At 45.7% G+C, this 1,153,433-nt stretch overlaps 2 protein-coding genes and 1 pseudogene across 2 annotated transcripts; 1 reads left to right on the top strand and 2 right to left on the bottom strand.

The window, feature by feature from the left end:
• The first annotated feature begins 253,641 nt into the window (after positions 1-253,641).
• Positions 253,642-272,202, top strand: LOC144822778 (uncharacterized; annotated as a pseudogene).
• Positions 272,203-291,573: 19,371 nt separating this feature from the next.
• On the bottom strand, positions 291,574-964,347 carry STX1A (syntaxin 1A). The gene is made up of 10 exons (XM_078679566.1): positions 964,220-964,347; positions 724,730-724,807; positions 724,514-724,613; positions 613,159-613,233; positions 530,826-530,899; positions 448,767-448,875; positions 419,426-419,499; positions 359,690-359,827; positions 330,909-331,019; positions 291,574-301,589 (listed from the first exon to the last, which is right to left on the bottom strand). Exons 1-10 carry the CDS (start codon positions 964,247-964,249, stop codon positions 301,512-301,514), a joined length of 867 nt encoding a protein of 288 aa, XP_078535692.1. The 5' UTR covers positions 964,250-964,347; the 3' UTR covers positions 291,574-301,511.
• A 126,273-nt stretch (positions 964,348-1,090,620) lies between these two features.
• LOC144822255 (fibrinogen-like protein 1-like protein) lies at positions 1,090,621-1,136,563 on the bottom strand. Its single transcript, XM_078679565.1, has 3 exons — positions 1,136,485-1,136,563; positions 1,105,281-1,105,457; positions 1,090,621-1,091,493 (listed from the first exon to the last, which is right to left on the bottom strand). Exons 1-3 carry the CDS (start codon positions 1,136,552-1,136,554, stop codon positions 1,090,643-1,090,645), a joined length of 1,098 nt encoding a protein of 365 aa, XP_078535691.1. The 5' UTR covers positions 1,136,555-1,136,563; the 3' UTR covers positions 1,090,621-1,090,642.
• Positions 1,136,564-1,153,433: the final 16,870 nt, after the last annotated feature.

The following is a 1,153,433-nucleotide window of genomic DNA, read 5'->3' as shown; positions in this document are numbered from 1 at the left end:
GGAAACCAGCCCCAGCCGTTCCCACGGTCCAGGAAGGAGCAGAACCTGAGGGGGATGCCCTGGAACCTACAGGGGAACAGGTAGCCGAACTGGGAGAATTGCCTGAGCTGACCCATTGGCAGCAAGAAGGTGGTCCCTCCAGGGAGGAATTCTGCCAGGCGCAGAAAGAATGCCCTTCCCTCGAGGGTCTGCGGCAACAGGCTGTAGACCAGGCAGCAGGTGGAGCAGCCAGAGATCACTTTATCTACTGGGAAGATGACTTGTTGTATAGTGAGCCCAAGTTTGCTGAGCCCGGTGCAGCCCGTGTGCTGGTGGTACCCGAGCGCTTCAGAAACTTCCTAATGGGTCTGGCTCATGACGTGCCTCTTGCAGGACATCTGGGGCAAGACAAGACCCTAAACCGGCTTGTCACCCACTTTCACTGGCCCCAGATGAGAAAGCACGTTGGTTCCTTTTGCAGATCTTGCCAAACCTGTCAAGCCAGTGGCAAGACTGGAATGAAGCTGAAGGCCCCCCTTCAGCCCTTCCCAGTGGTGAGCACCCCTTTCGAGCGGGTGGGCATAGACATCGTAGGGCCCCTGGATCCCAAGACAGCCTTAGGCAACAGGTTCATCCTGGTCTTGGTGGACCATGCCACTCGGTACCCGGAAGCAGTCCCTCTCCGGACAATCACAGCACCCGTGGTGGGCCGTGCATTGATGGGGATCTTTTCCCGTGTGGGGTTCCCCAGAGAGGTGGTCTCCGACCGGGGTACCAACTTCATCTCTAGGTATATGAAGTCTCTGTGGGAGGAGTGTGGGGTAACTTATAAGTTCACCACTCCTTACCACCCGCAAGGAAATGGGTTGGTTGAAAGGTTCAACCGGACCCTGAAAGGTATGATTATGGGCCTAGCGGAGCCCATGAGACGTAAGTGGGACGTCTTGTTACCATGCCTGTTGTTTGCCTACAGGGAGGTGCCTCAGAAGTCCTTAGGGTTCAGTCCCTTCGAACTCCTGTATGGCCACCCTGTTAGAGGACCTCTCTCACTGGTGAAGGAGGGTTGGGAAAAGTCCCGTGGGAAAACCCCCCAGGATGTGTTCAGCTATGTGCTGGCCATCCGCAACCAGACACAACGCTTCAGGAAGCTCGCTCAGGCGAACCTGGAAGCAAGCCAGGAAGAAATGAAGAGATGGTATGACCAGAATACCACTCTGGTCGAATTTCAACCTGGGCAGGAAGTGTGGGTGATGGCACCAGTGGAGCCTTGTGCGCTCCAAGACAAGTGGACTGGGCCATATGAGGTGGTGGAAAGGAAGAGCGAGGTAACCTACCTGGTTGACATGAAGACTCCCAGGCAGCCCCTGAGAGTCTTGCACGTGAACCGCCTCAAACCCCACTTTAAGAGGTCTGAAGTAACCATGCTCCTGGCTACAGATGCAGGAATGGAAGAGGATAGTGATCCTCTCCCTGACCTCCTGGCAGTTAAGGAGCAAGATGGGTCAGTGGATGGTGTGGTCCTCTCGCCCACCCTGACCCCAGAACAGCAGAGTGACTGTCGCCAAGTGTTGGGTCAGTTCTCCTCCCTGTTCTCCCTGACCCCAGGAGTCACCAACTGGTGCGTCCATGATGTGGACACTGGAGATAGTCTGCCTGTGAAACAGAAATTTTACAGGGTAGCTGACAAGGTCAGGGCCAGCATCAAGGAAGAGGTTTCCAAGATGTTGGCGCTAGGGGTGATTGAGCCCTCCAGCAGCCCCTGGGCTAGCCCAGTGGTCTTGGTCCCCAAGAAAGCTGCTACCCCCGGTGGCCCCACAGAACTCCGGTTTTGCGTGGACTACCGTGGGCTCAATGCGGTCACGAAGACTGACGCACACCCCATCCCCAGAGCTGATGAGCTCGTGGATCGGTTAGGAGCTGCCCGCTACCTCAGTACATTTGATTTGACTTCGGGGTACTGGCAGATTGCCTTAACTGATGGGGCCAAAGAGAGGTCTGCATTTTCAACGCCAGAGGGGCACTTCCAGTTCCGTGTCATGCCCTTTGGGTTGAAGAATGCCCCTGCCACATTCCAGAGGCTGGTTAACCAGGTACTGACCGGGCTGGAGGAATTCAGCGCCGCATACCTGGATGACATTGCTGTGTTCAGCTCCACGTGGGAGGAACATCTGCAACACCTCTGCGAAGTGTTGAAGGCTCTGCAAAGGGCAGGCCTCACTATCAAGGCCAGCAAGTGCCAGATAGGGCAGGGATCTGTGGTGTATTTGGGACACCAGGTGGGGAGCGGCCAGGTGGCGCCCCTACAGGCCAAGATTGATACCATTCTGGCTTGGGAGCCCCCCAAGACCCAGACAGAGGTGAGAGCCTTTTTAGGACTCACCGGGTATTACAGGCGTTTTGTCAAGGGCTACGGCACCATTGTCGCCCCTTTGACAGAACTCACTTCCAAGAAGTTGCCCAAAAGAGTTGACTGGACTGACGCCTGCCAAACTGCTTTTGAAACCCTGAAAACTGCTATGTGCACAGCGCCGGTGCTCAAGGCACCTGACTTTTCTCGTGAGTTCATAGTTCAGACAGACGCTTCAGAGCATGGTGTGGGAGCAGTACTCTCACAGATCACTGAGGAGGGAGGAGACCAGCCGGTAGCCTTCATTAGCAGGAGACTACTCCCCAGGGAACAGAGGTGGAGTGCGATTGAGAGAGAAGCATTTGCTGTGGTCTGGGCTCTGAAAAAGTTGAGGCCCTACCTGTTTGGGACTCACTTCCGTGTTCAGACCGACCACAGGCCCCTCAGATGGTTAATGCATATGAGGGGTGAGAACCCAAAGCTGTTGAGGTGGTCCATCTCCCTACAGGGAATGGACTTTACGGTGGAACACCGCCCTGGTACGGAACACGCCAACGCTGATGGTCTGTCCAGGTTTTTCCGCCTTAGTGAAGAGAACTCCCAAGAGGGTGGGTAGTTCTCCCCATTTTCAGCTGGAGGGGACACGTGTTAGACCTGGCATCTTTGGCGTGGTTTCCCCTATCTTTTTGCCTCTACCTCCTGTATTTTTGATGCTGTGCTGGATTTCGTTTTTGCTGGTTTAGATGCTTTGGACACTCTGCCACTGCTGACCAGTGCCAGAGTGTAAGTGCTCCCTGTGTAAATTGTTATTCTGATTGAATATACATGTTTGGCATATTTGTATCACCATGAAGTCCCTAGTAAAGTGCACTGGGTGTGCCAGGGCTGGTGATGACAAATGCTACTAGTGGGCCTGCAGCACTGATTGTGCCACCTACATGAGTAGCTCTAAAATGGTGTCTCAGGCCTGCCACTGCAGTGCCTATGGGCAGTTTAGAACTGCCATGTCCTCCTGGCCAGTGTCCCCACTGACCAGGCCTAACCCTTCCCTTTTTGTGCACATCAGTCACCCCTATGGAAGGCCCAAGGTACCCCCCTGGGCAGGGGGCAGTGTATGTAAAAGGTAGAGCATGTACTGGTGCAGGTAACATGTTCTGGTAGTGAATTACAGCCATTTTCGTTTTTCACTATTGTAAGGCTATCTTGCTCCATAGATTAACATGGGGGATGCTGGCTACAGTGGTTAACAGCATTTCTTCCCATAGGAACAAGATAGGACATAAGTATCTAGTATCCCTGAACTCAGAATTTAATAACACATCTTTTAGGAAAGGTTGTTTTTAAATCCTGTGTTTGAGAACAGCACTTTTAGAAAGTTGCTGTTCTCTTGTCTGAACCTTCTGTGTGCCTGGGCCTGTTTGTGTATTGACTGTCTGGTTTGTGAGTGACAGGGGCTGGGGAACTCCCCGGCAGGATGGATGAGTCAGCACTAGGCTGAATGACTTGAGTGGTGGGAGGAGTTAGCACCTGGGCTGAATAGGGCTGTGCCTGCCTTCCACAATGCTGGCTCCACCCCCCTGCTGGGCGGCTGAGGACCCTGCCCCTCACTCTGAAAGGAAAGATGCAGCCACCAAAACAAAGTGCTCAGGATCCACCCAGAACTGGTTCAGACCGGGCACAGGGCCCACATGCACCAAGAGAACAAAGACTTTAGGGGTATAAGTACAGGACCCCTGACAACAGAAAATTAGATCATCCTGGAAATCAAGAAGGAACCTCTGCCAAGGAGAAAGCTGACTCTGAAGAAGGAAGATTGTCTTGCTGTTGCTCTGCTGGACTGACCTGCTGTTGCTTTGCTGCCAAGGAGAGGGGAAGGACTTTGCTGTGAGCTGTGTCCCCTGTCTTGAAAGGAATCTCCAAGGGCCTGAGAAGAGCTGGCTCCCTGTTTTGAAGTCCCAGGAACAAAAGGACTTCACCCCCAGCTTCCCTGAACTCTGCTGAGTGAGTTCTGTCCCTCCTAGAGTGCTTGATCCAGTTGTGGGGCCTCTGGAGGTTGGACCTGTGCTGGGAAGCTTGAGACTAAAGCTTGAGAGACTTTTGAAATTGAAAAGTGTCGCATCGCTCGCTTGCGGAGCGCATCCCCGACAGTGCGAGAAGTTTCCCGCCGCTACGGAGGTCGAGATCGTCGCAGCGCCTGACGCCGCTGCCAGAGACGTCGCATCCTCCGTTTGCGGGACGCACCAGACCGGTGCGGGAGAATCGAACATCGCTGCGAGTATCGTCGCAGAGCCTGTCGTCGCTGGGTGAGAACGCCGCACCACTTGCTTGCGGACCGCATCACGTCGCTGCGAGTGTCGTCGCAGAATCATCGCATCGAGGAGCTGCGAGAGAAAGGATCACCGCTGGACCGCGCATCGTCGCCCCGGAGATCGTCGCAGCACCTACGAGATCGTCGCATCGTGCCTTTGCGAGAACAGACTTCCTACGGAACCTACGCACCGGAATCCATACAAGTGGCCTTCCTCCCCATACAGACCGGATTCGTCGCAACACGCCCGCTGCTGCAGCGGGGCTGTCGCATCGCCTCCCCAGGGTCTCAGGAGCAACGCATCGCTTGTTTTCCACCGCACCAGCTTCTGCTTTTGGAACTTTGTTGCAGCTAAAGGTACTGTGAGTAAACGTGACGCAACTGTGAACTTTTCACGCAACTGTGGTTTATTTTTACCGCAACTTGAAGAACTTTAACGCAACCTTAAGAACTCTTTGAAACCATATTCTTGAACCGTGTATGTTGGATTTTTATCGTTTTGGTCTTGTGTAGTTTTAGAATAAATACCTTTATTTTTCTAAACTGTTGTGGAATCAGTTTGTGGTGTTTTCACTGTGTTACTGTGAGTGTTGGCACAAATACTTTACGCATTGCCTCTGATTAGCCTAGACTGCTCGGGCCAAGCTACCTAGAGGTCGAGCAGGGGTTATCTCAGAGAGTTATCTCCTTGTCCTGACTAGAAGCAAGGGTCCCTATTTGGACAGTGGTACCTACCTCTGCCAACTAGAGACCCCCAGATCTAACAGTATCGAATATACTTATGTCATATTTCTCAAACTGTGGTATTGAAAGGTTGAATTATTATCAAGAAACACAGAAATATGTGAGGGATCATTCTGTTATCACAGTGTTTTTTAAAACTCTATAGCGACCAACAACCCTTATTGTATTCCGTAGAATACGGTGCGTATTTAGTTGTTTTTACGTGTTAATGCTCACAATGAAAGATTACTTATTGTATATGTAAGTATTGTCAATTTAGTTTATTTCGACAATAGTATTGCTTTTAGGTCTAACACATCGCGTTAGCAGGTTCAAGTTTAATGCTATTAAACATTGTGCTAGAGTCATAAAGATGAACTAGGTACAATATCGCATCCAGTCCTCTTACCCGAATTAAAATAGTCGGCCTCCCTGCTCCTCCGATCACAGCGTCCCGGGGTTCTATATGTTTCAATGGAAAACAGTGTGGGCTGCCAAAATTGAGTTTAAATAGAAAGAACCTTTCTATTGGTCGATGCGAGCAGTAAAACTATTGACTGCTAGGCGATCACGTGATCGCACTTTCTGAAAACAGCTTCGTATTGACCAAAAAGTGGCAGTGATAGGGATAGAAATAAAAATAAAAGTGCATAACATTTTACGACGAATAATTTCTGCATTAGTGACTTATTTCTTTGTAACTCGTTTGATGACGAGGTACACTCGCTGTGAGCTGCTCGTGACTCGTTGGTCACATGATCGCACCTCCTCGAGATAGCCTTGTGTTTGTCGTGTACTGGATACACGAATATTAAATAAAGATTAAAAATCGTTTGACTATTTAGAATCCTTAGCTTTCCGTCTACAACATTCCTTTATAAATGATTAACGGAATTGGGCTGCAAACTTGGTTGCACCAGTTATACTCTATTAATGAAGTCTTCCCTGTAAAGCTGGGGCAAAGTGACAGTTTGTAACAGTTTTTTACAATTAAAATATAAAACAGATCACTACACCGACTGTTCTATAAACTGATAATAAACCTGTCCACAAATTATGTCACAACTAATAAAGTTTTTTCTGTCAACTGTGGGTAAAACATCAGCGTCTTACAGCAACTAAAACTCTTGTAAACTGGAGATAGAAACAGTAGGTAGAAATATTAACACACCCATTAAGGATTCTAAATAGTCAAACGATTTTTAATCTTTATTTAATATTCGTGTATCCAGTACACGACAAACACAAGGCTATCTCGAGGAGGTGCGATCATGTGACCAACGAGTCACGAGCAGCTCACAGCGAGTGTACCTCGTCATCAAACGAGTTACAAAGAAATAAGTCACTAATGCAGAAATTGTTCGTCGTAGTAGTATAATATGTTATGCACTTTTATTTTTATTTTTATTTCTATCCCGATCACTGCCACTTTTTGGTCAATATGAAGCTGTTTTCAGAAAGTGCGATCACGTGATCGCCTAGCAGCCAATAGTTTTACTGCTCGCATCGACCAATAGAAAGGTTCTTTCTATTTAAACTCAATTTTGGCAGCGCACACTGTTTTCCATTGAAACATATAGAACCCCGGGACACTGTGATCGGAGGAGCAGGGAGGCCAACTATTTTAATTCGGGTAAGAGGACTGGATGCGATATTGTACCTAGTTCATCTTTATGACTCTAGCACAATGTTTAATAGCATTAAACTTGAACCTGCTAACGCGATGTATTAGACCTAAAAGCAATACTATTGTCGAAATAAACTAAATTGACAATACTTACATATACAATAAGTAATCTTTCATTGTGAGCATTAACATGTAAAAACAACTAAATACGCATTGTATTCTACTGAATACAATAAGGGTTGTTGGTCGCCATAGAGTTTTAAAAAAACACTGTGATAACAGAATGATCCCTCACATATTTCTGTGTTTCTTGATAATAATTCAACCTTTCAATACCACAGTTTGAGAAATATGACATAAGTATATTCGATACTATGATGAGTATACAGGCATCTAGAAGTATGCAAAAACTGAATAAAGAACGACATGAAATATGGTATTTTTCACTCTTCAACTGATGCCTTTCCATGCTCTCCCTGTGTGGGCACTAGGGCTGCGAGCTACCTGAGACCAATAATTGTGATTGCTGTGTTTTAAACTGTGCTTGCACTTCGTTTTTATTACATTTGAATTTCGTGCTGAAAAATCTTCTGGGGGCTTTTTATGATACTACATTAATTGGGAATTAGTCAGAGGCACTCTAACACCCCTCTCCACGCTATATCAGCTTTTCTTTCGCCTTACCGCTTTCACTGTTTGCAGGCGGCGGCGGGCGCCATCTTGGGTGTGGGCTGGGGCTGCGCTCTAGTCGCGCTGGCCTCCCGCCCTCCCACACTATTTAGCTTGCCGTTTTTGAGTCGGTCGCTGCCTTTCCATGCTCTCCCTGTGTGGGCACTAGGGCTGCGAGCTACCTGAGACCAATAATTGTGATTGCTGTGTTTTAAACTGTGCTTGCACTTCGTTTTTATTACATTTGAATTTCGTGCTGAAAAATCTTCTGGGGGCTTTTTATGATACTACATTAATTGGGAATTAGTCAGAGGCACTCTAACACCCCTCTCCACGCTATATCAGCTTTTCTTTCGCCTTACCGCTTTCACTGTTTGCAGGCGGCGGCGGGCGCCATCTTGGGTGTGGGCTGGGGCTGCGCTCTAGTCGCGCTGGCCTCCCGCCCTCCCACACTATTTAGCTTGCCGTTTTTGAGTCGGTCGCTGCCTTTCCATGCTCTCCCTGTGTGGGCACTAGGGCTGCGAGCTACCTGAGACCAATAATTGTGATTGCTGTGTTTTAAACTGTGCTTGCACTTCGTTTTTATTACATTTGAATTTCGTGCTGAAAAATCTTCTGGGGGCTTTTTATGATACTACATTAATTGGGAATTAGTCAGAGGCACTCTAACACCCCTCTCCACGCTATATCAGCTTTTCTTTCGCCTTACCGCTTTCACTGTTTGCAGGCGGCGGCGGGCGCCATCTTGGGTGTGGGCTGGGGCTGCGCTCTAGTCGCGCTGGACTCCCACCCTCCTCACGGCCTATAAATGAGCACTTTTAACAGACGGCGCAGCGGGCTGGCGCAGCGGGCGCGCCGGACGCGCGCCGAAGCCGCGCCTAAGCCAAGCCCGTCTGCGCCCGTCCGCGACCGGACACGGCCCAGGGCCATGACCCCTGGCCTCCCACTATCTTATTCCTCAACTCAACTTAGACTGCTGAACCCTGGCCTTGCGAGTCAACACTGTATTCCCTTATCTCCCCCCACAGCTGTGGGTATCGACCCCGCCCCATGTGTTGGGTGCCACTATCAATTGCCGTCTCCTCGCCTATCTGACTCATCAGCGTCAGATCCCCCTTTTAATATATGCCCTCAGGACACAACCACCACTCCTTTCCTGGGCTGCCGAGCTGCGCTCATTAACACCCGCTCCCTTTTATGCCACAGTCTGGATGTCAGTGAGTTTATTATTGCTCACGATCTCGACTTTCTCTTTGCCACCGAAACTTGGGGAGATGCGGGCTCGGGACCAGATTTCTGTCAGGCTACTCCTGATGGCTATAGTATAGTGAGACATGACAGACAAACAGGAAGGGGGGGAGGACTCGCTATTATTTACAAAAATCTGTATCGTACCACGCTTGAGCCTATTCCATCCACTAAATGTGAAGCGGCAACATTTGCCATCAACATCAACTGCAAACAAACCTTTAAAGGTATCCTGCTATACCGACCTCCCGGATCTCGGAGCTGCTTTCTGGACTCCCTCTCGGAGCTAAATGACTATATCATTGGCTCGACCAATTATACAATACTCGGAGATTTCAACTTCCCGCTGGAAGAGCAGGGAAACCATGATACCATGCAACTTACCGCTGATTTCCTAAGCTTAGGACTTCAACAACTGGTAAAGGGAATCACCCATCAGGCGGGACACACATTGGATGGTGTATTTACCAATAACTCCCTTATTTCTATTTTAGATATTCTACCTCTCACGTGGACTGACCACAGAGCCATTATTTTTGGCATCCACACTCGGCCAGTTACTCTTCCCCCTTCCAGACCACCTAGCAGGGTAGGAATTCGTGCCTGGGGGAACGCTGACATCCCCAAGATGGCAGACATTTTGACATTATCCTCCATCACCAGAGGATCTAACTCTGTCCCTTCAGCTTCCGATTTTCACGATTGGATCAGGAATGCTGCTGATCAGGTAGCCCCGGAACAATCCATTCGACCCAACAGAGCATCTCCGTCGGCGCCATGGTTTACAGAAGAGCTTAGACTTCACCGACAACATTGTAGGAACTTAGAAAGACATTGGAGGAAATATTATTGCCCCATAGCTAAGCAATCCTACAAAGATGCTTTAACCATATATAAAATGGCTATCACTGCTCGGAAAATGGTCTTTTTTTCAACGCAAATAGAGAATGCTAAGAACTCGGCCAAAGAATTGTTCTCAGTGGTCACCTCTCTATCTACCCCTCCCTCTGGCCCTGGAGCTGAACCTTCTCAGCTTTTCTGCAATGCCCTGTCCACTTTTTTTATCACTAAAGTGGCAGATATTTATGCATCTTTTGGTGGGGATGCAGGGATTGGACCTACTGTTAGCAGCAAGGAAATATCTCACATGGACCATGACTCCCTTTTGTCCTTTGGCTCTACCACACAAGATCAAATCTGCAAACTTATCTCCATCACTAAGTCTGGATCCCCTCTGGACCCCTGTCCCCCTTCAGTGATGGCTAATTTAAGCAAGATAATATCTTACCCGCTTATGGAAATCTGCAATACCGCCTTTCAAACTGGCGACTATCCAGCTCCGTGGAAGAAGGCTGTTATTAAGCCTCTTTTAAAGAAGCCCTCCCTGGACCCTACTGCGTCGGCCAGTTATAGACCCATTGCCTGTCTTCCCTTTCCTGCCAAAATTTGCGAAGCTCTGATGAATAAACAACTCTCAGAGTTCGTCGATACCCACCACCTTTTGGACGAAACGCAGTTTGGCTTCAGGAAAGGGCATGGGACAGAGACCGCTTTAATAAAAGCTTCCGACGAGATCAGAGCCATTATGGACCAGGGCGGTGCGGCCATTCTGATTTTACTGGATCTATCCGCAGCATTTGACACGGTCGACCACGCTATCTTGGTCGACCGTGTCACAGCTCTGGGGATAAACGGTTCGGCCAGAGACCTTATTTCATCTTTCCTGGCCGACCGCACCCAGACAGTTAAGTTGGGTAATTTCTATTCTCCTGTCTCTGCAATACCTTGTGGAGTACCACAGGGCTCCTCGCTAAGTCCCACGTTATTTAACATCTACGTAGCGGACTTAGCGAGGGTAATAAAGGCCCATGGGGTCAGATTAACATCATACGCAGATGACACCCAACTGGTGCTTGCGATCCATAAGAATGGCTCAGCGGTGGCAGCTAATTTCCAGGAGGCTATGCTTGATGTTAGTTCGTGGATGTCTTCTAATTGCCTGAGGCTTAACTCGGACAAAACCGAGGTTATGACCTTCGGTAATCTTTCCCCAGAATGGTCCTCCACATGGTGGCCTAACCAGCTGGGCTCTCCACCAGTACCAGTGGAAAAGGCGAGGAATCTTGGAGTCATCTTTGACAGCAAGCTGACATTTAACCTTCATGTCAACAAGGTTGTCTCCTCTGCTTTCTTTATTTTAAAGAAAATTAAGAAACTGCTGCCTTACCTCCCTATCTCAGCCGGGAAGACCCTAGTTACCACTCTGGTATTTTCCAAAACGGATTATGGAAATGCCCTCTTTCTAAATTCTCAGAAACGTGGGCTGTCTAAGCTACAATCAGTACAGAACGCGGCTGCCAGAATTCTTCTACACATTCCTCGCCGCCAGCCCACCACTCTCGCCATTCGCCAGCTTCATTGGCTTAGAGTGGAGAGCCGAATTAAATTTAAGGCTCTCTGCATTACCTATAAAGCAGTACATGGCGTCGGACCTAAGTTTCTGACTGAGGCTTTTCAGCTCTACATTCCTAAAAGGTCACTGAGATCCGCCAACACTTGCCTCCTACCAGTACCGCGCACAAGGACGGTAAATTGGGGAGACAGACGCTTTCTGGTCGCCGCACCAAAACTCTGGAACCTTCTACCACTGGGTATTAAAAACGCCCCCAACTTGTTGAGTTTCCGGAGGCTCTTAAAGACATGGCTGTTTAACCAGTGAATTTCTGTTGTACGGTTCTGTTAGCTCTCACCTGCGCCGAGACACCTTCGGGTATTTGTTTGCGCAATAAAAATCTCATAAATAAATAAATAAATAAATGCTCTAGATGGTAAACAACCTTTACAACGCAACTTTTACATTGCAGAGCCTTTACAACGCAACCATTACAACGCAAACTATTACAACGCATTGCTCTGGGGGGTGCCATAGGATAGAGAATAGGTTAATTTACTATCCAATAACCTTCCCTAGTGTCCACGGGGACTGGTGTTGGAATAGTAAATTAAACTATTCACTATCCAGCACCCCAAAGCACTATGCGTTGTAATGGACTGCGTTGTAATGCTTGCGTTGTAAAGGCATGCCATGTAAAAGCATGCGTTGTAATGTCATACATCCGCTCTAGATATCGTGAGGATCATCCCATAATTAGAACTAGCTGACTAAGCATATCCAGCACGCGGCTACAGCGATTAACCAAATCCTTACACTTGGTGAGTTCTCTATAGAAGAGGGAGATCCCAACATGAATACAACAATTATTTATAAAAAGAGTTATCAGAGCATTTCTTTAATTTCTAGTACGAGGACATCAACACAAAACTAACCGGTGGCCCCTCCGACATAGTGCAGAATTAAAAGATTTTCAAACAAGGTACTATTTTATTAATTTATGATCCATTGTTTGTAAAGTAGAGGAAGGGTGCCCTCACAGTTTATACATCATTTAATCAAAAAATCTTTTTTGATTTTGTAGACATTATCAATTACAAATATACCCAGTCTGATCAAGCGGGGTATTTGTTGTCTCGAATGTGTACCCAAATCAGGACACCATTTTAGTATAAGACCTCAGAAGAAAAAGCTGAGCAAGATATTTATATACATTATTTGAGGTAAGAGATACTGACCCTATGTATTGCATTATCTCCCATGACATCTACAATGAGCATTCCTATTCTTTGGTGCTTAATATTTCAAGAGTATTAAACCCCACGCGATCTTTGGCACAACTACCACAATAAAGCAGTTGGCAGAATTATTATAATTCTGCATACACCAATTGTATGTACACAATAGGTCCCGCTAAGGTTATAGGCATATCGAAAATCATTTTACCTTATGTTGTTTAACTGGGATGAATGTCACATTATATTAAGTATATGTATCAGCAATGTATAGGAGAACCTTTAGCATTTAAAGCTCCATTTGGTAAAATTTGTTTACCTCTTTCGTAATGCAATTTGTGACAGTCAGATAAATCAATGTATGTTCATAGGTATTGTATGCATTATTATATTATTATTTAGTAATTTTATGTTTTTTTGTAGAAACTGTCCTGAAGGTTTTGAACCGAAACGCCGCGTCGACATTTGGTCTCAAGAACAATTTTTAACTCATTGTGTAACTCATTTTCTGTAATCATGTTGTATGTATTGTATAATAATTGTATGTAAAAAAAATGTTTTTAAACCTATGAAGTGTAATAAATTCATGTTTCATTTTACATTATAGTTTTGCCAAAAATGTTATTGATGTAGTATTTTCACAGACTGTCACAAGTCCAAATAGCACAATCTCCTACTGAGTGTTAAAAGTTGCATACTGTTACTCATTTGAGGTTTCTTAAACACATGAAATGTTTTTCATTCGGATGACACTTTAGGTGTACGTGGTGGCTGTGCCAATATACAATTGTAGTGGGTACCTAATCCCTTTAGACCATATCCAAGGCAGGATTAGACCGTAAGGACACTATTATTCTTCTTACCTTTCTCCCCTGGTCCCAGACCTTTAAAATTAGGGGGCCTCCTATATTTTCTTTGTTACTTTCCTAGTTTGTTAGCTGAGGAGGCGTTTGCCTTTCGTGCACATATCTAGTGCTTTTCACTATACATATTGGTGACATCATATATATCATATTGACTATATAAAAATGGAAGGTATCAAAACACTGAGCTATTCTGAGGATCAGTTCAACAGGATTATTAATGGAACATCATCTAAGAATATATCTACTGTGCGCCTAGATAAAACTGATGAAGAACAGTGGCGTGCATTGTGGAATTTAAAAAAGAAGGTAGTGCGAGCAGAACTGCACGCAGACTTTTTGGTGCAATATTGTAAGCAAGGTATAATACCTAAGGGTCTGCAAGTCGTGAACGAACCAGGTGTCTTTATAGAGAATAGGAAGTTCATCGAGAATTGGACCCTAATCGCTAATCGCTGCAGCCGTGATTGGATGCTTCTAATAATCGAGACAGCATTCGAGAACCTGGTATAGAACGCAAGGATATCGATGACATAGAAGCCAGACTAAATGAAAACACGGCACTATTAGATGCCAAACAAAAATTAGAAGAAATCCAAAAAGATGTAACAGGCTATAGCGATTACTTAACTAACAAGAAGACCAATAAATCGCGTAAAGATATCCAAAATTACAAATTAGAGTATGTTTACCCATACCTTCAGCAAGACTTTTATGACAGACCCAGGGACACATACCAACCATGTAAACAGTGGCAAAACCAACCCCGTAACCACCCAAAAAAAAGGGTGAGGTTTTTTGACACGTCGTATACTAGCTCAGAATCAGAAGCAGATTGTCAATATGATGGAAGAAACACTAAGGAGACACCTGCAGGTCCAAACAAAGAAGGGCTTTCTTTTTTGGACTCACGCCAACAGAATCTTGGCCAACAGCGAGGGAGAGGAAGGGGACGGGGCAATTACAACCCAACTCCCCAATTCCTTCGACGTCCTCACACCAGGAGTCAGAAAAATTGGGATTAGCCAATTCAAAGAAAGCACCTATCATTAATCTTTCTAGCTATGCTCTTTCAGATAGTGAAATTTCCCTTTTAGAGAAAGGTTTAGGCTTTGCTGTCTCTGCAACCATTGACAGATACTCTCTTGAAAGAGACCTCCAGAGTTTCTTTAGAAAGATTTGTCTGGCAATCTTTTTTGAAGGAAAAGAAAGGCAGATTAGGGCTAATAAATCCGGACTGAAAAATAAATCCTCTTGGACTCCTAACATTAACATGGTTCCGAAGGATATTGAGGCATTTGAGCGCAGTGTGGATAAAAGCGTAGATGACCTGCTAAAACAGAAACAATGGACTAAGCATAATCTTACCAGAGAAGAGGCAGCAGCACTCCTAGCATTACAAAATAATGTTGACTTAACAATAAAATCAGCCAATAAGGGTGGTGGTATCGTAGTCATGGATACCCGAGCTTACAATAACAGAATGTATTCCTTGTTACACAATAAGGAACACTACAAATCATCCAATCTCAATGAGTGGGCCCTCCTTAAACCCTTCTACAAGCTAAAGAAGACGAGGTAATCTGTGACAATGAATTCACCTTCCTTAATAACATCAATCCCACTATTCCAGCTTTGTATGGACTTCCAAAGGTCCATAAAAATATGGCCAATCCACCTATGCGACCCATTGTTTCCAGCATTGGCTCGCTTACCGAGCCCCTGAGTAAGTATGTAGATGTATTTTTACAGCCTCTGGTAGTGACCCAAAAGGCATACATTAAGGACACTACAGCTATCATACAAAAACTGGAAGGCCTTGAATTCAATCCTGAAACTCAATTATTGGTCACATTGGATATCGAGGCGCTTTATACTAATATCACACAGGACGCCACCATTGAAATGATTAAATCCATGTTGAGTGTTGAAGAGAGAGACCTTAATGCCCATGACATTTTTATTGTAGATTGTGTATCCCTGGTGCTTAAGAACAATATTTTCCTATTTAATAGGGATTTATATAGACAGACTAAAGGCACCAGCATGGGAGCCACCGGCGCTCCTAGTTTGGATTGCCTTTATGTTTCAAGGTTTGAAGAAAATCATATCTTTAATAACCTGGCACCTTTCTTTGAAAATATCACTGAATGGTCCCGTTACATCGACGATGTTTTTTTCGTATGGACGGGCTCATCAGAGATGCTGAATGATTTTATCAGTTGGCTCAATCTAGGGGACAATAATCTTAAGTTTACGTCCCACACTGACAGACAGCAATGTGAATTCCTTGATCTAATCATAAAACATGTTAATGGATGCATTAATGTAGAGCTTTTCACCAAACCTACTGACAAGAATACCATGCTCCATTTTACCAGTAATCATCCCCCCTGTCAAATTAATAATATCCCTTTTGGTCAGTTTTTGCGATTGAAACGCAACTGTACCACGATTCAAGATTTTGATAAACATGTGATGATTCTGAAGAATAAATTCATAGATAGAGGATATCCCAAACGCATGGTCAGACACGCATAGAAACGGGCAAAATACTATGACAGAGATAGTCTGCTTAGCAATAAACAGAAAACTGATCCAAATTCCCAACCGCTTGTTTTTGTCACAAATTACAATTCAGTGAGTAATAAAACATTATCAATAGAAATTGGCATCTTATCAATGATAAGCAACAAAAGAATCTACCCAAACCCATGTTTTCCTTTCGCAGAAATCGAACTATCCGTAACAGCATAGTGCAAACATACAGAGATACCAACATTTCCACCCAACAGAGTATAGATAAAGCGCCCTTACCAACTGGGATTTTTGCTTGCTCAGGGTGTGTCAATTGCAAGGACATAATCAAGGGCAATATTATTAAAAACAAAAATGACTCTGTAGTCATTCAAAATTTCATGAATTGTCACTCAAAAAATGTTATTTACATGATACGCTGCCCATGTGACCTAATTTACGTTGGTGAGACATCACGTGAGGTACGCATTCGCATGAATGAGCACAAATCAGCGATAAGGAACTACAAAAAAGGTGCACCATTAACTGACCATTGGAAAACTATGGGTCATAATATCAATGAGTTCCAATGGTGTTGCCTGGAAGTTGTCACTCTGAATGCCAGTGGGGGAGACCTAAATCAAAAGCGCAAAAAACGTGAACAGTACTTCATGTCTAGGTTCAATATCGTTAGATTAGGACTCAATAGTCGAGAAGATTAGGAACGCATAGTCAGTTGATCATAGACTGTTCCTACTAATCTGTATATAGTCGAGTGAATCATGCTAATAGTAGTTCTGTTCATTTACCACTATCATTTGTTAAATTATTGGATGTGTAAATAGCGTTCCGTCTACAACATTCCTTTATAAATGATTAACGGAATTAGGCTGCAAACTTGGTTGCACCAGTTCTACTCTATTAATGAAGTCTTCCCTGTAAAGCTGGGGCAAAGTGACAGTTTGTAACAGTTTTTTACAATTAAAATATAAAAAAGATTACTACACCGACTGTTCTATAAACTGATAATAAACCTGTCCACAAATTATGTCACAACTAATAAAGTTTTTTCTGTCAACTGTGGGTAAAACATCAGCGTCTTACAGCAACTAAAACTCTTGTAAACTGGAGATAGAAACAGTAGGTAGAAATATTAACACACCCATTAAGGATTCTAAATAGTCAAACGATTTTTAATCTTTATTTAATATTTGTGTATCCAGTACACGACAAACACAAGGCTATCTCGAGGAGGTGCGATCATGTGGCCAACGAGTCACGAGCAGCTCACAGCGAGTGTACCTCGTCATCAAACGAGTTACTAAGAAATAAGTCACTAATGCAGAAATTGTTCGTCGTAGTAGTATAATATGTTATGCACTTTTATTTTTATTTTTATTTCTATCCCGATCACTGCCACTTTTTGGTCAATATGAAGCTGTTTTCAGAAAGTGCGATCACGTGATCGCCTAGCAGCCAATAGTTTTACTGCTTGCATCGAGCAATAGAAAGGTTCTTTCTATTTAAACTCAATTTTGGCAGCCCACACTGTTTTCCATTGAAACATATAGAACCCCGGGACGCTGTGATCGGAGGAGCAGGGAGGCCGACTATTTTAATTCGGGTAAGAGGACTGGATGTGATATTGTACCTAGTTCATCTTTATGACTCTAGCACAATGTTTAATAGCATTAAACTTGAACCTGCTAACGCGATGTATTAGACCTAAAAGCAATACTATTGTCGAAATAAACTAAATTGACAATACTTACATATACAATAAGTAATCTTTCATTGTGAGCATTAACACGTAAAAACAACTAAATACGCACCGTATTTTACTGAATACAATAAGGGTTGTTGGTCGCCATAGAGTTTTAAAAACGCTGTGATAACAGAATGATCCCTCACATATTTCTGTGTTTCTTGATAATAATTCAACCTTTCAATACCACAGTTTGAGAAATATGACATAAGTATATTCGATACTATGATGAGTATACGGGCATCTAGAAGTATGCAAAAACTGAATAAAGAACGACATGAAATATGGTATTTTTCACTCTTCAACAGATGCTCTAGATATCGTGAGGATCATCCCATAATTAGAACTAGCTGACGAAGCATATCCAGCACGCAGCTACAGCGATTAACCAAATCCTTACACTTGGTGAGTTCTCTATAGAAGAGGGAGATCCCAACATGAATACAACAATTATCTATAAAAAGAGTTATCAGAGCATTTCTTTATTTTCTAGTATGAGGACATCAACACAAAACTAACCGGTGGCCCCACCGACATAGTGCAGAATTAAAAGATTTGCAAACAAGGTACTATTTTATTCATTTATGATCCATCGTTTGTAAAGTAGAGGAAGGGTGCCCTCACAGTTTATACATCATTTAATCAAAAAATCTTTTTTGATTTTTTAGACATTATCAATTACAAATATACCCAGTCTGATCAAGCGGGGTATTTGTTGTCTCGAATGTGTACCCAAATCAGGACACCATTTTAGTATAAGACCTCAGAAGAAAAAGCTGAGCGAGATATATATATATATATATATATACATTATTTGAGGTAAGAGATACTGACCCTATGTATTGCATTATCTCCCATGACATCTACAATGAGCATTCCTATTCTTTGGTGCTTAATATTTCAAGAGTATTAAACCCCACGCGATCTTTGGCACAACTACCACAATAAAGCAGTTGGCAGAATTATTATAATTCTGCATACACCCATTGTATGTACACAATAGGTCCCGCTAAGGTTATAGGCATATCGAAAATCATTTTACCTTATGTTGTTTAACTGGGATGAATGTCACATTATATTAAGTATATGTATCAGCAATGTATAGGAGAACCTTTAGCATTTAAAGCTCCATTTGGTAATTTTTTCTTACCTCTTTCGTAATGCAATTTGTGACAGTCCGATAAATCAATGTATGTTCATAGGTATTGTATGCATTATTATATTATTATTTAGTCATTTTATGTTTTTTTGTAGAAACTGTCCTGAAGAAGGTTTTTAACTGAAACACCGCGTCGACATTTGTTCTCAAGAACAATTTTTAACTCATTGTGTAACTCATTTTCTGTAATCATGTTGTATGTATTGTACAATAATTGTATGTAAAAAAAATTTTTTAAAACCTATGAAGTGCAATAAATTCACATTTAATTTTACATTATAGTTTTGCCAAAAATGTTCTTGATGTAGTATTTTCACAGACTGTCACAAGTCCAAATAGCACAATCTCCTAGTGAGTGTTAAAAGTTGCATACTGTTACTCATTTGAGGTTTCTTAAACACATGAAATGTTTTTCATTCGGATGACACTTTAGGTGTACGTGGTGGCTGTGCCAATATACAATTGCAGTGGGTACCTAATCCCTTTAGACCATATTCAAGGCAGTATTAGACCTTAGGGACATTCTTATTCTTCTTACCATCCTGGAGCAAAGACAGATGGGCGGACGCCGGTGCATGATGGGACGCACCAAAAACAAACAAGCGGATGCAGCCACCGATGGCGAAGTGCAGCTCACATTTGGCAGTGACTCCTCCAATGCTTTGGACAATGACGTGATACCTTCCACTGGAACGGATCCCCACGATGCTAAGCTGGACTTTATCTTGAAGGAAATAGGTGACTCACGAACGGCGCTAGAGGCGTGCATGGGAATGATGTCCACCAATCTCGGCCTACTGCAGGCGGACCACAAAAAGCTTGCCAACAAGGTCAAATCGAATAAACTGGCACTGGACGATCTCATACCCCAGCAGACCATGCACTCCACTCAACTTGAACAATTCCAACGTCAACTGAAGGGCTTGCAGGACAGAGTGGACGATGCGAAGGGAGATCCCACCGCTATAATGTCTGCATACTTGCTATACCGGAGCGCAGCGAGGGGTCCAACCCCACACAGTTTGTAGAAGACTGGCTGAGGGACCATGTGGCAAAAGAGGGCCTAACATCCTTGTACAGTGTGGAGAGAGTGCACTGAGTGCCTCCCAGACCTCCTCAGCCGGGTGCACCACCCCGCCCGCAGATAGCACACATACTACATTACAAGGACCACAACACAATCCTAAGGGCTGCCAGGGAGAATGCTCCCATATGTTTTGAGAACAGGACAATTTCTCTTTACCCGGATTTTACCCCGGCAGTCCAGAAAGCTAGAGCTACTTTTTTAGGAGTCAAGAAGAACCTACGTGCACGCAACTTGAAATATGCACTGCTTTTCCCAGCTCAACGGAAAGTTGTCTACGGATAAAAATCATATTTTTTTTAAAACCCAGAGGAAGCAGCGGACTGCTTGAAATAACTTCTACAGCGGAGACTTCTCAGACCTCACTTCCGTCGGGGCAGCTACGCCGTGCCTCCCTGATACGAACTACTAGACTACCTGGACCGGGATATGGCAGTAATGTAGACACTATGGGCACTGGCCCAACATCGGAACCGATCACGAACAGCCAGAAATATGCACTCATGACGGCAGCAGTGGCGGCTGCTCACGATGGCCAGACTGCGGCAATCTCGGAGCACTCAACGGATGGGGACACGGTGCGCTCTGACTCTGAAACTGGTACCAAAGGGGGTGGTGATGGACGGAGCATCTGAACCAATCAAACACTCACACGCAGTCAACAGATATGGGTTTAATCCATCACCGTTCTTCAGCCCACTCTGCCACCCCAGTTCAGACATGGCCATATGCAAATCAGTCGGACCCTGTGCCTCATGGGAACAGTCCAGCCTGAACTGCCAAGCATGCCTTCCCTGGACCGGAAACTAGCTTCCGAGGACCAGTTTCTGGCATTTCAGCTGTCTTCAGCCCGGCTTGCTTGAATCCAGTGGCAAAGTGAGCAAGGGACTCACGTCTGAGCATACCCTGCCAACTTATGGCGCACAAAGTGGTACAAAAGGGGGTGGTGATGGACGGAGCATCTGAACCAATCAAACACTCACACCCAGTCAACAGATCTGGGTTTAATCCATCACCGTTCTTTAGCCGACTCTGCCACCCCAGTTCAGACATGGCCATATGCAAATCAGTCTGACCCTGTGCCTCATGGGAACAGTCCAGCCCGAACTGCCAAGCCATGCCTTCCCTGGACCGGAAACTAGCTTCCGAGGACCAGTTTCTGGCATTTCAGCTGTCTTCAGCCCAGCTTGCTTGAATCCAGTGGCAAAGTGAGCAAGGGACTCACGTCTGAGCATACCCTGCCAACTTATGGCGAACAAAGTGGTACAAAAGGGGGTGGTGATGGAAATGCCAGAAACCGGTCCTCAGAAGCTTGTTTCCGATTGGTTCAGATGCTCCGTCCATCACCACCCCCTTTTGTACCACTTTGTTCGCCATAAGTTGGCTGGGTATGCTCAGCCGTGAGTCCCTTGCTCACTTTGCCACTGGGTTCAAGCAAGCCGGGCTGAAGATGGCTGAAATGCCAGAAACCGGTCCTAGGAAGCTTGTTTTCGGGACAGGGAAGGCATGACTTGGCAGTTCGGGCTGGACTGTTCCCATGAGGCACAGGGTCCGACTGATTTGCATATGGCCATGTCTGAACTGGGGTGGCAGAGTGGGCTAAAGAACGGTGATGGATTAAACCCAGATCTGTTGACTGGGTGTGAGTGTTTGATTGGTTCTGATGCTCCGTCCATCACCACCCCCTTTTGTACCGCTTTTGGCCGCCATAAGTGTGGCAGGGTATGCTCAGACGTGAGTCCCTTGTTCACTTTGCCACTGGATTCAAGCAAGCCGGGCTGAAGACGGCTGGAATGCCAGAAACCGGTCCTCGGAAGCTTGTTTCCGGTCCAGGGAAGGCATGACTTGGCAGTTCGGGCTGGACTGTTCCCATGAGGCACAGGGTCCGACTGATTTGCATATAGCCATGTCTGAACTGGGGTGGCGGAGTGGGCTAAAGAACGGTGATGGATTAAACCCAGATCTGTTGACTGGGTGTGAGTGTTTGATTGTTTCAGAAGCTCCGTCCATCACCACCCCTTTTTCTACTGACTCTGAAACTAGCATAACGCTGTTCCCCTCTATTACAGCTCAGGTTGCCAGAGACTTCTAATGTTGTGTTCCGAGATATCCGGGAGCGGTAAAGTATACAGCGATTATGCAATTTATATACACTAGTTGGTGACCGCTTTAGTAGGTCTAGTGTAACTAAGCTGTATAGGGAAGTGTGCTAATGTAACCAGGACATTTTCAAATGGGCTATGTGTTGGTTCTACTAACTGTCGCAGTTCAGGCCTTTTCCCCCCAGGGAGATTGCGATAAGGCATTTATTGTTTAGAATCCATGTTGGACTTCTGTTTCAAGTTTGCCTCTCTGATGTTTTTTTGGGGAACCTAGTGTTGGGGAATCTATATGTTAACACATGCTCGGCTCATAGGCAGTTTATGTTTACAGGGATTCGGTTTCCACATGTCACGTGGCAACTACGTTTTCTGCACCACGATGGCATTACATAATAAATACACCTACTGCACCTGGAACGTGAGAGGCATGGGTTAGATCCATAAAAGACACTGTGTCCTGGCACAACTTAATAGAAGGAAGGTTGCTATAGCTTACCTGCAAGAAACTCACCTTAATGCTGATGAGGCAACCAAGTTACAGATAAAGTGGATGGGGCAACTGTTTGCTACAACATACTCCGCTTTCTCCAGGGGGGCGGCGGTGTGGGTGCAAAATAATGTCCCTTTCAGGCTCCTAGAGCAGAAAATAGACATCAACGGCAGATATGTGTTACTCCATGGCTTGTTGGACTGGGCTCATGTGGTTATGGGTTGCATATATGCACCGAACATCGACCAGGACAAGTATCTAGCTACACTGGTTGCTGCCATGCCAGACTGGGCCGAATATCCTTGGGTGATAGGGGGCGACTTTAATGATGTATTAGACGTTGATTTAGACAGGTCTCACCCCCTATTACACGCTACAGAAAGCAAAAAACAAGCTGATGCACTTAAAGGGTGGACGCATGGCGGGCAAAACATCCAGGGTACAGGGAATATTCCTTTTATTCACCACCACACAGATAGATCGGTTCCTATCTTCCAGCACCCTGATGGGGTCCATTACTTCTGTGCTCCATATGATAAAAACCCTATCGGACCATAACCCAGTGGAATTAACTCTACAGTGGGGGAAGGTTCCAACTCCAATACCGACTTGGAAACTGCAGCCCACGATGCTGGAAGATCCGGTCTTCCGCCATGCCCTGTTGGAGGCGATTGTCCATTATTTCTCGGAGAATGCGGGGTCTGCTAGTACTCGCCAGATGGAATGGGATGCCTTTAAAATGGTCATCAGGGGAGTGGCAATTAGCACTAAGACAGGAGTTCGACTCGCTCTAATAGAACGGCTTACGGAGCTAGAGGGTAGCTTGGCTGCGCTGGAAGGGGAGGCCTCGGGGACAAATGAACAATTGACACAGCTGCGGGAGGCTAACATTCAATACGCAGAACTACTTGAGGAGCTATATGTTGTCGATTACCGACTATAAACACAGAAACAACACACACAGGCTAACAGGTCAGGGCTGTTACTAGCACGGTTGGTTCGAATCGCCCCTTTACCCGTGCCCATATTGGAAATTCGGAACAGTATGGATGTTGTGGTGAACATGCAATTAGACATCAATACCATGTTTAGGTACTGCTACGAGCACCTTTACGGTCCACTAGCTGGACTTACTGACACTGATTTCGAACACTTCTTCGACGGTTTACGCTTACCACAACTCACGCAACAACAACATGACGAATTAACGCAGGGCGGAAATACGGCAGGCAATTAAGGCTTTGCCGCATAAATAAAAGCCTGGGAAATGATGGCCTACCAGTTGAATTTTACACAGTACATGCCGACTTGCTGATTCCTCGTTTACAATGAATATATCACGAGTCGTTAGAAGAAGGTCGGCTCCCCGCTACTACACTGCAAGCGTTAGTGGTTTCTTTATTAAAGCCTGGGAGGGATGGTTTGCTCATTTCGAGCTACAGACCTTTATCACTCCTTCATACGGACTATAAAATCCTGAGTAAGTTGTTGGCCACTCGCCTTGGTTAGTTTATCACCACACTAATACACACTGATCAATGTGGGTTTGTACCTGGTAGGAACACGGCACTCAACATTAGACGCCTACACCAAGTCATGTTGGGCACACTTGATACGGGAACTAAGGAAGGTTGCATATCACTTAACCTGAGGCAGGCATTCTACTCATTGCGTTGGGACTATACGTGTATGCCCTCGCACAATTTGGTATACCTGATGAATATATAGCATTGGTGCGCTTACTATACACGAACCCCACCGCGCGGGCGCATACAAGTCAGCATATTTCAAGGCAATATAGGGTGGCTCGGGGAACCAGGCAGGGCTGCCCCTTGTCGCCGTTGTTGTTTATCCTAGCACTAGAACCGCTCCTGCACAGACTCCGTGCTTTTGCAAACTGTAAGGTTATAACGCGAGGTCGTGCATCTCGCACTGTCTCAGCATACGCAGATGATCTCATTCTTTATGTCAAAGACATGGACACCTACCAACACCCAATGCCCTCCATCTTTGAGTCATTCCAAGAACTTTCTGGCCAGGCTATTAATGCTGCCAAGTCGTATGCATATTTCTTTATTAGCTGTGCGAGGAGCGGTCACTTTATGTTCGGCCCCTGGACGTTCCAAATAGCACCTGATACTTTTAAGTATCTCGGACTACAGATTTACCGCAATGCCACGGACCTCATAGATGGCAACTTGACTCGCGCGATCGCTGCTCTCAAATCCAATTCTGGGTTACGCTGCCCCTATTGGTGGCGGGCAGAGTAGCCATCACAAAAATGGTAAGGCTGCCGCGGCTACTTTATTATTTCACCAATCTACCTATACTTGTCCCCTCGAGGATCTTTAAAGTAATGAACTCTCTGGTAATAGACCTAATATGGGGCACTGGGCACAGACGTATCAGCCTAGCGAAATTACAATTAACCACGGATCAAGGGGGGATGGGAGTGCCGGATTTGCGTGCGTATTGCTCCGCTAGCCAATTGCAGTGGCTAGCATATTGGCTTGCAGGACGTAATTTGCAAGAATTGGATATGACACTACGGGACAGGGACAAGGGGGTCATCCACAGGCTCTTACTGCCTCAGGCCCCCCTACAGACATCGACACCCCACTTATTAAAGTTAGCCATTACTTACTATTCTGCTCATGGGTGTCCCTACATGATCGGGACTGACCACTAACCGTGCTTTACAACCATGGACTGGAGCAGTCGTCACCACGATAGGAGAGTTCTTTTCGGAGGGTGTATTAATGACATATGAAACATTTGTGCGCATACATGGTGCCCCCGATACTCTGTTCTTACTACCTGCACATATATCCAGATATATACGCACTACATGGTCACCGGAGGACAATGAACCGACCACGAATACACTCCTTACCATGCAATACCTAATGGAAAATGAGGCACGCCTGACAAAATGGCTAACTCACGGAATTCGGACTGAGACGGCGATCTCATTACGACGGTTACGCGACAAGTGGGAAGAGGACGTAGGCCGTGAATTTACAGTCAAGGAATGGGACACTATATTGGGATACCCCAAAAAGGTGTCTCATAATCCTAAATTTAAATTTATTCAATTGATGTTGCTACACAGAGCTTATTTAACCCCACGTTTCCGTGGGCAAATGATGTCTGCCGGCACTGTCATGCACCCAATGCGGGGTTGATACGCATGGTATGGAATTGCCCTCGCCTGGGATACTACTGGGTGACAGTATGCAAAATACTGGCGGATATAGCCCCAGTGCACCATAACGACACCTTGGAATACTGCATACCGGGACTAGGGCCCAGTGAAAAGAATGGTAATCCCACCTCTCGATTTGCCAATCTTGCACTCCTTCTGGCTAAAACAGCTATAACCACACAATGGAAAGCCACTAGGGCTCCGTCCCTACAGGACTGGCATGCGGAAGTGATGAGATGGGGTAAAGCAGAGGGGGCTGAACTAACATGAAAAGAATATATAGAGGCCTAAGGAAAACACTGATTTTGTTGGGCTGGAATGCAATGCTGGAGGAATATGCTGTGATAGATATATTAGCCTACTAAGGCGTAATGTTACTATCGATTGGGAGCTTGGACCACTGTTACGGGACACATGGGCTCCTTACAATATCCGTGGGTTATATTATGTAATTTAGCAGGATTGTACAGTACACCTAAGACAGACTGTGAAATCGAGATACGCACGAATTCAGATATAGAACTGCGAAAATGCTACTATAGATACTTATTACCGAGTGTGCGGGGAGGGAAGGTTGAGCAAGTTTTTGTTTGATATAAATGTAATGAGTCCTGATAGATTTGACTGATCATGATATGTTTTGCTGAACTCCTGAGGTGGGCGAAAACGCTGAGAATTATCTGTACTGGCTTGTAGCTAGAGACTCATTTGCTGATTTCAGACCTCTATGCAATGCTATACAAGGACTCTCACAGATCTTCGGCACTATTAATGTGTATTCTTCTAAACTGGTTGTAAACATATGCAACTATGCCATGTACCAATGTGATCATGTATTGCTCTACAATGTCTGGCTGATTGTTGTGTAAAATCAATTTTAAAAAAAAAACCAAAAAAACATATATACATGGGAGGTTAGCGATAGGAGTCAGGTGAGTGCAGAGAAGCAGAACTTTGTGTGCCAGTAAGCCTTCACTCTAGTGACAGAAAACAAATCACTATAGATTCACAAAATATGGTATGCAGCCACCACCTCTCTGTGTGTTAAACTCATGACAGAGGTAGTGGTCTGTCGATGAGGGCACTCCTGGTGTCCCCCTCCAAGTCACACGACAGGCCCAGGACGTTACGTTTGTCGAACGAACAGCCTAGGCCTCTATCCACACGCTAGATTAGCATGACGTCTGAACTAAAATAAAAAACCACATACATACTGTCTGCAACTCACGGCAGAGGACCAGGACTACTCCATGCAAGGGACATTCTGGTCCCAATAATGTGTGTGTTTTGGGGGCGATAGGGTTTAGGGGGCAGTGCTTTATTGATAGGGCAGAGAGCTGGGCAGGCCTGGTCTTAGGCAAGTCAAACTAAAGAGTCAGAGTTTTCACATGGAGGCAGGCAATTTACATGCTCCTTAAAAAAAAAAAAATTAATTTGGCATTGCCCCGCTAGCTATAACAATTTGCCTGTTAACATTCTGCCTGTCCTGTAGGATAGTGTGTTTTTGTCTTTCTCCTTTGGAGCTTAGGTTTTGCTTTGCTCCCTCAAGATAAATTCATGCATACCATTTAGGCCCATATTTATTGCTGCTTTACTCTGGAGGAGGAGCAGATATTATTTTGTGCTGGGAATTGCCCTTTCGTGCTTTAGCTACAATACTGGGACACAACACACCATACGACACTTCATTAATTGTCTAACTAGCCATGTGGTATATGTATTGATTTGTGTGTTCAACAAAATTTATGTTGGTAGCACAACACGTCAGCTTAAGACACGTATCCAAGAGCACCGCAGGGCATGCCTCAGTGGAGATACTGCGTATGCCCTAGTATCACTTGAATGCAATGCGGGTGTTGACAGATCCAGGTTTCGCTTCCATGTCATAGATGTCGCAATACCAAATGAAAGAGGGGGAGGGGGGCAGGGAGCTGTCCCTTAGACAACTAGAAGCTAGGTGGATCTGTGATCTACTGTCTGCAAATGAGGGTCTGAATGTGGACAATGAAATGCATTATTTTCTTTAAAATACATGTCTCCTCTCAGAGACTGCCAGGTACGTGGTGCTGTTACTCTATTACTGTATGTGGCTGCTTCCGTTGTAATTCGCCATAGGACTGGAATCAACCATTACTGTATTTTCACTCATTGAAACAGACCAGTCTGGTGTTCGAGTGATCTTGTATCGAATGGGCACTGTAACCACATAGCCCCTACCCTGACTAGATTGCCTTGACCAAGTACACATTCTATTATTAATGGGCATTGTAACCGTATAGCTCATACCATGACTAAGTATACCTCTTGTGTCCATAACACATGGTAATTAATACTGCTCACTTCTTTTTTATAATCTAGGATGAGACTATCATCTGTAGTCATCCCTCTAATGTTCTGGTTTGTTTCCTCCTCGATATTTACATGATCTTGAACACTGCTCACTGCTTTTTCCAGAATATCTTATGATGAGACTATTGAGATTTGTATACCTATGTAACTATGTAACTATGTAGCAATTTCTTGTGTCGGAATGTTTATCGTTCCAGAGCCAATTGATACATGTATAGAATGTTGCATAAGCAATTTAGCCACTGCAAAACCGGGTAGGGATTGATGTAAGGTAGTTGATGCTTGACCGTACACGGGAGAAGACTGTACCTAAATTGTGAGTACACTGCCCAAGAATAATGGCTTCTGTTCTTATGTGTGCGCTGTTCGACGCCAAAGCACTTTTACTAAAAAAAGCAGGGAAGCCTCTACGTTCAATGCAGTAGGTTTTTGTTTTTAAATTGGATTCAACTTGTGTACTGGACAGGGTTATTTTTACTAGCGGGAACACATCAGTTGACATGAGATTGCTTTGAAAACACAGAGAATCCGTAACGGAGGTGGGTGTCTGATCTTCACTTTGAGTTTTTCATTTAGTGAGAACATAACGCTTGATGATCTTCAACATCTACATGGCCGCCATAGTCAGACAGCACGGGCTCAGCATCGTATCCTACGTCGATGACACCCAGCTGATCCTCTCCCTCACCAAGAACCCAGAAGACACCAGACTCTGCTTCCAGGAATGAATGAGAAACGTAGCAGCCTGGATAAAGGATAGCTGCCAAAAGCTCAACTCTGAGAATACCGAGGTCCTCATCCTTGGACCCTGCACCTCAGCATGTGACAACACCTGGTGGCCTCCCACCCTCGGGAGCCCATCCGCCCGACAGACCACGCCCGGAACTTCGGCATAATCCTTGACTCCTCCACCACCATGAACCGCCAGATCAATGCCATCACGTCCACCAGTTTCAACTGCCTCCGCATTCTCTGTAAGACCTTCAAATGGATCCCCCCCGACTGCAGAAAGACCGTTACCCACACACTAATAACCAGCAGGATAGACTACAGCAACGCCCTCTACGCAGGAATCAACAAAACTCTTCTACGCAAACTCCAAATCATCCAGAAACGTCGCTGCCAGGCTCGTCCTAGGGACTCCGCGCCACAAGCATATGACCCAACACCTACGAAGCCTCCACTGGCTCCCCGTCGAGAAGAGGGTCACCTTCAAACTCCTCACCCACGCCTACAAATCCCTCAACAACATCGGCCCCAAATACCTCAACAACCGAGTATGCTTCCACGTACCCAAGTGGAACCTCTGCTCCGCCAACCTCGCCCTAGCAGAGGTCCCACACATCCACAGAAACACAACAGGCGGGAGAGCTTTCTCTACACTGCAGCCAAGACCTGGAACGAGCTACCAGTCATCATCAGAAACTCCCAAACCCTTCACACATTCAGGAAGGACCTCAAGACCTGGCTCTTCGACTGACCTGAACCTGCCCCTACCCCCCCCAGCGCCTTGAGACCCTCACGGGTGAGTAGTGCGCTTTATAAACCTCTGATTGATTGATTGATTGACATGAGGTGGGTTTTACATATATGGAGAATCAGTAACGCTGGTGGGCGTCTGATCTTCACTGTGAGATGAATAATTTATTTGACAGTCATTGTTGCTACTGACAGTGCAACGTGGATCCTTACATTATTTTTTTCATAATTAATAAATTAGGTTTCTATCACGTTTTATTTCCACCACCGCTGAGGTGGTAGTTGTCATAAGGTGAGTCTAGGACTGTTCCCTCTATACAACTTTGTGACCAGGCTGTTGTGTGTTAAAAACTATTTCTTGAAACTAATCTGGTGGTTGTTAGAGGATCTTTTTCACTCTATTTCTCAGGGAATGGTTCAGGAACTTGCAAACGCCTGAGACGACAAGGGAGACACCGATTATCAATTTCTTAAACATCTTTACTAAGGTATGATTATGGCAAATGAGTCTATCCTTAGTGCTCTTGATCACTAGTCCTGGTGGTTCTTTACTGTGTACTACTTGTGGGCATTGCCTTTTAAAACCCTCTTGCCATCAGAAGCAACCTTAATACGGTTAATATAGTTTACCCAGACACTGCATGTGAAGAACATCTTTTGCCAACACTAAGCCTAAGCGACGGATCAATTACATATTTTGAAGATTGTGGGATGATTGCGCACGTTGAGGTTTGATAGAGTTGGTTACTAATTGTTGGTACCTATGATGATATATGGTCGATGATTCACGCTGAGTTTGAACGATATCTCTTCATGTTTAGGCTACCAGAGTACAAGAAGTGATACATTGTTATATGGCTGTTAGGGTCATTCTCCACATGGCTAAGTTAGCATGATCTCTGCTGCCATTGGGCTTCTTTTGTGCACATTACTACATGGTTTTATTTTGCAAGACTCTCTTTGTGCCTTTCATATGATAACTGTCTGCTTTCTGCGTTCTCTACTTTTATTCCTGAAGTCTAGTCTGAACATGATGTGCAAGGTCAACAAACATGCCCTTTGTTATTATGTTCTGCTCAGCCCCTAGCTCCTAGACAAAACATGCTGAAACACAACTGTACTGCTGGAGACTCATGCGTTGATATTACGGGGAAGCATGTTGTTCATGAACCCTTGGAGAGAGATCTTTCCCTGGAGAAGAGCTATGCTGTACCTATGATGTAAACTACCATCAAGGCTTTATGGTATGGGGTCTGCTGATGTAGCCCAGAGATCTTCCTTTATTTAATAAACTTCAACTTACCAAGGGGAGGGAGGTTAGGTATTATAGTTCTTTTTCCACTGTGTGTATATAATGTAGGCTGTGGCAGTAAATTCCGCTCCGCTCGTGGAGTCTGTGGAATTTTGGCAATTCCATGTTCCGCGGAGAACGAGGAATTAGCAAAAATTCTATGATCTGCGGCGTAGCGGAATTTTTTCCTTGTTCGTGCTTTCAAAATATGTGTTCGCCCTCGCGGTAGCCACTTACCGGAATCCCTGCATTCGCCGATGAGTTTTCCTATCCATTCGCGTGCGGCTCTAGATTTTGGTAGCTGGCTGCGCGATCCCGCGAGAGTGTGCAATCGAGAACACGTCATTCGGACGCGCCATTGGACATCCGCAGTCGCGAACCAGATCCCACATCGCGAGTGGGCGGGACAAGTGAAACAAGATGGCCGCGCCAATTGGCGACCGCATGGGCAAGTTTGCGAGATATTTCCCCCCGAGCATGCAAACAGCATCCCCGTGCAGGAAAAACGCATCACGAACGGGCGGAACAAGCAATTCTGCATGCTCGCAGAATTCTGTGTAGCTCGCAGAGATTTTGTACCGTTTCGCGGAACTTTGCGTAACGCGACTACACAAATTACGCCCACCTATAATATAATGACAACCCCTTTTGTATTCTATGGTATTGTAACAATTCTAACTGTATTAGGTTTATGCATTTTTGCTGCTAGTATTGGCTTGTATACTGCATCATAGAGCACAATAGTTCAAATAAAAATTGTGAACTATACAGTGACTCTGACAATCCTTATTGTAGACAAGTATGAGTGAGTGAATGAAAGGGTATGTCTTGCTCCCGCAATTCCTGAGAGAGTCGGGAGTGTTATGTTCTGGGTTGTCTAATCATTTGTAGCTTTGTGATTGTAGGGCAACAAATGAGTCACTATAGCTAGTCGGTTTAAGGATTTTGGGTACTAAGGTGGTAGGAAGGTACAACCCCTAAACACAGAGGTCCTGTTTTCCTGCGCATAGTTCTGTGTATGTGCAGAATCCCCGCACCATGCGCCGCCAGTGTTTGGTCTGGTTCTCATCTACAAGTCTCCTGAGTAGTGCTTGTGCTTGTCCACAATCCCTTCACTTCTGTTTCTGTAGACAGCTGTGACAGTGTAGCCTCCTGTATTGTGGTATGTTATAGGTTTTTCAAGATTGAATTAAATTTAAAAGGTATTTCTTTTTTAACCATTTGTTGCGCTGTCACGCATAGTTTGTTCTTCTTTCTTGTCCATTATGGCAGTTGCCATTATGGCTCCTAAGTGCCCACTGCTCAAGGCTTATTTGGCTCAACATGGAGTGCCTGATGCGGGTGTTGCTCTGATCTTTGTTGTAGAAGGGGATACAGCATTACGCTTCGAGGTATTTTATTCTTGGGTCACCTTTCCGGAGGTCGATGGAACAGGTAATTTGTATCACAGGTATACTGCCACCGCGACTCCACTGGAGTATAGACCTATAGAACTCTAGAGGTTCTGGTAACTGCTTGGCAACACCAAATATGGTTTAATGGCACCCTTCCTCACCCAATGACCCCGGTCCTTTTAGGCCCCTTATCTATATGTGGGGCCACATGGCCAGTTTTGGCTGGGTACACCCTACACCCAACTTATCTCACTGCTACTGTTCTAGAGTTATGCATATTACATACTTCCTTGATACGTATACATAGAGCTGTTATTCAGTTCATGTTTCGCAACTTCCAGGTGGGACCACCTGGCGCTGCTCTGCAACCATCTGCATCCGGTGCTCTGACCATCAGTCCATTGATGGTTAATTCCGTCATGGGCAAGCGTCCACAGAATAAGGATGAATTTCCTTATTGGCTTGCCGAGAAATTCCCTAATATGACACCTGTGGAGAAACACAGGATTCTGACAATAAGTCTACCAAAAAACCTGGTTCCCGAATTAGCTGATTGTAACACTTGAGGTACAGTGTTGGCAGCTGTATATTTGATGTGCTTCAGCACCCCTCAATGACCATTCTCCCATCCGTGATAAAACGTGTTCGAGTTGAGAATGAGACTAGTGGGAGTGTTCGAGAATGTTTGCGATATGATCCTTGCAAATGTTAAGAGTGATGCTGTAAGTTTACCAGTGGCGCAACGCTTGGAGGCTGTGGTAGACGCAGACAAGCAATGCCAATTGCCAAAGATTATTGTTAAAGCTTATATAACCATAGGGCGCAATAGTCTGGGAATCAAACCTTTTACTCAACTACAAATTCAAACTCAAAATCGAACTCCAGGTCAGCAAAAGGCCCAGACTGATAAATATGGACCTGTTCTTTCCTAAATGGAACTGGAGAAATAAAAAACAGTAGCCAACAACAACAAAAGCAGGGTTCACATGCTGGTTCACCGACACCTGAGGCTTCTGAGCGTACTTATAACTTGCGCGAAAATTAAGACTCCTGATAGATTTCAGGTCCCTGATCTGCGCTCTCCTCGTGCTTCACAGGACACATCGGACTCTCAAGTTGGTGGAAGGAGATCTAACTCTACAGTCTGACGTTAAAGTCAAACAAGAGGATCTGCCTCATTTTAGACCATTGTATCAGAAGAAGAAAGTTGCTGCTTTAACAGTGAAATATGCCTCAGACGGTGAGAATACGTCTTCTAGACTGAACATGGGCGGTGACTCTGCTCAACAGCGCGGCAGAGGTTACCATAGTGAGGGAGGCACTGTGTCCCTGTCTGTAGGCGAGAGCAACTGATACATTTATTACAGTTGAAACATCAGACACGCGATTGACCCCCAGATAGACTCTATGAAATAGTCTTCCAAATTGAAGGTGATATATAGCGTACAATCTCAGCAGTTTTCGGGGAAAATGTCAACTCTTCATATGACATTTTATTGGCGGAGGCGGATTGGCCCACACCATTGGTGCTAGCTGCTCCTAGAGGGGAAGGCGTGATACTGCCGAGTTTTTTGCGTTATGTCCCTGAGGAACATGCAAAGGCTTTTGCAGCTGAGTGGGCTGTGGCCCTTGCCCTGGCGGTGTACCGTAATCAGGTGGGCTGGGATAGAGATTCCCCAGCACATGAGATCCCGTTCCGTTCTGTGCCTCAGCCACAGCCGCAATATCCAATCAAACGAGAAGCTAAGGCTCCTGCTTATGATATTATGACTCAGTTGGAGTATCAAGGAGTGATTGAACCCTGCGTATCACCAATGACTAATCCTCTTTTTCCGGTATCAAAACCTGATGGATCATATTGCATTGTCTTTGATTATCAGCATTTGAATAATCATTGTTGTACATTTGCGGTACAAACACTCACAGCTATGTGTTAGTGAACAGTCTAATTCGTAAAAAATACAAAACTACACTGGATATATCCAATGGTTTTTACAGTCACAACTTAGCTCCTGAGAGTAGTGACTGGACAGCATTCACTGCTGTCGTAAATCAGAAAAAAGTTACACGCTTACCTATGGTGTATAAGAATAGCCATGGGGCTTTTTCCTCACGTGTTATATCTTTGTTAGACAGCATAGCCTCTGATGCGTTCTCATAAGTTGAAGATATTTATCTGATGGACGATGAACAAATGCCACATCTTGTTCGAGTCGACCGCATTATCCTGTTGTTTGCCGACTATGGATACAAATTCAATTTAGCAAAATCTCACATCGCACATTTTACGGTGCTCTTTGTGGGCTGTGAGCTCAATAATGAAAGACTGGGTTAGCTCGCCACTTTCTGGAGAAGTGTGCACAATTGAAACCTCCTTCTAAACTGAAGAAGCTACAGTCTTTGCTGGGATTTTTAAATTTCGGGAGAACATACATTCCCGATTATGCCCAGCATATCAAACCGGTATATGCGTTGATACAACCAACTGTTTCTTCTGCCAGCTGGCTTCTGGAACATACCTCTATCTTACAATCTATCTTACCTCTATCTTACAATCTTTGCAAGCAAGTCTTTACAAGACTTGCTTGCAACAAACTACTTCCTGACGCTTGACAACACCACTAACCTGGTAATACGTATCGTACCGGGCGCGATGGGTTTCACTTACTTGACATTCAATGAGGGTGACACAGTACCCATTGCACACAAATCACATTTATACACAGCAGCTGAAATGCGATTTTCGAATGTTGAAAAAGTTTTGACAGCGGTCCAAATGGAGATTCTGAAAGAACGCTCGCTGGCGCAGGGAAAACACATTCTATGGTCACGCCTCTACCTGCTTTAGATTGCCATTAAACATAATAGGGTAACCCAGTAACCATCCTCATTATAGTTAAAGCCACCAATTAAATGACTCCTTTCTAAGTTAAGCCGGTCTGGCGTCACAAGGAAACATATTTTCAATCTTCTGCTACACCTCAGACCCTGACCATTCCCATTTTACATTTATAGGCTGTCCAACCTTTCGCAGTCCTGAGGAAGACCCGCCTTTAGATGCAGACAAATCAGCGCATCACATTTAGGGTCGAAACGTTGACGTTCTGTTTGTGTATCGGTCCACACAAAGTTTCAACGAACAAAAGAAATAATTGATCCGTTTTTAAACAAGTGTAATGAATTGTGGACACACGTGATAAACATTGTATATATATATATATATATATATATATATGTATGTTCATGATGTGTTTTCTGTCTAATCTTCCATTGAGCACCCAGTTATCAGTCACGATTCACTACTTAACTGTATACGTTGTTTATTTATTGTATGTTCTGGACAGCTGCAACTGATTCAAACTGCGCAGAAGGTTACAATACAATAATTTGCCTATATCTTCTTGTGTGGTCAGGTGTTTGTTTGTTTTTCACGATTTCTCCTTAGAATCATGTCTCTTAACTGTATATACAGTATATCGCCAATGTAACTTTGTTTTCCCGACAGAACCATTTTTCTTCTTCAGTCTACCTGCTTTAGAAGCTGTGACAAAGGCAAGTGTCCCAAACTCTAAAGCATTACGCCCCCGTTGGATTCAATGGGCTACGTCTTTGGCATCCTCTGATGTCACGTTTATCTTTGATCCTGCTCTTCAGACACTTAAGTTTTTAGTGTATGAACATGTTTATCCTCCTCCTCTGTCGTTACTTCCTTTGGATGAATACAAATGTATCATCTATAACGATGGCTTGGCCCAACTAGGCGTAGGTTCCAAACACGCTTATTCAGCGGCTTGTGCTATTGTTGCTGGTACAATTGTTAATGGAGAATTTAAGTCTTCCATAGTGCATACTCAGGCACTTGGGGACTGTGCCGCACAATTGGCAGAGCTGCATGCTCTTGTTCTTGCTCTCGAGTTTGCTGATCCTAATGTGAATACTCTTATTGTATGTGATTCTTACTACTTTGTCCAGTCTTTTAATGACAACTTATTCTTTTGGTCACAAAATGACTAGAGATACTCTAAAAGCAGCGCAATAAAGCATAAAATGCTTTGGGTTCGAGTGGCGGATCTTAAAAAATGTCTCCCACTGACACAGGTTGTCCATACTCTTGGCCATCAGCTTGTGGGAGCACATGCTGTTGGTAATTCTTTGGCTGATAAAGCGCCCAATTCTGCAGTAGTCACATGTTCCGTAGCAGCAGTTACAAGGTCCATGACTAATATTGATAATGACATTTTGGCAGCTATTGTTTCAACATAGGATGAAACGGTTCATCCACAGGATTTCCCTTCGAAGTATTCTTATCATTTTCTCCTGAACAAGTTCCTTATGATACAATTCCTACGGTTGGGGATCGGCTGATTCCAAACAAATACCGCAAACCTGCTTTGAACATTGCTGCACACTAGGGCATGGCTTCTGCTCATGCCGCAGCGTCGGCGACAGTCTCTAATTTACCGCAATGTTACTGGTGGCATGGTTTATATAAACAGACCCGTAATTATGTACTTTACAAATGAAACCCTCTACGGTCACGCGCCCACCGCAAACACAGCTGTGCATATTAAATCAGCCTTTTGACTGTGTCTATCTTGATCACTGCGGTCCGTTTTCCTCTGATAATGCATATAAACATATTTTGGTTGCAGTTGATTCATGCACTAGATTCCTTTGGGTTTGGCCACAACGCATTGCTGATGCTCAAACTGTCACAAGAGATTTGCCTGTCTTTATCGGAACATTTGCATGCAGCACCATCCATTCTGACTAAGGTCCAGCGTTTGCCTCTAAGGCGTACAAAGACACAATGCCGGCGATGGGGGTGCAGGTGCAGTTTTCATCTCCATACAGGCCTGAGGGCAATTCCATAGTGGAGCGAATGAACCGTGACTCAAAGTAATCTTTGACAGCTAGGATCTTGGGTATTGACAGGAACTGGCTGGTCCACTTTTATGGGGTTCAACATGCATTAAATAATCTCCCTAGAAGATCTCTGGGTGGGCAGACCCCGTACGAAATGCTCTTTGGCATTAAAATGTTTGTGCCAGACCTTGATGGTCTAGACGTTGTGGCGGCTGCTACAACTTTCGGCGTAAATAATCATTCTACTATGTTACAGGAACTAAAAAAGACCCATGACAGCTACGCAACTGAACATTTACCCTCTTCCAAGGATGCCGCACTGCTGATTTAGGTTGTTGGCTGGCTTCCGAAAATTGGAGATCTGGTGCGAGAAAAGCTGGAGAACAAAAAAGAAGTTGGTCCCACTTATCATGCACACTTTCCATTACTTGCATTGAAGTATACTCGTACAGTCATTCTACCGCCTTTACCTGGTCAAAAAGACAACAGATACATCTCAGAGGACAATGTCAAGTTACACCGTCTGGCCAATTCTGAATAGTGTCACTCCTGCTGTTTCGTGCACCACTATTTTTTTTAATCGGATCCCTGAAACAATATCGATGGACAGAATATTGACCTACACAAATATCGACGCTGGAATATCGAAGACAAAAATATCGACACCCTATCTACAACATTGTAAGTACAAAAATATCGATAAAAAAATATCGATGTTAAAAATATCGTAAGTAAAAATATTGGTTTGTTTTCTGTAAAAAAAAAGTAAAATAAAGTAAATAATAAAATAAACATTTTAAACATATTTAATAATGTTTAAAATTAGTAAATACATATCTAATAATAAAACTTTAATTAAAAAAATACATACAATATATAATATATACTTACTAAATAATAATTTTTAATAATTATTTTAATTACGTATAAATTATTAAAAAATACTATAAATTACAAACACATCTACACACATAAAATAAAACATTGTTATTGTTATTGTTATAGTGGGTTTATATAGCGCCGGGTCACCTACAGGTCTCAGGGCGCTTTGACCACCAAACATAACATCCGGGATATGAAAAAGGGTGGAGTGCCTAAGCTAAGCTGAGTGCTGTTCTGAACAAGTTAGTTTTCAAGGCTTTCCTGAAACGGAGTAGATTCCCCTCCTTTCGGAGTGTCTCAGGCAGGGCGTTCCAAAGGTTCGGTAGTAAAACCGAAAAGGATCTCCCTCCCATTGTGGCCAGCTTAAAACAAGGACATACAAGGAGTTTGGCATCAGAGGACCTGAGATTTCTTTCGGGTCTGTATAGCTCAATCCGCTCCTTTATGTAGGTCGGGGCCTTCCCATAGATGGCTTTATGGGCTATACAGAGGCTTTTAAAAACGGACCTCTGTCCAATTGGCAGCCAGTGTAGACTTTTTAATAGTGGAGAGGCATGCGTTCTCCGCGGTAGGTTAAAAATAAGTCTAGCGGCGTCGTTTAGGACTACCTGAAGTCTGTTTGTTAGCATTTTTGGCAGGCCTAAGTAGAGCGCATTGCCATAGTCGAGTCTTGACACTATGGTGGCCGAGACCACTGTGCGTAGCATCGACTGAGAGAGGAGAGGGACTAGTTTGCGCAACTGTCTTAAAAGACCCGTACAAGTGCCGACCACGGTGGAAACCTGGTTGGTCATTGAGAGGGCACTGTCCAATTTAATGCCCAGACTTTTAACCGTGGCTGCTGGCTGTGGGGTTGGGCCCAGCTCCTGGGGCCAATACATGTCACTCCAGAAAGAGCACTTGGATGGTACTATCAGCACCTCTGTCTTTTCCGGGTTAATTTTAAGTTGGTTTATGGACATCCAGTGGACCGTATATCTAAGTATGTCCTGCGCGTGTGACTGGGCTTGTGCTGTGTCATCTATGCCCAGCAACAGCTGTGTGTCGTCAGCATAGTTAAACACCCGACAGCCCATCCCCGCTAGTGTGTTAATCAGGGGCTGTAGATATATGTTAAACAGGAGTGGGGACAGTGCTGAGCCCTGGGGGACGCCACAAGTCAGCCTTCCCACTCCTGATACACTATCTCCCATCTGGATTCTCTGGGTTCTCCCAGATAGAAATGATTCGAGCCACCGAAGGGCTAAACCCTGAATCCCAAACCCTGCCAGCCTATTCAACAGAATGGAGTGGCTGACAGTATCGAACGCCGCTGATAGGTCTAACAAAATCATCAAAATCATAAATAAAAAGAAATATTTATATTTAATAAATTAATAAAATTAAATATATTTCAATATTTTTAAGGTTAATTAAATACAACATTATCTAAAAAAAAATACAAAAAATATTAAACACATAAATGAATAAAACTACTATTTAAAGTCCCAAAAAACCGACATGAAAATATTGGATAGCGTAGAACATAAAATTACTATTCCCACTCCAAAAAATTCAACAGTAGGGAAAGCGTTAAATAGCATAGGGGTAAAAATTACTATTCCCACTCCAGAGAGTGCAACAATAGGAAACATGTTGGATAGCGTAAGGGTAAAAATTACTATTCCAACTCTAGAGAGTGCAACAGTAGGGAAAGCGTTGGATAGCGTAAGGGTAAAAAATACTATTCCCACTGCAGAGAGTGCAACAGTAGGGAAAGCGTTGGATAGGGTAGGGGTAAAAATTACTATTTCCACTCCAGAGAGGGCAACAGTATAGAAAACGTTGGATAGCGGGTGGGTAAAAATTACTATTCCCACTCCAGTGAGTGCAACAGTAGAGAAAGCATTGGATAGCGTAGGGGTAAAAATGAATATTCCCACTCCAGTGAGTGCAACAGTAGGGAAAGCGTTGGATAGCGGGTGAGTAAAAATTACTATTCCAACTCCAGAAAGTGCAACAATAGGAAACATGTTGGATAGCGTAAGGGTAAAAATTACTATTCCAACTCTAGAGAGTGCAACAGTAGGGAAAGCGTTGGATAGCGTAAGGGTAAAAATTACAATTTCCATTCCAGAGAGTGCAACAGTGGAGAAAGCGTTGGATAGCAGGTGGGTAAAAATTAATATTCCAACTCCAGGGAGTGCAAAAGTAGGGAAAGCGTTGGATAGCGTAGGGGTAAAAATTACTATTCCCACTCCAGTGAGTGCAACAGTAGGGAAAGCGTTGGATAGCGAGGGATACAAATTACTATTCTTACTCCAGTGAGTGCAACAGTAGGGAAAGCAATGGATAGCGGGTGGGTAAAAATTACTATTCCAACCCAGAGAATGAAACAGTAGGGAAAGCGTTGGATAGCGTAGGGGTAAAATTACTATTCCCACTCCAGTGAGAGCAACAGTAGGGAAAGCATTGGATAGCGGGTGGGTACAAATTACTATTCCAACTCCAGAGAGTGAATAAGTAGGGAAAGCGTTGGATAGCGTAGGGTTAAAAATTACTATTCCCACTCCAGTGAGAGCAACAGTAGGGAAAGCATTGGATAGCGGGTGGGTACAAATTACTATTCCAACTCCAGAGAGTGAATAAGTAGGGAAAGCGTTGGATAGCGTAGGGTTAAAAATTACTATTCCCACTCCAGTGAGTGCAATAGTAGGGAAAGCGTTGGATAGCGGGTGGGTAAAAATTACTATTCCCACACCAGTGAGTGCAACAGTAGGGAAAGTGTTGGATAGCATAGAAATTAAATATAACATTCTTATAAATAATTTTTGTATTTAAAATAAATAATAATTTAAATTTTAAGCAACTCAACATCATTTACAAATACCCATAAATAATTATAAAAAACATAATTACAATTGAATAATTAATTAACAATACATTAACAATAAATACCAATAAATATTAATTAATAGATATTAGTTACCAAAAAAGAAATATTAAAAAAAAGTTTAAAATGAATTGATTAACAATTTTAAAACATTAAACAAAAAATTATTTTATACCAAAATATACCTTTTATGAAAACATTAATTAACAATTAATAAAAAATAATTTCCAAATAAAAAATAATTACAAATTAAAAAATGAATTACCAATAAAATAATGAATTACCAATTACAAACATTAATTACCAATTACAAACATTAATTACCAATTAACAAAATTAATTACCAATTACAAACATTAATTACCAATTAAAAAAGTTAATTAACAATTAAAAAATGTAATTGCCAATTAATAATTAATTCAAAATAATTTAATTATGAATACCAAAAATTAAAAATAAATCATTATTTAAATACAATTAAAATAATTCCCACCCAATTCCCCTGTAAACCCACTACCCGCTACAGAACTTACATGCAACAATTATTAAAATGAATTAATAACTCCTAAAAATTAATAATTAATTTACTATTATTAAATTACTTCCCACCCTATTCCCCTATAAACCCTCAACCCGCTCTGGTACTAAAACATAAAATGTATTTAAAAATAACATTATTAATATATAAAAATAGTACACATATAATTTAAAACAAGTAAAATACTTAACAAAAAACAATTAACACATACATATTAAATACATAATAAAATACATAACAAAAATACAAATCGATATTAGTAACATCGACATTAGTAACATCGATATATTTGATATCAATATTACTGACTTCGATATTACTTACATCGATATTAAAACAATCGATATTACTTACCTTAGGGTCGATATTCTGTCCAACGATATTCTTGACCTCGATATTCTGTACCTTCGATATTAAAAACTCGATAATGCTGTAGGTCGATATAAAAAACTCGATATTTAGACTGTGCACCCTTTGAATCCAGTAACTCCATCCACTTCCACTAATAACCGAGAATTCAATGACGAAATGCACACTATAGTTGACTGTTCACCTGTTCTGCCTTCTTCTTCTTCAAAAGTAAAAGTAAATTCTGCTTCCCCTACAGAGGAGTCCGATGTGGGGCTGCCGACTGCTAGGCAACAAGATGATTCAGATATGGAAACGGGTGGTTATTTTGGACGACATAACAGCTTTTCTTATGGCTCTTCCTCCTCATATTCCACCTTGGCAATTGGACCGACAAAATTGATTACTTTCGTTTCTTGGTTCTGAAAGAATTACATAGTACCTACTTGGACCTACATCTGGTTGGTACTTATCCTGATCTTCCTCTTCATGTCAATTGGGTTTGTTACAGTGTTTTTCAATGGCCATTACTTGCCAGAACGCCCTGCTGTGAATTTGGTCGACGGAATTCTGGCCCCTCATGCATCGTCCCATATCATGAAACATGATCAAACTCTTGTAAACATTTCAGTTTTCCCGGTTGCAGATGGCATCGTTTGGGATAAAGTTGCTTTTGAAATTCATGGCCCAACGGAAGTCTTTACCAATTACCATACCATACGTGTTTTCGCGTCTCCTTAGAAGATGTGGTGACACAGGGCATACATTCCGATGATAGGGATGTGTAAGCTGTACATTCATGGTTTTCTGATTTAAAATATTGCTCTGCCTTTGATGCTGAAGATTTGTATTTTAATTCTGCCAACTATGCTGATTTATTCTGTTATCAACATTATGGGCATCATTATTTACACAAAACAAATATGTTAAGATCTATTTTTAATTATACTCAATGGGAACATTGTCCAACTCCTATTCAGGGGAGTTCCAAAACCCTTCGTCATAAGTTCACTTATTTTACCGATTATGAAACGTCCAATCCAGATCCGATTTTTTTAAATTGCACTCCTCATCGCAGCCCAAATTTATTCTCAACCATTCTAAAGTGATCTATTCCTATTCTTTTAGAACTGAATTGACAAAGCAGGGCTATGATCACTTGAAAGATACCATTGATTTAAAATCTATTTGTGGCACTAAAACGTGACAGGTTCAGGATACTGAAGCTCTGCATCATGCCTGCCTGATTCCGACTCAATTATTTTTTTTTGAATGATACAGTACACCAAACCACTTGTATTGGCTTGGCGACTGCTAAAAATTTGAGTATTCCAACAATCCCTTCCTTAGCAGAATATGACGATTGGCAAACTCAAACTAATTATGCCATTGATGTATCACAAGCTTTGTTTCGGAATGACACTTTTAATGTTCCAGAGATTGACCAATCCAGTTGGTTAGTCTGGCAAACAAGTTCAAATGTATGTCAACTTCATTTTTATAATGTAACATAAGGTTTTAAACAGACTCGACCATGTCCTCGTTTTCCAGCTTTACATACAGTCACCACATATTCAGTGGGTAAGTTATACCAACAATGGTTAGAACATTCCACTTTGTCATCCGTAAAACAACACTTGTCACTCTTGTCGAGCGGCATTGATTTGGCTGATTTTATTTTAGGTCCTAGAGCTCCTCGCATTAAGAGATTTCTCTATGCAGTTTACAATAAAATGTGCAAACTTTCGCAGATGGAAGCATCCTTTCGTCTGCGTCAAATTGATCAGGCAAATTTGGAAAAAGTTCTTGCTGTGGTCGACAATGGCATCAGTACGCTGTCTACACGCATTTATACTTTGCATAACATAGTTTCTTCTGTTATTGATATTGATCAGACTGATGTATCTGTGTTGTATCATGGTCAAGAAGAATTACGATCTGTTATGCAGTTTGCCTGGACGTTACAAACTCTCAAAATGGGAAAAGTCACGTGGGATTACTTGAATGCTTCTGCTTTGTTTTTACTCTTTAATGTGACGGATAAACAGAGATTTATGTAACCGTGGGTGGAGAGCTCCGCTCCGCCCGCGGAATGTGTGGAGTTGTGCCTACTCGGCGTTCAGTGGAGAATGCGGAGTAGGCACAACTTGGCACACTCCGTGGCAGAGCCGAGTTGCCCGGCCCCCGCCTCCACCCCCCCAGGAAGAATGACATGATATATTTATTATAGGTAAAAAAAATAAACACTTACCTTGACTGCGGCGTCCTCGGGCTGCCATCCTCCTCTTCCTTGGTTTTACGATGATCTGCCTTGCGAGAGATGCGCACGCGCATGCGCAGATCATCGGGCAACTGAGGAAGAGGAGGACGGCAGCCCAAGGACGCCACAGTCAAGAGAAGTGTTTACTTTTTTTTTGACCGTTAATGTATATTTAATGTCATTCTTCCTAGGGGGGTGGAGGCAGGCGGCAGAGCGGAATTCCCACAGAGTTGGTCCCCAACTCTGTGGATTCCGCACAGTGCCACTCCGCCCAGACTTAGATTTATTTCCATGAAAGATGCTACTTATATGCGTTGCAGGTGGCTAGGACATCTAGCGAGATTCAATCGCTACTGAACACAAACCTCCCACTTCATTTTGGGGAGCCAATACATCTAATATTTAATGCGTCTGATACCAAAGGCCTTGCTCAATTTTTTTAAGAATGTGGGATCCGGCCTGGTGACTTTGTTTCAGATGATATTTGGAGTAATACTGGATTTAATTCATTCCATCTTTTCTAGCGTTTTTGGAGGCTTACATTTATTACTGGCACTGGCTGGTGGATTTCTGATCCTTATCCTCCTGCTATGCAATGGCTGCTCATCGTGTAGTACTACACAGACCAGGCCAATTGCAACTGAAGCGTGATCGATTGTAACAAATTTGGGGATGCTTCCCATTGGCAACGCTTAGCGTGAGTTATGGACTGACGTTTCGCTTTGCCTATTTCACTTGCGTGCAGCCTGTGTTCTACTGTCAATGGTGTCCCTTCAATTGGGCTTTCGATTTTTGCATCTCCAATACGTCATGTTCAGACCCAGATTTTGACCAGTTAATGGGTCCCTTAGTGGCCCATGATCAGGCCTGTTCTGGGACTGTCCAGATGGCGCGTGCAGCTGTGGCCCATGATCAGGCCTGTTCTGAGACTGTCCAGATGGTGCGTGCAGCTGCACTTGGCGTTTTGGCTGAATGGGATATCTGTGCAGCTGCCCAGAATCTCCTACAATGGAGTTTCATCGAAAATCACGCAAGTTGTCCAGCTATGCTTTTGGAAGCATCAGATTACGTGGAGCATGTCTATTCCGTTGATGTACTTATTTGGATGGCATCCCTTTTTTCTACTAACAATAGGGATGACCTTTTGGAGTGAATTGTTCACATACTTTTATGGATATTCCACCTCCATCCAATCTTGTGTTCTTCAAGACGACTACATTTTAAACATTAATTGTTTTACACATTTTTTTTTAATCAGGTTTTTTAAAGCACTTTTGAACTCTGCTTGGCTTTGAACTCTGTTTTGGTGTTTTGTCTATATATTACAACCTTACCAAGGGGAGGGTTTTATATGGCTGTTAGGGTAATTCTCGACATTGCTAAGTTAGCATGAGCTCTGCTGCCATGATGCTTCTTTTACGCATGGTATTACATGGTTTTATATTGCTAGACTCCGTTTGTGCCTTTCACATGAAAACTGCCTGCTTTCTGCGTTCTCTACTTATTCCTGGAGTTTAGTCTGAACACGATATGCAAGGTCGATAAACATGACCCTTGCTATTCGGTTCTGGTCAGTCCCTAGCTCCTAGACAAAACATGCTAAACATAGCTGCACTGCTGGAGACTCGTCCTTTGATATTATGGGGATACATGTTGTTCACTAACACTTGGAGAGAGATCTTGCCTTGGAGAAGAGTTATGCTGTACCTATGATGTAAACCTACCATCTAGGCTTTAAGGTATGGGGTCTGCTGACAAAGCTCAGATCTTCCTTTATATAATAAACTTCAAGTTGCCAAGGGGAGGGTGGTTAGGTCTTAAAGTCCTTTTTCCACTGACTGTAATGACAACCCCTTTTGTATTCTATGGTATTATAACAGTACGAACTGTATTAGGTTTATGCATTTTGCTGCTAGTATTGGCTCGTATACTGAATCATAGAGCACGATAGTTAAAATAAACATTTTGAACTATACAGTGACTCTGTTCACAAACGCGTTAAAAATACAAAAAACAAACTTGTAGAAAATGGGAAAAAATGGAGGATGAATTATGAGTCCGGACCACAAGAGACTTATAAATCCTCTCTGGCTACCTACAAGAAATTGATATTAGCAGAAAAAAGTAAATACTTCACCCGAAAAATAGAGGAGGATAAAAACTCGAGCAGAGAACTTTTCACCATAGTAAAAAAATTAACAAAAAATGACAACTCAGAGTTTTGCAATGTCTTGGGCCAGTTCATTGCAGACAAAGTAGGTAGTGTTTATGAGTCCTTCAAAAGTACAGCTAATCGTACATGCAAACAACCAAACAGTGAAAGGAATGACCTCCACATAACACCGACAATCGGACACTCCTTCCAATTTCACCCTCCTTCCACCGACCAGATTCTTCAGGTTGTTAGGCGTACAAAGTCAGGAGGCACTTCCGATCCATGCCCACCTAAGGTAATGTACCTTTTCCCCGAACTATTGAGTGAGCAAATAGCACTGCTTTTCAAAGAAATAACGAACTCTAACCACTTCCCTGAGACTTGGAAAACAGCATCAGTACTGCCACTTTTAAAGAAACCCACTCTATACCCACAAGAACAGGGCAATTATAGACCCCTAGCAAGAATACCCTTTCCGGCCAAAGTTTTGGAGAAACTATTGAACAGGCAGCTGTCCCAATTTCTCAAAGAGCCCAATACGCTAGACCACTCACAATTCGGCTTTCGAGAAGGGCATGGAACTGAAACAGCCCTGTTGATGGCCACAGAGGAACTTAGGTATATACTGGATGCCAGGGGAAAGGCCTCCTTGATTCTATTAGATCTCTCGGCGGCCTTTGACACGTTAAACCACGATATCCTACTCTGTCGCCTCAGAGATGCAGGAGTGCATAAGTCAGCTCAAACTCTAATAGCCTCCTACTTATCAAATAGGACGTTCACGGTGGAGCAGGGAGAGGTAAAATCCAAACCTTTCAGTTCCCCGTGCGGTGTTCCCCAGGGGTCGTCACTAAGTCCCACTCTATTCAACTTATATGTGGCACCCCTGGCGGCAATAATAAGGGTTTAGGGCTTTATCCCAGTCTCTTACGCCGACGACACACAAATCGTGGTGTCTATCACTAATAACATTAAAGAGACGGCTGAGAAATTCAAGAAATGCATGGAACACATTTTCCAGTGGATGCAGGGCAACTGCTTGAAACTAAATGGAGATAAAAGTGAAGTAATGCTGATGGGGACAGACATGCAAGGCGGGTCTCAGGAATGGTGGCCAGACAGCTTGGGCCAACGTCCCTCCCCAGTTTTCCAATTTACATCTCCAGCACATTAAATCAAGTAAAGTAAAATCATACATCATATTCGCCCTATACATATAAATCCTCATCCCATTCCCAACCATCGGCCGGCTGTAGAGCAATAGTGAGGATAACGGGGGCCATTTGGCCATCTCAGATGTAAGTGCGTTGTCTGTAAAACCTGACTGAACTAAGAAGGAACTACCCTTCCCCACTTCCCCAACCCCCATCCCTTTCCCCAACCTCCCCCCCACCCCCCCCTTCCCCCTGCTGCTGGGTCCCAGAGAAAGAAAATAAAAAAAAAAATAAAAAAATTAATAATAGGGTCTATGTCAACTGCTCTCTATAGCGAGTTATCAAGTGGCCCGTCGCCCTGGGTCTGGGCCTCCCCCTGCCCTGAATTGACCACTGACGAACTGCTTTGCGTCAACAGGGCATCCTGTCCCACCAACTCCTGAAACATTACCCCCCCAAGCCTGTAGGACCTCAGGAAGCTTCCCATCCCTCCTTGTGTGCCTCATATGCTACTCTTCCGCCAGTGCCCATTCTCTCAGATCTGCCTTCCACTTCAGCAGCGTCGGGCCCTGTGGGGACAACCAATGAATTGCAATGCGACGTCGGGCTGTAACCAGTGCTAGCATTAGGAACCGTCTGCTCACCTTTCGTTTAGGGTCTCGGGGGATTAAGCCCAGGAGGCAGGGGCGCGGGTCCAAATCTATTACCCATCCCGACACCCTCGCCAAAACCTCCAGAACCGACACCGAGTATGATTGGACGGTGCTGCACGCCCACACCATGTGCACAAAGTCCGCCAGGGGACTGCGGCATCGCGGGCAATGGGAATCCTTGGTATTGTCAATAGTCTGGAGACGTCTACGGGAGAGGTAGGTCATGTGTATAATATTATATTGAATTTGTTTAAAACGGTTGCTTGCCGCTACCTTCCTCACACTTTCATGTATCTTTTCCCATTCACGGGGGGTGATCTCCTGTGGACACGCCTGCTGCCATTTATCCTCTACCACCAAGGGCTGCAGCCGTTTATCTTCTCGCAGAGCCCTGTAAAGGTGCGTCACGAACTTCCGTCCCACCGCCATTGCCAACATTGTGACTAAAGTGTGGGTGTGTGCTGGGGCCTCCGGAAACGTGGGCCACATCTGCCACGCTGTCGCCACTAGTTTGGCGTATTGAAGGAATTGCCCCGGTCCGAGTTCGAAGGCGAGGACCGCCTCCTGATAAGAGATGAATTTGTCGTTGGGATACATATCAGCCAGCATAAGCCAACCTCCCTCTATCCACTTATCCGTGGACATGACCCGTGCAATGCGGGCAAAGGGCGGCATCAGCCAGAGATCCAAGTCAGGGGCGAACGGCGTGCTACCGATGTGTCGTCGCACCACTCTGTCCCAGATCGCAGCCCCAGTCGTATCAGTGGGGGGATGTGATCTCGTCGCCCCCCCACCTGCCAGAGCAACGCTCCCAGTTGCCCATTCCCATAGGTCCCTGCCAGCAGGTACCGCTCCCAGGAGGGGTCCGTATCCAGCCAAGCAATGGCATGTTGCAATTGTGATGCGAAGTAATACAACTCCAGATCAGGGACTTCTAATCCTCCTGCGCTCCACCTACGCTTCAGGACTTCCAAACTCACCCTGCATCGTCTCCTGTTCCATAATAGAAGGACCAGGAGGGAGTCTTGCTCCCGAAAAACTCGGTGCGGCAACTCATAGAAGGATCCCTGCATAGTGTACAGACAGCGTGGGAGTACCACCATCTTGATGAGAGCGATTTTCCCCATCAAGGAGAGCTTAAGGGTGTTCCAGAAGGCAATACTGCCCCTCAGACCCCGGATTATCCGCCCCATGTTATCTTGGAAGAAAGCAGCCGAACTACGACTAATCCAGATCCCTAGATAGCGGAGTGAGTCGTCCATCCATGGTAGTCCCATCTCCGGACGCGGGACCCCCTCCCCCTCAGACCGCTCTCCAATCACGTAGAGCTGGGATTTCGCCCTGTTGACTGCAAGGCCTGAAGCAGCTGCAAACTGCGACAACTCAGCCATCAAGATCGGCAATGAGTTTGTCGGCTGGCTCAAATATATCAGTCCGCGTACAAGGACACCACATGCTCCACTTCTCCTATCTCAATGCCCCGGCCTTTAAGCGCCATACGGAGATGACACGCCAATGGCTCCATTGCCAAGGCAAAGAGCAGGGGATAGAGAGGGCACCCCTGACGTGTTCCTCTCGATATCGGCATGTCATCCGAGACATAGCGACCCGTACGGACTCTGACCACAGGCCTGGTGTTTAGTAGTTGAACCCACTTTATAAACCCCTGCCCCAGTCCCAGTTTTAAGAGCACCTTCCAGAGGTAGGCCCAGCGAATCGAGTTGAACGCTTGTTTGATATCCAAAAAGACAAGCGTGCTTTGCTTGGCCCGTCCCTCCAAGGTTTGCATGACGTGTGCCAGGCGGCGGATGTTCTGCAGGGTGTTCCGGCCCGGAATAAACCCCGATTGATCATCGTGGACCAAACGTCTAAAATAGGGAAGGAGTTTAGAGGCCAGCACCTGACTGATAATCTTTAAGTCGACATTCAGCATGGATATAGGTCTATAGGATCCAGGACGGAGAGGATCCTTACCGGGCTTGGGGATCATGACTATCGTTGCCGCCCGCATGGAGTCTGGGAGTAAGCCCCGGTTATAGGCCTCCATTGCAGTTTCAAGGAGCTTCGGGACCAAAACCCCCTGGAACTCTTTACAGAGTTCGGCCACTAATCCGTCCATCCCCGGGGATTTTGCCGTTTGCAGATGGGCTATCGCGGACCGCAGTTCCTCCTCTCGGAGTGGCCCTCCCAGCTCCTCCTGGCTCTCCTCTTCAATACCGGGCAGTTGTACCCACTCGAGGTACACCTCTGTGGTCGCGGCATCCGCGAAAGGCTGCGATTCCGAGTATATTTTGTATAGATGGGATCGGAACACCTCGTTAATCGCCTGCTGAGTATACACCATCTGGCCCAGTGCATTCTGCAGTGCCAGAATCGGATGGGGTTGGGTTTCTGCCCGGATCAAATGCGCCAACAGCCTCCCCACCTTGTCGCCCTCCGCGTACCATCTCCGCCTGCTGGCTGTCCTATTAAATTTGCCAAGCGAGGCCCAGGTGTTCCCCAGCTGTTGTCATGTGGCCGTCCATTCAGGCCGTTGCTCTTTGTCTGTGGGGAAGTCCCTTTCCATGTCCGCCAAACGGTCCTCGTGTTGTCGGAGTTCCTGTTCCAGTACCCATCTTACCCCTAACCTCCGTGGCCAGACAAGTCCCCCGAATGACCACTTTCATTGCGTCCCACTCAGTCGCCCGTGTGCTGGCTGACCCCCAGTTCACTGCTAGGTATGTCTCGAGCCCTTGTAAGATAGCTTCCTTGTAAGTGGGGTCCCCGAAAGCCTCCATGTTGAGTCTCCAGAGCTGGATCTTGGGCCGAGGTCCACCCACCAAATATGTAAGCAAGAGCGGGGAGTGGTCGGACAGGTAGCGTGCCAAATAATGGATCTTCTCTATCCGGTCTAACATCATGCCCTAAAGAAGAAAATAATCCAAACTACTGTGAGTGTTGGCAGCAGGCGTGTAACACGAGTACACCCGATGAGCAGGGTTACGGTGCCTCCATACATCAACCAGGTCATAACTTTAGAGCATCTGGGTCATTGTGGCTCTCATTTTGGGTTTGGCGACTAACTTTGGGGGGGCTTCTATCCAAGTCCCCGTCAAACGCACAGTTAAAATCCCCTGCTACGAGGAGCTCAGTGTCTGGGTCTATATCCAACTGTCCCATCACTTGGCCCAGGAACTCCCCATCATCGGTATTGGGGGCATAAATGTTCACCAAGCACACACTACGCCCATCCAGAGTGCCCACCACTATCACAAATCTACCCTCTGGATCCAGTTTCGTATGTAAGGCCTTAAAGGGGACCCCCGGTGCCACCCAAATCAGAGCTCCCCTGGCGAATCCGGAGTAAGATGTGGCAAAGAACTGTCCCCGCCATCTACACTGGACATACTTAAGGCAGTCCCCCCAGAGGTGTGTTTCCTGGAGTAATGCAAAACTGACCCCATAACGCCGGAGATAGGTGGCCACCCTGATCCGCATAATCATATTATTGAGCCCCCTGACATTCCACGTTAGTAATTTGTATTTACGTGTACCGCCCATCAGAAGTTAGCAGTTTTCTAATATGTAACGCCCCCTTGATGCTCATTGGAACCCTCTCCACAGTGCGACATGACCCTCCAAAAAGTAAACAACTTGGACATTTCAAGACAAGGTAATATAGTGACCCAGCAGTATTTCTCTCCCAGAAGCAAAACAAGGAACTTCAACCCCACCCACCCACAGGCGGTAGTACCGCATCTCCCAATCCGAACCGGGTCAGGTGAATAAACAAGCAGTATTGTGAATTGGAGGTCAGGTAATTTCTATGTTATAACGATTTAGCACATCCTACCAGGCCCCCGTAACGGACGTGACCGATATGGTTTAAAAAATAAACTCATAGAAAGTAGGCATTTTCTTGTTTAATCATTCTGTGTGCCTCTGCTGTTTTGCATATTGACTGTCTGGTTTTGGAGTGACAGGGGCTGGGGATGTGCGTTGACTGTAGACAGCCACAAGGGAGGTTGATGTGTGTCCTGCTTTTCCTGGGTGACTCATAACTGAGTTGAATAGACCTTGGCTGGATTTAGAGTAGTGGGAGGGGTTTCACTAGCACCTAAATAGGCAGTGTCTCCTCTGCACAATGCTGTCTCCACCTCCTGTAGTGATGCTGCATCAGAGAGGACAGAACTGGTTTGGACTGGGCTCAAAGACTCATGCCACAAAGAGAACAAAGTGGAAATGGGGTATCAGTTTTGGATCTTAAACCCCAGAGAATTAGATCACTTCTCGACTCAAGATGAAGCTTTGCCAATGAGAAGAGCTGAAGAGCTGTGAGGAGTACCTTTGCTGTGTGCTTTGCTGGGTTGGCCTGCAGTTGCTGCTTCTGCCAAGGAAAGGACGAAGACTAGACCTTTGCTGTGAACCTGCTTGAAGAAGAATCTCCAAAGGCTTGTGTGTCCTGGCCTCCTGTTTTGATGTCACAGATACTTCACCTGCAACCCACTGACCAGCATGATAGGTTTCATTTTCCGATGCCCCGCCCAATTACATAGACACATTTATGAGTTTGCATAATGTGTCTAACTAATGATGTATTCATTTATGCATTTACGTTTATACTCCCTATTTCATTCTTCATTTATGCGTGTGATGTTATTCAGTTTTCTTAGCTTAGCCTGTGTGCCACCATTTTGGGTTGCTTCTCTCTGCGTGCGAGTCGCACTCGCTCACTTCCCCTCCCGTAGGAATAGAAATAACCCCTGAACGCAGCAGTTCTCGCTTCTTAGCTAACTGTGATTGAAACTAATAACAGAAACTCTAATCAGTAATGTTCTCATGTGCTGGAGGTGCTGAGGTCCGGCTGCGTGGCCTTGGGCAGAGATAACCAAATGTTGCTATTGCAGGTGCAGATGCCTATTGTATGAGGCCATTGTTCGCCCTCTCCGGGGTCCAGTACTTTTCCAGTATGGGCGTGTTTTACGTTGCTGTACCATGTTATAATGTATTGCTGTGATGAGATGAGTCAGTCCTCTCGGCGCACTCCTAGGGGTGAGGTCGGACAGGGCCCTCTCATATGGGAGTTTGTGGCCTAATAAAATACTTTGCTTATTCTTCTCCACTGTCCGGCTGACTTATTACTTGGTAATTATAGGTGAGTGCGGTAAGTCACTCGGGTGGATTTGAGCCACGCTTATCAGATGGCGCCCGAACAGGGACCCCGCGATAAGGATCTTTCTCACCCGTAAGTGGGTAGCAGAAGGCCGGGGACCCTCTGGTCGGCCCGGTGGGTCCGGGTACCCACTTTGATGCCGAGCTTGGTTCTCGCAACGCTGCCCAACCCTGCTGATCGGGAGAGGTCCCGGTCCATGATCTTACGCCGGGGTCCGGAAGGTGGAACTTTGGAGCTGACCGTGTTGGTCCCAGCAGCCAGTGGTGGAGAACGGTAGAGGTCGGTACCGCGTATAGAAGGTGAGTGGTCCGACTGTTGATTGAGGGAGCTGAGATGCTCCAAGAGACCGGTGTGTCTCCGAGACCAGTGTGTCTCTAGTGGTTGGAGGAGCCTGTGTGCTCCTGGGGCTAGTGTGCTCCGGGGAACTCAGAGTGCGAGTGGTGCTCTCACAGACTTGGCGGAGGTTGGGGGGACGTTTGTTTGTGGTCATCCGACCAGATGGTACTGCGGTCGAGGCGTGGCTCATTGCGGGTGGGTTGAGGGACTCACCCGAACCCCTAGCGTGTGTGGTTCGTTGAGAGTGGGTCCCGGGTCTCCCGTGGTAAAGTGCGCAGCGATCTGTAGTGCCGCCCGGGTGGCGGATGTGTTCCCCAACCTCGGAACAGCGAGTGTACTGTTCGGTCTGCGGTAGGGTCCAGGTTCCCCAGGACTTGGTCGACGGGCCTTGTCCCATTTTGGTAACACGTGTTTGGTAGGGATTTGATGCATAGGAAGCGCGAATATATGTGTGTGTGTTTAGTAGTGATTGTGCTGTCTGGGTGTTGGTGAGGGGGTGAATGTGAATTTCATGCTGGTGTGTGATTGAGTGGGTGAAGATGCTGTGTTTCACCTCCGCCTGACCCAAGACCACCTCGCCTTCAGGAAGCAGCTCAAGACCTGGCTGTTCGAGCAGTAGCGGACCCCCCCCCCCCCAAGCGCCTTGAGACCCTCCGGGTGAGTAGTGCGCTATATAAATGCTTTGATTGATTGATTGATTGTTTCAGTAAGCTACGGTGCCTCGGGTGCTGCTGAGAGCCAACCTGCCCCAGTGGAGGGCTCACCTAATTTCGAGATGTATGTTAAACATGGATTAACTCCGATTTTGTTCAACACTTTGTGGCACAAGTATACAAAGGGTAACGTAGATGTGCAATGGCCGTTGACTGGTTCCTTCGATGTGGCAAAACTAGATTATTTACAGGACAGATTATTTGCTAAGCGTAGTCGCCAGAGTATGTTTGATTCCTTGAGGATGTGGCAGAAAGAAGTGAGGGAACGACAGATGAGAGAGGAGAAGGTGGCTCAGAAAAGATCAGCGCAGACGATGGCACAAAAGGCGAGAGAACATACTAAGAAAGAGAATAAGAAACAGATTGAGCGTGCAGACAGACTTCATAGGTTACAGACGGATAAAAGCTATGTAGTAAGAGAGGAAGAACGAGATGTAATAGAGGACATTTTAGATGCCCGGCCCCCTCTCCCGTATGCTCCGCAATCATTGTACCCCGTGTTGACAGGTTCTGCTTCCCCAGCGGTGGTTTCAGTTCCACAAACGTCCAACACTCCCACTTCCTCTGTTTCGGCCCCTACTTTGTTGAGAGATATGGACCAAGCATTGTCTTCTGTCACCTCTTCTTTGAATGCGCCCTTGGTTTCTCTCTTTGCGGCAAGCTCACCTGCCCCCTCTGTGCGCTCCACTGCAATTCCCACTGTTTCTGCTAGCGCCACCCCCAAGGTGAGTTGATGACCCGGACTCGAGGTGCTGGAGGCGGGCTATTTTCCCAAGTACGTAAATTGCTTACACGCTCTACTGTCGGGTTAAATGAAAAAACGATAGTGGCTAATCAGGCTTGTCAGTGGGCTAGGAGTCCTATTTATACACTGGAAGACATCTGGTCCACAATGAAGGATTATGAGCCTCTGATGCAGCAGCATGCTTTATGGCATATGTCAACAACGCTGATAGCGTTGTGGGAACAGAGTTATGGTGGAACAGCGCCCCAGGTTCTTTATGACATTAAGGACAGAGCCTATAGGGCTAATACTAGTGTGAGGGATGTAGTACAGAGTGTGCAGATTTTGCTGGAATATAGAAATGAATTGCCGTCAGCAGGAGGGCCCTCTTTTTCTGGAGTGCATCCAATGCGCGAAGTTCACCCTATTTTCCATCCTGAAGTGCCTGAAGTGGTAGACCCACTAACTAATAATGTGACCAGAGCTCGTGTAGAGGCTCGTTTCCAGGAACAGTGGGTATACACGCCTTGGAAACAGAGCGAGGTGTTGGCGCTGAAGGCGCAGTTGCCTGACTCTAGAAAAAACCCGACTGCTTATTACAAGGAATTGACGGAAGCAGCTTACTCGACGGTTATGACTTTAGCTGACATAGAATTGTTCTTTGGACTATTGGTTCCGGTGGATGTGTGGAGGCAGGTGAAAGGTACGGATCATGCGGAGGAATTGGGAGGTACTTGGGAGGAATTTAAGGACTGGGATAAGGAACGAAAGCCAGGGGAAAAACCGAAACCTGAGATCTTAGCATTACCGGGGCGAATAATAAAATGTATGCACTCTCTTATTCCTCCAAAGAAGGTGGATTGGGATAAGTTGACTGCATGTAGACAAAAGAAAGACGAAGCGGTCTCGGATTTCTTCACCCGTTAGGAGGAAGCATTTATGGATTTCAGTAGGCAGGATCTCTCTCAGGATGGGGGCTTGCGACTTTTCGTTAATAGGTTTGTAACAAATTTGTTGCCAGAAATATCGGCAAGACTACAGGCATCGGAGAGTACGTGGACGACCATCCCCTCTGGTATTCTGAGCATGGCTCAGTATTATGAACATAGGGAGAACGAGAACAAAGACTGACAGGAGAAGAAAGCAAAAGACTTGAAGACAAGGGTGCTGCTGCAGAAGGTGTCAAAGGGTAGGGGACGTGGAGCCCCACGTATGGTAGCGGGTCGAGGTGGAAGTAGTTATGGAAGGGGAGAGAAGAGAGAGCGTCTGGGGCCGAATCAGTGTGCGAACTGCAAAAAGGAGGGGCACTGGTGGAGAGATTGTCCGGAGCTTCGATCCAATACTGGACCAGGCAGAGGTAGAGGTCGTGGTGAATTTCGTAGGGATGACAGACAGTTTGATGAAGGAAGGCGACCAGGGAGAAATTGCTTTGACGAGGAGAGGGACCGACAACATTTTCAAACTGAGGGTGACCATGGCAGAGACAGACAGTACTACAACGACGCATATACATTGGATGACGTGACTGGCTTCTCCCATAATAGGACAGCATAGGACAGAGCATGGGACCAGTTTCTGTGGATGTTGATTAACGAGGACCCTATGTGACTGCGGATTTGTTGGGGTCTCCCCAGAAATTGTTGGTGGATACGGGTGCTATGAAAAGCTCGGTGGCACGTTCTCAGGTCCCAAGGGCGGCTCTGTCTGGCAGGAATAATGTTTCCGTAGGGTTCTCAGGTACTCCGGTAATTAGCCCCATTTCTAAGCCTCTTACACTTACGATTGGTCCTTTCACTGTTGACTCTCCTTTCCTTTTGACCTCGCATTGTGGCGAGAATTTGCTGGGTTTGGATTTGTTGAAGAGATTGAATGCCACCCTTTAATGTTCTCCGGACGGTGTGTACGTCACTTTGGGTCCTACGGTCGCGCATGCGCAACAGTGTTTCTCAAAAGACAAGCCTCTTCCGGCTGAGTTTGCGGGGATTCCAGAGACTTTGTGGGCCAGGTGGGAGCCCGATTTCCCCAAATACCACAGTATAAAATATCTAGGGAAGGTGAAACGGCTTTTCTACGAATAATACAGGATTTGATACGGTCAGGTGTAGTGGAGGAGACAGCCTCTAACATTTGTAATAGCCCCATTTTCCCGATTCTTAAAAGACCCTCTGCTGATGCAGGTGATGGTGCACTTGATGTTTATCGTTTCGTGATTGATTTACGCCACATTAATAAGGTGGTTGAACCCCAATATCCGGTGGTCTCTGACATTACGACGATTTTGACAATGATGCCTCCCACTGCGAAATATTTCTCTGTTTTGGATTTGAAAAATGCTTTCTTTAGTATCCCGGTACATCCTGATAACCGTCATCTCTTTGAATTCTCATTGGCTGGCCGCAGCTTCAGATTTTGTAGAATTCCCCAGGGCTACACAGAGAGCCCCAGCATTTATAGTCAGGCTTTGAAGGCTCAATTGGATGATTTGGAACTCCCCAAGGGCAATGTTTTATTGCAATATGTCGATGATATTCTCATAGCATCTGACACCGAAGATGGGTGTCGAGATGCCACAGTTAAATTGTTGCACCATTTGTTATGTTATGTTAATAACACTTCTATAGCGCACAGCTGCCCCAGCCAAGGGGCGTCCCGGCGCTTCAGGAAGGGTACCCACACACAACACAGCAATACAAAAGCGGAAACGCTCAGATCTGGAACCTAAGAACTATGGGGGAACAAGTACGTTTTGATAGCCCTCCTGAATTTCAGCAGCTCATCTATTTCGCGAATGTGGGGCGGAAGAGAATTCCACAATTTAGCAGCCAAGACCCGGAAGGAGCGACCTCCCGCTCTACATAGTCTAAACCGTGGGACCACGACCAGGTTTTGGTCAAGGGATCTCAAGGGGCGCGAGGGCTCATAAGGCCTCAAAAGATTGTCAAGAATCTGGGGGGAGGCCATCTTGAGGATCTTAAAAGAGAGGCACAGGGACTTAAAGTGAATCCTCTGTGCCATAGGCAGCCAGTGTAAAGAGCGGATGGTGCTCTCTGCAGAGCAGAACCTCGGTAACCCCACCAGGGCTCTGGCTGCAGCATTCTGGATACGTTGCATCCGGGAGATTTCAGCCTGGTTGGCCCCCAACAGTAGTGAGCTGGCATAATCAAGCAGAGATAAAATGGATGCTTGTATAATCAACTGCCTAGTCGAGGCGTCAAAGAACCTCAAAATAGGTCTCAACCCTCGTAGGATACCAAAACAGGTGGCCGCTACTTTTTTGTGTGGCCACAAAAACTGAGGGCAGGATCTAACCAAACCCCCAAGTATTTGACCTCTGAGGCTGGAATGGGGGTTACACCCAGCTCAGAGGGCCACCACATGTCCCCCCAAAGATCTGCTCGCTTCCCCACTATCATGACCTCCATTTTTTTAGCATTGAGCTGGAGACAGTTGGAATTCATCCAGCTAGCTACTGCCAAGAGTCCGTCCCGAAATCTGGGGGCATCAAGGTCGGAGGTCGGAGTCCCCACTCAAGGCGACTGCGAGCTGCGACCGCGAGCTGCGTGTCGTCAGCATTTGGCTCGAAAGGGACACAAAGTGTCCCTTCCTAAATTTCAATACTGTCGACAGGAGGTTACCTACTTAGGTCATCTCCTATCGAAGGAGGGGAGGAGGTTGACACCGGAGCGCATCAAGGCGATAACTAACATGGCTGTACCTAACACGCAGCGAGAGGTGCGTGCGTTTTTGGGCATAACCTCGTATTGTCGCCAGTGGATACCCAATTATGCCTTACTAACCAAACCCTTTCTGTATCTGACTACTAAGGAGGTGCGCGAACCCCTACCCTGGACTCCAGCATGTCAGGAAGCTTTTGAGTTACTAAAAACTGCTTTGTGTTCTGCACCTGTTTTGGGAACTCCTGATTACCAGAAGCCTTTTGTGCTTTATGTACATGAGGCGGAAGGGTGCGAGTTGTCTGTCCTAACTCAATGTTTTGGAGGGAAACAGAGACCTTGTGCTTATTTTTTTGCTATGCTTGACAGTGTGGCGAGAGCATTGTCGAGCTGTCTAAGGGCTACAGCGGCTGCTGCGGTTTCAATTAGACAATCGGCGGGGCTCGTGCTGGGTTCTGACCTCACAGTGATGGTACCGCATGCTGTGGACATTTTATTGAACAGGACGCAGACGCAGCATTTAACAAGTGCTCGTCTTACTGGTTATGAGATGACATTATTTGCACCCCATGTTACAATTAAAAGACGTGCCACTTTGAACCCGGCTACGTTGCTACCCATCCCTTCAAATGAAAAGGACGATGAAGTCCATGATTGTTTGTTTCGGACTGAGGAGGAGACGAAGGGAAGGATAGATTTAACAGACACCCCCCTAGATGATCCCGACGGGGAGCTGTATGTTGATGGTTCCTGTTTTAAACTTGCGGATGGTACCTCAACTGCAGCATACGCAGTCACAACATTGAAAACAGTGGTGGAGACTTCTAGGGTCCCGTACCACTCAGACCAAGCTGCAGAAATAATAGCGTTGATGCGAGCGTGTGAATTGAGTGAAGGACTGGATGTGAATATTTACACTGACAGCCAATACGCCTTTGGCGTGGCTCATAGTTATGGGCGACTGTGGGCAGAAAGAGGGTTTTTGACATCACACGGACAAAGGATTCAGAATGGTCCGTTAATATTACGACTATTGACAGCATTGACGCTTCCCAAACGACTGGCTGTGATCAAATGTAGTGCACACAAAGCGGTGGTGGATGATGTAGGACGGGGCAATGCATTTGCAGATCAGACAGCTAAGGAGACAGCTAGGACAAAAATCCCACGAATGTTTGTGGCAGGACCAGCTAGGTGGGTACCGGACGTTGACATGTTTATGAATACTGTGCAAAGTGTGCGAAACATACAAGAAAAAGCGACTGAGGATAAGTTGAGGACATGGAAGGGTGGTGGGGGGCGATTGGACTCGGATGAGTGTTGGACGGATGTGTCAGACAAAAGACGATGGTTTCTCCCGGACGCATATGTTCTCCCAGTGGTGACAATGGCTCATGGACCAGCTCATATTAGTGCGAAAGGAATATGTAAATTACTAGACCCAGTGTGGAGTAATAAGAACATTTCCAAGGTGGCAACCCATTTAGTGCAGCAGTGCATGGTTTGTTTAAGCCATAATCCTGGGAAGGGGACACCTGTTCCGGTTGGCAATTTTGCTCCTCCTTCTTTTCCCTTTGAAGTGATCCAAATGGATTACATTGAAATGGAGAGAGTAAATAACCTTAAGTACGTCCTGGTGGTGGTATGCTCCTTTAGTAGGTGGGTGGAGGCTTTCCCAACTAAGGATTGTACGGCTATTTCAACAGCTAAAATGTTGATAAAGGAGTATTTCTCCCGCTTCGGAATGCCCCGGGTGATCTGGAGCGATAAGGGTACATCTTTTAATGCTGAATTAATGAAACAGATATGTAAGGGACTACAAATATCACAAAAATGTCATGCAGCACGACACCCCCAGGCTGCGGGTTTGGTAGAGAGGTTCAATGGGACCTTGAAGTTAAAGATGGCCAAGATACAAGAGAGTACAGGGTTACGTTGGCCAGATGCACTTCCCCTGGCTTTGCTTTCCACTAGAGTGACAGTCAATTCCAAGACAGGTGTCTCACTCCACGAGGTCATTTTCGGCCGCCCGGCCAACGTGTGGGGTGTCCCTAGGCCTAAATGTTTCTCGGAAATAGAATACCCTTTGTTGATAGATTACTTGTATGCTTTGACTAAAGATCTTCGTTCTGTTCATCAGCAGGTAGCAGACACTCTGAAGCCATTAGGGAGGGGAAAGGACACACTATACAACCCGGGGACTTGGTTGTCGTCAAGAAGTACCAGCGGAAGTCCTGCTTGGATCCAAGGTGGTCGGAGCCGAGGCAAGTCCTTCTCACAACACGTACCGCACTCCGGATACAGGGCCGCAAGGCGTGGACACATGCGTCGCATGTGAAGCGCGTCCCACTGCCACTGCCATATGACGAATGGGTGAGAAACGGCGTCGCTGATCACGAATGTGAAGCAGTTCCTCGGTACATACCCTTCTCGGATGCTTTGTTGAGGGGTGCGGAGCCGGATCAAAGAGAGGAGAGGCTGGCTCTGATTGCAAGTGGTGAGGCCTCTCCTGATCACACTGAGCAAACATCAGTGGATAAGTCCCCTGCCATTGAGCCCCGCATTCTGTTCACAGATCCAGAGGTACGAGGGAGCACTCGTTATAATCTGCGGCCCAGGAAAGGAAGGAAGGAGAATTGAGTACTGGAAGAAGGGCTGAGTTAGGGACTTAGAAGAGAACTGTGCTGAAGAATAGTTAAGTGTTAGGGATGGACTGCTAGTAAGAGCCCTGGTGCACTGTCGAGACATTGTCAGGTGGGACACTAGGATTGCGCCTGGACCCGGATTAAATGCTCCTGAGTTGCAAAAGCTGTGCGACGGTGCGGGATTAGGGAACGAACAATAGAAGCCTGCCTGTGAGGCTTTAACGGACACAGGGAGAAGATCCCTTTTGAGGGTGAAGAACCCCCCTGGCCGTTTTCGGAGTGACTGTGACTGTTTGATTACCTTTTTAGTTTAGTTTTGGACTCTTAGTTAGGGAACATGTACCCCTTCGGCCGTCCTATCCCAGAGGAGGAGCAGCCTTTTGTAGCACCTCGAAGACCAGAACCCGACTCTCCATGGCTTGCTCTGTCAAGGAAAGGGAAGATTGTGGCCATTGTGATACTCATAATTGTATTTCTAATAGTTCTTGGAATACTGTTCTTCCTAGATGAAGCCTATCCTGTTCACACGTTTATCCCTACCCCTTTTGCCCTTCCTGAACACCATATTGTTACTGTTGATTATGGCGAACAATGCTTGCGAAAAGGTTACCCTGATAATGTTTTTATCAAGACTTTACATCATGCTCATGCTGTGTATAATGTGACAGATTGTTGGGTTTGTGGGTTGCTACCTTCTGCTGCCTATAGAAAGGATAGGTTGTTGGCACTCCCTTTAACTCCTGTGAATAGTTGTGTGGGATGGTACACTCTAATTGGTATGGTGAAATTCTTTCAACAACCTGATCTTCTAGATCCTCGATTACCTAGTAAGGGATCTACTTTGACAATGCGAGTACATCCTATGCCCACCTCTTCTCTTGGACAATTGTTTACTGACGGACGTTTCGATCAGACATTTCTGGAAACATGCTCGAAGAAAGTGGGACGATTTGTGACTCCTAACGACACTGATAAAGTTAGGGAGAGTTTCCTACAGTTGAACTCTTCTCTGGCTTATAGACACCCTCCTGTGACAAACGATAGTAGTCATTCTTTGGTGCCCCTGGCAGTTGTTGGGCCCTCACCATTCTTCTGTATCCGGGGGAGGGGCCCTATAAAGGTTGGGGACAGTTCTTGCAATGTGACTGCCTCGATTCGTTTGCCCCTTAGTCCTTCATTGGTGTCATACCTCTCCCGAGGGCGCAGGAACGACGACGACAGGAAAACACACAGCGCGACTGCAGCGAACTACATTTCCGGGTTCGCGACACCGGAAAGGACTACAACTCCCGTGAGGCAATGCGCGGCTCATGCGCACTTCACACGGGTAGTACTTAAGGAATGGCGGCGCCCGCGGAAGCTGTTGATTATTGCTGGCACTAAGCTGAAGCTACGTAGCAAGGTAAGAGACGGCGTTCTCCTGCGCTTGCTTTCTGAAACTAGAGAGGGGAAGCTCAACCCCCCTACTCAGATAACAACAAGATTAGAGTTCGGCGTCTAACACACGCGCAGCGAACGACTAGGAACATCCGAGCCTCCCTGCGCTGTGAGAGGACACCGACAGCGGCACGCAGGCGACAGGCTAATTTAGAGCGTTGGAGAGAGCTCCGAACTATATCCGCTCCTGATACTGACTTTGACCACGGGAGAGCGAGTGTCTTCAACTGCTCTCTCGGTGTAACGAACCTGGGAACCCTTGTGTTCAGCGTGCCGTCAGAACTATACGGCAGGACACTGGAGGGAGCTAGGGACTACACTGAGCTCCCTGCCTAGCGTACTCGTTTGAAAGAGGTTACCTGGCATATGGGCTGACTCCCATTGGACACATAGCCCCTGGTGAAGCCAACCAGAATACCTGTACCCCTCGTTGGAGAGTGCCAGGACTGGCATTCATGCGGGGGACGGTTTAAGACCCGACAGTCGATTGGCATTTTCGGCCATTGCTGAGTACTTTGCCCTCCGTTGGGGAGTGTCCGGACGGGCACTCATGCGGAGGACGGGTCAAGGAAGTAGAGAACTATAGGGTGGTGTTAACCCTTTGTTGTGCTACTAGGGAGTATTATCCCTTTAATGAAACCTATGTTTTACTAGTAAATTCCTTCAACCCTTTTTCCTTGAACTGAGTCTGCTTTCCTACAGTAACGGAGCACCATAGATAGACTATATGTTACACCCAATCCTGAGGGCAATCAGGGATTACAAAATAATCAACCTTTTAACAATCTAATCAGCCTCCCGGTTGGGTGAATGAACATGTCGGATATGGACGATGTATTGGCGGCCCTACAGGCAGTCCAGAACGAGCTAGCGGCCTCACGGTTGGAGACCGCGGACATACGGGCCAGAATGGAGCATATTCAAAGGGCTCCGTTCAACGCTGGTACGCCTGTGGTAACTCAGCCAGCTGCGGTGGTGGTGGTGGAGTTGCCAGTGTCTATACCGCTTGCTACCCCCGAAAGATACAGCAGTGATCCAAGCACGGTGCAAGTATTCCTTACCCAAGTAGCGCTACATTTCTCCTGCAAGCCAAGGTCGTTCCCCACGAACCAGGCGAGAGTCGCCTTTTTGATTTCTTATCTTGCCGGGAACGCAGCACAGTGGGCAGTGCCGCTAGTGAGCAGAGATGATCCCCTCATTCACGACTGGGATACATTCCAGGAGGAATTCATTAAGGTGTTCGATAGGAGAGCCGATTCGTATACAGCAGACAGAGAGCTGCTTGAGTTACGCCAAGGCAATAGCGGGCTGGTACAATATATGAACTCCTTTCGTAGACTGGTGTCGGAAACTAAGTGGCCAGATGAGAAGCGGGCTGCGCTCTTCCATCAAGGCTTGAGTGAAGAGCTGAAGGACGTGGGAGCCCAAATCGACCCCCAACCTGCCACATGTGAAGCACTCATCAGTTTGGTCCTTCGACTCGACCACAGATTAGGTGAACGCCGAGGGGATCATAAGAAAAAGGAGAAAACCCTGCCGATACACGGGTCTTCTGGAACCACCGAAAACCCCCTCCCAGGACGAACCGAGCCCATGGAGGTAGGGGCCATAAGGGCCAGCCTAACGGCCACAGAAAAGGAATCACGCCGCAAGCAAGGCCTGTGCTTGTATTGTGGCAAGAAAGGCCACTTTGTGAGGGAGTGCCCGGTGAAACCGAAAACTAGTCGCTTCAAGGGCCCTAGAACAACAGCAGCGCCTATCGACAACCCTGCGGAAAACTGAAGACCTCCAGGAAGAAAGAAGGGGATTCCGGGAGTCGTTGTTTAATCCCTTCCGTACATCTGAAAACGCTGCCTAAACCTAGACACATGTTCATAACCATTCACCTACAAGTCAAAGGGGAGTGGTTGCCGGTAGAAGCCATGGTGGACTCGGGTGCCACGGGTCTCTTCATGGATGCAGAAAAGGCGAGAGAACTCGCTCTACAGCTTCTACCGAAGACAGTGTCGGAGGACGTATTTGCAGTAGATGGTAGGCGTCTGGCCTCTGGACCCATCAGTCTGCATACAGGGAGCATCCGAACACGCTACGGGAAAGAACATACGGAAGTCATTGACTTCAATATCATACCTGCCCCCCAATATGGAGTAATATTGGGGTTGCCGTGGCTCCGGAAACACAACCCTTCGATAGACTGGCTATCCCATAGTATAAGCATGACGTCTGGTTACTGTGTCCGCAATTGCGGGGTGTCTGTTTCCGCTCAGGTAGAAAAGCACGCGATACCGCATGTTGTTGCTACAGCAGCAGAAAAACGAGTGGAATTACCCGACGCCTATCTGGCATTCGCCGACGTGTTCAATAGCACACAAGCCCAAGAACTCCCACCGCATCGAATGTACGATTGCCAAATAGACTTGGTCCCGGGGGCAACCGTACCGAGCGGGAGACTGTACGCTCTATCTGAACCAGAGAACGTTCACCTGAGGGAATACATCGATACCATGTTACGACTGGTGTTCATACGCCCTTCAAAATCACCGGCCGCCTCTCCCCTGTTCTTCATCCCCAAAGCCAATGGGGAACTTCGCGCTTGTGTGGACTTTTGGGCCCTCAACGCCATCACGGTAAAGAACCGTTATCCCTTGCCGCTTATCAATGTTCTGTTGGAGCAAGTGAAAACGGCCAAAATATACACCAAGCTGGATTTGAAAGGGGCCTATCACCTAGTGCGTATGAGAACAGGGGATGAATGGAAAACGGCATTCAAGACACAATTTGGGCTGTATGAATACCTAGTAATGCCGTATGGCTTGTGCAACGCCCCTGCGGCCTTTCAGTTTTTTCTGAATGATGTCCTTCGGGACATGCTGGACGTGTCAGTTGTGGTATATATAGACGATATTTTGGTATATTCCGATAATGAAACAGAACACGTTCAGCATGTTTCTAATGTTCTACAAGTCCTGCGAGAACACCTGCTTTTCTGTAAACTCAGCAAGTGCGACTTCCACGTCACGACAGTGGAGTTCTTGGGAGTGATGTTGAGCCCGGAGGGTCAGACGATGGCAGATCGAAAGGTGAAAGCGATAAACGACTGGCCAACGCCTAGGAACGTCAAAGAAGTACAGAGCTTCATTGGCTTTGCCAACTTTTATAGGCGTTTCATCGATGGCTTTTCGGGACTGGTGGCCCCGATCACCCACTTGCTGAGGAAAGCGCATGTCTTTCTATGGTCCCCCGAGGCTGAGACGGCCTTTTCTGCGTTAAAGAAGGCCTTCAGGACAGCACCGGTGTTGGCACACCCGAATACGGATCTACCTTTCATAGTGGAGGCGGATGCATCAGACGTGGCTCTGGGAGCCATTTTGTCTCAGCGGCAACAGATCTCTGGTGAATTACACCCTGTGGCATTCATGTCTAGGAAATTGAACGAGGCTGAACGCAACTACCACATAGCAGAGAAGGAGCTACTGGCGATCAAGGATGCCTTCTCGGAATGGAGACATCTGCTGATGGGGGCCAAACATGTGGTCACTGTTTTTACGGATCACCGGAACCTCCAGTTCATGACTGCGGCCAGGCAACTCTCCCCCAGGCAGATGAGGTGGATGCTCTTCTTTTCTGGGTTCGATTTCGCCATCACGTATCGACCCGGAGCGGAGAATCATAAAGCGGACGCTCTCTCTCGACAGTCCTCGGTGTCTTCGCTCCTTCCTGCACCGGTGGCCTCCTTCATCCAACCCGAGCAGGTAATCGGGGCAATCCAACCCGTTACCTTCCTGAAAAGGGTGCTGATAGGAGCTCGAACTCTAGAGTGGCAAACATGGCTACGTCATCACCCTGAGTGGCAAATGCGGGACGGTATCCCTATGAAAGGGAATAGCATGCTGCTACCTAACTTACAACTGCGGAAACAAGCGTTCAAATGGTGCCATGAATCGCCAAGCGCCGGTCATCTGGGATCCGAGAAAACGGGATAATACATCCTGAGGAACTTCTGGTGGCCAGGTCTTCGCAGGGACGTGGAGGCATGGGTTGCTTTATGTGAGGTATGCGCTTCCATGAAAGCTGATCACAGAAAACCCCAAGGCCTGCTACAGCCTCTTCCGACGCCTAATAGGCCATGGGAATGCATTTCTCTGGACTTTGTGGTAGGGCTCCCGGTGGATCAGGGGATGACAACGGTTCTGGTGGTGGTCGACTACCTCACCAAGATGGGTCACTTCATAGCATGCAAGAAAGTACCAACGGCCGGGAAACTGGCCTACTTGCGGCTGAAAGAGGTGGTAAGGATTCACGGATTGCCCAAAGTCATTGTGTCGGACAGGGGGTCCCAGTTCACGGCACGGTTCTGGAAAACCTGGTGCTCCTCCCTACACGTCAAGTCTGCTCTGTCCACCAGCTACCATCCGCAGACGGATGGCCAAACCGAGAGGCTCAACCAAACACTCAAGCAATACCTCAGGTGTTACATCGATCAGGGGAATGAAGAATGGGTGGAACACCTGTGGCTTGCCGAAATTGCGTACAACAACGCCACGCATAGCTCCACGAAGGTGTCACCGTTTTACGGCAACTATGGTCATCATCCCAGGTTTCTCCCTTTGGCTCATCCAACAAGGGACAGGAGTTTGCCTGAGTCCAACAGGAGAGCGGCCCTTATGAAGGAACTAGTGGGGCGTACTCAAGAGTGTCTGGCCAAGGCCAAGGACAGGTACAAAACCCAAGCGGATAAACACAGGAGGCCGGGTCCATTGTACAAAGCGGGAGACTATGTATGGGTGTCTTCTCGCAACATGCACTTCAGGAAACATAGCATGTTTCACCCTAAATACATTGGTCCGTTTCGCATCGAGAAGTGCATCAGTCCTGTGAACATGAAACTGTCCTTGCCCACATCCATGCGGATACATCCAGTCTTTCACATATCCCTTTTGAAGCCCTCGGTGTCCTCTAGGCCCCCTGCTCCCGTGGTGGTTCATATGGAGGACAACCGGGATTACGAAATAGAGGGTATCCGTGATTCAAAGTGGAAAAGAGGCAAGCTGTGGTATCTTGTGGCATGGAAGGGGTACGGTCCGGAGGAGCAGACGTGGGAACCGGTAGCGGGCATCTCTGCGACCCGGTTGCTTGCGGCATTCCACAAGAAGCATCCTGAGAAACCTGGCCCGTCGGTGGGAGACGTGTGAGGAGGGATGTGCTGTCATACCTCTCCCGAGGGCGCAGGAACGACGACGACAGGAAAACACACAGCGCGACTGCAGCGAACTACATTTCCGGGTTCGCGACACCGGAAAGGACTACAACTCCCGTGAGGCAATGCGCGGCTCATGCGCACTTCACACGGGTAGTACTTAAGGAATGGCGGCGCCCGCGGAAGCTGTTGATTATTGCTGGCACTAAGCTGAAGCTACGTAGCAAGGTAAGAGACGGCGTTCTCCTGCGCTTGCTTTCTGAAACTAGAGAGGGGAAGCTCAACCCCCCTACTCAGATAACAACAAGATTAGAGTTCGGCGTCTAACACACGCGCAGCGAACGACTAGGAACATCAGAGCCTCCCTGCGCTGTGAGAGGACACCGACAGCGGCACGCAGACGACAGGCTAATTTAGAGCGTTGGAGAGCGCTCCGAACTATATCCGCTCCTGATACTGACTTTGACCACGGGAGAGCGAGTGTCTTCAACTGCTCTCTTGGTGTAACGAACCTGGGAACCCTTGTGTTCAGCGTGCCGTCAGAACTATACGGCAGGACACTGGAGGGAGCTAGGGACTACACTGAGCTCCCTGCCTAGCGTACTCGTTTGAAAGAGGTTACCTGGCATATGGGCTGACTCCCATTGGACACATAGCCCCTGGTGAAGCCAACCAGAATACCTGTACCCCTCGTTGGAGAGTGCCAGGACTGGCATTCATGCGGGGGACGGTTTAAGACCCGACAGTCGATTGGCATTTTCGGCCATTGCTGAGTACTTTGCCCTCCGTTGGGGAGTGTCCGGACGGGCACTCATGCGGAGGACGGGTCAAGGAAGTAGAGAACTATAGGGTGGTGTTAACCCTTTGTTGTGCTACTAGGGAGTATTATCCCTTTAATGAAACCTATGTTTTACTAGTAAATTCCTTCAACCCTTTTTCCTTGAACTGAGTCTGCTTTCCTACAGTAACGGAGCACCATAGATAGACTATATGTTACACCCAATCCTGAGGGCAATCAGGGATTACAATTGGTTACTCCCCTGAATATTTACTTTGTTTGTGGAGAAAATGGATACCTGTGGTTGCCTGAGGGTTGGGGTGGAGTCTGCTATCTGTTTCCTCCTGTCTATGTAGCACCCTCAGACTATCATAAGACTCATCGTCGGTTCGCTATAATGCCGGGACAGCGTAAAAGGAGGGCACTCCAAGTTGAGGATGTAGATCAGACTGATACTTCTTTACAGCAATGGACAGATTTCTCTAAGGGTCTACTGCCCTTCTGGGGTCCCATATTTAATAGTAGGTCTATTCGGAGACTGTCAAGGGTGATGCAAAAGGTAGTGAATACTGAGGCTGACATAGCAGCTAATATGTCCGTTGAGATGCAGGCTATGAGATTATTTACGATCCAGAATAGGATGGTGCTTGACGTCATCCTTGCGGATAGGGGTGGAGCCTGTCGCGTCATCGGGACGTCTTGCTGTGTGTACATTCCTGACTCGGCCCCCACTGTTAACTTAGCTGTACAGAAACTTCATAGATTAGCTACTGAACTCCATCAGGACACTGGTACTTGGTCACTACAGAAATGGCTGTGGGGTGTTTTCTCCTCTTGGGGCTGAAAGATTTTGATGGTCATTGTAGGAGTAGTGGGGATATTGTTGACCTGTTGCTTATGTGTTTATTGCCTTCCCCCTTGTTGCTCCATGTGTGCCAGTAATTTGCAAAATACTAAAAGACCGACCCGCCAATATCCTGTTTCTAATGACATGAATGATGTTCACTGGTTGATGCTTATTGATGCTGATGTTTTTGATTGATATGTTTTACCCGCCCCTAGCATGATGTGTAAAGACTTTATCTTTTAGCTAATAAAGGCTACGCCCCTGTTAGCCACATAATGCTAAAAGGAGGGGCTGATAGGTTTCATTTTCCGATGCCCCGCCCACTTACATATACATTTATGAGTTTGCATAATGTGTCTAACTAATGATGTATTTATTTATGCATTTATGTTTATACTCCCTATTTCATTCTTCATTTATGCGTGTGATGTTAGTAAGTTTTCTTAGCTTAGCCTGTGTGCCACCATTTTGGGTTGCTTCTCTGCGTGCGAGTCGCACTCGCTCACTTCCCCTCCCGTAGGAATAGAAAAAACCCCTGAACGCAGCAGTTCTCGTTTCTTAGCTAACTGTGATCGAAACTAATAACAGAAACTCTAATCAGTAATGTTCTCATGCGCTGGAGGTGCTGAGGCCCGGCTCCGTGGCCTTGGGCAGAGATAACCAAATGTTGCTATTGCAGGTGCAGATCCCTATTGTATGAGGCCATTGTTCGCCCTCTCCGGGGTCCAGTACTTTTCCAGTATGGGCGTGTTTTACGTTGCTGTACCATGTTATAATGTATTGCTGTGATGAGATGAGTCAGTCCTCTCGGCGCACTCCTAGGGGTGAGGTCGGACAGGGCCCTCTCATATGGGAGTTTGTGGCCTAATAAAATACTTTGCTTATTCTTCTCCACTGTCCGGCTGACTTATTACTTGGTAATTATAGGTGAGTGCGGTAAGTCACTCGGGTGGATTTGAGCCACGCTTATCAAGCACCTGGACTCCTGTGTGGACTCCTGCACTCAAAAGGGCTCCAATTCCAGTTCTAGGGCTCTGAGAATTGTGTGGTTGGTATTGCAACACAAGAATACCATCTCCAACACTGTAAGCAACGCTGCCGTGATGCTGCAACCTGCACTGAGGCTGGGGGCACTGCTTGTAAAGTGCACGAAGCAGCACCGATGCCTTCAACGCCTGCAGTTATCTGCCTTTCTGACGCCAGCGCCTGCACCAACGCCGTCACCGCAAGCACCTGCATCCCGTTATCGCGGAGCTGATAATCAACAAGGGTGACTTCACAAACTTTTCGCATTGCCTCACCGGGACCAATGCCTCACCGCCGATGCCCCCTAACTTCCCCTGTCCTGGATTCAACGCCTTGCCTCTTGACAAACGTGATGCCTCGCCTAGGGGCAACCATGGAACAGATGCCCTAGGTTTGTTTACATGACACTATGGTTTTGACTCCTGCTACCACGCTCGCCCAGTGGGGCGGGCTACATCTCCAATTTGATTATGTTTATGGAAACTCTCTTCCGTCCATCTTGAATCTAAGGGTGGACTCTTAGCTCGCGAGATCCCCAGCTTCCTTCTGCTTATTAACAGATAGCCATTCTACGTAAAACTCCCCCTTAAATTAAACCACAGGCATACCTTGTTAACTGTTGGATTATTTTCCAATGCGAGTTCAATCACTCCAAGATGGCCGCTGTTCTTACAGAGTCTCACTCCTACGCACACAATGCCTCAGTGTCCAACACCACTTGATCCACGTTCACCGAGACTTAAGCTGTCCCGCGGGAGATGGCACAGATCACGCTGTGCTGTTCAAAGGCAACATCACGAGCCAGTGTTTGTACTGGCTCCTCGGATACAGCACGTGGGTAGGTGACCTGCGCTCATTCTACTAAGAACAGGTGAGTGACTATGCTAGGTCTGTCTGTAGTGGGAGTAGCCAGGACGGTACTCCGAGTACGAGGCTCTGTGCCTGTGAACACTGCTCACGTGACAGCGGGCGGGTGGCTTTACTTTTTGCTGGGTTTCCACTGCCCACCTGATTGCCACTTGCAGATGCCGGGGGGGGGGCTTGCAACTGTCATCGACAATGGGCGTGGTAGGAAATGACTTGGCATATATTCTGTATCCCGGACGGGTAGCGTCCCAGATGGACTACGTGCCAGATTATTCCTCAGCTCGCATGCTGGGTCAATTTTAGGTTGTTTTACCCATCTGCTGTAACGGGTCAAGCTTTGCGGTTACCTCTTTGACTATTGAGCCTCTCGTAGGCTACCCCTTGGGCGGGGTATTCAAGTACCCAGACAATTTATCATTGGGAACTACAGCAATACACGGTTTCTCTCTTGCCATTTACTTAGTGGGCTACTTTTCCCACTTTCCTGTCACCTTTCCACTACAGGACAACCACCTTGAGGTGTCCTATGCCAGGGAGACGACAGGAGCTAGCGCTTCAAGCCAATAAGGTGAGACAGGACATGCTTTTTTGCCGCTCGTACTTTATTTGTGTTTTTAACCAGCCATTTGGCTCCCTGTTTCCTTTTAACCGTATAGCGTCTAATTACTGTCTCTTATCTTTGACAGATGAACCCAACCGTGTGAGTGAGTACGTTTTGACATAACTGACCACCCTGGACTGTTTGTGCTTATGTCATCCCCCTCCTTTAGGTTTTAATCGACCGTGCCGGGACTACATACTCGCACCTAGATTTAGTAGTGTGTAGGTACGCTTCCACCCACACCACTTAGTGTAGATAGTCTTTTGGTCCTGATGAAATGCACTGTATCGCTTAGAACACTTTTGCGTGAAACATGTTGACCATAGATATAGAGTAGAGACTGGCTCCACTGGACCCTTAAGCCAGAGAGCCTCTACTCTGTTTGTTTTTAATAAGGTGGGTTACCACTTTATGTTCCTCTGTGGACTACCCAACCTTTTTCAAAACACTTACGCACATCTACACCCGCCTTCCCCTAGGGCCCTCACACCCACGGCACCATACGGCAGGAACAAAAGATCTCCGCTAAAGAGCCCCTTTATGGGTGCCCGTCGGGTATTGCACAGCCGACCCGACGAGGAGCGAGCCCATATGATGAAGCATGACACCTAGCTTGCTGGGTGTGTGAGGACTCTAGTTGCAACTAGGAGTATTCCCCTCCTCCATGCCTTTCACTCACTTTGGTTCACCTGTCACCCCCCTTTTTTAGCTTGGGGAACTGCGTACCCTTTTTTGGTTTACAGTCTTTAGGGTACGTATGCTGGACCCCGTTAAACAGCCCTCCTTGTCCCTATTTTTGTTAGAATCATTTGGCATGGGTAGCCCCCTTGGGACACATTCTGAGGTTACCAAGAAGTATACTTCATACAGACTGGCCCTTCGTTTTCACACGCCAAACTGGTACTCCATTGAGTGGGGTTGGCTTCCTCTGTCCTTGATATGGAGGACATTCCTGGACTTAGCTTTGATGAGGAAGCTATAGCTGACATCTTGAGGACAGCACCTTCCCTATTGGGTGGAGGAGGTGCTGGAGCTTCAGGGTATTTGTCTGATGACACGACCTCTATTACACAGATGAAGAAAGAATGGCTTAAGGTCACCGTCCATGGTGCCCTTATGACCGAGTATTTGCGAGCTAACATCGCGCCGCGTGGCCTGATAGTTAACTTACTCCCTAGCACGCGCTATTCAAGAAGGATTGGTGCCAGGTGTCCTGGAAGTGTACCAAAGATTTGCTGTTCCTGATAATAAACACTGCCAAAAGGCTGGATGATGCCCTCCTGGTGAAAATACAGGCAGCAGAAGCTACACTCAAGTCCTCTATGCCTAAAACTGCCTTCTCCAACAAACTGATGGAGATCAACAATGAAATCACTGAGAACAGGGAATTCTTTTTGAAACAGAAAATAACAAAGCTACAGAAGGATGTGGCCAAATTCGACAAGCAAAAGGTTTATCCCTACCTTAAGGATGATTACAACACATCCAAGAACAGTTACTCCTCAGACGACAACTCGGACGCTGGGAGTAGAAGGGCTCTTCTACTAGCGACTCCAGTACTGGAAGTTGGGGTAATCAGAGCCAAAAGAGACCATTTTACCAACCATACCCTAACTATGAAAATGGTCCTGGGTTTCATGGCCCTGTTCCACCACCCTGTCAATATCCAATGTATCCTCAGTGTGCGCCTCAGTACTTCCCAATGAATAACCCCCCTTTTTTAGGCAGAGGTTGGGGCAAAGGAAGAGGGCGTAGAAGAGGAGCACAGAAAGGGCTGACAAGACCAGACACCTCAGTCAGTCGAGACGAGGAGCATGAGCAGGGGAAGGAGGGTCCATAGAGATGAGTCAGCCAGCCTCTTCCAGTAGCACGTTAGACTCCATAGAGATGAGTCAGCCAGCCCCTTCCAGTACCTAAGAATCTAGCAGATTGCTTTAAGTCACCGTTCATCCGCTCCACAACTAAATTGCCATCAGGCCAATCTGGAGATGAAAATTACACATTCACCCCAGTGACTTCATTGCATCCTAGTAAGCTTTACAGGCAAATGCAGGACCTTGGTCAGAATGGAAGGTGCCACAGGCAAATGTACAGACAAAGACATTCAAATCTTTTATGACAGTTCGAGCATCAGCAGTACTTTGCTGCCAAACACAATGAGTCTAGTGCACAAATCCACTGCAACCAAGATATGTTTAAAAACAGTGTCAGATGTCAAAGGATTGCAGTGATCAATATAAATACAACCAAAGGGTTGGGTTGGGTTGAAATGTAAAGTTGAGTATGTGGTAGACGTGCAACAGTATAAGGTTTAATTTGTTGACAAATGTCACAAGAATGAACATATTTACGTGCCTGCTGATATAAACCACGCCACCAGAAATGTTGCTGTAAAAGAGAAACAGTCGCTGTGACTCCGGCATGCACAGAAGCTACGCCTTCATGAGCGGCAATAATCAAAAGAAATTCTCCGATCCTCATTGGGGATAAGCCGATCTCCAATGGACGGAATAGTTGCAAATGGGACTTGATCGGAAGACAAGTGATATGAATAACGTGAAGGGAAATCTTGGGGAAACTCTGGGGCATATTAGCAAGAACCTTGTTAAAATTATCGCCATTTTAGTGGTAGGAAACTGCCGTTAAAACGGCGATAGTGGGCTTGCTAATATGCGTTATAGAATTCCAATAGAAGCCCAGGTTAGATGTCCTGCACATCAACCTGGGCTTCTATTGGAATTCTATAACGCTTATTAGCAAGCCCATTATCGCCATTTTAGCAGCAGTTTCCTTCCGGTAAAACGGCGATAATTTTAACGAGGTTCTTACTCATATGCCCCCATGTTCCCTCCTTCATCGCAGCTATAGCCGCCAAAATATCATCATCAATTTTAGCCATAGACCTTGTGACAGCAGCTAATGAACAAGTGGCTACTGCTGATTTGGCTGCCTCCTCAGCCAGCGAATTACCAACAGCGTGTGCTCCCACGCGCTGATGGCCAAAGTATGGATAACATGTGTGAGCTGCAAACGTTACTTAAGAGCGGCCACTCTAACCCAAAGCGGTTTATGCTTAATTGCGCTACCTTTAGAATCACAAAAATCATTTTGCGTCCAAAAGAACAAGTTGTCATTGAAGGATTGTACACAGTAAAACGAATCGCACACAATAAGCTTAAGAACACCTGGATCAGCAAATTCAAGAGCCAAAACCAAAGCATGTAGCTCTGCCAATTGAGCTGTGCAATCACCAAAAGACTGTGTGTGCACCAAGGAGGATTTAAAATCCCCATCAACAATCATACCTGCCACAATTGCACAGGTTGCTGAATAAGCATGTTTAGAACAAGTGGCCAGTTACGCAGATCCATCAGTGTAAATAATACATTTGTACTAATCAAGCGGGAGTAAGGATAAAGGAGGATGATGAACACGTTCATATTGTAAAAACTCCTGTGTCAGTAGAGAAGGATCAAAAATAAAGTTGACATCAGCCAATTTCAGAGAACAAGCCCAGGGTATTCAATATGGATGCAAGGCTCTGGAATTCGGGACACTAGCCTTTGTGACTGCTTCTAAAGCAGGTAAAGGCGAAACCAGAAAAATGCGTTTACCCTGAGCCAAAGAGCGTTCTTTCATAAACGCCATCTGGACAGCTGTCAAAAACACTTCCGTAGAAGAGGAACGCATCTCAGCTGAAGTGTACAAATGCGATCTGTAAGCTATGGGGACCGTTTCCCTCTCATTGAACGTCAAGTACGTGAAACCTAACATGCCGGGTACAATCCTTATCACCAAATTAGTAGAATTGTCTCATGTTAACATGAAGTTGGCCGCAAGCAGATCAGACTGCAGAGACCGAAGAATCGCGGTGTGTTCTGGAAACCAAGAGGAAGCTGAGAAAGTAGGTGGTATCAATGAATAAAGAGGTTTGATATGCTGGGCATAATCAGGAATATATGTCCTCTAAAAATTCAAAAATTCCATCAAAGATTGTAATTTTTTAAGGGTCGATGGAGGTTGCAAGTGTGCACATTTCTACTGAAAGTGGGGAGCCAAGCCCCTACCTTCATTATTGAGTTCGTAACCAAGAAAAAGTACTGCCATGAAGGCGATGTGAGACTTCGCAAAGTTGAATTTGTAACCAAATATTGCAAAATGTGTGATACACGGTCCATACGCAAGAGATGCGGGTGTAATTCATCATCCGTCAAGTATATGTCATCAGCGTACGAGAAGGCATCTGGGTCGATCTCATGCAATAGGGACACTTTGCGTGCCGTAAACTCACCAGGGCTATTCTTATATACCATAGGCAATCTCACATATCGGTGCTGATTGCCCATCATGCTGAATACAATCAAATTGTGTCTCTCAGGAGCCATAGAGTGACTGAAAAATCTATTGGCAATATCCAAGGTGGTATGGTATTTTTTGCAAACAACATTAATCACTAACGCAGAACTATGTGTGTTCAAAACCGCAAAGGTACGAACGTGACTGTTTAAATGTCTGTAATCTAAAACTATGCGATATGAACCATCCGGTTTCAATATCGGAAAAAGAGGATTATTCATTGAGGAAACACAGGGTTCAATCACACCCTGGATTTACAATTCAGTCAAGATTTCAATTACAGACGCTTTCGCGTCTTGTTTGAGTGGATACTGTGGTTGGGGCCGAGCCGTAGACCCCAAAGGAATCATATGAACCGGGGAACCCTCATCCCAACCTGCCTGATTGCGAAATAATGCCAGGGCCAAGTCTAAAACCCATTTAGAGGCATTAGCCATTTTATCATTATAAAAATCATATCAGACAGAATCATATCAGAGATGATAGGGAACATGCCCACTAATCTAATCTCCAATTCCAGGGCAGAACCAGCCCTGTGTTAATCTTGTACCTTCTTTAGAACGCTCATGGAGGGGGTGCCAAAGCACAGTGTGTACACCGCATCAAATACCGTCCTCCAGGTGGTGCAATCCGCTAAAGCGGGAACAGTACTACTAGGTAAACTCATTGTAAGAATCCAGTGTTTTTCTACAGGAGTAGTATGTGGAAAAACAGCCTCAAGTTGCTCACATTTCTCTGCATTCTCTGCAAGCCAGTATGGCAGATCATCTCTATTTTGAGGACGCTTGCCCATCACTGAATTAATCATGGCTTCAGGAGGCATCACAGCACTGAGTCAGCCCTTAGGGTCATTCTGAATAACATCCGTACGGAGGTGGACCAAGGTCATACCACCGTCCTGGTCCTCTTAGACCTTACAGCCTCCTTTGACACCCTATCCCCTTCGGTTTTAACATCTCGCCTGAGGGAGATAGGGGTGGAAGGGGCGGCTCTGAGTCTGCTGGCCTCCTTCTTGGATCAGAGGGAACAGAGGGTTAAGGTGGGAGAGTTCCTATCTCCATCCCTACCTGTGCAATGTGGGGTCCCACAGGGGTCGGCATTAAGTCCGACCCTGTTTAACATCTACGTGACCCCGCTTGCCAGGTTGGTTAGATCTTTTGGGATGGAGGTAGTCTCGTATGCTGATGACACACAGATCTTGGTGTCTCTCTCCCACCTGGATAACTCTTCACCGTTCAACTTTAGGAACTGCATGGAAGCAGTGTCCAAGTGGATGATTTACAATTCACTAAAGTTGAACGGTGAGAAGACTGAGATCTTGGTGTTTGGCCCTAACAACAACATCTGGTCGCCTGAATGGTGGCCGCCCTCGTTGGGGAACTGTCCTACTCCTACGGAGTCGGCACGGAACCTGGGAGTACTGATTGATCCCGCCCTCTCCATGACGCTGCAGGTCAACAGAACTGTTGCTACCTGCTGGGGTATTATTAAAATACTCCGTAAAATAAAACATTACCTGTCTCCTCAGGCGCGGAAGCAAGTGGTGGTAGCACTTGTCGCTTCACGACTTGATTACTGTAACGCCCTATACACCGGCATGAATAAGAACTTGATACAGCGTCTGCAGACTGTCCAAAATGCGGCAGCGAAATTTGTTCTGGACGCCCCCAGACTAGCTTCAGCAACGGCAGCTAGGAAGGCCTTACACTGGCTTCCTATTGAATCGAGGATTATTTTTAAAACGCTCTGCCTGACCTATAGTGCACTCTCTGGTAGGGGGTCAGGGGGTGTTAAGAAACTGCTGCTACCCTATATATCGGGCAGAGACTTACGTTCCTCTTCTGAGAACCTGCTGGTTGTACCTCGCTTCCGTAGGAATAAATGGGGCGGCAGGGCCTTCTCTTCAGTTGCCCCTAAGCTATGGAATACTCTTCCTTGTGAAATTAAATCTCAGTCTTCTGTTTTGCTTTTTCGGAAAGCATTGAAAACATGGTGGTTTGCAAGGGCGTACCCGTAGTTACTGTCTCTCTTTTTGGTTTTATGGTTTGCTGTTAGGCGCCTTGATGCCTTCGGGCTTAGTTGCGCGTTATAAGATTCTTTTCATTTCATTTCATTTCATGATGGGACTAATGAGAAGACCACCACCATGCCCTGGAGGCTGAGGAGCTGCTCCAGCCGGAGCCACTTGAATATTATGTGACATAAATTGTATTACACTTCTGAGTATATGAATTAAAGATGTATGTAACTAACATAGATCTGCGAGTGCAACACCAAGATTATTTGGATGCGGTGTAAAACCTGCCAACACGGGCCATGCGGCCCCATCGACCGATAAAAGGCCTAAATGGACCACAGAAACAGGGTGAGGAAGGGCACCATTAAACCAAAGGGTGTGCTCCCAGGCTGTCAACGGAACTTCAAGTAATGCATAAGGTCGATAATTCCGCAGAACTGCTGCTGCTGTATATTCATGAAGGAAATTGTCATTCCCTTCCACTGCGGGAAATGTAACTCATGAGTAAAAAAACCTTGAAGTGGTAACCGCGTCCGCTTCGACATCAAAAATGAAATCAGCCCCCGCAGCAGGGACTCCACGTTGATTCAAATATGCTGTTTCCGCCGCGTGGTTAGGTGCCGCAATAGCGACCGGTTGTGCCATATCAGAAATGGGACAAATAACCAGAGAGAACAGTAGCTCAAAACCGGGTAAAAGAGAGAAACAAAGGGGCATATTATCAAGGGGGTTTATCTCCGCTTTTTTGGCTTTAAAAGCCAAGAAAGCGGAGATAAAATTATCTCCCTATTACCTAGCTGTCGCTAACACCAGTTAGCGACAGCTAGTAGGAGATAGCGACCATCTTGGGCCCCACTTTGCATGTCAGTGATATTTATCACTAATGACATGCAAAGTGGGCGTGCCAAGATGTTAGCGACTGAAAACAGTCGCTAACATCGCTATCTCCTATTACCAACTTATGGAGATATTCGCGCTAAGCGCGAATATCTCCAAAAGCTAACACCTGCCCTGAGCAGTTCTTAGCCATGTTATCCAATGGGAGGTGGATAACATGGCTAAGAGCATTAGCTCGATAATGCATGAATATCGCTGACTTTTCAGCGATATTCATGCATTGCGGCCGATTTTTATCGCATTTGCGATAAACCTTGGTAATACCAAGGTTTATTTGCGATAAAAATCGCCGCAGCTCAGCGGTAAATTTTTGTCTCTAACCAAGCAATAGCGATAATTATCGCTATTGCTTGGTAATATGCCCCCCAATCTTTTAAAAGTCAAGCTTGAAGAAACTATAAAAATACCACTTAAGGAGGCTAAGCCCTCACATCACAGACGTCTCCGTAAACAGTAAACATTGAGAGGGTATTGTGGACAAGGGCAAGCGTTTCTCAGGGTGTTGCGATTGGTGGCGCCATGTTGCAGGTATTCTGCACAAACACAGAACTATGTGCAAGATTAAGGGACCTTGGTGTATTGGGACTGGGTCTTCCTACCACCTTAGTTCCCATGAGCCCAAGTCCATAAATAACGAGGGGAAATGTCATCATGGAAAGACAATAGAGCCTAACCCCCCTCCTCTTGCTATGGAGCAGTATTATTATATATCAGAAGATCTCTGGGCTTTGTCAGCAGACCCCATATCTTAGCCTATAGCTGGTAGATCTACATCATAGGTGCTCTCGCACTCTTCTCTCTGGAAAGGTCCCTCTACCAAGTGTGTCTTACTTAATTCATGTACCCCACTAAAAACCAAAGTAGGTTGTCCAAACAACAGCTGCATCAGTATGTTTTGTCTAAGGGCTAAGGTCTGGCCATAACAAAATAACTAGGGGCATTGTTGTTCGACCATGCACATAATGTTCAGTCAAAATCCCAGGAACATGCAGACAGCGAACACAGCGATGAGCTCTCATGTGAAAGCAGTCATGGGAATATTACAAAAATAAAGACATGTAGTAACGTGCGCAAAAGCAGCAGGCAAGCTGCAACGTGCGCATGCTAAGTTAGTGGAAAAACAACAATGTCCCTATGGCCAAGTGACAGTATGGTGAGTTCATCCCACAATCCGCCCACACCAAATTCTTAGGTGACAATACTGCATGCCCTGCTACTTGCATTAAAAAAGACTGATTCATCAGTACCCACACTCGTGTCTGACTCAGCTTTCTGTGTGCAAGGTTACAATGTTGATTTGCAACACTGGTGGTTGAATGGATTCAAGGATTCAAAGGGAAAGCCTATAAAAATAAACAGCGTTGGGGAAGGCAGCTGTTGCGTTCGCAACTTCTAGTACCAATTTGGGTGCGCAGAGATGTTTCCTAGTTTCATGGTCTTGAAGGTTGGGGTTTGTCGGAGGTAGGAAGGTAGCCCTTTCTGGTAGCCACTGTGCTGCTGACAATGTAACACCAAGGCAGACAGTGCCTCCCAGAAGGAGTCCCCAAGAGGAAAAACCCAGAAGGGAAAACACTTCTGACTGCAGGCGGAGACTGCAGGAATGGCAAGAAAATGACAGGAAAAAACCAGGGGTGGAGCCAGGAAGAAAAATTAACCAGCGAGGATGAATCAGACCAGGAAACAAAAAGAGTCCAATCAAGAACAAAGGAATCAATGGAAATGCAATAAGCAACAGGATGTGTCGACAAAAACGAAGACACACCCACAGGAGCAAAAAGTGTTTCAACTCAAGAATAAAAGATTCAGTCCCTTATGCACCTAGAGACAGGAAGTGATGTTACAGGAAGTAAACAGTCACCATCTTGGATGAGGAAATAGTAGTGAAAAAGATAAGAAAAGTCGCCATCCTAGAATAGCGTAAGAAAACCATTCCCAAGGGCTTCTGGGAAGAAGGCTGCAGGATTAGGGGAAGAAGACTAGGTGGAAATGACTTCCTGACCTATGATGGCTGCTAGAGTATGTTATTCTATTTCCCCAGTTGTGAGCCAAGTGTAATATTGCCCTGGTAGCATGTTGTAAAGGGAGCCACAGTTCCAAAACTGGAACTGCGACTTTCCTGAGATGACAAAGTAACAGCAACGGGCTGTCACATGAATCCGAGGCGTGCCCAATATGCGGGGAGACAAGCCGCGGGCTGAACTGCAGCGAGCTGCTGATTATGTGTAGGCGTCACAGGACACACCCGCTACACCAAGACAGCAACAGCGGGCTGATGCATAGAACTGCAGCGTGCCTCAGAGGAGGAGGGAGGAGCCATGGGCTGAACCGCAGCCTGCAGTGGTGACGGCAGAGGCGTTGCATTCCGGCCTGCGGTATAACAGTTATTTTCTTACAAGACAAGCTTCCATGGGTCCATGTGAGGTATACTTTGGCTCATCAGTGCAGTGGTATTCATGATAAAGGAAAGTGTGATGTTGACCAAGCGGCAAAAGCTGAAACTCAGATTATCCAAGTAGCAGTCCTTATACTGACACAGATATTTTAACAGCCATAAATGCAGTACTGCACACTGGGAAACCTCATGCAGATTTCCTTCCTAAATACTCCTGCACCCTTAATTCAGATAACATTCTGGTTGTTTTGATACCAGGAGTCGGAGACAGAATAATACCTAATAATATGTCCAGATTAGAATCAATCAAAGAAGCATAGGAGGGGTTGGCCCCTGCTCATTCAGGAATAAATGCAACATTAGCAATTCTACAGCAATATCTAGTGGTGACCTAGTATATATAAACAGACAATGTTACATTTGTAAGCAGATTAAATCCTCGCCAGCTCCCCTCATTAACTCAAATATCCCCTTCCGGATCATTTATTTGGACCAAATTGATCTCTTAAAATGAGCTAAGCAATATAAGTACATATTGATAGCTGTTGATTCATGTTCTTGATTCCCATGGGTTTGGCACAGAGAAAGTCAAATGCTTCAGCAATCAAAAAAGATTTGCAGTGCGTAAGTGTCAATGGGGGCGGTTCATTCATTCCATTCAAATAGCGGTTCTACGTTTCCCTTTGAGGCTTGCAGGGATTTAATGTCTGCTCTGGTAGTACTTCTCCAATTCAGCAACCCATACAAAGCTGAATCAAACGGCATTGTAGAGAGGGCCAATGGCACAATTGAACAAGCTTTGACTGCTAGGGTGCTAAGTTCAGGTCTTAGTTGGTACCATAATCTGTATGAAGTTCAGGGCGCATTGAATAACTTGCCCAGACGAGTAATAGGAGGACGCGCTCCATATGAGGCTCTCTTTGGAGTTCCCATCTTTGTGCATGACTTAGATAATTCTGGGAAGGTGGCAGATAAAGATAAATTTGCCTTAGTGAAGCATTTGAATATTTTATCGAGTATCAAAGAAGGCAGAGACAAGTTGTCTAACACAAACCACTCTGATGCCACCACATATGAACAGAAGGTTATTACTGTCGCATGACAGGTGGCTTCCCAAAGTTAGGGAATTGGTCCGGGAGAAAATCCGCAACAAGCAAACTTTTGAACCATCCTACAGACCACCCGTCACTGTTCTTGGGGTAAAAGGCAACAGAACTGTTATCCTGCCTTCTCTGCCTGGATTAAGAAGAAGCAGACAGGTGTCTATTGACCACATTAGACTACACTATGGGCCTCCTTTAAGAGGTTTTGGTGCAGGGCAGCACCACAGGGAATCCTGCTCTGCTGCCCTGCATCAAAACAAAAGGGTAGGAATGCCCCGTATCTATACATATAGTGCATACCTGTCCTTTTCCCCTGTGCCAGCGCACAATGGGGGGCCATGTGCCAACGCCAGTACCCTTGAACCATGATGCAAGGGTGCCTGCGTTGCGGGGATGATTGATTTTGTTCAGGAAGTCATAAATTAAATCAATTCAGGTGATTTCTCTTTTGAGGAAATGAAAACTATTCTCCTGTTGTGCCTCCCTAACGCCACCCATGGGGTGACCTTAGATTCGGATGCATTCCCAGGTTACCATGTCTCATAGATCTGTGAATTTTCCAGAATCAATGGGTATTGGAACACCCCCTTTCGCTCAGTGTTCTGCGTGAAAGGGGTACATATTTACAAGACCATGAAAAGCCACGTAAAGTGGCTCTATGTGGCCTTGTAAATATGCAGCGGAACATTGTTATGTTATGTTATGTTATGTTATACAGGGGTTTTATATAGCGTGCGGCTACTCGAAGGAGTGTCCCGACGCTTTGAATTGCACACTAATCACATAACACAACAGGGAAAGTAAATAAAAGAGAAACCAGAGAAAAAGAAAACCTAATAGGGGCCAGGACTAAGAGGTAAAAAGCCAGGTTTTGAGCCCTTTCCTAAAGGCCAACAAATTAGGAACAAATTGTGTCACCGGAATGTAGAAGTGACGCTCTGGCAGTGCAAAACTGCTGCATGGGGCCTCATAGATGGGGCCCGTCCTCTACAGCAGACACCAAAAAGGATTCAGACTAGTGCCTTCCAGCTGTTACCTACTCTGAATATCCTACCCCTTGAACAAAGCAGTAACATTCCTATCTTGGCCTTCCCAGCCTGGTATGTTTGAGCTTAATACTCTAAATAGAACATTGGTACTACAAACATAGCTGATGCCGCTGATATGACTGTAGCTACTGTCTAATGTAATTCCATGGTCTACTATAAAATTCCACCTAATGCTACACCGTTTGAACTGGTACCCTTTCAAGAGTCCTGAGATATCTTTTTTTTTTATTTTATTGGATTTGTGTAGTAGGATAGACAAAATGAAGAAAAAAAAACTTCATGGTAAACTTACAAGTGCATGTCTTCAAATAATTCATTCAGTAGCTTTTAAACAATTTACAAATCATCAGAAACATTAAGCAGCGCTAAATTAATTAAATCCTATTAGTTCTCCAATTTGTTACCGGGGCCCATATCCGTTTGCCCATGGCTCGTTTCCTAATACCTTTAGATTCATATAAACATGCTTCAATATTATGGATCCCCAACAATCTAGTAAGCCACATCTGAAAAGACGGGGGATTTACATCTTTCCAACCGGCAGAAATCAATATACGAAAAACTGCAACTAAAATAAACATCAAAGCAGCTTCATCTTCCCCTAATTTTAAATTTGCATCTACACCAAAAATCATCAATGTCGGGGATAATAGGATGTTATGGCCTGTCAGGCCTTCCCAGAATCTCCCTATCACATTTTTTTATGCTCTCAAGACATATACAGGAGAAAAACATATGCAATAAATCCGCTTGGTCCTCATTACATCGGGGCATTTATCGTTTTCAGTCAATCCCCAAGCATATAGTTTTGATGGCGTATGATATAAATTAAAAACTGTTTTATAATGCTGTGCTCGTAGGTTAGATGCTCTTAATACCCGTTTATTCATTACCAGAGCAAGGTCTAGTTCTGCCTCTGGGTCGTTTAATTTAGAGGACCAGTTAGTTTCCATCTTTTCAATATCGTCAGGAACGACTTCCAATAAACAGCTATAAACAGTTTGGATCTTATTTCTATCCCTTTCTAGAGTCTTGATCAATGGAAATTCCTGAGAGGTAAAAGCTCTTGGTCTTAAAAATTGTATAGTACGGGCTAATTGGCCATATAGAAGCCAATGACTCCTAGGAATGCCATATCTATTCTGAAGTACCTCAAATCCCAAAATCTTGCCTTCTTCCGTAATACCCCCCAGGGTAGAAATTCCCATTCTGTCCCACATCATAAAATTCCTATCACCTTTCAGCTGAAAGAAGATGTTAGAATTACGTAACAGTAGGTGGGGGTTAATTCTTGAAACATGAAAAATTTTCAGAACTGTATTCCAAGTCTGCCACAAGCTTAACAGAGTTTTTAATCGAGTTTTTTAATAGAGTTTCCGTTCTAATTCCCTCCGAAACAGCCCTGGCGCTCTATCACCCATAAGCATTCTAAAGATTGGGGTTGGATTTTCTTCTGATAAGGATCCAGTTCTTACCTCGGCTTTTGACTGCACTAAAATATGCATTTGAAGCAAAAGGCATGACCAATGATATAGCCGTTAATTCGGTAAAGCCATACCCCCCCTATCTTGCGGAAGGGACATATGATTAGTGAATCGCCTTATCCTACCATATTGCCATACAAATCTTATAAATGTAGACTCCAGATTTTTCAAGATTTTTTCTTCAATTAGTAGTGGATTGCTCTGAATAAATACAGCACTCGAGGAAACATTAACATTTTGAGAGCATTAACCCTCCCTATCAGAGAAAGGTGAAGCACATCAATTCTCCTTAATTCCTTATCAATAGCATTTATTAAGGGGATATAGTTCTCCTCAACTATTTTATCCACTGAGGCATGAATCTTAACTCCCAGATAAGTTGCGGATTCTACAAATCTATAATCAGGCCTGGTTATGTTTTTAGAACAGATAATCTGGGTCTTTGTATCATTTAGCTGATATCCTGAATTTGAACCAAAATCTTTTGCCACCTGGATCAGAATAGGTAGAGCCTGCTGCGGATTGGTGGTAATCACAGCTAGGTCATCGGCATACGCCAGGATTTTATTAGAATACCCGTTATGCACAACTGGTTCAATTCCTGGATTAGCTAAGATCTCCTGAATAAGCGGGTCTATGTACAAAGCGAAAAGAATCAGGGAGCAGGGGCAGCCCTGACGCGTCCCTCTCCTGATGTTTATTATCCCTGATTTCTCACCATTGACCATCACTCTAGCACTTGGTTCTACATACATTGCCCGAAGGGCTTCAATGATTTTAGGGCCAAAGCCTCTGCCAGCCAATATATCCCAAAGAAAGCTCCAAGTAACACGGTCACAGGCTTTTTCTGCATCAAGCAGGATCATTGCCATCTCTCTCCCCGCTGCAGCCCGAGCATCAAATAGACTAATGGCTCTAATTACATTGTCCGTCGTTCCACGACCCGGAACAAAACCGTGCTGCCACGGGGACACAAGACTACCAATGATCCCACTCAACCGATTAGCTAAAATTTTTGAATATAATTTGATATCTGAATTTATTAGTGTAATAGGCCGATAAGAACCCGGATTGGTCACTGGTTTCCCTTTTTTATGGAAAATTATAATAGTCGTTTCTCTCCAAGACAGTGGAACCACGCCAGAGTAGAAAATCCCATTAAACAGATCCAGTAATAGAGGAGAGATCTCGTCCTCTATTTTTTTAAAGACTTCCAAAGGTATACCATCTGGTCCGGAAGCCTTCCCTGAGATTAGCCCCCGAAGTGCTGCAAGAATCTCGTTCATTGTGATATCCTTATCTAAGTTCTCCTTACATATTCTGTCTAATTTGGGGCCTCTGTCACAAATTTTTTCCCCTTCATTGTTTCCAGGCTTTTCAAATTCGTACAACCTTTGATAAAAGTGTTCAAATACTCTACGAATAACCTTCTCTTCCGTATACTCTATGCCTGCTTCTTCAATATGAGTAATAGTAGTCTTTGCCTTTGCTTGCCTTAGTCCTACCTGCCTGTTCCCCAGTCTCATATCTCTTAGCTCTTGAAGATTGAAACTCCCTAATTGCCTTCTGTGTTATTTCTTTCTGTAAGTCAGCTTTCACAACCATTAAAGCTATTAAGCTCTCTGCGCTATCTCTCCCCATCGTAATATCCTTCACATGTTGTTCCTCTGCACTCCCTAGTTTCAGCATTAAGTTATCAACTTGTTCTCGATCTTTTTTCCTAAGTCTTGCAGAGCAACTTATTGTTTCCCCCCTTAGAGCAGCCTTAAATGTATCCCACACTATATTCCGGGAAGCGCTATATCTATTATTATCAAAGAACTCTGTTACCCATTTTTTAAGATGATCAGTAAATCTTTTATCCATTAATAATTTTTTTTCAAAAGACCATGGATTTCTTTTTCTTTCCAAGCTGCTCACTTCGTATGTTATTATTAATGGATTGTGGTCCGAGATTACCTTCGGGAGTTTCGTGGTATTCAGTTTTGGCAACTCTGAAGAGGAAATAAGGACATAATCTAGTTTTGTATGTTTCTGGGCTGGATTGGAAAAGTATGTATACCCCGGATATTGTGGTTGTTTAGCTAGCCATATGTCCTGTAATCCATGAGAATTTATAAAAGCATCAACTGAGCGATAAACCTTAGGTTTCCCTCCAATATATGGTTTTAGGGTGCCCCAATCTGCCGAGATATTAAAATCGCCGGTAACTATTAACAGGGTGGGCCATCCTACTAATTCTGCCTCTAAAAAGTCAAATATCTCAGGATCATCCTGATTTGATCCATAAATTACACAAAGTGTTACACCCAGTTCCAGTTCTGCAATTACCCACCTACCATTACCATCGGCCAATACTTTTTTTTGCCTTCCCCAGAGATGTTCGAACCAAAATTGCTACTCCCCTAATTGTAGAAGTCTGAGTTGAACAAGCAGCTAACTCAAAGCCATTGAGATAAAGCAAATTATGCTTAGCCCACGGAAGGTGAGTCTCTTGTATACACAAGATGTCAATATTCTCATGTTTAACTAAGTAGGTCAACCTCTGTCTCTTTTTCCAATCATTCATACCCCCCACATGTATAGTACAAATCCTAACATTTGTCATTTATTTGAATTAAAGTTCCAACAGCTAGGTCCATCATCATTTTAAATAACCACAGCCAACATTTTTGCTTTTCTTTATATAATTGATCAACAATAACAGGTACTGAATCCCTTACTTTACCGAATGACAGCAAAAATACATTTTGTCTTATCCTGCACCACTCTCCGAGTCCTGAGATATCAATGATGATGAAAATGACTGGATATTTTTCAGAAGATGTTTCAACTCACAGTCACTCATCGCCAGAGACTGCTCCATGCTTGTCAGTGGTTTCGTGACAAGTTTATGATTCCTCCATGATCCTTTACCTGGATCACGTTAGGAACTATTCTTCTCATCATTTGGTTGTTAGCGATGTTCGTTGTTATCCTGCTACTCAATGGACATTTTATTCCTGCAAGTACAATTACATCACCTGTGGTTCATGAACTACAGCCTCAATCTTTATTCCACAGAACTCGAAGAAGTTTCTGTGCTGCAAACATTGCAGCCTATCCTCTACCGAGCGCATAAACTGGGAAAAGGTTCTCTATCAGATTATGGGACCGACTGAGACATTGCAATTGCCTTATGCGATCAAAGTTTCAATGAATGATGTTATAACACATGAGTCTCTATCAAATGATTGGGTCATTGAGACTGTTAAAATAATGATGTCTGATTTTCAGGCATATGCTACTTTGCATAATATAGACCATTATTTGAATTTAGCAAACTACAAATAAATGTATTGCTGTCATCACTGTGCACATTACATACATAGGACTAAGGGCCAGATGTAGGTCGCCATTTACCGGTCGGTAATGGCCGATTTCGGCCGTTACCGACCGGTAATTGGTTTTTGAGATGTAGGGGGCCCGAATTTTACCGAATCTGTAAATTTACCGATTCGGTAAATTTACAGATTCGGTAAAATACCGACTCGGTATATTTACCGAATCGGTAATACCAGATGTAGGTGGCACTTAAAATAGTGCCACAGGCCCTTAAGAATTCGTTATTTACCATGAAATACTATCTCATGGTAAATAACGAATTCCTGTGTACATGTACATCTGAGTGCCCTAAGGGCATGTATGTGTGTCACATTGCACACAAGCCAGAATCAGGGGTACAATAGGGTGTCAAAGTGACACCCTGTCCCCCTTGTATATTCGGTAATTTTACCGAATCGGTATTTACCGATTCGGTAATTGCCATTGATTCCTATGGGCCTCAAGGCCCATAGGAATCAATGGCAATTACCGAATCGGTAAATACCGATTCGGTAAATACCGAATCGGTAATTACCGAATCGGTAAATACCGATTCGGTAATTACCGAATCTTACCGATTCGGTAATTGATTCGGTAAATATACCTACATCCCGATTGCCAGTTCTTAAATACCGAATCGGTATGATTCGGTATTTAAGAATCGGTAATCAGGGATTACCTACATCTGGCCCTAGGTATCCTAGAGAAATACACAATTAAAAATAATAGTAACAATGTGAGGCTTTGTCTTTTTAGAGCCATTCTAATTTCTTAAAGACATTCCCTTACTTTGAGTGTTGACAGGTCACAGCTATCAGCCTTTTATTTCACACAGAAGTGACAACAGATTCTAAAAAATCTAATCACTACCAACAAGCTGATTTACACTAATAAGTTTAGTCAAAACCTGGCTATTCAAGGCTATGAGTATTAGAAAGCAAATGTTGATGAGAAGAGCATTTGGGAACCAGATTCTGGCAGATTCAAGATAAAGAAGCCTTATTTAGAGCCTGTCTAATACCAAAAGAAATTATCTTTCTAAACAAAACTATCAAGCAGATTACTTGTCCGGTATGTGGCACAATTAGGATTTAAAGAGACCTTCAATTCCAAACCTCAATCTGACTGTGTTTAACAATTGGTAAGTTGCAATGAATATGTATGAAGCAGATATAAATTATATGATATTGAATGGAACCTATAATTCAACACAGTTCTCAGTTAAAGGTTGGGCCTTATGGCCCTATCATTCTAAAACATGTATGCAGTGTTTTCTTTCCAGCACTCCTGGCCCCACTCTTAGTCGTCCTGAACCACGCTATAATCAGCCGCGGCCGGTAGTGGGAGTACCGGCCGGGCGGTGACGTGGGGAAGGGCAGGGTGGGGAGTAGTAATGTATGTATTACGGACTTTAAAAGGTAAGTAAACATAAAATAAATAAAACGAATTTCGTTGCACACACTTCATCGCATTTGGTGATGCAGTGTGTGCAACGAAATTCGTTTTATTTATTTTTATGTTTACTTACCTTTTAAAGTCCGTAATCCATACATTACTACCCCCTACCCTGCCCCTCCCCCTCCCCACGTCACCGCCCGGCTGGTACTCCCACTACCGGCCGCGGCTGGTTATAATATACAAACGCCTGTAGTGGTTACTACATTCAGTGTAGGTAAGTTAAGACAAAGATGGCTAAATCACTCTAGTCTCTTAGCTGTGAAAGAACACTTCTTCATTAATGAAAATATGGATTTTTCTGAATTTCTTCTGGGGCCACATCCTCAAAGAAATAAAAGATTCCTTGCCGAAGGAATATATGCAATATACAATGAATTAAACAAATATTCTGAAAAAGAAGTGGCAGAAAGAATGCACACACTTCTGAAAAGAGTGTACTTGCTAAATCCATTTTGTCTTCCGTTTTAAACCTCATGAAAGGAGATCTGAAATTGTTACAACACGGACAGGCTCCGTTAAGAGCAATCAAACAACGAAATTGGGCATTATAAATACTTAGATCAGATTTTGTGCCTTGGCAAGTCCTTAATGAATCAGCTTTATTTGAACCATTTAATTTGGAAATCAATCAGAAACAATGGCTAAGAAAGAATCCACAAACACTCTATCAAATATAGAACAAGTTGAAGATGCACCATTTACATTCAGTGACACATCACCTATTATCTGGTTAATACATGCTTTTATTTCCTTACCCATATCAACTTTTCATTTTCATGACTGTCAAAAATATAAATCTACTGGTTGGTATGAAACCATGCAACATTCTCAACTGTTCCATTCATGGAAATTCCCTTTCACCCACATCTGTTTAAATGACAATGAGAATGTCACTGTGTATATCAGTACGACAAATTGCATAAATCCTCTTGGACACTCCTTTCTGTGTGACAACGTATTTTTGCACCAAATGTGAAGTGCTTTGATGCCAAGGTTAAGTTGTATCTTATCTGTTTACCCCGTTTGCATTTATACCTATACATCAAGAACTTTTAAATGACAATGCTTATTTGTTTTTAACAAATTTTCCTTGCTGCAGGTTGGTACCCGGCCAGCCGTACATGATAGCCTTGTCAGAAACAATACCCTGTTGTAAAAAGTATGTATTCTCCGGCTAGAAATGCTATTAGAAACATCCCTTGGCCTAGTAGAAGTATGAAATCTATGCTTTTTGGCGACTTGAACAAACTATTGTCTGTTCTCTTACAAGAAGAAGTCCCTTGGACTTCGGCAGCTGAAGATTGTAATTTGCAGACAGCCAGGACCGCTTCAGAGATTCAGCAGCTGGTACATACACAATACCCAACACATTTTGCAGATATTGTGCAAACAATATTTTATTCACCTTTAACAACTGGTGTTGTACATCTTTTAAAGAATGTTGGATCTGGTCTAGTGATTGGATTTATAGCAACAATATTTGGACTGATTCCTACATTTGTCATTTTCTATTCTCCAGCCTTTTTGGAGGATTTCTAATCATAGTACTGTCAATTGGATGTGGTATCATCATCTTTCTCTTATTCCACCAAGGAAATCAAAAACGTGGAGTATCCATATCTAACTGAACGAAGTTGCAGAGAGACTCTAGCATGCTACATGGGACGTGCTTCGCTATCTAAAGTCAATGAGCACTAGATGCTCACCTTTCGCAAAGTGAATGCTACACAAGTAAAATCTGTGTTCTGGTGCATAAACTGTCCGACTGACATCATCTTGGACTAACATCTGGAGCAGCCCCAGCGGCTTCTCCATAGCTGCCAAGTTTTCAGTTTGCTTATGCATGACATTCCCATGTGTGTTTATGTGTGACATTTCAAGCCTTAAGTGTGACACTTTGAGTGACACGTTCTTGTGCGTGAAATAAGACAGTTGCATCCATGTCAAGAGATCAGTTTTAGAAACGACGCAGTTTTCTCATATGTGACAGTCCTTAATACGTGAATTGACCTAGGGTCACTTTACATGAGAATCAGATACATGTTTATTTAGCACGTGCAAGTTAGATGATCTGCTCAAATTCACATAATGTTGAGCTGAGGCCGGGATTCGAGTCCTCTTCTATGTCTCTAAAGTAGACAGTCTGGTCCCGCCTCCTTCCTCTTGCTGTACAGTTCTCCACTTAGACCCCTCTTTTACTGTAGTTTAGACTGAAACAGTTTTTTGGCATATATTTAGAAGCTTCATTGAACGGTTGGACATCTACACCTGTTCAATAACTATGGTGTGAGCAGGTGATGCTTTCGTACATTAATTAGGAGTGTGTGTGGTTTTGTGCTTCGGTCTTCAAATCTCTGTAGTTTGCTTGGTTTGGATAGGAGTTCCTGTGAGTGTGGGATATTCACAAATCGTCATATATATAGAGAGAGAATCCTATACCTCCTGTTGTACACCAGTGCCATCTTGTGGCCTTTGATAAACAGTACTGGGACTTAACTTTTATGCGTTCCAACAAAGTGGGAAACTGGAACTACATGGTTTATCACACTTCAGTACACGGTACAATGCACAGCTTAATGTGATCACTGGGCAAGCTCTGCCAAGTGTAACTCTTTCGCGTGAAAATCTCAGGCATTGTGGAAATCCTGGAAAATTACAGAAAATGTGTCATTCTAACGTGAGATGCATGCCACTTTTTAGGGTCGCTTATCCTGGCATGGAACTAATCTTACAACCTCTATATGAGCTCCACAACTGCTGGACAATGTCCTTGTCCCTTCTACAGGATTGCACCTATGACAGAACAGTATCACCAGTGGCACTTTTTTGATGCACCTCTTGACGGATGGCTTTACTCACTTTTACTCTTCGAGCCCCTTGGAGAGGATCCACAACAAACATTTAGTGCCTCAGACACGCAACTAATTTCTGGTCCACCTAGCACAGCAACTGTCAACTATGAACTTCCTCTGTATGGATTTCACAAAGACCACACGTATGCTGCCGTGCACCCGATGATATCAACATGCCCTCTGACGAGGAGTGAATTTAACAAGTAAATCGACCAACAAATCATGACCTGTATCCATCATATGTACCACAAAGTAAATATGTACTAAGTACTGAAAAGACAATCTTTTTTCCCTCTTTTTTTGGACTTTTTACATTTTTGCTTTTTATACACTTATTTTTTTTATCTGGCCTATCTATATTATCACTGGTATACTTTTTGCCAACGTGCATAAATTGCTCTAAATAGATTATGAAATATGATTTTTTATTATTAGCTGTAACACAGGAATTACAAATATTCTTGCTTTGCTACGTCAACTAAATATTGAGACATATGTTTTATTTATCTTTTATATCTACGATGCACTAATGCCTTTTTATATTATTTTATATTATACTACAAGTATATGACATATACATGTTTTAGACATATATCCTATCCTTGATAAGTGTAGACGATAACTTGAGAGCATGCATTTCCTTACACATTAGTCAAATTCCTATTGGTTAGACACCCCCTATAATGTCACATTAAGACATACCAACCAGGATGACGTAAAGTCCCTAAGGTCTGACTCCATCTTATATAGGCCCGACTCTATCTTAGTTCGTGGAGATCACAATCTTTTTTAACTTAAACAATGGAAGCAGCAATATTCCCTTAAAATACTAACTGAGGGGCAGGCAAGGATGTTCTTTTCGGAGATCAAGGCACAGGCCTTCGTGGAGGAGCAGAAGGAGAAAAAGAGACAGAGAGGAGCCCGGTCGGGTACCTAAATCTCATGATTGACTGTAGTTGTATGCTGTATTGTGAAAAGTATGACTTGGTTACAAAGTGGGCATAAGTTGGGCTTAAGCCGAGCAATACTTGGTGTTTTGGTTTTGGGGCTCGTCTCTTATTAGGGTTTAAGTGTAAGTTTATGTATAAGATAGAAGTGTACAGTATAGATTGTAATAAGGATTTATTAGTAGGGAGGGAGAGGGACGCGACACTCCTGGGGGCTAAGAAGCAGCCACACATAGGTCAGGCCTGACCTATTTGCCTGTATATAAAGGGGTGGGGGGGGGGGAGGGGACAGGGGGGATCACAGGACGAGGGGGTTAATACAGGAAGAGTCAGGAACAAGAGTACAGATATGTTAATCCCAATAAAAGATACTTTGTTTGGTAGAGGTAGAAATGATTGGTCGTCATGGATAAAAACTCGCTTAAATGAGCTGCAACATTAAGATAATCTCACTCAACATGTGTGGACTGAATGATAAGGTTAAAAGGCAGAAGGTTGCACAATTGCTCAAGGAAACACGGGCGGACTATATATGTTTGCAGGAGACTCACATAGAGGGTAATAAACCCTTCCTATTGGAACAATTAGGATTCCGTTTGTTAGCCCACCCTAGTCTGGGGGCAAAGAATAGGGGCGTGGCCATCTTAACTAAACGGACCGACACTCAGACAAGGAAAAGACTAGCGGATCAATGGGGCAGGTGGGCCTTGATAGAATGCAAGTTTGGGGAGGAATGGTTTACAATAGGCTCAATATATGGATCGACTGAAGATGATCCAGAAATATTTAACTTCCTTGATATAGAACTGACAACATGGGCCCCAAAAGTAATATTAGCCGGAGATTTTAATATAAATGGAGCAGAGGGGTTAGGATGGTATGCAAATGGACAGTACGTAGGCAAGGGTCTGCAGGGCAATTCGCAGTATGGCTGCCAATAACTCACTAGTTGATGTATGTGGGACACTAAAACCTATAGAACCGGGGTTTACATATTATTCGGCGCCGCATAAGATATGTGTCAGATTAGACTACTATTTTACCTCTGGCTCACTCATCCCCAATTTGTTTATAGACAGACTCCCACGCATTGTCTCGGACCATAACCCACTGATTTTGATAATTAAAGCAGAGGGGCTCAGGAGGCAGGAAAATGCTTGGACGTTTGAAAGGAAACTCCTGTCCGATCAAAACTATATCAGTCATATGCATATATGGATAAAATGGTTCTGGGACATTAACAGGGGCAGTACAAGGGTTGGAAATGCCTGGGATGCCTTTAAGGCGGGGGTCCGTGGCGAGACTCTTAGTTTTAGTTTGGCCAAACAAAAAAAAGGAGAGGGTTCTCTCAGAAAAACTTAATAGAGCAGTAATTGAGGCAGAACAAAAGCTCACGCAAGCCACCTTAGGAGGGCATGATATTGAGCAGCAACTTCTGGCGGTTATGCTGGCTAAATCAGCGGCTGAAGAAAGATTAGCTATAAAAGCATCAAGGAGTTTTTCCACGAAAAGTGAGAACTGTTACGAATACAGTGAAAGGGTGGGTCATACCCTGGCAGTAAGGACTAGACAAAGAGTAGCCAAGGGAGAAATAAAAGAAATTAAGGATGGCGGAGGTAACCTGGTGTCAGGAGGGAAAGAAATTATGGAGGTTTTTAGGCAGTTTTACTATAAACTCTATAAGGAAGAGCAGGATAGGTCATCGGAGGGAATAGAAAGATATCTCCGGGATGTCCCAAGCAAGGTAATATCTGAGGAGGACAGGGATATGCTGGAGGCACCCCTAGAGGAAGAGTAAATCTTTGAGGCAATGAAGAACCTGCCGTCTGGTAAGGCTGCCGGACCTGATATGATTCCAGGGGAGTTTTTACAAAATCTTCTTTAAAACACTGAAAGAGGATTTAATAAGGACAGTATTTGAGGCTCAGAAAGAAAATTCTATACCACTCAGCTGGGCGGGTGCAGACATAATAATAATTCTTAAAAAAGGGAAACCACCAGCAGAGCCAGGATCATGCCGCCCAATAACCCTAATAAATTCCGATGTTAAAATTTTCTCAAAAGCATTAGCGACTAGATTATCTAGGGTAATAGAAGGTTTGGTGAGTAAAAATCAGCATGCGTTCATTCCACATAGGGGCACCACACATCATATTAGAAAAGTAATCACATTATTTGATGCGCAGGGGGTTGCACAGGTGGGTGGGGGGGGAGCGATGGCAGCACTTTTGCTTGATGCCGAGTAGGCCTTCGATCGCGTGTCCTGGGAGTTCTTGTGGGCGATACTGAGGAAAGCTGGTTGTGGAGAAAACTTTGTAAAATCAGTACAGACGCTATACAGGGATCCCACGGCATGCATAAGGGTGAACGCTGGAAGATCTAGTCCCATTGAAATGTCACGCGGTACAAGGCAGGGCTGCCCATGTTCGCCCTTATTGTTCGCTTTGTACATAGACCCTCTGATATACAAACTGGAGCAAAACAATCAAATACAACCAATGTTAACAAAGGTGGGCCCCTGCAAAGTCCTTGCGTATGCCGAGGACTTGGCAGTTATTACACCTTCACCAACCGAGGCATTAGTGGCAATAGAGATTGAGACAGACCTATTTGGCCAGGTAGCAGGTTATGCCCTTAACAAAGCCAAAACTCCAAATTATATCAAACCCACAGACAGATTGTACAGAATCTGGGGCAGTGTCACAAGGGATATATCTGGGGGTAACCATCACAGCCGATTTAGACAGGCTCGTAGAAATAAACATTAATCCAATAATAAACAAAGCCAAGAGCGATCTTGATAGGGTGAATAATCTCCACATGTCCATAGTAGGTCGGGTAAACTTTGTAAAAATTAGTCTTATATTTATTTAGGTAAATTCCTTTATTTTTCAACAATTCCTGGTTTACTATCATAGAGCAATTGTTTAATCGTTTTATATGGTCCCAAGGGAAAACCAGAAGAGCGCTAAGATATATGTCCCTGCCATGGGACCGGGGGGATGGGCTATGCGGATCTGAAACTATACTTCTGGGCAGCGGCGTTACAACAGATGACTGGCCTCCTTGGAGGGGCAGAGATGGAGGCAGAGGTACACTCTGGGTCCACAGAAATCTATGGGTTGGTTTTAGGCGGGGATACGGAGAATGTTTTTTAAAGTATACAAAGCGAAGCTACTTCAAAAAAACTAGATTTAAAAACAATTGACGCGGCTTATAGGATGTGTCTGGAAGGCCTTTACGAAGCGCTTTGGTTTGGGTAGATTTAATGCTCATACGAGATTGGCTAAAAACCCCACAATTCCACAGGAAATTTTTGCGGATGTGACTTTTGGGGAGTGGGAAAGACTGGGGGTAAGGAACGTGGGAGATCTTGTAGGGCCGGAGGGTATGCGTCAATTCTTAGACCTCCAAGGGATATTTGGAATGAATTCAAAGAACTTCTTCAAATATTTACAGGCCAGAAGCATTTTAGCGGGTAAGTCAGGAGGAGCCTGTGGTTTTGAGATTAACACAATAATGCGGCTCATTGAGGAGGGACAAGACTGTACAATTAAAAGGCTTTACGCTGAACTCATTCGGAATAGAGAAGATGATTTAGAAAAGATAGAAGTCAAATGGATGAATCGATTAGGGCTAGCTCAAGGGTTGTTTGGAAAAATCATTGCAGCTAGGTCAAGAAATCCTTCGTTCCTCAGCTCTGCAGGCTCAGCATTTTAAAACTTTATATGCATTATATTATACACCTGATAAAATTGCACAATGGGGGGGGGACACAGGGGATCACGTGCGCGCTGTGATAGCACTGAAGGTGATATAACCCACATGTTTGCTACGTACCCCGGGTTGCAGCCTTTGTTTAGGGCTATTGAGTCATTTTTGGATAAAACACTAAATATGAAACTGAAGGTTACACCTGAGCTTATTCTGCTGGGGGTTTCAAATGGAGATCCTCAACGCAAAGAAGAATACTTTCTGTTTGTAGCAATGGCGGTTCTTCGCCTATGCATCGCTACTGCGTGGAAGTAAAGAAATCCTCCTAATATGCAGCAATGGGTGCCAGGCTGCTACACAGCTATAATTTAGAGAAATCACATTATGCGAGAAAGGGGAAACGGGGCAGAGCACTGGGGCTGCAAATATGGCACCCTATTACCGAATGGAGGGAGGGGACGGGCACATAGGATTTTGGAGAGCTTTACTAATAGCATAGTGTGTTATTTAATTCAGACAATCCTGCCTTTCTTCTTTCTTCTTTTACTTGCATTTTCTTTCCCATTGCTCCCACCAGTCTTATCTGTTTTTTTTCTCTTCTTTTCTCCTTTTATTTGTGCTTTATAATCTCTTCTCCTTTTGTCAAATTGTTTTATCCTAAGCTGTTAGTTTTGATTTAATGTAGTAATGGAGTGTAATGGATTATAGGGCCTGTTCCTGATTTGAAAATGAGTCAAAATGTCCTGGGGGGGGGGGGGGGGGGAAACTGTTGTAAAATTTTCAATAAAAATATTTTTTTTAAAAGGAAGCAGCCATATTCCCTAAATTATGTAGAATCATTGTCATGTCTGCCATTTTAACACAGATGTCACCCGACCCTACCTTTTTAGGAACAGTGATATCCTCACGTTCTCCGTTTCATGACATCGATACAACATTTACGGTAACATTCATCTGTACCAAATGTCTCCTCCACACTGTGTCAAGGTTAATAAGAGCACATGCAGACATATAGTCAGAATAATGTACTCTGAGTAGATGTCCTTTGGCTTCTGTGTTCACAGGTAAACATCGGGGATGCATACTTTGAATCTATGTCATACATTCCCAAACTTATGTTAGAAATTACATTTCTGATAAGATGTAATATATAAGAAGCTGCCACTTGATCACTTGTCAGGAGTGGTCTTTTATCCAGATTATCGCTCGAGATTCTGCTAGAGACAGTCTCATCCCCTGCAAGCACACTTCACACACTTTCTATAATCCTCTTAATTCTCGGATCACTCAGGGAGAGGAAACCCGAAGTTATCTTGGAGATGCTCATGTAAGGCCATCTGCTCTGTGAGTCAATTATGGATGTAAAGGCATTTATACACTTGCAGTGACCATAAAATAAGACAGAAAGTGATGAGGTAGTTCATCTGAATCAGGCCAGCAAATTATCTAAAACATAATGAGAGGCTGCTTGCACAAGCGGAATTTACTTAGGAAAATAATTTTTCTTTACGACAAATTAGAGGCACAGTAATGGGTTCCAGATTTGCTCAGTCATGAGCAGATTTGTTTATGGGACAATTTGACAAAGATAGGATGGGCAGACCTGACATACTAAACTTTGAACAAAATGTTGTGCTATGGTATCGCTTTATAGTATACTAGCAGCCCGTCCCGACGTTGTCCGGGTATGAATTGCTGCCGGCCAGCACTATATTGTTTTGTAGGATTTCGTTTTGATAGAATTTCTTATCTGTGAAAGGCCTGTGAAACGCTCCGATTCACAGTGCACTGCTGATGCACTTAAGAGTGCGCGTTCAGTAGTGTGTGAACTCGAGTTTCCCTACTTTATTTTTCCTTGCAATATTTATAGCGCGAACTCGACAACATGGCATGAGCACAATTTACATTACAGAAGAACACATTCATTTGTGGTAGGCACGGGGAGACAAAGCGATTTGCCTGGAATCACAGGATGTTGAGCTGATGCCGAGATTTGAACGTAGCTCCCCAGCTCTAAAGTTCACAACTCTAGAACTTGTGGCGGGAGGTGTGTCTAAAAGTGTATGTCGGTGATGGCCATCAATGAGAGAGACCTGTGCATTTTTCAAATGGGTGGTGAAAAAAGGAGTATGTTGCTGGAGATGTGGGCCGCCGTGCCACCAATGTACTTACCGGGGGAGGGTAAACACCCAATATTCCGCAACTTTCTTTCCGCATACCATCACTCCGCATACTTTCATTACGAAAGTACCATGACTCCGCAATGCCGTTATAATGCATGGCATTACATTTGATATGCTTTTACCACGCATACATTTACAATGAAATTCGTTGTAAATGCATGAATGGTAAAAGCATGTTTTTTTAAATGTTTGGATAAGGTAAGTATGGGTATAGGGGTATATGTTTTGGGGTACTGAGGTATATGTTTTGGGGTGTTTGGGTATTTTAAGGGTTCAGATATAGTTTTGGGGTATGGGGTACAGGGGTAGTTTTAGGGTTTAGGGATAGGTATGGGTTTTGGGGTACAGGGGTATTTTTAGGGTTCAGGTGTAGGTTTGGGTTTTGGGGTACAGGGGTATTTTAAGGGTTCAGGGCTAGGTTTGGGTTTTGGGGTACAGAGGTATTTTTAGGGTTGAGGGCTAGGTTTGGGTTTTGGGGTACAGGGGTATTTTAGGGTTCAGGGGTAGGGTTGGGTTTGGGGGTACAGGGTTATTTTTAGGGTGCAGGGCTAGGTTTGGGTTTTAGGGTACAGGGGTATTTTTAGGGTTCAGGGTTAGGTTTGGGTTTTGGGGTACAGTGGTATTTTTAGGGTTCAGGGCTAGGTTTGGGTTTTGGGGTACAGGGGTATTTTTAGGGTTGTGAGGTAGGTTTGGGGTTTGAGGTACAGGGGTATTTATAGGATTCAGGGCTAGATTTGGGTTTTGGGGTACAGGGGTATTTTTAGGGTTTAGGGATAGGTTTGGGTTTTGAGGTACAGGGTATATTTATAGGGTTAAGATGGGTTAGTGTTTAAGGGTGTTGGGGTATTTTAAGGAGTAAGGGTGGGTAATGATTGTGGGGTGCAGGGGTATTTAAAGGGAGCAGGGTGGGATTAGCACACGATATGAGACATGGCATGAAGGGCGGAACGTACCACACGCCCCCAGCATTTGTCACGCCCCCAGCACACGCCCACAGCACAACGCAGACACGCCCACAAGGGACTACTTTGCTGGCACTGTCCCTTTACCTTTTGAATGTATATGGTGGGCGTCTGCATAGCCTATGTCCTTCTGCTGCAACTGCCCTTTCCAATGCTGTATTGGGTGTTGTGATTGGTGCTATGGTTCCTGAGATTACCCGCCTCAAAGGTTTAGGCTCTCTCTTTATTATATTAGTATAGATATTTTTTGATTTGTATGGCGTCTATAGAGGATCTCAAATTCTTCAATGAAATTGTGAGCAACAATAAAGATAATGTTGAATTAAGTTTGGAATTTAGCATGGCGTAAGTAACATTTTTGGTTTGTAATCTGTTCATTAACAATGAGAAGTTGAGAAGTCTGTATATGAAAGAAGCTGAACCATAGAGCCTTTTGCGTGCTGCTTCCTCACATCCAAGTCTCAGGTTAGCAATATAGCCGAGGGAGAACTATTGAGGACCAAGATACTTTGCAGCAGAAATAGGGATTACAAGAGGAAGGCAAAATAAATATGTAGAAGGTTTAAGGAAATAGGATACAATAGGATTATAATGGAACTTGTGCTACATACTGTTGGGTTGTTCTTTGAAGATTTTCAGAGACTGTTGATTGTCATGCTGAAGTTGGAAAATCCTATACCAGTTGAGGCTGTAATAAAAGAGCAGGTACAATTTCTGTATGATTTCATGGTTGATAAACTTTCAAAATAAACAGCTGCATGTGGAGCTGAAATTTCAGGACAGTGTCATTATTGGATACCTTTAGGAAACTGGATTCAGCCCAGTGCACGTCTGCTACTTCCTTCTTTGGTGTCATTACTTTTTTGGTCCTCAATTTGATACTTTGAATTTTAAAATATTTCATTAGAAGACGGAACAACTGTTGCCTTAAGTTCTATCAGGGTCCTAGTAGTGGTCATTCCTTTTCCAACCCATGCTTTTTTTGGCCATGAACACCAGCAGCAACCCTATCAACTAAGTGGTCAATTCAAGGGAAGGCCTGAAGCCAGGGAGGCTTTCTTGTATGATAAATCCAACTTCACTACTCCTGCTTCCTCACTTACCCCCGAAAGGCATGAAAGGCCTGATCTTGCTGTCAGGTGGGCGGGGGACAAAATATACCTTAGAGTCTAAAGTTCATGACAACCAAGTGGTGGAGTTCAGTTACTTTCAGGAGTGCAATAATTGTCCTCCTCCAAAATTAATGTCAGCCAACTCCCCTGCCTTGTTCTCTGAGAAAGGCACTCAAACAGTGGTAGAAAGGAATGCAGTTAGAGTATTTCTTTAAAAAGAAGAATGTCAGGGCATGTACTCTCTTCTTTTTCTGGTACGCAAGCCTAATGAGGATTTTTGTGCTGTTCCGGATTTAAAGACCCTGAACAAGTACACCTATTTAAAATGACATTTCAGTCCATCCTGCCATTGATCTATCCTAGAGAATTGGTGTCCCTGGACATAAAAGTTGCTTACCTTCATGTACCAGTACATTCCGGTCTTCAAAAATTTCTGAGATTCCTTGTGGGAAAGTACTGCTCCTTTGGTGGTACTTTTGCATTCCCAGTGGGGGATCAGAGTTTTTCCCTAGATCACTGGCTGAATGTTTCTACTACTTTTTTCCAAAGCTCAAGAATACAGTAGTTTGATGTGCCAAATTCTTCACAATCATAGTTTCCTGGTCAATATCATAAAGTGTTCGACATAAGTTATTAATAAACTCCAAACAGATTGACTAACCAGTGACCTACTAGTCCAGCAATGCAAGTTGCTATGCCACCTATGCTCAACCATGCTTTCCAGAGTGAGTGTAACAAACACTCGGTCCAGGATAGGGTTGAAGGGAAAGGTTGGCAGCATCCACTTTAAGTGTTTAAAAGCTTTTCAGTCTCTTTGGTGGAATTTATCTTCTCTTGTCCCCTTAGTCTTTTGGCTTTTATGCAGTTCTTTCAATCATAGACCAGTAATACCCTCTCTGATTCTTCCTTGGGATTTAGGTTTAGTTCTGAAGGCATTACAGGAAGACCCTTTTGAACCTCTATCCTTGTTTCCTATTGATTCATTGTCTGACAAAGTCCTTTTTGTGTGGCCATTACCACAGGTTACAGAATGGGTACATTAGGATCCCTTCTTTGTTATGAATCATATTTATGCTTTTTTCCCCCTGAAAACGTGATTCTTCACCCGTGGCTGTCTTTTCATTCAAAGGTTTCATCTGGTTTTCATATTTAATTAAAATTGGAACTGTCTGTTGTCCTAATCCTACTTCCACTGAGGACTCTTTGCCACATTGTGTATGTGTCCACAGGATACTGTTGGTTAACCTAAAACACACCACCTTTTTGTAATTTGTAAGCTTTTCTGTGTAGTTTGGTGTTCCATGAAAGAAGGGGCAAGTAATCTGTGAGAACTTTGAGCAGATTTCAAGAGCATACCCTTTGCCTGTCTTTTTGGTACCATTTTAGGGCAACCACTTTTTGTTGGAAGATGGAGAGGGAGTACGGATTGCAGACATCTTTGCAGAACTGAAACATGTTTCCTTACATGACATTGGCTCCTTAAATGACATTTGTTGAACTACCCATGTTACATTTGTAAACCAATATACATTTACAGTTGGGTGGGCCTGTTCTACAGCTTTTCGTTTAGGTATCTTATGAGCTTTTTACAGTTTGAATTATGTTTCAATAATGTTTCCTGGTGTTGAAATGGATATGTGTAAGAAAGTGAGTTAGTATTGAGGAAGGAGGTGAGTCCTCCATAAGCAATAAGGCTGCAATCTTCTTCAACCTGGAACCAAGTACCCCTTTGTAGCACTTGACTCTCTCTTGAGAATAATCTCCTGGAATGTCGCTAGCCTGCCATTTGCTCCAGAAACTAGATAGTCTCACATCTATTTCACTGTGAATTATTATCTATCTCCGAGAAACCTGGAACAAACAACCTATATATTTAAATAGTTTTCAAGAATGCATCAAACCTGCTTTTTACAAGTTGTGCTCATGAAAGGCAGTCAGGAGGTTTACCAATATATGCATCAACCACCATCAAGGTCAGTAGAACACATCTGAATAATGCTTGCAACTCCTTCCAAGTAGTAATCCTCCATAATGTAAGTATCAATATTATAAAAATCAAAACTCTTCTAATAAACATTTATATAAACATTCGGAAGAAAGACCAAAAATCAACAGTTGAAGAGCTCATCGATGAGTTAGTAAAATGTATCTTTTCTCTATCAGGGTACAGACTCATGCTCACAGAAGACGTTAACTTAATCTTTATAGGCAACAACCAACTTGCACTCAAATTACCTCACCTTTTGCAAGGATGCAATCCAAATTGACAATAAAAGACCCACTAGGAAAGCTAATTGATAACTTCTTCAGTAGTATTCAGTTGCTTTCCCCCACAAGATGCAGAAACTTTAACACAGCAGGAAACATAAGCCATCGCCCTGACATGGAAGATGGACCACACTAGATTAACTTATACCTCACTTTGCCTTTTTCTCACATGTTCTGCTGTTTCAATCATCAAAACACTCGACAGCGATCCCCATCCAGTAATAACCTATTTGACCGCCTCCAGAGCTCACTCTGGCCATCTGCCATTAATCAGAAAAAAACAAGCCTATCGATATTAAAAAGAATAATATTCAATACACCACACATTGAAAGTTTAAGATAGTGGCAAAATAGCCAGGAGTGCCATAAATTAAAGAACCTGCTTCTAAATACAACAGGACTCAATGTATTAATGTTATGGCCAGAAGTAATACCATTTGTGCAGAATAAAATGGTGTCTGGCAACAATAAACCAGGTACCATCAATTCCACCAAAGTCAATCACAAAAGATGGTTCACCCTGGAACCGAAAGGAATATAATCAAAAATTGATAAACAAACCAAGCGTCAACTTAATAAAAAGCCCACAAACCTGCCTTCCGTACAGCAAATAGAAATGTCCAAAATGAATACAGGATGAACATTTGGGAAGTGAAAAGAAAATAATCAGAGGCAATCATTATTTAAAATATCCAAATCAAATGATCAAAGCAAGTTCTGGAGCTTCATTAACAGATTGGATAACTGCCACCATTTAGAATTTAAAATGGAGTCAGTTCTGAAGCAGAGGCCTTATATATACTACAATTGTATTCTGACTAGAACTTAAGGGATTCTGCCCCTCTTATTATACAGCAGCCAAGTGCCAATTCAATGTGAGAATGGATTAATATACAAAGGGGCAGATTTACAAGCCCCTTGCAACACTTTTACGCCGCTGTTGCGTCACTTTTATGATGCAGTGGCGTCGTAAACAATATACCATGTTGCGACACATTTACAACATGACGCATCTAGGGAAATGCATCACGTTGTAAAGCCCTGCAATACATTATATCTGCGTCAGGTATAATGTATGCAGGTTCGGCGTTCTGACATAAAGAAGCCTTGTAAAAGTGACATAGTGAAATCTACAAGATTGGTCTACAAAGAGCATTAAACAAGTTACATGAGTTCAGGCGGTATAACAAGCTAACACTCAACGAACACAAATTGAAGATAATGATTGTTGGGAGATATGCAAAAAAGGGTAACTAGACATAATATCGACTCCACAATATCAAATGGACAAAATATCGAGTTAAAAATATCGAAAATAATAAAATATCGACAACAAAAATATCGTTGGGAAAAATATCGATTAAAATAATGATAAAAAAATATCGAGTACAAAAATATCGACTCAAAAAAATCGACAAGACAAAATATCGATAAATAGTCAAAGTAAATATGTAGAAAAAAGGTTAAAAAAAATAAAATTTATTAATAGTAATATAAATTGTAGTTAATGTTTAGGAGCGGGATGTTGGGTTAATAGGGGATAAGGGTGGGGAGTAATTTAAAATAAATAATTAATTAATATATGTTTGTAAATATTTTTAATTATTAATTAATTGGTAAATAATTAATATTAATTAGTTAATTAATTATTATAATTTTGTACATATTTTTTATTAGTAATTAATTGGTAATTAATTAATATTAATTAGTTAATTACATTAATTAGAGTAATTTTTTTATATAATATTTTGTTATTGTTAATTAATTAATTGGGAAAAAATAATATTAATTATTACATTAAATTAATTACAGCTAATGTGCTAATATATTAACTTCTTTGTTATTGTTATAAATTGTAGTTAATGTTTAGGAGCGGGATGTTGGGTTAATAGGGGATAAGGGTGGGGAGTAATTTAAAATTAATAATTAATTAATATATAATTAATAATTAATTAATATATGTTTGTAAATATTTTTAATTATTAATTAATTAGTAAATAATTAATATTAATTAGTTAATTAATTAATATAATTTTGTACATATTTTTTATTAGTAAGTAATTGGTAATTAATTATTATTAATTAGTTAATTACATTAAATAGAGTAATTTCTATATATATAATATTTTGTTATTGTTAAATAATTAATTGGGAAAAAATAATATTAATTATTACATTAAATTAATTACAGCTAATGTGCTAATATATTAACTTCTTTGTTATTGTTATAAATTGTAGTTAATGTTTAGGAGCGGGATGTTGGGTTAATAGGGGATAAGGGTGGGGAGTAATTTAAAATAAATAATTAATTAATATATGTTTGTAAATATTTTTAATTATTAATTAATTGGTAAATAATTAATATTAAATAGTTAAATAATTAATATAATTTTGTACACATTTTTTATTAGTAATTAATTGGTAATTAATTAATATTAATTAGTTAATTACATTAATTAGAGTAATTATTTTATATATAATATTTTGTTATTGTTAATTAATTAATTGGGAAAAAATATTATTAATTATTACATTAAATTAATTACAGCTAATGTGCTAATATAGTAACTTCTTTGTTATTGTTAATTAATAATTAATTGGTAATTAAATATTATTAATTAATTTTGGGTAAAGGAGTATTTTTAGGGTTCAGGGTCAGTTTTCAGTTTTTGTGTAAAGGGGTATTTTTAGGGTTCAGGGTCAGTTTTCAGTTTTTGGGTAAAGGGGTATTTTTAGGGTTCAGGGTCAGTTTTCAGTTTCTAGGGTAAAGGGGTATTTTTAGGGTTCAGGGTCAGTTTTCAGTTTTTGGGTAAAGGGGTATTTTTAGGGTTCAGGGTCAGTTTTCAGTTTTTGGGTAAAGGGGTATTTTTAGGGTTCAGGGTCAGTTTTCGGTTTTTGGGTAAAGGGGTATTTTTAGGGTTCACGGTCAGTTTTGGGTTTTTGGGTAAAGGGGTATTTTTAGGGTTCAGGGTCAGTTTTGGGTTTTTGGGTAAGGGGGTATTTTTAGGGTTCAGGGTCAGTTTTGGGGTTCAGGGGTATTTTTCGGGTTCAGGGTCAGTTTTGGGTTTTGGGGGTACAGGGGTATTTTTCGGGTTCAGGGTCAGTTTTGGGTTTTTGGGGTACAGGGGTATTTTTAGGGTTCAGGGTCAGTTTTGGGTTTTTGGGGTACAGGGGTACAGGGTAAAAATAAAATAAAATTAAATTTACATTAAATTAATTAAATTAAATTTAAAATAAATAAATTAAATTAAATTAACTTAAATTAACTTAAATTAAATTAAATTATATTAATTCCAATTAACTCGATATTTTATTTGAAACGATATTTTTGTACTCTATATTTTAGTAGTCGATATTTTTGTAGTGTTAGGGGTAATTTCATGAAAAACGATATATTTGTAGTCGATATTTATTAAGGCGATATTTATGTACTCGATATTCTAAAGAGTCGATATTTTTGACTCGATATTTTTGTAGTTGGTGTATACAAAGTCGATATTTTTGTCGTCGATAATTTTTCAACGATATTTTAGCAAGTCGATAATGTGACCGTCGATAATATTACAGTGATCCGCAAAAAAGCATGAAAAAATGGCACATAAAACTGATTATGCTCATCAATAATCTGACATGCTGCAATGAGGCAGTGAGACATTGCCTGAAAATGAAAAGTATATCGAAACCATGTTGTTATGCAAAATATTTACAAACTGATTTTTGTAAGCAACTCTATTTATTTAAGTTTTCAATACAGAGGTGGGCAGAAAACATAGAAATCATATTTCACACCTGACCACGTTCGGGGTGCAATGTATACATTAAAATCAACAACCCCCTTTAGGCTCACAAGAATTGAAGTCATCCCAGCCTCGACTATTCCCCCCTTCCCTACAAATAGGGGAATGAAAAGAAAAAAGGAGGCAACATAAACCCACCTTCCACCCCCATAAAAAATAGTTCCAGGTGAGTAGCATGGTCAGTAAGGTTGGGGGTGGGGTGTGAGCTTCAGATTTCGATACATCACGCGTGCATATAATATTAAATTACATTATACAACAAGCGGGCCCATGAGAGGAGCTTAAAGTAGGGTGACCAGATGTCCCAGACGTCCCCGGACGGTCACGGTATCTCAACTCATTCCTTAATTTTAAACACATGTCCTGGTTTTTACAACAAAGGTCAGTTCACCCTGAAAGGCGAATTGAAAGGTATGCTCTCCTTAAGTAAATTGTTTCCTACATCCAGGCAGCCAGGAGGGAGACAGAGTGGGGATGAAGGGCAGGGGTGTTCAGGGAAGAGGTAGTGCACTAGCTAATCTTATTTATGTGTAGCTTTTAAATGTGTGGCATATATCTATCTATCTATCTATCTATCTATCTACCTATCTATCTATCTATCCCAGCCGAGTTTTGGCGGAAAAGACCCAAGACACTTTCAATAGCGGGCTGCAGCGTGGTTCGCCAACCCCAATCAATCCAACACAAACAGTCGTCTCCTTAATGCATAGACAACACGCTTTGTCTCATAAACTGCTTCAAAGTGAGATTTATTTCATGGCAACGATCACCCAACGCGTTTCGAAGCGTCCGCTTCTTGACCACGAGTAAAGGTGTACGTTTAAACAATAAAGCTATATACAAAAAGACATGTCACATTTATTACAACAAAAAGTGAAAACAGACTTCATGTTTTGTAGATTTGTCAGCATTAAATACGTAAATGTGACTTATATCTGCTTATTTTCTTATTTGTTTGAAACAACATATCGTTCATCAGCGGCATTCCCCCTTGGACTGCAATTACCATTGTGCATCTGTATAACATAGCCAGTCCCGGTATTTTCATAAGAATACATGACAGGTCATCACCTTTATCACATAAACAACGGTCAAGCCCCAGTGGGCACAATCAATGAAATTAACACATCATCCGTAAGTGGCATATTTATTTATTTATTAACAGTTTTATATAGCGCGTACGTGACCCATGGGTATCAGAGCGCTTAACATCATGTGGTATAGATTACAAATGCAGTGTACAAAGAGCAGTAAGACGTGCTGACTTAGTAATGGCGATTTAGACATAGTAATTATAGGCTAATATCTTGAGAAGCAACATGTAAGGTATTGAGTTAAGACCTGAGTTAATAAAGTTCTGAGGTAGAGTTTCTTAGAGGTTCAATCATATCCTATGGTCATAAAATCCATAACAAGTCTTCGGTTTCGTTTTTCTTGCTTATGGGAGGAACTTGCTCATAAGAAAGTTCTTTATTTCTTTCTTGAATGTTGTTGTGTTTCTAATTTTTCTGATGTTTGCAGGAAGGGAGTTCCAAATCCTGGGAGCTACGCCTGAGAATGTCCTTTCATATGTTTTTTTCTTCTTAAAGATAGGAGGTTTCAGGAGCAGATAATTGGCACTCCTGACAAGTCTGTTTCTTCCTGTGATTTCTATTTTGTGGGCGAGATATTTAGGTGTGTTGTGATGAATCGCTTTATGGGTTATGCAAGCCATTTTCGTCTGTACTCTGGCTTCATATGGTAACCAATTTAAGGCCTTCAAGTGAGGTTTGATGTAGTCAAATTTCCTCGACCCTGTAATAAGCCTTGCCGCTGCATTGAGGCAGGCTTTTAGGGGTGCAGTTGAAATTTTTGGTAGGCCAGCCAGTGTAGTACAGCCGTATTCGATCCTGGAGATAACCAGCGAATGCACCTCTAGTTTCAGGTCTGTCTCCGTTAAAAAAGATTTCATCTTTCTCAGATAGTTCAAGTGGAAACAAGCGTTTTTTGCCATGGAATTAATGTGCGTTTTCATATCAAGGTTCTCATCCAGTGTGATTCCGAGAGATTTCGCCGAGTCCCCTAGGGTTGGGATGCAATTTAATGCTGTAATCATTTTGGACCATTCTTTCACTAAGGATTGATTTTTATGTGGTGAGATGAGTAAGAATTCTGTTTTGTTAGCGTTAAGCTTGAGATGATTGTTCGTTAACCATTTCAGCGATAGTTTGAGGGCATCGTTCATGGTGGTTATGTCTTCCAGGCTAGCAATCTTGATGTACAGTTGCGAGTCATCTGCATACATGTGGTAGGATATTTTTGATTTCCGTAGAATTTCTGTAAGAGGTTCGATGTATAAATTAAACAGAGAAGGAGATAAGGTGGATCCTTGCGGCACTCCGAGTGTGTTTGGGCATGAAGGCGATAGTGCTTGGTTTACTAGGAATCTCCGAGTTCTGTTCTTTAAAAATGATTCGAACCATTTCAGTACCGTGCCAGACATTCCCATCCTAACATGGAGTCTGTTCGGTAATTTTTCGTGGTTGACTGTGTCAAATGCTGCTGACAAGTCTAGGAGGATGAGTAGACAAGATTGATTTCTATCTAGAGCTTGAAGTGCATCATCAACAATGTGAAGGATTGCTGTTTCCGTGCTGTGGTTAGCTCTGAATCCCGATTGGTAGTCATCTAGTAAGGAGTAGGTGTCGATATGTTTATTCAGCTGATTCTATACACATTTCTCTATGAGTTTGGCGAGAAAAGGGATGTTGGTCACTGGGCGATAGTTGTTTGGATCTGTTGGGTCCACTGTGGGTTTTTTGATGATCGGGACTACTTGTCCCGTCTTCAGGCTTTCAGGCAGGCACCCCTGTGTGAGTGAGGCGTTTATGATGTCTGTCCATATTGGAATCATATTATGGCTGATTTCTTTCAGGCATTTCGATTGTAGTGGGTCGTTATTATGGTTGTTGGGTTTCGTGGTTGTAAGTATGTTAGCAATATCATTCTGGTCTAATAATTTGAAGGTATTCCAGTGTTCATTGTTTTTAGTCGTCATGTTCTCAAAATTCAGATCAGAAGGTGATGTATTAGTGTTGTCTTTGATATTATCTGCGGCGGTCTTAAGCTCTTCTTCCAACTTATTGGCTTTGTTAATGAAGAAGGTCGAAAATTCATCGCAACTTAGTTGTGTTTTAGTGACCTCATGGACAGATTTTGCCAGTTTGTTAGATTGTTGTTTTATGATTTCGAATAATTTACGTGGTCTATTTTTGGCGTCATCCAATTCAGTTCTGATAAATTACTTTTTAGTGTTAATAATCTTCTTGTTATATTCATTTCTGATTTTTCTGAGTGATTTCAGTGTAGGGGAGGAAGGGTGTTGTCTCCATATTCTTTCTGCTCGTCTCAAATTTCGTCTTTCTTCATTCAATATTCCATTGAACCATGGATTTTTATCCTTTTCCGTTACTCTTTTTACTTTGAGTGGTATGGTGTCATTGACTATTTTTGTTACTGTGGAATTGTAATGGTTCGTCAGATCGTTCACATTTATCAAATTGTCGGGTGGGTACAAGTCTCTCTTGCAGCTTTCAGCTAGCAAATCCATATTAGGGTCTCTGGTATCTCGGATCCATTTTTTCATTTTGGTAGTTTGGGTCGTTTTTATTTTCTATGGTGATGGTATTCGGAAGGTTATGGCATGGTGATCTGACCAGTCGCACTTTTCAATGGAGAGTATTGAGATGTCCTTGTTCTTCGAGATAATCCAGTCCAGTGTAGCTCCTTTTGAGTGCGTTGGTTGATGACAAGCTTGGTATAGTTTTAGGTCATTTAAAAATTCTTTAAAGGCGTTGACCTGTTTGTCGTTGTTGTCGTTCCAATGAAGATTGAAATCACCTAAAAATATATTATTGATGTCAGCGTTGCCGTTGGCAGTGATGATCTCCACCATTTGGTCAATGAAATTCATATTGTTTCCTGGTGCGTGGTATAGGGCATGTAGGTCGCAGATATGTTTGTTAGCTGATCTTACGTTGAGCCCTAGGTATTCGAATAATTCTAGGGGGTCGGATTGAAATTGGCCAACTTCAAAAGTCGATTTATGGATACAGGCAATACCTCACCCTGTCCTTATCTGCCTGTCTAGTCTTAATATGTTGTATTGCGGTGGTATCAGAAGGTCCATGACTGGTGAAGAGGATTCAGATAACCAGGTTTCCGTCAGGATTGTTATGTCTATTTCTTGATTGATGATGATGTCGGCTATGTCCGAAGCATGTTTCGACAGTTGAGCAGCAGACATTTTAGAGATTTCTCCGTTCTGTTTGTGGTCATGTTTAACGGATCTGTGGATATTTGGATTTGTTGTAAGTTGTTGAAGTTTATTTTATTTTCCTTCCTTGTAGATGTTCTGTTTATGTCTATCGCTACTCTTTTGATTTCCTGTGCAATCATGGGGTTTGATGATTCATATTCCGGGAGAAGTGATGTTATGTCTTCTTCTGTTAGATGATTTTGGTTCCTATCTGGTCTGTTTTGTCTGTCTGACAGTGGTAGAGATCTCTTATTGTTTATCGCTATGGAAGTATTTACTAGCTCTCCGATGAGTTCTACTTAATTCTGAGTCTTCTTTGTGATATCACATAGTTTTACAATCTCTTTCGTGGAGTTTTGTATATCCTGTGCTAAGTTGCTGATTTGTGTTTGGATCTCGCGGATTTTTCTCATGACCTTGGGTGCCGTAGTGTGAATAATCCTCTGTAGGTTCCCATTTTCTTTATTTCTGTTCCTGATTTTTCGTTTAGAGTCATGTATCATTGATTTCTTGCTCATTTCCTTTGGCCGTTTGTTCTCTCTCTCATTGATTTCTGGGTTAGCCGTTCTGTCATGTTTTGTTGTACCATTGCTATATTTGTTGTTATGTGTATTTTGTCTTCTCTCTGAATTATTCTCGATTAATGAATTCCCAATTTCGTCTATGGTTCCAGGTTGAGGGCCTTGGTCCCGTGGGTTATTCGATGGATTATTTTTTTGTACAGGTTCCTGTTGTTCTCTGGTTGGAGTAATATTTATAGTGTCAGATTCGGCTATGCTTATGTCGTCTGTTGGCGTGTCCTGGGGTTGTATTGGCCAGGTGCCTTCTATTTGCATAGCTTGATCCAGTTCTAGTCGGACTTTGGTTGGGCTAGTACTTCTAGGGTTGTTGTCAGATGAGACTGGGTTGTCCGATGACAGCTTCTGGCATTGTGGTGGCCTAGTGTCTTTTATTTGTGTGGCTTGTTTCAGTTCCTGGTGGTCTCTAACTGTTGAGTTACTTGTAGTGGAATTGTCGGGTGGCCTAGTGTCTTTTATTTGTGTGGCTTGTTTCAGTTCCTGGTGGTCTCTAGCTGTTGAGCTACATGTAGTGGAATTGTCGGGTGGGCCGGGGTTGTCTTCTGAGCTACTCTGGTGGGGGAGTGGGCTCGATTTCTCCACATTTCTTTTTATGGTAGAGAAGATGTTGTCGAATTTTTCCAGATTGTCGTTAGCGGCTTGGATCAACACTATTCCATTCTTAAAGATAGTTATGCAAATGTCCGCTCTAAGTTTAGAAGATGCTCTGGTCAAGAATTTCGTTCCATGTGGGATGTTGGTCGTGGCTTTAATATGCAGCAGGTTTGTGAAGGTGTTGCGCCATTTCGCCCTTCTTCTGGTGAACAAAATCAAATCTTTCATGCTGATCCCTTTATCCATACAAAAGGAAGTGTCAGAGATCAATGTGTCCGGGTTTCTCCTCATGATGTTATGCTTAAGTTTTTTGGCTGCATTTTTGGACAGATTTGTAGGGTATTGTATGTTGTAAGCGTTCATGCCTATTCTTTCCAGGTAGTTGTCTTCCATCTTGTGCTATGTGTAGACGTTGTAGACCGTGGATTGTTTCTTCAAGTGGTGTTGTGATTCTCTTAACATTAATTACTGGCTAATAATTATCACAAATTATATCAAGTATTAAGATACTAGTGTAATATAATTATATCAATTGTTGTGATAAATAGGATTATCTTAGTAATTGTGGTAATTGTTGTAATCCTTGGTATATTCTTGTTATAGTTTCTTCTTCTCTGTAGTTTCTTCAGTATTCCACTAGCATGTGTTCTCACTATAGAGTTAAACAACTAGCTACATTTCAAGATGTCTGCCATTTTGGTTATTCTTCTGTGAGCTGCAACCTTTCTATCTTTCTACTTTTTGACTTTGTCCTCTTTTTCTTTTCATCAACTGTTTGGGGTCAGGCGTTGGCTCCTTCCTTCCTACCCAGTAAATACGTTAGTCCTCTTTCACTTGCTCCTGCCTCTCGCCATTTTGAAGTGCTCTCTCTGTATGCAATAGGGGCTATATTTCCTTTCTTAAGGTGGATAGTCACTTCAAATTGTCCTAAGCGGCCGACATTTTAAAGTCAGGCGCGCCGCTTCGAGATTTACCTTCCAGTTCTCTATCAGCTCTTTCATACAGTGCACTTATTTCAGACCCGGCTTGTGTTGCTTTCACGATCGCCGGGTCCCTTTAAATAATACTTGCCAAGTGGTGTACTTTTGCTCCGCTTCAGTTCCCGCCCCTTGTCCCGGTTTGGTGCCGCTTCTGAGCGTTTCTAGCGCTCTCTTTAATCAACGACCCCCTTCCTCCCGATCAGCGCGCCTCTCCGCTTCCGCAGAGATCCTAATCCCGGTCCTAGGGGCAGCGCGGAGGGTACCTTGTTGTCAGCGCGGCAGATGTCTATGTCGGTAGATGCACTCCTGGGGCATGCGGCAATCCGCTCCTCCGTGTCCCGAGTCTTTGTCGATGCAAGTCAATCGACGGTGTCAGGGTGGATCGTCTCGTGGCCTTCTCGCATCCTCTGGCGCCCTCGGCAGCCTTTGAAGGTGGCAGTCTCGTAGTCCAGAGAGGGGCAGCTGCTTTACACCATGGTCACTTCCTTCAAGGTAGGTCGTAGCACTTTTCTTCTTCTAGCTCTTGATCCGCTGATATCTCGGTGACCGGGGGGGGGGGGGGTTTAATCAGGGATTTAAACTGAATATAGTTATCCCGAACCCTAGGAGCTCTCGTAGTGAGCTCCTATGCTGCGGCCATTTTTAGCAGCATGCGGGGATAATATACTGCACGTGTTTATACCCCTTTGTGTAATCTACAGCGGCACAGCGTATCAGCGCTTAAGCTGCAATTACCATAGATCAAGCCCCAGTGGGCGCATCTTTCCAGTTATAAACATAAGAGAGTAACAGTGGGCAACAGGTTTCCAAAATACCTGCCGAGCTGGTGCACCACTTGTTTATGTGATAACAGTGATGACCTGTCATGAACGATATGTTGTTTCAAACAAATAAGAAAATAAGCAGATATAAGTCGCATTTACGTATTTAATTATGACAAGGACTATAAAACATGAAGTCTGTTTTCACTTTTTGTTGTAATGAATGCCACATGTCTTTTTGTATATAACTTTGTTGTTTAAACGTACACCTTTACTCTTGATCAAGAAGCGGACGCTTCGAAAAAGCGTTGGGTGATCAACCTCCCCCAAAATTGCGGCCAAGGCCACTGAATACACAAAAGAAATCCTCAGCACACTTCTGTAGTGTATCTAAACATTTATCTGCACATTGTATGCATAAATATTAACACAGTATTTTGAGTTGTTTCTTTTTGTTATTCCTATAGTTTCTCTTCAGCCGACACGTGTTTCGTCGCATACACTGGGAAATCGTCCCGCGACTTCCCGCGACTTTCTCAAGGCTCTACAATCTTTGGTATATTCTTTTCTTATGTGGTGATAATTCCAACCCACCAAGGGAAAAATAGCTGTCTTCTGCTTTAAAATCGGTTCTCCCTTCAGGAAAGGTCTCTGTCTGACCAATCTACAAGCTCGTACGGACAGCTCTGTCATCAACGTAGTCCAAAAACCATGACTCTCCAGTATTTTTTGTTTGAGTTTGTCACCAAACTGGTTTCATATATACAAGACACCAAATATTTTTTGAAAAGTATTGAAGGGGAATAGCGGTCAGATTTTGTGATGATCACACTTGACATCTCTAGTCTCTATATGAGCATTGGTCATAAGAATGGTCTTGAGGCCGTTATATACTTCTTGAAATTCATTGAGCATAATACAATGTTGATGGAATTTGTTGAGTATTGCTTGAACATGTTTCAGGACCAGCTGTTTAAACAAATAAAGGATACAGCCCTGGGCTCCTACTTTGCCCCCAGCTATGCAAATGTATTTGTTGGCTGGTGGGAGAAGCGGGTGGCCTGGTCAGATACCAATGATGAGTGGACCAGCAGAGTGATTAGCTGGAACAGGTATATCAATGATTTATTCATCATATACAAAGGCACTGAACATTCAGCCAAGGAGTACGTTGAAGTGCTCAATGTGAATGATTTAAATCTTAGATTGACAGGAGAAATTAGCAAAACATATGTGAACTTTTTAGACTTGAAGGTATTTACCTCTGAAGGCAGGCTGTGCATTACCCTGCACAGAAAGCCAACAGCAGCATGTGAGCATTTGCCATCTTGATAAATTAGAAAACAGCATTCCGTATGGAGAACTGTTACGCATTAAAATAAATTGCACCAGGGAGTGCGATTTCCAAATGGCAGCTGCAGAAAGCATGAGGAGATTTATGGTCAGTGGGTACACAACAGAGCAAAGAAAAAGGTTGGTGAATGACACTTCTATTGCCAAATTAAGAAGAGATAGAACTAATACCACAGGTCTGAAGGATTTCAGAATGGTTACAAACTATTCACGCAATGCAAGTGAGATCAGAAATGTGCTACAAAGGAATTGGCGCATTCTGAAGACAGACCCGATCATAAGTGATCTTCCTAGATCACCCCTACTATCATTTAGGAAGGCCCATTCATTGAAGGATCAGCTGTTGCTATGCTGTTGCTATCATGATGACTCTCAAAATGCCTTGCCACCGGATACAGGATAAGCTGTCCAAAAGACAGTAGACAATCCTGTTTTGGGCAAATTAAAGGTTTCTTCCCCTGTGGCAGATGCAAGGCCTGTAAAAATAGCCATAAAGTTGTGTTGTATGTCGTACTAGGTCTTGAGATCCCAAAGAAAATTGGCAAGTTCATGCATTGCAACACTAGTCACACAGTGTACTGTCTAGTATGTCCGTGTGGACTAAGGTACATTGTGAGCACTATACATCCGACGAAGGTGCGGATCCTTGAACATCTTAGGGCCATCGCCACCAAGCATGCAACGTATCCGGTGGCGAGGTATTTTGAGAGTCACTATGATAGCAACAGGAACCTGTTGAAATTGTTTTGCATGGATCACGTACTCAAGGATACACGAGGAGGAGATAGAGAACTAATGCTCCACAGATTGGAATCAAGGTACATGGCAAAACATCTATAACTTGAGAAGATCAAGTCCAAAAGCATGCACACCACAATGATAAAATCAGGGAATTGATCATTTTTTGGAATGGGGAGGCATCACATTTCATTGCGTACATATTGCCTATGAATTTTTTTATATGGAATTTATTTAATTTTTTAATCAAAGGGGTAAGAACTTGTTATGCCCTGTCAAAACCTGTTGTTGCCTAAAATGCACAGGAGCAGAACGACCTCAGTGCCCAATGCCCCACTACTGCCTCCCAGCCAACCACGTTTGCAAAGCACGTGAAGGACTGTGAAACCCACGGGGGAAAGGGGATGGGACAGAGTAGAGACTTAACATGAGTGTTCTGTACCCACAGGACACACTCCTTCCTTGCACTCCTTTCACTTTTCATATAAATGTGCTCCAAACGTGTAGATAATGATTCATAGAATTTATTCAAACATCATTCTGTAGCGAGTTTTCAATTCATCCGAATTATATCACATTCATGATTATTTGCATGATCATATCTCATCCCAATGCATTTCAAGCATAACGCTCTTCTTCAGGGGATATTGTTAGTCTTCTTGGTTTCTCGTTTCTGTTCACACGCCTATGTATCTTCCTGCTCCTCTCTCCTCGCTACTCTGGCGTGCGTCGCCCCTGAAGAAGAGCGTTATGCTTGAAATGCATTGGGATGAGAAATGATCATGCAAATAATCATGAATGTGATATAATTCGGATGAATTGAAAACTCGCTACAGAATGATGTTTGAATAAATTCTATGAATCATTATCTACACGTTTGGAGCACATTTATATGAAAAGTGAAAGGAGTGCAAGGAAGGAGTGTGTCCTGTGGGTACAGAACACTCATGTTAAGCTTTGTATACATACCCTAATTGCTCAGTAGGGTACCGACCTATGCACCAACGACAATAATAGAACTTTGGATCACACGAATAAAGTTTGTTGAACACCAGAGTGCAATACCTAACCTTGTTAACCACAGAGTAGAGACTGCCACCTGGTTCCTCTTCTGCATCTTCTTCGCATGCTATCTTCTGTTTTCTTCCAAGGTTGAGTAATTACATTGGAACTGCAATAAACTCCTTATTAGTATCAGTTACTCCTATTCAAATAACATTGTTATTTCTTATATCTTTATTAACTGGGTGCTGGCACACCTACCCGTATTTTGCCTGATCTGTAACTGAAAGTACATGTATTGTTTTATTAGCACTACTTGATTTATTTTTATCTTTAATTATCTTTTCTCTTTCTTTCAGACTCTCACCTTAAACTGGTACAGCTGGCCTTTTAAATGTAAAGAAGTTCAAAATTCTAATCAGGTAAGTACTATCTTCTTTTTCTTTTCGAAGGTTTCTCGTGTAAATTGTAAATAAAGAACTAGTTTCAAGTTTATTTTATTTAGCACATTTACTTAAAACCATTGCTACAAAATGTCTATTCCATATCAACAATTATTACAATATTAAAACCAGTTAAAAGTCAATACAAACTTATTGATGTGTCTAGGCATTTTCTTCTCCACTTGTTTTAAAGGTTTTACAAAGTGTCCTCAGGTGCAAAACAAGCCAGCACAGCCTGTCTCCGTGTGCAGATACCTCTCTGATTAAAAAGTGGTTTTAAAAGCTGTTTTCTTTCCTTTGTTAGTTCTTTGCATGTACAGATAAGGTGCAGCATATCTTCTTGCGATATACCGCAAAGGCGACAAGTAAAATCAGATTGGTTTTTCAGCTCGTGTGGAAAGTGCTTTATGCATGGCAATATGCCTTGTCTGTATTTTAAAAATGGAATTTTTGTATATTTGGCAAACCCCAGAGCTAGTTACTTTTGTGCAGCCAAGGAGGAATAAGAGTTCAAGACCATCCAGCCGTGCGACCTTCTTGTTAGGGCTGCCTTGTCTTCAATACAAGATTGATTCTTTACTATTTTCTTTATTACTTTTTTAAAGATGCAGTGACTTGTAGGAGTTTCCCAAAGTTTGGTGAGACCTAGTGTGGACAGACTAGTTGCCAAGTATTTTGCCCCTGTTCTTTCTGTTTTAATTCAGACCACAAATGCCAATTTAGGGTACCTGTTTGGATTTCCTTATTTTGTCCCAGAAGATGACTATCGCACCTTTTCTTGCAATGGTCTGTTTTTGAACACCAAACTCGAGCCTGATTTGTGCTGGGGAGACTCGTGTTGGTAATCCAAAGATTATTCTGTGTACTTTTGCTACCATTGCATACAATAGATTAGAGTCCCTTCCCCTCTGTGCCTCGCTCCCATAGGTTATTGTAGATAGAAGTTGTGATCGTATAACTTCAACCAATGGGGCGAGGGGCCTGTCAGTTTGGAGTTAAGGTTTCTCATTGAGACAGCTGGGGCTATACCCTTTCTTTTAATTATTATTATTTTGTAAAAATTTTTTTTTAATTATATCCCTTTGGGTTGCAAAGTGACCACCATTATCGAAAATCACCCCTAGGTATTTATACTCTGTAACTGTAATAAAGAACGAATAAACTTCTCCACCTATTGGTTGCGCGAGCTTATTCCTAAAAGCCTGCACTTCTACTAACTAAGGAACTTAAAAATATTAGAGGAAGCTGTTCCTTAACTGGCTCTTCTAATGAGCCCTGAGTACACAAGAAAAAACCCACGGACTTAGGAAATAATAGCCAAAAGTATTGAAACTTCTAGTTCTGACTCTGCTCAAAACTAGACTTACCCTGTCAGGTAATTCTGAGAATCTTGGTCTCTAAAATTGAGCATGCACCACCTCATGAACCTCTTACTGTGTACGAAGAAATGCGTTCCTCTAAACTAAGTATTAACTTATTGGGCGCTTCTGCTGACTCTTCCTTTTCTTTCAGGAAACACTATGAAACACTACTCTACCACGCAGAAGTCGAAGATACTGGCGAGAGAGTGCACGTGCAAGTCAAAAGCCGTGAATTTCCTCTGAAAACCCACTCCTCCCACCAAATACAGATACAATACTAGGCTTACTGACAATGCTTGTATCCGACGCTACTCCGCTGGACTAGGGCCAGGAAATCGGGCGGAGGACACGTCGAAAGAAAACGCAGCGGAAGGTCCCTGACTTTCACGCCGCCTTGGTCCGAAGCTTCTTCCTCCTCGAATTCTCCTGGTGAAGTGCGCACTTCTGCAGGCGCTTCACCTGAACATTCCTGATTGCCTTCTATACCTAGAACACTAGCCTGCAGTCTCAATGGTCACTCCCCGGTGGCCATCTTGGATTTCTTCTGCCTTCTAATCCCACCTAAGTAGTAACCCTTAATCCTTCTAGCTGGACCTATCAACTGAATTAAGCCAATAGAAAGACCTTTAGTACTAGGGGGCTGAGTGGTTCCGACATGCCCATACAGGGTAGAATAATGAAATTAACAAGGCTGTGTAGCATGAGTGGCACTACAATTATTAGCTGCTATTTGCCCATATAGGGCGGAATACTTGGCTACTTTTCTGTATATGACAGTGAGATTATATGAGTTTAATAAGTAGCAATGCACGTTTTAAGATGGCCGAAACCAAAACAATGAGGACATTGGTCAGTTTTTGATGTTAATGAATGTTGCTGCACCAATGAATTCCGTATTTTATGAAGCCGTCTTGGGCCGCCTGCTGTCATTGAGAAAGGCGGTTGCCGAAACACGTCTGTGTGTACGTACACCCAAATAAAATCAGGATGAAATGAAATGAAATAAAATTTATAACGCGCAACTAAGCCCGTAGGCATCAAGGCGCCTTGATGAACTGCACCCGCGAGTGCTGGTAGTATTTATACCTTGTAGCTGGAATATATAAATATATATATATATGTATATATATATATTTTACACTAATCTCCCAAACCTCCACAGCAGCGACGGCAGTGGTGAATAGAAGAGACGGACCCCCACGGTTATAGGCAAGATGTTTTATTCAACCTTTCACGGGCGACGCGTTTCGAGCATCCAAGTGCTCTTGGTCACACACCGAACACCTGTGTCAGCTGTTTTTTATATATGCATGCTATTGTGCTCCTCCTATCATGAGTTTACACACCTACTAGTGAAACACATGACTAGGCAGAAGACACTGCCTAGACACTGAAGAAATACTATACGTGCATTCTTCAACATTTTTTGTAACCAACTTGTACATCATTAAAATGTAAATTGTATACATTACATTACTGCATGAATGCAAGAAGTAATGATTGAATCTCTCTTGGCGGAGATTAAGTTTTTGGGTCTTCAGATCATCAGAGAACCATCGGTTAGCATCTTTGGGGCGTTTGGACGAGATGCGCTTTAAAGGGGTGATGGTGTCGCAGCCAGCCCGCAGCCAGCTGCTAATAGCTTCCGCTTGTCCACAAGAAGGCAGCCCGGAAAGGTCGGGGCTGGATAAGAAGAGTGTAGCAGATAAGGCCTCGATGTCAACGCTGTTCCATGACCGTGCCCAGACGTTTTTCGCGGGAGTGAACTTAGGGAATGAGAGCAGGGATAGAGAGAAAGTGATAAGAGAATGATCTGACCAAAGACAAGGGGAAATAGAAAGTGAGGTGACCGGGCAGTCTCGGTGCCAAATTTGGTCAAGGATATGTCCCAGCCTGTGCGTAGGGGCATGGACGACTGAAGTGAAATTGAGCAACTGAAGGGAGTCTGAGAACTCTTTGGAAGTTGCGCATTCCGCAGGGTCAGAGGGCCAAAAGTTAAAGTCTCCCAGGACTATGATGGAAGAGTGGTTGACTACCAGGTTCGCCATTAGGTCTTGGAAGTTAGGGAGAAACGTTTGAGGGGAGGCCAGGGGTCGGTAAATAAGGACGCACGTGAGTGGGGGAGTCAGAGAAAGTGAGCGAACAACTAAACAGTCAGATGGTCCCAGGGAAGGGAAGACTAGAGGTTGAAACGTGAGTTCTTTACGGGCAATCAGGGCAACCCCTCCACCAGGTCTACCGGAAGAGCGGTCGGCTCAGATGGCGTAGTAAGATGGGGGGAGTATTGCCAACAGGGAGGGGAGAGAGCTGTCTGAGAACCAAGTCTCGGTGAGGAATAGTAGGTCAGGTTTGTGAGATTCGAGTAGGGTGAAGAGGTCGAGCTGATGTTTGACTGCCGATCTAGTATTGAGATACATAGCAGTTACAACTGTGGGGGGGGGCAGTTAGGGGCAGAGATGAAGGGTGGCTAGTCGAAGGCAAGAACACCGGATTGGTGTGGAGTGGGTTATGAGAAGTCAATAGGCCAAGACTAGTGATTCGGGCTGTGGTGGCCGCAGCTAATGGCCACTTGCCTTGAAGATCGATCAGCTGCGAGCGGGAATATTGCGTGGGGGAGGCAAAGTGACTGGCCTCTGGCCTCAGTCGGCCGCGGACGGGCGCAGACGGGCTTGCCTTAGGCGCGCCTTCTTCGGCGCGCAAACGGCGCACCCGCTGCGCTCGTCCGCTGCGCTTCCGGGGGAAGCACATTTTTGAGGGAGGATGAGTCGGTGGGCGTGGCCTCCAAAGGGGGCGTGGCCAGAGGATCGAGCGTGGCGCTGAAACAGCGTCCCACACCTGCAAGTAGCGAGTAAATTAGCCCGTAAACAGAGCCAAGTGACTGGGGGTGAGTAATGTTAAAAAATCAAAGACAACAAACAATTTCAACAATTTTTTAAAAAAAAATGTGCAGTCTCCCGGCTTTCCGCCTCAGGAGCAGCGTGTAGACAAGTGAAGGCGCTCGTATTCAGCGTCTCACTTATACTGATGGGCGGTGGGCGTGGCCTCCAGGGGGCGTGGCCAGAGGATCGAGCGTGGCGCTGAAACAGCATCCCACGCCTGCAAGTAGCGAGTAAATTAGCCCGTAACAGAGCCAAGTGACTGGGGGTGAGTGATGTTAAAAAATCAAGGACAACAAACAATTTCAAATTTTTTTTTTACAAATTTGCAGTCTCCCGGCTTTCCGCCTCAGGAGCAGCGTGTAGACAAGTGAAGGCGCTCGTATTCAGCGTCTCACTTATACTGATGGGCGGTGGGCGTGGCCTCCAGGGGGCGTGGTCAGAGGATCGAGCGTGGCGCTGAAACAGCGTCCCACGCCTGCAAGTAGCGAGTAAATTAGCCCGTAAACAGAGGCAAGTGACTGGGGGTGAGTAATGTTAAAAAATCAAAGACAACAAACAATTTCAACAATTTAAAAAAAAAAAATGTGCAGTCTCCCGGCTTTCCGCCTCAGGAGCAGCGTGTAGACAAGTGAAGGCGCTCGTATTCAGCGTCTCACTTATACTGATGGGCGGTGGGCGTGGCCTCCAGGGGGCGTGGCCAGAGGATCGAGCGTGGCGCTGAAACAGCGTCCCACGCCTGCAAGTAGCGAGTAAATTAGCCCGTAAACAGAGCCAAGTGACTGGGGGTGAGTGATGTTAAAAAATCAAGGACAACAAACAATTTCAACAATTTTTTACAAAAAAATGTGCAGTCTCCCGGCTTTCCGCCTCAGGAGCAGCGTGTAGACAAGTGAAGGCGCTCGTATTCAGCGTCTCACTTATACTGATGGGCGGTGGGCGTGGCCTCCAGGGGGAGTGGCCAGAGGATCGAGCGTGGCGCTGAAACAGCGTCCCACGCCTGCAAGTAGCGAGTAAATTAGCCCGTAAACAGAGCCAAGTGACTGGGGGTGAGTAATGTTAAAAAATCAAAGACAACAAACAATTTCAACAACCAAGTGCTCTTGGTCACACACCGAACACCTGTGTCAGCTCTTTTTTATATATGCGTGCTATTGTGCTCCTCCTATCATGAGTTTACACACCTACTAGTGAAACACATGACTAGGCAGAAGACACTGAAGAAATACTATACGTGCATTCTTCAACATTTTTTGTAACCAACTTGTACATCATTAAAATGTAAATTGTATACATTACATTACTGCATGAATGCAAGAAGTAATGATTGAATCTCTCTGATTAAACAATATTAGTACATCTATGATATAACATTTAACAATATATACATGTATAATGAATAAAGTGCAATCTTATCTTTACTCCTTAAATGCAGAATACTACACTTGTAGACCATTATATTATCAAATAGACCTTCATTGAATAATCTGAAGTGTCTACAGTCGGTCTATAAATACTGTGTCCTTTGAATCATTCTTGAAATGTATAAATATTATTTTGTCTCACCCTGATCCCAAATAGCCACAAAAAGTCTATAGCTAAGCCATGTGCAATTTCATAATTTTGCGTGCTTAAGTGATACCCACTACTGTGTACCATAAATGCTGTACAACTACTAAATAAAGGAAAAATAGAAAAGAGTATCTACAATACTGTACAATCTATACTTATTTATGCTAAGATATAAACACGAGAAAAATTAATATATATACACATATATACACTACTAGTCATATTTACTAGAATCTACAAAACGAAAAAATCTCATAGATTATATACAATGGTTTTACAACAGCTAGATGGGCATCAAATTTAAAAATACTTGATTCTGTAACTCATCTGACAGCCCTCACCACCGAAGACACACTGAAGACAATGAAGTCAATCCACTCAGGGGCCCCCATGGACCCCTGCCCCACCACATCTTCAACAGAGCCGCCAACACCATCGCACCCATGCTCCGCCAAACCATCAACCGCTCCCTGGCGACCGCCTCATTCCCCGACGACTGGAAACACGCCGAGGTCAACCCCCTCCTAAAGAAACCCTCAGCGGACCCCACCGACCTCAAAAACTACAGACCCATCTCCCTGCTCCCGTTCCCAGCGAAAGTCATCGAGAAAGCCATCAACAGCCAACTCGCCACATTCATTGAAGAACACAACATCCTCGACTCCTCCCAATCCGGCTTCAGAAAAAAACACAGTACGGAAACCGCCCTCCTCGCCGCAACAGACGACATCCGCACCTTACTGGACAAAGGAGAAACAGTAGCCCTCATCCTCCTCAACCTATCAGCGGCGTTCGACACAGTCTCCCACCGCACCCTAATACGCAGACTCAACGATGCAGGAATCCAGGACAAGGCCCTCGACTGGATCTGCTCCTTCCTCTCCAGCAGGACGCAGCGGGTCAGACTCCCCCCTTTCCTCTCGGACCCCACACCTATCACCTGCGGAGTCCCCCAGGGCTCCTCCCTCAGCCCGACGCTCTTCAACGTCTACATGGCTCCACTTGCCCCCATCGTCAGAACCTACGGACTCAACATCGTGTCATATGCAGACGACACCCAGCTCATCCTATCCCTATCCAACGAGCCCAACACCGCCAGACGCAACTTTCGAGAAGGCATGGAAGCCGTCGCCAAATGGATGAAAAACAGCTGCCTACAACTAAACACCAACAAAACAGAAGTACTCATCATGGGCCCAAACCCCGACGCCTGGAGTGACACCTGGTGGCCCACCGCCCTCGGAAACCCGCCAACCCCCACAGACCACGCACGCAACCTGGGAATCATCCTGGACTCCGAGCTCAAAATGGACCGCCAGATCAACTCTGTCTCATCTTCCTGCTTCCACACCCTCCGCCTCCTTCGTAAGACCTTCAAATGGATCCCCCTCGAACACCGAAAGACAGTCACTCACGCCCTGGTCACCAGCAGACTCGACTACGGCAACGCACTCTACGCCGGAATAAACAAAAACCTCATCCGCAAGCTACAGAACATCCAGAACGCCGCCGCAAGACTGGTCCTCAACCTGCCAAAACACTGCCACATCTCCCAGCACCTGCGCACACTCCACTGGCTCCCCGTCGAGGCGAGAATCACCTTTAAGATGCTCACCCACGCACACAAGGCCCTCCACGGCACCGGATCAGCATACCTGAACAGCCGACTCAAATTCCACGCACCCCAAAGGACCCTACGATCAGCCCAGCTTTCCTACGCTGTGGTCCCCCGCACCAGAAAGACCAGATCGGGAGGCCGCTCCTTCTCCTTCCTCGCGGCCAAAGCATGGAACGCCCTTCCGCTCCACCTCAGACAGACAACATCGCTCCCCATCTTCGCAAGAAACCTCAAAACCTGGCTCTTCGACAGACCCCCTCCTTGATGGAATGGAACCTGCACCCCACCCAACCCCCCCACCCCTAGCGCCTTGAGACCCTTACGGGTGAGTAGTCGCGCTTTAACAAACTCCTGATTGATTGATTGATCTGATCAAGCACACTGGTCAAGACTTCGCAACTATATATATCTATACTAATATAATAACGAGAGAGCCTAAACCTTTGAGGCGGGTAATCTCAGGAACCACAGCACCAATCACAACACCCAATACAGCGTTGAAAAGGGCAGTTACAGCAGAAGGACATAGGCTATGCAGACGCCCACCATATACATTTAAAAGGTAAAGGAACCGTGCCAGCAAAGTAGTCCCTTGTGGGCGTGTCTGCGTTGTGCTGGGGGCGTGACAAACGCTGGGGGCGTGTGGTACGTTCCGCCCTTCATGCCATGTCTCATATCGTGTGCTAATCCCACCTTGCTCCCTTTAAATACCCCTGCACCCCATAACAGTAACCCACCCTTACTCCTTAAAATACCCCAACACCATTAAACACTAACCATCTTAACCCTATAAATATACCCTGTACCCCAAAACCCAAACCTATCCCTAAACCCTAAAAATACCCCTGTACCCCAAACCCAAACCTAGCCCTGAACGCTAAAAATACCACTGTACCCCAAAACCACCCCTGAACGCTAAAATACCCCTGTACCCCAAAACCCAAACCTAGCCCTGAACCCTTAGAATACCCCTGTACCCCAAAACCCAAACCTACCCCTGAACCCTAAAAATACCCCTGTACCCCAAAACCCAAACCTAGCCCTGAACCCTAAAAAAAACCCTGTACCCCAAAACCCAAACCTACCCCTGAACCCTAAAATACCCCTGTACCCCAAAACCCAAACCTAGCCCTCAAACCTAAAAATACCCCTGTACCCCAAAACCCAAACCTAGCCCTGAACCCTTAAAATACCCCTGTACCCCAAAACCCAAACCTACCCCTGAACCCTAAAAATACCCCTATACCCCAAAACCCAAACCTAGCCCTGAACCCTAAAAATACCCCTGTACCCCAAAAACCATACCTATCCCTAAACCCTAAAACTACCCCTGTACCCCATAACCCAAAACTATATCTGAACCCTTAAAATACCCAAACACCCCAAAACATATACCTCAGTACCCCAAAACATATACCCCTATACCCATACTTACCTTATCCAAACATTAAAAAAAACATGCTTTTACCATTCATGCATTTACAACGAATTTCGTTGTAAATGTATGCGTGGTAAAAGCATATAAAATGTAATGCCATGCGTTATAATGGCATTGCGGAGTCATGGTACTTTCGTAATGAAAGTATGCGGAGTGATGGTATGCGGAAAGAAAGTTGCGGAATAATGGGTGTTTACCCTCCCCCGGTAAGTACATTGGTGGCACGGCGGCCCACATCTCCAGCAACATACTCATTTTTTCACCACCCATTTGAAAAATGCACAGGCCTCTCTCATTGATGGCCATCACCGACATACACTTTTAGACACACCTCCCGCCACAAGTTCTAGAATTGCGAACTTTAGAGCTGGGGAGCTACATTCGAATCTCGGCATCAGCTCAACATCCTGTGATTCCAGGCAAATCGCTTTGTCTCCCCGTGCCTACCACAAATGAATGTGTTCTTCTGTAATGTAAATTGTGCTCATGCCATGTTGTCGAGTTCGCGCTATATAATATTGCAAGGAAAAATAAAGTAGGGAAACTCGAGTTCACACACTACTGAACGCGCACTCTTAAGTGCATCAGCAGTGCACTGTGAATCGGAGCGTTTCACAGGCCTGTCACAGATAAGAAATGCTATCAAAACTAAATCCTACAAAACAATATACTACTGGCCGGCAGCAATTCATACCCGGACAACGTCGGGACGGGCTGCTAGTATAGTATATATATACATATATATATATATACATATATAACTAGTTTGTACACCGTAATAAAACATACGATGGGTTTACAAGCTGTAAGTTATTTCTTGAAAGGCAGGTCGCTTGAGTTTACTGAACACAATGAAATGTTACTAGAGTTGATTAATTTCTGCCTAACTAATAATATCTTCCTTTTTGAGGAACAGCACTACCGCCAAATACGTGGAACTGCTATGGGCACCTGCTTCGCCCCCAGCTACACAAATTTATTTGTGGGCTGGTGGGAGAAGCTGGTGGCCTGGGGGAACAAATACCAAAAGTGGGTCAGATGTGTCATTTCATGGCATAGATATATTGATGACCTTTTTATTCTTTGGAAGCGTCCACAAAAAGATACCGAAGAATATGTAAGTGAATTGAACAAGAATGATTTGAATCTACATTTCAGTGGGCAGATAAGCAAAAAAGAAGTGTCCTTCCTAGATTTAAAAGTCTTTATAGAACAAGGGATGATATGTACATCCCTATTCAGGAAGGAGACCGCTGGCAATTCTACCTTAGAAGCTTCAAGCCACCCAAAAAATCTAAAAGACAGCATGCCGTATGGTGAGCTCTTTCGATTGAAAAGAAATAGCACTAACATAGATGACTTTTACACTGCGGCACATGAAGTGATAGACAGACTGAAAAAGAGGGGCTACTGTGAAAAGCTTTTATCCAAAACTTTATCTAAGGTAGAGAAGTTGCCCAGACACTACCTACTCGGAGACAAATCACAATCTCCCAAAAGTGAAAAGGATACATAACCACTTACTCTAGTGAAGCAGGAATTTTGAGAAAATTTTTAGGTAGGAATTGGCATATCCTTAAAACAGACCAGGTAATCGGAAGATCATTACCTGACTATCCACAGATAACATTTAGGCGCTTAGAGCTCAACTGGTCAAGAGCTATTACAAACCCATCCCATTTGTTACAAGAATTAGCAAGGTCACGGGATTCTTTCCTTGTGAAAAATGCAAGGCATGTAAACACAGTTCAAAGGTTCTTTCGTATAACATACCGGGGTTGAGAAATGCTAAAACTATTAACACATTTTTAACATGTAATACACCCTACTGCGTATACTGCCTCTACTGTCCTTGCATGGAAAAGTACGTGGGAAGCACAATACATCCCACAAAAAAGAGAATTTTAGAACATGCACGAGCGATAGAAAATAAAGATTATTCATATCCTGTATCCAGACATTTCGCTCAAACATCACAAGTGACCGAAATCTGGTAAAATTCTTTTGCTTGGATCATAGCCCTATTAACGATCGTGGGAGAAATCGGGAACTGAAACTTAGAAGGCTCGAATCTCGATATATAGTTGATATGCACACAGTAATTCCTGATGGATTGAATACCGAGGAAGAATTATCAATTCACTTGGGCTAATTGGATAAAATGGGAGTCCACAGGTCTTAAGATTTACTGATGTCTGAACAATAGAGTTGAGAGCATGAATCTAAAATATCTGCAAGATATGTAAATATTTTCTTATGCATAGAAATACATTTCTTAGGAGTCTAATTGATTATTAAGCGACTTAAATCATGTTTGGAATAATTATTGATTAACTTGGTTTGGAAACTGTCACAAAGCCCATTCAAGGCTCAATTTTGTTCGATTTAGTCATGAATAAGCAAGTAGATAAATGACCTCTATTTTTTGAGGGCTAAAAAAGAGTGTGAACACATGTATAATGAATTAGGATTAGATATGCTTGAATTGGATGAAATTTGAATCACAAGCCTGAAATGTCTTAATATTATTTAAAATGTTGCATAATTTTTATTTCGATGAAGTGCATACCAAACCGCAAGTGTAGAAAACACAATCTATGTTAATATACTTCAAAATGCCGCTTACTTTGTAAATACTCACTCGGACGACAGTCCTCTGTTTATGTTATTGATTTGAACGTGTAGGGAATACTGCTGGCTACTGTTTAAAATGGCGATGTTTTACATGCAACTCTATCACAGCAGAAGAAGGCATGCAGCGCCGAAACGCGTCCTGTGTTTTGCGATGTGAATAATAAATCTTTGGTGAAAGGATACTCTCCTGAGTGCGGTCCGTTCTTTACCCGTTGCTGGGAATCGAATTTGGAGCAAGATATATATATACAACCAATCCTTCGTCGATAGACAGAAAGTATGAAGCCGAGCTCAATTCCTTAGTAGCATGTGATTTTTAATAACACATGTGGAAAACAAATGCCCAACGCGTTTCGGTGCAGCCGCACCTTGATCACGGGTCGCAGAGGAATGCGGACTGGTATGAGTAGTAAGAGAGAGAAACACAAAGGGCCTCATTTATGAGAAGTGACGCATTGCTGCATGAAAGCAGCGATGCGTCATTTCTCAGTGCGCACTCCTTGCATCATGATTGATGCGTCATATTTATTGTATGATGCATCATGTCGCAAGGAGTTACAGATACGTCAGTATTTCTGACGTATCTGTATGGCACAAAAGTGACGCATTGCTGGAGTGTGTCACAAAAGTGACGCAACTCCAGCAATGTGTCCTTTAACAAGGGGCAAGCCCCATGTGAAAGGCCCTGCGTCAGTCTTGCGCCTGCTGTGAGGCAGGCGTAAGATATTGACGCATTTGTGTCCTAGAAGTGGTGCAGTGAAATTTTATAGATTTCACTGCATCACTTCTACGACCCTTTCTTGAGCCGGAACGCCCCCCCTGCATACATTATAACTAGCGCAGGTATAATGTGGCGCTGGGGTTTACAAAGTGACGCATCTACCTAGATGCGTCACTTTGTAAATATGGTGCACAAGGCACATTTTTTACGCTGCTGGTGCGTCACAAAAAGTGACGCACCGGCGGCGTAAAAGTGACGCTCGGCCTCATAAATGAGGCCCAATATTTTGTAAAAATAATCAACATTTTGTAGGACTCTCAAAAGAGAGTTGAGCGAGTGTGTGAGTTTTTGTCTGTGTGTTTGCAAAAATCCCAGGTGAAATCCGACAGACAAAATACCATACCTGACTGTAAGAACGCTTGTACCCAACTATTCCTCAAAATATACATTTATTAGGCGCATGTAACAGCCCAAACACCCCCCACCGAAGCTACTCATCTGTATAGTTAAACCACATAAACTCCATGCTGGAGTGCAACACACTTCCAAAACACCATAATGATTTCAGTCAAAGAGGCCCATGGATCACCAGTGTGATGGGAGGACAGCAGTAGGCAGGACAGTGCACAGCAGGCTGTACCCCGGCATATATTTAGCCTCGAAAAGTGCCACGGGGGCGTGGGACTGAAGAGGTGCTCTGTGGCCAGACGGGGCTATCTACCAAGATATGGTGCTGCTATTTGCTTCCCAAGCACTGGTGTGCTCTCTGGCTGCCTTGTGCCATGCACACACCTTTGCACCAAAGTACAAAGGTGTCTGCATGAGTCTATCAAGCTTAGGCTTAATTTCAAACTTTTTGTAAGTGTGCCATACAGTACAGCACATATGCAAAGGTTAAAAAAGTTTTGAGTAATGAAAACATTTCCTTTACGCATAACTCAAGGAGACATAGGTTTTTGTTGCAAAGTCCTGCCTACACCTGTTAGTTAGTACATAGGTCTTTGTGTCAAAAACATGGGTGGTTGCCTCAGAATGCCCATTTACTACCCAAGGGGCGACCACTTGATACAAAGTAGCATCTAACACTAACACGTCCATGAGGCTGCCATACCTCTAGTGCAGCAACCCCACACCCTAATGGAGCAAGGAAGATCAGGCAGTTCAAGGCAGTAGAAATGGCTGATCTTAACCACCAACTAAGAGAAGAGGTATCAAATTTGAGACCATGTCCACCCAGTACAGATATCATACTGCACAACGAACATCCATACAGTGAATTAGAGATTCAGTAGAATGATTAAGAAAAAATAGTCACCAATCTGGAGAAAGCAACAGAAAGAAGATTACACCTTGGGAACAAACCCTAGGCCATGCAAGCAGATCTGGGAAAATTCTGAGGTATAGAGTACAGCAAACCAGAAATATGAGTTGTCCTAACCTTCGGGCTGTGGTAATGTCCACAGGAAACAGAACATTAAAGGAGAGAAACTTTAAACAGCAGCATTTCAAAGGTACAAAAAGAGGAAGCTATACAACATTTAGGACCAAAGGGAGATCCCACACAGGAATTAGATATTTAGCATGAAGACATGCTCAAGAGAAACCTTTTTAGAGAGGAGAGGAAGAGCTAGAGTCAACATCACCAGAAACTCCCTGTGGCCCTCAAAAGGCTTGAATGGCTTTCTGACCTGAATAAATGTGTTCTGTGCTCTTATGTGACCCATAAGAGATGCAAAATCGGTGCATCACACATCTTCACTCTCTCTTGTACTTCCTTCTCTTCCATTGAACCATTGTATCCTTACTCGGGCCAAGGATATTCTAAGTCCTAACGACACCAAGCTCATCCTCTCCCTCACCAAGGACCCGCACACCGCCGAAACCTACCTCCACGAGGGAATGAAGGCCGTCGCCGACTGGATGAGGAACAGCCATCTGAAGCTGAACTCGGACAAGATGGAGGAACTCATCCTCGGACCCACCCCCTCAGCCTGGGACGACTCCTGGCGGCCGTCCCACACTGGGAACAGCACTGACACCCACTGACCATACATGCAACCTAGGATTCATCCTCGATTCCTCCCTCTCCATGTCTAAACAGATCAACGCCATCTCCTCCTCCTGCTACAAAACCCTCCGCATGCTTTGCAGGATCTACAAGTGGATCCTGACTGAAACGAGAAGAACAGAGACACAGGCCCTCGTCAGCAGCAGACTGGACTACGGCAACGCACTCTACCCAGGAATCCCAGCCAAACACCTACGACGATTACAACGCATCCAAAACGCCTCCTCCCGACTGATCGTCAACGTCCCCCACCACAGCCACATCACCCCCCACCTGAGAGACCTACACTGGCTCCCCGTCGATAAGAGGATCACCTTCAAGCTCCTCACCCACGCACACAAAGCACTCCACAATGCCGGACCAGCCTACCTGAACAGCAGACTCAGCTTCTACACTCCCACCCGCGACCTCCGCTCCGCCAGCCTCGCCCTCGTTGCTGTCCCCCTGCATCCAACGAACAACCTCCGGCGGCAGATTCTTCTCCTACCTCGCGGCCAAGACCTGGAACACCCCCCTACCCACCTACGGTAGACCCAAAACCTACTCACCTTCAGAAGGCTCCTCGAGCAGTAGCGGAACCCCCTCCCCTCAGCGCCTTGAGACCCTCACGGGTGAGTAGCGCACTTTACAAGTACTCTGATTGATTGGTCGATAATGATCATTTATCCCTAGAGGAACAAAACGCTGTCGAGTTTTGAACTCAAGAACCTTGTTACTATTGTTATCTTGTTAAGGTAATTTCTCACTGTGTGTGACGCACCAATTTTCCATCCCTTTGTGTGTCACGTATGAGCACCGAGCACGTTTTTGCACCTCATACACTGTTTAGTATTGATTGTTGTTCTCTAATTATTCAGTAAATAAGCATTGACTGGAATTCTGCTTCATTTATGTTTACAGAATTTAGATTAGGGGCCGCTAATTTGTAATCCCAGGTCTCTAGTGATTTCAGGGTTCACCCTAGTTCTTGATTACAGGATAAGCTACAACAGCAACTGTTAGATATCGAGTCAGACCCAATCTTTGGAGCCTCAACCGCTCAGCTCTCAGGAAGCTTCCTGATGCCCTCTTCACGGAGCGCTTGAAACCCAAGAACACAAGGAATGCAAGAACTATCTATTCCTGGTCCATTGCAAACTCAAGAAGAAGAGGAATCCATCTAATTCTCCTCCACATCAGGGCTATCTGGATGACTCTGACAGTTACCTCCATATTCTCGCCAGGACATGGGGAATGAGGGGGAAGTGAGTGAAGACATCGAGTTGATCTGAGGCTCAAATGCAAAAGGCATCCAATCCCATACTCTCTGCTCCTGAAATCGATGGCAGTACACAGGATGCAGGAAATGGTTCTCGAAAAAGAGGTACAGAGGAGTGTGAAAAAAGATAGCAGAAACTCTAAAAGGACACTTGCGAAAGACAAAAGTCTGAACAAAAGAGGAAGATACGGCTCGGAGGGACTTCAGGAATATTGTCTACTTCCAAGATATGTACTTCAGTGTTGGGAATTAAACTATTGCTTGCTCAGTAACAAATATCAACTACCACCTTTGCCAAAGCCTTTCATCAAGTTCCTTCTTATAGATATAAATTCATGGTTACACTGTAACCATAGTACACATAATCACAGCATGATTTTGGAGAGAGGGAGCAACAGTTTGTTGGACCAGAAAATCAGCTAACAGCTCCTTTCCGTTTGAGGACTGGAGCAGGTCTGGTGGGATGCTCAGGGTGGAGAGATTCCCCTGTGTTGCTCCCCAGTCCAATCCAGGCCTGCAGCATCTGTGGTAATTGTAGTTCCCCTCAAAAAAGCTCTCTGCCGATTCAAGCAATGACTGAAAAGAGAGCATGCAGGTGCCGAGACAGAGGATTCCAGTAATTAACAATGTGTCTGGATACCATTACCAGATGTAGCCGAGTCCATTGAGTCACAAAGATTGTTGAGGCCTGAAAGGAACAATCAAGATATTAGAAAACATCACAGCAGAAAATTCCTGAAGGAAGTAATAAGAGGAAAAAAGACAAGGCTCATAAAAACTCACCTTGAAGCTGCAACCAAAGGTGAGCAGAACCACAGATCCCCTGCAGAAGAGAGTTCAGGTGACTGCCTAATTTGGTGGTTCAATACACTGGAAGAAGAACGGCTCCAAAGTCCGTTCTGATCCATACCTAAATAAACGGAAGGTCCTGTCAAGGCAATATAAGGAATTTACTTTAGTTGATAAAAATATGCCAGCATACAAAACTTTGTCTACTATGCACATTGAGTCTAGTAAGGGGTGATTGAATAGGGGCCTGGCGCTCACTTGACGATCCCACACAATGTCTAACTAAATGCTATTGTGGTTGCTGTGCTCTAAGAGGTAGGGTGAGTCACCCAACTCCCCAATTAAGTGATCTAAGATCATTATATATACCACATTCCAGCCTCAAGCACACGCTGCAGAAATGTTGAGTACACAAACATATATTCAAAATCACAATCTACATTTTAATAATTTCTTTCATTATTCAGCATGCTGGCGGCATGCTGGCCTCTTCTTTCTTTTTAGTCTTTAAGCCAACACGTGTTTTGTCGTTTATGGGGCGTACCGCATAACTTCCTCAGGGCTAAAAAATAGAAAACAATGCTGATGGTAATTTTACATATTCATACGCAATCCACTTTACACCTCTAGTCTGGTGACACTAGTTTCAGTATCCAAATATATTGATGTCTCAATTAGTGACAAATATGTGGATACCCATGCACAAAGAATTTTAGAAGATCTTACGTAGCACAGCATATTTTGCAACACAGTATTCATCATCTAATGCCTAAATCTAAGGGCTCCATTGTCACCTCAAAAACTGCGTATTGCCATCAATGATGCCCTCCAAACGAGATCATCTAGAAACCCTTCTCCTGTGGTACCACACCATAGTGAATATCCACATCTCGCTCTACCACCAGTTTCCAAAACCATATGAAAGAAGTACCTGCATGATCAAAACAGTGCAAATTCAAGGATTGCTCCTGTAACGGGAACCATAACTAATATAAGCAACTACACAACACAAAAGTGAAGCAGATTTCACAGAAATCTGCTTACCTCAATGCTGGTTGTACTTCGGTCCCAGATAAAGTCAATAGTAAAATCCTCCCGGTCGTTACCAAAAAATTATGTAAAGTTGCCATAAGAAACTTGCAGTGAACCCCCATGGTCCTGGGTTAATGCCCAAACATAAAATTACTCACTCACCCATATGTACGATCATGTGTGCTTTATTCCATGTGCTATAGAACCATCCACATATAAATCTCAAGAGGTGTCTTCTCCATCCAGAGGAATAGTTAACTAGTGACGATGGTCAATAGACCCTTCTTGCACTACCGGTGGCAGAAATCCATCTGCATATGTAAACTACAAATTTACTGATACTTAGTTCTGTTTGCAAAATTCTTTTAATTTGAAATAAATCATTTCATTTTTTCATGATTATCTGAACATCCGCTGGGTCCATTTTCTGTAAACAATCAATCTTTCTTGATATTTTTTTAAAAAACAATACCAATACTTGCTAAACAAAAATAGGTGAATTTAAACGAGTGCAAAATCAAATCCCAATGCATTTCGGGAATATTTCCCTTCATCAGTGGAGCTGAAAAACATAAAACAATAACCTGTTTTCAGAAAACATTCATTCAGCACATACAATTTACATTGCATCTTTCTTAATGTTTTAAGAACTTTTCTCGAATCATGGTCTATACATGTGTTTAAAACAGAAACATAACCAGAGATGTACAAGATATACATGTGTTAAAAAATGATAAGACAAAAAAGCTAAGATGCAAGAAAACAGTGCTACTAATGATGATGCTTTGTTAAAACAACCAGAAGAAACCAATGTACCAGGTCAAGAAAATATATTGAATATAAGCAGATTGTAATTGATCCAAGTGAGCAAATGTTTCACAGCAAAATAACCTTAATAAAACCATGGACAAGAGCTGACAATGGAAAAAACGAGAAGAACTGCACAGTGGTTTAATTGGTTCCTTACCGTAAATATACTGAAAATATCTCGGTGTGAAGTTTTACTAATAGGATTGATGCGCGGTTTCTAAAAAATGAAAGAATGAAAAAAATGTTTGAGTACTGTGTGGGTAAAACTATCTTGGGATGAACCCTAACCGGTAACAAAAAATTCGATGTTAATGCCATACCTTGGTTTCAAAATATATGCAGTGTGGTAAATGTCCAACCGATGCTGGTGGCGATCGACCTGTATCACCGACGTTGTATTCTTATATGTTATCTGTGCGGGAATTAATATTTGAAGTAAATTACTTGCTAATTATAGCATGACGTTAGATCAAAAGACGGTTAAAACAAAGAGAGAGAACATTTTCTGACCTGCCATAGATCGAATCCTTAAACAAACAGGTATGCGTAGATATCTTGCCGGGAGGTCGGTACCGGACCCGTGTCAACAACATGAACAGTATGAGAGAATGAGTAGAAACCTAGAGATGAGATATAAATTATCGCCCGAGATAATCCAGACCCAATGCAATGAGACAAACATCACTGGTAGCATAAAAGGCCACTTTTATTCGTTAGATCAGGCAATTTATAAATATCCGTAAACCTTCAAACAGTTGTAATTTTACATTTATCTTCAGAACCGTTGAATTTGCATATTGTACCAAAACCATAACATTTATTTCTGCACTTGTTTGTTTATAACTGTATTGTTCCAAAACCAATATAACTTCCTTTTTCTTGAATTCACCACCATGTTTCAAAATCTTTCACTTTTCCATCTTTTCTTTCCTTTTCCCCCATCCTGTACCTCCCACCACCCTCTCTCATGAAGGACGGTCAAGTCCGCTCTAGATCTTGACCTCCCCTTATTCCGCCACTCCCAGATAATAGGATGCACATCAATTGCCTGACCTACAGTGGCATATTGCATGTCTAACATCTCTGTCTTTGCATACAAGCTTGTTAACAACATAAACCATTTTATTGAACATCTTGTCATCAAAGGGTGGGTGGGTGGGCCTCGCCTAAAAACTCCTACCTCCTATGCCTGTAAACTCCCATGGCGCCTCTCCCCTGACTAAACTCCTGCGCAGCAATCTACGCGCGCGCCCTGTCCTAACGCGTCATTGCTCCGGGTCCGTCCACCCGGGCGAAAATCCGCGGTGGGAGACTGCTTCGCTCTGCTCCCCCCGAGGATCGCAATGTAACTACCTTGGACTAAATTGTGTTGAATGGTTCACCCTTAAACTCGGGGATTTCAACCTACCGACAAATGTGTAGCTGAAACAGTAAAATTCACGTTCACAAAAAAGCGTGAGTCGTCTTAACTGTAATACTGTTGATTAATACCTGCATCATGAAGCAACGTGAACCAAGACGCTCTGCTGAATTGACACTGAGTCAAAATATTTTCGTGCGACTTCGGGTTAACACGAAGTGCTAAAAAAATAATGAAACGAAAGTCAAACGCTAACATTTAAATCTTGAAACCTGATAGCTTACGGGGTTCACAGAGTACAAATACCTCTCTACGAAGAATCAGGGATGGATCCTAGCGTCCGGTTACGAGGATTTGGATTCAAGGCGTCTGTAGATCAACCCGTGTTGAAACGCTAGTGAGAAGTAAAAAACAAACTACGGAAGTGATCAATTTGTGGCGGGGATCGCGAGAAAGGAAAAAAAAACAAAGAGCGGACTGTGGGTAACTGCGGACGGATGAGGTTAACAATAAAGGATGGGTTTAAATTTAAAAATATGAAAAATAAAGCTGAGATTAGGTAGTATACGACCTTGGTATCCATTTTATTGAAAGTAATGCTAACTTTCAGAATGACTTGGTGTAAAAACCTAAACAACGGACTATATCGTAATGCTGTGGACGTGTTGCCATATTGAAAGTACTATGGTATTTTCTCAGACAATACGATTGAAAACCAAGTGTAGATAGAGATAAATACCTCCAACTAACAATTTCTGGACGTCTTTTCAGAACATAATAACGTTCCCTGTCTTTCATAATTGAGAAACGGGAATGTTCCGTTGTGTAGTGATGTTTAAGCGAAAGAAGCCACAATGCCGGGCCGGATACTGATATTGATGTGCAGATCTAGAAAAGGAAAAAAATGAAACGCCTAAAGGAATATTAACTGTAAAATGTAAACACGTGTAAAGAAAGAATACAGACAAAATAAAAACAGATAGTGGCGATGGTGATATCATGATATATGTGAGCAACCATAAACATGGACATAAAATGAGAACAATTACTGACACTAGTACATAGTTTGCATATACATAATGCTTCATGTGGCATTATGTGTGCTTTTTCCACTGGGAGCTGCTTAATTACTACCATTCACTTACACTTAATTCATGTGCCCAAATACTTTGCATCAAAAAATACATGGTGAAGATTCGCTCCTGATAACAACGTGTGTTAATGAGTCATTATTATGAGAAGAGATGAAAGCGAAAGACATAATTAAGTGTTAAAGAAAACAGGCCATATCAATTTTGTCATTCAAACCCTTTGCTGTTTGAGTCTGTAAAAAGTTTATCCACCATATCTCTCTCCAAGACAGCCATTTTACATTATTGCGATCTGGCAACATTTGAATTTGTTCAAGAACCTGAAATCTGAGTTGAGGAATAGTGTGTTTTAATTCTTTCCAGTGTGAAACTAAACTAGATGTTAAGGTGTTATTCCTTATGCGACTTTTATGTTCTGTGATCCTTACTTTAACTTTCAATCAATCAATCAATCAATCAACACATTTATATAGCGCACTACTCACCCGGAGGGTCTCAAGGCGCTGGGGGGGGGGTCCGCTACTGCTCGAACAGCCAGGTCTTGAGCTGCTTCCTGAAGGCGAGGTGGTCCTGGGTCAGGCGGAGGTGGGTCGGGAGGGAGTTCCAAGTCTTGGCGGCCAGGTAGGAGAAGGACCTTCCTCCTGTGGTGGCTCTTCGGATTCGGGGGACGATGGCGAGGGCGTGGCTGGCCGATCGAAGCTGGCGTTTGGGAGCGTAGAAGTTGAGGCGGCTGTTGAGGTATCCTGGGCCTTGGATGTGCAGGGCTTTGTGTGCGTGGGTGAGGAGCCAGAAGGTGATTCTCTTGTTGACCGGGAGCCAGTGAAGGTCTCTCAGGTGTCCGGAGATGTGGCTGCGGCGGGGGATGTCCAGGATGAGTCGTGCTGAGGTGTTCTGGATCCGCTGGAGTCTCTTCTGGAGTTTTGCGGTGGTTCCGGCGTATAGGGAGTTGCCGTAGTCCAGACGGCTGGTGACGAGGGCCTGGGTGACCGTCTTCCTGGTCTCGGAGGGGATCCATCGGAAGATCTTGCGTAGCATGCGTAGGATGTTGAAGCACGACGAGGAGACGGCGTTGACTTGTCTGGTAATGGAGAGGGAGGAGTCCAGGATGAAGCCCAGGTTGCGTGCGTGCGTGGTCTGTTGGTTTGGGTGCGCTGCCCAGGGCGGGGGGCCACCAGGAGTCGTCCCAGGCGGAGGGTGAGGATCCTAGGATGAGGACTTCCGTCTTGTCCGAGTTCAGTTTCAGGCGGCTGTTCGACATCCATTTGGCTACTTCTGTCATCCCTTCGTGCAGGTTGGCTCTGGCGGTGGTGGGGTCGTTGGTGAGGGAGAGGATCAGCTGGGTGTCGTCGGCGTAGGAGATGATGTTGAGGTTGTGCTGGCGTGCGATGGCTGCGAGGGGGCTCATGTAGACGTTGAAGAGTGTTGGGCTGAGCGAGGAGCCTTGAGGGACGCCGCAGGTGACTTCGGTGGCCTCTGATCTGAACGGGGGGAGGCGGACTCTCTGTGTCCTTCCGGCGAGGAAGGAGATGATCCACTCCAGTGCCTTCTCCTGGATTCCGACGTTGCTGAGGCGCTGTACTAGGGTACGGTGACAGACAGTGTCGAAGGCCGCGGAGAGGTCCAGGAGGATGAGGGCCGCTGTTTCTCCGTTGTCGAGCAGGGCTCGGATGTCATCGGTAGCTGCGATCAGGGCGGTCTCGGTGCTGTGGTTGGCCAGGAAGCCAGACTGCGAGAGGTCGAGGGAGCCGTTCGTCTCGAGGAAGGCGACCAGTTGCTTGTTGACGGTCTTCTCGATGACTTTTGCCAGGAACGGGAGCAGCGAGATGGGGCGGTAGTTCTTGAGGTCGGTGGGGTCGGCTGATGGTTTTTTGAGAAGAGCGCTGAGTTCGGCGTGCTTCCAGCTCTCCGGGAAGGTGGCGAAGTCGAAGGAGGTGTTGATGATGTCCCGCAGGTGGGGTGCGATGACAGCGTCGGCCTTGTTGAAGACGTGGTGAGGGCAGGGGTCTGTCGGAGATCCGGAGTGGGTGGAGTTCATCGTGCGGATGGTATCTTCGGTGCTGATCGGGGTCCAGGCGCGGAGGGTGGTGGTGGGGGGCGGTGGTTCGGTCGTGGCGTACGTCGGTTGAGTGCTGAAGCTGTTGTGGATGTCCGCGATCTTGTTGTGGTAGTAGGAGGCGAGGGAGTTGCAGAGGTCTTGCGAAGGGGTGATGTCGTTGTTACCGGCGTTGGGGTTGGAGAGCTCTTTCACGATGTTGAAGAGTTCCTTGCTGTTGTGTGCGTTGTTGTCCAGTCGTTCCTTGAATGCAGTTTTCTTGGTGGCGCGGATCAGATGGTGGTGTCTTCGGGTGGCGAGCTTGAGGGTAGTCATGTTGTCCGGTGTTGGGTCTCTGCGCCAGTATTTCTCGAGTGCTCTGCAGTTCTTCTTGGAGCTCTTGAGTTCGTCGTTGAACCATGGGGCTTTCTTGCTTCCGGGTCTGCTCGGCGGGGTCTTCAGGGGTGTGAGGTCATCTGCGCAGTCGCTGATCCATTTCGTGAGGTTGGTGGCCGCTTGGCTGGGGTTCGTTGTGCTGGTGGGAGGGTTCTTGCTCAGGGATGTAGCGAGCTGGTCTGCAGTGATCTTGTTCCAGCTTCTGCGGGGAACCTGTTGCTGGTGATGGTGGAGCGTGGTCCTTCTGAAGCTGAAGTGGACGCAGCTGTGGTCCGTCCAGTGGAGTCCGGTGGCGTGGCTGAAGGTGATGTCCTTGCTGGATGAGAAGACGGAGTCGAGTGTGTGTCCGGCGTAGTGGGTCGGGGAGGTCACCAGTTGCTTGAGTCCGAGGTTGGCGAGGTTGTCCAGCAGGGTGGTGGTGTTGCGGTCGTTGTTGTTCTCCAGGTGAAAGTTGAGGTCCCCGAGGAGGATGTAGTCCGCGGAGGGGAGGGCATGCGGGCTGATGAAGTCGGCAATGTCCTCGCTGAATTGTGTGCGTGGTCCCGGGGGTCTGTAGATGAGGGTGCCTCTGAGGGTGGTCTTGGGGTTGATGTGGATCTGGAAGTGCAGGTGTTCGGTGGGTGCGATGGTGTCGTCGGCGTTGGTCGTGATGCGGATGGTGTTCCTGTGGATGATGGCGATGCCTCCTCCTGTCTGGTTGACGCGGTCCCTCCGGATGATCTTGTAGCCGTCCGGAATGGCGATGGCGATGTCGGGCGCTGAGGAGGCGTTCATCCAGGTTTCCCTGAGGAAGGCGACGTCTGGGGCTGTGGTGTCGAGCAGGTTCCAGAGCTCGACGGCGTGTCTGTGGACGGAGCGGGTGTTGAGCAGGATGCACTTCAGGTGGGTGCTGCTGGAGTTCGGCTTGGTGGGTGCTGGTGTAGCGTGGGTCCGGTTGCAGGTGAACTTGCAGGAGTGGCAGATGAAGGGTCCGTGGGTGCGTCTCGGGGTGGCTCGGTAGCAACCCGGTGTTCGGCCGGCGTTGAGTGCGTAGAGTTCGGCGGCGGCGTAGGTCCGTCAGGAGGGCTGGAGTCTGCGGGGGCCAGGGGTCCTGGCACTGGGCGCGGTCCAGGCGCGGACGGGCGCAGACGGGCTTACCTTTGGCGCACCTTCGGCGCTCAATCGGTGCTCCCGCTGCGCGGTCGCTCTGGGGGCGTCATAAATCTGGAGCCGGGAGGGCGGGTCAGCTGGGAGGCGGGAGCGGGTCGTCCAATGGCCTGGTGGTGGGAGGGGCCGCAGGGAGGCAGCGGCGGGAAATCTGCACAGCCGGGCGGCTCAGCGGCGGCTGGGTCGCTCGGTACAGCGGTGGCAGCAGGCAGAAAGGTGGCGGCAGTAGGAGGGGTGACCCGGCCTAGTTAAAGGCACAGTGGTCACTCCTGGTCTCTCGCTGCAGTCCCCTTAAATCTGGAGCCGGGAGGGCGGGTCAGCTGGGAGGCGGGAGCGGGTCGTCCAATGGCCTGGTGGTGGGCGGGGCCGCAGGGAGGCAGTGGCGGGAAATCTGCACAGCCGGGCGGCTCAGCGGCGGCTGGGTCGCTCGGTACAGCGGTGGCAGCAGGCAGAAAGGTGGCGGCAGTAGGAGGGGTGACCCGGCCTAGTTAAAGGCACAGTGGTCACTCCTGGTCTCTCGCTGCAGTCCCCTTAAATCTGGAGCCAGGAGGGCGGGTCAGCTGGGAGGCGGGAGCGGGTCGTCCAATGGCCTGGTGGTGGGCGGGGCCGCAGGGAGGCAGCGGCGGGAAATCTGCACAGCCGGGCGGCTCAGCGGCGGCTGGGTCGCTCGGTACAGCGGTGGCAGCAGGCAGAAAGGTGGCGGCAGTAGGAGGGGTGACCCGGCCTAGTTAAAGGCACAGTGGTCACTCCTGGTCTCTCGCTGCAGTCCCCTTAAATCTGGAGCCGGGAGGGCGGGTCAGCTGGGAGGCGGGAGCGGGTCGGCCAATGGCCTGGTGGTGGGCGGGGCCGCAGGGAGGCATCGGCGGGAAATCTGCACAGCCGGGCGGCTCAGCGGCGGCTGGGTCGCTCGGTACAGCGGTGGCAGCAGGCAGAAAGGTGGCGGCAGTAGGAGGGGTGACCCGGCCTAGTTAAAGGCACAGTGGTCACTCCTGGTCTCTCGCGGCAGTCCCCTTAAATCTGGAGCCGGGAGGGCGGGTCAGCTGGGTTCTTTCCGTTCAGTTTTTCCCACGTAGAGTTTGCCGCACGGGCATTTAATGCTGTAGATAACTTGTGCTGAATTGCAATCAGTCCGTTGTCTCAATTTAATTTTCTTGCCACTTTGAGGATGTACTAGAAACGTTCCCTCTATCACATTGTTGCAGTGGGTGCAATTGTGGCGTTTTTTCATGCCTGGTCTGAGTTCAGGCGATCCTGATTCTTTTTTTGTTCGAGTAACCAGTTCATGAAGGTTAGTGTTTCTCGTGTGAGCGAAAAGTGGTTTGTTGGCAAATATTCCATGAAAATCATCCTCTTGCTGCAATAGTTCCCATCTTGTATTAATAATTTTTTTGATTTTGTTGGATTGCAACGAAAACTTGCTTACAAACACTGATCTGTCTGTCTTTGTCTTGGTTTTGGTTTGTATTAGTTCTTCTCTTTGTAATACTGCCACTTTGTTTTCTGCTGTTTGTATCACTTCTTTAGGATATCCTCTTGCTTCAAATCTTTGTCTTTGTAGCATGATTTCTACATTGAGTGCTTGCTCATTAGACGATATCCGTTTAATCCGTACTAATTGAGAATACGGTAAATTATGCAAAAGTTTCCCCGGGTGAAAGCTGTTGTAGGCTAAAGTGTTATTGCTGTCCGTTGGTTTGTGATAGACTTTGGTTTCTAACTTGTTGTTTTGAAGTTGCACTAATACATCCAAGTATGGTACCTCTCGATTGTTAATGGTATATGTAAACTGGATTTGTGGATTTCTTGTATTCAATTCTTGTAGTTTTTCAATCAGTAATGACTGTGAACCTTTCCATAGTAGAAATATGTCATCAATGTACCGTCTATAAAAAACGGTGTGTCTCCTCCAAGTGGTTTCAGTGTATATAAAGTAATTTTTAAATTTAGCCATGAATGTGTTGGCAAATGAGGGGGCTCCTGAAAACCCCATAGAAGTACCACTGATTTGTAGAAAATAATCATTCTTCCATTTGAAATAAGAGTGACGTAAACAGAATTGAAGAAGTTCCAGGATAAAAACTTTATTCGCTTCAATTTGTGATGTTTGTAGAAGTGCCCACTCACAAGCATCTATTCCTTCTGCTAGGGGGATTGAAGTATACAATGAGGTGACATCGATAGTGCATAATGTAATGTTGTTGTCATTCAGATTTACTGATTGTAGAGCTTGCAAAAAATGAGCTGTGTCTCTCACATATGATGTCCACCCTTGCACAAAAATTTGGAGAAATTCATCGATGTATTTTCCCAAAGGCTCAAATAAAGATCCACAGCCACTCACTATTGGTCTCATTGGGGGGTCAGTTGCATGCTTGTGAATTTTAGAAAGCATATATAGTTCCGGACATCGTGGATATTTGGTAGTCATAAATTTCCATTTCCAAGGCTGTTTTTAACAATTCTTCCAGTGCTTTAGATATCTCTTGGGTGGGATTATGTGGAAGTTTCAGATAGGTGGTGTCATCTCGAATGTGTGCTTCTACCTTTGTTTCATAAAAGAGAGTATCCATAATCACAAGCGCCCCTCCCTTGTCAGCCTTTTTTATTGTAATTGTAGGATCATTTGCCAATTTTTTGAGTGTTTGCAGTTCATGTTTGTTGAGATTGGATCTGTAGTGTTGATGCCAGTTAATTTTTTGTAAGTCTTGTTTAACCGGAATTTCGAAAGTGTCTAGAATTTTGTGCGATATTGGTGCTAAATATGTGCTTGGCTCTTTGAATTCCTTGTATTCAGGTTTCTCTTTCTGTTGGGTATATTCCGGCATTGAAGGCACCACATTCTCAAAAAAATTCCTCAGTCTTAGTACCCTCATGAATTTGAATAGAGCTACTTCCGTTTCTAGCTTGTTGCTTTGGTAAGTCGGGACAAAACCGGTACCTTTTTCCAAAATACTTAGTTGCTGTTTGTTTGTTCATGTTGTTGACACGGGTCCGGTACCGACCTCCCGGCAAGATATCTACGCATACCTGTTTGTTTAAGGATTCGATCTATGGCATGTCAGAAAATGTTCTCTCTCTTTGTTTTAACCGTCTTTTGATCTAACGTCATGCTATAATTAGCAAGTAATTTACTTCAATTATTAATTCCCGCACAGATAACATATAAGAATACAACGTCGGTGATACAGGTCGATCGCCACCAGCATCGGTTGGACATTTACCACACTGCATATATTTTGAAACCAAGGTATGGCATTAACATCGAATTTTTTGTTACCGGTTAGGGTTCATCCCAAGATAGTTTTACCCACACAGTACTCAAACATTTTTTTCATTTTTTCATTTTTTAGAAACCGCGCATCAATCCTATTAGTAAAACTTCACACCAAGATATTTTCAGTATATTTACGGTAAGGAACCAATTAAACCACTGTGCAGTTCTTCTCGTTTTTTCCATTGTCAGCTCTTGTCCATGGTTTTATTAAAGTTATTTTGCAGTGAAACATTTGCTCACTTGGATCAATTACAGTCTGCTTGTATTCAATATATTTTCTTGACCTGGTACATTGGTTTCTTCTGGTTGTTTCAACAAAGCATCATCATGAGTAGCACTGTTTTCTTGCATCTTAGCTTTTTTGTCTTATCATTTTTTAACACATGTATATCTTGTACATCTCTGGTTATGTTTCTGTTTTAAACACATGTATAGACCATGATTCGAGAAAAGTTCTTAAAACATTAAGAAAGATGCAATGTAAATTGTATGTGCTGAATGAATGTTTTCTGAAAATAGGTTATTGTTTTATGTTTTTCAGCTCTCCTGATGAAGGGAAATATTCCCGAAATGCATTGGGATTTGATTTTGCACTCGTTTAAATTCACCTATTTTTGTTTAGCAAGTATTGGTATTGTTTTTTAAAAAAACATCAAGAAAGATTGATTGTTTACAGAAAATGGACACAGCGGATGTTCAGATAATCATGAAAAAATGAAATGATTTATTTCAAATTAAAAGAATTTTGCAAACAGAACTAAGTATCAGTAAATTTGTAGTTTACATATGCAGATGGATTTCTGCCACCGATAGTGCAAGAAGGGTCTATTGACCATCGTCACTAGTTAATTATTCATCTTAATTCTTGTGGAGGGTGGCTCCTCCTCCCCTCTTAGCACACCCAATCAAAACTGAGTTAAGTAAAATTAAAATTTGAAGACAAATCATCAACAAAGGAGTGCACCACTCAACCCCGATTCCAATATTATTCTCCATCCAGAGGCCACCTCTTTAATACCTGGTGATGTAAAATGGGTACTGAATGTATAATGCATCAGGATACTTAATTTAAGTGGAGAAAGTCTCATCTAATCTTGTCCCATAACACACACCCACACCAAGTCACCGGTTAAGCACTGTCTGTTAGTTTCCACAGAACAAGCGATTAAGCTGGATTCTGCCTGAGTGCCATTGACCACACCATTATTTCTACATCAAAAGGCGAGCGTCAGCAGTGGAAATGGTCTATACATCAAATCATGTGATTCAGATGCTAGCTTATTTCTGCCAACCGGTCGCCATTTTTGAAAGTCTACAACTACGTCAAATACCTTGTACATTAACTGATAGCTACTGTTTCCAAGTTTGTGCATGCAATATCATGCTTCACCTCCAAAAACTTAAAGTCTCAACCATATTTAAAATATCCTTTAGACCAAGTCACTGAATTGTATCCTAGAACTCCCCCGACCGGGGATTCTACCATTTCGTAAATGGAGCATGTACCTCTTCGCATATTTGCATTTCTTTCTGTAGGCTTTCACGTCTGATCAAATATCAAACACGAATTTCACACGTAGTTGATTAAAGTGTCAATCTGAGTGGCTATAACTATGTTAAATATCACCATACATTGCAAACATTATTTCTCTGTTATATACATTGTGTTCCTGATAATCATGACCTTGAAATTAATGACACTACAATATTCTAGACATATATTGACTATTTCCTAGATCACAACACTTTGTAAACATAATTTCTCTTGCTTGTGCATCACAATCCTAACAATCAGTGTCTTAAATTAATCACGCTCGGACCTTCTAAACATATATTAGCTTCTTTACCTTTTATACAACCACAATGTCAAATGAAATGAAGATCGACCTCCATACAGTATGATTATCACCCTGATTAGTTGCTAATACCCAAACATTATAGTTAATTTTTCTTACATATAAATGTGAATTGTCTGTTATCATGTACATAAATTGTTGCTACATACATTCCAAAATAACAGGTTACAGCCCGATGGCAGTACTCCATAATATTCAGAAAAATTTATATCATCATTACATCAATCACTATTGTCACCCATCACAGAGATATGCGAATCATTCTTATTCCTGTCTATCCGCGTTTCATAATGGGCATCATCATCAGTTACCATCCTATGTGCCCCACTTTAATACTGTATCAGTATCAGTATCTAAATCTCTCTCACCCAGAAAGAATTGTGATTCAAACGCATGATCCACATCGCCTCTCTCCTTAAAGTGAGCTCCCTGTTTCCTCCCCGGGAGTCTCTAAACACTTATTGAATGCCATAAAAACTAAAAGTTGTATGTTATCTTTGTGCACCACATTCAACTGCACACACTGCTATGGGGTATCTCTCGTCTTTTTGTTTCAGGGCTCTCATGTGTTAGCTGACCCTTTCTTTGAGTGATCTGATTGTACTGCCAACATAAATGCGACTGTATTTACATTCAATGACATAGACTATGAATTGTTTGTTGCAGTTGATATTAGGGCGGATCACAAAATTCTTACTTGTGTTCACCCCAAAATTATTTTTCTTATCACACGTCCACTTGCACATACTTCAATGTCAACATTTGTGAAAACCCAATGTGTATTCCTTCATCCAATGATCCTGTGAACCCAATGTGTGATAGCTGAGGCTCAATAGAGCCTTTAAGGATCTACCCCTGGAAAATGTGATGTCTAGTCTCACTGAGGTAAACTCCTCCAATGTTTTGTCCATACGTAAGATATGCCAATGTTTCCTCATGCTGTGTAATAATACATTTGAAATCCCAGTGGTCAGTAATCAGGCAAATCCTGTCTGTTGTGTCTTTCTAATGTGTCACATCTCTCAGTGTATACTGTCTGTTTATCTTAGAAATCTTGTCTCTGGCTCTTGCTATAGTTGTTGTGTCGTAACCTCTTTTTTGTGAACATATTGTCCATTTCAAGTATTCATTTCTGAAACTCCAGGTTGTGACTACAGTTACGTCTCTCACGCATCATCTCCCCATGAGGTATAGCTCTGAGTTGATGCCTTGGATGACCACTGGATGCATGCAATATAGAGTTGCATGTGGTTGGTTTATGGTACAGCCTACTGTGTATTGATTTGTTTTGAAGATAAAATTTAACATGTAAAAACTCAGTCCTCTCACTACTGTGATGGTGTGTGAATCTGATTCTTGTTTCATTCATATTGAGACGGTCACAAAATTGATGATTCACTCTGCTACTTGGGATCTTCTAAAATTGTTTTGTGCATGGGTTTCCACATATTTGTCACTAACTGGGACATCAATAGATTTGGATAATGACACTAATGTAACCATACTGGAGGTGTAAAGAGGGTGGCGTATGAATATGCAAAATTATATTCCAGATTTTATTCTATTTTTTATTCCTGAGGAAGTAATGGGGCATACCCCATAAACGACTAAGTACATGTTGGCTTAAAGGCTAAAAAGAAACAAGAGGCCAGCAGGCCGAACAATTAAAGAAATTATTGGAATACAGATTGTGATTTTGAATATATGTCTGTGCACTTTAAACATTTAATGCAACGTGTGCTCAAGTCTGGAATGTACTATGGACATTGACTTCTCAGGTCAGAGAGTGGATTTTGCATCGCTCATCAAGTTGTCCAAGTATAGATGGACTGCACTAGCTTCATTGTGCAGCAATCAAACAAAGGGAGCTAAAATCTTCGTAAAAATCCATGGGGCTGATCTGAAGCTGAAGCGCAGCTCCTATAATTAAAAATGCTGATTGCCTACAGCAAACCAGAGAACTTGGAAATGACTAGGAGACTGGGATTGATAGTCACATGTAAATAGGCATGTTCCAGTTCAAGTGACATCATGAATTTCCCAGGAAAGATCAGCAGGATGATGCGCTTCAGTGAATCAACCTTGAAATGTATTGTAGTGATGTCCAGGTTGATGGTTTGGAATGTTATGATCTCCCAAAAGCCTCTGGACTCCTTCACTCGGAAGATGTGAAAGTAGACTGGTCGGGAATGGTTTACTAAGGGCTTGCATTGTCCTTGCGTGATGCAGGTCGTCGCAAGGGAAGTCCTTAAATGAAATTTACAAAGCCACACAAGGGTATATTTGCCCTGCATTGTGTGACCATGCATCTACCGGGGGAATTTGACATTATCCAAGTATTACTAAATGGAGTAAACCTGAAATTGTGCCGAAATGGTGCACTTACCACAGAGAATTAATAACAGGTTACTGTGCCTTCAATGGATTTTGTTCAAAACACTTAGTTGGTTATTTCCAATCAATTACTTTTTGGTCAAGTCCCTAATGGTGACTGACTATTGAGCAATCTCAACATCAATATATTTCTTTAAAAATGAATAATTTGTGGTAAACAATTTCACAACACAGGAATGTATTCTTCAAGCTGTAAACAAATTTAATGTGAACAAATCAGGAAGGGGTACATAAGGTAATAACAAAACACCATGATAGAGGATATTAAATGTTGTACAGCAGAATGAACCTTCTAATAATGTGTAAACATCTATTCCAAATGATATATCATAGGAAATTAATCTGAAAACAGCAGAAAACAATTGCTCAGCGCAAAAGATGCGGTAAAATACTAAATGTGTACCAAAAAAGGGGGGTCACAACTTAAAAACAATTCTAGGTCACAGACACCGGAACATCCTAACAATTAGGCACACGATTTTGTTATAATCAGGCTCAATGCTGAAGGGAATCTTACTGGCGCCACTTACAAAGTCCAGAATCTCCAAATTGCCTCTTGAGATTTTTTCTGTGGTGGTAGGTAATAATCCTGCCTCATGCTGTATCCATGTAGCATGGCACAAGGGTGCCTGCATAGGTACTAAGCTGCACAGAGTGGGATATTCTCAAGAACGTGCAATAATCATTGCCAAAATAGGTTAATGCAAATGTTCATATCGCCGTCTATTGTGGGAAAATAACTCTGTGTTAACGTTGTATTCACAACACGGCGGTAACATGCGATAGTATCCCGATAACGCGTCAAATGTCCGTGATAAAATCATCGGGACTGCGATAAAAATCTAAACCCGAACGTGAAAGAAGTTGCGATGGGCCTAACTGTGATAACAATTCCAGCGATAAGCAGGACCATGCCTGCAAGTCCCACAAGTCAGGCGGGAAAAATCACTATAAAAGCGGCAACAAAAAACACAAACAAAGCAAACAAAGCACAATCAAATGTGGAGAACAATGGAGGTAGCCGGAGCAAGTACAGAGGACAAGCAGAACCCCACAAGCCCCACAGAGGACTAGCCGGGGACCATCATTGGGGAGACGGTGGTAGGAGTTGGGGGACCTGACACTGCACAACATGACCTGAGCCAACAGCAACAGGGTGAATAACGACCAGGGACTGGGGGAACGGGGGGGGAATGGCACGCATGCACAATTGAGTATAGCACATCTGCGGACAAACCATGCCCAAGAATCACAACTCCGACCAAGAGCACAATGTACCTAAGTCTGCAACATCTCAGCACTGTATAAGCACAGAAGTAAAAGGCACACCGCCTGAAATGGATAAGGGCCAGCCAAATCAGAGCTGAAGGGGCAACGCACCTACAATGCAGCACACACACACATAAGAATCAGAGCACCTCAACATTGACAACAATATGGTACAAACTGCAACACTTTCACAACAGAATAGAAGACACAACTGCTGCCGCTTGTGTGCAGAAAATGGCCATTCGCATTTGGCATAGCAGGAAACTGTAAGATGACAATGTGCAAGTACAACCTCACACCTGTGATGGTGTAGAAATGTCAACTGTCCTGCATCAAATAGGCATCTCCTCATAAACAGTCATAATGTACATTGTCATGCAGTCGATTAGCAAACTAGTACAATGCGTTAACATACATGTGAACACAATGTCGATCTGCATCTCCCCTTCACATTTCAGAGGGAGAATCAACACCTCCTGCAGAGCAGACCCAACAACACAGCACTGATGATGAAGAGGATCTCCCCAACATTGACACCAACGCCATCCAACAGCTCATGGACAGCTCCAGCACCCCACCTCCAGGAGCAGAGCAGCCCAGCTGCATCAAGGAGACCCCACCCCCTGCACAGACCACACAGCAGGAAGCACCCACCACCACGGCTGTCTCCCAGGACCCCCACAACCAACACATGGCATTCCAACGCTGTGTGTTAGGGTGCCAGGTGAAGATGGCGATCAGCTGCAGGTGGGGTTCGACCTCATGGCAGCCAAACTAGATGACATACGTGGGTGTCTAAGTCCCATCAGGGACCACTTACGGACACCCACTGTCCACTCCATTCTCTCCAACAATCCACGGCTGACATCGCTGGAGTCATGGCTCTGAGCCAAGAACAACTGTGTTTTCAGAGTGGCTCCAGCGATGTCAGCCGGGATGAATGTAGGGCCAGTGACTCAACAAAAAGGTACTCCATGGGTAATGCTATCAATGTGCATGTATGGCTGTGACCCAGATAGGCAGTGAGATACACATTGTCTTTCAAATCAACACGCATCACAGTTGAATACAAGTGAAGGTTCGTAGACTTTATTATCATATGCATGTCGTACGGGCAAGATAAGTGCCACAACATGCAGACCAATACAGCAGTATGTCAGAATGAGGAATATTGCCAACCGCCGTCTTCCACTCCGGGGGAGTGCCTCACCTTTCACAGGTGTGTGTTAACCTGCATTGTTGTCTGCTCATATGTTCGGAGTCCAGGCGAATGCAGCCATGTCCAATGTTATCGTGGGATATGTGACCAGATCTCCAAGATGCAACAAGGTGTTGGGACATGTGCAATGGGTTCCTATCAGATGTGGCTGCAGGTACGCAGTTACTTGTCCATGAAAGTGATTGTAGCTTCGTAGGCCATAATTTCCAACACAAGGTCGTTGTCGACTTCATCAAACAGGACGGCGAGTCAATCTATTAGCAGGTCCGGACAGATGTGCTGTGTCCATCCCATTACACCAATTAGCAATACAGCCCAATAGGGGAGCAGTTCAATGTGGTCACTGCACACAAGGATTTGTGCAATCTCCCAGGTCCAGCTGCCAGCATGTATGCCAAGTATCAAGGCATCCCATAAACGGGTATCACAGTGACACTCCTGGTCGTGTGCCAACAGGGGGAACACACACATGTCAAAATCCAGTTCAGCTACCGTCCTATTGGATAGGCAGACATCCATGGACCACTCGAATATGCACGATCGACAATGCAACACAGGCTGAACGCAGGTGACGTTGGGAAGGCGAAAACTTAGCAGGTAACTGATCCGCAGCACTGCCAATGGTAGTGCCCCCAATAAATGCAGCATACGTGCACGGTACAGTTCCACGTGACAGGGGTTGTGCATGTGTCCGGGATGTTCTGCCATTGCGTCAGTAGCTCTGGTTGAAGCGCACTGTTCTGACCTGCACCAGTTCTGTGGATGAAATGCCACAGCTCAAATCAATGAGTTTTTTTTTTTAAACAAGCTTTATTTGTCACGGTTCACATACACTGCATAGCTCCGCAACCCGGAGGCTGCTGCACCCATCAAAAGTACAATAGCAAATGACGTTGACTTTTATATACTTAAAGAACCATAGTAGAACAAGGTCCTCCCTCCTCCCCCTGATTGCGCCCACGCCCCAATAGAAAATCTAGCACTTCTCTGGAACCACACATAAAGCCCGTCGACCATCCAGCAAAACCCGGCTTCCACACACCCATTAACCCGTCAAATGAACATTTCCTTCCAGCGGCGGATCCAAATCTAGTCCCCGGTAGTCCGCCCATCTCTTCCAAATCTTATAATGTTCATGGGGACACCCCCTGGCAGTGAAGACCGGCTGTTCAAGTCCCATGCAAAAGTGTATCCCATTTCTCTATGCGGCCAGCGACGGTGCCTGGGGAGCCTTCCAAGCCCTGGCAATGTCCCTCTTCGCCAACGTAAGTCCCAGCAATAGGAGGTGTCGCTTATATCTATTGCCCCCAACACCCTCCATGACATGTAACAGGGCCAAGCGCGGCGTGCGTGGAAGCTTCCATCCCAGCACTTCTGACAAGCAGGAGAACACCCCTCTCCAAAATCTGTGTAACGAGAGACAACTCCAGACTGTATGCAAAAAGGCACCCTCCTCTGAGCCGCATCGAAGATACTCAGGGGATACAATAATTCCTGCCCTTCACAAGCACACTCTGGTAAAATACACTCAGTGTAAATATTTAAATTGAATCAGGCGCAGACGCGTGGCTATAGCCGCCCCCCCCCCCCTGTGGACTTGCTAATGCCTCCGCCCAGTCCTCCGCCTCCAGTTCCCCTACATCTTCCTCCCATGCCGTCTTAAGCCGCTGCAAGGTTGGGGAACAATGAATGATCAATGTCTGGTATATGAGAGAGATCTTGCAGTCTGGTAATTCCACTATAAAGACCTTAGCTTCTATTGGGCTGAAATCCGGGAGAGATCCCAGGCCCTCCAGACTAGGCGCCTGTGCGTGTCGGAACTGCAAATATCTAAAAAACTGAGATCGTGGCATCGCATATTTGTCCCGTAGGTCTTGGAATGATTTAAGCGTCAGGTCAGTCATCACGTCTCCCAGGACCGAGATGCCTATGGAATCCCATCCCTGAAAGCCCTGCAAGGCTGCCAGCTGAGGCAAGCGCCAGTTACCCCAGAGAGAAGTCTCCTGTGTCAGGACATTCCACCACCCCATCCTACTCTGGGCCTGCCTCCAAACATGAAACACTACCGACGTGGCCGGGGGCAGAATCTTGCGAAGTGGCGAGGAATACAAAAGTGTGTGTAGGGATTTGTTGCCCATTAGCTGCCGCTCAACCGCATAGGCTGGGTCCCTCCTATCCCCATACCACCATTCATTGAGGACCAACAAGTGTGCGGCCTGGTAGTAGGAGAGGACATCTGACCACCGGTGTATGTGGATAGGAAACAGGTGCGCAGGGCCACCCTAACCGTGCCCCCACCCCACAAGAACCCTCCCAACGCCGAGTTAACCTGCCGGAACCATAAAGGTGAAATCTGGAAAGGATGATTTTGTAATTGGTAAAGGAGACGAGGGAGCGCCACCATCTTAAAAATAGCTGACCTACCGTAAATTGTTAAGGGCATACGGGACCACACCTTAAGATCCTCCCTAGTACGATCCCACACTGACAGAGGTCTACCTGGTTTGTGGAACACCACCACTTCCGCATGTCTCCAGTCCGGGGGAAGCAAGCCGCACTCCTGTGCCTCCTCCACCACCGGCCGAAAGTGCGGGGCCAGCTGCACAAAGAATAGTTTAAAAAGCTCGCTTGGGAACCCATTCGGACCCGGAGCCTTCCCAGGATTCAATTCCCCCAGGGCCGCACCCAGTTCATCATCCGATAGAGGCCTATCCAATTGCTCTCGTACTACATCCGAGACGGTCTTAGGCGGGAGATCATCAATGAACTTCTCAATAACCTCCACCTCGAGACATTCTGTGGATGAATACAGGTCCTCAAAGTACACCGCAAAATTCTCGGCAATAGCAGAGGGCTCCAGAATTGGCTCCCCCGCAGGGTCCAGGACCCACGGCAGGGATTGGGCGTGAAAGGTACCCTGGCACAGGTGGTGGAGCATCTTGCTTGACTTATCTCCCCATTGATAGACCCTACTGCGCGTTGCCAGCCAAGCCTGACGAGCCTCATCCATTAGTATTGCTGCGTATTGCTGCTGAGCCAAAACCAATTGTCTCCTAGCCGGGCCTCCATCCGCCTCCTGACCCCTACGCTCCAGCGCCTCAATATCTACCTCCCGACGCACCAGGTCCTTCTGTCGCTCCCTCCACGCAGCCCACACCAGGAGATATCCACCCCACGCAAAGTGGGTTTCAATGCCTCCCAAAGCATCGCCGGAGACTCAACTGATCATACATTAGCTACCAGATAGTTATTTATCTCCTTGGCCAAGTGTTCCCTGTATTCCTCCTTCTGCAGTTGCCACCCCGACATACGCCATCTAAAAGGCTGCCGCCCCGGGCCAATCCGAATCTTGAGTGCAACGGGCGAGTGATCTGACAAGGCTCTGGGCATGATACTCGCTGACATCACTCTGTGCACCATCCCCCTGGGGACAATTATATAATCTAGCCTCGAAAAGGAGTTGTGTGTTGTGGAAATGTAAGTGTATTCTCTGCGAGGACCATGTAAGTGTCTCCATGCATCTGTCCAGTCTAGCCCCTTAGCTAGGGAGTGCAGTTTGGTAGGGGATCCTCCCACCCCAGTCACATCCCCACTCCTCCATCTATCCCGCCCCGTTCCATCACGTCATTCCAATCCCCCCTACAACAGAGAATGTATCCAGCATGTCCCCCCATAGTGTTATTAGTCGTTCCACTAAGGACCACTGTAATGGCGGTGGGGCGTATACACTTCCCAGAGTCACAACCTCTCCCCCAACTCTGCCCTGTATGAAGACATATTGTCCCTGGGTGTCTGACAAAAGTCTCTTGTGTTCATATGGGACCCTGCGATGGATCAATATCGCTACGCCCCGCGAGCTCCGGTGAACCCTGAGTGAAACACCCGAAGATATCCATCCCGTTGGAGGCATAAGGCTTTAGTTCCTAGTAGGTGTGTTTCCTGAAGGAGGAGCACGTCGGCCCCAGCCCTCTTGGCGTACTGAAGAATGGCCAGTGCCCCCCGAACATTCCAGCTAACCACACACAGGGAACCAGGGGTTATCCGCCTTTCAGCCTCCGTACCAGACATGACAAACGACTAACACTCTCTTGACCTATGCATGTGTTCCCCAGAGTAGAACATGAGTTCCAAGCAACCAGCGTGAATGCGCAATCAAACAAGTAGAACAAGCCCCCCTCCAACATCCCCCCCACCCCATACCTCACAAACATGGAAGTATCTGTCGCGGTCAGATAGGAGCAAAGTCCCCAACTGGGTGGCCAGTACCAACCCTTCCAATCGATCCCCAATTGGCCACCAATAACCCCTAGGCATCACCCCGTCCCGCCCACCACTACGTGACCGGGTACCCAGCCCAATGCGTGTGCCTAATCGGACATCAAGAAACATTCACCAGAGTTCCGGTCACCGTAGAACCTGTTAATCGGTCCACCGAAGCCTGTCTCTCCGATGACAAGCCTTTCTGCCGAAGGGCGGAGTTGGACAAAGAGCGACTCCTGGACCTCGATCTCCTGCTGCCTTGCTGTTTGCCTCGAGGGCCCCTTCGAGCCACCTCACTAGACGAAGAGTCCGAATCCCGACCAGGTGGGGTATGGACCCGCACCCTCACAGTTTCATCGGTCAATGTGAAAACTTCCTCGGGAGAGTCAAAGAACAAAGTGTGTGACCTGTACACCACTCTCAGGCGGGCAGGATATAATACCGCATACTGAATCTTTAGTTATCGGAGGCGAGCTTTGGCCGCTAGGAAGGACTGCCGCTGCTGCTGCACCAGGCACGTGTAGTCTGGGAATATTAGGATCTTTGCATTGCCGCAAGTAAGGGATTCCTTAGCTCTGGCCTGCTTCAGAATAGTATCGCTGTCCATAAAATTCAAGAATTTGGCGATGATCGGCCATGGACATGCCCCTTGAGGGGGCTTCTGCATAAGAGCCCTATGTGCATGCTCCACTACAAAGCAGTGGGAGAGGGCATCTGGAGGGAGCCAGCCTTCCAACCACCACGTCAGGAAACGCTCCACGCTGTCTCCCTCACATCCCTCTGGAAATCCCACAAAGCGGAGATTGTTGCGCCGAGCCCTCCCCTCGGTATCCTCAGCCTGCAGCGCCAGACCTTTCTGAATCTTTTCCATGGATGCTACTTTCTTCTTTAAGGTCGTGACGTCATCCTCCACCTCCGATATGCGGGCTTCAGTCCCTGGGATGCGCTCAACAGCATTGCATAAATCCTGCCTCAGCAGCATGACGTCGGAACCCACGGCCCCGGTCTTAGCGTCCAGCATATCTCTAGACTGAGTGATGGCCGGCATGAGCGCCGCGTTGTCTGGTACCTTGCCCTGCGATCCTCCAGCCCCTGTCACAGCACCCGCGCCAGTAAATTTGTCTATGGTGCCCTGCTTGGTATGGCCTCCACCGCCCTGGTCTCGTGTCATTGTCCGAACGTAGGTGCTGCCATCAAACACTCAGGGGCGACCGCTTAGAGAGTTGAGCGCAGAGACAGCCCGATATCGGGGACACCTAAGCCCAGGTCTATAGCGTCTTTACTAACCACGGGCGAATTTTGTGGATTTGTGGTCTGCAAATTCGCCCGAAATCGTAAAAAAATCCACGCATGAAAATCCGTGAACTCGCAGATTTGCATAATGTGACCATGACCACGTGTGTCTGCAACTTTGCCACTGTGCCGACAGGCGCCGAGGTCCCTCGAGTGAGCTGTCCATCATAGTGAGGAAAGGGCGGGAAGACGTTGCATACCCTAGTGTGTGTGGGGCGGGGCCAAACGGGTGGGGCTTCCATGCGAGTTCACATGCCTCTTGTAAGGGTCAGAGACCGATCAGAGCAGCAGATGAGAAGGAAGCAGCCTCCTGGTCACAGGAAGTACACGGGGATTGCGCTAGAGAAACTCGTGGATGCAAAGACCTCCATCAAGGATTACATCTAATTGTAGGCGGTATATATGGGGAGGAAGCACACCTGCCTAACCTCGACCGTGCTCACTAGTTGTTTGGACTGATTATAATGCGTTACTGAATTTGAGCTTCAACTCGGGCACCTGCTTTATTTATATCTGTAAGTGCTTCCTGTTGAGGTTTAATTTTTGTGACAGAAGCATCGTGCCAGAATGAATCCTGCCTGCATATTTATCCACAAAGACGCCACAGTGTTGTGCCATACCTCTACTCAACTGGAGGACTTTCTGCTGGCTAATCAGTAAGTGCTACCTCGTTGGGTAAATGTATAGAGCTTTTGCTACACTACAGCTGCGTAAAGGCCCAGAAGAGTTGTCTCCAGTGACCACGTGTGTCTGTAACTTTGTCACCGCGCCGACAGGCGCCGAGGTCCTTCGAGTGAGCTGTCCATGATAGTGAGGAAAGGGCGGGAAGAAGTTGCATACCCTAGTGTGTGTGGGGCGGGGCTTCTATGCGAGTTCACATGCCTCTTGTTTATAAAGGCTCAGAGAGCGATCAGAGCACCAGATGAGGAGAAAGCAGCCTCCTGTTCACATCAAGAACACGGGTATTGCGCTAGAGAAACTCGTGGATGCAAAGACCTCCATCAAGGATTACATCTAATTGTAGACGGGAGATATGGGGAGGATGCACACCTGCCTAGCCTAGACCATGCTCACTAGTTGTTTGGGCTGATTATAATGCGTGACTGAATTTGAGCTTCAACTCGGGCACCTGCTTTATTTATATCTGTAAGTGCTTCCTGTTGAGGTTTAATTTTTGTGACAGGAGCATCGTACAGAATGAATCCTGCCTGCATATTTATCCACAAAGATGCCACCGTGTTGATACCTCTACTGCAAAAAAAAAAAATCCGCCCGCGAGCGGATTTGCGGATTTTTCGGCAATTTCGCAAGATTCGCGGATCGTGAAATTGCTGAAAATCTGCAAAATCCGCGAGCGGAACGGATTTTGCGTCCACCCTTAGTCTTTACCAGGCCTCTCAGCAGGCGGCGACCGCCACGAGGGTAGACAAAATGGCTGCCAATTCACCCCCACCTTCACTCCCGAGGGTCTCGCTTTGCCGCTCCGTGGCCCGGCCTGACCACCGCTGTGTGCCACTGACCCTGGCCCAACCCTGGCGCAGCTAATGCCTCTAGAACCAGGGATGTCCCGGCGTACCTGTGCCTGGGGGGGGTCCCAACTGAGCCGCCCTCCGCTACTTTGGGGGTTCCGCCGTGCTGCACGTTGATGTAAAGCTAGTGCCCGGCCCACACCTCCAGCACCAGGCAGCTTCCCCTTTACCGGCAGCCCAGAGTGGATGACTGAACTCTCGCAGGCCCCAACGGCCCTGCCCCCTCCACTCAACTGCTGCAACCGCCACGGCACGACTCGGCCGCAGAGCCCCGGAAAGCCAACGGGGCAGTCAAGGATAGTATGAGGGGGGGAGCGCCCCACTGGTATCCCCAGTCCGCCGCCACACTTCCTGGCCTGTCCGACCTCTCACCACTGCCCCGGGACTGCCCAAAATGGCCGCTAATGCTCCAGGGCCTCCTCACTACAGGTCGCAGTCCCTGCCACAAGACTGCCGCCCTTTTGTGCCTTCTCCAGCCGTCCCTGTTCTCCGCGGCAGCTCAGTCCCCCGGGGAGGGGGGGGGGGGGGAGACCACAGGACTCCGACGCAAGGTTTCTGGCTCCGACCACGGGTGGTACCACCACCACCGCACCGCCCTCTGAGCCTTCGCGCCCGGCCCGGCTGGTAAATCGAGGCCCCGGCTCTTCCCAGGCCGTCACCAACTAGGCCGCATCAATCTGTGGGCCGCCGCCACTCCTTCAGATCTCCGGCTCGCGTCAGGGAACTCCGCTGGTATTGCATGGGTCTCCGACACAGGGGCACACCACCAGTGACGTCCGAAGGCAGGATATTTATTCAGGATATTGGATGGCTGGTCGGAACGCGATCAAGCCGCAACCGCCATCTTCGCTGGTCAAGCCACGCCCACTATCAATGAGTTTTTTAGTGTGCAACGGTTGTACGCCTGGGATGGTGTGGGATTAAGTGTGAAGGCCATTCCATGCAAGATAACTTTGAGCAAGGACTTCTGTGTGTCGGGTGTGTATACGTTGGTCTTTTGTCGGGCTGTGCGTAGTGTAGGAGTCGTCATAAGCTGCTATAGTATCGGTCAGGGGGTGCCGGGCACATGCAATTCCGAGGTCGGAGGTGCAGATGTGCTCCCCCCTGATAGTTCAGACAAAGAAGCTTTCATTCCTAATGTTAGTTTGTCATATGCTTGCATTCAGGTATTGTGATGTGGGTTGTTGGGGGTGGGGTGGGATGTGTGCGACTTTGGGATTCATGTTTTTCATGTCTTGCATGTGGCAAATGTGCAGCATCACTGTGTGTTGCGTTGCCTCACAGCTGCTCCTCCCTCTCCCCGAGCTTATTTACTTGTGTGCGCTGCATGGTTATATCACTTGCACTCCTACGGCACACCATTGTCATGCCTGTCTGCGCATGTCCACAAGCCTGACAACGACAGTGTGATGTTGGCCGTTGAAGGTGGGCGGTCACGTGAGTGTGGGCCTATAGTAAGGATAGGGTGGACACAGATGTAGAGTTCATGCCTGGCTGAACTTGCGCTGCGAGTAGGGCTAGGCATTTGGCTCATGCTGCACCCATACAGATACACACAACACTTGGCATGTATGAGCCAAGACCCCAAGCGGTCTTGTGCTCCTTCATTTCTCTGTTCATTTCTCGGTGCATGCTACATTGCAACATTGTTGATTGTGTGCTGGGAGGAACTGACACTACAACAGAGACACAGGCATTAGTTACTTCCTTGTCCAGGCGAGAACTGAACCACACCCAGAGCCCCGGGCAAATTCTTCCCACCCCTACGCTGGACTGGCGTACGCCGGCTCAGCCCACTGTGCTTACGCTTACAGGGGGGGGGGACGACAAAGCTACATGTCCAATGTCTTATCCACTGTCTGAGGTGACATGGTTGCGTCTGCTGTCAACAGCACAATGTAATGTGGTAGGGCCCGGGGCCATCATGCATACATAATGACCACATGGACACACTTAGATAGATAGTGGAACTGGCTACGGGAACGTGTGCCCCTTTTTATCACCAGGGTTACATGTCCAGTGACGCATGTGCTGGATGGGTGTGGGGTGAGTTTAAGCCAGCCCTCAGGGAGTGGTTGGTGCTGGAAACAACTAGAACAGTGATCATTGGATCACACACACAGATTCAATCATAAAGGCTCCATGACTTCTGGTGCACTGAGGTAGAGGCCCCAGATCTGAATTCACACACAAAAGACTCAATTATACATGGTCCATGACTTGTGGTGCACTGAGGTAGGGGCACCAGATCTGAAATCACACAACAAGATTCAATTGTAAAGGGTCCATGACTTGTGGTGCACTGAGGTAGGGGCACCAGATCTGAAATCACACACAAAAGATTCAATAATAAAGGGTTCATGACTTGTGCTGCACTGAGGTAGGGGCACCAGAGATGAGCGTGCTCATCTGAAGAAATTGTTAATGATTGTGTCCCTATGGGATATTCCTACTGCAGCTGCAGTGGGGTGTAGTATACCTGCCTCATCTTCATCATCATCGTCCCAGGTCTTCCCCACTGCCTGAGGATCCGCTGCCCACAGCACAAAACTCAATGTCATGTTATGTTATGTTAAGAGTGGTCTTATAAAGCGCTCAGCTACTCGGGCAGAGTGTCCCGGCGCTATAAGGACCTGCTGGGGCTGAGCAAAAGGAAGCACGAGAGACTACTGTCCAAACAACCAGGTCTTGAGCTCCTTCCTAAAGGAGAACAGGTTATCTAGCTTCCTGAGGGATAGTGGCAGTTTGTTCCACAATTGAGGCGCCAAGAGTCTATATGAGCATCCCCCAATGCGGGCTTGTTTAGTTACAGGGACAATGGCCAGCGCTTGTGCAGCAGAGCGCAAGGATCGAGCAGGAAAATAGAAACGCACTCTTCTCCTTGATAAAAGGCCCCAATGCCATGAAGAGATTTAAATGCTGTGATAAGTGTCTTAAAATAAATGCGTTTGCGCACCGGTGCGCACCGGAAGCCAATGGACCGAGTTTAAAAGAGCAGAGGTACTGGACCTTCGGCTAAGGCCAAAAATGGCCCTTTCTGCCGAATTTTGCATGGATTGCAGTCGGGTGAGTAAATATTCCGGGAGGCCTACATAGAGTATGCTGGCATAATCCAGCCGGGAGCCAATCAAAGCCTGAACAATGATCCTCCTATGGGCATGTGAAAGAAGGGGAATACATTTCCTAAGAGTTTTCAGAAGGCCATAGAAGTGGCCTACTACACTCAGAATATGGGGTTTGAAGGTGAGACCATTGTCAATTTTGACACCAAGATTTTTCACCACAGAAGTAGCCGACGATGGAGGATACATATCAGAAGGCCACCAGGATTTCCAATTGGCGTCGGGGAGGCAGCCGAAAAAGAGGACCTCTGATTTATCAGAGTTACATCTAAGCTGATTCAATTGGAACCAAGAAAACTGGGCAATTGTTCAATCCAGAGTTCCGAAGGAGAAAATTTAGATATTTGAGTAGTTGGGGAGGAGAATTCCTTAACTATTGTAAAAATTTCCTTACTGATATTAGCAGCCGATTCAATTATTTTGGCGAAATAGGCTTTTTTCTCGATGGTAATGTCTTTATGGTAGGTTTTTATGAGTTCCCTATATAAAGCTTTCGATGAAGCTTCATAACTTTTACGCCAGGCTCTCTCGGCTTTCTTACAGAGCCTTCTACTATCGTGCAATGCAGGAGTAAACCATGGCGCAGAGGCACGAGAGTTTCTTTTAGAGCGAGTAGAGAGTGGTGCAAGCTCCTCCAAACGTTGCGTAAGCCAGGACTGAAAGAGAGCTAAGTCGTCGGCCAAATCACCTGTTAGCTGACAAGGGTGTATGGCGAGCGAATGGGATAGCATGTCGGAAGAGACAAGATGGTAGGAGCGAATGGCAGGTGACTGCGGGCCAGATCCAGCAGTGGCCGCTTTGGTCACACGCAAAATGTCAAAATTCAATAAATAATGATCCGACCACACGAGAGGGGGAGAGGTGATGATGGAATTTGTCGAAAAGATTTGATCCAAGGTGTGGCCTTTATTGTGTGTAGCAGTCGAAATGAAAGGTGTAAGACCAAATGGACTTTTAACGTCCAGAAGTTTTATGGTATCTGCTGCATCTGCCACATCCATATGGATGTTAAAGTCACCCAGAAGCAGACAGTGCTTATATTTCATAATAAAAGGGGAAATAGCATTATGAAGTTCGTCATGGAAAGAACCAGCCTGACCAGGCGGTCTATATACCAGAAGTCCGGCGCACGAGTGATGAGGTGAGACCGACAGACAGAAGCCGAGAGACTCAGCCCCGTGTATATCTTCCGTAGGGACAACTGAGCAAGAGTAGCGGTCATCTACCACAATTACGACTCCTCCTCCCTTGCCCACAACCCGGTCTTTCCTTAATATATAATAATTTTGAGGGATAGCGATGGATATGTCGGGGCTCGAGGAGTCTCCAAGCCAGGTCTCTATCAGAAATAGGCATGCAGGTTTCGACTCTGTTAATAGATCGAAAAGATCGAGGGCATGTTTACCCAAAGACCTCGTATTGAGTAACATGCAGGAGTAGTTGTTGTAAAGTCCAAAGTAAAGTCCACATTTGTAAAGCGCACAATCACCCGTAAGGGTCTCTAGGCGCTGGGGGCCGTCGGGAAGATTAAGCGAGCTATTGCCCAGAGTCACATGGTGCTGGGCTAACCTGCCGCCGGGGCCGGGGATCGAACCGTGGTCCCCAGATTCCAGCGTCAGTCGCCCTGGCCACGGCGCCACACCTCTGTGATGTCTCCCACTGACCGTCTCAGGGTCGGGGGGATCTGAAAGAAAAAGGATCTCCTCGCAAGACGGAAAATTGCGAGGCGTCCCACCACAGCTATTGCAATGAGTATCGGCATTAAGGTTGTTAGGAAACACAGGACATCGGCAGCTAATATTTTCCCCCAGAGTTTTTAAATAACTTGAGTCATACCTATACACATCACAAGGAGTAATGACAGAAGGTCCATCGGTGAGGCCAGCGCCTGGCGCCTCTGGGACGCTGACGGGTGCCGACGGGCTTTCCTTTGGCGCACCTTCGGCGCGCATTAGGCGCGCCCGCTGCACTTGTCCGCTGCACGTCCTCGGAGGCATTTGGCTAAAATAGGGGGGGAGGAAGTGGGTCAGAGGGCGCTAAAGACTAGCGTGCTGACCCCAGTTCCACCCATGATGGAGGCCGCACTGCAAGCAGCGCCCCCAACAGAGTGCACAAATCAGGTAGGGCTAAATATCGAAAACAGTAGCTTCAGTGTCACAGCAATAAAAATTATAAGCACAGACCGCCTATCAAATCACAGAGCGTTTCTGGCTAAACTAACGCGCGCGTTCCCGGATGAGCCTCAGGAACAAGTCAAAGGGCGGCGCTTGAAAGGGGTGTTTTATGGTCAGAGGGCGCTAAAGACTAGCGCGCTGACCCCAGTTCCACCCAAGATGGCGGCCGTGCTGCCACCAGCGCCCCCAACAGAGTGCACAAATCAGGTAGGGCTAAATATTAAAAACAGTAGCTTCAGTGTCACAGCAGTAAACATTATAAGCACAGATTGCCTATCAAATCACAGAGCATTGCTGGCTAAACTAACGCGCGCATTCCCGGCTGAGTCTCAGGAACAAGTCAATCATGAACGGTCCATGAGTTGTGGTGCACAGAGTTAGTGGCACCTAAAGAACTCAGCGTGTGCGCAGCCAGTGATTATGGCGTGTCCTTGCAGGTCATGATTGGATTTGATATGTGTGGCGCTGCTGACCGCAGTGTAGGCCAGAGGCAGTGGTCAGCAAGGGCCCATAGCCTCATGGAATTGACTAGAGCTGCACAGAGTCAGTGGCACCTGATGAGCTCAGCGTGTGCGCAGCCTGCGGTGATTGCGTGTCCTTGCAGGTCATGATTGGATTTGATATGTGTGGCCCTGCTGACCGCAGTGTAGGACGGAGGCAGCAGTCAAGGGCATAAATGTTGCGCCCCATTTACAATGCGACGCATCTAGGGAGATGCATTACGTTGTAAAGCTCTGTGTCATATTATACCTGTGTCAGGTATAATGTATGTAGGGTGGGCGTTCCCACGTAAAAAGCCATGTAGAACTGACGCAGGGAAATCTACAAGATTTCACTGCATCACTCTACGCCTTCACTGTATCAAACTTCCATGCCTGCTCAGACCAGGCATAGGGAATGACGCAGGGCTTTTTGAATGGGACTCATCCATCTATTGTGGTGCATTGCTGGAGTCGCGTCACTTTCATGAGCAACTTCAGCAATGCGTCAGTTTTGCACCAACAGATGCGTCAGAATTTCTGACTCATCTGTTAATCCTTGCACCATGGAGCACTGTATTGTAAATACAGTGCATCCATAGTGGTGCAAGGATATTCGGCGCTAACACAAGGAAACTGACGCATCTATGCGGATGCATCAGTTCCTTGTAAATGAGCCCCAGTGTGCTCAGTATCTGATACATCAGTATTTCTCCTATGATGTTTTAAAAGCAGCAGTGGTTAAAATGTTTATGGATGGAGACAATTGAAGTATTTCATTATATTCTTATTCTAATCACATACACAGCTAAATGGTCGCACTGACTGCTCATCCTGCTCTTTTGACCTGCATTTAAGTGCACAAGGGCACTGAGCTGGGTTTCCTCAGGTGTTTGTTGCTTCTGATAAAACTGACAGGCTCCTTTTACATCTTGTAAGGACTTTTTCCTGAAATTATGTAACTTGTTTACTTTGATATACAGAGAATAAGAAATGGAAGGAGTCCCCTGATTGCAGCATGTTTCTTAACAAAGCGTATAGTTGACAACCTGACAGCTGTTATTTTAAGTGGCATTAATTCCCTCAGTGTATCTGCAAATATATGATTTGATTCTTTGAGGTCTCTGTTATTTTTGCCAAGTTTGCTTTGATTGCTGTGCCTTCAGTTGCTTCTGGGATCAGAATTATGAGTTGTGTGATAATTATCACACCCTTGCAGTTTTCCCCTGATAAAATCCAGCAGTTTAAACCAGCCGAAATTTATCGGAAAAAGATCCTGCAAAAAAAGAAAAACATGTGGAATTCGGTGTGTTAAAAACTGATTCCATATATGACGCCTCGTTTTCCCATTGAAAACTTGGAATTGGAGGTATTTATCACGCGTGGTAATTACCTGAATATGGGTTAATTGTATTTGCCACATGTGGTTAATATTTTAATTTATTTTTCTTATAAAGCGCTAACAATCATCCAGAATAGGATATCACGGCGCTGTAATAGCTATAGTACGAGGAGGGTTGACATGGGTTGTGTTAGATTAGTCTGGTTTAGGAAAGAGGAAGGTTTTCAGATGTTTCCTAAATGCCAGGTGGCATTCGGTGAGTCGGAGGGCCACAGGCAGTTCGTTCCATTTGGATGCAGCTATGTGGGAAAAGGCTCGCTCTCCCATCCTGGCTCTCTTCACCCGAGAGGTTCTTGCTTGTGCCAAGAATTGAGAGCGCAGATTTCTGGTTGGAGCATAAAACTGAATCCTATTTCTAAGAATAAGTGGGCCTGTATTGTGCAATGCTCTGTGTGTTATACACATCATTTTGCAGCCAATGAAGATCACGTAGACAGCTCTTGGCTGAGTCAAACTTTCTTTTCATGCAAACGGCCTTGGCCGCTGCGTTCTGCACCATTTGAAGTTTAGTGAAGAGATATTCTGCCATGCCTACGAACAGGGAGTTTCCGTAGTCCAGCCTGCTCATCAGTAGCGACTGAACCAGGACCTTTGTGCACTCTATGGGAATCCAGGGGAAGACTCTTCTAAGCATTTTTAATACAGCAAAGCCTTTGCCGCATATGGTAGCTACGTGGGATTTCATAGATAGAGAGGTGTCAATTGTTATTCCTAGATTTCTTGCTGTTAGTGTCGGAGTTGGTGGAGTACCCAGGGATTCTGGCCACCAACTGTTGTTCCACAGTTGAGTGTGTCCGCCGAACAGCAGTATCTCTGATTTGTCTGCGTTTAGTTTAAGACAATGGTTGTGCATCCAGTCAGACAGTTCAGAGAGACAGTTTAGTAGCCTATCCTTGGGGTCGTTCCTCTCATCCAGGATTACAGTTAGTTGGGTGTCGCCTGCGTAAGAACAGATTTTGACACCCCACTTTCTACCTATTACTGCCAGGGAAGACACAAATACGTTGAACAACGTTGGGCTTAGTGAGGCCCCCTGTGGGACCCCGTATTTGATGTTCCGGCGCGGGGATGAAAAATTGCCCATGTGCACTGATTGCGTTCTATCCGATAGGAAGGATTGCAACCACCCCAGTGCTCTGTCCCTGATGCCTTTAGATGACAAAGGTCTTAAAAGCAGGTTGTGTGGGACGGTATCAAACGCCGCCGAGAGATCCAATAATATCAAGGCAACTGTTTTCCCCTGATCTACATGCATTCTGATCTTGTCCAGCACGGCCATTCTCTATTCTGGCAAACTTGTAATGGGGACCTTTGGCTTTACTACAATTTTTTCCTATACTGTGTAGGCAGAGGTAGGAAAGTGAAAGGCTTTTTTGTCTTCTAGTAAGACATTTGGGGACAGATTTTCAAACAATACACGCAACGTAGCGCAGCACCCAAAGAGGCTGCACTTTCCTGACAGGGAGGGAGCAGGAAAGCGCCATATTTTCAGAGATATGGCTCTCTCCTCCCCTCTCCCTAGCCTTGGCGCTGATATCAGCCGAGTCTAGAATAGTTTTCGTAAAGGAAGGATACTTTTCCTGTACAAAACACCATGCCTATACAAGTTTAAAATCTTTTCTTACTTTGTATGTGTGCTGCCTAGTGCAGCATGCATGCAAAGTCAGAAAATAAAATAAAAATAAAATCCTTTTTCCTGTTAGCTCCTCCTTTGAAGTGCTGTTAACTTTTGGCACCAATACCTGTCTGCAGTTTTTTGTAGATAGGGTTTTGCATCAAAAGGCATGGGTGGGTGCATGTGAACACTCATGTACTACCCATATAAAGCCCCCCTTGGCGCTAAGTAATGCAAACTAGAGCTTTGAGCAGCATTGAGTTATTTTTAGGGTACTTTCCTGCGCAAAATATTTTTTTGCACTGGAAAGTAAATTCCCCCCAAACAAATTTGTGATGGTTAGCGTGACTTTTGTGACACTAACCTAGCACTAAATGTTTGAAAATCTACCCCATCATGTACCTTAAAAGACTAATTCATCATTTACTGCCAAATCAAACTATTCAATTCCGACAAGGACTCCAGTCCTGTGAAGCATGAGAAGCATATAGTACATTCAAGGGCTACCTCCTCTGGAATTCCAACTCCAATTTCTTCAGGCAGTTTCTGCTCCCGTCAACAAATGCCAGACACAAATATACTCTTCCTCCTTCATTACTTGCTCTTCCTTGATCACAGGAAGTCCTTCTGAAAGAAACAGGATTTTTGAAGCCTTTTATGGAAGAGATGAACTAGAAATTCCAAAACATCAGTGACTATAAATGGAAAAAAGGTTTCTGAAAGTTAAACAATGCATAAGGGATGCGGAGGATGTGATGTTGAAAGTCTTTAAAATGGAATTTGAAATCAAGCTACTTAAGTTATAAATAGAGGACTTGGAAAATATAAATAGGTAGACTAATTTTGGAGTGCATGGTACATCGGAAGGTCAAAAAAGTGAAAGGGCAATATCTTTCATGAAAAAAATATTTTCACATTTGTTGCATCACAAAGATCCTGCCTTAAGTGTTCATAGAGCCTGTATACTAGATAGTAAATGTTTTGCCTCCTTTGGCTATGTAAAATTGAGAGGATTAATTGATTTGTCTTTTTAAACATTCAGATCTCATGACAGCCACTTCTACCATTAGGGAACCTCATCTGGTCTGGACATAGAATATTTATTACACGAAATGTAGCAAAATTCAGAGCCAATAGGAAGGAACAGTTCTTGGGTATAGGCGAATCTCGAAACATAGAAATGCCCACTATGGCCTCATGCATGGATGTTAATTTAGGGTTATTCATAATAATAAAACAGTCACATATTCTGATCCAATTAAACTTAAATAATGTATAAAGAAAAGCTAAGGTGAAGTTATGTATGGATACTTGAAGTTCTTTTCTTTGTTTTTCTATGTTATATACCTCTGTTCATCATTGATAACAGCATTGCATATAATTCCTCAAATTTATCCTTGAATCAGTGTTTCAGAGCTCTTCCGTTGCATGTTTTGTTCTCTATTTTGTTAAGATTTGTTCACATTGTGGACTCCCACATGTTCTTGTCAAACGTAATTCTTGTGAATGGTGGTATGGACTTGTTTTCAAGAGGTTATCTGTGTTGCTCTCCCACTACCCAGATATTGCTGTTATGTTATTTGTCTTTCTTTTTTCTTCCCAGTCATTTCTCACCTTGCAGAATTGTATGAATATTCATTTTCTACTTTGTAACCCTTTTTAGTCTTGTAAAATACTTTTTGTGTTTATAGATCAAAGGTGCTTTCATTATGCCTATTCCTTACAAATTACATATCTAACCAATATTTCTTTCTGTTTCTATTGTTAATTTCATAGGGCGATTCTTGAACATCAAGGGCTTAGGTTCTGACATAAAGAAATAGAGGGGCTTATCTACAAGCCCATTGCACCACTGGTGCATCATTTTTTTTGACGCACTGGTTGCGCAGTGTGTCTGCCCATATTTCCAAGGCCACGTAAAGCCACCCTGCCTTGTAAATATGGCCCCCTTTTGTGAGAAGTTGGCCTGGTATATGAAGTTCACTATTCTAGTGAGCACCTTGCACCAGTCCAAACAACCCTTATGGTGATGGTTGTAAAGTCAACCTTATAGACCAGCTATCCTAGTGGTAGCATGGACAAAGCAGTCTTAGGCTAAACTCGAGGGCATCTGAAGCCAGCTCTTTTACCATATGCAATCCCTTTTAATACCAAGTGAAAGGACACCACACAGGTTATATATATAAAATATATGTATTTATTACTAAATAAATCCTCTGAACTCTTTATGAGGTCAGAAGCACAAGCACATAAGAAGATACTCAATTATAATACAATAAGTTGCACAAAATACAGTAATGCCCTAGGGGCACTTCGAAACATATACTAAAATAGTGGTATAAGAACCACGTCACGAACAAAGGATAGGCCTAGGGCCTGGAGAATCGCTGGGGCTACGCTGTACTACCAAAGGATAGGGAGCAGGAGGCCCACGGGATGCGCGTGCAGTGTCTTTACACACACGCAAGTTACCATAGAGTTAGAATGGGAACGAAAGAATTGGAAACTAGTTCTTTTAGGTCACTTCCGGATGGACAAGGAGAAAGCTACTTGAAAGTTAGACACTAGGATAGTAAATACCCACAGGAGCACTGAGTACTCGCGTTACCTCACCCACAGGAAGCGGGTGCATAGGTGTCAAAGTGTGTCGGGTTTCGTCGCTGAATCCTATGGAGCCTTGAAGAAAGATGCTGCAGGCGACCAGGAGGGAAGTGTCTGGGTGGATCCAAGGGCGGATCGAGGATGAAGAGTACCTGAAAGCAGAGGGGACAGAGTCTGGGTCACTAGCCAGTGACCAGGAAGGAACCAGGAAGGAACTAGGCGATGTTGCGAAGCAATCAGATGATGTCGTGAAGCTTGTCTCTGCAGCCACGTGGACCAAGAGGTGTCGACGATGACCAGGAGCTGGATACAGACTGTCCCACAAAGGCTCTCACTGTGTCGGCTTCCGGATTGGAGTCAACAAGCTTTGGCAAAGGCAACCCACGCAGGAATCGAAGATGGCTTACGGATCAGACCAGCAAGGTCTGATGGACTTCTCCTTTTCAGGGAAGCAAGGGCCAGTCTGGAGCAACTAGACCAGCAGTGTAAATCAAAAGGTTCATCGTCATAGAGGCCACTAGCCAACGGGCAAGTGACCAGACAGACACGTCGAGCAGGAAAATGCAGAAGGGCACCACGCAGAACTTGTGGAGTGTGGAGGGCTGATCTTCAGTGCAGTTGGTGCTCGGGGCTGGGGCTTCTCAATCCCCAATGCACAACTTCGAGGGTGCCTCAGAAGTTGCACGGAAAGCAATTCGCTGGCTTTCCAAGATGGCTGGTCCCACGTCTCTCGTCACCTCCACGGGTCTCAGCTCTGCTGTGACTGTGGATCGGGCTGTTGGAAGCCTGGAAGTCCGGGTCTTGTCAGGCTCTGTGCTTGGGCTCCGGCAGGAGCGTCGACAAAGCAAACCGTTGATTGCTTGATGGTGCCTACTTGCACAGGGTGGTCACTCCTTGACCACAAGGGAGATTCTTCAGCCTTCTAGTTGCAGTAGAATGTCGAAGGTCCAGAGTTTCTTTATAAGTTTCAGTCATGATAAATCTAAAGTCTTGGGACTCAGCTCCTACCTATATACCAAATTTAGGGGCTGGATTACCTGCTAGGTACCTCCTATGGGTGGGACCAGGGAAGGGGGTGGTTACACCCCTTTCCCTTTGTCCAGTTTCGCACCAGAGCTGGGGCTGGAGTGTCCCAGCTCCGGTTTGAACTGGACTATGCATGGGACACCTTGTGTGCCCCAGGCAGTGTCTCATTTCATTCAGCCCTCCATGCCCCAATACACTATAGCCTGTCTGGGGTGGTGCTAGCACCTCCAAAGACAGGAAACCTATTGTCCAAGCCTCCCTCGCTGGAAGGGCTCCCAGCAGCAGGAGGTCAGACTTGTGTCAGTGGCAGCAGCATCCATTTTGTGATGCTGAGGCTCTGGTTAACTTTAACCGGGATTAGTAGGAACAACATGTCTTCTCCCTCTAGAAGGGTGGTATGCTACCCCCGTCGCCAGAACTGGCAAGGGGGTAGTATTCCATAGCGTATGACACCTTACACGACATGTTTTGATAAAGCCAAACCAAAGTTAGCATTCAACTGCGAGGATTATAATGCACTTAAGAGTATATGGTATGGCAATATCATAGAACAGCTATAAGGACATGGTTCCGAAAGCTGCAGACAGGCTCAGCTCATGCTAGAGCCTCATCTCACATAAAACCAAGCACTCTGCCCTCAGGATTGTTAAGGACTGCCATAGGAGTGACTTATAGGTGCATATGTGTCTATATATAATGGTAGGTATAGGAATACTATACCTAAGCAAGGGGTGATTACACGACCTTCCCCAGCTGAGTGATCAGCCAGTTGTGTCAGTTTGGATGGCCAGCCAGGGGTGGCAAAAGATATGCTGCATCCCCTGGTAGGCCTTGGGTGCACCTATGCCCTGGGTACCTATGGTACACTGTACAGGGACTCATAAGAGTGACCCAAATCCCAATTGGTGATGTACCTAAAGTACATGGTGTGAAATTTAGAGCGAGAACAGCAGGGCTGTGGGTCTGATTAGCAGGCCCACAGCCAGATTAAGTCGAAAACCAATGAAGCAAAAAGCAAAAAAATGGGGTGACCATAGTAAAGCAGACCCTACTCCCCTACACCTTTCACGCATTACTCTGCGTGAAAGGGGTGTTCCATGGGTATTGCTGTGCCATACAACATCCAAGGAACCTGACGCACTCCCAAATTTACAAGGTTCTGTAAACCTGGGAATGTATCAGATTCCTCACCAGGAGAGGCATAAGGGAGGCACAACGAGAAGAAACCCTTTATTTCTCCTTGTTTTTCCTTTTTCTATGTGTGCTGCATTCTATAGCACATAGAAAGAGGAAAACACTTCTTGTGATTGTCTTTGTGCAGGAAGGTGTCCTTTACTGCACAAAAACAAGGGGGCTTAAGATGCAGCATAACGGGAGAGGAATGCAGATTTGTATGAGTACGAAGGGGCTTATTTACAAGTCCCTGTGCTGCCAGTGCATCTCTTTTAATATGGGAAAAAAGTGACGTACTGGTGGCGCAAGGGGCTTGTAAATAAGTCCTTAAGTAAGAGAAACAATAAAAATAAATCAACATTTGTAGGACTTTCATAACAGAGGTGAGTGAGTGTATGTGATTTTGTCTGCGTGCATGCACATATCCCAGGTGAAATCCAGCAGACGCCTCAAGATACCTGACAGAAAGCACTCATACCCAACTATGCATATACATTCCATCGGGGGGTGTAACACCCCAAACCCCCTCCCCTCAAAGGTATGCTCCTTGTTTTTCCTTTTTCTATGTCTGCTGCATTCTATAGCACATAGAAAGAAGAAAACACTTCTTGTGAATGTTTTTGTGCAGGAAGGTGTCCTCTGCTGCACAAAAACAATCACCCTTACAACGCAGACACCCTTGCACCGTGTCACAAGGGTGCCTGCATTGGCAAAAGGCAGGCCATTGAGTACGAGCGCAGACGAAAAGGACAGGAATGTGCTGGATCTTGTAGACACGGTGCATTTCTGTCTTCTCTTTGAGGCAAGGCAGGAAGGCTTGCTGCACTGCCGTGCGTCAAAATATTGTAAATGAGGCCTGAGTACTTCATGACATCTAGATAGGTTGTAGGAAAATATAGTGTTGCTTCAAGAAACACACTTCTCTTTAGGTAAAGCCATGACATTACAAAGGCAATTGGCAGGTCATGTCCTTGCTTCACAAGTCTTACATAAGAAAAACATAGTGGCAGTTCTTTTTCATACACCCCTATCTATTGAAGTTATAAAAAAAAAGTCAGAAGGTAGATAGATTTTAGCAGAGACTAATATTGATGGGCTACCTATTATTATTCTCAATGTATACAGTCCAATTAATTTAGACATTTAATTTTGGGAAAAAATCAATAGCCTTTTGCATGGTTGTTCTGGTGAAAATCTAATATTAGCAGAAGACTGTAGTTAAATAACAGATCCATTTTTAAACAGGAAATCAATTTGTTTCTAGAATAATTTCACAAAGAGTTCTTTCAGGTTCCTGGTGATTATGTAACTTTGATACCCAGGAATTTGCTTTCTCTTCACTGGTTCACTGCTCCAAAACCATGGTAGACTATTTATTTGTTAGTGCAGGATTATTTGATAATCCACATCGTTTTGACGTGTACAATTTGATTTCTGATCATTCTCCATTTGCTTCTGATTTTGATGTTCAATAACTGATACACTGGAATAGAAGGAGGTTTAATTCAGCATTACATACAGTTGATAGATATTCAGAATAATATTCCAAGAATGCCAAAGGTTTTGTTTGATAAATCGCCCTTCTAGGCTATGCCTCCTATAACTTTATTTCCCATTATTTTTTTGAAACAAAACCTGATCATTTCCAAATCGAAATGTAATCAATTCTTCTAGACGGAGCTGCTAGCATCATATTTAAATCCCGTCAGGTTTTAAGTGGAATAAATAAATCCACAAACTGCTCGTTAATTATTTGAAGATAAAAAGAAGCTCATAAGGGATAAAAATTGTAGAGCTCTTCAAAGCAGTTCATAGATTTTCCAAAATTGTATTAAAAGTTACATCTTTCAGAAACCTTTGCATCTCAATATGCGCATATTGATTTTTTTCGAAATATTCTAAAAAAAAAGCTAAAGGCCTGATTTAGAGAGCTTGTGTGATAGGGTACTCTGTCACAAATCTAACAGATGCCCTGTCTGTCTAATTACAAATGTATTTTATCTTAATGAACTTATAATTGGCAGCATTGGATAGCTGTCACATTTGTGGCGGAGTACTCATCAACCATACTCTAAACCAGACCCTAATTTGAATTTCGATTTTTACACCCTCGAAAAATATGTCAATATAGAAGAAATTATTAAGACTATTTCTGCTCTCAAGAAATGGAAGTCTCCAGGCCCGGATTTCCCCAAGGGTTTTATTCTCACTGTACTTCCTCATTGACTCCAAGACTTTACCAGTTATATAATGATTTCTTTACCAAAGGCTCTTGTTAGAAATGGGGTTTCTGGTTGGCTAAGGTATACACCCGGGCCAGGCAGAAAATACCACTCTAGTCAAGCTAAGCTAGAAACGCAGCTCAGATAACATCTGCTCATCTTCTGGTAGATTGGCACGGTTGTACGGCTTTACAACGCGTGCTTTTACACCGCGTGCCGTTACAACGCGGTTTTTTCAACGCAAGTCGTTACTACGACTTGCGTTGGAGGGGTGCGGACTTAGGAATTTTTTAATTTACTATTCTAACACCAGCCTACGTACAGTAGGGAAGGTGTTAGATAGTAAATTTAAAAATTCCTTGTCCTGCAGCGCCCTCCAGCGCAAGTCGTGGTAACGGCTTGTGTTGAAAAAACCGCGTTGTAACGGCACGCGGTGTAACAGCCGCGTCGTAAAGGCTGTTCCCCGATTGGCACAGAGCAGTCAGGCTTATCTAAAGAGGCACTCTGTAAAGTATTTGTGCAATGCACACACAAAGTAACTCAATGAATACACCACAAAAAGACTCAACACAGGTTTATACAAATAGACTATTGTGTTATAAACAAAACAAGATCAAGCTGACAAAAATACAATGCAAAATGTTCAAGTTATCACATTAAATACCCACGGTAATCACAGCGCTAAACAAAATGCGTTTTGCAGTCATTAAGGTAAACTCTGTGCTAGTAGCACGGACGATCGTGTGGTTACTAAGAAGTATTACTTCCTCACCGTGGCGTTGCTAAGCTGTATGCCTAATGGCACCTGAGGTTCGCGGTTATATGGGCCCCTTGAAACCTAGAAAATTCAACAAAAGGCGAAGCGCCTGCTTACGTGCGGGTCGGTGACTGGAACCTCGAGGGTCCGACTCCTCAGTGCAGCAGAATACCTTTCAACCAAGTTGTCGGCGGGCCTCGTGAGCGGGGCCCACATTGTCCGCTGATCACGGTCACAACAGAGTGTGGGTCAACAGCTTACAAAGCTCACACCCTTGGACACACCCATGGTCACCCAGGGCCTTGCTGTAGCGCCATGCTGGAAGGTGCTGCAGCCACTGGAAGTGCAGCGGTAACTTAGATCTCCACAAGCACAGCTGAAACAACTTGAGCCTTGTAGACCACGCTGGTTGTAGAAAAGCAAAGCACTGAGTCTTCAACAAAGGGGACACGCTGGTTTTTGTGCTAAGTTCGAGGCGGCGATCAGCTTACAAGCTGATCTGTGTCAAAATGCACTCGCCAAACTCACCAGTTATGGAGTACCGTAGAAGTGGGTGAGGTCTTTGATGATCCTGAGACCTCCTGAACAGGGGGCTTGTCAGCAAGTACTTGGAGAACACTTGTAGCTCAGCACAGTACAAAGGTAGCAGGCCAGCACAGCAAGGCTCGTCGCAAAGTGGCAGTCCCTCATGCAGATCAGCAAGCAGAAGGCCAACACAGCAGAGCAGTTAGCAAAGTGGCATTCCTTCCCAGCAGAACAGCAGTCCTTCTGGCAGTGTGGAGATATAGAGGCAGCAGTGTCTGCTTACAGGTCCAATGAAGTGTCTACTTAGAGGGGGTTAGAGACCCAGTACTTATACCCAAAAGTGCCTTTGATCTGGGGGTGACTTCAGAAGAATTATCTGAAGTGCAAAGGTTCCCCTTTAAGACCAGTCCTGTCTGCCAGCTAGCTATGGAGTAGGGTGGGTAAATCGGCCCTTTGTGTGGAGACAGGAAACTACCTATTCAAGTGAAGTGCTACCTCCTCTCTCTTGCCCAGGAAGGCCCTTCATTATGCAGATGCAGTTGAGTACCCTGTGTTGTGGCTGGCTAGAGGGCCACAACACAAATGGCTCTTTCACCCAGCCCAGCCACCTCAGACGCGTATCGGAGACAGGCTGTCAGGCACACAGAGCAGTAAGTGCAGAGAAATGTTCACTTTCCAAAAGTGGCATTTCTAAAATAGTAAAGTTAAATCCAACCTCACCAGTAAGTAGGATGTGTCACTACCATTCCAAACATATGAAACATGATAATGCTATCCCTCTCTGATCAGGAATTACAGCGTAAAAGTGTATCAAGGAATTGCCAATGCTAACCTATGAGAGGAGTAGGTCTCACAGTAGTGAAAAACAAATAGGCTGTTTGTCACTACCAGGACATGTAAAACATATGGGTACATGTCCTACCTTGTACATACATAGCACTCTGCCCTTAGGGCTACATAGGGCATACCTTAGAGGTGACTTACATGCAATAAAAGGGCATTTTAAGGCTGGGCAAGTAGTTTTAAGTGCCGAGTCAAAGTGGCAGTAAACAGCACACATAGGAACTGCAGTGGCACGCCTGAGACAGGTTTGAAAGGCTACTTCTGTGGGTGGCACAACCAGTGCTGCATGCCCACTAGCAGCATTTTGAGTACAGGCCCTGGCTATATGATATACCACTTTACAAGGGGCTTACAAGTAAATCAAATAGGCCAAACAGGTGGAAACCAATAATATCATGTTAAGAGGAGACCAGTGCTCTTTAGCACTGGTCAGCAGTGGAAAAGTACCCAAGGTCCTAAAGCCAACAAAAAGAAGGCCAGAAAAATAGGAGACCGGCAAAATGCTTGGGGTTACTCTTCAGGGAGGGCCATATTCCAACAACTCTGTAAAGGATATATTTTAGGAAGCAATGATTTGTTTAATTTCTAAGGATGCTATAATCCCATCCTTTTGCAAGAATGATAGAGATATTATGTTGTTAAATTGTAAGATACTTTGAAAAATCCTGGAAATGAGTCTGGGAAACGTTCTGCCTTAGTTAATTATTAAATGATAATTTTCATCAGATAATAAAAGGCCATTTTAAATGCCATTAGAAATGCTTCCTCTGATCTGAATTCAATAGTGGCTGTCGCTTTTGATTCAGAAGATCCTTTGATACTAATGTTTAAAACTCTTGAATGGTTTGGTTTAAGTCCCAAATGTCTACAATATTTCAACAGTCTTTAAAATTCCCTGAAATCTTCTGTGTTTTTTATTGGGACAGCCATTTTTCACTCTCAATAGAGAAACTTATGTTTGAGGAGAATACATTTGAATGAAATTGTTCTGAAATTAAATGTCTAAGTGTTTATGCTTCTACTAATACACTATTCAGTTTAATCTGGGAAATATTAAGCCTAAATTGGACAAGTTATCTACTAAGGGGCATATAGGAAAGACTGGAGCAGTGCACTACCCTGGTCTTTTGTTTCAGCAATAACAAGTAGTCAATTTTCTTTAGTGAACATGTTTTTCTTTATTCAGGTATTCCAACAAAATTGTGCAACGAGTCTCAGCCAACGCATTTCGTTCAGCAGAGTGAACTTCCTCAGAGCATGTGTAATAAAGAAAACTGACTCCAATGTGTTCCGTGTGGGTGGGGTCTCCTATTCTGGAAAGGACCGAATGTCGCTGTAGTAGCAGGCACGTGTCATATGGCGGCTCCGACGACTGAGAGTGCCTCCTTGATAAGGGCCCAATCAGGCGTTTTGGAGCAGTTAAGTATCCGTGCTCCTTCCTCGCACCGCCTCACATCCAGAGGCGGTGAGAGGAAGGAGCACTGATACTTTATCACTGAGCTCATACCATTGTGACACTTATCAGTTTTAGGAAGTCCTGCCACCTTTAATCTCTCAAGAACACACCTCAGTGTATTTTCCAGCATGCTCACGTCTTCCCCATACATTAAACAATCATCTTGAAAGTACATAACAAAGAATTTCAGAATTAAAGAAAATGGAGAATTACAACCGATTGCCACTAGATGGCAGTAAAATACAGTTATTGTGACTGGAAATGGAACTGTGTTTCTTTCTTATCAAGTCCTCTTCTCTTTCTCTTGCAAAGGCAATGCTGGTAAAGCCAATGGTATGAAGGTAGCTGAAAACCACACAGATCGCAGGAACTATCCGGGGAGACAATTGAGAGAGCAAAGCTGATCTAGACACATTTAACGCATTAACTGCTGGTTCTTTTCCACCCTAGTGGCCCACATAAGATATCCACATCAGATTTGTGTCATTTTCTGCCAACATCCCAGGAATTCTTCAGGTACCCAAGGTTTATAGTTTGCCCTAGATGGTAACTGAGAAAATAGCCAAAATATAGCAGTTTTTTTTGTGTGCTAATCTATGGGGGGAAACGGTGCTGGGGAAGGTGTATGGTTTTGTTTCTGAAAATGGAGATTTCTAGGCTGCGGAAACTACTGAGAAAGACACATAATCAACGATCCAAAATTAACCTACACCATAAACTGAAGGAGCAACTAAAACTGCAGGTCTGGACGATCAAACATGAACAAGTGGATAAAGAATGGCTACATGTATATTCCCTTCTAGGCAAACGAAGCCACACCAAGCTGTGGAGATACATTAAAAGTAAAACACCCTATGATAGCCCATGCTCCAACTTAATCGACAAGGCACAGTGGATCCAGCATATTAAACAAGCATTGGCATAGCCAATAGGTCTCGCCTTTGGGACCTTATAAATGTTTTGCCATGCAACAGTTAATATTGTTGCACCAAGAATATGGTGCTGCATAACTAAATACTTATAAGGTCCCAAAAGCGAGACCTAATGGCTATGCCAATGCTTGTTGTCATTTCCATTGGATTCACAATTCTTTAACAGTCCACCTATTTCTAAAATGTACCCTCATCATGGCCAGAGCAGAACACATTTAAATCATTATTTCTCAAAACTACTAAAAGGATTTATAACAAGAAAAGGCACTCATTTAAATAAAGTTCGTCTTACAAGTCAAGCCTGATAAAATTCCATTAAGACCTTTTTCTATATTGAGGAGCAAAGAATGCAATAGGAGTTAAAATGGGATCCCCGTCCCTTTTTTTGGCCTCTGCTTAGTGGATCTGCACAAAAGTTGCCATGAAAAATCCAAAGCGGATAAAGTTGTTTTTAATTTTAAGTTTTCCTGCAGATTCGTCAATCGGGACGAATGTTATTAGAAAAATAAAAAATGCATTTTAAATGGAAACACTGACCTAACTGAACGCAGAAAGGTGGAACTTTTGCCATTGCCATCTTAGCTAAGAATCAAAAATACATACAATGAATCCGGTCTTTTTTTTGTATTTTTCTTGACTTTTGCCTTTCTTTTAAAACTGGAATTGTAAACATTAATGTTATTTTCCCATGTTGTCGAGCGTGCTTATAATTTTCTCGGCATGACAGTCTTAAGCAAAGGCAGTGTGCATTTATTATGTGACATAATCATAGTTGCCATGTGTGCATATAGAATACAATCAGGAATATTGGTACTCCAGTAACATCAACTTATCACGTCAAACTATACCATTTCACTGTCTACAAACATAGGGGTCGATTAGGATGGCGGACGGAAACGTGTACCGTCCGCCGCGGAAGGTGGCAAGATACTCCGGACCTGTCGGCGGAAAATCCGCAACAGCAATTAGGATAAAACATGCAAAAAACGCCGACCTCGGTGTACGGAGCACACCAATCCCCGTCCGCGGCGGTCGGAGTACACCTGAGTCCGCGGCAGGCGGACGGAACAGAAAGAACACCGACCGCCGCGTACGCACATGACCGCGAATACATCCACTACCCCCGCGATACCTGCGCAATGTCCGTGTCCGCAATTAGGATAACTCCGCAAGTACCCCGGTAGTCACCGCCATCCACGTCCGCAGCGGTACCAATGCACCGAGAATCCGTGCTCCACAGCGGAACGACAACACAAACAACATCCCTACTGTCAAACCAATGCCATACATTGCCACGGAAGTTATCACCAAACACACGAAAAAAAACGGCCACCCACCGAAAACATCCAAACCAATCACAACACACAATGATCCACCGCCAAGCACCACACAATCCACACCTGGCAACACTCCCACCTAGCACCTGACTGCCAATAACCATTCAGACACGGCCAAGACACACACCATAAAATAACTCCCACCCACTCCACAACTCCTCTGCATCACTGCATAGCTGCTAGCAGGATACACTACTGAACTGACAGCAAAGACATATATCATTCACACAACCCACACCCAAACACACCCACCACACAAAGACCCACCACACCATTCCTACACACCACACACCTGCACCTCCCCATCCACGCAAACCCACACCCCGAGCACCACACACCATGGCACCAAAAAAAAAACCAAAATTCACTGACACCGAGTTAAAGGTTATGGTAGATGAGATAATCCGTGTCGAACCCCACTTATTCGGGGCCCTAGTGCAGCAGACCAGCATAGCCAGGAGAAACAGCATGTGGGACCGGATAGTCACCAGGGTGAATGCCTCCGGGAGCGTCCCGAGGACGAAGCAGGATATACAGAGGCGGTGGCATGATCTCAAGACCCGAGTGAAATCCATTCGAGCCAAGAACTATCTCCGAGCAAATCACACAGGCGGTGGAACCCCCCCGGAGCCCTTACCCTACACCGAGTGGGAGGACAAGGTGATGACCATCATCCACCCTGAGAGCCTTGATGGACTTGCTGAGGGAGAAGAGGCTGGTAAGTACAAACCAAGCACCACAAGCACAACTACATGGTGTGCCTCACACAACTGTGAAGACACATCTCCCAGACCCCAACCCATGCATGCAGTCCACATACTCACCAACGTCGAAATCACTCCAACAGGCCCCCATGTCCATAGGACTGGCGGTGGTGGTGGGTGGTGGTGGTGGTGGGTGTGATGGGATGGAACTACAACTCCCAACAGGCCCCCTTGTCCATAGGGATGGCGGTGGTGGTGGTGGGTGGTGGTGGGTGTGAGGGGATGGAACTACAACTCCCAACAGGCCCCCTTGTCCATAGGGATGGCGGTGGTGGTGGTGGTGGTGGGTGGTGGTGGGTGTGATGGGATGGAACTACAACTCCCAACAGGCCCCCTTGTCCATAGGGATGGCGGTGGTGGTGGTGGGTGGTGGTGGGTGTGAGGGGATGGAACTACAACTCCCAACAGGCCCCCTTGTCCATAGGGATGGCGGTGGTGGTGGTGGTGGTGGGTGGTGGTGGGTGTGAGGGGATGGAACTACAACTCCCAACAGGCCCCCTTGTCCATAGGGATGGCGGTGGTGGTGGTGGTGGTGGTGGGTGGTGGTGGGTGTGATGGGATGGAACTACAACTCCCAACAGGCCCCCTTGTCCATAGGGATGGCGGTGGTGGTGGTGGGTGTGAGGGGATGGAACTACAACTCCCAACAGGCCCCCTTGTCCATAGGGATGGCGGTGGTGGTGGTGGTGGTGGTGGTGGGTGGTGGTGGGTGTGAGGGGATGGAACTACAACTCCCAACAGGCCCCCTTGTCCATAGGGATGGCGGTGGTGGTGGTGGTGGTGGGTGGTGGTGGGTGTGATGGGATGGAACTACAACTCCCAACAGGCCCCCTTGTCCATAGGGATGGCGGTGGTGGTGGTGGGTGGTGGTGGGTGTGAGGGGATGGAACTACAACTCCCAACAGGCCCCCTTGTCCATAGGGATGGCGGTGGTGGTGGTGGGTGGGGTGAGTACCAGTGCAGACAGAATCGGCAACAAAATGAAAACAACCTGTCAAGTCCACATTACTCATCCTCACATTTTGGTTTTGCAGGTCATCCTAATCTGACAGCTGGAAGCAACACCCGCCCTCCAGACTCGCCACTCACAGAAGTCTCAGGGGACGATTGGGCAGCCACCTCCGGGGCAGAGGATGATCCCGGCACAAGCAGGCAGCCAGGGCCATCTGGCTCCCAGGTCACACCTGCACCAACGACTACGGCCTCTGCCATTGTCACAACACCGGCCACTGTGACCTGCACAGCCACCACCAGCACCACCTCCACCACCACCACTACTACCACCACTCCTGCCCCTGCCACCCTGCCCAACCCACCGGCCAACGCCGTGCCAGCGCCATCCCAGCCACGCAGGGAGAGTGTGAGGCAAGGCAGAGATGCAAGGCCAGATCCGGCAGGCAGGAGCATACGCCAAACACGACATGAGGATACCAACACACCCAATCCTGTGCAACAGTCATTGGAAGCACTGGGCAGGGTGGAGGTAAGCTATCAACGTGGTCAGGCACAGGCAGACCGGGCCCACCAGGACTTTGTTGACAACACTGCTATGTTGGGGGCCATAAAGAGGCGGCTTGGCCAACTAGTGGACATTTTTACCAGGACAACCAACATGCGGATGCCATGTACATCCGCTAACACCACCCTCCCCACAACCCCACAAACAACGCCACCGCCACCGCCACCTGCGGTGGATGTGGTACCTGATGCCCCAGCGCAACCAGCTGACTCCGTACCGTCACAAAGACGGAGGGGCTGTCCGAGGCTGGAAGTGGGCGAGAGCAGTGTGGAAGCAGCTGGCACACGCTCCAAGAGGAACCGAAAATGACTATACCAGTACCTGAGCATGCCATTCACCCTGCCAACTATCCGGTCCCACCTGCCACAGGCCTGCTGTACTAGGCAGACACCACCCTATGTGGTGTCAGCACGGACATTTCATCTGCCATAACCTTCTACTCTCACTCCACCACCCCTTCACTCATTTGTAAATATGCACCTACACCCATGCACAATTTGTAAATAAAAGCCACTTACTCACTCAATCATGTGTTGCCTCCATGTTTATTCACATGAATGCATCAGAAACAGATGTTACTAGGTACAGGTATCCAACTGGTACAGAATCATGGCGCTGCGGGAGTGACCTAGGGAAAATAGAAACCGCAAAGACACGTCAGGAAACATGATCACACTCATCAGAACACACTGCAGTGCAACATTGAACAACCCACACGCATCACAATAGTAATGGATGAGACGACACACATCATGGAGACGTGCATTGGCCACAATTTAGCACACACACACACATGCATGCATCACATAGCAGAACACAGAGATGAAGCACACCACTATGCCACAACACCAGCACACATTCACAGGGCATACCCAAGCAGCACAAGAGGAGCACACTCACAATCAAGGGAAGTAGCGATCAATGATCTGGCGCCTCTGGTCCACACCTTCCTCCTCACCACTATCCTCATCAGTTGACATGGGTGGGTCGGGAGGGCGAGGAACTTGCAGTTCATCAGGGTCCAAGAGCAGTTCAATGTTATAGCGCACAGCCAGGTTGTGGAGCATGCAGCACGCTATCACGATCTTGCATACTTTGCCTGGTGAGTAAGGCAGGGCCCCTCCAGTCTTATCCAGGCACCGAAACCTAGACTTGAGCAGGCCAAATGTCCGTTCTACCACTCGACGTGTCCTACCATGGGCATCATTGTATCTCATTTCTCCAGCTGTAGTGGGATTGCGTATGGGACTGAGCAGCCAAGGCCTGTTTGGGTAAGCCGAGTCGCCTGTGTTGGTGGAAGAGAGAGAGAGAGAAACATCACAACCTGCATTGTGGGGCACACCATGCCACACAGATATCACTCCTGTCACCACAGCATACTCACCAACAAGCCACGCTTGTGCCGGACGCAGATTAGCCATCAGTTGGGGGACCATGCTGCTCCGCATGATGTGGGCGTCATGTGAAGAGCCAGGGAATCTTGCACACACATGTGAGATGATGTTGTCGGCCTGGCACACCACCTGCACGTTCAGGGAATGGAAGTGTTTTCGATTCCTATACACCTGCTCACGTGCCCGTGGTGCAATGATAGCGATATGCGTGCCATCAATGGAACCCACAACGTGTGGTATACGACCCAGGGCATAGAAGTCAGCTTTGACCGCTGCCAACTCCGCCGCCTGAGGGAAATGTATATAGTCATGCTTGTACAGCATCATGGCTGTCAGTACATCCCGGAGTACCGTGCTGAACATGGCCTGTGACATTCCCCCGGCATCTCCAACTGTGTACTGGAATGTGCCTGTTGCAAAGAAATGGAGTGCCGCCATCACCTTTTGCGTGGGTGTCATGGAACCTGGATAGGTTCTTCGCGGCTGCAGGTGAGGAGACAATAGGGTCACAAGTTCCAACAATCGACGGCGATCCAGCCTGAATTTCCGGATCACCTCCTCGTCCACCATATCCTCCAGCACAGTGTATGGGCGAAGGACATTTGGAGCCCTCCTGTGTGGGAGTAGATGGAATGGAAGTCAATTCACATACAACGCATGTGTGTGCAACTCAATCACATGTCAACGCCCTCTACCAACATGTAGTATCCAGTGTATGCTTGTCATATGTGTGACTCCTCTGATTGTCAGGACAACATGGATTGACGTAGCAACAATGTGCATCCACTAGCAACATGATGTTTAGCAACATGTGCAATGCACAGTGTCTCACCTCAACATCACTGCCAACCAGACATGTGACATGACCCACATGTGTAGGCCCAACATCACATGCACACATGCAAGTACATGCACACATACTAAATTAAACACCCCCCACCCCCCCATTTCATGATGCACCAATGGCAACACCAGTAATGGTGGGCATACGGACATCACATGCATGGGGACACAATAGGCAACACACATGTACAGTACACAACAGAACCCCCACCATAGTCATCATCTGACACATACCACTCACTGACAACTGATTCACAGGTGCCCATACATACGGGATCTACTGTGTACATGTGAGGTACGACAAACTTGTGTAGGGTACTACCCGATGTGGACATGCACACGTGATGGACACTTGTGGCTCACCGATGGCCATGGTATGGACACACATGGGATGGAGCATGACATGTGTAGCCACGCAAATACGCACACAACCGTGAGCAGGCAGCTGCAGACAATGGTACAAGGTGCATCATCGGCTAAGATGCAAACATTGACCACGCCATGGCGGTGCACTGCATCCGCTGTTTACGTCTGGGCATACGCGGCCCGCCTTCGACATTCACATTGTCTGCACGTGCACAGACCGTCACGCTCACACACCGGCAAGTGCATGTGCAAGGTTCCGGGACGGATGGTCGATTTGCAACAATGTTGTATCACTGGCGCCAACATGGCGGGGCACGTGATCGGCGGGGGACGTGCAGGCCAACACATCCATTAGCTGATGTCAATGCACATGCCAGGTCATGCCCCCCCTTACAGTGCCATTGCATCATCCAGCCTTCACCGGCCGGCCTGCCGGCCGGCCCTGCCCTGCCCAGGACCGCCGTGCCGGCCATGGAAACCACCGCCATTGCACGGCCATTCCACTACCGCCGTGCCAGGCCCTGCCCAGGACCGCCGTGCCGGCCATGGAAACCACGGCCGTTGCACGGACCGCCAGGGAACGCCGGTAGTGGAAGGGCCGTGCAATGGCGGTGGTTGCCATGGCCGGCACGGCGGTCCTGGGCAGGGCCTGGCACGGCGGTAGTGGAATGGCCGTGCAACGGCCGTGGTTGCCATGGCCGGCACGGCGGTCCTGGGCAGGGCAGGGCCGGCCGGCCGGCCGGTGAAGGCTGGATGATGCAATGGCACTGTAAGGGGGGGCATGACCTGCCATGTGCATTGACATCAGCTAATGGATGTGTTGGCCTGCACCTCCCCCGCCGATCACGTGCCCCGCCATGTTGGCGCCAGTGATACAACATTGTTGCAAATCGACCATCCGTCCCGGAACCTTGCACATGCACTTGCCGGTGTGTGAGCGTGACGGTCTGTGCACGTGCAGGAATGGGAGGTGCGAACAAGGGCGGCGTGTGCCCAATAGAATGTACCGTATGCTGGACAGCGCAACACCAGGGCCAGTCATTGGCCCATTTCCAAACACGCTTCTAGGGCTGCCCAATGGCTGTCGCCGTATGCCACTGACATGGCCACAGGGCCCTATAAATGTGTCATGTGCAATACCACACATTCCACGATCACCACCGACTGCTGCCTGTGACCATCACCTCCAACTGCTGCTGCGGAGCTGACCACCGACTGCTGCCTGTGACCATCACCTCCAACTGCTGCTGCGGAGCTGACCACCGACTGCTGCCTGTGACCATCACCTCCAACTGCTGCTGCGGAGCTGACCACCGACTGCTGCCTGTGACCATCACCTCCAACTGCTGCTGCGGAGCTGACCACCGACTGCTGCCTGTGACCATCACCTCCAACTGCTGCTGCGGAGCTGACCACCGACTGCCGCTCTAGTGCCCTACTCCGTGACCTTGCCATGTCGAGAGGCAAAGAGATCCGGTCTCGTCCCTTCACCGCCGCGGAGCTGGATGTCCTCGTGGACGGTGTGCTCCGCAACTACGGACGCCTGTACGGCGCACCTGGACAGGTGGTAAGTGCAGTGGGGGACAAGTTGGTGTGCATGATGTGTACCATGACACCTGGGCTCTGGGATCTTGGCGGTGTGATGTGGGACCAACGCATGAATCGCAATGTGCATGGCTGCTTGAGAGTAACGTGTTGCCCCAATCTGTGTGACTGGCCAACTGTCCACTAACTTGCACCCTTTTGTCTCCCATCATGGTAGGTCAAGCTGCACCTTCGCAAGAACGTGTGGAGGAGCATTGCACGTGATGTACGAGCAGTGGGGGTGTCCAATAGACGACATACACACTGCCACAAACGCTGGGACGACATTTCCAGGCTGAGCAGGAACGTAGCGGAAGTGACACTAGGGATGATTCCAAGAACGGCACGACTGGCCCGACGCTCAATGACCCCTCTCATGCACCGTATCATAGCTGTGACGCATCCTGCCCTGTCCGAGCGGTTGCGTGTGGATGACCAGCAACGTGGCGGTAAGCATACTGTCAGTGAATGTTGCTTGTGAGTGCAATGCATGTTATGTTGGCCAGACACATTAGTGACTTCCGTGATTCGTGCGTCTCGTTGCAATGCCATGTTGGTGACATTGGCGCAGTTAAAAGTCACTTTCCGGTGCGGCATATTGAGACGGCACTCGCTAAGCAGTTGAGTGTTGGTGCACATGCTGTAGTGCTCCGTCACCCCATGGCAAGACTGGTGTGCAGATGTAGTTGCTCATGCCCTGTCCGCATGCTGTACATGTCGCACGGACAACGCCACTTATTTCGTGTGAGGATGACTGGTAGGGGTGGCCCGTGTGTAGGTTGGGGGATCGAAGTACATCGTCAGCAATGGCAATAGGGTTTCCGTACCAGTACTGTACGTGAGTGTGGCCGTGACTTACACCTCTTTCCTGTGAATTTCAGCTTTGGCAGTGGACACTCAGCCACAGACCGAGGAGATATTTGAAGCCAATGCATCCGGATCAGACGTCGGGCACACGCAGACTGACACAGAAGGGGGCAGCGCCGGAGAGGGGGACAGGACCGTCCCGGAGGACTCGCATGTGGAGACAACATCGTCAACATCTTACGACAGTGTTGGTGAGTCAGCACTGTTGTCACAGACTGGGAGTGGGCAATTCACACCTTTGGTCGGGACACAGCACACAGGGCCCACCCTGCCGCCAACTGCACCATGTACTGTTCGTGCACGCAGGAGTAGGGGGAGCAGAGTAGCGTTCGGTGCCGGAACCGCTGCCCCGGCCTCCGTGAGCCAAAATGCTCTTTGTGCTGAGGCTGTTGATCTGCTGCGACAGCTGTGTGTGGGGCAGACCAATATGATTAATGCTTTGCAAGACCACGATAGGAAGTTGGGGCAGGTGGTAGCTTTCATGGAAGGTATGCATGGCGATCTGGCTGCTCTACACAGGACAGTGCAGTCATTGGGGAACAGTGTGTCGTCTGCCATTGTACAGTCGCAGGGACTGGGTGCAACTTCTGTTCCACCATCTACAACACTGGATGTCTCAGGGGGGAGTCAATTGTCTGACACAGGTCATTGCACTAGAAGCAGCGTCAGCCAGCACGTCAAGTCTCGGAGGGCTCAGACACCATCCCCTAGGTCAGCTAAATCTGTTCACAGAGACACCGTCAGAGACAGTGGAGTACAGACACGTGATCCAATAGAGGGTTTGGGTTCAATGGCAAGACATGCTGCACAGGCATCCCACACACAAGGTACTCCCAAGGCAAACCTTACTCCCAGTTCCATTGACACTACCTTGGACATGGACAGTGAGAAGAGGAAGGCACCTCATGAGAGCAGGGACACTCCCAGGGGCAGGGAGACTAGGAAGGAAGGAGACACTCCCAAGGGCAGGGAGACTAGGAAGGAAGGAGCCACTCCCAAGGGCAGGGAGACTGGGAAGGAAGGAGCCACTCCCAAGGGCAGGGAGACTGGGAAGGAAGGAGACACTCCCAAGGGCAGGGAGACTAGGAAGGAAGGAGCCACTCCCAGGGGCAGGGAGACTAGGAAGGAAGGAGCCACTCCCAGGGGCAGGGAGACTAGGAAGGAAGGAGCCACTCCCAAGGGCAGGGAGACTGGGAAGGAAGGAGACACTCCCAAGGGCAGGGAGACTGGGAAGGAAGGAGACACTCCCAAGGGCATGGACAAGGACAGTCACAAGACATACGCACCTAAGAAGAGCACGGACACTCCCAGAGGCAGGGACACACACAGGTGTGTCCTGGGGATGTGTACACCAAAGACAAGTCTGCTGCCTGGGACAGGGCACCATCCAGGGAAGAGGGAGGATCCACAGACATCATTCCTCCTACGGAAATTGGACATCCAAGGGCAAAGGCATCTCCCATGGACAGTGGTGCTGTCAAGGACAGGCATACATCACCCCTTGATGCACTGCGGTTGCTGTTTTCTGGGAAACGGAATACAGATGTCTCCGCAGTGGAGTCACCCCTTACCTCCACTCCCATCAGGGCCCGTCAGGAGCGGATGGAGGTTGACCCTGTAGTAGCATCCCCCATGCCACATGTTGCTGAGGCCAGAAGGCAGCCACACAGCAAACGACAAGCTGGCTCAAGCACGTCCCCAGAGAGCATTCCCCCGCCAGCAGATGCACCTCCCATGGTGGGTGATATTTCTGGCCAGTCAGGCCCACTTGCCAGTCCTGTCCTGTCCAGGGTGCAGTCACATGTCACCAAGAAACGGAAACACACACCATTGACACATGCCCAACCCGATGTCGGCCAATTGCAACTATCCCCCGCTCCCAGAGCCACCCTGCCTCCTGGCCCATACAGCCCTGTGGCTCATCATTTCAGTGGTCCCAGTGGCGCCGCTGCAGTTGACTCGCATGTGTCAGGTAGTGGCACTGTGTCTGTTGTTTGCTGTCATGCATCATGTAGTGCCACTGTATCAGTTGTGCCTCATCCTGTTTCAGGTGCTGGCAGTCTGTCTGGGTCTGTGGCCCATGTGTCGGTCACTCGGGCTGTGGCTGTGTCTCACACTCCTGTTTCAGGTGCTGCCAGTCTGTCTGGGTCTGTGGCCCATGTGTCGGTCACTCGGGCTGTGGCTGTGTCTCACACTCCTGTTTCAGGTGCTGCCAGTCTGTCTGGGTCTGTGGCCCATGTGTCGGTCACTCGGGCTGTGGCTGTGTCTCACACTCCTGTTTCAGGTGCTGCCAGTCTGTCTGGGTCTGTGGCCCATGTGTCGGTCACTCGGGCTGTGGCTGTGTCTCACACTCCTGTTTCAGGTGCTGCCAGTCTGTCTGGGTCTGTGGCCCATGTGTCGGTCACTCGGGCTGTGGCTGTGTCTCACACTCCTGTTTCAGGTGCTGCCAGTCTGTCTGGGTCTGTGGCCCATGTGTCGGTCACTCGGGCTGTGGCTGTGTCTCACACTCCTGTTTCAGGTGCTGGCAGTCTGTCTGGGTCTGTGGCCCATGTGTCGGTCACTCGGGCTGTGGCTGTGTCTCACACTCCTGTTTCAGGTGCTGCCAGTCTGTCTGGGTCTGTGGCCCATGTGTCGGTCACATGGGCTGTGGCTGTGTCTCACACTCCTGTTTCAGGTGCTGCCAGTCTGTCTGGGTCTGTGGCCCATGTGTCGGTCACTCGGGCTGTGGCTGTGTCTCACACTCCTGTTTCAGGTGCTGCCAGTCTGTCTGGGTCTGTGGCCCATGTGTCGGTCACTCGGGCTGTGGCTGTGTCTCACACTCCTGTTTCAGGTGCTGCCAGTCTGTCCGATGCGGGAACTTCACGCAATCCACCTGATGGTGTGATGTAAGGTGCTGTTGTCTTCACTCACATGTAATTGGACATGGTGTGTGATTTGTCCATTGTACACAGTCTTCCACTGCTGTGGACCTTGTTACGGGTTGTTGGTGATTCGTACTTGTGGTGCCTCAGATACTGCTGTATGTCCTGTGATGTACTGCCTCTGATGTACCTGCTCTGGTGTCCACACTGCCCTGTTGCTCTTCTCTTGATGCTGTATGCCCTGTGATGTACTGCCTCTGATGTACCTGCTCTGGTGTCCACACTGCCCTGTTGCTGTTCTCTTGCTGCTGTATGCCCTGTGATGTACTGCCTCTGATGTACCTGCTCTGGTGTCCACACTGCCCTGTTGTTGTTCACATGCTGCTGTATGCCCTCTCATGTGCTGCCTCTGATGGACCTGTTCTGTGCAATGGACTGTTGATGCACTTAGCCCCTCTCACGTGCTGCCTATGATGTACCTGCTCTGTACTCCACAATGCCCTGTTGATGCTCTGATACTGCATACTGCCCCTCTCACGTGCTGCCTCTGATGGGCCTGTTCTGTGCAATGGACTGTTGATGCACTTTGCCCCTCTCACGTGCTGCCTCTGATGGGCCTGTTCTGTGCAATGGACTGTTGATGCACTTTGCCCCTCTCACGTGCTGCCTCTGATGGGCCTGTTCTGTGCAATGGACTGTTGATGCACTTTGCCCCTCTCACGTGCTGCCTCTGATGGGCCTGTTCTGTGCAATGGACTGTTGATGCACTTTGCCCCTCTCACGTGCTGCCTCTGATGGGCCTGTTCTGTGCAATGGACTGTTGATGCACTTTGCCCCTCTCACGTGCTGCCTCTGATGGGCCTGTTCTGTGCAATGGACTGTTGATGCACTTTGCCCCTCTCACGTGCTGCCTCTGATGGGCCTGTTCTGTGCAATGGACTGTTGATGCACTTTGCCCCTCTCACGTGCTGCCTCTGATGGGCCTGTTCTGTGCAATGGACTGTTGATGCACTTTGCCCCTCTCACGTGCTGCCTCTGATGGACATGTTCTATGCAATGGACTGTTGATGCACTTTGCCCCTCTCACGTGCTGCCTCTGATGGACATGTTCTGTGCAATGGACTGTTGATGCACTTAGCCCCTCTCACGTGCTGCCTCTGATGGACATGTTCTGTGCAATGGACTGTTGATGCACTTAGCCCCTCTCACGTGCTGCCTCTGATGGACATGTTCTGTGCAATGGACTGTTGATGCACTTAGCCCCTCTCACGTGCTGCCTCTGATGTACCTGCTCTGTACTCCACAATGCCCTGTTGATGCTCTGATACTGCATTCTGCCCTCTCGTTTACTGCCTATGATGTACCTGCTCTGTACTCCACAATGCCCTGTTGATGCTCTGATACTGCATTCTGCCCTCTCGTTTACTGCCTATGATGTACCTGCTCTGTACTCCACAATGCCCTGTTGATGCTCTGATACTGCATTCTGCCCTCTCGTTTACTGCCTATGATGTACCTGCTCTGTACTCCACAATGCCCTGTTGATGCTCTGATACTGCATTCTGCCCTCTCGTTTACTGCCTATGATGTACCTGCTCTGTACTCCACAATGCCCTGTTGATGCTCTGATACTGCATTCTGCCCTCTCGTTTACTGCCTATGATGTACCTGCTCTGTACTCCACAATGCCCTGCTGATGCTCTGATACTGCATTCTGCCCTCTCGTTTACTGCCTATGATGTACCTGCTCTGTACTCCACAATGCCCTGTTGATGCTCTGATACTGCATTCTGCCCTCTCGTTTACTGCCTATGATGTACCTGCTCTGTACTCCACAATGCCCTGTTGATGCTCTGATACTGCATTCTGCCCTCTCGTTTACTGCCAATGATGTAGCTGCTCTGGTGCCCACTTTGCCCATGCTCACGCATACACTGTGATTATACCCCTATTTTGTACAATAAAGGTAGTCTATCAAGTCTCGTGGTCTGTCGTTGTCATTCCTGCTTGCGTACTACAAATGTGTATTCGTATTTGCTTCTCATCAGTGGTTTCGGTAACATGACACTCCCCCTCCCTACGTCACGTCCCTTACTGGTATTCCCCTGCAGACAGCCAATGGTTTGTGCCTTACCTGCGTCGTCGTCCATGGTGGGCCATGACTAGGACGTGGTGGATCGCGAAGAGCATCGGGAAAGCGTGTAGCGCTGGGTCCATGGTGGTGGTCAGCTTGCGGTGGGTATCTCTGCTATGTCACCTATCTTCGCTGTGGGGATTCCGCCGTGTTCAGACAGGTTGTTTTTCCGCTGCGGTTTTATGTGTATTTTCCGCCATCTTGATTTGGGGGACGGTCTTCGACGTCAGTACGTACGGCAGGGCCTCCGGATGTGTTCCGTCCGCCACGTGATCGTGTGTAGTTCGGCGGCGGTGCGTGCTTTTCCGTCGCGGACGCAAATTTGACACGTTTTCCTATCCGGATATGGCGGACGGAGTATCCGCGGCAGGCGGACACGGAAAAGGCTTTTTCCGCCTACTCCAGGGCCGCGGTGGCTCTTCCGTCCGCCATCCTAATGAGCCCCTTAATGTGGTCTTATATCAGCTCTGCAGTTCTAACTGGTTACATTCCAACTGAAGATGCACCTCTGATAAGATGAAACATTTGTTTCCTAAGGTTTTTTGAGTGTTACCTACTGGAAACATGGCTCTCCCTCTTAAGGGTGTGGATGTTCCAGGATGAAAAAAAGAGTAGTGTTTTGAAAGAAACATACAGAGGTTTGTAATAAGAATTAGGGTTTTCCCATTTATAATTCTATAAAACCCTTATGTCACTCCTGCCTCACTTACCTTTAATGTACTATTCCAATAGCCTTCTTCATTTTCAGCAACTCGTTCTCGTTACTGAATCGGTAAATTTACCGAATCGGTAAAGTTTCCTATTCGGAAACCTTACCGAATCGGAAAATATACCGAATCGGTAAATTTACCGAATCGGTAAAGTTTCCGAATCGGAAAATTTACCGAATCGGAATAATTACCGAATCGGTAAATACCGATTCGGTAAAATCCGATTGTCCGATTCTGAATCTTACCGAATCTGTATTTTTTACCGATTTTTTATCTACATGCCATTTACCGATTCTAAAATACAGATTCGGTAAAATTCGGTATTTTAGAATCGGTAAAATCGGATTACCTACATCTGACCCCTAGAGTATTTTGGGAAGGATAGTTATTTTGAGCGCTGCAATCCTTCCAAACCATAATGTCTGGAGACGACCCCACTGGGATAATTCTAATTTTACATGCTCAAATAAAGATCGGTAGTTAATGTCGATAGTTTTCTGGAGGGTGGGTGCAAGTTGGATGCCCAGATATGGGATCGAGGTCTTAGTCCACTGAATGGGGAACTGAGCTGTGAGTCGGGATTCTGTCTCATGAGATTGAGAGAGGCTCAGGGCCCGGAACTTTGCAACGTTGGCTTGGAAGCCCGGGGCCAAACTCTTCGAGTCCGGCAAGAAAAGCAGGTAGAGCAGAGGCTGGTCTGTCTAAAGTCACCAGCACGTCACCAGCGTAGAGGCAGATTTTGTGTTGATCTCCTCCAAACATAATGCCGATGATTGCGGGGTTATTGCGGACCTTCTGGGCAAGGGGCTCCATATAAAAAGCACACAGAAGAGAGGAGGGAGCACCCCTACTGTATACCTCTGTCAATGGAAAAGGGAGCGGATGTGTGGCCGTCCACTCTTACCGGGACTATGCATGGGACACCTTGTGTGCCCCAGGCAGTGTCTCATTTCATTCAGCCCTCCCTGCCCCATTACACTATAGCCTGTCTGGGGTGGTGCTAGCACCTCCCAAGATAGGAAACCTATTATCCAAGCCTCCCTCGCTGTAAGGGCTCCCAGCAGCAGGAGGTCAGACTTGTGTCTGTGGCAGCAGCATCCATTTTGTGATGCTGAGGCTCTGGTTAACTTTAACCCGGATTAGTAGGAACAACATGTCTTCTCCCTCTGGAAGGTTGGAATGCTACCCCCGTTGGCAGAACTGGCGAGGGGGTAGTATTCCAAAGTTTATGACACCTTACACGACATGTTTTGATAAAGCCAAACCAAAGTTAGCATTCAACCGCGAGGATTATAATGTACTTAAGAGTATATGGTATGGCAATATCTTAGAACAGCTATAAGGACATGGTTCCGAAAGCTGCAGACAGGCTCAGCTCATGCTAGAGCACCATCTCACATAAAACCAAGCACTCTGCCTCCAGGATTGTTAAGGCCTGCCAGAGGAGTGACTTATAGGTGCATATGTGTCTATATATAATGGTAGGTATAGGAATACTATACCTAAGCAAGGGGTGATTACACGACCTTGCCCCAGCTGAGTGATCAGCCAGTTGTGTCAGTTTGGATGGCCAGCCAGGGGTGGCAAAAGATATGCTGCAGCCCCTGGTAGGCCTTGGGGAACCTATGCCCTGGGTACCTATGGTACACTGTACAGGGACTCATAAGAGTGACCCAAATCCCAATTGGTGATGTACCTAAAGTACATGGTGTTAAATTTAGAGCAAGAACAGCAGGGCTGTGGGTCTGATTAGCAGGCCCACTGCCACATTAAGTCGAAAAGCAGTGAAGCAAAAAGCAATAAAATGGGGTGACCATAGGAAAGCAGACCCTACTCCCCTACACCTTTCGCGCATTACTCTGCGTGAAAGGGGTGTTCCATTGGGTATTGCTGTGCCATGCAACATCCAAGGAACCTGACGCACTCCCAAATTTAAAAGGTTCTGTAAACCTGGGAATGCATCAGATTCCTCACCAGGAGAGGCATAAGGGAGGCACAACGAGAAGAAAACCTTTATTTCTCCTTGTTTTTCCTTATTCTATGTGTGCTGCATTCTATAGCACATAGAAAGAGGAAAACACTTCTTGTGATTGTCTTTGTGCAGGAAGGTGTCCTTTACTGCACAAAAACAAGGGGGCTTAAGATGCAGCGTAACAGGAGAGGAATGCAGAATTGTATGAGTACGAAGGGGCTTATTTACAAGCCCCAGCGCTGCCAGTGCATCTCTTTTAATATGGGAAAAAAGTGACGTACTGGTGGCGCAAGGGGCTTGTAAATAAGCCCTTAAGTAAGAGAAACAATAAAAAAAATCAACATTTGTAGGACTTTCATAACAGAGGTGAGTGAGTGTATGTGATTTTGTCTGCATGCATGCACAAATCCCAGGTGAAATCCAACAGACGCCTCAAGATACCTGACGGAAAGCACTCATACCCAACTATGCATATACATTCCATCGGGGGGTGTAACACCCCAAACCCCCTCCCCTCAAAGGTATGCTCCTTGTTTTTCCTTTTTCTATGTCTGCTGCATTCTATAGCACATAGAAAGAGGAAAACACTTCTTGTGGATGTTTTTGTACGGCCGCTCCACCACGCTCCTCCTGTGCTTCAGCTGCGACGATCCCTGGTATCGCTGTAACGCACTAAAAACTAAACTGCTGCTGCATTTGTATTTTGGCGCCTCTGCTGATTACCTGGCTCTCTCTGCGCTTTTGGAATCATTATTGCCGCATTTGTAAAGCGCCTTTGGTCAGATTGTGATATATTTGCATAGCGCTTTTGGTGAGACTGTGCTGTAGTAACATAGCGCTTTAGGACAGATTGTGCTATATTTGCATAGCGCTTTTGGTGAGACTGTGCTGTAGTAACATAGCGCTTTAGGACAGATTGTGCTATATTTGCATAGCGCTTTTGGTGAGACTGTGCTGTATTAACATAGCGCTTTAGGACAGATTGTGCTTACTCGCTGTATTTCTGCTATTGTTACCCCTGTCTGCCTACCACTCGGACCCTCCATTTTGTTGTTGTTGACCTCCCCAGGCCCGCCCCTCAGCCACACTACCGCCTCCCTGCTGCCCCTCCCACGCTCCGCCCCCTCCACTGTCCATTAATGTCAGATGTCCCAACGCGCAGCGTCCACGCGCTACGTACACGCCGAAGGTGCGCCAAAGGTAAGCCCGTCTACGCCCGTCCGCGCCAGGACCGCGCCCAGTGCCAGACCCCCTGCCCCTCACGCTCCCCAGCCCCCCCGCATTACCTATGATGCCGCCTCCCTCCTAGCCCTTGACCCCGGCCGCGCCCCCTCCTGCGTCCAAGCCGCTCCTGGACACACCCATGGACCTTTCTCATGCTACTACTGCAGATTCAGCGGAACCGAAAACATCTCCGCTACGACCACAACACAGATTCCTGACCCCAACCACCTACAATGCATCCTTCTCAACACCCGCTCGGTCCACAGGCACGCCATTGACCTTTGGAACCTACTAGACACCATCTCTCCTGACGTCGCCTTCCTAACGGAAACATGGATGAACGCTTCCTCCGCCCCTGACATCGCCATCGCTATCCCTGATGACTATAAGATCACACGCAAGGACCGCACTGACCACACAGGAGGAGGAATCGCTATCGTCCATAAGAAATCAATCCGCATCTCAACCAGCTCTGACGCCAACCTCGCCAACTCTGAACACCTCCACTTCCAGATCCACATCGACCCCAAGACCACACTCAGAGGCACCCTCCTCTACAGACCACCAGGACCCCGCGCAAAATTCAGTGAAGACATCACGGACTTCATCACCCCACACGCGCTCCCCTCCAAAGACTACATCCTCCTGGGAGACCTCAACTTCCACCTTGAGAAGATCAACGACCGCAACACCGCCACCCTCTTAGACAACCTCGCCAACCTCGGACTTAAACAACTAGTCACTTCCCCCACCCACATCGCAGGTCACACACTCGACCCCATCTTCACCTCCAGCAACCATGTCTCCTTCAGACACACTACGGATCTCCTCTGGACTGACCACAGCTGCGTTCACTTCACCTACAACAAGCCGAAACCCATCATCCTCCTCCAACCTACTCTACAAAGAAACTGGAACAAAATCACCACGGAGCAGATCTCCACATCACTCCTTCAAACCTCCCCAGCCCTCTCTTCTAACACCAACGAAGCCGCCTCCAACCTCACCCTTTGGTTATCCAACACCGCCGACACCTTAGCACCACTGAAAAAACGTCAACACAAACTTGGCATCAAGAAGGCCTCATGGTTCAACGATGACCTCAAGAAGTCCAAGAAACTGTGCCGATCCCATGAAAAGGCCTGGAAAAAAGACCCATCCACCAGCACCAAGGACGCCTTCAAAAGCGCCATCCGTACTCACCACCAACTGATCCGAAAAGCCAAGAAAACAGCATTCAAGGATCGACTTGACAACAACGCCCACAATAGCAAGGAACTTTTCAACATCGTCAAGGAATTTTCCAACCCCTCGGCCAACTCCAACGACATCACCCCCTCTCAAACCCTCTGCGATTCCCTAGCCTCTTTTTTCCACAACAAGATTGCTGACATCCACAACAGCTTTGACAACCAACCCGGAAGCCAACCCACCCTACCATCAGCTGACCATCTTCCCCCCGTTAACACCCTTAACGCCTGGAACCCAATCTCCACTGAGGACACCATCCGCCTGATGAATTCCATCCACTCTGGATCCCCCACAGACCCATGCCCTCACCACATCTTCAACAAAGCAGACTCCGTCATAGCTCCGCACCTCCGAGACGTCATCAACTGCTCCTTCAACTCCGCTACCTTCCCAGAAGACTGGAAACACGCTGAACTCACCGCCCTTCTGAAAAAACCAACAGCAGACCCCACCGAACTCAAAAACTACCGCCCCATCTCGCTTCTTCCATTCCCGGCCAAAGTCATCGAGAAAGCTGTCAACAACCAGCTCGCCGCCTTCCTCGAAGCCAACAAATCACTCGACCCCTCACAATCTGGCTTCCGAACCAAACACAGCACTGAGACCGCCCTCATCGCAGCAACAGACGACATTCGAACTCTACTGGACAATGGAGACACAGTCGCCCTCATCCTCCTCGACCTCTCTGCAGCCTTCGACACAGTCTGCCACAGCACCCTGTTACAACGCCTCAGAAACATCGGAATCCAAGGAAAGGCACTGGAATGGATCACCTCGTTCCTCACCGGAAGAACCCAGAGAGTACGCCTCCCACCATTCAAGTCCGAGGCCTCTGAAATCATCTGCGGCGTACCACAAGGATCCTCACTCAGTCCCACCCTCTTCAACGTATACATGAGCCCCCTCGCGGCTATCGCCCGCCAACACAACCTCAACATCATCTCTTACGCGGATGACACTCAACTGATACTATCTCTCACCAAGGACCCCAGCACCGCCAAAAATAACCTACACGAAGGAATGAAAGAAGTCGCCGAATGGATGAAACAAAGCCGTCTGAAACTGAACTCAGACAAAACAGAAGTCCTCATCTTAGGTACATCCCCCTCTGCATGGGACGACTCCTGGTGGCCGGAAGCCCTCGGAAATGCACCCATCCCGACAGACCATGCACGGAACCTTGGCGTCATCCTGGATTCGTCACTCTCAATGAACAGACAAGTCAGCGCCGTATCCTCTTCCTGCTTTAACATTCTTCGCATGCTCAGAAAAACATTTCGCTGGATCCCCACCGAAACAAGGAAAACAGTCACCCACGCTCTAGTCACGAGCCGACTGGACTATGGAAACACCCTCTACGCAGGTACTACCGCAAAACTCCAGAAGAAACTCCAACGAATCCAAAACGCCTCAGCCAGGCTCATACTAGACATCCCACGCAACGAACACATCTCTGGTCACCTTAAAGACCTCCACTGGCTACCCGTCAATAAAAGGATTACTTTCCGACTGCTTACCCACGCACACAAATCACTCTACGACATCGGACCAGATTGCCTCAACTCTCGACTGTCCTTCTACACCCCCTCCCGCCAACTTCGCTCTTCCAACCAAGCCTTCGCCACTGTACCTCGCATCAACAAGACCACCATGGGAGGCAGATCCTTCTCATACCTGGCTGCCAAAACATGGAACTCACTCCCCGCTTACCTTCGCCTCACCCAGAATCACCCAGCGTTCAGAAAGCAGCTTAAAACGTGGATATTTGACAAATAATCCTCCTCCCCTTCCTAAGCGCCTTGAAACCCTCTGGGTATGTAGTGCGCTATATAAATTTTATGACTTGACTTGACTTGACTCTGCTGCACAAAAACAATCACCCTTACAACGCAGACACCCTTGCACCGTGTCACAAGGGTGCCTGCATTGGCAAAAGGCAGGCCATTGAGTACGAGCGCAGACGAAAAGGACAGGAATGTGCTGGATCTTGTAGACACGGTGCATTTCTGTCTTCTCTTTGAGGCAAGGCAGGAAGGCTTGCTGCACTGCCGTGCGTCAAAATATTGTAAATGAGGCCTGAGTACTTCATGACATCTAGATAGGTTGTAGGAAAATATAGTGTTGCTTCAAGAAACACACTTCTCTTTAGGTAAAGCCATGACATTACAAAGGCAATTGGCAGGTCATGTCCTTGCTTCACAAGTCTTACATAAGAAAAACATAGTGGCAGTTCTTTTTCATACACCCCTATCTATTGAAGTTATAAAAAAAAAGTCAGAAGGTAGATAGATTTTAGCAGAGACTAATATTGATGGGCTACCTATTATTATTCTCAATGTATACAGTCGAATTAATTTAGACATTTAATTTTGGGGAAAAAACAATAGCATTTTGCATGGTTGTTCTGGTGAAAATCTAATATTAGTAGAAGACTGTAGTTAAATAACAGATCCGTTTTTAAACAGGAAATTAATTTGTTTCTAGAATAATTTCACAAAGAGTTCTTTCAGGTTAGTGGAGATTATGTAACTTTGATACCCAGGAATTTGCTTTCTCTTCACTGGTTCACTGCTCCAAAACCATGGTAGACTATTTATTTGTTAGTGCAGGATTATTTGATAATCCACATCGTTTTGACGTGTACAATTTGATTTCTGATCATTCTCCATTTGCTTCTGATTTTGATGTTCAATAACTGATACACAGGAATAGAAGGAAGTTTAATTCAGCATTACATACAGTTGATAGATATTCAGAATAATAATCCAAGATTGCCAAAGGTTTTGTTTGATAAATCGCCCTTCTGATGCATCAATTCAAATTTCATGGCATGCTTTCAAAGAAACTCCTAGGATTTTATTATGGACTATGGCTTTCCAAAATGAATTTAATGAGAAAAATATCAGATTGATGTTGTAAGAGATTAAAACTCTAGGCTATGCCTCCTATATCTCTATTTCCCATTATTTTGAAAACAAAATGTGATCATTTCCAAATCGTAATGTAATCAATTCTTATAGACGGAGCTGCTAGCATCATATTTAAAGCCCAACTCAGGTTTTAAGTGGAATAAATAAATCCACAAACTGCTGGTTAATTATTTGACGATAAAAGAAAAATCTCACATTCAGCTCATAAGGGATGAAAATTGTAGAGCTCTTCATAGCAGTTCAGAGACTTTCCAAAATGTTATTAAAAGTTATATCTTTCAGAAACCTTTCCATCTCAATAGGTGCATATTGATTTTTTTCGAAATATATATAAAAAAGCTAAATGCCTGATTTAGAGTTTGTGTGATAGGGTACTCTGTCACAAATCTGACAGATGTCCTGTCTGTCTAATTACAAATGTATTTTATCTTAATGAATTTATAATTGGCAGCATTGGATAGCTGTCACATTTGTGGAGGAGTTCTCATCGACCATACTCTAAACCAGCCCCTAATTTGAATTTAGATTTTTACACCCTCGAAAAATATGTCAATATAGAAGAAACTATTAAGACTATTTCTGCTCTCAAAAAATGGAAGTCTCCAGGCCCGGATTTCCCCAAGGGTTTTATTCGCAATGTACTTCCTCGTTGACTCCAAGACTTTACCAGTTATATAATGATTGCTTTACCAAAGGCTCTTGTTAGAAATGGGGTTTCTGGTTGGCTAAGGTATACACCCAGGCCAGGCAGAACATACCACTCTAGTCAGGGTAGGCTAGATACGCAGCTCAGATAACATCAGCTCATCTTCTGGTAGATTGGCACAGAGCAGTCAGGCTTATCTAAAGAGGCACTCTGTAAAGTATTTGTGCAACGCACACACAAAGTAACTCAAGGAATACACCACAAAAAGACTCAACACAGGTTTATACGGGGGGAGGAGCCAGGCTGGCGACCAAGATGGCCGCTTAGGCTCCCGGCTCCGCTGACCTCCTTCTCCTGCCACTACATCCTGTCTTTTATCCTGCATCCCTGCCATGTCCCAGCGCGGCTGAGAGGAAATGCTGCCGATCGGTGTGCCCCCGAGTGTCCTACTTGCGGGGTGGACGGAGTTATGGCGTCACGAAGATTGCGGCCGACCCCTGCTTTGAGACCGGGATCTATGGTGCTGGAGTGGCCGGCCCCGAATTGAACAACAGCGGCAGTGGGGTGCGAAGTTGGGACCCTCCCGGATTGGACGGGAGAACACGCATTCTATCAGCGGCAGTAGCGGAAACAGACTACACTGCTCTGCTTGTGACTGAAGTGCCCCCCCCCCCTTTTTGGCTGCCCCGCAGGAGGGATTCCCCGCACGCCGACCGCAAATATCCTGCATGAGAGGAGGACGCCCGACTGTGGCCGGCTGTGTCCCGACTTTGGCGGGATTATTCCCCGGCTGACCGATAGCAACTACGGGACGTTTTTCTGCCTGTCTGAGTGTGGTCCACATTACGAGCTGCAATGCAGGTGATGGAGTTTGAAGGGGGCCCGGATGCGATCATGGCTCGACCCGCCGATGACGATACCATGGTCCGGTTTACTACTCCGGATAGCTTTGCCTCTTATGGTGGAGCTCCGGCAGACGCGATGGGGGCCACTAATGGGGGAGAGAAAACGGAAATAACGCTGAGCGATGTCATGGCGGCTATTATGGAACTACACTCCTTTTTGTGTTGGAGGCTGGAAGCCCTGGAGTGCGGCTCTGATGTGGTAGTGTCGGGGATGGGTCCATGCAGCGCGGACCTCACTGCTGTGGATGGGTCCTTGGCAGCTGTGAGACATTATGCGGACTGGCAGACGGCTGCCGAATACCCCCCGGGGTTCACGGTGCGGAAGTGTGTAATAAGCGGCTTGTTTGTCCAAGATAGCCAGACACTCGGCATTCACGAGCGGCGCCCGGTATTCATGGTGGAACCAGAGGGTCGGTTGGAGGCGTCGTTTGTGGGACTGCTATTCAGTGTTGTTCCCCCTCCGACCGCTGTCGAGGAGCTGCGGTGGCGCCAGGACATGTCTTTCTTCTTTCTCCCAGACCCTGTGCTATCGACCATGAGACTGCAACGGGGTTTCCTGATGGCTCTTGGATATGTTGGTGATGTGGGGCTTCACAGTGCTTTGTTGTATGCTGCCAGACTCCAGCATTACTACCTCGGTCCAGTTCGGTACTTGCTTACAGCTGCAGTAACTGATACGGGTCGCATCCATGCATTTGATCGGGCGGGTCTGGGTTGATATTTGCATGATTGTTTTGTCTGGTGCCTGTGCGGGATTTTCACTTGTGTTACTGGGGCACGGAAGGCAAGCTGGCTACTAATGATCCCACTGATTGTACGACTTTGTTGTTAAAACTCTGCAATTTGTGTGGCCGCAGTGCACTATTTTATATCCTGTCTTCGATCAGATTCTGCTGACTCGCACTGCTACGCTCGCCCCGTTTATCTCACGCTTACTGTGGCTTGGGCGACATGGGTTTTCATAACGAATCGCACAGGTCGGGGCTGACCTCATCCAGTATCCTGTCCTCGGCCCAATACCATCGCTTTGACCTGTCTGGGGCGCTTCGCTCCCTTCGAGATTGATATGGCCTGGGTGACATGGGGTTTTCGTGAAGAACTGAATTGATTAGGTTGCTTTTGGCTATTGGAGTTGGCTATGCTATGTGATCTATATCGGGATTGTAATGTGTATCTTGCTGGGAGTTGGGCGGTTTTGGTTGATGTCCTCCCCATGTAGGCTCTCAATACTTGCTTTTAACCATGGACAAAATGTTTTGGGGAGGTCGCTAATGGCGGGGTTACGGGGGCCGGGAATGTGTCTGTTGTTCGCCTCCTCCGCTTTCTTTCTTCCCTTCTTTGGGGTAGCTCCGGGGTGACAGGCACGCTGTTAGTGGGGTAGGCCGTAGCCATTACAGGGGTGCAGGGTGGTGGGTGCTGGGGGGGGTTTGTTATTTTAGTTTGTTTTGTTCTATGGTCCCTTTCCTTCTTTCTTCTTTCGATGGGCTTTCTTTCTTCCTCAGTAGGGTTGGCTGTATTTCGTTATCTCACTTCTTTCTCTATCTGGCTCCTATGTTGCCTCTATCTCACTGTCTCTGGAGGGTGGGTTTTCGGGGTGGTGCTCCTGCTAAATCGCTTGCTATTAAATTGCCTTTTACTCCTAGTCTGCCTCGGCGGGCGTAGTGTGTCTAAAGTTGTATTGTTTATCACCTGGTCCTGATTGCACTGCGGGGCACGTCCCCCCATCTCTACTCAATTTTATTGCATGGTGTGACGCCATTGATAGTGCAGCCACTACTGCTTCTTCATAACTTAAAATGAAACCTTGGATGTCCTTTCGCTTAGTGGCACATACAATCACATGCTGTATTTGTATCGTCGATATTATTTGGTCACATATATTTACATGTCTCCTGATCTATTTCCTGACTTTGCGGCCGGCCTCTGTGGTTGTAGGCCTGCGCCTGTAGTATTTTGCATAATTCAATGAAGGTTTTATAAAATAAAAAAAAACACAGGTTTATACAAATAGATTATTGTGTTATAAACAAAACAAGACCAAACTGACAAAAATACAATGTAAAATTTTCAAGTTATCACATTAAATACCCACGGTAATAACAGCGCTCAAAAAAATGCGTTTTGCAGTCATTAAGGTAAACTCTGTGCTAGTAGCACGTCCGATCGTGTGGTTACTCAGAAGTATTACTTCCTCACTGTGGCGTTGCTAAGCTGTATGCATAATGGCACCCGAGGTTCGCTGTTATATGAGCCCCTTGAAACCTAGAAAATTCAACAAAAGGCGAAGCGCCTGCTTACGTGCGGGTCGGTGACTGGAACCTCGAGGGTCCGACTCCTCAGTGCAGTAGAATACCTTTCAACCAAGTTGTCGGCGGGCCTCGTGAGCGGGGCCCACATTGTCCGCTGATCACGGTCACAACATAGTGTGGGTCAACAGCTTACAAAGCTCACACCCTTGGACACACCCATGGTCACCCAGGGCCTTCCCGTAGCACCACGCTGGAAGGTGCTGCAGCCGCTGGAAGTGCAGCGGTAACTTACATCTGCACAAGCACAGCTGAAACAACTTGAGCCTTGTAGACAACGCTGGTTGTAGAAAAGCAAAGCACTGAGTCCTCGACAAAGGGGACACGCTGGTTTTTGTGCTAAGTTCGAGGCGTCGATCAGCTCACAAGGTGATCTGTGTCAAAATCCACTCGCTGAACTCACCAGTTATGGAGTACCGTGGAAGTGGGTGAGGTCTTTGATGATCCTGAGACCTCCTGAACAGGGGGCTTGCCAGCAAGTACTTGGAGAACACTTGTAGTTCAGCACAATACAAAGGTAGCAGGCCAGCACAGCAAGGCTAGTCGCAAAGTGGCAGTCCCTCCTGCAGATCAGCAAGCAGCAGGCCAACACAGCAGAGCAATTAGCAAAGTGGCATTCTTTCCCGGCAGCACAGCAGTCCTTCTGGCAGTGTGGAGATATAGAGGCAGCAGTGTCTGCTTACAGGTCCAATGAAGTGTCTACTTAGAGGGGGTTAGAGACCCAGTACTTATACCCAAAAGTGCCTTTGATCTGGGGGTGACTTCAGAAGAATTATCTGAAGTGCAAAGGTTCCCCTTTAAGACCAGTCCTGTCTGCCAGCTAGCTATGGGGTAGGGTGGGTAAATCGGCCCTTTGTGTGGAGACAGGAAATTACCTATTCAAGTGAAGTGCTACCTCCTCTCTCTTGCCCAGGAAGGCCCGTCATTATGCAGATGCAGTTGAGTACCCTGTGTTGTGGCTGGCTAGAGGGCCACAACACAAATGGCTCTTTCACCCAGCCCAGCCACCTCAGACGCGTATCGGAGACAGGCTGTCAGGCACACAGAGCAGTAAGTGCAGAGAAATGTTCACTTTCCAAAAGTGGCATTTCTAAAATAGTAAAGTTAAATCCAACCTCACCAGTAAGTAGGATGTGTCACTACCATTCTAAACATATGAAACATGACAATGCTATCCCTCTCTGATCAGGAATTACAGCGTAAAAGTGTATCAAGGAATTGCCAATGCTAACCTATGAGAGGAGTAGGTCTCACAGTAGTGAAAAAACAAATAGGCTGTTTGTCACTACCAGGAGATGTAAAACATATGGGTACATGTCCTACCTTTGACATACATAGCACTCTGCCCTTAGGGCTACATAGGGCATACCTTAGAGGTGACTTACATGCAATAAAAGGGCATTATTTGCTTGGCAAGTAGTTTTAAGTGCCGAGTCAAAGTGGCAGTAAACAGCACACATAGGCACTGCAGTGGCACGCCTGAGACAGGTTTGAAAGGCTACTTCTGTGGGTGGCACAACCAGTGCTGCATGCCCACTAGCAGCATTTTAAGTACAGGCCCTGGCTATTTATTTATTTATTTATTTATTTCTTTCGATTTATATAGCGCTATATAACCCCGGGGTCTCTAAGCGCTTGGGCTATATGATATACCACTTTACAAGGGGCTTACAAGTAAATCAAATAGGCCAAACAGGTGGAAACCAATAATATCATGTTAAGAGGAGAGAGCACATGCTCTTTCAGCACTGGTCAGCAGTGGAAAAGTACCCAAGGTCCTAAAGCCAACAAAAAGAAGGCCAGAAAAATAGGAGACAGGCAAAATGTTTGGGGTTACTCTTCAGGGAGGGCCATATTCCAACAACTCTGTAAAGGATACATTTTAGGAAGCAATGATTTGTTTAATTTCTAAGGATGCTATAATCCCATCCTTTTGCAAGAATGATAGAGATATTATGTCGTTAAATTGTAAGATACTTTGAAAAATCCTGGAAATGAGTCTGGGAAATGTTCTGCCTTAGTTAATTAGTAAGGAACTTATTAAAGGATAATTTTCATCAGATAATAAAAGGGCATTTTTAAATGCCATTAGAAAAGCTTCCTCTGATCTGAATTCAATAGTGGCTGTCGCTTTTGATTCAGAAAATCCTTCGATACTAATGTTTAAAACTCTTGCTTGAATGGTTTGGTTTAGGTCCCAAATGTCTACAATATTTCAACAGTCTTTAAAATTCCCTGAAATCTTCTGTGTTTTTTATTGGGACAGCCATTTTTCACTCTCAATAGAGAAACTTATATTTGAAAAGAATACATTTGAATGAAATTGTTCTGAAATTAAATGTCGAAGTGTTTATGCTTCTAATAATACACTATTCAGTTTAATCTGGGAAATATTAAGCCTAAATTGGACAAGTTATCTACTAAGGGGCATATAGGAAAGACTGGAGCAGTGCACTACCCTAGTCTTTTGTTTCAGTAATAACAAGTAGTCAATTTTCTTTAGTGAACATTTTTTTCTTTATTCAGGTATTCCAACAAAATTGTGCAACAAGTCTCAACCAACACATTTCGTTCAGCAGAGTGAACTTCCTCAGAGCATGTGTAATAAAGAAAACTGACTCCAATGTGTTCCGTGTGGGTGGGGTCTCCTATTCTGGAAAGGACCGAATGTCGCTGTAGTAGCAGGCACGTGTCATATGGCAGCTCCGACGACTGAGAGTGCCTCCTTGATAAGGGCCCAATCAGGCGTTTTGGAGCAGTTAAGTATCCGTGCTCCTTCCTCGCACCGCCTCACATCCAGAGGCGGTGCGAGGAAGGAGCACTGATATCTTATCACTGAGCTCTCATGCCATTGTGACACATCAGTTTTAGGAAGTCCTGCCACCTTTAATCTCTCAAGAACACACCTCAGTGTATTTTCCAGCATGCTCACGTCTTCCCCATACATTAAACAATCATCTTGAAAGTACATAACATCATTAATGTCTTTTAGAACTTGCTTCAACATATGCTGAAATATGGAATCAGCTGATGCTAGCTTTAAATGCATCTGTCTGAACACACAGGCACCCAAAGGAGTATTAAACAAGGCAAGTGGGCTTGCATCTAGATGGAGCTCTACCTGTGGTAGGCTGAAGAGAAGTAAATGGCACTAAAACCTGTGGCCTTCTTCACACAGCTGAGTAAATCATATATTTTGGGAAGGGGATGCTTATCTACCCATATCATAGTACTGAGAGGATGCTTATCTAACCATTTCATAGTACTGCGACCCTTTAAATTGACACACAATCTAATCCCTTTGTCCTCCTCTCTTTTTTACTCGCACAGATTTTTGGGGAAAGCCACTCTGAAGATTCAGTTGGCTAAATGGCCCCCCAATCTGCAAATCTGATCACTACATCTTCAAGAGGTTTCATTGTGAGAAAGGAAAAGGGACAGAGCTTATGTACACAGGGAGCAACATTGCTCTTCAATTTAGTTATGTATGTATTGGAATCTAATTGTAGCCTTAATTCCTTTTGGTGTCTCCACCAAAGTAAATGTATGCTCTATTCCGTGATATACACCTTTCCAACTGTGGATCTGACATTGAAAATGATATGCACAAGATCCCAGTGAGGGCAATGGGGTCTCTACTGTCCCCCCTTGTTTCAGTAGTAATGTCCTCTTTGCTGGTGAACACCTCATGAACCTTACTGTCAATAAACTAAAAGGGCCTCATTTATGAGGTTTTGACTTAGGGCAGTGGCACAAGAAATCTTGCTGCACTGCCATATGTCAAAACAAAAGGGCAGGAATGTGCCGTATCTATGAGATATGCTGCATTCCTGTCTTTTACCCCAGCGCTGGTGCACAATGGGCTGCCATGCACCAATGCAGGCATTCTTTCAACATGGTGCAAGGGTGCCTGCGTTGCGTGGCAGATTGATTTTGTGCAGAAAGGGACACCCCCAGAATGCAGCACACATAGAAAAAGGAAAAAATGAGGAGGAATAAAAACATTTCTTCTCATTGCGTCTTCCAAGGTAAACAACCTTTACAACGAAACTTTTACAACGCACTACCATTACAACGCGGTCATTACAACGCAAACTATTACAACGCATTGCGCTGGGGGGCGCTCTAGGATAGGGAATAGGTTAATTTACTATCCAATAACCTTCCCTAGTGTCCACGGGGACTGGAGTTGGAATAGTAAATTAAACTATTCACTATCCAACACCCAAAAGCACTATGCGTTGTAATGGATTGCGATGTAAAAACCGCGTTGTAAAGGCAGGCGTTGTAATAGCCTGCGTTGTAACGTCATACATCTGTCTTCCAAGGTTTACGATTTCTGGTAATGCTGCAGATTCTGTGGGTGTTGCATGGGAACACCCACAGCAACACTCATGGAACCCCCCCTTTCACTCAGTGTTCTGCATAAAAGGGGCACCTATTTACAAGGCCATGAAAAGCCACTTAAAATAGCTTTTTACGTGGTCTTGTCAATATGCCAAGGCACTATGCGCTACCGAAACTTCAAAAAAGTGACGGCCCAGCGGTGCAAAAGTGCTCATAAATGAGGCCCATAAGGTGAGCAAGTGTCAGAAAACACTTCTACAGTATGATTATCAAGGACACTCTCACATTTAGGTGACATCACATTTTCTGTATTGCCAATAACCTTAAAAACAGACTTGTTAATCCCTCCATCCAAATGTTCTATAACATTTTATTGCTTTGAGGTTTGATCGTTATACACACGAGAAAAGTGGCATGAAGGAGTTTTGGCATAACAGGAATTACAGTGTTCTCCAAATGTCAATGTCCCCATACCTGATGCATTTCATTTTAGGATGCTTCTAGCTATATCAATAGCATATTTAAGTTTAGGGTTTTTGGCCAACAACTTCTTTTGAATTTTTGGATCTCTAGTACATTTTACAATTTGGTCGTGGAAAAGTGAGTCACAGAGATCTCCACATTAGCAAGAGTTAGCTAGATCTCTGAGAACAGGAACATAATTTGTTATGTTTTCATTTTTTCCTTGAGTGTGCCCAAAAATGTGTTACGTTCTAGGACTACGTTCATTTTCTCATCAAATTGGTCCTCTAGTTTCTTTAAAGCAATCTGGAAAACATCACCTTGCCCACCCCCTTCTTCTTGGGCATTCGGGTGGCGTAAATTATCAAACTTTCTCTGGCCTTGGATACCCAAATTGTGAAGCAAAGCGTTGTTTGTGCAAAGAAAATAACTTTTTGCCCCATGACAATTAAATAATCATTTTATATGTTGCTTCCATGGTAGCATTGGGTTTCTGCAATCATTGAGGAAGGGAGGAGGCTGCAGCATGCCTTCAGCTGACATGGCGAAAGGATACAAGTGAGGATAATGTTGGACTCCAGATCAGTTTTGAAGGGAAAGTGAAAAATGTACAAAATTCAGAATGAAATGCTGTTAAAAAGACAGTTACAGTTACAAACATATCACAGCAGAAAATGGAGAATTACAACCGATTGCCGCTAGATGGCAGTAAAATACAGTTATTGTGACTGGAAAAGGAACTGTGTTTCTTTCTTATGAAGTCCTCTTCTCTTTCTGTTGCAAAGGCAATGCTGGTAAAGGCAATGGTATGAAGGTAGCTGAAAACCACACAGATCGCAGGAACTATCCGGGGAGACAATTGAGAGAGCAAAGCTGATCTAGACACATTTAACGTATTAACTGCTGGTTCTTTTCCACCCTAGTGGCCCACATAAGATATCCACATCAGATTTGTGTCATTTTCTGCCAACATCCCAGGAATTCTACAGGTACCCAAGGTTTATAGTTTGCCCTAGATGCCAACTGAGAAAATAGCCAACATGTAGCAGTTTTTTTTTGGGTGCAAATCTATGGGGGAAACGGTGCTGTGGAAGGTGTATGGTTTTATTTCTGAAAATGGAGATTTCTAGGCTGCGAAAACTACTGAGAAAGACACATAAACAACGATCCAAAATTAACCTACACCATAAACTGAAGGAGCAACTAAAACTGCAGGTCTGGACGATCAAACATGAACAAGTGGATAAAGAATGGCTACATGTATATTCCCTTCTAGGCAAACGTAGTCACACCGAGCTGTGGAGATACATTAAAAGTAAAACACCCTATGATAGCCCACGCTCCAACGTAATCGACAAGGCACAGTGTATACAGTATATTAAACAAGCATTGGCATAGCCAATAGGTCTCGCCTTTGGGACCTTATAAATGTTTTGCCATGCAACAGTTAATGTTGTTGCACCAAGGATATGGTGCTGCATAACTAAATACTTATAAGGTCCCAAAAGAGAGACCTAATGGCTATGCCAATGCTTGTTGTCATTTTCATTGGATTCACAATTCTTTAACAGTCCACCTATTTCTAAAATGTGCCCTCATCATGGCCAGAGCAGAACACATTTAAATCATTATTTCTCAAAACTACTAAAAGGATTTATAACAAGAAAAGGCACTCATTTAAATAAAGTTCGTCTTACAAGTCAAGCCTGATAAAATTCCATTGAGACCTTTTTCTATATTGAGGAGCAAAGAATCCAATGGGAGTTAAAATGTGAAATGTCACTTTTGGGATCCCGTCCCTCTTTTTGGCCTCTGCTTAGTGGATCAGCACAAAAGTTGCCATGAAAAATCCAAAGCGGATAAAGTTGTTTTTACATTCAATCGGGACGAATGTTATTAGCAACATAAAAAATGCATTTTAAATGGAAACACTGACCTAACTGAACGCATAAAGGTGGAACTTTTGCCATTGCCATCTTAGCCAAGAATCAAAAATACATACAATGCCTTTCTGTAAAACTGGAACTGTAAACATTACTCTGTTATTTTCCCATGTTGTCGTGCGTGCTTATAATTTTCTCGGCATGACAGTCTTATGCAAAGGCAGTGTGCATTTATTATGTTACATAATCATAGTTGCCATGTGTGCATATAGAATACAATCAGGAATATTGGTACTCCAGTAACATCAACTTATCAACGTCAAACCATACCATTTCACTGTCTACAAAATTAATGTGGTCTTGTATCAGCTCTGCAGTTCTAACTGGTTACATTCCAACTGAAGATGCTCCTCTGATAAGACGAAACATTTGTTTCCTAAGGTTTTTTGAGTGTTACCTACTGGAAACATAGCTCTCCCTCTTAAGGGTGTGGATGTTCCAGGACGAAAAAAAAGAGTAGTGTTTTGAAAGAAACATACAGATGTTTGTAATAAGAATTAGGGTTTTCCCATTTATAATTCTATAAAACCCTTATGTGACTCCTGCCTCACTTACCTTTAATGTACTATTCCAATAGCCTTCTTCATTTTCAGCAACTCGCTCTTCAGCTCAGCCTCTCCAGCTGGTTACAGAAGCCCACTATCCCTAGTACAGAACTGTCCATTACCCAGACCCTCCAGGATTTCGCGATTTCGCGATTTGCCGCAAAATCGGCACTTTTGTAAAAATGCCGCGATTTTTACAAAAGTGCTCGCGAAATCGGCACTTTTGTAGAAATCGCGGCATTTTTACAAAAGCCACTATATCCTGGGGGGTCTGGTGCCATTATAAAAGGCAGGGATTGTAGTGTAGTTCCTATTATCCCAATAGGCTCTGCGCATTGGAATAATACCTTCAATAGTATAGGCCTAGACCAGACGTTAACTAGGTCTACTACTGTCGATATTAGACTTAAAGTTTTGGGTTTGCCAGCTAGCTCAGAGTTCACTAGAAACTTTCTCGAGTAGGCAAGGAGGAGTTGAACCTCCCTGGATAGACAAGAAGGGATTTAGTTTCTGACAACCATAGAACATGACAACTTTGCTCTCCCCTAATCAAGAGTGTATCTCGAGAGTCGTGTGAACAAAAGGCAATTTATTTTACTCAGTCAGTACGTGCATTCTTAGTCTCATCAGATTGTAGAGAAAAGGAAGAGACGGGCGTGTTCAATAAAAGATGTTATTTATTGATCAGTCTCTTTTCTCATACAAGAGAAATGGATCAATATTATTGTAATACTTATGGTTAAGTAAAGTGCATACATTAAAAGCAGAAGTATAAAATAATACTGTAAAAACATTGATATGGTTTCTAGGCCATATGAAGGTTTAAAATGAATAAGATATATTACATACACATATACATTTGACTAATCGTACTCAACTGGTGTTTCTAACTACGCCTACCCCGTGTACCTGACCTAGGTCTAATGCGTGGGCGGGAATAGAAAGTTACAGTTTAAGTTAAGTTTGTTTTGCCAAGTGACTGACTAAAGAATTCTCTGCGAGGGGTTATTCAGTTCTGTACCTGGAATCTAGGATGGATGAGGGATGGTATCTCTCGTCTCTGGTCTCGATATTCCAGGCTGCCTGCGAGGGCTACCCGGAAGCGCCGGAGCTGGATTTCTCGGCAGGAGAAAAACGGCTTCTCGTTCTCAGCGCGTCAGGAAGGCGGGGCTGCGCCAGCGGGGTCTGCTCTGCTCTGGGCTTCGGCAAGTCTGGCTGCTCCGTCCTCGTCACCACCGCGTGTGTTTGCATAGGGCAATATCGGTAATATTTATACCTTTAAGGTGCCGAGATTGACGTAAGGATGGACATAGATACGTCAATAAGGATGTCATACGACCAGGTCGTTAGCACATTCTTTTGCTGAAGTTCTCGGTGAAATCAAAACAATGGCCGCAGGGTTTTTCCCAAGGTGTCATAGGTTTGATTTGTTTTGAGAACTCCGTATGCCTTATCAGGGGCTGGAGGAATATTGCTTGTCTAATTAGATGGCAAGCGTTATGACCTAATCAGATAACACGCTCCTGTGCCGTAGTGTGGCTTTATCAGATAACGGTTCCTGCATCATGGGGGTTTTCTGCCTCATGGGATGGCTGCTAGTTAACTTGTTAGTTTGTTAACCAGAATAGGGTCAGGAATAGGGGGATCGATACAGAACCTATAGGAATACATCACACCCACTCCACGCTAACTATGGACATATTTACTAATCTATGCATAGTAAAACATACTGTAGAGTATCGTGTATACCTTACCACCCCAAAATACATAAATGCATTTTGAAATTATCAAATATACGGGAAAGAAAGCATTTACATGTATTGTATGCACTCAAGCTGTGAAATAATGCTAAAGTAATCACGCATTTGTATACATTATCGCTAAATGGTATATGAGAATTTACACATGAAATGGCTCTTAATACAGAAAAAAGTTCGAGACCATTCCATCACAGAATAAAATAATTATGAACATACCAGCGGGCAGCTAATGTCTATAAGCTATCTAAAAGTAGAAATCTTAGTTCTCTACGAATAGTTCTTACTTTAAGCAGAAGATAGTGTCCCGAAAAATATGCAAAAATATTTTGGGGCTGCTGAAAAAAATTGCTGTCCGTGAACTGGAGGGAAAATTGTTCATGGTATTTTGCTATTCTAGTTGAAGGCCAAATTCAGGGAACGCCGTGTACGAGCTTGCTCAAAAGTCTCTATTTCTGCTCTGGTGAGAACATCATATCATTTAGACCCTCGAAAAAGTTGTCAACAGCTTCCTGGGAGAGTTCCACTAACTCGGAAATAGGTGTAACCATGCATTCGTGCGCATGATTGTCTCCATTGACATTCCGATTTGGATTGCTGACAGAAGGTCGTACCTGATCGATGCTGCTTTCATTTTGAACCTCACTACCCCTTAATCGTAGTGGTGAAGCTTCCACGAATGCCGTCATCAGGATTGGTATCCGTTGAGGGCAGCACAAAGCATGAGCCTTTGTTGGACTCAACAATGTTTCTGCATCCATTGGCGCATCCGATTGTAGCGTCAGACAGGTGTCTAACACGCATTCTTCTCCGCATAGCAGGCACCTTAATACAGGTAAAACACATCGTTGCCACATTGGTCGAAATGATAGAAACCAAGTCATGTTCAGGTCTCTAAGCCGGGATAGTCCCAGGATTTTTTTAATCCGGTCCCGGTATCCAATGGCTAGGATTGTTTCTTCCCTTGTCGCAGGTGTTTTGTCTGTGACATGGTTTGCCATAACGAAATATAAGGACTAAGAATAGGATTCCTGCAATTAGTCCTAAAATGAGGGGAAGTCCGCCAAAAATCGAATGGACGAAATCTGGAAAAATACCCAGTATGGCTGTGAATGGTGTTAATGCCATCGAAAATACTGTCTTAAATACTTTTGAGACTCCACTGGTATCAGAAATATTTAAGATTTCATTCAGGATTTCTGCGAAATGTATGGGGGAATTAGTCGATAACAATGAATGTATCTCTGCAGTCGTCCTTGCGACTAGGAGATCATACGTTTCTTTTGATGACGTGAGCCTTGTCGGCGTCTGAAGAAGCACTGTTTTCATTCTGCTTAAAGTATCTATTCGAATAGAAGTAATTTTCAAGTTGGGCCATGCCCTTGCCTCCCTGTCTGGAAAGGAGCTGGGGAACAATAAGCGTCCACAGCACTTGACCTTCGCAGTCGTAGTTACGAGATAAGGAGTCCCGGGCATAAGACTACAGCATCTGCGGTCTACAATTAGAATGTAACTCCCATTATAGAGTCTTTGAAAGAATGGTTCTATCTCTGTAGCAGGTGTGCCTAGCTGGTGACATGAAAGGTTATTTGAGTTCCCTTCACAGGCTCCATGCAAACTAATTCCGTTACACAGAAGTGTACCGCTTAGTGACATCGCACAATTATTGCCACTAAGAAACACTTTCTATCCTTTATTACTTACACATGCATGTGAATAGGGCAGGTTCCATGTTGTTTTAATGTACCCTTTTCCCAATTTTTCGTACATGCCAGCCTGTATATATTTTTGACAGTATTGAAACCTGAAGGTTGAGATTGGAATATTAATTATCCCATGTATGATCCATTCACTGACAGGTCGTTCTGACATTGTCACTGGTAATCTTTCGAGTTTCTCAATGCTCAGGATTGTATAATCAGCACCCTTCTGGGCCATACTGATTTGTTTATCAGTAAGGTTAAAGATATTGAAAAGTGACGTTGTGTTGATTAAACGCCAAGGCACATAGCCTGAACGCAGATTTTGTAACGTCCAGCCAAGCTGTACAATAGAACGCAATTGGGACTGACCGTGTTGTAACAACAGTAAGTCTTGCGATAATATGTCGATTGCTGAAGACACAATGCTGTCCAGAGAAAAAATTCTGGAGGACAGAGTCATTAACCCATTGTCCACTACAGAAAGTGATTTTTCCAAATTAATACGGTCAATTTCCCGTATTCTTTCTGCTGTCTCAATTTGAGTAACCTTCCAGGCCTCGTTGTATGCTGCATATACAGAGGCTGCTATGAAACGTTTCTGACGCTGTTTGCGCGGTCCCATAATGAAATCACGCAAGTCAGCACCATCAGTAAGTAAAGTTAGGTGTTGCTTAATTTCTGCCAGTGTGGAAGTCTGTAGCCATTGAAGGCATAATTTGCCCACACTGTAGGTGGTTATTATTCCTGGGTGTTGTCTTTGGGAATATCTAGGGTCTGGCCTGGTCATTTTGAACCCCTGTGTTTTGTTCAGGAATCTGTCTTGACAGTTATTAGTATCTGTGGGCCAGATCAACCACTGTTTCCAATCAGGATGTGTTCTGTTTTGGTTTAATACATAATTTACGTCTATCTCTTCATCTGTGGAGCTATTGCTGTTCAATGTTGGTTTTGGAATAGACGGATTGTTTAAATCTTTGATTTTGGCTAAGCCAAGACAGGTAGTTTGTTGAACAGTGTCATTTAAAAATATAATTTGTTCTGGGATCATGCAGGCTCTAAACAAAGATTCTATACCCTGTACTTGCCATTCTTTTGTGCCCCAAACACTTTTCAATTCAACATTTTTGTCCCAATAATCAAAACCAAAAGTATTCATTTGTTCAAAGAATGAGTCTGAATATATCAATTTTGTGTTGGTTATCATGGTCTTTGTCCCTGTCTTATTTGACAATTTAAAATAAAATGTTTCAGCATTACTTATGTTAAAACCTGAAAAGTATGAATATTTGTCGTAAACGGTTCTTGAGCTTCCTTTTGGAGGGGTTGCACAATGTTCCCATTGATTATAATTTAAAACATTTCTAGGTTGTGCAGATCTATGTAGAAAATGGTTACCATAGTGGTTATAACAGTATATACTATCATAATTTGTCGAACCCTGCAAATAATCATGTTTGGTAAATTTAGCAGACATCACTAAGTCAGACATCATATTGTTTATACTTTCAAAGTCCCAATCATCAGCAAATGTGCTTGGTTTTACGAAGTCACTCAATGAGATTTTAATTTGGTGTGGATATTTCAGGATTTCAACCGGACCATAGATTTCGTAGTCAGTGTTGTCCCATGCTACCCCACCCGGTATAGGATTGGCTGTGAAGTTGACTGAAGAAAGTTCTCTTTTCTCGACGTGTGAAGATGTGTGTGGTTTGAGGATCAAGTTGATTTTCTGACTTGCTGTGTCCATTTTAGCATATTTTCCCTCTACGAAGCGTCCCAATGTTAGTATCATGATGAGCCAAAGTATGAGGATAAATGCACCAAAACCCACCCAAAATTCAATCCATGGAGAAATTAGATATGTTTCTTTCAGTTGTTTCAAAAGTAGTTTAACTTTATCTTTAAAGGTTTTTGTTGATGGCTGTGTCTTTGATTCAGTGAAGCCTTCAGAGGAATCATCGAAGTTTATGAAGTAGCCGGATGCAGTTCTTTCTATTGTTCCAATTGTTTCAGGATTACTGTTTCTTGCATAGTCGTTTGTTACTTCATTAGAGGTTGGTGTGTCTCTGCTAAATGTTTTTAATTGGGTGTTCCGAGGTCTAAGTTCCATTGCATTGTTGCATAGTCCTTGTTGTTCTTCTGTAGGAGTTTCGAATGTGATTAGCCTCTTTGTTAGGACCTCTGTACTGGTAGCAAACCTTGGTGTTCTGCTACTCATGGGGAGTCCACTTGGCCTACTGTTTGTTATCGGCCACATGATTGTGGTTTTACCAGGTCGATGGATACAACTCGGTTCTCCTTTTTACCAGCAAGCGGCGGTAGTACAACTGATCTTGTCCCGTTGATAGACAAGACAGGAACTGCTTTTCTGTAAGAAGGCCCAAATACCTTATTTACCGCGATCTTTCTCTGACTAGATCCCCGACTTTTGGAATCCAGACAGGTCTTGCTGGGACAGGTGGTGGTTCTTCAGTGGTTGTTGGCTGTTGTTTCAACTTTATGTTGCTCAGGTCTTTTCTTGTTTCGTTTAAGTCCTGTAAAATAGCCAAACGATCTTTGATATCAAAGCTTTTTTCCTTTACCACTGAAGTCTGACTGTCAAGGTCAGAGATTAACATCCTAGTTCCAAATAATAATTCGTACGGACTGAATCCCTTCAGAGAATTTCTTGGCAGGTTATTTAGACTACGTTGGACACTTATTAGATGTTTGACCCACCCAGCTCCCGAACCTAATATCCTTTCCGTTATAGATTGCTTTATGCCTTGGTTTTTTCTTTACACCATCCCGTATCCCTCAGGGTGAAATGGACAAGAGTACCGCAATGTCACGCCCATGCTGACCATGGCCTCCTTATAAGCTCTAGAGCTAAAAGCAGGACCGTGGTCCGAATGCAGCATGCCAATTGCGTATGTGCCGATAAAGACTCGCAAATCTTTTATAACAGTTCTGGCGTCAGCCATTCGCTGGGGCCACATCCATATGAATCTCGTGCATGAGTCCACTGCAACCAAGATATATTTATAGTTACCATACCTTTGTAAGGGACCACAGTGGTCTAGGTAAACACAGGCTAATGGTTTATCCGAGATTAGAAGGGGCGTCTGTGCTGGACGTCTCACCGTTGATACTTTCATTTTTTGACATATTTCACATTCTAAAACATAGTTCCTTGTTTGTCTTCTCATTTGTGGCCACCAGTATCTCTGTTTTAATAATGATACTGTGGCTGAGACGCCAGCATGTATAGAAGCAAGCCCTTCGTGTGCCGCTATTATTAGTCCTAACCTATGTTCCATGTTTGGAATTGCCCTATCCCTCACTCCAGGGATTCGAGCAAAAGGAACATTGTTTGCATCAGTTATGTATGAGTATTTTACTGGAAAGCCTTTCGGGAGTGTTTCTATCGAATCCTTTTCTGTAGCGCTGACAGCCTGTAATATTTCGCTGTCTATTTTTGTTTTTGACCGAGTGATGGCAGCTACGGAAGCCGTTTGCACAGCAGCCTTCGCGGCCTCATCAGCCAATGAATTCCCTGCAACGTGAACGCCATCACGTTGATGACTCAGTGTATGTATCACGTGAGTCTTTGGTAGTTCTTTCTGTAAAAGAACTACTTGTTCCCAGAGCATTTATGCTTGATTGTGCCACCTTTCGCATCCTTATTTATTTATTTGCGTGTTTGTAAAGCGCTATGAATAAACTCCCGGAGGAGTATCTCCGCGCTGATGACACCTGGAATAAAAACTTAGAGAGAGCCACACGGAGTATGATTTATATCAGGAAGACTAATATGAACCAGCGGATAGGTGTTAAAATGAGCTAAACAGAAAAGTTTTCAGACATTTTCTGAATTTAAGGTGATTCCTACATTGTTTTAAAGAAAGCGGGAGGGAGTTCCAGAAGCTGGGACCTACCACAGACAGAGCCCTACCTCCTTGCCTAGATTTGGTAATTTTAGGAATGTTTAGCAGGAGCTGTTCACCAGACCTAAGGGTACGGGTAGGAGCGTATGGAACAAATTTAGTAGCCAAATACTCTGGTCCCAATTCATTAAGGCCTTTATGGATAATACAGCAGGTCTTAAACTTTACTCGTTGCCGTATTGGCAACCAGTGTAGTTTGTGCAATAAAGGTCTGGAGGGGGACCTAGGTGGTGCATTAAGCACCAACCTCGCTGCTGTATTTTGTACCACCTGTAGGCGGTTGAGGACCTCTTCATTAGCTCCTGCCAGGAGACCGTTGCAGTAATCAAGACGGCTGATAACCAGAGCCTGAACTAAGGTTTTCCTATAAGAGTCAGGGAGGAAAGGAAAAATCCTCCGGAGGAGACCTATTACGTGGAAACATGTTCCTACAGTAATGGTGACGTGATGTTTCATGGTCAACTCTGGTTCCAATCTGACTCCCAGATTCTTGATTATTGTTTTGGGCTCAGGAACTGGGCCCAGATCGAGAGGCCACCAGTCAGGAGACCATTGGACCTTTACATCACCGAAAAGCATCACCTCCGTTTTTCCAACGTTGCATTGAAGGAAATTGGAGGACATCCACCTTGCAACTGCCTTCATCCCATCGGAGAAGGATTGTATTATCTCCGGTGTAAGATGTTTAAAAGGGAAGAGCAGCTGCGTATCATCAGCATATGACACTGGGTGGAATCCAAAAGCTCTGGTTACATCTGCCAAGGGGGCCACATAGGTGTTAAACAGGGTCGGGCTCAGACATGAGCCCTGCAGGACCCCCTTGGTGATGTTAACCTCCTCCGACCTAAAATCACCCATGGTGACAGATTGGTTGCGGTTGGAGAGAAAGCTTCTGATCCATTCCAGTGCGGTACCACCGATTCCACTCTCAGACAGGCGTTCGATAAGGATGTTATGAGAAATGGTATCGAACGCTGCCGATAAATCTAGCAGTACCAGGACCACAGAGTAACCTTTGTCCTGGTACAGCCGAAGATCGTCTGTTATCGACAGCAAGGCCGTTTCAGTGCTGTATTTTGGCCTAAAGCCTGACTGTGATGGATCGAGGCTGCCAGATTGTTCCAGATAGGTGGATAGATGTTTATTAGAATGCTTTTCGATGATTTTCCCCAAGAATGGTAAAAGGGAAATAGGTCTAAGATTAGACAAATTGGTCCAGGGAATTGATGAATTCTTCCTGATAGGTCTGACAAGAGCTTTTTTCCAACATTGTGGGACTACTCCAGATGTTAGTGAGAGGTTTACTAGCCTCTGAACGTCAGGGCCCAGAGTGCTCCCTAGTGGACCCATGAGTCTGGCTGGAAGCAGATCTGCCGGGCTTCCGCTTTTAATATCCATAAGTAGTCTTTGGACCTCACTCAGTGAGATTTCCGGAAAGTCATTAAAAGAATGAGACTTTGTAGCTTTAGTAAATGACATGTGCACCAAAGCAGAATGATCTTGGCTACTTTTATCAGTATTTGTTGTCTCTATTCTCCTGTAGATGGCATCAATTTTATCAGTGAAGAAGCTCGATATACTGTCACAAAGATGTTGTGAGGCCATGTCTGCGCTTTCGCAAGCAACTGGCTTCAGAAATGTATTGACAATCTGGTACAAGGTCTTTGAGTCATTACCAGCTGCCTCTAACTGAGCGGTGATATAGTGCTTGCGAGCAGATCGTATGGCTTTGTGATAGGTGTTAAGAGCCCTCCTATAATTAACTTTATCTCCTTCCAAGTGAGAAGTTCTCCATGTCTTTTCGGACTTCCTAACTATACGTTTAAGACTACGCAAATCCTCCGAATACCAGACTTCATGTTTCTTGGTAAGGCTTGTTTTAAAGGTCTTTATCGGGGCAAGTTGTTGTACTACATCACCGATTGCTAAATCCCACTTAGAAAGAGCGCTATTTATGTCGTCTGTACATACAACAGGGGGGGAAAGATATTTTTGTTCAAAGGTGATGTTAGTGATTTTATGCCACTGCCTTCGTTTGGATGGAATATGGACATGTGGAGTGGATCGAGGAACATTTATTGGCATGAAAAACTCAAGCATGAAATGATCTGTCCAGGGATATTGTTTGGGTACATTACATTCAATACCAGGAAAGTTGGTTATTATCATGTCCAAGGTGTGTCCTGCTTGATGTGTGGGTCCACTATTATGTTGTTTTAGTCCCAGAAGAGAGATATCGGTCATGAAAGATTGTACCTCATTGTTATTTTCTTCCTCACAATGAATGTTAAAATCCCCAAGTAATAAAAAGTCTTTATCTGGGCTTATATGTGGTGCTATTGCTTCCACTAACAATTTGGGCATATTTTTTAAAGGGCCAGGCGGGCGGTAAACCAGGGCTCCTTTCCTACTACATTTAGTGGATGAATCAATCCTAAATGTCATCATCTCAAAGTCAGGAGTGCAACATTGGTCTAAAACTGAGACAGAAATGTCGTCTTTAAATACGATTGCTATCCCTCCACCAGTTTTTTAGGTCTGTCCAGTCTAACAATCTTATAACCCACCGGTATGCCAAGGGTAATAGCGGGGGTGGTGTGAGGTTTAAGCCATGTTTCAGTTAAGAAACACATATCTGGCTTGTAGGTAGAGATAAGATCCCAGACCTCAGTAGAGTGCTTAACTAAAGATCTAACATTACATAGAAGGTTGCTACCTCCAAGAGTCTGAGTAGTCGTGATATTATCAGAGCATTGTTGATAGGAAACGCTATGCGTCAAAAATTGTGTATGGCAAGACCTACACGAAAAAGGCCCTTCAGGGCAACAATGAGATGATGGGGAACAATTTAATGAAAGCAAATTAGGGCGTAAATGATGTAAAGTATGAGAAAAATATACCAGCCTGGTACCCGGAATATCACCAGGCGGGAATGCCATAGCCCCTAGCCACGTCCTGTCGCGGGCGGGCGCAGACGGGCTTCTCTCTGGCACGTCTCCGGCGCTTCGCTGCGCGCGACCGCTGCGCGCTTGCTGTGACGAGGGGGCTAAATACCTCCCAATGTGCAGCAAACTAGAGCGCTAACCGCTCTGTGATAGCGGAAGTGACCTGGCTCTGCCTGACCCGCCCTCCGCTCAACGGCACTGGTTGCCGAGTCGGACCGGGGCGGACAGGACAGGAGATCGAGCTCAGGTTAGGTAAAGTAAATATGTACCAGTATTACCTTGTAGCGTATAGCGCTGCTAGCAATCAGCAATGACTATACACTTTTAAAACACGGCGCTATTAAAATTCAAGATTCAATTTTACAATTTTCTATTCACATTTAAAATAATCATATGCAGCGTAAGTCTATTGCTCTTAGACCTGGGCGTCAGCGGGTCGGGGAGACACTGCCACCGTCCTCCCTACCGCAAATGCCGCCTGCTCCTCGCTGCCTAAATACCTCCCAATGTGCAGCAAACTAGAGCGCTAACCGCTCTGTGATAGCGGAAGTGACCTGGCTCTGCCTGACCCGCCCTCCGCTCAACGGCACTGGTTGCCGAGTCGGACCGGGGCGGGCAGGACAGGAGATCGAGCTCAGGTTAGGTAAAGTAAATATGTACCAGTATTACCTTGTAGCGTATAGCGCTGCTAGCAATCAGCAATGACTATACACTTTTAAAACACGGCGCTATTAAAATTCAAGATTAAATTTTACAATTTTCTATTCACATTTAAAATAATCATATGCAGCGTAAGTCTATTGCTCTTAGACCTGGGCGTCAGCGGGTCGGGGAGACACTGCCACCGTCCTCCCTACCCTAACCTTGAAACCATTCTGAAGCCAGATCTGCAAGTACTCATTGTAAGATTGAACGCAATAATACGAATCGCACACTATGAGTGTGAGGAATTCTCGATCGGTATTTTCAAGTGCCATCTTGAACGCCAGTAATTCAGCTCGCTGAGCTGTACAATCTCCTAGAGATTGTGTTTTAGTGATAGCTGGCTTAAATTTCCCTTCGTGCCAGCGACCTTTAACGATCGCGCACGCAGCACTGTAGGCTTGTTTACCCCCTACTGTGGGTTGTGCTGATCCGTCTGTGTATATTATACAGCCGTAATGGTCTAGAGGCAGAATTTCGGTCGGCGGAGGACATTCAAATTCATATTGGAGAAATTCTTGTGTTTTTAAGTTAGGATCAAATTCGTATGCCACGTCTGTTGCAGCAAGAGAATTAGCCCATTGTATCCATCTCGGATGGAGCGCTTTAGCATTTGGAATGCTTGCCTTTGTTACCGCCTCTAGGGCTGGTATCGGTGTCACGATTATTATTCGTTTACCTTGTGCCAGGGCTCGTTCTTTTGCTATAGCTGTCTGTGTTGCAGTTAGAATTTTTTCCGTTGGGCTGAATTTCATTTCAGCCTTAGTGTACAAGTGTGATTTGAATGCAATTGGTACCTTTTCTCCCTCATTAGAGGTCAGGTATGTGAATCCGCATCTTCCTGGGATGACTCGAATCACAAGATTGCGTGTGTTATCACGTGTTTCTAATTTTGTTTTAATTAACATGTCTGTTTGTAAGGATCTCAGAATTTCTGTGTGTGTTTGAGTCCAATTGGTTCTTTTAAAATCTGGTTTTATTAGATCATAAAGGGGTTTGACCCTTTCTGCGTAATTAGCAATGTATGTTCTTCCGAAATTTAGGAAGCCTAGAATTGACTGTAGGTTTTTAGTGTTCTAGGTGCTTGGAGTACGGCACATTTCTCTAGGAAATTGTCAGCCAGGCTTTTGCCTTCACTTGATAATTCATATCCTAAGAACAGGACTGTCAGATGGGCAATTCTGGATTTTTTAAAGTTGAATTTGTAACCCTCTGCTGCGAACCCAAGTATTATGGTGTTCACTCTCTTCAAGTGAGTCTCCAAGTCATCATCTGTTAAGTATATGTCGTCGACATATGATAATGCTTCGTCGTCATATGTTTGTAGTAATTCTGTTACTCTCGCTGAGAATACTCCCGGGCTGTTCTTGTACCCCTGGGCTAACCGACAGAATTGTTTTTGAGTGCCATTTATTGAGAATGCAGACAAATATCTGCTCTCTGGTGCTATGTTTTGACAAAAGAATCCATTAGAGATGTCTAATGTTGTTTTGTATTTTTTGCGCACTATGTTATTCATTAGTGCAGCACTATGCGAGTTCTGCACTGCAAAAGTTTTGCAACATGAGTTAAGGTGTCGGTAATCCAAAACTAGACGATATGAATTGTCTGGTTTGGAGACCGGAAACAAAGGGTTGTTCATTTGTGAGGTGCAAGTTTCAATCACCCCCTGGTATTCTAGCTGATCTAGGATTTCTTTTACCTGTTTTTTAGCTTCTTGCTTAATTGGGTACTGCCTCTGTGCAGTAGGTTGTGATTTTAACTGGATTTTGTGAGGAGGAGAGTCCTCATCCCATCCTACGTGATTTTTATATAAAGCAGGAGCTAGGGCTACTGCCCACTTTCTAGCAAGTGTGTATTTTTTATGAATTGGGATGTGATTTGAGAAGGCAGGCATAATTATTTCTTCGCCATGAGGGCACTCCCTGACAAACTCTGGTGGCCAGTCTTTTTCAGCTAGAAGGATGTCATAACCCTTGGAGAGATTATCCCAAAATAGTGCCCTTATTTTTCTAGTCTTATCCCCTTCTATACGTAAAGTTATTTCATATATTTTGTGAGGTTTGCTAACTCTGGTGTCTGCAGTTTCCACTTGAAGATATTCATTCGTGTCCACTGTCTCCAGATGATTCATAAGGACTTTGCGAGCTATGCTCACTTCTGCTGCGCTGTCTAGCATTGTCTGAGCCCATTCTCCGTTTTTCAGTTGTGTCCTCAGTATTCTCGGCATTGTTAACTACCTTGATACTGGCTACCTTCTTTTTTGGAAATTGTAATTTCTTTTTTAGCTGAGCAGGTTCCTTGTCTTTGGACTTGGTGTGCTCTTCTCTTTGTTCTGATCGTCCTCTTCTTTCCGATTTCTGCGAGGAAGTCTGAAAAGATTGAGAGGGACGTGTATCAATGTCTTGATATCTATCAGGCTTCTTTATATTATCCCTATTTCTAAGGTTATATCTTTTCCCAGAGGGGTCACTTTGGGGTGACCTGTGTCTTTGGTTCGGAGATTTTTCTCTTCGCCTAGGAGACCTTCCTCTGGACTGGAATTTATTTTCTTTAGGATTGGATTGTTTGTTTCCATCCCAGCTCTTTTTTTGTGATGTTGAATTATTATTAAAAAATATTTTTTCAGGACTTTCAATCAGTTGTGGTTTTACTGGTATTCCACCTAAACTATCTCTACCTAGTTCTTCATAGGATTTTTCTATGATTCTGGCAATTTCAGCTGGTTGGTCTGCTATGTCTGTCTCCTTTAACCTCTGGCGGATCACCACGTTTGCTGCTTCTCCCTTTATGTTGGCTAATAATATAGCCGAGACCTGCTTGAAGTCTTTTAGTAATTTCATACCAAGAGTTAAAGCTGGCTCTGGACCATATTCGTCTTGAATTTGTTTTAGCACATCTGGTATTACCGAAATGGATGGAACACCGTGCGTTTTTGTGTAGATGGAAGCAAAGACTGTACCCCAAGTGTCACAGTCCTCAATGTGTGGTGCGATTCCCATTGGAAGACAGATAGTCAGAATCCTGTGTTTTTCTAACTGGGTGGTGTCTGGAAACACCGCCTCTATTTGGGTGATTTTTTGTGCTAACCAGAATGGTATTTGTTCCCGTTTAGCTGGTACTTTACCTAGGCAGGATTGTATGTTCTGTGGTGTAATTTTATTTGTGTTTCCCTGGTGAGGGGTCAGCTGTGGAATTTTAATTGCTGGTTGAATTGTTGAAGTCCGCATCATATATTGGACTAATTGTCTATGTAATTTTATTAATTGTTTCAACTGTGTTAACAGCTCTGCTGCAGACATCCCATTGATGTCTGGATGTGGTGTGTATCCGGCTAGGACCGGCCACGTTGCTCCTGGTCTACCTAAAGGACCCAGCCTGGTGATGTGATTATTGTGTTTTAGGGCGCCATTAAATAAGAGCAAATGCTCTTGAAATTTAAGTGGTACTTCCACCTCCTCGAAAGGAGTGTACTCTCCAGGAGGTTCCTCTACTTTGTAATAGTGGAAGTACTTTGTTACAGCATTTGCTGCTGGAAAATGTATCCATGAATAGTATACCTCTGTCTGCCGATATTCGTGTGCCTCAATTATGAATATGACTGTACCACCTCTAGGTGTCAGTCCATTTTCTATAAGTTTTAAAGTTATAGATTTCCTCTTAATGACCGGGATGAGTATTATATCCTGGTCTGCGTCTAGCAGTGCAGCATCAGCTGCTGCGAGTTCAGTTGCTAATCTAACTGCCTCTCTTTCTCCTTCACTGTCTGACATTGTACTGTCCAGAAGGTTATTTTGTTTGTTTGCAGATCAGGTTTCTTGTGGAAACAAAGATTAGATGCACAATATTTTGGAACGGTTTATCCTTCAACGTTGACTAGACCAAGTACCATACATAGGAGTTTCCTCCTGCGAGGTTTGGCGGATATTACCTTTCGCCCACTCCAGACGTCTTTGGAGTATTATCGGGGTCTGAGTGAGAAAGCACGACTGAGTTACTCTAAATGTCATACGTTAGTTTTATCGCCCTTCCAAACGCGTTGGGCGCCATGTAGTGTAGTTCCTATTATCCCAATAGGCTCTGCGCATTGGAATAATACCTTCAATAGTATAGGCCTAGACCAGATGTTAACTCGGTCTACTACTGTCGATATTAGACTTAAAGTTTTGGGTTTGCCAGCTAGCTCAGAGTTCACTAGAAACTTTCTCGAGTAGGCAAGGAGGAGTTGAACCTCCCTGGATAGACAAGAAGGGATTTAGTTTCTGACAACCATAGAACATGACAACTTTGCTCTCCCCTAATCAAGAGTGTATCTCGAGAGTCGTGTGAACAAAAGGCAATTTATTTTACTCAGTCAGTACGTGCATTCTTAGTCTCATCAGATTGTAGAGAAAAGGAAGAGACGGGCGTGTTCAATAAAAGATGTTATTTATTGATCAGTCTCTTTTCTCATACAAGAGAAATGGATCGATATTATTGCAATACTTATGGTTAAGTAAAGTGCATACATTAAAAGCAAAAGTATAAAATAATACTGTAAAAACATTGATATGGTTTCTAGGCCATATGAAGGTTTAAAATGAATAAGATATATTACATACACATATACATTTGACTAATCGTACTCAACTGGTGTTTCTAACTACGCCTACCCCATGTACCTGACCTAGGTCTAATGCGTGGGCGGGAATAGAAAGTTACAGTTTAAGTTAAGTTTGCTTTGCCAAGTGACTGACTAAAGAATTCTCTGCGAGGGGTTATTCAGTTCTGTACCTGGAATCTAGGATGGATGAGGGATGGTATCTCTCGTCTCTGGTCTCGATATTCCAGGCTGCCTGCGAGGGCTACCCGGAAGCGCCGGAGCTGGATTTCTTGGCAGGAGAAAAACAGCTTCTCGTTCTCAGCGCGTCAGGAAGGCGGGGCTGCGCCAGCGGGGTCTGCTCTGCTCTGGGCTTCGGCAAGTCTGGCTGCTCCGTCCTCGTCACCACCGCGTGTGTTTGCATAGGGCAATATCGGTAATATTTATACCTTTAAGGTGCCGAGATTGACGTAAGGATGGACATAGATACGTCAATAAGGATGTCATACGACCAGGTCGTTAGCACATTCTTTTGCTGAAGTTCTCGGTGAAATCAAAACAATGGCCGCAGGGTTTTTCCCAAGGTGTCATAGGTTTGATTTGTTTTGAGAACTCCGTATGCCTTATCAGGGGCTGGAGGAATATCGCTTGTCTAATTAGATGGCAAGCGTTATGACCTAATCAGATAACACGCTCCTGTGCCGTAGTGTGGCTTTATCAGATAACGGTTCCTGCATCATGGGGGTTTTCTGCCTCATGGGATGGCTGCTAGTTAACTTGTCAGTTTGTTAACCAGAATAGGGTCAGGAATAGGGGGATCGATACAGAACCTATAGGAATACATCACAGGATAATCTGGAAGGCCCCCCTCGTCCCCGACCCCCGGTTTTGCACTCACCTCCTCAGGCATAGCAGCAGGTCACAGGCCTCGGAAAACCACTGTCGTCATATTGGAATAGATTGTATAGAGGCATTGGGCGCTCACCAACTCATGTGTTGGTAGACTGGGAGCTGCCATGTTAAAATCACGTAGTGCACCAGACGTAGTGGCTGCAGGACTAGCTGGAAAAAACTCCTGTACAGTGAGGAGGTGTTGTTGCAACAACAGGGGAAGGATGGGACGGGGAACAAGATGCAATAAAATATGGACAGGAAAGAAATATTCCTTCCTAGTTGTAGATTTGCTGTGAAACTGCAGCAGCCCATAATTGTGAAGCACACGCTCGAGGGAAACAAAGTGTCTACATTGTAAAGAAACCAAATATACATAGCTTCATGTTGTTAAATAACTAAAAAAACTAAGATATCTGTGTTTGTTGTAGGAAAAATGGCCACATAAAATGCCGCAAAATTGCTGCTAAATTTCCATATTTGTGCCGCTAAATTTCCATTTTTGTGCTGCTAAATTTGCTAATCCATGCCGCTATATCCTGGGGGGTCTGACCTGATACATCACAACCCATGACTATATGGCTCAACCCCGAGTAACACTGCATGAGGATGGAAAGGTTGCTGAATTTCCATGCAGCAAGACAGAAGCCTCCTCTTGATTAACGTTTCCTCTCATGAAAAGGCAGGAAATATGTCATCTGACTAATAGAATATTTACTTCATAGTTCTATCTTAAATAAATAGCTGCAAGTAGAATCCGTTTACCTTAATCTTGCATTGTTTTCTCTGTTCTATCCCATGACGGGCCGAAATCCTACAGAACAAAGTAGACAGACTAACTTATTTCTAATGCTGCACAGATACACCTAACAAAGTTACTAGTCGACTGCAGGCAATGAAGAACTCTCAGACTTGACATGTTAAAACAAGATACATTTCTTTCATACTACTTCAACAATAATAGTTTAAACCACCTCTTCCCCGCCACCATCATGTACACAACAGGCCACCAAAGGCATAAGGCCTACTAAGCACTGCTACTTCAGCAGCACATGAAGAGCAATGCATACTTCGCCCTTAACCAACAAACACATTAGATACATCCAGGGGCTCTGGAATATGTTACAGGTGACCAAATGATGTGTCAGGGATGACAATATGATGCAGCAAGAAAAGGCAGATTTATTTTAAAAGAGCATCCAATAAAACCACACTTATTGTACACAGAGAACCTTGAATTGGGTCTCCCCACTCTTCAAAAGTACAGCGGGACCATGTAAATAGAAATGCTAGAAACAAATGCTCGTAACATAAATGTTGTAGTCGTGAAATATTATGGTGCACGTTCCCTGCGGATAGCTCTTTCCGCTTACTGCACCACAGAGGGCTGGAATACTTACCCGTTCAATATAATTCCTTTATTTATATGATTCATGATACAAAAGGAAGACGATCACCTCCAACTTTCGCCAAACATATCGTAAAAAGAATGGCAGATTTCCTCTGAAACGTTATCGGATTGAAACTACTGCATTACCTCTCTGCTGAGCGACTTAAAAAGCGGAAGTGCCGCATCAGCTAGCAGAGGCAAAGCATAAACAAGAGCCGAGGGCGGCTGGGAAAGACTGTCAGGTTTAAGCTGAGGAGAGCCGGGATGGTTAGAAAACTAAAGATGGGGTGGGAGGTTGGAGGCTCTGAGTAACTGTGCTCTCGAGGATGTGACTGTGCTGGAGTTGACTTTTCTGGATAAAACTATTATGTGTTGACATTGGCAGTGCTAGGAGACATGGGCTGTTAAAGGTCCTCGTGTTAATGAATGTGTCCTTGTGTAACGTAACTGTTGCTCATGTGAAAAGCTCCATTACCTTCGGGTCGAGTTCGCGCTATATAAATCTGACCAAAAAAAGGGGGTCTGGAAGAAGCTTTGGCGAGGCGGAGGAGGATATGCTGACCATGAATGTGGTTGGGTTGTCCTGGACGTCACAGAAGCGGTGTTTGGGTATTCGGGAGCTATGCTGAATTAGAGAGGCTTAGGGGAACCTTTGCTTGCGAAAGTGAGATTTTTACTATGCACAATTTGCAGGGGTGGAACTGGACTAGATCACTGTACCTGACTCCTGGGAAGACTCCGACTCGTTTCTCCGCAAATACAGAATGCACACCACAGTTTACCAGGACTAACACCGTACTGATGGAGGAGTGAAGCCACAACTGAATGACTGCAGTGGATACCATGGAAGCATTGGCCGCGCGGCCGTATAAGTAACGCCGCGTGGCAATAAAATAAAAACAAGCATTGGCAGCGCGGCCGGACAAGTCGCCGTGGAAAAGCATGCCTTTTACACCATCCTAATATGGCTGGCAGTGTCTGATAGACACCGCCAGCCATGTTAAAGCTTTTCCGCCGCGGAAAAGCTGCGGACGGAATGCCAGAACAACCAGCCATCCTAATATGGCGGTGGGTCTTTCGAGGCTCCGCAGCGGTTTTCCCGCATCCTCCTGGCCGGCGGTGGCTTCCGCCGGCCCGGAGGATGCGGGAAAACCGCAATCATAATAAGCCCCTAAGTTTGTTCATGATTAGGTCTTCCATTTTAACTGATTGATTCATCATATTTTTGGTCTTTCTCTGGCTCTTCTTGGTTGGCCGACCCCCTCTCTCTTGTTGATCCATAATTTTAGAATTAAATACTTGAAGAGAGATCAGCATCACCAAAGTTTCTGACCCTACTTCAGGGACTGATGATGTAGCAAAACTTAAACCGCCACTGAGCAATGATTGTGAGTGATCGGTATCTTGTTTCCCTCCTTCCACAACAGGATCAGGTGGACGCTGATCAGCTGACAAAGTCACCATGGGAGGCATACCCAGCTCTTTTTCAGCGTCGCAATTTCTTTATTAATGGCACCCAAAGCTGAGGTCAAATATGAAATAATTGAGTCTGCTTTCCTTGGTACTTTGGCTTTCTTATCCCCTTGGCCCTGGTTACCCAATTGTTTTCTCTTACCCATTTTGTAGTTTTCGGGGGGGGGAGCCCGGCCTGGCCTCGTCTGGCCCCGGACGGCCGCAGATGGCCCACTCTTTGCCCGGGCTTAGCCCGGCGCCGCCGGCGCGTGTCCGCGATGCGGAGGAAGCTGCAGATCTTTAAGCGCCTCCGGGCGCGCTACGGGGCGGAAGTGGGCGGTGCAGCCGCAAAGCAGCCTGGGAGCTGTAGTCTCCCCCCTCTGCGGCCGTGATGTGGTGATAGCGGCGGCAGGGGAGACCAACAACGTCGGGGCCCCAGGAGCGGCTGTTATGGCAGGTGTAGCAGTGTGGCAGTCTCCTTCAAAATGGTGAGTCCGTTTTGCCCCCTTGCAGCGTCAGAGTCCCCCCCCCGAAGCCATACCTTCTGATGAGCCTAGCCAACGGGGTGACATAGATATTAAACAGTGTGGGGATAGAGCTGATCCCTGCGGAACCCCGCATGGAAGATGAAAGCTCTTAGATTTCAGGCCGTCCCAAACCCAAATTTGTTCCCTATCCTCCAGAAAGGAGGAGAGCAGGGCAAGGGCGGTATCCACAACACCTAGATCCTTCAGCCGCTGCACTAACACCGTGTGATTCACGGTGTCAAATGCTGCCGATAGGTCTAGGAGAATAAGGACCGCCCTGCCCCCCTCCTTGGTGAGTGCTCCTATCTTCCCGAATCTGGAGGTTGACCTGTCAAGGACATTGTCCAGTACCAGATTAAAGTGTCCACCCATGAGTACAGTCTGATCGTGGGCGGAGAGGACCTCTGTGAATGCTGCTTGTATGAAAGATTCCTGGCCCTCGTTTGGAGCATAGATAGATGCCACTGCTAGGGACCAGTGCCCGTGGGTCAGGTGTAGTGCAAGGAGGTGGCCCTTCACCGCAGCTGCCTTTATTCCAATGATCCTGCAGAAGGTGTGTGAGAACAGAAGTGCAACTCCTGCTGTTTTAGTGCGTGCAGTAGAAAAGAATTGGTGTGGGAGTGAGGGGAATCTGACCCTGTGATAGGACTGCGGGAGGAGATGCGTCTCTTGGAGCAAGCACACATTTGAGCTATTAAGGCCCTTAATATTTAGGGTAGTGACTTTAAGTGGATGAGTCATTCCAGGGGCTTGGTGAAGGTGGAGCGCTCTCGGCCATGGTAATCAAGTCATGTCCCAGGCTGCCTTAGTAGCCCGGTGTCTCATTGGCTGAGCATATGTGAAGAACAGTGTGCACAATGAGTGTGCGTAGATCCCCCCAAAAACAGGGCCTCTCACAACTGTCTTAACCCAACAGAGGCAGAAAAACATTAAAACAAATAATGAAAACTTACAGTCTGTAGTTCAAGAATCCAGTTTGGGGTCATGTTGTGGCCAATCCTCCCGGCCCCCCTGCCCCGCCACCCCCCCGGCCATCATTTCTGAATGACAATGTACTTGCCCATCCACATTATAAGATATCCGAGTTTGCCAGTGCCCCAGTGTTGGAAAGTGGGTTATTGGTAGGAGCAAATGTAGGTCGGCCACTGGCAATAAGGCCACTAACACATGGTAGCACTCAGCATAGGTCTTAGAAAATTATTCCTATGCTCAACCCTTGGTATCTTGGCTGCGAGCAGGCAGGCTTAACTTCAAAGACAGGTATGTAAAGCATTTAAAAACACCAATTCAGTAAATATTTAAGACACAGCACATAATAAAAATCCAATACCAATTCATACAAATAGGACATATTTTAATCTTTAGAATGACACCCAATCGACAACAATCCAATGTAGGGAACCGGAGACATGAATTTTCAAAGATTTAGCAAAATATAGCACTTAGAAGATTATAGCACCATATTGGGATGCCTGCTCGCGATTGACTGGGACAAAGTCAAAGTTTCAGGCCAACCGCAATGGAGTTCGCGGCAGGTCCCAGTCTCAGTTTCTACCTTCACACTTAGAGCTTTTCTCCCTGAGGTCCCACGAAGCTCCCAGCCGGTCCAGATCCGGTGAGGGTTTGCCGGATTGCCTTTCGACGAGCTCACGGTCAACTTTCCTGGAACTGACTTAGAAACTTTTTCCTTAGCGCTTCAGTGGGGCAAACCAGGAATCCAGACCGACATGTGATGGAAGGCAGGCGGCTTGGTGTTCGCGGTTGCTCCTGAACACCTTTTCTACAAGCCGACGTAGACATTTTTCTGGAGCTTTTTCACGCGGCTCTCTCCATGCTCTTCATGTAGCCGGATCTGGTGAGGGTTTGCCGGCTTCAGATTTCTTCTAGTCCCGGTCAAACTCTGGAAGTTGACCCGATGAAGCTTTAGCATGACAAATCTGGATGGCTTGGCCGGCTCTCTGTTGAAGGCAGGCGGCCTGGTTGGCCAGGTTGAGTCGCTCCCTCTATGGAGCTTTTTTCCAAAGTTGCTCCAAAGTTCTCCAAACTTCTTGAACTTCTTCCTGAAGTTCCTCAAGGGGTCCCAAAGTGTCTCAAACTCACTCCAGTGGTCTGGAAGCTCCAAGATGGTCCTTGAAAGTTGAGGACTTCAGTTCTCATTATCCACTGGTACAAAACCCTCACAAATCCACTGGTGGTTCTCCAAGGTGTGGATTTAGGTGGTGATGTTCCAAATGAGCTCTTTTAACCTGTATCTTTCAGGGAGTCCACTCTTTAGTCCTTTTTCAGCAAAATAATCCACAAGGCTGTAGTTTCAGATGGTGCAGTTTTCAGAGGTCAGGCCTTAGAAATCTTTGCACAGCAATCTTCTCAGCTTGGTAATTTCTTGCTTCAGTACATTTCAAGCAGCAGATCTGGAGGGCTTTGCCCCTCTCAGATACTTATTCCAAGCTCTCTGGGTCAGTCAGGAGGTCACTCCTGACCAATGGGAGCAGGGTAACTCTTCAAAGATATGACCACATCCTGTAGAGTGAGGCATTATTTTGTACCAGAGTGCACCAAATCTTCCTAATCCATAATGGCTGATTTTCCAGCAAGGAGGTAAGAGCTGGCTAAACACACTCCTAGGATGGCTAATTAACTTAGACTCTCCCCCCTGCATTTGCTCATACCTTCCTTAATTCTACCATCTGCTTAAGGTGGAAAGTTCAGAGTTGTAAATTACACTGTTCTCTGCTCTCCTCTTTGAAGGACATAGTTTACGACTCCTCCCCCTTGCCTGGCATTGCTATGGAATAGCACACTGCCCTGTCAGCAGAGCTGGTTGACACCAAGGCCTCTTTATTACCTCTTCAAGGCAGCCTGGCCAATTCACTTAACTCTGACCAATCAGGGCAGACCACTGGAAGGCTGAATCTGGACTTACAAACAAGAAAGTCTTATAACTTCTTGCATGTATACTTAAGGAGAAATTCAACAATACCATTTTGTTGAATTTATTAATACCATTCGGGGAAGTCTTTGAATGGCACTTCTAGCCCTTTCCTATCAAGAGTTATTAATCAATAACTCCTACCATGTTAACCTATGTAGCAGGGGATTTGCAATGGTAAAAATGACTTGGGCCATTTTTCCAGCACCAGGACTTACAAAAACATATTTTATAATTACTTTGCTTATATCTACAGGAACCCCACCCCATGTGCAACTAGGGAGACTTTAGGGGTTCTGAATCTGTAGAAATATTGCAGATCCTCCCTACACAGTGGTCCTAGCATCAAAGTCAAATTTGAGCAGCACTTTACCACAATGTGGGGAGTGAAATGTGAAATTTCACTTAACCCAGGGCATATTAAACTATTTTCATAAGGGTGTACCTTATATATATCTGTTCCCCCACCTCTCCCCCTACCCCTGGGACACCTAGGGGAGACCCTGGGGGTTCCTAAAATGGCAAAACATTATAGGTTATCCATGTTTAGGTGCCCCAAACCCCAAAGTCGAGTTTGGGCACAATTTACTTTTTAAATGCAATCCTGGCACCAATGGCTGCTTTTAAACTGACCTCAGGCTTCAGCAGTGCACACATGCAAGTGCAAAAAGAGCTGTTGGCCTCTAAACTGCCTTGCCCTAAGGTACTAGGGACTTCTAGGTAGTTTTAATCCCCCTGCCTTATGATATATTAGGGGTGTATAGGGTAGGTCATGGCCGAGAAGACCGGGCTCTACAATGAGGTTCACTGTAGAGGAATAGGGGTTTGACACTAGGCCTGGGCACTACATTGATAGGACTTAACACTACACACCACCTAGATCATAAATATGGTTGCCTGAAGGGGTTGAAGGACACGGAATCACAGAAAAGCAGATGATAGATGATCCAAGTGGCAGAGATTAAGGTCCCCCGCAGGAAACACCAAATGTGACATTGATTTGCTAACGCCGCCCGACCTCCGGGTTGTGGGCTAAATGGCTGTGGTGTGCATAAGTTATATTAAAAGCATAGCATTTCTCTGTTTTACCGGCGGAATACCCAGAACAGTTGGATGTATATTGTTTGATTCTGCAATAAAAATAAAATAAAAAATATATATATATTAGGTCATGTCAATCATAGGGGTACCCCACCAGACCATTGTGTACCCTAGTGTATGTAGGTGTTTTAACTGTATTCTAATGTATCTCTTTCAGCATAGCACTGGTCCTGGTTAGGTAGAGCCCAGGGTCAGTCAGAGTCAGTTACCACCAGTGCCAGTGCCAGTCAGCCAAAAGTTAGGGGGTGCCCAGGGTACAGGATGACTTTGTAACACCCAGGGTTGGCATTGATGGCAGCCTGTTGGCCCTTTGCAATGGTGTCGGTGTCGGAGTCCATCTTGTGATCCGGTTCCTCAGTCGGCGAGTGTGCCAGCGAGCGCACCCAGTGGCCAAGTGCAGAGGAGAAGTTCGGAAGCCTGAGTTCGCTGGTGTCAGATCGATACCTAGTATCTAGCATGCTTCTTTGAAGGAGCAGAGTTGATGAAGTCTTCCCTACAGCCGGAAGATCAGACGGAAGGGGTGACCCCAAGCATAGGGAACCCCCATGTTCAGGAGATGGGAAGTCACTGGTTTGAAGGCCCGTCTCTTCTGTAAGGTGGATGCCGCCAGGTTCTGGTAAAGGGTGAGAGGTTGGTCATGGAATGTGATAGGTTGCTTCTCTCGAAGGAGGACCTCCCCAGGACGTCCTCCTTCAACAGGAAGTCGTGCAAGCAGTCCAGGATGTCTGCTGGTGGGCCTGAGCCCATGCGCTGAGGGCTGACTATGCACCCGGTCGATTTATATCTCGAGAATTAAAGGAGCGACCAACACGAAGCGAAAGACTTCCGAGACATAGCCCCTGAGATCAGTACCTTCTGTTTTAGGTGGTACACCTCTGATCCGGATTTGTTTTGCCAAGACCTGTTCTCCAGGTCTTCTGCATGTGCCTGTAGGTCCAACTGCTGGTCCCAGGGACTTAAGATTTCTTATTGTAGTGCTTCCACATCTTCTGCATACCCATTGCCTTGGTCCTCCAGGGCTGAGACTCGGTCAACCAGCAAGCCACATCTCCCCTGATTTCACGGATTTCTGAGGAAAGATCTTGCTTGACCTCTTGCAAGTCGTCTCTGAGAGTAGTGAGGAGGGATTCCAAGAACACCTGGGTGACCGGCTCCCCTGGGCTATCTTCATCCTGTGGGGGTTGTATGGATTGCACTGCAGGAACGCTCGCCGGTCTGCTGTGGTCTGGAGAGCATTTCGTGTAAAACACGCTCCTTTTTGGTTCTAGCAGATGCCATTTTGTGCAGCTATGTGAGTCACTTCTGAAGTAGTTCCTTAAGGCTTGGCTGCCTTCCTGCTTTGTGGAGGGAGGTGGCCGCGCTCTCAGAGTTGCTAATGCGCCAGGGAGGACACCAGTAAACCAGGAGCACAATGCTGAGGAGCACAATGCTGAGGGGGAGACCAAAATGCTCCCTTGTGATTTCGTGATCCTCAAGCAGGACCCCTGTAGAGCCGGACCGAGTCACCAGCAAAGCAAGGCTAGACCACTGACTCCGGGCAGCACCCTCCCTTCCCAAAGTTCTTGTCAGGTGCCTCTCGGGCCTTCCATCCTCAGCTACTCTGTCTGCTTCCTTCCGCTATGGTTGCGCAGGGGGGGGTGGGCGGCATGAGAGTCCCCACAATGCAGCACCAGCTCACCGTGTCTCCCTGGGTCCTTTGCCTGTCCCCAGGCCCATGCACTCTTGTGCGCTCCGGTTACACAGTCTCTGCGCTTGGGCCTACCGGGTTTTCCAGTTGTGTTGTGGTTTGCGTGTGTGGCCGTGCCTTCCCACTGGAGCTCCTCTGTGAACCACTGGGCCTGTTGGAAGCCCCAGACCTCAGGGGTGCTGGTAATGTGAGGAGCGCTCTTACGTAGCTTCTTATCTTCTTCTGCAGGGCTGCAGCTCCCGGCCCACCGCACGCTCTCCCTCTGTGGGCCCCCGCCCGCGTCACCTCTTTTCATGCCTTCATACGTGGATCTGGAGATAGCTCCTAACATTTTCTTGTCAATTTTCAAGTGTTTCTATCAAAATAATTTTCCAGTGTGCAAGGCAACACATACCCTCTTAAAACTACAGCGTTTAAGCCTTGTAGAAACTGTCCAAAGCAGATGTCTGTGACAGAACCCCACGAGATATGTCTCATATGTTTGGGTATAGACCACCATTTCAAGTCATTACAGGAGTGTGGCCTTATGCACCCGAAGGCGATTCAGGATTGAGAGGTCAAGCTGTGTGGCGCCGACCACTGCAAGAAGTTGCGTAAGCACAGTTTCTGCTTAAAGTTGAGAGCAGGAACCTTACCTGCTCTTGTTGGCGCTCCTGCAATAGGTCAGGCTATTGAAGGGAGGCTTGCCACAATCAATTGTGGACCATCTCAGATAACAGCAAACCTCCTGATATCATTCAGGTTCACTATCAACATGCCCATGGTACACCTGACTACTTCACAGAGAGTCCCTTTAATTAGCATAAATCTGGATTGTTTGTATTGAATTCATCTAAATATTGTCTTTTATGATTTTTTTTTAAATGTACATAATACTGAATGAAATGTGTATTCCTCTAATGCACCAAAAATAATGAATTGTTGTTTCAAATTAAGTTGAATCAATACAATCATGAAAGTATAGTGCAATGACTCACGGCGTTGTATTTTGAATCTGCAGAATTAATTAGCAGGACAGAAATAGGTGGCCAGGTAATCTTTTATGAAAAATAGAAGACCACCCTTGTCACTTTCATTTAAGCATCTAACCATTCATCTTTTCACCCTTCCATCCACCCACTGATAGCCACTATTTGACCTTTACATTCTATCACCCATTCATTCTTTCATCTATTATTCAATCTTTCACTATTCCATCCATCCACTCTGTCATCCATCCACCCGCTCTGCCATCCATCCACCCACTCTGCTTTCCAACCATCCCTCCATCCATCCATTCTTTTAATCTGCCATCCTTTCACCTTTCCGTCCACCCTTCCATCTCTTCACTCTGCCAACAGTTCACCTCTCCATTCACCTATCCATTCATTCATGCACTCATCTATCCCTTTACTCTGCCGTCCTTTCATCTATCCATCCGTTTATCCATTCACTCACTCATCCATCATCCCTTTCAACTGCCTTACTTTCACTTGTCTATCTTATCAGGTGGTATATGCAGGCTCTGCAGTGGATCTGAAGTCTCAGTGGGTGCTGCCCCAAGGAAACCAATTGGATTCCATCCTGGTTTCAGAGGAGACTTCACAAGATCTGCGGTGGTGCCTACGTGACAGCAAATGGACCAGCCGCGGAACCCTCCCAAACCCACAGAGACCCAACGGGTTTGCAAGGTCATCTAGGAGAGTTATTGACCAGAGGACTCTCGATTCCAGTGTGAACAGTCTTCACATCAACTTGTTGAAGCTGTGGGTCATTCACTAGGCCCTGAAAGCCTTCCTTCCATTCATCAAAGGGAGGCCGGTTCAGGTCTCTATGGTCAATGCCTGTGCCAGGAGATCCTGTGTCTGGTTTAGGTCCCCATAGTTAACTGTTAGAGGAGTGCCTGCGCCTCTGGAATTGTCTGAATTGTCAGGACATTACCCAGTAATACACTAAGTCCATGATGCCTAGTGGATCACGAATGGCAATTAAAGCCAGAGGTGGTGCAGTGAGTCTTCCAGTAATGTTGAGACACTGGCTCGACCTCTTCGCCACCACAGAGAACATGCAGTTTTTTTTAGCTGGATCTCCTAGGAAGATGCATTCTGTCTAGACTGGGGCACAGGATTCCTATTTGCCTTCACACTGCTTCTTCTTACCAGAGTTCCGAAAAAGATAAAGAATGACAGGGCACAACTCATACTAGTGTTCCGATTGGGCCAGGACAGTGTGGTAGCTGAAACTTCTGGTCATGAGCATCTGTCCTCTAATCAGGCTCCCACCTTGGGTTAATCTTCTGTCACAGCTGCAGGGCAAGATCTTGCACCCAGGTCTCCATGAATGGAGATTAAGCAGCAGTTCTTGAATGTCTTTGACTTTTGTTTTTTTTGAGTTTCAAAAACCTTTATTGGTAAGTTTAAAACACATACAGGAAACTGCATATTATGGAAAGGAAGAGCATGAGAGTGTACCAAGAAGCACACCATCTGAACAGTGGTACAATGCAATATTATCCTGTTACAGCCTAACAAAGTGCTCCTCTGGGCACGCTTTAGTCCATTGGGTGCAACCTGACCTCTGTCCTTCAATGCTCGGCATGGTCCAATATAGTCGCATGGAACAGAAGGGATGTGTCTAAGCATCCAGTAAAAAGGATGGATAAGGGGAAAGGGAAGGGGGTAATGGGTGGGACCTCTCTGGCCGTGTTGAAATGGCAAAAGAAAAAGCTGTTGGGGCGCAGGTGGTTAGGAGGGACCCCTCACCCAGAGAGGCTTCTAGGTCTATAAAAACTCTGTCAGGGAATGCCCGACCCAACGTGTGCACCTGCAAGTTGTGCAACTGCAGACAGACCCCCGCCTCCTCTGCAAAGGGCAGTTCTGGGTGGCCTGTAAGCAGCACTGAGGGCCCATAGGATGTCTAGACCCGCTCGTCGGCAGAGCGTCTGCCATGCCCATACCATGCTGCCGACCGTGTCTATCCTGGCCCATGGGCGGTTCTGCGAGTGTAACATCACCATAGGGAGCAGAGTCGATTCCGCCAGGTGGTACTCGGGGGGCTGTATGCGCCAGGAACGGCATTGGAAAACCCAGTGGAATGCAAATTGTGCCGGGGCCCAAGAATAAAATAATTCCATGTCTGGCGCCCCCAAACCTCCTTGCTCGGACGGGAGTATGAGAGTTTCCAAGGAGACCCGCGGCTGTCCTCCCGCCCATACCAAGGAGATCAAATTGGATCAAAGACGCTTCTTGAATGTGACCGTGAGGAGGAGAGGGAGATTAACGGAGGTATAAAGGAGGTATAAAGGAATTTGGGCAATACTATCATCTTGGCAATAGCGTGTCGCCCTGTGAGCGAGAGAGGTAGTGCCGTCCAGCGTGGAAGCTGGTCTTCAAACCAGTCCATGAGTCTACCATAGTCATAGCTCCACAGTTCCACCTGGTCTCTACTAATACAGATTCCCACATATTTTACAGAGGAGTCAGCCCATTTGAGAGGAAATTCTGACTGGAACATAGCAGTTACTGCAGTGAGTGGAAAGATGATAGATTTCCCCCAGTTTATGGTAACACCCGAGATGCCACCTAATCGAATGATCTCCCGTATAAGGGGATCAAGATTGTCTGCGCGATGCTGGACGTAGAGGGTCACATCATCCACATACAAGGGATTCGAGGACCACCCAGGGAGTGCAAATGAGGAATCTCCCCGCGTGAAGCTGTTGCAACCGGGCCACCAGCTGCTCCATCACGATCACAAAGAGAAGGGGTGACAGCGGGCACCTCTGTCTGGTGCCCGTGGCGCTCCGAACCAGGGGGGAGACAACTCCATTGATTCGCAGTCGAGCCAAAGGGGAGGTATATAGCAACACAATTTTCCTGAGGAAAGCAGGGCTCAGGCCAATTCGGGCAAGCAACGAGACGAGACAATGCAACTCCAGTGTGTTGAACGGCTTGGTGGCGCCAAGGAACACTGCTGCCACAGGAAGGGCAAGATCAATCCCTTGCATCACGGTAAAGAGGGTGCGTAGTTTGTGGGCAGTACTCCTACCCGGGACAAAGCCGCATTGATCCGGCTGAAGAATCGTGGGAAGTAAGGGTAGCAGACGCGAGGCGAGAAGCTTTGCGAGAATTTTATTATTAACGTTAATCATGGAGAGCGGCCGGTAGGAATCACACAATAATGGATCTTTATCCGGCTTAAGTATGGTCACGAGGAGTGCCTCCGGAGGGAGGGAGTACGCCTGTCTCTAATGAATCTTCGTACATGTTAAGCAGATGGGGCGCGAGCAGCGGCACAAACTCCTTATAAAAGGCTGGGGTGAACCCGTCCAGCCCCGGGGCTTTGTCCCCTGGCATAGCACCAGTGACTCCAATTGCCTCCTCTACGGAGAAAGGTACGTACAAGTACCTGCGATGAGCATCACTTAGCCAGACCAGTTCGATCGAGTCAAAGAAAGAAAGCAGGTCAGCAGTGACTTCCAGTTGGTGTGAGGCATACAGCGAGGTGTAAAACACCATCATTTTGGCCTGGACCCCATTTTGTCCCACCACTAACTCGACTCGCCCGAGCGCATCTCACTGATGTAGGCTCTATCACCTTCACCTTACCGAAGGCCTCGTGCCTCCTTCCCCAAATAGTGTCTCCCCCGTAGTGCAGCCTCGTCAAATTCTTCCAGCTTAGATTTAACCTGAGCGAGAAGGGAAAGTCAATTAGTAGCAAAGTATTCCTGTTCCAGCAGTCGTATCTTGCCTTCAAGGCGCCTCAAGTCCCCCCCGAAGAGATTGAAGGATGCCTGCCAGTTTAGAGTTGCATTTACCTCTAATCACTGTCTTAAACGCTTCCCATTGCGTGACTGGGGAGTCAACAGAGCCTTCATTGAGCTCAAAGTATTCTGTGATTGTAGGCTCGATGTCTTCCCGGAAGACCTGATCACGGAGAGCTCCGAATGCCTTTGATCTTAATCCCAAAGTAGTGGTTTCCATCTTTGCTGCCAGGCACCCTTCTACAAAGTCTGCTAACACTGGAGCAATTTTGTGGCTTAGTGTGGCACCCAAAACTCAGACCCGTTGTGCATCAAACTGTTGGATGTCTTGTTCTATCTTTCGCTCAGCAAGGACTTGCAGTGGGCACAGTTAAAGGTTATCTGTTGGCTCTTCTTGCTTTCTTGCATTTACCGGACCACCTATCCTTGTTCAATCCATCTGTTGTGAAGGAATTACTCAAAGGTTTAATCCATACGTTTACTACTAAACCCTTCTTTATGCCACAGTGGGACCTTAATTTGGTCCTTAATTTTCTTATATGTACTCCTTTTGAGCCATTGCACAGCTGCTCTTTATGTCTTCTGAACTTGAAGACAGTTTCTCTCATCCCAATAACTTCAGCTTGTTGAATGAGTGAGCTGCAGGGTTTGTCAGCTCTACATCACTTTCTTGCACCACTTCACCCCTTAAAAGAGGATCAGCGCCTGTCCTGGATATTTGTCTGGCACATTGTGGGCATCAGTGCACACGTGATAATCGTGTCTGACGGGAACAACATTTTGTCTGTTCAGTCCTGCAGGACTTTATGGTCTGAGCCATTCCACAAACCCACCATAGGTGTCGATTATGCTTCGGCAACTCTCTTTCCAGTGGATACTCTAAGGCAGATTCCTCACAGCACACCCAACTACCCATTCTGTGGATTGGAATGTTTTGCAGTTAAAAGGTCCCAAATGAGAGATCTGCAGACTGGCACAGTTAGTTGGTTTCTGAGCTCTACATCTGAGTATGCAAACAGTGTCAAGAAAGAAACGTCAGCATACTAGGGTGGCGCTTATATGCAACTCCAGACATCAATTCAGTGGTGTAGGGGATCAATGCGGAGCCAATGTCACCACCTACCAGTGCACAGGAGCTATGCGGAAAAATCTTCCAGATCTAGTCTGGTGCCCGGCAATATTCTAATATAATATCCCGATATCACAGGTGGGAGGAGGAATGGTTTATTACCTGTAATCTTAGTTCTCTCTCAGAGGCATCTCCATTGAAATCATAAACACTGAATAGACCCACCAACGTACGTAAGAAAACATTTCCCAATGGTATGATTCCAGATGCGAGTTTTTAGAAGTAATTACGTTTGAAGTATCTCTGGGGTGGGGAAGGTAACAAAGTTGGCCAGGGGTTAGAGAAAAAGTTGAATAAACATTCAACCTAGGAGAATGTTTATTCAACTTTTCATCTAACCCTGGCCAACTTTGTTACCTTCCCACCCAACAGATACTTCAAACGTTATTACTTCTAAAAACTCACACCCGGAATCAGACCGCTGTGAAATGTTTTCTTAGGTACAAGCCAGTTATAGTTGTTATTCTTTCCTAAAAGGTTACTTCCTCTCTCTCTTTGATAATTACCGTTCTTATCTCTTTTAGTCCACCTTTTTAACTCCTCAGGGGGGAGCTGCATACAACTAACCTATTTCTCCAGTAGTGTTATGTTTTGTAATGTACCCCAATATAGACCTGGGTAGTCAGTCACCAAACCTTTCATCTCCATTTTCCCTGCCATTGTACTACATAGGTTTTTGGTATTGACCTTTTACCAAGTTAAGGTGCTGTAACATGTTGTGTAGTTTTCCCAGAAAACTAGCCTCATTTATTATGCATGAGGATTCTCAGAATCACTGCAGGATTACCATCTTCTGCATAAGAACTATGGGGCACATGCATCATTGAGACATTTTGCACTTCTTAATTTGCGAAAAATACCGAATTGCAAATTAAGAATTGCAAAATGCTATGCATCATTTTTTTCGGTATTTATTTGTGATTCGGTAAAAATCGCAATTTTTACCGAATCCCAAATAAATACCGAAATCTTAAGTGCATTTTCGCAATTACCATTGATTCCTATGGGCCAAAAGGCCCATAGGAGTCAATGGGAAGGCATTTACAAATTCGCAATTTGTTGATGCATTCCAAGGGTGCAGGGGGGGGTCCAAAGGACCCCCCCCTGCACCCCTGAAATGCATTTGAAAGTGCATGTTTCACACACACATGTCCTAAGGACATGTGTGTCTGTAACATGACAGTTTAAAAAATGCATTTTTTTGCTTTTTGACAGATTTTCGCAAATTACCACGAGGGTCAACCTCGTGGTAATTTGCACTTCCAATTTCAAAATTCGCCTTTTTTTTTAAATTGATGCATTGCATTTAAGGAATCGCACAAATGCGATTCCTTAAATGCATTTGCATTTTTAAGAAATGCAAAAAAATACGAATATTGAAAATGAGTTTGATGCATCCCAAAAACGTATTTAGGAAGTGCAAACGGCCGAATTTACCGATTCGCACCGTTTGCACTTCCTAAATAGGTTGATGCATGTGCCCCTCTGTATAAAGGTCATCCCTTCCGTCATCCTCGGCCAACATGACACAGCTAGGTAGAACTCCTGATGGTACCTTTTCGGTATAAATACACCATATCTTTGCTGGGGCAGGCAGAGGAGAAAGACTTCCATGCTGACACACTGATGCAAGACGCTGAGGTTCCTGCATGCAGACACTCCAGCACGCAGTGGTCTGACATCCCTCTTGGGGTGTCCATCTCGAGACCAAGACGGGGTCCTTCATTCTCTTACACCAGGTAATGGGGTTGGCTTCAACCTAGGAGGATTCTTGGATCTACACCTACTAGGTACTGCTAGGTACACTTAGGTACATCTAGTTAGTGTTGCATTGTAGGAGTACGCATCATTATTGTCATGTATTTATATACCTGCCTATATTCAGTGTTAAAGCACTATGCTAGAAATCTACCATCCAATTACTCTGTTGGTGCTTATAATCATTTATATCTGTTTCTGTCTTATAGTTGTTTCAGCACATATATTTTACACTAGAATGACACTATCTTATGGTTGTTTCAGCACAAATATTTTACTTTGTTCGCCCTAAGTTGGCAGGGTATGCTCAGACGTGAGTCCCTTGCTCACTTTGCCACTGGAGTCAAAAAAGCCCGGCTGAAGACGGCTGTAATGCCAGAAACCGGTCCTGGGAAGCTTGATTCCGGTCCAGGGAAGACATGGCTTGGCAGTTCGGGCTGGACTGTTCCCATGAGGCACAGGGTCAGACTGATTTGCATATGGCCATGTCTGAACTGGGGTGGCGGAGTGAGCTAAAGAACGGTGATGGATTAAACCCAGATCAGTTGACTGGGGGTGAGTGTTTGTATTGTCAACGCTCCGTCCATCACCACCTTTGGTTTTTCTTTGGCTCACTTTGCCACTGGAGTCAAGCGAATCATAGCGCCGGGAAACCCTTTGTTGGGTAGCTGTTGCGCTATATAAGCTAAATAAATAAATAAATAAATAAAAAATAATAAATAAAAATAAATGTGTTCGCCCTAAGGTGGCAGGGTATGCTCAGACGTGAGTCCCTTCCTCACTTTGCCACTGGAGTCAAGCAAGCCCGGCTGAAGACGGCTGTAATGCCAGAAACCGGTCCTGGGAAGCTTGATTCGGGTCCAGGGAAGACATGGCTTGGCAGTTCGGGCTGGACTGTTCCCATGAGGCACAGGGTCAGACTGATTTGCATATGGCCATGTCTGAACTGGGGTGGCGGAGTGAGCTAAAGAACGGTGATGGATTAAACCCAGATCAGTTGACTGGGGGTGAGTGTTTGTATTGTCAACGCTCCGTCCATCACCACCTTTGGTTTTTCTTTGGCTCACTTTGCCACTGGAGTCAAGCGAATCATAGCGCCGGGAAACCCTTTGTTGGGTAGCTGTTGCGCTATATAAGCTAAATAAATAAATAAATAAAAAATAATAAATAAAAATAAATGTGTTCGCCCTAAGGTGGCAGGGTATGCTCAGACGTGAGTCCCTTCCTCACTTTGCCACTGGAGTCAAGCAAGCCCGGCTGAAGACGGCTGTAATGCCAGAAACCGGTCCTGGGAAGCTTGATTCGGGTCCAGGGAAGACATGGCTTGGCAGTTCGGACTGGACTGTTCCCATGAGGCACAGGGTCAGACTGATTTGCATATGGCCATGTCTGAACTGGGGTGGCGGAGTGAGCTAAAGAACGGTGATGGATTACACCCAGATCAGTTGACTGGGGGTGAGTGTTTGTATTGTCAATGCTCCATCCATCACCACCTTTGTTTTTTCTTTGTTCGCCCTAAGTTGGCAGGGTATGCTCAGACGTGAGTCCCTTGCTCACTTTGCCACTGGAGTCAAGCAAGCCCGGCTGAAGACGGCTGTAATGCCAGAAACCGGTCCTGGGAAGCTTGATTCCGGTCCAGGGAAGACATGGCTTGGCAGTTCGGGCTGGACTTTTCCCATGAGGCACAGGGTCAGACTGATTTGCATATGGCCATGTCTGAACTGGGGTGGCGGAGTGAGCTAAAGAACGGTGATGGATTAAACCCAGATCAGTTGACTGGGGGTGAGTATCATCACCTACCTATGACTTATGGAATTTCCTGTAGCATTTTAGCTAGTTTATTTTACAAAAGAGGACCATTACAGTATTACTATTCTAATTCAGACGTGATATTTTCTGAACTTCCTATACGTGGAAACTTGAATCCTGTACATACTAAAAGTGACGTTACACGTTATATGGGAGAATACTTTCTGACAATAGGTACTATAGACTTGAATGAAGCACACAGAGATAACTTGACCTGTTCATTACATGAACAAGAAAAAATATTTTTAAACATGGCAGAGAAACGAAGGGAGAGTTTCCAAAGAAAAGCTAATGACAAAAGACAGAAAACTCCTAAATGGGCTGAAAACATGGAAGGCACCTCAAATGGTGGGAGTGGTCCTGCTTTGTTGCTGGATTTCGAAAGGAAAGGGAAACTTTGTCTTCATCGCGAGAAGACTAGTTATTATAATAACATTTTCATTGGTTCCAGTCAATGTGAACACAATTACAAGGTAATTGGAGGTTGGGGTTTCAAAAATGGGTCAGAACCTGTGTTTCCCGGAATTTATTATATATGTGGAGACAAGGCTTATTTCAAATTGCCGGATCACTGGTATGGAAGCTGCTACTTTGGCATTGTTTTCCCGAAAATATACCATGTGAAGGAAATTGCTGGAAGCAATGAAAACACTAATGGCTTAGTGCGTAGTAGAAGAGAAAGCGTAGGTGAAATAATGGGTAGTATTTTTTGTGCACTGATACCTGGAGTGGGAGTGGTTCTGAACACACACAGAATTTGCAAATTATCCACTATAGTGGATGTGTTGTCTACTGACACAGCTCATGGATTCCTGCTGGTCAATACCAAAATGGTTGCGATCAGATCAATGGTTTTGCAGAACAGACTTGCGCTGGACACCTTATTAGCAAAGGAGGGCGGAGTCTGCTGGATGCTGAAGGCGCAACATTGTTGCACTTACATACCGGACAAAAGTGTACAGATCAAAAAATATGTGAAAAACATTACTAATTTGAAAAAGGAACTCAAACCACTGGAGGTTGACAGTGCCTGGAAGAGACTTGTCGATGGTCTCTCCAATGTAGGTCATTGGTTTGCAAATTTAGGTAGAAGTTTATTGTTTAAGGTATTGATGCCAATTGGAGTGATAGGTCTCATCATTTTCCTCATATTCGTCTGTTGCAAATGTCGCAAACACACAAAGAAGTACACGGTGGATAGAAGGGGTGTGAAACGGAGTGTGGATGAGCTTGAATTGGAAGAAATGAATAATCAGATTTACAAAAAGGTGAAAAATTCTCACCCTAGCAAAGATGTGAAAGAGAAATTGAATCGCTTGTTGGAAGAGATTGAGATGCATAAAGTGTGAAAAGTTGGCATCTGGTTCCATTTTTATTTGTGATGATAGTAAATATCATCAAAGAGGGGATTGATGAAGCAAGATTTCGCACATTACGCGACTTGCTGAAATCAAGAACCTCGATTCATGTATAACTCTGTAATCCAATCGTACGTCTTACTAATTTCCTTTATTTTTACTGTATACATGTATCTTAGGGATGCTTGCCTATGTGTTTTACTAATACGATTAATTTGTGTCTTTAAAATGGCCGCCGTTTAGGATATTGCTTCTGCGCATGCGTTAGTCACACTCACGTGACATGACGTAGTTATAATTTTGGAGGGAAAGGGTGCGCATGCGTAATAGCCATAAGATGGCTGCTTGTGTAATAATATGGTGAAGCTTGTGCAGATGCTCTCGTGTTATTATGTATTGCACTAATAAATAACTGCATAGTATATTTTTATAGTGATAATTCATAAGTATACAATCATGTTATGTAGTTTATTCATTTATTTCTATGTTTTAATTTGTTTTCGCTTACTTTTCATGTATCCTCGGTACGGAGGGGTGATGGGGTGCTTGGGAGTCGATGTTGGAGTGCAGTACTGCGCAGAATCAGAAGTAGCGAGGTGGCATTGACACAGCGCCAAGAGAAAGTCGCTGCCAAGATGTGCCTGGGAAGATGCACCTTCACCCAGCCAGAGAAACTGAAATGTGTTACATTATTAACAATGTATTCTTCCTATTGTATTCAGTGCGACTTCTCATGGGAACCCCAATCTTACTAGGCGGTTCCTTAACATGATAATTTAGGCTTACAGTAGTCTGTTCTGATTGGTGTGTTAACCTAGCCTACTTTGGGTCCAATCGAAATTGTGGATTCTGACACTTTGCAACATTGGGGGGTGGTACACTGACCCGAAAACAGTATATCTAGCCTAGGCTTAGCTATAGAATTGTCCGACTTGTCTGAATAGCTGACCTGTCACTGACCCAACGCACTCAATAGGTGACTGAATTTACAGAGCGCTGCGGAGCACTCTTTCCGAAATTGACCATAGACTTTTAAGGTTTTACTAAACCTTAAGTGCTGGCGGAGCACTTTGCTGAGGAGTTCGCTATACCAATCGGGGTTCTGACTGATAGCTGCAGAGAGGGTGGAGCGCAGGCGTTGCTTCCGAACTGCGGGTGCTGGTCGTGCCTTGGTGGTCCTGTCCTGATCCTAATCTGGGTTTCCTGTCCTGTCCTGGGGTGTCCATTCTGCACCTGCTGTCCCATTGATGACTGCTATTCCTTGGGGTATTTCCTGTCTTTGACTGATCCGTGGCCAGGGTTGGTTTTTCACACCATTCTAGGTAAATATATAGATAGGGCTGAGAATTCTATACTGCACCTTTCTATTTTTCTGTCTTTGCTTCAATAAAGACATACCTTTGCACATGTTATATTTTCCATGCTTTCCGCAGTCTACCATATGAAAACCTATTGCATTTTATTCTCATAGTATGTTTCTATGTTACCTTACCTTTTTAGTATGAATTAGATGTGTTTTATATTTCTCTCCTGAAAACTACAGTTAATGATATAACGTTAGAATTATAGCGGTTTCTACCTTTTTACCCTTTCTATAGGTGTATGAGTTTCTAAATTCTCTCTCATGAAGTACGTCCTAATAGCATAACTTTAGTACATGCAAATAAGCTTGCTCATTTATAGATGTCCAATCCTGAGTTTCAGTTTAAGTCTACTTAACGTGTTCCCTGTCACTCTAGTTACAAAATTAATGATTGCCCTTACATTTTTCTTGTATGGTTACGTGCTTTTTGTTATCTTGATTATTGTTTTGCCTTTTAACTGTAAGCCTAATACTCGCAGATACTGATTACTAGATAAAACCTTTAAAACTTCAGTTGTCCGTGGTCATTTTATGAAAATCAAAGTTTATGAAGTTGGGTTTGTATTTTGCCTGCCTTTCTTTTACAGCTAGCTCCCTGATCTATCGTGGTCATTAGGTACCCGTGACGGTGGATGGTAAGTCGGGTACACTAGAATACAATAGGAAGGAATCAGGGTTGCTGATGGTAGATTTGTGAGGCCGCCTGATTAATGTATATGGTGAATTGAAATTTATGGGCCCGAAAACTATATGGTGAAATTATTGGTCAGGTGACCCCCGATCTCTATCAGATATATAACATAACATGCATCATTTCTTGTGTAGGGAATTCAATAGTGCATCACTCTATTGTACAGTAGGAATTGACCACTCGGAATATCCCATTCATCTAGAAGTGTTTGAAACGCTGTAAGAGTACCATCCTATATAGTGTTGATCTCTGCAGCACCCCTTTGGCATATGTCTTGAGGTGCCAAGATATCCCAGTGAGTTTGGGAGCCCCCTTAAATGTACCGCTGGTGCATTAGGCAGTGTCAGCCTAGTATAATATTTTGCTCCGTCGTAGGCTTTCCAGCACTGTCCTAACCAAAAGTGGATGATTTCTCTTAATTTTATTATGTGGCATCACCAGCACCTGCAGTGCTACCTCTCGTAGAAATGGCTTTGGGATTCCTGTCACATCTAGGTGGTGGTCTGCCAGCCAGAGCTAGATCCACTGCAATTGGGCACATATGGGATTCTTTGAAATCTGGGGTGCCCATTCTGCCTTTATCCGTCTAGAGCTTCAACTAAGCCAGGGCCACTCTTTGCCTTTCCCCTTCTCATATCAAGGTTCACATTGGTGTATCCCGTTCCATAAATATATGTGCCAGGAGTTGAAATGGTATACTTGTGAAGTAGTAGAACAAATGTGGTAGCATAACCATCTTGGCCACTGCTATTTGCACCACCACAGAAAGTGGGACCCAAATGTCACTTATGATCTTAGGGTTCTTATTGCTTTATGTACATTGCCCTCTATCAGATCTACTTTGTTGAAGTATACATGTATACTGAAATATGGAAAACTGTGGGGTTCTCATAACATAGTGTTCAGCCTCTTAGGGCAACCTGAGACATCAGTTGTGACTGTTTATGTGGAAACACCCAGGACTTGTAGTTTATCAACAGCCCTGAGACTTCAGCAGATTCTCGAAACATATTAGCTATTGTCATATGGTCCATTCTCACGACTGTTATATATAGCACCATATTGTCTACACAGAAGGGCACAGTGTGTGTAGTGTCTTCAAGCGGTATCCACCAGGGTGGACCATTCAGTCTCAGTTTGCATACCAGGGGTTCCACAGACAGCACAAATAACACCAAGGACAGCCTTAGCTTGGTCCCCTCATAATTTCATGTGCATTTGATGTATCACACCACAGCTGTGCTTTGGCCGTTAAGCAAGCTTAAAGGAGTTTAATCCATGGAATAATTTGTTTACCAATGCCAAAACAGTATGACACTTTATGCAGATATTGCCACTTAACAATATCCAATGCCTGTTCAAATTATATTGCAAAGCACACCAATGTAGGACAGTTTATGTAGGTTTTCTCTTGGATAGTATGGAAATATTTCTGTTTGGATAAACTCATTTTGATTGGTGCAAATTAGTTCATGCATTAATGGGAGGAACCTGTCTGCTAGTATTTTGCTTCCGATTTTATAGCCCGTGTTCAATATGGACAGTAGTCTATAGAAGGGCATTTCTGTTGGTTTTCAGCTGGGTCTAAGTGTAGATGTAACCACTGCTTCTCTGGTCGTGCGTGGATGGGAGGCAACCCTTTTTCTTTGCTGGCTTATATAATTTGAGCAACTTGATTACTAACATTAATGCAAAGGAAGCATAAAGCTCAATGGGTAGCCCATCTGTCACCAGTGTCTTCCCACATGCCAAAGAGTGAATAGCTGGTCTATTCTTTTGTTCAGTAATAGGGGCTTCCAGCACCTCAGCGCCTTATGCTTTCCAAAAACTGTTCTTGGGCGTTATCTTCAGGGAGTGTGACATAAGTGTACACATCTGCATAATAATTGCTGAAAGCTGCATTAATTGTGTCTTGTGTACGTGCTATTTGTCCCTGCTGTGTGCGTATGTTTAATATTGGGTTGTCTGAAGGTGAGTACTTCTGCAATGGTCAGTCCTGCGAAAGGAGGAGGGTGATGCATGGGGCTAGCTAGCCCGCCGTGCCCAAATCCTCGCTACAGAAATGCCAACCAAAGACAAACATACATCCCAGCCTTGAGGAGAGGGGAATCTCCTTCACAGAGATCTATGTCACCTTGTGGTGAAAGCCTGAGATCCCTGAAAGCCACTAAGCCAATCCACCTGCTTAACACCAAGACCATCACCATTGGGACATGGAGCGTGAAGGCCCATGTACAAGACAGACAAGGCAGCCCAAGTGGTAGCTGAAATTAAAGGATACAACCATGCCTTGCTTGGAATCAGTGAGACCGGATGGGCACAGTCCAGAGGGAAAAGACTGTCTCCAGGAGGAATGCTTCTGTATTCTGTACACAAGGAAGAGAAAGTCCCACATACTCAGGGAGTAGCACTGATGCTAACACCAACAATCAACAGAGCTCTGACTGAATGGGAAGCCCACAGTCCCAGAATCATCGTAGCGACCTTCAGCACAAAGAAAAAGAGGATCAACATGAATGTTATCCAGTGCTATGCACCTACAAATGACAGCAAAGTAGAGGCAAAAGAATAGTTTTGCAACAGGCTCCAGTCCATCTTGGAGAAGCACCCTGAGACAATCATCACTGTACTGATGGGGGACCTCAATACCAAGATTAGAAGTGACAACATCGGATATGAAGAACCAATGGGCAACCATGGCCCTTGGCGACATGAACGAGAATGGTGAAAGGCTCACATATCTCAGCTCCCTGAACAGTCTGGTGATAGGCGATAGTGTATTCCCAGACACAGTACACAAGGCAACGTGGGTGTCACCAGACCATTCAACAGAGTATCAGATTGATCATGTCTGCAAGAAGTTCTGGAGGTCCCTACAGGAAATGAGAGTGATGAGGGGAGCAGATTTGACGTTAGACCATTACCTTGTTGTGTCAGGCTAAAGCTGAAGAAAGCATGGATAGAATCATCAAACCAACACCAGCTATATAACTCGACTCTCCTGAAAGATGTATAGAAATACAGTGAATACTTAGTAACCCTCTGCAACAAGTTTCAAGTCCTGCAAGAACTAGACGACGACAGAGATCCAGTAGAAAGTCAGTGGCAAGAGATTAAAGAAATAGTGATATCACCCAGACAGGATGTACCGGGCCTCAAGAAACACCTGCATAAAGAATGGATCTCCTCCGAGACTCTCCACAAAATCCAAGAGAGGAAGGCAAAGAAAGCAGCAGTCAATATAAACTGAGCAAGAGCAGAAAAAGCAAAACCTCAGGGTAAGTACACCAAGACCCCAAGCCCAGGAAGAAGCAAACCATAGACACTTAAAAGAACTCTATGATATACCCAGACTTAACAGCAGCCACAGAAAGCCAGAATGACCAGTAAAAGACAAAGCTGGGAAGAAAATAATTGGGAACGACAGCCAACAACGAAGATGGGTGGAGCAATTTAAAGAGCGGCTGAATAAACGCGTGCCACAGTCTCCAACAGACATACAGCCAGCCAACAAGGACTTGCAAATCGACTGCAGCAGACCAACCAAAGAAGAAATGCGACAACCCATCATACATCTGGGAAATGGGAAGGCAGCAGGACCTGATAGTATTCCTATGGAAGCACTGAAGGTAGACATTAAAACATCAGTAGACATTATCCACCGCATGTTTGGAAGCATATAGGAAGAGAAAAGGTGCCATCAGATTTGAAGGAGGGATTGCTCATCAAGATCCCCAAGAAAGAAGGAGGAGCTATGCTAGCAACCAAGATGGCCGCATAGGCTCCCGGCTCCGCCAACCTCCGTCCCCAGCCGGATAATCCTGCTACAAATCCTGAATTTACACCCTGCCTCTGGGTGTGCGAACTTTTGTGTTGTACTTTGGAGCGATCCCGGGATTTTTACCAGCTTGGTGGACGGAGTTACGTCGAGTTTTAATTTGGGGCCTACACCAGCTTGTGAGCCAGGGACTCCAGTACTGGCCCAGCCGGGTTCCAGTTGAATAACATAGGCTGTGGGTGATCGACAGGGTCCGGTCCTTGAATGTGGAGAAATTTTTTGCCCGATTTTGACGGCGGTTGTTGCCCTGACCTACAATTGATGGAGGATTGACGAGGCACGACTGTGGCTGTGGGCGGAGGCCCCTGACCCGGAGACCCGTTTCCCCGCCGCTGGTGTTTGCCGGTTCGGAGTCTTCGTTTGCGGTACCAGAGCTTGTCCTATGGCCGTGATAATTCCTCGGTCTCCCTCCGTTCCAGTCCGTCCCGATATTGCCGCTCCCCCGGGGAAACCGGTGCCTCTGGGGGACGCGAACATGGTCGATTCGGAACAATATTCGGTGGGACGGATTGGGTCTGAACCGTCGATTCGGCCTGTACTGGCAGCACTCTGGGCACTAAATTCCCAGGTGGAATCCATCATTCAGAAAAAGATATCGGTCCCAATGGGACATGGGCAGGAAGGACCGGACCCTGATTCGTTCCAGTATCCTGTTAGGTCTATACAGCCCACAGAGGTCCCTGTAACGGCAGTGTGCCCTGTGCCACGAGAGGTGTCGGAGCTTCATGGTACTATGATAGCCGACGACCGTGCACTCGATGCTCACCATGGATCGCCAAGCCCACCATCATTGCCTACTATGTTTGGATCGACTGGTGCTTCCCTTCCGGACACACTTGATGGGAATTATCTCCGGAATGAAACAGTGTTTTTCCCCTCTCCAACACCTTCACAACGATTGCAGGGACAACGTCATCGTGAGCTCTTGTCGATGAGGATCATCGTTGATGCCGACAGAGTTCCCAGTGACTTTATAACTTTGCCTTGTCTCGGAAGGAACTTTATTGAACTGTTTCTGCACATTAACTATCCTGCGGAGGTGATAGCCTGTCCGGAAGGGGCTTGCAAGACTGATCGGAAGGGTCAAGGTTGAAACTGATTGTTGCGGCTTGGCGACATGGGGGTTTTTTGAAGAGGGATTCGTCAACGTATTTCCGGGAGGTCGGGTGCTGTTTGTTTCCCCGGTTTCGTTTTAATATTGCTTCTTGATTTAGTCATGTGTATCATTCTGGGGATCCGTGGTTCTGGCGTGGGGGAGGAGGGCCCGCGGGCCCGCACTGAAATGTCCTCCTCCACATTTACTTTTTGTAGTATTAGTTAGATGGGGCGACAGGCACACTGCTAGTTGGGGATAGGCACAAACCATATGCAGGGGTGCAGGGGGGGGGGTAGGGTGTTCGTCTAGTTAGTGTTTGTAGTTTTTGTGTTTAAAATCCTTTATAATCCTGATATGGGTGGTCTCATTGTGGCACGCTTTAGTGTTTTGGGGTGGATGGGTTCTGGTGAGGGTATTATTGCAGAACTCAGTCAGTGGTGACGTAATTCATGGTTGTATTCGGGATGTGGCTGTAGCCTCGTATCATTTCACTGTGATACCCTCCCCCCTCCTATTTTGGTTTGCTGCTCAATGTTTATCCTGTTTCCGGGGAGGTGGGGTTTGGGGTGGGCATGGTCTGGTTATCCTGAATGTAATGCGGCCACATCCCTGGGGTAGCTGCTGCGTATGCTTTATTGATGGTTCTTCGTTCACTAGGCCCTGTATGTATACTGTTTATCCTTTCATCTTGCGATGTAAATCACCTGGTATTTGTTTCTTTTTCTTTGAAAAATAATAAAAATATTTATAAAAAAAAAAGATCCCCAAGAAAGGTGACTTGAGCAACTGTGCAAAGTACAGAGGTATAACTCTTCTATCAACTGCAGGTAAAGTGTTCAACAGAGTCATCTTGAACAGAATAAAGGAACAAGTCGATGCTGACTTGGGAGACCGGCAAGCAGCCTTCCACAAACATAGATCCTGCACAGTCCGGAATGCAACACTGTGCATCATCATTGAGCAGTCAATGGAATGGAACTCCCCTATCTATGTCAAATTCAATGACTATGAGAAGGCATTAAACAGTGTAGACAGAGAGACCCTTTGGAAACTCCTCCACTACTATGGTGAGCCAGCTAAACGTATAAGAATCATCAGGAATTCTTACAAGGGAGGGACCTGCAAGATAGTAAATGAAGGACAACTCATGGAAGCCTTCCAAGTCAGGACTGGAGTACGCCAGGATTGTTTGCTCTCCCTTTTTCTTTTCCTACTAACCATAGACTGGGTCAGGAAAAAATCCACAGAAGGGAGAAGAAATGGGGTCCAGTGGACACCTTAAACACAGCACAACGACCTGTATTTTACTGACAACCTGGCCCGACCCTTGCTTACCCAGCAGCAGATGCAAGAGAAGACTGACAATGTGGCAGCCACATCAGCACAACTTGGCCTTGACATCTACAGAGGAAAAAAACAAGATCCTGAAAGCTAATATGGCCAGACAGTTGCAGTCAGGCCTCAACCTACTTGGGTAGTGTCATAGACAAGCAGGTCAGCACAGATGCCAATGTCTAGACAAGAATTGGAAGAAGCAAGGGCTGCCTTCATTTAGTTAAAGAACAGCTGGATCTCCAAGAAGCAGGTCCTCAGACCCAGGTCACTTTGTCGCTGTCGAGCTCCTAAACAGCTACAACCCTGAGCCACCCACTGCCTTTCCACCTTCTCTGTGTTCTTTACACTCATCCACTGTTTGCCTCCAGATTCTCTTCTCATCTTTTCTTATCTCTTATCAATTTCCTTTTGCCTTTCTTTCTGTTCTATATACTCTTTGGGTCAGATGTATTAAATACTTGGGTGGCCAAGATGGCGGGCTAGGAAGACGCTTTCCTGCCGAGCTCTCGAGACCCCGGAGCCCTAGTACCGCCTATTCCTGCTGATCTCCCCCGGATCCTGTGGGGGACGGTGCTCGGTGCACGAACGCCGGTGCAGTCTGGGGATCCCCGGTGCCCTGTGGACCGCGATGGAGCCGGGCTGAGGGAGCCCCCATGAGAAGGCCTACCGCCGGGTCGGAGAGCGTCTGCGGGCCGCCCCGCGCAGAACGACAGCGGAGCGGCGGGGAACCCCGGAGCCCCGGAGAAGTGCGGCGACAGGCGGAGGTGGGGCTCGCCCTAGCGGACAAGACAGCACATCGCGGCGGCCCTGCGTGGAGCGGGCCGGAGTCCCGAGCGGCGGACTCGGGGAGTCTGGACTACGCGACCCCGGGGATCCGGAGGGCCGGGAGGCCTACCCCGGGGCGCCGGCTTCTGGGGCCCTCTGCCGCACACTGCGGGGCCGAGGGGATCGACGGAGCCTCCAGGGAGCGCTTGTGAGCACACGGAGTGACCAGAGCACTGCACAGAGGCCCTTGCCCCGACGCACTTCTGGACCGGGCCCCAGCGGGCCTTCTGGGGAGCACCGTCGCTCATTTCGGAGCCCTGCCTGCCGGCGGCCCCTGCTTCCCGCGCCGCAAGGCCTACCGGCCCTGGACTATACGGCTGGACTCCTTGGGGGCCCGGCCTGGGTGGCGCTCTGGTGGCCTGCGCAGACCGTTGGAGGGAGTGAGAGCGGGACGCAGACCGGAGAGACGATGGATTCGCGCCACCTCCGTGGCGACACGGTGAGGGATTCCCCAGACCCCTTTAGGAGGCCCACGTTCCGGGAGGAGCTCTCCCCGGCGCCTCCCAAGACCCGAGAGTCCGGCGCAGCGGCCGGAGAGCGCCCACGGTCGCGCGGTCCCTGCCCGCCCTCGGGCGGCCTCCGGAGAGCCTGCGGCCCATATCTAGCTGGGAACTCCCTCTCCTGCGCCACGTGGGCCGCTGACACTGAACTGTGCGGCTGACCCAGAAGTGCCTGGTTCTCGGCCTTGACGTTGAACTGGACGGTGCAGAGGCAACAGTGGAACGCGTTGGCCTTGGAGGGGGCAGGCTTGCACAGTTTCCACAGCCCCTCTTTCTGGGACCTGAACTTCGACATCTGCTCGGGACACGCTGAGGTCACCACGGGTGGTGTTCCATTGCGCAGTGGAGGTGGAGAAGTAGCCCGGCTACCGTTGGTCCTGGATGCTTTCCGCGCCCTAGAGAGCAGTTGTGAGAGACTGTGGAGTCAGTAGCCTCCGGAGTGCAGCCGCACTCATCACGACCCACGAGGTTTGGCCCCTTCTTGTGACACTCTACGACACAGACACCCCCCACTCCCACGATGTCTGGCAACCGTGGGGGTAAGAAAGGCGAGCGCACCTTGCCCGATATGCTGAGCAGAGCGACCCCAAGGCAGGACAGGACCCAGCCAGCCCCGAGCCCCCCATCCAGCTCTCGCGGGGCAGAAGGTGGGGAACCCCCAGTGACCCGCTCATTTTTGGAATCGCTATTCAGCACCCTCAGAGAGGACTTCCAGGTGCTGAAACAAGAAGTGGCTGGGGAAGTGCGGGAGGTGCGGAGGGAGGTCGACTCCCTCGGTGAACGTGTAGCTGCTGTGGAAGAAACTAACCACACCCGAGATGAGGAAGTAACGCACCTGCAGCAGGAGGTTCTGCGACTCAGGGATCAGCAGATTGACCTCCAGGCCCACGCGGAGGATCTTGAGAATAGATCCAGGCGCAACAACATTAGAGTCCGAGGCGTTCCATCCGGAGAAGAAGGGGAGGACATGACGGCTTATCTGGGAGATCTATTTCGCGACATCTTAGGTGAACCGAGCGACTTCCCGGTGAGGATTGATAGAGCACACAGAGTGGGCCCACCTCGACGGGCTTCGGCGCCAGCCCCGGACATTTTGACGTTCCTACCGGACTTCCCCTTGAAGGAACGGATCATTCGAGAGGCACGGCGTCGCCAACCACTGCAGTTCCGGAGCCATCCAGTGGCGCTGTTTCAAGACTTATCCACGATCACCCTTCAAAAGCGCAAATCCTTCAAGATCGCCACGGACTTCTTGAGAGAACACGGCACACAGTATTCCTGGGGCCATCCTTTTCGGCTGATCTTTCGCTGGAACGGCGCCTTGCATCAACTCCGGTCCCTCCAGGATACCTGCGAGGTGCTGGGGATCACAGTGGTGGACACCGACACTCCCACGGTCTCCCGCCGGCGCCCTGCCGGGGATGGCTGGCAGACTGTTCGACGGCGCCGACCCACACGTTTGTCATCGCGACCGGACTCGCCCACAGTCAGAGCTGAAATGGACAGCGCGATACTGGAGGTATCCAGAGACACGTCGTCTGGTGATGTGGCCCTGACGGCCTGAGCAAGCTCCGGGGGGAGATCTTTATGGCCTCATCTTCACAGCAGGTGCGGGGGCTCTGGGGGGGAGGGGGCGGCGGGGGGGGGTGCAGGAGGTGGCTGGACGTCCACATAACTGACTCACCACAGACTTGTCCGATAAGGGCCGGACTGGGACTATGATCTTTGCTCATGGGAAGTTGGGGAAGGGTGGGGCCGGGGGGTTGAGGGGGGCACGGGGAGTGGGGAGGGTGAACCCGGGGACTCGAAGTTCGGGGTGGAGTTGCCGGGAGTTGGGTTGGTTGCGGGATGTTGGGGGGGGGACTGGGGGATTTGTGCTGGCTTATGTTGCTTTATTGCTATTTTTGCGCTGACCTCACACTGCATGCACTGCGCTACGATTCTGGTGCTCTTGAGTTCCGGCATTTGCCTGGCCTTGCGCCCTTGGTGCGCACAGCGATCACTCCCGCCTTAGCCTCTTTTGAACGCTTTTTGTGGGACAACTACTCATGGCCCTTAAGGTAGTCACTCTCAATGTGAAAGGGCTAAACAACCCAGTCAAACGTAGAGCGATATTATTCCTACTTGCAAACACCCGGGCGGACATCTGCCTTTTACAAGAAACTCACCTCCTGTCACGTGACTGCCTTAGGATGAGGTCACCGAAATTCCCAGTACAGCTCTTTTCCTCGGGGCCTACCAAGACTGCGGGGGTAGCCATCTTAATATCTAGGTCATTTAAGGGGGAGGTCCTACACAAAGTTGCGGAGCAGAAAGGGAGGCTCCTTGCTTACAGGCTCAAACTCGGGGGGGTTCCTGTTTACTGTAGGTTCCATCTACAGCCCGAATGACCATCAAAACCTGTTCTTACAAACAGCCCTCGAGAACATAGCGACTACACCGGACAGACACGTGATCGTTGGGGGGGACCTGAACATGGTCTTTGACTCCCTCATGGACAGGTCGGCACAGCGACGCCCACACACAGGGGAGTTCTCAGACCTCTGTCGCTCTCACCTAGGCGATCTTGACCTGCATGATCTCTGGGGACGCCTACATTCGACTGCCCGGGCCTATTCTTATTACTCAAACGCACACCGGACGTACGCGAGATTGGATCATATCCTGGTTACGGGGCCGATGGCCGCACTTGCGACGGATTCTGACATTGGGGTACTCACATTATCGGATCATGCCCCGGTGACAGGCTCCTTTCAACTGCCGCCGGTGTCACCCACTCGGGGAGTCTGGCGCCTCAGGGACACCCTGCTGCATAAGCAAGTGGTGGTGAAACAAATACGGGACGCGATCGCCGACTTTCGGTCCCATAACGAAAACGGGGATACCTCACGCGCAACGCAATGGGGCGCCTTGAAGGCGGTGCTTCGTGGGGAATTCATCGCCACCTCGTCAGCGGAAAATAGAGACCGACAACAAAAACGAGATGAACTTACCGCCAGGGTGCGGGAGCTGGAACAGATGCATCAAAGAACAGGGGCCCCTAGAATTTGGAAGCAACTTAAGGCAGCCTGGAAAATGCTCTCCGCGCTGGACATGGAGGAATATGCAGCGCTGCGCCTGAAACATACATACTACACTGGTGGAGATAGGTGCGGCCGCCTCCTGGCGAACAAGCTCCGGGTGAAACATCAACGTCAGCGGGTTGCGGAGCTGTCGACCTCCACCGGAGAGACCGTTGCGGAGGACCCTCGGATTGCGGAAGAATTCCGCCGGTTCTACGCTGACTTATACGCAGGCGAACCCCCCTCAGCATTGGTTGAGACTGATTACCTTGAGTCGGTCGAGCTACCTGCTCTCACCCCGGATCAGGCGGAACACCTGGAACGGGATATCCGGCCGGAGGAGGTGATTGCGGCCATTACCCGTCTTAAACCTGGGAAGGCCCCGGGGCCCGATGGGTACACCCCTCTCTTTTACAAGACATTTTGTCAAGAACTGGTCCCGGTGTTGACGCGTCTTTATAACACCTTCGCGGAACCAGGAGCTATCCCTCCAGACTTGCTCCGGGCGACTGTGTCGGTTATTCCCAAACCGGGGAAGGACCGGTCTGAGTGCGGCTCTTATCGGCCAATCTCCTTGTTGAACGTGGACCTTAAGCTCTATACGGGGATCCTGGCGACTCGGCTTGCGCAATATCTACCGGGACTTGTGGACCCGGATCAAGCTGGGTTTGTCCCCGGCCGGCAAACGGTGGACAACACTAAGAGTGATACACGTCCTAGAGAAGGCCTCTCGCGTCCCGGGGGATCGCATGTTGTTATCGGTTGACGCTGAGAAGGCGTTCGATCGAGTGCGCTGGTCTTACCTTGAGAGAGTTCTTTGCAGGTTTGGGGTAGGGGAGAAATTCAGCTCCCTTGTCTTTAACTGTTACAGACGCCCGTCGGCGGTGGTGAGGGTGAATGGGTGCAGTTCAGCGCACTTTGCGATAGAACGGGGACCAGGCAGGGGTGCCCACTGTCCCCACTTCTTTTCGCCCTCTATATGGAGCCGTTTGCCCAGAGGATCCGCCGGAATCCGCAAGTGACTGGAGTCCGGATGGGGGGCAACACTCACACCATTAGCCTTTACGCGGACGACGTGATCCTCATGCTTGATGACCCGGGGACCGCTCTCCCGGCCTGCGTAGCTGAACTGGAGGCCTTTGCCGCGGTGGCGGGCTTCAAAATGAACATGAAGAAGTCATCTGCCCTAGACCTCTCGCTGACCGCTGCAACGAGACTTGAGTTGCAGAACCGCTTCCCCATGACTTGGTCTAAAGATCTGCTCCCGTACTTGGGCGTCTTATTGGCACCCTCCTTAGCCGACATGGCGACGGCAAATTACGCGACACTGGGCAAAAAGATGAAGGCGGAATTGTCCCGCTGGAACAAGGGCACTCTATCCATGCTGGGGCGCATCGCGGCGGTGAAAATGACTCTTTTACCGCAGATTCTGTATCTGTTTCGGGCCCTGCCTCTCCTGCCCCCGAAGGGTTGGATTAGACAAGCGCAGGCTGACATCGCCCGCTTTGTCTGGCAAGGACGTAAGCCGAGGCTTAAAAGGACCTTCTCTATGCTAGCCCCGGAATCCGGGGGACTCATTATACCGGATCTCCACAAGTATTTTCAGGCGGCGCAACTGAGGTATTTTGTGGAGTGGAGCAAATGGGAATCTGACAGGCACTGGCTGTTTCAGGACCAAGCCGTGGCGGGTAGAACCTTGCAGGAGATACCCTTCATGCGCAGATCACATCGCCCTCCCAATCTTTACGCGTCCTTGATCACGCAAGTTCCTCTCAGAGTGTGGGACGCCGTGAATGCCACTCGGGAATTTACCACCTTCCCGTCGCCGCTTACACCCTTGTTTGGGAATCCTGACTTTCAACCCGGGATGGAACCTGGCGCGTTCTCGCTTTGGCGTGTGGCCAAATGCTGCGCTCTGGTTCACATGTACGGTCCTGAGGGAATCGTGTCGTTCCAAGACCTCCGACGTGAATACGACCTGCCTGAGACTGAGCGTTTACGATATCTACAGGTTCGCCACTGGGCGCTGCAACGGACGGTACGTGACCTCGCCGATCGGAACCTTACGCCCTACGAGATGTGGCTGGCGACACGTTCATCGGATGCCAAGCTAGTCTCAGACCTTTACAAACTGTTGCAGCCCCCCCCCCTTTCACATCTATAATCCCGGTCGGAGCCGCTGGGAGCGGGAACTAGGGAGGGAACTAAGTCACAAGGAATGTGACGACATCTCCTACCGCGCACGTCACTCGGCATATCACACCGGGCTCACCGAGACCTTCACTAAAATAACCACATACTGGTACTACACACCTCAACGACTCCATGAGATGAACCACGTCATCCCGAACACCTGTTGGCGCGAGTGCGGACAGATTGGTACACTGACACATATACTGTGGGACTGCCCATTGCTAGGTCCATATTGGGAAGAGGTCTTAAATGAGATTGACCAGTGCTTTGATATTGAACTGCCTCGTTTTCCCGCCTATGTCCTATTGGGGTTGCCTAACGGGTTGATGTATCCTCTCAGATCCAGAAGGGGTAGGCAAATAGCGATCGCTCAGGGTTCTGCGGTACAGATTATACTCATTTATTGGCGCACCACCACTATTCCCAACATTACAGGCTGGTTACACAGGTTGTGGCACGTTCTGGGTATGGAGAAACTGTCCCTAACGGTGGCGGGTGAGGTAGACAAGCTGGAGGAATTGTGGCAGCCTTTTCTCACCCTACTGCAGTCGGAGTTTAAGGAAATTACCTGCCCTCGATACCTCAGGCTCATGAGACTTACGTCCTTGACTTCTCCGCAGGTTTAATTGCGGTGTGCGTATCTGCGATGTGAGGCGAGATGCGGTCGCGGGAGTGTGGAAGGAGCAAGACAGTGGCTCAGCACATACGGGGGGGAGGGGGGGTGACGCGGTGGGAGGGGGGGTGGGGGGGGGAAGGGGGGGAGGGGAGGCTGGGGTGGTTCCGGGGGAGGGTAGGGCGGGGGGCAGTTGGGGGGGTTTTGGTTCGGGTGTCAGTCGTCATAGCCTTTTAACTTAGCACGTGGCTCCACAATGTGTATTGACTGTACAGTTTAGCATTCTGATGGCACCCTGGGAGCGGAGACTCTGATTTGCGACTCTTAGACGACAAGTTTCACACTGTTTGTACTCTGTCTTTGTTGATAATCTTGCAATAAAATACTTTAAACATAAATACCTATTTTGCATTTCCTAAATAGAGACTCCAAAGAAAATAGAGATTCCCTAATAGATTCCTACAGAGTAAGAATTGCTTTTAGGAAATCGTTATTTAGGTAATACCAAATCATTATTTCCTATGGACCTTTTGGCCCATAAATACAAATGGTTTTCTATTTCCTAAATTGCGATTTCCTAATAGGTAATGTAAATGTTGAAATGCTAAAGCAAGGGTGACATTTGGCCTAAGGCCCCCCTTGCTGCACCCCGAAACAAGTGGTGCACATGTAAAGTGTACACATGTTCTAGGGCCATGTGTCTGCTCTATTGCACTTAAATAAAACATGTTAGCTTCTTTTAAAATTGCACATGGTTACCATTGAATGTGAGTCTAAGGTAATAGCATTTCCTAAATGTCCAATTCGCATTTAGGAAATGCTTTGTAAATGTGCATTGGAAATCACAAATAGAAAATCCCTTTTAGCGATTTCTTATTAGGATGTCACAAACTGTGATTTCTACTAGGTAGAAAAATGCGATTTCTACGAGGTAGAAATTGCATTTTGCGATTCTCGAACGGCCTTTGTACATGGCAAATGTCTATTTAGCTTTTCTGAATGGACCAAACTAGCGATTAGTCCCGTTAAGAAATGCTGAATAGCTTTGTACATCTGGCGCTTAATTTTCCGATTGTCTCTTTAGCCACTTTTTTCCATTTCCCTTTCTTTGTGTTCTACGCTCTGTTTTACCTCTTTTTCCCTTTTTATCTTTTGCCAATTGGCTTTGCCTCTCTTACTGTTTTGCCCCATTTCCGCTGCAGTTTTCTGTCCTTTTCCCCACCCTCGCACTCCACTGCTGTCACTCCCGTCTTGCTTCCCCACCTCCCGTTAGCCCTACCCACCGCCTCCCAGCACCCCTCGCACTTACTTACTTAAAGACGGCCGCAGCGTGGCTGCACCCCTGGTGCACTGAAGGCGAGCCAAAAGGGAGCCCATCTGTGCTGGGAACGCACCCAGCAGCAGGAACCCTGGTTCCCGCCCCTATGCAGCAACACTGCCACCGAACTCCGTGCCCTGGATCCCGGACTCCCCAGCATACTCAGTAACCATGCCTCACTAAATTCTACGTTAGGAACTTTTACCTACTCTTTCTCTCACAACGACTCGCACACAAGCACAGCACCCACCGCCCACCACCTGCACAATCCAAGTACAACCACAGCTCGCCTGCATCCTCCACAACACACCCTCTCCCCGATGTTGTCTTCCTCACCAAAACCTGGTTCACCCCTTCGTTATCCCTCGACGTTGCCGCAGCATCACCCAAAGGATACAAAGTCACAAGCTGAGAGAGCAGCAACAGACCTGGAGGAGGGATCACCATCATTCACAAGGAAACCTACCAGGGCACCACCACCACTGACAATGCCAACCCATGCTTAGAACGTCTCAACTCCAAACAGACAGCAAATCCACCATCAGGGGAAACCTCACCTACATACCATGTCCCAGCTTCTGCAACATTATCACCGACATCATCCCCTTCTTGCCATATAATATAATAACTACATCTTCCTTCACAACCTAAACTTCCACCTTGATGATCTCAACAGCCACAACACCACCAATCTCCTCTACAGCCTGAACAACATTGGCCTCACCCAACTCGTTAACGAGCCGACTAACACCGCAGGACACACACTGGATCCCTTCTTCACTTTGAACAATCTAGTCCAATACAACCACGTCACTGAACTCACCTTGAACGACTACTCCATTATCCACTTCAACATCTCCAGCAGCATACCGCCAACATCTCACCATCCAATGCTCCCCACTGCAGCTGGAGCAAAGTGACAAAGGCACAATGGACCAACGCCCTCAACATATTCAACCCAGACGCCGTCAAGAACTTTAACACCTGGATAACCAACAGTGCTAACAGCATCCCCCCATCAAGACCAACAGGCATATGAAATCCACCAATCAAGCAAGATGGTACACTGAAGAACTGAGAACAGAAAAAGAAAGTTGGCATCCAAGCAAGAACACATCCGACAGGTTCATCTTCAAATCCTCACTCAACCACTACCACAGGATGCTGTTTGGGGAGAGGAGTTGGCCTAACGGCTAGGGCGGTCGACCTAAAATCTGGGGAAGCGGGGGTTTGAGTCTCGACAAGTATGCGCAACATCCTGTGATTCTGGGCAAATCACTTAATCTCCCCGTGCCTAACAAAAATGTGTCCTCATGTAACAACTTGTGCTTGTGTTAAGCGCTCCAATACCCGATACCCTCGGGTCAAGTTTTCGCTAAATAAAACTCCATAAAAAAAATAATAAGAATGCCGTTGCTCATAGGATAAACTCCAACTCAAAACACATCAAAGAACTCTTCATGATAGTAATGGAGTTCTCCAACCCCTCTGCACAGAAAACAGCATAACCCCTTCTCAAGAACTCTGCGATTACCTCACCAACTCTTTCCACAACAAGATCATCACCATTTACAGAAACTTCGAACCATAGCCCCTGCAGACAGACTCCCTCTACTTTCATCCCCTCACTGCAACCACAAACGACCACCAGCTGACCACATGGAACCAACTAATCCCCCAGGACATCACCACCATCATGAAAACAGGAGCTTCCACGGTTCTTGTCCACATCACTTCTTCAATCTAAGAAGCCACCGGATCAGCCTCAAACTCAATTCAACACTCTGTTCATCACCTCACTAACCATGGCCACATTCCCCAAAGACTGGAAAGATGCCGAGGTCAAACCACTACTCAAGAATCCATCAACCAACCCCAGTGAACTAAAACATTACTGCCCCATCTCCCTGCCCCCCTTCCTGGCCAAGGTCCTGGAGAAAGCCATCAACAAACAACTTACAAACCATCTGGAACAGAACCACCTCCCCAACACCTCTAAGTCTGAATTCTGCAGGAATCACAGCACAGAGACCGCTCTGATAGCCGCAACAAATTACATCCATGGCAACATTGATCCTCCTCGACATGCGGCAGACCACCGTATCCCAAGAATACTCATCACAAGACTGCACTACATCGGAATACAAGGAAAAACACTCAAATGGATTGCCTACTTCTTCACCGGAAGAACTCAGAAGAGCCGCTCACCACAGTTCACCTCTGAACCCAAAGACATCATATGCAGCGTCCCCCAAGGATCATCCCTCAGCCCAACTCTCTTAAACATCTACATGACACCCCACTCCCCCCGGCCAACATCGTTCGATCCCACGGATTAACATAATTTCTTATGCTGACGACACCCACCTCATCCTCTCTCTCCGAAGATCCCACAACCACCAGAACCAACTTCAAGTGCATGATCAGCCTCACAACATGGATGAAGGACAACTGCCTGAAGCTGAACTCTGCAAAAGGGAAGTACTCATCTTTGTCAATTACATCACTACCTGGTACAACTTCTGGTGGCCCCCGGATCTAGGGCCACCACTCACACCCACTGAACATGCTGGAAATATCTGCATCATCCTGAACATCAAACTGACCGTGAATACCCAGAATGCCATGGTCTCTTCTGCCTGCTTCCTCACTTTGCACATGCTACAAAGAATTTTCAAGTGGCTTCTCCAAGACATGACACAACATCACACAAGCCCTTTTCACCAGCCGACTGGACTATGGCAACACTCTCTAATCAGGGATCTCCACCCACCTGATACAGATACTTCAGACCATACAGAATGCTGCAGCCAGGCTCTTCCTCGACTTCGCTTGTCAAACTCCCATTACCCCCTATCTCAGAAAATTCTACAGGCTCCCCATAAAAAGAAGATGCCAATTTCAACTGTTGACCCACGCATACTTCACATCAACCAATGCCTCACCTTCCACCATCCTTCCAGACAGCTACACTCCATGTTCCTCTCCCACACCCACACCCCCATATTCACCCAAGCAGAAGTGGAGGATACTCCTTCCCCTACCTCACAGCCAAGACATGGAACGACATCCCCCTGCAGCTACGGACCAGACAGTTTGACTGAGCCTCTAATGCCTGGATACCCCACTGGGTGATTAGCCGCGCTATATAAATCGATAATAATAATAATAAAGAGCGCCTTGTTACTTCAGCCAAAGTGTCCCCATGCTAGAACTTTATGCTCAGGCAACACCTATAAGGCAAGCTCCAGTCCAAATAATAAGGTTTTAAGTCTCATTCGAAAGATCAATTCAGAGCTTTCTTGTCTGAGTACCAGGGGCAAGGCATTCCACTGCCAGCCAGCTAAAGGAGCAGTCTCAAATACAAGCTCTTTTTACAGTAGGGATAATGGCCAGAAAGGCCCCTGTGGACCTAAGCCTCTCTTGTAACCTGTATTGTATTTATCTGGTTACTTTCTCCCTAGCTGCTCATTCACTGTGCATGTGATGCATTGAATGTTGGTGTGAGAGTCTTGAATGGAATGTTTGGGTGCCTGGATGCTTGAGTGTGTCAGTTGGAGTATGGGTTCAGCAGCAGGCAGACTTCTCCTGGTGGGGCTGTATCTCTATAACTCAAATACCTGTAACTGAACTTAATAAATCTACATAAAACCTCATCCTGGCTGCGGACTACCATCACTACAGCCTCCTACTGGGTAGGGACAGTTTTACAAGAGGATGCATATATTGAGGCCTTTTTCCATTCAAATTTCTGTGGCAGTAGCACATGGCTTTAACAGACACTCTTGCCCAATGGAAACAATGTAATTTGGCAAGAGCAGGATCCGTAGATGAATGTCTCAGAAGCATAAGCAACAGATGCGAAGACACATGCTGCACCCTCTGCAGTCTCTGTAGTTTATATAGTACGTCCCCCATATACAGCACATTGCAGTAGTCTAGCCTTGATGTTATCAAAGCCAGAACTACTGACTTTCTGGCAGCTTCTGATAGAAATGGCAGTATCTTTTTCAGAATTTTCAAGATTCCAAAACATTTCCCCGCTAGACTGGTGATCTGATTGTCAAATGAGAGACTTGTGTCAAACCAAATGCCAAAGTTCTTAACTTTTGCCTTGGGATCAGGTAGTGTTCCAAATGCATCCGACCATCAGGCAGAAGACCAGATAGAGAGATGGCTTCTTCCCTAGATTAAGTACCTCAGTTTTTCCGGCATTTAGTTGAAGGCAACTATGGTTCATCCACTCAGCCAGCTGACAGACATGACCTGAACAGAGCTGCAGTGCCTCTTTTGTCCTGGGACAGGTTAATAATAAGCTGCATATCATTGGCATACGACACAATATTACCTTAGCGCTCGATATCAGCGAGGGTGCACATATAGAGGTTGAATAGAGTGGAGCTCAAAGCAGAGCCCTGTGGTGGCCCCTGTCGCAACGGAAAGGCCTCAGAACAGAAAGGTTTTTGAGACACCTGAAATGTGGGATTCTGCTGGAAAGAGGCCAACTACAGCAAGGCTATGATACCGCAGTTTCACAGCCGTTCAAGCAGAAGGCTGTCAGACAGGGTATCAACAGCCACACTGAGATCCAGCATTATTAGTGGCAAGCATTTCCCTCATCCACAACCTGCAGGAGGGATTCCGAAGCGAACAGCAATGCAGACTCTGTACTAAACTGGTCTGAACCCCGACTGGGTCACATGGAACAGTTCCCTGGCCTCGATGAAGCTCCATAGCTGTTTATTAATATATTTCTCAGCCATTTTAGAGAAAAAAGGGCAGACCCGGTGCATCTCTGACCACCTCCGGAAAGGTGCCACAAATAGCGGGGAGTTTGTCAGAGAAGAATTGTGCGATTGAATTACAGCTGACTATTGAGGAAGTCATGGATGCTGACACTCAATCCAAAGAGTATAATAATTTTACAAAAGAGAGTAGTTCACGGGAGGCGTTTGAGCCTGCTCAATTGTTTTCGTGTAGAAATGCCTGCGTGTAACCCTAATCTGTTTGTGGTATTCCTTCAGGGCTCCAAGGTAATTGTCTTGATCCCTAGTGTTAAAGGTACAGCACCAAACCTATTTAAAGCATTTGCGGGCCTTTTTTCCTAGAAATAGCTCCTCATTGAACCATTTTGCGAGGGTTTTGTGCACCTGACAATATGGTTAATTACAGGTGCAATTAGATCAAATGCGCCTGTTATCCATCCCTCCAATTGCCCCTTAGCAGTGTCTAAACATTCACTTAAGAAAGGACAATTCTTAGCCAAAACCTCTGTAAAAGCCGCAGGAGTAACCTTGGCCCAATCCCGGATCTTAACCTGCTTGCCTACAGTAGATTTTTGCATTAGCGATGTTAAAAACGCTTGTGGGGGTATGTCCTAATAACCAGACCAGATAAGGGGGATAGGTTGGTCTACTTCCAGCTTGGACAAGTAAGAGAAAATAGGATCCAGTGTATGTGCAATGATTGATTAAAGGACCTAACACTGCAAACCAAGATCAGGCTTTTTTTTAAAAACACCATTATAAAATCGGTTTTATTGTATGGAACAGACACTTGGAAGAGAACAATGACCACCACTGACAAAGTCCATACCATCTTCAATTCCTCCAAATCAGCAGCAACGGCCTATGGCCGCAGACTTCCCAAAACCCCTGTCCATGAAGAAATCATTAAAAAACAATGAGGCTGGGTAGGTCACATCCTCCGCAAGCCTGCATGTAACACCACAAGCCAAGCCCTGACCTGGAACCATCAAGTGAAAAGGAAAAGAGAAGGGCCAAGAAACACCTGGCATTGAGTCCTTGAGGCTTATTGCAAGGCGATGAGCTACACCTGGAGTCAGACTGAAAGAAAAGCAGAGAACAGAGATGGCTGGAGAGTCCTAGTTGAGGACATATACCCCAGAAGGGGTGGAAGGCATAAGAAGAGAAGGCAAGTGCTTTTTGAGCCATGCCATCAATCTGCCCACTCGGTCTGCCACCATGTGTGCTGTTTCTCTGATCTATGCATTGGAGACAGAATAACAAAGCTGCATGTTTTTTTCTTTCTTTCTTGAGTCCTCCAGATAATGTAGGGTCTGAGATTGCTGCTTTTTCCAGCTCTCTGAGGGATTACTCAATCTATGTAAGGTTATTTATTTATTAGAAAAGTCTTATGAAGCGCGAACAAGACCCAGATGGGTATTAGAGGGCTGTACAAACTAACATTGACATGAGGAAACAGCATGAGTACAATACAATAAGGAGACATAAGTGATACCTGTAACATAAAAAGTAAGCGGGGGTGCAAGGGGAAAGATGAAGTAGCAGTTGATTAATTGGTAGCAGCCTTACTAGAAGGGGCAGTGAAGTTTTAGTAGAGCATTAAGCCAAAAGAACAACAAAATACATTTCGAAATACAATGTAAAACAACTGTCAAGTAAGAGAAGGAAGTCACTAGCAAATGTCAGAGTGGCTATTGCTGATGATGTTCAGCCAAGAGGAGCCATTTGACCTGTTTTTTAAAAGAAGCAGCCGAGGGGTTGGTTCTGATCTCCGTTGGAAGGGCATTCCAGATTCTTGGAGCCAGCCCATAGATGGTGGGGCTGGAAGTTCTTTTTTTGTTAAATTTAGGTTTCAGGAGTGGAGTATTGGAGTAGAGTATTGGAGCCAAAACGTCGAATGTAGGAAAATGATTGTTCACGCACTAGTGACATCGCAATTACACTATGCTAATAGTTTATACTTGGGCTTGCCAGCCTATATGTACAGAAAGCTGCAGACATACAGAATGCAGCCGCAAGGCTTATTAAAAACACTCCTTTAAGACACCACATCTCACCACATTTACGTACCCTCCACTGGCTTCCAGTGAAAAAACGCACAGAATTTAAGGCACTCATTCTCACTTACAGTGCAATAAATGGCAATGGACCGCATTATCTAAGAAAACGCATTCAAAAACTAACACATACAAGAAACCTAAGTTAAAACTACCAAGAACTCCTTGTCATTCCCCGCTTCTCCAAGGCCAGACTAGGCGGACGGTCTTTTTTAGTAAAAGCAGCCTCCCTGTGGAATTCTCTACCTCTATAAACCAAAATGGCCCCATCTGAACTCAGTTTCCGTAAGTTAGTGAAGAGACGTGGCTCTTCAGTCTACCGTAGTTTCTGACAGGTTCCACAGTATTGACCTATAGCTGTGCAATCTACAAGATGCATAATGATAATAATAAAAACCGGAGAGTTCAAGTTTTTTTTGCCAGGTAAATGGGGGTATTGAAGTGTATAGCTTTATGCGTCTGCGTCAGACAAGCTACCATGAAGCGGATCCTTGCTGCAATGGAAAGCCAGTTAAGTTGAATTAAGTCAGGTGTAATATGATCATACTTTCTGGAGCCCGTGATGAGTCTGGCAGAGGCGTTCAGAGTAGCTCTTAGAGGGGCTAACCTAGTTTTAGGAAGCCCAGGTAGGGTCACCAAACCATATTCCAATCGTGAGATAACTAGGGATTGGACTGCTGACTGGATGTCCTCAGGAGGCAGGAAAGGCTTAATTTTCCTAAGAGTGTTGAGCTGATGATTGGCAGTCTGAATGGTGGCACTGATGTGCCCTTGCAGGTTTAGGAATTTGTCCTGGGTGATGCCTAAAGAACAAGCAGAGTCCACCATTGAAGCACCCGTTAAGAGTTAGTCTCTAGTGCCCCTTTTGCCCTTATCATGGGCTTGTATTCACATTCCCAATATAACAACTTTGAAAGCTACCTATTCAGTGGTCTTGGAAGTAATTTTGGATTGCCTGCTCCAGCTTGTCCTTAACCACCCAGTCTTCCAGGAATGCCGGTTGCAGCTTCCATGTAGGTATTGGAGTGGGTACCCTACCCCACTGCATGCCCACCTCCAACCGATTATGGTCAAATAGAATTTTATCTTATTTTTTAGTGCTACAGTGGGTTACACATTCACCTCAATAGTCAGACCATTACATTTTTAGCCATTGCAGTAAAAAGTTCATGCAAAATGTAGGAGCTGTTCATTAAACCCATTAAGATAGGATGTATATGAACATTCATATTTCTCCATTTATTTGTACTTTGAAACTTTAATGAAAGCATAGAGAGTGCTAACCAAAATGAGCACTTCAATTAATTATGTATTAGCACTTTGGCGTATTAATGAAAGAATAGAATTTTGTAACTGAAACAAGCACTTTAATGAATCATGTATTATATTGTAAGTTATTATGTTTACATTTGTATATATAGTATTGCTAACGTTTTAATTAACTTTCCAAGAAAAACCCATTTGACAAATAGAACTTTACTTAAATATGTTGTATGACAGACTTCCTTTTGGAGCACCCCAGAGCAGACCACCCAAACAATTTAATTCAAAAAGGCTTTATTCGATTGATAAATAGCAATCTTAAAAGCACACAATTATAAAATACAAAGACAATTTCATATAATAAAATCTCATAATAAGCGCAATATAAAATCATATTGAATAAACATTATTACATAATTGAGAAGGAAAAAGGCAGTCGTTACTGTGCAAAAACAGGATTTATTAAACATACATTTCCTCCAATAAAGAACTTTTTTCAGGAAGGCTGTAATTCTTAGAACACCATTTTCATTGCCTAGAAGTTGTAATGACAAAAGAGCTGGGAGACATTGACATAATCCCGACTGTTTTAGGATAGGTACCAACAACAGCCGCCTAACAGTAGAATAACATTTACAAAATAAAATAACATGAATCGTAGTTTGGGGGGAAATATTATCACAGGGACAAGGCTGGAGGTCTCGTGACCAATCATTAATACCAGGAAAATTGACTAGTCTATGAAAGATCCCCAGCCTAAACCGAGTTAATAAAAATCTATAGTAAGCACCGGGAACAAAGATTAAGTAGGGCTGAATATTAAAAGTGGTTAAAATAATTTGATTATGCAGGACTGTAGGCTTTACAATCTCAGAGGTCATTCTCAGGGTATCCACCAGTATAAGACCCTCTTTCCTCAGATCCTTTCTAGTCACTGCCATGATGGTAAGAGGATTTAAAAAATACTCTGGTTTTCCAAGGTCCTTAAAAAATTTGTAAACATAGCTCAACCAGGGAATCCTCATTACTCCTTCAAATTTCAGTATATCTAGGAGGATGTCTCTATTCAATTTTGTTTCCTCTTTCGTCCATAGCCTGTGCCACAATAGCACAGGCTAAAGTCTAATTAAATCAGATATAAACAATGTAGCCCTGAGATAGTACTGTACTGTGTACATGATTGCATCACTGTTCGGGTTGAGGGTAATGCTGTCATCATTGGATAATGTGTACATGTCAAAAGTGATGGTGATATTGATGTTTTGAGAATGCCAATACTGTGTTCTTTGAATGTAATTTGTTGAAATGCCAATAAATAAAATAATAATAATAAAAAAAAAGAAATCGGATATAAACGGAAGACCTAATTCTACATGGCAAATACATCCTGAAGTGCCGCTAGGAATGGCTAAGATGTATTTAAAAAAATCATTTTCGACCGTCTGGATAGGGGTAGGGTCAGCAACCCCCCACACCCCACTCCCATAAAGGGCTGCGGAAACACACTTTGCCTTATATATTTTAATTAATTACTCGGGAGGTCTTTTACCCAATTATTTGGCAAAGATAGTGAGGGCAGATGTAGTGCGTAAAAACGCCAGTTTCTTTGCTGCTACAGCTTGTACCCAGGAATCATTCTGTGCATAGAGTATACGCAAGTAGGAGAATTTTTTGGTAGCCTCAAGCTTCTGTCCTGCAATAAAAAGTTCTCTATTTATCTTAAAACCTCTGCCACAGCGCATAATAAAAGTTTTAGAGGAGTTTACCCTCAGTCCAAGATCTTTCATAAAGAGGGTAAGACTGTCCACAACGCGCTGTAGGCCCACCTGAGTGTGTGACATCAGCACGGCATTGTCCGCATACAAGAGAGCTGGGATTGGACGGCCAATCCTATATAACATGGATTTCGTGTGGGACAGAGAAGAAAGAATACTCCTGCAGGTCATTGTTTTTGCTGAACTAGGTGTCTATCAGGTCCCAGTTCACTAACTTTACCCATGCCTTTGAGTTACAGACCGCTGGTGCTCCCAGTAGTGGTAGGTGTGAGGGATCTATGTCCATGTTTAAAGTGCAATTAAATCCACCGCTCATCACCCACTAAATATCGACTCAGGTTCCCAATTTTTGTGTTAACACCTCTAGGAAGAAAGCCTGGCCCACATTAGGGTAGTACACTCTACCAAGTACTATAGGTTTCCCATCAAGTTTCTCTCTCTCTGCATAGCGCCCTTAAGGGTTTAGTCTTGTCTTGTCTCCTACGTTCAGACCACTATACAATGATCCCCGTAACTTCAGAACTCAACTGGGATTCAAATAACATTAAAGTATGCATTCCTCTGTGCTTTGGTAAGGGAGAAGGCATTATAATGTTCATTCAGTGCGGTAGCACTGTGATTCAGCTTTATCCCCGCCTGTCAAGTAGTGTTGGGTCAGAATGTCCCACCTAGGGTACGCCCTTGTATCTGCGCTGGCATATCGGAGCTCTTCAATGGTGCTCTATGTTTCACGGAACCTTAATGTCAAATATCTGTTCAAATCCTTCTAATTACATTTCTATTTCAGTTTTCCTTTTGAATATTGTATACAGTGTTCAGCATCATGCTATACAGTACTAATGCATCACCCAACCGCACCTTCCGTTAGATCAGTGTGTTATCCTACAGGTTTGCAAAGGTCTACTTGTCACCTCTAGGAGCTTCTTAACTTGCAAGCCAACTTATATATCTGTATCACATGTACAATATATCTATGTGAGTTTTAGCTGCAATCCTTCATGTCTGTGTGCTCTAGCAAGTATGTTGGTCAGTTCACAAATATATATATATATATATATATAATCAGTTGCAAAAGTAACTGGAGTGCTCCTATTGGATACACACACTTTTAGTACTAGCAATTTCAAATATTATCATCCGCCGTCTGAGACGTTACTTGCAGAAGGGGGGTCAATCTGAAGCCATGCATCCTCAGTCTCCATGAAGAAGTGTGAGCTTCAATCTGTCATTTTCTTCTTCAGCAGGGCCAGAAGTAATAGGGCGAATTTCAGATTCAGTTCATGCAAGCATTGTTTCACCAACTGAAAGGATGATCAGCGGTGCTGCACATGCACTGTGGTGTTTTCCACTAATCTCCGATCACTACACTTGGCCTTGTGCAGAATACCATCTCTGTCGTGTAGCTCAATACTTTTGCAATGATTAGCAGGGGCAGAGCTCCCAGCAGTGAATTTCTGGCAGGCACTCGGTGTGCTCGCTTTACCGTGAAGCAACCTGATGGTCCCTGGGTGGTGATCTCCTTCATCAGTCATTATTAAATGTATTGCGTGTTGTTAGTGCCTTCTATGTTTTTGGGAAGCCTGTGATATGCAAATTATTCAGCCGTGTGTAGTCCTTTGCATCTTCTATTTGTTCCTCAGTACACATTCGATCTTTAATTCCTGATAGCGGTTCAGTAAAGTCTGTGGCTTGACGGAGCAGCTCTGCCTATGTGGCCTCATTTTGTAAACACGGTTGCCAAGCTTCCGCTGGTCATCTTTGAGAAAATCTAGTTTTCAAGCAACTGCTTCAGTTTTGGCTCTGGGGCCACCCAACTACCTCCAATTTGCTGAACATTTCTCCCCCATTTAACTACTTGGTCAGGGGTGATAAATATCTGGTTTCTTCCTGCGCAGCCAGCTGACCTTCCTAAATAATTTGCCTCGTGCCCCTGCTTTTACCCATGAGTCTGGTTGACACCAGACTCATGAGACCTTGGACGTTATGGGGAATCCCAGCGCTTAATAGCATTGTAATAGAGGAAGAACACACCAGTTCCCTTGAAAGATTTACCCAACCCTGAGGAAGTCCATGTTGGACAAAACGCGTTGGTTGGGCTGATGTACGCAATGTCACTTATGACTACAAATAAAGAGAAATTGGAAAAAGACACTCCAAGAATCACTGTTCAATATTTTTGGATCTTGTAGATTTATGATACTGATTGTATTTTACAAATGAATTGTGTACACTTGTATGCTCCTTTTCATTGTTTGGTTGTGGAAACAAGCATCCTGTAACTTAATACTAATTAGCACACTATTGTAACTTTCAGCAATAACTGGAGATGCCCTTCCAGGGTCACCAATGTCAGTGCTGTCACAGCCTGCCAAACACTCTAGTGGGGAAGGAAACCCTCAGTCACTTTGTGTTGACACGAGCAGCCGAAGGCTAGCCAAAGTTATTTCCTACTTTCCACTCTAATCACAGATGGCAGTCAGTGTAAAGTCTGGAGTGAGTGGGGGAGTGTCGCTCAAACCCCTTTGATCCTTTACTAGAGCGTCACTTCCAACTTGTACTATGTAGCCCTTCGACTAGTCCAACCAGCACTGCCTCTCCTATGCGCAAGCATCCTTTCCAATCCAATGGAGTCATACTTTGGTAAAGGAATTACGCTCCCAGGTGCATGAAGATGGCTTACTTCCTGTCTCTCAAGCCATGCATGAACTCTCTGGCCTGCTCTCCAAAGAGCTTCATTCATTTTCATTAGGCCCAGTTCATGCAATAAGGAATAGATTCTTACCTGTAACCTCAGTTCTCTTGTAGGGGAATTTCCATGATAAGTCATAAGAACTGAATAGTTCCGCCCACGTGCAGGGACCCTGGAGCACTTTACCTAATATATTTCAAGTGTAGATGTTTGCCTTTTTTCGGGAAGGCCTGCAGAGTCACATTAGAAAGAAAATATCATGCAGACTATTGGAGAAGGATACAATGGCAAAATTCTTCTTTTTTTAGATAAAAAAGGTTGCCAGTATAACTGTCCACGAATATAAATCCATAAAGCTCTGTAAAATTATTCAAATGTCTTTCACAAACCCCTTTTTGAAGGAGCGTAGGACAGTGTAGCCCCCATAAGCTGCCATTTTAAGAGCTGAAAATAGACACAGGCCTTTAGGGCCTCAGGGACCTCCAGTATCCCATCATGCTTGGCTAGAGACGGTTTCCTCAGTTCGTTTTGAGGCGATGAATGATCATATTTATAAGACCTCTGTCTACTTCACCAGGGAGGTGGGAGAGTTGCTTATGACTTTTCATGGAAATTCTTCTACGAGAGAACTAAAGTTACAAGTAAGAATTGATTCCTTCTCTTGTAGGGGATTTCCATGTATCGTCATAAGCACTGAATAGAATAGCAAGCCCATCCCTAGTTAAAGTGGTGAAAAAGACAGGGTAAGCCCTAGAAGCCCATTACGCCAATAGATTCTTTAGTGAGGCCTGCCCCACTTGGGCTTCTGCCCTTGCATCAAAATCAAGGCAGTAATGTTTGGTGAATGTGTGAATAAACCTCCATGTAGCTGCCTTGCAAATCTCTGCAGCAGGGATATTCCGCATTAAGGCAGCAGTGGCTGCTTTAACCCTAATGGAATGTGATTTAGGTCTGGCAACAAGTGTCTTATTATTTTTCTGATAACATAACAGGAGGCAAGAAACAATCCATCTTGAAATGAACTCTTTGGAAGTGGCTAGACCAGTGCAGACTGGACCATAATTAACAAATAGTTGTTATGATCTGCGAATGTCTCATGTTTTATCAAAATAACACTTTAAAACCCTCCGTACATCTAGAGAATGAAGTGTTCTCTCGGCTGGTGTAGATGGGTTCTGAAAGAATGTAGGTATGAAATGGTTTGATTAACATGGAAATCCGAAATAACCTTGGGGAGAAATTCCGGGTGATTTCTCATAACCACCTTGGAAGAATGGAAGACTATGTATGGTTTGTGAGAACATAATGCTTGGATTTCTCTAGCCCTGCCTGCTGATGTTACTTCTACAAGGAAAGCTGTTTTCCAAGAAAGGTGTTGGCACGATGCCTTGTATTTGAGCTCGAATGGATACTACATAAGGCATGAAAGGACTACATTCAGCTCCCATGGAGGGGAAGGGCGCCTAATGGGAGCAAACAGCTTTTTCAAACCCTCTAGGAAGTCCTTACTGATGGTGATTTTAAAAAAAAGGGTTTGTGATGGACATTTCCTGTATGCCGTAAGACTTGCCAAGTGAACCTTTATGGAAGAGGCCAGATTTTGCAAGATGTAATAAGTAAAGAGGAATATATACCTACTTCGCAAGTTGTAGGATCCACACTTTTGGAGGAACACCAGATTCAAAATTCTTTCAAATTAAAAGGCATATACTAACCAGGTGGAAGCTCGCTTGTCCTCTTTCAGGATCTCCATGCAGTCGTGTGGCAGGTTTAAATGTCCATACAGACTTTGCTGAGGACATCCGCCTGTGCACTGTGATTCATAGGTTTTGGGCGATCAACCATTTCCATAATGACTGTGCTTATTTATTATTATTTATTTATTTAGTAGTTTGTAGAGCGCGCAGCTACCTCCAACGGAGGTGTCCCGGCGCTGGAGTCCGTGTCCTAGAAGGTTCAAGGGGGTGCTTGTGAGAAAGGGTGGATTAAATTAGGGAAAAGAGCCAGGTCTTGAGTTTTTTCCGAAATAGAGGCTCTGAGGTCAGGAATCTCAATTCCATGGGAAGGTGGTTCCACAGTCTGGAGGTGGCTACTGTGAAGGCCCTTCCTCCCGTTCGTGCAAGGCGAAAACGGGGACAGATCATTAGGCGGAGATGGTTTGATCTGAGGTTTCTTGATGCAAGTGAGAACTTCATTCCTCGTCTCAGGTAAATTGGGCCACGATCATTAAGAGCTCTGAAAGCTAGAATTAAAGACTTAAATTGGATGCGAAGTCTTACTGGGAGCCAATGAAGTTTGATCAAGTGGGGTGAAATGGAGTGACGGTAAGGGATGTTGCAAATCAACCTGGCCGCTGAATTCTGAACTGTTTGTAGTTGATTTACAAGATATGTCGGAGCTCCGACATAAAGACTATTAGCGTAGTCCAAATGAGCAGTGATGAGGGCGTGGACTACTGTCTTGCGTGAGTCTAGTGGAAGAAAAGGGAGAATTTTTTTATCATTCGGAGCTTTGCAAAGCAGGATGTGGTGACTTTATTAATTTGGGTCTTACAGGAGAGAGCAGTATCAAATTGGAAGCTCAGGTTACGAGCAGCTTGGACTGGTACCGGAGGAGGGTTTAGCTCAGTCGGCCACCAAAGTCTGGGAGAAATGGGAGATTTCTGGGAGATTTCTGGTTAAATAAAAAGGACTTCAGTCTTATCTGTGTTAAGTTTTAAATTGTTGGATGACATCCATGCGGCGATATGCACCATACAGTGTCTGAAGTTGTTAAATGACTTTTCGGAGTGGTCTTTAAAGGAGAATACCAACTGAGTGTCGTCAGCGTAAAAGTTTACTCTGACGCCCCAGGATTCTACCACTTTTGCCAGTGGTTTTAGATATACATTGAATAAAAGTGGACTGAGGGCCGATCCTTGTGGAACTCCCCAGATCAATGGTTTCTTGGTGGAAATGTAGGGTCCCAGCATCACCTGTTGAAATCTGTCCGTGAGGAAAGATTTGACCCAAGCGAGGGGAGTTCCGCCGACTCCTACCTCTTGTAAGCGAGTGAGTAGTACGTCGTGGGAAATGGTGTTGAATGCAGCGGATAGGTCGAGGAGAACCAACATGGCCTCCTCTCCCCTATCCGTGCACTCTATGATTGACTCAGATACCTCAAGTAGGGCTGACTCAGTGCTAAAGGTTGGTCTAAATCCTGACTGAGAGTCATGGAGCAGCAAGTTTGACTCAAGGTAGTTGGACAGCTGCTCTTGTACCGCCTTCTCAAGCACTTTGGCTGGCTTGGGTAGAAGTGAGATTGGTCGGTAATTGGTCAGGCATTTTTTTTTTAATGGGAATTAGCATTGCATGTTTCCACGCAGAAGGAACAATATCTAAAGATAAGGAGGAGTTCCAGATTTCAAGTAGGGGATTAATAACTAACGGGGCAATTTCATTCATAACCAGGGCCGGGGCTGGGTCCAGTGGTGAGCTTGATTTACATTTCAAAAATAAGTTCAATGCATACTCCATGGTGAGAGGTTTAAAAATAGTGAATGTAGTCTTGCAGGGGGTGATAGGGACTTCAGTAGTGTCTGTACTGTTTTGAAGAATAGTAGCCGTGATGTTTGCAATTTTGTTTGCAAAGAAATCAGATAGATCTTCGCTAAATGCTAGGGAGGGGGAGACAGATGTGGCTAGAACAGTGGGGTTGGTGAATTCTTTTACAATGTTAAAAAGGGCTTTAGTGGAATTTTTTGCATTGGTAATAGTTTTTGCAAAGTAAGCCATCATAGAGTTGCGTTTGAGTTTGTGAAACTCCTTGAGGGCCTGTCTATATATTAGCTTGGCAGGGGGGTCATAGGTCCGTCGCCAAAGTCGCTCCAACTTTTTGCAACGGCTTCTATGTTCCCTTAGTTCCATGGTAAACCAGGGGGCTGATGGTTTTTGTCTGCGGGAGGTAAGGGTCTGTAACGGGGCAACCTTCTCAATGGCAGTCATGAGATCATTGTTGAATGTGAGGACCGCTACATTGAGATCGTCAGGGGGAGAGTTTAGGCTGTTATTATATGATTGCTCTAGGGCAGTGCGGGAAATTTTGTGCCATTTTCTGCCTTGTGTTCTGATGGCTGATTCTTTTTTGACAATTTGAGTTATAGATACCTCAAATGGGATCAAATAATGATCAGACCATGTCAGGGGTTTAGCAGGGAGAATTTTTTACTTCGGCCAGTTGGAGGAAATAAGGTCAAGGGTGTGACCTGCCACATGAGTAGGACCCCTTACCCATTGAGTCAAATTTATATTTTGCATGGCGTTTAGGAGGGAAGTGGCGCGGTTGCAGCTACTTATATCAACATGGTGGTTGAAGTCTCCCAATACCGTAAAATGAGGATGTTTAAGAGACAGGTCTGCGGTTACTGCCAGTAGTTCAGAGATGGCAGACTGGGGGGTGTTAGGGGGGTTGTAGACCAGGATTCCTGAAAAGATGGCTGTGGTGGAGTCCGAGACTGAAAAATAAAGTGCCTCAATGGGCTTTATGTTGGTAATTTTCCTAGACATGATTGTCAAATGAGTCTTTAATATTATCGCAATTCCTCCACCCGTTTTGGAACCCTCACGGTTTATTCCTGTGAGGTAGTAGTTGGTGGGTAGTGCAAGGGAGATGTCTGGATTGGAGGAGTCTTTGATCCATGTCTCCGTAAGGAACAACAAGTCCCAAGACATGGTAGATAATAGCAGCCAAATGTCACTGGCGTGGCATGGTAGAGATCTGCAATTCAGCAATCCCATTGAGTATGTTTTCAAGGGAGGGGGCAGGCTATTTGTAAAATTATGGGAGCAGTTTGGGTAAGGGGAGAAGGCAAAAGGACAGTTGTGACATTTAAACCTAGAGGGGCTGGACATAGAGAGGTTACATGGTGTAGGGGAAGTGCAAGGTATCTTACCTAGGTCAATTAACTGTGATCTAGTCCAGGACAGTCTGTGAGCGGGATGAGAACTGACAGCATGGCTGGCCCTTGGCCCGGAGCTTGCGCGGACGGGCGCAGACGGGCTTTCCTTAGGTCTGCCTTCGGCGCGCAAACGGCCCGCCCGCTGCGCTCGCCCGCTGCGCGTTCAGAAGAGGCACATATTTTACAGGGGTGGGAGGACAACTAGAGAGGGCGTGGCCTCAGAAAAGGGGCGTGGCCATGGGTCGCGCCGGTAATGGCGGGAATGAGGTTTGTTTTTCGTTCCCGCGGCAGCGCTAAGATCCGCTGCGCGGGCTATGGCAGGAGCGTGAATGTGGGTAAGAGAAAGTTGCATTAAAATATTACACAAATGATAACACTCAAATAGTTAAAATATGCAGCAAACAAGCTCCCGGCTTCCGCCTCAGGAGATACGATATCCTAAATGGCGCTCGAATTCAGCGTCATTAAGTAGTCGATGGTGGTGGGCGTGGCCTCAGAAAAGGGGCGTGGCCATGTGTCGTGCCGGTAATGGCGGGAATGAGGTTTGTTTTTCGTTACAGCGGCAGCGCTAAGATCCGCTGCGCGGGCTATGGCAGGAGCGTGAATGTGGGTAAGAGAAAGTTGTATTAAAATATCACACAAATGATAACACTCAAATAGTTCAAATATGCAGCAAACAAGCTCCCGGCTTCCGCCTCAGGAGATACGATATCCAAAACTTGCTTCCAGTGACAATGATCTGGACCTCGTCCCCGCCTCCTCCCCCTGCTTGTTGAGGTAGTACATTGTGGAGGGTTTATCTGTTTGAACAAGCAGGGTCTGTGGCTTGAATGATAGGTGATAGGCCTTGAGAGCTAGATGGACCACTCACAGTTCGAGAAGATTGATGTGATACAACATATCTTTTGGTGACCACATGCCTTGGATTTATAGATGACCCATGTGGGCTCCCCAGCCTTGAAGTTATGCACCCGTCACTATGGTCTGAGAAGGAACCTGTTGATGAAAATACATTCCTTGAAGCAGATTCACAGGGGTACACCACTATTTGAGGGGATGTGTCGCATAGTGGGACAGTTGGATCCTGACATCCTAATTGCCATTTGCTGGTCCCACTGGTCCTCTAAGCAATCATGGAGAGGTTGCATGTGGAGATGGGCATTCAGAGTGAGAAAGATGCAAGGGCCCATCAAACCGAGGAGAGATTAGACCATCCTCACCTAGGGATAAGCTGCTGTCTTAAGAAAAACACATTTTTCGAAGGATCAATAAGCATCTTTCCTCTGAAGGACACACTTTTGCTTGGACGGTGTTGATCGACTCTCCCAGGTAATGCATGGTGTGAACATGGATTGGCTGTGATTGACATGAAGCCCCAAGTGTAGAAGGAGTTTGCATGCCCAGTTGAAATGAAGATGTGCTTCCTGAAAAGTTGATGCCTTTATGAGCCAATCGTCTAAATATGGATAGACGAAGACCTAGTGTATTCTGAGGTGGACAGCTACCATTGCCATGCATTTCGAGAATGTTCTGGATGCTGACTTTAGGCCAAACGGTAGTACATGGTATTGGTAGTGGTCCTGCCCCACCACAACCCTCAAGAATTATCAATGTTTCTGTGCAATTGGGATGTGAAAATAAGTAAATAAAGTTATACTGTCAGCAGCGTAGGCCAATGGTGGCTGCACAGGTATAGTAATTGTCAAGTTATATCTTACTCTATTATGCTCAGACTTTTCGTGACCCCACTGCTTAGAAGTCACAATAATACTAAGAATTTTCAAAACCAAACAATTAAAAGGAGCATACAATTGTACAAAATTCATTTGTAAAATACAATCAGTATCACAAATCCATAAGATCCAAAAATATTGAACACGGAGTCTTGGAGTGTCTTTTCCCAATTTCTCTTTATTTGTAGTCATAAATGACAAGCGTACATCAGCCCAGCGAACGCGTTTCGTCCAATTTTGGACTTTTTCATGAGGTAAAATTGCTTCCTTTTCTGATCTGCAGTGTTCAAAGTTCAAATACGAATGCCGTTCACGGATAGACAGAACGGCATTTGGATTTGAACGTAGAACTCAGCAGATTTAATAAGAAGGCAATTATCCTTTTATCACATGAGAACTTGGTCGCTATGGGGAATCCCAGCACTTAAAAGCATTGGAATAGAGGAAGAACACACCAGTTCCCTTGAAAGATTTACCCAACCCTGAGGAAGTCCATGTTGGACAAAACGCATTGGTTGGGCTGATGTACTCATGTCACTTATGACTACAAATAAAGAGAAATTGGGAAAAGACACTCCAAGACTCACTGTTCAATATTTTTGGATCTTATGGATTTGTTATACTGAATGTATGTTACAAATGAATTTAGGAGTATGTGCTTTGATATGAATACTGGGCAGCTTTGGATCACGTTTCTTGCACAGAATATGAAGCGAGATTATTATTATTATTATTATTATTAATTTATTTATAATGTGCGCATCTACCCTTGACAGGGTTTCCCGGCGCAGATTAAGTGTCTGTTCTCGCCTATTCCATAACGTATCCAGAACTCTGACAATCTTTGACTCACGAACTTTGCAAAAAAAAATCTAAGTATCTCAATATTACCATCTGTGTCATTTGACAGCACACTGACTCGATTGGAACCATTTTGAACAGCCCACTCAACATGTGGCACAACATGAAAGTTAGCTTACTCCAATTTTCTGTTAAGTTCTTGAAGAATATGGCCCCTATCTTTTGAATATATATCTGCAGGCACCAACTCCTCATTGATAATCATTCAACTTGTAATAATTGGAAATTCAGTGTTCACTGAAGCATCAGCAATGTATTGTCAAGTTAACATCTCCAAGTTCATCTTGTTCGAAGTTGATGACCAGAATTTATCAAGTTGCACAGGTATAGGAGTCAATCGTTGATGCAGGCAAAGTCAATTGTTCCACTTGTAGATATTCGTTTGATTCTCATATTCATTGATATATAGTAAAAGATAACTGTCTCTAGAACAGTCTAAACAAACTCTCCAAAGTTCGGCATGGATGACATCTTGACCATTCGCAATTTAACACAGTCCACGACAACATCAGTTTCCAATGAGGACAATTTTTCGAATGGAAAAGGTTCAGATAAATTGTATGAGTTTGTGCTTAAACTGGTTTGGTTGCAGCATCTCCATCAAATAATGTGTTTGTTGGAAGAAGAACATTCGAAAGAATGTCATTGATAAATCCCCCCTTTATTGCTACATCCATCTTTCTATGTGCTTGTGAAAGTTGACTTTTTGTAACCTGATTTGCAGTGGCTAGTTGGCGAAACTCTTACAATGCCAATTAAAGCAAGTAAGTTTAGCTTTAGTGATTATGTCAAACAGATTTTTCTCTTTCAATGCAAATCTCTCCTGCTTCAGTTGTACGTATAGTTTTGATCCATGTACCAAGACATCTTCTAGACGTGTCTTTATATCGTTATCCACATATTGTTTGGTCACACAGTTGCGTAGTTGCACAGACTCAGTCATTTCAAAGGGATTTGCTTTCTGTTTCACAATGGTCCATTAATTTAAAATGTGTCATCTCTCTGAAGACATTGCGAACAGAAAAGACTTCATGGCAAACTAGCTGCGATTGAGCAACATATTCACTTTTACGTGTCTGACCAACAATTCCCTTGGAGATTTTCTGTGACCCCTGGATCGTCTTTTCCAGTTTCACATCTGCAGCCTACCTCTCTGTGTTTCACCACAAAATATCTTCAAATTCATTTTCTGTAAAGGTATGATTTTTCCACCTCTAGCTTCTTCACTCTTTTGAAATACCAGGACCCCATCTCAGGTAGTTTATCCAATCGAATTTGTGAAAGAAAATAATCAATGACTCCACAGTCTTCATGTGTAGCTCCCAATCACCATTCTGATCAGCATGGATAAAAATCATCATTGGATAAAGATCAAATTCTACTGGATTGCTCATAAAAATGTCAGCTACAATATGGAAAACACCTTCATCTCAGAAAATTAGCAGGATAGGGTGGTCTTCAAGCTGAGCAAGCACATTTGAGTTGTGTGACTGTTGCGTAGGTTGTGACTGGAGATGGTATTACTGGTAAAAACCCAACCATCTTCAGTGGTATGGTATTCTGGGAGATCAGAGCATGAATTCCAGCCCAGGGAGGAACTGGCTTTTCTTCATCCTTCAGTCTGCATCTAACAAGCAATTCGATAAATACAGTTAAATCAGCTTTGTGGACCGCAGCATCAGGTAGAAGAAAATCCATGTCATCAGCTACTTTAAAACTTTCTAGTAGACTGAGACTTGTTGATGGCTTGTAGTGATTTTGCACACGTTGGCAAGGCAGTAGGGTTATAAGTCTGCTGCTTTGTTTGTTTATGCCTTCAGTTGACACAGCTTGTTTTCCAGCAGCACCTCCATTGGTACAGTCTTGACAAAGCACCATGGCAGTATCATGTGTGCTGGATGTTCCAGACAAAGAAGAGCTGTCTTCAGAATCAAAATTATCAAGAGCAGCAATTGTAAATCCTTTCCAGGTAAAGTGACTTGGAAGTGGTCTGCTGTCGGATTCAAAAGATTTTACAGCATGAGCTGCTAACAAGTTCCTGCTCTGTACTATGTCATTATAACTTGCTGATACACCAAATGTATTAATTGAAAAGATTAGCTCTCTACTTTAGCACTGGTCATAGATTGCGTGGGCAATCATCATGTGTAGCAGAGTTTCGTTTTGCTGTGATTTAATGTATAAAAACTGATTTGGAAAAGACAGTATATTTGCATAGCATAAGCCTGTGGGTTCATGGGATTGTCTTCCACTTTTTAGCTTATATCTTCAAAGCCACCATCAATATTGTCGGCTTCTGTTCAGAACTCATGAACTTTAGTTTGTGACAGTTTTGCTTTGCTGATATTAAACAATGATGCAAAAAATGTTAAGACAACATCAGGCAATCTTGTTGACGCCCATGATTTGCGGATCTGTGGGGCATCACAAAATTTGTCATTAAGTCCAAAATCTAAATCTTGCATGACGTTTCTCAACATGGTTCCTGCTGATTTTACTGCATCCTGTGATCCTATTTTGGCAGCAAGAACTTCATGGGTCAAATCAGATGAGAACACTATAAATGGCTCATTCTTTTTGTTAGACTGACAAAAACAAATTCTGTCATTGTACATTTTCACCAGAAAATTCTTAATTTCATTATTATGGATCAATACAGTTTCATCAATGTTGACCATTACTTCTCTGATCTCACTGAATGTGAGACATTAGCCAGCACTCAAGAGTGGCTTTAAAACGTTCTTTACTTTGTCAAAGAGTGCAAAGTTAACTGAATGCTGGTGGTTACATTGCTGGTGGGAGCTCAAGGTACATTCATATTTTCGAATGTATGCATGCATGCAGTTCGGGTGGGTAAACAAATCTGCTGCAAATATTCACTTTGCTGTTTAGATCAGCTACTCGTGAAAACTTCATCTTGAAAGAAACTAGCTTCATATAAAAACATGTATGCCCTGTACTTTTTTATTTCGTCAATCCCTTTGGCCCTTGTTCTGGATTCTTTCGCCAATCCCTTTGGGCCTTGTTCTGGCTAAACCATCAATAATACATTAAAGATCCTCTGCTTTCTGAGCAGTTGTTGGCGATGGATGAGGGGTGGCCATCGATCTTCCAACTGGATGGGCATTGGCTTTCTCTGAAGTCTCCGATTCTTGTTGTGATTCACTGGTTTCTGCTTTTTCTGACAATTTCTTTCCAAGCTTTTTTCCATTTCATACGACTTGTAGCACTTGTTTCTACAATGATAAAATATTTGATTCTCTTTACTCATTAGTTTCAATCTTTTGTGAATTTCCACTTGCTGTATTTCGGCACCATGCCAAACTCTCTTCTGTTCAGCCACAGTTGATGTTAGCTTTTCTTTCGGACTAGTTTGGCATATGACACATTTTTCTTTTATGAAGGAGTCCTCAGATTTTGTAGTTAACAAAACTGTCAGAAGGTAAAGGTCTTCGGCTACCACCTGCTAAGCTCATGTTTACGAATTTGAATCAACAGAAAACCTGAAACAAACACAATATTTAAATAAATTACTAATATGACGGCTAAAACATATCACTATAGAGCCACCATTTTGGAAAATGGTTGAAGGGTTGCTCTGAGGAGTTATTTCCTGTCTCCATAAAACTACTTGACCCCCAAAACCTATGTTTTGAGACCAAAATGAAGTATTTAGTTCTCATGGTTCCTGAAATATTACATCATCACTGCAAAAAATGCGCCATTTTAAAAAATGTCACCCAGAAAAATTTGGTCCGGATTAGCAATGTCCACCAGAGCTAAATTACGTCTCTAATGATACAAAAACACAAATAAAAAATGACAATCTCTGGATAATAATTTTTTTTACGGAGGTATATTAAGGGGCCAAGTTTGATCTTATGATGTAATTTCAGCCTTGAAAAGGTGACAAGAGTCACAAAACACATGTCGGCTGATTCACATCAATGGTCTTATGATGGGAGAGCTTCAGCCTTTCATCAAAAACCCTTTTAGGGTGGTGTCAATAGTCCATACTTATGGTTAATGTTGACTGATTTAGGTCTTTTGACTTACAATTTATGAGCCTCAGGCTTTCATGAGCAACCTCTTGTATGGTTCTGTCATTAACTTATATTTACCATTTGTTTTTTAAAGAAATGTTTAGTACCATACAGAGAACATTTTTTAAATATATATTTGCAAGAAATATTAAGAATGAATTGTCTAAATGAAAAACATTTGTTGACTGAAACATCTCTGATAATTGAATGATGAATTAAGTAGAATGTAATTTGGGTGCATATAAATTGAGTAAAGATAAATTCACTTTTACAGAAGTCATAGAAACTATATTGAATTTTTGATGGGAGATGGGTGCGTTCTATAGAACCTTATCTAATTAGAATTGTTTTGTTGATAGTAGGCAACTATCACTTTGCGGTGCACCCATAGACAGGACAGAGTATCCCATAACTGCCCTACTTTTTTGATTAAATTACTTACTACATTTACTTTATTCAGCGAGTGCACTAGCAATTTTCTATGCTCCAAGGTGCAAGCAATCTCCTCTGCTTTATGTCCATAAGCCGAGGGGGACTATACTCCAGGCAGGTGTGTGGGCATGTCAGGACGCCGCAGTCCCCATGTGGTGTCCGTGCCAGCGACTCATTCTAGGGAAAACTACGGCTACATTTCTTTCAAGTTTTGTTGCGTTCCTACACACTCCAGCAACATGTTACTCATATTTGACCATTTCTTTAGCGCCCAGGGAAGATAACGCAGGCTGGCAGCATGAGCAGCTTCAAGCGGCATACTCTTAAACCTTTGTTGTTGTTGTATTATTAGTAGTTTTATTGTTTATTGCCAATACTTTTGTATCTATCTTCAGTTATTAAGATAGATATTTAGATAGACCTGTGATGTAATGATCATTAGTGCAATTGCTAATACATCTTACCTGAGATGTACAGACTCCCAAAGCCGTGCTCCTGTGGTAGCACCTCTTGATGCTCTGGAACAAATGTGATGGTGATTCCATCCCTGAAACATCACTCTGTTGTGCTGCAATGCCTTTATATTGCACATATAAAAAAACACAATCAAGGTACCAACAGATTGAAATGTTTATTCTACATAAAAATTTCACAAAATGGATAGCCGTTTACTTGAAAAGCTGAAAGGGAAGGGATATTTGGCAGGGAGGGGTTCTTAGAAAGAAGGCAACACCAGACGTTATATACCCCCTTTAACACGCAGCAAGCCCGGGTCACGTAAAAAACAAGGACACTTAGAACACAGTACGTCAAAGATACAAATTCAAAGTCTTTCACTCGTAAAAAAGATCCATTACAAAAAGGAGCCCAAGCAACACTTAAAAGCTGCCATTATCTCTCATGGGGCCCTGGGGAGAATACTGCATTCATATATGAGGCCCAGCAGGAGTTGGAGGAATCCACACAACACTCCGGACATCAAGGGGCAATCAACAGGACAGTCATCTGCAAACAAAGGGGAAATATTTTCTCCGAGCACAAACAATCCCTTCCTGGTACTTGGCATCATGCAAATAAGCCCCAATGTTTATTGCACTATGGGTCTGGGGGAGATCTCTCTTTCAGGCTGTGGGGTGGCAGGTTGATAGCTGCCAACCTGGGAATAATGAGAGATGTGTATTTAGGCGTGTAAGGTATAAATGTGTGTACCTGCTAGATAGAAGCTTTGACCTGTATTTTTGAAGTAGCACCACCATAATTTAAATTGTTCAGTCCAAAGTTCAGTTAGAAACGTGCCAAGTATTGGCTGCATAAAAAGCACTGACTCTTCCACTTCAAATAAACGTAACTAATTAAAATACAGTATCAACAGAGCAGACATTTGTTTGGCATGAAGATACAAGCTTGCAAAATAATAGTTCCGGTAAGACCAAATGATATGTGTCATATCAAGACTGATGGGTTGTAGCGGCTTCTGAGCATTGGTGAAACACAGACTGCCTCTTCCATGTTATCCAAAGCAGTAGTTCTATATGACAAGACAGCACTTCCCAATAGGGGGCACTTATCTCAGAAAGACAGCTGAAAATGTGATTGAGGCATGAGGCAATTACAAAAACACCTTAAAATCTAGATCATGAAATAACAAAACTATGCAACTAAAACTAGTTTGTGAATACAGAATGCTTGCTATTATACATCCCTCTTTAAAACTGTTTGACTTCTTTTTGGGCAAGCAGGATCATCTGATATGCAGGTTACTATTGTTTCTGGCACATGACGTTTGTAGGTCAGTAGATTTTTCTAGTTGCCCTCATTTTAGAAATTACTGTAATCAAAAACTGTAATTCTTTCAACTTTTCCCAAATTTCTGCAGCCCTCAGTGGGCTATCGAGAAACAACTATCCTGAACTGCTTTCTGTATGTTGGGGATTCCCTGCTATCATGCCTAGGTGTGTGACAAATTAAAATGAATCTAAACTGGCATTTTTGACAAATGGTCCCTATTTTTCCTTACCTTACATTAAAATGGAAGGTTTGGTTCGAGCCACTGCTGGTTTTCTGCTGATTACAAACCTTACAGTCACCTAGACTTGACTGTTGAACTTTGAAAGCCTTGGATTTAGTCAGTGATATGTTAGTCATGGTTCAATTTAACTATGGGGAGGGGGATGACTATCTACAAAAAACACATTAAGAAAGGTTACTGATCTTAAAAATAATTTTCTATATAATAAAATCATTTCCAATTGCAATGCCAGACCTTGAAAATGCATATATATTATAACCTTCAAATATATTTGTTTTAAAAAAAAATATATAATATTTTGTTTCTGTCTCTACTTTATAATATCATTTATTAAGATAAAATCAATATTTAAAAATTGCATTACCCAGAGAAAACATTTACTTCTAAAACATCGACTCTCAGGCCTAGGCCACAATGAAGGATATCCACTTAACCTCTGCTCTGTTTCCTCTATCAAGTCTTACGGCCAGCCTCCAATGAACGGAGGCAGAAGCAAGTAAGAATCTGGAGACGATATAATAGTTGGAGAGCTGTTGTTACACGTAAGCAACTTTTCCTTCTCTAGCAAGAGATGTTCCTCAAATGTATACCTTAAAATGCATTTTATACCAGCACCAAGAACAATACAGATCAGAAGGGAACTGAAGATTATTAACAAAACCTAGTCCTTCTATTTAAATTTGCTGAATAACCATGCCTAGAGCATTAAAAAAAATGTGAACAGCATGATTTTAATGAACATGAGGAAAACATTTTGGCATTGCTGCCTGACAAATAGTCAAAAAGTAGACTACATGAGAAACAGCCCTATAATATAAACATCATGTACAAACTCTAGGACTGCTGAAAGGGCAACAGTTGCCTTTGATTAAGCTCAATAACACACTTGTGTAGCCACAAAACACAACAACCTACAATGCAGCCAAAACTGCAACACTATCTAACAGCAATAAATGTTCTGCTAAAGAAACATGTAATCAACATTCTACTCAATACAAAAAAACGGGGAACACCATGAACAAATAAATAACTTTTGTTGGAGAAACTCCGCCAGTCATAAAAATAGGAAATGCAGTGAAAAGTTTTCTTCAAGACTTGGGAGATTACAAAAAGACCTTAGTAGCAAACCAAACTAAGAGAAAACATTCAGGATCCTTGCCATGATTTACAGCCAAACAATGTTGATTTGATTAGAAAAGCTAATAAGAAGAAATAATTACAGTGGGTCAGATACCTAAACCTCAAGAAGATATGGTCAAGGAGTAAACCTGTCCTCTTTTCAACTGTAGACCACTTCATTGGGCGGATTAAAAAGGGTAAACAATTTCCATTAGTCTACAATATAGTCCTTTAACAATTCTAATTTATTACAGAGAGAGATATGTACAACATTAGCAGGAATTCTGTGGCTTCTAAGTCTAACTCATCAATGTCCGAATACCAAATAAATATGTTGAACCAATCCCCATAAACAACTTAAATGTGAGCACCCTTATGATTTTGCCCATCAACAGTCCACTCTTGGGTAGCACTAAAACGACTAGATGATGCTAGTGCCAGGCATCCACAGCTCAGTCCCAGATTCTCAGTTCAGAAAGCTCCAATCTAATTAAGAGAAACAGAATATTCTGTACATACTGTCCCCTTACAAGAAAGCTAATTTCTCCATGAAGCCAAACACACAAATTAAAGTGAACATTCCCTATGGCTGCAGGTTGATAAGTTATGGACACCTATTGATAAAGCTTCAGGTCTAAAAGTGTCATGGGTAGCTTCTGTAATAGCTTAGATAGGCAGCCATCACCATAGTCATTTTGCATAGTGAGAAAAAACAGAATCATCTTGGAGCAATAAAGAAAACAAACAAGTGACTAGAAAATTTTGGATCTTCGAAGCCACTTTTGTAAGGGTAGCATTGGAAAATCTAAGTTCAGGAGATAAAACAGGGTACACGTTCAATACATAACATATAGTTTGTTGACCGATTGGGAGTCCTAGCTAAGGCAAGTTTGTATTTTCACCTGAAACGCCTGTTTGACATCTACTGACATTGTTAATGGTCGACAAGCGTACTTATGAAAATTTCCAGACCATGGTTACAGGTCAGCAGTGTAATTATGGAATCTGGTATGAAAGCAAACTCCTCCCAACAACATTAAAACAGTATTAACAAAACACTCATCCAACCTCGGAGATTGTGGTAAGCTACTGAGCTATGATCCCAGGGAAAAAGCCTTATGATGCTTAATTTGTAACACAATGTAAGATGTAAGGAAATATATAAGTTAGCAAAGGGAAAGTTAATGCTTGCCGGACAGTCAGTTCAAGCACCCTACACCAAGACACTGCAGTGTAAAAGTGGAATTAATGATCAAGGCAGAAAACATGTTGGGTTTATATCTGAGAACTTCAACAACCCAAACCAAAAAGAAATTGGTTCGTAATATGGCTCACTGGAAAGGTTTGGGAATAAACCCATTGTTTTCAAAATTGTTGCTATAAGTAATTTGTTGAAACATTAATACATAGTCAGGCTAAGTAAGGAAATTTAAACCATGAGCCCAGGAAATGTGTTAACCTATAGAAAGGATATTCAATGAAGCCAGAGAAAACTAAGACTAAAATAATATCTGTCTATTAAAAGGCACTGTAAAGATTGGCACTACTTAAAGTGAGGTACAATCAATGTTCTATAATAACAGATAGTTTAAAAAAATTACCATGATCTTTAAATTAACCTAGTCTCCTGAATATAGACCAGGCACATCAGCCAGTGCTCTAAAATTATCTTTAAAATATAACATTACCAATTCAGATATTAAACTGATATCACTGAATTCCGCTCCGAACTGCAGTTGATCATTTCATAGAATGACTGGAGCATCCAGCTGGTCAACTTTTCTCAATATAGCAGCCTAGCCAATTCCATTATCTGGGTTACAACGCTTCAAAACAAAACAGGGCCAGAAAGTAAACCTATGTGAATAACACATACTTGAAGTGACCACCTCAGTACAGACAGGTATTAAAGGGGTTGAAATTATTGTTCTGTAAAAAAAGGAGAACTAGGATGTGATATAGTTTTAAGTTGGTATTAATGACTTGAAATTGTATCATGCAACCAGATGTGCACATATACATATACATAAGTAAATGCATAAAACGCATATATTTCTATATGTATACATATCAAAACATATACAAATATAAAAAAGTAAAACGACACACCTTTAGCATGAGCCATAAGATCTGCTTCAACTCCTCCCAAGAAAGGCTGTAGTTTTTTTGAAGGAGACACATGTTCAAAACTCCCCAGTGTTGAAGCATATAAAATTGCTTTCAGCACCAAAGCATGCACTTTTGGTTTGAAAAGTTGATGCTAAGAACCTTCCGAGCACCGAAAGGTGAGAAACAAGGTAGCTCTGATGTCTTTATGAATACTGAAGGCGCCATCAGTTCTACATATATGTTCAACAAGAACGAGTATAGATGGAAGCCTCACCAGTAGTGGAGACTGTTCCTGAGGTGGTGAAGGTGAGATATGTCAGTTCTTAATTTGCAAACAGAATAAGTGCCAGGGTCCTCTCAGGAGGTCACTACATCTTGCAAAACACATTGACCCTGCAAGTGCCGCCAATGATAGTAACACAACTACTAACTATCACACTCCTGTGTGTGTGACAATTCAGACTATTCCAGGCCCCCAAAGCTATAAGTATGGCTTGGGCGGGAGGTAATAGTAATTTTTAATGTATATTAATAATGTACTGTTGTGGTCATCTCTAAATTATTCAGACAACGCCACTTTATGGCAGGTTGTCACAAGCACCAGTGTTGACAATTAAGTGCCGGTGCCAACCCCCGGAAACCACTGGGTCAAATTAAGCGCTGGATATGGTCCTTCCTGGCATTTAAAAGTAGAGAAATTAATTTTTGTGTACTAGTACTATGCTGCAAATATCTCATATGACCCGATTAGGAGACTTTTACCTTGGATGAAATAACTGCCATTTCCACTCCTAGGGCTCAGCCAGCCATCAATAGAAATGCTGCCCCACTTTCTGCAACTAGAGTTAAGGGATAAAATTGACTGGAACTATGTACAAATATTAAAGAGACAGCAGGCTTCTGAGGATTCTCTCCTTATACTTGAAATGTGTGCAGTAAACTGTGGTATGGAAGACTATGATGGGAGTAGAGCAAAAAGTATCTTCATCTCAACAGAGGGAGATTGAGCAACATAATCGGTGAAGAGACTTACCTAGCAAATGGCTACAGCAATGTTAACTGCTCTTTAAATATTCACTACTGAGGGTTCCCAGCCTCAGGATGAGAAATTATTCAAGATCTAGGAAAGATTCTGTGCTGAACAGATAAAAACTTCCTTCCTCAACGGTGGGGAATGGGGAAAATTCCTCAAACTTAACCCTCTGGTGGTATATTGGCATTAGAAACAAATGTTCAGGATCAATCAAATTTTTTCTCTGTATGGTGCAAAATATATATATATATATATATATATTTTCTTACTTATACTATTTAGAAAGGCACTATAGCTCAGAGACAGAAAAAACGATGTAACAATTTTTGATTTAAAAAGATTGGATTTTTAAATATGAGAGTACTGATGTCTGTTCTCATGGCCTGCTATTAATTTATGATTATCATATCTCAGAGGGATCTCTGGCTTTAGAACGGTTTTCTTTCTAACTTTCATCCTACATTTCTAATGACGTGTTTTGCTCGTTCTGGTGCATTTCAGATACCCTACAAAAGCTGTATACCTGGGAGTTGGTTAAAATACCTCGTCTCATTCAAACTACTATGTTTATTTAGGTCACTGATGAGATGAAAACCTGAATGTGGCTTCGAGCCAGTCAAACCAAAACAAAGATGGCAACCAAGTTAGGGAAGGATAGTTGAGGGGCGAGCTTCCATCATTAAAAGATGTTCATGCTGAATGTGCTGTCAAGCTTGATGATTGTGGATAAATTATGCTCCCTTAATTGCCCAGTATTCTGCTGATGGATAACCATGTTACAACAGCCCTTGGAAGATGTCTGAGTGAGGTTTGCACCTACGGCAATCCCTCTGAACTCCAGATAGCGAGCTTATCTGAGATTGTGGCTTCTGATCGTTCTCCCCCAGTTCTAACCCCAACTGAATCCGCCTTCCCATCTTGTCAGGGTGCAAAACTGGATAAGAACATTTCTCTGTTATATAAATGCTATGCCTATTGGGGTCAAGTGGAGACGGTGGAATCTTGAAAACGGTTAGAAATCAATCTGAGGTCATTCTTACTGTAATCACTTGAACTGAATTATCTCTTACTGGGGGCTGGAATGCCCATGCTTCATTACGTTGTAGGTTCAAAGTGGGGTAACTGGTTCCTTTTCTGTTACTTCAGGCTGTCCATCTCAACTTCTATTTGCAACAGATCATGACTGGGTAGGTCCAACATTTAGCTTAGCGTATTAATAAGTAATTGTCCAGAAATGTGAACGAGCATGCCAGTTACATGTGTAGGGATGCTTCCTGAAATAGATCAGGTACATCAGTAGAGAGTACCAGTGCAGCAGTTCACCTGTTATCAGTGGCATAGCTATAGTTACTGTAGCAGGAGCAGGGGCACCTGGGCCCTAGGGTGTGCAGGGCCCAAACCACCCCAATTAGAAATGTCTTCTATTAGCCTACCGTGGAGACTAGGGGCTGTTCTGTTGCATTAAAGGCCCAAAACACCCTGGCCATGCCACTGTTTTATCACTAGTTGAATTAGTCCTGAGCTTGTAAATGCCATACTGCAGAAAGAACATGGTGGTCTAACCCTCATGTGTATCTCTATTAAAGGACACAACAAAAAAAAACTAGCATTCCTACTCAGGCTGGCTCCGCACAGATATATCGCTCTTTTTGCTGAGTTTCCTCCCAGCAATCCAAATGAGCTTCATTCCAGGAAAAGTTGCTTTTGCGCTCTCAATATTTGAAACTTTAAACAGCCCACAATCTGTGAATGAGTGGTAGGTGAATGTGATTTTGTTTTGCTCACATCCATCCAATCACATCCCTGAAAAAACACATGCTAAGCATACCGCTGTTTTCAAGCCCAACATATTTGGTACTTGTTTAATGATCTCTGAAAGAAACAGTGGCCCATAAAGCTAGTGGACTTGAACTGGACTGGCAGAAGAGAGATGGCATGTGACAAATCTACGATTCTAAACTAAAATTCAGCAGAAGAGTCTCTAATATAAATGTTCAGCACAGCAGGCTCTAAAGCATCCCTTTTGCCACTGGGGAGGTTTGACAATGTTTTATAAGAGGATAGGTGTGGTGCAGTGGCCCGAGCAGCTGACTCCGGACCGTAGGGTTCACGTTCGATCCCTGGTGATGGCGGCAGCTCAGGTCATCATCATGAGACTCTGGGCAATAGCTCCCTCGATCTCCCTAACGGCTCCCCACCGTCTGGGTGATAGGTTCGTGCTTTACAAATGTGGGCCATTATTATTATAAGAAACATCCTGCTCGAAGCCTGACTGGTGCGGAGCATAGTTTTCTTATTGGTATGGAACCCTTTGGCAGCTGTTGCGTCCCCTGACACAACTGACTGTGATACAAACCCAACCTGTTTGAAAAAAGTGCCTTTGCTCTCTGTCTACCTTGACCATAACCTTGCATAGTTTTGGCTGGATTACGCGGTGGGAGAGAACGCCCAGGCCGAAGAGGACAATGTTGGCAGAATGGCATCATATTCTGAAACAACTAACAATCATGAGGCTAGTTGCCTCTGCGCACATTCTGTCACCATCTCAATTCATTATTATGTGGGGGGGGGGGGGACCTGGACAGCAGTTATTTACTTCCACTGGTAGCTAGAATCTTGGTGACCCATGTTTCATCAGCAGTGATCTGGAGCTGGTAGATGGCTCACACTCCACAGTGCTGCTTGTGTGTGCATGTCCAGGCCAGCAGGGTAGCCCGTCAGTTGTCGGAGGGCAGTGTGCCGCTGAATCAGTGTTTGGATGAGTGCCTTGGTTGTTCTTCTTGCCTAGTAAACAGAATACATTTGCTTGCTATGAATTGACAGTGCTCACATAAATGTGTTTCTTTTTTCTGCCGAAGATCCTCAGATATTGGTACCAGCCCAGTACTGACTGAAACCCTTCTTTGATATGATCCCTTAACTCTGCTGCTGGGACAATAACCAACATCGGTGAGGGTATGAAAGCCCAGAAGTCATACGATGAGCAACACCAGCATGAAATCCAACTTCACAACATGAACCTACTTTAAACACTACTCCTCCCGCTAGATCTTAAAAAAACGACCCAAAGCCACAGCAAAAGGGAAGCACAGAAAGCAGTTCTGAGGTGGACGAGGGGTCAAATGTCCTTTGACGTTGAAGGGAGGGGGCATTATCTCTAGGAAGCTCTGATCTCCAACTCAAAGTGTTTTGGTCCTTGTTAACAGTAACGTTGCCACCGCACTGAAAACTCTATACAGGGGTTCCCACCTCCCCTCTCTGATCCCACCCCTCACCCACTCTTTGCATATATCTGGTAATGAACAAACATGCACACACACACACACACATGGATGGACACAATAGTATATACTCTCACTCGACCTTCTATTAGAACTCTCTTACTATTAATTCATCTGCTGCTTGCCTTCTCTGCAAACAGGGTGTGCAAACCCATCTCTGGCACCAATAACCACCTCTTCCTACACAGGCACACCTGGGTGAGTTCATTTACACTCTAACTGTGACAAGAGGTTCCAACTCACTAAAGAAACACAAGTCAACAGAATTAACAATGCCTCTTGGACCTCAGTTCTGCCTAATGTCTAAAACTACTTCAACCTGACAAAACCATTCAGTTTACCTTGTTCCATATTGACCCACCCAGATTTACATATTGATTCTAATAATAAAACTGAACTTTAATACAGTGTTAACCCTTATGTATCGAAACTCTGATTTATATATGTTCTGCACCCATTTCAATAACTCTCTTTTATAGCCCACAGACAGACGAAAGTGCTATGCAGGTTGCATACAGTTCACTGCAGTAGATGCATTAACGGCTGGGCTAGTTTAAGCCAAGCTGCAAGCCTTGGATGCAGTTCGCCAGAGGCATCGAAGACAACGTGACCCACCATCAATGTAACGGACCAACTGGAATCACTTTAGCATTTCCAGCTGCCTTGTCGGTGGTCTTCTAAGCGCTGCATTCAACTCTAGTGCAACAGGAGGCATCTTGCCAGCTTCAGTGAAATGAATTCTCTCCAAGGCAAACTCCTCTGAGTCAGACCCACGACCGCGTCCGCCCAGCCCCTCCATACAGACACACAAAGTGTTACAAAAAGGAATGTCATGCATATGAAATCCACGTTCCAGTGGCAGGAATGGTCTCTCTTTTCAAAGTAGGCTATGTGCAGTTCTCAGCTTCAGTTGGCGGCGGCTGGAAGGTCAACATCACATTGGCATCTTTCTTTTATTGTTCCATGATCAAATAGTTTTGGAACTATCCGAATATGCCACCAAATGTGGAGGCAATGACCACCCCCAACACAACACAGCAGATAATGATCATAATCTTCTTCTGTAGATGCAGCATCATCCATGCAGCATTGAAGAAAGAAGAAGAGATGGCAAGAGTTAGCTCATGGTATACCAGCAGTGACAATATATTAACAACAAACAAGCATCCATTTCTTTTGGTGTTTTACAAACTCTGCCTTGGCACTTTGTTGTCTGCCTCAAAGCTATGGAGGCGATAGGCCATTTACAGAGGTAAGACAAAACCCCAAAAGGGTAATTCATGGAATACGAATAGTAACAGAAGACTGGAAATAAATGATAAAAATAGCATTAGTTATTTAGTGTATGACCTGCATTCTCATACTTTAACAAACTGGTTTCTGTATTTTCCTTCAAAGCCTCAAACGCTTTAGTTCTTGCAGCTTAAACAAAATATATTACAAAAAAGAAAACCTTAAATTTTTAATCTACGAATCAGCCCAAAGTAATTGTCTAATTCATTCAAATATGGACGCAAGCATGCAGAGTGCCAAGGCAGTATAAAAAAACCCACAACAAAATCTGGGCAGTGTTTCTCTATGAAAAATTATTTTTCGTAGTAGATTCTAAGAGCAGTGGACAAAAAGGAAAATCTTTTTCACTAAATGCAGTAAGGCCCTTTCAATCTCACATACGTTGGTCAGAAGCAACACCCATAATATACAGCGTACTGTGCATAAACCTAACAACTTCCTTATTTAGAATCCGAGATGCCTTCCTTCCCTTGTCAGACCTGGCCTCTCCTAATTCATTTGAAACAGGATTCTTGCATGGAGAACGAAAGCTTACTAGATTCTAATCCTAGTTCTCCATCATCTCAGTGACATTTATGAGCCTAGAATAGCTCTGCAAATATGCCAGTTCTGATAGAGACTTCTAACCTGCAGATTCCTCACCTCTTGAAAACTCCCCAGACATCAGACTGGATCTGGAAACTTTTCAGCAGTACCCCTGTACGAGGGCAGGTGGAGCTGTGCAGCTCCGCACTGACGCCGTCTAGCTCCTTAAATGATGGGGGGCCTAAATAGGTGCTTCTCCGCATGCTGATGTCAGTTCCATTCTTTCACCACCACCAGAAGCGGACCTGGAGCTATCCCTAGTCCCTTTGAGACACTTATCACAAATTTTACAGTGCACAGAGGAAATGTCACTTCCCAAAACGACAGGTTTTAGGCCCGTTAAGGACTGTTGCAAGCAAATGTATGTGTTGGATTGTCATCAGGTTTGCCTGTGCTATCAGGGGTTGAGTCACAACTCTAAGGCCTGCAGTGACTGTTTGTCGATGAACCCCAAGGTCATAAGGGAACGTGAGATGAAGCTGCACATCGCCAAACATTGCACAACTCCTCATCATGACCGGTTCCCATCCAAGGGATGGTCTAGGTTCTGTTCTCAGACCCGTCGCACTCAAATTCTTTGGTAAGTCAAAGAAAAAAACATAAAAATTCAAGCAGGACTTAGTCCTTATTCTCATTCCCAAAGTTGATCGGCATCGGACCCCATCCCGAATCTTGTCCAAAGTTTCTCAGACAATGACGCAGACTGAACAATTCCGCAAGGCCATGTGTTATATTCTGTAATATGTAGTTAATATGTAACTTGTATTCCTGTCCCTTTAACTGCATGTGCCATGTTATGTTTCTTTATACATTCTACATTCTGCACAGAGTTTTGCTCATACAGCATTCTGCACTGCTTGTCAGTTACAACCTGGATACTGCTGTACAAGGATTTGATGCTGTGCTGATCAATAAACCTTCTTGGAAAATCAAGTATTTATTGGATTATTACAAATTTGGCGACAAGGACAACCTTTCTCCAGCCATCTTCAGCACAGGAGCGGAGTTTGGACCCATTAATGCAATTTTTGGAACTATTTGGATATCTTTGAAGATATTACTGGCTGTTCATTTGATAAAGGAACCTTTTCTTCTTTCCACTACTTGGATTATTGTTTCCATGAGGAGTTCCTTTTATTCAAAATTTTCAAGGTACTTTAGACTCATTTGTACATCGTTTAAAGTTTATTTTACCTGCAACTCGATGTTTTCTGTGTCTGCATTCTACTCGTCATAGCTGCTCGCCAGTTCCTTGGCAACCCGTTGTTGATTTTCACAACGTTCGTTTCATCAGCTGTGGAACTTTTCTTTCTGTTGCCTAGTAACTTCTGTCAACATTTTCCTCCTCGGGCTTGGTGAACTTCTCTGCAATGCTCCGCGAACGTCGCTGCATTCTTTAAAAACATCATCGCGCAGCGTTAAAGTTTTTCTTTGATGCGAGCAAGCACAACGGAAGAAACGTCATTGCGCAGCCTAGGAGTACGAAGAAGACTTCATTGCGCAGCGTTTGAAGTCATCACGTGACGTGAGTCACGCAACGTACAACGTGCCACCATTTTGTTTTTTGCCTTTTGTTTACACGTTACCTGGCAACCATTACACGGCAAATTTCTTCGGATAACGCGATCTCTTTCATCGTGTTTCAGTGTTTTTTTTATCTTTATTGAAAAATATAGCGCTGACAGTTTGTTGCTAATTTTACTACTTTTGAACATATTTAGCACCATTTTAATGTGTTTCTTCACAATCGTATTAATGGGAAGTTCTTAGCAACTGGATCCTGAAGACATTAATATTTTTTTATTATTTTTTTTAACCTCATATTGCGGGAAAAATGTGAATAATAAGGTGTTCGGGGGAACAAGACGGTCTGTTCGAATTGTTTACCTTCACTACCCTAGAGTTCTGTTTAAGAAACCGGGCAGTTTCCCAGCTGTTTTCAAGACCTGTCAAAATTCACCTCTTTACCTTTATCCAACACAATAATTCCAACGTGTTAGGATGAGCTAGCCCTAGAGCTACTCGGCAGTAATCCAGTCCTGCCTGGGAATTATTGTCTCCGCTTTAATCATTGGTAGGCAAAAAAAAGAAAAAAACAAAAGAAAAAACACAAGAAAAAAGAGAAATCGAACCAGACTAATCTGGAAACACAAGAGAGAAGGTTTAGAAAACAGTTACTTAGGGGCAAAAATAATTTATCCAAATCTCCCAGTATTGTTTTCTTTTTGTACTGTTCCCTTTCTTATCCAACCTGCATATCCTAATTACGGAATTTAACCAATCCTCATATGACGGGGGTGTTGGTTTTACCCAGTTTATACAAATCTCCCTACGTGCCAGTAATATCAATACAAACATTAGCTTTTCCTGATGTTTACTTAATCTAGTGGTGTTTGAGGCGATCCCAAAAATAATTAGAGAGGTACTTACAGTTATTGGGGTTCTCATTAGATCCGAGAGTGTCTTACCAATCTCTTGCCAAAAGTGCGTGAGTGCCGGGCAGTGGTGGAACATATGGGTATCATCTGCCTTTTCTTCACTACATTTGATGCAAGATTTTATTGATGCGCCTTTGAAACTTGATAACCTCTTTGGAGTCCAGTAGGCTCTGTGCAATGAAAGCAGATGGTTTCTTTTTAGAGCGGCCGGTCTTACACATTCCCAGCATAGTTCCGAAGATTTTTTCCAAATCATATTTAAATTAATCTCTTCATTAGAAAACTCTCTTCTCCATATTTTTTCAGATATAGATTGTTTTTCTCCTTCAGCTTCAATTAACGCCCAATACCATTTTGATATTTCTTTTGTTATTATGGATTCCTTTGTCATTTCCTTTTCAAAGTTTCCTGGATCTGTTGTTTCTTTCGGGATGGTGTTCGCCCAGCTCTTTAGTTGATAATATTTGAACCTTGACACTTTCCCTTCTGTTATTGTGTGTAGATGTTCCCATGATATTAGTTCATTTTCGTATAGAAGTTGTCCCCATTTTTCAAAGCCCAGTTGTCTGAGTACACTGGATAGTGCATCTTTGAGGCATTCTGGTGTTCCCGGTGAGTCCCAGATTGGGGCCATATTGCTATAATATGGGATCCTCAAACTACTTCTAAAATGGGTCCATAATTTGGCCGCATTAGCTAACAGCTTCAATTTTATTTTCTTAAAAAATTTGGGATGGACAAATTTGAAAAGGAAATAGTCTTCTCCATTAGTTATATGTTGTAAAAAGATTGGGAAATTACCGTGCTTCATTAGCAACGTTCTAAAGTTTTTAAACTGAAATGCCCTGCAATATTCAATAATGTCAGGACTTGCAATGCCCCCTTGGTTCTTCCTTCTCCTGAGTTTATTCCACGCAATTCTTGTGCTTTTCTCCGACCAAATAAAGCTGGACAATTCTCCTTGTATTTTCTTTAGTGCAGCTTTATTAAACTCCAACGGAATCGTGTTAAAAAGATATGTGAATTTGGGGATGATGGTCATTTTGACTGCGTTTGATTTGCCCAGAAAGTTTAGTGGTAGACCAGACCATGTTTTAAGAAGTCTTCTCATTTCTTTTACTACTAAGTTTAAATTTAGTTGGGGAATTTTTTTTAGATCTTCAGTTAGCGTGATCCCTAAATATTTTATTTTTTCCTTTGAAAAAGCAGGTTTTGTCGTACTGTTCCAACTCATTGCCTCTGTCTTATTAATATTTATCAGATAGCCTGAGACCTTGCCAAAGTCGTTCATTACTTCTTTAATTGCTGATTCTGAATTATTGTAATTATCTGTGAACACCATAAGATCATCTGCATATAATGCCACTTTCTTTTCCCAGTTTTTGTATTTAAAGGGTGTTATTTGTATATTATTTCTAATTGAGCAGGCTAAGGGTTCGATATATAGATTAAAAAGTAATGGAGACAGGGGGCAGCCTTGTCTCGTACCCCTCTGGATGTTGATATTGCTTGTCAGGGACCCGTTCACTATTATTTTTGCTCTAGGGTTTGTATAAACTTCTTTCACCATATGACCAAAGTTACATCCCAGATGATTTTTCTCTATGATGTTATTTAGGAATGCCCAATTTACTCGGTCAAAGGCTTTTGCTGCATCATAGGTGATGATCGTGAGGGGTAATTCTTCTGATATGGCTACGTCTATTGTCGCCAGTAATTCATGTGTTATTTCTTGAATTTGTCTGCCCTTTATAAAACCCTTTTGGTCCTGATCAATCAGATTCGGCATTAACTTTGATAGTCTTTTCGCTATTATGCTCATAAATAATTTATAGTCGCAATTAAGTAAAGATATTGGTCTGTAGGAGTCACAGGTTTTTGGACTTTTCCCTGGTTTTAATATAAGACTTATTGTGGCGTCATTCCATGAATCAGGGATTTTTTCATGCTCTACATATATTTTATTCATGACTTTTGTCAGATGATCAATTAAGGTCTCTTTTAAAACTATATAAAATTCATTGGGTAGCGCATCTGGTCCTGCCGCTTTACCCTTCTTTAGGCTACCTATGGCAGATCTAACTTCCTCGGGTGTTATATCCTTATTTAAGAAAACGACTTCCTCTTCTGTTAGTTTTGGCAATATTATTCCTTGTAAATATTCCTTAATGATCTCAGTTGTTGAATTTGTATCCTCTTTGTAAATTGTTGAGAAGAAATCTGCGAATTCTTGTCTTATTTCCGAATCATCTTCACATAAGGCTGATTGATCCTTGGTATATACGGCTAATATAGTATTCCTTGTCTGGTCTGTTTTCAACTTCCAGGCTAACATTTTCCCGCAGCCTTCCCCATATTCGTGTTTAGCCAATTTACTGTTCTCCCATTTCTCTTGCACTATATTTTCTAAATAGTCTGTTAAGGTCTCTTTTAACTTACACATCCTCTCTAATATTTTTTCTTTAGAAATCGGTGATGGGCTGGCTCCCAGTTGTGCTTCTGTTTCCTTAATTTCTGCCTCGAGATTTTTTATGTCGGTTTTCCTTTGCTTATTTTTATGCTCACCTAGGCTAAGTAGATGCCCTCTTATTACTGCTTTGTATGTGTCCCATTTAATTCTCTCGGAAGTTTCTTCACCATTGTCTGCAAAATAATTAATTGTCAATTTTAACAATTGCTCCACACTCTCATCCGTTGTTAGAATTGATCGATCCAGAGTCCATCTAGTTAGAGTTAAATTTTGTGTTAGTGAGAGTTTTAATTGGACAGCCGAATGGTCCGATAGGTGGGCTGGTTGATGTACAATACTTTTAACCTTATCTCGAAGTAGGTTGCTTATTAGAAAGAAATCTATCCTAGAATTATGTCCTAATTTTTTATTATGAAAAGTAAACGCATATGTTTTTTCTCCTTTTTGTTTCCACATATCGTCTATGTTTAGATCTCTCCTAAGTATTCCCAACCATTCCCTCATTTTTGGTGAATTTTTTTGTTTAGAGGGAGGTTGCCTATCTACAGTCGGGTCTAATATTATGTTATAATCTCCTCCTAAAATTATTGGGACTGTGAAAGTTATTAATTGTGAGTATAATTTCTTGAGTGTCGCCGGGTCGTCAATGTTTGGGCCATAATATCCTACTATCATGAGTGACAAGCCTTCTATTCTAATTTTGGCCATTGCCCATCTTCCCTTTCTGTCAACCTCTTCTGATTCCAGTTTAGCATTCAAGGATTTTTTTATGACAATTGCCACTCCTTTTATATTGCAATCCTGTGATGTATGAATGCTTGAGCCAATCCAATGTAAATTTTTCACAATTTGAGACCATTCCGATTTTATTAGGTGAGTTTCTTGAAGGATAATTATCTCACTTTCTACTTCTTTTAAGTACTCCAAGATTCTTCTTCTTCTCTTGGGAGTTCTAAGACCGTTAACGTTCCATGAGAGTATTTTTATCATTTTTTCTTTCGCCATTCCGTTTTAGAGAAGAACTTTGAGAATATAGAAACAAAAAACATAAGGAAAAAGAGTAAAAAAAATGAAAAGAAAATTAGACCATCTTGTCCACTCCGAAAACCTTTGTTTACCAAGTTTGAGGTTATTTTTTTTTGGTTTTTTTCCCCTATTTTGCTCCCCACCCACTTATAGTTATATCTTACATATTTACTGTTCAGTGTCGACAAAACATCCCACCCTGAGGAAGCCTCCCTTCTTTTTTCAGGTGGTATTCCCCACCCTTTTCGTGCTCCGTGGCGCCAGCCTTTCTATTGTTTATTAAATGGTTGTTTTGCCTTCACATTCCCCTTTCATTTTATTACATTAATATTTATGCTAACATCTATGAATTTCTGCTGGGTTTTTTCAACATCCTTAAGTACATTGACAATTTGTTTGCTTTATTTATTTAATTAATGTTGTTTTCTTGGGTATTAGCTTTTACTCACTGGGATTAATTCTATTCTGTTTTTGAGTTGTTGCTCTCTTTGAAGGTCACTGCAAGCTTATTCTACTGTGTTATATTCTAGTATATTGTAGGTCCATTTTGAATTATTTTACTGTAACAATGCAATTCGATCCTCCCGCTAAGTTTTACAAATCAAGGGTGATCCTCCCATGCCTTGGTCAAGGTGGAAGGAGGAATTTTTCAACTATATGAGAGCTATAGATGGAGAGCGCATGGGAGCTGAAAGAAAAAAAAGTATTTTATTGCACTGTATAGGGTCTGAGGGGCAAGAATTTTTTAGAACTTTACCCCAGTTATCAGTTCTTTCTGGTAGTGGTGATACTATGAATGTGTACACTGAGGCTCTTGGCAGATTAGAAAAAAGATTCAAGCCTGCAGCTAATATTGCTTTAAATCGTTTCAAATTCTACACTAGAGCACAAAAGCAGGAGGAATCTTTTGATGATTTTCTCACAGCTTTAAGAGCTTTAACCTTACATTGTAATTTTGGAGCCATGTCTGATGAAATGATCCGTGACCAGATTATTGTTCATGTTAAGAACAAAAAGGTTCAGGACAAATTATGGTGTATAGGTGATCCTAATTTGGAAGAAACTATTGCCATCGCCAAGTCCACTGAAATGTCAGAAAAGTGGATGGATATAGTTGTTAAACAAAGTTCTAGCTCTGGTAAAAGCAATACAGAAGAGGAAGTATGTCTGGTTAAGCCCAAAGTAGATGACAGAAATTTCTTTCCTACACATTTGAGAGCGAAGAATACTTTTAGTCTTAATAACAGAAGGATGGATTCTACTAATAGTTCGGTGTCATGTTATAGGTGTGGAAGCAAATCACACATTGCTTCTTTCCAGGGCTGTCCTGCTATGAACAAAACATGTAATATTTGTGGAAGGATTGGACACTTTAGTAACGTTTGTAGGGAAAAACGTTATAACGCCCAGTTGAAAGCAGGACAATCACGTACACCCACTAACACTACTACTCCTACAAAAGTATCTGCCATTAGTAGTGTTGATGTGGTTAAACAGGACCTTGACCATGGTTATGTTGTTTCTATTGTTCAAAGTGGGTGTGTAGTGTTAACCAGTAAGAAATCTCCCAAATGCATTTTTCATATCTTTACTATTGCTATTGAACTTATGGTGGATTCTGGTTCCCCGTGGACCATAATTACTAAGGAATATTTTAATGAAAAACTGCAAAATGTGTGTAATATTTCCAGCTTACAACCATCAGACATTTTAGCAGAAGGTTTCAATGGATATGAGATTGATATTGAAGGATTCTTGAATGTTCCGTTAAATTTTAGGGGAAGGTTAGCTCATATCAAATTGTACATTGCTGTGAAAGGAGTCAATGTCCTTGGGTGGCATGAACAATGGGAACTTGGCATAAAATTAAATCCACGTGCCAAGGATCCTATCTCCTTATGTAGTGAGCAAGAAATGATAAATGTCATTTGCTCTAGTGGTGAAGATAAAAATGTTATCTCAGTTTAAATCAACAAGTTTAACAAAGTGTTCTGTGATCATTTAGGGAAACTGAAAAACTTTGCACATAAAATTGTGTTAAAGGAAGGTGCTTTTCCAGTCAAACAAAAGCTAAGGGGTGTTCCTCTAAATGTTAGAGATGAATTAAAGGAAATGTTAAATGAGTTACTTAAAGATAACATTATAGAGCCTATTGAGTCGTCAGAATGGGTTTCGCCCATAGTTTTGGTGCGAAAACCTGACCAAAACTGAGAGTTTGCATTGATTTGAGGGCTCTTAATTCCAGTATTGTTATCGATTGTCATCCCCTTCCCAATATTAACGAGCTTGTTTCCCTTTTTGATGGTGCGCAGATCTTTTCCACATTGGATCTTAGGTCTGCGTATCATCAAATAGAACTTACTGAAGAATCTAAAAAGTATACAGCCTTCATCACTCCTATGGGACTGTTCCAATACAGAAGGATGCCTTTTGGCTTGGCATCTGCTGCCTCTGTTTTTCAACGGGTTATGTTCCAAATTTTCAGGGACCTTGATATGTTCGTAAAGTGCTTTCAAGATGATATCTTGATATTTTCAAAAGATGAAGTGGAACACGCTTCACACTTAGATGAAGTGTGTACTAGACTAGAAAGCTATCATCTTACTCTCAAAGCACACAAATGCAAACTTTTTAGGAAATCGGTTGAGTATTTGGGCCATACATTATCGGGAGATGGTTTGGTTCCCAAAAAATCGAATGTGGAAGCCATACTCAGCGCTCCAGCCCCAAGCAATAAAGAACAACTGCTTTCTTTTGCGGCCATGTGCGAGTATTACCGCAAGTTTGTAGTTAATTTTGCTACCAAAATGGAGCTGTTAAGAAAGTTATTAAGACAAAGTAACACGTTTGTTTGAGAGGCAGAACAAGAAAAGGGGTTCACTGTTATTAAAAATGATATTGTCAATTCTCCAACTTTGAAACCATTTAGAATGGGTAAGAAATGTATCATTACCACTGACGCAAGTTTGTATGGTTTGGGTTGTGTTCTTTCTCAAACAGATGGTGTCATTGAATGGAATGTAGCTTTTTCTTCTAGGACGTTGAGTGAGACGGAGCGCAGGTATGCGGTTATTGAACGTGAGCTGCTTTCTTGTGTGTGGGCCATTGAACATTACAGGATATATATTTGGGGCAGCAAGTTTATCTTGAGAACTGACCATAAGCCGCTTGTACATATTTTATCGGTTGGTGGAGGTTGGAACTCCACGGCAAGGATTGCACGTTTAGCATCAAGGTTACAAGAATACAATTTTACAGTGGAATACATTCCTGGAAAAAAAATGTTACTGTTGACTGTCTGTCACGTCTTCCGTGTGAAAGTAAAGGAGATAATGTTAACTGTCTTAGGGAGATTGATTTTGTTTTAAATCTTTCTGATGTTGTTGCTCCTCAATATCAGGATATTACTGAACAGTTTTGGATGAAATGTCAAGAGGAGGATGAGAAATTAGTAATGTTAAGGACATATCTTTTAGAAGGTTGGCCTAATAAAACTAATGTCGGGGATGATTTACTTCCTTTTTACAAGGTGGCAGATGAGTTGTGTTGTGAAAGTGATTTGATTTTCAAATCTGGTAAATGTATTCCGCCAGTTGGTGTACAAGAGCTGATACTTAAGTTGGCACACAAAACTCATCCCGGCATTTCAGCCATGAAGCGGTTGATAAGGTTAAACTTTTGGTGGCCAGGGATGGATAGAGTGTAGTGAGTGTTGTAGTAATGATAAGATGTTGAAAGTGAATGTTCCACCCCTTAAGACGGTGGAATGGCCAGAGTTTCCTTGGAACAAAATAGCTTTTGACATTTCAGGCCCTTTCCATATTTTACCAGAGGCCTCACGTTTTGCTTTAGTTATGATAGATTATCATTCTAAATGGCCAGAAGTAAAATTTGTGTCTAAAGTAACTTCTGAGGTTGTTATTTCATTTTTCAAGGAAGTGTTTGCAAGAGAAGGATGCCCTTCTGTGTTAGTGTCGGACAATGGTGTACAGTTAGTCTCATCTGAGATGAAATCATTTTTACAGACCTGCAATATTAAGCATATTCGGACATCCCTGTATGAACCACATGAGAACGGACAGGTTGAGCGCTTTAACCGGGTACTAAAAAGTTTTGTTTCTGATGCTGTTAAGGAGGGTAGTAATTGGTTAAATGTACTTAGGGGAAAACTTTGGACATATTGCATTACTCCTCATACCACCACAGAGGTTAGTCCTTTTAAGTTACTTAAAGGTAGGGATCCCGCCTCAAGTATTTGTCCTTGGTGGTTTAAGGAGAAGTGTAAGAATTTGGAAGAGAATGAGGTTGACATTAAAGAGGTTGCGAACAAAGTGATTTGTAAACAAAGTAAGTCAGCAGAGTTGTATAATAAGAAGTGGCAAACCAAAGAGCATAGTTTGGCTGTTGGTGATTGGGTAAGGATTTTGAAACCTTATATAGTTAGCAAGGGATTGAGTAAGTTTGGTAGACCTATTCAAATTAAAAGAGTCTTCAGTAATTCAGTCATCACTCAAGATGGCAAAGTCTGGAATGTTAGCAAGGTTGCTAAGTGTCCTACACAAGATGATGTACGGTTTCAATCTCAAGGTATTTTTGGTCGATGCGACAGTTTCAATGCTAGAGCTGGTCCAAGTTATTTTTCTGACTCAGTAGCATCAAGAGTCAAAGATGATATGCGTGTTAGAAGAAGACCTACTGCTCTACAAGATTTTGTATGATATATTGTTATTTATTTATTTAATGAGGGAGATGTGTTATATTCTGTAATATGTAGTTAATATGTAACTTGTATTCCTGTCCCTTTAACTGCATGTGCCATGTTATGTTTCTTTATACATTCTACATTCTGCACAGAGTTTTGCTCATACAGCATTCTGCACTGCTTGTCAGTTACAACCTGGATACTGCTGTACAAGGATTTGATGCTGTGCTGATCAATAAACCTTCTTGGTTATAAAGCGCGCAGCTACCCCCGTCGGGGGTGTCCCGGCGCTGAGAGAGCAAGAATATCACCAGAGGAGTATACCAGGGTCCTGCCTTCCAGCCCATTGTAGCAGAAGCCCTCCTACTCAAGGTTGGGTGAACAGCCAGGTTTTTAATTTGTGTCTGAAAATCTGCTCAGACTCGATGAGCCTAAGGTTCAAAGGGAGGTCATTCCAGAATTTAGCCGCCGTCACACCGAACGTTCTGCCACCACTCCGGGCTAGCCTGAATCTGGGAACAACCAGTAAGCGTAGGTTATTGGACCTTAGGTTTCTTTCAAACTTAAATAGTTTGAGTCTTTGGCTCAGGTAGGATGGGCCAATTCCATGAATGGCTCGAAAGGCAAGGGTAAGGATTTTATACTGAACTCTGCGAGCAATAGGGAGCCAGTGTAAATCTTTACGATAAGCTTTGACTGAGTTGCGGGCAGGGATGTTTCCAATAAGCCTAGCAGCCGCATTTTGAACGATTTGCAATCGGTCAATGAGATAGAGGGGGGCTCCAGCATATAGGCTGTTGGCGTAGTCCAGATGTGCCGTAATGAGAGCGTGGACGATTGTTTTGCGGGAAGTCTGGGGAAGGTAAGGGAAGATCTTCCTGATCATGCGCATTTTGCCAAAGCAAGCTGCGGTGACTTTGTTAACCTGGGCTTTGCAGGACAAGGTGTTATCAAAAAGGAAGCCGAGATTACGGGCTGACTCTACTGGATTGGGAGGGGGGTTCAGCACAGTAGGCCACCACAGGTTGGCTGGGGGGGTAGGTTTCTGACTAAAGAAAAGCACCTCGGTTTTGTCTGTATTTAGGGCCAGATGATTAGAAGCCATCCAGATGCAGATGTTGCCAAGGCAGTTACGAAAGTTGGAAAAATGTGAGTCAGAATGGTCTCTAAAAGAAAAAACGAGCTGGGTATCATCAGCATAAGAGACCACCCTGACTCTCCACGATTCGACTGCCCTGGCAAGAGGGCCCGCATACGCGTTAAACAAAAGAGGGCTCAAGGCAGAGCCCTGAGGCACCCCACAAAGAAGGGGTTTGTCTTCTGACTCAAAAGGACGGAGGAGTACCCTTTGAGATCTCCCTGAGAGAAATGACTTGATCCAGGCCAGGGCTGTGCCTCCAATCCCCAACTGCTGCAACCTAGTCACCAGGATATCATGAGACACAGTATCGAATGCAGCGGACAGGTCTAGGAGGACCAGCATGGCCTCCTCGCCCCTGTCCACCGATTCCCTAATCGTCTCCGATACCTCTAGCAGAGCAGTCTCAGTACTGTATCCAGTTCTAAAACGGACTGTGAATCATGCAGCAGCTGGTTTGTTTCTAGATAGAGGGCCAGTTGTTTCTGGACCACTTTCTCCAGAATTTTGGCAGGTTTAGGCAGAAGGGAGATGGGACGGTAATTGTTGAATTGGGAGGGGTCTGCATCTGGTTTTTTTAAGATAGGGAGCAGCCTGGCATGTTTCCAAACTGAAGGGAAATGGCCATGATTCAGAGAAGAGTTCCATATAGCGAGGAGAGGGTTGATTAAAACAGGGGCCAGATTGACCATCATTTTCGCCGGAACTGGGTCCAGAGGAGATCCAGTCTTCACCTGGTTTAAAAGTGACAGGGCTGAATCAGAGGTCAGCTCAGCAAAGGAATTAAATGAACAGAGCTGGGTGTCTGATGGCCCTGGCTGGAGACTGGAAGGTACGGGCTCAAAGGAAGACGAGAGTTTGATGATTTTTTCCTGGAAAAAATCGGATAGTCCGTTACAGAGACCTTGAGTGGGAATACAATGGGCTTTCAATGCAGTCGGATTCACAAAATCCTTAACGATTGTGAAGAGAGTTTTTGACGAATTCTCCGCCTGTTGGATACGTTTTGAGAAGTAAGCTCTCATTATGGACCTCTTAAGTTTTTGAAATTTATTTAATGCCGTTTTGTAGGCTGATTTGCTGGTAGGGTCGTAAGACTTGCGCCACTTTCGTTCCAGCTGTTTGCATCTGCTTTTTTCTTCTCTCAGTGTGGGGGAGAACCAAGGAGCAGATGGGCGAGATCTGAAGGAAGTCATAGGGGCCAGGGGGGAAATAATATCTAGTGCAGAAGAGAGGGCAGAGTTAAATCTCGCTGTTTCCATGTCCAGGTCTTCCAAAGGATTAAAATGATAATCCAAACAGGGCTTAATGGCCTCATTGGTTACTTTGGACCATTTGCGTCCTATATCCCTGTTCATGGAGGAGGGGGGGGGCATGGAGGGGGTGCTGAATTCAAAAGGGAGGAGGAAGTGGTCTGACCACGTGAGGGGTAAGGGGGGGAAAGAAGAGATGCCAGGGTGGTTGGAAAAAATAAGATCAAGCGTGTGACCTGCTTTATGGGTCGGACCCTTAATAAGCTGAGACAGGGTCAAGCCCTGTAAAGTTTCGAGCAGAAATGAGGCTTGGGTACAGGCGGGATTGTCAACGTGAAGATTGAAGTCTCCCAGCACTGTAAAATACGAGTGCTTAAGGGAAAAATCTGCAATTGAATGTAGCAGGGCGCTAAGGGATGCGGAAGAAGCGGAGGGAGGGTTGTAAACCAGGATGCCAGCAAAGATTGTGGAGGCGGAGTCCATTATTGTGAGATACATAGCTTCAATGAGCCCCAGGTAGGTATTTTTTTTATATTAATGGTAAAGTGGGATTTAGCAATAACAGCAAGGCCTCCTCCAGGTTTGGAATTGGCACGATTAACTCCCAATAGGTGATAGCCAGTGGGGATGGCCAATTTATTGGATTATTACACCATGCTCAGACTCTTCATATTCCTTCTGACTACCTATGGCATGTCTATGGGCCCCAAGGAGCCAAGAGGCCTCCAAAACTTTGTCGTAGCACACCTCTCCTGAAAGTATGGTGGAGCTGGCTTCCATCAGTTGGACAAATCCAAATACTTTCTGACTACTGCCCCAGGTAGGCAGTCCAAGAGAGTGAAGACCTGTGGGAAGAGAGTATTTTCTTCCACAAGACTGGCTTTCAGGTCAGTCAATGCCAGTTACCTGACGGGGCACTATTCCGATGCTTTCTGGGATTCAGTTGCATAAGTCCTCCCAAGTGTCCTGAAATACCTTCACCCTGTCCTGATCCTTGCCATACAGAACGGCCACAACGCTGCAAAATTTCCAATTAATTGCAGCCTTGACACTACATATTCCATCGGGTGAGCCATGGCAGTAGTGTCCGTTGACGTGGACGAAGCTGATTCCGCTCTGGAGTGCTTCAAAGATAACAGGGCCACAGTGTGTTCCCTGGGCTTACTTGCTCCATCTCACCATCTGTATTAACCCCATCGTTCCTTTCGCGATTTAGGCAGAGGTACTCCATACCGCCAGCCACTTCAGCTTTAGTAAGTAAGCCAGCACTTTTGTGGTTCAGCTCGTGACAACCACCGACCGTGCTGTCACTGACAGCGTGCCAGTCAGTTTACTGCCTCCGCAACCCCACATACCAAACCACTTATGTGTGCCCTTAGTATTGCACAGTCACCCATTTGGAGGCAGGATCCAAAAATATTACTGAATTGAAAGGCTATATCATTGGAAAGGTGGGTCTTCGTGATTTTCAGAAGGAATACGCCACTCCCTTGCCTACGATGTCCTCAGAACGATTGATTGAGGACCATATGTCCGTCTTAGAGCAGGGAGTGCAAGCACTTTTGGTCAAAGGGGCTATTGAGAGGGTGCCTGCACCAGATGTGGTTGGTGGTTGTTATTTCCGCTATTTTCTGGTGCCATAGAAGGATGGAGGCCTTCGTCCTGTGTTAGGACTGCCCCTCTCAACACTATCCTCCAGAAGGAAAACTTCAAAATGCTCACCCTGTTCATGGTTTGGTCTACCCTCGCCTCTGGGGAATTGGATGGTAGTGTTAGACCTGCAGGACGCCTATTTGCATATAACTGTCCTGTAGTCTCATCAGCCCTACCTGCTATTCGTGGTGGGACTGCAGAATTTCCATTTCGATGTGCTACACTTTGGTCTCACCAGTGCCCTTCCGGTGCTCACAAAAGTCTTGATGGTGGCAGCAGCATTGCTTCAGAGATCTGGCGTCCCAGTCTTCCCTACCTTGATGACTGGCTGTTGAAGGCGGACTTGCCACAGGCAGTCAACCATAGTAGGGCAAACCTCCTGTCATATTTGGGGTTCACCATTAGCATGCCGAAGTCACACCTGACTCCTCGTCAGATTCTCCTCTTTGGAGAAATTCTGGACATGATTACGTTTTTTGCCTTTCATCCGGTAAGGAGAGTTAAAAACATGTAGGCTATAATCGCAATCTTTCAGTCTCTGTCCTGTCTTTCAGTGTGGTCGACCCCAGGCTGCTGGCACTGATAGCCTTCTGCATCCCATTGGTCAAACATGTCAGGTGGCATATGTGGGCTCTGCAGTGGGCCCACAATCAAAGGAACCTCTTCAAACCACATACAGATTTTGGAGGAGACTATGAAAGACCTGCAGTTGTAGTTGCTGTGCTGCAACTAGGTCAGCAGGAGCCGGCTCCCTATACCCCACCAAGAGCTGACAGTGGCAACTGATGCATCACTCCCGCATTGGGGCAGCCAGCTAGGAGAGGTGGAGCTCAGAGGCCTCAGGTTCTCCTGTTTAGTCTGGCTCCATATCAGCCTTCTGGAGCGGAGGTCCAATCCTCTTGACGTTTAAAGCCTTCTTTTCATCAATCAAGGGGAAAGGGGGCTGATAAAGGTGCTTACAGACAACACCACCTCCATGTGGTATTGCAACAAACAAGTTGGAGTGGAGTCATGGTCCCTGTGCCAGGCAGCACTAAAATTCTGGAAACCCATGGACCATCAGCAAATTTTCCTGGTGTTGAACCATCTCACAGGATATTTGAATGCCAGGGAGGACAAGCTTAACCATCAATACCTAGTGGATCCCACTTCCTTCAAATCCCTCCACAACACCGGACCCAAATACCTCAACGAAAGAATCTCCTTCCACGTACCCAGGAGAAACCTCCGCTCCGCAGACCTCGCCCTCACAGAAACCCTGCACATCCGCAGAACCAGAGAGGGTGGAAGAGCTTTCTCCTACATCGCGGCTAAGGCCTGGAACAAGCTTCGATCAACATTAGATGCCCCCCCCCCACTCTGCACACCTTTAGGATGAGCCTTAAGACCTGATTCTTCGGCTGACCCAGAGCTGCACCTCCCCACCACCCCAAGCGCCTTGAGACCCTCACAGGTGAGTAACGCGCTTCACAATTCCCTGATTGATTGATTGATCATGAGTTGCAGTTCCAACCAGAGGTGGTGCAAGATCTCTTCCACAACTGGGGAGAACCTTGGCTTGATCTATTCGCCACCGCTAAGAACGCGCAATGTTAGCAGTTCTGAGCATTGCGGTTTCCAAGGTGACTCTTGTTAGAAGACATATTCCGCCTAGATGAAACTCTGGGCTCCTGTATGCCTTGCCCACAATACCCCTGAGTCCTGAAGATCAGAATGAAGTTATCCTCATCGTATCAAGAGCTCTTGAGTACTAGCATCTGTCCTCTGATCAGGCTTCTCTTCCAGGAGGGCCTGCTGTCACAGCAATGGGGGAGGTTTCTTCACACAGGCCAGTGCAATCTCCACCTTCATGCTTGGAGATTGAGTAGCAAGAGCTTAACACCTCTGCCCTTCCTACAGAAGTGGTTGATGTCATCTTGCCAGCCAGGCATCCCTCGACAAGAATTGTATATGCCTGCTGTTGGGAAAAGTTACTGGATTGGTTCGGTACACGTCAGATTGACCCCACTCAAGGCTAAGTAATCTGACATTTTGTGGTCTGTTTTGTTCCTAGTCAAAAAGGCATTGCTCTGGGCATAGTTACAGGGTACCTTTTGGCCTTTTTAAGGTTGCCTGACCAGCCCTTGTTATTTAAAGCACTGGCTGTGATGCATCTTTGAGAGGCCTGTAACACCTGCTTTGCCCCTATTTTTTTGTCATGCCACAGAGGGTCCTCACATATTTGAGCCACTTCAGAACTGTCCTTTGCAGCTTTTCACCCTCAAAATGGGGGTTCCTCGTTACCATCACATCGATGTGGTAAGCCTCATACTCTCTGTATTAACCTGCCATGCAGCACCTTCTTCTCAGACAAACTAGTTCTACAGAGGTGAGCATCTTTCTAGCTGAAAGTTGTGGCGCCGTTCCATGTCAATCAAACTATCATCCTGCCAGCGACCAATGTTCCACCTCACCCCTCTAAGGAGGAGGAGGAGAAACTCCATCGCATGGATGCTAAAAAAACACTAAGCTTTACAATGATTATATACAAGAACAATAAGTGGATGATCAGCTCTCTGCGGGGCCCGTCGGAGCAAAGAAAGGCAGGGCCATGTAGAAGAGTACCTTCTCCTGCCGCATCATGCTCTTTGTAAAGATTTGTTACACACTGACCAAAAAGAAGCCCACAGAAGGGCTGCATGCTAATTCCATCAGCACCAAAGCTGCTACCAATACATGTTATGTGAAATTCTTGTCCTGGACATCTGCCAGGCAGCTACCTGGGTGTCCTCTACATGTTCACGAAGCACTACGGTCTCAATAGCCAGGTGTGCAGAGAGGGGCATTTCTCCTGTTCAGTCGTACAGAACTCTTTAGTTTGAGTCCATTCACAAACCCACCCCCAAATAGGTATTTCTTTCTTATCTATTCAAAAGGTGAGGAATCTGTAGTTAGAAGTCTCTATTAGAAAGAGCGTTACCTTTACAAAGGTAAGTAACTTGCTCATCCGGATTATATTTTTCAAAGAACTGGACAGATTACTTACATTTGATGAAAATATTTCTGCTGTTTATGGATCTTATGCAAAACACAAGATATGCCTAAACCACACTTCCTTTTTACACAAACACAATTTGAAGGGCAAGAAAAATGTATTATTTAAATTCTGACCAGGTATTCGTATTTCATACCTTTCACTTTCTTTTTTGTTTTAACGTTTTTTACACATTGATTAGCAAAAAAGGACCAACTGTACAAATATTTACATTACTATACATGACAATTTACAAACAACATTGAAACAATACATCTGAACATTAAATTAAACAACATCATCCATACCAAAAAGCAATTATTAAACGACAAAAAACATACAAAAATTCCTATACATTTGATTTCAATAAATGAAACACAAATTAAAAAAAAATTTGAATTTGTGTTTGTGTAAAAAAGGAAGAGTGGTTTAGGCATATCTTGTGTTTTGCATTGAAAAAGGGTCCAGCCTACTCCACGCCCAATATGGACCTAACTCCTTGGTGTTCTAAGTTTATGGATCTTAAGCAGTATCCTTGTGTGTACCTTCCCAAGACACTAAAGTGGATCCTGAATTGTGTTCCTCTGCAGTTCCAATCCACTGTGGCAGGTGGAATGAGCTTATACCACATAAAGGAGAGATTTAGAATGCTCCACTGTACTTCCAGCCTTCAGACCAGTAAGGCAAATCCACAAAGGTATGCATTATTGCCATTCAATTACAATATTAATGACCTAGAAGGTCTAAGAAGTCTACTGTAGCACTGAAGATTTTATTCTAGATAATCAGTCCACTCTCAGAATCTCTATAATGTCCATGGTCACTCTACGAAATTCCTTTGCAAACCTCTGCGTAAGCGAGAGAGACCTAGCCCAGCTCCCTAATAAGGTTAATAGCACAGACTATTTTCCTGGACATTGCATATGTGTTACAAACATTCCAATCTACAGTAAAATGTCACTTACGTTTTTAGCAACAAAAAAAAAGGACTGTTTCTTTCTGAAGAAATAATAAATGAGCCTCACAGCAAACTGTGCATCAATTTGCATCAACAGAGGGTCTTGTTCCACCTGAGGAAGGTATATCTTAAATGCAGGTGAGCCAAAGCTAACATGGAAAGAAATAGATCCTCGGCTAGCCCCTGCAGATCTGCTATCGGAGAAAGGATAAGTATCGAAGAGGTGCAGTGGTGAAGTGTTTCAGAGGTGCTCATATAAAGATATTTTATATTTGATATTTGCAGACCCTCTCATTAAACTGAATGGACGGTGTCCATGTCATCTACCGTTGCGATTCGTGTAGGCAGATAGACTGTGGCAGTCAGTGACAATGCTCTGGTCGAAGATGAAGTGTTAGAAGAAGTAGTAGAGTCCAAGATTTTCACTTCTAGTGTATCTCTGTGGCTGGAGCATGCACTCTTGAAAATTCAGCATCATAATTCAGTGGCAAATTCCTGGCTTTGAGTTTCTTTAACCATGACACGGAAATATGGTAAGACCAAGTCAACCTTGAGTGTTTTATCTCCTCTGATGTCGAGTGACCTTTCAATGGTGAGCAGGTAGCTGACAAACCAGTCTTCAATATGATTGACATTTATGGCTAACAAGAACAGAGGGGTTCTTGAGATTTAAAATCACTCTTTAAAACTTCCTCTATGGGAGTCTTTTGAATAGAAGCATGATGTAAGATAGAAGGAGCCCAACTTCATACTCTTCTGCCTTTCCATAGATATACTCCTGGTGCCTCAAGACTTTCTGATTACCTTGGAGCCTGACCGTCTTGCTGTACTTCATGAGTATTTCTATTATTTTTAGGCAATGATCACATTACTCTGAAATAATTGTTGTGGTAGGATGTACTCGAGTCATAGGTGATGGAGGTATCAAACCACTGCCATTTCTAGAGACAAATGAAGTCACTGAAAGACATCATGGAATAAATCACTGGATGAGATGATGTATGAGTAGATGATAGAAATTCTAATATTTTCATTACTGGACTAACCTGTGCGGTCAAAGAATAAAATCTTGAATATTGAGAGCCACAACACAAGCCCTGGGCAATCTCTTGGCCCTGACTTTCTTCAACCACGACACAGATAGGTGGAAAGATCTTTTCCTCTAGAGTACTTTGAAGTAATGCTATGCTGCAATGTTCAAAGTTCCTTCAATGTTAATGGCCTTGATTGCTCTCCAGTTTTACAGGAGAGAGTCTTTATCTAACAGCTCAAACAGAGGATCCATCAATTTAGACCCAATAGTGTTGTGTTCTCTGGGAACCGATGACATCCACACCAGAATAAGAGTCATAAAAATGCCTCCTTAAACCAGTCTTATTCTGGATACTGTAGAAAGATGACCTCACTCGAGACTGTATTTGAAATATTATTTCATGGATGCATTTGAGTTCTTATTTGTCAAGAGATAGGAGATAAAGCAACAGATAATGCAGCTATCACAGCAACAGATACAATCCTTTATTTATGCACCAATGTAAAAATAGTTTCCATTTTAATGTATAACTGTTGGTCGTGGAAACAAAACTGGTATCTGTTAGAATACTCTGGCAGTCTGTATTATGACCCCTCTTCTTGATCTGAAACATTTCATGGACCTTGGGGGCTTCACTGTCAGCTGGTATAAATCCAGTGGCAGTGATATCAAGATCAGGTTGGCTTTATGAGAATTAGAATGCATGTTTCCTTCTCAATCTTGATAGGAAATTTCAGGACCAGGTAAAATGATGGACAAACATAAGTAAATATCTTGAAAAGGCTTCCAATATGTCTTCCACTCAGTACTCGCTCATCAAGAACTGGCAGCGGAAAAGATCTGGAAAAAGTTCACTCTGTTTTACAAAAAACACATGCAGCAGGCCACAGTTCAGTTCCAACTTGTGGCAACATAACTGGGGCAATGCTCAATTGCAAATTCTGGTAAGGTTGATCGATCTCTGAAAAACTGTGAATCAAAAAGAAATCATCTAATTTGCTGACATTTCCCAATGTTTGCAAACATCTCAGTATGTGATTGACTTAAATCCTTCAGAGGGCAAATGGATTAAGGAAGGCAATAAACATGCTAAGCCAGTGCAGAATTAGCCAGCAGTGCAGCATTCTTTCATGAGGTTAACACACACATATATGTAAAGAAAACCTCCTAATTAATGTCTGTGAAGATCCGGAAGAAAAAATGCAGCCGTGGGACGAGCTGAAGCCTCATTTTGCTCAACTGTACAAGCTCTACAACAGCCAATCTATGCAGAGCTCTCCCCAGCCAGAGAGACAGGGAGAGCTCAAAAAAGAAAAAGGACTTAATCCCCACTCTATTTGTACTGATTGATAGAGAGAAACTCTGTTTATTTAGACCGTAGTCTTTAAACAATGAGATCGAAGTAGAAATGCATCACATCAAACACCTTACAAAATTTATAAAACCAAGCTATTACTCTCTATGCAGCTTCCTATATGTTATACAATTTTAAAAAAAGGCATTCTTTGGATAGCACAGACATAAAATCGTTAAAAGGAATTTTAAAAAACACATACTATGCATAATAAAACTAGAAGTTATTACATTTAAAAGCGAGGCAATTTCCATAAGTTTCTCATTTTGGTACTGTCTGATATCTTATTGGATTGTAATCCCTCGTATCTTAAGTTTTACTTATTTCTGGCAATGGGATACTAGTAGGTTCCTCAATTTGATTTCTTTTGCTGTTCCTGCGCTAAGCGATTCACCCCTTTCAGATAGTTTCCAAGTCCAGATTTTCCATTCCTATCAGTAAGTTTGTCACTTGTACACGTTGTCTTATGCCATATTTTATAAATAATGGTCGTAGGAACCGTTTTCTTACTTCTAGACATGTCAAGCAGTCAAGTAGTATATGCAACATTTCACACTTGACCCCCAGGCCACATTTACATATACCATCTGGATATAGCATTTCTGCCTTCACTCTCCCCTCCATTAGCCAGGGAATGGTACCTATTCGGATTTTCAGTATCTCCCACCTAAAGCCGTAATTTGGCAGGGTTTCTAAATACGGGTACCCCGTCTCGTTTTCCCACGATTCTATCATATTAACCACTGATTTTTTGTTTCTTAGGTATCCTATATCCTGCCTTCTAGAGTACTCCCTTCCTTGTGCTCTGAGTGCACTCTTCGTGAACTCCACATCTAGAGTATTTTGGTTTACTCCAACATTTAGATTCCCAATTATTTCCTTTATTTTTCTTTTTGCGTCTAATGCCCATCTTAGGTTACTGTGTCGGATTTCCTCACTACACCAATGTGAGACCTTTTTCCCTTCCCCCTGGGATTGGCGTTTCCAGAATCTTATCATCGCCATTTTGGCCTGAGTGTTCCACCCGATCATATCTGTTTCCAGTCTAATTGCCTGTATCATTGATGACTTTGGTAGTGACAGTAACGTTTTCAGGGCCTTACCTTCCTCCCAATCCCAACCTCCCTTTCCGCTTAGAAGGAGCACCTCTGCACCATACAGTACTTGGGGCGGTATCATGGCCTCCTATGCTTTTAGTAACAGTTTATAAGACTTATCCCCGTAGTTTATATTACATTTTTTCAGGCCACAAATGGAGGAGGATGCTTTTACGTTTTGGTGTTCCAAATGTATATCCCATTTTAAAGAGGATTCAAACCAAAGACCAAGATATTTGTATTCTTTTACCGTTTCTAATTTTATTTTATCTAGGTGCCAGCTGAAACTCTTGGACCCTTTTCCGAAGCGCATTATCTTTGTTTTTTCCATGTTCACTGTCAGCAATTTATCCTTACAGTAGTCATGGAATGCATTTAATTGTCTTTGTAGCCCGAGCTCGGTCAGATCAGTAATCACAAGGTCATCTGCATACAACAAGCATGAGACATTTCTATTATTCATCCTTGGGCTCGCGCTTCTTTCCACATCTAGTGCTGCTGGCAGGTCGGCTAGGAATATTGAAAAGAGGAGCGGAGCTAAGATGCAGCCCTGTCTCAGCCCATTCCCTATCTCAATCCTCCTTGTCAGAGCCCCTTGTGTATCTTTAATGACTTGGGCCCAGTTCCCTCTATGCAATTCTTTCAGGATTTCGAGTAAGCACACCGGGATTTCGTATTTAATCAGGCACTCCCATAGTTTCCCCCGGTCCACTGAATCAAAGGCTGCCCGGAAGTCGACGAAACTGCAAAATAGGTTCCCCTTTTGTTCTATCGACTTCTGGGTGAGGGCCCACAGGGCATATCAGTGGTCTACAGTGGAGTGCCCTTCTTTAAAGCCCCCCTGTTCCACTGGGATAATTGAGTTCTCTTCTACCCAGTCCTTTAATTTGCCAAGCACTATTTTGGCAAATATTTTCTCCCCGATGTCCAATAGATTAATTAATCTATAATTTTTCGGGTTTTTCATCTCCCCTTTCTTATGAATTGGCCTTATTATAGCCCCATTCCAGTTTTCGGGAAGTTTCCCAGTATCTAGAATGACTCCAAACATATTTGCAAAAAATTTCGACCACCACTCTACATGAGTTTTGATTATTTGTGCCGGGAGATTATCCGGTCCTGCCGCTCTTGTGAGATTCAAACCCTTTATCGTCTTTTTAACCTCTTGGGCAGAAAAAGCGGGTTTTATATCTGCTACCAGACCGCTCCAGACTGTGTACATATTTTCTTCCCGGTCTTTCCCTGGGCTATACAGATCCTGTAGATACTCCTCCCATACTGCCTCTTCTACTATGCAGTTCATTTTCCCTAGAGGGCGATCTGCTCCTGAGTGCACTAACATCCAGAAGTGGCATGAGTTCTTTGTTTCTATTGCCTCAAGTAATTTTTGACAGCATCCCTCTTTAAATTCTCTTTTTGCCCTTCTGATAAGCATAATATATTCTCTTTTTAAGCCTGTGAGAAGTTGGCCTGATATATAGTGCTCACTATTCTAGTGATCACTTTGTATCATACCAAACAACCCTTATTGATGATTGGTTGTAAGTCAACCTTATTAGACCAGCTATCCTAGTAGCATGGACACGAGCAGTCTTCAGGCTAAACTCTGGAGGGCGTGTTAAGCCAGCTGGTTTACCATCACATATACCCCTTGAACACCAAGTGAAAGGACACCACACAAGTTGTTATAAAAATATAGGATATTTATTAATAACAGTTCTACCCTGAACTCTTTATGAGTCAGGGAGCTAAGCACAATACAAAACTCTTACGAAAATACTTCAAGTTGCACAATTTACACAAATGCCCGAGGGGCACGAAAAACCATATACACAAAAAGTGGAATGCGAAATACTAGCAGTTAAGTAACAAGATCCAGAGGCTTCAGGATCGCTAGGACTACACTACTGAATCCTAAGGTTAGGAGCAGGAGGCCTAGGGAGATCGGGTGCAGAGTGTGCACTCTCACGCGGGATGCGGGAAGAAGTCTATGGATGCTAGCGTTTCTTAAGTTACTGTTTCCGGACGAATCCGACTAGGTAGACTGAAAACGACAAAGGATCTGGACACTTGGATAGTGAACCTGTGCTGGAGTACCGAAATACTCGAATTACCTAGCCCAGGGGCCGCGGCTGCATAGGGTTCAAAAGACGTCGGGAATCCTCGTTGAAGTCTATGGAGCCTGAAAGAAGAAGTTGCTGGCAGGCGACCAGTGAAGATATTCGGTGTGATCCAAGGCTGGATCAGTGAAGGAGACGACCTGAAAGCAGAGGGGACTTAGTTCTTAATCACTAGCCAGTGATTATGTGGGCACCAAGATGGCACCGGATGAAGTCACCTCGACCAGGTGAGTGGGCGACGCTGGACTCTGCAGTCACACGGGCTAGGAGGCGTTGTCGACGTCCAGGCTGGAGGTGCGAGCTGTCCCACGAGGCTGTCGGCGATGCTGGACTCAGGATCTGAGCAACAAACCTTTGCAAAGGCAAGCCCACGCGGTGGAGTCAAGATGGCGTCTGGAGGGGACCAGGAGGGTCCAGGGCACTTCTTGTTGGACAAGAAGCAAGGGCCAGTCTAGGAGAAGTCGTGGAGAAGTGTGGCTCACTGGTTAGAGGAGGCAGACCTGGAAGCAGAGGTCAGCCCGGGACCAGGGTTCAATTCCCGGCTCGGCAGGGTCTTGAGTCCTAAAATGTCCATGGACTTGACAATTCTCGCTCTGGTGCCTACTCGATTCACGGGTTCACACTCTGCGACTCTGGGCAATAGCTTGCTTAATCTCCACAACGGCCCCTCGCGGCGGGATGCCTGGCTTTCACCTTGCGGATACCCTGCCGGGGTTATCTCACAGGGGAATACCAGGACGGGTTCCCTAAGCAAGCGCTTAGAAACCGCTTGGTGATTTGCGCTATATAAATTCCTGTACATTTACATTTACATTTACATTTAGGGGACCTAGACCAGCGGTGCAAACGTCGTGGTACGTCGTCAAGAGGGTCACTAGCCAACGGGCAAGTGACCGGACAACGTGGCAAGCAGCAAAGAAGCAGAAGGGCCCCACGCAGATCTCGTGGATGCTGGGAGGCTGGACTTCGGTGCTGGAGCTGCTTAGGGTTAGGGCTTCTCAAACCCCAATGCACTTACTCGAGGGTCTCTCGGGGGACGTGCTGGTGAAGCGTTGTGCAGGTCTTGAAGATGGCCGGTCCCACGGGTCTCGTCACACCCACGATTCTCAGCTGGGCTGGATGATGTAGGTAGAGGTCAGAGATGGCAGGGAATCCGGGTCTCGTCGAGCTGGGCAGTCTTGATCCGGAAGATGGACGTGCAGCAAACCGCAAGAGCTTCGATGGTGCCTGCAGGGTGGCTACTCCTTAGCCACAAGGGAGAGTCTTCAGAAAAGTCAAGCGTTCCTTTCGTGGAAAGTAGTTCAAGATTCAGAATGATCTAATTTGGGAAGGGGGCCTGCTCCTACCTTTATCCTAAGAAAAGGGGCTGGCACGCGACTAAGTCCTGCCCTATGCACAGTGAGCACCGGGGTGCCACTTGCAGTCACCTTCCTTTCAGCCCTGCCTACCTGGGATACACAAAATCCTGTCTGGGATGGTGCTGACAGGAAACCCTTTGTCCATGCCTCCGTTGCTGGAAGGACTCCCAGTAGCAGGAGGGCAGACTTGTGTCTCGGTGGCAGCATCCATTTTGTGGAGCTGAGGCTGTGTCTGACTTTAACCGGGGTTCACAGTTACATACATGTCGTGTCCCTCTAGAAGGGTGGAATGCTAACCCCGTCGCCAGAATTGGCGAGGGGTTAGTATTCCAATTCGTATGACCCCTTACTCGACATGTTTTGATAATGCTATACCAAAGTTAGCATTTAACCGCGAGGATTATAATGCACTTAAGAGTATATGGTATAGCGTTATCATGGAACAGCTATTTGGACTTGGTTCCGCAAGCTGCAAACGGGCTCAGCTCATGCCAGAGCACCATCTCACATAATTCCAAGCACTCTGCCTTCAGGATTGATAAGGCCTGCCATAGGAGTGACTGATAGGAATATATGTGTCCATTTTAGGTTTAGATATAGGAATACTATATCTAAAGCAAAGGGTGTTTACACCACCTTGCCCCAGCTGTCGTGCAGCCAGTTGTGACTGTTTGGGTGGCCAGCCAGGGGTGGCATAATACATGCTTCAGCCCCTGGTAGGCCCTGGGTACACCTATGCCCTGGATACCTAAGGTATGCTGTACAGGGACTGACAAGGTGGCCCAGCACCAATTGGTAAAATGCACCTAAGGTACATGGTTGTAATTTAGAGAGAGAACAGCTAGGCTGTGGGTCTGATTAGCAGGCCCACAGCCAGGTAAAGTCGTAAATCAGTGAAGCAAAAAGCAAAAATCTGGGGTGGCCATGGGATTGCAGACCCCACTCTCCTACAAAGCCCACTAGGGTGTTTGTACTATCTTGATCTCTCTTTAGCTGATTGCGGCGGGTCATTCTCCTAACTTCCCTTTTTTTCTCCTGGCATTCCCTTGTAAACCAGCCGGAGGATTTCTTAGTCTTCAGGCTTTGTTTTTATTTTTGCCTCTATTTATATATTTTTGCTCTTTACTAAGAGTTTGGACCACCTCCTCAATTTTTCCTACGTACCATTCGAGGTTTTGACCCCTTGCTATCTTCAGGTCTAGGTTCTGTTGTAGTTTTATTAATCTAGCAACATATTCATCCGTGTACTGATTGGAACCATGAGGGGTTACAAACGCAACACATCCCAGCCTTACCACAGGGCAGGAGTGCAAAACCTGATCCTTGAAAGCCTTGCTAAGTGACTGGAGAATTTGGGTTGGTCAGACCCCTGCCATTCTCCCAAATTGTTTATGGGCAAGGGAGAATTATGTATGTCCCCCCCTGCCCCCAACTGTGTCTAATGGCAGGGGTTTGGGCGAGAGAGGAAGGATGTATATTTCATTTTCACCTTTGTTTTTTAACACTCCTCGGCCTTGGCCAATGGCTGGGAGTTTATGTTTGCGCCCTCTCACTGATATTCCTTGACCAAGGGCAAGGGAGATCTTCTTGTCATGTTTTCTGTCAGGACACTCTCATGGCTTTTTTCTGACCCATCCTGCCTCACCCCTAAAAGAATGATGATGGAGTACACCAGGGCATCTATCAGTTGTCCCCAGCCTTCTCTCCCTTTATAATGTTGTGGGTCAAGGAGGGCAAGGTATCAGCAACTAACAGCTGCCTCAGGGGCACTTTGGGGTTTTTGTATTTAAGGGCTTAGAGGGACAAGAGAGAGTCTACACCACACTTGTGTTCTACTGGAACGTTGCATCCACGTAGACTATTAAAAAACCCAAGTGCTCTGTGGGAATTTAACAGTGATGCTTTCAAAGAACAGATGGTCTAATGTGTGTCTTCTTTGTGTTCCTCTACTCTCATGAACAGAGGAGTCCAAAAGACCAAATACATCATGGTGACGAAGAGTCACCTAAGTAAGGGAGATAACTTTGACACGGAGTTGCTGAACATGCTTCCATGTCCACCAATTAGAATCTTATGCTGTCAAGCTCTCCTCTCCCAATGCATGGTCAAGACGCCTCAGCAGACAAAGTTACACCTGAGAGACAGTTATGATGTGGATCCAGCCAAATTAGTTTTTAATGATTCAGAACTTTAAGATGGAAGTTAAACATTGATTTTCAGTGAGATTTGAGGGCTGACAGAGATTAATTTAGAGAGGCAAGAGTCTTGACAGTGAGAAAGGAGAGAGGCCGGATTTTGTTCAGCACAGAAAGGTGAGAGGCCTGACCATAACAAGCACAGAGAAGAGCTTGGGAGAGATGTGACACTGATCATCAGATTAAGGAAAGAAACTAGGTAGTGATCAGCATCTTGAGAGGCGATTTGCACATGGAGGAGAGAGGTCTGACCAGGACTGGAAATAAAGAAGAGAAAGGTTTCAGAGTAATCACCACATTGAGAAGCGAGGCCGCCCTGACAGAGGTCAGTGCAGGATGGAGAGTAGTCTGATGGGTAATAACAAAAGAGATCTGACCTGGAGAAAATCCTGACAATGATCTGCTGATTGAGAAAATCCTCCTGGCAGCAATCAGTAAACTGAAGAGAGAGGACAGATAACATTTTCTACAGAGGCAAGAGAGGCCCGACAGTGATTAGCACAGAGTGAAAAGAGGCCTTGAATGGCACCGCGATGAGAAGGACCTAACAGTGTTAATCAGTGGGGAAAGAGGCACCCAGGCATCTGCAGAAGATGAGAGGTTTGATAGTAATCTGCACAGCAAGAACAGGTTTGTTAGAAATGAGCAGAATGGGCACCGCAAGATTGACTGCAGTTGGTATAGCGGCACTTACCCTCCTTGCTTTGCTCTGGTATTTGACAGCTTTTTTAGTATCAGATACGGCTCTTTCCACATAGTCAACAGAGTGCTCCACGTTGTATTCAATGCGGTCGATCATCTCTCCCTAAAAGCAAAGAAAAGGAAACTGAGTGATAGGAAGTTACCTTGCTAACATTATACTGTACCTGTATGTAAGAGAATACAATCTATCCTCTTTTTCAAGTCTTGCTCAGTGCTGCCCATCAGCCTTCATCCTAGAGAGAAAAGGAGAAATATATTTTTAGACAACTTTTTATATTTTTTTGTTTCCATTTTTTTCAACTTGTAATGTGTCCCAGGTAGTTTACATATTATTTATATGTTTGGATTTGGGGCAAAGTGTTTGGGATGGGTCAGCCCTTCTCAACTCATTTTCTTACTAATTGTTTGGCTCTTTCTATAATCAACATTGATAAGGCTGAACCAGAAGGATATTAACAAGGTTAATTTTACAACAGACTAAATATGAGTGTTATCGACTAGGAATGATGTGAAAAGGAATTCATCTGACAGATAACAGCCACATGAGAAGTGCAAAAGAATCAACCTAAGTGGAGTCAGCTCAGCGTGCAATGTACTGAATCTGAGAGCCATCAGGTAGGCATGATGTGCTCTGCAGGATGTCAAAGACATTAGCCAAGTGATATGTTTGATGAATTACATCTGAGAGTCTGAGAGCCATCAGGTAGGCATGATGTGCTCTGCAGGATGTCAAAGACATTAGCCAAGTGATATGTTTGATGAATTACACCTAAGAGACACCAATCAGTTCTGTGAATCCAGAAATACATTAGCTGAAACCAATATACATCAGCTGTCTGTGTTGGAAAATGGGATGAATCTGAAAGAATTGTGCATACATCACCATTGTGCGGTGTGTAGTGGGATGAATCTAAGGATTATCAGGGTTGTTTAATGTGTGACACACTATACCCGAGAGACATCATCTAGGTGAAGTGTGCAGTGAACGAAACCTGAATTACATGGGCTAGACGTGAGGTCGCAATTAGCTGAACCTAGGAGACACTATCTAGGAGAGCTGTGAAGTTCTCACTGTGAAGTTCTTGTGGGATATCAGCAATGTGAACTATGCAACTGGATGAACCTGAGACTTTTGTGGTGTCAGCTGTGTGGACTCTAATGTGATAAACCTCTGAGACATCAGCTGAGTGTGCTGTGCAATTAAACAAAACTAAAAGGAACCGGCTTGGTGAATTGTGCAATGTGAAGAACTTCAGCGACATCATGGAGGTCTGGTGTTCAGTGGGATTACTTATGAATTATTAGCTGTCGTCTGTGCAATGAGATCACATATATCATCTAGGTGAACTGTGCTGAGGAATAACCTTTATATACCTTAGCTTTATAAACTAACTCATTTGATGGACAAATGGATTATCAGCTAGGTTTGGTGTGTGATGCTCTAAACCCGAGAAACACCAACCAGGTGAGTGTACTATGAGATACTTCTTTTAGGTGTGGTGCGGCAATGAGCTGAACTCAAAATACATTAGTTATGTGAGCTGTGTAATACAATATGCCCAAAAAGAAACATCTAGGTGTACTGTGTAATGAAATGAACCGTATACACATCAGTTTAGTAAGCTGTGTAGTTGGTTAAATGTATCGGCTAGACTCTGTGCTGTTGGCCAAACATGAAAGAGATTAACAAGTAAGCAATGAGATAAACCGCAGAACATCTCACATCAGTGAGGTGTGAAGTTACAATGAGCTGAAATTGTGAGATATTAGCTAGTTGTACTGTGTAATGTGAGGAATCTGAGAGGAAAGGGAACAATGTAATAGAAGGAACTGGAGAGACATTAGCTAGGCACACTGTGTAATGAGAGCAATTTTAGAGACCTTACTAGGGTGCGGTGTGCAGTGGGAGAAACCCAAGACCCATGCTTGGTAGGGTGTGTAACGGGTTGAACTTAAGAAACACAAACTAAATGTACTTTGTAATGAGATGAACTTTAAAGATATCATAATGTGCCATGTGTAGTGGGATAAGGCTAAGAGAACTCAGCTAAGCGAACTGTGTAGTATGATGTGACTGACAGACATCATTTGCGTGAGCTATGTAGTAGACTGCACCTGAGGAATACGGGCTGCATTCAATTTGCAGCTGCCTTATTTAGAACAGCGGCTATGTGAGAAGGGCAATGAGCTACACTAGGCAGAAATCCACCAGGGGCAGTGCATACGCTAGGCTAGACCTTATTGACTTAACCTACTCCCAGGGTTGAACCACAGAGACTTTAGGTGTATGTGGTGTGACACAGGTTAAACATGAGGATCTGTAGCTGAACCCGACTGAGTACACTTGTTGTGAGCTGTGTGATATGGGAATGTTGAATGCTTCAAGGATCTCTTGAAGGCTGGTAGTCGGCTGAACATGATGAACAGAAGCTAGATGCAGTTTGAAGTGGGATGATCCTTGTGGGCAGGATCTAGAACCCAGTATTTACTGGTCTGATCATAGTGGACATATATTCAGATGATGACTGTAGTATGCTGAGCATGGCAGGTAGAGGCTAGAATGCAGTATGTCGTGAGTCAGAGCACAGACCTTTGAAGCAATCTGTAGTAGACTGCTTATTATGTGCCATATGTAATATCAGGTTATCTGAATATGAGGCAATGTGCTGTGAGACGAAAACAAGGTTGTTACGAGTAGTCTCCTGGATGTCCTTGATGTGAAATGTTTTAAGTGTCTTATGACCAAATATCTATAGTACGGGTCAAGGGATATATTTAACTCTCGTCCCTCAGAGGATACACAGGACTGTGGCATTAAAAGGCTACCTTGTTTTCAGCGAGGGCGAAAAAGTAGGAGTCGTTATCTTTAGCATCAGAAAGAAAGATGAAAATCGACACTTTGTTGCTTCATTTTCAGTGGAGAAGGGTTGATTCCCAACAGAGAGAAAGCTGCCACATTACACCATCACCACAAAACACCATCACCACAACACGTCGGCACAACATCAGGAAGCACACCTACAACAGAAAGGAGGAGATAGCAGAGAGCTACCTAAACATATAGACTTCTACATGAAACAGTTATCCTTCCCTCACTGAGCCTGAAGCATACACTCCCATCAACCCTCAATGTTGGGTCTCCCTGCAACTCTGTTTCCAAACAGCAGGAATTTGTAACCCACAGTGGTTTCCGCAAAAGCAAAGCTCCTCTGAATCACAATTTATCCAAAGCTATCCCATTTTATGAAAGCCTAACTCTTTGTTCTTGCACCCCATACTGTGGTTCATGGGAAGCATTCCAATTCAGCGTCCTATGAGCATATAACTTAAGAAGCGTGTATAATGCTAGTTTGTATTAATGGACTGCATTTATATTTCTTGTGATAGTATGTGACCGTCAGGTTTTGCTGCCCAGTGATAGTTTGTGGCTATATATGCCAGTGCATCTTTTTGTAAGTAACGTGAGCTACTACTGTGCATGAAGGGGTGTAGCAATGTTCTTAAGAAAGAGTGCGCGAGTGTGTCCCTTGGTATTAAAAGTGTGTGTAAATAGATTGTTGATGATGTGTGACACCCATTCACGTCAGTTGTAACAGTGTTAAACATTGTACTTGTTTATTGAATGTGGTTTGAATCTTTGGGTTTTAATGATGTGTCACACTGCTATTCACTGTTGCCAGTTTTTTTGTCTAGTAAACTAACATAAAAAGATCTGTAAACTTGAGGTGGAAGTGAATGAGTCCTCCAAACAGCATCAGTGCTACTGAGATTTTCAAACAAAAGTTGTGTTATATGTATTTTCAAAAAATTGAATCACAGCCCATTAGGTATACTTGGATCCCTTTCCCTCCCCCAGGATGTTTAGGGATACATTTACATTTAGAAATGTTGTACTAGTCCACCCTTGGTTAACCCTCCACCCCCCGTATGTGAAAAGGTGTCACAACATTTCTGCAACTTTTATTTGAGCAGGATATAAATCAAGCTACTGATCCTTGCTCTTTAAGAGTTCTGATTTTCCTCCAGATTTGTAGCAGATGTTAAGCAGCTACTGTCCACAGCCCTTAGACACATCCCCGCTGCTACCTCAACAAGTGATGGCACTTGTAGCAAAAAGCCTTCAAGGGAAGGAAAATAACCTTAAGTTCTAGAAGCTGTATGTGAATTGCAATGCACAAGTTGCAGAGTTTTGCTGAGCCTCAATTGGATCCACAACTGTACTGGAAACATCAAATGCTACTGACAACACCAGATTTTGAGAAACGCGACATGCCAACAGCAGTCCAGATCTCAAAGGAACTCCTGGTAGATGGGTCTATGATGAGGCAGCTCAAAGTGTAAGATTCAGAAGTGTGGGAACACTGAGCCCTCTACAACCACTAACCAGAAATGTTAGTGCACACCTGAAAATAATAAAATTATGAAGTACAGAGAGTAGTTCAGATAGTGGGACAACCTCTCTGTCAATATTTGTAGTAAAGGTCTGTGGTAGGAGAATAACTGAAGAAAGCTCAAACGGAAGCCATTAACCTGAGTAAAGTACAGCAATAGGGTCTGGCTGCAATTCAGGTCTGGCTTCAAATCATCATGTCTTATGTAGACATAATTGTATGTCTCCTCCTTCTGCAGAAGAGCTGTGGCTACTGTTAATGTCATTAGTTAATATGTGCGGAGAGATTGCTGATGGTAGATAAGCGCTTGTTATTATTAATGCATTATTCTGGTGATGGAGCACAGGTGCCCTTGATGCTACAGCCAAGCATGGATGAAGAAATGCACATCCTGCAAAGTCCAAGAGAAAAAGACAGTCCTTTAATTGCACAGAGGAGAATATTTGATCCAGAGTAATCATCGTAAATGTCTCTAATTGAAGATAGTTAAAGATGTGGAAGGGCTTGATCAGATCAGATAGTGGTTTCTTACGAGAGTCGGGTGCTAGAAAGTGGTTACAACAGGGAGTGCATGTCAGAGGTGGCGAAGGGCAACATAGAGGGTTCTGGGTGTAAAGAGTCTTCACACATTGAAGCAGGGTAGTCACTAATATGAATAAGTAGAAATGGAGTGAGTTACCTTCAGGGATTTACTCTTCTGACCACTAGAGAGTTGATCTTGCTTGAAGTGACAGCTTGAGTACTCCTAAAAACCATAAAAACCCTAGCCGAATCAGCCCTGAAAGAGCTTGCAATGGGAAGAGCTTCCTTCTGTGTCAACTTGATTGAAATGATTGAGAGGGTTTTTCTTTCACAGCACTCGTCTTGCCTACATTCTGATTGACTCAGGCTCGTGATTACTTTTTCACTATGGCTGCCTGCACCCCTCCTTGAGAGAGACAAACTACCAACAACCACTTTCCGCTATTCCTTTATGTACCAGGACTTAGATAAAAATGAAGTAGAGAGCTGAAGACGCAGTAATCAGCATGCTGAAGCTGATTGTCAATAAAAGGAAAACGGTTATCACAAGTTTATTTGGTGATGGTGATGAAAGTGGCAAATGCCCATTACCACCTTGTCGCTGTTGATGCCACAACATTCTAAAAAAATCTCTCTGGGAGGGAAGATATTAAAAGTCTTCAGTAATGTTGCAAAAAACATTTTCCGCATAGATCAACGTTGCTGTTAGGGTCATTTAAACTTCAACGCTATAGCGGGGGATAGACAGGGCTAAGGCAGAGGGATCAGCATTCCCATGAGTCAACCTATTTGTTGTGCACTTCCTTATGCTACAGATGACTGATTCAGGTATCTCAGTATTCCTCACCCCTTTCTCTCTATAGAGCATTTATCTTGGTATTTCTCCAACGTATGCTTTTTCTACATATTAGTTTAAAGGAACATTTAGAGACTGATTTAGGATTTGACGGACTGTACTCTGTCCATTAGGGTGGTGGCAGACATTACCTCTGGGATCCTGACGGATTACTGCGTCATATTTAGACATGACCAATAGGATCTTTGTGCATTGAAAGAAAGGAACAAATGTCAACAAGGTGGGCAGTGTAATGCCCTTCCTCTAGTCAGAGCAGTCGCCCTTATTCCATCAGATCGTCAGAGGAAGTTTTTGGTCGACGGAACCAACTAGGCTAGACTGAAAAGTTAAGGTCCACCAGTCTCTAAATGAAGTGGGCCAAGGGTTTGGAGGACAGGCATGTCTAAACTCTAAATCGGGCTCTAAGTTTACTCCAGCACAGTGGCTGGTACTTCGAGTGCAGCCGCAATCCAAGAAACATGATACTAGAAAACTTTTTTTGCTGGCTTATGTTTTACTCAAAATACATTACCAGTATGATTTCCCAAAAATGTTCCAGCTTCATTATAAAAAAGCTTAATCAGTGTTGACCTCATTACTATTAAACAAATGGTAAATCAGTGCTCCTTCACTGAGTTTTTCATCATATTTTCCGCTAATCAACAGTAGTAGGATATATACTCTACTGCGCGCCCTCTTGTAGCGTAAATTACTCACACTTCTTCATGCTCATGCCCATTATGATTGAGCCCTCCTTTCCATCTCATATATTCACTTGTTCTAAAGCTGCCAATTTGTTGACCCAACAACGCAACATCTTTTGCCAGACCCAACCACAAAACAGTTTCCAAGAAACTAGACATTCTACCCAAACAAAAGTGTATTCAGACCTGAATACAAATTTGGCACATAGGGGCATGTGTTCCCTGTGATCTGACATCGAAACTAGGCCCGTGGAAATCCTATCCTATTGCCAACAGCCTTTAATTTTCTCCAAGGACTGTTCTCTCCCAGACGTAAAGCTAACATTATGTGTTTCCGAAGATGAGCCTTCATCAGGTCTACTTCCAGGCCTTCAGGACTTCATGTATCCTCATCTGAGCTGCTGTAAGTCACGTGCCAGGTGTTAGAAAGAAACAAGTCTCACAGCTCCCTCACTGTCTTATTCACTTCAGAGCACAGTGTCAGGGCCGGCCTAAGGCATGTGCAAGCTGTGCACCTGCACAGGGCCGCCAAACCCCAGGGGCCGCCACGCCAATATATATCCTTAGATACATATTTGCGTGGCGGCCCCTGGCAGGGATTTGGCGGCCTGGGGGCCCCCTACCTATACTCCCTGCTCAGGGCCTCCGTGAGCCTAGAGCCGGCCCTGACAGTGTGCAGTTGAGCAACTCATCATTAATCCTCCTCTGAATGATGAAATTAAATCCGTATTATCTAAGATCTTCCATTTGAATGTGGCAGTTATCTCTTTATTCTCTAAATCCTCCCAGCTTCCTTCTACTGCAGGAGATTCACTCAGTACGTCCCCAGTCTCTGTTGGTCCCTATATTGTATTCAGGCAGCACAATACACACAATGCCCTTTTGAAAAACGCTTCTGTTCCTGAATTTAGTTTGCAAATCTTGGATGCTTTCCCTTCTTTTCCTCTCTTTAAGTTAGTTATATCGCTATCTCCAGGCTGGCTAGTAGAACCCCAGGGTATATAAAGAGTCATATGTGCACAAAAGACCATCTGATGCACCAACAAGGCCTCAGCACTTTGTTCCCAAATACCACTATGTCCGGATGAATGAGTACACAAAGTCTTATTCCCCATTAATATTTATAGCCTCAAAAAGGGTCATTAAAATCTTCTGCGTTTTGAAAGCAGAAACGATAATGAGCAGATTGGATCAACTAGCCCCGTGTCATGAGGGAAAATCAGCGCACCTACTTTTCAGACTACGCCATCGAAATTGTTAAAATTTGTAATTTCAATTTTCCCACTGCAAATATGGTCCTGCAAGTACCTGCATAAATAGTGTGGCTAACATAAAAAAATATGAATTACTGAAAATCACAATCATAACATATGGAACGTTGTGAGATTTGTAAGCACTCGAACAGATGTCTCTCAACTTTCTTGTACTCTTAAATTCACAGAATTTACAATGTCTCAAGGTACAAGAGAGAGGAATTCTTGCAGAGTGTAAATGTAATAGACCATGGGAGATTTCCTTGATCCCCTCAGAGATGCTTTGAAATGTAAGATACACCCACAGTAGATGATACACCTTACTCCATTAATGACATCAGTCTGCCCACCACGCTTCACTGGGGAACAATGTTGCTTTGCCTGCAGGCTTCTATCTAAAGCATACATATTCTCACGCTATAGACGTCTAAGCAAAAAGAGAGAAAGGGGTCACACCATGCAAGGACAGAAGGCACACAAGAGACATTGAGTGGGCGCCAATTAACTGACAGCAATTACCTGTAGACTGAGTGTGTGCTCTCTTCCAGAAGCATGTTAATTAAAGGGTTAAACAAGAACCAAGCCCTTTCCCCTTTCTTACACTCTATAATCAAGTTTCACCTCTGCATATTTGTGCCCTCCTTTGCCCCTAAAATCAACATCTTCTCATACACCCACCCACCTGCCCTACACCCAGCTTATAATCCTTCACTCCTGGCTCCTGCCTTTGCAGAAAATGAAGACAGCTAGAGCACCCTACGTTCATATTTAGGAATTAAACTCAAAGCAACCACAAAATTGTCAGGACCGATTAACAGCAAAACGTCCACTCATAAATCATTAGGAAATAGACATTCAATCAAAAGCCATTCGGATTTATTAGAAAGAAACAGTACAACCACAAACCGCCAACATCAATGTGTAAAACAATTAACACCAGATCAAAACCAGAGAAGAAACAGCGCAACCCAAGCAATGCCCAAATTATTTATTGACGATCCACATTATGCCGAGAACCCTCTTCCCAGCCACCTCACGGACATCATGCTGTATACCAGAACATTAAAGAAGGCTACCAGCTGCCTAGTCACTTGCTTTTCTTTTTCTCATGTGCGCAGAACATGTAAACTCATTCCCACCCCAAGGAATTATAAGGAAGAAGGATGCACACAATACGCATTGTTAATGCCACAACCCTCAATATTCTGTCACAACCCTACCACAAGGAGCTATAAAGTAGGCATATACCTAACCGTTCCTTGTTAATGTAATCAAACCACAACCTAACCGGTCACAACCTCACCTATTTTTCTATGCAAGACAGACCCAATTGGGCGAATGAGAATCAGCTACTACAGATGATTGTGCCTAGTGAGGTAAGAGATCAGTTGGTGGAATAATTGGTGTGGCAGAGTCTTGAGCCCAGACATTATGGTGCGTTGAATGCTGGAAAGGATGCCTTGTTGAATTTGTTTGCAGAAGTGGGCTCTGTTAAAACAACTGTAGAGTCGCTTTCTAGTGTACGCGCGCTACGTAATGAAGTAGCGCGCACAGCGGCCATTTTCCGATCGCGCTACCCGCGAGTCGGAGAAAATACCCCAAGGGCACTGGACGTCCCAGCGCCCTCCTGCGAGCATTTAATCAATAAACACGTTATACTCCATCCTGGCTCCTGTCCTCCTGGGTAGAAGGGCCCATTGGCATACATTACAGTGGCGACAAGGTGGAGAAGAAGAAAATAATAAATAAAAGAAGGGTGAAACACCACAGGACCAACACCACAGGACCCAGCACCATGTGGCACCAGACACCAACACAGGAGTCACAGGCTGTGTCCAGGAGGACCACCTAGCAGGACCAGCAGGAGGGTGTGGCAGAGGCGTAAGAGAGCACAGCCCACTACAACCAGGTACCAGGGCACACTGCAGTGAATAAGGGTGACAGGGACAAACCCCGCAGTACCCCAGTATAAGAAGGGGATAGAGATCTGGTAGAGCACCAGGACATTCAATGGTGCGCTGCACGACAAATCAGGAGGTGCCCTGGCGGAGCCAGTAGGAGACTGCACAAGAGGCGCAGAGGGTCCCCAACTACAACCAACACAAGGAAGGGCGGCAAGCGCGCCAGGTAGCCCGAGAAGCCAGGAGGCAAGCTCGCCGGGCAGCCCGAGAGGCCAGGAGGTAGAGCAGGTGAAACGCGCCGAAATGAGTGCGCAGGCCTCGTCATTGATGAAGCCGATTCCATTTCTGCCCAAACCATGAGAGCCCCTGATGAAGTGGGAGGACTGGAGAGAGTACATCTTGAACTATTTTGAGGCATTAGAAGATGAGAATGGAGAAGCCTTCCCAAGCAAAAGGAAGAAGAGGATACTCCTACACAACTTGGGTCTGGAGGGGATAAGAGTATTTCAGAGCCTGGTACCTATGCCTAGACAAGATGGGGACGACAATGTCTTTGGCCACGCCATAGAAGAACTCAACAATCACTACCGAACGGCAGTATGCACATCGATTGACCGATACAATTTCCAGCAGAGGAAGCAAGAAACAGGCGAGTCAGTTGACGAATATGTAGCCGCCTTGAAGAAACTAGCGACGACGTGCAAATTTGGCACGCTGCATGACGAATTCATCAAGGATCAGATAGTCATGCACACCTCCAACAAGATAGTGCAGGACAAATTATGGGCGAGTGGAGATGCCACGCTGAAGGAAGTAATCACTATGGTCAAAAAGGCGGAGCTGATGAAAAGGTGCGCCGACGCTGCATAGAGGGAGCCGGTCCAGAGGCCCACGGTGACAAGGGAGATGACGAGGAACCAGCGGGGAGAAACAGAGCTGCGACGGCAAATAATAGAGGACCCAGTAGATGGTCTGGGAAACCGGTGCAACAAGGAAAGCAGAACAAAGAGGGCAAGAACGAATGCTACCGCTGCGGCAGTCAGACCCACGAAGTCTACGACAAAAAGTGCCCTGCGTTTCGGGCAAAGTGTATGTTCTGTGGCATAATAGGACACTACGAGAAAGTATGTCGCCGCAAGGCAAGTCGAAATACTGTGAAATACATAGAACAAGACCAGGAAGAAGAGGAAGGAAAAGAACAAGAAGAGGAGGACACAGTACTGTGTGTGGATGGTCAAGTACTGGGCATAGACGGCCAACGATCCAGGAAGCCACAATGCGACATGACGATAGGAGGAGTGCAGATCAGGATAGTAGCGGATTCAGGGTCCCCTACACCATCGTCCAGAGAGCGGTGTGGGACGAGAAGTTCAGACCCAAACTAGGCTCGCGGCTGGAACCACCGGACATAAGACCAGTCACGTACACGGGAGAACCGATCCCCATGGTGGGATACAAAGCACTAACTTTTGAATTCAACGCTCGAAGAGCAGTGTGCAAGTTGTACGTGGCCGAGAAGGGACCGTCGGTCCTAGGGTGGATGGAACAGGGAGACCTAGGCATACAACTGGATCCAGGAGGAGACACACAAGTACTGATGACAGCACCCGAACGATGGCCAGACTTCGAGAAAATGAAGAGAGACTTCCCCAGGGTGTTCGGGGGAAAGGTCGGTAAACTGGAGAAATTCACGCACAGGATAGAACTCAAAGAGGACTCCAGACCAGTATCTCACAAGGTACGGAACGTTCCCATCGCTGTACGGGAAGCAGTATAACAAGAGCTACGCAGGTTGGAGGAGAACGGAATCATCGAACCTATAAACTGTGCAGAGTGGCTGGTGCCCCTAGTGGTAGCGATGAAACCCAACGGTAAGGTCCGACTCTGTGTGGACTTGAGAGAACTAAACAAATGCATCATCGTGGAGAAGTTCCCGCTACCCCGCATCGAAGAAATGCTGGCGAAAAAGATGAAGGGAGTAAAATGGTTCTCCACCATTGACCTTACGTCAGCATATCATCAGGTAGCTTTGCACCCGGAGAGTCGGGAGTTGACGTCGTTCATAACACCCTTTGGGTGTTACCAATTCCGCAGAATGCCGTTCGGACTCGCGTCGGCGGCGGCGACGTTTCAAAAACTGATGCACCGCCTCTTCAAGGACTTTGATGGAGTACAGCACTTCCAGGACGATATACTGGTGATGGGGAAAGACCTAAAGGATCATGACAAGAAACTGGACATGGTACTGAGAGTCCTAGAAGAGAAGGGATTAACTGCGGAATGGGAGAAATGCCGGCTGGGAATGACCTCCGTCACCTACCTGGGACACGAGATAGGAGAACGAGGCATTACCCCGAAGAGAGCAAACGTCACGGCCATCTGTGAAGCACCCCCGCCGTCCAGCAAGGAAGAAGTGAGATCTTTTCTAGGGATGGCTGAATACTACAGCAAGTTTGTGCAACATTTTGCCACTAAGACACACCACCTTAGGCAACTCACATGGACTGAAGAGGCGTGGAAAGAATTTGAAGGCCTGAAGAACGACATCAGCCAAGCTATACCTCTACAGGGATATGATCCCCAGGGAATTTCAGTACTGACGTCAGACGCCAGCGAAAAGAGACTGGGAGCAGTCCTCATGCAAGAAAGGAGGAACATAACCATGGAGACTCTCAGCTTCACGTCCAGGGCCCTATCACCCACAGAACAAAAATTCAGTGTCATAGAAAAGGAGATGCTGGCCGTGGTATGGGCCATGGGGAAGTTCCGTCAGTTCCTGTGGGACACGAGGTTCTTACTCCGAACGGACCATAAGCCCCTTGTGAAGGTACTCACATCGAGTGGGCACGCGAGCGCCACCCCTCGAATAGCTAAGATGACGCTGAAGCTTCTGGAATACCGGTACGATGTGGAGTACATCCCGGGAAGCAGAAACAAGGTGGCAGACTACCTTAGTAGAGCCGCCGCAATGGAAAGAGCACCAGAGGAGGCAGAAGAGAGCGAGGAGATGGTGGCCTTGACGGAGGATCCGGAGAAAGTGATTAGCAACCAGGAGTGGTTGAAGGCATACGAGGAAGACCAAGACATTCAAGATGTAAAGGATTGTATCCTTCGAGGATGGCCGGAAAAGAAACACCTACGGACGCCGCTAAAGAAATTTTATGAAGTAAGAGAAGAGTTGTCCCTGGATGACAAGGGTACGTTTGTGTACAGAGGGGACAAGGTCGTACCCAGATCATGCTGGTACCACACTTGCTAGCGATATTACACGAAGGGCATTTGGGAATAGTGAAGACAAAAAAGAGGACAAAGCAGATGTACTGGTGACCGGGAATAGATATCCAAATTGAAAGACACGTGAGAGAATGTGACCAATGCCAACGAGCAGACAAGGCCATGACGCTCTTGAGACCCGCCTTAGGGAAGTTTGCCAATCCAAAAAACCCTTGAGAGGAGATATCAATTGACATTTTGGGGCCCATACTAGACACCCAAGGCTCCCCAAAATACATATGTGTGGTCATTGACAGGTACTCGAAATGGCCTGAAGTGTACGAGCAAGAAGAAATGGACAGTGAGACAATACTTCGATTCCTCACACCGATATTCCTCAGGGAGGGAATACCCAGTTCTATCCTGAGCGACAACGGGCCACAGTTTACCTCAGAGAAATGGTACAAGTACATGGAGAGGAACGGAATCAAAACCAAGCACACCTCCATATACCACCCAGCAGGGAATGGTCAGGTGGAGCGATTTAACAGTCTTGATGGGCTCCATTCAAGCAGCCATAACAATGGGCAAAGACTGGGAAAAGGAAATACAGAGTATGATATGGGCCTATCGCATCACGCCTATGAGCACAGGTTACAGACCCTTCCAGATATTGAGGGGTTGTGACCCTTTCACAAAAGACAACCTACCGTGGAAGGAGAAAACAGTAACAAGCAAATGGTCCCCTGCAGTGGTGCAACACAATCTAGAAAAAGCACAGCGGATATACACTGAACATTACAATAAGAGAAGGAATGTGAAGGAAACAACCCTGGAAAAGGGGGAATGGGTCAGAGTTAAACTGGCAGTACTTAGAAAAAAGGGAGACAGTAAATACAGTCAACTCCTACAGGTGGAGGAAGTCTACGACAGGTCGGCTCTGCTCAGTGATGGGAATGTGTGGTCCCAAGATCACATGTCCCGATGCACCAAGATTCTGGAGTGGGCACCTGAACAAAGGCAGAGAACAACTATGGAGCCAACATCATCAGAAAATGAACCCCTCAGCCGAGAAGAAGAATGGAGCATGGCAGCCGGGGCACAGAGTGAAGAGCTGGTGGACGGAGAGGTCTTTGGAGCAGGAGAACATCTGGGAGCAGAAGGAGATACCCCGTGGAGAGAAAGGCCTGGAATGTTGGAGGAGAAAGAAGTGAGCCAGTCGGAGAACAGTAACTGTGAAGTGAATTCCACCCCGGTAAGACGCACACGGGGGGCAGAGCGGTGGTGAGGCCTGCGTGGTTCAGAGACTATGAATTAGAGTAAGGACTTACTCAACATTCCTTAGACTGCCACATTTGTTGTTTGATATGAAAAAGGGGGAGATATGTAGAGTCGCGTTCTAGTGTACGCGCGCTACATAATGACGTAGCGCGCACATAGCGGCCATTTTCCGTTCGCGCTACCCAGCGCGAGTCGGAGAAAATACCCCAAGGGCACCGGACGTCCCGGCTCCCTCCTGCGAGCATTTAATCAATAAACACGAGTTATACTCCATCCTGGCTCCTGTCCTCCTGGGTAGAGGGGCACATTGGCATACATTACAACAACCTGGACTAAGATCTCGAATTGTAAACAGAATAAGTGTGAAGCGGCCTTGGATGATGGAGACAGGCCTAAGGATCTGTTTGATAGCAATTCGGGAATAGTCCGTCTGATGGGGGTGGCTCATTAAACTGTAAGTGCTGCCTTTGTGCAGGGATTGTTACTGAATGTGAGAAGCCAATGGATGAAAATACGGATTGGATGGAAACTAAGAAATTAGAGGAATCAGTAATCATTGCAAACAATTGCATGTCTTCGCAGGAAAAAAAAGAGAACGCTGAATCGAAACTTATTTCATTGAAATGACAAAATGTACAGCAGACGGTAAAATGAAGAGGGTGGGAAGCCTCTCAGAGGGGTGAACAAGTGAGGAGGTGATGGGAGGACAAGGCAGAGGCAGAGCTGGAAGGGCTGTTGAGAGGTCGTGGGAGCTGGGGAAGCTTATTTTGCTTGTGGTCAACTGACGACTGGAAACAAGGTTTTCCGAATACTGTGTCAAATGTGCCAGACTCTGCTAAACACAAAGTTCACCAAGTTATTTATCCTGATATTTAGGATCTCCCTAGAGGTTCTGATTGTGTCAAGAATACCCTAATCCCAGTAGACCAGAAATGTTCTCTTGTTCATTGCTTTTCTCCTGGTAAACATACCACTAGCCTCACTGACCCCAGCTGTTCTCCCTCATTGCCGCTCTGGGGCTTGTCCATAGATGCAGTTGGTATCTCTAACCAACAAGTTTCCTATTATATGACCCTGCCTCGATCTTCATTGGACCCATCACTGATAAGCATTATTTTCTACTCAGTCCAACCTCACCAGCTAATCTGTTAAAGCGAGATTTATTCTGCAAACAAAACTGTACGGTGATTTGCAACCTAGAAGGAAGCTATCCAGCAAATTTAGAACTAAGTCCTTGTCCTTTTAAGTGAGAATACTAATTGTCAATCTATTTTAAATAACAATGAAATGTCTTCCGATTTAAGAAATATGCTTTCACAGGTACTGCCCACATTATGGCCAACTTACGCTGATGATGTGGATTTCTATCATTAATAGAACCAGTGTAAATCAAGATCAACCCACAGAAAAAGCTACCTAGGATACCTCAGTACGTAATCAAAAGAGCGACTAAGTCAGGGATCCGTCAAATAATAATAGCTGATTTGCTTAAGCAAGATGTTCTAGTGCCGACTCTCAGCAAATGTGACAACCTGATTTTGCCGATACGCAAAGCAGGGAAGCCGTACATTTACAAATTTGTGCAAGGTGTGCCCTTGATTAATACAGTTGTTATCCCTATATTCCCTGTGGTCCCCAACCCTCCAATCACCTCTTTCTGTATCCCTAAAAATGCCCAATGCATTACTTCTGTTACCTCTTCTTCTCCATCTCTATACATGAAGAGAGTCAGTCTCTCTTCCAGTTCTCATTCTGAGGATCTCAACCATAGCGGTGTAGGCTCCCTAAAAAATTAACGGAATCTCTGTCACTCCTTTCCTAAGCTTCAAAGAAGTACCGGGAAACCTTTTATCGTTGGCATCTGGTTCTTTAGATCACTGCGAGATGGGCTCAAACTACCTGCTCACTGAATTGACCGAAAAGGGATAAAAGGCTTCAAAAGGAATAACTGCAGCTTTGTCTTCCCTGAGTACTGGTTGCAGGTTATGTTGTATGTACTGTGGACAGTGTGAAAAGATATTGACTACTAAAGTAAAATCCCCCCAAGCAGCTGAGCTTCTTGCCCTCACCCTTGCATGCATGCTGGCCAAAGAAAAGATTCTCACAGTGCACACGGACACAAAGTATGTGTTTAGAGTGATGCATACCTGTGGGCTAGTTTCAGTGCAAAGCGGGTTGCTAATATCGTCTGGATCCTCCGTTAACAGAATACGGCAAATATGTACAAAATGTACTCAGTACTCTGATGCTACCTCAGCGGTTAGCTGTGGTCAAGTGTGTTGACCAAGAATACCCTTACGATAAGGTATCAAAAGAAAATGCCCTGGCATAGCCCACCGAAAGAAAGGTGGCACTGTCTGAAAATTCTGATCTTTCCGCAAATGTGGTATGAACTGATTAATTTCCTGAACATTTTCTGAAAGATTTGTCTCTGTTGCAGGAATGACCATCTAACAGTGAAAAATAGTATGCACAGTGCGGCCCTACTGTCACTGTCAGTTACAAGCCACTACTGAGGCATTATTTCCTCTCGGCATTCTCCACATTGATGGAGCTTTTCCAGCCGATTGTGGCCTGAGAACCCTACGCTATGGTTCATTTACAATATATTTTCCTGTCCAGGAGCTGACTCTCGGGGCCTGTCCCCCAACTGAGTAAATGTGTTTTATTATTGCACTGAGGTGTGCATGCGTGCCCCACTATACTAGTCACTTTCATTTATTCCATATATAGAAGAGTAGGGGTTTTCAGACGTCCCCTTAATTCCCTTGTCCTGATGAGACCTTAGTATTCCATGTGACTGTAGAAACATTGTCGACACTCAAGTAACAAACAAGGAACCTTTGGGATGACAATATGGAATAATTTGAGAACTATAAACTGTTGTTTGTTACCAATACATTAGCCCACATTGATTCTATGATTTCCATATTAGTCTATGCTGTGGATCACTGGGGACACATTGTAATGTGTCTTAATTTGTGTATGTATCATTATGTGTAGTTCATTGCAATTTACATAGGTATACATTTATTTCACTTTTGAATAAGGTAGTTTGTTGAGATCTATTCCCAATAAGTTATGTACAACATGAGATAATTTAGCCTCCTATCATATATTATTTTTTAGCGAATGATACCAATGAGAGCGGTTGTTGCCTGAAGACCACTCCAACAAAAAAGCCATCCAGGCTCAAACTTAAAATAGCCATACGGAAAGCAAATACGCAACAATTAATCCAAATGAACCTCCCAGAATGAGGATAAAGAGGCAACGCAGCCACATTTCATAGACATTGCTGTTAAAGGCACATGTCATAAGGAATCATATACAATAATGACTATGCTAAAAACAAAGTATCCACTGTTCATTTTCTAAAATAGCAATGCTTGAAAGTATTCTTCTACATAAATTCAAAAAGATTGATTACCGTATAATGCGATACTTTTAGAGTAGAGGACACACAACCGAAAACACTGGCACACGCTCAAAACCTTCGAGTACCTATACTATCAACACCGTCACAATGTATTAACTAAACTAAAGAACTGATTGCGCTTACCATTAAACTGTATCTAACATCCATACATAATGTGTCAACAAATCAATACAATAATATGTATTACATACATTTTTGCATATCAAGCACTCTCAGTTGTAATAGACATGTCGCTGCAACATCCATCACCCCATAAGGGCTCTGGAAGGCCCATTCTGGTCTCTGTGGGACAACCCAGCTATGCAACCTTACACTTCAGTACTAACTACAGTCTATCAAACCCTTAAATATTTGTTGCCCTGGTTCCATTATAGATTCAAAACAATAACCCCTCCTAAGTGTGCTCTGGGGCGGTCTGTAATCTGTATTGCGTCCATTTTATGGCTTCCTGATGGTATTCTGGTGACCTCCTGAGATCATGAATATCTGACAGTTATGATACTTGAGTGTTTATTCAGCTGACTTCATGAGAATGACCACTACGAGGACAAGTGAATGCTTGGAATTTTTTTCTCCATAGTAACAGAGATAGGTAGTTGCTGCCTCATGGTAAGAATCATAAGAGCTAGCAGATTGTTCAAACTTCATATCTGCTATGTACTGAGAAAAAGCTATTTAACTAAGCTACAACTTAAAACTAAAGTCACAGTATTTAAATGTGTACAATTTCTCTGAATAATTTCATATCTAAAATAGGAATGATTCCCCAATCAAAAGAATATTATTAAATAGATTGTTAAAAACAATATTTTAAGAACATTTTCAGATAGGCAAAACCCCCTCTAGCAGTTTCTGATGTCGAGCAATTTTGCAGCGTTAAGAATGGTGTGAAAAAATATTGCAAAGTTATTCAGGGCTCACATGGATTGAGGCCACTACATGTCTACATTAATAAGGTGGTTGGTCTCAGAATTCACCCAACAAAGCTCCGGGGTTACAGGGTATTGTACAGTTATCAGGGAAACTGAGATTCTGCCTTTAACAAACTACAGCCATTCATTTTTATAACACAGTAGAAGTACAACAGAACGCAAAGCAGACTTTAGAATGAAGCAGATACCTTAGCAAAACTCTGATTTTTGTGTCTGGTTGATGACAGCTTGGGCTACATGTAGTGAAAGCACCAAAGACTACTGGAACTGCTTTTGTAAAGCTATGTTACTCGTTACATATGTCCAAACACTGTCACCAAAATGTGTTGGTGTCTTATCTGTAACAAAAATAGTGACTAGTTCAAGACAATGATGTGCCAAGTTTGTTACAGAAATGAAATTTTATTAAGCACGAGCTGTATATCACTCCCTGTTCAGCGCGTTATGAGTATATGTAGGTTACATAAAATGTTTATGAATATTTAGCCCATCTAGTGAATGAACCATAGCTCTTTCGTCTGACTAGAGGGACAAATAAAAATACTATACATTAAATAGAACATTTTTAAAATCCTAGTAGAGCTGAAGAAGCATTTGTGCATGTTAAGCAAAGAAGGCAAAAATTACCTCCTTGCATTTCCAACTTCAGCATTGTAGGAATCTTCATTTAGGTCATATATGTACGGGGAATTTACGTCTGCATTCTTGGATCCTGCAACACTTTCATTGGGAAAAAAAACATTTCTGAGCCTTCTTTAGGATGCGTTTGGAAAAGCTTCACAATCCTAGTATGCCTTGTACTTGAAGTTGGCTCACAGTCAGTTCTTTTTGAAAGGCTTAAAGTAGAGATTTTAAAATGAAAATACCATTCACATACTGAATACCGGGGAAGCGGTGAGAGTCGTTCATAACTTCAGCGAGGGATCCTACAACGCAGAGCTTGAAATACACATTTTCTTTCAGCTTTGACTAGATTTGTTTTCAAATAAATCTGTTTTATTGAAGAAATAAATACAACAGGCCCCCAGGAACAACCCCCCCCCACCACTCCCTACCCCCCCCCCCCACTCCCTACCCCCCCCCCCCCCTCACTTCCCGTGGCAGTTGTGGGCAGCAGCGAGGAGCGGAGGCCTGCAGTTCCAGGTTTAGAGGAGGAGATCACGTCATTGGACATTCCAAGACCGAAAGGGTCCATCTGCCCTTTCCACATATGGGGCCAATATGACCTCGTCTCAGGGCGTACAAGACTTACCCATTCCAGGAGTGGAGTGTGATCACATTCACCCCACCAAGTGGAACCCTCTCACCAGAGTGTGGTAAGAGTGGAGCCCCTTAGTTCAAGGTCCTGATGAATGCAGCGGACCCGCATGGGCCTTTAGGCAGAAACATGTTGACCTCACTCAGAGCGGTGTGGGGACACTAATATCCCTATGACACCGATCACCTTATTTTAACTACCATATGGATGCCGGCACTAAATCTCTTTCACATCTGTCTCAGTCAGTGTTATTAGCAGGGGTGCTGTTGGCTAGTAGCGTGTTGTATATCCCAGAGATGGAGTGCCGGAGCAGTGGGCACTCAGCAATTTAAATTCCCAGGCACTCTCCTCCGAAATTTCCAGCCACGCAGAAGGTGCCTAACATGTATGTATCTCAAGTACTGACTACCTTCTAATTCGTATTATGATTGTTTCTTTGCAGAGGCAATCAAACCTCCATCTGTCCAGACGTCCCTCAGCTTCGATACACCCAGGATGTCCCATTTCTTACTTCCCTCAACACCCTGAGGTGGTACTAATGCTTCAGCATCCCAGAGCAGTGTTTACAGGGTGACTGTGTCCTGTCACCCTATGTGTTTTTTAGACCCCCTCCATGCCTTTATTACCATCATAGTTGGGGATGGTATTGCAATTAATTCCCCCTCCAGGGTCCATAGCTCTCCTGTCTACTGCCAGTGAGGGCTCCCTTTGGTCTGCAAATGACCAATCATTGATGACTACCTATTGAGTCACTCAGTGATATAGTATAGGGTTCAGCAGTGCAATGCCCCCATCAAATATTTCCTGGTCAGTAGTGTCATCGCTGTTATTGGGGGTCCGCAATCCTACTATAGTAGCCTGGTCGTGGCTACAAGCAGCTGAAAGAAGTGGCCTGGAATGTCAAAGAGGGAGTTCTTAAGGTCACAGAGGAATTTGGTTAGGTATATCATTTTAAATAGCGCTGCACGGCCCAGTAGGATATGGGTAGTCTTTCGCCAGTGTCCAATATCTCTACTGTTGTCCTCAAGCAGCCAGCCCAGGTTGTTTTAAAAAAAAGAGCTGCTGGTCTCTAATTACATATATACCCAAGTATCCGAACCCCTTCCCTTCGGTGCGGACTGACTTTGTCAATCATCCCTGGGTGTTCATCTCGCTGGCAGGTATAGACACGATGTACCCAAATCAGAAAAGAAACCAAATAGCTCAGAGATCTCCAATATTCTTTGCATGGAGTGTTCTGTTGTGGTTCGGCAAGGTATATGAGGACATCATCCACATATAGCGAGAGTACATCTTCCCACTCTCGTTCCTAACAGAGTCTATACCCAGGGCATCTCTGCATATCCGTATCCAATTTGCTATCTGCCCCATTGCAATCGTGATGAGGGGGTCAGGAGGCAGCCGTGTTATGACCCTCTACCCAAATTAAACTCCTCTGATGTTGTACTGTTCAACCTGACTAGGGATAGGGGGCAGATGTATAGGAGACGGACCTATGCGGTTATAATCCTTTCTCAAGCGTTCTATTTGGGTAGGCAAAGCCCAACTGTTCCAGTAGCACCAACAAGTAGGGCCATTCACGAGAGCCGAAGGCCTTAGCAGTGTCCAGTGCTAGTAGCGTAGCTGGCTGTTACCGGCATCCTTCCTGGGCCAGGCATCCAAATACATGTCTGAGATTATGCCTAGATGACCTGTAGGGCCTGATCTGAGGCTACCAAAGTATCAATCACTCGTATCAGGCGATGCACCAGCACCTTAGCAAGGATTTCTGCTTCAATGTTGAGTTATGAGATTGGTCTGTATGATGACCAGAGCTCTGGGGGCTTCCTTTGCTCGTGAATGAAAACAATGGTTGCCTGTCGGTGGTCTCCATGCAGTTCATCCTGTTACCAAGCCTCCATAAGCATTGTTTTTATCTTTACCTCCCCTTCTTGTAATTCACATTCAAGGGACCGCGATGTCCTTCGCTGCAGTTTTGTTATCGGAAAGTCGTTTAGGAAATCGTCAAGCTCTCAGGATTTTCAATTGTCACAACCCTACGTTTATAGATCCTTCAGATGTTCCGCAAAGGCTTATGCTATTTCTGATGCCGTGTCTCAGATACAATCCCATATTTCTTCATTTTCTGCACCCATCTGACTGCCTGGTGCACTAGGGGTTGACAATCCTCTCTCATGGATTCTATTTGGGTAGCCAACCTTTTGCTCCTTTGCGCCACGTATTGTGCCTCCCTGGACAAGAGGTATTCCTCATCCTCCATCCATTCCCTTTCTCTCTCCCTCTTCTTCCCTACACCATGTGCAATTAGGCTGCCAAGCATCTCTGTCTTGTAGGCTTCCCACATGCTGATCCCTGAATTCACAGACCCCTTGTTTTCCTGGAAATATGTTTCTGTGGCATCCATGGTAGATCATTATGTCGACCTATCTGTTAGGACCCATGGTTTCTGTCTCCACTATGGGAATGTGTGGTGTGGGTTGCGTCAGCTGCAGGGCTAATGGTGAGTGATCTGATATGCCCCGCAGCAGATATCGTGTATTTTTGCACCTCCCCATTTGCTAGGCTGGGACCAAAAAGTTGGCCAGCTGTGACTTTGGCTGAAACGCATTGGCTGCGCAGAAGTATTGTTTCTCTTCTGAGTGTGCAACCCCCCGGTGGTCTTTTAGTCATAGTGCAATCAGAAGTTGCTGAGCCCAGCGTCCTCCTTGTGTTGCTCCTTCCCTCCAGCCCAATCACCCTGTCGATTTCACTGTTTAGAGAGAGGTTTGATATTGCCTCCCACAGCAGTGCTTTAGTTATTGTTATGATCCAGTCTGACATCTTCTCGAGGTCCATTGACTGTAGGCTTGGTGGGAGATACCATGACGCCACATATGGTTTTTCACCCTGCCAGCTGCCCTCCATGGCTGCCCAGCATCCCTGGAGATCCACTCATGTCACGGTCACTAGATATGGGAGGTATTTGCGAGCCATATACAAGTGCCCCATGAGCTGGGCGAGAATCCTGCATGTGCTAGCAGAGTGTATTTACCGCTGCCCAGGTAACCACCATTGTTACCCAGTAGAATTTCAGAATCATATCCCTTTTCAATTTGTTACTTATCCTGTTCACATTCCAGGCTAACATTGTGAAGGATGTTCCAGCCTTACTATGAAGTTGTCAAATCTCTAGTGTCTGAGGGCCCATTGACTCGTCCACAAGGTGTGTAATTAGGATTTGTCCAGTGATCACTGCTGCGCCGCCCCCCTCCCAACTTCCCTCTGAACTGACTCGCTAATTCCCCCCAACTCCCCATCCCTCCCCTGTCACCTCACTAGAAGACTTTGCAACTAGCCACCCCCAAAGCCCGAGGTACCTCTTGGCCACCCCCAAACATGTTATACATCACCCATTAAGGGTTGTAAGCATTTGGCTTGGAAGGAGGCGGGCTGGACCCATAGATCGAGATCCATCATCTGCTTTGGCTTGGTAGGGTCGATCCTCAGGGGATCCCTACTTTCAGTTTCGCCTGTGTGAGTGTATGCTGTGTCGTGTTGTAGTATTCTTAGCTAGAATGTTCGAGTGTTCTTAGAATAGGAGTGCATGCGTGGGGTTCCATGGAGGGACAGTTGATGAGGGAACATGTTGTGGTCGTCCTTGCTGTGTTTAGCAGAGTTGCCAATAAAGAACTTGTAAATGTTCTTGGAGTAAGAGCCATCTTTACAATTTTTGGTTCTCCTGGTTCTGTTAAAAATGGTATTGGTGGCGTTAATGTAAATGTTTGTGCCGCACACATTTTCAGAAAGTATAGATTACGCTTCCAATAAACTTCCCTTTTTTTGTTAGAGTTCGTTCTTCCTTTTTTTTTCCTTTTATTCTCCTTTTTCTTTTACCCTATTGTTGCAATTACACTCTTTAAAACGACTTCTCAACTCTTTTTTGCATTTAATAAACTTCTCTTCTTTTTTTATCTTAATTCTTCCTCCTCCTTTCTTTTATCTATCTCTTTGTTTCATTTCCAATCTTCAAAAGAGACTTTCCGACTTTTTAAATTGCTATTTTGATTCCTTTCATTCGTTTCCTTCTTTAAAACGAATACGAGTTTTCCCAACTCGTTAAAATGGCCGCCGACGTGATGACGTCACACGCTAGCCAATCAGCGTGTACTCATTCGCTTCCTTCTTCACGCGTCACAATCACAAAGACGCTGTTTTTTCCGCTGCTGTGCGCAGTGCCTGAATCACCCTCCACGCGCCTCTCACTTCTTCTGTCGCCGCACGCGATTCCACGCGCCTCTCAGCTGACACGCGCTGCTTCACACGGTAACACGTTATTTCCACTTCTTTCTTTTTAAATTAAAAGATCATTTACTTCTCACGCCGTCATTCCGCTCACCTACGTCTCTATCAATCTCTCCCTCAGTTCCTCTTTCCAATTATCCTCGTTCTTCGTCTGTATCTTCTTTTCACTTCACTTCACTTCTTTTCCTCAAACTTCGTGGGTCCGCGCAGAGTTGCCCAGTCCTCCGTCGCCAAAATTGTAAAGATGGCTCTTACTCCAAGAACATTTACAAGTTCTTTATTGGCAACTCTGCTAAACACAGCAAGGACGATCACAACATGTCGCCGTTCCCTCATCAACTGTCCCTCCCTGGAACCCCACGCATGCACTCCTATTCTAAGAACACTCAAACATTCTAGCTAAGAATACTACAACACGACAGCTGTCTAAAGCTCCTAGACAATTTCATGTACCACAATGTCGTCTGAGATCCCCTTGTTGTCACCTGATTTAGGTGGTTATGTTGCCAGTGCTGATCATCTGTTGCCCGTCGTCCATAGGTGTCCCTTCTGGCTTCCTAAACCACTTTTGACCCCCCCATTTTCTCTTGGTCCTTTGTGGGAGTTGCTCTACTTCTCCTTACAGTTTGCTTAGATTTCTGCTGCTGCCAGCCTGGGGGTTAAATGCGTTCTGTTGCCTCTGGCATTGGGTAAATATTTCATTCCAGCCACTCAGACCTCGACTACAGTGGTAAAGAAAAGTGATTCCTTGGGCATGGATATTTTTAATTTCACTAGGAATAGCAAGGTATAGTTAAGATCCAGACATTGCAGGTCCCTTACCACCGACATAAAAGTTTTGCTGTGCCTTTGAACCGATGTGTTGTAGTCTGGGTAGATGTTGATTAACTGTCCTTGACTGTCCATGGCCCCTTGGCTCGCGCCTCCAGCAGAATACGTTATTGATCCCTGAAATTCAGTAATCTGCTGAATACTGGCCTTGGTGGTACCCTAGGTGGTGGGGGTTGCCTAGAAACCCTGTGGCTGTGTCTACTGTGTGTATGAAGGATACCTAGTCTCCAGAAGCAACTATTCCACGTATAACTGTGCTGGGGCCTTCTATTTTCTCAGGGATCCCAATCAAGCGTACATTGTTGCGCCTGGAACAGCCCTCCGTGCAATCCAGTTGATTTTTTATTTCTGACTGTAATGGTTGAAGCTGGTGGAATGGTTTGTGACAAGCAGCGAGACCTCGTTCAGGGTTTGATCTGTTTCTATCAGTTTAGCTACCAGTTTTTTATGGTCTGAATGCATCAGGCCTACACATTGTGCCACAGTCACAATGTTATGTTCCAGCGCTGTTTGTGTGTCATGAATTGCTGACAGAATTCTTTTTGTGTGGGCCTCTAGGGTTGTTCCTCTTCCAGGCAGATTGGCTTCAATTGCCTTTAGGCTCTGCGTCCTAGCATCCTGAGCCACATTGCTGTGTTTGGGGCACACCATTGCTCCTGAGCGGTCCCCAGTTGTTGTGCAGGGTCTGTTATAGTGAAAGCGGTGGAGGCATATATATCGTTAGCATGACTGAGAGTCCCGTTATGAGGTGGAGAGTGTCCGTTGCAATTTAGGATATGGATCTTAGAGGTTTATTGTTGTAGTACTGCCAAGCTGAGGCTGTCTCTTAGAGTTGCTTGGCAGTGTGTTCCAAGCTCATCTAGCAGAGTGTGTGGTGGCCAGCAGGATTTCCACGTCAGTGGGATTGTTTGCTCGCCCTTAGGGGGGCGGGTGGTGCCTGATTGTGAGCTGTGGGTCTGTCTGCCTCTCCTGGGAAGATCGTGGATTTCATTCGAGCTTAGCACAATACTCTCTTACCTCACAAAAAATATTGAGCTTTGAAGCCGCTCTTGCTAGAATGATGACATGTTGTAATATCATCCATGAGTGAAATCCACAGAGAAGACCCAGGAGGAGATACAGATGTGTGTCATGTCGAAGAAGTGTCGGTGTCCAAGAAATCCCACCCAAGTCTCTATTACATGGAGAATATGTAGGTGATTGTCTCCTACTTCTTTTCAGTGAGGCTTATGTAGGAGAGTGTGTTTAGCAAGCTTTTCTGGGCTCAGCATGGTTAAAGAGAGAAAAGCCTTAGAAGGTGATGTTGGAGTTATTTTATATGTATGCATTACTGTAGAAAGTTGTGGAGGCTCGAGAGGAGTGTGTACTGGATCTTCCAAAGAGCTGTATGATGAATGGGGTGAATAGAAGAGGCTATAAGAGGAAAGTGATGTTGGATGTAAAGGAGGCAATATCTTCTGAATAAACAAGAAGATCTGTCTTCTTGATGTCAATCTATATAACATAAACCTGTGTGACCTCGATCTACGTGACCAGTGTGCTGCTGGGTGCCTCAATGCTGGTTGTTGGGTCGACTAATTTTGCTCGACCTGTCGGTGGCGTTCGACACTGTCCCCCACTATCTCCTCCTCTCGCGTCTAACGGAGATCGGTGTGTTGGGCACTGTTTGGGGCTGGCTCAGGTCCTTCTTGGAAGGATGGGCTCAGCAGATATGGCTTCCACCGTCTTCTTCTTCCTCCCAGGCAGTGACTACAGGAGTCCCACAGGGGTCCTCCCTTTGCCCCCTTCTTTTCAACATTTATGTTACACCTCTGTTCTACCTGGCAGAGGACCTTGGGGCTAAGGTTATGGCCTACGCGGATGACACCCAGCTTCTCTTCACTTGGGATAAGAATGTGGATGCTGTTTCCTCTGCTCAATATTGTCTGTCTGCCAATTTTAATTGGCGAGCTGCCGCACAACTTAAGTGTATCGAAGATAAATGGGAGATCACATACTTTAGTTAAATAGGACGAAATAAGGAATACCAAACAAACAGAACGTTGACTGCACTCTTCCTCCCACAGGAAATGTAGTTCATGAATAGGGAAGGCATTGTCACAAGACCCTTCACCTGCAAGATGGCAAAACAGGTTACATTTGTCAGCAGATGATCATTGAATAAAATTGGAAACCTTTCCAATCTTTCAAATAGAGGTTTTCAATACCAATGTAGGGTTCAGAGATCCTTTTCACTCAAGCCAAAAAAAAAAAGAACTGATTTTGTAAGCCAACTTCTAGTACAAGGTATGCGGGATATGAAAGCTGCTGGATTGTTAAAGGAGCAGTGTTCAATTTTCAATCAGCTTCTAAATGCTGACCACCTGGCTGCCTTTTTCTTAATGTTTTCTCGAAGCTGTCAGTCCTCAGCATTAGAAACATGTCGCAGTGGAGCTCTATGTAACTATTTTCACTTTATGACCGTTTGAACTCCTCACACAATTCTGAAAAATTGACCGTTGGGTAGGCGATGGTGTAAATATGATTTTTTATTTTCTACCAGACGTATAATTAGCACATTTTAAAAACATTTTTTTTAAGTGTTCTGGGTTTCCATTGCCTAGGTGGCAATTATTCTAACATTTATGAATATCAATGAAGGTCTTGCGAGACAGAAGTGGTGAAGGTTGTAAAAATATTCTGGTTGTAACTATACACAATGGTTCGAAATTAAAATTCCAAGCAAGTTGTTTGAAGGCAACACATTCATCCTTCTGGTGACATTAAAAGTCATAATTACCACCTCTATGAAATTATGTTATTATATTTGACTACTATGTGGGACTGTATAATTGAAACAAAGTAAGACCAAAATTCAGAGTTACCTGCTGAAGGTTGGGCAATGACACACATCTCTTTATTAATGACAGTGCTTCTCACATTGAGAAGAATAAAAAGTCGAGTACAATTTATAGCAGGAGATGACGGATGAGCAGTGGTGGAAGATTAGATTATTGCAAAGGAACTGCAATTGATGTACCACTTCAAATATGGAACAAATGCTCAACTATGACTTACAGCCCCACATAATATCAGCAGGTTCGAAGCGGAAAATGGATGCAAGTTTTATAACCCAATATGAAATGTCGAATTTCATCAGACCAAAAAACTACAGTGGCGCCACCCCTCTGACAACTCCTGGGCAAAATGCTCAGGTTTCAAATCCAACAAAGGCAGCAGAAGACTATGATTTAGACTCTGTAACAAAGTGACAAAATAAATCTCATCTGAACGTTGAAGGGACCCTCTAAGATGTACAGTGTTTTTACTGAGGCTCTCGCATAAAGTCTGCATTGTTTTGTACAACAAGAAACCTGAAACAAATGGCCATAGATTGCTATAAGGCATTGCTTTCTCGTAGAGTTTTATCAGGGTTCCTTAAGAGTCTTGCTCCCATGCTTTGTAAGTTTTTAGGCTCTACAGTCATGACATTGGGTGCTAACAAAGTAACTAAATAGAAGTAGTCTGCTAAATAGTACTTTCCTGTGGTAGGGTAGCAACTAAATAGTATTAGCTTTGACTCACTTATGTATATCTCCACTGCGCTTGTTTTCGAGACTTATGTCTTGCATCAGTGTCTCTACCACTGCCATTATTACTACCTGAATTAAATGTATTGTCTATTGCAAAGTTTTATTTTTTTTACTATAAAAAATGTCCCTCTTGGCTTCAGTTTGATTAGCAAACCATGCATCATGTATAGGCAGATGGTTGCTTCCCTTGTAGTGAGTGGAGTCATATGGCTACAAGTAAGCAGCCTCGAGTGGTCCTACTCAAGGTGAATTAATAATAACATTAAGAATCAGCAATTGCCCTTTAGTCGTGCCAGAGAGAGCAGATCCTGTCTCTGTTCATAGGATGCTTACACAAGTGGGACCTTTGTGTCCACTCACCTGGCTCTCCACTAGCATCGCCATGTCCATAAACATGTCGTGAAGTTCCCGGATGCTGGTCTCCAGTTTGATGATCTCACTGTGTCTTGTTTCTATTTCGTTCAGCGCCTGTTTGGTGATGTTGGAATCCATGATGATCTGTAAGAAGAGAGAGCATGTTAACAGCAAGTGAGAGTAACGCCAAAGAGCAGCCAGCCAGCATCAAACAGCCAACCAATCACCAGACATTGAACTGGAAAGAAAAAGAAAGACAGACACCTGTCAAAGAGACCAGGGTGAGGAAGAGTTTTTATTTATATGAACCAAGGCTTCCCTAGACTGACAGCCTCCAGACTGTTTCGTCCAGAAAGCGGTACTTTACATTTTCTGATGTTTTTATTGTTTTGGTACTGAGGGGTAAATACCATGCATGATCTCCAGTGATATGATATAATTTATAAAATACCCAGCCCCTAGCGGAATTGTTCAGCTTGTTTTGAAAGAGCAATTTGTTCCTGTACCAGTAATAGAAGAGTGAAAGAATGCTGTCCTTTTTTAGGATACTCAAAATTAGGTTATCACTGATATTTTGTTTTCATAAATTACAAAAAAAACAAATAAAACGAGGCAGGATGCAGAAGAATACATTTCATTGATTACATTGTATGGACAAAATGAGTCCAATTGAACTTGTGTCCGTTTCTAAACAGAATTAGATCCAGGAGAAATGTAATAAAGGTCAACCAGCTAATTTGTGTAGTTAAATACCGGGGGATCAACCTGCTGCCCACCAGTGCTGAGGCAACAACTATGTATTTTGCCAAAACAATCTCTTATAACGCTCCTAAAATGGTGATAATGGTGATAATTTCCCGCACAAACCCATCAAACTACTTTTCCCTCGCGCCCACTCTCCAATAGTGCCCATCACCTCTTCATTGCCCCTCCCTGATGTACATTTCATTTTGTTAAGCCCTTAAGCTCAGCTCATAGTTCACTCACACTCAGTTTTGTGATCTGCATGGCACACGCTCTTTGTAGCAGGCACATTATCCCTCTGTACTGTTTCATGATGAGTAAAAACTGACTCCAGACAAAATTCCGACCTCTCACCAGCAGTAACAATAATCACCAGAGTTATCTTGATATTTTTATTGTTGCCTGACAACTGCTGGATGCACAAGGAAGTTGAGTGCTCCCACCAAAGCCAGGGCCTGGTGCGACTGCACCGCCCGCACCACCCTAAAGCCGGCCATGATTACTTTAAAAAAGACCAATCTTACCTCTAGGGACATAAGACACATTTCCTTCATCTGCTTAGCATAGGCATTGAGAAGCTAGGATGGCAAGTTCTAAACCGATATATAACTCTCAATGTTAGGAACAGTCTCTAAAGCCCTGATTAGGCGTAGAGGTGCTATTTAGCGCATGTGATGAATAACGATACCACGGGGTATGTTATCTATCAGGTAAAATAAATTGCACCCGTTATGTGTTTCTGGGGAATAAAAGGCAGATTGAGGTGTTTAATGCACCAAAATCTGCATGTTATGGAAAATACTGCCCACATTTCCTGTGCTAACTTTCAACTGGCGGGTTCTGCCGGTATGTGAGGTATTTAACGCATCCGATAATAATCGGATGTATTAAATGCAACCAAACTCGTAATTCCAATCTCTGCGCCAGCAAGGGTTTATATAGGGGTCGGATCACAATGTCCCACTCGTAATCAAGTATTGCTAGCATTACCAATATGTTCACAAAAGTGGAAGCTTAAAGAATAAAAATGCCTTGTTTAATTACCCTGAAAAGCATGTTTGACGGTTTCTCTAAATAAAAATACTAGATAAGAGTTTCCGGTAAAGGTGCCTATATTACATCAAATTCATCATATTGAACTGAAAATAAAAATCACTTTTAGCCACATATGGAATCAAATTTAGTCTAGCTCAAACAATAAAACAAAAATAATTCTTATTCAAGGGCACAAAATATACATCTATCACTTTCAAAGAATTGCACAGGATATGCATTTCGATGCAATATACTGCTTCTAAGGACCTCAGAAGCTAGGCTGCTAGCCTGGACCCCTTCGGGGCGCACACTGCTGCCAAACGTTCCTCCACCAGCTCAACATTTGTTATCCAATTTCACTCTTACACCTTAACGTACAAACGCCCAGCTGGGCAACTGTCTCAACTACCAAAGATGCTGCTTTAAAAAAAATATATATATATACATAATACAACACTTGTTATATGGGTGTCCCGCAGCTGGTATCTCAGAGTACAAATAAAAAGACAAACAGTATATTTTGCACGGGTCCCTCTTTGCTGGCTATAATTTGTAGAGAAGTAGATCTAATAAAGGAAAGGAGAAAGAAAAGGTAGGAATAAGTGAAGGAGAAGGATAGAACAGACATCTAGATATACCCTTCTGACTTTAGTAGAGCGAAAGACTAGTCCAAGTAAGACTCTTGCCCTTTAGCTGCTGGATTGCCCAACAAAGCGTGTTCTGGCCGTTTTTTTATGGCGGCTCGTACGGTACCAAGGCTTTGTCCAGAGCTTCCCATAGGCTTCTGGATGATGTTTTCCAGGGCGAATATTGTAACGCCAGATTACCCGCTGCTCTGAGGTGGATGGCCCAGTTGAGCCAGCCTTTCTACGTAGTCTTGGTGGATTCCTTCCATTTTCTTAGGACCAGTTTGACTGCCGCTGTCAAGAGTAGGTCCATTAGTTCCCTCTCTGCCTCCGATTGGAGGTCGGTGCGAATAAAAGCCGAGGTGAGTGAGGCATAGTCTCTTACAATCTTGCAATTAAATGCATTATCGATAAACTTAAAGACCCTGCCCCAGAAATCCCTGAGTGTTGGGTATTGGAAGATGAGATGTTCTAGGTCCCCTTTCTCTGTGTTGCAGTTCCAGCAGACTGGGCTGTCTCTGATGCCTGGTGTGTGTAGCCGGTCTGGGGTCCAGAATGTTTTATGGAGCAGCCAGAGTTTAGTTTGAGCTAAAACTGGGGTGATCTTATTTCGTGTGGCGGAGAACCACATGTTCTTCCACTCTTGTTCGTCTAGCGGGGGGTGAGTGTGTTTATCCCAGTAATCATTTGTTTTATTGTTAAGCTTGGACTTTTGTGGCCGAAGTATTTTATATAGTTGTGAGACTTGGTGGCCTATTTTGTTTGTGTTTGCTACCTACTGGAAGATGAATGGTTGGGTGTCCGCTTATTTTGATTTTGATAGGGCTGCTTTTAGCCTTAGAAACACCTTCTCTTTCATTTTGAAGTACCTAAAGTATGTCAAATGAGTCACTACCTGGCTAGATTATTTTTTTTTCTAACTTGATGATAGTCTTGCACTATGATTGCCTCACGACTCTTGCTCATTTGCGGACATGCCAAGAAAATATGAACACAACTAAGAAATTGATATCTTTTATATAATCTGAAACAGCAATCAATACTTGACAAAAAGGCTTAAACCCAGGTCAATCTCCTGGCTAAATGTAGAAATTAAACTGCTTGCCACCATGTTGGCTTCACGAATGAATAGAGTGGTGGAAAATAGGGACATATGCCTAATTGCTGCACCAGAGAAAACCTCAAACACCTGCAAATTGGACCGAAAAGATGGAAAATTCTAGGATCCTACTGACCATACTCTCAGTCAATGCCGAAAAAGCATTCAACTCTATCCACTGGCCATACCTCTTCCTGGTACTGCAATGCTTCAACTTTAGGTCTAGATTCCACGGGTGTGGGCGCTCCAGTATCAAGACCCGTGAGCAACGGTGATGGATAAAGGGATGGTATCTATTTCCTTTCCATTGGGAAGGAGAACAAGGTAGGGGTGCCATATCACCTTTCCTTTTTCTGTGCTTGGAGTCCTTGAGTGTTATGTCAGGGCAAGTGATCAACTGGTCAGCTCAATGGAGCGGGTATCCTCAGTAAAATGTCCCTCTATGTGGACGACGTGTCACTGTATTTGGCAGACCCAAATATAACATTACCCTTTATCTTCAAGTTGTTGGGGGAGTTTGGCACATATTCGGAGTATAAAGCATCATAGGATATTCATTTGAAAGTCAAATGTTTGAATAGAGAAGCAAGCTAGGTGAGATAACGGCTGCTGAATAAACTATTCAACGCATTAGTATGTAAAGAGAGCTATACTTTTTTCATTTAAACAGATTTCAGAGAGTTTCCTACCCAACCTTTGCTTCAGCTTGAGCATCAGTTTTTAGGCCGTAATGTCTAGTGAACATACAGATATATTTCTATGTTGCAGTCCTACAGATATATACAATAGAGACATTCCAAATTCATGCTGTAGTAGCAGCTTTTCTCTGCAATAGGGTCCTTTCCAACCCCTTCCTAATGTGAGTTGTTTGGTCCTTCTTATGGCTTTATTTTTTTCTAATTAAATACCCTTTTAATATACAGAGAATGTAGGTCTCTCTCTGGAATGACATTGGTAATTTAATGGTTTGATGAATGTGAAAATCAGACACTACTTTCAGGAAGAAAGAAGGATGTGTTCTGAAAACGACCCTGTTTGCATGGAAACCAGTGAAGGGTTCTACTGGCAATATGAGGGGAGTTCACTGAATCTGCTAGATGAAAAGACAGCTATGAGAAAAGCAGTTTTCCAATGATGGTGGACTGTTGGTCTAGGAATAGGCTCAAATGGAAGACTTGTAAAAAGGTCAGGCTACCAACCAGAATAAAAGATCCTTAAGTATTGCCCGGCGGTGTCGCCTCTTAAACCCACAAGATATTAACCAATGAAGAGGCAGGCGCTGGAGACTGGAAGGCAGGAAACAAAGGTTTATTCTCTCCGGAGGAGAACACATCAGTTCGGACAGCAAGTATCGTCACGAGGTGCTCTAACCGCATCTCTGAGGCCTGGCCTCTTATACACATTTTCATGATCTTTATTGCAGGTAACACATTCTTGTAATGCCTTGAAGTATGAAAGGACATCCTCTGAATCTCCCCTTCAGGCCCGTTCCCACACACATTTACAGTTGAAGTCCCCACCCTGGTCACAATAGGTGATGATTATCGCGCAGTTGGACATTCCGCCGATTCACGGAATGTGTGGGGTGGATCGGATATCATAGGGTGGAGGCTTTGATCAATTCGAGGGTCCTTTAATTGGTGGAAGCTTCCTACTGTACGGGGGAGGGGCAATAAACAGTATCCGCAGAGCTAGGTGGCGGCCTGGGAACGAGGAAGACAAACGGGCACACAGGAAAGGGGGTTTGTATCAAAGAGCCTGGGACCATGAAAGGAATGAAAGGGAGGTGTCGCGCTGGGAACAGGATGGGGTTCTGAGGCAGAGCTGCGCTGAAGAGGGGGTTTATGACCCAAGGCATGCGAGAGCGGGGGGGGTTGTCAGCGTGCGGGCTTTGCGAGGGCGAAGGGCTATGCTGGGGTCCAGTGGCGTGCAGAGGGTGGTTCTGATCGAGGCGCCTAAAATGGCGGGTGCGCACGACAAAAAGTGTGGCATCAGGGGAAAAGGCAAGATGGCGCAGATAATGTTTACCAAACCGTACTAATTTTCCACAGTCCTCCCTTTAACATATTTAGCCAACTTGCCTACTCAATGTCAATCTTCATCAAATTCCTAACCTCGACATCATATAATGCTCCCATGCGTTCGTTTCCAAAGTCCACAGTCTTAGGGCAAATACAGTTTGCACATAATGAACACAGGGGTGGCAGACATTGAATTCCTAAGCATAGACCGCATATTACAACTACAGGAATCAGGATAATGGTGAACAGTCTCCAGCCCCAGTTCTTAACAGTGTTCCAGAACCAACCACCAAGCGACCATTCTTCCTGATCCTGGTGGACTTCTGAAGAGAGTCTGTGAAGATGTTCGATGGCTTTGTACACTGAGGGTGAGTTGTCCGGTATGTATGTACAGCAGCTGGACCCAATAATGCGGCATGCTCCACCACGGTCTGCAAGAACCACATCTAGGACAAGGCGGTTCTGGAGGGCCACCAAGCGGACCGCTTGAAGTTCGGCGGTGTTGTTAGCAAAGATACCAGCCGTGATGTTCATTGTTGTCTCAACTGCCTGAGTCAGATGTCGGATGGCACGGCTGTTTGCCATCGGGCCCCAGAGAGGAACAAGTCCCTTCATAGCATTGAGGAACTGCGCTCCTGTTGAGTCGGCTTGCTCAATGTCCTTGGCTCGTTTTTGTCTATGATGATTCGCTGGGGCCACATAAGTCGGAGGAAGGATGAAGGAGATGAAACAAGTGCCCCCCCAGCCTTTGGGGAGCCAGGTGTAGGCCTTTGTGCCGCAGACGAAATACATGTTTGGGGACGACACAAAGGAAGGTGGATCCGTGGAGTCCAAAGTTCTGGTAAAACGGCAAGCACTGCGGCCTACCAGCTGTGTCCCATGTCCTTCTATGCACATGTGGCCTGTGACGTTGATGACTGACAGGGCCACAGTCAGAGTGGCAGCCGTTCGTTTCCGCAGGTAGGAGAAGGTGGGTCTGGTTGGATTGTTGAACACCTGCATTTCAATTCGTTCTTTAGCAGGGATGTCCATGTGGATTGAGTCGTTGGAGGTCTGCGGGCAGAAGTGTGCCTTTGTTTTGTTTCACCAGACCCCGTGGAAGAAATGCGTTACGGTTTTGCTGGAGGTGGCATTGTCCTTATAGCTTTCTTGCAGGAGGATCAGCCAAGCAAGGCAGGAGCCATGAACTGAGAAGGGTGAAGGGATGAATGGTATCGAGTGTCTGGTGGCGTGGGGCAGCAACCCACAGATCCAACAGTTGGTGGCATTGGTGGCGAGATTGTGCTGGTGAAGGAGCTGTACGAAAGAGTTATTCCAAAACTCCTTCCGCCTCTCTCGGAGTTGAGGAGAGAGCGAAATCAGATAATGTTCCTTCATGGTGGTAGGCTGGGCAGTGGTCAGGAATGTTTCGTGAGCAGGTGCATTTTCTTCCACAATCCAGAGTGTGGTCATGAGGAGAAAGCAGAAAAGGATTGCGATGAAGAGTGCAATTGTCTTTGAGCTGTGGAGTCTGTCTGTCCTTGGGTTTCTGTAGTGGGTATTTCCTGTTGCCTCCATCATCTTCTTATTTGGCGCTTCCATCATCTTCTTATCGGGCACTTCCATCATCTTCATCTTCAAGGTGCTCGGTAGTGGGCAGAACCACAGACTTAGTTTCTCTCCAGGTAACCCTTGGTTGCTTTGGGTCACCGTTCTGAGATTTAACTTAGTTCGTGGTCTACTTAGCCGAAGCTCCCTCCTTTCGACGCAGGAAATACCCTTCTCTGGATGGCACAGTGGGATCAGAGAATTTTGAAAGCTCAAGTGCTCCGGTATCAGGATAGCAGGTTAGCGACGGTCGGTCTTTGTTCAGAAGCTCTTCTTGGTTGTCGATGTTTTCCGTCGTGGCCAGGGTCAAGGAGACCTTCTTACAGTGGTGTGCGTGCAGCCAGTGCCGTTTCCCCTCCACACGAAGAGCCGTCCGGGTGGTGATCAACACTTGCCAGGGGCCCGTCCACCGGGGTTCCAGACTCTTCGACCGCTGAAAGTTCCGGATCAGCACGAAATCTCCAGGTTGGATGGCGTGACCCGGACCCCTGGAAGCATCGGGGATGGCCTGCTGCACCTGCTGATGAATGACAGACAGAGTTTCAGTCAATTTATACAGATAATCAGACATTAGGACGTCCGGGACGTCATGAATGGAAGTTGGTTTCGGTGCAGACCAGACACTCATGGGTCGACCGAAAACAACTTCATAAGGTGTTAAGTGATGTCTGGTGGGGGTGGAACGCATCGATAGCAATGCCAGTGGGAGGGCGTCGGGCCATTTCAGACCTGTGGTAGCCACTATCTTGGCCAGTTTAAGCTTTAGTGTGGCATTGTGTCGCTCAACAAGTCCAGCAGACTGGGGGTGGAAGACTGCGTGAAATTTCTGCTTGATGCCCAACCCCTTTAAGATGAACTGAATGACTTCGGCTATGAAGTGGGGGCCATTATCGCTCCATAAAATACGACAAAGGCCGTAACGGGGGAAAAACTCCTTTAACAGTACTTTTGCAGTGGCCATAGCAGTGTTGTCACGGGTTGGGTATGCTTCCACCCATTTGCTAAAAGCGCACACCACGACAAGTACATATTTCAGGCCTTGGCACCTGTCTAGCTGGATGTAGTCCATCTGCAGGACTTCAAATGGGTGATTTGGGACCCCAAATCCCCCCCGGGGTACTACAGTTCCTTTCCCGGGGTTGTGTTGCAGGCATATCAAGCATTGTTGGACCAGACGTTTGGCGGAATCTGTGATTTTATCATTGTGCCAAACTCTGGAGACAAGTTCAATCATGGGGGCTGATCCTATGTGGGCAGGGGAGTGTGCCATAGCCAGTATGGGAATCAGGTACGAGTCAGGTAGCAACCATTTGTTTGTGTCTCTTGTCCGCCAGCAGCCTTCGTCATCTTTTAATCCCACCCGTGTCCATTCAGTCAGCTCGTGTTGTGTGCTAGCCGTTTGAATGTCTCTAATAGTGTCCCTAGCGTCAGTCCATTTTTCTGCTTGTGACCTGGTCACATACATACGTGTTGTCGTCCTATTTTCAGCTGTCGTTCGGGCAGTGATGTCGGCTAGCGCATTTCCCTGCCCAATGATGTCTGTCACCTTTTTGTGTGCCTGACATTTGACGACTGCAAGCTTTTTGGGGAGAAGGACAGCTTCAATCAAGGCGGAGACTAGATCCCCGTGCAAAATGGGGGTGCCGTGTGAGGTCAAGAATCCCCTTTCCCTCCAAAGGAGCCCAAAATGGTGGACCACCCCGAAGGCATACTGGCTGTCGGTGTAAATGTTTGCTGTGGTTCCTGCTGCCAGAATGCAGGCTCGTGTCAGGGCAATCAGTTCCGCTGCCTGGGCAGATCGTTGCGTGATGCGGGCTGTCTCGACTACAGTTCGAGCCGTGGTGACTGCATAGGCAGCGGAAGTGGTGCCATCGGGGAGTTTGATGCAAGAACCATCCACCCACAGCTCCCCGTCAGGGTCAGGGAAAGCCGTGTCTCTGAGGTCAACCCTGCTTCTAGTCTGTTCGTCCGTAAGAGTCACGCAGTCATGTACAGGGTGCACATTGGGATCGTTCTCTGGCAGGGGTAACAGAGTTGCCGGGTTCAGTGTGGTGCATCTTTTCAGGGTGATAAGGGGTGCAAGCAAAGTCAGTTCGTATCCAGTCAGTCGTGCACTCGTCAGGTGTTGCGTCTTGGTTTGGTTTAGGAGGGTGTCAACTGCATGGGGTACCAGTACCGTGAGGGAATTCGAGAGTACGATCCCCTCACTCTGTCGGATAGAGATTGCAGCAGCAGCTACAGCTCGAAGGCAGGCAGGCAAGGCTCTGGCTACAGGGTCAAGAGTGGCAGAGAAGTAAGCGCAAGGTCGTTGCTTTGGGCCAATGGCCTGGGTTAGGACAGATAAAGCGCACCCCTCCCTTTCGTGAGTGTAAAGGGAGAAGGGCTTTGTGTAATCAGGGGTACCTAGGACAGGGGCCGAACAAAGGGCATCTCGTAGTTCCGTGAAGGAGGTTTGACACTCAGGGGTCCAAGGGAGTGGGAAGGGGACGTCTTTACCTAACAGAGAAAGCAGCGGTTTCACAACGAGGCTAAAGTTTGGTAACCACTGTCGGCAGAAGGAGGTGAGGCCTAGTAGGGAGCGAACCTGTTTCTGGGTCTTAGGGACAGGAGTTTCGAGAATGGTTTGGATTCGATCAGGAGTGAGTTTCCTTCCTTCTTTGGACAAAAGGTGGCCTAGGTAAGTGACCTGGGGTTGGCAGAATTGCAACTTCTTCTTGGAGACCTTGTGGCCATTTTCCGCAAGGAAGTGCAGGAGTTGAATGGTGGCTGTAACTGCTAATGGAGTGGTGTCGGCTGCCAAAAGGATGTCATCGACATATTGCACTAACACCACTCCATCGGGTAACTGGACTTGATCCAGTTGTCTCTTGAGGGCCTGGCTGTAGATGCTAGGGCTTTCGGTGTAGCCCTGGGGTGCTCGGCAGAACCTATATGAGCGGGCCTTTAGGGTGAAGCCGAACAGATATCGGCTGTCTGGGTGGATGGGGATGGAAAAGAATGAGTTTTTGAGGTCAATGACAGTGAAGGTGGTGGCAGTAGAAGGAATCAACGTCAGGATGGTGGTGATGTCTGAGACCACAGGGTACTGGGGTACCACCACTTTGTTGATCTCTCGAAGGTCAATGATAAAACGGTATGCTTTCTCATCTCCCTCTCCCTGTTTCTTGATGATCTCTCGAAGGTCAATGATAAAACGGTATGCTTTCTCATCTCCCTCTCCCTGTTTCTTGATGATGGGCAAGATAGGGCTGTTGCAAACGTTGGTAACCACTTCCTCTACCACTCCTGCGTCTATCAGTGACTGAATAATCTTTACCAATGCCTTCTCGCCCTCGGGCGATATCCGATATTGCGGACGTTTTGGGAGTGTTGCGTCTGGTCGGACAGTAATGTGCACTGGGTCAATCAACATGCGCCCTACGTCCGAATCCGCCTTGGCCCATAGATACGGAGGCAGAGTGTCAAGCAGGGATGTGTCAGCGTCGGAGATGGAGAACATGCGTCGGGGAGGGCAATGTCTAAGCAGAACGGGGTTGTCGTAAAGGAAAACTCGAACTCCGTCTTGGGAACATCTGATCGTCGCTCGGAAGTGTTTCAATAAGTCAAGTCCCATAATGGCGTCAGGGCTATTGGAGGAAAGCAAAAACGTGGTGTCAGTGGTGTTGTTTTCTACGTCAAAGAGGATCGGGGCGGACAAAGGGTTAGTGGAGGGCGTTCCATCGAAACCTGTCGATGTTATAAGTGAGCCAGACAAGGGTGCCCCCGGAATCAGTCGTTTAGATAACGCACTACGTGTTGCGCCAGTGTCTACCAGAAATGGAGACTTGGTACCCAGGACCTTAGCAGTGACGTAAGGGCATTGCTGGTCAACATAGAGCTCGACTGGATCCCTCCCTTGCCCTTGGCAGTCCTATGCAAAGTTGTGGGCGTCATCGTAGTCAGATTGCTGGTATTGGTTCTGTCTGGGTCGATCAAATGTACTTGGTCTGCCTGATCTATCGTTAGTCGTGTCATTAGGGGGCCCTCGCTGTTGTCCCTTATTTCTCGGTCCACTTGCTATGTCCTTGGGGTCTTTGTTTCTGATTATTTCCAGAAGAACTGGGCACTGGGATTTCCAATGGCCAGTTCCTTTGCAGAAAGCGCACTGGTCCTCTCTAAGGTCTGTACGTCCACTGTGGGGAGTCAAAGTGCGGTCCTGGGGAAATGCAGCCTTAGGGGCGTTCGTCTGATAGTTTCCCCGGTATTGGTCTCGTCCTATAGTCACCCCTTGCAGTTGGGCCGTCATCACCCTCTCTTTCAAGTCCTTCTTCTTTTTCTCTGTCGCCCTATCGTTTTCATTTTTCTGATGTTCATAATATTGGGCCATCTGGAGGATAGCCGTAGGGTTGGAGGCTGCCCAACTACTCTCGCTAGCCTGCAATTTCTGGGAGACCTCTGATGACAGACCCTTAACATAATCCTGGACAAACAGATGGTGTCCGGTTGCAGTGGTCATGTCCTGGCCGCTGTAATCGGAGAACACCGTTTCAAACCGGGAGAAGTATTCCGATACATCCTCCTGGGGTTTCTGGCGACAGGCCGTTACTATCGACCAGTCCACTTTCTTTTCTGGAATCAGGGTTTTTAATTTCTGTACGATTTTATCTGGAAGGTCTAGGATGGATTTCAAAGGCTTTTGTCCAGGTCCTCGTTGTTTGTCAATGTTATCGAGTTGTGACCAGGTATGTCCGAACAGCTCAAGGTGGTCGACTTTCCGGATTTGCTTCCACACATCAGCTGGTAGACATAACCCGAAAAACAAGTCGATGTCAGCCAGGGTCATAATCGTTGAACCTAGGGCTGTACCCAATTCAGTATAGAAGGCAGTGGGGTTTTTACGTAGGTCAGGCAGAGATTTCCGGAATGTCAGGATCTCTTGTCGGTCCCATGGCTGGTAGACCCAGTTGTACACTACCCTTCCTTTTGCATCTTGGTGGTTTGCATCATCGTTAGTCCCTGCACCTCGTGGAGGAACCCAGTAAGGGGCAGCCTCTCGTATTGGCATCATGGTGTTAGATTGCTCAGTTTGTGGTTCGGTCGCTACGGATGTCGTGGGTTTAGTTCCCGATTCTCGTTCAGTGAGGTGGCGGAAAACCTCAAGCGTACGCGTAAGGAGGTCCGTCACATCACACTCGCCCTCATCCCCGATATCGACCTTTCGGTACAGAGTCGTTAGGCTCTCGGGACCTTTGTCTCGATATCGGTCCTCGTATGCGTTCAAGACATGGTAACACAGTCGTACGGTGAAATGTCGTCTGTGACTCCCTGTATACGAGTTAAACATATCCGTGATGTACCCTTCATCTTCCTTCCTTTCTACCAGTGTCCTTGCTATCTTGTCGATCCCTGTTCGCTCATCTTTGCTTAGTCTGTTTGTTCTTGCAGAATCAGCCCTTCGGGTCTCGGGGTCGCCTAACGTTGTCGTTTGCGTAGTTTTTAATACAAGGGGTTCGGCCGGCCCAGAGGCCATGGGGGCCGAAGCTGTGGCGCTACCCTCGTTTGTACCTGGGGGTGGGGAGTGCTGTGCTAAGGGTTGGGAAGGGGCATATGGAGGGGGCATGTAGATGGTCGGAGGACCTAACAGGAGATCATCGTTGGCTCGTTGTCTCGAGGGCAAGTCAGGGTAGAGCATGGAGGACGTTCTAACCGGACACTGGCTTGATGTTTCCATTTCTAGTTTCTGTTTGGCTTTCTCTCTTTCCTTTATCTCTCCTTCTAGTTTCTGAGCAGCTAGGTGGGCTGCTTTTCGCAGCTCTTTTCCCAACCTACTCTCAGTTTTCTTTTTACGTTGTTCAGTTTCTTTGCGCCACATGCCGAAACTATCAAGCATAGTGGGCGTTGTCTTGTTTTTACCAAGGGCTGTTTCTAGCGCATTTATTTTGTCATCATTGAAGGATCCTATCAGTGGCCACTGACTTTCTCGATCCTTTTTCGTATATTTATGCCACAGCTTGTTATAGGCTATAGCGGTCAATCCATGCTTCATGAACATGTCCTTATTAGGGGTGCCTTCCAGTGGAGCCGGATGGTTCATCTCTAATAAGCGGTCCGGGCTAAACAGGCTACCAATCAGTGGGGAGAAGACAGACATGACGGAGCACAACGGGGACAAAAAGTCAGCACTGCCTATCTTATCACTGCGTGCAAAGACTAGACAGAATATTCCTATTCTACGTTGTTTGCAGGCAGTGAATACCTCATGAACCAATATCGAATAATCAACGTTCGGTCAAAACAATTCAGTGGGGAGAATAAGTAGGCCCGCAAAGGTCTGCGTTACCTACCCTTTCACTATCTGTAAAAAGGGGGGAGGGGGCTCTTTCCTGTTTGCAGACAGAGAATCTCCAGAAAACAGTCTGCGAACAATAGTTCAGTTTCAAGTAATTAATCAGTGGGGGAGAAAGATAGGCGCAATGGTTGCATTACCTATCCTCCACTGCTTGCAAAGGGAGAGCCTGTTGTTTCTCCGTTTGCAGACAGTGGATCTCCAAATAAATTAACAAAGAGTAATACTAGTATTTTCTAAACAATTCAAATAATCATTTCGCAATTCGTCGTGTTTACACGACCTTACCCGGACCGCATGGACAGTTTCTTGTCTTCCGAATCCAGCGCCCGATCGTCCTCTTTTCTTCGTAATCCTCGCGGCACTCCTGATGGTTCCCAGTCAGGACCGTAGATCACTCGAGAGAGGTCTGTTCGGAACCAGTGAAGTTCGGATGATCGGCTGTCAGACGAGGGTCTATCGGACAGGTGCACTCCCGATCGTTGCAGTCATTCACTCCGTCGTCAGGACCTCTCCCACTGGATCCACGAGTCACTGATGGGCCCCACGTTTGGGACGCCAATTGTAAAAAGGTCAGGCTACCAACCAGAATAAAAGATCCTTAAGTATTGCCCGGCGGTGTCGCCTCTTAAACCCACAAGATATTAACCAATGAAGAGGCAGGCGCTGGAGACTGGAAGGCAGGAAACAAAGGTTTATTCTCTCCGGAGGAGAACACATCAGTTCGGACAGCAAGTATCGTCACGAGGTGCTCTAACCGCATCTCTGAGGCCTGGCCTCTTATACACATTTTCATGATCTTTATTGCAGGTAACACATTCTTGTAATGCCTTGAAGTATGAAAGGACATCCTCTGAATCTCCCCTTCAGGCCCGTTCCCACACACATTTACAGTTGAAGTCCCCACCCTGGTCACAATAGGTGATGATTATCACGCAGTTGGACATTCCGCCGATTCACGGAATGTGTGGGGTGGATCGGATATCATAGGGTGGAGGCTTTGATCAATTCGAGGGTCCTTTAATTGGTGGAAGCTTCCTACTGTACGGGGGGGGGGGGCAATAAACAGTATCCGCAGAGCTAGGTGGCGGCCTGGGAACGAGGAAGACAAACGGGCACACAGGAAAGGGGGTTTGTATCAAAGAGCCTGGGACCATGAAAGGAATGAAAGGGAGGTGTCGCGCTGGGAACAGGATGGGGTTCTGAGGCAGAGCTGCGCTGAAGAGGGGGTTTATGACCCAAGGCATGCGAGAGCGGGGGGGGTTGTCAGCGTGCGGGCTTTGCGAGGGCGAAGGGCTATGCTGGGGGCCAGTGGCGTGCAGAGGGTGGTTCTGATCGAGGCGCCTAAAATGGCGGGTGCGCACGACAAAAAGTGTGGCATCAGGGGAAAAGGCAAGATGGCGCAGATAATGTTTACCAAACCGTACTAATTTTCCACAGACTCAATAAGATTCAATAATTTAGATATTACAAGATTAAGTTCCCTTGGTGGGGAGGGATTCTTCACAGAAGACACCTTTTTTAGACCTTTGAAGAAGTCTTTGATAACTGGAATCTTGCAGAATGAAATCTAGTGCGGAGAGTTCCAATATGTTGTTACAGCTGCTAGATGAAATTTTATAGAAGCGAATGGCAGTTGAAGTTTTGTTAAATGTAGTAGAGTATGGAAAGATAGCTTCTTCCTTGTACGAAACAGGATTAAATCTTTAGTCTGACACCTAATACAGAATCTTTTCCAGATCCTAGTTGTGAATAGCTCAAGAATCACTGTGGAAATGAGTGGGATTGGAGGAAAGCTAGACAAATGGAGTCTCCATTCGATCAAAAGGGCAGTTACCCTTGAATTGCATTCTGGTGCCCTGGACGCAAAGTCATGCCATTTTTTCTTTCTTTTTTGCTGTGGTGAATAAATCCAATTTAGGTAATCCCATTCCTAAAAGATGGTTGCTACGACCTTGTTGTTTGAAACCCATTTAAGATTTTTCTTGTGATGTCAACGGAGGAAACCTGCTTCGTGGTTTAGCTTTCCTAGGCTATATATTGCTGCTAAACTAATTCCCCTGCCTACAGCCCAACAGCACATAGTTTGAGCTTGAAATCCTAGATATCTTGATCTTTTTCCTCCTTATTTGTTTGTATAATGCATGGTGGTGGTGTTGGCTGTACTATTATATTGTGCAATGGTAGAAATGGAAGGAAAGCTTTGAGAACTAGGGTAACAGCTTTAATTTCTAACAGATTGATACAGGAATTATTTCCCATAGGAGACCAAAGACCTTGTACTGCGAGATGTTGACTTACACTAGCCAACCTTTCAATAATGAGTCTGTCACTAATAATATTTTTCGGGATATATTTTTAAATGGCACTCCCTTCTTCAGCTTTCAGTGACTGTACAACCGAGTTAGTGATTGTTTTGCTTGGATGGATAGGAGAAGACAATCTTCCCAACTGTCTTTCTTTTGTGACCATTGATCCTCTAAGCTCAGCAGAAAGGCGTCAACCTTAAATGCAACCACAAACCTACATCTCGTTAGATTTTGTCCCTCCTAGGATCAATGCATCTTGCATCAACTTGTCCTGAAAGCAATATTAGTGATGCCATGACAAAAGAAGGATTGAGGGGGACCTCACTATCAACAATAGTATTCAATTCATTTAAGTACTCTTGAAGGTTGGGGCATTCCCACATTGTATGATAAAAGGTCCCCTCCATTGTGTTTCACAGCAGTAGAGGCCTTCCATATGTTGTATGCTGTGTGCAGGACCTTGAACTGGATCAGGTGAAACCTTGCCCTGATCATCAGCTCCCTGGGGTGCATTGAAGCCACCTCCCAGTCAATATATTTGAGATTTCCAGGTCTTTCTTCCATTGCTGCTGAAGGGCCTTGAGATTGTCTGGCATGTTTTCAATTAGTGCATTATACATGGATAATATCACACCTTTCCCAAGCTTGCCCTACAATATACAGCTCACGGCCCAGTCCACTTGCGGTGTATGTCTGAGTTGTGTGTGCTTGTACAACTGTGAATGCTAGAGTTCAGACTCCTCCCACATTTGATTGTAGGTCTTCACAGTCCCGTTTAATCGGGTTCCAGCATGGTCCCCTCCCACAGTGGCGTCTCCATTGTGACCCTCCGCCTGCACCCTATGCAGGTAGTTGCCCTTTCCCAGATTATTAGTGCAGTCTGAGTGGAGGAGGGGGCCCGTTGGCCCTTCCCCCTCACAGAGATAACATGTCCAAGTGGTGGCCACCATCCCATTCCTGCCCAGTGGTACTGCAGGATTGTTAGTGGTTGCGTACACCCCCAAACATTCACTGCATGCATTTGAACCACCCAGTAGTACGTCCATATATCTGGCAGAGCAAGCTCATTGTTATACATGGCCCTGCGCAAGGTTTTTAACGTTATTCTTGATACTGCCCCTTTCCAAAGCAGTAGTTTTAGTTCCCTGTCCAGCTTAAGAAAGACCACCTCCGGGATAAGAAAAAGTGTATGCTGAGACTTCAACGTCTACATCAAGAGTGACAACGATGTGAGGTTGTCGTTCCCCCCCTCTAAGGTGAACAAGTAGGCGCCAATGAGCTCATCAGTGGCGTCAGTGATCTTGATGTCCTCCTCCAATGCTATGAGAACTGTGTCCTCTATAATGTTTTTTTCCAGAGGGTGATATGGAGACTGATGTAGATCTATCTAGTCCCTTCTTTGTTTCATCTTCTGCCCTCAAGTCCTCTAACATATCTCACAAGAAGATTTCTTCCCTATCTTTTAATGTTCATTTTGCCATGTGCTTGCATATGGCACAGTCAGAGAGAGATTGAAAGGAAAATAGACATACTAAGCACACTTTATGTGCGTCTTTCCGAGCTTTCTCCCTCTCACATGAGGGACACTTGAAGAGGGATAGCATTCTGAGAAATTGGATCAAAAAATGATTTCACTCAACAGGAGTTTTATAAAAAAACATTGAGAGACATGTCTAGAATTATTTTTCAGAGCTGAACATTTCTTTAAATTGAGGTGAAAAACCACAGCGGTATTCATGGGTTCGTTCTCTCACGAGCCAGAAAAAAGAACTGGGAGAGGCAGGAAACTGCCAGTACAATGCATGTTGAGAAGAGGGGTCTCTGAAGTCCATTAAGGGATATGTTCTTTTTCCATCTCTGTTAAACATAAACTTTCAGGCTGCATTTTTACATTCAATTTCTCTACTCAAAACGTCATTGAAAGATGGTGCAATTCAGTTCTCGGAATAAATATGAGAGGAATATTCTGAACATTTGTGAAAATAAGGCTCTGCTAGGCTTGCAGTCAACAGAATAACAAACAAGATTCATGGACAAAGACACTCTTTGATGATGTTTCCATGAAATGAACTATATAGGAATATGTTTCGGGGTACGCACATGTTTGCATGGAAGTGTTTTTGACTATCAATGAAGATGCTATGATGCAGAAAAAACAATGCTGTCAACTGTGTCAATGTTGACCTTCTCAAAGGCGAGTGCCTTGATGCGGACCCGCCTGAGTGTCATGAAGAGAGCCTTGCTGTTGACTGCATCACAGGAGCTGTCTCAATGTCATGCCTGGATGGTGAGTATGGTAGAGGACTTCTTTGGTTCATGGGTACTTACGGCACCCACATTGTGCCGGCCACAGAGGGCATCCACATTGTACCTGTCACAGAGCTTGCCTCCAACAGATAACATGTCAGTAATAAACCATGCTTTGATATTGAGATATATGATGTTGAATGGTGATCATGGTGATCTCTGGAGTGGTGGGAGTGTCCAGAGTGATGATGACACCCTTTAATGTCCTTAGACTCCCCTCTTTGAAAGTTTTTGTTTGGGGTGCTCGCAGATACAGTACAAGAGTCATCTTCACTGGCCGCCGGGGATTCCCCCGCGTTCTGCCCTAAAATCTCCCAGCTTCCCCATCATGCAAAATAGGACTCTGTCCTTTTTTAACACAAATTTGCACTCCTTGACTGAATGCAAGGGGTGTCAGCAGACCACAAACACAGAATGTGGAACAGAGGCAGCCTTCTTCCTCCTACAGAGGGTGACACTTTACCAAAAGTGAAAACATAATGAGGAAAACAATAGCAAAACTGAGAGGGAAAAGTTTAAAATCAGTCTTGGATGTTTTTTTCTAAGGATGAAACCTCATAGGATAGTGTGAATAATCCCATATGTGTTCTAAGATCCTTTCAGCATGAGCTGAAAAAACAGAACAGAGTCTGTGAGGCAACTACCCTTTTCCTTCATGTCTCTCTCACACATGGGTAAAATATCTTGGTTTCAGCACACATTCCCCTTGGTATTGCAATGTTGCCTTATGTAGTCTTAAAATATGATTTTTAGACAAAGAAAGGTAGGCCTGTAGTTTGGAAAATGACAGCTATCGCCTAACATTCATGACATATAAGATGATTTTATCTATAAAATAAGTGTTCCAGGGTTTCTGCATGTAGACAGGAATATTCTACATTTATGATTATCAGTGAAGATTGTACAATGCCGTAGCTAGCATGATTCTTGCATCTCTAGTCTGTTGCACAGATGTAAATGGAGTGGAAATTGAACCGACTCCTAAATTACATGCACTATTCAAATACCTTTGTAAGTAAAGGCCTCCCTCTCCGAGAGATATTACTACATCAAAGGACTATTCAGTATCAACTATGCTACCATTCTTAATGGCAACTCTAAGGAAATCGTAAACAAAGTACTACATTGTTATTCCATGCTACATTTCTCCTGTAATAACGTCAGAGTCAAATTACCACTACTCTGTCGAACGACGTGGAACACACCATTCCCCTTCCCCATCGAAAGTTAGGAATACGTCCAAGACTAGGCTCGATACTAAAGGCGAAGGATGAGAAGGTGGATAGGGTTAAGAGAGAAGGCACACAAGAGACGGCGTTGGGTTGTAGTCACACAGCCTTTCATCTCAAATAAAGGCTCTCTTGGGAGAGCTGTAGACTCTCATGAGTGACAGCTCTTTTGTACTAAACAGAATACAAGACTACTGTTACTCTCTGCTCTTACATCAATTTAAATGTCATGTAGTTTTTCTTTTTACATGGATTTCACATTAATAGTAACATTCTGCAGGAACTTAAAAAATACAGAGAATCACTTGAGCATTGAGCATAGAAAAAGTCTGAAATGTCTATATTGCCAAGTTGCTATCGTACATTTGTGTAACTCTGACAATACATCATTGTTGTCCATCCATCCACACTATATATGCCTACTCAGTATGTACCATGCCTGTGACTTACATATCATTATACTCTGTATAGTTGACTTAAAATCAAAATACAGTTAAAAAAATTTACTTTGGCAACAGCTTCCTTAAAGTAAACACTCAACATATCAAGGGCACAGTACCTTTATCTTGCTAGAGGCAAGGGAATCATAAGACTGGTCTTATTCCAATGTCCTATAAACAGCTGTTATAGCTCCACAACCTGAGGCACTGAACAAAAGCAAAGGTTCACTCAGGATTTGTAAGTAGTTTTGTGAAGGCTCAAGAGACAGTTGCAGTACATTGGTACAAATGGCAATTCAATAATCTAACAGCAGTTTCAAAATCCAAACAAATATATCTAACGCTCCCTGGCTGCTGACTAACCTGAGGCCTCAGAAGACAAAACTGGAAGGATTAAAAGAGTTCCAAGAATGCAAGAATATTCTTTCGAAGGGTGCAAGGAAATTCTTTTAAGTGACACTGCAGAAGAAGATTCAAGATATGTCAAAGGCATATAAGTTCATAGAAACTGGACTTGGAATCCAGATCAAATATGGTTGCAGCTGGAGAGCTGGAAACATAGGTGAAGGCCAGAGCCCAAGTACAGACTTCCTCGCATCAACAAGGAGGAAAGTCAAGCACCTACCCATTCCACGGGTGTGGTTTATTAAGACTGTGGGATTCTTGAATACTGCGGTAAATTCTCAAAAACTGGTATCCCCAAATCCTGCTGTAAATCCTCAGCATACTGTCATAGTTTTAGAGTGCCCGCATGAGGACAGAGTGAACTGTGCTGGGCAGCACACAGCTGGCAGCCACAGTCCTAGGCAGGATGACTCGTGTTGCCAACGCAGATGTCATCCTGAGTTGCAATGCCCTAAGCAAGGGGTGGAAAATTATGCCCAGTACCAAAGGTGGGTGGGGTCTAGCACATCTGGCAAGTCATAACATTGCAAATATACACTCTTACCAATGTCAAGATCTTTGGCGTACAATTTCACTCCAGCATGAGGCTGTCCTACAACTGTCTCCACTACAAATGCCTCCAAGCTGTAACTGATTAACTCCCATAAGATCCACCCACACTTTCACTTCCTTAAATCCCTAATCAACAGAAAGACACGCTATTCCAATAGCCTGCTGGTTGACCACTCACAGTATTGCTCCCCAATGGCACAATCACTACCTGTACCAAACACATGCTCTCCAACTTGTCTAAACATGCATACACCTCTATCTAGCGCCATGAGGTGCCTGGCTTTCAGCTAAGCACATAGAACTCTACAGTAGGGAGCGACAGTGGCTGTGTCTCCCCGACCCGCTTCGCTTTGCAACAGACATTGGGCACGAATTGGGTGCTTGCTGCCTTGATCCCCTGTGTTCCTGCATCAGATTCGATATAATTAATTTGTAATGTCCTACACTAGCTTTTAAAATTGAACTGCAGATTGCTTGCATTTCTATTTCGCATATATGCGCTGTGTTTTAACATCTTTCATTTCTGTGACACAATCTATGTGCTTGTGGGAAACGAAAGGGGCGCTGATACTCACCCAGGAAGCCTGTGCTCGACGTTCCATCCTGCCCACCCCGGTCCGACTCGGTAGTTAGTACAGTTGAGCGGAGGGCGGGGCAGGGAGAGCCAGATGCTTCCGGCCACTGGAGCGGTTAGCGTTCTAGCTGACACACGGACGGGCTATTTAGGCAGCGAGGAGCTGCGGCGTGTTGCGGTAGGGAGCGACAGTGGCAGTGTCTCCCCGACCCGCTTCGCTTTGCAACAGACATTGGGCATGAATTGGGTGCTTGCTGCCTTGATCCCCTGTGTTCCTGCATCAGATTCGATATAATTAATTTTTAATGTCCCACGCTAGCTTTTAAAATTGAACTGCAGATTGCTTGCATTTCTATTTCGCATATATGCGCTGTGTTTTAACATCTTTCATTTCTGTGACACAATCTATGTGCTTGTGGGAAACGTAAGGGGCGCTGATACTCACCCAGGAAGCCTGTGCTCGACGTTCCATCCTGCCCGCCCCGGTCCGACTCGGTAGTTAGTACCGTTGAGCGGAGGGCGGGACAGGGAGAGCCAGGTGCTTCCGGCCACTGGAGCGGTTAGCGTTCTAGCTGACACACGGACGGGCTATTTAGCCCCCTCGTCGCCAGGAGCGTGTAGAGGTCTCGCGCAGGGGCGCGCCTGATACAGCGCCTGAGACAAGCCAGAGAGAAGCCCGTCTGCGCCCGTCCGCGACTGGGCGGGGCCAGGGGCCATGCACCCTACATCGAGAGATAGAGATGGCTGTGCGTCTAACCGGGTTAGTTACTCAGCCCAAACGTTACATGATTTACATTGTGTTCCACAGCTAGGCTGTGCCGGTGGGATGGGGTCCCCTCCGGAAGGCCCGTTTTCATGCCGGAAATGCCGGTTTCAGATACAATGTAATTATGAAAACGATTTATTGTCAGATAGAAGGACCTATGGAGCAGGCTCCAACATTCAACCGGGATGGAGCAATCTGCTCTGTAATGTGAGATCTTTATCTAAACATTCGGTGGAGGTTTGGGATCTTATCTCCTCGCAACTACCTGATTTATGTTTTTTTACCGAAACCTGGCTCAAGCCCCACGCCGTCCCCGCGAATACAATGGGGATCCCAGAGGGATATAAAATGGTTAGATTGGACCGCCCGATTAAGACAGGTGGCGGCATAGCCATAGTTTATAAATGTGGCATTAATGTTTGTGTTTTGGAACAACACTGCACCTCGGAAATGGAACTGATGGTTTTTAAAATCAGTGCCTCGTCCAGGAACATTTGGAAGGGGGCTCTGGTATACCGTCCCCCGGGCCCGTGTGCTAACTTCCCTGTGTCACTAATGGAAATACTGGCCCGCATGTACTCCCAGGAAGGGATTTCTTACTTCTGGGTGATTTTAATATTCACAGCGAGCGACAGGACATCGCCGAAGCCCAGACATTACTGGAAGATCTTAGTCTTTTGGGTCTTACCCAACAAAATGTTGGCTCCACCCATCGGGCCGGGCATACTTTGGACCTTATCTTTACAAATTCTTCAAAGGTTGCATGTCATCCCCCCAGGCAGGTTCATTGGACAGATCATTCTGTTTTGAAATTCGTTATGTCCCATTCGGACAAACCTCCCAGTTTAACTGTGACTCTACCTCTGAGGCGGAGACAATGGCATAAAATCTCCCATGAGAATTTCAAGGAGGCGTTTGTTGTGCCAAACATTACACCCACTGCAAATATCGACCTTGCCCTCTCCCAATATAATGACGCCATTCAGAAGGCGGTGAACTCAATCGCCCCCTTGAAATTCTTTAAACCACGCTCTGCACAAAGGCAGGAAATTTGGTTCTCTGAGCATTTGAGGTCCCTGAAACGGGCATGTAGGAAACTGGAAAAAGTATGGAGGTCATCCCACTTGGAGGCTGACAGAATCAGTTACTGGACAGCTCTGTCCTCTTATCATAAGTCTATAAGAGCTGCCCGCAAAAAGCACATTTCCCTACAATTGGAGGCAGCAGGCAATGCCCCTAAGGTGTTGTATCAGATTTTGCAAACCTTCATTAAACCAGCGGCTTGTGAAAGTCCCGATTCTTCATCACAACAACTATGTGATGACATCTCCTATCACTTCTCCAACAAAATAGATAAAATTTATGAGAAGATTGCCTTCTCTAATTGTTCTACTGTTAGTGCCCCCCAGGACACTACCTCAGGAGAAAAAACCTGATAAGTTTGCATCGCTCACTGGGTTCCCTGCCATCTCATTACTTGAGGTGGAGGACCTTATGGGTCAAATTAAGAGTGGCTGTCCTTCAGACACTATTCCTGCCAGAGTTGTGCCGGTGGTTGGCAAGGTGCTTGGTCCTATGATCCAGTGCCTTGTCAACCTCTCGCTCAATGAGGGCCAAGTGCCACTGGAGTGGAAGAAGGCGATAGTGAGGCCCATTCGGAAGAATGCAACCATTCCATGGTCAGATCTGTCCAATCTCAGGCCCATCTCCCTACTCCCTTACCTACGTAAGCTTACGGAGAAGCACGTTAACAACCATCTCTCGAGCTTTATCGAATGCACGGACAGCTTAGACCACTCTCAGTCCGGGTTTCAGGCCTCTTTATAGTACTGAATCGGCCCTGCTATCCGTCACAGACGACCTCCGTATGTACCAGGATAAAGGTCACTCGGTAATCCTGGTACTACTAGACTTATCGGCAGCGTTCGATACCATATCCCAAAACATCCTGCTCGAACGTCTTGCCGATATTGGGCTTACGAATATGGCCTTGGCCTGGATCCGGAGCTTTTTGTCTGATCGAACCCAAAATGTCAACATGGGTTTGTTTCATTCAGAAGAGGTCGAGATTACCAAGGGGGTGCCACAGGGCTCATGCCTGAGCCCCAATCTTTTTAACATATATGTGGCACCCTTGGCTAGGGTTATGAGAGCCTTTGGATTCATCCCGGTGTCATACGCTGATGACACTCAGCTCCTCTTTCCCTTTAAATCTCTAACCCCTGAGACAATAAGATTATTCTCTGAAGGCATGAAGGCGGTCGCACAATGGATGACCTCGAACTTCCTACAGTGCAATGTGGGGAAGACTGAGGTCATGCTGTTCGGTGACGCCAAAATACTATGGACCCCGGACTGGTGGCCTCACGATCTAGGCCCAGTCCCACCGCCGAAGCAGGTGGTAAAGAACCTTGGGGTTCGATTGGACCAGAATCTGTCCTTCAAAGAGCATGTGAACAGTGTAGTGGGTACCTGTTTCCATGTCTTGGGGCTTCTCCGCAGAGTATTCCCTCTCCTTCCTGATTCAACGAGGAAAACTCTGGTGCAGGCCCTGGTGTTAAGCCGGTTGGATTATTGCAACGGGTTGCTTGCAGCAGCTAGTGAGGGGATACTGGGCTACCTCCAAGTGGTGCAGAACACCGAAGCAAGATTGGTCCTGAATGCTCCCCCGAGATCGCCTTCAAAACCTTTATTAGTAAAACTACATTGGCTTTCCATCCGCCAAAGGGTCAAATTTAAGATCTGTTGTATTGTCCATAAAGGACTGCATGATTTAGGACCTTCCTATCTGGCTGAAAAATTTGTCCCCTATAATCCCTCCCGTAATCTTAGATCCTCCAACCAACTTCTCCTTCAGACACCCCTTGTAAAGAAGTCCAGACAAGGTGGAAGAGCCCTGTCCTTTGTTGGTCCAACACTCTGGAACAAACTCCCTTTGGTGCTCAAGCAATGCAGCGATCACTCAGCATTTAGGAAAAAGTTGAAAACCTTTCTATTCCAATGTTAATAGGCCCCACTCTCAATCCCATTCATTCACTGTCCTCTGTCTGTAGTCCATCCAACAAGGCATATGGCGCGTAGATACTCCTTTGGGAGATAGATTCCAGCGCGGTATAAACTCATAAATAAAATAAAATAAATACAAGGAATCTACAAGGCAGTACATGGTACCTCACATCCCTAACTTTCCAGAAATCTCTCAAATTATGTTAGAACATGAACACTTCACTATTAATGACCTTTCCATCCCTCAACTATCCTATGCCCATCTGTTGTTAAGAACCTTTGTGCTACTTGCAAGTCATTTGACCTTCTTTCACCTCTCCACAGGAATGTCCTTCTTGGTAAGCTTAGAGCTGAATATTCACTTGGTCTTGCAATGCTTTTATCCTAAACCCGAAGAATACACACTGCTGAACTATGCCAGGCAGTGGCACCCACTGCCACACTCTCAGGTACTTGTCCTCTGTCCACCAATGGTAAATCAACTCAGCATCAAACCAACATTACACCCTATGACGTGGATGACAACTCAACTAAATTAGCATATTTTTTATCAAATACAACTTTCCTACAACCTATCAGAACCTTTGACCAAAAATAACCTGTGGTCCTCAGGCATTCATACTTCAACCCCCCTGGAATTACTTACTTACTTATGCCTACTACCCGTCCTGGGTTATAGACCATCAACCAGGAATCTCCAGCCATCTCTGACCTGGGTTTTTCTTTCAATTTGAGTCCAGGTGTAACAACCATCCCCTTGCAATCAGGTTTGAGGCCTCTGTGCTAGGTGTTTCTTGTTCTTCCTCTTTTCCTTTTCCCTTGAGGGTTCAATGTCAGGACTTACTTGGTGGTGTTTGATGCAGGCTTGAGGAAGATGTGACCTACCCAGCGCCAGCGTCTTTTCATGATTTCTTCATAAGCAGGGAGTTGGAAAGTCTGCTGCCATAGGTCATTGTTGCTGATGGTGTTTGATCAGTGGATTTGGAGGATTTTCCTAACACAGGCGTTGATGAAGGTCTGGACTTTTTTGGTGTTGGTCACTTATTGTCCAAGTTTCTGCTCAAATACAGAAAGACCAGTTTTACGTTGGGGTTAGAAAGCCTGGTCTTGGTTTTCAGCGTTAGGTCCTTGGAGCTCCAGATCTTTAGCTGAATGAAGGCAAACCTTGCTTCGATGATTCTTGCCTTGGCGTCGGTGTCTGTGCTGCCCTGCTTGTCTATCATACTGTCCAGGTAGGTGAGGCCTCAACCTCTTCCAGCGCATTGCCTGCAAGAGAGACTGCAGTAGTGCAGGGTTGTTAGCATTCCAGATCTTGGTCCTTTCCCTTGTGGATGTTGAGGCCAAGTTGTGCTGTTGTGGCTGCCAGATTGTTGGTCTTCTCTTGCACCAGCAGATGAGCATGGGAGAAAGTGGCCAGGTCATCTGCAAAATCCAGTTCATTGATATTTGTCCAAGGTGTCCACTGGATCTTATTTCTTCTCCTGGCTGTGGATGTCACAAGCAAACAACCCTGGCAGGCTCTGGTCCTCACTTGGAAGGCTTCTGTGAGTTATCCTCCATGGACAATCATGCAGGTCAGTCCCTCGCAAGAGTTTCTGATGTTTCAAACAAGCTTATCTGGCACACCAAAGTGGCAGAGGAGTTTCCAAAGGGTCTCTCTGTCCACACTGTCAAAGGCCTTCTCATAGTTAATGAAGCTGACATAGAGGGGGATTCCATTCCATCGACTGCTCAATGATGATGCGCAGTATTGCAATGTGACCTATCTTTGTGAAACCAGCTGACCGGACTTGCAACTTAATGTCGACTTGCTCCTTCATTCTGTTCACAATGACTTTGTTTAACACACTCTGCTGGGGGTGATAGACGAGTTGACCCTTTGTAGTTTAAGTAGTTACTCAGGACACCTTTATTGGGGATCTTGATGTGATAATCCTCTTTCCAGTCTGATGGCACCTTTTTCTCTTCATAGGTCCTTCCAAACATGGGGTAGAGCATATCTATTGATGTTTCAGTGTCTGCCTTCAGTGACCCTGCAGGAATGTTGTCAGGTCCTGCCGCCTTCCCATTTCTCAAATTTGTTATGGCTTGCTGTATTTTTTCCTTGGTTGTACTGCTGCAGTCAGCTAGCTGTATGTCTGGTGGAGACTGCTGCATGGGCTGGTTCAGCAGTTCTTCAAAGTACTCCGCCCATCTTCGTTGCTGATCTTTGTTACCCATCATAGTCTTCTCAACTTTGTCTTTAACAGGTCTTTCTGGCTTCCTGTATCTTCTGTAGGGTTTCCTTGTTATGCCGTAGAGTTCTTTCAAGTTTCCATGACTTGCTGCTACCTGGGCTTCTGTGGCAAGGCCATCAATGAATCTTTGCTTGTCTGCTCTTAAGCTTTTCCTTGATGGACTTGGTGTATTCACCTTGAGCTTTTTCTTTTCTGCTCTTGTTTGGCTGTTGTTGACTGCAGCTTTTTTTTTCATTTCTCTCTTGGATTTTGTGGAGAGTCTTGGTGGAGATCCATTCTTTATGCTGGTGTTTCTTGGGACCCAGTACTTCCGGCCAGGTTGTTGTCACTGTTTCTATGATCTACTCCCACTGACTTCGCTGGGTCTATGTAGTCCTCTAGTTCTTGCAGGAGTTGAAACTGAGGGTCACTTTGTTTCTGTGCATCTTTGAGGAGGATGGTGTTATATCGCTGTTGTAGCTTTGCCTGTTCCATCCATGCTTTCTTCAGCTTTAGTTTTACCCTGGCCTCGACAAGATTATGGTCTGACACCACGTACGCACCTCTCATCACTCTCATATCCTGCAAGAAACTCTTGCACTTCTAGGCAATGCAAGCATATTCAATCCGAATCTCTTTTGAATGGTCTGGTGACATCCACATTTCCTTGTGTATTTTTTTGTGTAGACATACACTACCGCCTATCACTAGACTGTTCAGGGCACAGAGATCTGCGAGCCCTTCACCATTCTTGTTCATGTTACCAAGGCCATGGTTGCCCAGGACTTCTTCGTACCCAGTATTGTTGCTTCCAATCTTGGCATTGAGGTCCCTATCAGCATATTGATGTCTCTCTCAAGGCATTTGTCCAGGATGGACTGCAGACTGTTGTAAACTGTTCTTTTTCCTCTTCTTTGCTGTCATTTGTAGGTGCATAGCACTGGAAAACTTTCATGTTGATCCTCTTTCTTTGTGGAAGGTTGCTGTAATGATTCTGGGACTGTGGGCTTCCCATCCAATCAGAGCTCTGTTGGCTGCTGGCGTTTGCATCAATGCTACTCTCTTAGCATGTGAGGCATGTCCATTCCTCCTGGAGCCAGTCTTTTCTGTCTGGACTGTTTCCATCTGGTCTCACTGATACCAAGCAGGGCAAGGTTGTATTTTTTTTATCCTCGCTACCACTTGGGCTGTCTTGCCTGTCTGTTACATGGTACTCAAGTTCCATGTCCTGATGCAGATGGTCTTGGTCTTGGTCGAAAGCAGGTGGATATGCACTATGGCTTCCAGGTGTCTCTGGCTTTCACCACAAGGCATCATAGCTCTTCATGAAGGAGATTTCTATCTCCCCAATGTGAGAATGTCTCTTGGTCTTTCGGTTGACAGTTCAGTAGCTAGAATTTGTTTACCTGATCGGGTAGCTAGCCCACACATAACCCTCCTCCTTTCGAGATGGACTTGGGAGTGGCATGGAGAGTTCTCTCTGCAATACACCAGATCAATTAATTGGATAAAGGGCTCCTGAATTAGCACCGGGTGGGACACTTATGTTCCATCCTTGTTTCTATTACACCAGGCCACAACACCAACAAATATGGAGTGACACAAAACCACAATCGGACATCATAGAGGCGATAAGTATTATTTTGAAGACTGAAAGTTATTTCAGACAGTAGTTAATCATTGGAAAAGTAAATTCATATTTTACATTCTAGAAAACCTATGTCCATAGTCAAAATGAAGCAAATACCTAAAGCTACAAAACAGTGCAAAGTAAAGATGTAAAGATGACAACACAACTTAATAAAGCTGTGTAAAAACAAATGATTCCAAAACATTTTGTCAAAGAGTAAACTGACTGGGATGCCTGGGACAAACTGTAAACATGAACAGTGTAACGGCTGAACAGTGGACATCATATATAAGTACACTCTAAGTCCATCGATACCCACTTTGAATCTGGTGGGAGAAATTTCAAGTTGTTTAACTATCAATAATGGAAATATTGTAGACCTGATCTGTTCAAACAGATGTTTGAGGGGTGTGTGGCTTGCGGCCATGGAGGATGGCGGTGCTTCCATAGAGCTCCCAGTGCCGGCGATGTGAACGAGGGTTTTGCAATGTCTCGCCTGTGAGAGGAGCGGCGAAAATGACAGCGCATCTGTGCAAACCTGAGCGGTAACTAGAGTGCTTTTCAACGCGAGAGGAACCCGTCTTACGGTTAGAATTCCTTTTTTTTCCGACGCTCCATGGCGCCCGCCATTTAATATTCACCCGCGACCCGAGGAGACTTTCTTCCCCTTTGGGGCTACTTAATTCTGCCTTAATGTGTCTCTAATCTTCTATATACTGCGCTGCAAACAGCTTGGAGACAGTTGTACTTCACCGTGCGCTATATACAGAAGCGTTTTGCCTCTTACTTCAAGTTATTGCCAAGGATTCTTTCTTTTCTGTTAGGGACACCAGTATCCATTTAGTTTCCTCTGAGCCCTTTTATGACGCTTTTTTCATGGAACTTAGCGCGCTTCAATGAACACCAAAAGTCACTTGCCTACTTTGACTAACCGTGCCAACTTATTTCTAGCTCCTTTTTGTCACCATGATATTCAAATAGGATATATTAACTATGGAACTGCTTGCTCATTTGCATCTGTGTTTTGATGTTACTGATATGTATATCACCATATATTTGCCACACTGCTTTCTGTTTGATAATTAATGATCTCCTCCTTATACTAATGGATTTCACGGCATCTCTTATATGTGTGAATCAGTAACTTATTCCTGCGCATTTTGCTGTTGATATTTCCTTTGTATTGTATGCTTTTTTATGTTTTTATGGGCATGACCACTCATACAGATCGGGACTATGCTTTACTTGTTTATTAACGTTGCTGAAGTTTGAAGAGCTTGCCTGTTTTTACTAGCAATAGAGACTATATTTGCTAAACTCATTTCTGAGGTAATACAATTTCTAGTCGTCGTTTTTATGGGCAGACGAAAACAATAAAACCACTGGTGGCTCCTGCAAATCGCTCATCTAGTCTTCGTGTACACCTTTATACTCACCATACCAAAATGGATGACTTTGACTTTGTCCCCTTCTCCAAAAAGTGCCTCTGCTTCTTCCTCTACAGTCGCCAAGGTATCAACTAAGAGTCTGAAAAAAGATCCACCTTCTCCACCAAAGCAATCTTCGTCAGTCTCATTGGACCTTCCTCTGGAAGAAATACGCGTGCTTCGCCCATTTGTAGAGGAGACAAATTCAAAGATACAAGTTTTGACAGATGGCTGGGCTAAAATGGAAGAGAGAATTACTGCAGTAGAACACTGTGTGGACTGCCTGGGCTCAGCCTGTGCTCAGGTTGCAGTCCTTCAATCACAGGTTGCATCTTGTCAGAAGCAGATTGAAAACCTTGAAAACAGAAATCGGAGGAACAACCTACACATTTATGGTTTGCCGGAGGCTTCAGAAGTGTCAGACCCTATAGCCTTTTTTAAATCATTTTTGCAGACGGTGCTCAAATTACCGGAAACCACTGTCTTGAACATTCAACGTGCTCACAGGCTAGGTCCTCTACATTCTTCGCCATCTGCTCAACATAGAGCACAAGGTGTCATACTCTATTTTCTCTTGTATACAGATCTTCTCAAGGTATTAGCTGCAGTCAGGTCCTTGAAGCGGATGTCATCTTCAGGAAATCAACCTTCTTTCTCGCAGGACTATGCAAAGCCTACAGCAGACAGAAGAAAGGAGTTTCTGGCCATGAGACCTGCTTTACGTTCTATTGGTGCACAATTCGGCTTATTTCATCCATGCCTGTTTAAAGTAACTTTCAACAACAATACTGTTACTTATGATGACCCGATCATATTCAAACGTTTCTTGAACTCACATTGTCCGGAGAAGATGAATATTTCTAAATCTCGTCCATGAAGATTTTCCTTTCGTAGAAATTTTTGCTATAATCTCACATACCTACTCCGTTGAGTTGCCTATGAAGTTCATAGACTATTTAACAGTTTAGATACTGTTTCGTTCTATCTATTGTAACTTAATGTTTGCTTTTTCAAGTTCATAACTATAAAGTTGTACTAGTTGCCTGTATCTTTATAATGGTGTAATTGCTTTAACCCACTTTTTCTCTCCTCACAGGTTCTTCTCTTTATCGTCTCTCCCTCATGTCTTGTGGTCGCTCTTCCCGAAGTTTCCCCCGTCTCACCTCATGCAGTCCGGACGTGTCTTCGTTCCATGTGGCCTCCGCCCCCCACACCCCCCACACCCTCTTTATGTTTTGGACTCACTCTAGATACAGTTCTTTTCTTTTTTCTCTTTTTCCCATTTTTAACAGTAATGTATTTCTCTTTCATCCTTTCATTGCTTTTTGCTTCTCCTCTTTCCTATTTCTTTTCTTTACTCCTGTTCTTTCCTTCCATCTTTATTTCTTTGACGTATTCTCATCTTACTATTCTTCTTTCAAACTCACATATAATTTACTTCCTTTTTGTACTTCACGTTTGTCACATGTAAACTAATTTTTTTGTCATTGCCCCTACTTTTTGTTTGCGAAATCGGTTCATGTTGCAGTAAGATGGTCTGTCTCATGGTATATTCTTTTTTATTTGTTTTCTTATATGGATTGTTGTTTCATACTTATGCTCCTACTTTTCGTATGTCTTTAAATATTGTTTCTTGGAATGTTAGAGGTCTACACTCTCCCATTAAAAGGCACAGAGTTCTGACTCATTTAGCCAAGCTAGGCGCAGATATAGCATGCTTACAGGAGTCTCACTTAACAGGAAAAGAATCCATAAAATTGTATTGTATTGTATTGTATGGCATATTTGTATAGCGCAAAAACTGTCACCCAAAGGGTATCCTGGCGCTTGACTTGATCAGCCATACGCAACTTTATGCTGCCTTAATCTTTACACCATCCTGGGAAAAAGGTGTGTTTTTAATCCTTTTTTAAAGGAGGAGAGATCCTCCTTACTTCTCAATGACAAAGGTAGAGCATTTCACCACTTAGCTGCAGCAAACCTAAAGGAACATCCGCCCATCCGCATCCTCATAATTTTAGGAATTACCACCAGACAGGCGGAAGAGGAGCGAAGGGGTCTAGTGGGGATATACCAGGAAAACATCGTCTGCAGCGAAGATGGTCTCTAAAAGGGCCCTAAAAACAAGACATAGTGCTTTAAAATCAATGCGCTGAGCGATTGGCAGCCAGTGGAGATCCATAAGCGCCAAGGAGGATGAATCAAGACGGAAAGGGCCAATTTGGCAGCCATATTCTGCACTCGCTGCAGTTTACCCACTAGGGTAGCTGGCACGCCCAGAAGCAGCGCGTTGCAGTAATCAAGCCTGCTTAAGATGATACTACGCACTACCTCTGGGTGGGCATGACCCGGAAGGAGAGAGAGAATCTTCCGCAATGTTCGAATCAGCAGCATGCACGTTGCCACGGTTTTATTGACAAACGCGTCTAGCTGTAGATTGGGTTCGAATACCTCGGTTTTTGAGCTGTTAAATTGCAGCGAATTCAGACTCAGCCATTCTGCGGTAGCTGACATACAGCGGTGGTAAGTCTCCTGTGACACAGCATCCCTACCCTCAAACGAGAAGATAAGTTGCGTGTCATCAGCGTAATTGATGACCGCAATGCCAAAGGACTTGACTAAACTGACCAGGGGACGGAGGTAGAGGTTGAATAGAATAGGGCTAATGGCCGACCCTTGGGGCACGCCCTGCCCCACCTTCCTGATGTCTGAACGGTAGGGCAGCAAGGCTACCACCTGGTGTCTATTACCAAGGTAAGCGACCAACCAGTCAAGGGCCAGGCCAGATACCCCAATCTCCTCTAGTCTCCTGATCAGAATGGCATGGCTGACCGTGTCGAACGCGGCCGACATGTCGAGCAGCATTAAAAAGGCTGCCCGACCGAGGTCGTCACGCGAACGAAGGTCATCCAAAGATGTCACCAATGCAGACTCAGTGCCGTGGGCTGGCCTGAAACCAAACTGAGCCGTGTCCAAGCAGATATTAGTCTCTAAAAAGCTGGACAGATGTTTAGTCGACAATTTCTCCAAGATCTTAATCAGGAGAGGAAGCAATGAAATAGGCCTGTAGTTTGCTGAGCAAGTAGGGTCCAGTGTGTCCTTTTTCAGAAGTGGCAATACCACAGCCAACTTCCAACAGTCCGGAACCCAATCCGTACTGAAGGACTGACAACAGATGGCATGAAGAGGGGGAAAAAGCTCTTCATGGAACAGTTTCCAGTATTTTTGTGGCAATGGGTCAAGAGGAGAACCCGATGAGATCCCGTCCGCCACAGAACAAAAATCCTCAAAGGATAGGAGGGGGAGCTGTTCAACCGAGCTTGCCTAGCATCCGGCTCCAAGCTCTCACGGGTGGCCCCCGTACAGGGTTAGGCATAGCTTGGAGAGATGGAGAGACCGGTGTCCCGAGATTGCTCAGAATGAGAGTGATCTTATCTTCAAAGGCCTTTGCCAGAGAATCACAGAGCAGTTGGGAGGCCGGGATGTCCTTGGAGGCAAATGCGGGACGAGATAAATCCCTGACTATCTTAAACAGGGCCTGAGATTTATTTGCCGCTGTCAGTAATGTTTCCTCAAGGAAGCTGGCTTTAGCGCACTTAATCTGGATTTTATAGGCCAATAATGCCTGTTTGAAGAGGACCTTGTCAGGTTCAAGATATTGTCTCCTCCAGGCGCGCTCCGCACGTCTACACTGGAGCTTCGACTGGAGAAGCTCCTTAGGGAACCAAGGCATAGCCGCTTTGGCCCTGTCTCTAATTTTCCGTAGTGGGACCAGTTCATCCAGTGAATTGGAGATTTTTTGACTGAGGATCAGATAGCTCTCCTCCGCGCTCTCTCCCAAAGAGAAGCCTTCCGCTAATAAGGTTGGCAGACTCGACTGTTTCAGGAGCCTTGACCATTGCCTACTCAACTTTGAGGTGGTGCCTGTCCTGCCACTCTTCAAAGAATCAGCAGGTAGAAGCAGAGAAAAATGGACAAGGGCATGGTCCGTCCAACATTGGGGGATGATGTTCCGTACCGACACCCGGCTGACATCCGCCAGGATCATGTCCAAGACATGACCCTTAGAATGAGTCGGAGTGAGTACCAGTTGCTGCAGATGGATGTTGCAGCAGGACTGAACCAGCTCTTTATAGGCTGAATTCATGGATCCATCCGGCCACAGATTAAAATCTCCTAGGACCAAGATCCTGGTATGGGAGTTGGAGAGCTCGTAAATCAGATCAACCAACTCTGGTATAGCGGACAAGGCCATAGCCGGGGGTCTGTAACACAGCAGCCCGGAATACAGAACACCTCCTTGTCCTTTTAGAGAGAAACCCATTAGTTCGCACCCCGGGACTTCTCTTATCTCTAACTGGGAGATATCCAGACGTTCTCTATAAATAAGACCTATGCCCCCACCTCTAGTCCCTACCCGAGGCTTGTCTGATTTTGTAGCCCGGGGGGCAGGCAAGACCCAGTTCTACCGAGCTGTCTGCTGTAGTCCAGGTCTCTGTTATGCAGAGCATGTCCAGCTCGTGTGACTCTATAAGTAATGCAATTTCATCGTGGTGTTTGATAAGCGATCTAACGTTAAGCAACCCAAAGGACAAGGTGTCTTGACGGATAGTGGTAGTATGAGACTGACGGCTCGATGCCGGATAGGGGTCCATACTTATGAGCTCATCTCTCAAGTAGATAATATGAGTAGGAGGCTGGGAGGCAGCATTCCCGGCGCCCGGCGCAACCTGTGCGCGAACGGGCGCAAACGGGCTTACCTCTGGCGCACCTCCGGCGCGCCTACGTCGCGCCTACGTCGCGCCTACGCTGCGCGCTTGGGAGGTCTCCATCTTTTATGGCGTAGATCACAGAAGTCCTTTGAGGGCAAGCCGCTGGCCTCTCCACCAAGATGGCGCCTAAACTGTGTCGCCTCCTGTAACCCCCACCCAATATGGCGGCCAAAAAGACGGCGCTATGCAGACCCAGCCCACCCTGAATGTCCCTCTGTCAAGCAAGTGCGGCTGAACCACAATTAAAGTGCGGGTAAGTGCTATCGGGGATGCCCAGTTATTCTAATGAGGCAGAGTACCAGAAAGCGTCTGCATGTAATATTCGTGCAGCGCTATAGAGCGGTGCCACAGCAGTTAAACTATATGAGTTTTTTTAAAAGCCAACAAGGTACAAATCAAAAGATAAAATAAATTAAAAAGAGCGCGAATGCACAGGTCAGCAAGTCTACCTTTCTCGAGGCGAGTCCCACCTTTTATAGACTCTGCCTTCGAACACGGAAGTCCTGTGAGGGCAAGCCGCTGGCCCCTCCACCAAGATGGCGCCTAAACTGTGTCCCCTCCTGTAACCCCCACCCAATATGGCGGCGAAAAAGTCGGCGCTATGCAGACCCAGCCCACCCTGAATGTCCCTCTGTCCCGCAAGTGCGGGTGATCCACAATTAAAGTGCGGGGATGCCCAGTTATTCTAATGAGGCAGAGTACCAGAAAGCGTCTGCATGTAATATTCGCGCAGCGCTATAGAGCGGGTGCCACGGCAGTTAAACTATATGAGTTTTTTAAAAGCCAACAAGGTGCAAATCAAAAGATAAAATAAATTAAAAACAGCGCGAATGCGCAGGTCAGCAAGTCTGGGTTGGAGAGGTCTTTTACTCACCAGGAGATAGCAAACAGAATGGGGTTCTTACTCTATGTCGTAAATCACTTTCTGTTAAATTGCAGTCACAATTTTTTGACGAGAGTGGTCGTTGGTTGCTCACTAAACTTTTGATTGGTAAGGTTCCAGTTTCTCTGTTAAATGTATACACACTGTTGGTGACCCCTCCTTTTAGTCATCCTTTGCTCAGCAACTTGCAGATTGTATTGATGACAATTTCATTCTCACTGGCGACTGTAATCAAGTTTTTGACCGCCTCTTTCGATCGTAACTCAATGGTCTCCTTTGCTTCTCATAAAGCCCACAAATTTTTTGTACAGACTATTAAACAATACAAGCTCATTGATGCCTAGAGACTTTGCAACCCCACTATCAAAGAATACACTTATTACTCCCCAGTTCATCACACTCAATCAAGATTGGAATACTTTTGCACCTCACATAACATATCACAGTCATTAATGGCAACAGAAATTGGATCCATATTAATCTCTGATCATGGTCCTATTACTATGCGGTTAGACATTTTACAGAAACCCTGTATGTACCCCACGTAAGTGGCGCTTCACCAATACTCTTTTTTTGGACCCGACTTTCAATTATTTACTTCCTTTTTTAATAAGTATTTTTTGTTTAATCAGACTGATGACCTACCTTTCGACGTGATTTGGGACACTTTCAAAGCAGCAGCTAGAGATTTTGTTACTGGTTATGTTTCCAAAAAGCATAACAAGTCAAAAGAACTTACTACGTCTCTCCTTGCCAAGATAAAGAAAGTTGAGCACTCTTTTTACTCCTCTAGATCAAAAGATTGTTTGCCGGAACTTATTAACGTTAAATTTCAATTTAATAGGGAGTCAACGAATAATGCGTCTACTTATTTACTAAAATCCAGTGCAAAGTTTTATGGTGGGCAGAATAATGCCGGCAAGGTTCTAGACAATTATTTAAAAGTCAAATACAACAAGCTCAACATAGAATCTATCATGGATGAACAGCAAGTACTGAAATATAGAGACGACAAAATCTTAAATGAATTTTTTCATTTTTATAAAACGCTCTACATATCAGAGGCTACTACTACAGAGCAGCATACCGCTCAGTTCCTGTCCGGCATCCGCCGGCCGCCTTCTGCTCAACCAAACCTTTCTAATTTAGAATCTGACCTCACACAAAAGGAACTCCATACTGCATTTCTGGCACTTAAAAAGATAAAGCCCCAGGCCCAGATGGCTTTACAGTTGAATTTTTAACAAATTTTGCTTCTCTTTTAATTCTCAAATTACATGTTTTATTGAACTCTTTTTTGTCCTCTGACAAATCCTCAGGCTCTTTTTCTGAATCTCTCATTTGTCTTATCCCCAAGGAAGGTATCCCATATCTTTAGTTAATGTGGATTACAAAATCTATTTAACATCTTTGGCCTTTCGATTAGATTCCCACCTGCCTGACTTGTTGGGACTGGATCAATCAGGTTTTGTTAAGGGGCGTTTTTAACACAGTTAACACCCATCTATTTTTATTTTTATTTTATCTAATCATCACTTTACACATCCTTTGGCTGCCACTGCACTGGACGCTGAAAAAGCGTTTAATAGAATGGAGTGGGAATAGCTTTTCCAAACTCTCAAGTGGTTTGGCTTTGGACCGAAGATAATTTCCTTATTCTCACTTCAATACTCTAAGCCCAAAGCATCAGTGTGCGCTAATGGCACTACATCCTCTTTTAAGGTCTCGCATAGACAGCGCATGCGCTGCCTCTATGAGGCATTAAGTAATTAGTTTACTATTCAAACTCCACCCATGGAGTTTCTCTTTGTTTAGTTGATTGCCGTTGGTGAAATCTGCCATTGCTGTTGTTATTTTGCTTAGTATTGGCTGGATGGCCGATGCGTCGCTTCCGTTTTGATCTGTTTCAGGAGGAAGCAGCATCGACCAACTACAATTAACCTGCGCTGCAGGGGGTATCTTTTAATGGAGGGACTACTCTTTTTTTAACATGGTGTCTTGTTTGCGCATACTTTAAAATGCATCCGCCACTTTTCGCGGTGTTCCAGCCCCCACCACCACCCGCCCCTTGCTCGTCATGCTAGGCGTTGGCCGAAACCGAAAGGGCTGCCCCGCTTGTTCTCCATGCAGATTCACAAAGAGGCTAGTGTCCCGAAGACCAGAGGAGCCCCAGGCCAGTGCCAGCCTTGCCTCTTCAACCCCAGGTAACGCTTGCAGCACACCTATTAGATTTGGCATTCTGAAGACTATTCCAAAACGTACTCGTTGACTTTTCACTTTTACTCGGAAACATGTCATATTGCATTCATAGGATTACTTTGTTTCCCCACCCAACATGGCGGGTATCCATTAGCCATGTCCTTGTATGCACTGTGTAGCTCTCGACACGGGCTGCTTCTTCCATGCATGCGTTGCCACTCTGTCCATGTTTTACACCGGCACCGAGGCTCTGTGCGTTAGCTTCCGGATTCATTTCTCGGATTACACCGCAATCCAAGAGTGCGTCCCGCTCCAGTGAATTGTTTCCTAGTACGTACACTGGCCACAGGGGCCTATAGCCGCCTCCCAACTGGGCTCCATACCCGACTGACCCCTTCTCCTTTCCCCACAGGCTTTTAACCAACACTCACGCCTGACGGGGTGTCACTTCCCACAATTTCACGGTATTCCCGCCTTTGTCCGTAAGTTCCGTTAAATAGTTTTCAGCGCTTCCTCGCCGCCGCGGGTCTTGTTCCCAGCCACTTGCCTCGTCAATTCACTCCTCCTGTTTCCCTTGCAGGAATTATGCCAGATACTAGGTTTCGACCCAACACGTGGCATTGACTTATCCATACACCCTACCCGTCCTTCAGTGGCACCTCGTGGTGCTTTTTAGTAAATCATTCCTTCATGCTACACTGCTCCTTCCTACTTGATTAGGTCTATCACCCTCTTCCTTTTTTTCACCACAGTATCCGTTTCCCTGCTTTGCGCTTGCATTTTCTTCTTTGTTCCGTCTTCGGCCTCCTGTGGCCCTCCGGATTCAGTCAGCTCGCTTCATGTGCGTACATTGTCTGCCTGTACTTTCCTTCTTAGCGGTTCTTCACTAGCCCTTACAGTGCGCTATCCGTCTTTTCCCTCTATGGAATAAGTTCCCCTTCAAGCGCAGTGGCAACTTGCTTGAACTTGCACTCTCCTCCAGAGGCCCTTATTGATCACTTACCGCCTGGCCCATTCCACTTGTTGTCTCACGAATAGTTAACCCACCTCCTCTCGGCCTCTTCCCTTCATTAGCCCCAGTGCGGCAATTCATATTTCCATCCTCAGTATGCCTGCTTGCACATCAACGCTGATTCAGTTCTCCCCCCGAATAAGTTCTCAATCTGCACACCCGCCGCCTGTGTAATTTCTCTCACTAGCTTGTATTGACCACATACTACCCTGCCCTGGTGTGCGGCCTTTTGGATTCAGTTCCCTCTTCAGTAGGCCTGCCTGCACTTCACTCAGAGTCAGTTCTCTCCTGAGCAAGTTCTTGGTATGCACAATCACAACCTGTTGTAATTTAAGTGCATATTACTCTGCCAAGTTAAATGGTAGCTCCCAAATAATTAGTTTCCTTTATGTGCTATCGCCTCCCACCTGCGTTTTCCTTCACTCAATTAGCATCCACGGTGCGTTCTTTTCCCTACCTCATTTTGACGGTAGCACGCTTTTCTTCTTTAGCTCCAACTACCTTGCAGGGCTTTATTCATTTTGTGCTAACCTCACTTTATATTTACCTCTCTAGTTTCCGCCTTCAACTTCTTTGGACACCCTGTCCTTACATCCTACTCCCTGGGAACTCTATGTTTAGGCTTATGGTTGGGCCAGCATGCATCAATTGTAATGCCGACTTGCCCACATGACATCTGTGATCAGAAGCTTCTTATCTCCTGTGCCTCATGTTCCCATAAAAGTACAGTCTAGCAACGGTTAAAAAAGCCTTGCTTCCCCAAATGCTTCTTTGCTTAGGGTACCATCGAAACCCCTTTGCTCCTGTTATGTTCTTTTACTTCAAGTAACTTTTTGCACCCTGTGAAAGAGTAACTTCAAATCTATCTTTTTACAAAGTATTTTCCTGATTGCATCTCATTTGTTAGTGGATAAGATCGTATGCACATAGAATGATATTAATATTTCATCTGATGGTTTGGTTTTAGCTGCTTTGGGCAACCTTAAATATGTTCCATGCTGAAAAATAAGTTTCCACATTTTTTTATTTGAAGTAGCTTTTTCTGGTCTCCCCTCAGTTAACTAATCAGTTCTCTATATTCTGTTTAAAGTCACATGGATTTTGCCAATTCTTTGTGTCGGTTTTGTGATTAAGATTGGGGTTGAGCATTGGAGCTAGTACAGATTCCTATTTGCGGTGAGTGTGCTTCCACTGGCCACCCGCTCCTGCAGGTTCTTTTTTTTGTTTACTTTTTGCCACCCACTCTTAAGAGTGCATGGCACTCTACAGTCAGTCTTCCTCTCTCATGTTGCTTGTACCCCCATCCTCCTGCTGTCCATTGTTGCTGCTCCCTCCTCCCCTGCAACCCCCTTGTGTTCTTCCCTCAGCACTTTTTTACCCATAATGTACAGCAGTGCAGTGTCACATAGCTTAAAGAAGAAAAGAAAATTCCATGACTTGTTTACCGCTGGGCGTGTCATACTGCTTTTTTTCTTTTATTTTAAGCTGTGTTGCACAGCAGCCTACTTAACTTAAAAAAAACATTGACAAATCCAATAGACCTTGCATATGCGGCTTGTTGCTATCTAGCATAGTTTGTAAACTATTATCTGTGTAATAGCTTCTTACAATGCCAATAGCCCAAACTATCACAAATGCGAGACCTATTGCATTGCAAATGCTTGTTTTAATTTGGGTAGGGGCATTCGCCAAGGATGTCCATTGTCCCCGTCTGTTTTTTAACCCAACCTTAGAGTCTTTTCTTTTGCAAATTGGTCAAAACAAAGACATTCATGGTTTTAACTTCCATGATACTCACATTTAACGAGCAGCATATGCTGATGATATACTATTATTCATCTCACAACACCAATCTTCTATTCCTACATTACTTCATGAAGTTGATTTCTTTTTAAGCCGTATCTGGGTATAATTAAATAAAGATAACTGTGAAATATTACCCCTACTGAAGTATACTTTTAGAGATGATTTAGCTCTCTCAACCTTTGCATGGTGTCCTCAATATATTAAATATTTGGGTCTTCATTTCACTCCCTCCGTCTCAAACACAATTTCAAGATGTATGGATACACACAGAGAATATCGTCCTCAACTGCTAAATGGTACCCTCTTTACTTATCCTGGTGGGGCTATCTCGATACTATTAAAATGATGCTGTCCTCCATAGTTCTTAACACGATCTCTAATGTCCCATTATCCATTCCTCTAAAATTCTTCACTGAAATAAACTCATTGTTATCCTCTTTTTTATGGAGCTATGAAAAATCTTGTATGTCCTTATCAAAATTGACCCGTTCAAAATCGGAAGGAGGTGTTAATTTCCCCAATTTTCCTAGATATCAAAAATCCTTTTTGCTTCGTCAATCATCAAGATGGCTTTCACATTCCTCTGACGACCATCCTCTATGGGCTAAACGTGAACTTTCCTTCCTCTCCCCTTTTTCCTTTCAAGAGTATCTTTCGTTCTCACGTAAATCACAACACCTTTCGACCCCCATAATTAAATATACATCCAAGATTCTGCAACCTACACACTCAACGGACTCTATAAATGGGACTCTCCTCTCTAATTCCACGATATGGCATGACAACATGATATTGATCTGTGATAAACCTTTCTATTGGAAGTCATGGAGAAAAAAAGGTCTATTATGGGTACATCAGTTATATATATAAGACCAGATCATGTCTTTTGCACAGGTTAAAAGAGTGTTTGACTTACAAACATCCTTTCAATCTAAATGTACACTTTTAAAACAAGCTACTTTGAATGCATACACTCGATGCATACCTCCAAACTCCTTCATTGCTCCTGCCACTTCTTCAATTGATAAATTACATTCTTTATTACAAGTCAACCCTAAAGCTTCTGCCATTTACAATTATTTACAATTGTCATGTACTGCACGAGAAAAATGTAAGACAGAACTCGACTGGGAACAAGATCTAGGTGTCAGCTGGTCCACTATTATCTGGAACAGGATATGGAGTAAAATCAGAAAATCTTCGAGAGCTGCCAATACCACACAGACACTTTTTTTTATATATAATAGGCTTTTACTTTCTCCAGTTGCTCTGCATAAAAGACATGCTGGTGTTTTGGACGATTGCTGGTCATGCTCTTCCCCTCATGCGTTACCGTAAGGGCCAGTGGGGTTTCGATTCACCTGGCCTTCATGGACTTGTCCAGTGCCTTTGACACTGTGAGTAGGGCGAAACTATGGACGTTGATGGGGAAAATAGGCTTTGAAGAACCTTTCAAGACCCTCCTACGTAGGTTGCATGAGTCTACTTCTGTAGCGGTTCGTTTTGGACCAGGAGGAGAGAAGACCAGCCGATTGCCTCTACGAAGGGGGTTCGCCAGGGTTGTATCCTGGCCCCCTTTCTATTTCTTATATATACAAATTGTCTAGAGGCATTCCTGATTAAACAGCAACTGGATTTTCCCCCAAAAAATGGCAAATTGGTCCCCTTGCTATCATACGCCGATGATACTGTCTTAATGACTTTGACGGCCAATAGCCTACAAAAATCCCTTACCGGCTTCACTGATTTTATGTTAGCCCTGGACCTCAAAGTACATTTTTGCAAATCATTTGTCATGGTCTGGGGCCCAAAGAAAACTAAAACCAGGAAATTCATGGTGAAGGGAAATTTATCGAGAAGGTGCACAGTTTTACATACGTAGGTAATGTTTTTAACGATAAATTGAACTAGGATGACCTCGTTATGGTAATAGCCCAACAGACTAGCAGATTAATAAAGGGGCTTTTCCGTTTTGCCTGTAAATTGGGACACAAGCCTGTAGCAGAGATGTTAACTTTATATGAATCAAAATGTTTATCTGTAGCTACCTTTGGGGCTGGAGTATGGGGTTATCATAAGAGTTACCAGATTCAGATTTTAGAGAATACATTTAAAAAAAGATTATTAATGATTCTAGGAGCTCACCAACATTATTTTGCCATTCTGAGGTGGGCCTAGAATATGTGAAAGATAGGATAAATATTGGCCCACTCATCCTATGGGGGAAAATCTGGTCCTCAGAAGACCTAATATTCTCTAGGAGTATGCCTAGGGATTATATGAACTTGGACAATGCAATGTCACTCCCCTGGCTATCATATGTTAAGAACACCCTTTGTAAGATTCGCCTAGAAAAATATTATAATTAACCCATAAATCATTCAAAAGAACTGGAAAATGGTTATTAAAAATGCATACCGTATTGAAACAAGTATGTCTAACCAGGATTGGGGAATGTTGGATGGTGGGATACTAAATCATCAGCAATTTTACCTGTCTTTTACCCTGCATGTACAATCGCGTTTTATGATGACTAGACTAAGACTTGGCACATTGCACTTTTTAGTGGCCTATCCTAAAGAGGTTGGTTGGTGTGAAAGACTAACCCCCTGTCCATGCAATGATCTGGCCAAACAGAGCACAATGTACTTTATGTTGTTTTGCTCATTGTATGCAGTCTCTAGAGCACGCTTTATAAAGCCCTTATTGAAAGCCATCTGGCCTTGTTCTTACATGGAGGGCTTCGATCATCTGAGATCATTATCTAAGGATGCAATTTGTAGTGCAGTGCTTAGTTTCATTAGAATAGCACTTTCAATCTGAAAACGCTATGAACTGTGAAAGGAATCAAAATGTTATATTTCTTGTAGGTCATTTTAGGAATTAATTAAAAGTATAAATTGTGCTGTTGAAGGTTGGGATTATTTTAAAATTGATTGAGTTCTGCTGGTATATTAATAACTAAGGAAGAGAATATGTTCATCATAAATGTTTTTAATTGTATTTTTATATACATCCTGTATATATGCAAACAACATGGTCCTGAAGATCTAAAGTGGTTGGTTCTGGAGAAGACGACCCTGGGACCCAGAGGAGGCAATATAGGACTTATCCTGAATACCAGAGAATGCAAGTGGATGTCCCTTCTGGACTCTATACAAAGTGGTCCCAACGAAGTTGATAGCAGCCATGCACAATTAGCAACCCAGATGTCTGAATTAACTGTCTCAGACCACTACACATCTGGATCCATATCAGTTCCGTTTTTCATTAACCAAACTGGACATGCACACTACGTGTTCTTATGTGTATTAGAATCTGATCTTATACTATGGACCAGCTGATTTAGCATATGTATATGGTTGAGAGGCACCCATCCATCTTTGTATGTGGTAACACCGTAATTGCATGCTATTCATCTGGAAGGCCAGTTTCCTTTGATGCAAACCATGTTCTGCCATATCTATGCCATACATATGCCTGTTTGATCAAGCTCAACCCCCTTTGTGTATGCTGTTTAATCATCAAACCCTCTTTTCCGATTGACACTTTACCCTCCTGTGTAAGAGGTACGCGTCATGTATTGAATATGTAAAACAAACGTCAATTCAAATAACTACTGAATTTTTCTAGCGTTATGCATCGCTGATTTTCAAATTTTTCGATCAGATATGTACTTCGGTTGTTCTCGTTTGACACTTTACCCTCCCGTGTGAGAGGTACGCTTCATACAGTGTAAACTAATACACCAATGTCATTTTAGCGACAGAATCTGCCTAGCATAACACTAGGATGAAATGTTGACTGACACTTTACCCTCCTGTGTAAGAGGTACATGTCATTTTGGGAACGCCAACACCGACGTCCTTTAAATTGCACAGCGTCATGCAGTGTAACTACTACATCAGTCACTTTAATTAGTCTTTATTCGATATATTTCAATCATAAAAGACATTTTCCAAAATAAAAATAAAATGCGTTGTTTTTTATCCCACCCCATCCCCCCACCCCACAGAAATACAGAATCCACATCAGTTAATACAATAAATAAGCAGAAAAAAGCAAAATAATAAAAATCTTCCTATCTCATACTATTTACACTACTACTATATATACTACTTACATCTTTACACAATCTTACAACATCCTATTTACATTTTTACCTAATCTTAAAATATCCAGCTAAGTTCATTAGAATCCAATCAAACAAGGATAGAAAACAACAACTATATGTTGGAAATTACATATTTTATCACGTAAAATGTAACTTAAAAGAAACTTAAATAAATGCAAACTGTGCGGCATTGAATAGAAATCCTAACTTATTCCAAACAGATTTTGCGTGCCCGAATTATCCACATCCAGTGAAGGAACTTTGCCATAGCTATAACAACAGGCTGGGAGGAATCTGTTCTTAAAATCCTGACAGCCTCATTTGACGTCTTTATACCTAACTGGATGCAAATTGGTTTGAGCCATGATTGTCTCGGTATTCTATATTCAGGGCAGGCAAATAACACATGACCAATGTTTTCATTATGGTCCGGACAGAAAGGGCACCTTGGAGTTTGTGCTTTATACCATTTCACTGTTAGGGCATTCAGTGGGAGTGTCCCCACCCTCATCTGATGGTACCTCTTCCGGTCCCCTGGGACCGTAATCCAATCCCAGTATAATTCTAGGGCCGGCGAGTGCTTGAGCTCCAAATAATCATATGTAAAAGAACGGTCAATATGATTCCTAAAGCACTTAATCTCCACCATACTCCAGTAGAGTTCACGAAGTATCTTTTTTGGTGGAAAAACACTATTTAGTGGATCATCCCACATTTGGGATAGACCCAATGCCCTATATAGAAGCTTAGCCTCTTTCAACCAGCCTATCTTATTAGCAGTATCTAGGGATCTCACCTCCAGGAAGCCTTGGGCATACTGAGAGAGCTCCGGAGTTGTCCATAACCTTCTCCAGTAGGCCACAATTCTATACTTGGCTATGTCACTAAAGCTATAGATTCCCAGATCATACTTTAAAGGTATCAATGGGGTTGACATTGGTAGCCCAGTAATGTTGCGGAGAAATTTATTCTGTGCAACCGTCAACTTATTCAGATTACTGGACCCCCATAATTCTGCTCCATAAAGAACAGCTGCTCCCACCTTAGCATTGTAGATTTTTAAGACAGGTCTAATTGGTTTAGTGTGAGATGAAAAAAGCTCCTTTGTGAGAGCTCCTGCAAGTTGAGCATGCTTTGTGTCTAGTTCGTTAGTATGGTGTTTCCAATCTAGATTGTAAGTCAGATTGATGCCAAGATACTTAAAGACCTGGGTCTGCTCAAGCTGAACCCCATCCATAATAACTCTGCCTCTAATGTGTTTTCGTTTGTGCATAACCATAAACTTGGTTTTGCTGGTGTTAATTACAAGGCCATGATCCTTGCAGAAACCTTCAAACACCCTAATGGCCTTTTGTAGCCCCTGCTGCGTCTTTGATATCAGCAAGGTGTCGTCCGCAAACATCAACAGGGGGATCGGCCTTCCTGCCAACCTAGGGGCATCCGTGGGCTTTTGTTCAAAATAGCCGATCACCCTGTTGATGTATAGCGAGAAGAGAGTTGGTGCCAACACGCACCCTTGACGTACCCCCCTCGCTATAGGGAACTTCTCAGTAGTACTACCCCGCTGATTCCATCGGACTTGTGCAAAACTATTTTCATGCATCCTAATCAATAAAGACAGGATTTCTATTGGAATGCCCTGATCGTGTAGGATATTCCACAGTTTGTGGCGGGGAACTAAATCAAAAGCTGATTTTAAATCAACAAAAGCTGCAAAAAGCATCCCGCCTTCTAATAAAACTGTGCGCCAATATAATAAAACAAATCTAAAAATTTGATCAATAGTGCTGGTATGACTACGAAAACCAGCCTGCAGGGGAGATAATATATCATTGTCATCTATCCACCCATGAATTCGCTGTAATAATAGTCTTGCCACAACTTTTTGCATACATGCAATCAGGCTAATAGGCCTGTAATTGCCTGGATCCGAGCATGCCCCCTTTTTAAAGATGGGGATAATCTCGGCTCCCTTCCAGGTCTCAGGGATAGGCGAGCCCTTTGCAATAGCATTGGCTAACAGCTGAATGTAGGTGGCCCATAGATCCTTGTCATGCATAAACAGATCTGCAGGGATAAAATCTAGGCCCGGAGCTCTGGCTTTAGGTATACAGCTCAGAGTCTTTAAGATATCATCTTTTGAAAAGACTAAAGGGCTCTCGAGGATATCTTCAAAAGCTAGACATTCCTCTTCGACTTCATCCTCAGCAGAAAAGTGGGTAGAAAAATGGGATACCCAGGCTTCTGGTAGCACATGGTTAATGGGTTCTCCTCTACTAGAGCCCCTTCCCCATTTGACGATATTCCAGAAGGGTGTCATGGATCTTTCCCTACTGGCATCAAGTAGGTCCCTCCAGTAGCCTTCCTCCCAATCCCTTTTTGCACTAAGTTGCACTCTTTTGTACATAACTCGGGCCTCCCTTATTTTAGTTTTGTCTCGAGATTTTACCGCATCTGACAATAGTCTATAGGCAGTCCTGCAGGACTTGTCATACCACTGATCCTCCTTTCTAATTGGTCTACGTGGCTTTTTCTTAGCTTTCTTTACAAAAAATGATTTTAAATTGTTAAAAAATTTATCGTGGATCCTGCTAATTTCAGCTATCGGGGTATTATTTTCAAGTGTATCCTGGACTTCTTGAATGGCCAAAATTGTTAAATCCCTTATGGCTACCATGCTTTCCTCATTAGCTGCACAAGTTGCCCATCTAATGTGTCTTTGATCGTTAGAGAGGTTTATCTGGACAGTTTCCCTCTCCTCCTCATTTGCCATCAGATCGAACAATTTAAAGGTTAGAATCAGTGGGTCATGGTCGCTTTCCACCCTAGTCTCAACCCTCATATCAAGAACTTTCCCCCAATTCTCTTTATTAGTTAATATATAATCAATACGGCTTTGCGTAGTTCCATTAGAGAAAGTAGGGGCGCCCTGCTTGTCCGATGGCGTTCTTCCATTAGTGGCCCTCAACCCAGACTCGACACATAATACTTTTAACTGTAATGCAGCCTCAGTCCATCTTTTGATGGGTATCAGGGAAAGCTGTGGGATTTCCCAAATGAAGTCCTCTTCGGTAGTGAGGTCAACATCCTGGTTGTCAAGTGGTTCAAAACAACAATTAAAATCACCACCAATAATAATATCAGCATTCAAACAGTGTTGATTTAATAGTATATCCAATATCTCAACCGCCTTGGTGGATTTGCCACCCGGTAGGCCCCTTGAGTAAATATTAAAAATAAAGATGTCCCTACTTGGCGGTCGCTGTAGTTTGACCAGTAATATATCAGGACTATTGGTATCTATTTGTAACACTGTGTAGTCATTCCTCTGCTTAATCCATGTAACCAAGCCACCTTTTGCCCTTCCCCTTGAACTCGGGGTGGCTGGAGTAAAATAATGTAGATATCCCTGGATTGGATCCGGTTCTATCTGCCAAGTCTCCTGCAAAAGGATTATATCCTTAGAATCCAGGAAATTTAGCAGATCCTGTGATAAAATCTTGTTTTTTAACCCTGCCACATTCCAGGACAACAAGGTACTTTGTATATCAACATTGTCACTGATAGGTTTTGTACTATTGGTTAAACCTTTACCATGTCGCTGAGTAAAAATATATTCACATGCATTACCTTCTATAGTACCCAGTTCAGGGGAGAGAATCTCATATGACTCAAGTATATCATTATTTGTAGTGAGTTTGGGACATTCAGTACACTGTTCAACATTAATCACATTGCCAGATTCGACCTGAGTGCTACTTTCATTGCTCAGAACATCAGCTAATCCAGTGTTTAAACGGATGCCCATTTCCCTAGCCTCATAAGTGACAACAGGAATTAGAAAATTTTCAAGACTATTACCCAGTCAATCACAGTCATTTAGCCCTGATAAGGCATCATATCTATTACCTAGAACCATACCCCAGTCTTTTTGGGGAACACCTTGGCCTCTGTTGTTTCTCACAGTGTTCCACATAGGTCCGGGGGTCCTAGGAAAAGTCACATTCTCTTGCTCTCCGTAAAAGAATTTTAACGTAAGGGGAACAACAGATCCTGCTCTTCTTTGGGGGGGATTGATATGTTTTAGAAGATTAGGCAGAACACCTGGATGGAAAAAAGTCACTAAAACACAATCTCCCTTGAATACTTTCGGTCGATTTCCAATCCACGCCACCCTCTTAGTGGATTTAATCTCAGACGCAAGTTGATGTTTACCTCCTGGTGCCATTTGCATATTGTTTGTTAACCAATGGAGGGCTTTGCTGGACAAAGATTCCGATGTTTCGGGTTGTGCATCTGCTGGCGAGGGAACATTTGCCAGAACCAGGACCACAGGAGACGCTTCCTCAATAAATTGGAGGGGATCTGTTTCCTGACAGTTTAATGGCAAGTTTTTCGGTCCTGATACCCCGGCAATGTTTGGAGGTCGAGTGATAGGATGAGTTTCATTCCCGACTGTACTTTCTGGGAGCATAGGACTTATCTCCTTTTCTATAGAGCTCTTTGCCTTGGATTCAATTGATTTTACCATTTGTGTCACTAAAGTATTGACCGTCTCAGCCCCTTCCACAGCTTTGACTTGAAGAGTAGTCATCTTTTTTACCTCCGCATTCAATTTATCGATCTTAGCGATCAAAGGCTTTATGATAGTTTGGATTTTGGAATCAATAATGTCTGCTATTTTCTGGAGCAAATCATCTTCGTTATAGCTTTTTTCATGATTGCTTTTATCAAGGACATTAATATCACCATCATCTAAAGTTTTTGACTTGTTTTGACCTGTTGGAGAAACATTTTTCCTCCTATTACTGGAACGTAACCCCATCCGTTTTTGATGAGTTCTCCTGTTTTTCCTCGTAGGTCGAGTTTCCTGTTCAGGAGAAGGTAAATCATCAGCATTGTGCACCAGAATCTCATGGTCATGATCAGTGTTTACTCCTTGGTCTAGTTGTAAAGCATTAGCGGCATCATCCAGATTAAGACTAATCTGATCATCCAAATTTGGAGTAGGATGAACCGTGATGTCTATTAGGTTTGGGGTATCATCCAGTACTAGAGAACCTGAATGTTGAGGACTTTGAATTGGGCTTAGTAACTGTAAGTCAGGCGACTGACTTAATCCCAATGATTCTCTTCTGTCTTTATTTATTTTGGTTATGACTTGAAGCATGTAGTTTTCAATGGGCTTAGAGTTGACTGTAGGCTTAGAGCTAGCAGGAGGCTGTTTTTTAGAATTCTTTTTAGACATATTAAGAATATGTAGTCAATTGACCAGGGATTATATAAGCTTTACCAATACACACCGGGTACTTGAATAAAGCCTTACGTGATGACACTATGTAGGAAAGTCAGTAAAGAAAAAGATTTGCTTACTTGCTTGGGTTGCAGACGTTAGAGGGGTTGCCCAGTCCAGTCCCGGCCAGTCTAGGACTGTCTAAGACTGTCCCGCCCTTGTCCCGGGCTTCTCCCGCGCGCGACTCGCGTGTGCGAGAGGCGTTCCCTGCTGATAAGGCGCCTCCTGGCGCGTAGGCGTCGTCACCCCCGCCGCGTCCACCCCCGGGGCAGCTGGGTGATGTAGTTCCCCAGCTGCTGCTGCACCGGGTGGATAGCGGAGGATGGCGGTCTGGGCGCTGCGCTTCTGGCCGTTTCCCTCACGGCGCGATTTATCCGGGTTTCGGGCTGTGGGCTGAAGCAAGAGGTAGCGAGATGGCCGTTTCCCTCACGGCAAGTACTTCGGCGTTCCGAGTGTCCCAGGAGCGCTTCGGCGCTCCCTGCTGATAAGGCGCCTCCTGGCGCGTAGGCGTCGTCACCCCCGCCGCGTCCACCCCCGGGGCAGCTGGGTGATGTAGTTCCCCAGCTGCTGCTGCACCGGGTGGATAGCGGAGGATGGCGGTCTGGGCGCTGCGCTTCTGGCCGTTTCCCTCACGGCGCGATTTATCCGGGTTTCGGGCTGTGGGCTGAAGCAAGAGGTAGCGAGATGGCCGTTTCCCTCACGGCAAGTACTTCGGCGTTCCGAGTGTCCCAGGAGCGCTTCGGCGCTCCCTGCTGATAAGGCGCCTCCTGGCGCGTAGGCGTCGTCACCCCCGCCGCGTCCACCCCCGGGGCAGCTGGGTGATGTAGTTCCCCAGCTGCTGCTGCACCGGGTGGATAGCGGAGGATGGCGGTCTGGGCGCTGCGCTTCTGGCCGTTTCCCTCACGGCGCGATTTATCCGGGTTTCGGGCTGTGGGCTGAAGCAAGAGGTAGCGAGATGGCCGTTTCCCTCACGGCAAGTACTTCGGCGTTCCGAGTGTCCCAGGAGCGCTTCGGCGCTCCCTGCTGATAAGGCGCCTCCTGGCGCGTAGGCGTCGTCACCCCCGCCGCGTCCACCCCCGGGGCAGCTGGGTGATGTAGTTCCCCAGCTGCTGCTGCACCGGGTGGATAGCGGAGGATGGCGGTCTGGGCGCTGCGCTTCTGGCCGTTTCCCTCACGGCGCGATTTATCCGGGTTTCGGGCTGTGGGCTGAAGCAAGAGGTAGCGAGATGGCCGTTTCCCTCACGGCAAGTACTTCGGCGTTCCGAGTGTCCCAGGAGCGCTTCGGCGCTCCCTGCTGATAAGGCGCCTCCTGGCGCGTAGGCGTCGTCACCCCCGCCGCGTCCACCCCCGGGGCAGCTGGGTGATGTAGTTCCCCAGCTGCTGCTGCACCGGGTGGATAGCGGAGGATGGCGGTCTGGGCGCTGCGCTTCTGGCCGTTTCCCTCACGGCGCGATTTATCCGGGTTTCGGGCTGTGGGCTGAAGCAAGAGGTAGCGAGATGGCCGTTTCCCTCACGGCAAGTACTTCGGCGTTCCGAGTGTCATTATTTGCCTAAGAATATGTCGACTGACACTTTACCCACCTGTGCGAGAGGTACGCGTCATAGAGTGCTACTTTATCAATAGATTATCATTTTTGTCGCACAATCAGTCTATGCATTTTTGATGATGATATTATAAACACACTTTCACTGTTTCCACTAGTTACCAGCCTATGACACCGCACGGCTACGTTCGTGCTCGGCGATGCCTTTCACTTATAAAGAGCAGTCTCGGCACACCTTCGGTTCCCTTCCCCTGGACGGAGAACTGCACGGAGAACTCTAGTGAGTGTTCGCTTTACTATTTGCATTTTGGGTTGTTTAACCCCGAACGGATGACTATTGATTTCTAGTTAAGGTAATCCCTAGTCGGGATCCACTGTGTTGTCAGTCCTGGTTGTGTTGTTACAAATTTGATAAGGAGTTTGGCATTTATTATTTGTTGGGTCCTGTCATTTGTTGTTCTTCCAGATTTTAAACGTTTGGGCGGAATCACCCGAGGTAAGGCCAACTACGGTGGCCTAACATTGATGTTTTTAAAGGGACATGAAAGTGACTAGCCCTTGTTGAGTAAGTTGTTTCCATGGTTGTTTCTTACACTTACTCGCTTACTTGCCTATCGAACGTGGGTCGAGGAGGAGGGCTTTGTTGACAGTTTGCACCTTGTATTTCTTGCTTCAGGCGCGGTTCTCTCCGTTCTCACATTTATGGAGCCCAAATGCCCATTATCGTTTGACAGGGTTGCTTGGGGTTTTCTGTGGAAGGTTTTGCACTGGAAGGGGTTTTCCCCAAGTTTTATTCAGGCCTTACAGTCATTGTACATTGCCCCCCAAGCAACCCTGTCAATCTCAGGGACTGTCTCAAAACCTTTTAATATCGGCAGGGGCATAAGGCAGGGGTGCCTTTGCTCACCCCTCCTATTTGCCCTCTACATTGACCCTTTTATCAGTAAGATAGAGCTCTCCGGGAACATCCAATCGGTCAAGAATAATATGGTTGACTTTAAAGCGCTGGCATACGCTGATGACATTGTGGTTCTTACTAGTAATGTGTCGCTTTCGTTTACAACTATTAAGGCTCTGGCGATAGCCTTTGGACAACTTTCAGATTTCAAACTTAATGTTAAAAAAACTCAGGTTATTCAGTCATCGGCTATGGCAATCTCTGATATCCCAGTAGTGCAAAGTGCTATCTATCTGGGTATCAAGATTACCGCTGCAATTGAACATCTGCCGGAAATGAACATTCTGCCCATCATAGATACGGTGAAGTCTACATTACAAAGGCTCGACAATCTTCATTTGTCTTTATTTGGAAGGAGGAAAGTATTAAAGATGTTGGTTTTGCCAAAATTCCTGTACTTATTTAGGACAATTCCTTTGGAATGTTCCCAGTCTAGTCTTTCCAGTGCGCTAAGATGTTGTAATCGGTTCCTCTGGCGCTATCATTCTCAGCGAAGGGCCGCTAAATGGATGTGTCTTCCATTAGATAGGGGTGGGTGGTCAGTCCCTAATTTACTGTTCTATAATTGGGCTGCTCTCATACAACATCTGGCTGTCCCACTACTTGCCAGACGTGTTCAACTTCCACTGGCATGCTGGCCCTCTATTTTTGAGATTGGTTTAGGGGCAGACGCCAACGGGACCCTTCTTTCAGTATTAGAACCCAGTTACTATAAAAAAAAACAAGTTCAAGGTTATTGCAACAATGTTTTCAGTTTGGAGGAAAGTCCGCCGTTATTGCTCTATTCCGAATATTAATTTTTATACACCTCTGACTGCGGCCAGGCTATTGCCATCTATCTTTCAAGACTCTGTTACATTTAGGTGGAATTCCTTGGGTATTAAAGTACTGGGTGATTTAGCCCATGATGGTAAAATAGCTTCTTTCTCATTTTTAAAAGATAAGTATGGTTTGCATACTCATGAATTTTTTAAGTATCTTCAGGTACGTAGCTACTTAACCCAGCTTCTTTACACTGTTCCAACTGCGCTATCTAGAAGTTCACTGATGGATTTGATTTTAAGGAGGGCTCGCATTGGTGATCTGTACCAAAGTCTAATACTGGCCCTTCCGGATCACCTTGTTGTACAGAAGGCAAAATTAGAAGCTAAGTTAGGGATGGGTGGTTTAGATGTTGTATATGCATTAGAACTTTCTAACTCTGTTCTAATTTCTGGGGGCTTACGTTCTCAAAGCTATATGACCCTATTTGATTTGTATTTCACTCCAGCCAAAATATCGAAATGGGGAGGTATTAATGCCCAGGGGTGTCCGCGATGTGGTCTTTTGGCAGCTAATGACACACACATGTTTTTCTCATGTACTAAGTTAGACTCATTTCTACAAGATGTACAATCTTGTATAAATATATCCCTCAAACCACAGGTGGTTCTTTCTGCAGAATTGGTTATTATGGGGTGTGAGTCAGATATGTCTGTGTCCAGGTCTTCTCATGAGGTAGCGCTCCTGTGTATCTTTATGTCACTTATTCGATTATGCATAACCTCGGAATGGATCAACCCAGTTCCACCTACTTTTATAAATTGGAAGGCTAGGGCATTAGCCCTTTATAATTTAGAATCAGCAGTGTTTTTGAGAGTGGGTAAGAGGTGGCGTCAAAAGGGTCTGAGAATGTGGGGGCCCTTTAGGCTTTGGTTAAACAATTAATTTTTTTTTAGGGTTACTACTGGTATTTGCTTTCTAATGTCGGAATACCCTCTTTTTAGTTCAACCCATACTTATTTTTTCCCAATGCATTCTTCTTCTTTTCTTTTTCTATGTCTTCACTTTTTTAATGTTTTGCTCAAAGTATTTGGATTCTACTGCTTATAATGTTTTGTAAATCGATTTTCATGTTTGCCTGGATTTAATCATCGGGTACTGTATTTGCTTTGTGTATTCTTCAAGCTGACTAATAACATTTTTTTTTTAAAAAACCAAATGCCCATTATTCCATGATCCCCCTACCGTGAGGATCTTTCACGGTAAATTAAGTTTCCCCCTTGAGCCTTTTAATCCAATTCCGGGTTTGTCTAGATAATTAAGTCCCTCCGTTCTTTTAATCCTAGGTGCCCCCCACCTCCTCATCCCCCCTAGTCCTGTGGAAGACCCCCTGTAATGTTTTCAGACACCTACAGCATCTTGGGGTCGAAACATCGACATCTCCTGAACCCGCCAGCTCATTCATCAGCGACTCTTGACTGAGACATTTTGGGAGCATGGCTGTGTAATCTAGTAAAATTGTTTGGATTCATGTGGCTTTAAGTAGAGCCGTTCATTGATCATTGATAAGTATCTACGAAATTATCCTATCAAGCATGGTGGTATGCTATTTGCTATATTCATAGACTGGATACAGCCTTTGTGTACCCTATTACCATGGCAACGAAACTTCTGTATGTATGGTTACCTGTTACAACATTCATTGAAGTTAGTGCTAGAAGTTCCTCTTCTTTAACTCCTGTACAACAAGAAGTTTCCAAACCTCCATGACTTTCTATTATTGTAAAATTTACTTGCAAAATTAATCTTCTCTTGCCTCATAGTTTCTGTATTCTGTGATTTGAAATTTCCCTGCCTTTTCTATTGATGTTTTTGTACATTTATTTCTTTTTTAATCCTTTTCTTTTGGACAGACCAATTTAAATTTTATATGCACTTATTTTATCCTTGTATTCAAAAGGTGATTCATGTGACTGTGTACTGCTATTTTGCTTTTTGTATTGAGATTTGCATTTCCCTTAATAATCTTATTTCTGAATTTACAAAAAAAAAGAAGATGTTTGAGGCCCAGGGCCCTAATGGGCTGCAATGGATGCCTTAAAAATCAATCTAGTTTTTGTGGGATTCTTTATTGCTGCCACTGTTTACATCCAGGGTCTACCTTTGTGCCATTTCAGACTCCTGTAAGGATTTAGTCATTTAGTCATTGTGCCAAACTGACCCACCAAGCGATTGGATGATAACTGATAGATGTAGAAGGAACAATCTACACTAGAATGCAGTTACAGGAGCTGACAAAAAGGGAGGAATGGCAATGGCATTCTCCTTGCAGATCAGCTGTAGGGGAGGACGCGATCCCACTGATAACGTTTGAGCACTGTGGATGATGGATCAGTCAAAAAATGGTTGTTTGTATGCCTTTAAGATGATTCCTAGGCATTTGGCAGGGTGAATAAGAGAATACTCCTGTCAAAGCTGGTAAAGCAAGATATAGTCTTGACTCAGCTGTTAATCTCTAAATATTCACTTAATAATTACACCCGAGTAGTGGTAAAAGTAAGAGACTGGACATATTCAAGAAAGAATCCCATATACACCGGGATAAAACAAGGGGTTGTAGTAGCGCCACAGACTTGGGCTTCGCTTTATGTGATAAACAATCAGTTCCGGCCAAATTAGCAGGCCGATTTTTTTCCATTTGCAGAAAGCATATAACACAATAATTACAGACTTAACTCGTGTGGGATTGCAGCACTCATTAAATGCCCTTGAAAACTATAACGGCCAGGATGACATAATTGTCAACACATCGAAATCAAAGATAATGTTCTTTGGCAGGTGGAAAGCAGATTTTACATGGCATCTAGAGTTCAAAATCAACTGAAGGTAGTTTCACCTTATGAATATCTAGAGTTTCAAACTGATACAGGTGGAGTCATAAGAACCTGGTCAACATATTGATATGTAAACTATTCTTATTAAATGTGCAATGCATCGCCTTTAATGGCAGTTACTGCCCCTAATATAGAACCAATACTCACATAATTAAAGCAAAATGTATTCCTTCATTTATTGAACAGCATTTCGAGGCACATTAAATTCTTGGCTGGATTCTTCATTTGGTAAGTGCACCTAGGGTATTTCTAATTTATATAAATTATGCTGTTAAGCCCAACTGAGACTTGAATTTGGGTTGATGAGATTGATGATTCTCTCAGATGCAGAACATCTGAAGTATGCATTTAGGTTACGCAATACTCAAACACTGTTTTAAAAGGCCCAATGTGGAATTAAATAATAACAGATTTCAACATATGGTATTTCCACTTTGGTCGGAATTTCGAGTAATTACTGGCTGCATTACACAGCTCACCATTTGTTAAATTTCAGCAGGTAAAACCAATCAGAATTTAACAGAGAAAAACAGTACTGTATTTACCATTACGTGAATTTTGGTGTGATAAGCACGGGAAAAACGGAATATGTGCTATTCATCGTGCAAAATATATTCTGTTCCAACAGGGAGTTGGGTGTTATCAGGGCGATACATTGCTCTTCTTTAATTATTCATAAGCAGAGACAAAATGTTATTGCACAAATTTGGTTTAACATGAACACTTAAAATCGAATATAAAGCATATGAATGTAAATGTAAATGTATTTCGATTTATATAGCGCACAAATCACCCAGGGGTCTCAAGGCGCTTGCTTAGGGAACCCGTCCTGGTATTCCCCTGTGAGATACCCCGGCAGGGTATTCACAAGGTGAAAGCCAGGCATCCCGCCGCGAGGGGCCGTAGTGGAGATTAAGCAAGCTATTGCCCAGAGTCGCAGAGTGTGACCCTGTGAGTCGAGTAGGCACCGGAGCGAGAATTGTCAAGTCCGTGGAAATTTTGAGCCCGAGACCCACCGAGGTGGGGAATCGAACCCTGGTCCACGGCTGATCTCAGCTTCCGGGTCTGCCGCCTCTAACCACTGAGCCACGCTTCTCCACTGAATGAATGCCAATTGACAGCTGAAATAAAGGCCTTGTCATTAATTGAGGTTAACAAGGTGTTGATAAGTTGGAACGAAATACACTGTGGGCTCATTTAGCAAATTAGCTTCACAGCTCTCACTAATGACCACTTGCACAAATGGATCCACCACATATTTTTGAGGATTCATTTTATGTGCATACCAAATATGGAATGTTATGGTCATTTGCTACAATCTGTAAATAAGGGGCTAAAGTCTTGTAGATTCACTGGTTTCAGGCTCGAGTCCTGGTCACACGTGCTTTGTATTTGTCTGGGCGTTATAAAGAAGAGAAGATACTGGCTGAAACCTTAGATCCCTGGACTTTTGACTTTAATAGTACTTTATTTAGACAATCACGTCCATTAAAGTAACAGCAATATAAAAAGAAAATCAAATCAAATACATAAAAAGCAGCATCGCTATGTATATCACGGTCAATTCTTTAAATGTTAGAGCATCTGTGATACATTACGAACCATTATAAGAAAACATCAAACGGGTGTCAAGACGTTATGTGGTGGACTTGCGTCAAATGCTAAAATCAGCCCGAACCCCACTGAATAAGCACATGACAGATTCTGATAGCTGCAACGAATGGTCTTCTAACAGTGGTTATGGGACAATTGTTATTAGTTTAAAGCGACTGGAGCTGAAGATAGTGGTGTTTAATTACTGGTTAATACAGTCTAAAAACAAAGATTTGATCAAAGACCAAAAGTTATACCGAAATGCAGGGTCAAACTGGCATGCACAATTATTAAAAATACAGAGATCACAGGCATCTGTACTAAAAAGTTTTTTCCGACATTAGAATCTACTCAGTAAATTTCTGAAAAAGCGAGATAGTCGAAATTCAACAAGGAGTAATCAAAAGATGGCGAGACAGGCCGTTCACTGCAGTGTTTGAAGTGCAGTAGTTAATTTAACAGTTCTTGAGCAAAACATAATAACTTTTCATTGCTGTGCATACATTCTGAAAGGAAGAATCTGGTCATGATCCCAAGAACTATTCTAACGTGCTAAATCATGAAGTGCCATGTGCTATTGTCCTGGCTTTGAAAGTACGCCAGTAACTTTAAGACCCTAAAGGGGTTGGACGTGTGCCTAAATTCCTTAATGTTGTGTCCACTTTGTCTAAAAGGTTTATCAAGTTGGCTACTGCTTGTGGGTGGGCATCATTCAGCGGGAAATCAACAGCCCCCGGTATTGTCTGTGTCCCTTGTTTGATAAAGTAGTGGTGAAGAAACCATTTGTGTTCATGACTTAACACGGGACATATACACAGAAGGTACACAAATGGATCCACCACAAATATTTGAGGAGACATTTTATGTGCATACCAAAGACTGAACTTTGAAGTCATTTGCTACAATCTGTAAATAAGGGGCTAAAGACCTGTAGATGCGCTGGTTTGAAGCTTGAGTCCTTGTCACATTTGCCCAGGCTTTTTAAAGACGAGAAGATATTGGCTGAAACCAATATTTAGATCCCTAGAGATTTGGAATGTTAAGGAAGCTGTAGCTTGTATTATGCGAAGTGGTAATGCTCAGCCGAACTTGAACCGTGAAGTTCATTGAAAATATAGAATATCACTTGTATACGACTATTGTTTATAGGATTTGTTTGGTTTTATAATAACTGCATTTAAAATGTTTGGTAGTGTTTTAAACTTGACCTGTAAATCTTAATTGTTCTGTATGTAATTCTAAAAGCATATGAAATTGGTATGTTACTGAAAAGGTTTTTATTAACTACATAAGATTTATTTTCTATTTACTCAGTGCACATCTTTATTCAGTCCTAATGATAGCGTTTCTGCTACTCTAATTGCAACTTATCAGTCTTGATTGCAGTGGCTACAGTATGAGTTTGGGCTAAAAACAACTTTACTCTTTTTCTTATAGATTGTTTAGAAGTAAGAAGCATTAGTCAGAGTAACCGAGCAGTCCATTATATGGGAGGCACTGGTCATTAGGAGTATGAAGACCTTAAGTAATTCTGCTTCAATTCAACCACTAAAAACTTTACAAATGTTCATAGAACATCCCTTTTTGCCAGCTGAGGAAAGGCCACGTACTCACCCCAGAGGAGAAGATGGCAGGGTTTCCACTCTCCAACATGTCCTCGATTTCTTCGTTTGTTGTACTTCTCCCTGCTGAATAGGCAGAAATATCATAGACTCATCAGAATTCAGTAGCACGTGTAAATACTTAGCAGATCTAAGGATAGTAGATCTAAGGACCTTACAATAGGAGTTCTCTAGCATCATCTCAACAAGTGACAATGTAGAAAAAGGACCTGGACCGTAGGAAAGTAGGATTTATTAATGCAAAGTGTAGTGATTTGTCCATTTTTGTTAACTGCAGACACCTCGGGAAGGGAATATATCACAAAACCTATATCCAAACTTTCATTATTCTGTGTTTGCTGTTATGAAAATAATGTTTACATTTCAGATGACTGACATTCCAGATTCAACTGGAAGGCTGAGAAGAACATTTACAAATTCAAATGCCTTGATTGCTTTTACTGGATTTTTGCTCCTTGGTACAACTGCACAACAACTATTTACCTTGAAACATGCCATGGCTGCGGTCTGTATGGCTAACTGCAACCTTGGTTGAAGCAGTGGAAAAATAACAAACTGGTCCACCTATATATTCCACAGGGTCAGTGGAAAGTCTAGGTGGAACAGGAGACAGGGCCTGTAAAAAACCCTCACCACAATAAGGCAAGACAATGTAACCAGTGGTGAGGATTCAACACGTCAAACTCAGTGGGTTAAATGCCAGCACGCTAGGTGGAAAGCCATCTACAAAGACATTATAGAAGTGCCAGCCCTCACCAATTGAAGAGTGTCTGATTATACCAACCTGGCCCTTCCATTTATAATGGGATTTAGTACGCAAGCACCACTGTTCCAATAGCCATCCTCTGGTGATGCTCATGGACAGCTTACTAGAGGACATTAACTGTGGAGGTCATTGACAATATAGAATATCAATTGTACATGACTATTGTTCAATCGCCCCTGGAACAGAGAACAGACTGGCCGAGGATGCATGGCACTACCCTGCAGGGTTTGCAGCATCAAATTTCCGTGCCTGAGCTTCTCGCCTCCCTGCATACCATAGGCTAACTACTTTCAAGTATTACAGGTACCAAAACATGCCGTACTTTCAAGTATTACAGGTACCAAAAGCAACCCAAGAGCCTCTTTGGGCCTAATAACTACTCAACATTTGAAGGGAAAAATAGATTGCAAAAGTCACATGAAGAGATTTCCATCCACATTTGTTAAAGAAGTATAGACTGTATATGAAGGGTCATTGTATTTTCATTTAGGGTTTGAAGTATGCCTGAAAGAGAGCAAATATCGACTGTCTGGTGAGGAGTGATACGATTTTTGAAGTAATATGATAATGTGTAGAAATTATATGTTGTGTTGACTGTCTCACTTTTTCTATTAAATACAGTTTACACTTTAGTAAACTTCTTTCTCCTTTTTACTCATGATGTTAACTTTTGTATGGGGTTGAAAATGAATTACTCAGCAAAGGACAGTATATGGGCCAAGTTGATTCATTTGACCAATTAGTTATAAAGTTAGTAAACCCATGCATTTAAAATATGGGATATGTCAGTACGTTATGCATAGATTAACTTGTCTTCCAATGGATTTCAAACTTTACACCACCCTAGAAGTAGCTTTTAATTTAATGAAAACGTCACTACATGAGAGACCAGTTTGGCTGATATGTTTGACAATTGTACTTGGTCTCTGTATTTATGTGAATATTGCGTTAAAGTAGCCCCGGTACACAAAAGCATGTCTGTGCCTACTTAGCATACATGGTCCCCTGCCTCATAAAGCCCTAAGTGGAATGTCATAACGTCACCCAAGGAAAGAAATACACTTAAGCTTGAAAATTATTTTGCGGTGCCCTTGCTCGCTCTCGCAAGGGAAAGTGAGCAACATGTGCCTCTGGGCAATAGCTTGCTTAATCTTCTCGACATCCCCCAGGGCCGGGAAACCTACGGGTAGCTGTGCGCTTTACAAATACAGGATTATTATTATTATTATTATTAAGGTGGGTAAAGTAATGGACTGTCCCATATGAAAAAGGGAAACCACATTGGGAAGGAAAGCAGCCCTGGTCCTTAGAACCAACTTATCCACATGAATGGTCAGGAAAGGAGGTTTTGAACTAAGAGTCTTAAGCTCACTTCCCCTCCTAGCCGAAGTAATGGCAATCAAGAAAACAGTTTTAAAAGAAAGAAGCCTCAACGGGCAAGAATGAAGAGGCTCAAATGGAGAACCCATTAAAAAAGTAAGAACTAGATTCAAATCCCACCGAGACATTATGAAAGGTGTGGGAGGGAACTTATTTGTAAGGCCCTTAATGTACCTCATGACAATGAGGGACTTAAATAAAGACGGCTGTTCCAGCAAACATAGAAAGGCCGACAAAGCCGACAAGTAGCCTTTGACAGTAGCTACAGCACAACCTGGCTGTGCCAAAGAAAGTGAAAACTCCAAAATATTAGACAAAAGGGCCTTTAGAGGATCAATGTCTCTCTCTCTCTCTGCACCACTTAACAAATCTGGACCATCTGGAAGAGTAAACAGACTTAGTGGAGTGTCGCCTAGACGATAAAATAACATTCACTATATCCGGCAGGAGAGGGAAAGAACTCAGGTTGCCCCATTCAATCTCCAGGCATGAAGGTGCAGGCTCTGGAGTTAGGGGTGTAGAACCTGCTTGCGTGACTGCGAGACTGCAGAACAGCGGACAGTGCGCGTTCTTGTGAGTGGCAAACGGGTCCAACCGAGGAGACCCCCCACATCTGAAAGATGTGATGGACCACCTCCGGATGAAGCCGCCACTCGTGATCAGCCGAGTAACGCCAACTGAGACTGTCCGCACGAACATTTAGCACCCCGGCCGGATGATTTGCAAAACACACAAATACGATGGCCAAGAACCCAGGACCAGAGTGGCAGAGCCTTTCAACAGAGACGAAACAACCCTACACCGCAGTTTCCGTTGATGTACCACATCGCGGTGGTGTTGTCAGTCATGACCTAAACTGACTGACTGCAAAGGGAAGGAAGGAAGGCCTTTAGTGCCAAACGTATCACCCGCAATTCCAGAAGGTTGATGTGAAGCAACCTTTCATCTGGAGCCCAAAGATCTTTGCCCTCCAGATCCCCCAGATGAACACCCCACCCTAGAGTGGAGGCATCCGTGATCACTGTGGCCACCGGCGGAGGAGGCTGAAAGGGCTTTCCTTGAGACAGGTTGCCCTGCACACTCCACCAAGTCAGCTCTGCTGCAGCTTCTCTGAAGATTTTGATTGACTCCCTGAAATCTCTGTTGTGTTGATACCACTGCCTGCGGAGGCACCACTGGAGTGCCCTCATGTGCCAGTGTGCATGGTTGACCAACAGAATGCAGGAAGCGAACAGACCGAGCAGGCGAAGAACCTACAGGACTGGAACAACCGCTCCATCGTGAAATAAAGGAATCATTTCCTGAATGCCGAGAATCCTCTGCGGAGGAGGGAAAGCTCGACAAAGTAGTGTCCAGTATTGCCCCTCTGAACAGGCTGCGCTGTGAAGGCACCAGGTGAGATTTGGGTACATTTATCAAAAACCCAATTTAAACAGATGAGCTGTTACCTGCAAGTGGCGCAAAACCAACTGTGCAGACTCCGCTTTGAGCAGTAGTCGTCCAGGTAGGGGAAAAAAGGAACCCCTAACCTTCTGAGATGAGCCGCTACCACCGCCATCGCCTTTGTAAAGACTCGAGGTGCAGAAATAACACCCAACGGAGGAACCGCAAGCTGATGATGCTGTGACCCTACCCTGAACCGGAGATATTTCCGATGCAACTTCAGGATGGGAAGATGAAAATACGCATCCTGTAGATCGATGGACACCATCCAGTCTTCTTGTTGCAGCGCAAGAAGAACTTGAGCCAAGGTCAACATTTTGAACTTCTCCTGTCTGAGGTAAAGGTTCAAAATCCTGAGTTCCAAGATTGGTCTTAAGCGACCGCCCTTTTTAGGGATCAGGAAATACCGGGAGTAGCACCCCTGACCCCTTTCCTGCTCCGGAACCACCTCTATTGCACATTTCTGTAGCAAAGTAAGAACCTCCTGCTGTAAAAGCAGTAAGTGGTCTCTGAGCTCCAACCCGGGCGAGGAGGGTAAGGAGGAGGAAACTCCAAAAAGGGAAGGGCGTACCCATTCTATACAAGATTCAAGACCCAACGATCAGACGTGATCAGTCTCCAATCTTGTAGAAAGTGGGACACCCGTCCTCCAACTGGACCAACATGTTCTAAGATGGGGGATCTAGAACTGCTTTCCTGTTGAACCAACGGTGGCGGGAGGGGAGGTAGAGGCAGAGCAGGAGGATTGTTGTCGAGCTGCTCCCCTGAGGCCTCTTTTATTCTTCCCTCTGTATGACTTGTACAAGGATTCTGCTGTTGCTGACTCTGTTGAGATTGTTGTCGGCCACGAAAGGAAGCAGAGTTCCAAAAACCATGATACCTCTTGTAGCCGAATCCTCTAAATTGCACCGAGACCCAGAGACCTTGCAGTAGCCCTGCTGTCTTAAAAACGCTATAAGGCTGAGTCCGCCTTTGAACCAAAGAGTTTTGACCCAATCAAAGGGCCAATCCAGCAAAGTTGCCTGAACAACAGAAGAGAAACCAGCCTGCGAATCAGAAAGGACTTCTAAGAATAGCACGATCTTCTTCAGGCAACTTCGGAGCTAGTTGCATGACTGAGTCCATCAAAGCATGGATATATCTCCCAAGAAGGCAAGTTGCATTCGTGGATTTAAGAGCAATACTTGCGGAAGAGAATACTTTATTTTCCGCTTGCTCCATCTTTTTAGAATCCCTATCACGAAAAATGGTAGGGAAAGAACCAGAAGACTGTTTCGAACAAGAAGCCTGGACAACCAAACTTTCCGGCGTAGATGTAATGATAAAAAAGTTGGGTCTTCAGGAGCGGGCCTGTACCTCCTATAGATGGAACGAGAAACCGCAGGAGCAGATAAAGGCTTCTGCCACACCTCCAGGATTGGTTCCGTCAAAGCATCCGTAAAGGGAAGTACGGTTCAGAAGATGTATTAAGAACATCTGTAAGAATATTAGATTTCACCTCAGCCGAAAGAAGCTGAAGTCCAAGTAAATCAGCCGCCTTTCTTATAACCATATGATATGGAGTAATGTCTTGTACAGCCCCTGCATTTGCAGATGGAAGATTATACTCAGGAGAAGTATGAAAGCCATCAAGATTTTGAAGGCTTCATGAAGGCCTACAAACTCATCCATAGTCAACAATCTCTCCTTCCTCCGGAATCTGTGCACATTCCTCCTCTACAAGGAGCCTCTGCGCCTCTCTCCTAGAGCGTTGTTTGGGAATCGGCATCGGTGGAGCCACACGCTGCACCGGTGAACATATTAACGACGAACGGAGGAGCCTCAGCTTAGAACCTCGACATCGATCAAACTCGAGGCGGCGCCGACTTCGCAGCCAAAGGAGTCCGAAGAGCCGGAGTGGAGGACCTCGGCGCCAGGAAATGCCAAGCTGGAGTCGACTGCAAGAATGGCATGAAGGGTGCCTGGGGATAGAATTGAGGAACACCCAAGTTAAAGGTCAAAGGACCCTCGGGGACCGAAGGCGCACCAGATGGAGCAGAGGTCCTGGCAAACATACCAAACATTGCACTGAGAACATGCGAAGAATCTGACCCAGGAGCAGGAAAAGGAGATATGGATCCGTACCTTCCTGAAGAGGAATTATCTGAGGTCGAACTGGAGGCTGCGGAGCCAGAGACGGCGCCCGCAAAAGTGAAGCCACAGGCCCAGAGACATCGCTGCGAAGAACCTTTCAAAGCCGGCGACCCCAGAACCAGAGATGGATCCGACGTCACCCGAGGAGAAGGAGATGGAGAGGCAAAGTCTTTCCTTTGAGGTCGCTCAGCCAGAGTTGACAACCTTGGCCTCAAAGCCCTGGCCTTCAAAGAACGATGTCGAGAGCCATGTCTTCTTTCAGACTTCTTAGGTTTCTTCGACTTCGAAGTATGGGAAGATGAAGACTTTGCCCTCTTTCGACCCATCTTCTCCTTCTTGGCTTTGGTCATGAACAGCTTGGCTTCACGCTCCTTAATAGCCTTGGGATTCATCTTCCTGCAGCTTCGACATTCTTCGACGTCATGGTCCGAAGATAAGCACCAGAGGCAGTCATCATGCGGGTCCGTAATTGACATATGCCCGCCACACTCTCTGCAGGGTTTAAATCCGGTCTTCCTAGAAGTAGCCATCAGGAAACAAACAAGAGATACAAATTTTACTTAATAGAAAATGGATAGCCACTAAAAGAACCATAAGCGCCGACGGCGTGGAAAAAAGGGAACTGACGTCAGCACGCTGACGATGTCCTTTTGTGGCTCCGATTACGTCATACGGTGCCGCGCGAGGAGCCTGTCTATTGTGACGTCCTCTTCGACGTGGGATAGCTAGGAAAGAATTTCCCACCGAATGCTGGCGCAGGGGGTCTTAAAAAGGTGAGGAATCCACAGGCAGAAGTATCCATCAGAAGCATCATGCACGACGTGTGGCCAGACCCCGGCCAGATTTTTTACATGTGGTCTGGTCCTGTACTAACTTGGAGGGATTCTGGGAGGCTATTGAGGCAGAACTTACAGAGGTCTTGGGATGGGAGGTTCCCCACGATCCACGTCACTCACTGTTAGGGATCACGGATGGGTTGGTAGGGTCCAGAAATGACAAGATATTCTTCAACACAGCCATGACTGTAGCCACGCACGACGTAGCGGCGGCATGGAAATGTCCCGATCCACCGGACCTGGGGAAGTGGCACATAGGAGTGGACTGGTGCATGGCCCAAGAAAAAGCTTTGTATATGGCAAGGGGATAATCTAAGAAGTATCGTAGGGTGTGGTTGTAAATGGCTGGGCACTGTGGAAGACACTGAATGAGTTGCTAAATCATTTTACCGATATGTTTCTCATGGGATGTGGATATGGGTGAAGCATTGTTCTCAACGATGTAATAGACCTATTGTCCTCCGTGTTTTTGCTGTTCTGCTTATATGTTCTGAAATCAATCAATTTGATTAGCAAAAAGAAATTAACTCTGGAATTATACAACAGGGATTAGCTGGAAAGGGATGGGTTAGGAGCCCCTTATTCTACTTATCCACATACTGGGGTATATTGGTCACATTTCTTTCATACTCCCTTTTTAATGCTTGCTAGCAGCCAGGATATCAGAAATAGAGGTACTAAAAACATTCAAGTACAATCCTTCAATATTTTCTCAATCAAATAATTTAGCTACTATTCACAAGAAAATCTTTTATGAATTTGTCCCGGTCTTTATGAAGTGTGTACACACTGACCAAACTTAAAAGTCTATGCAACATATACGCAACAGGTCTGCCTTATTTATGATACATATATTTGTCCCACTGTGTTTTTACAAGCCTAAATACATTACTGGGGGGGCGTGGCCAAGCCGGTGACCAAGATGGCTACACAGCATTGAAGCTCCAGAGACATCGCTCCTATATCGCTATCCATGGGCTCCATCTCCTCATTATGGTGCCTTGGGACCATTCGCCCTTAAAGCGTGGGCGCTGCTGACCTCGGTATCTCTCATCGGCTGCTACTGGTACTGCAACGCTACCCACTGCTGGCTGAATCAGCCACTGCAGCCTGATGCAGCCTAGGAGGCCACTGGTGACAGGTATCATGGGTGAGTCCGAGGGTGGGGTCACAGTGACCGTGGTACTGCCCTTGATCCTGTTGGCTGCTTACTCTGGAACCGCAAAGCGTGGTTCATCCTCCCCTGGTGCAGTATGCTGCCTGGCTTGCCACTGGGCTGCTCCCTGCTAGGGCTCTAGGAGACATAAGTGGTGGCGCTCATGATGATTTAGCAGCAAAAAAGGACCGGGGCACTGGCTGCATACCCCCCACTGCGCATCCCATGACTGCTGTTCCACTTTGCTCGCCCCATTAGGGTAATAGACCTGCTGGGCCTATATTAATGTGAGGGTGACCCAGTGGCATGGTAGCCGACTACTTTCCCCTATTTGCAGTGATTGTAGGGAAGAGTGATTTAGCGCTGCTCGGCGTCACCTGGGCTGCTGTCCCGCTTTCCATTGCCTGCTCGTTCTGGTGTCTGGATGCTGCATCTACATAACTGTGCATTTACGGAGTAATACCTCCTCTGGGTTTGCACCTGCAAGCCTCCCTCTGCACCATTGAGGCTGGTTTGGTGCCGTGCAGTGCCTCTTTCCTTCTGGGGCCGACGCCAGTTGACTGTGCAGCCAGAGGTGCTCAGGGCTATTTAGGACTGCCACTGGAAGTTGGGCCCCTTGCTTACAACATTTGTAGTTACCTCCTATGTGGGCAGTCGTTTCCTCACTGCATAATTGGCCCTCACCACCTTAATGCTCCTGCCTAGCTTTTCTTGAGGGGGGAGGCACGTTTTTTGTGTGCATTTATTATTCCACGCGGGACTGGGCAGCTTCCCCAATCCTCCTCTCTGCTGCCCTTGTGCTTTTTTCCTGTAGGCACCATGGGGCGGGATGATCTTAGGCAGTGGCAGCTCACAATTGAGACCTTGAGTACTCCGCAGCGACAACAGTCTCCTCCTGGTGGTGCTGATTTGGACACCCCTTGGTGGAACTGCCGCCATTATGGCCAAGTTGCGGGCGGGCTTCAAGGCCTAAGAAACTGGAATAGACACAGTACCTACCAGCCTGGACGGCATGAATGAGCACCTTGATTGTCACAATACCAGACTAGACGAGGGCGGAACGCAGATCTCGGAGATTGAGGATGGGCATGTTAAAGTGCTGAGGTGCTTGAAAAGAGTGTAGCGTCTTTTGCAAACCACTGCTGCTAAAAATGAAGGCTTGGAGGCACACTCACACGCAAAAATGTACTAATTTCCAAGACTGCAGAGACAACGAACATTGACGGATGGACATTTTTGTTAAGAACCTCTTGACAGACCTGTTTGGCAGGGAGGCCTTCACCGAAACCTACGTCATGGAGAGGGCTCATAGGGCACTCGGTCCGCGCCCCATGCATGGAGCACCACTGCACCTGATTATTACTCGACTGCTCAATTTCTGGGATCAGGATACGGCAATGGGCCACTACAATATCAGTGTGCTGCATTATCTCTTTCCTAAGTTTACTCCAGTAGTCCATGATTTTAATTGCACATTTGAGCCCCTGGGTATAGAAGATGGAAGCCTAACTTGGGAGGCGGACGTGACCTGGGGCATACCACTGTTAAAGCTTACCCCGATTAACAAATGGTCAGAGGTAGTGCTCCAGCTAAAAAGCTTATCTCTGGAAATGGGTCTGAGCGCCGTAAAGGGGAGGTCAATATCAGATAGTGAGGATACCCACACCTTTAACAATAAGATAATAAGTAGCAGAATTGACTACTTCTTTACCAATTTGGAACTGTGGGCAAGGTTAGATGATATGAAGGTCGAGAGTAGAGCGGAGAGCGACCATGACCCCTTAATTTTAACTTTAAAAGCTACTGGCCAACCGCAAGAAAGGGTGGGTACCGATATAGCCACGGCTGAAGTAATTATGTCTAATGATTGCCGTAGATTAAAGTGGGCATTGGTCGCAGAAGATGAGGGTACTCTGGACCTGTTAAAGCCAACTCTTGAAGATACCCTACTAGTTCTCTCTCAACTTGCTCTGGATGAGGCTTCTCTTCCTGCCCTTACAAAGGTCCACGAGGAGCTATTCTTAAAGCTGAAATCTTTCTTTAAAAAAACAAAAGGTTCTCTAAGCCGGTCATACAGAAATCTACAAAATGGTATGATGGGGCTTGTAAGGCCGCATTCGGCCACCTCTCCCAAGCGATTAGGACAGGACTGCCGCATGCAGTTAGGGAAGCTAGGACTGCATATAAGGAAGACCTGTTTGGCAGGGAGGCCTTCATCGAAACCTTCGTCATGGAGAGGGCTCATAGGGCACTCGGTCCACGCCCCATGCATGGAGCACCACTGCACCTGATTATTACTCGGCTGCTCAATTTCAGGGATCGGGATACAGCAATGGGCCTTACTTGCGAAAAAAGGAGCCACTACAATATCAGGGTGCTGCATTATCTCTTTCCTAACTTTGCTCCAGTAGTCCATGAGGCACACCACAAGTTTGCGGATGTTAAAAATACCCTTCTAAAATGTGGCCTTCGATATGGCATGCTACATCCAGCTCAGCCCAGTTAGGACTAACGTCCTGACTGTCAATCGGCCCGCTGAATTACTTGCCTCTGCTCTGGTGGGAATTGTTTGGCTTTGCTAATTCGTGCCTTATGCTGCTCCATTCTGCTCTGCTGTCTCCTCCATACTGTATGCCCATTGGATGAACCCCATTGTCTACACATTCATTGTACCGTGGAGTGATGCATCCTTGGGTGTTGTCACCCTCCTAGCTGTACACCACTATGTTTGTTTTGCTGCTTTGTTTGGGGTACACTGGGATTTGCCAGTTGTTGTCGCCGGTGTGGGTCAAGGGCTGGGTGTTTGTTGACTTGGTTTGTGACTTGGTTTGTTTGATTTTACGTCCTACACCTCCCTGTTCCAACATGACACTTCATTGCTATCTTGCTTACATACTTTGATCATCTCCTTATAATCTATGATGGTGCAAGGGCAATAGCACTCACATGTATGACGTGGAATATTAGGGGCCTTGACCACCCATGGAAAGGGAAGCCAGTCTTTTCATATCTCCACCGTCAGTGTTAACATGGCCTTTTTACAGGAGACTCATGTGTCGCCTAGTACTGACTGCACATATGCCGCACCTTGGGGCTCCAACCATTCCTTTGCCCATTTCAGCTTTCCGCATGTTTGTATCCTCATTCACAAGAATATCCCATTCATACCTCTAGGAAATTTCTCTGATCCTGAGGGGCAGTACTCGGTAGTGCTGGGGTCTCTTGAAAGTAAAACTGTTCTCTTGGTCAATGTGTATGCACCAAATAATAATTCTCCTGAGTTTTAGTGTGATCTTTCTGCTCAGATGGGTAGCCGCGAGGCTGATTGTGTTTTCCTGGGTGGTGTTTTCAATATAATCCATCAGCCTACTCTCGACTCCACTGGCTTTACCCTGCACGCTAAACCTCACTCCATAAAGGCACATAGCGACCTCCTTGACACCTTTCAACTCGCTGAAGTGCGGCACTCCCGCCATCCTCAGGGGAGGGATTACACTTTTTATTCCATGCCACACAACATATGAACTTGTATCGATCACTGGTATCTATCCCAGGGAGCGCTGTTGTAGTTCATTGATGTTACACACCAACTCCACACACTTCCGGATCAATCCCCTGTCAGGGTCACACTACATGTCCCATGTCAAATCCCCAAATTCTGAGGCTGCAATTCGCCGAAAATGCTCTGCATGACGGATATTTTCGCATGGAACTCCACACTGCCATCACTGAGTATTTCACGCTAAACACAGGGGAGTGTAAAGGCATTTTCTACCCTCTGGGAGGCTTTCAGGGCCTATAATAGAGGTATATGTGCTGCTAAACACTCTGTAGTCCTTCACACCATACGGAATTACCTGGCTTCAGTCCAAGGGAAATTTTGCGATAGTGATACAGATTTACACTCTTGCAGGAGTTTTGGGATGTCGCTGCTAGAGAAGTGGCCTATCAGGGCACACCAGTTTAGTGAAGGTGAGAGGCCAGGCCACAACTTGGCTCGGCTCCTGCCCCCTCCACCACACTAAATATATAAAGAGCCTTCAGCATACGGATGGCTCACTCATCACTAACAATGTACTCAAACAATGCAACCATTATAGACGAGTTTACCTCATATTATAGACAGCTACGAGAGGAGTTGGCCTAACACCTAGGGCGGTCGACCTCAAATCTGGGGAACTGGGTTCGAGTCTCGGCAACGACGCTGAACATCCTGTGATTCTGGGCATATCACTTAATCTCCCCGTGCCTCACAAAAATGAATGTGTCCTCATGTAACGCAACTGGTGATATGTAAAGCGCTCTGATACCCGATTCAGGTCAAGTATGCGCTATATAAAACTCCATAAAAACACCAAAACGATACACTTCCGGGTTGGGCGGAGCCAACTCCACCCTGGCTGATTACTTGTCTGACATAGCCATGGTCTTTCTTGCTTCCGCCATACATGTGAAGACATTTCGCAAGCATTGATGGTTTGAGCGGTTATAAGCCTCCTGGGCTGGATGGGTTTGCAGGGACCTTCTACAAAACTTACAAGACATTATTGGTCCCACACCTATTGGAGGTTTATGCAGAATCGCTTAAGCTCGTTGTAGTCCCCCCTCCACCCCACCCTGCGCGAAGCCATAATTATTCTACTGTTAAAGCCAAACAAGTCTCCCCAAATGTGTACGCCCTACAGGCCATTATCGCTCCTCAACCATGACAATAAAATCTTGGCCAAAGTCAGCCACCCACATTTTTGTCCTCATGGACCATATAATTTCTCCCATGCAATCTGGGTTTGTTCCTCATTGCTCCACATCCATTAACCTCCGCACGCTTTTCGCAGTACTCAATAAAATCTCTCCTCTTTCTGCATTGGTCGTCATGCTGGATGCTGATAAAGCGCTCTACTCTGAGTGGTCATTCCTCCATGCTACATTAACTAAGCTGGGCATCCCCAATAGCTTTCGGAACTTTATTATGTTACTCTATACAACTCCTGATGCACGCCTCCAAATCATGGTACCCTCTCTAAGCCATTTTCATTTATCAAGAGGCACCTTCAAGGACTGTCCGCTCTCCCCCATCCTAATTACTGCTATGGACCTCTTGGTCCACCATTAACAGGAACAACACTTACAAAGGACCATTTTTAGGCTGATGACATATTACTTTTTGTCCGAGACCCAGCTTCCAGTCTCTCCCCTATAATACAGGAGGTGGTGCGCTTTGGGAAATTTCCTGGCCTGACAATAAACTGGAGTAAGTCGGAGCTGTTCCCTCTGATGGACGCCATTGTACCGTACGACCTTGAATTCCCCTTGAAATGGTGCACAGATTTTCCTAAATATTTAGGCATCTTTTTACACAGGGATACATAGCACTGAGGTGACACAACTAAATTACGGCCCTGCAATTGACAGACTCACGACACAGATAGAGCACTGGAATAAATTACCAGTGTCAATGGCCAGACGCATTGCTATCATTAAATTGGTGGTACTCCCACGTTTCTTTAAAAAAACAATATTCCCATTGCTTTAACCAATAGCTGAACTCCAACTGTAGTACTTAGTTGCCCAAGCTCACTTTGCTTTGATGCAGGATACCTTACCTCAAACCCGAAAGAGCTCAGGCACCTGACCTTTCCCTATCCTCTACTCACCTACAGGAGCTTCCTCAGAATCCTACTGAGATACAGACTTTATGCATGGACTGCTGGGCTCGGACCAAACTGCTATGCTACTTGGGTGGGAACACTTTGTACTCTCCACATATACCTTTAACCAATAATTCTTGGCTTCCACTCACGCTTGAACGCTTGGTACGCCGGGCCTTGATTCACATCAGCTTCATGTTGTGAGCGACTAATTTGACGCTGGGACCTTTAGGCCTATCTCCACTTTGACAGTTGGGGGTGCCTCTAAATATAGGTGTAAATTTCTCTTCCATCGTTAGCACTGCACGCTTTGGGATGGCCCGCCTGCTTTTCCAGAGGAACCTATAGACTTTCCCTCTCTAACACTAGTTATTTCAACTTGAGATAATTGCGGACTGATATCTCATCTTTATCATACTTCTTTGCAAATGCGCCCTCCTGGCATGGTGAGGTCAAGGGCTGCTTGGGAATGTGCCATAGGATATTCCATTACTGATGATACCTGAGATTATTGCTGTACGCAAACTAAACTTGTTTCAAACAACCATTGTCACAAGTTATTGCACTACAATTTTCTTCATCAGGCATACACGACCCTGCAGGCCCTGGCCTGTTTTGATCCCACTAGACCACACCACTGCGCAAGTATAAAGCAGAATAGGACAATTTTGCACATTTATCTTGGAACTGTAAAGTGATCCAATACCTCTGGGGAGAGATTTACTACGCGCTTGCTCTTATGGTAGAACAACCCCTTGACCTGGACCCATTCATTGCCTTGCAGGGCTATGTTAAAACCATACCCCCCTGTGCAGCGCTTCACTGCCATTGCACTGATTTTGCATAAAAGACAGGTGGCATTTCATTGGGGCCGCACCGCCCACCCTGCTATTCCCACTTGGCTGAAAGATATGTCCTACTGTGACACTACTAGAGAACTCTACGCTTCACTATAGCCTATACCTTCTAGACCTAGGGACATATGGCAGCCACTTAGAGAATATCTCTTAACTGAAGACCAGTATGGGGACCATGGTGTGAGGCTAGGTGCCTTCTCTACCGCAGCTGGGACATAGTGGTTAGGTAGGTGACCCCTCATCTGCATTGCATTGATTTTGATGTGTTGTATTATTCTTAGTGTGCTTGTTTTTTTTTACGTTTGCCTTCCTGCCATTGCTTTACCCTCTTCCTTTGTTTTTTACCCTCCCCTCAACATGTATTCTATTAACATTCTTTGGTGTGTCTTGCTTTTTGTTTGTTAATAATTGAGTTGTAGCATCTGTACTTTTTTTTGGGTTGCAAAATGATAAATAAAGTTTTAAATACATTATTGATACCTTTTGAGGTACATGGTTGCCACACCTGCAACCTTCATGCTTGCCTGTGCTACAAACTGAGTGGGAAAGTCTGTGTTTTCCAATCTAAATTGGTTGTTTTAGAAAACATGCACCATGTGGCAAATATGGTACCTGACCGGAGAGATTGCAAATGTGGCTACACTTTTACTTTTTCATTAGGAGAGTTGAGACGTCTCACCATGAGTGAAGTGAATGATATGCAGACAAAATATCGAAATTTAAATATCGATATACAATAATATCGATGTTTAAATATCGAAGGGACATAATATAGAAGGTAAGTAATATCGATAGATTTTAATATCGATATTAGTAATATCGATGTTTTAAATATCGATGTTAGTAATATCTATGTTAATAATATCGATTTTCATATAATTTTTTTGTATATTATTATGTGTTTATTATGTTTTTAATTTATATGTATGTAATTTAATTAATTTTTGTATTTTAGTACTGTAGCGGGTTGTGGGTTAATAGGGTAATAGGGTGGGAAGTAATTTAATTATACTAAATTAATTATTATTTAGGAATTATAAATTGTTTTAATTAATTGGTAATTACTTTTAATTAATTGGTAATTAATGTTAATTAATTGGTAATTAATTTTAATTATGTTCTGTAGCGGGTTGTGGGTTAATAGGGGAATTGGGTGGGAAGTAATTTAATTATACTAAATTAATTAATTAGTAGGAATTATAAATTGATTTTAATTAATTGGTAATTAATTTTAATTAATTGGTAATTAATTTTTATTAATTGGTAATTCATTTTTATTAATTGATTAATTGATAATTATGTTCTGTAGCGGGTTGTGGGTTTATAGGGGAATAGGGTGGGAAGTAATTTAAATGTAATTAAATAATAATGTTTTTAAAGTAATTATTTTGTTAATTATATAATTGTTAATTCATTATTAATTGGTAATTAAATATTATTAAATGGTATTTTTTAATAATTTTTTTACTTAAATTATTGCTAATCATGTTTTTAATAATTATGTATTGGTATTTGTAAATGGTTTATATTTAGTTACGTTTTTTATTATTTAAAAAAAATGTTTTATTTATAAGTATGTTATTTTTACCTCAATGCTATCCAACACTTTCCCTACTTTTGCACTCTCTGGAGTTGGAATAGTAATTGTTACCCCTACGCTATCCAACACTTTCCCTACTGTTGCACTCTCTGGAGTGGGAATAGTAATTTTTACACCTACGCTATCCAACACTTTCCCTACTGTTGCACTCTCTGGAATGGGAATAGGAATTTTTACCCCTACGCTATCCAACACTTTCCCTACTGTTGCACTCTCTGGATATGGAATAGTAATTGTTAACCCTACGCTATCCAACACTTTCCCTACTGTTGCACTCTCTAGAGTTGGAATAGTAATTGTTACCCCTACGCTATCCAACACTTTCCCTCCTGTTGCACTCTCTGGAGTTGGAATAGTAATTTTTACCCCTACGCTATCCAACATTTACTTACTTTTTTAAATTTGTTTTACATTTTTATTACTTGTTATTTATATTACTATTTTATGTACATAAATTTATTTGTAATTTATTAAATTTTCATTTATTTATAAGTCATTAAAATAATTTTTTAGAGTTATTATTAATGAAGTATATACTATGTATTATATCTTTATTATTATTTGTTATTATTACATAATTTATTAATTTTAAATATTATAATATATTTTTAACTATGTTTATTACATTTATAAGTGTTATTTTATTAATATTACATTTTTTTAATTAAAAAAACGATATTTTTTTTAAACGATATTTTTGACATCTATATTTATGTTTCGGTATTTTTGTACTTACCTTGTTAGAGATAGGATGTCGATATTGTTGTAATCGATATTTTTGTTGCGATATTTTTGTATGTAGATATTTTTGTATTCGATATTTTGTCATAGATTCAAAGTAAATTGAATTATCGTTTGTTAACACTTAATTGCCATCCCTCATTTCCACTCACTATCCATAGACGGGCATCTTGGGTTAGACTCCCACTCTCCTAACAATTCAGCTTGAAACCAAAATGGTTATGGGGATCTAACTTGGATTCCTTAAGTGGAACTCATTACAATCTGACCCCACAATTCCTCTCTTATTTAATTCTACTGGGTTTCACTTGTGGGAGGACCAGGGACTCTACATCTTACCTATTACCAACAATGAAGTCTCAGTAGCTATACTTTGATGTGTCTCTGGCTTCCAAGACCAAATTACTCTTCCCCCAGTGAATCGTGAGCCTTTGCAAATGTAATGTAATGTTGCTCTGGTTGGAAGGCCATCAGTGAATTTAATATACCCCCATGTGTTATGTACCTTAAGATGACCAACTACTTGGAAATGCTATGCAGCCCTCACCCTGGTTTCTTTTCTCCTAGCCCACTTCCACTATGAGCCTTCAGTCATCAGGTTTCTTCCTCTCATGATTTGACCTCTCAAACGCTTTAATGGTAGCTCCTTTTTCCTTCCATGCCTCGGCCTGTCTCCTTCCAAAACATGTTCTGTCCTAGCTGCCTCAAAAAGCCAGAGCATCTGTTTCCCAGAGAGACAGCTGTTTCTTTTTTGTTCCACTTATACTTCAGCCTCATTAAGAAAATCCATCCACGTATAATAATTTTTAGTGAGCACAGTGATTATCATGCATAACTGTTGTCTATTGGTTGGCCTTGGTGGTGCCAGTTCGTGATAGCAGAGCAGATGGCTGTCCGTGACATACTCGAGATCCGTCCTTCTGTAGAGTTACTTTCTTTAAGTGTGTAACACAACATTTGCACCATTTGCCTCCTGTTGTTCCGACTCATCATAAGAAACCTTTAAATGCCCACAGAAAGATCCTTCTTTTAACACTGTGATGGAGCAAGGATTCGCACATGAAGCGACTTGCTTGTATTCATGAACCTCGAATAACGTTAAAAGCACTAATCAACATGTTTGTTTTTTACATAAACATTGGGTGTCAGAGAAAAGCTTGCTTATGTTTTACTAACCGTAATACGCTTGCATCTCAGATGGCTGCTGCTACGCGAGGGTTTCTACTGCGCATGCGTATGTCATACTCACGTGACATGACGTACTCTTTGCTTTGGAGGGAATCTTTTCGCTTCTGCGCACTAGTATTAATATGGCTGCTCTATGTCTTCACATGCAAGAAGCTTGCACTGCTGCTTTTGCCAAGATGTTCGTTCTGCTTAATGCTAATGCTATAGTTAAATATAAAATAATGGGTATAGAGTAGAGATACATGGTATACAGTGTATTCATTTATTCTGTGTTCTAAAACTGTTTCTTTTCCATTTCATGTTACTCACGGAAAACTGGCCTAATGTGTAACGCTGTACTCCATCTTTGTTGAAACTGCGACTGTGCGAAAGTCTTGAGTCTCTGGAACAGTGACCTTTGGACTGCAGCCAAGGAGCTGACTGACTAGAAGATGCTCCTGAGAACATGAACTATTGAACTCAAAATTTTACAATGTTTTAACAATGTATTTGCCAATAGAACATCCATTGTTGGGTGCAATAAAGATGTCATGTGAAAATAAATTGATGGGCGGGAACATAAAATTAATATTCAACACTGAGGTATCAAAATTTGGTGTGGTGTGATGACCTCTCCTCATTCTTTGTCCAATCAAAATTGGGGATCCTTACACTTGCAACATTAGGGGGTGGTACACTGACCTGAAAATAGTATAACTAGCGTAGGTTTAGCAAGAGAAATTGTCTGACTTGTCTGAATAGCTGACCTGCCACTGACCCAACGCACTCAATAGGTGATCGAGAGCAGAGGTGCTGTGAAGCACTCTGTCAGAAGATACGCTGACCCAATCGGGGTCACGGGAAGCTGAGGTGCTGGCGAAGCACTTTGTCGGTGAAATTGATAACCCAATCGGGGTTCTGACTATTAGCTGCAGAGAGGGAGTAGCGCAGGCGTTGCAACTGAACTGCGGGTGCTGGTCTTAACCTTTGGTGGTCCTGTCCTGATCCAAATCCCTATTGCTAAAAGTTGGATCGTTCCCTTTTTCCCTTCCCTTTTGTTAAATGTTTAAACATTTTGATCGTATTTTATGTTCCCTTTTCTTTACCTTCCTTATTGCTAAATGATCGAAATCAGTTTAATCCATTTTTTGCATAGTTATATTTTGATTCTGACCTACATTATTGAGAGTCTATTCGTGTTTAATCTTTAGATCATGACCATTTAAGAAACGTAGATAAAGAGTTTAAAACTTCCCGAGTCTGTGGTTATTATATGAGTGCAAAAGTATTTTTCCTATTATGCTAACACCCTGATCCAATAGGTTTACAGGTACCAGTGACAAGGATTGGTAAGTCAATGGTATAGGACCTAGTAGGTAAAAATAACTGGTAGTAGAGTGAAGGTTACCTGATGCCTATTATGAGTTATTGTTTATGGGCCCAGGTGAGTATGGTAAATTCACGGTCGGGTGACCTGCGCGCTCTATCAACTGCTTTGAAGAGGTTGTTGATAAACTCAAGGAGAGCTTTGTTATCTTCTTTAATACTGCTATTTCTGATGTCATCCCTTTGGATCCGTTCTCCCGGTCTTCACATCTCTCCATTAAATGCCTGTCTTATGGAGTGCATCCGTTGCATCTCTCTTTTGAAGATGTTCTTCCCAGTGTCATTGCCTAACTGTGTGAGGTGTTCAGTCATTAATTTTTCCCATCAGTCAACAAGAAAGAAGATCTTCTTTAGTGAAATTGACCTTTGTTTTGGAAGCCATCCTCCCCTCAATTGTGCCCTTGTAAGCAGGATTCCTCAATAATCTGATATCTCAACTTTTCCAGCATGGACTGTCTTGTTTCAGATAGACTGGCATGGCCACTGCCTTTGACAGTATTTTATGTCTCTGTTCCCCTCACACTCTCCAATGCCTATATATTATTTTTCTGCATGGTTCTGGGTGTATTTATAGATATCACTCATTTTTTAAATGGAGCAGTCAATCCGTATACTGTGAAATTATGGCTTTTAGTACTAGCTGTGTGCAGAATCTGCTGCTCTTTCTCGCCCTCATTCAGCTTGTTTTCCAAAGTTGCCTCTTCCTAATGGTGCCATGTCCGAGAGGCCTCTATATTTGATTGATTTCTTGTTTCCAACGACCTGCCTGATACCCCCTGGGGGCCTCCACTGAGACTGGAATTCACCAAGTATCTTCTACCTTCTCAGTGAGATTCATCACCATGGGCCATGTCAAGCAGGGGGAGAGTCAACAGGCTGTGGTACTTTAAATTCTGTACTCGTGTAATAAACTTTGTCATAGCATGACGATTTTTATACCAAAAGACCGAGAATGGCCAGTACACTATGTACAAGCATTTTCGTTATGTTCCAGTAACAATTTCACCTCGAAATTGTCATTTTCGTTCTGAAACCCTTGGCATCCATTTTGTGTTGCCCTTTACATAGGCTATAACACACAGCTAAATTCGATTCCAAAAGGCCACGTACACCTTGATTGACTTTCCCCTGACCTGAGCATGTTGGAATCATTGCCCCAGGCCGGACCTGTTTGGTCAGTTCCTCTCCCAGTGGCCGAGCAAGATAGCATCAAGGCCCAACATGCCATAAACCTTCTCATCGCATACACACCCTGCCTATCTTACTTCCATCTGTTCCTGCTCCTGCCTCCATGAGCTATTTATGCCATGGGCTGTGATCTTACTGTTTTGGGGTTATCCGGCCTTGTCAGCTAAAGAATGTATTCATTATGTGGACATTGTTTATGGCCTGGACTTATCTTGAAAGTGGGTTTTGCATCTGTGTGCACGTTCTGGGAATGTACTTCAAATATGTGCCTAAGGCATAATAGTATGTATAAAAGGACTGTGCGGAGTCCATGAAGGCAGGCTATCTCATTCAGTCGCTTTTAGGCGTGGCTGGGCGACGTAGCCTCACAATTAATTGTAATAAAGAACACTTTGAATTTTCCAGATCTTCTGTCAATTCCTTTGCTGCTTTTGAAAGGACTACCTATTGGTAAGACCCCTGAGAAGGAGTTTGAGGATTTCTAGAACCACAGTTGGCGCCCAACTCGTGGCTCAATCGTCCAGTGGCTATCTAAGGAGTAATTGTGTCAGAGGATGGAAAACTGCTGGGGAAGGCAAGACAGAAATCTACTAAAAAAGGTACTCTGGGCACAGAGGTTCTGGGGGATTCTCTGTCTTTGCGGCTCAGTATGTTTTTGATTTTTTTCTGACTCAGAATCTCCAAAAGATGCCACTCTTGATTGAGAAACCCTTTCTTTTTGTGGCGTAAGTATTTTAAAAGAGACTGTTGGGACGGTTGGGAATTGGCAGTTAGAATTTGGACAACTATTTGTTTGCTATAGCTTTGATAGATTTGTATAGGTTTGGATATGCGAATTGCAATTTGTGTAGGCGGATAATGAAGAGACTTTCCTCCATCTGCTTTACTTGGAGTATAAGTGGGTCGCTCCCAGTCCTTTGTTCTTTGATTTTGATTGGTTCTTAGTTTGTTTGGTCCTTAGTTTATTTGAACATTGCAATTTTCAATAACCGAGGGTCTTGTAAATTTACGAGTGTATCGATAGAGATAGCGCCCTTGAAGTTTGGATGCTAGATTAGAGAGCTATAAGATGCCTGATCTTAGCAAATTTGGAGCTTTGTGTTGGCCAACTTTGTGCACGTTTGGATTAGCCGGCTAGATATCTAAATAGGTTTACATTTAAAAGACATATTTCTTCCCTGGTGACTTTGTATCCCCAGGGAATTAAAATATGACATAATACAAAACAAGGATCCTTTGTTGTACGCAGTTTTATATGCAGAACGATTTGTGGTGTTCTGCCAGCCAAAATTAGTGAATTAAGTGTATTGTGCCTTCGTACGCTGTGTTTTTGTAGTCTTTTGGAACACTATTGCGACGTGTTTCTTGTAAATCTGACTTAGCCAGTATTTACAAATGTCGTCCTGAGTGTCAATTTGTGGGTTCAATGTGTGTTTCAACGTGTGTTTCAATGTCTATGTGGTTCTCTCATTAGTGTAAATTCGGTATGTGAGTGGCGTTTGCGCAATTCATGAAAGAGATGCCTGACAGCGCTGTATTGTGTGTCCTGAATGTGTTAACACTTTCTGTTTATGTTTGCAATGTCCTCAATGTGTTTGTGGTATTTTTCATGTTTTCAGTCTGTTAAGTAAAATGCTGGTTGGTTAATGTTGAGTAGAAACTTGAGTAAAAGATACAGAAATGAAACATGTAATGTGCTAAGATGGGTATGTGTTGCTCTTTAGTTTGTAGGATGAGTAATTGTGCACATATACAAAACTGCCGTTACACGCTTAGAGGATAGAATTAGGAAAAACATTTAGGAAAAAATAATTATTAATTATGAAAAATAATTATTAAAAATAAGTGCTACAAAAATCGTTTTTACATATTTATAAAGCTTAACACTCATACTATGACTTCCTAGCATTAAAATTTGATTTAAGCTATGTTGCATCACTAAAATGACAAGTATTCGTGTGTACAATTTTCCCTTAGCGTAGGCGCAAATAAGCTCATTTTTATAAAGTATAAGTTATTATTTTCAAATGCCTGACTCATGGGTTATGTAATAGACATTCTACTAATGCATATCATGCAAGAAAATTGTAGGATATTCATTTTTTAATGCCCAAAATACAAAAGTCGATTTTGAGTAAAAACACTGTTTAAACTGCATTTTGCTTTCATTCAGAGTACTTTTTAAAGTGTCTCAAGCCTAAGTAAATGCATACATTAAGGTTTTGATATATTTGCAGGTTATGCCTTCTTATGAGTCAGTGAGTCAATGTGTCAGTGCAAAGGCTTGTTTTAATATCAGAGTTAAAGGTTCTGGCTCCAGCTAGGCCTACGAAAAAGTTTGCTCATTTTAAGGTCGATTAAAATGTGTACCATCGCATAGAATTGCAACAAGCTTTTACTCTAAAGAAAACAACTGGTATTAGGTTTTGTGAATTATTGATAGTAAATGTACTAATAATATGGGAACAGAAAGTACACTTTTTCTTTAGCGCCTAAAAAGGGAAATTGTATTTTATTTTTTAAAATAGAGTGAATTATTGAGTTAAGCCTTTTTGGCTTTGTCAAGCTCCAGTGTGGCAGAAGCTGCGAAAACCTGCAGAGGCTGTTTTGAGCTGCGCGGCCGAGATGTTATCTGTCATGTTGACATTCAAGACCTTTTAATTAGGGCTTCGCCTGTGGAATGCAGAATGACCTCAGCATCAGCCTTCCCCCACGCTCTAACTTCAGCCGTCTCTCTGTTTTTTAGCTTCCTGCCCCTGCCATGGTCCTGGCCTGAGGTCACTCGAATAACAGTAAAAGGCGGGCATTTTTACTGTAGGGAACTTTTGAAAAGGAAATAATACCGTGGCTCCTGACCTGCTCCTCCTGAACCTCTTGGGAAGGAAAATGTGAACTTTCCGATAGATTTAATTTCTGCTCATGTCAGGTGTAATATGTTCATTTCTGCATAAGAAATGGCCATTCGATTTACAACATATAGCAGCCAAATGGGATTTAGTCATATTTTAGAGCCTGGAATATTCAGCGTGTTTATAATTAAAAATGTCTTCTTAGAAGCGTTACAAATTTGACTTTTGCTGGGTTAGGGTTCTGTTTTTTTGAGAACTAGAATGAGCAAAGGTTGCAGGGCACCTGTACAGCACGAAGGGCCATGCACAGCAATGATGATTGCATTTAAAGAATAAATGAGATGGCACCAGCGGAAGAGTAAATAATGGCTCCAGCCTGTGCCCGCAAAACACCTGTTGTTTGGCAAATTATGTCCCAAACACACTTATCCCAAATTAGAAATGCGGCAGGGCTGGCACGGCACTTCATCCAGCTAGTGATGATAAAGGAATGCTATTTAGCTTGTAAGACTGCAGCCTCTTCTGTATGCCATACAAATGGTCAGTACCCTGGAGGGTTGAAGAGCCCAAACCACCCGTGGTTTGCATAACTCCCAGGCACCCAGCTGCTTTCAAAATGCTGCAGATAAGCACTTTATTTAAAATACAGTTAATTATATATATGCTTTAAGCCTGTAAACTTCATTCATTGAAGACTGCCGTGTTCTCATTTGCCGCTTTCACCCTACATCTGCGTTAAAAGCGCACGCCTGAGATAATAAACAAATAAGAAAGGTATTCCTCAGACAACTTCGTCCTTCATTTTCTTTTGTATAACTAAATACACAAAGTACAGTATATCGCCAATTCTGACATCTTTCAATGTGCACAAGTATAATAATTGCATTACTGCTTCCTGTGGTTTATTTATACAAAAAGGAAAAATATATCGTTCCCTACCTAAGGTTTCTTTTAACACACATGTTAATTTGGTTTCCATTTTTTAATTAGTGCATGCCTTTTGTGATTTTATCATATTTTCCGCACTGACTCGCTTATTTATGGGACTGATTTCTAAAAACAACTGCCTGCTGCCATTTTTTAGGCAGTCATTAGCAATTAAAAATTCCATCTGTACAGTTGTAGGGAAGAGGATGTGGCATAATGGTCACAGCTGCCCACTTTGGAATGGGGGAACGAGGTCCAGCTTCGAGTCAAGTAGTCAGCAGAGTTAAAAGCCTTAGGACTGGGTGAGAACGATTTGCCACTTAGGAATTATTTTTTTCACAGTGGAATTATAGGAGTGTCAGTATAACTATTTCTTCTAGGACGATAAAATCAGGTGATTTGATATTGCAAGGTGAACTGACAAGAGAGTAACAGTTAAGTAATGAAAATTTATTTTTATATGTTAAAATGTTTTTTTGTGTTGTGTATTTTTCTGCTTCTGCTTGCAGATTATTCATGGATTGTTTTACGGCTGCCAAGACACGTGAGTGTGGTTAATTGAAAAGAAGATGTATTTTTGCGTAATTTCTTAAAAAAAAAAAAAAAAATTGTTCATGTTTTCATTTGTGTATTTGGCCCTGTCGTGAAATATTTTAAGTTGGTTATATCTGACAGCAGACTCACACTGCATAGTGATCTACTGTCAAAAGGGAGGTAGTAGGGATTTTAGACCTAACAAATTTAGACAGGCCCAAATATTGGATTTTGGGCTGCAGGTTTATAGTGCATAAAGTACATGTGCCATGTTGCTGTGTTTCACCGCTTGTCCACGCATGTGCATTATTTTGCGTATGTTTTGTTTTATGTTGTTACTATTACCAGTTCCCCCAGTGTTGTGAAAGGATCGTATGACGATACGTATTGTTGCACAACAGTTGGATGGATTTGGTATAATGATAAATTTCACAGATATGGTTTTCATACTGTGAGGAAGACAGGCAGCACTTTTACCAGTGCATGCCTAAAATTTGGCTATAATGATATTGAAGAAAACTAAAAAGATATACAGAGTCAAAGTGTGTCATCTGCTGTTAGTCACTTACTGCACATTCCCTTAAAGGAATAGGCAGCCCTACATTCATGTATCCTGATTGGACCTAAGGATGGAATTATAGATCTGTGACTCAAGGTGGCCTAATTTCTATATTGCATTACTTAATCATGTTCTGTTTCCTAAATAGCATATGGCTTTGTCCCTTGAAAGGAAACTAGGTTTAATTTTTCACCAGTCAGCCCATTTATTATTATGGGTGTATTGTTTATGTGCACACAAAGCTGGTTAAATGACCCAATATTACAGTAAGACACGTTTTCCATCTCAATAGGAGAGATCTTAAGTTTACCTTTTGAACACGACGAATTTTCAATGTCTATTTTTAATTTTTCAGTTCTCTTGTGTTCCTGCTGCTTTAATTTTTGGTGGGATCAGATGTATTCTAATCAGGCAAATACCAGGACTTTCTAGTGTTTGTCCTTCATCTGCACATTTGATCATTAGCCTTTGTATTGCATAGTGCACTTAATGCACCTTTTAAAGGAACTTTTCTTCATGTTCTTGATAATTTGTATTATGTCATTTCTCTATTTTGAGATGTTCTAGATAGGGAATTTAGGAACACCTAGGCTTAATCATTGAGGAATATATGTATTTGCACCATTAGACAATGCCACCATATGTAAAAACATCCATTTAGATAGAATTTTCTCGTAGTTATTTACCCTTCGATGATGAAGGATATGCTCTCACACGAAAACCCAATTGAAAAGCCCAGAGACACCGTTTTGCCTACTGCCTTTATGTTTGAAATTGCTTTTTGAAAATGACAGTGCATTCTAGACCAACATTGTCCCATGGCGTGTGGCCACTCCCTTGCAGATTGCAGGCCACCTGCTTGCAGTCCTCTTGTTAAAACCCATGAACTGTTTTTGTGCTTGATTTGAAGGAAACTAACAATTGCGCTACATTCCCTATATCATTAGGTTCTGCGGGATCTTCCAGAGTCAAAGGAAGAGTGATACCCTGCAGACCTGTGATCGAGACTAAGCCCACTCTCCATCAGTGACAGATGAAAGACAGACTTCTTGGCTCTACAATTCCTGCAACCAGAAAGTAGTGTGACAGCAATCATCAGCGTGACAGCGATCATCAGCGTGCCCCCAATGGTACCTCCCAAGCAAGCCATTTGTTTCATCAGAAGGCGTTGTAAAAAGAAAAGAAAAGAGGAGCTGGTTTCAAAGATGCGAAGGATCCCTGTTGTTGATAGCAGGGCTGTCATCCAGTTTGTTCAGTTTGTTCAACTGTCATGTGCTTGAACCTCTGACAGCGCGCGCTCCCCTGATCCCCTTGGCCTGAGTTTTTGGCCCCCCACACACCTCTTTTTCCTTTGCTCCAGTGGAAAGGCAGTGCACCCAAGGATCCACGTTTGGAAAAAGGCACTACATTCTGGTGCCCATGAGAAAGCAGCTTGAGCGTCCTCTGACACTGAATAATGAGTGTTGGAGTCTGGAACTGCTGCTGATCTTGAGAGGTTGTTTCTCAGTAGTGCTTGGATCTGCACGAGATGTTTTGTGCCCATGATCAATGAAGCGCACATCATTTGTAGTGTCTGCCACAAAGAAGATACACTGGTGCACTGCCTTGAGACATTGAGACTTTTTGAATGAGCTATGAGTGTTTGCCAGGAGGGCACTCCAACGGATACTGAGTAACATCATTTTCATGAAGAGCCTGAATGAAGAGGCCCAACGCGAGGAAGACACTGGAAGCGGATTTGATGGACAATAGAAGCCTGCCAGTAGAGGCTTTGACGGACTCTGGGTATTTTCTGTGAGCTTGTATAGAATTGGAGTTTGGAAACTAATTTTGCTGCTTTGCTGGCATTGTTTTAAAGTACTATTCTGTTTAGTAAAAGCAGAATAACGTCCATTTTCTGTGAAAGAGTATTCCCTTTTCACCTCAGAGCATTAATGAGAGTCACCACTGTTTCACTTGAGCATATAATGAATTACAGAAATGCTTAGGAAGACCTAAAGTGTACTAGATCATTTTAGGATTTACGTTTGCTTAGGGTTGTGGAAAATTATGATTCATTTGTAATAGCGGTCACTACTTTGTCTATATTTTCTTAATGACGTGTTTTCTAGTGTGTTTTAAAGAGGCATTGTCTTTTATGGGTGGGATTGTTTTTCTGCCCAATTCACATCTGCACCCACCTCCCAAACCTATGTCTTTTCCTACTTCTACTTCTTTGCATCTTTCCAGATGTTACCCGAACACGGATAGTTAGGAGATCAGAGTTTACTGATAAATTCCTTTTGTACCGTTTTCATCAACACCAGTTAGTAGTTGAACATCACTGATTGTTGGGCGTGTGGTCTTGTACCACATACTACAAATAGGCTTTTGTGCTACTGCGTGTGTAGGGAGACCTGTCCCGAGAGAGTCGCTAGGTAATAGGATTATGCTTCAGTAACATCTTGAGGATTTTTTTTATAAAACATAGATCTGGACTCAGACTAGCGTGAGTATAGGTTGTTGCCTATGTAAGGGCAAAAGGTGCGTCTGTGGTACTTTAAATTCTGTACTCGTGTAATAAACTTTGTCATAGCATGACGATTTTTATACCAAAAGACCGAGAATGGCCAGTACACTATGTACAAGCATTTTCGTTATGTTCCAGTAACAATTTCACCTCGAAATTGTCATTTTCGTTCTGAAACCCTTGGCATCCATTTTGTGTTGCCCTTTACATAGGCTATAACACACAGCTAAATTCGATTCCAAAAGGCCACGTACACCTTGATTGACTTTCCCCTGACCTGAGCATGTTGGAATCATTGCCCCAGGCCGGACCTGTTTGGTCAGTTCCTCTCCCAGTGGCCGAGCAAGATAGCATCAAGGCCCAACATGCCATAAACCTTCTCATCGCATACACACCCTGCCTATCTTACTTCCATCTGTTCCTGCTCCTGCCTCCACGAGCTATTTATGCCATGGGCTGTGATCTTACTGTTTTGGGGTTATCCGGCCTTGTCAGCTAAAGAATGTATTTATTATGTGGACATTGTTTATGGCCTGGACTTATCTTGAAAGTGGGTTTTGCATCTGTGTGCACGTTCTGGGAATGTACTTCAAATATGTGCCTAAGGCATAATAGTATGTATAAAAGGACTGTGCGGAGTCCATGAAGGCAGGCTATCTCATTCAGTCGCTTTTAGGCGTGGCTGGGCGACGTAGCCTCACAATTAATTGTAATAAAGATGTCTTTGAATTTTCCAGATCTTCTGTCAATTCCTTTGCTGCTTTTGAATGGACTACCTATTGGTAAGACCCCTGAGAAGGAGTTTGAGGATTTCTAGAACCACAAGGCCAGCTACAGAGGCAAGCAGTGTTTGTTGCACACTCACTTTTTATGCTAGACGGGGATCCTTCTTTTCTGTGTTTTTCACCTGTTTTTCAGGGTGCCATTTCAGTATTCTCTGTGGAGGCATAGACCCAAGCCTACTCCTATCCTCTTCCACGCCTTGACATCACCAAATCTACTACCAGCCTCAAATCTTCAAGCAGTGCTTGTGGGGTTGAATCACTGATGCTCAAAGGGGATTAAGGTGGCACTTGCTCTGCTCAGTTTGCTTCTCAGTTCTGGTCACTATTTTGCTTCTCCAATGTGCGTGTGTCTCTCTGTGTTTTCAAACCGTAATGTGACTGCTACGGCTGTCCATTGCTGCTGCCTATATTTGCATGCCCCCCACACTCAAGCAGCACAAATAATCCACAGCGTAGGTCTGTGCCAGGCCAGGCTCAGAAGCGCTGCATGGTCTCCCATCTTGGTCTGAAGTCTCCAGGCTACCTTTGTGAGAAAAGATTCAAACTTGAGCTACTAATAGTTCATATTTTAAAACACAAGGGTGGTAGCGGATGAAACTAAATGGAACAGCAGATAATAGCACAAATGCCACCTGACGTCTGGCCTTGGATCATTTAAGTTAACTTCATATTATGTCAATACTGGACACAACAGTTGCTTGTCGCAGAACCGGTTTGTTTTCTGGAAGTGCTTGGCTCTAGCCAAAAAGATATCGAGAACCCTCTTGTTCTGTTTACAATCCATTTACAGCAACGGTACACAGTCCACATTCTACTCCCTCAACTGCAAAGTGCCATAACCCAGGGTTGCAGAAGCACTCTCAACTCACTGATTTCCAGCTGCCTCTGGATCCTGCCCTTGCATCTTTCTCTGTAATCCGACTGCGTAGCATTATACTCGGACATCACTTCAACAAATTTACGTGACAACGTGGAGTGCTGTAAAGAGGAGAGAAAACACGGGTAATGTTAATCTTTCCAAAATACATGTTGGAAGCTGCTGAAGACATAGCTGTGATTAGAGCTAGAATCTATATGTATGGAAAAGAAACGTTAATTAATTTTAAAAAAAAAGCTCTTGTTTCACATCATTTTTTGTTTAAATCTGTTTTATTGATTTTATACAGTTTTCTGAGAGGTGACATTTGACATGTGATGTTTCGCCAAACAATAAAGACATATATATTACACCATAGGCATCTGTTAGCTGTCAATGCCGGTCCTCGTATAGTACCGGCTATACAGTATTCATCATACATGATCTATTCGTTCAGATAGTTATCCGTTGAGAAACATTCACGTTATACATCTTTCAGTCATCGCTACTCATTATGCAGAATTACAGATAGTTAGTTATATAAAAATTGACCATGTACAATATTCTGCGAGAGCTTTCTAACTTTGTCGTATAAAGCCAATGAACAGATGGAACAACTAACAAAACATGAACAATGACATTGACCCGCTCATATTACCGCCTTCCCACATCTTCGCTCGCCCTAGTTTCACATCATGGACAGCTTCACTGAATTCATGACCACCAAATATCTCTACCTTTCCGATGCATCTCATGTCACTTTTTTATGTAAAGAGAAACCTTTCATTTACAATAAATTAAACTGCCCTTCTGACATCATCTAAACACACATTTAAGAGAACATCATACAGTTGTATTTGTTAAGTAGTCCTATTATTAAAGGAAACAGATAAAAAAGCATTAAAGATGGATAGGTATTCCTAAATGAGCTAACAGGACAATTCAACTGAAAGGCAGCTAGACACACTTGTAGCCATGCACTGCACTGGCAGTTATCACCCCAAGTCATTCATAGTAAGTATGAGGAAGAATTCGGATTTCCTTCGCCTGAAGAACAGTTACTGATTTCCATGGGAAGATGGGAGCGTTGCATAGGAATTCACAGACCATTTCTAGGTGACGTTGACCCATGGATCTTGGACTGAAAAATGCAGGGTTATGTGACCCACCTCCACCAGTTAAAATGCATCTTGACAGAATACACTTCAGCTATCGTCCCTCGATGATCACATGGACAGATAATATGGGATCAGGTCTACTGCAGTGAAAGCAAAACCATTTCCACACTTGGGAGGTGAGTGCTGTGGCCACTGGTTCATCACCCAATATGGAAAGTACTTCGACAGCAACCACCCTTACTTCTCCCACTCTCACACCAACTGCTCACTAGTAGAGATAATAGACGCAAAGATATTTATAACTAGCTGGGAGAAACCTGCATGAGGACAAGACCGCCCATAGGTTTCCTCTGGCAGCACCTGGTCTCCTTGGAGCATGATTTCAGACCTATGCCAAGTTCTGGTTTCTCTCATCTTCAGCAATCTGCCAACTTTTCCCTCCTTCTATTCCCTCCTGCTATTTCTTCCTGCCAGTCAGATGACCAAGACAGGTTACCCACAACAGACTACATACATCCCTTTATGGCGCGAAGCAAGGGTTTTTGGAATTTGAAAACCTTTGTGAAAAATGCTGGAATGCGATTTGTAAACATGATTTAGAGATGACAACTTTGTGAAATGTTGGTCTTTGATTGTCAAAAATATTTAAAAGTTGATATTTTGTGAGTCTGAAAAATGCAGATCGTTGATTGTTAAACATTTACTAAGGGCAAGTAATTGGCAAAAAGTTGCTCCCAACAGAATTGTTCATTCCTTAAATATCTAATTCACAGAGGCAACAGTACATGTTAACAGACGTTTCTACTGTCTCACAAGCACAACACTGCACCGATATTATGCATTGGCAAAGCAAGGCCTCCCAAAATAAAAACACACTCCTGGCACTTACTAAAGCTCCGATACAACTGACATCATTAGAAGGTTCACCCGCACAACTGGGCAGAAAACACACTTTAAAGTAACATATTTAGAAATGTGAATGCTTTTAGCAAAATAAGAGACACATTTCTAGTTTGGCAGAGAGGGAACTCAGGCGTAAAGGTGAAGGAGTACCCTCTCCACTAAACCCACGGTCTGTCCTCCTAATTTAGAAGCTGGTGGACCAAAACTATGTCGCCGACGGTGCCTACTCTGCCTCAGTTTCGGATATACTTTTCCAATGGGCTAATGGAGTACTGAGAATTGGAGGTTAGCCCTCCCACAGCCAGCCCACCCAACTTAGACTGGGTGATTGAATGTCATTTTTTTGCGGGCTGATACTGACAGATAAAACCTGGGTCAGGACTCTTTTTTATTTTCAACTCTCTGTGAATGGCTGGAAATGTCCCCAATGGCTGCCAGTGAGTCGCACTGGGGCAGGGGGGAGTTAGACAGCTATCTCACGCACCAGTGCCTGCTCGCCCCAATTCGGACTGCCCCCATTTACAAGAGGACAGCTACTAGTTTGCAAATGGGGTACAATGCCAAAGGTTTGTGACCACAAGTGTAGCCACAAATCTTGGTAACATTGCATACTGTCAAGTCAAGTCAAAAACTCTTTATTCGGTTTTTTAAATATGTGAAAAAACCTTAAAAGTACATTTGAAAATTGACATTTAAAATACATATTTACAATTTATATTTCTATTGAAATACAGATGATAATTCATTGAGAGTTTTGACTTTATATGATATACAGAGAGATGGTCACTTTAAAATCAGTCTAAAACAGGATAATAATATAAAAATACAATTTTTGACAAACCTATTCTAAATTTGGCCTATGTCTGACAACAAACTTCTGAAATTTGGCTATATCTTTTGCAATGCACTCCTCTTCCAGAAATTGGAGAGAAAGAAAAGCGGGACGGCATCTACAGAAACCCACAACCTTTAAGATTGGGGTCAGCCAACGTCTTCTTGGTTCGTTATAGAATTTACAGAATAGGATTGTATGGATTGGAGATTGAAAAGAATCATTATCACAAGGGCAAGTTGGTAAAATCGCTGCCCAATCAGTTGTTTTAGGAAAGGTGACTAAGCGATAAAACGTACCCAACCTAAAGCGTATTAATAAAAATCTTTCATACCTCGACAGATTAAACGATAGGTAGGGTTGAACACTCATAGTCGTTTGAATAGTTAGCATGTGTTGGACTGATGTTTTGCTAACCTCATTTGTCAGGCGCAATTGTTCTAAATGCGTCAAGCATAATTGTTTTTAAGATTTCCTAGAGTATTCCAAGATTGATGTGGGAGAGTGATAATAATCAGCCATTCCTAGATCGTAAAAGAAGCTTTTAATATAGGCTATCCACCCAATCTTGTAAGCATTATCTAACGAAAGACAACCTGTATAAACCCTTGACAGAAGATGGTCTTGTCAGACGTCCAAATACGATGCCATAAAAGAAGTGGTTGAATTTTGGCTATGTCTATCAGGTATGAGAGACCCAATTCCAACTGGCATGCGTAAGTCGAGGTACGTTGTGGACAGCTAGGAGAAACCGTAGGAAGCTATATTCAACCTTTTGTAGGCCAGCCAGTTTTCCGTATCCCCACACTCCAGCCCCGTAAAGTGCAATGGGTATGCATTTTGCCTTATATATATGTAAAAGCTCTGTGGGAGGCCTTTGTCCTAGTCTTCGGGAGAAGTTAGCTAATGCGGGTTAGCTAATGCGGTTGGATGAGTACCTTTGTTTTCCTTCTCTGCAACTTTAACTAGGCTTGCAAAATGGCGACTTGCTACTCAAGCCATCTAAGTGCTGTCATCGTTTAGATTTAGCGTCATTTGGAGCGAGGCAGTGTTGACCAACACAAATCAGTGGGCAACACCCTTCCCTACCTGTTACAGAGGCTCATGGAGCATTATCTCCTACATTACATAATTAACATTTTAGAGGTACTATTAGGTATCGTATAGAGTGCATGAGATTCCTGCATTTTTAATTTTTTCACTTTTGTATATAGCACACCTATAGCTTCACCTTCATATTTGGGATCAACATAGTGAGTACTGAGGGGATCTTTCAGTCCTGATGAAGAAGCGTTGATGCTTCGAAACATGTTGACTTTATAGGAGTATCCGCACATTGTAAGCAGGACACCTCCGCATCACCCTTTTAAGAGGTCCAGCATCGGCGACCTATTCAATTTTCTTAAGTCCATGAGGCCAGGTCCTTTTTAATCCACTTTTTCATATTCACACCAGACCCTTCCGCTCACTACCCCTACACAACACATATTATTGTAAAAACAGTGCTACCGCGTAGTCGCTGGTTGTAGCATGCCCCGCCCTGCAGCATGACGGGAAGACCCCTATGATGAAGCATGACACCAAGGGCCCTTTTGGTGTTTGAGGGGTATTTAAGCAAACACTGTGTGCCTCCATCTCTGGATCACAGTAAAACTCTAATTTCATTTTTTTTTAAAACCTTTATGGTGGATCTTTTTGATTTAACTACAGAGTATTAGAGGAGGATGTATCCACGCTCAGTGTCCGTATAAGACACTACCTCTTCACTCCCTAATTTTGATATGTAAAGCTCCTCCTCTTATATCACATTCGAGCCCTTAGGAAATCACCCCAGCCCTGATCCTGAGGAGAACCTATATTGATTGTGGTTCGAAACGCATAGACTATTAACTTGTGGTCTCTTTGTTCAACCAACTCTAATATGGAAGATGAATAAGGACTTCCTATGAAAAGAAATGTTGTCTTTCTTTTTCCAATAATTGATGCATTTGAAACCCTTCACTGATACCAATAGCGTTAAGAGAAATCGCTGTGGCTTATAACCTTGGACTAGTTGAATATTGATCGTTTTGATTTATGTCATTCTGTTTCATCAATGTGATTTAATTTGAGATGAGAAAAATGTTTGTATAGTTTTGCAATTTTTTGCAAATCTGTACAAATATATGATAATATTGCAAAATATTGAGTAATGTATGCGAGCACAGTAATATGTCTTAATTGATTTACAGGTCATGTTTATTAAGTAGAATGATCTTGTGAGAAAAAGTAAAAAACAAAAAGAAACACAACCACCTACTGGTTTTAGTCTCTAGTTTCCAGGCATACTACTGGTAATAAAACACCTAAAAGATGCTGGGATGAATGCTTGCAAATAGTCTAACCAATGGCAATTGCTCCAGGTACCATTCTAGACCATCGTTTTTTCTCCACTGTGCCACTCTACGCAGAGGCCCACCTAATGCAAATCAATATTGGCCTTGTTCCTCGTGGACACTGTCCATCCTGAATCTTGGTCATCTCCCCCCTCCACCCTGCAGCCCACTACTTTCTTAGTTGAGAAATTCGAGAGTCCCATCCCCGAATCTCACTGACTAAGCTACATCCCAGGGCTTGAGGTAACATGCAGGGCAGGCCCTTCTCTAGCAGTGCCCACTGCAACCCCTCATATCCTTATTTTATTATTCCCGGCCCCCTTTTTTATATGTGGGTGCACCTGGATTTTCTGATCACATTTGCGGTGTGGCAGAGCGGGGCTGTGTGTGGAGTAAGGGTCTTGCTCCTTTGGAGTGATGGGAGGATGTTGGTAAGTCGCTTTTCACCTGATTGGGGAGAGCCTAGGCTCATAATTTGGCTGTTGCTGTTTTTGTTTGCTCATGCATCGACCACCAGTGCCAGACTTCTGTGTAGCAGCAGTCTTGCAAGATGAGGAAGTCTGTGTGAGTTGGTTGCCATAAAAACCAGCAGATGCAGGAAACATGTATGACCTTATTGGCTTAATTTCTGTTTGCTGTGGAGAATCCCAATGAGTTCCCCAGATGGAGGCGCGAAACCACCCCCAAGACCACTGTGTTGAGCAATGAGATACATCGGCCTCTGAACAAGACACAGTATGACACCCTGACACTCGCAGACTCTCCCCAGCTGAATATTTACAACCGATTGTCAACCAGGGTGTAACAGCTACATTATGGGTCCACATTTAACCCTCTATCCAAACAATCCAGGAGGTCTGATCACATGGAATCTGACAGAGTGGAGGATGTAAAGGACCAAAGAGGTCACAATGTACTAGAGGTTCATTTATCAGTTGTTTTTCCAGCACCTTAGGGAGAACCTGTTCATTTCAGATCAATACACAACACCTCAACGTGTATTATTCCGGCTGTATCAGAGAGGGGAACCCTAAGAGTCTTTCACTGCATTGGTTGGTACACAGAATTTGGACCAGGGAGTGGAAGGAAGTAGAAGGTCCAGTGTTATCAACGGTTTCAGCTTGTGAAAATGTCCCTTCTGTGGGCAAGGCAGACTCCCTAATGGGTGGCCTTTCCTATGTCAAGATGCTTACCCTGTGGATGCTGGAGATAAAAGAGTAGCCTCTTCTCTTAAGAGTCTACTCTCTCTGACTGCCATTCAGGCAAGAATGTATGTTATATACGATATACACTATATTTTGAGGGATGTTGGTGGAGGCAGAGTGTATATCACACTACTCCATCATGAAACAGGCCTGCTTTTTGTCTGACATTTCTTTGACTGCCTCTCTGTATAAGCAGCTACTTCTGGGTAATCAGTGGATGCGCACCAGCAAATTATGGAGGGCAGATAATTACAAATGCTTCTGCTTCCTAATCTGCATTTCACAGGGGGCACGTTTTTTGTCATACAATAACCAAAGGAGGACCACAAACTGATGACTTGAGTCTGGGCTCCTGCGGTCGGGGTTTTGGCGCACGTTATGTTTTGGCGGTCCTCTCCTCATTTAGGGGCTCAGGACAGTTCTTTTGAGGTTGTGGCTGTGGTCATAGCCCTCTTCACCAACAAATCGTGATACCAGCCAGAGACTCCTTCTCCACCTCCAAAAGCAGGACCATTTTCCACCTCGTACAGATCTTCAAATGCCCGTATGAGGTTGCCTGCTGGCATGAAGCGACTCCTTGTGGTCTTTATTTAGTGGACATCTGGGTACTGGTAATTGTTGAATCAGGATATCAAATGTTATTACTGGAGGGACCAGGAGGATTTCTCCGTTTCAATCGTGGACCTTGTTGACTGCTCCACAGTTCGAACATTCAGTATGGTGACCCTCCAACCTATTCTACCTTTGATCTCTCCAGTGGATTCTCTGTACTCCCTGGATGCCTATCTGCATGTTCATGTCCACCAGATGCCTCAGAAGTACCACGTGGGGCTATCACTATCAGTATTGGGTGCCTCAACTGGGGGGGCTTCCGCTCCCAGGGGCTTTATCAAAATCTTTTTTTTTTAATGTATTCATTACACAACAGCCAACAAGAAAGCCACAGTTCTTCCAGTACGTGTCAAGTAATAATTATACTATATAGTTAATGGTATTCTACCTATTTCTCCTCTGACCCACTTGTCTTCTCCTCTCCTCCTTATTATTTCTTCAATCTCCCAAATGAGTTGTGTCTCTTCCCCACATTGGAATCACATACTGGCTCTTACATCGTTGCTAGGGGAGCCAAATCTCCCATTTTTTCCTTTCTGAGTTTGCCCATTTCTTCTAGGGGGCTGCTCATGGTCTTCCTATACATCAGGGTAATTACTTTGTTTTGTTAGTGGTTCACCCAGCACCCAATCCTCTAGTGGTGAGAATTCCTCAATTATGGTGGTTCTGTGTATGTGGGTTGCCAGGTTATGCCTAAGTTTGGGGTACTAGAGTAAAGGAGCCGGTTTCACTGCTAGGAATAGCGTTCAGCATGTGCAGGTACAGAGAATGATGAATGATTTGGAAAATGTTAATAAGTTATGCGGGTTGAGACAGACACACACTGTTTAGTTGCACAGGAGAAGAATGTGTCGGACAGTGGCAGCTCCTCAGCTAAGGCAGAGGAGCGTTGCCTCACTGAGCAGGTCAAGCAAGGAATACAAAATTATACCAACTCATTGGTATTATCATTTTATTTGTACCCTTGCTCAGCTGGGTCGGGGCACGGCTGCTCTGCTCAAAGAGCAGGTCAGGGCATGAGTGGTTTGCCCACTCCAAGCGCGCAGGACGCTTTGGCCGGCCATCTCAGGCCGGTCAATCCGTCATGCGCACTTTGCATGTTCTACATGCAGGCTGCAACACAGCCTGCATGGAGAACATACCCAGCCTCACATTCTCTGGCTAATCGCAGAAAACCTGCACTCAGACCAATCACAACGCTGCTTTGCAGCATTGTGATTGGCTATCGGGAGGCTGGGAGCCGGGTGGTTCCTGCCCTTGAAGCAGGCAAAGAGAACCGAGGGGAGGCGGCGGCGGCAGACAGGTTATGCCCCCTGGGCTACTTGTTTGTTTGTACTGCACTTTTTTGCTTTGTGTTCCCTTTCCCTTGCTGCTTTTATGCCTTACACTGCTGATGTGAAGCCAGATCTCCGACGACTTGCTCTGGCTGCATTTGTGGTGATCAGCGGCTCCTGTAGACTCATGTGTGATGCTATTGCATAGTCAGAATAATTTGCATATTGACCCCTCACACTGCACTAAAGCACATGAGAATGGAAATCTAAATCGTATTGCTGTGCCGCACAGTTGGTGGAATAGCAGACGCATCCGCATATGGTTGATGCGTTGCTCCTTGGGGTGATGGAAGTATTTGCCGAACTAGTGGCCATTTAGTACTCGCAAACACTGCGGTTCGCTATATCACAGGGTTTGAAACAGCTAAATGGCTTATTGTTATCCTGGCTGAAGACGGCTGATAGCCAGAAACCGGTCCTAGGATGCTTGATTCCGGTCCAGGGAAGACATGACTTGGCAGTTCGGTCTGGACTGTTCCCATGAGGCACAGGGTAAAGACTGATTTGCATATGGTGATGTCTGAACTGGGGTGGCTTGGTGAGCAAAATAACGATGGATTAAACCCAGATCTGTGACTGGGGGTGAATGTTTTGCCATTGCGCAACATTCCGTCCATCATCTTGTGTGTTTTATTGTTATATGCTACATCTATTTAGCAATTCGGTAAGTGGTTACAGAATCTCTAAATGGGTCTAGAAATGGATTACAAATCATTATTTGGAATGGACGTGTTTAGGGGTTTCTTCCAAACATCGATTTGTAATGCAAATTATCAATGTTTGACAATTCAAATCTGGTTGCAAAACATGAAACTTTTACCAACACTTCATAGAAAGAGGTAACCAATTTGCAAAGGGGAAGGGTATGCGTGTAGTGTGGGATCCCTTGCTCTTTGTGAATGTAAATTAATGTTTGAGAGTGGGCAGTAATCCAAGGAATCAGTCCACTCTTAAACATTTTTTAAAAGTTACTTTTTTCTTAAATGCAGACTCCATTCCTTTAAGGAAATCGATTGTATTTAGAAACTAAAGTACGTTATTGAAATACGATCACAGACATGGTGGTGTTGTTAATCCCAGTAGGACCATCATCCCTGTGATGGTATCCAATCATAACAATTCACAATTTAAGAGCTACCTCATGAATATTGATGAGGTAAATTGGAATTGGACCCACTACGATTCAGAGTTTTGTGAACCGAACTATTAGTGCATAGGTTGGTTTCCAAACTACTACGCCAGTTGCAGCAATTCTGGTCACAAATTGTGACCAATATTTTGGCACCAGTGTTTAGTACATCTGTCCCTTGGTCTTGCCGGCAGATCTGGGAGCTGTGCAGATGCAAAAGTGCAGGGTCCCGTGCCTATTTTCTTCCCCTGCACTGGCGCATGAGTAGGGTCTTGAATAATGTTACTTCATCAAGCTCACTGTATTCTGTTAAAAGTCTGCACTGGAGCACATTTCTTGTATCTACTCTCATCCCAACCTCCAAAAGTTCTTTTGGGAACTCTGGTTCCATGCTTGTGCATAAAATCGCTCCAATCTGTTTGCTCTGTCCATGAAACAGGAAGTGACATAATATGTCTTTGCCAATTGGATATTAGTTTTCAAATCCAATCTAATAGCACTTTAACTTCGTCACTAGCTGCTTCCTCTGCGTGTTCATGCCCTGCTTCTCCATATATAAAAAGTTGAAACCATCATTACCACAAATCACAAATGCATGGTACTCAGGGTGGTGGGTTTCTCCCTCTTGACTTCTTCTTCCTGGTTACTTTTGCTCCTAGTTTCCTTTATTTCCTGTTTTTAGGACTCTAGTTCTTCTATGAGATTTTCTTTCAGCTATATCTCCTAGAATCCTGCCCCTCTAGTTTCAGTCTTCATCTATTCCAGTTTGGGGTTTGTGAGTGGCTGGTTTCTCTACACATTTTTTGCTTGGACTTCTGCCTGTCTGAATTTTTAGCGGCACAACAGAGCAACACTTGTTCCGTCAACATGATTTTCAGGTGTGTTAAGCAGCACAGTGGCTACATAAAGGAGTAACTACTGCTTCGGATGGCCTTGATGAGAGAAGAAGTTGTGACCATTATTTGCAGCAGTAGTGAGGCTCGTGTTCACATAAAGTGTCATGGTGTGCAACCAGCTTCGTCATTTACCGCTATTGGTCAGAGCGAACAATACATTTGGTGCCAGGCTGTCGGTCTGAGGTGCTTAGCCCCTGGGTTTCAGGCTTTCCTGCCCCTCCATGCTTCCTTGCGATTCTGCTGTCATGGCATCGGTGCCCTCTTCATTAGTTCTAGCCTTGCTCTATCCCATTCTGTTAAGGCATGAAGTGATTGGTTCTAGTTTTTTTTGTTTCCTAAGGTATTTCCAGCTGGGTTCACCTTGCAGCGCCCTTTCATACCTGATCTTGAGTGCTTGGGTGCTACAGTCTCCGTTGTACTTTTGTCCCTGCTAGGCAATACAGCTTCGTCTGACCTCTTGGAGTGTGCCCTGGTTACTACATGCTTCCTTTTACAGGACTTTGAAGGACAGATCCCTCCATGGGTTGTCTCCCTGTTCTGGGTGCAGAGAGGTTAGGTTCCTTGTCTGAGTGTTTGTTCAAGTTTTATTTTGGTGACCATTCCTTCCTTGCTTGCTTTCTGTCCTGTGAGCTCCTCTGTGGCTGGGCCTTCAATTGCTCCACAGGCCGGTGTAAGTTTGTGCCACTTACCTGACCATGCAGCTGGTCCTTTGTTTGGTAAATTCACGGTAGTAGTGGGGTTGTTCTTTTGCTTTTGAAGGTTCACCCCTGTTCTCTCCAATTACTGGGTCCTCGTGATTTGTCCGGACGATGTTTGGTCCTGCTGTCCCTTTGGTGGCGCCTGGGGTCTTCTTTCTCTTGCCATTTGTGGGGCCTTCTCCCTGGTTGCATCCTGGGCATATGTCTGTCTTCTTGCTTTTTGGGTTTGGTAAATCGTCATTCTGTCACGGTGTAGACTGTGAGTCCTGGCTCCTCTGGTGTCCTTGTCTAGTGGTGGGCTTCTTTTTTTGTCTGTACCACGTGGGAGAAATAGAAGTGGATAATTCTAGCTGCTGCATGGGCTTTGCCTGGTTCTTTTCTTCTGCTGTTTTCAGCTTGTTTCTCTTGGATGCATGATGACTTGCTTGAGCATTGTGCACACCACTAGATAATTACCAAGCCTGCACTTCACAGCAGGATGAAACTGAATGGATGAAGAAGGGAATAAAACACAAATAAATGGGCATTGTCCGAGAGGGGACACAAATGGATGTGGCCTGGCAGAGCTCTGGCACCCTGGCTCTCATAATGGGCATTTGAGAGGCACTTAGGTCTTGGAAACAGAAAGATTCCAGCTCAATATGTTGCAGAAACCGCTGCACATATGAGGATGCCATCAGATTGGGAGCGCAGCAGCTGAAGACCAAAAGAGAAAGCACACATTGAGCGATAAGACAGATTGAAGGTGGAATCCACGTTTTTTCTAAAGTAGTCACACGAAAAAAAGTGAAAGAGCAGCTGTTGACATGGGCTGCAGGTATTGTTGTACCGCTGAAGATTCAAGATGGATGCCGCTTTTAAGCCACTCCAGAAGTGAAGGATCATCCCTTGACCTGGTCTGCAGGTATCATTGTACCCCTGAAGATTCAAGATGGATGCCAGTCCAGAAGTGAAGGAGCAGCCGTTGATCTGGTCTGCAGATATCATTGTACAGCTGAAGATTCAAGATGGATGCTGCTTTTAAACAAGTCCAGAAGTGAAGGAGCAGCCGTTGATCTGGTCTGCAGGTATTGTTGCACCGCTGAAGATTTAAGATGGATGCTGCCTTTAAAGCAGTCCAGAAGTGAGAGAGCAGGCGTTGACCTGGTCTGCAGGTATAATTGTACCCCTGAAGATTCAAGATGGATGCTGCTCCAGTCCAGAAGTGAAGGAGCAGCCGTTGATCTGGTCTGCAGGTATCATTGTACGCCTGAAGATTCAAGATGGATGCCGCTTTTAAACCAGTCCAGAAGTGAAGGAGCAGCCGTTGATCTGGTCTGCAGGTATCAATGTACTCCTGAAGATTCAAGATGGATGCCAGTCCAGAAGTGAAGGAGCAGTCGTTGATCTGGTCTACAGGTATCATTGTACAGCTGAAGATTCAAGATGGATGCTGCTTTTAAACAAGTCCAGAAGTGAAGGAGCAGCCATTGACCTGGTCTGCAGGTATCATTGTACACCTGAAGATTGAAGATGGATGCCGCTTTTAAACAAGTCCAGAAGTGAAGGAGCAGCCATTGACCTGGTCTGCAGGTATCATTGTACACCTGAAGATTGAAGATGGATGCCGCTTTTAAACCATTTCAGAAGTGAAGGAGCAGCCGTTGACCTGGTCTGCAGGTATCATTGTACCGCTGAAGATTCAAGATAGATGCCGCTTTTAAACCAGTCCTGAAGTAAAGGAGCAGCCATTGACCTAGTCTGCAGGTATCATTTTATGGCTAAAAGCTCTGCAGAGAGCAAGGGTGGAGATGAGCATGAACAAGGTGTTGGCAAAGCACTGCGGCTGCTGAGAGCAGTGATGAATAACCTGGGGCCCTACACCCTGCTCAAAGGCCCTATACCAGGCAGCTAAGAGAAAGCCGAAGACTAGCCGCTGGGTACTCGGAGCAGGATGGAGGTTCAGGGCCCTACGTGCAGAAAGTTCAGGTCGGTGTGCATAGTGGGTGGTAAGAAGAGTCAAGTCTGATCCGAGCAAAGTCCTCCAGGAATGGAAGGCAGGAGGGGATGGATGGGGAGGAGTGCTCTGGGCCCATTAAGTAAAATACATTACTACACCATATTAAAAATCAGAAAATTACGTTGGGAGCACAAAGCTTTTAATCCCCTTTTCAAAAAGAGGCTGCTATCTTGAAGCCTCTCCGGTGTTTTGAAATTCTCAATGTAGGCTTCCCTGAATAAATCAGACAGACTACCTTGTAACACAGGTTAGCTCTACCAAAACAGAATAACAAAACACACATGCCATAGTGCTGCCACCAACAACAACACCGGCAACAATCAAAGAGGCCCTTTTGTGTAAGAAAAAGACAAAAAGCACCCCTTAACATGGGCATGCCCACAGGGGAAACCACAAATGCTCAGGGGGATATGTAAGAGCCAGTGACCATAGGAAATTGGCAAGCACTCCTGCAGGAGTTTAAAATGGAAACTGGCGTAATACGCATGGAATAGGTGAAACCGCTGGCAGATAAGACTGCCACCTGCCAAAAATGGAGAGTAGAGTGGGTCACACTGAAATTGCTTCAGCAGCACAAGCCTTCAACAAGACACCCTATTTGAAAGAGTCCTCAGACAACATAAGTCATACAAAACAATGACAGCCAACATTGCCAATGGCGAAAATAATTCACAACGTAACAGTCTGCGACTTAAAGGTTTTAATATGGAACTCCCAGAAGCCGAACTAACAACCCATGTGTAAAGGTTTTCCTGCACCTTACTTGAAGCCCTGGATAATATGGAGATCATGTTAAACAAACCTCCTAAAGTGTATTCGGAGTCCCATAGAAAAAAAGAATCACAAACTCGATGACCTAACTCAAATCCATTTTTTTGATTAAAAGAAGAGACATTTGTTGCAACCAGGAAAAAGGAAAGAACATTGAAGACAACATCACTATTTTTCAGAACGTGTCCCTGTATACTCCCAGCTGGAGGTAGATTTTAAAGATATAACAATTTATCTGAGTAATCACAAAATCCCCCATCGTTAAGGATTTCTATTTGCTCTTTTGTTCTTCTTTAACAACAAATGGCATACGATCTACGACAAGAGAAGGCATTGTTAATCCTGACAATAAAACTCAGGCCACAGTTAATGAGGCGATCACTCGGCAGCACATGAGAGTGGCAGACCCAATGCACTCTAAAGTACAAGGCGGAGATGAGACGCGTGCAGACCGTAGAGGAAAAGAATCCCATGGGGGTACATCAGATGAATACTGGAGAGAACCGAGACTGCTCCCTTTGTCTTTTTCATGGGCCTAAAGCCAATTCAGTTTTTCCCTCTCCCTCCCAATAGGCCTATTCAACAAAATTGCAATAACCTACCATTATCTCCGTTCTCAATAGTCAGAGATAATGGTATACTTGGAAATGAACTAATCCCGGTCGGGCTACTTGCAATGTTCTTTTTTGTCATTTGCATTGCATCACTTTCTTCCAGATGCCACCCTAGGCGCTCAGATTAGACAGCCAGTGAGTTCAGGAGAGAGTGTGGTCGCTGCCCTCTAAGACACGTTTGGTTGATAACCTCGAGAGGTTTAAAGTAAGTCTTAAGAACAGTTTATGCGTTACATTTTCCCAAGTTCAATCCTCCTTTTGCTTTTTCTTGTCCTGTGTTTTCTCTCACAAAATCACGGGTAAAGCTCAATACCAGGCCCCCATTTGATGAATTTCCACAAAACTTTCCAGACCTATTGTTTTTTCTACACTGGCTGCGGATTGGTCACGGTGGTGCAAAGGTAAAAGGTGTGGGAGGGGGGACAAAATGCATTTTTCTACCAATGCATTTTCTATAGACTTTTGTATCTCGCATAACGAGAATACAGCTGAACAGTCATTATGTGGCTGGTTAATGATTGCCCTTACAACAGGGGCGTAACACAGGCCCCTGCAGCCCCCGCGGTGCGGGGGGGCCCTCACCCTCCAGGGGGCCCCATCAGCACCGCACTTCTGCTGGGAGCTCTAGATTGAGTCCAGAGGGGGCCCCTTCACGTACCCTGCAAGGGGGGCCCCTCAAGGTTCGTTGCTCCACTGCCTTAAAATAATGTAAAGGCAGCCATGTTGGTTTCAGATACATTTTGCCAGTGTTCTGCGTTTCGCCTTTAAATGTAGGTAACTATTTGTTTATTACAGTAGTAATAGATAGGGAAATATATGCATACGTTCCTATATATATATTTTTTAATGTACAGTGTTCCGCGGTACTGAGTCAGGAGTACCACAGTATAAAATAAAACAAATATGCTAAAAAAAAAAAAATACACTGTAGTGCCCTTGATTTTACAAATATTGAGAAGTATAGAGTGTTTTCTATTTTTAACATATTTAAATATTCACGGAGCAATGCGTTAATACCTACAAATGGATGTATGACATTACAACGCATGCTTTTACATCGCATGCCTTTACAACACAAGTATTACAACGCAGTCCATTACAACGCATAGTGCTTTGGGGTGCTGGATAGTGAATAGTTTAATTTACTATTCCAACTCCAGTCCCCGTGGACACTAGGGAAGGTTATTGGATAGTAAATTAACCTATTCCCTATCCTAGAGCGCCCCCCAGAGCAATCCGTTGTAATAGTTTGCGTTGTAATGGTTGAGTTGTAAAGGCTCTGTGATGTAAAAGTTGCGTTGTAAAGGTTGTTTACCCCTACAAATGAATGCGCTGCTTAAAAAATGTACTCACTAAACTCATGTAAAAATATATAGAAAATGCTAAATACATTTCTCTACCTGTTAACACATCAATAAGGTGTTAATGGGTAGGGAACAACAATGAAACCTACAACTTACTTAGATCTAAGACCCTAACCCAGAACGCAGCGAATGCAAAAAGCAGCCAAAATGTGCCGATAACATACTGCATTTTACGTTTGGAAAACACAGCCGTTAGCCAATCACAATCTGCCTTATGATGCGCATGTACCACGGTATACTGGAAACTTAACATGGTATACCGCAACGCAATATATCAATATTTGTAAAATTATAACTTTAACACTACTTACACTATTAACACATTCTACCCAAAATTACCATTTACAACATATAACCAATTTTCCTGCCACATTACATCTACATTGCATAACACATTTTCACCCTATGTCTGTTTCAATTGCCACACTCCACTGTACGCCGCTACACTACTCCATTCTACACCACTCCACAGTACTCTACACCACTCCACTGTATGTTATTACACTCCTTTAAACTCTACACCACTCAATTTGATGACACTACACTGTACATCACTAATTGTGCGCCATTTCACTCTATGCTATTCCAAAGTTCGGAACTCCACTCTATGACACTACACTCTACGCTGTTCTGCTCTAAGCCACACCACTGTACGCCACTTCAGTATACACCACTGCACTGTACGTTATTTCTCTGTACCACTCCACTCTATGCCAATCCCCTGTATAACTATTCACTGCATTCTATTACACTGTACATCACTCTATTCTATGGCACTACACTCTGTGCCACTCCAGTGTACGCCCATCCACTCTATCGTAATACATTCTATGGTATTCCACTCTATGCCACTCTACTCTATGCTATTCTACTATGTGCCATGCCACTCTACGTCACTACACTGTACTCCAGTAACACTCAATGTTATTCCACTCTATACCATTGCACTGTACGCTACTCCACTGTATGCCTCTCCACTCTTCGCCATTATACTCTCTCCTACTCCACTGTACGCCACTGCCCTCTACAACACTCTACACTATACCACTCCACAGTACGCTATTACATTGTAAACCACTACTGTCTACCCTTCTACACTTTACCCTGATCCACTCTACAGTATTCCACTCTAAAACAGTCCACCCAATGCCACTACACGTTGTGCCACTCCAGTTTACGTTATTCTACTGTATGCCACTACACTGTACGTCACTCCATTCTATGCCACTCTAATCAATGCTTTGCTACTCTATGCCTCACCACTCTACCACACTCCAGTGTACACTATTCCACTTTATACCACTCCAGTAAATGCCACTCAAGTTTATGCTATTCATATGTATCCACTACACTGTACTTCACTTCACTCTATGGCAGTCCACTCTACAACACTTCACTGTATGCCACTCCACTCTATGCTACTCCACTGGATGCCCCTCCACTCTAACACAATCCTCTGTACGCTACTGCACTGTATGCTGCTCAACTGTACGCCACTCCAGTCTACGCTGTTACACTAATACACTGTACACTATTCCTTTGCACAAGACTTCTCTCTATGCTATTCCACTCTTTGACACTCCTCTCTACGATAGCTATTCCACTGTACGCCACTCCAATCTACACCACTCGACTCTACGCCACGACAATCCACGGTGCGCTATTACACTGTACATCGCTCAATTCTACGCCATTCCATTGTACACCAATACACTCTACCCTACTACAATCTACCCTATTCCACTGTACAACACTCATTCTATGCCACTCTACTGTACACTATTCCACTCCATGTCACCACACTGTATGCCAGTAACATTTCATGTTATTTCACTCTACACCACTTCACTGTATGCTACTCCACTGTATTCCACTCCATGCCACAACATTCAACGCTATTCCACTGTACGCCACTACACTCTACCTCCCTCCATTTTACACCACTACATTGTACGTCACTCCAGTCTACACTACTCCAATGGACACCACACACTGTACCTCACTCCACTCTACTGTATACTACTCCACTCTATGCCACGCCACTCCACTCCACTCCACCCCACTCTAGTGTGCACTATCCCAGTGTATGCCACTCCACTCTATGCAATACCACTACAGGCCACTATTCTGCACCTCACTCCACACCAATCCACTCTTTCCACTGTACACCACTCCACTCTAACACACTCCATTGTACCGTGCACAACTAGACTGTATGCTATTCCACTGTATGCTGCTCAACTCTATGACACATTATTCGACACCACTACACTGTACGCCAATGCACTCTACACTATTTCGCTGTATGCAATGCCACTGTACGGGTGCTCCACCTGGCACACATAGTTGCCATTACCTTCCAGCCTGGCTATTAAGGCAGTACAGTTTCTTGAACTTGTGAACTGATGCCCAAGTCTGGCCTGGCAGATACTCAGAACATGCACTTTGCGAGAAAACGTAGTAGTGGCAACCTTGGCAGTGGTGAAATGAGCCTGCACTTCTTACAGAAGTGGCTTTTTGGCCAATCCATAGCAGATCTTAATGCAAGGAACTATCTACCTAGACCTTTCTGCAACGCCTACCTTTGTTAGCCCAATAGAACCCCAAAAAAGCTGATCACCCACCTAATGGTCCTTGGCACGACTGATATAAAATATCATCTTCAATAAACATTTAAAGAAAGACGGTTGGTCCAGTGAATGGAAAAAAAATCCAAAAGGGCAGAAAAGTACCTCTGGGCTACAGATAAAACAAACAACACAACATCAAACAGCTTGGCTTGTAAGGAGTTTATGTTGTGGACTTCACACCAGACTAAGAATTTGCCACATTGCCCAGCGTAAATGGACTCTAGAGTGATGCATTGCCACTAGGATAACATCCACAACCTCAGGTGGTAAATCAAACACAGTTAATTACCATCTCTCAATCTCCACACAAGAAGGTATAGATTGCTCAGGTTTAAGCACAGAAGCTCTGAGTACCACACTCTCCTGGATCAATCTGGAGCCACTAGGGTGACTTGTGCTCAGCTGTTCCTGATCTTCAACAGAAGCTGGGGTAAGAAAAGCAGAGGCAAAACGGTATACAGGAGTCCTGTGCTCCATTCTAGCCAGAATGCCTCTCTTAAAGAAAGTGTCCTAGGAACTCCAACATGCAGAAGTTCTGACATTGCACATTATCGATGGCGGTGAAAAGATCCAGCCTGGGTTCTCTCCACTGTCGGAAGTAGCCCTGTGGCGGGATGCAACTGCCATCCATGATCCACCAGACATTGCCGGCTCAGTTTGTCTGCCCTTGCATTTAAAGGCTCCATTATTAGCTAACTCTATAGGTGCAGTGCCTCCTGGCACAGGGCCTCACCTGGTCATGCTTGTTGCAGTACCACATGGTGGTGGAGCAGTCAATAGGAACCTGCACCAGACTTCTCTCGATAGGCAACAGGAAGGGCTTTAACATTAGGGGGATGGCCCTCATCTCCAACAATGTGGGTTTACAGCAGAGACCAGAGTCCTCTTACCTCCTCCTCTCCCAGGTGCCTTCTCTGGCCCAGCAGAGAAGCATCTATCACCACTGCCCGTTCTGGGTGGGGAAGGAAGAGGGTCTGCCACAGGTCAAGTTGCGGTCTACCAGCCACCAGTGCAAATTTTGTGTAGTCTCCTCCGAAACCTAGGTGACATAAGACAGGTTTCCTAGGTGCTCAGTCCACTGAGAGTCCAGATCCCACCGCAGAGCCTGCATATGCCACCTCGTGAATTGGTGAAGCAGAGTGCATTAGGCTAACAGACCAAGAAGCCCTAGAGCTGCTCTCACTGAGCTCCAGGATTGAGGCTGAATCGGGATCAATAGCTGAATGCCCTGGATCTGTTGCAAGGGAGTAAAGGCCAAATTGCACAGTGTCCAGGCCTGCTCTTCTAAAAGGAAGTATCTGCAAAGGAGTCAGATGTGGCTTTAGCTCATTGATCGGGATCTCCAATGATGTTAGAAGGTTTTCCATCATCTGGAGGTGGCCTACGTCTAACTGTGAGGACTCAACGTTCAACAGCCAGTTCCTGAGGTTAGAGAAAACTGGCATCCCCAAACTCCAAAGATGAGCAGTGATCACCATCATCACTTTAGTGAATTACTGAGGTACAGGGGCATAGCTTTCCCAGTAAAATTGAGGGGTGTGGGGGGGAGATTTTACAACAATCACGCTGGCATGTCATGTTAAAATAAATAATATGAGAAACACAGCATAAGAGAGGATTAAGGGGCATTGGAAAGGGAGAGGAGTATGAATTGTTAGGAGTACTTAAAACTTACTATTTTGAAAACTAACCAACATGTTTTAATATCTGAAAAACAGAGACAAGAGTATGTGTACTTTTGTCTGTGTGTATATGTAAAAAAATCCCAGGTGAAATCTGACAGACACTTCACCATACCAGACTGAAAGCACCTGTACCCAACTATTTATTAGAGAATACATTTATTAGGGAGGTGTACCACCCCAAACACCGCACCTGAAGCTATGCCCCTGCTGTGGTAAGGTAAAAGGGGAGCACAGCAAACTGAAAATACTCCTTGAAATGAAATGAAATGAAAATGGGTTTTGTAAAGCGCAATAGTTGCCCTGAGGCGTCCAAGCGCTAAAAAGAGACAAAGGTGCTAAACCCAAGAGACACAAGAAAAGCAGAGAGGAAAGGCTTTATTTATTGAACAGAAAAGTTTTCAACTGTTTACGAAAAGAAATGAGATTAGAGTTGGACCTTAAGTGAAGGGGAAGAGTATTCCACATCTTAGCTGCATTAAATGAGAAGGAGCGACCTCCGGCTCTAGATCTCCTGATCTTGGAGACTGTGACCAGAAACGCATTTGATGAACGCAACTGTTTGCTTGAATGATAGGGGGTGATTAAAGAGTGGTTGATCGCTGGTCCTGTTTCCCAGAAGGCCTGGTGAGCGATACATAGAGATTTGAAATTGATTCTCTCCCTAACGGGGAGCCAATGCAGGCTTCTCAGCCCGGGTTTGGCTGAACTCCTGCGGGGGAGCTGAAGAAGTGTGCGCGCGGCACAGTTTTGGATTAGTTGGAGTTTCCGCAGGATATATTCAGGAGCTTCTAAATACAGAGAATTACCAAAGTCAAGGCGAGATTGAATCAGGCCTTGGATCACAGTTTGTTTAGCTTCAAAGGGTAACAGAGGAAGAATCTTCCTAAGGAGTCTGAGCAGACCAAAACAGGTGGAAGATAGCCTGGTTGCCTGGCTGTCAAATGTCATGGACTTGCCCAGCCAGACACCAAGACTCTTTATGGTGTCCTTAGGGGCTGGTGGCGGGCCAAGACAGATGGGCCATATAGAGTCGATTGTAGATGGAGCAGAATGGCCTAAAAGCATAAGCTCTGTTTTGTCTCCATTCAACTTAAGACATGACGTTGTCATCCAGTTTTTCACTTCCTCTAGACATCCTGCTAGATCAATTTTTCCTGATGAGCTATCTCCCTGCGCAAGAGAAACCACTAGCTGAGTATCGTCCGAATAGGCAATGATCTTAATACCATATGGACGGACGATCTCAGCAGTGGTCTCATATAGACGTTAAATAACGTCGGGCTCAGAGATGAGCCTTGTGGGACCCCACATGTCAGGGGTTTACTGGAGGAGATGGAGTCTTCCTCAAAAACTTGAAAAGTTCTATCACTCAGAAAGGATTTTAGCCAAATTAACGCTCTGCCAGATATTCCTACATTACAGAGACGCTGCAATAGGATTCTGTGATTTACCGTATCAAATGCAGCACTTAGATCGAGGAGGATAACTGCCACCAGTCCCCCTCGGTCTAAGATCTCTCTGGTTTTTTCCATCACCGCGAGCAGGGCAGTTTCTGTCCCATGCTTAGGGCGAAAACCTGTCTGAGTAGCATGAAGCAGATGGTTACTCTCCAGAAATAGTGTCAGGAGGCCGTTAATATATTTCTCTAGGATTTTACTGGTCCAGGCGTGCAGGGAGATAGGACGATAGTTACTCAGATTGTCAGCATCCAAGTTAGGTTTTTTCAGCAATGCCTGAACCATGGCCTGTTTCCACATCGGTGGAACAGTGCCTGAGGAGATGGATGCATTGAGTACATCCAGTATAGTTGGAAGAACAGTGTGGGATACAGCAGCCAATATACGGGGGGGCGGGATCACAGGGGGAGCCTGATTTTACTTGTATCATTAGAGGAGCAAGTATTTCCGAGGTTAACTGGGGAAGCTGATAAAAAATGGGTATAGGGTTACAGATAGCTTCCGGGGAGAGCGGAAGAGGTAAATCCACGTGGTTATTCAAGCCCACATCGGGGAATTATGAATATATTAGATGGGTTTTTTGAAAGAAAAACTCCGCCATATCCTTACAATGAGATTGTGCATTGTGATTAGCTAAGGAAGTTTGAGGGAGCTTAGTAAGGCTTTTCACAATTTGATATATTTCCTTAGGTTTGGAGCTATCCGCAGAGATTTTTCTGGTGTAATATATAGATTGGGCCATTTTTATCTCCCGTTTATAAGCTCTTATTGCCTCTCTATAAGTAACTTTATCTGCCTCAGCGTACTCCAGTCGCCATTTTCTTTCCAGTCTTTTGCACTGGCATTTTCTTTCCCTGAGCTCCGCTGAGTACCAGGGGGCTGACTTCCTAGATCTTTTTAGGACCGTTTTCTGAATGGGCAGTGTGGAATTAAGGGAGTCAGTATCCAGTTATTAAAGTTGTTATTCGCTGCCATGGGCTCCTGGCTAGTTGGCAACCTTGGACCACATAAAACGACAATGGGAATGCAGGATGGGGACATACACGTAATTGTCCTGGAGTTACCAGGTAATTATTCAATCACACAGATCTAGGACATTCTTTGGAAAGTGTTCGATTTTTAACTTTGCAAGGCATTCAGAGGGTGAAAATCTAAAATAGGATGAAGGTCTTTGTCTATCTTTGGCTTGAGGAAATACCTGGAGTAACAACCCAACCCTCCTTTCGAAGCCAGCACCCTCTGGATGGCCTCTTTGGCAATCAGGGCTTGAACCTCTTGCAGCACAATGGATATGTGTTCCTCTGAAAACTACTGTGATGTGGGAGGAAGCTGTGGTGGGTAGGAAAGAAACAGGAGGGCATAACCCTGCAGGATGATCTGAAGGACCCATCTGTTGAATGTGATGGACTGCAACCCAGGGGGAGAATGTTTGATCCTGCCTTCAACAATGGGACTTGGGGGTTGAAGCCACAGAACCGGGGGACTGAGAAATATGGTGCACCTGAGGACTTGTGCGATGTCTGCTTTATCCACATCCACAAAATGGTTGGAGTCGCTGTTTCCGTAGTGGCAGGGCATGGGTACTGTGTATATGCTCTCTTTCTTCCCCTGCCCCTTAGGCTGTTTCTTGCCGCCGCTTAAACCTCCACTTTTACTGTTATTCCTCTTGTTGTTTGTTGCCTCATCATTAGTCTTCTCATTGCCATCCTCAAGTATTCCCGGATCCTTAACTCATGTTCTTTTTTTTCTTCTATAGTGTAACATTGTGTAATTGTTTTGTAACTTTGTGTTAATTGCTTCCTGCTGATACTCTGTAAAGCACTCTGATACCTCCGAGTCTAGCCAGCGCTATATAAAACTCATAATAAATAAGTATATGCCAAACATCAGAAGGTATGATACTGATGAGAAAACTGTTGAGAAGGGGTGAATAAGCCCAAGAAACGCGCTTTGGCGCTACTTCCCTTAAATCGTTTTTAGGGCAGAATCAGCCTTTTCGCCAACTAGGCGGGATTCATCAGAAGATACAGCAAAGAAGGATACCTGCACATCTTCGCAAAAGCCAGTAGATTGCATTCATTCATGGTGTCAGAGCACCATACTTGCGCCAACCACTCGCCCTAAGCTATCTGTAGTATTCAGGCCTTCTACATATTTGGCTGTCCTGAATAGTTTAAGCCAGAGAAGCACAGAATATGTATGGGACCACTGGCAAAGAAGTAATGGCTCAGGTGAGGTTGTCCTAGGGTGCAAAACCTCAGTAAGAATGTTTGCCTTGAATTAAACATAACGGTACAAAAGGGGGTGGTGATGGACGGAGCATCTGAACCAATCAAACACTCACACAGAGTACACAGATCTGGGTTTAATCCATCACCGTTCTTTAGCCCACTCTGCCACCCCAGTTCAGACATGGCCATATGCAAATCAGTCTGACCCTGTGCCTCATGGGAACAGTCCAGCCCGAACTGCCAAGTCATGCCTTCCCTGGACCGGAATCAAGCTTCCTAGACCCGTTTCTGGCATTCCTGCCGTCTTCAGCCAGGCTTGCTTGAATCCAGTGGCAAAGTGAGCAAGGGACTCAACGTCTGAGCATACCCTGCCAACTTATGGCGAACAAAGCAGTACAAAAGGGGGTGGTGATGGACGGAGCATCTGAACCAATCAAACACTCACACCCAGTCAACAGATCTGGGTTTAATCCATCACCGTTCTTTAGCCCACTCTGCCACCCCAGTTCAGACATGGCCATATGCAAATCAGTCTGACCCTGTGCCTCATGGGAACAGTCCAGCCCGAACTGCCAAGCCATGCCTTCCCTGGACCGGAATCAAGCTTCCTAGACTGGTTTCTGGCATTCCAGCCATCTTCAGCCAGGCTTGCTTGAATCCAGTGGCAAAGTGAGCAAGGGATTCAACGTCTGAGCATACCCTGCCAACTTATGGCGAACAAAGCGGTACAAAAGGGGGTGGTGAGGGACGGAGCGTCTGAACCAATCAAACACTCACACCCAGTCAACAGATCTGGGTTTAATCAAATTTTTGAGTCCCTTGGCAGTTCGGGCTGGACTGTTCCCATGAGGCACAGTGTCAGACTGATTTGCATATGCCATGTCTGAACTGGGGTGGCAGAGTGGGCTAAAGAACGGTGAAGGATCAAACCCAGATCTGTGGACTGGGTGTGAGTGTTTCATTGGTTCGGATGCTCTGCCCATCACAACCCCCTTTTGTACTGCTTTGTTCGCCATAAGTTTGGCAGGGTATGCTTAGACGTGAGTCCATTGCTCACTTTGCCACTGGATTCAAGCAAGCCTGGCTGAAGTCGGCTGTAATGCCAGAAACCGGTCCTAGGAGCTTGGATCCGGTCCAGGGAAGGCATGGCTTGGCAGTTCGGGCTGGACTGTTCCCATGAGGCACAGGGTCAGACTGATTTGCATATGCCATGCCTGAACTGGGGTGGCAGAGTGGGCTAAAGAACGGTGAAGGATCAAACCCAGATCTGTGGACTGAGTGTGAGTGTTTGATTGGTTCGGATGCTCTGTCCATCACCACCCCCTTTTGTACCGCTTTGTTCGCCATAAGTTTGGCAGGGTATGCTCAGACGTTAGTCCCTTGCTCACTTTGCCACTGGATTCAAGCAACCCTGGATGAAGACGGCTGTAATGCCAGAAACCGGTCCTAGGAAGCTTCAATCCGGTCCAGGGAAGGCATGGCTTGGCAGTTCAGCTGGACTGTTCCCATGAGGCACAGGGTCAGACTGATTTGCATATGCCATGTCTGAACTGGGGTGGCAGAGTGGGCTAAAGAACGGTGAAGGATCAAATCCAGATCTGTGGACTGGGTGTGAGTGTTTGATTGGTTCGGATGCTCTGTTCATCACCACCCCCTTTTGTACCACTTTGAATTAAACATAAGGCAGCTGTAGGTCTAGCACATCAGTTGCATGTGCAATCACTCTGGCAATCATTCCGTTGGGGGTCCTATGGCAAAATCTACTATGTAGCAAAGGAAGTATAAATTCCACTGGCCCTGTGCGAGCTCATCATCACCATCATTATTATGAGGTGGTGACAAACTCTGGTCCAATCTGAGCAAAAATCCTCTGAGGAAGGCTTTGTGATAGATGAAAAGGTTTGCCTGAAATCAGATTGCTTGGGAACCAGGAGCAGTGGAGTCAAGGCACAAACTCAATTAGGTTTGGAAGAGTTTTATTTCGAGGTCAGATACCAGAGTCGGCAGGGGCTCAACATCCGGCGCCAGCAACGTTGGGATTCATATTAATGAAGAAGGGACTAGAGCAGGCCTTGGAGCCTGAATGGAAGACAGTACCAGAGTCGGTGCAGATTCTGAGGGGAGTTTCAGGGGCTGAGATGGCACCAAGGGAAGACCTACCAGCAGTAACCTCGTAGTCACAGCACATTTGATAAGTAATCAGATTAAAACTGTAGAAAATATGCCTTTTCTGCGAGCTCACCCCCGAGTTTTTACTTTTGCTGGACTCTATACTTTTGCTGGGTTTAGAACTGTGCGCTTTACCCCAGCTTACCAGTAGTAAAGTGCCTGTGCTCTCCTTTTAACATGGTCGAATTTGCATTCTCCTTATTGGTATACATAACTTGCCTAGAAGTCCCTAGAACATGGTATAAAATGTACCTAGGGTCTAGAAGTTAAATATCCCTTGTGGAATGCAGCACCAATAGTGTCATACGCAACAGTGACAGTGCAAACATAGCTTCAGCCCTACCACTGTAACATGACTGTAGCAGTGTAAATATCCTTTTGACAGGTCAAAACCTTTCTTTTAGATATTAATAAGTTACTCCTTTGTAGGCCTTGTAGCCTACAAGATAGGGTGCATGGTATTGAAAGTAGGACATTTAGGGGGTGGTTTATATGTTGGCGAAATGTATACTCCGTGGCAACTATATCATTGTCGTTTGGGGGGCTCTTGTCCTCTACCTGATTGCACGGGCCTTCTTCATGTAGGATGTCTGGAGTAAGCAGCAGACGCTGGTTCTCTGTATGGCTATTGCGGGTATTGCTGTCGCTGTTAATGTAGTGAGTAAAACCGATATCAATATGTCTGGTAATTCCTTCTGGATGAGAATGTCCGTCATCCTCCAGCACTTTAAAAGGGCTGAAAACGCCGCTGCTGCAGAATGTCCAATGACCTTGCGGTCTCTGTGTCTATTTTTATGGACTGAAGTGCATCATCCACAGGTTTGCCGAACAATGCAGTGGAGCAGTGGTGGCCTGATAATTTGAAACCCGCTCCGTCACCGAAGGAGACGGTAAAGAACTTGGGTGTCTGGTTCGACACCGGTCTAACATTTGAGAAGCAGACAAGAGCTGTCGCCGCTGTTTGCTTTGGGCTCCTGAGAGGACTGAGGCCCTTGCTTGGTTTCTTTCCTCCAAGAGTACGCCAAGCCATCTTGCAGGCCTCCATTCTTGCGAGGCTTGGTTATGGCAACGCCTTATATCTAGGTGCCAATAAAGCGAGCATTAAACGCCTGCAGAGTGTCCAGAACGCGGCAGCACGTAAGCTAGTGGCACTCCCAAGATCTCAATCAGTGGCCCGGGTGCTCTTGAAGTTGCTCTGGCTGCCAATTGAAGCCCGCATTCAGTTCAAGGTGTTGTGCATCGCGCACAAAATTCTAAAGGGCTATCGGATTTACTGAAGCCTTACTTGCCCAGGCGCGCTCCCTCGAGTAAGGAAAGCGAGGGCAGGGGGTCGCTCGTTTGGCTTTTTGGCAGCCAAACTTTGGAATTCCCTCCCAGCAAGCATCCGAGTCATCCCTAATCTTTTGACGTATGGAAGTCCCTAAAAAAATGGCTGTTCCCCACTATCTGATATTTGACGCTTGTGAGTTTCCCTGTCTCCCTTCTGGTTTCTGGTTGCGCTCGGACGCCTCGTCGCTGAGGCAGCCATGCGCATTACAAATCTTTAAATAAATAAATAAATAATAAATGCCTCTCCATCATAAGGCATGTCCAAAGGGTGTACTTGGACTTCTTCTAAATGAGGTTGCCTTCAGGCAACCTTGTCTCCTTAAGACCACTGCTCCTGCAAGCTGGTGAAAACCTGTAGTGGCCAAGTCTATTACAGTGTTTATTATCTCTGCAAATGCTCTCTCACCTTCCTGAATTATTGCTCTGACCTAATCCTTCTTGTCTTCAGGCAAACATTCAATAAAGCCTCTAAAATCTGTTCATACTTACCTTTTGTACCTGCCCAATATGGTTAACACTTTAGATGCACAAACTGTGGTAGCTGGTATCGCTGAATTCCATTTACCAATGTTGTCAAGGAGTCCTCCCTCCTAGTCTTTTGGAGCTGAACAATGAATGGATGGGTTCCTAGACCACCTCTGAGCAGTCTGCATTACTACTGAAACTGGTCTTGGGTGTCCTAGGAGACAAGCCAGTGCATCGTCAGGAGATTTGTATTTAGTTTCCAAATGAGAGAATATAGCAGCCACAATTGTTGGGTTTTTCATTTGTTTTAAACCATATGAACGTAAATTCATAAACAAAACAATCAGTTTGTTTCACTGGAATAGGAAGATCAAACCACTTTGCAGCCCTATCCACCAGAGCAACGAATCCTCCAATGTTGCCAAGAGGAGAACTAGTTGGTGATTGTGTTGGTGGAGTGGAAATTGGCGTTACATAGTCCACCCGCTATGAACATGTGTCAGAAGGTGGGTCTTTTGTTATTTTTCCCTCTTCTAACTCCTCGCCATCGGTATAGTCATAATGAATAGGGATGAGTGGAAGGTGCCTTGCTAGAGGGGAGTGCCCAGCACCTAAGCTTGGACTAATTAGGGTATGAACCATTCTAGGAGTGTGCAAGGAGGCAAAATTATGGGGAGCATGCTTTGTTTGAGAATGTAGAGACTGAGCGCTTGACTCTGTAAACCTCTTATAATAGTCTGCTTAAACTTTTGCAGATCTTTAACCAGAGCTGTTGGTACCTGCATCATTTGCTCTTGGTATTGTATTGTTCATGATGTGTGTCATACTCATAAGGTTCTGCAAAAGCCTTTCCAGATCTTGGATTTTCATGTTGTTCTCAGAAAGAGTGACCCCCTCTCCAGTTATACGTTTTCCTCATCTTCAAGATCCTGCAATTTTACGTGGAGCTGATGGAACTATATGCAAGTCCAAAAGAGCAATCGTTGTCTGATTCCTCATCGTCCATAATTGTGCAGGCGGCAAAGGTGAAACCTTTTCTGTAATGAGCATTACCTCTTTTGCTCTCGTTGATGGCGTCATCAACGGCTGTTTGTGATGTGTGGAAAATGTTGATGGTTGCATTGTTGAAATAACTGATTCCTGACCCACTGATGATGATTCCTTCAGTGCCGAAAGTCTCACCTTCGTCAACATTACAGCCGTCGACTGTATTGTCAACTTTGACACCATTGACATGGATGCTGTTGTCATTGTTATAGCCTTTGATTATGTGGTCGGCTCCGTCATTGTAGACATTTTGGTTGACGATTTCTTCAACATCGTCTTTATCAGTGAGAGGTCCATTGACACCTTCTTTACTTCAGTAGAATTTAAAATGTTTAAAGAAGATGTTGGTAATTCCGATCTGGAACCTTCTGAGCTTGCTGAGATAGATGAAGGTTTTTTTTTTTACCTTTTTGTTGTCCTTTTTATAAAGTAGACCTCTTATACTCTTTTCCATAGGTCTTTCTTTATGATTCTTTGGACCTTTCCAGAGGGCTCCTGAGAGGAGTCGTTATCCTTTGAAAGCTCTCTTTTTAGGGTTACTTGTGATGTAGCCTCACCTTTGTCTCCTGATAATGGATGTCCCTTTGCCCTTTTCTTTTACAGCCTAAGCAGGAGCCTACCCTCTCTGTCTTTAAGAGTATTTTATAGGTTCAATAGATGTGACAGTCCTTAGGAACATGATTTATGAAGTCAGAATTCATGCTGTGAGGATGCTTCTATATTTTGCTCTGAGCACATACAGCCAGAGGGTCCAAGGGAACAAGATTGCACCTGGACATTACTCAAATTGTGTGTACGGAGGCTGTGAGCCCCTACCGATTTTAGGAAGTATTTGATGAATGCGAACTAAAGATGATCCCGAGCGCATGACGCCGGAGATGTACTGTGAGCACGCTGTGCCCTTCTTCCTGATTTACCAATGAGATTTTAACGAAGAAAGCATACTCTCCTACACAATGGAGGATGCCAAATGTATACATGCAGGTCGCCTTGCTGTGATAACATTTCACCTCTTTGGTATTTATTTGGAACCAACTCACAAGGCAATACACAGAGATCTTTTTTAGTCCTGATGAAGACACTATGTTGATGTTTTTTTAATCGCACTCAATCCAAAGGGGTCAAAACGTTGACATGTATTTATAAGCGTTACAGCCAAACCTAACCATCATATATTGAAGGATAACTTCTTGGACTTGTTGAGAGTGCCTTCACCATGATTTTCACGCATTGCCCAAATTTATCATTTTGTTGTATTTAGTAATTGTTATGTTTCAACTGTGGTGTGATATATGTATAAAATACCTTTGTTTCACTTCCCCTGTGTTTCACTTAAGCAAAAAGTATAGTTGCATTATATCTTCATCTGTATATGTCCTGTTCCTTATCAAAATATGATTTACTTCTTATAACCTTTAGACACATTTCAATTAGTGCAATTGGTTTGTTTTTCAAAAAAGTGTTTAGACAGATCCTTGTGTTTAACATTTATTGAAATCCCACCATAAGAAGTAACAGAAGAAGAGTTCATTGTAGTTTGTGTTTTGTGACTGGTCTGCTCAGCCCTATTAACTGTTGGGGTGCACTTAAAAGGAAGGAAATAGGGTGCAAAGATGGTTATTGGGTATCACTGGTTGCTTAAAAATCCTACTTTTGTTCTATCAGACTACCAGAAGTCTGTCTCTGGGTTGTATTTATAACACGTGGGGTGCACTTGAAAGGAATGGAACAGGATACCTAGACAATCTTTGTGTAAGTTGCTGAAGAATCCTACTTTTGTCCGACCAGACTTCTGCCTTTGGATTTTACTTATATAACACTTGGGGTGCACATGAAAATAGGGGAACAGGATTATAAGACAATTCCTTTGCATCCACTGTCTGGTTGCTTAAAAATTCCTGGTTTTGTCCTACCAGACTTCTGTCTCTGCATTTAATATGGGTACAATGGCTGCCTCAAACTGCATTTTAGTGTTAGATGTGGGAGGACTCTCGATTTACTGTAGTGCACTCCCCACAAAGCGAAAAAGCAAAAACAAATAGGAGGTACCCCTGGTCTTATGCAACAGGGAGGGGGGTTCAAGCAGTAGAGAAATGAAGAAAACCCTGTCAGAAAAAACAGCCAATAGCTGGTTTAAGTACTACTGAAAAGTGATCTGGGTAAGGGGGGGATCTATTATCCAGCTAGTTTCTATATAGGGCAAGCGTACATACTCAGTGGTGCAATTTCAAACGATTTACGTGAACTTGAAAACACACGAATATACCAAACAGAGAAATTTTGTGTTGTTTTAAAAATTAATCATAAAATGATTTATTACCTCCCAATGGGGTTACAATCTAACACGTTATCACAGTATTAAAAAAAATTTTTAAAAAAAGTTTTTTTAAAAACTCATAGCATGGTTATACAGTCACATATACAAAGTCAAAAATTAAATCAACAAACAGTCGACGCAGCGTTTCGGTGCTTTTTTTTCTGTTTTCACACCTTCTTCAGGACTTTACAACATTTTGACTCCATTATTTCTGTATTTTGTTAAAAAATGAATCATTTCACAATAATCCCACACGAATTTGCAAGATGCTCAGGTTTTTCAATTTCCTTGAGCTGTGCTCTTATTCTGAGCAACTCTGTGTTGTATATGCACGGAGGAGCCACCATCAATGAGGGCAGAACTTCTTATGGGTTTGTTAAAATCTTTTTCGCAATTTTAGCCGATTTGAAAAGAGCGTTGGCAGCAAGTAAATAGTGCACGGCCCCAGTGTCAGGATTTCTTTCATCAGGGGTCCGGGTCTCTTATGTATCGAAAGTGGCCTCCCTGCTCCTCCGTAGCGGCGTCTTCCTGGCACTCCCCACACACACGCCTAGTCCTCAGAGCCTAAGTTTAGTGTAGTTGAAGACTTTCGCCATCTTGAAAATGCCACAAATGGTTAGGGTTGGTCCAAGGAGCTTTGCCCTATTGGTTATGGGTTCCGGGCCCAAACGGCATTCCGCATGCCATCTAAAAACATGCCTCTGAATACTGGAGTACACACTTAGAAAAGTTATACGCTGATGTAGAGACTAATATTCAAGTACCTGACAGCTGGCAAGGATCGATTATAACCCCCATTTATAAAGAACGAGAAAGACCTAACCCTTCTAATTACAGGCTAATTGCCTTACAGGATGTGGAAGCTAAATATTTTGCCTCATTAATCCTTGAAGATCTGGTCAACTGGTCTGGGGAACGTAATCTGATCCCAATCAATCAAACAGGTTTTAGAAAGGGGATTAGAACTATCTTGAATATCCTATGAATCACTATGATAGCAGAAAAATGTAACAGCGAGAAACAGGACTTGCATCTGTATTTCATAGACTTAAAAGCTGCTTTTGACAGTGTGGACCGGAAACTACTGTGGGCAAAACTAAAAGCCTGGGAAATACCGGCTAGAATATTGAGGGGTTTGTTATTATTTATACAGATACCTGCGTTCAAGTGAAATTTGGGGATGGTGCTAGAATCTCAATAAAAGTGTACCCTACTTTCGGCTTGAAACAGAGATGTGTGTTGGCACCGCATCTATTCAACTTATTCATATCAGATCTATCTGGAAAGCATTATAGAACCAACTCACGTTCTCCGAAATTAGGCAAGTTACAACTCTCTCATCTTGCCTATGAAGACGACATTGTCCTCTTGAGCTTAACCAAAGTTGGCCTGACTAGTCCGAAGGTCGGGGCTCCCTCTGGTCAACCAATTAGTATTTCCGCACATAGCGTGGGAGGGGCCGAGTAAGTCTGCATGAATTCATTGTGGGGCCTTAAGTTCCCATCTAAAAATAAGTCACCCACTGTCGTCACTCCAGTTTCCGCCCAGCTATGTAATCTAGTGGTAGATAGTATTCCCCGTAACGTGGGCAGGCCACATAGGGGGACATTGGGGGCGAACGGTATGCGCGTGCCAGTATATTTCAGCGCAAATTTCCAATATGTAAGAGATATGGGGGGTCTCTCATTCGGTTTGCACCGGGTTATATTAGTGATTGTAGGGAGACAGCCTGCAACCGTTCGGGGGAATAACCAATCTCAAATAAGTTATGACCGGCCAACCAATAAGCCAACCACTGTAGCTGTCCCACTATAGAATAAGCTTTAAAATCCGGCGCTCCCATGCCCCCTTCAGTACTTGGCAACTGCATTTTGGGAAGAGCCAGTCTGACGGCCCGGTCTCCATATTAATGAGGTTAATAAAGTATCAAGTGCTCTATATATCCAAGCAGGGAAGACCACAGGGAGATTCACAAAGTGGTACAACATTTGAGGGAGCATGACCTTCTTAGAGACGGCCATACGGCCGGCAATCGTGAGAGGCAGAGTGTTCCAAAACGCTACTTTGGTCCTAAGATTATTAAGTGTACTGACCACATTTCAATTGATGGTGTCAGAGGTGGACCTGTTAATATTGATCCCTAGATATTTCAAGGTAGAAGGCTCCACCTTAAACGGCATTGGATCAAAATGGAAAAGAGGACGAGTATTTGTATCATAGAAAGAGAAAGCTACCGATTAGGAAGCGTTAAGGTGCAAACCTGAGATCTCCCCAAACTGCTCAAACAGTGGGGCCACAGGTGTTGTGTCTACATGTAGGTCTGTGCAGTAGAGCAACATGTCATCTGCATAAGCCGAGAAAGTGCGACGTATCCGGCCTACTGATATCCCAAATGGAGTCATCGTGCAGCGCAAACGTTGTGCCAGGGGTTCTAAGGCGAGCACAAACAACAAGGGCGACAGGGGGCAACCCTGTCATGTGCCCCGAAAAACATCATAGGCTGGTGAGATGTTAGTACCAGTTTTAGCCCTCGCTGAGGGTTTATTTTAGAGCAGGAGGGATCCCACAATTGGCCAGAGCAGCCAGCATGTATGGCCAGCTTAAGGAATCGAATGCCTGATGTACATTCAAGGAGAGGCAGCCCTTCGTGGGGGAAATCTGTTCAGGCATAATGTATAAGGGCATAGAGGAGCCGGATGTTCAATGAGGTACTGTGTTTGGGTATAAAACCACATTCGTCCATTTGGATTTTCTTGAGGAGCAAGGGAATGAGGCTCGACGCGAGAAGTTTACTAAGAATTTTATATTCCGTATTACAAATTGCACGGGGCCTGTATGCGGTAAGGTCAGTCGGGGACTTATCCGGCTTTAATAAGAGGTCACTATCGCCTCCCTAGTCGTAGATGGCAAGATACCCTCTGTCAAGGCAGTGGTGTACAATTGTAGTAATTTGGGAACCATGGGCGCTGCAAAAGTGGAGTAGAACTCAATGGAGAGCCCATCAGATCCCGGAGTTTTATTACGGGCGAGATCCCGTATTGCACCACGAATCTCGGCAGCGGTCAAGGGGGCTGCTAAGTCCGCAACTTGTGCATCTGTAATAGAGGAGAGTTCCACTGACTATAGAAAATGTTGCAGTTGCTCTTGTCATATCGTGAGGGGGGTGGCGTAAAGGGCTGCATAATAGTCGTGAACCGTTTTATAAATTTCTACTTGCGTAGTGATCAAGGTATGACTGTTATTGTATATGGCCTGAATAGGTGTAGGAGTGCGTTGCGGCCAAATCAGGCTAGCTAGTAAAGTGCCTGGCCTATCCTCCTCTGCATGAGTGCGCAGCATGTACGCATGCAAATCTATCACAAGTAAGTGTTCCAATTGCACGGCATACCGAATCCTAGCTTCTTGGATGTCTGGTCCTTTCTCCACATCTGACTCAGCCGCTACCTCCAGCGTTTTCAACAAGGCCTCCTGATCTATAAGATCCCTGACTGCCTCCCGTCTAATCCCCAATAATGGTCCCATGGAGGCTCCCAAAATTGTCACTTTAAATGCCTACCATTCGAAAGCCCTCGATGATGATGTTCCCTCGTTTTCAGTGAAATATGTGTTGATAATTGTAGTTAATTTGTCCTGAAACACTGGGACTTCAAGTTGTAGTGGTTTTAGGCACCATGTGGGGATTGGCATGGGGATACGACCCCAATGGAGTACCAATTCCAACGGGTGCTGGTCCGATATGGTTTTTCCCAAATAAGTGCTACTCACAACCGTGGGGAACAAGTCTGGGGTGCATAGGAAATAATCAAGGTGTGTATGCAGGGAGTGCGGGTGGGAATAGAAGGAATATTCATGCAAACCAACATGCTTCAATCTCCAGATATCTAGGAGTCCCCATCCCCTGGCCAGTCAGTCAAGATATTGGCCTGCGCAGCAACCGACACATTAGCTAAAGGAGGGTGGGAGCGGTCCAAGTGAATGTCAAACACGCGTTGAAGTCCCCCCCAATATCCACTGGTATTGTGTCCAATCTGAGAGTGCGTGTGAAAGGAAGGCGCCCTGGTCAGTGTTAGGTGCGTAGATTGACCACAAAACCACTGGTGCAATATCCAGCTTTCCTTGCAAGAGTACATATCTCCCCTGATCATGTATTCTGCAAATAGTCAGTGAGAAGGGGATTCCTGCTCGCAACCAGATTGCCGCCCCTCACAGGAAAGCAGAGTATGCAGTGCCATATACCTGACCCCTCCATCGTCTCTGCACCTTAACAAGCTCAGAAGAAAGCAGGTGGGTTTCTTGTAAACATACTATCTGTGCCCGGCGACGGTGAAGCTGGGCCACTATCCTATGCCGTTTCTGTATCAAGACCATCCCCTGTAGGAGATGATATTGTATAACTTTGCTACAGACATGATATCATAATAACGAACCACACCTCCCCCCGCCCAACCCTCCACCACCCACCAGGCCCCCCAAGATCCTCAGGAAATAGATCAGTAGCTTCTGAACAAGAAAACATAAATATAATACAGGGTCAAACGGCTGAACTTCGGTCGACCAAACTGTATGTGAACAATACACGTAACACACTAAATAACTATAAGGGCTTCTTGCATGTGGGGTAAGATGAATACTCTAGACACATAAGTGTCTGTTACAAAGAGTGGACTAACCCAGGACAGGCCGGGCCACGGGACCATGGTGGCCAAACAAACCATGCAATTTACAGTGGGGCCGTCCATGCATAGATCATAATTCTAACAATAATGTACGAGACCTTTTCCCAGGGAAATGGACGTATGTCAAAAGAACATGAAACAATACTCCTGTGCACAGTACACCCACAGAAACTGTTAGACCAGTGGGTCATTGCTCAGTAGCGTTGTTGAAGAAGGAAATAATGATAAAGATATGGATACGCACAGCCTGTTGTCCTGAAGGGTAGATACGTTGTCAGGTGTCGCGTGCAAACAAGGCTTCACTGTCCAAACCAAACAGTGTTGTGAATATGTGCAAAGTGTTGCAACCCCTAGATAGGGGTTGTCCCCTGGTACACAGCGTAATCAAGCAAAATAATGTTTAGAACGTTTTCACCAAATTTCAATAACAAAGTCTCTTAATTATGGTGAGTTTTTATTTATTTATTTATTTTTTTTGTCCTCGTTTGCCTTACCCTCAATATAGGAGATACCAACCACCTAGCGAGTCCTTCACTTTGGAGCGGAGCCAGACTGCTTTTCCTTCCCTCTCTCCTGTGCCGGGACTCGAGTTGTTTTAAAGGTGGCAGAGAAATCCCAAAAGCTTGAGGAGTTTAATCTGACTCCATCTAGGTATATTTCAACCTGTAGGACCAATATCGTGTCGAGGCTAGACCCAGTCCAAGGAGTGTTTACGGCATTATCATAGGACCCGGGAGAAACAAACAAAAAAAAACCTGGAGTCTATCTCCACTTGATCAACAGATCCCAAAAAGCCAGGTTGCGTTTACTACATGATCTGTTGAGGTCTGCTTTAGATGTTTCATATAAAGACGTGAGCCATCCAAAGTGTAATGGGGCTGTTTTCTCTACCCAATACAAACAGATTTGCCTTCTGGCCAACAAAATGGCATAAAAGAGAAATGACCTTGCTTTACCACTAATACTGTCTTCCAACCCAAAGATAATAAGTGGTAGTGTTATTGAGAGTGATGTGTTTAGAATGGAATTTAGAGTAGCCTTCACTTCTTCCCAGAACCGGCCTATGTCAGGACAATCCATAAACATATAGATATCAGATGCTCCCATAAGATTACATTTATTACATTTTTTGTCAGGGAGAAATTTTGAAAGTTTTAATGGCGTGATGTATGCACGGTGAACTGAGAAGAGATGGTTTCTTCTTAGCCATGATGGTTTTACAATTTTGTGTAGAAGAGCGAAAGAATTTAGCCACATCTCCTCACAGTGAGTTTTTATTCTTGATCACTTATTTTCAATGATCCAATTATTCATTGTTCAACATCCTCACAACTTTTAAAGTTTGAATAACTCATGATATAAACGTGTACATAGAAAATATAACCATAATCCCAATGCATTTCGGGCAATGATGTTGCCCTTCGTCAGGGGATCAATCTATAAGAAAAAACAAAAGTGAAGGGCTCTTAAAAGGGAGAAAATCGAGTTGGCTTTCAAGAAATCTAGTTAGTAGTACTCATATAAGTGAAAAAGGCTCACATGAAATGGTTAGGTAGGAGTGGAGATAAGTATCAACCATCATGCTACGAGATAAGTAGTTAGTAAGTGGAAGTCACTAATGCAATGTGCCAATAGTAGAAATGAGAGCTGAAATTAACGAATTACGTGATGGTTGTCAATGTGTAAATAGAATATAAACATCAAACCATGTAAGCAACACATGCCGGTGCAAAATAGTTACAGACGGGTGAAGAGGGACAGTCCCGGTATTTAAAAGAAAAGTGAAACGTAAGGCGTTGAAAGTGCAGTTAACAGGACGCAGTGTGTCTAGAGTAAAAAAACGGTTCTCACGTGTGGAAGTCAGTACAGTTAACTGAGCGTTCTGTGGAAAAAATGCACGGAGCACTGTTAGTTAGGTTCACGAACCACTCGTAAAGCAACTGAGGTAGATGACGTGTCCGCACATAGCGGTACTTACAGTTGTGAAGCGTGTTACAAGAGAAAATAAATTTCTCAAAGGTTAGTCCGGCTGGCTGGTGAAAATCTTACGAACGGCATGCGCTCGAGTTAGCTAGACGCGGTTAATAGTGCAGAATGGTGAACATAGAGAAGGGGCTACTCGGCAAAAAAGCGCGGGTGCCATCTTGAAGAGGTGTAAAGAAGGAAAAACCAAAAAATAGACAGCCAAGGCTGATGCTCGGAAAAGTAAAAGATAGAGAGTCTAAAAAGGTATCAGTATGGAGACAAATATATGAAAAATTAACAAAACACGTATTCATGTACAGTCTGTAAATGCAGGAAAGAAAAAATTAAAAGTTAATACACAGAGTCAATTTAAACAGTTATAGGTAAGATGAGAACTCCATCCTGTCGTTGAGCCCGTGGGGTTGCATGGTGCGTAAATAGCGAATCCAGTAGTTCTCTCTTTGGAGTAGTCTGTTTTTAATGTTCATGCCCTCAGTAGGTTTAATGATTTCTAGTACAAGGAATTTTAATTGAGCAACGTTGTGTCTCTTTTCCAAAAAATGACTGGCAACAGTTGACCGGAGATTTCCAGTCCTGATGTTGCTTTTATGTTCCAATATTCTGATGCAGATCTTTCTTTCTGTGTGTCCCACGTAGCACGATCCACATGGGCACTTCAACATATAGATGATATTTGAAGTGTTGCAGGTAGCATTCACTTTTAGTTTAATTCTTGTCCCTTTCATTGGATGGTTGAAAGTATCGCCCCTGATGACATTGTGGCAATTACTGCAGTTATAACATGGTGATAAACCTGTGTACTGGCGAGATGTGTTAAGTTCAGTGGGTTTAGTAAATAAGTCTTTGAGATTGCTACCTCGGGTGTACGCAAAAGTGGGTTGTTTTCAAATATTCCCATAAAGTCAGCTTTACTGCTTAATAAGGGCCAATGTTTAAGTATCATGTTACGAAACCGATGACTTAAAGTTGAGTATTTGGAAACCACTACTATTCTCTTATTGGTGTCCTTCTTGACGGTCAGTAAATCTTGTCTGTTCAATGATTCACACCTGGTTTTGGCCGATCTTAAGATCTCTTCCGGATATCCTCGATCTTTGAATCTGGTTAACATGGCATCAATTTGTTGATCACATTGTTCCGAAGAAGATACTTTTGACTCTTAGTAACTGGGAGAAAGGTAAGTTGTTTTTGAGGCCCTTTTGGTGGAAACTGTTATAATGCAGGATACTGTTGCGATCTGTGCTTTTACGAAACAAGGTAGTGGAAAGTTTACCTACGTTGAGTTGAATCTCTACATCCAAAAAATGAATACGTTTTTGATTTACTTCCCACGTAAATTGTATACGGTCATCAATCGTATTCAGGTAACGAAGAAAGTCGACAAGGGTTTGACTAGTGCCTGCCCAAAGGATAAAAATGTCGTCTCTGAATCTTAGGAACAGCTTTCCATGTTGTTGCCAAATGCATTGGTTAAGTATGTGTTGCTCTTCATAGTGTCTCAAACAAATTAGCATACGCTGGAGCGGCGCAATTGCCCATGGAAGTACCACATAATTACAGGTGCCATTTGTCATTCCACTTGAAATAGCTGTGGTATAAGGTAAACATGAGTAATTCCATCAAGAAAACTTGAAGGTCTGAATCGATGGTTGAATTGAGTAGAGTTTGTTCGATGGCTTCAATTCCAAGGTTGTGAGGAATGGATGTATACAGGGATTTGACATCCACTGTACATAGCCAAAGTTCCTCTGATTCAGATATATGTGTCTGCTGGAGTTTATACAATAAATCAGAGGTGTCTCTGATGTAAGATCTGCTGGTGGTCACGTATGTTTGTAGATGTTTATCTAGAAATTTCCCAACAGGCTCGTGGATGCTGCCCCTAGTTGACACGATGGGTCTAAAGGGAGGTCTTCGAGCATCTTTATGAATCTTCGGCAGCATGGTGCTTTGGGATTCTCTTTGATGAGGAACTTCTTGTCTCTCTCAGTAATGGTACCGTTGTCTGCCACTCATTGGACGATATTGAGAAGTATTGATGCGTACTCTTTAGTGGGGTCTCCATCCAATTCCACATACGTGTTCATATCTGATACGTGTAAGGTAACTTGCTGTTGATAGTAAACACTGTCCATAATGACAAGGGCACCGCCCTTGTCCGCATTCTGACACGTGACAGATGGATCGTTTGCCAGTTTTCTCAAAATGTTCCGATCCTTTATGGTAAAGTTGTGATGTGTGGTAGTAGCTTGAAAGGGTAAAGTAGAAATCTCATGTTTGACTTGTTGTTCAAAAGTGTCAATAACTTTGTGGCTAATGGGAGCCATAAAAGTGCTACAATGAACGTAATCCTAAGAGGATATCATCATCTGGTGTCTATGTTTGAATTATGTTTTCAAAATAATGTCTCAATCTAATGTTTCTCATTAGTTTGAAGAAACTTGCTTCCAATTCTAGAGTATTGGTCCTGGTGGTAGGTATAAAGGTTTGTTCCTTTTGTAAGGTCCGGACCTCATGTTGCGTCAGTTGGTAAGACGATATGTTAATCACAAGATTGTTGAAATCCATCATTTTCTCCTGTTGCTCCTTTTCTTGACCTCCGGTGGAGTTTTTGATGTGTCTGCGCTTTTTGCCCCGCCTGGGTCTGCCTGCTCGCCTTGGCCTTCTTCTAAAAAATGAACCGCAGCTGTTGATGTAGTTGTTGTTTGTGAGGTTGCACGTTCCGGTCTTTGTGTGGCCTGTGATCTGGCGTCTCCATCAGAGGACAAAGTGTCCGTTTCGGAGTATGGATTATAGGGACGATGTTGGCGTCGGCGGGCATACACTTCTGCCCAAGTGTAGACCTCGCCGAGTTTGTAGTCAATTGTATCCCGTTTGAATTTGCGTATTTTGCGCTCTTGAATTTCTTGAGTATATTTGTTGAGTTGGATGTTGATGTCCTCTAGAACCTTGGTGTAATCAGTGGCTTCCATGTTGCTAGCTAGCTCTGATTTGATGGTAGTAATCTCTGTGGTTAATTCTTCTAATGCTTTAGATAGTTCCTCTATAATTAAAAGAATCAAGTCTAGCGAGCACTTGTTGAGAATGGCGTACCATTTCTCAACAAAGCGGGAGTTATTTTTGCATAGTAAAGGTTTAAGTGGGACCCTCAGGCCCCTTGGGATCCGCTGTGCACGATGGAATCTCACGTGCGTGGTTGCATGTAGTTTCTGATTCCACAGAACGCTCAGTTAACTGTATGATTTCCACACGTGAGAACCGGTTTTTTACTCTAGACACACTGCGTCCTGTTAACTGCACTTTCAACGCCTTACGTTTCACTTTTCTTTTAAATACCGGGACTGTCCCTCTTCACCCGCCTGTAACTATTTTGCACCGGCATGTGTTGCTTACATGGTTTGATGTTTATATTCTATTTACACATTGACAGCAATCACGTAATTCGTTCATTTCAGCTCTCATTTCTACTATTGGCACATTGCATTTATGACTTCCACTTACTAACTACTTATCTCGTAGCATGATGGTTGATACTCATCTCCACTCCTACCTAACCATTTCATGTGAGCCTTTTTCACTTATATGAGTACTACTAACTAGATTTCTTGAAAGCCAACTCGATATTCTCCCTTTTAAGAGCCCTTCACGTTTGTTTTTTCCTATAGATTGAACCCCTGACGAAGGGCAACATCAATGCCCGAAATGCATTGGGATTATGGTTATATTTTCTATGGACACGTTTATATCATGAGTTATTCAAACTCTAAAAGTTGTGAGGATGTTGAACAATGAATAATTGGATCATTGAAAATAAGTGATCAAGAATAAAAACTCACCAGAATTAAGAGACTTTGTTATTGAAATTTGGTGATAACGTTCTAAACATTATTTTGTTTCATTACGCTGTGCACCAGGCGACAACCCCTATCTAGGGGTTGCAACACTTTAAAGAAGGAAATAATGCCATGCTGCCCCCCGAGTCCGAATCCGATGTCACCTCCACTGACGGACTAGTGCTGATGGGCACACGGGGAGTTTGCAATGCTGAGGCTGAACGAAGGGCCTCACGTCTGCCCTAGAGTACTGACTGCTGTGAGGGGGGACCAGTTGCTGTGCTCTGCATGGTAAGCCCCCTCCGCCTCCGACGTGGAGGGCGTTGTGCCTTTGGCTGTAAGGAGGTAGGGCACATACTATGCTCAGTGTCCAAAAAGTTTCTATCTAGCCATTCCCAGGCTCCTTTGGGTGTATCAAAGAAAGAAGCATGCTGGTTGTGAACAATCTTGCGCTTGGCTGGGAATAAAAGTGCAAACGTCAATCCCGTGGCTCAGGCCCGGTTTTTGACCTCCAGAAAGGAATAACGTAGGTGTTGGACTGCCATCGTATAGTCCGGGAAGATGGAAATTTTGGAATTATCAAAGTGGATAGGACCGGAACTTCGGGCTGACTGCAAGATATGATCCCGGTCTGTGTAATTTAGGATTATGGCCAGCATCGAGCATGGGTTTGCACCAGGGATAGGTTTGCGCTTAGGTACCCGGTGGCCCCGCTCTACTGTAAAAAGCGCAGATAGGCCTGTGGGCGCTATGCTGGTCTTCAGCCAATTTTCCATAAAGGCTGTGGGGTGTTGCTTCTCCGCCCCCTCAGGGAGCCCAACAATGCGAATGTTGTTGCGTTGGGACCTACCTTCACATCATCGGCACACGCTTGTAAGGCCACTATCTGCTAACGCATCTTCTGTATCTACACATCGTGGTCCTTCACTTGTGGCACTAGTGTGATCATTGATTGGTCAAAGGTCTTCACCTTGTCTGCCAGTTTCTTGTGGTCGTCTTTGAGTAAGTTCAACTCTGTAGATATAGTGCCTATTTGTTGCGCAATAGCTGATCTAGACTTCCGAATTTCCTGAAGTATCATGTCCAGCTTTTTAGCAGGAGGTGGTGTCGTAGCTCCATCATCGGCCCGATGAGACTGCATCGAGGAAGTCTCAGAAGGGGGCGAGCCAGCCCTGCCAGTGTCCACAGCTGTCTTTGCCTTACTTCTGCCCATTGCCGCTGGTGACTCAGCCACGTCGCAGAGTAAATTGCGCTGATAGGCGCCACGCAGGTCAAGTGACCAACTGGACAGTGTAAACAGTGGCTGCCGTGTAGGCTATCCGATGGGGGAGTATGACACTTCTGTCTGCCGTCACTCACCCGGGACCAGGAAAGGATCCAGAACCCACAACTGGGCTGCGCAGCCAGGACACTGTTCGTGAAGCAATGTCTGAGAGTAAGAGGGAGGTAAACCAGGTCAACAAGCATCCACGGGCAATATGGGACAATAAGGCAGGAGGAGTGCACTTACTACTGCTCACGCAACAACCAACCAGCCAGATGTAGTGCTATCCCATCTACGCTCCACCAGGGATGACACCTTTTGGTGATGTTGAATACAGAGCCACGTTGTGCCAAGCTTCAGTGATCTCACAGGCATCCAAGAGGGCCTCCGGACACACAGGAACACCCCACCACTGCGGGCACCTCGGCCACCAGGGCAGTCACAAGTAAGGGAAGAGGGAGTCAAGTTGTCAGCCCCATCGCACCAGGACCAGGCGCTGTGGATAGCGAAAAGGGAAGTCATAGCCAGTAGCGCTAACCAGGAGTGAGGCCGAGTGGGTGGGGGTGGTCGTCCGCACTCTCCCCCTCGTTGTGAGTCCACACGTTAAGCAGGATCACAAACATGGTGCCAGCTTTTTATGCAGATGGAGGCCGCCTTTGGTCCCTAGGAGAAATCTCACCAGCACTGAAGGCACTAGCAGGAAGATGGGGCGCCCACGGCCACCCCCTACAGGGAGAACAGCAGTCGCCACCAACCACAGCAGGGCCATGCCCGCCCACCAGACAGGTCGCCAGCCGGAACCTTACGCAGGAAGGCACGCCGGTATGTACATCTCCTACCTCCGTCCAAGGGGGCAGGATAGGCTGATTCCGTGAGGCCTGCTACATGCCTCTAACAGGAACAAGGCCGCTCAGGGGGGTGGGGAGGGGGCATCCACGCACCCCCATGCCTCATGGATCCACCCGGTGAGCAGGATCACCATCACCAAGACAACTCCACACAGTCGGAGGTTGCCGCAGGGTCCAGGAGCAATCCTATTAGCTCCAATGACACCAGCAGGTAGGTGGGGGGCCACAGTCACCCCCTACAGGATCGCCATAATCGCTGCCAGTTGCAGTGGGGATCGCGCTCAAGGCCCCCTAGGCAGGCGGTCAGCCGGGACCTCGCCCAGGAGAGCACGCCGATATGAGTGCTCACTACCTCAGTCTAGGGAATCAGGACAGGCCGGTGCTGTGAGGCCTGCCACCTGCGCCGCAGGCGCTCCTCAATCAGGACCAGTCCGGAGTGCGCCCAGCAATGTTCCGCGCCCCCCGTGTTCAGCCCGCTGCAGTCTCAGAGATAGAGTTGTAGCCCCACTGGAATATAGAACCGCCAGAAGCGAAGAATCAGTAACGGATTAGAGTCCTGGGCTCAGAGCTCGTCGTTTATGCGACCGCCATTGTGGGCTGCTAGCCACGCCCCCCTCTCGGCTCGGGCCTTTAACGTGGGAGCGGGCCTGTAATAGCTGGTACAGCCCGCTACGGTTGGCTATAAGGCTATATTAGAACATTGGAAGCTCCATTGAAAACAATGGAGTAGCTACGGGCTTATAATGGCTGGTATAAGCCCGGAGCTCCAACATTCCAATGTTTCTTTGCTCACAGCTGTGGCTGTGAACAAAGGCTTCAGGGAGCCTGAGGGAATTTCAATCCCCTCGCGCTCCCTGAAGCCTTTCTTTTATTTGTTAGACCATTCTGCCCTCTAGTGGCAGAATGTTCTAATAGCCTTATAGCCCTTCGTAGCTGGGCTATACCGGCTAATAATGGCCTGCTCCCTTGTTAAAGCCCCTCGCCTTCAGCTCGGGCCTTTAACGCTGGAGCGGACCATTAATAGCCGGTATAGCCCGCTACGGCGTGCTATAAGGCTATTGACGCAACAACATACGAAAAAATAACTCCTTCTGCACATTCATAACAACGAAGAATTAGCTAAAACTCTTGCAATGTTGTAACAAATATGTCACGTTCAGAGGAAGCTAAAGATAAGTTACATTTGCACACATGACAGACACCATGGTCTACAGCTAAGTTTCGATGATTTTTTTAAACAACTAAAACATGAACAAGTGCAAGTCATGTGCAACAAATAAACATGCGGTTTTCTGCAATCTTACATGCACCCCTGTTATTTCAGCCTAGTTTTACTAATTAAACCAAACCCATGGTAAGCAAAGTTTTCCAATAAAAATATTTTACTTTCACAGTGGCATATAAACGACATAGCATTCATGAATCTACGTTACTGCACTGTATCAAAGAGGCTTGTATAACGTTCTCCATGATAATGATGAGGTTTGCACACCCCTCTTTACCAGGTAGGATGCAGTTAAACAGATCCTAAGGGGAATTGGTCATCCGCACTACTACACTTTTAGGGCTATGGAGAACAAAGCTAGAAAAGTTGGTTTTGAACAACAAATTCATAGTTTAAAAGCCGAATATGAACCTACCTGTTACCGCACAATATATGAAAAATGACAAAAAACGTGGGCCTGCTGGAACAAATTCTCATATGAGACACAGCTGTAAGGATACCAAGGAAAAAACAAATGAATTATGAATGAGGTCAGAAGGCAAACAAATTGTTAGCCTATTATTTATTAAAAGTTTGTCAATAAATACCACAACTCGATACAGGGTACTAACAGCAAAGCTGGATCGTTAAAAACCTCCCAGGGGGACATAATCAAAGTATTCTCTGACTATTACAAAAAACTATAGACATCTCACACTCCGAGCAGGACGAATATCTAAAATATATATTCTTTTTCCTGAATTATTACATCAAAGCGAATTCTTTGCACATCCCTTTGAATTCGAGATGCAATAAAAAGCCTTCCAGCAGGGAAGTCCTATGGCCGGATGGATTCACACATTCCGAGATTTGCTGACTGAGCCCGTGGCGCGGTTGTTTAATACCTTTCAGTTGACTGGGGAGATGACTGAGATGGTCATTGAGCCTGAGGCTATATTAATTTTAAAACAAGATAAGGATCAGGAAAAATGCAGTTCTTATAGACCCATTGATCTTTTAAATATTGAGATGAAACCATACATTACAGCTTTTTTTCAACGCCTTGCTAACAGGTGGCCCAGCACACTCTGATTTTTTTTTTAACTACCAGTGGACAATATCACGTTAGCTTTAACATTAACCGAAACAGTAACACATCACAACGCCAACTCTCAGATGCTCCATTTCTCATTTGACTCAGAAAAGTCATTTGATAGAATGAATTGGAACTCTCTCGCAAAAAAATGGCATAAGATTACCTTGAGTCCCAAACGAAAAACATATGTCAAATTATGTTCGTCCAACCGACTTTTTTGTAAAGTAAACAACATTAAGAATTACACGTTCCAGTTATCAAAGTGAACAAAACAAGGATGCCCTCTATCCTCATTAGTCTTTGCTCTGGCAATTGACCCCATTCGTCCAAAAAATAATTAGCAATCCTGCTATTTTGGTAGTACAGGTTCCATCCCAGACACATCAAACTGCTTTGTACACGGACATTGTGTTTTTGACCTCCCCTGAGGGCTCATTACCGGCATTAAAGCAGGAACTGGAAAATGTCTACAAGGTTACTGAATTCAAGATCAGTTGCTCTAACTCCACTGGCAAAGGAGTTCAATAATAAGGGAAGAAACTAAGGGAATCAAGGCAATCACAAAGTCCTCCGATTATATTGATTACTCGACCATCCAAATTGTACAAAACCAACATTCGCCCACTATTAGACACATTGTTCTTTGACTTATACCTGTGCTGTAGGTTAGCGACATCACTGGTTGGTCGTATCGTTACAATGAAAATTAACCTTATTACGATATTGCTGTATCACTCACAAATTCTCCAGTTCATTTTTTTTAAAGGAAACAATAAAAAAACATTCAAAATAAATCGTTTGCCTTCACCAGGAAAGGAAAAGCCATTTGTTTTGTCAAAAATACTTTGTGCAGGAGGAAGCAAGTTGGGGGATAAGCCTTCCCCTCGAGTGAATATAGACAAGCCATTCGAATAAAAAAACGTATTGAATTTACCAATCCAGAAGGATAAAATGGAGTTAAAGTAAAGAAATGTTTTTCTTTTAAACCGTTTCAAGTTTGACCTCAGGTACCTATTAAGCTTGGTAGAGAGGCTGATCTGCTAAATTCTGCCAGTATACCATTAAACTACTGGGATGAGGATATACAAAGGGGTAGAGTTACCACTTACCCCTCACCTATGACACCTATAATCAATAGCCCAGACTTGCCACCAGGATTGAGGAAGCAGCATTTAGAAAATGGTTCTCAAATGCCAAAGCTACCCTGGATGATTAATTTGAAAAAGGAGTGCTTAATACCCTACCTTCCTGCATTCAAAAATTGAACATTAAAATAAACAACGCATATAAATATACCCAAACGGCTACAGAAATCTTGATGCAGAAATACATAGCAAAAAGGCTTCGCTATCCTATACAAATTCATCAATACCTAACATAAAACTCCAAAACCATTATATATGACTAAGTAGGAAACAGAAATAAAGTCTGAGATAAAGGATGGAATGTTGTTAAATACATGGCCAAGGGCCACCTCTTCCTCTATGTGAAGTCAACATAAAAAGAACAGCTGTAAAATATTGCTAAAATGGTGTTTGCATTGACTCAAATACGCGGCATTATTGGTTCTCCCCGGGATACTGGCGATGTGATGCTGAAAAGGTGATATTGTACATATGAGGTGGTTCTGTACATCAAAACAGAGTTGTTGGACAAAAGGGTTTTTTAATATCAAAACCAGAAAACCATTTGATGATAACCCAGAAAGTTAATCCTCTCACCTTGTTGTTTGAGAATACTAGGGAGGACACTAAATATCCATTTTGACAATAGATACTGAGGTATAATGGGATTGGAGACTCCAGACGGAGCACAGTACTCATAATATAGGTGTTTATAGCTGGAAAAAATAATGAACATCCTGGCTTTAATATAAAGAATTAAATCCATGTATTTGATTGATTTATCAGCCAATAAAATAGTAATTCTAAATGTAAAGCTATAGGCGAAGTATGTGCTGGAGTATAACACTTTGTTAAATAAAGTCAGTTAGAAAAAACACTAACAATAAATACTGATGGTGAGTTGAGGGGGCAGGGAGTTGAGGTCGGAATTCATCCCCCAAAAAAGAGTAAAAAAGCTGGAAGTGGGAAACAAGGAAACGGTGTTCCGGATCATGGCTCAACCCCAAAGTAGCACTGCCATACCCTGAGCAAGGCAAAATGTTCCATGAAGGTTTGACAAAAAAACAAACAAGTTACGGATTGTAGGTAAAGGAATGGCCGGCGTAGCGGCATACACACAGCGTGAGACTCACCAACGTAAAGCATGTGTTGAGAAGTTTCACACTGTGAGATATCCTAGAACTCTTCAATGTGCCTAGCAGTGCATGGAGTGTCTATAGGTTGTTCTTGTATTGGGGTTTGCTGTTTTGCGGTCCCACAATTTGCAATTATGCAGCATTCCTTTAGAGCCGGGATTCTTAGGCAAGCAAACTGGGGTGAGGAAGAAGGACTAGGACGTAATGCCCAGATTATTTAAAAGTGATCTTTATTACTCACAGTCGTGGGGCCTTATCATGACTTTGGCGGTGCAGGAGCGCAAAAAGCATAAAAAAACACCCGCCAGAGTATGGCTTTTTTGTAATCTGGAAGGCAGTTCTTTGGCAGTTCCAATAGATTTGCCTTTGAAAAAGGCACTGCAATGGGAAAGTCAAAGCATGTTCCTGCATGGACCGAAATGCACGTTGTGGCAGCAGAGGTCCTGTGGCGGTCTAACTGCCACAGTCCTTATGTGGTTGGCGGATAGCCACCACGGGTTTGGGCGTCCGTTGGACCATCAACCTCAGAAGGCCCTCAGTCTTCCTCATTTCAGTCCTTGTTTCTGCACTTCTTCAATCCTTCCTGCCTTAAGTGAGTTACATCTTTGAGCACCTTTCGCCAGGACTACTCGTTGTCCTGCTGTGTGGCCTGGCATAGGTGGTGTTTGGTGTCTGATAGGTTGTGCCTTTGGGTAATGGTGAGCTTAAAGGTAAAGGGGTCGGAACTGATATTACAAAAATGGCAGAAGTACATAAAGGGGTATTTGGCCCAGTTAAGACTCGCTCTATGAGTCAGTAAATACCTGGGGCTCTATTTTTCGTGTTCCTTTGCCGAGGCACTTTTATATAGAATTTACAAAATACTATGAGAAAAATGCATTGAGGTGTTAAAATATAAAACACCATCTACATTTCTAATACATCATTCAATGCAAAGGGATACAATGCAAACTAATATAATGAACTTCAGTAATGTTGCTAGCATAAATGCTTCATAGACTATAAAGAATAATAGGTCCCCCACAAGAATAGAGGCCTGCGCAAAGTGCCCAAGCTCGCTTGAGCCACGTTTCCGGAGAACCCCATTCCCCCACCCCTCCACCCCCTACAAATACACCCAACAACATAATCCTTCCCATTTTTAGATGCCCACAGGAGTAGTTCCAGTTCGCCCCATAACCAGTTAGTTATGCACGCCGGTAGTTCCAGTGACCGGATACTTTTTCAGATGAATAGCTCCTTACCAAAACTACATTGAGCACACCACGACACTGCACGACCACAGAAGGGTGATCAACAGCCAAACCCGTTACTCCAGTATACTCCCTCACCCGGTATATCAGTAGAAATGTAATGTGCAATTACAACAACCGTGCCAACTGTTATGACTGTAAATATGTAAAGTGCTGTGAAAAAGTCTACACAAATTGTAAAAAAAAAAAAAAGAATAATAGGTAACAAACCTACTGCTGTCGGGCTTGCAAAATTAGGTACCAAAACTTAGACGTAAGTTCTGAGTTTGGAGAAGGAGCACCCGGATCCCGAAATTGGCAACATTTTTGGGAGGTGGCAACTAGGTAACACATTGATTCCCTCACACATCTGTGGGTGCCCACGCCCTCAATTTCAACAAATATTAAAGTGAGCATTTATAGAAACAGTATGGAAGCTTTTACAGATAATTTCACAGGGGCAAACATTAAACACTGGAGGGCATGGGGAATATCGACTACAATACACAAACACAGTTAACATCATGACCATCCTGCAAGTAAGCATTCAGCATAAAAACATGGAAGCGTTTACACAAAAAGTGAGTGGTTTCAAGAAAATTTGTTTCACACAAAACTAGTCAAAACGTGGATGAACAACATGAACCTCAATGGATTGAAATCCCAACTTTAACCCAATACCAAGTCACTAGAATTCACCTTGGAAGCCAACCCACACCCTCAAGGAACATATTATTAAGAAAAACAAGACAGCTTATTAACCAGCACTTTCTGATGAAGAAATGCATTCCTCCCATAGAGTGGCTTTAGAATTGCAAGTCAAGCCCTCGCACTCTTGCATCTGAATGGTGGTAACACCCTGCTCCGTGGCCTCTCGTACTCCACAAAGCCTTCCCGGTAAAGGACATCCTACATGCCCCAACATGCATCAGCAACGGACTAAAAAATATGACCACATCACTTCCACCCTGATTGAACTCCCCTGGCTCTGGTTGACAGACTGTACTATCATCAAAAACCATCTGGATCATCTACAAAGCCATCACAACTAGCACAACCTCGCCATCTTTAGAGGCTCTAAGAAGTGCTAAAAAGTAAAAAGCTAGACCATTGGCCATGTCCATTTATGCAACCAGTATCTGGAGCAACATCCCGGTATCTATCAGACCTACCCCAAGGCTGCTCCAATGAAGGAAAAAGATGAAGCGACACCTCTCCAAACAGCACTTTTTCACAACAATGTAACAGACACCTCCACTCTCAGAATTCAACTTCCCCTCCAATCACTTCGTTTAGACTCTTGCCTTGGACTCCATGCAGCGCTTCACTGACTAGTTTTGACGAGGTTCACATCATACAAATACTGAATACATACATAACGTATCTTACAGTCTCTATGTTTCTACCTACATGTGTGCTAATATGTGGTAGAAACCATGATTAATTTCAAGTGGTGCTAACGTCGAATTGTTATTATTTAACTATAATGAACTATAAAGCAACTCAATTTACACGTTATCGCATATTACTTAATATTTTCTCCTAAGTTTAGATATATGGCACAACGTTTCTAATAATTATACTATTCTAAGATGACCAAGTACTTCTGCTATGCAAACTATAGATGCATAAAATAAACCTTGAAACTGGAGTCTTTCTATTCCGTGTCAGTTGCTTCCTCTCTCCAGATCAGGAGCTTTCAGTAAGATGGCAGAAGAGGCGCTCTGAGCAGGCTTTTTTATTTGCAATAATTTACCTACTGTTTTTAGGACTGCTTGACAGCTTTAGCTGTTACCAGAACTCATTCATGAGCTACTGTAGTTCAGGCAACAGAGGAGGGACCATTTCAGGGGACGAAGCAAATCATACATCCCTGTTGCCTTAATTGCTGTAAAGGTCCTACCAAGGCTGGGAGTGCAGCTGGTCCATTTGGGAGCAAAGTCTGGAGGCTAGTGAGCGCAGCCCAGGAGGGCTCTCAAGGTAGCAAGGTGGCTCTTCTAACATGAAACATATTGGCTTGGCAAATGCTTGGGTTTTTATTATGAGAGTGAGGCTAAAAACAGCAGCTAATATCAGGAGAATGATTACTTTCTGTCCCAGACACCAACTAAAATTGGATTCCTGCCAAACACCTACGATGACTACAACGCATCCAAAACGCCTCCGCCCGACTGATCCTCAACATCCCTCTCCGAAGCCACATCACCCCCCCACCCCCACCTGAGACACCTCCAATGGCTCCCCGTCAACAAGAAGATCAACTTCAAGCTCCCCACCCACGCACACAAAGCACTCCACAACACCGGACCAGCCTACCTGAACAGCAGACTCCGCTTCTACACCCCAACCCGCCAGCTCCGCCAGCCTCACCCTCGCAACCGTCCCCCACATCCAACGAACAACCTCCGGTGGCAGATCCTTCTTCCTCGCCGCCAAGACCTGGAACACCCTTCCTACCCACCTGCGACAGACCCAAGACCTACTCACCTTCAGAAAACTCCTCAAGACCTGGCTATTCGAGCAGTAGCAGCATCCCCCTCCCCTCATCGGCTTGAGACCCTCACGGGTAAGTAGTGCACTTTACAAGTGACCGATTGATTGAACTGGAAGTGGGACAATGTAAACATAGCGAAAATGCTGATGGCTGATCCAAAACATGACGTATGTCTCACTAAACCAGTACCTGAATGGTGGTCAGCAAAACAAGCCACTTGCTGAAAAGGTTCAACCAAATGCATCTATATGTTCTGTGCTGTTTGTTGTGCTGACATGAAGTCTTGTCACACAACTAAAGCGGTCTCTTGCTAGACCTAAAACATATATATATATAATAGAAGTATTAACCCACTGTGGTCTCTTAAAAGAAATCTATTACCTAGGAAATAACATTCTTTGTGGGACATTAATGCTCTGAGCTCTTTAAATAACTTACATCTGGGACCAAAGATTATACTGACCGGCAAGAGCATTCAGCAGCTGGGGTATCTTACTGGTAATATACCCTGAAACATAGATCCCTGCTGGGGTTATTATAAGCCACTTAGCTATCTTAGAATATAAGAAAACAGTTTGTTTGGGACTAATCAATTCGCAGAAAAACCAAGACCTTACTATCAACTGACAGGAGCCCAGGAGCCCAGGATCCAAGTGCCACCGGCAAGGCTGCCATTTGTCCCAGACTTCTTCACCATTAAACAACAGGAGGATGAAGGTGGCCCAGAACAGCTAATAGCTGCCCCTCAAAAGTACAACATATACATATCCAGCATTAAATACAGCATGTTCTGGAGTTTTTCTCCAATACAGATTCAACATATGAAACACGTTTTGCTGCATTGAATTAGGCTGGATCTCTCTCCCATTAGTGCTTCACACACTAGACACAAAGGTGTCTACAAAGAAAGCCACACAGAATTCTTCAATGCACAGACATTGGTCCAGTGCTCACTGTGCTACTGGAACCAAGCTACACCCAGATGAAAAGTCCCAAATTGCCCAAAGCTGGTCTTCGGTTGCTTGTGTTCTGGTTCAGAAAGGACCTAGCTTGGCAGTTCAGGCTGGACTGTTCCTGCTGGAGCAGGACCTAGGATGATATGGAGATGGCTGGGTCCAATCGGAGGTGGAATGGTGGGCAAACAAAACTATTTATGGGAATTCTAACCCTAGTGCTTGCCAGTGGTTAAATAGATAGGATGCAGCTCCTACTACTTGCCAGTGGTGAGACTATTTGCAAGCATTGCTCCCATCACCTTGTGTACGCTTACTGGCTGGGTCTAATCTAAGGTGGCACGGTGGATGCTAATTGTTTGTGAAAATAGGGTGGACGTGGGGCCTTCTGTTCGTCTAAACCTTGATATTGCCACCAGTTGGATTCAAACAAACAGGTACTTAAGTTCACTCTTGGCTGGATCTAGCAAGTACAGAAGTATTTAGTGGGCTTGTACAGACACTGAATGGAAACCTTTGTTTTTGCACCCGACACTGAAATGATTCCACTTGGCTTTATACATCTTTGTGGTTCCTGGTGCTTAAGCCAAGATGGTCCTGTATTCCGCTTGCGGATCCAAAGGACTAAAAGCTAGGGGGTCAGGCACCAGGCTGTCAGGCTCAGCAGCCTGGTGGAGTATCTCTGCACTGTTTCTGGACAGCAACGTACACAGCATTTTCAGTGGTATCAGTGGAAGTGCAGATTAGTCTTATGACTTTGCTATACTGGAATGGCCATGAATCAAGGTACCTCGGTCAGCCGTCAACTTCAACAGCACACTGGGACCAGGGGAAGCCGATGAAGGATTTATACAAAGATGTTGGACCATTGGTCGAAAATGCATTGACACTCGTTCCAGACTGCCAAACCTGCTAGTGTAGCAATTGCATTTCTTGCTGTTCAGAATAGCAAACAAGTCAAGCATGGTGCATCCCCACCTGTGGAAAACATAGACTACTTGATCTTGGTGGAGCTCTAACTGATGGCAGAACAATAGTGCATAACTGAGTGCGCCCACCTGATCGTTTTGATGTGCTGATAAGTTTCCACGGCCATGTCATCATGTTGGGAGAGGCCCCAATCCCAAAGAAGCTGCGCCTCTTCCGATAAAGGCCTGGACCATGATCCTCCCCGTTTGGAATGTTGTGTTGTCTATCCTGATGGGGAACGCAGGACTTGACCAGTCGATCACGTAAGGAATGATTGTCGGCCCAGTTTAATGTCAGGATATTGATGTAAAGCATCTTTTCGGTATCTGAACAAAGACTTGATCGACAGATCTTCATGTGAGCTCACAGCCCTCGACAGATGCAGCAGTAGTTAGCAATGCTCTGTCTGATGAAGATAACATGGGAGGCCTGGGCAAAGATTTGTGGGAATCCTCCACCACAGCAGCACCTCTTTCATCTCTCTTGTGACTTGGACCATGTCTTTCCATGAGCTGTCCATCTGCTTCCATCAAATGTCCAGTTCTTGTTAAATGGGTCTCATCCAAAGCCTGGCAAAAGGTATACGTCGTATGAAAGATGACATCAGCAACAGAGATTTGTATTATCTGACTGGTTGGCAGTAAAGATCTATGCCATATGTTAGAGCTTCATTGTTATGTCCGAGGGCAAGGCTTCCCACAATTGCGTATCCAATAGTTCTCCCACAAATTACATTTTGTCACTGGTTTCAAAGAGGACTTGGCTATGTTTAGGGGTAGTCCTAGCCTTTGAAACATATAGATACGTTCTGCCTTAGAAGCCTTCTCTATTTCCTTGATGGAGCTAGTCGTCCAAGCACCGGTATAATTGGTGACCATGTGGAAGGCAGCAACTGGCGTGCAATGATGAAAATCTGGGGTGCTGATCTGACACTGAATGGAAGTGCCTTGAATTGATAGGGCTGACCTGTCACTGAAAAGCAAAGGTGCTTTCTGTGTTTCTGGCATATGGATATTTGCCCACCATGTGGGGGCAAAAGGGAAACTTTCTCCTGACCTGCAGACACAGAAATGGTACAGGCCAGTTGTGAAGAGTCACATTCTCTTTTGGTTGGGCTGGGAGAGGGATTGAGTGGCGTTCAATCTTCCTTCCGGAAGATCTGCATTATTATTGTTCCTGTTGGATGTATATCCCTGGACATACCATGATTGTAGTGGGGGATAGTATGCTTGGTTTGACTTCCATGTTGATTGAAACCTCCCCTGCATTACCGCCATCTTGCGCGAGCCACGAAAAGTGGCTGCGCTGTGACATTGATACTACAGAACTCCAAGCGAATTCTCCATGTCTGTTTTAATCTTTGGCAGAGCTTTGCCCAGATGTTTCACAAACAGGGTGTGTCCATCAAATGGCATGTGCAGAATCTTTGATTTCACCTCTGGACAGAATGCTGTAGACCACAGCCATCCGCATTTTCTTAAAATAGCTGCTCATGATGCTAGCTTCAGAAGCAATGTAAGCTGAAGAGGTATGTGCTGCATCTTTGAAAATTGTCCTGGCAGTCTCGTGCTTGTCTTCCGGGTTATGGACGAGTAGCAGTGAGATGGTTGCATTTCCTTTGTCATAGACAAGGATAACAGATGTCACCAGAGAAGATGGCAGTTCAGTGAAGGAGTTAAAGAAGATGGACTTTTGCAAAATCCTGTTTGCAGATTGGTATTCACCAAGAAATTAGGGTCCACCTTGCAAGTGCAGGCCTTTAGCACAAGGCTCTCTGGAGTGGATGCTGCATCAAGACTTAGGGTCACCAGGTTTGGACTGCGGCACCTCACAACTGGGAAATCAGCACCAGCAAATAAAATGGTTTAGACCAAGCTGACATAATCTTGTCAGAGCCTCAATAAATGGCAACTGAGGTTCTGAAGTACGAGATCCAGGATGCAAAATCTCTTTAAGAAAGTCAGCAAGATTAGCCTTAGTTTCTCCTGTTCTAGCACTTCTGCCATCATCCTGACCACAACTACAGAAGAAGTACCTTCTTTGGTAGGGAACCCTGGAGGAAAATACAGGATGATATATGGAGAGGCTTGTAGGGCACTAACATTTTGTAAAATCAAGATAAAAGCCAGCATCAGCTAAATGATGGCGTAACAATTTTCCCCCCTCATCACCATCCTTGTCATTTCAGGCAGTTGTAGACCTTGTATTTCATCAGAGTCAGTATGCAAAATAGCCTCCATCCTCCTTAGGTATTGCTGCATAAGAATGGCAGAATGGAAGAGTTGTGCTTTTGTTATGGCTTAGCGTGACATAGAGAACTCTAATGGGTCCGAATCAGGGGCCAGAGGAGAAACCCGATTTGCAACCACTGCCACCGGAGATATAGGTGGCACCGATGGAGAAACAACTGGCGAGACCTGTGGAATAAGGATAGATGTACAGCCTAGCAGCAGAGGCAAAGTGAGGGTCAGTATGTGCTGAATAATGGTCCACCAGCTGAAGTTTGACCATGGGTCCTGCTGGATAAGGGAGCCAGAAGATGCACCAGAGAGAGCCAAAATAAGTTTGAATATCTGCAGCAAGGCCTCTTTGAAGCCCTCAACCTCCTGTGGAGTGATGATGGTCCAGGGAATTCGGGCTACATTGGCTTCACGTTCAGCATTGGGTCTGAAGAGGAAGGGTTTCTGGAACTGCGACTATGAGACCTCTCCAGAGATATGGAGCATTTGGATGTTAAAGAGGCTCATTTGTTCTTCCTATTCATCCCTTTACTTTGCCTGAAACTTACATGATGACAGAATTCTGGACAAGGACCGTCCTTGTGACCCAGATCGGCGCTGACACAGCTTCTTGTGCTTGGTGATGTAAAGTTTGGCTTCCAGCTTTCTGTTGGCTTTCAGATAAAACTGGGAATATTTGGCACAGGACTTTGAGTCATGTTTTGTGCCAAGAAGCCACTGGCAGATGTAATGCAAATCCATTACCAACATATGCCTCTGCCAAGCACACAGTGCTTTAGGGGGTAATATTCCTGCGCTCTGCCGACAATCCTTTCAGAAGCACAAGGCTTTGGTAAAGTGCCAACATCGGTAGGTGGGGAGCTCAATATCCACATCAAATGGTTCAGAAAGAGGGTCATTGACATCAGCACCCAAGAGTATTGCTGATATGCGACTCTGTGTCACTATGTCAGGAGGAGGGGCATAGTCACTGTGCAGACCAGAGACGTCACCTTCCGGCGTACAAGTGCCTTCTGCAGGAGTTTCTAGATCCAGTCTGGTTCTCGGGCGAGAATCGCAAGGTGAGGAATATGTGGTTGAAAGTATCCATCGATTTAAAAAAAATGTTTTTTTGGTTTGATGCATTGATTTATCTGCTTTAGTAAACAGTGCAACAACTAAAACAGAGACGGTCAATACATTACCGCATTTTTGCAGAAGTAGTAACTCTCAAGCTTCATCGGTGATGTATATTACTATAAACATTAAAAGAAATAGATATAGCTACTAGAATTGAAACAGTAAGCAATTGCAACAGTTTCTTCAGTATTGATAGTACGAAGATTATGATGCTTGCACCTTCTGCCACCTGAAGGGAGGATTACCGAAAAGTTCTACTTTTCATGTTTTGAATTACTTGGGCAAAATGAATGGCTGGTGAAATATACATAAAGATTTTGGCAGGTAGTGTAAAGGACATTTTGCTCCTACACTTAAAGGGTGATTCATGCCACTTCCATATAAGAGCGACCAGAGTGTATAGATGTTTTTAAATGAAGCCTGGTGCCAAACTGGCCAAGGGGGTACTTGTCTTCTGAGTGACTTACTCTTCCCTTACATCCTCTATGTCCTCCCTGCACCATGGTCTGTTCTCCCTTTCCTACACATTGCACCCTAACTTCCTCTCCCTTACATTCGGCCATGCTCCACCCTGCATTCTGCCCTCTTACCTTAACCTTGCACTGCTCTCCCTTTTACACCCCGTGGTGCTCCCTCATTGGCCAAATGCGCTCCCCCTCCCCTATTGAGAGTAACAACCATGTTTGCCTTCAGTGTGCTGAAGTGGCGCTTTACTGGCTCAATGACTAACACATCTACTGCAGGGATCTGGCCTCATAGCTATTGGTCAAAGCTAAAAGGGCTCATTCTGTCGTTTTATCATTTTGATAAAATTAGTACATCGATCTGAATGTGGTAACAATGCACAATCGCTACCTATCAGTGGCGTCAGAAGACTCCTCCAGGGTGAGCGCTGTTCAAAAAGGCACCTGTTATGTTATGCGCACCAAGATTTCTTATGTTACTGCACCAGTATCTTGGCCAGAAATGCTAATTTTCCTAACACAAAGAACAGTTTCAGGATAGATGGCACCTGTTTTTCGCCCACACCCAAGACAGCACGGGAAGCAGGAGAGCACAATTGCTTGTACTTTGGGGGAAAAGCATCTACTTCTGCTACCTAGGGGCTGCCTCTTCTGTGTATGTCTCAAGGTTTCAAATATTCTTTTGTATGCAAAGACCAAACAGATTGAAAGTTGCCAATGTTAGTTTCAGCTATCTACTTCCTTGCAGGGTTGTAATAATAATAAATGTTATGGTCAGCAACCAATGCACCCGGAACATTGAACCAAAGACCAATCACCTATCCTAAGCATCTGAGAATTGAGTCAACTAACATGGAAAAGGAGACAATAATCTAACCATTACCCAATATCACCGATCTTTTATGTTAGAAATTGGGTTACTGGTTGACTGGGATATAAGCGCTGGTCAAGCAATAACCACAATCTGAGTCAGGGTAAGGCACAAGCAAACCCTAAATAATCCTGTGCTCAGCCTCTGTTAGGTTGGCACAGAGCAATCAGGCTTAACTTAGATGTAAGTTTAAAGTATCCATGCAACATGTCAAAGAGTAAATCAGTGAAAAAAAACACACAAATAAATTCCACACCAGGTTAGAAAAATAGAACTTAATTTAATAAATGAAACAGGACTAGAATAAAAAAAATCCAATAAGTAGAACTTGAGATATTTTTAAAAAATAAACTGCAAAATAGCGTTTAGAAAAAGAGAGCACCAACCAGGGTTATCTGGTCATGCCAGACCAGGACAAAGTCAAAAGTTGAGGCCGACTGCGATAGTGCACGGGCCGGTTATAGGGGCCTTGTTAGGCCCGCAGAAACAAAGTAGCTTAATTCCTGGTTGCGTGGATCAGCTTTAAAAATGCATTGCATGCAGAGGCTATGCGTTGATTCCGAGATGCAACGAGGTTGCGGTGCGAGTCCCTGATGCATCTGCAGTGAGGATCCTGCTAAAAGGGCTTGCAGTGTAAAGGCCGGTGTCGAGGATGTGAGGCGCAGCCGAGACAATGCATTGGTTCTGATGAGAGGTGAAGTTGCGATGCGGAGGTTTGGCATTGTTGCCAAGGCTGCCGTCAACAAGGGATGCGAGAAGCTTGCGCCGAGAAGTATTGCACAGAGGAAGTTCTGAAGGCAATGTCTTGGTCCAAAGATACGGGAGGCAGCAGCAATGAGAGTCTTTTGCAACGGTTCCAATCCACGCAACAGCGGCAATGAATCAATTATGCTCGTAGATGCACCACTCAACCGAGGACATGCATCGATTCTGCTCGAGAATTCGCCGCTCAAGAGAGGATGTGTTGGTTCCAATAGAGAAACACCTTAGGCACACTTCCAAGAGTCCAGGACTGGGGTGGCACCACTTGGCAGGGTAGACTCACAGATGGCAGAGTCAGAAAGCAGAAGAAGGTTGGTTGGAAGTCTTATGTTCCTGAGACTTCAGATCAGAAGGCCAGCCAGGTTACCCTTGGAGTCACTCTGGGTTCAAGTGATGCAGGTCCAGCCCCTGCACCCCAGCAAGAGGGCAGCAGGTCAGCAGAGCAAGGCAGGAGTTCAGGAAATCAACAGTCCAGCAGATTGGCAGTCCTTTCAACAGCACAGCAGTCCTACGTCCTGGTAGTCTTCATAGGTCCTCAATGGTCCAGAAGTGTACTGGAGTGGTAGTGTCAGAGGTACAGTGCTTATACTCAGTTGCGACTTCGAAATGGGGGGAGACTTCAAAGGCATGCCTTAGTAGTGCACATAGGTCGTCCCTTCCTTTCCTGGCTCCAGACTCACTACAGAGAGTACGCAACTCTTGTGGGGTATGGGAGGGGGGCAGGATACAGCCTATTCATGAATAAGTGAGGATGAGGTCAACTCCTTTTTCCCATCCTGCCGAGATGGCCCATCAAGTCACACCTAGGCTCCCATTGTGTCTAGTTCTTTCGGGGGAATACACAAAGCCAAACTGTCACCCACCCAGACATGTGATGGGAGACGGGCAGCAGGTACCAAATGGCTAAAGTAAGAACAGGCCAACTTTTAAAAGTGCAATTTTTCAGAATTGCAAATCAAAATCAGACTTCATCATAAGTTTGGATTTTAAAGTGTGCTTCCACAGACACGAAGCCCGAATCCATTATATCTTCCCATTTGAAAATTACTCCTATAAAATGTAATAAGGTAATCTCAATGTTATCCAATGGAAGATATAGCCCTTACAGTAGCGAAAAATGACTTTGAGAGTTTTTCACTACCAAGACATGTAAAACCTAAAGGTACATGTCTTGCCTTTTAAATACATTGCACCCTGCCCTCTGGGTTGTCCAGGGACTACCTTAGGGGTGACTTGCCAAACAAGGGAAGGTTTGAGCCTGGCAAAAGGTTGATTTTGCAAGATCGATATGACAGTGTAAAACTGTACACAGAGATTCTGCAGTGGCAGGCCTCAGACATGATTAAAGGGCTACTTATGCCGGTGCCACAATTAGTGCTGCAGGCTGCTAGCATTTAATTTACAGGACCTGGGTACCGGGGTACAACTTTACTAGGGACTTATAAGCAAATGAATATGCTGATTGGAGATGAACCATTGTTACCATGTTTAGGGGAGATAGCACAAGCACTTCAGAACTGGTTAACAGTGGTAAAGAGCACAGAGTCCTAATACCATAAAAAACAAGGTCAGAAAAGTGGATGGGGCAAGCAAAATGTTGGGGGGGGGAGATCACCCCAAAGCTGTCAGTTCTAACAATTCTGTAGTCAAAGAGACTGATTTTTGCTCCAATTTATTAAAATATTATATTATATTGAGTTTTACAGAGCAGATATGCCTCTATTAATATATGTAACATAAGGAGTTCTATTAATAGCACCTTAGCAGCTCACTCACAAGAAGGTGTAAATTATCCCAATGAGAATATGATTTGTATAAAAACATAGTATGACGAACAGATGAATTAACCTTGCACTGGTCCTAGCACAGATGTAATCATCATCCTGTCAGGTTGTTGCTTGGTGACTTGAAGAAACAGGCTGCCTCTGAGAACACCACACACAATACCACCTTGAAAGGTCAGATGCCCCTGATTGCACAGCCATATAAGTGGACACAAAAGACGTGAGGCTTGTTAATCACTCTCAAAAGCCAATTGATAATCCTGGGAGTACTAAGATAGTTTTATCAGTCCCCATTACCATGCCTTCCTATTGGTACTGCAACTGTCCTTTTGTGAAATAGTGGTCTATCTGAGTTTGCTGGTATGGATTGCGTCACTGAGCGGTGAAGGAGCAGGGTTGTAGTACTGGTACTGTCAGACCATCATGTACCTTTGGAGGGCAGACACATGCTACAGTGGCTTAAACATATACTGACGTATCCAATTTATTAGACTATGTTAACGGTGTTCTTTTAAGTGTTTATGCTGACCATATTATAAACATTGCTCTAGATGGGAATGAAGAGAGATCTGAAATGTGATGACCACTTCAGATGTAACCAAATAATGTATAATGCGTTTTGGAAAACTAAAGAACAGTGTAAAAAAATATGATTTCTGTAATCGAGGGAATGTCTAGAGTACAGAAAACCTCCTGAAGTCACGTGTACTGAAGGTGGAACAAATCAGTTGAAGTTGAGAATGACAAACAGAAACAATAATGGCCAGCTTCATTGATAAGTAAGCAATGTTTCAATTCATTGTGAATTAGTGAATCCATATCCTCGGATTTTCTGAATTTCTCTGATATACTCAAAATAGAAACCATTTGCGGGCAGTTTATTGTCAGAGTAATAATCTAATTAATTCCCTGAACTGCCTTTTCAGGATCCCGCTAAAACAATTCTATATGGAACACAAAGGCCAAGGTGATAAATGACCTCCACTTGGGTGTTAAAGGTGTGGGAGATATGGAATATCTACTCATATGCTGTGGTCTACAAGTTGCTATGGGGGGGGAGAAGTGTGGCTCAGGGGTTAGAGGCAGCAGACCCGGAAGCTGAGATCGGTCCTGGACCAGGGTTCAATTCCCCGCCTCGGCGGGTCTTGGGCTAAAAATTCCACGGACTCGATAATTCTCGGCCCGGTGCCTCCTCGACTCACGGGTTCACACTCTGCGACTCTGGGCAATAGCTTGCTTAATCTCCACAACGGCCCCTCGCGGCGGGATGCCTGACTTTCACCTTGTGGATACCCTGCTATCTCACAGGGGAATACCAGGAAGGGTTCCCTAAGCAAGCGCCGGGACACCCACTGCGGGTAGCTGTGCGCTATATAAGCTCAACTACATTTACATTTACACATTTACATTGGTCATGTGATTGGTATAAGTCTTTTGAAACTATTGAGTCATTTGATTGTTTGGCCTTTACATACAAGTTCAAACATTTGCAGATTTTTATGGCTTCTTTCTGTGGTGTCAAGCACAATTCCTCAATAAGAGAGTGCTCCTGTATGTGCAGTTCTCAGTAGAAGGAAATACAAAGAAGGCTTCGACATACTGTTACCGTTGTGGATCCAAGGACCACGTTGGCAACTATACTGGTTGTCCAGCAGTTGGCAAATGTTGCATGTCTTGCAAAACATTAGGACACTTCCAGGTGGTGTGCAGGAGTAGGAAAGCTCCTGTATGCTTTAGCAACATTGATGTGGAGGTTGGGTCATGTACAGATTTCATCAGCAATGTACTTTGGACCGTTGATTTTAATATGGTGAGCACAATTGTAAAAGGTCTCACCTATGATGCTATAATTGATGATTTTTCCTCATAGGTCATGGTGGACTCCGGCTCGCCAATTACTATTCTCCTTGATACAACCTTTTATAATAAATGGGGTTGGGAGAAGTTACCTACACTCGATATTAAACCTAAAGCATTTGGGGAGAAACCTATTGATATGCTCGGTTTCTTTACTGCAAGGATACCGTGTCTGGGTAGGGAATCTATTACCAATGTGTCCTGCTGCGAGGACATGCCCAAGGTCCCAGGCATCCCTTGGCAGCACTGTCAAATTAGGCCAAGAGATGGAGGGCCTTTCCTACCCCGTGCCTCCCCTCTTCCTGGGGCGCAGGCAAAATCGTGAATACGGCTTGGGCAGGTTGAGCTGGTTACTCAGGCTGGTGAGATCCATCCTCCCATCCACCTGGGTGATCTGGCCAAGAGGATCGGCAACTCCCCTGGGGCCGCAGTGCACAGCGTGCCAACTGCCACTGCTCAGGGCTTCAGGACTCACTCCTTCCACTCTGGGCCCCCCCACAGCCTGCTAAGATGGTCGCGGCTGGTCACACTGCTACTGGCACCATCGATCTGGCAACTCCCCGTGGGCTGCAGTGCATATCGTGCCAGCTGCCGCCGCTCAGGGTTTCAGGACACTCACTGTCATCTTCCAGTGTTGTTGCAGCCTGCCAGGATGGTAACGGCTGCTGACGGTGCTGCTTGCGCGCCCTTTAGGCCGCCTTTCTCTCAATTGAGCCCGAAGCTTGCCACCACCCACAGGTCGCATCCAGTCAGAAGCCGCAGAGCGATTCAATCTGGAATTTTTCTTTCGGTGCGGTATTCCGGCGGCTTTCCGTCTTTAATGCGGTGATAGGCATTGCTAAGGAGCGAATTTATTTACGCATGGTGGGGGATTAAGGATCGGGAGCCACTTTAACAAGCAGCCCTTTTCTCTGCTGGCTGGCCACGCTCCCAACACAATATATACAATGGGAAATGTCAGCATGAATTAATATTTACACACCAATTCCTGCATGCACTTTTTCTCATTGTGTACACTCACCTACGCATTTCATGGCAACATCTGCACAAGAAAATGAATTCAGAAATGCAATGTTTTCACACTACTCATACGCCAGATTCAGGAGGAAAATCTTATTTCAGTCCAAATCAGGATTTCTGTTAAATTTATAATAAGGGCTTGTATCTTTAACCAGCCTTGAGTAAGAGAATCTGAAACAATGTCGCGTCCCCCTATATTTTAGGCACAAAGTCTGCAGTTAGTGTGAACTCAATTTGAATTGCATATTGTTTGCTCTCATGTTAGCAAATTCATTTCTTTCCTTCTTTATCGTTTGTATGCACCCGCTGGCCGGATGGATCAATTGCTACAATCTACATTTAGAAATCTATGAACCTCACTGTCTCCGTGAGGAGGAAAACCTACATATGAAGCACGTGAGAAGAGTACAGCAGGGGAGTTCAGCAGTTCCCACGGCTGGAGCTCACTGATCCACCCGCCTGCAATTTCAACAAGGACCAAGTCATTTCATTTCATTAATCTTTATTTCGGCCCAATCTGGCCATAAAGACACATAAAAACAACAGTACATTTTACACAGTGGGTACAAAAGTGCATACATGATATGCTGTTGGGGAGCTGGAATACAATAAAATTCATCAAGTTTAGTGTTGATTCATGAGTTTAAAAAGGCACACAAAATATAAAGAAAATTATAATACAAGATAAAAAACTTTTTAGGTGGCACCATAGAGAATGATCCTAGAGATTGACTCAACAATATTCCTCGGACAATCAGGACAACATAACCTCTGCATAGCGAACGGCCAGCTAAGCAACTATAGCTCCAACCCCCACTTCTTGCGTGAATAACTTACAAGCAATAGGAATCTACTGACACAAAACACAGTAAGACAACTAGTATCAGTTTTGATGTTCCTAAATGCTTCCACATACGAACGAATACCTAAGGCATTACACAAGGGCTTTATCCATCGTGGCCTTGCTCTGTCGTATGTGGTGCAGAACAACAATATGTGTTTCTCATCCTCTTTTGAGTTGGACTGACAACATGTACAGTTCAAACTTTTTGTTGTCCCTGTGTGCTTTTCCCACCTAGCTAGGACTACATTCGTTTTAAGTATTCCGTATCTAAATTTTAGGTACAGACTTTTTGCAAGCTGGGGTTGTATCTCAACTAAAAACTCCTCAAAGTGTGGTACATTTTTGAAGTTAAGAAAACTACTGGTAATGGAACCACAGGAATTATCATTTAGGGAGTTATAAGAGATATAAGACCAGAATCTTGCCTTTACAAGCTTCTTGCAAATGTGTCAAAAGTGCAGGGTTTTCCCAGAAGTGGGAAGACCAATTTGAATAAGCCAAGTTTTTACATGCTTTAACCAAGGGTTAGTATTATAAGCATCAAGGTTCTTCACTTCTAGAATACCACTTTTGTAATCTGCAAGTCACAAAGACACTTGTGCACGCAAATCTGATTGATTCTCGTAAGTGGCTTTATTTAAAAGTGCAAGGTGTTCACAAAAGGATATTTTGTATTCGTAAAGACGTGTGACTTTTTTCTTTTAGGGGATCTTCCTTGATAATCATAGATTTTTACGGTGATGTCTCCTCTTGCATCATATCTTATAAGAGTTCTCAACAAGCATTTGCAATGCAATAGGTCTCGCATTTGCGCGAGTTTAAGCTATTAGCATTGTAAATGACAATGCCTAATATTTATGTTTTCAAAACCAATACGTAAATAAAAGGCATTGTCATTTACAATGCCAATAGCTCGAATTCTCACAAATGCAAGTCCTATTGCATTGTAAATGCTTGTTTTCATTGACTAGGGGCAGTCGAAGGGTGATGGGGACAAAGAGAGTTAAGATTAAAAGTTAAATGGAGAGGGTCGGTTTAAAAGAATAGGGCTGAAGGAATCTTCCCGGGTATATTAACAAGCATTGACAATGCAATAGGTCTCGCATTTGACTAAGTTAAAGCCATTTGCTTTGCTAATAGTATTGTTTAGCAAAGCAAATGGCTTTCACTTAACAGGGGCGGCTCTGGGCTCATGACGGCTCTGGGCAGGGAGCGTAGGTAGGGGCCCCGGAAGAGGGGGTCCGGGCGCGGAGGCCAGTGAAGGGGGGGGGTGGGTCAGGGTGTTTGGAAGTGGAACAGAGCCGGAGGCCACCAAATCCCTGGGTCCGCCACGCTAATTTGTATCCATTCTCAGAGGATTATTATATTAAGACTATATATATTGGCTTGCGGCCCCTGGAGTTTGGCGGCCCTGTGCAGGTGCACAGCTTGCACATGCCTAAGGCCGCCCCTGCACTTAATGAAATGCGAGACCTATTGCATTTTGCATTTAGGGGGGCTACAATGCTCCCTGATCAGGCAAAGACGTTTTGATTTTTTTTCGGGTGGGGGAGGTCCCATTTTGGAGACCCACTCCTGAAGCCCCGTTTCATCCGCATCTTTGGTTTCCTGAAAGTGCAGGAGTCTTGGAAAACAACTGTACCCCCCTATCAGGCTAAGATGGGCAGGGCCGACAAAAAGTGTGGATTCAACGCCGACCATCAGGAGTGTGTGGGGGGGGGCAGGTTGGCGCGAAGGCACAGGCCTTTGACTTTGGCCGAAGCCACGTGTGGGGCTGGACACTGTTGAAAGTCCTATAATCCCATTATTTTGTTCCTCCTTTGGAATCGAGCGGAGGGGGGGGGGGGGAGTGGCTCCATTTCAAGTGGCTAAATTCTAAAAAGTTTAGCTTTTTGAAAATCGGTCTTCACTTTTGAGCTAATCCAGTCTTTGTGTTCAAGTTTGCACCTTTAACATAGTGCTTTATGCTGGATGTCTGCCTCCGAGCGCTTCAGGTTTTCACAGATAAAGGAAATAGGGGAAGGAACTTACAGAGGAGCACAATTCGGCATAACATTTAACCGACTGAGCTGGTTCTCTGTGCTACGTTTTTTTAAACACAAGCATTGCGCGTAAATTCTCAGCTGAACCCTTCTGAAAATAAAAACTAAAGGGCAGTTTCTGGGTCAATGCATTAGACCACCATACTTTTACTGTCCTCATGTTCCAGAATTTTACATGCCCTTTATTTCGCGCAGGTTTAATACCTGGAGGGGCAGCGCCTCTGGCCGCTGCTGAATTACCTAAAACAGTCACAGGCAATGAAAAATGCAGATTCCATGACAATGTACTTCATGTTAAAGGGTTCAGCTGAAACTGAAACGGGGTGCTGAGACATCTAATGGCGTCATACCACAAACCCATGGCGGTGCTGGCAAAACCCATACAGCGCCGAGAAGCCACAATCGTGACACTATGCATTATGAATAAAATAAATTGCCTGGGGCTTTTCAAATGAGTGTACTCCATGGAGAGAACCGTATGACCTAAACGGGTAATAGCGATTTTCATTAAGCACTGCACCCATGATTACATTGAATATTAAGGCCACTCACTTAAATGTAAATGTAAATACAGTACTTGTATAGCACACGAATCACCCCCAAAGGGGTATCTCGGCACTGGGGGTCGTTGGGAAGATTAAGCGAGCTATTGCCCAGAGTCGCATGGAGCCAGGGATCTAACCGTGATCCCGAGCGTCCCGCATCAGTCGCCCTGGCCGCGGCGCCACACCTCTACTAGCGCCTACTGCAGGGGCGTAACGTTTCCAAAGCACTTCCAGTTTTAGTGGACATGCTAACAGACGCCGAGGGGCATTGATTTCTTTACTTTAAGGTAAATTCCTATATGTTACCAACACCACACAGCTAGAAAAAAGCTGGGTTCCAACGCCCCCTGCCCCTAGTGAACGTCAACACACGTTTGCTGCCGGGTGTCCACATCTCCCGTAGTTACCAATGGGAAGGAGGTGTTACTAAACGGCCGCTGGGTACATCCAACAGCATTTTTTTAAACAAGTAAATGGATTGGGCTTCTTTGGCGCTAAAGGAGTTCACATACATTGCCCTGCAAGGATTTTACACCACTACAGGACCCAGTGAGGGCCTCTACTTCATCGATGCCATTCAACAGAGTTCACGAGGACCCTCCGAAATTGTCTATCCACCCACCACCCAACCCCCGCGCCAACCACCCATTGTTCTAGCGTCATTTTGATTTGACCAAACAGTGGGCCTGCCTTTTTGCAGATGTTTAGCGCTATACCTGTGAAGCCGGGTACAAGCAGGTCACCGAGCTACAAGACAAGAAAGGCCTGCCGCCTGGTAACAGTTTGTTTTGGCAGTATTTGTTAGAATTCCTACCACAGACTGGCGGCATTTGAAGGTTAGCTGTAAAGTAATCTGCGTTTAAACTGGCCAGCCCAAATCGGTAGTGCACAATTTCACCATAATGTACATTTCATTGTTTCCAGTAGTGCAGATATTATTCAGCACAATTAAATAAACGTCGATAGGTTTTAACGCCATTATATTAAAATGCCGCTGACAGCACGTACATTATTTTCCCTTGGATTATGTACAATGAAGGGTCAAATGACATAATCCTAGGGAAACGTTGGACCTGCAGATACGAAAATGAGTGCATCCAGGCCAGGTTTATAAACTGTCCAATAGGATACGTTCCTTTGAAAGACAAAGTATACTGTCTAACTATTGTTCTCTTTTTATGTCATGGTATATTGTGTAAACTGATTGTAACTGGGGATTTTACATTTATTGTTTTTATGAATTGTTTTTATCAATTGTTCTGCATAAAACTGTGATAGATAGAAAGTGTATTGAAATTTTAACATTGTAACCAGTTCTTAACAATAAAAGATTTTTGTATAACTTCAGGGCTATTTAACAATTGATTCAAATATTAGGTGCGATTTTTCTTGATGAATTGTATTATTGTGCACCTTGTGAGGTACGACCTAGTTGTGAGTTGAACCTTGTATCCTGTTCCTTTCATAACCCAAGGGAATATTTGTTTTACTACCTATTCAGTAACACGTCGGTCATCTTGTGTTTCTAAAGGTAGAGTACTAATGGAGGAAAAAGACTCAGACATAAACAACCTATAACGAGCTCTTCTGACAAGAAAACATTCAGGCGGCAGTTCTAGACACTAAACGACCCACATACAAAGTACAACAGCATCTGAGACAGAGAAAGAGAAACTGAAGAGGATGCATAGTGACTTCAGAAAGCAATCGTAGAAGGAAAATATTAGGGGACAAATATCAGATGGGAGAGTCATGAATCAAAAGAACAGTATCTGAATGGGTTGCTGTGTATTTTTCTCCGTTTTTACCTGCCTTGTACACGGAGAATAGAGGAAGTAACATGGATTCAAAAGGAGGGCAACATCTTGGAAAGGGATGAAGATTAATCTAGGACTGGTAAGTAAGCCATCCTGGATTGACTAGCAGGTAGCTGGATTCTGCCCAAAATAAGGAACTTCCTGTGGTAGGAGGAAGACAATATGGCTAGAAATGTCTTTTTTTGAGAAGGCCTATTAGTAACGATATATGTGTATAGGTGCAAGCCAGACACGGTGTGTGGTGCTGAGGAGATGTCTGAGCCTCTCAGGAGAACTGAAAGAAGTGACTGTAGGAGGCAGGCATCAGGATTTTGTGGATCACAGAAATGCAGTGCCCCCAGAGGTAAGTGTGAACAGAAGTCACGAAGCATTGCCCAGGAGACCCATGAAACACATTCGCCTCTGGCCCGAGGCATGACAGGATTCCCCCTTTTCGGTGATGCAGGATTGATAAAGACTTTTTAAAAGAACTGTCCCAATGAGAATAAACACATATAAGGCCCCAAAGGCGACACCTATTGGCTATGCCAATGCTTGTTCTCCTTAGTCTGGGTCTTGTTTACCATCTTTGATCTAATATAAGGGAGTGAGTCGACCGCTGTGGGTAAAGGGAGGATTGGCCTCAACACTGGCATACTCCCAAAATCAAACAATGAGTAAATGCTGAAGAAAAGAATACTGACTCCATAATCAGTTGGAAAAGTTTAGTCAGAACCGTAGTGATAAGATTATGTATGAAAACATCCGAATAAGTTTGATAGTCAACTGAAATTGAAGACAAATTGTCAACAACTGAGTTTGAAGCATTTTTTTGAAATACAGAATCGTTCTGGAGCCCACGTCAATCTTTTTGCTCCCCTTGTCTGGGGGAGGAGCATCAACAGTCCCCTGGACAGAGGAATGCTTGCAGGCAGTGTGGACCACCAGAGTCAGGAGGAACCTGGCTCCTGATGTATGCAGCAACACTAGTGGAGGGTTTGAACTGGTTTTCAACCTCTGGGGTCAAAAAAGTAGGCTCCATAAAGTTGTCAGTAGCAGATATTAAGATCCCCTTCAAGATGGGTAAGACTTGGATGGTAGGCTCTGATCTACAGAAGGAAGTCTTCACCCATGCATGTCAAAGGTGGCCTTTTCAATCACCTGACAATAGGCAGTGGTGTCATCAAGTGGTAAGGGTATTACCGCATAGTGGTCTAAATCAGGATCACCTTGGTGGTCTATACTGAAGTTGTCCCAGTGATCATCAGTGGGGCCTCGGCCTGAAGGGTGTTTATATGGGTCAAAGGGGCTATACAGACCACCTGTGTCTGAATAGGAGAGAGAGGACCCGTCTGGGGAGTCTGGTGGAGGCAGTGTGGGTAGTACATGTGGGTGTGGGGTGGTGCTAGAGATAGAGGTGGGGTTTCCTAAGGAGAAAGAGGACTGGTGGCTCTTCCCTTTCACATCTTTGGTGCTGACTACAGGCAGGGAGGCTTGGAGGAATGTTTCCTCTTGAAGGCCAATCTCCTCTTTCAATGAAGAGATTCTGGAGGCACCAGTGCAGGTGGTTTTGCCATGATCTCACTTACAACAGGGTGGATAAATAGGTGCTTCTGCATGAACACGACCCTAGGCGTGGTCTTGATGCGAGGGCCATAAGTCTTCGTTGTTGGCTTGATGTCCTCCATCTCATGCTCCAACACACTCAATAACACGGTATCCGGGCAGGATGAGGGGTGAGTTGCTGGCAGAAAAGAAGGCCTGGTGTCTTCCTGTTCTTTGTGCCAAAGCAATTTTCTTCCTACAAGATGTACAGATTCTCAGTGGAACTCTGTTGGTCCATCTTCAGGTGTGCCCAGCACCATTTCCTTCAGTATCACAGTAGCTTTTTGGAATAGAAAGCGACTCACAATGCACAAGAAGTGTCGTCTTGCACAGGAGACAGGCACATGTTACAGACATAGTGCGATGCATTTCGAATTGAAGCAGGAGCATTTTGGAAAAGGTGTCTGTTCCATCATTCATGCAACCTTCTTAGGTGATGGATGATTAGCGCTGGCACTCGCCTACCAAGGGGAACTTGGCAATGGTTTTCAGTGTTAACAAAGAATTTCACATAATGGGTAGATAAAGGAACCAATGTTTGTCAAATCTGACGCGACAGAATCAAAATGGTACTTAAAAGGGCTGACTAATGTATTCAGGATACAACAGACTCAATGGTGGAAAAAAGTGGAGTCAATGCCTAGGAGACATGTACACCAAAGAAGAAGTCATCTTGTGACTCGATAGACTTCTAAAATAAAAACAATTTGCACACATCTGAGCCCAGCACTACATGGCAGGAGTATGCTAAGCATGTGTATCCACAGTCACACATGCTATGAAGGCATATTTATTTTATGTATGCAATATGTTTTATATTACAAGATCCTGGTCGACAGAAAAGACTGTCAGGCCTTCCAAAAAGTGTCCAGCAATAATTATTACATTGCAAACCTTCTATTTCTAACCTTATGTCAAAGGGCTTAACCACCATCTTTCCCTAAAAAGGTTATCTGTGAGATTTTGTGCAAAAACAATAACTGACAGCAGGTTTTAACACAGTGAGAAATCAATTACCCGTAAAGGTGTATTAGCTTTAAAATATGTGTTGCATGGTAAATAAATCAGGCCTACTGTCTATGTTGTACCTTTTTATAATAATCAAACCAGACCTATGTCATCTGAAGCACAACTTTTTATAGAGCACCAACCAGGCCTACAGCTGTTATAGATGACTTGTCATCATAACCAATTCAGGCAGGCCTACTGATATACAGTCAAATACATTACAACAGTATGCAAAATTACAGTAGTCAAAGCCTGATTCTATTTCTCCTAATAGGGTTTAACAAGGATTCTCACAGTAAGAATCTTCTATTCCCATGGTTTGTCAGAGGGACACATCACAGTCTGATAGTCATCTCTCCCAGATTACCTCCCCGACCCAGCAATGATGCATCTGTCACAATATTTAACTCTGGATGGGGGTAGGGAAAGAGGTCTGCTGCTGGTCTAACTGGGGTTGAGCAACCATCACTGCATATCTTTTGCAGTCTCTCCCGACACCTGGAAGGAATCCAACATATTCTCCTTATTCTGAGCCCTGTGAGACTTCAGATCCCAATGCAAAGTTTCCATGTGCCACCTGTGAGGTCCACGAGTAGGATGCTGGAGGCCAATAGGTCCAGAAGCTTTGGAGCTACTCTCACTGAAACCCAGGCCAGAGGTTTAAACCTCAGGATCATAGCATGAATGTCTCGGATGTGTTGCAGAGTAGAGAAGGTTTAGAACGTTACTGGTAATGCCAAAGGGAAGCATGGAAAACTGAAAGTGCACTTGGCCTACATGAAACCTCAGGTAACGTATGTGAGATTGCAGGATGGGGAAGTGAAAATAAGAGTCCTGCAAATCCAGTGCCCTGATCCAGCCTTCTGGATTCAGGCAGACAGAGCTTGTCCCGGGGTGATTATTTTGAACTTGTTGGTCTGGAGGAAGTAGTTTAGAGGGCAAAGGTCTAGGATAGGATCAAGGCCTCTGTCCTTTGGCACCACGAAATAATGAGAGTAGAAACCAGTCCCAATCTCTGATACCAGCATCCATTCTATTGGTCCCTTGGCTAAGAGAGCCTGAACTACTTTGCAGCTATGGACAAGTGTCCCTCCAGGAGGTTTTGTGGTATGGGGAAATATGTCCTCCCACTGGGTGTTCGTTAGCTACAGAGGGTAACTTAAAGCAGTTCTTCTGCAGCTTCAGGGAGTTCAAGTTTGGGTAAGGCATTGCCCTGGGGGCCTGGATTCTGTCGACCCGATCACCAGCATCTACCCTGAAAAGACTGAGATTCTTTCGGTTGTAGAGGCATATTCTGGCATTGCCTTTGCTGGTATCCCCTGCCCAACCTGGAAAGTGGTAGAATCGGTGGGGGACATGCCAAGCATCCAGATCTAGGCCTAGAGAGCATGCAGTGACTTTGCTGTCTTTCAATCTTTACAAGGATGAGTTTGCCTTCACACCAAAGAACCTAGAGGCATCAAACGGCATGTCCATTACGAATTGCTGGACTTTGTTTGAAAAGGATTCAGTGGAGCGAATCCAGGCAAGGTGCTGAAGCACCATGCTGTTTCTAACTGCTCTACCCAGACAGACGATATTGTCCCGACCTGAACGTATAGATTACTTTACTGTATCCTGGACATCCATAATGAGGCATTGCAGGTTTGCCCATGTGTCATCAGGGACAGCTGGCAGGATATCCGCCACTCGGTCCCACCATGCAAATGGGTAACCCCATAGGTGGCAGCTGATATTGACTGATCTGAGGGCAAGGATGGTAGATGAGAACATGCACTTAGCAAATGTACCCATTAATTTTGACTCCCTGCTTAGAGTATGTTTGCGTCCGGGGAGTTGAAAAAATACCCCATTCTTCAAACTGCAAAGGACACAGAAGTAAAAGGTCCTGTGGAGAGTGAGTGAACTGCTCACCGATTGGATGGTGCTTGTGTTGACAGAGGTTAAGGAGCAAAACACCTTGTTTTGTTAAGTGGGTGCTGCATTGTGGTACTGTATGCTGCTGGATAGCTATGGCACTGAGTGGAGTGCGGCTGAAGCGGGGTGAAATCATATGAAACAAGGTCCGGTGCTGTAGTAAGCGGTTAAGGACAAACAGTGTGGCTGACCATGGTTAGGAACCTCAGTTTCAAAGTCAATCTGTAAGTCCTTGGTTTGTGAAAAAAACACGTCCGGAGCTCGCCACACGTATGTTCCACTGTGAAACAGATACCGGAATTTTTAAAAAAAGGGACGGTGCACCAAGTAGCAAAATTCAAAGAACTTCCAGTTTATCCAAAATTAAGTCCTTTATTCTTTTCAATCTTTTAAAACCTCAGCCAACGCGTTTCGTTCCATTGGAACTTCGTCAGGGCTCGGTAATCTCTTGTGGTTCCAGAAAAAAGGTCCTAAACCAGGTATTCCAAACGTTTTCAGGCCTCGTTCTCCTAAACAGTCTTTTATACAGATAAGCAAGGAGATTTTTCTCCAAGGTCAGAAGCGGTTCCAGTGGCCCAGAGTCCTGGCACACGTACCTCTTGAGCAGTCTTTATACAGATAAACGAGGAAAATTATTTCTCAAATATCAGAAGCGGTTCTAGTGGCCCAGAGTCCTGGCACAAGACATCTGCGTTCAATCATAGACTAGAAGAGCATATAGGGCATATATAACCCCAGAAAAACGTGTTTTTCGAGTTCTCTGAGACAAAGGCGATAAGATCGACAATAAGGACGGACGGGCGTTAGATGGGTGGGTCGTCCTGTCGGTCTTTACTGGGGGTTATTCATGCCCCATTGCAATTGAGGACGGCCGGCCGTTATATCGGTTTGTCGTCATTACTATTTTGACCGGGGGTTATATATGCCCTATGAATACGAAGGATTACGGGCAGAACTGCACTTATTAGTTATTTGGATCACCTGAGAGTCTCTGTTATAGCAGCTCGTTGAACTCGAATCATAATACTCTTCTGGTTTATGATTGAACGCAGAGGTACATGTGCCAAGACGTCGAGCCTCACATCCTTCTTAAAGGCATATGGCAGAGAAAAGGACATAGGGAATGTGATAGACAGCCCCACATATAAGGGTGACACCATTCTTAGAAGGTAAGATACATGAGTTCGAAGAACCAGCTTGTCGTATAAGAGAAGCTGGACTGGAAACTCCTAAAGCCTCCGGACACAATACGCAGAAGTAATGGCAATGAGAAAGACAGTCTTGGGAGTCATGAACCTCAAATTATAACTGTCCAGAGGCTCAAAGGGAGCTTGCCCAGAAAAGAAAGGAGCAACTTGAGATCCGACTGTGCATAAGGAAGGGGACAGGGAAACTGTTAGATCCACTGAAGATCCAACAACTCTGTTGCTCTGAAAACTACCACTCTAAAAAGGCACCTTTCATCAGTTATGGCCTCTAGAGATTCAATTATGTTTCTAGTGGCGTGGCTACCCCGCTAGCATTTTTCTAATCAAGGAATAACCTATCATCAGTGTAATGAGTAACTAGGGGGAGGTAAGTGGTCTGTCTCCTCTTCACCGTCTTTATTATGTGGAACAAGCTCCAGTCCTTGAAAGGCATCCTCAGCCTGGGTTTATGCCCTGGTCTTCTGACTGCACAACATGAGACGATCTCTAGCCAACCTCAGCTTCAAATCTTCCATAAGAGTAAAGGTGAAATTGTGACCAGTAGCCATTGGAGCCGGTAATGACATTTGGGTCAGAACGACCAGTGGACCCTGCAGCAAAGGAGTCAAAGCATGGCCTGATGGCAGAGATGGATGGGATGAGGTCGAACAAGGCTAGCTGGCACCAGAGGAGCACCTGCCGGATGAAGGGCAACTGGAGGTCTCAAACAAAATCGAAGTCCCAAAGGCAGACCACTAAGTCAATAATGGTCCACAGAATGTAGGGTGCATTGACTCCAGAACGGATTTAGGTTGGAATCAGCCGTGAATGCCAGGCTCAGCCCCTTTAAGCACTGCCTGTGGGACTTTAACGAGAACAGGAGCAGAACGAAGGTGATGGGCCTCCGTTGGACATTTTGTGTTTGGACCCGTTTCCTGACTTTGTCTTGCCCAAAGAAGGAAAGCGGGGAAGGGCTGAGAACAATATTCATTTATTTGTATTTATATTTTTAAGTATTATAAATAATTTAATGTAACAGTGTTTAATTGCTGGTTTTATTTTAAGTCCCTACTTCCATTATCTTCTAGGGGGTTGTGTTGCAGTACCAGTGGTTGGCCAAGCGCAGTAAAGGACTTACTACAAAAGTGTAAATTAAAAGAAAAGTGCAAGTAACTAGAGAAAAGTGCTGTTTGTGATTATCCTCAAAAGTAGTGAACCTCTTCAAAAATATAATTTGTGAATCAGGCTCAAAATGTTTACAATCTTTACAGCCTCAGTCATTCCAAATGAGGTAGCAGCATGATCAGTATAAAACACAGGTACAAACATCCTGTCAATCTTTAAAATTTCTGAAGTTTCACAAGGAACAGAGGCATAACCAATTTAAAATCACTGAATTGAAGGGAGGTTTCATTTTTCATTAAAAATGTATTGTTTAGTGTCTTTCTGTCCACGCGGATTTCATTTTATTAGCTTGTGAGTTATGTTACACTCACTCCTTTGTTTACTTAGGCCCTTATTGATAGTCAGAGGGACTGTCCTCAGATGTTCATACCATGGATAGGCTTTTGGACATGAAGGACATACAATTCAAGAAGTAATGTATTACTTGTGGCTGTTCGCCTTTTATGTGCCTGTCCACTGCCTTTTGCTTGTGATACACACCACATAGCTGAAAACCTGTTGTTTTAGGGGGATATATCACTGCATACTGTCAAAAGTAGTTTGGAAAACTTCAGTTAAAAAAAGGAAAAACAGTAGGTGCAGAGCTCCTGGCCCATGTCAAAAGCCACAGAAAAAGAGGAAGTGATAAGGAGGTTCCTAAATGTATGCATCGTGTCGTCATGTCCAAAGGTGGGATGGAGTCCTGACGAAGACTGTGTGCCACTTGCTGTCTCATGGGTGCCGCTGCAAAGAGCTTTCCAGATCCAGTCTGGTGCCTGGAGAGAGATTCTTAAGTCACGGAACCTGGGGTTAGAAGTATACATCAGAAATCCGAAATTACCTTCAGAAGCAATCCTGGGTTCCACTGCAGGACCACTTTGTTCTTATGGAAAATCGCACATGATTCAAAGGAAACTAAAGTCTGAATTTCACTAGCTCTGCAAGCTGAAGCAATAGCTAGGTGGAATGCTACTTCACCTGCCACATGTTGCTGAGAAACTTTGGGAATTGAATACAACTGATAGTCAATATGTCTTGAAAGCACAATTTCAACTTACAAGGATGGGAAGGTCCTCTTACTGGCAGAAAAAGTACTCATTGTCATACCCTCTATTAAATCATTGACAACCAACACTCTGAAAGAGGTTTGCAAGTGATATGTTCTATAAGCAGTGATAACGTGCCAACCATATTTGAAAAAAGGTACACAGTTCATCTATGATGGTTTAAAGGAAATAATGGAGACCCGTGGTGAGGTCACAGGTAAACCACTAGTGAATGCAAGAAGGAAGGAGGGGGAATCCTCCTTTTTGAACTAGGGCTCTCACACACCCAGCAAGCTAGGTGTCATGCTTCATCATTTGAACCTGCCCCTCGTCAGGTCGGCGCTGCAATACCTGACGGGCACCCGAAACCGGGGCTCTTTATCTGGGATCGTTTGTTCCTGCTGGTGGGTGCAGTGGGGGTGAGATGCCAAGTTTGTGTCGATGTAGTAGAAAGGTGAGTTTAAAATAGGTCAGTCAGTCCTATCCCAACTTTATTCTGTAGGTAAACTGCCTAGTTAAAAAGGTGGAGAGGGGCTTAACCTAGTCTTAAGGTGTCTAGATGTATGGGCCATACTCTCAGATGATCGACATGTTTCGTGTCTCTGAAGTTAATAAAGTTAATAAAGTATACAGGACACTTCTTCAGGATCGTGTGTCATACTATCTACAGCGAAAGGTAAGTGTAAAACTAAAGGCTGTTGAGTTGAGGCCTGGAGTGGAATCAGGGTAGTCCACTATAGGTGTCAGTAGTGTGGGATAGGACGAAGTCACATTCAGTCACCTTGTTCAATGCGGAAAAAAGGCTTGTGTATTGGGAGATGGATACAAGCTTTTCGGATGCAGCAATTTTTGGAGAAAGGGAATCTTCCACAGGGACTGGCCCGCCACAGCCATATCCATAAAAATCTAATGCTTTTCGGATTCAGGGAACCACTGCAGAAAAGTTTTAAGTTGTAGAACTTGGAAATATCACAGCAGATTTGGTACGTCAAGGCCTCTCTCCCTTGGGGGTCTGCAACAGAGGTCTCTGTGCAAACAAGGCCACTTATTCGCTCGTACAAAGCTGTTGACCTCCTGCTGGAGAGTGTGGGGGTCCCTGGAGACGGCTCCACTGGAAAGACCTGAAAGAGTATCTTCAGAAGTATAGTCATCTTTACTGCCACTATACGACCCAACCAGAAAAGGCTATGTGGTCTCCATCGGTGCAGAGTCAATTGTATTTGCTCAATGGATAAGGTAAGAATGTTGTAGCTCAGAGAGCGTGGGGATCTGAAGCAAAAGATTGAAAGCTTGGGACTTGTGGACATTTACTTTAAATGCCGCCACTCGCGCAAACAGCTCAAGTTCGGCCAAGAATGCTGGGAGGGAGACTAAGGGATCATTTAAAGTGGCTATAACGTCGTCCGTGTAAAGACTGATCGTATGTCTTTCCCCCTCTTAGCGAACCCCAGATATGAAAGGGTTATCAGGGATTATTTGGGCCATGGGCTCCATATAAAGTGAAAACAGTAGGGGAGATCGCGGACACCCCTGTCCATTGCCCCTGCAGATTGGGGAGGCGGGAGAGGAGTATCCATTCACAAGCATTGTTGCCGAGGTTGTATATAACTGCTAAAGATACATTGTAGGAATGGGTCCTGGAAGCCAAAGTGTTGGTGGGTCTCCCTCATATATGGCCAATGAACCCTATTGAACTCCTTCTCCACATCGATGGATAGGAGCATGCGTTTCTTGTCAAAGCGCTGCGCCTTATCGATAAGTATCTGTTTCGTATTGTAGCTGCATTGGCAATTGGGGACAAACCCTGCCTGATCCGGGTCTATCCGAACTGTCAAGAAAGTGGTCAATCGCGTAGCCAAGATCCCAGTAAACAATTTAAGGTCAACGTTCAATAAGGATATCAGGATATCAGCTTTTAGGAGGCGCAATGACGCCTATCCTTGCCCGGTTTAGGGATGACCACTATGGATGCCATTAGCATGGGAGGTGGGAGTGTGGAAGAATCCCCAATGGCATTGAATACTCTAGCGAGCATAGGGGCTAATGTGGGGCAAAACGTCTTCTAGAAAAGCGCAGAGAAGCCGTCCGGCCAGGGGATTTCAGTGGTTTCTGACTAGAGATAGCCAACACCACCTATTAATTCTGAATCAGGGAATCCAGACTCGCAGCCTGGTCCTGCGTTAGTTTGGGTGTCGCAGCATCTTGGAGATAGCGAGCTGGAGCATCCAAAGGAAGCACGTGTGCCACGTAGCGGTCCATGTAGAATTGGAGGAACACCTCCGCTATTAGTGTGTCCTCATTCTGTTCTATCCCAGCTGTGTCAAACACGGTTGAGACTCCCGTCGCTTATCGCTAGACAAGCAAACCTGTTGGCCGACAGTTGCCCACGTCAATCCCCCCCCGACATAGAAGGTGTAGCGCAGATGGAGCACAGCATGCTCCGCTCAGTCAAGGTCGATGCCCACCAACTGGGTACACACAGCTTCTACCTGTCATCAAATCTGGGGAGCCCCAGTCTACTTATGAATAGGCTTCAGTTGCTGGAACTGACTAGAGAGCTGTTCGCACTTATCTCTATGGATTTTGTTGTCTACCGAGATCGCAATAAATTCCCAGCTTATCACTGCTTTCTGAGTTTCCTAAAGGGTAGTGACAGAAATCTCTGGGTTATTGTTCGTGGCGAGGAAGTCCTGCAGCACTTTATTAATCTGCTGGACTACTGCGGGCAGATGCAAAAGCGTGTCCCGGTGACGCCAGATTCTGGAAGGTGATTGGGTTAACGGAATGGATAACATGAAAGTTACTGCTGCATGTTCTGACAGTGAGCGCGGTACTATTTCCGCAAATCTGTGATACAATGCCAGGGGTGCCCAGGAAATAATCTATCCTTGTGCACATTTTGTGCGAGTGGGAATAAAAGGTGTAATCTCTCGTATGGGGATGAAGAGTTCTCCAGATGTCCACCAGACCCACCTCTCACTCAGCCACTCCAACCCCTCAATCAATCAATCAATCAATCACTGCATTTCTAATCTTCTCTATAGCCAACTTGAGGCAGAATTGGCATTTGTTAGGAAGATGAGTCCACAGAAGAGGATCATGAGGATCGCACCACACCTTCTGTCTGCCACACAAAGGACATTTCACAAAAAGAGATGCCATTTCTGTCCGAAAATGACTTGCCAAGAGGAGCGCAGTGCCCTAGGTTCATACCACCATTAGTCACTCACAGAGCATTATGGAATATAGAAGTTTTGGGATCCTTTGGATCTGCATGGTCAGTTTTCCTGCCCTATATGACAGAAGCCTTCTGGCTACACTGCCCAAGTTTTCCCTTGATTTTCCTTAAAACAAAGGTTACTAAAAGAGAATTTTCTTTTCAGAATATTTGATTGGCGACTTTATTTTTAAACTGGCTGTTTTTTTTAGAAATGGAATCTAGCCAATATTGCCTCTAAATAAGCTGCTAAAACATGCTTAAACAAGTAAATTTTCTATTCCAATGAAAATCTATAAATATTTATTATGAAAAGTTCCCCAGAATGTGTGGGGTGGACAATTCAGTGCTCATGGTTTACAATGGCATTACCTTGAAGGAGAAATAACCCATTTGGATGGCATCACAGCCCCCCCAGCATAAAGCAAAGACAGCATATGGGATGGAAAATCATATATCAAATAAGTAGGTCAAGTACCTACAGCGGAAACTGTGTGCAGTATACACATCACATATATAAAAGAGTCTGAGCAGACTATGCTTCTAAGTATCCCAGTTCAATGAAGTGAGAATCACTGCAGTGTTCAATAGTTACATGAAAAAAGAGAAAAGGAATTACCTTGAAGGTTTTTATCATAACAGACCTTAGCGGGGTCATTTAGAGGTTGGTGGTATAAAACAGGGAGTAAAACTAGTGACTGATCTATGGGCCAACCCCTCTCATATGCCTCATCATTTATTTGTCAGGGAATGTCTGTTTTCCTAATGACTGCCTGCTCCGATGTTAGGTAAACCCTGTTTGCTGGCAGTTTTCCAGCTGATCTGGTGTTGAAACGCTCTCCCCCTATTACGGCTGACTTCAGGTGCCATGGCAGTTATTGTTTTACCTGTCAGTGACTGCCGGCCAACACGCCTTTCCATTATCGCATGCCGCACTGATCACCACTGTTTTATTACACTGAAGATAATCCTGTCATCATGGTAGAAATCCACCATCGATCTATGGTTTTACTTACATATGTTCCTACGGCCGAGCCTGCAGAGGCGATGCCTGCACTGCAACAGGCATTTGAGGATCAGTCCGACAAGGTCTAAATGACCTCCTTAATCTGAAAGAACAAAATGCAACCATACTCGGCAAGGACCACAATAAGCAAAATGGTTCAAGCGCTAGTGAGCTGGTGGAATATCTATGTACTCTTTGGAAGCATCAGGGAGGTGGGTGAGCACTTGAATGAGTTATCGCCGCCATTTTGGAACAAGAAAAGCAAGCAATTCCCATCTGCATCCTAAAAGGAACAACATGCATACCTAAATTGACGAATGCATCAAAGAACGTATCTACTGAAATGTACTGAAATGCAGTGATTAAGAAAATCAATATCTTAAGTAATGGGGCAGTGCTCTAAATTGGAATATTATTTAATAGGTGATAACGAACTGGAAAAGGAGCACATTCAGATGGATTGTTCTCAACACCAAGGAGGTGTGTTACACGTTACTGTAGAGGAGCACTGAATCACTTCTATTACTGTCTGCAGAGATACAACTGGTCTAGGGATAGTGTCTGGAATACAGTAAACTCTCACCTGGGTTTTTCGTATTCTCAAGTCAGCAGATGATCTGTTCAATGCTTCTTCCTGCTCAATACTCTGCTCAATACCTGTGTGTTTCAAATAATAAGAATAATGAAGACCCAGGTAACAGAAACGAGCAAACATATGAATAACAGATTGTACGACGCTATGAACAAAAATTACAATATTTGCACAATGCACAGCAGCTTTATGAATCAAGCACTTGGATATCCGTGAATGGGCAAAAAGAGAAGGGGAACTACCAACTAGTCAGAAAAACACATTAATCTCTGTTGGTTACACACATTGGTGATAAAATGAAATGCAACTTGCAACAGATCTCTCGAAATCTAGGGAAGTCCATGTAGAGCACGGCATACTTGATACAGAAGGACATGACGTGAGAAGGAAAAACACACATGGTTTAATTTAATCAAATGAACGAAAATCTTACTAACCAGGAACTGGATATTTATGCTGGCCTGAACTCCATGTGTCAGTTAGGACTCAGTAACAAGTTTCAGAAGACTCTACGGGGCCATATGTATAATTCCTAATTGCGATCGCAAACGTCGAAATTCGCAGAATTTCGGCGTTTGCGATCACAAACAGGCTTAATGGTATGTATGAAAGCAAAACTGCCCAGCAAAATAATGATTCGCAAATTGCTATTCCTTAAATGCAATGTAAGAAGCACAGAAAAAGTGCAATTTGGCCTTAAGGAATCGCAAATTACCACCAACTTCAAGTTGGTGGCAATTTGCAATTTCTTTGAAAAATGCACTTTTTTTGAATTTTTCAACGTCATACATGCCCTTAGGGCCCTTAGGGCATGTATGTGACACACATGTGCACTCTTGCACATTTCAGGGGTACAACAGGGTGTCCTTTTGACACCCTGGCACCCTTGAAATTGCATTCTCAATTTGCGATTCTCTAATTGAGAATCGCAAATTGAGAATGTCTTCCCATTCATTTCTATGGGCCTCTAGGCCCATAGGAATGAATAAGGAGGTATTCCTTAATTGCTAATTTCAATTTGTGATTCGCAATTAAGGAATATGTAGGATTATTTGAAAAATCCTACATACATAGCATTTTGCGATTCTCAAATAGCAATTCTCTAACAATCACTATTTGAGAATCGCAAAACCTAAGTTTCATACATATGGCCCAACATATATTACCCATATTGTCGTTTTAGGCTCTTTTGATCAGCGATACTCCAACCATCCTAACAATGTGACAAAGGATAATACCACCCCACATATACCTGGGTCATCTCAGATAATGTCTTTGAAGGTGCACCATGAAAATATACATCATTCATGAATCCATGAGAAGGGCATATCACCTAAGATTACCCCTTATAGCCCCAGCTTCTCTGAGCCATAAACATCCCAGTGAACAAGGACAAAGGAAGTTGGTAGTAAAAACACAAACTTTGTGCTATGTAGTATGAAACCTTCCTCTAACCGTGAATGTTTAAATGTATCCCTTGGTTTTCTGTGCATTCTGTACTGGTATTGTGGTTTACCCACTGTAAAGTGGAGATACTTCATATGCTCCTGCCAGCTGGGTTTAGGGATTCCTGGAAGTAGGCATTCAGAAGGTCCACTTCTTTGTCTAAGCCAGCTGCAAATCACCTTGTACATCTGCATTGAAAGTAAATGGCTTTAGACTGTGGAGCTCTGCCACCATTTCATGAAATGGTAATAGTGAGGGTAACATCTTGATCCCTTTCTTGGGGCACCATTCCTCCTAAGAGGAGGACACTCTTCATCTCCTGCAGAAGTTCTTGTGGTGTGAGCTTGGAAAAAGATGGGCTGCATGGGGGCAGATGTAGAGACTCTTCAGCAAATGAGTACTTTGTCGCTGAAACATCAATGATTATCTGAAGTTAGCGGTAGTAGTTGAGAGAAAGCCTTTTGCCAACTAGAGTGAAGTGAGCCTCTGGAGATGGTCAGGTGCTGGTCTCCAGAGAAGTCATTAATAATCTTGCTCTCAGCTGAGATTGAAGAGGATGACTTCTCCTTCCCTCTTCGACTGCTGGTTCCCTGAGAAGGCTCCAGCCATGGCTTTGGAGTGAAAAAAACTCAAAACTGGAAGATCTTCACTGACTGGAAGAGTGAAAGAAGTCTTGGTGGTAGTGGATGACACTCAATGATTTGGCCAAGTTTTACTTCTTGCTGTGCTTGAGGACCTCATCCATTTGGGAATCGTACAGATTCTTACCATCCACAGGAATGTTGACAACTTTCTCTTGGGCCTCTGGCTTAAGATATGCAGACTCCGAATTAAGCTATGATTCCTGGTAGATGAACAGGCATGCGTTCCTGGTGCTTGTGGCAGTGTTAGGTGAGGGTGTGGCTTCCCATATGGAGGATGTTGCTCTTCACCCACCCCCAACACAACCGAGTTCTCCAGCTGAACTGTTGGAATCTTCGGCACACATATATTCCCCATTACACCATTAATATGGGGAATGCTGACAAATGACGCAAGACTACACACAAGACAGTACATAGTGCTCCTCACTTTACAACAAGAACCAGTAAAACATTTACAACAAACCAACACTTACAAAAACGAACCATGGTAAGAATTATGCATCCTCGGACAGCCTGCCCACAAATCATACATATTACACTGTTGAGAAATAAAGCCAACTTCATGGAACCAGGATAACAGAATTTCCGACATAAATACCCCAACATGAGGGATTAGCTCAAGAACTCCTGCAGATCCCCTGTTAGATAGAAAAGGAAACGGCATCCTAAAGCGTGCTGTGCAGAATTCAGAATGATTAATAACTATAAAACGCCAAATCACAATACAAAAGTAACAAACAGAACAACCATACTCAAACCACAATCAGAAAACCAGGAAGGCAGCATGCAACCACACAAACCTGCCAATGACTTGAACAGACCTTGCCAAATAACCTTACCAATAGTATGAAGCACGCAACTATACAGCTTGCACGCAGATATATGCATAATCAAACATAACGTAATGCAGAAGCCCACAGACACAACAAATAAGCAAAATACGAACTTATTGCGCATTGCTACCTCATCTCAACACAAGATCTAGTAGTGAACATGTGCTGTGCAGCAAAAATGAAGATCCAACCTACTAGGATAACAAAATGACAATCAAGGAAAATGATGAGGCATGCAACACATAGGTTAGGCCAACCTCCTAATATTGTTCTCGTCGAGGGACACATAACCAAAACCTTTAAATGGAAAGAATGAACATACAGCCATGCTCATGTACTACACCATTCATACAATATACACCTTTCAGACTACAAATATGCCTATACTCCATCAAGGCAACAATTTAACTATGCATTGCAGTAAACAGCAACCACTCCAAAGACAGACAACAAATCTGAAATGCAACTCGTATCTCTCATTGAACTTCTAAAAAACAACTCCATAAAGAGCAAAACACATAGAACAGTGGGAATACCTTCTTGCAGCAGTCCACATATAATTAAGACTGCACTCAAACAGGCGCTCAAACTTCACCAAATAACATACTCTAACACTATCAACTGCAACTCGACATGTTTGCATTGAATGCTGAAACACATTACAACAACTGTTGTGATCTGCATAGTCATACCAACCCACAACACATCCAATTATAGGACAATAGGCTCGAGCACAAAAGCAAACCAAAAGGCTTTACAAAGGAAAATGAACACTTAACAGCGAAATAGCACACCCATTCACAGATGTGGCACTAGCATTAGCTTGTCTCAGGGAAAGAACACCCTACTTGTACGTTTGCGTGTATGTGGGAGGATAATGGTTTGCTCTTCAGAGAAGTCACTGTACTAGGGATTGTAGGAGTGGCAGAAGCTGCACCATGGCAGAGGATAAGGGACTGGGGCAAATTAACAGTCTTATGTTTCTCACTCAGTGCACCAGAAAGGAGTCTAATCTGAAAGCTGAGCATGCAACCTCTTTGAGCCCTTTCAAGGATACAAATATATCAACATCCACCCATATGTTGTAGATCGAGCAATAGGAATTGGCAGTACGGCCTGGCACTAGGAATTTGTGAAGTTTGAGAGAAACAGGATCCAATCCACAGCATTCAGCAAAAGAAAAAGGCACAGGCAAGGGTGAGAATACATACAGCCATTGAGATGTGACATCTGGCACTTACATGCTTGCCAGGTATCTGCATCTCTAAAAAAGGTTTTTAACAGCAACATAATCAGTTGCAGGTAGAGCCAACAGGAAGCAGGGTCACCCCACAAGTTGAGAATGGAATAGAACCAGAAAAAGCAATGATTCAATTTACGTAAGAAATTCAATGCAAGTTCAAAACGCTACAGATCGTATGATTCCAATTCTTTTTACGTCCAGGCCAAACAAACTCTAGTCATCAATCTCTCAACTTCAACAAATGGTAGGTCTGGAGGTCTTCTCTAATTAGCATAGAGCTTATAACTAGATTTAGATTTTTCTAATGACTCTTGAGTGGTCTTCTGGATTTTCTGACGTTTACTAAACATTCTTGAAGTTAAGGGATTGGTGACATAGAAGGTAAATCCAATGGTACAATAATAGATTCACACCATACATACAAAGGAAGGATGATATTCAAAAGGCAGAATGTTTGGTGTTGTTATTGGTTCATTCTACTAAGCACAACAGCGCATTCCAATCCTCTACACTGATGCCGCATATCACAAATACTGTTCAATACATTGTAAAACACTCTGTATGCCTGTCTTTCTGAGGGCAATAACCAACTGACAAACTAAGTTCCATATCTAATTGTTTACGCAGGGCTGACCAGAAATTTGCTGTAAACCTAGGTTCTACCTCTGTCAATAATCACATCCTCTGGAATTCCTTGTAAATGAGTAGGACTAGCAAAAATATGAACTAATTTCTTACAGTAAGTCAACAGTTCATTCAACAAAATGCCCAATCTTCGTCAAATGATTAACAACATCCAGTGTCAATGTACAAATTTGACTCTTGATCTTGGGTCATTCCACAATACAGTACATTTGCACAGCATGCCTGGGTTTAGGAAAAGGTCTCAAAAGTGCCACAGTGTTTGTGAGTGAACTTTTAATCTAGGCACAAACAGAACATGTCTGTACAGATTAACAATTGTAAAGAAAGTTGGAGATCAGAAATATTTTTTTAATGCAGCCAAAGTTTTTGAAATTGAAGATATCCTGCAGTTTTAGAATCATGAAGCCAACTCATAGTCTGTTGTCTGTGCGTAAAAGGCATATTGAGGCTTTCTTTGATACAAAATGGAAACATTACTTACTTGCAATCCTAGTTTTTCACCATGGACATTCTGTCTGAATTCATAAAAGTTAAAATATCTCTGCACATGTGCAAAATCCGGGAACATAAATTTAAAGACAATTTTCGATGTTTCCAAGTCCAATCCATAAAAGGTACCATGCAAAAAACAGCAACATTTACTATTTTATTTTAATCCAATTAGCCAAAATTGAACAAAATGGAAAAATAGCAATGTTTGGCTGAAAAACGCAACTTAAAATAGTTTAAGAGGAAATAATGCATGAATTTAAACAGTACATAAACACCTCTGCCCCTTTGTGAACCTTAGAAGCCTGCTCTTTCGTAGCATTTCCAGTAAGGTGACAGGCAGTTTCATTTTGGAAATGATGGCCAATATACAACTCGAGTCACAAATTCAAGAACAGTGACCCTTAAAGTGGTGATGTGTGTGGCTTTTATGAATTCAGTAGGAATACCCATGATGAAGAACTAGGAACTCAAGTAAGTACCTTTTCCTTCTACACTACGGGATTCCAACTCATACTCATAAAAGGTAGACTAGGGAAGCAAGCGAATCCAACCTTAAAAGTGCAAGCAGAGTCTGCTGGGGACATAGGTTTCAGGAACAGGGTAGGCAAATAAATAGTCTGTTAAATGAAACTCCCAAACAACTTCCAGTAGAAGAGAAGGAAGACTTCTTAGGCAAACATGATGGTGGAAAATCATGCATGGTTCATCAACACAAAGAGCTGGGAGCTTGCTCAGCTTTCTAGCTGAAGTAATTGCTACTAAGAAAGACATTTTCTATGAAAGCTGTTTCAGCTTTGTGCATTGGCTCAAACAGAGACTGCATGAATTTGTAGAAGAGCAAGCTGAACTTCCAGGGAGGAATAGGAGATTTTCTGGAGCAAATGTTTTTTTAAGCCCTTTCACGAAATCCTTATTCACCAGAAAGGGTTAAAAAAAATGCCTGAGAAGATGACTTGCTGCTAAGCAGTATTGTCAGACAAATGTTCTCTAATAAAAGTATACTGAAAATCAGACATTGACAGGAAGAAAAAAATGATACCGTAGTATTGTGCCGTTACTCAAGCGTTCCATAGAATTTGGAACGCTTTGAAAAACGGCAGTTGGAGATCGGACGAAGCGGCTTGGCGGTGTTCGACCCCGGCAGCTCCGTTACAAATAAACTTCTCTTACCTGTGAAGTTGTTATTCCTACGGAGAGATTACTAAATCGAATTACTGGTGACGATCTAGCGGAGCTGCACAAGAATTTGTATTTGTTTTTTTTCACAGCAACTGTGTTAACAGGAATATCCTTATTCGGTTAACCGGTTGTCCTCCTGGGTTTTACATAGCATCTTTTGGTCATAAAGTTACATTATTTATTTACAGCTTCTTGCACCTGAACTATGCAGTTGGTGAATCCTCCACCTCCTTTTTTAAAAAGCCCAGGTGAACCACCTATATCTTGGCAGAACAGTCTGGATGCTTTTGAAACGTACTTAGGAGCCATTGGTGCATTTAGATTTCGTCCTAAATGAATAAGGAGTCTTTTGATACATTCCATTGGGTTCAAGCGTAGCTTAAACATTTGTTTGAATTAGCAAATGCAGATGGTGAGGTAATGAATAAGTACATGGAGGCAATAAAAAAAAAACTAGAGCGGAGATTCGATGTTCAACCTAGCATTGTGGTTTTGCACCACAAATTATTTTTTTCATGAGGAAACAATTGTCTAATGAAAATGTTGACACATATGTTTCCACACTCAGAAGACTGGTGGCTTTTACTTACCAGTAGTATGTGATCAATGTATTAGTCATTGTACAAATAAAACCATCCAGCAGAAATTGTTGTCCTTATGTGACCCCACATTAGAAGAGACATAACGTATTGCCTAGAGTATTGGACATCTCAGATTTCAGTCAATGACTTGGAAGAGAAAAACAAAATAGTTAATGTGGCAAAGAGCAGGGATTATAGTGGTAGTAGAAACACAGGTAGGCTTAGTACAAGCAATGTTTTTAATCAGTCTAATTTTTACTTTAGGTGTGGCAATATGGCACATGGTAGATGTGGATGGATGTACCCAATGACGTTTGTGACATGCAGAATGTGTAATAAGTAGAACATTTTGTTAAATTGTGTCAGAGTTCTAAGAAGAAATCAGATAAAACTGTTGATGTCGTTGTTGATACAGGTGAAGAAGGGTCTAAATTTTCCCTTGAGCAGATTCAAAATGAGTTGCAAGATATGGTGTTGGTAATCAGTGAAAGGGAGGCAGCATCTGGTGATCCGTCAGAGTGTATGGATCCCTAAATTGATGTCATGATGGGAAACAAAGTACTAAAATTGTTGGTAGACGTGGCAGTCAGGATCACTATGATCAACAAAAAGGTTTTTCAGGAAAATTAGCCTGGAAGGTCTCTGGAACCCCCCCGACCACACACCTGTCTCGTATGAGGCTAGAAGAATATAACTAGCAGGATTCTTCAAAGAAAAAAATGATTTCAGGGGAATGAACCTTTTTGGAAACGTTTTTGTGGCTATCAAAGGTCTATCCATTTTGGGTTGGTTCCACCAGGTTCTTTTCAAAATTATTTTGAGGCCAGGTACTAAAGGCCAAGTGTCCGTTGTAAGTGAAACACAAATAGAGGAGGCGAAAGCTACATTTTCCTCAGTGTTTACTGAAGCAGTAGATACCATCAAGGGATTTCGTCTACAAGATAAGAGTTAAAGAGGGATCTCTCTCAGTTAAACACAAGTTACGTAGTGTACCATTTTCAGTCAGGGAAGATTTGGAAAAATAGTTAAAAGGGTTGTGTGACAAGGGAATAATAGAGCCCATTGAGTATTCCTTGTGGTTGTCTCCATTGGTGGTGGCTTGCAAATGCAATGGAGATTTGAGGGTCTGAGTAGACTTGCATAGCTTAAACAAAGCTATCTGGTTAGATTCCCACCCTCTTCCGAAAATTTCTGATCTTCTGGCACTTATAATGGGGGCAAAGTGGCTGAGTAAATTAGACCTCGCCTCTGCTTACCATCAGGTAGTCTTAGATGATGAGTCAAGACATTGCACTGCATTTGTTTCACCCATAGGTACGTTCCACTACTGTAGGATGCAGTTTGAGTTGGCTTCAGGTGTTGCGGTTTTCCAGAGAATAATGTACCAGTTTCTTAAGGGGGTGAGAAGTGTGGCAGAATTTCAGGATGACGTGCTGATTTTTGCATCCTCCATTGAGGAGCGTAACAGAATTCTTGCCCAAGTGCTATCCATTTTCCAGGAAATGGGTATCGTACTAAAATTGGGAAAGTGGGAGTTTCTGAAAAAGAAAGTTGAATACTTAGGTCACATGGTATCAGGTGATGGTATTGGACCAAGGCCTGGTTTAGTAGATTCCATTAACAATGCTGAAGCTCCTGTTGACAGAACTACATTAAAATCATTTATGGGCCTAAATGCATTTTATTTTAATATTTCTTTTTATTAAAAATAAAGAAAGAAAACCGCAAGGTAGCAATAAATTACACAAAGCAGATAGACTGTACAAGGGCAACCATCAGTACATAAACAACAATATAAAAAGGCTATGATTGGGGGGGCGAGGGGGAGAGGAAGAAGGAAAAGGAGGCCTCAAATATAATATTTAGTCAAGATTAGGGGGAAAGCGGGAGATCAAGTACAACTGTTTCAGGTGGCACACATATATCTCCTCTATAGCGATTCCAGGGGGCCCAGATTTTATGCCACTTTCGGGGACGACCTCGAGCCACATATACAGTCTTTTCACTGAACATACACCAGTCCATGTCATCCATCCAACCCTCAATAGTAGGGGGTCGCTGGGATCCCACAATTGTGCAATATTGCGTTTAGCAATCATCGTTCTCAAGGTCACCCATTGCGTTTGGGCTACATTATGATCAGTGGGCTCCCAAACATACAACAGGCTATGCCTGGCTTCAGGCAAAAGTGCCACACCCGTAACTTCCTGAAGCACCTTGTGGACCCTACACCAATAGTCGGCTACTTTCCCACACTCCTAGATGATGTGCATTAACGTGGCCAACTGGCCACAACCCCGCCTGCACAGAACCTCCTCCGAAAAACCCATCTGAACCAAGCGGGGACCCGTGACATACACTCTATGTAGTATTTTGAGTTGGACCAATCTCAGGTGAGCTGGAATCGCGACCTCCTTTGGGGAGGAGATCGCGGACTGCCAATCTTCATCATCAAGTTCAAGACCGCCACGGGTCCACTGATCTCGCAATTGCAACAGAAGGTCTGCTCTATGGTTAATTAGTTTTTTATACACTAGGGATATGGTACTATCGGTATATATCCTTCCAGAACACGGTCCTCCAGTGGGGCAGACTCTGGTATCTCCTCCCCCCTAGGGAAGACCGAATCGAGCGCATGACGGATCTGTGCATAACGGAAGTACTCCGTTCCTCCCAGCTTGAACTCGGCCTGCAGGGCTACAAAGGACTTCACTTGCCCCTTAACCCAGAGATCACCCACCCTGGAGATACCAATGAGGTCCCACCTGTCAAATCCCTTCGTGTTCCACAGTTTACCAAGCCGATCTGATCCAAAAAGTGGGGTCGCTAAGGTCAAACGATCTTTCCACCCCAACGCGCTGGTGGCGTCCTGCCAAACCCGCACAGCTGTCCGCGTCAGCCCCGTCAGAGAGCTCACTACCGATTTGGAATATAATGCCCTATAGTAATTACCTCCAGGGAGCAACCACCTATCCATAGCAAAACCTGGGTTTGGCCCGGGGCAATACGTACCGTGGTTGATGGCCCCCAACTGTGACGCCCAGTAGTACCTTTTAATATCGGGAAGAGCAATACCCCCGTCGTACCAGGGGAGCGTCAATTTGGCGAGTGCAATCCGGGGCCTACCATCCCACAGCAATTTCCTCTGTAGACCCTCAACTATACGGAAGCTACAAGGAACAAAATCAAGGGTATTCTGCAGGGCGTACAAAAAACGAGGAAGGGACATCATCTTAAAAAGGGCCGCACGTCCGAGTAACGAAAGTGGAAGTTTCCGCCAATTCGCCATGTCTCGCCTCAACCGCGCCAAAGGGGGAAGAAGATTTTTCTCATACCGGATCAAGGGGTCCATTGAAATAAAAATACCAAGATATTTAAACCCCTGCTGTGCGATCTGGATAGGACAGCCACACGGCAAAACCAGTGCATCACACCTGAGTACATAAAGAGAAGATTTCACCCAGTTGATAATCAGACCAGAATTCTTACTAAAGGAAATCAAAACGTCGCATAACACTATCAGGGACTTTCTGGGGGAGGTCAGGTACAAAAGGATGTCATCCGCATACAAGGAGATACGATCTTCGTGTTCCGGGGACCAATAAATACCCTTTATAGAGGGTTCCCAACGGATCCACGCAGCTAGGGGTTCAAGCGCCAGTGCAAACAGGAGGGGAGACAGCGGGCAACCCTGACGGGTACCTCGCCCAAGACTAAACGTTGCAGAAACACGGCCATTTACCACTACCTGAGCGAGGGGATCCGCGTAAAGAAGCCGCACCCAGCCAATAAACTCCGAGCCGAAACCAAATTTAGTCAGCACCGCCCATAAATACGGCCATTCCACAGTATCAAACGCCGTAGTGGCGTCTAAAGACGCCAAAATGGCCGATTCACGCAGCGTCGCCGCCCTAGCGATAACACCATGCAGCCGCCGAAGATTCAATGCCGTATTCCGGTGCGGGATAAAACCAGATTGATCCGGATGAACTAGATCGCTGATGACCGTGATTAGTCTATTAGCTAACAACTTAGCAAGAATTTTTGGCTCAGCGTTTAACAATGAAATCAGCCGGTACGAAACACATTTATTCTGTGGCTTGCCCTCTTTATGTATAACAACTATGGTAGCCAAACGCTGATCCCGGGGGAGAAACCCACCATCGCAGGACTGCATGAACATGTCCTTTAAATACGGGGCAATCCTGTCAGGCTGAAGCTTGTATAACTCAATTGGCAAACCATTGGGGCCCATTGCTTTACCCAAACGTAAGGAACGCATAGCTAACGCTATTTCATCCGCTGTGATCGCCGAGTCCATTAGATCCTTATCTTCCTCAGAAAGACTTGGAAGGGCTATATCTCGAAGCAATAAACGAGAATCCTCCTCCGGTCTATCAGACACAGAGGAGTACACGGTGTGAAAATGATTGGCGAAGCACGTCACTATCCCCTGCGGGTCGGTAACTAGGGCCCCATGCTCCGTCTCAATCTCTGGCACCACACGACTTGCTCTATCTTTCCTATCCAGCCAAGCTATCAATTTGCCAGCCTTATCTCCAACATCATAGATACGCCCCTGTTGCTCCTGGCTAAGAGCCTTCGCCGCATCCAACACCAATGACTTATACTCAAGCTGCTTCAACTGCAGAACATGCAGTTTTGAGTGGGTCACCTCCTGCTCCAAAGCCAATTCCAAATCTGTATGCAGGAGTGAACCAGGCAAGAAGGGTGTCATTCAGATATAGGTGATTTTCCAAGCCGGTTCCTACTATTCTTTTCTGATGTGTTACAGCTTCTTCATTGTTTTGCTTCTATTGCCCTACGTTGTTTTTTTGTAGTTTTTTTTATCTTCCCAAATGTTTTAATTTGTCTAGATTTTCCACTTTTAGTATATGGATTGTGTTTTATCCATAGTCTGTTGTTCTAGATATTATATTAATTAAGCATATTGTATTCTGCATCTTAGTTTTGGTAACTATGGGAATTTGTATTTTCTTTTTAGGAATTAAGGGGAGAAGTAATGTAGTGCTGTGTCGTAACTCAAGCGTTACACAGAATTTGGAACGCTTTGGAAAACGGCAGTTGGAGACCGGACGAAGCAGCTTGGCAATGTTTGGCCATGGCAGCCAGCCCCGTTACAAATAAAGATCTTACCAACACTAACCTGTGAAGTTGTCGTTACTATGGGGAGATTACCACAGATACGTTAATATCATCTCTGTCTGGCATGTTCTAGGGTCTGCTTGCTTGTTAATAAAACATAAGCAGAACTTCATCCACTTGAATGCATACGAAGGTCTCATAGCAGGATGATTAAGCTCTGTCAGAACCTGAAGATGTTTATTGAATAATTTGAGTTTGTGTTTTCCTCTGCAGCAAACAACTCTACTTCCAGATGGTCCCAGCAAGAGAAGACATCTGCCAACACCTCATCATTTAGAAACCACTCGTGCTCAACTGCATTTGCGTATTTAAGCCATGGAAAGTGACCTGCAGTCAGGTGAATTCCTTTCACAATTAGCCAGTACCAAATCTTCTGAATCTCCTCAGAACCTGGACTTTGTATACAGCTGACATGTTGTGCACATGAAAAAGAAGACGGCTTCAGTGCCAACATATCGATGCAATATCCGGTCTCCTTAAAAGACCAAAGTCCGTGAGCAGTGGAGGTGACCATATGAGCACCCCTTCCTTCCAGACAAGCATCTGCTGCCATGGTCTGGGATGGGAGCACAGGATGGAGAGGTACCTCAGCTTTTTTCATTTCTGTCTGCTCCCAAATGTAGAATCATCCGAGTAGAAACTAAAGACGACTTTTCAATATTCAAATGCAGACCCAGCAAAGAAGGTCTACTGCCAGCTGGAAAGCCTGAATGAGGTTGGGACGAGAAGAAATCATGATTAGCCAGTAATCTGGGTAGGACCTCAAACGAAAGATCTTTGCATTGGTAGTGATTTTTGCCCACTTGGAATCTCAGAAAAATATGTGACTTGCACAAAGGGGTACATGAAAATAGGCATACTGTAAATGTATTATTCATTTAAATCTTTTTGTTGTTGATTTTTTGTTCATTGTTTTACATATTGCTATATGCTACACATATTGCTTCCATTTGGTTCTTTTATGCATTTAATCACATTAATTCAACAGGGTTATTACATGTTTATTTCTCTTATTGGTCAGTGATGATCTAACTTTAACTTCTAACCAACAGTGTATCCATTACTAGGTCCTGCTTGCGATTCCACATTGTCATGAGGGTTATTCCATTGCATTTGCTTAAAATATCTCTATTCCTAAGCTTAACCGGCGGATTCCACCACATAGGTGAATGATGCAGCATATTTCTTCCCCCTGTATGCTGGACCCCTCTTTCTCCAATCCTCAGCCCTCTCCATGCAAATAGGTTACTCAGTGCATTCTTCAAATGCTTAGTGTTTCTCCTCATAATCTGGGCGTTTGTGTACTTCGACTCTCTTCCTCATGCAATGCAGCACTTTCATCCTTTTCCCATTTCAGCACCTTGTCTTTCTGTTTGCTGGGTTGGGGCCATCAGAGGAAGGCCAGTGCATTACAATAGCATTCTTTGAAATTACCATTGCAAGGTCCAATAGAGGGTGGGTCTATAGAGCATATTTTCCATTTGTGTTGTGACCCCTGGCCATAACTGAGCGAAAGTGGGCAACCTCAAACTATGTGGAGGAAATTAGCATCTATTAATGCACATCTGGGCCATTTCTTATTATCTGTCCCTATGACAGTTTCAATTTGTGGGGGGTCAGGTAGGCGGTGTGCAAATAGTTGAATTGGGTATATTTGAATCTAGTATTTCAGAGACATAATGAGGTTATTTCAAGATTCTTTCCCATTCCTTGTTTTTCAGAACTCTGCCCATCTTTGCTTTCCAATCCCATTCAGTCGTGGCAAACTAGATTTAGTCAATGACAAAAAATCTTTCATAACACTACGATATCAATTTGTGTCCTTTCCCAAAAACTACTAGAATTTGGTTAGAGGCCCTGCCTCTGTTAATTCCCTCATTCTTCGAGCTGTGAAGGACCCACGTCTAACAGTTGGAACAACAATTAATGGCAGGGACTTAGCAGGATTTTTTAAAACAATTCTTCTCCAAACACTAATACTGTTCGAAGGAGCGTAATTTGCTTTGCCTGATCCTTTGTTGTGCTCACCTATTATCCCGATCTCTTTTACAGGTTCAGGGGAGCGTAGTTCGCTTTGCCTGAACCTTTGTTGTGCCTACCTATTGTCCTTATCTCTTCTAGCTGGCGCCGAACTAGCCATCTAGCAAACATTGTGCTGGCAAAATGTAGAGCTTGTAGTTTTGGTCTCCTAAGCCCCCTCCTTAGTAGAGCATTGCAGTATATGTAGGGATGCTCCCAGCCTCCCACCAGCCCGATTAACTCCCTAGGTAGCTTATTCAATGCTTTAAACGAGGTCTGTTGGATCTAGACTGGGATGTCAAAGAAGTAGTACAATACCCTAGGTAAGATTATAATTTTAGATATAGCAATCAATGTCATTAAGAGTAATTTAGGTGTGTGCCAGAATTCCACCATTCCTCTCAGTGACCTCAGGGCATGTCGTAGGTTCCTCCTTCTAATGTCCGTCGGACTATGATGTACCTTAACTCCCAGGTATCGTCCACCTACTAATCCACTGTTGGATTCCAGAATTGTGAGCTACTTGCTGAAAAGCACTTAAACGCCTTATCAGGTGTAGTAAGTGCCATATACATACAATTACATGAGGTTCTAACTTTATCCCCAAGCCAGCTGCTTCACAGTTGGGAACACCAGACATACACAGGTTTTTGCCTAATTCGTTTTTAAACCTTCCATCCTTCCTAGCTACTCCAGTCACTGTATTCTAGGGTCTACTCCAGAGATGGCATCCCGAAGGTACAGAAGCAAATCCTCATCATAGAACGAGATAACACACACTCCCTACCGCTCTCACGGCCCTCCAAACACATGATGTTAGCAAAGGCTTCCACACCTCTTGGAAGTTTATCGGGCATCCCAGCACAGGTCCTGATTATATTTCGTACATACGAGAGAGATATTGCCCCCCCAAACATCAAACATCACTGAAGGTATAAATCTATTTCCCAAATGTCACACTCCAAGGTAATGCTAGGGGGTGGAGGTTTTGAAATGATCTCGTCTTCAACTGACTGCACCAACAGCAAAGTTATTAGCACGCCATTTCTGAGGCTACTTGCTGGGTACCTAAGATAGCCCACTTAGCTGTGCCCCCAGGTATTTTACCCAGAGTATTAGCCTGTCACGCCACACTTAGTCAAATTTTACATTGTGGGGAGCCTCATAGATTGTCCACAGCCCTAAATGTCAAAGTATGTTTTGAGTGTCCATCTTCCAAGATTTGGTCAAAATCTGATCTTTTCTGTGATGAGACTGTGGTGGTTCTACTCACGTCTTGCTCAGATGCCCTCCGGAAGGTGGTGGCTGCTTACACTGTGGCAGCTTGTTCTCCTTCAGCTTGTGATTTGGTGGCCCGTTTCAGTCTTTATTGTTGGGTATTTTCCTTTGTCTCCACTTTGGTGCTGCTGGTCACCGTCAAGTGCTGTCCTTAGGCCTCTCTGGCCAGTGCCACACGTCTGCATGTTCAAAGAATGTCGATACCTTCAGTCTTCCTAGATAAAGTGGCAGGAATCTTAAGCCTGGATCCTAGAGGCCTCTTGTATCCCCCAGGAATTAGGATCTCTTGTGCGGGACTGCGACAATGAAGTCCAGGATTATGGAGACAGAGTGGTTGTCAATCTTGAAGTGTCTAGCGGTTCTGGACCGTTTTTTATTAACATGTCTCGGTAGTGAGTAAAGGAGCTAGTACCAAACTTGGAGCCACCCCTAGTGGTGGTTGCCTCGCTGGGACCCTGTGGGCTTTCTCTAGTGCAAACAACTTGGACAACACGTGTAGGGTCAGTGCCATCAACTGCCAGTGTTCCAGATAAGCCAACATGTCAGTTCCTTTACCATTCTTCAGCATTCCCCCTAAGCAGATACAGTTGTGTCAATTGTGGCCCTCTGAATCCTCTGCCCTGTGTTTAAGAAGGGTGAATCAGTCAGTCAGTTCACCAACTTGTTTTTGTGGCTTACCTGTAGGTGGGCATTCAGGACTTCCTTGTGGTGCTTCACTTTGTCAAGGAGTATACCTTGTGCCATGTCAGACTCTGTCTATGTGGGTTCTAGGCCTTAGGTCTGGATTTGTCAGCTGGCACCCTCCCAGGATGCCTGCTCCCAGCATATCTTCTGGGGTCGCCCCATTTCTGGTCCCCCATTTCTCCCCACCCAAGTTGAACCTGGCTTGCAAGACGTGCAATATCATCCTGGAGTCTGAATCGCAATTACTACTTGGGGGAATGTTCCAGATCTACCTCCAAGTCTCCACGAGGTGACCAAGGAGCCCACACATTCCTTCACCCTACCATCGGCTCACCTACTGTTTGTGTTGGGTGCTGCCTCAACCATCTTGTCTCTGGATAAGTCAGAAGTCATATTTGGATATTTCTTCATTAAAAGGAAGTATTAAGAGTAAACTCCTTTGTTTCACTGATGTTTCAGCACTGGCCCCATCGACCCTTTCTCCGAGAGCATCAGGTTCTCTAGAATTAGCGGGTTCAAAATTGTAGGATTTGAGTCACTCTGGACTCTGAGGCAGCAAACTTGAAGGCCTGATGTTGTTCCTATTCTCCACCACATCTAGCACACACTTGCCTCTTGTAATTTGCTGCCATACCAGGAAATGATTGGATGTATTTCCACCCACTGTGACACTCACTAGCGATGGCAGAGGGGTCATTGCTTTCCGAAGGGAGCAGAGGGCCGATGATCACAACCTTTTCCAGAAGAAGGCTTTTGCTTTAGGAAAGGCTGCCATTGCTGCTGTTTTTGCTCCATCTGTTGTGTCTTCCAGAAAGGAATACGAGACCACTGCATGCTTGCCCTTTCCAAAGGAATGAAAGGGAGTTAATGGAAAATATTTCTGTCTCTCTAAACCCACAGAATTCAGAGTTGCAGCCTCAGACTTAATTTTCTGGACCTCTTCACCAGCCTTTGAGTCAAAGTCAAGTAGAGCAGTTTAACAACAATTCCAGGATCACTTGCTGTACCTGTGGGGATATACATATCAATCTTAGCCACAAAGATTGCCTTGCACACATTCCCTGACAAAAATCCACAGTAGCAAGATCTGCAGTGTTCCTTTCTACCACAATGATGTTGTCCACTGCCAACATTCCTTCCTTGATCACCTTGATAAAGTCTTCCCTTTGCTCCCTTAAAAGATATTCTATAAAATTCTCATAGAATCATAAAGAGAGCAGTCAGACCGCCTCAGCAATGCAGAAGAACTGGTGGCTTAAACAATGCTTTCTGATGTTTGGCAAACCTTCTTTCCAAAAGCATCCCCTCTTCTGCGTTCCTTCTCAGAAGGGGTTGTAGGTGTTGAGCCCACAGCATTAAATCTATTCTTTGGCAGTTATGAATTTATTTTCCAGCCACCTCTTCACTGTCTGAAATGAAAATGGATTTGTGAAGGTTTCCATCATGGTTTCCATGTCACAATGTTTCATAAATAACTGACATACTAATTCTGAAGAAGTGGAGGCTTGAAGGTTAAACTTATTTACAGTCCTGTTGGAAAGTTAGTGAAAGGTGAAAAGGGCATCCACAGGAGAGATTTTCATGGTATACAATCTGTAGACTCTGGAAAAAAGCTGCACCAACCTGAATAAAAGGATGATGCTGAACTTTATTGCACAGGGGAAGACCTAAGCTGTCTTCTCCTAAAGGATTTAGACCTCTGAGAGTCATGATGTCTGCGCTGAAGGACATATTCTACCCTTCTGCTATCATCTCTAAAGAGAATGCCCATAGGGAGATCATTCTCTGGACTCTCAATACCACTCCACTCTAGGCCTGATATCCGGCTAGCAAGGTAGTGGAACAGCACTGGAGCCTGAGATGAAGGGTGGTGAGTAGGTTGAACACTGCAGCGATACTGGTGCTGCAGAAGGATGAGCGAAGGAAAGGCCTGCTTATCATCCCAGATGACGCTGCTACTGTTGTGAACTCCCATGTCAGATGCTATTTTTACATTTTAAGTTAGGCTGCCTGCCTTTGATCCACATTCCATATACTGCATGTCATTATCTTTCGCAGAACTTGTGAAGATGTCATTTTCATCTAAACACTGACTTCTTATAACACCAGGCGACACAAGTCTGACAAACTACTCGATATCTGTATCTCAAGGTTTAACAATAGGCATGAAAGTTAACATGTAGACCAAGTTCAAGTATTTTCATCTTGCTGGTTTAAACCAGTTGCATCTCAGATATTGGATAACCCCCACTAGATTTTGCAATGCAGGCTGAAAGTCAGTGGCCAATATCCTATACAAACCCCTGGTATTGACGACTGAGTTGGAGAAGCCTTCACTCCAGGTTTCCATGGGAGGTCCTGACAGACTGCCAGAGCATCCACTCTTTTGCCACGAGTCGATCCAGTGATGAGAGAAGCTGAGCCCAGAGGCTCTTGTGTTTTCCTTCTGAAGGAGCACTCTTCCGGCCGACATCTGATGACACCGCTGATCCATTGTGAACAGATACGCAGTGCACAGGGCTCCAAGAAACTCTAGAGGCACGTTAGGTATCCCATACTCACACAGTGTTGGGCATAGAAGTAGCATTAGGGTGGGAGTCTGCCATGAACATTAAAAAAAATGTTGGAACTGTACGTTTTATTCTAGCTACTAACAACATTCACAAGTGCTGTTTTAATTATTTTCTGTGTGGTTATTATTCATGTACTAAGCAACAGAATAAGACTGTTGAAATAAACAATTTAAAATATATAGGGCCAGATGTAGGTAATTCCGATTTACCGACTCTTAAATACCGACTCATACCGAATCGGTATTTAAGAGTCGGTAAATTGGAAGGAGGCTGATGTAGGTAAAAAATTACCGAATCTGTAAGAGTCTGTATTTACCGATTCTGTAAATACCGAATCTGTATTTCCCATTGATTCTTATGGGCCTTGAAGCCCATAGGAATCAATGGGAAATACAGAATCGGTATTTACAGAATCGGTAAATACCGAATCCTGCAAGGGTGCAGGGGGTGTCACTTTGACACCCTCTAGCACCCCAAGTACAGGCTAGTGTGACATGTGGCACACATACATGCTCTAAGGGCATGTCTGTGTGTCACATTGCACAGGTGTGCATGCACACCTGAATTCGGTATTTTACCACCCAATAGGATTGGGTGGTAAAATACCGACTCTTAAGGGCCTGTGGCACTCTTAGGAGTGTCACCTAAATATGGATTTACAGAATCGGTATGTTTACCGATTCGGTAAAATACCGAAGTGGTAAATTACCGAATCGGTAAATATACCGATTCTGTAAATAATTACCCACCTACATCTCAAAAGCCAAATACCGGTCGGTAATGGCCGAATTCGGCCGTTACCGACCGGTATTTGGCTACCTACATCTGGCCCATAGTGTCTTTCTTAGTTCTGTGCTTGAGTGTGATATTCTAAGAACAACATTGGGACTGAATCACCACTGTGTCCGTGAACCTTTTATCAGACTGTTAATAATCCAGAAAACACAAACCCCATGATCGAAGGAATGCTCAGTGAGTGGAGTGGGACTACAGTGAATATGACCTACCTTACTTGGTGATGGTGCACTGAACGAAGTCCTTGAACCCATGATTTGCAGCACTACCACCACATCCGACCCGGAAAGGTGACAAAGGTACAGCTCTCTTCCTAGACTTCTGGACTGAAGAAACCACAGTTCTAACCAAGAAGGGAGGGATTCTGAGAGACGGGGAGCGCTCCAATGCCAAAATATCCCCCGACATGGAAAGGTGCCTTGACGTTGGACTATAAATTTCGGAATCTGAACCTTTTGACATATTGACTATATGTGTGTGTATCAACAGAGCTGCTCTGTTCTTTGACAGCAATCGGCTTGACATCAGCCAGGATTGAGACTGGCGGTGACAAGTTGGTCACTTACCTTCAGAAGTGGCAGTAGCGGCTCTTGGGAAGAAGAGAGAAAGGATTGGTGGCTTCGCTCAGTAAAGCAGAAGTTGACATTCTGCACCCGATCTTCCATTCCTTAGCCATGAAGAGAACCCTGTCATTGTCTCTCAGAATCTAATGGGACATATGTTGGCAGATTCCACAGTTCTTGTTTGATCGAGTGAGGACGGCAAACCATTCCGATACCATGCTTGTGATTTCAGAACATCTTACCCCCACAGGCTGTGAACTTATAGATAAAAAGTCTCAGCATACTGGTCGAAATGAACAGGAGGGTGAAAACATGCCAAAGAAAGTCAGAACAAGGTGTCTGTACATAAGAAACATCCAAAATCGTGGAATAAATGCAAAAGCCCTAAAATAATTTGTTGTGCATAGCCAAATATGCTTAAAGAAGAGCAGGATTGTGTTTAGGATCTTCCTCATAGAGCAGAAAAATGAACAGATGAACTGTCACCCTGCTGGGCCTGAAGGCATAGTGCAGGCTTCTAAGATTCGTAAAGGGACAGGGTTGTTTTAGTACTGAAGGTACTGTTTATACTGGCACACCATTCACTGTTTTTATTTTACATTACTTTAAATATTTAAAATTCTGTTTTTCAGCCAAATGTGATACTATTTTATTAATTTGGTTAACTGGATTTAAAAGAAACTGTAAACATTGTCATTTTCTGCTCGTTTCCTTATAGGCATTGAACTGGGAAACATGGGAAATTTTCTTTAAATGTCTGTTCTGGGATCTCGCACATGCGCTGACATATTATACATTTCTGAAGATCAGAGGGGATCCAACGGTGAAGAATCCTCTACGCCGTGCTATTGTAATCAATATATTGTATCTGTACAAACCTCATTTAAGAAGGTATGCACATTGATCAATACTACGGAAGGAGGTGTTGTACTTTGGCATCCTAAAAGGAGATTCAGAAATGCTGGTATTTTCAATTTCAGGTTGCTCCTGTCCGGATAAGGCAGATGCCCTTATATTATTTTGACCAGGTTTATAATTAATTATAAAATAATCAGAAAAGAACAATGTTCACCTGAGCTATCTTGGAGTTAACACCTTAACTGATTTCAGCGAGTGTAGAATTCCTATGGGTCATTTAGACCTCTACTGTATGTTTAGTTTCCAATACATAGCTCCACTCTTCATATGATCTCTTGATTGCCAACAATTCTTTATCTGTTATGGTATCAAGCAATTCTGCTTGAAAAAACGTCAGGGAAAAGTAGGCTAAAGGAAGCACCCGTGAAATTACATGGTTTCTCTGTAACAACAAACCTTCCTTGGCATGATAAGATGAATACGTTTCTACAATAAAAGGAAGTTCTATATATGGATGCTGTAAAACAGGAGTAATTGAAAAAGCTTCTTTAAAATAACAAAAAGCTTGATCATCATCTTTTGATTATACAAAATTAACTCCTTTACAAAGAAGTCTAGTAAAAGGGTTAGCAATCTCATAAAGTTGGGGAATGAACCTTCTATAAAAATGGCAAAAACTAGGTAACTTTGCACAGACTTAACAAATGTAGCGGTAGACTATTTAACTATGGGGACCAACCAGTGCTTCATTTGAGCCGGTGATTGCCACATGATGGTGTTTTCTGTCTAATTTACGTATGATTACAACAGCTGTTTATTAGTTCAATGTACATTTACAAAGACTACTACGTACCCACAAACCATTCTTATAGATTTGGGGGCCTGAAATAGTATGCATTATCACACTTGTAGGAGTGTGATGGTTAGTAGCTGTGTTAGTACTATCATTGGCAGCATAGCAGGGGCAATGTGTGGTGCAAGCTGCAGTGGCCTCCCAACAAGAGCCCCTGCACCTATTCTTTTACAGATTAAGCACTGGGACCAACATCTTATATCCATACCTTGTAGGCTCACTGCATTAACACAACATTCTATAAAAGCAGTGTTATCAAACAAGCAAGGGCTACTTGGCCTCAACTGTGGCGGTGAAGGTGGTTTGCTCTGATTTTCTGGGGTCTATTCTACTATGGTAAACTGGGCAAAGATCAACAACTTCAGCATTTAACCTCAGTAGTATGATGGCAAGCAGTCACAGCCTTGTCAGGGAGGAAGTGTTGGGGTGCTAGAGTTCAAGTTAAACAAACAGACAAAAGCGCCATAACTGATTGTCAAAACAAGTGTTTTGCTTTTTAACAGACCATAACTTTATTGAACACTGAAACTGAATACTACAAATATGATACCCACAAGATGCAGATTAAATTCCTGGGCGCTGGGATTGGCTGCACCTCTACCTGCTACCTTCTCCTCTCTCAGTCCCCACATTACAATCCAGGCAGCTCCTCCTGAGGAATAGACATGATAGCATGATCTAGGATCAGGTGCAGATTACTCCCTTTTTATATAACAGTGCACTCAGTCTTTCACAGTTCAAGAAGGTTGATCTCCAACTGTGAGGCAAGTGTATGGTGCTTCCATTGGTCAGCATGCAGCTCTTCTCCTACTTCTGGTAGAGAGGGCGACCGTGACCCACATCACCTGCAAGTTACCTCCAGGGTGCCCGAGCTTCAGTCTCATCATCAGTAAGGTCGCAAGTGGGCAGACATTTTGAGTTTCAGCAGACCCACACAGGCCAATCTTGCTGTTGCACGCAAAAGAAACATCACTGAATTTAGATCAGCCATCTGTACTGGAAGACACATCACTGTTTTCCAGCTAAAACCATCTTTAAAAGAAGAAGGTAGGCAGCAGGACTTTCTTTCCCACTTCCCGCCTTCGCCCCACTTCAATCAACTCTCTAGGGTGTCCCCAGCAAAGGGTAAATACAGGCAAGGGCTGGCTGCTTGGGCTTGTTAGGGACAGAAAGGACTCTGGGCCAGAACACCTTTACCATTGAATCTGACTAGGTAAGGATAAAATCATGTACCTCACCAAGCACTCCATTCGGCCTCTCTTTCGATCACGCCTGTGTAGTCTTTTTTCTTCCTTTGTTGGGTGTAGCAGAGGAAAGAAGTCTGGAAGGGGGATGGACTGTCCTAGATGGAAAGATGAACCACTTTTGGCAGAAAGGCATACCAGATTTTTAACACCAATTGTTCAGGAAAGAAAGAGGTGAATGAGGGTTTTATGCTCAATGTTTGTAATTTGCTTACATGCCTACCTGATGTGTTAGCAATAAAAAAAGACTGTTTTGAAAGTAAGAAGCCACAACGGGCAATTGTGTAACAGTTCAAAAGGAGAACACATTAAAAACATAAGAAAGAGGTCGAGAGCCCACTGAGGCATTATGAAAAGAGTTGGGAGAAACTTGCCTGTTAGCCACTTTAAGAACCTCATAACTGGAGGAGGAGCTCCGCGAGCATCTAAGATGGCCGCGTAAGCCAGTAGCTCGGTGAGATCCGTGCCTCGCCCAACAATCCTGGCAATTATCCTGCGGCGCCGTGGAGTGTATCGGCTGGCGTAGGGGAAGCGGTGTACTACGAAGCCGCTCCGGGCCCGCTGCGAGGTCGGGGACTGAAGCGGCTCGTCCTGAAAGTTTGGGCCTTGTTGGTCACTGGCGCCGGGGTCTCGAGTGGTGGCGGTGGCCGGCCGCAAGTGCAATAACACCCGGGGCGGTCACGCCCGGGACCGGAAGACAACAGAACGCGACTGCGGTGAGACTGAGGGGGCGCGTCGGGGCGGTGCGGAGAAGCTTCCCCCTCCCCCCCTTATCCTGCGACCTCGGCTTGTGGGTGTCGGCGGAGCCCGGGAGATGCCCGTCCCGGGTTGGAGTGAGGAGTAATGCTGGACAGTCAGGGCGGACGTCGGAGGAGCTCTATTTTGGGATACCCACGTGGATGTCAATGGGCCTCACCTGCCAACAAAAACATTGATCTCTGCAGGGGCCAAACTCCATGCAATGGTGCATAGGAAATATTATTAAAGCTGGGCATGCCTAATTAACTCTAGCTTAGAAGCACAGTACCCTGGAGGGACGCCTCAGGAACTCGCAACCCCTGTGAATGCAGTGTGCTGCAAAGAAACACTGGAGTCTGATGCTGGCATTTGTAGCCCGAACCCACAGCCTGGGTTCATACACAACGTTACTGGCCCCTCGTCCGCGGCGCAGGCATCACGTAAGTGAATGGTGAGAGACACTTGTTGGCCCCCTCCCCCCGCTCACCCACCCCCCCAAGGCAAGAAGAAGACTCGAGTTGTGCGCTAATTGAGTGCAGAGGGTATACCCCAGGTCGCGCCTGCCCAGGAGGGTGGTCGCTTGGCGGACGGGTGCAGTGTGGGGGGGTGAGGAGAGGACACACAATAGTGTGGCAAGACGGAGGTAGTGGGCGGCAGATATAATAATAAGAGCAGAAGGGGAGCGGCTCTAAACGAGTGGTCCACATAGAAATACATGAATCACGGAGTGGATGCACAGTGAGGAAATCAGACACGGAGGAACGGTCTACGACCCGTATTGAATTGAACTGGGGAGCGAGAAGAGGAGCGACACGCGGCGCAAGTACAGGCTCTGGGTACAGTGGGCTGAGAGATCTGGGTCTGCGGTGGTGAGGTGGCCTCCAGACGGTGGGGCTGATTATGTACGCCTGAGACAGGTGCAGATGGCCTGGAGTATATACAGGGGTTAAACTAGACGGACTGAATCAGCGGAGGCTTGGTCATACTTGTTGTCTGGTGGACAATTGGCGTCGCCGAAGTGGTTGTGGGCTCAGAGTTGTCAGAGTGAAGAATCAAGATGGCGACTAAACCGGAGGGTGAGAAACAGCAGTCCAGGTCAACTGAGGGGGTCTCGCTATGTCCAAACTAATAAGTTGGACCGGTATACGCAGCCCAGGGGCTCACCTCCTGGGTTGGGGAGAATACAGGACGGGAGTGGAGAGTCTACAGGCCCTGCATCGGAACCCACACTGCTAGATGTGATGGCTGCCATAGATGGGGTTAAGACTTCTCTTGGGCAGAAGATGGAGTCACTGGATCACAAGCTGGACACTGTGACCATAGAGGTCAATCTAATCCGAGTCGATCTCACCAAAACAAGTGAGAAAGTGAAGTTGCTAGATATCAAAACTGCGAGCTTGACAGATGACATATTGCAGCTTCAGCAGGAGGTTCAGAATCTTAAAGCCTCTAGCTGGATGAATACGAAGTAAGGGCCTGGAGGAACAATGTATGCATTATTGGCGTTCCGGAGAAAGCTGAGGGTTTGACCCCCGACCTCTTTGTGGAAGACATTATCCTCAATCATCTGAAACCGAAAGGGTTGGGGAACTTCTTCACGATAGAGCGGGCACACAGAGTCCCGGGAGGAAGACCGAATCCTGGGGCCCGCCTATTCCAATGATTGCGAGGGTGCTTAATTTTAGAGACAGAGACGCTATCCTGCAGGCCTCCAGATCGGGAGGCCCCCTGAAATACGAAAATTCCACCCTCTCCTTTTTTCCAGACTTCACTCAGACGGCCCAGAGGCAGCGGCTAAGTTTCCTCGGTGTTAAGAGAAGACTCAGAGACAGAGGCTTGAAATATGCTATGATGTTTCCGGCCAAGTTACGGGTTGAGGTTGAAGGACAGGCCTTGTTCTTCGACAGTCCTGAAATTGCTTCAGACTGGTTGGAGAGACTTCCCATCGGGGGGAGCCCCGTGGACAGAGTGGTGAGGATGGAGATGGCTCACTGGAAGAGGAATGATGAGTACTGTCGTAGCTTGTGGTGTATGGGCTTGTGGGGAGGGGGGCCACGTACGAGACATTTCTGTGGGTATGCCCCTTGAGAATGTGGGCTATAATAGACGCAAGGCATGACATCCTGTGGGCGGGGACGGGAATATGGGGTTCTGACATCCTCCTCAGATCTACTTTTAGATAGTTGATTAGTTAGAAAATGGGGCGACAGGCACACTGCGAGTTAGGGGTTGGCGGAAGCCGTGAGCAGGGGTGCAGGGTGGGGGGAGGAGGGACGGGATTGTTGTTGCACAGTTGTTGTTTTCTTTTTCTTTTTTCCCTTTTGTCAGGAGATGGAGAGGTGGTTTTATGGTGTGTTTTTTTTCCCTTTTTTTTTGCATCAGGTGAGAATATGGTAATTAGAGGTTTGTTGTGTGGGTCAGATGTCGCAAGCTAGTCAGGGATCGGGGATGAAGGTTCTATGTTGGAACGTGAATGGTCTGGGTGACAGGATCAAAAGAGGGATGGTTAATCAGCTTATTAGAAGACACGCCCCAGATGTGGCACTATTGCAAGAGACACCTCGTGGGAACCGCTGCATGGCCCTCCATAAAAGGGCTATAAGTTAGTGGCGCATGCCGGATTTACAACTGGGTCCAGGGGGGTGGGAGTTTTGGTGAGGAATTCCTTCCCTTTGGCAATACAGGCAACGTGGCTGGATCAGAGGGGTAGGTATGTTGGTGTGTTGGGGCAATTATGGGGAAGGACGGTCACCTTCTTGTCAATATATGTGCCGCCAGGTCTACAGTCCGATACCTTTCGAGATCCGAGTACTGTGTTTCTTACCTTACCCCTGGGCCTTTTGGTATGAGGGGGCGATTTCAATGCGGTGCTAGATGGAGAGGCCGATAGAAATCCGCCGCGAGTGCTTCAACCATCGCAAAGGTGGCTCTCGAACTTCCTTGAGACATTGGGACTGGTAGATAGTTGGCGAGTACGTAACCCGACGCGGACGCATTTTACCCACATATCAGTTGCGCACAAGAGCTTGTCCAGGATAGATTATATATTGCTGCCGGCGGCTATGGCAGCCACTGTTCAGGAGGTACGGTATCTTGGTAGAGGTATATCTGATCACACTCCACTGTGGTTACAGCTCGCGTTTGGACAGCCGGCGGTTGGCAGAGTGGCTCCTATTAGTGAATGGCAACTAAAAGATCCGGCCACCAAGAAGGAGATTATTCAGATGTCGGATCGCTATTTTCGGGAAAATGTGGGTACTGTTAAATTAGCGCAGACCCTTGGGAAGCGTACAAAGCGTACAAAGTAGTAGCAAGAGGAGAGGTCCTATCTTTGGTAGTGGGGAAGAAGAGGAAACATCAGGCTGAGGTGATTAAGATGGAGGCAGAAGTGGTGAGATTAGAGGAGAGGGTGGCTAGAACATCAGCACCGGAGGTCATCCACCATTTGAAGCTACGTCAGGATGCATATAAAGGCTTAGCTAGAGATAGAGCGATAGCTCAAAATTATGCCATACAGAGCCGAATATATGAGGATGGAGACAAAGCGGGTAAATTGATCGCGTGGCTTGAACGCGAGGAATGAGCGTCAAGGCTGGTACCTGAGATAGAGGGGACTGACTCGGACATAGTTACGGACCCACAGGCAGTGGCTGACACATTTCTAGAGTATTACAAGGGTGTACATACCGCCGGTAGAGGGTTCACAGAGGCTGAGAACATTGAAATGATCAACGATATTGTCATGCCAGGGTTATCTGACAAGGATAAGAGTTATTTAGACTCCCCTTTCACGGATGATGAAGTAGCACAGGAAATCAGGGGGATAAAATCCGGTACGGTAACTGGTCCTAATGGGATACCGATAGAGTTATATAAGTTGAATGCTCAGAAACGTGCCCCGTATATATTCGAGCCATGTTCCTGGAGAGTAAAGAGAGGGGCCAGCTCCCATACGACCATCGTGTGGCAAATATAGTGGTTATTCATAAAACAGGTAAGCCCAGGACACAATGCTCCTCCTATAGGCCCATTTCGCTTCTTAATGAAGAGCCCAAAATCTTAGCAAAACTGCTGGCTACCAGATTGGTCAAGGTAGTCACAACCCTCATACACCCCGATCAGTCCGGTTTTATGCCGCGCCGTAATACGGCTCTGAACCTGCGGAGGCTGCATGGGATTCTTGGAGGTTCCTCGAGGATACAGGAGCCAGCGGTCCTAGTGTCTTTAGACGCCACTATGGCGTTTGACCGGGTTGAATGGAACTATCTGTTTGTGGTTCTGGCGAAGCTGGGTTTTGGAGGAGAGTTTATCGGGGGAGTGCGGCTGTTATACGCTAATCCCCTGGCCAGAGTGGTAGTTAACTGTAGATCAAACAATTTTTCACTGGGGAGGGGTACGAGACAGGGATGCCCGCTGTACCTGCTACTTTTCGCGCTGGCGCTGGAGCCACTGGCGGCGTGGGTCAGGTGGGATCGGTCAATACGGGGCTTGCGGTGGACATCGGACTGGGAGGATAACATTTCACTGTGCGCCGATGATATTCTGCTCTATCTTACCAACCCCAGGTCGTCATTGATTTGTTTCCTAGATGTGCTTGCAATTTTTGGTAGGTACTTCGGATTTGCTATCAATTGGACAAAGTCGGTGCTTTTTGTTCTTGCGGGCGAGCTGCCGGTAAATCCACAGTCTTGCCCCATTCAGTTTGAACTGGTAGGATTTAATTTGAACAGGTTTAAGAAAGATGTGGAGAGCTTGAGAGCCCTTCCGCTATCATTGCTTGGAAGGGCGGCTCTGTTTAAGATGATGGCCCTGCCCCGATTTCTGTATGCACTACAGAATTCAATGGACCCGGTGCCAGTCTCCTATTTTAAAGAAATTGAGGCGCTTCAGAGACAGCTTCTCTGGGACGGCAGACCCTGAATAGCGCTCATCAAATTAACTCTCCCATGGTATGATGGGGGTATTGGACTCCCAGTTTTACGAAAGTATTATTGGGCGTCGCAATTAGCAGCTGTGAACCATGTTGTCTATGGTCCCCCTGGGGACCCGGGATACGCCATGGATCGCGGGCTAGCGCCAGGTGGAGACATTAATAGAGCTTTGTACGCTAAGCTAGGGAGATTTGTGTTAACCGGCCCAACCGCACATGCAGTGCAGGTGTGGCACGCTGCTAATAGATATTTAGGGTGGGAGGGAAGATTGACATTGGCAACCCCCCTGTTTAATTCGGAGAGACTCGGGAGTTTGTGGAAAACCAAGGGGTTCGATAAGTTGGATCTTAATAGGGATTACCCAGATAAAGGATGTTTAGGGAGGAGACAAGAGGCATACATTTGACTTTCTTAAGCAACAGTATAGTATGCACAACAATGAACACTATCGATATTGACAGGTGAGGCACGCTCTCCTTACCCATGTACCCAGGGGAGCCACTCTCCCGGAAGCCTCGCCTCTTGAAGATCGAGTACTTGATGGGCACCTACCCGAGAAGACGATCTCCTTAATATATAAGAAGTTAGTTAACAATATGGAGGGCCCATTGGGACGTATTAGAATGCAGTGGAATACAGATGGGTTGGAATTAGATGACGAGGATTGGGTGGAGGCAGTTTCCTCCCCGAAGGTAGTGGCGATTCAGATGAGACTCCGACTGGTGTAGCTAAAGATCTTGCATAGATCATATATTACCGGACCCCGGTTGGTGCGAATGGGGCGAGTGGAGAGTGAAGAGTGCAGAAGGGAGTGTGGAGAGCCTGGTACTTTTATGCACATTCTTTGGCATTGTGGGGTAATTCAGGCGTTCTGGATGAAAATTCATGACGAAATGAAAGAGGTATTGGGGAGGATATATGTCCGGAAACTCGGAGGTGTCTACTGAATGTGTGGGAACCCACGGATATGAGTGTGTGCCGGAGGCAGTGGGTCACGATCGCGTACATGGTGGCTAAACGAAATTTGCTCAGCTTTGGGGTGCGAGTCAGCCGTCTCGAATCTCCAGATGGGCTGAAGACTTAGACTGGTGTATGTTTGGGGAAAAGTCTGTGTAGTAGCCAGAAGGAGCCCGGAGAAATGGGGGATGGTTTGGGGGGTGTGGAACAGCCACCATGGAGAGATTTGTGAACCACCGGAGCCACGAGCGGAATCCCTATGATCCCACTACATGCAAATAGTTGTAAGTGATTTTGTACAAGTGGCACGCGGACCTATACAATAAGAAAATTGTGGTTCACCTGATGCTCCTTTGTTTTGTATTTTTGTTATTTTCCCAAAAAAAGAGTTTAAAAAAAAAGAACCTCATAACTATGGATGAATTGATAGGAGACAACTGATCAGGTAGGCAGAGGAAGTCAGCCAAGGCCAATAAGTAACCCATAACAGTTGCCACTAGCCACCACTGCTGGGCCAGCAAGAGGGAGAAACATAGTATGTTAGACGCATGGACCTAAATAAGGTCTACTGAGTTGTCTCTATACCACTTGACAAATCCACCCCATTTGCCAGAGTACAACATGTTGGTGGAATGTCTACAGGAATATAAGGTAACATCCACCACTTCAGGAGGCAAGAAAAATGATTTGAGGTTACTCTACTCAATCTCTAGGCATGGTGGAGGATACTCTGGAGGTTCGAGTGCAGAATCAGTCCATGTGATTGTGAGAAGAGGACTACCCCGTGAGGGAGACAGAGCGGTGGGAACAGGGAGAGGTGAATGAGGTCTGCATACAACACCCTTTGTGACCAGTCTGGAGATATCAGAATTACTTGGTACAGTCGAGGTGAATTTTTCTCAAAACATGATGAATCAAGTGTATGGAAGGAAAGCTGTACTGAAGTGGAAAGTTCCACCACCTCAAGCAAAACCCATCCCTCAATGCTCCCTGCAAAGGATATGGGAGGGTACACAATTTCGGGCAATGAGCATTCTTGTCAGTGGCAAAGAGGTCCACCCAAACAGCTCAAAGATGAACTGAACGCCCACTAGGTGTAGACACTATTCATGGTCAGCAAAATGATGCCGACTGAATGTGTCTGATCACACATTGTGCACTTCAGCCAGATGATTTGCTACCAGGCAGATCAGATGGTCCTCAGCCCAGGATCAGAGCCGCAAAGCTTCTCGACAAAGACGGTGCGACTTTCTGTCAGATATGGACTGACTGACCACAAAGTGATGGTAGGAAGGCTGCGAGAGCCAGACGTATCACCCATAAATCTAACAGGCTGATGTGCAATATATTATTCTACTGGAGACCAGATAAGCTCACCTCCCAAGAGTGAAGGCATTTGTGATAACTGTTGTCACGAGAAGGGGAGGGGAAGCATGAAATGGCTTCCCTTGCCTTCCACACACCACCATAGTATATCCACTGTAGTGTTCCTAGGAAGCTGGAGGTTATTCACTGAGCTATCAGGACCCTTGGCAATCAACAGCCCTTTTGTTTTGCGCTCAAACTTCTTTCTGATAATCCTACTGGATAGTGTTTCTGTATAGTACAATACGATTGTTACAACACTTATCTTCATTTGATTATTCATTACGTAAATAAAGGTTTACTTTTTTCTTCATTGGTGGCTTTTCCTGAAGACGGCGAGTCGGTTCGCCGAAAAGCGCGTAAAAGAATTCTTTTCATCTATTGTATATTTTTCTCCAGCCACTTGTTACGTTGAAACAATTTTCTTAATGATAATACCAGGTTTGTTGATGTTTTAATTGTATATATGATGGGGTTTGAAATGTCCACACATGTATCAATAGCAGTTGTTTTAAATGTCCACGCATGTATTAATAGTAGTTGTTTTGTCATGTCTTATTGTTGTATTGTGAATAAGGAACACCGATAGTCTGTGTATTGTGGTTGGTATTAAAAACCGAATCTGAGTATATTATGGAAGCACCTATTTCCTTCTGTACATTAATATCATGAAATTACATCTATGACATATTGTAATTCTTTGGAATAATTTAATAAAGAATGCTGAATTTTTCAATTGCTTTGATGGCCTAAATTAGCTTTAGTAACTTTTATATTTACATTGGCTGCCTAGGGGCTGTTGTTGTCCTAAGAAGTTGCCCTTGGAGCTGCAATCCATATTCACGGGGCCCCTATTCTTACACACTCAACTCTCACAGCTAGGCCATATCTCCCTTTTTGAAAACAATTAACTCTTACATGTTGCCCCCCTCTCCAATCCTCTGCCCATTTTGCAGCAAAGATGCCCTCTGCCCTAATGCTAGCTACGAAAGTGAGCACTCCATGCCCCTCTTTTTAGGTCTCGCGCCTGCGATGCATATGGCGAAGCCATATGCATCGCGCCAGGCGCCAGGCGCGATACTATAGTTGCGGAGTCTGCTTCCCAGGAGACAGAGACTGGCGCGCGCACGCTCAGGAAAGCGATCGGAGCCGGCCGCGCGCGCGCGTTACCAATCTCCTGTCTCTCTGGGAAGCACACAAGCAAGCCCAGCAAGCCCCGCCAAGGCATCACGAGCACGTCCCAGCCCGGGGTGCCAGCCAGAGCCAGCCCGCGCGAGGACACCCCCTTTTCTTTTCCCAGCTGCCGTCATGGGAGTGGAGATCGAGACCATTTCACCCGGGGACGGTAAGCCGCCAGGCGGGAGGGGGTTACGCGTGCGCATGGGTGCCGAGCAGGGAGGATCCCCGGGGCTGGCTGGTTCCATACAGCGAGGACAAAAGTCATTCGTAACTAGGTTGGTGAGCTGGTTTTTACAGGTCGGAATCGACCTTGCACTGAAATTCAAAGTGCATCTTGATGCGTTCATTAGCTCTCAATCGGCAAACATTATCATTATGTATACATTGGCCAACTCTTGAATTGCATTGTAACAGTAGGGCATGATTTGGCAATTGCCGGTTGCATCGTCCTCTGGGGCTGGGTTTCCATTGTTCCGATATTGCATATACATTTATAAATATTCATATAGAGGTTTTGTTATACTACAGGTTAACATTTAGATGGTCTTTAATTAAAAAAATTAAATTGAAAAATGGGCAGTGACACAAGCTGTAAAATTAGAGTTCTTTGTCATGGTTGGACCGGCAGAATTGGTGTCTCGTTAATAGAGATCCTTTCTACAATGCAAATCTGTGTTATTAGAAATTTAATGCAGAAATTTGCTTAGGTAATTCATAAATGGAGGAATTTTTTTTAAAGCAATCTAAAAAAGATAGTGTCGCGCACCTGCATGCTTTTGGGGTGAGGTGGATGATGAAGCCTTGGTTTATTTAAGGTTTAGGTCACTATGACATGGCTGGCAATGTGGGTTGGCTGTCAAAGTCTGCTATGACCTTGTGCCTCAAAAGGTTATCGATCAACCTTGATAGGCTGGGGTGACGTTCGCCCTTGCTGATGGTGCATGGGTTGCTCCCACACACGCCAGTATTTTAAAGATGCACTTTTTTTTTTTTTTAAAGTACTTGTCCCTTAGTGAGTAGCCCTGAGAGTTGTGTGGACTTGTACCCCTTCCGCCTGAAGTGCTGTGATTCATCAAACTGAAATGTTTTGTTCAGAAAACAATAAAAGGTATTGGATGCTATTGATAGACGCACAGCCGGTGAATGCATGGTTTACAAAGGCCTAGAAAAAGATTGGAATGTGGTCTGGACATGACTAGACCTCTAGCCTTATCAATTTTTGCTGATTATTAAACAGTAACCTGTTGCTGGCGCCTCAGAAGTGTCATTATAGCAATGAAGTGCATGTAGGTCCTCAACTTTTTTTTTTTTAAAACTTTTTATTAATCCTCAAAATTGTTGTATATACAAAGAGCGTTTATATTGCATCATCCATCCCTTTTTTACAGTTCACTTATCTACCGCTATTAACAAATCTAGGGCCAGGTTAATAATGTTCACCTTGGTACCCTGCTTCCCTCTTACAGTCCTCGATATGTCTGCCATGCAGTCCAGATTTTCTCCCCTTTCGTAAATCGTCAATTCCGCTTGCCAGCATCAGTCCAGATCATTTTCGCATTCCTCCAGTGTAGGTGTGGACATCACCCCCCCCCATTTCCTTGCCACATTACTTTTAGCAACCACAGCCGCCAACACCAGCCACTGCTTCACATGTCGTGGCCAATCCTCGTTTTCTTCTGTTATTAGGAGGAACCATTTGGGCTCTAGTTGGACTTCCATGCCCAATACTACTGACATTGCCCTAGCACACCCCCTCACCCTCACACCCCCTCACCCTCACACCCCCTCACCCTCACCCTAACACCCCCTCACCCTCCCACACCCCCTCACCCCCTCACCCCCACACCCCCTCACCCCCACACCCCCTCACACACCCTCACCCTCACACCCCCTCACCCTCACATCCCCTCACCCCACATCCCCTCACCCTCACATCCCCTCACCCTCACATCCCCTCACCCTCACATCCCCTCACCCTCACACAACCTCACACCCCCTCACCCTCTCACCCTCACACCCCCTCACGCCCTCACACCCCCTCACACACCCTCACGCCCTCACACACCCTCACGCCCTCACACACCCTCACACCCCCTCACGCCCCCTCACACCCTCACTCCCTCACACACACTCACTCCCTCACACACCCTCACACCCCCTCACCCTCACACCCCCTCACCCTCACCCTCACCCCCTCACCCTCACATCCCCTCACCCTCACACACCCTCACGCCCTCACACACCCTCACACCCCCTCACCCTCACACACCCTCTCACCCCCTCTCACCCCCTCTCACCCTCACACACCCTCTCACCCACTCTCACCCTCTTGCCCCCTCTCACACACCCTCACCCTCCCACCCTCACACCCCCTCACCCACACTCACCCCCCTCACCCTCACACACTTTCCCACCCTTCTCACATTCACACCCCCTCACCCTCACACCCCCTCACCCACCCTCACCCTCACCCTCACATCCTCTCACCCTCACATCCTCTCACCCTCACATCCTCTCACCCTCACAACCCTCTCACCCTCACATACCCTTGCCCTCACACCCACTCACCCTCACTCACCCTCACTCACCCTCACACACACTCACACACCTTCACCAGCATAGCATAGCATAACAAAACACAACAAAACATAGCATAGCATTATAAAAACATAGCATAACAAAGCATAGTATAACAAAACATAGCATAGTATAACAAAACGCAACAAAACATAGCAGAACAAAACATAGCATAACATAACAAAACATAGCATAACATAATCTAAAACAAAGCATAACAAAACAAAACATTGCATAACAAAACATAGCAAAATACAAAAAAACATAACAAAACACAACAAAACAGCATACATAACAAAACATAGCATTGCAAAGCATAGCAAAACATAGCATAGCATAGCATAACAAAACACAACAAAACGTGTAGCATAGCATAACAAAACACAACATAGCATAGCATAACAAAACACAACATAGCATGGCATAACAAAACAAAGCTTAGAATAGGATAACAAAGCATAGCATAACAAACCATAGCATAACAAAACATAGCATAGCAAAACATTGCATAGCATAATAAAACACAACAAAACATAGCATAGCATAACAAAACAGCATAGCATAACATAGCATAGCATAGAAAAGCATAGCATAGAAAAACATAGCATAACAAAACATAGCATAGCATAAAAAAACAGCATAGCATAACAAATCAAATCATAAGATAGTAAAGCATAGCATAGCATAACAGAACAAAACATAGGATAGCAAAACAAAACATAGCATAGCATACAGCATCACTCCGCACCTCCACAGCATCACTCAGGGGCAACACAACATCACTATGCGCTACCACAGCATCACTGAACGCCACAACATCACTCGTTCGTCATCACAACATCGCTCAGCGCCACCACAGCTTCAATCTGTGCAACCATTCAACAACACCTGGTTCAAATATGTTCTCTCAATGTTTCAAGCTTTATTACAAATGTAACAAAATGATGTTAATATTTCGCTTCTGTTCTTGGATTTTCATCACAATAAAAAACACTGAACATTCTCTTCACAAAAGTTATTTACAAAACTTTAAGCTATTGCCATTATAAATTACAATAACTTTTATTTAAGTATTAATTACGGAAAAAATTAAAAGCCAATGTTATTTGTAATATCAATACATGTAAATACAACACATATTGCATTACAAATGCTATAGGTGTCACATTGGCGAAAGTTATAACTATTGGCATTGTAAATGACAAAGCTATTCATTTCGCTATTTTCAAAAACAAAACATAAATAAAAAAATTGTCATTTACAATACTAATAGCTCAAACTTTCCTAATGCGAGACCTATTGCATTGCAAATGCTTGTTTCTTCTTGTTTGAAGGAATTGCTATAATTGTGATATGATGGGACCATCAGACACCTAGACCCTGCTGCTGCTGCATCTGCTTCACTGAGTTTCCTGTTTAGTGGGGTGTCTCCTCGTGATGGAGAAAGGTTTCGTATGTAAGAAACTTGCTCGGATGCGATCCTCTCGAATAACATGTAATAATGTAACCAACATGTTTTGTGGATACTTATAATTGCATTACACTACATTGACATCATCTAGGGGAAGCTTTTAAATGTGCTTTACTAACAAGTAATCAGAGTGGATTAAAATGGCTTCCGAAAGCACGGGAATCTTCTACGCATGCTTCTTCTGCATCTACGTAGTATGACGTCTTTCGCTTCGGTGGGAAATCTTTGCAGCTGCGCAGTAGTATTTAAAATGGCCGCTTGAATCTCACATGTTAATGCACATGCTATGCTTAAACTAAAAACTCACACGTCTTACTAAACTGCTAATGCAATAGTTAAAATAAATTAAAGGGATTAGAGTAGAAATAAATGGTATACAATGCATTCATTTATTTTCGTATTATAACATGTATTTCTTTAACTTTGTTATTAGTTCGTATTTGGGCCTGGAGGGTGACTGAAATCTCCATCTTGCCGGTTTGTGCGCAAGCGCGTTGGACACTGTCAAACTACGAGCTGTGACATTGAAACTCTGCCAAGTACAGTTTAACCAGAAGACACACCTGGGAACACCACCTCTTGAGAGGGGAAGGAGAAGAAGTCAAAAGTTGTATACATTGTAAATGAAATTAATATGAAATGCGGGTGGAAATAAAGCATGACAAAGTGAAATTAAGGGGAGGGAACATAGAACAATAAAACCTAAGAAAATGACATTACATTAGTATGGTGTGATGACCTCTCCCCATTCCATTGTCCAATCAGAAGTCGGGGATTCACGAATATTGAAACATTGGGGGGTGGTACATACACTGAGAATAGTAAAACTAAGGTAGGCTCAGTCAGTTAGTTTGTCAGACTTGTCACAGACCTGTCACCGACCCATCACTGCGGTAGAAGACGGCGGATGCCACGGAGGTCAGAGTCGCTACTTGGGCACTCTGACAGAAGAATCAAAAAAGTAGAGACGGAGAGAGAGACGGAGAGAGAGAGAGAAGAGTTGGAGAGAGAGAGAGAGAAGAGTCGGAGAGATCGATGAAGAAGACAAACATGTCCATCTAGAACGGGAAAGAATTGAGAGCAGTAGCAGAGAGGGGTGTGACGCTGGCGCTGCACTTAGAAGAGGTCACCTGTCCTGTAGTGAACTGTTGGCTCCTGACTACTCGGGAGTCCCTTTTCCACCACCTTGGCCAGGGTTTGGTCCTCACACCATTCTAGGTAAATATAAATCTGTGAGGTATGTCCTTGTACCGTTTTCCCTTTCCACCCTTTCCAGGTACCAACATCATGAGATTTTACTAAGTCTTTATGTCTTACCTTGATAATTTTCTTCTTAAAAGTTGGTGTTTGACATGTATTGTTATTGACTCACAAAATTATTGAATAGATAACGTTTTTTAAACTCTACTGAGTCTGTGGTCATTCAAAGAAATAAAAGTAAATGTCAATTTCTACCTATTATGCTACCAACCTGATCTATTAACCATAGGAAAAATTGAGAATTAAGGTGATAAGATTTTGATAAGAATTGGTGTACAGGTTAAAATTTATTACAAGGTAAAATAAGTCCTGATCCCCAGCGGGGATTATCAACTCATGTATGCGTGTTTATGGGCCCAGGTGAGTATGGTGTTTGAGATTACCCAAGCTGGTAATCTCGCTGCATCACTTTTGCCTTTGTTAAAAACATAGGTTCTCATTTACCCCCACCACCTCCATGTCATCTTTCTGATGCCTCCCCTGCATCAATTGTCCCCTCCTCCTGAGTCATTGCTCCGAGGCCAAAAACAATATTGTCACAGCAAGTGTGCACTGTTTGGAAGGGTAGTAAACAGCCATAAGTGGTGTTTAGTTGGCCCCTCATACCGCTGGTGCCACTGAACCTATGGCACAAATGATGCCTACAGCTCTGCCAAGCAGGCTGCCTGCTCTGCCCACTGACTGGGCCATCACTCCTAGGCCTGAGAAATTCTGCCCCTTTGGGGGAAAAGATTTTTTTAAAAGCACCAAATTTGACACAGCTCCCTACCCCAGTTGGTAAGGACCTGGTGCTTGCACAGCAAGACTGACTTAGGCCCAAATACTAGCAGATGGACTTCCACTCCCTTTTTACATAGCACTACAGCCATAATTGGGGTGCAGTGGCCACTCTTAATTCTGACACAAATGCCACCACACCTGCTGCATTAATGGCAGTGATGGCCCTTCAAAAAATAATAAAAGACCCCAATACATTGCCCTGTTCCCCAACGGCAACTCTCAGAGGAAGCGGTCTCTGTCTATCTGTAAACCAGAAATGAGCCCCACATCTATTTTGGATAATCCATGGATCTGACTCCTTTCCTATTTGTCCTGGTCCATTACACAGAGATCCTAGGGGTCCAGAGGATCAGGCCCCTGCATCTGAATGCAAACCTGCTAATGTCCTCCTTGCCACCCTCTGGACTCACCCTCTTTCAAAAACAACAAGATTGATAAATATTATATGTTGAGCATATGTGATTAATAATAAGCTGTTTTTGTTGTACGTTGTGGCTTGGTGAGCAGTTGTGCAATATAAGTAACTAACACATAAAACAGTTTGATGGAGTTTACTGCATGTCCAGTTGTTTGTAACTGCTACATTTTTAAGTGCTTTGCATCTATGATTACCCTTTGAAATAAAGAACTGCAACAAAAAGTTGTACCAGGGTTCTCAACGTCAAGCCAAGGTTAACATAGGTCAAGGCATCCCTTTAGATTTAAGCATTCAAACCAACATGCCACGCTACTAAACGTTCGGTGGTCCTGCTTGATACATAGGTACTTTAAGTGCAGTTAATTCAAGGAAAAGAGTCTCCATGTGTAAGAAATATTATACTTACAGGCAGGGCTTGCAGTGGGATGAAAAAACTGGGGGGTCTCTCAAAGGGGTGCGGTCAATATAATTTAGGGTGTGGCAACAAATCTGTGTTTTGCATACTGTGCCGCCCGACTTGTATTTTTCTTCTCCTGTCATTGCGTCCAGATATTTGAAACAACAAGTCACATCATACATACAATATTGAAAAAAACTTCCACTTAAAGCCCTGGTGACACCACTACAATGTTGCTGCTGCTGAGTTTCAAAAAGAGAAAGGAAATCCAGAGAGAAAATGACTCTCTTTAAAGGATTTCCCTTCCTCTACAGCACTCACCACTCGCACATCCATGTGCCTGCTGTCACTGCAGTCCAGAAAAAAAAACGGACCGCCTGTGCCAGGGCACAAAACAGAGCACGATAGAGACACGTTTCGAGGCCCTCTTAAAAAACTGCTGGTGCTCAGACCTGGCCCACTTGAAGCCCTGCTTACAGGGACCAGATTACTGAAAACCATAAACTATGCGCCTTTATGTCCCACCTTTTCAGTGCCCACATAGGAGTAGTAAGTGCTCTTTAAATGTTCCGACACAAAGAAAAAATGATCAGTGGCCATATATCAACGCTGGCCAGAGGAACAGGCACTCAAATTGTATATAAATCACTGCTTTCGTAGCGATTCAATGCCTCATCTCAGGCAGTTAGTGCTACATACAAAAATATCCCCATACTCATGTGTGATCTACAGGTTCTTCCAGAAAGGGCTAGGTGTGTAACCAATCAATTTCGTAAAGGTAATCTGCTTAGGCAGAAGAAGGGGAACAACACTGTTAGGAATAAACGAAGGACTTACATGTGAAACACTTTGTTGCATTGACGGGGCTAATATACCAGCCTTCTTTATGTCTAGTCGCTAACTCCACTTGCCTTATAACTGAAGAAATGGGCAAACCCTATATTAAGAAAAAGTTATTAATATTGTGAGTGGGCCCCCGTTTTTTTTTAATCTCCAGTTACGAGACAAAAATAGCAAATCAGCATATACAAAGCTGAGTGTATATAAAAACAATGAGCGAAACAGGTAAAATGAGTTTATTGTATTTTACGTTGTAGCTGTTCCTTCTACATTGTTTTTAACATACACTGATGACGATGTGGTCTCTCAAAGAATGCTGTTGTGTTTCTGTCTTAGAGCTTTGGATACAAGATCCTTCTTTTGATTCCGTAATGACATTAAAGCAATGGTCCTAAACTGTGTCTCACATGCACATCTAGGATTTACTCTTGGAAGTCGTTTCAATGTTGGCAAAGAAGAGATTGATCCAATAACAATCAATGTTAGTTTTTTTCAAACATATTTGTTGACCTTAATAAAGCTTTCACAATTGTTTGCAAAAATCCATCTGCAGCTCATTTTAGTGATGATAAAATATATTTTTTAAAGAATGCACTCTAGAGCATTTGTCTAGAAACACTCTTCACAGCATTCCGGCCACGGGGGTACTGGGGAGTGCACTTCTCAAAAGGGAGCACTAGAGTGCATCCCTGCTTTGGACCTGGAGGGACGACCTGGAGGGACGTGTTGCGATCGGAGCGTTTGGCTTCCCACAAAGCACGTAGAGGTGCTTAAAAGAAGTTCCACCAAAGCGGAGGAAATTAGTACTTGGGCCATGGGATGCTAATAAGAGAAACACACAAGAAACAACTGAAAATAGTATGCTACAGCCAATAGAAACAGAGGAAAAGTAAGTGGCAAGCACATGAACCAATGAAAAGCAAGGGTAGGATGTAAGCCCCTTTTAAAATGTATATTAAATACAATAGAGTTTGCAAGCACTGTACAGGTGAAACCTTAAAACAACTATACCTTAAAGGTTAAGGCTGACCTCAAGGTGCGTGTGGGTGAAAGGGAAAAGGGGGGCATATGTGCTGGGAAGCCCAGGAACTCCCAGAACACTAAAGATGCAAGACTTCTCAAGAGGGTGCCTGCCATCGGCAGCTGGCACAGGTAAGTGCGATGAGGTGGGGCAGTTGCGGCCGGAAGTCAACAGATGACGGAATAGGTATAATTAAATAAATAAAAATACCTATTCCGTCGTCTGTAAAACTTCCCCTTGCTGCGCCCCCCCACCACACTGCGCTTACCTGTGCCGGCCGCCGCTGGTGCCTGATATCTGAAAGAAATGTGTGAAATTGGTTAATTGCCAAAGATATAGGCTATCTGGGAGCCAGACGGCTTTACCTAATGGGGTCACTTGGAGCTCCAGATTGACAAAGGTTTTTTCTGCTTAAGAAGTATTAGGAGGGTGTTACCAGCTGAGTTCTGGGGTGCGTCATTTTAATAGACACAAAAATATTTCTAGGTATAGTTTCATTGTTTATTACTAAAATATACTAATGACTTACATATTCACAGTGCTTTTTAGGGCTCGGGCCTACGTCACCACGAAGTGGGGGCGGAGCTTCCGAGCTCTTATGGGTTCGAAAAAAAAAGAATTCTGAAAGGGGTCCTGGCTGGCACATTCTTTAGTGCGCGCCGCGTTTTTTATGGAATCTGCCTAGTGATTCGTCTTCGCTGTGCTGTCTATTTAGTAGCCTTGACGTGATAGGCTATATTTACTTTGTGTCCGTCATTTGTTTCAGTTGCATGGCATATTGTCTGTGGTTACGCGCACGGCAGACTTATTAATCTTAATTAGGAGCTGTCAGAGTGCCCGTGTAATGCAATACAGATGGTGGGAGCGCGTTCTCCCTTGCATTGGATGTATCATGCGCGCGTGTAAGATGTACCTTTCGCGCACGGCAGTCCATTCATTTTAATTAGGAGCTGTCAGAGTGCCGCGTTCACGGCGGAGATAATTGAAAGCAGTTTCCTGTAGCTTCAAGGGCAGTTACAGTACTTTTTAAGATACCTCGCATAAATTGAGCAGGCAAGCAGGAAAACCATTCAGAATGGTATTAGCACTGTCCAGGCCCACTTTTGAAATGTGCTCCATTTGTTCTATTTTAAGATTGTCGTTATTTCAAGATGCAAGTCTCGGCCGCCATCCTGCGCTCACGCTGCCACTCTGTTGCCACACTGGCCGCGTGCTCTTCCCACTTGGGCTCCCTCTCAAAGTCTGGCCTCTTTTCTTGCCCTCGTTCTTCCCTGTCGCCGCTCACCCATCTCTTCGCTCTTCAGAAACGTAGCGCTTCGGATAGCATGGCTCCCTTCAAGAGCAGAGCGCAGAGCAGTACAGTCGTATCGGTCCATGACATTACGCACCTCCTGCCTAAACGGGACGCACGGCGGGCGCTCGTGGAAGATTTTTTTTTAAATTGGCACGTTCACCAAAGCCACGTATATATTTAGAACAGTACACACATTGGAAGATGTCGGTAGAAACCGAAAATAATAATTAAGCAGATGTCACAGAGATGTGATAATTTAAGCAATCACTGGACCGGAGTCCCGTTGACTGGCAGCAAAGCTCGGAGGCGATCAGACAGTAAGAGTCGCACCGGTGTGGAAGGGAAGAGAAACGGAAAAATCTCCCCCCCCCCGGTCTGTGTTCCGTTGTTGACACCCCTGGGGAGAAGCGCCCTCACGGCCTCTGTGGGAGGCGCTCTGGGACACTTGTATATATTATTAGAACGAAATCCAGGAAGAAGCGGTGGCGGGCGCGGGGCTTTTGCGTGACGTCACGCAGCGGCAGGAAGAGCGAGCTTTGCGCGCCTAAATCAAACCGAGCTTCAGTCCGCAGAGGAACCAGCAGCAAGCTGATAGTGACAGCGGCAGTCCGAGCTATGGCCACTCCTCCCAAAGAAGCTGCAGGGACACCGTGGAGCCCAAGAGATCTCCGTGGAGGGCAATATTGGTGAGAAGGATCGGTGCATGTGTTTAGGGGGTTATGAAGCGCCATATTACCACCCATCTGTTAGGGCTATGTTCTGACGGGTTTCCACTGGCCGCAATATGTGCAGATATTTATGCAACAGTGTAATTTGTATTTGTCACTTTCATCTCTAAGATCCCACCCAGACTTTATTTCCCTGACGACTGAATGCACACCACTCTTGTTGTATTTTTAATGAATGGGTGCTATGACAGTGATGCCGACTGAACTTGAACTATCCATGTAAACGTAGTGCAGTGAGTATCAATTTGGGATTTTTCGCTACCGCTTCTAAATCACCCGAGGATGAAATTGATACTTTTCGCACCAGAGCTTCTTACAGGTTCCAAAGTCTCTACAGAGCACAGTGTAATACAATTTTGACTAGTGTGGTGCACTGCTACTAAAGACAACAGTCCTAAGTGCCATACAGTTTCACGCATTATTATTAGTAATAATGGTTTCGTAGCCTTGCGATCGTTGTACTTTTAGGCGCTTTACAACTAAATATCCGTTTTAACAGGTTATCGAGAGAGTTTTACACCTATATTGGTGTTATATTGTATTGTATTTGTAATAATCCCGCACCTGTCGCAGTCCCTGGCAGCTGGTCTGTCACGCCTCGTTTCATTATTGCATTATTCATGGGAGGAGGGGAGGCTTTGGTAACTTTAATACATCCGTTGTAGTTCAAAATCTAAGCCTGTAACCGCCCTGCTCCTGGACAGAGGGGCAGTGTTTCATGGAGTCGCGTCTCCCTGGTCACGGCTCCTTGGAGCTGTCTCGCACCCTCTAGAGTAGTGAGTAGTGAGTGCAGAGTAGTGAGTAGAGTAGTGAGTGGAGTAGTGAGTGGAGTAGTGAGTGGAGTAGTGAGTGGAGTAGTGAGTAGTGTAGTGAGTAGAGTAGTGAGTAGAGTAGTGAGTAGAGTAGTGAGTAGAGTAGTGAGTAGAGTAGTGAGTAGTGAGTAGAGTAGTGAGTAGAGTAGTGAGTAGAGTAGTGAGTGCAGAGTAGTGAGTAGAGTAGTGAGTAAAGTAGTGAGTAAAGTAGTGAGTAGAGTGGTGAGTAGAGTGGTGAGTAGTGAGTACTGAGTAGTGAGTAGAGTAGTGAGTAGAGTGGTGAGTAGTGAGTAGAGTAGTGAGTGTGAGTAGAGTAGTGAGTAGATTAGTGAGTAGTGAGTAGAGTAGTGAGTAGTGAGTGCAGAGTAGTGAGTAGTGTAGTGAGTAGTGAGTAGTGGGTAGTGTAGTGAGTAGTGAGTAGAGTAGTGAGTAGAGTAGTGAGTAGAGTAGAGAGTAGTGAGTGCAGAGTAGTGAGTATAGTGAGTAGAGTAGTGAGTAGTGAGTGCAGAGTAGTGAGTAGTGAGTAGAGTAGAGAGTAGGACATCACAGGCAGCAGCTGTGCAAGCTTCTTACACTCACAAGGAGACCACAGGCAGCTGAGTTGCAAGCTTCTCACACTCACAAGAAGGACATCACAAACAGCAGCAGTGCAAGCTTCTCACACTCACAAGAACGACATCACAGGCAGCAGCAGTGCAAGCTTCTTACATTCACAAGGAGACCACAGGCAGCAGCGGTGCAAGCTTCTCACACTCACAAGAAGGACATCACAGGCAGCAGCTGTGCAAGCTTCTTACACTCACAAGGAGACCACTGGCAGCTGAGGTGCAAGCTTCTCCCACTCACAAGAAGGATGTCACAAGCAGCAGCGGTGCAAGCTTCTCACACTCACAAAAACGACATCACAGGCAGCAGCAGTGCAAGCTTCTTAACACTCACAAGGAGACCACAGGCAGCAGCGGTGCAAGCTTCTCACACTCACAAGAAGGACATCACAGGCAGCAGCTGTGCAAGCTTCTTACACTCACAAGGAGACCACAGGCAGCTGAGGTGCAAGCTTCTCCCACTCACAAGAAGGACATCACAGGCAGTAACGGTGCAATATTCTCACACTCACAAGGAGATCACTGGCAGTACACACCATATGAACACACTCCATAACACATAGCAACAAAACATTGGCATTTACAATGCCATTAGCTCAAACTCAAATAAATCCGAGCCCGATTGCATTTCTAATGCTTGTTGTAAAAAGCTATGATCTCATAGCACTATAAATACACAAGCCACTATTACCACTGCACTGACTAGGATTCAATTCTGTGACTCTCTGGTCCCACGCAGACGTCTGCAGTGATAGTGTTTGCCAAATGAGGTTTGACAGCGTGAAAGAGTACATTTCCCACCAATTAATTTAACTTGCATGTATTTTTCATTTATTATGTGTACTTTATTTTAAATGCTGTTGCCTGAAATTGAACAAAATAAAAAATAGTTACAGAATATTTTGCTTTTTTAACTACATCTTTGACCCCACCACCCCACCAACTGACCCGACCCCATGTCACTCAGGGTGACAGTTCACATATTTTTTTTAGGGTATTTTAACAAGACGTTGAAGGTGCATTTTTTATTTACTGGTAGCCAATTTTGATTACTTAGGTGATGAGAGAAGGGCTCGATTTATTTATCAAATTCAGCCATACAGGTTATAAACCTGGATTTCAGGGATGAAAGATCACCTCGCAGTCTGATGAGAACTGCCGTCCGTGTAGGAGAAATATATGAATGAGCGAATAATTGCAGCAAGCAGGGCCATAAAGATTAAAAAGAGTGGGACTGAATATAAAGCTTTATGGAACCCCACAAGAAATAATTTTGAAATATGAGTTGAAGAGGGGGAGGACGACTGCTTGGGCTCTATTGGAAAGGAATGATCAAAGCCAATCAAGGGCACGTTTAGACAGAATGAAATAGCTGAGTTTCCCAAGAATCATATGACAAGAAAAATGTGGATCGCAAAGACTGTATTAAGTCCAGATTCAGGACTAAAACCAGGTCAAAAGCATGACGTATGGGTATCATACACATTAGATGTTTCTAGATAGCACTTGCCAACTTCTTGTTAACATGGGCTTCAGGAATCTTCATGGGACCTGGAAGGAGAGAGAGGAAGATCTAAAGTTCGATGACACCTTAGAACCCGCAATGGGCTTTTTTGTTTTAGCAAGGCTAGGACCAGTAGCGGCTCCAGGAGGGAATGCTGCGGGGCGGTGGGGAGGGGCAGGGGAGGCGCAGGGTGGGAGGTAGTAAACTCCAGCGTACGACCAAACGGAGGTAAGTACATAAATAAATAATTAAAATGAATTACATTGCGCAGGCGCAATGTAATTCGTTGTATCTATTTATTTATGTACTAACCTCCGTTTGGCCGTACGCTGGAGTTTACTACCTCCCACCCTGCCCCTCTCCCCGCCCCACAGTACTCCCTCCAGGAGCTGCTACTGGGTAGGATACATGTCCGTCTCTATGTTTCAGGAACACACACCAAACTGAGGGATTGGTAAATCAGTGCTTTATGTACAGGCACTATTGTGAAGGATAAACATTTCAGGAACTTGGCCGGACACAGGTCCAGTGGTAACCCAGTTTTATGGGTCAGATTCTTCATGAAGTTTATCTCAACAAAAAGGAATTCAAGAAGCCCTGGAGTGAATGACGTGTTCTGTATAAGTAAGGAAAGGAAATCCTGTGACAGAATCCAGCTTAAAACTCCGCAACAAGTAGTGAATTTCACTGGCAAAGTAGACAGATCAGAACATCGCAAAGTGCTTGAGATGATGGACATGGATACTAATAGAAGTCAGGAGGATTCCTTCCATTTTTTTGGAAACTCAAGATTTGTTTTCGGTTTGCTGACACCCTTTAAAATTTAAGAGTCGAAATAAGGGGTTTTAGAGATATTACCACGTTCCTTCTTGCAGACAGTGGAGATAGATCAGTATCTCGAGGGGAAGTAGTTTGTTTGAGATGTTTATAAAGGTTTTTGGTGCTCTTAGTTCCGCAGAGAACCAAGATGCTGAAGACCATGTTCTGTGATCTGTGGATGGATTGCTGCTGATGAGAGAAAAAGGAAGCGAGAGGAATGCAAAAAGGAAAGGCAAGAAAAGGAAAATCAGAGTGAAATGGAGAGAGGATAGCTTCCAACAAAGAGAAGCTCACAATGCAGTGGAGACAGCTCCAACAGAAAAAAGCAAATCCACTTCCCACTCTACTGGAGTACCTGTCAAGCTTCCAAAAGAGGTTGTTCACTTGGACGTGGAGACACAAGATATTTCGGAAGGGTATATTCGTTTTTAGATTGCGTGTGGAAGGACGCTTTGAATGTTGCATCTAACGCAGCCACTTCTAAGTTCTTTTATTTTTTTTTTTTTTTAAAACCTTTATTTCGTAGTATTGGCAAACAAATACGGGCCTACAACCATCCGGCCGGCCACAACATCTTGCAGGTCAAAGCAGCGATCGAAACGGCGACTCGGTAACAAATCAAAACAAAGTATAAGCATTCTGTAGTACACTAGGGACATGGGTAATACCGAGAAGTAGGATAAGTGAAGGTTTACATTTTAAAATTTATAGTATAGCGTAAAAATAGGAGTTGAGGAGGATCGAAGTCCATACAATCTGTCCAAAACAGAAGCGGGCGAGTTACACCAACAGAGATTCAGCAAGCCGTAAGACTAAATCAAAATGGCGGCATACAGATAACACAAAGGGATGAACAGTCCCACAGCACGTCACTCGCCAGTCGTTACCCACCCCGCATCGATCCCGCCCACCACCCGAAAAGAGGCGGAAATAAGAATATAGAAAAGAAGAAAAGGCCCATAGAAACCGAAAAGGAATAGAGAAAACACCTTCCCCCCACCCTACACGCATGCAGAGGCTACGGCCACCCCCCCCCAGCAGCGTGCCTGTCGCCCCGAAGAGTACCCGAAATATAGAAATAATAAAGAGAAAAAGAAAAAGGGAATCGGTGAAGATCGGAGGAGAGCTAAACAGTTGGAAACAAAACCATAAACACATTTAATCCCAGCTGCCCCCCCCCCCGGCCCCGGAACCCAAAGCAAAACCAACGACTAACTCCCCAGTCCAGCGAACATTATCCAATCAAAACAGGCAGCAGAAGGCAAAAAAGGAGAAAAAACATCATCAACCTTGTCCCTTCCGATCGAGCACGACGACGAGGTACCATCGTAGCGTAGCCCCCGTGGATGGAAAAAACAGACAAAACGACAACCACCATAAAGAGCTCTGTCCACCAAGGTCTGTCCACTTCAATGTCCCGTGGTCGTCGGCTGAACAAAACAGGGAGGTACACAACAGCATCCCTCGAAGAGCGATCAGCCAAGACAAGAGTAACAAAGCCAGGATAGGGCAGAGAAACATGCCGGTAGTACACAAAGGAGTTGCTCGGCATAGCGTCCAAAAACCATCTCCCAGCCAGTGCACCAGCCCAGACAGCGCACTCCGCTGCCTAACCATGACAGGCAATATCACAGCTGGGTCATCTAAGGCCTCCACGTAGATCTGGGTAGGCACATCCCGGCAGCCGAGCACAGGGTGTGGCGAAGTGCACAGTATACTTAAACCCACACGGCAAGTCGGGGGCTCCGCGGACGGAATGGCATCAAGTCGGTCCCCCAGGTCCCGGGCATTGGTAGATAGGGCAGCTCGCAAAGTATTCAAAGCGCTCAGAACATCGTCTAGCGTTAGAGACGCCGCAGGTGAGGTAGATGCAGCAGCTTCCCGCACTCGGGGCACACAAACACAGGTCTGACTCCAACACCGGCCATAGACAGCCATCGTGAACAGTCGGCCAGCACTCCGTAGAGCAAGCCACATCGGGGGCCCAGGGGCCACTCACTCCGTTATGCCACCGCACTCATTTGCGGTGCAGCGCCAGTTGCCATAAACACCAGTAATGCAGCCCAGTGTCGGTAGATGCGAGTGCCGAGTGCGCGGTCCAAGATGGCACCCACAGCGTTGCTGGAAGACAAAGAGGCATCAAAAGCCGTCTACCGGCTGGGGGAAGGACACATTGTAGCACTGGCCGCGGGAACAGTGTTGCAAGCGTGGAGGTGAGCTGGGCGGGATGGAATGTTGCGGCGAAAAGAGCAGTTCAGCAGCCACTCTCCGCCAGCCGACCGCCGCCGTCGTGAGTGGGCACGGCTGTTGCACTCAGGGTCGGCCGCCCTCGCAGAACAAATACGAGGACACCGCCATCATGCCCAGAACGGAACAAGGACGTTTTGTTGCATCCGCTGCAGTAAGCACGCCGGGGAGCGCACCGTTGGAGTCAGGACAGTCTCCCGAGTCCGAAACATCAGCGTGGGTACAGGATAACCGACAGGATCAATAGCCCTTCGGAGGGAAAGCGAGAGGGTCGGCGGAGCCGAGGGATCAGGCGGCCATCATGGTTGCAGGCTAGGCTCCTCCTCTAAGTTCTTTTTAACAAGTTGCATTTTTAAACTGGGAAAAAATTATCTCCTTCACTCCCTACCTAATGGGAAAAAGCAATTAAAGAGTTGTTTTTGAACGTATCCCATTAAGAGGTGGGTGAGTTGCCTCTTCCTACAAGGTTGCACCAAATATGTCTTACCCTGCCCTGACCCTTACTAGATAACTCTTAATTTCCTGTCCCAGCAACCACCCACTGGACACATGAATCTCACTCCCCCTGTAGTTCTCATATTACTGGATGATGTCATAACGTTTCATTCTGTGTCTCATTCCTCTTCATCTGCCTTTCTCCAGAGAGGCTGTTCACTGCCGCCGGCTAGTAGTTGCCCTAAGCCGTATGATTCCTGGACACAAACTGCAGTGATGATGCAAAGCCTTAGCTTTAAGCCATGCTACCTTAGCAATTCCTACAAGAGGAGCGAGCCGCCAAGACAAGAGGGGGGGATGCAAGGGGGAATGGAGTAAGACAGTAGATCGATGCACATTTAGTCAACCACCCAGTCCACTAAATAAAGCCTACTTATTATATCATGTTTAGTATTTAGTGTGTAATAAAGTAATGTTTTGAAACAGTAAGTCACTGGGTTGGACAATCAGTTATTGTTCTATTATGTGATTGTTGAGTTCCGAGTTCGAGCACCCCTACACAATTTCCTTTAGACGCTTGTGATTGCACGCCCTCGCTACCACTAAGAGTCAAGTGCTGAAGGGGTTGTACTTGGCCCAGTTGGCAGAGGCATATTAGGATGGACCCCGGTACATGATAAGCAATGAGGACAGGTAAATGATTACAGCCCCCACAGTTGGGGCTCAGTAGCCATTGCTTACCATGTGGCCCCTAGAATGCCGACTGACAACTTAGAAATAAAAACAAAATCAGAGAAGCTTAATTCTCAAATAGGAGCTAGAAAGACATTGCAAATCAGCACCAACACATTGTACACAGCGACCATTGTAAGGTATCTTAAATAGTGGCATGGCGTTACGTCACGAGGCTCCTTTGCGTGTACGGCATGAGTCTGAACACTATGCTACCTGGACAGCAGATTCTACTGTCTGTCGTCATTCATTCAGTCAGTGGAGCCTCTGGTTTTCTGTAAGTCTTCATTCCTATCCTTCTTAATATAATTTGTCATTAAAATTATTAATAGAACTTTGAAATGTCGGGATTTAATCTGAATGGCGCCGGCGGACCTTGGAATTATCAGCTGACCAGTAGCACGAAAGAGAATAAAATACATTTCGAGAAGTGCTCTCTCCCTTAACAGATTTCAGCCAGACGCATGCGACAGAACTGCTTTATACAATAAATGCTAGGCTTCTTGTTAATCCTGCCATCAATCTCCGTCTAAAGCCCGCAACAGCAATTCTGATTTTGCCATTCCTAATTAGGTCAAAATGGTCGCAAAGAATGCCGAGTCATCTCCATGTGTCTGAGTATCGCAAGGGAACCAAGCAAAACATCAATCAGGTACCACGCAACCTGTCACTGTGGCTACAAACAGGGCTGTGGCTTCCAGCACGACCAGGGCACTGTTCCTGGAGGTACAGAATGAGGCTCACAGCAAACAGGCGCTTCTGAGCAGATGGTGTACTTCAAACAAATGGATCCCACTCTTTGGATGACAAGGAGAATACAATTCATCAATATGGAATTGACAAAAAAAGATTCCAGTCCCTCTGCCTGGTTGGTAAGTGGTGGAAAATCCTCCAAATATCTGGAGGAAATAAAAAATGCAGAGGAGACTCCACCGGCAGATTTTCCTCCACCATGATATCCAAGGCTGAGGTCACACCCCTGTTGGATTCAGCCTGCACCTGGTTGGAAGGTCTATGCTCTCTCGCAGGATTGTTCTCCATGTCTGCTGTTCTTCGGGTGGCTCATTGCTGTTTGCTTTCCGTGACATTTCATCTATCCTGCGTCTCTGTATCCATCGTATATGCTTCCTAATCAGTGGTCGAATCATTAAATGAAGTCAGAAATGTGCCCCTGTGGGAGTCCTCCTAAGATACATTCCAATAAATGCTTCACTAACCCTGAATTAATAAAGGATTCCGCAACCCCTCGAGTGCCTGCATTAAACAAACGCTTACAATTTATAAATTAACACGGTATACATTTACACACATGTAACGCCCTAGTGTACTATAACTGTTTTTTGCCTTTTCTGCAAGGAAAATATATTTACCTGTAAAGAAACCCCTTCCCTTACACCCCCACCAAATGTGCGGGGTTCCATCCTATTACCACCAGGAAAAAAACGACTCCTGACAAGAGTAAACCTCCAATCGTATCCAGGATGGGCAAAACTTTGTGATTACTGACAAAAACAAACGTTTGTGGGTCTTACCAACTTTCCAAAGCATTACCCAGCCCTGGCGTAAACTGCATTGTCAGTGAACAATCTGGCCCAAGGCCCCAGACTTTTCGGGGGGGGGTCCCTGATTAAGCCAGCTCTTTTCTGCAATGAGTCCTGCCCTGAATACCCTTAATAATTTTTAAACAGATTGTTTTAAATACCTTTTTCTTGCATTTATTTTTAATATGGGCGATATGTGAGAGTATTACAGACATTTTGCAGATAAATGTTGCATTAATGTTTCATGCAACATCCATATAAAAAAGTTTCTTTTAGATCGAAACAAGACCTCATATTAGAAATGGGACCTTGTCACAGAGATTGTTTGCAGTAATATTAGTGAGCTGCTGCTGTGTTACATTATTGAAAACACAAGTCCCTATTCCTGAATATTAGATGAAAACACATTTAGAATTTAAAGGAGTGTACCTGAGCACTGTCAGTGACTTGGCCAAAGAGGGCATGAAAGAGTTGAAATTGGATCTCATAAATTCAAAGCTGTTCTGAACAGGGGCCCCTGAAATAATTTTGGCCCAGGGCCCCAAAATCTTTAAGAATTCCAAAACCAAAGCTACACAGCAGGAGACCAAGGTTTAGCACATTAACTTCCTCTGTTTCATCAGTTATTGTGGTGCAGCCACTCTCCACATCCACTGCCAAGGATGTCTGATATACAGAAAATTTGCAAAAGATTTGAGAGGTGCACTCAATAGTATGGTTTGCAAAAAAGGTTGACTGTCGATTTCGAACTCAGACTGAGGAGCAGACGGTGCCGTAAAACCCTATCAGAGGTACCACGGCAGGGCTTCACATTGCCCTTTACAACTTGAGAAATACGCCGTTCGATATCGAGGCAATATCTACCTATAAGAACCGTTGGCGCAAAGGATATAACACCCCCCCTTTGGGGGCAAGATCCATTCTTCGTTCTGTTTACGAACACTACTATTCCCCATATAAGGAGGAACCATTTTGGATTATATTCAGGAACACTACCCTAACTTAAGGTACTGGATATTTGGATATTGAATAACATACTATATCTGCGCCCACGGTGAATGTACAGCTGATCCCTTGAACTATGGGACCCAGATGATGATAATTTTGCCCAGACGAAATTCCCACGGCACGAAAGGGAATGAAACGCGTTGGCTGTGCCTCTGTATTTTACAAAGAATGAAATAAAGAAATCAATAAAGAAGGAATGGAAGATCCATAAATCTTATGAACTTTTCTGCAAACCATACTATTGAGTGCACCCCAAAATCTTTAAGATGTCCCTGTGAACAATCACATGTTTGGAATACAAAATAAGAATGTCTATAGACGAGACATGACATTTGCGTGCCCAAGCCAAATGTAGGCGCACAAATTACTCTTTTAATCATGCGCCGTACATTTCTCTTCCAACAGACTTTTCCTTATACATATACTTTTTTTCTTCATATTTTCAGTTTCGCCATTGACACGCTCATTCGCTCATTACCACCCATCCACAACTGAAGCATTTTTTAAGCAGGCTGTCTATTTTGAGAAATGGCTGGCTCATGTCCACCCTACCACAATGTAAAAAATAAAGTTCTTGAATCCAGTAGGTAAAAATAGGTTTGATTTATTGTAGATTAATCCAAGTTAAGTTAACAACAAAATGATCCAAAGATGTAATAATAAAAACCCCACCAGGAGCAGTTCTTCTCTCGCTCAGCCTGCCTGCCATCAACTGTCTCTAGTCAGAGCAGTCAGGTACCAAACATTCTACGGTGTCATCAAACATTCTACCAGATGCAGTGGCTAAGCAATGGGGAAATGTAAGCAAGGGAAATGCAAAGCATAAGCAAGATGTAACACATCCCCCTTCCTTAGAAAACAACAAACAAGGATAAGAGAAAATATATACAAATCAAATGAAAGGAACGCAATACATTGTATTCTTAAATATATAACAGTTGAAATATAACAAGGATTGCATTTTCAAATATATTCACAATAGCATTCTCAAATATAATTGCATTCTCAAATATGAGTCAACAATTGCATTCTCAAATATAATGGCCCCATCCCCCTTCCTAGGGAAAAAATTAAACAGATGTTTCTAAAATTTCCGACAACTTCCATATCTAAAGTAAATACAATATGAACTCCTCTAAAAAAAATAGAGCACTTGCGTGGTTCATATCAGCCAAATAGAGTAACTTGCGGCTCTTCAAGTCCATATCAAGAAAATTGAGCAACTACGGCTCTTCACAACATTAAACAATTGAACCCCTCAGAGTCCATATCGAGAAAATTGAGCAACTTACGGCTCTTCACAGCATTAAACAATTGAACCCCTCAGAGTCCATATCCAGAAAACTGAGCAACTTACGGCTCTTCACAACCTAAAACTAGAAAAATGGAGCGCCTCAAAAATGAGCACCGAAGTGGCTCCCCAGAAAGTACATATCCAATAAGTCCAAACAGCTGAACAATTAATCTTCAAAAAGAAAAAAAAATCAAGATGGAATTGAACACCTCAAAAACAATTGAGGGGGAGGAGCCTAGCCAGCAACCGTGATGGCCGCCTGAGCCCTCGGCTCCGCCGACCCTTCGGCTTCCCTCCCGTACCGCTTCTTCTCCTGTGTGCTATTTTGTTCCTGTGGTGCGGTATCTGGTTCGGGGAGCGACGCTGTTTCCAACGAAGTGCTCCCCGTTGGTTTCCCTGCGATTGAAGTGACAGGACGCCCTGCTATCCTGCTGGTGTTCGGAGAGGGGGACCGATCCTTTGTTCTCGGCTGCGCCCGGCCGGACGACAACAACATCGGCCATTGAAGGCAGGGCGGCATCGGCTGGCGAGACGCGGCGGCGGTTCTGGGTCTTCCGCTGCGGCGCAACGATTTTCCCTTTGGTTTCCACGCTTTAAAGGCTCCATTGCTGGCGCTGCAACATTTGTATCCCTCTCCCCTGATGATTCAGTGAATCTTCTTGTCTTTGAGCGGAGTGTTGGGGGCCATTTTGGACGGAGTGATTAGCGCCGGCATTGCCGAACTGGTCTTTGCCGTGGGCGCCTCTCACAACTGACATTGTGTTGCTATTAAACGCGGCGCTGAAATGGAAGGTGCTGCTCTGGTCCCCACGCCCTGGCTGTACTTGTCGGGGAGCCGAATTGATGACCGACTGCGGGGAGGCTGCGCCGGCGATCGAGACCGGGGGTTGCCACACGTCTGTGAGCCCCATGTGCAGGGGGCGGCAGTATCACCCTTTTTCGAGGCGCCTTTGAATATCGGCGATGTTTTGAGTGCTCTGGCAGACCTGCACGATGCCCTGTGTTATAACGCTCGTGATCTGGAGGACCGATTGTGTGACATTTTGCCCCCACTCTCCTCGCCTGACCGAGCTGGCGCTCGCGTGCGAAGCGTTTTGCCACATCCTGGGCTCGACTATTGCGAGCCGCCTCTTCAGAGATGCGTGGAGATGCTGAGGTTGAGGGAATCAAACAACATCGCGACTCTGCCGGTCACAGCAATGGTGGATGGTTTGCGCCCTGCGCTTTTACAGATGCTGGGGAATCACCTTTGGAAGCCAGGTCTGATGCCGCCGTCGAGATCTATTGGAGAGACTGACATTCTTATTCTGGACATGTTGCCTGCGCCTGGGTTGACTCGTTTTGGTGGACTGCTGCAGTGTGCTGGCCCGTGCTGTGCCTTTCTGGATCACAATGCCCTGAGTCGGATGGATATAGGTGGATGGTGCCTTGGATGGTGCCTTGTCTTGCTGTGGTTATTCTGGCTGCCTCCCCTGTTCCGTGGGGCCACTTCGTTACTGTACTTCATTGGCACGCTGGATCGCAAGGGACAAGGTTGACTCTGTTTTTCCCCTTCTTACTTGCCGATGATGGATAGACAGGGGAGCTGGACGTTGGCTGTTTTTTGACGAGGGGTCGGGGGTGGGGCGGCCGATAGTATTCCTGCTGGCTGTCCTGGGTTCGTGTGGATGGCCCTCCTCCGGTAATACATGTTTCCTTCTTCTTTCTTCTCTTTTCTTTCTTCTTCATTTCGGGTACTCTTTTGGGGCGACAGGCACACTGCGAGGGGGGGTAGGCCGTAGCCTCTGCATGCGTGTAGGGTGGGGGGATGTTCTTTTGTCCTTTTTGGTTTCTATGGGCCTTTATTTCTCTTTATTTTATATTCCTTTTTCTTTCCCCTTTTTCTTGGGTCACTGATGTTAGTTGTCAGGGGGTGGGTAGCAACTGGCACACAACGTGTTATGCGATTGTCTATCCTTATGTGCTGTTTTAGTGCCGCCATTTTGATGATGTCTCCATGCTTGCTGGATTTCTTGCTGTGTGTTGCCCACTTCGATTTTGTTTAGTATGTTCGGTCTTTGATCCTTTCTAGTCTTTTCCAGCTTAATATTCTTCATTTTAAAAAGTTAAAAAAGAAAAACCTTTAAAACTGAACCTTCCCTTCTCCTGCTCCCCAGTAGTGCGTAATTTTTCCAGTGTAACTCGAATCTACTGTATTTTGTTTGAAGTGCTACTGCGGTGTCATATTGTTTGCTGATGTGCTCCAAAACGTTATTGAGGCCGGCCGGATGGTTGTAGGCCCGTATTTGTTTCATGACATTGTGCAATAAAGGTTTTTTAAAAAAAAATTAAAAAAAACAATTGAGCACACTTGTGGTTCAAATCAGCATATCAATATCAAACATATCTGCAAATAATCACGAGAAATAAACAAATTGAGCACCCCAACAAAAGTTGAGCACATACGTGGCTCAATCCAATAAAAGTAAACCCATACGAATTGAGCGCCCCAACAAAAGTTGAGCACATAAGTGGCTCAATCCAATAAAAGTAAACCACAATACCATTCATAAATAAGAAGTAAAGATACATTAAAATAACATAGACATCACAAACAGTGTGAATTATGTTATAAGCAATAGAATTGACAAACATATTACACAGATTTTCTTTTAAAATAAGAAATTAAAACAACAAAAGTAGTCACCGTAGTCTGAATGTTAAGATGACAGCAAAGTATCCCGGTGAATTAGACTGTAGATAATGACAGCAAGTCCTTGTCAACGCAGATTGTGGTTAATGAAATGGAGTACCAAAATGTCACTTTCCAGCAGAGAAAACCACAAATTTCATCTCGGTGAATCCAGGCGAGAAAAATTCAGCGAGAAAAATTCAACAGTACACATGTACTTCACTAAAATACAGATTACCCGTTGCTTTCTTCATTAATGACAAAAGTTCATGACCTCAATTGAAAGCTTCCTCCAAGCTGACGGAAATTAATGCGTGTGAGTTGTCCATAGTCCTTCATACAATTACATATCAGCGGTTTAAAAGATTGCCAGAGTACCACAGGAAATGTACAGTTTTAATTAAACTCACCCAGGACTTCGTTCCGCCACGAGACAAAGAGTCAAAAACAGCGATGTCGTCCTGCCAAAATAAACGCAGATTACCGCTTTACTGGAAACAGCCATGACCGAAAGAAAATAAAGTTGCCGATGACACAATGACGCTACGTTGCGTCGCGTACGTCTCTTTGCACACGCAACCTTGATGACATCAGCGGCTCCCATGGACGCAGAGAAGACGAAAATGCTCAGCGTTGTCAAGGAGACGACCACGCTCAGAAACCGTTGTGAGCGCTCGAGCCAATGCTCACGTAAGTCGTTGTTGTTCTTATTTAAAAATCGCCATAAAAATTGAAAAACAAGAAATGTGCAAAAATCTGCACAGGGCATTAGAGCGGTAAACGGGTTTGAAACACTTGAACATCCCTTGCCGAAGTCACAGCAGACACCGCACACAATGCTCCGCTCACAGATGCCAGCGTCGAAATCACAGCAGACACCGCACTCTGTGTTCAGCACACCAAATCCAGAATTTATCTTTGAGGGGCACATCTTCACTTTTTTAAAAATCTTGACAATTCAGGCCATTCTGATTTAAAGTTCTCTTCCGAATCAGACCAAATCACGCAGTCAGAACTCAAACACCCTGGGATAACAGGCTGTCCAGATGACTGGGGACACTGGTGGGGCTAACCAGGGCGTTTCAGTTAATTTACCTTTTCTTTTCCAGCTTTAAGTAGTTCCTTAGTTGCAGTAGTAATTCATTAAATCCGTCTTCTTTCCACGCATAGGTTCTGTTCTGTACCTCGTCGCCAATTGTAACAAATAAAGTTCTTGAATCCAGTAGGTAAAAATAGGTTTGATTTATTGTAGATTAATCCAAGTTAAGTTAACAACAAAATGATCCAAAGATGTAATAATGAAAACCCCACCAGGAGCAGTTCTTCTCTCGCTCAGCCTGCCTGCCATCAACTGTCTCTAGTCAGAGCAGTCAGGTACCAAACATTCTACGGTGTCATCAAACATTCTACCAGATGCAGTGGCTAAGCAATGGGGAAATCTAAGCAAGGGAAATGCAAAGCATAAGCAAGATGTAACACACAACCAAGCCATTTTTAAGCTTTTGCCCGAGGCAAAGCGAGCGCTGTCACTTCCAAAACATTTTGTTTCCTTACGGAGGCTAACAGCCCATCCATTGCTTTCCACTGGTTGGCTTTACAATCACTCTCATTTCCTTGCTTTCTTTCATCAGCGTGTGCCTGCTTCAATTCTTCTATGTACGTTTGTTCCTGCCCTGGAGCATGATTCAAGTACTGCTTCCTTGCCCAGTGTTCTTCCACTGTTCACGCTTTGTCTCGAGCATTTATTGTAAAAAAAAAAAAACTTCCAGCTGGCTTGGTTTTAACCATAGAGGGTTGTTCTACATAAAACCACGAGGATTCTCTTGCATGGAGCAAAAAAGTGCTAAGCTTCAGTGACTTTGAGACTTCCCTTCTGCTTCGGAATCTTTATGTGACCTTTTTGCAACAGCAAGTAAGGTAGTGTAGTGTTGTACCCAAGAGAACAGTGATGCTCTTGTAGACTTGTTTGTGACCTAGGGGCTGCTCACAGTCTGTATATCCCACGGTGCTTGTTTCCTACCTGCAACCCTCCCGGGGTACTTTACTACATGTGTGTCTTCGGTCCCTTTACTTCCCTGCCTGCTCCCCAAGCACCGCAGTGACCTCACTGTTTGCACCCTTCTATGTGCCTCCTTTCTGTGCACCTTGCTCTGGGACCCCTCTGCTTCATTGCCTGTGAGTCTTTCTGTGCCCCTTCTTTCTTCGGTGCTTCCTTTGTCCCAAAACCTCTCACAGTCCATTTCTGCCCGAACTCCTCGCTGTCCTCGTTCTGCCCGAACCTTCCACTGTCCCGTTACACATCACTGCCTGCAGGCATCGTCTGTGTACCTCTTACCTCTCACTGCCTCACTTTACACACAGTGCTTGCACGAGTCTCTCTCACCTCGCCCATAGCTGTATGTGCCTCTCCCTTCCTGTGTCCCTGTCTGTGCCTCTCCCGGCCTGTGTACCTGTCTGTGCCTCTCCCGGCCTGTGTACCTGTCTGTGCCTCTCCCTGCCTGTGTCCCTGACTGTGCCTCTCCCTGACCCCTCAATATGCTTGACGTTGTCTCCATGCCTCTGCTGCTTACTGCCGATATTATACACCGCCTCGCTGTGCCGCCCTGTGTGTGCCCTCTTCCTTCCCCCAGTACCTGCATGCCCACTGCAACCCACTGCATTAATTCCTCACTGTACACACAGAATGAAGTGCCCTCATGTCCACTGCCTGTCCACCTCAGTTAGTCATTGCCCACTGCTCCTCCCTGCTGCTCGATCAGGCAACAGCACACAACACTAGCATAGCTGTCCGCCTCATAGCGCTTTTTTAGGACTCGCCTACGCAGCGCGCATTCGCTGCATAGGAAAAAGACCTTTAGCAATGGAGTCAGTTTGTGCCCAAAAAACATGCACGCATTGCATTGCTTTCAACAGCAACGCATTCACCTTTGGGGATTCCCTTGCGGGAGCGAGCGTTAAAAACCATATGTTTGTAATTAACTCGCTCGCTCCCGCAAGGGAAATAGGCCCAGGCTCCCTCCTCTATCCCCTCCCCCTGCTGCTTTTTTACTTTCAGCGCGAGTCGCACGCTTATGTTTCAAATGCTCATTTTACTCTTCTGAGAAACACTGACTGCCACCTAGTTGTATTTTTCTGCAGGTAAAGGGGTGGTTGAAGGGCCCCACTGCCTCCGGGGCCCTCTCTCTGCCTCCGATTTGGACCTAAGCATTCCAACTCGCCACAATATTTCAAATATGCGCGAGCAGCGAAGGGTTAAAAGAAGGAGCCATGCTTAGTAGATGCGTCGGTATTTTTTACTTTACCATTTACCGCTTATATTGCATCTCGTGCAGATAAAAGGACGGAAGGGGGTAACGCAGATTGCTTAGAATCACAGAATTTGGATATGTGGGTAGCTGGGATTAAACATTTCGGTTCCCTTCAGGGGTGCCGCAGTAACTTTCAAACTGGGTACACTTGCTGTTTGCGCATCATTCGAAATGGCATGTTTTGTGCAATTTGCGCTTGCGCCCGGGGTACTGTTTAACTGAGTTCAGATAGTCCTTGGAGGAGTTTGCAGAGGTGAGGTAAAACATCACCAAACTGGGAATACTGTGAGGAAAAACCGTTCGCCAGACCAGGTACTCACGTTATTCCTCATATCAACTGGAAAAAATCTAGAATTCAGCATGAAAAACGCCAGAAAAAAATAGCGCTTCTTCCCTCTAGCAGTGTTTATGTCTGAGTATGCTACAAGGCACTAGTAATGAGACCACATGTGTAGTGGTCCCGCAAAAGTTAATTTAGCTAGTAGTGACATTCGCCTCCTGCAAAATCAAGAGATTTGAACAAACTTTGGAGTTCTGGAGAAGTACGCAAACTTTGCAAAACTCGAGGAGCAGAAAAAAATACCCGCAGGCCTTGAGCCAGAGAGGGCAACCCAGGTCAGCAGGGCCTAGTGATTTGGAAAGATGACGCAGCGGGGGGGCTGCAGCCTGGTCCCAGAGGTGCCCCCCGCCCCGGTGGGTGCACTTAGCTCTGGCCCATATATCTCACCGGTCGTTAGTTAGTACACTCCTCCCTGAGCATCAAGAGGGTGTTAATCCTATTTCAGGCCTTTAAGTGGAGGCGGCCCGCCCCCTGGCCGCCATTGAAACCAAGCCCCCACCCCCTGCAGGCCGGCCTCAGGTTACACCTGCCTGCCGAGAGCTACTGAGAGGCCAATATCGTGTCCTGACCTGTAATTTACCGTCACAGTCATCGGGCGGTGAAATCTGAGCGGATTAGCGCATCATTGATTGTCGAGGCGCAATTGTTCCAGGGTGCAGGCGTTGGGTGCGTTTTCCCACACAACCCCCTTCTCTTTTATGTGCGCTCTCAACTTTTACCAGGCTCTGCCAAAGCGTCACCAGCAGACCCGAGGCTCTAGTTTATTGTCTTCCCTAGGTGACGGAGCCTCTTGCTTCCGATCTAGAGTTAGGTAGTAACGGCCAGTCCTCTAATTTCTGATGGAAGAGTAGTCAGTTCTCATAATTCCAGTGCCTAATTTGTGCCAGTGGTTGCAGGTGGGGCTCACAGGCATTTATTTTTAGAATGTGGTTACTACTTTCCTTTGGCCCCTTGATTTTGAAGGTAATTGTTTCCATTGTGTAAGTCACTTGTCATTAAGACCTCTTCCAACTGCTGGGATATGATTCTAATGTCCCCCAGGCAGAAGACTGTATCTGATTAATAAAAAAATAGAGTTATTTTATAACCACTTGTATAAATTGTAACCCATTTAGTTAAATACTATTATGATTTTGTTGCTGATGGTCTGTGTTCAGTATAACCGCTCTGTTTTTTTTTCTTACTAAAACCTAGTTGCTATCCTTCTGAAGGATGAGTATTTTATCAGCGGTGCTGGCTTACCAGGGCGGTTTAAAGCAGAAAAAGTGGAATTCCATTGGGGCCATTGCAATGCATTGGCAGGGTCTGAGCACAGCATTAATGGAAAGAGGTTCCCAGTAGAGGTAAGTGAATATTTGTTTATATTCCATGTGAAGGCACATCTGACCTGCAATGTGATGCCTTGTTTAAATGTATGCTAGAGAGAAATTCCATCACCTGTAATTTGTAAAGTATCCCTTAGGAGTCCGAGTCCACTGATGACCAAGGGAAACAAGCATTGGCATAGCCAATAGGTCTCGCCGTTGGCACCTTATAAGTGTTTAGCCATGCAACAGTTGATGTTGCACCAAGGATATTGTGCTGCATAACTAAATACTTATAAGGTCCCAAAAGCGAGACCTATTGGCTATGCCAATGCTTCTTAGTTTTACTTTTAGTCATGCTTAAGAATGCTATGCATTATGTACAATTAGCCAGATGTTGTCATCTGTATAACATTTCCTTTTTATTGCATTTAAAAAAAGCAAATAAAAGACGAATACAAATGCAGAAAAAAATAAGAAAAGCAGAAAGAGGCAGCAGCAGAATAGAGGCAATGTTACAAAGCATGTGCATCAATGATTTGTTGAAGTGTCCACACACTGTATATACATTCACCTTCAGTATTACCGGAACTCTGGCCAATCAGGTGAATGGAACCAGGAGTCCCCAACTCCCCACAGAGGCTGAGATGCTCAGATATTCTCTGCAAGTCAAATATGACAGCCAAACCCAGGCATGGAGAGGTGAGTGGAGAATCTATGAATGATGTCAATGTTTGAGAACTAGAAATGTAGGGTAGTAACATCTCTCCAAAACTGGATCTGTATTCACACGCGTGAACTAACGATTACTATAGCAGCTTCATTAATTTGCTATAAAGAAGCAGTAATGAGGCTCAACTGAATTAAACAGGTTGCACAACACTGCTTGTCCTACTGCTGCTTCTGAAGTCTTCTGCAGGTAGAGGCAGTAATGCTTTGCAAAGGTAAGTGTCGAGGATCATTTACTACTTTAAAGATGTGAGTTAGTACAAACATTTGATGGCGCTTCTTGAATGTCTTGGCATTTCAGACTGTTTCACACCAGTGAAGGAAGAGAAGAGCCCTGTCGGTCTGACTTGTTGTCTGTGGAAAGGAAGTTGGACGATGGAGTTTTTGTTTGAGGTGGAACTATGATGCCAACTTGGCCGTGAAACGGGGGTTTGTCGTCAGTGGAACGTTCGACTTTTCAAATTTCCGATAAGGTAGGTGATTGCGATTGCTTGGATTTCTAAGAGATCTGATGTCTAATAAATTAACCATTTTTCACGACAGCATATGCCTAGTAGTAGACTTTTGAACGGCTTTAAAAGAACTTCTCATGAAGGCGCCCAGAACACTGTTTAATTCACAGGTTCATCGTGGTCTGGCTGTTGGTGGGAAAGTTTGAAAAAGACCTTTCAGATACTCTTTCACGACTGTGGTAGAAAACAGGGATGCTGCTATCTGTGTTCTTAAGCATCTTGATAGTGCTGCCAAATGGACTCAAATGGAGGAATATTTCATACCGGATTTGCTAGGAACAAAAGATAAGGCAAAATCGTCTGTGGAGACAAAGTTAATGCGTTCAGATTATTATTTGCTGATAAAAAGCACAACCTCTTGCATTTAAATGAGCACATCTTGGTTGTGGCTTCTCTCTTTTTCCGCAGCCAACATGTTTCAGCAGTCGGGTGACACATTCAAAACTCCAGACTCTAGAGGAGCTATTCAAGTAATCCATTTGCATGTGTGATTTACTCTTACACTTTTGAGTAAAAGTACTACTTTTGGATATGCACAAAATCCAAGAGTAAATTTACTCACATACGCAGGCTTACATATCTCTCAAATCCCTCAGTTTAGGTGGTGGAGTCAGAATAATCGTATATTATAGCTGTATAATTAAGATAAGTTTTACAACCTTATTTTATGCCTGACGAAATGTCCCCACTTGGGGGTAGAGCCTCCACATTGTAGTGAATAGGAGATCTCTGCACTTAGGCTTTTCCCCGACAAGAAGAGTGTCTGTCAGACTGAGCAAAGGTCAGCCTGACAGACACTCTTCTCCTTCATGTAAGGTAGCTAGGAGCTGCGCATGTGCTAAATGCGCAGGCGCCGGACTGCCTGAGCTGAACTTTGCCAACCTGAGGTTTCACATCTCTTTGGGCGTGACCACAGTTTGGCAAAAATGCCTTGAGGCCCTACCCCTCATGATGCAGGGGTGAGTCCATGATTCCCTCGGATCTGTGTGCTTCAGTTTTAAGCCTTGAAGTGACCAGGGAAGGTTTTCAACCATTGGCACTTCGTCACAGAGTAGCATGGGGTCAGAAGTCTCACTGACCCATCCCACTCTGTGATGAGTGAGGGACTGCTGCTTCTCCTCATTGGCTGTCCTATGTTTAAAAACAGTTGGATAGTAGAGTCTCCATGACTTTCTCTGGCATCCCCATATTTCTAGTTTCAGCCAATCAAACAATCCCGACATTGTTACTGCATGAGCAGACTTTGAGATCTACATTTATGGCCTGGGCAGGTTCATTTTCCATTATCATCAATCTCTCGCTTGAGATGGTCAGGTCATCCGTACAGTGTGAAACGTGGTGCTCTGTCCTCTGGTTCCAAATCCCTGCAACAGTGTGTGATGTCCAGCTCCTCCCTACTCAGGTGGGACAACCAACAGCAGTAAGTGACCCCTTGTTAGTGCTGGTTCCCCTCTATGTGCCCAAGTCTTACACATCTTCCTATTGCTGATTGCAGCATCAGAGTCTTGTATAACTGTCGTAGGACTGTGCATATCTTTATTGCTAGCACTAACCACAGCTGAATAGGAACTGTACCTGATTGAGCCACAGACACGACCTACCTATGTGATCAATGTCGAGAAACAGGCAGAATCACATAGCATCGAGCCTTTAGCACGTTAATCTCCAAATGTCAGAAGGGCTCATTCTTAGTCTTTCACTGCAGGCACGTCAAGCCACAATCACAAGCCCAGGCTGTTACCATAACATTTCTGTAACAGAGGATTCAGAAATGTATGTTAAAGATATGCTTATCAAGTGTTTCTTTGTGTTCTGTGGCTGAGTTTCGAGCTCAGTCGGCTCAAAATGGTCACTGGCTTTTCACCACGCTTCTTTCCGCATTCACAGCTAGTTGGGCAAGGAGTACTTGACACTGCCATATCCCAGAACCTCGCGGCAAGTCAGAGGGTCTATCATCGCCTCAGTGCCACAGAATAATTACAGGTATGTAGGATTAAATAAGGATATTGTGGATAGGGAATGAAGTCCCAAACTCAAATAGTCATCTTGGTTGGTGCCCAAGCCCCTGAACCTCGAATAATTTGCTCTTTTCCTAGCATTGTCCTTCACCTTACACACTCTTCAGTGTGTTCCATGTCTTCCACAATTGCAATGGCTTCTTTTGAATTTAGATTGCTTGCCAATAGTGTTACTTAAATACCGGGTTTTCCTTTACACCGGACAATTGGGTCCTCTATTAAGGAATAACCTAAATCATCAAATGTGCACGTTTGATAGAACTCTTACACTGCCTCACAGCTAAACACTTTCCCATTTCACTCCCGGCACTACCTAATCAATTTGCGACATTCCAACCCTACAGAAATATTCTTTAGTAAATATTTCTGTTACAATCTGGAACACATGAATAAGCTTCCCACTGCCCTGTTCTTTAACAGGCACTGATAGACTCACATCTATATTATGTAGCTGTATCTATAGGTTGCAATGGATGAAAATAAGATAAGATTTAAGCAATTGTCTCCAAGGTAAAACCATGTCACAAGCACAACTTAGGAAAGGTCAGGGTTGAACCATACTATACTTTCTGCAACCATATTTTTCTGAAAAAGAAATCATTACCACATCAAACTAAATTAAGTAATTGAAACAACATTTAAAACAACAACCTCAAATAACAAACACCATTGCCTCTCAGAATACTGCATACATGTAAACATGTTGTGATCAGTTTCCATGATTTCCTGCCACTTATTTTTTAACACAGCACTTAAAAACTGCTTAGAGCAGTATGTTAGTGCTTTTCTGTTTACCCCAAATGGTACGTATCTATGTAGACGTATGTAGAGATAAGATACCCTTGCCTAATGGCCTTACGTTATGCTACTGAAGGGTAACCACTGATTAATTCGTCTTTATAGTGTGAAATCTCCTCCTTCAAGAAGTGTTCAATTACTACTTCCCCTTGCCAATAAACGAAAACAACACACGTACTTGTCTGCTAAATAATTTCAAGCAAGATGATGAAGAATTATATTATATATAAAAGAAATAAGCTGAGGGCCAGCAGATTGTTAGCACCGAAGAACCTATGGTGTTGGAATCGGCCCTACAATGATTATTGGTGCAGTGGTGTACAACAAGTAGTCGCTAGTCGGCTGTCACTGATAAAATTCTACTGGAGTGCGCTGGACCATTTGGAGATAAGCGCAATCACATAGGTGGTAATACAAAGCATTGGCAAATAGGTCTCGCCTTTTTACTGCCAATGTAGTCCTACTGGCTTTATCAATGCTTTTCATTGAAATGGTAAACAATATAGAGCACTAGGACGCCTATCATGCATTCTTGCTTATGCATCATGGTGCTACCACGGACGTGCATATGGCAAGGCAAGGCCACTGCTTATTAAATGTACTACTTCATTATGTCGGCGGGCAATCTTGGAGCGATAAATAAATAATATAGTTTAAATGTGCCCCAGAGCGCATTGTGAAAAAGAAGCAATGCAGCAGCAAATTGCAGCTTCTGAACCCTCCCCAAAAATCTAATAAACCAGCTTTTTAGGTCGAGCTCTCGAGACCTATTGTCATTGAGATTCTTTTCAAGGGGGACAGATTGGGGCACGCACAGATTGTGTTCTGTGGACGCGCACGTCCAGCCACGAGCACAGCGCCTGTCCCGCTTTCGCGGGCAAGCCAGCATACATAGCTGCCAAGGTTTCAAATTGCCATGTGTGACATTTTCATACATTTCTACGAATGAGTGACACTTTCTCATACTGCTTAGAGGACTCAGGGGCCTCTGAGAATGACGCGCGAGTCGTGAGGACGGATCCCGGGCCTCCCACCCCCGCCCCCACAGAATGAGAGAGAGCCTGGCAAAAACAACACGCACCGTCACTTAAGATCAACGTGAGTGCCTGCTGTACAGTAGTGCTTACTGTTGTGAACTTCTTCTGTACTGGCCGTGTCCGATTTAGGCAATTCATAATCGTAATGAATAATTTATTAAATAAATGTACCTGATGCAGCAGATCCATGACGCACGCAGCGCGCAGATGTCTCCTCTGCCCGGCCCCTGCGTCTGCGCGCGGCCGACAATCCGAGGTGTAGTTCACCTCTTAGAGTGGGGTCTGGGTGTTGATCATGCGCATTGGGGCTGGGCTCGCGCAAAGTGTGCGTGATGGTGAGGTGAGGTCAAGGAGGCAGGCATCTCGTGATGTCAGAGGCCAGAGAGAGAGACGAGTCGACGACGGAGAAAAAGAGCGAGGCACAACATTTAATTATTTCGCCCCCCGCCCCTCCCGGCCCCCTGTCTGCAGGTGAGTGTAGTCAGGACCGTCCTCTGTCCAGTCATTTGAATTGCACGGCACTGTCTGGGCTGGGGCGTGGCACCGTCACAACTGGGCCAGATTCGAAATTAAAAGTGAAAGGCCTGGTGATGCGGAGATTGCACGCAGGACACAGCGCAGATTCAAGTGTAATTTGGAGGTGGTGGGGTGAAGGTCACACACATACCAGAGGGAGTGCGCAGGAAGGCTTGGGTGCAGGGGGGTAAAAATGGCTTTGAGGGGTTGTGTGATCATATTTAAGCCCAATTTTAAGTAAAATAAATTCCCCACACCCTGGGCCTGGCACAGCGCGCAGGAGCGTTATTTCTCCGAAGCGATAACTCACAAAGATGCCCGTTAGAAATGCGCGTGCTGCCCCCGGGGTCTTTTTCTCGGCTGCCTGCTATGGGAATTCGTCATCCTAGCAACCCTGAAACTAGGCCCTAGTCCCAGCCCGCTGGTCTACCGGTGTCCGGTAACTCCCCCCACCTCCGTAATAAACATGAGCTATACATACAGCCATTATTCACTGAGGGGTTGGTGAACCCGTGAGCTCTAGAGAAGTCACATATGTAGGGGGGCTGTTGTCCCTGCCGCAGTGACCTTGGGTGTTCTCCAGTGACCAGTTAGGCCCCCTCCAGTCCGTGTTCTGGAATGGGTTCTGTGGCTAGGAGCAGTCCTGCTCTCTACTTCACACTCGCCCTGGGCCTGGCGCTACTAGGAGGGGAGATGTTCAGAGCGGCAGCCCAGACCACCGAGCGCGCTGCCCAGGTTCAGCACCCACCCCCTCCCCTGTCACTCGAGGGGTCCCTGAGGGGATTCTGGACTTGGGACTAGCCTGAGCTCTGGAGAAGTCCACTTTGGATGTGGTGTGAAAAGATGGGGGTGTTTCTATTAACATGAGTCCCAGGCGCATCTGGGTCTCTCCAAACGGCCCGTAGTCCCGGGCTTTCCATTTCTGAAGGGTTCCTGTGGGCCGGAGCAGCCCGGGGTCCACAGGAATCACCCAGACCCCTGGAGCCCTGCTCGGTTCAGGTGAACCCTTCAGGAGGCCCCATTTGCGCCCGAGGCCCTTGAAGTTTAGTGAGGACACATTCTGGGGAGGGTGGGGCATATGTTTGTTTTACAACGCTTAAATAACCTGGCCGTCTACTCCGGGTGCACCCTGAACAGGGGAGTGGGGTGATCAGCAGACCCATATGGACCCTGTCTGTGACCCTCTGCCCCCTAGCCCTGTCTCTGCGATAGTTTCAGGGGATGGAAGCGGTCTGAGCTGTGGAGAAGGCATAGAGCGGATATGCTTTGAGAGGGGAGCGATGGGCCCCAGTTGGAGTCACCAGTTCATGGGTGGCGTCCCCAGTGACATGCAGACCTCCAGCCCTCCTCTGGGGGGGGGGGTGGGCTTTCAGTGGGCTGGAGGCGGGAGCAGACGGGCTGTGTGTGTCTGCCCTGAATTGGGTCTATTGGCATGTCTGGGTGGTGCTATTGTGACCAGCGCCACCCTGAGCGCACCGTGCCCTTTCCCTCTGCCGAGCAATGGCCCTCTTGCCCAGCTCATGTGGTTTCTAGTTCTGGGGCTCCAGAGCAACCATCCTGTGAATGTAACTGCTCCGAGGGTCTTGGGAGCTCCGTCTGCGCCCTGTTATCTAAATGTCTTTGGGGAGAGTGGTTGCACTCTGTATGTTCGCTCTTCATTGTAAATTTGTATTTTTTCCTGTGCATTCCTCACCCCTGCGTACTGTGTTGGATTTTGTGTTTGTGTACCCTGCGCTCTGCCACCTTCGGGTAATGTCCACACTTTATAAAAATGCACTAAATGAAATTAAAATAAAAGCGGGGGCTAAGGGCGAGAGGAGGAAAGCGGACCGGCGGTAGGCCCCCGGCCCAGTTCAGCAGCGCAGAGTGTTTACATGATGGTAGTATAGTATGCAGTGGTGTGTTTTACACACTGAGGGGGCAGGGAGAGGGGAGCAGGTGAGTAGCTGTTATGTTTCCAGATGCCAAAGGAGCAGTCAGTCGTATGTTTTTGCCCCTTGGTTAGATAGTCGTGTGTTTTAACTTACCGAGAGAACAGCCGTGCCTTAAATTCATCTTCAGCTTAGAATGATGACACTGACACATGATGGTTGAGGGATGAGGGAGGACGGATGGCTAATGAGGGTGATCGAAGAGGAGTGATGATTCAGGAAATAATAAATGAGGAATAGCGGATAATTGATGAGGATATCTTAAAAATGATGCTGTACAATTCTGTCTTTTTTTGTTGCTGACGGGGCAGTCCTTTGCAACCTTTAGATGTGTAGTCATAGATTTAAACCTGCAGGGGATGCAGTCACATGGTTGCCCCCTGCCTGGCATTTGTATGTTATATGTACTCACAGTATGGATACATGTGTACATGGTTTGTAGGCAGTTGTATGTTTCCACGCATCACAGCTGCCAGACTGATATTTGGCATGCAGAGATTTGATAGTGCCTATGTGTAACTGGTAACGTTGGCTCCCAGTTAAGAAAATATGTTGGTTGAAGGCTCTCTGCATCTGCCACAAAGCCATTTATCCAGCAACTCGAACCAATTCCATCTCTGGCATGCTTAAAAGGCACCCCTCGTCTAGACGGCTGCGTTCGGCCTCCGCCAGAAGATGACAACACACAACTGCCCACAACTTTCTCAGCAAACGAAGATAATTCTTCCTCTTGTGGAAATAAAACATAGATATCTCCTGAGCAGGTAAAAGCAAGACTGCCTGCTCAGCAGGTGAGAGTACATAAATGCGCTCTCATCAGGTTAAAAACACGAATGCCTACTCAGCAGCAGAAAACACCCAACAGTCCCAGTAACAAGTAAAAGAATATGATTACCTCCTCAAAAGGAGAGAACATAGATCTGCCTTGCCAGCATGACAAACCCACCGACATGCCCACCAGTACCAGCATGTGGATAGCCATAAGCAGACTATAGAGGTGACTTCTGTCTTAGCAGGTAAAAACATCACTAAGCTTTGAAAAAAAAAAACTTTGAAAAAACATCACTAAGCCTTCACCAAATGAAGAATAACCTCCAGCTCAGGAAGTGAAATGGCATTAATGGCTTCTCAGCAGGTGATACATGCTGCTAGTCTACAGCAGGTAAAACTCAAAACTGCCTCCCCAGTCTCAGCATAAGATAGGCAGGGAGACCAACATACAATGCATTGCAATAGTCCAACCTGCTGAAAATCAAGGCTTGTATTAACAGCTGCTGGAGTATTGAGGAATGAATGGTTGAATCTACAATTTTTTTATGATTAAAAAAAACAAGTGGCCATTAGCTTTTTATATGGTGTACATATTAAAGCTTCCAGGTAGTAGTTGCCAATTTAGGGCACTCCCCTTATGCCTCGGGCCACCGCAGGGGGCACCAATCTTAAGGATTACCAAAAATCAGCACCTCTGTCTTGTCTGAGATGATCTGAGTGCCATCAGCACAGCCATAAAATTAGAACCCAGACTAGGTGATCCGATACGCTTATGGAGCAACATATATATTAAAGAGAGTTGGACTGAGAACAGATCCCTGAGAGATTCCACAGGGCGTACCTTTAAAATCTGCACGGAATAAAGCCCTCTGAACAGCCTGTGTTCAATTTTACAATAATGGATTCAAACCATCTTAGAGCGTTGTCCCCCAAACCAATAACGTTTAATGGTTCTAGCAGGATAGCACGTGAGATCTTGTCAAAGGCTGACAACAGATCAAGGACGCGTAGCGACTCAGGGCTCCCTGCTTCAAGATCATACAAATGTCATTGACTGCAGCCACTAGCACTGTTTCTGGGCTAAATGAGGGTCTGAAACTGGACTGAAATGCATTAAGGACACTGTTTTCCTCAATATAAGAAATGAGCTGTGTATTCATCCAAATATTTAAAATGTTAGTACAAAAATGAAGAATGGAAATAGGAAAGTTGGAAGAGATATTAGGTTCTTAAGTATCCTTTTTGAAGAGAGGGTGACTAAAGTTGTTTTACAAAAGGAGGGAACAATACCATTCGCCAGGGAGTTATTACAGATTGTGATATCACCAGGCAGTTATTATAGAGTGTGACGCATTTCACCTTTTCAGAAGTCAGTTGTGTTTTGTCTGAAAAGGAAATTGAAAGCCTTTTAGCCTGTTGAGGAGGTAATTTGGTATTTTCACTTACTGATGAGGAAGTTGTGTGTTCCTCTTCGAAGGCAGAGGTTATATTGTTATCCCTCAACATCCGAGTCATCCTGTGTTTTTCTTGCTAAGGTGGCAGTCATGTTCAACCTGCTTCATGGCAGCTAGGACTTCACTCTTGCAGAGGAAGCATTCTGGGGTTTGTCATGCTATAGAAAATGGGATTACAGGGCAATTACTTTTCACCTAGTAAAAATCAGGCCTGTAGTGATCACCTTTGTAGGAGGCAGTTGTGTGTTTTCACCTAATGTGGGAGGAAGAAATTGCCAAATAATTGGCATTTGTTTGATTTTCCTATTGAGGGGGTAATATTGTATTTGGCAATACTGTGGAGGCAGACGTCAGTTTTCAGCTGTTGAGGGAGCAGATGTTGTTTTTAGGTCTCGCCCTCGAGACCTATTGTTGCCGAGATGCGTCTCAAGGGAGACAAACCGGGGCACGCGCAGCGATTCGGGTTTGTGGACGCGCACGTTCAGCCCGGCGCCGTGCACATCTCCTGTCCCACATTCACACAGCGCCTCTCGCCTCTCTCAATCACGCGCGCAGCCACACTCACGCATGCACACACATACGCACACACGCCCCTCCTTACCTCACCTCACTTCTAAAGTTCCCTTCTATACCCCCTTCCGTTGAATTAAGACAACTTTTCATCTCTTACAAATAGCTCTACTGTGAACTTAATAGTGCCCTCCCATCTGCCCTTGCAAAGTGCCCTGCCTGCTTAGTCCCAAGCGTTGGTTGTCTTCCTCAGGGTGAAGCAGTGCAATAGTTTAACTTGGTCCTGAAAAAGAGCCAAGAAATAGGATTTTTCCTATGTCCTACCTCGGCGCTGGGCACCGCGTGCGCTCCGGCCCTCCTGGCGTTGGGTTCCTTTCTGTGCGTGCACGCCCACGCGATGGGGGCTGCCTCCGAGTGTGCGCGCCGCTGCTCTCTCACTCAGTGTCTCGCGGTGGTTCGGTCCACTCTGTACCCTCTATTCTCTACTCCCCTGAAGGACTAGAAGTGCAGGAGGTAGAGCTTCTTAGATGCCTGCTCAGCAGCTATATAAGACCATCGATATGGCGCCCCCAAAGCATCCCCAAAAGGCACTCCGATAGCTCCCACCTTCCCTACAAGAATTCCCCTGTTCACACGCACACACACCGGTGCTGGGGGTGCTTACCTGAGCATGGTCTCTTCTTTCTCCTCCTCTGCTTCTGCCGGTCCATGACTGCCATGATGATGCTGCGCTCCTCCTCGGTCAGGTGGCTCAGGTCAGGGATCTCGAGGGCCGGGCGCGGGCCCTAAACCAGGGGGCCCCCAGGGACGAAGAAATCCTGAGCGCGGCTGCCTCTGCCCTCCCCCGGTGGGAGCTCTGCTCAGGACGCTGGTCTCCCGCTGTGTGGCGTCTCTGCCGGGCTGCCTGTCGCCCCTAGGCTCATAATGGCCCGCCGAGCAGAGCCTCTAGGAAAGATAGCCCCTGATAGTGGGGCACTGGTATAGCCCAGTTCGAGGCCGCGGTGGCTATCCCTTGGCCTTTAGGGTGCGAGCGGCGGGTTGTGATACTGTGCGGGGATACTGGGCTATGCCGCTTTTCGCACGGGCACCGCCTCCAGCCGCTGCCTCTCAATGGGATCCACCAGCAGCAGCGTTCCATCCGCCGGCTCAGACTCGAGCACGCGGCTTTACCGCGCGTGGAAGTTGAACGTTGTCACCCTCACAGAGAGCATGCGCCGTGTAAGGCAGCCACGGAACGCGAGTTCACACGCCTTGAATTACAACTGTTCTCGGGCGGGGCAGTGACCTTGCTGCTTTTGTTTATTATTATCACCACGCATTATGGGGAACCCTGTGTACTTTGTTGAACCCTATGTAGTACAAGGAGTGAGGCTGTGTTTCTGCAGGTCTCCATCAACTTCAAAACTTCTCTTAAACTCTGCAAACCCAGGGGAGAGCATCTCCACTTCACAAACATCAAGTCACTAACCAAAACAAGAGACATAGCTTCCAATTCCAGGTATGGACAGTCATGCAAAAAAGTCCAGAAATCACCATTGCCTGACCCACTAAGCATCTCACCATCAAATCACACCTGCTCAATTACCATGCGCCCATGGCATATTCTCGCTGCAGCCACGCGCACCTCCCTTCCCCCATATACTCATACGTCTCACTCTTTACCAGTAGATAGCACAAGAAAACCTGACAAGTGCCTAATCCAAAGGGTTGTGACCTATTTACCATGAGAGGGAAATTGCGCTCTTATTTCCACAAGTGGTCACAAAGCTTGGAGTAGGCACAACAATCCCAGCAGAAGCCTCATTTGTTCGACCCACAGTCCCACATGCTTCTGCTCAATGTTTGCTGAATCTACTATTGACAGCGCTTATCACATGCAATTCTGGGCTTTTCATCAGAGTTGGACTCTTCACTGTATGGGTATTGCCAACATGTCACAAGGATTCACAACCTTAACTATGATAGCAGCTTTAGCTATTTACTCCTCAGTGACTCCTGGCTAACCACATCTGGTTCTATACTCTCAGCGCTACCACTTTTTAACTAGAATATTCTCCTAAAAAAATATAGAAAAAAGCTTAATCTTACCCAGTTCGGCTGAAAGATGATGCACAGTTTACATGACACCTTCTGGTAAAATCTGTCACCTGTAAGTCAGTCTATAATCCTTCAACGAAAACGCATTAACCTTTTACCTTTAACCCTGGCAGCCTAGCAGATGATCTCATTCTGCTGTCCCTGCTCAGCAAACTCATCACCTGACCTGACACACAAGAGGCAAACAAAGATATGACAGCACCTTTAGATTTACTCAAGTGGTCAATACGTTCACCAGTGAAGTGGAAGGGCTCTGACATCTCAGAATTCAAGATACCCAATCTTCGCCTCTGGGACTGGCAGCTCTTCGCAAGGTCTGTCCATGTCCTCGTTTCCAACATTCATGGTGCACGCGACAATGAGGCCAACCCTAACTCTGTGAGGCCCGCCTCACTGTGGGCCAAGAGGAAAATACCATCAATGCTGATGCTCTCATGCAAAACATCTCCAGCCTTAAATTTCACCACATCCCAAGTGCACACCTTTGCATCTCCTAGATCAAATATAAAATGGGACACACGCAGTGTTGCCTACATTGTTCATTTAATGATACAGAAGGTCAAAAATAGGTCATTAAAAATTGCAACTTACAGAACGATCTCAGTGGCAATACTGGAAATAAAGCAGTTTGGATGGTGTAAAAAACACAAATGACCTCACCCACTGCAGTTGCAGTATGCTTACACTCAGTCCTGCATCTCTGACACTAGCGATCCCTCCCAAAATATGCAGCAAAATAATTTTATTTCTCACAACAATCATCCTCTTCAGTACCCCAACAGTATCAATGAATTCCGCTTGAGCCATTCTTTAGCCTCATGTTTGTCATATTCTTAACCAGTCTTGGGTCAATCTGCCTCGGGCTCTGAAGCTTTTAGAGAGGGTTCCAGAGACAAAGCCCTGGTACGGGAGGCAACTAGTAGATTGCACAAGACCACACCTAAGCTATAAGATGGATACTGCTTCATTAGCCCTGGTTCAGTGGTCCAAAGAAAGAGGTCCTATTCCTAGGCCCTGCTTCTAATTGAGATCCTTCTCCTGGGTCCTGATGACTCTTCCTTCCAATTTTATCCTTTGACTTTGGATTGGCTTCATCCCGCTCCATCAAAAAAACAACTCAATCTCTGAGTCTTGTTCTAACCGTAGGATTTACAAAAGCGCCAGTTCATTGCTAGTGACTCTATTTCATTGCCGACTTTGTGTTTACTCTTTTGGGAATTTTCGACTCCGGTTCCTCTTTAAACCTGCATACTACTAAAGCAAAATATTTCCTTTTTTTACCGTTGGGTGAGATTGGTTTTACAAAAGCGACTGTTCATTGCTGGTGACTCAGGTAAGGGACATTTTCGGTGATAACAAAGATGTCATAAATGTTACACTATAGTATGTTTAAAAAATACTTGTAAGCGCAATTTAAAATTTCTTGGTGTACGCCGCTGCTCATCGCTCACAGACATGTGCTGCAGTACCTCCTGGTAACTCTGCTTATTAATCTACTAGGTCTGTACTTTTTACTGTAAATAGCTAGTATTTTTCTTGTCTCTCTCACTACCTTATAATTGTTGCTCCGTGCAAACATTGTCACTCAGCACCACCACATTATCACTCAGCGTACCCCAGCATCACTAAGCACCACCACATTTTCACTCAGCACCACCACATTTTCACTCAGCACCACCACATTTTCACTCAGCACCACCACATTATCACTCAGCTACACTCAGCACCACCACACCACAACCACAGCACCACTCAGCACCACCACTCAGCACCACTCAGCACCACCACTCAGCACCATCACAGCACCACTCCGCACCACCACAGCATCACTCAGCACCACTCAGCACCACTTAGCACCACCACAGCATCACTCAGGGGCCCACAACATCACTGTGCGCTACCACAGCATCACTGAACGCCACCACAACATCACTCTGCGCCACCACAGCATCAATCTGTGCAACCATTCAACAACAACTGGTTCAAATATGTTCTCTCAATGTTTCAAGCTTTATTACAAATGTCACAGAAAGATGTTAATAGTTCACTTCTGTTCTTGGATTTTCGTCACAATAAAATACACTGAACACAATCTTCACAAACGTTATTTACAAAAGTTTAAGCTATTGCTATTATAAATTACAATAACTTTTATTTTAGTATTAATTATTTAAAAAAATTAAAAGCCATTGTTATTTGTAATAGCAATACATCTAAGTCACGTAAATACAATACATATGGCATTACAAATGCTATAGGTGTCACATTTGCAAAAGTTAAAACTCTTGGCATTGTAAATGACAAAGCTATTAATTTAGCTATTTTCAAAACCAACACAGAAATAAAAACATTTGCCATTTACAATACCAATAGCTAAAAATTTCCTAATGCGAGACCTATTGCATTGCAAATGCTTGTTAAAGAAAGCAAACACTGTGACAGGAGGAGCCAGGGAGCAATTGAGTCAATACAATGCGCAGGGGGGCGCAAGAGGGCATCGGCTAAGGGGCGGAGAAGCAACGGCGAGAGGAGAAAAGTAAAAGCAAAAAGAGGTGAGCAGTAAGGGGTGGGGGAAGCAACGGACAAGCTGGTGGGAGGTGGATGGAGCAACAAGGAACTCTCTGAGGAGAGCAGGTATTTGAAGCGAGAAGCAACACACTAGAGACAGCAAGAAAACACATGCAATCCCATGGATGATGAAAGAAGAAAAACAAGCATTGGCATAGCCAATAAGTCTCATCTCTGGGACCTTATAAGTGTTTAGCCATGCAGCATTTACCCTGGGTGCTGTGCCATCAGGGATTCAAGAGCTATGCAATTACTATGCACTGGGTCATGCAGCCTGATTCAGGAATACATGGATGCTTCAGGAAACAGAATTATATCTTGGTGCAGCGGAGAATATTATTTTTAGTGCTACAAGGTCAGAGTCTTTTTGAATATGTAAGTTATTTAAAACTTGAATTCCACACTGTACAATATAGACTGCTACAAAATGCAGGAAAAGGTTTAAGATAAAATGGTGCTTCCAAAATATAGATTTTAGTAATACTCGGACTGTACATAATGCAATTTCTTTTACATAACTGTCTCTTCAAAGCCTAGTCAGCGATATAATGCACAATAAAAATTCTGTTTCAATTGAAAGCACACACTTCACAGCTCAGTTGGTAACTCTTTGCACTACCACTGAAAAATAATAAATCTTTGTCATCACAAAACTTCGAGTGATTCGGTCAACAGTCACAGCAAATGGGAATGTAGCCCAAAAACAACTATAAGCTGTAATGCAGACTCGTATTGAAAGAATACATAAGAGCTTCCTTCAGTGACTTCAGAGGTAGAAACCTACAAAGTATACAAAACTTCAAATAAACCACAAGAACAAAGGTGACACGAATGTTTCTACTACCAGGCTTTACAACCTGCATTGGAAAAGAAGGCTCCTGACAGGAATAGAGGAACAGCCCTTTACAAGACTGTATTTTACAAAACATTTAAATAACATTTCAGTGTCCCAGGTGCGTAAAAGCAAGAAAATTATATCAAAGGTAATTTTCCCACAAGATGGCTATTCAAAAAGACAGAAGATCTGGGTCCTCCTGGTAGAAACAAAAATGGCAGAAAAGGGAGTTGATTCATTCCCTATTACCCTTATTGAGAGGACTGCAGAAACAAGAGAGATGTACGACCATTTTTGCATGAGCAAACAGGTTTGCGAACCCGTTTGCGAACCCGTTTGTTCATGCAAAAATAGCATAGGGAATGTACAAACCCTATTTTTCGAGTCGCAATTTTTTGCGACGCGCAAAATAGGCTTTTGCGACTCGCTATTAGGAAGGGGCGATCCCTTCCTAATAGAGAGCACAACCCTATGTAAGAAGGTTTTAGGTCCGCAATTGGCGACGCAAAACACTTGTGAATTATCACCCTCTTCAAGAGGGTGGTAATGGGGTCGCAAAAGGGAAGGGGTCCCAGAGACCCCTTCCCCTTTGCAATCGCAGGGGAAAATATTTTTCAAGGGCAGGCAGTGGTCCCAGGGACCACTGCTTGCCCTTAAAAATTAAGCAAAAACGTTTCATTTTAATTTTTTTAAATGCATCCCGTTTTCCTTTAAGGGAAACGGGCTGCATTTAATAAAAAAATGATTTAAAAGCAGTCCCAGACATGGTGGTCTGCTCAGCCCAGCGACCACCATACCTGGGTGACTGTCATTCCCAATGGGGTCGCAAATTGCGAGAGGCTCATTAATATTCATGAGCCTCTCTATTTACGACCCCATTGGGAATTGCTAACAGTGTGAAATACACTGTTGTACGTTGGTAATAGGGCCTCGCAAATTGCGAGTCGCAAAAGACTCTATTTCCAGGGTCGTACATCTGACCCAAAGAGATGAAATTAGAGAAAGGCCGAAAGAAAAGGAGAAATTGACACATTTGAAGAAAGAAACAGTGAAACAAAGGTTTGGAACAGGACAGGGAGAGAGAGGGTAGGCAAGGGGAAAACTGCAAAATAAACAAAATGGAAATGAAAGCCAAACAGACGAACAGACTGGACATAAAAGAGCCGAGAGAGAAGGAAACCAGAGGACATGGATGGAGTGCACGTGATGGGGACTGAGGGGGATGAGGTGATCCAGGGCTTTAAGTGGAATGAAAAAGTTGGGAGATTTCTAAATGTTAAAGTGGCAAAAGAAGGGTGACTTAAATCACTAGAAAAGTCGTAACCTATGTAATTAAAGGCGTGGCTTAAAAGCATGCAAATTAAAATCCTGTGCTTAAATCTCTGGGGTCACCTACGTCATCAGAACATGAGATGGAGACAACGTCGTGCATTTGTTTACTTTTCTTTGACTCAGTGTGAGACTGAGGACTCGCTTCCACACTGAGATATGCTGCAAGGTCGCTGTGACCGAATAAACGGAATATCAAACCGCAACTGGAGCGGCTAGTTCTTTACCCTACTCCAGATTTGTTCATGAACTACATTGCAGTGCAGCCCAGTGTTTATGTACACGTTTTCCTGATGCACAGTAGTGGCATCTCAGGGGAATGTATTCTTATTCTTACCTCACAGCCTCTTCCAGCATATTAATGGAAAGTCCACCCGTTCGCTGGTTGGTCGGTGCCCGACATGGCGCTCTTTCACAGTCTTTAAAGATTGCGGCCCCCAGGGGAAGTGAGGTCGGCAGACCAGTCTTCCCCTGGGGAGTTCGCGCGAGAGGGACAGGGTGTTAGGGGGTGGGGAATAGGCTAGTGTTTAAAAGGGGGCTGGGGAGGAAGTCCTTCTTCTTCCTGTCCCCAGCGCCTCAGGGAATAGGTCATAGGAAGTTTTGACCACCCTCCCACCCTACAGGTTTTAGGAGTGTGAATAATGGTTGTTGTTTTGCAGAAGCGTGCCAGTTTAGGACAGGTTGAAGGGGGTGTTTTTGCAGTACTTGGGAGGGGTGGGGAGTCCATGATGGGCATAATCACCCTTCCGGGGAGGGAAATACAGGTGCAGGATGGGGGTGTGGCAGGCAGGAGTGCGATGGCTGGAGATGCTGGAGGAGGTTGAAAGAGAAGTGGGGAAGTGAATGGTTTAAGTGAAGAGGTCGTGGGGTGAATTGGAGTGAATAATTGGAGTATGGGAGTGGATGATGGTTGAAAGACATGAGGTTGGGGATTGTAAACTGTTTATTAGTGATATGTTTAAAGTTGGTTGTCAACCCTGTCCTAATAAATGGCCTTTCATGCTAAAACTAACAACGTGGAGTGGTTATTGCGCAAAGCCTATTAAAACCCGAGGATGGTGCAATCCCAAAAATGGATTTCTGTTAGGTGAAAGATAATCCAGCCCCGCTTCCATCAGTGTCTGATCCTGTGACAGGACATGTGTAAGCTCCCAGTCACGCCTCAAAGACCATATTCTTAAGTAGTCTTAGAGCCTTGTTCATTCTCTACGGTTAAGGGGCTTGTCTTGCTGAAGACCCATCTCCTGCCGCGGAAGATCCGTGGGGAGCATATCAGAGCCCATTAGTGAATGTTTACTTCTCGCCTTTGTACCTACGGTGCCGAGACTGGTATTACATATTCTCACTGCTAAGAAACATAGTGGGTTTTCTATACAGATGTTCAGTTCTTGCAATTGCCACATGAGGGCAGCAAAGAGTACTAAAACTAGAAAACATCATAGTGATTCACCTAGGCAGGGCACAAGTCTTAAACTAGTAATCATAACCATGCCAGGGAGCGCATTCCCCACACATATAAGGAGACAGAGGGTGAAGGAACGGACCGCATTGTGCGCATATCTTCTCTCTGCAGGGCCCAAGCCTTTACTTTAGTGAGGCTGTGTCTGCTCTATCAGTGTGCGCACAGAAGTGAAAGCGGCCCCCAAAGAGTGAGACTGTGTTCATGCCTGTCTGAGGCCTGAAAGGGACTACGTTTCCCTTTCTCCATTGGTCTTAGAGTAAGGGAAACGTAGTTCCTAAGCTGATTTTTGCAGTGGGACGAGCGGAAGCCTACAAGTCCTGGGGCGATCTTGCAAGGGAGTGAATAAAGAGGAAAAAGGGGGGGGGACCAGGAAGCCAAATTACCCACTAGCAAGGAAGGATTTTTACAAGGCAACCGACTAGACAAATCAAAAGAGATGGGCGGAGCCAAAGCCCACAATGTACACACAACAGATCATCCTGACAGCGCAAGCGCTGTCTAGGCTTGACCTAAAAAGTAGCTCCCTCAATCCAAGCAGTGGAAGGACACAAGGCATGAACACAATAAAGAACAAATACTGTATCGGTGGGACAAACAAACAATAGGGAAGAAAGTCATCGAATAAGAAGTAGCGAAATGAGACAGAGTGACAGATAAGAAAGAAATCCAAACAAGAGCAAGCGACTGACTCACTGACTCAAAGTCCATTATATACACATTTTTTTATGTATTAAGAACAAAATGTCTTCGACAAAATGTAAAAATGTCCATTTGCGTCAGGAACACTTGCCCTCAGTTGATGATAACTAGTTTATGCTAGTGTGTAATTGTCAATATAATTCTGACCTTTAACTGTGAAAAGAGCAGAAAAGGAGGAAAGAAGCACCTTAATCCACCAAAGGGAACATCACAGTTCATTCACAATGGCAGGGTTTGCATTGACAAAATACTCTCATTAACGCAAACAATTAACAATCCTAACTCAACAGGATATAAACTGAGAACTGGATTAGCATCAGCTCCTGACACTACCAGGCAATTATGTATAACAGGAGCATCTAAAGAATCAGAAGGTCTGGATGGATTCAGTTTTAGGTGATGATGCTATAAGAACTCCAGTGCCTCATTAGTCAGTAAAGCTCTTCACCACAAGAAGCATTGTTTTTTTGTAAAACAACGGCAACGACCACCTTGATTTATCACTGCCCCAGCTCCAATTGACCAGTTTAGAACCTTGCAAACACGATCAAGACGATTGGAAGGTGGCGCCTCCTTAACAGAATGGCAATATAATGCTCGCAAGGAACTACACACAAGATATATGTAGGCTATATGAGTATATTCTTACAGTTTGCACACCAAATCCACAGTTTTCCCACACGTAATGGCTTATTAACACGTGGCAACAGTTTTTGCAACCGCATTTGCTGCGCAACATTACTCTTCCAACATTTTAGTGACAACACAAATGTGTCCAAGTGTTACCACGATGGGGAAGGGCTGGCAAAAGCGGGAAATAAAGCACAATTAACACGAAATTCACGATATCTAAGTGTGTGTTGAAACGCGCACTCGAAATGAAGCATTACATTGACAACATAGCTCAGAAGGTTGAGAGGCTAAGACAGGGATCTGTCTCAATATCTTCATTCTGAGGTCAATTAAATGTGTTTTCTAGTATAGATATTTGTAAGTGGGCTCCCCTTGCTTTGTGGGGACAAACCCTCTGAAAGGTTAATAATGTGTTTGCGTATATTTATGAATTTTTCCCCTAAGGCCTATCTTATCTTTTATCCTTATCTTTTATCCTCATTCTAACTACTTGCGAATTGTATATTTTGTTTCCTCGATTTGTAATCAACTTTACTATGATATTCCATTGGTTGAAACGTCTGTTTTTCTTTTATGAATTAACAGATTTAATGTATTGTACCAGGTAAAATGAAAATAAAAATGTTTAAAAAAAGATATGTTAGTAAAATGCTCAGAACCAATATAGTTTGCAGTGAGTCCTGTCTGAATAGTCAATTCAATATAGTACAATTTAATCAATGTGACTGACAAAAATGCTATGCCGGTACTCACTCTTTAACTTAGTTCGCACTTTGTTCGCAGTCTTCTTTATATCAGACATAAGCTCCTCCAGCTCCCCTTTGGTTTCTGCAAGGGATAGAATAGCACCAGAAAATTAGAAGTTGGCAGACATCACCTTTCATTTGATCTTATCAGACGCGCGGCACAGCTAGATGAACAATGCATTGTACTACACACATCTTGCATTTCTATGCTTACTTTAGTCCATCCACACTCCTATGTCATAAGGTGAACCTCTACTAATGTTCATTGTTTTAGCATAAAACAGCATATCCTACATTTTATATAAAACAACAAGGTAATTTCTAAGAGCCCCCTTGCTCTAATTCAACAATGATTAATTATTCGTCCCTTTCGAGGCCAAAATATATCATTACTTAATGACTGTTATTTCAGATTTTTATAAGTTAACTTTACAGTAGTAATACTAGAGAATTTAAAGTAATTTATAAAAAGCCAGATTTAACTTTAACGTAGTTATGCAGAAAAGCCCAGTTGAGAGCCAGTGACAGAGGACCTCTGGTAGAAGTTAGTCTTAAGAGGGAGATTATTTAGAGCTTGCCAAAAGAAATCCCTGTCAGGAATAATCTTAGTAATTCACATACAAGAGATATGACTGCTTAGGTGGGAAGAGGAAATGGAGTCTTGGAGTTGGTAAAAGAGGACACAAGTCTGAGATCATTTCAGCTCCTACATGGTCTTGAGACAGAGCTCATAGCTTATTACGTCAATGTAAAGCTGCCTTGGGAATATTTTTGAATCGATAAAGACAACCTCTCTGGCACTAAATAGTTATACTAGGGACCGAGTTTTGAGTACAAAACATCTTTATTTTACTTGACTGCTCATTTTGTAACACCAGAGCCGGAACAAAAGTTGATTGATTACAACCTTACTTTCAAATCTAATGAAGAAACATGATCTAGGATTAGGATGAAATATCATAATTTATCTGGACTAGTATCATAGGATTTTGCTGTACATACCACTTACCAGTTACATCAACTGTATACAAATTGGAACCCATGAGGAATATTACAACCCAAAAGAAGATTGATTTGGATATCTTTAAAATCAAGTCAGGTAAACCAAATCTATTAAGAAACGTTTTCCTGCTTTGCACCCAGATGCTGGAATAGCATACTAAAGCATATCAGACAGAATCCAGACTTCTCTGCTGTCAGAAGGCGCTAGAAAATCTGCCTCCTTAGTCTTTACTTTTTTAACTATCGGTTCTTCGTGCCTGCTATTTCAATACATCGCTTGCTGAACTGTGTCCACTGTTAACGTAGTGATCTGCTGCCCAAGTGGCTATATCTGCAGTACATGAATTCTGTAAATAAATAAACATATCCAGCCAACACTAAAAATCTTAGGCTCACTACTAGTAAAATGTCTGATTCGAAGGGTGGGGGCAATGTGATGGCAGCATATGTCACTCTAAGAGCTCCGCCTGGCCAGAGGAAAAGCGCTCTTCCCGACCTCCACACTGACACCGGAAGGGATGCAAGGTATGTGGGAGATACACCAACCACTGCGGACCACCGGACGAGAAAAAGGATAGAGGCAGTTTAATGGGCCATTGGCACCCATAGGAGAAAACTATGCATGCAGTGCCTGATAGACGGCCATGTACTGATAATAACCCATAGGCACATCAGCAGGTGCCTAGAGTGAGGGAGCGCATGAGGTGCTGGGCTCGGAGAGGAATGTGCATTGGGCAACATGACGGTGAGGACGCACCATAGAAATACAGAGCAGGCGAGCTGGCCTGGACAATGGGAGTGATAAGATAAAGGGGCCATCAGAGAGAGTGAAGAAGACCTGTGGTCCACAAGTGACTTCCTCTACCACAAAACAGCATTAAAAGCCCGGGAAGGAAGAGGATGCATAGTAGATACAGAAAGTAAACATGCCCAGGCAGTAGCTGGTACTGGTCAGACCCAGGAGGGAGGCCTATTTTAATGAACTGAGAGAGGAGTGATGTGCTGGGGATGCAGGGCAGGGAGATGCTCTAGTAACTGAATACCAAGATCAGCAGGGGCTGTAACAGGGTGAGCCAACTTTTGGCTTTTCTTAATGCTAGACACAATGGGCTCAACGTTGATCGTGCATGAAGAATACATGCCACCGGGTTTGGGACCCGGGCTGGCCGGCCAGATACAAAAGACCAGCAGACCACAGCAAGAAACAATCAGAGTCATGCTGAGGAGGCTGAATTAGAGAGACATGGACTGAAGATGCCCATGCTGGGAATCATGGGCCTCAATCACGCTTGACAAAAACAGCAGAGTCTGACCAAGAAAGGCCTGGACTTTGCTGAGCGGTCAGAAGTACTTCAGTTAAGAACACCAAACGATTTGACAGCCATTTGGCATTGAGACCAGAGTCTCCCAGAGGTTCTTAAACAGACACAATTTTGAATAACATAAACTTCTCACCCCAGTCAAAAATGGCCTCATGTAAAGGCAAGAGAGACCAACATTAAAGGACATGCTAGCTAAAGCGGAACCCAAGAATTCTGATACCCCACAAAAACGACCCAAAACCCAGTACTGGAAATGGGCACACACCCAGCTGACCTTGACAAAACAGACACCCCCCCCCATTACAAGCTCATTCATGTAGGAACTGTTTTTCAACTTGAGTGAACACATCTCTTTTGCTGAGAGAAGAAGTACTAATACATCTTCATGAGTTTACCAAGACATGGCAGGCTTAGGACACTATGTATCTACCTTGGATGACACCGAGAATGCTCGAGTGGACGAACTGGAATCGCAAAGATAAGATAGTCTCATGATAAATTACCAAAATGTGAAACTCCAGGGCCTGCTCGAAGATCTTGAGAATTGAGCTAGAAAAAACAGCAGGAAAATCTACAGAACCCGAGTGACGGAGAACATTGAGATATTGAGGGATACATCCTCCGAAACTTAGAAGAGCAAGAATTCCATTTAGTTAGACCTCACTGCGTAAGCAAGACCGCGAATATCTCACCCACTTCTCCAGACATAATAACCTGAGTGTATTCAAGCAGAAGGTGGGAATCATGCGGGCAGCAAGAACAGCAGACACAATAGATAGCCTAAGAGAGTAACAAACTTTAGTTATTCCAAGATCTATCAGCATTTATTCTACAGGATCCCTGTGCCTTATGTAAAATTCCTGAGAGAAAAGAGGATAAAATACAGACAAGAGCATCCCTTCCAAATCATTTCTCAATAACAGGCTAACTTTAATAGCTGAGATTCTTCCCAGAGGCTCAACACTTTCGAGGCCTCACGAGGAACAAGGCAAGGGTGAACGTAACACTCTTAGAGCACAAACAGGATACCAAGGCAAGGTAGATGGAGGGAGGCAACCAACAAGAAAGGTCATTCGAAATCTTTGACAAAGGAACCTGCACGGGAGAGAAGGACGATTATCAACAAACTGGTAGTAGATGGCGAGGAGCTGACAGACTAATGAAAAGTGACCCAGAGAATTCAGACATGAACTGACCTATAGTTATACAGCAATAATGTCAGTGCAGAGAACATGCACATTAGCAATTACTAGAGGGGGCTGGACAGGTGGGGCAAGAAGATAAACGAGGGAGCGGAGAGGGAAATGTGGTCAATAAGACAAGGCGAAGGAGGACCCAAACAGTCGAGTTTTCCCAATGAGAGAAGGCTTTAAATGGGAGTACATTGTTTACTGTTTCGAGGGGAGAATTGTTATAGAAGGGAAAGAGGTTGCCCAGAAACAGATAGGTACAGCAGGCATGCAAAGGTCTTTTGAAGCCCACAATGATCAGAGAATTACATCTAAAAGCGAGGCAAGCAAATGTCAACAAGGTTACACAGAAACTGACAAGACAGTAAGCCTAATGTCAGAGGCCTCAACGTTTAGTAGCCTTTCCATGACGCAACATACAGCCAGTCATATCTGCCTCCGCCAAGAAAAGCATCTAGTTAAAAAAACAGTAGCACCAATTAAAATACAAATGTTTTCCAAGGCCCCATCTATCTCCTAGTCCCAATAAGAAGGGGATGGGGCTATTTTTCTGTCCAATTCCTTTAAGTGAGAGGATGTAGAAGTTGTGTCATTAGATTGATGGAGGTCACTGACAATATGAATCGCTCTGGGAGACTTTGCATTCACTCAAGACCAGGAAAACTTTCTGAAGGAAACAATTGCCAGTATCATGCAAATACTTGAGAGGGAAATCCTGATAGTAACAATTAGGTCTGGATGCAATGATAGTAGAAAGAATTTCAAACTCGGAGATTGAGGTTACATCCCTATTCGACCATGCGCTACTCTGTATTTCTGCAATCTCACAAGTTAAGTAGATCAGACAATGAAAACTCGGATGCAACTTCCTTAAAAGTGATAACGTTCAGGTGGAACTTAATGAGTCGACTCTACAGTACCTTAGAGAGAATGATCGGGAGGGTACAAGTATAAGGCAGTTGTGAGGGGCATCCTTCTAGTAATAGCAGCCAAGACCAACAGAGACAAAAGAGAGAAACATTCAGAGCTAGAGGGACAAGCGGAGGAACTGCAGTATGCCCACAAACGAACATGAGTACAACAACCCTGATGCAACCTAGTGGCAGCATTTGCTCCCCTTAAATTACTCGGTTTAAATAGAGCGGAATCCATACACAGCAGAAAACTATAAAGGGACTAATGCCAGCAAATCTCTGGCATAGAAACAAAGAGGAAACACAATTAGGCACAGAATAAAGACTACTGCAAGAGGAAAGTGTGTGGAGGGAGAGAGTTTTATTTTGTTGAGAAACTTTCACTATTCACAAGATCACCCACCAGTGGGTGATTGTAGACAGGAGCATGGCTATCAGATATATCCACGGTAGCTTACTGAGTTTTACAACAACAAAAAAACACCAAGAACAAGAGGCTGGCTTTTTACCATGCAGAGCCTTGTTTGCTAGAACACGAGCTAAATACCAATCCATCTGTTCTTTAATGACCTTTCCCTTCTCTCTTGCTGAGCTTCCTCCATGATAACATCATCAAAATTGGCAATTAGCACTTCGAAGTGGCTTTCGATTTATGTAGCACAGTACAAAAAAAAGTATAGCATAACATTAAGATGGGAAAATGATTTTTTAAAAAGACAACCCAGCACAAGCCATGGATAGTAGAAGTAATAAAAAGCTAAAATGCCATTCTCTAACGGTGCGTGCTTAGGTTTGCAAATAAACAAATACAAAGTAAAATATAACCTCTTGAGAAAATGTATTTTCCAAAAATTGCATGAAAGCACAATCGATAAATGGAAGCAGAGGTTAATCTACAAGTGTACTACTTTCTAAGTGGATGAGCACATTTGCAAGGGAAAATGCTGTCACAATGATGAGAATCAATGGCTGACATGAGATGACCTGGTGCTGTAGGCTGTGATGTGATGTGGGTAGCAAAATATGAAGGACAATTGAACAGTCCCGAGGATGAAGGGAAAGAGAACGAAAGAAGGAAAGAAAGATAGAAAGATAGAAAGAAAGAATTTTCATTCCGAGAGCTTTTTTTATTGAAAACAAGGGGCCTGACAGCAGACAACTGAAGCGGTCACTAGATCAGACTTAAAAGGTGGGGTGAATATACCAGGTTTGATGTTGGTGGTGCATGGAGGCAAATCTCTCTTCTTTCCAGTAATGTGGAAAAAGGAGTATACTCTGTCACAAGACATCCACCACATTTTTGATGGAGTATCCCACCTGCCAAACTCTAAATAAACCCTTTAGAGCCTAGAGTTCTTGTGTAATACGGAGGATGCTATATCTGCTACCTTTTGACCGAGCATCCCATTTGCCAAACTCTAAATAAGGCCTGTCCTAAATGTGTCTGATGTCCAGTCAGTCCATTGTACTACAAGCACGCTATAGGCTATTGCACTTGTAATACAGTGGACAGGATATTTGTCATATTTTGAGAGTATCAGGTCCACTGAACTCTAAATATGGCCCTAAGTCAGCCCTAAAGTTGTGCTGTGGATTTGAGAGTAAGGCACAGCATTCATAGTTATTAGAAGATAGTAGCAAAGCACGCACATTAAGCCAAATGGGGCACAATGCCTCCTCCGCAGAATGCTACTAGGACCTTTCTTTCGGCAAAAGTTACCATCTCACAGATGGGACCATTAAGCAGAGAATAGGAGCGTGGGATGCCAAGCATTAGGCATCATGAAGGCAGAAAACATCACTACACCATCACAGGAGATTGAAACATCTAATGGTTCCAATTTTCAAACTCTTCTTTAAAAAGGCAGAGGTTTATTATGAAAATGTACAGTATTTTTCGATTTAGACCGTAAATCCACCTCAATGCAAGTCAATTGAGTATTACAAAAAAATCCAGTTTTAGCCTCTAAAACCTTCCACTTTGATGATTATGAAGGCTGGGTGAAATGCGGGTCTCTACGAATGCAGACAAAAGACGTCACCACAGATCCAGAAAGTTTTGTAGTGCTTGAGGTTCAAGCTAGATCATGGTTATGGAGCAGTATGGTCTACCGGGATCGAAGCCCTAATTCTAGACAGCTAGACTTTGGGTAAGGTACAAGGTTGGAAAGAAGGTAAAGGATTTCTCAACCAGAGAGACCAGCCTGGCACTCAAAAGGCTAAGTTGGAACAAAGGATAATCAAACATTTAGGCCCTCATTACCAGTTCCCTGGTAGAGGATGCAATATTTATTGCAACCTATAAAATCTGATACACCGGGGCTTCGGTATTTATCAGATGTGTTAACTATCATGTACTGCTAGTTAAGCCGTCCAAAATAGAACATGCAGATAGATGTCAGTGCTTTGTTCCAGTACTTAGCAGGCAGTTTCAACCTGTGAGTATGTACCCTGGGAAAATTGCAGGAGCTTAGAGTTTATCACATCCATTCATTAACGGCTGGAGTAAACTACGAACAAATCATAATTCGAACCCAGTGCAAACAAAGTAGGGGTCGAACATTTCCAGCACACTTGCAATCAGAATAGGCTTTTCACCATACTCAGTGTCCGAGTGGGGAGCATTTTCTATAGGAATACAGGGAATGAATTAAAACGTTTAAGATTAATAAGCAATTGAAGCTGAATGAAGACTTAGGGCCTCATTTAGAGTTTGGTGGTAGGCATGGGCGTGTGCAGGGGGGGCAAGAGTGGGCACTTGCCCTCCCCCCTTGGATCCAGGCCCGGTTCTAGAGGATACGCCAGGTGTGCCAGGCCCACCCAAGGAAGGTCCTGGTCCACCCAAGGCAATTCAGAGGTGGAAAAGCAGGCCCACATACCTGGGCCGACTTTCTTGCTGGGGCAACACCTGAAAGGCTGCTACAGCCCGAGTGTGACTCTCAGCTGGTCACAGAGTCAGCCGTTCCATTGTCATGGGCAGAATAACAATGGGCCGGCAGAGGAGGCACAGCATGGCGCATCTCCTCCCATCCCAGGCCTCACGAGATGACAACGTGGAGTCCTTGGGGAGCTGCTGATGCTTTCGAGCAGCACAATTAACAAGTCTTAGACAGGGGACGAGAGCTTTAGTCCCTCACAGCAGGCCACAACGATCGGATAAAAAGCTACGGGGCGCGGGTGGGGGCGTTTGGGGTGCGGGGCCAGTGCCAACATTCTTAGTTTAAAAACTGTGAAGTGACAGACCGGATTGAAATTGAAAGTTTCATTCTTATGAAATTCCATCGGTTTGTGCAATGGGGAGAGTGCTGTATGCAGCTAAGAGTGAAAAAACTCCGGGAAAAACACTAAGGACTGAAATAACTACAGTTAAAGAACAATATGACTAAAAATGGAAAAAAATGAAAATTCGATTTTGACAATGTTGTAGTGAAAAATGTAATTAACCCTCCATATTGAGGTCAATGGAGACGTAAGAGCAGAGGAGAGATAACGAGAGAGACAGAGCCAAAAGGAAAAATAAGAGACGAAGTGGGGAGTAGAGACAAACGCAGAGGGGTTGAGGAAAGAGGGAGAAATGATTGACGAGAGAAGATAGGAAAAGCGTGAGAGGGGAGGGACATAATTATGGATAAACACAATGAGAGAGGGGGAAATGAGAGAGGCAACCAGCCAAGTAAAAGATGAAGTGAGAACAGACTAAGTGGCGAGAAGGTTAGAGCAAGAGATTGGTAAAAATAGGGTAGGAAACGAAAGTGGAGAAGGGCAATGGCAAGGGGAGTAGAAAGAATAGTGAATGACAACGCAAAGGATGGATGAAGAAGAGGATTATTAGAAGAGAGGGAGACAGAAGGAGGGAGACAGAGGGAGGCAGAGGGAGACAGAGAGAGGGAGACAGAGGGAGGGAGGGAGACAGAGGGAGACAGAGAGGGAGGGAGACAGAGAGGGAGGCAGAGGGAGGGAGGCAGAGGGGCAGAGACAAAGAGAAGGAGACGGACAGAGTGAGTGAGACAGAGGGAGACAGAGGGAGAGAGAAAGAGGGAGAGAGAAAGAGGGAGACAGAGAGGGAGGGAGACAGAGAGAGAGGGGGAGGGAGGGAGGGAGATAGAGACAGACAGAGATAGAGACAGACAGAGACATATGGAGGCAGAGACGGGGACAGGGGAAGACAGGCGAGACAGACAGAGAGACAGAGAGGGAGACAGAGACAGGGAAACAGGGACAGATAGAGACAGGGACAGACAGACAGATAGAGGCAGAGACAGGGACAGACAGATAGAGGCAGAGACTAAGACAGACAGAGAGGGAGAGAGAGGGAGAAAGAGAGAGGGAGACAGAGGGTGACAGAGGGCGGGAGAGGGAGGGAGACCGAGAGGGAGACGGAGGGAGACAGAGGGATGGAGAGAGACAGAGAGAGGGAGACAGACAGACAGAGGGAGACAGACAGAGGGCGACAGGCAGAGGGAGACAGACAGAGGGAGACAGACAGAGGGAGACAGACAGAGGGAGACAGACAGAGGGAGACAGACAGAGGGAGACAGACAGAGGGAGACAGACAGAGGGAGACAGACAGAGGGAGACATACAGAGGGAGACATACAGAGGGAGACAGACAGACAGACAGAGGGAGACAGAGGGAGGGAGGAAGACAGACAGAGGGAGGAGGGCAACAGAGGGAGGTAGACAGACAGAGGTAGACAGACAGAGGGAGGGAGACAGAGGGAGGGAGGCAGAGGTAGAGAGAGGGAGGGAGACAGAGGGAGGAAGACAGGGAGAGAGAGAGAGGGAGAGAGAGATAGACAGACAGAGTGAGTGAGAAAGAGGGAAACAGAGAGAGAGAGGGAGAGACCACGACATTAGGACCCTGCTACACAATGGGGAAACTGCAGCACTCATCCTCCTATACCTCTCCGCCGCCTTCGACACCGTCTGCCACCGCACACTACGAGTACGCCTCTACGCCGCAGGGATCCGAGACAAGGCTCTGGAATGGACCACCTCCTTTATCTCCGGCAGAACCCAGGGTATCCGTTCCCAAGCCTCTGAGATCATCTGCGGCGTACCCCAAGGATCCTCCCTCAGCCCGAGACTGTTCAACATTCACATGGCCCGCTTGCACACGTCACCCGACAGCACAACCTCAACATAGTCTCCTATGCCGACGACACTCAACTGATCCTTTCCCTCACCAAGGACCCCATCACCGCCAAAGCCAACCTCCATGAAGGAATGAAGGCCGTCGTCGACTGGATGAAGATCAGCCGTCTGAAGCTGAACTCAGAGAAGACGGAGGTCCTCATCCTAGGCTCCAACCCGTCAGCCTGGGATGACTCCTGGTGGCCAACGGCACTGGGGGCAGCCCCGACCCCCATCGACCACGCACGCAACCTGGGAATCATCCTCGACTCAATGCTCTCAATGACCAAGCAAATCAACGCCGACTCCTCCTCCTGCTTCAACACCCTCCGCATACTCCGCAAGATCTACAGATAAATCCCGACAGAAACAAGAAAGACAGTCACCCAGGCCCTCATGAGCAGCAGACTCGACTACGGAAACGCCCTCTATGCGGGAGCTGCGTCCAAGCTCATCAATCGACTACAACGCATCCAAAACGTCTCGGCAAGACTGATCCTCGATGTACCACGACACGGCCACATCACCCCCCACCTGAGAAACCTGCACTGGCTCCCCATCAACAAGAGGATATCCTTCAAGCTCCTCATCCACGCACACAAGGCACTCCCCAAGACCGGCCCAGCCTACCTCAACAGACGGCTATCCTTCTAACACCCCAACTGCCAGCTACGCTCCACCGACCTCTCACTCACCACCGTCCCGTGCATCTGAAGAACAACCACCGGCGGGAGATCCTTCTCCCACCTCACCGCCAAGACATGGAACACCCTCCTACTGAGCCTACGACAGATAAGAGTCCTGCTGACCTTCAGGAGGACACTAAAGACCTGGCTGTTCGAACAGTAGTGGCCCCCACCTCCCCCCCAGCACCTTGAGACCCTCGCGGGTTTGTAGTGCGCTTAACAAATGATTGATTGATTGATTGATTGTGATTTAGAGAGAGGGAGGGAGACAGAGAGAGAGGTAGGGAGACAGAGAGACAGAGAGTGTGAGATGGAGAGAGAAAGAAAGATGTGTGTATGCCGGGTCTGGTGGCTCAGTCGACGAAAGCGTCCGCTGCAGGGGCATGTGTTCAACCTCATGGTCATAGGTTTTATGTTGCCCTAGCCCCATCCCCCATCCCCCACTGACCCCGCCCCCACCGGTGTGGCCCTCGGCCACAAACCACACTGTAAACTTGGCCCGAGAGAAAGTTTGTGAGTACCCATGCTCTAGAACCACATCAACCTGATTTAGAATGTTTTTGTTGTTTTCAGCCATTTTTATTTTTTCCCTCTGTTTTATTGTAGCTCCCAGGTCGTCTGCTGTGGTGCCTCACAGGATTTTTCTCTTCCCCCTATGGGTTGCTTTGTTTATATAAGCTCTTTGTCTTATTAGATTGTTTTAAAATGTATTTAATACTTGTGCTCAATCATGTCGGAGGATGGTGATGAAGTTAAAAAAGTTCTGCGGACGCCCATGGTGGTAGGTACACAAATGTGATGGCTATAACCTCCACCGTATTACAAGTGCATTAGGATATAATTCACAAGGAATAACGCAGATGGGATATCCATCATGTTTGTGACGGAGCTCTCATCTACCATAATCTAAATAAGGTCCTTGATTTCTGATACCAAGGGAAATCTTAAAAGCATCTTCACATTGAGAAGGCATTTTCCCCCCCTCCTGTCTATATATTTCTTTTAAACCACTAATACATATTCAAGACTTTTAATATATCACAAGCCAGCTCTGATTTAAGCTTCAAGAGCACAGACAAGGAATAAAGAGTTAACTGGAGACCAGGAAGCCACAAACAGAATCTTGCAGCAAAAGTTATTTCTGGACTGTCAAACACAGCTTAATAAGACTGGTATATTTCAGGGACTCCTGTAAGATCTACATTTCTCTGACTTTTGTATCATGTTTTTCTTTCTGTTACCTTACGTTTAAGTGGGTCTTTCTAGTGAGTGAGTGGTGGAATACAGTTGTCCCTGTGACCACATGCAGAGTGTGGCCGCCCTAACTGTACACATTATACATAGGGAAATCTAAGCGCAGTACGACCCCACAGTACGCCATCCTGACATGGAATGTGCATGGAATAGCCACTTCTACTAAGCAGTACAGTGTTCATATCGACCTTAAACAATGGCACACACACATTGCCTTCTTGCAGCAGAAGCAATTGGCGCAACCGGGATTACACACACTCCATTCGAAATGGAGAGGGAAGGTATTTGGGACCACAACCTCGGTCTATGCCACGGAAATCCTTATATGTATAGCTCCGAAGGTGCCGTTTGTGCACGATTCAAACAGGGAGGGTAGACATGGACAACAGATATGTCATAGTTGATGAGTGGTTAGATGGCTGACCCCTAGTGATGCTGGCTATTTATGCACCCAATGCTTGGCATTCTGCCTTCCTGGACCAATTCATCCCAGCTCTGTACTGTGACCAACAAACTCCTACTGTTTGGAGTGGCTCTTTTAACTGTGTCCCCAACATTGACGGGACCATTCTGTCCCTTTCCCCCATGACGGAAGGCGCAGCCTATCGCAGAACTACGCAGCATTTTCGGGAGTAACTGGCTAGTCATAGACTACATGATATGGGGCACTTACAGCATCCACTGGACGGCAAGTTCTCCTTTTCCTCCCTAGTCCATGGGATTCACACCTGGTTAGACTTCTTGTGTAGCGAATCCCTGGGTACCTCCATTCTCCAAACTGAGTACCTGGCGTGCATGCTCTCGCACCACTGCCCGTTGCACATGGTGAGACAGTGAGGAGGGTCACACCCGGGTATACCAACGTGGAGGCTCATATCCGAGTCACTTCAAGATGCTCCCTCCCATGAGAACTTTAAGCGCACCTCACTCAGTATTTTGAAGTCAAAGAAAAATCAATATCATCAAGGATGACAGAGTGGGATGCACATAAGGTGGTGGTAAGGGAACATTGCATCGCTACCACATGTGGAGTACGCTGGCTCCTACACAGAGAGCTCTTGACACAGGAAAGGACCTTGCAGCAGTTGGAATGTGAGCTATCGAAGCACGTCAACAGGAGTAAATTGCTGCAACGGTTACATGCAGAACATAGGGAGCTTGAGGAATCTCTATAATAAGTACTACCTCACCCTTCTGCACAATGATGGAGACAGAGCCGGAAGGATGCTGGCGTGGTTGTTTTGCGATGATAGTTGCGCTCTCCAAGAGGGGCGATCTGCTCAGACGGAGGAGCAGTCCTCAAAACACAAGGAGACATTTATGATGTGGCATTTTACTGCGCCCTCTATGCGACAGAGGTGAGCCCCTCGGGGGCTGCACTGTGTGGGTATTTTTAGGCTATTCTACTCCCCAGTTTTAACTTGGTCCAGCAGGTGTAATTAGATGCTCCTTTCCAGTTGGAGCAGCTCTGAGTGGCTATCTCTCAAATAGAGTGTAGTAAGACCCACAGGGACCGATGGACTACCTACAGAATATTATGCTGCCTTAGTGCATCCATGTCTTTTAAGTTACTAGAATTTTATAATGAGGTGCAGCATGGAAAGTGCCTACCATCTTGCTTCATGAATCCCTAATAGTTGTACTCCCTAAACCGGGCCGAGACCCACTGGATGTCCACTCCTACCTACCATTGTCTCTTCTAAATCTTAATTACAAGATCCTCTGGAAAGTCCTGGCAAACAGACAGCTGCCCGTGGTGGGTGCAATAGTGCACACGGACCAGAATAGGGTCATCCCATGGTGTAACACCTTTCTTAATACTCAGAGGCTCCTCCACCTGATGAGGACGGATCTTGAAGAAGTGGCGAGGCCGGTGGCTGTGTCCCTTGACATCGAAAGGCTTGCGACACCCTGGGAGGGATTAGTTATCTGCAACGCAGATGAAAGTTAATATTGGCCCCGGGTACTTGGGTGGGTCTGTGCCTGGTAATAAAAGTCAAGACTGGAAGGTTGATCTTGGACAGGTTTGATATCCAGTGGGACACCAGACGAGGGTTACCCTCTATCTCCGTTAATCTTCGCATTGGCCATGGAATCGTTAGCGTACGCCTTATGGTTGCGGACGCGACATTGGAGGGATTGAGGCACACGTCGGGCAACATATAGTTTCCTTATATCCGGATCATGCACTAGACTCTCTACGTGACATTGGTGCCTTGCTACTAGGCTAATGATGTTGCTGGATGATTCTGAGACATGCCAGGCCTAATGCTGAACTGGACCAAGTCTTGATTCTTCCCTTACACCTGGTAATCGAGGTGGATACAGATGTGCTACCCTAGTACCGGCTTCAGTGACAGTTCCATACTTTCAAATATTTCGGTATCCAAATTTAACCACTCAGATGCCGATCTCACAGAGGGGAATGTATACAGGGTATTGGGATCAGTTTGTCGCTCCTTGCCATTCTGGACATCGCTACTGTTGTCTCCTTTGCACCAGATTGCGATTTCCAAAATGCTTGTTTTGCCGCACTTCTTGTACGTCCTTCCTCTTATGCTCCCAGTGCACTTTTTGGCTGATTTAAATAAACTACTGTTAGAGCAGATATGGGGCATGGGCAGGCAACAGGTGGCACTTACCAGACTCGATGTGCCCTTTAAAGATGGTTCTGGGCACCCCTAACTATGAGCTATATTATGCGGCGGTGCAATTGTAATGGCAGTTGCGGTGGTTAAGGTTGCCCTACTGTCAATAGACGGCAGAGGTGCCGCAGCTGTTAGATGGGAGGCATAGATTCACCTGACTGTCGTCCCCTTGCCCCACCTCTCTAGTGAGTCCCACCAGATGAGGATCGCCCAACACTACTGACAGGGATACATGCCGATTAGAAGCCCCACTCCTCATATTCCCCATTGATTCCTGTTCTGCACATGCCAGCTTTGCAAGGAATTCCCACCAACCATGACCACACAACTTGGAGGGAAACAGGAATCATGTACACAAGAGACTTGTATGCAGAGGGCACTCTTTAATCCTTCCAAGAGCTCATTGATATGTACAGATTACCGTTGGGACATTTTCTAGCCTAGAACACTGTCCATTATGCGATTGCTGCATGCTGGGGCAAGGGTGTTATGAGACTCCTATAGCGGGCCACTCTATGTGTTGCTGTCATATGGTGGTGCGCAGAGGGTCATATCGGCACTTTACATGGGGGTGCTTATGACGACCCTTGCCCATGATAGGCGGGTCCATGATCGTTGGTCCTGGCCCTGCAGACGTACATCTCAGACACAGTGCAATCAGGCTCTGCAACAGGCCAAGGAGGTCTCCCGCTGTTGAAGGAATTCTGCACAAACACAGAACTATGCATAGAATTATGGGACCTTAGTATATAGGGACTGAGTCATCCTATCACCTTGGTGCCCAGAAGCCCGGGACCGACTAGCTATAGTGTCTCACTTGCCCTCCCACTCACTAACAGAGGAATAAGTAATTAGACACCCCAGAACACAACACTCCTGACTCTCTCAAGAATCGCGGTTGCAAGACACACCCTTTCACTCACTCTCTGGTACTTGTCCACAGGAAGATCTGACTGAGACACAAACAAGTTTAAAATATTTATTTTAACTAGCGTGCTCTAGTATGCAGTATACGTGTCACAATAAGCAGAAAAGCGCATAACACAACTACGGTCAGCATAACAAGTAAACTGGAAATCATAAAAGGAGCTGTCATAGTGAAAGACAGTGTAACCTAACTTTCTGATGATTATATAAGAGAAGATTTCTGGGCGTTATCTGCAGACCCGTACCTCAGTCTATAGATTGTAGATCAATGCAAAAACAACAGTTGATGGACAGAATGCAGAACAATGTCATACACTCACCCCAGTACAGAGATCTGGGCCTAAATCCATAGTTTTTTGCTCACCATGCCATTCCAGTTTGAACCTAGCCATATGCAAATCAGTCTTGACCCTGTGCCCCATGGGAACAGTCCAGCCCGAACTGCCAAGCCAGGTCCTCCCTGGACTGGAAACAAGCATCCTAGGACCAGTTTCGGGCTTTCAGCCCTCATCAGCCAGGATAGCTTGATTCCAGTGGCATGGAGAGCACAGGACTCATGTCTGAGCATACCCGTCCCACTCGGGTTGACAAATGGAAAAACAACAGTTGATGGACAGAATGCAGAACAATGTCATACATTCACCCCAGTACAGAGATCTGGGCCTAAATCCATTGTTTTTTGCTCACCATGCCATTCCAGTTTGAACCCAGCCATATGCAAATCAGTCTTGACCCTGTGCCCCATGGGAACAGTCCATCCGAACTGCCAAGCCAGGTCCTCCCTGGACTGGAAACAAGCATCCTAGGACCAGTTTCGGGCTTTCAGCCCTCATCAGACAGGATAGCTTGATTCTAGTGGCATGGAGAGCATGGGACTCACGTCTGAGCATACCCGTCCCACTCGGGGTGGCAAAAGCAACAGTTGATGGACAGAATGCAGAACAATGTTATACATTCACCCCAGTACAGAGATCTGGGCCTAAATTCATCCTTTTTTTGCTCACCAAAAAGTGAGATTAAAATTGAGTTGCGATTGACCCCAACTTTATTAATGTGTTTCGCAATTCAAATTAAAAACAGTGCAAAAGGACAGTTTTACCAGATAGCTGTCTAAAATTTATGAAGTGGTCAACATTTTTCACCACTCACAGATAACGTTCTGTCTTGTGCCTTCGTCAGGACCCACCTATTACTTGCTGTTGCAATAGTGTAAAAACAAAAATTAGTGTAGAAAAGGAATTATTCACTCCTCATAGACCGAAAATGATTGGTAACGACACAACCAAGTCACCTCTGATGGGACTTCTGGGGACTGAAGGGGACGTCCAGGCCACAGCAATTTGTCTCTTACACAGTGTAAATGTCAAATTCATGAACTTGCGAAGGTATCTATCTTCCTTGACTCTGGGCCTAATTTCCAATAGTCCTGAACTAGGAGTGGGCGCTACCACTTCCCCATTCCGGTTTGAACCCTGCCAGGTTCCATGGAAGACATGGTTTAGCAGTTCGGGCGGACTGTTCCAATGATGCACAGGGTCAGACTGATTTGCATATGGCCATGTCTGAACTGGGGTGGCGGAGTGAGCTAAATAATGATGATGGATTAAACCCAGATCAGTTGACTGGGGGTGAGTGCTTGCAATGTTCAACACTCCGTCCATCATCCCCTTTGGTTTTGCTTTGTTCGCCCTAAGTTGGCAGGGTATGCCCAGACGTGGGTCCCTTGCTGACTTTGCCACTGGATTCAAGCTAGCCTGGCTGATGACGGCTGATTAGCCAGAAACCAGTCCCAGGATGCTTGTTTCCGGTCCAGGTTAGACATGGCTTGGCAGTTCGGGCTGGACTGTTCCCATGAGGCACAGGGTCAGACTGATTTGCAAATGGCCATGTCTAAACTGGGGTGGCGGTGTGAGCTAAAGAATGATGATGGATTAAACCCAGATCAGTTGACTGGGGGTGAGTGCTTGCAATGTTCAACACTCCGTCCATCATCCCCTTTGGTTTTGCTTTGTTCGCCCTAAGTTGGCAGGGTATGCCCAGACGTGGGTCCCTTGCTCACTTTGCCACTGGATTCAAGCTAGCTTGGCTGATGCCGGCTGATTAGCCAGAAACCGGTCCCAGGATGCTTGTTTCCGGTCCAGGGAAGTCATGGCTTGGCAGTTCGGGCTGGACTGTTCCCATGAGGCACAGGGTCAGACTGATTTGCATATGGCCATGTCTGAACTGGGTTGGCGGAGTGAGATAAAGAATGATGATGGATTAAAACCAGATCAGTTGACTGGGGGTGAGTGCTTGCAATGTTCAACACTCCGTTCATCATCCCCTTTGGTTTTGCTATAGATTGTAGATCTACATCATAGGGGCTGTCATGCTCTTCTTCCTATAAAAGGTCCCTCTCCAAGTGTTTGCTACCTATCCATGTATTCCAATAAGACCATACTATGTATTATCAAACAACAGCTACATCTGTCTGTTTTGTCTAGTTGCTAGTGCCTGACCCTAACATAATAACAAGGGGCATTGTTGTTGTTCAAAGTTGTTCACAATGTTCAGACTAAATCCGAGGAACCTGCAAAGCGTGAAACAGAAATAGGTTCTCATGTAAAAAAAACAAAAGAGGCATTTGCACAATAAACTTGTGAAGTAACGTTCGCAAATCTGCAAGAAATCTGCAGCATGGTCATGTTAACTTAGGGAAGATAACAATGTCCCAATTGGCCACATGACACTGCAACCTGTGCTTTCACTTTACCTAATTTAATTATCTTCACCATACATAACCCACACAGTTATGTATCGCAAGTATGTTCCCAGTCTCCCACTGTGGAGGCCCAGATGTGGGTCGGTGGACGCGGACTTTCTACATATGGTGTGGAGGTGCCTGGTGATCGGGCGGGCATGAAACAAGGTGGCACAAGTTATATCCGAACTGGTGGGGGAAGTGGTAGCGCCCACTCCTAGTTCAGGCCTATTGGAAATTAGGCACAGAGCCAAGGAAGATAGATACCTTCGCAAGTTCATGAATTTGACATTTACACTGTGTAAGAGACAAATTGCTAATGCCTGGACGTCCCCTTCAGTCCCCAGAAGTCCCATCAGAGGTGACTTGGTTGTGTCGTTACCAATCATTTTCATTCTATGAGGAGTGAATAATTCCTTTTCTACACTAATTTTAGTTTTTACACTATTGAAGTAGCAAGTAATAGGTGGGTCCTTACGAAGGCACAAGACATAACGTTATCTGTGGATGCTGAAACATGTTGACCACTTCATAAATTTTAGACAGCTATCTAGTAAAACTGTCCTTTTGCACTGTTTTTAATTTGAATTGCGAAAGACATTAATAAAGTTGGGGTCAATCGGAACTCAATTTTAATCTCACTTTTTCACCTATGCACTGCACTTAGTTCCCACACACTCAACTACTCTCATTTGGGAGGATAAGGAGTTAGGACTCCATTTGAAAACATCCTCGGGCTCCCCATCACTATGATAGGGTTGTAGCTCTTAGTGTCACTAGTGTGACTTTAAGAGGAGACTCATGAAGCATGTTACCGGTATTGTGAGTGATGGGAATCCGGACATTTATTGTATATTTTTCTCTTTTTGCAGCGTGTGTCTCATTGTTGTTTTCCCTTCAGACCGTATAGTGTCCAGAGTATGGTTGTAAACCTTTGGATATTCCAAGTATGATAATATTGTTGTTTGGTGCAAGATATCCAGGTTGGTCTCTAAATATTGCCTCTGACCCTATCTAAAGGCTTTGCGTTTTGTTACTTATTAGCAAGGCCTGCCAAAAATTCCATAATGTGCGACATTCCATTTGCAAAATAGTTCCCAGATATATCCCTTTGATTTTGGAGACTGTAGGAAATTGGAGAATCCACAGGCTTTTTTTATTTGTTTAAAGTACTTTACCTCAAACACCTGTATTGAGTTAATCAGGTTTAAGCCTTGAGAGGGATCTTAAATAGAGGCACAACCACAAACAGATCCATTCCTTAGGCCCTCTCCTAGCTGTAAATTCAAGTTTTCTTCATTTTTGCCCTTTCCTTCAATTGCTTGTTTTTTCCCTTTTCCCTACATTGCCTCTCACAATGGACATGTTTCGCTCATAGGTCCATTCCTTGTATTCAGCATCCCTAGGCTGAGTTTAGTTTCCCTGATTTAAAAGTTCTAAATATATGGGGAAAAAGCATTCAGCTTAGCTCCCCTTTCCCAGAGGTACTGTCGTTCCTACTGCTGCCCACCTCCTGGCCTATTCGACTAAAAATGCTCTGAGGAAGGGAATCCTCCTATCAATATATTTAAGCGTGCTCCGTACTGATGTTATGTGGCTCACTTTGGTCTGACGAGTTTTAGTGTAACTGAAACACCCAACTGGGGGCTCACTGGCCTGTCACATCTAGCTCAGCCAACCTACTGCACACCTACCCACCTGGCTCCATGTGAGGGCAGACACGGTTGTGGTGAGTTGAGAAGTACAGCCAAAGGAACTCCAAATGGAGCAGACACACACAAGCTCTGACGTTCTAGTGTCAAGTATTCAAATGGGCTTGGTGCAGGTACAAAAGTCACATGACCACTAAAGAATGGTGTACTTTTGTTCTTGTCTACTGGCACAGGTGGGCAACCCAGGCTCACGTGATAAAGCGAAGCCCATTTGCTGTTTTTACCAACAGAGAGCACCTCTTGGTAAGTTAAGTCTGAGCTGATTAATCTTCATCCAGCATTTCACTGTTTTAAGGCAGTTAATGAACTGGCTTCTCTGATCACTGGAAGATCTGTAAATCATCTGCATAAGAAATCATTTTAGAACCAAATCTTTTAACTACTTGTGCCGCAGTTCTCATATGAATATTGAACAAAATAGGAAATAGGATAGGTTGCTGCCGGACCGCATGACCTGTTATTCACACACTAGATTAAAACGATGACAGTTATCAGGAACGTTCAGTTCCCCCCCAAAAATGGAGTGGAGCCAGCTGAGCCAGGGCCTGAGTGCAGAGACTTTAATGCCTTGCCCCTCAAAGTTAAACAGGATGGCATGCTACACCATATCAAAAGCAGCAGAGAGATCGAGTATTAACAGACACATCTGGTTACCTTTATCAGACTATAATTCTATCAGATTCATATCAGCTACCAGGAGCAACCGGCACAGGTAAGATCGGTGGGGCGGGGGCAGGAAGAAAGTCGACAGACAACAGGATAGGTAAAATTAAATAAAAAGTAAATAAAACCACTTACCTCCGCTCACCGCTTCGACAATGCAGCGAGCCCAAGGTAAGCGGTTTACATTTTTTAATGTATCTATCCTTTCCTCTTTTGACTCCCTCCCCGCCCCGCACCTTCACCCCACGGCTCTTACCTGTGCCGGCCTCGCCGGTCAGGTACAAAGATAGTTTCTATTCCCCGACTGGTGTAAACCCCCCAAATGTTGCTCTTACAGCAAACGGGAGAACCAGCGAGCCACAAACGTCTCCACTAGCTTCCTAATCACAGGTAAGAGGGAGATAAGATGATCATTCCTGACCACCACAGGATAAAGGTTAGACTTCTGTAGAAGAGATTTTACATCTGATAATTTCCACCTGTCAGTAACTGTTCTCTTTGTGAACAGAAAATGTACAAAAGAACAGTGACAGCAGGGACCTGCACTGAAGATAGGTCTTTCAAGACCTCTGGGAACTAATATCAAGTGGGCACCATGATTTTAGCTCAGGCAGCGCTTGCCCTACCTCTGATTCAGAAGCCTGAGACAGATTAACAACTGGAACGTTCAATTTATTCCCTTCCACTAAATCGTTACTTCTTGTACTTCCACCTGGCACTTGCTGTTTTCTAGATGTTAAGAAGGAGATCTCACAGAACTCACGTGTCTGGAGTTTCCATGGGTAGGCAATCAGGGTTAGCTAAATTCCTGAATCCTTACATAGTTTCTTTAGACAGCTCTACACTTCAATCATGCTATAGCAGAATTAATTGGCCTTTGCTACAAACACAGCCTTAGTATTTACTCTTCTAAACCCCATTCCCGAACCATCCGCTTAGCTTTTTCACTATCTTTTTTTCTGCCTCTCGGTGGCGCTTATCCTTTTTTTGCCTCCCAACAGGGACCTAGACATCAATACATTTTGCTGGACACTGCTGGAATTTATCAACACTTCTGCATTAAGAAATGGTAGGTCCTTCCCATTCGTAACTAACCTTTCAGCTACCTTAACTAAATCAAGTCTTTTCCAATCTCTGCAGATGCCTAAACCCTGTTGTTCTCTCCAAATGTCTACATATCTTTCCCTTTTATTAAAAAAAAAAAAGAGTTAAGAAAGTGGTCTGTCAAAGTCGGGGGGGGGGGGGGGGTTAAAATAAAAAGTTACTTACCCATAACTGTGGTTCTACAGAATTGGTATCTTTCATAGAGTCACATGATTGAATCACATTCCCTGTCGTTAAAGCAGGCATCCCTCTATATCTTTACCATAGTAGTACAAGGCACTGACAAGTTGAATAAGCCCAGACAGTGCCAACTGTTTTAGTACATCCACCTCGTTCTAAGAACCCACAAACCTTTTCTTAGGGCCAAAAAGTATGGTCTGGTGAAGAGCCCAGTAGGCAGAACAAATATGTGCATTTGGGACTATGAGTCACAAAGCGCATTTTTGGCATTTAATTTCACACGACCTCTGAATGAGGTCCCTAGTTCCTTAAAGATTTTGTGTTTAGTATGTCACATTGTATCTTAGTCTAAATCTCTTTATCACCTCCTGCAGTGAGCCTTGAGGGACTGTTATCACTGTCCTTGGAGAGTTAAGTGTACAAAGAGAGTGGCTTGGTTATCAAAATAATGTTAAACAGAATTAGGACATCAATGCTAAAAATGGCATCCACCACAGTGCTGCACAGTAACTGCTCTGGAACTCACTGGAAAGAGCTCAAAATCTCCTGCAGTATTATTTATTCCATTACCTACAAACAAAGGTAGTGCTTAGAAAAGCTTCACATTAAGTTAGTGAGCGATAAAAAACCTTTCTGTGACCCACAAGATAAGTAATTTGCTGAACTGAGCTAGGCAGACCATCAATTTCAACACCAGGTGCGGAGCACTAGGTACCTTTTACACTGGCACAGTTAGTATATTTTAAAGATGGTTTTAGGAGACTTCACATCTAATCTTAGCTTTATCACTGTATAAGGACTGTTGGACCTGGCACTTTTTGCAGGGCCATCCCCAAACTTTTTGCCTTTTGCCTCCTATTTTTCTGACCCTCTTTTTGTTGGCTTTAGGACTCTCGGCACTTTACTGCGGCTGATCAGTGCTAACCTGATATTCTCTCTGTCTAAATTGTACTAGTGATTGGTTATCCATAGTTGACATCGTTGATCCCTACTAAAGTGCACTATATTTGCCCAGGGCCTGTAAATCAAATGCTACTAGAGGACCTGCAGCACTGGTTGAGCCAACCCCATGAGTAGCCCTGTAAACGTGTCTCTAACCTGCCATTGCAGTATCTGTGAGTGTAGTTTTAAACTGCCATGTCAACCTGGCAAGTGCACCCACTTGCCAGGCCCCTAACCTTTCCTTTTCACTACATGTAAGGTACCCCCAAGCTACCCCAATGGGCAGGGTGCAGTGTATGTGAAAGGTAGTGCATGTATTGGTATGTTTTACATGTTCAGATAGTGAAATATTGTCAATTTTGTTTTTCACTATTGCAAGGACTACCTCTCTCTTAGGCTATCATTGGAGCTGCTGTGTAATGTTTTACAACTGTAACTTTCAATTGGGTACAGCTAGAGATTTGGAGTTTGGGCTCCCTGAGCTCAGAATTTAAAAACACATCTTTTAGTAAAGATGATATTCGAATGTGAACATGGCACTTTTAGAATGTGGCCATTTTCTTGTTTAACCAGCCTGTGCCTTTGCCTGCCTGTGAATTCAATGTCTGGTTTAGACTGACAGGGCTTGTTTGAGCATTCAGTCTAGACAGTAACTCAAAGGGAGTTGAGGTGGGCCATGTATATCCTGATGGCCCATCACCAGGCTGATGGGCATTCCTGAGCTAGAGTGGTAGGAGGAGTTGTCACTGACACCTGAATAGGGCTGTGCCTGGCCTCTCACAATGCTGTCTCCACCACCTGGAGTGTGACTGGAGCCAACACAGGGAAAGGCAAGAACTTGTGCACTACAAAGACTGCCCCTTGAAGAATGAATACTGCAAAGACCAAAAGGGGCATAAGTATTGGACCTAAACCACCAGACTTTTCGAAAACTTCTGGATCAAGAGGTGCCTCTGCAGAGGAGAAGAGCTGAATGAATAACTGTAACTGTGAGGAGGAGTATTGCCCCTTTGCTGTATGTTGCTTTGCCGGGTTGGCCTGCAGTTGTTGCTTCTGCTTTAGAGAGGAAAAGATCTGGTGACTTTGCTTTGAATCCTGCTTGTGAAGTTTCTCAAAGGATTTGTGTGTGCTTGCCTCCTGTTAAGAAGTCTCAGGGCCATCAAAAACGTCTCCTGCAGCATTCCTGAACCCCACTGCTGGAAGTTCTGACCTGCTAAGTGGTGCCAAATTCAGTTCTGGACCCTAGGAGGCTGTTCCTGCTACAAAAATCGACAAAAGACTTAAAAATCAAGACATCGCCCTTCCAGCGCCTGTTTTTCCAACGCAGCACCGACATGTGGGAGAAATTTCCACACACAGTCGCCGTGCAGCCTAAGAAATTGATGCAGCGCCTGCCCACGGCCAAAGATACCACCGTAGCCTGACTTCAGAGCACCGTGTCTCTGAAGTCCGAGACCCCCGCATTTTGAGACCGAGGCATCGCACCTGTGTGCAAGTTTTCCACCGCATCACCCGCAGATCAGAACCGTTTCAGATTTTGACACATCACTTCCCCTTACAGCTGGGATTCGACACAACACTTCTCCTTCGTGCACCAGATCTTATGCATCGCCTCCTCAGGAAGCGACGCATTGCTGTGTTTTCCGACACTTCACTCCTCTGCAGCTTTTTTTCTTTGTGGACGTTGACATATCTAAGGTAATTTGTGTAAAATCACTGCTTTGATAGAGTTCTATGGACAGAATTGCTTGAAACCTCTAAAAAATGATGTTTTGAGTTATGTATGTTGGATTTTTGTCGTCCTGGTCATGTTTGGTTTGGATATAGATACATTATTTTTCTGAACTGATGTTGTGTCCATTTGTAGTGTTTTTACTGTGTTACTGTGTGTGTTATGTAGAAATATTTTACACATTGTCTCTGAGATAGGCTGCTCATGCCAAGCTACTAAGGGGTAATCAAGGGTTAACTTGGGTGTGTAATCCCTCGCTGCTGAATATATATATATATATATATATATATATATATATATATATATATATATATATATATATATATATATATATATATATATATATATATATATATATATATATATATATATATACACAGGATGTCCTAGATGTATGGAAAGGGAAATTTGTTGTGCTTGTATTGTGTGATCACAATGTCATTGATTCTATGTATGTTTAGAATGTGTTTTTGGGCAGCTGTAGATGAAAGTTACTGCAAGGAATACCTCATCATACGTAGAATACTTTCTAAACATTGGCACCTCATCAGAAGGGATTCATTATAGGTAGCACATCAACAGCTAAGCCACTCTTAACTTTCAGATGAGCTAAGTATATGAGTCAAGTATTGGTGCTCAGTAGTCACAAGATTCAGATCACAGAATCTTGGCTGAGAGGAAGCCCAGGGTTTAAGAGCTGTCTCTGATGCAAGGCTTGTAAATTTGGTGTCTACATGAAAGAGGGGAAATCTCCCTTATCCAACAGGAGTTATCAGATTAGGTCAGCCCTGCAACGCAAAAGTGATTTTGCAGTTTATGTTCTCCAATGCACTTGCCCAAAAATGTATGTAGGAAGTACCATTTTGAAACTGCATTTGAGAACTTACAACACATTAGGGCCATTAAAAGAATGACCAGAGTTACCCAGTGGCACGCCACTTCAAGGAGTTTCATGAGGGAGATCTGTCCAAATTCACATATTTTGTCATTGATTCAGTCCTCCCTAACCCCAGAGGCGGGAACAGAGAGCAAGAATTGAGAAGACTTAAATCTAGATATATTTTTAATCTAGATAGCAAAATACCGGTAGGATTAAAAACTGAGGAAGAACTTTATGTTCATTTATAAATTTTGCCCTCCTCCTGTTCTCTATGGTCAAGAATATTATGTTTTTTTTATGAAGCAACAACGTATTTAGCTTTAAGAAGACACATTGGTACTGCTGCTGATTTTATAAATTGTTGTGTCTCGAGAGGTGCTAATATCAGTTCAAATTAGGGAACATGAGGATTTGTGTTTACATTGAATTAGCCCACTCGGGCATAATCCTCCATATAATCTTTATTAGGCACTGGGAAAAGCAAAGAAAGTAAGATTTTTTTTGTGATAATGATGAGTAGGTAGTGAAAAGAAAGTTTTTCCACATGTATCAACCAATACTTGTTTATATTATAATGCGGAGAGATACACAACAATTAATGAATTGTAATGGTTTTATCTAATTCCAAGGTCATTTTAAAATCTCTGCAGTAATCTGTATAATAGTGTATTTATATATTTGTTTACACATATACATCTTACTCAAACATTTTGGTACATGCGGAACAGTCTTTTTATCTCTTTATCAATTTACCAATGTATGATTATAATTAATCTGCTTCTTTGCACACCTTTCCTGCCTTTTTGCACATTTGCCTTTTTGTACATTTGCTGTTTTGCACCTCTTCCCTCACTCAACTTTTGAGAAATGTTAAAGCGTACATTGAAAGTATTTCTTCTATGATAATGATGAGATCACTATGTTGCTAGTGTAAGTGTTTGGCCATAAAGTTGTTCAAGCCATTTTGAAAAAGGCTGGGGAGCCAGCCGAAACGTGTCATGAGCAGCCTCTACAGAAAATAAATGAAGCTTACATACCCCGGTGGAGTGTCAGAGTTTATCAGGGGAATGTTTGGGACAAACTAATGCTGTTGATATTATCCATATATATATATATATATGCTTGCTCCCAACGATACACCAGCCTGCTGCACTCACGAGCGGGTGCTCCTTTAGGTGGGGGTGTGCCCATCCAATATATTGTCGCTACAAAATCCAACACGCAGTCCTGCGAAATTAGAAGCAGCACTCACAGGGGGGTACAAAGCCAAAACTTCTTTATTTGGCAACCAGCACACACAAGACGCGTTTCGGCGATGAGCCTTCGTCAATTGCAACTTGGAACGCGCCGCCATTGCTTTTAAAACAGATACAATGTAATCGTCATAATGATGGCATGAACAACAACAAAGGACTACTCGTGTGCTACAATGAGCACCATCTTAGGAGTACTTTTTACAGTGAAAAACGACAAAGATATATATCACTCGCTTTTCCTGTTGTTATGGATATGAGAGCGTCAAATACATATTTGGCAATCTACAAACCATTTACTCTAGCCCTGAATGGGCATAAATTTTAACCACATATAATTTTGCCCTCAGATGGGCTTACGTTGTGCCACCAATTTTTGCTGACATGATTACATACACACACACTAGTTAAAAAGGCAGTTTATGAAACACACAATGCTCTGATGAAAAATAGAAAAGATTTTTAAAGTGAAAAGAAAAGAAAAGAAGAAACAAAGAGAAAAAGAAAGAACACATCAGAAGCACAAGACCAATTCATTTGTTATTTCAAGATTCAGTGATTTACGATATTTACACAGTATTAGTAACCTAAATGGACTGCTAAATCCTCATGTGTATTAAGTCCATAAGGGCTCTTACTCTGTAGGTCTATAATATATCGTGACTCAAGCCGCCGTAATTTTTGTAAGCGGTCACCCCCCCGGGGTAAGGGTGGGACACTATCTAGACAAAAATAGGCCAACAGATCCCTGTTGCGACTATGTATTTTGTCAAAGTGTCGTGCCACAGGATATGACTCATCTAAATTGCTGATGGCACGCATGTGCTCCAATATACGTAATTTTACGGGATTGATGGTACTCCCGACGTATCTTAGACCACATGGGCACATCAAACAATAAATGGCATACGGTGTTGTGCATGTCAGAAACTTTTTAATATTTTTTGGGGTTTTTAAACCTGGGATTTCATAGCTGAGGGTCCTTTTGCTAATTTTGCAGGCCTTACAACGGCCACATGGAAAGAAACCATTGAGAGGTATTTTATTGGATACATTAGGTTTAACCGTAAGATGACTATGCACTAAATCATCTTTCAACGCTCTTGCTTTACGGTAAGTTATCAGCGGATTGCTCGGTAAATCGTCCCTGATGGCATTGTCCGTTAGTAAAATGTTCCAATTCTTTTTCAGAATTTTACGAACCTGTTCTGAATTTTGTGAATAGGTCGTAATTAGTCTGAAAGTGTTAGAGTTTTGTTTTTTGTTCTCTTTAGGTTTCAATAGGTCTAATCTAGATCTTTTCTTGACTTTGTTAAGAGCTTGTCTAAGCACGCCCTCATTGTATCCCCTCACCTTAAATCTGTTTATGCATGGTTTGGCTGCCTTTTCAAACTCTGCTTCGGTGGAACAGTTTCTTTTGAGTCTTAAAAGTTCCCCGTAGGGAATACTTTTAATGAGTTTTTTGGGATGATGGCTTGTTGCGTGTAATGTACAGTTCCCTGCTGTGGCTTTCCGATACAGCTTCGTATGTAAGGTATCCCCTTCCACAAAAATGGTCAGGTCTAGGAAGTTAACCTCTGAGTCACTTATTTCACCACTGAATTTCAAATTTACATTATTCTCGTTCAAGACACCCACATAGGTTTTTGCCTCCTCTATTGTCCCATCAAATATAATCAACAGATCGTCGATGTAACGATTCCAGACCTATTGAAACCTAAAGAGAACAAAAAACAAAACTCTAACACTTTCAGACTAATTACGACCTATTCACAAAATTCACAAAATTCAGAACAGGTTCGTAAAATTCTGAAAAAGAATTGGAACATTTTACTAACGGACAATGCCATCAGGGACGATTTACCGAGCAATCCGCTGATAACTTACCGTAAAGCAAGAGCGTTGAAAGATGATTTAGTGCATAGTCATCTTACGGTTAAACCTAATGTATCCAATAAAATACCTCTCAATGGTTTCTTTCCATGTGGCCGTTGTAAGGCCTGCAAAATTAGCAAAAGGACCCTCAGCTATGAAATCCCAGGTTTAAAAACCCCAAAAAATATAAAAAAGTTTCTGACATGCACAACACCGTATGCCATTTATTGTTTGATGTGCCCATGTGGTCTAAGATACGTCGGGAGTACCATCAATCCCGTAAAATTACGTATATTGGAGCACATGCGTGCCATCAGCAATTTAGATGAGTCATATCCTGTGGCACGACACTTTGACAAAATGCATAGTCGCAACAGGGATCTGTTGGCCTATTTTTGTCTAGATAGTGTCCCACCCTTACCCCGGGGGGGTGACCGCTTACAAAAATTACGGCGGCTTGAGTCACGATATATTATAGACCTACAGAGTAAGAGCCCTTATGGACTTAATACACATGAGGATTTAGCAGTCCATTTAGGTTACTAATACTGTGTAAATATCGTAAATCACTGAATCTTGAAATAACAAATGAATTGGTCTTGTGCTTCTGATGTGTTCTTTCTTTTTCTCTTTGTTTCTTCTTTTCTTTTCTTTTCACTTTAAAAATCTTTTCTATTTTTCATCAGAGCATTGTGTGTTTCATAAACTGCCTTTTTAACTAGTGTGTGTGTATGTAATCATGTCAGCAAAAATTGGTGGCACAACGTAAGCCCATCTGAGGGCAAAATTATATGTGGTTAAAATTTATGCCCATTCAGGGCTAGAGTAAATGGTTTGTAGATTGCCAAATATGTATTTGACGCTCTCATATCCATAACAACAAGAAAAGCGAGTGATATATATCTTTGTCGTTTTTCACTGTAAAAAGTACTCCTAAGATGGTGCTCATTGTAGCACACGAGTAGTCCTTTGTTGTTGTTCATGCCATCATTATGACGATTACATTGTATCTGTTTTAAAAGCAATGGCGGCGCGTTCCAAGTTGCAATTGACGAAGGCTCATCGCCGAAACGCGTCTTGTGTGTGCTGGTTGCCAAATAAAGAAGTTTTGGCTTTGTACCCCCCTGTGAGTGCTGCTTCTAATTTCGCAGGACTGCGTGTTGGATTTTGTAGCGACAATATATATATATATATATATATATATATATATATATATATATATATATATATATATATATATATATATATATATAACACCCTCAATTACACTTTAGTGGGCAGTTAAGCAAAAAGTAAGTTTCCTTTCTAGATCTTAAAGTATTCATTGCAGAGGGTATTTGCACATCGCTATTTAGGAAGTAGACTGCCGGTAACTCCATATTAGAAGCCTCAAATAGCCATCATAAAAGCCTAAAAGACAGCATACCATATGGTGAGCTTCTACACATAAAAAGGTGTGGTAAATAAATAATTAATTAACGGTTCTATTTTTTAATACAGTGAATGAAACAGATAGCTCAATAAATAAGAGTCAGGATTCGAGGTATCTTGAGTCTACAGGCTTTTAATCAGGCATAAAGGACAGGAACAGGACAGCCTGTACGGGAATAGAATGAAGGCAGCTGCCGGGGAATGGAAATCGGGGCTTGGACTTGCATGGACAACTTTCAGTAACAGTTCACAGTATATATATCAAAACAATTGCATTACATTCAATACAGTAGGCGTAGCAGTAGGCGTTTCTTGTAGCAGTCACGAAAGATAAGGGCAAAATGATGTAACAAGAAGGCGTGTACAGGGCGTATACATAGACATGTGATGTAAACGTAACAGAGGTGTCATAAACGGGGCGGAAACATGGAGGGGGCTACCTGAGCAGCTGGGACCTTTAACCTAGTGGTGCGCGCAAACGGGCAATGACGTGTTACCAGGGAGAACTGGGGGCTATGACTTCTGCGCTAGAAGAGGAGACTAAAGTCTGGAGTGTCAGAGCGACATGTACCTAAGACATATCTGGTATCTGGTGTTTGGAGTACATATTGATAGAATCCAAAAGTTATCGGGGCAAAGGCTACTAGACACTAAGACTGGTGCGTGCATAACTTTACATGTATTGCGTGTACGAGGAATATTCTATGAATATTAATACAGTATTTCTCTTACATGGAGACATAAAGGCTAGACCATGACGGAAACTATTGATGCGGTGCAGTAGCTTAGGAATGCAGAGAAGGAGGGCTGGACTGATAACTAGAAGCATAACATACTCTTGGCAGACTGGCAGGCAGAGCCAGGCCGAGCCGGGCACTGTGAGGCAGAAAGTAAGCGAAGGGTCAGGGATGCAGGTGGGGGCTGTATCGCTCCTCGGAGAGGATTCAGGAGACAGGAGCTGAATCTGGTGTCCGGGCCCTTTTGAGGCCTAGAAACGGGGACAATTCAATGGGTTAATGTGCACACTGTAAAATGTAGCAACGTAGGTTTACATAAGCCTAATATTCGTTGCTTTCACGAGAACTGGAAACTGGAATACTAGAGATGGACACAACTGTAATTGCGTCTTTAATCGCACATAGGGGGATATACATGCATATCGATCATGCACATATAGCATAATATGGGGAACACGTAGGCACATACAACATGGCAAAATTTACTTTTCCACATTCCCTCCTTGTGCCCTACGTTTCCATCAGGAAACATCAATATTCATGATACCATCTATCATTTCATATAGCATCATTTGCTCGTCTCGATTTGTCTTGGAACGAGATTTAGGACTAGGAATACAAGAGGTAGCACACATGCCGCAAATCGCAGGGCCACATTGTATACAGAGGCCGCAACTGAATATGATCATTACTGCAATACCTAGGAATGACAATACTTTCCATCCCCAGGCAGATATGATACTCCAAAGCCAACCGGACCATGTCCAGGTGCCTGGATTCTGGTGTAACTGATGGGCAATTTTATGAAGTCTGGTTATAGCTGAATAAACAGACGGCGCGTTATTAGGAATGAAAATGCAGCAACTAGATCCGATGACTCTACATGCTCCTCCTCTATCGGCCGGGATGACGTCAAGAACGAGACGATTTTGGAGCACGACAAATCTCATAGCAGATTGCTCTTCAGTTAAGTTACCTAGAGCAGAAGTAGTCTCATTTACTACAGCTTCAAGGGTTCTGGTTAACCTACGTATTAACTTACTATTCTGGATAGGTCCTATAAAAAAGAAGAAACCTTTATTGAAGTCTTGATACTGTTCTAGAGTAGTTTCAGTTTGATCGACAATCGGGGACTCGATCTCCCTTCTATGTCTGGTGTGCACTAGATGTGTGTTTCTGTGATAATCGGATGGGGCTAGAAAAACTGGTGGCAGTAGGAAGGCAATATAACATGTTCCATCCCAATCGAGGGGCAGACGAACATATGCGGTCTGACCACAAACAAAATAAGAATGACGTGAGGCTTTGAAGATAGATTTCCCAATGTCACTATACTCGACAATAATAGTACAATCACTATGTCCTACATGTGCGGAACCATTCTTTCTGACACATAATTCGCCTTTGACTGGTAGTACTGAAATAGCAGGCAAATCTGGAGTAGTATCGGACTGAACATTCAGGACCATGAAATTCGAAGAATAATTACCTAAATCATACACTTCATTTTCTAGATCTAACCCTGTTCTATGGGAAAGACCCTGCTTGTCTGGAAAACATGTTCTATTCAGAAGGGACATATCATTGGAGGATGACGTTAACGTGGACCATGCTCCACACGAACCATTATGTGAAAACGGATAAGGAAAGAGTGGCAGAACTCCCTTCGGTGTCTGGAAAGGGGGGAGTCGACCACACACCCAACAATTAGTGGCATTGCTGGTCTGGTGTGAATAATGTAACATTCGGATGAATGTGTTATTACGCATAGCGAGACGATAGGATAGCTCGTGAGGAGGCAGATCACTAAATGTGTGCTCTACTGTAGCATTAGAAAACATATGTACATGTGAAATTGGAAAACATAAATGTAATGCATAACTTGTGCAGGTAACCATAAGACTCAAAAATAATAGAAAACATAGAACAATAATACATCTTTTAGAGTTTCGACTAACTCTCTCACTGTGGGGGTCTATCTCATACATGTCAGGAACCTGTCTAACCGTTTCACCCGAGAGGGACTTAGACAATTAAACTGGCTGACTTATTTTACTAGACCGGAGTTTCTCTTTATACTCCTGCTGCGGAGTTTTCTCTAACAGGGGAGGCTTGAGTTCAGAGTCTGTTTTTAGGCAGTCTTTAGGAATAAGGCAGTCCTTAGCAAAAGTATTTTCTCGTAATCCATGGAACTTCTTTATATGGCTCAGGTGGACCCACCCCTTCCTGCCTTCAAGTTTAACCGCGGTCCTTGTTGTTAGCAAGATTATGCGAGGCTCCTTCCAGCGGGGCTCCAGCGGACTTGAACGATCAAAATTTCGGACGAATACGTGATCACCGGGAACGACCTCATGCGGTTTCACCTCGGTGTGGTCTGGAAATGCGGCGGCAACCTGTGAACGACAAGAGTGTAGGGCAGACATCAAGGAAGCTAGGTAATCTGTCAGCATATTACTGGAAACATCTGTAATACTGCGGGGTCTAGGTGTACCCCACATGTTTGGGGGGCGTCCGAATACGACCTCATACGGGGACAGACCTGATCTAGAATGTGCAACCATCCTCATATAGAACAGAGCAACTGGCAGAGCTACTAGCCAGTCTACACCTTTTTCTCTACATACTTTTGCTATGCGGATTTTCAAAGTTTGATTATGTCTCTCTACGAGACCGGCTGCTTCAGGATGGAGTACACAATGGAACTTCCACTGGTACCCTAACAGAAGGGAAACATGTTTCATGAGCTCAGATGAGAATGGCTGGCCGTTATCTGAATACACGACCCTAGGGAGTCCATAGCGGGGAAAGAACTCACGAACCAACTGCCTGGCAGTGGTCGCGGCTGTATAATCTGGAACTGGATATGCTTCTGTCCACCTGGACAAAGCACATACAACTACGAGGACATACTTGAAACCTCGACATCGCTCCATCTGAATATAATCCATCTGGAGGACTTCAAAAGGGTGGTCAGGAGGTTGGAATCCACCTTGTTCCACCGGGACACTTTTACCTGGGTTGAACTGACAACATATCATGCAGGTACGGACTTTCTGCTTGGCTGCAGCTCGTAAATGCTTGTTGAACCAAAGGTTCTGAATACTGTCTAACATAGCTTTTTCTCCTAGATATGCTGGACTATGTGCGGTATTAATAATGACTTGAACCATAGAGTCGGGGAGAAACCATGTGGCTTTTCCCTTCGTCAACCATCCTTGATCTGTCTGGACCCCTCCTTGTTCGGACCATTTCTTGATTTCTTCAGGAGTAGCATGTAACTGTATGTCTATGACATCTTGTGTAGGGTCCTTAACTGTCATACAAGTAGTCTGATCTTGAGTGAATGTCTGTGTCGTGTTAACTGGAATGTCTGGAATCTGAGCTGTAAGCTTGGCTGTTCGATCTGCTAGATCGTTACCTTGGGAAATTATGTCAGTGACTTTCGTATGTGCCTTGCACTTCATGATAGCGATAGCTGTCGGTAAATGTATTGCATCTAACAGAGCTTGAATGAGGAGACCATGCTGAATCTTGGTTCCATGAGAAGTCATAAAACCTCGTTCTTGCCAGAGCACTCCAAAGTCGTGTACGACTCCGAATGCATAACGTGAATCTGTGTATATGTTTACTTTCAGGTTCTTGGCACGTATGCAGGCTTGGGTCAGAGCTACCAGCTCTGCTGCTTGAGCAGACAGGGTGTCAATACGATGTGTTTCTATAACTTCGGTGTCAGTAGTCACTGCATACGCGGCTACTAGTTCTCCTGCACTCGTTCTCATACATGAACCATCCACATAAAGTGTCAGGTCAGGATCAGGTAATGCAATATCTGTCAAGTCTTGTCTTGGCTTTGTCATAGTGTTAACAACTTCCACACAGTCATGTGTGGCAGGATTTGAAGTAACTGACGGTAACAGTGTAGCAGGATTTAGAATGTTGCAGCGTCTGATTTCTATGTGTGGCTGGAACAGTGTAAGTTCATAACCTGTTAAACGTGCAATTGTCAAGTGCTGAGTCTGTGTTCGGTTTAAAAGAACTTCCACGGAGTGTGGAACTTGTACTGTCAGGGAATGTCCTAACACTATAGAATCACTTTGTCTGATAGCTAGAGCTGTGGCTGCAACTGACTTGAGGCACGCAGGCAGAGCCTGGGCCACTGGATCTAATGTGCTCGAAAAATAAGCACAGGGCTTGTATTGTCCTGCTTGATCTTGTGTGAGAACAGATAATGCAGTACCATCACGTTCTGTAACAAAAAGTGTAAAAGGCTTACTGTAGTTGGGTGTTGCTAGAACAGGTGCTTGACATAAGGCTTTCTTTAATTCATTGAAAACAAGTGTATGATCCTGGGTCCAAGGGAGGACAGTCGATACGGCTGCCTCCTGTGTCGTTAACTGTATCAGTGGCTTGGCTAGAAATGCATACTGAGGAATCCATTGTCTGCAGTAAGAAGTAAGGCCGATAAAAGCTCGTACCTCCTTCTGTGTCTTGGGCTGTGGAAGACTCGCTATTAACTGGATACGGTCAGGTGTCAACTGCCTACCCCACTTGGACAGCAAGTGTCCCAAGTATACCACTTGCTGGACACAGAATTGTAATTTGGAAGGGGACACCTTGTGCCCCTGCTCGGCCAGGAAATGCAGAACTGTAAGTGACGCACGCTCGCAGTCACGTTCAGAACGGGCTGTGATCAGTAGATCATCGACATACTGGAGCAGGGCAGTGTCAGTTGGCATGCGGATATTGTCTAGTTGTCTCTTAAGTGCTTGACTGTAAATACTAGGACTTTCTGTAAAACCTTGAGGAGCTCGTGTGAATTTATAGCTTCTTCCATTTAAACAGAAACCGAAAAGGTACTGGCTGTCTGGATGAATGGGGACACTGAAAAATGCATTCTTGAGATCGATAACTGTGAAAAATGTAGCTTCAGAATCAATGACTGTCAAAAGGGATGAAATATCTGGGACTACTGGATACTGAGGTATGATACATTTATTAAGCTCTCGAAGGTCAATCACTAATCGATATACTGGGGGTGCATTTGGATCAGTACGTTGCAGGACTGGAATGATAGGAGAATTACATACATTGGAGTCAGTTTCTACAACCACTCCTTGAGCAATAAGTTCATCAATAATTCTGGATAAGGCTGCTACAGCCTCAGATGGCAATTTGTACTGTCTGATTCGTGGTAAAACTATACCTTGCTTGAGAGTCACACGATGGGGTGTGATATGCATACAACCTACATCAGTTGGACCTTGCGCCCATAAATGCTGTGGTACATTCAATAATCTTGGATCAAAATCACGCAATACATATTGACCTTTAAAGTCTCTCAAAAACAAACGGACCCCTTCTGGGGAACAGCAAATAACTGCTCCTAATTCTTTTAATGTCTTGATGCCTAACAAATTTTCTGGACATGATTTCGTGAGTAACAAATCAGTGGTTCGGGACAAGGGACCAACTTCTAGAGTAACTGGTTTCGAAATTTCATTAACAATTGGCTTTCCTGAAAATCCAAGGGAAACATTTTTAGAGCCTGAGAGCGGAGCCCCTGGAACCTCGTCATGACTGATAGTAGTCCTACTTGCCCCTGTATCAATCAAAAACTTTCTGTCTTTCCCTAATACTTGACTGTGTACATAGGGACCCTCTTGATCTACAGGTATCTCGATGAGAGGCAAGCCTACCTCCCTCTCTAGGCTGTTTCATGAATACGGCTGATAATCTGGATACTCTGTCTGAGCATACTGGTACATCTGCGGTGTAACGTGCTGTGTGGCAGCTATAGGCTGCGGTGCTGTAACTGTCTGTTGTGCATTCTGTGGTGACTGAGAAGTCTGTGAAACTTGTTCTTGTCTAGGCGGACGTGGTCTCTCTTTAGTCTTACCAGTAGCTATGTTGTGTTTCAGAACTGCACACTCGTTTATAAAATGACCTGGCTGTTTACAGTAATTGCAAGACCCTTTAACGGGAGCTGTAGGATGACTGGCTTGATTCGGACCCCTCTTCTGACTGTCTTGTGGAACAGATTGTGCAACTAATACTTTCATTTTCGTGTCTTTCATACGTCTTCTTTCGTGTTCTTGCTCTTCCCTTATTCTGTTCTGGTGATACTGGAGCATTTGAAGCATTTGTGACGGAGTATTAGCTTGCCAGGTACTTTCGACTTTCAATACTCGATTTTTAACTTGTGGACTCGAATTCTCGACTAGTTTGGTAACAAAAAGATGAGGGTACGATTCACTACTTGTTTTCAGACCACTGTTAATAATAAAACATTTTTCGAATCTAGAATAAAAATCACTAGTGTCTTCATCCTGTTTCTGTTTACAGGCTGAGATTGCATCCCAGTCTTCCTTTTTCGTGGCTAGTAATCTTGGCAAAACTTGTATCAATAACTCGGGTAATTCTTTAACTTTACCCCCAAGACCGGTACCTGGTACTCGTGAATTTTCTTCAGCTTCTAGAGCTGTCCAATCTATCTTTTTCTCTCCCACCTCCCATTTTTTTTCCTTGAGTTTTTCATATACCCCTGCGGGCAACAGAACTTTTAACATTTTAATGATATCAGGATACGTGTATTCTCCCATACGGAGCATGTCTTTTAATTCACGGTGGAACCCTGCTGGGTCTTTATCGTGACAGGGAATTAACTTTTTCATCTCTAAGAGTTCCATCTTTGTGATAGGGGTGTAAACAAATACTCGTTCTAGTTCACCACCCGCTGTCCTAACTGGGTGTACTTCTCGTAACGGATGCTGTCTATCTATGCAAAATGATTTACTTTCTGGGGGTGAAACATGAACAAAATGTGGATTTAAAAACGTTCGATATTTGTGGCGCTGTTCTAGAATGATACTAATTAAATCAGTACCTAAACCTCTCCATCTATACTGGAGTAACTCGTTCAATACATCATGTAACGGACCTGGATCAGAATGCTGTCCCTCATACAGTGTAATGAGGTGCTGGATCATATACATACCCACCAGTCGCTGCTCGGCTGGGGGCAGTTTCAGAAACATTTGTGCCACTATTTCGTCTGGAAAAGTGGTAGAATCAGTAGTCCACCGGACTGCTGATCGGGCTAATTCTTGTTCATGCATGGTACTAAGCTCACTATAACCTATTCCTGATTTCAGAATGTGATCGGTAGCTTGGAATACTTGCTCAAGAGAACCTTGTTCTGGTGCTGGAGGAGGGAAAACTTTCTTGTATTCTAGGCGTGAATGTCGGTCGGGAAGTCTAGTTCTACCTACATACGCTATTCTGGAGGGATTCTCGTCGTCTACCTCTTCAGTAGGAGAGTCGTCTTCTTTCTCGGTTACTTGTGCTGCTTCTCGTTTCTCGTGTAACTTTATTATTTCCCTACGGATTTTCTTGTACATACTCTCTATACAGTTCTGTGTCTTGTGTCTTCCCTCGGCTATATGGTCACTCCACCTGGTCAGAACTTTCATTTCTTCCGGATCTTTATCCGGATAATCTTGTTCTCTTATTAAACAATTTATTAGAAACTTTAAAAGCATGAGCTGAGTCTCGACTTTTCTTTGAATCATGGCGTCGCGAACACTTTCTGGATCTACTCCTGTACGGATAAAACGATATGTTCTGTCTAGATATTCTTTCATATTGGGCAGGGTGTCCAAATATTCGGTCACCCGTCTTACACGCAATGAATATATGACCATATTACCATCGCCTGAAACTGGATCATAACGGCATTCAGTAAGTGCTCGCTTGATATCTGTAAATGTCTGAATTTTTGGCGAACGCTGTAACGCTCGTTCATGTAGCTCAAGTATCGTCATACATCTGTGTTGAGGCGGGGTTCCAGGAGGACTTCCCCCCGTGGCCCCTAGACTAGAATCGTCGGTGTGTACTGTACGTGCTGGTAGAGTGACTGATGTAGCGGGTACATGTACTGTAGGCTGGACCGGGGGTGCCGTAACAGATGCTGCAACGGGTGCCCCGGTGGCTGGAGGAACAGGAATTACATTATTTACGGGAGCTGGCGGAACAGGATTCGCATACGCTGGGACTGTGTCGTCCAAATAGGACGAGAGAAAAATATCAGCTGCGGTCGGTTTGTGACGTAGCTTAATCGGAACCAAGGGCGGCGGAAAATTACATGGTGCTTTCGGGGTTGCTTTTGGCAAGCCCTCGGCAAGAAGAGGATACATACCCTTAATAAGGGCATTTCTCTGTCTGTCTGACTGTTCGGTTTTAACTCGTTCACCTACTTCGATTAATTCCCTTTCTTGGGCTCTTTCTGAGGATTCCCTACTTAATTCTGTTTTTCTGATTTCTTTTTCGGTTCTTCTATGAGATTATTTGCGCCATAACTCGATGGCATCTTTCTGGGACTGTCTGGATTTCTTTTTCCATAATGCTTCTTCTACTCTCATGATGCACTCGGCATCCCACGTACCTGATACGGGCCATCTATATTTCTCTTCTAATTCCTTGGTGTAGTCCACCCATAAGTCTAGATATAATATGGCACTTAAGCCATGCTTATGATACATAAAATGACCTGGACTGTCCCTAGGCGGGACAGGAACTGCTTCCTCTAATAACCCTTTTCTGGTTTTTAACTGACGTAACTTGGAGAATAGAGGCATTGTCTAGGCTGGAATCTGGACACAATACAATACACGATAAACACAATAATGACTGAAAAAACAAATCATTCATACCACGACATTGAAAACACATTAAACGACATTTAAAATAACAGTTCGGGCAGAATATTACCTGATATACTGAGAACAGAACACATGAATTTCTCGAGAACGGAACTTACTAGAATTACTAGATGCACTGCTAAACAGTACGAAACTTACCGGTCCCATAAAGAGACACGTCAGGACCCGCATCCACCTAGGTGGACACTTCGTGTTGGATCTGTGTACCCAAACCGACGGACCAGAGACAAATTAATTGACCCTGTCTAGATACTACCCCAGCAACGGTACTCACCGGGCAGCAAGAACGGAAGGCCTCGGACTGGACTGGACTGCTACGACGACGGACTACGAACTTCGGACTTCAGTTACAGGTGGGCCTCCGGATACCTCGGACCTTGGACTCTCGGCTTGGGCTCTGGTCGGGACTCGCCGCGTTCCTCACCGCCTCGTCTGGATGCTGGACCGCAACCTCCGTCTCCTCCGTGGGCCTGAGGGATACTTGAAGCAGAAATATCTGCACGTGCACGGTATGGTTCCGTCACGGCTGCAGAGGATCAGGGGGCCTGCGTGGCTTCACCGGCGCGTGGGGAAAGGGCAAGTCCCTATTCGGGCGCCATTATGTGGTAAATAAATAATTAATTACCGGTTCTATTTTTTAATACAGTGAATGAAACAGATAGCTCAATAAATAAGAGTCAGGATTCGAGGTATCTTGAGTCTGCAGGCTTTTAATCAGGCATAAAGGACAGGAACAGGACAGCCTGTACGGGAATAGAATGAAGGCAGCTGCCGGGGAATGGAAATCGGGGCTTGGACTTGCATGGACAACTTTCAGTAACAGTTCACAGTATATATATCAAAACAATTGCATTACATTCAATACAGTAGGCGTAGCAGTAGGCGTTTCTTGTAGCAGTCGCGAAAGATAAGGGCAAAATGATGTAACAAGAAGGCGTGTACAGGGCGTATACATAGACATGTGATGTAAACGTAAAAGAAGTGTCATAAACGGGGCGGAAACATGGAGGGGGCTACCTGAGCAGCTGGGACCTTTAACCTAGTGGTGCGCGCAAACGGGCAATGACGTGTTACCAGGGAGAACTGGGGGCTATGACTTCTGCGCTAGAAGAGGAGACTAAAGTCTGGAGTGTCAGAGCGACATGTACCTAAGACATATCTGGTATCTGGTGTTTGGAGTACATATTGATAGAATCCAAAAGTTATCGGGGCAAAGGCTACTAGACACTAAGACTGGTGCGTGCATAACTTTACATGTATTGCGTGTACGAGGAATATTCTATGAATATTAATACAGTATTTCTCTTACATGGAGACATAAAGGCTAGACCATGACGGAAACTATTGATGCGGTGCAGTAGCTTAGGAATGCAGAGAAGGAGGGCTGGACTGATAACTAGAAGCATAACATACTCTTGGCAGACTGGCAGGCAGAGCCAGGCCGAGCCGGGCACTGTGAGGCAGAAAGTAAGCGAAGGGTCAGGGATGCAGGTGGGGGCTGTATCGCTCCTCGGAGAGGGTTCAGGAGACAGGAGCTGAATCTGGTGTCCGGGCCCTTTTGAGGCCTAGAAACGGGGACAATTCAATGGGTTAACGTGCAGACTGTAAAATGTAGCAACGTAGGTTTACATAAGCCTAATATTCGTTGCTTTCACGAGAACTGGAAACTGGCATACTAGAGATGGACACAACTGTAATTGCGTCTTTAATCGCTCATAGGGGGATATACATGCATATCGATCATGCACATATAGCATAATATGGGGAACACGTAGGCACATACAACATGGCAAAATTTACTTTTCCACAAAGGAACTGCACTAATGTAGATGACTTTTACACTGCTGCATATGAAGCAATAGATAGATTCAAAGTGCGTGGCTATTGTCAGGAGTTACTGATCAAAACTCTAAATAGGGTTGAGAAAATACCTAGACACTGCCTACTAAAAGACAAAGTAAAGCCGACTATAAGGGAGAATGACACATGTTGATTTATTACCACCTTTTCGAATGAGGCAGGGACTTTAAGAAGAATTTTGTGCCGTAATTGGCATATTTTGAAAACTGACCAGATAATAGGAATGACATTACCTGACTATCCGCAGATAACATTTAGACAGAGTCAGTCTTTGAGAGATGAACTAGTCAAGAGTCATTACGAACCAGTTCCATTTGTCCCAAGGATTAGTAAAGTCACTGGATTTTTCCCTTGCTCTAAATGCAAGGCTTGCAAAAATATTCCTAGAATTCTCTTGTACAAAATACCTGGGATGAAGGGTGTCAAAACGATAAACACGTTTTTAACATGTAACACCCCATATTGTGTATACTGCCTTTTATTGTCCAAGTACTAAACAGTATATTGGCAGCACTATACACCCAACGAAAAAAAGAATCTTAGAACACGCTAGAGCGATTGAGAATAAAGACTTTTCGTATCCTGTATCAAGGCACTTTGCTCAACATCACAATAGTGATAAGAATCTGTTAAAATTCTTCTGTTAAGATCATATCACTGCCAGTGATCGTGGTGGTTATAGAGAATTAAAACTTAGAAGGCTTGAGTCGAGGTTCATAATCGACATGCAAACAGTGATCTCTGAGGGCCTTAACAATGAAGAAGAACTGTCAATTAATTTGGGTTAATGTATGAGTCAAGAGGTTTAGAGTCACTGTATATGTTAATTTCTGGTCAAACAAATAATATTAATGAATAAGACAATGTCTGCTGTTTATGATATTATTTCTTTTAGAAATTGTAAATTGAATCATCTAGCACCATAGACAAATATTTATTAGAATTGTGTGATGAACTGAGTTCCATTTGGTAATTGGAATGAGCAGTGCAATACAGTAAGCCCATTCAGGGCTCAATTATGCAAGCCATAACTAGTACAAGGTTATAATTTAGAGATTAAATAATGAGGTTGAATGAATTATTTGAGGTATCTGAGAAAAGTAAGACATGTTCTTAACTGATTATAACCAATGATGGTTAAAGCAAATCACTAAAAATAATAATATGACTTGGTAAATATTGTTTTGTAAATATTTTTGGGTTCCTAAACACCAAACACAAGTCAAATGATTTTGTTTAAAAAAAAAAAAACAAGTGTTAAGATGGCGCTTGCTTAGTAATATGTATTTCGGGGAAGTCCTCTTTCTATGCCAATGAATTGTGTGCTGGAAACACTGTCAGCGAGAAAGTTTAAATGGCGATTGATTTAATGTGCACTTTGTACACAGTGGGAAAAAGGCGCGAAAAGCTGAAACGCGTCCTGTGCTTTTCTTGACAACCGATGCACGAATAAACAACTTTGTGAAAAAGTACCTCAGCAAGTGCGGCCCGTTCTTTTCCTTTTACCGGGGATCAAAGCTGGAGCTGAATATATATATATATATATATATATAGATATATATATATATATATATAGATATATATATATATATATATCAGTGAGCAAGGGCACGGACGTGCCCGAAACGCGTCTGATGACATCGTTTTTCACCCATGAGTTGATGAAATAAATAGCAATTTGAAGAAGCTTGCCTCTGGAGTGCTATTTTGCTGTCTGCGTGCCTTTCTGTGCGGTCAGCACATTTAAGACGGGCTGGATCTACATATATATATATATATATATATATATATATATATATATATATATATATATATATATATATATATATATATATATATATATATATATATATATATATATATATATATATATATATATATATTACCTACTGGCGGTCGCCAGTAGGTAGTTCTAGTTAGGACCTAGTTTCCATAGGAAATCTGCAACATTCTATTGGGAATAACTTTGGCGTTGATGGACGGAATTGGCTGAATTTCTCCAAGAAAATGGCCAGCTCCGCTCCGCTCCTTCCCTGAAAGTTTGGGGGGAATTCGTCAAGCGGGGGCCGAGATAAAAGGGGGGTCCCAAAACGTGTTTTCCCCATGTTAATTTCCATAGGGCGGTTGGACTCACTTTTAGTCCGAACGGCTGAATGGATTTCCACCAAACTTGGCAAAATTGTAGGGACTGTTAGCCCGATGTGCCTTTGCTATGTCTCAAGTTATGTGCTCCAGTAGATTTTGAGTAATTTAGGTTCAAAAAAATATATATATCTATAAGCGCGCCACGGTACGCGCACCGGGGCGCGCACCGGGGCGCGCACCGGGGCGCGCACCAGCGCGCTACGCGAGTTCGCGAGCGGAAAGCTGATTGGCTCTCGGGTGTCTGTCAACATTCCAAACAGTCCGGAGCGGCCGCCATTTTGTGTCTCGGTAGGATCGAGACACAAGAGGTGGCAAAAACAAAGGGGGAAATGACCAAAAGGGGGCAGGGTAGACCCCCTAGGTTTGATATGGGGGCCATAAAAGGGCCCCGCGGGGCAAAAACATTTTTTATTTTTTTTTCGATTTACGCGGGGGGAGCACCCGGTACGCGCACCGGGGAGCGTACCGGGGAGCGTACCATGGAGAAAAAAGAATGACAGAGTTTTTAAAAAATGTAGCTTTTTTTTATAAATTGGAGGTAGTTCTAAAAATAACTGTTTTTTATTCTTTTTGTTGTTTTATATTTTTTTATTGTTTTTTTGAATTTTTTTACTTTTTTGGGCTTTTATGAACAATTTTATATTTTTTTTGTAGTTTTTATGGGGACAAACAAAAAACAGGGAATTGTAAACGGCTCAACTGGAGCAAAAAAAATCAGAAAAAAATTAAGGTTTCTTTCTGCAGTTGTGGTTGTCTCCAGCACGGTTGATGAGTTTGATGCTTTGCTCACCATAGGAAATTGTAGTCCCGCAAAATATACAAACTATTTTGTAATCTCCAAACTGGCGTTGGATGTTTGGGACCATCTCCCTTGTCTCTGGACCCGATGGAGTGGGTTGTTTACTTTTGGAGGTGCTCGGAGAAGATTGGGGAGGGTTTCTGGTCAGTTCTCTGACCTCTGCCGCAGCATAGTTGTTAGGGTGCCTGCGTTGCATGTGGCGAAGCATTGTATGGTTCCAAATGAATATTTTTGGGCAGGGTTCCCCCTGGAAAGTACAGTGCCACAGATGAGACATGTCACCTTTGGCGCATTGACTTTCTTTTGGTCCTTTGGGATTTTAAAAAACTCCCACACAAAGTGCTCCTTAGGTTTATAGGGGTTATTATCTTCAGGCAGGAACTGCCTCTCCTCCTCCTCCTCTTCTTCTTCTTCTTCATCACCAATGTGGTGTTGTGGTGGTCCTTGTGGTGGTGGTGGTGCAGATGCTCCTGCTGCTGCTGCTACTGTAGCCATTTCTCAATGAATAGAAGCAGGTCTTCCTCACTCAAAGAACAAAGTTTGGAAAACAAAACTGTTCTGAACCAATGAAAAGTGTTATTTTCAGGTCACATGACCCGACGCGCTTACGCTACGCGCCCGGGGTGCGCACCGGGGCGCGTAGCGTAAGCGCGTCGGGGCGCGCCCAGGGGCGCTTACGTTGCGCGATCGTATGCGCTCGGGCGCTTCCGGGTGCGCTTACGACGTGCGTCATAAGACGCATCACGCGGCTACGCGATACGTCACGATGATGTTTTAATTCGCGGCAATAGCAGGAGCGCACCAAGGCAAAAAAATTTTTTTTTTAAAAAGGGAAAAATATACATTAAACAAATAGTATTACATAAATATACATTATAAAATTCATTATAAACAATATTATATTTCATAGCTATAGAGATTTGCTATTAAAAAAACCTTTGAAATTCACTGGAAAAAACATAGGTTTGAGGCCCTATATATAGTTAGGAATTAGCATTTACAAAACCTATGAAATTCACTGAAAAAATCAAAAGTTTCACACCAGTTATAGTTCGGAATTAGCATTTAAAACACCTATTAAATTCACTGAAAAAAACCATAGGTTTCACACCAGTTATAGTTAGGAATTAGCATTTAAAAAACCTATTAAATTCACTGAAAAAACCACCAGTTATAGTTAGCTGGAAATTTTACTGACATAAAACCATTGAAATTCCCACGTTATAGTTAGTTGGACTCACTATAACTCGCGCGCCCGCAATGCACTGCTGATGATGTCACATATTACATCATTCATGACATGGTTAGTGACATCACTGATGACATCACTGATGACATCTCAAATGACATCACTGATGACATCTCAAATGACATCACTGATGACATCACTGATGACATCTCAAATGACATCACTGATGACATCATCCATGTGATAATACAATACACCTCCTCACACTCTAATCTAACACATGATACACCTAGTCTTAAATACAAACTACCATTCCTGAAACCATTGACACAGTAAAACCACTTACCACATACGCACTCACTGATTTCTAGGTCTACACACACATCCACTCATTCACCCATACAATCTTTCATACATACAGTCACTCATCAATACAAGACCAACATATGCACTCATACACCTATACGAACTCACACACTGCCACTCATCCATGGAGTTACTCATACACCTAGTCAGTCATGTAAAGAATCAATCACACTCCCATTTCCACAACTATACAGTTATACACACAAAACCTTGTTTATTTAAACATAGACTAACACATACTTACTGTCTTTTACAATCACTGATACAAGTACATATTGATAGATACAGTCACTTATGCAATCACAGGCTGTTATATATAGTCATTTATATAGGACAACTCTCACATGCAGCAGCTTACACAACAACAAACATAATGATGTACACATTCAGACAGTTTAGTCACTAACCCATGCATTCACTAAGACACATTTAATCACTCACTCATACAGTCAGTCACGCACCTACTAAATCTTTCATCCAGACACTCATACATACACTCACTATGTAAAACATATTTTAACTTTACAGAAACACACAGAAACTGGATGATGTCATCAGTGATGTCATCAGTGATGTCAATTGAGATGTCATCAGTGATGTCATCAGTGATGTCACTAACCATGTCATGAATGATGTAATATGTGACCTCATCAGCAGTGCATTGCGGGCACGCGAGTTATAGTGAGTCCAACTAACTATAACGTGGGAATTTCAATGGTTTTAGGTCAGTAAAATTTCCAGCTAACTATAACTGGTGTGAAACCTATGGTTTTTTCAGTGAATATATATATATATTTATATATATATATATATATATATATATATATATATATATATATATACACACACACACACACACACAAACACACACAAAGGATGTCCTAGATGTATGGAAAGGGCAATTTGCTGTGTTTGTGGTCTGTGATTTCTTTTTTCAATTAATCAATCAATTCAACTTTATTCGGTTTCAGAAAATTAAAAACCATAAAAGTTTTCATCACATAAAAATTACATTAAAAAATGACATGTTTTCCATCTCAGGTAAAACACATTCTGCACAATCCATGAAAATCAATTATATAAAATGCAGATTTCATATACCACTAAACACTGACCATTAACTATAAACCTGCCAACAGAATTGCACTATCCCAAGCCTTTGAATGAGTTTAAAAACAAATTTAAACCCTAACACATATTAATATTTAATCAAGACAGGCACTAGATTTTACCACGGGTTTCAGGTAACCAAGAACAAAAAAGATACACTCATCCTTCAACAGTTGTAAATACAGGAAATCTGGACGAGCCTGTTTAAAATTCGTCCTCTTCAAGATCTGCATAATAAAAGACTTCCGGGGGACCTCGTAAAATCTACAGAATAATACAAAGTGTAGCAAATTCTGTGGAGACTCCGTCGCAGTCACCGGGTGCTAACACTAGCCCTCTACTGCTTCCTCTTGGAATGGCAAGCAGGAGGTGAAAAAGATCCAGCCGAAACCTGGTCAATAAAAAGCTTTCATAGATAGTAAAAAACCCCAGGAGGCAAGGCTCAGTTGATAATGTTGACTTTAACATTATATGTTTACGTACACTGGGTTTACACAATTCCAGCTCTTCCCTTTCCAGTTTCCTGAAACTGCCAAAAGACTCCCTTATTATCCCCAGGTCCTGTTTAGTTATTAGATCAGGCTTGGTGTACAAATTGCCTCAGCCTAACCTTTCAAAACTGCCCTTGATATATCTGAGCCATGGGATGCCGGGCGCATGATCAAGGGACATACACACTTTTAAAATCATGTGACTCAGGGTGAATTCCTTATTCAACCAAGTTTTTAACCAAAACATTAACGGACGGAGGGCCAGAATATCGGTTAAAAAGGCACCCCAAGTTCTTCGTGTACCACCCTATTAGATGTGCCACGAGGAACACCCAGTAAACGTTTCAAATAACTGTTCTCGATTACCTGAAGATCATCTGTGGAGACATGCCCCCATATTTTGCTTCAATAGGAAGCTATTGCCATACTCTTTGCTTGATAAATCTTCAACAGGGCTGCAATAGGTATCTTTCCTAACTTAGATGCAAAGTTGAAAATGGCTGCATTCACGTGTGTCAAATCTCCCTTTTTTCTTTGTATAAGAAGGCCCCATTTTCCACGCGCATCCAAGTTGACCCCCAAATATGAGAAGACGTCAGTACGTGGTACTTTGGCCAAACCAACCCTAAATTGAAACAATGTTTGGGAGCGTATCAACCGCTTGCATAAGGAAAGATTTCGAATCATTGATGGATAGGTCCCGATCGGCCATGAAAGCGGAAAAGGCATCAAGTAGGGTTTGTAGCCCCCTCGCAGACCTAGATATGAGGACTGTGTCATCCGCATAAAGTAACACAGGGAGGCTACGTCGGTCTACGTGCGGGATAGTAAACCCCTGTAGACAGAAGGGCTTTGTCTAAATCATTAATATATAAATTGAACAAAAAGGGGGCCAAAATACACCCTTGGCGAGCACCTCTTTCGATATCAAAATCGTGAGACACATGTAGGGCTTGAGAGAATCTAACATTTGTCTGGTTGCGCGCTGGAGATCTTCTAGAAAGTGAACAATGTTACAGGTGCCCCTATATCTTTTATGGACTGCCACAGTTTGATCCTATTCACGCAATCAAACGCAGAGGATAAGTCCATGAAAGCTAAATAGATAGTACCAGGGCATGCAACTGTATACTTGCTAAGGATTATTATGAGGTTAGGACACTGGGCCACGGTAGACCTGCCAGGGCGGAACCCATATTGGACATGTGATGAAATATCATGTTCCTCCATCCAGCTGGTCAATCTGTTTAAAAGCATACGGCCCACCACCTTAACCACCGAATCCAACAGCGATATTAATCTGTAACAATGTGTATTATCATGATCCCCCTTCTTGAAGACTGGCACGATGGTCGAGGTGGCCCAAGACTCGACTTACCGCCGCATTAATTACGACGGTAACAATCGGGGCTTAAAACAGAGGATCAGATTTAAAGAGATCCGGGGGAATACCGTCAGGGCCCGGGGCTTTGTTGCTGGTCGGCCCTACAATGCCTTGCTCAATCTCCTACAACCCAAAAGTCAATGTGGTGGGAACTGTCTCTCTGCCTGACTCACAGATCAGCTCAGGGGGACTCTCAAACATCACTGTAAAATACGACACCCATTCATTCTCCGTGATATGTGCACATATGGCGCTACCTTCGGCATGCTTAAGGAAGGTGCTGTTGATAATTCTTGAAAATCTAGAGCTATTTTTCAGAGTACTAGCCTCGATCAGCTCCCGCCAAGCCTCTTCCTTCAAAGTAGACTTGTGTTTAGCCAATTTCATCTTGTAGACTTTACGGCAAACTTTAGCCAGAGCCTGATTTCTTGGACTCCTATTAAGGCCTGCCCGCAACATTCTTGCCGCCTTCGAGCATGAGGAAACAAACCACCAAGGGGTGGAGGAAACTATTTTGAGAGCCACAATGTCATTGATTCTGTGTATGTTTAGAATGTGTTTTTGGCAAGCTGTATATGAAAAACATATATAAAAAAAAGAAACAAAGATCTGTGTGACAGTATTTGATGTATGATTTTGAATATATCAAGCCATGATTTTTGTGTCGTGTTGTAGCTATTCGAAAGGTTTTTTTCTTCTTTTTTTATTTGATGATGAGGGATGATTAAGAGTACTGCACAACCACTCCCTCTTTCTCGTTTTTTGTTGGATAAGGAGATCATGTCCTAGACCCCTTGACACGGATGCTGACAGTGGAACATCATACTCAGTTATTTTACATGGGAATTGTGATACCCAACAAAACACATTGTAGCTCATAACGTTACTCCATCCACAGCAATGCCCCAGGCCACACACAAGGGACAAATGAAAGCTCTCTTCCTGGTTCAACAATCACTCTGTCGCCAGGGCAGTGGTGGTGGGCCATACATGTTTTGAGGGTCAGGACTGGAATCTCTCACTTCCAATAGTTGTCAGCCAATGGCATTGTACAATCCAATACACCAAACTGAAATGTGTTGCAAAGATTACAATATAAAGAAATACACTGTTTTTAAAGCTGAAGACGCCATCATATATATACCCGACTCTGAGCCAAGCAACAGCAGACCCTTCCATCTTCCTCCCTCTCTTAAACGGCCAAAAGGTCAGCGCTGCTGGTGGTGACCATACAGCGGGCAGGTATAATCCAAATGCAAAAAATATATATATCGTTTTCAAGCACACCTCAAAGCCATTTGTTTGGATTTTTTTAACTTTTAAAGCGCAGAAGCATGCCAAGCAGGAAGGGCCAACTGCCTGTCTCCAACCACAACATAGGTTCCCAACAGCAAGGAAACCGGCCTACACTGTGTAGCCCACCAGGAAAACACCCAGTGCCCGGCAACAGTAGTCCAGATCAGAATATAAAACACCACTATATTTTTGACATTTGTAAATTCTTCACAGATCATCCGCTGTATTGTAAAATACACGCTGAGCACAGTACCCCAACAGCAAGCTCGCAAGGGGGTTAAAGCAAGCACAATACAACACCCTCGGGTCCTGTCCTGCACTGCTCTTTTTTGGCTAGGATTGTGCTATACAAACACCACATAAATACATACGTGTTTTGAGATACTATTGTCTCAACCCTAAGGATGGTGATTTCAGTCATCTACACTTTTAGAATTACTGCAGCACAGCATGAGGGGAGCATGAGACTTATTTCACTAAACCAGGCCCCATCCACTCTTCAGTTAGGTCAGTAGCAACTGACCCTCAGGACATTACATGTGATGTCACATCAAGAATCTTAGCAATCTAGAGGTCTGGTAACTCTGCACTATGGTATAAGACATACTGAAGCTAGTGTTTTGGCTAAGCAAGAGTCCTCATTTTACATTACAAAGTTCAGACAGTCACGTATTCACAAAGTCGCAAATACAAGCTGTTGAGCAAATATGGAGACTTCATCTAGAAGAAACGGGGCATCTGTGCCCAAGATACACAAAATTAAAAACAACTTCCTTCACAGTATTAGTTCTATACACATCTATCTTAGTTCAACTACGAGCCTACACCATGACCCTTCTAAACCCATTCTGGGGATCTACAAATGCTCCTGGGCAGTTTTTATTTCCCTCTTGGTACAGCTAGCCTCTGAATGGTTATATGTGGGCCCACTCTCAACCAGGGTGACTGCGAGGAGTGATCCCCCACATGCACTAACACACACTCACACTCAATTCTAGGATATTATGGCTCTTAAGTCACACCCCAAACAGAAAACGGGAGCAGAGGCAAGTTACTAGAAGACAAATTCCTTTAAGTATTGTAAAGCCATGAGAGGAAATAGCCAGACTAAAATAGAAAGCATCAAGAAAGTCGTTAATAGAGAAACACCGTAAAACAAGGCATGAGGACCTACTGATGTATGAAGTTTGATGGACTGCACAAAAGTCAGTCACCAATCTCAATAAAGTATAAGAAGTTGAAAGACCAGGGACAAGTGGACTGCACTAAGTCTAAGCAGCAAAAGGGACACCAGATGGTTTGTGATGTGCAAGCAAGAAACAGCAACCTGCACAATGATACAGCAGGATCTACCCAGAGACAGACTGCAAAGGTTTGTGGAGGTAGGGTCTGGAAAAACACATATCTAAAGGAGGTCTTCAAGTTTGGAGACAACAAATATGCCAATACATGTGGATGAAGAGTACAGGTGCCATTTCATCAAACTCATAGGGCCACCAGACATCACACACTCAGTGACCTCTGATAGAGGACATGACATCAAAAGATGCATCACCAAATTACATCAGGTGAAGCAAGACCTGACAAACTGAGGATAAAAACTCTAGGAGGAGTGTAAATTAAATACATGACCTTAGTCTTGTAGTAACAAATAAAGGGGGGGCAGCAGCTGCAAGGTTGCATAGGAGGGGTCAGTTGCAACTAGGGGACCTTCAATGATGGCCACACCATCAGTTTCTGGGGCACAGTGAGAATGGCAACGCATCCATTCTTTGCTAGGTCCTTTGTCGAGGGGTCATGTACTAAAACACACCAACTTCTCTGCTCTTTTGTGTGCAAAAGGCTCTGAAGAGTGCTCGTCCATAAGATGAGAATCTTGTGACCACTGAGATAAAAAAAAATACAGTGCCAGAGAGTGTAGGATGCTGGCTTTTAATGTAGTAATGTGAATGTAAGGGCACATAATGCAAAACATCCAGATGACCCCTATTGATTTACAGGGCTTACTTTAATCATCCCAAGTGCTCTATATGTGGTAGTGTGGTCGAGCAGCTTATGCTTATCATAGAGGAGAGTTAAGCATTTGTTGTATACACACACACACACACACACACACACACACACACACACACAGTCAATAAATGGTTCACACACAATAAGAAATCCAGGACCAATTTATAAAATGAAGTAGATTTTGATATGAATTTAGACATCAAGATCTTTGGAATACTTTAAGTACTTTCGAAGTAATCAATTTTACAAGAAAACAGTAAAAATGCTCAAATAACGGTTTTTGAGGTGAGTCTCGAACGCAATAGTGTTTTCCTACGGGAGTAAAAAAACATACACAGCAAACAGATACATGAAGTCGGAGTTCGGGGGTGCCCTTTTGGACTCAAGGTGCGAGGGGGTCAAGGTCCAAAGAACCACCAACAGTTTCGGGTTACCTATTCTGGGGTGTCCTGGTGCAAAGGTGCTGGTCAGGATGGTAGCCTTTAGCGCTGCACTGTAGAAGTCAGTGTGGACCTGAACCAAAGGCTTCAAGGAGAGACTTGGGGGCAAGTCTGGGTGAATCCAAAGGGGAGCTCAGGTCATGAGTACCCCTTGGCCAAGGGGCAGCAGTCAGTATTCACGGCTCAGGTTATGGAGAGCGTGTGCAGAGGGTCTTGGCTGGCTGGAAACTGAAGTTTGAGGCTCTCATCACGGTTGTTTTGTCTGTTCTGCAGAAGGAAGGAAAACAAAAACCACAGCGTCACTTTGTTCATGTATCTCATCTGTCCTGAAGTACCTCATCATGGAAGTAGGCTTCTAAGGCAGGGGTGTCCGGGCTGGCGGAAGAACATGCCTTGGTTGATGCAAGTGCCCCAGTACTCAAGGAATTGGAGCTGGGGATCTCCTGGAGGGTATAGCATCTCAAAACTCAGCAGATAAATGGGGCTGACCTCCAGCAGCCAGAAAGATCTCCTTGTGATACGATACTCCCTTGGTGGGCCCGATGACCTGCAACACGGTGAACTGGACAGATGCAGTTGGTGCCTGCAGATGCAGGCGATGGCTCCTCCACCCGAAGGGAGATGTTCGCTGGTTGCCAAAGTGCTGGGCAGTCCTCCAAGTTTTGGGTATCATGCATAGCTGCAGGACAAGCCGGGTCTTTGCAATTGTCTAGGAGCAAGTAGCCAGGCAGGGTTTGCCACCAATTTGGGTGCAGATCCTTAGTTCTCGCGAGGTTGTCTTTTCCTTGTTCTCTTTAGTTCCCAAGGAGTTGAATCTGACGACCTAGTTACAGGCGGACCCCTATATACTCAATTCAGGGAAGAATATGGTAGTAGGCATTGGGCTATCTATCACTAGCAACACTACACCCCCCCCCCCTATATGAATACTTCCTGTGGGGAGTGGGCATAATCCTGACCAAGACGGACCTATTTCATCAAAAATCAAGATGATGAAATCCTTCTTTGGCCCACTTTAGGGGTTTCACTAGCCTATGAGTGAAACACTCCTCCTGAGTATCTAATTTACCGTCTGCTCTGGTACCAAATGAGCACCAGGGCAGGTCTGGGGGGATGCCGGGGTTGCATATCAAAGGCAGTAGAGGCTTTGAAGCCTCTGGCCTTGAGATGCTAAATCACTAGTCGTCCTGCTGGAGGAGGTGGGAACACCTTCTGCCGAGCAGGCATTGTTTCTGACCTCTGAGATCGGGGGCTCTCCCTTGCAGGGGGGTCATAAACTCATCTGTGTTGGCAGGCTGAAGATACCAGTCAGCTAACACACTATGTGACTAGTAGGGTTACAGGGGGCACCTATACGGTGCTCACTGGGTGCATGTCATAAATATGATACTGGCATCAGTATGGATTTATTAGGACGAGGGGTTTGATACCAAACACCACTATTTTCAGCGAATCCATTCTGTAGCTGGGTGACTCGTAATTACAAGTGCCCAGTACATATCTTTACAATGCCTTCCTAATCGCTTGCAATGACTAATAATGGAGCTAGGCTAGACAGCGGCACATCTGCCCATGCAGTGTGCCCCGACGTGTAATATAAAGCTCCCTGACTTAGGGCTCTAAAGGCCTGCTGTAGGGCTGACTTACATATAGTACATGTAGTATATTTGGGAATGTTATGTTATGTTATGTTATGTTATCAAGCTTTTGTATAGCGTGCAGCTACTCGAAAGGAGTGTCCCGACGCTTTCCACCATCAACTCATAATGAAATAACACAACACAGCTAAAAACAGACATCAGAACAAAACAAAAAACAATAAACAGTTAAAACAGACTAGGAGTTGAAAAGCCAGGTCTTCAGGCCCCTCCTAAACTGGAGCAGATTGGCAGTACTCCGGAGAGAAAGTGGAAGCAGATTCCAAAGCTGGGGGGCCCTGCAACTAAAAGACCGCCCTCCCGCACGGGCCTTCCTCACCCGTGGGACCACCGCATTAAAGAGGGCTTCCGAGCGGAGGGAGCGAGCTGGACGATAAAAAGTCAATCTCCGCTGCAGATATCCCGCTCCTGATCCATGCAAAGCTTTATGCATCAGGGTCAGGGATTTAAACTGGATCCGCTTCCTAATGGGGAGCCAGTGAAGCGTCTGGAGCAGCCCGGAAGCTCGAGCTCGTCTCCCTAGGCCAAAGATCGCCCGGGCAGCAGAGTTCTGCACCACCTGAAGGCGCTGGACCAGATAATCGGGAAGGCCTAGAAAAAGAGCATTGGCATAATCTAGCCTCGAACCGACCAGAGCCTGCACAGTAATCCTCCTGTGCTCCTCAGATAACAGAGGCAAAAATTTGCGGAGCATTTTCAATATTCCGTAGCAGGTGCCGGCCAGGCCAAGGATGTGAATTCGGAGCGACAGCTGATTGTCTAGCTTGACGCCCAAATTTTTGGCCACCACGGAGGACTGTGCAGGAGGACTCATGTCGGACGGCCACCAATGCTGCCACTCCGGATCGGCAACGCAACCAAAAAATAAAATCTCGGACTTGCCCGAGTTGGCCCTCAGACTGTTCCGCTGGAACCAGTCGAAGACCAGCGCAAGGCAGTCCCGGATTCTCTCTCCAACAAACTCTTGATCTTTCCCGCATGTGAAGAGGAGTTGCGTGTCGTCGGCATAGGAGACGATCTGGGCCCCGTACGCCTCCACCAAGGCCGCCAGAGGGGACATAAAGATGTTAAATAATGTGGGGCTCAACACAGAACCCTGTGGAACCCCAACTCCCAAAGGCGGCATCTCGGCGGAGCTCTGGGAAACCCAGACCGTCTGGCGGCGGCCTTCCAGGAAAGAAGTAAACCACCTGAGCACCGTCCCCCTAAGGCCGATGTCATAAAGCCTAGTTAAAAGCGCCTTATGGGGAACGGTGTCGAAAGCCGCCGAAAGATCTAACATGACCAGCATGGCCCTGCCGCCGGCATCCAGAATCTCCCTGATGATCTCAGTCACCTCTATCAAAGCTGTTTCCGTACTAAAATTAGGACGGAAGCCCGATTGAGATGGATGGAGCAGATTATTAGCTTCCAAAAAACTAGACAGAACACCGTGGGCATGTTTTTCCGTTAACTTCGCTAATGCTGGTAAAAGCGAGATTGGCCTATAGTTCGCCAAGGCTTCGGTGTCAAGGCCCGGTTTTTTTAGGAGGGGGATCACCATCGCTCTTTTCCAAGAACTGGGGACCCTTCCCTCCCTCAGGGAGGCATTGAGGATGGAGTTGACCAAAGGGTTCACCACTGCCGCCATCCCGGCCAAAAATTTGGCAGGGCAGGGGTCAAGTGGCGAGCCAGATTTAAGGTTGGCCAGCAGCGTCTGCGAGGCCTCGCTGGAAACCGTAGGGAAATCGGACAGCACTGCCGCAGAAATCTGCGGCAGTCTGCAGTCCACCCTCACACCGCTGCTTCCATCCGGTTCATCCGCGAAGGTGGCCTGAATGGCCTTGATCTTATTTGTGAAGAAACCAGCGAGATCGCATGCCCAAGCATCCGCCGAAGCTGGTAAGGGCGGATGGGAGCTGGGGATCGTAAACTCCTTCACAATATTAAAGATCTCCTTGCAGGAGTTCGCAGATGCCTCTATCCTCCTAGCCAGATAGTCCCTCTTAGCACCGAGAATGTCCCGATGGTAAGCCTTCAACACCGCCTTGTAGGCAAGTTTAGCCTCCCCATCGTACAAGAGGCGCCAAGCCCTCTCGGCCACCTTGCACTGACTACGAGCCACACGGAGCGCCTCCGTAAACCACGGGGCAGATTGCCGAACCACCGTGGACCGGGGGGCAACCTTGGGGGCAAGATCATCCAGCCTATCGGTGAGCCAACGCTGCAGAGTCTCCGTGTCGCTGTCCAGGTCACCCGAAAGAAGACAAGGGTGCTCCAGCACACAGGGAGTGAGCAATCCCGTGTTTTTGAAAGGGCTTTCACCATTTCAGGCATCCTGCAAAGGCAGGCTGCATGCAGTTTGTGTGTGGGTCCCTTTGGGTGGCATAATACATCCCGCACCCCTTTGGGTCTCTCTTTAGTACCCATGCCTGGGTAGCCGGGGTACCACTAACTAGGGTCTTACAAGGGTGATAAAGTCTTTGCCAAATGGGTTACAATTAACATTTGTCACTTTTAGGGGAAAGAACACTTCCACTGGAGCCTGGTTAGCAGAGTCGAAAAGCTGCATCTAGCAGTTTAAATGGGGGCAAAAAGTTGGGGACCTCTGCATCAAGCCCCGTTTTCCTACAGAGGGGCTCCACTTGCGACCTCCCCCGGAGCATCGAGCTTACATCCACAGAGTACATGTGATAAGGTACAGCTATACTTAGTATCCTTCCAGAGGTTATTCCAACGGTGAGAGCTGGAGAAAGGTAAAGAAGGAAAGCGCGGCGAGAGGCTTCAGCTGAAGCCAAGTGTCAGGGAGCCATGCCGGGAGGAAGCGAGAAGAGACAGATGGACTCCCGTTGACTCAGCGTGAGAGCTGCCTTTGTGCAGCTGTCTATCGCAGGCAGACCCATGAGTCACAACAAAATGCCGCGCTCTGCTGTGGCCCGGCGGCCTTGGAACACGAGCGGAACACGCAGTCATGGTTCTGCGAAAGCGACTGCTCGCTGCGCGCGGGCACCTCCCTCCCTCCCTCCTCCCCCTCAGCCAGAGATTGAGATGAAAATCATACCTTAACGAACAATAGCGAAACCACAGACTGGCTCTCTGAGCAACAATGGTGGGTGGGGGTGGAAACAGAAAGGGAAGGGAAGGGAAAACAAACCTTTGGATGCGCAGCGAGGAACCACGCGGGACACCAGATTACTTCCATGGATGTGTGCCTTCCAACTCAGCTCTCGCCATCTGCTGCGACCCCACAATTATAGGCGTGCAGAATACAGCAATACAGCACTGCCGTGTCAGCTATGCGAGGCCAGGCTTTCAGCTTCAAGTGGAAAGGGGCGCCTGGGAGAAACGCTGCTCTTGGGCAGAGCACTATGGGCCTCTGCGGAAGCCGAGGGCTCCACAGGTGGAGCTGGGCACAGACCTATTTATAGCTGATAGAAGCGACAGGGCGAGGTGCTGTGGACATCAACATGTATGGATGGCCTGATTCACAATGCTAGGGGTGATCTACATAAGAATCGACAATTTGGGCTTTTCTGAAGGATACCGCTCCTAGCAAATACTTTGCGGTGTCCCTCATGATGGCAAAACCCCCCCCTCCCTCTTTATATTTGAAAATAGACACTTTTATACTTATACGTTTACTTGGACAGATGATGGTTGGTTTGCAATAACCTTACCAGTCATTGTGCCCTCCCAATTAAATCAACCCACCATTAAGTCTTCTTTACATTAGCCAACACAACCAGTAATCCTTGAACTGTGCGTGTGTTTGCCTGTGCGCGTGCACGCACCATTTTCTGCTTTCACATCAGTAAGGGCTGGCTGTCAGTATCTTTACCCCACTTTATGCACATCCAGCCGCAGTGTGCGACTGGTTTTCCAGCCTGGCCATGAGTGCACCTAATTGATCTGAACAGGGAGCATCCTGCAGGAACCAGGCATGAAGGCAGAGGATAGGCTGGTTCTAGCCAGCTCCCGTGAACTGTCCGATAAAAGGGCAGGAATGACCTCAAGAGAAGTCCTCACGTAATCCGTCACAATAAATTAATTCGGTCAATTTAGACCATAAAAATAGACGAATAGAAGAGTATAAGAAATCAATTTCTATGATGGAGCTTTAGTTGAGTCCTCTTCACCAATAAAATGCTGGGAGGTCTGAAAAGTCCTTTAAAATGCTGTCACCAGGTTAAAGGGGATGAAAACTGACCTCTAGTGAAACGCATGGGAAAAGTATATCCAGGGCCTTCTAGTAAGGATCAGTTCCAAAGCATGTAAGAGGTAAGGGCAGGCAACAAATAACAGGAATGTTAGGGAATTTTGGGAAGATTAAGTCACAACGATGTAGACAGAGAATGAGTGTGAGAGGACGACACAGGAGACAGAAAATTCAACTTAAACTTTTGACTAGATTCAGGGAGAGTTGCAGGGCACAATGTGGTTCTCACCGAAGAGAAGCACTGAAAGGCTATCAAAAGAATACACTTAATTTGTATTATACATATATTTCCATGTTCTGGGCTCAGAAATTGTAAACTATCCAAGATATAGTAACAAGTCAGGATAAGTGTTTTTTATCCTCACTAGGGAAGGATGAGAATCGATGCGATCATAACACAAGAGAGAAACAAATATGTGTTAGTGGGAATGTATCATGTTTAAAATAGTCTGCACGCACCTAGTAGCTCAGATAAAAGTAGTGTGATCCACGACAGAAGAGAAAATGCATTCATCGACCTTTCCGCAGTGCCACTGTTCTTGTTTGGCTGACCGGGAAGAGCTGATTCACAAATCTTTTCACTTTCAAGATAGTAAAAGAACAACCAGGGCAGGCTTCTTCCTTCACATGTTCTGTATACTAAGTGGTCGAAGAAATAAGAGGTGATCTCTCCAGTAATTGTTTCACAGCAGCCAGATGCATAATATAGCCTTTCCAATCTGATGCATAGGATCTAGGGCCAGATGTACTAGGCACTGGTCGCGCAAAGACTTGTTGGAATTTGCTACAAGTTATTTTAGACCAGTGTGGTATTTTGTGAACCGACCTATGTATTAATAGGTCGCTTTGCAAAATACTGAATCGTAGTGGTTCGCAATTCAACCTACCTCATGAATATTAATGATTAATTAATTAGGTAATACATTGGACGCACTGTGATTTGCTACTGTCACAGGGATGGTGGCCCGCTGGAGTCAGCATAACACCAGGTCTGTGATTACATTGAAATAAAGCAATTGGTTTTTCTTCTTACAATGCAGCTCGTTTTCCTTACAAAAAACATGGGATTGCGTAAAAAAAAAAACCCTGACGAATTAGACATTTCTTTTTTTTAATTTTAGATTAAGCAGTGTTCCATGGCATTACTGCCTTCTCTTAAAAATATCTATGTCCACATTCAGATAGGGGAAGGAGGAGTATATAGGGAACCATTTCCTGTTTGCAAATGGCTCACCACTACCTTTCAGTAGTTAGTAAAAAATTAAAGTTATCCAACTGGATTTTGGTCACAAAACATTAATACATTCCATTCTGAATCGTTATTTGCAAGGGACAACCTAAACACACCCTTTCCATATTCCAATTCAATATTTAGGGCCCGATTCCGATCTCGCTAGGAAAGCCCTATGTACGACTCAGACCCGGAGGGCTTTCCAGGCGAGACATGTTCTGTGAGTCCGCACGAGCGAGTGTGATGCTGCCGTATGCTTACGGAATCAGTTGGCTCAACCTCCCATTCTACTCTATGGGATACTGTGTACAGACGCGTACACAGGCTCCCATAGCAGAAAAGGGGTGGGTACAGAAAAGCGTACACCCTGTGGCAGGCACCCAATGGTGCCCGCCACATGGTGCATGGCTGGATCGGGGGGGGGGACCCATTGGCACACCCCCGTGACAGATTCAGAGTGCCCCGGGTGAAAGGGGGCCTGCTAAGGCCACCGAAGTATGCTTCCGACAGCCATTTTGTCTCGTTGAAACCGAGGCAAAGCGGCTGTCCGAATCGTGCAATGTACTCCCTCGGAATACGGCCCCATGGTGCAGCACAATTCAGCTATGAACGAGTCATACGGACAGGTTTGGGTCCCGGGAATGATTCGGTCGGCGGGTATGCGATCTTCGCATCGTACTTGGTCGTTCGAACCTGTGTACGATTCAGTCATAAACAAGGGCTACGAATCAGATCTGGGAAAGCCAAATCCGATTCTGAGGATTTCCGAACGACATTGAAATCGGGCCTTTAGTCTCAAAACCAAATTGTGATTTGGTAACATGTTACTGAATCATAACTTGGGTTTGTTACATACCAAAAGCCCTTTTACGGTCACAATTTAGCGAATCGGAGCCTTTGTGACAGCAAAAATCCCTAGTACATCTGGACCCTACTACCTAAGAGTGCGTAGTCGGTTCGTCTGAAAATCTGTATCTACACCTCAAAGGCTGATGTTCTGCCAAGCAAATGCGTTTGAAAACCGACGACCAATGACCAACTGTCACAGGTTAGGAAGATACTCTTTGTGAAGCACTTGGGAACCTAACAATCATGCAGGTTGAAACAGCAGCTGAGTATGAAACCATGATTCATAATTCCATCCAACGAGTCACACAGAAATAAATAGTCACTCTATCTGCGTTTGAGACTGTAAACACGCCTGGGCATTAGAAGGGAGATGTGTCACTAGTATTTCTCTACACTGCTAGTTCTTCTGCCTCTACTCTGTACCATTTGCAAGTAGTGGAGCAATCCTGGAGAAGCAATTGGAGGATAACATGTCTACTTGTCATCTGTTCAGTGGTGGCTGGCAGTCTTTGAAAGTAGTTGGCCATAATACCAGCCAGATGATCGCCCAATTTATTTTAAATATTTCTATTTAGAGTTCCCCATATGTAAAGAATTGCTTTCATCATGCCAATCCCAGTATTGTGTTGCAAGTACTCCCTTATGACTAGAATTACCTACAATTACTCTCTGGTTCTCACACTCACAAACACACATACACCCTTTCATACTTACTGACTCTGGGACCTGATACAACTGCAGCATCTGTCCCATTGAAAGCTACTCCCCTGACTCACTTCCACCCCCTCTCACAATCTCCAATGACTCACTCCTTCAAATGCACTCACACTCCTTCACACGTTCCCTCACACTCACTTTCACATATTCATATACACTCTTCAACTCAGATTCTCATTCACTTTCACTCTCATTAATACTTTTAAACACACTCACAAGCACACTATCATTCAATCTCATTCACTCTCAATCACTCAGTAACACACATGCACAGAGAAACCACATTTTATTTCTTATTTTGCTTCCTTTGCTAAACATTTGGGGGTTCTGTGGCAGCAGTAGATCAGGAACCTAGCAATGGACACTAGAAAGACCAAGCCATAGGAGCCAGACAGGTGCATGGCCAGGTTTGCAACGGGGAGGACCTACCTCAAACCCTCTCCCAGCTTCTTGAGAGGACTGGTAGCACCGCTCTATAAGAAGATGGGGCAGTGCTTGGGATCCTACCCCTGCTGCTCTGTGTAACTTCTCACTGGGCTCAGGTATGCACTGATGTGCACCCTGACAGCTACATTTTAGCAGACATAATGTACTGCCTGAGGCATGCACAGTATACCTGCTAAATAAAAAGGACTGTGCCTGAGTGAAGGGATCACAGTTAAACTAAGCCCCTCACATGCACAATCCAAACACACCTCCAGAGAGCTGTGTTTTTAAACAATACTCTGTACAAGGGTCGTTGCTCAGTCCTCAAACCCTCTACTCCTTCTCCTGTAACCATGATCCTGGAAACAAGGCCAAAAGGGCTGACTAGCAGACTGGCAGTGTTCATGAAAACAACTAAGCTATGATTTCATCAACACTGCTAAAATAAATGATGCGCAGTGTCACAAGAGGTAAGGAGTAGAAGGTGGGGCCTCACAGGAGGCTGGGCTGTGCCCTGAAGCCCTTGTTTAAGAGCTGTCACTGCATCTATTGTGCGCATCAATGTGCAATTTCAGGCCCAGTCTCTTGCAATCCCTTGGTTAGTCCATCAGTGGGCCATAACAGACTCTGGTATACCTACTCTGCCATTCTGTTTATTGCTGGGCATCAAAATGTTTCTTTTTTTTCTCTGATCCTTTGCTGTTTTTGAAGGATTTCCACCTCGATGCCGCTTCTAGCACTCCTCTGGTTTGACAAGAATGATTAGGTCACTCTTGACTTAAGTGTGCAATAGGCTTCTTTATTGGGAGCAAACTGGGTAACCCCAACTACTTTGGCTAAGCCCCACACACTAAATTGCCCTAAACAACTGATTAACATCTTATTTCTAACCCATCTCCCCACCCCTAAAACATTCCTCCTTAACTTCCCCCACTTCACATAAACAATGATACCAACTCTCAACCGTATGTACTAAGTTATTCATGTGTACTTGCATTCCTCATTTGTCAATCCATTTCTCTAGCTTGTTTGTCCATCCCACTCTTGGACCAGGACCCACCTCCTTGACTCTTCTTTCCCCTTCTTCATTCTTCCCTTTCCCTTGTTTAACTATCCCTCTGAATCCGCCCCTCAGCTGCTTAATCCTACCACAGCACATATCTCGAAACAACGTAAAAAGTTCTGCCTGCTCCAAAATATTCCCTTCACGAGGGTGGACTCTCAGATCAGGAGCACTGGGGAAAGTGATGCCTCCACGCTTCCGGAGCAGTGCCATGTTGTGGCACCCACATCACTCCCTCCTCCCAAACTCTCCAAAGGCAGTGCACAATCGCCCACCTGGGTCCCTGCTTGGGAAGAAATCATTATGCCACACCATTGACTTAAGTGTGCAAAAGGCTGCTTTACTGGGAGCAAGCTGGGCAACCATAACTCCTTCAGCTGAACAGCAAGTGCTAAATTTCCCTTCCCAACTTACTAACATCTTGTTACTAGCCCATTTCCCACCTTTAACAACTCCCTCTCCAACACCTCTCCCCATTTCGCCTAAACCATGTTAACAACCCTCAAATGTATTAATGATGCATTCTTGCCTTCTTCATTTGTCAATCAATTCACCTGTTTGCGCATCCTGCTCACCCTGGGACCAGCCCACTTCCTTGAATCCTCTTTCGTCTTCCCCACTTCTTCCTTCCTCCCTTTCCTCCACTTACCCAACTCTCCAACCTCTTATGAGATGTTATTTCTATCCACCCCTCACCACACAACTCTCAGCCACCCATGTCTTTAGTTTCACTGTAAACGTGTCCGCATACAATTTATTCCCCAGTGTGGAAAGATGTACCCTATAGTATCAGAACATTCATAAACAAAGTCTCTGTACTAAATAACCCTAATCCTCTTTGAAATGCGAAACCCTAACATCTCCTGGTTGACCTCCTTCCCTGCTCTATTAACCCCACCACCTTCTGGGACCCTCTTAACATCCTCCGCGGCAGTAACTGCCAGCAGAACAATGTCCTATCCCACCTCTCCTTCAAGAGCCTCAAATCCTTCATCAACGTAATCAGCTCATGATCAGTCCAATGTGCCAGGTTATTTTGTCCCATATGTATCACCTCTACATCTGATCAGCGGGTTTTCTCTCAAAATTCCCACTCCAATGGCAACAACTAACCCCCATCTCATACCACCCAGCCCATGGCAACACACCATCAACCCCTCTGTCCTCCAAATCCAGCTGTTTTCCTCCAAATGGTTTTTCAGCATGCGTCCCAGACCACTTCACAATACATTGCCCACAGATCCATGCTACTGACCTTTTACAGGACTTCCACCACACCTGCGGGATCAAAGCACGACTGTTAGACTTGCCGCACAATATAAGCCAATACACAATCACTTCTGCATCTTTCCACACCCTTCAACCTGTCATCACTCACCTCCAATATAAAGTCTTCCATTGCTGCCCCAATCCCAAATGAGTGTGTGCCAAACTCCAACCCACTCTATCCTGCCTGCCTCAGGCATTTCTCATGACCCCAAGGCTGGTTAAGACTTGCGTTCCATCCTCATGGCAAAACACCGTCCCCATTTCCCTGCCTGGCACTCCCAAAAATGTTCCTAGCCAGTAAATCGGGAAAACCCCTATTTCACCAGAAGTGTCAGCCATACCCTCTCTGAACTGTTTTTATCCTATGCAGCCAAAGGCCACACACTTCAAATCCCCCATTCCCAAGCCCTTACCAGGTATTGTCTCCTGAAGCCCTGCACGCCGCCCGCAGCATTCTCTTGGGGAGACCATTCCGCTGGTGGTGACGCGGACGGTCGAAAAACGACACCCCCCAGCATTCCCGGCGCTCCTGTGGGCCGCAGCTGATCGCAGCTGATTGGAATCATTCCTAAGCGCCAGGAGGCGCTTAAAGTCACGCCAAGCCTCCCGCGGCACGGGACGCGCGCGGGCGCTGCCCGAGCCAAGGGGGGACCCGTCCCGCGTGCGTTAGTGCCAGAAAGAGCCAGGGCAGGGCCACCCCCATGAAATCTTCAGTCTTCTAGTTACTGGCGTCTCTGAACAAAGTGTGGACTGATCTTAAGAACCTAGGACGGTACTGTTTGCTTGCTATTGCTTTTGCCAGTTGCCAGTTGAAAGTCTCCTTGTCACTTTTTGTGGACTTTTCAAGGACTAATAGTGCTGATTCTTATCATATAAAGTTCTTAAGTTTCAGTAAGTGTGGGGTCTACTGGTAAGGGAAAGCGTAAGTTAATGGAAAGGGGAGCGGGGTGTTCTGAGACGGTTAACCCTTCTAAACAGCGAAAGGGGAAGAAGGCTAGAAAGTCGATTAGACATGCTGCTTCTAACTGTGTCCTTGACCGTATTAATAGCCTTGTTGATGAGTGTAGTCATTTTGACTACTGGAAACAGTTTACATGTGGGTGCGCCTGCTATCCAACAGAACACAGGTGGCTTGGGAATAGAAAGTGAGGATAATGTACCCCCCGTTATTCCTGCTATGTTTCATTCAAAACAAAAAGGGTCAAATGGTAGTGATTTTGATGCTAGGGGGTCTTCATGTCCAATGAGAAAGATCATCTGTCCTAATGGCACTGAAAAATCCATTGTAGCTAATAGTAGCCATCCATCCGTGTGCGACCCACCAGTACCCTGTACTAATAGGTTTTCTGTCCTGGCAAATATACACAAAGAGAGTCCTGTTTTATAAAAATCACAACCTATTGCAGCTGGTGTGGGTCCTGTTTTAAACTCTTTAGCAAGTCATGTTCCAGATCTCCAAATTTTATTAAGTGACAAGTGTAGGAAGGTGGCTACCTGACTATGGTTACCCCAGATTTTTTGCCTGTGTTTAGCTGGTTTTTTGACTTAGTTGACCTGGTTCCCTGCTAATCAGGGCCCCAGGCCATCTGCTCTCTCTGTAAAATGGATTCCATGTACCCTAGGTACATACCACAATTGGAAATGGACTCCTTGTCAGCCCCTGTATAATGCACTATAGGTGCCCAGGGCATAGGGGCCACCAAGGCCTACCAGGGGCTGCAGCATATCTTTTGCCACCCCTGGCTGGTTCTTAAATTGACACAACTGGCTGATCACTCAGCTGGGGTAAGGTGGTGTAATCACCCCTTACTTAGATATAGTATACCTATATCTAAACCTATATCTGGACACATATAAACCTGTGAGCCACTCCTATAGAAGGCCTCATCAATCCTGGAGGCAGAGTGCGTGGTTTAATGTGAGATGGAGCTCTAGCATGAGCTGAGCCTGTCTGCAGCCGTCGGGAACAACTCCCTAAGCTGTTTCAGGATAATGCCATACCATATACTCTTAAGTGCCTTATAATCCTCGCGGTTATATAGCAACTCTGGTTTGGCTTTATCAAAACATGTCGTGTAAGGTGTCATACGATTTGGAATACTATCCCCTCGCCAGTTCTGGCGACGGGGATAGCATTCCACCCCTCTAGAGGGGTAAGACATGTTACTTTACTTAAATGCGGTTAATTTCTAAAAGGACCTTAGATCCACAAAATGGATGCCTCTGCCACAGACAAGAGTCTGGCCCCCTGCAGCTGACCGAAACTCAGCCAAATGGGGCCTGGACAAAGGGTTTCCTGTCGCAGGGGGGTGTTATCACCCTCCAGACAGGAGATAGTGGATTGTAGCAGGGAGGTTTGAAAGAAACCAGACACTGCTTGGGGCGCACAAGGCTGCCCCTTGCATAATCCGGCCAAACCGGTTCTGGGGCACTCCAGCCCTCGTGCCAGGGCGGCCTGGATCAAAGGAAGGGGGTGTATCCACCCACTTCCTGGGTCCCACCCATAGGGGGGGAACTAGCAGGTAATCCAGCCCCCAAAATTAGTATAAGACTGGGAGCAGTGCCAATGCACTTCAGATTATCCTGATGAAACATAAGAAACGAAACTCTGGACCCTTCGACATCCTACTCAACGTAGAAGACTGAAGAATCTCCCTTGTGGTCAAGGAGTGACCACCCTGTGCAAACAGGCACCATCCAGCCATCGACGTCTGCTTTGTCGCAGTTCCCGCCGGAACTCGAGCGACAGAGATCGACGAGATCAAGCTTGCCTGCCTTCCAACAGCCCGATCCACAGTCCCTGCAGAGCTGAGACCCGTGGAGGCGACCGGAAGCGTGGGGCACGCCATCTTGAATTGACCACGAGACGCTGACCGTGCAGCCCACGAGTGACCCTCGAAGCTGTACACCGGGGTTTGAGAAGCCCCAACCCTGAGCCACTCTTGAACCGAAGTTCAGCCCTCCACACTCGACGAGTGCTGCGTGGGGCCCTTCTGCTCCATTTGGCTCAACGCGTTGGCCCGGTCACTTGCCAGCCGGCTAGTGGCCCCTGTACCGACGAACTTTGAAATTCGACCTGCGAATCTGGTTGCTCCAGATCTGCACCAGCTCCCCTGAAAAGGAGCCCCCACTCTGACCCTCCTGGTCCGAGTGAGAAGCAATCTCCCGGTTCCGCGTGGATTGCTCTTGCCAAGTGTTGTTTGCTCCAAACTTGAAGCCGACTGCGCCGACGGTGAGAGCCCTCGTGGGACAGATCGTGACCCGCTCCTGGACGTCGCAGATGCCCCAGAGCCCACGTGACAGTGGAGAGAAGCTCCTCGACGACCACCTGATTGCGCCCGACATTGCCTGGTTCCGTCCTGGTTCCACCCTGGTCACTGCTGAGTGACCCAGACTCTGTCCCCTCTGCTTTCAGGTACTTTTCGACTCGAGTCCACCCTTGGACTCCACCGGACACTTCTCTTTCACCCCGCCTGCAGCCCTTTCAGCTTCAAGCACCAAGAGCCTGCGTGACGAAACCCGACTCAACTTCGACCCTGTGCACCCGCTTCCTGTGGGTGAGGTAACTTTGCTCCGCCGGTGTTCCCACACTGGTACACATCTCTAGGGTCTGTGTCTTAAGTTTTGTTCCTCTAGGTTCAGCGGAAGTGTCCTGAAACTTTAACTTTACAACTTTTACGCACCATTGGTTAACATTGGTGCATGCGTGCGCTTTCCGCACTGCTCCCGAATCCCGTGGGCCTCTCCCGACTTCAGCATTGCTTGTCCCGACTGCTCCCAGCGATTCCCTAGGCCCTAGGCCTAACCACTGTTCGATTGGTATCTCTTATACCACTTGTTTAGTATATGGTTTGAGTGGCCCCCCGCCCTCATCCATAATTGTGCAACTTTGTATGTTTAAACTGTGCTTTTGATTTAACGCTTGTGCCCCTTTATTCATAAAGAATACTGGGGATTGTTTTTAGTAATAAATACATATATTTTTATAATATATACTAGTGTGGTGTCCTTTCATTTGATATTACAGGATTGTATGTGGTAAAACAGCTCGCTTAACACAACCTCTTAAGTTAAGCCTTTAGGCTGCTTAGTCCATGCTACCCCTAGGATAGCTTGTCTAACAAGGTTGACTTACAACCAGACACCATAAGGGATTGTTTGGTCTGATAACCGGTGGTTCCAGAATTGGAAACATCACCTATCAGGCCAACTTCTCACATTGGTGAGCAGCGGTGCGGATTTGAGCTTGCTGTTGTTTTACCATTGCAATCTTTTATCAAATTGAAAGATCACATCAAGTACCTCTAGGTACATATAAAATCAAAAGCTTAGCATACTTAAGTTCTACTGAACTTAGTAGTTGTAGATTAAAGGGATTAGCACACCCTGACTACAACTCACTAGCAAGGTAAAGTAGGGAAACACTTAGTGTAGGTAGGTGCATCACTTACACCACACTAGAGTCATGTCTGACACAGGAAAAGCCTCAGGGTCTGTTCCTGTGACAGTTGACCTTACCAAGGCAACTTCCAGCTATGACAAATTAACCCAAAAGGACTTGATTGCCTTGTGCGTATCAAGAGGGTTAAAAAGGGGCAGAAGTCCCACCTGTCCTATCCTGATAGCCATTCTAGAACAGGATGACTTAGAGAAGGTGAATGAAGTTCCCTTAGAGTCAGGAGATGGAGTAAATGTAAATGTAAATGTATAGGCATTTATATAGCGCACTACTTACCCGTAGGGTCCCAAGGCGCTTCGACCGCTGCGAAACCCTTCCTGGCTTCCCTGAGAGATGGTCCCTTAATGGGTATCTCCAGGGTGAGACCAGGCATCCCCGGCGGTCTGGTGGGGCCGTTAGTGAAGATGAGGCAAGCTAATGCCCAGAGTCGCCGAGTGTGATCGCTGATCAGAGTGGGCACCGAGGCGAGAGAATTATCGAGTCCGCTGACCCTGGTCCAGAAACCTGCCGCGCCGGGAATCGAACCCTGGTCCCGGGCCGTCCTCTGCTCTCGGGTCTGCCGCCTCTAACCAGTGAACCCCCCTGTAACTGATACCCCTCCAGAGGAAGAGGAGGAAGAAGAGGACACAGATGTAGAGGACCCAGAAGATCAGGATCAGAGGGGTAGCCAGGTCCTAGTTGCCAGGCTTAACCAGGCCAACTTAGACCTACTGGGGAATGGAGAGGGCCAGCACCTCCCCAGACCCTATAACATTCTCCCAGGCAACAGAAGAGTGAGATCTCCCTCAGGGGACTCTCATATTTCTAGTGCCTCAAGAGAATCTCAGAGAGGCATGACTGCTTCTCAAAAGCTAGAGCATAGGGCCAGAATGAGGGCTGTCAAACTCCAAATAGAGAGGGAGGAGGTAGCCTTGGCTCAAGCTAGACTTGCCTTGGCAAGAGAGCAAAAATTGTGTGGCTTAGATGCCACTGGTGGCAGCAATATTCCTAAAGAGAAACCCAGGTCCTATGATAGTAGAAACCTGACAAAGATTGTGCCCCCCTACAACAAAGGGGATGACATCCACAAGTGGATAACTGCTCTTGAGAGAGCCTGCATGGTACAGCAGGTTCCTGAGGAACAGTGGGCAGCAATCTTATGGTACTCCTTTTCAGAGAAAGGGAGAGATAAGCTCCTCACTGTTAGACCTGAGGATGCAAACAATTACAAAGTCCTGAAGAGTGTCCTAATAGATGGGCTTGGCTTAACCACTGAACAGTACAGGTTGAAGTTCAGAGACACCCAGAAGACACAGACTCAGGACTGGACTGATTTTGTTGATTGTGCAACTAAGGCTCTGGAGGGTTGGCTACATGGCAGCAAAGTACATGACTTTACAGGATTGTATAATTTGATTATGAGGGAGCAGATCCTAAGTAATTGTCAGAACCAGCTCTTACACCAGCACCTGGTGGACTCTGATCTGACCTCTCCCCAAGAATTGGGAAAGAAGGCAGACAAATGGGTCAGAACCAGGATTAGGCCTAAGAATCAGGACAGTAACCAGAAGAAGGAGTCTACCAAGCCTCAAGATAAGGGTGGGGATAAAAATAAAGAAAAGACTTCCCCAGGGCCCCAAAACTCCAAGAATGTGGGTGGGTCCCAAGACACTTCTTCAACAGAGAAAAAGCCTTATTGTCATGTCTGTAAACAGGTGGGGCATTACAAAACAGACAACTGTTGTCCCAAGAATGGCAATAAAGAAAATATACCTCCAAAGCCAGCTCCAACACCTCCTGTTACTGTCAACAGTAATCCCCCAGGAAGTGGGAGCACACCCAGGAATCTGGGTGGGTTTACTTTTGGAGCTCAGGTGGACCCTGGCCTATCCAGGTCCCCATCACCCAATGATCTTGTTTATGAGACTGGCATGGGGTTTGCCAACTTCTCTGATTGCCCAAATACCTTGAGCAAGTATAGACAAGAGCCCATCATCAATGGTTTGAAAGTTGAAGCTTTTAGAGACACAGGGGCTAGCATCACCATGGTGGCTGATGGCATAGTCCCCTCTAAGCAACTTTTACCTGGTGCCACATACCAGGTGACAAACATTGATGGCATCAAAACAAATCATCCCATGGCAGTAGTAAGTCTCAGCTGGGGAGGTGTCATTGGCCCAAAGAGAGTGGCAGTGTCATCAAACTTGCCTGTGGACTGTCTACTTGGTAATGATTTGGAAATCTCAGCCTGGGCTGAGGTTGAACAGGAAACCCATTCTAGAATGGTAAATTACAATGGAAAGGTTAGTGGGGCTGTAATGGCTACAGCCCCAATCCAAGATGTCCTTCCTGAAAAGGTTGGTAGGGCTGAGTAACTCTCTGCCCCATCTTTAGCAAAAGCTCTTCCTGAACAGAATAGCAAAGCTGTTATGATAACAGCAGAAACCCAAACTGAGTCTCCTCCTGAAAAGGTTGGTGGGGCTGTGATGGCCACAGCCCAAACTCAAACTGATATGTGTGTTGTGAAGCCTGAAATGATGGATAACTCCACACAAACGGAGAGCATGGAGGAGGAAGAGAAATCTCCCCCTCACCAGACTTTAGGACAGGATCAGCCTCCTCAGGGAACTGATCTTACCCCTGATGAAGGAACTGCCCCAGAGGATGTTAGGCCTGGCCTGACAGAGCCTCTGATGGCGGTGGACCCTTCTCAGGTGGGACCCAGTCTGGAGCAGGTAACCTGCCCCTCTCTCCCTTGCCTTAGCCAGCCCAGGGCTGCAGAGGACAAGAAGGACAGTGAGACCCAGAGGGCCCCCTGTCAAATAAAGCACCCCCATCAACAGATTAGGGGCACCAAAACTAGTAGCCCTAGTGAGGTGAAAACTTTAAAAACTCCAGAGGGAGCCCCCTTAAAAACAGTTAGGGACTTCCCCCAGATGGATTCTGTTGGGCACAGCCAAACCTGGGACCCAAAGGGCCCAAACCTGAACTGTCTCTCCAGCAAGCCAAACAGAGGGACCCAGCCTCCAGCTTTAGGTAGCCAGAGGCTGACCCTGAGAGCACAGTGCAACTCAGTTAAAGAAAGAAAGGCACACATGGTGGAAGATAATTGGAGGAAGCTAAGCCCTAAATTAGTAGAGCCTCACTTCAATACTCCATATCCAAACCAGCCTTTAACTTTGCATAAACACACCCAAGGTAGTGATTCCCTATGGTGGAGACCCTCTAATACCCCCAGGGTGAGGGACTGCTTAGTGGACCATGAGACAGGGGGTACCCATGCTAGTGCAGGTACTTCCTTATATGGCCACTCAGGCAATATAGGCTTACCTGGCCAAGGATAGCCTTATCTCCTTTCGTTTGGGGGGGGGGGGGGGGGGTTGTGTAGGAAGGTGGCTACCTGACTATGGTTACCCCAGATTTTTTGCCTGTGTTTAGCTGTTTTTTTGACTTAGTTGACCTGGTTCCCTGCTAATCAGGGCCCCAGGCCATCTGCTCTCTCTGTAAAATGGATTCCATGTACTCTAGGTACATACCACAATTGGAAATGGACTCCTTGTCAGCCCCTGTATAATGCACTATAGGTGCCCAGGGCATAGGGGCCACCAAGGCCTACCAGGGGCTGCAGCATATCTTTTGCCACCCCTGGCTGGTTCTTAAATTGACACAACTGGCTGATCACTCAGCTGGGGTAAGGTGGTGTAATCACCCCTTACTTAGATATAGTATACCTATATCTAAACCTATATCTGGACACATATAAACCTGTGAGCCACTCCTATGGAAGGCCTCATCAATCCTGGAGGCAGAGTGCGTGGTTTAATGTAAGATAGAGCTCTAGCATGAGCTGAGCCTGTCTGCAGCCGTCGGGAACAACTCCCTAAGCTGTTTCAGGATAATGCCATACCATATACTCTTAAGTGCCTTATAATCCTCGCGGTTATATAGCAACTCTGGTTTGGCTTTATCAAAACATGTCGTGTAAGGTGTCATACAATTTGGAATACTATCCCCTCGCCAGTTCTGGCGACGGGGATAGCATTCCACCCCTCTAGAGGGGTAAGACATGTTACTTTACTTAAATGCGGTTAATTTCTAAAAGGACCTTAGATCCACAAAATGGATGCCTCTGCCACAGACAAGAGTCTGGCCCCCTGCAGCTGACCGAAACTCAGCCAAATGGGGCCTGGACAAAGGGTTTCCTGTCGCAGGGGGGTGTTATCACCCTCCAGACAGGAGATAGTGGATTGTAGCAGGGAGGTTTGAAAGAAACCAGACACTGCTTGGGGCGCACAAGGCTGCCCTTGCATAATCCGGCCAAACCGGTTCTGGGGCACTCCAGCCCTCGTGCCAGGGCGGCCTGGATCAAAGGAAGGGGGTGTATCCACCCACTTCCTGGGTCCCACCCATAGGGGGGGGACCTAGCAGGTAATCCAGCCCCCAAAATTAGTATAAAACTGGGAGCAGAGCCAATGCACTTCAGATTATCCTGATGAAACATAAGAAACGAAACTCTGGACCCTTCAACATCCTACTCAACATAGAAGACTGAATAATCTCCCTTGTGGTCAAGGAGTGACCACCCTGTGCAAACAGGCACCATCCAGCCAACGACGTCTGCTTTGTCGCAGTTCCCGCCGGAACTCGAGCGACAGAGATCGACGAGATGAAGCTTGCCTGCCTTCCAACAGCCCGATCCACAGTCCCTGCAGAGCTGAGACCCGTGGAGGCGACCGGAAGCGTGGGGCACGCCATCTTGAAGTGACCACGAGACGCTGACCGTGCAGCCCACGAGTGACCCTCGAAGCTGTACACCGGGGTTTGAGAAGCCCCAACCCTGAGCCACTCTTGCACCGAAGTTCAGCCCTCCACACTCGACGAGTGCTGTGTGGGGCCCTTCTGCTCCATTTGGCTCAACGCGTTGGCCCGGTCACTTGCCAGCCGGCTAGTGGCCCCTGTACCGACGAACTTTGAAGTTCGACCTGCAAATCTGGTTGCTCCAGATCTGCACCAGCTCCCCTGAAAAGGAGCCCCCACTCTGACCCTCCTGGTCCGAGTGAGAAGAAATCTCCCGGTTCCGCATGGATTGCTCTTGCCAAGTGTTGTTTGCTCCAAACTTGAAGCCGACTGCGCCGACAGTGAGAGCCCTCGTGGGCAGATCGTGACCCGCTCCTGGACGTCGCAGATGCCCCAGAGCCCACGTGACAGCGGAGAGAAGCTCCTCGACGACCACCTGATTGCGCCCGACATTGCCTGGTTCCGTCCTGGTTCCACCCTGGTCACTGCTGAGTGACCCAGACTCTGTCCCCTCTGCTTTCAGGTACCTTTCGACTCGAGTCCACCCTTGGACTCCACCGGACACTTCTCTTTCACCCCGCCTGCAGCCCTTTCAGCTTCAAGCACCAAGAGCCTGCGTGACGAAACCCGACTCAACTTCGACCCTGTGCACCCGCTTCCTGTGGGTGAGGTAACTTTGCTCCGCCGGTGTTCCCACACTGGTACACATCTCTAGGGTCTGTGTCTTAAGTTTTGTTCCTCTAGGTTCAGCGGAAGTGTCCTTAAACTTTAACTTTACAACTTTTATGCACCATTGGTTAACATTGGTGCATGCGTGCGCTTTCCGCACTGCTCCCGAATCCCGTGGGCCTCTCCCGACTTCAGCATTGCTTGTCCCGACTGCTCCCAGCGATTCCCTAGGCCATAGGCCTAACCACTGTTCGATTGGTATCTCTTATACCACTTGTTTAGTATATGGTTTGAGTGGCCCCCCGCCCTCATCCATAATTGTGCAACTTTGTATGTTTAAACTGTGCTTTTGATTTAACGCTTGTGCCCCTTTATTCATAAAGAATACTGGGGATTGTTTTTAGTAATAAATACATATATTTTTATGATATATACTTGTGTGGTGTCCTTTCATTTGATATTACAGGATTGTATGTGGTAAAACAGCTCGCTTAACACGACCTCTTAAGTTAAGCCTTTAGGCTGCTTAGTCCATGCTACCCCTAGGATAGCTTGTCTAACAAGGTTGACTTACAACCAGACACCATAAGGGATTATTTGGTCTGATAACCGGTGGTTCCAGAATTGGAAACATCACCTATCAGGCCAACTTCTCACAACAAGGATAGAAGTGATCGACAAGACATCCGTGATCTAACAAATTTAGTATCGCTCTTGAGGGACGAGGTTGAGTCCATGAAAACCCTGATTGTAAATCTAACAGCTATGGTAGGATCTGCTCCTAACGGGGGGCTCGCACTTTGTTTAATATTAGTGCAACTGACACTAATTCTTTCCCTTTGAAACCTGGATTGACAAACCTGACGGCTACGGAAAAAGTAGCGGGTGGCGGGTGCAAAACTATTCCCTCTTATAGTGCGGTAGCCAAAGAAAATAGAGCCATGTCATTCCTGAAAGTCAAAAATAAACCACCTTTATCCTTAGCTAATAGGCTAGTGCACCAGCCGAAGACTCTTGAGTGGGAGCGTTTGCCAGTTGGCACTGGCTGGAGCGCCAATGATAGGATGGCATGTAATGATAGAACCCCAATTAGAAGGGAGGGTCCGAATATAAGTGGAATACACGGGGCAAATACAATCTATATGAGTAATGTTCATAAGTTAGCTCTGGGTAGAAGTGTGGAGAGTGCAGATTCCCTAACAAATCAAGCCATTCATTGGCTACGACATGTCAGATGGTGCCGCTCATTAATTAGGGATGACATTATTAAGGCGAGAAGGCTTGTAGTGTAGCTCCTATCTTCCCAATAGGCTCTGCGCATTGGAATAATACCTACAGCAGTAAAGGCCTAGGCCAGACGTTAACTAGGTCTACTACTGTCGATACTAGACTTAAGTTTTGGGTTTGCCAGCGTAGCTCAGAGTTCGCTAGAAACTTTCTCGAATGTTCAAGGAGGAATTAACTTCCCTGATTAGACAAGAAGGGATTTAGTTTCTGACAACCATAGAACATGACAACTTTGCTCTCCCCTAATCAAGAGTCAATCTCGAGAGTCGTGTGAGCACAAGGCAATTATTTTACTCAGTCAGTACGTGCATTCTTAGTCTCATCAGATTGTAGAGAAAAGGAAGAGACGGGCGTGTTCAATAAAAAGGTGTTATTTATTGATCAGTCTCTTTTCTCGTACAAGAGAAATGGATCGATATTATTGCAATACTTATAGTTAAGTAAAGTGCATACATTAAAAGCAATAGTATAAAATAATACTGTAAAAACATTGATTTGGTTTCTGAGCCATATGATGTTTAAAATGATTAAAATATATTTACATACACATATACATTTGACTAAACGTACTCAACTGGTGTTTCTAAATACGCCTACCCCGTGTACCTGACCTAAGTCTAATGCGTGGGCGGGAATAGAAAGTTACAGTTTAAGTTAAGTTTGTTTTTGCCAAGTGAATAACTAAAGAATTCTCTGTGAGGGGTTATTCAGTTCTGTACCTGGAATTTAGGATGAATGAGGAATGGTATCTCTTTCTCTGCTCTCGATATTCCAGGCCGCCTGCGAGGGCTGCCCGAAAGCGCCGGTGCTGGGTCTCTCGGCTTGAGATAGCAGCGCGTCTCTCAGCGCGTCAGGAAGGCGGGGCTGCGCCAGCGGGGTCTGCTCTGCTTCTGGGCTTCGGCAAGTATGGCTGCTCCGTCTCGTCACCACGCGTGTGTTTGCATAGGGCAAGATTGGCAATATTTATACCTTAAAGGTGCCGAGATTGACGTAAGGATGGACATAGATACGTCAATAAAGATGTCATACGACTTGCTCGTTAGCACATTCTTTACTAAAGTTCTCTGTGAAATCAAAACAATGGCAGCACGGATTTTCCAGGTTGTCATAGGTTTGATTTGTTATGAGAACGTCGTATGCCTTATCAGGGGCTGGAGGAATGTCGCTTGTCTAATTAGATCTCAAGCGTTATGACCTAATCAGATAACACGTTCCTGTGCCGTAGTGTGACTGCGTCAGATAACGGTATCTGCATCATGGGGGCTTTTCTTGCCTCATGGGCTGACTGTTAGTTAACTTGATAGTTAGTTTAACCAGAACAGGGTCAGGAATAGGGGGATTGATTCAGAACCTATAGGAATACACGACACCCACTCCACGCTAACTATGGTCATATTTACTAATCTATGCATAGTATAACATAGTACAACATACTATAGAGTATAGTGTATACCTTACCACCCCAAAATACATAAAAGCATTTTGAAATTTTCAAATATTCTGAAAAATTGCAGTCATATATATTGTATGCACTTAAGCTATGAATTAAATGCAAAAGTAAACACGCATTTGTATGCATTATTGCTAATTTGGTATTTGAGAAATACACATGAAATGGCTCTTAATATGGCTATACAGAAAGGAAGTCCGAGACCATTTCATCACATAATAAAATATTTATGAACATACCAGCGGGCAACTAAAGTTTATAAAGTATCTAAAAATAGAAATCTTAGTTCTCTAGGAATAGTTTCTTACTTTAAGCAGAAGATAAGTGTCCCGAAAATTTTGTAAAAAATAATTTGGGGCTGCTAAAAAATTGCTGTCCGTGAACTGGCGGGAAAAATTGTTCATGTGACTTTATTTTTAAAGTTGAAGGCCGAATTCAGGGAACGCCGTGTGCGAGCTTGCTCAAAAGTCTCTATTTCTGTTCTGGAGAGAACATCATATCATTAAGGCTTTCGAAAAAACTGTCAACAGCTTCATGGGAAAGTTCCACTAAGTCGGAAATAGGTGTAACCATGCATTCGTGCGCATGATTGTCTCCATTGACATTCTGATTCGCATTGCTGACAGAAGGTCGTACCTGATCGATGCTGCTTTCATCTCGAACTTCACTACTCTTCAATCGTAGTGGTGAAGATTCCACGAATGCCGTCATCAGGATTGGCAGCCTTTGAGGGCAGCACAAAGCGTGAACCTTGGTAGGAACCAACAATGTATCTGCATCCACTGGCGCATCCGATTGTAGCGTCAGATAGGTGTCGAACACGCATTCTTCTCCGCATAGCAGGCACCTTAGTACAGGTAAAACACACCTTTGCCACATTGGTCGAAATGATAGAAACCAAGTCATGTTCAGGTCTCTAAGCCGGGAGAGTCCCAGGATTTTTGATATCCGGTCCCGGTATCCAATGGCTAGGATCGTATCTTCCATTGTCGCGAGAGTTTGATCTGTGACATGGGTTGCCATAACGAAAAATAAGGACTATGAATAGGATTCCTGCAATTAGTCCCAGGATCAGGGGAAGTCCGCCAAAAATCGAATGGACGAAATCTGGAAAAATACCCAGTATGGCTTTGAATGGTGTTAATGCCATCGAAAATACTGTCTTAAATACCTTTGAGACCCCTGTGGTATCAGAAATATTTAAGATTTCGCTCAGGATTTCCGCGAAATGTACGGGGGAATTAGTTGATAATAATGTATGTATCTCTGCAGTCGTCCTTGCGACTTGTAGATCATACGTTTCTTTTGATGACGTGAGCCTTGTAGGCGTCTGAAGAAGCACTGTTTTCATTCTGCTTAAAGTATCTATTCGAATAGAAGTAATTTTCAAATTGGGCCATGCCCTTGCCTCCCTGTCTGGAAAGGAGCTGGGGAACAAAGAACGTCCACAGCACTTGACCTTCGCAGTCGTAGTGACTAGATAAGGAGTCCCGGGCATAAGACTACAACATCTGCGGTCTACAATAAGAATGTAACTCCCATTATAGAGTCTTTGAAAGAATGGTTCTATTTCTGTTGCAGGTGCGCCTTGCTGGTGACATGAAAGGTTGTATGAATTCCCTTCACAGGCTCCATGCAAACTAATTCGGTTACACAGAAGCGTGCCGCTTAGTGACATAGCACAATTGTTGCCACTAAGAAACACTTTCTGTCCTTTATTACTGACACATGCATGTGAATAGGGCAGGTTCCAAGTTGTTTTAAGGTACCCCTTTCCCAATTTCTCGTACATGCCAGCCTGTATATATTTTTGGCAGTATTGAAACCTGAAGGTTGAGATTGGAATATTTATGATTCCGTGTATTATCCATTCACTGACAGGTCGTTCTGACATTGTCATTGGTAATCTTTCTAGTTTTTCAATGCTCAAGATTGTATAATCAGCACCCTTTTGTGCCATACCGATTTGTCTATCAGTAAGGTTAAAGATTTGGAATAGTGACGTTGTGTTGATTAAACGCCAAGGCACATAGCCTGAACGCAGATTTTGTAACGTCCAGCCAAGCTGTACAATAGAACGCAATTGTGACTGTCCATGTTGTAATAACAGTAAGTCTTGCGATAATATATCGATTGCTGAAGACACAATGCTGTCCAATGAAAAAATTCTGGAGGACAGAGTCATTAACCCATTGTCCACTACAGAAAGTGATTTTTCCAAATTGATACGGTCAATTTCCCGTATTCTTTCTGCTGTTTCAATTTGAGTAACCTTCCAGGCCTCATTGTATGCTGCATATACAGAGGCTGCTATGAAACGCTTTTGACGCTGTTTGCGTGGTCCCATTATGAAATCACGCAAGTCAGCACCATCAGTAAGTAAAGTTAGGTGTTGCTTAATTTCAGGCAGTGTGGAAGTTTGTAGCCATTGAAGGCATAATTTGCCCACACTGTAGGTTGTTATTATCCCTGGGTGATGTCTTTGGGGATATCTAGGGTCTGGCCTGGTCATTTTGAACCCCTGTGTTTTATTCAGGAATCTGTCTTGACAGTTATTTGTATCTGTGGGCCAGATCAACCATTGTTTCCAATCAGGATGTGTTCTGTTTTGGTTTAATATATGGTTTACGTCTATCTCTTCATCTGCATCAGAGCTATTGCTAAACATTGTTGGCTTTGGAATAGACGGTTTATTTAAATCTTTGATTTTGGCTAAGCCAAGACAGGTGGTTTGTTGAACAGTGTCATTTAAAAATATCATTTGTTCTGGGATCATGCAGGCTCTAAACAAGGCTTCTAAACCCTGTACTTGCCATTCTTTTGTACCCCAAACACTTTTCAATTCAACATTTTTGTCCCAATAATCAAATCCAAAAGTATTCATTTTTTCGAAGAATGAATCTGAATATATCAACTTTGTGTTGGTTATCATGGTTTTCATCCCTGTCTTGTTTGACAATTTAAAATAAAATGTTTCAGCATTACTTATGTTAAAACCTGAAAAATATGAATATTTGTCATAAACGGTTCTTGAGCTCCCTTTTGGAGGTGTAGCACAATGTTCCCATTGATTATAATTTAAAACATTTCTAGGTTGTGCAGATTTATGCAAAAAATGGTTACCATAGTGGTTATAGCAATACATACTATCATAATTTGTAGAACCTTGCAAATAATCATGTTTTGTAAATTTAGCAGACATTACTAAGTCAGACATCATATTATTAATGCTTTCGAAGTCCCAATCATCAGCAAATGAGTTTGGTTTCACAAAGTCACTCAATGAGATCTTAATTTGGTGTGGATATTCCAGGATCTCGACCGGACCATAAATTCCATAGTCAGTGTTGTCCCAGGCTACCCCACCAGGTATCGGATTGGCTGTGAAGTTGGCTGAAGAAAGTTCTCTTTTCTCGACGTGTGAAGATGTGTGTGGTTTGAGGATCAAGTTGATTTTCTGACTTGCTGTGTCCATTTTAGCATATTTTCCCTCAATGAAGCGTCCCAAAGTAAGTACCATGATGAGCCAAAGTATGAGGATAAATGCACCAAAACCCACCCAAAATTCAATCCATGGAGAAGTCAGATATGTTTCTTTCAGTTGGTTCAAAAGTTCCTTAGCTTTGTCTTTAAAGGATTTTGATGATGGCTGTGTCTTTGATTCACTGAGGCTTTCAGAGGAATCATTGAAGTTTATGAAGTAGCCGGATGCAGTTCTGTCAATTGTTCCAATTGCTTCAGGATTTTTGTTTCTTGCATTGTCACTCGGTACTTCATTGTAGATTGGTGTGTCTCTGCTAAATGTTTTTATTTGGGTTTTCAGAGGTCTTAGTTCTATTGCATTGTTGCATAGTCCTTGTTGTTCTTCTGTAGGCGTTTCGAATGTGATGAGCCTCTTTGTTAGGACCTCTGTACTGGTAGCAAACCTTGGTGTTCTGCTACTTATTGGGAGTCCACTTGGCCTACTGTTTGTTATCGGCCACATGTTGTGGATTTACCAGGTCGATGGATACAACTCGGTTCTCCTTTTTTCCAGCAAGTGGCGGTAGTACAACTGATCTTGTCCCGTTGACAGACAAGACAGGAACTGCTTTTCTGTAAGAAGGCCCAAATTCCTTCTTTACCGCGATCTTCTCCCTGACTAGATCCCCGACTTTTGGAATCCAGACAGGTCTTGCTGGGACAGGTGGTGATTCTTCAGTGGTTGTTGGCTGTTGTTTCAACTGTATGTTGCTCAGGTCTTTTCTTGTTTTGTTTAAGTCCTGCAAAATAGCAAAACGGTCTTTGACATCAAAGCTTTTTTCTTTAACCACTGAAGTCTGACTGTCGAGGTCAGAGATAATCATTCTAGTTCCAAATAATAATTTGTACGGACTGAATCCCTTCAGAGAATTTCTTGGCAAGTTATTTAGACTACGTTGGACACTTATTAGATGTTTGACCCACCCAGCTCCCGAACCTAATATCCTTTCCATTATAGATTGCTTTCTGCCTTGGTTTTTTCTTTACACCATCCCGTACCCTCAGGAAGGAAGTGAGAAGATTCCCGCTGGACTGTGCTCATTTGGCCATGTTTCCCCCCAGGCTGGTGTGCCTGAGTGAAAACAATGGTCAAACGTAACATGCTCTTAGCGTATATGCCATTTAGACTCGCAAATCTTTGTATAACAGTCCGGACGTCAGCCGAGTGCTGAGGATCTACATTATAAGTGGAAATTAGCCTGTATATGTTAATCGCAAGCCATTCTTTTTACTGGTGATGTTATCTGCAGTCAGATTCCACCGTATTATATTTTTTCTCTCCCCACTGCGATTTCTGTTGCAGTTTGGGCAGTTTTTTTCAAACATGGTATGATGTAGGCTCATGCCTGGCCACCAGTACCGTGATTGTAAATCTTCCAGAGAATCTTTTAGTTTGAGGTGTCTGAGACCCTCGCCCATATGTGCGTCTGCGATTAACAAGCTTCTCCTGTCCATGTTTGGAATCACTCTATCCCCCACTCCAGGGATTCGAGCAAAAGGGACGGAGTTTGCATCGATTATGCATGTATAATTGAGTGGATAGTTGATCGGTAACGCTGAGCAGTCGCCTTTTGATGACGTTTTCACCGCCAGCAATGTTTCACCGTCAATGTATTCTAATGTACGCTTTTTTCGAACTACGGGAGCCGATTTTTCACCGCCAGCAATGTTTCACCGTCAATGTATTTTAATGTACGCTTTTTTCGAACTACGGGAGCCGATTTAGTGGCTGTTTCAGCCAATGAATTCCCTACAACGTGAACGCCATCACGCTGATGACTCAGTGAGTGAGTCACGTGAGTCTTTGGTAGTTCTTTTTGTAAAAGAGCTATTTGTTCCCAGAGCAGTTTCTGCTTTATTGGTGCATCTGTGTCATCTTTGTAACCGTTTTGAATCCATGTCTGCAAATCCTTGTTGTATGATTTGACGCAGTAATACGAATCTGACACTATAAGTGTCGGGAATTCGCGATCCGCATTATCTAGCGCCATTTTCAAAGCTATTATTTCAGTTTGTTGTTCTGAATTAGTTTCTACTGAGTGTGATTTTGTTAATAGAGGTCTTAGTTTACCTCCGCGCCACACTTCTTTTGTAATCTCACATGTGGGGTTGTATGCTTGTTCTCCCCAAACGGAGGGTTGAGCATGTCCGTCTGTATAGATTACACAGGCGTAATGTCGTAGAGGCAGAATGTCGATTGGCAGAGGATACGTCTTTTCATATTTTAGATTTTTTAATTCTTCTAGTTCTGGATCAAAGTAGTAGTATACTTTGTCCGTTGTGATTGAATTCACCCATTGTATTTATTCCGGATTCAATGTTGTTGTTGGTAAATTACACGGTGTTGTTAGTGCCTCAAAGGCTGATTCTGCTGTTCTGACTGTGATATGTCTACCGTCAGCTATGTCTTTTTCTTTTGCTATTGCGGTTTGAACTGCATGAACAATTTTTTCTTTTATGCTGAATTTCTGTTCAGCTTCTGTGTACAAGTGTGATTTGAATGCAATTGGTACCTTTTCCCCCTCATTAGAGGTCAGGTATGTGAATCCGCATCTCCCTGGGATGACTCGAATCACAAGATTGCGTGTGTTATCACGTGTTTCTAATTTTGTTTTAATTAGCATGTCTGTTTGTAAGGATCTCAAAATTTCTGTGTGTGTTTGAGTCCAACTGGATCTTTTAAAGTCTGGTTTAATTAGATCATAAAGGGGTTTGACCCTTTCTGCGTAATTTGCAATGTAAGTTCTTCCGAAATTTAGGAAGCCTAGAATTGACTGTAGGTTTTTTAGTGTTTTAGGAGCTTGGATTATGGCACATTTCTCTAGGAAATTGTCTGCCAGGCTTTTGCCTTCACTTGATAACTCATATCCTAAGAATAGGACTGTTAGATGGGCAATTCTGGATTTTTTAAAGTTGAATTTGTAACCCTCTGCTGCGAACCCAAGTATTATGGTGTTCACTCTTTTCAAGTGAGTATCCAAGTCATCATCTGTTAAGTAAATGTCATCGACATAAGATAATGCTTCATCATCATATAGTTGTAGTAATTCTGTTACTCTCGCTGAGAATACCCCCGGGCTGTTCTTGTACCCCTGGACTAACCGATAGAATTGTTTTTGAGTGCCATTTACTGAGAATGCAGTTAAATATCTGCTCTCTGGTGCTATGTTTTGACAAAAGAATCCATTGGAGATGTCCAAGGTTGTTTTGTATTTTTTGCGCACTATGTTATTCATTAGTGCAGCACTGTGTGAGTTTTGCACTGCAAAGGTTTTGCAACATGTGTTAAGGTGTCGGTAATCCAAAACTAGACGATATGAATTGTCTGGTTTGGAGACCGGAAACAAAGGATTGTTCATTTGTGAGGTGCAAGTTTCAATCACCCCCTGGTATTCTAGCTGATCTAGTATTTCATTTACCTGTTTTTTAGCTTCTTGCTTAATTGGGTACTGCTTTGTGCAGTAGGTTGTGATTTTAACTGGATTTTGTGAGGAGGAGAATCCTCATCCCATCCTACATGATTTTTATATAAAGCAGGTGCTAAGGCCACTGCCCACTTTCTAGCAAGTGTGTATTTTTTATGAATCGGGATTTGATTCGAGAAGGCAGGCATAATTACTTCTTCGCCATGAGGGCACTCCCTGACAAACTCTGGTGGCCAGTCTTTTTCAGCTAGAAGGATATCGTAGCCCTTGGAGAGATTATCCCAAAATAGTCCCCTTATTTTCCTAGTCTTATCTCCCTCTATACGTAATGTTATCTCGTATATCTTGTGGGGTTTGCTAACTCTGGTGTCTGCAGTTTCCACTTGAATATATTCATTCGTGTCCACTGTCTCCAGATGATTCATAAGGACTTTGCGAGCTATGCTCACCTCTGCTGCGCTGTCTAGCATTGTCTGAGCCCACTCTCCGTTTTTCAGTTGTGTCCTCAGTATTCTCGGCATTGTTAACTACCTTGATACTGGCTACCTTCTTTTTTGGAAATTGTAATTTCTTTTTTAGCTGAGCAGGTTCCTTGTCTTTGGACTTGGCGTGCTCTTCTCTTTGTTCTGATCGTCCTCTTCTTTCCGATTTCTGCGAGGAATTCTGAAAAGATTGAGAGGGACGTGTATCAATGTCTTGATATCTATCAGGTTTTTTAATATTATCCCTATTTCTAAGGTTATATCTATTCCCAGAGGGGTCACTCTGCGGTGACCTCTGTCTTCGGTTTGGAGATTTTTCTCTTCGCCTAGGAGACCTTCCTCTGGACTGGAATTTCTTTTCTTTTGGATTGGATTGTTTGTTTCCATCCCAGTTCTTTTTTGGTGAATTGTTATTAAAAAATATTTTTTCTGGACTTTCAGTCAGTTGCGGTTTTACTGGTATTCCACCTAAACTATCTCTACCTAGTTCTTCATAGGATTTTTCTATGATTCTGGCAATTTCAGCTGGTTGGTCCGCTATATCTGTCTCTTTTAACCTCTGGCGGATCGCCACGTTTGCTGCTTCACCTTTTATATTGGCTAATAATATAGCCGAGACCTGCTTGAAGTCTTTCAGTAATTTCATACCAAGAGTTAAAGCTGGTTCTGGACCGTATTCGTCTTGAATTTGTTTTAGCACATCTGGTATTACCGAAATGGATGGAACACCGTGCGTTTTTGTGTAGATGGAAGCAAAGACTGTACCCCAAGTGTCACAGTCCTCTATGTGTGGTGCGATTCCCATTGGGAGACATATAGTCAGAATCCTGTGTTTTTCTAGCGGGGTGGTGTCAGGAAACACCGCCTCTATTTGGGTAATTTTCTGTGCCAACCAGAATGGTATTTGTTCCCGTTTAGCCGGAACTTTACCTAGGCAGGATTGGATGTTCTGTGGTGTGATTTTATTTGTGTTCCCCTGGTGAGGGGTCAGCTGTGGAAGTTTAATCGCTGGCTGAATTGTTGAAGTCCGCATTACATACTGAACTAATTGTCTGTGAATTTTTAGTAATTGTTTTAGCTGTATTAACAGCTCTCCTGTAGACATCCCTTCGATGTCTGGGTGTGGTGTGTATCCGGCTAAGACCGGCCACGTTGCTCCTGGTCTACCTAAAGGACCGAGCCTTGTAATGTGATTTTTATGTATTAGGGCGCCATCAAATAAGAGCAAATGCTCTTGGAATTTGAGTGGTACTTCCACCTCCTCGAAAGGAGTGTAAATGTCAGGTGGTACCTCTATTTTGTAATAGTGGAAGTACTTTGTTACAGCATTAGCTGCTGGAAAATGTATCCATGAATAGTATACCTCTGTCTGCCGATATTCGTGTGCCTCAATTACGAATATGACTGTGCCACCTCTAGGTGTCAGTCCATTTTCTATAAGTTTTAGGGTTATAGATCTCCTTTTGGCGACCGGAATGAGTATTATATCCGCGTCTGCATCCAGTGCTGCAGTATCAGCTGCTGCTATTTCAGCTGCTAATCTAACTGCCTCTCTTTCTTCATCACTGTCTCCCATTTAACCGACAGGATGGTATTATGTTTGTTTGCAGATCAGGTTTCTTATGGAAACAGAGATTAGATGCACAATATTTTGGAACAGTGTATCCTTCAACGTTGACTATACCAAGAACCATACATAGGAGTTCCCTCCTGCAAGGTTTTGGAGGATATTACCTTACACCCACTCCAGACGTCTTTGGAGTATTTGGGAAAAGGGGTCTGAGTGAGATAGCACGACTGAGTTACTCTAAATGTCTTACGTTAGTTTTATCGCCCTTTCCAAACACGTTGGGCGCCATGTAGTGTAGCTCCTATCTTCCCAATAGGCTCTGCGCATTGGAATAATACCTACAGCAGTAAAGGCCTAGGCCAGACGTTAACTAGGTCTACTACTGTCGATACTAGACTTAAGTTTTGGGTTTGCCAGCGTAGCTCAGAGTTCGCTAGAAACTTTCTCGAATGTTCAAGGAGGAATTAACTTCCCTGATTAGACAAGAAGGGATTTAGTTTCTGACAACCATAGAACATGACAACTTTGCTCTCCCCTAATCAAGAGTCAATCTCGAGAGTCGTGTGAGCACAAGGCAATTATTTTACTCAGTCAGTACGTGCATTCTTAGTCTCATCAGATTGTAGAGAAAAGGAAGAGACGGGCGTGTTCAATAAAAAGGTGTTATTTATTGATCAGTCTCTTTTCTCGTACAAGAGAAATGGATCGATATTATTGCAATACTTATAGTTAAGTAAAGTGCATACATTAAAAGCAATAGTATAAAATAATACTGTAAAAACATTGATATGGTTTCTGAGCCATATGATGTTTAAAATGATTAAAATATATTTACATACACATATACATTTGACTAAACGTACTCAACTGGTGTTTCTAAATACGCCTACCCCGTGTACCTGACCTAAGTCTAATGCGTGGGCGGGAATAGAAAGTTACAGTTTAAGTTAAGTTTGTTTTTGCCAAGTGAATAACTAAAGAATTCTCTGTGAGGGGTTATTCAGTTCTGTACCTGGAATTTAGGATGAATGAGGAATGGTATCTCTTTCTCTGCTCTCGATATTCCAGGCCGCCTGCGAGGGCTGCCCGAAAGCGCCGGTGCTGGGTCTCTCGGCTTGAGATAGCAGCGCGTCTCTCAGCGCGTCAGGAAGGCGGGGCTGCGCCAGCGGGGTCTGCTCTGCTTCTGGGCTTCGGCAAGTATGGCTGCTCCGTCTCGTCACCACGCGTGTGTTTGCATAGGGCAAGATCGGCAATATTTATACCTTAAAGGTGCCGAGATTGACGTAAGGATGGACATAGATACGTCAATAAAGATGTCATACGACTTGCTCGTTAGCACATTCTTTACTAAAGTTCTCTGTGAAATCAAAACAATGGCCGCACGGATTTTCCAGGTTGTCATAGGTTTGATTTGTTATGAGAACGTCGTATGCCTTATCAGGGGCTGGAGGAATGTCGCTTGTCTAATTAGATCTCAAGCGTTATGACCTAATCAGATAACACGTTCCTGTGCCGTAGTGTGACTGCGTCAGATAACGGTATCTGCATCATGGGGGCTTTTCTTGCCTCATGGGCTGACTGTTAGTTAACTTGATAGTTAGTTTAACCAGAACAGGGTTAGGAATAGGGGGATTGATTCAGAACCTATAGGAATACACGACAGGCTAAGCTTTCCCTCTGAGCAATATGATTTCATTGAACTAACCCTACGGACAGAGTTGTTGGCTGAAAATGTATTTGCCCTTGAATTTAGATCTAGTCCACCAGTACATTCATGTATCCAGTTAAGGAAGACTTGCTCTCCACTCCAGATTCTTTCGCTTCTTGGGCAAAGACAATGGGGAAGGCCTGGAGGCTCTGGGTTGGAGAACATTGATTGACTCCCTGTTATACCCGCCTTACGTTTCCCTAGTGTCACAGCGGGGGACTATGGCAAGGGAGAAACTGTTATTTATACTTCTGAAAAAATTTGAAGATCTAGCTATAGTGCTGAGGACCAATTTGATAGTGTCGGTACTCCTAGCAAAACTTTGGGGGTGGCCCCTATTATACTCCAGCCAAACAACCGCCCTAACTCAAGGTCAAAGAGCCAGCCCAGTACCAATTTGCCAAGCAAAGGAAATACCCCACCACCCATAGGTTACAATCTTAGGGGGGCACGCAAATTTCCTGGAATGTAGCAGGCCTGGGTCCTAAAACACTACTGCCGGAATGGCTCACATTTATTAATGAATTTGACGTTTGTGTCTTTCAAGAGACCTGGTTGTGTGAGCCGCACTTTTGTCAGGGTTATTTAAACTTCTTTGTCCCTGCAATCAAAGGGGCTAAAGGGCGCCCAGTGGGTGGTTTGACAATTTGGGTTCGCCAACATCTACCTACCTTACCTTGAACCCCTTTCAGCATTTTATTTACCAATATAGTAATTTGAAAATGTCCAGGCATTTGTTAACCCAAATTTTTTCTTTTGTGCTCACCATCAACTGATCCACTCGCAGGTCTTATACTCCCATGTACTGGAGCCTCGTCTGTTGTACTGGGACAACACTTGCAAATGACAGTTGTGATTGCCTGTATTTGGATGTGTTAAAACAGAACTGTTAGAACTAATAGCTTTGTTAATTCTTGTTATTCAACTATATTATCATTTAATGAACTCCAGGACAGCCTTCGAGTTCCATAACAGGACAGAGGTAATGGTAGTCCCCTCCAGTCCCTGTTCTAAGTGCTTCTAGATTTAATATAGTTTTTCCTTAGTTTAACATTTTGTAAGCATTTTTTGATACTTAAATTGACCTCCATTTTGTGAACTAGTGCAACTTTTATAATAGCAAATAACAGTTAGTAGAAGACAGACTGGAAATTAAGGGTCTGGATCTATGTTCAAGGAAAAGATTGAAGATTAAATTGCATTTTGCTTTGCAATAAGCAAATAGAACCCTTATTTCCACTACTGGTGTTACAAGAAGTCTACAAATGTCTATATACTGCACTTCTCGTCATCCTTCGATGGTCCAGAGGTTGAAAGTATTCACAAAATGAATTTAGGGGAGACCTGTGCAGTAACGCCGCCACCGCCGAGAGTCAGAAAAACTTACCTGAGGGCTAGAGGACGTAGCCCATTTCGCCGCCACCGCCGCTAAGAGTCATAATACACCAGACTCCGCGCCGCCGCTCCGGGAGACTGCAAATCCCGGCAGGCACCGCGGCGGCGCGTCAGAGTGACGCGGAAGCACCCTGAGAGCGCCAACGACAAACCCATAAAGGCGGAGTACCCCCGCGTCGCGGGACGCGAGCGGGACGCCCGGGGCGAAGCCCGGGCAAAGGGCGGGCCCTCTACGGCCCTCATCGGCAGGAGGAGGCAGGGGCAGGGCCAGAATCCCTGTCAGAAGCACAAGAGGCAATCAACGGACCAAGTAAGACTGTATTGTTTCTAACAGCCCCACGTACTTTTTATTTAGTTGCCTAGGCTCTGCGCTACATTAGCTATAATGTCGAAAAAGAACCAAGGTCCTCAAGCTAATAATATGAAGAACTATTTGGTCCAGACTGTGGAAAAAATCAACTCCCAAAGGAGAGACTCATTGGGTCTTAGTCAGTCACCTGACCTACGTTGTTTATCCCCCTCCCTAATCCCATTACCGGATGATATAGTCTCTTTACAGACCTTCCCTGATGCCAGTTATATGTGTCCGAAACCACTGGAATCCGGCCCCATGACCAGTAACGTACCATCTGGATCTGGCTCCGAGGTTCTCTTAGTGGACCTTGGGAATCAAGTGGTCAGCGATGAGGACCAGGAAATTCTTGCATCCCCCACCGATGATGATACCTCTATTACTGAATTTCCCTCCTGTTCGGATTCCGGGAAAAATAAAAATCCACCTAGGCGAGGTGGTCTGAGATCTGGGACTAGGAGGAAGAGGGTTAATACCCCAAAAGTTCCTCCTAAGGAGACTCGAGGGGGGCGTGCAAAGTCTACCAATACCATTGATGAGGACTTATTCGATAGACTCACTGAGTTAATTGATGTGAAAATCAAAACCATCGTCAAGCCTTTGCTTTCTAAAATCGATAAACTTCAATCCGAGATTAAAAAATTGGGAGGGCAGATGAACAAACTAACTGAGGGGGTTGACTGTGTTAAGACAGCTGTGGTAAATATGGGTAAGAGTAGAAGTCAGGATGATGATCAAGAGAGGGTGATTTCAGTTGTAGCCCCTAGTAATTCACCATCCCAGCTTCCTGACCAACCTTTTGGCAGTTTAGGTACCAGTAGAGGGGAGGGCTCCTTAACGGTTGAGATACCCCCTGCTCAAGACCAGCCAACTGACCCACTTCAATTTATAGTTGAAGCCTCCCCGGTCGTCCTAGTTCTGGCGAACGTCCCACCACTAGAAGCTGGTACTGAGGAATTTCCATCGTCCCTGTCTAATAAAGCCCTACAGTGGCTAACAACAAATATGAGATTAGCTCCAGGGGGTGGGCGGCAGCTGGCCCAGGAAATTAAAACAGCCAAAAGGGTCTCATGGCTGGGCAATCGCCCTAAAAAATTTAAGGGGGATTGCGTAGCAGTAAGTTTTACTCACACAGGGGTGTTACCCAACATCCTAATTAACTTACTCCCACCACAACGCAGGCAGGGTTCTGTTGTACCATTGACACTTAAATTCTTTTATGGTGAACAACAGAATGTCACATACCCTAAAACACCAGCTTTTGCCTGGGATTCTAACCCTGATACACACCAGAGATGGGGTTTTGAACAAACTCGCAATACAGTGAATCATTCTGTACCCCAAGGGTTTCAGAATCCTTTTGCTCAACCCCTCTCACTGTCCAACCGCTTTGCACCCCTTTCATTTTTAGACCACAATGATTGACTTCAGCCAGAACAACCCGTAAAGCCTAGGATCAATGTGCCTGTTTTTAGTATCCTTACCTGGAATATTGCTGGCATTAAGACAAAGGCAGATAATGCAACCTGGTTAGATTTTATATCCACGTATGACGTTATCGCCTTTCAGGAAACCTGGGACACTAACAACACCTTTTCTCTTGATGGCTTCAGCTACTTTAGTATTCCTGCCGTGGCTAGCTCAGCAGGAAGGGCTAAGGGGGGCTTGATTAGCCCGTTTAAACTTGATATTAAGGGATGCCTTACGGTACTAGCCTCAGGTTCAGAACACTGCCTTATCGTTGAATTGTCTCATGCTGAGTCTCCTAATATTTTGTTTATTAATTTTTATAACCCCAATGCTGCCGATTGTACGTCATATAGTCTCGGTAGATTGGATGATTTCCTGTCAGTCTACAGTGAGGATGTTAATGTATTCGAAATTATCTTTTTAGGGGATTTTAATATTCATCCGTGCTTATTATCATGTGTTTGTGATGACGTTGAATCCCCCCCGAACAGTGCAATGGTTCATCTGGCGCACAACAAGCAGGGGGAATGTCTAGAAAACTTTCTTGCTAGATGGAACCTTTATGAATCTAGTTGTGGGGAGGAGGATAGGGCCCCTACTTTTAAGGGCTCAGACAATGGCTTTATCATTGATTATATTTTTATCTCTGCATGTTTTTTATCTAATGTTTTTATGTATAGAACTGTGATATCTGTTTTTAGTGACCACAACCCAGTTTCTCTGGATATAGGAGAGGGTGGATTATTAGGACGCATCCATGGTTCAACCTTTATGGATGGACCAATTAAAGTTAAGGACCAAAGACGCAGACTCAAATGGGACAGCTTAACCCCAGAACCATTCATTCAGGAACTTTTGTTAGACGCTGAGGAAGAGGTTGGGGTCTGCTTATCGAATGATGCTAATGATGGGGATGTCATTCTCGCATTTACCAATATATGCTGTAAGATAAGTGGTAGGCTCTCTGTGATCAGTAAGACCAAGACAAAACCTCCTAAAAGATGGTTTGATCACAGTTGTTCCCTAGCACATTCTGTGCTGCTTAACGCCCTCAAATCCGATCCAAAGGATCGTGACCTTATTAGGACTAGTAGGGCCTTATATAAAAAAGCTATTGCAGCCAGAAAGAAAGAGCTTAAAGATGAAGCTTGGGCGCAACTTACAGATTCAGCCATATTAAAAAATAGTGGGGAGTTCTGGAGAATTGTTAATCAACCCCTTCTCACAGGCGAGGATAACTCCCCTCTGGAAGCAAATATTCCAGAACAGGACTGGATTCAACACTTCAGAGAGATATACTCAGGCCAGTCTCTAGCTAAGAATAGTGCTTATGAAGAGTCTACTATCATACTGGGTAACCACTTGCACTTTGAAGTTGAGGACATTTTAGACGCCATTAGTCGAACTCTGACAAAAAAGGCACCGGGACCGGATGGTGTTCCGGCCGATGCCTTTAAATGTTTTCCCAACTTCTGGTCAAGATTGCTTTGCAGGGTTTTTAACGCCTTAAACCGTGACAATATCCCGAAGTCCTGGAAAACTTCAACTATTATTCCGGTTTTTAAAAAAGGCAATAGGCAGGACCCTGTATGCTATAGGCCCATTTCACTGATAGACTCCTCAGTCAAAATCTTGGGGAGAGTTCTATTAGCAAAACTGAATACATGGGCCACCGAGAACAACATCTTGAGCAATGTGCAATATGGGTTTAGACCCAAGAGAAGCACCCTGGACCAGTGCCTCAATCTCCACCTACTGATTGAGAAATACACCAGAGCTAAGGATGGGTCCATGTACCTAGGGTTCATGGACCTCTCCTCTGCATTCGATATGGTCAATAGATCTAAGCTGTGGGGTAAATTGGTTGAGATGGGTCTGGACAGATCTATAGTCAGCTTACTGTCCGACCTGCATTCTGGCCTGTCTGCTAAAGTTAGAGTCTCTAATGATGGAAGATGTACCGAAGTGTTTGCTTCGGAAAGAGGTGTCCGTCAGGGATGCATCTTGGCACCTCTACTGTTCACGCTGTATGTGAATGCCTTAGAGCCCGCCCTAAGAGGGGTCACCTGCGATATTCCACGTGCGGGGGAACAGGGTATTCCAGTTCTCCTGTACGCGGATGACGCGGTGCTTCTGGCGCGAACAGGAGTGGGGCTACAACGGCTGCTGGATGCTTTTGAATCCTTCATGGGTTCCTTAGACCTGAAAATTAACGCAAAAAAATCCCAGATTATGCTTATGGGTCTGGCCTCAAGGAAATCCGCCCATAAAACCTTTCTCTGCGGAAGGGAAAAACTTGTTCGGGTTACTACTTTCCCCTATCTAGGGATCACTTTTGACGAAAAAGGTAGTTGGGGCCCTCACGTAAAAAGTAGAGTAGCTACACTGGCTAGAACTTCCGCGGCCCTTCATGGCTTTTCAAAAAGATTAGGGGGCAGGCCTTTTGAAGCTATTAGTAAAATATACAAAGCCAAATGTATCTCTGTAGCTTCATATGGGAGCTCCCTTTGGGGGCATAAAAGAGTTGACCCCATACAGACCGCGGAAAACAGATTTTTCAGATTAGTTTTGGGCGTCCCGCAGTCAACCCCATCCTATACTGTCCACCAGGAGATAGGAGAAGGCTTCATTAGCGATATGGTTAGAATAGCCCCATTAATCGCATGGCTCAAGCTGTGGCTTAATCCTGAAATTTCCCTAAACCATTCCATAATAAGGGACTGTTTGACCCTGGATAATGTACACAAGATTGGATGGTTAAAGTACATTAAGGACAGTTTTTGTAGGTTGGGGAGGCCTGAACTTTATACAGCCATTGACTCTATAACATCCAATGACGTTGTATTCATCAAGGCTGCTATGAAAGACCTTCTTTCCTTGGAGAGGGAGGAAGTCGAGCTACAGAAACCCTGTGTTAGGGCCAGCCTCCTGCTGGCTATACCTAGTGGTCCTGACAACTACCTTAATGTGGTGACTAACCCTTATCATAGGTTCATTTTAACCCGTTTTAGACTTAACCTAATTCATTTTAACTTGGGTTTTTACTCTGAGTGGAGTACCCCGGAAAAGGCCCCGCCATGTTCATGTGATCTTTTTTCAGATCAGAGCACAATGCACTTTATAATGTTTTGTAGCCATTATAACGATGCCCGGAGGCAGTTTCTCGTTCCTATACTTAAGGAAGCGGGATTCATTCTGGTCCGACCTGCTCTTATTTACCTACAAATGTTGCAAACTCCCAGGATCATGTTTTTCGTGGCAAATTTCCTGGTAAGAGCAATAAGATGCAGGAATACCAGACTCAAGAGTGCAGACTTGCTTATTAACTAGTCGGGCTGATGGCAACTTCAGGTTAATGAATTTTAGATCAAAGTGTGTATCTTAGTAGAACAATTATTCGGGGATTATTCCTTGGGATATTGCACTTTATCATGTACTTTACTATTAATGTACTTTAATACCACGCAATTACAAAGTCTTAATGATTTGCACATGGTACATTGCTTTTTATCTGAAATGCTCTTTTTTAAAGTTTTAACTGTTTTTTAATTGTTTTTAATCTGCTTTTTTTTTTTTATTATTCATGTTATTTGTTGTTTTTTATGCCATTGTCTTTGTATGATATTAAGTTATCGCAATAAAGAACTTTTGACTGACTGACTGAATTTAGGTAAGCCGAAATAAAGTTTACAACACGATAATGATAAACATGTGATGGATGTAAAGAGTTTTTGACTGACAAACCAATCAGTAAAACATAGTAAGGGAAAATATTTTAGTTTTGAAACAGGAATGTCCGAGGTAATCCTTTTTTGTAGTCTATCTTTTTCTGCTATGGTCGGAACTGCTACTTTTCTCGACACTTTCCACAGAAAAGCCAAACAATAACAATAACTTAATCCGCATACAAACAACCTTGCATTATTTATGTGGTGATGTATAGGCTGACAGTTGCTACAGTGCTGCTAACCTCTCACAAAGGATCCCAGCAATGTTTGTGTCAACCTTGCTATACGTTGTGTTGAGTTTATCAAACTCAGGGAGAATGAGACTAATTACCACCTCATTATGACAGAGCGGGTCAAAGGAACAAACTGCTTTCTCTCAAACGAATGACGGTATTACGTTCTACTCACTTACAATGGGGATTACCACACAGACTAATCCGGTTTAACATAAACACAGGTGCAGGCTCACTGTACAATATGCAAACAGCGTCCTTGGTTCTGTGACCCATGGGTTAGTCTTGAAATGTCTCAGCACTCTCTTTAAAGTAGTGGTACTGTCCCAACCCCGATAGTCCAATGATGAAGACACGTGTGTCAGTTCAACAGTTCCCACATTTACTTAGGTATTGACTCTCGAGCAGGATGATCCCATGTCCAAGGTTCTTGAGTAGGATGTGGCAGCCGCTCTCCCCACCCCCGTCTTCGGGTAGCTCGTGGGGCTGCATTCAATCTGCCCGGGGACTCTGCTAATGTGTGGGTGACAGCCAGCATCAGTCACGTCTGCACTTGGCTGTGACATCCTCTGGGATGGGAGTGGCCAATCTCAGCTGATGATAGTTCAGGTCACTGTTGCTTTTATCAATAGATGCCTCGGGTCACAGGAGCTCGTAGAAGCTTGTACTTTAGGTGGCATCACTCGCAGCTGCTGAACACTCAGGTGGGTCATCTCAGCAGTGGCTGCACCTCTTGTGAGATGAACGGATGACTAGAGGTCGGGTCGAGAAGCTGGGAGACCCACTCTAGACTTGGGTTAGCATCAGTTACACATCAGTCACACATCCCATGGCAGTCTGAAACTATCTCGATGGTCCTGGGCACAGTGGCCGGGCTTCTCCTTCCAGGGGGCAGGTGCTCCTTCCACACTCGCAGCAGGCCTGCATCTCCAAGGTAACAGGCACAACTACAGCTTCTTTCAGCAATATTGCAGGCATCAAGGGATGCCCCTCATCGCTGGGAGATCGGCTGTATAAGACATTGGCCCTGCATCTCAGGATTTCTTGGTGTACTCTGTGAAGTGCCTCCTCCCCCGGTTAACAAAGAAACTGGAATCTGAGAGAATGTTTGGGTTCCACTTTTATAAACATGTTCCAGATGGGAATGCGAGTATCACTATCAAAAACCTGAAACTGGTTTGGGGCAGTTATTCTTTGTGTATTTCAACTCCGTAGAGCAGACAAGGGCGAGGACTCTTCTCAGCAGCTAGCCTCCATTTAGAGCAGCCACAAATGCAGCACAATCAAGTGGGAAGCGCTGCTCCTGGCAGTAAACAGCCCTATTTGGAGTAGTACTTGAGTGAAGACAAAAGGCAATGCCAGTCTGAAAGGTTCCCTTTACACCTTAAAGAATCTACTAACTCACCTCCCTCTGCCCATAAACAGCCCCGAAAACAGTACTTAGAGAGCCAATCAGCAGGCCCCACCATCAAATGGAGTCTGGAATGCCAGCAACACACTTCCTCCATCTTGAGCTATGTTGTACAATGGGCTTTGCAAAATAGACCCACTGGTAAAGTCAAGCATACACAAGCATTTAACAAGGAACACTGCTAACATCACAATATACACACAGTACAAACACGTTCCATTTTGACGTCAGCCCAGTGTCTGGTCACTATTTTTAAGCACAACTTTACTCAAGTTAGGCCAGCAAGCACCATACTCCTTCTAAACAGGAAATGATTTGTTTATGACTACCTATTTGGAGACTAATGATTATCAATTCGAAAACATACAGTACACTGCCACCTTTGCCTAATGTACATGTTCCAGGACATAGCTATTAGTCTTGCTTCAACTTGAGGGTACTTTTTTCGAAGCCGGAGTCCCAGTCCCGCACTACTGTCACTAAGTGCGCGACCCGGGGGTCCCAACTCAACGTTAGGCCAAGTAAGGACACTGTTTGAGATAGCCCTGCTCACCCCCTTAGTAGCTTGGCACGAGCAGCCAGGCCTATCTCCAAGGCACAAGTGTTTTATATGTGCAACCAAGCCCACAGCAACCCCCTAGAGGCACCACAAATGGACTCCACAGGAGTTTGATAAAAATTAGTATAACTTTATACAAAACGATTTACGATCAGACCTCACGATACATAAGCCAACATAGAATAAAGGGTAATATTCGTTCCGGCTGGCTGGTAGGTTCAAATCCCAACCACTGTTTTCCAAATGCTATGCTGGTCATAATGCTAGAATCACACAAGTTGCGATAGACAAACGATAGTGCACTGCGTAACGATACAGTCCTGTGCTGGGCAAAGGAGAAATAATACAATACGTAACGATACACCCCAGTACCTGCAATGGGAGAAATAATGCAATGCGTACCGCTACATTCATGTACTTTGCCATGAAGGAATAATGCCATGCGTCACACCCCAATCACGTACTTTGCAATGAAGAAATAATGCAATGGGGGACGCTACAATCGTGTACTTTGCTATCAAGAAATAATGCAATGCGGCACAGCAATCATGTACATTGCAATGAGGAAATAATGCAATGCAGGCCGCTACACTCCTGTTCTTGGCAAAGGAAAAATAATGTAATGCATAGCCCTACAATCGTGTTAGGCAATAATAATGTCAGGCGTCCGAGGACAGTCCGGCAGTTCGTTAGCAGCAATATTGGCAATGTGTAATACAACAATTCAGCCTCCTCGATAACAGTTGCCCCCCTCACACGGTTCAATTATGACACAGAGTACAGCTTCTTACTCTAGCCCCTGTACTGTCACTCCTTTCGTCAGTACGGGCCCCACTCTGAGCCGACGCAAAGGCTCATGTCGTTAGAAGGACTGAGAGGCCATGAGAGTGTCCCTCCGAGCCCGCACCCCGCCCAGGTACTAATCCATGTTACCTGGGTGCGCAACCCCACTCTCCTCCTTCCTTGAACTGGGCCTTCCGTGCAGAGCTCTCTCAACATGCCTCAGTGGCGCGGCCTGGCAGCTCAGCTCCTCCGTGGCTGCCGGTCCGGGCCGTGACTTTTCGGAAGGTCTCAGGCAGCCGCAGGGCACACGTATCCCATGCCCCTGAGATTACTTTTACTCCGGGTGCACTTTCACCACCGCATCCTCTGGGTCTCTTCTGGCACGAAGCCACATACACAACTCTGATGAGACTCCACGTTGTCTCCGATGTGCACGCTCACCAAGCACTCCTTCTTGCGGTCTCAGTTGGCACCAAGACACGCACACCGCGGTGCAGACACTCACTTTCTTCTGGTGCACACGATGATCAGACGATCACCTCCACAATCCCAGGTTGCACCAAAGCGCGCACACTGCTTTACTGAGACTTATTCCAACTCCGGTGTCCCGATATCCAGGCGCTCTTCACCAAAGCCTTCGGCCGCACCTCGATGCGCTCACCGTTTCCGAGCCTCACTTCCGGTGCACTCGATCACCAGACGTTCCACTTCCAATGCACACGTTGGTCAGGCGCTCCTCACCAACGCTTCCTGTGCATCACGACAAGCACCCTGCCACGTCCGAGACTCACTCCACCTCCGGTGCACACGCCAACTAGACGCTCCTCACCAGCACCTGCGGTGCACCACAACAAGCACCAAGCGCATCCAAGACTCACTCCAACTGTGAAGCCCAAGTTGTCCAGGAGCTCTTCACCTGAGCTTCCTGTACACCATGACACGCACTCAGCGCGTCCAAGTCTCACTCCTCTTTCGTGTGTTCAAGATCACATGGCACACCTTCTAAGGGTCTCAAGCTGCCACAACATGACCCCACTGCGTCGCTTGAAACTTCTCCGGAAACTTTTCTTTTCCTGTGTTTCCAAACAGGGAGCCAGCTCACCTCGGGCCCTTGCGGTTACAAGACACAGCACAAAGCACAGTGTCTTTCAAGCAGGGGGACCCGCGCCTCCAAGCACAGTCCCAACAGTCTCTTCCTTGGTTAGAACAGCAAACTGCAGACCAGCCCCAGATCACGAAGCAAGGATTGGTCTTCCCACAGCAGTCTCTTCAGTTGCTCCTTCTTTAGCAGAGGTTCCTCTTGACTATGAAATGGGTCCAAGCCTTTTCAGTCTCAATCCATTTCTGTTTCATTTCCACATTCAGGGGTTTCAGCTCTCATAGTTATATTCCTTAATGTCTTTGACGTTCGTTTGTGATCAGGGGTCCCTAACTCCTCCCTAAATCAGTTCTGGGTGTCTCCCTCCCAGTGTCACCTTTCTCCCTTTGATACTGGGGTCTGGATCCTTAATCACTCAGCAGGAGATGGGTCAAATGGTTTATAGCATCAGCCCAGACCTTTTCACCTCCCGGGCTTCTCTTCCCCCTACTCTCCAGATGCAGGGCAGCCTGGTGCCATCTCAACCCCTCCCTGGGTCAAGACTTCTCCCAGCTCATCTCACCTCTCAGATCCAGACAGTCAATCCACATTCAGCAGAGACACACAGAAATGCTTAAAGCGCAAAACTCAGCCACTTTCTAAAAGAGTGGTTTCTGAACACACAGTGACAAAACCACTTTCATAGAAAGATGTGTTATGACACTGTGAGTTCATACATACTAAACTTCACCTCACCATTATAAACTTACAGAAAACTAGGATACCAAAACACTATGCCCAGCCTCGCCCATTCTGTCATATGGGAAGAATGGCCTTTCAGTAGTGAAAAACGAAATGGAGTGCTTTTCACTGTCAGGGCATAACACACACCTCATTATATGCCCTGCCTTTTACTTACACTGCGCCCTACCCAAGGGTTACCCAGGACCTACCACAGGGGTGCCCAATGTGTATGAAAAAGGGAAAGTAAGGCCTGAAAAGTGGATACACTTGTCAGGACAACATGCTAACTTAGCAACCTGTACGCAGGCCCTACACTGCAGGCCTGAGTTCCCTTCTCCGCGCGCCTTTGCATTACTAGCCCTGGCACAAACAGTGCACATCACTAGGGACTTTACTAGTAAGGCAAACATACCAATCATGGCCAACCAATTACCATTACACTTTACACAGGGAACACTTGTACTTTGACACTGATTAGCAGTGGCAAAGTACCCAAAGCATCTAAATTGGCAACTCTATGTCAGGTAAACGGTCTAGGGGGAAAGAAAAAAGTTTAGGGAACTTTAGCCAAAAAGGCCAAGTCCTACAGTACGCTTGGTGAACCCCTCCAGCCACAAAGCTGGACTCTGGGTCAAGATATCAAAGATGCGAGACAAGAATTCACTGTCCTGGGGAATCCTGTATACACATTGTTTACAAGGTCGAGCTCAGCATCCACACTTCTTTAAACTACTCAACTCACACTTTGACGACAGCAAAAGCGACATAAAATAGAGACATTAGGGCATTAAAACCAAGGCAAGTATCCACCGCCAGGACAAACTGTATCTCTGATACAGACTGGCTCTTTGAACACAGATCGAACCTCTTAACACTTAACGAAACAACTGACTGCGTCCGTTTGAAATATTTATCTGAATAAGCAAAACCAAACACTGGGTGTCCTCTTCAAAACCTGCATTAAATTGCAACCAGCCATGTAATTAAAACACTGAATTTAAGAACATGATTTTCTTTGATTAAAAGGGTAACCTTACGCAAACCTCTGAATTAAAAACAAAGCGAGATGTGGTGTATTTGTATCGACTTTGGTCTAGTGGGATAATTCACTGTTATACCTATTATAGTAATGTTATTCTACTTGTCCTATGAACAGGTACCAAAAATGGATACATTCGGCTGAGCTGTTGCAGATGAAGATCAAATGGGTGGTAGGACAGTTGAAAATGGACTTTCTAGAAAAAACCTGAGAAGAGGCACGCATTAGCAAACTCTACACCAGTGATTTAGATTACTTATTCATGACACAAACAAAAATATATATTCACTAAAAAACCAAAGGTTACAGCGACGTTATTGTTAGGAAATAGAATTAAAAAAACCTTACAAAAATTCACTTAAAAAGCCTAAGGTTACAGGGACATTATAGTTAGGATCATATTTCACTTGTACAAAACCATAGAAACTCAGCAGTTATAGTTGCTGGTCTGCCATCCCTCGGGTTCTGACCTTTTCTTTCTTTTTTTTAATTTATAAAAGGGGAGGGAGCCACATGGCCCCCCCATCCCGGACCAATTTAAGTTCCGGGGACCCCATTCCCTGGGGCCCAGCCTCCATTGTGGGTGCCCTGGTCCCACCCAAGGCGTCAAGTAACGTCTGTTGGGGACCGAGGAGGGAGCATAGTCCCTGCCGGCTCTCTGCCTCCTGAGGGAGTCAGCATTGCTTTCAGACATGGGGAGCTGGTAAACATGTAGCTACATCTGTCTGAAAGCAATTTTGTGGCGCTTCCAGCAAGTGAGAGCATTTCTGAGTTCTTGCCTGCTGGAAGTGGAGGGTTTACCATGACTTGACAGGAGCGGTACACCTCCCGCCAAGTCATAGCAAACAGCAATGTCCCCAGGACAGGCATCCTGAGACATAGCAGGGCTGGTCTTGGAGGTTGGCGGTTTCCAGGGCCATTAATGGGGGAGGTGGCAGACTCCGGGACTGAGAATGGCCTAGGGGGGGCAGGCGGCCCCCCTCCAATTTAAAAAATATATATTTTGGCCCCGGAAACCTGGTGTTCCCCGGGGCACTGCAAGGTTTCCCAAATGTTTTTGTTTTACCCCCAGGGGTTGTGGTCCGCAGTGGAGGCCATAGGGCCACCCGATTTAATTTAAGCAAGAGCCCCGGGGAGGTGCTTGTGCATGGGCGGAAGGTCCGCGAGACAATATATATATATATATCCATACAACACTGTATATCGCTTTGAGTCTTTCAAAACAACTGATCCAGACCACGGTATAGTGCAATTTTATTCCTTTATTCAGTGCAAGATGGCATAACGCGTTTCAGCTCTCACGGGTTCCTTCATCACATGACAAAGTTCAGCGTTATGTTTGATATATTGGTGATTGGTGCAAGTGTGACTACATTCACCTTTGCAAATTATGCTGTAGACATAGAAAAGTTACTATTACAAATTTAGTAATGCAATGCTATCGATATATATACACACAAAGGTAAAAATGATCAAATTTGATAAAAGCATAGCCATAAAATTTCATAATCATCCGGGAACTGTTCCTGGGGTTGAAAATTTGTGTGAAAGCCCACATAGGGGTGAGGGTGGTGATACTCTGACTGCATGTTTGAGAAATGGGTGTGTTAGTGACACAAGTCATGTGTCCAAAGTTGATTTTTTAAAATTGCGCATGATATTCGAAACAAAGCCGTGATCGCCAGTGGTGCCGCCATGCACCGTTGCGGGGACATCGCGAATATAGCTTCGTCATCGCGAATACTGGTGAAAATATATAAAAATACATATATTTGTACCCACTTGTGCGGTCACTGTCACACACTCATGTATGCACTCACAAATTCACTCAGACACTTATACACCCATTCAAATACCCCCTCACACACTTATACATTCAGTCACATACCCACTCAGACACCCACTCACATATCCATTCAGGTACTCATGCACCTACTAACAGACTCACTCAGAGAGTGATGCACCTAGGTACAGACCAACTCAGAGATTCATGCACCTACTTAGAGACCCACTCATACACTCAGGGGAACAGTCTTATACCCAGTTAGAGACTCTTACACCCACTCACAGACCCACCTGGGCACTCATGCACCTACTTACATACCCACTCAGATACTCATGCACCCACTTACAGACTGACTCTAAGAGTCACACACGCATGTACTGACCCACTAAGACTCACACACCCACTTACAGACCCACTTACATTTACGTATGTCCTCACAGACCCACTGAGACACTAATATACCCACTCACAGATATACTCAGACACTCATATACCCATTCACACACCCTTACAGTCACTCATACACTCAGTCACAGACCCTCTCAGAGACTTATGGACTCAGTCACTCACTCACTCATACACTCAGAAACTCACACTCACTAACAAACACACTCAGATATACACACACACCCACTCACTCACCCAGTCAACGATTATGTATCCACTCACAGACCCACCCAGACACTCGCCCTCCCAATCACAGACCCACTAAGACATTCATGCATGCATCCATTCACTCACTCACCCACCCAGAGAGTTATGCTCTCACTCATAGACCCATTGAGACACTCACACATCCACTCATGGACCCACTCACACACTGACACACACATAATCACTCTCACAGACCCACTCAGAGACTGATGCACACAGTCAGTTAAACACTCAAAGACTAATTTACCCACTCACAGTTGCACTCAGAGACCCACGGATCTACTAACAGAAGCCACTCACACTGCAAGTCATAGACCTATTGAGAGACTCATGCACTCACTCACAGACCCACTCAGAGACTCATGCACCCACTCACTCACCCACTTAGACACTCGAATCTACTCCCAGATCTAGTCAGACAGTCATATACCTACTTACACATGCACAAAGGGACTCATGCCCCTACACACAGATTGAGTGAGAGACTTACCCAGCCAATCACAGACCCATTGTGACACTGATGCACCCACTCACAGAGGTACTGAGGCATTCACACATTTAGTTACTGATGCACCGTCTCACAGATCTCCTCAATTACTTATACAATGAATGAGAGACTTAGTAATACAGTGATGCATTGAGTTATAGAAATTGTCTATATGTATGTTTTACATTTTATACAGTAATGCATGCAGGCATCAAATGTGTCTATATATATGTTTTACACTTTGTACAAACCACACGCACTTCACGACTACCGTCAGCACCGCAATGACATCGGTAGTCGCAAGTATAATTTTTTTTTGTAAAGGTTGTTTTCTCCTAAATTGATCACAGAAAGAAAAGTTAAAAGAGTATCTTACTAAATATTTAGATTTAAACTTTATTTAAAAAATGTCTTTAAATGTATTTTTCAGTGTGTGAAATACATTTACTGATCACAGATTCTCCACAGTAAATGCGACAATGTTGTTCCGACTCAAACAATTCCTAAAAATAAAACCATTTATTAATGTACTTTCTGAAAAACACATACCAAATAAAAAAATTTGTGGTAAATAATATAAATATCATTTACAATATCCAATTATCGAAAGAAAATACAAAAATCTTAGAGGCTCACTTTTTAAAAAAATGAATGTTACAATAAAGAAATTCAATTTTTTTTTAAACGTAGAAATTCGCTGAAAAAAAACAAAGGCTACAGGGACGTTATAGTAAGGAATTAGCATTTTAAAAACCTTAGAAATTCACTGAAAAACTCAAGGCTACAGGTGTGTTATAGTTAGGAAATAGAATTTAAAATAATCTTAGAAATTCACTGAACAAAAACAAAGGTTACAGGGATTTATAGTTAGGCTGACATTTCACAAAACCAGAGAAATTCAGCAGTTATAGTTAGCAGAGCTAACTATAAATCGTGCCCCCACAATGTACTGCTATTCACCTCACATTTTACATCACTCATGACATGGTATGTGACATCACTTATGACTTCTCAAATTACATCACTGATGACATCATCCACAGAATCTCTGATGCACCCACTCACACACCAATATCATCTCCTTCGCCAACGACACCCAACTCATCCTCTCCCTCACCAAGGACCCACTTACTGCCAAAATCAACCTCCACGACGGAATGAAGGCCGTCGCTGACTGGATGAGGAGCAGCCGGCTGAAGCTGAACTCGGATAAGACGGAGGTCCTCATCCTCGGACCCACCCCCTCAGCCTGGGACGACTCCTGGTGGCCGACCACAATGGGAACAGCACCAACATCCACTGACCAAGCACGCAACCTAGGCTTCATCTTTGACTGTTTAGCTCTGCAGACAGCAGAAGCAACAGGCCAGTTACTCAATAAGGTTACACACTGGCTTTTTTGGGAACATTAAGACTAATGCTTGTTTATTTACCAATATATTATTTGCACAGAGGGTAGGCTGTGGGAGTCCTTCTGAAAAGGAATTTAGCCCTAATTGTATGATCATCAATTTTAGACCTGCACACATTACCGTGGATCTGATCCAATTATATTTCTCTGATCAGTTAGGCCAGGTCCTATGAAGCTGCTGCCATTAGTTTTCTTTTATAGACATCAGAGACCATCTCTGTCAGGGCAGATACAAAACTCCTAACCCATGCTGCTTCTGCCAGTAGCCCGCCAAATTACTAATAGCATTCATTACTCTGTGCTAGTATACCTACCTGAGAACGATTGATGAACGGGGTGTTCAGGAGTTGTTCCCAATAACTATCCTAAGCTTTCGGGCATGGCCATTCCCCAATCTGCCCATTCGTCTAATCCCTTTGAATTTGAGTGTAGCATAGAAATTAATGTACCCGAGCCTCAGGACTCTTCCTCACTTCAGACGCCCACCTCCCCACGAAGCTCACGGCCAGTAATGTCAATCAATTAAGTTGGGATATAGCTGGAGTATTATCTAAATTGTGCCTGGACTGGGTAGATTATGTCAGTCTGCATGATATAGTCTTGTTACTGGGTTGTCATCCTGGTTTATTACCACCCTAGAATGCTCAATTTCCCTAACTGGCACCAATAGTGGGCTGATTCAAGCTTTCTACCTCATGTGGCTAAAAAACGGCGAAGGTCAAACCTAATTTTCATTTGCCTTATTGTACCAAGTACTTTATGTTAGACTTGGAATCCTTGGCATGGGTTTCCCCTGTCTTTTTGCCTCTGCCTCCTGTATTTTTGCTGTGGGCTAGATTTTGTTGTTACTGGTCTAGATGTTTTGGGCACTTTGCCACTGCTGATCAGTGCCAGCCAAAGTGCAAGGTGGGTGGAGGCAGTAGTCCCTAAGCTCAGGGCCTACAAAGAAAAGTTGGTGACTGCCCGCTACAGTCAGGTCTTTTGTTGTCTATTATTGTATTTGAGTGGAGGGCGACCTCATTGATAATTTTCCGTCTTGAGCCCCTTGTTGTGACTTAAAAGTACACCCGCTTGCCAGGCCCTAACCTTACCCTTTTCTTACATGTGAGTCGCCCCTAAGGTAGACCCATGGTACCCCTGTAGGCAGGATGCAGTGTATGTGAAAGGTAGGACATGTACTGATGCATGTGACATGTCCTGATAGTGAAACACAGTGTATTTTGTTTTTCACTATTGAAAGACTATCTGTCTATAGATACAATGGGGAATACTCTGTAACATTTTACAAGTATAAGTTCTCCTTTGGACAAGATAGAAAGTTGGAGTTTAGTATGCCTGTCCTTAGGATATAAAAATACATCTTTTAGTAAAGATGATTTTTATATTATGTGTTTGAAAAAACCATTTTTAGAAAGTGGATATTTTCTTGCTTAACCATCTCGTGTGCCTCTGCTGGTTTGTAGATCGACTATCTGGCTTTGGAGTGACAGGGGCTGGGAATGTGCATTCACTGTAAACAGCCACTGGTGTTGTTGAGGTGTGTTCTGCCTTTCCTGAATGAGTCAGGGCAGGACTGAATAAACATGGGCTGCATTTAGAGTATGGGGAGGAGTTTCTTTGCACCTGAAAGGGCCTGTCTGCCTTACACAATGCTGTCCCCTTCTCTGCCGGGAAGCTGGACCAAAGAGGACAGAACTGGTTTTGACTGAGCACAGAGTATCTGTGCCACAAGAGAACAAATAAAAATGCTGTATAAGTATGTGGGCCCAGTCCCTAGAACTTTAGATCACTCTTAGGATTCAAGATTAACCTTTGCAAAGGGGAAGAGCTTGAGAAACTGAATAAGAAGTTGCTGTCTGGGGTTGGCCTGCATTGGCTGTTTCTGCCAAGGAAAGGACAAGGACTTTGCTGTGTGCCATGCTTGAGGAAGATCTCCACTTGAAATAGAGCTTGCCTCCTGTTCTGAAGTCTCAGGGACAGAAAGACTTCAACCCCAGACCCCACTGAACTCCAATGCTGAGTTTTCTCACCTACAAGAGGTGACTGCCAGTGTCCTGGGCCTGTAAAGGTTGTTTCTGGGGCTGGGAACTGCAAAAGACTAAAGAAACTATGAAAGTTGACGCATCGCCAGATTCTGACACTTTGCAGTGGTGCAAGAAGAATTTCTGATGCATCGCTGCAGCCGAAGAACCGACGCATCGAGGGGACATGGCTGAAATCGTCGCAGTGCCTGTTTGCCGCCGGCCCGACCATCAGCACGGGCCTAGAGCTTCACGCATTGCATCACCCCGGATATCACGCATCGCATCGAGGCGCCAAGTCTGTCCCATTGGACACAGTAAGAAACCGACGCATCACCTCCCCACTCAGTAAGAAACTGACGCATCACCTACTCTCCAGTAAGGAACTGACGCATCACCTCCCCTGAGCAGCAGTAAGGAACCGACGCATCCCCTCCCCCAGAGCAAGGAGCCAGTGCATCACCTTCCCTGTGTGTAAGGAACCAACGTATCACCTTCGCAGCGACCCTTTTTGCTATGGTATTGACCCATCTAAGGTAATTAGTGTTGAAAGTGTCGCAGCCATCATTATCTGTGGACAGAACTGTTTTTACCTTCTAAAAGTCATATTTTGATTATTGTATGTTGGATCTTTGTCGTTTTGGTCTTGTTTGGTTCAGATAAAGATGACATATTTCTCTAAACTGGTGTGGCGTCCATTTGTAGTGTTTTCACTCTATTACAGTATGTGTGCACAAACGCTTTACACACTGCCTCTGAGATAAGCCTGTCTGCTCGTACCAAGCTACCAAAGAGGTGAGCACGGGTTATTTTAGAAGTGTATCCCCCTTACCCCGACTAGGAAGAAGGGTCCCTACTTGAACAAATGTACCTACCTCTGCCAACTAGAGACCCCCATTTTTAACACTAACATAATATAGAAATTTAATTTGGTGCTTGCATGTGATTTTACTCCTAAGCTTGGAGACCCGTCCACGCTCACTGATGTAAACCTGTTTGACGTTTATGAAAGGAGAATCTTTGCATAAAATGGGGATTCTAGGGATTGCATACTGTTTCCTCATCTGTTAAACATTGACATGTGTAACACCGTAGATACGGCCGGGACTACATGTACTACTGCTGCTGCATATACTTGTGGGGGCTGTAGCTCAATATATTTCCTGCAAGGCATCTACTAAAACAGATTATTAAGGGAGTAATATGCCCCAGCATTTACAGTGACCATAATCCATTTATTATCTCTTTAGAAACACCCAAAGGAAAGAAAGTAATGGGGGGTTAACACTAATAGTACAACTAAAGAGAATGGGGGTAGGTTGGTATGGAGGGCAGCTGACAGGGGAAACATGCAATGCAAAGTGTGATCAGAGCACCTGGCGTTGGTTCAATGTGGTTTCTCAACTGAGTCCAGTTTCATTAACACTTAAGAGGCCTTAACCTACTGGGGAATACTGTAATGACCCTCTTAAAGCCCAAAGAACTATTAGCGATAATCAATTGTCCAGGTTGGACAGTGCTTGTAACCCCAAGAATAAGCAACTCCGAAAAGGCATCTTTGTATACCCCAGGAAGAGAAATAAAAATGCTGTTTGTAGAAGGGAGTATAAGCAGACTCGGATAAAAAGGAAGTTGGATCTCCAGATAGACATGTGGGAAAAACGAATGAGCTCCTTTAATTTAAAAGATACTAGGGTGTTTTGGGACATTGTAACAGAAGACTGACCTATCAGCTCGGCCCTCACCCTGATCCTGAAGGCTTCCATCTCCTCTGTCACATCCTCACAGATACATGAGTAAATGCCATAGTTCTCCTCCTGATGAAAAAGCCTTTTTCAGACCCTTCAACACTCACTAAATCCACACCCATCCCCTTGCTTACCTTGCTGGCTAATGTCCTAGAGAAACTCATCAACAAAGGCTTCACCAACAATCTATACCATTAACAACTCTTTGACACCAAACAGTCCTGCTTGAGACCTAACCACAGCATGGAAATAGCCCTGATTGCCACCAAGGAGAGATGGTTGCCCTTATCCTCCAGGACCTTTCGGCTGCTTTCGACATGGTATGACATGCCATCCTCATCCAGCGCCTACACCTGATTGAAATCCAAGAACTCATCTTCTGCTGGATCTGCTCTGTCAAAGCCTGGATGGCCCGTCAGTCTGCCAGGCCCCATACCCCGCTGACGGCAGCGAGCTCCTCTGTGGAGTACTGCAAGGATCCTCACTGAGCCCGACCACCTTCAATGCATTCATGATCCCTCTTCCTAGCATCATCCGCTCCCATGACATTGACATCCTCCCCTGTGCCAATGATATCCATCTATTGCTCTCCCTCATGGACAAGTCCCCCAACATCCAGTACAAGTTGCCTGCATGATCAATGTCTCTAACTAGATGAGATTAACTGCCTCAAAAGCAACACACACAAGTCAGAGGTTGTGATCTTAGGGAAGATCCCATTGCCATAGGACTCCACCTAGCAGCCAGCTAAGCTAGGAGCCACTCCCACCCCCACTTCCCAACCCAAGATCCTCAGAATCATCCTGACATCAAGCTTAACCTAACTGCCCAAGTCAACGCTGTGACAGCTTCATGGTTCCTCTCCCTGAAGATGCTAAGGAAAATCTCGATCAGCACACACCAGACAGTCACTCACATCCTCATCACTAGAAAGTTGTACTATGGAAACACCCTCTATGCTGGACTCATCAAGAAACTCATCAGATGACAAAAACCAATACAAAACTCAGCTGCAAACTCCTCACACACACCTTCAAACTATTACACAACACTGGCCTGGCCTACCTCAATATCTGTATCTCCTTCTGCAAACCATCCAGACTCCTCCACTTGGCAGGACTAATTCTTGCACACAAGCATACGCAGGACCAGATCAGGTGGTCGAGTCTTCTCCTACATCACCCCTAAAGACTAGAATGAACTGCCACTAGACGTCAGAGCTTCCTCTTCCATTCTTGAGTTCCGAAAGAAGCTGAAGACCTGGCTCTTTGAATAGTAGGTGAGGCTAGTGTCGCACCTGCTCAGCGCCAGGATACCCTCCCTGGTGAAAGCACGCTCTACCAATAGGCTTCAAATAACATAACTTTCAGTAACTTAGACAGGGATGCACTCCCCTGTAGACTAAATGAATTCTGAAGCAAGATTCTAGTAGAGCAAAGTGATGAAAAGGAGCACTTAGATTTCAGGGGAAGAAACAATGGAAAATAAAAGGTGCTATGCCAATAATCTGCAGTGCATTACAGAACCGAGTGTGACAGCTAACAAACACCAGTCACAAGCAATTGTAGTTTGTTATATTGAAAAGGGTACATTGTGATACCTTAATCCCATAGCCAAAATATTAAGGACTTAATTATCGAAAGTAAGCACCTACATAAAAGTACAGATTTACTATTCTTAATTCCACACCTTGGCGATATAGATTGGTAAACTATTGTCCTGTACCATGATCATCTGTATGTATTTTTTATAGATTTAAGAGCAGCATTTGGTTTGGTTCCCCAAGGCAAACTCTGAGTAGTATTAAGGAACTTGGGAATGCCACATAGGTTTCTTCAGTTAATATCACACTTGTATAGCAACAGCTACACCCATGTTAGATAGTGAAGGAAGGAGGAGTTGACAAACAGAATAAAGATTGGAAAGGGGGCTGCACCAAGGCTGTGTTGGACACCACCTTATTTATTTTTTACGTTAATAAGGTAATTGTCTCATTTTGATTGTACTAACGACTCTCCCAAGAAGGCAAGCCACACAACCCTATCACTTCTTTTGGCAGATGATACGCTAATTTCAAAGACACAAAGGGGCATGCAGATTTTTCTTGACAAGTTTTCCATCTTTTGGCAACATTGGGGTCTTGAAATTAACACTGGCAAAACCAAATGTATGGCTTTTATTACTGGGCAATATAAGAACAAGTGACAATTCTGGAACGAGTTAAGAACTTCGACTATTTTGGTGTCAGGTTAGCAAAGTCATTATGCAGGGGCCCTGCACATTATGAAAATCCATCTCGTTTTATAACACAGATCCCTTTCAGTCTTGAAAATGTTCAAACCGTCTACTTTTCGGCCTTTATTTCCTGCATTTGAAATATACCAAGAAAAGGGTTTAGGTGCTGCTTTCTAAGGTTCTGAGATATAGGGTAATTGTAATACCATCAGATGAGTAAGAGCAGAAAATAAATGATTACACACACTGCTTAATATGCCACAAAGTGCCACAAGGATTCCTCTCCGACAAGATTTAGGCATAAAGGGTACACAAAGCACATTTTTAAAAAACGACTGTATTAGTTGAGACTTTGGTAGAATGGCAATTACATTTGTACGCAACCTAATTTTTCGAGCTAAAAGCGATGCACCCTGCCTTGGCTCAAATATATAACGTTTTTTTTTCTACTGGAATATATAATATGCCGTACAATACATAATCCATCCATCTCCTAAGGATCAGTGAAATTGGTAAAAATCAACACATTGGTCGTTTGTTTATGGTAGGTAGGACTGTCAGCCGAGAAGCAGTGGTTTGGCTGAGCAGTTTCTTACTTCCAAAGATGTGCTGGAGTTTGAGCCTCTATTGGACAAAATCAGAGCTCATACATGAAATGTATAATTGGGATTTTATTGACCAATAGTTTTGTAGTAAATGGTCTTCGAGATCAGATACTTGCCCAGCTCCCAGGGCCCCTGCAGAAACTCAGGCACATTTACTATTTTTTTTGCACAGTATATTGTCACCTTAGGAGGAAATAAATTAATGCTCTCAGTCAGAACTTGGACATAAGACAATATACAATTGCGCTGAGAGTTTTCAAATCAGACATTAATGAAGTGATAGTCTTTGATCTGTCCAAATTCTTATATTCCACGTGGCGTTTAAGACACACTTTAAGTGGATAAGCAATGGTTTTACAGTATTTTCGTATTACTTTCTTTGTTGAAAGTAGGCGTTGATTTTTATGTTCACAATGTTTAATTGAATTGTATTTACGATATTTGTGTGTTTTATTGGGACTTCCCCCGAAATCAACAGTAAAGACATATGTGGAATTAGGTATAGAAATTCTATAAATACACACCTGCCTGTCAATATATCTGCCCTGGATATTTTGACTACAATAGTAAGATTTAATGACATTCAATACTCAATATTCAAGACCCACACCTCCACGAGTGACACTGTGCAGTCAGTTTGGGCACATCCTTCCTCTTCTGTCTCAACATTTGACAACGTTTTATGAGCCGGCCCCCCTCAAAAATACCATGAATATAAATCCAAGGGCCTTACTCTCATCTGGGTTTGGGGCAGCCAGTATGGCACTGTGCTTCCTCTTGACTTCCTCCACATTCTCTGCAATTTTATCAATAAAGCCTCGAATTTCTTCCACCTGATGGAGAATACAGAGAAAAAAGACATGTTGAGGTAAATAACCATCCAGATCCACCAGCAGTAGGCATGTGAGCTCTCTCCACTCACTCTACGTCTCAAACCCCTCGAACGTACGTGTTCAAAGAATTCATCCATGAAGCGGTCGCGATCCACACTGACTGCCACTTCATCATCTTCATCGCTGTCCTTTGCCTGCAAAGATACAAACCCACAGATTAAAAAACTCTCTTCATTCCACTCAGGAAAATACATTCACATCTATTGGTAACTATCACCAAAGTACACAAACACACAGGTGTCTAAAAATCCACTTATGGTTTCCAATGCTAGCCACATGGGGTGCAGGCCTTGGAGATCTCTGTACTCACAGAGAGTAAACCAGAGGAGTGTGAGATGTGGACCATGGGAGAGATATCATTTGTTGATACAGCCCTATAGGATACGGACATGTTGTGACTTAGGAACATACTTGTCGTACCCAAGTAGTTTTACTTTCAGTGGTTTATATCAATTTGCATTGCTTTAATAAAAACACCACGCTGTTCAACCACAGCCATTCTGTATGCCCATGTTATACTTAGGCCTTCACTGTACTCGTAGTTCTGAAGTATTTTGATTTTTTTGTATTTGCACTTGTGAGTATTCACAAAAGACTAGTTCAGTGTCTGATAAAGAAATTGTTACCCTCAAACCATCGGTTTACAGTGTGTAGCGCTGTAGATTCACACACAATGTATTATCCTGCCATCTAGTTTTGGAAGTAGATGTTTACGCGTTATTTTTGTTCAAAGTTGTTTTCAGGTCGCAAGACCTGTTGTGAATCCACCCTTAGTCCACAATGCTCCAGGACAAAGAATCCACCTCAGATTGCTTTTAGCTCTGGGGGTGAGTAGTGCAAGTGGAGTATGTCAAACACAGAGCCGGAAGTAGTGTGCATTGGTTATAGAGGTATTGTTGAGAGTATTTGTAAGTACTGATGGATTCCGGGGAGGAGGCTACGTGAATCTACAGCCAGGGCCAGACTGGGAACCAAGCCGGCCCCAGCAAAGTGCTTGGCAGGCCCCCTGGGGGTTGGGGGGTAGGGGGTCTGAGCTCTTTGCCGGGCCGGTTTTCGTCGGATTTTGTTGCAGGGCCGATTTTGCAGCTATGCTGCATAAACGGCCCTGTAACAAAAACGGCTCCCAGGGGCCCAAAACCGGCCCCCACCCTTGCGGTGCTCCGGGGGATTGCCCGGTGCCCGCAACGGCCAGTCCGGGCCTGTCCACAGCACAACAAGTTACAAACAGATGGTTACAGGGTAAGTAACTTCTTGCATTTGTAGCTTCTGTGGCTGTAGATACACACGATCTGCACAGAATATAAAGCAGTCCATCCCCTAAACGGTGGCCAGCGAGTTGATAATGCAGATGTTTGAAATAAGGTTCTCCAAACAATCAGCGCACTAAAGCATGCTTGCTGGCTTAGATGTCCACACATTAGTGTTTGGTGAATGTGTGCAGTGTTGACCATGTAGCAGCTTTACAGATGTCTGCTAATGGAATGTTTCCTATGAAAGCCATAGTGGCTCCTTTTTAGGTCTGCAGTACGCCAAGACATTTCAATTTTAAAATAATGATATATATATTAATGTATGTATATATATATGGGTATAACGCAGCGCAGAAGGCTGGGGTTACAGGACTTTAAATCGATATATATATGTATATATATACATATAAATATATGTATATATATATATATTATGCTCACTTAAAAAGCATTTCAGCGAGCTCTGTTCACCCATTTGTCTGTTACTGTGTCATTCACATTTTGCTTCCTCTCAGTACGGCATACAGCATGGGGCAATGGCTCAGCCTACTGCAGCCACAAGCTAACTTCCCTTTGAGTGACTGCATTTTGCTCATTCACCAGTAGCACATCTGCACACAAGGTAGTTCACAACAGTTTCAGTTTTACTTTACTATTAGTTTACTCTTGCCCTTATGATAGCAGGAAACATTCTACCAGCCTTGTGAGCACAGGGTGAATTCCAACTTTATCAGTTCCTGCCTCCTTCGAATGCAGTTGTAAATTCCTTATGGAGTGGCCTTAATATTATATGATTGCTGCCGCTTCACAGCATACCAGACTGTGTGCATTTGAAACTGTCCTTTGTAAAGGTATTCTGTTTTAAAAAAATGTGCACAATGAAGTGTATTTATAACTCTAATTTTCTATGTCACCATGGTATGTTAATGCAGCTGTAGACAAAGCTTTTCCAGTTGGCAGAGCAGCAGGCGCATGTACTAGCTTTACACGCTTCATGCAGGATTTGCATGCACTCTTCCGTGAGTTTGAGGTACCCAAACTCTAGGACCTCAGATCGCTACATTGCGTTGTCTGGATGAATGAGCTGACCTGGATACTGAGATAAAAGATCTAGCACCGGTAAAAGCTTCATTTGTGGATGTACTGACATCTCTAGTAGCATGAAGTACCATGGTTGTCTCACCCAGGTTGATGCCACCAAAATGAGGGTCACTGACATGCGCCTCACTTTCCTGACCATATACAGGATCAGGGTAGGGGAAAGGCATAGGCAAATATCACTGACCAATCATCCATCCATTGCCCATTATTGTGTTGAAAGCTCGGAGCGCCAGGCGGATTGCCATGAGTTCTAGATATCTGATGTGGTAGCTCATTTGTTGAGAAGTCCACATATCCCTGACAGTCATGTGATTGAGATGGGCTTCCCAACACAAGTGATGCAAAATTGATGGATGGAATACTGAACAATGCAAACATTCACTCCCACTCACAAGGATCTGGGTTTAATCCATCATTCGTTTGCTCACCAAGCCACCCCAGTTTGGACCCAGCCATTTGCAAATTAGTCTTGACCCTGTTCCTTATGGGAACAGTCCAGCCCAAACTACCAAGCCCAATCCTCCCTGGATCGGTAATAAGCATCCTGTGACCAGTTTTGGGGCATCAACCCTCATCAGCCAGGCTAGCTTAAATCCAGTGGCAAAGTGAGCAAGGGACTCACGTATGGGCCTACCCTACCAAATTAGGGCGAACAAGGCAAACATAAGGAGATGATGGATGGAGCACTGAAACTTTTCAGACACCCACCCCCAATCACAGATCTGGGTTGAATCCATCATCATTCTTTAGTTCAATTCGCCACCCCAGTTCAGACCCAGCCATATGCAAATCTGTCTTGACCCTGTGCCTCATGGTAACAGTCCAGACCAAACTGCCAAGCCAGGGCCTCCCTGGACCAGAAACAAGCATCCTGGGACTGGTTTTGCAGTCAAACCTCTCACCAGCCAGGCTAGCTTGAATCCAATGGCAAAGTGAGCAAGGGCCCACACCTGGGCATACCCTGATGGATCCTGATGGATCCCTGATGGATTTAAGCTAAGATCTCTGTAGTGGGGTGAATGTATGACAATGTTCTGCATTCTGTCCATCAATTGTTCTTTTTGCATTGGTCACCCCAAGTGGGACGGGTATGCCCAGACATGGGTCCCGTGCTCTCCATGCCAAAGGAGTCAAGCTATCCTGGCTGATGAGGGGTGAAACCCTGAAACCGGTCCTAGGATTCAAAACTGCGCCGTCAGAACACTCCTTCAAATCCCTCGCTGGCATTCTTCTAAGCCTGGCCTGAGGGAACTACATTGGCTCCCAGTCAAGGAGCGAATCCAATTCAAGGCCCTATGTATCGCTCACAGAGTTCTCTGGAAACCCAGCCCGGACATCTGCCACTCCCTGATTTCTCCCTATCAGCCCCCCAGACAGCTTCGATCTGCTACAGCTCATCTTGCCCCTGTTGCTAAAGTTCAGAGATCAGGATGTGGCGGCCGCTCCTTTTCCTACAACTCGGCCAAGCTATGGAATGCTCTTCCCCTCCTCCAGCGGGAGGAACCCAACCTACTCACCTTTCGCAAACATCTAAAAACCTTTCTTCTTAACCAATTGTTCTGCTTCCAACATCTTCTGCTTTTGCTTGTGTCCGCAGCGCTAGGACTCCTCAGGGTAGCTACCGGGCTATACAAGAACCACTTTCATTTCATTCATTCATTCATTTAATTTAATTCAGGGTGCTTGTTTCCAGTCCAGGGAAGACCTGGCCTGGCAGTTCGGGCTGGACTGCTCCCATTGGGCGCAGGGTTAAGACTGATTTGCATATGGCTGGGTTCAAACTGGAATGGCATGGGGAGCAAAAAAACGAAGGATTTAAGCCCAGATCACTGTACTGGGGTGAATGTGCAACATTGCTCTGTAATCTGTCCATCAATTGTTCTTTGTGCATTTGTCACCCCAACACGAGTGAAGCATCTGTGGTAATGATCACTTTCAAAATTGGGCGAAGGAAAGGTCTGCTAATGAACAAGTGGTTGTTGTTCTACAACAAGGGAGTGCATTTGATCCTTTATCAATACCCAAATCTCCCATGACCCATCTCGCTAGACACTCCTACAAAGGGAGCATGTGCAATGTGGGGTGCAAATACTATTGTGATATAAGGGCTCATCGTCCCTAACAGTCCCATCGCTATCCTTACTGGGAGGGGATTCGTGTCTGAACAAAGGGGTAGCAGTTTTGGAATGTCATCGCCCTCTCTTAGTTGGGACAGGTTTCATGTGGCAGTGATAAATATCTAATCCCCCCCCCAAAAAAAAAAAATAGGCACTATCCACTAGGACTGCTGGTGTGACTTTTTAGAATGAATGGTGAACCCTAGTCTGCAGAGCGAAGACACTGCTGTTTGAGTGTGTGCTGGTGATTACTGTCCGCTGCAGATCTTGATTAGCTGGTCATCCAGATACGGAAAGATATGAATGGTGCTTCTGTGCAGATACACTGCCAGCATTGCTAGGCACTTTTTAAACCCCTTGATGCTGTAGTGACCCCGAAAGTGACCCTAAAAAGATAGTGCTTTGTAGTGCTGTCCACTTACCACAAAGCAAAAGTACCAGGGGTGGGCTGGATGTATGGCATGTGAAAATAGGCGCACTTCAGGTTGAGGGCCGCCATGAAGCTCCTCTTCACAGGAAGGGGGTGATTTAAGGGCCTATGGTCCAGGTTTGGCCATAGGGTGTCATCATTTTTGGGAAATTAAAAGGTACAGGGAGTAAACTAGTTTGCTGAACTGTTGTGGGGTACTAGCGGAATGGCACCTTTGACGAGGACTGCCTGCATCTCTTCATCAGCAGGCGCAGAGGGTTGCGTGATTGGGGAAAATTAAGGGGGAGTCACCGTTTTGAGGCAGAGGCATCCCTGTTGGAGAATCCTCTACTGCTACCTCTTCTGTTGCCCCTCTGTCTCCCTTACCAAAAGATTTTGCTGGCTGGCCTTATGGAAGCTTTGGTGCTGCTGGTAACCTTCCCTCTGGGAGGGCGAAGGTGCTTTTGAGCCTCCTCTTGCCTGAAATTACGAAAGGAGCAGATATCTGCAGGACACCATTATTTTGACTGTCTTCAAGCCCTTCTTTATATTTTCGAGCTTGCTATAGATCTGCTCCCTGTCAAAGGGAACAATAGAAGCTGCTAAACCTCTGGCTGGAAGCCAGAAATGTGCCGCCAGGCATGGTGCCGCCAGAGGATTAGGATGATAATCTCTCCGGAGGCAGAGTCTGCAGCATTCAACACACACCTAACTTTTGCAGTGAGAATCCCCCCGCCCTCTGCTGCCAGTTCCTGGCCCCTTTTACATTGAACCCATATTATTATTATTATTATTATTAATGTGGATTATTATTATTATTATTATTATTATTGAGGTGCTGGATCAGCTCCTCCGTTTCCTTCCAGTGATGTTGTTGCATTGGGAGAGCAGGCGAACAGAGTTAGCAGGGACAGCAGAGTTAGCAATCCTCCACAGCTGAGCGGCCCCCACCTTTACACACTTCTCTGCTGCATCTGGTCCTTTGCTGTCCTTTTCTGGAGGAGCGTCCACTGTTGCCTAAGCTAAGGCCCATGTTCTTGCCTTGTGGACAATGAGCGAGTCAGGCAGGACATGGCCCCTAATGTACACCAGGGCATCTTGGGATGCCGGACATTTCTTTTTAACCCAAGGATGACAACCCTTGCCTTCACTGGGTCATTAATGTTTCCAGGGCAATCTTGAGCCTTTTCTGTAGCACTGGGAGGTCCTGCACACACCTCTTAGCTTCAGAGAGGCTTTGACGAGGGTCATCCTCCTCCTACACCACTTGCATTATAACATCGTGGAGCTGTGCAGCCCTCTATCACTAAATGGTAAGCCGTAGTGCCCTCTGGTGAGATGTTTTAAAGGGAATGTGTCCAAGTATGGATTAATCTGGTGGGTTCACGTAGCCCTCACATGGACCTCCCTCCCCAGGTGCTGGCTCATAGTGAAGGGGCTTGAGGTGGTTTGGGGCTTCCTGGTCTGAGTCAATGGGAACTGACTGAAGCATGGATTGTGAAGTCTGTGGTTGTTGAGTTGTGTGTGGATGTGGCACTGGAGGAGGTGGCTTAGGAATTCTGGGAGAAGGAGAGAGCGCTGGCAGACTTATAGCCCCGTCCCTAACCCTTTTTGGTGGAGGAAGATGGAGAGTAGAGTCTCAGAGGACAGTTCCTCTTCAAATGTTATGGGTATGTATATATACAAGGAAATGGCACAGCGCTGCGGGAAATTTTGCAGTGCCGCAATATTTAAAAACTCAGGTATGAGCCGGATTTACAATAAGGCGCACCCCTGTGTTTTCCCTTGCGCAGGCACTAAAAATAGCTGCTTAGTGCTAATACAGACACCTTTGCGCAATAGTGCAAGGGTGCCTGCAGTGCAGGGAATGATTGCTTATGTAATGGAATGTGTAACTTCCAGCATCTAACAATCAATAATGGCGATTTGCTACTTCTATGTGTGCTGCATTTTGCAGCATGCATAGAAGTAGCAAATCACCAATATTTAATGATTGAATGGACACCTTCCTGCACACAATCAATCATTAAAGGCGTTTTGCGCTATGTGTCCTGTAGAATGCAGCACACATAGAAAAAGCAAAAATGAGGAGAAATAAAAGTATTGTTCCTTGTTGTGTCTATCTAACGCTGGCATTTGCATGGCGTTAGTTGTTGGCACTGTCTCAGAGTTACAGATCCTTGTAAATCTGGGGCAGCATCAAAAAGCATTGGGTGTTGAGGTGGAACACCCACAGCAACACCCATTGCACAACCCTTTCACGTAGAAAAGTGCATGGAAGGGTACCATTTACAAAGTGCCATTAAGCCACTCAAAGTGGCTTAACGTCACTTTGTAAATATGGTGCTGGGCATGGTCATAAAAAGTGACATTCCAGTGGCGCAATCCTCTTGTAAATATGCACCTTAGTTCCTCATTTTGGGGATCTGAAGGTCAAGTGTGGGTGCTCCTGCAGAGGAGGTTTGGTGAGAATCTTCCCTGTGGACGGGTGAATAAAGATCTTTTTTTTGGTTTGTCGTCCAGGAACTCCGGGAGCTGGAGCTTTATTGGGCTCTTGCTTGTGTCTGAGCCCAGAGTTGAGGGTTCGTTCGGTGTCAGTCTAGGTGTCGGTTTAGCTGATGGTATTGGCGTCGAGTTCAGCTCAGATGCGGGTTTCTCAGTCCCTTGAGGTTGAGGTGGTGGTCACAGATGGCATGGCTCAGCGCCCTTTGCCGATGGTTTGCTAAGAGTCAAGGGCATCTCTCAAGGCCGAGCAGTAACCGGGGCTGGAGCTGGACCGAAGGCTGGTGCCAAAGACATCTTCTAGCAACCATTTCAAGAGAATCCTAACGCTGCATTTTGTAGTGCTTCCAGCGGCTCTCCAGTCAGTACTGAAGGGTCTTATGAACTGAAATGCCTAACAGGCAATGCAGACAACCTTGTTGTGTGTGTGTGATCACAACAAATTACTCACCATGTGTTAATCTGATCAGAGCAATTTTGTCTAGCACCTAGTGCAGAACTGGAAGGGTATTCTCTCAATAACACCCCCAACACAGTCCTTCTCTAGATGCAACCTAAATTCTTGGTAGTGTCATCAATGCCACTTGCTCCACTTACGGTCCAATGAGAACTCCTTGGTGGTGGCATCTCAAAGCTGATCGGATGCCAATAGAAAGTCTCTGCAGCTGGCACCGCAGAGATTCACATCCACCGGATGGCTAGCATCAAAATTCCCAGAGAAAATGCATATTCCCTGCATCATTTCTAGGCTCTCTGATCCATCTGATGAGAGAGCTCTGCACTTGCTGCGACTTCCACTGGCTGAGTTTCAGCTTCTGTTATGTGCATCTCTTCCATTGCTGCTTATGAGGTGAAAATGTATTAAAAAGTGATGATTTGTGGGAGTGGTCAGCATTGTATCCTCAATAGCTCGAGAGGTGAAGGGCGGTTTGGGTGCTTATTTACATTTTTGCTTTAATAAACAAGCTTTAGACTTCAAGTAGGCGTGATAACTTTGAATTTTCTTTCACATTAGTCAAAGATGTTCCATCCATGTTGTGCAACTCTGGCATACTATCCTGAGGTGCAAGTCAACAGCGCGAAACCTCACCTAACTCCCACCAAGCAACTGAGAGACACCCACCCACCCACAGACAATGCCATGAAAAGGTCTCAAACGTCAGATGTTTTAAGTTTAGTATAGTTTATTTCAAATACCTGTGATAGTCGTAGTACACCTTGGTCTTACAGAACATTTGCACCATGTATTATTACATATCTGAAACACTTACAAAAGGAAACATTTCAATTAGGAAATTTGTACAGATTCTGGTACAGTTCAAATCGTGTTCATCTCCAATAATACAATCAACAGTGAAAAAATCATAGATTAAAATATCCGTCCCCAACTTCATCACTCAACCCATAGACAGAGCTGCAAATCACTCTAGTCACAGGCAAATACTTCAGCATTGCCACTCATATACACAGTTTTCCAGAGAGAAACTCCCGGTCATTTTAAACAAAGCGAGTTTGCCCTACACGGCTTAACCTTTATTACTTGCAGGCGTAATCTAGTGCCAGCCTGTCTGTGGCAGGACCACATCTTGCTTTGTAGTAGAACTAGCCACACCGACTTATCCTGGACATCCCCCGCCAAAACCACATCTCCGGCCACCTGAGAGACCTCCACTGGCTTCCGGTCAACAAAAGAATCACCTTCAAACTCCTCACGCACGCCTACAGAGCCCTGCGCAACACTGGGCCCGAATACCTCAAACATCGCCTCTCCTTCTACACAACGATCAGACACCTCTGCCTCACCCATCTAGCCCTGACCACTATCCCACAGGTCCGAAAAATATTGGCTGGAGGAAGATCCTTCTCCTACCTCGCAACGAAGATCTGGAACTCCCTACTTCTGGACCTCAAGAAATCACTGTCACTGCCTCAATTCAGGAAGGACCTCAAGACATGCCTCTTTAACCCCTTTGACGCTGATGACGAGCTGGGCTCGTCATGAGGTAGCCTCCTGCTACGCTGATGACGAGCCCAGCTCGTCACGTAAAGTGCGCTTTGAAAAATCTCAGCGTACGAGCGGAATTCCGCCCGCACGCATGCGGTTAACTGAACAGAAGAACCTCCACTGCTCCCCCCCGCTGCGCCTTGAGACCCTCATGGGTGAGTAGTCGCGCTTCATAAGAACCCTGATTGATTGATTGACAGAGGCAATATATCACAGTCTCCCCAAGTCTAGTAATCAACCAAGACTTCTTTAACCATGAGCTTCTTCATCCCTTCTCCCCACCCCTAGAAAAGGGCAACTGGACTGCCATTCACAAACCCTTCAATACCGGTCATGTCTCAACCTATTAATGAGTTACTGCCAAATCCCCTGCAAGAACATTACATTTGTAGATTAGGCAGACACTGACCGAGCTAATAGCTTGGGCTTCTCTTAATTAAAAACTTTTCTCAAGCTTCAGTCAATCACAGCACTAGGAGCCCCAGGTGGGCACCCACATGATTTCACTCACCTTTGCTGTCCTGGGTACCTCTTGAACAAACCATTGTTTTCAGGTATTTCAGTCCAATTGTTTCAATCTACTTTAACCAACACAAACACCTCACCCGCTCTCATGCCAACACGTCTCTCTACGCTACATAAATAACTTCTGAGATTGGCTTTCAATCCATAACACACCCACTGTCCACCCCCTTGTACTTGCCCATGAAGTTTCCTTCTTTCACCAAAACTATCATCTTGGTGAAAACACGGAATATCCATGAGTACTGCTCCACTTGGAACCATTATGAGAAGGAAAGGGTGAGGGCGTGTATGCAAACATACACTGCAGTACCTCACTCTGACCCCAGCTCTCCGCTGACCCTCAGAGGGTTCATCCGGGCTTTGAGAGACTCGAGCCACCCCAGGACATCTAATCTCCCAAGCGGCCCCGGGCATTCTACTATTTCTGTCCACAAAACCACGACTAGGGTAAAATATAAGGGAAGGGCTCGGGTGGCACAATCAGGGCAAACTAATGACAGCAAAAGCCGGTTATGGTCAAACCGGGCACCCAGAGTTGGATGGACCCGAGCCACGTGCCACACCTGAGGGCACCCTAGGTTTTCAGCCAACAGCACGTTTCATACAGAGCCTTGGAACCAGCGACTTAAACATCGTCATCCAGGGGCAGCTGAGATGAGGAAACAGGACGTACATCCTCCGAGGGTAGAATGGGGTCCAGGCCTCGCGCTCGTGCGCGCGTGGACTGTATTCTGGCTTCGGTTACAAGAAGGCACGCTGCCATTCACATGCATTGTCAGAACACGGAATCCGGGCTTTACCATCTGTGTGCAGCAGCGAATGCTCTCTTCTGCCAAAGCAGGAAGCGTAGGGCCTCACACAAGGAGAAAGGGACGGGAATCTCTCCTCGTCATGATCCATCGCTGCTGCCAGCCTTCGCCACCTAGGGGCAGTGCCTCTCGATGCCAAAACTAAATACCAATGCGTAAAGCCTAAAGGTTTCGCTATTTTATAAGTGGGAAGTAACCATCAAGAACCAATTTTGCTATTCCTTAATAGCGAAAAATAACGATTCGCTAATAAAGAATAGCAAAATGCTATGCATGAAGAAATCACTAAAAAAATAGCGATTTCTTAAAATTCCTTAATCGCGACTCGCAAATTGCGTGTCGCAATTAAGGAATACCTCCCCATTCATTCCTATGGGCCTATAGGCCCATAGGAATGAATAGGAAGACATTCTCAATTTGCGAATCGCAATTAGCGAATCGCAAATTGAGAATGCGATTTCAATGGTGCAGGGGTGTCCAAAGGACACCCTGTGGCACCCCTGAAATTGATCTGTGCACATATGTTGCGCACACACAGGCCCATAGGGCATGTGTGTGCGCAACATGAAACTTTAAAAAATGCACTTTAGTGCAGTTTTCAAATTTTTTGCAAATTACCATGAAGTTCAACTTCATGGTAATTTGCGAGCCCTATTAGCGAAATCACTATTTTTTAAACTTTAATGCATTGCATTTAAGGAATCTCAATTTGAGATTCCTTAAATGCAAGTAATCGCAATTTTGCAATTTCTTAATTTGCGATTTTTGCATTTGGGATGATGCATCCCAAATGCAAAAATACCAGTCGCAAAGGGGCAGATTCTGAGAATCTGCCTCTTTGCGAGCGGATTTTACCTTGATGCATCTATGCCTAAATCTTTAATGAGCGTTTTTGTGTGTTCAGTTGTGTAGGGGAATCTGATAATAAACTGTTGGTTCGGTGGATAAGTGCATAGATAAAGGAGTAAAAGGCTGGACGGATAATGTAAGGGGAGTTCATGTATGAAAGTTTGAATATGTAAGAGTACTTAGGCCTGGGCAGAATTTCCATTACGCCAGCGTATTCGGAGTCATTTTGGTAAATGTGGTGGTCCTGCAGGACCCTCGCTGGACTTCTGATAATGGCTAACACAGCGTCGCAATAAAGAAACACAGACACAGTTGCATGCAGTGTCAGCCGGAAGTCCCGAGCGACCCTGGCCCGAGAGTGATACAATGTGTGTGGGTGCTTCCGGGTCTCGTCCGCGCTTGTGCTTGCAGACGTAGACTAGACCGCTACATCCCATCCCAAGTTGGTCCTTTAAACAGAATGTTCTAGTCACAATTAGCACACAAAATCGGCAAGTCTATGATTAGGTCTGGGGTTGGGTCTAAGGATGTATCGGTGTTGACGACCCTCTTGGTTCCTTTCAGAGTTGGCTGGTTCCTTACTGCTAGCAGGGATTCTTGGGCTGAGCCCAGCAGATGACGTTGATGCTGTAGGACTCCAAGGCGCTTCATCAACAGAGTTGGGTTCCACCGTTTCAGTCACGGGCTCTCCACTCCTTGATTGCTCCGACTCCTGCACCACATCATCTGTAGCTGGGACTCTTTTGAACCATGAGATATTTAGTGCGATTACTTCTCCACCTCGCTCCATGGTAATGGCTGTTCCTCTGGTTGATCTTACTGTCCACAGCTCTGGTTCATAGGGGGTTCGGAACTTCCCTCCGCCCCAATGATTTCGTATGAGAACGGAGCATCTGGGCATCAGTACTCGGGCTCGTGCCCTCCGTCGATGACTCGCCTTTTCATTGGTCAACTGCCTCCTTGCTTGGGTGTTCATTGGGTCATATGGAGCTTGCCTCCAGTTGTCGCCTTGGGAAACGTGTCACACCGGGCCCCAGGCAGCATTAGTGACCATGGAGATCTTTGTGTTGTGCAGTGAGGTGTGCTGTGGTATTCTCTCAAAAACTGCTGGAGAGCAATCTCCGGGTCCGTCTGCTCAGCTACCGCTATCTGCAGGACTTTGTTAGCAGTTCGCATGAACTGTTCTGCTTCGTCATTGGCCTGCGGCCACTGGGGAGTGATGCGCTGATGTTTGACTCATAGCCGTGTCAGGAAATCCTTGAACTCGCTGTCCTGGAACGGTGGACCATTGTCTGTTTTGAGGACACATGGCAGTCCAAACAGCGCAAATTACTTTTCCAGGACAGGCTGCATATGGGTGAAAGCCGAGGATGGTAGGACCTCTACGATGGGATATTTGGTGTAGCTGTCAATCAGGACAGCTGTTACTCTCCCGCCCGGGAAACTCCCGAAATTAAGGCTCACCCATGACCACGGTAATGGAGCAGGGTCTTCCATTATTACTGGAGCTGGGGCTTCGGGGCTGCCAGTGAGCTTACAGGCTCTGCAGTCGCGCACAACAGACTTCACGTTTTCTTCAAGGCCAGGGAAGCAAACCTTCTCTTCTCATTCTCGATTTCATCCTCCCAGTGCCTTGATGAACTTCATGTGTGAGAGCGGTTGTGGAATGACAATGCGTGACCCTCTTAGTAGGACGCCATTTTCAGCAGCGCTGAGCGCATCTTTGACTTTCCAGAATTTTTCCAGACGGATCCTGTCGGGTTTGCCCAATCCGTGGATGTCTCTGAGAAAACCTTCCCAGGAGCCTTTCCGCAAGGCATCATTCACCCGCTTAAGAATCACGTCAGTATCCATGTGAGCTTTGATTTCTTCTATGGATAAGGCTCGCGGGCACGGCCATTGAGAAACCATGTTGACAAACTCTTCCATCTTCAGCTCTTGGTCAGAGTCTATCTCGGCAGGATGTACGGGATGGCGTGACAAAGTCAGTGGGGTTCTTTGCACCTGGCCTATATACTAGCTCCATCTGATAATGTTGAAGTTGGATCGCCCATCGTTTGATCCTGGGGGGGCGGATGAGGCGCGGTCCTCTTTAATAGTGGGATGAGGGGCTGATGATCTGTTACCACTTTGAAAGGCTGCCCACCGACATACAGATGAAAATGGTTACATGCCCACTTGATAGCTATGGCCTCTCGTTCTATTTGTGAATATCGGGTTTCGGTTGCAGTCAGTGCTTTGCTCGCAAAGGCTAGTGGAACCCATGTTCCTGGCTCCGTTTCTTGCGTAAGTAGGGCTCCTAAGCCCACTGGGCTGGCGTCTACTATCAGTTCGGTAGGTCGAGTTATGTTAAAATATGCCATGGTCGTGCTTTCAAGAAGGGCTGATTTTACTCGGCCAAATGCTCGCTCTTCTTCTTGGCCCCACAGCCAGGTGGTCTCCTTTTTGGTCAGGCTTCGCAGCAGCTCTGCGATGGTGGCAAGGTTCAGAATGAACCTTCCGAGGTATGTTGCCATACCCAGGAAGCTCCTTACCTCTGAAGCATTGGTTGGTGCATGTGCGAGTTGAATTGCTTGAGATTTCCTGGGGTCTACCCTGCCTCCCTACTGACTGAACACGTAGCCAAAGAAATCAGTTGTCTTCTGGAAGAATTGACATTTTTCCTTGTGAAGGGTCACCCCGTGTTCTGCCAGGCGCTGGAGGGTAGCTCTGAGCCAATGGTGATGGTCTTCTATGGTTGCTGAGTGAGCAAGAATGTCATCACTGACGTTGATAACACCCTGGAGCCCCGACAGAATCTCTCTTACTGCGTTTTGGAATATTTCAGCTGCGGAGGATATACCGAAGTTTAGCCTCTTGTAACGCCGAAGCCCCAGGTGCGTCGAAAACGTAGTGATGTATCTACTTTATTCTGCAAGTTTCAGCTGGTGATAGCCAGAGTTTAAATCTAGTATTGAAAACCATTGAGGTCCGCTAGAATGTCGTCAACTATCGGTGTTAGATGTCTCTCCCTCTTTATTGCTTGGTTAGGCATCCTCATATCAATGCAGATCCGGATTTTCCCTGGTTGCTTCGTTTTTTCGGCGATAACCATGGGGGACACCCAGGGGGGTCGGCCCTGTAACTTTCTCTATCACCCCTTGCTGTTCCAGTTTCAGGAGTTCCTGTTCCACCAGTGGCCTTAGGTGAAACGGTATGCGTCGATGCCGGAGGGCGACAGGTTGTACCGCTGTGTCTATGTGCAGTTTCACTGGTGGTCGTTTCATGCTTCCTAGTCCTTTAAATAGGTATGGGAACAGTTCTATGTTGTCGTCTCTTTGGAGTAGCTTTACTGCATTTGCGAACGCTACTAGGTTCAGATCCTCCACCGTGTGACTCCCAACTAGTATATCTGCTTCTCTGTCGACAACATGGAACGTGGTTGTGACCTCTTGGCCTTCCGATTTGACCTGGACGGACATTTTGCCTCTCAAAGGGAGCGGTGTTTGGCTTCCATATGTGAGGATTCTGATTCTGGATGGGGTGAGTGTTGGTCTTGGACTTAACTTTTTGTAGTGTTGACACCCAATGACATTCACCGTTGCTCCTGTATCGATGAGAGCTGTCACTGGCGAGCTGGCAATCTTGATGGCACACTTGGGTTTTGGTCGACGTCTTCGCTTAAGGTCGCTTGCGAAGGATACGAGGTAGCATTCTTCCTCTTCGTCTGTGGATGAGTCCTCCAGACACTGGTTGCGGTGTGCTACAGCCCCTGTCGACCTTGATATGGCGGGTTCTTCTAGTGCGAGGTGTCTCACTGCCCTTGAGGGTACTTGTCGTCCCGAGCTTCCTCTGTTCCGCATACCCCTCTGCATACACTCGCAAAATGATTAGGAATGCCACACTTTGTGCAAGTTTTGCCCTTTGCTGGGCAGTCTTCTTGGGGTGCTCTTCCTTCCCGCAGTAGCCGCACTCTGGTTGTCGCGTGTTTCTAGTGGGCCATCTCCCTCACCCAACACAGGTCGATGTACGAATGGCGTCTGCGCGCTCCGTCTTAACTGCGATCATTTGTTCCGCTGGTTGATTGAGGGATGCTTCCATCGCAGTTGCTCTGATGTCCGATGATTCATGCGAACGTACCAATATCAGAATGTCTTCTAATGAAATACGAGGTTGTCGGTGGATGAGGGTCCGCAGGGTCTTGTTGCGGCACCCTTGGATGGCTTGTGCTCTCACCTCTTTGGCCTGATGGTCTTCGGTACACGTGCTGGCCAATTCTCTGAGGTGCGCATGAAATGTGTCCATGGATGAAAACCTTCATAATCAGGATTGAGCTGAGGGTCAAAATGGGCATTTAGGGCACTGACTGCGGCGTCGTAGTCTGTTGGCACTCCTGTGTTCGGCAGATGGGCAAACAGCTTGTATATTTCGTCTCCAGCTAAATGTAACAGTAGCAACCTCTTAACAGCTCCATCTGTTTCCCACATTGCTATGAAATAGTTGTCGAGGCGGCCAACCCACACCTTCCATCTAGGTGACGCGGGGTCGATAATTTCACTAAACGGAGGGAGCGTGCTGACCTGGGAGTGCACATGATGTGGTGGCACAGCTGGGGCTACGGGTTGTTGGGCCGCGGGTGCGGCCTGATCCACCATCATGCAGTTCTACTTCGCGGCTCCAACTACTCGTGGTTCTGCGCATGTGGCACGCCAGTCACTTGCGCACGTTGGCTTTGTCCTTGTATTACTGGTAATGGTATTGGTTGTGCCAATGCTTGCAGTCTGTTGCCCTTGGTTTTGGCTCAGTGGTCCTTGGTTGTGCCAGTGTTTGTTTGGCCTTGTCTTACTGCCTCCTAGTGCTGGTCTATTTATAGTAGTGTTCTGTTGGGCGTGGTGATATGGTTTTGCCACTGCTTGTTGGGTATGGTTTTGCCACTGTTTGTTGCCTCTCCTTGCCTGATTCAACACCAATATATGGGGATGCTTGTGCTGCGTGCCGGTTTTGAGCGTTTGGGAGGCCTTGTGGTGGTAGAGTGTCTCAGCGCTTGCGCACATGCAGGAGATCAGCGCGAGCTCCCCAGGTTGTGTTCGGGAGCTCCAGCGCGATGTGTACAGCTAGCGGAGGCTTGGGGCATCGACAGATGCTGGAATGAACGGCTCGCTGCTCACCGCTAGTGAGTTCTCGGTGTCCGTAGCTCCTCCCGCTGGTTTCTTTCTCCGGCCCGATCACTAATAATCCACATTTGTAAAGCGCACAATCACCCGTAAGGGTCTCTAGGCGCTGGGGGCCGTCGGGAAGATTAAGCAAGCTATTGCCCAGAGTCACATGGTGCTGGGCTAATCTGCCGCCGGAGCCGGGGATCGAACCCTGATCCCCAGATTCCAGCGTCAGTCGCCCTGGCCGCGGCGCCACACCTCTTCCTCCCAGGTATCGCTCCAGCCGCACCACGTGTACTCGGCTCTCTCACTTCTCGCTGAGCCGGCCTGGGGGGGGCGCACGATTTTTTCTTGGCGCGTAGCTGATCCCACCCTCGTCACCAGTGTGGTAGTCCAGCAGGACCCTCGCTGGACTTATGATAATGGCTAACACAGCGCCGCAATAAAGACACACAGGCACAGTTGCATGCAGTGTCAGCCGGAAGTCCCGAGCGACCCTGGCCTTTTTATTTAAGCTTTCTGGCCACGCCTGGCCAGAGGGTGATACAATGTGTGTGGGTGCTTCCGGGTCTCGTCCGCACTGGTGCTTGCAGACGTGGACTAGACCGCAACAGTAAATACGCGTTAGGCTTTGATGCGGAATTACCGATAATTACGCGAAAACTCTTGCTCGTGTAAATAAGAATAATTTTTTTGGGTGGGAGAGGGGTGGAATCTTACCACGAGAGCACATTTAGAGATTCGTGTTCTGCCGCATTTCGCGCTGTTTCTTAGCGCAGAATGCCTCTTTGCGTGCAGCTTCCTGCTTGCTGGAGCGCCCAGACTTTCGTTTAATTTCAATAAGTAGCCTTTGGCTCACCCTCTACTTAAGGATTTTTGGGGCCTGGGCAAGAAATATTGAGACCTGTCTACAGAACAACATGGAATCACTTTCATTTCCAGTTCAATAAAATTAAGAACTATATGTAAACCTTTCAGAAGTACTAAAACAGCTGAAAGCTCAAGCTATCTAGCATCTGCCAGTCAAACCAGTAGTAAAAGAAAGCTCGAAAAAGCATGGGCAAAGCTATTTCTTTTTGCATTTGGATCTAGATTTCTTTTGTCTTGCAACAACACTATTTCGTGAGGAATTCAATACCTAACCAACCTCTTCCTCCCATTATGAGAATGACAGGGTAAGGGTGACTTGGTGTATATTTAAATTACTATTACATAACAATAAATGAAGACATATGCCTACAGCTCTTGAAACTTTTGCTTTAATCGCTGAATATTCATAATCCCAAATCACCCTCCCTTCACAGCTGGAATTCCTGCTGCACATTTAAAATCAAAGAACTGCTCAAATGATTTTCACCATTTCATTGGGGAAATCTGATAATTTTTCCCTTAATTTTGTTCTCCCACCTTGTTCCTTCTCTCCTCTTTCAACATGTACACTGCTGTATCTAGATAATGATCTGTAACTCTATTAAGGAAAAGAAATACAAGGGGTGGGAGACTGTAGAAGGATGGAAATATAAAGAGAAGGGTGAAGCTTGGAGAGAATGGAGGTAGAACAAGAGAAGAGGTAAAGAGATTGATAAAATAGGGGGAGGTATAAGATAAAGGAAGAAATCTGAAGTAGTCAGAAAGAAAGATACAGAGAGAGAGAGAGAGAGACAGACAGACATGTCGAGAAAGACAGGGGGGGGCAATCGAAAGGATTTTTATTCAATACACTCCACAACAGAGAAGCTCTCAAATTAACATTACTAACAAATGCAGATGCGATGTACAAACATCTTTACTAAATGGGTAAACTAAAGAAATATATTGGTTGTCAATGATCATAGAGCAACCAGACAGCTATGGACCAGGTTTGTTGTGCACTTAAACATGCTAACACACTTGGTTCTTTTATTTATGAAAGAGGGAATCTTTGTGTTAAGTGAAAAACTCTTTCCCTACATCGCTGTTGGCCTGCCCTTCCGTGCAGTAGTTAAATTAGCAAGCAGCATGTGTATTTAGCATGGAATACTCCAATGGCAAAAGTGCACACTTGGAAGCAGAATCAAAATAACTTTCTCTACACCACAGGGACTGGTTAAAACGTACAAATTGAAATAGAAGGTTCCATCTCATATAGCAACTGGATTGAATTTGAGAGAGCAGTTTTGTTTACCCCACAGCATCACTTTTTGCACAAATGCCCTAGCATCACTTCTCTCTCTAAACCAGCCATTTATCATTCTACATTCCAAACCGCAGAGTCCTTAATTTCATCAAAATACTGGTGGTGCCATGGAAAACCAGCCAGGTGGTGGCATTAATCACCCCCCTCCTTTGCCTGCAGTTCTGTGGTGTTTTGGAAGACATGTGGCACGGTAGGCTATGGCATGTGCTAGTATGGGCAGCAGCACGGACATCGGACCTGTTGTATACAGCAGTCAGCTTCGGCCTACATCCGCAGCTCCCGGTATGTTGCCATTGTTTTGCCACCGACCTCCAGTGGTCGAGCCCAGCCCTTTGTCACCTTACCTCCCAGGTGGGCCTTTAAGCACGACCAGCCGGATATGGGCGAAGGAGGGGAGACTTTTCTTTCAGGCTTGGTGTCAGAGTTGCTGCCCAGCGTGAATCGCGATTCTCCTCTAGGGAACCAGTCTCCAAACTCAGTGAAAGACTGGACATACACTGGGCATGAGTAGGCACCGCGGGTTTCTTCAAGCAGGGCAGTCCTTTGAAGCACTTTTGTCCCCGAAATAGACTGGCTGCGCTGCAAACATACACCACTGGGGGGCGGTGTGAATAACAATGAAAGTAGTTACATTAATGTGCACAGGTCATCGTGCATTACTGTAACTACTTGTGAGCGTGACAGACAGCGACGTCAAAGCTGGGGTGAGGGCTGGCCTGGGGGAGGGGAAAGCTAGAGTAGGCAAACAGAACAAGGAGAACAGCCACAGCCATCAGAGGTAGGGGACTGTGCCCACTTTCAATGCAATGCAACCGGAGGAACAAATAGCGAGGCGACCCCAAAAACCAGACACCCGCCACCAACTCTTTTTCCCGCACAAATGGGAAAAATGTCGCCTATCTGTGTGGGAAACAAGTCAAACTGGTAAAAAGCTGTTTCCTCCTTTGTGGCTCCTCTGGGAAACACTATCTGTTTAGGTGCAATCAAGTGTCGGCAGCATTGTGGCTACTGGAAGGGGTCACCCTTATCTTTGACAAACCAAGACAGTGAAGAACTGGGCTCCAAGATCCTCCCGCCATCCAAGGGCAACAGTTTTACATTTTCCGTTTAAGAGACCCGACATGACACTGGGGGAAAATATACGGCTTATCCCTGCAGATTACATTTTATAACAACCGGCTTATCTTTGAGTGGTATACATTGAATGACAAAAATATTTGAAATCACTTATTCTGATCAGCTTTTTCACAATCACAACAATTAGTGTCCTTCTCGCTTAAAATGTCAGAACATTTATCTTTCCTGTCAAAGATGCCTTTCTGCTGAGTAGGAAAAGGAAAGCAATCTAAATGTAATAGTTCCAGCCTTTCATAAAACCGAAATATAAATTCGAATAGAACATATGGCATTTTCTTCTAAAACTGCTATAAATTCCAACCATGTTCAGTTCTTGAAACTTCAGAAAACTGAATTTTTCAGGGACGCATTGTATTTTCCCTGGTCAGCACAGTAGAGGACAATTTATGAATGAACAGAGAATGCATCCATTTACAATCCCTCCTGCAAACGTCAATCGGGTCTAATTAAAGTAGATGAGCTTGGCGAATAAAAGCAACCCAGCCCACACTGAGAGACACACTGCAAATGGGAACAACAAGGAAGATTGTGCACCAGGACCGTGCCTGACACACTGGCACCTCATCTGGAAGAGATTTATCAACTGTAAGTAAGTAGTCTTGATTTGCTTATTTGTAATGCATCCGGGATTAGGAAACATCTCTGATAAATAATAAAACGATCTTATCTTCTGGCAGTAGATCAACGGCAGCGGAGTTGAAAGAAATTGACCTTAGTATCTACTGCACATTTACGGTGATCTCTGACACTGAAGAAGAAAAAAAGCACAGAGGATCAGGTATGTCTTATCACTAGTGAAGATTACGAGTGCAACACTAAACATGTACGTTTGCGCCTATATTTAAGGCATCTGAGATGCAGCATAAATGTTAAACACCAAACCTCGAAGATGGGGAAAAAAAGAAGCACAGAAGAGGGCAATCTTGACATATCTGAAACCCAGAGGTTGGGAAATGAAAACAAGATCTGAGAACTGTGAAAAATGAGACTGTAGTAAGGGGAAGAAGTAAAAAATCCCAAAGCGGCCTGTAGGAGATCACATTGCCCTGTTCTCAGTCTCAAGAAGATGTTTTTTATTTATTGCATTTAATGGCTGAACTTGTTTTATGCTAGGCTCTCTTTCGTCTTATCATAATGACAGCCCCTGCATAGAGATAGTCTTCTTTGCCCCGCTTAATTGAAGTGGCACTTCGGGTTTTCGAAATTTCACAAAAGTGGACCTACAAACCACGAAAAGGATCCTCACAATACCTAACTTGTAATTATGTGTCAGACAGCAGTTAGCACTATCACCTCTCTGTCAAATATTTCTTTACTAAAATTCTCCTAATTCTGTTTTTGAACTTATCAAATGCAAACACCTAAATGCAAATTTTATGAGTTTACATGTTACCTTTTTTCAGTTGCAATTGGCTCTCTTTAAAAATTCCAAGCAGTACAGACTTCATTTATCTTTACACAGTTAAGAACACTAGATTCAAGAATATGTGCACACCACTGCCACAATTGGTTCAGGATGCGACTGAGGGCCAGATGTAGGTCACCAAATACCGGTCGGTAATGGCCGAATTCGGCCGTTACCGACCGGTATTTGGCGATTGAGATGTAGGGGCCATTATTTTACAGAATCGGTAAATTTACCGATTCGGTAAATTTTCCGATTCTGTAAAATACCGAATCGGTAATTTTACCGATTCGGTAAATCCATATGTAGGTGACACTCCTAAGAGTGCCACAGGCCCTTAAGAGTCGGTAAAATACCGAATTCAGGTGTGCATGCACATGTGTGCATGCACACCTGTGCAATGTGACACACAGACATGCCCTTAGGGCATGTATGTGTTCCACATGTCACACATGCCTGTACTTGGGGTGCTAGAGGGTGTCAAAGTGACACCCCCTGCACTTTTGCAGGATTCAGTATTTACCGAATCAGTAAATACCGATTCGGTATTGCCCATTGATTCCTATGGGCTGCAAGGCCTTGCAGCCCATAGGAATCAATGGGCAATACCGAATCGGTATTTACCGATTCGGTAAATACCGAATGTTACCGATTCGGTAATTCAAAAACAAAAATTACCTACATCTCCCTCCTTCATATTTGCCGATTCATAAATACCTTAAGAGTCGGTAAAATACCGAATTCAGGTGTGCATGCACATCTGTGCATGCACACCTGTGCAATGTGACACACAGACATGCCCTTAGGGCATGTATGTGTGCCACATGTCACACATGCCTGTACTTGGGGTGCTAGAGGGTGTCAAAGTGACACCCCCTGCACCCTTGCAGGATTCAGTATTTACCGAATCAGTAAATACCGATTCGGTATTGCCCATTGATTCCTATGGGTTGCAAGGCCCATAGGAATCAATGGGCAATACCGAATCGGTATTTACCGATTCGGTAAATACCGAATGTTACCGATTCGGTAATTCAAAAACAAAAATTACCTACATCTCCCTCCTTCATATTTGCCGATTCATAAATACCGAATCGGTAAAATTCGGTATTTATGAGTCGGTAAATATAAGTTACCTACATCTGGCCCTGAGTTCGTATAATTCTTTTGTTTTTTATTGGGATGCACAATGTTACAATGATGGTTTTTCCATCTCTGGGGGCATTTAATTAGTGGGGCGACGCTCCTCTGCCTTAATGGAGGAACCAACCTTGCTTACAATATGAGGACAGTGTTATAGGGCCTACAGTCATCAATTCATTTTTTAGAACACTTTGTCTCAATCTATTATGGAAAGAATTGCAATAGCGAAAAAAGGGTGTTCTTACCGCTATGTTTGTACATTATACAAAATTCCCTGTGCCCTTTGACGCCTGCCACTTCTAAGAAATTGAAGAGCCTGCTTGTGTCCCTAGTATGGGTGGGGAAACCGAGTAGGGTAGCCCAGGACATGTTAACGTTGGAGAAGGTGGAGGGAGGGTTGTGCCTTCCAGATATAGAACTTTATTTTTGTGTAGCACATATTCAGCATGCAGCTAAATTGGTTGCCCTGGAAGGTAACTGGAAGAGGCAGTTGCTCAGATGAAGATATGGGGATACTCCATTGTTGGAATTACTTAAGAGAGGGCGAAGGGTACTTGTCAGGGAATTATCCCTATGTTATATGTCAGATCCGCTGAGTTTGGGAATGAACAGTTGCGAGAATCCTGAAGAAACCGCCATTTACATAAGAATTGGATATTTAGGTCCTCCAGTCATTTCAACATACTGCTGTGGACATGAAAGTGTTGCACTGGAGGGGGGCTTTCATACATTGGAGGATCTGTACATTGGGGAGGATTTTATTACTGTTCAAGACAAGAAACTACTTAAGAGTTGGGCACTGGCCAGTTCACTAAATTAGCTGCCACCGCCAGAGAAATATGGAGTGAGTTTCCCAATGGCCCCCCTTCTAGTATCCCTTAGGCTGCATTGCAATTAGGAACTAAGTGTCATCTTGATGTTCAGAGTACTAAAGAGTCGACAAGCGTGGGAAGCAGACATTGGCAAGCAACTTATGGACAGAGACAGTGATGACGTGCGTAATTAAAAGGGGTCTCATGTAATGCAAGATTTAAGGGCCTGATTACGATGGCGGACGGACTTCAGTCCGTCCAACCATTGTGTCGTATTTGGAACTGCCCGCCAACAAGATGACAGTCCCACAATAAGAATAAGGATGCAACCACCACCGTGGCGGTCACATCACCCACCTTTAAAATTGCGGCGGGTGCTGCTGGTTGCAGCACCCGCCGCAATGTTAACAAGCATTTACAATGCAATAGGTCTCGCAGCATTAAAGTTTGAGCTATTGGCATTGTATATTACAATGTGTTGCATTAATTTGTTATCAAACTCTGAATTGTTTTATAAAGATTGATTGCAAACTGTCAAATGTTGCTGAATAGTAAGCAACGTTGTGAATAATATTGTTTGCTAGTCATCCTTGGGTACCAGAGTACTTCACTTGAGGCAGAGGTATTATCTTTAGACTACAGGTGCCGGTGCCGCTTGAGCTAGAAACAGGGCCAGCCACTCACTACTCTGCACTCACTACTCACTACTCTGCACTCACTACTCACTACTCTGCACTCACTACTCACTACTCTGCACTCACTACTCACTACTCTACTCACTACTCTGCACTCACTACTCTGCACTCACTACTCTGCACTCACTACTCTGCACTCACTACTCTGCACACTCACTCTGCACTCACTACTCTGCACACTCACTCTGTACTCACTACTCTGCACACTCACTCTGCACTCACTACTCTGCACTCACTACTCACTACTCTGCACACTCACTCTGCACTCACTACTCTGCACACTCACTCTGCACTCACTACTCACTACTCTGCACACTCTCTCTGCACTCACTACTCTGCACACTCACTCTGCACTCACTACTCTGCACACTCACTCTGCACTCACTACTCACTACTCTGCACACTCACTCTGCACTCACTACTCTGCACACTCACTCTACACTCACTACTCTGCACACTCACTCTGCACTCACTACTCTGCACACTCACTCTGCACTCACTACTCTGCACACTCACTCTGCACTCACTACTCTGCACACTCACTCTGCACTCACTACTCTGCACACTCACTCTGCACTCACTACTCTGCACACTCACTCTGCACTCACTACTCTGCACACTCACTCTACACTCACTACTCTGCACACTCACTCTACACTCACTACTCTGCACACTCACTCTGCACTCACTACTCTGCACACTCACTCTGCACTCACTACTCTGCACACTCACTCTGCACTCACTACTCTGCACACTCACTACTCTGCACACTCACTACTCTGCACACTCACTACTCTGCACACTCACTCTGCACTCACTACTCTGCACACTCACTCTGCACTCACTACTCTGCACACTCACTCTGCACTCACTACTCTGCACACTCACTCTGCACTCACTACTCTGCACACTCACTACTCTGCACACTCACTACTCTGCACACTCACTACTCTGCACACTCACTCTGCACTCACTACTCTGCACACTCACTCTGCACTCACTACTCTGCACACTCACTACTCTGCACACTCACTACTCTGCACACTCACTACTCTGCACACTCACTACTCTGCACACTCACTACTCTGCACACTCACTACTCTGCACACTCACTACTCTGCACACTCATCCTAAATGTAAGCATGCGTGAGGAGGGGACCTACAAGGGGCCCGAATCAATAGGCAGTTTTTACTGTCTCTTTTAAGCGGATCAGAGTAGGCGAGGATTTAGTCCCGGTTAGTTGGTTGTTCCAGTGGTTCTCCCTTTGGGAGCATGGATACAAATGACAGGGGGACTCTGACACAGTCAAGTCATGCTGTGAAATGCCATACACGAGAACGTGGGGCAGTGAAAAGCAGCAACCGAAAAGGAGCAAGATGAGGTCCGAAGTGCCCCTGCTAAAGGGGTGCTGGGTATCGGACAGGGCAACATTAGGCCTGTTAGAAGTCACGAAAGAAACAACCCAAGGCCCAAAAAAATAGAAAATAATGCACCCCCGAAGGCTCTGACATGCAAACACTTTTGAAGGAGCACAACATCGTGTCAAGCTGTAAAACAAACCACTCGCCTCCCCTGCAGACCAACCGCAGGGGGTAACCCATGACATACCGGTCACACTGCTGCAGTTGAAGGGATCATAACATCCATCCCTCTCCTACGAAATACACCACTGTAGGACCAACCCTCACCAAACAAAGCCCACCACTCATGGTTACTGATGCCAGGGAAAAGATTAATGTCCTGTAACCCCTACCTCGTCTATCCGTCTGTTCATCGGAGGATATGGCCTACCGGCTGGAACGGTCGAACTCGAAGCTGGGGAACTGGGGTTAAGTCTCGGCAGGGGGGGGCTCAACATTCTGTGCACATCACTTACTCTTCCTGTTCCTAATGTAATGAATGTGTCTGTTTGTGATGCAACTGGTGCCTATCTAAACCGATCTGATACCTTCGGGTCGAGTCCGCGTTATATAAAAGTCTGGAAAAAAAGTGTCAGGAGGCAGGATTGAAGAACGCTGCACTGTTAAAAACTGCAGTACATTACAAAAATTGCCAGCAGTAGAGGTTAAGAGGGGTTTGGTGCTTTTGATGGCTACAAGTTGAGATCTTTTGTGGGTTTTCTTTGAGAGGTGTGGAATGAAGTGTTGTGGAGCGGGAGCAATGACATGATTGTAGCATTTGCACGTCGGGCAGAGGCGCGCGCTCGAGCTGTTGAGAATGTTTTCAAGCACCCCATCACCTGTTTACCTATTTCAGTAGCAATAAATGTGCTCGTAAACTATTTTTACAGATGTCTAAAACGTGCTGATTACATTTGGTAAGCATCTGACATGAGGTCATTAGCTTCATATGTCCCTGCACGAGTCCCACTGTACCCCACTGAAGAAGGCTGTGGCTGTGACTTCCCTGTATGTTGAAGGTGCGTTGGTGCTCGGAGACCATCTAACAGAATTGTGTGATACTGCTTATAACACTGAAAGCTGCATTCAGAAAACAATCAGGCAGCTCAACATGCACTCTTGCGCCCGTACTCCCCTCTCATGCCGATGCCCCCACCACTTAGTCTGTGCAATGACATACCTGGCAGTTCCCGCTCTGCTCCGCTATTCCTGCCGCTGGTACTAATTCTGGGCCATAGCCACACCTCGGAGAGAATTACAAACAAGTTTCAGCGAAAATAGTGCCCACACGCATGTGAAGCCCAGTTTCCAAGGCCACGCTTCTCACAGGGGCCGCAAGATCGCCACACAACACGGGCGATTCCTGTTGTCTGCCCTCATTAAACGGTGCACGCAGCGCCCCTCGGTCAGTGATCAGAGGACACGTGTGAGGCGCTGAGGTGGTCCGTCTGTCCGCAGGCATCCTCCGGTGAACGCTCCCAAGTTTCAAAGCCCCCGCGGGCACGGCTCAGCGTGAAGTCTCTTCTGCCCGCTGCCAGCCTGGTGAACTCACCCCCGTCCACAAGCGAAGGTCACAAGACCGCTGACACTACAAACAGGCAGAGTCCACCCAGCCCGCACGGGACAGGAAACACCCGCAGGAACTGGGGGCAAAGACACGTCCCGGCAGAAAAGAACTGAAAGGGAAGAAAAGTAGCGGATCGAGAAAATGGCCATCCGGCTGCAGCAGCCCGGGAGGAGCACCTACTTCCGGTTTGGCCGGCAATGCTTCCGGGTCGCCGCAGGCAGCGCGGCGGCCCGCCCTGCACGGGGAAGGGAGGCAGCTTTCGAGGAGGACAGCACCTGGCCGCGAGCGCGTTCTCGTGCGCGTGACCTTAACAAATCGCCGCGCGCGGCCAGTGCTGTCCTCCTGGAAAGCTGCTGGAAAGCTGACACGCTAACTATAGGTCTTTGGCGAGAGTGAGCTTTGCTCGCTTCACCGAGACCTAAAAAGGGATTTATTTATTTATTTATTTATAAAGTTTTATGTAGCGCGAACATGATCCCGAAGGATATCAGAGCGCTTTACACTTCAGGGGATAGGATGGTAATAGTAGCAGTACAATTGTCATAGGGGGTACCATATCAAACATGTTTTACATATCCCTGTACTACATGACAGGCACCATGCAGTGCCTGTCACTTTGTACAGGGATATGTAGGGGGCACCATATGAGTTCCCCACACCCAAAGAAAAGGGCCAGGTTTGAAGGGGGGCCCACAACGGGCCCCTAATGTCCATCCCCGCCAGCCTTATTATGGTGGGTAAACCGGCATGGAAAAGCTGGCGTGGAGGGAGCATCCTAATCCCTATGGCCATGCCTGGTAGGCACTGCCACTATTTTAGGGATTGTGAGGCCCTCCACCACACCGGTGGATGCGTGGCGGTCAGGCTTTCCACCCGGCTGCACACCGCCCGCCATCAAAATCTGGTGGGCGGAAAAGCTGCTTAGGATGGTGGGGAGACAGGGCGGTCTCCCCACCATCCTAATCAGCACCTAAGTTGCTGCATTTTATCTTCACCGCACATACTTAACCCCGGTCAAGCTGAACATAATACATTCACAGCTCGGCTACATGTCCCAGGTGCAGAATAGATGATGTCACCTTCTTGCACTTCACTTGGACTTGTGCAGAGGTGGCAGATTTCTGGAGAGAGGTGGTTGGGAGACTGTACAGTGATCAGGGCCGGACTGGGAAACAAAACCGGCCCTGGCAAAGTGCTCGGCCGCCCCCACAACCCCCATGGGTGGGGGGTTTGGGTTGCGACTGCGCTCTTTGGATTTTGTTACAGGGCAGTTTTTGCAGCCATGCTGCAAAAACGGCCCTGTAACAAAAACGGCCCCCAGGGGCCCAAAACCGGCCCACCACCCATGCGGCACACCGGGGGATTGCCGGTGCCCGCAACGGCCAGACCGGGCCTGACAGCGATGCTGCTCTCTCCATGGTGTTGCCCAGCCTTATTTATTGTTAAATTTTTTTCGAATTTAAAATAGGTCATTATATATTTTATAGTTAAATAATTCTGTCATACTTGTATATATATTTTTAATATTAATTCGTATTCACTTATATGTTTAACTATTTTAAATAATTTAATTTATTGCACCATTATTTCCTGAGGGGTTTTATTTTAAGACCATACCTTTGTTATTTTTAATGGGAGTGTGTTTCAGTACGTGTGATTAGCCTTGTGTAGCGCTGGATTTACTACAAAAGTGCAGGTTACAACAAAATTGCACGTTGTAAATACTGAAAAGTAGTAAACTTACTTAAAAAAGCAAGCGTACACAAAGTGCAGTTTGTGAATCAGGACCACTATGTGTTAGCTGGATTGATTGGTTTGCACTGTAGGTATAACTAGTGTTGCTCCTCTGCATTTGTGATAACCAGTACAAGAAGTTGTGCGGCCATACATAGAGAAGCCAAGAGATGTCTAGGGAGGAGGGTAGCGGGCCACAGGGCAACTCATCCTCATATTTTGGGATGCATATAATCATGGAATGGGATTGAGAGGAACGGAGTAAGGGAGTGGGGGAAAGAGAGGAAAAGGGAAAAGATGCAGGGTCAAGGAGTAGGAGCTCCGGGTGGATATTTGGATGTTTTGGAGAAGAGTTTTATCTGTTATCTTTCAATCCCGAAGTTAACTTGCCAAGCCAAGCCCTATACCCATCAGCAGAACTGGAAAGCATTAGAAGCTGTTACGATTATAACAGGGAACTTACGTGGTCTATATTTCCAAGTTAATTAAAACACGGTATGGAGAGTGGTGAGGGAGATTCTCCTTGACGTAGTCTGCCTCCAGTAGATCCACTTGAAATCTACGGATACCCGTTTAATTAAACACAAGCTTTACCCCGCACAGTATTGTGCAGGGACAAAAACCAAGGGGGGAGGGGCAATAACTGCGATACACAAAGATTTTCACTTTGAAGAAATAAAGGTGTTCAGAGACTCTGGTAGGTCGTTACATATACTTAGAAAGCCGACACCCGGGAGTTGCCTTTAATATCCGTATTGTTTATATCTCCAACCATGGTCAGGAGTAAAACATACGTAATCGTTTGACAATGATCAAAGATTGGGGCCAGATGGTCTCCATTGGGTTGGTGATTTAACCTTGCACCAGATGCCATATGATAGATATGTACAAGGAACAATTTCTTAGACATTGAAACAAGAACTGAAGGATTTAAGACTTGTAGATATATGGAGAGTCAAATATCCAAACAAAAAAAATGTACTTTCTTCTTTCATGTACACGGGTCCCATTCAAGGATTGAATAGATGTGTGGAGCTGGATGTCACCGGTTCAATGACAACTGGTATAATAGCACAGTCTGACCAAGCTAAGTTAGTGGGGGAGGGAGAGTGACAAGGGAACGTACACAGAGGCACTACATGGACCTCTGATACATCCCTACTCAAAGATCATGCACATGCACTGTGGGATACAATAATACATCTAAGAATGACACAGATGTGGTCTCCTCTAACACACTGTGGAATGCCTTTAAGGCGGTCTTCAGGGAAACGGTGACACACTTCCGTTCCACACCCGGACAGTTGTGCAGGCCTGGATAACGACCAACCACCACCTGGGATGGGGTACTAAACTAAAAGCCGATACCCTGATGTGGGACAGCAACCGCCTTAAAGAGGTGAAAAAACTGCGAAGGGGGCGCGATGTTTGCCTTCACTGTGCTCCAGACAGAATACGCTCTGGAGCAGAGAGAGATTTTCAGATACTTACAGCTGAAACATGCACTGAGGTGCCACCTACCCGCGGAGCAGGAGATGCCAGATTACTCACCCATGAATGATCGGCTGCTTCTTGATCCCATGCTGACTAAGGCAGTCTCCCTAATATACAAGGAAATAATGAACAACTCACTCAACATTCTACGCCAACTACGAGAGACAAGGGAAGGGATGTGGGACCCATGGAGGATGAGGACTGGGATGTGGCCCTCCACATCTCCAGGGAGATAGCCATTAGAGCCTGATTCCACCTAGTGCAGCTCCGCATACTACACAGATCCTACTTCTCTCACTCCAGACTACATCGATGGGGAGATGCAACTCGGCTCAATGTACCCGGGGGTGTGGGGCACCAGGTACCTTCTATCACACGATCTGGGACTGCCCAATAATACAGCTCTTCTGGAGGGAGGTCACGGCAGTGATGGCTGCAGTTACAGGACTTACAGTCCCACTGAAGGCCAAATGGCTGCTCCTAGGTATCACTGGGGAAGAGAAATGGCCCAAGTACCAAACACTATGGCTGGCTGTAGCTGCGGTGGTAGTAAAGTGAACTTTGGCCAGACTGTGGGGCGCGAGCAGATCACCAACAGTCCAGGAATTGGAAAATTACCTTGGCTGGTGCCAGACGGTGGAACACAGGATCTATCAAGGTCAGGGATGCCTCCATAAATTTGATGAGATTTGGGGACCATGGACACAATTCCAAAGGGACCTGAGGGAGGGGCTGGGTTGCTATGAAGGAAGGGGCAAGGCAGCCCGTTGCTGAATGCATCAGTTGGTATAGCCGGCGTGATACGCACTGTACATGTGAAAGGGCCGGGTGTGATCAGTGTTGAGACGAAATATGCACAGGCTCCCTGAGAGAGGCCCATGGTGTTTGTTAATCCTCTGAACTGTACTGTTGTGAATCTGACCAACTGCTTAATAAAGAGAGTTATTAAAAAAAGATTAGGTCTTTCTATGAATTTTACGCTGCTCAATATCAACAGGATCCAGTACAATTAATAGTTGAGTCCTTTATTAATACAGCCCACCTTCTGAAACTAACTAATGTCAATAGGGGTAGTATGGAAGATTTAATTTCAGCCGAAGAGGTCCCAAAGGCAATCGTTGATCTACACTCTGATAAGACCCTGGGACGAGATGGGCTAACCAACAGGTTCTATAAGCAGTTTCAATCAGAGTTGATTCCGTGTCTAGTGACCCTTCCTAATGTTCTCAATGGTAACACCCTCGATGGCATCAGCGAATTTCAGGCTAATACATAAGCCAGACAAACCTGCCAATAATGTGAGACCTAACGCTCTGTAGCATTTAAACTTCTGATGCAATATGTTTTTAAAAGTATTGGTCAACAGTTTGATGCCACAGAGGCCTAACCTCATAGACCCGGATCAGTCTAACACTTTCGGTGCTCCGTCATTAGGCACAGTGGCGCTGTGCTCAGGACGAGCTGAGCTCGTCATAACCGCCGCTGAACTCCCACGCAAGGATAATTCCCCTCCTGTGCGGGGTGTTCCATTAAGTGGGCGGAGTCGTGATGAGCTCAGCTCGTCATGAGCACATCGCCACCGTGCAGCATGACGAGCCGAGCTCGTCACAAGCACCGCGGCGCCACGCGCCCCCCCCCCACTGCGTCGCGGGGAATTAGCCCCGCGGCGAAGGGGCTAAATGTATTCTCCAGAGGCAAGCTGCTGATAATATTAGATGTGTGCTGCGCCTAACAAAAACACTTACATTTGAAAGATACTCTTAGTTATTCAGTCATTAAACAGTGAAAAATCATTTGACAGTCAGCTGGGTATTTACCTCACAAGTCTGAAAAGCAGTCTGTCTCACTCCCCACATGCTAACATAGAAAGCGGTGAGTTATCAGCAGCCAGCAGCAACGGTAATTGCTAATAGAATCAGGTCAGAGGGAATATCCTTTAATAGAGGAACAAGACAAGGTTGCCCACTCTCCCCATTCTTATTTGACCGTATGTTTGGCGGCCGCTATGAGACAACAAACAGATATTAGAGAGATTCCCATTGAGAGAGAACAACATTCAATCCACGTATTCACCAATAACGTTCTCCCCTCACTAACCCAGAACACTCTATTCTCAGGGTAACAAAGGTTTTGGCTTAAGGTAGAGTATCTGGTTTTAAGGTGAACCTTAACAAATCAGAATCGCTAAATATTAGGCTTGCCTCTGGAGATCAAGGACCAACTATCAGCCAAGACCCCGTTTCGCTGGACTAACAGCTAAATAAAATACCTACTACTATACATTACGCTGCCACATTGACTAATGCATGCTGCAAACTACCCCAGACGATTAAATGATATTGCTACAGTCTTGCGCAAATGGCAAAATCTGTTTTTATTGTAGCTGAGTAGAGTGGCTGTTATGAAGCAAAATGTGTTGCCCAGGCTGCTATTCATCTTTCAGACACTCCCAGTAAAGGATATAAAGGCTTTACAACAGGCTTTGGACACCTTTATCTGGGCATTTTGGGGGAAAAAGTAAAAGCAAATAGACCAACTGAGAGGTGAAAATATTACCAAGGATAAAGTTGTGTTAAAGCTTGTAGATTTATATAGCGTAGTTTATCACCTGTGAGGGTATCCAGGTGCTGTCCTTCAGCACGGAGAGATTAAGTGATTTGCCCAGAATCACAGGATGTTGCACCGATACAGAGACTCGAACCCAGATCCCGAGTCGGCAGCTCTGGCAGCTGCGCCACATCCTCTCCCTCAGCCCAAATTAGGGGTTTTGTATGGTCTTAATATGAGACAACACAGGATCGATATGCGCAGTGACAGACAGCATTCCTTTTGGAAATACTCTGACAGGCTAGAAACACAAGACCCCAGTCTGCTACTATTCGGATATCAGGAGACAGGCCTTAGAAATATGGGACTTAGCTAATTCCCTCCAAGCTAGCCAGGCTCCAGTCACAGCAGGAGCAGTGGTTAACTTGTAAAAGAAATAAGTGCCGCTACTCTCGTCAGGAGGCAGCTTGCACCAGCTGATTTCTTCTGTTAGCGCCACCTAAAACAGAACCAACAGCTAACCGTAAAAGTGGGGTAAAAGTGGGGAGAGGTTGTGGCATAATGGACTGAGCTGCAGACTTCGGAGCTGGGGAACCAGGTTAGAGTCCCGGCTCAACATTCTTTGATTCTTGGCAGACCACCTAATCTTCGCGTACATTAATATCTCCTTAACTGGTGCTCATGAAAAGCCCCAGTGTTGATGATTAAGTGCTGGTGCTGAGCACCAGAAACCACCAGCTGATTTCAGAGTTGGGAGGGGGGGTGGGGGGGATTTCCTTTGAACAGTGGAGTGGCTTAGAAGCTCAAGACAGGCCTATCTGGAGGAAGCTGGGTTTGACCTTCTTGAAACGGGAGCGCCTCTTACAGTAAGACAAAGAAAGAGGAAGTGCTGCAAAAAGAGGCGATGGACTGCGAGAAAATAGTTAGGATTCCGTGGTCGATTTTCACTAAACATTGGCTAGGACACAAGATGTATCTGGCACTTTCCCATGACCTCCTCAGAACATTAGAAGAACTGGGAAGATTCCATGTTAAGAAGGAAGCCCTCCTGGAAGAAGACTACAGGTGTCTACTGGAAGAAGAGGACATCTACAAGGACGCAGGGAGTCCAGAATCCTGCTGCCTCCCAGGGATTGCTTTCCAAAGGTTAAGTTGGGTCCGGGCAAGAAACTCAGATTTGATCCCACTCTGGGATTTTTGCTGTGCTGAAAATTGCTTTAGTGGGATTATGTAGCAAACGTATCTAGCCTTGTGGAGTGCTAGCTGGCTACTTCTTCCAGCTTTGCCCTGCTGGAGGACTCAGATTCCCCAAACATTGACTACGTTCGAAGGTGGAACTTTAGACAAGGTGATGCGACAAATCTTCCAACTTGCAAAGCGACCTCCCTGACTTCAAAGACCTAGGCTGTCCTGCTCACAGCTTCTGGTGCCAAAACCAAAGGCTTCAGCGAGAGCTGAATAACATCATACCTTACCATGGGGGAAGATTTCAACTTCTATAAAAAAAGACTATGTATAAAAGTTTTTAAAAAAATTGACAGGGACGACCCACTTGCTGTACCTGACTGATATTAGTTTTTGTACAGAGTACCATGTTTAGACATTGCAGGAACTCCCCACCCACATTAAAGTTAAGGGTTCCTTAGACAATGTTTTAAGAAGTGATGGGGAAGAGAGAGATGTGTTTAATTCGAGTTCTTGCTATCCTGTTATCAGATCAAATTGGGGTGGGGGGCAAAAGTATATTTAGAAGCAATGTTTGCTATTAGGTTACTCAAAGCGATCAACAGTGTGATACACAATTTGAAGATTGCTTCAATATTTCGGTCAGTTCTGACCTCCATGCAGGTGATCTTTAATCATTTCAATATCAGATGGATAAGCCATTGTGTCTCCGGTATTAAGAGATATTTTGTGCTATGACTGGGTCCACGGGACCACTTAAGTAAGAAGAGGTGATTGAATTTTTAAATCAATATTCATTCTAATCTTCAAACTAAATCTTACACAAAGTGTTCCTCTACTAGAGTTAACTTTGTTTAACCAGTATATTTGGCGTTAAAAACTAAAAAAAGGGGAAGATCATTATATTATTTCTCCATGGCAAGTCTAATGATCTTTGTTATCCTTTTTTGATTATTTGCTTTCCTAAGCATTTTTTTCTTCTGTTTTTCTTGGTAAAACCTAACAGCTCATTAGTGGGAGCAGTCTAAAGAGAAGGTGAATTACCAACTACAGCTGCTTGCTTCTCTGGATTATCTTTGGGAAATATAGGATGTATTATAGCTACATCTGTAATCTCTAGAGGGATTATCAATTATTGTTGTAGAATCTGCAATTTATAATTGAGGGGATAAAAGATCTGTCTGTCTACCACTACTGTTGAAGAGAAGGTGCAGCCAAATTGCTCTGCCTCTAAGTAATCCACCACACTTTGTAGCACCATTGGTATATTTGCTAATTTTTGCAAGATCGGCGAACGTCTACATTGCAGTGTGTCATTTGTATGATCTGCCTGAGCACTCAGAGAAGAATTTAATTTCAGCAAATAATTTTCAATCGAATTAAGCAGCTAATGTAGCAGTTCAATAGGCAATCTAAGAGTTTGCGCTTGATTTGACAGAGCACAGATCATAACATTGAACGCAGCATTCACTTATTACCAAGTAAAAAGCATTATCCAAGGAGTTGCAGAATGGCACTGAATGTGACACAAATTATGGATATATTTGGTGAAAATTGGGTAGGGGTTCAGTATAACTGCACAGATTGAGATCTTTCCTGTCAGAGGGAGGGTAGTTTCACAATTTTCCAACATTTGTATGCATCATCGGGGTGAATGAGGAGCATCATCCGAGCATTTACGTTCTTATTCATTACTTGATGCCTTTCCATGTTGCCCTATCCGGAACTTGGTTGAGGACAGTTCTAATACTGGGCTCGTTTAGGTAGCAATGCCAATACTTCAGGCAGCTTGCAGTTAGTTACTCGTCTGTGATTGGAGAATACCAAAGTCATGAGCAGGTTGCATCAGGGCATCCAATTGACAGGTTGTTTTTACCCACCCCAGGATTCGCTGGGATGCATGTGTAAGAGAGACCATTTTTAAGAGCAGACACTCTGAAATAGTGAGAGAGAAAGATCGCTTGCCCGATAACCTGGGGCTTGGAGTGCAGAGCGTTGCCCAGCAAAGGGACAAATGGAATAGCTGTGACTACCACTGCTAGGGCAGGTGGGTCACCCGATTGCAAAGAAAGTGTTTCGAAACTGTTTCAAAGCATTTAATAACCCTGGTACAGTGCAGTCCACATATCAATACAAACTGTTGTTTCAGATTTAGACTAAACAAGGGACGCCCAAACTGTGTGCAAAGCTGGGGTGAGAGAAGGACCCACGGACACCCGCTGCTGACCTGAGACCTTTATCCCTGTGGTCACCGCTGCTTCCGTTACTGCTCGCAGCACCCGCTTCGCGGGTGCCGCTTCGCGGGTTCCAGCGAGGGGCAAGGTCCGAGGGTTGACGTCAGAGCCAGGAGGCGGAAACGACGAGGGCGCAACAACACACGGACTCCACAGACCAGGAGTCCCTGCATCCGCCCAGGTGCGCACGGCCTCGCCCCCTGGGAGACACGCCCCCCGCCCACAACTACCCCTTTTAACATATCACGCGACGCACAGCGGGACGCGTGCGGGACGCCGAGCGAAGCCCGAGCAAAGGGCGGGCAGTCTGTGGCAGTCAGGGGCTGACAGAGGCTGGGCTGGGCCAGGTCTCCAACATTATCTACACCGTAGAAGTAAGGTACTGTGTTACTGCTAGAGGGCCAAACTTGAACTATGTCAACCCGCTCTGGAAAATTGCTTAGAGGTGGGAGTGAAGCAATTGGACCTAATCCCGTGATAGGAACTATGGATAGGTTTATAACCAGAGTAGCGGCAGTAATAGAAAAGGAGATCGCTATGACGGAGCGTCGCCTTTCTGGGGACCTCCTACCACCTAGACGATCTTCGCTTGGTTCTGTGGCCAAAGCGCTGTCACCTATTCCGACTATAGCTCCATCCCCACTTAGTATAGAAATGACTGAGCCCCCTCGGATATCTGAAATAGGAGACAGTATAGATAGGCTGGAGAACCTAGCAGCGCAGCTAACTTCAGATAACCTCAGTGTTGAGCGTGTAGAAGCGTGTGTTTCATCTCAGGTTTCCCCTATTAACATTCAAAAGTACCCGTCGCCACACCCTGCCCCCCCTGTGGCTTCGACGTTGCCTTGTGCTCCCTCCGTGCTTCAGGGTGTTCCCAATAAAGCTAAGAGGAAAAGGATTCTGAGCGTACGTAAAGGTAGCCACTCCATATTTTGTAAACGCTCTAGGAAGCAAGGGTCTAGGACTAAGGGCGTGATAATAGACAATGCTCAGAGTATAGAGAGCCCGGGTGGATTGGGAGAGTCTCCCTCCCAAGATAGAGGACTCGATACCAACACCAAGCCATCTGCTACCTTACTCTCAGCTTGTGTGGAGCAAATTTTGGATGCTCTTAACCGCTCCCTGACACCGCTAATAGAGCAATTTAAGAGGGTGGAGGCAAGGGTAAATAGTCTTGAGCAATCGACTCTGGATAACTTCTTCTCACTCAAAACCTCGATTAAACACCAGAACAAGAGTAGTGAGGATCCCTTATGTGGTAGATTGGGGAAGGGAGCCGCGGCAGCTCTTGCATCGGTTCAGATTCCAGCTCTGCCAATAGTGGCCACTCAAACAACAACAATTACTGCCCCAACTCCTATCTCTACTGCTCCTTCTACCCCCAAAACATGCTCTGTTATCACTGTCCCGCTCATTTCTAAATCAGGTGCTGCTTCAAATTCTACTATAACACAAGGGAAGGCCTCCAAGGTTGATAAAGTCCAGAGCATAGCAACCAAACCTAAGGACTTTGTGGGTGGTCAAATTCCAAACCTAAACAAATACCTCCAATTAGTGTAAAACCAAAAGGAGATAGGGCAGCCTTGTTAGCTAAACCTGCTAAAATGCTTGTGGCGGAATCTGCTTTAGCTCTACCCACCCAGAAGAACTCTCCTCGGAGACCAAATACTGATCTCCACCCGGAGTGCCATCCTTATGTCACTGTATTGGTCAAGGTTCCACCCTTGAAAGACGACCAAATAGAAACCCACCAAGCCCTTAAAAACAAATGTCTCCATTGGCTTAAAACTAACAAACCGCTTCCTGCGGGCGTAGATGGATTAATCCTTGGCGTCCGCAGGGTGGCCTGGGTTGGGCGGGGTAAAAAGAACTTGGAGGGAGACTGCGTCATTATTAATTTCCAGGACAGCAGAGTAGTTAGATCAATCTGCACTCAAGACCAAATGGTGGGAGGTCCCGGAATTAGTATAGTTGATCTGACTTATTTCTACCCACGGCCCGATAATTACATCATTTTCAGGCCCAATATGGGGGATATGAGCAATAGCGTAAGTGGTGGAATAAGTAGCCTGCCTGTCCCTCCTTTCTGCCCTCAAAGCGGGTGGCTGGGTCATAACTATGGCCCTATGAACTATTGACTTAATTCAATGGGTGACCTAGATAGGGGGGAACCGGGCGAGTCTCCGCAAGGTAGTGTAATCTTACCAATTTCTTCCTCCCCCGGAGACACCCAACAAATCCCTCTTGCCATTTCTGACTCTGTGGGGGACTTAGGTTCTATTGACGTAGGGGGACCATTGTCATGTGTGGACGCCCTGTCTCCAGGCTTAGAAATAGGTTCCGTATGCGTTCCAGCTGTGACGGACCAGCTCTTGAAGGTCTTCAGCTGGAACGTTGCTGGAATTGCCAGAAAGCTGGCATTGCCTGATTGGAATGCATTAGTGGAAGAGTATTCCATATGCATTTTCCAAGAGACATGGAGCAGGGAACCTGTGCATAGGGTGGGGTATTCTGCCCACGCCATTCCAGCTGTCTCCCCAGATTCAGGTAGGGGGCGACCCTCTGGGGGTCTCCTCATCTGGGTAGCCTCAACCCTGAATTGCACGGTAGTGGAATTGAAGACTAACAGCCCAGATCTCCTTAACATCATACTGAAGGATGCAAGGGGATGTGTCGTCTTGAACATATTTAATGTTTACGCTAGAGGCACTAAGGGAGGGAGGCAATCCCCCACAATTGCATTGCTGGAGGATTTGTTGGGGGCAACTCGATACAAAGCCAACACCTTAATTGCAGGTGATGTTAATTGTACCTTCGAGCCTTTGGGCTCGGATGTTACTCTGGAACAGGACGAGGAGGATGGTAGGAGGGGGATACCAGTCCTAGAACTTCCCCCGATTAAAAAGTGGTCTGAGGTGGCATTGCAGTTGAATGCCCTCTGCATGGAATATGGATTAAGGGCTCTTAACGGAAGGACTGGCTCGGATAGAGGGGGTTCACACACTTATAACAGACCTAACCACACATCAAGAATCGATTATATCCTACTTGATGTGTGCTTATGGAATTCAGTTAAGGACATGGAAATACTCCCCACAGTCGAAAGCGACCACAATCTGCTGTCCCTCACCCTAACCGCCTGGTGGTCTGTTAATGGTGGGGGTCCCATACCTAGACCCATAGTCGACCTTGGTGACTCGGAGGTAACTCCTTGCGGTAGGCGCCTGAAGTGGTCGAAACTTCTTTTGTCTTCCGAAAAACTTGAGGCCGTGTCCAAATTGCTGGTCTTAGCCCAACACAACTTAGGCATAGTTGAAGGGGGCCGGGGGGAGGTATGCGATGTATTTTGCGACCTAACCGGGGCACTGACAAATCTGTTCACTGTGCAGCAAAGAAATTCGGGACCAAAAGAAAGGCCCACCAAAAAAGACGGGTGGTACACCATTAATTGCAGGAAGGCGAAAAATAACCTTGTTGAGGCAGTAAAAGCAAAATCCCCAGTTGGAATAAGGGAAGCGAGGAAGGCCTACTCCAAGGCAATCCAGACAGCAAAGAAGGAATGGGAGGAGAAATTCTGGGCAGACTTGTTGGCTGCTAGTAAAGGTAAAGATGCCAGGGAGTTTTGGAAATTGATTGGCTCCCGTAGAAGCCCTGAGGATACCCTGAGGACTTGTACTATTCCACCCCAGAGCTGGACCCATCACTTTGGGGTTCTATATTCAGCAATTGAAGGTCCCCTAAATGACCCAGCTGGATTCCTTTTGGGCAAATTTCAAAGACGCCAGCCTCACCTTGGACTTTTGGTGGGTTTTGCTCCCTGCTGCCGCTGTTGCCGCTGCGCGGCTGACAGCTCTTGCCATCGTTAATTTCCTGCGGAGGTTTGGGCGTTTCTGCTGACCGGCAGGGCTGCGAGCTACTAGCGGGGGACTCCGAGGACCAGGAGCCCCCGCGCGCCCGTTACCACCTGGGCTGCTCTCCCTGCCGGCTCCACCCCCATCCTTCCTTCTTAACCGGCGCCTCAACCCCTGTCAAGTGGATTCCTTTTGGGCAAATTTCAAAGACGCCAGCCTCACCTTGGACTTTTGGTGGGTTTTGCTCCCTGCTGCCGCTGTTGCCGCTGCGACTGGCCGGACCCGCTTCGTGGGTCCCGCTGCGCGGCTGACAGCTCTTGCCATCGTTAATTTCCTGCGGAGGTTTGGGCGTTTCTGCTGACCGGCAGGGCTGCGAGCTACTAGCGGGGGACTCCGAGGACCAGGAGCCCCCGCGCGCCCGTTACCACCTGGGCTGCTCTCCCTGCCGGCTCCACCCCCTTATCCGCCAGTCTCATAGACATAAAAGCCAAGTAACTTCCCCGCTGCGCGGGAGCGCGCGGGAGAAGCCCGGGACAAGGGCGGGACCGTTTGAGGCCGTTCGAGGACAGAGAGGACTGGCCTGGCCCACCCCCCTTGGTTCTTCTCAAGGTTATCGTGCCTGGGCATCGACCCTAGTGAGTACCATAGAGAAACTGTAACTGTCACACATTATGTGTACCCGGGGGAGTCGCAGTAAGACCGCGCTGGGTTTAACAAAGCCAAATGGCACTTTGGATGATTTCCTCGTAAAAACAAACTTGGCAATAGATGCCGAAATTACAAAAATGCAGAAGAGGGTTTCAATGGAGCTAGATGCTGCACGCAGGCTTTCCCAAACATTTGCTAACTCTAAAAAATCCTCCCTGGGAAATATTGCGTCTGCTGCATCTCCCCAACAGGTGGAACGTCCGCCTCCTTTGTTGATCCTCGCCGACGTTCATCATTCCTCCCATTGTTCCTCCCCACCAGTATTAGACTCCTCATTTATTTTCTCCCCCATGACCGTCCAACCCAGTGAAAGTGACCCACCTACTGAGCTGGGAAATTCCACCACCTTCCCGGTTACAACTGCCCCCTCCTTCTTTGTACCAAAAAGTACAAACCCAGGTCGCCAAGCAGCGAAGAAGAAAAACAATGTAAAATCTGCCTATGCTCGTAAGAAAGCTAAAGCCAAAGCTGCAAGGCAGCAGTTTTTCAACCATAGAAGACCATTACCCAACGCAGGGGATCCTAAACAAACACCACCCCCAGCTATCCATCAAATAGGGGGTGATAGTAACCTCACCACGGTTCCTGCGGTAGAGAATCCCATTATCCTTGCAGATAATTCAACACTGGGAGGGCTAAACAAGACAGAGAGGGACAAGGATAAAGTGGGTGATGATGAAGACTTTCTCCAGACAGTCTGGGTCACTTTAAAACAACTATTGACACCCTTCGAACTCAGACTGTCACGTATTGAGAATCACTTACTTGAGATGGATAAAACGTTAGTATCCCTGGCCACGCTTAGCCTAAAACAGCTGGAAGCAACACATCCCCATATTAATGAGAGTCCACCTCTGGCTAGAAATGCTGGTACCCAACCTGCTCCAGCCTCTAACATTGGCACTAAAGCAGCTACAGCGCCTAAGGAGGTTCCTCCTGCCCCCTCGATTCTTCTTGCACCCTTACCCCCCCCGTTATCCAAGCCTACTTCAATTCCCAAACCTAGGACACTTGCAAATGTCGCGGCCAACCTCCCAAAAATAGAGGAAAAACCCCCTAAAAAACATCTTCAGCCCAAACCCCCTCCTAGAGCCGACCAGAAGGCGAATAATCCCATCACTCCTCTCTTAGAGCGCACACCAAATTTACACCCAAATCACCAGAACTTCCGCGGAGGCTATATTGATCTTCCCCCTGAGGCTGGGCCCTATGTGGTTATCTTGGCAGGGGTACCTCCGCTTGCCCCCGATATTGTTGAAACCCAGTGGTCCTTAAAAAATAAAGTGATCCACTGGTTAAATACCAATAGGCAGATCCATCACACCAATAAGAGTAGGGTACTAATGGTCAGGAGAGTCCCTTGGGTGGGCCGTACTCACAAATCGATACCAGGAGACTGTATCGTTATGTCTTTTGCAGACCCTCATACAGCCCATCTCATTACCACATGGGACCAATACGTGACCGAACAAATCATTGTCACCAAACCCCTAACCTTTTTCTACCCTCCAAAACAGCTAGTAGAGCACCCTGGGGCTTGGACCACAATCCACAACCACAGATGGAAGGGTCAGGTGCAGGGATGGCAACCCACCAATTGGTGGGAAGGTGTACACACCATGAATAGGTTTGGATGCTTAGATCAGGTGGATTGACTGGGAATACTCGATCAAACACCCCGATCAAGTGAGCAAGACCACACAATGACTGACACTAATAGCAATACATCGCCACCCATTGTTAAGAACTTGACCCATTTGATGGTGGTTCCAACCACTTCCGCCCAGCACCCTCCCCCTGTCCGAGCCATACAACATCTAGGCAGGCCACATTTTCAAGATCAGGTAGAGTTAATAGAGAGTGAGGGTCACATACAGTTAATAGAGAGTGAGGGCCACATATCTCAGGTAGACAGTGAACTGAAACACTCATTATTGTCCTGGAATGTAGCAGGACTGGGCAACAAGATCAAGCACATACCCTGGTTGGAGACGGTCCACAAGCATGGCATACTTTGCCTGCAAGAAACCTGGCTGGTAGAAGAAAGGCACATCATGGGGTATCGAACGTTCCATACACCCGCTGCTCCCGCCATTCAGGGCCGCAATAAAGGGGGTCTCTGTATATACGTTTCGAATGTGGGGGATATAAAAGTGTATAATTTTCACTCTGACCAATATTTTCAAATCCTTTCTTTTAAATGGGGCACCACACAAAAGGTCATACTGGTGAATTTCTATAACAATATGCCACCAAATGAGATGGAATCCATCTTAAATAAAATGTTAAACCGTATCCATAAAGTGAGGGACCAAAACGCGGGAGACCATACAGTTATTTGGGTGGGAGATTTTAACTGTGCTATCTGCCCACTTTCTGAGTTAGGTTTGTGCGGCCTTGCAGATCGTGAGGAGGACGGCCCTTTTCACTTCTCACACACCAAACTGGGGTCTCTCCTTAACAGTATTATGTTTGCTTTTGACCTCACCTTCGTTAATCAGGCATGCTCTCCCCCAGTTCCCTTTGCCCCAACATATAATGGAAGAGGTTGTGAATCCATAATTGACTTTGCACTGATATCCCCCACCTCGCCCAACTTTATAACCTTTTGGGAGATAGGGGAAGATCCAATGAGTGACCATTACCCTATTACCTTTGGGGTTAGGCTCCAAGTAGAGAAACTAAAGGAACCTAGCGGCTCACTGTACCCATTGGAGGTCACCTTAGCAAAGATAAACGGCTATGTGTTAAAGTGGGAGAAATTGAACCCCACCATCTTCTTCCACAAATTAATATTATCCTGCCTTGAAGACATATTTGTCTGCTTAGAAGAAGATGCGGAACCTAAGGCGATTATGGCAGCTTTTACCAATATACAGGAGTACATAAAAGGCGTTTTAACTAAGAGTCACAAAAAGAAGGGGAGATGTGCATCCAGTTGGTTTGATTCTAGGTGCACAGCCGCCTTAAAGAACTTGAAGAAAGTTTTAAACGCAATCCCGAAAAATAGGGCCCAAATCTCTGAGGCTAGACGAGAGTACAAGAGAGAAATTAACCTCCGAAAAGCAACCATGAAAAAGGAGGCCTGGGAGGCACTGGGAGAAGCTGCCAGGAATAAGGACACCAACCTTTTCTGGAAAGTGATAAGATCAGTATACAACCCAATACATACTGATAATTGCATAGATGTAGCAATTACAGCAGAGCTCTGGGTTGAACATTACGGGAAACTCTACACCAACAGACAGGGGAACAGCATGAACCAACAAAAGGTACTTGCATCCTCGAACAACTTCACGCGAGATTATCAACAAAGCGATCCCCTAGTTTCGCCGTATCCAATTGATCTGGTCTTTACCACCCTAGAAGTCGAAAATGCAATCAGGGAAAGTCCTTCAGGGAAAGCTCCGGGTCCGGATCACACACCAGTGGATGCCTATAAAACAAACTTGGAATTTTGGGCTCCTCTCTTAACCAACGTTTTGAATATGGGAAACAAATGCGGTTTAATCAAGACCTGGTCAGATGCCATTGTAGTCCCCATTTTTAAAAAGGGAAACAGGGACGACCCGGCTTGCTACCGTCCCATATCCTTATTAGACGGCCTTATGAAAATTGCAGGAAGGATAGTCCTAAAGAGGATCCAGCACTGGGAGACAGAAAATAAGGTTATTTCGGAATTCCAATATGGATTCCGAAAGGGACTGGGCACCCAGGAGCAATGCCTAAATCTGTCGTTATTAATGTCCAAATATACTGAGGCTAAAAAAGGGGATCTGTTTGTTACATTCGTTGACCTTAGCTCAGCATTTGATTGTGTGGATCATCTGCAGCTCTGGTCAACATTGGAGCTCATTGGGGTGGATCCCACCATAGTGGTTTTTATCAAAGAGCTTTATAGAGATGCTGGTGCCAGGGTGAGGTTCGGGACCCAGGGGCAATGTACCCAGAAATTCCCCATAAATAGAGGGGTTAGGCAAGGTTGTATACTCGCGCCCCTTCTATTTAGTTTTTATATTAATTCTGTTGTAGAACATCTAACAAATCTCCAGAATGACTACCCAGCTGTCAATGGTAGGCCTGTACCCATCCTATTATACGCCGATGATGCGGCTATTATGTCCAGGACTAGGGTAGGGTTGCAGAGAGCGGTAAGAGAATTCTCGTCCTACATGGGGAATAGAAATTTGAAAGTGAACATCTCAAAAACTTTCTCCATGCCGTGCACCCAAAAGAGTAAAAGGCCACAATGTTCGATATACCTTGACGAGCAAAGAATTGAGACCACAGACACTTTTTGTTATCTAGGCGTTGTCTTTGAGAGAAAAGGAGCCTGGAAACATGCAGTATCGGCTAGGAGGCTTGCCTTTACCCGTGCTATTGGTGCCCTGAGAACTTTTGCAGCGAAAATTGGGGGCAAGCCGATTGCTGAGATGATACAGATTTACCAAGCCAAGTGTTTAGCGACAGTCACTTATGGAGCAGGTTTATGGGGCTTTGAAGACGTGTCCTCACTCCAAATTTGCGAGAATCTTTTTATTCGTTACTTATTGGGGGTGAGCAAATCTACTTCAACTTTTATTACTCACATTGAGACTGGCCTCAAATACCTTAGTGACTTCATAAAGCTGTCACCATGTTTGCTTTGGCACAAAATTTGGACTACCAGGGAATGCCAATTTAACAGAGATCTAATCAGGGATTGCATGAGCTTGGATGTCGCACCCAAAATTAAATGGTTGCGACATGTCCGGTTGATGTTCGCCAAGATTGGTCGTCCCGAATACTATGATGACCCAGAGTCCCTTGAAAATTTGTCTAGGTCGTCTCTCAAAAAACTTTTAATTATCCACCTGGAAGGTGTTAGATGGGATGCAGAGAAACTCAAAAATACCACCTTGAGCTACCAAAGAATTACTCCCACCGAAGGTTTGCAATTGTACCTTAGGACCGAAACTGCACCTTATCCTCGTATGCTTCTCACCAGGCTGCGCCTTGGCACCTTTTTCCGTATGGTCACTTTCCCTAAACAAAATGACTGGACTGCTTCGATTCTAATTTGCCCATGCGATGATCACTCATCACAAAGTAATATTCATATTATGTTCTTTTGCAATCTGTATTCTGCCCCAAGGAAATTGTATCTACTACCTCTTCTAAAACACTGGGGCATAAGAACATGCAAAGACGCTTACTACAAATTACTTTTGTTAGATGAGGTGTATGTCATCTTTGTCGTTTCACGTTTTTTTATGTCAGTGATGAAATATAGAAATTCCATGATGTAACCCTTACATGTTTTAACTTTTGCATATGTTTTTACATGAGGTCAACTGCTGTAATTTCATCATTGACTCTTATCATCTGGAAAACTGTTTTATAGAGTCTCATAAAAACTTCGTTGGGGACAAGTTTTTAGACTTGCTGTATAAAATGTACTTGTATGCTTTTATGATTTTATCAAACAAATCGAATAAAGCTAAATTTGAATTTGAATTTGAATTTGACCCAGCTGTCTTCCCCTTTTCTATGGAACCAAATGCCCTTACCCTATTTACACCACGGGAGGTTGAGAAGGCCATTAAGACTGTGGTCCCTTTGAAGGCTGCTGGCCCGGATGGGCTTCCAGGAGACTTACTAAGGGCCTATCCATTTGACTGGGGTCTTATGATCTCGGCCCTCTTGAATGCCATCCTGGAGGGCGGCCCGATCCCAGAGTCATGGAGGGGGGCAGTGGTGGTTCCCATTTATAAAAAGGGCAGTAGAGTCATACCAGGAAATTATAGGCCAATAAGCCTGATTGACTCCTCACAAAAAGTAGCAGGAAAAGTGGTCTTGGGGAGAATTTTACATTGGGTGGATGAGAATCAGGTCCTATCAAACTTTCAAGCAGGCTTTCGCTCAGGTACAGGGACTATTGAGCAAGTCTTTCGCCTAACACTTTTGCATTGGAAGATCGTGGAACTGGGCAAGGGCAGTCTTTATTTGGCCTTTATTGATCTAAAGACTGCCTTTGACCTAGTTCCTAGGGAGGAACTTTGGAGGGTTCTGCATGGTCTGGGCTTGCCCCCGTATATCCTCCACCTCCTCATCAAACTCCATACCAACAACTTTGCCCAGGTGCGTTGGGGGAGAAATGGGGAAACAACAGACAGAATCCCTGTTTGTAGGGGTGTTAGGCAGGGTTGCGTGCTAGCTCCCACACTCTTTTCTCTATATCTAAATGGTGTGGTGGAGCATCTGCTTCAGGAACCTGCGGATGCACCCTGTCTGGGGGGCGATCGGACCCCAACATTGTTGTTTGCGGACGACACCCTCCTAATTTCTAAAACCCCACAGGGGCTTCAGAAACTGCTGACCCGTTTTCAGGACTTCTGTGTTGCTAGAGGGTTGGTGATAAATGTAGAAAAAACAAAATATTTGACACTACGCCCACCTAAGAAATTGGGTCGCCCACCAACTTTGAACTCGATCCCCCTGGAGAAAGTATCTGAATTCGATTACCTGGGCTTACGATTGAATGACAAGATGAACTGGTCTTCCCACATCCACAAGATGGTCCTTTGCCATAAAAGGGTGGGGGGTGCCCTCTTAAAGGAATATTATACATCTTCCAGATCCTCAGTGGCGCCCGCAGTTGAGATCTACAGGGCAAAGGGGGTTACCTCTGCCCTGTATGTTGCGGAGCTATGGGGGTATTCAAATGTGGACTTACTATCCAAGGCGGAAAATAAACTCCTAAAGGACCTTTTAGCCCTCCCTATGAGCACTCCTACAGTTCCGGTGCTTTTGGACTTGGGCTGTAAAAGCATTAAAAACCAGGCTCGTCTTCGCCCGTTGCTCCTATGGTGCCGCATATGGAGGGTTTCGGAACTAAGATCCTATGCCAAATGTCTATCAGAAGTAATGGACATGGGGGGCTGGAACAAAATTAAGTGGCTAAGGGATACGAAAAATCTTTTGGGGGAATTGGGCCTGGGCCACTGTTGGTCTACAAAATCTGCTCCCCCAAAGGAGGTCCTCAAAAAACTTTACTGGGATTGGTTTTTTTTCCAGCAGAGTACGAACCACAATCACTGTAATTCTACAACGGCGTTCCTTAGAATAAAGGATGTGGCACTATACGAACCTTATATGGACTTTATCACCATGCCACTGGACAGGACACTATATTTTAAGTTCAGAGTTGGCACTCTTCCGGTAGGAGCAACTGTATCAAAGTGGAGGTCTCACGCTCATCTGTCCCCCTTTTGTGCGAGTTGCCCAGCCAGGTTAGAGACAATGGCCCATCTGTTGTTCGAGTGTCCGGACTATACATGCCCAAGGAGGTTCTGGTTGAAACCCCTTTTTTTACGCCTTGGAACACGTTTACATTCGGTGGCCTTTCGGATTTTACAGACTGACACTTCCCCCCTTATAATTTGTGGCGTCTCCAAATTTCTAAAATGTTGTTGGTTGATCCGTTCCAAAAGATTGTCCATATCTGTTTAATTGCTTTTTAGCTAATTTAACTTAGGGGTTCCCCTAAAGTTTTATCTTTTTAAATGTATGACATATTTCTACTTTTGAAACGTTGTTTTTTTATATGATTGTGATGCTGTAAGATATCTTGTATATCGAATAAAGCTTTCAACAACAATAAACAAGTAATCAAGGCCATAAAGAATATTTAGTACCCTAAGCTAACATTCTAGACCCTCATCCAGCCATTGAACCTTTGGTTGTTCTATGGCAGGAAACATCATCTTAAGCAGGACCAGTTGCTGATGGTGTCTGGATTAGAGAGATTGATAGGGTAAGGGAGAGCCAGTTGGTAAATCCTGACTTCTGTACAATGCCAGTAGGTGCAGTACCCATGTTCAGATGGACTAAGATTGAAAATTAAAATGTATCTTCTGGCAAAATCAAGCAGCTCAGAACAATGGCCTACCGACTATATTGCTTACATACTTCTGAATGTATTTCCCTAAAATATGATTAACTATCAGGACCAAAAGAGAACTTGCTTGCAGAACGTGAAGAAAAGTCGTGAGAAGCCGACCTATTCACTGGAGACATAATGAGCGGACTCGCAGGTGAAGACTAATGGAGCAAGAACCTGAAGGTAGAAATAGAAAGGGTGGCTAGGCTTGTTTTCTAGGTTACTACCCTACTGCTGATTGGAGTCTCACCAAGACACATACAATGTACCAGACTAGTACACCTAAAAGCTAGAATCTGAATTGCCCTTGTCTGGCAAGATATTTTAAATTGTTTGGTCATACCGCCTACTATTAAGATACTTGAAATGCTATCCTTAGTCGCTGGCCTTAGTTCCCTTGTTGTGGCTCTTCCCAAAGCATAACATTCAAATTCAAATTCCACCAAGCTCCTTCAAGTGATCCACTTTTGGTGTCTTAGTTGTACTACAAAATCCTACCACTCAATCAATTCTTTTTTAGTCGTTTTGGTGAGCATTTGCGATCAAAAAGGTTTCACAATGACTTGTTGGTTTGACCTTTGCAGATTCTTTAGGTATGCGCTGGTGCAGCATTAATTTTAAGTTTAAGATCGTTACTACTAATTACCTGGGTAATTTTCGTTACAAGTTCACAGTGCCATATTGTTTAGCATACACGTGAGCAAAGAACCGATTTTCCATTGGGGTAATGCTCACACTTTTCTGTGCTCTGGTAAAATTGTGATGGTTGGGTAATTCAGTGGTCTAAAGTAGCGACTCCGCAGACTTGTGTTTGACCTCATGGCCAGAGGTTCCAAACATGGAGGGTACACTCAGCCATCCAAGGGTGATAAAATGAGTACCGTTAAGTTGTGTAAATATCTATTATTGGTCAACAGCATCAAGAAACCCACAAACATGCTTTACGTATTGGTAGATTTTATCTAGGTATGTAAAGCACTCTTCTGTCCTAATGGCTACATCAGTTTGGTATAAATATAATTAATACATTAAAAATTATACCATTGAAAGATAATTCTAGAAAACTGGAGGTGAATGGTTCAGGAGGAGAGAGAGGAGGTACTGATTCCTGAATGTAGAATGGGGATCCTGCCGGGAACTGAGGAACAAGACCTAAGGACTGATGAGGTGCTTGAAACTGAAAGCCTTTCAGGAAAGAAGTTGAGTAGCTCTAGTGAATGGGCTAAGTTAGGTACCTGACGTTCATTTGATTGAGAAAATGGGATAGTAAATTTGAAGCTTGACAAGCTCTCACTACTCTCCTGGTCCCAGTGCTCTTTCAAGTGGGATACAGTTCTTTGCTACCTTAGAGAAAGCGGATAATACAATCAGTAGAAATGTGCAACATACAGGGTACACCATCAAACTGTAGAAGGGTTTTTAGTTATTAGAAAATAATGCCTAATTTAGATGTGGATATGTTAGCTTGACTAGCCCCTAAACACCTTGCATTGACATCCATTCATGTTTACAGAGAAAAATGTGCACTTTTATTTTAAGTCAACAAGCCCTTTTCATTTCAGAAAATAAGCAAAATAGAAGCTATTTTCAAGGTCATGTTTATTTAGCAAAACATAGTTGTATTAATGTGTATTCCATGTCAGGGTGTCCGTGTCTTTGTAACTTCCAAGGTCCTTTGCTCAAGTGTTTTCTAGGGACCATCCATAAATTGAATTGTCTATTGTATCTGTGTATTATATAAACATCATGTCATTTTAGTCATTTTCTATGCACACCTTATTCAAAACTAGAGGTGAAGTCAAGTGTTTCTAGATGTATCTAATGAATTAGACTCATAAGTGAGATACATTATTAGTACAACCCTATTGTGTCATCTCACAGCACTGAATGTGTGGCTTTTCTATCTAAAATGGTATGAAAGATGATGTTTTTGGGATATGTGCCAGACTTTTGCTTACTTGCTTAATGCAGATTATGCCAGTCTGTCTATTGATTTATATGTAAGACTTTCTTGGGCTTTCTGTCGAGGCAGGCTCCATGTCAGTCCCCTGGTTTCTGGGTACTGACTCGCTTTAGAGGTGACAAATGCAAAAAGAACAATTGATGGACAGAATGCACCACAATGTTTTATTTATTTATTTTATTCATAAAGTTTTATATAGCGCGAACATGATCCCGAAGGATATCAGAGCGCTTAGGACGGGAATAGTAGCAGTACAATTGTCATAGGGGGTACCATAGCAAACAGAAGTTTCTAAAAAGCCAACTTTGTTTTGTACTCCATCAAAATTCCTTTTCAAAGTACAAGCATATAACATTTCTTTTGTAACCTAGATCCACCTATTTACTTTCCATCTCAAAATCCCTTAAAACCTAGTTCTGCAGGTTAATAGACCGATATGCTAAACCTCCCTTAGCACACTAAGATGACTAATCTCTACTGTGTGATAAATTGTGTTTTACACAGGACACTGTCAAACTGGACATTTCAAATTACACCCCTATTCTGAATAACCAAACTGTGCACAAAGCTGGAACACTGCCAGTTGCATTAGTGGGATGAACAGATAATTATGTACAATACAAGAAACGCAGGGAGAGGATTACTTGGCAAATTCGCTAAACTGTTTTACTGAACAGATTTGAGACAACAATGCAAATGTTCACAATTTGCTAGTAATCACTAACTATGCAACTACAGTGTTTTCAACTCAATAATTGTAAATGTACAGGGCACAAGGTAACTTCAGACTTTTCAACAGATTGACCATGTCATACATTCACCCCAGTACAGAGATCTGGGCCTAAATCCATTGTTATTTTTGCTCCCCATGCCATTCCAGTTTGAACTCAGCCACATGCAAATCAGTCTTGACCCTGCGCACAACGGTAACAGTCCAGCCCGAACTGTCTGGCCAGGTCCTCCCTGTACTGGAAACAAGCATCCTAGGACCAGTTTCAGGGTTCCACCCCTTATCAGCCAGGATAGCTTGACTCCAGTGGCATGGAGAGCACAGGACCCAATTCTGGGCATACCCGTCCCACCCGGGGGGACAAATGCAAAAAGAACAATTGATGGAAAGAATGTAGAATAATGTCATCTATTGACTGGGGGTGAATGTTTGATTTGCTCTGCATTCTGCTCATCATCTGTGTGTCTTTTGCTTTCTCACTCTAAGTGCACCGGGTATGCCCAGACGTGGGTCCCGGGCTCACTGTGCCACTGGATTCAAGCTAGCCTGGCTGATATGGGGGATGCCCCGAAACTGGCTCCAGGATGCTTGTTTCCGGTCCAGGAAGGACCTGGCTTGGCAGTTCGGTCTGGACTGATCCCATGAGGCACACGGTCAAGACTGATTTGCATCTGGCTGGGTCCAAACTGGGGTGGCATAGTGGGCAAAAGAACAATGGATTCAACCCAGATCTCTTGACTGGGGGAGGATGTTTGAATCATTCAGCATTCCGGCCATCATTTGTTGCAGTTACACTTTTCGCCCTATGAGGGACGGGTATGCCCAGACATGGGTCCCTTGCTCACTGTGCCACTGGATTCAAGCTAGCCTGGCTGATGATGGATGACATACCCTGAAACCGGTCCCAGGATGACTATTTCCAGTCCAGGGAGTACCTGGCTTGGCAGTTCGGTCTGGACTGTTCCCATGAGGCACATGGTCAAGACTGATTTGCAGATGACTGGGTCCAAACTGGGGTGGTGTAGTGGGCAAATGAATGATAGATTTAACCAGATCTCTTGACGGGGGAAGAATGTTTGAATCATTCAGCATGCTGTTCATCATTTGTTGCAGTTACACTTTTTGCCCTAAGTGGGACGGGTATGCCCAGATGTGGGTCCCTTGCTCACTGTGCCACTGGATTCAAGCTAGCCTGGCTGATGAAGGGTGACATACACTGAAACCGGTCCCAGGATGCTTGTTTCCGGCCCAAGGAGGACCTGGCTTGGCAGTTCAGTCTGGACTGTTCCCAAGAGGCACAGGGTCAAAACTGATTTGCATATGGTTGGGGCCAAACTGGGGTGACGAGGGCAAAAGAACAATGGATTTAACCCAGATCTCTTGACTGGGGTAAATGTTTGAATTATTCAGCATTCCGTCCATCATTTGTTGCAGTTACACTGGATTCAAGCTAGCCTGGCTGATGAGGGGTGATGCCCTGAAACCAGTCCCAGATTGCTTGTTTCCGTCCAGGGAGGACTTGGCTTGGCAGTACGGGCTCAACTGTCCCATGAGGACCAGGGTTAAGACTGATTTGCATATGGTCGGCTCCAAATAGGGATGGTGTACGAAGAAAAAGAATGATGGACTTAACCCAGATCAGTCGACTGTGGGTGAATGTTTGATTTACTCTGCATTGTGTCCTTCATTTGTATGTCTTTTGCTTGCTTTAGATGTAGACCTTCATTTTTTCCTTTTGCATTATTTTCACATACTGGAGAGACTTATTGTTGATTCCATAACTAATTTAATTTTTGCCTTCCTGAATGATGTTAATTTTGAAAAAACCTATAAGGATTAACTTGGAATTCTGACTGTAGTACGTTTATTTGGTTTGACTTGGAATGCATCTTAACCCTCTTATTTTAAGAAGATTATTGAAAAGGGCTACAAACCCCATAGCAGGGCAACCAGGAGTAACCCTCTAGCTTAGTTTCTAGGAGAGATCTTGCCCCATAGCAATGGACAGTTAGGCCTTTGTAGTCTCTCTGTATCTTACACTAAGGGTCTCTACCCCCTCTGTGTTGCACTTGCCCTCGTGCGCTTCTCCCCCATGTTGCTTTCTCATTCCCTTCACCCCACATTGCTTTCACCAGCTTGCTTCCCTTTTCTGCCCCCATTCCAAACGGTGGTTCTTTTTTATTATTATTATTTTTTTGCGAAGGACTACCACCAAATTGCTGCCAGCTCCCCCAGCTTAGCAGCGCTATTGTGCTACTTCTATATCTGTCGATCCATCTCGGATTTGTAAATTAAAAAAATAGCACTGCGTTATTTTGCAGGTTTGCCTGCGTAATAGGGTATGTGCACACCACAAAATGAAGCAAGAGAGAGCAAGAAAGAGAGAGAGTGTGAGAGAGAGGGAGCGAGAATATTTGCACCCCCAACTGTGAATCGGGGGGAAAAAAATGGTTTTTCTGGTTGATGACGATCAGGGCTCAGGGCTCTGCTGAATGAGCACTGAATGTGCTGGGGCTACAAAGGTTTGGGTAATATATATCCCCCTCCCAGCAACAGGGGAGGGGAGTACAAGGATGCCTGTGTGGGCCTGATGGTCTTAACTGCTTAGTAAGATGAATAGACTCAGTGCTTGAAGTTTCCCGGATTGACAGAGCATGAGAGAGACTGCTGTTGGATCTTGGTGAGCGGACATAATGTGCATTCTTTGAGGGGAGGCCTCACCTGCGCAAGGTTGCCACAGGCTTGGCAAATTAAAGCACAAGCCGCGGTCACTGAGGGCCATATGTATGAAGCTAATTTTTCCTCGCAAACGCTGCGATTCGCTAAAAATAGCGTTGCGAATAAAAATTAGCAATTTCCACTGTATGAAGCCAAAACCACATCGCAATTTAAGGAATCGCTAACATAGCGATTACCAAAATTGCGTGAGTCAGAAATCTGCGATTCCCTTAGCGATTTCTTATTTTGCGAACATCCAGTTAGCGATAATCGCAAAATCAGAATTCGCTAATAAGGAATCGCAATGGAATGTATCAAAAATTCGCTAATTGCGAATTCACGAAATTTGCAATTTAAGAAATCGCATTTACCACCAAGGGGGAGCAGGTGGTAACCAGGTACAAAGTATATAAGGAAGCCCACAATGCAACAGACTCTTTTCCACAATGGCTGGGCTGTACATCATTGCCAGGAGAGGACATTCCGTGCGTGCATCACAATCTCCCTGCGCACTGAAGATGACATCTACACCCACTGCAGACTGGAGGAGGACAGTATACTATATATTTTTTTTTGTTGAAATTTTTATTAATTTTATAAATACAAACACAAACAATTTGCAAGGAACAAAGAAAAAGAGAAGACAGCAATATAAACAACGTTGCATTACATGGTGTGGGAGCGGGAAGGTCAACCAAGGAGCGTGTTTTCCATCAAGAAAGAGTCTCGCATGGGGGGGGGGCAGAAGGAACAAAATGTATCCAATACACAGTAAGAGGTGAAGGAACCCTCGGGTTACGGGGACGTAGGTGCAACATCTGGGTCAGGGAGAGGGGGGGGTACATATATCGCCACGGTAAGTGTTCCACTGAGTCCATATCTTCCCCCATTTTCGGGGGGTACCCCGGGAAACATATACAGTTTTTTCCCTGAACATGCACCAGTCCATGTTTTGTTTCCATTTCCGAATCCCGGGCGGTCCCTGAGCACCCCATAGTTGCGCAATGTCTCTTTTGGCGATCATATTGCCCAAGGTCACCCATCGAAGCTGCGATACGGAGTAGTCGTTGGGTTCCCATACATTCAGTAAGCATCTCCTAGCCTCCGGCATCGATCGCACCCCCGTGACCTCACTCATCACCTCGTGCACACTGGTCCAGAATCGCCAGTATACTAGATTTAATTGAAGAACTCAGACCCTATCTTGAACACCCCACACGCAGGACACAAGCCATCCCCACTCACATCCAGGTCCTGTGTTCACTACACCTGCTGGCCTCAGGTACTTTTCAGGGGGTGATAGCGACAGCAGGAGGGTTGTCACAAAGTGCCCTGTCGCGCTTTTTTCATGCGTTCCTCGATGCCATGGCACAGAGGATGCAACACCACATACACTTCCCCAGCACCCCACAAGAACTAGCCCAGACCAAGCAGGACTTTTACAATATTGCGCAATTCCCACACGTCATAGGATGTATCGATGGGACACATGTCGCGATATCACCCCCCTCCAACAATGAGTACATATTCAGGAACCGGAAATGCTACCATTCACTTAACATACAGGTGGTGTGTGATGCTAAAAACATCATCACTGACATAGTAGCAAAGTATCCAGGCAGCACACATGACTCGTTCATCTTTCGTCACAGTGGGCTATACCGTAGACTCAAGAGGCGAATTTGGAGAGGGATACTTACTAGGTAAATGCATTTGAACATAGGGCACTGTTCTACTGACTCCTATGTGCAATTCAGTGACTAACCTTTTACATTTCAAACCACAGGTGACAGTGCCTATGCAGTCCGGGACTTTATCATGACACCCTACCTCAATCCTGCTACTGCTGGGGAGCGGCGATACAATCGCGCACACATTTCCACAAGAGGCACCATTGAACGGACTTTTGGCATACCGAAGAGCCGATTTTGATGCATTCATAAAAGCGGAGGAGCACTCCAATACAGTCCCGAAACATGTTGCAAAATCGTGGTAGCATGTGCCATGCTGCACAATATCGCCACCAGGAAAGGCACATCAGTGGAGTTGAGAGAATCTGAATCCTCTGACGTGGAGGGGCCTGGACCTGGAGGCATGGCAGCTGGTGTTGCTGGTGCTGCAGCAGGCCACCTGAGGCGTGATGAGATCATGCGCAACTACTTCTAGGTATGTAATAATGACACAATGACAACTCAAATGTGTGTAACTGTGTTTTAATGTCATGAGAAACAATGCCAAATATCCCCCATGGCAACTACTCACACTCCTAATTACATGCACATGTTAAAGTCACAGTGCAACAAATAAACCCATGTGACTGCAAAGTCATTCTAATTGTGTGTAGCAGGCCTATTGCTCCTGCCACTACGGCGCCTCTCCATGGTGGGTGGTAGGGTGCTGTTACTCCGCACAGACTGGGCGTCTTCCTCACTGGGAGTGAGTACTCCAGGGCCTGCAGTACAGAGGGCCCGCAGCTCGTCCAGAGCAGAGGTTGACTGCACAACTGCATTGGCGATATCCCACATGCCATATGAGAATTCACGCTGCATTAGTATGCTGCGCCTGTTCTGGACGTTGATAGCAGAGGCCAATCTATTGATTGCCCGTGTGTAACGGTCCATGCGCTCATGCTCTCTGCGCCTTGGTGCACGTTCTGCTTGCAGCTCCCCACAAAGTGTTTGTATGGCACCCCTCACTTCTCCCTGTATGCCCCTGAGCCCTGCCCTCAGCTCTCGCTGAACAGACTTTATGTTTTTTGCCTGCATGCGCTGCACCTGGGGCATGTTTAATTCCAAGCCTGCAAACACCGATTCACCTGCCTGGTCCCCAAAGCTGCTGGCCGTGCGGTTCCTACGCCTGGCTGTGCCCTGTACACTTTGGAGTTTTAGAGGCCTAGACTCCAGCTGTGGGCGTGTGTCATCGGACTGCAGATTGTCGTTGCTGTCTCCTGCCTCATCCTCCATTGGTGGCAGTGGCCTCACTATGTGCCGCCTTTGTCTCTTCGGAGGATTGACAGGGCTATCCTCCCCATCTGAATCTGGCTCCTGCCCTGCGTCTCCAGTGTCTGGATGTTCCCTCACTATCACACTGCCTGTTGGCTGTGAAGTTGCTGGTGCTGTGGACAGAACAGCACACATTTATTTTATTAACACTTTTGCAATGTGAACATAAAAAAAATTCACAGTTTGGGTTCACATTCCTTCTTCATTCCCCTTTCTTGTCCTGCACGTGCCAGAATTGGCTTGTGTAATTGTTTACACAACTTCAATTTACATGTGACTACATCTCCCATAATGCCTTGCTGTTACTGCCTTTGTACCTGCTCTAGCATGAAAAGTGATTCCCCTACACTCTAGTTTGCAGCAGGGGATCTGGGGGGTGTGGTTTGGTGTGTGATGGCATGCTTCTTACCTGGTCTGGATGTTTGTGGCTCCGAGCTGTCTAGGTCAGCCACGCCCGTCACGCTCTCTGGTGCCAGAGTACCCTCCACTAGTTGCTCCAGAGGTGTGGATTCTGGCACAGTCGAGGTCCCTCCACCGGTGAGTTGTGACTGCTCCAGCCTGGTAGCTACCTTTTCTTTAGAGCGCTGGCGCAGGTCGTACCAGCGCTTGCGTAGTACCTCCACACTCCGGTGTGTCACTCCCACCGCATTCACTTTAGCCTGTATGGCTGCCCAGATGCTTCTCTTCCTGGTCTCTGGCACCTTCAGGGAACTCCTCCCAAACAGCAGGTCGTGGTTTGGCACCATCTCCTGAATCAGGGTCTCAAGTTCTGCCTCAGAAAATTTCAATTTTCTCTTCCTGGGACATTCTCCTTCCTGCTGTTGCTGCTGCTGTGTTCCAGCCATTTCCATGTTGCCACTTTCAGCCATGGTCTCACTGTAGTATTCAAAATCTCCCTCTCCCTCTCTCTGTGACTCTCCCTCAGCAGCACTGTTGCAGCATGGGTAGTCAGTCACTTCCTGGTAGTGATGTCATCAAAATGCTCCAGCTTTCCGATTGGCTGTTTTGCGAAAATCGCAAATTTGCGATTTTTCCCGTTACCGAATCACAAATTTGCGAATTTTGGGTGTTTAAGGAATCGCTTTTCATGATCTTGCAAATAAATAGCGATTTTTACCGAATCGCTATGTATTTGCGATTTGTTACATACATAGCGATTTGCGATTCGGAATCTGCGATTCGGTAAAAATCGCAAATTCCGAATCGCAAATCGTGAGGTTCATACATAGGGCCCTGAGTTATTTAGGCAGTGTCTGCATTCACTCGCCCACATGGATGAGAACTAACCCGGACCATCGACTGTGGCTGAGGAGCAGTGAGTCCAGTGACCATTGTCCAATGTGCTTCTGAGCTAGGGTTCTAGGCCAAAGCTGGACATGCAGTGATAGGTGCTCTATATCGGCAGGCAATGATCCATGACAACCTGGTAATCCAAGGAGACGCCAGAGGTACAAAACACTCACTGGTGTTCACAAGCACTTCTTAGAACCCACACGGCTCTTGCCAACGTCCCTGAGGGGGGTCCTGCTTCTAGCCTGGTTAGGGGGTTACTGGTCCATGAATGTTTTTAGAGGGATTGCCTCAGACCCCCACCACATCAACGTATGGGGGGGGTCACTTTACCTATTTACATTGGCATGTCGCATGGGCCACTAATGAGTCATTGTTATGCAGCAGCCCCAATGTATGAAAGAGCAGAGTTTGTTACTTGTGAAACCTGTGGCCAAAACCAAAGTTTGAAAGTCTGTTCTTCCTTCAAATATGTGGATGTTGTCCACAGGTAAACAGCCAAACAGAGAAATATAGCTGTCAAATAAAAACAGAAGTCTGAAGGTCAAGTTATACTTGAAAACCGTACTATGAGAAAGATCATTGTGCAAATTCCAAAGTAGACAGGGAGGATAAAACCCAAGCATAAACAGAGCATTTTAAATGACAAAATACAATCTTCCGTCAAAATATTCGGTTTCAATAGAGGCTATAGGCAGATCAGGACAGCGTAAAGTTTACCAGAAGGGACTGACGATTGGTGCAAATTTACGGTTATTTTAGTTGTTTTGAGGAACCAGCCTGCACTCCTGTCAGAGTATGATGGTAGTTCTTATTAGTAGGAAATATGAGCAAGGCAAAGTTAATGCTCAGCAAGGCCATTGCCTGGCACCAGGGTAGCCATGAGGAAAGAAATGTCTTCATCCAACACACTGAGGGGAGAGGAGAGTTAGTTTCTGGAATATAAAACAGGTTATGGCTGTTCTGAATAAGAAGCCCCAGCCCTGAGAGAATTGAGCCCACTAAAGCTATAAGAACTGAAGCTGTACGGTCATTAAACGTGCTAGGGCAAGAATACCGACTTTCCACAGCTTGGCAGCATGACAGCAACTCCCAGCATTCTCTCTATGGAAACTAATGTAAATAATGGACCCATAGGGAAATCCAAGACGTCAGAGCGCACTCCCTACTGTAACTCAGCTGGGTTTTCCAAACAAGACAGGAGGACACATACTGAGAAGAAGGGAAATCACACATTTATCTAAATGAAAGGCATTCTACAAGGGAGCTGCAAAATAAAGGAATTAGGAGGAATAACACGACCGAAAGCACTAAAGGATGCAGTCCATATTTTGGTTCAGCTGGTAAGTGACCAAAAGCTTGTTATCAGGACAAGGACAGACTGGGAAGGAAATTAATAATATTTTGAAACACCCCTAAATTACACTGAGCAAGTGAACATAGCGAGCAAACCCGGCCCTCTCAAGGAGGGTATGAGGAGATTATTAACCTCCCCCGTGTGCCCAAGAAAAGTTTGGAGAACATGAGGTCAAACACACTGTATCACATTTACTAGGACAATAGCAATCAATACAGTTTACAGGCAGTTCTCAAGGAGAAATGATAAGATTTGCAGTACCCAAGCGTGAAAAGCACCATAGCGAGGTTAATATCGCCACTGCATGTGTAGATCTATAAATAAGCCAGTTTCTACAGTGTCCAGCCAAGTAACCCAAATTCTCAAAGAACTTAAAGCCAGTTGTACAAACAATAGTAATGCCCTTTTGCGTTCGCAAACAGTGCGACCATAAAAAAGGCCTTGTAAATCTAGCCCTTGCTTGTGGTACTCTGCTGTGCCATGCCTGGATTCAAAAAGGGTTTTGGCATGAAATTGGTGCTCAGTGCGTTATGGTCGCTATCGCTTCTAGAGACTTCCTCCATATCTATTAGGCTTGGCTAAAGTGAGTTGTCCACAAGAATGTAGTCAATGCTACTGGTGTACAAGCCTTGCTTAAAGTTGGATGCAGGGGCAATCAGACTCAATAACGCAATTTACAGCCATCAGGCCATGGCCTGCTAACAGATCAGCAATTTGGCTGGCGACTCTGGAGTGCTTAGCCGCTTGGTCTGTAACACTAACAGACAGTGCCCTGGGCACTTGTGTTTGATCCATCAAGTTATGGGGGATACGTCAAAGGGTAAGTTAGTATTACAATCACCAGAGATGATTTTAAGATGGCTATAATATATAGTCAATCATGCCTGAGAATTGGGCCATCGTGTCCGATTGGTCATTTTCCGGGACAGCAAATATAGACATTTATGATAGCAATATGCCTGGTGCCCGTTTGAATGATTATGCCTAGTAGATCTCTGGAAAGGAGTGTAATTTTCCTTGTTACAGGAACGAGGTCATCCTAAACCTCATCAGCAAGCCACTTGAAGCTGTTCCCGCTGGAGATGGTACTGCATCTATAGCAATTGTAATGTACCCTGATCTAAACACCGGTTCTAATGCCCAGGTCTCCTGGAGAAGTACGATATGGTGTTGGTTAATGAATGTACCCCAATCGGGATCCACTAACTTGGCTCTAATCCCCGCTACATTCCATGACAGGAATTTTAAGGAACTAACCTGATGCAAGTTCGCCCACACCTGGGTGTTCTGTGGATTGGTGTTCTTCTCATGGATCATTGCTTGATTAGAGAGTTGTGGATGTTCCCCCGCAAACAGTAGATGGAAACTCTAACAGCGGGGGCCTAGATATGGTTGAATTTAGCTGCTAGTCAAGATTAGTGGTTTCAAACTGTTTGGCTAGTATTCAGTCAATGTCCAACAGGTTTCCCCCGAGAATGGCTGGAGGAGATCGCAACATATTACTATTTGGGGGATTTAGGCTGTGAGTTTCAAATTTCATTCATGTTACAGAGCTCCAAAGAGGTGCACATAAAATATACACATACATTTATATTTAGTCAAACACAGGCAAATTCTTAACAAATGCAAATACATAAAAGTGCATTATGAAACAGCACATACTTGCGTAAAAAGTTTACAATATGTACAAATTTAAAAAGCATTTAATAAAAGTTAACAATTCTGTAACAGAATATTTCATTGGAGGGATTATAAAATGATTCTGCATTTCCAAGGCGGTTCATATAGACGACTGCAGGCAAATTGGCCTCAGCCAATTTTGCTGTGGTAGTTGAAGTGCCAGGCAGACAAAGGGGACAAGATTTAAGTCTTTAGGTTACTTTCAACAGCGGATCCGTACCATTTTGCCATAAGGGGATTAAAGGCTGCCGACCTAATCACAACCATGTGGTAAGTTTCATTTTTATATACATTTGTGGTCTGTTCACTACGATTGAATCTTTAATATTTAGAATACCCCCTTTTAAAGTGCACCTCCCTATCTAGGCGGAAATTTGACTCTTGTATGGCCTGTTTTAGACTAGCTTTTAGATGCAACACAGACAATGTGAAAACTGTGTTCAGATCCAGTCGAAGCTGATCTGCAGCATATAGGAAGTTCCTGTAGACAAGTGACTTTTTCTTTTTATCTACCAGAATTTCTTTCTTCATGAGAAACCATAACCTGTTCCATGCGTCAGACGGCCAGGAGCCGTCCGTCGCTATGGTGCTCGTGTGTGTCGGACAGCTCCCAGCCATCCGTGCACATGGCACTGGAAATTCATCTGTTGCTGGCACCAGAGGGATTTCCTTTAGTCCAAAACAGCCTCGGGAGCTGGGGAAGAGCTTCCCCAGCTCCCGAGGCTGTCCGGATTCTTTCAGTAAACTTAGCCAAATGTCTCGTTTCAGTTTCACTGCCTACGTGCTCATGGGGCTATTTCAGCTCCCGAGCAAGTAGGCAGATGGGAGAGGTATTGTTAGAAAAGGGAGAATCTGCCCTTTCCAATGGTACCCCTCCTGGGTGGATACCTGCTTGGGTATCGCTGTAGGAGGGATCCCTGCTTGGGGATTGTTGTAGGAGGGTGATCCCCAAGCAGGGATCCACCACTAGACACCAGGAGGGGGGGCGGAGGGGGGAGCGGCCCCTTGGCCCTTGGGCGTTTGCTCCTGCCAAATATTTTGGCCATATTCAGTCTCTCTGCCCCCCCCCCCTATCTGGCCTCCACTAAACACCAGTGATTTTTCTTTTTTTCATGTAAAAGAAGGGTGGGGGTTGCCCACAATGGGCAAGGCCATGCACCCACCCAAATCTAATTGCAAACCGTCTTTCTGCAATAGCCCCTGATCAGCACCCCCGGGGGGACAGAAACGAAAGGTAGTTTCAAGAAACGTTAGGTATCAACTGAGTGCCCTGGGAGGACAGAAAGCACACTAGGCACCAGGGATTTGTTTTTAAAATAATGCCACATTCTTTCTGCTCCCCCCAGGGAGCAGATGGGGGCAATAGCTCCTGATCTGCCCCGTGGGGGGGGACAGAAAGCCCACTTTATTTTATACATAGGGGTGGGGGTTGCCAAGAATGGGCATGCCAATGCCCCCACCCACCAAACATAATTGCCACAGTCTTTCAAACCCCTCCCCAGGAGGCACATGGGGGCAATAGCCCATTATTTGCCCCCTGTGGGGACAGAAAGCCCATTAGGCACTAGTGATTATGTTTTTTATTATATGTAGGAGTTGGGGCTGCCCAAACTGGGCATGCCAATGCCCCCACCCCAAAACAATTAGCCACATTCTTTCTGCCTCCCTCAGGCAGCAGGTGGGGGCAATAGCCCCTGTACTCTCCCCACCCCAGAGGGGGGGGGCAGAAAGCCCACTAGGAACCAGAGATTAAGTTGTTTATTTTTATACGTAGGGATGGAGGCTGTCCAAAAAAGGGCATGCCAATGCCCCCACCCCCCAAATCATTTGCCACAGTCTTTCTGCCCCCCAGGCAGCAGATGGGGGCATTAGCCCTGGATCTGCCCCCCCCCCTCGAAAGGGACAGAAACCCAACTAGGGGGCAGGGATTTTATTTTATTTTCATACGTAGGGGTAGGCGCTGCCCAGAATGGGCATGCCAATGCTCCAACCCCCCAAACACAAATGGGACAGTCTTTCTGGCCCCCTGGGGGGCAGATGGGGGTAAGGTGTTTAGTGGGGTGCCTAGAGCTTTTTCCTCCTGGCGTCACTGCACCTGCTGCACCATTGAAATCATTAGCCTGTTTTCTGCAAGGTATCTGTACTTGTGACTGCCTGTTTAGCTTAGAATTTGAGCAATAAACTGGGTTTAGTGAGGTCCCTAGACCTTTTAGCCCTAGTGCCACTGAACCTACTGCACCATTCAAATCAAGTCCTTTATAACTGCAAGGTAGTTGCAATAGAGACTGTCTGTTTAGTAGTCAAATATAGCAATATTATGTGTTTAGAAAGGTTCTGACAACTTTTGGGCTCGGTGCTACTGCACTTGCTGCACCACTCAAATGATGACCCTGTTGTCTGCAAGGTAACTGCACCTGTGGCTGCCTGTTTAGTACTAAAGTATATCATAGCTCTTGTATATTTCGTTTAGTTTTTAACCTGAAATGTTTATTACAACATTTAGAATTTGATCATAATGACCAAATCAATCCTATAATGCCTGCAAAGAAAGGTACTGAGGAATGAATAGGAAATGCCACAAAAATTCTAAGGCTAAACCATATGCTTTACACAACTAAGTAATAACAAACTTGCATTCCAGCATACTGTTAGAAGCCGTCTGCCTTTTCGATGGAAAGAGAGCTTATCTCGACAGTGAATGGGACTTAAACATTGTGAATAGCTTTAGTAGAAATATCGTAAATGCGTGCAGCTAGTGGAAGTTAACGAACACAAAAGAGAACCAATACAGTAATTCGGATTGGGACACGATAAGAGCTCACTTTTAAGATATATTTAACACAAGAGATTTCACAAGCACAGCGCAAGCGCTGTGCAGGTGAAGCCTAAGAATTGACCACACACACTTCAATTTTGCTGGGCTTCTCACATATACCAGTTGTAAAAGGGCCAGCTGAATTAATCGATTAGCTAGAGCGCCCGTCAGGGTGAGTACTGAGGCTTGTGGAGTAGCTTCCTCTAACACAATTAACAGCTAGAGCACTGATTCCAATTAATTATCTTAATTGTGACAGTTGTGGTGCACACTAGATGAGGTCTACTACACTCTACTGCAAATTAAGATAACAGACCTGCCAACTCACACGGTGCCACTGTGAGTCATACAATTTAGTATCTCTTCACAGGTCACCCTGTAAGGAGCAAAAATCACTCTGTGGCAGAGAAAACGAGCAGAAAACTGTAAGGACCTTAGCCCCGCCCCGCTGTGTTAAGCTGACCCGGAAACCGCACCTCCTTGTACATCCTCTGGACAGGCGTGGCCAGAGGCTTAATGAGGAAGGGGCTAAGACTGCACAAGGTCTTTAGCCCGTGTTCTACCTATGTGTGTGTCTCTCGGTTATTGGTGCACACTGCGACATGGCTTCTTGTACACCCACACACACAGGGCCCATCACACCGGTGATGAGGATGGGCCTCTCTAACTCCACCAGCTACACCCTGCTGATTCACAGTCGACCCTGCACACTGCCAGCCTCACCTGCTCCTGACTGCCCAGGCTGCACTTCAACAAATGCTAGTCGGCGCGCTACCTCCCTTCAGCGAACTTGCAGACCCAGCCACTGCCTCGCTGGAAGACCTGGATCAGAAGGCTGGACAACTACTTTGTCACGACTTGTGAGACTGACGGTTCCGTGAAGAGATCCCTCCTGCTCCACTATGCGGGGGAGGACATCTACCAGCTGTTTGAGCACCTGCCTAACACGGGTGCTGCAGCCAACTGACGCACGGTTAGAGCACTCACTACGCATTTTGGCCCACAACTTAACCCAGGACTGTGAACACATCAAGCTCCGCCAACGTGTAAGGGAGTAAATGGACACACTCTATGCATGCCTGCAGGAACTAGAGCAGACGACCAACCAAAGGAAGTAATGGCGCAAATTATAGAAGGCTGCAGGAACAACATATTAAGGGGATTCATCATACGGCAGCCCAACATCACCATGGATAACATCCTCATCCTGGCCCGGTCCCATGACCTATCCATCGTCAGGGCCACGGAAATGGACATAGCCATCACACAGCAGCCATAAAGGATCACATCAAACAATCAACCAATCAATCATTCAGTACTTGTTGAGCGCCGCTACTCACCCGTGAGTGTCTCAAGGCCCTGAGGGAGTGGGAGGGGGCTTTGCAGGTCCGACTACACACTATGGTTTATTCGCAGAGCCAGGTCTTGAGATCCTTCCTGAACTGTGTCAGAGACTGGGAGAACCTGAGGTGGAGAGGCATGGAGCTCCAGGATTTGACAGCGAGGTAGGGGAATGATCTTCCTTTGGTCCTGATCATAGGCGAGGATATAATGCACAAATGAAGTTCGCGCATGAGGCAGGGTGACCACGACTCGACAATCAGCCTCTCCTCTGTCTGGGTCCTGCTGTGGGTACTGCAGGCAAGAAGAACACCCCCTCGAGGAATGCTAAACCACTTCACCACCGCAAGCAGAGGTGGGCCTAGAGGCAGAGGCGCACAAGGGAGGAGAATACCATCGAAATTGGTAAGGCAACTGTCCCTGGAAGACCTGAAATCTCAGGGCACCTCCAAGATATCACCTCGTCCCTGATACCAATTAGAAGACTCATCTCCAGATGAGGAGTAGAAAGCCTTCCTCATCTTGTTCACAAACGAAACAGACGACCACAACCCATATGCATAGTTGAGATCTCAGGATCCAGCATCAAGTCCCTAATTGATACTGGGGCTTCTGTAAACGTAATGGGGATCCAGCAGTACTAATGCCTCCGGCCACGACCACCTCTGTCTCTGACAAATACCAACATCTTTACATACAGAATACAGACACCACTACCCTTAAAAGGGCGGATGACCGTACAAATATAAGCAGAGGGTCAAGAGATCACAACCACCTTCCAGGTCATTGGCAAGGAAGCAGACTCCCTTGTTGGAAGCCATACCACGGACGACCTGGGTCTAGTGGCCTTTGCATGCACAGTGAAGGCCTACCAGACAGAGGAGATCCTAAGTCAATACCCAGATTTATTCATAGGACTTGGGTGCCTCAAAGCTCCTCCAATAAAACTACACATCAACAAGTCCATCAAGCCGATAGCCTTCCAGCCCGGCATGTACCGTTTCACCTAGGACCACTTGTGGAGCAAGAACTCAAAAACGTGATAAACAAGGAGTGATTCAAAAGGTCTCTGGTCCGACACCGTGGCTGTCTTCCATGGTGATCGCCGAAGCAACCTGTCAAGATACAACTATGCATAGACATGCACCTCCCCAATCAAGCCATCAAACGCGAGAGGCACATAACGCTGATGGATGGCATCATTGCAGACGTAAATGGCTCAAGGTGGTTCTCCAAGCTGGACCTCAATGCTAGGCACCACCAACTGATGCTAGCAGAGGAGAGTCGCTAAATGACTCCATTCTCAACACACCTAGGGCTACGGTGATACATTAACCAAGAGTGGGTCCAGGTTGATCCCCGCAATTGCCACGCCATCAAACAAGCACCCGCTAAAACTACAGTGTTGGAGGTACGTAGCTTCCTGGGAATGACCACATACTGTGGCCGATTTATCCAGAACCTGGCAACTATTGCCGAGCCTCTACGATCCCTCACCAACAAACATGCTCCCTGGAAGTGGGGCCACAGTGAAGATGCCTTCCAGAACATAATTATGGCCTATTTCGACTCTAAAAGGCACACTGAACTGTTGGTTGACACCTGCCCCATAGGCCTGGGAGCTGTGCTCACCCAAGAAGTGGAACCGGGCAAGTGGGCACCACTCGCATTCACCAGAAAAGCTCTCACACCAACAGAAACTTGATACTCACAAATAGAAAGAGAAGCACTGGCCATCAAGTGGGCGTGTGGTCGCTTCCATCTCTAACTCACAGGGCGACCCTTCTGCGTGGTCACCGATCATCAACCGCTCGTCCCCTTATTCTGTGGCACAGCGCCACATCCTTCACTGCAGATCGAACGTTGGGCCATCCAGCTGCAACATAACCAGATGGAAGCAGTCTATTGACAAGGATCCAAGAACCCTGCCGATTTTCTCTCCCATCACCCACCATTCCCTGTGGTTGACAGCACAGACATCACAGAGGAGTATGTGAGCATTGTGTTCCAAGGAGGGTGCCCCCAAGAACTCAACATCCCAGAAATCAGCGAAGCAACTAAAGCTGACTAGTTCATTATTAAGGTCATGGGTGCTCTCCAGCACGGCTCGTGGCAAAACTTCCTATGAGAAGGATCAACGTTTCCTGGTGCCAGTGGGGAGTCCTCGGATATGGCGCCATTTGTTGCCTCAACTCTCCCTGGGACCAGTGTCTTTGGTTGATAAGCCCCTGCTTACCGCTGACATCAGTGCTGCAAGGGCGGAACAGGACCGGCATGGAGTCAAATTGATTTTCAAGCCAGCGTTGGACGGTGAGTCCTCCCCACCCGCACCTCCTGCCTTATCGATTACTTTGGTGCCGGACGGCCCTGAACGGGTTCCTCCACTACTAGCTGCCGGGGGAACGAGGTCTTGTCGTCGGGGCATGTACTCGCCCAAATCTGATGGGTCTCCTGCTGCAAGATCAGCCCAGGGCCCCGAAGCGCTGACTGCCTGGCTAGGCTCAACTTTACACATTACAGCCTCATCCCCGTGGCCTCCTACCTCTGCAATCTCTAGCATGCCAGTAGGGCGGCCCTGAGCCTTAACGCACCGGCTGCTACTTCGCTACTCCAAGGCAATCATCACCCAACCTGGTTCGCCTTCCCTTGGGATGTTCGCAGCTACTACGGCCTAATATGGCCACTCTATTTCTGCCATCTAAGCCTGCTCCGAAGGCAACCCTGGGGCCTGAGACACCGGCGACCCCCTCGGCCCCACCCCGGTGGCCCAGTTGCACACGGTTGAGTGCTGTGGCTGGTTCTGCTCATCAGTTTCTTACACAAATATAATTTAAAATTAAACTATTTCTTGTGGGTTTTTGAATCGTTCTGTAATATTGGAGCACAAGAGAGAGGCTACGCTAAGCACCTCTTAGGCACACCCTCCCCCACTCAGTGGGTCTACCACCGACAGTGAAATTGAACACTCCTTCTATGGTCCCCCTCAAACTCGGAGAGCACCTTTTCATTCAACATGGCTACCGGAATTATATCTGGTTCTACTCAGTAGCTCAGTGAGCTAACTCATCTGCTGGTGGAATTTTTGGAACCCTGCACCTGGCAGGCTCAAACGCAGCAGCCTGAAACACTGGCTGTTTGGTCCGGTGTGGCCCGACCCCCTCAGCCTCACCGCGGTGGCCTGGTTGCACACTGCTGAGTACTGTGGCCAATTCTGCAGAGTTTATTCTTCGGACTGGAATGCCCGGTGCATCCACTCCCCAGTGACTTTCTATTAGTGTTTCGTCCTTTGACCTAAAGATGATCGTTATTGTTTCAGCAAAAATATTTTGACCCATTACTTTTCTAGTATCTGGTTACTGATTCACCGTTCCATTATATTTTCACCGGTAAGGGAAGATGTCCCATCTGACAAGGCGTTCTGATAGGCTTAGCTGAGGAAACAATCCTAAGATCTAGAAACAACACCACATACAGAGTCTTGGAGATCAACAGACTCGATTTACCTGACCTTCAGATGGCTGCCAAGCTCCACTCCCCTTCCTATCCTACCACCCTCGCCAGCTCCACCAGCCAGTCTCTGGACTCTAGACTTTTGGTCCCTTCCTGATTCTCATCTTTATCTGAAATGTATGACCGATTCCCGGTTGAACTGCCCTGACAGCTATAGGGGAGACAGGCTCTGGCACACCGCTATGACCGTCACCTACCCAGCCGGACCTTGGACTTATGTCTCATATCTTTCTCCGCTGCTGTCTCCCTCCCGTAGACTCCCTGCTCTCCCTGGCCTTTTTCTTTTCCCCCCCTCTCTTTTCTATGGATCTTGTTTTTCATAGTCGCTAATAACTCCTGTATTGAATTTGTAACCTCTCTGTAATTAATGTGATCATTTTTGTAATTTGTAATACAATGTTTCCTTATGTTAAGTGCTAGACCTAGTTTTTTGGCCGATGCCCGGTGGAGCTACCTGATAGCTATAGAGGAGATGGCCCTCTTGGCAGTCACCTACCCAGCTGGACTTTGGGCAGACCTTCCTTCGTCTCGCCTTCGCATTCTCCCTCCCACCCCTTTACCCTACCACCTTTCCCCCTCTATGCTCCATTTTTTCATCCCCTCTGCTTTCTAAATGTATTTCCGTTGAGACCTAGCTATTTGGCTAATGCTCGAAGGAGCTACCCGATAGCTATAGAGGAGATGGGCTGTGGACTTCCCCCTCAGCCGTCACCTACCCAGCCGGACTTTGGAAAGACTCTCCCTCATCTCTCCACCCTATTTCCCTCCTACCCCTTTACCTTACCCCCTCTCCCTACTAAGATCCATTTATCTCGTCTTTACGCTCTTGAAATGTTTTTCTAGTAACAGATGTAACTGATGTCATTTTATAACTTTGTGGAATCCTATGTATAGCGCTCTGATACCTCTGGGTCTAGCCAGCGCAATATAAAACTCAAATAAATAAAAATAAATACCAACAACTGGCATGGCATGGATTAGGAACACCTCGGGAAGATATGCGGTGAAGAGTATGCGGCAAATTCAGCACCACAGCTGAAGGTCTAATATTACGAGGAGCACACATCAAAATCCCTGAAAGCCTCCAATTCCGAGTGACAACTCTAGCTCATGGAGGCCACCAAGGGACCGTTCAAATGAAGTACCGGATGAGAGAGAAAGTCTGGTTCCCAGACCTGGAGGCAGAATTAGATAATTTCATGAGGCTGTGCCCATCATGGCAGCTCACAAGTCTCCAAGAATGCCCGGCGCCAATCTTCACGGAGGAGCCATGCATGACCCCATGGTCCCAGAAAAGCCTTGACTTTGGGAGCTTCCCAGATGGATGAACCACAGCAGTGCTAATCAACAGATACTCTAAATATCCTATAGTTGGTGTGTGGACAAGATGGCAGAGGTGTGAGATGTGTTTTTCCATCTATCCTGACCCGGTGCCCTGGGCCTCCCCACGTACCCCCATAAAGCAGCATACTGCCTTCCTGGGGGCCATCTCTAAGCAGGGGTGACCGGGGGAGTTATCTCACTGCCTAAAACTACCTGCGGTGAACCAGTAATCAGTGGCTTTTAGCTTCCGGAGGAGCGCTCGAGACAAAGGGAGTTGGCCTCCTATACCAGTGATCGCCCAGTGGAGTCGCCGAAAGAAACGGTTAGCCCCGGAGCTGCGCCGCTGCGAGAGGCCGAGTCAAGCGATATCGGCGGCAAGAAGGGTGTGGCGAAGCCTCCTCAACACCTTGGGTCTTGGTGTAGGCCTAGCCTGATCACCTAGGTCCCCCTGGGTCTCTACAGCCCTCGTGGGCCCAGAGGCGCCCGACCCCAGCGAGAAGCCACTGCAAGCAGAGGGATGCCTCAGAGCTGTGTGTTGTTGTGGGGCTGAGCCCCGGAGCTGCGCAGCCGCGATAGGCTGAGTTGAGCGGCTGTCCGCGGAGAGAAGGTTGAGAAGGAGCCGTCAGATAGGGAGATGATTCTCCTGCAACGTTTCGTGCTGCAAGGCAGGCCTGGCCTGATCGCCCGTGCCCTCAGAGCTTCACTAGCCCACCTGGGCCCAGCGGCACTTGGCCCCAGAAATCGTACCCCAAAGCTGCCGAACATATAAGGAAGCCCCAGAACTGAAGACCTGGCTCTTCATCTAGCTCCACCCCTTGTTCGGCCCATACAGCTCCTGCTACAGCCCAAGATACCTTTCCAGATGAGTAGGTTGCTATGAAAATACGCATGACATAACATAACTAATAAAAAAACGGTGTGCTGTTTAGGACAGTTCTACAAAGAGATTTAGCTGTCTGTTGGCTAGACTTTAAGTTTCCAATATGACTAAATGGTTATGTTGTCTATCTCAGTTGTCCCCTCTTGATTCAATGTATGTCTTGCTTATTCTTGCACAGGAGCATTTAGATCTCACAGTGTTCTGCATGATTGCTTTGAATTCTTACTCTGCTGATGTTGCTTGCTTTCTGGTAACCAATTGTTGCTTCTCCATGAAGTACTCCTTGAGTGTGTGTGTTTCCCTGCTTTTCCCTCAATGTATTGATTTCCCATTTACTTTGTCCCCAACCTAATTTCTAGACCTTACATCCTTGATGTGGTATTTCCCAGACCTTTCACCTTCACTCCCTTATTTTTGAATGAACATGTTTTGTTGGCTTTAGGACTCTGTGCACTTTTCCCTTGCTGATCAGAGGCAAAGTGCTCTCCCCCTTAAACATGGTGAAATTGGTATACACCCATTTGGCACATTTAATTTACGTACATATTCATGGTAAATAGTTCTAACTGCACGTAGTGCTGTATATTATACACCCAATTGGCACATGTAATTTACTTATATGCCCCTCGTAAATGGTTCTACTTGTATCCAGGGCCTGTATATTTAATACTGCAAGTGGGCTGCAGCACTCATTGTGCCACCCACTAACGTAGTACTGTACAACATGTCCCAGGCCTGCCACTGCAGCATGTAGTGTAATTTTAAATTGCCATTTTGACCTGGCAGAATAAATCTTTTGCATGTAACTTCTTTTTTAATACTTATAAGTCACCCGTAAGGCACGCCCCACAGACTGATGGGGCAGACTGCATGCTATTTCAAAAGTAGGACATGTGCACTTAAGTTTTACATGACCTAGCAATGAAACACTTCTGTCGTTTCTCACTGTAGCAAGGCAGTCTCCCATAGACCAACAATAGGTTACCATATTACATGTATTAAGTGATAACTTCAAGTTCAGGTACAGATAAAGAAATACTTCTTCCACTCATTTGAATTGTAATTTAAAATCTTCTTTAATGGTAAATTTGGATCTTAAGTTACTATTCTGAAAATGTTTCAAATTGGGGAGGCATTGGGGGCAAAAGAACAATGGAATTAACCCAGATCTCTTAACTGGGGTGCATTCCGTCTTTCATTTGTTGCTGCAGCACTTTTCGCCCTAAGTGGAATGGGTACGCCCAGACATGGGTAACCTTGCTCGCTGTGCCACTGGATTCAAGCTAGCCTGGCTGACGATGGGTAATATCCCAAAACCAGTCCCAGGAAGCTTGTTTCTGGTCCAGGGAGAACCCAATTTGGCAGTTCGGGTTGGACTGTTCCCATAAGGAGCCGGGTCAAGACTGATTTGCATATGGCTGAGTCCAAACTGGGCTGGCTTAGTGAGCACAAGAAGAATTAATTTAACCCAGATCTCTTGACTGGGGGTGAATGTTGGATTCATTCAGCATTCCATCCATCATTTGTTGCCACAGCACTTTTGAAAGGTGACATTTTTCTGCATAAACCAAATGTGACTTTGTCAGTGTCCAGGGTCTCATGACTGAAATAGCTTTCCTGTGGAGTGTTGTGTATTCCTTCCAGAGAGGGAACAAAAGGGCCCTGGTTGTGGGGGAAGGGTGTTCAACTCCTGAGCAGGATGGTTTGGGGGATTTTACTCTGCCCTTCATGAGCTTCAAAGAGTAGACGGAGGGCTGTGTCCACCTATTTTTCTGACTTTTGAGGTTGCCTGCTCAGTAACTTGCAAATGCAGCGGCCACCTGGACCTGCATGCTCTGTGTTACCCTAGACACTTTGGAGCCAAAACCAGGGTAAGAGGCAGAACTGACTCAATCAGTTGGCCGGGGGTAGGTGGGGGTTTGGAAAGTGAGGGAACCCCCATAAAGGCTGGCATTAAGTATAAAAGTGACACCCTCAGAACCGCTCATAAGAACACTCGAGGACCTGTGGAAGATTCAAAAGAAGGACTGCTCTGCTGTCTTAAGAAGGAAGACTGAGCCTGCTTGCCTTGAACCCAGGATCCTGACCTATCAGCACCAGCGGGGCTAATGAATTGCCTGGAGGAAGGGAAAGGATGGATGACAACATCTTCCCTCAAACTTAACGGGGATAAAACGGAGCTGATGCTTCTGGGCCCCACAACTCCCATACTTTTTAACTCCCTCTGGCCCCCATGCCTAGGCACCCCTCCAGCCCCCAAGGACAACATAAAGAGCCTGGGGGTCTGGCTGGACAAAGCTCTATCTTTTAACACCCAGGCCACGAAACGTTCGGCAACTTGTTTTGGCCTCCTTAGGATGCTGAAAAAAGTTCTTCCACTCCTACCTATGGAGGCCAAACAAGCGGCCGTCCAGGGCCTGATCCAGTCCCGATTGGACTTTAGCAATGTTTTGTATCTCGGTGCCTATGAATACACATTGCGTAAACTGCAGATAGTCCAAAATTGCGCAGCCCGCACATTGCTCCAACTGCCTCGCAGACTGTCAGCTAAACCTGGGCTGAGCAGCCTTCACTGGCTACCGGTACGACAAAGAATTGCCTTTAAGGCAATGTGCATTTCCCATCAGGCCTTTTGGGGCACAGGACCGGCAATCAGCCGTGAACGAATAACACAGTACCATCCCAGTAGAAACCTCCGTTCAAACCAGGCCTTCCTGGCCATAGTCCCTCGAATAAAAAAGGCAAGAGCTGGCGGCAGGATGTTTTCCTACAATGCCGCCAAGCTGTGGAACTCACTCCCCCTTCAACTTAGGTCCAACCCTAATCTATCCTCTTTCCGGAAGCAATTGAAGACTTTCCTTTTCAATGTCCACCACTAATTCTCCCGGCGAACTACCTCTGTTAAGCAATCACATTCTCAATTAGACGCCTCAGGGCAGCAATCGCGCTCTACAAATATACATTTCATTTCATTCATCCCCATAAATGACTTCAAGGGTCAGTTGGCTGACATCCAGTTTGAAACACAGGGACACAAAGCTTCTAAAGGCCTTCTGTGGAACTGCTCAGCTAACCAGCACCACCGGGTACTGGCCAGAACACTGCTCCTGTCCTCTGCTGAAGTGAGTCCTAATCCCTAATAGATGCCCTACCCAGGCTCTCGGCTCATTAGAGTATACTCCTCTTTCTTTAAATCAGAGCTATAGGTGAAAATCCAGAAGTTTGAGGCTCTTCCGAGCGGGTTCCTTGCATCAACAACAATCGCCACGTTTCCTGCCAGTGTGAAGCTCCAATTTTGACCTGCTATTGGTTCAAAACATCAATCACCAAAGTCTCCAGTCAACGCAAGGCTCCATCGGGGATCTGCTCCTCAGGTCGACAACGATCTCCTTGCCGGCCATGCCAACGTGAAGTGCCAGCTGAGTCTTCTTGTGAGGACTTGGACTTTATGAAAGTAAACTGTTCACCGGGGTGAATCTGATCCCCGTACCTGACCCACAATCCATCGCTGTCGGCCTGAACTTGTAACTTTACCAGGTCAATTGCAAACAGACAACGGTGAGTGGCACTTTGTTTTTTTTGGTGCGATTTTCACCTGAAACTTTAAAAATTCATATCTCTGGTTCTACTGATAGGATGTTTTGTTGCTTTGGTGTCAGTTTCTTTATGAAAATGTACTTTATTCGACTAAATTGGTTTGGGATTTTCTTGTGTTGTGTTTTTCACTGTCTTACTATTTGATTCTGCATAACTACTTTACACATTGCCTCTAAGTTAAGCCTGACAGCTTCTGTGCCAAGCTATCAGTGGAGTAAACACAGGTTTATTTAGTGACTTTTTGTGGGTCCCCTGATAAGGATTGTGTTTATTATTTGAGTGGGGTTCTCACACATCTCAACTAATAACTCAATGTATTACATGTGTTCTTAGTGTTGCTTCCTCCGTACCTCCCCCTGCTTATCTTCGCTCTCCGTGTTGCTTCTTCCCAACTTCCCCAGTTTCTTTGTTACTTTCACTCTCCAACCCATTCCTCTCATTTAAAAAAAAATCTCCTACCTCACCCCTTCCCATTTGTTGCTCCCCACCCTTTCCAGCTGGTTGCCCTATCCCCCACTGTTCTACAATGTTAGTTTTAATTCCCACCCTACCGTGCTCACCCATCCTAAAATGGGTTTTTACCCATTTCCAGATGGTTGTCAGAGTGCAAACGTGCCCACATACGTGTGGGCACTTGGGAATGGGTTGGTATTATTTGAACATACTCACTCAAAGATGGCCTCCACCGAATGCGCGCCACCATTGAACTGGCTTGTTCAGATAGTACACACCCTTTCAAAGATGGCTGAAGGTGGCCACCGTGATTTCTTTTTTGTGTTCTGTCACCACAGCGGTTATCTTTGAATGGTTTGGTAAAAATGTTGCAAATGCATTTAAATAGGGCAGTCAAGTTTGCACGTGCATCCATGGTGGCAATCTTTGAACAAATGTATAATGCTTGAAAACGAGCATCCATAGAGGCTACTTAACAAAAAAGCATTATACAAACATGTTTTCAAAGTTAACAGGTGTTCAGAGCCAACAGTTCTCACTGCTGAGACTTATTGGATTTACTAAAACTTGTTAGACAAAGGTTTCCTTCTCACTTCTGTACAGGAGCCTCTTTGTACTGGAATCAAGCTATCCTGGCTGAAGAGGGGTGAAACCCCGAAACTGGTCCTAGGATGCTTGTTTCCAGTCCAGGGAGGACCTGGCCTGGCAGTTCGGGCTGGACAGTTCCCATTGGGCGCAGGGTCAAGACTGATTTGCATATGGCTGGGTCCACACTGGAATGGCGTGGTGAGCAAAAGAATGATGGATTTAGGCCCAGATCTCTGTACTGGAGTGAATGTGACATTGTTCTGCATTCTGTCCATCAATAGTTATTTTTGTCTTTGTATGCAGCAGGCTGCTCACTCATGATCATTTCGTCTCCCAGCCCACCAAATCTCATACACAGACACAGCCGCTCTCACATACATAATCCGCAACTAGATTTACTAAACACAGCTACACACATTTACAAACCAGCACACTTAATCATTCACATATGCACAATCACATAAATATTCACATACACTTTAGAACGGGTGTTTGGTTTCAGAGACTCAAACTGGAAATTCATCTAATGTGTATTGCTCTCTCTCTGTCTCTCTGATGGTCCCCGAGCAGTATAATGGATATAAACACCTTGTGAAACAATAAAAGTATGTGGAGAATAAGTTTGACTTTGTTCTTTCACGTTTAAGCACACAGAATTTCAACACAGCAACTTTTTAGCAGTACTATGGGAGTAAGATGACAGTTCTGGGCCATATGATAATGAACCCTTTGGCCAGATGGCTTTGATTTGTCAAGCAGGCAAGAGTATTGCTAAGATCTCCTAAAACAGTGTATCTGACAGGTCTTTGAAGGATTATTTAAACAATTCATAATCTGGACTAGAACAGCCAGAAGGACAATCAATAACCCCCTTACTTCCCATTAGCAGACATGCGCATGGTTTTTAAATTTAAAGAAAAAAAAAAAGAACAAAGGCAGACTGATGCAGAAATATAGGCTGGAGGAGAGTGACTCGACAAAAAAACGAGGTACAGATTTACAAATAAATCACACAACGCATCCCAGCAAGTGAAGTTGATGCACGGCATTGCGTGAACGGGACAAGCAGAACAGCGCCATATCTACAAAGATGTGATGCTGTTCTGCTCTCTCGCTTTGCATTGGCGCACTTTATTCTGTCATGGGTCAACACAGATACCCTTGCACCATAGTTCAAGGGTGTCTGAGTTGTGGTCAGTATAGTTTTTGTGCAGGAAATCGTCTCTTCGGGCACGATAATTATGCCGAAAGACAGTTTCCTCCTTGCGGAAAGCAGCACACACACAAAAAGGAAAAACAAGGAGAAATAAAAATATTTCTCCTGGTAACGACTGCCTCAGGGAGGTGCAGGAGTTTGGCGCAAATCATTGTTCACAAGTCTTTGTAAATATCACAGCCCATTGGTGCTTGCACGGGTACGTCCATGCACCACCCATAGAAAGCCTCCTGGATACAAAGTTGCGCAAAGCAGCGCATTGTGCTGCCTTGAGTTACACCGAGTTATAGCCCAATACAAATCTTGTCCAGCAGTATGCCTTAGGACATTGCTCAAGTCAAAACTCAATTGAAAAAATGATTAAAGTTGATCAGCTACATAATTTCGATATTACAGGCGAATAGAGTTACTTCTCGAATGTGAAAACAAAATTAGAGATAGGCTACACGGATTGTAGGCTCCCATGTATTATATATAAACATGCAGAGATATGCACCCGTTATTACTGTTACAGTAAGGAAAGCCGAGAGCTATGGCACATCACTTATAAGCTTGTTCTGTGTTGGTTTTACTGTCAGTAGCCAATGCCGTAGACCACTGGTTCTTAACATTTTGACTTTCGTAACCCCTCACTTCATTATTACTGGAACCCGGGTACTCTCCCACTGAATGATTATTGGAACCTGTGGACCCCCCATTGAACCATTAAGGGAAGCCAACGATCCCGGGCCTAAACATTTTCGATGATTTAATAAGCAAAAAAAGACAAAAAATACAGGCAAGAATTTATCAAGCAAATACACAAGTTATGAAATATTTAATTTGTTTGACATACAAATATAATTTTTTTTAAATATTATTGGGAAGACAGGTACTTTTCTAAATTTTGTGGAGGCCACTCGTCATCCACGCTATATTCTCTTGATGCACTTGCTTCGCTCCCACAAATCAGTGTGAGGAGTTTAATCTAACTTTTAGCCTTTAATTTCAACTTCTGTCATATTTACAGGGCACTTTCAAATCCCCAATTTTACATTTTGCTTCTTTATTTATATACACCTTACTAATCTGTTAATGATACTTAATTTTCTGAGCAGCCGTCGCGGACTCCCTGAGTAGGCTTTGCGGACCCCAACGGTCCCCGGAAGACACTTGAGAAACCAATGCTGTAGGCGACACATGAAAGAAAACACTGGTGATGGTAGGGAAGAGGGAAAAAAGACTAATCTTTCTGCGGCCTTCCGTGGGCGCCATAGTACCATCAAGAGAGTAACCTTACGTGTTGGAAATTCTGACGGGACTGAAACATATTTTCCGTTTATTTTAAACTCCTCAGAACTCCCTTAGGCTTGACTGTTTACATTTAGACCCAGGCCCAGAGGAAGTGACGCAGAGTGCAGCGAATGGCGGCCGGTCTCTGTGGAGAATGCTTAGTTACACCCTAGTAATGTTACCACAGTGGGACTCCTTCGTAGAAGCTACCGGAAATACTACAGACTGGTGCGGGGAGAGGTTTCCAAGAGTCTCCGGGGCAAATAAGAATACATACTTAACAGCGATGGTCTAATGGCCATGCAGATCATGGACTGATGTGAGCGCGAACATCAGGACATCTCAAGCTTCAAATAGTTCCTAAGGGTTTGAACAGGTCTGCTTAAATCCGCACCCCCATTTAAGACGACTTAACACAGTGGTCTTTTTTAGATCAGTGCAACACATAAGGAAATCTCTAACACAGTACCTGGCCGGACTGAATTTAAACCACATGACGTGCTTAGAGAATCCACTAGGACGCAGAATCCCAGCAGCGAATATGTCACTTCAAATGACAATTGATAATTACTTTTTAATAATCCATTTGTTGTGTTTTAATAAGAGAAAGGGTGTGGTGAGGCCACGGCAACCACAAACAAAGGAAAACTCACAGACTACGCCAAAATAATGAAATAACTCGAGGTGCCAACGTGCATCCATCAGCAGACTATAGCAATATATACAGTAATGCATATGTACAGTTTCTGGTACAGAGCGGGCAACAACTCCCTGTGTTAAGAGGGTTTAAATAATGGTTACAATCTTTGTATCGGTTAAATGAATTATATAAAACATACTAAGGCCTACAACACATAGTGCATAAGTGAATTTTCAGAAACGTCGTGAGGGGAAAGGAGAGTGATAACCTCATAAAACGAGGTATTTCTGTGTCGAATTACCCCCCAAAAGGTTCAAAAAGCGAAGAGAAAAAGCTGGAGTTAAAGTAAGCAGGACTATGGGGAAGGCATGGGTGTCGGGATGTTTGTGGAATAGAGAGTGGGCTGACAGTAGGCCATCAGGGTGCACGGTCAAACCTGAAACCCAGCACTTGTTTCAGGCCAGCATAGGTTTGAAACATCTCACACCATCTCAGATTCTGTTCCGTCCTGACAACAGAGGCTCTACCTAAGCACAGTCTAGGAGCATGTCTCCCAATATGGCAAGGGCTTCATTAGATTGTTACCTTTCGCAGAAATAAATACTGTCCATTCGGTTTCGTTTTGCTATTGTGGAAGGAACAGCTACTCGTGGGTGAAAAATAATGTGTGAATAATTGTCAGTATTCTTTTATACCATGGCAATTATCCCTGTGTTTGCTTTAATAGTCAGAAATTATGTGGACAGCTCTCAAATACCCTTTCAGTGATTTTGTTCAACTGTTTGCATTTTTAGGTGAATATTCTAAAAGATTTAAAAAATAACAAGATGTCACTGTTTTCCATTTTTTTCCTGACATATGAAAAATACAGACTAGGTAGGTAAAAAAGCAGGCATGTAACTTTCCTTAAATCTGTATTGCATAGAGCCATGCTGTATTGAATTTATATCGAACAAAGCGGTACAAAAGGGGGGGGGGGTGATGGACGGAGCATCTGAACCAATCAAACACTCACACCCAGTCAACAGATCTGGGTTTAATCCATCACCGTTCTTTAGCCCACTCTGCCACCCCAGTTCAGACAAGGCCATATGCAAATCAGACGGACCCTGTTCCTCATGGGAACAGTCCAGCCCGAACTGCCAAGCCATGCCTTCCCTGCACTGGAATCAAGCTTCCTAGGACCGGTTTCTGGCATTTCAGCTGTCTTCAGCCAGGCTTGCTTGAATCCAGTGGCAAAGTGAGCAAGGGACCGGTTTCTGGCATTTCAGCTGTCTTCAGCTGTCTTCAGCCAGGCTTGCTTGAATCCAGTGGCAAAGTGAGCAAGGGATTCATGTCTGAGCATACCCTGCCAACTTATGGCGAACAAAGCGGTACAAAAGGGGGTGGTGATGGACGGAGCATCTGAACCAATCAAACACTCACACCCAGTCAACAGATCTGGGTTTAATCCATCACTGTTCTTTAGCCCACTCTGCCACCCCAGTTCAGACATGGCCATATGCAAATCATTCTGACCCTGTGCCTCATGGGAACAGTCCAGCCCGAACTGCCAAACCATGCCTTCCCAGGACTGGAATCAAGCTTCCTAGGACAAGTTTCTGGCATTTCAGCCGTCTTCAGCCAGGCTTGCTTGAATCCAGTGGCAAAGTGAGCAAGGGACTCACGCCTGAGTCCCTTGCTCACTTTGCCACTGGATTCAAGCAAGCCTGGCTGAAGACGGCTGTAATGCCAGTAAACCGGTCCTAGGAAGCTTGTTTCCGGTCCAGGGAAGGCATGGCTTGGCAGTTCGGGCTGGACAGTTCCCATGAGGCACAAGGTCAGACTGATTTGTATATGGCCATGTCTGAACTGGGGTGGCGGAGTGGGATAAAGAACGGTGATGGATTAAAACCAGATCTTTTGACTGGGTGTGAGTGTTTGATTGGTAAGATGCTCCGTCCATCACCACCCCCTTTTGTACCGCTAAGTTCGCCATAAGTTGGCAGGGTATGCTCAGACGTGAGTCCCTTGCTCACTTTGTCACTGGATTCAAGCAAGCCGGGCTGAAGACGGCTGAAATGCCAGAAACCGGTCCTAGGATGCTTGTTTCCAGTCCAGGGAAGGCATTGCTTGGCAGTTCGGGCTGGACTATTCCCATGAGGCACAGGGTCAGACTGATTTGCATATGGCAATGTCTGAACTGGCGTGGCAGAGTGGGCTAAAGAACGGCGATGGATTAAACCCAGATCTTTTGACTGGGTGTGAGTGTTTGATTGGTTCAGATGCTCCGTTCATCACCACCCCCTTTTGTACCGTATTGAATTTATATTGCACTCATTGCCCTGACAGTGCAAGGCAGCGCTTTTGGTTGTTGTCAATACGTTCTGTTGTCCATTTTGGGCCATGAATGAGTGAGACTTGGTAGGATGAATCTGAACTATGATTGGATTTCTCTGGAGTATGCAAAAAGCCATGCCACACCTATTGCCCAGCAGCGGTTTGCCAGTCTCTAAAATGGCATTGATAGCAGGGGCAGCAAACAGTGTAAATCTCTTCATAGGTGACAAGCGATGCAGAGGGGAATAGGTCTTTGGATAGCCTGGCTCCTAGCCAACATAGACTAGAGCGCTCTCCTCTCAAACAAAGGAGACGAGGCTTGGGGTATCCCTACTGATATCAAGTGCTCTGCCACAGGAGGCTTGAAGCAAGGCATTCACTACAGTCGCTTGCTTCTTTATAGATACCAAGTGCTCTGTCACTGGAGGCTTGCAGTGAGGCAATCACTACAGTCGCTTGCTTCTTTTACGGATACCAAGTGCTCTGCTACAGGATGCCTGAAGCAAGGCATTCACTACAGTCGCTTGCTTCTTTATAGTTACCAAGTGCTCTGTCACTGGAGGCCTGAAGCAAGGCATTCACTACAGTCGCTTGCTTCTTTTACGGATACCAAGTGCTCTGCTACAGGATGCCTGAAGCAAGGCATTCACTACAGTCGCTTGCTTCTTTTTTAGATACCAAGTGCTCTGTCCCTGGAGGCTTGCAGTGAGGCAATCACTACAGTCGCTTGCTTCTTTTACGGATACCAAGTGCTCTACCACAGGAGGCCTGAAGCAAGGCATTCACTACAGTCGCTTGCTTCTTTATAGTTACCAAGTGCTCTGTCACTGGAGGCTTGCAGTGAGGCAATCACAACAGTCGCTTGCTTCTTTTATGGATACCAAGTGCTCTACCACAGGAGGCCTGAAGCAAGGCATTCACTAAAGTCTCTTGCTTCTTTATAGTTATCAAGTGCTCTGTCACTGGAGGCTTGCAGTGAGGCAATCACTACAGTCGCTTGCTTCTTTTACGGATACCAAGTGCTCTGCTACAGGATGCCTGAAGCAAGGCATTCACTACAGTCGCTTGTTTCTTTTATAGATACCAAGTGCTCTGCCACTAGAGGCTTGAAGCGAGGCACTCACTACAGTCGCTTGCTTCTTTTACGGACACAAGTGCTCTGCCACAGGAGGCCTGAAGCGAGGCATTCACTACAGTCGCTTGCTTCTTTTAAGAAACCAAGTGCTCTGCCAATGGAGGCTCGAAGCGAGGCACTCACTACAGTTGCTTGCTTCTTTTACCGATACCAAGTGCTCTGCCACAGGAGGCCTTAAGCGAGGCATTCACTACAGTCGCTTGCTTCTTTTAAGAAACCAAGTGCTCTGCCACTGGAGGCTCGAAGCGAGGCACTCACTACAGTTGCTTGCTTCTTTTACCGATACCAAGTGCTCTGCCACAGGAGGCCTGAAGCAAGGCATTCACTACTGTTGCTTGCTTGTTTTACAGATACCAAGTGCTCTGCCACGGAGGCCTGCAGCGAGGCATTCACTACAGTTGCTTGCTTCTTTTACGGATACCAAGTGCTCTGCCACAGGAGCCCTGAAGGGAGGCATTCACTACAGTCGCTTGCTTCTTTTACGGATACTAAGTTCTCTGCCACAGGATGCCTGAAGCAAGGCATTCACTATAGTTGCTTGATTCTTTTACGGATACCAAGTGATCTGCCACAGGAGGCCTGAAGCAAGGCATTTACTACAGTTGCGTGCTTCTTTTAAGGATACCAAGTGCTCTGCCACAGTAGGCCTGAAACGAGGCATTTACTACAGTCGCGTTCTTCTTTTACGGATACCAAGTGATCTGCCACAGGGGGCCTGAAGCAAGGCATTCGCCACAGGTGCTTGCTTCTTTTACGGATACCAAGTGCTCTGCCACCACAGGCCTGAAATGAGGCACTCACTACAGTTGCTTGCTTTTTTTACGGGTACCAAGTGCTTTGCCACAGGATGCCTTAATCAAGGCATTCATTACAGTTGCGTGCTTCTTTAATTGATTCCAAGTGTTCTGCCACAGGAGGCCTGAAGCAAGGCATTCACCACAGTTGCTTGCTTCTTTTACGGACACCAAGGGCCAGATGTAGGAGCCCTAATACCGGTCGGAAACGGACGATTTCGGCCGTTTCCGACCGGTATTAGGGTTTTCAGATGTAGGGGCATGTAATTTAAAGAATCGGTAATTTTACCGATTCGGTAAATATACCGAATTGGTAAATCCATATGTAGCTGACACTCCTAAGAGTGCCCCAGGCCCTTAAGAGTCGGTATTTTACCACACAATCCTATTGTGTGGTAAAATACCGAATTCAGGTGTGCATGCACATCTGTGCATGCACAACTGTGCCATGTGACACACAGACATGCCCTTAGGGAATGTATGTGTGCCACATCTCACACAAGCCTGTACTTGGGGTACTAGAGGGTGTCAAAGTGACACCCCCTGCACCCTTGCAGGATTTGGTATTTACCGATTCGGTAAATACCGAATCGGTATAGCCCATTGATTCCTATGGGCTTCAAGGCCCATAGGAATCAATGGGCAATACCGATTCGGTATTTACCGAATCGGTAAATACCGAATCTTACAGATTCGGTATTCCTGATTTCGGAATTACCTACATCTGCCCCCTTCCCATTTACAGACTCTTAAATACGGAATCGGTAAAATTCGGTATTTAAGAGTCTGTAAATGGGAATTACCTACATCTAGGCCCAAGTGCTCTTCCACAGGAGGCCTAAAGCAAGGCATCCACTACAGTCGCTTGCTTCTTTTACGGATACCAAGTGCTCTACCACAGGAGGCCTACAGGAGGCCTGAAGCAAGGCATTCACTTAAGTCGCTTGCTTCTTTTACGGAGACCAAGTGCTCTGCCACAGGAGGGATACAGGAGGTCTGAAGCAAGTCATTCACTACAGTTGCTTGTTTCTTTTACGGATACCAAGTGCTCTACCACAGGAGGCCTGAAGCAAGGCATTCACTACAGTCGCTTGCTACTTTTATGGATACCAAGTGCTCTGCCACAGGCTGCCTGAAGCAAGGCATTCACTACAGTCGCTTGCTTCTTTTACGGATACCAAGTGCTCTGCCACAGGATGCCCGAAGCGAGGGATTCACTACAGTTGCTTGCTTCTTTTACGGATACCAAGTGCTCTGCCACAGGAGGCCTGAAGCGAGGCATTCACTACTGTCGCTTGCTTCTTTTACGGATACCCAGTGCCTTGCCACAGGAGGCCTGAAGAGAGGCATTCACTACAGTCACATGCTTCTTTTACGGATACCAAGTGCTCTGCCACAGGATGCCTGAAGCGAGGCATTCACTACAGTCGCTTGCTTCTTTTACGGATACATAGGGCCAGATGTAGGTAAATCTGATTTACCGACTCTAGAATACCGAATTTTACCAATTCGGTATTCTAGGGGCCAGATGTAGGTAAATCTCATTTACCGATTCATAAATACCGAATTTTACCGATTCGATATTTATGAATCGGTAAATGAGATGTAGGTAAAAGTTCAGTATTTTTTACCGAATCGGTAAGATTCGGTATTTACTGATTCGGTAAATACCGAATCGGTATTTGCTATTGAATCCTATGGGCCTTGAAGCCCATAGGATTCAATAGCAAATACCGATTCGGTATTTACCGAATCGGTAAAAATACCGAATTGCTAAGGGGGACAGGGTGTCACTTTGACACCCTGTTGCACCCCTGTAACTGGCGTTTGCGCCATGTGGCACACATACATGGCCTTAGGGCATGTCTGTGTGCCACATGGCACAGGTGTACATGCACAGATGTGCATGTACACAAGAATTCGTAATTTACCATGCAATTGTATTGCATGGTAAATACCGAATTCTAAAGGCTATGTAACACTGTTAGAAGTGCTACCTACATCACAAAATACACTTTCTGTATTTTTACCGAATGGTAAATGTACCAAATCGGTAAAATTACCGATTCGGTAAAATTACCGAAAATGTACGTTTTTCTAGCCCCTACATCTCCATAGCCCTTTACCGGTCGGAAACGGACGAAAATCAGTATTTTTGGCCGTTTCCGACCGGTAAAGGGCTACCTACATCTGGCCCTTGATTAGGTAAATCAGATGTAGGTAAAAATTCGGTAACTTTTACAGAATCTGTATGATTCGGTAATTGCCATTGATTCCTATGGGCCATGAGGCCCATAGGAACCAATGTCCATTATTGAATCGGTAAATACCGATTCGGTAAAATTACCGAATTTACAAGGGGGACAGGGTGTCACTTTGACACCCTGTTGCACCCCTGATTCAGGCTTGTGTGCCATGGAGGCCTACAGGAGGCCTAAAGCAAGGCATTCACTACAGCCCTGAGGGCATGTATGTGTGTCACATGGCACAGGTGTACATGCACAGATGTGCATGTACACAGGAATTCGTTATTTACCATGCAATAGTATTACATGGTAAATAACGAATTCTTAGGGGCATGTGGCACTGTTTCCTGTGCCACCTACATATAGATTTACCGATTCGGTAAATATACCGATTCGGTATTTTACAGAATCGGTAAATTTACCGATTCGGTAAAATATAGGCGCCCTACATTTCAATCACCAAATATCGGTCGGTAACGACCGAAATCGGCCGTTACCGACCGGTATTTGGTGACCTACATCTGGCCCCAAGTGCCTTGCCACAGGAGGCCTGAAGCGAGGCATTCACTACAGCCGCGTTCCTTTTTTACGGATACCAAGTGCTCTGCCACAGGATGCCTGAAACGAGGCATTCACTACAGTCACTTGCTTCTTTTACGGATACCAAGTGCTCTGCCAGTATTTTACAGAATCGGTAAATTTACCGATTCGGTAAAATATAGGCGCCCTACATTTCAATCACCAAATATCGGTCGGTAACGACCGAAATCGGCCGTTACCGACCGGTATTTGGTGACCTACATCTGGCCCCAAGTGCCTTGCCACAGGAGGCCTGAAGCGAGGCATTCACTACAGCCGCGTTCCTTTTTTACGGATACTAAGTGCTCTGCCACAGGATGCCTGAAACGAGGCATTCACTACAGTCACTTGCTTCTTTTACGGATACCAAGTGCTCTGCCACAGGAGGCCTGAAGGGAGGCATTCAATACAGTCGCTTGCTATTCTTGGGGACCCAAATTGGATTTGCCTTTTACGCAGCATGTATTCTCCGAGGCTGTTTAATTCTAGCTGGGTCGGCGCCAGCAGATAATATGAGATTAAGAGAATTATGAGAGACTAACCGTATAATCAGCTTGTAACAGCTAAACCGAGCACAGCCATTAATGCAATTAAGAATGATGGGATAGATGGGTTCGACGTCAGATGTATGGGGTCACTACATTTCTCCTATATATCCTACCCGGTGAATATAAAGGTGGAAACAGCAGGCAGATGACCAATATGATGACTGATTATGTCGATGAAAGTTCAAATACTGATGAAAAAATACAAATTTAATCCCAGGTTAGAAAGGGTACTTTTTTTTTCAAAGAAAAGCTTCATATATCTCAGTAAATGTTAGGGGAAATGTAGTATAGTTAAGAAAAAGATGAATATGGCAAAGGAAAAATATGAAAAACATATCCATGCAGGATTTAATATCTGGTTTACAGCTTAGCTATCTGCCAGAGCTCATGCATCGAGCGTTGGCAAAGCCAATAGGTCTTGCTATTTTTAAAGAGCACATGGTCTTGAAGAGGCGCAGCTGTTGCTTTCCAGATGTAGGCTGCTGTACCTTAAAGTGTTCTAAAGGTCACCTGAGTAAGACACAAGCCTGTTGCATGAGGCTGCAGGACTGGAGGACATTACTGGAGGTCCCTGGAGTCAGATACCAGGCTCTGCTTTAACAGGCAGCAGTATGTTAAGCTGTTAAGAGAGGTCCCATGGCCTCCCACCAATGATTATAGGAAGGGTGTAGATTCAATATTTACATGCATATTAACTTTCACAAGCCTGGTTATTTTTCCTTGCTCTCCAGGGCCTAAATAAATATGGCAGTGATGAGTTTATCTGGTCAGATTCATTATGGACACCCAGAGTGTGTATCCTGTATGAGTGAAAGAGTCACCCTGACTCTACTAGGCAGTACCAACCACTTGTATGTTCATGGTAAGTGTGCTGGGTTAAGGAGCAGCGCTTAGCTGTGTTCTTCTATGTGCAAAGCAGCAGCAACCACTGTAAGCACAAGAGAAGTGATGGCTGGACTGCTCTTAATATGCAGGCCCCATGGAAAGAGTAGGGTGGAGTGACTTGCGGACTCTAGGACTGAAGGAGAAATGGGAGCAGGACGAGCAGGAGAGACAGTTACGAAAGACTATGGACTCTCATGCACAGCTAAAAGTCCTAGGTCACCCGAAGAATACTAGTAACAACACGTCTACAACAGAGGGCAAACCCTAATCATGGAAAGCGTAAACAAGCACGTAGAGACAGGGGCTTTATGCACGTATTGTATTGCGATTTTTATATAGCGCACGTATCACCCGAAGGTATCAAGGCGCTTGCATTGGGAACCCGTCCTGGTATTCCCCTGTGAGATAACCCCAGCAGGGTATCCACAAGGTGAAAGCCAGGCATCCCGCCGCGAGGGGCCGTAGTGGAGATTAAGCAAGCTATTGCCCAGAGTCGCAGAGTGTGAACCCGTGAGTCGAGTAGGCACTGGAACGAGAATTATCGAGTCCGTGGAATTTTTGAGCCCAAGACCCGCCGAGGCGGGGAATTGAACCCTGGTCCAGGACCGATCTCAGCTTCCGGGTCTGCCGCCTCTAACCCCTGAGCCACATTTCTCCTTTGTATAGGCATTAGAGAGGTCGCCGTTGTGTCAGCTCCTTAGGAAGCTCCATTGATGCACCTACCACATTTGATGGCCTGTGGCACACATGCTGCCAACCCTTTCACCCAGACGCAAGGGCGGCAGCCTCCAAGGCCGCAGATTTCTCACCGCAATTGCAGCACTGGTAGGCCTGGCACACGCAAGCTGCACATAGCAGTCCCCCTGATGCTCAAACCATACTCACAACTTTATCTCTGGGCTTCAAAACAAGACCCTCCATTTAAAGCCCTCTTTTTAGATGGCGTCTAGTCGGGTTTACGGCCAACCCAATGTTGACCACTGCTTGGCTTTCTTGTCCCTCTCATTTGCTTGCTTCTTTTTCAGTGGTCCTTCCCTCTTCTGTTTATCCCTCCATGGAGCATCAGCTTCTTAAGCATTCTTTTGATTGGAGGACTTGTATCCTTTCACTGCCTACATTCAGGAACTATTTTCTTTTACTTTGAGCACTCCTTTGGCGTGCATGTATTATCTTGCTCTCGCTCCCTCCCATTTGCGCTGCTTCACCCTTCACATCGCCGCCCCCCCTCCCCGGGCTGTTTGGCTCCCCCACGCCCCCGCCCGTTACTTCCGCTCCCCGCCCCGTTCTGCTTCTATACCCTTCGCCCGCCGTGCAGTGCTGCTGGTACCATGCGGGTCTTTTGTTCGGACTCTGGAGCTTTCACTCCGTGCCGCGGGCGCAGAGCATTACTGTTTTCTTTTCGATCCGAAGGCTTCCTTCGCGGGGCCACCAAGGCAGCGTAGATTTGTGCCTACATTTTAGGTCTGGGCTAGAGACGTCACAGCTTTAGCTGTGTCTCCAGGCTTATGTAATGAATAATATACACTATGCATTATATAAATACAAAGAAGGTTTTATTCCACCCCGAACAGCCATTGCTCAATTAGAAATGCCATTCACACATTGAACCCTCCATAAGCAGTATACAAAGAATTGGGCATGGGTCAAACCCTTTTAGCTATTGCTTTATTGAGAGCGTCAGCCAATCAATTAATAAAAGATCTTGATTCTGATATTAAATGAACCCTAAAAGATATAAAGGATACATTTCATGTAAAATGTTATCTTGAAATCATTATAAATCCTCGCTAAAAAATAGATAAAGGGTCACATTTTTGGATCCGCCCATAGAGCACTAATTTGATCATCAGATTGTCAGTAAAACTGAGAGGTGGCACTTAGCCCTTTCACAGTTAAGTTTGTATTACGAGCAAGAGAGGAAACAAAGGAGTCCCCCCCGCCCCCACTGCAGGCATAACAGCTTCCTTCACACTACACTCCATTAAGCTGTGGAATGGACCCAATGCAAGGACATCAGGAAGGTGATTAGATGTTGTTATGCCCTCTTCAGTCAATGGGCTGTCACGCCGTTAATGCTACTGCAGGTATATTTGTTGCCCTGAGGGCATACTGTGCTCAGCAATGCTTTGCACCTAGGGTTGCCACCTGATAGTTTTCTAGCGGCACGGTATGTTAATGTATGTTAATGTCCAGGCCGCTATAAAAATAAGGAAATTCACCTAAAGGCGATGTTTTTAGCACTTATCCGTACATACTTCAAACAGCACATCTAAATAGAAAGCACTTTTAAATGTGTTCTAGTGTGTTAACGATCTCGGACTAACGATTAAAGTAAAGAAAGGCGAAAAGTAATCTTACAAATGAATACATGCGATTTTGTTTAAAGGCCTTTTTAGTATCCTCTCCGGGCCTTCAAAAACTCTTAAAACAAACAAATGGCCGGTGCTTTTCTCTTGGAAAGATGGAAACCCTATTTGCAGCACAACGTAAATGATGTTGCCAATGTTATTCAGTAGATCCTGAATGAGATAGTACATGTCAGCTGAATTGTATTTTTAAAAACTTTATAATTTTGGAAAACAAGCATGACCGACACCAAATCCGCAAACTGAATCAGCAGTGAGGCGGAGTCAACATAAGTGCACCAAAACAGTGCAGCTAAAATAACAGAGACAGAGTATGGAAGTGAAGAGGCATTGCATCTGGTATAGTCTCTCAGGAGAGGGCCATAAGTCTCATCCATGTGTGGCGTGTAGCTTGGGGCCTCGCTGTAAATTTCCAAATGTATCTGTGGACTCACCTGCATGCGCCTCTTCCCCAATGAATCCCCTTTCACACAGACTCCTCGTCTGCTCTTGCTACCTCTCACACTCCTTCCACCTACATCAAGCTACATACACGCACCTCATGCAACGGGCCCGTTGGTCCATCTTACCCCTCTGGCAAAGGTGAATCATCCCATACGGGGGGCAGTCATTTGCTTCACCTTCTCCTCCCATCGCTCAAGATCTCGCTCAACATTTTTATCTGTTCTAACTATGCGTAGCCAAATTTCTTCCCCCAAGACCCATTCTTGCAGATCCTTCCTCCACCTAGCTATGTGCAGTGGTCCAGTGGATCACAATACACTGTCGAGCCAGCAGTAGACCCAAAGAGGCCAAGTGGTTAAAAATATTCATGGCAGTCCTCGGGACCACGAGCAAACTCAGTGGGCAATGGCAGGGCAAGACCTTCAGTTTGGCGGCCGTAATTTCCCTCAGCATCTCCACCATTGCATGCTAAAACCCTCCTAGCACTGGGCATGTCCAGGTCATATGTAGAAAAGCTGTCAGGCTAATATTGCATCTGGGACATCACCCGAAGGCGCTCAAGGAACAGTCTTTGTAGTCTCTGCAGTGTGAGGTATGTGCTGTACAAGAAATTGAATTGTGTCAATTTAAATCTGGCATTACTTGCCACTTCCTTTACCTGTACACAAGGTCTGTCCCAATCCGGGTCCCAGTCCATCAGAGGGTCCACTAAATCATCATCCCACAGCTGTCGCCCCTTCATTAAGTCATTGCGGCGATCCAGTTTGAGGGCCAAGGTTAAACAGTTCCCAGGCTTCTACAAAAGAGATAACAACATCTCCCTGATATAGATCCTGCAGCGACTGGCATCCCCCATCCATTCACTGGCTCACATCCATCACTGTATGCATCTGCTGAAGCAGACTCAGCCACCATACAGGTAGCGTCTTAGCATAGGTTTGGCGTCGAAGGACTTTGCACGTCGCCGCCTCCCATGGGCTCACCACCGACCTCGAGATATGTGGGCACCCAGAGTAGTCTCCGGTGTCCCGCATAAGTTGCAGGAGGAGATTCAGCCCTTCAACGATCCCATCCAGTAGGCATTTCTCCTGGTTTGGTCATTCTTCATGCTATAGCGCCACCTTTTGTAGGTGACCCGCCAAGTAGTAGAGGAACAAATCAGGAACCCACAATCTGCCTTTATCGAGGTTTGCTTCAGGACATCTCATTTCACTCTACTCCTCTTCCCCGGCCACACCAGCAATATAAGTAGGCTTTTAAGGTTAACAAAGTGTGGGACCTTGCCCTTTTTGGCTAAAGTTGTTGACCTTTTTTCTGACATGGAGTTGCCAACTTAGATGCTTTGGGCACTTTGCCACTGCTGATCAGTGTCGAAGTGCAAGTGCTCCCAGTGTAACGTGTAATGGTAATTGGTTGTCCATGATTGGTATGTTTGCCTTACTAGTAAAGTGCACTGTGTGTGCCAGGGCTGGTAATGCAAATGCTACTAGTGGGCTTGCAGCACTAATTGTACCACCCACACGAGTGGTCCTAAAGAGAGAACTCAGGCCTGCCACTGCAGTGCCTGCGCGCAGTTGTTAAACTGCCTTGTTGTCCTGACAAGTGCACCCACATGCCAGGCCTTACCCTTTCCTTTTTATGCACATCTGACACCCCTGTGGTAGACACAAGGTACCCCCCTGGGCAGGGTGCAGTGTATGTGAAAGGTGGGACATGTACTAAGGAGGGTACCATGTCCTGACAGGGAACAACTGCCAAATTCGTTTTTCACTGTTGCAAGGCCATCTTGCCCATAGGACAGAATGGAGGAGGCTGTGTAATATGCTTCCAGCCTATCTTCCCATAGGCTTAAGATGGAGAGGTGATGTTTAGTGTGCCTGTACTCCCAATTTAATAACACATTTTTGTGAAGGGGGTTTTTGAATTGTGTGTTTTGAAACCACGCTTTTAGAAGTGGCTGGTTTCTTTGTTCTATCAATTCTGTGGGTCTCTGCTTGATTGTGGATTGACTGTCAGGATTTGAATGTGATAGGATCTGGGAAATGTCTTCACCCAGGGGAGGAGGTGAGACAGCAACAGGCTGCCCTGCATCTGGAGTGTAGCGGGGAGGAGTAGCCCCTGGAGGTGAAGAGGCCTGGGCTGCTGCCATAAAACAATGGCTCCATCTCCTGTTGAGTGATTGAGGATCCAGACCCCCACTAATCAAAGGAAGAAGGTGTCACTGGCCGGGAGACACTTAGAACTGGTTTGGACAGGGGCCACTGCCCCCTGAACACAAAGACTTCAAAGACATTTAGGGGTATAACTATGAGAGCTGAAACCCCTGATTGTTGGACAGATCAAGACAGAAAAGGATTAAAAACTATGTTGTGGTCAATAGGAACCTCAGCCAAGGAAGAACAGCTGAAAAAACTGAAGAGAAGGACTGACCCTTGCTGTATGGTCTTGGGCTGGCCTGAAGTTTGCTGATTTAACCAAGGAGAGGCTAAGGGACTTTGCTGTGTGCTGTGTTCCCCTGCTTGAAAGGACTTTGCTGTGTACTGTGTCCTGAAGTAACGTGTCCCCAAGGGCCTGAGGAGAGCTGGCTCCCTTTTGTGGAAACTCAGGAACATACAAGTTTCCAAGTGTGTCTCAGTGACGCTGTGTGCTTGTGATTTTTGCAGCCTGAGACCTTCGTAAGAACTGCTCCGTGATTTTGTGCACCCGGAGTCCAGGGGAGTCTCAGCGACGATGTGTGTGTGTGCTTCGTGCAGCCTGAGACCTTTGTGAGGATTGTCCAGTAATCGTGTGCATCCGGAGTCCAAGTGAGTCTCAGCGATGCTGTGTGTGTGTGCTTCGTGCAGCCTCAGACCTTCGTGAGGATTGCCCTGTGATCGTGTGCACCCGGAGCTCAAGTGAGCCTCAGCGACGCTGTGTGTGTGTGCCCTGTGGCAGCCTAAGACCTTCTTGAGAACTTGCCCTGTGACTGTGTGTCCCGGAGCAGTTGTGTTCTCTGCTTCGATCAACAGCATGACCAGAAGTGCTGCGATCGTCATTGCCATCAGTCCAGACTGGCATCCCCAGAGGAACTGTGGGAATTCACCGCCGCCGGCGTGAGCCTGCCTTTGCCAAAGAGAGACCTCGAACAATCACCGTCAGGGGTCCAGTGCCACTGCCCAAGATCAACGAATTCGCAACGGAGGCCCAAGCCACGAGGAGAGGAGAGGAGAGTGAGATCTTACCCCCCAGGGAATGCTCAGCGAGCGTGCGTGCGTTGCTGCCGGGGGCAGGGTGCGGGCTTCGAGAGAAATGCTCTTTGCCTTTCCTATCTTTGCAGTGCGAGCCTCTGCTCAAGCCCGTATCGGGGCCCGTACTTGCCTAGGGGTGGAAGTACCGGGGCCGGAGTGTGGAGCTGCACTTTGTTTTCCATCAGAACAGTGTTGGGGGCATATTTTGGCAGTAGCTGACCGTGAGTCAGTAAGAGTGGCATAGAGACCGTCCAGAACACCACAATCAGTGGAGGAGTACTTTATTTTTGCATTACCAACTGCCAGATTGTTGCATTATGAATTGCATTATTTTAGCATTAAGAGATGCCTGATTGTTGCAAAACGAACTGTATTATTTTTTACATTACAAAGTGCCGGATTCTTGCATTACCAACTGCATAGCATTGCATTAGGGATGTATTGGATCATTGAGAATTGCTCATTAATACTGCAGGAACCTACAACCTGGCCTAATAACCGGCAAGGTGAAATATTACAAATACGCATATGTTGGATTTTTATCATGTAGTCTCATCATATAACTTTTTTATAAACATATAATTGTCTTTATAAAACTTTTGTGGAGTCCATTTCTGTTGTTTTCACTAGGTTACTGAGAACGTGGTTGCAAATACTTTACACATTTGACTTGGAGATAGCCCTGGCTGCTCGTGCCAAGCTACCGAGGGAGTGAGCAGGGGCTATCTGAGAAGGTGTCATTCCTTTCCCCGACTTAGAGGCAATGGTCTCTATTTGGACTAATGTACCTACCTCAGCCAACTAGAGACCCCCAGTTCTAACACAAAGGTACAGCGGAGAAGGGCACAAAAATTATTTTGTAACAAGCATCACTGGAGGAGGACCATGGGCAGCCAGCCCCATAACAGAGCGGCAGGATGTTACAGAAAGCGATTGATGATTCTAGTCCCACTAACACCGTCCCCATAATATATTTGTATTGCCGGTCTGGCGTGTGAGCCACCTGAATTCCCAGGTATCGGAACCCATGCACCTCGCAAGGTGCTCCTACCTCCTGTAGGTCTACCTAGTCCACGCCCTCTAGCTTTGCCAGAGGAAATACCACGTTGTTTTGTTTACCCAGAGGCTGGACATGGCACCAAATGTTGCCAATCTCCTGCAAAAGTAGGGGGACCACCGTCCTGGGCTTTCGTAAATGTACAAGGGTGTCATCTGGTACATAGACACAACGTGTTCTGTTCAGCGGCGGCTGCCATAAACAAAGGGTAGTGGGGTGAAAAATACAATATTAAAAATTTAAAAAAACATACCTTTTGCCGCAGGGGGCCTCCAGCATCGCATCTCGTCACACTGCCTCTCATCCTCCTCCTGCCTGGTCCCAGCAGTCCCTGGGACAGACTCCTTGTCCAATCCCCTGAGTGGGCAGGAAAGATGCCTTGCTCAGACCAGGGAGTCTGTGGGGTTTCTCCAGCCCGGCTGCTCAATGCAGCTGTGCTTGGGAGAACCTAAGTGCGAATGTGTGTTTTGGTCAGTCTGAGACGGCCGGCCAAACACAAATGAGCACTTACGGAGTGGAGTGCACAAGCACTCCTCATCCCCCTCCTATTGCCCAGGCCCACTCCTCCCAATGCTGCTGGCTAAGAGCCGGCAAATGTAAAATAGAAAGATGTAAGAACATGGTTTTATTTTACATTTGCTGGTTCTGAGCCAGGCAGTGGGGTAATGCTCCTCCGCCATTGCAAAAGAGCCGCCACTAGTTACTGATTTCTATGCCCTATTTGTCCATACAGGTCTGGAGATATATTGCCAGTGGCTCCAAACCAGGGCAAATAGCAATGGGTATAGTGGGAAACCCTGCCTGGTGCCCCTAGCTATCTCTACGGGGTCGGAGACTATGTTCCCTGTTCGCACTATAGCCTACTGCGCTGCGTACAATAGTAGTGCCCAGCGAATGAAACATGGGCTGAAGCAGAACCTCCCACAGAGACACCCAGCTCAGGGAGTCAAATGCTTTTTCAATATCAAGGGCTATTAGAGCCCCCTCCATTCCTTTCTCAGTGATTGAGTGCAGAACAAGAGACCGGTGACGTGAATTCATATGCATGTCTCTACCTGTGATGGACACACATAGGTCTTTGTGCACAAAATGTGCCACCACCCCTTGCAGCCTGGCAGCTAAAGCTTTAGAGAGGATCTTGGTATCAACATTTATCATTGATAATGGGCGATATGACCCCGGGTCATGAGGGTCCTTGTCTGGTTTTGGGATCATAACTATCAGTGCGTCCCGCATGGACCGGGGAAGAGCGCCCCTGTGATATGCCTCTCGGAGGATCTCCAGCAGTTTAGGGATTAGTTGTGCCTTGTATTCTTGTTACCACTCCATTGGGAGACCATCAGGCCCTGGGGCTTTGGACCTGGGCATTTTCCTCAGGTCCTTCTCCAATTCCTACTCCTGTAGTTCTGATTCCAGTTGCTTACAGTCTTCTCCCATTAACCTAGGGACCTCCACTCGGTTGTGGTACTCTTCGACACCCCATTGAGTTACGGTGGTAGCGTCCCCATGGACCTTTGTTGGGTGCCTATGGAGTAGGGTGTTGCTAGTCACCTGTGTACACGCTGTTCCACCCGCTGGGGTAGTAAATCCCAATATCTGGGGTTAGGCGCATTCCCTTTACAGCAGTTAGGCCAGTAGTTGTTCTGCGGACCGTTTGCAGGATCAAATCTCGGTCGCGGTAGTTGAGGACTTTTGCTATCAATGTCCCTGGGGGCTCGCCGGGGGGCGGCTGGGGAGCAAGCACCCTCTGTGCCATTCAATGACAAGTTATGGTGCTAGGCTGTCCAGGGCCATGGCTGGCCTGTTCCACTTCTCCAACAATTGTTCTGGTGCAGCAGCTTCAACTGTTTCAGGAAACCACCCAAACCGGAGGTTCCCTCGCCTTGAGCGCCCCTTCACGTCTTACACGCAGGCTTCCAGTCACCTGGAGGTCTCTGACCGGTCAGATATGGTGGCTTTCAAATTTTTTATCTCCTCCAGGAGCAGCTTTATCATCCGCTCCGTTTCCTACAACTTCTCAGACACTTTATGAAGGTCTGCTCACAGTAGGTTGACATCCAGGGCAACGATTTCTGCGCTTCAGGTGCGGTCTTGGATCGTTCAATGGTTGCCATAATTTGGGACCCAGTGGTTTCGGGCTAAGCAGCCTCTGCAGCACTGCCACTTGCTCCGGGGCCAACCCGGTCCTGGCCAGGCGTAGTATACTGGTCCATATTTGTCTGCTGGGTGCTCTGGACCTGCCTGTCTTTTCCCATATTCAGACACGGTCCAACCAGCCGAGGGTACCCCCCACAAGCAATCCTGTCACTGTACAACAGTATTTCGCAGGATTCAGGTAACACGTCATCTGACTCTCTGGGGGCACCCAGCCAAGACCGGTCTGCACTGTGTGGCAACCAGGTGGCCAGGCAACCCTCAAGTAAGGGCACGATGCAGTCTGTTCCCTTCCTCAGAGCATCTGTTTTCAGTGAACCCCCAGGTGAGGAGGGGGGGTTCAGGAAACCCCCAGCCGCCAAGCCAAGTCACAGAGGGGGTGGCACAAGCCCTCCCAGGCCGATTCCACAGTCCATCTTTGGGTTGGGGGATCGAAGATGAACCTGCACTTCCACACAGTCCGCTAATTAAGTCTGTGGGGAGTAAGGGTAGGGTCTCTGCAGCCACCCGTGCACCCACCAGGCACTTACTTCGAGTCCAGTGTGCCGCCGTCTTCCAGCATGGCCCCTGCAGCTCCCCTTAACAATCCATTACAGGGGAGCCAACTTTAGTCTTTCAAAACACCCTGAGGGTTTCCGAGGCTCCACTAATCGGTCCCACAGAAGTTGGGGCCAGTGCCCCAGCTCCCCAGGGCACAATCCACCAACTCACGCTGCCTACATAGGTAAGGTGGCCAGCAACTCTTGTATCTCCTCACGGGCCCCCCAGGAAGCGGTGGCCTCAAGCGCCGTCGCCTGCGGGCTCAAACACTTATCGGCACACAGCGGCTCAGCCCATGAGTCTCTCCAGCACCCAGGGCCAGCCCTCACCTTTACTTCTGCCCCAGCACAGGCATCTATTAGGAGGCCCAGGAGCTGCGGCCCATCCACTCCAGGCTATCGCAGTATCCAGGCACCCATCTTGCTAGGTCGACAGGCCTACTCATGCCGGGAATGGGGACCTCCTCAGTCATCCCTGGGGGATTTGCGGAGTTTCCCCCTGGATCACCGGCACCAGCAGGTGGCCATGCACGCGATCAGCACACCCCTTTACACTCCGGGGCACAGGATGTTGGAGCATGCTAAATGAATATCCGGGAGCCAGCTGCTAATCCATGTTATCGAACATCTTGCCGGCCACGGTTGTAGGGAATTGTTTTAAAATATTTTTTACGTAATGTCAGACTTTGAAAAAAAATCCTCCCTCACAAAGCTTCCCGTCTAATATTGATTACACAGTTTACTGCAATACCCAGGGTTTTAAGTGGGATGAAAAAACTGGGGGGTCTCTCAAAGGGGTGTGGCTGATGTAATTAAGGGCGTGGCTTAGAAACACGTAAGCTAAAAAACTGTTCATAGCATAGTGTCCCACCCGACTTGTATTTTGCGGTTTCTGTAATTGCCTCCAGATACATGACACAACAAGTAACTTCATAACTACAACAAGTCAGGACTATTGGCTTGGTCAATGGTTGTTAGTTGCATAAGATAAATAAGCTGCAACTATGGCCTGTATATAATATTGAAAAAGCTTCCACTTAAGGCCCTGGTGACACCACGACAATGTTGCTGCTCCTGAATTTCAAAAAGAGAAGGGAAATCCAGAGAGAAAATGATTCATCATTCCCCGAGGATACAAGAACTCAAGGAAGGACCACCACACCCGCCCGGGAGGAGGAATCGCCATCATCCCCAAATCAAGATACTGACCAGCCCTACCACCACCCTACAAGGGAACCCTCATCTACCAACCCCCAGGGCCCCGCGAACCGTTCACCAACTCCACCACGAACCTCATCTCCCCCGCATGCCAACACATCCACCAACTACACCCTGCTGGGAGACTTCAACTTCTACCTCGACAACCAACTGGACCCCAACACCACATCCCTCCTGGACAACCTCCACAACATTGGACTCCGCCAAATATTGACCGAACCAACGCACTCAGTAGGACACACCACGACCACCTTTTCACAACAGGAAACTCCATCACCTTCAGTAACACCACTGAACTCCCGTGGACTGTTCACCGATGTGTCCACTTCACCTTCAGAACATCCACCATCCACAGACACCAGCACCTGTTCAGCCAGGATAGCTTGACTCCAGTGGAATGGAGAGCACAGGACCCACGTCTGGGCATACCCGTCCCACTAGGGGTGAAAAATGCAAAAAGAACAATTGATGGACAGAATGCACAACAATGTCATACATTCACCCCAGTACAGAGATCTGGGCCTAAATTCCAGTTTTTTTTGCTCACCATGCCTTTCCAGTTTGGACCCAGCCATATGCAAATCAGTCTTGACCCTGAGCCCAATGGGAAAAGTCCAGCCCAAACTGCCAGGCCAGGTCCTCCCTGGACTGGAAACAAGCCTCCTAGGCCTGGTTTTGGGCTTTCAGCCCTCATCAGCCAAGATAACTTGACTCCAGTGGCATGGAGAGCACGGGACCCACGTCTGGGCATACCCGTACCACTCCGGGTGACAAATGCAAAAACAACAATTGATGGACAGAGTGCAGAACAATGTCATACATTCACCCCAGTACAGAGATCTGGGCCTAAACCCATCGTTTTTTTGCTCACCATGCCTTTCCAGTTTGGACCCAGCCATATGCAAATCAGTCTTGACCCTGCGCCCAATGGGAACAGTCCAGCCCAAACTGCCAGGCCAGGTCCACCCTAGACAGGAAAGAAGCATCCAAGGACTGGTTTTGTGCTTTCAGCCGTCATCAGCCAGGATAGTTTGACTTGACTCCAGTGGCATATAGAGCATGGGATCCACGTCTGGGCATACCCTTCCCACTCAGGGTGACAAATGCAAAAAGAACAATTGATGGACAGAATGCAGAACCATTTCATACATTCACCCCCGTACAGAGATCTGGGCCTAAATCCATCGTTTTTTTGCTAGGCAAATCAGTCTTGACCCTGCGCCCAATGGGAACAGTCCAGCCCAAACTGCCAGGCCAGGTCCACCCTAGACTGGAAACAAGCCTCCTAGGCCTGGTTTTGGGCTTTCAGCCCTCATCAGCCAAGATAACTTGACTCCAGTGGCATGGAGAGCACGGGACCCACATCTGGGCATACCTGTACCACTCCGGGTGACAAATGCAAAAACAACAATTGATGGACAGAGTGCAGAACAATGTCATACATTCACCCCAGTACAGAGATCTGGGCCTAAACCCATCGTTTTTTTGCTCACCATGCCTTTCCAGTTTGGACCCAGCCATATGCAAATCAGTCTGGACCCTGCGCCCAATGGGAACAGTCCAGCCCAAACTGCCAGGCCAGGTCCTCCCAGGACTGGAAAAAAGCATCCGAGGACCAGTTTTGTGCTTTCAGCCGTCATCAGCCAGGATAGTTTGACTTGACTCCAGTGGCATATAGAGCATGGGATCCACATCTGGGCATACCCTTCCCACTCAGGGTGACAAATGCAAAAAGAACAATTGATGGACAGAATGCAGAACCATTTCATACATTCACCCCCGTACAGAGATCTGGGCCTAAATCCATCGTTTTTTTGCTAGGCAAATCAGTCTTGACCCTGCGCCCAATGGGAACAGTCCAGCCCAAACTGCCAGGCCAGGTCCACCCTAGACAGGAAAGAAGCATCCAAGGACTGGTTTCGGGCTTTCAGCCCTCATCAGCCAGGATAGCTTGACTCCAGTGGCATGGAGAGCATGGGACCCACGTCTGGGCATACCCGTCCCACTCGGGGTGACATGTGCAAAAAGAGAAATTGATGGACAGAATGCAGAACAATGTCATACATTCACCCCAGTACAGAAATCTGGGCCTAAATCCATAATTTCTTTGCTCACCATGCCTTTCCAGTTTGGACCCAGCCATATGCTGAGCACAGGACTCTGGATTCTGGATTCAAGCTAGCCTGGCTGACTGGGGTGGATGTTTGCATTGTCCAGCATTCCGTCCATTAATTGTTTCTTTTGCATATCTCACCCTACATGGGAAGGGCATGCCCAGATGTGGGTCCCATGCTCACTACACCACTGGATTCAAGCTAGCCTGCCTGTTGAAGGGTGATGCCCTGAAACCGGTCCCAGGATACTTGTTTCCGGTCCATGGAGGACCTGGCTTGGCAGTTCGAGCTGAACTGTTCCCATAAGGAACAGGGTCAAGACTGATTTGCATATGGCTGGGTACAAACTAGGGTGGTGTGGTGAGCAAAAGAATGATGGATTAAACCCAGATCCTTGTGACTGGGGGTGAATGTTTGCATTGTCCAGCATTAGGTCCATCAATTGTTTCTTTTGCAAATGTTTGTTACATTAGCAGGCTTGTCCAAAGACATCTTCCAAGTACACTTTGCAAAGTTTTGTGCTAAATACTAGTTTGAAAGTGTTCTATTAAAACAAGCTATAAAGACAAAGACATTTAGGCACTATTGCAGTAATTACTCCTCTGTGCTATGCCATCCATAACATCTGAAGTTGCAGGGCTGAAACAAGATCCAATGCTTAAAATAAACAAACATATTTGCTATTAATGTCATGACAAAACAAAAAGACCTTCATAGAGAAACAGTATAAAATGGCACTCACACAGTAACAGCTCCCCCACTAGATGAGTGCATGACTCATCAGAGGGTATTTTTACCATCTGCCTTTTAACCTGGCATTTCTGTCCTTACTTTCAGGTTTATTAACTGAACAGAGTTTATAGGCCTCCATGCACAGTTTGAATAGGCGGCTGTCACACTAGACACATTGCACATAAGTAGTATAAGTAAGAAATGCAGCAGTGCCAGAACAGAGGGACTTAATTTCCATTGACTCACTGTCTCTTTCAATAAGCAGCGAAGCTTGAATACGGTTCCCATTCTGGGAAGTAGATTGCAAAGCACCATCACATCGGAACCTAGCACGTGTAAATGGCATTTCATTTCAAGGGTCCTACTCATTTAACTTCAGAAGTAATGACTAATCCAGGACTGTAGACAAAGGTGACTTGGTGTGTTTATTTTTATAGATTTTGTTTGTTGCCTTCTATTATTTTCTATTGCCCTGAGGTTGCAGAGAAAATGTGTGATGTTTTAGAAAGCTGCCCACAGTCACCTGTCCTCTCAATCTATATAATTTAGCCCCAATTTCCCTACTTGTATTTTGTGAATTTATTCCCTTTCCCAAAGTGTCCACTCTGCCAGAATTGTCTTTAACAGTGGGTTATATAATAATGTTTTTATTGGTTAACCATCTACTGCTCCAGTTCAACATCTCAAACATTGTTTTACAGTTGCTCCTTTGCCACTCCTAGGTGGACACTTCAGGCATACAACTTGGTTGGTTATATGATGCACATTTCTATGGGTTGCTCCTCTGCAGCACAACGATGCCCTCTTTAGGCCTACAATATGGATCGATCTTCTGCCGTTCCATGGTAAATCTACCAAAATACATATTACGACTGGTTGTATAACGCCCATACTTATGTGCTTCTCCCTACCGATCTGGGCGGACTCTTCAGACAGTATACCATGGACGGTTGTATAACGCCCATACTTATGTGCTCCTGCCTACCGTTCTGGGTAGACTCTTCAGACAGTATACCATGGATGGTTGTATAACGCCCATACTTATGTGCTCCTCCCTACCGTTCTGGGTAGACTCTTCAGACAGTATACCATGGACGGTTGTATAACGCCCATACTTATGTGCTCCTCCCTACCGTTCTGGGTAGACTCTTCAGACAGTATACCATGGACGGTTGTATAACGCCCATACTTATGTGCTCCTCCCTACCGTTCTGGGTAGACTCTTCAGACAGTATACCATGGACGGTTGTATAACGCCCATACTTATGTGCTCCTCCCTACCGTTCTGGGCGGACTCTTCAGACAATATACCATGGATGGTTGTATAACACCCATACTTATGTGCTCCTCCCTACCGTTCTGGGCGGACTCTTCAGACAGTATACCATGGATGGTTGTATGACGCCCATACTTATGTGCTCCTCCCTACTGTTCTGGGCGGACTCTTCAGACAGTATACCATGGATGGTTGTATAACGCCCATACTTATGTGCTCCTCCCTACCGTTCTGGGTAGACTCTTCAGACAGTATACCATGGACGGTTGTATAACGCCCATACTTATGTGCTCCTCCCTACCGTTCTGGGCGGACTCTTCAGACAATATACCATGGATGGTTGTATAACGCCCATACTTATGTGCTCCTCCCTACCGATCTGGGCGGACTCTTCAGACAGTATACCATGGACGGTTGTATAACGCCCATACTTATGTGCTCCTCCCTACCGTTCTGGGTAGACTCTTCAGACAGTATACCATGGACGGTTGTAGAACGCTCATACTTATGTGCTCCTCCCTACCGTTCTGGGTAGACTCTTCAGACAGTATACCATGGATGGTTGTATAACGCCCATACTTATGTGCTCCTCCCTACCGTTCTGGGTAGACTCTTCAGACAGTATACCATGGATGGTTGTATAACGCCCATACTTATGTGCTCCTCCCTACCGTTCTGGGCAGACTCTTCAGACAGTATACCATGGACGGTTGTATAACGCCCATACTTATGTGCTCCTCCCTACCGTTCTGGGCGGACTCTTCAGACAATATACCATGGATGGTTGTATAACACCCATACTTATGTGCTCCTCCCTACTGTTCTGGGCGGACTCTTCAGACAGTATACCATGGATGGTTGTATAACGCCCATACTTATGTGCTCCTCCCTACCGTTCTGGGTAGACTCTTCAGACAGTATACCATGGACGGTTGTATAACGCCCATACTTATGTGCTCCTCCCTACCGTTCTGGGCGGACTCTTCAGACAGTATACCATGGATGGTTGTATAACACCCATACTTATGTGCTCCTCCCTACCGTTCTGGGCGGACTCTTCAGACAGTATACCATGGACGGTTGTAGAACGCTCATACTTATGTGCTCCTCCCTACCGTTCTGGGTAGACTCTTCAGACAGTATACCATGGACGGTTGTAGAACGCTCATACTTATGTGCTCCTCCCTACCGTTCTGGGTAGACTCTTCAGACAGTATACCATGGATGGTTGTATAACGCCCATACTTATGTGCTCCTCCCTACCGTTCTGGGTAGACTCTTCAGACAGTATACCATGGACGGTTGTATAACGCCCATACTTATGTGCTCCTCCCTACCGTTCTGGGCGGACTCTTCAGACAATATACCATGGATGGTTGTATAACACCCATACTTATGTGCTCCTCCCTACTGTTCTGGGCGGACTCTTCAGACAGTATACCATGGATGGTTGTATAACGCCCATACTTATGTGCTCCTCCCTACCGTTCTGGGTAGACTCTTCAGACAGTATACCATGGACGGTTGTATAACGCCCATACTTATGTGCTCCTCCCTACCGTTCTGGGCGGACTCTTCAGACAGTATACCATGGATGGTTGTATAACACCCATACTTATGTGCTCCTCCCTACCGTTCTGGGCGGACTCTTCAGACAGTATACCATGGATGGTTGTATGACGCCCATACTTATGTGCTCCTCCCTACTGTTCTGGGCGGACTCTTCAGACAATATACCATGGATGGTTGTATAACACCCATACTTATGTGCTCCTCCCTACTGTTCTGGGCGGACTCTTCAGACAATATACCATGGATGGTTGTATAACACCCATACTTATGTGCTCCTCCCTACCGTTCTGGGCGGACTCTTCAGACAGTATACCATGGATGGTTGTATGACGCCCATACTTATGTGCTCCTCCCTACTGTTCTGGGCGGACTCTTCAGACAGTATACCATGGATGGTTGTGTAACGCCCATACTTATGTGCTCCTCCCTACTGTTCTGGGCGGACTCTTCAGACAATATACCATGGATGGTTGTATAACACCCATACTTATGTGCTCCTCCCTACTGTTCTGGGCGGACTCTTCAGACAGTATACCATGGATGGTTGTATGACGCCCATACTTATGTGCTCCTCCCTACTGTTCTGGGCGGACTCTTCAGACAGTATACCATGGATGGTTGTATGACGCCCATACTTATGTGCTCCTCCCTACCGTTCTGGGCGGACTCTTCAGACAGTATACCATGGATGGTTGTGTAACGCCCTTTCCTAAGAGGTGCTCCTCTGTCACTTATGTTTCAGCTCCACTCCACATTCTGTAATCAATTGAAGGTGGCACCTCCTGTGGGTACCACCCTTCACCTCTGCCCAGTTCCTTCCTCAATTTGACGTAAATTACTTGATGATGGCAGGTATCTGCTGCCATGATCATGTTTATTCTCACACTTCTCCTACACAGTCAACAGATATATATCCAATGTGCAGCGAATACAATTGCTGACCCAGTCTGAGTAAAGTCTGCTGTGCACACACAGTAAAAAGCTTTTCCCCACATAGCTGACATTGAACTCACACACTTTAACCGTTCAGGTGAAAAAAACCTATGTATCACTACTCTTTGCTTTATTTAATGCCACGTTGCAGAGACAAAGCATAAAAGAACAGTTCTGCTCATCACACACTCCATCAAATTACTACTAACAGAGGCAATTCAACAGCTACCCACAACTCCTTCCAAAGCACTCTCAGAAAGAAGTGTTACACTTCTGCAGATGAGCTTAACGGCCTTAGTTATCAGAGATGTGAAATATAATACAAATGCAACTAAAATACAATGCAATATTTCATGCAGTCACTGTCCTTCGAGCACAGGAAAAAAAAGCCAGGCAGCAACATCAGAATTAACCATAGTACCCAGGGACTTTGATGTGGCAATGTGGTGATGCACAGCAAGGTTTACGGCGACATAAATTAGAACAAATACAATGCAATCAAAGGCCTATTTGCTGTAAAGAAAGCCCTGACTGCAGGATCAAAACACATATGCATACACCCTGGCATACACTCTGAAAAAAGTGGGGAGTTCTCTGTACTTACGGTCCTACCTGGTTCATAACCGTGTTAAGTTTACGTGTGCTGATAATAAGTATGGAAAAGACATCACAAATATTTGTGACTCGAACATTTTAGGACGTGACTGAAGAGAATTGAAGATTCTACTTGCAGGTCCGTGACTCTGCACTTTTTATTGCTGGCAGTAGACATCCCTTGGAGTCTAGAGGAAGTTTTATTCCTTGAAAGTCTTGTTCATGGAGGGTCTATTGGTACTTCCTTCTAAACATATACTTTGCACCAAAGGCGTTGTCTAATTTTCCATCACCTCCAGGTGCTGGTCGACTCACTTCTAATTCTTTAGCCTGGATCCCAGGAGGAAGGTTTGCTTCAACCTTTAGAAGTCGGGATCATGAAATGTGTCTTATCTGGGCACAAGCAGCCGCGGCCCGTTAAAGTAAGAGCGGTGGGGCGATGGGGTGAGGTGGGTGGGGGGGGGGGGGGGGGGGGGGTTCGACAGACGATGGTGGGGGTTGGTGTGGGGGAATTAAATAAATAAATAATTTCCGTAATCCCCACTCCCCTCACTGGGCCTGGCCGCTCTTACCTACATGGGCCGCGGCTGGGCACAAACATTTCACTATTTATCAGCTAAGACATGGTTGGCATCTCAGCATGCCATCTATGTTTTCTTCCAGTCATGCAGGTTTTAAGGTGGTTGCTGCAGCCTGTTGATAGGTAATTAAAGCTTCATGAGTGTTTGGCTGGGAGTGGCAGGTCGCAGCGAGTGCTGCTTTCAAAGGTTTATGAGTTATGGACAAAACAGCTTCCCTTAGTTAACTTTTCATTTAATTATTTTTAAAACATGACCGGTGGTGTGTAAGAGGAAGCAAAGTATGTGGTTGGCCCCGATGAATCCCGTTTATTTGTTCAGCATCTCTCAACAGTATATTAAATACAGAAAAGGGAATGCTACTCATTAGCACTGCTACTACTACGATATGTCAGGCCGGTTTAAATAATCAGACTTCAATTACAACAACAACAAAATGCACCAGACTTATTGACTTTGCCAATGCTTGTATTCCTTTTTTGTAGCGACCGATTCTCCATGTGCCACCCTACCTGTAACCCACAAACTGCAGCACTGACCTGGCTCAGTGCCTTGCGAGGCACTTTCGCTATCTGGTGATTTATTGAAAGGTGTTAGCCCCTGATCAGCTCCTAGAAGCAGCCTGTGTGAAAGGCGCAGCTCTGCCCTTCGAACCATGAGCCGAGGATCACGCTGAGCCAGTGTTGCTGCAGTGAATCCCACAGTCGAGTTACATTAGCATGAGGCAGTCCAGTAACTTTAATCGAGGCAGGCAGTCCCCTGTGTCACAGCACGCAGTGCGGCTATACTTGGTCTCTGTGTGAAGGGACTGGGAGTCTCCCCATGCCTGGGCCGCAGCCTACATGGTATTATTATAACATACATCAAGGGCTAGTTCTAATCTCCAAGCACTACTCAGGTTCACTAACAGCTGGAAACAGAATCTGCAAATGATACACAATTAACATCATGTTGACTAATGGCAAAACTTTCAAACACACACACATGCAGCCACACACCCAGTCGTCACACATGCTACCATACACACACATAGCCGCATGTTAACTCTTATACATACATATACATCAAACACAAGCAGTCTCACACCCACCTGTTATGAAACTATCAATCACACACACGGTCACACGTCCATTCGTTAGAGAGATGCCGTAAAAACATAGCCACATAGTCACTATCACAGATACTGCTAGAAACACAAAAGCACACAATCTCACACAAAAGCAGCCACAAATCCAATCGTCATAAAAAATGTCCCAAATACATACACAGTCATACGTTCACTTCTCATACACGCTGCCCCACCTACAAACACACACACAGTTTCTATCACTATAGGGCATACAAGTGAGTTATTCCCTGTCCTGTTCTACAGCAGGGCTCTGCCCTAGTAAGTTCCCGAGTACTCCCCATAGGCTTTAGATCTGGAGGGGGAAGCTGCGACACCCTCTCTACCCACACCTCACATGCAGGGAATGTCACCTATTAAATACAATTTTAGGATTACGTTTGCTTCCTGCCATACACGCACACACACCGTGTCTTGTCACAGCCAACGAATTTCAACAATGACAGTCCACAAAGTAACGTTTCTGTAAGCTAAGAGTGTGTGCAGTTTCAGAAGGCACAATAATAGGTTAAGTAAAAAATACACATGCACTAAGAGAACGTGCATGCTTTACCTAAGGAAGAAACAGTCCACCTCTGCGGAGCGCACGGCTCAGTTGCGAAGCCTGCAAATGCTATCCGGGAAACGATGAGGCTGCAGGAGGAATTTGCCGACGGTCACACTTCGCCAAAGTGGGTAAGCCGGGACTGAACGAACGACTGGCTCAATTGTGCAAGTGAGGCCCTAGAAAACTGGTATACCCAAAAATGAAGGAGAGCGGTGGCTTTTAAATCCCAACTATGAGCTAGGTCTGGGTGCGGTTGGAAAATAAAAGACCCTGTAGATGTTGGTAATGGTATTGCGTTTGGGGGAAATATCGATAGTGAGAACAAGCACTAACGAGTGGCGGTGACGGCGGAAAGTAACCTTCCCTCAACCCCGTGTGTACAGGCTAAGGTTCCTGCCTGCCCTCCGTAAAGCGCACTGCAGAAAGCGCATTAATATTACAGCCACCATGCTGCTACTGCTGATATTGACCATGTTACAGCTGCGCTTCTGCTTTCAGGTAACGTTTGTACTGCGCATGTACGCTGGACAGGTCAGGCAAAATAGAGTTTGAATTGAATCAGCCAATCCCAGGAAAAAAAGCATTCATAAATGCAATAGGACTCGTATGTATGTAAGACCTATTGCATAGTAAACAAAAGTGAGGGAGTCGAAAAAGGCACGAATGGGAGGGTGAAGGGGGTGAAAAGTGACAGACTGCGGGAGGGGGAGGGTGGGAAACACAAGGAAAAATAGCATTACAGTAAAGGGGCTGATAGCCTCGGAAGTCTACAAATGACAACATGGCCGTGAAGAGGAGGGACTAACAATGGGAAAACCAATGAGAACATTGCATTTATGATGTAACCCAATCAAAAAGATGGGCGGAGCTTAAATGAAGCTTCCCCGGTATAGTGTATACAAACATGCCTCGCATAGCGATGGCAGCGCGATGTGCTGCAACGCACTATGCGAGACCTAAAAATGCATATTTAGTACCTCGAGAAAAGCATCCGTTTTGACATCCCAAATTTTTGGAATGTATGAAAAGACTTGTAGAATATACTCATAAAGATCAATTACAAACCAGTTGAGAAAGGTATTTGCTAGAAGATATACATGTTTTACATATAAGTTCCCATTTTAAGGCTGCATGATAATTCTTAATGAGGTCTCGCTCAATGTTGATGTTATTGATTTTTTGTCATGGCATGGCATGAGACTGGAATAAGTCTAAAGGAGGGGCGCATGCAGAAAAATCACTGAAAACAGGAATTTCTATAATGTTCCTATGAACTTAGTATATTTTCAGTTTTAACACAATCTTGAATACTTTGTAGGATTACTTTAGACGAAACGTTACTATGAATATCGATCAGGCTTCTTAGCCTCTGTGATTTAGGATACTCAAATATGCCTGTTTAAATAAAGATACTCCTCCTCCTTGAGAGTACCATTGTTGTCCAGTTTCTGAGGAAGCTTTCTTATTTAACAGATTGCCCTGGCCATGTCTTTTTCTGTGAAGCAGTTTCATTCCAACTGCCCTGTAGGATCAGTTGTTCTGCACGTAACTGATCTGTCTTTATTTGCCATACAGATACTGGAGGTTCTTAATCCACTGGACTGTACAAAGCAGGCTAGAATGCTGAAGGTTGTGTAACTGCACTTCCTTATCTTTGATTTTTGGTTTGTTAAATGGAAAACAAGAGAATTTCATTGTGACCTGGTCTTTAAAAAAAAGCCCAAACATCTGAGCCAGTCAGTGCAGCTTGCATTGTTAAGCACTGGAGCAAAGTATCCTATTGATTCTGTACATTGGTGACTGGGTCAGCAGTAACAGGTCAAATTAAACTAGAGAGGGTTGAAACACACTGCTTGATTTTATGGACACACAAGTAGTAGAACTCTAGTCATGCTACTAGAAAAAAACATTCATTAGACCAAATAACACCAAAGAATTAAGAACTTTATAGTGAAATTAACTATCCTACTGGCCCAGAAAAAAAAAAACAACAGAACTACGTTATCATATGGACCAAATGTAACCAGAAGGGACTCAGATACATTTTGGAACCTCTATAACTGAAATAATACTACTAGTTCCTACAGCCCAAGCAGACCAAACCCGGAAAAAAGCCCAGAAAAGAGGACAAGAAAAGATCATACTCTACAGCTTTTCCTGCAGATATAAGAAAGCCATACTTCCCTTCTGACTTATGAATAAAAGTACGGGGTCCTACTATCTAGTTGTTCAATGATGTGCTTTTAATGAGGTCATCAAATTCCAGGCCATGACAATACGTCTGTATGAGAGTGAAGTCTTAGGACTGAGCCTCATGCTTCCTCTGACACTGATGATTCAGTATTGGAACCATATTCCCCATACCAATGCATGCATCCAGGAAACACATTCCGTACACTTCCCTCCAATCCAGGGCATCAATGGAATAAGATAGAACCTCCATAAAATGCTAGAAATTCCTCAGTAAGCCATCCTCTGTGTCTGAATCTGGGATATAGACCAATAATACTACTCATCAGACCATGTGATCCAACAATGATACTCCCCTCCTGATACCTTAGTTCAAAATGGGCCATTTTTTTCAGTCCAGCCAAGGGAATCCATTATTTAGTCACCGTATATGATAAAGTTCTTGACACTTAAGATATTGACACGCACACCTATTCGATCCATCCAAAAGCAGCATATATGCACACAAGCTTTGGCCTGCAAAAAAATGATTGTACGATAAGAGCAGTTTGACCATCATGATAAACTGTGAGTCATATAATGCACACAACTCCAGTTACATTTTATTAATTTTGTATAGTATATTTAAGCCTAAAGAGCATCAGAGCCTATTAAATACAGCAACAAGCGTAGCTTTGTCAGTGTTAATCACTGGGTTGGAATCTCAAATTTGTCAACTAAAAAGCAGTGGGCCACAAGGTGAATCTGTGAGGCCACAAGGTGAATGTGTGAGGTGACTATGGTTCAGGATGGACTGTTCCCATGAAGAGCAAGGTTAGTACTGATTTGCATTATGTGGGCCTGTGTGGTTGCTTTAGGGTTTCACGGACAGGTACTCTATTGAGATGGCGCCGGAGTACCCTGTTCATCAAACTCACAGTCTGCTCGCCTGATTTTGAAGAAATAATGAGGAGAAATGAAGTTCTATCCTCGTGATGCCATCAGCAATTAGGTGCACCGTTTCGGAACAAACCCGTCTACAACTCTTTGTAAATGTGGATATCCCTGTCCCCAAGACCAGTGTCTTTTCTTACTTAGGCATTATGCTGTACGACAAGCTAAATTGGGGCCCTTTGAAAAAAAGCAAACGGGGGAGATTTCTAAGTGCTAATGCAGCTATTTTTAACTTTGTGTACCAATTGCGCAAACAACCAATAGGCGCTCTCCTGAAGGTATATAGAACCAAGTGTTTATCGCATATGGTAGTGAGATTTGGAGTTATGCCTCTCATGATGAATTTAAAAAAAATCGAAAACAGGTTCTTGAGACGGCTGTTATGTGTACTCCAGGCCACTGCTACCTTTATTGTCCTAAAAGAATTGGGTGTGCCCTATTCGTCAGAATTGTTGTCTTTTTGGCGCCCTTTATTTTATTGGCTTACAGTATGGCTAAGCAAACGGACCGCAAGTAGGTGCACCATTTCGGAGCAAACCGGTCTAGAACTCTTTGTAAATATGGATTTGCATCAAAATTCATGGGTGGATGCACGGAATGCCTATGCACCACCAATGGAATGACTACTTGATGCAAAGTAACACAAGCCTGCGCAATGTGCCGTCTTGTGTTACTTTTTCTAACAAATCCACGAAAATTGACATTTATGTAGCTTCGGAAATACCAAGGCAAATTTTGGATCAGGCTGGGTCTAAAAAGTGATGAAACTCTGGCACTAAATCTTCGTAAATCAGGGCCTATGTAAATTTATGTTTGCATCAAAATCCATGGTGGATGCATGGGAATACCCTCTTGACGTACTTGACATAAAGTAACGCAAGGCAGCACAAGGCGCTGCTTTTTTTCTTCTTACAAAGACACGCAAATTGACATTTGTGTGTCTTCGTAAATATAAAAAAGGATTTTGTTCCTGGGATGCATTAAAAAAGTGACCCAACCTGGATGCAAAATCTTTGTATATCAGGGCCTAATTATATTTAAGTTCAAAAAAGTTAAAACCTGTTAGTGAAATCAAGATGACAAGAAAAAACCGACAGACATAGCAGATCCCCACCTCAGAGCCCCCAGACTCAACTAACAATAATGTATTTATTTGGGGGATGTCAGACCCCAAACACCCTCTCTGAAGCTATGCCAAGGTGGTAAATACTGCAGACATGAGAGCACCACAACCAAAAGCACACACTTGAAATCAGAAAAACAGTTTCTGATTCTGAGAAATGAAGAAACTGGAAACCGCGCACACGGTCCTCACACCCAAACACTGAAGAGCAGCATCACAACACAAGTGAGCCCAGCCGAGCGTGATCCGGGTCACTGCCTCATTTTCCACTCATTAGCACAGATCCCGCAGGCTCAGGAAGCGACTCGGAGAGCTCTGCTGAGCCGGTGCTCGCGACAGCTTTCTCAGCCCGCGCAGGCAGGACGCTGAGGCGCGGCTCTCAGCCAGGCTCTGCTCATATTGTCCTCAAGCAAAAGGTTGCACTTCGCTGGTACGAACTTGCACCCATTTAGAACCATGCCTTTTAGTTTTTAAAAATGGAGGCATGCTCAACACAGTCATCCATGTGTTACCTGCCTTTTACCTTGTTTCACCAATTGCCCTTTTATTCCTACAAGTGGTGCTGTTAAGGTGTCACGGGCTTTGATGCAAGTGAACCCCTCAACCCATGGTGGAGTTCTAAAGAACAGCCATATTTGAAATTATGTTGGTCACTCACACCCCTGGGCCACAGGACCACTGCACTAATGAGAGTTACGCCTACACCTCTTTCCACCATTCTTTTATGTCCTCTCATAGTGACTACCCCTTTGTCGCATTTGGGTGTGTTATATCTCTCACTCCTCTTTCCGCCGCCACACACTAAGGAGCAGCAACCCAACACAAATTAAGAGCACCACTCTTGTAATGCACTCAACACCAATACATATTCCAAATAGACCACACTAATATTTAACACTGTTTCAACCAAGAACTACTCCATGGTGCAGCATATTACCTGTCTGCTAATGTGTTTCAACATTATTCAGGGATATGAAGCACTAGATCAGACAAATTCCAATACAACACACCTCCTACAGTCACTCTTTCCCTCTTTTAACACGCTTATAGGATTTTGAACCTATTTTACATAAGTCTTTCTTCTAGCTCTTCTAATGTGGGAAGCACCAGCAACTTGTCCCCTATACTATGTCCCACATACCTCTCTTCAATGCCAATCTAATCCTTGCCCAATTTCTCCCCATTCCACCTGCTTCCACCACTGTCTTTACTTGAAATTTCCCTTTCGCTTTCTGGATTTTTCTTTGTACTAATAACTATTCTCACAAATTGATTTCTGTTAAATCACAATGTAAAACATTTGAAAGAAATTTGTTGCAAGTCGACCAACATGGCAAAACCCGGTTTGGTGACTCAATGGACTAATGCATGCTTTCCTGTGACCTATGTTTGATCTCATGTCACAGGTTGGAAGCTCAACCGGTCACAAAAGCCTTTCATCCTTCTGATACAATAAAATGTCTTCCATTCAATAGCTAGCAATAGACATCTGTTATTCAACGTCAAGATGCCACAGCCGACCGGGCACTTCAAAGATACACATGATTCAAATTATTTATTGGATACCTTCTCAGCACAGGTTGGGATTAAATTGGTCTTAATTTTAATAAATAAGAGACAAACACCAAGCAGAGAAACTGGCGAGTGAGTGAATGAGTCACCAATGCTCATGCAGTAAAAACACTTGGTCTTACTCGCATGCCTGAAAGTGAAAACAGCAAACTGAAAACAGATAAGTCAACACCCTGCGTTCAGGCACGATCAGAAACTCACATAGGTGAAGGAACAATTCCAGTCTCTACTTAATTTTTTATAATAAATATCATTACACCTTCATCTCTGTCCTCTTCATCACAACCATAACTGATTGAGGCATTTCCAACGCCAACAGACCTTTTAACACACTTAGGGGATCTTGAACTCATTTTACTTCCTCTATCTCCGTGCAAATTGAGTAGAAGAATGTCCTTCTCCAATCTCACCTCCTGTATCTTTTCTATCCTCTTCAGACCTACACAGAGGTATGCCATTATTTTGTTCTAATATATTGCTTATGTAATGCATTTGAGTACTTACAGTAGAAGATGTGATAGCTCTCTCTGCTGTTACAATTACATTCTGGCTGCCGACACACTCCCCGCTCCTGTGCTGGGCTGGGATAGGGAGCTTTGGCACTGCTGGTGACCTGAGCTGTTTGAGAACCACAACTCTTGTTTCAGCCCCACAGCAGTGCAAGTATGCATTACAGGTTCGGCGAGGCATGGAGGTTTCCGGTGTATGTTAGCCAATTCTTGCTGGTTATAACGATTCCTGAGCGACTCCTCCTATTAAAGAGACGCTGCTTAAGGACATCTTGATGTATGACCGTTTCAAGTCAGCTATTCTCGGCGTCCCAGATGCTGCTTGTAGCACGTTTTCTCAACTTTGCCCATTATGCAAGGTGGAAAGACTCCATCCAGACAACATGATATAGAACATGTGCAGGAGTAGGTGGATCTTCAGATATTGAGAGCAGCCTTGGTCAAAAATGTGGTTGAATCTGCTCTCTTGGAGCCTCAGTCCAACTAACCGAGGGAGGATGAAGATAATAAATCAAGAGACTGATCAACTGGGGAAGTATGTCCAAGGCAGACAACTTTGACCCTCTTAACCATATTAGGAAGGTGCTTGTCTGTGAGGAAAAACCTCAGCAGGAAGAAATATTTTGTGCTCAAAATCGTCCAGGTTGATGATGATGTGATAACATGACGTGATAAAACAGATTTTACTCAGCAAATGGAAGGATCCAGACATGGCATCAATTCCTCGGTTCCTTTAAAAAAGATATTCCCTGAAAGACTTTAATACAAATTTTCCACAAACCCCCTAAAGCAGTGCTTCCCAAATTGTTTAGAACCATGACCCACTATGGGAGAGGATGTAGCCTTGCGGTTAGAGCGGTCGACCTCGAAGCTGGGGAACCGGGTTCGAGTCTTGGCAAGACGCTCAACATCCTGTGATTCTGGGCAAATCACTTAATCTTCCTTTGCCTAACAAAAATAAATGTGTCCGTCTGTAACAAAACTGGTGCTCATGTAAGCGCTCTGATACCCGATGTCTCGGGTCTAGTTCGCGCTATATAAAACTCTTAAAAACAAAACAAATAACACTATCTAGAATGACAAACACTTGCAACCCACCTAACTTTGATGGACATGGGGCAGGGATGTTTTAATGCAACTGAAGCATCATGTGGCAGCACATTGTCATTATCAGACAGCACATTTTCAATTGAAATGCCCATTAAATGTACACAGACGTGCAGCTTTACTGATAAAACTATACTACAAACAAATGATGAGAGAAATCGGATTTCAATGAATATTTATCATTTCTGCATCACCAAGTAAAGTGTCCTAATTTGTTTGAATCCTATTAACATTTTTGCTTTCATCACACTTCAGAAATACAATCAAATGTGCTTCAGTTTTGCTTTCCTAACTGCTGAATGTGTACAGTTCACGTACAGGTATTTACATTTTGATGTGCGTTGCAGAAATGACACCCTACAGTCTTTCCTTTCACACTCTCTGCACCCCAGCAAGACTGTCACATAATTAATTGGACTTTTTTTCTACAATTGCAAACTGAGAGAAGTTTGTAAACTCCAATACCCATTTAAAAAAAGCATAAGCAGCAATTTGTCAATAGAAATAGCCTGCCATTTGACCTGTTTATTAAAGCGCAGCAAATGTTGAAAAATAAATACCGAATTTAAAAGGCATCTTTGTTTATTCTTGGCCTTTCATGACCCACCACAAATCGGTTCATAACCCACCAGTTGGAAACACTGCCCTGAAGTGAACACTATTTTGGCTTTGATGACTCAATTTCCTCTCTCAGGTCAGAAGACGCAACTGACGTGGTAGATTAAAAGGGTCTCAACAGATCGTTTGCAGCGTCTACTTTTTCCACCACTCGCTCTGCACGTGCCACACAAGTTCTCCTTACGGATTTCCAACAGCCCTATGATTGTCTTCATAAGAATAGATCTCCTACTGCCATTTTGGCTGAAATGAGGATCCTTTTCTGATGTTTGCCTGATGTTTCCTTTGATGGGCTTTGGGCAGCTTCATCTTCAGCCGAGGCAGCTGTTGCAGGGAGACGGTTACTGTGGATCAAGTCCTGAAGCTCGACTCATCTCAAAGACCTCGAATTCAGAAATGGCTGTTTATGGGTCCAAGGTAGTTTGGTGAGGATTAGCTAACATGGTTCAAAAAGCAGTTGACAAGAAAAAAAAAATCTCAAACCGTTTTCAGTCGTTCTCCAAAAAAGAATCCTTTCTCTCAAAGCAACACACCCAGAGGGCACAAGATAAACGTTGCCTTTGTGGCAGGGCCAGGAATTTGGGAGACTGCGTTCACTAGTAAAACCTGCCCAGTCACCTCTGCCTTGCCACTCTCCTTTCCCAAGAACAAAGACAGTCACAGAAGGTACTATGCTGGAGTCGGTGCTAAGTTTAGACTGTGCTCATCGATGGATGGAGTGCATTTCGGACTCTTGGATTCTTAACATCATCAAGCAGGGGTATTCCATTTCATTTTCTCATGAGCCTCAAAAGCACTAGTTTGTTCCTACATACCTATCAAAAGAGGAGTTTAGAAGACAATCTATGTTTCTGGGGTCTAGGAAGGAACAATTGCAGAAAGGAGAAGTATTTCCTGTCCCAGCACATCGTTGAGTCACAGGATTTTATTATATTCTCTTTTTAGTGCAGAAAGTAGATGACAGATACTGGCCAGAATTGGACGTAAAGGCATTACACAGGTTTGTCCTAGGTGGAAAAGGTCTGTAGGATTTCCATCCAGTCCATTATATACTACTATTGGAAGGAGATTTCCGAATGACTTTTGACCTACAGGATAACTATTCATATTCATCCAAACAGTTCGGTTTTCCTTTGTTTCGCTATGGAGCACCGACATCTGAATTTTCAGGCTCACGCCATCTCCCAGAGTTTTTACAAAGGTACTGGCGCCTGTTGCGCACCTTTATATCTTGATGACTGGCTGTTTTCTGCTTTGACTGGCTGTTTTCTGCTTCTTCTCATTTTAAGACCCGGAGGATGTCAATAAAGGGACCTAAGTGTTGCAGAATATAGACTACATGAGAAATCGTCACAGCTTCAACCCATACGGATCAAGACTTTTATTGGAGAATTCAATATGGAGTTGGTTCGAGTCTTTCTGCTTCACAGCAGGATTGTCACAATTCAGAACAACCTCGCTTTTCTGCTCAGTCATCATTCACTCTCGGGCAAGGGTTGGTTGAAAGTCCAGGGACTGAAGGCAGCAGCTACCGCAATAGTCCCCTGCCATCTCAAGCCCCTAGTAAGCCACTTGCTTCACCAAGTTCCCAGTGGGTCAATCAGCAGGTTCTGTTGACGCCTCAGATACATCAGGAATTACAATGGTGGTTAGTGAAAGACAACTTGTCGAGAGAGGTCCCACGTCATCAGCCTCTCCCAAGGCAGCTTACCATGGATGCAAGTCTATGGGGTTGGGAGCAAAGCTAGCGGACCTAGAAATAAAGGGCCAGTGGCTGGAGAACAGGGCTGGACTGGCCATAGCGGGCACCGGGCAATCCCCCAGTGCGCCGCACGGGTGGGCCTGGTTTTGGGCCCCTGGGGGCCATTTTTGTTATAGGGCCGTTTCGGCCCTGTACCAAAATCGTCCGAAAACCGTCCCCGGCAAAGAGCTTGGCAGCACCTCCAACCCACCCGAGCAAGGAGGGGGAGAGCCGGTCGGGAACTTTGCCAGGGCCGGTTGTGGTTCCCAGTCCGGCCTTGCTGGAGAAAGAGAAGTTACACTCCTCAAACTGGAGGGAGTTAGCCGCATTGTGGAATGTGCTGTAGGATTTCGGCCACCAGTTGAAAGATTCCGATCGTGCTGTCAGAACTGACAATCAGGTTACAAAAGCCCATTTGAACCAACAAGATGGGGCAAAGAACACCAGTCTCACCCTACTAGCCACCCAGATATCCTCTTTGGCAGAGTGTCGCCTTCTGGCATTAACAGCAGTCTACATACATGGATGATTGAATTTCAGGGCAAACAGTTTGATCAGGAAACTCCCATCCTTGGTGAGGTAGCAGCTGTCTGTCCATGAATGAGTTGAAATTAAATGAAATATTTATAATTAGCTACAAATACCCGAGGGTGTCTAGGTGCTGCTTCAGACTAGTGGATTTAAAAATGTTATGTTGAACTCACCATTTTAAAAAAACAGGTTTTCAGCCCTTTCCTAAATGGAAGCAGATTTGTTTCTTTTTTTTCATATTGTTGGCAAGGAATTCCAGAGTTTCGTAGTGGTATGGGTGAAGATATTGCCTCCCCGTTTGCTTTACGCACTCTTGGAATGGTCAGATTTTCACAGTCCAAAGACCTAAGTGCTCTGGCCGGAATGTATAGTTTAAAATGTTGTGACAATTGTAACGGACCAAGACCATGCAGAGATTTAAAGGCTATGCATAAGGCTTTAAATTGAATGCGCTTTGCGATTGGCAGCATGTGCAGTTGTATAAGAGCCTTAGAAGCCGAATCAAAGCGTGAGAGCCTTAACACGGCTCTAGCTGCTGCATTCTGTGCTATCTGGAGCTTACGAATGCTGTGCTTGCTTGCACTGGTGCATAGTGCATTACAGCAGTCAAGCCTGGATGCAATAGGTGCAGTGACCACTGATATCCTCAGCTCGAAGGGATGAAAGGAAGTACCTTCTTCAGAACTTTAACAATGAAAAACAGGTGAATGTTGTGTGATTAATCTGGGTTTCAAATGATAAATTAGTGTCAAAGAAAACACCAAGATTTTTCACTTTATGTGAGGGGGCCGGTAAAGGACCCATTTGAGTGGGCCACCAATTATCTGTTTAGACTGAAGATGAATTCCCAAAGAGAAGGACTTCAGTCTTAGACAAATTTGGTTTAAGACAGTTGTCTTGCATCCAGATTCCTATATGGCCCATACAGTCCTGAAATTGGGCTGCAGTTGTCGCAGGTGCCCTGTTGATTGACACAATATTCTGCGCGTCATTCGCATATGACACCATTGCGTAGCCATAACTTTCAATTAAATTGGCTAAGGGAGGGACATACAGAATAAATAGGGTAGCCCTGGGGGACTCCACAATGTTAATGTTAATGTTGCTTATAAAGCGCAAACAATCATCCTGAGTAGGATATCACGGCGCTATAATGTCTGTGGTGGGCGGTAGGCTAATACAGAGTGGTTTGTCTTAATCTGGTTTGGGGAAGAGAAAGGTTTTCAGTTGCTTCCTAAAAGATAGGTGACAATCCGTCAGCCTGAGGTTCATGGGCAACTCGTTCCATTTGGTTGCGGCTAGGTGGGAGAGAAAAGGGAGGGGGAAACAAAATCTCCAAGTACCACCACTTGGAACTAATCTGACAAAAAAGTGCCTAACATGGAGAGCGCTTTGTCTCTGATTCCAAGCGATGATAAACGGTCCACCAGCACATCGAGGTTGACTGTGTCAAAAGCCGCAGACAAATCTAATAGGATCAGGGCTGCGCTCGCCCCGCCGTCTAGAGTTTGTCTAAGCTCTTCCGTGGCTGTAATCAGGGCCAGTTCAGTGCTGTGATGGGCCTGATATCCATAATACGATGGATCAAGGATGCCATTTTCAGTGATAAAGGTGGATAATTCTTGATTGATGATCTTTTTGCAGAGAACAGCAATCGTGAGATTGGCCTGTAGTTTAGGGGGTCTTTAGTATCTAAATTGGTTTTCTTTAAAAGTGGTAATATAGAGGATTTTTTCCATTGGATATGGAAGTCTCCTGAAGTAAGCATAAGATTAAAAATAGGCAGAAGTGATGTTGCTACGATCTCTGGGGATAAGTGAATAATTCTCTGCAGACATGGGTCCAGGGGGGTCCTGACTGGACTATTGAGATTATTTTTATAATCTGATCTAGGATTGAAATAGGAAATGATGAAAGTGTCAGCATTGTAGGATTTCCAAATGTGGGTAGTAAAGGAGATCTGTGATTAGTCAGTAATAACCACTTTATTCGGTTAATAAAAAACATAAAAGTACATAACATACAACATATAACACAACAATAATACATTTTAAAATAGAATTCATCAATAGGCTTGGGCAACATAAAACATTTTTAGACCAAATTTCATAGATATACAAATAAAACAAGTTCTAAACAATTCATATTTAGCAACGTGCAACCAAAATACAGCAGTTTCAACAGAAACTCTGATGGGACGTCAACCGTTAAGAAAATATTTATTTGAACATTCAAGAACAACCGAATTACATGTCAAAGAATACAGTTTTTCCTATGCCTCACAGCAGCCACTAGGTAGCTCGCAATATTAAAGATCTCCCAGGGATCATTCAGTATTTGTACATATAACAGAGCAGGTCTAACCTGTGTAAACCCTTACCCTTTAAAATAGGGATTAAAAACCCTCTCCAGATTATTGAAAGTGCAAGGGCCTAAATCGTTCACCATACTCCAACCCTATGAATCTGGTAGTAAACAGTGAATAAGATTAAAACAAAATCTGGTTAAAAGAAAGCGATGGAAGGTTTGGTAACAAATGTCAAATAGAGTTCTATCTGTGGAGAGGTTTTTAGCAGAAGGTATGCTTTTATGGTAGGTTTCATTATCTCAGACGCCTCTCTCTCTAAAAACAACAAGTTTAAAAAATGTGTTTTAGCCCACACCAGGTCCTCTTTTCTTATTTTGTCTGGCGAGTCGAAGAGTTTAGGGCACCATAATTTGTTTAAAATTGACTTAACATTGTAGCCATGGAATACTGCTTGCTTTTTCCATAGAGACCCAATCCCTGGCAATCTCATGGTTCAACGCTAATTCTGGGTTGATCCAGGTCATTAGCCAACATGCCACCGGGGCCAGCCTTATCAAATCAGAGACATAGCTAATGCCTAATTCTTGGCATATGACATAGGTGGGGGTAGATTGAGGGACGGACAAGAGAGACCTTAAAAACTTGTTTTCAACGATCTAAAACCCCTCCCTCGGTTTATATCCCAAGATTGCAGACCCATACCTCGCAATAGCTGTGCATTTTGACCTGTAAATATTAAGCATGGCTATGATTGGTTTGGCCCCAAGTCGCTGAGCAAAACCATGGACGGCGACTGTAGATCTTGCCATGGCATATTTTGTTGCTTTGTGTTGGGGGACCCACGAACCCCTCTCATCGAACAGTATCCCCAAGTAAGTGAAAGAGGTCACCCTAGACAGCTCTACGCCTTCACAATAAAATGTTTTGAGCTTTTTTGGTCTCTGTCCCATGATCATTGTGTGCGATTTAAGCATGTTGACAATTAAATGCAAGGATTGCATGAAGGCACCAAATGAATCCAGAAGCCTCTGGAGCCCTACAGCTGCACGAACCAACAATACTGCATCGTCTGCGTATAGGAGGGCAGGAATTGCCCTATCTCCTACACGTGGAATATCTAGACTGGAAGAGCATAGGGAGTTGCCTAGGTTATTTATATATAAGGTAAAAAGCAGGGTAGCTAAAATGCAGCCCAGACGGACGCCTCTACCAATGCTAAAGTGCTTTGTGCATTTGCCATCTTTGCCAACTCTCACCCTCGCAAAAAGATCCCTATGTAGGTCTGCCAGGAAATAAACTAAACAGTGATCCACTCCCATTGCACACTCCCTGTACCCCAGCCTAATTGTCAGACAGTTCATTTTACAAAATCCTCTAGCTTTGCAGTCTAAGAAAGAAAAGCAAACTGTAGGCTACCAGGGTGAAAGTGAGGGAGGTTTGCCAAAGCCTCCAAACCACAAACATAATTAGGGAGTAAGGCGTAAAAGCGTAGTTAAATATCCATGCCTATTTCATCCATAGTGCATTAGCACTGAACTGTGTGTGTGGAAACCTGAAGTCAAAGTTTGGGCATTTGGAGATTTTTGCTGTTGTAAACAAATCTATAAGTGGGAAATCCCATCTGTGGGATTAGCTGAGGAGGACTAGTGGGTGAAGTTCCCACTCATGGACTTGTTGCTGCATCCTGCTAAGGAGGTCGGCAAAATCAATATCCATCTCGAGAAGGTACTTCTCTAACAAAGAAAGTTTGTGGCAGAGAGCCCACCGCCAAATGCTCTGTGATAACTGCGAGAGTTGTGAAGAGCGTGAGCCCCCCTTTTTCTGAAGATAGTACATTGTTGACATATTGTCTGTCTGAACAAGAACCACCTTGCCTATCAGGTGAGGCAGGAAAGCCTTCAACGACAAGTGAATTGCTAGTAGTTCTAGGTAGTTGATGTTGAGACCCTGGTGTTTCGGTTCCTACTGTCCCAGGATGGTCATATACTGTAAGTGTTTGTAAGGGAGGTATGCATTGTAACAGTGCTCTGTGAAACTGGGTTGAGGAAAAGCTGTCCCTGCAACAAGTTGCAGGTGTTCCATCACAGCAGAGAGCAACAGGTGCGACAGCCAATCAACACTAGATCATCCCAATGACACGCCGCCTGAAACCACTGTTGCGCTAAGCATTCTTGCAACCGACGCATGTGTAACCTTGGATAGGGTACTATGGCAAAGCAAAAAGCAATCTTGCCCAAACAGTGCATGACTGTTCTGACCGTGACCTGTTGATCTGGTAAGAAAAGAGGGAGCATTACCTCAAAAGACTGTATCCTGACAGGGTTCGGATAGGCCATGCCTATCTCTGAATTGGGAATACCCCCTGTAGGGTTGGATCTGGAGAGGTTGGAGATGGGATTTTGTGGCATTAATTGTAAAACTTAATTGACTGTGACCTGTGTGTGTGTCTGAGGTTTTGCTGGTGGGTGGCTCTCTTAATCAGCCAATTATCCAGATAAGGAAAAATGTGTATGTCCTGTCTGTGCAGGAGTGCGGCCACTACCATGAGATACTTGGTGAATACCTGGGTGCGGTGGCGACCTCTAAGGGAAGCCGCTTGAATTGGTAATGTTTTCCGTTGGCCACGAAGCTGAGATATCGATGAGGGGCTGGATATATTGGTATGTGAACATAGACATGCTTCAGGTCAAGAGGTGATGAAGTTGCCTTGCTGGAGAGCGACCATATAAGTAGTCTGAAAGGATGTATTTGTTTATGGGTAAGAGGTCCAGAATGGGTCTAAGACACCAGTCTTTTTTTGGGGTATTATGAAGTACAGCAAGTACAGTTCTTTGCCCTGCTGATGGCTGGGAACAGGCACTATAGCCTCTTAGAGGAGAAGTCATTAGACATCCTCCCTGAGAAGAGTTTTGTGCTGTGGGGAGAGTCTGTGTTTGCAACATGGAATGGTGGGAAGCGTGGAAGTGAGCTCCAGACAATTACCATGTTGGATAATATACTACACACATTGGTCTGAAGTGACTGTTTGCCATGTGGGAAAGAAGCCTTGAAGGCGCACCCCGATTAGAATTGTACGGTCTGGGGGGGGGGGGGGAGAAAAGGCACATCAGGGTTTAGTGGTGTTTGCAGCTCCTTTTGAGGAGCCAGCTTTACCTCTGCCTCCAGAGATTTTGCCCCTAAAGGACCCTCTAAAATATCCCCTGTAGAGGGTCGCTGTTCCTGGGTGTGTTGGTAGGTAGGATGTGGAGGCCTCTGGGGAAGCGGTCTTGGAGCCTTCACGATACAGTGTACGATGAAAGGAGCCAGGGCAAGCTGGGCTCTTAAGATCACCATCGATTTTGCTATCTCCATATCTTTCCTGATCTTTTCTAAAGTTTGGTACATTTCTGGACCAAAGAGATGCTGTCCATCAAAAGAATTATTTAATAGGGTATGTTGAACTTCCAGTTTAATGCCAGAGATATGTAGCTAGGCATGTCTGTGTAAAAGGACACAAGAGTTGACCATCCTAAGTATGGGGAGGTATTAAGTAGAGCACTGAGGAAAGAGTTTCAAAGAGGAAATCCTCTATTAGGGGCTCTGTATGGAGGTCCACCTTATGAAATAAGGCTGCCCTACCAATCAGCTCTTGGTAGGACATGGAATCATCCATGGGGGAGGGGGTGGGGCAGGGTAAAGGTCAGGAGATGTGTCTCCCAGTGGGTCTAACTCATAGGAGTCCAATAGATCACTCTGCGGGGGTGAAGACAAATGTGTTGCACCATGTCCACTTGTGTCATAGTGTGGAGATCCCTGAAGTGTGTTGTCAAGGGGGTCCCCTGGAAAAGAAGGTGGGGAAGGTGAGGGATGAGGGGCTGAGAAAGAATGTGGGGGGATGGTTGGGTAAGAGGTAAAGGACTAGAAGCTTTATATGACTTTTTGAGTTGCTTTGGGGGATTCTGAAAGTCCAACACTTCCTTAAAGGACAGCTGGCGTTTCGAGGGTGGAGCAACTGTAGACACCAGAGGTTGGGTAAGGATCCAGGCCATATGGGAGAGGAGAACCAGGTGCTTCTGCCTTGCATCTGTGGAGAATCCACTCAACAGCACCTCCGCTGACATCAGTCTTACTGGTCGATGCCAAGGTCTTGAAATTTGAGGGAGGTTTTCATTTTGGAGCTGAAATTCAAGATGGTGCCGAGGCAGATGTGGTTTGTAGCGAAGGTCGACTCGGAGCCGGTGTTGGAGTATCTGGCACCAAGGTGGCTGGTTTTGAAGGTTGCTTTAGTGCCAGGCAGAGAGTCCACAATGATTTGTTGGTGCCGAACATGAACTAAAGGCAGTGGCATCCGAAGGCCTGTCTCTGGCGCTCTAGAGTGGCTGTGTGCCCTTTGGCAGTGGGCTGCTCAAATTGAGAGCATTTGGCGAGGAGGAGTGTGTACTGTATTCACGTGCTGCTGGGTAAGCAGAAGATCCTCAATCTCCAGTTCAGAACCAGAGCTTTATTTGGGGGAGAAAGCCTCTGCATATGCAGCCAACGGTTGTGGATGGAGTTCCCCCTCTATGTCCTTTGGACCCAAAAGTGTGGGGTGTCATCACCACTCCTGCGCAACATCTCGAGCCGACGTGCCTGATGGCCTCGAAGAGTCTTTTTGGAGAGGAAGGAGAGGCAGCCGTCGCTAATGGCTTATGTTTGTGCTCGGGAACAGCAAACTGCACACTTGATGGGTTAGTCCGAGAATATTTCATGTGACAGTGAGTAGAATACTCTGTTCCATCACCGTCGACGCATGGTAAGGAGGAGCAACCAAGAGATGCAAGTAGGCCCCAAAGGCGAGGCCGTGATCGACCCGGGTCCGCACTCGAACAAAATAGCCAAATGTCTATCTGAGGAAGAGAGAAAGGAATACGCGATTGAAATACAATACTGATGGAGGGATGGAACCTGTGTATACTCAAAAAGAGCACTGCCCTGGTGTTGACCCGGAGAACAGGAGCAGTCCGAACCCAAAGGCGAAAAGAAAACAAATCTAACAATGGAGCCGATGAACATGCGCGTCACCAGCAAGAAGAGTCAAAAGACCTTGTGGCTCGAAAGACTTCTCCAAAGAGAAACAACTTACACACATCCGGGCCCACCAGTCGATGGCAGGAGTATGCACATCATGTGTATCTACAGCCACACATGCCTTGAACACATGGGTCACCTCCACATCTTCGGACATTCTAGGCGTCCTTCATACAGGCAACAGCATCCATTGTGTGGAACACCCACATAAGCGGGGGTAATGCCTCACTGTCATCCATAAATCCTCATAGTCCTGCAACCTAGGCAAGTACCTTGAAGCTGCTGACATGCCATTTCCCAATCTTTGCAACTCAAACTGCCACCTTCCATCTCATCCACAGGCCTCCCGGACAGAACAATGACTTTATAAATGAATTCACAGATTTCCTTATCACCATATCCAGCTGACATGACCACACCACCCTCTTGGGTGACTTCAACCTCCCGGACAATACAAGCTAAAAAAAGAAATACAAAAAATAAATTAAGAAAAACACAAGAGACACCCTTTATTGATACACTCAACATGATATATGGTATGATGGGGGTATTTATAAAGCGCACTGCCACTCAAGACTGAGCATCCTGGCACTAAATTAGAAACACAAGTAGTTAACCAGCAACTACAAATAAGGATGTAATATTAAGGGCCCATGAGAAAGGAAGTGCACATTGAAATCAGTTGGCCAGACATTTGCAAGAATCATCAGATAACGAGAAAAGACAAGTTTTAATGTTTTCTAAATTCCATTTCCCAGTCTGTAAATCTAAATGAAACATGGAGCTGATTTCAGATTTTGGAGCACAGTACAGAGAAAGATTTGCCTCCCTTTGTTTTGCATCTAATAACAGGAATCGCTAACAAATTGAGGTAAAAAGAACTTAAGGTATTAGAAGAGTTCTATTGTTTAGGACACAAACGGTGGAAGGCACAGAAGACCAAGGTCAGTGTCTTGAAAAGATTCTGTTTATGGATCGGAAGCCAATGCAATGCGCTTCCTGAGTCCTGAGAAACGGAAGCATTACGTGAAAGTTTCAGAAATAGACTGACTGAAGCATTTTGGACCACGTGAAGAATGTGTAATAAGAATTTAGTAATACCTAAATACAAGTTGTAGCAGGACTACTGTTTTCCTTGCTGTCAGAGGAATGTATTAAAAAAAAGTATTTTGTGATTTGATGTATGAAAAGCAAGTGCCAGAGATAGATATGTCTTGAGAATGAAAAAAGAGTGAGCAATCGAATTTGATACCTAGATTAAGAGCCACTTTAACTGGAGGGGGGAGGGGGAAATTGTCAGGCCACCCCAACTGAAGAGAAAATAAATGATACTAACCAAATAAAAGTATCTCCATCTTGTCAGTATTGCAGTTAAGGGAATCAAGTTCCATCCAGCTGACGATATTCATAAAACAGTTTTTAAAATTGAGCTTCGAACCAAAAGGGTTCTTGTCTAATGACAAGATCAAGGGAGTATCGTCGGCATATGAGAAAGATGCAATACCAAAAGAGTCGATGAGAGTTATTAAATGAGATAAATAGACATTGAAAAGGGCGGAGCCCTTTGTAACCCCATAACTCAGGGTTTTTTTTTTGAGGAAAACTGACAAATAGATATACCATGCCATTTGTTTTTAAGAAACGGCTGAAACCAAGACAGGGCCTGTCTGCAAATGCCACTAAGTCGTGAAGAAGCACTGAATGAGATATTGTGTTGAAAGTTGCAGACTGATCTAAAACGATCAACACTGCGTTCTGACCATTATCCAAAGTGAGTTTAATCATTTCAGAGACTGCTAGCAATGCTGTCTCAGTCAAATGCCAAGGCCTTAACCCTGATTGAGCTGGGTGAAAACTGCCGAAATGTTCAGGAAAATCCAGTAGCGGGTCATTGACCAAATTTCTCCAGCATCTTAGCTGGGGCGGGAAGAAGGAAGATGGGTCTAAAATTGGCCAGGAGTTTTGGAAAGGCAGTACGTTTTTTTTTATAATAAGGGTTTGACCACAGCCAGAGTCCATGACTCTGCCACCAGGGCAGCGGAGAGGGAAACATTCTGAATATTATTAATAACTGGATTGATAACTTCAGTAGCTTTAAGGACCCAGGAAGGACAGGGGTCTCAAGGGGAGCCTGATTTGCCTAGCAGAAGGACTTGCTTGCTCTAACTGAGGTGAGAGAGATGTTCTGAAAAACAGCAAAAACAGACTAAGGTGGCAGAGAGTTTTTTTCCTGTACCAGAAGGGATAGAAGTCCTATCAAGGCCATTATTAAAACTCACCTGGTTGTTAGGAATTTTTTATTGAAAGTAATTAGAAGGATCGTCACATAGAGTTTGAGTAGGCAGGAGATCGCCTTCAGAAGCTTGCAGATGAAGAAAGTAATCTCAAACATTTTCTTTGGATCAATGTTTGCAAATTCAAACTGAGAGGTGAAAAACTATTTCTTTGCCTTTTTGATAAGAATATAGTACTTTTCCAGAGCAGCTCTACAAATACGTTTGTTATCTAAGCTGTATTGAGATCTCCATTTTCTTCTAAACTGTGTACAAATAAGCTTCACTTTAGCCAGGGATGAATTACCTGAGCGGATCTGGCACCGTCTAATTGGTAGGGGTGGGGGCAAATCTGTCTATGGCATAGTGGATCCAACAGTTACATAACTCAAGGTACTTAGACAACTCTCCTGTAGGAAAAAGAGGAGATTGTGCCTGGTGACTAGACAGACTTTTGCAGGAAATGTTGCTTCATTTCCGAATAATAACATTACTCGAGCCTATGGGGCTATTACCTTATGGATAGTAACCTACTCCTATATTAAAGGGAATATATGCACGGTCCGACCATACTCAATCTTCAGGAGTAACAGGAGAAAGCATAGTATGATTAGTAAAGATTAAATCCAGTGCGTGGCCAGCTATTTGAGACGGACCAGTCACACACTGAGAGAACTTTAGTACAGTCAAGTTATCAATAAGGATCCTACTTTCTAAGTTGAGGGGGGTCATCTACATGAAAGTTGAAGTCACCTAGCATTGAAAAATTGAAAAAATGAAGCACATAAATAGTCAACATGTCTTCTAAAGAGTTCAGGAAACTAGAACAGGAACCAGGTGGATGGTAAATTAGGACTCCTGAAAATGAGCTTGAATGGTTTGAAAAAGAAGTTGAGGTTTTCAGCAACTTTATGATTGTCAAACAATCGTTTTGTACTGAAACTGCTCAAGAAAAATAATAGCTAATCCCCCCTAGCGAGCCTTATCTATCATAGCAAATGATGAAATAGCCCTATATGAGGGCAGCTGAGAAGTCTGGGTTAGACCAACTCTTAAGCCACGACTCAGTGATAAGTAGGAAGTCATAAAGGCAATCGGAGAGAAGGTAAAAAATGTGATGACTATGTTTAGGGGTGAGTGCACATTAATGAGTCCAGCGTGAAAGTACTTACAGGTGAAGAGATAATTCTCACTCATGGCATCTTCTCAGATTCTCTCAAGACTGGCCAGATACTTTCACTCCTAAAGAAACCTACATTATACCCTGATGATCTTGCCAATTACCAGACCATCACTCATCTACCATTCATTGGCAAAATCATTATAAACGCAGTCTATGTTCAATTCCAAGGTCACATCAGTGTTAACCAGCTCCTGCACAGTTAAAAGTCTGGCTTGAGAGCATACAGCAGCTCAGAGACAGCCATATTACACATCATAGACAATGTCCTCTTAACCACAGATGAAGATGATCCCTGCCTCCTGATATTGCTGGACCCTTCAGCTGCATTTGAAAAAGTCAACCATCTCACCCTCGTACATAACCTCTAGTCGCAAATGGGATTCTCCCACAATGTCTTTCACTGATTTGCCTCCAACCTTACCAACTAACACCAGTTTGTTCAGATGGGCACCTCTAGGCCACACAACATTTCTATCACAAGTGCCAGGCACGGGCCGAGGGCCAGTCCCCCTGCCCAGGTAATTATTGAGAACCGCGTAAGCTGGACTAGAGACCAGCTTATACAAATAGGATCGTGCTCCTGTGATATAGCAGTCCGCTGCCTCCCTGAACACTTAGATGGCCATTCCTTCCAATGCTCTCAGTGTAACTTTACTCTCCCTCCTTGGTGCGAACGCACCCATCCACTACCCTCAGCCCCAACTGCTCGCACCTTAAAAGCAGCGCTGATTAACTGTAGATCTCTCCCTCGTCACGCTAATGAAATTTGGTCGATTCTGAACACTTACAACTGGGATATTCTATTCCTTACTGAGACTTGGACTAAGGATACTTCAAATCCGGATATTTATCTAGCCACCCCCCCGGACTATCGCTTCTTGGGCATTCACCGAGAAGGCAAAACTGGGGGTGGACTGGCTATCATGTTTAAATCTTACCTCAATATCACTATTAAAAAATTAACGAACATTGGGTTGATTGAAGCCTTGTATTTTTCGATTGCCGACTCTGCTTCAGCCTACCTAACCGGCATTTTAGTCTATAACCCTCCCAAAGCCTCCCCCTCCTCTCTGACGCAGCTGGTTCACATTATAACTGACCTGTCTCTCAAGCACCCGCACCTTATTGCTTTAGGTGATTTCAATTTACATGCTGATGACCCTACCTGTGCCTTAGCCACTCGATTCCTTGACTCCCTTCAGAACCTGAACCTGACACAATTAATTCAAGGTTCGACGCACGAGGCGGGCCACACATTAGATCTAATTTTCTCTAACCTCCCAGGTATCATCACCCACCCCTCCATTCCCCTCACCTGGACTGACCATTACCTCCTCTCAGTCGACATCTCGCTCCCTCAGACACCCATGCCGGTGGGACTGGGAACAGACTACAGGAGGAAATGGCACAAAATTACTTGCAAAGCCCTAGAGTCGGTATTTAGTTGCCCTCTAGAGCTTCACATAGACAACATTGATGCTGGTGTTTCTAAGTTCAATGCTGCACTATTATCTGCGATAGACGGCATTGCGCCATCTCTACCGGTGTCTTCTGCAAGATCTCGTCCCTCCGCTCCTTGGTTTTCAGCTGCCTTACGTGAAGAAAAAAGCCGCTGCAAAAAATTAGAACGCAGCTGGAGAGTAACTTATGATATAGAGGCGAAATTCATATACAAAACGGCCTTAAAGCAATTTACTAAGCTAAAAAAATCTGCCATGAAAGAGTTCTTTTCCTCGCAAATTAAAGACGCAGACAACTCGGCAAAAACGTTGTTTAAAATTGTCAAAGACTTTGTCAAACCTCCTGCAATGACACCCAACAATGTTGCCAACCAGTCTCTTTGCAACGGCCTATCAGATTTCTTTCAGGAAAAAATTGAGAAAATCGCAGCAACCTTCCCTCCAGCTGTGGTGTCTGATCACTCCCTTTCCCTGACTTCAATCAGCCACGATACTGCTCCTGCCCTAGTAGCATTCAAGGACCTCACCCCCGATCTTGCACTTAAACTTCTTACACAGTGCAAATCGGGCTCTCCTTTGGATCCGGTTCCTCCTAAGATCATGAGTGACTTGGCTACTCTATTATTAGAGCCGCTTACTTCATTATGGAATGCCTCCTTACAATTAGGCCAATTCCCCTCGGCTTGGAAAGAAGCCTTGCTGGTGCCTATCCTGAAGAAAACAGATGCGGACCCCACACAATTCTGTAATTATCGGCCTATTTCCCTCCTTCCGAAACCAGCGAAGGTCCTGGAGAAGGCCGTCCAACTTCAACTTGCAGAATATCTCCAGACTAATTCCCTACTCCATGACTCCCAGTCCGGTTTCCGTGCGGGCTTCAGCACGGAAACGGCATTACTAGAGGTATCTGAGACTGTTCGAGAGTGTGTGGATAAGGGCGAGGAGGCCATGTTAATTTAGATAACTTTACGGTCGAGGTACCCCTACCCCTACCTTGGACCGACCACTTCCTAATACCTTTTGTCTGGTCTCCTAATATTCCACCTATCCTTCAGAGCCATAATAAACGATGGGGGAGGAAGTGGGCTTCACTTCCCGCCCCTGAGTGGATTCAGGTTCTTAAGGAACACCCTCCGGAGATGATGGCCAATCCCAACATGGCCTCTGCTAATTTTGATACCTGGATCACTAGCTCTCTAGACCAAGTTCTCCCCAAAAAATCCCTCGACCTGATAAAAAGATCCAAGGTTGCGCCCTGGTACTCTCCCGCCCTTAGGCTCATGAAACAAGCCTGTCGCAAATTGGAGAGAGCCTGGAGAAGTAATCGCTCTCCTGGAAAAAAAGCAGACTATAGAGCTGCAATAAGGCTCTATAAACGGGAAATGAAATCTGCCCAAGCCCTTTTCTATGACTCTAAAATCAGCTCAGCTTCAAACTCCCCCAGAGAAATTTTTAAAATAGCAAAGTCTCTAATTTGTCCCGCCCCTGAGCGTTTGTCATTGGCAGGTGCCCAATCTCGCTGTGATAGTCTGGCTAATTTCTTCTCTCAGAAGATCCAGACTATCTATTCTTCATTTACCAACTGCATCGATGTTGGGGCACCCATTGTCCCTACCGGCCTCTGCACGCTGGACAAATTTCCTTTGTTAGACTGCACAACTCTTGACAAAATCATATCCAAAGTCACTTCAGGTTCCCCTAGCGACCCAGCACCACCCTGGATTCTTACTAAAGCCTTGGATACCATCTGTCCGGTTATTTTGGAGGCTCTCAATGCCTCTATTACCACCAACTCTGTTCCTATCCCCTGGAAGTGCGCGATGGTCAGGGCTCTATTAAAAAAGCCCTCGCTGGACCAGAACAACCTCGCCAATTTCCGCCCAATCTCCTTACTCCCCTGGTTGAGCAAACTGCTTGAGAGGCACGTCAACACCATTCTAGTAGACCACCTGGAATCAGCAAATCTGCTGGATGCCTCTCAGACAGGGTTCCGCCCTCAGCACGGGACCGAAACTGCCCTTATTGCAGTGACGGAGGAGACCCGTGCTGTGCTGGATCGGGGAGGAAAGGCAGCCATTATTTTACTCGATCTCAGTGCCGCGTTCGACACAGTCAACCACACCACCTTATTACATCGTTTAGGCAGTCTGGGTGTGTCGGGCGCGGCACTGGAATGGTTGTCCTCCTTCCTGACCGAGCGCTTCTTCCAGGTGTTTGAGGACGAGGTTGTCTCCCCCAAACATCCTCTTAGATGCGGGGTGCCTCAGGGCTCCTCCCTGAGCCCCACGCTTTTTAACGTTTACATGCAGCCCCTAGCAGGGATAGTCCAACCCTTTGGTGTGCGTATTGTCACCTACGCGGACGACACCCAACTGGTGGTCACTCTTGACCACAGGGAAGGGGCGTCCAACACCTTAGGTCCCTGTCTGGAGGCTGTGGCTAAGTGGATGCAACTCTCCTGCCTCAGACTCAACGGAGAGAAGACGGAGATTATGTTGTTGGGTAACCCTCCGCTGACTCCTTTGGCTTCCATCTGGCCCACTTGTCTCGGTGTCCCCCCCATTCCTAAACCCCAGATAAAGAGCCTGGGCATCTGGCTCGACAAAGCGCTTGATTTTTCGGTTCAGGCAACCAAAACAGCTGCCACTTGCGTAGGGCTTATGAGGATGCTCCGTAAGGTGCTCCCCCTACTTCCTTTCCAGGCGAGGAGAGTCATGGTTCAGGCCCTGATTCTCTCCCGCCTGGATTATGGAAATGCGTTGTATTTGGGCACCCCGGTAGCAGTGATCCGGAGGCTTCAGGTCACACAAAACTGCGCTGCTCGCCTGCTGTACAACATCCCACGGTGGCAGTCGGCAAAGCATGCCTTAAAAGATCTACACTGGCTTCCAGTGGCGGCCAGAGCTCAGTTCAAGGCGATGTGCATTGTGCACAAATCCTTTCATCAAACTGGCCCTGCCATCCTGCTTCCCTTAGCAGTGCCCTATGTCCCCCCCAGAGCCCTCCGTTCTGGATCATTGCATCTAGCGACCACATTTAAAATTAATAAAGTGAGGTGGGGTGGCCGCTCTTTTTCCTACACGGCTGCCAGACTCTGGAACTCCCTCCCCCTTGCCCTGCGAGAGAACCCAAACAGGATGGCTTTCAGGAAAGCGCTGAAAACACACCTATACACTAAAATCTGCTAAACTTTCCTGCTGGCCCACCTAGCTATCAATAGAAGCGCTGCGAGGCCTCCGGGTGGCTGGCGCTATACAAATATAATTTTTCATTTCATTTCATTTCATGTTGGTACTCCTCGACTTGTCCGCCGCTTTCGATACGGTGTCTCATCAAATACTTCTAGATCGACTGGAGCAGATTGGACTGAGCGGCTCGGCACTACGGTGGATCACTTCTTTCCTCCAGGGTCGATCTCAGAGGGTTCTTCTCAGACCTTTTAAATCGGAGTGCAAACCTCTTACTTGTGGAGTCCCGCAGGGCTCGGCCTTGAGTCCTTTATTCTTTAATGTCTACCTTGCACCGTTGGCCAGGGTAGTGGAGGCATGCGGAGTCAGAGTGATTTCCTATGCTGATGATACTCAGCTGATATTCTCCTTTAGAGATCACTCTGACTCCAGCCTCTCTAGTTTCCGCCACTGTTTGGGCAAAATCTGCTCTTGGATGGCCCTGAACCATCTCCGTCTTAACACTGACAAGACGGAAGTCCTGTTTTTTAATCAAAAAATGACAATACCCCCCTCACTTTGGTGGCCTACGGTTCTCAACCCCCCCCCAATTCCGGTGCATTCTGCTCGTAATCTGGGATTCCAGTTTGATGACACGCTCTCCTGCAGCCCACAAATTAATAAAGTTACTGCCGCCTGCTTTGGAAAATTAAAAATGATGAGAAAAATCTTTCCATTTCTGCCAATGGATGCGCGCAGAACAGTTACCCAGGCCTTAATAACCTCTCATTTGGATTACGCCAACAGTCTGTATGCGGGGGCCCCATTGTACCAAATTGAACGCCTTCAAGTAGTCCAAAATGCGGCAGCAAGACTGATTGGCAATATCCCTTTCCGACACCCGATCTCAATGTTTCGCAAACAGCTCCATTGGCTTCCTATAGCCTGCCGCATTAAGTTTAAAATTCTCACTCTTGCGTTCCGTGCTCTGAACGGATCCGGACCTGAATACTTGAGAAAGAGATTGACATTATCGCACTCAGTAAGAGACCTACGTTCGAACAGTCTTCGTCTTATGGTGGTGCCACGCTTCCGCCGCGCCCGAATGGGTGGCAGAGCCTTTGCTGTCCTTGCTGCAAAACATTGGAACAGCCTTCCCTTAGACCTCAGATTTGCCCCTTCTGAAGCACTGTTCCGTAGACGCTTGAAAACTTGGCTATTCTCTTCTATTTAGACAGGCCCTTCTTTCTTTTCTGCTGACGGTTTTAGCGCCGGGACACCCCCGACGGGGGTAGCTGTGCGCTCTACAAGAATCATAAATAAATAAATAAATAAATAAATAAATAATAAATAAGTGTAGTACCCTAGGATTCCATACTGTCTCCTTCAACCTTTACCTGGAGCGACTTGATGCTCTACTCACAAATAATAACATCAACATTCACCAATATGTTGATGATACATAACTGGACCTGAAAGTCTCTTCTTCTTCAGAAATTCAAAGTCTCAAACACTGCTTGCACATAATCCAGACCTGTCTGCCCAGTGCCTACCTGAAGCTAAACCTCATCAAGGCAAAAATCCTATTTTTTGGCAAGAAAAAAAAAAGGATACAGTACAAACCTGGTGCAATTATACCAACCATGATGGCTCTGAACTCCCAAACTCCCACTGAATGCCAAATCATTTTGATTCACACTGAACACCAATGTTTCCCTTAAGGAATAAATAGCCAAAAAAACAAAGATAGCTGGGTATCAGCTCTCTCTCCTAAAGAAAGTCAAACCACCTCATCCAGAAAGAGTTTTCAGAACTACCGTTCAAGTGCTTGTACTCTCATATGTGAATTGTGGTGATTCCATATTGCATGAACTCCCAGACCCCACACTGGCACACCTTAGGAGTATGCTAAGCGGCCCATGTCTCAGCCAGGGCCTGAGGAAACATTATCACATCAACCCTACCCTGATGGAACTCCATTGCCTCCCATTGGTAGCCTTGAAAGCCACCTGCATCACTTACAAAGACATCACAGCTAGCATCACAACTTATCTTGCAGACAAGCTCACCATCCCTGGTGGTTGTTGACACACCTGCAGCCAGAACATCATCAGACTGCAGACTAAGATATGTAAAAAAGAAGAAACATGACAAAAGGTTTTTTCACCTATGCACCCAGAATCTGGAACAACATCTCCGCATCCATCAGGACCGGCTCAATGCTTCTCCAATCTAGGAAAGAGTTGAAGACTCATCAATGCAGTAAACATCTACAACACAGCTTCCTCCCCTTTTACTCGCCAACTTTAAGCTGGTCTTTGACTATGTATAGATATGCTCTATACAAATATTTGTGAAATGTAGGTGCTAAATTGCATTTCCATTTTTTGTGATTAGATTTCGGGGATTCGATAAAACATAAAATACAGTCTTCTACATTGATAACAAGTAAACTACTACATGGGTCTAATTTAACACGTTCGTGTAGGCTTTCACCTACTTTTGAGTCCTGAAGGCCCAAAATGCGCTCAAACTCTGGAAGTTAGAGGACATGTGTTTTCCGTTGGCTGATGTATAACAACATCGGAGGCAGCATTTAATTTTAGTTGAACCATTAAGCAACCTCAGTCAGCTTGGTGTAATAATTTTACTGCTTCTAGTAAGCATATTTGTAGATAATGGGTTCCGCCCATTTACTCTTCCAGGATTGTTCGCTGTTGAGTACCCGAGTCCCGCTCATTGTAAATTCATAACAACTGGACTGAGCATCTTAACTGCCAGTGTCCACCAGCTAAGATGAGGGCTGCATTTGTGCAGCTAGGGTAAGAGACAATGGGCTTGTTACACGTGAACATGATGTGTCTGTAAGATCTACAGTTGTGCGCGGCCTGGTATTTGTGCACAAGGAGCCTGTCTCAGAAGAGAGTGCAAGGATTGGTGCTGACCTGGGGTAGGTCTAATGAAATAAGTGGGCAGTCATAGAGTAGGTGTTGGAAAGTGGGTTAGTGGTAGGGGCAAATGTAGGTCTGCCACTGGCAATAAGGCCACAAACAAATGGTAGGACTCAGCATAGGTCTTAGAAAATGATTCCTATGCCTAACCCTTGGTAGCTTGGCTGCGAGCAGGCAGGCTTAACTTCAAGGAGAGGTATGTAAAGCATTTAAAAAGACCAATTTAGTATATAATTAAGACACAACACATAATAAAAATCCAATATCAATTTATAAAATAGGAAATAATTGTATCTTTAAAATGACACCAAAACGACAAAAATCCAATTTAGGGAACCGGAAAGATGAATTTTCAAAGATTTAGCAACATATAGCACTTAGAAGATTATACCACCATATTGGGATACCTGTTCGCGATAGACCGGGTCAAAGTCAAAGTTTCAGGCTGACCGCGATGGAGCCCTGAGCGGCTACAGCTCGCGGCAGGTCCAGGCTTCAGTTTCTACCTTCACACTTAGAAACTTTTCTGGAGCTTTTTTTCTCAGGGTCTCTCGATGCTCTTCATGTAGTCGGATCCGGTGAGGGTTCGCCGGCTTCAGATTTCATTTAGTCCCAGTCAAACTCTGGAAGTTGGACCGATGGAGCTTTTAGCTGGACGAACCTGGTTGGCTTAGCTGGCTCGCGGTTGAAGGCAGGCAGCCTGGCCCGCCAGGTTGAGTCGGTCCCTTTATGGTGCTTTTTTTCAAAGTTGCTCCAAAGTTCTCCAAACTTCTTGAACTTCTTCCTGAAGTTCCTCAAGAGGTCCAAAAGTGTCTCAAAGTCACTTCAAAGGTCTGGAAGCTCCAAGATGGTCTTTGAAAGTTGAGGACTTCAGCTCCCACAATCCACTTGGACAAAATCCTTACAAATCCACCGGTGTTCTACAGGTTGAGGATCCTTGGAGGTGATGTTCCAGGTGAGCTCTTTTAACCTGTAGCTTTCAGGGAGTCCACTCTTTAGTTCTTTTTCAGCAAGATAATCCAAGGGCTGTAGTTTCAGATGGTGCAGTCTTCAGAGGTCTTGCCTTCGAAATCTTTGCACAGCAAAACTTCTCAACAGGGCACTTCTTGCTTCAGTAAGTTTCAAGCAGCAGATCTGAGAGGCTCTGCCCCTCAGATACTTATTCCCAATTCTCTGGGTCAAGCAAGAGGTCGCTCACTGCTGACCAATGGAAGCAGGCCACCTCCCCAAAAATATGACCACATCCTGCAGAGTCTCACATTATTTTGTCCCAGAGTGCACCAGATCTTCTAAAGTCATAATGGCTGATTTTCCAGCAGAGAGTCAAGAGCTGGCTAAACACACCCCCTAGGATGGCTTATTTCTATAGACTCTCCCCCTACCATCTGCACATGCCTTCCCTAATCCTAGGTCTGGTTGAGGTCAAAAGTGTAGAGTGGAAACTGACAATGTGGCCATCCTGCTTCCTTTGAAGACCATGTTTTATGACTCCTTCCCCTGCTCTGCCATTCCTGTGTAGCAGGACACTGCCCTCCTAGCAGAGCTGATTAACCCCAGGGGCTCTTTATCACCTCTTCAAGCCTGCTTGGCTAATCCACTTAACCCTGACCAATCAGGACAGACCACTGGAAGGCTGAATTTGGACTTACAAACAAGAAAGTCTTAAAACTTCTTGTATGTACACTTTAGGAGAAATTCAACAATATGATATTGTTGGATTTATTAATACCATTCTAGGAAGTCTTTGAATGGCATTTCAAGCCTGTTCCTATCAAGAGTCATTAGTTACTAACCTCTTGTCATGTTAACCTATGTGGCTTGGGATTTGCATAGGGGGAAATTACTTGGGCCCTTTTTCCAGGACTAGGGCTTATAAAAACATATTGTATAAGTACTTCACTGATTTCTACAGGACTCCTACCCCATGTGCAACTAGGGGAGACTTTAGGGGTTCTGAATCTGTAGAAATATTGCAGATCCTCCCTCCACAGTGCTCCTAGCATTAAAGTCGAAATTGAGCAGCACTTTACCACAATGTGGGGAGTGAAGTGTGAAATGTCATTTAATCCAGAGCATATAAAACTAATTTTATAAGGGTGTACCTTATAAATATCTGACACCCCACCCCTGGGACACCTAGGGGAGACCTTGGGGGTTCCTAATATGCTAAAACATTGTAGTTATCCATTTTTAAGTGCCCCAAAGTCAAGTTTGGGCACAATTTACTTTTTAAAAGCAGTCCTGGCACTCAGGGCTGCTTTCAAACTGAGCTCAGCCTTCAGCAGTGCACACATGCAAGTGCAAAAATAGCTCCTGGCCTCTAAACTGTCATGCCCTAGGGTACTAGGGACTTCTAGGTCATTTCAATCCCCCTGCCCTAATATATACTATGGGCTTACAGGGTCGGTGATGCCAATCACAGGGGTACCCCACCATACCATTGTGTACCCTAGTGTATGTAAGTGTTTTAACTGTATTCTAAGATGTCTCTTTCAGCATAGCACTGACCCTGGGCCTGGTTAGGCAGAGGCGGCAAGGGTCAGTCAGAGTCAGTTACCACCAGTACCATTCAGCAAAAAGTTGGGGGGTGCCCAGGGCGCAGGGTGACTTTGCAACAATAGGGCATTAGTGCTTACAGCAAATTCTGTTGTGTTTTCACTGTAGGAAATATATATACATATAGGGGGTGCCATACCATACCTCAGCTGTGAGTGGCTCCCTTGGCGCAGTGGACTCTCTCAGCGGGTTCACTGAGACTCCAGAGTATAAAAATTGGCTCTTTCCCGAACAAGGGGAAAGAGCCAATTGCTTAGTCAATAGGACACAAAGGACAGGGGGCTAGGCAGACTAGCAAGCAAGATGAGAGCTTCAGGGGAGAGGGGATAGAAGCTAGGAACTAGGGAGGTAGACAAAGAGAGAAAGAGTACTAAATGGGAACAGATTAAATTAATGAGTTATTATATAGCGCTGGCTAGACCCGGAAGGAATCAGAGCGCCTTAAATTAATAACAATATTGTTGCAATTTACATCAGTTAAAAGTTACATAAGTATCAAGAAAAGCATTTAAAGAACATATTGGACTAGGTGAATGGAGTAAGGAAGGGTAAGGGGATAGGCTAAAGGGGTAGGAGGAAGATAGGACTCCCCCTTTGACAAAACATGGGGCACCACTATAGAATTTTTATCAACTGAATTCACTGAGCTCACATGCCTGAGATACTCACTGGTCAGACAATCAGACAGACACACCTCACCAAGATACATTTAAATGCAGGATTACATGTTTCACTCCTCAAATTATTTGCTACCAATAGCTTTTGAGATTCTTCTCTTATCATCCCTCCTCTCCACTTATGAATACTCTTTACCCTGCCGTCTTCTGACTATCCCTATAATGATTCTCCCCACCGGCCCCTGGATGTAGGTGGCGACTAATGTTGTATTAGCAAATCTCAATAGAAAGATTTCAACCATATAAGTATTAATGCAAGATAACATTTTTGTTTAGATAAACAACTTCTGAGGTTGAATCAATATACTTGAAGTTGTTAAGCCTCGTTATCGATGTATATATACTTTACCAAAGATTTATCAGCAGGTCTATTCCCTCCTGGATGACCAATCATCTCAAAGATTGGGGGCCCTACAGATCATCTACCAAAATATGTGGATTTTTTTAAGATAGTATGTTGCCAATCTACACATCAAGGATACCAAACATATTCCTAGTATCATTTGAGATGTTGAGTGGGAACAGGGTATGGTATTGGTTACCTTAGATGTTATTTCACTATATACAAATATTGAACACAAATGTTGTATTGATGCAATGGACTTTTATTCGAGAAAAAGATTAGCACATTTCTATGAACATACATTGATGCTTTTGGAGAGGATTAATTTAATCCCAAAATATGTTTCTTATTAAAAAAAAGACTTGTATGCGCAATGCTGTGGGACAGCTATGGGTTTCTGCTTTGCACAATTGTATGCGCTTGTACATGAGATGGCATGAGGAATCATCTATCTGGAGACCTGGTGGAAAAGAATGGAGTGATGGTATTCCTTATTGGAAATGTTTTATTGATGACATTTGTTTCATATGGACTGGCACAATTGATCAACTAATGAAGTTCTCAGTGTATCTGAATGACCAATTCTATTACTTAAGATTTACTTTGAATTATGATGTTGAAAGGATCTATTTTTAAATGTGGAACTTTACATCAAGGGCAACAGACTGAAAGTAAATTATACAGGAAGCCTACATCTTGCAATGCTGGTCACCAAGCAAGTAGTGCACACCAGAAGTCACAGTTGAGAGCCATACCATATAGTGAGATGGTTAAGACTAGAAGAAACTGTAGTGAAGAAAATGAGTTTGTCCACATTATTAAAGATAAGGAAAGATTATTAATGAAGCATCATGAAGAATACTGTATGTTACCAGGGATAAAACACTGCAAGAGTGTAGAAGGGAATCAACTAAGACGAATGCCTTAATTCGAATAATCACCTATTATGGGTCGGATACAGGCAGATTGAGCCATATCTTGTTTAAGTATACTTACTGCGGATTCCATTACTACCAGATGGGACACTACGAAACCTAGTGTTAGGTTGAGAAGGGTTGAACCCTATAAAGTATGGATTAGCCAGAGCTACTCAAATAAAAAGCTTCAAGGTAACTGGTTTAAGCAGGCAAGTAAGAGTTTCTTTAAATGTAGAACTGTGGTGTTTGCAGGTATGTTGAAACCTATGTTTTTATCATCAGCATAGCACTGCAATCACATACAACATTCGCACAAACTGTGCCACATAACTTGTGTTATATGTAATTATTTGTAAATGTGACAAGACATACATAGGCAGTACAATTAGACTACTAAGAGAACAAATCTTTGAGCACATTAGAGCAATAAAGCTTAAAGACGATCTTTATCCACTAGTTTTGCACTTTTCTTTTTTTCTTTTTCCGAGACCGCCGGACAAGCAGTCATGCGCACATGGAGTGCCACCAGCCCCACCCAAACCCGCAAAAAATAAAATAATAATAATAACTGCATTATTATTTTTCCTGCTCGAAGAGCAGTGGGGCGACGCTCCTCCGCCTTAGCGGAGGACCCGCCCCTGGTGATAAACTATTTAGCAATAGCCTAAGATACCTATGGTATTTATGTATAATTGATTGCTATAAGTATCTGGATTATGAAGAATTTATGCAAGGAGATGATCACCTCTTTTGTATAATGTTGCCTTCTCACATCCATCAGTGGTCAATTACATAGTTGTAGTTTGTCCAGATGATAATGACGTAGATGTTGATTTCCTATGTACATTAATTTTTGGTATAATTATTTTTTTCTGTCTAAAGATAGCACTGAATCAGAATACTGTCAGCTCACAAAGGAGTATCTAATGGGAAGTTCTTTTTTTATACTGGTAGTATGTTTTAAGATGTACCAAATGTAAAATACAGTTATTAATTTAAGTTGGTGAATATACCAGACGATATTGGCCAGTGTTACTGTTGTTCTGTGGTTAATTTGATTTTGATTTAGCAATAAGCTGATGTGCTGACTTAATGAGAATAGGTGCATTGCAATTATACCCTTCTGCTCAATAATGGCGCTCATCCAGGACCCCTGAATACACATTAATCTGTATACAGACTCATTGTGGGAAGTCCTCTCTTTATTTCTAGTTTACAGAAACTTTAAAGTAGGCGCTTATACTGAACACCAAACAGGCACACACGAGATTCAGGAGATATGCACATGGACAGATGAAGTAAGTGTAATGGGCACTCTGGCTATTTACCTGTGTGAGGTCTGAGTAGGCATTTACTGAGGTAGATTCTTATTGAATGTTTTGTATATACTTTCAGCGGTACCCAGTTCCTATGGTTAATTCGTATTTGATTCATAGTCTTAGTCTGTTGTGACTTTTGAAAGGATAAAGTAAGTGGAGTTAAGAAACATGTCGTTGGGTGATACTTGACTATTTATACATGCTTATTACGCGGACAGCTTGAACATTAGTGGCTTTTTGTTTTTTAATAGGCGATACATTACCAGATGAGAAGCACATTGGTGGTAGTATACTTAACTGTTAATACATACTGAGGTATGAGTTTTGAGTATTTTGAGCACCATCGGTTTCAATTATAGGGTTGTGACATTTGATGTACTCTGTTTTGAAGGAAATACATTAATGGTTTGTCTACTTCACAGTGTGAGTTGATTTATTTTAAGTAGGAGTCGTTTTCTGGTACTTCATGTACACTGTGGTACTCACAGGACATAGTGTGGTTGGCCATTGATGGATCTGAGGATCAACTCTACTACGCCATACACTTTAATCTATTAAAGTTATTAGTTGAGCTTTTACACATTTGGTGTTTGGGAGAGGAATCTTAACTATAGGGAATCTTTCTTTAAACAATTTTTTTTAAACTGAGACATTCATAACAGTCTTTTTGGGTGATAGTTGTGAATTATTTTTGTATAAGGATATCTGGTTTTATTATATTTGTTTTTGTGTTTTCTAGCCCTGAGAAAGTTGTGGCAAAAGGAACCAGAGAAAACACGTGTTAGCTAGTGGAAACAAAAGAAAATTAAAGACTTTCCTTTGAATAACACATTCTTAAGAGTTCTTGTGTCATTTTGACTTTCTCAACTGGAACTAATATTTGATATGGGGTATTGGCCATATTTGAAGGGTGTTGGTGGCTACCCCTCAGCTTGGTTGGAACTAGAATTGTGTTAATGAAAGTAAATGCAGTGTGGTGTGCTTTACTATCCCCTCATAGCACAAGATTTAAAACTAGATGAAGTAGGCGAACCTTTTTTGTCTAGTTTCGACCTAAAAATCTAACTAGTCATGGTCAGGAGCATTCAAAAGGGTAAACTAGACATCAATGACGAAATACCTACATTCTTTGTCATCATTTCTTAAGTGAAGAACAGAGGATAGGGAACACACAGCCACAGTATTGGCATGGATTGTAATTCTGTCCAGTATTTAGTAACCTAAGGGAGAACAAATGAACACATAAAAATATATGTAATACACTCAGTGTTTGAGATTGTCATTCTAGGCTCTATGTACAGAGCTACTATCTTCAGAGTGGTACTATTGCCAAAGTTATATTACATGCCCCTTCCAAAAACTTTGGCCAACACAAACCCACCAACACACACACAAGGAAAAAGTCAAGCAACAAGTCATGATGTCAGTCTATGATTGCGAGTGCAAATACCGAGGCCAAGCTACCCATTTATCAACTGCATGCAGGAAAGCATACTGAGGATACACCTTGTATCTAATGGAAAAATATAAACAGTCAATGTTATAAGTCTCATTCTTATTGTTTGAAGCATTTCCCATGTACAGGGTCATATACTAATGCATGCTTAAAACAGTACCTTCCAATGCCAGCCTCAGCCCAGTTTACCTGCATCTCCCTGCCAGCCTGCACAGTGCAGTATGGCTCTATAGGCAGGGTTTTTAAAAGAATTAAGGCACACTGCAGTGGTCTAAAAGAAGGAGCAGTGGCGCCTCAATGGGTGGTGACATCCTTCCTGTAAGCGCAAGAGTGTAAGGAGCTTTTGGGAAATGTTAACTGAAAATTTGCACTAGTAGGAAAGACAGCAGATGAGCCATCAAATTCCACTCATCGCAGGAGACGAAATGTGAAAACAAGCATTGGTAAACAGGAGGGCGTCTGAACTGTTGAGTGCATTGCATCACTCTAGTGTAAGCGAGTGTGACTTGTAAAATTGAAATGGGTGGAGTTGCTAGTATTATAGGGGTCAATTTGTTTTAGAAATATATTTTTAATTAAGCTCAAGTGTTTGTTAAGAGGTGTTATATGAAATATATTTTTTGTTAAATTAATACATTTCCACTTACTTCACTTTGATTGTGTGTTGCTTCTCTCATGTAGAATAAAGGTCTCTGTTCTCCACAGGCAGGTTTCGTAGTGACCAGAATTGTTTTAGTGGGTTGCACCTGTTAATTGTTGATTACGTTTTTCTATTACTTGTTAATCATTACAGCTTTGACTCGGATTGGTTAAAATATTTTTGAAAAATGTTAGTATGTGTAATTGCACGTATGTTACTTTTTTGATTAATATATGATATGTTACTTTATGATTAATATATGGTCTTAAGTCCGCTTTTTTAAGTGTACTAAAATGTTTACATTTTGAAGTTATCCATTTATTTCTGTTATCGTTAGTCAGCATTTCCATTGACAATATTTATATTGTTGCTATTTTGCAGAATTACAATGTATTATTTAGAAAACTATATTTCATTTTCTATATTTCTGTAGCCGGCTGTTTTGACGATTTGTTTTTAATATACCTGTGTTGCAGATACTATGGTGTTTTACATAGTGTGCACTACAAATAACTATATATTAAAGTTGATGATAGTCAATAATATTTTGGAATCACAATATCTTCATGAGAAACTACCTTTACATCGCGGTGATTACACTGCAATGCTATTACAACGTGGTCGTTACAACGACCTGTTCGTTGTAAGTCAATACATCGACTTGCAGTAGATGGAGCGCTAACATTAGTAATAGTACTATTCCAACACCTTCCCTACCGTTGCGTAGGCTAGAATTAATATATTAAATTATATATTTCTAATGTCAGCGCGCCATCTACTGCAAGTCGATGTACTGACTTGCGTAGTAATGGCACAACGACCGCATTGTTACCACGCAATACCGCGTAATGCCACGCGATGTAATGACTCGCATAGTAACGAGTCACATTTTATTTTTGTGGTTCCTATTGCAACATCCAACTCTAAAGGGCTTAACTAGCACCTGTGCTTTTCAATGTGATTTCATATTGGACCAGCTCCCATTTCTGAGTGTTAGGTGGCTGTATCTCTGAATCTGCATCTCTGCATCTAAAGGCTACAACCAAGATTTGCCCTGGTGAAGGCAAGTGCAACACTAGGGGCACCCACTGCAGTTGTTTGTAAAACCAGTAGCAGCTGCTGTAACACCAATAGCACAAGTGAACCTCTAGGAAAAAGCAGTGACTAATTTCAATCAGCAATATCACTAGAACCATAAGGACTAGAAAATGCTTGACATTTATAAGTCAACATCCTCCAGCCAGTGCAAGTGAACTGGTAGGTGTGAAGGCTGACTGCCTCCTTATCTCGCTGGAGGTTATGAAGGGGGATAGAGACACCCTACTTGAAAAGGATGGGTCGAAGACAGTGTAGGCTCGATGAAAATAATCCTAGAGCGTCCCACTCTAACGGATATCGTTGCTTCCGTTGTGCACCATGTCTGTGGTGACTTGGTGACTACTTGACAGTTTCAGTTCGTCAGCTGTCATCTGACAAGTCCTACAGTCATCTTTCCCTAGTGCTGGTCTTCCTGTGGATCAGGTCACTCCTACCTGGCAAGCGCAATCCAGCTTCTGAACAGACATTTTTTTCTTTTCACTTCCCTTCAGCGCAATGAGGCGACTCTGCAGGCATTCCAGACTTTTCACCAGTCTGGAGGGAGCAGAGAATCTACTCCTGTTCTGGTGTGCTATTCTTACCCAGTGTGGACTAATTTAAAATGCAGAAAATAACAAAGTAGAAGAAAGTACTGGGTGAGGGATCAAGAGCCTGTACAACTGGTAGAAGCAGGACACCAGTACCAAACGAATTGTCTAAAACATAAAAAAGTTTAAAGGCCCATTCAGATATTGATCAGTTTTTGCGCGCCTCTGAGACAGATTAGTTCTAACTGGTACAGCAGGCATCAGCCTTTGGCCCACATCTACTCCCTCTGGCAAGGAAGATCAACACAACATAGGAGATAGGTTGGTTTCACTCAGGGGAAACCTTGACAAAGGGAATGGGTCGAAAACCATCCAAACAGACTTGGTTTGAGGTCTAAAGCAACAGCACTTGTACAGAAATAAAAAGCAACGTTTCTTGCTGTATGTTCAAATCTTATTTCTTAATTGTTAAAAGAAACTGGCCAACACGTTTCACAACTTCAAGGTCGTTTCATGAGGGCTGAAACATTAACGTCTAAAATAAAATTAGTTGTCGGAATGGGCAATAAACACGACCAGACACACTTCTGACAACTAATTTTATTTTAGATGTTTCTGGGTTAGGGACAAAACGAATATGCAGTCAGACTAGGATATCTTAGATATACATCACCAGAACCCGGCTCGAAAAATCAGGAGACCATTATTTTGTGCTGAACGTACATGATGTGAAAATGGACCCCATCATTCTCCAATGCATTTGTGAAACACACATATCTCCTACAGATAATGATATTCATCCATCAAACATGCCACACTGTGTGTAAAAAAGCCTTATGAAGAGTGGGCAAAGAGGAGTGTTTTCAGATGGCATCTAAAAATTGATAGTTTACTCTGGGTTCCTTAAGTCAGAGGTCAGCTATTACATGCTTTGGTTGCGGTAAGAACAAGGAATTGCCCTCCTATTCTTGATTTTGTGAAGGTGGGCACCATCACTTGGCTCGCAAATTAAGAGCTAAGAGGGCGGGCTGGCAAATACCATGTGCATCCCTACGTGAGGTATGGGTATTAACGTAGATGCTCTTGTGGCAAACACACTGTGTTTTGAACAAACATCTCTTATGCCAAGGAGTCACTGACGTTTCTTGAGTTCATTTGTTACAGAGGCATATTTCTTCAGTCCCTAAACGAGTCTGGCCACTGTATTTTGTAAAACCTGCACTTTATGTGTATGATACCAGTGGAGAGTTGCAATAGTCTATTCCTGCAAGCACCAAGGCTTGACTCAGATCCTTCCTTGCAGATGTAGGGATCAACAGAAAAATAATTCTTGTATTAGCTAGCATACAGAAGCCGGTCAGGCAAAGACTACCGATCTGTTTAGTAAAAGACAGATCGGAATCAACAAGAATTACCATATTACGTGCATGAGGAACTGGTGTTGATGCTTGGGTTAAAAAATTACTAATTCCATATTATTAGAATTTAGCACTGAGGAATTTGTGTTCCGCCATTCTGAGACTTTGCGTAAGGAATGTTTCAAGTTTGCTGCAATCTCATTTGGATTTTTAACCTAATAATAAGTTGGCGTATCATTTGCGCAGGTTTGAAAAGAGATACGAAAGGGCTCTATCTGACCAGCCAAAGGAGCCATCTACAATTTGAAGAGCGTTGGGCTCAAAACTGAGCCCAGAGGGAATGGATTTACAATAGGCTTAGGAGAAGATCTAATGTGTCCCAGGGCCACAGTCTGTGTTCAACCATACAGGAAAGACTTGAATCAAGACAAGACTGCTCCAGAAATCCCAATTGCTTCCAGGCGCTGGAATAAGAAGTAGTGATAGGTGGTATCAAGAGCAACAGATAAATCTAGTATCAAACATTACTGCTACCTCATTTTCATGAAGAGTACACCTAATTTCTTCAGCTGCTCTTACCAGGTTCTCTGTGCCCAGTCCGGAGCCACAAGAATGACCTGGGCCAGGTTATTTGTGGTCTACTTGAGAACTATGGGCAGGAGTGATAAGGGTGTAAGGGTGTATAGGAGGCCTGAGCTCCACCTAAGACGAAAAGCATCTATGAGTGAGAGATGGTTTTGAAACTCCAGTGCACAAAACAGCTGACATTGAGCATTCTTGTGGGAGGCAAACACCTCTAACCAAGGCCCTCCCCACTTCTAAAAGAGACCTTGTACCACCTCCAGGTGGAGACACCATTCTAGACAACGACGGCTGAGTTAATCTGCACTGGCATACAGAGAGCCCACCAGGTGTTGAACCATCAGGGATATGCCCTGCTGTTCCAGCCATGTCCAGAGACCTCTTGACAAAGGATCCGCAATCCCCACCCGCCCTGTTTGTTCCCACCCCGCCCTATTTGTCGCAGTACCACATGGTGGTGGTGTTGTCCATAAACATCTGCACTAGCCTTCCCTTGATGGAGGGTAGATACGCTTTCAATTTCATTCCGATCGCTCAGAGCTTCAGCATGTTTATGTGGAGTCCTGATTCAGCCGGAGACCAAAATCGTCTGATCTCCACCTCTCCCAGCTGGCCACCCCATCTCAGGAGTGATGCATTTGCCACTACTGTCAGATCTGGTTTGAGATGGGAGAACAGTCTGCCTCTAACCCAACTAGGGTTGGTTAGCCACCACTGCAGATCTTTTGCAGTTGCCTCCGAGAACTGGAACATGCGAATACTTGCGAATTCTCTACTCCTGAGGCGGAAAGCCGGGAGATTTTAAACTTAAAAATTGTTTGTTGCTGCACATTATTCTTTTAAGTCACTTACCCCCAGTCACCTCGCTTGATCAGCGGGCTTACCGCTCTTAGTGGAAGGCTTAGAACGCTGTTTCCAGCGCCACCATCAAAGCTCAGGCCACGCCCCCTCGGAGGCCACGCCCACCACCTAGGGCTCAAAAGGGACGCTGAATACGAGCGTCACCACTTGCGAATACTCTACTCCTGAGGCGGAAAGACGGGAGATTTTAAACTTAAAAATTGTTTGTTGCTGCACATTATTCTTTTAATTCACTTACCCCCAGTCACCTCGCTTGATCAGCGGGCTTACCGCTCTATGTGAAAGGCTTAGAACGCTGTTTCCAGCGCCACCATCAAAGCTCAGGCCACGCCCCCCTCGGAGGCCACGCCCACCACCTAGGGCTCAAAAGGGACGCTGAATACGAGCGTCACCACTTGCAAATACTCTACTCCTGAGGCGGGAAGCCGGGAGATTTTAAACTTAAAAATTGTTTGTTGCTGCACATTATTCTTTTAATTCACTTACCCCCAGTCACCTCGCTTGATCAGCGGGCTTACCGCTCTTAGTGGAAGGCTTAGAACGCTGTTTCCAGCGCCACCCTCAAAGCTCAGGCCACGCCCCCCTCGGAGGCCACGCCCACCACCCATCCACTAACTCTCTAATAAAAATGTGCTTCCCCAGGAAGCGCAGCGGACGAGCGCAGCGGGCGCGCCTAAGGAAAGCCCGTCTGCGCCCGTCCGCGGCCGACCGAGGCTAGTCACTCTGCCTCTCTCACTCAATATTCCCGCTCGCAACTAACTGATCTCCAAGGCAAGTGGCCATTACCAGCTGCTGCATTAACCCGTGTCACCAGTCTTGGCCTTCTGACTCCTCAAACCCCACTCTACACTAGTCCCTTGTTCTTGCCTCAGACTAGTCGCCCTTCCATCCAGACTCCCATTGCCCCTTCCCCTACAGTTATTTCTGCAATGTACCTCAATACTAGATCGGCAGTTAAACATCAGCTCGATCTTTTCACGTTACTGGAGTCTCAAAAACCCGACGTGTTATTCCTTACCGAGACTTGGTTCTCGGATAGCTCTCTCCCCTCCCTATTGGCAATACTTCCCCCATCCTATTACGCTATCCGAGTTGATCGTTCTTCCGGAAAGTCAGGTGGAGGGGTTGCCTTGATTGCCCGTAAGGAAATTACTTTCCAACCTTTAGCCTTCTCCCCTCTGGGTTCTTCAGACTGTTTAGTTGCCCGTTCACTTTCCCTGACCCCTCCACTTACCTGTGTCCTTATCTACAGACCCCCGTCTTCCCCTCTAACGTTTCTCCCAAGCTTCCAAGACCTGATGGCTACCTTGGTAGTCAACCACTCCTCCATCGTTGTCCTGGGAGACTTCAATTGTTGGCCCACTGACCCTGCGGAATGTGCAACCTCCAAAGAGTTTTCAGACTCCCTCCAGTCGCTCAATTTCACTTCCGCTGTCCACGCCCCTACGCATAGGTTGGGACATATCCTTGACCAAATCTGGCATCGAAACTGTCCGGTCACTTCACTTTCCATTTCTCCCTGTGTATGGCCAGATCACTCGCTGATCACCTTTTCTCTATCCCTCCTCTCACCCCCCCAAGCTCACCTCCGCCAAAAACGTCTGGGCACGATCATGGAATCGCGTTGACGTAGTGGCCCTATCTGCCACACTCTCCTCATCCAGCCCTGACCTTTCAGAGCTACCATCTTTCGGTCAAGCTGAATCTATCAACAGCTGGTTGCGGGCCGGCTGCGACTCCATCGCTCCTCTGAAGCGCATCTCATCCAAACGCCCCAAAGACGCTAACCGGTGGTTCTCCAACGACCTGAAGACCCAAAAACGTAATCTCCGCCAAGCGGAACGCCTTTGGAGGCGGGATTACTGCCCGACCTCTAGAATTCGATATACCACTCTCCTCTCACAATACAAGAAATCCATTCTGGAAACTAAAAAGACTTATTTTTCATCTAAAATCCAGTTCGCGGAGAACCGGCCCAGAGAAATATTTTCCATCGTCCAAGACCTTGCCTACTCTGATAGAACCTCACTTAAACCTTCCCCATCACAACCACTTTGCGATTCCCTTAATTTATTTTTCCTCAACAAAATTAGCACGATCAAAGCTAACATCCCTCCACCATCCCCCTCCTTCACTGACCCTTGCTGTCCCTCAGCTGCCGCACGCCTCAATTCTATCCCCCCCCCTCACGATCAACTCTCTTTTCTCCATCCTTCCGCGGGTTAAATCCGGCTCCCCCCTGGACCCCTGCCCTGCCTACATCTTGAAACAGATCTACTCCCATTGCCCCTCACCGCCCCTTACGTTTCTTAACAGCTCATTATCCCAGGGTATTGTCACTCCTTCACTCAAATCGGCAGTGATCGTTCCTATTTTAAAAAAACCTGGGGCGGATCCTTCGGATCCAGCCAACTATCGCCCCATCTCTCTCCTGCCTTTCTTGGCAAAGGTATTGGAACGTCACGTTGTCAGAACCTTGAGCGAATTTGTGGAAAGAAACAGTGTCTTGGCTCCCAGGCAGGCTGGATTCCGCCCTGCGCACTCAACAGAATCAGTAATTATTTCGGTACTGGACAACCTCCGAGAGGGTATGGACACCAGTCAGCCCCAGGCCCTGGTCCTCCTTGATCTCTCCGCCGCTTTCGACACGGTGGACCATGCCATCTTACTTTCACGTGTCGAGGCGGCGGGAATCGGAGGGACGACCCTGCTATGGCTATCTTCCTTCCTAAATGGCCGCACCCAGGCGGTCCGCCTGGGTGAGTACTCAGCTGACTCTTGTCCTGTCCAGTGCGGGGTGTCCCAAGGATCATCTCTGTCTCCCCTGTTATTTAACCTTTATATTGCCCCCCTTATTTTTGCTTTACAGCAGATGGAGGTCTGTGTATACAATTATGCGGATGACCTCCAGCTTATCTTTTCTCTTTCTTCCTCCCCCGGATCAATATCTAATTTTCAGTTCGTCATGACTTTTATCCAGGACTGGATGAACTTCAACCACCTGAAACTCAATCCCGATAAAACGGAATTGGTGTTGACGGGTGGTTGCTCCAGTCCCTGGTCCTCTTCCTTTTGGCCCCCCTCTTTAGGTTCCCCACCCACTCCAGTTTCCTCTGTCAAGACTCTTGGTTTCAAAATCAATAATCAACTTTCCCTCCACTCTCAAGTCAGTGCTGTCGTTTCCTCAGCTTTCCTTTCCCTCCGGACAATACGTAAAGTTTCACGATTCTTTTCCCCAGCCGCCCTCAAGTTAATACTTCTGGCCATGGTGACATCTCGCGTGGACTATGGCAATGCCCTTTATCATGGCATGCCTGCGTACCTCGTGAGGCGTCTTCAACTGGTTCAAAACCAGGCCGCTCGACTGGTGTTTAATCTACCTAAATCACAACATGTCACACCCCTGCTCGTATCCCTTCACTGGCTCCCTGTCCGGCAGCGTGCCTTATTCAAGCTTGGCTGTACCATCTTTAGAGCGCGGACCGGCTCTGCCCCGTCCTTCATTAATACAGCCATTCAAGACTACATTCCTCCTAGAGAACTGCGTTCTGCTACCCATCATCTCCTTGTGGTCCCCCGCTTCAAACAGAAAAAGTGGGGAGGTTCCAAATTTTCCACCACGGCTCCTGCCTTTTGGAACTCTCTCCCACTCCACTTGAGATCTTGCTCCCAGTACCCCCTGCTCCGTAAAGGCCTCAAAACCTTCTTGTTCACCCAAGCCTTTCCCTCTTAAATTGCCGTATCCTTTACGCTTTTTGCCCCCTGAGTAGCAGTATTTACATAGCGCCAAGAAACTGTCTGGTGAATGCGCGCTCTACAAATCCCTTAAACTCAAACTCAAACTCAAAAATGTCAGAGAGATTCCCCTGATGCTTAGCCCACTGGAACTTTGGTCCCACTGTAGAGCCTGCATGTGTCAGCACACATGTGTCACCAGCAGGAGGCCATGAGGCCCAGCAGCCTCTGAGTCAGTCTGACCGGAACCCAGCATAGAGGCTGAAACATCGGTATCATAGCCTGAATATCCTGGATTTGCTGCTTCGGATTATAAGCCAGAAACTGCACTGAATCCAGAACAGCTCCTATGGAAAGGAAGCATCTGAGAGGGAGACAGGTGCGACTTCAGCATGTTGATAAGAGCCCCAGCAAGTGCAGGAGGTGCGCCGTGGTCTGTAGGTAGGACACAACAGCTGCAGGTCAGGCTGCATTCAACAACCAGCCATTGAGATAAGGGAACACTGGTACCCCTGATCTTTGCAGATGAGCTGCAACCACCAACATCACCTTGGTAAACACCGAGGGGGCGCTTGTAAGGCTAAGAGGGATCATGTGAACTGAAACTGCTCATGGGTTACTGTAAGCCGCAGATAGGGCAGATGGGAAGGCATGAGAGGACTCTGGAAATAGGGGTCCTTCAAGTCCAACACTACCATCCAGTCTCTTGTGTCCAGGGCAGACAAAAACTTAGTCAACTTGAGCATTTTAAACTTCTCCTTAAGAAAGAAGTTAAGAGCTTGGAAAAATAGAATAGGGTGAAGGTCTTTGTCCTTTTTGGGACCACAAAGTAGTGGGAATGACAACCACTGCCTACTTCTGGCACCGAAACCTTCTCAATGGCTCCCTTGGCCAAGAGAGACATGATTTCCTTATGAAGAAGGGAAAGATGATCCTCTGTCAGGGAGTAGCCCCTTCGGACAATCTGCAAAACCCACTTGTCCGATATTATGAACTGAAAGTGGGGCAGGTGATGTCTAATCCTGTTGCCAACTGGATGCCCATGGTGGTCACGGAGCAGATTAGGAAGGCTTGGGGGTTGCAGTTGTTGGGGGCAGGGAAGTAGGCTGACCAGACCACTGGATACCTTACTCACGAGGTCTTTGGGTATCATGCTCTTGTCCATACAGAGGCTAGGGAGCCTGCGCAGCTTGGAGGCTGAGAGAAAACTGGCGTGGTTAGAAGCCCATTCCGTAGCCACAAAAGGAGCGAAAGGTAGAATTGGGGGTGACATGGAGATGTAGAAAGGCCCAAGGACTTGGCCGTAGCCCGAGAGTCCCTGAAACGCTCAAGCGCTGAATTTGCCTTGACTCCGAAGAGACGGGGGCCATCGAAGGGCATGTCCATAATCGAAGCTTGGACAAACCCTGAAAAGCCAGTCGTGGTGCCTCAGGGCCACCGTCGATAAAACTGTTCTGCCCAGTCGGTCGTGTGAGTCCATATTGTATTGTGAACTTTGCTGCATCTCTCCTGTTTGCAACAGCCTGAGAGAGGTTGGCCTGGGCCTCCTCCGGGACCTCTGACAGCACTTGCACAACTCTGTCCCATAGAGCATGGGAGTAATGGCCCAAAAGGCATGCGGTGTTCAAAGACCACAATGATAGACTGGCGGAGGAAAACATTTTCCTCCCTAAAGAGTCCAGCCTCTTGGATCCCCTATCTGGGGAAGCAGTAGGGAATGCATCTTGGGATGTCGAGGTGTAGACCACCAAGCTGTCTGGGGTAGGGTGATGGTTGAGGAAGTTTGGGTCCCCAGGGGTGGGGCAGTGGCAGCAGGAGATTGTCCTATTCACAAGAGCACCCGTGTTTGGTTTAGAACAAGTCCCCAAAAGGACGTCAGTGAAGGAGTCATTGAATGGGAGTAAGGGTTCGAATGAGTAAACTCCTGGTTGCAAAACCTCTGCCAAGATATTAATCTTGACTACCACTGAGGACAACTGAAGGTCAAGGACCTCAGCTGCCCTCTGCACCACCACTGCATAGGAGGGTACCTCCCCGTAGCCATGGTCGTGGAAGAAAGCATACCAGTATCTTGAGAAGTATCCAGTCGATATTTGGGTCTTCTTCATAGGGTTGGTATTTTGCAGGGTCCAGCAACCCCTTTAGATCATCCCCGAAGCCTAGCCCAGTAAAATAGGGCTCAGGCTTTAATCTAGAAAGCAAAGTTCCTGTTGGCGCCCATCTGAGGAACAAGGCTTTGAATGCAGACGCTCGCTCAACGCTTCGGCTGACAAATGAGAAGTTTAAGACTGCTTCAACTTCTTGCTCTTTTTCTTATGTCTCGAATTACTTGAGTGTCCAGAGGACTTGGAGTGGGATGATGATGACTTCGGGCTTCGTAACTGCACCTGTGACCTTGATTTGTGCAGAGTTGCATGCTTAGCCGCCAAGAGCTTTAGAGACCACTCTCTCAAACCTTTTGGATTCATGGCGCAGCAATCAGAGCACAACTTTGGATCATGGTCACGCTCCAGAAACCACAGGCAGACATGGTGCAGGTCAGTCACCAACATCGGATGATGATAGGCTCCATGGGGCTTGAATCTTGTCTTCCTAGGTCACATACTCCTACACACACCAGGAGAAAAACCTCAAAAACTCAGCAAAATGTTGAAAAAATCCATTCAAAGAGTGACTGAGGGGTAGCTCTTCTCCAGGTCAGCACTGGTTGGCGCAGAAAGAAAAGAACAGATGTCAGCACGCTTAAATGGCACCAATATTGGTACCACGTTGTCACTTCCTCCACAGTCAGCGACAACGATGCACGTGGAGCCGATCGACGTCACCTGCTGGTGCACTGGTGCACTGGGGTAATTCCAACAAAAAATCTTCCGGATCCAGTCTGATGCCAGAGGAAATTCAAAGGTAAGGAATCTGTGGCTAGAAGTCCCTATTAGATCCTGTGTGCACTAGAATTAAGCTGCCACCACTGCTAATCAGCACATAGCCTGGAATGGGAAGATGCAAGCCAATTTTAATCAGAAAAGGGAGACATTTTTTGATGTTCCATTGGAACGCTCATGTTTACTAAAAGCAACACAGGACACCTCCAGTTGACTTGCATGACTATCAAAATTATTGGAAGTAATAGACACAGGTCTGCAAAGAGAATGTGAAGTGTAGGACGGCAGTTTTCCTCGGCCATGTAGAGGATTTTGCCCCAGCCAGTCTCTGCTCCAATGGATCCTCTGTCTTCTTGCTAGTATCGGGTCATGTGCTGATAAAAAGAACGATTCAAAGGGAGAATACCACACATTCCACAATTTATTAAAAAAATTAGACTGTGAAAGCAGGTCGATAGAGTTGTCTATTGTCATATCACCAACTGCAAAGTGTAAGCTTTGAACAGTTAGTCATTCAGGTAAAAGCAAACACTCCCCAATGACTCATAGGACAAGACTAGGCCTTTGGTTAACACCATCAGTGCAGATTCCACAGTGGCTTCTATGGTGTCGCTGTGTTTTTATGCTGACCTTAATAACCATCTCTGTTTTGTTCAAGAAGGACTCTTTCCTTTGTCTAATTTCGGTGCTCGTAGGCTTAGGCTGCAGCTGAAAGGGATTCCGCTTCCTGGAATCCTCCTCATAAAACCTGTCCAGAACCTTTCTCCGTTGTGGGGGGGGGGGGGGGGGGGGGGACACTTAGTTTCATAAAAAAAAATAAAAAAAAATAGGCGTAGAATTTATGCCTGAATGTAACCATCTTGCAGAGACACGGAATCAAGACATTGTTTTATCAACTGTGTAGCAGGGCCGGGAACGTTTATCAGGAAAAACACCGGGAGAAACGTGCGGAAACTGTGACAGGCGCTACAACTCTGAGTGAGAAAAAATATATTTAAAAATATAAATGAAATGCTAAATCACAGACATATTTATCATTTATCAAAAAAACACACAGATGGAAGAGAGCTTTCTGAGGCCCCCAGAGGTTAATTGGCATACTCCATTTCCTTCGAGGCTTTCGTTAAGAATAACTTAAAATACAACCCATGGCCTTCCTGGCGGCATCGAAAGACGTGCACGTGTTGGGAGTCTGGGGGAAGATTACTTGCCGAGTAGTGCATCTCTTACACCACACCGTTAGAAGGCTTCAAAGAAATCAAAGCTACATCTCTCCAAACTGCTGAGTGGCCTAGCACCCAAGTGCCTGAAGTGTTCGACCTCCTCGAGCACTGAGCCACCTCGCGCCTTCAGATGCAGCCCATGGCTCCTGGGGGGAGGGGGGAGCGCACCGGCCCGATGCCTGCCTAATGATTCCCAGGCTCAGATGGGATTTGCTACCTTCAGCCTGAAATAAAGTATTTACAAAGCGGATCACATATGTACAGATTAAAGTGTTTTCATCGCATCTGTTAAACCTCCTAGGCCATGCCGAAATCCCAGGCACACACAAGAATCCATCCTGCTTCAGGGGTCAAAAGGTCGCAGACGCTCGCGTGAAAGCAAAGGTTGAAAGGGGCGGGACCAGAGTGCAGCGCTGTCCTCGTGCGGAACTAGGAGGGGACCAGCGCTTTTCCATGCAGAACTCAATGCACCAGGTACTGTGCCTGGCCCTTTAAAGCTAAAATAAAAGCAAGATGCGCAAAGCGGAAACAAGCAACAGCCGGGCTTTAAGTGGGCCAGGTCTCAGACCCGGTATTAATTAACAAGCATTTGCAATGCAATCAGTGCTTTAAATGGGGGGAAAAAAGTGCAGGTACTCATCAGATCGAGTTGGGGGCGTGGCATGGAGGCGGGGCTAGAGGCGGGACTAAGGGTGGGTCTAATGAAAAACATTTGAAGGGCGCAAGAATTTTTTCGGTTGCGAATGATGACAAATTGCTTCCCTCCGCAATTTATTGTTGATGCCCTTGCATGTATTAAGTTGTACTAGTTGACAGACTTGAAAGGTAACTAACTATCGGGTTTCCCTTTTTGTTAGAGACACCTTTATATTAAAAGGTGCAGAGACTTGTTTTACTGAAAATTAATTAGAGGAAAAAAGACTACATCCTAAAATACAACTCTGACCCACATCGGGTGGAAGGAAGCCATCAATTGTCATGCTAGTGATCCTGGGAAAAGCAAGTTATCTGGGGTCTCACAACAGAGCAGAGCAATAATATTTCACCCTTTCATTCACTTTCTAGATTCTGTGCCACCCAGCAAAACCTAGCTCAAAATTCTGAGGGGCTGGTAAAAGGATGGAGGCACATATAACCATGTACATATGAGCACGGTGTCACTGATGATGGTGGTGGTCAGCAAGCCTGCTGTAGCCACTGTTTCTGATAGGGGAGGCACCCTGTACCCACATGTGTTTGATGCTCAAGGCTTCCATTAGGCCTGCTCCTTCTCCTCAAGTCCAAGGATTGGTTTCCTCCCTTGGGTGCTTTAGGTTCCCTGGTGCTCCCACTCCTACTGTGTGGCTCACTTTTTTCATGAATACCATATACAGCCAGCTGTTGTGTCAACGGGTGATGACCAGACTGGTGCACCTCATAGTGCAGTGGAACCCTACATATTTCTAAGCTGCTGTAGTGTAAATTGGGAGGGGCAGACATTCGGCACTATCCGTTCATATCTCTGTACTGCTCATAGCCGTACACTTATGGATGCCTCCACAGTATTGTCCTGGAAAGACATACCTGAGATTCCCCGGCTAACCTTGATCCTTCCTTCTTTCGACTTCTCTGCCTGCTCCCTCCTTCCAGTGCGGATATATGTGTCCTAGGGTGTAGTGGTGTGGGTGGTTCTTAAGCTCCCTGCCTGGCCTGAGGGGTCTAGCCCTCTGGCCACATCTGAAATGACAACTACATTCTTGGGACAATATTTACAGTAGTCTGTGTACCACTTTGCCAATTCACAAATTTTACATGGATGGAAATCCATTTTCATATTATACTTTTGTCACAACACACTAGTGGCACTCTGTGGGTGTAGAACTCCCAAGCTGGAGTGTTGGGTGTGCATCCAGAAGAAGGCAGCAAATGAAAGATAAACCACACCTAAAATAGATGGTCTTACTTTATTTAGCTGAAAACTGCAGTTATTTTCCCCAGAAAGTTATGTGAATTTGCATCAATTTGCTATAAAAAAAAAAGGTGAAGGGCTGTCTATAACTGACCCTCTCCAAGGCAGACAGTCTTTGACATGAAGAAATAAAACTGAATTTCCCAGTTTGTGATTATTGTAGGATGTCAGTAACATTCACTGTTTGGGGAATCTAGTCATTTCTGCATCTGTGACAGGTAACAGGATATGGGCCTGTCCCAGTATGGTAAGAGCTCTGCCTCCAGATATCCTTCTTCCTGATGTCTGTGTCAGTCAAAGCCCTGGTCCTCACCCACCTGGATGGAGGCAACTATCGGCCCCTTAGCCTCCTTAACAAGATTCAGACACCCATGAAAGCACCATAATCACTGCAACACTTCCCATCATGGGCTTGTAGAAGTTGGCCAAATCCACCCACACTGAAGATATTGTATTGTATTTTAATTGCATTTATTTAGCGCTTGCTACCCCTGATGAGGCGTCAAATCGCTTTTTCGGCGAGTAGCACGCTACTCTGGAACCAAAGAATGATTAGTGTGGAATTAGTATAGTGAAAATGTGAAAGTAATTTGAGTGGTGGATAGGTTAGTCAGTTATTTGGATTCAGAAGGATAGCAGAGGGATAGAAGAGGGAAAAAGGTTTGCATTTATATAGCGCTTGTTACCCCTGATGGGGTGTTGAAGCGCTTTTGTTTGGAGAGTAGCACTTATCGTTTTTAAAGAACAAAGAAATACCAAAAAGTGTGCCTTGAGCATGTGTATGACAGCAAAAAAGCGTACTTGGCAATCTAGAATAGGCCTAGTTTCTGAGAAATGCTTGATATCAGACAAGCATTCTGGACGCAATTTAAAGTGTAACATCATAGAAATGAATGAGAAACATTCTCCAAGCCATGGGACGTCGTGTTTGAATGCTTATATTATTGGCTACGTTCAGGGTTTTCTGGTAAATGCGCATTTTCAACTCTGTGCACATTATTCTTCCCCTTCCAGTGTGCCCCAGTAAAGTCTATACTGTGTTTAAGTATTTTGATAAATCCATTCTTCCTCCAAGTATGCAATCTGCATTCTTATGTTTGTTTGTTGGGCTTTTCGCTGTTTAACTTCGTTACAAAAAAATGAGTCACATTATGGTAAACTTTATATTAGCTGATAAAAAACACGACTTAAAAATACCACCCTCCCACAAAGTTATTTTTCTATCCAGCTGCCATCCCCGCTTTAGATAACACTTTTTTGGATGACGAGATACTCGCCTACTTCTACCCTCTGATGTCCCTAGCCCTTACTTACTAGCCCCATGTCCCTTCCGATGCCCCATGTGTCTCTTTACATTTTCTCTTTTTTCAGGTAGTCACGGCACCTTTCATCTTAAATGTCCCCTTGGTCATCTCATCAAATTCCATAACTTGCTTTTCTGGGATACCCCTCCCCCACTTTAAATACCAGTCTCTGCCACTGCAACAGTCGCTCTGTCCTCAGTCAACAGGCCCCTTCCACCGACCTGTGTCATTCTCGAAAGCCTTGGCTCTTTCTTGGGACGCCTACCCACCCCGACTCTCATCAGATGATCCTCATCTCATCCATCGGGGGCTTTATTTTAAACCCACTGCCCCGTGCCCGCAGAGTATTCTCTACTACAATTTGCTTGCCCCTTTCTTGTTCTTCAGATAACCCCTCGATTTCCTCAGCTGCCTGTGCTTACACCCCTTCACTCCTGAAAGCTCACCTCAGTTGTCCCCTTTCTTACCTGCCAGCTGCTGTGCTATCCTATCCTTTCCGTCTTTTTCGCATAGAAGAAAGGGAAAGCCAGAGCAAATTGAGCTTTTTAAAGAGCTTCCCTTTCTTCCTGCGCACAGCTTCCTGGCGGGTGAGGTCACACCAGCAGGAGCAACTAAAGTCACATTTCGGAGGGAGGAGTGGGGGGCCTAAGAAACATTTTTGGGGAGGGTTGAGGGGGAGACTGAATCGTCAAGCAAAAGTCAGAGTGGCGCAGCAGGGGCTCTCTAGCACATCAAAACCTCATTAACAAGCAAAAAGGTTTTTCAATGACCTGTGAAGTACTCGGGTGCGGCTGTGTGCGCGCCCGGTAAGCTGTTAGAGCTGGGGTAGCCACACACGGCGGGAGCGCGGGGCTTAAGTCCAATAGGCATTACGCGCCTGGGTCACACGTTGCTCTGCCTTGGCGCCATGGCGTTACTACCCTCCTTGTGAAATCACCAATATGTGAGCATGCGCCGCAGTGTAGAAATGTGATGCATGCTCACATGACTATGCGTGACAGTGAGTACCGGTATTCTATTTTGTAACAGAGAAGTGCCGGTACTCTTGGGGGTGGGGGGGAAGAAGTGCCGGTACTCAGTACCGGTGAGTACCGGCCCATTTAAAGTATTGAATGCAATAGGTCTCGCAGTTACGCGAGTTTAAGCTATTGGCATTGTAAATTACAATGCGTTTTATTTATGTTTCTAAAAAGAAAACTAAAATAAAAGGCATTGTTATTTGCAATGCCAATAGCTCAAACTCACATCAATACGAGACCTATTGCATTGTAAATGCTTGTTTTTGTAACTGTTTGCAATTTATCATCAAATATGTATACATGCATTCCTGAACATTTGATCTAATTAGCATTCACATGTACACACTACTTCACGTTAGAACGTGTATACGCGATTGTGGTCACTAGTCTTCTGTTGGTGTTTATTCTTTTAAACTTTCCATGGGTCTTGATGGGTTAACTTTTTTTCATATCTATTGTCACCTGTTATCACAGCTCCCACTTTTTGGTTGGTTTAACTCTGATCATGCATACACACTGCTTTGCATTTCATGATGTCACGAGGTTGAATGAGGTTATCCTGTGCCATCTTTCTCCAGGTAACATGCGGGACATAAATCTGGATTCCTATTTGTAAGCAGCATCGCCTACCGCAGGCACCATTAAGTATTGATGTTTTGCCTCTTGAGTTTGTTCTTTGCAGTTAACATTGAGTAAGCGGGCACATTGTCCATACAGCACCACATGCCTCGTGCCACCACCACAGGTACTGCGTCTCACGCGCATCCTTCAGATTGCTATTTCAAGACACCACGCGCAACACAGAGTTTTACAAGACAGCATTTTATTATTGCAGGCTTGCAGTTTAGCATTTAATGAGTGCACTCCATATTGAAGTTGTTGGAAGAGCCGTGAGAAGAACAGTAAAGTAACAAGCTGTTGCAGTGAGACACATGTGCACATCGCCTGTCCGGGCATGTGCACATCTCCTGTCCCCCTTCGGAAGCTAAATCGCCAACAATAGATCTCGCCAAAGCAATGCAGCGCATGCGCTGCGTTGCTAGGCGAGACCCAAACCGGTTATTAAAATGGGGCCCTACAGGGCCCAATATTAATCCCTTTAACTTCTACAGGCAAAAACACTAATCGATTTCTGAACAATGAATGTAAAAACCGTTAACGTAATTATTGTCATCAATGTAGTTCTTGTTTAGATTTCACATATTGACCTTGCATTCTGTGAGTGTGCTGGCTATGGCCTGGATGTTGTGCTTCTGTATTTCTTTTCCTGTAGTCTATTACTCGTGTATGGTGCATACTTTGAACTGAGTCCTCTCAGGTGTTTACAACGAGCCACAATTGAGAGTTCAGGGTTTGAGGTTGAAGGCAATGAGAATTTCTCACACTGCTTCTCAGTGAGGCAAAAAAAATTAAAAGCACTTGGTCCACAAGTACTTGGCCTCTCTGCAGAGCGCACAGAGCAGTGGTCCCTTATTTCAGTGGCAACTGTGATTCTGTGCAAATGTGTGCAAAGGAGGTTCAGAGCTGTCAAAATATTGACGGAGTAAAAGAAAATACAGTGCTTATAGGTGAGTGGGAGCATTGGGTATTTGGGGATTGTGAAGTGAAGCAGATGGGAGGAAGTGTATTCAGGAGAGAGTGGAAAGACGCTGCTAAATAGGAAACAGATGAGCACAGGCGGCTACCATTAAAAAAAATATGATTGGGTGCGATCATGCCAAACTCACCATATATGCTGCATTTCTCCCCAGCGGTCCACTAGCAGGAATGGAAGGACTTCCTTCCTGCTAAGTGGAACCCAAATCCAATCAATCCTGGAGCTGCTCTGATTAGCGTGAGAGCAGCTCCAGGATTCAAGCAAGCCGGGCCGAAGAGGCTGAAATGCCAGAAACCGGTCCCCGGTAGCTTGTCTCCTTTCTGGTGAAGAATTGGCTTGGTAGTTTGGTCTGCCCTGTTCCCATGATGCACTGGGCCAGGGACAGACTAATTTGCATATAGCCAGGTTCTGAGCTGGGATGGGGCAGTGAGATAAATAACGGTGATGGATCAAGCCCTGATCTTTGGACTGGGTAAGAGTGGTCTGCTTAATTCAGACACTCTGTTCATCACCACCCCCTTTTCTGTATCGTTTTTGGCCACTATAGGTGTGGCAGGGTATACTCAGACATGAGTCCCTTTCTCACTGCTCCATCAGGATTCAAGCAAGCCGGGCCGAAGAGGCTGAAATGCCAGAAACCGGTCCCCGGTAGCTTGTCTCCTTTCTGGTGAAGAATTGGCTTGGTAGTTTGGTCTGCCCTGTTCCCATGATGCACTGGGCCAGGGACAGACTAATTTGCATATAGCCAGGTTCTGAGCTGGGATGGGGCAGTGAGATAAATAACGGTGATGGATCAAGCCCTGATCTTTGGACTGGGTAAGAGTGGTCTGCTTAATTCAGACACTCTGTTCATCACCACCCCCTTTTCTGTACCAGGATTCGTGGGAGCAGGCTAACCTAAATCTCATTTTGAGGCTGATGCCTGTCAAACAGCTGGCACTGGCAGTGTATTTAAATTCAAAGGTTGAGGTATAAACCTAGCCAGTGGTGGCTCGCAGTGGAAGTGCTGCGGGGAGGGGGAGGGCCAGGGTGGGTGGGTAGTGGAGTCAGACAGAAGGTGTCCACGAGTAAAGTAAGTAAATAAATTAATACAACTATTTACCTTGCACTCGCTGAATCACTGATTTGGCAATGCAGCGAACGCACTGTAAATAGTTTTATTTACTTTACTCGTGGACGTCGTATGTCCGACTCCACTAACCCCCTACCCATCCCCTCCCCCGCCCCGCAGCACTCCCACTGCGAGCCACCACTGAACCTAACCTTAACAGACACTGACCCAGAAAGAGAAAGTAATTAATTCACCATTTGTTACATTTAGAAACCGTTTGCCTGCACCAAATTACACACTATCAACCTTTTCTTTCCTCCCAGAAATGATCTGAGCTTCAAATGTGGCTTCTAGGACAGTGGTGCACGGTGGGATTTTGTCACTTGCTACTGGTGGGCTGATAACTGATGCAACAACACTATAATTGGTTTATCAGGTTACTTCTTGGTACACATGACTCCAAAGGTAGCTAAGTCAAGCAGTCAAAATGTGTTCCTGCACTTCGCAGAAGGTCTGGAACTCAGATACAAACTATCAATGTAACTGCACGCTGTCCAGTGGAAGCGACATAAGTAAAGAAAAAGGCTTCAGTTTCATGCAGGAAACATAAGGCAGTTAAAATATTAAGCCACTCAACACATCTAAAGGTCCTAACACTTTCCGGTAGCGGAGGCAAGATATTGTATTTAAACAATCTTACAGCACTAAATAGTTAAGCCAGTGGTATGCAGATAACTGAAATCTATGACAACGCTATGCTGTGGGGTAAGTATGTGATTTCTGGGCTATCCCCGGAAATCTTTACCCACAAAAGTTCCAGACAGAAGGTTGCAATGTATCAATATTCTTCTGAAAAGTCTTTCTTTGGTCTTATTTACTTAGTACTCCAGGGTGCAATGGGGGCTACCATGGGGTGGGGAATGTCTAAATGTCACACAAAGTGCAAAAACCATCACCCCAAAAAAATAATCAGGATTTCCATCCATGGTCAAAATGACAGTTTTAGAAGGCTCAAATGGCTGGTCCCACATCAAAATGGTAGTGTCCAGTTAATGGAGCTATCAGAGCTTCAATGGCCTTTAACAAAGGAGTGCTGGACATAGGACACAAGAGACCAATTACTCATTTAACTGTTACTAGAAATGTGGAAGAACCCACAGTAGGTCAGGGAAAACATTTTCAGTTGACGAGAAAACGTATGGAATCTGGACACCAACTGGATCTATCAGCTGTAGCAACCAATGAACTGGGATTCATTATTAGGGTCCAGTCAGGTCTTTACACCGCCTCTGGAGCCAAGAGGTGTAGAGAGATGGTTCAAACAGTAATGGATATAGGTTAGTTAGGCTCAGCCAGCAGACAACTACCTACAGTCTACATGTGTTCAGTTCTGGCCAGTTGAGCTGATCTTTGTAAATCCTCAGTGTCTCACACCCCTTGGATGGTCTCCATGCAGGTTTCTTTGGCTCCTCACGCAACAGGTATTACAGCTTCTACTTCTTCCAGGGCATATCAGTGTAGCGGGGCTTCCTTCAAACTCCCAGCTTTAGGAAAAATGCAAATTCCAGTGTTTTCTTCCTAGTTTGAAGTCCGTCTGTGCTTATTCACCAGGGCCTCTCCAGGCACCCAGAAAAATAAAAACAAATAAACCATACTGACTTAACCGGGCACGTCTTTAGCTAAAACTGAGTGCCCTGGCAGAAAGCTTGGGCCAATCAAACTTGGGTGCTAGGATCTAAAACAAGTAAACAAAGAGCAACTTTTGTGTGCTTTCTTCGAAACCTTTCACAAAGTAGAAATAATTTCATGGGAAGCAGCGCAGCATCCCTAGTGAGGATTTAGTAATTTCCATATATTTCTCAACACAGAACGGGAGGAATAAGAAAATAGAACGACAAGGAAGCCACCTCTGCAACAGGATGTGGATTGGTCCTCACAGAGGTAAAAAGGGGTAAGCCATCTACACACAGATTTGGGACAACTAACTAGTTGTTCAAACCAGTTTAGAGTGTTCTTTAGTGTTCAGGAAAGACTGTCGGATGAAGGTATATTGCAGACAGAAATCAGAAAGAGGTGGAACTGCTATGGAGTTTGAGGTGTGGCCCTAGGACCAGAAGTAAAAATCAGAATCAGTTCATCGATATCAAAGAACTACCATCTTTCTCAGCACGCAAAATGCCATTTGCACAAAGTCTCAACTAAACTAAACACAAGAGTCCAAACGCATACATTGATAGGGGGACGTTAGGCACCCCAGTTGTGTGGCACTGAACAAATTTCACAGCCAACAGACGTTCCTAGCATGTATAATGAATAGCCCTCTGCCTAGAATGAAAGCTGTAACATATTATCAGCGTCTCACAACCTACTGCAAAGAACTGTTGTCGCCTTTCCCTATGCTTGGCCACCACAGCCCTGTGAACTGCAAGTCGAGCAAGGAGCAGCCTTGATGGGCTTGCAGATTATTAAAAAACACGAGGAATAAGACTCAGGATAGACTAGAAAAAAAATGAAATAGTGGGCAAGATGGCACCTGTCTTCTTGCATGTGAGGCTTTCGTCCTCACCATGTTTGAGAAGGCACATTGGAGGGGGGGGGGGGGTGGTGTGTGTGTGTGTTTTTTTTTTTGGGGGGGGGATGTCCATCTGCCATATCGATATGCATACATAGGTTTATAATTTCGGCACATATTGGATTCATGGACCGGTGCATATACGCAAATACCTCACAAATGTATTCAGCCTGTGTAGAACAATGGATCATTTATTGGGCTGCCTGTGTGAAGCTGACATCATTACATTTTTAAATGTCATGCGGATATGCATTTCTTTTAAAATTCTTAAAGTACTCTGGAAATAAAGTGCACGCCCACGTGTCTGAACATCCTGTGGTTGATGACTCAGGGCCAGATTACGATCTTGGCAGGATGGAATACTCCATCAGAAATGTGCCGGATATCCCATCCACTGTATTACAATACCATTATATCCTATTTATCACATTATGTCGCACAATAGCTTGGTGCAAACTAATCAGTGACCCACTTTTAAGGAGTAGATCAGAGGACTTCCCATTACCATCCAAATCTTAATCAAGTCCAAATCGGAGTCCAATATCTGTTTTGCCGGCCAATTAGCCTCTAAGCATGGCAATGCAAATAAATATTAAAAGCATAAATCACACTGGGTGATGTTTCAGAAGCTTAACAAGCAGTTTAAAACACACATGCCTCCCGGACCCAATAGCTTCCTGGACGAATTTTTCTAGGCCTAATCCCACCTACTCACCAAGTGCCACATGTATCAAGCAATATTGCATTTGCAAACAGGCTTTGTTTTAAACCCTATTTTGCAAATCGGTAATCTGTTACTGAATCAAAAAAGGAGTTTGCGATTCAGTATTTGGAAGGTGCGTGTTTAGGGTATTCCTTTCAAATGCCAAATCGTAACAGTATGAATGAATGTTTTGTGACAGTGAATGCGGTTGCAAAACATTTGCATTTTACCAACAACTTCAAGTTGGTTGTAACCCATTCACAGATGGGACAGGGCCCCCAGGGGACCCCTTCCCCTTTGTGAATGTATTCAAAAACTTTTTTTTAAGAGCAGGCAGTGGTCAACTACCTGCTTTCAAGAAAATGAAAGGAAAACTTTTTCTATTTGTAAAGTTGCCCATTTTCCTTTAAGGAAAAGGGGCTGCTTTACAAAAAAATAAAAATAATGATTGCTTTATTGAAAAGCAGTCACAAACGTGGTGCTTCGTTGACCTCAGCAGAAGACCATACCTGTGATTTTTGTGATTCCTAATGGGTCACAAATTGCAACCTACCTTGTTAATATTCCTGAGGTGAGTCATTTGCGACCTAATGGGAATCAAAGAAAGTGTTCAACACACTTTCATACATGCTGTTTTGCAATTTCCTAAGGGAGATTCGCAAGGATTCGCAATTAGGAAATCGCAAAACAGTTTCTAAATGCACCTGGACCCAAATCTCTAGACAGAGACCTAGGTGAAGCTACTATTACCATTATACCAAAACCCACCCGCCCAATGAATGTGCCTCCTAAAGCTTGAGCTCTCTCTAACAGCAAACATAGAATCCTTTCAAAATTCTGGCTAGTCGCCTCATGACGGTAATTCAAATACCGGTCAAACCCTATCAAAGTGACTTTATGGTGCATAGAAACACAAGGCATAACATAAGGAGGGTAAGCAATGCTGTTGCAAACTTCCACAGGTTGGACGGCCCACGGACACTGCTCCAGGTAGGTTTGGTAAAAGCTTTTGATAGGCTTTAAGGAGAGCACCATTTTTCTCTTCTAGCCCACCTAAACTTTGGTGAAAATTTCCAGGCATATGGTAGACTTCTCTGCATTAATATGACTGCCAGAATGCGGTCAAAAGCACCCTATGTGCCCCTATTCAAATAAGCAGGGGTACAAGCCAGCGATGCCCCCTCTACCCTAAGCTTTTTGTCCTGCCCATAATACCTCTGGCAGATATGCTTCATCAGGATGCAATGTTTAAGAGCTTCTGCTGGACCACTGAGTTTGAGGACATGATCTTAGTATGTGTGAATTTCTTCCTTCTTTTCTGATCACACCCAACCATCTCGAGCCCTAAGGTGAAACGGGTTTTACATGAGTTTGGTGCTCACTCTCGTTTGCGGGTGAACTGAGATAAATGTTATGGCTTTACTCCAAATGATCTACAAGATGCAAAGAGGTTGACTTCCCAATCCTTGGTACAAATGCTTCAACACTCTTCAAATGCCTTGGCACACACATCTCACCCACCACCATGGTGGCCTACTGCAGTAATAGGACACATATGCTGGACTGCTTAAGTAGAGATCTGAACCACTAGGTTCCACTCCCCCTTTCAATCCTGTTTAGAGTTGTAATTATGAAGAGGGTGGTGCTGCCCTGAAGGATCTATATACTTCAAAACTACCCTGTTGCTCTTCCACAGTTATTTTTCACTAAACAGCCACTTTATGCTCCTTTCTCTCTCACAACCATACCCCCACGTGGGTTTATGCTAAAAGGGTATAACACTCCTATTAAGGTAGCGTGGTGAGGATTGCACTCACTTATTATCGGGATGTCCAACTTGTCATGCTTAATGGATGGCTCTTCGACACCAACAGGGATCCTGCATACAAAACTGAACTCTACATATATGTGGGTTATCTCACCATATTTCCCCCTGCCACTATGGTGGCTCTCAAGGCCAGGTCCGATACTGTGAAACAAAAACAATGGCATGGGTGTCTCACAAGAGAAACTCCCCTACGGTAAGGGTGCTCTACTCCCTGAAGTCATCTCATTATTGAGCTTCAAAGGATGGGACAAATGGGGCATCTCGACTTTGGGAGATGGCCTTACAAATACTACTCATAAATCCTTTGCAGATCTCCAAACAGATGTTGGCCGATTTCAGGCACCATTTTTTTACTATTATAACATGCATTGCTGCCTTACACTGAGCACCTACAATATATCCCCAACTTCTATCAGTTCACAGTGGAAGATCTTGGACACAGACATACCATCTCCAGTGATTACAAATCAACAGTCATCAACACACCAGCCACATTCAGTAAACTTAGAGAAGCATGGTAAAGAGACTTAGGTCCCTTGGAGGATGTGGAGTGGAGACAGGCACTGGCTGAACCCACAGACATTGTGATAGCCATATGAATCAGACTTATGTATTTCAAATACCTACATCGTATATACTATACAGGGGGAAAACTGTGGCACTTCCGCATGACATGCCATCCGCTGTCTTAGATGCCACACTAAAGCTGGCAATCTGCTGCACACAATTTGGTATTATAGAGTTCTCCAGAAGATTTCAGAGGTTATCGAAACAACTTGTAAATAAGTGATGGGTTCCCATATTTCGCTCGACCCACGCATGGCAATTTTAAATACATGTAGGCCTTTCCTAGGTATCAGAAACTGTTCTTTGGCATGGCCTTGATTATCACCAAATGTGATATCGCTCAGGGCCGGTGCTCATCAACCATACCAAACATCACAAGATGGCTGCATGGTGTGGACGAATCCTGAGTACTTGAGAGGCCTATTTATGAAGCCTACAAATATACGTGAACATCTGAGGTGCATGGGCATGGGCACAATACCGTGTGGTAACAGACAGTGTTTAATTCGGAGATCAAATTTGGGAAATTGAGGGACTTACACATGTGCCACTATCTTGCTTACTCTGTTGAACTAGACATGATGCTTCTTATGGATTGGAGAGACCTTCAATGTTGTTGTTTGTACAGTTTATATGTCTCACATTATTTCATCCATTGTGTCGTTTCCGGAGCCAACCAATGTAATGTCTTCTGATATGTTTGTATCTTCCTATTTTGCTCTTTCAAAAAAAAAAAATATATCCATTTATAAAAATTTTAAAAAGCAAGAAAACACATCGCACAGCATCTTTACTTGAGGTTTGTTTAAATACCTCTTCATCAAAGATAAAACCTGAACATTCTGTTTCCAATCAGGGCTCAATGTTAGCTCAACATTGCAGAAAGCAGCATCAAAACACATTACTTATCTTGACTTGCTTATGATAGCTCTTCGAAGCGTTCTTTAGCTTAGTCAATGACTCTCACCACCCAGGCCCAATCCTGGCAATACAACCTGGCAACACAAAGTCGTCCGGTCGGGTGAGGAGAGGGCAGTTGGCCTGGCACACTGAGGGCACAAAAAGGAGCAATCAATTAATGGGGGATGAAGCAGGGGAGCCTTTCGAAAGAAGGTGGCACCCCATCAGACACACGTGGATCAAAGAAGTGCCCAGGCAATCCGAGCACCCCGGAACACAAATCCGTTCCTTGCACCTCCTTGGAAATGAGGTATAAAGGCACAACGTCTGGTGCACATTGGTACGAGTCACATCAGACAGTTCAGTCACACACAATGCAGAGTCACATAGAGTAACACCCTGGAAATGAGGCACGATGTCTGGTGCATGTGGGTACGAGATGCATCAGACAATTCTGGTCACCCACAAGGAGGACTTGCAAATTATGTACGTCCCTGGAAATGAGGCACAACGTCTAGTACACATTGATCTGAGTCGCACCAGCCAATTTCGGCTCACACACACAGGCGCATGTTCATCAGTGCTCCACAAAGTAGAATGAGGCACTGCTATGGGTACGCCCTCATCAGCAAGGGTCGCAACCTGTGAATCGGACACTGCACGCAATGAGCATGTAGTCAATGTGTTGCATGGAAAAGATGCGGCACGATTGACGAAGCAGGCCACATGGTGTCCCGCAACCGGTGTATCCGCTCACCACCAAGATGCTTATGCGTGTCGAGGCTGGACCCACACTCCTGAGATGCGGGCAGTACTTTTGGGGCTCCACACCAGGCAATCCGATCTCCAAGCACAATACTTAGTTCCAAGCTCACACTGCGCTACCATCTGGGATCCAGCCAACGATGTGGGCACTTAAGAGGGGACCACTCTCCAGGTGTCACAGGTAGATGATGAGGGTGGTTCAGAGGATTTCCTTTTGACCCACAGATGTCTCCCTTAAATTTCAGTTCCGTCTGCCATAGGGCCGTAGAATACAGATCTTAATCTTTAGTGGAGCCACGATCTGGCTCCAAGAGGCCAAGTGTCAAAAGCTCATCCTCCAATCTATCCAGCCATGCCCTCAAATGGCAGAGGTCTGTTGTTTCAGTGGCATGCCCAATGTATATAGCAGTCTCCGGGGAATGCACAGATGTGCTCCCCTAGCCTCTAGTATGGACTAGAGTCAAATTAAAAGGCACACAGAGTTTCGAGCAGAGAAATACCAACTTTCTAACAGTGACATTTCTAGGCTATTAATGACAAACCCTTCTTTACCACAGGAGAGGGTTTGTTATTGTGAGTCCAATAATAAGAAACAGTATGAGGCTGATCCACTGTAAGTCCCTATTGCAGCTTGAAGTAATCTCAGCCATTCCTCCATTGTGAATCTATGGGAAGAGCAAACCTTGTAAGTAGTGAAAACACACATGGGTATTCTTCACTACTTGGGCAGGGAACACACGTGTGCCTGCCATTCCTTTCACCTACCACTGGCTTCACTCCTTAAGACTTACCCCATGGGTGCCCTAGAGGTGGTAACAGGTCCACTCAGGAATGGCCAGTGGTTTAGAAAGGCCAACCTGAGCATAATGGTAACTGCATGCACACAGGCCTGCAATGGCAGGCTTGAGGCATGTTTAAAGACATCAGGTATGCACCACTTCCTAACGTGTGTAGGGAGGGTGTGCGCACTTTCATACTGAATTTACAGAAGGAAAGTGGCCAGAGCCCTAAGGCCACTAAAAGAGAATGTTCAAAACCCAAGTGTTTTCCCATGGTAAAAGCGGTCCTTCTAGGTAGATAAAACCCACATGGGGGTTGCTTCACTACCTGGGGCAGGGAACACCTGTGTGTACCTGACCTGGCTTTCACCTACCACTTGCTCCACCCCTCAAGGCTTTCACTAGGAGTGCTCTAGGTGTAGTGGAAGGCCTACTTAGGGTTGGCTAATAAGTTGGACATGCCAACCTGAGCATAGGCGCAACTGCAGGCTTGATACATGTTTGGAAGGCTATTCCGGTGGGTAGCACAATCAGTGCTGTGCCCCATTAGCCAGTGCAGTACCAGCCTGGGTATGTGGTGAACCCTTTTTACAGGGCACTCACAGGTATAACACCTAAACCAATCAAATAAGCACCATTTCTCATGGATAGGTAGGCTGCATGCGCTTTCACATTGCATCACAGTTGGAAAGTGTCCAAGGTCCCAAGGATAATCAGCAAAAAACAGGAGGAGAAAAAGCTAAAAGTAGTAGGGAAATCCCCTAAGAAGAGCTATGTCGAACACCAGCACATGTGTTTGTGTGTGTCCGGCGGACAACTCCTTGTTAGCACTTCAGATGGTGCCAGAGTTAGCATCCCCACAGAGTAAGGTCATCATTGCTGGTTTACAGTAAGAGGTTGAGCTTTCCATGAGATGAGTTTGGTGTGACCGGCAGCCTCTGCTGGGGACTCACTGAATGTGTTATTGCACAAAAGTGGCAGTGTATGTTTGAAGAGAAGATGTTTTAGTAGATTTAGAGGCAGGAGATATTGAACAGTTGAAAGGCCACTAAGCAGGTTTGTGCTTTATTGCAGGGCTTTGGCCCAGGACCCTCAAGGACAAGGTGGGTGCTAGTCAGGTGAAAGATAGGCAAACATACATCATGGACGCCTATTGTAGCTTTGTAAAGGAAGTCATCTAAACAGAGTACGTGGAAAGCATATTGATTGAGGAAAGACATGTTCCAGACTTTGATTTGGCCACACTGACCTCTGTGAATCATCCAGTCATGAGATCATCTGCCCTTCACGTTGCTGAAGTGTGAAGCTTATGGCTTCAAAATGAGTAGATGTAGAAAGAGTCCCAGTAGAGCCTGCGAGAACTCCGTCTGTTTTATATCAGCAGTCATTACACTCTACTCTGCAGGCTAATCTGTCAAAATGAGAGAGATCTGGCACAGAATGCAAAGAAGGCCAGCACATGCTCTGCATTCTCAATAGGAAGAGGTTGAGCAAAACAATTCTCTGTGCTTGATAACAGGAAGTACAGGGTATGGGACTTCTGGCTCATTTAAATTAAAAGGCCAATGACATCATGGGACAAGGTGTTAAGCTACACACAAGGGGAGAGAACAAGCGCTGATAGACAGACGCTTTTTCAAGGTGTTCGGCGTTTATTTCTGCTATGTTATGTTATGTTATTTATTTTCTTCTATAGCGCACGGCTACTCCCAAGAGCATCCCGGCGCTTTGGCGAAGAGAACTAAGTGCAGAGTGACAACACAGCAGCTAAAAACTAAGGAGAACCAAAGCTACTATTAAGCAAAGAGCCAAGTCTTCAGTTCTTTCCTGAAAGCGAGAAGGCTGTTAGCCTTTCTTAGAGACAGAGGTAGCTCGTTCCAGCCCCGCGGAGCCAGATAACGGAAAGACCGGCCTCCTATTCTGGAACGCTTGATGGCAGGCACAACCACTTTGGCCAAAGAAGCTGACCGCAAAGCCCTGCTAGGCAGGTAGAAGGCTAGGCGTTTCCCAATGTACTTGGGGCCTACACCTTGAAGGGCTTTAAAGGCCAAGGTCAGGCTTGTAAATAAGATTCTCTTGGGGATGGGCAGCCAATGTAATGCTTTGAGTAACTCAGCGGCGCTGGCCCGTCTCGGGAGCCCAAAGATGGCTCGAGACGCCGAATTCTGCACCACTTGCAGGCGGGTCAAAAGATATTTAGGTAGACCCAAGTAGAGGGCGTTCGCATAATCCAAACGCAACCCTATCAGGGCCTGCACGATGTTTTTTTTGTGGTGGAGTGACAACAAAGGAAGAAACTTCCTAAGCATCCTGAGAATGCCAAAGCATTTCCCTGAAAGCCCAATGATATAGGGTCTGAAAGATAGATCACAGTCAATCAAAATTCCAAGGTTTTTCGCCTTGAGGGAAACATTGCCCGGGGGAAACATATCCTGTGGCCACCAGGCCTTCCAGCTGGGATCAGGGGTACAGCCAATGGTGGCTCACTTGACTAATGGTGTGTTTGACCCAATTATCACAGGTGGGAATCCTTGTGGGTCTATTCCGCTTGACATACTGTTATCTACAAATAAACTTGTCAATGTTTTGTGCCAAATGAAGCTGCGCATTGGCCCAAGTAATCCACCATTTTGAAAAAATTTCCGAATGGGAAATGTCAGACAGCAAATTTTTGATCTACCTTGCTAAGCTTCTGCAAAGAAATACTCATCAGCGTAATCACAACCAGCTTAAAGGAAGAGTATCATATTGTCTAGGTAGAAGTAGATCACTAGCATGTCCCTATAGAAGAAATTGGGTGGCTGATGGTTAACAGAGTTTCAAATGGTCGACAGGAGATGGGTCAGAACAGGTATCGAAGAGTCCACATGTCCAACCAGAAGAGCTGTGACAACAGCTTTAAGGGTTTAAGATACCTCAAAATCTTAAACATACACTGGAGAAGCAGCTGCATGGATGAAAACCTCAATCAGCCCTGCGGCTCCTCTGAGTATAGAGAAACAGAAATAAATGGCATGCTTCAAAGGGTTGAACAACCAAGTGAATGAATCCCAAGCCCATAGAGTATGGTGTGCATGCAAGCATCATGGATGGCCTTGGTGACTAGCACATTTGATTAAATGGTTTTGTAGGAACTGTCAACGTTAAGTTTTTGCACCTAGCCTGGGGTATACGAGAGTAGACGGTTGTAAAAGTAAATATGTATATGGTATTTCTATTGCGCAAACTAGCCAAAAAGCAGTGGAGCACTGTACATGGTCCTAGGTAAGCTTAAAGTCAACAAGTAAGAGGAGAGGAAGCTGAGTTCAATTCAATCAGGCATTTGTATAGCGCGCTACTCACCCGGAGGGTCTCAAGGCGCTTGGGGAGGGGGGTCCGCTATTGCTCGAACAACCAGGTCTTGAATTGCTTCCTGAAGGAGAGGTGGTCTTGGGTCAGGCGGAGGTGGGTGGGGAGGGAGTTCCACGTCTTGGCGGCCAGGTAGGAGAAGGATCTACCTCCCGTTGTGGCTCTTCGGATGCGGGGGACGGCGGCGAGGGCTTGGCTGGTCGATCGGAGATGGCGGGTGGGAGTGTAGAAGTTGAGGCGGTCGTTGAGGTATCTTGGGCCTTGGTTATGGAGAGCTTTGTGTGCGTGGGTGAGGAGTCGGAACGTGATTCTCTTGTTGACGGGGAGCCAGTGCAGGTTCCTTAGGTGTGCGGAGATGTGGCTGTGTCTGGGGATGTCCAGAATGAGCCGTGCTGAGGCGTTCTGAATCCGCTGGAGTTTTTTCTGGAGTTTTGCAGTGGTTCCGGCATAGAGGGAGTTGCCGTAGTCTAGACGGCTGGTGACGAGGGCCTGGGTGACCGTCTTCCTGGTTTCGGTGGGGATCCATCGGAAGATCTTCCGTAGCATGCGTAGGATGTTGAAGCATGACGAGGAGACAGCGTTGACTTGTCCGGTCATGGAGAGGGAGTAGTCCAGTATGAAGCCCAGGTTGCGTGCGTGGTCCGTTGGTTTGGGAGCGCTGCCCAGGGCAGGGGGCCACCAGGAGTCGTCCCAGGCGGATGGTGATGATCCCAGGATGAGGACTTCCGTCTTATCTGAGTTCAGTTTCAGGCGGCTGTTCACCATCCACTCGGCTACGTCTTTCATCCCTTCGTGTAGGCTGGTTCTGGCGGTGGCGGGGTCGTTGGTGAGGGAGAGGATCAGCTGGGTGTCGTCGGCGTAGGAGATGATGTTGAGGTTGTGTTGGCGTGCGATGGCCGCGAGGGGGCTCATGTAGATGTTGAACAGCGTGGGGCTGAGTGATGATCCTTGTGGTACGCCGCAGATGACTATGGTGGCTTCTGATCTGAATGGGGGGAGGCGGACTCTCTGTGTCCTTCCGGCCAGGAAGGAGATGATCCATTCCAGGGCCTTCTCTTGGAGTTGTGGACATATAATGCTTTGTGATGTAGTGTTCTTTAAAGTTGGGAGTTTTCAACTCTTGGCAAAAACAAAGGAAGGAGTATCCACTATGATTTTGAAGAACAGACGTATCTGGAGGATCGGTTCTTGGCAAAAAGAAGGAAATTCATCCTTTTGATAGAAACCCCTCACTCACCACCTAGTGGTGACATGCTTCATCATTGGGGTCCACCTTGGCGTCCTAGCGACACCAAGGTGTGCTACAACACCTGGACTACAGTGGAGCGGGTTGTGGCTGTAGGTGCAAAAAAATGTTAAAAATTGTCCTGGTTGTACTCAGAAAAAGTAATTTTATTTATAGAGCAACTGAACAATGTTTTAAAATTAATACTGGCGAGATCCTGGTAGGGAGGGTTACGACCCTGGGATCTCTATATGTGTTGAGTGGTCAACATGTTTCTACCATAAGGGCTATTGCCCGGTATTCGTCAGGACCAGAAAAAACAGGTGGACAGGGGGTGCGTGCTCCCTAAAAAGCACACCCGGCCTTGATCCCCTGTGTGCCTACTGGCAAAAAATGCCAGTGGTGAGTGCCGCTCAATAGAATAAGTGAGCTGGCGGGTTAAAACAAGAGACCTGTAAGGAGAGAAGAATGGATAAAGAACAATCAGGTATTAAGTGATAGACTTACTCTCCTGTAACGTCGTGCAGTCTCTCAGTGCAATAAATATCTAGTGCCAAATGGGATGGGTGGTTCTCCAGATATACGTAATACCGAGGTGAGGTGATACTAGTCAACATCTATGGCAAAGGGTGGGTGCACGCAAATTGCATGTAGTGCTAGCACGACCCAGGGGGGGGTTGGGGTATTAGATGTAAAAAACTAGTGCTACACGGAACAGGTCTGTCACGTGGTGCCTAGGCTGCCCGCTGGATGCTAAATGCCAGGGCGGAACCTATTTCATTATAGTTGAAAGTAAGGTGAAGTGAATTAGGGCATAGATGTAACTCGGTAGTGCTATATACATTTGTCAGCAAACGACTCAAAACGTGTAAGTGACTAACATTAAATCAACAAACAGGAACAAACATACATGTAACACTGAAGGACACACTTAGGTTCAGAATGACTTGGGAATATGCTTACTCCAATATGAGTACTCTAGGCTTCAACGGGCAGGGCGTAGGGTCAATGCCTGTATAATAACATTTTCTGTAAGAGACAAACAGTGCGCGAGCGTTGTAAATCACTGCGCCAGCTCAGGACGCTATGTGGATGGTGGGCGGCGCCCTCGTGGACCCGGTATGTGGAAGTATATCCGGGGCTTGGTATAATGAAACTACTTACAGTATCAGGCAGGTAAGATCAGAGTCGACCTACTCCTCGCGTCCACTGCTCGGCTAGTAATGCCGATGGCAGCTGAACGCGGTAAAGAGGAGTCGACCGCTTCCGGGTTTGGGCGCGGCCTGGGCGTGTAGGGGGCGGGGCTGGCAGTACGCGGTGGCGTGCTGTCGGTAGCTAGGCTACCGTTTAGGATACAGCCAGCAGGTTAGGTAGTACCACAACACATAGCAGGGTCGGTTGGCTCACAGGGTAGCGCCGCAGTGCTTGAAGGAAAACGAAGCGTGGGGTGCACGCCAGGACTAATATGGTGGGAACAGATATTCACGCAGCAAATAGTTGTGGGCATTTATAATTAGCGCTGCGTTTGGACTAAAGACCTGTGTCTGGTCACTGGTAAATTAAGTGCCTCACTATCAAAAGGAGCCTTATTACAAGGTTGTTGGGGGTGATATATTAATATAAACAAATTAGACCTGCTGGGTCAAGTTGGAAAAAAGGCCCAACGCAGATGCGTCTGAGCGGTTCAGTGGGGCCAAGGTGATTCATGCTATGGTATTTCGTAAAGCGAGGAGCAATAAGTTAAACGCTCAGTGGAGCAAAACTTAGGAATATATTAAGGGTATAGGGTGGCAGAGCTCTGTTGTTAGCTCTTGGTCTTGGAGGCCCTAGGGATGGAGTCTCATTTCAGGACCGAGTTCCACGGAATATTGTCGTTGAGCCCAATTTTATGGGAGGAAAGACGATAGATCCATCGTTGCTCTTTTTCAAAAAGCCGTGCTTGTGCATTGGGACCTGGTTTGATTTGCTCAATTACAGTCCATCTCATGTCGTTGGGTGTGTGATGGGCTGTGAGAAAGTGATCAGTGAGCCTGGTGTTCGTTTTTTTGCATCGAATTGTGCTACGATGTTCCGCTATTCGTTGCTTGACCTTTCTTGTCGTCATGCCCACATAGGGCTTGTCACAGCTACATCGGATAAGGTAGATCACAAAAGTGCTGTTACAGTTAGTGTGTGATCTTTGTTGCCAGACTTTGCCTTCCTCAAGGTTAAGAGTTTTGGTGTTGTTCGTGAGGTGGCAGACACTACAGTCACCACATCTGGAGTGTCCGGTCACTGGGGGAAGGCCCCAAGCGTTGGTGATGGTTTGGTCGGTTGTAACCATGTCCATTCTAGGTCTGGTGTTGACCAAGGTGTCTTTTAGGCTCCGTGCTTTTTTATAAGAAAAAAGTGGTTTGTCCCAATTGTGATTTCCAGTGTTCAGTATTTGCCAATGTTTTCTGATACTTTTACTGACCTGGTTGGACACCGCATTATATGTGGTCACGCATGTAAGTGGAATCTCTCCCTCTGTTCTTGGTGTGTCCTCTAGGAGGGCTTGTCTTGGCTGATTTCTGGCCCTTTTCTGACATCTCCTTGTGATTTTCTCAGGGTATCCTCGGTTGGTTAGTTTCTCCGTCAGGTCTGCTGCCTGTGTTTTGTAGTCCTGCAACTCGCTGCAGTTCCTCCTGAGTCTGAGATACTGGCCATAAGGTAAATTTTCCCTCAGGGGGCGAGGATGGAAACTCTCAAATCTCAGCAGGTTGTTCTTAGCGGTGGGTTTAAAGTGGGTTTTGGTCTTGAGCTTGTCATTGTCTCTTGCGATCTCAATATCAAGGAAGACCATTTTGTCTTTGTCCACATTATGTGTGAACCTCAGATTAGGGTCACACGTGTTAAGCCACCTGATGAACTCCATTAGTGTTCCTTGCGGTCCTTGCCAGATGGCGAGGACGTCGTCTATGTACCGCCTCCAAAATTTGATGTGGGTGTTGTAAGGGTTGTTGGGGGTAATGACATATTTTTTCTCGAAGTCATACACATAGAGACCCGCTACGCTGGGAGCAAAGACACTGCCCATTGATGTCCCACCTATTTGGAGGTATAGCTTTCCATCATGTTCAAAGAAGTTCCTTTTAAGTGCAAGAGTTGCACATTCTACAATGAACTCTGTTGGTGTTGTATGGTCCCATGTGGAGTTGTCCAGTGTTTGTTTTAGTACTGTAATGGTGGCGTCTTGGGGAATGTTAGTGTACAGGCTCTCTATGTCTAGACTCACAAGGATGTGGTCCGGTTCAATCCTGATGTCTTCCAGCATTGTCAGTAGGCTTTTTGTGTCCTTCAGATAGGTTGCAGTATTTTGAACAATGGGTTTCAGGAAATAATCACAGAAGCGTGAAAGGGGTTCCAAAAGCGAGCCTATGCCTGACACGATTGGTCTGCCAGGTGGTGGAATCTTGCCTTTGTGCATCTTGGGGACAATGTAAAAATAGGGGATCTTACCCTCCGTTTTGCAGAGGTAGTCCGCCTCTTGTTTTGAAATTTGGCCTGATGCCTCTGCTGCTTCCACCATATTGGTTATTTCCACCCTTAAGTCGTCAGTGGGGTCGGCTGAGAGTCTCCTGTAGTTGGTGTTGTCTCCCAGGAGGCGTTGGCATTCGGTGTCGTAGTCTGCCTTATTCATTATTACCAGTCCCCCGCCCTTGTCGGCTGGTTTAATTATGATTGAATCGTCATTCTTCAAGTCGGTTATGGCTTTGTTCTCAGCTTGGCTGTTATTATGGTATTGTTTGGTGACAGTTAGTGCTTCAACGTCATTAAATACCGCTTGCTCGAAGGTGTTGATCTCCACTGGGATTGAGTGTGGCGGGGGCGTGAAGGTGGACCTCAGTCTAAGGCCCGTTTCATTCTTGATTTCTTCAGATTCAGTGGTGGTAATCTTTTCGAAATATGCTTTCAGTTTAAGTTTCCTAAAGAAAGCAGCCAGCTCACAATGTAATTTAAATTTGTCCAGGGCTGCAGTGGGCACAAAACCTAGACCTTTGTTTAGTACAGTAGTTTCTGTAGTTGTCAGTGTACGTGAAGATAGGTTGGTAACTAGCTCCTCGCTGTGCTGGGGCCCGCTTTGTTGGCTCCCGATCTGCTCCTTGTTACGCTGCCTGTTGTGTCTTCCTCTTCCCAATGGACATTGTTTCCTCGTCTGTTGCGTCCCCTCCCGCGCCTGCCTCTGCTCTGAAAAGGGGGGCGGGACTGGTTTTGTTGGAAGGGAAACTGTTGGAACGGTGGTTGCCATCCAAACATAGGGTATTGTTGCGGGTGTTGGTAAGGGTGCATCAGCGGTTGCTGGAATGGGTACTGAGGTGGATGGTTAAATTGTGGCCATTGGAAATTCCCTCTGTTGCCTCCTTGTTGTCTTCTTCTGGGGGTACCATTGTTGGAGCTACCACTATTGTGGGAACTGTTGGTGGTGTCACTTGATGCATCTGAGTCCTGGTCTGGGGCTCCAGTGCTTTTAAAGTCAGGGTCCGAGTATGGGTAGATTTTTACAAAAGAGAATTTCTTCAAGTCTTTCTGAAATTTTTGGACCTTTTGCTGGGTAAGGTTTTCCCTGTATTCGGCTATTTCTTTATTTAAGTCTTCTAGCTTTTTTTTGTAACCAGTGATACTGGCTTTGATTTGTGTCTCGGTGACTTGAATCTCCACTTGGATCTTCTCCGACAGGCGCATGGCCGTTTTCAGAATTAATATGATCCAATCGTGGGTGCAGTGCCACGCGATGAGTGCCCAATCTTTCCTAAACTCAGGGTCATCTAGGAAAATGCGTGGAGCGTTTGTGACCAAGAGGCCCTTTGGAGCTATTTTGTTGGTAACATATTCCTTTAGTATTGTTCCATGTAGGATAGTCCTGATACGGTTCTTTTTCATTTCAGTCAGTTTTTCCCAATCGCAAGTTTGGGATATGGTGTTACTAATATTGGCGTCCGCAAAGACACTGAGATCGCTCATGATGGAGTCTATCTCATCAGTAGAGTACGTGAGTCCTGTATATTCCGCCATCCTGGCTGTGGGTGTGTACCTCAGAGATTACAGTGAAAGACAAGTTAAAATGCTCAGTGGTGGAACCGCAGTGAGCTTGGTAAAAGAACTCTCGCAGCTGTGCGCTGCCAGGAATGTTTCAAACAGAAGAGAGAGTAAGGGAGTTCGTTCACCCAAAAGTGAACTAGAGACTTCTCCTATTCCCCTAGGAGGAAATATGGCAAAAACAAAGGAAGGAGTATCCACTATGATTTTGAAGAACAGACGTATCTGGAGGATCGGTTCTTGGCAAAAAGAAGGAAATTCATCCTTTTGATAGAAACCCCTCACTCACCACCTAGTGGTGACATGCTTCATCATTGGGGTCCACCTTGGCGTCCTAGCGACACCAAGGTCCTAAATTGGAGCAGGGTTGGGGTGGTCCTGATGGATATGAAAAAAAAGTGCATGGATATATATGTGCGCCAATAGTAGCTAATATCCATGATACAATCATCCCATATAGCAATCGTTTTTCACCACTAGCTGACTTATCAGAAACACCTATGGCCCTGGGTACCATAGTCGGGAAGGGAGAGCCGGTGACTGTCACAATTGCTCTCACCGACAAGGCCGTTACCTCAGCACAAATTATGGAGCGGAGATCAGAGGTTGATGCCCTCAAGTCCTTGATAGTGAACATTGCCATTATGGTTAAACAGCTGATACCTGCCATGGAGGGGACAACTTGGAGCACCATAGATGTGTCCAGAAAACCTACAGGAAAACCTATGGAGCACTTAGCAAAAAGGAGTCAGTTAACAGCTTCCCGGTGTCTACTGAGGGAGAAAGGGTAAACTAGAGCAGTAAACCAGTATGGGGAGGGCAAAGTCAGGGCGTTACCAGGGGCACAAGCCACACGCCAAGGCCAGGTGCTGCTGAACATTTCACCGCAGAACCCATGTGCTTAGAGTCATTAGATGATTTGTCTCAGCTCTTAATTCGACAGAGTGCCAATAGTATTACCAGCAATAAAAACATATCAGCAACCCGCAAGATTTATATGGTAAATGTTTCAAAACTAACATCACATACAAGGTATGAAGGGGAAGACTCAGTAAAAAATAAAGCCATCCACTGGATACAGTTTGTAAGGGGTGCAGGTCTCATTACGGACAACATCATAAGGGCTAAAAGGTACACCTCAACAAACCATTCAACAGATTGTATAGAACTTACTATGTCAGATGGGTGCTTGGTTTATAGTTTGATGGCACTTGGTGGCCGTACTAATTCTCCCCCATGGATCTGGTTTTCAGTTTAACAATCACCCCACGGGCATTAGCATGGCTCACACTGTTCGGGATATTCCCTTAATGGGCGGGCGTGACTCTGCCTTAGCTGAAATGTGTTGACTGGACAACTGACTTTGATTCTACATTTCTTCCCTCTAAATGTGCATCCATAGATTCACAAGTAGACCCTTATTTACATGATTCACCATTTGCTGACAACACTTTGGGCCAGGAATTGGTGGTTGCGCCTCTTCTAATGTGTGGGTCACTCCCGGTCAGTGCAATGGTCTGGAGAGAGGCTTCTAACCCTTGCGAGAAAACATACGAGCCAGATAGGAATTCTTCCACTGCTATGCGTGCTGAAACTTCAATTCCAACTCCAACAGTGTGTTATTCCGACACAGCGCCAAGAGACCTCTTGGTGGACGTGCCCTTTATAAATTCCCTGTAACATAACATTACATTAAAAAAGACTCAGTTAGTCTCCTGGAATGTAGCGGGGATTCGGTAGAAGTCCTCTCTCCCTTATTGGAATTATTTTATTTGTAATTTTGACTTCTGTCTCTTCCAGGAGACCTGGTGCATGGAATCAATCCACACCAGTGCTATTGTTCCCCGACATCATCAGACTTACAGGGAGGTCATAAGGAGGCCTATAGATCTGGGCAAAGATCTCACAAAAGTGCTCTATTAGCATACTGCCTATAGCTAGCCAGGACATTCTATGAATTAGAGGGAAAAGTAGCTCAAATGTCCCAGTGGATATCTATAAAATCTTAGTGAGAGGTACCAGGGGAGAAATATGGTCACCCATTTTACAAACCCTTGAGGTCCATTTGGATAATAGGCCACCCTGCCACCATTTAATTGTAGCATGTGATTTCAATATCTCTTTTGAGCATTTGGATAGGGACGATGACAGTCTTGCCACTGAGGAAGATGAAATGTGGGCTATTCCCGGGTTGGACATAGCCCCAGTGAAGAAGTGGTCGCGGTAGCGCTCCAATTAAAGGCCCTTACTTTAGAATATTGGCTAAGGGCTACCAACGGCAAAACCAAAGGCGACAGGCATGGGGCCACCACGCCTCATAGATAAAATTGCACAAGTGGAATTGATTACATATTAGTTGGCCTAAGATTGTGGCACACAGTTGTGGATAGGGAAGTCAGGGAGATATTAGAAGGTGACCACAATTCACTGTGTCATACTCTTATGTTCACTGTGTGAAAATAAGCCGTGTGGTACATGACCATATTGCCAAATGCAGGAGGTTATCCTTACCAACAATAGCCGTTGCCTTAAGTGGCACCATGTAGCTCTCCAAACTGATGCCCTATCCCAGATAACCCTAGATTTAAAAGTAACCATACCAAAGTAGATGCTGTGAAATCTGTATATGGGGAATGGAATGAGGCTACCAGTATCCACTCACACTTCTTCGAACAGATTATGCAGTACTTCACAGTTCTTGCTAAAAACTTGAAAAAGAAGACATACAACCCCATAAATGGTTTGACAGGAAATCTAGGCAGACCAGATTCGAACTGACCTAGGCTATAGAGCAAAAGAATCCAGGTCCTATTAGCATGCTGAGGAAAATGTATAACTTAACCCAAAATAGGGCAAAGAGAGATTGGGATGAACAAAGGTGGTGAGACCTTAAACATGCTTGTGAAAGAAAGGATTTCTACAAATGTTGGGCTTTGGTCAGCGTAGGGGGAAACAGTTGCTTTACATCCAGATAATGCTATCCCCTTTTCCCTTTGGGTCAATCATTTTAAATCCCTGATGACTCGCAGAAACAGGCTTTGGAATTCCTGCCTGCAATCATCCCTACGGGGCACCCAGATTTGCTTGATCTTGGTGAGATCTGTACCTCCCTCGATGCCATAGACTGCAGAAAAGCCCCAGGAGCGGATGGCATTCTGGGGGATCTGGGGAATTGGGCAAAATACATCCTAGCATTAGCTAACAAGATAGCTTGGGGTTAACCTGCCCACGACTCATGGAAAAGTGGAGAGGTGGAGCCAGTCTTAAAAAGGGGACAGGAACTCAACACCAACTATAGGCCAATCAGTCTCATTGACGCTACACAGAAAGTATTTTGCTGTGCAGTTCTGGCTAAGGTGCAGGACTGGATTGATGAAAAGAGAATTTTAACACCTAATCAGGCAGGCTCTAGGGCCAAAACTAGCACCATAGACCAGGTATTTGGTTTTATGCTTCTAAATTGGAAAACTGTCTTATAAGGCAAGGGCAGGTTTTACATTGTGTTTGTTGATTTAAGAACTGCTTTCGACCTGGTCCGGCGACAAATTGTGGCATCTGCTATTTAATATGGGTGTGCCATTAGAAATCCTTTCCATAATCAATCACCTGCACAAGGCGTTGGCGTCTGGCAGGGCTGTGTACTTACCCCCACACGGTTTTCATTGTACCTGAATGAGATAATGCACTTTTTTTCCCCATCTACCCGGCTAATGCTCCATCTATCGGAAAGTCTATAATATCTACACTTCTCTTCATGCACAATACATTACTGGTGGCCAAAACACCTGGTGGCCTCCAGCTTTTACTAAATCGCTTCAAAGAGTTTTGCTAAATCTGGGGGCTAGACACATGGGTGTGGAATTCAATAGATTATCTACTTGTCCACGCTGCCTCATAAATCTACTTGCCCTGTAAAAATCCACTTGTCTCTTTTGTGCCATGTAGTGCAGTGACAAATTATTCATTATAAAAGAGCTCTGATATAGCCTGCCTGATTATGCAAGGGCTCATACCATAGTAGGGTTGGAATACTAGCTATCCCCTTATTTTTCCACCTTTCCGTAGATCTACATACTAGGACTGAAGGTAGTGGTATGCAATAGTTCCAGAATTGGAATACCCTTTTGAATCTGTGAAAAACTATGAACTTGCATGTTTTAGTGGGTTTTCACCAGCTCTTCTCTAATGTTTTCCCATACTAAGAATTGTTGAAATTTTACTTTTGACAATGGCAAACATAAAACGTTTTCTACATTTGGGAAAAAAGTGGTGTAGAAAAAGTAAACTTGCAAACGTTCAACAGATTTTCGCACGAGCTCATCTACACTTGCATGTTTGCTTGTGCTAAAATGTGGGTTCACAAATATTTTTGACCTACTTCTGAAAATTCGTGTGATTTCATGAAAGCCGTAAATCTGCACTAATGCTAGGACATATACCATAGGTACACCTTTAAGATTTCTTCAATAACTGGGCCCTTAATGAGGTCTAACCAAAACCTTTTGTGATTATTCAAATACTATATCTCTCTATCTTTTGGGTGGTTTCACTATGAGCGACAGCATTCTGCTCTTTCACAAGGAGCAAATTGGCCCTCAAAGTAGTTTTTTTCAGTGCCAGGAACTAATGTGGCAATGTGAGCTTTTTGAGACCAAAATGTTTTTTTGCTTTTTGCCAATGCTTATTATAATAGTGAGGGCCTGGCAGTTCCTGCACCAATAAAGTTTTACAAAACCCATGCCAAATCAAGACACGCATTGACAAAACCAAAAGGCTGACTACCAATTTCAGACCAACTTACTAATGCTTGTTTTTTTTTTGTTTCCCATAATCTTTTTGAAACTGATTACACCGATTTTCCCTTGGAATATTTTTGGGAAATACTAGCATGCATCAACATATTTTATAAATGATGCTCAAAGAAATGGTAGTTTTGTGAACATTTTATTTTGAAAGCAAGGAACCATCCATCTTGCTTTTAAACTTCTGCAAATAGTTGCATCTAATCAGAGAGCATTCTGGGAGCATTATACATAGACTTATACTACTAAACTTAAAAAAATGTTGTACACATGTTTATACTGGAACCGCTCTCAGTAGTGCAGTCCGAACTTACCACATTTCCTTATAACACTCATCCTAATAAAGACTTTGCATTCATGAACCATAAATACAAGTTCAAAGCATAAACATTTGAACACAAATATTACCTTAACTGGAGACAGTGTCCTTCTCTGATCCATAACGTGGTACTGTAAACTGGCAGCCAGTGGGTTTGACCTACTTGTCCCAAGGACAAAATACAAATGAAAACCTGTCGTCCTTGACCCCAAACAATATGTCCTGGGTGTCAGGCTATAGGAATTACACACCCTTGAGACATAAATGCCACTAAAACCAAGTACATGTCAATAAACCCATACAAATCATAAGGGGAAGCTTTTTCTAGGGGGGAGAGGCCCTTGAGAGATTGGATACTTTTGAGTACCTTGGAATCAAACTAGCAGCAAAAATTACATGGCAACCTCACATAGATAAAAATGGCTATAAAGCACAGGTAAATTGTTGGTGCCCTGGTGAAAAAGCACAGAGCATCAACAAGCAAGCCGGTAGTTGCTACACTCCAGATTTAGGATTAAAGGCTGAAGGGACTGCCTTATATGGGGCTTAACTTTGGGGATTCACAAGCATTGCAGAGATGTCTAGGACTGAACACAAGTTTTTAAGAAACCTGGTAGAACTGCCGTCCTGTAACCCACTTCATCCCCTTAAACTTGACATGGGGAGAAACTCCATTGAGGACGAAGATGGGATCTACGCATTATTACACTGGAGGAGACTGATATCCACCCAATAGCTAGCCCCCTTCGCTGAGGCATTTTAAAGGTCAAAACTGAATCCGCCAGGTGGGAGCAAGCCTTTGTAAATCAGCCCCCAGTTATCCCTCAAAAAACTAATTTAAAAATACCAGCTCAAAATAAAACCTCACGGTTCTCACAAGAATTGCGACAACTAAAAATAGAATGTAAAAAACATGAAAGGAAATGGAGAGTTAAATATGACATGAGTAAACAGATCTACAAAGCTTTATTGAAATAATATTATCAAGCCATCAGAAAAGCTTGTGCAAATGATATTGCAGAGAGAAATTAAGCAATCTGCTAACTCTTCAAAAGAAATCTAGAATATAGTGAACACCTTTTTTAATCATAACACACCTGAAACAGGACTTATGGCATCAACAGAACGATGTTAATCTCTATATAATCACTTGCTCTGGAAAGTGAAAGATATCTATGGGTTCCTATCAAGCCCACCAGACTATTGCAATAAAGTAAATAACAGGCAAGAGACAGCGACATTGAAACACTACTCACTACTTTCCGGCAGCTGACCATAGAGGATGTCACGGCCATGGCCGCTACAATTAAATCAGTCCCTCCACTTAACCCAGCTCCAATCTACATGCTACAGAAGGGGGGCACAACAATGCTTACTGCTTTCATGGACTTATTTAATCTTTCCTTGAAGAGCTGCAGTGTTCGGGTGGAATGGAAACATGCCATCACCCGACGACTATTAAAGAAACCCAACCTAGATCCTGAGCCAATAGGAAATTATAGATCCATCTCCCTTCAGCCTGGTATTAGCAAACTGCTTGAGAAATTGATCAACAGGTACATCATTGATCATCTGGAAACTATTAACATTCTTCACGCTACCCAGACAGGTTTCCGTGTGGGCTGTAGTACAGAGGCAGCTCTTCTAAGGGCCACAGAGGATCTGAAGGTGGTCCTGGACCAGAGTGGATCAGTGTCACTGATTCTTCTGGACCCGAGTGCTGCTTTCAATGCAATCTCCTACCCTACCCTTCTTCACAGATTCTGGAAAAGTTGGCATTACAGGGAAGCCCCTGAAGTGATCAGCCTAATTTCTGTTTAAACACAGCTTCCAGGTCATCGAGGGGCCGTTCCCCTCATCCAGCCATCAGCTGTAGTGTGGTGTCCTGCAGGGCTTGTCCTGGAGACCTACCCTTTTTAACATTTATGTCCACCCCTATCAGATATCATATGTTCCTACGGTTTCAAGAAGGTATCTTGTGCAGACGATACCCAGCTGATTGTTACGCTTTCACCAAATATGGACACTGTTTCCATGGGACTTAACAGCTGCCTAGCAAATGTGTCTGAGTCGATGGCAGCCAGCTGTTTGAAATTGAATGGTGAAAAAAACGGAGGTTCTGGTCTTAGGAATTTAACCAAAGCTCTGGGATCCGATCATCTGGCCATATCCCTTAGGAGAGCGCCCATCCCTTAAGTCAGAAGTAAAAAGCCTAGGGAATACACTGGACAACCAACTAATTATGGCCTCCCAAGCAAAAAAGGTGGCCAGCAGATGTTTCGGCCTTTTGACAGCCCTGAAGAAGATCTTGAAATGGCTCCCAGTAGAATCAAGTAAAATTGTGATTCAAGGTTGAATCCTGTCTCGTCTTGATTACGGCAACTCGCTGTACTTGGGGAGCCCAAAATCAATAATAAACTCCAGATTACTCTAAATGCCGCAGCCTGGATACTGTTAGGTATGCAGAAAACATAGGCAGTTGGCACTGAGCTCAAAACACTTCACTGGCTTCTCATAACCTGCAGAGTACAATTTAAGGCACTATGGGCCAGATGTACGACCATTCACTTTTGCGAGTCGCAAATTGCGTCGAATTGCAACTCACAATTTGCGACTCGCAAAAGTGAATGTACAACAGTGTCTCAGACACGGTTTGTGATTCCCAATGGGGTCGCAATTTGCATGCCTCATTAATATTCATGAGGCAAGCGCAATTTGTGACCCCATTGGGAATGGCTAGCACTCCCAGGGATTGTGGCCTGCTGGGGTCATCAGACCACCATGTCTGTGGCTGCTTTTAAATAAAGCTGGTTTTTTTAATGTAACCGTTTTCCTTAAAGGAAAATGGGATGCATTTAAAAAAGAAAAATGAAACTTTTCAGTTTCATGTTTTAAGGGCAGACAGTGGTCCCTAGGACCATTGCCTGCTCTTCAAATATATTTTCGCAAACACTTGGGACCCCTTCCCATTTGCGAGTGGTTTACCGCCTACTTAAAGTAGGTGGTAAACTGCAAGTGTTTTGAGGCCGCAAATGCGGTTGTAAATCAATCGTACATTGCATTGAGACTCGCTATTAAGAAGGGACTTCCTTGGCATGCCCCTTCCTAATAGCGAGTCGCAAACCATATTTTCCGAGTCAGTAATAGGTTACCGACTCACAAAATATAGTTTGTGCATAGGGCAGAAAAATGTTGCGGTTTCAAATGGGCCAAATTCCCTTTGCGACCGCAAAAACAGTCGATTATCTGTCCCCAAGCATCTTACATTTGGCAAAGCATAACACAGGCCCCTTTGTCCTGCAGCAAATGGCCACCACCCCACCATGCCAAACAACTGTGAACTGCTCTTTGCCCCAGAATCAAGAGAGCTAGAAGTGGGGGCAGGTCTTTTGCTTACCTCGCGCCCAGGCTTTGGAACTCTACGTCTATCAGCCTCAGAATGGAGGCCAATTTTGTGAGGTTCAGAAATAAACTTAAGACAACTTTTCCCTTAATTCTGTCCTATTCTTTGTAACTCACCCACTCACTTTGTAACTCAGACCAACAACGCTGGGAAGCCCGGTTTTGGGCAGCCATGCACTTTACAAGTTCTGGAGAAGAATAGAATAGTCAATATCGACAGCTTTCATAAATACCATGGTTTAGCAATGTCAAGAAGCTGGTATCCTCTCTGGGACTGCAAGCTGCATGGAACACTACTTTCCAGGAACGTATCCCGTGGAAGGCGCAACTGAAGAATTGTTACTGGGCATGGGTAGTGCAGACTGAGGCAGAATCCCCCTCAAGAGGGTCCTTGACAAATGTGTTCTTAGATTCTAAGTCTATTAGTGCACTTGAGCCATACTTGGATTTTATCAAGCGCTTTTTACTCAGTTTAGCCATTGCTCTCTTCCCCTAAAAACATTCTCGGCAAAATTGGCAACGAACAGTGCTGCATCCACCCTTTGCCCCGGTTGCAATTCTGCAAATGGAAGGGTAGCACATGACTAATTTGCTTGTCCCGCATACTCTAGGCCTCGCTCAAGGGGGGTAAAGCCACAGGCTTTCAGACCTGTATTCGCTGATCTCTCAGTAAATCGGTCCACATCCACCGGCTATTCCCTGCAATGCCCCTCCCCCTTTGTGCTGCTCCCATACAGTACTTCCAATGCACCCCAATCCAGGCACGCACCATTCTTGACTACGTCAATTTCAGTCATTCGAACTATAATGGCCTGGTCCTGCTCGGGCAATATTCTTAACTCTTTTTTATATATATACAACTGTACTACTCGTTGCAAGACTTTACAACTCTCTCCCCGTTCTTCACAGTTCATGGGGTAGAAAGTACACCGTTATTATGCCCAATATTATTTTTAAAAAAATGTTATCCCTTGCAAGACAGTCGTGCTGAATGGACAACATATAACCATATATAATGTGAAAAAATGTGAGAAAGCGAGGTGACCCCTCACGGGCGAACCACCAACGGGGAACCTGGTAGGTACTCACCAGTGTGGCCCTGTTCTCATCATCGGCAGTCACCAAGCTTTGAAACAAATGTGTCCAAGAAAAACATAAAAGTGTATGTGTAAAGAAAGTGCAGTGAAAAGAATTATGAAAACGCACACAAAAAACAAAACAACAAACAATGTGTTGTAAAAGGATAGGAAATGCACGCTTATACGACCTTTATTCCATTCCTTCGTGCAACCTATCTAAGTAAAAAGCTGGGTAGGGCTATTGTTCATATAGCCACATACCTCACGCCAACATGTTTCAATGCCTTATATACTGACGGCAATTTCTTCAGTGCATCAATTATTTAGCCACTGCATCAAGAGACTGGACACACCATTCTTCATGACTGTTCAAGAAAAACACAAAAATAGCATCCTTACATACTGCCCGAGGACATCTAATTACATCAGCCAAAATGTACAGAAAACAGATATGGGCTTCTGATATTTACCCCCACATGGCCCAAGTGACTCCTACCGACCGCGAGGTACAAGATAAAAACGTAAAACACAACTCCTGCTGTGAGTTGTCTCTGATCTCATGTCGTTTTCTTTACTGCAAAAAATGAGAATCATATCAAAGAAGTACTTCCCTGTAAAAGTTTAAAATCTCACGTAGCTGGTTGTCACCACCGTGACAGCTCGGACTGATTTGATATACCCCTCTCCTTACCGATATTTGGAGACCTGTACCGGCATTTACTCAGCCCGTAAGTCAACGTCTTGATTCACCGAACTAATAACTCTCAGGCGCCCCGTGTAGTCTCATCGAGGATGCGGCTCCTCTCGCGAGAGGACGCATCCGCCATCTTTAGTTGGATAATACTATTGAGATCAGTGCAACTTCTCGAATCAGTTCGTTCTCGCGAGAGTACGCAACTGAATTACGAGATCATCTCTTTCAAACAACTTTATTCAATCTTGCATTAAATGCAATGCAATTGTGTTTTATTTTCCTGTACACAACGCTCCCCCAAATATATACAAAATCTACTGCTGCACATGTTTGTGTCCACATTGGTGTACAGGATAAAGCAGCATATATTAATAAAATCTCCTGTTTTTATTTTTATTTTTAAACTGCTATTCCTTATCCGGGCACCCTTATTGTAGCTGCTGCCGCTCTTGTAAACTATTTTCTACGTGTTGGCTTCATCGTTAAAAATTAGAAATGTATCTAATCTCATATTAATTTGTGGACATTTTACCTATACATCCCCCTGACCAAGAGAACAGGGGGGGGGGGGGGGGGGGGGGGGGGAGGAAGGCGGGGGTTTTGTTTTATTTGGGTGGAGGAAAAAAACTTGAAGAAAACTGAAGGACATGCACCTTCGACAATATCAAGAAAGGAGAGAGAGGGGGGATTGAAATATAGATGCAAGGCAAATTCAAAATCAATTTAAAATTGCAAAGCAAAATTTAATGCACCTTGTTCCATTCTAAAAGCTCATTGAGCCCCCACTGTTCACTTTTTTCTTGAAAAATCCATCTCGCCTCCTTGGATATCAGCAATCTTTCTACATTCTGCGGATCGCTTATTACTTTCTCAAGGACCACCCAGGTGAAACTGTGCTTGGTGGTGTGGCAATGCTGGACTAGTTTTGTAGTTAGTTTCCCCATTCTGATTGTACTAAGATGTTCCTGAATCCTTGTTTTTATTTTGCGTGTTGTTAGTCCTATATATTGCAGTCCACATTCACATTGTAACCTGTATACCACATTTGTGGTATTACAGTTACTGAACTGTCCCAAGAACCAATCTTTCCCTGATCTTAGAGTCACACTAGTGCATTTTTTAGTCAATGGACACACAGAACTGTCAAATTACGTCAAATACAGAACTAACTCAGCGCTCCCATTGGCTCCTCAGCAGCTGAGCAATGAACATGCACTTCTTTCTGGCGCCAGTTCACACAACCCTTCCCTCTGCAATCAATGATCTGTCATAACCCATGAAGCCTCCCCTCTACCCTCCACAGACAGAGACCGAGTCACACTGCTCTGACTTGTGGCAACAAACGAACTTCCGCCCACAATGTAGCGCCAATATTTTAGAAACTCCTGAGTTACTTACTGCTGCTTTATTAGTTCCCTGAAGTCCAGAAAGTAAGTACCTTTAACAGTGACCTACGCCTAGATCACCCGAGCACACACACCTTGATAGTCATAGAACATGAACGGAACTTTGAAAGCTGGCTTCAATCCTGCCACAGCAACAACCAATCCCCGTGCAGACGTGAAGCCACTCGCCCTGTAATCGTCACCCGCAGCACACTAGTGCCTAGCTCTGCCCGACGCTGAAGCGCGAAAATCTGGCGTGAATCCATTCCAGGTGAAGAGACACACAGCAGCGTCACCCCAGCACCGCGCACTCAGCAGTGACATCCCACAACACGTAATAAACAGTGGCGGCTGGTGACATTTGAAAGTGGCGAGGCGTAGCGTGCGTGCCCGAACCCCCCCCCCCACCCCCTGAAAAAATGGAAAATCAAGTGGACATATGGTCAGTGACTGCATATGGTGCATTTTCAAGCAATAATAAACAACTTGTTAGGTTGCTGGTGCTAAGAACTGTGAGATGCATGAGCGAGCTACAAACCTACGGAGTTACTTAAACAAAATGAGAAGTGCTCAAACCAACCAGGTGTATGGATACATTATCCTCCACGACACCCCTGCTAATTTACTGATTGAGGTGGTATATCCCCATGGCATGTCAGATTTCAGACACCCTTGCGTGTTTAAACAAGTAGTGAGTCAAAATTGCACCATGTGAATTTCAAAGTGCAAAACACACTTACAATCAGTCGCTGCCGCTCTGTGCATGTTTCTGTTCCAGATCCATGGGGAAATATTCTATTGAGATTCCACCAGTAAGACTTTCCTCGCCCCAGAAAGAACATTTTATCCGCGGATGGTCGCCCAGAGCTCATCGGATATCACAAGCTGTGTGTTTATAAAATGTGCGCATGAAGTGTTCCAGTGTTCTGCAACGCCATTATGGAACACGTCGGCCCCACCTGACAGGGGAGAGGTCACAATCATAGTTTCTCGACCCTGGGAACACGACGGAAAACACATCTCCACTCGCCCTCCGCTGGGTCTCCGCTGTGAACTCAAGCCGGAGCGCCACATCTTGACAGGGGGTGAATTTTATTTGAGAGGCCACAGCTGCAGGTTTTCGACCTTTGCCTAAAATTCTGGGAGGGGCCCCAGGAGAAACAAGATGAAGTTTCTCAGACTCGCGTCTGTAGTACCTCAAAGACGGGGCTGTGCAAGTGTTTCAGCCACCCTTATAGAACAGAACTTACCAAATGTGCAGCCTGGAAGATTGCCTTTCCACGCCTATGTGTTTAGTGAGCCCTCCTCACCCCCACTCCTTACCTTACCCTATAATTTATGGCGTCCAAGAATAAAAAGAGCCGGCCGGCATTACGGGTGGGGGGGAAGCAGGATAAATAAAATAAAAGTCAAACTTACCTTCTTCCCGCCTTCAAGTTCCGACTCCGAGACTCCACCGACCACCAGACTCCCGACTCCCGCCGTCCTGTTATTTTGAATTCCGAGTCGTGCTCGTCATCATGCAGGAAAGCTGCAGGCAGCCTCCCTACCCTTCACCACAGCACAGCACTGTGATTGGTTCGGCCGGCTGCCCCAACCACGTAATTTCTCTCTGTATGCTGCAGCATACAGAGAGCAGGGAGAGTGGGAGGGGTTACTCGAGGGCAGGGGGGAGCGGCTTGCCCACTGTTCTTAATACTGTCTGTTTGGACAGCCTCTCAGGCTGCCCAAACAGACAGTATTAACAACAGTGGGAAAGCCACTCCCCCCTGCCACTCTGTCAACCAGGAACTTCTGCTTTCTCGCCGTGCGAGAAGGCAGAAACAAATGGTAGTTCTCTACTATTTGTTTCTGCCTTCTCGCACGGCGAGAAAGCAGTGGGGCAGCACCCAAACGCCCCCATGGAGGATGCGCCACTGGTAATAAACAGGCACACGCGGCCCAATCACGCAAGAGCACACGGATGTGACATCACACACACATCTGTACACATAATATGGACATCCCACCACACGCATGCAGGTAAATACACACAGCAGGGACATCTGAGCACACAACTAGCCACACTGCAGAGGCCTTCCACAACCCAAAGAAATCACATCTAGCCAGGCCACACACCACACACTAACTACACTAGAGATATTCTGCACACACAAGCAGGCAAATACACACACAAACCGACACTCACGCAGCACACAGACACACTCCGGAGTGTCAGCGTTGCACCTACACATACAGCAGTGATATTCCACCGTACACTAAGTAGAAAGCGCATACACATGGCCCACTAATAGCAGAAGATTCCTTGGTGCTTTAAATGGGCCGGTACTGAGTGCCGGCCCTCTTGAAAGGAGACATTAAAGAGGCGCGTCGGAGGCGCTTCTCAACAACTAAAGGATGTTATCACATGCTGGCCGCTTCTTGCATGTCACACAGGCGCCGCACGTACCCCATTTATGGGTGAATAGATCGCATGACACATGCTAAACGGAATATGCCGTTTGATCCCCGCACAGCTGCCGGGTGGGGGGGTAGAGAGGGGGGGGTTTGAAGAAGGCCTTCCACACCAGGTACATTCTCCGCTATAGCACATTAGGACTGCCTTCCGCACCTCATCAACTGCAAGCAGTTCAGTCAGTTGGGGGGGGGTCAATGCATCTGGGGTGCCCCGGAGGGGCAGCCCCCCTGCTATGTAAGGGAGGAGGCGGGGCCCGTGCAAGCACCAACGCCTGCCCCGAAGCAATCTATTTCCATCCCTGAAACGAAGGTAAGAAAATTACCGCGCTGCGCAGCTGAGAGGAGCCATCTGATGCGGCTATTTTTAGCCTCATCAAACAGACACAACTGCTGTTAAGTCTGCAGAGAGCCTGACACCAACTGAACAAACATCCACAGGGGCGGCTCCGCGCTCACAAAAAGAGGTGTGTGCTGGGGCTTCAGAGCCTCTCGGCGCGGCAGGTGCAGGGCTGACAGGCCGCTGCCATGGGCGCTCCCAGAGCATGCACGAAGCAGCGCCGCGAAGCTCATCTCTGGCGCTTACGAATCCTGGCGCAGAGACCCAGGCATGGTTCACCCTGGCGCAGAGTCCCAGGCGAGGCCCTGGCGCAGAGACCCAGGCATGGTTCACCCTGGCGCAGAGTCCCAGGCGAGGCCTTGGCGCAGAGACCCAGGCGAGCTTCACCCTGGCGCAGAGTCCCAGGCATGGTTCACCCTGGCGCAGAGTTCCAGGCATGGTTCACCCTGGCGCAGAGACCCAGGCATGGTTCACCCTGGCGCAGAGACCCAGGCATGGTTCACCCTGGCGCAGAGACCCAGGCATGGTTCACCCTGGCGCAGAGTCCCAGGCATGGTTCACCCTGGCGCAGAGACCAAGGCATGGTTCACCCTGGCGCAGAGTCCCAGGCATGGTTCACCCAGGCGCAGAGACCCAGGCATGGTTCACCCTGGCGCAGAGACCCAGGCATGGTTCACCCTGGCGCAGAGTCCCAGGCATGGTTCATCCTGGCGCAGAGACCCAGGCGAGCTTCACCCTGGCGCAGAGACCCAGGCATGGTTCATCCTAGCGCAGAGACCCAGGCGAGCTTCACCCTGGCGCAGAGACCCAGGCATGGTTCACCCTGGCGCAGAGTCCCAGGCATGGTTCATCCTGGCGCAGAGACCCAGGCGAGCTTCACCCTGGCGCAGAGTCCCAGGCATGGTTCACCCTGGCGCAGAGACCCAGGCGAGCTTCACCCTGGCGCAGAGACCCAGGCATGGTTCACCCTGGCGCAGAGTCCCAGGCATGGTTTATCCTGGCGCAGAGACCCAGGCGAGCTTCACCCTGGCGCAGAGACCCAGGCATGGTTCACCCTGGCGCAGAGACCCAGGCATGGTTCACCCTGGCGCAGAGACCAAGGCATGGTTCACCCTGGCGCAGAGACTAAGGCATGGTCCACCCTGGCGCAGAGTCCCAGGCATGGTTCACCCTGGCGCAGAGACCCAGGCATGGTTCACCCTGGCGCAGAGACCCAGGCATGGTTCACCCTGGCGCAGAGACCAAGGCATGGTTCACCCTGGCGCAGAGACCAAGGCATGGTTCACCCTGGCGCAGAGTCCCAGGCATGGTTCACCCTGGCGCAGAGTCCCAGGCATGGTTCACCCTGGCGCAGAGTCCCAGGCATGGTTCACCCTGGCGCAGAGACCCAGGCATGGTTCACCCTGGCGCAGAGTCCCAGGCATGGTTCATCCTAGCGCAGAGACCCAGGCGAGCTTCACCCTGGCGCAGAGACCCAGGCATGGTTCACCCTGGCGCAGAGACCCAGGCATGGTTCACCCTGGCGCAGAGTCCCAGGCATGGTTCACCCTGGCGCAGAGACCAAGGCATGGTTCACCCTGGCGCAGAGTCCCAGGCATGGTTCACCCTGGCGCAGAGTCCCAGGCATGGTTCACCCTGGCGCAGAGTCCCAGGCATGGTTCATCCTGGCGCAGAGACCCAGGCGAGCTTCACCCTGGCGCAGAGACCCAGGCATGGTTCACCCTGGCGCAGAGTCCCAGGCATGGTTTATCCTGGCGCAGAGACCCAGGCGAGCTTCACCCTGGCGCAGAGACCCAGGCATGGTTCACCCTGGCGCAGAGTCCCAGGCATGGTTTATCCTGGCGCAGAGACCCAGGCGAGCTTCACCCTGGCGCAGAGACTCAGGCATGGTTCACCCTGGTGCAGAGACCCAGGCATGGTTCACCCTGGCGCAGAGACCAAGGCATGGTTCACCCTGGCGCAGAGACCAAGGCGTGCGTCACCCTGGCGCAGAGACCCATGCATGGTTCACCCTGGCGCAGAGACCCAGACATGGTTCACCCTGGCGCAGAGACCCAGGCATGGTTCACCCTGGCGCAGAGTTCCAGGCATGGTTCACCCTGGCGCAGAGACCCAGGCATGGTTCACCCTGGCGCAGAGACCCAGGCATGGTTCACCCTGGCGCAGAGACCCAGGCATGGTTCACCCTGGCGCAGAGACCCAGGCGAGCTTCACCCTGGCGCAGAGACCCAGGCGAGCTTCACCCTGGCGCGGAGACCCAGGCGAGCTTCACCCTGGCGCAGAGACCCAGGCGAGCTTCACCCTGGCGCAGAGACCCAGGCATGGTTCACCCTGGCGCAGAGTCCCAGGCATGGCTCACCCTGGCGCAGAGTCCCAGGCATGGCTCACCCTGGCGCAGAGTCCCAGGCGACTGGCACAGAGACCCAGGCGAGCTTCACCCTGGCGCAGAGACCCAGGCATGGTTCACCCTGGCGCAGATACCCAGGCAAGCTTCACCCTGGCGCAGAGACCCAGGCGAGCTTCACCCTGGCGCAGAGACCCAGGCGAGCTTCACCCTGGCGCAGAGACCCAGGCGAGCTTCACCCTGGCGCAGAGACCCAGGCGAGCTTCACCCTGGCGCAGAGACCCAGGCGAGCTTCACCCTGGCGCAGAGACCCAGGCGAGCTTCACCCTGGCGCAGAGACCCAGGCGAGCTTCACCCTGGCGCAGAGTCCCAGGCGAGCTTCACCCTGGCGCAGAGTCCCAGGCGTGCTTCCCCCTGGCGCAGAGACCCAGGCGAGCTTCACCCTGGCGCAGAGACCCAGGCGAGCTTCACCCTGGCGCAGAGACCCAGGCGAGCTTCACCCTGGCGCAGATACCCAGGCGAGCTTCACCCTGGCGCAGAGGCCCAGGCATGCTTCACCCTGGCGCAGAGACCCAGGCATGCTTCACCCTGGCGCAGAGACCCAGGCGAGCTTCACCCTGGCGCAGAGACCCAGGCGAGCTTCACCCTGGCGCAGAGACCCAGGCGAGCTTCACCCTGGCGCAGAGACCCAGGCGAGCTTCTCCCTGGCGCAGAGACCCAGGCGAGCTTCACCCTGGCGCAGATACCCAGGCAAGCTTCACCCTGGCGGAGAGACCCAGGCGAGCTTCTCCCTGGCGCAGAGACCCAGGCGAGCTTCACCCTGGCGCAGAGACCCAGGCGAGCTTCGCCCTGGCGCAGAGGCCCAGGCATGCTTCCCCCTGGCGCAGAGGCCCAGGCATGCTTCACCCTGGCGCAGAGGCCCAGGCATGCTTCACCCTGGCGCAGACACCCAGGCATGGTTCCCCCTGGCGCAGAGACCCAGGCGAGCTTCACCCTGGCGCAGAGACCAAGGCATGGTTCACCCTGGCGCAGACACCCAGGCATGGTTCACCCAGGCGACGCAGAGACCCAGGCGAGCTTCACCCTGGCGCAGAGACCAAGGCATGGTTCACCCAGGCGACGCAGAGACCCAGGCGAGCTTCACCCTGGCGCAGAGACCAAGGCATGGTTCACCCTGGCGCAGACACCCAGGCATGGTTCACCCTGGCGCAGAGACCAAGGCATGGTTCACCCAGGCGACGCAGAGACCCAGGCATGGTTCCCCCTGGCGCAGAGACCAAGGCATGGTTCACCCAGGCGACGCAGAGACCCAGGCGAGCTTCACCCTGGCGCAGAGACCCAGGCATGCTTCCCCCTGGCGCAGAGACCCAGGCGAGCTTCACCCTGGCGCAGAGACCAAGGCATGGTTCAAACTGGCCCCTGGCGCGGAGACCCAGGCATGGTTCACCCTGGCGCAGAGACCCAGGCATGGTTCACCCTGGCGCAGAGACCCAGGCATGGTTCACCCTGGCGCAGAGACCAAGGCGAGCTTCACCCTGGCGCAGAGACCCAGGCATGCTTCCCCCTGGCGCAGAGACCCAGGCGAGCTTCACCCTGGCGCAGAGACCAAGGCATGGTTCAAACTGGCGCAGACACCCAGGCATGGTTCACCCAGGCGAGCTTCACCCTGGCGCAGAGACCAAGGCATGGTTCAAACTGGCGCAGACACCCAGGCATGGTTCACCCTGGCGCAGAGACCCAGGCATGGTTCACCCTGGCGCAGAGACCCAGGCGTGCATCACCCTGGCGCAGAGACCCAGGCATGGTTCACCCTGGCGCAGAGACCCAGGCATGGTTCACCCTGGCGCAGAGACCCAGGCATGGTTCACCCTGGCGCAGAGACCCAGGCATGGTTCACCCTGGCGCAGAGACCCAGGCATGGTTCACCCTGGCGCAGAGACCCAGGCATGGTTCACCCTGGCGCAGAGACCCAGGCATGGTTCACCCTGGCGCAGAGACCCAGGCATGGTTCACCCTGGCGCAGAGACCCAGGCATGGTTCACCCTGGCGCAGAGTCCCAGGCATGGTTCACCCTGGCGCAGAGTTCCAGGCATGGTTCACCCTGGCGCAGAGACCCAGGCATGGTTCACCCTGGCGCAGAGACCCAGGCATGGTTCACCCTGGCGCAGAGTCCCAGGCGTGCTTCCCCCTGGCGCAGAGACCCAGGCATGCTTCCCCCTGGCGCAGAGACCCAGGCATGGTTCACCCTGGCGCAGAGACCCAGGCATGGTTCACCCTGGCGCAAAGTCCCAGGCATGGTTCACCCTGGCGCAGAGACCCAGGCGAGCTGCTCCCTGGCGCAGAGACCCAGGCGAGCTTCACCCTGGCGCAGATACCCAGGCAAGCTTCACACTGGCGCATATACCCAGGCGAGGTTCTCCCTGGCGCAGAGACCCAGGCGAGCTTCACCCTGGCGCAGAGACCCAGGCGAGCTTCGCCCTGGCGCAGAGGCCCAGGCATGCTTCACCCTGGCGCAGACACCCAGGCATGGTTCACCCTGGCGCAGAGACCCAGGCGAGCTTCACCCTGGCGCAGAGACCAAGGCATGGTTCACCCTGGTGCAGACACCCAGGCATGGTTCACCCAGGCGACGCAGAGACTCAGGCGAGCTTCACCCTGGCGCAGAGACCAAGGCATGGTTCACCCAGGCGACGCAGAGACCCAGGCGAGCTTCACCCTGGCGCAGAGACCAAGGCATGGTTCACCCTGGCGCAGACACCCAGGCATGGTTCACCCTGGCGCAGAGACCAAGGCATGGTTCACCCAGGCGACGCAGAGACCCAGGCATGGTTCCCCCTGGCGCAGAGACCAAGGCATGGTTCACCCAGGCGACGCAGAGACCCAGGCGAGCTTCACCCTGGCGCAGAGACCCAGGCATGCTTCCCCCTGGCGCAGAGACCCAGGCGAGCTTCACCCTGGCGCAGAGACCAAGGCATGGTTCAAACTGGCCCCTGGCGCAGAGACCCAGGCATGGTTCACCCAGGCGACGCAGAGACCCAGGCGAGCTTCACCCTGGCGCAGAGACCAAGGCATGGTTCAAACTGGCGCAGACACCCAGGCATGGTTCACCCTGGCGCAGAGACCCAGGCAAGGTTCACCCTGGCGCAGAGACCCAGGCGTTCGTCACCCTGGCGCAGAGACCCAGGCATGGTTCACCCTGGCGCAGAGACCCAGTAATGGTTCACCCTGGCGCAGAGACCCAGACATGGTTCACCCTGGCGCAGAGACCCAGGCATGGTTCACCCTGGCGCAGAGTTCCAGGCATGGTTCACCCTGGCGCAGAGACCCAGGCATGGTTCACCCTGGCGCAGAGACCCAGGCATGGTTCACCCTGGCGCAGAGTCCCAGGCATGGTTCACCCTGGCGCAGAGTCCCAGGCATGGTTTACCCTGGCGCAGAGACCCAGGCATGGTTCACCCTGGCGCAGAGACCCAGGCATGGTTCACCCTGGCGCAGAGACCCAGGCATGGTTCACCCTGGCGCAGAGACCCAGGCATGGTTCACCCTGGCGCAGAGACCCAGGCATGGTTCACCCTGGCGCAGAGACCAAGGCATGGTTCACCCAGGCAACGCAGAGACCCAGGCGAGCTTCACCCTGGCGCAGAGACCCAGGCATGCTTCCCCCTGGCGCAGAGACCCAGGCGAGCTTCACCCTGGCGCAGAGACCAAGGCATGGTTCAAACTGGCGCAGACACCCAGGCATGGTTCACCCAGGCGACGCAGAGACCCAGGCGAGCTTCACCCTGGCGCAGAGACCAAGGCATGGTTCAAACTGGCGCAGACACCCAGGCATGGTTCACCCTGGCGCAGAGACCCAGGCATGGTTCACCCTGGCGCAGAGACCCAGGCGTGCGTCACCCTGGCGCAGAGACCCAGGCATGGTTCACCCTGGCGCAGAGACCCAGACATGGTTCACCCTGGCGCAGAGACCCAGGCATGGTTCACCCTGGCGCAGAGACCCAGGCATGGTTCACCCTGGCGCAGAGACCCAGGCATGGTTCACCCTGGCGCAGAGACCCAGGCATGGTTCACCCTGGCGCAGAGTCCCAGGCATGGTTCACCCTGGCGCAGAGTTCCAGGCATGGTTCACCCTGGCGCAGAGACCCAGGCATGGTTCACCCTGGCGCAGAGTCCCAGGCGTGCTTCCCCCTGGCGCAGAGACCCAGGCATGCTTCCCCCTGGCGCAGAGACCCAGGCATGGTTCACCCTGGCGCAGAGACCCAGGCATGGTTCACCCTGGCGCAGAGTCCCAGGCATGGTTCACCCTGGCGCAGAGACCCAGGCGAGCTTCACCCTGGCGCAGAGCCCCAGGCGAGCTTCACCCTGGCGCAGAGACCCAGGCATGGTTCACCCTGGCGCAGAGACCCAGGCATGGTTCACCCTGGCGCAGAGACCCAGGCGTGCGTCACCCTGGCGCAGAGTCCCAGGCATGGTTCACCCTGGCGCAGAGTCCCAGGCATGGTTCACCCTGGCGCAGAGACCCAGGCGAGCTTCACCCTGGCGCAGAGACCCAGGCGAGCTTCACCCTGGCGCAGAGACCCAGGCGAGCTTCACCCTGGCGCAGAGTCCCAGGCGACTGGCACAGAGACCCAGGCGAGCTTCACCCTGGCGCAGAGACCCAGGCATGGTTCACCCTGGCGCAGAGTTCCAGGCATGGTTAACCCTGGCGCAGAGACCCAGGCATGGTTCACCCTGGCGCAGAGACCCAGGCGTGCGTCACCCTGGCGCAGAGACCCAGGCATGGTTCACCCTGGCGCAGAGACCCAGGCATGGTTCACCCTGGCGCAGAGACCCAGGCATGGTTCACCCTGGCGCAGAGACCCAGGCATGGTTCACCCTGGCGCAGAGACCCAGGCATGGTTCACCCTGGCGCAGAGTTCCAGGCATGGTTCACCCTGGCGCAGAGTCCCAGGCGTGCTTCCCCCTGGCGCAGAGACCCAGGCATGCTTCCCCCTGGCGCAGAGACCCAGGCATGGTTCACCCTGGCGCAGAGACCCAGGCATGGTTCACCCTGGCGCAGAGTCCCAGGCATGGTTCACCCTGGCGCAGAGACCCAGGCGAGCTTCACCCTGGCGCAGAGCCCCAGGCGAGCTTCACCCTGGCGCAGAGACCCAGGCATGGTTCACCCTGGCGCAGAGACCCAGGCATGGTTCACCCTGGCGCAGAGACCCAGGCGTGCGTCACCCTGGCGCAGAGTCCCAGGCATGGTTCACCCTGGCGCAGAGTCCCAGGCATGGTTCACCCTGGCGCAGAGACCCAGGCGAGCTTCACCCTGGCGCAGAGACCCAGGCGAGCTTCACCCTGGCGCAGAGACCCAGGCATGGTTCACCCTGGCGCAGAGTCCCAGGCGACTGGCACAGAGACCCAGGCGAGCTTCACCCTGGCGCAGAGACCCAGGCATGGTTCACCCTGGCGCAGAGTTCCAGGCATGGTTAACCCTGGCGCAGAGACCCAGGCATGGTTCACCCTGGCGCAGAGACCCAGGCGTGCGTCACCCTGGCGCAGAGACCCAGGCATGGTTCACCCTGGCGCAGAGACCCAGGCATGGTTCACCCTGGCGCAGAGACCCAGGCATGGTTCACCCTGGCGCAGAGACCCAGGCATGGTTCACCCTGGCGCAGAGACCCAGGCATGGTTCACCCTGGCGCAGAGTTCCAGGCATGGTTCACCCTGGCGCAGAGACCCAGGCATGGTTCACCCTGGCGCAGAGACCCAGGCATGGTTCACCCTGGCGCAGAGACCGAGGCATGGTTCACCCTGGCGCAGAGTCCCAGGCATGGTTCACCCTGGCGCAGAGTTCCAGGCATGGTTCACCCTGGCGCAGAGACCCAGGCATGGTTCACCCTGGCGCAGAGACCCAGTCATGGTTCACCCTGGCGCAAAGTCCCAGGCGTGCTTCCCCCTGGCGCAGAGACCCAGGCATGGTTCACCCTGGCGCAGAGACCCAGGCATGGTTCACCCTGGCGCAGAGACCCAGGCATGGTTCACCCTGGCGCAGAGACCCAGGCATGGTTCACCCTGGCGCAGAGACCCAGGCATGGTTCACCCTGGCGCAGAGACCCAGGCATGGTTCACCCTGGCGCAGAGACCCAGGCATGGTTCACCCTGGCGCAGAGTTCCAGGCATGGTTCACCCTGGCGCAGAGACCCAGGCATGGTTCACCCTGGCGCAGAAACCCAGGCATGGTTCACCCTGGCGCAGAGACCCAGGCATGGTTCACCCTGGCGCAGAGTTCCAGGCATGGTTCACCCTGGCGCAGAGACCCAGGCGAGCTTCACCCTGGCGCAGAGACCCAGGAGAGCTTCACCCTGGCGCAGAGACCCAGGCATGGTTCACCCTGGCGCAGAGACCCAGGCGTGCGTCACCCTGGCGCAGAGACCCAGGCGTGCGTCACCCTGGCGCAGAGACCCATGCATGGTTCACCCTGGCGCAGAGACCCAGACATGGTTCACCCTGGCGCAGAGACCCAGGCATGGTTCACCCTGGCGCAGAGTTCCAGGCATGGTTCACCCTGGCGCAGAGACCCAGGCATGGTTCACCCTGGCGCAGAGACCCAGGCATGGTTCACCCTGGCGCAGAGACCCAGGCATGGTTCACCCTGGCGCAGAGACCCAGGCATGGTTCACCCTGGCGCAGAGACCCAGGCGAGCTTCACCCTGGCGCAGAGACCCAGGCGAGCTTCACCCTGGCGCAGAGACCCAGGCGAGCTTCACCCTGGCGCAGAGACCCAGGCGAGCTTCACCCTGGCGCAGAGACCCAGGCATGGTTCACCCTGGCGCAGAGTCCCAGGCATGGCTCACCCTGGCGCAGAGTCCCAGGCGACTGGCACAGAGACCCAGGCGAGCTTCACCCTGGCGCAGAGACCCAGGCATGGTTCACCCTGGCGCAGATACCCAGGCAAGCTTCACCCTGGCGCAGAGACCCAGGCGAGCTTCACCCTGGCGCAGAGACCCAGGCGAGCTTCACCCTGGCGCAGAGACCCAGGCGAGCTTCACCCTGGCGCAGAGACCCAGGCGAGCTTCACCCTGGCGCAGAGACCCAGGCGAGCTTCACCCTGGCGCAGAGACCCAGGCGAGCTTCACCCTGGCGCAGAGTCCCAGGCGTGCTTCCCCCTGGCGCAGAGACCCAGGCGAGCTTCACCCTGGCGCAGAGACCCAGGCGAGCTTCACCCTGGCGCAGAGACCCAGGCGAGCTTCACCCTGGCGCAGATACCCAGGCGAGCTTCTCCCTGGCGCAGAGACCCAGGCGAGCTTCACCCTGGCGCAGAGACCCAGGCATGCTTCACCCTGGCGCAGAGACCCAGGCGAGCTTCACCCTGGCGCAGAGACCCAGGCGAGCTTCACCCTGGCGCAGAGACCCAGGCGAGCTTCTCCCTGGCGCAGAGACCCAGGCGAGCTTCACCCTGGCGCAGATACCCAGGCAAGCTTCACCCTGGCGGAGAGACCCAGGCGAGCTTCTCCCTGGCGCAGAGACCCAGGCAAGCTTCACCCTGGCGCAGAGACCCAGGCGAGCTTCGCCCTGGCGCAGAGGCCCAGGCATGCTTCACCCTGGCGCAGACACCCAGGCATGGTTCCCCCTGGCGCAGAGACCCAGGCGAGCTTCACCCTGGCGCAGAGACCAAGGCATGGTTCACCCTGGCGCAGACACCCAGGCATGGTTCACCCAGGCGACGCAGAGACCCAGGCGAGCTTCACCCTGGCGCAGAGACCAAGGCATGGTTCACCCAGGCGACGCAGAGACCCAGGCGAGCTTCACCCTGGCGCAGAGACCAAGGCATGGTTCACCCTGGCGCAGACACCCAGGCATGGTTCACCCTGGCGCAGAGACCAAGGCATGGTTCACTCAGGCGACGCAGAGACCCAGGCATGGTTCCCCCTGGCGCAGAGACCAAGGCATGGTTCACCCAGGCGACGGAGAGACCCAGGCGAGCTTCACCCTGGCGCAGAGACCCAGGCATGCTTCCCCCTGGTGCAGAGACCCAGGCGAGCTTCACCCTGGCGCAGAGACCAAGGCATGGTTCAAACTGGCCCCTGGCGCGGAGACCCAGGCATGGTTCACCCTGGCGCAGAGACCCAGGCATGGTTCACCCTGGCGCAGAGACCCAGGCATGGTTCACCCTGGCGCAGAGACCAAGGCGAGCTTCACCCTGGCGCAGAGACCCAGGCATGCTTCCCCCTGGCGCAGAGACCCAGGCGAGCTTCACCCTGGCGCAGAGACCAAGGCATGGTTCAAACTGGCGCAGACACCCAGGCATGGTTCACCCAGGCGACGCAGAGACCCAGGCGAGCTTCACCCTGGCGCAGAGACCAAGGCATGGTTCAAACTGGCGCAGACACCCAGGCATGGTTCACCCTGGCGCAGAGACCCAGGCATGGTTCACCCTGGCGCAGAGACCCAGGCGTGCGTCACCCTGGCGCAGAGACCCAGGCATGGTTCACCCTGGCGCAGAGACCCAGGCATGGTTCACCCTGGCGCAGAGACCCAGGCATGGTTCACCCTGGAGCAGAGACCCAGGCATGGTTCACCCTGGCGCAGAGACCCAGGCATGGTTCACCCTGGCGCAGAGACCCAGGCATGGTTCACCCTGGCGCAGAGTTCCAGGCATGGTTCACCCTGGCGCAGAGACCCAGGCATGGTTCACCCTGGCGCAGAGACCCAGGCATGGTTCACCCTGGCGCAGAGACCCAGGCATGGTTCACCCTGGCGCAGAGTCCCAGGCGTGCTTCCCCCTGGCGCAGAGACCCAGGCATGCTTCACCCTGGCGCAGAGACCCAGGCATGGTTCACCCTGGCGCAGAGACCCAGGCATGGTTCACCCTGGCGCAGAGTCCCAGGCATGGTTCACCCTGGCGCAGAGACCCAGGCGAGCTGCTCCCTGTCGCAGAGACCCAGGCGAGCTTCACCCTGGCGCAGATACCCAGGCAAGCTTCACCCTGGCGGAGAGACCCAGGCGAGCTTCTCCCTGGCGCAGAGACCCAGGCGAGCTTCACCCTGGCGCAGAGACCCAGGCGAGCTTCGCCCTGGCGCAGAGGCCCAGGCATGCTTCACCCTGGCGCAGACACCCAGGCATGGTTCCCCCTGGCGCAGAGACCCAGGCGAGCTTCACCCTGGCGCAGAGACCAAGGCATGGTTCACCCTGGCGCAGACACCCAGGCATGGTTCACCCAGGCGACGCAGAGACCCAGGCTAGCTTCACCCTGGCGCAGAGACCAAGGCATGGTTCACCCAGGCGACGCAGAGACCCAGGCGAGCTTCACCCTGGCGCAGAGCCCCAGGCGAGCTTCACCCTGGCGCAGAGACTCAGGCATGGTTCACCCTGGCGCAGAGACCCAGGCATGGTTCACCCTGGCGCAGACACCCAGGCATGGTTCACCCTGGCGCAGAGACCAAGGCATGGTTCACCCAGGCGACGCAGAGACCCAGGCATGGTTCCCCCTGGCGCAGAGACCAAGGCATGGTTCACCCAGGCGACGCAGAGACCCAGGCGAGCTTCACCCTGGCGCAGAGACCCAGGCATGCTTCCCCCTGGCGCAGAGACCCAGGCGAGCTTCACCCTGGCGCAGAGACCAAGGCATGGTTCAATCTGGCCCCTGGCGCAGAGACCCAGGCATGGTTCACCCAGGCGACGCAGAGACCCAGGCGAGCTTCACCCTGGCGCAGAGACCAAGGCATGGTTCAAACTGGCGCAGACACCCAGGCATGGTTCACCCTGGCGCAGAGACCCAGGCAAGGTTCACCCTGGCGCAGAGACCCAGGCGTGCGTCACCCTGGCGCAGAGACCCAGGCATGGTTCACCCTGGCGCAGAGACCCAGACATGGTTCACCCTGGCGCAGAGACCTAGACATGGTTCACCCTGGCGCAGAGACCCAGGCATGGTTCACCCTGGCGCAGAGTTCCAGGCATGGTTCACCCTGGCGCAGAGACCCAGGCATGGTTCACCCTGGCGCAGAGACCCAGGCATGGTTCACCCTGGCGCAGAATCCCAGGCATGGTTCACCCTGGCGCAGAGTCCCAGGCATGGTTCACCCTGGCGCAGAGACCCAGGCATGGTTCACCCTGGCGCAGAGACCCAGGCATGGTTCACCCTGGCGCAGAGACCCAGGCATGGTTCACCCTGGCGCAGAGACCCAGGCATGGTTCACCCTGGCGCAGAGACCAAGGCATGGTTCACCCAGGCGACGCAGAGACCCAGGCGAGCTTCACCCTGGCGCAGAGACCCAGGCATGCTTCCCCCTGGCGCAGAGACCCAGGCGAGCTTCACCCTGGCGCAGAGACCAAGGCATGGTTCAAACTGGCGCAGACACCCAGGCATGGTTCACCCAGGCGACGCAGAGACCCAGGCGAGCTTCACCCTGGCGCAGAGACCAAGGCATGGTTCAAACTGGCGCAGTCACCCAGGCATGGTTCACCCTGGCGCAGAGACCCAGGCATGGTTCACCCTGGCGCAGAGACCCAGGCGTGCGTCACCCTGGCGCAGAGACCCAGGCATGGTTCACCCTGGCGCAGAGACCCAGACATGGTTCACCCTGGCGCAGAGACCCAGGCATGGTTCACCCTGGCGCAGAGACCCAGGCATGGTTCACCCTGGCGCAGAGACCCAGGCATGGTTCACCCTGGCGCAGAGACCCAGGCATGGTTCACCCTGGCGCAGAGACCCAGGCATGGTTCACCCTGGCGCAGAGTTCCAGGCATGGTTCACCCTGGCGCAGAGACCCAGGCATGGTTCACCCTGGCGCAGAGTCCCAGGCGTGCTTCCCCCTGGCGCAGAGACCCAGGCATGCTTCCCCCTGGCGCAGAGACCCAGGCATGGTTCACCCTGGCGCAGAGACCCAGGCATGGTTCACCCTGGCGCAGAGTCCCAGGCATGGTTCACCCTGGCGCAGAGACCCAGGCGAGCTTCACCCTGGCGCAGAGCCCCAGGCGAGCTTCACCCTGGCGCAGAGACTCAGGCATGGTTCACCCTGGCGCAGAGACCCAGGCATGGTTCACCTTGGCGCAGAGACCCAGGCGTGCGTCACCCTGGCGCAGAGTCCCAGGCATGGTTCACCCTGGCGCAGAGTCCCAGGCATGGTTCACCCTGGCGCAGAGACCCAGGCGAGCTTCACCCTGGCGCAGAGACCCAGGCGAGCTTCACCCTGGCGCAGAGACCCAGGCATGGTTCACCCTGGCGCAGAGTCCCAGGCGACTGGCACAGAGACCCAGGCGAGCTTCACCCTGGCGCAGAGACCCAGGCATGGTTCACCCTGGCGCAGATACCCAGGCAAGCTTCACCCTGGCGCAGAGACCCAGGCGAGCTTCTCCCTGGCGCAGAGACCCAGGCGAGCTTCACCCTGGCGCAGAGACCCAGGCGAGCTTCACCCTGGCGCGGAGACCCAGGCGAGCTTCACCCTGGCGCAGAGACCCAGGCGAGCTTCACCCTGGCGCAGAGACCCAGGCGAGCTTCTCCCTGGCGCAGAGACCCAGGCGAGCTTCACCCTGGCGCAGAGGCCCAGGCATGCTTCACCCTGGCGCAGAGACCCAGGCGAGCTTCACCCTGGCGCAGAGACCCAGGCGAGCTTCACCCTGGTGCAGATACCCAGGCGAGCTTCACCCCGGTGCAGATACCCAGGCGAGCTTCACCCTGGCGCAGAGACCCAGGCGAGCTTCACCCTGGCGCAGAGACCCAGGCGAGCTTCTCCCTGGCGCAGAGACCCAGGCGAGCTTCACCCTGGTGCAGAGACCCAGGCGAGCTTCACCCTGGCGCAGAGACCCAGGCGAGCTTCACCCTGGCGCAGAGGCCCAGGCATGGTTCACCCTGGCGCAGAGTCCCAGGCATGGTTCACCCTGGCGCAGAGACCCAGGCGAGCTTCACCCTGGCGCAGAGCCCCAGGCGAGCTTCACCCTGGCGCAGAGACTCAGGCATGGTTCACCCTGGCGCAGAGACCCAGGCATGGTTCACCCTGGCGCAGAGACCCAGGCGTGCGTCACCCTGGCGCAGAGTCCCAGGCATGGTTCACCCTGGCGTAGAGTCCCAGGCATGGTTCACCCTGGCGCAGAGACCCAGGCGAGCTTCACCCTGGCGCAGAGACCCAGGCGAGCTTCACCCTGGCGCAGAGACCCAGGCATGGTTCACCCTGGCGCAGAGTCCCAGGCGACTGGCACAGAGACCCAGGCGAGCTTCACCCTGGCGCAGAGACCCAGGCATGGTTCACCCTGGCGCAGATACCCAGGCAAGCTTCACCCTGGCGCAGATACCCAGGCAAGCTTCACCCTGGCGCAGAGACCCAGGCGAGCTTCTCCCTGGCGCAGAGACCCAGGCGAGCTTCTCCCTGGCGCAGAGACCCAGGCGAGCTTCACCCTGGCGCGGAGACCCAGGCGAGCTTCACCCTGGCGCAGAGACCCAGGCGAGCTTCACCCTGGCGCAGAGACCCAGGCGAGCTTCTCCCTGGCGCAGAGACCCAGGCGAGCTTCTCCCTGGCGCAGAGACCCAGGCGAGCTTCACCCTGGCGCAGAGGCCCAGGCGAGCTTCACCCTGGCGCAGAGACCCAGGCGAGCTTCACCCTGGTGCAGATACCCAGGCGAGCTTCACCCTGGTGCAGATACCCAGGCGAGCTTCACCCTGGCGCAGAGACCCAGGCGAGCTTCACCCTGGCGCAGAGACCCAGGCGAGCTTCTCCCTGGCGCAGAGACCCAGGCGAGCTTCACCCTGGTGCAGAGACCCAGGCGAGCTTCACCCTGGCGCAGAGACCCAGGCATGCTTCACCCTGGCGCAGAGACCAAGGCATGGTTCACCCTGGCGCAGACACCCAGGCATGGTTCACCCTGGCGCAGACACCCAGGCATGGTTCACCCTGGCGCAGAGACCCAGGCGAGCTTCACCCTGGCGCAGAGACCAAGGCATGGTTCACCCTGGCGCAGACACCCAGGCATGGTTCACCCTGGCGCAGAGACCAAGGCATGGTTCACCCTGGCGCAGAGACCAAGGCATGGTTCACCCAGGCGACGCAGAGACCCAGGCGAGCTTCACCCTGGCGCAGAGACCAAGGCATGGTTCAAACTGGCGCAGACACCCAGGCATGGTTCACCCAGGCGACGCAGAGACCCAGGCGAGCTTCACGTCATGTAGGTGAATTTATGGAAAAATGAAAAGTGAAAAATCATGTTGGAGGAAACCAAGTAATGGAAAATCAGTTTGAAGGAAAGACGATGTTAAGGAAATATACAAAAGAATCGAGAATTAAAGAAAACATTTTAAAAGAAAGAACATTTGAAATAAATATATACAATGATATTTTAACATTGGGTGGAGTTTGGGGTAGGGAGGAGTTTTTGGGTACAAGGTAGTGCGAGGTTTAGGATTGGTGAGGCTTTTTAGGGGGTCAAGGATGGGCGGAGTGAGGGTGCAGAAAGGGGTTTTAGGGTTAAGGAACGGGAGGAGTTTAGGGGTGGTGTGGGTTTTTTTGCTATCAGGAATTGATGGACTTTAGGGGTGTTGAGGGGTTTTTAGGGTTTAAGGATGGGAAGAGTTAGGGCTTGTGATGGGATTTAAGATTCAGTGATGGGTAGAGTGTGAGAGTGGTGAGGGTCTTAAGGGTTCAGGGAAGGGTGGAGTTTAGGGGGTAGAAAGGGCTTTTAGGGATCAGGCGTTGTGGAGTCAAGGTGTGTGGAGGGTTTTTTAGGGGTCTGGAATGCTTAGTGTTTAGGGGCTGTGAGGGGTTTTAAGGGATCTGACAGATGTTGTTTAGGGGTGGGGAGGAGTTTTTAGGGGTTGGGATGGGTGGGGTTTATCGGTCACGGATTGGTGTAATTCCAGCGTGGTGAGGGATTTTTAGGGATCAGGGATGGGAGGAGTTAGGGGTTGAAAGAGTTTCAGGGATGGGAAGAGTTAGGGGTTGAAAGAGTTTCAGGGATGGGAGGAGTTAGGGGTTGAAAGGGTCTCAGGGTTCAGAGATGAGAGGAGTTAGGGGTTGAAAGGGTCTCAGGGTTCAGGGATGGGAGGAGTTAGGGGTTGAAAGGGTTTCAGGGATGGGAGGAGTTAGGGGTTGAAAGAGTTTCAGGGATGGGAGGAGTTAGGGGTTGAAAGGGTCTCAGGGTTCAGAGATGGGAGGAGTTAGGGGTTGAAAGGGTCTCAGGGTTCAGGGATGGGAGGAGTTAGGGGTTGAAAGGGTTTCAGGGATGGGAGGAGTTAGGGGTTGAAAGGGTTTCAGGGATGGGAGGAGTTAGGAGTTGAAAGGGTTTCAGGGATGGGTGGAGCTTAGGGGTAAGGGGTGTTTGGAGTTTTGGTCTAGTGAGAGGAGTTTTAGGGGGCAAGGATGGATAATGCCTAGGGGCTGTGGGGGGGGGGGGTGAGGGGAGGGATGATGTTTGGGATGCTGAAGGATATGAACTACTGGTTTGATACTGTAAACAATAGAAATCTGAAGTCATGCCCCTTGAAATGAAGCACTGAAATAAATACATCTGAGAAAAAGGTCTCTGGAAGTGGGACCTGTAACCATTACATTTACACTGTCCAAAAGAAGCATGCAAAAGCCAATTTTGGAAGAAGAAAAAAACCCACGTTCTATTAATCGAATTCTATGAAATGGAAAATGGCATTGATCTTGCAAACTTCAAGTAATCGGTTTAGGCGAAATGGTTTCCCAGTAATGGTATTCCATGAAATTGCGTTTCTATGAAATTGCACACAGCGTGTGCCTTTATCTGCTGGAAGACTGCTATCGACGCCAGCCAGCCCTTGCCCTTTCCCTTTCTCAGAGGGCGCCGCGACAGGGCCAAACCTTCCCCTTACATCCGGATGTAAGGCAGACTTGCTAAGCGATAACTGTGTTAACACATAGGGCGATGCTGTCTGAACGGAGGCTGTGCTAGACGACGTGAACCCTGACCCCTGCCTGGAATCCACACCGCATCTCAGCATGATCATTTGTAACTGGACTGTGGACTATTTCCAGTTTACTGGGGGCAGCGGGGGCCTTACCAGATAGCGTGAATGGCCTCAAATTAGGCCCTGCCATTGGGAGTAGAACAAACCCCCCCTGCATCACCATTTCTGCTCCCACTGATCTGTGCGGCTGCCATTCATCCGGGGTCACTCTTACAGGGCAGAGGGATCCTGGTAAAGATGGAGAGATAGTACCGGCCGGGGAGAGTGAACTGGTGAGAAGTGTGGCCATAGATAGAGGGACAAACAGTCGCGGCATCTGGACATCGTGGCAGAGAGGAAGGCGCGAGAGTATAGGATGGTACCAAGGGATAATGACAGGAATACATGCATCCACCGAGAAAGAAAGAGGGACAGAAAATGGAGTGACTGACAAGATAAAGTGACACATTGAAGGGGACTGGCAGGGAGAGAGAGGAGGACAATGAAGGGGGGATAATGGGAGGGAGGAAAGACGAGTAGGGTGAGAAAGAGGGCACGGGATCAATCAAGAACATTTGTAAAGCGCGCTACTCACCCGCTAGGCTAAGGTCTCAAGGCGCTGGGAGAGTGGGACATGGTGACTGAAAAGAATATAGTGACAGAATGAATCACTGAACGGGGAATAATGACAGAGAGTGACAGTGTGATAGCGGAAGAGAAGAGACAGTGACGGGAGATGGGTGTCGGGGAGCGCACTGCACGCCTGTCACTCAGCGTTGGGCTGGTCCCTGCTCCAACACTCTCGCTAGGCCCTGTTTAATCTGCAGCTGTCCCACTGCGGGGCTATGTCGGAATCACCCGTTCAGCCCTATCCGGGGCCCTCTGCCCCCCCCCCCCCCACCTGCGCAGCTCTGCTGTTTATTAATTGCGTCATAAAGAACCCCCTCCCCCTTCAAAAGTTACACTTTGACATTTGTGCGCTGAATGGAGGTATTTAGCTTATTTAAACAATCGTTAGCCACAAAACACCAAGCAACACCATACTTGGAAGCCATCGTAACCAGCACGAATCTAAGAAAAAAAAGAAACTAACTAGTATGGCAATGGACAGAACAGACGTTTAGGCAAATCTTTGTTTAACTTGAATTTAATTGAATGTTAATTTTATTTTTTATTTAATTCAATTATTCGGTTTTCATAAAATATAGAATAAACCATAAAAGTACAGTAAATAATAAAAGAAAAATATTATATTTCAAATTGAATTTCATTTTCTACTTACAATAAATAGTTTAAAATATTTACACAGCAGGAATTGAAGTACATTTCACCATTAAAATATACAACCGGGATTAAAAATCAATAATTAAAAACAACTGGTAGCTAATTAAAACATAGGTGAAGAGAACCATGATGACGATCGAAGTGTACAGCATCAATCTCCACTCTAGGTTTTTCCTATGCCTAATGCAGAGTTTCAGAAATCGAGCAGTATTTTTCGCAAAGCGCTCTGCATCCAGATTCAATCAAAGATACCGCAGCTTTCATTCAATGCATGGGCTAAACTGAGCGAAGGTGTGTGATGGGGAAGATACATTCAGAAAGCTCTATATTAAAGATTTAAGAGAAAGCGGATTTCCAGAGCAGTTTCTTTTCAGTAAATCATCGATTGCACCCACCATGAAAGAGGACCACCTCAGAGCGCGCGCTGGGTGGCTGTACTAACCAACACATGTATCGGCCTTGTTTAATAGTAAATGGTGTTTTGGTAAGAGGTGTATACACTTACAGCCTGCATAAAACAGAGCAAGCTCCAAAGGAAGTGGGGGGGGGGGGGGGACCTCTACAAAAACAGCAACTATAAAACTTTTATCTACCAACAATTATCAAAAACAACTCGGCCCCACAGAAGATTTTGTAACCTCTCTCAGAATGTCCACATTGCCTGTGGTTTAAAAAAAAAAAAAAAAAATTTTTGTGTCCTCATACTGCCAAAAACTCAAGATGGGATACCTCCAACTACTCCATGCCATACGGATAGGCAATGGAGAATGTTAGAGCGTTCCCTTCATGATAACACCAATACCTTCTCCAATCCCGTTCACTTTATCCGGTTACATCCGACCCAGTTACTAGGGAGATTTGGACCAGCTGTGTTTTGGCTAAATCATTGGACCCAGTATCTTTTTCTCTCCAAATTAGCACATTTGCCCATGTCTTCACCTTACTTTTTAAATCACAGGCCATGTCACTCTCACAAGTATATATCTCATTTCTTAAGAGTTCTGAGAATACTGGAGGATCTTCTGATTTCCAAAGCCCACAAATTTCTCTCCTGGCCAAAATAATAACATAAAATATAAAATTAAACATAGGTGTGTTCATATGATAATCGTTTGGTAGACCGAAGAAAATCAGGCTAATACTTATATCAATTGGTCTCTCCAAAACAGATTCCAAAAAAGCACATACCTCATTCCAATAAGGTTTGATTTCTGTACATTCCTTGAATATATGGACATCATCTGCGTCTGGAAATGTACACCTCGGACATCTGTGTACTGTCCCAGTCACCTTAGTCAACTTTTCTGGAGACCAGTATACTCTATAGGCTGTATAGAGATGATTTCTCCTCAGTGCAGCAGGATTTACTAAATCCTGTAACATTACAAAAGAGTCAGAACAAACCTTATATACATCTCTTGTATTCCCTCTTTTCTCTCCATATTCCTCCTCCCATAATCTGCTTACTTCTGTTTTTCCCTGGTCTTCCGTATTAAGCAATGCTCCATACAAATATGCAACTTACTTTTTCCAGATACCACCTCTGGCCATTTGATCTAATACCTCTGCATGAGCTTCTTCGGCCTGCCAAGTCTGCGACAACCACCAGGATGAAATCTGATAGTATTTAAACCTTGTCAACGATCCTTGGGTTAACCTGCTCAGTGCCTCCCAGCTCATCAGATTACATCCATTTTATAAATCACCCCAACACTTTATTCCCCCTCTTTTAAGAGGCGCACTCAGTTGATCTTGTAGGCATTCAGGAATGCCAGGGGAATCAGGGTTATTCATCAGGATCCTAAAATTTTTAAAATGAAAAGCATAACAGTAAAGTAATAAATCTGGTAAGGCTAACCCACCAACTTTGAGGCCTCTTCTCAATTTTTTCCAGGCTATCCTGGAGCCCTTTGTTGCCCATATAAAAGTGCCTATTTTACCTTGCAGTTTGGCAATATCTTCTCGCTTAAAGGTTAAGGGGATTGTGTTATATAGAAAAGTTATTTTTGGCAAAATGATCATTTTAACAAGGTTTACTCTCCCATAGATGTTTAAGGGGAGATTTGCCCATCTAGTAAGTAAACTGACAACTTCCTTCAAAGTCCTCTTCCAATTTACTTCTGGAATATCCTCTTAGTTCTGCACTAGCTGAACCCCTAAATGCCTAATTCGAGACTTTGCCCCTGGGTAGCTGTTAAGTTGTCCCACTCCATTATTTCAGTCTTATCTTTATTGATTATGTATCCCGAAACTCGTCCGAATTCTTCCGCCATCTCAAATAACCGCGGTATGGCCTCTATAGGATTGGTTGTGTATAAAAGCAAATCATCCGCGTAAAGAGCGGTTTTAAGTTCCATCTCTCCCAGCCGATAAGGGTGGATGGCGGCATCCTGCCTTAGCTTACTTACAAAAGGTTCAATATTAAGGTTAAATAATAACGGTGACAGGGGACACCCCTTTCTTGTGCCTCTCCTAACATTGAACCATGTTGGGAGACTACGTTGTTGCAGCAATTAAACAGACCTGGCTCTCCAAAGCCATAGACCTATGTCTTCCTCTAACACATAAAAAAATTAACAATCATCGCCCCCCAGCACCATGGTTTAATGACTCCCTTAAAGCCGAAAAATCAAAATGCAAAGCTTTAGAGCGCAAATGGCTGAAAAATTATTTACTTGAATTGAAACTCATCTACACCAAGGCTAGGAACAACTACCACAAATTATGCATCAAGATAAAAGCTACATTTATTTCTAAAACCATCACTGAAGCCACCAATCACTCAAAAACTCTTTTTGGCTTTGTGAAAAAACTGGCGGGCTCTAAAACAGTTGCTACCCCTAGGCCTTTAAATGATCAACAGAGTGACAATCTTGCCCAATTTTACATAGAAAAAAATTGAAAAAAATTAATCTGGAAATTACTAATTCTTACCTAGGCAGACCTCCACAGGAACCAACCACAACCCTGCTATTAACCTCACCCTCACCAGATACCACTACTCCAACACACTATGAGGGCACTGTAAAGTCCTCTGCTCCCACAGCCCATTTAGATTGTTGGCCCTTTTAAACATGGATGAATTTAAAACTATTCTCAACAACGTTAAATCTGGCTTGCCTAAAGACCCCCTCCCTATCACCATCATGAAACAACTAGATACCCCCCATTTGCAGGTGATTCTTAATACTGTGAATGCCTCATTGCTACAATCCATCATACCTGCTCAATGGAAACATGCAATGGTGACCCCCCTCCTGAAAAAACGAACGGCAGATCCTGAGGTTCTTGCAAATTACTCACCCATTTCTCTCCTGCCAGCCTTTTTCAAAATACTTGAAAGACATATCCACTCTCTTCTTTCACAATTCACCGAAACTAACAATTTACCCCACCCTTCTCAATCCGGCTTTCGGACCGGTTTCTCCACAGAGACAGCACTATCAGGAGTCACCGAGAGGCTACGTCAATTTCTAGATGCAGGACAGACAGTCGCACTTATTTTACTAGACCTCAGTGCGGCCTTTGACACCATCTCTCACAACCGGCTAATCCACACTCTTAAATCCTCTGGCATATGCGGCTCTGCTCTGGATGATTTCCCTTTTGGACAATCGCACATTTCAAATCATGTCGGCTACAGCTTGCTCCAAAACTTACACCTCGCCTCAGTTCCCCAGGGCTCGATCCTTAGTCCACTGCTATTCAATCTATATGTCAGACCCTTGGCGGACATTGCAGACCAGGCTGGACTAATTCTTTTCACCTATGCCGACGACTCTCAAATTATTTTCTCCCTCTCTAATCCTAACCCCTTGGCACTCTCCTGTCTCAAACAAGGCCTTAGTAATATTTCCAACTGGATGACCCACAACCATCTGAAACTTAACGGTGAGAAGACAGAGGTCCTCATCCTGGGTAAGCAGAAACACCTCTGGAGTCCTTCTCACTGGCCTACTCAGATGGGTAACCTCCCGAAACCAACCAGTCATGTTCGAAATCTGGGCGTCATTATTGATGACACGTTGTCCATGCACCAGCAAACCGTCAAAGTGACAGCACTTTGCTTTACCATTCTAAAATGGCTCAGGAAAATCCTAAGGATGCTGCCTGTCTCTACCCAAAAAACCGTTGTCCATGCCCTTATCACATCTAGACTCGATTACGGTACCTGGGGTCAAATAAGGCCGTGGTCCGTAGACTTCAGTTAATCCAGAATTTGGCAGCCAGACTTCTCTGCAGAATTCCCAAGGCCTCCCACATTTCTGGATACTTACGTGACCTGCACTGGCTCAGGGTGGAGAACCGTATCAAGTTCAAAGCCCTGAGCTATATGTTTAAAATCAAGGCAGGCACCGCCCCCCAATACCTTCAAGCACTTGTCCGTCCATATGTTCCCTCCCGCCACCTACGCTCTGAAACCATGGGCAACTTTGTTGTGCCCAAGGTCAAACTCTCCAAAATGGGGGGTGGGGGTGGAGATCCTTTTCCTATCTAGGCCCCTCCATCTGCAACACTCTACCTATCAATATTTGCAAAGAAAATAATTATATCCACTTTCGCAGAAATCTTAAGACCTGGCTTTTTGACCAATAATCTCATCTAAATGGCCCTCGATTTCTGCTTTCTGCCCGTCCTGGCGCCAGGAAACCCTTTTTGGGTAGCTGAGCGCCTTATAAACCCAATAAATAAATAAATAAACCAATCTGTCAACACCCCATTCACCAATACCTTAGCTTTAGGACTAAGATAAACATTCTTGAGAGCTTGAACAAAATTATCGGGGAAACCGAATCTTTTTAGGGTTCGCCAAAGGTATAGCCACCTAACTTGATCGAACGCTTTAGCAGCGTCTGTAGCTACTATTGTCAGTAGAACTTGGTTTACTTCAGCCATATCAATAACTCCCATTACCTGGAAGGTCAACTCATTGAGCTGTCTCCCAGGTATAAAACCTCGTTGATCTGAGTGAACTCCCATCTTGATAACCTTTGCCACTCTTGCCGCCAAAATACCAGTAAACAGTTTGTAATCTGAATTTAATAGTGATGAAATGAAATGAAATGAAATTTAGGTCTTATATAGCGCATGGCTGCCCGTGAGCGTCCCAGCGCTGAAATTGCAGAACTTCTGAGGGTGAAGACGGGGAAAGGAAGGAAGTTATTGCGGGAAGAGATGAGTTTTTAGATGCTTACGGAATTTCAGAAGATTGGACTCAGAACGAAGATGAAATGGCAGGGCATTCCAAGAGATGGCCACAGTAACCGAGAAACGGCGTCCTCCAGTTCGGGCTTTTCTAATTTTTTGGACTGTGGCCAGATGACCTTGAGCTGATCGTAGGGGCCTATTGGGTCTGTATGGAAAGATCATATCTTTTAGCATTGGAGGCCCTTGATTTTGCAAAGCTTTATGGGCCGTGCAAAGTGCCTTAAATTTGACCCTTTCGCGGATCGGCAGCCAATGTAGAGCCTTATGGGCGGGTTTGGCTGAGACTCTGCGAGAGGTCCCAGTGAGAATCCTAGCTGCAGCATTCTGTGTTCTTTGAAGAATGTTGATCGTGGATTCCGGGGCAGCAAGAAAGAGAGCATTGCAGTAATCTAGTCTTGATAGGACTAGACCTTGAACAAGCAATTTCTGGGAGGGTCCTGGAAGTGAAGGGAGGATCTTTCTGATGGAACGCATTAGCCCCACACATGTGCCAGCTGTTTTTTCCACTTGCGTTTTGAGGGATAGGTCCTGTTCGAGCCAGAAACCCAGACTTTTTAATTCAGTCTTGGGTTGAGGGAGGGGGCCTAAGCATGCTGGCCACATGGCAGATGGAAGAGAAGATATTTTGTTTCCCAACAGCATGAGCTCAGTTTTCGAGCCATTGAGCTTAAGCCTTGAGGCAGACATCCAGGCATGAATACCCTCTAGACAGTCATGAAGGTTTTTTACCTTATCCTCTTCCAGAGAAAATGAAACGATCATTTGGGTGTCGTCAGCGTATGTGACGGCTTTTATCCCAAAAGGAGAGACCACGTCATCCAGGGGGGCCATGTATGTGTTAAAAAGCGTAGGGCTCAATGAAGAGCCCTGGGGGACCCCACACTGGAGAGGGAGACTATCGGATCGCACATTCCCTTCGCAGACCTGAAATGTTCTGTCTTTTAGGAATGAGGAGAGCCAGCAGAGGGCTGTGCCCCTTACTCCCAGACTGAAGAGGCGCTTAATGAGGGTTTTGTGGTCCACCGTATCGAATGCAGCGCTTAGATCCAGGAGGATCAGTAACACTGATCCTCCCGAATCCAGGATGCATCTAGCCTCTTCAACTACCTTTAAAAGGGCTGTTTCCGTCCCTTGGCCTGGCCGGAAGCCTGTCTGTGTGGGACGAAGGAGATTGTTGGTTTCAAGGAAGGCAGACAATTGCTTGTTGACTACCTTCTCTGCAATCTTACTTAGTCCAGGAAGGAGTGAAATTGGGCGGAGGTTAGTCAGATCTGTAGGGTCCATACCCGGTTTTTTCTGAAGTGCCTTAACAATGGCATGTTTCCAATCAGGAGGGACCACTCCCTGGTTCAACGAGGCGTTAATAAGATTGGTAGCCAGATGCGAGATGGTGGGTCCAACCTGTTTGAGAATGTGGATAGGAGCGGGATCGTTAGGGGAACCACTTTTCAAGTCTGAAAGAGTTTTTAAGAAATCGTCCTCAGAAAGTTGGCTGAAACTGTCTAATGTTGGACCACTGACAGAGACTGATAAAGCGGTCAGGGAGTTATCATCGTTTAAAGGAGGAAGTGACTGTAGGATCTTGATGATTTTATTTTGGAAAAAACAGGCTATTTGGTTGCATTTGTCAATTGTGGGTTGTAGGTATGGGAGGGTGTTCGGTATAGTTAGGAGCTCTTTAACTATTTTATAGGTCTCCCGAGAAGAGTTAGAGGCAGCTTTGATTTTTTTTATCAAAGAAGGAGGCTTGGGCTGCTTTTCGCGCCGCTTTATAAGTCCTCATCGCTGATTTATATTCTTCCTTGGTGGTGGGGTCCCATGTTTTCCTCCATTTACGCTCATGGCTTTTACAGATTTTCTTAAGGTTCCTGAGTTCCTGTGAGAACCATGGTGATTTAAAAGTGGTACTTCTTTTCTTTAAGTCGATCTTCGGGGCGACTATATCCAAGGTGGAGGTGATCCAATTAGTGAAATTATCATTGGCTAGCACAGGATCAGGATCAGCTAGGGGGGTAGATCGTGACAACTCCTGTGTCCAGTCTTCAAGGGGTATTTTGGACCATGGTCTGTCCCGTCCTCTAGGAGTTTGCAATTGGCCAGTGATTTTGCTAATTTGCCACATAAACGGGATGAGGAAGTGATCAGACCAAGGGAGAGGGAGTTCAGGGCGAGCTTCAATTTTTATGAGATTGGCAAATAAGGGATCCAGAAGGTGACCCTTGGTGTGGGTTGCCTCTGAGTTGATCAGATGAAGGTCGAGTACTTTTAATTCTGAGATAAGGTCCCCAGCAGTTTTATTAGTACTGTCCTCAAGATGTAGGTTTAGATCGCCAAGCAGGATAAAATTGGGGGTCAAAGTACAAGAAGAAGTGGTGGTGTCCAGTAATGATCTTACAAAGTTACCTGTGGGTAACTTTGTAAGATCATTACTGGGTCTAAAGGATTAAATTGGTAACTGGGTCTAAAGGATTAAATTGATTGTGGGCCTTTATTGGGTTTTAAAATGAATGTGACTGTGGCTTCTGCCCATGAGCTTGGGGTGTTTTCGCCATCAACATATATTTTATTAAACAGAATGTTCAGCATTGGTACTAAGCTCTCCAAGACTAACAGATAAAACTCACTCTGAAGCCCATCTGGTCCTGCAGCTTTCCCCCTAGTCATTTTTCTACATTGGGCCTGGATTTCTTCTTCTGTAATTCCGGATTGTAAAAAGACATTAAATTTTTCTGACAATTTAGGGAGCATAACTGCTTCTACCCATCTCTCCACTTCTTCTTGTTCTGGACTTATATCTTCTGTATAAAGATCGTTCATAAAACATCTTGCTTCCTCTAATATCTCATCTTCACTACATGTTGGTCTACCAGAACCCCGCAAAATTAGACTCTTTATCAAGTTCCTAGCCTTATCTGTTCTCGCCTTACAGGCTCACAAGGAACCACACTTTTCTCCATATGAAAAATGCTGAAGTTTACTGACTCTCCACTTATCTAGTAGCTTCTTATCCATCATAGCTTGATATTCTGCTCGTAGTTTGTCTAGATCTTTTTCTAGGGATACGACAAATTCTGGAATCCCCACAACTTCCAGAGAAGCTTTCTGTAGTTCCGTTTCTTTGTCTTTGATCTTTGTTATTTTCTCCATTTCTCATAACTCTCATTCTGCCTACTGATATTGAACTAAGTACCCCTCTTATATAAGCTTTATAGGTCTCCCATACCGTCTGTACTTTAGATGTACCAATATTAAATTTAAAGTACTCGTCTGTTTTATTTATCACCTCCGCTATCAAATCTTCGTCTAATAACATGGCTCTGTCTAGGGTCCATCTCCTTTGTACTTCCCCTTGCTTAAATCCCAAAATCATCTCAACTGCAGAGTGATCTGACAGTATGGCTGGAGTATGTTTTATATCTACAACATCAGAACACAATGCATTGCCCGTGGGGAGTTCAGATTACCACAGACTAACCCCACAACCCTAGAGTGTTAAACTAAAAGGCGCACCGTCATGGTAAAATAACACCCCCCCCCCTCCTCCACATACGCCTCCCCCACAATTCTGGTAAAAAACGCCCTGTCTTTGAGAGAGCTTCTTAGAATGGGAAAGATGTAACAACAAAAAAAAAAACATACTTAAAAGTCCCAAGAGTGAGACAATTGGACCCGCTGCTGCTCTAGAAATCTTTTCTTTAAGAAATCCTGGAATGCCTGGCTGCCGTGAGTAGCTGGATGAGGTGGTACAAACTTTTTGAAACAGGCATGCTTGCACAATCATTCTTTCCCGTGGGATCCCCACCTAGAAGGGAGTGCTGTGTCAGCGTGGTCTTTTCAGATATGGTTCCCCTACAGGAACGTTTTAGAATACTTTCAAGTGACATCTCCACTGGAAGATGGCTGCATCAAGAAGAGAATCACTAACCAGGCTTTAAATTCGACCACTGACTCTTGGCTTAGGTCAAAGTATATTTCGTGCAATGCATCTCAAACCAATATAGTACTAACAAATTACAAAGATCCACGGTGATACTGCTTGCGAAGGGTGTGGAAGGTCTTTGCTGTTCGAGGAACTAACAGAGGTTCTTGAAGAAGCCATAAACAAATATGGGACGAGGGCATTTGGGAATATGCGATGTTATATCGCATGCGCTACATTTGTAACTGGCGTGCAGTCCTTTGAGATAGAAACCAAGTGGCACCAGCTATACAAGTCCCAATTACAGGAGCGTTCTTAACTCATGTTGCAATTCCCAAGGTGTGTCTTTCCTTAGAGTGTTATGGTGTCATAGAATAGGATGGGTTGCCAGTGCATTGGCCTCATGTCCTCACTCCAAGTACCCTTAGGTATTTTGTAGTTTTCTCCCACACATAGCTAAATATGTTCCAGTCGCTCTAACAGGCTAATATGCTCCTACAGCGGAAGGGACAGTCGCTGATGTCTAGGGCGAGTTGGGCCTAGAAGGTGGGCTCGAACTCCATGACTAGACTTCTATGCAGCTACGTTTATCCGTTTTTGAGGATATTTTTGACTTTTTTCTAACAGGTTGAGTGTTCCACTCCAGCAACACCATGCCATTGTTGATGATAAAAGGCTCTTCTCTGCTAAAGGGGTCTTAGCCCTTTGAAGAATGATGTCCACCTTTTTACCGAAATGAGTGTAGAAACTGAAAAGCATGTTGTGCATTTTGTCTTAAGCAGGGATGTGGAATATTATAAAATATTCACCGGTTCAAATAACGAGATGCCCCAGAAATCTGTGTGCTGTAAGAAAAACACTGGTCTCATTTGGTGCAATGCAGTGAATTGACAAATTATGGCAGTGCTGTGTTTGTATTAGAGAGACGAGAAGCCCCACTTGTATTATGTTATTGTTTGGATTCTCAAAGGCTCTGAATATGCCACCTCTCTGATTATTCCAGACTCTCACTATATGAAGGCTTTATTTATATCAACTATTTGAACATTTGCAATCGCTGCACACACAAAGGTCCTGTTTATGTACATGTTCTATTCATGCCAACACGTTCTTTGTGCAATTATAGTAGGGTTCTGGATACGTCAGTGGCCCAATTATGTTCTTGCTCTCTTTCTTACCTTGTTTCTGGAGGAAGCATCCTTTGAAAGTCAAAGGATGGACAATTTAGTTTTATAACTAGATGAACCCTGCAAAATTTTGCCAAAGTAAAATATTTTCAGCTCATTCTCATGACGTATGATTTATGCATCGAACGGATCTCAGAATATACAAGTTATCTCAAGAAGAGAAAAGAAAGAGCCGGGTACCAAGTTGCTATTGTTCAATTGACAAGGATCACTGTACCACACAAGCTGTAGTGCGTAAAACACTGGAGCTCGTAAACTTGTGACAGGGATTGAATCCTCCTATGAGCTCAACAGAACTTAGTATTTTACTGTTAGAGGTTAGTAATAATTACATAAAAGCAGTGGCGGCTGACACAACGAAGAGGTGGTGGGAGGGTGGGAGTGTGGGAGTGGGTAGCGGTAAGGGGGTAATACTAAAACATTTTTTAAAAAGCTACTTACCTGGAGCTGCGGCCGCCTCCCGTGTTGCGCCTCCATATTCTCTTACTGGTTCCAGGCTCTGGGCATACACTGGGACAGGCTCCCTGTGCAATCGCCATGCTTCTCTCAAGCTATGAGTGCAGAGCAGGGATTGGTCTGAACTGTCTGAAAAGACGCTCTGCTCAGATTAGAGAGTCTGTGGGATTTCTCCAGCTGGACTGATCAATGCAGCCGGGTTGGAGAAACCTAAGTGCGCATGAGTGTTTGGCCGGCCTGAGACAGCCGGCCAAACACACATCTCCATTTAGAGAGTGCACATAGCACGCCTACTCCCCCTCCCATGCCTTGGCCCTGCCTCCTCCCTAAACGTGCTGGCTCGGAGCCGGCAAATAAAGAATGAAACAATTTATGTAATTGTTTTATTTTTCACCTGCTGGCTCGAAGCCAGCGGGACGATGCTCCTCCGAAATTGTGGAGGAGTCGCCCCTGCACAAAAGTCGCTTGGGGATTCTCACAGATCATCCGCCTGAGCTTATCATAGTCAGCAGCATAGCAAGGATGCCACAGGCCCAGTGCAAGCAAGAAAAATGGGACTTTGACTGCTGCTGAGGTAGTAAAATACAGCAATTATCAGGGTACAAAGTGCCCGTTAGGGCTCTGGGACCCTAGTGCCAGTGCACCTCTTGCAGCAATGGTACCTATGCCCCTGATCACAGTGGAGAAGTCCTAATAAGAGCAAAGAAGAGCTGAAAAACAAGAATATATGGGCCATGATAAAACCGCACCATCCATGGTAAGCGCAGCCTTGGAATGCTAAGACTACAGCACCATGCTGGACATAAAATTGATAAACTTTAAGAAAAAGGTGGGCTTTTACAAATTCATTTACTCTCACATAATATCACCCATGGCAATGTAATATTACGTCGGGAGTGACTCAAACACAAGGGGTGAGGAGTGGCTGGTCCAGGCATGCGTAGCCTTGACAGTTTACGAAAGTCCACAGATATCGATCTGAAGAATTCACAAGCTGTTTGCAACTCATTCCCATTCAAGAAATGATCAGAGATTTACTTCAGGCAAGGACTGGAGTAAATTCCCTTTCAGGCTGGGTAAGAGACTGGAACGTCCCCAAACTTTGGAAAGGAGTAGGGAATGGAGTTTCTTCACAGGGAAAAGCATTCGAAAGGAAAAATTGGGGGATTACCCTTTTATCTGCACAAATACATCAAGTATTTGCATATAATCAAGCAGCATTCTGGGAGAATTAGCCATAGCCCAAAATTGGTAACACTTACAAATGTGTACATGTTTTTATTTTGGAAACACTGTTGGCAATGTCAGCAGATTGCAGCTTAACTGTACGACCACATAGCACTCGCCCCGACAGTAAAAGCATTACATTAATGAAAGATACATACAACTTGAAACAACCTATATGTTTGAAGGCATGTCATGCCAGAGTAGCAAAATATTCCTCTTTCTTCTAACTGTGAAACTGAACCCATGACCTAACAGGAGGAAGGAGTAAACAGTGGACAGACAGACATGAACACTTTTGCCCTTAACCCCAAACAATCTGTCCAGGGCACTGGGTTAATTGTATTCCAAAACACATTAAGCTAAAATCGGAATCAATGAGCGCCTTTTAAAGGCAATGTTCTTCTTACAATAATGTCCCAGGGAAAATAATTGCATTTGGATGGAGTTGGATAAATACCTTTAATTTAATTTCAAATGGAAAATTAGTCAACGTTTTAGGTTACGCAAAGATTCCACTACATTCACGAATTTCCCCCAACAGTAGTAACAGGTTTTACAGAATACCATGGTTGAAAGTCAAGGTGGAATCCAGGGTTTGTTTGTTAGGATTAACACCGAGGTGACCACAGATCGAACTTTGCTACTGGAGTAGCGGTAGATTGCAATTCTATGGAAAAGTAATATTTCCCAACCTATAAACAAATGGACATATGGGTTCGTAAAGAGGACCGAGGATGAGGCAATAACCCTCACTCAGTTGAGCATCACCCTCACGCATTACAGAGTTGGATACATTTATGTTGAAGATAACTAAAGATGATAATAGGCCACCTTGACAATGCCGTGTAGTGTGATCCTGCAGAGGGCCTGGAGTAGTAAACCCAGTGAAACATGGGAAATATGTGTCAATGTGGAGGGGACAGCAGGTTGCGCAAAAGTGGGGATCGATCTTGCCAGAGTGGCTTTTCGTTGTAAAAGAACACCATGAACTTGGAATGATTACAGGATTTAATGGTTCGATCTTTTTGAAGGGGGAAAAAAAGCAGGACATTTAGGGCCATATGTGCAAACATCTTTTCCCATAGACACAGAATGGGTAAAACCCTTTGATACCTCTGGCCCGTAGTCATTTGAAGAAAACTGTGACGGTCCTTGGCCTGTCCTGGTGCTAATAATTTTGAAATGCACAAACCTATTTTGTACCTTTTTGCTTTAATTGACCACGTACACGTGTATATTATGAACATTGATATATGAACATCACTATGTTTCATGAATGTTACAAGCACATAGGTTACCTATATATAAAAAACAATCAAGAAATTATTTTCAAAGAAACAGAATTTTCATACATGTAGATATGATTTGTCCTAATTATCGATCATTTATGAATATAAAGTGGTGCAAAAGATGATGACAGCAAAGTAATAGGTAAACTAGTCCCATTGTAGAAAAAAAGGGACGTTACATTACATTCATATTGATACAGCACAAATGCTACCATTAGCAAAGCACCCAGGTGCTAAAAGCAGGCAAGCAAGCACAACTCTTTCAAATTGCTAACACGTTTCAACCATTTTGAAACTTTTAAGAAACCTTCATTAGGAGCATAAAATACCATAGTTCTCCTGTAGATTTGTATGGTTGCGGTTAGTGGAAAGGCTTTGTTTGAGAAATCTGCTGTGAATTAGGACTACTCTGTGAGCTGCTGCAGTTAGAACTATGGTACACATCATTATACTTGCACCACAAACCTCTGTAAGACAAAGTAGGGGAGAGAATTATTTGCAAAAGAATGATAAGGTACTCTTCGAATGGATAGATTCCATAGCTCGATCTGCCACACGTGAACAATTGCATAGCGAGATTGCCACGTGGAGCTCTCTTCTGACAACCACACAAGTGTGCAAGATGGCTGTGGTGTGTTCTGATGTTATTCAAAAGCTCTTTCTAGGAGTACAGCTTATCAGCTTCACATCCAGAAATGCTTCTATGAATTAACTACAAGAAGAAACTGTGGATGAGGGTGAACTTTTCTTCTACAGGGAGAACACTCTATAAAAACAGGTGTTAGCAGACACCCACCAACGGTTATAACCTCCTGAAACAAAGAGGCCATATAAACAGTAATGAATGTATGCTTATTGTATATGTAATATAGCTAAATGTCACAACCAACGTTTCATTTCTTTCTCATGGACGCAAGGAATGTTCACTTCTAATGGTTTGTCCATTCATTTGTTGTGCTTGCTTGCTCATTTTAGTATTCATAAATAGAAATACTTAGTACATATTAAACCTACACATCAAAACATACTGCCCATTTTGGGAAGAACATGAAAGCAGTGAAATTAACTCTTCATAAAAAACACGTATTGAGCATTTGAAACGTAATTAAACATTTCAAATCCTGCTGAATGCTAATGTTTCCATGCCCAGATTTACGATTACTTCCTGGGCCCTCGGTACTACAGGGCCCTGCCAGTACTTGTTACAAAGATGTATGTGCTAATCAGGAGGTTATGTGGCGTCCTTGCTTCTGATACCCTGTTTAAGATCCCAACAGCATTGCGGATCTGCTGTCACAAATAATCTTTAGATGCATGAGAGCTTTTTACAACCTCGGAGGGGCGGAGGACATATGAGGCGGTCACCAACTACGGAGTACTTGTGCGGCCTGCTCCGATACCATGGCCCAAGTGGCTGCCACCACAAGGGAATGGCCATGTCCTCCCAGACCCCTAAAAAATGGGAACCAACGAGTGGTCTTTATTGCATTGCAGGTAATCCTGCTGTCCGCGTCAGTCTACCTATATATTCACTGATGTACAAACTATGTAAAAGTCAAACGCCACACGAAAGGTTTGGATACAGGCAGACATACAAATTCTATATAGCTAACCATCTAAAGTGCATAAGAAACATGAATTAAATAGTATGTACTACATAAAATAGCATTGTGACAAATGAGTGTGCATTCCACTGCACAGGTGGGCCAAAAATCCATTTATTACAGTAGTACTCTTTCCGAGCTTGTGATAGTGTGACCGGCTGTGTAGACAATGAGCCCCAGCGAACATTAACAGAAATCAGTACAGTCCCTTCAAACGGGGGAAATGCTTATTACATTCCACTGACAATCCATCAAACAAAATAACAAGACCATGTGTGCTGCAGCTCTTTACTCTCCAAGCAATGGTCTTACATCTAAATATGGAAACCTAAAGACGTGGCCAGGGTAGTGATGGAGAGCAGTGAGAAGCAATGATGGGTTCCATTCATGAATCTTACAGCGAATCCGGCTCCGAGGAACAGTCATTAGCGATGTGCGTGCTTTGTACTACACAGTAATATTCATGCTTGAGTGCCAGGAATGGGCCTAAGAAGCGTGAGGCCCTTCAGCGAGCACTGATGTGAGACAAGAGCACTGAAGCATGCATCTCAGAGCCTTCTTCCTGGATGGAAAGCCTGCTTATCAGCCTCTCAGTGAACCGGACTGGGACTGCTCTTAAACACCACTCATTTCCTCTTCACTTCCATACTTTTGTTTCACTCATTCTTACCCCCTCTTAATCAAACTCCTCCTTCTGTTCTCGTCTATACCGTCATTCTCCGTCTTTTTTAATATATCACTCATTTCCTCCTCACCTCTACACTTCTGTTTCGCTCATTCTTACCTCTTCTTTACCAAAACCACTTCTTCTGTTCTCGTACCGCCATTCTCCGTCTTTTTTTATATATATATATAGCAGTCATTTCTTCCTCACCTTTATACTTCTATTTCGCTCATTCTTACCACTTCTTTACCAAACTCCTCCTTCTGTTCTCGACTATACCTTCATTCTCCATCTTTTGTATTGATCAGTCATTTCCTCTTCACCACTGTACTTCTATTTCGCTCATTTTTACACCCTCACTAACACACTTCTTCTGTTCTCGTCTACACCTTCATTCTCCCTCTTGTTTTATATATCAGTCATTTACTCCTCACCTCTGTACTTCTATTTTGCTCATTCTTACCCACCTTTTACCAAACTCCTTCTCTACCACACTCCTCCTGTTCTCGTCTATACCTTCATTCTCCATCTTGTTTTATATATCAGTCATTTCCTCCTCACCTCTCTACTTCTGTTTCGCTCATTCTTACACCCTCTCTACCAAACTCCTTCTGTTCTCGTCTATACCTTCATTCATCATCTTGTTTAATATATCAGTCATTTCCTCTTCACCTCTATGCTTCTTGTTCGCTCATTCTAACCCACTCTTTACCAAACTCCTTCTGTTCTCGTCTATACCTTCATTCTCCATTTTTTTGTATATATTCCTCACCTCCTCCTCCTCACCTCTGTACTTCTGTTTCGCTCATTCCTACACCTTCTCTACCACACTCCTCCTGTTCTCGTCTGTACCGTAATTCTCCATATTGCTCTCGCCCAAGTTTCCTCTTTTTGCCTGCCCCAATCTCGTCTCTTTATTACCTCCTTACTTAAGCTCTTCCCCATCTATTCCTTGTTCTGTTCCCGCTAATACTCTGTCGAGCTCTCCTTCCTTTACCACGCCCCACTCCCTTCACAGTACTGTTTTCTGTCCCTGTGTATATTTTGCTCTTCTCTTTACCACATCATTGCCGTTGCTCCTCTATCTTGTTCATCCTTTCATTCTCTCATTCTACCCCACTTTCTCCTCGTCCTCTTATTTTCCTCCTCCTTGTTCCACCCATTTCGCGCCCCCCCCTCTCCAGCTTTCATATTTACAGTTTGCCTTCCTCTACCTGTCCTGTTCTTGCATCTCTTTTCCTCTGTACTCTCTTGGCCACGCCAGACCAGCTCATATTTGCCCTTCTTGTGCAGTTGAAGGCAGTCTGATAGATCGGGTGGCAGAAAAGCTGCACTCCTGACCTCCCCCTCTTAATTCCCAGCAGAGCGCTAGTTAATAGGTTTACGAGGGTGATCAGTTGGAGCTAGTGAAGCTACATGAAGTGTCTTCAGGGGGTTATAACCATCAAAGAACCCTCGCTGCGCCCGTATGAAGTGACGTTTAACAAAAGACAGGGGTCAGCCTTGTCAGCTTGGAAACGGTAAGAGTTATTGACAGGGAGTCAGATAAACAGGGGATAGGGTCGAGGCAGGGCCTTTGCGTTGCCTCAATATGAACGAATGCAGTTTTATGTGAAGCTCATAACGGAACGTGAACTAGAGGGACATACAATGGTGTGCTCTACAGCACTTGATTTGCCGTACTGTGAAGCTGCGGCTTTAATCAAGGTCTATTGTTTAACTCTGCACCTTAACTCTCTAAACATACTCTTTTCCCCGAGGGAATCACGAATGCTAATCCACAGCCTTATCATTCAGTGCTCCTTTAACAAAATATTTCGAAAAAAACCAAAAGTTGCAAATTCTGAATCCGTTTAAAAAAAAAAAGAAAAAAAGAGACATACCCTTTATTCCGCTCACAACTGAGTTATGCACGACACAATGCAATTGTAAAATTATAGATCATCAATATTTTCCCAAAAAGTCCCCAGTCATTTACAAGAATGAGTTTTTATACAGCACTTACTGTTACAGTCTTAAACTTTTGTTGCAACAGATGCTCATCCAAAATGTTCAACATTTTATAAGGTTAATTGTTGCACCTGGCTTTCAGGTCTTTCACTTGCTAATATTAAGGCAAAGTGTTTCTTTGTCTGGTGGTTATTATCTTCTATCTTCAACATGTTTTCTCTAGCATTCTTGGTAGATTGCATTTTGATTACCACTTTTCTGAAAATGGGAGTCATTTTGGTTATCTAGAAAAAAATCAACAATTTACTATGACTTGCTCAAATCGGTAAGTAAAGTGCTCAGCAAAATGGCGCTATTCTAAGAGCTATTGCTGGCCAAGTATGTGTGGACGGTGTGTCTGGTATGCTGCTGCGGTCTGCAATTGCCGAACAGGAATGCTCTTGCTGACCACAGTGAGAATTCCGTCGAAAAGGATAATAGATACTGTCACCAGTGCCAACACTGTCAGGAGGGAAACGCCTGTTGCTGTCCGCAGTGCTGAAGCCGAATATGTAATCTGCAGCGCGGAAGCTGCATGCGCTGTCCTCGGTCCTGACACCGTGTAAATGTTGAAGAGCGCGTAAGTGCTGTTATTAGTGCTGGACAGGCTCGTCTAAACTATCAATGTGTTTGATGACTGGGCGGGGCGCACTGCTGGACAGAGGTGGTCCTGCTGCGTGTGTTCTCAGCAAGAAGGGAGTGTCGTCAGCGCTGTTGCTGGCTGGATGTGGGACTGTCCCCTCAGATCTGCTGCCTAGCGGAAAGTAATTCTACCTCGCCTAGGTGTTAGGCGCCGGCGAGGTGGTAATGTGGCAAGGGAAGAAAGTTAAGGGCAGAGATTGTTTTGACGGTCGTTGGATGAAGTACTCTACAAAACCTTAAATGCTGCTTTTGGTTCCGATGTTGTATTTTGCAGAGCGAAAACAGTTCCTCTTGCACCAGGGTTTGGGTGAAGTGTTCTGTTGTAGATGGAATGGTTATAGTTGACATGATACTTCTAGTTGATTATATGTAGATTTATTGTAGGACACAGCTGAGTACACAACCTCGCCAGCTGACCAGACCATCAACTGACACTAGTAGAATTCTTAGGTGGAAGTAAGAACATACATAGGCATTGTGGTAGACAGAGAATGAGAGAACACTAAGAAAGGACTAAGACTACAGACAACCACATTACATGAAGAATCAATGTACAACACATCTCCCTCCTTTATAGAAAAGAAATGAAATAAAGCAAAAACAGAGATTACAACACCTACCCCATGTAGTACAAAAATGAGATACACAAATCTAATTAAGTACCACACGAGGTATCACTAACACAAACGGAAAACAATAAGATAGTAGACATTTTGTACTACACACTCCATCCCTCTCCCCTGGTGAAACCAAAACATGGTTTAGATGAGTGAAAATCAATGCAACAAAGAAAAGGTGTTTACGCCCACAACCTCCCCAAACATGGGTACACCAGAGGGTAGGTACACTTTCCACACTGACCCCCAAAACCCACAATAAGTTAAACAAACCAGGTAAAATTATATGAGGTCATTTAGATAGAGTACATCAGGGGTATTGACCCTTAAAACAAGAATGAGGCACTGAACGTTAGCACAACCTAGGGTATACCATGGGTACTGACTGGCCCCACACCCTCCTGAAAGAAGGGTACACCATTGGGTAAAAAAAAAACAACGCCCTAGGAAAGTACAGCCACAACAGCTCTTCTTACACTTTCCACAATGACCCCCAAAACACACAGGTAGGTGTAGACACAAACCCTTGGGAGTCAAGTCAAGTCAAGTCAGAGAATTTATATAGCGCACTACATACCCAGAGGGTCTCAAGGCGCTTAGGAAGGAGAGGAGGATTACTTGTCAAATATCCACGTTTTAAGTTGCTTTCTGAATGCTAGGTGGTTCTGGGTGAGGCGAAGGTAAGTGGGAAGTGAGTTCCATGTTTTAGCAGCCAGGTATGAGAGGGATCTGCCTCCCATGGTGGTCTTGGTGATGCGAGGTACAGTGGCGAGGGCTTGGCTGGAAGAACGTAGATGGCGGGGGGGGGTGTAGAAGGACAGTCGTGAGTTAAGGCATTCTGGTCCAATGTCGTAGAGTGATTTGTGCGCGTGGGTTAGCAGTCGGAAAGTGATTCTCTTATTGACGGGTAGCCAGTGGAGGTCTTTCAGGTGACCAGAGATGTGTTCGCTGCGTGGGATGTCCAATATGATTCTGGCTGAGGCGTTTTGGATTCGTTGGAGTTTCTTCTGGAGTTTAGCGGTAGTACCTGCGTAGAGGGTGTTTCCGTAGTCCAGTCGGCTTGTGACCAGAGCATGGGTGACTGTTTTCCTGGTCTCGGTGGGGATCCAGCGGAATGTTTTTTTGAGCATGCGAAGAATGTTGAAGCAGGATGAGGATACGGCGCTGACTTGTCTGTTCATTGAGAGTGAAGAATCCAGGATAACGCCTAGGTTCCGTGCGTGGTCTGTCGGGATGGGTGCTTTTCCAAGGGCTTCCGGCCACCAAGAGTCGTCCCATGCAGAGGGGGATGTACCTAGGATGAGGACTTCTGTTTTATCTGAGTTCAGTTTCAGACGGCTGTGTTTCATCCATTCAGCGACTTCTTTCATTCCTTCGTGTAGGTTAGTTTTGGCGGTGCTGGGGTCCTTGGTGAGAGAAAGGATTAGTTGAGTGTCATCCGCGTAAGAGATGATGTTGAGGTTGTGTTGGCGGGCGATGGCCGCGAGGGGGCTCATGTATACGTTGAAGAGGGTGGGGCTGAGTGAGGATCCTTGTGGTACGCCACAGATGACTTCGGTGGCCTCGGACTTGAATGGTGGAAGGCGGACTCTCTGGGTTCTTCCGGTGAGGAACGAGGTGATCCATTCAAGTGCTTTTCCTTGTATTCCGATGTTGCTGATGCGTTGTAAAAGGGTGCTGTGGCAGACTGTGTCGAATGCTGCAGAGAGGTCGAGGAGGATGAGGGCGACTGTGTCTCCATTGTCCAGTAGAGTTCGAATGTCGTCTGTTGCTGCGATAAGGGCGGTTTCAGTGCTGTGTTTTGCTCGGAATCCAGATTGTGAGGAGTCGAGGGAATTGTTGGCTTCGAGGAAAGCGGCGAGCTGGTTGTTGACAGCTTTCTCGATGACTTTGGCCGGGAATGGAAGGAGCGAAATGGGGCGGTAATTTTTGAGTTCAGTGGGGTCCGCTGTGGGTTTTTTCAGAAGGGCGGTGAGTTCAGCGTGTTTCCAGTTTTCCGGGAAGGTGGCGGAATTGAAGGAGCAGTTGATGACGTCTCGGAGGAACGGTGCTATGACGGAGTCAGCTTTGTTGAAGATGTGGTGAGGGCATGGGTCTGTGGGGGATCCTGAGTGGATGGAGTTCATCAGGCGGATGGTGTCCTCGGTGGAGATTGGGTTCCAGTTGTTAAGGGTGTTCGCGGGGGGAGAGTGTTCAGCATATGGTTGGGTGGGTTGGACTCCGGGTTGGTTGTCGAAGCTGTTGTGGATGTCTGCAATCTTGTTGTGGAAGAATGAGGCTAGGGAGTCACAGAGGGCTTGAGAGGGGGTGATGTCGTTGGAGTTGGCTGAGGGATTGGAAAATTCCTTGACGATGTTGAAAAGTTCCTTGCTGTTGTGGGCGTTGTTGTCAAGTCGATCCTTGAATGCTGTTTTCTTGGCCTTTCGGATTAGTTGGTGGTGAGTGCGGGTGGCGTTTTTGAAGGCGTCCTTGGTGCTGGTGGTTGGGTCTTTTTTCCAAGCTTTTTCGAGGGTGCGGCAGAGTTTCTTGGACTTCTTAAGATCATCGTTGAACCATGAGGCCTTCTTGTTGCCAAGTTTGCTTTGACGTTTTTTCAGTGGTGCTAAGGTGTCGGCGGTGTTGGATAGCCATAGGGTGAAGTTGGCGGCGGCTTGGTTTGGGTTAGAAGAGTGGGCTGGGGTGCTTAGAAGGAGCGATGAGGAGATCTGGTCGGTGGTGATTTTGTTCCAGTTTCTTTGTAGAGTTGGTTGGAGGTGGTTGGTGGGTTTGGGCTTGTTGTAGGTGAAGTGAACGCAGCTGTGGTCAGTCCAGAAGAGATCCGTAGTGTGGCTGAAGGAGACATGATTGCTGGAGGTGAAGATGGGGTCGAGTGTGTGACCTGCGATGTGGGTGGGGGAAGTGACCAGTTGTTTAAGTCCGAGGTTGTCCAAGAGGGTGGTGGTGTTGCGGTCGTTGTTCTTTTCAAGGTGAAAGTTGAGGTCTCCCAGAAGGATGTATTCTTTGGAGGGGAGCGCGTGTGGAGTGATGAAGTCCGAGATGTCTTCACTGAATTTTGCGCGGGGTCCTGGTGGTCTGTAGAGGAGGGTGCCTCTGAGTGTGGTTTTGGGGTCGATGTGGATCTGGAAGTGAAGGTGTTCGGAGTTGGTGAGGTTGGAGTCAGAGCTGGTTGAGATGCGGATTGATTTCTTATGGACGATAGCGATTCCTCCTCCTGTGTGGCCGGTACGATATTTGCGCATGATCTTATAGTCTTCAGGGATGGCAATGGTGATGTCTGGGGCGGAGGAAGCGTTCATCCATGTTTCCGTTAGGAAGGCGATGTCTGGAGAGATGGTGTCTAGTAGATTCCATAGTTCTATGGCGTGTCTGTGGACCGAGCGGGTGTTGAGAAGGATGCATTGTAGGTGGTTGGGGTCGGGAGTCTGAGGTGTGGTCGAAGCGGAGATGTTGACGGTGCCGCTGAGTTTGCAGGAGTAGCAGGAGAAAGGTCCATGGGTGTGTCCAGGAGCGGCCAGGACGCAGTTGGGGGCGCGACCGGGGTTAAGGGCTAGGAGGGAGGCGGCGTCGTAGGAAATGCGAGAGGGTTGGGCAGCGTGATGGGCAGGGGGTCTGGCGCTGGGCGCGGGCCAGGCGTACCTTTGGCGCACCTTCGGCGCGGATTGGGCGCGGTCGCTGCGCGCATGGGCTACTGTCATATATGGATGGTGGGGAGGGGGAGGGGCGAGGGCGGCTCAGCTGGGAGGCGGGGCGGGCTCACGAGGACGCTGACCCAACACAAACAACAACACCCAAAATGGCAGCGGAGGGGAGGGCAGAGAACAGTGCCGGGGGTGATCGCGCTAAGTGTGGAAGGTTCTGCGCAGGAAGAGCGGAGCAGCGAGCAGGGGATAACAGTTTAAACAGATACTGGCCAATTTAAATTAAAGTAAAAGCGGAGCAGCGAGCAAGGCAGCACAATGCTAATCAGCTGAAGACAATTAATGATAGCGGAGCAGCGAGCAAGGCAGCACCAGGCTAATAAGCTAATGATACAAATGCTGAAAGCGGAGCAGCGAGCAAGGCAGCACAGTGCAAATAAGCAGAATACAATTAATGATAGCGGAGCAGCGAGCGAGGCAGCACAAGGCTAGTAAGCTGTGGTAGGCAGTACAATGATACCAGGTCTCGCCAGGGAGACTGGGGAGCGACCACTCAGCACGGCGGTGGAGAGGGGATCACAACACATCATACCCAAAGAAGGGTACACCATTGGGTAAAAGACACCGCCCTAGGAAAGTACAGCCACAATAGCTCTTCTTACGCTTTCCACAATGACCCCCAAAACACACAAGTTCACACTCTGGAACTAAAACTACAACATACCCTACATAGGGTATACCATGGGTACCAACAGGCCCCACACCCTCCTCAAAGAAGGGTACACCATTGGGTAAGAACACCGCCCTAGGAAAGTAAGAATGAGAGAACACTAAGAAAGGACTAAGACTACAGACAACCACATTACATGAAGAATCAATGTACAACATGTTCATCGGCGTAATTGCTAGTGTTTTGGATTCGGTACTGCTGTAAATTAACAGCTAGATAGGCATTGGTGACTTTGCAGTCTGGGTGCTTGGCAGTGAGTGGGCGCTATCTGGCTGGAGGTGCTGGTTGTTGTGCAGTGGTGCCATTGCAGCCTGGATGCTTGGCAGTGGGCAGGCAAAATCTGGTTGGGGGAGGTGGATGCTGTGCCTGGGTGCCCTAGCAGACTGGATGCTTGGCAATGTACGGGCCCTATCTTGATGGAGTGCTCGTTTATGTGTATGGGCGCCTTTGCAGCCTGGAAGCTTGGCAGTCAGCAGGCGCTATCTGGATGGGGGTGTTCGTTGCTGTGCATGGGTGACCTAGCAGCCTGGATAGTTCACAGTGAACATGCGCCATCTGGCTGGGGTTCTGGTTGCTGTGCCCGAGTTCCCTTGCTGTCTGGATGCTTGGCAGTGTACGGGTGCGCTCTCTCTCTCTGGGGGTGCTGTTTGATGCGCATGGGTGCCTTTGCAGTCTGGATGCTTGGCAGTGTACGAGCCCTATCTGGCTTGGGGTGCTGGTTGCTGTATCTAGGTGCACACGTTGTCTGGCTGCTTGGCAAAGAGCAGGCGCTACCTGACCGCGGGTGCTGATTGCTTTGCGTGGGTGCCCTAGCTATCCGGATGCTTGGCAGTGAGGAGGCGCTATCTGGATGGGAGTGCTGATTGATGTGCATTGATGTCCTTATAATCCGGATGCTTTACAGTTAGCAGGCACTATCTGGCTGGGGGTGTTGGCTGCTGTGCCTAGGCGCCCTTGATGTCTGAATGCTTGGCACTTGTACGGTCGCTACCTGGCTGGGGTGCTGATTTCTGAGCCCGACGTTAAGTGCTGTCCAAGGTCCTGGAACTGTCCCACTGGGTGTTTGCTGCCCTTGGCGCTGACGAGGGCTAGATGACTTTAAGAGCAGAGTGTTAGTAAACTGCTGCTAACTCGGAGTGAATGCTGATCGGGTTTGCAGGTGCTGCTGTCCTGTGATGTTACCCCGATATGGTCGAGACCCACGTGTGCTGCCATGTATGTCTGCTTGGCGCTGCGGAGGTGCAGGGGCTCCATTAAGCGCTGCTCTAGCACTGGACATCAGGGCATCATGTTTACTGTAGTTGACGAGACTTCCGTGAAAAATGCCCTCTAAAGGAGCACCATTGGATACCGTTCTTATCCCCGCTACTGTCCCACCCAACCAGTCCCCTTCTCTGCGGTTCTGGTAGTTGGGACTCTCTAGGGCGTAACCCTAACCCAAAGGGTCCACAAGGGAGCGGTGCATGAGCTGGGGGGAGCGGTGCATGAGCTGGGGGGAGCGGTGCATGAGCTGGAAGCCCCCTTGCGCTTTACCCCTGAGCTCGGGGCACTCCCGGGCGCCCAAGACAACCCCCGACGCCAGAGGCACAGTTGAGTGCTGAACAACCCTAGTACCGGAGACCACCAGTGAACTGCTCTGGTGGCGGCAGCTCTCGTGGGCGTAACCGTCACACCGGAGGCTCGACTGGCTATTACCCGGGAAATAAGCGGCTAATTTGGGCGCTCAACAACCCTTCATCCTCACACTGCCAACACAGGAAGACACTCACCGTCCGCAGTTCGTGGGTCCGGTCTTTCATGTTTCCGGTGACAACAAGTCCGGAGCGTCTCTGTCCGGCTCGTTATTTGAGAGTGAAACGCGCGCCCGTTATTACTCCTGTAACGGGCGTATTCCGTCCCGTAATCACGGCCAGCAGGACCGCAGCTTGTGGCACCAAGGTGCTCACGGCCAATCAGGTAGGGAGTAACATATTCCGCCCCGAGTGCGAAAGTGTGGTGATCTTGAATTGGCCAGAAGAACTCTTGTTTTATAATGATTGGCTGCCTGAGGTCTTATCAGTTGTTTATTCGTTCTAGGTCTCGCACAATGCTCCTTGCCTTGGGATTGGCTGGGAATACGCGTATCTGTTGTTTATTGGCTGTGCTGTTAACAACGCACGCACGTGCCACCGGCACAGTAGGCGGGTTCTCGTGACAGGAGGTTCGGAGACGCTGATTCTTTGGGCGGTAACTGTTATTTTCTCAGTATGTGAGCTGAGTCTGTGCATTGCCAGATAGGGATTGCCTGATGGGGGTTTGAAGCGAATAGAAGCTGGTGCAGGAATCAATATGCATGTTGAATACAAACAAATGGAACCCCCGTTTCCTATACTAAACTGACAGACTTATTTGCCTTTCGACAGGAGAGTTCTTTGGTTTTTCATGTGCTCTGCCAGGGGTTCCTTTCGTAGTAGTTGCATGTTGCCTTACTGCCGAGAGTGTTTGATGAATAGGTAGGGATGTTTCAGGGAGGGTTAAGGGTAGGTAGGAAATCTGAAAGTAGGTTGTATTTCTGAGGTCCACCTGAGGGTTGTTTGAAGTAGATGTAGTGACGCCAGAGGACTTTAGAATGAGCTCATACATGCCAATAGACCCGATTCAGGCGGGAGTCTACCGATTTTTCAAGCCAAAAATTGCTCTATTTGAGCTGTCTCCCGCCTGAAATTGCATTATTTATAATAGAAGTCAATGGGGAATTTTCATTCTCCCGATTTTTTATTGTAAATCTCCCACGTCCCTGTCCTAAAATGTTGGCATGTATGAATGAGCTCAACATTTTTATTACACTTATCTCTACGAGCATCTCCAGAGAATGAATGTACAACTATTACTTAACATGTCAACGTTCTAAGATTAACAGCGCATGAGGTGCACTAACACACATGTTAGTGAGCGGGGATGGAGAAACACCACAAGGAGCTAGGCAGACAATCATTTCAAGGTTGGCTTTTTGTGTTAAATACAATATTGCAACTCGGATACTACATCTTCTCCTTCTTTTAGAAGAAGTTAGTCAAGCAAATAATCTTTGGGTCTGCAGGGCATACCAACATTACCCGAGGAACGCTCCTTCAACTCAGATTTTGCGTTTCATATGACAATCAGAAAAAGGAACCGCATGGTGATGCTGATGCAGCATTGAGGCAAAATGGTACAGTGGAATCAATATTGGAAAAAGTGTCAGCATTACTTGCTGTCTTGAATGTATGTACATTGTTGTCAATTTTGGTGACACATGCATATGGTGCTTGGCGTGAAGACACACACACACAGCATGAGACGCATGTCACCAACAACTATTATCAACTATTATCAAACTTTAAGTAGAACCACTGGTTTTAATTCCTCTCATGGCTTTAACAAATTTGTCACCACCAATCTTGTTATATGGCCGTTTGATTCTAACTATGTCTCCAACACTTATGTTGGCTTTGGCAACCACCTCCCTCTGCTCCTAATAATGCTTTGTTTTTTAGTTTCAACCATACTCCTTAACCTTTCCTGAACATTATGCGGTGTAAGTAGAAGTGTTCTACATTTCCATTTGAATCAAGTGGGCTGTAGTTTAGTAAAGGCAACTCTACCTCTAAGCAACTCATACAGTGTTTTGCCAGTAGTATTATGACACGTGGTACAATACACCCAGAGACGGGGTCTCGAAGAATTTTTGACAGGCAAGATAGGAATGGGTGATATGAGGGGCAGTGGCGCTCAGGAATGCATACAGTTGAAATATCAAACCGATTTAATATGTTTATAAATGGTCTTTATTTGCAGTGCTTAAAGAGGGGGAACGATTCAGAAAGGGGGTGGTGATGGACAGAGCATCTGAGTTAAACAGAACACTCATACCCAGTCAAAAGATCAGGGCTTGATCCATCACCGGGGATGGTGCAGTGAGCTAAAAAACGGTGATGGATCAAGCCCTGATCTTTTGACTGGGTAGGAGTGTTCTGCTTAATTCAGATACTCTGTCCATCACCACCCCCTTTTCTGAATCGTTTTGGCCACTATAGGAGTGGAAGGGTATGCTCAGACATGAGTCCCTTGCTCACTGCACCATCAGGATTCAAGCAAGCCGGGCCGAAGACGGCTGTAATGCCAGAAACCGGTCCCCGGAAGCTTGTTTCCTTTCCAGTAAAGAATTGGCTTGGTAGTTTGGTCTGCCCTGTTCCCATGATGCACTGGGCCAGGGACAGACTCATTTGCATGTAGCCAGGTTCTGAACTGGGATGGTGCAGTGAGCTAAAAAACGGTGATGGATCAAGCCCTGATCTTTTGACTGGGTAGGAGTGTTCTGCTTAATTCAGATACTCTGTCCATCACCACCCCCTTTTCTGAATCGTTTTGGCCACTATAGGAGTGGAAGGGTATGCTCAGACATGAGTCCCTTGCTCACTGCACCATCAGGATTCAAGCAAGCCAGGCCGAAGACGGCTGTAATGCCAGAAACCGGTCCCCGGAAGCTTGTTTCCTTTCCAGTAAAGAATTGGCTTGGTAGTTTGGTCTGCCCTGTTCCCATGATGCACTGGGCCAGGGACAGACTAATTTGCATGTAGCCAGGTTCTGAACTGGGATGGTGCAGTGAGCTAAAAAACGGTGATGGATCAAGCCCTGATCTTTTGACTGGGTAGGAGTGTTCTGCTTAATTCAGATACTCTGTCCATCACCACCCCCTTTTCTGAATCGTTTTGGCCACTATAGGAGTGGAAGGGTATGCTCAGACATGAGTCCCTTGCTCACTGCACCATCAGGATTCAAGCAAGCCAGGCCGAAGACGGCTGTAATGCCAGAAACCGGTCCCCGGAAGCTTGTTTCCTTTCCAGTAAAAAATTGGCTTGGTAGTTTGGTCTGCCCTGTTCTCATGATGCACTGGGCCAGGGACAGACTAATTTGCATGTAGCCAGGTTCTGAACTGGGATGGTGCAGTGAGCTAAAAAATGGTGATGGATCAAGCCCTGATCTTTTGACTGGGTAGGAGTGTTCTGCTTAATTCAGATACTCTGTCCATCACCACCCCCTTTTCTTAATCGTAAAGAGGGGGAAGCCATTCACCCCACTCCCCAACGATCATGCAAATCTCTAGCACATGCTGGTTGAAGTAAATAAATTACATTAAGCAGTCAATAATTGCACATTAAACCATATGTTTTTGCCCGTGCTCGGGATTTTTTTCTTTACTTTATTCTTTTCATCTTCTGTTGGGTTCTTTTTTATGTTTCTGTAGCCAACACTTGTTTTGTCTTATAGGACCCAAGATGTCTTCAGAGCTACAAAACAATATCAGTTCACCCTCAACATGAAGTCGATAACCCAGATATTTAACAAGGATTGTAGTACAATATAAGGCAAGTCTATGCATGGTTGCATACAATCGTTGGCGTGCATCAGCACTATTCACCCACGGTGAAAACCCCAAATGAATTCAGCCTACCAATTCTGAAAATTGAAGTGTAGACATAAATTGTCCATCCATTCCAACACATAGGTGGTGCGGTGTCCCTTCACATACAAATAGATCTTCACCAAATGGTGTGAAGAAACCCAAAAGTACAATATTAACCTTTACTCTAAGTGGGGTGGGCCGATATCATGGTCTCAAGTACCTGTATTCAGTTATCTGTAGACCAAATCAAATCCAAAGTATGCTGTAATTCCACTTGGTTGAACGTGCCTGTGTATTAGCATGTGGGTATCCTCAATTATTTTTAGACCAGATTGAGTAATTAAAAAACGTGTAAATAATTGTCACAAGCTAAAACACACCAGGGTGGTCAATAACAATCTCACAAATTATATCATAATGGTGTGGAATATCAATTTATGGCATTAGCACTCATTGCAACAGAGTTTTGAGTATTCCCCCTTGTCCTTCCCTTAGTCAAGCTGAAAATCCCTAGATTCCTTGTGAGATTCCTCTCTCCAGATACACTTAGCATAACCTGTTAGTTATAACAACAACAGAATCCAATCAATGACAATACCCCCAAACCAGAGAGTTTAGCATGGCCAGTAAAGCGTACCATGCTTACCTGCAAGGCACATTGTATATGTGTGGAAGGCAGGTATAATAACCACAGTATCAAAGCTGAGCGGCCAAATCCCAGCATCAGTAAAATATAATGTATAAATCCTCGTAATAGTATGCACACAATCTGTAAGTAAATGAAAGTATACACCATTAGCCCTAATTGAATACCACAGAATCCCTACAGGAGTCAAAGAGGTGTCTAACACTAATTCCACCTGCAATTATATGTATGCATATAATCAAATGCAAAAGCATGATGCCTGAATTATTCATTCTGTTCACCATTCCAGTAATACTGGTAACATTGTTTTGCTCCATTCTATTAATCATTGCAGCCCACGTATTTTACACAAGAGTGCAATTGCTTCAAAAAATGCCTGAGTTATTAACGAAAGGATAGAATCAGTTTCCATGATTGCCCTGGGGAGTCAGGTTTGTCATATTCTGAGGTTGCACAAACCATCCGGTACCTCGCAGAGTTTATGGGTCCAGATGGTGCACTGTGATCTAGCCAGAAATAAGGTCAGCATATCCTGATGGTGTGTATGGACTCAGTCCTGCATAGTTTTGATTTTTATGATATTCAGACGCACAGTTTTACAGAAATAGTATGAACCGTGCGCCAGATTCATTACTCTGCAGATTTCAACATTTAATTTCCAATACTGCTTAGAGCGTCATTAAGTAGGCACATATGAAGCATTAGGGGAAACGTATGTACATGAGTATTGAGAATTACCTTTCAAATTCTGCTGTCGGAATAAGGACACTGAAGTCTTTCTCAGTGGCTACGGCTGCAATAATGCGTTATGTGACTCCCTAGTGTGCAAGGAGGTTTTGCTCCACAGGGCTTTTAATGCTTCCATAGAAAACTTATCTTGCTACTTGAAGGGTTCCCCAGCAGCTGTGATTCGTCCGGCTTTCAGATTGCTCTCGAATGGGAGTTATTTGATGTTGAACGATCAAGGTTGCTGCTGGATGAGACCAGGCATAGCTTATCTTGTCACGGTTTTTTCCATTGTAACTTGTTGTAAAAAAGTATTATTTCCACCTGCCTGTACAGTTAGGGAGGTGACACTATGGCATTTGATAAAACTTTTGAACGTGCACTTTGAAGCCTTGAGCAGACTGAAAGCCTTACTGTTTTAAAAAGATCTGCTCTTAACATCTGCAAAGAAGACTTTCGATCTTCAAGTTGCAAGGTCTTCTTCCTTCATAAATACAGTTGCTACTCCGCACTGATGCCCCACAACATTTTGGAGAATCGTTGCACCGCATTTTTAATATGTCTCATGGGTACTGCCTGGGTTAGCCCCTTCCAGACAGTTTTCAGAGTTAATCCATCATTTATTCACTTCGTGCTCTGAAGTGTTTTTGGAGGTCTTCCATTATTCCTGTTCCTGATTGTTGGAACTGTGATTTTAATTTTTCCTCTCCACCGATCCAATGGAGCTGGCACTACCACATGTGCTCCTGTGCCATGAACAAATGGTATAATGCCTCACCGCACCTTTATATCAGGAAGTAAACAACAATTGGTTTTTATACTTTAGGCCTGTTTAGCTTCACTGCGGGCAGCCTGTATTCCACACTCTGCTGTGCACTTGGTCTTAAGTTTGAGCCTTCGGTCATGAACGTACTAGACTTAAAGGCCCATTTGTATCGTTGCCTTTTCCGTGTACAGTTGCTTCAGTCTGCATTCTACGAGCCTTCCTGGGATGTGTCTGCTCCTGGTGAGTTGGATTTTGGCTATGGTTCTGGGGACCTTTCTCTGGCTATGGTCACTCCCTTAACGACTGTTGTGGGGACGGGATGGTGACACATTTGCTCCATAAAACTGCTCAGATGTATGCCTTTGAGATCATCATCTGCAGTGGCTGGGAACAGAAATGTTTTGTCTACCTCTCGGAATACAAACAATAGGCTATTCTGTTTGGTGGGAACTTTTTATTCATCCTGCTTTAACATCGTAAATAGTTTTAAATTAGTTTTTTAAGCTGCTTTTATACTTTTAAATGTCTTCCTGTATACTTTTGCCAATGAACTGTAGAATTGCCTTTTTTTAAATGGTTTTTATAGAATTGTTTTGATTCTTTATTACATAAATGTTGTAGCATTACTCTGCATGGCTTTCTTATTATTAGATAGCATTTAGTCAACTTATGTCCGAGGAATGGGTGTCACTTGGCTCAGTTAGGCCAGGCAAATACACAGCCATTTTAACATGTACGTGTTTCTTAAGTTGCCTTCTCTTTAACACAACGACTTAGGCCTGGGTGTGAAATTCTGCTCCACTTGTGGAGTTTTTCTCATTCTGCGCTCCGCGTAGCACGGGGAGTTCTGAAAAACTCCGCTCTACAAAGGTCAGTTTTTTCCTTGCTCTGCAAGCAAGGAAAAGCTTACTCCAGACCACCTCCCAGCTAGATTTCTCAGTGCGGGCGGTCACTGAGGGCTGCTACCACTCGCGTTGAGAAAACTTCCATTCATTTTGAGGAAGCTGCCACTTGAGTACAACATTTACTCAAGTGGCAGAACGAAGCAGCACCCTCTTGCGCTGCACATGGTGCCATTCGTGCTGATTTTCCAGCACGAAACAAACACAAGCACTAAAAATCAGCGTGAACGGCAAGACCTAACGCACTCTGCTACTTGAAGAACTTCACGTAGCGCGGCAGAGTTTTTTGGTCATTTCGTGTGACAGTACAGGGTTAGTTTCTCCGAAACCTCAATGCTTACAAAACCAATTCGTTAGTACACTATCACGATACCTTGAACATTTCGTACAAGGCCTCGACACATATTGTGCAAATGTTATTTGTCATTTCGTCCATGAGGCGACATTGCTATCAAAGAGTCAATGAAGCATCGGAAGCAGGATGTAATTGTTATAAGAACAAACCCATGTCTGTGATAAAATTAGAGGACTCTGCAGTCATTGCGAGGTTATCGCTGTGTTGGTGCTTCAGCTCAGCTGGTTCCTGTTTATCCCTCTGTGTGGAGCAATGTCCAACCTATGACCAAGAAGGGGACCTACATACCTTGCCTTCAGGTAATGGGGAATTAGATCACCCAACAGGGAATTATTGGCAGAGCACACACACCCTAGACAACCAGGTTAGGGAATGAATCGTAGGAGTATACTATACTCAGTACTTATATGCCAACATATTTACACTGCTTTAGCACAATGGTGGAAATGTTCATTCTCTTCATTGTCCTTGTACTACTATCACTTTTATCTGTTTCTGTCTATTGATTATCTCAGCACATATATTTTATACAAGAATCACGATGGTTTAATAAATATTGAAAACGCCACTTTGTGTATTTCTTGTATAGCTCTCCGAGAGCCTATGAGTGACTAAGCGAAAGGGTTCTAGATCTGTTATCACAATTCCTTGGGAGATCAGGGTTGTCGTGTTCTGAGGTTACACAAACCATTTGTAACCCTTCTAGTTTTAGAGGGACTTATGGTGGCACTTTGAGTTAGCTAGTTTGTAAGACAACATATCCTGAGGGGTTGCATAGAATCAGTCTGCCACCAATCCCAATGTTTATGTTGTGCAACATACGCGCAGTTCCTACTGGAAATTGGACACTGCATGAAAGTTTCTTTTCTCGCATTTGCGGCAGGTCTTCCCAGAGGCAGAACATAAGATCTAAGGTGGTTGCCAGAATAATAGCGGTATCATTCACTGTGATTGGCAGGGTCCTGCCTGGAGTTAGGTACAACAGTTTTATTCTTGGCTCTAAAATTGTCCCATTTGGGTGGTACATTGGTTCTCACAAGATTCACGTTGGTGGTAGTGGTGTAGCTAGGGGAAGGCGGGGTCAGTCCACCACAGGTGGCACTGTTTTTTGGGGTGGCGGAGGTGAGCAAGTAGTGCCTGTCAACTACCATCTTCCTCCTGCCCCCAGAATAAGTTGTCTATCAGTTGCCAGACCCTCCCATTACAAGTAGTCCTTCGCCCCCTTTACCAGCACTGGGCGGCAAACTTAGGATTTGCCCCAGCTGGCAGTAGGTCTAGGTAAGCCACTGGTTGGTGGAATGCTCCTCTGGATTTTGTGAGCATTCTAACTCTCTAAGCAGAGCTTCAATACTCTTGATAGTGCTAATGACTTTTTCAAGACTCCGGTTGTTTGGCTTTCAAACTCTTTTGTGCCTTATTGCAAGAAGTGCGCATGACTATCTGATCGTGGATCGTTTCATCTATATTACTAAATGCACATATTGACACCAACATGTGCAACGTGGCTACATGCGCCTCAATAGGCTCTCCAGGGGCCTTGTATCAGCAGAAAAATGTATGTTGTTCCATTATGATGCTAAGGGTAATGTCAAAATATTCCTCCATCCTTATCTTTGTCTCAGCACACTGGTCCCCAACATTTTTGACTTAAGGCAATTACTATGGGTGCTTCATTGTCAAAGAGTCGTCTTACTTCTGCACCTAGACAAAAAGTAGGCTTGTTTACGCTCTACACTGTACTCTGTACGTTCAGTCACCACCAGATGCTCCTCAAAACTTCTATTCCACTGACTCCATCGTTCTTTGGGTGTTTCTGGTAATTCTAGAAAGGTTGCTAGCATTCATAACACCAGCCGTGGTAGAGGATAGTGCTTTGGTCCAGCAGAGATGAGGGCACACTATACTTTTACATTATATATATTTGACATTTCCATAACTAGTATGACAGTCGGTTCAGCTAATGTTTTGAAAGTGTAGGGGTGATTCATCAAGTGGTGACAGAGAAAAAGAGGGTTCCCAAGATGCTTTTTCCCCATGCAATTTTCAATAGAAATTTTAGACACAGCTGCAGCCCAAACTGCTTCAACCGAGTCCCAAAAAGAAAAACATTCAAAAATAGAGTAGGGGGCAGGGTAGGGCTTCACAAGCCCTTCCCATCTCATGTAGAAATCTGATTGGCTGCCAAGAACTCAATCAGGAAGTGTTGGCAGCCATGTTGGGACTCTGCTTCAACCGAGTCCCAAAAAGAAAAACATTCAGGCCCTCCCCCTTAGGCTTAAAACTAACCCGTGGACTGCCACCTCCCGGGACACTGCTTTTAATGTATGCGGGGATGCACACGCAGCACCCCTGCATCCTGGTGACCGCCATGTCTCCAGGGCAAATCTCTATAAGTAAATGTGGAGGGGGCCAGTGTGGCCTCACCCCTGTCCTGGCCACCTCCCCAGGGCACTTAAAATATATATGCAGGGAGGGCCCAGGGACTGCTACATCTCTGGGGCACCACAATTAATGTATGTGGGGGTGCCCACGTGGCACCCCTGTGTCATGGTGACTGCCACCTCCCCAGACGGGCTTCACTGCGCAAGTGGGTTTTGCCGGCCTGAGACAGCCGGCCAAACTGACATGCACACTGACGGCGGTGCCCAACACTCTTCCCCCCCCCCCCCCCCCCCCCTCCCCAGCCTGTCACCACCCTGGCCCCACCCATAAGCATTGGCTCAGAGAGAATAATAAACAAGAGTTCATCATAGTTTTATTTAAAAATTTTGCGGCTGCTTGCAGGCAGTGTGATGCTCCTCCGCCATAATGGAGGAGCCTCTGCTGGCCTCACGTAAGGAGCTTCCTTTCCAGCAGCTCCTGCAGGAGGCGGGGAGGAAGCAGGGAGTGCGGAGGCCTTGATGCTCCCCTGCGCGGGGAAAAGAAGAGAAAGAGGCAGAATAAAGGTCAGAAAAGAGCACAAAGAGGTAGAAAATAGGTCAGGAAAGAGCTGAAAGAGGCAGAATAAAGGTCCGCATTGTGCAGAACGAGGCAAGATAAAGGTAAGAAACAAGCAGAAAGAGGCAGAATAAAGGTTAGCAATGAGCAGAAAGAGGCACAATAAAGGTTAGAAACTTGCAGAAAGAGGCAAAATAAAGGTCAGCAACAAGCAGAAAGAGGTAAAATAGAGGTCAGAAACTAGCAGAAATAGGCAAAATAAAGGTTAGAAATGAGCAGAAAGAGGCAGAATAAAGGTCAGCAACGAGCAGAAAGAGGTAAAATAGAGGTCAGAAATTAGCAGAAAGAGGCCCCCAATGAGCCTCAGCAGCCATGCGGACTTTATCCACCAACCAGTAGTGCGCCAGAAGGTGCTTTTGCAGAGTTGTTGAGAAAGGGGGTGGGGTCTTTGAGGAGGTCTCAGCAATCCCGCTGTCGGGTACTTACAATGGGGGTTATTTGCCCCAAGGACCCTCAGCAGCCAAAGAGAGTTCATCCTTCAACAAGAACTGCGCCAAGAGGCACGTTTGCAGAGTGATTAAGAAAGGGTATTTAAAAAAACAAGAGCGACCCATACGTTCATGCGAACTGGGTATTAAGCTATAGCTTGCAAAAGTGTTCACATGGAACTAATTTCGAAAACAACCTTATTTTGTCACAAATTCTTATTCTGTGTTGGTTTAGTCAGGGGAAGAAAAAGAATAACAGCAAAGTAGGATATAACTGCTGCAACTTAATTTTAACAACACAAATATAAATATTTTTCAATTGAAGGTAAGTAGCCCACTGGATATATTACATTATACTCAATTCAGCTGAACTGAGTGATATCTCTATTCATTAATTCATTCAATTAGTATTACACATTCATTTTAATTGTGACTCAAAATAAACTCAGAGGGCCTAATTCACAGAAGTAATCTGAGACGAAAGTCTAACTTTACGACTTTCGGTATTTACACAGGCCATTTACGAATAGTAAAGTTAGACTGTTGGTCTAAGTTTAGCCCAAAAGTCTAACTTAGACCAAAAGTCTAACTTTACTACTACTAAAGTTAGACTGTTGGTCTAAGTTTAGCCCAAAAGTCTAACTTAGACCAAAAGTCTAACTCTACTACTGCTAAAGTTAGACTTTTGCTCTAAGTTTAGACCAAAAGTCTAACTTAGACCAAAGTCAAGTTCAGACCATTTGAATATTGATAGTATGAAATTAATGTGCCTGTAGTAATGGTTATTATAGAATTAGATGGCACACGATACACAAGTGAGGAGGGCAAATACAGGGAAAAGCCACAAGAAATGCAATCAAATTAATGTTGACTTAATGTGGTAAATAAACACAATAATATAACTGCAATATCACAGTAGGCCTGCTAAGTGCTGCACAACAGGGCACTAGACATATATACATTGTCACGTATCAACTCATAAGTTAAAATAATCCTATCCTGTTAATGGCTGGCACAGTCACAAATGATCAGTTTGCCAACAGGTAAGAAGAGATAAGTGTGTCGACGTTTCGACCCCAGTTGAGCAGGCGACGCTATTGCCCTACAGCGGGGTCTTCCTCAGGACAGGTGATAGTGGGGTGTGGGGGTAGTACAAAAAGGGCACCTATAAAGGAGAAACTAAATTAGAATTGATATATTCTTAAAAGAAGAACTGAAGGCTAATTAAAGCCATACCAAATTACCTACACGAAGCACGGTGATTCTAATGGCTCCGTCTGATACTGTTGTTGGGCTAAGGGCTCCTAAAACCAAGAGAGCGGGATCCTAAAAATAAATTAGGCATTTATGAGACAGTGGACCGTACTTGGCTATAATCCACGCAAAACCATAATTAATATAAGCACAAGTGTTTGAATTGATAAAACATCAAACACTACCCAGCCGGGTTAAAAACATAAATTGCCAAGTCAAACAACGGAGAACCAACCAAACCTGCCAACCTCAGGGCTGGCCTTAATCATTCATGACATTCCTTACTCAAAACCAACCAGTGTGACACTAGTCAGAAGCTCACCTATTCACGCTGCGGCGATCCTAGGTGATATTTTACATGGAAACGCTTCTATTGGTGACAAAAGTCTCATCTGCAATTAACAAAAGAACGAGAAACTTTTTTAGAAAATATCTCTCATGTCGTAATGGTATCTAAAGCCACTACTTCGTTGTGTACTCACCAAATGTAAAGGTGAAACAAGCAGAGCCAAACGTCTTGCTCGCAGTGACTTCTCACTTCAAAATTGCTTTTTGGAAAAGCTGCCTCTTAAAAAACGCTTCAAAATTCCTCTCGGATTTCCCATGCGTCCCTGTGGGACAAGATAGACAGGGGGATCGTTTTAGCATAAACACTAGCGACCTCCGAACATCTAGGGGGAAAGGCCTAATGTTTCTTCTAAAGCTTACCCGAAAAAAGAAGAAATGAAAGCGGGAAGAATCCTCGCTGCTCATCAGCACATCAGCGCATCACTCCGTTTACTCGAGTGACTCGCCGCGAGGCCAGGAGCGGTATTGAGAAACCGGGCAGCAGCTAAATGTCAGTGCTTACAAGTAGCCAATGGGCGCACACTTGAAATGGTAAACAGACTCGGCCCCGGGTGAAATTAAGCGGTGGAAATACGTGGTCCATCGTTTTACCGCGTTAGTGATTCATGTATTAGCACAAAATGAGATTATCCTCGATGGCGCACAGACATCTATTTTTTATATATTAATTTTAATCTGCTTACAAACGCATCCGGATTAATGTAGCGGGACGCTCATCATGGCCAAACACCAAAGGGGGATTCAGTGTGTAAAAACAGTATTATAACCACCCCCTACCCATCAATCTTATTACATTTCAAAAGTGTAGAGGCTTACAAAAATTGCAGAGATGTAATAGTTCAACACATGTAAACAATTTATAAATCACAATAAAAGCATCTTATCTCAGTTGGATTGTAAAAGACCTCTAGTCACAGTTGGTATTACAATCTTTACACTGACAATTATATATCACATCAGACAAACTCAATCCTGACATAGCATTACATGGAATCTGACACTATAAGCATGCCAGTTGGGCATAATTGTTCTCTTGTTCATTAAGCCCATGCACTATAGTGTCCAAACGGTGCATCCATTTGCTTTCTCTTACAGTGAGGATGGATGATATACTCCCTCCCCGGGGTCCCAAGAATAGATGTCTGTGCGCCATCGAGGATAATCTCATTTTGTGCTAATACATGAATCACTAACGCGGTAAAACGATGGACCACGTATTTCCACCGCTTAATTTCACCCGGGGCCGAGTCTGTTTACCATTTCAAGTGTGCGCCCATTGGCTACTTGTAAGCACTGACATTTAGCTGCTGCCCGGTTTCTCAATACCGCTCCTGGCCTCGCGGCGAGTCACTCGAGTAAACGGAGTGATGCGCTGATGTGCTGATGAGCAGCGAGGATTCTTCCCGCTTTCATTTCTTCTTTTTTCGGGTAAGCTTTAGAAGAAACATTAGGCCTTTCCCCCTGGATGTTCGGAGGTCGCTAGTGTTTATGCTAAAACGATCCCCCTGTCTATCTTGTCCCACAGGGACGCATGGGAAATCCGAGAGGAATTTTGAAGCGTTTTTTAAGAGGCAGCTTTTCCAAAAAGCAATTTTGAAGTGAGAAGTCACTGCGAGCAAGACGTTTGGCTCTGCTTGTTTCACCTTTACATTTGGTGAGTACACAACGAAGTAGTGGCTTTAGATACCATTACGACATGAGAGATATTTTCTAAAAAAGTTTCTCGTTCTTTTGTTAATTGCAGATGAGACTTTTGTCACCAATAGAAGCGTTTCCATGTAAAATATCACCTAGGATCGCCGCAGCGTGAATAGGTGAGCTTCTGACTAGTGTCACACTGGTTGGTTTTGAGTAAGGAATGTCATGAATGATTAAGGCCAGCCCTGAGGTTGGCAGGTTTGGTTGGTTCTCCGTTGTTTGACTTGGCAATTTATGTTTTTAACCCGGCTGGGTAGTGTTTGATGTTTTATCAATTCAAACACTTGTGCTTATATTAATTATGGTTTTGCGTGGATTATAGCCAAGTACGGTCCACTGTCTCATAAATGCCTAATTTATTTTTAGGATCCCGCTCTCTTGGTTTTAGGAGCCCTTGGCCCAACAACAGTATCAGACGGAGCCATTAGAATCACCGTGCTTCGTGTAGGTAATTTGGTATGGCTTTAATTAGCCTTCAGTTCTTCTTTTAAGAATATATCAATTCTAATTTAGTTTCTCCTCTATAGGTGCCCTTTTTGTACTACCCCCACACCCCACTATCACCTGTCCTGAGGAAGACCCCGCTGTAGGGCAATAGCGTCGCCTGCTCAACTGGGGTCGAAACGTCGACACACTGTTATCTCTTCTTACCTGTTGGCAAACTGATCATTTGTGACTGTGCCAGCCATTAACAGGATAGGATTATTTTAACTTATGAGTTGATACGTGACAATGTATATATGTCTAGTGTGGCACTACATGTGTAAATATTGATGAGACCACATACTATGTTATTCTTCTATGACTAATTTAAACCTATGTTGCACAAATTTCCTTTCTTCACTCCCCCCTCTACCTTCTTTCTGGGCTTATCATGAAATGCTTTGAACTGTATTATTGTAAAAGACATGGTAATTAGTTTTCTAAGAAGGATGTATATTAAATAACATTCTTTGAAGTTTATATTGATGAGGTAAATTTTGTCAATTTGTTGATTTTGTGTGTTTTATGTTGTTCCATCTGGGACCCCTTCTCATATATCATTGATTACCCAGGTCCCAGTACTAGTGGGTTGACCCATTTATTATAGCACAACAGGGCAAGCAGTTGGTGTGAAAGTTGGCTGTGTCTTTGAAGTCCATCTGAGGGTTGGCTGAGGTGGAGTAACACAAAATGACGCTCACTGCTCCCACAGAATGAGATGAAAGGCCTCTGAGTCTCCTATATCTTATAGATATTCAACACATAAGATGTCACACTAACGCAGATTGGACTTACCAATGCAGAGTCATGTACCTTTTAAATAATTTCTATAGCCATTTATGACTTGGTGTGACTTATTCCAGGTTGGAAGTGTGACTAAACATCTATGCATTTCTTCTTGGAACCATCCCATATTAGGTGTTTCTGAAATGTTGGAGTACTATTGTTACAAAAACGGTAATATTTTGCAAACCATTTGATACTGAAAGCTATAGATAACTGTTATCACAACACGTTATTTACAGGGCTTGCAAATGCATCGGTAGCTCCCAGCTCCCTGCATGGTTTTATGTGTATCCTGAGCCACTCGCTATGTGGACTGCCATTACCCACTTAATGGTCATGGTCACCAATGTGCTTTTCCTTCTGCAACATTCTCCAGATGTCTCTCTTTCCCCTGTAACAAGGCCTTGACTAATTTAGGGTTTTGAGCATGCATTTCTGCAACCTATGACTAGTCTTCCTGACCCTCCCCTTCTAATCCACCAAGAACTACCCACTCCTATCCTGATGTCTGACATCAGTGCTTCGTTGGACCGTATATTCTTTGTATTCGTCCACTGGAAGAGCCTTGTCAGGAATGCAGGTTTCAGAAGAGAACATGGAACAGCAGACGAACCTTGAGGTGTGAAGGTAAGACAGCATACTGTAACGAAATTAATGAGTTGTTCCACTTATATGGGCCTATGTGTTTAGTTTTTAGCTAGGTGGATAATCCTAACAATTTCAAGTTCGCAGTTGACAACAAAAACAGCGTGTCCATGGATGAAAATACATTCTTTTCTACAGTGATGGGCAGAGAATATCTTGGGTTCTTCTTTAGACTTTTGCATCAGGGAAGTAATTTTCTGATATCCATCTTCAAGAGATTGCATTATATAAATGGTGTCTGGACCATGAAAAGGCAAAGCAATGGTACAAAAATCATACATGGGTGGTATACATAAGATCCAAAGTTGGGAGGTATTTTGAAAGCTGAATGAGTAGTGGTTAGATTATGCTTGTTGATGCTCTCGTAATATCATGTGTTAACATTCGCTGCACTATTTTCTTTTTCAGACTCCATTTTGTGTGAGGTTCGAAACTAATCCTTCCCTGTTCCGAGAAATACCCTTTACTATGTTTCGTTTCCGTAACGAAGAACTGTTTGTGCCAGTGCATAGTTTTCCCTAGATAAAGAACCTCTCTCACCTGTCTGGTAGTTTGATTGCAGTATGGAATGGAACGGCCTTGAGAGTGTCCTGAACTGCGTACGATATGAGAGTAGAAACCTTTTTTTGTCTTTCGCTGGCCGGCCACATCTGTTTGGAAAATACTTCTGTCGGCGTGTTCTTAGCTAACCATGCAATGTACATAATGTATCTTTATGCTTGCTGTTCCTCAGTTCCCTCTGTAATACTTTTTACGAGACTGTGCAGACGGATCCCCGCTCTGAGGGTATACTAATAAACGAATATTGGTGTATATCCTCCACTGTTTTTCCAAGTCTTCATTCGGTATGGAAGGCTGAGAGGTGGTCTGTGGTGACCCAGGTGGCCCAAAGCTGGTCACTTGCTTCATAGTGTTAATATATGTGTATTCAACAAGTAGTAGTAGATCAACCCAATTCTGGTCCTGTAGTGTACAAAAGCAACAGCGACATTGCTCAACTGTCTGAATGGTTATTTTCAATTGTCCATCAGTCTGTTGATAATAGGAAGATTAATAACAAAATTGATGTCTCAGCAGCCTGTGGAGCTCTATCCAAAATCTAGACAGGAATTGGGTTCCTCTGTCGGATAGTTGGACAGTTTGTTCTGTTTTCCATGTGCATGAAAGATGTGATGGACAATTGACTCAGCGAAGGTACTGGCTGTAGAGCAAAGGTACAGAAATAGTACATTTTAGTGTAGAGATGTACCACAGTTCAGATGGTGGTCTAGCTGTGATGGTCTGTGATGAAACCCATTGTAAAGGCATGCAATGGATGAGGTGTTATTAGCAGCGGATGAAGCACCCCTTGAGGTCTTTGAGCCATCAGTTTGGACTGTGCACAAACCATACAACCAGGGGTGTAGTGTAGTTCCTATATTCCCAATAGGCTCTGCGCATTGGAATAATATATCCTATAGATTTGACGTAGGACTTAAGTCAATAGTTCTCTATCGAATATACTAAACTTAATAGTGAGTGCCAGCTAGCTCAGAGGTCACTAGAAACTTTCTCGAATTCACAAGAAGGGATTAGTTTCTGACAACCGCATAAACATGACAACTTTGTTTCCCAAGAATAAGAATATATCTCTCAGAGTCGTGGAAACAATAGATAACTAGTTCACTCAGTCAATTGTGCATGCTTCGTTTCTACAGAGTTGCATAGAAATAGAGAGACAGGCGTTTTCAATAAAAGGTTTATTGAACAGTCTTCTTTCCTATGCAAGAGAGGTGAACTGCTACAATTGTTAGACAGAATGCAAAGTATAATGCGTACAGCGAGAATAGTATTATGAAATAATACTGTAAGAGCATTGTATGGTTTCTAAGCCATATAAAAATACATACATAAATAATATAGACTGAAATACTCAACTGATGCTTCTAAAATACGCCTACCCCAAGGTACCTAACCTAAGTCTAGTACGAGGGAAGAAGTAAGTATGTTCTTTTGCATAGGTTTAGTTTTGACAAGAATCTACCAAAGGTTTCTCTACATTCTAATCAGCTCCATACCTTAGAGTGAAGGAGGTCTAGTATCTCTGTCTCGGGACTCGATTTCCCAACACCCCGCAAGGGGAGTCAGAAACACTGGAGCTGGATTCTCGGCAGAGAAGGGCAGCTTCCTGATCAGTGCGGCAACTGGAGAGTCGGCTTCCTTCGGCACTTGCTGTAGCGAGCTGCGTCGGGCAAGTACGTCGTCGAACTGCTCCGAACCACCGTGCGTTGCTATAGCAAGTGAAGGTATATTTATACCTTGAAGGTGTTTAGGAATGCCATGTTTGACGTAAAGCCAGGCATATGAACGTCATGAATGAACCTCTGGGGAATAGTTGTTCATTGTAAAACTAACTGAGTTCTTGGAGAAATCAATATTCAAGCAAGGGGAAGTCCCTAATGGCTTAAGCTGGTTTTCCAAGAAATCGCTGTGACGTTTGGGGAACGGATGGCAGTAGCCATGCCTGTATTTGGGTAGCATGGTCTATGTCTAAATAAGGGCTTGATTTCTATGCCTATATAAGGGCAACGTGAATTGTACCTATATAAGGGCATGAATCGGGAAAATGCGTTCGGAATCTAAAACGCCATACAACAGTAGATTAGTCAGAGATACTCACGGGGGTTAAATCTTAAAAAAACAGTGGGTTGCAGGGTGAGATGACCATGGTTTGAGATGGACCGTTTTCATGAAGAACAGGGTCACCACTGATTTGCATTAGATGGGTCTCTCTCAACATTGCTACCGTGGACAAACACAATGGTTTTGAATGCTACCCCAAGCAATTGTCACTGGTTAGACTGTTAGCAAGCATTCATCCCATCACCTTTTGTGTGTGTGATTGCCAGTAGATCACCTGGAAAGTTAAGTCAGGCGCAGCTTTCCAAGCCTACTTCTGCCAATGTTTGTGAATTCCCAAAAGTAAAGTACATATGCACCAAGAAGTACTTCTATGCATGCAGATTTGCTGCTATTATTTTGGGTCACTATATATATTGAAGATCCTGATCCGAAAAATTAACTATTTAATACCTCTTCGTGAAATGCAAAAAACAGACACAGACCATATTCAGAGGCCCCAGACTCCTCTACCAAAGCAAGGGGTGTCACACCCTAAACACCCCCGCTGCAGCTGCGCTTCTTCCCATCCCACTGCGTCTGGTTCTGCCTGGGAAGCCTTCACTGCGGTCACGTACAACACAAGGACCTGGAGTCCCTGCCCTGGGATCACTTGTCCTAAATATATTTTCACTGTACGCACTCTTCGTTTCTGCTACAAGAAGCATTGATGGTAGAGTTGTCATATTGGTACATGTGGGCAAGGCTCAATGTTGCTAGTCTTTGCCTTTTACAAATCCTTTTATCAAGTGACTGAGAGCAAAACAAGGGTGGTACTCAGGCAAATTAAGAGATGAGCTGAGGCAGGGCCAAGCAAAGGGTCTGGCTTGGCTCTATGAGTCTGTGCACAATCCATGAGAATGTTTGACATGTATTACGTGCAACAAACAATGTAAAAATATGATACATTCTCTTCAAAAATCAAAATGGTGTATTTCTTTAACATGCGAAAATGTTTTACCTTAGCACATTTAATAATATCACTGCATAGACAGACATTTATTAAAAGTGATAGTTTTTAGAAACATCCTTGGCTCGCCTTTCAATAACAATGTCATTAATGGAAAGAGGCAAGTCAATAGTCATATAAACCCTAAATGTGGCCTAGATTTTTTTTTAACATCTTTTTCTTAAACAGTTGCTCATCATATCAACATAGGTGTATGCATAAGATCATATCCAGTAAGGGCAGGATAAAAACCCGTTGGTTGTTGGCAGAAAACATCAGTTGATCGAGTAATACACAATTCCACAATGTGAACATAGCACAGTACACAGTTACAATACAATGTAGGATCAATTAAAGATCGTCTCCTTGACTTCTATACGCACCCCATAAACCCCATATCTTCTTCCTCTTTCAAGGGCACCCTTTGCTCCAATAGATAATTTTTTTGGCTTGCTGGCACCAATCAATGTCGGTCTCCCATTCTGTCACTGTTGACGGGGATGTTAACTCCCCACAATCCTAGCTATGTTTCGTTTTGCTGCCCTGACACAAGCATCAGCTACATTTTGTGATTTGTGGCCATGTCTCTTCCCCCATTAGCCACAGTATGTGCCAACGTGCCTTCATTGGGACTGTCAATTCTGTAACTCTGGCCATGATTGGCGTTATATCCGTTAGTTGGTACTCTCCCTGAAGGTCTTCAAACGTGATTAGCTCCTGGCCTCTCCATATGTCTCCAAGATGTTCTATACCTAAAAGTTCCCATTTATGAAACCCTATCAATCTCCCGAAGCAAGTCACTTTCCCAGAGTGAGGTCCTTCCCGTCAACCTGCCCTCCCAACCCAAGTCACACAGCCACATGCCAGGCCTGAATCACTGTTCATGTGTGTAATGATAATTGTCATTCTGTTCCCTCGGTATAGTGCGGCTGGATAGCCACGAGCCCCCATTGCATGCCGGTTGATCCGGTATGCCAGTTCATTCCTATCTGCGAAAACCCAATTATTGATTATCAATTTGGCTGCTAAGTAATACTTTCTGACATGTGGAACTACAGGGCCCTCCTCGAACACCCTGCGCAAGAGCTTATACAACTCTATTCACACGTTACCACCATCCCAAAGAAGTATTCGCATTTCATTGTTGATCCTCCGGAAGAACTCCAGTGGTATTGTCATTCTGCAGGATGCATGGCAGGCGCAGGAGAGCCATCATCTTTAAGAGAACGGCCCTACCAATCAATGATGCCAGGAGACTCCTCCAGCGGGCCACATCGTTCCGTAATCTCTCATGCTGAGGCAACAGGTTAAGAGCAATGGAATCTCCTGCCCGCACGGTTATCTGGATACCTAGATATTTGAACTCGGTCTGCATCGCCTAGGCTGAGCAGTCAGCCATCAGTGGTGAGACGTATCCAGTCAAAGGGAAGATGAGGAACTTATCCCAATTAATGTGATAGCCAGAATGGCTACCAAACCAGAATATATGCAATAGTCTGAATTGTCTGGCAGGGTCCCTGTGCATATACTAGAATATCATCGGCATATAGGGAGAAGTGCTCTTCCCAGTTCACCTTGCCTACTATGCCCTGAATCAACGGATCATGGCAGATCCATGCTGCAAAAGGCTCAAGAGCGAGTGCAAATATCATCGGGGGTTGAGGACATCTCTGCCTTGTGTGAGAATGAGTGTTACAGCAAACAAATGATGGACGGAATTGTGACAATGCAAACATTCTCCCCCAGTCAAAAGATCTGGGTTAAATCCATCATTCTCTTCCCCACAATGACACCCCAGTTTGGACCCAGACATTGGCAAATCAGTCTTGACCACGTGCACTATGGGAACAGTCCAGACCAAACGGCCAGGCCAGGTCCTTCCTGGACCGGAAACAAGCATCCAGGGACCAGTTTCAGGGTATGTCACCCTTTTTCAGCCAAGCTAGTTTGAATCCAGTGGCATAGTGAGCAAGGGACCCACGTCTGCGCATACCCATCCCACTTGGGGTGAAAAGTGTTACAGCAAAGAAATGATGGACGGAATGCTGACAATGCAAACATTCTCCCACAGTCAAAAGATCTGGGTTAAATCCATCCTTCTTTTGCCCACTACGCCACCCCAGTTTAGACCCAGCCATTCGCAAATGGCTGTTTCTGGGCTGTGCCCCATGGGAACAGTCTAGACCGAACTGCCAGGTCAGCCCTCATCAGCCAGGATAGCTTGACTGGATGGATTCCGTTCCACAGTGCTCCTTAGTGCTCTGTGAAGCAGGAAGTCAAATTCGGTTCTGAAGTCCTCAAACGGGAGCAACTCCGAATCCCTATACAGATCACTCACCTTTGTTACTCCTGCCCAGGCCCACTGGGTCAAGCCTCTCCATCTCCCCCTATGAGCCTGTAATTGTAAGAAGTCAATAGGCAGTTCCATTGTGTAAGGAGTCCGGACACACAATCTCTCTAACCCCCCTATTCCAACACTTTGTCACAATGCGAAACTCATGCAAGTCATCCGCATTAGATCGCTTTACAAGGAGGAGAACTCCAAGCTGGTCATGAAGCAGAGTAAAAAGTGGCCAGGGGTCCGATCCAGGTGTCGCCTAAGTGCAACACCATGGATCAACCACTGCAGCTGGGCCCGCAATATAGTAAAGCTCAAAATCTCGGAAACGGCAACCCTTCTCATCCATTGGATGTTGTAAAGTGGTTAATACTATTCTTGGTCGACCTGACCCCGATTGAACTCAGTGCTCAGGGTCCTCAGCTCTCTAAACCTTGATCCCAGGATCTGCACTGGGAGTGTAGAAAAAAATTAAGGAGTCGTGGCAGTGCCACCATCTTCATAAGGGCTATCCTCCCAATCACGGATAACAGAAGCGTTCCCCAAACTCATGGAGGATCTTAAGGAGCCAATTGCGCACTCCCGGTCAGTTACAGTAGATAGGCATGACCACCCACCTACTTAAAACCAGAATGACAAAACATAGGACAATATCAGGTGCAATAAAACCATCACATAGATGTACACACCTTACAGAACACACCCACATCACCAATGATCTCTCATGAACTATCTTGGAAGCTTTTCCACAGATTTCAAAGGAGGCCCTCTTTAGGAAAGAGCAGAACTGGGTCTTTAAATTATTATCCCACACACGAGGTCTTAATGATGACATTCCCTGGGCCAAACTCAACCGCCCTTAACCAGATCATCCAGTACTTTGTTGAACTTCCAGCAACACACCACTGGCCCCCTGTCCCTCCTAAGCGAACCCCCCTCTAGGCTATACACCTTATACCAGCTTCCCCACTGACCCGGGTACTGGTGTGCATACGAGGCAGCCACCTTGCGGTTCATACTCAGCACTAGGGACCCTTCACCGTAGGCCCTACAGCTAAGTACCGACCACTACCAGACTCTGTTTTAATTATTGTGGGCCCCCCTATCCAACTCCTGCTTTTGGTGTCTACCATTGGGTCACCACCCTATTCCTTCCCAAGTCGCCATGAGGGAGCAAGCGCACCACCACACATCCCTTAGGTGCTGTGTTCTGCCATTTAACTTTGTTGAGGTTTTTGCCCACTGTCCCTCCCTTTGTTTCTAAATAGGTCTGACCTGGGGGCTCTCCAGATATGAGGCGCTTAGTAGCTCCCTACCACCACGCTTCTTCCCCCCATATTTGTAAACCACTCTGAGACCGCCCCATGGGCATCATTACATCGTAAGTCCCTTCTGGTATTCAGGTACACTCTTGACAATAAAGTTCATACCCAACATGGCCACCTCTTGCACCGGACTAGCCACTCACTCAGTAACGTCCTCGTGGCCTCGGTATAAGCCGCGACCCCGGAAGCACCCATCACGGGGCACAGAGCCAGGGTAGAACGGATGCAAGTAGTTCTGTCTCCAGGCGTGAGTATGACAAGTAATTTCTTTGCGGCAATCAGAGCTCTCTCACCAAGACGACGGTAATATTGTTACTTGCTGATTTGTAATATATGACTACATGTCCCTCTTTTTTGTAGTAACAAGAGCAACTAGGTGTTCTGCTTCCCCTGTCAGCCCTTGACCTTAATTCTTTTGGTGAATTTTACTGTACATTCGAATGCCGTCTGGCTATTTGCTGACTTTTTATTTAAAATTACATTTATTTCACTTCTCATTATCGCCAGCTGCACAGGTCAGTTTTAGAGACCATCTCGGGCACGCCGTCCATCGGCAGTTGCCCCCGCGCTTATCTTTGCCTTCTGTGGTTTTGCATACAAATTGGGGAAGTTTAATAATTTACCTCTGCAGTTAGTTCAACATGACGCCGCAGACGCCATTTGTCAACCAATGGGTTACCTTATTGGCAGTTAACACCTTCCTTCCACTATGGAAGCACTGCTATGGACGGATTTTTCCCGGGACTCAACTTGCATACCTCGAATTGTGGATGTTTTTAAATATTACCATGAAGCAAATTGGAATGTATTCTACCTTCATCGGATTCTATGACCTTTGAACATAACAACTAGCCTTGAGAAAGCCCTGGCTCAACTTGCCACATAGGGCGAAACACGTGTCGGCTGTCCCCCCTTTTCTTAAAAACTTTCCATAAAATATAACAAAAAAGAGTGAAATGGATTTACAAAGTGGCAAATGGAAATAAAATATCTACCTTCACTCAATCCTACTTGGATTACTGTGTTGTGTCATAAAAAGAAATTACTCTAATGAAAAAAATAGACAGTTTGAAGGGAGGAACATATGCTTACACCCTCACTCCTATTTGTCAATACTAGGCTGAAAGGTCCAGAGCCTTGAGCGACGTTCCTCCAAAACTCTTAGGAATTCATATCCAGTAACAGGATCTCTGGACCGTCGTTTTCCCTTGAATTAGACACCTTCCTTCCTTGTTCATAAGGCGTGTGATTGGCAGAGTGTGTTTACTTGTTCACTTATCCGTGATTTACAGACTTAAAGAGCATAGATCTCTCACATTGTGGCATAATCAAAACTACGCTGGTTGAATCATCACCAATTGGTTGCTATCGACACTGAGCACTCAGCCGTTGCTTAAAAATGCTCCATCATGTCTGTGGCTCATCTAGATCACGATACCGGCACCACTAGTTGCAATGCCCAAAATTCTCTAGTCACGATACCATAATTAGTCACTCAGCACACCACAGGTGACTTTTTATCGCTTAAAATTACTCAAACACCTTACCTGTTAGAGCTCACCTTTATAGTATGTTGGTGTCACCATCATTGTTACACTAAGCACCATTGCTGGTCTTCACTTTGACCTACCTACGAGTGATCCCACCATTATGTACTGTTTTTAACTAGCCCTTGGTTTCTTCTCTTCTTTATTGTTTCCCTCCCTTTCCTCTAGGTCTTTTCATCAGGTATAACTTAATCTGGGGTGTCCTACTCCTTCTGGCTATCAGTAATAATTAAACTGAACCAGGCCTGCCGTAGTGCTCAAATACACAGTTTTAACTACACTTATGGTCCTGATAAACTGCCACTGGACCCGTTAGGGACTCCATCGGCACGAAACATGTCGACCCATAGCACCACCGTACCCCTATCGGACCATCATATCCATTTAGGGGCTCTTCAATTTTAATTAGGCTAGCACTCCCAAAGAATAAACATATCAATTGGACTGCCCTAGACTTGAATGAATGAAATGATCTTTATTCGGATTCTGAAAAATCCATAAAAGTACATACAGAATGAATCTTTTAAAATACGTGAAGACATATACAAAGTTAAAAGTTAAAAATGTTAAAATACATCCCAATTAGACATGAGCAGCATATATGGCAAAAAGTGCATATTACATAGAATTATACCACAAACAGTTTAGAAAAACATTCATAAATTTCTATATAGTTTGTATTTAAAGTTTAAAGTGCGTTATGCGTCCGAAGACCGTTATGCATGTTCCATACTTGCCCTCGATTTAACACAGGATTTTATGAAGCAGCTTACGGTAAATGTGACATCATCGGTTGGTAGCATTTGCAAAAATTTAAATGCCAATTTAAAATCTCTTAGATTGTATTTTCTGAAAATTGGCAATAGGTAATGATGGATATACAATTTATAGTGGCCACAGAAAATAAAATAATGCAATAAACTTTGTTTCCCACCGACAGAACACTGGCATTCAAGCTCTTCTAGATTTTTGTTATAGCCGAGTGGAAAGCTCAATAAATTTACAATACTGCCATCACGGAACCTGAATAAGAGGCTCCGATTCCATCTACCTATCGGTAATGTCAGATATCTACAGGGTTTGGAGGATTCATTTAAAACAATATTGTTAGTCACAGTTAGTGGAAGATATTTAATAATAGCTGGTTTCATTAATTCAATTCTCAAGCGTTCCTCTTTGTATAACTCATATAGTGCCCGTTTTACAATGTTCTTATGGGCGGGCACAATGGTATTTGGTGAGCTAAACAGGGAACCATGTCCAACACTAATTAGACTATTCTTGACCGCATTTAGCCAAGGTATAAGGTTGGATCGTTCATGAGATAAACAGTCTAAAATTATGCTACGGGTCAAGGAAGCTGCTGGATTTGTCCAGGTTTTTAACCAGAAAAGCGTAGGCCTTGACTTTATGAAATCAGCTATGTATGACAACTTAAGTTCTTGGTGGCAGATAAAGATGGGCGTGCAAGAAATACCACCCAATACCTTCCTACAAAATCTATTTTCCTCTAGCTGCAGAGGCAAGCTATTACAATAGCCCCACACTTCGGATCCGTATGTCCCAGTTGGCAGACATTGGGTACGATAAATATTTAACAATGGGGTAATCACATCTGCCACTCTCGGTTGGCGAAGAGATAGAATTGAATTAATTGATTTGCCAATCTTATTTCTTGCGAGGGCAGTGTGATGCTGCCACGAGCCAGTATTAGAGAATAATAACCCTAAATAGGGGAAGGTACTTGTACATTTTAGTTCATTTTCGCCACTTTTGATTGAAAGGATATTATATCTTTTTAAACCACAATTCATGATAAATGATTTTTTAAAATTGGTATTTAAACCTAAATCAGACATAAAAACAACAAACCCTGTAATTAATGAGCGCAACGCATTTGGGGTACGCCCCATCAATACAGCGTCATCCGCGTAAAGTAAGGTAGTGATAGGGGAACCATTAATAATTGGGACATCCTTAGTGTTCTTACTCAGAGCAGGGCTCAGCCCATTGATATATAAAATAAAAAGTAAAGGGGCGAGTACACAGCCCTGCCGGACTCCTCTTTGGATGGAAATGTCACCAGATAATTCACCTTCGTTGTTAATGCGTACTTTTGCCTTAAGATCCCTGTGTAAATATGAAAGGAAATGTACTAAAGAATCATCTAAACCATATTCCAGCAATTGTGACCATAACCTAGAGCGGTTAACAAAATCAAAAGCGGAACTCAGATCCATGAAACCTAAATAAAGTGGGGACTTTTTAACGATAATATATTTGGCCATGATTAGGTTCAAGTTGAGACACTGCTCAACAGTGCCCACATGGCTTCTAAACCCCAATTGGCTGCAGTGTAACACATTATTATCTTCGGCCCAATCCCTTATTCTCTTAAATAATACCCTACCAAGGACTTTTAATGTATTGTCGATCAGCGAAATCGGTCGGTAACAGGCCGGATCGGCCCTGTCACCTTTCTTAAATATTGGTACGATGACGCTGTTCGACCAGGTTTCGGGGATGGAGCTATCGGTCAAATGATTAAATAAGTTACATAATAAGGGGGCCCAAAAGTTAATTTCCGATTTGATCTGGTCGATAGAAAGACCATCAGGGCCAGGGGCTTTATTACTAGCACTATCAGAAATTGCATCCTCCACCTCAGATATTGAGAAGTTCAGTTGATCATTATTGTTTATAGGGAAAATAGAATCTATGCTAGGGGCAGCTATGTTGTAGATTTTGGAGAAGTGCTCCACCCAGTCCTCTCCATTGATGTTACAGTTAATTGGTTGGATGTTAGAACCAAAAGACCTGAGTGATTTGACTTCTTTCCAGAACCCCGCGGTGTCTTTTAGAGAGACATTCCGTATTAGTAACTCCCAATGGTTAACCACTAAAGCCTCTGTTCTTGTCCGTAGGGCGAGTTTATATTTAGTTCTTAGTTCTCTCACTAGGTTAAAATCCCTAGGGTTTAGTTGTAAGGCCGCCCTCAATTCCCTATTGGCTTTAGAACACGCGGAATCAAACCAGCGTGGGCTGTGGTCTGTGTTGGGCCTAGATGGTTTAGAGGATTCCCTTCTCACTGCCCCACAGAGATTACCAAATGCCCCAATCAACACTTCATCGGTGCTCTCAAAGGACAGACAGATGTCTATTAACACTGGGTGCTTTCTGATTACATTGGCTAGAATAGCTTTGTTGTCCGCCCCTTTCCATATTAGTCTAAGTCTATCAGTAGACAGTACCAGATTTTGTGGGCCACTCTCAACCTTTAATGCAGCCTTTCTTGTCTGAGGATGGTCTAGATGTATTCTTAGCGGATAGTGGTCACTATATGTACTACAAATAACCTCAGCTTTTCTAATTATATTACACAGAGATGGACAAAGAAATACATAATCAATCGTTGAGGCGCAGCCTTGGCCTATATAGGTGGGTGCGAATTTTGTTTCGGCGCTAGTACCAGCGATTTCCATGGCATTCACTAAGTTACGTGAGGCTAATATGTTCTTTAATTCCTCACCATTTTGACACGGAGCACTCGTGCGATACATATGTGCATTAAAATCTCCCCCTATACAAATACCATCATAATGACCATATTTCAAACCCTCAACGATATCATCAATAAAACCAAACAAGGACAAAAAATTTCCATTGGGATGATTAACAAAATCATTATTATAAAAATTAATTATACATAAAATCATCCTATTAATGTATTTTACAGCCATAAAACTTTTGCCTGGTGTTGGTATCGTTTTGATTTGTACCCCTGGTTTTATCTTTGACCAAATGGATAGCCCCCCGCTTGGCCGTCCCATAGATGAGGCTAAGGCCTTTGAGTTATAGCAGCAGAAGCCCTCCATTGTAGGGTCAGTTAAACACCAAGTTTCCTGGAGCAACAACAAGTCACAATTAGTTTTCACCCAGTCAAGCCATTCTTTGATTTTCAGTTTGGAGTTAAGACCCGCTATATTCCAACTCACAACGGAAAGTACAGAGTCCGAGGACTTATGATTCGTAGATTGGCCTCTTACAGGATTTCCTATCAGGGAATTTATATCTGTCTGATTTCCGTTGGTGACAGATGATAAGGAAGCAACTGAGTAGGCTGGCTTAATTAGAGATGGTCAGTCCAACATATCCAAACCTGACAGGGGTGCAAATCTATTAAATGTATTGAAGGGGAAAGCAACTGGCTGGAAATGCATGGCTGGTGGCTGAGGGTGCCTTGGTAGAGGATAAAAATGCATTAAAGGCGGTTGGAATTGCATAGGTGGCTGTCTGTAAAAGTAGCTTAAAGGTAGCATAGTTACAACCGTAGAAATTGCTGAACAGTTACCACTTATATTAAGCAGATGTCTTACAGTTCCTGGATTTTTGAAATTAAGAACTACACAATCTCCGTCCTTATCTTTAGGTAGTGGTCCAATCCAAGGCACCCTACGGGCTGATATTATTTCTCTTGATATGTCATATCCGACCCCTTTATGTTTAGTTAGCCAGTCTATACATTTGTTTCGAAGTTGAACCCAGGTTTCCCCCTGATCCTCCCTCAGCACTGGTACTCCTGCCAAAATCAAAACAAATGGGCAGGCATCCGGTGGTAAGTGTAAAGGACGCACCGGCCCTTCGTTTCTGTAGGACTTATTTAACCTTACTTGGGTAGAACCTATGTTATCGTTTGCAGCTGATGTTGTGGCTGTAATAGGTTGGGTAAGGTAGTCATCCTTGCTGGTTACACTTTTGTTAGTAGTGGCCAAAGGGGTGATTTTCCTTGGTGCAGGGGTAGGGATGGTTTTAACAGCCATACTAGGTTTTACACACTTAGCCCCTGCATTAACAGTTCGTGGTTGGGCTGGAGGTTGTGTAATGGGCGATAATGATGATGATTCCAGGTTTTTTGTTCCCTTATTCAATACAATGCAAGCAGCCTGTGTTTTTGATGAAAGGGTGTTGCTTAAGGATTCAAGATCCTTTAAAAGACGGTCGGCTCTAATTTGGTCCAGGCTAATAGACCCCTTTCTTTTGGCTTCAACATTTTTGACCAGGTTGTCCAATCTGTCCAGTCTTTTAAAAACATTATTAAATTGGTTGATCATAAGTTTCTCTACTCGATTAAAAATAGTGTCTACTATAGTTTCAATAAAGTTCCCATTCTGCTTGGAAAAGTTATAATTATCTCCCATTAGTGTTGTTTGGGTCCAAACAGTATTACCGTTCCCATCAGGGTGGGTTATGGGTGAAAAAGATGTATTGTCTATATCCATAGAGTCTTTTTCCTCCGTGGGTACAGTTGCCACCCCCAGAGATTTTTGTTTGTTCCACAGGCTTTGGGGAGTAGGCTGACGCTTGTTTGATGAGGGTTGTTTTCTTTTATTAGTACTTTGCTTAATGATGCATCGTTTCCTTTTCCACCCTCCTGGTTTGTTACTGCTGGGCTCCGTAACGTCTAGGGTAATGACATCCCCCTGGGAAACAGGTATGCTAATAGGGGTGGTTTCTTTAGACAGAGGTGCCAGTTGGCTAACTGCTGTAGTTCTTAATAGGGCAGAATCTGTAGCTATATATATAACTGTGTTTTCGTCTTCCGATACAGTAGGCACGGCTGCAGGTGGAAGTGGTGGCTTAACCACTGTAATCTCGGGGGTAATATGGGTGTTTCCGGAAGCACTTGGTATGTTGTTAGTCATATAAGGACCCATTGAAAACCTCCTCTCTGTCTCTACAATTTCATTGAAAGCGGTTTCAATTAGTGTTTCAAAAGATGTGATCAGGGAGACTGAGGCAGAGGTGTCAGCATCCTGGGAGGATATATCAATGTGGGTGTTTATGGTAGTGGAATCACCCATGTTTGCGCTTAGGTATGACACTTACGGTTGAGATGTTCTTAGGGGGGTGGCCCGCCCGTCCCCTGTCGTCCCCGGACGGCCACAGACGGCCCGCCCTCTGCCCGGGCTCCGCCCGGCGACGTCCGCGCGCGTCCGCGACGCGGAGGGAGTTCCTCGATTTTGTGCACCTCCTGGTGCGCGGGACAGGAAGTGGCGGTGGTGTCCGGCCGCTATGGATGCTGGGAACCGTAGTTCCTCCCCTCGGCAGCCAAGATGGTGTGAGGCGCCGTCAACAGGGATCACCAACGGCGTCAGGAGCCCAGCACCCGGCAGCGACAGACACGAAGAAGAAACAGCAGTGCCCAAGGTAAATGCAGACACGCTTCTGCGAAGGTCCCCGCTCCACCGAGGGAGCTCCTCGATTTTGTGCACCTCCTGGTGCGCGGGACAGGAAGTGGCGGTGGTGTCCGGCCGCTATGGATGCTGGGAACCGTAGTTCCTCCCCTCGGCAGCCAAGATGGTGTGAGGCGCCGTCAACAGGGATCACCAACGGCGTCAGGAGCCCAGCACCCGGCAGCGACAGACACGAAGAAGAAACAGCAGTGCCCAAGGTAAATGCAGACACGCTTCTGCGAAGGTCCCCTAGACTTATTTTAACCCACCTATTCACCACACTACCCAGCCCCACACCCAACAGCTTCATCAATAGATCTCCGCCTAAGAGCCCCATTCACGGGTGCCCATTGGGCATTGCAGCGCCGGCCCGACAAGGAGCAGGCCCTACGATGAAGCATGACATCCTCCAGGGTGTTTGAGGGCACTTCTCAAAAAGACCTCCCCTTCCCCTCCTTTCCCTAGGAACTGCACACTGCTTTCCTCACACAGGGATTCTTGCCAGTGTAAGAGATGTCAACTGGGGCACTGCCCATCTCTAAATCCAGGGTACAGTCCGTCAAGGCGACTGAGTATTTGACTCTGTCGTCCTGACGGAGTAAATAACGTACTCCACATTCTAAATCTGCACCATATTGTCCGAAAACAAGTGAGGAAAACTGCTGTCTAAACATCCCTTCGTGCTATTCAGACTAGATTGAAGGCCCTTTATGTTTAGCTTGCTGTGTATTGTTGTTGACTTAGCCTGATCAAGTAAGACTTGTATTAATGGTAACGCATATCCTATTTTAATAGTCATTACGTTCAGCTAGCAATAATCAATACAAAGTCTTAACTCAGTCTTCTTTTTGGGAATGAAAAAGATAGGAGGACCTGCTGTGGGTAAGGAATACAAGACAAACAACTTGTCCAAATTTTTCCTGTATATATTTCTAATTTTCCTTTTCAGTGAGAGTGTTCCTTCTCCCCTAGGGAAAGGAAGTACTTGGAACGAGATTTGTTTTACAGATTATACCCTATTGGGAGAGAATGTCTTTGCTTTCTTATCATCAGAGACATTAAGGTGAACGGAATACTCAGGCGTAATATCACATTTCAATACAGCGTGACCCTCTTCGTCAGATTAAAAACAGAGGTTGTTATTTCTTCTGTGCTCTTTTTCTTGAGCTGTGAGTGGGCCTCTTACACTTCCAAGTTGCATTAGCTCTACTCTTGGTGGTAATGACCATGTCAGAATACAGGCTAGATAAAAGACATACTTGGACTGGATCTGTTGGAGTTGGTCGATGGAAGTTGAGACTGAAGCACGGGACCTCAACCTATTAATGACTCACATCTTCTCCCTTTCTACATTAAGAGTTATTTTCAGATCAAGATAGATTAGTCATGTCCCTGGCTATGTGTTGTGTGGTTGCATTTCCGATTCTCCCTTTAGGTCGCATCCTTTTTGCACCCTTGCACTGTTTAATATTTTTTCCCTTTATGGTTCCCTTTAGACCCTTTGTCTCCTTGTAATGAGTTTTGTTGCTTCATTTGTAATGGAGTCTTACCTGGGGAGTCCAAGGTCTGCACTGGATTTCGGGTCGGCTCCTGGCTTGTCAAACCACCGTCTGCTGGTGAAACAGATAACCATTGTTTGAACTGTTATTTGTTTGTCGCTGCTCAGCTAGTATATTTATACTTACAATATGCCCTCTCTCTTCCAGCTGGTCACATCTACTGTTTATCGTAACATCCAGGCAGAATGGTGCCATCAATTGAACTAGACAAAACCTCAGAATGTGGGCTCCAATCTGGACTTTCTCTCACTCCTTACCCTGTTTCTCCCATGATTTCTGTGTCTGTTCCATGTTCTATCTTGTTCATCATCAAAGATATTCAGGGTTGGCTGGGGCTTTCAGCAGGTCCACAATACCCAAACCTGACAGTTTGCCAGGCATCTAAATGGACTCATCTTAGAGTCCTATTCAAATGATGGCTCAATGTATTACTAAGAGCTGCAAAGAGTTTGAGGTTGCTCGCCAGGAACAAGGTATTTTACTGATTTAATCAATTAAAACCTAGTTTAAGTAACGTTACACCACCCTTGTTTCATAATGACAAATCCCGAGTGAGTGCCTCCACAGCAGCACAAGGTAAGAGTAGTAATTTCAGAGTGAAGCATAATCCACAAGCTACTCCCAATTTGGCCTAAACACCTCCAGACAAATTTGGAGGAGATGCTCATAAGTTTAAACATTTTCTGGCTCACAGTCATTTCCAATTTTTAGCACAACTTTTCAGTGGATTAATGATGAGTCCATTAAGATTACTTTTGTATTCACATACCTTACTAAAGAAACTTTGATGTGGGATATGCCATTTACTTTAAATCGGAAAAACCCATTTCTCAGCTGGACTCAATTCTTGCTGCACTCCACTGCTCTTTTTTGAAAGCGCCACATTATCTAAATAGCTCCCACTGGTCTGCTAACTCCAAAACAATAAAACAGAGGCTTCAGCAAATGCTATTGGTAGAATGATAAGAAAGCCTAGCCACCACTTTTCCAATCACATCGATATAGTCTTCGGTCACTTGGCATCTGACTAAAACATGAGAGTGCCTTTGTGCATTCAAACTTTGTTTTGTTTATTTTCATAAACTTTTAAGGGATAGAACTATTTTGATAATTCATGCTTCTTTTCTTTCCTCCTTCATGCTTGTCTGATGAAAAATGGCTCTCTGGCGCCCTCGATAGGAGGAGAAACTTCTTTTCTCTTTTTAGGCCTTTGTTTTTCTTTATAGTTAGTAATTTGTGAAAAGGTCTCTGATCGGGTTTATCTCTTCACCTGTGTGCAGTTAATACGTGATGCTTATTAGTGTGTATCTAAATCTGTGGTTTTTATTTCTAAATGCATTGAAATGAATTTTATTGTATGTATGCTTTTTAAGATATTTTCATATGTCGAAATAAAGCCTTTTTGACTTGACTTGACTTGACTAATACGTGATGCTCTTCTTTTTATGTGCAGAGATAGGTCCTGTGTTCCTGAATCTCACCAAAGGAAATAAAATACTCGAAAACAAACACTAAGAATGGTTCTCTCCTGCTTTTCATGAGTCCAGACGTACCTGTAGACTGCTCGAGAAGAGATGGCGGAGCAGCAAGACCCTGGAAGACCACTCAGCCTTCAAGACCACTATCTCCGCACACCACCACCTCATCAGAAAAATGAGTGGTCCTACAGGAAAGGATCCACGCCATCGCACACAATAGTAAAGAACTTTTAGCTGTGGTTATAGAATTTGCAAGACCCAGCACAGAGACAACAGACTCCCACCCCCCTCTCAAGACCACTGCAACAACCTCAGCACCTACTTCCACCGCAAGCTCAAGGAGATATACGACAGCTTTGACAGCCCTGACCCCCCAAGACCCTCCCACCCCACCTGCAACCACCACACCCAATGACACCAGCCACCAATGGACTGTACTCAGCTGGACTCCCCTTACCACAGATGACACCCTCTAGATCATGAAGATCATCCACTCTGGGGCACCCTCAGACTCCTACTCCATCACATCTTCAACAGAGCCAGCATCACCATCGCTCCGAACTCTGCCATACCATTAACTGCTTCATCAATTCCGCCTCCTTCCCGGAAGACTGGAAGCACGCATAGATCAACCCCTTGCTGAAGAAGACCTCTAGCGACCCTATGGACCTCAGGAATTTCAGACCCATCTCTCTCCTCCCCTTCCCAGCAAAGGTCATTGAGGAAGCCATCAACGCCCAACTCTTCGAGTTCATCGAAGCAACCCACATCCTGGAACTCTCCCGATCCGGCTTCCGTGAAACTACAGCACTGAGACAGCCCTCTGTGCCGCCACAGATGACATCCGCGCCCTACTATACTGAGGCAAAACTGCAACCCTTATTCTCCTGGACCTGTTGGCCTCCTTCAACACCATCTCTTACCACACTCTATGTACTAAACTCCACAATGCTAGCATCCACAATAAAGCCCTGGAAAGGATCTGCTCCCTCGTCATCGGCCGAACACACAGAGTCAGACTACCTCTCTTTCACTCGGAACTCACAGGGATTAGCTGCGGAGTGCCTCAGGGCTCCCCCCTGACCCCCACTCTTTTCAACATCTACATGGCCCCACTTGCAGACATTGCCAGGAACAACAGACTCAATATAGTCTCCTATGCTGACGACACCCAGCTGATTCTTGCCCTCACCAACTAACCCACAGTCGCCAAGAACAGCTTCCACAATGGAATGAAGGCTGTCGCCACCTGGATGAATAAGAGCTGCCTCAAGCTCAACTCAGAGAAGATGTAGTCGTCATCATGGGCTCCAACTCCTCCGCCTGGGACAACTCCTGGTGGCCCGCAGCACTTGACCCCCCCACACCCATAGGCCACGCGCCAAACCTCTGCATCATCCTGGAATCATTGCTCACCATGAATCGCCAGATCATTGCTGTCTCATCATCCTGGTTCCATATGCTACGCCTGCTCCGAAAGATCTTCAAGTAGATCCACACCAAGTCCAGAAAGACAGTCACCCAAGCACTTATCAGCAGCAGAATCGACTACAGCAATACACTCTATTCCTACATCACCCAGAAACTCATCACGAAACTGCAGAACATCCAGAACGCCTTTGCCAGACTCATCCTCAACATCCTCTGCCACAGTCGCATCACCAGCCACCTGAAACACCTCCACTGGCTCCCAGTCAACAGAAAAATCACCTTCAAGCTCCTCACACACGCCTACAAGGCTCTACACTACGCAGGCCATGTATACCTCAACTACTGGCTTGCATTCCACGCACCCACCAGAGACCTCCGCTCCACCCAACTGGCCCTGGCTACCGTTCCACATATCTACAAGACAACAGGTGGAGAAAGATCCTTCTCCTACAGCGCAGCAAAGACCTGGAACACCCTACCACCACAGGCAATCACCATCTCTGCCCCTGTTCTGGAAGGACCACAACTCCTGGCTCTTTGCTTGAACCACAGCGCCTTCGACGGACCAGCAGTCCCCCCCCCACCAGCGCCTTGACACCCTTTCGAGTGAGTAGTTGTGCTTTACTAGCCACCTGATTGATACTCAAATGAGCCTTTCTATCTGTGAGGCTTTAAATCAACAAAACCAAGTATCTGGATGCATGGTGCTCTTTAATAACGACCGGGAGAGTGCTCCGAAGTGTAGAAGTGCCCTACTCTCCCGACACGGTTGCTGCTCATTATGAATAACAGGGCTGTTCCCGATACCATAATCCCCAGTCCTCTCCCGCTCCAACCGCTGCACCCTCCCCCTTCTTCTGAAGAAACCACAAGCTATTACTTATCTACATTAGCTACGGTTATCCGTGAGGGTGGCTGGGCAGAGTATTCTACTGGCGGCCTTCTCACAGGGAGCAACCTCTTCCCCCACCTCCTGACTTCCCCCACTTCCTGGATTGGGTCATCTGTATACTTCAGCAGGGTCTCCCGATTCATCAGCTGGGCTTGCTCCTTTCCTGATGCTCTTCCCTACCGACGGTGGGCATCCGCTCAAGAAAGATGGCTCCTCCCTCTTTCTGAGACTGCACTCCTCACTGTCGTCACTTCCTCTTATGTCTGCCTTCTCCTCTGCCTGACATTGCCCCTTTATTATGTCGGTGCCCAGGCTCAAGTCCTGCAAGGGAATAATGGGCTTCTGTCTTTTAGCGATATTTACGGCAGAGATTGCTGACCAGAACGGGGCATCAGGTAAGTCATCGCCATCATCATGGCCCTCTTTGTGCATCTTCTTAGCAAAATAAGTAATCTAAATTGTCTATGGTTCAAAACTCTGGGATTTGTACAAGAGCGTTAATCTCCTAGGCCTCTTTGAGAGAAACAACCCTTAATATACCAAACCGATTCCCTACTGCTATCCTAGAATCAGATGTGGGTTGCACTTCTATAGAAACAAATGCCAAATGGCCCCCATCATGTACGGTCTAAAAAAAATTAAAAATTAAAATAATGGCAAAACAACTTGGTGGACTTGGCCTGGGATGAACATTTCAACCTAAATAGCAAATCCACGTTTGCTATCCTATGGCTTAAAGAAAGCAAGCAACTTAACTTGATATTGCCAAAAGCACCAAATAATTTTCAAATGATTTCAAAGAGGCAAATAAATCCCCCAATTTCTAAGCACTTTGCGCACCTGGCAAAAATACAAAGAATGAAAGCACTTGACAGTCTGTCATATATGGACTTAAGAGGTATGTTTGATCCCTCGTCAAGTGTACAGCAATATTTAACCATGCTGACACATCATAGAGAAAGGATTTTTTTTGCATTTGCAAGAGGTGGCTGCCTGCTACTAAACAAAACTCTGAATAAGAGGAATGCTGCAACGCCTGTAAATATTCCTGCTTTGCAATGGAAGATGTGAGTACTTTTTTATTAGACTCCCCCCTGTAGTGTTCCGTTGGAAAGAGTACCATTGCAAAGCTGCTTAACCTCTTCGCTGCTTGGTCTTTCCCCCCTGTGCTAAGCCTTTTCTGGCTATTTGTGGTAGTTTGAGCTTCGGCCCGTGTAACATTTTGTCTACATAAGGTAAGGTATCCACGCCAAATGTGCTTCCTTTTCTTCCAGCATCTTGAGGATTTTAGCGGTAGCAAGTGTTTGAGAATTCCTCTAGAAGGTACCGAGAAATTGACCAAAATACAGCAAATGTTTTAGGTTTTTTGGAGGGGGGAAAGTGCTGCAGAAAGCATCTGTTTATTTCCCTGCAAATGGTATAAACAAAGGGTTTGTGGTGCTAAAATCACCCTGTTCCCAGCTTTCACGAACCGGCAGATCTTTGTCAGAAAACCAACATTTTCTGCACAGTTTTACCATTTTACTGGGACATAGTCTATTTTTCCTATTTTTTGTGCTTCCAGCTTCTTTCCAGATAGTGGTTGTAATGGGTGTGAAAGCATTAAAGAATCCTTGAAATCTATACATTTCTGAAAAGTAGATACAATTCTGAATTCAGCAAAGGGTCATTTGTGTAGATCCTACAAGGTTTTTCTATAGACACTAACAATTGTAACAAACATTTTTTAAATTAAGTTGAAAAAAACAGCCAATTGTGCTAATGTTTTCACCTGTAACATCTTCTAAGTTAAAAGCGATATACCGTTATGTCTCCTGGACCTGTCTGGTTGCGGGTGTTTATAGGACTTGTAGGTTCACCAAGAACCCAAGGAACCCAGAGTCAGTAACTGAGCTGCTTCTTGCAATTGTTTTTCATTGTGTACTGGGTACATAGCAATTCATTTGGTAAAATATAGAGAGTAAAAAATAGGTAACAAGGAAACCTATATATTTCTGAAATTAGAACAAAAGATAGGGTTTAGAAGCAGTGGTTATTTGCACATCTCCAAAATAGTGGGTACCCATTCAAGCATATGAATTAGAGGAAATATTTAAAAACACTTCTTGTATTATTCTGCATTCCCCTAAGTCTCCCCAAAAAATGGTACCTCACTTCAGTGAGTACACCTACTGCCTGCGACAGGAAACGGCCCAACACGCAATGTGGATACATCACATTTTCCCGGTGAAACCTGACCCATTTTTTGCAATGTGCCTAGCTGTGGATTTTGGAATCTATAGCTAAGCCGGCACCTAGGGAAACATAGCAAACCCTTAAAGTTATTTTTTTTTTAAATCTAGACACTAAGGGGAATCCGGGATGGGGTGACTGTGTGGCTCTAAATAGGTTCTGTTACTCAGAATCCCTGTCAAACCTCAAACGTTGTAAAACAAAAAACACATTTTCCTCACATTTCTGTAATGGAAAGTTCTGGAATCTGCATGGATCCACAATCCTCCACCCACCCAGCATTCCCCAAAGTCTTCCCATGAAAATGGTACCTCACATGTATGGGTAAGCCTGGTAACCATGACCAGAACTGGCCCAAAATGCAACTTGGACACATCACATTTTTCCAGTGAAAACTGACCCTTTTTTCCCAATGTGCCTAGCTGTGGACTCTGGACCCTAGCTCTGCCGGCACCCAAAGAAACCTAGCAAACCTATACATTTCTGAAAACTAGACATCCAGGGGAACCCAGGATAGGGTGACTTGTGTGGCTCTCACCAGGTTCTGTTACCCAGAATCCCTTGCAAACCTCAAACGTTGTGAAAAAACAAAAAAGTTCTGGAATCTGTGCTGATCCCCAAAGTTCCACCCAACCAGCATTCCCCAAAGTCTCATTGTGTGAGTAGGCCTAGTGCCCGTGATAGGAATCAGCTCAAAATGCAATGTGGACACATCACATTTTTCCACAGAAAACTGACCCTTTCTTTGCAATATGCCTTGTTGTGGATTTTGGGCTCCAGCTCAGCCGGCACCTAGAGAAACCTAGCAAACCTGTACATTTTTTTAAAACTAGACACCCAGGGGAATCCAGGATAGAGGGACTTGTTTGGCTCTCACTAGCTTCCGTTACCCAGAATCCCTTGCAAACCTCAAACTTTGTGAAACAAAACACATTTTCCTCACACTTCTGTGATGGAAAAATTTGGAATCTGTGCTGATCCACAAACTTCCACTCTCCCAGCATTCTTCAAATCTCCCGATAAAAATGATACCTCACTTGTGTGGATAGGCCTAGTGCCTGAGACAGGAAACGGCTCAAAACGTACTGCGGAGACCTCAAAATTATCGATTATAAAAAGACCTTGTTTTGCGAGCGAGTCGCTTGGGCTTTTGATCCCAGGCTCGGCTGCCAAAACTAGGTAAACCTACCAATCCCAGACATTTCTGAAAACTAGACATCTAGGAAAGTCCAGGGAGGTGTGACTCGCTTGGATTCCCGAACATTTTCCTCCCCAGAATCCCCTGCAAACCTCAAATTTACTTGAAAAAAAAATCTAATATTTCTCTTATTTCTGTGTGGGAAAGTTGTGGGATCACCGGGCTGACACACATTTCCTAACACCCAGCGGTCCCACAAAACGACTTGGTTTTGCAAGGGAGGCACATGCATTTTTGGTCCCGGGCTTGGCATCCATCTAGGGAAACTCACCAAACCCAGACATTTCTGAAAACTAGACACCAGGGGGAGTCTGGGGATGTGTGGCTTGCGTTGATCCCTTATCGTTTTCTTACCCAGAATCCCCTCAAACCTCAAATTATCTAAAAAATCTAATTTGCCTCACATTTCTGTCTGGAATTACTGTGCCGGGCCAAAATACCTACCACCCAGCGTTCCCCTTGGTCTCCCGAGTAAAATGATCCCTCACTTGTGTGGGTGGGCCAAGGGCCTGAAACTAGGAAGGGCCAAAACATAGGGATTGAGGGAATAGCGCAGCGAACTCTAAGCGCTATCGGGAGACCAAGGGGAACGCTGAGTGGTAGGACATTTGTGCTGGGGTGGTGATCCCAGGCAGAAATGTTAGGAAAATATGATTATTTCAGCTAAATCTGAGGTTTACAGGGGATTCTGTGTAGGAATAATTTGGAGGATCTGCCCAAGCCACACCGCCTTGGACTCTTCAGGGTGTCTAGTTTACAGAAATGTCTGGGTTTGATAGGTTTCCCTAGATGCCCACAGAGCCCAGGATCAAAAGTGCAGGTGACTACCTCACAAAACCAAGTCTTTTTGTGATCGATAATTTTGAAGTCTCCACAGTACGTTTTGAGCCATTTGCTGTCTCAGGCACTAGGCCTAACCACACAAGTGAGGTGCCATTTTTATCGGGAGACTTGCTGGGTGGGTGGAAGTTTGTGGCTCCCTGCAGATTCCAGAACTTTCCATCAAAGAAATGTGAGGATATTTATTTTTTTTGTGTGAAAAGTTTGAGGTGTGCCAGGGATTCTGGGTAACAGAACCTAGAGGGGGGGGCACACAAGTTACCCCATCCTGGATTCCCATGGGTGTCTAATTTAAAACAATTTACAGGTTTGCTAGGTTTCCGTAGGTGCCAGCTGAGCTAGGGCCCAAAATCCACAGCTAGGCAAATTGCAAAAAAAGGTCTGTCCCTTGTGGGCTTCTGCTGCCCTGGGGTAGGGGAGCAGACAGGAGGCTATTGCCTTGATATGCTCCCAAGGGGTGCAAAAGACTGTGGCCATTTTTTCTTGGGGGATGGGGCATTGGTATTCCCATTCTGGGCAGCCCCCACCCCTACGTATAAAAAACAGCATAATCCCTGGAAACCCAGGGGGCAGAAAGACTGTGGTAAGTTTTTTGGGGGGGGCATTGGCATGCCCATTCTGAGCAGCCCCCACCCCTACAAGTAATCAAAAGAAATCCCTGGTTTCTAGTGGGCTTTCTGCTTTTTTTGGTGGGTGAAGACATTGGCATGATCATTCTGGGCAGCCCCCACTCCTATGTATACAAAAAATCCCTGATGCCTAGTAGGCTTTCTGCCCCCGGGGGGCAGATCAGGAGCTATTGCCCCTATCTGCCTCTTGGGGATCCGAAAAAGTGTAGCAATTATTGGTGGGGTGGGGGCATTGGCATGCCCATTCTAGGCAGCCCCACCCCTGAACTTTGGAAAATAAATCCCTGGTGCCTAGTGGGCTTTCTGGCCCTCCGGGGGGGGGGGGGGGGGGAGATAAGGGGCTATTAGCCCCATATGCCTCCCAGCAGGTGGCAGAAAGAATGTTGCACTTGTTTTGGGGTGGGGCATTGGCATATCCATTCTGGGCAGCCCCCACCACTGAACTTTGAAAGAAAATTCATCATTTTTTGAAGTGGAGGGTGGGGTCATTGGCATGCCCAAAATGGGCAGCCCTCACCCCTAAGTTTAAAAAAAAGAAAGCCTAATCCCTGGTGCCTAGTGGGCTTTCTGCCCCCAAAGGGGGTAGATCAGGGCGTATTGCCCCCAGCTACCTCCCTGGTGGGGCAGAAAGACGTTGGCATTTTTTAGAGGAGAGGGTGGAGTGTGGGGGCATTGGCACACCCATTCTGGACCGCCCCACCCCTGAACTATAACAAAATAATTCCTAGTGTCTAGGGTGCTTTCTGCCCCCCTTGAGGAAGCTCTTCCCCACCTCCTGAGGCAAAAAAAAGGAATCCCTCTGCTTTTACAGCAGAGGGATTTCGTGTCTGTGTGCACATGACCGAATGGTTCCATCATTAGCACATGAGCACTGGTGCTCATGATGGAACCATTCCATCATGAGCTCCAAAGGGGTCAAACAGGCCTCAAAAATCTACTTGCCCACTCCCAAATGCAGTAAAATTTTATCAGGCCGTGCTATTTTTAGCACCTGCTAGTCCCATCTGGCAAGTAAACATAGGCTGGAAAGGAACAGGTGTTCTGTTCATTCAGAAAGTAAATGAGCAATAAAGATGACATTAAATCTTGTTTTTATCTTGAGGCATTTGCTGTCTGTTCAGGGAAAGAGATCAAATGTCAGTTTGTCTGTTAACTAATTGCTGCTTGGAAAATTAGGTTTGTTTTTCTCTCTCTTACTGGAGTTAGAGGTTTTTGTCAAGTGAGCTGTCTGAAGGAGTCAGTTGTTTTTCTCTACCATATAACATTGAAACAAATAGCATGTAAATTAATATTACAAATATTTCAAAATATATCAGGAATTTAAAAAGTGCATGTGTAGAAGTGTGATGCAAACAAAAGGTTAAATAGGAGCAAAACAAACCAGAAAACTTTACTTGGTGATGTGCAAATGACACATATTTGCAGAAACCTTATTTCCAAACATTATTGTTTGTACACTATTTAGTTTTATCAGTAAAGCACCATGTCAGTGGAAAAGTTTGCAGTCATTTAGTTATGTATTTATAAAAAGGGATAGTTTTTAAACAGGATTTGAGAAACATTCCTGTCACCGCCCTGATGAAAATGCTGTTATTGAATTTGTGGCCAGATGTACAACCATTCCAAATTCCAACTCGCAATTTGCGCTCAGTTGCGAGTCGCAAATTGCGAGTCGCAATTTGGAATGTACAGCAGTGTCAGAGACACTGATTGCGATTCCCGATGGGACATGTGCGAAACACAGCAACCATGCATATACGTCAGCCACACTGACAATGCAAGAGACACCACATGACGAGTAGCATGGCTGCAGTCCAATCACCATGACAATGTACACGGCACAACACTGAGGTGGCTGAGTGGGGACCACAACCGGAAAGGATCAGGTCACACTCGGACACAACCACCTGCACAAACAACCACTGACGTCAACGGACTAACCATTCCCAAAAGTCACAACTCGACAAAGAGCACAAGTTACCCAAGTCTGCAACATCTCAGCACGCACCATGCAGAATACGCACATAGTATAAGTGCACCTCAACGTTGACAACATCCCGGTACAAACAGCAACACCTCCACAACGGAACACAAGACACAACTGGTGCCGTAAATGTGCACAACATGGCAAATCACATTTGGCGATTACTTAGATCCGATTCCTCTACCGGTGTTGGATGAGGAGGACGCCCAGGATATAGGAGGCCCTGTCACCCTGGCCGAAATTAGAGGGGCGATTGGCCACATGGCGCGGAATAGGACCCCGGGGGTGGATGGGCTGCCGATCGAGTTCTATGCCAAATTTATCGATGTACTAGCGCCCAGGCTGCAGGCTGTATATGTGGAGGCGAAGGAGCTGGGGCGATTGCCTGAGTCCATGACGGAGGCGCTGGTGGTGCCCCTGCTAAAACCGGGCAGGGATGCTTTGGATGTCGCCTCTTTCCGTCCGTTGTCTATGTTGACGGTGGATTATAAGATTCTGAGTCGTATCCTGGCCACCCGTCTCTTGCCATTGATGACCTCTTTGGTACATAGGGATCAGGCGGGATTCATCCCCTCCAGGAGTACCTCGATGAATATCCGTCGGCTGATCGGGGTTATTGATAGTGCTGCCTTGTCCGATCCGGGCCCGGTGGTGCTGGCGGTCGATATTGAGAAAGCGTTTGATAGTTTGGAGTGGGACTTTTTAGATGGTGTGCTGGCGAAGTTCGGGATCGGGGACGGGTTCCGAGGCTGGACAAGAGTGCTCTATTCCTCGGCCAAAGCACGGGTGCGGTTAGGGACACTGGTCTCCTCGGTTTACCCGGTGTGTAGGGGTACGAGGCAGGGCTGCTCGCTATCTCCTTTGCTCTTTGCTCTGGCGATGGAACCCCTAGCTGCACAGGCGAGGCTGGGAGTTGCTTACGACGGGATCATGCAGGGCCTTGACTCACATTATATATCGCTGTACGCTGACGATCTGTTGCTGTACCTCGCGGACGCTGGAAAGGCTCTGGAAGGCGCGGTGGATATGTTGAGCAGGTTTGGGGAGCTGTCAGGCCTCAGGGTGAACTGGACTAAAACTTGTGTGTTTCCGCTGCGGAAGGCCACGCGCTGCCCACAGCTCGTGGGGTCTGTGAAGTGGGAACCATCTTGCTTTCTGTACCTGGGGGTACGCATCTACCATGCTACAGCGGACCTCCTTGACGGGAATGTGGGACGCTGCATTAGAGCGTTGAGAGGTAGTATGGACTTCTGGGCCTCCCTCCCGCTGTCTGTATTGGGCCGAGTGGCGCTGTTGAAAATGGTGGCACTCCCGAGACTGCTCTACTATTTTAGAACGTTGCCGGTGTGGATCCCGCAGGGCATATTCAGGGAGCTGAGGGCGATGGTGACTGGTTTTCTTTGGGGCCATGGTCGCAGACGGGTAGCATTGACCACCCTGCTGAGACCCAAATGTGAGGGTGGGATGGCCGTCCCCGATTACGAGTTATACTATTTGGCGGCGCAGCTCCAGGTCCTGACGCAGAATGTGGCTAGAGAATTCAGGGGGCCCGAGGTTGGTCGAGGGGTAGGCGTTCAGCGACAGGTCTTGTCGTCCATTGTGATGCAGCAGAGGCTGGCCAGTAGGGAAGTCACGATGGAAGAGTGGACCCTCAGACTGTGTTGGAATAGATATATGAAAAGGGCGGGGAAGCGCCGGCCGTATGCCCCGGAGATCCCGATAGGTATGCTCACTATTTTGCCGCACGGGGGTGATTGGTCCAGATTGTTGGAGTGGGAGGACCTGGGCTTGCTGATGGTAGGTGACCTGTATGTGGATGGGGCGTTGGCCCCGTTCCAGACGTTGCAGGAGCAGTTCGGCCTGCCGAATGGTTCCTTCTTGCTGCATGCGGCGGTGGTCGCGGCTCTGCGACGGCACTGGGGGGGGCGGATTGGCTGAACCAGAGGTGTCGGGGGTGTGCCAATATGTGGTGATGGCTGCGGGCACCGTCAAGGCGGTGACTTGCCTTCACAATAGGATGCTGAACGAGGGTCTAGCTCCGTTGACTGAGTTGAAGTTGCGTTGGGAAGCCAGCATCGGTAGGCCCCTTCCGGACTCTGTTTGGGGTCAGGTGCTACACAGGGCCTGGAAAGAGACGAGGAATGCGAGATTCCAACAGGTGCATTATTTTGTGCTCCATAGGGCGTATTTGACCCCGGAGAGATTACGTCGCCACTTCCAGGTGCATGATGCCATGTGCCCGAGATGTTTGGCGCCCGGAGCGGATTTTGACCACATGCTGTGGGGCTGCCCGAGGTTGGGTGACTACTGGGCCGAGGTGGGGGAACTCTTGAATGCTGTCACGGATCGGGAGGTGGACTTTGACATGGCCACGTGTCTGCTTCTGTGGTTCCCGCATACCAAAAAGACAAAGGTGACGAGTAAATTCATTGGGTTAGGTCTGATATTGGCGCAGCGAGAACTCACTTGGCATTGGAAGTCTAAAGAGGGGCCGTCTGTACGGAGGTGGAGGAACGAGTTGGTGAAGTGGTCGGGCTGTGAGAGTGTGTTACGGATGCGCCAAGCGACTAGAACGGGTAATGAGAGGAGCTTGGATCTGGCACGGTCGTGGGAGATGGTGGTGCAGGCGTTGAGGGACCACTTAACTGACAGTGATGAGACCGATCAGTTATGAGTCAGGATTCCATGTGACCACTTGTTCGTTACAACTTCCTGATGGTTGTCACCCTAGAGCAGGAGGGGCCTGGAGATACCCGCGTTAGCAGCAGTTGGGGGTGGGCTTAGAGTAGGAGTTGTGGGATGGGGTGGGTTGCCAGCGACTTCCCGGAACCGGTTGACCCAGGAACATAGTCGGGCTGATTTTGTGATATGACATTGCAGTGACTGGGGATTGGGTGGGGAGAAGATGGTTGGTTGTTTGGGGATAAAAGCAGGAACGAAGTGCTGTACTTGACCCGTGTCCGGCATTGGGCATGTACCAGGGTGCCTCCAGCGAATTGTTTTATTGACGCGCCGCCCAGCCTCCGGGATGTGGGCTAATCGGCTGTGTATTGCATTGCTGGACTGCTGTCTGATGGGACCCGTTGGTACTTGGGTTGGTTTGTTGGCTATGTTTATTCCTGATTCTGCAATAAAAATACATTTAAAAAAAAAAAACATGGCAAATCACATCTGGCACAGCAGGAAACTGTGACATGACAGTGTACAAGTACAACCTGTAACCTGCAAATATGTTTTATTCACAAGAAATCATGAGAAATTATTACAGGCAAGTATCATATAAATTCTTGATTTGTTATTGTTTAATTGATATTTTCATAATATATTCCAAGTCAGTTTCTATAGACAATGACAACATGTTCCCAATTAGTTTCTCTATACAAAAAACATTTTTTGAGAATAATGATTATTCAATACATCAATATAGTTTTACAAAGTCACAACATGATGCAGTTCATGATCTCCTTTGCATGATCCACAGCCTACGCGTTTCGTCCCATCCGGGACATCATCAGGGCTGTAATAGGAAAAGAAATATAAACTCAGACATACTCCAAAATTATACAAAAATAAGATAACATCCGTCTTGATCCCAACATGAACTCCCTGCCTATATACCATTCTAAGCTGCTAAACCATCCCATTGTACATTGTCTAGGTAGGCCAATTGACATGCCATTCAACGTGTATGATGAAAAAACGGAACCTTGCCTATATCACAATCTACAATGCTTATAAACGGTGAGCACATCTCAAGGAGTTTATTTCATATAATCATAAAAAGAGGTCAGAATGAGAAATCTATGCATGCTGCAATCTCAATACACCCCTCAATTATCAAAAATTACATTGTATGAGAAATCAAGCTCCTTAATCCTGATCCATATTGAGAATAAATCTTCTCAAAATTACATTGTATAAAAAATCCACATCCTATATCATGATCTATATTGAGGGCAACATTTCTCACCTCCAAAGAAAGTTCAACACTCGAGTATCTTGGGCATGAGCACTCTGTATTGTATCTCCTGGTCTCACTTATTGTCTGCATGTAAGTTTCCTGATAAAAAGAAACATGCAAGGCATCCCTAATTAAGTATCTGAATACTTCATTCCAATCTTTCACAACATGTATACGAAAGTGAGTATTAATATTACCTCTCTATTCAAAATTCCATCAAGTCTAATGCTTCAATCGCCTCTGCACATTTGCGTGTGATCCACCCCCAACAAAAGGCTTCTATTAACGCAAAAAAAAAGGGGGGGGAAAGGACCTGTGTCAGCATGAAGGGCACCACTGCTAGTTGCCCCTAGATGCCCTGTAAACTCAGTAAACGTCCACTCACAGAAAATAAAATGCTCTCACCAAGTCACAAAGATGGTGCAGTGCACCCTGTCTCCTCCACCTGCTTCGCCCTTGAATGTGGAACCAATTTCCTTTATATCTATAGAAAAAGTTATGTATGCATGTGAAATAAGCCAAAACAGGAAAACCTATTCCAAAGACTGTTACCCAGTCTACTATTAGACCTTATACTAAGTTTCTTAGCCCCACTGTTCGACTCACCTTTCAATTATTCTGTCATCAATATACTGAATTCCTCACACCTTAGTGCAAACTGTAGTCCACCGTAATCCGTTTGATAAGTATCTATGTTAGAATTAATCTGTGAAAACAAGAGAATGTCCCCTTAAGTAATCCTATTAAATCTAGCCGTATACTCTAGTTCGAATGAAAGGTACAACTCCGTCTTACCTCGTTTGTTTCAATAGCGTCCTCATCACTCTTCCCGCCTCGAACGTCAGGCTCGATAAATCCTGTCGTTGGAGTGGTGTTTCCTTCCGAGTGATTTATATGCGTGATTAACCAATAGCCATGCTCCTACGGCATGAAGCTCAAAATTCCTCTATTTCCCAATGTGGTCCGCAAGGGAGATGCCCGTAAAGTAGCCTCCCCCATTGCTTCCACAACTATATCCTCAAGTCGCGTCACTGTAAGCCCGCCTCCACGTGTCTAACGAAAGGTGCTGGAATTATTTCCTGTTTCCCAAAAACAGTCCAATCAGCGTTAATCATTCTAGCGTCGCAAACTTCCGATTCCCTTTTGACAGGCTAGAATGAAAAGGAGCACCCAGTTCCCTCTCTAGTCCGCTATTCACCTATTGCTTGTTCTAACCCCATTGGATGATCAAAAAACACCAATCATAAAGCTCAATAGTACGACTCCCATCCCTCCTGCTCGCTAAGCGGAACGGATGGAATATTTTACCGTTCCTATGTCACGCCCACTTTCAGGCCGACTATGCCGGAAAGGAAATAGATTTTTCCTGTCCTGTCGAATGTCACAGGAAAAAACTACATCGCATTCCAAATGGTGTTACGACACATCTACCCGCCACATCATTTTTATTCTAATCACACATTCTATGTCTCGCAGTTTCCCTACGGAACAAGTCTCGATGCTTTAGTAAATCAGCTTCATTCTAAAAAAAACGTCATCACCAATGATAATTAAAGCAGACGCACGTCAAAACCAGGACGCTCGTACATCAACCCCATTGCATACTCAAATGCGGATTGACAGTGCTAGATCCAACATGTACCCAAAGGATACAAATACTCGTTACTCACTTATTTACCAGTCGAGGAACAACTGTGTATCTGGTATAACTGTTCACCAAGCATACTCGTGGTCCCATTGGCCTTCCCTGGGATTAAAGGGAGAAATGTTCAAGATCATGTGGCTCATCCAAAAATCCTGTCCTACATTGGTCAGACCTTCCGCATCTAATTCATTCAAACAGCGTGTTCACAAAATCCATTAGAACAACGTTGGCACAAAATAAACCATTAGAAGAAACTGCACAATTCCGGTTAGCTACTATTCATTCCAGTAACCCCATTACATCCGACTCATGAGAGAGAAGGGGTGGCCTTATATAACAAATCCCTCTGGTAATGTTGCAACACATACTAAGATATAAATGACCCAGATCCATCACTATAGAGTACACCTGAAGGAGAATCCAATAAGTGTTCCGGTCAAACGGAAATTTCTTTAAAAAAGTAATGTAGTTCTGAATCACTATTCAAACCCCACTTGACCGCTCTACACCGACTGATCCACCGTGCTTCCTGTTGTCTAATCAACAATTCCCAATCTCCTGCCCTTACTCTAGGGATAAATTTCTGTATCCCATGAAACTTGAAATCTTTTTGTGTTGCATGCTTCTCCTTAATATGTTGAAAAATGGGCGATTTGGGATCTTGATTAAGAATCGCACGTTTATGTTACAGAAACAGCCCTTAAGTATTTTTTGGGTAGCCGTAGTGCAAGTTTATTTGAGCACTCGGCTATGATTGTGGAAATGAGTGCCATAATTCTGAAAAATAATTTTTTTCTGTTTCAGAACGAATGGTACCACCAGATACAGGGAACGGCGATGGGCTCCAGGTTTGCTCCCTCTTACGCCAACCTGTTTATGGGGTGGTTTGAGAGGGAGCATGCCTGGAGCCGCGCAGCTGCCGAATGGACAGATAATATTCTTTTTTGGGGTAGTTTTATCGATGACATTTTATTACTCTGGAGAGGAACCAAGGATGATTTGAGCAACTATTTGAGTTTTCTAAACCGGAATGATTACAATGTGGCATTTACGATGAATCATCAGAAGCATAGAATCGAATATTTGGATGTAGAACTGTTTGTGGAAGGAGAATCCATTAAGAGCAAGCTCTATAGAAATAGCACTGCCACAAATTCAATTCTACGGGCTGACAGTGCTCACCCGATGTTGGTGATCAATGGTATACCTTTTGGAGAGATGATTAGGATCCGTAGAAATTGTAGCACAGAGGATTGCTTTCAGGAGGAATTAGTTAAATTAAAACGCAGACTATTGAATAGAGGCTACCAGACAAAGAATTTGGATAAAGCTTCAAATAGGATTACTCAAACACAAAGAGGAGCCACTTTAGTACCTAAAGGGAAAATCAAGTCAAAGCAAGCTTTAGCTTTTATTACTACATATAATAAGCAGAAGGATCTGATTTACAGGAGTTTGAGGAAGAATTGGTACTTGTTGAAGGGTGTGCCAGGCCTTTTGAATAGTATTGGAGACAAACCAAAAGTGGTGTATAGAAGGAGTCCTACAATAGGCAATATGATCTTGAGGAATTATATTTAACCTGCACGGAATAAGACCAATATTTGGATGCCCCCGCCACCTAAGGGCTTTTTCATTTGTGGGTCCTGCAGTATTTGTCATTTAGGTCTTAACAAGACCAAGCAATTTTGTTACAACACCACTAAGTGCTATCAGATCAAAGAGTTCATTAATTGCAACAGCACAGTTGTAGTGTACGCCATTATTTGTGCATGTAATCAAGTATATATTGGCAGCACTAAGAGAAGTCTTAAAATTAGAATTCAGGAACATAAACGTGCGATTCTTAATCAAGATAACAAATCACCCATTTTTCAACATATTAAGGAGAAGCATGTGACACAAAAAGATTTCAAGTTTCATGGGATACAGAAAATTATCCCTAGAGTAAGGGCAGGAGATTGGGAATTGTTGATTAGACAACAGGAAGCATGGTGGATCAGTCAGTGTAGAGCGGTCAAGTGGGGTTTGAATAGTGATTCAGAACTACTTTACTTTTTAAAATAAATTTCCGTTTGACCGGAGCACTTATTGGATTCTCCTTCAGGTGTACTCTGTAGTGATGGATCTGGGTCATTTATATGTTAGTATGTGTTGCAACGTTACCAGAGGGATATGTTATACAAGGCCACCCCTTCTCTCTCATGAGTCGGATGTAATGGGGTTACTGGAATGAATAGTAGCTAACTGGAATTTAGCAGTTTCTTCTAATGGTTTATTTTGTGCCAACGTTGTTCTAATGGATTTTGTGAGTGCGCTGTTTGAACGAATTAGATGCGGAAGGTCTGACCAATGTAGCACAGGATTTTTGGATGAGCCACATGATCTTGAACATTTCTCCCTGGTTCTTCCTTTAATCCCAGGGAAGGCCAATGGGACCACGAGTATGCTTGGTGAACAGTTATACCAGATACTCACTTATTTCCCAGTCGGGGAACAACTGTGTAACGAGTATTTGTATCCATTGGGTACATGTTGGATCTAGCACTGTCAATGGATGTATGACGGTACAATGCGTACCGTTACAACGCGTCCCTTTATGACTTGCTTTGGGGGGGCGCTGATAGTGAATAGTTAAATTTACTATTCCAACACCAGTCCCCGTGGATAGTAGGGAAGGTGTTGGATAGTAAATTAAACTATCCCCTATCCTAGAGCGCCCTCCAGCGAAAGTCGTTGTAACGACTTTCGTTGTTAAAGCTGCGTCGTAACGGTACCGCGTTGTACCAGTTACGTTGTAAAGGATGTTTCCCCTTTCAATCCGCATTTGAATATGCGATGGGGTTGATGTACGGGCGTGCTGGTTTTGACGTGCGTCTGCTTTAATTATCATTGGTGATGACGTTTTTTTTAGAATGAAGCTGATTTACTAAAGCATCGAGACTTGTTCCGTGGGGAAACCGCGAGACATAGAATGTGTGATTAGAATAAATATTATGTGGCAGGTAGATGTGTCATAACACCATTTGGAATGCGATGTAGTCTTTTCCTGTGACAGTCAACAGGACAGGAAAAATCTATTTCCTTTCCGGCATAGTCGGCCTGAACGTGGGCGTAACACAGGAACGGTAAAATATTCCATCCGTTCCGCTTAGCGAGCAGGAGGGATTGGAGTCGTACTATTGAGCTTTATGATTGGTGTTTTTTGATCATCCAATGGGGTTAGAACAAGCGATAGGTGAATAGCGGACTAGATAGGGAACTGGGTGCTCCTTTTCATTCTATGCTGTCAAAAGGGTATCGGAAGTTTGCCACGCTAGAATGATTAACGCTGATTGGACTGTTTTTGGGAAACAGGAAATAATTCCAGCACCTTTCGTTAGACACATGGAGGCGGGCTTACGGTGACACGACTTGAGGATATAGTTGTGGAACGAATGGGGGAGGCTACTTTGCGGGCATCTCCCTTGCGGACCACATTGGGAAATAGAGGAATTTTGAGCTTCATGCCGTAGGAGCATGGCTATTGGTTTATCACGCATATAAATCACTCGGAAGGAAACACCACTCCAATGACGGGATTTATCGAGCCCGACGTTCGAGGCGGGAAGAGTGATGAGGATTCTATTGAAACAAACGAGGTGAGACGGGCTTGTAGCTTTCATTCAAACTAGAGTATACGGCCAGATTTAATAAGATTACATAAGGGGACATTCTCTTGTTTTCACAGATTAATTCTAACATAGATACTTATCAAACGGATTACGGTGGACTACAGTTTGCACTAAGGTGTGAGGAATTCAGGATATTGATGACAGAATAATTGAAAGGTGAGCCGAACAGTGGGGCTAAGAAACTTAGTATAAGGTGTAATAGTAGACTGGGTAACAGTCTTTGAAATAGGTTTTCCTGTTTTGGCTTATTTCACATGCACACATAACTTTTTCTATAGATATAAAGGAAATTGGTTCCACATTCAAGGGCGAAGCAGGTGGAGGAGACAGGGTGCTCTGCACCGTCTTTGTGATTAGGTGAGAGCATTTTATTTTCTGAGTGGATGGTTACTGAGTTGCCTGGGCATCTAGGGGCAACTAGCAGTGGTGCCCTTCATGCGGACACAGGTCCTTTCCCCCCCCCTTTTTTTTTTGCGTTAATAGAAGCCTTTTGTTGGGGGTGGATCACACGCAAATGTGCGGAGGCGATTGAAGCATTAGACTTGATGGAATTTTGAATAGAGAGGTAATATTATTACTCACTTTCGTACACATGTTGTGAAAGATTGGAATGAAGTATTCAGATACTTAATTAGGGATGCCTTGCATGTTTCTTTTTATCAGGAAAATTACATGCAGACAATAAGTGAGACCAGGAGATACAATACAGAGTGCTCATGCCCAAGATACTCGAGTGTTGAACTTTCTTTGGAGGTGAGAAATTTTGCCCTCAATATAGATCATGAGATAGGATGTGGATTTTTTATACAATGTAATTTTGAGAAGATTTATTCTCAATATGGATCAGGATTAAGGAGCTAGATTTCTCATACAATGTAATTTTTGATAATTGAGGGGTGTATTAAGATTGCAGCATGCATAGATTTTTCATTTTGACCTCTTTTTATGATTATATGAAATAACCCCCTTGAGATGTGCTCACCGTTTATAAACATTGTAGATTGTGATATAGGCAGGGTTCAGTTTTTTCATCATACGCGTTGAATGGCATGTCAATTTGCCTACCTAGACAATGTACAATGGGATGGTTTAGCTGCTTAGAATGGTATATAGGCAGGGAGGTCATGTTGGGATCAAGACGGATGATATCTTATTTTTGTATAATTTTGGAGTATGTTTGATTTTATATTTCTTTTCCTATTACAGCCCTGATGATGTCCCAGATGGGACGAAACGCGTAGACTGTGGATTATGCAAAGGAGATCATGAACTGCATCATGTTGTGACTTTGTAAAACTATATTGATGTATTGAATAATCATTATTCTCAAAAAAATGTTTTTTGTATAGAGAAACTGGTTGTGAACATATTGTCATTGTCTATAGAAATTGACTTGGAATATATTATGAAAATATCAATTAAACAATAAAAAAATCAAGAATTCATAGGATACTTGCCTGTAATAATTTCTCATGATTTCTTATGATAACACTAATACGTGTGCAATAATTTAATGATACTCTCTGGCGCTCCTTCTATCTATAGTTGTAGTTGTATGAGAAGTGGCTTTTACGGTGAGCCGCTGGGAGTTGAGCGCCAAATAATTAAACAGTTAGTTCCAAAATTCTACAGTAATACCTCTGTGCACATAAGGGCATTACCCTCACCGTAACTTTAATAGTTTGGATGTTTTATTCACACATGCTGTGCTTTTGGACATTTTGTACTGTCACTTGATTGCCAGGGACGGCCACAATGTCACGTGCTCATGAGAAGTAATTGTCAATTATGGTGTTCCTATGGGCCATTCCTGCTGCAGCTGCAGTGGGATGTGGGCCACCTGCCCCATCGTCCCCATCATCGTCCGGTACTTCTGGAACTGGGATCCATGGGGCATCGGTGCATATACAGATGTTGTGCAACACACAACATGCAACGATCATCTTGCACACGATGTCCGGGCTGTACAGGAGCTTTCCACCTGTGCCGTCCAGGCACCTGAAACGTGCCTTCTACACCCCAAATGTGCATTCAGCGATGCCCCTGGTGGGTATGTGGGCCGCATTGTACTGTCTCTGGGCGGGTGTGTTCGGGTCTCGGAGGGGTGTCATCATCCAAGGTCAGAGTGCATATCCTTGATCACCTGTGACAGTGCAGGGAGAAAAGAGTCAATACTTGGTTCGGCAGGATGTGATGGCAGGCCCACTAATCCAGAGATGCCTGTGCTGGCTGTGTGTGGGGTGAGTGTAAGCCTGCCCTCAGGAAGTAGCTGGCGCTGGCAACAACTCCAACAGTCATCAGGCACTCAGAAATGCAATGTCAAAGCAACAAGGGGGGATGACTTGAGTCGCACAGGGTTAGTGGCCCCGTATGCACAACGGCTGACACAGGCCCACCGCCACGGGACACTGACCTGCGGGAGACTGGCGTAGGGTTATGAGGGCAGAGCAGGGTCACATATGTGTCAAAGGTGCCTTCTGCGGAGTGTCTCGGGAGAGAATGGGAGGTCTACCCCCAGGGCATGATGCATAGGGCACATGCCAGCTGTGCCCGGCAACATGGCGGATATGAATGCCACAGACTCATGCCAGACACCACGTCCGCACCTGCCAGTTGCCGATGACAACCCCCAGGCCACAGGCTCAGACAGCAACGATGTTCCACTGGAGGCTGACAGCCACTCACAGCGCACAGGGTTAGTAGCACCACGTGTCACCAGCTTGCGTTGAACAGGGTTAGTGGCATCACATGTTGCAGGCTTGAGTTGAACAGGGTTCGTGTCACCACGTGTCGCAGGCTTACGGTGTCGGCAGGTGAGCAGTGCGGCCTTGGGGCACTGGGGTGGGCAGGCCTGGTCTGGGTATCCGCGTCCTGGGGAGCAGCAGGCGCACAGGGTCACAGACCCCGCTGCTCTATCGGTGACGTTGGCCTTTCCAGGAGAGAACCATGCTCTGCGCCACTGGGTTTTTGCCCATACCCCTGCGCTGCCCTGGCATACTCAGGACCAACCCACTATGCTCACGCACACAGGGGGGACAAGCAGCGAGCGACATTTCTGCTATCTGAGCCACGGCCTGGGGTGGCATGGCTGCATCCACTTTTCACTATTCTCCAGTCACCAGCAGTTGTGGTCTGCATGGACATATCTGTGGTTTGCATACCCATGTCTGTCCTGCACATCTATACCTCACTTGTCGTGTACATTCCCATTCACTGGTCACTTGCATCCTTCGCACATGGCTGCATCCCGCATCTACACACGTTCAGCTGTTGTGTGGCTCTGGTGCCATTATATAGCTGTATTGTGTGCAGGGGTAGCCCAGGATCACCATGGAGTTGTGTTCTCGTGTCTGGTAGGCGGGCATGTGGATTGACATGTTGTATGGGGTTTGGTCACATGTGCATTCCCACAGTTGTGCGTTGTGTGATGGTGGTTTTGAGGTGTGTGGTGTGTTGATTTGGTACATACCAATGAGCAGTCCAGTTCCATATGTGCCACCCTGGAAGCACTGGTTGATGATGGACTGTCGGAAGATGTAGGAATCGTGCACACTGCCGGGGTAGTTTGCGACGGCATTGGTGAACATTCCCCGGTGGTCCACTATTGCCTGCACATTGATGGAATGCGTGTGCTTTCTGTTGCGATAGTGGTGTGCAGTATCCACAGGGGGCACAAGTGGGACATGTGTGCAGTCTATTGCCCCCAACACGGCCGGGAATCCAGCTAGGGCGTAGAAGCCTTGCTTGGCCTCCTACTGTTCTTGCACAGGGAGGGAAGTGAAGGTACTGGGGTATGAAGCTGAGGATGGCATCCAGGACAGCTGTGATGAACTTTGATAGAGTTGGCTGTGGGACCCCTTCGACTCTGGCAGTTGTTGGTTGGAAGGTACCAAAGGCCAATAGGTGCAGCCCACCTGGCTTATTTGTCTGCGGAGGGATGTTGGTTCTCCGCAGTGTTGGGACCGTCAACTTGTGGGTGATGTGGGTCATGATGCGGATGATGGTTGTCCTTTTGAGCCTTTAGTGGGCAATGACTTCCTCAGGCGTTAGGTCTGTGAGACGGGTGCCTTTTCAGTAGGTCTGCTGTCTTACTCTGCGCTGCCTCTGTGGTGGTCCGGGGGGCGGATCCGGGTCCTGGGGGTGGTGGCAGTCCTGGGGGTGGTGGAGGTGGGTGTTGTTGTCCAGTTGGGGCTCCGAGCTGCATGATGAGTAGCTCCATGGCGTTGTTTGTTCTTTGGGTGTGGCTGTCTGTGGGGCTCCATTGCCTACTGCAGGTAGTCATCCGGCTTTATTTATTTATTTATTGCGATTTTTAGAGCGCTCAAATACCCAGGGGGTGTCTAGGCGCTAGCAGAACAGAACCGTCGCTGTGGCAGAAAATTTATGCTGAAAACAACCAGATTTTTAGGTTTTTTCTGAAACTGATGAGCGTGGGGGCGGTTTTGATATAGAGGGGTAGCGTGTTCCAGAGTTTGGCTGTCGAGATGGTAAAACATCTATCTCCCCAGTTGGCCCTTCTTGTACGTGAAACTTTGAGCAGATGGGCTGATGACGAACGTAAAGTTCTTGAGTGTTCAAGAGGGCAGAAGGCTTTTTTTAGAAATTGTGGGCCCAGGTTGTTAATGGCTTTGTATGCAATGCATAAAGCCTTAAATTTTGTCCGGCTCCTCACTGGGAGCCAGTGCAGCTTTCGAATATAAGGGGAGATGGATGTGAATTTGGGAATGGTTAGTAGGATCTTGGCCGAGGCGTTTTGGACCAGCTGCAATCTGTTGAGGACCTTTTCTTGGGCATTCAAAAGGAGGGCATTACAGTAATCTGTTCTAGAGAAGACCAAAGTACTGATTAGAGTTTTGCCAGCAGAAGGAGGTAAGTATGGAATCAATTTTTTAATCCTTTTTAGGATATAAAAGGATGAAGAGACCACGGAGTTGGCATGTTGATGGAAAGTCATTTTGTTGTTGAATATGACTCCCAGGTTACGAACCTTGGCAACCGGTTGAGGTGGTGCTCCCATCTCAGGTGGCCACCATTGGGGGGACCAGGTTGGTTCCAGTTTCCCGAATGTCATCACCTCTGTCTTGTCAGAGTTTAATTTAAGACAGTTTGATGACATCCAGGAGCTGATTGCCCGCATTCCCTCTTGGAAGTTTGCTGCAAATGATGTACCATCGTTGTATACAGATAACACCAGTTGAGTATCGTCCGCATAGGTTGTGAGGGCGATTCCATAAGATTTTATTACCCTCGCTAAGTCCGAAACATAAATGTTGAAGAGTTTCGGACTTAGCGAGGAGCCCTGTGGTACTCGGCAGGGGAGAGTAAAGGTCTGGGAGGTGTAATGGCCCATCTTCACTGTCAGTGGACGGTCAGCCAGAAAAGAAGCAAGAAGTTCTTTAGCTCTGTTCTTAATTCCTATGGCTGCGACACGGTCGATCAAGATGACATGATCGACCGTGTCGAAGGCTGCGGAGAGGTCCAAAAGTATTAATACTGCCTCTCCTCCTTTGTCCAGTGTCATCCTTATTTCGTCTGCTTATTTTAATAGCGCAGTCTCCGTTCCGTGCCCCTGTCTGAACCCAAATTGGGTGTCATCCAGTAGGTTGTTGTTGTCTATAAATTTCGATAATTGTGTATTCATGGTTTTTTCGGAAATTTTTGCAGGAAAAGGGAGACAAGCAATGGGTCGGTAGCTGGCGGGAAGGAGGGGATCTAAAGTAGGTTTTTTTAAAAGTGGCTTGATGATAGTCTCCTTCCAAACCGAGGGGTATATGCCAGTTAAAAACATAGCGTTGCAAATAGTGGTCAGTGCAGGGGAAATAGCTTCAGGGATGAGGTTGAGGATGGCGGGAGGGCAAGGATCTAAAGGTGATCCTGATTTGGTGCGAGCGACAAGTTGTCGGATATGTTCCTCCGTAGTAGGCGCCTTATTGGGAGGGGGTAACATGGGGGTGGGAGACAAGGAAGAGTGGGTGAAGGCTGAAAAAATAGCACTAACTTTGTCTTTGAAGAATTTGGCTAGAGAATCGCAGAGAATCTGTGATCCATCTGAGCGCGGGGCGGGTGGGTTAGAGAGATGAGTGACCACCTGAAATAGCTCTCTTGCAGAATTTTCGCCTGATTGATTTGGGAGGTATAGTAGAAAGTTTTTTCCGAGGTAGTGAGTTTTTTATATTTGGAAAGGGCGTTTTTGTCCGTAGGATCGTAATGGCGGCGCCAGTGTCTTTCCAGATTCCTGCAATGTTGTCTTTGCAGTCGTAAGGATTCCGTAAACCATGGGGCCGAGGGGCGCTTCCTGCTGCGGTAGGAAGTTTTGATAGGAGCTAACTTATGGCAAGCCATATTTAGGCTGTTCAGATAGTTGATGGAAGCTAGTGTGGGATCCTGTTCGTTAGTGGTGGTACTGTCGGGCATCATCGCCGCGAGATGGGAGGGATTAATATTTTTCCAGTCTCTAAAGGAGACAGGGGTAGGTGATGTAGAGGGAGGTGGAGGGGGGTTGATTTTTATGGAGAAACAGACGGCTGCGTGATCCGTCCAAGTAAGAGGGATTACCTTAGAAACAGAAATGTGTGGATTGCTGGTAAATAACCCATCTAAGGTATGTCCCGCTTTGTGGGAGGTTGTTTGACCATTTGCTGAAGACCAGCTGCTGCTAGGTCGTTGATTAACACCGAGGTGTCAGGGTCGTCAGTTGCTTCGAGATGAAAGTTGAAATCTCCCAGTATGGTAAAATGTGGCGATCCTACTGAGACCTCGATTAGATTACTAAGATTTGTGAGAAATTTCAACCTAGACCCGGGGGGGCGATGGATTAACATACCTGTGAGTGATTGTTTACCCTAGAGGCCGATAGTAAAGGAGAAAGCCTCACTCTCAGTATAGTTAGAGTCCGTAATTGTGACTTTGAGGTGGTCTTTATAAATGATGGCTATCCCTCCACCCTTTCTTTTAGGTCTATCCAGTCTATAGACGCAGTAGTTTGTCGGGGTGGCCTTTTTGAAATCTGGACCAGAGGAGTCATCACCCCAGGTCTCAGTAATGAATAGTAGATCCAAGTTATGAGAGTCGATGAATTCGGAAATTTCAGTTTTGTGTTTAGGGAGAGATCGCACATTTATGAGTGCTGCTAACACCTGTTGGGGGGAAGTCGTGGGGGGGGGGGAATAGTGCAAGTAGAACATTTGTGAGGACCAATATTCGGAATGGTGTAAAGCAGGTGTGGTAAGGCATGAGGCACGTCCGCTGAGGCCTTGAGGTTTAGGAGTTGTTCAGAAGTGTATGTGATTACGCCCGTATTAAGCAATGTGTGAGGCACAGGCGAATCAGGGGGGGTGGCTCTAGGTCGGGCCTCGGCGCGGACGAGCTTGCCTTATGCGCGCCTTTGGCGCGCAATCGTCGCGCCCGCTGCGCTCGTCCGCGGTGCGTCCGATAGGTGAGCATAATTTATGGAGGAGAACGGGTAAGGAAAGAGGGCGTGGCCAGCCCGAGTGGGCATGTCCGCTGGGCCAGGGATGGCGTCAAGATTGAAACCAACACTCGTCCGCGGCAGCGTTCAGTCAGCTGAGCGGGGTGTCGGTTAGCTGGAAATGAGGAGTGCCCAGGGGGTAAGTGAAGTTAAAAACACAGAAAATATAGTGACATCAATTTTAAAATTTGGCAATGTGGCTCCCGGCTTTTCGCCTCAGGAGGGGTTCTGCTAGTGCGGCGCTTTCATTCAGCGCGCTTTTATATGACCGGGAGAGGGGGCGTGGCCAGCCCGAGTGGGCGTGTCCGCTGGGCCAGGGATGGCGTCAAGATTGAAACCAACACTCGTCCGCGGAAGCGTTCAGTCAGCTGAGCGGGGTGTCGGTTAGCTGGAAATGAGGAGTGCCCAGGGGGTAAGTGAAGTTAAAAACACAGAAAATATAGTGACATCAATTTTAAAATTACACCTACAGGAGGCAGGTGTTGAATATCTGCTGCTAGCGTGGCTTGTTGCGTGGTTTTGACTCGCATCGCGGATTTGGCAGTTCGTTGTGAAAGTGGTGTTGTGGTTTTTTTGTGTGTTTTTTCATGGAAATGCCTACTCTGAATCTCTTTAGGGTTAGTTGGTGGTGGCCACCATGGAGATAAATTTTGGGGCAGTTATCGCGGGAATACTGGCGATGTCTGCCGTTTGCACCCGCTTGTGAATGAGGTGTTCAATCTATCTTCACTTTTGATGCATTAAGGTGGAGATAAGTCCTTGTGAATATCCCCCTTGATTTTCCTCCAGCTCTAATGCTTGTTTACCCTCCCACTCTACTACATTATTGGCTGTTTCCCTCCCGCTCTAACACTCAGTTTTCCTTCTGCGCTAACACTCATTTTTCCTCCCTCTCTAACACTCGTATTTTTCTTGAGTTATGTTATGTTATGTTAATTTTGTCTTTTATAGCGCACGGCTACTCAAAAAGAGTGTCCCGGCGCTTTATTGACAGCCTGAGCCCTACAAACAAAACACAGAGATAAAAAAAAGACAGAAACAGCAAAAATAAAAGAGGGGAGTCTAAAGGGCAAAGAGCCAGGTTTTAAGGCCCTTCCTGAAGGTCAACAAATTCGAGGTGCTGCGCAGTGCCAACGGCAGAGTGTTCCAAAGCTGTGGAGCCCTCAGCCTAAAGGAACGGCCTCCAATGCGGGCCTTCTTCACGCGAGGGACCGTGGCAAGGAACATCGATTCTGATCTCAGAGATCGAGTCGGATGGTAAAAGGCAAGCCTCCTTTGAAGATATTTAGCCCCCGAGGCGTGAAGAGCCTTGTGTGCCAGAGTCAAGGCCTTGAAAACTATCCGCTTCCGGATAGACAGACAATGGAGAGACTACAGGAGGCCGGAGACTCTGGCTCACGCGGCCGTGTTCTGGACCGCCTGCAGCCGTTGTAAGAGATACTCCGGCAGGCCAAGGTATAGGACGTTGGAATAGTCCAATCTTGAACCAATTAAGGCCTGTACCGTAGTCCTCCTATGGTCCTCAGAGAGCAGAGTAAGAAACTTCCGAAGCATCCTGAGGAGGCCAAAACAGGTGCCCGTAAGGGCAAGGATCTGAGATCTTAAAGTCAGACCATTGTCCACCTTGACCCCCAGGTTCTTAGCCAACTGAGACGATCGGGCTGGAGGAGACATATCAGCGGGCCACCATTCCTGCCAATCTGGATCGGATTGGCAGCCGAAGAAGAGTACCTCAGATTTATCTGAGTTGCACCTGAGGCTGTTCAGCTGGAACCATTTTAAAACAGCCCCAAGGCACTCACGGATACTCTCTCCATCAAAATCCTCTCCTTTACCGCAGGTAAAGAGGAGCTGGGTATCGTCAGCATAGGACACGATCTGGGCCCCAAAAGAATCAGCCAAAGCCGCCAGAGGAGTCATAAAGATGTTAAATAGAGTCGGGCTCAACACAGAGCCCTGCCAAACTCCGACTCCCAACGGCGGCATCTCGGCAGAACTAGATGAGGCCCAGACCGTTTGCCGACGGCCCGCCAGAAACGATTTAAACCAGCTAAGCACCGTCCCCCTCAGACCGATCTCATAGAGTCTGACAAGCAGACCCTCGTGGGGGACGGTGTCGAAGGCCGCCGACAAGTCCAGCATTACCAGCATGGCTTTACCACCCGAATCCAGTGCCTCCTTAATGCCTTCAGACACCTCCAGAAGTGCAGAGTGTACGATATTATTGTCTATTTCCCTCCCACTCTAGCAGTCATTTTTTCTCCCTCTCTACTATTAGTTTTTCCTACCGCTCTAACACTAGTTTTTCCTCCTGTTCTAACACTCATTTTTCTTACCGCTCTAACACTCATTTTTCCTCCATACTTTATCCTATTACGTGACAGTTTCCTCCACTCATTTGTTTCCTTTAACCACTTGTTTCCCTCTAAACACCCTTTTTCCTCCAACCACTTGTTTCTCCCTCTGACCACCGCTTTCTCTGACCACTGTTAATTGTATAAATCGCTCATTTTTCTACTGTACTGTCTGTTTCCTGTGCTTGCTTGTTTTTCCACCTCGCAAACTGCTTCTCCCTCCTGCTTCCCACCTCCCTTTGGGGTATATTCACAAAAACGTGTGCTAAACATCGTCAAAAGATGCCAAAGCAACTTTGCACATCACAGCCTATTGCGGGAAAATAACCCGGTGTCAACATGGAATTCACAACAAGGCGGTGCCATGCGATAGTCTGCCGAAACCGTGGCCAATCTCGCCATGCAACCACCTCCACTGAGATAAAAACACAAACCACAACACCGAAAAATGTGCGATGAGCCCATTCGCAATGAGGAAAGCAGGGATAAGCACCGCCAGGCCCGCGACACACACGGCAGGTGGGAATAAGCACAACAAAAGCCTGAAAAAGAAAGACAAACCATACAGAAAACAACAGCCAAGCACAATGGAGGCAACCCGAGCCAGTATACAACCCCACAAGCCCCATTGGCAACAACACATTGTACATGGCAGGCCATCTTGGACAAGGTGCAGCCTGAGAGCGGAGAAGGATAATGGAAGAAAACCAGAATATCCGAAATGATGCAAAATGAACAAACAAGCAGAAACACGCCAACAACAAGAAGGCAGCAATGCACACCGGAGGTGGGAGTCCAGCGCAACACCAGGAGCTGGGTGACATGGAGGAAATGGTGTCCACCACATCAGTCTGGAGGTGGTCTCAGAACTTGGGGACAGGAAACTGCCCAAAACAAAAGACACAACAGCAACAGGGAGAGGAACCAGCAGGGACTGGAGGCACGGGGGAAGATGGGCACAATGGCACACATGCACAATTAAGCACGGCACAACTGCAGACAAACCATGCCCAAGGGTAATAACACCAACAAAGAGCACAAGTCACACAACCCGGCAATATCACACCACTGAACAAGCACACAAGTAAAAGCCACACTGCCTGAAAGGGAGATGGGTGAGCCAAATCAGAGCTGAAGAGACATCTCACACACAATGCAGCACACACACATGGGAAGCAGAGCACCCCAACATCGAACACCGTGTGGTACAAACACCAACATTTGCGCAACCGAACACAGGACACAAGTGCACCCGCCTGTGGCCGGTAAACGGCCATACGCATCTGGCAAAGCACAAAACAGGGACACGATAATGCACAAGTACAAACCCACAAACCTGATGGGGTAGCAATGCACGTATGGCAGGGAGCCAGAGAGTCTGTGACACACACATTGGCGTACAAATCAAGACACAAGACAGTTGGAGACAAGTGAAATTGCGGAAACTTTATCAACAAGTGCATGTCAGTACGGCCAAGACAAGTGCCACGATATGCAGACCATTGCAGCAGCATGCCTGAATGAGGAACGTAGGAAAGCACCCATGTCCACCTCGGGGGAGTCCATCACCAACACAAGTCAGTGCCAACCCGCGTTGGTTGTCCGCGCCTGGATCATGAGTCCAGGCCAATGCAGCTATGTCCACTATCGTCTTGGGACATGTGACCAGATTACCAACATGCAACCAGGCGTCGAGGCACGTGCAATGGGTCACATCCAGTTGTGGCTGCAGGTACCTTGTCACACGTCCATGAACGTGAATGCAGCAGCGTAGGCCAACATCTCCAATGAGCGATCGTTGTCCACCACATCTGACATGTCATTGACGTAATCCATCAGCTGACCCGGACAGATGTGCTGACTCCAACCACTGGACCCGATGTGCACCAATGCCCAATCGGGTAGTGGCTCAATGTGCTCACTGCACACGACGACTTGTGCAATCTCCCCAGTCCAGTTTCCGGCCTGCATGCCAAACATACATGCATGCCATAAACGGGCATCACTGTGACACTCCTGGTCATGGGCCAACAGGGGGCGCACACACACACGTCGAAATCCAGTTCAGCTACCGTTATATTGAAGAGGCAGACAACCATGGACCACTCGAATATGCTCGAGCGACAATGCAACACAGGCTGAACGCAGGTGACGTCTGGAATGCTGAAGCTCAGCTGGTAACTGATCCGCAGCACCGCCAACGACGCCACTTGTGCATGCAGGGAGGTGCATGCGAATCTACATGTTCAGGGTCACTGCCAACGCTGAGGTGACATGGTAACGTCCGCTGAAGACAGCACACTGTTGCAGGGCCCGTGCCCATCATGCTGACACAATGACCACACGGACACACTTGCTCAGATGATGTGAATGGCAACAGGCACGTGTGCACAGCCACATTTATTAGCAGGCACACATACTGAGTGACACCTGTGTTGGATATGTGTGGGGTGTGTGCACACCAGCCGGCAAAGGCTGCCTGGTGCAGTCAGAAATCGACAACAGTGTACATCATAAAGGACACAACCATTCAACCATAAAGGCCCCATGACTTGTGCTGCACAGAGTTATTGGCCCCGGATGCACAGCATCCTGCACGGGCCGCTGACTTGCGGGGCACTGGGGATGGGTCACGAGTGCAGAACAGGTTTTCGTAGATGACAAAGGTGCTTGTCATGGAGTGTCTCGGTGGACAGTGGAAGGGGTACCCCCAGGGTATGATGCAGAGGGCAGGACCATGCTAAAACAGTCACTATGGTGCAAATAAATGGAATTGCCACGTAGAGCTTCCTTCCTCAGGGTCTGGACGTGAAGACACAATGACCCACCTCTCGATACCTGATTCTTTTTTAAGTTAAACGGAGGATTGAAGTGATCAAGCAGGGGAAATGGGGAAATTAGGATGGGAACAGCAGGGAAGGAGATCTGTAATGGAAAAAAGTTAAAATACAACAGCACAATTGTAATAATAGTGTAAAAATATGTTCCAAAACTCCTTAGAGTTTTATCTTACAATTAGCTTTTACAGGGTATAATTATATAAATAAGTTCTACACTCAGAATAATAATAAAGTGTAGCACATGAGTAGGCCGTCCGGAATTCGGTTAAAACCGAATCTGACCGAGAATACCCTACCGGTGTGAAAATCAGCTGACCCGGTTTAAACCGAGTGTCACTGATTTTCTTTGCTATTGCACGACTTGGCCACTTGATGGAGCTAAAGCATTAGAAGCAAAGCTCCAGCAGCCACCAGCGCCACACCAGCGAGTCCACAACAGTTTGATTTCCCCTAGGTAGGCCTCTGAGCACCAGGCAGAGCCCTGCTGCCCCCGCGAGTCCCCACTGCCAGCACACCTTCCACAAGCATTGGTGAGCAGGACCAACCCCATGCCACATGCTGCCTTAGATCCAGTAGTTTAGATCAGTGCCATGTGTAGTCCATTGTGCCAGTCCGGAATCTCTTCGCTGCCCAGCACACCTGCCCAAGTCAATACGAGCAGTCCACCAGCACCCAGTAGGTGAAAAATGCAGCATTTCTGACAGCGAGTGCCACGCTTGGGTAGTTCGAAGTGTAACAGTGTGAGGACAGGGGCATCAGGACCTGCACAGCATAGCAGGACAGGGGTGGGCCGGCGGAAGAGGAGGGGCAGTGAGAGGGCGTGGGGTTTCAGAAGAAGTTTGGAGTAGGAGGCGAAAGGAGTGAAGCAATACACGAAGTATCCCCATACACAACTACACGGGCCTCAGATTACATATTCAGGGGTGCATTTATAGCGATTCTGTGATTGCCTGCATGTGGAGACTGGTGTGCATTTATTAAAGGGACGGTATGATTGCTGGCATGCGGGGACGCTCTAAAGAGGTTTGATATACTGCTGAACGCTTTATGTGTCTAACAAATCAGTGGCAGATTATTAACATTTTTAGGGGGGAGGGTTTTATATAGCGCACACAAAACCCGGAGGTATCAGAGCGCTTTACATGTGTGCCAGAGTGCAGGGGGAGAAGACAGACAAGAGAATGGGGTGCCGAGGTGTGAAAGGCCAAAGGGTCAGAGCAACACCAATCCCCCTGCCTGGCTCACGTGGGGGTGGGGGATAGGAGCTATTGTGTTCTGGCGCATCTAAGTACTTCACAGGTCTGTATACGACCATTTCACTTAACAAGGCTATCTTGTTTTTCACCCCTTCTTAGAGTGGGGAACTTAGTGCCACCGGAGAGAGTCAGATTTGCACAGTTAAAACATGCCATGATGTAAATTACAGCGCCACTGCAGGCTCACCTCCTCATTTTTCAAATGTTTGATTTTATGAGTTCAGCAGAGCCCTGCCGCCCCTCTCACCACGCGCTGATGCAGCAGCCACCAGTGCCACACCAGCGAGTCCACAACAGTTTGATTTGCCCCAGGTAGGCCTCGCACCAGGCAGAGCCCTGCTGCCCACGCGAGTCCCCACTGCCAGCTCACCTTCCACAAGCATTGGTGAGCAGGACCTCCCCATGCCCATGCGCCTTAGATCCAGTAGTTTAGATCAGTGCCATGTGTAGTCCGTTGTGCCAGTCCGGAATCTCTTCGCTGCCCAGCACACCTGCCCAAGTCAGGACGAGCAGTCCGCCAGCACCCAGTAGGTGAAAAATGCAGCATTTCTGACAGCGAGTGCCACGCTTGGGTAGTTTGAAGTATCCCCATACACAACTACACGGGCCTCAGATGACGCATTCTGGGGTGCATTTATAGCGATTCTGTGATTGCCTGCATGTGGAGACTGGTGTGCATTTATTAAAGGAACGGTATGATTGCTGGCTGCGGGGACGCTCTAAAGAGGTTTGATGTACTGCTGAACGCTTTCTGTGTCTAACAAATCAGTGACAGATTATTATACATTTTTAAGAGGGAGGGTTTTATATAGCGCACACAAAACCCAGAGGTATCAGAGCGCTTTACATGAGCGCCAGAGTGCAGGGGGAGAAGACAGACAAGAGAATGGGGTGCCGAGGTGTGAAAGGCCAAAGGGCCAGAGCAACACCAGGCCCCCTGCCTGGCTCACGTGGGGGTGTTCTGGCGTCAGAGATTTCCAACCAGAGATACAACTCACGAGTGCTTCCTCTGTCCAAAGCTGCCCTACAGTGGAATGTCGTTTCTGAAGCCTCTCTTAGACCTGTTTCTTCCTGATATTGTTATTGTATTATCTTGTCTGTGAATGGTCTTTGCTGTAGGAAGAGAAGGTCTGTGTGGAATCTAAAACGTACATCAGTTTCTGTCTTGCTTTTTAATATTCCTGAGGCAGTGTGTGGTCATCTTCTTGTTGAGTTCTCACTACATGGCAAGGTGTTTACCTTCAGTGGGAGTTCTCAATGCATGGCTAGGTGTTGCCCTTCTGTCTGTCCACATGTATTACAGATACAGCTAATGAAGAATGCTAGTGATTTTGTAGTCCATTCACTGCACTGTTTCGTTATGCGCGGGAACCAAAACGCAAATATTTCTTGTTTTGTGTGGCAGCAAAGAAAGAGTCATCCCAACTGTGTCATTTAGTCTGTGGTTCTCTGTCCTAGAGGCTGTGAATGCAATACTATCTATGTGGCGACCGTTTACTGATTTTTTTGCTTAGTGATGATGCAAAAGGCAAGAAATGTCAGGATCTTCGGGTGCATATTGATAGTGATGTCAAAAAAAGTACACTGTACTGTATTCTTAGATTTTTACAGGAAAACATGACTGCTGTAGTGGACATAATCAAAAAACTCTAGTCAGAAAGCACCCTTGTGTACCAAGTGTTCAGCATAATTGGTGTAGATGTTAAACATCTCCTCGAGAGTAGGCTGGGCGACACTTTTAGTGACTTTGGCACTGCAACATGTTCCCTGTTAGAATGCTTGCCACTTGGTAAGCAAAGAAGTGTTGAGGACCAATTCAGGAAATTTTATTTTACAATGCTTGAGAAATGGCTAGCTATGATGCACAGAAATGTCCCTTCTCCAACCATGGCGTTTGAAGCCAATGAAGCCTCACTTTGGTACTCTGCGCAAGTGTTAGACCCTTTCCGTAAAGGGGAATTTTCTCCAGACTTTAAAAAGTACCGCTTCATTTTTGACCGATTTAACACCGATGAGGGCATATGCACCCAGTTCAACGCATATGTTTCAGAACCTGGCCCAAAGAATGTCAACCTTGAGGTGCACCAGTATTGGCATGGAAAGCTACGCCAGTGGCCAGAGTTGGCAAATTGTGTACTGTCTGTTTTGGCATTGCCAGTCTCAAGTGCCAATGTTGAGAGGGCCTTTTCACAAATAAAAGTGTACATGGGAAGGAAAGAGAGAGCGCGAATGACCAAAGATTCACTGAAGAAATATTGCATGGTGTACTACAATACATTTGACTTGTAAAAATTTATTTGGACCTCATATACACTGTACATAGACTGTCTATATACCATGCACCAATTAAGAAAGCAAGCAATAATGAATGAATGAATGAAGGATTATTTATAATGCGTGAACTTAGCCCAAAGGGCCTCAAGGCACAAACTAAAACATAAAGTATATATGTACAATTACAAAAAACAGACAACTGATTTAAAAATTCAGTAATAGGCCTGAGAGAAGAGCCAAGTCTTCAAGAGCTTCCGAAACATAGTCAGGGAAGGTTGATTGGAAAGCTCGGTGGGGAGGTTATTCCACAATTTAGGGACCAGAGTGGAAAAGGCTCTTCCTCCCCATTTCGCCTTTTTAAATCTGGGGACCGCCAGCAGATTTCTTGAGGATGATCAAAGGGTTCTCTTGGTAGCGTAGGGACTGACCAGAGCATTTATACCATCGGAGCCAGAGCCGAACACGGCTCTGTGTGCCAGACATATACGTTTAAAGGAAATACTGGCATGTATGGGTAGCCAGTGGAGATCCTTTCTTGCATGAGTAGCGGATGATAGCTTTGGGAGGTTTAGGACCATCCTAGCAGCAGAGTTTTGAACCATCTGAAGACGATGGAGGGCTTTCTTGTTCATGCCCCCATACAGCGCATTGCAATAGTCAAGCCTGGAAGATACCAGGGCAACAGTTGACTGCTTGCGAGCGTCAGATGAGAAATAGGGAGCAATCTTTTTTAGCATGCGGATGGTATTGCAGCAGGTGGAAACAGTTCTATTTACCTGAAGTTCAAAGGAGAGGGCCGAGACAAAGAATACCAAGGTTTCTGGCTGAATTGGTGGGTTGGGGACAGTCTCCTAAAATAAATAATTAATAAAAGCAAAGCGTATCATAAACACTGGTAAAACACCGTTTCAGTTGTTTTTTATGGTGCGAAAATGAGTAAACACTGAATAGCACTGTTTTTTTGAGGTATTGAAATCACTGGAAAACACTGAAAAAACACCACCAGAATTTACCAAAAATAGAAACTGAAAACAGGAAAGCCTACACATGAGTAATGGCCTTCTTTCCATGAAAGATACAATATCCTTAGGCACCATATAAACGTGTCATGAGTTCCTGACGACTGGTCTTCACTCTTTTAATGCAATAGATTATGCTGACACTAATAAAGAAAAGTTTGTGCAATTTTCTGCGTGCCAGTGATTATACAAAGACTTAAAGAACAAAAGAAAACAGTTTGCCCGAGTTCTGTGTGATCACAATCATAATATGCAAATGAGTAGGCAGTAACGAAGACTAGGTCACAATAATATGCTCTTCTTACCTGCAGAGCACGACCTACTCTGCTATTGATTTGTGGAGCTGTCAAATGTGAAGAGAAATAAACTCTGAAGGAGCCGGCACATATCGGAGGAAAGCAGCGGGAGGCCAGTAATGTAATGCGGGAGCCGGCACCAACCAACAAAGAACTTCGGGAGGCCTGGGGCGAAATGGAAACAACCCAAATAGGATTCTGGGCCTCAATGAAAAAACACCAAGGCCACTAACCTGCACCACAAGACAAGGAGACCGTGACCAAAGCTGAGAGCTCCGCACTCGGGACAATCCAGCGGAATAGTGAGCGCAGAGGAAGGGGCGTGGCCCCTGACGTAAGCGTTGCCACGCTCTCCGTGCACCTTCCCCCCCAAGCATGATGGGAGTTGTAGTTCTCAAGGGGAAGGACCTCCTGTGAGACAATAAAGAGCTATAAGCTCTTATAAGAAAAAGCAGGCATCAAGGTTAAAAAGCAGGCATCAAACAAGTGTGAGGTAAAACATTAAACATTTTGATGCATGACAATACAGCAAAGCACAGCACCTTTGATGGGAGCAGGAAACCCACCAGCGAGCCAAGGTAGCAGCCTCATGTGCTTTACCACAATGGACCTTAGCACACAACGGCATACATACATGTGCAGTGAGTGGGGCGGGCCCTAGACCACGTGCCGCCCTAAACCTGACAGAAACAGACACATATCGGACACCAAGTCCAGTCCAGCCAGAAGTAGATGCAGAAAACCACCAGGCCATGGACTCAGACGCCACCAAAGACAAACCAGATAGTGCCCATGACTCATTGCACACAGAGTTAAGTGGCACCAGTGCTGTTAGGGGAGGCCGCGGGCGATGAGGCTGTCCAAATGTGTGGACTCCTCCACATCTTACCTAAGACACAGTTCCACATGTGTGACCTACTGGACCGCAGTGTAGGCCTGGGGCAGCAGTCAGCACAGGCCATACACCGAGTGTCGCCGGCTTAAGTTGGATGGCCCCACCGAGCTGCGTAGTTCAGGTTCAGTGGCACCACGGGATGCGGACTTGCGGTGAACAAGGTTGATGGCACCAGGTCAGTTATTGATAGTGTTCGTTCACCTCTGTGACTGTTCCAGGTTTCATCCGGACTGAGCCACATCTTCCTCTTACTCCTCTCCGTGTTCACTGACCAATTTATCTCCACCTTAACGCATCAAAAATGGAGATAGATTTAACACCCCATTCACAAGCTGGTGCAAACAGCAGACATCGCCAGTATTCCCGCGATAACTTCCCCAAAATGTATCTCCACGGTGGACACCACCAACAAACCCTAATAGTATGCAAAAGCACACCAAAAAACAACAACACCACTTTCACAACAAACTGCTAGATCTGCAAAGCGCAACAAAAACAGGCGATAAGCCATGATAGCACCAGGGATTTAAAACCTGCCTTTTGCTGGTGCTAAGCAGGACGAAGACCCACAGAAGCCATGGAGACAATGATCCTGCAGCTCCGATACCCATGATAGCCACAACATCCCCCACCACCACCCCCAACCCCCTGACCCCTCCACCGGACATACACATACCGTGCACGACACAAGAGCCACAAAAAGCGCATGATGACGCACATTGTCAAAATAATTACACACATGTGTGGCAAGAAGAACGAGAAACAGTCACACAGCACTGAAGTAACAACCAAAAACTTTATTGAAATACAACACAAAACACCAATGCGGAAGACTTCTGTCGGGTCCGTCAGGGACAATCTCGGTGTCACAGCCTGGAAAATAAAGCACCAAATCAGGACGTGTGTCATGCGCGCATCAAAGGAGCAAGATACAGAGAAACAGAGAAGGAAAGTAAGCCAAAGAGAGACATGCTGACAACTAGAACAGTGACCTGCACACCACTGGTGAGTATGCCTGCGACCGGTAGCTATGTGCCCCCCCCCCCCAGAGCGTAAGCGGAGGGATTTGGCCTGGCATACGCCGTACCAGGGCTTGCTACAATGACTCAGGGGATCTGGGCGTGGTTCAGTCCATGCTCGGACAAGGAAGTGACTAATGCGTGTGTCCCTGTTTTAGTGTCCATGGCACCCGGAACACAATAGGCAATGTAGCACACTGTGACTGGCATCCCACTAGATGAGCATCATTGACGTAAGGGAAATCACTGTTCCTACATTCATCCACACATTCATACATGAATGATGAAATACATGACACAGAAGTGCGTTACAGGATGTTTATTGCACATCCAGTGGAGTTTTGCAGCTGGTGCGATACAGGGCTTTGTAGCTGGTGCGGTACAGGGCCATGCCAAGCACACTACACAATATGGGCCCGAGGAGGGCCAGCCAGAGTCCATCCGGGGATGACAAGTACTGCAGAAGAGGATGGGTACAGTCCGCTGTCTGGTCGCCGTGTCATTGGTCCTCAAACAGGATATGGCAGTCCATGTCACGGTCCAAGGTGAGTGCAGCGGAGTGTAACGGTGGTCAGTGGAAGGTCATGGGGCCATGCGCGGCACAAAGCAGAAACAGGCCACAATCCCATCCAAGTCCTCATCCTCGGATGTGTGCTCTGACACATCAGTGGCCGGAGGAGGATTGTCGGCCGCACTGTGTGGCAGTGACACATCAGGTGACGGAGTGGATACGCCTGCCGCACTATGAGGCACTGACACACCAGGGGGCGGAGATGGGGACGGTGTGGGGACAACATCATTCATCAGCACCACACCTTGTGGCAGTAATGCCATGTATGGATCTGCAGGGCATGGTAGATCCCAGCTACATTTCGCTGATGTGCAACGGTGGCTGCCATCTTTTCCGCCTCCTTTCGCACCATGTCCTCCTTGAGTCGACGCATGTGTGCCAGCTCACGGCTGGGATCGCTGGAACCAGTCTGAGCGGACAGGTGTTCTTCTCTCCGCATCATGACTCCAGCGATGTCAGTCAGGACTCATTGGAGACCATGGAGCAGGACGTGGGTGTCCGTTAGGGACTGGAGCTTGTCCCTGATGGGACCTAGACACCCATGGATAGTGTCCAGTTTGGTAGCCATGAGGCCGAACCCCACCCGCACCTGCTCAGTCGTCTCCCTCTGGCCCTCTAGCACACGGTGTTGGAAGGCCATGGTTTGTTCCTGGGGGTCTTGGGAGACTGCCAGGGCTGTGGGTGCCTCCTGCTGGGTGGTTTGGATAATGGGTGGGGTCGCCTCGATGCAGCTGGGCTGCCCTGATCTGATCCTGGAGGTGAGTTGCTTGAGATGCCAATGATGTGTTGGAGCTCTTGGGTGTCGATGCTGGGGTGTCCTCCTCGTCATCAGTGAAGAGTGGCTGGGACTGCTGTGCCGGAGATGTTGACGGTGTCTCTGCAATGTGAAGGGGAGATGGTGTATTACATGTGTCCACATGTATGTAGCTGCATGGTACATGTTGACATTCAGACAGCATTGCATTGTACATTGTGACAGTCTGTAGATCAGGGCCATGACCCAGAGTCATTGTGGGTGTGCACTGTGCTCTGCTTGATTGTGAATGTGTGCCATTGTGGCCATCTCCAACCATCCCCCCAGTACCTGGTGGTCACTCACCCGGTTGTGGTTGTGTTGTGTCCTGTCGAGCAGTGTCCGGTCCCCCGACTCCAGCCACAGTCTCCACACTGATGACTGTGAACACCAGCTCTTCCATGTCATCCAGCACGAGCTGGGCACTGGGCTCCCACCTCCAGTCTGCTTTGCTGCCTTCTGGTTGGCTGGGAGTTTCTCCTTGGTCTTGCGCTTGGTGTCAATCCATCGCCTCTTGACCTCGTCCATTGACCTCGTATTCTCTCAGACGGCATTCACCTTGTCCACGATGTCCTGCCATATCCCATTTTTGGTGCCCAATGACACGGATGTGAAGAACAGTTGTTGATTGTGTTCCATCACCTCCGTGATCAGGATCCTGTTTTCCTGTGACTGAACTTCGTCTTCCTCTTCTTCTTGTCCTTGCCCTTCCTTGTCCCCGAGGTCCCAGACTGGTGTTTGTGGGGTTGCTCTCGTCCTCTGCGCCTGCTCCGGCTGCCTCCATGGTGCTTGGCTGTTGGCCAGTTTGTGTTTGAGTGTTTTTTCTACTTTTATAGTGATTTTTCCCACCTGCCTTGTGTGTATTGCAGGCCTGGCGCTACTTATTGCCGATTTCCTCTTCACACTTTGGCCCATCTCATGTTTTTTCGCGTTTAGGTTTGTGTTTTTATCTCCGTTGAGGTGGTTGTATCGCAGACATTGGCTGTGGTTTCGGCACACTAGCGCATGGTACAGCCTTGTTGTGAATTCCACGTTGACACTGGGTTATTTTCCTGCGATAGGCTGCGATGTGTAAAGTTGCGTTAGCATTTTTTGGTGATGTTTAGCACACTTTCTTGTGAATATACCCCATAAACTAATTTTTCCTCCCGCTCTAACACTTGTTTTTCCTCCCCTCTGATGCTCATTTTCCTCCCCACTCTACCATATTATTGGCTGTTTCCTTCCTGCTTTAACAGGCATTTTTCTTCCTGCTCTAATACTAATTTTCCTCCCACTCTAACACGCATTTTCCCCCGCTCTAACACTTGTTTTCCTCCTGCTCTAACACTCGTTTTCCTCTCGCTCTAACACACGTTTGTATTTTACACTATATCCTATTTCTTGACTGTTTCCTCCACACATTTGTTTCATTAAGCACTCGTTTCCCTCTAAACACCCTTTTCCCCTAAACACTTGTTTCTTCCTCTGACCACTGTTTTTGTTATAAATCGCAAATTTTTTCACTGTACTGTCGTTTTCCTATGCTTGCTTGTTTTTTACGCCTCACACAAGGCTTCTCCCGCCTGCTACCTGCCTCCTGATATCCCTGCCTCCTGATATCCCTGCCCAGCTCCCCGCCCCCTTCTCACAGCCTAATTAATGGAGGCCACACTGTGACCCCATGGAGCAGGCACCAGGGCCAAGATCCCCCTTTGCTGCTGGCAGCTTGTGCTATTAGATTCTCTACACTATGCCATCATTTTGATTGTATCCCTCCCGCTCAAACACTCATTTTTTCTCCCGCTATAACACTAGTTTTTCCTCCTGCTCTAACGCTTGTTTTTCCTTCTCACTGTTCCATATTAATAGCTACTTCCCCCCGCTCTGACACTAACTTTTCCTCCTGCTCAAACACGCATTTTTCCTCCTGCTGTAACACTTGGTTTTCTTCCCGCTCTGATGCTTGTTTTTCCTCGTTCTCTAACACTTGTTTTTGCTCCTGCTCTAATGCTAGTTTTTCCTCCCCACAGTACCATGTTATTGACTGTTTCTCCTCCCGCTCTAACAGTAACTTTTACTCCCACTCTAACACTTGTTTTTTTCTCCGGCTCTAGCGCACGTTTTGTCTCCTCATTGTACCATATTATTAGCTGTTTACCTCATGTTCTAACATACATTTTTGCTCCCGCTCTAACACTTGTTTTTCCTCCTGCTCTAACACTTGTTTTTCCTCCCGCTCTGAAGTTTGTTTTTCCTCCTTCTCTAACACTTGTTTTTCCTCCTACTTTAATACTTATTTTTCTTCCCGCTCTAACACTCGTTTGTCCTTCACACTATACCCTATTACTTGACTGTTTCCTCCACTCATTTGTTTCTTTTATCCACCCATTTCCCTTTAAACACCCTTTTTACCCTAAACACTTGTATCGCCCTTAGACCACTGTTTTTGTTATAAGTCGCTCATTTTTCCACTGTACTGCCGGCTTCCTGTGCTCGCTCATTTTTCACACCACACACAATGCTTCTCCCGCCCGCTACCTGACTCCCGATATCCCCACCCAGCTCCCTGCCCCCCTCTCAGGACCTACTTAATGGAGACCGCAGTGTGACCCCATTGAGCAGGTGCTCAATCCTCCTTTGCTCCTGCCAGCTTTGGCTATGAGCTTCGCCATACTATACCATATTATTGGTGGTTTCCCTCCCGCTCTAACACTAATTTTTCCTCCTGCCATAACTCTAGTTTTTCCTCCTGCTCTAATGCTAATGGCTATTTCCCTCCCGCTCTGACACAAATTTTTCCTCCAGCTCTAAAACAAATATTTCCTCCCGCTCTAACACTTGTTTTTCCTCCTGCTCTGACGCTTGTTTTTACTCCTTCTCTAACACTCGTTTTTCCTCCCGCCCTAATGTTAGTTTTGCTTCCCCACAGTACCATATTATTGTCTGTTTCCCTCCTACTCTAACACTTATTTCTCCTCCCGCTCGAACAGTCCGTTTTCCTCCCGCCCTAACATTCATTTTTCCTCCTTCTCTAACACTTGTTTTACCTCCTGCTCTAACACCCATTTTTCCTCCAACTCTAACACTGATTTTTTCCTCCCGCTCGAACCCCTTGTTTCTCCCTCTGACCATCTCTTTCTTTGACCACTGTTTTTCTTTTAAATCTTTCATTTTCCTACTGTACTCTGCTTCCTGTCTTTATTCATTTTTCACACCTCACATGCCACCTCTCCCTTCCCCTTCCCACCTATCGCTATTCGCACCCATCACTCTGCCACCCTCGGAGCACCTACTTAATGGAGGCCATAGTGCAGTTGTGCCGAAGGTGCACCAAATGAGGAAATTACCAGAAGGTTCTCTGGGAAACCTAGTGCACTGCACGAGTCACTCCAATGAGTGTACAATATCAGAAACAATTGTTAACACGTGATCAGCAACATTCATTTACCAGAATATAGTTAAACATAAACCAATGAACCACATTAGCAAAATAACATGTAGTCTGTAGTCTTCGAACATTGGATTGATACTCGTTTTATTTAAAGTTCATGGGAATTGTTGCAGGTTTCACAAAACCCAAATGGTAGTGTTCCGTAGCAACATCATAAATGTGACTTAAAAATCCCAATGCATTTCGGGCAATAGAAAATGCCCTTCTTCAGGGGAATCTATGAAAGACAATAACTACCAATATAATATATATATCACATACAGCGGAAAAACATGAGATCTTACAAGTGAGGTTGAAAAAAGCATTAAGAATGTTGTGAAACCGTTATGAATAATGACGAATCATGTCAACAGCTAATTAGAATAAGGGAAAAATAGGAAGGGTGCGTATTCAAAGGAATGCCAAACCACCATATGAATCGAACAGTGAAACGAAAGGTGAATGACAACAAGTGGCCCCAAATTAAACAGGTGAAGGAAAATAGTGCATGGAAAACAAATTAAACAATCCTTACTAAATCGAGTAGAAAACTCGAAAGGCAAGAGGTTTGTGAAAACCAACTTCACAGGTAACAGACCGCGCCAAAGCGCGTCCCGAGAGGTGAATGACTGCAAAAAAAAGTAACAGAAACCACAGTCACGAACCGAAAAACCAAACGCAAGGATGACCGGCTTAAAGCCAACCAGTTAATCAAAAACTTACCAACCAAAGTTCAAAATAACCTGGCGTTGGGGAGGTAATATAAACTGGGATGATGAACACCCTAAAAAAACAGGAATGCAAAGCTAAAAAAAAGTGTACAGCAAACGCGCTGTGTTTAAAGAAGCCAAGAGTGCCAGAGAAACTCACCAGAAAGTGAAGTTAAATCGAAAGAACTCAAAGTACACCAAAAGTCTCAGTTGTTCTTCAGAATCACCGTAATCCGAACAGCAAGGTCCTAATCACGATAAGCTAAAGCTATGCGCGCTGCTACATGGCGTTTAAACACAAGACTCGACAGTGACAACAGACTAGGGAAAGTGTAGTTGAATGGCGGCCATCTTAAAGTGGAGTATAAACACAAGGAAAAAGAAATCAAAGAAGCACAGCTAAGAAATAAAAATAGAAAAGCAGTGTTGACAATCGCATCATTAATAACCAGTACACAACAGGGAGGCCCAGCAAAAAGGTCATAATAGATCATAATTAAGTCAAATGTGCAAGAATATGCAAACAACAGTGATAATGTGAACATACAGTCATAGATGAAAATTAAACAGTAACATTTCCTAGAGAAAAGCAAATATAAACCGTATCACATCAATCACAGCAGCAAAATAATAAGAAGACAGAATGAGTACGAAATGTACAATATCATAAAAATCATGCTAGTTCAAATTTATCATTGAGCCCAGATGGAGTCAATGATTGCATAAACCAAATCCAGTGTGTCTCGCGTTGGGAAAGAAATTTACCTATATCTCGATCAGGGAGATGCTCAACTAATTCCAGCACCCCACATTTAAGTTGGGCAATGTTATGTCTCATAGTACGCCAGTGTTGGGCAATGGGAGAGCTGGCAGTGTTGGTCCTAATACGGCTTTTGTGTTCAGTGATACGGCTACGCAAGGCCCGTTCAGTTTTCCCTACATAATACAAGTCGCAAGGACATTTGATGAAATACACTACGTGGTGACTATTGCACATGGCATTAAACCTCAAGGGAATAGGGTTTCCTGACCTTGGATGATGAATTAATCTACCGGTGATTACATTATTGCAATTTGAGCAGTTCATGCAAGTCATCATTCCTTTGAACGTCACCGGTGGTTTTTGTGCTGGTTTATTAAGGATTTCTTTAAGATTTCGCGATCTCTTGTAAGCAAACATGGGAGGTTGAGAGAACATCCCTTTGAAGTCAGGTTCATGTTGTAAGAGGGCCCACCTCTCGAGTATAATGGACTTCAGCTGTTTCGATTGAGTAGAGTACGTGGAGACAAATACCTCTCTTGGAGGTGAATTAGTCTTAGTGCTTTTTTTCAATAGATCTTCTCATTTCAGTCCTAAGGCCCTGGTGGCTGCCTGCTTAATCACAGTGGTAGGGTAACCTCTTTGCAAATATTTCTGCTTGAAAACATCAATAGTCTGCATGCCTGTTGACTGATTGGAGTTGATCTGTTTGATTCGCAAAAATTGCAAAAACGGTAGGTGGCGCTTCGATCGGTTGATTTTGTAAAGATGGAAGTTTCAATGTTGCCATCAGACAGAGTGATCATGACGTCCAGAAAAGGTATATTCACTGCATCAATGTGATGAGTGAATAGAATGCGAGGGTTGATGGTGTTGAGATGATGGATATTATGTTCAAGTTAATGTTCAAATTCAGAGCGTGTCCCACGCCATATGATGAGAATATCATCAATGTAACGTTTGAACTCAATCAAATGATCAGTCCAGTTTGGTTGACACGGAATATGTTCATCCTCATATTTCATCATGAAAGTATTGGCCTAGCTGGGGGCTCCAGAAAAGCCCATTGACGTGCCATTGGACTGGAGAAAAAAAGCGACCCTTCCACTCAAAGTAACTGTGGAACAGGCAAAAGTGTAGTATCTCCAATAGGAAAACACGATTGGCTCTAACATTGTCAGTTCTCAATAGTGCCCATTCTATGGCCTCTATTCCCTCAATGTGAGGAATGGAAGTGCACAGTGAAACAACGTCCACTGTACACAGCCAAACCTCTTCACCAGTGGGTATGAGAATGTCACTCAAAATGTTGAGTAAATGGGTAGTGTCCTGAACATACGTTGAGCAAGATTGAACAATAGGCTGGAGAAATGTGTCTATGTAACGTCCCAAAGAGTCATGAAGGGAACCACAACCTGAGACAATAGGTCTCAGGGGGGCGGGTCTGTTAAAGATTTGTGAATTTTAGGTAGCATATACAGACTATGTCTGCGTGGAAATTTCGTGAACAGGTATTCTTTGGTTTTAGTGTTAATCCATTTCATGTCAATTGCCTTAGTCAAAATGACACCAAGGACACGTAAAAAATCATTGGTGGGATCTTGGGATAATGGAAGATATGTGGATGAGTCTTGTAGCATACTTTCAATCTTGAGATCATGGTGCACCAAAGGCAAGCCGGTCTGAGCCCGTCTGCTCCTGGGCAGCGTCCAATGACCCTGGATCTCCACCAACCCACAGCTGCACCAGTGCCGAAATGTCAAACCTGAAGCCTAGACACCTCAACAACCATTGCAGCCGACCATTTCCACGCTCACCGACCTGACCCTTTTTGTGCATCACTGCCTCTTCTCCTGTGCAGTTAGAACAACCTCTCACGGGCGTGGCCAAGCCGCCTACCTTAGTGGACGCACGGAACTGAAGCTCCGTCGACATCTCCGCTTATCAGAGCCCATCCAGGCTACATGGCTGCACTCCCACAAAGCTGATGACTTGCCAAGCGCCACTGCAGATGCCCCAAGACTTTGAATATGCCGGAGGGGCACTGTTGGAGACCCGCTGGCACTTGGTGCTGCTGGCCAAGCTGGGTCCCTGTGGGCACCACCTGAAGGCACCCAGAAACAGCTCAATGCTGGCAGCAGGGGACACTAGCCTGGAAGGGCTCCCGTCCCCGATGCTTCCACACACCGGCCATTGAAGTACAATCCTCAGGGGAACAGAGATGCGGAGAGTCACTATGAGCGGAGCAGTTGCATCCTCCCTTTGACGCATCAACGACTGGCCTGGAGCTGTGGGGGAGCGACGTCTGAAGCCGCATCACATGGAGTGGTAAGGGCAGCCGTGCCGGGCTGTCCCGCTGCCTTCTCCCTTTACTGCATGTCCCCTCCCCCGCTTCAAAGCTGCCTGCTGTCCTGACAGTCCTGCCTGCGGCATCCCCCGGATTGGCCCGGCTGAATCTGCTGGCTGCTGTGGAGGACTGAGCTAGCAGCTGACACTGCAGGGGAGCTGTATGTGGCCACACTAGCCCGGCTGCGTTGGGGAGAGAATAGCCAGGCCCTGCAAGAAACTCTATGGCCTCATCCCGCTACCTGCCGTACTTAAAGGGGAATGCACGTTGGAGCCTGCGTAGCCTCCTGAGAGCCTGAGCGACCATTTGGGCAACTGTTGCCCTTGTGAGTAGGCCGCGTTGCACTACGGGGCCACTAGCGCTGCGAGGACAGCGTGCGCCCCCATACATGGGGAGTTGGGCACTTACGCACACTTAGCGGGAAAGGCCCGCAAGGTCCCTACATCTCCGCCGGCTACCATTAGATACGGTTAAAAACTAAGGTGTAGCACAGAACCGAGAGACTGCTGATGAGGCTGTGCGAGGGACTTGTGAACGGGCCCCCCTCAGACACAGAAGTATTGATGGCAGAACTACGATCAGGCTTCAAGGCACTGGATGGCCGGTTCGATGCCCTAGATAAAAGGCTGGACATACTGGGGGAGCGTAGAGACCGGCATGACGCCAGTCTGGATATAGCAGAAGGGAGGATATCGGACCTTGAAGATTGTCGGCCCAGACAGCTAGGAAACTAGACAGAATGGAGAAAGTTGTGAAAAAGATAGCCGTGAAGAATGACAACTTGGAGGCAAGGAGCAGACGGAACAGTGTGCACATAATAGATGTCCCTGAGTCCACGAATACTGGGTGCTTGGACCAATTCATTGAGCATCATCTGATCGACTTGTTTACAGGGAACATTTTATGACTACGTTTGTTGTTGAGCATGCACACCGGTCACTCGGACCGTACCCCAACTCTACATGCCCTCCCAGGCCTATTCTTGTTAGACTGTTGAACTTTAGAGACTAGGACACCGTTTTAAGACGGGCACGGGAAATGGGGATGATCAACCTGGCAGGGCTCCATACTATCCATTTGCATGGACTTTACGTTGCTTGTTCAGGAGGCCTGGCGTAAATTCACCGGGGTGAAGGCCACACTCTGAAATGTAGGTCTTGGATATGGCATGTTATACCCGACCCACCTAAAAGTAGATGTAAATGATAGGCCACGCATCTTCGACAACCCCACGGATGTCCAAAATTTCATTTCTATAAGCAAATCTCAGAAAAAACACAAACCTCTGGGGGATGTCCCCTGGGTCGTCGTTGCCAGACATCTACTCTAGTGCTAGTGTGGACCTTTTCCCATCTGGTTGAACTTGGGAGTATAACTCACACTACACGTTTCTATCCTTGGTATTCTTTAAAAATGCAACCCCACTGCCTTTTCTCTGTTACTTCTTAGGTGTAGGGAGATAACTATGGGATGCAGCTATGTAACACTTTTTCTAATCCAATTTCCACATGATGTGGGGGTTCAACGTGGCGTTACCATCCTCTTGTGATGTTCACTTGTATGCCATTTTGCAGCCTTTCTGGGCTTCTGGGAGTTTTGAAGTTGGGACAACTGTTCTGTGGGGGATGTACTTGGCAAACAACTATCAAGTATGGGAGGGGGAAGTGGGACGGGAGTTGTAGGAATTGCTGTTCTAAGAGTTTTTTTTTTGTTTCACATCCTCAGTGTCACTGATCATTGCTGTTTTTGTTGCACGCTACAATGTATAACACCACCCTCAATGGCACACCAAGTTGAATTTCGACATATGTATATGTCATGTTCATAATTTGGAACGTGAGGGGGCTAATCAACTCATATAAGTGCAGGTAGGTTGATAATTGTGTTTTTATAGGACATTCACTTGGCACCCACAAGCCCGCCTACGGTTGCCACCACTTGGGGATCACATTGCTTTTTCTCTAATTACAGCTCTTACTCACTGTTGGACCTGGGGTTTCCAGACCACATAGGGTAGCCTGGCACAGAGTAGGACGGTCAAACCCAAAGGCAAAAGTGTTAAGCTTGCGTCACACCCTTACAGTAACTCAGCATCCATCCATTCAAAAATGACACTACACCAATTTTAGGAAAATATGGGCTGTTTTATAAAAAAAATTCTGTTTACTCTTACTTATCTCATCTGACAGTTTTGTTACTATTCACATCAAGTATTTCTCCATCTGTTTCTTTGCATCAATTAAAACTCAACAATACCTTGTACCTGGTGATACACTTATTCTCCCAAAAGATAAAAGTTAAACAACAACTTCACAGTTTATATTAAGTAGCGGCAAGATTAGTGTTTCCCTATGGTGTAATCAGTATGCACATTACACTCAATAGCTCTTTGTCTTTTTAAACAGGAAGATATTCAGGTTTAGCAGACAGTTCCACAGTTGATACCCTTGGTAATATGGCCTTGGCACAATAAAAAGCAGAGTCTGTCGCCTATAAAGGTAAAAGGAATTCCTGTATAGTTCCAGTGGGTAAAATAAGTTGTACAACCTGCTTCACTAAAGGACATCAAGTGTTTACCAAAGTGAATTTAAAGTAAGCTTTCTCTTCCACCACTGTAATAGAAAGGTTAAGCAATAAACACAGTCAATGACAGCATTCGAATAAGCTCAGAGGCCTTTTTCCCACTTGGTCACCCTTCTCCACCTTACTGGTTCCCCTTTTGTAAGAGTCTCAGTGGCTTCCTGGACTCAATTCTCCCTGACTTGCCAGCTCTGTACTTCCAGTCAGGTAAAAGGGGGAAGAATCTCCCCTCCGGGACCATCTGTTGATAGTCCCCAGACCCACAGCAGATCCCAGTTCCCTCGTTAGCCCCCAGATCACTCCTTACTTGAAGTATTTGGCATTTGTTCCCAATGTCCCGGTCAGCTGAGGGAGGCCAGAAGTTTTATTTGGCCCCAATCCACTCCCAACAGTGCATCCCCCACAGGTCAAGTCACTCGGTCCCAGGGCTGACACTGTGGGAAGGCTGCGCGGGAAGAAGGGGAGCGGCGACCGCGCCTCTCTCACTACCCTTCAGTGCGCCGTCTCCGCCGTCCTCCGGGAAAGCGGCACCAGAGAGCAAGCGCAGGAGACCAGCGGCTCCTCCACTGAACCTGCTCGATCGCGGCAGGCCTCCTGTTGCCGCTCCGCCCCCACACAGGGACTAGCGATCACCTCACAGAGCCTGCGCAGTACCGCGGCGGCACGATTCTCTCCAACAGCGCCTCCCCCACACAGGGACTAGCGATCGCCTCACAGGGCCTGCGCAACACCACAGCTGCACGTATCTCTCGGCCACTCACTCTTCCCTTTCCTCAGAGCGGCCACGCTACCTGATGTCACTGCCACTGACTCCTTCTCCAGGCTCACTAACTTCCACCCAGTCTCACTCGTGAGAGAAAACGTTCACGTATTGGCGATATTTAGCTCAGGTGAGAGGGGGACAGTAGGGGAAAGCGTGGAGTAAGTATGGACATAAACCGAAGGAGAAAGGGGGGGGTATCTAATCCGCACCTTCTGTTCTCTCTCCTATCGTGGTAATGCTCTCAAAGTTTCTAATAGATGTTCACCCACTGGACAACGGGGCAGAACTACCTCACAGTTCAGTCTCTTAAGATCACTCCAATTCCCCCCCAGGCTAGGGGTCGACTTTCAGGTTTTGGGAGGAACTTATGTCCAGGGTCATCAGGAACACAACTTGGCAGGGTCAGGTCTGTATATAAAAGGGGAGAGGGTGGTGAAAGCAGTAAGGAGGCAACCCTAAAGAAGGAAGTCAACCCTCTGAATGTCCTACCCCCACCTAATGCCACAGCCTGCACTCCAGCTGACTCTCTCTCTCTGTATGACAAAATGGCCGCCTTACAGTTGGCCTTTTATACCCCTAGCCCCTAGTGTCTAGAACAGGCCAGAAGGTTCTAGATTCCCCATATGTGTCTATGGGCCAGTCCCTGAGGTAATCAGTTTTTGGCAGTTACTAGCCACCATTTTGTGTAACTAAACTTGCCCTTGGAAAAGGAGGGGTTTCTAGGCCTATGAGAAACTATAAGGTCAAGGAGTACCTAGCCCCTGGGACAACACCTAAAAATTCCAGTGGACATAAAAATGAAAGGAATTGAGGGGCAAAAAGAGGACAAAAAAATAAATAAATAATAGGAGGGACCACCCAAAGGGCTGACAGGTCTAACACGCGTCCCCCCAGCTGAAAGTGGGGAGAGCTACACAACCCCTTGGGAGTCCTCATCACTAAGGCGGAAATACCTAGAGAGACCGTCTGCATTGGCGTGGTCCACTCCAGGCCAATGTTCCACCCGGAAGTCCATTCCCTGTAGGGAAATGGACTATCTCAACAGCTTGGGATTCTCCCCCTTCATTTGCATCAGCCAACGAAGATGGTCGATGGTCGGTCTGAACCAGGAAGTGCGAGCCAAAACAGGTATGGCCGCAACTTCTTTAGAGCCCATAACACTGCGAAGGCTTCCCGCTCAATTGCACTCCACTTCTGTTCCCGGGGAAGCAGTCTCCTGGACAGGAAGACTACAGGTTGATCCAGACCCTCTTCATTGAGTTGCGATAACACTGCCCCAATGCCATGCTCTGATGCGTCTGTCTGGACAATGAATTCTTTAGAAAAATCCGGGGCCCTCAGGACCGGTGCTGCACACATTGCTTGTTTCAGCTTCTCAAAGGATTGCTGACAAGCCTCCGTCCAGACTACCCGTCGAGGTTGCTTCTTGGATGTGAGCTCAGTCAGGGGTGCCACAATAGTGCCATACCCCTTCACAAAGCGAGGGTAATAACCTGTGAGGCCCAGGAAGGCTCGAACCTCAGTTTGGGTCTTGGGGGGGCTCCCAGGCCATGATAGCCTCAATCTTTGCCTGGAGGGGCTGCACCGCTCCCCTGCCCACCAAGTGGCCTAGGTACACAACCGACCCCTGCCCGATCTGAGATTTACTGGCCTTGATTGTCAAGCCAGCCCAATTCAGGGCCTGGAGAACAGCTTGTAAGTGACACAAATGGTCCTCCCAACTGCTGCTGAAGACGGCAATGTCATCCAGGTAAGCAGCGGAGAAAAGCCTCCATCCCAGAGAGGACCTGGTTCACCAGCCGCTGAAAGGTGGCAGGGGCGTTCTTGAGCCCAAAGGGCATTACGCAGAACTGGTAGTGGCCCTCAGGCGTGGAGAAGGCTGACCTTTCCTTTGCTCCATCTGTAAGGGAGATCTGCCAGTGCCCTGAAGTAAGGTCAAAGGTACTCAAGTATTGGGCAGCTCCCAGCCGGTCAATAAGTTCATCCGCCCTAGGGATCGGATGTGCATCAGTTTTGGTCACTGAATTCAGTCCACACAGAACCTTAGTTCTGGGGTGGGCCCGGTGGGGCAGCTTTTGGTACCAGAACCACCGGACTGGACCAGGGGTTATTAGAAGGTTCAATTACTCCTAGCTCCAGCATCTTCGTGACCTCACTGTGGATGCTGGCCTTCACCTTGTCTGACAGCCGGTAGGTCTGAGACTCCACTGGTGGGCTGTCTCCTGTGTCCACATCATGGGTACACAGGTGGGTCCTTCCCGGAACAAGGGTGAACAGCGAGGAGTACTGCTCCAGGACCTGGCGGCAGTCCTCCCGCTGCTCAGGATAGGGATGGGGAGAGAATTACTCCCTCCACCGACCCATCCTTTTCCTGAGACGAAAAGAGATCAGGGAGAGGCTCGCTTTCCGCTTCCTCTGCTTCCTCTGCTCCATCAGTCACCATCATCAAGATGACCTCGGGTCTCTCATGGTGGGGTTTGAGACGATTGGCATGAAGCACCCGTAGGGGCTGTCAAGGGGTCTTAAGGTCCACCAAATAGGTGGCCTTACCCTTCTTCTCCATCACCTCAAAGGGGCCTGTCCAGCGATCCTGGAGGGCACTAAGCTCTCCAGGTTCCATCACCCACACCTTCTGGCCAGGCTCCAACTCCACAGGGTGAGCGTTGTGGTCATACCACTCTTTCATCACTGCTTGGCTGGCTTCCAAGTTGTCTGAAGCTTGCTTCCACAACTTAGCCATTTGGCTCTGGAAGGCCAGCATGTAGCTCACCACATCCTGGGGAAGCTTCCTGGGAGACTTTTCCCATCCGTCTTTCACCAGGCTGAGAGGTCCACGCACAGGGTGCCCATACAGAAGCTCAAAGAGGCTGAAGCCCACTCCCTTCTGTGGAACTTCCCTGTAAGAAAACAACAAACAGGGTAGGAGGACGTCCCATTTCCTCCGCAGGCTCTCAGACAGACTTCTTATCATGCCTTTCAAGGTCTTGTTGAACCTTTCCACCAGACCATTGGTCTGTGGGTGATAAGGAGTGGTGAACCGGCAGGTAACTTCACACTCCTTCCACATAGCCCGCATGTATGCTGACATGAAGTTGGTCCCCCTGTCGGACACAACCTCCTTGGGGAAACCCACTCGGGTAAAGATCCCCATCAGGGCCCTAGCCACTGCAGGTGCAGTAATGGTCCTCAGAGGAATTGCCTCTGGGTACCGTGTGGCGTGATCCACCAGAACCAGGATAAACCTGTGACCAGCTGTAGTTGGTGGATCCAATGGCCCCACAATGTCGATGCCCACCCTTTCAAAGGGGGTGCTAACGACAGGAAGTGGTTCCAGGGGAGCTTTCAGCTTCACCCCTGTTTTCCCACTGGCTTGGCAAGATACACATGTCCGACAGTATGTGTCGGATGCCACCCTCCTCTGAGGCCAGTAAAAGTGGGGGACAAGCCGGGCAAAGGTCTTGTCCTGTCCTAAGTTTCCTGCCAAGGGTATCTCATGAGCCAATTCTAGAAGAAAGGCTCGGTAACGTTGAGGGACAACCAAGGCCCGTGATGAACCGTGCACAGGTGCCTTAGGTTCACTGTAGAGGAGTCCATCCTCCCAGTAAATATGGTAACTCCCAGTAACGTTCCCTGCTGCCTGGGCTTCGGCCTGTCGCCTCAGTCCCACAAGGGTAGGGCACTCCTTCTGGCCCTTACAAAACTCCTCCCTGGTAGGCCCTCCTTCCACATGCCACTCAGCAGGGATAGGTAAGTTCTCCAGGGAGACAACTTCCCCCTCCACGGACTCCTGGTCCACCACTGCAGGTGGCCTATCTGTCTCATGGGGCGTGGAAGCCAAGGCAGGCTTCTCCTGTCCTCGGTTCTTTCCCTTTTTGGCAGCTGTCTGGACCTTTGTTCCAGGCTCCAGTCCAGGCGAATTCTCCCTCCGGGTAGTCGCGGACCTTGTGCTAGCACAGGCCCAGTCAGGTGTACCCAGCATCTCAGAATGAGTCCGGTATTCCACCTCCTTCCAAGCATTGTGCTCCATATCATTCCCCAGCAGAAAATCGACTGGCACCGCAGGGCTTACGGCAACTCGAAGTGAACCTGCAACCCCTTCCCACTCAAATGGAACCTCGGCCACAGGGTAGTGGCCCAATCTGCCGTCAGCCATCGCGGCGGGGTGGAGTACATGTGGAATCACCTGCTCTGGAGACACCAGTTGACTCCTTACCATAGTCATACTGGCTCCTGTGTCTCTCAGAGCCTCCCCTCTCTGGCCATTGATGATGACCCACTGCCCATACTTTGTAGTATTTGAGGGCACCTGGATCTTAGGAACCATCTCCCGATCTCCCAGGGACACTAAGGTGACACCCGCCCACTCCCCCCCTTATCTAAGGGCAACTCCTCCCGAGCACTACACTAGCTACTCCCGGGCCCTTTCCTCCAGTGGGAGGGGGTGGTCTCTTTGGGCACTTGACATCTCCCTTATAGTGTCCAACGCCACCACACTCAAAGCAGTGGACAACCCTTGGCTGCTGACTTTGGCCAGGATGAGGGTTTCTGGGTGGGTTAGCCTTAGGGGTGACTCCTGTTCCCTTTCCCTGGAAACTGTTTTGGGGGCCTTTTGAGAACTCCCTCTTTTTGTCTCCCCCCTCTTTCTTCTGGGGGGCGCCCTGTCCGGTCCTTTGGGAATCCCCTCCAGTCCCCTTTGAGGACACCCGGGTACTAGCCCAGACGTCCGCCTCCTCAGCAAGCTTCCGGGGGCTGGTCAGCTTGCTGTCCACCAGGTGTTGTCGCAGCTCGGGGCAAAATTTCTCGAGTAGGTGCTCCTTGAGAATAAGGTCATACAACCCCTCATAGTCCTTCACCTCACTGCCTTGTACCCATCCTTCTAATGCCTTCTTTGGGTAGTCCAAAAAATCCACCCAATTCTGTGTGCCTAGTTTGTGACTACCCCTAAACTTCTGCCAATACTTCTCTGGGGTCAGTCCAAACTTCTTGATCAGCGCCACTTTCATGGTGGGGTAGTGGGTCTGCTCTCCCTGCTCTAGGGCCAAAAGTGTATCCCTTCCTGCAGGAGGCATGTATTTATACAAGCCACCCCCCAGTGTTTCTCCAGTATCCCATGGGCTCTTAAGGAGACCTCATAGGCAGCCAGCCACTTGGCGATGTCATCCCCTGTGCTATAGCCGGCAACTACGTCCTTTGGTAAATAGGGTCTGGGTTCCCTAGTTGTATCTTTGGATTCGCTGCCACCATTAGGAGTACTGGGAGTCCCTGCCTGTAGGGCCTTGAGATCTAACTCTCTGAGTTTCAACTCATGAGCCATCCTCTGCTCCTCCCTCTCCATTTCCAACCGGGCTAACTCCCACTTCAGCTGTCTTTTCTCCCTCCTGTCCGCTAGTTCGGCTTTAGTCAAACTTCTCACGGAAACACTGCTGCCCTCCCTTGAGAGTGTTCTGGGACCTGTCAGTAGGTTCTCCCTCTCAGGCTGGTACAACACATCTATCCCGATGACCGTGTCCCGCTCCCCCTCTTCCTCCTCCTTCCCATCTGGGTACGCTGCCACCCACGCTCTCAAGCTGGTTTGGAGTTCCCCCTTTTTAGCACCACGCTTGAAGAACGCTCCCATATTTTGACAGGTTAACAACCTTTACAACGCAACTTTTACCACGCAGTGCCTTTACAACGCAACTTTTACAACGCAAACCATTACAACGCACTGCGCTAGTCGGCGCTCTAGGATAGGGAATAGGTTTAATGTACTATCCAACACCTTCCCTACTATCCACGGGGACTGGAGTTGGAATAGTAAATTAAGCAATTCACTATCCAGCGCTTAAAAGCACTATGCGTTGTAAAGGTATTCGTTGTAAATACTGCGTTGTAAAGGCATGCGATGTAAAAGCATGCGTTGTAATGTCATACATCCATTTTGACAAAATTCTCGAAGTTGAGACACATTATAGGTCTCTAATTCTTCCAGAGCAAATTCCATTTTGCCAATGAGAGTCAGGGACAGCCGCTTGGAAGAAATTAGTTAAGAGGGTAATTAGAAGCTACCTCCACCCACCACCAGGAGTAAATTTGGAAAAACAAAAATATAATTAGGGAGTCCGCCAGGAGAAAACTCCAGGTGTAGGTCTATGGAGTACACTGCGTTACTATTGAGTGGACGCAAGCACAGTTGTCATCCCACCGCTGGACACCAATTATGTTGGACCTGGGGTTTCCAGACCACATAGGGTAGCCTGGCACAGAGTAGGACGGTCAAACCCAAAGGCAAAAGTGTTAAGCTTGCGTCACACCCTTACAGTAACTCAGCATCCATCCATTCAAAAATGACACTACACCAATTTTAGGAAAATATGGGCTGTTTTATAAAAATAATTCTGTTTACTCTTACTTATCTCATCTGACAGTTTTGTTACTATTCACATCAAGTATTTCTCCATCTGTTTCTTTGCATCAATTAAAACTCAACAATACCTTGTACCTGGTGATACACTTATTCTCCCAAAAGATAAAAGTTAAACAACAACTTCACAGTTTATATTAAGTAGCGGCAAGATTAGTGTTTCCCTATGGTGTAATCAGTATGCACATTACACTCAATAGCTCTTTGTCTTTTTAAACAGGAAGATATTCAGGTTTAGCAGACAGTTCCACAGTTGATACCCTTGGTAATATGGCCTTGGCACAATAAAAAGCAGAGTCTGTCGCCTACAAAGGTAAAAGGAATTCCTGTATAGTTCCAGTGGGTAAAATAAGTTCTACAACCTGCTTCACTAAAGGACATCAAGTGTTTACCAAAGTGAATTTAAAGTAAGCTTTCTCTTCCACCACTGTAATAGAAAGGTTAAGCAATAAACACAGACAATGACAGCATTCAAATAAGCTCAGAGGCCTTTTTCCCACTTGGTCACCCTTCTCCACCTTACTGGTTCCCCTTTTGTAAGAGTCTCAATGGCTTCCTGGACTCAATTCTCCCTGACTTGCCAGCTCTGTACTTCCAGTCAGGTAAAAGGGGGAAGAATCTCCCCTCCGGGACCTTCTGTTGATAGTACCCAGACCCACAGCAGATCCCAGTTCCCTCGTTAGCCCCCAGATCACTCCTTACTTGAAGTATTTGGCATTTGTTTCCAATGTCCCGGTCAGCTGAGGAAGGCCAGAAGTTTTATTTGGCCCCAATCCACTCCCAACAGTGCCTCCCCCACAGGTCAAGCCACTCAGTCCCAGGGATGACACTGTGGGAAGGCTGCGCGGGAAGAAGGGGAGCGGCGACCGCGCCTCTCTCACTACCCTTCAGTGCGCCGTCTCCGCCGTCCTCCGGGAAAGCGGCGCCAGAGAGCAAGCGCAGGAGACCAGCGGCTCCTACACTGTACCTGCTCGATCGCGGCAGGCCTCCTGTTGCCGCTCCGCCCCCACACAGGGACTAGCGATCACCTCACAGAGCCTGCGCAGTTCCGCGGCGGCACGATTCTCTCCAACAGCGCCTACCCCACACAGGGACTAGCGATCGCCTCACAGGGCCTGCGCAACACCGCGGCTGCACGTATCTCTCGGCCACTCACTCTGCCCTTTCCTCAGAGCGGCCACGCTACCTGATGTCACTGCCACTGACTCCTTCTCCAGGCTCACTAACTTCCACCCAGTCTCACTCGTGAGAGAAAACGTTCACGTATTGGCGATATTTAGCTCAGGTGAGAGGGGTACAGTAGGGGAAAGTGTGGAGTAAGTATGGACATAAACCGAAGGAGAAAGGGGGGGGTATCTAATCCGCACCTTCTGTTCTCTCTTCTATCATGGTAATGCTCTCAAAGTTTCTAATAGATGTTCACCCACTGGACAACGGGGCAGAACTACCTCACAGTTCAGTCTCTTAAGATCACTCCAATTCCCCCCCAGGCTAGGGGTCGACTTTCAGGTTTTGGGAGGATCTTATGTCCAGGGTTATCAGGAACACAACTTGGCAGGGTCAGGTCTGTATATAAAAGGGGAGAGGGTGGTGAAAGCAGTAAGGAGGCAACCCTAAAGAAGGAAGTCAACCCTCTGAATGTCCTACCCCCACCTAATGCCACAGCCTGCACTCCAGCTGACTCTCTCTCTGTATGACAAAATGGCCGCCTTACAGTTGGCCTTATATACCCCTACCCCCTAGTGTCTAGAACAGGCCAGAAGGCCCTAGATTCCCCATATGTGTCTATTGGCCAGTCCCTGAGGTAATCAGTTTTTGGCAGTTACTAGCCACCATTTTGTGTAACTAAACTTGCCCTTGGAAAAGGAGGGGTTTCTAGGCCTATGAGGAATTATAAGGTCAAGGAGTACCTAGCCCCTGGGACAACACCTAAAAATTCCAGTGGACATAAAAATGAAAGGAATTGAGGGGCAAAAAGAGGACAAAAAAATAAATAAATAATAGGAGGGACCACCCAAAGGGCTGACAGGTCTAACACTCACGAACTCACAGAACTAACTTAAGACAACATCCTAAACATGCTACCATTTACTCATTTTGGTATTCACAGAAGGCACTTACTCATTTTGGTATTCACAGAAGTCACTTACTCATTTTGGTATTCACAGAAGGCACTTACTCATCCATGAGTAAGTGCCTTCTGTGAATACCAAAATGAGTAAGTGCCATGACTAAGTGCCTTCTGTGAATACCAAAATGAGTAAGTGCCTTCTGTGAATACCAAAATGGTAGTAAGTTTAGGATCTTGTCTTAAGTTAGTTCTGTGAATCGGGCCCGTAGTGATACTGAAGGGAGGTATTTACTGGCCATAGGCCACCTAGCGGGACATGGGGTTTTCTACATTCGGGGAGCACACGTTGACAAGGAGGACACTATGTCCCGCTAGGTGGCCTATGGCCAGTAAATACCTCCCTTCAGTATCACTACGGGTCAGATTCACAGAACTAACTTAAGACAAAATCCTAAACTTACTACCATTTTGGTATTCACAGAAGGCACTTACTCATTTTGGTATTCACAGAAGGCACTTACTCATTATGGTATTCACAAAAGGCACTTACTCATTAATGAGTAAGTGCCTTTTGTGAATACAAAAATGAGTAAGTGCCTTCTGTGAATACCAAAATGAGTAAGTGCCTTCTGTCAATACCAAAATGAGTAAATGGTAGTATGTTTAGGAGTTTGTCTTAAGTTAGTTCTGTGAATCGGGCCCGTAGTGATACTGAAGGGTCTGAAGGGAGGTATTTATTGGCCATAGGCCACCTAGCAGACATAGTGTCCTCCTTGTCAACGTGTGCTCCCCAAATGTAGAAAACCCCATCTTTTATGAGTGCCTGCAGTCACAAATGGATCTAGTCGATGCAGACCACATTCTTTTTGTGGCCGACCGTAACATTCTGATGGACCCAAAACTAGACAGTACTGTCATGACTCCCGTCAACAAGCCATGTTCACTTAAGATTTTACGGGTTCTTTGTGAAGCATATGCACTATTGGATATCTGGTGACAACTGCACCCCCAGGAAGCTGTTTACACTCACCACTCGTCTCAACAAGATACTTGGATGTGGCTGGACTATTGGCTCTTGTCAGGCACTCCTATTCCATCAGTCCTAGACATGAGACACCTTCCAAGCACTCTGTCGAATCGCTCACCAGTTACCCTTACTGTTTGTGTTCCAAGAGTGGGAGCGACCAAACGCCAATGGCACTTTCCCAATATGGCACTGCATGAAGCTATATTTCGGACAGAGCTGCGCAGGGCACTCATTGGATACTTTGATCTTAACAAGGGGTCGGTCTTGTTGCAGGCCGCCCTATGGGAAGCCTTCAAGGCATACACCAGAGGGGTCTGTATCTCTAAACAAGTGGAAATACTGAGAGACTTGCGGAGCACTTTTTATCCCGGTTAGAAAATGACCTGTCGGCTCTACCGGACTACCTGAACATGTGAGCGGCCCTCCTTGCCAATGATCAGTAAGCAGAGGAGAGGGAGGCACATTTTTGGGGAAAGTATGCCAAAGCCTGTAGATATGGAGAGGGGGTGAGGCCAGGGCGCACTCTGGCTCAGCGGCTGCGGCCGCCGCTGGGTATGTCATATATAACGGGGCTACGGAGCCTGGATGGCACGTACATGGTAGACCCAATAGGCATACAATGACAGCTGCTGACATATTACAATGATTTATACACCTCCATATCAACAAATGACCTAGGCGCCATCTCCGCCTACTTAGTAGAGGTAATAATGATTTGGCTCAGGACTGCACAGAAGCAGGTTCTGAGTGAACCTTTTACCACTAAATAAATCATAAAAGCTATTGTTGCTATGGTTGGAACCAAAGTGCCCGGCCTGGACACCTCCCAGGTGCCTTTCACAAGGCATAAAAGCACCTCCTTGCACCACACTTACTGGAGGTCTATGCGGAAGCGTTAGCAATGGGAACTCTCCCTCCCACATTGAGAGAAGCGGTCATAATTCTACTCTTGAAGCCTGGAAAAGACCGACTGCAGCGCAGCTCTAACAGGCCGATATCGATATTAAACTTTGACAATAAAATATTGGCCAAATTGTTAGCCTCTTGTCTGGCGCTCCTTATAGTACAGATAATTTCACCCACACAGGCTGGTTTCATACCGCATGGATTCACTGCGCTGAACTTATGAACATTTTTCGCCACCATCCACTGAATAGACCCCACAGTTCCTTCACTCAGATTGCTTATCACGGATGCTAATGGAGACCGTCACATATCTAGATTGTACCGTACATGCTTAGCACTTACACCATCACACAATACCAGGGTGATAATAACTGTATGGGAGGCAGATCTGGGGCATCCACTTACTGAAAAGTTTTGGTTAGAATCCTGTACTCAAACCAAGTTGGTGTCTTGTAACCACTGGCATAAATTGTCACAATATAAGTTCCTGTGGAGGGCCTATACCACTCCAGCGATGATGACTCGTGCAGGCCCTTCTCAGTTTTCTCACTGCTCTAATGGATCAAGAGTCTGATATACTGTGACACTACAAGCAAAACGTTTGCAGAATTACAACCCACTATGTCCAGACCAAGGACATATGTCAGCCCCTGAGGGATTACTTGAGGGAGCGGGACACCTCAGCCGCCAACCAGAAACCAGGCATGCTGCCAGCATCCCAGTGAATGGGGCACAGCGCAATAAGAGCACTTGTCATGATTCCGTATGAAGCCTCTGATTATGTAAAGTGAGAATATGTGTTTTGTACTAATGTGATTTATAATGGTTGCTTTTGGAAACATGAAGCCTCTGATTGCCGTTTTTAGGAGAGTGTCTCATGATTTGATTTCATTGTGCCTTTTTTCCTAATAACTCAATGTACCTCTCGAGAAATATCTTGCAGGCTTGTTTCAGGACTTAATCATTTGGATTTGATCTCTCGCGTGCGCCCTGCCTGAATCTGGCCTAGCGCAAGCATACGTAGGGTGCGGCTGGGTGCGGTCGGGTATTTAAACCGCACCCAGCCTTCTGGAAGGCGCTTTGCCTTCCGCCAGCTCCAGTAAAAGGACGTGTTAGCTCCCATTGCAAAGAAGACGGCAGCTTACCTGATTTACGATCTCAAGGCCTGCAGTCTTCTTCGGAGTTAAAGCCTGGCATCTTCTTTCAACGTCGGAATCTGCAAGGACAAAAGATACGTTTTATTATTATCTAAGTTAAGGCGCCCTTCGCAAGAAAGGTTACCGGAACAATTTTTGGAACACTTCCTTCAGGAGATAATCTACAGTACTTCAAGAAACAAACATTGAAACTCGATTTAGGTATTTAGTAATTTAGAGTTAGTTTATTTGACTAAGGGTCAGAAGGTGATCTCTGTAATTTGGAAAGGTGTTATTTCCAAAAGTGGTATCTTTGATTCCTCGTGTTTTGCGCTTGTTTCTTCTTGCCATAAAACCTTATTTTTTAGATCTGGAAACCAAAGAATATAAAGACACAGAACACAATTTAAGTAAGTCAAGAAAATGAGATAGGCCCTAGTTTATTAAGGTTAAAGGGGGGGTTTTCTAGACAAAAGTTAGAGAACAAAAGTCTTAATCCTTTTATTTGTTTATTACAGGAATATTTTCAAAGGCTTGAATCCACAACAAGACAACACAACAAGACGGGACAACAGAACCCCACCCGACAATACTGACCAACAAAACAAGAAAGACATACTGGACGGAAGACTGACAACAGCTGTTCGCAGGTAGGCGAGAGGTTGAACTTCTAGTAAGAGGGAGTAGAAGTCACAGAAGTAGTGTCTGTAAAAAGATCAGAACAAGGAGAAGTAATTTAGTGATTCATGTTGTTTCGCAGGTCGACAGCAAGAACTACTACGTCCAGGTCCGGCCCTCCTCCCCTTTGTCTAGCTCATATCTTGTAGTGTTTTATACTTCCTCCAGGAAGGGGTTAGTCTTTAGGGAGGTTGGTCCCTTGCGTCCCTGCCAATTCACTACGCGTCTCATATCAAGACAAGGTAAGCGACGACGTTTTAAGACCTTGACACACTGGGCTTACACAACCAGCTAAATATAACCCAATTGGTACCAAACCTGCACTGAGCTATGACACAGAGCCTTACGCACTAGCCACACACAGACTAAACTGGATCATTTTGTATGATACATGCGAATAACGTGATGTCTCTTATAAGACCAATGTTTCTTTTCTCTTCCTTGCACCAATCTACCATGAACAGAAATGTATGTACGACACCGAGAATCTTAAGCATAAATAAAGTTAAAATAAATAAATAACGAACAACCTCTCACGCGCCCCTGCATGTCACCACTTAGCTCGAACAACTCAACTGCCTCAACACCCGATCGCTCCACAAACACTCCGAGATCTGGGACACCATCACCTCCTTCACCCTGGGGTTGTCTTCCTCACTGAGACTTGGTTCAACCTGACATCTACACCCAATATCGCCACCACCACACCCAACGGATACAAGTTTGTACACCAGGGCCGCATCAAGAAACACGGAGGTGGAATAGCCATCATCTACAAAGAATCCCTCCACTACACAGCCGCCACCGATGACACCTCCCCCATCATAGAACACCTCAACTTCCAACTCAGTATAGACAACAAGATCACTATATGAGGCACCCTCACCTACAGACCACCAGGACCATGTCCTGCCTTTTGCAAGGCCATCCCTGACTTCATCTCCCCACTGGCCACTAACTTAAAGAACTTCATCTTCCTCTGAGACCTCAACTTTCACCTCGACACCGCCAACATTGCCTTATCCTTAAGAGCATGAATATCCTCGGCATTTCTCAACTTGTCACTGATCCACTCACTGTGCCAGGCACACGCTCTCCCCCATCTCAACAGCCAGCAACAGAATCAGATACAGCCATATCACCAAACTCACATGGTCAGACCACTCAATTGTATACTTTTTCCTCACAGCTGCCACCCCTACTAACCATCCCAGACCCTCCCACAGGAACTGGAGCAATATACCCAAAAACCAATGGACCAACAACCTCTGCGCCTCCACTCCGGACACCACTTGCAACCTCGATGGCACTGCCAAAAGTTTCAACGCATGGATCACCAACTGTGTCAACAAAATCACCCCTGTCAAACTCACCAAACCAGGCAGACCACCAAGCACACCAGTTGGTACACCCTGGAACGAAAACCCACCAAACGCATTTGCAAGCATCTGGAAAGGATTTGGCGCTCTAGCTAAGAGCCAAAAAATCAAGACACCTTCAAGCTGGGACTCCAGAACTACCATCAGTGCCTGAAAATACATGACGAGGGACAGGGTGTCCACCTGATTTGAAGCCAGCTCCAATCACAGCAAAAAACTCTTCAACATCATCAGCGAGTTCTCCAACCCCTCAGCAACTGAGAACACAGTCAGCCCTTCCCAAGATCTCTGCAACTCCATTGCGGATATCTTTCACAGCAAGATCTCCCCCAACTATGACCATTACAACCTTCAACTGCCCAACACCAGCATACAAAGCCTCCTCAACCTCACGGACTCACACCCAAACCACAGGATTGCAACATCGGACCAACTCACCATGCAGGCCACCTCTGCCATCATGAGCTCTATCCACTCAGGAGCACCCAGGGACCCCTGTCCCCACCACCCCTTGGGGAACATTACTAGCAGCAAAGAGCTCACCACCATCCTCAACACCTACATAACCTCTGCCACTTTCCCAGAGGAATGGAAAGATGCAGAAGTCAAACCACTCCTCAAGAAACCCTTTGCAGTCCCAAAGGACCTCCGGAACGAACAACCCATCTTCCTGCTCTCTGCCAAAGTCCTATAAAAAGCCATCAACCACCAACTCACCAACCACCTAGAGAGCAACTACCTCCCAGACCCATTTCCAATCTGGGTTTGGCTTGAACCACAGCACAGACACTGCGCTATCGCAACCACCGACGACGCCAGGACTCTTCTAAACCTGGGAAAAACTGCCACCCTGATCTTCCTTGCCCCTTTAGCTGCCTTTGACGGCATATCCCACTACACCTTCCTAAAAAGGCTCCACAAGATAAGGAATTGAAGAAAACGCCCTCAAGTGGATTGCATCTTTACCGTAAGAACCCAGAGTGTTTGCCTTTCACCCTACATCTCGGACCCAAAGAACATCATCTGCTGTACCCTCCAAGGGACCTCCCTCAGCCCCACCCTGTTCAACACCTATATGACCCCTCTGGCCCACATGGTCAGGACCCATGGGCTTAACATCATATCTGATGCCCAGCTCCTCTTCTGTCTAGCCGCAGACCCCTCCACCACCAAGCTGACTTCCACCTGTGCATGACCAACACCGCCTACTGGATGCAAAACAACTGCCTCAAACTCAACACTGACAAACGGAGATACTCATCTTTGGAAACAACACATCCCCATGGACGATTCCTGGTGGCCAGCAGAACAGGAACGCTCACCCACTTCCACAGAACATGCTAGGTAACGCAGCATCATACTGGACAGCAAACTCGCCATGAAAAACCAGATCAATGCAGTATCTTCGGCCTGCTTCTTCACTCTCCGCGTGCTCTGGAAGGTCTTCAAGTTACTCCCAGCTAGCACTGAGTGATGAATTGCTACTTGTCATTCCTAGCCTTGGCCCAGAGACATTAGGGAACCACCAAAGATGTGGTCAGTCGAAGAATGAGGACAACGTACAACAACAGGAATTTGCTTTTACAGTGAAAAAAAGAAGCATTTGGTAATAGCTTGTCCCCAGGTGCAGGGATGCGACCCCCTTCGCCCCCCCCCCCCTTGAATTACGGACAAGAAACGGGCTCACAAATTACTGAAGTGTGTGTTATTGACAGAGATTATTACTTTCTGAAAATTATGATTGCCACTTCCCTATGTCCTTGCTCTTGTGACTCCAGATCATGTGGATGTTTTATGAATAGTTTCTAGCCGTCTGACAGATTCCTTTAAATAAAAAATTTGGAAAGAAAGAAATTCAAGGAATTGGGTGGACTGTTCTCACATTCAGAGTCCTATGCTTTTTTGGCTCTTCCTTTACTATTGGCTATTCAGATTGGGCACAAACTGGTGATTCAGTTAGATTTAATAAACACTCCATCTTTTTCCATCACATTTGGCACCATATGGCTGAGGAGCTATTATCATCTCGTTGATTGGAATACCCCAGAGATAAACCTTAATTCATCTTACTAAGAGGCTCATTGTTTCCTAAAATTGGCTATAGAAAAAAGATCCAGCCTTTACTTGCTTCGCTCTGCAACCATTTTCATCAGAAGCCTCTCCATTGGAAAAGAAGTGATTCCACCACAGTGCTATGAATATGCAATGTGTTCAGCAAAAAATAATCTGACCCAATTCCTCAACATTAGGAGTGTGGCTGCTGGGTTCACATTTTGTCAGAAACACCAATTCCAATGTACCTCATCACAGTGAACAAGGATGAAGTTCTTCAACAGTATTTACAGGAGAACTTGGATAAAGGCTTCATTTTACACTTCGCCCTCTCCAGCAGGGGCGCCAATGTTCTTTTTGACAAAGGTGGAAAGTGAATATTTAATATTTAGCAACCATAGAGAGGTGAAGGCAATTACCATATGAAACACGTATCCTCTCCCCCATGTATTCATACTTTTTTGCCAAGTACATCTGCCAAAATATTCTCTAGGTTAGGTGTTAGAGGAGCATAAAACTTAGTATAGATTGTTGTTATTGTTATTGTTATTGTTAATTTAGATTTATATCGCGCCAATCACCTGCAGGTCTCTAGGCGCTCGGAAATCGATGGATTCATACAATAACTTTAAGTCCCACAAGAAGGTAGTACAGCAGCCAGATTACATTGTACCTAAGGCCCTCCCAAACAATAATGTCTTAAGACATTTTCTGAATCGTAGGAGATTTCCCTCTCTCCGTAGTTCCTCAGGCAACTTATTCCATAATTGAGGAGCCATCACAGAGAAAGTTCTCCCTCCCTTGGTTACAAGCCTAAACCGCGGGCAGGTCAACAGCTGTGATTCAGAGGATCTAAGATTTCTTCTTGGACAATATACTTCCAGCCGATCTCTAATATAAGCTGGGGCATTGCCATAAATAGCCTTGTGAGTCGTGCACATGCTCTTAAACTCTACCCTCTCCTTTATAGGGAGCCAATGTAAATTCCATAGCAAAGGAGATGCTCTAGTCCTTCTAGGGAGTCTAAAAATCAGTCGCGCTGCATCATTCATGACGACTTGCAATCGATTCATGATCGTTTTTGGGAGGCCTAAATAGAGGACATTTCCATAGTCTATTCTAGACATAATTGTTGCTGCCACAACTGTTCGCAGCATAGACTGAGAAAGGATAGGCGCTAGCTTACGTAGCTGTCTAATAATATTTGTGCAGCTCCCGACAACGGCAGAGATTTGACTGCCCATTGATAGGTCGCAGTCCAATTTGATCCCCAGGCTCTTTACATTTGCCTTTGGAATCGGAGTTGGACCTAGCTCCTGAGGCCAGTAGAGATCATTCCAAGGTGAGGTGGCTGATGAAATTACCAAAACCTCAGTCTTGTCTGGATTGATCTTTAACAGATTTCCCGTCATCCAGCCAACCGTGAACCTCAGGATCTTCTGCGCTTGCTGCTGCGCAGCCTCGGTGTTATCGATGCTCAGTAAAAGCTGAGTATCGTCAGCGTAGTTAAAAACTCTGCAGCCCATACTAGCCAGAGATGCAATCAGGGGTTGAAGATACAGGTTAAACAATAGTGGGGACAGTGCGGAGCCTTGAGGCACCCCACATTTTAGAGTCCCCACATCTGATATCGAATCCCCCAGCTGTATCCTCTGAGTTCTTCCCAGAAGAAAGGACTTCAGCCAGTTAAAAGCCTCACATTTGACCCCGATGTTATCTAGTCTTCCTAGGAGCAGGTCATGACTTACAGTGTCGAACGCCGCCGACAGATCTAAGAGAATCAGGGCGCTCGGTTTCTTAATGTCAGCCATGCCTCTCAGCTCGTCCAACACTGATAGCATCACCATCTCGGTACTATGGTGTGCTCGAAACCCTGCCTGTCGCTCATGGAGTAAAGAACGGGACTCCACATGAAGGGATAAATGTTTCAGAACATGCTGTTCTAAAATTTTCGCAAGGAAAGGCAGTTGAGAAATCGGTCTATAATTCTTCAGGACAGCAGGGTCCGCACCAGGTTTCTTCAACAGGGGCCTGACTCGTGCTTCTTTAAATTCAGCAGGTAAAGAGCCCGTTTCTAAAGACCTATTTAGAAGAGAGATAAGACGCTCCTCCAAAATAGGGCGGGCCATACGGAACACACTAGGGGGGCATGGGTCTGCGGGGGAACCAGACCTAGTTCTACCCATCAGATGCTCTAGGCTCAGTACATCAATCTCAGGGAACTTCATGATGGTATAGTCTGTGGAGTTATGGGAGTCAGGACATAAAGCAGATCCATTTAAGGTATTATTTTTTATCTCCAAGATGATATTCTCCACTTTTTCCAAGAAGTATCCCTGGAAGGTGTTACAATCTATAGTGATACCTGGGCATTCTGATTTTTTGCTCAGTTCGGATAGGATTTTAAAAGTCTCCTTCTGAACATTCCCTGCCCTATTTAGCCGGTCCTCATAATATGCTGCCTTTGCTTGCAGTATAAGCTTTTTATAGATATAAAGGGAGGCTTTATACTGATCCCTAGCTGTATCACTTTTTGTTTTCCTCCAGGATCTCTCCAAAGTCCGGAGTTTCCGTTTATGCTCTCTCAAGAGTGAAGTGAACCACTGAGCACCTTTCCCTAAACCTCTAATGGGTTTAATCTTTTCAGGCGCTATTTTATCAATAGCTTGACGAAGGCTCCAAATTAAATCGGTATATTCACGATCCAAATTGCATCCAGCGTCAAAAGGTCGAGTCACTTCAGGAGGAGTCTCAGTCAGAGATTCTAGATCAACCTTGTCCCAATTACGGGTTTTCCTGACTTCCCTAGATAAATCCTTTAAATGTCCATTTATCTGAACCTCACAATTCACTAAATAGTGATCAGTCCATATACATGGTAGAACCCCACTTAAAATAATATTTGGGTCTGAAGTCCATGCAAGGTCAAGAGTGTGACCCTTAATATGCGTGGGTACTTCCACAAGCTGTCTGAGATTCAATGAAGACATTATAGAGTTCAGTTGGCGTGAGGCCAGGTCTTTGTGAGTATTCTCCCAGTGTAGATTAAAGTCTCCAACTACCGCGATTCTTTTATATCTCGTACAGAGATCGGAGATAATAGGGGTAAAAAGATCATTGAATAGCGGCGTGGAGTTCGGTGGACGATAAACCGACAAAACAACTAAACAAGAGTCATTCAACGTGATTTTTACCCCTAATAAATCAGAGAGGTCAACTGTTTCTGACAATAGTTTTACTACCGACAGATTCTTTTTATACAGGATCGCAACCCCCCCTCCCCGTGCGCCTCCAGCACGGTTTTGCCATATTGCATCATAATTAGCAGGGAGGGCTGCAATTATATCAGGCATAGAATTGTCATTCATCCAGGTCTCTGATAGAGTCAAGATGTCGATATCATTGTCCTGAAGCAAAGTAAAAATCTCCACCTGATGTTTATGGAGTGACCTCGTATTTAGGCTGGCTAATTTTAGTATGGAAGACTTAGTGACGGAATTATCAACGCCAGGGCGTAAAAGAGCATAATTATGAAGCTTCTCTAAGACTACGTGATCTAATGACTGCTCACCTTTGTCAAGCTGATGCAGCATTTCCGAAGAATAGGAGAGCCGTTGTACAGATATCCTTGCCCCGAGGCCCGTCTGTGCGCGGACGGGCGCAGACGGGCTGGACTCTGGCGTGACTCCGGCGATGCTCCGGCGAGCACGCAGCGCGTGCCCGCTGCGCGTCAGCATGGCCCGTTTTAAATACCGGTCTAGCGTCCTTGCGACGACTAGACCGTGCGCAGCTTCTCTGTGCTACACCCCCAACCCAAGATGGCCGCCACAGTGCTGCCTCGAAGGGAGAAGGACCCGCTCCAAACGCGGTGGTACACTATTATAGTGCAATTAAGTGGGCGATTATTAAAACAAGATAAAAATAGCAGCAATTCAAAAATAAACTGGAAACCAAATCAAAATATTTAAAATTTCTTATACTGGCTCCTATGAGCACGCTATGCTCTGTAGTGCTTCTTGCAGGTCGGAAGTAGTTTCCTATCACAGGCCGCCTAGTTTGCCCCGTTTAAATACCGGTCTAGCGTCCTTGCGACGACTAGACCGTGCGCAGCTTCTCTGTGCTACACCCCCAACCCAAGATGGCCGCCACAGTGCTGCCTCGAAGGGAGAAGGACCCGCTCCAAACGTGGTGGTACACTATTATAGTGAAAGTAAGTGGGTGATTATTAAAACAAGATAAAAATAGCAGCAATTCAAAAATAAACTGGAAACCAAATCAAAATATTTAAAATTTCTTATACTGGCTCCTATGAGCACGCTATGCTCTGTAGTGCTTCTTGCAGGTCGGAAGTAGTTTCCTATCACAGGCCGCCTAGTTTGCCCCGTTTAAATACCGGTCTAGCGTCCTTGCGACGACTAGACCGTGCGCAGCTTCTCTGTGCTACACCCCCAACCCAAGATGGCCGCCACAGTGCTGCCTCGAAGGGAGAAGGACCCGCTCCAAACGCGGTGGTACACTATTATAGTGCAAGTAAGTGGGCGATTATTAAAACAAGATAAAAATAGCAGCAATTCAAAAATAAACTGGAAACCAGATCAAAATATTTAAAATTTCTTATACTGGCTCCTATGAGCACGCTATGCTCTGTAGTGCTTCTTGCAGGTCGGAAGTAGTTTCCTATCACAGGCTACCTAGTTTGCCCCGTTTAAATACCGGTCTAGCGTCCTTGCGACGACTAGACCGTGCGCAGCTTCTCTGTGCTACACCCCCAACCCAAGATGGCCGCCACAGTGCTGCCTCGAAGGGAGAAGGACCCGCTCCAAACGCGGTGGTACACTATTATAGTGCAAGTAAGTGGGCGATTATTAAAACAAGATAAAAATAGCAGCAATTCAAAAATAAACTGGAAACCAAATCAAAATATTTAAAATTTCTTATACTGGCTCCTATGAGCACGCTATGCTCTGTAGTGCTTCTTGCAGGTTGGAAGTAGTTTCCTAGATTGTTGAGCGAGTGAATGGAAAAAACATTTAAAATTAGGTGTGGGCATTTTAAATATTTGGTTAATCCATTTGACCTCTGCAATGCCCCTGCACCTTTCAAGCATTTTGTAAATATTACATTCAGAGACAATTTGGATGTGTACATAATGGTACCTTGATGACCTTCAGATTTATCCATTTATTCTGGAAGAACACTGATGTCAAGTACGAGCAATACTATCATGTTCAAGGAAGTATTTCCTATATGCCAAAGATGCGGAGTGCCTTTTTAAACTTCTAGTCACCTCCTTTCCTGTCTTCGAACTCTCTAGACAGAGGACTGGGATAGATTCTGCAAACGTTTAGGTAGTTTTAGAATGCCCTTCTCCATTAAGTGTGAAGGAAGTACAAAGATTCATTGGATTTGCTGATATTTAGTGGCAATTTATATGGATTTTATTTTACCATTATCTGTCCCATTGGTCAATGAACTAAATAAGGGGTGGCTTTAACTTAGGGATAAGAACATTAACAAGCCTTTAACAATGCCAGAGGAGCATTCACATCTGCACCAGTCATCCTAATAATTTACTGCCCTTCATAGTAGAAACCGATGCCTGTTCTTTTGCCATTGGGGCAGTATTGCCACAAAGAGACCCTGATCTAAGTAGCTACATTCCTGCATTTTATTCATGAACATTGACTGACACTGAGAAGAACTGCACTGTTTATTGCTGGCAATTCCTGGCAACCAAAGAGGCGTTTTGATATTGGAGACATCATCTAGAAGGAGCTTCAAATTAGATTACTGTATGGATAGGTCACAACCAAGAACTATATGTCACAAAAAAGAAATGTGCTAATTCTGAGCTACCCAATGGACTCCTCTTTTCTCGCTTCAGCTGTGTCATTATTTACCAACAAGTGAGATCATGGAAAACCTGATGCTCTATCTCGACAAAGATGCAGAACTAGAAAAATAGATGAATATATTAGCCCTTTCTGCCACTTGCACTAATGACATCAGTGACTTCTTCAGTTAAGTGCAACAAAAATAAGTTCCACTAATGGATAGTAATTATTTAAATCGATTTTGTTAGCATTAATAATTTTCTGTATCCTTTCAGCAGAGCCATGGATTCAAAATGTCTAATGTAGCACCATGACTCTCCAGCAGACGGCCATATTGGTCAGAAAAGAATTATCAAATTTGTTTCAAAAGAGATTTGGTGACCTGGAATAAAGACCCCTATCAAGGACTGTGTGAACAGGTGTGCTATTTGGGCCAAAGGGCTGCAGCGGGAGTCCTTAAGCCTCTGCCCACACACTACCTTCCCTGGAACATTAGCTCTATGGACTTTATTGTCAAGTTACTGTCATCACAGGGGTATGCAACACTATTGGTAGTAGTAATTACTTTACTAAAATGGGAAATGTTATTCAATAGGAAAAACTATCATCCTCACTAGAACTTGAAAGAGTCTTCAGCATTCACATCTTTCATCTGCATGGTCTGCTTGAAGTTCTTATCACTGGCAGAGGACCATAGTTCACACCACCTTTATGGACTGACTTGATATAAAGAATTGTTACCAAGAACTTCAAATGTATGAGTTACCATCCACAGACCAATAGTCAGATTGAACAGTTAAACTAATCAGTTGAATAATACCTGCATTGTTTCCCTTTAGACGATCCTTGTGCTGGGTATTGATGGATTGCAATAAATGAATTTGCCTACTGCAATTTCTTGTATTCCCATCTGTGGAGATCAATTCTTTTTTTATATAGGTTTCATCCCTAGAGAGTGTCACCCTCATTAGTATTGTCTGCAACCACTCTTAAATGAAATTCCTGAACATTCCAGGTTCACACTCCAAGTTTATTCCTCGATTTGTGGGCCTATTCACCATCACCGGCAAAGTAAGAAAGTCTGCTGTTCTACTGTTCTAGTATACCAATACTAGCATTGGTATATTTACCCAGTTTTCTGTGTGTCTTGAGTCAAACCCGTTGTAGGAAAATGCAGCTAGGAACCCTAGTTCAGTTCTGATTGATGGATCACCTGAGTATGAAGTAGAGGAGATAATAGATTCTTTGTCTTTTACAATATGATGTATTGGAATGATCATGGGAATCAGCAGACTTCATCCATGCGCCAGAATTATTAAAGAGGTTCCATAGACAGCACCCATTCATAGTCGAACACCACTATGTCACCTGGTGGTTCAGAGGGAGTGAAGGAGTGTTTTAGGGAGGTCATCTGTCAGGATTCAGGCTAAAACACAGACTCACAGGGACTGAAGTTGCTAGAAAACAGGTCAATGGAAGCTGGAATGGAAACTCTAGACTGCTGCCTAATAGTGACACACTCGATGAGTTGGGGCCATTTCTGGGTGAAGAGGGGTAGAGTCCTAATTAGACCTCTTGGGAGCATATTCCCGTACCTGACATGAAGTTGCATGGGGTCACTGGCTTTCAATTCTTGCTTTAGGTTGCACCCATTTTACATCCTCTCTCTATTGTTTTTTCAAATTCTAGTGATACATTCTATCCTGGTCATCTGCACAAACATTCAGGAACGACATGTGTTTCTACGGATTCTCAATACAGAAGCCTAACAGACCTCCCCTATCTCTTCTGGGTTCCTCTATCAGAAGGAAGAAAATGCTTCTATTCACGCTTCCTATGCACTAATATCTGCTCTAATTGCAGTACCAAGGTGATAAGGGGACTAATGTCATCTTTGGAAGAAACCACCAGACACAAAGAGTCTTTTGGTTCCTCTTTAAGACCCCCAGAGAACACTGTTATTTGGACATCATTTACCCATGTAGTCATTTCCATGTATTTCTTCATGTGTTCTTGATTTCAGATTCATTAATTCATTGGAATTGGATTATAGAACATACTTCATTTCAAACGTAATCCTAAATTACACGTATTCAATTCAAAAGCAGTTCTTAAACGCATGGCTGCACGGTGGGCTTCTCAGTGCTAAAAGGTCTGCCAGACTCCTTGGGAATCATGATTATACAAACAAGTATGTTTTAAGCTGTTTCCTGAAACTTATAAAATTTTCATTCTGCCTGAGCACTAGAGGAAGGGAATTCCATAATTTGGGAACCAAGTGTGCACAAGCGCCTCCCACTCCTGGCCTTATTTGCCTTTGGGCGGAACAGCAAATGTAGGTTCCCAGTTTTTAAATCTCTTGTGGGAGAGGAGGAGTGAATCAACTGCTGTAGAATTTGTAGCCCCTTTGTATACAGAGAACAGTGAGCCAGGTACAAAGCTTTAAACTGAATTATTTTTGTATTGGCAGCCAATGTAGCGAGGCTAAAGCAGGTGAAGATGTCCGATGATTTGGGATTCCTAAGAGAAAACAGACGGCAGTATTTTGGATCACTTGGAGTTTCTTAATCACGGATTTTGGGCAACCTAAATATGCAGAGTTTCCATAGTCCTACCATGATAGTATCAAGCCCTGAACAACCACTCCTTTTACAGGGATTGTCAACCAGCTAAGCAGCTTCCTGGGGGTTCTCAGAAAACCAAATCAGGTTGATGACAGTTTTCTAGCCTAGGCTTTCATGGTAAGTTGTCTATCAATACTGATGCCCAGACCTTTTACTTTTGACTTGGAAGATGGGAGATCTCCTGTGGACTTGGGGCAGCTGAGATCACCCCATAACGGAGATAATTTCCAACTATTAATACCTCTGTCTTATCGCCATGAAGTTTTAGGCAGCTGGCCGCCATCCAATCTGCAACTTCAGTTAGACAGGAACTGAGTTGGTGTCATACTGCCTTGAAATTGGGAGAGATGGAAACAGTGATCTGTTTGTCATCTGCATATGACACCACTGAGAAACCATGGTAATATATAATGTCTGCAAGTGGGCGGACAAAAAGATTAAAAAGTGTGGGGCTCATTGAAGATCCCTGTGGAACCTCACATTTTAGGTGATAGGAGGCTGAATAAAAAGGTCCTTTACTGACTTGAAAACCTCTGTTTCTAAGGACAGAGGGGAGACATTTGCATGCTAGACCAACAATCCCTACTTCTTCCAGCCTTGTAAGTAGTATTAGATCAGACACCAAATCAAATGCTGCATTAAAGTCCAGCAAAATGATTGCAGCTGATCAATATTGGTCGAGGATCTCTTTTAACTCTTTTGTGACCATTAGGAGAGCTGTTTCCGTGCTGCACCCAGGTCAAAAGCCTGTTTGAGTAGAGCGCAGTAGGTTGTGGGCTTCCAAGAAGCCAGAGAGATGTTTATTAATACATTTCTCAAAAACTTTACTAATGACAAGAAGTAGTGATTTTGGCCTGTAGCTCTCGGCAAGCCTTGTGACCATGGAGGGTTTCTTTGGCAGAGGTCTAATAATGGTATGTTTCCAAGTTATTGGAACCATTACACTCTCCGGTGACCAGTTGTAAATATCAGTCAGCACTGCAAAGATTGTCTACTCCTTTCAATAGGACTTCAGAAGGGGCTAGGTCAAGTGAGGAACCTGATTTCACAGATTTACCAAGGACAATTACAGTTTCCCTTCCTATTGGAGGGAATTAGGCTAGTTCCTCTTTTATCAGGACCACCTGCGAGAAACCACTGCGTGTGCCCCTGCGGTCTGGTCCCCTGCCAAGGCATTGTAGATGCTACTAACCTTACCCAGAAAGTAGTCGGCAAGCCCATGTTGGCAGTTTTCATAAAAGAGTTGAGTATATAGTAAACCTCCTTGGACGAATTGGAGGAATTATCGATCCTAGAACTGAAGTCATTAATCCGAGCTTTTGGAACAGCATATTGGTTTTTTTTTAATGCTGTTTTGTGCAATACTTTACTCCTAGCATCGTATTTATTTATTAATTTCATTTATACAGCGAATGGCTACACCATCGGTGTGTCCCCGCGCTAAAAGCTAACTCTCAGAGAAAAGAATACGACATGCCAGGACTGTGAAGGTTGATCATTACAGGTCTTAACTTTGGATAGGAAAACTGTTTTCACATGATTCAGGTCTTAAGTTCATCGGGAGGCCGTTCCAGATTCTCGCAACACGATATCTAAATGAACGCTCCCCCATTCTGGCTCTGAGGATTCTAGGTACAGTCACTAGAGCCTTTTCTGGTGATCTTAGACTGCGTGCTGGTGAATATTTGGTGATTAGTGAAATGCAAATATATGGGTCCTTTTGTTTGTAAAATGCGGTTGCAGTGGCACATTGCCTTGAACACTATCCTCTTTTCCATAGGGAGCCAATGAAGGGCTTCCAAAGCTTTCTTAGTGTTGGATCTTCTCGATAGGCCCAGTACCATGCGTGCTGCCGCATTTTGCACTATCTGTAGTTTAGACAGACCCTTTTTCGTAGTTCCGAGGTAGAGGACATTCCCATAGTCCAATTGAGATGTTATTGTTGAGTGTACAATGGTTTTCCTAACATTTGGTGGTGGGAAATCTAGTACTTTCTGCAGCGTTTTCATGGGCCCGAAACATTTCTACGCTATCTTTTGTATTTGGTTCTCAAATGTCAACTCTGAGTCAAACCAGACCCGAGGTTTCTCACTGTTGATTTCGGGGAAGGTAGCTGCCCTAATGTGTCGGGTCACCATGCAGTCGACCAGATGGAAGGTGTTCTACCCACTATCAATACCTCAGTTTTATTTCCATTTAACTGGAGGCAGTGGTTGGACATCCAATCTGCTAGTTCCTTTAGGCATTCTGAGAAGTGAAAAGCTGCTTGTTCCTTATTCTGTGAGAGCAGCACGATAAGCTGCATATCATCAGCATAGGAGACAATGGCCACATTATATTTCTCGACTCTTTCTGCCAATGAACCCACATAAATGTTGAATAATGTAGGGCTCAGAATGGAACCCTGTGGGACCGCCTGAGGCAAAGGGATGCTGTCAGATACACATTTTTGTTGTGCGATTTGGAAGCTTCGTGCTGAAAGGAAAGAGGTCAACCATCTTAGTGACATCTTTTTCACGCCACACATCTCTAGCCTGTAGAGGAGCAGTTTATGGGAGACGGTATCAAACGCCGCACTAAGATCTAACAGGATCAGGGCGGCCGTTTGTCCTCCGTCTGCATACTTTCTCAGGGTTTCTGAGGCCAAAAGTAACGCAGACTCCATGGAGTGAGCTCTCCTGAATCCAGATTGAGATGGGTGCAGGATATTGTTCCTACTTATATGGTCAACTAGCTGTTTGTTTATTATCCTTTCTGCTATTTACGAAACAAACGGTAGTAAAGTGATTGGGCGAAGATTTTCTAGTACTGTTTGATCCAACGATGTTTTTTTTGAGTGCCTTGACAATAGCCTGTTTCCATTTAATGGGAACGATGCCTGTTCGAAAGGAGCGCAGGATAAGCTCCGAGACATAAGGTATAATTACTGTAGCACCCATCATCATTATTTTTGGTCTAGCTGGGTCCAGTGGAGAACCCGATTTGATACCTTTTGCTTTGACTGTAAGTTCCTCTATGTCCGGAATCTTAAGTTCGTCCAGTGTCTGCCCTGCAAACTTGGCCTGACTGTCACAGGCTAGCCCTGTTCCTAATCGTGCTTCCGCTGTAAAAGTGTCATATATACCAGTGAATTTATTTGCGAAAAAATATGCCACCTTATTACAGCTCTCAGTAGAGGCGATAAAGTCCTCTCTGGATTCCTGTGTTCTAAGGGTCTTAAGTACACTGAACATTTCTTTGGAGGAATTGTTTGCCTTTTTGATCCTCTCTGTATAGAAGATACACCTAGTTTTCTTAATTAATGCATGATAGTGTTTTAGCTCACTTTTGTAGTTGTTTTTAAGTGTACTACAATATTCCTTCCTCCAGCTCCGTTCAAGTTTTTTATATTTATTTTTGCCAATTTTAATTCGTGGTTGAACCAAGGTTGAATCATAGTTGTCCTCCACATCCTTTCCCTTCTTTTGCACTTTTTTTTTAATTCTGTAAGCTCTGCCGAGAACCATGCAGCCTTTCCCTTCAGTCGGCTGGTTTTGTGCAAAGTCAAAGGTATAGGTTTATCCAAAAAAAAATTCCATTCATTTAATGTAGTATTTATTTTGAAAATTTCCCCAGGCGTGTCATGAATCGACTTAAGAAAGGTGGCATCCCAACGAACCTAATTTAATTTAGACCAGCACCGACTAAACCTTGGCTGTTGTACAGGAGAGGCCTTCTTCCCAATTTTTGGAAGAAGAAATGGGACAATGTAGTGATCCAACCATAAAACTGGGAGGGGATCTTCTGATTTCATATTAGAGACATTAGTAAAAATGGGGTCTGGAAGATGTACTTTTATGCGTTTGGGACGTTCCTAGTTGAGAGAGCTTTATTGTAGCAAGATTGTGCAAAAGGTATGATACATATTCACAGGGGCTGTCATCAAAATGTAAATATAAATCACCAAGCAGGGTGAAGCTGGCTTTTAGAATGCTTTGTTCGGCCAGAATGTCTGGCAAAGCATTATTAAAGTGGGTAGCTGGCCCCGGCAGGCGATATACCAAAAGTCCGTCGAGGGTAGAAGTGGGAGAGAGTTTGATCGCAAAAGAGATACTTTAGCACCGCAGAATGGTGCTTTGGGTCAAATTCCTTTTGAGATGTATTTTGAAGATTATCGCAACCCTACCTCCTGCTTTGTTTTGGTGATTGCACCTGGCTATAGAGTAGCCCTGATGAAGTGCCACTACTACATCAGGCATACTGTCTTGTTTAAGCCAAGTCTCAGTAAGAAGTATGTCTTCCAGCTGCATGTCTTCAAGGAAGGTGTACACCTCGAATTTGTGTTTAGGGAGATACCTACAGTTAATCAAAAACATGCACCAGTTATCTTCGTTTGTAGGTCCAGAATTTAATAGATCCCTTGGCCTCTTTATTTCGAACTGCCCTATCATCGAGTTACAGGACCTACATTTACATGGAAAAGCCTTTGGGTCGAGGCTGTGGTAGAAGTTTATCTAATGGGCGCTTTGAAGTTATTCGGATGAGTAACTAATCATATTTTTGGGTAAACGGGCAGTGGTTCTGGCCCCGTCTGTGACGTGGGCCGGCACAGACGGGCATGCCCATGGCGCCCTGGCCCTCATTAAGTAGGGAGGCCTGTTTGAACAACTAGAGCGCTAACAAAAATGGCGCCTCCAGTTGTCTGACCAATGGCTAGGGGCACTGAACATGACCAGAAAGTAAAATGTCAAGCTCAAATATGCTTAAAAACACCCCCTGTCCTTTCGCCCCTTTAGCCTAATACAACTTTTAAAACTTTTCAAATGCAGGAGGAAACAAATCTAAAACATTAAAACATTAAATCACAGGTGCGTGCAGCCTAGTGCAGTGCAAATACACAGTTCCCTTGACCCTGAGAGACGACGCATCCCTGACCGGACCTCATTAAGTAGGAAGGCTGGTTTAAACAACGAGAGTTGTAATAAAAATGGTGCGTCCCATTGTCTGAACAATGACTACTGGCAATGAACATGGCCATAAAGTAAGATACTAAGCTCAAATGTGCTGAAAAACACCCTCCCTCCTTTAGCCATATAGAAGTTTAAAAGCTTTTCAAAGGCAGCAGGGAACTAGAATTAAAACATTAACACTCTAAATCACGGGTGAGTAGAGCCTAGTGCAGTGCAAGTACACAATTACCATGAGCCTGGGTGACCGGGTCATAGCTATGAAACAAAGGGCCCTGGTTTTCCCATAATGTGGCACAACACCTTTAAATTCAGATCAGGAATTCTAGTCGGGACTTTATGGGGGAATATACTTGAGCCCATTTCCACTACCAGATTAAAACATATATATTTAATTTTCATTTTTAACAAATCAGACAGAGGGACAATCCTGCGCAACAAGGGCGAATTTCAGCAAATTTCTAATTCAGCTGCACCGAGACCATGATGTAAACAGTGGACCTTTCATCCAGGCTCCCAGGCACGAAATACTAATACAACAAATGTATCCTGGACAACACAGCGACAACCATATATTTATACTTGCCCTCCCCTTCAGGTTCAGCCCAGTGTATTGTCAGTTGTCGTTCCTGATTCAGCCCCCATAGAATCCAGCCAATAGAAGCCCGTCCACCAGCCCCAGGCCTTATAAAACTTTGGGGACATGCCCTACTTCAGTAAGTCACTTTTTCAGCTGCCATGTAGATGTCCACACCATCCCTCCATTTACTTATGGAAGGAGTCTCAAGTGCACCCCAGTGCCTCGCTATGTCACTCTTGTCCACTTCTAGTCCTAATGTACTACACAGGAGTTTAAATTGGGGAGAGCAACATCATTTGGGATACCCAACAGGACAAATTTGGAATCAAGTGGGATCTGGACCTCCAGTATATGGGAGAGCTCTTGAGTAATTCGGGTCCAGTAGGTCTGTATGTGTGGGCATTCCCATAATGTGTGTAAGAAAGAACCTATTGCCTTGGTACAATGAAGACAGGTCAGGGGTGGTGCTTTGCCCATTTTGAATAACCTATTACGATCAAAGTATACGCCCTGTGAATAATTTTGAATTGTATGGGATAGAGGCGTGCCTGAAGGGCAACTTTCACGCGGTGCATCAATGTGGCCTCCCAGTCAATATTCTCAAACTCACCCAGGTCTTGTTCCCATTGCTCCCTTAATTTAGATAGAGAGTCTGGCATGTTATAATTGATAGTGCGATATGTCTGGGATACTGCCTTTCTACCTAACTCTTCCATTTAGTAAGTGGCCCTCTAGTGGGGCATATTCAGTGATTTCCATCTCACCTATCCCCTTTGCTTGCCAGGCATGACACAACTGTGCATATTTAAGGAATTGGGATGGGTTTAGATGGTATGTCCTTAGGGCATAGGAGAAGGACAAGATATCACCTGCTTCAAGAACATCTCCAATTTTAGAAAGGCCTATTGTGTCGCATGTCTTAAAGCCCTGCACTCTTGTGGAGTCCTTCAACCACGTCCTGGTCTATAGGGGCGTCTCTCTTGTGATCTTGTGAGTCAAGCCCAGTGTTTTTTAGCCCTACCCCATGCCATCAAAGCCACTTGTGTTTCTGGTGCCAGACTGTGGGAGCCCTTCCCTCCATACAAGCAGTGAAGATACAAATGCTTTTCCAGCCCTGCCCATTCCAATCGAAATGTAGAGTGGGCTTGGAGGGGCGTAAATCCAATCGTTGATGTTGGTTAGATGTACCGCTCTGTAATAGCCTTCAATGTCAGGGAGTGCTAAGCCACCATTATATTGAGAACGCTGTAGCCTCCAGGGCAATATTCTCGGGTGTCCACCATCCCAAAGTAAAGTCTGAAGAACCTCATTGGTCATAAAGAACGTTGACTGAGAGATAGGATAGTATGTATTTTGAAGGGAATAGAGCAGTTTGGGTGGTGTAATCATTTTTAAAAGGGCAGTACTATTAGAAACATTCAATCAGGCAAGGCAATGGGACCCAACTGTCTCCCAATAGAGCTGTATAAACTCACTGCATCTAATGTAGCTCCTCACTTGTTAAAGATGTCTGTGGAGAGCCGAATAAAAGGTGCTCTCCCCGAAGATCAAAGACTTGCCTGCATAATAGTAATACACAAACAGGGTAAACCGCCAGATCAGTGCATCTCCTGTAAACCAGTCTACAACGTAGAAGCTAAAATTCTAGCCAAGGTCCTGGCATCCCGACGTCTACAAATCATAGCTAAATTAGTACATCCTGATCAATATGGCTTTATGCCTGGCAGACATACTCCATGGAGTGTTGGGTTGCGTTGATAAAATTCAAGAAGGCGCAGTGGTCTTGTTGCTTGATGCATGTATGGCCTTTGACACCATTGGTCATACTTCTTTGCCGTGTTGGAGTGCATGGGCTTTGGCCCTAAGTTTCTGTTCAGGTTGAAACTTCTTTATTCTAAACCTCTGGCTCAGGTGGTTGTAAACGATCAGACTTCTCGGGTATTCCTCATCCAGTGGGGTACTAGGAAGGCATGCCCTCTCTCACCCCTTATTTTTGCACTAATCCTTGAACTGTTGGCTGCCTGGGTGTGTTTGGACCCATTGATCTGCGGACTGTGAGACAGTGGAATGGGAGGATAAGATATCTATGTGTGCGGATGGTATACTATACACTACTCAATCCTCCATCTGCAGAATTATAGACATTTTAACCAATTTTGGTAATTACTCTGACTAAACTATCCACTGGTCCACATCCATTGTGTTTATTCTCCATGGCAAGATGCCATGCCTGCCACCTGAATGTGAGTTGTTTATAGTGAGGGATGGATTATGATATCTAGGAATTTATGTCACTACAGATTTGGTGTTATTTCATGTAAATAACCTTCAGGGCCCCCTATTACGTCTTAAAAGTGATATTGAACATTTGTGCTCACTGCTTAGCAGGGCTGGCTTATTTAAAATGATAGCACTGCCTCACTTCCTGTACGTGCTGCAGAATACAGCGTTCCCCGTTCCCACATCATATTTTAAACCATGGAAGGTGAGGGTAAAACCTTGCTATGGGACAATGGTGCCTTTTATCGCAGTGACTAAATTGACAAGAGGCGGGTATGATGGGGAAATATCCCTGCCAGACAGTCAAAAATACTTTTGGGCAGTGTAATTGGCTGTAATTAATCAGTGGGTTCACCAACCTCCAGAAAATCCAGCGTATCGTATGGAATGCCACATCTTACACCCAGGAGTGTATATATGTGCACTATACACTCGCCAAAACATGAACCCAAGCGGGACCAACTTCAAATACAGTTCAGAGTTGGCGCGTGACTCTCAGGACATGAGGTTGGGGAAACAGGATTACCCAGGTCACACCACTATGGGAGTCTGAACAGTTAGGAATGGGCATGCAGATGAAAAGCCCAGGCTTTGATAAATGGGGCCTTAATTGTATCTCTAAGAGATCTTTGGTCTAAGAGGAGGGTGATTCCATTACTGAATTTCTGAGTATGACTAGCAATGGCGGAGACCTTCTGATACCTGTCAGTGTGCCATGCCTTCATGGCAACAATCCCCCGAGGTGAGGTACTTCTGAAAGCATCGCCATTAGAGGAGAGATTACTAGACCTTCATATGATCCGAGGGGCGATCGCCCTCACTTATAAAAAGTTAATTAATAACTCTCCATATACACTCCTCCCCTTGCACCTCCGCTGGGAAGCAGACCTAGACAAACCAACTGACGAAGACTGGCCGAAAGCGTTAGCCTCCCTTAAAAACATGGCGATCAGAGCACGTTTTTGATTAGTGCAGCTTCTAAGTAGAATGACTGAGTCAACTTGTCAAAGGAACTGTGGACAGGAGGGGTCCTTTTTTCATATTATTTGGGAGTGCCCAGTAATTCAGAGCTTCTGTTGTGTGTCAATAGTGTATGTGAAGACGATTTTACGCCTTTGGCTAGGTGGTCTTCTTAACGGTTGGGAAGCTACGGCCTTGAATCGTATGTAGCAGACCTGGGTGACCCTAGGCATGGTGATTGCTAAACTAAACATAGCTCGTCTTTGGGGGGCAGAATCAGCATCACTTTTTGCATACCTCTATGCTGGAGCATTAGATTGTTCATGCACACCAACTATATGTATTTTTCTGGCACATTCATGGCTAAGTATTGACGCAAACCATGCATCAGAATCAAAGCAGCTAGAAGATAACTAAAATGTAGGCACATTTTCATTTGAATGCATTTGCTCAAAACTGTGTTGTATTCTGTTGTATTCCTCCTTTCTGTTCTTTCAGAATTGTTATGGTTCTTTCTTGATTCTACATTCCATATGTGGGAGTTAGGCTGTGTAAGTCTGTCTCCTGAAGATTGTGGATGTACAAGCTGTTCTTCCTCATTAAATCTCCTAACTACAACCACTTCTGTCTCCTGGATTACATCATAATTTTGGCGACGTTTTGGGATCTATTTTGAGAACACCATCTTTGTAACTATTTTTTTTGTTTTAAAAAGAAGTGGATACTTGGAGTAAGGATTGAAAACAGCGTTCACGCATACCTTAAGGTATTTATTTATATTCAGTGTACATTGATTGCACCTGCACCTGATTTTCCCTAATGGATGTGCTTTGATTGCACCAGCGGCCGAAATTTATTTTCTTTTCTTAACTTTTCTTTCGAATTCTATGATTTTAATGACTTTTGAATTTTATATGCTATAAAACTTTCCTTATTTTACCTACATCGTCTTTCTATTGAACACTAAAGGAAGTTCCAGCATTTCCGCTATAGAAATTGTTTTATTTAATTTTCGAAATTGACTTCACTTTATCTCCGAGTACTGTTTTGCCGAGCTGTGTTTATATTTGAATCTGGTGACATCGCGTGAGGCCCGCACGCTCAGAATCTCCATTCCGACTTCTGTCTTCGGATCGGTGAGTCAATTGCGCGAACAGGAGAACTTTGACCGCGTCATCGCGCATCACGCAGCGTCCCGCGTCATCGCTTCTTCCGCCATTTTGGATCTCCTTGACAACGCTCTTCAACGCCGATGCGCACGGCAGCGCTTTCATGAATCTTATTATTTGTCATTCATTACCACGATTTCAATGCAAATACGCACAACGGTACACCTGTGGATTATGATATCACCACGGCTTATTTTCTCAAGATAGACATCGGTGACTACTTCTTTTATTTTAGTTTGTTGTGTTTTTATTATTTTACTCATGTGTGTGTAATGTACTTATTTTAAGCTTCTTCTATTAGTGCTTTACACAATTTATATTGTATTATTCATTAAGCAGTGATATTGCACCGTACTTTCTACCATGTCTAACAACATTGTTTCTCCTGCACATTTCTTACCTGTAGCTGGTGATCCCAAAATGGAATGGGATCCATGATTTCCTACATTTTTAGCTTATGTTGATGTTGTAGAGGAGGACGGATGTTCTCCTAAAAGGAAATTAGCGTTATTGAAAAATTGTTTAGGTGGTGCTGGTCTTAAAGAATTAGAAAATGTACCTCCTATTGAGGGTGCAGGTGATATAAATGTATTTCATGTTGTTGTTAAACAATTGGGTGCTAGATTTGGAAGGAAAATAAATACTGTTATGGAACGTTTTAAATTCTATTCGCGTGCACAAAAAGAAGATGAATCAATTGAGAACTACGTAGCTGCTTTGCGAACTCTCGCTGGTTCCTGTGCCTTTGCGACAATTAATTTTGAACAAGTTCTCAGAGATCAAATTATGATGAGAACTAAGAGTAAGAAAAAACAGGAACGTCTATGGATGGGAACTGAAACTACCCTTAAGGCTGTGTTAAATATTGCAAAAGGCATCGAAAAGTCTGAATTATTTGTAAGCAAGATCAGAGGTCAGGAAAGTAAAAATAAAGTAGTGATTCCTGAAGTTTCAATAGTGAAGGAATCTTCCAATTTCAAAAAAACTTAGTTTGTTCCCAATAAACCGCAGTTATTCCTAATAAAAAAGAGAGTTTTAGAAGAGACATTAAACCTTTTGAAAGGAGAAACCAAATTGTTTGTTACAGGTGTGGAGGTGTCGATCATGTAGGGAGCTACAGAGGTTGTCCTGCTTGGAACAAAATATGCATTAAATGCAAACATTCAGGCCATTTTAGTAAAATATGTAGGTCTTCTCAAAAAGTAAATTTATTGACAGATGAAGAATCTGATCTTATTGATGGTCTCGGAATTAATAGTTTGTTGTGTGTTGGTGACACCAAATGTAAAGGTTTCCCTAAAGATATAATCTTGGTTGATGGCAATGAAATTTCCATGCTCATTGATTCTTGTGCATGGTACAGTATTATAGGCATGGACATTTTCAACAAATTTTGGGGTTCTTTGAAATTGTCACCACCAGATGTACAACCCGGTGGTTACACTGGTCATAAAATTGATTTGGTTGGTTTCATGTGGGCTGACATCACATTTAAAGGCAGAAGTATTAAAGGCAAAGTTTATGTTGCTACTAATGGTGCTTCCATTCTCAGTTGGCCTCATCAGCATGAATTAGGTATTAAACTTGACCCCAATGCATCACAACCCGTGTATGTTATATCTCCTGAGGCTGATGAGTTTACCAACTTTATAAAGAAAAAGTTTCCTGCTATTTTCACCGACAAGTTAGGTAAATTCGAGAATTTTAAACATCTCATTATTCTCAAGGAAGGAGCTATTCCTGTACGGCACAGAGTTAGAAATATGCCACTAGCGTATCGTGATAAACTAAAAGTAATTCTATCTGATCTTGTAGCCAGGAAGATAGTGGAACCTGTTGAATCTTCTCCTTGGGTTTTGCCAGTGATTTTATCCATTAAAAGCAATGGCGAACTTCGGCTATGTGTCGACCTTGGGAGTTTAAACCAAGAGATTTGGGTTGATAGGCACCCGTTACCTAATATACATGAGTTGATTTCTACTCTCTCAGGTGCCTGTGTATTCTCTACTGTAGACTTGGCAAGTGCTTATCATCAGGTACTTTTGCATGAAGAGTCTAAGTTTTTGACTACCTTTATAACACCAGAAGGTATGTTTAAGTTTTGTCGCATGCCTTTTGGTTTAGCCAGTGCAGCATCAGTCTTTCAAAGACTCATGAAAGAAGTCCTTGAGGGTTGTGAGGGGGCCATAGCTTTTCAGGACGATATTTTAATTTTTGGGCAGAATTTTGAAGATCATGACAGAAATTTAAACTCTGTATTAAAACAGGTTCAAAACAAAGGTTTAACCTTGAAATTCTCAAAGTGCCAGTTAGACAGAGTAAAGTAGAATATTTCTTCCCAAGGTATTAAGCCAAAAGTTAATCATATCCAAAGTATACTTAAGGCTCCTGCACCTTCTAGTAAAGAACAACTTGTGTCTTTCTTAGGACTTACTGAATTTTACAGTAAATTTGTACAAGATTATTCATCAAAAGTACACTCGTTAAGATTACTGCTAAAAAAAATGCCAAGTTTTTATGGAATGTTGAACAACAATTTGCTATTGATCTACTGACAAAGGAGATTCTTAACGCTCCATTTTTAAGACCTTTTGAGATGGCTAAAGAATGTATTGTATGTGTGGATGCGAGCAATGTGGGTTTAGGCTCTGTATTAATGCAAAGGAATAGAGGTGAAGAATATGTTGTTTCCTATGCCTCGAGGACTCTCCGTGGTGCTGAGTACAATTATTCCACTATTGAGAAAGAGTTGTTGGCTTGCACTTGGGCTGTTGAACATTTCAGGCAGTTCCTTTGGGGAACTAAATTCCGTTTACGAACCGACCACAAGCCTCTAATCAACATGCTAGCTGCTGGTGGTGGGAGGACTTTGACTGCGCGTTTGGCACGTTTGGCTGGGAAGCTGCAGGAATTCCAGTGTGTAGTGGAATATGTTCCTGGCCGTTTGAATGTACATGCTGATTGCATGTCTAGATTGCCTTTAGATTCGCAGGTTTCCAGTGTTCATAGTGATTTTGATGTTGTGTTTTCTATTGGGGATGTTAATGGCGAAGGCAACAACAAATTGTCTGGTACTATTTCAGAAATTGAATGGAGAAATGCCATGTACAAAGACTCCGGTTTGTCTAATGTAGTGACTTATTTACAACATGGTTGGCCTGAGGAACGCAAATTGTCTTGTGATGTTTTATCTTTTTATAAGATAAAGGATGAAATCATGTTTGACCAGGGTTTTGTAACTAGAGGAGATAAAATAGTTCCTCCTTTTGATTTGAGGAAGAAAATTATCTCAATGGCTCATGAAGGTCACATGGGTATCTCCAGTACCAAAAGGCGTATTCGTGAATTCTACTGGTGGCCAGGTATTGATAGTATGATTGATAAATGGGTCAGTTCTTGTTTGCCTTGTTCTTTGAGTGATAAATCTGTGAAACCATTAGCTGTTGGTGTTTCACCTATCGAATTTGTTACGTCTCCTTGGAAAAAATTGGGAGTGGATATTATTGGTCCTCTTGATTTGTCACCTAACAAAGATGTGTTTATTTTGGTTTTGATTGACTACTTCTCCAAATGGCCAGAGTTAAAAGTTGTGGATAAAATAGGTTCAACTCAAGTTGTGGAGTTTTTGGATGAAGTGTTTTGTAGAGAGGGCATTCCTGCTGAAATTGTTTCAGATAATGGTCCACAGTTTATTAGCAGATAATTTTCTTCATTTCTTGAAAGATGTGGTATTGTACACAAAAAGGTGTCAAACTATAATCCACAGGCCAATGGTCAAACAGAACGTTTTAATAGAGTAATTAAAGAGTCCATCCAACTTGCTGTTAAAAGCAATTTAAATTGGAGAGAAGCACTACGTGCCTCTTTATTGTCTTATCGTGTTTCTCCTAATTCCGTTACGGGTTTGTCTCCTTTTGAGATGTTGAGAGGCAGGAAACCAGGCTCTAAACTTTTACCCTGGTGGATGAAAAATAAAATTCCTTGCGAGCATTCATTAGATCCTTTTAAAGTCAAGGACAAGGTGTTAGCATATCAGGAAAGGATGAAGAGAAATTGTTCTGGTTCAGTCATTCACAGTCCGAAAATTAAAGTGGGTGATTTTGTGCGAGTAAAATTTGGTAGAACGTTTGGCAATAAGTGGAATAAATGGTCTGACCCGTGTAAGGTTTCTGAGGTTTTTACAAAGGCTGTAAGAGTTGAAGGTGGTAAAGTCTGGAATTTTAGAAAGATTTCTCTGTGTAAGGCTGTGGATTCCAAGGCAACTTCGCAATCAAGCTCAAATGCTGAAGATGATGTAACTTTTTCAGCCATGTTAGACACTTTTGGGTGCGAGCCACAAACTGAGAATGTTGATTCGCAAATTGGTGATGTTAATTTACCCATTAACGATTGTGATACTCTAAATGATACTTCTAATGTGAATGCTGATTGTGAAGTCACTGAACATGTTGAACAATCTGGCAATGATGCTTTAAGGAGAAGTGTTCGTGTTAAATATTCTCCTATCAAATTGCGTGATTTCATTCATTAATCTGTTTTTTTGGGCTTTTTTTTTCAAAAGGGGGAAGATGTGTTGTATTCCTCCTTTCTGTTCTTTCAGAATTGTTATGGTTCTTTCTTGTTTCAACATTCCATATGTGGGAGTTAGGCAGTGTAAGTCTGTCTCCTGAAGATTGTGGCTGTACAAGCTGTTCTTCCTCGTTAAATCTCCTAACTACAACCACTTCTGTCTCCTGGATGACATCACATTCCTCAAACTGACAAACAAAAAGGCTTGAAGGCTAACAAAGGAAATGTCGACATTTTAGTCCAAAATCCGGCAACACCAAATATGTGTAGCTTTTCCTAGGGAATGTATTCTACACAATGGATTATGTAACATTAGTGCAGATCAGTAAATTGTAACTGAATCACTGTTTATGATGCTCTGTTCACTTTATGACATATGTCTAACTCAAGAATTTATGAAAAGCTAAAAAGTATATGTTTTCCAAGTTGGTGCAACCTAATACATATACTGTTGCAAGCTAGTTCTCCCTTGCCCTAACTGGCTGCCCAATAGAACAGTCACAGGTGACCTGGCATCATTGGCGTGAGTCTCCCTTCCATTTATACTGATTGCCTCCTCTGTTTTGATATGTTTTTGCTGGTTATATGCTATGGGCACTGTGCCGCTGCTATTCAGTGCCACAGTGCAAGTGCTTCCTATGTTAAATCTTGTCAGAAGACCCTAGTACAGTGCACCATGTGTGCCCAGGGCTTGTAAATCAAATGCTGCTGGTGGGCTTGCAGCACTGGTTATCCCACCCACGGAAGCAGCTTGTAAAGTGTGTCTCAGGCCTGTGCATGTGCCAGACTATATAACACACTCAATTAACAAACATCTCTCAGATGTTGTGTCTATATTGAGCAGTGTTGGGGGCCATTTTGAGCGAGGACACTATATAAGCACTCTCCTTGGTCATCATCTGCACACTATGAGATTCGAAGATGCAGCTACCTGGTTTATATCGACTATCCTTTAGCTGTGGTTGCTCACGGCCTGCCATTGTTATCTCTTTTCTGTTCTGTATCTTTGACATGTGCCATTCAGATGTGCCATTCTGGTATTTCTTTTTTGACTTGCAATTGTAAGTAGGACATGCTCTGGTGTGTGTAGCATGTCCTAATAGTGAATTACGGCCATTTTCGTTTTTTTACTATTGCAAGGCTACCTGTTCTCAATAGGCTAGAATGGGCAGTTAGATTATTACATTTTATAATCCTAACTGACTCAGGGAACACGGTAGAAATTCAAATTTAATATGCCTGATAAAATATATCTTTTAGTAAAGTTGGTTTTAACATTCTGTGTTTGAAAATACCACTTTTAGAAAGTAGGTATTTTCTTGCCTAACTGTCCAGGCCTGCCTCTGCTAGGTTGCGTATTCCTTGTCTGGAGTTTGTGAGTGACAGGGCTGGGGGATTCCAGGAGACAGGCTGGGGGCAGCCCAGTTGTGAATAGAGAGATCTGCATCTAGATGGGAGGAAGGAGTTGCACCTGGGACCTGAATAGGGCTGGGCCTTCCCTCTACAATGCTGGCTCCACTTCCTGTGGTGTGTCTGATGTATCTGCCCTGCACTGTGAAAGGAGAGGAGGAATCATGTCAACAAAGTGCTCCAGGGCTGTGCCTTCCCTCCCCTGTGCTGGCTCCACCTCCTGTGGGGCATCTGATGTCTCTACCATGCACTGTGAAAGGAAGGAAGGAGTCATGTAAACTAAGTGCTCAGGAACTGGTTTGGACCAAGCAGAGGCCTCTCTCCTTTCAGAGAACAAAGGATTTTGGGGTATACATTTTGGGACCCAGTCCCAAGAACTTTAGATCACTTCTGGAACAAGAAACCTTTTGCCAAGGAGAAGAACCAAGGAAGCTGCAAGGGTTTGGACTGCCCCTCTGCCAGTGTGCTGTTTGCTGGGTTGGCCTGCAGTGGTTGCTTCATTGCCAAGGAAAGGAGAAGGAACTTTTAAGGACTTTCATCATCTTACAGAATATTCTCCAAGGGCTTGAACTTGTGCTTGCCTCCTGCTGAAGTTTCAGGGACAAAAGACTTCACTACCAGCTCCCCCTGTGAATTTCCCCCGGAACACGGAATCTCCCCTTTTGCAAGCCTTTTGTTCACTTTGCGTTATGCATCCAGGTACTTTGTTGAGAACTGTCGCATTTATCATCAACTTGAACTAAGCAACTTTTATCATCTTTAAGTCAACTTTAAGTATAGTATTGTGGACTTTTGTCGCTTGTGGTCTTGTGTTAAGTCTATATAAAGAATATATATTTTTATAAAACCTGTGTTGTGTCCATCTGTATTATAGTGTATATTCACAAATGCTTAACACACTGCCTCTGAGATAAGCCTGTCTGCTCATGCCAAGCTACCAAGGGGGAGAGCAGGGGTTATTTAGGAGTGTAATCCCCTTATCCTGACTTAGAAGTAATGGTCCTTATTTTGACAAAGGTGAATACCGTTGCCAACTAGAGACCCCCAGATCTAACAATGGTAGTTCCCTCAATTATGGAACATATACCTGTCAAAACATGACCCCACCTTGGTTCCTCTTGTCTCCTGAGCATGGGGATACCAGACATTTGTGTGGTTTGTATGGTTTCCAGTTTCGCACGAAACACAAAAGCAAGGTATGGTGCACTTCTGCAAATTTTTTTTTCCTTGCATTTCCATGTGGAAGCATTTTATGGGGCATTCTGTACATGTGTGGTTCAATATATGTTATGAATAGTTCGCTGTTTCAGGCATTTTGCGGTGAATGTCATCTTCTTTTTCAGTTTTAACAAACCACATGTACCACAGTGAACTTGAACCTCCCAATTTGCCTCCATCCGGTGGATTGTATCTGTGAAAGCAAATTTCTTCTGGAGCAAATTTTGCTTTTTTGCCAAAATGTTTTTATTACCCTAAGTAGCATCCACAAGAGGCAACTGTGCATGTGCCAGACTATATAACACACTCAAGTAACAAACATCTCTCAGATGTTGTGTCTATATTGAGCAGCGTTGGGGGCCATTTTGAGCGAGGACACTATATAAGCACTCTCCTTGGTCATCATCTGCACACTATGAGATTCAAAGATGCAGCTACCTGGTTTATATCGACTATCCTTTAGCTGTGGTTGCTCACGGCCTGCCATTGTTATCTGTTTTCTGTTCTGTATCTTTGACATGTGCCATTCAGATGTGCCATTCTGGTATTTCTTTTTTGACTTGCAATTGTAATTTCCTTTGGACCATTGATCGGATATCATTTTGGGCAGAGAACTGTGCTTATTCTGGAAATTGTCATATGGTTAAGACTTTTGCTGAAGTTTATCTTCTACCTTGCTTGAACTAGTTTTGAACAGTCTCTTAATTCTGAAATTTGTGTACCAGTGACTATTTTTCCTCCAGTTACCTCTACTTTACTACTTGTCTTACATTCACATTTATTCCTATGTTGTGTTTTCTTTCATTTGTCATTGGAACCTTGATGTTGGCTTCTTTTCTGTCTTAGATTTACCAATTAATATGGTGGGCAGTGTTGGTTTCTTGCGGTCGTTCAGACAGCGTTATGGGTCTCTTAGCTCAGGAACTTAATTTATGCCATACTGAAACTTGGTCTTACATGCGTCTCCAATAACTCCCGTAGCCAAATTTTATTAATTAAAATTATCTTCACCTACGGACTGAACAGTTGTTCGGTCAACACTTACAGTAATGAAGCATTGGCACTTTTTATAGCAATCAAATACCCCTTACCTCAAGTGGATAATTCATGAAGCTCCCTTTCTACGGCTGTCACCGGGTGGGTGGGCAGAGTCTCCTAATGCAGGCATCTTTGTGGAGGAAGCACTGCCTTGGCCAAAACTGGATCTGCATGTTCAATTAAAACTCTTTAACCATACATAACTACAACTCACATTCTTTTTAACTTCTTGCACACGAACATTCCACAAACATACCTCCACAAAACAACTGTAGCATTGTCCAAACACAGGACTATTGAGAGTCCTCCACCTCAGTGAAGTTCTGAACATGCATCTGGAGATCGTAACTTACTGCTGGCATGGGTCTCCTCAACTAAAATACATTCAACGATTAGCTCGATTTGGGATGGAGAGCCAACACAGGAAGGCGTAATAATAGTTGTTTCCCAAAAATACTGTATGATAACACATCATCTTAGAACCAAGAATGTGCAGGCAAATAAGGTACTCAAATATAAAAGTTTAATCCAGTTCACAAGGGGTAGGGTTTACGTCATCACCTCCACCATTATCCCCTCCTCCGTTATCCCCACCTCCATTGTCCCCACCCCCTCCGTTGTCTCCACCTCCATTGTCCCCACCCCCTCCATTGTCTCCTCCTCCCCCATTGTCCCCTCCTCCATTATCGCCTCCTCCATTATCTCCACCTCCTCCATTATCTCCACCTCCTCCATTACCATTGTCGTCACATATAATTACTGGCTTGATCAGAATCTCACTAGATTTACAGTTTCCAGGGCATACACCTTGCCAGTGAATCTTATTCTTCGTATTTAGATTTGCATAACGACAATTGTCATACCACCAGCCTCCCCCACCAACTGATGCACAATTCTCCTGGGAGCGGTCATTATCCTGATCATAAGCTGAGAATTTCATGTTGTCATGTGCTGCATGGGAGACGTCAGTGGTCAGAGCATCAGGGGCAGTGCCTGAGTATTTGCCTAAACGTAGGCGATAGCACCCAGATTCCGCCTCCAGGCGGAATAGATCATAATCAGCAATTTGTTCCTTTCCATAGGCATCGCGTAATAGGAAGCGAACCATATAAAACTTCTGTTTTGTGATAAGGTGTATATGTTCGTTTCCCAGCCAGTGGTCTCCCCGAAGATCACCAAACCCTCTCTTGTAGCTTGCCCAGTTATTATTCCAAGTGATTTTTGTATTGTAACTGTTCTTTTGTACCACAGTCCAGCCGCCACCTCCTCTCATGTCACAGTGCACCACCACATTCCGGTTGATCTCAGGCTGAACAATGTAAAGTCCACTTGGCTGCCCCTTTGATAAGCCGGCACAATCACCAGGAAATCCAGCTGTCAGAAAACAGACAAAAGTTTAGCTTAGAGAATGTGTGTGCCACCTTGCAACTTCTTTTATTTCGCATCTACTAGTCTTTTTGTTAGTGAAATACTTTGGGAGTGGAGTAAAACTTCTTTTGATGTTTAGTACTTTAGAGATTAGGGGTTCTATTAAAGCTAGATTTTCTTTCTGTTCCACAGCTTAGTATGTGAATACTGCTACACAAAACCTTTTTCTGTTTCTTGGTCTTAGCAGTGGCATGTGTATGAATCTGATCCCTTCAGGTGAATATTGTTTGTCAGTATGATATGCAAGTATGTAATTTAAGGGTTGCCAGATTAATTCAAGGGGTGCGAAGAGAGAGGATTTGTCATGTTGAATGAGAGGGAGGATCAAAGGTGTGCAATCAAAAGAGATTAGGGTAACAACATTAAGGTCAGAGTTTACTCTTGTTATTGATCTCCTTAAAAGACAATCAATCAATTTGTTTCCCAACTTTACAACAACTTTATTTTGAGCGAAACTTCTAGCCACAGATTCCTTACATTAAAATTATCTCCAGGAGTCAGATTGGAACCAGAAAGTTTTTGGGGACCAGTACCCCTGCACATTGGTGGGTGGTGTCATTGGGCTCTGTGCCCTCTGCGCCGTAAGTGACATGTGCGCCTATATAGGTGCCACCCCAGCTAGTTTCAGTTATATTTTTTCTGCGCCAGTCAGAGTAGATCCAGAGAACAACTACTCCAGTCACTTTTTGACTGACCTTTTTCAACCTTTTGTTAAAGATTTTTTGAGACATTGGGCCTGATTTAGATCTTGATGGATGGGTTATTCCGTTGCAACGGTAACAGATATCCCGCCTACCAAAATATAAATCAAATTATATCCAATGGGATTTATATTTCGGTGGACATGATCTCCGTCACTTTTATCACAGAGTTATCCGTCCCCCATGACGTAAATCATTCCCATTGTCTCCTGGTGAGGCAGGGATGTCTGCGAGAAAGGCTGGTTTTAAGCTCTGTAGCACTTGTTACTGGCAGATGTTGGTGACAGACCCACTTCTGCCTCTGGTGTCTCAAGCACAACCACGACTCCAAGGCCTGCATTGATTTTTGCACCATGCACCCTCAGGCCTTGAGGGAGTGGTCCTCAAGCTTCTTTCCATTCGATGTGAGACACCGCGACAGTCTCGACTCCGGTCCAGAGGAAGGTCCTGGGATCAGTTGCAGAGCCATCATCAAAGTTGTCCGGGTGTTCAGGTAAATCCCAGAAAAAGAAGAAAAACAAGAAGCCGTAGAGGTCTTCGACTTCGCCTCCTCTGTCAAAGTCATCCTTTGAGATGCAGGAACGTCAGCATTCAAGGCCTGACTCCGTGGTTGAGCCTGTGATTGGGCCATCCCTGTACCTCCCCGTGTTTCCTGGAGTCAGCGCAACCCCCTGGCAACTCAGTGAGCTTTGTGAGGCCATGCATCTCATACTTGGGTGGCCCATTCCTGCTGGCGCCCCTTGGGACCTGCAAGGGTGGGAGGGGTTCCTACTGGTTTTCTGGCTGTAGGTTCCACCCAGTACCAGTCGGGCCCGTTGGATCCATGGATGGGTCTGGATCAACGCTGGTAGATCCACCTCAACCTTCCCCTGTGCTGGTCCCACTGTCGACATCCCTGGTTCCGCACCCATTCTTATCCCTGACCCCGACAGGAGCCGGATGGGCATCATCAGATGTTGACTCCGGCCCTGACTGAGGGCATTCCATCCAGGCCGATGCTGGAGCAGTATACTTAAGGGCTAGGACTTGGGGAAGATTGGAAGGGGCCACTGGACTCTTATGGACACCAGCCCATGGCCTCCAATGAAGGCAACAGGTGTAAGAATCTGATGTATGCCAGTGGACTGGACACCTCCTCAGATACTGGCTTGATGTCTCTCCTACTGTGGCAACGGAGGAGGGAGCCCTCATTTGCAGTGGTGGTGAGGAGGGCAGCTGAGGTCCTGGACATTTAGCTTCCCTCCATGGCTGTCAAGACGAATGTCTTGACCGAAGTGCTTCAGGCATGAGTCATCGCTTCAGAACTACTTCTCCCTTTCAATGAAACCCTCACAGACATCCTGCTCAGGGCCTGGTCCACGCGCTGCACAGGGGCTTCTGTGAATAGGACAATTGCCCACCTTCACCATCCTGCCCCAGGGGACCTCCGCTTCCTCCCTCAACACCCCACCTAGGAGAGATTGGTGCTTTAAGTCTCTACTTTCAAACAGAATCCTGGCACATTCTCTATCACTGCACCTGACAGGGAATCTATGAGTCCGGATACCTTAAGAAATAAGATGTTTCCTTCCACCAGCCTGTCACTGTGGTTGGTGAACACTGCATGCTGTTTAAGCTGATACTCCGACTAACTCTGGAACTTGGTTGTGCAGGTGCTTCTTTTGTCTCGGAGGAGGTCCAAGCCATACTCTCCCAAGCTATCGCTGACGGGAGGGAGGCAGCTAAGTTTGTTATGCATTGTGGGCTGGATATAACTGACTCACTGGGCAGACTAGGTTCTTCGTCGGTGGCCCTTAGATGCCACACCTGGTTGAGAACCGCTGGCTTTTTAGGAGAGGTCTAGGCCTTGCCCATGGACAGCCCCTTCGATGGCTCCCGTCTCTTCGGAGACAAGGTGGACTCAGTGCTAGAGCACTCCAAGGTCAGCAGAGCTAATGTCAGGAAACTGGGCCTTTCCATGGCTCCTAGCAAACCCCAGTTCGCCTTTAGCTCCTTTTGTGGCCACACAAGGGTCTTTCAGACACGTGTCTATGTGCTCAGCCACCACGACATGCATGTTTTTCAGCCCCTGAGTATGTGGTGCATGCAGACCCTGTGGGTCAGGAAGCCAGAAGTCGAGCCGCAGCTTCTAAATGTCTTTAGTTTGCCCACGGGTCATCATGGGCTCACAATTAATGGCAGGATACACCATCATCTGTACCACTGGAGGTCGATAACATCCGACTGCTGGGATCTGCAGATTGTCCAAAGGGGCTATTCCCTCCCCTTCATGACCAACTCTTCACCCATGCCACTCACTTGCGGCAGGCTGACGGGCCATATCTCCTTACTCTTCCAGAATTTGGTGACTCTTTCACCAAGGGAGCCATAGAGAGGTTGCGGGCATCAGAAGAAGGTTGTGGTTGCTGTTCCCGCTACTTTCTGGTGCTCATGAAGGATGGAGGCCTTCGTCCTATCCTAGACCTGTGCCCTCTTAATCTCTTATCTTGAAAAAAGAGAAATTCAAAATGCTCACACTCGCTCAAGTCCTGTCTGCCTTGGACCCAGGAGACTGGATTTTAGCGTTGGGTTTCCAGGATGCATTCTACAACCCTGCCCTGCCTGCCCACAGATGTTACCTGCAGTTCAAAGTGCACCACAAGCACTTTCAGTTTACCTGGCTCTCGTTTGGCATCACCAGTGCTCATCAGGTGTTCACCAATATGATAGCAGTGGTTGCCGCTCATCTGTGGGTTTAAAGGGTGCCAGTCTTCCCCTAAATTGACTACTAGCTGTTGAAGGCGGGCTCGTCCCAGGCAGTTGTCTCCCACCTCCAGACTACACGGACCTCTTGCACTTGCTGGGGTTCACTATCAACATGTCAAAGTCACACATGACTCTCTTTCAGACGCTTGTTTTTATCAGAGCTATTCTGGACACAGTTCAGTTTTGGACTTATCCTCCTGAGTGGCAAGCCCAGGATATTCAGGCTATGATACCGTTGTTTCAGCCTCTATCCAGGGTTTCGGTGAGACTGACTTTGAGAATGCTGGGCCTCATGGTCTCCAGAGTACTGCTGGTGACACATTCCTGCTGGCATATGCTGGATCTGCAGTGGGATCAGAGGTTTCAGTGGGCGCAGCATCAATGGAATCTCTAGGACATGAGTCAGATTTCGGAGGGCAATACGGAAGATCTAAAGTGATGGTTAACAAACCGTGATTTGGTCTGCAGCAGACCCATGTTTCTTCCCCAACAAGATATGACAGTAGTGATGGATGCGTCTCTCCTGGGCTGGGGCAGCCATCCGAGAGAGGTGGAGACCAGAGGACATAAACATGCTTGAGCTCGATGAGATGTGACTGGCACTGAGAGACTTTCTGCCCTCCATCAAGGGAAGGATAGTGCAGGTGTTCATGGACAACACCACCGCCATGTGGTACTGCAACGAACAGGACAGGGTGGGGTCGTGGACCCTATGTCAAAAGGATCTGCATCTATGGACATGGCTGGAATGTTAGTGCATTTCCCTGGTGGTTCAACACCTGGCAGGATCTCTGGACACCAGAGCAGACAAAGTTACCCATAAATGCCTAGTGGATTATAAATGGCGTCTCCATCCGGGGGTGGTGCAAGGTCTTTTTCAGCAGTTTGCAGAACCTTGGACTGATCTGTTTGCCACTGCCGAGAATATGCAATGTCAGCAGTGCTGTTTGTTGGAGTTTCAAAGGTGGCTGTCGCTCTGTGACACTTTTCATCTTGAGTGAAGCTCAGGCCTCCTGTATGCCTTTTTGCCCATACCACTCCTGCGCAGAGTTCTAAAGATGATTAGGAACAACTAGGCCCAAGTCATCCTTGTGGCTCCAGACTGGGCTCAAAGAGGCTGGCATCCCAAGCTGTGGAGCATGGCCATCTGTTCTCCGATCAGTTTGCCTCTTTGGGAGGATCTTCTGTCACAGAAGCAGGGAAGGGTTCTCCACACAAACCTGTCAATGCTCCGCCTTCATGCGTGATGATTGAGTGGCAACATTTGACAGCTTTTGACCTTCCGCTCGAAGTCTGTAATGTCATCTTGGCAGCCAGGCGTCCTTCCACAAAGAAGGTATATGCCTGCCGCTGCTGCAAGTTTGTGGCATGGTTTGCAGAAAAATAGGTTTATCCCCTTTCTGTGACCCTTTCTCAGGTACTACTGGTTAGTCTTTCTCTTGCCCACCAGGGCTCTCCTTTGGGCTCTTTAAAAGGCTATCTTTCTGTCTTCTTGGCATTTCTGCGGTTGCCAGATCAGCCAACCCTTTTCAAGACCCTTATTGTACATAGGTTTCTGAAAGGTCTCCAGCACTTGTTCCCACCTTTGCCCTTTATCATGCCTCAGTTGGACCTAAAAGTAGTCTTAACTTTTCAAATGTGCACTACTTTTGAGATGCTACACAACTGTCCTATCAGGCTCCCTATTATCAAGACGACCTTTCTAGTGGCAATAACATCTGCTCGGAGGGTAGTGAGCTCCAGGCTTCGTCATCTAAGCCTCCGTACCTCAACATCTTCCCAGACAAGTTGATCCTTCGCAATAGAGCTTGTTTCCCACTGAAGGTTGACACTCCTTTTCATGTAGGCCAGTCCATCACCCGCCTACCTTTTATACTACACCTCTTTCCTCTAAGGAAGAAGAGAGACTCCACCGGCTGGATCCAAAAGAGGATTGCCATTCTACCTTGACTGCACAAAAGAGTTCAGTGTGGATGACCAACTCTTTGTGGGTTATATAGGAGCCCAGGAAGGGAAGGAGGTACAGAAATGGGCCAACTCTTGATGGAATGTGCTATGTATCAAAATTTGAAACGCGCTGGCCAAGAAGCCGCCCCCTGAGGGTTTGCACACTCATTCTACCAGAGTTAAGACTGCGACCACTGCGTTAGCACACGGAGTTCAGGTCCTGGACATCTGCCAGGCAGTAACGTGGGCATCTCTGCACACTTTTACTAAGCACTTCTACCTTGACTGTCAGGTCAGTAGAAATGGGCATTTTGCCTGCTTGGTACTGCAGTACTTTTTAGTTTGAAATTGTTTTGCATACCCTCCTCCGGGGAGCTATTGCTTGGGTATCTATTCCTAGGTAAGGAATCTGCGGCTTGAAGTCTCTATCAGATGAACAAGTTACTTACCTTTGGTATTGCCTTATCTGGTAGAGACTCAATCTAGCCACAAATTCCTCCCTCACCCACCCATCCTCCCCACTCTGCATTCAGATTTATAGACTTAGGACTTTTCCCCCTTTCAGGGCCCTAGTTTCACACACCAGTGGTTAGTACTCTCTGTGGCTCCACGCTTCTGATGTGGAAAGTTGCAAAAAGTAACTGACATTAGACCCCAAGGGTTGTGCCTATATAGGCACAGCACACGTCACTTCTGGCTTGGACGCCGCCAACGATGTCGCGTGGAGCTGAATAATGCCACTTACTGGTGCGCTGGGGTACTCTTCACAAAATAAATTCTGGATGTAGTCTGACACCTGTGGATAATTCTAAGTTAAGGAATTTGCGGCTAGATAGAGTCTCTCCTAGATAACGCCTGCCAAGGGCTGCTGTATTTGTTTTTGACATGGCAATGTTCGAGTCATTTCAGTCAGTTATAGGATTTTTGTTCAGCATGTAAAGAGTTTGTGAGGAGTCACTAATGGGACTTTCTCGTGGTGCTGACATTTAGCCCTGCGCATCCTAACTATATGTGATTTTTCTTTGGGAGGACGTTGGGCAGAGATTTCTTCAGAAGGTGAAACAGTAATCTCGGCAACCCAAAGTCAGGATGGACTAGCAATTGAGTCATTGAAATGCACTTTGTCCTGGCATTTCAACCCTAAAGAATTATTTCCTTCATCAGGAAGTTGTCAAACACATTTGTAAGTAGCAATCCTTTGATTATATGTAACACCTTCTGTATATTCATGAGACAAATATTTGTGTTAAATATGTATTTTAGGTGCCAGTGTATTCAGTGGATTTTTAACCTGTGTCATTAGACTAGTTCAACCTTGGCAAAAGTCATCTCTTCCTTTTTAGGTCTCGCCTAGGCAGCGCTTGTGCTGTCTCTTCGAGATATGCTGTATTCAGGATAGGACATGAAGCTCCACCCACTTTCTGCCCATCTTTTTAATTGGCTCCTGTCCCTGTCCTTTGTAAATGGTGGCTTTTCATTTGTCAATAGGCTTATCAGTCCCTCCTTAGTACTGCCTTGTCTCTTCTTGTGACCTCCCATGAGGAATACCCCTGTTACATGTGTTGTTACTCGCCAGGCTTTACCTACAGCCTTCAAGCACTATTTTCTTAAATAGCTTTGTCTTGCCTGCTATTGCAGGCAGGACACACTGTCCCTCAGTGTTTTTTTTTATTTTCATTTATTCAATGGGGGATGCCTGGAAAGACTAATGGCAGCCACGCTTTACTTTTGTTATATGCTGGTTGAACGCAGCTGCATGTATTTCATTTTATGTTTATTTATGTTTTTTTACAATGGCGGCACCGTGTTTTAGCTTTGAACATCTTAAGCTAAAGCGAGGGTGCCGCGATTGATTCAAGAGTAAACAAATAGAGAAAAATGTGATTTTTTTTCCTGTTCACTCTTGAAGCAATTGCGGCACCCATGCTTTAGCTTAAAATGTTCAAAGCTAAAGCTTGGTGCTGGGATTGTAACTAAAGTAAATAAATAGAAAAAAAACCTGCAGTAGCCATTTTTTTCTATTTATTTACACAGAGTTCTTTCAGCAGGAGGGATGTGCGTGGAAACCAAGCGCATGTCCACCATAGAAAGGCTTGCATTGACTGGGTTTCAATACAGTCATATATCGGGCGCTCAGGCACAGCTGCTTGCTGTAGATGTATGCCTGATGAAACATTCCCCCTCCAAAGCCATCCCTGCTCTGTTGGTGTAGTCGAAAATTCAGCCAGCATGTTTTTTTTTTTTTACAGTCCCCTCACCCTGACAACTTTGATTTTCCACCGTGCCCATATTTTGACCTCTGAATATTTTTTTTAATAGATGGATTCAGAATGTGTTTTTGAGGGGGTTAGGGGTGAGAAAGCTTAGTGTATATTTTTAATAAAAGGGGCTGTAGTAACAGTAGAGATAGGAGAACGGGGGGCAGCATATAACTGCTGTGCGTGTATTTTCTTTGAGTTAGACCTTGTATTAATTGTTATCATAAATGCGTTAGCTAAGTAATTAAACGTTCATGTTTTATGTTTCTGTTGAGGAGACTGTCTGCCAAGGCAAAGTTAGGATATTAATTTAAATTCGACTCTGTGGTGTTGTTTTCATAAAAAGGTGTTTGGGAAGAAAATAGAAGAGAAACTACGTGAGGCTCATTAATTTGGGAGCGTTTCCATTTGTTCTATAAGTTTTTTTAACTAATAAAGAAGTGGAAGTCTAAATTGCTGTTAAAAAGTTGTTCAAGCAGGTGCCACTGAATGAAACGGAAGTGATTTAAACCCTATGATTGAATGTGCCAGCCGTTGGTTTTCATCGAACACCGTAATTTGAGTGCATTACAGAGAACTTAGAGGCAGTGGGCAAAGAAAGAGTCAGCAGAAGGGTAATGGAAACTTTAAACTCATGATGATTTCCCCAAAATCGCTTCTAAAAAAAAGTGGAGCGTGATTTTAAAAATCATGCACGCACGGGCAGGGCGTCGCGCAGGGAGGGTGGGGTTGGGGGGACGGGATAATTAAATAAAACGTACCTTCCCCTCTGGTCCTGTGTCGCTTCTGCCAGGAAGCAGGCAGCCTCCCTCTCCTCCCCTAAGTCAATCACAACGCTGCAATGGCAGTGGTGTGATTGGCTGGGACGCCAATCGCACAGGCTTCTATGGGGAGGCCGTTTTCTCCATGCAGGCTACATGCAGCCTACATGGAGAAAACTGGAAAGTGATTATGACTGGTTTGGTCGGCCCTGGGACCGACCAAACAGTCAGCGCCCACAACAGTGGGCAACTCACTCCTCCCCTGCCCTGCAGCAGGACCGCCCACCAGCCCACCCCAACCAAACCCTTCTTTCTGCTTTCTTGCAGTGCGAGAAGCAGAAACATAAAATGGTATGTTTCTGCTTCTTGCACTGCAAGAAATGGTATTCATAATACCATTTTATGTTTCTGCTTCTCGCACTGCAAGGAAGCAGTGGGGAGAGTCTCCTCTGCCCACATGGAGGAGCCGCCCCTGTTTGGAGTATGAAAAGAGAGAGGCTGCACGTGGTCTCCCATAAACAGCACGCAAATTGGGGCAGGATTGGGAGAAGGCTTGGTGAAAAGGGCGGGGGCACCATGGAAAAGTGGGGGCAGTGTGGAAAAGTGGGATCAGCATGGATGAACGGAGGGCCAGCGTGCTTGAAGAGGAGGCCAGCATGAATGAAGAGAGTTAGGAGAGGGGTGAATATGTAGATGGAAGCGACTGTTGATTGGTGATCATATGGAGGAAGGGATAAATGGAGGTATGAAGAGCAAGGGGGCGGTCAGTGAGTTAGTCAGCTGTGGAGACTGCAATTATAACATAAGTATAACATAGTATATGAGAATACTTGTTTCTGCAGTTCATGATAAATGAGCCATGTTGCTGTTATGCATGTCGATTTGAATTTTCCCTCATCTGAAACTCGTGGCTTCTAAAAATGTTGATATGTACCTCATTTATTTTCCTTCTTAGCTATGAGCTTCTGGCTCTAAGGTAATAAGTTAGTCTGGTCCCCTAAAATGTCAAACGCAGTAGAAAGCTCTAAAAGCAAGCATTTGCAATGCAAAAGGTCTTGCATTTGTTCAAGTTTGAGCTGTTGCCGTTAAAAATTAAAATATGTTTTACTTTTGTTTTTTTATACCAATGGCAATAGCTCTATGTAAATATAGTTACTCAACTGCAAATAACCAAAAGTAAAAAAACAATGTCCTTTTCAACACCAACAGCTCTAATTTTAACAAGTGTGAGACCTATTGCATTGCAAACGCTTGTTGATTTATCTTGTTGGATTTGTTCTCAAGCAAACTTGAAGGAACCACTGTATGTTCTGTCGGTTTGAGCACCCAGCAATCTTGAGCCAGTGCCCAGTAACCTGAGTTTGACCAATGACTGTAGTGCCCGTGACAGCGAGAAAAATGGCTATTTCCTTCTCTGCCCCCCCTCCCCCCGTATGATCATGTAACGCTCATGCCCTTTTTCTGTGGCAGCTTCCGCATCAATCAAAAATCTGTTTTTGTTTTGCCTGCACTGCACTCAATATTGGCCTGAACCTTAGCGTATCTGACACAGAGACATATTATTGAGATCTAAGACGATCTCCCTTGAAATAACTAGAGGCCCTCCCCACGGTTTGCACGAGAAGGAATTTCTAAAGGGTGCCCTGGCAGGAGTTCCCTAAAGCTCAAAGGCCTCCACCTAGCATCCATCTGCGGTCCATGCAGGTAACAACGGTGGAGCAGGGTAAGGGGGAATTTCGAGGGACAATGCAAAGGGAAAAGTAAATATATAATTATTGTCCCGCTGCATCGTCCCTCGAAATCCCCCATTACCCGGCCCCACCGCTGTTGACTGCACGGACTGCAGCAGCTAGCATCAATTGGGGCACCTACCTGTGCTCAAGGAGAATCCTGATCCGTGCCAATCAGGACTCTTGCACAGGAATGGATGGCCCTCCAGATGGAAGTTTTCAGGTTTAGGGGTAGAGCAAAAATGGTGCCAGTAGAGGTCTTATTTGTCAGTGGTGGTGGACGCAAAAGAAGGGCAATGAAGGAGTACTGAGAAGGATCAGGTAGAAGGCATTTTGGTCACTAATGTTGCCACCATAGCAAGCCTCAGATAGGAAAAATGGGCCAATGATGGATGAGGAGGTGATGTACATTCCAGGATCATCTTCCCTGGCTGAAGCAGGCATACGGGTGTGATATCTGTTGACCTGAGACAGCTTATGTCTGAGTTGAAATGTATTCCACTCCATTAGATAGGAAGTATTATGTATGGACTGTCGATATTGAGAACATTACAAACTGTGTCAGGGCATATTTTGCAAACATGGATCCGATGGCGGGGAAGAAGAGAATAATTTGAAAGCAGGAAAGCAGACTGTATCTTCCTTGCTGCTGCACAGAGAGTAGTGCGGGAAGGGGGGGGGGGCTCGGGGGGGGGGGGCGACCACCCCACTGCTAGAGAGAAAGGCCAAGTAGGAAAGATAAATAAACATTATACAAGATGAGTGCTGGGGTTAGTTGTTGAGTGTGTATAGTAGTGTGACTATTGTTATGTAAGATTGTGTGCCATTTTGTGTGGGGTGATTTGAGACTTTTAGAATAGTGTGCTGTTTTCATAGTTATGTAGTGGTGTTGTAGACTGGCGTGGCAATTGTATAGTGATGTGACAGTAGGAGTATTTTGAAATGATTGTTGTAGAGTAGTGTGACATTGGCAAGTGCAACAACAGTTGCTTTAGTGTGATATTTGTTGTAGTCTTTTGTCAGTTGCTGTAGAGTGTTTTGATGATTGTTGTTGAGTTGTGTGGCAGCTCAGCATTTTGCAATTAGTGTTGTAGTGTGGTGTGATGTTTACAGATGAGTGATGTAGCAGTTATCCTAGAGGCGTCTAACAGATGTCGGAGAGCTTTATAACATTGTTGTGATGATTATTTTTGAGCAATGTTGCAATTACAAACCTAGGCCGGGATTCCTGAAATAGGTCAGACAGTTGGCATAGACTGTTGTAACAGCATCATAGAATTATAGAATGTTGTAATAATTGTGATAGAGCTGTGTTGAGATGACTGTCAGCGGTGCAACTGTTGTTGTAGTGGGGTTGGGAAGTTGCCATATAGTGTTGTGACACTGTGTAGAGTGTTGTGATTGTTGTAGATCCTTATGCCAGTTACTGAGTTGTATAATCGCTGCCTTAGGGAGTCGTCAAGTTGTGGTGATGTGATATTGTTGTAGAGTATAATATTGCTTCGTGTAGAGCTCTGGGGCAATTGTTGAGTGCTATGACATTTTCAGTGACTTTTGTTGAGCGGTGTGATGGTTGTTGGTCAGTGGTACAATAGTTGGGTTGTGAAGTACTGTGATGAATCAGTTATACTGTGTCATATAGAAGTTCTTTGTTGCTTTTTCAGTTGTGTTTTGGTGTTACCCCATACTGTTTCTAAGTTCAGCCTGTCAAATCCAAGCAAATATATGGGCCATCCCTGCTCTTAAAGACTGGACGACTACTTTTCTAGAGCCCCTTTTAACCTACCCAGAACAGTAGTGTCAGTAAGATCATATGATGGGTGCCCTTGGTCTGACTATCCCAATCTGAGAGGAGAGATTTATTTGTGGTGTCTGGTCCAGGACAGAGCTCTTATTGTGTTTCTGTCGAGGTGGATCTTTGTTTCCTCTATGAATTGCGATGTCCTTTATTAACGTTTTATTGTAATGCAAAGGTTTTAATTAACTTATGGAAACAAATAAATAAATTATAAATTACTGTCGAGGTGGGAGGAGTTGCTTCCTAGTAGTAAGATGGCGATACAAGAAATGAGCAAAACCAGGTTTCCGTGTGCAGTAGAATCAAAGTCTGAGTCTTGGATGGGGGAATATATAAAGGTTCAGACCTACAGTTCAGAAGGGAAGCTTTGATAGGATTTATAGATGTTTCACTTGTTTGAGAGGATGTTCTACTTCTCAGGCATCTATGGCAGATAAATCGGTGTGTTTAGGACATCTAGCTGTGGGGACTGGGATGGTAATACACATTATGTTATCTGTAATTGCTGACAATTTGGGTTTCTTAGTGTATAGAGGAATGCTCAGAACCACTGGAGATGGTTTGCGTGTTGGGCTCTTCGGTGTAAATGTGTTTGGAGGGTGTAGATGTGTTTACTGTAGCTGGACTCGACTAGGAAGTTGGTTGACAGAGTGGCGCTGTATCTAGGGGCGCGGTGGTTATCAGAAGCGCTGTTCTTCGTCATTGACAGTATTTCAATCCATATCAGTGTAGGAGTAGGTTGTTCCAGATTATAGTCAAGACTTCATTAATTTATGCTGCCATTTTGCCAAGGGGCTGTGGTTAATGAAGGTGAGCTAGAGGAACTGGCGTCAGTAGGAGTCATGGTATGAGTGTTAATATCAATTATCATAGAATCCAGGCTGGGACTGATATTTGTCATGATTAAGATTTCTGAGGTGGCCCTCAGCCTTTGCTGTTTGCGGTATTTGAGGGTTGTTTTGGATAGGTGAGCGGGGACTAGGACATCTGAGATGATGCTGCTTGACGCTGGCGACTGACGTCATATGAAACTCTCTTTAGGTTTCATGGCCAAAATGGGATCACTTGAACTAATGTATAGGCTGTTGATCTTGAGAAACAGATTTAGAATGGGGCAGCTGCAATATGTGTAGAGCTAATGCAGTTTTAAATAGTCACATTAGGGGTAAAGGATGCGTATCACAATTATTTGATATGTGGTACAACATCGCCCTAAGTGTGGCTTATTATTGGTTGGCTGCTGATATATAGAAATCGGAGTAGTATGTTGAAGTAGTGTGTGCTGTGGTTCAGCAGTAGTGGTGTGAACTGACTATGACTTGTTTTTTGCAGAGTTAGTGCTTGATTCCCATTTGAGGGCGTCATTACGAGTTAGCTGGACTTTGCAGCGGAGATACCAGGAGATACCAGGGAGACAGAATTACATTTATTGGCTGGTATCTCTGCGGAAAAGTCCAACTATTAAGAATTTTTTCCTGAAATGGGGAATATCTGGTTGTTTTACTTGCTAGTTTATCAACATTTTTAGTAAAATAAAAAATGCCTACATTTTCCACCCTCTCTGGGCAGACAGAAAGTGTATGAGGGACTGCCTATAGGGTTTTTGGGGCTGGATGGGGGCACAGTACTTCAAAGCATCCTTTTGCCTGTCCATGGGGGTGAAGTAACACAACTCATAATGAGGACCCACGTGTCAGTGAGTGATGATAGCTCTGATCTCCCACTTTTCCTTACCTTTCTGCATGTTTGCCAGACAGACCTACTCAGGTCCTCTTACACTTGAGAGTACTTACCATGCCCAGCACCGGATTTTGGGTAGTTCAGAATCTCGTTCACGTTGATCCCGTTCAGTAGGTGGCTGTTCTCGAGGGCCAGCGAGACGGAGCGCCCCTTCCTGCGCAGCAGTGTGCCACTGACACACACTGAGACCAGAAGAAGCGCACAGAGGCCGCGCGTCGCTTTCCAAGGCACTGCGTGGACGAAAAAGGCAAGAGAAACATAACCAGCTTGTTTCCAGGAGGTGAAGAGGGGACGTGCAGATGGGGAATGAGTCCTGGGATACAGATGAGGGGGAGAGGTACAGACTGAAGGAGAGGAGAGGGATGAATAAAAGGAGAAGGGTGGATGCAAGTGATGGAGCAGGGAAGGTTGCTGTCCACCCACAAGCTCGCATCACCAGCACACAATGACTGCCGCCCCAGGAGTCGACACAGCAGTGATGCATCGCACTCACAACCCCACGGTGGCAGCCGCAGGTCTGCAGCAAGTGCGGATTACTCATCCTTGACGACAAACTAAAATACACACACAGTGGGGAGAGATTCTGAGCCACCCACCACCTCTGGCAGCAGGGAGGGATTCCCTCCTCAACCCTGACAAGCCATGGCAGGGGCGGATTTCCACCCCCCACCTACCTCGAGCTAAAATCTGCACAGAGGGGGATTCCACACACCTACTGCCTGAGACACGCTAACATAAAGGACACGACACAGCCGCATCTACCCACTCGCAGCGAAGACAGGCTAATGTATGGAGCTGGGATTCACGCCCACCTGCAGTACCCTGCCCACTAGATCACATACATCTTAACATTAGCGCCTCTCCTATGGTCGGCATTCTAGGGACATACATGTAGAGCAGTGGTCTCTGCGACAGGCTCTCATCTGCAGCACACAGATGCCACCGGTCTGCCACTCAGCCACGGATTCACTTATGACATGCTCACATCTACAGGAGAGAGATATCCTCACCTGCCTACATTATGTACATGGTAGCATGGGAGCGGATATTTAGAGGGTCAGTTGCTGTGATTTTGGCTGCCCGCATTGATTGAACTTGATCTGCACTATATGCGATTGACTCTGCTATTAATGGCTTTTAACTTCTGAATGTTTTTATTCTGTTCACACATTTTTATAAATATTTTTGGCACTGTACTTACCGGCCCAACCCGGTCCACATCTGCGCCCGTCCGCGCCAGTTCGCCGCCCGGCGCCTCACCCCCTGGCCCTGGCCCAACTCAAAGACTGTCATATTCACGGAGCATTTGTTTGCCCTTCAGCCTAAAGTACCCTGCGAGTACTACATATGGCACCCTAATGCCCCTCGGAAAGACTGTAAAAACTGTGGGTTCAATGGCACATCGAATTCTAGTAATACTCCTAATAGTTCCTGCCCCACACGAGTCACTATACTTAACCTTAACTGTAGGTCATTAGTTAAACATCATGCTGACATATTAGATCTTCTTCTAGGTTCTGGCCCTGATATATTATTCCTGATGGAAACTTGGCTTACCACTGACTCCATGGTCTCCACTAACCTGGCCTTACCGGCAGGCTATAGGCTGATTACCCAGAACAGGCTTAAAGGCAGAGGGGGTGGTCTAGCAGTGATATTTAAATCCGCCTTTCATTGTTCATTATCCTCTCTGTCTATTCCTGAGTGCGAAAGTGCATTGTGCAAAATCTCTCTCTGCCACAACTTTACCTATACCGGGCTTCTCATTTATCACCCTCCTGGCCCAGCCAGGGCCTTTTAAGAGGCTCTAGCTAATATTGCCTTTACCCTCGTCTTAGAGTCAGCCAATTTAAATATTATAGGGGATCTCAATCTCCATTGGGATTGTCACGATTCCCATGAGATCTCCAATTTTTTGGATGACTTGGAAGCCTGTCAACTGGTTCAATTGGTTGTGGGCCCCACACATCAAGCTGGTCATTTACTTGACCCAGTCTTCTCGAATCTTCAAAAACTGATAGTGCTTCCCCCCCTTCCCCTGATATGGACTGACCATTACCTTATCTCTGTGCACCTGGATTTAGAAGAAACCACACTGAAAGCCCCCCGCCAATCGTTGTGGAAACGTCCCTGGCACAAACTGGACGAAACCACCATCCAAGCTACGCTAATAGCTTCCCGTCCAGTTTGGCCCCCTGATCCTGAGGCAGCCGACAGAGCGTTTGGGGGTTGGATTAATAATTCTCTCGATCAACATATCCCGAAGAAACTGTCTGAGTCCTGGGGTGCTTTAACTCACGCCTGGTATAATGAGACTCTTCCAGTAGAAAGGAAAAAGTGTAAAATCATCGAGCGGGCATGGAGGCGGTCATACGACGACGTTGCCAAACACACATACAGAAAGGCTATAAAAATCTATCACAATTTAGTTCAGAAAACGAAAGCCTCCTTTTATGCTGCATCCATCGCCTCCAGCTCTAATCCCTCTAAAACCATTTTCTCCTTCGTGAAAGATATGCTGCAACCTGCAATAGGCTCCAATGATCTCGACCTTAGTGCCGCCTTTGACACGGTCTCCCATAAAATACTTCTCCCACATTTGGAAGAGATCGGAGTCAAAGGCGAGGCTCTGGCCTGGTACACGGCATTCTTGTGGGAATGCTCTTTCCAGGTTCATGCCCCCCCCCTTATTTTTCCAATATCTACCCTCTAAAGTGCGGTGTCCCTCAGGGCTCGGCTTTGAGCCCTACGCTGTTCAATGTGTACCTCCGCCCTCTGGCCTTGTTAGCCAAAGAACGTAACATCAAAATTACATCTTATGTGGTCGACACCCAGTTGGTGTTCACTTTTACTAACAACTCGGTTACTGACCAACTGAAATTCCGTGAGGACGTCATGGCCATCTCTGACTGGATGACTAAGAACTACCTGCAGCTGAATTCTGCTAAAACAGAACTGCTCCTGGTAGGCCGTGACACCCATAAATGGGACCCCCAATGGGGGCTCCCGGCATTAGGCCCCCCCCCCAACCAAATAACACTGTCAAAGATCTTGGGGTCTTGATGGACACTGCCCTTACTTTTGAGCCTCATGCTAAGAAGGTGGCGGGCACTTGCTTCGGCCTCCTGCGTAGCCTCAAATCTATTCTAGGCTTTTTTGACGCTTCTACCCGTCAACTGATAGTGCAGTCGGTGGTGCTATCTCGTCTGGACTACTGCAATGGTCTACTACTGGGCACTAATAAAACTGTCACGGCCAGACTCCAGCGTGTACAAAATGCTGCGGCATACATTCTTTTTTCTGTGCCCAGGTCATGTCGCACCTCCAATCTTCTTCGCCGTCTTCATTGGCTGCCCATAAGACATAGAATTCAATTTAAGACCCTATGTATAGCTCACAAGATCATGCATAGTCAAAGTCCCCTAACTCTACAGGAGCTTTGCACAGCCTATGCCCTAGGCGGGCACTGCGCTCTGCTGATCTACATCTGCTGTGCACTCCACGAGTCCGCCGCTGTAGAGCTGAAGGCCGTTCTTTTAAAGCTCAGGCACCTGCACTCTGGAATTCCATCCCCCTGACTGCGCGCAGCACCAGCGACTACTGGGCATTTAGGAAGCTGATTAAAACCTGTCTTTTTACATTCATCTAGTTTCTTGCCTTCCTACTTTTCGCTCCGCTAGCGCTGGGATGCCCTATTGCTGGGGCAGCCATGCGCTCTATAAGTCTCTATAACATAACATAACACACAGAATAGTCTTTACTTACTAAGGGCCAGATGTACAAAGCTTTTTTGTGGTTGCAAACGGGCCAATTCGCAGAATCACACTGTTTGTGACCGCAAATACGCATTTTGCAAGGCAAATTTGCACTTTGGTAACTTGGTATTGTTAGAGGGGGCGATCTCCGTGGGCCAGGTTATGCTCACCCAGGCACCCCAAGATCCACCTCTCCCACAGAATTTGCCGAGTCTTATCGTGAGGTCCTCACCGGGGAGGACTTCGAGTCTAGGATCGTACACAATGAGCTCACACCACACTACGAACAGACACCACACCGGTGGGTTTTAGTAACAAGATCTTTATATAAGCAAATAACGCAGGAAGCACGCTTCTATACACAGTGGTTAAGGGACCACAAAGTCTTGGAGGATTCGGGAAGGGGGAAGCGGGACAGTCTTTTTAGTCTCTGGGATAGTACGAGGCGTACCCTACGCACAGCTCTCAATCCTCGAGCCGGGGGGTACGGGATGAGGGTCGTACTGGCTGCTTCGCCCACGTCGAGTCGGCTCGGTCGTGATGGTGCTCTCGATGGTCCAGCCGGACCAGAGTACTCCTCGAGCCGCGACGAGGTCAGCAGGGCTCGATCTGGAGAGTTCGTGAGGAGCCGCGACAGCGTCAGCAGGGCTCGGATGGTCTTGGAGAGGTCGAGCCGCGTCAGCGTCAGCAGGGCTCCGATGGTTACAGTTCAGCTTGAGCCGCGACAGCGTCAGCAGGGCTCCGATGGTTACAGTTCAGCTTGAGCCGCGACAGCGTCCGCAGGGCTCCGATGGTTACCAGAGGACGAGCCGCGACCGCGTCAGCAGGGCTCCGATGGTTCAGTTCAGCTTGAGCCGCGACAGCGTCAGCAGGGCTCAGAGGTTCAAGATGAGTCTTCTTAGGGTCAGCCGCGATCAGATCAGCAGGGCTTCAGGTCCAAGATACAACTGCCCGCTAGTTGTCGGGCGGGCCCAGTTATAGTCCTTCTGCTCTTTGATCTCCGGACCCTCGCAGGCGTAGGGGTCTCAAACCCAGGGGGCTGGTCGTTGGCGAGGTCCGGCGGTTGGCTCTTTGATCCCTCTGAAAGATGGGTCCGGAAATTCCCAGACGCCCAGCGGGTCTGGAGCCAGCCCTCGGGGAGGCCAGAGGGGTGATCGAAACTGGCCCACAGGGGAGGCCCAAAGGTGTGACAGAAACCAGCCCCTCAGGGGAGGCCGGAGGTGCCCTCGAAACTCCCTTGCTTATCTCACTCGGGAGCCCTTTACCCCCCAGCCGGGACTGGTGCGCCTTTGGAGGCTGGGTTTCACTGGGGCCGGGGTCACGCTAGGCCCAGGGAGACAGGGATGTCGGGAAGGGAAGATGGCGTCCGGGCCTTGTGGGGCATGCAATGTTAGGCGCTCGGAGCCGGGAGCGGGACGGGGACATGCGGCCTGGTCGTGGGTTTACGGGGGTTCGGGCCCATCGGGGGTGAGACGACCAGGCTGCTGGGTGCAGGCTTACGCTCGCAGGGTTCTGAGGGACAGAGACGGGCCACGCCACGAGGCCGGGTCCAACAGTTATCAATTCGCAATTTGCGTTTGCTACCAAATACCAATTCGGTATTTGTAAGGGGAGTTCATTCCAAATACCAAAACATAATGCTATGTATTAATGTTATGCGACTAAACTCTGGTTGCAAAACACTAATATTTTACCATCAGTTTAAAACTGGTGGTCACCCATTCACAAATGAGGTAGGGGTGTCCCTTTGGGACCCCTTCCCACTTCGATAATGGTAAAAAAATATTTTTCAAAAGCAGGCAGACCACTGCCTACTTTTACAAAATGAAACTGCAAAGTTTCATTTTTCTTTTTAAATGCTTCCCGTTTTCCTGTAAAGAAAACGGGCTGTATTAAAAAAAAAAAAGATTACTTTATTAAAAAGCAATCACAGGCATGGTGATCTACTGAGCTCAGCAGGCCACCATCCCTGTAATGGCTGTGTTTTCGAATGGGTTCCAAATTGCCACCTACCTCATTAATATTCATGAGGTAGGTCTATTTGCGACCCACTAGGAATCGCTAATAAAAATCAAAAGAGTTTCATACATTAGGAATACCGATTTCCTAATTGTGATTCAGAGATAATCACAGTTAGGAAATTAGTATTCCTAATGTTTGTACATCTGGCCCTAAATCACCTAAGCATACTTTCATCTACATCACATTGACCACGGCCTAACTCTCTCCATCACACCATCTCATCTCTTCCCAGGCAGAGCCACCATTACTATTTACAACAACGGGATGGTCCTATCTCAATCCACAGACAGGAACTTGGAACTACTAGACAACCTGTTCCCCGCTCTCAAATAACACCTCTCCAATCCGCGGTCAGACACTCACATTTCCCTCAGTCCCACCACTCCTGACCTCACAGCTCCCATCACACACAACCCCTCTAACCTAGCACAGCAACAGGTAGCTGCTACACACTCATCAGTCAATGACACACATACCACCCCTGACTTCTCAGCTCCCACCCTCAACGCTTCTCTCCCAGTTCAGAACCAGGTATCAACCACTCACACCCCAAGCACAGACACAGATCCTTCCCCCTCTTACAACACTTGCACCCCCACCCCGCCGTCCGGACCTAGGACCTCCACACACACCATTATCACTCCTCTCTCCCTGGACATCACAGCCGGCATTAACACATTTAACCTAGTACCGCACCAAAACGTCACGCACAACGAAAAATCCCACCCTCTAGCCCCCCCCACTCTCAGTCCCCACCTCCCTCTAACCAACTACGCAGAACACACCTCCTCTCTTAATCTAAGTCCCCCTCCCCATTTAACTCCCCCTCCCCACAACAGAACCATCTCCAATCCCAATACCATTTCCCCACCCACTCTCAGCCCCCATTACCCTTCCAACACCGCCAGCTCCACTAACATACACACATCCTCCACTCTGATCTCATCACCTAGCAACAATGCCCCCACTCATACCACCAACCTCCCTACCGCATCCACACCACACCCGCCCAAACACTCTCTCTCCCCTAATACCATCTCGTACACTAACACAACTGAATCCTGTAACAACACCAGCCCACTCCCCCACCTGCACGACACCTCCCTGGTCAGTCACCCACCTTCAACCTCCACCCCCACCTCCAACACCTACCCCACATTGGACATGATTATGGCCACCCTCATCCAGATCAAAGGAGACATGCACAGCATCAAAGGACTACTCTCCACACACCCCATACGCCCCCCACCAACCTCCACCTCCACCTCAAACATGCCCCCTACCCCACCGGTTGACCCTCTCACTCAGCACTCCACCCACCGGACCTCAATCCCTGCTTGTAATCGCAACCACCGCCCCAGTCGTCCCTGCAAGTCCTCACCCACCCCCACCTCCACCTCCCCTCCCAACATGTCCCCCACCCCACACTGGACTTCAATCCCTGCTAGCAATCGTAACAACCGCCCTCGTCACCCCTGCAACCCTCGTTCTGACCTCGACACACTCACTCTCCTCCGTGCGTATGACCCAACCCCTCAAATTGACTCATCCACCACACACCTCACCATTCCCACGATACACTCAAACTCCCTTAGACACCCCACACTAAACAGCAGAATCTCCAACCCCAACAACCTTAGAAAAGTCCCTCTCTCCCTAGAACCCTCTACCGCCCTCAACGCACCCCGTCTCAACGCACCCCGTCTCAAATGCACTCTCCTCAACTGCAGATCGGCCTTGAAACATTCCGCTGCCATCGCTGATCTCCTCTTATCGCTGGACCTTGACCTAATCATTCTGACTGAAGCATGGCTAACTGAAGCCTCGTCACCTATAATGGACATTCTGGTCCCACCCAATTATCACATAATTAGACTTGACAGGCCAGGCAAAATAGGTGGTGGAATCGCATGCATCTATAGGAACAACCTATCCGTTCTGAAAGGCAAATCCACCACCATAGCATCCCCAACATCCTGTGAATACATCTGCCTCGACATCATCAGTGAGGGTAAACCGATATGCTCTCTACACAGCATTTACCACCCACCCAGAGACAACCTCATCTTTGCCCAACAAATCATGGATATGGTCTCAACCAACTCCGGACGGCAGCTCACCCAAATCTACCTGGGCGACTTCAACCTCCACTGGAATGATCGCAATGACGCGGTGGTAAATAGTCTTAAAAGTTTCCTCAATGCCCTTGACCTCACCCAAATATGCAACAGCCTGACCCACGAGAAAGGCTCTATCCTCGACCTTATCATCTCCAAAGAGGACTCTATCCAACTCGAGTCTATCCAACCCTGTGACTTGTCAGATCATCATATTGTCACATTCTTCACCAATGTAAAAGTTAAAGCTAACCCGGCTCAAACGTCCAAGCCCAAAGTCTGGAAAAGAGACATGAAAAAACTCAACCCAAGCTCTCTGCCTCCTAACAGCTGCAATCTCCTAATACCACCGCCTGGCGCTCAGGACGTACAATCACTGACTGACCACTACCTCAACGCTATGACCTCAATAATAAATCAGGCTGCACCTTTGCAGTTAAAAAGAGTCTCCACTAAAATCTCCGACCCATGGTATGATGGAAGTCTCAATGAGGATAGACGAGACATGCGAATGGCAGAACGCACCTGGAGATCAGCTCCCTCCGCACTGCACCTAAAAACGCTGAAGAAAAAGAGAAACGCTTATTTCAGGAAAATAAAACGCTCAAAACTAGACTTCTTCAACCTCCAGCTCGACCAAGCAAAAAAACGTCCGAGAAAATTGTTTGAGCTAATCAAAACACAATCCAAGGAACAACCCCAACCACTCAGCACTGTGCCCGAAGCTCCCTCCTGTGAAGACTTCTCCGCTTTCTTTATCCAAAAAACTGACAACATAAAGAGCGATCTCTTCATTGACGCAAGCCTCTACTCCAAACCCCACTGCATAGCACCCAGTGTACCTAAAAACAATGCTACATGGTCATCCTTTGGTACATACTCTGAAGAGGAAATTGGTAAACTGCTCAGCACCTTGAAACCATCCAATCACCTCACAGACCCCCTTCCGGCTAACGCTGTAAAAGACTTTGCCCCTTTGCTTCTCCCACTCTGGACTAAAATTATCAACGGCTCCCTTCAACAAGGAACCATACCTGACTCCCTCAAAATTGGACAAGTCACACCTCTACTAAAGAAACCTACAGCAGACCCCTCTGATCTGAACAATTACCGTCCCATCACTAATATCCCCACTCTCGCCAAACTACTGGAAAAATGCGTACAACTACAACTGACTAAACACATTGAACACTTTGATCTCCTCAACCCTCATCAATCAGGCTTCCGAGCAGGTCACAGTACAGAAACTGCTATGACCCACATAATTGATGACGCACTTCAAATGCTAGACCAAAACGACACCTGCCTCCTCATCCTTCTTGATCTCTCCTCAGCTTACGACACCGTTAAACATGAAAAACTACTCGAACTACTAAGCACAAGAATGGGTTTATCTGGAACTGTTCTCAAGTGGTTCACTTCCTTTCTACACAACAGGTCACAGAAATTCCAGAGCAACAACCTGATGTCCTTGCCAATACCTGTAACACTGGGCGTCCCCCAAGGATCCTCCCTATCCCCAACTCTGTTCAACCTAGTTATGGAACCTCTCACCACCTTGCTACAAGAATCCAATTTACACTTTCACATGTACGCAGATGACACCCAACTATATCTCAAACTACAATCCCCCAAAGACATTTTGCTCCTGAACTCAACGATCAGAAGCACCCAATCTTGGCTTGCCGATAACCATCTCAAACTCAATGCTCTGAAAACAGAGTTCCTTCTGATCTCACCTCCAGCGAAGATCTCCACCACTCAAAGTTGGCTCAAACAACTAACGGCACTCAATGTCCAACCCACCATAGTGGACTCAGCAAAATCTCTAGGCATAACTCTCGACACCAATCTAAACATGCAGCAACACATCAGCAAGGCAACTAAGGGAGCGAATTTCCAAATAAATACCCTGAGGAAACTTAAACCGTTCCTACCAGCCAATGACTTCCAAACCGCAGTACAAGCACTAGTCATCCCTCGAATAGAATATGGCAGCACCGCCCTCTGCGGACTCCCACTAACTACCACTGCACCCCTAAGAGCCTCTCTAAATGCTGCAGCGAGGCTCATCACTGGGTCAAAAAAGCACTCTCATATTTCCCCTGACCTGAAATCCCTGAATTGGCTGCCTTTTGAAGCCGGAATACATCTGAAAATAGCCTGCATGACCCACAAGGCTGTACACCTGAAATCTCCCGGCTACCTCACTCAGAAGTTGACAATCTCTGGCGGCGCTAGAAACACTAGAGGCACAAACAATCTTCTGCTGAAACCCCGCAGATTCCGGAAGGAAAAAACATATAAACGCTCCTTCTCAGGAATGGCACCCAGAATCTGGAACTCACTCCCCCCCGAAACTAGGCTCATCTCTTCCACTACACTCTTTAAGAAAGAAGTGAAAGCTATCCTCATGGCAAAATACACCTGAACTATTAATTCGGTCTCCTTAAGATTATGCACAGAACTGTATTACTTGTTTGATACCGCTGCATATTTGCATTACTTGTATTATTGATTTACTGATTTACATGATTGTCTGTGCCCTCATTTATTTGTACTGTAAGCTCCTCTGTTTTTACTGGTTTGACCATGTTCCCTAATGTACCCCTCTATGTAAAGCGCTCTGATATCTGCAAAGATCTTGTTAGCGCTATATAAAACTTTCAAAATAAATTGACAGCATCCTCTGCATAGCCGCAGTCAGATGAGGACTTGCAGAAGAGAACAGTTCTACCCACTGAATTCCCTACAGCACTCTTACACTTGTAGGAGAGAGTTAGTCTTACATACCTACCTTCAGTCAGACAGGAACAAGCATAACAGACATGTTTCTATAGACTGTGCCACCCGAACATGGATACTTGTACAGCAGAGAGACATTTTCATCTGTCTACAGTCAGTGGCATGGAAACGCACAGAACACAAAGATTGCCACCCACTAAATCATCTACTGCTAAGAGACGTCCTCAGCAATACATTCTATGGCAGGTTGTGCAGAGAGTATTAATAAGTCAAGCTAAAAAGCCGAAACAAACACGGATTTTAATACATTTTACTGGAATTACTGAGATTGGATGCCTAGAGGGTATAAACAATAAGCTTTCAGAGTCCCAATGAATTATTTGTCGCGACAGACTGATGTAACAACCAAAAAGAGATTTCCACTCCCCATCAAAAATTAACTTCAACGTTGAGTAGAGAATGATGCCTACTTTCTATAACAAGCTAAAATGCACAAGAAACATCATTTCCCCTGCATCCAAAACATCGCATGCCATTACAGCGAGGTCATTACAACAACCGCCTTGTTACATCGCATGCCATTACAAACCAAGCCGTTACAATGACTTGCTGTAGGGGGGCAGAAAGTGTTGGGTTTTAAACCCAACTCCTTCCCTACTGTTGCACAGACTGGAGTTGGAATATTAAATTATACTATTCTAACATAAAGCGCCCCCTACAGCAAGTTGTTGTAATGACTTGTGTTGTGATGGTATGAGATATAACAACACGGTCGTTTTAATGACCACGTTGTAATGGCATGCATTCTAAATACATGCATTATAACGTGGCCTATTCAAAATGTACCTCAGAAAGAGTTTTGAGAGATCGCTACCAGCCACTTTTTAATCTGAATTCCACATCTTCTGACCCTTCTCTGTCCATTTTTCCTCTTCTGCTGCCCCCTCTGTATTCCACATCTCATGAGCCCTCTGTGCCATCTTCCTACGCTGACCCTTTCTGCTCTTGATTCCACATCTCATGAGCCCTCTGGCCCTCTTCTCTACGCTGAACCTTTCTGCTCTGGATTCCACATCTCATGAGCCCTCTGTCCCTCTTCACTATGCTGACCCTTTCTGCTCTGGATTCCACATCTCATGGGCCCTCTGGCCCTCTTCCCTACGCTGATCCTTTCTGCTCTGGATTCAACATCTCATGAGCCCTCTGGCCCTCTTCACTACGCTGACCCTTTCTGCTCTGGATTCCACATCTCATGAGCCCTCAGTGCCCTCTTCCCTACGCTAATCCTTTCTGCTCTGGATTCCACATCTCATGAGCCGTCTGACCCTCTACACTACGCTCACCCTTTCTGCTCTGGATTCCACATCTCATGAGCCCTCTGGCCCTCTTCACTACGCTGACCCTTTCTGTTCTGGATTCCACATCTCATGAGCCCTCTGTGTCCTTTTACCTACACTGACCCTTTCTGCTCTGGATTCCACATCTCATGAGCCCTCCGGGGCCTCTTCTCTACGCTGACCCTTTCTGCTCTGGATTCCACATCTCATGAGCCCTCTGTGCCCTCTTCCCTAAGCTGACCATCTCTGCTCTGGATTTCACATCTCATGAGCCATCTGGGCCCTCTTCCCTATGCTGACCCTTCTGCTCTGGATTCCACATCTCATGAGCCTTCTGGGCCCTCTTCTCTATGCTGACCCTTTCTGCTCTGGATTCCATATCTCATGAGCCCTCTGTGCCCTCTTCCCTAAGCTGACCCTCTCTGCTCTGGATTTCACATCTCATGAGCCATCTGGGCCCTCTTCCCTATGCTGACCCTTCTGCTCTGGATTCCACATCTCATGAGCCCTCTATGTCCACTTCCCTATGCTGACCCTTTCTGCTCTGGATTCCACATCTCATGAGCCCTCTGTGCCCTCTTCCCTTCGGTGACCCTTTCTGTTCTCGATTCCACATCTCATGAGCGCTCTGTGCCCTCTTCCCTACGCTGACCCTTTCTGCGCGGGATTCCACATCTCATGAGCCCTCTGACCCTCTTCACTACGCTGACCCTTTCTGCTCTGGATTCCACATCTCATGAGCCCTCTGTGTCCTTTTACCTACGCTGACCTTTTCTGCTCTGGATTCCACATCTCTTGAGCCCTCTGGGCCCTCTTCTCTACGCTGACCCTTTCTGCTCTGGATTCCACATCTCATGAGCCCTTTGTGCCCTCTACCCTAAGCTGACCCTCTCTGCTCTGGATTTCACATCTCATGAGCCATCTGGGCCATCTTCCCTATGCTGGCCCTTCTGCTCTGGATTCCACATCTCATGAGCCCTCTGGGCCCTCTTCTCTACGCTGACCCTTTCTGCTCTGGATTCCACATCTCATGAGCTCTCTGTGCTCTCTTCCCTAAGCTGACCCTCTCTGCTTTGGATTTCACATCTCATTAGCCATCTGGGCCCTCTTCTCTATGCTGACCCTTCTGCTCTGGATTCCACATCTCATGAGCCCTCTGTGCCCTCTTCCCTTCGGTGACCCTTTCTGTTCTCGATTCAACATCTCATGAGCGCTCTGTGCCCTCTTCCCTACGCTGACCCTTTCTGCTCTGGATTCCACATCTCATGAGCCCTGTGTGCCCTCTTACCTACGCTTACTCTTTCTGCTCTGGATTCAACATCTCATGAGCCCTTTGTGCCCTCTTCCCTACTCTGACCCTTTCTGCTCTGGATTCCACACCACATGAGCCCTCTAAGCCCTCTTCCCTAGACTGACCCTTTCTGCTCTGGATTTCACATCTCATGAGCCCTGTGTGCCCTCTTACCTACGCTTACTCTTTCTGCTCTGGATTCAACATCTCATGAGCCCTGTGTGCCCTCTTACCTACGCTGACCCTTTCTGCTCTGGATTCCACACCACATGAGCCCTCTAAGCCCTCTTCCCTAGACTGACCCTTTCTGCTCTGGATTTCACATCTCATGATCCGTCTAGGCCCTCTTCCCTACGCTGACCCTTTCTGCTATCAATTCCACATCTCATGAGCCCTCAGTGCCCTCTTCCCTACGCTGACCCTTTCTGCTCTGGATTCCACATCTCATGAGCCCTCTATGCCCTCTTGCCTACGCTGATCCTTTCTGCTCTCGATTCCACATCTCATGAGCCCTCAGTGCCCTCTTCCCTACACTGACCCTTTCTGCTCTGGATTCCACATCTCATGAGCCCTCTGGGCCCTCTTCACTATGCTGACCCTTTCTGCTCTGGATTCCACATCTCATGAGCCCTCAGTGCCCTCTTCCCTACGCTGACCCTTTCTGCTCTGGATTCCACATCTCATGAGCCCTCTGTGGCCTTTTACCTACGCAGACCCTTTCTGCTCTGGATTCCACATCTCATGAGCCCTCTGGGCCCTCTTCACTATGCTGACCCTTTCTGCTCTTGATTCCACATCTCATGAGCCCTCTGTGCCCTCTTCCCTATGCTGATCCTTTCTGCTCTGGATTCCACATCTCATGAGCCCTCTTGCCCTCTTCTCTACGCTGACCCTTTCTGCTCTGGATTCCACATCTCATGAGCCCTCTGTGCCCTCATCCCTACACTGACCCTCTCTGCTCTGGATTTCACATCTCATGAGCCATCTGGGCCCGCTTTCCTATGCTGACCCCTTCTGCTCTGGATTTCACATCTCACTAGCCCTCTATGTCCACTTCCCTATGCTGACCCTTTCTGCTTTGGATTCCACATCTCTGTGCCCTCTTCCCTACGTTGACCCTTTCTGCTCTGGATTCCACATCTCATGAGCCCTTTGTGCCCTCTTCCCTACGCTGAACCTTTCAGCTCTGGATTCCATATCTCATGAGCACTATGTGCCCTCTTACCTATGCTGACCCTTTCTGCTCTGGATTCCACACCACATGAGCCCTCTAAGCCCCCTTCCCTATACTGACCCTTCCTGCTCTGGATTTCACATCTCATGATCCGTCTAGGCCCTCTTCCCTACGTTGACCCCTTCTGCACTGGATTCCACATCTCACGAGCCCTCTATATCCACCTCCCTACACTGACCCGTTCTGCTCTGGATTCCACATCTCATGAGCCCTCAGTACCCTTTTACCTACGCTGACCCCTTCTGGTCTGTATTCCACATCTCATGAGCCCTCTATGTTCACTTCTCCACGCTGACCCTTTCTGCTCTGGATTCCACACCTCAAGAGCCCTCTGTGCCCTCTTCCCTACGCTGACCCCTTCTGCTCTGTATTCCACATCTCATGAGCCCTCTATGTCCACTTCCCTACGCTGTCCCTCTCTGTTCTGGATTCCACACCTCATAAGCCCTCTAAGCCCTCTTCCCTATGCTGACCCCTTCTGCTCTGGATTCCACATCTCCTGAGCCCTCTAAGCCCTTTTCCCTATGCTGACCCCTTCTGCTCTGGAGTCCACATCTCATGATCCCTCTGTGCCCTCTTTACTACGCTCTGGATTCCACATCTCATGAGCCATCTAGGCCCTCTTCCCTACGCCGACCCTTTCTGCTCTGAATTGCACATCTCATGAGCCCTCTGAGCCCTCTCCCCTAGACTGACCCTTTCTGCTCTGGATTCCACATGTCCCCGTCCTCCCTCGCTGCTCTGCTTACACAATCTCTTGAACCCTCACGGTCCCCGTCCTCCCTTGCTGCTCTGGGTCCACAGTCTCTTGACCCCTCACTGCCCCCCTCCTCCCTTGCTGCTCTGCATTCACAGTATCTTGAGCCCTCACTGTCCCCGTCCTCCGTCAGTGCTCTGGATTCACACGTCTCTTGACCCCTCACTGTCCCCGTCCTCCCTTGCTGCTCTGGATTCACATGTCTCTTGACCCCTCACTGTAATGCAGATGGGATACACCTGTCCAAAGTGGGAATGGACCTGTTCTTGCTTGATCTGGGGGAGGCCTTGGAATCAGCAGGGAGTAGGTAAATAGGTCTATCGTGGTGGGGGGCCCTGGGGTGACGGTGGCCACACCCAGTGCTGTGGCGGAGTTACAGGGCAATCCAGAGGCTGTAATGTAGAGAAGGGTACCCTCTACAGGAGAACAGTAACGGTGCTAAAGCCAAATATCCCCATGGCAGTCCTTGTGTTGGACCGTGGAGGAGCGACGGTGCCCCGTTAGTCCTACGGGCGGTTGTGGACCTGAGCAACCGGGGGTTGCCTGCAATGTTTCACCTCTCTTGGGGGAGCGTGAGTAAGGGGGTGGGCTGGCGGTCCACCGGTGGGAGAGGCTAGCCCCTCCCCCAAATCTACAAACACCGGTTGGCTAGGGCCACAGTGTAATTTGGCTTATCAGGCGGCGAGCGGCTGCCTGCCCTGGGATCGCCTGTAAGATAACCCACCATGTTGGCATATTTGTTATGAAAATATACCTGCAGCAATTTTCTCCACTAAGAATGTGTCTTGTCTGATTATTTCTCCAAATTATTGCTGTGGGAGGTATGGGGAGTGTTGCCGATATTTGCACTATGACCCCTCACTGTCCCCGTCTTCCCTCACTGTTCCCTTCCTCCCTCGTGCTTTGGATTCACATGACTCAACCCCTCACTGCCCCTGTCCTCCCTCGCTGCTCTGCTTTCACACGTCCCTTGGCCCCTCTTTGTCCCCGTCCTCCTTCACTGCTCTGCTTTCACATGTCTCTTGAGTCCTCACTGTCCCCGACCTCCCTCGCTGCTCTGAGTTCACAGTCTGTTGACCCTTCACTGCCCCTATCCTCCCCTGCTGCTCTGGATTCACAGTCTCTTGACAAATCACTGTCCTCATCCTCCCTCGGTGCTCTGGATTCACAGTCTCTTGACCCCTCACTGTCCCTGTTCTCCCTCGCTGCTCTGGATTCACACGTCTCTTGACCCCTCACTGTCCCTGTCCTCCCTCACTGCTCTGGATTCACACGTTTCTTGACCCCTCACTGTCCCCGTTCTCCCTTGCTGCTCTGGATTCACAGTCTCTTGACCCCTCACTGTCCCTGTCCTCCCTTGCTGCTCTGGATTCACAGTCTCTTGACCCCTCACTGTCCCTGTCCTCCCTTGCTGCTCTGGGTTCACAGTCTCTTGACCCCTCAATGTCCCCGTCCTCCTTCACTGCTCTGGATTCACAATCTCTTGACCCCTCACTGTCCCAGTCCTCCCTCGCTGCTCTGGATTCACACGTCTCTTGAACCCTCACTGCCCCCCTCCTCCCTCGCTGCTCTGGATTCACAGTCTCATGACCCCTCAATGTCCCCGTTCTCCTTCACTGCTCTAGATTCACAGTCTCTTGACCCCTCACTGTCCCCGTCCTCCCTCGCTGCTCTGGATTCACAGTCTCTTGACCCCTCACTGACCCCGTCATCCGTCGCTGCTCTGGATTCACAGTCTCTTGACCCCTCACTGTCCCTGTCCTCCCTCGCTGCTCAGGATTCACAGTCTCTTGACCCCTCATTGTCCGTGTCCCCCCTCGCTGCTCAGGATTCACAGTCTCTTGACCCCTCACTGTCCCCGTCCTCCCTCGCTGCTCTGGATTCCCAGTCTCTTGACCCCTCACTGTCCCTGTCCACCCTCGCTGCTCTGGATTCACAGTCTCTTGACCCCTCACTGTCCCAGTCCTCCCTCGCTGCTCAGGATTCACAGTCTCTTGACCCCTCATTGTCCGTGTCCCCCCTCGCTGCTCAGGATTCACAGTCTCTTGACCCCTCACTGTCCCCGTCCTCCCTCGCTGCTCTGGATTCCCAGTCTCTTGACCCCTCACTGTCCCTGTCCTCCCTCGCTGCTCTGGATTCACAGTCTCTTGACCCCTCACTGTCCCCACCCTCCCTCGCTGCTCTGGATTCACACGTCTCTTAACCCTCACTGTCCCCACCCTCCCTCGCTGCTCTGGATTCACACGTCTCTTAACCCTCACTGTCCCCGTCCTCCCTCGCTGCTCTGGATTCACAGTCTCTTGACCCCTCACTGCCCCGTCCTCCCTCGCTGCTCTGGATTCACAGTCTCTTGACCCCTCACTGTCCCCGCCCTCCCTCGCTGCTCTGCTTTCACAGTCTCTTGACCCCTCACTGTCCCCACCCTCCCTTGCTGCTCTGGATTCACAGTCTCTTAACCCCTCACTGTCCCCGTCCTCCCTCGCTGCTCTGGATTCACAGTCTCTTGACCCCTCACTGACCCCGTCATCCGTCGCTGCTCTGGATTCACAGTCTCTTGACCCCTCACTGTCCCTGTCCCCCCTCGCTGCTCAGGATTCACAGTCTCTTGACCCCTCACTGTCCCCGTCCTCCCTCGCTGCTCTGGATTCCCAGTCTCTTGACCCCTCACTGTCCCTGTCCACCCTCGCTGCTCTGGATTCACAGTCTCTTGACCCCTCACTGTCCCCGCCCTTCCTTGCTGCTCTGGATTCACAGTCTCTTGACCCCTCACTGTCCCCACCCTCCCTCGCTGCTCTGGATTCACACGTCTCTTAACCCTCACTGTCCCCACCCTCCCTCGCTGCTCTGGATTCACACGTCTCTTAACCCTCACTGTCCCCGTCCTCCCTCGCTGCTCTGGATTCACAGTCTCTTGACCCCTCACTGCCCGTCCTCCCTCGCTGCTCTGGATTCACAGTCTCTTGACCCCTCACTGTCCCCGCCCTCCCTCGCTGCTCTGCTTTCACAGTCTCTTGACCCCTCACTGTCCCCACCCTCCCTTGCTGCTCTAGATTCACAGTCTCTTGACCCCTCACTGCCCCGTCCTCCCTCGCTGATCTGATTTCACAGTCTCTTGACCCCTCACTGTCCCCACCCTCCCTCGCTGCTCTGGATTCACACGTCTCTTAACCCTCACTGTCCACGTCCTCCCTCGCTGCTCTGGATTCACAGTTTCTTGACCCCTCACTGCCCCATCCTCCCTCGCTGCTCTGCTTTCACAGTCTCTTGACCCCTCACTGTCCCTGTTCTCCCTCGCTGCTCTGGATTCACACGTCTCTTGACCCCTCACTGTCCCTGTCCTCCCTCACTGCTCTGGATTCACACGTTTCTTGACCCCTCACTGTCCCCGTTCTCCCTTGCTGCTCTGGATTCACAGTCTCTTGACCCCTCACTGTCCCTGTCCTCCCTTGCTGCTCTGGGTTCACAGTCTCTTGACCCCTCAATGTCCCCGTCCTCCTTCACTGCTCTGGATTCACAGTCTCTTGACCCCTCACTGTCCCAGTCCTCCCTCGCTGCTCTGGATTCACACGTCTCTTAACCCTCACTGTCCCCCTCCTCCCTCGCTGCTCTGGATTCACAGTCTCTTGACCCCTCACTGCCCCGTCCTCCCTCGCTGCTCAGGATTCACAGTCTCTTGACCCCTCACTGTCCCCGTCCTCCCTCGCTGCTCTGGATTCCCAGTCTCTTGACCCCTCACTGTCCATGTCCTCCCTCGCTGCTCTGGATTCACAGTCTCTTGACCCCTCACTGTCCCCACCCTCCCTCGCTGCTCTGGATTCACACGTCTCTTAACCCTCACTGTCCCCACCCTCCCTCGCTGCTCTGGATTCACACGTCTCTTAACCCTCACTGTCCCCGTCCTCCCTCGCTGCTCTGGATTCACAGTCTCTTGACCCCTCACTGCCCCGTCCTCCCTCGCTGCTCAGGATTCACAGTCTCTTGACCCCTCACTGTCCCCGCTCTCCCTCGCTGCTCTGCTTTCACAGTATCTTGACCCCTCACTGTCCCCACCCTCCCTTGCTGCTCTGGATTCACAGTCTCTTAACCCCTCACTGTCCCCGTCCTCCCTCGCTGCTCTGGATTCACAGTCTCTTGACCCCTCACTGACCCCGTCATCCGTCGCTGCTCTGGATTCACAGTCTCTTGACCCCTCACTGTCCCTGTCCTCCCTCGCTGCTCAGGATTCACAGTCTCTTGACCCCTCATTGTCCATGTCCCCCCTCACTGCTCAGGATTCACAGTCTCTTGACCCCTCACTGTCCCCGTCCTCCCTCGCTGCTCTGGATTTCCAGTCTCTTGACACCTCACTGTCCCTGTCCACCCTCGCTGCTCTGGATTCACAGTCTCTTGACCCCTCACTGTCCCAGTCCTCCCTCGCTGCTCAGGATTCACAGTCTCTTGACCCCTCATTGTCCGTGTCCCCCCTCGCTGCTCAGGATTCACAGTCTCTTGACCCCTCACTGTCCCCGTCCTCCCTCGCTGCTCTGGATTCCCAGTCTCTTGACCCCTCACTGTCCCTGTCCACCCTCGCTGCTCTGGATTCACAGTCTCTTGACCCCTCACTGTCCCCGCCCTTCCTTGCTGCTCTGGATTCACATTCTCTTGACCCCTCACTGTCCCCACCCTCCCTCGCTGCTCTGGATTCACACGTCTCTTAACCCTCACTGTCCCCACCCTCCCTCGCTGCTCTGGATTCACACGTCTCTTAACCCTCACTGTCCCCGTCCTCCCTCGCTGCTCTGGATTCACAGTCTCTTGACCCCTCACTGTCCCCGCCCTCCCTCGCTGCTCTGCTTTCACAGTCTCTTGACCCCTCGCTGTCCCCACCCTCCCTTGCTGCTCTGGATTCACAGTCTCTTAACCCCTCACTGTCCCCGTCCTCCCTCGCTGCTCTGGATTCACAGTCTCTTGACCCCTCACTGCCCCGTCCTCCCTCGCTGCTCTGCTTTCACAGTCTCTTGACCCCTCACTGTCCCCACCCTCCCTCGCTGCTCTGGATTCACACGTCTCTTAACCCTCACTGTCCCCGTCCTCCCTCGCTGCTCTGGATTCACAGTTTCTTGACCCCTCACTGCCCCGTCCTCCCTCGCTGCTCTGCTTTCACAGTCTCTTGACCCCTCACTGTCCCCACCCTCCCTTGCTGCTCTGGATTCACAGTCTCTTAACCCCTCACTGTCCCCGTCCTCCCTCGCTGCTCTGGATTCACAGTCTCTTAACCCCTCACTGTCCCAGTCCTCCCTCACTGCTCTGGATTCACACGTCTCTTAACCCCTCACTGTCCCCGCCCTCCCTCGCTGCTCTGGATTCACAGTCTCTTGACCCCTCACTGTCCCAGTCCTCCCTTGCTGCTCTGGATTCACACGTCTCTTGACCCCTCACTGTCCCCGTCCTTCCTTGCTGCTCTGGATTCCCACGTCTCTTAACCCTCACTGTCCTCGTCCTCCCTCGCTGCTCTGGATTCACAGTCTCTTGACCCCTCACTGCCCCGTCCTCCCTCGCTGCTCTGGATTCACAGTCTCTTGACCCCTCACTGTCCCCGGCCTCCCTCGCTGCTCTGCTTTCACAGTCTCTTGACCCCTCACTGTCCCCACCCTCCCTTGCTGCTCTGGATTCACAGTCTCTTGACCCCTCACTGCCCCGTCCTCCCTCGCTGCTCTGCTTTCACAGTCTCTTGACCCCTCACTGTCCCCACCCTCCCTCGCTGCTCTGGATTCACACGTCTCTTAACCCTCACTGTCCACGTCCTCCTTCGCTGCTCTGGATTCACAGTTTCTTGACCCCTCACTGCCCCGTCCTCCCTCGCTGCTCTGCTTTCACAGTCTCTTGACCCCTCACTGTCCCCACCCTCCCTTGCTGCTCTGGATTCACAATCTATTAACCCCTCACTGTCCCAGTACTCCCTCGCTGCTCTGGATTCACAGTCTCTTGACCCCTCACTGTCCCTGTTCTCCCTCGCTGCTCTGGATTCACACGTCTCTTGACCCCTCACTGTCCCTGTCCTCCCTCACTGCTCTGGATTCACACGTTTCTTGACCCCTCACTGTCCCCGTTCTCCCTTGCTGCTCTGGATTCACAGTCTCTTGACCCCTCACTGTCCCTGTCCTCCCTTGCTGCTCTGGATTCACAGTCTCTTAACCCCTCACTGTCCCTGTCCTCCCTTGCTGCTCTGGATTCACAGTCTCTTGACCCCTCACTGTCCCTGTCCTCCCTCGCTGCTCAGGATTCACAGTCTCTTGACCCCTCATTGTCCATGTCCCCCCTCACTGCTCAGGATTCACAGTCTCTTGACCCCTCACTGTCCCCGTCCTCCCTCGCTGCTCTGGATTTCCAGTCTCTTGACACCTCACTGTCCCTGTCCACCCTCGCTGCTCTGGATTCACAGTCTCTTGACCCCTCACTGTCCCAGTCCTCCCTCGCTGCTCAGGATTCACAGTCTCTTGACCCCTCATTGTCCGTGTCCCCCCTCGCTGCTCAGGATTCACAGTCTCTTGACCCCTCACTGTCCCCGTCCTCCCTCGCTGCTCTGGATTCCCAGTCTCTTGACCCCTCACTGTCCCTGTCCACCCTCGCTGCTCTGGATTCACAGTCTCTTGACCCCTCACTGTCCCCGCCCTTCCTTGCTGCTCTGGATTCACATTCTCTTGACCCCTCACTGTCCCCACCCTCCCTCGCTGCTCTGGATTCACACGTCTCTTAACCCTCACTGTCCCCACCCTCCCTCGCTGCTCTGGATTCACACGTCTCTTAACCCTCACTGTCCCCGTCCTCCCTCGCTGCTCTGGATTCACACGTCTCTTAACCCTCACTGTCCCCACCCTCCCTCGCTGCTCTGGATTCACACGTCTCTTAACCCTCACTGTCCCCGTCCTCCCTCGCTGCTCTGGATTCACAGTCTCTTGACCCCTCACTGCCCGTCCTCCCTCGCTGCTCTGGATTCACAGTCTCTTGACCCCTCACTGTCCCCGCCCTCCCTCGCTGCTCTGCTTTCACAGTCTCTTGACCCCTCACTGTCCCCACCCTCCCTTGCTGCTCTAGATTCACAGTCTCTTGACCCCTCACTGCCCCGTCCTCCCTCGCTGATCTGCTTTCACAGTCTCTTGACCCCTCACTGTCCCCACCCTCCCTCGCTGCTCTGGATTCACACGTCTCTTAACCCTCACTGTCCACGTCCTCCCTCGCTGCTCTGGATTCACAGTTTCTTGACCCCTCACTGCCCCATCCTCCCTCGCTGCTCTGCTTTCACAGTCTCTTGACCCCTCACTGTCCCTGTTCTCCCTCGCTGCTCTGGATTCACACGTCTCTTGACCCCTCACTGTCCCTGTCCTCCCTCACTGCTCTGGATTCACACGTTTCTTGACCCCTCACTGTCCCCGTTCTCCCTTGCTGCTCTGGATTCACAGTCTCTTGACCCCTCACTGTCCCTGTCCTCCCTTGCTGCTCTGGGTTCACAGTCTCTTGACCCCTCAATGTCCCCGTCCTCCTTCACTGCTCTGGATTCACAGTCTCTTGACCCCTCACTGTCCCAGTCCTCCCTCGCTGCTCTGGATTCACACGTCTCTTAACCCTCACTGTCCCCCTCCTCCCTCGCTGCTCTGGATTCACAGTCTCTTGACCCCTCACTGCCCCGTCCTCCCTCGCTGCTCAGGATTCACAGTCTCTTGACCCCTCAATGTCCCCGTTCTCCTTCACTGCTCTAGATTCACAGTCTCTTGACCCCTCACTGTCCCCACCCTCCCTTGCTGCTCTGGATTCACAGTCTCTTAACCCCTCACTGTCCCCGTCCTCCCTCGCTGCTCTGGATTCACAGTCTCTTGACCCCTCACTGACCCCGTCATCCGTCGCTGCTCAGGATTCACAGTCTCTTGACCCCTCATTGTCCGTGTCCCCCCTCGCTGCTCAGGATTCACAGTCTCTTGACCCCTCACTGTCCCCGTCCTCCCTCGCTGCTCTGGATTCCCAGTCTCTTGACCCCTCACTGTCCCTGTCCACCCTCGCTGCTCTGGATTCACAGTCTCTTGACCCCTCACTGTCCCAGTCCTCCCTCGCTGCTCAGGATTCACAGTCTCTTGACCCCTCATTGTCCGTGTCCCCCCTCGCTGCTCAGGATTCCCAGTCTCTTGACCCCTCACTGTCCCCGTCCTCCCTCGCTGCTCTGGATTCCCAGTCTCTTGACCCCTCACTGTCCATGTCCTCCCTCGCTGCTCTGGATTCACAGTCTCTTGACCCCTCACTGTCCCCACCCTCCCTCGCTGCTCTGGATTCACACGTCTCTTAACCCTCACTGTCCCCACCCTCCCTCGCTGCTCTGGATTCACACGTCTCTTAACCCTCACTGTCCCCGTCCTCCCTCGCTGCTCTGGATTCACAGTCTCTTGACCCCTCACTGCCCCGTCCTCCCTCGCTGCTCAGGATTCACAGTCTCTTGACCCCTCACTGTCCCCGCTCTCCCTCGCTGCTCTGCTTTCACAGTATCTTGACCCCTCACTGTCCCCACCCTCCCTTGCTGCTCTGGATTCACAGTCTCTTAACCCCTCACTGTCCCCGTCCTCCCTCGCTGCTCTGGATTCACAGTCTCTTGACCCCTCACTGACCCCGTCATCCGTCGCTGCTCTGGATTCACAGTCTCTTGACCCCTCACTGTCCCTGTCCTCCCTCGCTGCTCAGGATTCACAGTCTCTTGACCCCTCATTGTCCATGTCCCCCCTCACTGCTCAGGATTCACAGTCTCTTGACCCCTCACTGTCCCCGTCCTCCCTCGCTGCTCTGGATTTCCAGTCTCTTGACACCTCACTGTCCCTGTCCACCCTCGCTGCTCTGGATTCACAGTCTCTTGACCCCTCACTGTCCCAGTCCTCCCTCGCTGCTCAGGATTCACAGTCTCTTGACCCCTCATTGTCCGTGTCCCCCCTCGCTGCTCAGGATTCACAGTCTCTTGACCCCTCACTGTCCCCGTCATCCCTCGCTGCTCTGGATTCCCAGTCTCTTGACCCCTCACTGTCCCTGTCCACCCTCGCTGCTCTGGATTCACAGTCTCTTGACCCCTCACTGTCCCCGCCCTTCCTTGCTGCTCTGGATTCACATTCTCTTGACCCCTCACTGTCCCCACCCTCCCTCGCTGCTCTGGATTCACACGTCTCTTAACCCTCACTGTCCCCACCCTCCCTCGCTGCTCTGGATTCACACGTCTCTTAACCCTCACTGTCCCCGTCCTCCCTCGCTGCTCTGGATTCACAGTCTCTTGACCCCTCACTGTCCCCGCCCTCCCTCGCTGCTCTGCTTTCACAGTCTCTTGACCCCTCGCTGTCCCCACCCTCCCTTGCTGCTCTGGATTCACAGTCTCTTAACCCCTCACTGTCCCCGTCCTCCCTCGCTGCTCTGGATTCACAGTCTCTTGACCCCTAAGTGCCCCGTCCTCCCTCGCTGCTCTGCTTTCACAGTCTCTTGACCCCTCACTGTCCCCACCCTCCCTCGCTGCTCTGGATTCACACGTCTCTTAACCCTCACTGTCCCCGTCCTCCCTCGCTGCTCTGGATTCACAGTTTCTTGACCCCTCACTGCCCCGTCCTCCCTCGCTGCTCTGCTTTCACAGTCTCTTGACCCCTCACTGTCCCCACCCTCCCTTGCTGCTCTGGATTCACAGTCTCTTAACCCCTCACTGTCCCCGTCCTCCCTCGCTGCTCTGGATTCACAGTCTCTTAACCCCTCACTGTCCCAGTCCTCCCTCACTGCTCTGGATTCACACGTCTCTTAACCCCTCACTGTCCCCGCCCTCCCTCGCTGCTCTGGATTCACAGTCTCTTGACCCCTCACTGTCCCAGTCCTCCCTTGCTGCTCTGGATTCACACGTCTCTTGACCCCTCACTGTCCCCGTCCTTCCTTGCTGCTCTGGATTCCCACGTCTCTTAACCCTCACTGTCCTCGTCCTCCCTCGCTGCTCTGGATTCACAGTCTCTTGACCCCTCACTGCCCCGTCCTCCCTCGCTGCTCTGGATTCACAGTCTCTTGACCCCTCACTGTCCCCGGCCTCCCTCGCTGCTCTGCTTTCACAGTCTCTTGACCCCTCACTGTCCCCACCCTCCCTTGCTGCTCTGGATTCACAGTCTCTTGACCCCTCACTGCCCCGTCCTCCCTCGCTGCTCTGCTTTCACAGTCTCTTGACCCCTCACTGTCCCCACCCTCCCTCGCTGCTCTGGATTCACACGTCTCTTAACCCTCACTGTCCACGTCCTCCCTCGCTGCTCTGGATTCACAGTTTCTTGACCCCTCACTGCCCCGTCCTCCCTCGCTGCTCTGCTTTCACAGTCTCTTGACCCCTCACTGTCCCCACCCTCCCTTGCTGCTCTGGATTCACAATCTATTAACCCCTCACTGTCCCAGTACTCCCTCGCTGCTCTGGATTCACAGTCTCTTGACCCCTCACTGTCCCTGTTCTCCCTCGCTGCTCTGGATTCACACGTCTCTTGACCCCTCACTGTCCCTGTCCTCCCTCACTGCTCTGGATTCACACGTTTCTTGACCCCTCACTGTCCCCGTTCTCCCTTGCTGCTCTGGATTCACAGTCTCTTGACCCCTCACTGTCCCTGTCCTCCCTTGCTGCTCTGGATTCACAGTCTCTTAACCCCTCACTGTCCCTGTCCTCCCTTGCTGCTCTGGATTCACAGTCTCTTGACCCCTCACTGTCCCTGTCCTCCCTCGCTGCTCAGGATTCACAGTCTCTTGACCCCTCATTGTCCATGTCCCCCCTCACTGCTCAGGATTCACAGTCTCTTGACCCCTCACTGTCCCCGTCCTCCCTCGCTGCTCTGGATTTCCAGTCTCTTGACACCTCACTGTCCCTGTCCACCCTCGCTGCTCTGAATTCACAGTCTCTTGACCCCTCACTGTCCCAGTCCTCCCTCGCTGCTCAGGATTCACAGTCTCTTGACCCCTCATTGTCCGTGTCCCCCCTCGCTGCTCAGGATTCACAGTCTCTTGACCCCTCACTGTCCCCGTCCTCCCTCGCTGCTCTGGATTCCCAGTCTCTTGACCCCTCACTGTCCCTGTCCACCCTCGCTGCTCTGGATTCACAGTCTCTTGACCCCTCACTGTCCCCGCCCTTCCTTGCTGCTCTGGATTCACATTCTCTTGACCCCTCACTGTCCCCACCCTCCCTCGCTGCTCTGGATTCACACGTCTCTTAACCCTCACTGTCCCCACCCTCCCTCGCTGCTCTGGATTCACACGTCTCTTAACCCTCACTGTCCCCGTCCTCCCTCGCTGCTCTGGATTCACAGTCTCTTGACCCCTCACTGTCCCCGCCCTCCCTCGCTGCTCTGCTTTCACAGTCTCTTGACCCCTCGCTGTCCCCACCCTCCCTTGCTGCTCTGGATTCACAGTCTCTTAACCCCTCACTGTCCCCGTCCTCCCTCGCTGCTCTGGATTCACAGTCTCTTGACCCCTCACTGCCCCGTCCTCCCTCGCTGCTCTGCTTTCACAGTCTCTTGACCCCTCACTGTCCCCACCCTCCCTCGCTGCTCTGGATTCACACGTCTCTTAACCCTCACTGTCCCCGTCCTCCCTCGCTGCTCTGGATTCACAGTTTCTTGACCCCTCACTGCCCCGTCCTCCCTCGCTGCTCTGCTTTCACAGTCTCTTGACCCCTCACTGTCCCCACCCTCCCTTGCTGCTCTGGATTCACAGTCTCTTAACCCCTCACTGTCCCCGTCCTCCCTCGCTGCTCTGGATTCACAGTCTCTTAACCCCTCACTGTCCCAGTCCTCCCTCACTGCTCTGGATTCACACGTCTCTTAACCCCTCACTGTCCCCGCCCTCCCTCGCTGCTCTGGATTCACAGTCTCTTGACCCCTCACTGTCCCAGTCCTCCCTTGCTGCTCTGGATTCACACGTCTCTTGACCCCTCACTGTCCCCGTCCTTCCTTGCTGCTCTGGATTCCCACGTCTCTTAACCCTCACTGTCCTCGTCCTCCCTCGCTGCTCTGGATTCACAGTCTCTTGACCCCTCACTGCCCCGTCCTCCCTCGCTGCTCTGGATTCACAGTCTCTTGACCCCTCACTGTCCCCGGCCTCCCTCGCTGCTCTGCTTTCACAGTCTCTTGACCCCTCACTGTCCCCACCCTCCCTTGCTGCTCTGGATTCACAGTCTCTTGACCCCTCACTGCCCCGTCCTCCCTCGCTGCTCTGCTTTCACAGTCTCTTGACCCCTCACTGTCCCCACCCTCCCTCGCTGCTCTGGATTCACACGTCTCTTAACCCTCACTGTCCACGTCCTCCCTCGCTGCTCTGGATTCACAGTTTCTTGACCCCTCACTGCCCCGTCCTCCCTCGCTGCTCTGCTTTCACAGTCTCTTGACCCCTCACTGTCCCCACCCTCCCTTGCTGCTCTGGATTCACAATCTATTAACCCCTCACTGTCCCAGTACTCCCTCGCTGCTCTGGATTCACAGTCTCTTGACCCCTCACTGTCCCTGTTCTCCCTCGCTGCTCTGGATTCACACGTCTCTTGACCCCTCACTGTCCCTGTCCTCCCTCACTGCTCTGGATTCACACGTTTCTTGACCCCTCACTGTCCCCGTTCTCCCTTGCTGCTCTGGATTCACAGTCTCTTGACCCCTCACTGTCCCTGTCCTCCCTTGCTGCTCTGGATTCACAGTCTCTTAACCCCTCACTGTCCCTGTCCTCCCTTGCTGCTCTGGGTTCACAGTCTCTTGACCCCTCAATGTCCCCGTCCTCCTTCACTGCTCTGGATTCACAGTCTCTTGACCCCTCACTGTCCCAGTCCTCCCTCGCTGCTCTGGATTCACACGTCTCTTGAACCCTCACTGCCCCCCTCCTCCCTTGCTGCTCTGGATTCACAGTCTCTTGACCCCTCACTGTCCCCGTCCTCCCTCGCTGCTCTGGATTCACAGTCTCTTGACCCCTCAATGTCCCCGTTCTCCTTCACTGCTCTAGATTCACAGTCTCTTGACCCCTCACTGTCCCCGTCCTCCCTCGCTGCTCTGGATTCACAGTCTCTTGACCCCTCACTGACCCCGTCATCCGTCGCTGCTCTGGATTCACAGTCTCTTGACCCCTCACTGTCCCTGTCCTCCCTCGCTGCTCAGGATTTACAGTCTCTTGACCCCTCATTGTCCGTGTCCCCCCTCGCTGCTCAGGATTCACAGTCTCTTGACCCCTCACTGTCCCCGTCCTCCCTCGCTGCTCTGGATTCCCAGTCTCTTGACCCCTCACTGTCCCTGTCCACCCTCGCTGCTCTGGATTCACAGTCTCTTGACCCCTCACTGTCCCAGTCCTCCCTCGCTGCTCAGGATTCACAGTCTCTTGACCCCTCATTGTCCGTGTCCCCCCTCGCTGCTCAGGATTCACAGTCTCTTGACCCCTCACTGTCCCCGTCCTCCGTCGCTGCTCTGGATTCCCAGTCTCTTGACCCCTCACTGTCCCTGTCCTCCCTCGCTGCTCTGGATTCACAGTCTCTTGACCCCTCACTGTCCCCACCCTCCCTCGCTGCTCTGGATTCACACGTCTCTTAACCCTCACTGTCTCCACCCTCCCTCGCTGCTCTGGATTCACACGTCTCTTAACCCTCACTGTCCCCGTCCTCCCTCGCTGCTCTGGATTCACAGTCTCTTGACCCCTCACTGCCCCGTCCTCCCTCGCTGCTCAGGATTCACAGTCTCTTGACCCCTCACTGTCCCCGCTCTCCCTCGCTGCTCTGCTTTCACAGTCTCTTGACCCCTCACTGTCCCCACCCTCCCTTGCTGCTCTGGATTCACAGTCTCTTAACCCCTCACTGTCCCCGTCCTCCCTCGCTGCTCTGGATTCACAGTCTCTTGACCCCTCACTGACCCCGTCATCCGTCGCTGCTCTGGATTCACAGTCTCTTGACCCCTCACTGTCCCTGTCCTCCCTCGCTGCTCAGGATTCACAGTCTCTTGACCCCTCATTGTCCGTGTCCCCCCTCACTGCTCAGGATTCACAGTCTCTTGACCCCTCACTGTCCCCGTCCTCCCTCGCTGCTCTGGATTCCCAGTCTCTTGACCCCTCACTGTCCCTGTCCACCCTCGCTGCTGTGGATTCACAGTCTCTTGACCCCTCACTGTCCCAGTCCTCCCTCGCTGCTCAGGATTCACAGTCTCTTGACCCCTCATTGTCCGTGTCCCCCCTCGCTGCTCAGGATTCACAGTCTCTTGACCCCTCACTGTCCCCGTCCTCCCTCGCTGCTCTGGATTCCCAGTCTCTTGACCCCTCACTGTCCCTGTCCACCCTCGCTGCTCTGGATTCACAGTCTCTTGACCCCTCACTGTCCCCGCCCTTCCTTGCTGCTCTGGATTCACAGTCTCTTGACCCCTCACTGTCCCCACCCTCCCTCGCTGCTCTGGATTCACACGTCTCTTAACCCTCACTGTCCCCACCCTCCCTCGCTGCTCTGGATTCACACGTCTCTTAACCCTCACTGTCCCCGTCCTCCCTCGCTGCTCTGGATTCACAGTCTCTTGACCCCTCACTGCCCCGTCCTCCCTCGCTGCTCTGGATTCACAGTCTCTTGACCCCTCACTGTCCCCGCCCTCCCTCGCTGCTCTGCTTTCACAGTCTCTTGACCCCTCACTGTCCCCACCCTCCCTTGCTGCTCTGGATTCACAGTCTCTTAACCCCTCACTGTCCCCGTCCTCCCTCGCTGCTCTGGATTCACAGTCTCTTGACCCCTCACTGCCCCGTCCTCCCTCGCTGCTCTGCTTTCACAGTCTCTTGACCCCTCACTGTCCCCACCCTCCCTCGCTGCTCTGGATTCACACGTCTCTTAACCCTCACTGTCCCCGTCCTCCCTCGCTGCTCTGGATTCACAGTTTCTTGACCCCTCACTGCCCCGTCCTCCCTCGCTGCTCTGCTTTCACAGTCTCTTGACCCCTCACTGTCCCCACCCTCCCTTGCTGCTCTGGATTCACAGTCTCTTAACCCCTCACTGTCCCCGTCCTCCCTCGCTGCTCTGGATTCACAGTCTCTTAACCCCTCACTGTCCCAGTCCTCCCTCACTGCTCTGGATTCACACGTCTCTTAACCCCTCACTGTCCCCGCCCTCCCTCGCTGCTCTGGATTCACAGTCTCTTGACCCCTCACTGTCCCAGTCCTCCCTTGCTGCTCTGGATTCACACGTCTCTTGACCCCTCACTGTCCCCGTCCTTCCTTGCTGCTCTGGATTCACAGTCTCTTGACCCCTCACTGTCCCCACCCTCCCTCGCTGCTCTGGATTCCCACGTCTCTTAACCCTCACTGTCCCCGTCCTCCCTCGCTGCTCTGCTTTCACAGTTTCTTGACCCCTCACTGCCCCGTCCTCCCTCGCTGCTCTGCTTTCACAGTCTCTTGACCCCTCACTGTCCCAGTCCTCCCTTGCTGCTCTGGATTCACACGTCTCTTGACCCCTCACTGTCCCCGTCCTCCCTCGCTGCTCTAGATTCACACATCTATTAACCCTTCTGCTTCCTCCTGCCGGATTCGTGCATCTCTTGACCTCTCTTCCTCTCTTCCCCTCCACCACACTAACCCTTCCTGCTCCGGATTTACCCGTTTCCTGCCCTCTCTCGTCTCTCCTCCTCCAATGCCGACCTTTGCTCTGAATTCCCACCTCTCTTGCATTTTCTGTGCCCCCCTGCTCCCTTCCTTTTCTCCGCCGAAGCTTCTTGTTCTGGGTTCACACTGCTTATGCTCTCCCTACCCAACTGTGTTTTTTTAATTCGGGTCCTTTTGCCCCTCTGTAATCCTCGTTCTCCTCCCTTCTCTTCCCCCTCCCCCTCTTTCATGCATTGCTGCTCCTTTAGCCACACCTCTTTTCTCTGCCACCTCAACCTGCCTATCATGGACTAATGCTTTCTTATTTTTGTATTTTCATTTTAATTCCCCTAGAAGGCCAAATCTCAGCTCCTGCTCTGTCTCCGGGTTGCTCTCATGCAGAATGAGTGCTAGACTTACCCATGCTGGCTGTGATCCTGGGGCTCCCGGCTTTCATCCCCCCTGGCAGCTTCTCCTCTCTTTTATACATGTGGCTGTGGGGTGGCCCTGCTCCAGCAGGTGAGCATGCCCCATCCACGCGACAGCTGGCACAGGGATAAGGCAAGCCCGGGGCGCGCCCTGGGATGAGCGGGGAACAGAGATAAGGTGTGTGTAAGGTGTGTGTGTGGAGTTGCCCATCACAGCTGCGGGGCTGGATGCTGGCCCCGCCCACGCAGCGCGAGAGAGGGGTGACTCCTCTTATCAGAGACGAGTAGTGGGCAGGCACGCGTCGACATCATGCCAGGGCCTGCACATGGTTCATGCCAACCCCAGGCACTTTAAACTGTTTCAAGGTAGGATCTAAAACATTGCTTCTTCTAGGAACCATCCTGACACGTTGTACTGAAACCAAGGCGGGAGAAAACACCTTCCATTTATATTCACGGACACCTGGTACTGTATTCTGAATGAGAAAAGGCGGCAGCATCTCAATCGACGTTCAAGCACCACGCTTGCTCCTTTCTTGGAGCCCAACCAGGGCCTGATACTTCTTTGACTTCGAAAAAGGGCAAACAACCAGCACTCAAGCAGTGACGGGCGGCATCTTTTGGAAAGAAACAAGGGCAACGTTGAGCGCTACCATGATCTGCAACAGACAGGACAGACCTCGGCACCACTGAATCAACCTCTCACCTTTCCCTAGAACCTTCAGGAGGGTCTGACCACTTTGTATGGAGCCATCGGCACTAAAGGGCTAATTGTCAGCATGGCACATTTCTACAGACGGATTCATGCGTCTTCACACGTGCACCTGTCTCAAGGCGCGTTCACATCTGCACGTGTACAGATGTGAGGCTCGACATTTGCTCATGCCTCACTGTGATCACCCATCTGCATTGTTCAGTGCTCATCTTAAGTCCTTAATCACTGCTCCTTTAACTGAGGTGTTGGTTTTCACACTATGCTGGTTCCCCAAACTATTATTTAAACTGCCTGTGACTTTGATATTGTTATGTTATGTTGAAGTTATTTGTAGAGCGCACATACACCGGTTGGTTTCTTGGCACTATATATAGGAGTAGCCTGAGTCCTGGTGAGTTATTCACATGCCTGAGTGAAGAGCCATGTCTTGAGAAGTCTCCAAAATCTCGGGAGGTTTGTACATGATCTGATATCATGGGGAAGAGTACTCCAGAAGCGGGGGGCAAATCTGTTGCCACCAAGCCGCTTCAATTTGTAGGACGGGGTGACCAAAAGGTTCATGTGGGCTGAGTTCAGATTGCGGGTGGGTATGTGAATAGGATTGGAGACAAATTTTGAGCAGGCGCCATGCAAAGATTTAACAAGCATTTACAATGCAATGGTCTTGGCATTGCTAAAGTTAGAGCTATTGGCATTGCTCATGACATTATTTTTATTTATGTTTTTGTTTTTAAAACATATAAATAAATGGCATTGTCATTAACAATGCCAATAGCTTATTCTCTCGCAAATGCGAGACCTATTGCATTTGCACCCACACACACAAAGCCACCCACACACACATACAGAGCCACCCACACAGAGCCACTCACAGTCATTCACATAGAGCCACCCCCACACACACACACAGAGCCACCCACACAGAGCCACCTACACACACACAGAGCCACCCTCACACACAGAGCCACCCACACATAGAGCCACCTACAAAAAAAGCTACCCACACAGAGCCACCCACACACAGCCACACACACAGAGCCCAACACAGTTGATGGACAGAATGCGAAACAATGTCATACATTCACCCCAGTACAGAGATCTGGGCCTAAATCCATTGTTTTTTTGCACTCCACACCACCCCAGTTCAGACATGGCCATATGCAAATCAGCCTGGACCCTGTGCCTCATGGGAAGGGTATATGCCCAAACGTGGGTCCCTTGCTCACTAAGCCACTGGAGTCAAGCTATCCTGGCTGAAGATGGCTGATAGCCAGAAACCAGTCCTAGGATGCTTGCAAGGGTTTATTGGGTCACCCACTTCTTTTGAATATGTTTTTTTTCTTATGGCAGGTGCGTGTGGCAACACGGACAACAGGATTCTGAACAATACTGATAGTAAGAGAAATGGTGGAAGGGAAAGGGCAACAGGACAGCACTGGCTGTGTTATATAATTTTTTTCTAATGGCGGTGGGGATGGGTAGTACGGACAACAGGAAGGTGAGGGGTAGGAGGGGAAGACGTAGCATGGACAAAGAGGAATGGTAGAGGAAAGAAGCAACACAGACAATGGGGTGGCAGGGAAAGAAGCAACATGGATAAGGCGGTAGGAGGGGAAAGCAGCATCAAGGACAATGGGGGGTGGGAGGGAAAGAAGCAACATGGACAACGAGGTAGGAGGAGAAGCACTAATACGTATACTTAGGTCAGTACTTGGTCCATGCTCCTGCTGAAAGAAGAGGAAGTGAAGCCTTCACGCGCTGGCCAATTAGAATGCCACAAATAATAAGAGTGACAATGAAGCCAACGAATGCAAGCAATGAGCTTGCTTCAGGTCCCTTGTTATATACAATAACTCGCACATGCAAGACCTAAGAACTGCAGTGGATTTACCTTCTTCAGTGCCTTCATGGCTAACTAATAAAGAAGCAGGCTATTGTTCAACTGCGCATCATAAAGCATCCAGCAAAAACCCTGTCTCTTACTTACGATGGATTTTTGATCAATCTGTTTTAGCAACCATGTTAGCAGCATCTTCGCAAACGCTTTTGACCCCAAGTTCACTAGTGCTATGCTATCATTCATTTGTTCACCAGCTTAGTTAGGCTAGTCACCTTTTCGTATAAACGGGGAACTACATCACAAATCCAATCACCCCCTCCCCACAACCAAAAAAAGAAAAGAAAAAAAAAGAATTTCAGAGTACTCCAAGTAAGTCACTGTTACTCACTCACGAGCCCAGCATTATTTTCTTAAGCCTGGAAAAGCAGAGCGACATTTGGGAATATCCAATAAAATCTAGATACGCGCATTGTCCCTTGACATAGCTGTAAGCAACTGGTTATGCCATTATGATCTTTTCAGTGGGAGGCCAGTGTGATATTGAAAAGATGAATAAGACGTTGTTGGCCTGTGCTGTCAGGTTCCACCGTGCACAGTGTCTCACAGCCTCCCCATGATTGCAGTTCACATACAGAGGCTGGTTTGAAACACTGTGAAATAATATGAATGCTCTTTTTCGCCTTCCGCTTGTCCTCGGTCCTTTTGACTGCTCTCAGTCGTGGCCCTTGGTGGGTTTTTGGGTGTTGCCACGCTGCAGCATTTGGCAGCAATTCAAAGGATTTCTGTGTGAAGCTCGGTGAAAGCCACATTCGGTAGCCGAAATAATACACGTCGTGCTTGCAATGCACCGGCATTGGCAGTGCCAGACCCATGAGGCGTGACAGCATCTCTACCACCTCCCCCTAGCAACCCACTATCTTTGGGCCATGGCATATATAGGAAGTCATTTAAAGCCATAGAAAGAAAATAAAGAAAACAAATAAAAAAATACAAAATAAAAGAAATAACATCAGGGACAACGGGAGTGCGGGCGGAGAAGGCATGGACAAGGGCGCGTGGGTGGGGAAGGCACGGACAATGGGAGGGAGAATGAGGGGGTATTTTGAAGGCACAGAGTTGAAGCGCCACGAACGACGTGCAGCCTCACCGGAAGTCAGGCAAAGTCGCCTGTGACGGGGGCGGGGCCGCGTCCGGACCGGAAGAGGAGGCAGGCGGAGTGAAAGCGTCTCGCGGCCCGGGGCTCCTGTGAGCGGTGGAGAGCCCTGGGGCCGCCAGAAGGAGGTTGCGCAAGTGTTGCACATGCCCGGTGCCTGCCGCGTGCGGAGAGCGGAGTCCCCCAAAATTGGCCCGGTAAGTTGAAAAGGGCTGGGGGGTCTCGGTGCACTCGTGTGTGTGTGCTTGTGTGTGTATGTATGTGTGCGACGGCGGGGGGGGGAGGGCTGGGTGCAGTCGTGTGTGTGTGCGCACGTGTGTATGTGTGCGGGGGTGTGTGTGTCTCTGTATGTATGTGCGTGCCTGCATGGGCGCTCGTGTGTGTGTCTGTGTGTATGCGCATGCGTGTGTGGTGTTTCGAGCTTCCCAGGAGACAGCGGCTGGCCACAGCGCGTGTTCGCGTGCGCGTGACAGTTTCAAATCGCCCCCAAGGCGATGCGCGCGGCCAGGATTGTCTCCGGGGAAGCAGACACGGCGACAAAAGGTTCTCGGCGAGAACGCGCTTCCGCGCGCTTAGCCGAGACCTAAAAATGAGGCACTCGACTTTGAAGGAACAGTGTTGTGGTATGGGGAGCCAATGTAGCTTCCTCACAAGAGGGGAAACATGTTGCCATTTGGGCTAATGGAAAATCAGTCTTGCGGCCTGGTTCTACAGAAGTTGCAGTCTTTTGACTAAATATAGCGGTAGACCGAAGTACAGATGTGAGAAATGACCATGGCTAGAACAACCTGCACCAATGCTTCCCTAGTGAGAAGTCTGCTGATTTTCCGTATCTTCCACAATTCCTTCGATGAACTATTGGCAGTTTCTATTTTTTCTGTATAAAGTTGCATATGGTTTTCCTAATAAGCGCGTGGTGCTTTTTAAGTTGCAATTTATAATCATTTTTGCTGACAGGGCAGTATTGTTTCTTCCGACTGCATTCCAGACGTTTTCAAGCTTTTTCGGCCAGGCTCAGCTCATCGTTGAACCACGGAGCGGAGTTCTGCGCCCTGGTATTTTTGTTTCCCGTAGTCCATGGTGCAACTTCATCCATGGCTTTTGATATCCAACTCTCAATCTGAGATTTGGCTACAGTGAGATTTTCTATTAACTGGGGGGTACTGCATAGGAGAGATCTGGTGAATACTTCAGGATTGAGCAAGCTCCACTTTCTTCTTCTAGTCATCTGGTTAGGCAAATTATTAGGAGAAGTGCGGGGAACCAGCAGGGAGAAAGGGATCACATAATGATTTGACCAGTGTACTATTAGTGGCGACGCAAATTCATTGGTTTGAAAGTTGGAGAATATGGGGTCTAGGGTATAGCTTTGTTGATGGGTCGGAGTGAGCGCTCTTTGAGTCAAATTCATGATGTCCAACTCCCTGCATAGAGTTAGCGCTTCGGGATTGGACTCATTATTAAAGTGAAGATTCAAATCACCTAAGATTATCAGGTTTTTGTGTCGTAGAGCCGGCTTGTCAATATTCTCAGCCAGACTCTAGATGAATTGAGTTGCGGGGCCTGGTGGGCGATAAATCAGCATGCTGATCAGTTACTGCCACGGTGCCCATCAGCCCTGCAGCCAACTTCAATGGGCCTTCCAGTCTGCTAACCACTTTACAGCCCCACCCACAAAACCCCTTTAGCATACTCTTAATGGAACACGGGCACCCGTTGGGAGTCAGAATCTGACGATTCTTGCCGGATTGGCAGGCCATAGCATAACAGGTGGGTCCTGTAAATTGTTCGGAAAGGCTATGCCCATCCCTTCCTTTCCACACTGCCGCACCTTCTACTGTCTCCCCAATGACTGACAGAGGACCATCTTTCAGTTTTGCGGCAGGAAGCACATGCTCTTTTGACCAAAAGGTCTATCGAGATGGCCAGAAGTCTGTGCCAGAAGCAGGAAGTAGTTGTTATTCCTGCTACTTTCTGATGGCCAAGAATGCCTGAGGTCATTGACCTATTTTAGACCTGTGCCCTCTCAATTTCTTCTTCCCGAAGGAGAAATCCAAAATACTCACGCAGGCCCAGGTCATGCCTGCCCTCGTCCTTTGATACTGGATGGTGGTGATGGATCAGCAGGACACCTATTTCTATGTTGCCGTCCTGCCAGAGCATCGGTGCTACCTACGGTTTGTGGTGGGAGAGGAGTATTACCAGCCCCCCTCAGGCGTTCACAAAAGTAATGGTGGTGGTGGCAGCACATCTTTGATATCTAGGGTGACAGTATTCCCATACCTCAAAGAATGGCTGTTGTAGGCGGACTTGCCCCAGGCAGTTGTAAACCACCTCCAGGATATGGTGAATTTCCTATTATCTTTAAGGTTCACTATAAATGTGCTGAAGTCAAACCTCACTCCTTCCCAGACACTCCCCTTCATCGGAGCTATTCTGGGCATGTTCTGGTTTTGTGTCTTTCCCCCGGGAGAGAGTCCATGATACTCAGACTATTATCCTGATCTTTCAGCCTTGGTCCTGGATCTCAGTGAGGTAGACTCCGAGGCTACTCGGACTGATAGCCTCCTGCATCCTGCTGGTCGAGCATGCCAGGTGGCATATGCAGGCTCTGTAGTGGGATTTGGAGTCTCAATGGGCCCAATATCAAGGGGACTTCTTTGACCAGATCCAGATTTTGAAGGAGACTGTAAAAGATGTGCAGTAGTGGCTACTGGGCTGTGCTTGGGTGAGCGACAGACCCCTCTCCCTTCCCCAGCCAGAGCTGACAGTAGTGACCGATGCATCACTTCTGGTCTGGTGCGCCGCCTGGACGAGGTGGAGATCAGAGGCCTCTAGTCTCCAGCAGAGTCCCAGCTCCATATCAGCCATCTAGAGCGGAGGGCCACTCTCTTGACTCTGAAAGCCTTCCTATAGTCCATCAAGTGGAGGCAGCTTCAGGGCTCATAACCTACAACACTGCCATCTAGTACAGCAACAAACAGAGAAGGGGTGTTGGGGGGGTCACGGACCCTGTAACAGGAGGCCTTGCACCTCTGGAAGTGGAAGGACCCCCGCTGAATTTGCCTGGCCATGAACCACCTGCAGGATGGTTTAATGCCGGGATGGACAAACTCAGCCACCAGTGCCTCGTAGTAACACTCAGAGGTGGTGCACGGTCTCTTCCATGAATACGGAGCCCCTTGGCTCGATCTGTTTGCCACCACCAAGAACACGCAATGTCAGCACTTCTGTGTGATGGTGTTTCCAAGGTGTCACTCGCTCAGAGACGTGTTCTGCCAAGAGTGGAACTCGGGTCTCCTGTATGGTTTTCCAGCTACTGCCCCATTTTCTGAAGAAGATGAGGACAGACTGGGCTCAAGTGATCCTAGTGACTCTAGACTGGGCACGGAAAGCATGGTATCCAGAGGTCCTGGGCTGGAGCATATGTCCTCCAATCAGGCTGCCTGTCTGGAACCACCTACTGTCGCTGTAAGGAGCAGCATTCTCCACCTGGGCCTTCACAATCTCCACCTTCATGCATGGAGACTGAGCAGTGACAGCTGAACACCTTTGATCTTCCTTCAGAGGTGGTTGATGTCATCTTGGCAGCCAGGAGACACTCAAATAAAACTTTATACACCTGTTGTTAGGACAAGTTTATGGTTTGGTGCAGCAGTAGCCAGGATGACCCCAGAAGGTGCGGGGTTCAATATCTACACCGAGGCGGTCCCTACCGGCAATGAGATTTACCCTTGCGGCCCGCGGAGACAAAGGAAGCGGAATGGTGTTCAGCAGACCGCCAACACAGCTACCATCGTGGTTGCCAGCAGCCGGCTGCTGTGGATCGGTTGTAGGAGTTCTGCCATCGTCGGACCATCTCGGAGTGGTCGCGGTCGAGCCTGCAGTGCAGAGGGCGCTGAAGGAGGCCGTCAGGACCACTTGCAGGAGGGTATGGGCTCTTGGACACGGAGCAGTGCACAGCTTGGGTCATTAGGCCGAGAGGATCCCTCGAGGTCATGGAGGCCATCCAGCTAGTGTGCTATCATCTGGCAGGGCAGATTCATGTCGGCACAAGTGCCCGTCATCTACCACTGCGGACGGGGAGTTATTTTGTAGTGGTGAGTCATGTCAACACCAGTGTCGGTCCTCACTGCTGTGGTACTTGTATCGGCTGATGCTAAGGACTAGAGTCTCTAGTCTGAAGGGAGGATCTTGGCACTTTTGTGAAGACTGAAAGGTCTACGGGGTTACTTAGAGGCCTTGCAGGATTTCTGGAAGAACAGCAGGCCCAGTGGTCGAACTGGCAGCAGGTAGCAAACGTTTTGCCGAGTTTTTCCTGCAGTGGATCAGTTCCTGGTCCTTCAGTAGTCATCTTCTGTCTTCTTATTTGGTCCGTCGAATCTGAGGGTCAAGTCTGGGGCAGCCACCTAAATAATATACTCCTGTGGGAGGGGGCATAGACCTAACGCTGATTGGAGGAGTCCCCCAATCTTCAAGATTAAGGGGACTGTAAGTTGTGCTTCACCCCGCTTCCCCCAACTTAGGGGTGGGGTTAACAGACGTGGGCCTCCCTCCCATCTTTTTTAATTTTTCCACCGGTTTTCTCCCCCAAAGGGGGGATGTAAACCAGGGGCTGATATCTGCTACTAGTAGCAGAGGCTGGGGGTTGCCTTATAAAGGCGACAGGCCTTTGAAGCTTCCCCTCTTAGAGCATTGGCCCATCCAAGTGGAGAAGGCATGACATCTGTGCCCAGCATGTGCATTGTTTCTGGTCCCAGAGAGCAGGGACTCTCTACTCAGGGGTCCAGAAACATGGCTGGTGGTGGCTGGCTGACTGCACCAGGGTTGGTAGGGATTCAGGGGGTACCTCTGTCGTTTGGGTACATGGTACAATAAATCCCTCACTGGCATCAGTATGGATTTATTGAAAGGAGTAGTTTGGTACCAAACACTCCTGTATTCAGTGAAGCCATCATGATGCTGTGGAACTCGAGTTGTTGAGTTCCCAGGCCATGTACTCTCTATGCTTCACTGGCACTTACAACATTTGGAAATGGTCCCCAATATTGTAGGGGCTTATCTGCCAAAGCAGATATGCCCTCACCGGTAGTATGGTCCACCCTGCCTTAGGGCTGTGAGGCCTGCTAAAGGGATGGCTTATCCTTGATGTCAGGCAGTGCTAGCTGGCATGGCACCCAGGTAGGGTGCCATGTTGACTTTTTAATTTCCTCCCGCACAGGGTCATGCAGGCTACAAGGGCAGTGGCATGGTCCCGGTGAGGGGGGTCCCAAAGCATGCTTTCCAGCTCCCAGGCCCTAGGGACCTGGGTACCATTTACTAGGGACTTACAAGTGGCAGAAGTACCAATTGGGAGTTTGTTTTAGGGAAGCAGCACTGGCGTAGGGGACCTAGTTGGCAGGGAACATATGCACTACATTTGAAACCACATCAAAACCAGGCAGAAAGTGGGGGGCTAGCCATGAAAAAGAGGCACTTTCACACAGGTGTTCACATAGCTTTCCAAAACACTGTTGAAGTTGTTAAGAAGGGCATCGGCCTTGGACTTGGAGTTAATAGCATGAGAGATAAATTCAAGCTTTAGGTTGTCTATGAAGACGTTTGTGAAGGTTCTCATGGTTTGGTCTTCTCTTTTGCTTTTACCTTGATCTATTTATAGGCATTAGGACCTGTCTGCCACATTCGATACGGTTAATCATGGGATTCTGTTGGAGAGATTGAGGGAGGCCGGGGTCGGTGGCACTGCTCTGTTCTGGTTTCGCTCCTTCCTGCGGGATAGGAAGCAGGCTGTGTCCCTTCTTCCGTTTCAATCGGCTTTCTCCCCAGTGTCTCACGGGGTGCCTCAAGGCTCGTCCATTAGCCCGATTTTATTTAACGTATATCTCAAACCACTGATCACGTTAATAAAGTATCATAGGCTAGAGATGATCAATTACGCTGACGACACTCAACTCATCCTCTCTTGGGAGGGTGAGGAATCGATCCCTTTGGAATCCTTTCATGACTGTTTACGAGACACAGCTGACTGGCTACACAACAACTCACTTCAGTTTAACACCTCCAAAACCGAGGTTCTGTTCTGTGCCGGTAGTCGGATCCCTCGCCCTTTCCTGGTGGATTTTTGGCCCCCTGAATCCTCGGAATCCTTTGGAATCCTTTCATGACTGTTTATGAGACACAGCTGACTGGCTACACAACAACTCACTTCAGTTTAACACCTTCAAAACCGAGGTTCTGTTCTGTGCCGGTAGTCGGATCCCTCGCCCTTTCCCGGTGGATTTTTGGCCCCCTGAATCCTCGGAAAAACCCCAACCGGTCACCACTGTCCGCAATCTGGGCGTTATGATGGACAATAAACTCAGCATGGAAGCCCAGGTTGCGAAAACAGTATCCACCTGCTCGGCCCTCATTCGCTCCCTACGTAAGATCCTGCCACTACTTCCCTTACAGGCCCGGGCTTTAATAGTCAGGTGTACTATTCTTAGCCGCCTTGACTATTGCAATGCGCTGCTACTCGAGTCTCCAGCTATGCTGTTAGACAGACTCCAAAGAGTACAGTCCGCCGCTGCTAAATTAGCCCTTGGTTGGCCTAGGAGATCATCTGCCACAGCGGCGATGGCCGAACTACACTGGCTCCCGCTGAAACAGCGAGTGGCATTTAAATCCCTCTGTCTGGTTTTCAAAGCCCTGCAGGGACTCGGGCCCAGCTCTCTACAAGCCATGTTCGACTGGTACACCCCAACCAGAGCCCTTCGCTCTACAACGGCATGCCTTGTAAAAGTACCGAGATTCAAAAAAGTTAGGACCGGAGGTAGATCTTTCAGAGTTGCGGCTGCTAAACTTTGGAACAGCTTGCCCCTAGACATCCGTCAAATGAAAGAACTCCTCCCTTTCAGGAAACGGGTCAAAACCTGGCTGTTTCCTATATGTTAACTTCCTGGACACTTTTCTGCCGCACCCGTGCTTTCCCCCCTCTGGAGATATCTCAGCGCCAGGATGCCTGTAAGGTGACAGCCGCGCTATACAAATGTTTTAAATAAATAAATAAAGAAATTAAGCATGGAGATAGGGATGGCTAAGTATATGGGTATGGGTGGTTTGCATTTGATTGTTGGTAATGTCACCAACAATCCAGTATGTTACCAGTATGTAACACTGACTTCATAATTTTCACAATAGGTGGATTGCTTAATAGCTTGCATTGGAACAGTCATATTTAATATTTCAATTAACCCCGGGAGGTGTACTCTGCTCCAACTGCGGAGTTTGAACAAATCCACGCTTCGCCGGGAACGCGAAGTGGAGGCAAAACTCCGACTCCGTGGCGGAGCAAAGTACGTCCCTCAGCCCCTGTGTCACCAGGCCCAAAACAAAAAAAAAGGGTAAAAAAAACCACTTAACTGCTCTCTCGCATCTGTGGGCTGCCCTCCTCTTCGTTGTGGTGTCAAAGAGGAGGTACCACGGAGGGGAGGAGGGTAGCCCGCAGACGCACGAGAGAAGGTAAGTGTTTTTTTTACCCTTTTTTAAAAACAATCAGTGGGACTGGGGCGGAGTGGAGGTTTTTTTTTTAACTCCGTGGAACTGTGCGGAGTGCCAACTCGCATATTCCACTCAGGCTTAAGTTCAATATGCCTCATACAATAATTTCTGTCTAGATCTGTACTTCCTAATTTTGTGTTTTCTCTTCATGGTCTGTATGTAGTCCAGGATCTGTACCCATTGTTGACATGTCCATTTCCCTTGCTGCACGTTTGGATATGTAAGACATTTAAAGCAAAACTTTATTTTAGCAAATCAGAAATTGCTGTTGTTTCACATACTTGGTTTTACTTTAGTTGTGTGTGGTCATGAATGCGTACTGTGTTTGAAAACTATATGATTAACACACATTTTAACTCTGATGTGATGTATGAGTTGTGTTTATTTATTAATGTATTTATTCAAAATTACAAAAGTTTACAATAAGTTTAGACCCAGTAAGAATATTAGAAAATATGTTGACTTGTATGTTGGATGAGAAATAACAATTAACCAACAGTTCCTTAGATTCCTTATCTAGAAATCCCTTTTTGCGCCTCTTGTATGTAGGTTCTTTGGATCTGTACTCAATTGGACTAGATGAATTACCCCTCCTAAGGGACACTGAAGGTGCCTGATTAACATCAGGGGGGATGGCAATAGCTGGCACTATGGGCAGCAATGTACCACTTTACATGGAGCTGCCAGCTGTAGATGTTTCTGGAACTCCCTCTCCGCATCAGGTCCTGCCCCAGGCCTGCCCAAACCAACCTGTGAGCTTGACTTGGTGGCCACAGGGGGTCTGTGGGGACACTGATGTAAGTCATGGGGTCACACGCTCTGCTGGATGTAGTTGATTTTATGTCCTCATGGAGAGGGCTAGGCCAAGGGTGCTGGCCACACACACCTGATGAGCCAGCATGTCTTCAAGATCATCCTCGCCTGCAGTGTTGTATCCTCCAGCAGATTGGACAATGCACTTGAGGCTGATGATTGATATCTTGCTATGTCACCTTGTAGACAATTAAAACAGATATCATGACTTTTTGAAAGTGATAGTTGTTACTATATGACTCCTATGGTATTGAATTGAATATTTTCCCTTTGTTGATGTTTATAATGTCAGACAGTTCATCACAAATTTTCCTTGCCCTACTGATGGAATTGAGGGCCCTTATTTACCTTTTAGCTCCTATACCTAGGAACAATAGTTGATTGATAGAGAGTGAAGAGAAGAGATTTGAGGGTCCACAGGGTAGCGCTGGCCTGGTGGGCCTCAGCCATGCAACCTAGATTTGTTTAGCTGTCGTGTCCTTGGGTCCATCATATTTTGCATTAGCAACACTATGACAAGTACAGCCCTTTCAGGCCCCTGACTGTCAGTATTCATAATGGGGACCAATTCTAGGCTTTTCAAGGAGGTTAGTGTGGGCGTATAGGTCACTCAGATCGCAACTCACAGACTACAATGCAGTACAAATATTGAATTTCACAATGATTGTCTAAAAAAATAGTTTTTATTTTAAAATGTAAAAAACACTCTAACTCCACACAATTTATTTGATAGGCAATATGCAGGTCTGAAGTGAAACATCTAGGTTTGCTCATCCCCTGTAACTCAACCCATCCACATTTGTAGAGTTGGGTCTATTAGTAATATACATAGTACAGGTACAGCATTACCCCTCAGTTCTTTCTTAGTATTTTCAACTGTATTTTTTTTATAGATTGTCCAACAATGACTGAGCAGGCAATGGTGTCCCATCCACTTACAATCTGGTTTTAGCAGAAGTATGTTGCGACACAGTTGAGTGAGAAAGCTGTACCACTTTGGTCAGCAGACACAAGGCATTTTGCAGTGCTCTAGAGTGACATATGTACATTACTCTGTTGCCATAAAGTAAATGGAACAAGGGAAAACGGAGAATTTCTTGACCTTACTTTTACATATCATTAGAATTATGTGTTAGTTTAATGTGAAATAAGTTAGTGAAAATAAACTCCCGGAATTCAGTAAAATGTTGAATCAAAATCCTGAACTGGAACAGTTTTGTCGTAGTGACTTGGATTTATCTGGTCAGACTTGTACTAGTGCATATTTTTCATATAGCAATTGAGTGGCTCCTGGGCGTTAGTATTTGCTATGTGAATATAAGAAGAGTGCAAGGTCGCTAACTTCCCCAATCATCTTTGCCATAATGAGCAATACAAAACAATTCATTGGCAGTACATTAGTTAATTCATATGTGTTATATTGATTCATACATGTCTATTTTATCCAGCGTTGGAAGCAAACCTGTGGATTTTTCTCAAGAAACAGCCAGCAACGTGCAGTGCTTTACTTATTAATAAACAGAAACAGGCTGTGTGTAAACTGTGATTGATAATGGACCCCCTAATCTCTGATATCTCACAAATATTCATTGATCATGTGCTGAAAGGAGGCCCTCTGAAGGATTGGAGCTCCTTGGTACAGTGGGGTTTCCCTCTGCACCATAGGGCCTGCTTTGTGCCTCTGCCTTTTGCCCCAGTCCAGGATAGGAAGAGCCGGTGCCAGCCCAGTCAGAGCAATTGTAAGGAGCTACTGGCTGGGGCAGTTTTTGTAAGCAGCTCCACTGCCCCAGGAAATATAGGCCATGTTAGGCAGTGTAGAGTTGTGTGAGGTAGTCTAGTGGTTGGGGGGCGGAGTTATGGGAGGAGCAGGAACAGGAGGAGCCGGGGACAGGAACCGGGCAGACAGAGTAGGGACAGGAGAGAGGCTGGTTGTAAGAGAATAAAGCTCCAGTACCATAAAGAATTGTGTCTGTGGTTATTTGTAGCAGGATGCTACAACTGGCGACGAGGGTGGGATCAGCAAAACCCACAACCCACAGCACCTCGTGAAAACACCCTGTCCCGAGCAGCAGTCGAGATCGAGCTGTCGAATGCGACTGAGCTGCCGCCCAAACTGAAGAGGCCATCAGCAGGCGACCCGGCCCCTCTGCAGACCGTGAGGGAGCTGAGAAGAGTGGCTGAGAAGAGCGCTGAAACGCTCGGTGCCAAAGAAGAGTCCTTCGCGCTCAAAACGCGAATCACGCCGGAAGCGTGTAAAGTGAGTGGCCCTCATGAAGACAGGAGTCGGGAGCCCAATCCGACCCTGCTATGCCCCCAGAGACCTGGAATAAGTGCCCAGCGGTGGGAGAATCTGTCCCTGAAGGACTGGCTGAGGAGCGCGACTGAGCGCCGGAGAACCGGGGCTCGAATGCCCGTGATCGAAAAAAAAAACTCACACCCGATGCGTGAGATTTGGCATGGTGTCGTTGCCGAGGCGCGCGAAGAGTGCAGTGTAAGGCGGGAGCCTACCCCAACCTCACCTGATGACTGCTGTGGCCGAAGAAGAGTGAATCCTGGTGTAGACTGCCCCACGAAGGTCTGCTGCCAAGCGCTGCTGAGCGCGGTGAAATTGGAGCCCGAGTGAGTTCCGACGTCGGAAAACCTCACGCCGGATGTGTGAGTTTTGGCACGCCGCCGCCGAAGGACCCTGCAAAGTAAGGCGGGAGCCCACCCCAACCTCACCTGACTGTAGCAGTGACCGGAGGGAGCCGAATCTGGAGGGTGCTGCTCCTGAAACCAACTGCCGGTGGGTCCTGTGTGAAGAAACGGGGTCGAATGAAGAGAGAGAAAGTAGTGCCTGCAGATAACCACGGCGGCCATCTTTGAGTCAGGCAACTTTTGGGACACCTTCCCTGTGCAAACGGTAGGCGGCCATCTTGAAGTCAGGCATAAAGAAATAAGCATTGCTAAGAGTAACCAAACAAGCATTGGCAAGAAGGAACAAACAAGCATTGGCGAGAACAAACAAACAAGTGTTGGCGAGAAGAGACAAACAAGCATTGACGAGAGCAAATAAACAAGCAGTGGCGAGAAGAAACAAACAAGCATTGACGAGAGCAAATAAACAAGCAGTGGCGAGAAGAGACAAACAAGCATTGACGAGAGCAAATAAACAAGAAGTGGCGAGAAGAGACAAACAAGCATTGACGAGAGGAAATAAACAAGCACTGGTAAGGACAAAATGAAGCAAATACAAGAGTGACACAAAACAAACACGAGCGAGTGCAAGAGGTGCAACAAGGAAACAAGCACGAGTGAACGTGAGAGACTGCCACCGAGCAAGCACGAACACCTGCATGAGGTGCAGTAAGCAAACAAGCGTAGGCAAATACGAGCAATAGGTAAAGGTGATCGTGAACACATACCGAAGAGCGCAGAAAGGGAGAAGAGCTGCAGGACAAAATCGCATGAGATTCAGAAGAAGGCAAGACTGCGAAGGACGGTTCCAGAAACAAGCACAACATACACGGAGGTGACTGAAGGACTTGCACTAGGGTAAAGGGAACGCCCGAACGAACAAAGATGTCAAACACGCTCAGCCTCACCGAGGAAGAGTCAGTAACCACCTGCCACTAGCCTGCGATTCGAAAGAGAAGGAGCCCTGTGACTAGCACTGTGCGGCTGGATAGTGGACATTTCGGAACGCAGGAAACCCAAGTTCTAGTCACTGGCGCATACGGTGGTGGTTGCAAGGATTAGTAATGCCCCAGCAGATGACCAGACCCAAGGCCTCGACTAAAGAGGATCAACTAAAACAGCGAGAAGCCGAGTGAACAACCTGCCCGAATACAATCAATCAGAATCCTCCTCTCATGGCGAGGGAAGAAGTAGCACAACGACGCAACCCTTGCATCAAAGCACCACCCCCAGGAATGCAGTATGATACTTGGAGTCTGTGTCTCGAACGAAACCAATGGCTGGCGACATTGGGTGACTTCCTGGACGCCAATGGTGAACAAAGAGAGAGAAAATGTCTGCTGCTACTCCTCCATCTGGTAGGTCCTGAAGGCCCATGCCCAATCAGAACATTCTCCAAAGAAGACACAGAAATCTATGAAAGACTTCAAGAGAAGCTATGTGCCCGTCTCTCCGCACAAGCAGAGGTGGATCATGATCGCATCGTTTTCAACACAGCTCGGCAGGAACCAGGCGAACCATTGCCAACTTTCATCATTCGGTTGCAAAACCTGGTACAAGGCTGCCATTTCAACACCTTTACGAATGAGGACGCAGTTCGACTCTGGATAATTGAAGGCTGCGCAAACCCCGACACAAAGCTCAAGATCTTGCGAGGAAAGTGGTCGTTAGAAGAAATCATTAGGAAGGCTGAAATTGGAATGCACGTCAAGGCAAGAGACAGATCAAAAGACCCGGATCTGAAGGCAAATTGTCAAGATGCCTGGACAGATGAAACTCGGAAAACAGACAAAACAAAAAAGAGAGAGAGGGAAGGCAGACCAGTGAAAAGACAACGGGAGAGACACAGTGACAAGGAGTACTCCGAGTCAATCAGTCAAAGGACAACCTCAAGGAGTTCTTCACTCTCAAGGTGTCATTCAAAGTCTGACCAATGGGAGAGACACAGTGACAAGGAATACTCAGAGTCAATCAGTCAAAGGACAACCTCAAGGAGTTCTTCACCCTCAAGGTGTCATTCAAAGTCTGACGAGGAGGGAGCGTCAAGTGGGACAGATCGCACCCCTGGACGAGATGGCAACCTACACAACAAGAGAGTAAGGAAGACAAACTATAGAAGGAGAGATCAAAATGGTCAAAACTGGAAGTCGGCACAGGAACACTCTTCGTCAAGTCGCGAAGATGAGTCTGAGGGAACATCCAGCA

This window comes from Lissotriton helveticus, chromosome 3_1 (genome assembly GCF_964261635.1).
Source record: "Lissotriton helveticus chromosome 3_1, aLisHel1.1, whole genome shotgun sequence".
NCBI classification, from domain to species: Eukaryota; Metazoa; Chordata; class Amphibia; order Caudata; family Salamandridae; genus Lissotriton; species Lissotriton helveticus.
Note: the sequence above shows the minus strand (reverse complement) of the source record. Positions and strands in the feature narration are given on the sequence as shown.

Coding starts and splice junctions, on each gene's coding strand:
- STX1A (XM_078679566.1), bottom strand. CDS start 964,249: ATGAAAGACCGGACCCACGAACTGCGGACG. Junction 724,808..964,219: donor GGACCCACGAACTGCGGACG/GTGAGTGTCTTC, acceptor GTATCTTTGCAG/GCAAAGGACAGCGATGAAGA. Junction 448,876..530,825: donor TGAGAATACGAAAAACCCAG/GTGAGAGTTTAC, acceptor TCCTCTTTACAG/CACTCCACGTTGTCACGTAA.
- LOC144822255 (XM_078679565.1), bottom strand. CDS start 1,136,554: ATGTATAAAAGAGAGGAGAAGCTGCCAGGGGGGATGAAAGCCGGGAGC. Junction 1,105,458..1,136,484: donor CAGGATCACAGCCAGCATGG/GTAAGTCTAGCA, acceptor TCGTCCACGCAG/TGCCTTGGAAAGCGACGCGC. Junction 1,091,494..1,105,280: donor AAAATCCGGTGCTGGGCATG/GTAAGTACTCTC, acceptor GTTTTCTGACAG/CTGGATTTCCTGGTGATTGT.